The sequence below is a fragment of the Schistocerca gregaria genome, chromosome 1, assembly GCF_023897955.1.
Source record: "Schistocerca gregaria isolate iqSchGreg1 chromosome 1, iqSchGreg1.2, whole genome shotgun sequence".
Classification (NCBI taxonomy): domain Eukaryota; kingdom Metazoa; phylum Arthropoda; class Insecta; order Orthoptera; family Acrididae; genus Schistocerca; species Schistocerca gregaria.
This window is the reverse complement of record NC_064920.1, coordinates 707,363,788-708,517,220: the sequence shown is the minus strand read 5'-3', so window position 1 is coordinate 708,517,220 and position 1,153,433 is coordinate 707,363,788. Positions and strand designations below refer to the sequence as shown.

The following is a 1,153,433-nucleotide window of genomic DNA, read 5'->3' as shown; positions in this document are numbered from 1 at the left end:
TCATTGTTTGAGGCTGGGATAATAGAGAATTATGTGAACGATGTTCGATGAACCCGCTGCCAGGCACTTAAGTGTGATTTTCAGAGTATCCATGTAGATGTAGATTCTTACAGCCATACGTGTTACTAATGCATCCACATCCTTTTACGTCTGTATTTACGATCACCTCATGTGATTTCATACCTTTCGTTGCGTAGGCCGAGCTGACGATGACGGTCACTGAAACTAACTGTAATTAGGAGAGTATTGGTATGGAAGGTTTTGACGGTTTGCAGGTGTGACTCCTGAAGTCTTAACTAATCTTTCATTCGACACCGTACACAGTTACGCCTTTTTTCTGTAATCTGCGATCTGTTCTTCCTAGTTCTGCACACTTGGTTGAGGCCGTGGCTTACGGTACTTCGGCTACGATAAGTAGAAGTGTCAGTCCTTACACGATCAGCAGCTGGGAGTAAACATTGAGTGAAACTTACGGAACACGAATGCCAGTCGACCACAGTTAAATTGAGTGTATTTCATTTTTTGGCCTGAAGGCTGCTCTCTCTCTTCCGAAGGACTTGTGCAACATTTTGTAATACCATGAGAACGAATGTTAAGATTTTATTTGTTGTCTGGCCTCCTGAAAAAAAATATTGTGAGAAGGTTTGTAGAGTTTTCATTGTAGCTGGATTGCCCATTAATATTTCGTTGCATTCCACAGCGAATGGCCCCAATTGAACTGCTTTTGTTTTGATATTGTGTTATGGATTTTGTCGACAGTTTTTCTGCGTTGTTTTTATCTATATTTTGCACTATTCTTCTTATTATGACTTCCTTTAGCTCTGTGTTGTATTTTAAATCCTTTTTGTTGTGCTTAAATGTTGTCCTTGTTTGGTTTTATAGCTTATTTTGGTTTCAGTCGATTTTCATCACACCAGGTTCTATCCCGAAGGGATTTCAAAAAGTAAGTTGCACATTATTATGGTAGGTCAAGTAACTTTTATGGAATGCCACACTACACTTCAAAGTCTTACCTATACATGACATTATTTTTGAACGTACTTAACAAGTCGCTGTAAACAACGGTCGAAACTTTCTATCAATCGCTCAGTTCCACGACAGTAGAAATTCGTTACTTGGTCTCGGAGCCATTCAAGAACTGCTGTGTGAACGTTCTCATCGCTGGAAAATGTCTTCCCCGACAGGTGTTCTTTGAGCGTACCGAAAAGATGGAACATCTGGCAAGATCTACGCTTCCTGATAAGCATCGTCCACGTCTGTTCGCCCGTGGTCAAATTATTGGCACCATTTCACCACGGATGATCGTGAGATTAAATTTGTTTCATGTTCAGCCAGAATTTAGACGTTTTGCCGCCAAAATCGTACTGCCCCACCTACTTACGTTTTGGAGCACGTTTCCAGTTGTTGCACCATTTCAATTGCACCTGATATCCGGACACCAACAGAACTGTGTCTACAGAAAACTTCGCGCACGTTCTTACTTCTCACAATGCACCACTCTTGATACACAGTAGTTTTAGTATGGGACGAATGTGTAACTTCCTTTCTGAAGTATCTACGCAGTTTTCCGTAATGACACTGATGACTCAGCAGTTCAATGTCCTAAAACCATAGTGATCGTGAACATCACAATGAACTGTTGCTGTATACATGGAGTCCCAAAGGCCTGAAGCCAAAATTAAACACACGTTAGAGTTCTTAAGGTATCAAGGAATCACAAATTTAGCATTGGAGAACAGCGTGGAGGGTAAAAATCGTAGAGGGAGAACAAGAGATGAATACACTAAGCAGATTCAGAAGGATAGTACTGGGAGATGAATAAGCTTGCACAGGATAGGGTAGCATGAAGAGCTGCATCAAACCAGCCTCAGGACTGAAGACCACAACAACAACAACAGAGTTTCTAAATAGTACTTTGAGATAAGGAGCAACTGGTACGAAGTAAATACACTACTGGCGATTAAAAGTGTTACACCACGAAGAAGATGTGCTTCAGACGCGAAATTTAACCGACAGGAAGAAGATGCTGTGATATGCAAATGATTAGCTTTTCAGAGCATTCACTCAAGGTTGGCGCTGGTGGCGACAACTGCAACGTGCTGACATGAGGAAAGTTTCCAACCGATTTCTCATACACAAACAGCAGTTGACCGGCGTTGCCTGGTGAAACGTTGTTGTGATGCCTCGTGTAAGGAGGAGAAATGCGTACCGTCACGTTTCCGACTTTGATAAAGGCCGGATTGTAGTCTATCGCGACTGCGGTTTGTCGTATCGCGACATTGCTGCTCGCGTTGGTCGAGATCCAATGACTGTTAGCAGAATATGGAATCGGTGGGTTCAGGAGGATAATACGAACGCCGTGTTGGATCCCAACGGCCTCGTATCACCAGCAGTCGAGATGATAGGCATCTTATCTGCAAGGCTATAACGGACCGTGCAGCCACGTCTCGATCCCTGAGATGAGCATTTGTTGTATTAATGTGGTATTTACAGGTAATCACGCTGTAACAGCAAGCGTTCTCAGAAATGATAAGTTCACAAAGGTAAATGTATCACATTGGAACAACCGAAATAAAACGTTCAAACGTACCTACGTTCTGCATTTTAATTTAAAAAACCTACCTGTTACCAACTGTTCGTCTAAAATTGTGAACCATATATTTGTGACTATTATAGCGCCATCTGTCACAAAGCGAGAAAAGTGGTCCAACTAAAACATTCAAATTCCTTTACGTACTACACGAAAACGCAGTTGATATCCGTTTGAACTATGGCAGCGCCATCCAGCGGACCTACCATACCGCCATCTGGTTTCCCCCTTCAAGCTAGAGGAGTTTCGTTCTTTGTAGTTTTTTCGTTTGATGCTTATTTCGTGAGATATTTTGCCCGGTCACTATCAATGGACCACCCTGTATAGTTGTAATATAATGCTTAGCTTTGCGTCAACATCTAGAGTAGATTCAGTAGCCTGCTTGAACAGATTCATGTGTAGAACTGTTCTCGCATGGGGTAAAGTAGTGTGGTAGGTTTAATATTCATGTAAGGAGAAATTTTTCATCCTTAGGCCGATATTGTATGTGAGGGGCTTCCCTTCAAGGATTCTGTCTTGACTCGTCAATCCGGTCACTGCGAGTTTCCACACAATTAGGGTACTTATGACATCGGTCTGTGTAATACATGAGCTCTGTTTCCAGTGTTCTCGTATTTAAATCTTTTGCTGTTGCGTACCGAGGCAGGAATGGGACGAAGTCGGCAGATGAATAAGTCGGAATGAGAAGTCCATCAAAAAGCACACGCATGCTGGCCAGGATCGTGGGCCAGTCAAGTCAGACAGGGGGGCAGATGCGAGGCAGGTACGACCCACCTCCATGTCTCGCGAGCTGGCAGCCAGTGCATTATACGACAAGGTAATCTAAACCTACAAAGTACACATTTTCTGTTAGTTCGTTGCCGTGGAGTTTAATTTCCAAACTAGCAGCAGAAAGTGACCACATTTCTTGCGTTTAAGTTGGCCTCTAGTGTCTTATCATCGTTGTACAATTTATATGGAGCAAGGATACGTTACTTTTTCAAAGGAGTTGAAAAAACTCCACAAGGTCCCTTATCTAACTTCTGTTGACGTGTGGCTATGCGCAGTCGTAAGAGACTTTATCTTAGTAGGACAAGGTCCACTGAAGTGAAACGATCACCATACTCATAAGGCGTAAGCGTGTATTCAAGGACAGCGGGACCGAAGGTCTGACGTAGGGTAGCATAACGCAGGAAGGGGGCAGTGTGTGTCTTCGCTCACCATCCCAGAGGCGCTGTGGATTCTATAGAAAGTGAACGTAATTACGTCTTGCTGTCGTGCTCCAGTGCTTTAGATAGTCAGACTGGAGCAACCATTCACACGCTGACTTACTTAATTTTGAAAATATTGTAGTTGTCCGCAATGAGAGACCTATGTTGTCGAGGTTTATAGTTTTGCACAATGGAGAAGCCATCTCTTGCATCTGTACGATTACTTGCGCATGAGTTTTGTAATATGTATTTGTTCATACATTATGAAACAAGTCTATTGACACAAAACCATCACGCATATAGAAATTATCGTTCTTGTGAAACACAACTGGCTCTCTATTCGCACGAAGTAATAAGGGGTTATCGAGTTAGTTCTATTTTTGAATATTTCCAGAAGACACTCGGCGCCATTCCTCACAAGCGGATACGAATCAAATTTAGGGCCTATGAAAGATCTTCTTAGCGAAACGACTGTGTTCGTGATTTACACAGCAGTTGGTGTTGAGTGTGTTAGTCAGCGGCGTAGGAACCGCTGTTCACAAGAAGTGTGTATGAATTCGATAGAGCGTTCCAAACAACGCCGTGATTTGTTCGTGAAATAGTGGAAGACTATTATGCAGAATGATTTTATTTTCTCGAACTTCCATATTTTGAGAATTAGCGTATGACACGCAGCAACAGCGGACTGGAAGATGGTTGGTCCAGGAGACAACGCAATGGATAGCATAGCGTCCGCCTCAACTTATATTTGCTCTGACTCCATCACCAAAACTTAAGTGGACTCTATTAGTTATCCGGAATACTTCCTGAGGAAAGATTCTGGCAGTTGGAATATGATTCATATGAGGACTCGAAAATGTAAAAGAATCAACACTGGAGTGCAGTGCCTCATCGCCACAGTTTGATCATACCTGCTGGCAGGTATTCTTTTCGAAGGCAGCTGGTACATCAATTTTTTAATTATTACCGATACACAGAATTAGGGAAGCACGCACACAAAGACACTGACCCACACGTCATTTTAAACTCTCTTTATAAGTTACATCGAAGACAATATGTCTCGTCATAAGATAAGATCTCAGATGGGCCAAAGTGGGTGATTTGCCACTAAAAAGGTTAGAGTTCCCAGTCTTGGGAGTGTCTGTTCACTATTTGGAACCTGGTTACCGCTTAACAGGATATTTCCCTTAAAATACCTTAGGAGCCATTTACACTTACGTCTGAAGGACGCATAGGGCGCTGTCAAGTTAAAACGCTTTAGGTCATATTACCAAAAGGCTTCTCTTCCAGACCGTTAACTCCGAGTGACACGAGGAAGGAAAGAATGATCGATCTGGGTAATAAATGTAAACCATCCGTCGCCTGTTGGCCGACTTACACATCCTGTATAGTATCCAACTGTCTCGTGTTCGTGTATCACAGTAAAACTTGCCTTAAGCGTGGTCCTTGGTGTCTCGTGCAGTGCTTGTTGTCTCTGGTATGTTAGGAAGTCTGTTGATGCTTTACATTGTTACGTGCTATGAGTAATCTTACTCCACTGATGGTTAGCGGCCCACGTTTTGGTGGATTCACAATCTTCCAAACAATTTAATTTCAAACTAATACGCCATTGATGACGTATTGCAATAGTGGCCTGAGAGTCATTCTGGAGAGATTCTGTCACTAGCCACCAAAAGACATTAATGCACTGAGATGGGAAGAACGGGGAATGAAAAAAAAAAAAAAAACATGGAGCCTTACCACGAATTTTAAGCGTTGTAGTGGGCGTAGCAAATAATTTTAATCTATAATTACGATAATAAGAACACCTAGGGAATTTCTGGACAGTATATGCAGTTGCGGGTGTGAACTTTAACAAGGAGGGGCGTGACTATCATTGGGCGTATTAGAAGTCGAAAGATGCCACTCTGTTTTGCATTAAAGCTGAAACACGAGTAAGGGTAAATTTTGCTTATTATGCGTATACAGTTTAGTAGGAAGGATACATGATTAAATTTGTCGATGATTTGGGCGTTCACATCGTGCAAAGATCAGTATACAGAGCGACCACATCTGGCTGGTACAATGGCTCTAATGCGGCTGGGTATCGAGTCGAACTTCGATGAGAGATGTCATTCATGATGCCTCATCTCAGTACCAGAGTTCATCCGTTACAGTGGCTAGTAAATGTTGGTGTGCCTGCCTCTTGGCAAGCCATGGCCAGATGTTTTCATTGTAGGATACCTCTGCACAACGTGGTGGCCAGGGTGACAGTGGACCATCATCTGTATCAAGGTGCGTAAGAATGGATAACATGCGGTCTTGCATTATTTTGTTGGAAGGTAAGGACACGAAGAATTTAAAGATACGGCACATCCATCGACCTTGACACGACAGAAATGTAACATCTTTTGACCAAATTCCCGACTATGCGAGCAAGATATGATCTTATTGTGAACCCAATGACACCTTATGCACAACGCTACAGTAGTGAAAATCACTATAAAGGTAGGATTCCTACGAAAGTAATAGTACAATGTCTGTAGCACATAGTACCGAATTTTTTATCAAAGTAATAGACACATATAAGACATAAAAAGACATAAATATTCGTGACGGAAATACATAGTTTCTTTCATAACACGAGTAACACAATAAGGCGTTTGCATTTCCTGGGTGGAAATTGGTATCAAGGCATCACTGTCCTGTTGTGTTATCGCATTGTTAGTACTTTGTCCATCCTCTGTTCTTCATAATAACCTCAAAAGTTTTCTTTGACTTTGATTTTGCTAGGGTTTGTAGTTCTTGTAGTGAAATCGTCTCCCACTCTTCTCGTACCACCCTTTTCAGCTCATATAAGGCCTCAGTGTGTCTTTCACTGCTATAAACACGTTTTGCAATTATTTGACAAGGTTCTCCACGGGGTTCAAAACCGAGCTACTTACAAGCCAGAGCAAGAAATCGATATTTTTATCTTCAAACCACGTTTTGATTGTAGCATAAACATGCACAGATCCATTATCTTCCTGAAGCAAGTTTATGTTTGGAGCAGGTTTCTGCAGTCGTTTCTTCAATGCAAGATGTTTGCCATTCGACAAAAGTTGTTGTACACGTCCGACAGTTACTAATAACTGAAAGTCAGTAACAGTTTGAGAAGAATAACCATTTGTGGCCCTTGCTTTGCGCAAAAGGAACCTCAAATAATTTTCTACTTAGCCCATATTTTACGTTTTGTCCGTATCGTGCGCCCATTCTAGCGCAGGGGGCCCGGGTTCGATCCCCGGCAAGGGGACCGGGTGTTGTGTGTCCCTCGTCATCATTTTCATGATCATCGACCTGCAAGTCGCGAAAGTGGCGTCAGCTATAAAGGACTTGCAATATGGCGGCCGAACTCCCCCGCATGGGGCCTCCCGGTCAACAATGCTGTACGATCATTTCCATTTTCTAACGCAATTATCAGTCGCTGTACTAGAACAGTTCAACTTCTTGGCGACTGGACGATTAGAGAGTGCCATTTAGTTGTACGTACCGGTTTTTGCTTTTTCATATTATGTCTACCGTGTACCACGTGGAATTATCACAGTCGTGGTTCAGTTAGTCTACACAACAGCCACTGTCGCTAATGGTTTTTGTTTCCTATCTGCAGTAAAGACACATTCTCACTATCACCGCACAGAGCCGACTACCTTGATACTGAGTTCCACCCTCTACCACCTGAATCGGTTGTGTCTTATTATAAACTGATCAGTCGAAACATTATGTGCGCTGCCTATCGCGACGATGGATGCCGCCTGGTGGCTCCGCGGGCACGTGATACGTTAACAAAAATACGTAAGCGGAGCAGTCACGGATGGGGGATCACCCTAGCGAAGATATGAGCTGCAAAAGGGGAAATCCATTGAGATAACGACTCTGACTAAGGGCAGATTGTTATTACGCAGAGGCTGTGGACGATTATCTCAAAAACGGCCATGCTGGTCGAATGTTTGTGTGCTACTCTCGTAAGCGTCTACGGAAAGAGGTAGAAGGATGGTGAAACTACAACATGGCGCTAAATGGTTGGACTTAGACGACTCTTCACAGAACCTGAGATTCGGAGGCTTGTCTGCTTTGTAAAGTAGGATACATGGTGATCTGTGTCATCTCTGCCGAAATAGCGCAATGCTGGTGCACGCACAAGTGTTTCTGAGCACACTGTTCATCGTACGTTGTTGAACATGGAGTTGCACAGCACACTACCGTGCGTGTACTCTTGTTGATCGAACGACATCGTCAGTTGGGATTGGAGTGGGAAGGTGGCCACCAGGATTCGACCGTCGACGAATGGAAACGTCTCGACTCTTCGGGTGAATTACATTTCTGCTGCAGAAGGTCCATAGTCGTCTCCACAAACGCCGCCATCGAAGAGAACGGCGGCTTGAGACGCGCAGCGCTCCCCGGACTCTGGCTGGTGGGGAACGGTGGGAGGCTTTCTCCTGCGCGTGCATGGGATCTGTGGTAGCAATCGAAGACACACTGACAGCTGCTAACCACCTGTATCCCTTCCACGCTTGATGTCTTCCCCGACGGCGATTTCATCTTTCAACAGTGTAAGTGTCCGTGTTTCGGAGCCAGGACCGTGCTACTGTGGTTTGAGGAACGTTATACTGAACTCACGTTGATGTCTCAGCGACCAAATTCGCCTGACGTTAATCCATCTGGGTCGCTATCGGGCGCCATCACTGCGTATGCATATCAGCTGCCCGTTATTTACTGGAAATGAACGACCCTCTGTGTAGACATCTAATGCCACATACCTCGACAAAACCTACCAACAAAGTGTCAGATCCCTGATACGCAGAATCAGGGATACATTTCGTTCCAAAGATGGACAAACAAGCTACTGAGCATGGGGTCTTAATGTTTTGTCTCACCAATGTAAACGGTACTGCTGACATCAAATGCGATACCATTTGATTCCATTTTGTCAGTATAATGGATCTCATTCTGTTGCATATACAGTATACACAACTACTCCAGCCGACAATGTTCATTTTCCTGCAGATTTCCACGCCTTTATACTGATTTCCACTACTGTAAGTGCTCGGTCCACATGACAATGATGAATGCGATTTGCCAACGTTCGTTCTCCTCGGAACCTGGACAGACGCAAATGTCCATCGAGACACAGGATGTAGGATGGAGACTCGTCTGGGAAGACGAGAGGGTGTCACCTGTGTGTCCAGTGCAGCCGTCAAGCGCACCGCTGTCCCTGCGCTTCTCACTGCTGTCGCATCAAGAAAAGTTGCAGCAGTGATCGCTGTGCTGGCAGTTTGTGGTACTCATGACGATGACTGACTGTATGCCTAGATCTTTCCAAATAAACCCCTTCCTGACTTAAGGTATGCGCATAGCGTGGAATATGACCCTGCTGAACACATGAGTTCTGTAGTCGCACCATAGTTATTGGATCCCGACCAGCGCGACGAACAATACCGTGGAACGGTCAACTTCGTTAAGAAAGGTGCCGAAGCTAATTTACTGTTTCAGTTATACTGCGCTTGTCGTCAGAAAAGGGCATCGACAAGCAAAAACAAATGGCTCGACACTTGTAAGTTGACTATCGAAAAGAACATTATTTTAGTCTCGTGTTGCTGATACATTATACCCTACAAAGACCACTTCCGAAACTGAGTTTCGGCTAACACCGTCTGTGACAACTACGAGTTCTGTTGAGTAGGACAGTGTTCCTATCGGCGGACAAAACAAGATATTTGAAATTGACAAATCGCATATAGCTACTCGGAAGTACGAGAAAGGACTACCACTGAAAAACGAAATTGCACACATATGGATCTTCGGAGGCATTGAGAGGAAATCCCCGAAATGCTTTATAGTTCGAGTATATTAGAGGGGCAAGAAAACTTAAGTGTCCTTCTTAGAGCTTCTTCATCTCGCCAGGGGCCAAATTTATAGCAGATGGCTTACAACACCTTGTGGAAAAAGGGATTCAAACATGAATTCGTAAGGCAGCCTGTGGAATTTTCTGTCTTCGGACGATCCATCTGCCCTCACACGGTATGTAGAGAGCTTGTGGAAATCTGTCAAATTGTGGATTAAAAGAGAGGGCCGACCGGGATACGGGGACGAATCGTACTTTTCTGTACCTGTACTTCCACAACTTGCTTGGGAAAATTCAACCTTCGGGGAGTCTCCCTATATTTGTCAGTGTGTGTAGCCGGGTTACGGGAAACAAGGATTGCTTCCGGTGGCGTATACAACCCATGGAATAGCTCATGAAGACAACGTGACCGACGAGCAAAGTAAATGAAATTTCCAGTTTCTTTTGTAATTAATGTTAACGTAGTAAACGTTCTTCTTTTGTCGCCGCTCTACTCACCACAATAAACACTAGCCGTAACCGCTGCCACGACGCTAGCGCGATCGATATACAGTACTCGATCGGAGCCCGCGCGTTCGATAGGCAACGCCGCTATCCTGCGCTGTCGAATTTCGAGACATGTTGGTAGTCGTTTAGCTTCTTCCATGAAGCACAATACAGTCTTCTCATAAACAACCAAGATTTAATTACTATTTATGAATGGGAAACTCGCGGCGCAATGTTCCCTTTTGTACAGATTGTGGGTGGTATTACTCCTACGTACTTTGTGCAGCATTAGCATGCGATACACCTCCGGCAAATTTGACGTTTCCTGCATGCCTCGTTTATGGTGGCGCAATTTTAATAGGCAGAAGTGTATTTGAAAACAATTTCTGAGGAAAAATACGAAAACTTTAAATCAGCAACCAAGGTTTCATTACCAAGTAGTGTAATTAATCAGGTCACTTTACTTCACATCCAAGGGCATTTGAAGAACTCAGAAAAATGACTTACCTCAAAGTAGCATTTTGGCACCAATGCTGTTTAATTTTCGTGCCGCAGAGCTCTAGCATTATGGAGTCGAAAGAGGACCCTAGAAATACGAGGAAGCGGCCATCAACGTAACCGCTTCCCATCGTATTCTCAAAAGGCACATGTCTGCGAAATCGATCTTAAGCAGCAACGAATGAGATGAGGAGGCAAAAACTGACAGCATTTTCCGGCACTCAGACAGTTTCAACTTGTATCGGAGTTTGAGTTTCAAACTCTCCTACGAAACACTACGTAACGGTTATGTTTCGTGGCTAGAACCAATTATTTTGAAAAAAATAGTCGTGTTGGGCAATACAGTGGCAAGGGCCCCAGTTGGACGCCTCTATATCTGTTTCATTGTGAACTGTGGACTGAGGCAGTGAGATGCGAGTGAGCCCGGCCACAAGCGAGACCCCTGTCATTGGTGGAGAGGTAGCACGTTTTTTGGGTAACTTATACTGTTAAATTTAAGAGTCAAAAAGGGGGAGCGGCAGAGGTTAATCTAAGATGGCAAATGCTAACTGTACGTAATTTTCTGAAGCAAGGGAGGTTTAAATATGATAAAATAACAAGAAGGACGAAAACCACCCAGGAGGAGTGTCACTTAGTGGGTCAACGCGTGTAGGAACTTTTCTGTCCGGTACCAACCGCGTGCTCCAGCACGCTTTCGCCAGTGGCCATTGTCGACGAGACTTTTCTTCCACGTTGGTAGATTGGCCAGACACACGAGAGAAATCGGCTCGGACCTTCAAAGCTATATAGGTAAGTGTCCCGCCCGTAAATCTGGCGGAAGTTTAATGCAATGTAACTTTCTTAGAGGGGAAGGGACAGCAATTGCATAGACTATTTGGAGCATAATTTAATAGCTGTCATTAATGATGTAATGCCACGGTTCAGAACTGTTTTCGTTGATTTATGGAGATTATAGAGTCCAGAATTGATTTCTTGGACCACTGACTTATATTTCATAGAAGCCTTACAGAATCCAGACGCTAGACTTGGTTTACTACATTCTCATTGAACCTCAAGTGGGGCACAAGCTAGGAGCAGGTAAGAGAAGACTTGATACCTGCATGGAGAGCTGCATCCTCCAGACAGCGGCAGGTAAGTGCACAATAGCAGTACGTGTACGGTAACGGTAGTAGGTATGTTCATTCATTTATACTATTAAGTTTCTTGTGTGACTTGTTACTGAGATCACTGTTACTCTCCAATAGTTCAAATGGCTCTAAGCACTATGGGACTTAAACATCTGAGGTCATCAGTCCACTAGAACTTAGAACTACTTAAACCTAACTAACCTAAGGACATCACACACATCCATGCCCGAGGCAGGATTCGAACCTGCGGCCATAGCAGCAGCGTGGTTCAGGAGTGAAGCGCCTAGACGGCCACAACAGCCGGCTGTTACCCTCCATATGATTTATCTCAGCATTGATTGTAGGGAAATGTTCAGTAAAACCTATTTTCAAATTATCTGCTATCATGTTAGGACTTGACGTCTTCTGAGTAGTTAAAATTGGTATTTTGGCGTTGTTGTTCTTCCAGATTCACGCGGAGTTCTTGGAGAGTAGTGGCTAGATCGTAAGTGAAATGTTGAATATTAGGAGCAGCTGGGAGCGAGGTGTGTTACCAGTTTAGGAAAGTGAGAGTGGTCGTTCTGACAGGCTTTTAGCCTGCAGCAGGGTAGCTGGTTCCTTTGTATGTTTTACGACGGGGGGCGGAGCGACAAGAGGCGACCGGCCAGCGTTATAATAGGAGGTCTGTTGGGAGCCACAATATTGGCGGATAACAGAAGAATGTAGGAACGTTCAAGGAGGCTTGAGTTTAGCGAAATAGTCTTAACAAAGAACTGAATGGAAGAGGGAAGCTGATAAGATTCTTACTGGTACGCCATCGAGACTTTAACACAGTTTGTGAGAAAATATAATAAATTTCACTGGACAGAGCCATGGAACTCTATCTTAATTAACGCTTAGTAAGCAAAATGATGTACTCTGATTGCAGTAGGAAACCGTGAGATCAAATTGCCAGTGGCGACCATCACAGAAGGATTTAAGACTTAGATTAATGTCAAAATTTTCGGATTCAGGAACACAAAAAAATCAAAATGTATAGAAAAGAGGAGGAACTTGTCAAACAGAAAGGTGTAACCGAAGAACTGGAGACAGAAGGTATGGGAGAAGTTAAAGATGAATTGGATTATTTAGATGAAAGTCAGCCAGAGGTAGCTTAGGGTTCAAGTTGGATATTGCAATAAATATTAGGAGTGTTGCGAAGCAATACAGCGTATTGAAAGTCACCAATCATCTATAGATTCGTTGGAAGCTCAAATGGCAAGAGAAATATGTACGTTGGAATCGAAAATGGAAACGGAAAACAACTGGTGTGCAAAATTAAGGATGAATGTAATTTTCACGTAATGTATCAAGGTTCGATGAAACTTGGAACACGCATAAATAGAACTGCTACTGTATAGTACAGAAAGTAACTGAAAGAAATACGCAGTGAGGCGAACAGATATTACACTTTCATTCAAAGACAATAATTACATCGAAGTCCCTGTGATTTGTGATAATCCCTGGACATTACAAAAGGCATGTAGGTTTTTTAGTATGTTCTTAATGAGTCACCGAGCGAGGTGGCGCAGTGGTTAGCACACTGGACTCGCATTCGGGAGGACGACGGTTCAATCCCGTCTCCAGCCATCCTGATTTAGGTTTTCCGTGATTTCCCTAAAGGGCACGGCCGATTTCCTTCCCAATCCTTCCCTAACCCGAGATTGCGCTCCGTCTCCAATGAGCTCGTTGTCGACGGGACGTTAAACACTAACCACCACCATCATAATGAGTCAGGGAGACATACTGAAGCACGTTCACATTGACCAACGACCATTCAGCAGCTGTCAACTTTACTGGTATTGGAATGGAACACCCTAACACAAGAACTACTTTCCAGCCCTGTGCCTAGCGTGCACAACGTTGCAGGGCATCTATTGCCGTCAGTGGAAATCACAGATCCTGTCAAGACTGCGTCCCACCTTGCGGAAGCTAATTTCGTCCTAAGTTTTGCACTCCAGTATACAAATAAACTCAGTAACTCTGAAAACAGGAACGAAACCACACAGCGGATCTCTGAAATCACAGGGGATGGAATCTATTAGTAAAAGCTTAGAGCTCTTGAAGAAGGAAATGGGTGCAATGGGAACTGATTACGAAGTGAAAACTGGGGTAATAGGGAAGTAAGTCGAATCGGTTAAAAAGGAATTTAACGAGGGAATAGAGATGACTGAAATCAGTTTGATGGGACAGATCGGGGAGGCGGATGAGAAAGAAGAACATTAGAGAAGAGACGAAAGAAAGTCTAGAAAAAACGATTTTCGAAACACGTTCCTATCTGATGTTGAAATGGATAAAACAAAGATAAATAATTATGGAAATCAGGAAACGTTTAATCACTAGAAAAGCATTGCAAGGGACCGAACCTACCCCTGTGAATCATTAATTGATATCATGGAGCTGTTAATATAGGTAGGAAGTTTGCTTCTGAAGGAACAGACACCCAATGGTGTTCCTCAGTGAATGTAGGTTTTGGGTACCGAATAATTATACGGAAGCGGAAAAAATTCGTTTGGTGGAGCAGTGTTTTGCTGGAGTTACTTGAGGATGGGCAGTTAAAGCGCTGGAAGAGTAATATGATAAATTGGTTCAAAAAATGGTTCAAATGGCTCTGAGCACTATGGGACTTAACAGCTGTGGTCATCAGTCCCCTAGAACTTAGAACTACTTATACCTAACTAACCTAAGGACATCACACACATCCATGCCCGAGGCAGGATTCGAACCTGATAAATTGGAAAGTATGGCTGACTTCGAAGTGAGAAGTTGGCTTGTGGTGTTGACACAAGAGAAATATAATGAGATTGATTCAGAGATATCAAAATTCTTTAACATTCATCAATGGCCGTATGTCATTGCAAGGATTCCACTACCAAACATATATTTCTTGGTTTACAGAAAGTCCAAAAAATTATTTTGGAGTAGTAACGTGTTGAAATTGAAATGGTTCTGCCAAATTCACTCAGAGGTAGTGTGGCTGGAGAGAAGTGGCTGGATCGTAAGTGAAATGTTGAACATTAGCAGCAGCTGGGAACGAGGTGTGTGGCCGGTTGAGGAAAGTGAGAGTGGTCGTTCTGACAGGCTTTTAGCCTGCAGAGGGGTAGCTGGTTCCTTTGTATGTTTTACCACAGGGGGCGGAGCGACAAGAGGGCGACCGCCCAGCGTCTTAGACAACATGGGCGAATAACAGGCGAGTGTTGGAACGTTCGTGGAGGTTTGGATTCAGCAATATTTTCGTAATAAAGAACTAAATGGATGAGGGAAGCTGATAAGATTCTCATTGTGAGAGTTTAATGCGGTTTGAGAGGACAAATACAAAGTTTCAGTGGACAGAGTGATGGAACCCTTGCGTAACTATTAGTAAATAACAGAATAACGAAGTCCGATTCCTTATAGGGAGCCAGGGGATATGTCGCTACGGGAGGCGACAATGAAGCTGTCATAATGTCATTGCTGCACACCTGAAATGTGGCTGATTGCAGTTCTTTCTTCAGTGATATTTACAAAAACAGCCTCAGTGTTCTCAAACCAAACATGGATTAAATAATGTCACTGCCGGAATGCTCTTAGTTGATCATTGGAAGCAGACCCACATTTACTTTACATTTAGGTGACCGAAGTAGTGGGATATCTCCTAGTATCGTGTCGGATCTCCTTTTGTCTGGCGTAGTGCATCAACTGAAAGTGGCTTCCACTCAACAAGGTTTTGGTAGTCCCTTGCAATTATGCTGAGCCAAGCTGCATCTACAGGCGACGATAATTACGAAAGTGTTGTCGGTGCAGGATTTAGTGCACGAACTGACCTCTCGATTATGTTCTATAACTGTGCAATGGAATCCACGTCGGGAGATCTGGCTGGCCAAATCATTCTCTCGAATCGACCGGAATGGTCTTCAAACCAATCACGAACAGTTGCGGCACGGTGACATGCTGCATTGCCATCAATTAAAATTCCAACGTTGTCTGGGAACATGAGGCCCATGAATGGGTGCAAATGGTCTCCAAGTAGCCGAACATAGTCCTTTCCACTCAGTGATCGGTTCACTTATACCAGCAGACAGCTCACACCGTTGTGCAGCCAGCACCAGCTTCCACAGTCCCTTGTTGACAACTTGCGTCCGAGCCTGAGTGGTATCGGCACCACACTCGAACCCTATCATCAGCTCTTACCAACTGAAATCGGGACTCATCTGATCAGACCACGGATTTCCAGTCGTCTACGGTCCAACCGATACGATCACGAGCCCAGGAGAGGCGCTGCAGGCCAAGTCGTGCTATTCGCTTCAGTCGTCTGCTACCATCCCCCACTGACGCCAAATTCCCCCGCCCTATCCTAATGGATACGTTTGTCGTACGTCCGCCATTGATTTCTGCGGTTATTTCACGCAGTGTCGGTTGTCTGTTAGCACTGGCAACTCGACGCAAACGCCACTGACCTCGTTCGTTAAGTGAAGACCGTCGGCCACTGCGTTGTCTGTGGTACACTCTCGACACTGTGGATTTCGGACTATTGAATCCTCTGACGGTTTCCCAAAATGGAATGATCGATGCATCTGCCCCAACTACCATTCCGCGTTCAAAGTCTGCCAGTTCCCGTTGTGCGGTCACAATACCATCGGAGCATTTTCTCATGAAGCACCTGAGTATGAATAACAACGCCGCCCATGCACTGCCCTGTTATACCTTGTCTACGCAATACTACCGCCTAATCTATACGTTCGTATTGCTATCCCATGAGTTTCATCACCTCATTGTATTTCACTTTGGCTCTAAGTGCTTCCTAACATGCAAAGAAGGTGAACGCAGATCTCAACGAATCTAAGAGAAGAGCTGAGGTAGAGTTGGCACAAATGAAACTGACGCCTTTGCAGAAATGCCTTATCACTCTCAGCTCTGGAGAAGTGCACCCATTTCTTCCGAAGGGGCTGCTGTCGCATGCCGAGCTGTGCGCTTCATCCGTCAGCACCGCCTGACTCAGTTGTTTATGCGCAGATTTTTTTATTTGGTATTCTAGTCGAATTATTGCTCGTAATTGCATAACCTGTTGATACGATCATTTGTAGACTCAGCAGCTGTAGCTTAGGAGTTCTGCTTGTCACCAGGCTTCTGCCGCTGAACTGCATCTCCCATATTTCGCGGTGCCTGCAAGCAACAATACCCCCACCACTAACGTTACCGCCTCTACAGGTACTGGGCAAGTAATTTTGTGCACAGTTTACGCGTTTGTCTAATACCCATGCATAAATTACGCCAGCACGTACACTCGATTATTACAGAGAAATTGTCGCTGGCTACGAAAAAACTAAAATTGCAAATGATCCCAACGTTAGTGTGTTATCTGCAGTACGGAGAGAACGCCGGAAGACGTCACGCCCCCCCCCCCCCCTTCCCAGAAAACCGACAGGTTGCAGCGACCTGTGTAAGATCCACCTGATAAAATTTTGGCTACAGTGCGACGAGAGGAAATTGTGCCTCTGGCAGTTATAAACATTGTCTATTCGACATATGAAAAAATAGTGAATTAATTATTTATATAATATTCTATGATGTGGTTGCACATATCGATGTGTACTATACAAAGACAATGATAGTTGTAAATTCCTTTTATGATCTGCGTTTGTCTTCCTTTGCTTTTACCTTTTGTTGGGTGGCTTTTTGTAGGTTCAGCACGCAAGACGCATATCAAACTGAAGTCTGTTAAGAAATTGTAATTATTTGTTAATTATTACTTGAATATAGAGTTCATTATTATTATAAACATGAGTGAATAATTATTTGTAACTGTAATTCCTCTCTCAGTAAGCAATATCTGTGTTAATTGTTTCTTTCCGCTGCAAGGAGCGCAGCCATTGATGATAGCGATTTGTATCGCGTTTTTGTCTGTGTTTTCCTTAGAAACAAATCAAATGTTTGCTTGATGAAGTCTAAATAGTGCACAATATGAAAGTATAGTTTATAGAATTTAATAATCATTTCAAATACTTACTTATTTGGTCTAACAATAGAAAGTGTGTATCAATTGTCTGCCGCCATCTTAACAATTATCTCAGCGGCAAATTCAAATTACGAAACTCTGCAGACATAAATGCCGAACGTAATACAAATGTGTAAAAATAAATGTACACCCGTGGTCCCGAAATCATTTTAATGAAAATAATTCGAATCAGATTGGTTCTTTAGAAAACAATGCTCATAACACGAACGTTATAACAAACTTTTCTAGCTGGTGTATGGAGCCGAAATTAATTACGGACGAGTTGCGAAGAATATTCTTTCAGGTAACATACGTCAGTGTTGTGCGCGGCTGATATTCAGTGGTTTTAACGATCATTTTGCTGAAGATAACTGTTTCCATCATAATCCATAGTTGTATAGAATCTGTTGTATGAACTGTGATTTAGTGACACTTACACAACTTACAGATAACACGTTAACACGACGTTAACTTGGAGTTCTTTAGCAACTTGACCAATTCTTTAGCCGGGAGAAAATTTATTTAGTAATTAGTCAGTGTAATAAAATAAGATTATCAGTTTCATTTACAAATTAGTAAAATGCCAAACCACTGAATAACACAGCGAACGCCACACCTGCCGTTTGCAGAGAGGCGTTTACCGAACAGAGTGCGCAGTGAGGCGGAGTAAGATCAGTTTGCAGAAGTTGGCCCCCTGCCAGATTAGACGGTCTTGATGTGTGACCCTGGTGTTACGCTAAGAACTCGCTGTTGGACTAACTGTTCTCGAAAGAAAAATTGTAACGGTTACTTAGCCACGTGATCGCGGGGCTGCTTTGTATTTGTAAATTAAATTGTCTGCGTGTGCTCTCTGAACACGGAAATACTAAAGGGCTGAGAGAAGTCGCCAGTGGAAATGAGACTGACAACAGCTAATGGACTGCTGAAAGCGATAGCGGAAAGGCGGGAGATGATTCTAGGTCCGCCGCTCAAGCGTATCTCCGACCGGCGCCGCTCCATCGCGTTTTGCTGGGCTCAGCGTACGCTGTGGAAAGTACGTCGACAGTGCACGTTTAGCATCTCAGGAAGAGCAGATTGCAATGCAATGTGTCAAGTCAAGGGCACAATGACAATAGATGCAACTGAGGGACGTTCATTCTACATTCTTTGGCCGCTGTAAATGTATACCGTCCCGCTGAAATTTCTCCATTTCTTTCTTATATTGTAGCCTACTGCTTCTGATTTAAACATAGTGTGTGTTAATCTTCAGTTAGCTTACTGATGTCGTAAAATTCGTAGGAATAACCCTTTACAAAAACCTAAAGTGTAAAGTAAATATAAATCTCGCTGCAGGGAAAGTAGAGAAGGGATGGGATTCATTTGAAGAAGCCTAAGAAAACGTAACTCATCGATGGAAGAAATGGCTTACGAAACATTCGTGCCACCGATTATTGAGTGTTCCCCGTCAATTTGGGGTCCTTCCTAGGCTACCTTAATAACATAGACGGAAAATTTCGAGAGAAGAGCAGGATATTTCATTACCGGCTAATTTACGAGGGTAATCCCTAAAGTAAGGTATCCTATTTTTTTGTAAATACATAGACCTGTTTATTTCTACAATGGTTTATATCAGTTTACAGCTTGAACATTTACTTCTGTCGATGCATTTTTGTAGACGCTGTGGCAGTTTTTGTATACCCATGTCATACCAGCTCTCCGCCAGCTCCGCGCCTTTGGCGGAGAAGGATGCCGCCACCGGCGTGATTGTTGCTTAGTCTCGGGTGTAAAGTGGTATGCCCAGGATTCGTCACCCATGACAATCGAATCCAGAAAGTTGTCCTGTTCGGCTGCAAGGCGATGAAGAAATGCGCGGGAAGCATCAACTCGTTGCCGCTTGTGGTCCTCAGTCAGCATCTCAGGCACCCATCTTGCGCATACCTTCCGGTACTTCAATGTTTCCGTTAAAATTCTGTGAGCGCTGCTTCGGGAAACCTCGAGAACCAACGTGTAGAGGTCATCCAGGGTGATCCGCCGATTTCATGCATGCTTTGCTCAACCTTCAACACTGTCTCCCGCTCCTTTGTTCGTCGTGAATTTCGGTCCGAAAAGCTGAAAACTCCCTACACCACTTACGAACATTTTTGACGTCCATGCACGACTCACCATTCGCTTCCGTCAATTGCCGATGGATTTCAATCGGCGCAGTGTGCTTTGCGTTCAAAAACCCGAATAACTGCGCGCAATTCGCACTTGGCGGTAACATCGAACGGGAGCTCCACTCTTAACGGCTGCCAGGCCAAGACAGCGCCTCAGCGCGGCGTGCCCATGTTTACACATAGCGCGTGAAGCACTCTACATAACAGTGTGACCAACTGCCACACAAACAGAGTTCTGAACTTATAAAAAAAATAGGAGACCTTACTTTTGGGATTACCCTCGTAATAAGTGCGAGAGCGTTACGGGATTGCTCTTCAAGCTGCAGTGGCAGACAGTGTAGAGACAGCATGGAGAAGTTTACAATTAGAGGAAAAGGTGTAAAAATGGGCACAGGTGTAATTATGTGCGCCTGTCACGAACACGGTATGAGAAGTACTGCAGTCTGACCACCAGGTTTGAAAACAGTGCCTATTGTTGATAGACGGTAGCTGTGAACAGTTGGAAGCATTGTTTCAAGCAGTGTAGTTACAGCGTCGGTTATTGTGTGAATTGGTGTTTCTTCAGGACTGCAAACGTTTGGCAGGCATGTGAAATCGTTTTCGTTTTATATCTTTCTGATTAGTTTAAAACGATTTCTCAGTGATATCCGGAATAACGGAATCCTAAGCTTCTTTTAGAAGCACGTTTCATGTTACACATGCTTTTAGGTTAGGCGTTAGCCATGTTGCTTAAGAATGGTTGGTGTAAATATTGGCCCAGTGGGTTGGTGTAAAAATGGACCCCTATTTAAAAGGAGGACCCATAATTACACAATCTGTTCTCTTAAGCAATGTAAAACATTTAAATAATTTTATGGGGATATGACTTGTCGAATTTTGTTTAAAGTTCAAATATACAACTCACACAGCAACAAACAAACAAATAGAATTCTTTAAATTGCGACAATAGACCCTAGTCATTTGTTCGTCCTCGCAGAATGCCGAAAACGAAGAATCTCTATGAAAGTAAGAACCAGAGGCATCAATGGGATAAATCTCAAATGGTACGTGCCATAGCAGCTGTGAAAGCAAAAGAGGCTTCTGTGAAAGATGCTGCAAGAACATTCAGAGTGCCTCGTGCCATTTTGCAGAGATTTCTTAAACTTGATAAAATCCCTGAGTAAGCGGATCGAGAGATAAAGCTGTGGAAGGAAACAGGTTTTAAATGTAGACCTCAAAAAACAGCTAGTTTCTTATCTCCTTGAGATGGAGCAAAAATTCTTTGGGTGCACTTTGGCGGATCTGTGAAGAACGGCATTTTTACTTGCCCAGAGAAATAGTTTGACAATCCTTTTCAAAGAAGGAGGAGCAGGACCTGTTTCTTGAGAAAGACCAGGAACAGCTGTCAATTTGCAAACCTTGTGGAACTTCATATGCCAGAGCCTTAGGCTTCAATAAAGAGAATGTGATGGTTTTCTTTGATTTATTGGCAGACGATTTGGCTCTGAGCACTATGGGACCTAACATCTGAGGTCATCAGTCCCCTAGAACTTAGGACTACTTAAACCTAACTAACCTAAGCACATCACACACATCCATGCCCGAGGCAGGATTCGAACCTGCGATCGTAGCGCTCACGCGTTTCCAGACTGAAGCGCCTAGAACAGCTCGGGCACAACGGCCGGCGGCAGGCGATTTTAACAAACACTCATATCCAGCAGACCGAGTGTATAACGTGGACGAGACAGGCCTGTGCATTGCCCAAAGCAAAATTCCAAAAGTAATAGGGATAAAAGTGAAGAAACAAATTGTAATTCTAACGCCGGCAGAAAGAGGGGCTACAATCACAGTTATCGCACACATGAGTGCTCCGGTACATTATTTTCCGCCAATGATAATTTTCCCTAGAACCAACATGTCCCAAGCTCTAATAAGAGGCTGCACCTCTGGTGCAATTGTGTAGAGCCCATCCTCAGGATGGGTTCAAAACAATTTGTTCACTGAATGGTTCGTTGACTTCATTGAGAAAATATGTCCACTGAACACACGCGTCTTCTCCTCATCTTGGATGGTCATTATAGCCACGTTCGAAATCCAGATGTGATTGACTTGGCGAAAGAACACCACGTGACTATCACCTCACTTTTTCCACATCGCACCCGCAAACAGTCGTTCATGGGACTTCTGAAAACGTACTACAGCGAGGCAGTAAGAGCGTGGTTGCATCACAATCGGCGTCCTCTCACACCATACGACGCTATGGACGTTTTTGACCAAGCCTACCTTCGTACCCAATCGGCTTAGGTAACAATTAACGGGTGCGCCACGTTTTATTGGATTGCGTTTTATTTTCTGACCAGCGGGCCGCAGCTGACCTGCCAGCGGACCTGCCATCTGTTTTAGGCAACACTCGGACGAATGTGGCTAAAGTTTTAAAGTTCTGTGGCATGTCAAATGTTTTTACAAAGATTTTAGGGAGAGGATTTTAATTTGCTCACTGTGTGACAAGCTCGCCCATATTTTATGTAAGTGGCCAGCCGATAACACTTTCCTGTGACATTGTTGTTGCTATGTTTCCCCTTTCCTTAGGTTTTACTTTCGCCGGCCGCGGTGGTCTCGCGGTTCTAGGCGCGTAGTCCGGAACTGTGCGACTTCTACGGTCGCAGGTTCGAATTCTGCCTCGGGCATGGATGTGTGTGATGTCCTTAGGTTAGTTAGGTTTAAGTAGTTCTAAGTTCTAGGGGACTGATGACCACAGCAGTTGAGTCCCATAGTGCTCAGAGCCATTTGAACCATAGGTTTTACTTTCTTATGTAGCATTTTCCTTCTTTTCCTGCTTTCTTTGAGTGTGTGCTTTAGTTTTCTTAGGTCTGTCCACGTTCGTTCCTTTTAATGTGTGTCAGTGCGCTGATTACCTCGATATTGAGCGCCCATAAGCCCCAACTCACCAACACACCACCACCAGCAATAAAGGGATTCAAAGTGGGTTATACATTATGAACCGTTATGCCTTCACGGTCGCTAATTTCATAGCTGCTGAGTTGGTTCCATGAAAAACTTGCTCCACGGTGGAACATAGACGTAATGTTTCTGAATCACGTCCTCCTCTTCTTGCTATCTCTGGATCACTGACGTCATTTGTTTCTGCTTTGAGTTATGCTGGTGTACTTTCACGTCAAGCACTAGGCATGGCAGTTGAAACACTGCGAAGTTCTCGAGGGACTTCAACAAATACAGTCTCACGATTCGACACATCTTCTGTCCCGAACATTAAGAAGAGAATCACAACGTGGGGGACGAAAAGCGGCAACGCCTGCCACATCACTGGAATGCCACACAACCATCATTTGACAAAGTCACTTGACAAAAGTGCTGTCAAGGAGAGGTCGTCGCGTTTCTCTGGGGTCAGAGGCCGCTCTGTGGACAGAGGTGTAAAATCCAAAAAAAGAAAATTTGTTCTACAAAGCGATCTGATACATCAGCCTCCTGCAGCCTTCACCTCCTGGAGAGCGATAATGGCCTTGATATGAACGATGGGGATACACCAGACTCAAGCGATACAAGTTGCATCTTTTGAGATGAATAGTTCTCTCAAAACAGGAGAGGAGAGGAGAGGTGTGGATTAAATGTGTTAGGTGCAAAATGTGGGCACACTTACACTGTAATGCCACTAAAGGCGCTGCATAAGTTTGCGATTACTGTAAGTAATTTCAGATTTCATGCATAAGTGTACGAAAGTTCCTTTTTGTGGACTAGTCTACCATTCTGCATTTGTTCAACCAATTTCAATAAAATATTTCAGAAGATTTCTTGGCGCCTTTCTGTGGATGCCGTATTTGCACCCTCTTTTTTAAGTTCCATTTTAAAAGCTTTTTTTGTAAATCGTTGTTTCACCTCTCATCATTTCTTAAACTTGTTATGGTTGTTAATGAAGGTATAAAATCTAGAATTTTTTCAAAAGAAGGTACCCTTAAGTCAAAAACAAAAGAGGGTGTCTATATATACACCTTTTCCTCTACTACCGCAGGTAACTACACTCCAGACCGTTAAAGTTGTGACACCTGGAAGGACAGTAACTGACGACGTCTTGACTCGGCTGATAACCCGAGAAGACTTCATCATTAACGAAATTTTGTTTATTATGCATATGCGACATAGTAGACTACGCTGTACACTGAAAATTTCATCCCCCAGGCTGTGGCTAACCCATGTCTCAGCAATATTCTGTCTCCCAGAAGTGCTAGTCTTGTAAGTTGCGTAGGAGAGCTGTGAAGTTTGGCGCTAAGAGATGAGGAGGAAGTAAAGCTGCGAGAAAGGGTTGAGAGTCGCGCTGGGGTAGCTTAGTTAGTAGAGCACTTGCCCACGAAGGCCAAAGGTCCGAAGTTCGAGTTTCAGTCCGGCACACAGTGTTAAACTGCTAGGAAGTTTTATCTCACAAGGGAAACTCCCCATCTCACCCCCTCTCAGATTTAGTGATTGTCAACAACTGAACACAGGTCAAGCATGAAAACAGGGAGATGGTGTACTGAATTGTGAAAAAAGAAGCAAAATAGAGACAGTGAACGGTTCCAACTTAAGATGTGCAGCACCGAGCCAATTGCAAAAACTACGGTGTCGTGTTGTGTGCTCACAGTGTTTGGCTGTATAGAGGAAGACCCAACTTCCGGTCCGGTCATTGACGTGTCTGTTCTCTTCTGTAGTCTAGGCGACTGGCGTACTATACGTTGGTTATAGAATGTGAGTCATGTGGTAATAATGTATTACCGCTGCAAGTAAATGTGATGAATAGTGTGAACAACGAGATGCGCATAGATCGCTCGCAGAAAAGAAAACAATTACTATGTTACTATAAGGAAATTCGAGAGCCTAAACTTCCAAACCGGAAAGCAAGAGTCATGACGTGTGGTACTTGTTTAGAACAAATAAGAGGTACGTACGTCTGGAGGCCTCTTCCTTACACCTTGCAGTTGCAAATGGGCGTTACACCGTGATACAGACACACATTTGAATACAGCGAACAGACACGTCAATGACTGAACCCACAGTTCATAATATTGTGAAAAAGAAATTGTCACGAGGGAGACTTGAACACGGATCTCCCCCATCACATTTCAACACCGTGACTCCGTAACAGCGAAGCTGTGGCTAATGAAATTTGCTCAGTGTTGCACATTTTGAGCTTGGACCGTTCGTTGTTTCTATTTTGCTTCTTCTTTCATACTTCAGTACACCTTTCTGTTCTCATGCTTGATCTGTGTTCAGTTTTTGATGGGCTATCCACTGGGCTATCTGAGCACTAAATCTGATGGGGTTCGGGTGGGTGTTTCCTTTGTCAACACACACTCCGCTGCAGAGTGAAAATTTCATTCTACCTCTAGCAGCAACAGTGGTCTAACCGGTCTGAAGATGGAGTCGGACTGCTAATCAGGTTGGACGACAGGTACGAGCAATTTATTCCATTCTGTTTCACTTCTAAGCCATACCTCATTAGTCGTAGTATCTCGGGAATCCATGACCACGTCTTACCAATGGGTGAGAGATCTGAAGTACGTGCTGGCCAGGGCTAAAATTGAACATTTCCTGTGGTGAGGCAGTACAGCACAGGTAACACGAAATCTTGCATTATGTTCTTGAAAGATGTCACTGACACATAAGAAACCGTAAACAGACAGAGGCCTCAACACGACAGAAATATAACGACTCCTGTCGAAGTTACGAGCCATGATGTTGCGTACGCAATGACACATTCATATTATGACACCATGTGCTGGACTCATGTGAGAACGACCAATGCAGTCTGCCAACGTCTGTTCTCCTAGGAGCCTTCACACATGGACGCCGTAAGTACTAAGGGCGTTCAAAAAGTAATGTATCACTCTCTTTTTCTGAAAGCGTTTTGATTTTATTCAGGATTCCAGTACACAATATTATTCCCCACTCTTCTAGCTATGAAGCCCGATTTGTCAACACGATCTCCGCTCACTGTAATAGCGCTACGCCCCTTTTACATATCGAAACATGTAGAATACTTTATGCCAATGTGATTGTTGTCTTCATTTTGCAGTTTTATTGTCCAGCACTGTATACCTATTACTTCCATGTCACTACAACTATTTTCAGTTCTCTCTATCGTTACCGTCGGCCTCTAAAAATGTTCAAATGCGTGTGAAATCTTATCGGACTTACCTGCTAAGGGCATCAGTCCCTAAGCTTACACACTACTTAACCTAAGTTATCCTAAGGACAAATACCCACACCCATGCCCGAGGGAGGACTCGAACCTCCGCCGGAATCAGCCACAGAGTCCATGACTGCAGCGCCTGAGACCGATCGGCTAATCCCGCGTGTCGTCGGCCTCTAATGAGCTCAATATCGAAGGGACGTTAAATACTAATCTTCCTGATGCTATCATTACTATACGCTACATCGATTTAAAATCCTTTGTATACAACAGTAACAATCTTTTTTGCATGTTATATTCGACAAAAGCGCCTCACTCCATCGCTCGTCAGACTGTCGGCTCACCCTTCCGGTTCTTTGGGCGCTGCAGGGTGCATTGTTGTTGAATCTGGTGTTGCCATTGGGTGCTCCCTTGCTGCGTATAGGGGCGACTCCCCCAGGTCCACGGGAACACCTTCGCCTCAGTTGTACTGTTAGTTCTTGTTACGCTGCAGCTTTTTGCCTCAGCAGTCTTTGCAGTATTGCTCTCCGTTCTTCCGTCGCAGTCTCCCATTGTACTTCGTACAAAGGTAGGTTGAAAAGTAGTCGCGCTACGCAAGACTTTTTAGAAATGGAGTCGCTGATATTACGCGATGTGTGCTCTATTGACTCAGTGCGTCACACGTACCATTGAAGGTTTGGCTCCTCTCAACTCTATACCAGTAGGCGGTATAGAAGCTTGTGAATCGTCTTGGTGTAGGTACTGATATTCCTCATTCCCAGTTAATGTTTTATGCTGGAAGCTGTTTCGACATCATTTGTCAGTTTTAAATATGGACCCAGAGCGTGCTTAAGTAGGATCGCTGCTTTATAGTCAATAGTATCCCAGACACTGTGTGCTCTCTGAACAACGAGAGGCGACTCGGAAAACGAGTATTTATTTCTGTCCCAAACAGTTATTCATAGGTATCTCTGGTCTTCCAGAATACGACTGCAGTAAACTACACGATATACAACGAAATAGAGACACTTATCATTCTGCGAGCAAATGCTTCAATTTTTGATACGCAATTGCAGTCCTGCCGCAGCACGAAAATGAACTGCTTTGGAGAGATAGTGCAAGGACAGGGCGTACACTGAAGCCTTACCTTCATTTTGTCCCCGTGATTTTTTAAACCTGAATGACCTGCTCGAATAGCTTAACGAGCGAGACTGGGAGGTGACGCACACCCAGATCGAATCCGCATGGCGGTTTAACGATCACGGGCTGATAACCAGCCAGGCTGCGCGTAGTTTTTAGGCGGTTTCCCACGCTCGTTTGCGCAAATGCTGGATGGTTCCCAGCTTTTGCCCCAAATAATATGATACGAAGACTCTTAAATTACGGTTGCACGCAGAGCAAAGTTTACACGATTCACTGACGGATAGTGCACACGATTTCTCTCCCTTAGGTTGCTTTCACTGTTATGCCTGGAACGGCATACGGCCACAGACTTAAATAACAGAATACAATTCCGCAAATCCTAAGATAGACGATTCCCTATTTGACGGGACAAACGCAAAGGGAGAGAAAGTAGTGTTGAGTAAACGCGAGTCAGCGGTCGTGACTGACCGCCGGCGGCTTGCGTAGTGCAAGTCTGTGTCCGGAATACAGAAATCGCCCTGCAGAGTACCTTTCTTATGTATCGCGCCTTAGGCAGATCACTCCGCATTTGCGAACAGCAGCTGCCCCGAAAACTGAGAAAACGACACGTTCTTGCACGTGTTAGGATCGACCGGCATTTGTCTCAACGGCTTTCCAGTATTATTACTGGTCCCTATGTTATGTACATGTGCTCTACCTCTGAGCTACAACCCATCAAGTTTAAAATGTAGGTAAAGATAGTGTAGACTTTTACTTTAAAGTAACAGTTAAATTCTACCATTTATTAAGCAACGCAGAGTACAAGCTGTAACACTGACAAATAAGAGCTGTCTTAGCCATTAAACGTCAGCCGTAAATACCAAAATAGTAATTCAGCTCTCATAAAATACAGTGGTAATGTACGCAATGAAAACGATTTTAGAAAGTAGGAATTCCATTGTGGGAAATATTGAAACTGGTGGTTAACTACTGAACAGAAATACAAGCAACTGAGTGAAAACTATCCTGTTTGCGACAGAGAAAACTGCATATGTGTTGGTATTGCAAATGCTTCATTGTTGCAACGTTTGGTAAGCCACAGATGTTAAACTATGGACAACAACATTATCAACATTAGTAGAAGATAAGGACTATATCTGTCTGTAAAGGTAAATACTTTGCAATTGGGGCAGTCTCTACTCATCCCGGCGGATGTTCGAGTCCTCCCTCGGGTATGGGTGTGTGTGTGTTTGTCCATAGGATAATTTAGTTTAAGTAGTGTGTAAGCTTAGGGACTGATGACCTTAGCAGTTAAGTCCCAGAAGATTTCACACACATTTGAACATTTTTTTGCAGTCTCTACGTTTCTTCTGACCTACAGATCTCCATAATAATCCCCAGAGGCGATAAAAAGAGTTGTGGTCGTGGGTAATTCTGCGCCCTAGGCTTGGGGTTATGGCATGACTCGTCTTAAACACGGGGGTTACTCTCGGCAATAAGCGTAGCTGTGCAGTGCCTGCAAGCTCAAGTGGAAACACTGAACGGAGTATCTCCGACAATCCGTAACTAGACCCTGTAGTCCATTGTCCGCCCCGATAGCTGAATGGTCAGCATGACGGACTGCCGTCCTAAGGGGCCTGGGTTCGTTTCTCGCCTGGATCGGGGATTTTCTCCCCTCAGGGACTAGGTGTTGTGTTGTCTTCATTGTCATTTGATCCCCATCTGGCGCGCAGCTCGCCCAATGTAATAAAACCTGCACCACGGCGGCCGGCCCTGACCGTTAGGGGCCTCCCGGCCATTGACGCCAAACGATCACTTCCATTTCCCGAGCCCATTTTTCGTACCACGTACCAGCAAGAATAAAAAATGTTTTCTGAAATATTAATAAATTCAGCGAGAATAGCTGCGAAGATTTTAGGCTGTCCGAGAGCAAATACTGTGAGCAGATTGCACTAGAAGATCTAACGAATCATGAGCTGCAGGTACACCGCTGTGTTATGCACAGACGTTTTCCTGTGAACCATAGCGGACGCAGTTGCTGTAACGAAACATTATTGACGCACATACGCTGCCTGGCAAAAAATTACGAACTACCAGCATGCCGGAATAGCTGAGCGTCAACAAGTTCTGTTAACCAGCACAAGAAAAAACAGTTCACAGTCACAGATTTTACTTGTTTTTTCTTTCTTCACTCTATGACTAGTTTCGGGCCGAGCCCATTTTCAGATCATCCTACAGGACAGAAAACTAAATTTATACTCACATGCAATACAGGTATCACCAAATTTTTTAAGTCTATGCCAAAAATACAGACTTATGTAACATAATCAAAAATGGCATTTCCGACGATGTGAAAACCCTGTCAAACACGTCCAACGAATAGGTACAGGGCATAGAGATAACTGGCAGTCTACTCCTTCGGCTGCCTTAGGGAAACTTCGGGAAGGGGGCGCCCTATCACGATATAGGAAACCTTTCTTATTTATTAAAATTTTCTCCAACCATCAATAATACAATTAATACAATAGCCGTACAATTAAACAGTAAAGTTAATACTTTAAAAGTCTTCACAAAAACAGTCAAATACTTAAAATCACTGAACTCTGAAACACAGCAGCGCTGCATACGGAGCATATTACACCAGTTGTATGCCATGTTGGCATGCAAAAATCATTAAATGTGAACGACAACATTGGTATTAAAACAAACCTAATAATAGGAGATTAAGAAATTTTCGTCACTTCCGTCCTTTTACAAGCATAAAAATTTTACCGTAACAGACTTTACAAATTACGTGATAATAAAACAATTTTTTCTAACACATCTCAGGTAAAAAGAGACATTACATCACAAAGTTCTCTTTTACAAATCATCACTAAACTATTGTAACAATTTGTTTGGTTTCGTTTTTGTTATCATATTTTTTTCTGTACGATTACTATTGAGTAACAAATGGTTTCTCTCTTGAATATGGTAGTTCTTGTTTATTTGATTATAAATAAAAAAATGACGAATAGTCGTTTACGGTCCAATTTCAGTAATTTTCTTATTTCATTACTGGTAATATGCTTACATTGTTGCCATGTTGCCCACTTGACCCTCCTTTTCATTTTGCTCCTCCCACTCCCCCCTCCCCTACCCTTTCCCAGCCCACTCCCCCCTCCCCTACCCTTTCCCAGTCCACCACCCACCCTCCGTCTCCCCTTCTGCCCCCCCCCCCCTTCTCTCCCCTCGCCCCCTGTAACCACACTCCATCCCTCCACGCCCAAGAGTGTTGTTATGCAATGTCTTCCTCAAGATGGCAAGTATATTTTTGGTGCTTTGTAAACGATAACTTTGTGATTTACTGTTTGTTTTTGTCTTTGGACATGTTACGGTAAAATTTTTATGCTTTTAAAGGGTGGGAAGTGACGAAGATTATCTAATCTCCTGTTACTTAGTTTGTTTTAATACTAATGTTGTCGTTCACACTTAATGATTTTTATGTGTCAACATAGCATACAGCTGTGTAATACGCTCCCTATGTGGCACTATTGTGTTCTACTGTTCAATGATTTTCAGTACACTACTGGCCATTAAAATTGCTACACTACGAAGATGACGTGCTACAGACGCGAAATTTAACCGACAGGAAGAAGATGCTGTGATATGCAAATGATTAGCTTTTCAGAGCATTCACTCAAGGTTGGCGCCGGTGGCGACAGCTACAACGTGCTGACATGAGGAAAGTTTCCAACCGATTTCTCATACACAAACAGCAGTTGACCGGCGTTGCCTGGTGAAACGTTGTTGTGATGCCTCGTGTAAGGAGGAGAAATGCGTACCGTCACGTTTCCGACTTCGATAAAGGCCGGATTGTAGCCTTTCGCGACTGCGGTTTATCGTATCGCGACATTGCTGCTCGCGTTGGTCGAGATCCAATGACTGTTAGCAGAATATGGAATCGGTGGGTTCAGGAGGGTAATACGAACGCCGTGTTGGATCCCAATGGCCTCGTATCACTAACAGTCGAGATGACAGGCATCTTATCCGCATGTATGTAACGGATCGTGCAGCCACGTCTCGATCTCCGAGTCAACAGATGGGGACGTTTGCAAGACAACAACCATCTGTACGAACAGTTCGACGACGTTTGCAGTAGCATGGACTATCAGCTCGGAGACCATGGCTGCGGTTACCCTTGACGCTGCATCACAGACAGGAGCGCCTGCGATGGTGTACTCAACGACGAACCTGGCTGCACGAATGGCTAAACGTCATTTTTTCGGATGAATCCAGGTTCTGTTTACAGCATCATTATGGTCGCATCCCTGTTTGGCGACATCGCGGTGAACACACATTACAAGCGTGTATTCGGCGTGATGGTATGGGGTGCCATTGGTTACACGTCTCGGTCACCTCTTGTTCCCATTGACGGCACTTTGAACAGTGGACGTTACATTTCAGATGTGTTACGACCCGTGGCTCTACCCTTCATTCGATCCCTGCGAAACCCTACATTTCAGGAGGATAGCGCACGACCGCGTGTTTCAGGTCCTTTATGGGCATTTCTGGATACAGAAATTGTTCGACTGCTGCCCTGGCCAGCACTTTCTCCAGATCTCCCACTAATTGAAAACGGTTGGTCAATGGTGGCCGAGCAACTGGCTCGTCACAATACGCCAGTTACTACTCTTGATGAACTGTGGTATCGTGTTGAAGCTGCATGAGCAGCTGTACCTGTACACGCTATCCAAGCTCTCTTTGACTCAATGCCCAGGCGTATCAAGGCCTTTATTATGGCCAGAGTTGGTTGTTCTGGGTACTGATTTCTCAGGACCTATGCATCCAAATTGCGTGAAAATGTAATCAGATGTCAGTTCTACTATAATATACGAGGTGCATTCAAGTTCTAAGGCCTCCGATTTTTTTTCTCCGTACTGGAAAGAGATAGAAACATGCGCATTGTTTTAAAATGAGGCCGCGTTCATTGTCAATACGTCCCAGAGATGGCAGCACCGTATGGCAGATGGAATTTTACCGCCAGCGGCGATAATAAGAACTGTTTTAAATACTTATAATGGCGACTTTTTCCTTACTTGAACAGCGTGCAATCATTCGTTTTCTGAATTTGCTTGGTGTGAAACCAATTGCAATTTATCGACAGTTGAAGGAGACATGTGGTGATGGAGTTACAGATGTGTCGAAAGTGCGTTCGTGGGTGCGACAGTTTAATGAAGGAAGAACATGGTGTGACAACAAATCGAAACAACCTCGGCCTCGCACAAGCCGGTTTGACGACATGATCGAGAAAGTGGAGAGAATTGTTTTGGGGGATCACCGAATGACTGTTGAACAGATCACCTCCAGAGTTGGCATTTCTGTGGGTTCTGTGCACACAATCCAGAATGAGGACTGAAAATGCGAAAAGTGTCATCCAGGTGGGTGCCACGAATGCTGACGGACGACCAAATGGCTGCCCGTGTGGCATGTTGCCAAGCAATGTTGACGCGCAACAACAGCATGAATGGGACTTTCTTTTCGTCGGTTGTGACAATGGATGAGACCTGGATGCCATTTTTCAATCCAGAAACAAAGCACCAGTCAGCTCAATGGAAGCACACAGATTCACGGTCACCAAAAAAATTTCGGGTAACCGCCAGTGCCGAAAAAATGATGATGTCCATGTTCTGGAATAGCGAGGGCGTAATCCTTACTCATCGCGTTCCAAAGTGCACTGCGGTAACAGGTGCATCCTATGAAAATGTTTTGAAGAACAAATTCCTTCCTGCACTGCAACAAAAACGTCTGGGAAGGGCTGTGCGTGTGCTGTTTCACCAAGACAACGCACCCGCACATCGAGCTAACTTTACGCAACAGTTTCTTCGTGAAACAACTTTGAAGTGATTCCTCATGCTCCCTACTCACCTGACCTGGCTCCTAGTGACTTTTGGTTTTTTCCAACAATGAAAGACACTCTCCGTGGCCGCACATTCACCAGCCGTGCTGCTATTGCCTCATCGATTTTCCAGTGGTCAAAACAGACCCTTAAAGAAGCCTTCGCCGCTGCCATGGAATCATGGCGTCAGCGTTGTGGAAAATGTGTACGTCTGCAGGGCGATTACGTGGAGATGTAACGCCAGTTTCATCGATTTCGGGTGAGTAGTTAATTAGAAAAAAATCCGAGGCCTTAGAACTTGAATGCACCTCGTATTTGTCCAAGGAATAACCGTTTATCATCTGCATTTCTTCTTGGTGTAGCAATTTTAATGGCCAATAGTGTATTTGACTGTTTTTGTAAAATTTTCAAAAGTATTAATTTTATTGCTGACTTGTACAGTTATTGTATTAAATGTTGTATTATTGATGGTTGCAGAACATTTTAATAATTAAAAAACGTTTTCTATATCCTGATAAGGCGCCTCCTGCCTGAGGTTTCCTTGCGGCAGCAGAGGGAGTAGACTGCCAGTTATCTGTGTGCTGTGAGTAACTCCGTTGCACATTTTTGAGAGGGTTTTCACATAATTGAAAATACGATTTTTGAGTATGTTAGGTAAGTCTTGAAATGATATGTTCTGCATTTTTGGCGTATGCTTAAAAACGTTTGGTCGGATGATTTGAAAATGGACTCGGCCCGCAACTGCTCATCGACTGAATAAAAGAGAGTAAAATTTGACACTTTGGTCTGGTTTTCATTGTACTGAAAAAAAATTAAAGACCCAGAAATCCTGGACTGATGTCGATGTAGCTTGGTACAGATACACTCCATCGGTTGTTATGTAAATGATTAGATTTACAATTCTCTGTGGCAGATGGAAGGGCATTACCGTTGTTGCTGTTTAGTTATGTTACCAGGCCTGGTAACGTATATAAGTCTAGTGAACAGCGAGGTACGTTGGGTGATCAGTGTTGAGGACATGGAGATGGTGTCTACTCATGTGAGACAGCGTTATCAGCTTCTGGCAGATTCTAAGGACCTTGTCCTGGGTCTCCATTTGGACAGCTGCTCGAATCGTGCAATATACAGATTTCTGGGGCATTCGCATATGACAGTGGCCCGATGGCGAAGTGCATGCGAACACGAGAGTAGGCATACCAGTCACCAAGGTTCCATTCGACAATGTCTGTCCACCACAAGGGATGATCGCTGTAATGTGCAACAAGCGCAATCTAACGGCTTCACACCTGCGACAGCCATCCGAAAACAAGTAATGGACAGCCTGCAACATTCTGTATCTTCCAGAATGAGATTTTCACTCTGCAGCGGAGTGTGCGCTGATATGAAACTTCCTGGCAGATTAAAACTGTGTGCCGGACCGAGACTCGAACTCGGGACCTTTGCCTTTCGCAGGCAAGTTGAAACGTCCCCTTTGAACAATTATACACGACTGTGCTTAAACTGACACACAATACTTTTAGCGCAACGCAATCTGACTTTCAATAATCCCTACAAAAAAATGGCCCTGACTAACATTAACCTATATCTTTCACAAATCACTTACCTCACCAAAAATCGTTACTCGAACTATTGCAATACAGCGAGCGCCACTACTGCCAGCTAAATAAAAGATTCAAACTACGGAAGTCACTAACTACTGATAGGCACAGTTAGCAAATGAAAGATTTTAATAGAGAACAAACAATGTATTTACCTTAATAGTCATAATATATATATCAGTTCATGACATCAATTATTACAAATTTCAAAACTCCGCCATCTCTCTCCCCACGTCCACCACTGCTGGCGGCTCACCTCCAACTGCGCAACGCTACGCGCTGTTAGCATCCAGCTGCCGCTGCCCAACACTACAATGGCAGACAACAATGCAAACCAGCCACAGACTGCACACGGCACAGCCAGTGATTTTTATACAGAGCGCTACGTGGCGGCGGCGTTACCAATAAAAAACCTAAACAGCCTACTTACAAAGTGCTCTACCATCTGAGCTACCCAAGCATGACTCACGCCCCGTCCTCACAGCTTTACTTCTGCCAGTATCTCGTCTCCAACCTTCCAAATTTTACAGAAGCTCTCCTGCGAACCTTGCAGATCTTGCACTCCTGGATATTGCGGAGACGAGGTACTGGCAGAAGTGAGTCTGGGAGGACGGGGCGTGAGTCGTGCCTGGGTAGCTCAGATGGTAGAGCACTTGCCTGCGAAAGGCAAAGGTCCCGAGTTCGATTCTCGGTCCGGCACACAGTTTTACTCTGCCAGGAAGTTTCAAGTTTCATTCTGTATCTTCGTGCACCATTTTTCGAAGACTAGCAGCAGCCGGAGTAGAGAATTACCGGAGTAGAGAATTACTGTCCCGTGAGTAGACTGCCGTTAATACCACAACATGGAGTGGCGCGTAATCGGGAAGCATGGACTGCCGGTGGCGTCGCATTCCGTTCAGCGATAAATCGCGGTTCTGCACTACCCTGGATGACTATCGACAGCGAGTATGGCGAGAGGTCGCTTTCTTCCAGTGTTCTGGGGAGACACAGAGGTGTTACTCCTGGTTTCGTGGTGTGGAGAACAATATGGTACGTCTTCGAGTCACGGCTGGTAGAAAGTGAGGGTACTCTGACGGCAAAACAGTGCCACGTACATCCTTTGCCTTCGAGTGCATTTTCTCCTGTGACGGAACTGTTGTGCCATGTTTCAATTGAGTGTAGTGCTCATCCACACAAGGCACATGTCTCTATGAAGTATCTGCATGATGTTGAGGTACTCCTGTGGCCATCAAGATCAGCAGATCCGTCCGCAGTAGCACGTATGTGGGATCAGCTCCGACGTCAAGTCTGTCCCAGATCCAGTATCGAAGATATCAAGAACCAGTTACAGCAGTCGTAGGCCAGCTTGCCACAGGTGTGCACACAACGGCTTTACGACACCCTTTCCAATCGGATCAGCGCATGCCTTCATCCCAACCGGAGGGGAGGTGGGAAGCGATGGCAACATCATACTCATAAGTGGCCTCATATTGCTAAGTTCTTTGTAAATTTGACTCGATGTTGTAATCACTGATTTAACGTCACATACCATCTCAATTCCTATGGTCTCGTTTCGTTTCCTCTATCTCTCCTGGGTTCTTCACTTCTCTTGTCAGTCAGTGTACCTCCGACAGCGACGGAAAAAAATGGCTCTGAGCACTATGGGTCTCAACTGCTGTGGTCATTAGTCCCCTAGAACTTAGAACTACTTAAACCTAACTAACCTAAGGACATCACACACATCCATGCCCGAGGCAGGATTCGAACCTGCGACCGTAGCAGTCGCACGGTTCCGGACTGCGCCCCTAGGACCGCGAGACCACCGCGGCGACGGAAAGAAAATGACTTTGCACAGAAGATGATCTCCAGTGACGCAGCCACGCATCATGCGTCTGGCAAGGGTACACGTTTGGGTTGTAGAAAGTGTCTACTAGACTTTGAATCGTATTCGAATAATTGTAAAGGCCACTTACCTAGAAATACTACATCAATGATGTGTTACAAATAGCAGAAGAAACTAGTGAGTTCATTTATCAACATGATGATGTTTCAACTCATTCTTGTTCATATTTGTTTTATCATATTTGTACTGAAAATTCACACTTGCACTTCTCAAGATTTTGGTTAACTGCACATTCACTTCGTCTGATTGTGATTCTTTTAGCTTAAGCTTGTGTATCAAACACCGCATTTCTGTACATCCACTGCGTATCACGGAGAGGTTTCCTGTTCAAATTCCGAGACTTTGTACATTCTAAGAAAAATCTTGCAAAATGACCTTGGCGAGATAATCAGAGAAATTAAAACTCAGGCGGAGATTTATCAATAGGCGTTTTTAAGAGGCACCATTCCTGAAACAGTCGGGGAAGCCGATGAAGGGGGAAATGATAGTGACAGAAGGACTATCCTCCGGCGCACATCCTAAGGTTCTTTACAGAGTACAGATGTGGGTGTAAATATCTGAGACTGAAGGCGGTGTTAAGGATGCATCCTACACTGTTTGTGTATTGGGTCTTTGAACCAGCGGCCTAGAAACAACGGAGAGGCTTCGTCCGGCCGTAGCCCTCAGTGGTTCACAGCCCCACAACAGGCCAAAGCAGTCCACCCACCCCACCGCCGCCCCACACCGAACCCAGGGATACTATGCGGATCTGCCCCCTAGTGGACACGCCGCCGCACCCCCCCCCCCCCCCCCCCCCGGCCCTCCCTTGTACCAGACGAGTGTAGGGCCAAATGTTTGCATGGTAGAGTAATTATGGTGTACGCGTATGTGGAGTCAGTGTCTGCCCAGCAATCACCGACATAGTGTAACTGAAGTGGAGTAAGGGGAACCAGCCCGCATTCGCCGAGGCAAATGGAAAACCGCCTTAAAAAGCATCCACAGGCTAGCCGGCACACCAGACCTCGACACTAATCTGCCAGACGGGTTCGTGCAGGGGACCGGCCCGCCTTCCCACACGGGAAGCAGCGCGTTAGACCGCTTGGCTATCGGGGCGGGCACTGTTTAGTATTAAATGTTATTATGTAAATTGGTAGTTACATTACTTCTTAACAATTGTTGCAGTCAATTGTTGGAATCCAGGTTTACATGTTTCTTCAGTCGCAGTCAAGTTTTATTTTGCAGCCATGGCAGATGTGAGCGGTCGTAGTTACACTATTGAGGAGCACTTAGTGACAAGTGTGCGGGTGTACGAACGACAGAACACGGGGCAGACAATGACACATTACGGGAGCATTCCTGGGAAGATTTAATAAGGCTCCACGGCGGAGACGGCCGAGCGGTTCTGGGCGCTTCAGTCGCTACGGTCGCAGGTTCGAATCCTGCCTCGGGAATGGATGTGTGAGATGTCCTTAGGTTAGTTAGGTTTAAGTAGTTCCAAGTTCTAGGGGACTGATGAACTCCAATGTTAAGTCTCATAGTGTTCAGAGCCATTTTTGACCTGGTAGGGATCCCAAACACTTGAGCCATACTCAAGGATAAGTTGCACTATCGTTCTACATGCGATCTGCTTCATAGATGAACCACACTTTCCTACAATTCTCCCAATAAACCGAAGTCTACCACAAACTTCACATGCTCGTTCCATCGCCAGACATGAATCCCACCCAACATTTGTGTGACATAATCGGCAAGTCAATTCGTGAACAAAATCCTACATCGACAACACTTTCATAGCTATGAGCGGCTACAGATGCAGCATGGCAGAATACTTATGCAGGGGAATTCCAACGACTTGTAGAGTCCATGTTATGTCGAGTTTCGGGCATGGATGTGTGTGGTGTTCTTAGGTTAGTTAGGTTTAAGTAGTTCTAAGTTCTAGGGGACTGATGACCACAGATGTTAAGTCCCATAGTGCTCAGAGCCATTTGAACCATTTTTTTGTCGAGTTGCTGGGTTACGCCAGGCAAAAGGAGGTCCTATACGATACTAGGAGGTATCCCATGACTTTTGTCAAGCCGGCCGCTGTGACCGAGCGGTTCTAGACGCTTCAGTCTGGAACCGCGCTGCCGCTACGGTCGCAGGTTCAAATCCTGCCTCGGGCATAGATGTGTGTGATGTCCTTAGGATAGTTAGGTTTAAGTAGTTTTAAGTTCTAGGGGACTGATGACCTCAAATGTTAAGTCCCATAGTGCTCAGAGCCATTTGATTTGAACTTTTGTCGCCTCAGTGTGCGTCAACGAGAAGATTGAGGTGGGGAACATAGTGATACACCTAACATTGAGTTCGTAAGTATGTGCTAAACAAATCACATTAAACAGCATTCGTTATTAGAGGGTACGGGGACTTCTCGCCCACCTCGTATATGTTCAAGTGATTGCAGTGTTCGCAGCGACTGCTCACTTGGCTGCCTGTAACGACGAGGCTTGCACCTGCCAGAATAGTTGCCGACGGCTGAAAGCAGCGAGCGGCTCATTACAGCAAAAGGAGGAGTGCGCACGTGGCCGGGTCGCCAGGGAGTGAACGCACTGTGCGGTGCGGTGCGGTGCGCGCCGTTTGAAATCTGCCAGTCACGGCTCACGCCTGGAAAACGCGCGCTCGGCCGCGCTCCGCCAATCGCAGCGGCGACCTTGGCCAGTCATCAGATTTCAAAAAGGCGGCATTGACCGACTGACCAATGGCAGCGCTCGTACGTAACCTTTGGCTGGTTTTCCACACTGCGGCCGTTGTTGCGACAGCGCGCCACGAGTAGGAACTCCGGTGACGGCGGCAAAAGCAGAGATAGCTGGGGCAGGCGCCACCGTCCAGGAACTGTGCAGAACGGTTTGGCTTTCCCAACGCCGCGTTCCAGGAAGTGTTTCGGGAAAGGGCGGAGCGTTCGGCGGGACGGAGTTCTGCGAACGCCGTTTATCGGAGGAAACCGAAGCCTGTCGTCACTGTTTCGCGGGAAAATGTGCGTAGGCAATGAACAAGTAATCGTGCCTGTAGGGGCAGACGGTTGCTAATAGGAATCATCGTATGGAGACCTGCGAATAGTAAGCTAGAAGTCTGCTGCAACGTATACCTGAACACCACTGACAAAGTTTCGAACTTACCGTCAGGGTGAGCTTGTTCCGAAACGTGAATAACCAGTAGCATTTTGGTGTAGCGAAGGCCAAGAGGATTGCTTCGGTTTAGGTGAGCTCGAGTACAGTAGGTCGGAGACGTTTTTATCTTTGGTGTTCCCTGGGAACGCCGTTGCAGACGTAACGAAAGCTGAAGATTTGCATGTGAAACACTGAGGGAACAATTTGTCACCAACAGATTGGTGGAATAGTCTATTTTGTTACTGCAGTTATTTTTGGGAAAAACAGAGGGAAATAAAACTTGGTCCACATTTTCAATACGTGGCCGGCCGCTGTGACCGAGCGGTTCTAGGCGCTTCAGTCCGGAACCGCGCTGCTGTTATGGTCGCCGTTTCGAATCCTGCCTCGGGCATGGATGTGTGTGATGTCCTTAGATTAGTTAGGTTTAAGTAGTTCTAAGTCTAGGGGACTGATGACATCAGATGTTAAGTCCCATAGTGCTTAGAGCCATTTAATTTTTTTCAATGCGTGAATGCTGGTGTCTGCTTCTGGAACAGTAGCGTAGTGTAAAGATTCGCCTAATACTTTTTCGTCATTTGTAGCACAATTTCTATAGCTTAGATATCCTGGCAGTGGCGTTGCTTGCTAAAATTAAGTGTATATTTCGCGTTTGTATGATCACTGAGCGATATGTAAACGTGAGGTATGGAAATTATAGTACCTTTAACAGTAGGACAGCGTAACATCAATGTCGTAACATTGAAGTTCATTATCACTCGTTGTGTGGTGTGCTCGTTGTCTTGACTGCTGAATTTACCAAAGTATAGTTAATGATCGGAACGTCGCTAAATATTTGTGACAAGTAGAAATATAGATATCACTGTTGCTCGTTTCACTCGCAGCCATTTTATCTGTGCCCTTAGATTCCTGCCTTGCTACATCCTCGGTCGCGCCGAGTTGCCGCCCGATTGGTTTGAGGCGCCATGTGACGGATTGCGCGGCCCCTCCCGCCGGAAGTTTGAGTCCTCCCTCGGGTATGGGTGTGTGTGTTGTCCTTAGCATGAGTTAGTTTAAGTAGTGTGTAAGTCTAGGGACCGACGACATCAGCGGTTTGGTCCCTTAGAAATTCACACATCTGAACATTTGTACATCCTCCGAAATCACGGAAAAAACGGCAAAGTATTTCTGACAAACAAGATTAAAAATGTGACTGCTGCTTTTTCACTCGCAACAGTTTCAAGCTCTCCTTTTAGATTCCAAGCTATCCACCCGCTCGGAAATAGCGACATATTCTGAATAAACAGTAAGATATTCGTAACAAGCTAGAACACTAATATCACTGCTGGATGTTTTACTTGTAGGAGTTTCATGTATTTTTAAAAAATCTGATTGAAGTTACAGAATCGAAGAAACTTGTTACTGACAGAGCACGCTCTTTTATGCAAATAGTACCGAGTATTTCAGAACATATTTCTATTACATGAATAAGAAAGAACTCGATTCTGTTCTAACTGTTACAAAACCGGAAACAGAAAAAGAATTCTCATATAGTAAAACACGAACCTACTTCCTCCGACAACGTAACCAGAAGTCTGTAATCACGAGACCACGCCGTACACATTCAGCTCTTGACATTAGTACAGTTTATCTCAGGATTTCGTAAATGCTTTTTACCGCTGATGTGTCGTTAAAAAAGATTTAATTGTAACAAATCGTACCAAGAAAAAGTTTGTCATAAATACAGCGAGCTATTATACAGAAGCAACGGAATAGTATGAAATCCAATATGCAGTCTCTGAAGTAGGAAGCGAGCGGCACCACGTAACCTGACCAGAATGCTGTCAAATGCTATTCATTATTCTTGTTTCGGAACGAGCTGTTCCTGGCGATAAGTAAATTTCGAAGGTTCTTCAGGGATATTTTTAGAGTATTTTAGCGACTGTTGGGAACCGTTTGTCTCAGGAGGCTTTTAACAACATTTTATTTGACTTCTTGCTCCCGTTTACATTTCGATATGTATTGCATTGAAAATATCTGAACATCACTGAAAATGTCGAAAGTCTGCGCTGAGTATCTTTTCAGTAAACAAATTTTCTTTCACCCACTCACGATATTACTGTTGGTATTTAGTTTTCTCTTTGCCCTCAAGCTTTCATCCAGTACTGTTCTGTTCTGTCCCCATTTCTTTACCGGCAGTGTTAGTTGTACGTTAACAGCGATACGCAGCAGAACGAATAAGTTTACTGATGAAGATTGGACAACTTCGTGTAGAGTTTCACTCAATACAGTGGTAGAATCAATGGTTCAATGGCTCTGAGCTCTATGGGACTTAACTTCTGAGGTTATCAGTCCCCTAGAACGTAGAACTACTTAAACCTTACTAACCTAAGGACATCACACACACCCATGCCCGAGGCAGGATTCGAACCTGCGGTCGCGCTGTTCCAGACTGTAGCGCCCAGAATTCAGCGGTAGAGAGCGGCATCACAACGCCTATTCCCTCAACGACGGCAGACACGTCACAGTCCTTTTTCGTCTGTACACGGTCTCCTTCGACAAAGTGGACGTGCTGTACTTTTCGTAATTGTACAGGACAACATTTTTCATTATTACGAAGGTATTTTTCACGGAAACACAGGCAACGGGGATACCAAATTGAGTACATCGTAACTACATTATTACGCTGTAGCCTTTCGCTAGAGGCCACAGATCACTGGCACCAAAAAAAATTAAAAAAAAGAAGTAAAGTTCCGCGCTCTGCCTCTGCAGGGTCAATCGAGCCATACCGACCACCGAGTAATCCTGTGCCAGTGGCGTTATCGAATGCAGTATGGAGGGGCGTGTGGTCACTATAACGCTCTCCAAGTCGCTGTCGGCTTTCTTGAACGTGGAACCGGTCCTAATCGGTCGGGTAGCTCCTCAGTTGGCCTCACGATCCTGACTGCACGATGTATGAGTTCTCCCCACCAAGGACAAATAACTGACAGTAGAGGGAAACGAACCTGGGTCTCATGCATAGCAGTCTGCTGTTCGGAGCAGTTAATTTCGCAGGCAGACCCTATAGCAAAATACTCAGAATATATCTCCGAACAATAACTGAAATTTTGTTGTTAGTCTTCGGCTTCACCTTCTATACCAGTTGAGCGGAGTGGCTGGTATCTTGAAAAGAGTTTACGAAACGAACTTCAACAACCGTAAAACAGTGGTAATGGACTGTGGTCGGATTGACGTAGGATATGGTAAGAGAATTAAATTAAGAAACACTAAAAGTCGTTAGCTATTTCGGTAGCAAAATAGATGCCAGTAGCCGAAGTAGACAGGCGATATACTATGTAGGCTGGTAACCGGAATAAAAGCGTTTCTGAAAAAAGAAAAATATCATTATAATATAAACTGAACTTTTTCCAAATCTTACCTGAAAGTATTTGTCTGAATATAGGGCAGCATTAGCGAAAGGAAGTAAATGTTAATCGATTAGCGCTTACTATGTAATGACAGTAATTTGCTTAATATCGTCCGTCGACTAACTGAAGCAAACGGTCAATATCAGTTCGACATAGGTCAGCCAGTTTCTGCGTGATTATAAATTCTCAACGCCAGAATTATAATACAAAGCTCATGTCGAAGCAACTCAGCCATTAGGATATCCGCGCGATCCCAATAATATTAAACAATAACAAGCATTTGCTTAACAGGTGAACGTACACTACTGGCCATTAAAATTGCTACACCAAGAAAAAATACAGATGAAAAACGGGTATTCATTGGACAAATAAATTATACTAGAACTGACATGTGATTACATTTTCACGCAATTTGGGTGAATAGATCCTGAGAAATCAGTACCCAGAACAACCACCTCTGGCCGCAATAACGGCCTTGATACGCCTGGGCATTGAGTCAGACAGAGCTTGGATGGCGTGTGCAGGTACAGCTGTCCATACAGCTTCAACACTATACCACAGTTCATCAAGGGTAGTGACTGGCGTATTGTGACGAGCCAGTTGCTGGGCCACCATTGACCAGACGTTTTCAGTTGGTGAGAGATCTGGAGAATGTGCTGGCCAGGGCAGCAGTCGAACATTTTCTGTATCCAGAAAGGCCCGTACAGGACCTGCAACATGCGGTCGTGCATTATCCTGCTGAAATGTAGGGTTTCGCAGAGATCGAATAAAGGGTAGGGCCACGGGTCGTAACACATCTGAAATGTAACGTCCACTGTTCAAAGTGCCGACAATGCGAACAAGAGGTGACCGAGATGTGTACCCAGTGGCACCCCATACCATCACGCCGGGTGCTACACCAGTATGGCTATGACGAATACACGCTTCCAATGTGCGTTCACCGCGATGTCGCCAAATACGAATGCGACCATAATGATGCTTTAAACAGAAGCTGGATTCATCCGAAAAAATGACGTTTTGCCATTCGTGCACCCAGGTACGTCGTTGAGTACACCATCGCAGGCGCTCCTGTGTGTCATGCAGCGTCAAGGATAACCGCAGTCGTGGTCTCCGAGCTGATGGTCCATGCTGCTGCAAACGTCGTCGAACTGTTCGTGCAGATGGTTGTTGTCTTGCAAACGTCCCCATCTGTTGACTCAGGGATCGAGACGTGGCTGCACGGTCCGTTACAGCCATGCGTATAAGATGCCTGTCATCTCTACTGCTAGTGATACGAGGCCGTCGGGATCCAGCACGGCGTTCCGTATTATCCTCCTGAACCCACCGATTCCATATTCTACTAACAGTCATTGGATCTCGACCAACGCGAGCAGCAGTGTCACGATACGATAAACCGCCATCGCATAGGCTACAATCCGACCTTTATAAAAGTCGGAAACGTGATGGTACGCATTTCTCCTCCTTACACGAGGCATCACAACAACGTTTCACCAGGCAACGCCGGTCAACTGCTGTTTTTGTATGAGAAATCGGTTGGAAACTTTTCTCATGTCAGCACGTTTTAGGTGTCGCCACCGGCGCCAACCTTGTGTGAATGCTCTTGAAGAGCTAGTCATTTGCATATCACAGCTTCTTCTTCCTGTCGGTAAAATTTCGCGTCTGTAGCACGTCATCTTCGTGGCGTAGCAGTTTTAACGGCAAGTAGTGTATGCATAAATCCAGAATGAATTTTCAACCTGCAATGGACTGTGTGCTGGTTTGAAACGTCCTGGAAGATCAACAACTGTCCCAGGCTCAAAGTGTTATTCCACCAGAAAATTTCAGAGAGAATGTACACTTCTTCCTAGCCACCGGTTCCCCTATAGACTCCTGTTCTTCTGGCACTGTTCGTGTACGACAGCTTAGGCTGTTCCAATGGGTTATCGCTTGGATTTGATGATCAATTGGCACAACAGAAAAAAAGCGGAGCTTTTTTCGAAGTTACGACTTTGAGAGATGGCGCAGTGGTAAGTTTATGGAAACATATTCGGAAGGACGGTGGTTCAAATCCCTATTCGCTCATCAGCATTTATGTTGAAACTTTTCTTTCGTCCGTCCCCGGGGCTTCCTTGGCATCGCACGAAGTCACATCCGCGGCCCGAATCCACGCCCTCTGGCCGATATGTGTCGCACGAGACCCATGACGCGACGAACTGCTCCGCGGATTTAATCAGAAACGTTTTTGGCCGACCCGCGTTATTATTACTGTGCCACACTACCTGGCCATATTAAAAGTGGGTTCCTAGCCTCGCTTCGACCCACGAGACAGGGTTACACCTTCACGACTCCAAAATCAGATATAAAAAATCCCTATTTCCAGGCAAGGCTCCAAGATCCGACCAATGAACTGGAAAGGTTCAACACTAACGCTTCAGTAAATCATCTTCAGCTGGCCATTAGAACTTCCCATTGATAATTAACAGACTATCGAACAGCACCACAGTTAAGTATCAATAGGGCAAACATCCCTCAAAAAACAAAAGAGCATCAGTCTCGGATTTGCTGCAGTGGTAGAAATGATGTTTATTAGTATCGAATAAGACTAGCCAACTCCATTCATTTTTATTTAACTACCAGTACCAGCTAGCTAACGTTTTCGTGTTTCTATACAGCCCTTATCTTACAAGACCACACTTATCTCTCCCCGCCACTCACAAAGCACAACTAGGAAACGCCCACACAGGAATCGCTGCTTGCGCTCTAGGACGCACTAACTATACTCTCAGTCTTCCGTATCGCACTTATCCCCTCGTTGATGAGGATGGATGACGAAACCTGGACTTTCAAAATACACTCCGGAAGTACCAGCTCCGCCCCTGGGAGCACACGTCCTCTGGTCCAGTCGCCGGCCGTAGGCCGACTACCGCGATTTCGTAAGCTCCCCACCACTTCGTGAAACTGTTTAAAATATGTCTCTCAGTCAATCAGAAGACCAGAGCAGAAGGTACGCGTTGGAGCTGGCCATTCCCCTGCTTCTGCTTTCAGCTCTCCTGTCAGATGATGACCCCTGGCAGGACATTAAGAATCCCTCCTACAACCGCCGCCACGGGGAAATTTCTTGACAGCTCCGCCATGCAGGCTCCAGCAATCACCATATAGCAGGATTAGGGAAACCCCGGTCCATCATCTTTAGGCGAACAAAAACCTCCTTCTTCCTCTGCGCGGTAACTGGCTGACGAGGCTACAGAATGAAAAGGGGCTAACACACACGGGTGCCCAGGGAATCATATGTCCCCCTGTCCTGAAGTCGCTTAAAGTGAATCCCCGGATGATTCTTTTCGGCGGGTGCGGTCTATTTGCTTTCCCTTTCGGAGCTTGTGCTCCGTCTTTAATGATCTAGTACTTGACAGGACCGGAAAACCTTAACCTTTCTTCTTTTGTTCCATTCTTCGGGGTTACCACTTCCTCCTCTGGAAGGGTGGAAGCGTCTCAACTTGCTAGTGTGTAATCTGGTATTTTTGATTACTAAACCTAACTGAACTGTCAGTCTCTTTTTCCGCATATTCCTTTCTCGACCAAACTTCGTTAAAGATTCTAACACACTGCGATCTGTTTCGTACAACGCCAACCTTATTCGTACTCATTCTGATTACTCTCTTACCTCTCAGGCATTCGAGTGCTTTTGGCCCTCATCACTGCCCCGTCTCTTCAAATGGACCTTCGCTTACGGAATCGCAACTGTCACTGTGAAGCTGATTTCTTAACATAAGTGCGGAGAAAGTAGATGAGTCTGCAGTCCGGCTTGTAGAAAAGCCTCGAAGAAACCTACTGTACTGGGCGTATGAACTTCCACAATGTATAGCGCTGCCGAAAATCTTTCTCACGTCCGTCTTGAGTTGAAATTCTCTGACGTTCCAATCAGTGTCATTACTGTCAGTTTCTTCACCAGAAAATAATAGGTATGGCACTCGTTGAAGTGTCGCGGAATTTCAACGCTTCTACGAGGCTCACTCCAAAAGAAATGCACTCTATTTTTGTAAAAATACAGTTTTCATTCTGCATGTGTGAAAGTTTTACAGTCTGTAGATACATCCCTCCCGCTTGTTTTCAAACTTAGTTCAACCTGTTCACGTGAGTGGCGCCGTCACTGCATGTCTTCAAGATGGCTGCTAGACTTGACCTTCGTCAGAAGCAACGTGCTGTCATAGATTTCCTGTGCTGTGAAAGCGAGACAGTAGGAAACATCCACAAGAGGTTGAAAAAGGTGTATGGAGATGCTGCTGTAGATCGCAGTACAGTTAGTCGGTGGGCAAGCAGGTTACGTGATGAAAGCGGGCACGGCAATATTGAGGATTGTCCTCGCAGCGGCAGGCCACATACTGCACACACTCCAGACAATGCTCAGAGAGTTAACGAGTTGGCGACTACTGACAGACGCATCACAGTGAATGAATTGACACACTGCGTTGGGATAGGGGAAGGACGTGTTTGTAGAATACTGAAAGTGTTGGCGTTAAAAAAGGATTGTGCCAGGTGGGTTCCCAAGTTGTTGATAGTGGCTCACAAAGAAACAAGAAAAAAGGAATGCAGTGAACTTTTGGAACAGTGCGCGAATGGTGGAGACGAATTTCTTGGAAGAATTGTGACAGGTGATGAGACATGGCTCCATCACTTTTCACCAGAGACGAAGAGGCAATCAATGGAGTGGCATCATGCAAATTCACATAAGAAAAAAATTCAAAACCCCACGAACTAGAAAAGTTATGGCTACGGTGTTTTTCGATTACGAAGGACTCTTGCTTGTGGACATCATGCCAAGTGGAGCCACCATAAATTTTGATGCATATGTGACGACACTGAAGAAACTTCAAGCTCGACTGAGTCGTGTTCGACCACATCGGCAAAAGCAGGATGTTTTGCTGTTGCACGACAATTCACGGCCACATGTCAGTCAAAAAACCATGGAAGCGATCTCCAAACTCGGATGGACAACACTGAAACACCCTGCTTACAGTCCTGACCTGGCTCCATGTGACTATCATCTCTTTGGAAAACTGAAAGACTCTCTTCGTGGAACAAGGTTTGAAGACGATCACTCCCTTGTGCAAGCTGCCAAACAGTGGCTCCAACAGGTTGGTCCAGAATTTTACCGTGCAGGTATACAGGCGCTGGTCCCAAGATGGTGTAAGGCAGTTGAGATGGATGGAAATTATGTGGAGAAACGAAAACATTGTTCCTAAAGGATGTATCTACACAGTCTAAAACTTTCAAACATGTAGAATAGAAGATGGATTAAAAAAAAAAGAAAAGTAGTGTGCATTTCTTTTGGAGTGACCCTCGTAGTAGGCTGGTAAAGTTCATGCTCCGCCAGTTGCGTCATCGGATGCGGTAAGCAAGGGGATGTGGCAGCATACAGCTTTCCCGGTAGTCGTCGGGTTTCCTGACCTGGGAGACACTGCTAGTCGGTCGGGTAGCTCCGCAGTTGGCCTCACGAGGCTGAGTGCAAGCCGCAACAGTCCTCCCAGCAAGGAGAATCCCCTGGTAGTACCAGGAATCAAACTCGGGTCCCTCGCGTCGCACACCACACAGCTACAGATATCAGACTGGTAAACTGACACATTTCCATTGACAGTACACAGGAGCTGCTTCTGAGACGGCTTCACCTTTCACTCACGTAGCATGTTTATACAGAGCAGCACTAGGCATCTGGGTTGTGAGTGGAACCGAGGTGAATAAAGTGTATGTCGAGGAACGAAACCGACTGCAAAAAACAGATATTGAACAGTGGTACAAAAGTCAAGCCAAAAGGTCTTCTTTTTGTGACGAACGATGGGAAATGTGGTCGCTTCCATATACAGTTGTCTGCTTTCAAAATACTCCGTGACTGTACTAACCCTACATTGAATGTCTGATACCGACATCGTAACTAATGTAACGATAAGGACGTGGTGTAGAATGTTGTGGCTGGCAGAAGAGCCAACACCGTGTTACTAGAGGAGGCCGAAAGGCACGCGTTGTAGCTCACGCAGGCTGGCATGAGGTCTGGAACAGAACAAGGGAATTAGAATTTAGAAAAACGGACGTAGCTGGTGGAATTCTTAACTGTAATCCATTAATGACGAACGTCGCTCTTGACGGTACATAGTTCACAATATCAATAGTAACTGATAATGGCGCCATGCTAGTTCGTAGCAAATAACCTAGCTGAAGGCTATGCTAACTATCGTCTCGGCAAATGAGAGCGTATTTTCTCAGTGAACCATCGCTAGCAAAGTCGATTGTACAACTGGGGCGAGTGCTAGGAAGTCTCTCTAGACCTGCCGTGTGGCGGCGCTCGGTCTGCAATCGCTGATAGTGGCGACACGCAGGTCCGACGTATTCTACCGGACCGCGGCCGATTTAAAGGCTACCACCTAGCAAGTGTGGTGTCTGGCGGTGACACCACATAGAAGAGGTACGGATAGTTAATGAGACGAAATACACTGCTGGCTATTAAAATTGCTACAGCAAGAAGAAATGCAGATGATAAACGGGTATTCATTGGACAAATATATTATACTAGAACTGACATGTGATAACATTTTCACGCAATTTGGGTGCATAGATCCTGAGAAATCAGAACCCAGAACAACCACCTCTGCCCGTAATAACGGCCTTGATACGCCTAGGCATTCAGTAAAACACAGCTTGGATAGCGAGTACAGGTACAGCTGCGCATGCAGCTTCAACACCATACCACAGTTCATCAAGAGTACTGCCTGGTGTACTGTAACGAGCCAGTTGCTCGGCCACCAGTGACCAGACGTTTTCAATTGGTGAGAGATCTGGAGAATGTGCTGGCCAGGGAGGCACTCGAACATCTTTTGTATCCAGAAAGACCCGTATAGGACCTGCAACATGCCGTCGTCCATTAGCCTGCCGAAATGTAGAGATTCGCAGGGATCGAATGAACGGTAGAGCCACGGGTTGTAACACATCTGAAATGTAACGTCCACTGTTCAAAGTGCCGTCAATGCGAACAAGAGGTGACCGAGACGTGTAACCAATGGTACCCTATACCATCATGCCGGGTGATAACCCAGTATGACGATGACGAATACACGCTTCCAATGTGCGTTCACCGCGATGTCGCCAAACACGGATGCGACCATCATGATGCTGTAAATAGAAAAAATGGTTTTGCCATTCGTGCACCCAGGTTCGTCGTTGAGTACACCATCGCAGGCGCTCCTGTCTGTGATGTAGCATCAAGGGTAACCGCAGCCATGGTCTCCGAGCTGATAATCCATGCTGCTGCAAACGTCGTCGAACTGTTCGTGCAGATGGTTGTTGTCTTGCAAACGTCCCCATCTGTTGACTCGGAGATCGAGACGTGGTTGCACGATCCGTTACAGCCATGCGGACAAGATGCCTGTCATCTCGACTGCTAGTGATACGAGGCCGTTGGGATCCAGCATAGCGTTCCGTATTACCCTCCTGAACTCACCGATTCCTTATTCTGCTAACAGTCATTGGATCTCGACCAACGCGAGCAGCAATGTCACGACACGATAAACCGCAATCTCGATAGGCTACAATCCGAACTTTATCATAGTCGGATCGTGATGGTACGCATTTCTTCTCCTTACACGAGGCATCACAATAACGTTTCACCAGGCAACGCCGGTCAACTGCTGTTTGTGTATGAGAAATCGCTTAGAAACTTTCCTCGTGTCAGCACGTTGCAGGTGTCGCCACCGGCGCCAACCTTTTGAAATGCTCTGAAAAGCTAATGATGTGCATATCACAGCATCATCTTCCTGTCGGTTAAATTTCGCGTCTGTAGCACGTCATCTTCGTAGTGTAGCAATTTTAATTGCCAGTAGTGTACTTTTCATACGGATATTTTAAAATAATGGTTTCGAAGTTGCTTGTGTTGTAGATATTGTCAGTTTCTGTTGTTATCTACATCTATACTCTGTAAACCACTATGAATGGAAAGCAAAGGGTTTATACCTTTGTACGCTTGTAATTAGTCAAATCTCTCTGCGACCAAGAGCGGTAGCGCAGTGGGTAGCACACCGGACTCACATTCGGGATTACAGCGGTTCAAACCCGCATCCTACGATCCTGATTTAGGTTCTCTGTGATGTCCATGAATCGCTTGTGGCAAATGGTATATTAAACACTAATCTCCTTCTCTTGTTCCTCCTCCACCCTTGTCTTTCGATCCCTGTGGGAGCGATTCTTAAGGGCCGTAGTGTATTACTCAACGCCGCTTTTTGAAACTTTGTAAGATGACTTTGAATATGTAGCTGGCTTCTGTTTTCAAGCGTCTGCCACTTCAAGTTTTTCAGGTTTTTGAGCATCTCTGTGACGCATGGGCCGGCAGATCTTAAGTCTGGAACCGCCCGACCGCTACGGTCGCAGGGTCGAATCCTGCCTCGGGCATGGATGTGTGTGATGTCCTTAGGTTAGTTAGGTTTAAGTAGTTGTAAATTCTAGGGGACTGATGACCTCAGAAGTTAAGTCTCATAGTGCTCAGAGCCCTTTGAACCGTTCTGTGGCGCCCTCCCAATGACCAAACAGTCGAAGCAGTAAATAAGAGTATCTCGATTCAGGCAGAGAGTTTCTCACAACATACGATTTTGAAATAATATCAATTAATTAAAACATCAATAATAATATAGTGATCGCTCTCCAAATTTGATTATAGACCTGCATAAATGACATTATTTGTAGTAGGATTTTGGAACTTTAACTATGGTCTAACATCATTAAACACCTTGAGGAAAACGATGTGTTGAAACATTACCAGTACAGGTTCAGAAAATACTGTTCTTGTGAAATACAACTGCCTCATTATTCACACGATATAATTAACGCTTATCGCCAATGGATCTCAGGTTGATTCAATACTCCAGATTTTCAGAAGGCTTTTTACACTGCTCCTCTGACGCAGTATCAAATAAAACAGCGTGCCTAAGGAGTACCGTCTTACTGCGTCTAGATTAGCTTAAAAGTGGTACTATGAACCCTCCACCTAAAAGTTAATTGTGAATTGTAGAGTAGCTATTTAGATGTACACACAATGACGAGTCTTAGTTTAGATACATAATTTCCGAATCATAAGTTGCCGTGTGACACACATAAGAATAGTATGGCATTAAATTATAATTTTGGCAATTTTATGATAATTTTTTCAAAATTTTGTAGCACATTATTCTCGCATCAAACCGGTGCAATGATTTTCATGCATGCATATCTGACCCAGTGTGAGAGAGTGAGAGCCTCGCATTTCTATAATAATACACTGAATCATGTACAGAATTAGATTCACAATGGTTCAAATGGCTCTAAGCTCTACGGTACTTAACATCTGAGGTCGTCAGCCCCCAAGACGTAAAGAACTACTTAAACCTAAGGACGTCACTTGCATGTCCAAAGTAGGATTCGTATCTGCGACCGTAGCAGCCATGTGGTTCCGCCTAGAACCGCTCGGCCACAGCGGCAGCCACAGAATTAGGCTTTCACTTAAATTAACAATATGTAAAATATAAACTAAACTAAGAAACATGCCGGCCAGAGTGGCCGAGCGGTTCAAGGCGCTACAGTCTGGAACCGCGCGACCGCTAGGGTCGCAGGTTCGAATCCTGCCTCGGGCATGGATGTGTGTGATGTCCTTAGGTTAGTTAGGTTTAAGTAGTTCTAAGTTCTAGGGGACTGATGACCTCAGAAGTTAAGTCCCATAGTGCTCAGAGCCATTTGAACCATAAGAAACATGACGTCATTATGCTGCATGGCTCGTTTGGCCTTGTAACGACTTTGAGAGCCGCTACGTGAAAAGACGCTGCCTAAACTGCAGGTATGCAGTGTTTGACAATCAATGTAGAGGGGAGATAATCGCACAATGTGTAGCTAGGCGTGTCAGAAAAGTGAGGGAAACAGTGATTTCAGCGATTATGTATTTTTAAATGATGTCCGAACTGTTACACACTGAGATGACCAAAGTCATGGGGCACCTTCTGTTGCCCAGCGTATTGCAGCCACTCGACATGGCATGGACTCGACAAGTCGTTTGAAGTCTGCTATTTTGGGCACGTATTGACCTCACGATTACATCCCATAAATGTTCAATGGGATTCGTGCCGAGTAATTTGGGTGGCCAAATCATTCGCATGAAATGTCCAGAATGTTCTTCAAACTTATCACGGATGACTGGTGTTGTCATCCGTAAAAATTCCATCTTTCGTTGGGAACATGAAGTCTATGAATGGTACCAAATACTTTCCAAGTAGCCGAACATAACCGTTTCTGGTAAATGATCAATGTGAACACAGCCCACGCCACAATGGAGCCAGCACCAGCTTGCATAGTGCCTTGTTGACACGTTGGGTCAATGGCTTCATGGGGTTTCCGCCATGCTCGAACCCTACTATTAGCTCTTAGCAACTACAATTGGGGCTCAGTTGGCCACGCCATGGTTTTCCAGTAGCCCAGGGTTCAAGTGATATGATTACGAGTTCAGGAGAGGCGCTGCAGATGTGTTGATAGCAAAGGCACTCGCGACGGTCGTCTGCTGGCGTGGCCCATTAAAGCCACATGTCGCCGCACTGTCCTAACGCATACGTTCGATGTACGTCCCACATGGATTTCTGCGGTAATTTCACGTAGTGTTGCATGTCTGTTAGCACTGACAACTGTATGTGAACGCCGCTGTTCTCGGTCGTTAAGTGAAGGCCACAGCCCACTCAGTTTTCCGTAATGAGAGGTAACGCCTGAAACGCTGTATTCTCTGCACACTCATGACACTGGGGGTCGCGGAATATTGAACAACACCGCAAGGGAGAGGATGACACGGTGGCCGATCGATATCCACTAGGCCTTCAAGGGCTGGACGAGAAGCTCGTTATATTCGTACATTGCTAATTTAACGTCAAAACATTCAGAGATTATCAAGAGACGAGGTAAATCTTCACCTCCCAATAAAACAATCAGCTCGGAAGTTAAAAAAAAAGTAAGTATATGGCAGACTTATGGATTTAACGATCAGAGTATATGTACGAGGGGCGTTCAATAAGTAAGGCAACACATTTTTAAATAACGTTGGTTTTATTCAGGATTCCAATACACCATATTATTCGACACTCTTTTGGCTACTTTTCAACACAATCGTTTCAGTACCACGGCTTTACGCCACCTTACTGAGAAGGCCTGTATACCCGCGCGGTACCAGTCTACTGGACAGCATCGGAGCCAACGTCTTGCTGCTTCTCGCGTGCAACCTTCGTTGGGCCAAACACATAGAAATCGAAAGGTGCGGTGAGGAAGAAGCTTTCAATGAAGTTCCGTGAGCTCCTCTCCGGTCCGCATACTTGTGTGAAGCCTTTCGTTGTCACGGAGAAGGAGAAGTTCGTTTGCATTTTTGTGCCGACGAACACTCTGAAATAGTTTCTTCAATTTCGTGAGCGTAGCACAATACACTTAAGAGTTGATCGTTGCCGCATGAAGGAGGTCATCAAACAGAACTACAGCTTCAGAGTCCAGAAGACCGTCGCCTTGATTGCCGACTGAGGGTGCAGGAGAGGATGTTTGGCGCCCTTCCGTGGATCGCTGTTTTATTTCCTCTTCGAAGTGATGAACCCATATTTCATCACCTGTGACAGTGATCTGAAAAAAATAAAAATAAAATAAAAATAAAATGAAAAAAATAAAAAAATAAAAATCTCACCATCAGCCTTTTAAAACGCAAGCAATTCCGCACAGATCGTTCTTCGTTGCTCCTTATGGCCTTCTGTCAGGGGGCAAGTTGAGCACACACCGTTGAGTACCCCAACTGGTGCACAAATGTGTCAGAACTACCAGTTGTGCAGCGAGGTGAGACTGTCCGCACGTTCCAACAGTGCAAGAGTCACAGCAGTGTGCGTCAGGTAGACATGCGGGAGATCGGGCAGGTTTGCGCTACCTTGTGACGTTGATGACAGACGCGTCGCTGAACGACTCATTGTGCTTTTGTTCTCCATCATATCTCCGCAGACAGTCTGGAAGAGCCTATGAATATCTGCGATGTTCTGGTTTTCCGCGAAAAGAAACTCAACTACACTTCTCTGCTCGGAATGAACCTCATTTAGAGACGCCATTGTAGGCTTCGTATGGCGCCGCCACCTATCTGAACTACATATAACTATAGGGCGTAAAGCGGGAATATTCTACGATATCGCACAATAAATTCCGCTTTTTTTTTTCAACCGAAAATATTCGAGAAAAAAATGTATTGCCTATCTTATTGAACACTCCTTGTATATACTTTCCAAAATTTCTTACGTTCGAATCACCAGATGTGCCTGCTGGTGTCGCATCATTTTGTTCATTACAGAGAGCCGTGTAAACTGTATCTGGTGAGACAGCACGCAGTTTCCCAAACCCATTAGACAAATGCAGGGCTGGTTTCCTGCATTTGTCAGGAAACACGAACAGTTAAAATTCGATAATACAAAGAAAAAAGTATACACGATTGAAAGGAAGATAGTGCTCTCTATTTCCCTCGCTTAGGCTGAGTGACGAATGTGCCGCCAGGAAGATCATAAGGCCATGACTAGTTAAAATCAAAGAAACTTGCCAAGTTGTGAAATATAGCAGAGCTTGTAAGAAAAAGAAACGATAGGAAGCAGACAGAGGAAGATACTAATCTGTGTTCTTTACGTATTTCACTTTGCTTTCATGCTCTGCCTGTCAGGTGGATATCGCGAGACAGCGCGACATTCGCCTAAATAAAAAAGTAAACAGTGTCTACAGCTACTCTCAGGCCAGTGTTTGACGCTAAAGTTCTCCAGTTCGGCTTGCGCATTACATTCTCTTCAACCCACCTCGCTGTCTCAGTACTCCACCACTTGGCGTCACTCACCCTTAAACTTCTGTTTAAGACGCTCGATCCAAGCCTGTGAAATTTCATAATCACGACAGGACTCTACAAACGGTCGGCGGGGCTTAAAATATCGGCCTCGCCTCCATTCACGTCAGGCTGCAATTGGCGCCGAGTCTGCGAAGCCAACTGCGCCCCTGATGTCGTAAAGTCGGCGCGCACGCCAGCCTGCCCGGCTGCGCCGACACTACCGACCTCTCCTAATGGCCGCTGCCTGCTTAATAACGGCCGCACGTCGCGTCCAGTGCGTTACGTCCTCGCCCGTCACACGACAAAGCTGTCTCGCCTTAAGTGCGTCCCGAGCCGCGGTGTGTTATTCCCGAATAATGGCGCTAATCTCACTTATGTGACGGTACCACTCACTTACTTTGCGCATTACATTTTTTGCCCTCTAGTAGTTACGTACAGCTCTATTTTAATTTTCAGGTCGGCATATGAATTTCCTAAACGACAAGCAGTACGTAATCGACTCTGCTCCTCCAAATATCCACCCGTGCACTCTTCAATTTTGACTGTGGAGTACCCCTAGTGTATTTCGTTACTTACATAATGAGAGAACTTTTTTTAGACACATAAAAACAAAATTACGCATTTCGGCAAGCTTCCACAATCAGATTCGAGAAGTAATAAACAATTATTCCACAATATATCGTGAAATATTTTACTAAATCATACCGGATGCTTATAATTAAAATAACGGGCTGTATACATCTCAGGACGCTGAATCGTAGGTATGTGCACTTGTAGTGTAGTTTCACTTCGCCACCAGGTGAAAATATGGCGCTGTAAACAGTCTGAAGTGCTGTGGTGCAGGAAAAAAGGGGGAACGACCAAACACATTCCAATGGTGGTTCCGGCAAGTTTATTAGGATACTGTCACAAGGTACAACATGAGTTCAGTATAGTCTTCCGACTCGACACCTTGGACAGAACTCTGCTCTCGAGAAAAGGAAATTTTTACGAAAACAGACTATTTGCTGTGGAAACGGTATGTTTCAGCTAAGCAGCCAGAAAAGTTCTCAGATCTTGGATTTGTATGTAATGTTGCCCTATTTCTTAATCTGTATTGTTGGCCTCTGACTCTAGTGACCGCATCACCCTGTTAATATACTACTACGTGAATATGGTGTGGATAACAAGACAACTAGCTTATCGCAGCAGACTTCAACAAACACAACCACTGAAGTGAAATTCCTGGGAGACATCTCTGATTCTTTTGACGTGAAAACTGGTGCAAGGCAAGGTAACCGGTTGTCTCCACTCTTTTTCAATATGGTACTACATCAGATCGTCAAAATATGGCAAGAAGCATTGTCTTCAATACACGCGAAAACAAAAACAAAAGAATCATTATGCAATGTCTTGATTTCGCTAATGACCTAGCAATGATTTGCAGGGACTGCCTCTAAAGCGAGACGCGCGCTAGAAAATACCAAAGAAATCGCTATAAGAACCTGAGCGCCGTCTCTTTTATCAGTAGACACAGCATATAGGCTCCAAACATGTATACCTGGGATCCATCATAACGACATGTGCGAACATCATTCAGGTTCACAGGTGAAATTATCGAGAACGTTGGCAGTGACAACCTGAACAATAAAAATCATGTAGGAAAACTGCGTAAAGTCTATTTAGTCATCTGGAATATAATAAGAAATCACTTTCATTCAGAGCCAAACGGCTTCACTGCGATACAATCGTTCTGCCCTCTACGCAGCTGAGACATCATCGTTAACCATGAATGTCAATGTCATAGGAAAAATGGAATGGCAGATACCGAAAAAATATTTGGACCCAAGATACGAGACAGTTTAGGAAAACTGTCTTCTTGAGAGGACGATTTATTTTCTTTCAAAGAAAAAAGGTATTAAATTTAATGTACATATAGTAGGAACTGACGACTCACGATAAACCCAAAATTCTCTCAGTGTCGGAAAAGATATCCAAAAAACCAAAATAAAATGGGTAGTCGATATCCAGCGACATCAAGGAAGTTACTTTTGACACATTGCAAGCTACACGGACGACATACATACTGGCTCTCACAAGTTCACTTTCAAACAGCTAATAAAAAGTAGCCTGAAACTGAAAAACGCGTAGACACCTGAAAGATGAAAGACTCGTAGTGGACCGCTGATGGAGTTTTGGAAAGATAAGAACAACAACGCTTAAGCTAACTAATGATTCTCTGTGCTCCTTAAAGGTTCAAACGAAGTAAAAAAAAATATAAAAAGCTGAAAAAAAGTAGTAAATTGTTAATGTGAAAATATACTTCTTGTGCTTAACTTCGTTCACGTAAACCTTTCTGTTTTTTGAACTTTTCTGATAGATTCCTATATTTACTCAAAAAATGTTCAAATGTGTGTGAAATCGTATAGGACTTAACTGCTAAGGTCATCAGCCCCTAAACTTACACACTACTTAACCTAAATCATCCTAAGGACAAACATACACACCCATGCCCGAGGGAGGACTCGAACCTCCATATTTACTCCGTTGTCTGTTTCACCCCTTTATTAATTTTGCTCCTTCCTGTTCTTTCCAGGCATTTAAATTTGTTTATCTGTTGTGCACACCTTCCAATCTTTAGGGGCTTTTTGTGTTGTTGTGGGTTGTCCTCTTTCTAGTTACGGAGTGCTTAGCAACGTCACCTGCGAAAACTAGGTAATCAGCTTGTCTCTAGTCATCGCCGTCCCTCCATCAAAATGTTACACTTCAGACGCATCACTCCGGAAGAACAAAGAAAATATTTTCATTTAGGTGGCTAAGTCTTTCAGAAGATAGTGCAGTAGTACTTCTCACGGTTAAGGCCAGGACGGCCTTCGACTTCACTTCGCATTAAGCAGTTCCTGGACAACACTTCAGCCCCCAATATTATTAAGTGTAGACCTTACATCGGGGGAGGAAGGGGGGGGGGGGGAGAAAGCCTGGGGAATAGAGAATGCTCAGCACGATTTTCTTGCGCGGGCCGGTGTGACGCAACTGTACAAGGTCGCTTCTGGATACGACGACAGAGGCAGTGAAAGGGTTGCTAAACGCTCTGGCAGCGCAGCACTTTGAAAAGATACACTCCTGCGCTCCGTCTTAATCTAGGCGCACATTTGTTTGTTACGACAACTTAGCACCCACCCGTCGTAGATTTCAGCTTAGTCATCAGAGATAGAGTAAAATTCGCTTGGGTAAAAAATCGAAAAGAAATTGTTTGTGGCCTCGCTTGAGGGATCATCCAGGCATTCACCTCAAATGATTTAGGGGACACAATGAAAACTGTAAATCTAGATGGCTGGGTGCGTGTTTGAACCCAGCTCCTCTCGAACACGTGTCCGGTTGTAAGTAGGCTGTTTACATTTTATTATTGGTAACGCCACGTAGCGCTCTGTATGAAAAATCACTGGCTGTGCTGTGCGCAGTCTGTGGCTAGTTTGCATTGTTGTCTGCCATTGTAGTGTCAGGCAGCGGCAGCTGGATGCTAACAGCGCGTAGCGTTGCGCAGTTCGAGGTGAGCCGCCAGCAATGGTGGACGTGGGGAGAGAGATGGCGGAGTTTTGAAATTTGTAAGAATTGGTGTCATGAAGTGATATACATATTATGACTACTAAGGTAAATACATTGTTTGTTCTCTATTAAAATCTTTCAGTAGTTAGTGCCTTCCGTAGTTTGAATCTTTTATTTAGCTGGCAGTAGTGGCGCTCGCTGTATTGCAGTAGCTTTAGTAACGAAGATTTTTGTGAGGTAAGTGATTTGTGAAACGTATAGGTTAATGTTAGTCAGGGCCATTCTTTCGTAGGGATTGCGCTAAAAACTATTGTGTGTCAGTTTAAGCACAGTCGTGTATAATTTTTCAAAGGGGACGTTTCACGGTGACGGAGGGAAAATTTACTGAGTTTTCACACTGTCAACTCAGACATGAGGAGCTTGTTACAAGGGGCATGAAGACATTCATGGGCGTTTTTTGTTCATTGCAAGCGGTGCTTAATTGCATAAGAAAGGCCCTTAACTCACTGTAGACGGCATCTTCTCACTGCTAGTACTGGCCAGACGAATGTATCTCCCGGAGCTGAACAGGTTGCCAATATACGGCCTTGGTTAAAATTGCTGTCTCTTCTAACTGTTTAATACGGAAACACATTTCTTGCGTTGTTCGTTGGCTTGTTGATATTCCCAAGTCTAATAATTTATTGGACTCCTCTAAACTCGTCTTTTTCCCTTATGATAAAGACATTGTTTTACAGTGATGTCAAGAGTAAAAGCCATCGTCTCAGTTTTACAACGCTTTGACTTCGATTTGTTAACAGCGACCTATAGATTTTAATTTTTGCCTATGCTACCAATTTCGGGCAGTGTTTGCTGACTTTGTGCTTGTGGACGGCCCTTTCTCACTTATTCTTCGTCACAAAACCAGCATTGGAAGAAAACCTGTCATATGACTTCGTGCATACAAATAATCTGTTCTGATTACTAAGTTCTGACTTACACTTCACTCATGCTGGAAGCCTCTATGACGAACCTCTCTCGCAAGTGGAAAATTAAACTCGGATGGGAGTAAAGGTTATATACAAAATTCGTACTTACGAAAAGTCTTCGCAGGTTTGCAACTGAACTGAACACTAGAGAAGGGAAATAATCTCCTGCGTACCCAAAGCAAGCGTGCTATGAACATTCATATTCATGATAAACATAAAAAAGACCCATCTGGCAGCCGATATTGGTTTAGCCATTAAAGGCATTACGTTAGTATTTGATTCAAATAAAGTTTTATCTAATTATTTAATCTGCTCGCAGCTGCTGTTCGCCAGTAACATGACAAAGATGAACACCTTAAATCTTTTTTCATCGCAGGAGTATGATAACCGACAAGTGCTTCTTTTGAAATGGAACTTAAAATATATAAGTTCATAAGGGCGACGTACACTCTAAGAAAGAGAGAGGAAAGAAAGTAACTCACAACAAAGGAATCATCCGGATGGGGCTGAAATCGGTAGATGTGACGCAGACGTACAAACAAACAAACGATTACAAATTCAGAAAAATTGGATGATTTATTCAAGAGAAAGACCTTCACAAATTGAGAAAGGCAATAACGCGTTGGTCCACCTCTGGACGTTACGAAAGCAGTTATTCGGCTTGAAAATGATCGGTAGAGTTGTTGTATGTCTTCCTGTGAGACATCGTGCCAGAGTCTGTTCAGTTGGCGGGGCCTGTAATATCACTGGCTGGAGTAGAATTATCTTCACTGATGAGTCCCGCTTCGAACTGAGCCAGGTCACCAGCGCAGACGTTTCTGGATACAGATAGGACAGCGGTGGGACACCAACATGACTGTCGTACGCCATGTGGCCTGGCTAGGAGTGATGATCAAGTGTGCCATTTATTTTCACAGCGGGATCCCTTTGCTAGCCATCCGCTGCACCTTTACAGCACAGCCATATGTCGAAGATATTCTACGACCCGTTTTATTGCCCCTCATGGCAAGCCATCCTGGGATTACATTTCATCAAGGTAATGTGCACCCGCACGCGGTGAGAGTTTCTGTTTGTCTTCGTGCTTGCCAAACCCAACATTGGCCAGCAAGGTCGCCGGATCCCTCACCAATTCAGAACGTTTCGAGCATTTTGGGCAGAGTCGTCCAGCCATCTCGGGATTATGACGATATAACCAGTTAATGACATCTTAGAGACAGTGGGTTCCTTGAAATGGCAGTGGGCTGGCCACGTCGCAAGAAGAAAAGACAACAGATGGACGAAGCTAGTACTGGAGTGGAGTCCGAGAGAGCACCGGAGGCCAAGAGGAAGACCACCAGACAGATGGGACAAAGACATCGAGAAGATCGCTGGTAACACCTGGCAGAGAACTGCCCAAGACTGTCCCACTTGGAGAAGACTGCTGAAAACCTACCTGAATCCATTACTCGAAGAGGCCACAACATTTAATGATTGGATTGGCTGATGATGATGATGATGAATCCGCCTATTGGACGGAATCTGACACGATATTTCTCAGGAGGACATCCAACAACTCTATAGATCAATGCCAAGCCAAACAGCTGCTTGCTTAATGGCCAGAGGTGGAACAACGCGTTACTAATTTGCTCAATTTGTGAAGCTCTTTCTCTTGAATAAATCTTACAATTTTTCTTAAATTGTAATCATTTGTTTTTCTGTACATGTACAACACATCTACCAATTTCCGTCCCATTCGAATAATTCCTTCGTGATACGTAGTTTTTTCTATCTTTAAGTGTATTTTGCAACGGTGGCGCGCTTTATACTGCGGAGTGAAAGATTTGAATGTGAACATTTGCAGACTGTATTTAAATCATTTCTTTGGGATATATTTTGTTCCTGGAGCGCTAGTCTAGCAAGGTATGGAGGAAAACTTGGAAGCCGGAAAGTAGCAGAGAGGTGCCACAAGAACAGAAGCTGTGAGGGCGGGTGGTGGGTGGTGCCCGTATAGCTCAGCCGGTAAGAGCATTAACAGAGAGTCCGTAGCCCCATACGCCACGCATCTTTTAAACTCCCAGCATATTTCGTTTACGCTCTGCTCTCAACAACTAACGTTCAGGTAATTCACGATACCAGAATGATATTTTCACTCTGCCTCGGAGTGTGCGCTGATATGAAACTTTCTGTCAGATTAAAACTGTGTGCCGGACCGAGACTCGAACTCTTTCAGGAGTGCTAGTTCTGCTAGGTTCGAAGGAGAGTTTCTGTAAAGTTTGGCAGGAGACGAGATGCTGGCGGAAGTAAAGCTGTGAGGACTGGGCGTGAGTGTGCTTGGGTAGCTCAGATGGTAGAGCACTTGTCGGCTAAGGGCAAAGGTCCCGAGTTCGAGTCTCGGTCCGGCACACAGTTTTAATCTGCCAGGAAGTTTCAATTCGCGATACTTTCGATTTATAAGGTAATATAATGGCCGTTAGAGCGAGTGGCAGAAAGGAACATAATACTTCGTAACATTCTTAAACGTCGTGCAGGATGTTACGAAGTATTATGTTCCTTTCGCGATGTATGTGTAACTTACCACTCAGTCACAATTCGAAGGCCCAATTATAATACTGTACTTGATTCAGTACATCAGTAAAATGTCGCCCTAATCTGCAGATGAATCTTCCGACTTGTATGGTTGTGGTCCATGAAACTTCTTCGTTCCTGACGTTTCGCCCAGAGCTGCGCTGGACATGCCGATAGATTTCCCGGGATCGGCACCTGCTCCTGGTTGAGTTGGCAAGACCAAACGGTACCGCGCGAACCTCTCAGGCTGTCCAGCGCAACTCTGGACGAAATGTCAGGAATGAAAAAGTTTAACGGAGCACAGCCATACAACCAGGAGAGATGCACCAGCAGCTAAGGTGGTGAAAGTCTTCATTGAGTAATTCTCAAGGTGGAGAACTGAGTTTATGTTAATACCTTGCCTAATAAAGGTACTTATCTTCTGTTTTAAGCAATGAAGGATGATTAATTATCGTTGCTGGTGACATTATGGTCATGAAATATGGAAATCAATAAAATAGTTGGCATGAATATAAATAGCTTTAGACATGCAGATGATACTATACTGATGGTAGAAAGTGAACAAGAGTTAACATTCTTCTCACTGAAGGCGAGAGGAGAAAGTGCAAAGGCTAATGTAACGCTGAATCTCAAGGAAAAGAAAATTGTGGCAACTGCACCTATCACTTCATGGCATTTAGGAGGGGAAAGAATGGAGGCAGTTTCTATATTCAATTATCCAGGCTCCCAGATTTCTTCTGATGGTGACTGCAGCTATCAGATAAACAGATGCTTCTTAATTCGTAGAAAGGTACTGATCAGCATCGACAGTGTTTTAAGATCCGTGTAGTAAGCACTTCGGTCTTTACAGTTGTGCTTTAGGGACGCGAAACCTGGACCATAAGAAAGACTTAACAGCCTAGAAAAGACACCTTTGAATTCTGATGATGGATGGAACTCGTTACAGTTTCATGGCCGGCAAGGGAATGAATAGGTCAGTATTATATCAGATTTATGGGGCGATCAACAAGTTTCCTTTTGAGAGCGTTGCTGCTGAGTATATTCATCATAGCGCGACTCGGATGCGGGCATTTAAGCAACGGCATCTAGAAAAGGGATTAATTTGGCATTCGTGTGTTTCAGACGTGCGTGCTGTAAATGCGGAAACGTGAACTACACCTTTCATTCCCAACTCATGTGAGCAGGACGGGCTCTTTTAGAACTTCGCGCTTTCCAGGGAAATATCCAAGTAGGGTAGAATGGGGCACAAGGAATCGTATTTCAAGAACAGTCTCCCCTGTGGGAAATATGGTACTTTACAAAAACCATGAAAATGGTTGTGCGAGAATTTGACGTTGGTGTTGCCATTTACGTCTGCAGCGTATCGGAACCGTAGATGCATTCTGAAAGAAGATGAGTCAGTTATCCATCCAGATTTAGGTTTTCCAACGTTTTCCCAAATCGCATAAGACAAACGGAGAGGTGGTTCCTCTGAGGATTCTAGGCGCTCAGTCCGGAACCGCGCGACTGCTACGGTCGCAGGTTCGAATCCTGCCTCGGGCATGGATGTGTGTGATGTCCTTAGGTTAGTTAGGTTTAAGTAGTTCTAAGTTCTAGGGGACTGATGACCACAGATAGTGCTCAGAGCCATTTGAACCATTTTATTTCCTCTGAGGAGACGGCCTGTTTCGTCCATCCCCCCTTCCTCAATTGAGCTTGTGCTCCATATCTAATGATACCGCTGTCAACGGGGCGTGAAAGCCAGATCTTCCTTCCTCCCTCCATTCCTCCCTCCTCCTCAAATTAGCCCTGTTTCTGTACTGCAGTGGTTTGTAGTTTGTATAAGGTGTAAGTGCGTGCATTCGTGTGTGTGTGTGTGTGTGTGTGTGTGTGTGTGCGTGCGCTCGCACACGTGTGTGTATGTGTGTGTGTGGCAGTTCGTGCGCATGTTTCTGGGTAGGCGGGCGGGCAGGTGAGTGAGTGGGAGGGTGGGTGTCAGGCGTTCGGGTGGAGATGCACAACACACTCTCCCGCCTGTCCGGTCCTTTCATTCTCCCGGGACAGCCCATCGTTCCACGGACGGTCGTTAACATTTGAGAACGAGCAGAGTGTCCACAACGGCGCTTTTGCGGGTCGCACTCACGCGTCCATTGAGCGCGCTGTAAGGTCGGCCGCATTCCGGAGAGTTCTCCAGGTCCTTTCCTCCGTCCTTTCCCTTCCGACAGCAAGGACTCCAGGGCCCGCGTATCGGCTCCAGCCTTGAACCGCGCCGCTATTATTTTTAGCGCTGTTCACACAGGCTTTCGAAATATTTTGTTCTTGCCGCCAGAGTAACCTCGTCCCACTTGGGCCGGATAAACGGGCTGCGCCGTTGGACGCAACTCCACGCCGGTATTTCGTAAGAAACTAGACGCTGCGGCACATCTGTGCTCCAGCACTCGCTTTGTCCTCTGCCAGGCTGCCTGTGTAACAGTAAGGCGCCGGTGCGGCAAAGAAATTTTAACTGTAGGTAAGCGGCGTGTTTTTGTTGTTGTTGTTGTTGTCTTCAGTCTCCATGCTACTCTATCCTGTGCAAGCTGCTTCATCTCCCAGTACCTACTGCAACCTACATCCTTCTGAATCTGCTTAGTGTATTCATCTCTTGGTCTCCCTCTACGATTTTTACCCTCCACGCTGCCCTCCAATGCTAAATTTGTGATCCCTTGATGCCTCAAAACATGTCCTACCAACCGATCCCTTCTTCTAGTCAAGTTGTGCCACAAACTTCTCTTCTCCCCAATCCTATTCAATACCTCCTCATTAGTTACGTGATCTACCCATCTAATCTTCAGCACTCTTCTGTAGCACCACATTTCGAAAGCTTCTATTCTCTTCTTGTCCAAACTAGTTATTGTCCATGTTTCACTTCCATACATGGCTACACTCCAAACAAATACTTTCATAAACGACTTCCTGATACATAAAGCTATATTCGATGTTAACAAATTTCTCTTCTTCAGAAACGCTTTCCTTGCCATTGACAGTCTACATTTTATATCGTCTCCACTTCGACCATCATCAGTTATTTTACTTCCTAAATAGCAAAACTCCTTTACTACTTTAAGTGTCTCATTTCCTAATCTAATTCCCCCAGCATCATCCGATTTAATTTGACTACATTCCATTATCCTCGATTTTTTTACAGCTACGAATTCCTCTATCATCTTGAATGCCTCTGGCGTCAGCGCTTTACCTTCTGCTAGAGAGACCTCTGCGCCTGATGTAGGATCAAGTCCCTTCCTTTTCCGTGGTGTCGTTAAACACTGCCAGTGAATTTCGGCTTGGTCTTTCATCGAGGGCTAGGCAAAGCCCTTTCTAGAAAGTTTGTACGATGTTGTTATAGGCTCAAACTATATCGTTACTGAATTACAACTTGTTGAATAAACATTCGTACATTATATTTTACACAGTGGTTCAATGTGGTTGTATTCTGATCATGTGTCGCCGCTGAAGCTGCGATGTAGCGAAGAACGATGCGTACCGTGTCAACTTAAACGTCAACGTGGACATGGAAGAAGGTCGCGTGCCATTCGATTCCTCAAACTATTTAGCAGGACTGAAACCTGCGAATACCGGAACTACGAAAAGTGATGAATTCCACGCAAATAACGTGCTGAATGAGCCTTATTGTTTTGAAAGACGTCATAGCTATTTAGTAAATAACGTATAATTGTCAGATACACCGTCCCTGCAATAAATCGTGGATTCCTTATGGGCAATGGAGTCCCACGTTTACAGCCTTGACATTACTCTATAGTGGAAAGGGTTCATGGTATCATATTCTTGATGCCAAAACTACACCAGCCCCTTCCACAGAGCACTCTAAAAAATTGATTCGTCAGACCTGTCAGCATTTTTACGAACTTCAGCTATCCAGTCAGTACGCTCGTTCATCTTTACTAGTCTTTCCATTGCAGGTACTGAGAAATAGGGGAGGCTGTAAATACTGTAAATGTAGACTCAGAATGAAAGCTGTAAAAACAACGTATCAGATTGAAAATAACTGTCGTTGCGCCTTGTATAAATATGAACGTGAACTGTAATGGTCCATTTTGTTCTACCGAATAACAGTACAAGGAAAAGAAATTCTACAATGCGGCTATTCTATATACACTTATTTTACAGATCGGTTTCAAATCGATATGAAGGAAAACAATCATTTGAGACTATACAAGAGAGTAAACACCTCAGATGTTCCATCGACAAACGTGATACCTCTGCAGTGATCGTTGATGTGACAATCCTCTGACTTCCTGTAGTTTAGCTATCTGTCTAGTTAAAATGGATTTTTTGCACAGTAAGCGAAGCGACAATTCTTTGAAACCTGTCTGTGAAATAAATGTAATTATCAGCCCCATTACACTTAGACTGCCTGATCAAAAGTATGGAAGTACCTCTTAACGGACATTACTGTGGGGTATGTCCGTACTTCGAGTTTAGAACGCTTTGAGCTCTGCTGAGACACATTCAGTGAGGAGTTTGAATGTCTGCGGAGGATGAGCAGCACATTATTCACGAGATTGGACTCAGGACATGGAAGTGATGTTCGACGCTGGAGCCTGAAGCGAACTCGACATTTTAACTCATCCCGAACGTGTTCCATTCGGGACTCTGAGCAGACCAGTTCATTTCAGGAAAGGTGTTATCACAAATCATTGCCTTACTACCCGATCACAGTATAACTGCACATGGCGTCTCGTCACCATTACAGGAAACACGCTGTGACGTTACAGTAAACAGTGCAGTGACGACTAAGAAAAACACGTATCACTATGAATGATTTCAATACATTTCCGCATACCAAGATGTGCCAACACACTATGACCACCTTCTTGATACACTATGTGATCAAAAGTATCCGGATACCCCCAAAAATATACGTTTTTCATATTAGGAGCATTGTTATGCCTCCTAATGCCAGGTACTCCATATCAGCAACCTCAGTCATTAGACATCCGGAGAGAGCAGAACGGGGCGCTGTGCGGAACTCACGGACTTCGAACGTAGTCGGGTGATTAGGTGTCATATGTCTCTACGCGAGATTTCCAAACTCCTAAACATCCCTAGGTCCACTGTTTCCGATGTGACAGTGAAGTAGAAACGTGAAGGGACACGTACAGCAAAAAAGCGTACAGACCGATTTCGTCTGACGACTGCCAGAAACCGCCGATAGTTGAAGAGGGTAGTAATGTGTAATAGGCAGACATCTATCCAGACCATCACACAGGAATTCCAAACTGCATAAGGATTCACTGCAAGTACTATTACAGTTAGCCTGGCAGATGAGAAAACTTAGATTTCATGGTCCAGCGGATGCTCATATGCCACAAATCATGCCGGTAAATGCCAAACGACGCCTCGCTTGGTGTAAGAAGCGTAAACATTGGATGATTGAACAGTGGAAAAATGTTCTGCGAAGTGACAAATCACGGTACACGATGTGGCGATCAGATGGCAGGGTGTGGGTATTGCGAATGCCCGGTGAGCTTCATCTGCCACCGTGTGTAGTACCAACAGTAAAATTCGGAGGTGATGGTGTTATGGTGTGGTCGTGTTTTTATGGAGGGGGCTTGCACCCCTTGTTGTTTTGCGTGGCACTATCACAGCACAGGCCTACATTAAAGTTTTAAGCATATTCTTGCCTCCCACTGTTGAAGAGCAATTCGGAGATGGCGATTGCATCTTTCAACACGATCGAGTACCTGTTCATAACGCACGGCCTGTGACTGGGTAGTTAGACGACAATAACATCCCTGTAATGGACTGGCGTGCACAGAGTGCTGACCTGAATCCTACAGTCCACCTTTGGGATGTTTTGGAAAGCCAACTTCGTGCCAGGCCTCACCAACCGACATCGATACGTCTCCATAGTGCAACACTCCGTGAAGAAACGGCTGCCATTCCCCAAGAAACCTTCCAGCACCTGACTGAAAGTATGCCTGCGAGATCATCAAGGCTAAGGGTGGGCTAACACCATATTGAATACCAGTATTACCGATGGAGGTCGCCACGAACTTTTAAGTCATTTTCAGCCAGGGGTCGGGATACTTTTGATCACATAGGGTAGCTTGTTTGTCCGCCTTTGGATAGATATACATCACAGATACTGCGTATCACGGATCCGTCAGTTTTGGGGTAGGTTTGTGGAGATATCTGCATTATTAGATGTGTACGCACATATCATGTAATTCGCGTAAACAACGGGCCGCTGATTTGCGTACAAGGTGATGGTGCCCGATGGCGACCCAGATGGGTTACATAGCATTTACGTCAGGCGAATTTGGTTGCCGAGATATCAACATGAGTTCACTATAATGCTCCTCAAACAATTGGTTCTCGCTCCGAGACACGGACAATAACACTGCTGTAAGATGACATTGTCATCGGGGAAGACATCAAGCATGAAGGGATGCAGGTGGTTCGCAGCTGTCACCGTGCCTTCTTTCACTATCACATGTCTCTTGCAGGCTCAGGAGGATGTCTCCCGTAGTGTAAATAGTACTCCCAATAGCCTGCGTCCTTGGTGCGCTGCACCTTTCGAGCCGCCGTTCACCTCGATTTGTGGAGACGACCATCGACCTAATGTAGGAAAAATTGTGATCTACCCGAAGAGCTAGCACGTTTCCATTGATCGACAGTTGAATGCCGATGGTCCCGTGCCTGTTTCAATCGTAATTGTCGACGTCGTTGGGTCAACTTCTGGTCTGCTGCGGAACTCCATGTTCAACAATGTACCATGACCGTTGTGCTCCGAAACACACGTGCGGGTATCGGCATTGTGCTCTTTCGGCATAGATGTCACAGATCACTATGTATCCTACTTTACAGAGCAGACAAGCATCCGAACACCACGTTCTATGAAGTGTCGTGGACGTCCAAACATTTAGCGGCTAGTATTAATTTCACTGTCCTACCTGTTTCCTAGACGCTCACGACAGTAGCACGAGGACATTTGACGAGCTTCATCGTTTTCGAGACACTCGAGATACCTTTCTCAGAGTCGCTTGTCTCAATGGATCTCCCCATATGCAGCCGGTATCTTCACTTGGGTGACTCTCCGTCCATGTCTTTACGCTTACATACTTTTGTTACCGCGTCACGCGCCTGCAAGGCCACCAGGCGGCGTCCACAGTCGCAGTTGGCAATGGTCATAATGTTTTGGCTTATCAGAGTATATTATCAAGTGGTTTCAGCCTGCCTTCGTGAAATATAACGATAGAAACTCACTATAAGCCAACCAAAGCGCCCTCACTCACAATGCATTAATATTGTGGTCGACTGATGCAAATGCTGCTTTGAGACAGAGTGCAGTGTCATGCTGATATAAAAAAACATCGTCTCTGAGCCATTACTCTAGTGTACGCAGTACAAAATGCTGAAAAACGCCCTTGCAGGTGAAAAAAGGGACCACACGCAAAGCACGAAAAGACACTCCCGCACCATACTACTACTGCTTCCATACTTCGCTGTTGGCATTACACATGATGGCTGGTAACGTTCTCCAGGCATTCGCCAAACTCGAACCCTTCCTTCAAATTGCCACAGGGAATAGCGTGATTCATCAAGCCAAATCTGTCACTTCCACTTATCCACTGGTCCAGCGTCGCTTAGCACTGCACGGAGGAACGCGTCACTCACGAGGAGCTGTTCGAACACTGCACATTTTTTAAAAACTCCCTACGCACAGTATCAAGCAAGTGACTTTTCCACTGATTTTATGCTTGATTTTCACAAAACGTCTCTGCAGTGCTCGACGGTCCTTGTCTGTGAGTACATTAGGTCTGCCTGGTTTTGGTTTAGCTGTTGTAGCTTTTGGTTTAGCTCTGGTTGTTTCTTCGCTTTTCCACTTCACAGCCGGATCATCAACAGTCGACTTGGGCAGCTGTAGGACGGTTGAATTGACCCTGTTAAGTTTGTTATTCAGGTGACATCCAAACATTAATCCACATTCGAAGTCGCTGAGCTCTCCTGACCGACACATTCTGCCGTTACTACTTCTCTACTGACAACACAGTACTCTCTGCCTCCTTCAGGTTGAAGGGTGTGCTCTCATGGCATCAAGCTATCATTTCCACATTACATAGGTATGTCCAGATACTTTCATCAGAGAATATATTTCTTACAGAAGATCCATACAAAATCCAGGTGATTACAAACGAAGAAATAAATATTAAATTTCATGTACAGCACAGGAATGTGAAATACCTGTGGATGCAAGCCGAGTTGGTGGCGCTTTGCTCTCAGCTCCAGGCTGTGATGGCTTTGGTTACACAGTTTGAAGCTGCAGAGGATGGGCATCGCTGTTGTAGGCTGGCCATGCAGATTCAATGGACGTCCAGCAGATCTGAGTCCGCCATTTGGTCCGCACCGATGACCAGCCCAGTTACTGTTCTCACTGAGGTTGACACCTCGCCCGCGGTCCAGTGGGAGGTCACCTTGGGGCGTGGCAGGCGGCGAAAGACTTCCCAGGGAGCCGCACATAAGGCCTACCTGGTTAGTCTGACAAAATGGCTCTAGGTGCTGACTGTGGCTGACATTGTCTCTCAGCCAGATACAGTCACTTGTCCTGTTTCAGGGCAACCTCTCAGCCTGCAAGAACTGGGCAACCACAGAGGAGGGGTTATTGGTGTTAGGTGCGTTAAAAGGCGCTTTAGGGTCATGACTGCTAAGCAGGGGAAGAAAGCCAATGTGCACTCTGTATGCATGTGGGGTGTAGTCATTCCAGATGTGGATAACGTCCTTCCAGATGGCATGAGGAGCACAGGGTGCAGCCAGCTGCACGTGTTGGCTCACATTGATGACTAACAAAAGTGCTAAAGGCTGCCAGTCTTGCTTACGAGATGAAAGCAGAGCTCACCATTTGCTGCATAGTCGACAGGACCAATTGCGAACCCCTGGTAAAGAGCTGACTGGAGGGCCTGAATCAGAGGCTCAGACTATTCTGCGACCTTTTACGTTGGAGATTCCTGGGCTTGCGCCGTAAGGTGGCTGGGTTTCGGGTTCAGTGAATAGGTCAGGAGTCCATTACACGTAGGAAACGGCTACACGGGCAGTGGGAGCTGTGTGTTGTGAACTGGGCGGTTTTTTAGGTTAGAGGGATTCAGTATCAAAGGGCGCAGGCCGAACACGGGAGCCATTGCTATAAAAGTTGTAAATTGTCATAGCTGTGTTGGGAAAGTACTTGAGCTCCAGGCGCTTGTAGAAAGCAGTGGATGTTCAAATCGTTATAGGCACTGCAAGCTGGTTATACCGGAGATAAGTTGAGCCGAAATTTTTGCGAAAAACCTAACGGTGTCCCGAAACACAGTTGTTGCTGTTAGAAGTAGTTTATCTTGTCTCGAAATTGAAGTAGATAGTTCCTGTGAGTTGGTATGGGCAGAGGCCATTCTTGGCAACCAGAATGAAGTAATACACTGAAGAGCCAAAGAAACTGGCACACCAGCCCACGAACCTAATTTCATGTAGGGCCTCCGCGAGCACGCAGAAGTGCCACAGAACGATGTAGCATGGACTCGACTAATGACTGAAGTAGTGCTGGAGGTAACTGACATCATGAATCCTGCAGGGATATCCATAAATCCGTAAAAATACGAGGGGGTGGAGATCTATTCTGGACTGCACGTTGCAAGACATCCCAGGTATGCTCAACTCTGTTCATGACTGTGGAGTTTCATGGGCAGCGGAACTGTGTAAACTCAGAAGAGTGTTCCTGGAGCCCGACTCATACAATTATAGTTGGTGGTGACTTTATTTTACCCTCGATATGTTGGCGAAAATACGAGGATTGGAACTTAAATAGTGGCAACTGTTTATTCACAACCGATACAACAGAGTCACATGTTTGCACCTGTTGCTGTCCTCCAAAGTAGTCAACAGCGGTGTGAAGAAACCGTTTCCAGCGTTGTGAAAGGCGTAGTATACCGTTAGCAGAGCCTGTTCTGTTGATGGAATGGAGCGGTCTAAAGTTATGGTGATTCTCGTGTACGACTGTGATGGTGTTATCCTAACGCATTACGTTCCTCCATGGCAGACCGTAAGTGCACAGTATTACTGTTCGTTTTTGGAGCATCTCCTGCGACCAGCTTTGCGAAAGATAGGGCGACACTTTCTGCACAACCCACCCATCATTTTGCACGACAATGCGCGAGCGCATACAGCGCAAGCTGTGGCTGCTCTGTTCGGTCGATGGGACTGGAAGTAGTGTACCATCCACCATACTCCCCGGACTTAAGTCCTTGTGACTTTGATTTGATTCCGAAGATGAAGGTACCGCTTCGTGGCATTCGCTTCAGAAGTGTTCCAGAGATTCGACAGGCAATAGACCGCTCCTTTCGCACCATCAACAGAGCAGGCTCTGCTAACGGTATACTACGCCTTCCACGTCGCTGGCAATGGGTTCTACACAACGCTGGTGACTACTTTGAAGGACAGTAACAGGTACAAACATATAACTCTTTTGTATCTGTTTTGAATAAATAGTTCCCACTATTTAAGTTCCAATCCTCGTATATGTTTAAATCCGGAGGTATGTGTAATGCATCGTCCAAAATTGTTCTAAACCGGTCCTCTGAAAATTATTTCTAACAGTTAGTTCATGAGCCCATGCAAATAGTGAACGTTTACGAAAACACACTTGATCTCTTAGCAACAAATAATCCCAAACTAATAACGAACATCAAAACGGATACAGGGATTAGTGACCACAAGGTTGTCGTAGCAAGACTGAATATTGTAACCCCCATATCCTCCAAAAATAAACTAAAAGTTTACATATTAAAAAAAGTAAACAAAAATCACTTGACGCCCTCCTGAGAGACAGTCTACACTCATTCCAAATTAATAATGTAAGATAGACCAGATGTGGCTTGAATTCAAAGAAACAGTATGGATAGCAGTTGAGAGGTTTATACCAAATATATTAACAAACGACGGAGGTGATCCCCCTTGGTACACAAAACGAGTCAGAACACTCGCAGAAACAACGAAAAAAGCATGCCAAATTTAAGCTATTGCAAAATCCCTAAGATTGGCGATCTTTTACAGAAGCTCTAACTTTAGCGCGGACGTCATTGCGAGATGCTTATAATACTTTCCACAGCGAAACTTTGCCTCTAAATCAGAAAATCCTAAGAGATTCTGATAGCGAGTAAAGTATTCCAGAGGCAAGACACAGTCAATGTCTTCTCTGTGAGATAGAAATGGAAGCACTATCGACGATAGTGCTGCGAAAGCAAAGTTACTAAACGTAGACTTTCGAAATTCCTTCACCAAAGAAGACGAAGTAAATATTCTAGAAATCGAATCAAGAACAGCTGCCAACATGAGTAATTAGAAGCAGACATCCTAGGAGTGGTAATGAAACATAAATCGCTTAATAAAAGCATGTCTTCTGGTCCAGTCTGTATATCAGTTAGGTTCATTTCAGAGTATACTTACCAACAGATCCGTGCTCACCAATCTTATACAACCGCTCGTTGGACGAAACATCTGTACCTAAAGACTGGGAAGTTGCACAGGTCACACCAATATTCAGGAAAAGTAGTAGGAGTAATCCATTAAATTACAGGCCCACATCATTATCGCCGATATGCAGCAGGCTTTTGGAACATATATTGTGTTCAAACATTATGAATGACCTCGAAGAAAACGGTTTATTAACACACAGTCAACACTGATTTAGAAAACATTGTTTTTGTGGAACACAACTCGCTCTTTGCGCACACAAATTGTCTAATACTATTGACAAGGGATTTCAAACTGATTCAGTATTTCCAGATTTCCAAAGGGCTTTTGGCACTGTAGCACACAAACGGCTGAAACGTCCCCTTAGAACAATTTATACAAGACTGTGCTTAAACTGACACACAATATTTTTTTAGCGCAACGCAATCTGACTTTCAATAATCCCTACAAAAGAATGGCCCTGACTAACATTAACCTATACCTTTCACAAATCACTTACCTCACAAAAAATCTTCGTTACTCGAACTACTGCAATACAGCGAGCACCACTACTGACAGCTAAATAAAAGATTCAAACTACTGAAGGCACTAACTACTGATAGGCATAGTTAGCGATGAAAGATTTTAATAGAGAACAAACAATGTATTTACCTTTATAGTCATAATATATATATCAGTTCATGACATCCAGTCTTACAAATTACAAAACTCTGCCATCTCTCTCCCCACGTCCACCACTGCTGGCGGCTCACCTCCAACTGCGCAACGCTACGTGCTGTTAACAGCCAACAGCCCAACGCTACAATGGCGAGTATTACAACAATGCCAAGCAGCCACAGACTGCACACGGCACAGCCAGTGATTTTCATACAGAGCGCTACGTGGCGTTACCAATAAGAAAACGTAAACAGCCTACTTACACAGCTTGTAGTGAAATTGCATACTTATGGTATATCGTCTCAGTTACGCGACTGGATTCGTGATTTCCTGTCAGAGAGGTCACAGTTCGTAGTAACTGACGGAAAGTCATCGAGTAAAACAGAAGAGATTTCTGGCGTCCCCAAGGTAGTATTATAGGTCCTCTGCTGTTACTTATCTATATAAACGATTTAGGAGACATTCTGAGCAGCCATCTTAGGTTGTTTGTGGATGGTTGGTTGGTTGTTTGGGGGAAGAGACCAAACTGCGAGCTCATCGGTCTCAGCGGATTATGGAAGGACGGGGAAGGAAGTCGGCCGTGCCCTTTCGAAGGAACCATTTGCCTGGAGAGATTTAGGGAAATCACGGAAAACCTAAATCAGGATGCCCGGACGCGGGATTGAACCGTCGTCCTCCCGAATGCGAGTCCAGTGTGCTAACCACTGCGCCACCTCGCTCGGTATTTGTAGACGTTTATCGTCTAGTAAAGTCATTAGAAGATAAAACAAATTACAAAACGACATATAAAAGTATATGAATGGTGGAAAAATTGGCAATTGACCCTAAATAATGAAAAGTGTGAGGTCATCCACATGAGTACATAAGGGAATACCTTAAACTTCGGTTACGCTATGAATCAGTCAAATCTAAAAGCCGTAAATTCAACTGAATACCTAGGAATTACAAGTACGAACAACTTAAATTGGAAGGAACACATAGGTAATGATGTGGGAAAGGCACACCAAAGACTGCGTTTTATTGGCAGAACACTTAGAAAATGTAGCAGATCTACTAAAGAGACTGCCTACGCTAAGCTTTTCCGTCCTCTTTTGGAGTAATGCTGCGGAGTGTGGGATTCTTACCAGATAGGATTAACGGAGTCAGTCGAGAAAGTTCAAAGAATAGCAGCACGTTTTGTATTATCGCGGAATAGGGGAGAGAGTGTCACTGACATGACACAGGATTTGGGGTGGACATCATAAAAAAGGGCGTTTCTCATTGCGGCGATATCTTCTCGCGAAATTTCTGTCACCAACTTTCTCCTCTGCAAGCGGCTATATTTTGTTGACATCGACCTACATAGGAAACGATCATCATAATAAAATAAGGGAAAACAGATCTTACGGAAAGACACAGGCTTTCGTTTTCTCCGCGCGTTGTTCGATATTGGAATAACAGAGAATTATTGTGAAGGTGGTTCAATGAATCCTCTGCCAGTCATTTAAGTGCACTTTGCAGAGTATCAATGTATATGAAGTTGTAGATGTAGAAAGGCAGGCATGTGTATAGCTTGTTCCTCAATATCTGGTAATTGTTAATAGTTGATCATGTAAACCCTTAACCCTAGGTCAATTACTCTACAGACGGCGGCTCATACCCAACAGCGAATACACCTTCAGTAGGGGTACTTGTAGGACACGGAACCTCAGGTAGATTATAAATGCAGAGTAAATGGCTGTATGGCAGGTGCACAATTCAAAGCATTTTTAGAGGATCGCTGTTGTAATAACAATTTTTGTGAGTCAATATAATTGTATTCTAGCTAGTGGAACAAACGAAGTCAGCTTAATTTTTTAAAAAATCCATGGTTCCTATTATACGGCCTCTGCTCAGTGAACGAGAATATTCAACAGATTTCAGTTATATAGTCTGCGATTGACGTAAGTTAATTTTGGTTGCATAATTAATTTTGGAGCTAGATCTGAAAATGTATGATACTGTAAACGTTTCATTTCTGTTTTACTGACTCTTGTCCAAGACTTGGCCTTGTTCTAAAGGATGTGTCAGTAGCTGAGTGTGATATGTGAAAATAAGACGTCATGTATGAATGGCATTGTGAAAAAGGTTGACTATGTTCGAAAGCGCGAAGGGTGGTAGGGGTCGTGGTTGGTGAGGGGGGGGGGGGGAGGCGGGCGGGGGGCGGTGATTGAAAATCCCACACGGGGTGCAAAACCCCTGCAGCCAGCCCTGTCAGTAGGAGTGGGATTCCGTTCCCTCACTAGTTATCCTGACTGGGTTCCCCATGGTTTCACAATAGGCGAACGCAGACAGGGATTCTCATACCAAACCACAGGCACTGTGCTACCTGCTCTCCTTATTCATTCCGAACTAGTGCCCCATCTCTTGATCCGTCTCTTATGATACAACTTTCGTTGTCCTATGCTCCTACCATAAGCGTTCCTTCCTGATTTTAGTGAAGTCTGGCGCGTAATGTTGACATATACGTCATCGTTATATCATCATCATCATCATCACAGTCATCGGCCATTCCACATCCACTGGTAGATAAAAGGCAATGCCAAGACTTCTTCATAACTAGTCTGAAGCAATACGCACCGACTATGCCCCTGCATGTTTTCTAATTTCATAGGCCTGTCTTAAACCACGTCGTCTCTATCTTGTCTTACTTGTTCGAATTTAGTAAGGAATCACTTTGATCCATCTGCCATCAATCGGGCTGCCTATAGATCATTTCGGATAAATGCTACTGTATCAGGAAACATATTGAGGAAAGAAATAATTTAAATTATGACACTTCTTCTTTGAAGTTTAATGAAAATGTAACAGACATATTACCATTACAAGTATTGGTTTACACACAAGGAAAGGTTACTGAACTGAGTAAATTAGTTCGAAAATGTATCACACTAGGTAAACTGTGATTTCGTTTTGGTACAATTCTGATCATTGATATCTTCCACATAAAATGCACTTTTCCCTCGGGAACCTACGCATTACATTTTTGGCAGAGAATCTAGGCCCCTTTTGCCAATGATTCCGCACTATAATAATTCAAGAAACAAAATCCACAATATTCTCGTTGTTTGCTGGTGATCTGAAGCTTTTAATACTTCTTTCATCGTTACTCATGCAACTACAGCTCTGTTTATTGTTCTTGTTGAATTCCTTGTTTCTTTACTTGTTTCTTCTTAAAAAATTTTTTACTTGCTGCGGAGGTTTTCCAGGTTTTCATCTGAAGTAAGTCGAATTGATGTCCGTGGTTTCCTTTTCCGAGACGATACTTTTTTCTCTCGAGTGGGCAAAATGTCCTTGAAAAGAGTGCTGAAAGGAATGTCATACAATTCTAATGCACCTCGAAGATTCAAATGTTCATCCATCACACTCTTTATTGCTTCATGTAATGCAGTTGGACTCCCTTTATTGTAGAATTTTCTTTTCTGCTCGTTTTAGCGCCGTCTAATATGAAAAAATAAGAATTTGCTTTAAAAACTCACGAGAGGAAATTTATTTAAATGTACAAAACTTATTTGTAGTAAATATACATAATATGTATACAGTAACCAGTGTTGACGGACTAAACTAAAGAACTGCATCGATCGAAATTGTATTAGGTTGTCGAAATTGTACCTTTTGTCTGATAGAAAATGTCCTATTGGCAAGAGAGAAATTACGAATAAATAGTACTGAACTACACCAAGAGATGACAGCACAGTCTTTCTCTATAGATGTCTCGTAACACGCGGGAAACTAGTCTCTAACCTTACTGATATAGAATTTACAAGCCCATGGAAACTAGTCAGTTTTGTAACAGAACTTAAAACTAACTAACCACACTTACCTCTCAACAAGAAAAAATTTATACCTCTGTAGCACAGAGTGGTGTATTCAGGGAAAAGAAAAAAGGAGCTGCAGAAACCTTACGCGCTGGAACGCCGAAAGTGTTACCAACACTAGAAACTGAAAAACAGCGCGAAACCCTATGCTTATCGGAATTATACCTATATCGAAATTGTACCACCTTACCTCATACTATCTGATCAAAAGTATCTGGACACCTATTAGCAGACACTACTGTGGGATGTGTCCACTCTTCACTGGCTTGAATTTTCTGGGGAAACTTTCAATGAGATCTCTGAATGTTTGTCGTGAAATAACAGCACATTCTTCCTCAAGAGACAAAACTGGAAAAGGCAGCTGGAGTCCGGAGCGAAATCAACGTTCTAACTCATCCCAAAAGTGTTCCATTGGGTTCTGTTCAGGACTATCGGCAGGCCAATACATTTCAGGAATGTTGTTGTACACAAACCATTGCCTCACTGAAACAGGTTTATGACAGGCTGCATTTAATGCTGACACAATAAGTCATCGTCTCCGATCTGTTCCCCTACTGTACGCATTACAGAATGCTATGAAAAGTGTTCATATTCATCCGCATTGTCAGTTTTACAGATCAACAAGGGGACCACAACTTAACCTCGAAAAACTTACCCATATTGTAACAGCACTTCCTACGGACTTCACTGTTGGCACTACCCAAAACACATGACGTTAGGTAACGTTTACCAAACACAAACCGTTCCATCAGATAGCCACACGGAATAGGGTGATTCATCTCTCCAGACCACTATTTTCCATCATCCATTGCCCGGTGGCGTCTCTATTTGCACCTCTTCAAACATAGCTTTGTACTGACTACAGAAATGTGTAGCTTTTGAGGAACTACTCGACCGCTGGACAAACTTCCTATGCACAGTCACTGTGCTAGCTCGATTCCTACACCTGTTATATTTTCTGAGAACATATAACTCAGTTGTTCGGCTTAATTATGATGGTATCTTCTCGTGTAAAATATTCCAGAGATGAAACACTCCCTCATTCAGATCTCCACGCGGTAGTTACTCAGGAGGATGTTGTCTTAGGAAAAGAAGTGAATCAAATTGTGAAGGAAAGAAATCTGTAGCACAACTTGCCAAAAAGAAGAGACCAGTTGACAGGAAACATCGTGAGACACGAGAGAGTAGTTAATGTAGTAAAAGTGGAAGGTGCGGGGGCAGCATTGTTGGAGGAGACTGAGGTTTGAATACAGTAAGCAGCTGAAAATGTATGTTGGTCGTCGTAGTTTCACAGAGGAGGAGAGGGTTTGCAGTGGGTAAACTAGTGTAGGGATTTTCACCAAACTATTCTTCAGACTGCAGGCCACAACAACAACAATGCAACAACAACAATGGTGTGTTGCAATAACACGTATTTCTCTCCCTGTTTCATTTTTTTCTGATTCCTTGCTCTGCAGCTGCTGAGGATATTTTTGTTGACAGCCGGCCGCGGTGGTCTCGCGGTTCTAGGCGCTCAGCCCAGAACCGCGCGACTGCCGCAGGTTCGAATCCTGCCTCGGGCATGGATGTGTGTTAGTTAGGTTTAAATAGTTCTAAGTTCTAGGGGACTGATCACCTCAGATGTTAAGTCCCATAGTGCTCAGTGCCCTTGGAATCTTTTTTTCTGATAAACAAAGTAAGAGTCTACGGAATATCAGACCAGCTGTGTGGATGGATTGAAGAGTTTTTAGCAAACAGAACACAGCTTGTTGTTCTCAATGGAGAGACGTCTACAGACGTTAAAGTAACCTCTGGCGTGCCACAGGGGAGTGTTATGGGACCATTGCTTTCTCACAATATATATATAAATGACCTAGTAGATAGTGTCGGAAGTTCCATGCGACTTTTCGCGAATGATGCTGTAGTATACAGAGAAGTTGCAGCATTAGAAAACTGCAGCGAAATGATAGACAAATGTAATGCATTGCGACTACATAGAAAGGAGGGTCCTTTATTGTATGATTATATGATAGTAGAACAAACACTGGTAGCAGTTACTTCTGTGACATATATAGAAGTATGCATACGGAACAATTTGAAGTGGAATGACCATATAAAATTAATTGTTGATAAGGCGGGTGCCAGGTTGAGATTCATTGGGAGAATCCTTAGAAAATGTAGTCCATCAACAAACGAGGTGACTTACAAAGAACTCGTTCCTTTTATACTTGAGTATTGCTCATCAGTGTGGGATACGTACCAGGTCGGGTTGACAAAGGAGATAGAGAAGATCCAAAGAAGAGCGGCGCGTTTCATCACAGGGTTATCTGGTAAGCGTGATAGCGTTACGGAGATGTTTAGCAAACTGAAGTGGGAGTCTCTTCAAGAGAGGCGCTCTGCATCGTGGTGTAGCTTGCTGTCCAGGTTTCGAGAGGGAGCGTTTCTGGATGAGGTATCGAATATATTGCTTCCCCCTACTTATACCTCCCGAGGATATTACGAATGTAAAATTAGGGAGATTCGAGCGCGCACGGAGGCTTTCGGGCAGTCGTTCTTCCCGCGAACCATACGCGACTGGAACAGCAAAGGGAGGTAATGACAGCGGCACGTAAAGTGACCTCCGCCACACACCGTTGGGTGGCTTGCGGAGTATAAATGTAGATGTAGATGTAGAAGATGTTGTTTTTGGAAAGGAAGTGAATCCAATTGTGAAGGAAAGAAATCTGTGCCACAAAAAGAAGAGATCAGTTGACAGGACACATCGTGAGACATGAGGGAGTAGTTAGTGTGGTAAAAGTGGAAGGTGTGGGGGCAGCATTGTTGGAGGAGACCGGTGTTTGAATACAGCAAGCAGCTGAAAATGGATGTAGGTCGTAACAGTTACACAGAGGAGGAGAAGTTTGCACTGGGTGAACTAGTGAAGATATTTCCATCAAACTAGTCTTCAGACTGCAGGCCACTACAACAAAATTGCAAATGATATGTTTCAATAACACATATTCCTTTGCCTGTTTCATTTTTTTCTGATTCCATGCTCTACAGCGGCTGAGAATATTTCTGTTGACATGGAATCTACTTGAATGTCTCCTCCTTTTGTTCCAGCTTTCCTACTAACCATGTGAGGACTAGTGGATAGTGAGGTGTGGTGTTTGCATTGTATCCGGTAGTACTAACACATTTCCAACACTATTTTCAGAAAGCCTAGCGGTTTGCAGTGCAGTGCAGTGTAGTGGTGGCTGCAGAGCTTAGAGCTGACCGGTAATTAGGGTAATGGCGAGGGGATGACGAAGCCGGGGCTAGGGTGGCGAGCTCCTCCCCCCGGTGCGCCAGCCAATGGGAGGCCGAGGGTGCGGGCAGCTGCCTCACTGCCTGCCACGGGCCGCCATTGTGCGCGCCCTCCACGAGGTACCACGGCGGGCGCTGTCGCTGCTAATTGAACCTTTGTTCATCGCAGGTACCAGCCACAACGGAGGCACGCGTTGTTCTCAGCGGAGCGCCGTATCGGCACTCCGTGCACCATCGCACGGCTGACGCCGAAGCCACAGGCGTCAAGCATCGCTCTTATCTAGCTGTTTTGGCGTGCTACCTGGAGGACGAGATTGTACGTACATCGTTGAGGCTTCCGTGTGGTGCCCAGTAATAAGACCTGCACAAAACTTTACTCGAAGAAGAGAAAACTGTACGGATTCAGTATTTCTATCGCTTAAGAATACCTTGGTGGCCGTTAAAAGTGCAATATTAGGAAGGATAACGAGAAACGTGAGCCGGCCGGAGTGGCCGAGCGGTTCTAGGCCCTACAGTCAGTAACCGCGCGACTGCTACGGTCGCAGGTTCGAATCCTGCCTCGGGCATGGATGTGTGTGATGTCTTTAGGTTAGTTAGGTTTAAGTAGTTCGATGTTCTATGGGACTGATGACCTCTGAAGTTAAGTCCCATAGTGCTCAGAGCCATTTGAACCATTTTGAACAGGAAATGAAATTTAAATTACATTGTGTGTAGTCAATATAGTCGGAAGAATACGCGACTAAATTTTTAGATATTATGGGTATATACGGGTACGAAATTTACTCGACATACCTGCCACCAGGGGCAGTAATAACACTGCGAAAGTAGGCAGTAACTGCACTTCCAAAGTATGTGGGCAACCACCCGAACTGAGCTTTGACGAGAGATGCTCCTTCAGCTATATAACTGAGTTCATCAGTCGACATGGCTCGCTAATGCTGGCGAGCCAGTTTCTTCTCAACCCACAGTCGTTTAATGACCAAAGTAAGAGCATATGGGCTATCAGACCAATTGTGTGATTGGGCTGAAGAGTTCCTAGATAACTGAACGCAGCATGTCATTTTCAAAGGAGAGAAGTCTTCCGAAGTAAGAGTGATTTCAGGTGTGCCCCATGGCAGTGTCGTCGGACCGTTGCTATTCACAATATACATAAAATACCTTGTGGATAACATCGGAAGTTCACTAAGGCTTTTTGCAGATGATACTGTAGTATATCAAGAGGTTGTAACAATGGAAGGAGGATCTGGAATGAATTGACGCATTGTACAGGGAATTGCAATTGAATGTCAATGTAGAGAACTGTAATGTGCTGCGAATACATAGAAAGAAAGATACTTAATCATGTAGCTACAATATAGCAGGTCAGCAACTGGAAGCAGTTAATTCCATAAATTATCTGGGAGTACGCATCAGAAGTGATTTAAAATGGAATGACCATATAAAATTAATCGTCCGTACATCAGATGCCAGACTGAGATTCATTGGAAGAATCCTAAGGAAATGCAGTCCGAAAAGAAAGGAAATAGGTTACAGAACACTTGTTCGCCCACTGCTTGAATACTGCTCACCGGTGTGGGATCCGTAGCAGATAGGGTTGATAGAAGAAATAGATAAGATCCAACGGAGAGCAGCGCGCTTCTTTACAGGATCATTTAGTAACCTCGAAAGCGTTACGGAGATGATAGATAAACTCCGATGGAAGACTTTGCAGGGGAGACACTCAGTAGCTCGGTGCGGGCTTTTGTTGAAGTTTCGAGAACATACCTTCACCGAGGAGTCAAGCAGTATATTGCTCCCTCCTACGCATATCTCGAAAGAGACCATGAGGATAAAATCAGAGATATTAGAGCCCACCCAGAGGCACACCGACAATCTTTCTTTCCACGAACAATACGAGACTGGACTAGAAGGGAGAACCGATAGAGGTACTGAAGGTACCCTCCGCCACACACCGTCAGGTGGCTTGCGAAGTATGGATGTAGATGTTTTCAGTCAGTGAGAGGTCTGCTGAACACATTGGTCAGTATCGAGGTGGGGTCAGGACAGAACGATTTTGTGTGTTACGTTACTGAAAAAAAAAAAAATTAATGTCCGTGTGGCATTTTTGGCCGAGAGCCCCATGTCGAGGAGATAAGTTGCCTGGTACGTGTTTTTATGCGATGCAAGTCGGCGACTTGAGTGTGATGACGATAAAATGAGGATGGCAATACACACACTCAGGCTCAAGCGGAGAAAATTCCGAAACTGTGTGCTTATAGAAACGGGGCCTTGTTATCGAGAGTCAGCAATTGTAGCCGTAAGGCCACGAACTGCTTGTTGAAGGATAATGCCACAGTGAAGGCGAAGATGGGGCACAGCCACAGGTCAAAGAGCTTCAGAAATGTAACTGCTGCGAGTATATCAACGAGGGGTGATCGAGTTGCATATCGAATACCAGTGCGCTTCCTGCCTGGCCCTTTCGACTATACAGGACGCAATCCGACAACGTTATTTCGGCTGTTAGCCTCCGTATACGGTTTAGTCTATCGTGATGCCGGTCACAGCGCCAGTACGACTTGTAGCCACTCATGACTCCGACGCTGTATAAGGTGCACCGGTGTCAGCGTGCTCCTCTCTGCTCGTCGAGGGAAGCCGTACTGATAGTCCTTGGTGCTCCACATGTCGTCCCACAGCCCGCTTCGATGTTTGCCTTGCTGCAACCATTCTGAATGTCTGATTCAAGTTACTCGATATAGTTATGCGGTAATGCACAGCCGAGCGATCAACACGGCTGCTTCGCACAGGGCCACTGATATCTTGCATTGCGTCGAGTCGGTTATTGCGAACCAATCGATTCAATATTCAGACAGAGTCGTGTTAACCTGACCAACGCGATTACCAATGTCACGGAATGCTCAACCGCAGTTGAATGCCAGCACCTCATGGTACACGTGTCTCTCCTTAATCGAAGTATGACACGATCTTCTTGCAAAGAACAATATTCAAGTGCGATTTCTGAATCTACATAATCTTTCCTATATACTTCGTACGGCTACACTGAAATGGTAATTATGTACTTACAGAAGCATGCACAGCATCTCATAAAAAGAGACCGAACACGTTTTAGTGGACATTGACTTGGGGTGTGTCCACCTTTCACCTTTGGCACGTCTAGAACTTTTCTGGAACACTTTGAAATAAGGTGTCGAAATCTGCGGGAACACTTTAAATAAATTATCTGAATTTCTGTGGAGGAATGGCAGCACATTCTTTCTCAAGAACTAATACCAGCAAATGCATGGGCGCGTTTTCTACTTTTTATAATACCAATACCATGTCGCTGGGGTCTGGAACGATGTCTGCATGCTCTGTCATCCCTCAGGTGTTGCACTGGGGACAGGTCGGGACTCTGGGCAAAGCAGTCCATTCCAGGAACGTTGTTGTCCACGAACCATTGACTCACAACTACTACATAATGGTTCGGTGTATTGCCATGCTGACACAACCAATTATGGTCTCCCAATTGTTCCTTTAGGATACACAGTACATAATGCTGTAGAACGTATGCACATCCTTTCGTTTTTTGAGTTTTCTTCAGCACAACAACACTCTAATCAAAGAAAACGCCCCTCGCTCCACCCCCCCACCCCCCTCCTCTCTCACCTCTCTCCTACCCCGTACTTCACTGTTAGGACTAACATAGTGGCGGATAACGTTCTCCCGACATTGGCCAAACAGAAACCCTTTCATGGGATACCCACATGGCGTACCGTGACTCATAACTCCAAATAACTCGCTTCGAGTCGTCCATTGTCCAGTGGCTTCAACTGTACGTCCAGCGTCAGACGGCCTTGAGTGCAGAAATGTCTGGTTTAGGAGCAGTTGCTAGACCACTTAAGTCCTACGCAAACTCTCTGTGTTAGCTGGACATGTGGCAGCAATGTGGAACTCACGGGTGATTTGTTACGCTGATTTCATGCGATTTCTTACAACCACTTTCTTTCATGCTCGACGGTCCGTGCCCATCACTACACGAAGTCTGCCTGCCTTGGTTTAGCTGTGATCCTTCTTTCCTTATCTACTTCACAATCACTTCGCCGATAGTCAACATCGGGAGCTCTAGAAGGGTTGAAATGTCCCTGATTTGTTTGTTACTCAGGTCACAGCCAACGACTAATCAACGTTCGAATTCCGTGAGCTCTTCTGACCGAGCCATTCTGCTGATCCTGCTTTTCCTGTCACAAAACTCCGCAGATCCTTTTATACCACCGGCTCTGCCTCTCGTGTCATCAAGTGGTCGCTTCAGGAGTACATAGTGATGTCCGGATACTTGGCATACTTCATCGCGATGAGCGTTTCCTGCACGCTGTCGTTATTGGGTTACAGCTTTGACGACCGAGTGTGTATGTACAGTCTGGGTGACGAGTCTGTACACATATCCATAAGGCTTTCTTGTGGCGCCCGAACCAATAGTCGGCATGTATCTTTCCCAAAAGTAAATGAAATGAAATTGATGAATTGAGTCCAGTCTTGAAAATAGTTTCATCAGTATCGTATGGATGTATGTCAATGAGTATTCGCTCCTGCTGGGTCTTTAACTGAAGACTTTTTGACAGGCAGAATGCGAAATGTTATTTTACATGGTTAAATATCCACAGAAATAGATAAGTACACTACCGGAAAAAAATTAGTTCATCTGGAAATATCATGTCGATTTTGATACGATGACGGCATATACCACCTCGGGATAGGAGATGTGCTGATAATGGTTTCAACGTTGCTTGCCAACAGATAGCGTAGTGGCATACATACCATAGCGCCATCTGTATCTACCCTGTAATAGTAAAGGCTCACAGCCAGAAGGCTCAATGTCAAGCAAACGTGTAAAGCAAGTAGGCAATCATGCCACGGAGATGCACTCGTGCTTCCTACAGCCAACTGGGCGAGTTCTAAAGGGGTCAGGGTCAAACTGTCGCCTTCCGAGTGGTGGAATGGTCCTTTCTGCAGCGTTAGTTCTGCAACGATTCTGTTTGCAGTGGTGACGTAAACATTCTCACACCCGTAAACGAGCTTCTGTGCGTCCGTCCACCACAGACGCCGGCGAAGATCGTCGTATTTTACCAGCGGCAGATCGTACAGCTACCATAACTTGTGAGTAGGCCTGGTGAGCGCTGTCTTGGATTCTTCCAAGAGACTCCATCCCCAACCTAGGCCTTGTGGTCTGGGGATCGATAAGCTACAACAGTCGTTCATCTTTGGCATTTCTGGATGGAACGCTAACCAGTACTCGGTACGTGAAGAGTGTTATTTGATCCATACTTTTGTTATTCTTGCAATAGGAAGGTGGTGTGTTGTCCCAACAGGGTAATGCTCGCCCACACTCTGCCTGTGAACACAAACTGCTCTGCAACACATGGAGCAGCTTCCCTGGTCAACACGATCTTCGGATTCGTGTCCACTCGAGGACGCGTGGGATATGATGGAACGAGAAGTGACTCGCCAACCAACAACTCTTACAGAACTACGTGGACAGATCGAGCAGGCATAGCGCATCCCAGGACAGTATTCGCCACCTGTACGACGACTGGATGACAGACTCAGCGCCTGCGTTGCCGACCGTCGGGGCTGCACCACGTACTGATATGGGTGTTTCAACATAGGTCGATACGTGGTAGCTCAGAACCGCTCGTGTTTCTGATCTGTAAATGTAATCATTTCGTGTGCTCTGAATTTTGAGTGAATTGGAAACCTTTAAAAGCGCGTACTAATTTTTTTTCGTTAGTGTAATTTCTGGTGTGATACAGGGAAGGTTGACAGCTCTCGTTATAATATATTTACGACTTATCGCATACGGTAACTGCAACTCATATTTTTTCCAAATACAGCAGTTAATTAACTTTGATAAAGTTTCCCTTCTTCTCTTCTTCTTCTGCTCAGCGATCACAGGCCCTGTAGACCACTCGCTGCTTCAACTATCTGCTTCCACTGCCTTTTATCTCTTGCAGTCTCTCTCCACCCTGCGGAAATTCCTAATGTTGCGATGTCCTTCGCTATGTCATCTTTCCGCCTTGTACGAGCTCGGCCCAATGGTCTTGTTGCCTGGAGTGTCCCTTCAAATACTTTTTTGGCCATTCTGTTTTTTTCCATTCTAGCCACATGTCCAGCCCATTGCAATCTCCTACTTTTTAATTTCTGGATGACAGTGGGTTGCTTCATTAGCTGATAAATTTCATTGTCCTTTCGAATTCTCCACACGCCATCCTCCAACACAGGTCCCCAGATTTTTTTCATTACTTATCTTTCGAAAAAATTCAGCTTTTCTGTTTCATTCTTTGTAAGCGTCCAGCTTTCTAGACCGTACAGTACTATGGGACAGATGGTAGTGTTGTATATCTTCATCTATGTGGTGATTGACAAAGCTTTACTTTTGAGTGGGTTGCTTAGTGAGTACAGACATCTTGACCCAGAGGCTGTTCTTTCGTTTATATCCATTGTCATGGTATTTTTACTGTTGAAACGTGATCCAAGGTATTTAAACTGAAGAACTTTTCTGAATTTAGAATGTTGGTCAATTACAAAGTAAAGGTTGGGTTTATGACTCGACCTAAAGTTTTATGTTACAAAATTTATGTTAATATCCAACGTAATGCTGGCATAATATCAAACTAGTGCAAAGACTGGCAAGCAGCTCTTAATATGAATTGGGGGAACAAATGGTAATAAAGTGGGCCATTTCACGATAAGCAAAAAAGGAAGCGTCTGGTGAATACACGTTGAACGATACATGTAATAATGATGTCTTACAACTACCTCGGAATTACAAGGTGTGTGGTTATGTGAAGTGTTACGAGCAATAACACTTAGTAGTAGAAGGGACAAAAGAGAGGCTTCGATTCACTGCTAGCATGGTGGAGATTCCTTACAAAACACGTATGCTGCCTACACAGTTCTTATGTACAGGGAACCATAACAGGATTGCTTCAGAGGAACTTACTCAAAGAATGGTCACAGATTTGTTTGACCTGTGGAATACTCTGTAACAGCTCGTTTCTTCTTTTCTTCCTACGAAGTGTCGCAGAATCTCGTCCATGCCAGGGTCTACGTTTCTCCAGGCTTGGTGACATGTGGGATCCCACTATGTGACACAATTAAGTGGTATCACAAATTGATTCCACCCCATGGCGTATCAAATTTAGTAACGGAATGGCAGGTTTCCTTGTGACGCCTATAGCGGCTGCGTGTGATCTGGCAGAACCAATTGTGTGCGTCCTCTGTGCCACACCTCCAACTGCTCTGTACGGTGAGTGGCCTTTGCCGCCGCAATATAGTACGGCTGGCGACAGCCGCTCAGTCCCCCTTGCACTTGGAGCCACTACGCTAAGACACCTTCTTTCGTTCTCGATCCTTGTTGACACTCTGATAGCAGGACAATGTTTCTTGCAGAGTCTTCGTAAGTTTGGAGAAGTACAACTTAAGTAAATATTCTGTTTGTGGTGTTATTTTGACGCTTATCATTTCTACTCCTGTCCAGGTTTCCTATGATGACAGTTGCTACACAGTCTGTAAACCACCTCTCCATGCCATTGTGTATGAAGTCTACACAACAAAGTAGATCTCTGTCGGCGAAGAAATAGTTGAGGTGCAGACTTGGATCAGTTCTTTGCCAAATGCACTGCTGATCATTAAAAATGAAGGCTGCGTGTAATAAACGTCAAATTTTCTGGAAGTCTGCTATGTGTTTCAATTGAAAGGTGGAAACAATCTTTCACCGCATGTTAACTACGTAGTCCCTGCAGACGCACTGCAGCCACCTCAGCTACGTAGCGAGCCACGAGGACGAGTAATTAGAGGTGTGGCAGGGAATGATGGAGTTTCTTTGCCGCTAGCAATAACAGTTGTGGCACTGGATATTTTTCTGTGTCGGTGAGGATGGCAGGGAGATGTGGCCAAGGCTGCAGAACTGCGGAAGTGGAAGAAACAGCCGTAGGCGTCTCCAGGAAAGCATTCGGGCTTCTATAAAAGCGTGACTGCTTTGCTTGTGAGCACAGACGGTGGCATCGTTTAAGTCGGCGCGGTCTTCAGGAGGACAACGGGCAGTGGCCTGTCCTCCAGAGGCATAGTGTCCACCTCGAGTGGGTGACCGACAGAGTTTTATGATTTGATCTTGGAAGGAGAGCACTGTCCGCTGCATTGTCCGGTGCCATGTTCAGTAGGGGAGAGCATAGATTTTGGCGGCTAACTTTCTCATTTAAAGGGATGCAGATACGCTGTGTCTAGGTGGGAGTTCCGGCGCTGTGTTATAACTACGATGTTGACGTAATTTGCGATAGTAGCTTGGCAATTGGAGTTGACAATTTTGGCTACTCCACGAGGATTTGATGTGGAAAAGGGAAGAGAGGAGAGATTTTCGAGGCATTCGGTGGATCTCCATTGTTGAAGAAGATCTGGGCAGTTCTGTCGAGGTACACTATACGTTCGGCCTATTGGCGGAGAGGCGCGACAGGGGACAGTGTTGTTATTTCCCGCGCGAGCCGTGATTCTCTGCACTTCTCGGCGCGAGGGTACGCCGGCCGCGGCCTTTGCAGTTGGGCAACAACGGCCAGTCTCCAAATCACCGGTTGGGCAGTTCAACGGTGAGCTTTTCGGCAGCACGGGCATTTCAGCAATCTTTGTCTGAGGACTTAGTCTTCGCTGCACCGAGCCCATCTGATCTGTAACCCCGTATTTCAGCCAACCTGTGTCGTATCGACGTTGAGCTTGCGGTTCACAATCTCGGTAAGTATCCCACATATAGTCAGAAGGCGTTGTTGCTATTATCCCGAGGGTGTCAGGCGTCGTTTTAGTTTGAACCCCCTTTCCCTTTCATAACTTTGCCAGCCATCGATATAATCTATCACAGTGTGTTTTGTTTCGCGGTATTTTTTTGTTTGTATGCTAATTCTTTGAATGTACGGGCGGGATTTGTAATAAACTACGTCTGAAAAGAGCAATATTTCATTTTATTACTCTATTCCTCCTGGCCATTTGAATTATAAACTTTTATGAGCTGAGGGAACGTAACAAAGGTAGGGAAACTTACAGAATGTGTAAATCGAATAGCATTTCAGTGCGACCCCGCAGATAGCAGAAATGCTGTTTACAGTCTGTATATAAGTAAAGATAACGGAGTGAGTGCATCATTGGGAATTGCATTTGAATGTCGGTAGTGAGAATGTAGTGTAATTGGTCTTGTAAGGAGAAGAAACGAAAACCAACGCGTGTCGAAATTAGACAGCGGTAGCACCGTGGCCTATCGAGAGTGCGGTTTACGGTTCCACACGATATTGCTGCTCACGTCGATCGCGGTCTCGCGACCCTCGTCCGAATATCAAATCGACGACTACACGAGGGCCACGTCCGACGCCATGCAGGAAGTCGGTGTCTCGCACCACTACCGCTCGAGAGAACAGACATACTGCGCACTCGGCAGTGCAGGATGGTACAGCCAGGTCACGTACTTTGAGTCACGTAATGGCCTTGTTTGCAGCAAGACATGTGTCCACACGGAGAGTGCGACCTTCCCTTCATGCGGCAGCAGAGTGTAGCGCGCAGACAGCGGTGCGCCGGCCGCGGTGGCCGAGCGGTTCTAGGCGCTTCAGTCTGGAACCGCGTGACTGCTACGGTCGCAGGTTCGAATCCTGCCTCGGCCGTGGATGTGTGTGATGTCCTTAGGTTAGTTAGGTTTAAGGAGTTCTAAGTCCTAGGGGACTGATGACCTCAGAAGTTAAGTCCCGTAGTGCTCGGAGCCATTTGAACCATTTTTTTGACTGGGCACAGGAGAGGCGCCACGCCGTCTTTCCACGCGACAACCGGTTCGCGTGGAGCATGACTATGAACGGATCAGTGAGTGGTGGTTGCGAAGAGACAACGCTCGCAGACTGTATTCGTCATCGTCTTAGGGGCTCACTGGCTGACCAGCTGGTGTGGTGGTGTGAGACGTCGCTGGGTACACAACATAATCACCCCTAGTTAGTGTGCCCGATAATTCGGATAGCGGGTGTTACCGTCCTGACGTGTTGAGGCCGGTGGAAGTGAAACTTCTTCGAGAGCTCCGTGATGCAACGCAAGTCCGCCACTGCTGTCCTGGCTGAACACGACACAGACGGAGCTCGGCTGTTGTCCTGGCTAGCACGTTGGCCAGGTCTCTCACTCACATGTAATCAAACTTCGTGCTTAGCGAATATCCTCTCAGTTCTGCGACCGGACTCGTCATTTCCTGTCAGAGAGGTCACAGTTTGTGGGAACTGACAGAAAGTCATCGAGTAAAACAGATGTCATTTCTGGTGTTCCCAGAGGTAGTGTTATACGAGTAGTCCCTCTGCTGTTCCTTATATATATAAACGATTTAAGAGAAAATCTGAGCATCCCTCTTAGGTTGTTTGCAGATGGTGTTGCCGTTTATCGTCTAGTTAAGTCATCAGAAGATCAAAACAAATTGCAAAACGATTTAGAAATGGTGTGAAAATTTTCAATTGACCCTAAATAATGAAAAGTGTGAGGTCATCCACATGAGTACTAAATGGAATTCGTTACACGATAAATCAAACGAATTTAAAGGCCGTAAATTCAAATAAATACCTAGGAATTGCAACTACGAACAACTCAAATTCGAAAGAACACATAGATAATGTTTAGGGGGAAGGCGAACCAAACACTGCATTTTACTGGCAGAGCATCTCACGAAATTTTAATCACCAATTTTCTCCTCCGAGTGCGAAAATATTTTGTTGACGATGATCTACATAGGGAGAAATGATCAACATAATAAAATAAGACGGCGAGGGGTAGCCGAGCGGTCTGGGCGTCTTGTACGGTCCGCGCGGCTGTCCCCGTCGGAGGTTCGAGTCCTCCCTCTGGCATGGGTGTGTGTGTTGTTGTTAGCGTAAGTTAGTTTAAATAGTGTGCAAGCTTAGGGACCGATGACCTCAGCAGTTTGGTGCCGTAAGACCTAAAAACAAAAAAAAAACAAAAAAAAACAAAAACAAAAAAAGAAAAGAAGGAAAATCAGAGCTCGCATGGTAAGACACAGGTATTCGTTATTTCTGCGTTCTGCTAGACAGTGTAATAACAGAGAATTTTTATGATGGCGGTTCGATGAATCCTCTGCCAGACACGTAAGTAAGTGTGATGTGCAGAGTATCCATAGCATCCATGCAAGTGTGGAGCAGGTCATGGGTGGCTGACAGAATAGCACGGCCTCGCCAGCCAGCCACTTCGTTTGGCATAGAGCCGAAGCTGCGTGAAATGGCGTACCCGCATCTGTCATTCAAGCTCTGTTCGACTCTATGCCCAGGGGCGACAACTGTATACAGAATGTCGCACCTGTATGCCCATAAATCACCTACGAATTTAATCATCTAGTCTTCACATTATACTGTATACGCCCAATAAGTAAACAGTCGTTATTTTCTGTCCTCCATGGCGTTACAATTTTAGTACCTACCCGTATTACCTAAGTGCAACATTCAGAGTTCACCATCGTGCTTACACATAGCTTCTCGAGGAGCAATCTAAACGGTGAAAAACATTGGCAAATTTAGCTTCTCTGTTGTTACGTTCAGCGCATTTGAATGAACCAATGACCCTACTGCTTCTTTTTTTTTTTACTTGTTTTGTTTGGATGCAAAGTTCATGATACATATTACAGATTTCGCGCCTTGCGTTTCTGCTGTAGAGATAAGTTTGCCCTTCCAAGCCTCAAATGAGACTCCCTTGGTGGCCATGTGGTTAGGAAGAGATTCTTACGATCCCCTGCACTAAACAACGCGTGCAACGCAACACTTGCCGGCTGGCGACCGCTAGTCAGCTCACACGGAACTGTAAATGACGGCCTTCAGTGCTGTGCTTTATTTGCGGTCAGTAGTACACTCTGTTTCCTCGCACGAGCTACTTCGGAGTCCAGTATCAATACAGTAGCTTGCCTTCTTCCTTTAATATGATAAGTACCACGAGTGCAAATAGTTACATCGATCTGCCGGAAAACTGTGTTTTTCCTCATGGCCATCATCTTAGAAGAGGGCCGTTACTTTAAAACTTCTCACAATCGTCACATTCACCAAACCAAAACCGTGAGCGCTAAACCTGGGGAACAGGGTCTCAGGGGGACGCAAACACCGAAACTCAGCTTAATATTTTCCAACTCTGAACTCACAGAAAATATCTTGATAGTAACCGTGAGCAGCGGCATCTACGTTCACTGACAGACATGAATTAGTTTTCATGCAGGGACTGATTAGAAACTGTTATCTCCCACGTCTGGTACATCGTCTAGTCTGTATCACAGAAAATTACGTGGGTTGTAAACGCTAATGGAGCTGCTTCCCGATGTGACGAGGGAAGCTGAAACTTCCATTCCGACTCGTCCTCGGAGCTGTCTTGGCCTCTCGCAGTGTCCCACTGGCATCCCGGTCACAATCCACTCGTACTCTGGGGTGTACAGCGCGCGAGACAAGGTGCGCCACACACTGCTCCGCAGACTTACTCAGAAACAAAATGGTGCAAATGGCTCTAAGCCGGGAATTAACATCTGAGATCATCAGTCCCCTAGACTTAGAACTACTTAAAACTAACTAACCTAAGGAGAACACACACATCCATGCCCGAGGCAGGATTCGAACCTGCGACCATAGCAGCAGCAGCGTGGTTCCGTACTGAAGCCTAGAACCGCTCGGCCACAGCGGCCGGCCACTCAGAAACAAAATTGATGAGGCACTTAACGACTTAACGCATGTCGAATTTTGACCCGGTATTTCGGCCAACGTTAGTACAACGATGTTTCTGACGTTTCGCCAACACGAGTGGCTAGCACTGCGAAAAGTTCACTCTGCACTGCCGTCAGCAGCAAACCAAATCATAGTCAGTGTGGCGAAATGTAGTAAAAATCGTTAAACAAATGTCGACAGAGGATCCCGAGACAAAAGCTAACAGCATTACGCGGAAACAGTTATTTCCTGCCCCTGATGCTTCTTGTGCAACGCTAGACTAATAAATCATCTACTTTGACAAGCGAGACAGATTAAAATTGTCATTACTCCTATACTACTAACAAATGCACTGCTTCCAAAGGACTCTCACATAGCACCACACAACTGGAAAACAAGCACCGTCAACAGTCACCGTTCCAACTCGTTTTCACTGCGGCAGGTGGCGCAATGATAAGCACACTGGACTCTCATTCAGAAGGACGACGGTTCAAATCCGCGTCCGACCACCCAGATTTGGGTTTTGCGTGATTTCCTAAATCACTCCAGGCAAACGCCGGGATGATTCCTATGAAAGGGCACGACCGTTTTCCTTCCCCTCCACAAAAACAATCAGAGCTTGTTCTCCGTCACTAATGACCTCATTATCGGCGAAACTTACACCCTAATCTTTCTTCCAACTGGTTTCTAGCAACTTCATCCGATAATTTCCTCCATAAACAAAACAGGGAGAACAATTTAAAATTCAGAAAACGGGAAAAGGCACATATGACACACCTGATATTTCCCACCTAAGACATTGCCTTATACAATGGTTCAATTCATCTGAAGACACTGAAATAACTCGAAAACTACATATCGGATCCAAACAATTTACAGTTAAAATGCGTTTCTCTCAGAGAGAGACACCCAATTATATCAAATTCGACCGCCGAAATCTTAAATGGGAACACTCATTTTTATTGGAGAATCAGATTCTACTGATAAATACATAAGTTTTGTCTGGAACATTTTTTTTTGTTTCGTGACAGATGGCGCTGTAATCCTAAAAGTCAAAATGGGTAGAAAATCGTATGTTTGAAAATGCTATCCAGTGACACTTGAATTAATCCCCCGCCTCCAGGTTGTGAGGGTAGGACAGGGAATTATTTCAGAACTTTTAATGGGAAACCCCATTCCTCCGACTGTATTCCTCCGACAAAACGACTGCCCGACGCGGCATAACAAACAGTGCAGTGTCATTAAAAGTTGTGAAATAACAGCCTGCCCTACCCTCGCACCCTGGAGGTTTGGGGACAATTCCACTGTCATTGAACAGCATTTTTAAAATACGGTGTTCTACCCATTTTTATTTTTCCGATTATAGCGCCATCTGTCACGTAACGAAAAAAATGTTTCAGACAAAATTTAGGTACTTTTTCCGTAGAATCCGAATCTGCAATAAAAAAATGAAGGTCCTCCTTTAAGCCTTCCTCCCGCTCCCACACAGGGGGTAGGGTGGGGTGAGTGTTGAATTTAGTGTCACTGTATGTCCCCCTCCGATGCGAAAAATTTTTAATTGCAATTTTTTGTGTCCGAGATATTTCAGTATCTTCAGAGATATTGAACACTCTCGCCAAATCCGCCTCCTTCTTATCAAATGCCACCTGGCGCTAGTTGATGGCTCCACCCTGGTTCCTCTACCTGCGGAACATTTGCTCGGGTACTAAATAGTAGTAGCACCACTTACCCAGAACGCCAGGAAAAGAATAAGTCGTCCTGGTGAGGTTTTGTGTGCCATTTGGCAGCCGTGTATGCATTTTCCGCTGTTGATGGGCGTCTAGAGTTTAATGGAGGAAATAGCCTGGCATAAGATTCTGTGAAAATATTAAGGAGTCAGTAGCTAGAAGGAGAGCGAATCGGAGTTCGAAGCTACACTAGGGATGACGGTTATCGCTGAAACAACCGGTTTTCGGTTATATCGCTTTGTTTTTCAACGCCAGTTTAACGTAAATGTTAAAGCAGCTCAAAATAACCCATTATTTCCTGTAATAAACGTAGAAATCGGAAAAAGACTGAAAAATTTCGACTCCCTCTAGTTTCAAGACACATAGAATAAAATATTAAATAAAATAGGCAAATAAAAGAAAAGTTAGTCCGCCAACCGTTCGCTGTTTTTCTCTAAACGGTGATACATGGCTGAATATTACCAAAAATTATCGTATTGATGCTAATTTTTTGGAACTCTGCTCAAAAATCATGTTACAATCGAAGATCATACCGTTATTAGGACGTTATGAATTGTCAGTGCTGAAGGTTGGAAACTGAGGTTGAAGAACGCTACTTTTCATGTTGACTCATCCGTTTTCAAAAGCTACAGGCAGATAAAGGCGTATTGTACAGACACAGCCAATAGGTCATTTACTTTCTATTTGTGCTGTAAACTACGAACGAATTGTTAAGTTTTTTCCTTATATGAAATCGCAAATTCACTGTGGCTTATCCCGTTTTAATCTTTTAGACCATTAATGGCACTGTACTTAAATGATACCACACTTGGTAAGACACTTACAGACTAGGGATGGTGCCATTCCGTAACACACCTAATGTCCGCCGACAGCAGGGAATGACTACCATACAGAGCAGACAGCGCGAGTCTCGCGCACTGCATGTAAACGCGCGCCATCCAATAGGCCACGCCACACGGTTACGGGTACATTATTGTCGCAGCAAACTGTACTAGTTCTTACGCCATGTAATTTGTTGATCGTTTCTGTCGCTATCGTTAGTAGAATAGCAATGATCGCTTTTCCTATTTTCTATAATAAAACAACATTTCAAAGCTCTGGAAAATTTACGAATAAAAATTACTCATTTTAAAAATAGGTTTATTTAAAAACCAAAAAATTCAGCACTGCTGCTATAGCTAATTGATGTTTCGGTTTTTTTACCCGGTTATTATCGAAAGATATAAATACTATTAATAATCGAGACCAAACAAATATCGAATTAACCCGGTTATTCAGAACTAAAACACCGGTGTCGTTTGTAACAGGTCAGTTTTTCCCACCCCTACACCAAACGCACTAGTGCATGCACATTTAGAGTTCTTTCGGAAACGTGCACCTGCTTGCCTTGTGAGCATGTCAGCCACGTGCGGTGGATACGGACGGGGGTGTTCATCAGCAGACGGGCAGACTCCATACTCTTGACGAAGGCGCGACTCTCGGCCTCTACCGCAAAACCATTCGCACGACGGCTGCATTCTCCACGGACGTCGGTGAATAATTACAGTGAGCGTATTTAGCAGCAAGAGTCATGACAGGCTACTTTCCCTACGTTCCCGAGCAGAGATCGAGCCGCTGTCATGTCTGAATGCTCGACAAGTAGACCCACAATAAGCCATTTCCAACTGTCAGGTACTGATAACGGTCTCACATGGGTTCGCGGCATCTCCGCGTCATTCGCAGCGATTATTCAGTATCTGACGCTGTTGACCCCCTTATATACGCTGCCAGGCTTGGTAACAGTACTAAACACGAATTACGGTACTGGAGTCTGGTGGCCATTCTATCCGTCACACGGAACTAGAACCCTAATCATCGACATGCCTACCGATAGAGTATACGTGTACCAATATATATTGACATCTATGTCCTCTGGATGCTTCACTTTCTGTCAGGCATTGTATATAAATGGTATATTGGATAACGTCGAAACTTTTACAAAGAGCCGCTCGGGGTAGTCGCATGGTCTGGGGCCGCCTTGCCACGGCTTGCGCTGCTCCCCCCGTCGGAGGTTCTGTAAGTAGGATGTTTAGGTTTTTTTTAATTGGTAACGACGCCGCCACATAGCGCTCTGTATGAAAATCACTGGCTGTGCCGTGTGCAGTCTGTGGCTGGTTGGCATTGTTGTAATACTCGCCATTGTAGTGTCAGGCAGCGGCAGCTGGATGCTAACAGCGCGTAGCGTTGCGCAGTTGGAGGTGAGCCGCCAGCAGTGGTGGACGTGGGGAGAGAGATGGAGGAGTTTTGAAATTTGTAAGAATTGGTGTCATGAACTGCTATATATATTATGAGTAGTGAGGTAAATACATTGTTTGTTCTCTATTAAAATCTTTCATTTGCTAACTATGCCTATCAGTAGTTAGTGCCTTCAGTAGTTTGAATCTTTTATTTAGCTGGCAGTAGTGGTGCTCGCTGTATTGCAGTAGCTTGAGTAACGAAGATTTTTGTGAGGTAAGTGATTTGTGAAACGTATAGGTTAATGTTAGTCAGGGCCATTCTTTCGTAGGGATTTTTGAAAGTCAGATTGCGTTGCGCTAAAAACTATTGTGTGTCAGTTTGAGCACAGTGTTGTACAATTTTTCTAAGGGGACGTTTCAGTTCGAGCCCTCCCTCAGCCATGGGTGTGTGTTTTGTCCTTAGCGTAAGTTAGTTAAAGCTAGATGAAGTAGTGTATAAGCCTACGGACCGATGACCTCAGCAGTTTGGTCCCATAAGAACTTATCACCACTCTTATGAGACTTTTAATACAAACGTCAAAAAAATTTTGCATCACTTAGATTCTGAGAGTTCCGGAACCTGTAAACTGGAATAGTGATCTACATATACATCATTTACGCCCTTTTCATTGGTCATGAAAAAAACGCATTGCATGTTGTTCCTCCATACAGCAGGACCTTCAGAGGTGGTGGTCCAGACTGCTGTACACACCGGTACCTCTAATCCCAGCAGTACATCCTCTTGCATTGATGCATGCCTGGTAAGAGATGGAACGGATCCCCCGTGATACACAAAACAGGTCCGAACGCTGTTGCAGAGGCAACGGAAAAAGCACGCGAAGTTCAGAAGAACGCGAAATTCCGAAGATGGGCTAAAATTTACAGACGCGCGAAATTTGGCATGGACTTCAATGCGAGATGCCTTTAATAGTTTCCGCAACGAAACATTGTCTCAAAATTTGGTAGAAAATCCGAAGAAATTCTGGTCGTATGTAAAGTACACAAGCAGCAAGACGCAGTCAATACCTTCGCTGTGCAGTGCCGATGGTACTGTTACCAACGACTGTGCCGCTACAGCGGAGTTATTGAACGCAGTTTTCCGAAATTCCTTCACCAAGGAAGACGAATGGAATATTCCAGAATTTGAAACACGAACAGCTGCTAGCATGAGTTTCTTACAAGTAGATACCTTAGGGGTTGCGAAGCAACTCAAATCGCTTGATATGGGCAAGTCTTCAGGTCCATATTGCATACCGATTAGATTCCTTTCAGATTGCGCTGATACAATAGCTCTCTAATTAGCACTCATATAAAACCGCTCGCTCACCGATAGATCTGTACCTACAGATTGGAAAATTGTGCAGGTCGCACCAGTGTTTAAGAAGGGTAGTAGGAGTAATCCATCTAACTGCAGACCTATATCATTGACGTCGGTTTGCAGTAGGGTTTTGGAGCATATACTGTATTCAAACATTATGAATCACCTCGAAGGAGACGATCTATTGATACATAATCAGCATGGTTTCAGAAAACATCGCTCTTGTGCAACGCAGCTAGCTCTTTATTCGCATGAAGTAATGACCGCTATCGACAGGGGATCTCAAGTTGATTCCGTATTTTTAGATTTCCGGAAAGCTTTTGACACCGTTCCTCACAAGCGACATCTAATCAAGCTGCGGGCCTATGGGGTATCGTCTCAGTTGTGCGACTGGATTCGTGATTTCCTGTCGGGAAGGTCGCAGTTCTTAGTAATAGACGGCAAATCATCTTGTAAAACTGAAGTGATATCAGGTGTTACCCAGGGAAGCGTCCTGGGACCTCTGCTGTTCCTTATCTATATAAATGACCTGGGTGACAATCTGAGCAGTTCTCTTAGGTTGTTCGCAGATGATGCTGTAATTTACCGTCTAGTAAGGTCATCCGAAGACCAGTATCAGTTGCAAAGCGATTTAGAAAAGATTGCTGTATGGTGCGTCAGGTGGCAGTTGACGCTAAATAACGAAAAGTGTGAGGTGATCCACATGAGTTCCAAAAGAAATCCGTTGGAATTCGATTACTCGATAAATAGTACAATTCTCAAGGCAGTCAATTCAACTAAGTACCTGGGTGTTAAAATTACGAACAACTCCAGTTGGAAAGACCACATAGATAATATTGTGGGGAAGGCAAGCCAAAGGTTGCGTTTCATTGGCAGGACACTTAGAAGATGCAACAAGTCCACTAAAGAGACAGCTTACACTACACTCGTTCGTCCTCTGTTAGAATATTGCTCCGCGATGTGGGATGCTTACCAGGTGGGATTGACGGAGGACATCGAAAGGGTGCAAAAAATGGCAGCTCGTTTTGTATTATCACGTAATAGGGGAGAGAGTGTGACAGATATGATACCCGAATTGGGATGGAAGTCATTACAGCAAAGACGTTTTTCGTCGCGGCGAGATCTATTTACGAAATTTCAGTCACCAACTTTCTCTTCCGAATGCGAAAATATTTTGTTGAGCCCAACCTACATAGGTAGGAATGATCATCAAAATAAAATACGAGAAATCAGAGCTCGAACAGAAAGGTTTAGGTGTTCGTTTTACCCGCGCGCTGTTCGGGAGTGGAATGGTAGAGAGATAGTATGATTGTGGTTCGATGAACCCTCTGTCAAGCACTTAAATGTGAATTGCAGAGTAGTCATGTAGATGTAGATGTGGTCGTCGTGGCACACTATCCACAAGTTCATCAAGGCACTGTTGGTCCGGATTGTTGTACTCCTCAATGGCGAATCGGTGTAGATCCTTCACAGTGGTTCGTGGGTCACGTCGTCCATTAACAACCCTTTTCAATCCATCCCGGGCATATTCGATAACATTCATGTCTTGAGAACATGCTGGCCGCTCTAGTCTAGCGACGTCATTATCCTGAAGGAAGTCATTCACAACATGATGGGGGCGCGAATTGTCGTCCACGAAGACCAATGTCTCGCCAATATACAGCCGATACGGCGCCTTCCATGGCCGCCAGCGGCGTTCGTCGGCCCCACATAACGCCACCGCAAAACAGCAGGGCACCTCCACCTTGCTGCACTCGCTGGACAGTGTGTCTAAGGCGTTCAGCCTGACCGGGATGCCTCCAGACAAGTCTCCGACGATTGTTTGGTTGAAGGCATATGCGACACTCATCGGTGAAGAGAACGTGTTGCCAATTCTGAGCGGTCCATTCGCTATGTTGTTGGGCCCATCTGTACTGCTCTGCACGATGTGGTGGTTGCAAAGATGGACCTCGCCATGGACGTCGGTAGTGAAGTTGCGCAGCGCGCAGCCTATGCGCACAGTTTGAGTCGTAACACGACGTCCTGTGGCTGCACGAAAAGCATTATTCAACATGGTGGCATTGCTATCAGGGTTCCTCCAAGCCATAATCCGTAGGCAGCGGTAGCTCTTGGGCGGCGTGAGCGAGGCATGTCATCGATCGTTCCTGTTTGCGAACAACATCGCTTTGATTCACTCCGAGACGTGTGGACACTTCCCTTGTTGAGAGCCCTTCCTGGCACAAAGAAACAATGCGGACGCGATCTAACCGCGGTATTCACCGTCTAGGCATTGTTGGCCTACAGACAACAGAGTCGTGTACCTCCTTTCTGGTGGAATGACTGGAAATGGTCCGCTATCGGACCCTCTCCGTCTAATAGGTGCTGCTCATGCATGGTTGTTTACATCTTTGGGCGGAGTTTAGTGAGATCTCTGAACTGTCATAGGGACTGTGTCTCTGATATATTATCCACAGTCAACGTCTATCTTCATGAGTTCTGGGAACCGGGGTGATGCAAAACATTTTTTGGTGTATGTAGACGGTGCTGTCTCAGTCTAACATAACAGTCGTGACCTTTCGCCTCGTTATTATTACCCACAACAATATCGGCGCCCCAAGCGGCCAGCAAGTGACTCTTCTTAATAGGATATTGGATGAGTGCGAATTCTAACGTTTATATCGTTGTGTAATACACTTTTTACATTAAGGGAGCGTATAAAGCACCATAAAAATCGCCAATCACTAAAAAAATGACTCAACTGTTGCCATTGTTTAGTTTTCTAAGAAACCTAAGAGGTACGAAAATGCACATCACACGACTGTTTATTTATCATTCTCAAGTAAAGTACAGATATTTGCTGAATAATATCTTTTTCGTTCAATAACAAAAAACTGCTTCTAAACACCACTCCGTTTGCAGAAAACTTTGTATATCTACTCAGCAAAGTAGAGTTCTGTTCGCTACACTTTAAGCCAAATGAGTGAATATGGAGCGTAGGGAACCTATGAGGAATATACTAAAAACATTATTTAACGTATCAAATAGGGCACCACACCTGTATCTTAAGGGAAAACCACATAGGCGTGATAATAAATCGACAAAAGCAGTAAAACTGTTTCTCAATACAGAAGAAACCAATTCCACAATATCGTTGCTAAATAAGAGTCACGAACGGCAAGATTCTTCAACACATTCGCTTTTGAAGCAAAGGTAATTACATTTACAAAAATATTCGCTTGTTAGATAGTCGAGTGAAGTGTTAGGACGGACGAATCATTAAACTCCGTATTTTTCTCTGTAACTGTCAAGTCTCTGATAATAACAGAAATAAATGCTTCTCAGGCATGAAACGTGTTTATATTTTCTTACGTTCAGCGGAGAAAGCTGCAGATATACACATATTCGAAAGTATTTCTTCTTGATTACGCTGTAGCTTCTGTCATTGAATCAGTATGACTCAAATGTTTTTACATGTGTTTCGCAATAATTCATGTCCCTTGGAAATTTACTAACACATGAAGCGCAAAATTATAACAACTACTTCGTTAATTAAGTGGAAAATTACAAAAAACAAACATACTTACGTTGCTTGTGACTGTGCTTTCTCACCGCTTGGATCGCTAGTGTCGCTTCATCTGTCAAACGGTAACGACTTTCGCACCAGAGAGAGTTGTGGCTATGTATTAGACAGTGGTGCTGTTCTCATTTTAAAGTTTGCACCGTCACGAGACTGTAGCAAAATGCATTATTACCTGCAGAGTATCGACGGGCGGTTGATCTTGAACGCGCATGAATAAGCGCTGTTGGTGAAAAATAGTAACAATCGTGAAATACGTAGGCACAGTAGTTGATTTTTTAAAAAAAGAGTTTCCAGAACCGTGACCTTCCAGGGAGTGTTTTTGAATATAGGCTTCTTAAGATTTTATTTCAACGCTTTGCTGAGCACTCTAAAAGTGTGAATGCTACATTTGTTTTACATCGTTTTAACAGCAGCAAAAGCTGTATCCTACCACAAACTTGTGGTTCTGATTTTTTCGTGAGCGGTGCCGGTACGGCGTACTGCCCCGTACCGTCACAAATCGAGCATTGCGGAGGTAATCGTCCGGAGCGACCTAAAGTGAAAAGACAAGATTCAGTTAACTGTAAGAAAACAAGATGCCAGATTGAGCCTTACTGGGAGTATCAACACTTATTAGACCTATTCTTCTGTACTGTTCATCACTCTGGAACCTTACCTAGTAGAAATAACAGAAGAGGTAGAGACGTTCCAGTGAAGAGCGGCTAGTTTCGCCTCTGGATCATTTAGAAAGTATGAGAGCGTTATGGAGATGCTCAGCGAACCCCGTCCGCAGACGCTACAAGAGTGGCGTTGTGTATCATAGAGATTGTTACTGCTGAAATTCCGAGAGTGTACGTCCCAAGAATACTTGGTCAACACTTTACTTCCTCCCGCAAATGTGCCGCGCAGGGACCGAGATGAAAAAAAAGCAGAGAAATCGGAGTTCATATTTATCTTGATCGAGAGTCGTTCTTGGCAAGGACCACTCGCGAATAGAGCATAGAAGAGGAAAATGATGGTGGTACCATAGGTACCCTCTGCCACATAACCTAAAGTGCCTTGCGGAGTACAGACGTTAATATACTTTCAAATTGCTGTAGGCCTGTGTCCCAACCGGCTAACTTGATCGATCAGTGAGGATCATTCCTGGTCGTCTTGCAGCACTTAAAATACCACCACCGCCCCATAAGCCCAGGATTTGGTTCCTATACCCAGAGGGCTAGCTACAGACCCCAAAATTAGGTTTCGAATCATCACCTCGACTCGACCCAAGAGGACAGGAACTTACCTCCTACGCCTCGGAAGAACTGCCTGCCGACTTTCGATTTTGCTAACTTTCAAACTGCTCCACGGAACTGTTTTAACGCCCGTGCCTCACAGCCAATCAATCTCCGGAGAAGAGTGAATAGTGCATGGGGCGAGCGACTGACGATAAACTTCTGTATTAGCTCTGATTTCTCTGACTTTTTCGTCGACTTCATTTCGCGAAACATGCGTAGGAGTAAGTCATATATTGCCAGATTCTTCTTCGATCGTAAGCTCTCGTAATATCAAGAGTAGCCCTGTTTGTGGTAGACAATGGCTTGCTTGTCACCGAGGGTTGGTTATTATCTTATCCTATTATAGCTTTCTTCGGATATAGTGCTGCTTCATGTCAAAGCTGTTGAAAATGTTCTTTAAAAATTGACACAAACAGGACTGACCGCAAAAACAGGTAAGCTTTTGAACGTCCTCAGACCCTTACACTGAAATATGACCAATGGATTTAGAGAATGTCTGATAACAATAGTAACATATAAAATACATCTTATACACTGAAGAGCCAAGGAACTGATACACCTGCCTAATATCGCGTAGGACCCCTGCGAGCACGCAGAAGTGCCGCAGCACGACGTGGCATGGACTCGACTAATGTCTGACGTGGTGCGAGATGGAACTGATACCATGACGCGTACATGGCTGCCCGTAAACGCGTAAGAGCACGAGGGGATAAAGATCTCTTCTGAACAGCACGTTACAAGGCATCCCAGATAGGCTCAACGATGTTCATGTCTGGGGAGTCTGGTGGCCAGCGGAAGTGTTTAAACTCGGAAGAATGTTCCTGGAGCCAGTCTGCAGAAATTCTGGATGTGTGGGGTGTCGGACTATCCTGCTGTATTGCACAAGTCCGTCGGAATGGACAATGGACATGAATGGATGTAGGAGATCAGACAGGATGCTTAGGTACGTGTCACCTGCCAGAGTCGTATCTAGATATCAGGGGTCCCATATCACTCCAACTGCACGCGCCCCACACCATTACAGAGCCTCCACCGGCTTCACAGCCGCTGCTGACATGCAGGGTCCATGGATTCATGAAGTTGTCTCCATACCCTACAAGTCCATCTATTCGATACAATTTGAAACAAGACTCATCCGAACAGGCAGCCTGTTTCCAGTCATCAACAGTCCAATGTCGGTGTTGACGGGCCCAGGCGAGGCGTAAAACTTTGTGTGATGCAGTCATCAAGAGTACACGCGTAAGCCTTCGGCTGCCAAAGCCCATATCGATGATGTTTCGTTGAATAGTTCGCACGCTGACACTTGTTGATGTTGGTGTGCGGTGACGTATTGTCCCGCTGGATTTGTCCAAGTACATCGCAATGCACAGTGGACATGAATGGATGCAGGAGCCGGCCGTGCGGCTCTAGACACTACAGTCTGGAGCCGAGCGACCGCTACGGTAGCAGGTTCGAATCCTGCCTCGGGCATGGATGTGTGTGACGTCCTTAGGTTAGTTAGGTGTAATTAGTTCTACGTTCTAGACGACTGATGACCACAGAAGTTATGTTGCATAGTGCTCAGAGCCATTTGAACCATTTTGAACCAATGGATGCAGGTGATGAGACAGGATGTACATGTCACCTGTCAGAGACGTATCTAGACTTATCAGGGGTCCTATATCACTCCAACTGCACACTCCCCACACCATTACAGAGCCTCCACCAGCTTGAACAATCCCTTGCTGATATTCAGGGTCCATGGATGGATTCGTGAGGTTGTCTCCCTACCCCTACACGTCCATACGCTCGATACAATTTGAAACGAGACTCATCCGACCAGGCAACATGTTTCCTGTCATCAACAGTCCAATGTCGGTGTTGACGGAGACGAGGATTAAAGCTTTGCGTCACACAGTCATCAAGGGTACACGCGTAATCCTTCGGCTCCGAAAGCGCATATCGGTGATGTTTCATTGAATAGTTCGCAGGCTGACTCTTGTTGGTGGCCCAGCATTGAAATCTGGAGCAATCTGCGGAAGGGTTGCACTTATGTCACATTGAACGATTGTCTTGAGTCGTCGTTGTTCCCGTTATTGCAGGATCTTCCGGCCACAGTGATGTCAAGAGACTTGATGTTTTACCAGTTCCTGATATACGCGGTACACTCGTGACATGGTCGTACGGGAAAATTCCTACTCATCGCTACCTCGGAGATGTTGTGTCCATTAGCCCATGTGCCGAACATAAAACCACGTTCAGACTCACTTAAATCTTGATAACCTGCCGTTCTAGCAGCAGTAGCCGATCTAACAACTGGGCCAGACATTTGTTGCCCCTACAGACATTCCCGACCGCAGCCCCTTTTTCTGCCTGTTTACATATGTATGGTTCAAATGGCTCTGAGCAGTATGGGACTTAACATCTGTGGTCATCAGTCCCCTAGAACGTAGAACTACTTAAACCTAACTAACGTAAAGACATCACACAGATCCATACCTGAGGAAGGATTCGAACCTGCGACCGGAGCGGTCACGCGATTCCAGACTGAAGCGCCTAGAACCGCAGGGCCACACCGGCCGGCTTTTATATGTATCTCTGTATTTGAATACGCAAGCCTATACAAGATTCTTTGGCGCTTCACTGTCTAAAATACATCTTATATAACAGATATTAAAAGAAGAAATTATTCCGGTGATGATAGGCGGTGATGGTGAATGGAACAGGTGTTGTAACACTTTTAGCGCTGGTTCTTCCAGAGAAATGTTTCAAAAAATTAGTGTTGGAAATGTCATTGCCAAGAGCAGTTGCAAAACACCTTCCATAGAGTCAGGGCCCTGTCCATAAACCATTGAGAACGACTACGTAATGCGAGGCCCATTATCCCCACGCTGGACAAGAGCTTCCGCACCGGAAACCAGTTCTGACGTCCACAGTGGCAAACAGGACGAGTCCAAGGACGTGCCAGAGAAATGATTCAACTTGCCTGGATTTGTATAGCGTGAACTTGAGTTAGCACTCGGCTGGTGGTGTTTGTGTGCTGGTGCTTTGCGTCTGCGGCTGGACGGCAGTGGTGGTGGGAGCGCAGCCCGCGGGCCTTCAGCCGCGGCCGGAAGCGCCCCTCGTGCCGCGTGCTGGGCCGTTGTGCGCTGACACACGGCCGCCGCTATCTTATCGCCGCGCAGACTCGCCCACTGCGCGCTTTCGTACAAACAGCCTGGCTGGGATCGCGACGCTTGTCAAACACGCCATTTCCCAGGCGTTTCGCCGGCGGTCCTTTTTTTTCTGTCTGTCCCTGCGAAGTGTCACGCTCCACGAATTCAGCGCTGGGGAATTATCGTTTCCCACGAAATAGCGCACACCTGTGGTATAGCGGCAACGCAAATGCCGATATGTACTCGAGGCTTGCCGCACAAACTTGCGGAGACGATAACAAAACTTGACACCGTCCAACAAAGCACGCGTAACGCCGAAAAGGAAAGAGCAGAATTAAAACTTTTTGCTATAAACTAATATGAATGTGAGGACACAACTTACGTAAATATCGTCATCACATAGAAATTTTTTCGATTACTGCACAAGAGGTGGTCTGTTACCCAGTTAGAAGGTAGGGTAGAGCGGGCCCTAGGTGTTTTTTAGAGATCACAGAAGTTCGAGAAAACACATCCAGCATTCGTTCGAGACGGAGGGCCACCGTTGGTGCGCTTGACAAACATCAAAAGGTTCAAATGGCTCTGAGCACTATGGGACCTAACTGCTGTGGTCATCAGTCCCCTAGAACTTAGAACTACTTGAACCTAACTAACCTAAGGACATCACACACATCCATGCCTTAGGCAGGATTCGAACCTGCGGCTGTAGCAGTCCCGCGGTTCCGGACTGCGCGCCTAGAACCACTAGACCACCGCGGCCGACTGACAAACATCGCCCTATGCAGTATATGAGCATGTTTCAGAAAAGTTTATTTTCTTTGCAGTTTGCTACGGTCGCAGGTTCTAAATGGTTCAAATGGCTCTGAGCACTATGGGACTTAACATCTAAGGTCATCAGTCCCCTAGAACTTAGAACTACTTAAACCTAACTAACCTACGGACGTCACACATATTCATGCCCGAGGCAGGATTCGAACCTGCGACCGTAGCGGTCCCGCGGTTTCATATTGTAGCTCCTAGAACCACTCGGCCACCCATGCCGGCTGCAGGTTCGAATCCTGCCTCGGCCATGCATGTGTGTGCTGTCCTTAGGTTAGTTAGGTTTAAGTAGTGCTAAGTTCTAGGGGACTGATGACCTCAGAAGTTAAGACCCATAGTGCTCAGAGCCATTTTAGCCATTCTTAGCAATTTATAAAAGAATAAATAAAAGTAATATTTATTTAGATATGCAAATGTAAGAAACGTCACTCTTCCTGCGGATTAATGAACATGGTTTAATTATTTATTTTAGATATAGTTACATGAATTTTATAAATATCACTTTTATCATGTAGGTGAAGTATTTAAACAAACTGGTACAAATCAATTTCAATGAAATATACGGGGTGATTCCGTGTTTATGCTAGACACTTTCAGGGATGATGGAAAAGGGTAAAGCTATCAATCTGAGGAAAACGGAAACGACCGAATCGAAAGTTGTAAGAGAAAATCGTTGTGGTGCCTCTGGCAGTGGACCATTTCTAGTGCAAACTCTTTGCATTCCATATTATGGGAGGAGGTGGTATAGACCAAAATAAGAAAAACTCTCCACTAAACGTGAGCTCTAAAATGCATACCTTCAGAGCTATGAGCACTTGTTCAAACCTTCTGCTGAACACCTCCTCCCATAATATGGAATGCAAAGAGTTTGCACTAGAAATGGTCCACTGCCAGAGGCACCACAACGATTTTCTCTTACAACTTTCGATTCGGTCGTTTCCGTTTACCTCAAATTGTTACCTTTACTCTTTTCCATCATCCCTGAAAGTCTTATCATCATCACGACCCGCCTTGAGTATGCATTTTATTTATGGAGCTGTATACGTTCAATTTTTATGGGTAGATGAAACTTACTTCACATATTTCGCTGAATTCAGGTAGTGTCCTGTTGCCGCAATGCTAATTAAAGTGAGGTGATCAAACGAGTGCCCTCATCACCTAATGCATAATTCAGTGCATCTTCTAAACGACGTAGTGAAGAGATGTAAAGATGCTGATTTGCTGATTTCACGGAATAATCTGTCTTGAGACAAAGTCTGCAGTGGTACAGAAATGAATCGCTTGCTGGTCTATCTGAAAAATAGTCTGCGACGTCTTCAGTTCTCTAGGTCTGATAACACTGACACAGATTATACAGGGTGGTCTGTTGATTGTGGCCGGGCCAAATAACTCACGAAATAAACATCAAACTTGTCTAGCTTGAAGGGAGAAACCAAATGGCTCTATGGTTAGCCCGCTAGATGGTGCTGCCAACGTCAAACGGGTATCAACTGTGTTTTTTAAAAATAGGAACTCCTATTTTTATTACAAATTCGTGTAGTACGTAAAGAAATATTAATGTTTTAGTTGGACCACTTTTTTCGCGTTGTGATAGATGGCGCTGTAATAGTCACAACCATATGGCTCATAATTTTAGACGAACCGTTGGTAACAGGTAGGTTTTTTATATTAAAATACAGAACCTAGGTACGTTTGAACTTTTTATTTCGGTTGTTCTAATGTGATACATGTAGCTTTGTGAACTTATCATTTCTGAGAATGCTTGCTGTAACAGCGTGACTACCTGTAAATACCACATTAATGCAATAAATGCTCAAAATGATGCCCGTCAACGTCAATGCATTTGGCAATACGTGTAACGACATTTCTCTCAACAGCGAGTAGTTCGCTTTCCATAATGTTCGCACATGCATTGACAATGCGCTGACGCATGTTGTCAGGCGTTGTCGGTGGATCACGATAGCAAATATCCTTCAACTTTCCCCACAGTAAGAAATCCGGGGACGTCAGATCCGGTGAACGTGCGGGCCATGGTATGGTGCTTCGACGACCAATCCACCTGTCATGAAATATGCTGTTCAATACCGCTTCCACCGCACGCGAGCTATGTGCCGGACATCCATCATGTTGGAAGTACGTCGCCATTCTGTCATGCAGTGAAACATCTTGTAGTAACATCGGTAGAACATTGCGTAGGAAATCAGCATACTTTGCACCATTTAGATTGCCATCGATAAAATAGGGGCCAATTATCCTTTCTTCCATAATGGCGCAACATACATTAACCCGCCAAGGTCGCTGATGCTCCACTTGTCGCAGCCATCGTGGATTTTCCGTTGGCCAAGAGTGCATATTATGCCGGTATACGTAACCGCTGTTGGTGAATGACGCTTCATCGCTAAATAGAACGTGTGAAAAAAATCTGTCATCGTCCCGTAATTTCTCTTGTGCCCATTGGCAGAGCTGTACCCGACGTTCAAAGTCGTCGCCAAGCAATTCCTGGTGCATAGAAATACGGGACGGGTGCAATCGATGTTGATGTAGCATTCTCAACACTGACGTTTTTCAGGTTCCCAATTCTCGCGGAATTTGTCTTCTACTGAAGTGCGGATTAGCCGCGACAGGAGCTAAAACACACACTTGGGCATCATCGCTAACAAATATTGTTACAGGTCGTAGTTGACGTTTCACATGTGGCTGAACGCTTCCTGTTTCCTTAAATAACGTAACTATCCGCGAACGGTCCGGACACTTGTATGATGTCGTCCAGGATACCGAGCAGGATACATAGCACTCGTCCATTGGGCAGTTTGATCACAACAGCCATACATCAACACGATATCGACCTTTTCCGCCATTGGTAAATGGTCCATTTTAACACGGGTAATGTATCACGAAGCAAATACTGTCCGCACTGGCGGAATGTTACGTGATACCACGTGCTTATGCGATTGTGACTATTACAGCGCCATCTATCACAAAACGAAAAAAGTGGTCCAACTAAAACATTCATATTTCTTTAGGTACAACACGAATATGTAATAAAAAAAAGGAGTTCCTACTTAAAAAAACGCAGTTGATATCCGTTTGACCTATGGCACCGCCATCTAGCGGGCCAACCATAGCGAAACCTGGTTACCCCTTCAAGCTAGACGAGTTTCGTTGTTCGCAGTTTTTTCATTTGATGCTTATTTCGTGGGATATTTGGCCCGGTCGCTATCAATGGATCACTCTACAGTCTGTGACCCCAAAACTTCCAAAATCCCATTAGTCTCTATCGTCAATGTAGATGTTGCGCAAAATGAACTTGCCCATCCCGACAGTGAAGCCCACCATGAAAGGGCGAAGCACAAATAATTTTTAATCCTTTCCTGAAGTTTGGCAAGAATTTGTAGAAGCTACGACCCTTGTCGGTGGCATCCCAGTGCCTTTGCCAAGCACCCACTGCTCAGAGTCTCAAATGATGGCTCTGAGCACTATGGAACTCAACATCTGTGGTCATCAGTCCCCTAGAAATTAGAACTACTTAAACCTAACTAACCTAAGGACATCACACACATCCATGCCCGAGGCAGGATTCGAACCTGCCACGTAGCGGTCGCACGGTTCCGGATTGAGCGCCTAGGACCGCTAGACCACCGCGGCCGGCAGTCTCAAATGAATTTTGTCTGCAGTTCTGATGTCAGATATTCTTTTAACTCTTTCAGTTAGCTGTTTCGAGCTTTAAGAGGCTGTTAGATGTGAGACTGAGTGTATCCCTCTCGTCATCGTTATCGGATCAACTGGTGTGGTCAGCGCGGGTAAGTCCTCCCGCGGACGCCACAAGGTTTCCCTGTGTCTTTCGTAACAGAGCTGATGTGGCCACACGCTGGCCGCAAGGATCGCAGAGACAAAGAAACACGCGATTGTGACGATGGCGCTATCGCAGCACCCCAACAGCTGCACCAGCTATTCTATGTGCCTATGCAGGCAAATTTTTATATTGGTCTACTTGCCTAGGCAGCTGCCATAGTGACATGACGAAAGAAAATTTTATCGTTGTCAAGATAAATTCCTGAATATCCGCATATTGTCTGTCTAATTTTCGTCTTATTCTGTAGTCTTATTTTTGTGTTTAGGACAAAAGAAAATTTTCTTCTCAGAACCAAGGAGCTCACAAATAATATAAAGGTTTTTTGAGTGTAGAGCGGCGCCGCAGTTGCCTTTTTCCGTTTCAGTATGGAGCCGTTATTATTAGTATATATCGGTTCTGGTAACGTTACTGTCAGTGGCCGCATGCCCTTTCTGACGCGACGGCTCCTGCTGTGGAGGATTCGTTGTAACCCATCTGTCTCCGTCTAGAAGAGACCTCATTTTCAGGTATCATAACCTTTTATAAAGGTTTGCGTAAAGGGTAACTGAGGAGGGAATTGGGTTTCAGGCCAGCATTTGCCTACACTACTGGCCATTAAAATTGCTACACCAAGAAGAAATGCTGAAGATAAACGGGTATTCATTGGACAAATATATTATACTAGAACTAGTATGCGATTACATTTTTCACCCAGTTTGGGTGCATAGATCCTGAGAAATCAGTAGCCAGAACAACCACTTCTGGCCGTAATAACGGCCTTGATACGCCTGGGCATTGAGTCAAACAGAGCTTGGATGGCGTGTACAGGTTCAGCTGCCCATGCAGCTTCAACACGATACCACGGTTCATCAAGAGTAGTGACTGGCGCATTGTGATGAGCCAGTTGCTCGGACACCATTGACAAGACGTTTTCAGTTGGTGAGAGATCTGGAGAATGTGCTGGCCAGGGCAGCAGTCGAACATTTTCTGTATCCAGAAAGGCCCGTACAGGACCTGCAACATGCGGTCGTGCATTATCCTGCTGAAATGTAGCGTTTCGCAGGGATCGAATGAAGGGTAGAGCCACGGGTCGTAACACATCTCAAATGTAAGGTCCACTGTTCACAGCGCCGTCAATGCAAACAAGAGGTGACCGAGACGTGTAACCAGTGGCACCCCATACCATCACGCCGGGTGATACGCCAGTACGGCCATGACGAAAACACGCTTTCAATGTGCGTTCACCGCGATGTCGCTAAACACGGATGCGACCTTCATGATGCTGTAAACAGAACCTGCATTCATCCGAAAAAATGACGTTTTGCCATTCGTGCACCCAGGTTCATTTGCATATCACAGCATCTTCTTCCTGTCGGTTAAATTTCGCGTCTGTAGCACGTCATCTTCGTGCTGCAGCAATTTTAATGCCCAGAAGTGTAGTTGAATGTGGGAAACAGACTAAAACCAGACCCAGGGTGTGTGGCTCACCACCCCTTGTCGCGAATTCGCTTACCCTGTCCCGGAAGTGGCGATTTAGAGCGCTCGGCAATCTGGGCAAATGCGTCATATTATAAATAACTGTCACTAAATGAATGAAAAATGACGTTTCGACCACAGTTGCAGTGTACACCTTCTTCTAAGCTCAGAGGAAGGCCATTGGAACCGTTGTTGAAACAACGGTTTCGTTCTTCATGTTGAAGTTATTAGACAAAATGACGCCCTTCTGCAGGCGGAGCACTTAACAGTTGACTGACTCCAGTCACCGAAGTTTACTGTCACCATTTACCTTATGATCTCCCGCTTTCCATTCAGTCCTTCACGCTCGACGGCAGGAACTGATATTCGTCTGTAATCCCGATATCTGAGTGGTCCTGACGGCACCTGACTGAATAGCCTCTATGTCATCGAGCTGTTTTGTGTGCTGCAAACGCAAGTTGTTTTGAATGCTAGCAGGTGGCGCGGTAGAGTAAAATAGCTTACATAATATGTTTCTTAATAACCTTCATTTCTCTAGACGTTCACGTAAAGAACGTGTAATTAAGTAAGCACTTAATAAGTTAGAATATGAAACTTGCTGTCAAATTAAAACTGTGTGCAGGACCGGGAATCGAAACCATGAACTTTCCCTTGTGCGGATAGCACGTTCAGAGACTAACAAATGAAGGCATGAGAGTGGAGGCACACTCACAACTTTTTCCGCCAGTACCTAACTTCCTACCTTCCAAACTACACAGCCCTCCTGCACAGTAAGTGGGACTAATACTATTCAAAGAAGGGATACTGCGGAGAAACAGTTTAGCCACAGCCTAATGGGTTGTTTCCAGAATGAGTCTTTCACTTTGCATGAAGTGTACCGTCTTTTTTAAACTTTCTACCAGGGACTCGAAATTGGAAACTTACCTTTAGCAGGAAATGCTCTAAAGCAGGCCTTGAGACACTCCTGGATTGGTCAGCGCTGGACAAGGCAAAGCCTCTGGGTTCGAGTCCTGCTCGAGGACACCCACTAAGGTATTGTATTGTATTGTATGTTAACCGGGGACCTCGGAACGACGGAGAGGGTCCGTCCCCGCCGCAGTGGTCCACAACCCCACGACGACTACCGCAGTCCACTTCACCCCTCCGCCGCCCCACACCGAACCCATGGTTATTGTGCGGTTCGGCCCCCGGTGGACCCCCTCAGGGAACGTCTCACACCAGACGAGTGTAGCCCCTGTGTTTGCGTGGTAGAGTAATGGTGGTGTACGCGTACGTGGAGAACTTGTTTGCGCAGCAATCGCCGACATAGTGTGACTGAGGCGGAATAAGGTGAACCAGCCCGCATTCGCCGAGGCAGATGGAAAACCGCCTAAAAACCATTCACAGACTGGCCGGTTCAACGGACCTCGACACAAATCCGCCGGGCGGATGCGTGCCGGGGACCAGGCGCTCCTTCCCACCCGGAAAGCCGTGCGTTAGACCGCACGGCCAACCGGGCGGGCCAGCGTACAGTTACCTACAGAATGAAAAATTAAATCAGTAAAATAAACATATACTTGTTTTTCCTAAAGCTGATTTCCTTTGAAACACGCTTATTGTATTGGGAAGTGTTACATTACGAATACCTTGATCTAATGCTGCCGAACTGATACTCCAATATTTCCACGCCTGTGGGTTAGGCCTACAGTGATTTAAATTTCATCTCTATACTACCTCATTCTGAGCACTTTCAGTACAGAAAAAAATCAGTGCTACGTATGAAGAAAGGCGTGAATACGTGACGGCTTTATGTGTTTCTAAAGTTACTGGAAGTCTTCAGGTGGAGATGGCAGCAGAGCATCCCAGGATGTGCGCGTGCAGCTTATCGAAGTCTTTGGAGCGCTGATAATGGTCGAATCACTGGCATGAAAGACGTGGGAGCATTATATCGACAGACAGCGTAGATAGCTGGCTTTTATGCAATGACGGGATGGGCTCAGGACGACAATGTAGGAAGAAGAGTAGGCACGGACTCTTCAACAAGGACCACACCAAGAGAAAATCGTAGCTTTTTGCGACTGACCCTGACAATCGTGCCGATGGAAATAGCTGAAATTAGGGAAGAGGTTGCACAATTTGTCTGGGACATACTACTGGAAGCTGGTTTGAGATCTCGAGGTGTCATTCGCCGTTTACCGCTGACACCATAACACGGACAGCAGAGTCTTGCATGGTGCAGAGCCAGGGTCAGGTGGCATCCTACGGTGTTCAACGACGAGTCTCACTTCTGCTGTGGCCGTCACATTGACGCCATCGTATACGTAGGCGATCTGGTCAAATGTCAAGGGAAGTAGCGATTCTCGAGACCCATACCCTTCCAGCTGTGGGGAGCTATTGGATATGACTACAGGACTAATTTGGTAACTGTTGAAGGGAGGCTGGACGCTCGCACTTGTGTAGCAGTAATGATTAGCCCTGTTGTCATACTCTTCTTCTCCAGGTTGCCACATTGCATGTTCGATCAGAATAACGTAAGTCTGCACCAGTTCACACCACAAATGCCTCGAGGAATCTGCAGATCGTTGTCTGGCCTCCCCAGGCCCAGATACACTCACATTAATGTACGCTCCGCCCATGTTCGACATCAATGTGCAGTAACCAATTACAGAGATCACAATGCAAAGCTAGCAGTGGAGGGTACATATAGCGTGTTGGGGGGGGGGGGGGGGGGGGGGTTCAGACAATGTTGTAAAGTGGAAATGGAGAGATTTATCCGACATTCAAAAGAGCATGATCATTGGCTTTTGGGACAAAGGTAGAAGCATTTGTGAGACAGCGAAGTCTGTAAACTGTTAGCATGCTGCCGTAGTTAAAGCATATCATACAAGCCAAAATGATGGTATCCAAATCCGGCACCGAGGCTATTTTGGTGCACCATAGGCCATAGATGATAGAGGTGAAAAACGGCTGTGCAGATCTATACAGGGGAACAGACGCACAGCTATTGAGCAACTGATCGCCCAGGTGAACTCCTCTGGCCACGAAACTTCCTGGATTTAATGGAGAATTTGTGGGGCCAGCTCAAGTGGGCTGTTCGCTCCGCAGATCCTCAGCCGAGAAACCTAAAGGAGCTGGCCGCAGCCCTGGAGCCGGAATGGGTCCACGACCCTCTCAGTACAGTCCAGAACGTACCTGATTATCTTCCTGCTCGTGTCGTAGTGGTCTGTACTGCGAAAGGAAGTTATTCAGGATTTTGACATGTGGTCACATTAAACTGATTGGAAGTGTTGTTGTTGTTGTTGTTGTGGCCTTCAGTCCTGAGACTGGTTTGATGCAGCTCTCCTTGCTATTCTATCCTGTGCAAGCTTCTTCATCTCCCAGTACCTACTGCAACCTACATGCTTCTGAATCTGCTTAGTGTATTCATCTCTTGGTCTCCCTCTACGATTTTTACCCTCCACGCTGCCCTCCAATACTAAATTGGTGATCCCTTGATGCCTCAGAACATGTCCTACCAACCTATCCCTTCTTCTGGTCAAGTTGTGCCACAAACATCTCTTCTCCCCAATCCTATTCAATACTTTCTCATTAGTTATGTGATCTACCCATCTAATCTTCAGCATTCTTCTGTAGCACCACATTTCGAAAGCTTCTATTCTCTTCTTGTCCAAACTATTTATCGTCCACGTTTCACTTCCATACATGGCTACACTCCATACAAATACTTTCAGAAATGACTTCCTGACACTTAAATCTATACTCGATGTTAACAAATTCCTCTTCTTCAGAAACGCTTTCCTTGCCATTGCGAGTCTACATTTTATATCCTCTGTACTTCGACCATCATCAGTTATTCTGCTCCCCAAATAGCAAAACCCCTTTACTACTTTAAGTGTCTCATTTCCAAATCTAATTCCCTCAGCAACACTCGACTTAATTCGACTATATTCCATTATCCTCGTTTTGCTTTTGTTGATGTTCATCTTATATCCTCCTTTCAAGAGACTGTCCGTTCTGTTCAACTGCTCTTCCAAGTCCTTTGCTGTCTCTGACAGAATTACGTCATCGGCGAACCTCAAAGTTTTTATTTCTTCTCCATGGATTTTAATACCTACTCCGAATTTTTCTTTTGTTTCCTTCACTGCTTGCTCAATATGCAGATTGAATAACATCGGGGAGAGACTACAACCCTGTCTCTCTCCCTTCCTAACCACTGCTCCCCTTTCATGTCCCTCGACTCTTAAAACTACCATCTGGTTTTTGTACAAATTGTAAATAGCCTTTCGCTCCTTGTATTTTACCCCTGCCACCTTCAGAAACAGAAAGAGTGTATTCCAGTCAACATTGTCAAAAGCTTTCTCTAAGTCTACAAATGCTAGAAACGAAGGTTTGCCCTTCCTTAATCTAGCTTCTAAGATAAGTCGTTGGGTCAGTATTGCCTCACGTTTTCCAACATTCCTACCGAATCCAAACTGATCTTCCCCGAGTTCGGCTTCTACTAGTTTTTCCATTCGTCTGTTGAAGTCTGAGGGCATTTCGCCTGTTTCACACATCTTGCTTATCAGATGCTAGAGTTTTGTCAGGACTGGCTCTCCCAAGGCCGGCAGAGCTAGTTGGCATATAAACTTGTACTACTGTAGTAGGTGTGGCCTTCGTATCTATCTTGGCCACAATAATGCGTTCACTATCCTGTCTGTAGTAGCTTACCCGCATTCCTATTTTCCTATTCATTATTAAACCTACTCCTGCATTACCCCTATTTGATTTTGTGTTTATAACCCTGTAGTCACCTGACCAAAAGTCTTGTTCCTCCTGCCACCGAACTTCACTAATTCCCACTATATCTAACTTTAACCTATCCATTTCCCTTTTTAAATTTTCTAACCTACCTGCCCGATTAAGGGATCTGACATTCCACGCTCCGATCCGTAGAACGCCAGTTTTCTTTCTCCTGATAACGGTATCCTCTTGAGTAGTCCCCGCCCGGAGATCCGAATGGGGGACTATTTTACCTCCGGAATATTTTACCCAAGAGGACGCCATCATCATTTAATCATACAGTAAAGCTGCATGCCCTCGGGAAAAATTGCGGCCGTAATTCCCCCTTGCTTTCAGCCGTTCGCAGTACCAGCACAGCAAGGCCATTTTGGTTATTGTTACAAGGCCAGATCAGTCAATCATCTAGACTGTTGCCCCTGTAACTACTGAAAAGGCTGCTGCCCCTCTTCATGAACCACACGTTTGTCTGGCCTCTCAACAGATACCCCTCCGTTGTGGTTGCACCTACGGTGCGGCTATCTGTATCGCTGAGGCACGCAAGCGTCCCCACCAACGGCAAGGTCCATGGTTCATGGGGGGAGGACTGGAAGTGTAAGTATGCATAATGGGAAGATCCATACTTTCATACCAGCTTCCAGCCCGAAGTCTTCATGGACTGACAGAGAAAGAATGAAATTATAATGAAATCTAGACCTTTGGCTGCTTACAGGCATTGATAATGTCAATGAGGACAGTTGAAAATGTAAGCAGGAGGTCCCGGGTTCGAGTCCCGGTCGGGACACACATTTTTCAACTGTCCCCGTTGATGTTATCAACTAGTTTCACCAACTGCGACATAGTCGCGTATACAGACAGTGATCCAATACTGTCAAATGTTTTTTATTCCAGTCTTTGATCACAATATCAATTCTTTAGACGATGACCGGTTTCAGTCCGTGATGACGACTCTCAGATCTTTTTTACAGCATGTCCTATGATAAGACCATAATGGCATCGTCAAAACATATATGCTGTGCTGTTTATATTTATATGTTTTGACGATGCCATTATGGCCTTATCACTTTAGGAAATTGTGTAAAAAAAGATCTGAGGATGGTCATTACGGACTGAAACCGGTCATCGTTTAAAGCACTGATATTGTGATCAAAGACTGGAATATAAAACATTTGATATTATCAACGCCTATAAGCAGCTAAAGATCTAGATTTCATTATAATTGCATTCTTGTAGAGCTGCAAGATCACCAATGATATCTGTACAGATACCAGCTTCATCTGACAGAGAAAGTGCTTCTGGCACGGTAACAAATTTCTCAAGATGACAAGATGACATCTGGTCGCCGTTTTCCTCTATCCCACCATAAATAAAACAGTGTATTCGTGCCAGTATGGGGTTACACTCCATAGAGATGTTTATGATGGATAGCGCCTCTGAATGGAACGAAATTTTAATCGCTTAAAAACCACCGTGTGATAAAGATCATCCTAAAGTTTGATAAATTTTGGACTAATACTTCATGCTGTGTCCGTCTCCATATCTCAGCAACATGTTTGGCAGCTATGAGGAGGACCCGGGTTCGATTCCCGCTACTGTTGGGAACTTTTTCTTGGTGTTATGACTAGGCCAGGGTGCATTTCGCCTCATTACGCCAATTGAGGAACTGCCAGAGAGGGAAGTAGAGGTTGGAAGGTCAAGAAAGCCGACGAAGTTATGCCCTTACATCCTTCATCAGCATGACACCATTGGAGAGAGGATGACACGGTGGTCATTCGGTTCCGATTTGCCCTTCAGGGCCAACCCGCCGTGCGTCATGGTCTGACACTTTCCATTTGGTCGCCGTTTGCCTCCATCCACGATGAATACAACAGTGTATTCATGCCAGTATGTGGTTTCACTTCATACAGATGTTTATGATGGAGAGCGTCTCTGAATGGTACGAAAGTTTAATTGCTTGAAACCCATTGTGTGATAAAGATCTTCACAAAGTTTGATAAATTTTGAACTAATTCTTCATGCTGTGTCCGTCTCCATATTTCAGCAACATGAAACTTCCTGGCAGATTAAAACTGTGTGCCCGACCGAGACTCGAACTCGGGACCTTTGCCTTTCGCGGGCAAGTGCTCTACCAACTGAGCTACCGAAGCACGACTCACGCCCGGTACTCACAGCTTTACTTCTGCCAGTACCTCGTCTCCTACCTTCCAAACTTTACAGAAGCTCTCCTGCGAACCATGCAGAACTAGCACTCCTGAAAGAAAGGATATTGCGGAGACATGGCTTAGCCACAGCCTGGGGGATGTTTCCAGAATGAGACGAGGTACTGGCAGAAGTAAAGCTGTGAGTACCGGGCGTGAGTCGTGCTTCGGTAGCTCAGTTGGTAGAGCACTTGCCCGCGAAAGGCAAAGGTCCCGAGTTCGAGTCTCGGTCGGGCACACAGTTTTAATCTGCCAGGAAGTTTCATATCAGCGCACACTCCGCTGCAGAGTGAAAATCTCATTTCAGCAACATGTTTGGCATCTATGAGGAGGACCCGGGTTCGATTCCCTATACTGTTGGGAACTTCGGTGTTACGACTAGACCATGGTGCAATTCGCCTCGTTATGCCAGTTGAGCAGCTACCAGAGTGAGAAGTACCTGTTGGAAGGTCAAGAAAGCCAACAAAGTTATGCCCTTCCATCCCGCATCAGCATGACATCATTGAAGACAGGATGACACGGCGGTCATTCGGTTCCGATTTGCCCTTCAGGGCCAACCCGCCGTGCGTCAGGGTGTGACACTTTCCATTTGGTCGGTGTATTTCCGTAGTGGGAGGTGGACCAGGAGCAGCCGCGCTTCCGCCTTGGAAACTGACTGGTGACGTGAGCGTCGCAAGAGACGCGCCGGTAGGCGTTGCTTTACGACACGCGGCGCACTTGTAAGGCGCACGCAGCGCGTTGAGCCAAAGCCGCACCCACGCCCGCCCGCGGGTGGGTACTTGCAGGGCTTGGAAGCCCCGCGCGCCGCCCTTACACAATGGACGCGCCGCCTCTAACCTCCTTAACAGTAATCTGCGCACCCAGTAACGAACTTTTGTTTGAACGCGCTGCCGTGCGCGCCATAAAGATATCGCGCACAGATCTACGAGCGCCGCCAAAGATTAGACCTGTTTGCTTCCGGCCGGCGACCCGGCTGGGGAACAGCCCTTTAAGCCATTTCAACAGTATGTACGCGAAGCTGATAACCGGGTGCTTGTCTCCACGTGTCGCACGTGTTGAAACCCCGCACATGCGAGTGATTTTTTACGATTCGGGGTACCTGACGCAATTCCACAGTTTACGGCGGAGTTCAGTAGCAACGCTTGGCAATACAGTTCACTAGCCTGAGTCATTAAACGGACGAAACAAAGTGAAACAACCTACGATTAAGCCATTGTTCCGAGATAATGCTTACGTGCTGTGCCGTTGAAAAGTGGGCTTGAGTACTTGATGTTCAGGTACCCCTATTCTGTAAGGTACTCCACATACTGAAAAAGGTCGTTGTAGTTGCAAAAATAGTTACGAAAATGCCCTTCGAATCACAGACTTTGCTCTGATTCATCGTATTACTCCATAGCTGTTCCAGGGAGGTCACCAAGCAGAAATAAGATTATTTCATACACTACTGGCCATTAAAATTGCTACACCAAGAAGAAATGCAGATGATAAACGGGTATTCATTGGACAAATACATTATACTACAACTGACATGTGATTACATTTTCACGCAATTTGGGTGCATAGATCCTGACAAATCAGTACCCAGAACATCCACCTCTGGCCGTAATAACGGCCGTGATATCGCCTGGGCATTGAGTCAGACAGAGCTTGGATGGTGTCTAGAGGTACAGCTGCACATGCAGCTTCAGCACGATACCACAGTTCTGGCGTATTGTGACGAGGCAGTTGCTCGGCCACCATTGACACGGATGTTTTCAATTGGTGAGAGATGTGGAGAATGTGGTGTCCAGGGCAGCAGTCGAACATTTTCTGTATCCAGAAAGGCCCGTACAGGACCTGCAACATGCGGTCGTGCATTCTCCTGCTGAAATGTAGAGTTTCGCAGGAATCGAATGAAGAGTAGAGCCGCGGATCGTAACACATCTCAAATGTAACGTCCACTGTTCAAAGGGCCGTCAATGCGAACAAGAGGTGACCGAGACGTGTAACCAATGGTACCCCATACCATCACGCCGGGTGATACGCCAGTATGGCGATGACGAATACATGCTTCCAATGTCCATTCACCGCGATGTCGCCAAACACGGATGCGACCTTCATGCTCCTGTAAACAGGACCTGGATTCATCCGAAAAAATGATGTTTTGCCATTCGTGCACCCTGGTTCGCCGTTGAGTACACCATCGCAGGCGCTCCTGTCTGTGATGCAGCGTCAAGGGTAACCGCAGCCACGGTCTCCGAGCTGATAGTCCATGCTGCTGCAAACGTCGTCGAACTGTTGGTTGTTGTCTTGAAAATGTCCCCATATGTTGACTCAGGGATCGAGACGTGGCTGCACGATCCTTTACAGCCATGAGGATAAGATGCCTGTCATCTCGACTGCTAGTGATACGAGGCCGTTGAGCTCCAGCACGGAGTTCCGTATTACCCTCCTGAACCCACCGATTCCATATTATGTTAACAGTCATTGGATCTCGACCAACGCGAGCAGCAATGTCGCGATACGATAAACCGCAATCGCGATAGGCTACAATCTGACCTTTATCAAAGTCGGAAACGTGATGGTACGCATTTCTCCTCCTTACACAAGGCACCACAACAACGTTTCACCAGGCAACGCCGGTGAACTGCTGTTTTTGTATGAGAAATTGGTTTGAAAGTTTCCTCATGTCAGCGCGTTGTAGGTGTCGCCACCGGCGCCAACCTTGTGTGGATGCTCTGAAAAGCTAATCATTTGCATATCACAGCATCTTTTTCCTCCCGGTTAAATTTCGCGTCTGTAGCACGTCATCTTCGTGGTGTCGCAATTTTTTAGGCCCAGTAGTGTAAATACCTCGCATTGTCCCTGGAGAGTGATCAATGAATTCAATGCAAAGAATAGTTCAGATCTGAAATGTTTATTACGTTGATCGCGTGTAAGTGCACTGAATTATTAGTTTCGACAGGAATATGTTGCCATATTCAGACCCACAGTGCAAAGGTTACGAAATAATGCTGTGCTATAAACCACAAGTTTGTTTCCTACCATCGTAGCGGATTCGTAATTCAGAGTAGAACATTAAAAAATATAACTGCATTCAAATGGCAAAGCAGAGTCGTACAAATGTGGCACATCAAGCAGCGTCGCTTGTATCTGCGTGGGCTGCAGGCTGCAGTGAATATGTAGACGGCAGCCAGTCCAAATACATGCAACGCTTCTCGATGTGCCACATTTGTACGACTCTGTTTTGCCAAAAATCGTTCTATGGGAGCCTTCTATAAGATGATGTTTAAAACTGGCTACTTTGAGATGAGACGGTGGATTGTAGTCAGGAAGTTGACCGATTGTTGCTCAGAGAAACATCATAGATCATTACACTTTTTTTGAACTCGCAAAGACGATCTGCACTGGAAATATCCTCCGGGGTGTGGACTGAAAGCAGCGACTGGAATGACGCTGATGTGGACACAGTTACATTTTTTAATGTCTACTGCCTTCCTATTATGAGTCCGTTACGATGATACGAAAACAAATCAAGCATGGTTTCACAACATGTACGCTGTGTACCTGAACATATTTTGCTTAGTCCTTCTTAAACTGGTAATCCAATGTACCTACACACGATCAAGCTAACAAAAACTTCACATCTGAAACTATCTTTACGTGATGAATTCAGTTGCAATCCTTATATAAAAAAGGGCAAATTTTCCGTGTCTCCAATGACATCATTATCGACGGTACTCTAAACAGAAGTAAGAACGAAGAAAAAGAGCGATTAATTACATTGTACTGGTGACAGGAAAATTCCTCGAGAACGTGCAGCTGCCGATCTGGAGAAGTTTCGTTTCGTTCGTGCTGTTGTTACTGTTCCTTCGATATATAGCTGATGAATATACAGGGTGTTTCAAAAATGACCGGTATATTTGAAACCGCAATAAAAACTAAACGAGCAGCGATAGAAATACACCATTTGTTGCAATATGCTTGGGACAACAGTACGTTTTCAGGCCGACAAACTTTTTAAATTACAGTAGTTACAATTTTCAACAACAGATGGCGCTGCAAGTGATGTGAAAGATATAGAAGACAACGCAGTCTGTGGGTGCGCCACTCTGTACGTCGTCTTTCTGCTGTAAGCGTGTGCTGCTCACAACGTGCAAATGTGCTGTGGACAACATGGTTTATTCCTTAGAACAGAGGATTTTTCTGGTGTTGGAATTCCACCGCCTAGAACACAGTGTTGTTGCAACAAGACGTAGTTGTCAACGGAGGTTTAATGTAACCAAAGGACCGAAAAGCGATACAATGAAGGATCTGTTTGAAAAATTTCAACGGACTGGGAACGTGACGGATGAACGTGCTGGAAGGGTAGAGCGACCGCGTACGGCAACCACAGAGGGCAACGCGCAGCTAGTGCAGTAGGTGATCCAACAGCGGCCTCGGGTTTCCGTTCGCCGTGTTGCAGGTGCGGTCCAAATGACGCCAATGTCCACGTATCGTCTCGTGCGCCAGAGTTTACACCTCTATCCATACAAAATTCAAACGCAGCAACCCCTCAGCGCCGCTGCCATTGCTGCACAAGAGACATTCGCTAACGATATAGTGCACAGGATTGATGACGGCGATATGCATGTGGGCAGCTTTTGGTTTACTGACGAAGCTTATTTTTACCTGGAACTGGCGCATATGGGGAACCGAAAAGCCCCATGTTGTAGTCCCATCGTCCCTGCATCCTCAAAAAGTACTGGTCTAGGCCGACATTTCTTCCAAAGGATTCATTGGCCCATTTTTCAGATCCGAAACGATTACTGCATCACGCTATCTGGACATTCTTCGTGAATTTGTGGCGGTACAAACTGCCTTAGACGACACTGCGAACACCTCGTGGTTTATGCAAGATGGTGCCCGGCCACATCGCACGGCCGACATCTTTAATTTCCTGAATGAATATTTCGATGATCGTATGATTGCTTTGGGCTATCCGAAACATAAAGGAGGCAGCGTGGGTTGGCCTCCCTATTCGCCAGACATGAACTCCTGTGACTTCTTTCTGTGGGGACACTTGAAAGACCAGGTGTACCGCCAGAATCCAGAAACAATTGAACAGCTGAAGCAGTACATCTCATCTGCATGTGAAGCCATTCCGCCAGACACGTTGTCAAAGGTTTCGGGTAATTTCATTCAGAGACTACGCCATATTATTGCTACGCATGGTGGATATGTGGAAAATATCGTACTATAGAGTTTCCCAGACCGCAGCGCCATCTGTTGTTGACAATTGTAACTACTGTAATTTCGAAAGTTTGTCTGCCTGAAAATGTACTGTTGTCACAAGCATATTGCAACAAACGGTGTATTTCTATCGCTGCTCGTTTAGTTTGTATTGCCGTTTCAAATATACCGGTCATTTTTGAAACACCCTGTATATAGGACACAGTAACAGATCGTCTGTCTTTGAAGAAGTGGAAGTCGCATCTCCTTCTTCGAGTAAAAACATCACAACACTACCAAACTTCATACTTCAGGAATTAAAGAGCGATCAAAAAATGTTCATTCGAAGGCTGTACAGTTAGAATCGTTATGCTAATCAGGCAAATTGCAAAGAGCATTGAAGCAATTACCCCACGGACGCGTCAGGTTGAAGATACCTGTTTGGTAAAGCACCGTATCCTGCTGCATGAAGAACTCCGTGACTGCCTTCTGCACATCCTCGTCCGACAGGTATCGTAGACCCTTTAAGACCTTTTCCAAGGGCCTAAAGCCGTGATAATCACACGGGGAGAGATCAGACTATAGGGCGACTGCTCGAGTGTTTCCCACTCGAGTTGGCTTAATTTCAGCGTTACTGTATTTGCCGTGCGGGGACGTGCGTTGTTACGAAGCAGCAGTATCCCTAGGAGACCACTTCTCAACAGTTTTTTTTCGACAGTCATGCTACCCCGTACACAGTCTTCTTCATTCTCCGATGGATGTTTACCTGTGATTATCTTTCGGCAACCATGAAAAGAGTAACATTACGTTGGTCCTGTTTGGTCGCATTTACTAGTAATGTAGCAGTAGTTAACATTTCCGCACTTAACGCACGCATATCGGAAAGCCATAAATGCTAAACTAATCCCCGGCCTACATGTCGTTGCTTGTATACCTGCATTGGAGTCACGTTACGTTGCATACATGCTGAAGCAACGCCATCAAACGAAAACGTTTTGATCGTCCCCTGTAATAAGAGGTAACAGAATGATCATCTTCTTACAAACCTTGAACTCACGGAACGAAATCCACTCATTTGAAAAATGGATCCGAATAAACGGAACTGCTCCATATACGTCTTGCGCAATCAGATCATGTAAGCTTGCTTTGGAGGACACCTTGTTAGACTTCGGAAGTGGCTGTAGAATAGATCGTCAGACATGGTAAATTATTAAACTCTGCTGAACAGCTGCTTAAAGATCAGCATAGTACCCTAATGATGTCAGGTTCAGATCGTTAACAGATTTTTCCTGATACGTAACTTGAGTGACTCCCTTGTGTGAAAAAGGCTATATGAAGAATAATAATTTAGATCATACAATGAAGGCTTTCACGACCGGATTTTTCAGATCCCGAGAATTCTTCCAGGTTGTATGGCCGTGGTCCATGGAACTCTTCTATCCCTGACCTTTCGTCCAAAGCTATGACAAGACTCAACACAACCAGGAGCACCTCCGAAAGTGTCCAACGTAGCTTTGGACGAAACGTCAGGGAAAGAAGAATTCCATGGACAACGGTCATACAGCCCGGAAGAATAATTTGGATCCAACATAATAGTGTTGCTTCTCTTCAGTAGAATACGCAGCACCAGTTTGACGAAATCTCACACATGCCAAATAGGCGGATACGGCGTTGAATGAGACTGGACGCATTCTGGCTGCCTAAGACCACTAAAATTAGTCAAAATTTAGTTAAACGCTCAGCGAGACAGATGCTGTACTGACAACGAATGGTCAATCTGAGTGTGATTTTTCCGTGGCTTCCCGCAACCGGGTGCACAAATCTCCGCCTCAGAGACGCAAACACACAGCCATTTGAAATACCATAGCAGACAGAACGGTTTTCATACCTCACAGAAAGTTGACGCTCTCAGACCTAATAAGACTGACGGCCTGAATAGTCTGAGAACGGCGAATGACTGCATCCTCGCCGACTGCCTGAGGGATCAGCACGGTGTGTTCTCACCACTCTTTTGCTTACTTTGGCTGTGTTGTGCTTGCGACACCGTTGTATACTGTTTTTGACGCTCTCTATAGCGATTCTGCGGTACAGCTATTTACAGATGGAAATATATCCAGTAGTTCGTGGTGAACCTTTGCATGTTCTCCGTCGGCTGATATTAATAAATTGAACTCTTACGAGTAATGTGCTGTAATTCGAGTCTTAAATGATAGTTTTCGTAAATTTTTATTTTAAGTAATTTAATAAATGTAAATATCACGGCTTACGTCATTTTAAAAGACAATCAAGAGCAGTGTCAGGTTGTTCCGCTGTTAGAAACAGAAATGGAGGTGGCTTCCCGCTACTAATGTTTCCGAGAAGAGAAGATCACGAAGAGAACAGTGGAAAGCACAAGTTTAGCGAGAAGATAGAAATCATGAAGAGGATGTGCGAAAACTAGAAAATGAACATTGCTAAATTTTCGCATAGAAACATTTTCAAAATTTTTCCCAGGATAATAAATACTATATCCATACTAACTTACCGAAAAAAAGCATTCAGGGCTTACAGACTACTAATTTCGATGATGAGTATCGCCGCTGAAAAAAATATGAAGTCGCTTCAGAGTGCCTGAAATTAAATAAATGGAACTTACATTTTCTGAACGCGTTCTATTATTTGCAGATTGTCTATAGCACCTTGAAACACTGATAATTCATCACTATTCTAGGCGTTCGAGGGATATGCACTTTCCTTCGCTACAGGTTTACATTTACCCGGACATTTAATATGTCGCCACATAGCAATGACATTTGCTGTAAACACTTAAAATAACAGACTGCAGGTGTTGCTTTGAGTCGCTTGTGAAATCGGTGTCCCATTTTAATAGGTAGGTGACTGAGTTGCTCCTAGCTACGCTACTTAATTGTGTATTCGCACTCTGTGTGGTAAAAGCACGGTGTCCGCTAGAAGAGAGACAGTCTTTGTCTACATAAGCCCTCTAACTTAGAGTAAGTGACGTTTGAGGCTCAGGAGAAGCATTCTGGCACGAAATTAAGATGAAGATAACCGCCAAGTCGCAGTATTCCGGTAGGCCAACAGTACTGGACTCTGCCACGTAGCGTTGCAGACGCAGAACAGCAGGGCAGAGTGCCATCTTTCATAACGAAGCGGTGGGCAGCTCAGCGAAGATAAACAACGAACATCGGCGAAATGTTAAATGATAGACTTCGTTATTAGGAAATGCCGCCGAGCTTGATCAGTGACAAAGCGAGAAACGGAAGCTACTAGCACATGGAGTGGTATTGTTTAAGGTCTCAAAAAGAAACGTTATCTCCTTGGATTTACTTGCTGCAGTACCAACAGACCATACTTAAAAACCAACATACGCAAGCGCTTAAATCGCGGAAAATTTCCAGCCCAGCTGCTCCGAGTAAGAATGAACATTTTTCTACTATGTGATGTCTCCTCTGAAGAAGAAGAATCATTTACTATTCTTGTACGTCAGATGCAAAACATGAGAAACATATTTCGTTCGAGCGCTGGAGAAGGCATGAGCTTCATTTTCGACATCGGTCGCAATCTCAGTTCTGAGCATTATGGGACTTAACATCTGAGATCATCAGTCCCCTAGAACTTAGAACTACTTAAACCTAACTAACCTAAGGACAACACACACACCCATGCCCGAGGCAGGATATGAACCTGCGACCGTAGTAGTCGCGCTGTTCCGGACTGAAGCGCCTAGAACCGCTCGATTACAGCGGCCGGCTCAGTACCAACCCTATGGGGTGAAGCTACACAAATCCGATGTGATGTAAAATTCGATTTTCGCTGGGAAACAAATTAGTTCCGATTGCGACCACCAGGTGCAAATCCGGTGTGTAAACGGTTTGTATGACGGTATGACATCCACGCTGTCACTTGCCAAGCCATAACGTGAGTGAACAGTGTGGCTGTCGAGAAGAGAGACTGTGCCCTGTTAGTGAAACTTTTCTGCATTAACGGCAGCAATTACTGCACTCCACTGATAGCACCGCCGACTGAACGGTCTGAGAGGAAACCCCGTGTCATTAAATGATTTAAAGACGATGACAATGAAATTCTAAAACACGGGTGAGCTTGGTGTAGCACGTGGAACAGGAAGGCGTCCCATCCCGGTGGAAGTTGTTGACGAGATTGCTGTTGTTGTAACTGACCATGCAGTACGTGTCCCGGGTAACGCTAGTGGCCGTGCTGTGTCACGAGAACATCCCATGGTCAACAGTACTGGAAATTTTTCGGTCTATTTTCCAATGGTACCCCTATAAGATCCGGACGGTGCAGCAACTGAAACGTCATGAACGCAGCAACAGTCTGAATCTGCTCTTCGGTTTCGAGCATGGATCAGAGTTGACGACATGTGGCCAGGATATATTCGAAGGACTGCTGAGGTACATTTTCACACTACAGGGTGCACTGAGTACACAGAGCTGCCGAACTTGCGATTCTGTTAAACCGTGTGTTGTGCATAAAGAGCCATTGAATTCGCCCTATGACAGTGTTTGGTGTGAATTCACGAGCACCTTTATGGGTATTCCTGGTCCGTTCTTCTTTGAAGAGTATACACACAGAAGGCCTGTGAGGTACACCGTGAGGTCTGACCGTATCGTGACCTCCTTGGACTGCATGTAATTCCTGCTTTGGAAGAGCGCAACTCTGTGGAAACCACTATTTTCATGAAAGATGGGGCAACGACTCATCTGCTTAATGCAACCTTCCATAGACATATAATATCGAGAGGTTATCCAGATTTATGGCGTACTACGTCGCCTTCTCTCAGTCCATATGATTTTTGACGCTGGGGATATCCAAAAGAACGCATTTACTACGGACACTTTCGGTCGAGATCTGACCTGAAGGCCAGTGTTCCGCCGGAGCTGATGCGAGCAACTGTTCTTCACGCATTTTACGGATGCAGCATCTCATCGATTCTCTGGTGCTCATACTGAACAAACTGTATAAGCCACAGTTAACAATACAATCAACATTATGGCTTTCTCACTTGTTTTACGTTTTCTGCCCGCTTGCCGTTCCTAATCTATTACATATGGGAACACTTCTACACGTGAAAATTCCTGGCAGACTAAAACTGTGTGCCGGACCAAGACTCGAACTCGGGACCTTTGCCTTTCGCGGGCAAGGGCTCTACCAACTGAGCTATCCAAGCACGACTCACGACCCGTCCTCACAGTTTGAATTCTGCCAGTACTTCGTCTCCTACCTTCTAAACTACACAGAAGCTCTTCTGCGAACCGCGCACACTCCACTGCAGAGTCAAAATCTCATTCTGGAAACGTCCCCCACGCTGCCGCTAAACCATATCTCCGTATTATACTTTCTTCCAGGAGTGCCAGTTCTGTAAGGTTCGCAGAAGAGCTTCTGCGAAGTTTGGAAGGTAGGAGACGAGGTACTGGCACAAATGAAGCTGTGAGGACGGGTCGTGAGTCGTGCTTGGGAAGCTCAAATGAAGGCGCGGTAGTTCAGCGTGTACGGTCAGAGGGTTAGCTGCCCTCAGGAAATAAAAAACTGAGTTAATCGATCAACATAGAACTTAAACGGATGTCTTACGATGTCCACCCCGAGAAGATGCAACGAACAACATAAAAGATGGTAGAGCACTTGCTCGCGAAAGGAAAAGGTCCCGAGTTCGAGTCTCGGTCCGGCACACAGTTTTAATCTGCCAGGAAGTTTCATATCAGCGCACACTCCGCTGCAGATTGAAAATCTCATATTTCTATACGTCTTTCTTGCAATCACAGTGCCAGATTTGTGCCTGGTGGCCAAAATTGGAACTTACTGTTTTCCATCGTCAATCTGTTCCGCATTAACGCAGTACCATGTCTACCAAGTTTCGCTGCCGCACGATAATTACATACCACAACTGAATTCCGTGAATAGTTACACTAACTACCTGGTAGGTCGGTATAGCCCATACGAAACTGTAATGCTCGGGAAAATTAAGTGGAATCCTCGGAAGAAAGACGATTTAGTGTTCACGAAACCTTCTGGTTAAATTTAGAGAGCCTATATTCTAAGGAGACTGTTCGATCAGTGTGTTGCCGCCAAGGCACATCTAGCGTACGGATCGTGAGACTTGGGTAAGTGGGATTAAGGCAGAGGCACATGGACACTATTTTTCCCCTCACTCAATACGTGAATGGAACAGGAAAGAAAATCGACAATACTGGTACGATATACCCTCCGCCAAGCGCTGTACGCTGTCTTGCGCAGTACACATTAGGCTGGTGCATAAGTCCGTAGTGCTTTTGTTTTGCATGTTGGTATTCCCGATGCTATAGATTTATTTATCGAGTCTTATTTTTTATTTCATCAACATCTACATTTATACTCCGCAAGCCACCCAACGGTGTGTGGCGGAGGGCATTTTACGTGTCACCCTCATTACCTCCCTTTCCTGTTCCAGTCGCGTATGGTTCGCGGGAAGAAAGACTGCCGGAAAGCCTCCGTACGCGCTCGAATCTCTCTAATTTTACATTCGTGATCTCCTCGGGAGGTATAAGTAGGGGGAAGCAACATATTCGACACCTCATCCAGAAACGCACCCTCTCGAAACTTGTACAGCAAGCAAGCTACACCGCGATGCAGAGCGCCTCTCTTCCAGAGTCTGCCACTTGAGTTCGCTAAACATCTCCGTAACTCTATCACGCTTACCAAATAATCCTGTGACGAAACGCTCCGCTCTTCTTTGGATCTTCTCTATATCTCTATCAACCCGACCTGGTACGGATCCCACACTGATGAGCAATTCTCAAGTATAGGTCGAACGAGTGTTTTGTATGCCACCTCCTTTGTTGATGGACTACATTTTCTAAGGACTCTCCCAATGAATCTCATGGCACCCGCCTTACCAACAATTAATTTTATATGATCATTCCACTTCAAATCGTTCCGTACGCATACTCACAGGTATTTTACAGAAGTAACCGCTACCAGTGTTTGTTCCGCTATCATATAATCATACAATAAAGGACCCTATTTCTATTACATTACGATTCATTTGGAATTAAATGCTGCTATTTGTGTTTATATGTTATCGTTTCGACATTTGGAGATAGTAAGTGGAGTTGTGGACGCTAGAAAATGGAATGCCAAGTGGCGAAACGGTAATGTTTTTGGCGTATTCTTTTGTCTGAGTTCAGTAGAGGGGCGACAGCAGCGGAGGCAGCCAGAAACATTTGCAATGTGTATGGAGACAATGCTATTGGACAGAGCACGGCAAGGAACTAGCTTTCTGGTTTTAATATGGTTCGTTTTGACATTAGTGACTCCCCAGGTTCAGGAGGACCTCAGGGCTATGATGACGATCGTTTGAACGCATTAATTCACAACGTTCCTCGTTAGTGTACTCGAGAACTGGCAACCGTGACTAACTGTGATCATTCCACCATCATTGGACATTTGCATGCCGTTGGGAAGGTTCAAAAGCCGGGTGTATGGGTACCAAATACTTTAAGTTAAAATCACAAAAACCAGCAGGTGGCCAGATGTGCATCTCTTATTTCTCGTCATCAATTGGTTCATAAACAACACCGACCGTTCCTATGCTGTATCGTTACTTGTGACGAGAGATGGTGTTTTTATGCTAACATAAGGAAAAAAAGGAATTGTTGAGACCAAACAAAGCAGAAACTGCCTGTACAAAGACCTGTGTGCAACCACAAAAGATAATGTTATGCATCTGATGGAACAGCTATGGTGTGGTGTACTACGAATATCTTCCCTGAAGTGTAGCTGTAACTGCTGACATCACCCGCACCTCGTGGTCGTGCGGTAGCGTTCTCGCTTCCCACGCCCGGGTTCCCGGGTTCGATTCCCGGCGGGTCAGGGATTTTCTCTGCCTCGTGATGACTGGTCGTTGTGTGATGTCCTTAGGTTAGTTAGTTTAAGTAGTTCTAAGTTCTAGGGGACTGATGACCATAGATGTTAAGTCCCATAGTGCTCAGAGTCAACTGCTGACATTTATTACCAACAACTGTGACGTCTTGCTATCCAAGAACAACGACCAGGAAAACTGTGTGACGTGAAGCTACTCCACGATAACGCCCGCCTGCGTTCTGCTTACATGACGGAAAACACTGTGCTGGAACTGGGTTGGGAAATCATTCCACCCCCACCTTATGCACCTGACCTAGCGCCATCAGATTTTCACCTTCCCCGCTCTCTAAAGAACAACCTTCAAGAAACGTGCTTTCCAGATGAAAATGCTCTCCGAACATGCCTCAAAACCATGTGATTTCTGCAGTAGCGGAATCGAAAAGTTACACCAGCATTGGCAGACTGTTGTAAACAGTAAAGGATAATACGTTAATGATGACTGAAGTCTGTTTTGTGTATACAGGGTGGTCCATTGATAATGACAGGGCCAAATATCTCGCGAAATAAGCATCAAACGAATAAACTACAAAGTGCGAAACTCGCCTAGCTTGAAGGAGGAAACCAGGTGGCGCTATGCTTGGGCTGCTAGATGGCGCTGCCATAGGTCAAACAGATATCAACTGCATTTTTTCAAATAGGATCCCCCATTTTTTATTACTTACTCGCGTAGTACGTAAAGAAATGTTAATGTTTTAGCTGGACCGCTTTTTTCGCTTTGTGACAGATAGCGGTGTAATAGTCACAAACTTAAAAGGACGTGGTATCACGAAACATTCCGCCAGACGGTATTTGTTTGGTGATAGTTTACCCGTGTTAAAATGCACCGTTTACCAATTGCGGAAAAGGTCGATATCTTGTTGATGTATGTCTATTGTGTTCAAAATGTCAAATGGGCGTGTGCTATGTATGCTACTCGGTATTCTGGACGACATCATCCAAGTGTCCGGACCGTTCACCGGGTAGTTGCGATACTTAAGGAAACAGGAAGTGTTCAGCCCCATGCGAAACGTCAAGCACGACCTGCAACAAATGATGATGCCCAAGTACGTCTTATAGCTGCTGTCGTGGCTAATCCGCACATCAGTAGCAGACAAATTGCGCGAGAATCGGGAATCTCAAACACGTCGGTGTTGAGAACGCTACATCATCATCGATTGCACTCGTACCATATTTCTGTGCACCAGGAATTGCATGGCGACGACTTTGAACGTCGTGTACAGTTCTGTCACTGGGCACAAGAGAAATTACGGGACGATGTCAGATTTTTTGCACGCGTTTTATTTAGCGACTGAGCGTTATTCACCAACAGCGGTAACGTAAACCGCCATAAAAGCACATTGGGCAACGGAAAATCCACGATGGCTGCGACAATTGGAACATCAGCGACCTTGGGAGGAAGGATAATTGACCCTCATTTTATCGATAGCAGTCTAAATGGTGCAATGTATGCTGATTTCCTACGTAATGTTCAAATGGTTCAAATGGCTCTGACCACTATGGGACTTAACGTCTGAGGTCATCAGTCCCCTAGAACTTAGAACTACTTAAACCTAACTAACCTAAGCACATCACAAACATCCATAAGAGCCTAACTAACCTAAGAACATGACAAACATCCATGCCCGAGGCAGGATTCGAACCTGCGACCTAGCAGTCGCGCGGTTCCAGAGCGTAGCGTCTAGAAACGCGCGTCCACCCCGGCCGGCACGTAATGTTCTACCGATGTTACTACAATATGTTTCACTGCATGACAGCATGGCGATGTATTTCCAACATGATGGATGTCCGGCACATAGCACGCGTGCGGTTGAAGCGGTATTGAATAGCACATTTCATGATAGGTGGATTGGTCGTCGAAGCACGTTCACCGGATCTGACGTCCCCGGAATTCTTTCTGTAGGGAAAGTTGAAGGATATTTGCTATCCTGATCCAGCGACAACGCCTGACGACATGCCTCAGGGCTTGCATGTGCGAACGTTACGGAAGGCGAACTACTTGTTGTTGAGAGGAATGTCGTTACACGTATTGCCAAATGCATTGACGTTGACGGGCATCATTTTGACCATTTAGTGCATTAATGTGGTATTTACAGGCAGTCACGCTGTAACAGGATGCGTTCTCAGAAATGATAAGTTCACAAAGGTACATATATCACATTAGAACAACCGAAATAAAATGTTCAAACGTACCTACGTTCTGTATTTTAATTTAAAGAACCTATCTGCGCCGGCCGGAGTGGCCGTGCGGTTCTAGGCGCTACAGTCTGGAACCGAACGACCGCTACGGTCGCAGGTAAGAATCCTGCGACGGGTATGGATGTGTGTGATGTCCTTACGTTAGTTAGGTTTAATCAGTTCTAAGTTCTAGGCGACTGATGACCTCAGAAGTTAAGTCGCATAGTGCTCAGAGCCATTTGAACCAAACCTACCTGTTACCAACTGTTCGTCTAAAATTGTGAGCCATATGTTTGTGACTATTACAGCGCCATCTCTCACAAAGCGAAAAAAGTGGTCCAACTAAAACATTCATACTTCTTTACGTACTACACGAATATGAAATAAAAAATGGGTGTTCCTATTTAAGAACACGCAGTTGATATCCGTTTGACCTATGGCATCGCCATCTAGCGGGCCAACCATAGCGCCACCTGGTTTCCCCCTTCAAGCTAGACAAGTTTCGTTCTTTGTAGTTTTTTCGTTTGACGCTTATTTCGTGAGATATTTGGCCCGTTCACCCTCAATGGACCAGCCTGTATATGTTGTGTTTATTAAACTTACGGAAAAACGCTACCAACTTATACACCATTGTAATGTGTAGGTGGTGGCTCACAAAGGAAGCATTTGTAAAAGTACCTGAGTATATTTCGAGACGCCACGGGTGAAAGTAAGGCGTTCAAAATGGTTCAAAATGGCTCTGAGCACTATGGGACTTATCATCTGTGGTCATCAGTCCCCTAGAACTTAGAACTACTTAAACCTAACTAACCTAAGGACATGACAGACATCCATGCCCGAGGCAGGACTCAAACCTGCGACCGTTACGGTCACGCGGTACCAGACCGAAGCGTCTAGAACCGCATGGCCACACCGGCCGGCGAAAGTAAGGTGTGCTGGACCAAAGTGTGAGAAGGTCATTGGTGGCCGATGCAGATGAGGTTTCAGAACAGCTAGCTTAATGATAAAACTGGTGGAGAGAGCAATAAGACGGGAGCGCGTTATCGCGGCGCCATCACTCGCTGTTGCCCATCGGCTCCGCCACGTGCGGCGCGCGGCCACGTGTAGCGGCTGCGCCGGTGACTCAACGCTATTTGCAGTGAGCGGCGCGGCGCGCCTTGCACAACAGCCCCGCCAACCCGCCCACACCGGCTCCGCTCTGCCGCGGCAATCCGTCTTCGTCGCAGTGGCGCTCAGCGCTACGCCGTACTTTCACTACGCCTCGCCACCACCACCGCCATCTTACCGTAACACTTGCGCTTGTATCTGCGTTTCCTGGATACACCAGTATCCTTAAAGCCCTCCTAACACGGGACAGGAAAAGCGTTTGTTCACTAGGATCTGGTCGAGTTTAGTGGAATTTCGCATCCCACGGCATTCTGCAGAGTGGAAGATTGAACAAGGCAAGTCAGATTTTTGTGTTATGAAGAGGAATGTGACCGTTGACATGCAAGATCGCGTTGTGCTTCGCAAGCCAAACTTGGGGTACATCGTATTAGATTTCGTCGTTTTCAATTGAAGTCCGTGTGTGATAGATTTTACAATATAGCTTGTGTCCAATGAATATAGCGGATTCCTCGAAAACGCGTCGGTATTGATACGACTTACTGCAATGAAATGACGGTAAACGCCATATTGTTGGTTAAAGAATGTACACTACTGGCCAATAAAATTGCTACAGACACGAAATTTAACCGACAGGAATAAGATGCTGTGATATGCAAATGATGAGCTTTTCAGAGAATTCACACGAGGTTGGCGCCGGTGGCCACACCTACAACGTGCTGACATGAGGAAAGTTCACAGCCTATTTCTCACACACAAACAGCAGGCGTTGCCTGGTGAAACGTTGTTGTGATGCCTCGTGTATGGAGGAGAAATGCGTACCATCACGTTTCCGACTTTGATAAACGTCGGATTGTAGCCTATCGTGATTGCGGTTTCTCGTATCGCGACACTGCTCCTCGCGTTGGCAGTGATCCAATGACTGTTACCAGAATATGGAATCGGTGGGTTCAGGAGGGTAATGCGGAACGCTGTGCTGGATGCCAACGGCCTCGTATCACTAGCAGTCGAGATGACAGACATCTTATCCGCATGGCTGTCACGGATCGTGCAGCCACGCCTCAATCCCTGAGTCAACAGATGGGGACGTTTGCAAGACAACAACCATCTGCACTAACAATTCGACGACGTTTGCAGCAGCATGCAGGATCAGCTCGGAGACCATGGCTGCGGTTACCCTTGACGCTGCTTCACAGACAGGAGCGCCTGTGGTGGTGTACTCAACGACGAACCTGGGAGCAAGAATCATAAAACGTCATTTTTTCGGATGAATCCAATTTCTGTTTACAGCATCATGATGGTCGCAGCCGTGTTTGGCGACATCGCGGTGAACGCACGTTGGAAGCGTGTATTCGTCATAGCCATACTGGCGTATCACCCGGCGTGATGGTATGGGGTGCCACTGGTTACACGTCTCGGTCACCTCTTGTTCGAATTGACGACACTTTGAACAGGGGACGTTACATTTCAGATGTGTTACGACCCGTGGCTCTACCCTTCATTCGATCCCTACATTTCAGCAGGATAATGCACGACGGCATGTTACAGGTCCTGTACGGGCCTTTCTGGATACAGAAATGTCCGACTGCTGCCCTGGCCAGCGCATTCTCCAGATCTCCTACAAACTGAAAACGTCTGGTCAATGGTGGCCGAGTAACTGGCACGTCACAATACTCGAGTCTCTACTCTTGATGAACTGTGGTATCGTGTTGAAGCTGCATGGAAAGCTGTACCTGTACACGCCATCCAAGCTCTGTTTGACTCAATGCCCAGGCGTATCAACGCCTTTATTACGGCCAGATGTCGATGTTCTGGGTACAGATTTCTCAGGATCTATGCACCCAAATTGCGTGAAAATGTAACACAAATGGTTCAAATGGCTCTGAGCACTATGGGACTTAACATCTATGGTCAAGTTAAACCTAACTAACCAAAGGACATCACACAACACCCAGTCATCACGAGGCAGAGAAAATCCCTGACCCCGCCGGGAATCGAATCCGGGAACCCGGGCGCGGGAAGCGAGAATGCTGCCGCACGACCACGAGCTGCGGACAAAACGTAACACATGTCAGTTCTAGTATAATATATTTGTCCAATGAATACCTATTTATCATCTGCATTTGTTCTTGGTGTAGCAATTTTTATGGCCAGTAGTATATGTACTTGGCTGTTTTTCTATTACACGGTGCGCCATTGTTCCGTTACGACTGCGGCTGTGAAAAATAAAAGTCACCTATTATCTTCACAAAATCACTGTATTTATTCAAAATGGTCTCCCCTTGTATCAAAACATAGCTGAAACAGTTTTAAAAATGTTTTGAGAGAGTCACTATAGCCCTGTTTGGAGCTGCATTTAGTACTACAGTACTGCGTCAAAACGGTATGCTTTCATTGTTAACTTCAACCTGGTGAATACCAGAAGTCAGCTGGGGCCAAATCCGGCGAATACAGTGGGTGATCCAGACCGTGATCCATTTGCTGGCCAAACACTCGTGCACAGGCTTCCTTTTGTGGGCCAAGGTGTCGTCGTGGAGGAGCAACCAGAAACCTGCCTCTCGGTATTCTGGTCGAATTCGACGAATTCTCGCCCACAAACTCTGGAGGACTCAACAAATAGATGTTGCCTCAGTGTTCGAGTGCTATTTTCCAACGAGAGTCAGATATGTATTGCTAGATTCGCGGCCGGGGTGCCTGTTGTAGTACTACTGGAGCTTTCACTTTCAACACAGCTGTTTTTGAAACCTCACTGATCATAACGCCGGAGTTTGCCACTAGATAGTACTGCAGTCAGGAATTTCACTCAAGCAGTCCTAATAAAACAAGGCACACTGTGTTCAAATGGTTCAAATGGCTCTGAGCACTATGGGACCTAACTTCTGAGGTCATCAGTCCCCTGGAACTTAGAACTACTTAAACCTAACTAACCTAAGGACATCACAAACATCCATGCTCGAGGCAGGATCGTTAAGGTCGCGCGGTTCCAGACTGTATCGCCTAGAACCGCTCGGCCACTCCGGCCAGCGGCACACGGTGTATAACTTGCGTGATATGAGAGTAGCCATTTCGGTGCAACGACACACAGAAGGTTTATAAAAAAAAACCTTGTTCTTAGTAAGATTTATTATGGTTGAATGTCGGTAATAATACTTCATCGATTAAAGCCTTCGGAAGATTCAGCATCGAAGATCACAAATTATATTTTTATTCATGATGACCGGTTTCGGCAAAACCACGTTGTCGTTCGCGGATCTTATGCAGATACAGCTCAATTCCACTCCGTCGAATGTGTATAAGAGATGATGTATTTGCATAAGCTCCGACGATGGCAATATACATCTGCTGAAATCGGTCGTCGTAAATTGTAATTAGCGATTGAAGTTTTCATTTCTATATTTCTTATTACTGCCGATCATCCCCATACACGAGCCATGGCAAACATGTATAAAAGTTATGATCGTCTGTGACACAGGCTCAGTGTAGTGTAGGTTAAGTATAGTTGGTTCGCGTACTGTTGAATTTAAGTATTTTTTATTCACCTTCGAGTTCTATAAAAGGTTCTGCAACTGAATTTAAAAGACGTATGTTCTGTAGTATTCGGTTTTATGTAAATACGAGGGTCGTCCACAAGTTAATTTCGGTTTCTATTTCTATCCGCGGCAGCGCGAAGATCGCGCGGCGGTTACTCTGACTCAAGCAGAAGACATGTACGCCATTTTCAGATCGCTGCTGCCGACGTGTGCTTTGGAGTGCTCCTTTATAACGTCAGCAATGCCGCCACGCGGGGCAATTTCTTAATGGTCTGGCAGTAACCATGTGCATTGATTGTTTGGCCTCCTGGTAAGAAATCAATCAGCAAAATGTCTTTTCTGTCCCAAAAAACTGTGCACATGACTTGGGGAGGTGTTAAGATTTGCTTAGGCTTAACGGGGATGAATTGTGCCTCCATTCCATTGATTGCCATTCCGTTTCAGGGGTGTCGTACGACACCCAAGTTTCATTCCCCGTGACTATCCGAGAAGAAAACCATCGCCTTCTTCATTGTAGCGTGTCAAAAACTGAAGTGAAGTGCACTGCCCATCCGTTATTTCTTGTGTTGCTCAGTAAGAATTTAGGGTACCCACCGTGGCCAAAGTTTTCGAAATTTTAGTTTTTCAGTAACAATTTCATGTATTATTGATCGTGAGATTTGCTGAACTTCCATAGCAAGGGCACTAAGTGTAAACTTACGGTTGTGCTCAATATTCTCTTCAATTGTGTGAACCATTTCATCAGTAACCACAGACGGGCGTCCACTTCGTTCTTCATCATGCGCTTGATCACGTCCTTCATTGAAAAGTCTGATCAATCTTCTAACCATTGAATCACTCATGGCATTTTGTCCGTAAACCTCGCAAATTTGACGATAAATTTCCTTTGGTTTAAGCTTCTTTGCATTTATAAAACGAATCACAGATCTGATTTCACACGCGGTGGCATTTTCAATTACGGCTGACATTGTAAAGAAGCACTACAAAGCACACGTCGGCAGCAACGGTCTGAGAATGGCGTACATGTTTCTCCTTGAGTCAGAGTAACTGCCGCGCGATCTTTAGCGCTGCCGCGGACAGAAATAGAAACGGTTAACTTTGTGGACGACCCTCGTATAAGAGCGCTTTCGCTCAGGAATCGTGAAGATGCCAGGGAACATGGACCAACGATGTGGAAGATCGCTTTACTCGTCACTACCTGATTCTATTGCAATTCATTAGTCTTTTATTCATTGAAAAACCGAAAAAGTTTCTAGAACTTTGGCTACATAATTCCTTTTAAATATTGTTCATGATTATGTGTAAAATGATGCACTTACCCTACCCCCCGCTCCCTCCCAACCCCCTCCAGCACACACAGACACACACAATTACACGAAGTACGGAAGTTATGAGTAATATTGCAGTAAATAGTAAATAAATGCTGTTTTGACTTCGTCTGCAAGAGCACTTCCACTGATACAATACAGTATTTTGTACTTTCTAGTTCCAGGTCTTATATTGCACATGTTCTAAAAATCCTGCTACTGAACAGAAGCAGCGATCTAGTAAGAATGACGGGGTTTTACTAGAAAGTGAGAACGATGAAACAATATTTATCTTACGTGGAAGACTACTGTAAATTTATCTTGCACAGTTTGTAATGCAACTTTTAAAAGCTGGTGTTCTTACCGATGTTCTTTTTTTCTTTAAAAAATGTTCCTGGATTTTATCATCTATGTATACTACTGACAGAACAACATGACTAACGAGTGGACAAGCGACGAAATGTGCGTTTTCTAGGACAACGTAGGAATTTTACACCCATCCATTTTGGTAAACAAGCGGTGTGATTTTCAAGCCAGATACATGCGACAGCTGTCTTTGGAAAGAGCTGCACGTGCGAATCACGATGAGGAGCATGTTCCGTGTGATGCACTGGTACGTTTCTGAGCGTGCAACAGAAGAGTCTGCCGAAACCGGTTGCCTTAAATAAAAAAAAATATTTGTGCGCTCTAGACTGTTGAACATTTCTAGCAAGTAAAACAGATCTCCTCCGTAGGTCTTCTCAAAATGAGAAAATCTAGCAACATCATTCCATGTGGTTCCTGGTTCACGCCAGATGAAAACCCGACGATAACCACTGTTCAGACTATACCTGGACTCGTCCGTGAACATAACCTGGGACCACTGCCCCAATGACCATGTACTGTGTTGTTGACACCAGGCTTTACGGGCTCTCCTGTGACCAGGGGTCAGTGGAATGCGCCTTGCAGGTCTCCGGGCGAATAAAGCATGTCTGTTCAGTTGTTTGTAGACTGTGTGTCTGGACACAACTGTTCCAGTGGCTGCGGAACGTCCCGAGCAAGGCTACCTGCAGTACTCCGTGGCCGTCTGCCGGCACTGATGGTGATATATCGGTCTTCCTGTGGTGTTGTACACTATAGACGTCCCGCACTGTAGCGCCTGGACACGTTACCTGTCTGCTGGAATCGTTGCCATAATCTTGTGGCACACGGAGGGCCCGTGCTACGACCTGCTGGGTTTGACCAGCCTCCAGTCGCCCTAGTATTCTACCGCTCATAACGCCATCAATATGTGTTCTTTGAGCCATTTTCAACACACAGTCACTATAGCACGTCTGAAAACGTGTGCACACTTACTCGCTGCACCGTACTCTGACATGCACCAACACACCTCTGCGTATGTGGACTGCTTCCAGCACCACCGCGCGACAACCGCAGGTCAAATGCACCGCATGGTCATACCCCGAGGTGATTTAAACCCGCAAACCGCCCACCAGAGCGTTGTTTCACCATGTATCAGCATTATCCTTAATTTATGAGCATGAGTCTATTTTAAAAACAATATGCGTATAAGTTTATAAACGCAACTTAATGCTAAATTCATATGAAAAGCTTTTTGTAATTATGCTCTCTGCTAAGCAATATCTAATATATTTATTTAATTTAGTAATAAAGTAATTGCTTTGGAAGAAAAATTAAAAGTCGAAAATAAACAGTACAGATAAAATTCTGCTTGAAGGACAATGCTGCAGTATTGACGTCTTAGAAGTTGTCAGAGTGTGTTTCAAAAATGTCTTTAAGCTTCGTGCATGTGCAGCCTGCTGCAAATAGCCGTCTCTCGCACACATCCTTCAGAATAACGCAGTGGTGGGAGAAGCGGAAGCTCTGACCGGACTCGGCTGCAAATAATTCCCAGCCTGCTTTAACGGAATTTTGAAATCTAGCTTTACTTGGAACCAAACTGACAAATATTCCTAAAATGTCTGACAAAGTATGGTGGAAACTGTCACAAGCTCTCTGTAAATGTGGATAACTGCGGATTAGTGCAAATAACAAAGAGATAATGCCCAATATTATTTGATTGCAAGTTTGTCATGAGTTGCTAGAGGTCACGAAATCGTTAGGAAGGAATGTGAAGTGGGACGAAGACATAACGTTTGTGGTGGGTTAGGCAGCTGGAAGATTGGTTCAAATGGTTCAAATGGCTCTGAACACTATGGGACTTAACTTCTGAGGTCATTAGTACCCTAGAACTTAGAACTACTTAAACCTAACTAACCTAAGGACATCACACATATCCATACCCGAGGCAGGATTCGAACCTGCGACCGTAGCGATCGCGCGGTTCCAGAATGTAGCGCCTAGGACCGCTCGGCCACTTCGGCCGGCAGCTGGAAGATTTAGATTTGTTTAAGCGACGTGGGAAGGAGCAGCACATCTGCAAAGGAAATTGCGCACGAGACGCTGCTGTGGACGCGTATAGAGGTCTGCTCCTACGTTTGGAGTTCCTGGCTGCGTATTGACGGTTAGGAAGTCATTTTTCTCGCACCTACTACTCTTCATCGATTTCGTGAGTGCCTTTCAGCCACATAATGCGCTAAGAAGGCCGTCCCTTCTTTTAAAAACTCTATGACGTCTACTTTACTCTACTGAAGAAGTTAAGCTCAGCGATGGCGTAGCTTCATCTTGTACTATTCTGAAAATATCTATAATTTTCTAATACTTGCTTTACAGTCGATATAAACAACAACAGTGGTTAGGTGCAGCTCTTTCAAACATCCTTCTTTATACTAGTCTGTGGTCTTTCTAGGGTATTCCACTTTCATTATTTGCTTTGTATGCACATTGTGGAGCAGTCATTTGCCCCAGAACATTATCATCGTCTACTTTATTATGTTATTGCGACTATAATTTTCGAAGCCTTTTTCGAAAGTCCACAAACACAATGAAGGTGAAAATATTAGTGGACAGCCGGACATTTGAAAAAGATCAGACACACAGAGATGGAAATGTATCTCTGCAGAAGGACATTGAAAATTAAGCGGACAAATGAAAATCGAAGTAGATTCTTGTTAGACAAAACAAGTGACGGATGATGCTCTGCGTATGCCTCGAAATCGCATTTCATAAATGACAAGACTGGAATAAGGCATCCAGAGCTGTTCAGCTGTACAATCAAATGAGTGCCGGGGTGAAAATACGTAATGGATACAAGAATATTCGTCGCCGGTTTTTCCATGTCATGTCGACGACGGTTCTCCAGGTCCTGCCTACTCTGTATCATTGTTTGCATCATTGCCTACCCACTGTATCCGAGAGACGATTAAAAGAAAAAAGGGAGACAGAGAAGAGTTTAAACCTTCATCGCAGACAGAAGAGTTTAAATCTTCGTCCAACTCGTTAGTCGCCATCTGTGTCAGCATGACGCCCAGTGCTTCTGCGAATCCTCGCACATCTGCCCCAGTGTTTGCCTGTAACGTTCCGCACACTTGTCGCCCTTATCGTATTGACATACGACGGCTGATAGCCGCTAACCGCTTCAACCTTCAATATTAACTGAGCTCTTTTGAGGCAAAATTAGTAAATTCGTATTTACCGTCATATTTTCATTTTCCGTCGTCCCTTAGTTGCTTCAAAATTCATGGAGCTATTGCAATTGTATTAAAAGCAGTTTCGTTTTTGCCATAAGCGTTTCGCTTCTTTTTTCTTTATGAAGCATCTTCACTCTTCACACCCTTCACTGTGTATTGAATTCATTGCACAGTGAATAATGCAATTGAAGTGTTGAAATAAATGTGAGCGAGAAAATGCCGAAAATCGCCCATCTGGAGTATGGAAACGGAGGAAAGACATTTCCAGGACGACACACCAGTTAACAACGCTGGAAATCGCCACTGAAGATTCTTCGTGAATAATAAACGAAACGTGTACGGCAAAAAACAAACTGCCTTTCATTTAGTTGCAAAGACGGAATATACTTCGGTGAATTTTAATTTACCTTTTCCGTACGTACGGCAATGTTAAAGAGTTCCATGTAAAGTCACAAGTTTAAGTATTCAATTGAAGGGACGAAATAGAGAGACAGCGGAATAGCAATGACGTCCCATTAAATTATTATGGACGTTAATAACTTAGTCCTGGTAACGTTGCCGGTACGTGACGCGGCAAGGAAAGAGTAGATACATCTACCTCTCCACTTGGCTAGCTCAGGGCACTTCTAATACATTTTCAGGAGGTGGCGCCCCAGAGCTCTTATATATTTGAAACACGTCGTATTAGCGTCTAGAGCTGCTGATAAAATACTTTATTCACACAACCAGGTTAAGTCGTCCGACCATCACCAGATTCATAAAAGTGTTCACAACGTAATGTTAGGCGAAATATAAAGTCTTTACCGTCAGGCGATAAAAGAATGTTGTCATATCGTAATGCAAATTACGTCGTCAATCTATAAAAACTGTGCTCGGTAGTGTACTCATTCCTGTTAAAACTGCAGCTGGCGTTAACGCTGTGAACAGAGTCATACCACGACTTCCAGTACCTACTTTTTTCCCTGTCTTTGGTTTCATTCACAAATGGCGAACGAATACGATGTTTATTTGTAAACTTCCGTATGGCATTCAATATTTCCAGTTTTCCCGCCTTGATCATTTTGCTCAACCTACGAGAGTTGGAACTTTAATAGTGGCAACTATTTATTCACAGCTCGTACAAAATAGATACGTGTTTCAAACTTTTACTGACCTTCAAAGTAGCCACCAGCATTGTGTATAGCCGGTAGCCAGCGATGTGGAAGTCGTGGGATACTCCTAGCAGTGCCAGTTGTTTTGACAATTCGAGCTGTTCATTTTGGAACACAACCTAAGACTAGCTTAGAGACAGAAGTGATGACACTTTCTTCAGGACCTGACCACCATTTTTTAGGACAATGCTCAACACGTACAGTGCGAGCTGTTACTGATTTGTTTGACTGATGGGGCTGCTAAGTCCTATACCACCTACTCCACTCCCCTGACTTAAGCCGTCGTCAGTTCAACTCGATTTCTAAACTGAAGGAAACACTTCACAGCATTCGATTCATCATTGCTACAAATTCGTCGGGCCATAGACCGCGCCGCACGAACTGTCACCTCAAATGGCACTGCTAAGAGTATCCTACGGCTTCCACATCGCTGGCAACGGGTTATACAAAATGCTGGTGACTACTTTGAAGGTCAGTAAAACTTTGAAACAGGTATCTATTTTATACGAGTTGTAAATAAATAGTTGCCACTATTAATGTTCCAACCCTCGTATGTGGGAGGAGGAGGGGGGAGGGGAAATGACATGTTTCCAAATTATTTGCGGAATGTACTCGCTCGGAATTTCAATGGCAAACGTTCTAGTCATGCAAAACGTCTCCCTTGTAGCGTGTGCCACTGGAATTTGTTGAGCATCTCAGAAACACTGCCGGCCTGAGTGGCCGTGCGGTTCTAGGCGCTACAGTCTGGAACCGCGTGACCGCTACGGTCACAGGTTCGAACCCTGCTTCGGGCATGGATGTGTGTGATGTCCTTAGGTTAGTTAGGTTTAAGCAGTTCTAAGTTCTAGGGGACTGATGACCTCAGAAGTTGAGTCCCATAGTGCTCAGAGCCATTCGAACAATTTTTTTTTCAGAAACACTCCCACGATCCCATGACAAAACGTGCAATTACCGTCGTAGCGTCGCTGCCTTTAGACTGATTAACCACCACGACTGCTTCCATATAGGGTAACACAGTTTTAAGAAAATCTGTGGAGCTTATAACAACTTGATGCTCTCTACGGTAACTCCGACTGAAATTGTCAAGTATGAACAAAATCAGTGTCCTTCCCAATCTACATATTTAAACTCTCACAGTAGGAATATACTGTACTATCGTAGATACGTAGTAACAGCGTATACTATGTGACAACGACAAAACCCTGCTTCCTAAATGTAACATGAGATGCCACGTCACTTTTGTCAAACTCAACTTAATGCGGAAAGTTTCGAAACTGAATAAATGTTCTTAGGAACAGAATCTTGCAGCTAGCTTCTTTCCTTGCACCTGACTGAAATGATCAATGTAACACACACGCAATCATATTTACAAAACAAAGAATCAAATGAAACACAAATAGATATACAAATACACAAATAGGTGTTGCTGTAGTGATAGTTGCTTTCAGTTAACGGTCAGATAGAAAAGTGGATATATGGACAGGTTTCTCCAGTGCTTTTTCCAGAATGATTATGCACAGAGTATGCTCACGAATCGGTGTAGCCAAAGTTCAGATCTATCTTAATGACGAGACGTTAATTAGCAGCGCCGTAGCAAACCGTATGTATCGTCTTTGAATAATGAATACTTTGGTTGACTAGAAGTATCGATCGTTATTCACAAATATATTTCGTTACTCGCATCTGTCGATACGATCTCTGCGACGGGAACCAACGTGAAGTAAACTTATATTCACTTAAAACTTCCGGGCTGATAGGCCGTGGTCGAAGTATAAAACTCTCTCCTGACGTTTCGTCTCCGACTGCGGGAGACATCCTTGGAGGTAAGGCGGCGAAGGGCGAAGAGAACTCGAGGAAGCGCTGATTATATAGGCAGTACAGAGGGCGCCACTGTTGATCACGTGGCTTATATTGTTATGCGGCAACGGCGAATGCGGTACGAGTGGTACGGACACGAAATGTATGGCGTCGCCACTCGATTCGGCATGTGGATGGAATTCGTTGCCGTACTTTGCTTTCGGCTCTGCTCGTTCGGTTCTAGTTAGCCATTTCCGGAATATTTGAGGATGCGCTCGCATCGTCGCAGTAATTGCTGTTTAGAGAACATGGTCTGTGTTGTCCAACTTTTGTTCTCGTTTAAATTTAGTTCTTCCAAAAGTTTGTGTTTGGAACTGGAATATTCTGTGTTAATACTGTGAGATGAATAATTTTTGTAGACCTCCTTAACGAATTTTAAGTGCGTAGTTGTATCATTTAGATGGTTATTATTTGTTATAAGATATTTTAGATCTTACTTCTTGGTCCGTGTTTGCAGATTAATCCTCGATGATCTGCAGGTCTGCCTTTAATGCATACACAACGGATTCTTCTTTGCCAACGATTCAGTTTAATGATTATCACGTGTTTCTTGACCTCGTGTAGCATAAAAAGTTGCATAAGAAATTATAAAAAAGTCATTGTCCTCAAATGCGATACTTTTTCAATCATGTCGATATTATTTCAGTTTTTTATGTCAAAAAACACAGCACAACAGTCCCACGGCTCGCAAATGTAGTGCTACAACTAGATGGAACACATGGGAAATAGGCGGCAATCGTCACCAAATATTTCGGCTGGTTCTGACATTTCATGAGCGAACTTCGGGCCAAGCCTCCAAGATAGGTTGCGGTTCAAAAATGGCTCTGACACTATGGGACTTAACTTCTGAGGTCATTAGTCCCCTAAAACTTAGAACTACTTAAACCTAACTAACCTAAGGACATCACACACATCCATGCCCGAGGCAGGATTCGAACCTGCGATCGTAGCGGTCGCGCGGTTCCAGACTTTAGCGTCTAGAACCGCTCGGCCAACTCGGCCGGCGATAGGATGCGGGATCGGTGCTTAGCATTCTTAAACATTTTCCCGACCTATGAGCCTATTGTGAATCAGAACGATTGTTTGACAGTTCTGTATTGTTCTTGTGAGTGCAACTTACAACGGACAAGAAAACTGTGGAACGTTATTACCGAGATTACCGATGGTACGGCGAAATGTGATCTTTGTCTTACATTATGTTCAGTGAAACGGGTTTCTACATCAAATTAAACACAAAATCTTTAAAAAAACACGGATTATCTTAGGAGACCATAGTTACAATTTCACCAGATCCGCCAAAGTCCACCAGATCCCAAGTAGGCCGAGAATTTGTTCTGAAATGCCAGTTCCGTCTACATCAAGCACTAAAGTTCCTTCATTAAAAACTCAGCCTCACCAAAAACCAACAATCATTGCCACATTTATCAAAAAACCCTTAAGTGTTGCAACCGTTTTCTGTGACTGTAGCTGCTGGCTTCAAACTAGGAGTGTTGATATTTGCAAATCTTCGGGAATCCGATATATCGATGTTTAAAATTTATCATTACTTGGGCTCGACGTGTTGGCCAAATATAACGACATATTGGAAGGAAATAATATCGACCTACAGGCCTATAAATATGTCGGCTGAATTTTGTAAATACACTGTCGGTTTTAGAGCTGTATATTTAAGTGCTGATTTTTTATGAGATATTCTGTGCATCAACAAGCTAGCAGCCTGCCTGTCCCCCTTAGAGCAAGAATTGCAAAGAAAATTATGCACGTTCACGCTTGGCGATAACCGGTTTGCAAACAACGGTAGTTGCCTGTAAACCGCACAATGAAAGGTGTCCGTTGGGCCTGTCGTTCGGTTTCCTCACATATAGAATTTGTCCGGAACACTTCTTGTCGAGTTTCCTGTTTCTTAATTTCTGCCAACACCAGCGACCTAACAGTTGTATCGAAATTGCGTGCTGAAGCTAAACGTTGCAGTTTCTGTTGGTAGCGCCGAGCGCCGATAACGTTAGCAATTTTCCCTCACTCGCCTCCGCCCGCCGAAGAGACCGGTCTTATCGTTTAGATTTTTGTTCGTCATATTCAGCAACTGTTTTCAAAGAATACCGATATGAGGAAACAGAACAATAGTTGCATTAAAACATTTTTTTACGCAACTGGTGTGCTATTTCTTCACACTCGAAATTTTATTACACTGCAAACCCCCTCCCCCCGGCCGGTGCAATCGGTCTTCTTCTCTTTGCCACCTATATTTGCTTCACAAAGTCAAAGAGAAAGACTGGACGTCATGGAAGCTCACAAACTAATATGACCCCTTCACACAGTGAAGGTAAAATTATGTTCTACTACAATTTCAAAAGAATAAACATTTACCGAAAATTTCAAAAAAATATATAATATAAAATAAAAATATCGGTGCTCGATACGACCGTTTCGATATCGATAAAACAAGGAATAACGCATCGTCGATGTATATCGATACTTTATGGGAGAAATATCGATACGTCGATATCTTGTAAACAACCCTATTTCAGACCTACGATTGAGAGTTTGGAGAACAACTATGAATTACCATCAAGGTATATTCACAACACAATATTACTGGATGCTCAGTATGTAAGAGCTCAAAATAAATTAAAAGACTGTTTTGCTAGTGCGTTTCGCTTTTCCATTATTGAGGATGGTTTGACGTCTCGGGCAACGACGTCTGATCAGAAGTCTGCATTATTAGATTGTTTTAAATGTTATGAGCGGCATACAGCTCATGGAATTATTTTAACTTATAATGTAAGTGAGAAGTATATGATAAACTATTTGTCTGTGTTATAGATAAAGCACCTAATATGAAAGCAGCAATTCGGTTCTTGGGCTATGGACATCTGCATGCACTTATTAGTACATTCGGGAATTACGAGCATTGAAAATACAATACAAACAAGAAAAACAATCGCAGAATAATTCCACAGAGGTAAAGTGTCTACGAAAAACTTAACTTCAATGTAAGAGCAGCTCACGCCTGGACAAAAGCCTTAACACTGGAAATGGACGTTGCCACTAGGTGAACTGGATATGGTGGAAAGGATTTCTATTCTGCAAGAATCCCTTGAGGCGGCGCTTGGACTTCTACACGAGCCTCTGGAAAGGCTCCTTGAAACTGACTGGCAAGCTGCACCAGAAGTTTTTTTTAAAGAGTTTAGAGAAAAATGTATTCGCAAATGCACTTGTCTATCTCAAAGGTGCTAGCAGCAACCGATAGTGTAGCGAGAATATTTGGCAATTTATATATTAATTTCAGTAGGGAAATAGCAAAGAACTTGTTTCTAAAGTTAATTACAGAACTTAATAACCTGTTTAAAAACTGTGTTAGACATCCAGTCCTTTCGAAGACGGCCATATTGGATCAAAGTTTTAAGAGGCTTGCTGTTAAAGACGAATCTGCTTACGAGCACGCCAAAAGTTCATTAAAAACTGAACTAGAAAAAAGAAATTCATTCAACGATACCACCTGAAATGGAGTTGACTGGGTCCTATCGCCCATTCCTTTTAGCGAAGAGGACTCAATTTAGAAAGAATTTGATGCAAAAGTAACGTCAAACTCAACATCACTGTTACCAGCATAATTTCAATGATCAATATATGGAAGAAATGCTGTTAAGTAGGCGCGAGTGTCCTTTAAAATGGTTGCAGGCGCGAACACTCCTCTGTTCTGGGCTGTCATGCTTAGAAGAAAAAAAATACTCATCCGTCTCCGCTACTTCATCGCCATGAGAGAGGACATTCACAGAATGGGGTCAAATACTGCCTGACAGGCGAAGTTCCCTGAGCCGAAATGCATGGAAAAAAATTATTTTCAAACTTGAACCAAAGGTTTATACAACAGACTATTGTGATAAAATATACCCGATGGTAGGCAATGAAAACTTCGTAACTCCCTTTTGTTAAATTTTACAGAAGAAGCGTAAAAGTTTTCTTAAAAAATGCATAATTTGATACCGATAAGGTTGCTACATATCAGAAGCCTAGTTAATGACAGACTAGAGATATCCAAGCAATTTCAAATCGCTCTTTGATAACAGAGTTACATGTTACTGAAGTCACGACATTTTTACAGACAGATGGAGTTACGACGTTCTCATTGCCTGCCACAGAATCTATTTCTTACTACCTGTTTTACATAGTCCACGTATGTTGATTATTAGAAAAGACTTCCCAACCGAAGTAAAAGTCGTGGACATGAAATTCGGCATACCGCGATCGATATTATCGCTTTTACGGCCTTCTTCCAAGTCTGATTTAAAGTATGTTCGTAAATACAATTAAAATATTTTATGTACAAGCTCATAATTGGGATCCTCCTTTGAAATGAAGCACATGATGCTTTTTTTAGTGTATTTAGTCGACTGAATAATTGAGAACATTAGTTTCATTTCGCTTATCAGTTATTTAAAGTACATATGTAGTAATTTGCATTACTAAAATTGTCTTTAACTTCCACATTAAATATTTAAAAATTTATTGTTTTTATTTTGTTATCAAACGAGCTTCAAACAGATTTAAGTAGGATAAAAGATACATAGAAAATTCAGGATGCTATCGTATGAAGGCGACCGGGTAGTAAAACACAACAACCAGAAACGACATGTCCATACATATGTTCTCATCATCGTCGATATCCCCAAAATTTCAGTTCAAACATTGCCGAGAAGTTACTACCGCTCGTTTATATCATTTGAGGGTATAGTTCTGGATGCGAGAGAAATTTAGTTGGAGCGAATATAGTTACCTAATTGGTATCTGTAGCATACTGTTAGTTATTGTTTTAATGAGTATTGATACTGTTCTTTACATGAAGTACACTTTCGTACGATTTTCAGTTAGATAGGAGGTTGTTTTGAACGATACAGCAAACACAAATGGCGACGGATTGGTGATAGCCGAAGGTAGTGGAACCTCCTTAATGTAGCCCGCCTTGCGCCAAAGCACCGTAGTTCTCTGGTGATGGTGTTCTTCTGTCCTCGAATATCGCTGCATTTGATTAAGGTGGCAATGATAACTTCGTTAATCAACAAAATTACTCACTTCAAATTATGTTGACTTGCGGCTCCGGCGTGGTGTTTCGCAGGACACGTTGTAAATAAAACTTTAAACCTTTTCGAAAGGTGCGCGATGTTATATGTTGAGGTAATACACACATCAAAAAAAGTTTTGCGTCACCCCGGTTCCCCGAACTCCTGAAGGTAGACGTTGGCTGTCGATATTGTATCACAGGCACAGTCCCTTAGACTGTTCAGAGATGTTACTAAACCCGCCCAAACATGTAAGCAATCATGCATGAGCAGCGCCTATTAGACGGAGGGGGTGCGACAGCCGATCAGTTCCAGTCATTCCACCAGGAAGGAGGTACACGGGTCGTGCTGTCTGTAGTTCAACCATGCCTAGATGGTCAATACCACGGTTCGATCGCGTCTGCATTGTTGCTTTGTGTCAGGAAGGCCTCTCAACAAGGGAAGTGTCCAGGCGTCTAAAAGTGAACCTAAGAGATGTTGTTCGGACATGGAGGAGATACAGAGACAGGAACTGTCGATGCAATTCCTCGTTCAGGCTGCCCAAGGGCTAGTACTGCAGTGGATGACCGCTACCTACGGATTGTGGCTCGGAGGAACCCTGACAGCAACGCCACCATGCTGAATAATGCTTTTCGTGCAGCCACAGGATGTCATGTTACCACTCAAACTGTGCGCAATAGGCTGCATGATGGGCAACTTCACTCCCGACGTCAGGACGAGGTCCATCTTAGCAGCCACGGCACTATGCAGTGCGGTGCAGATGGGACCAACAACATGCCGAATGTACCGCTCAGGTTTGGCATCACGTTCTCTTCACCCATGAGTGTCGCATATGCCTTTAACCAGACAATCGTCGGAGATGTGTTTGGAGACAACCCGGTCAGGCTGAACGCCGGAAGACACACTGTTCAGAGAGTGAGGCGAGGTGGAGATTCCCTGATGTTTTTGGAGTGGCATTGTGTGGGGCCGACGTACGCCGCTGGTGGTCATGGAAGGCTGTACGATGCGTGAATGCCATCCTCCGACTGATAGTACAACCATATCGGCAACATATTGGCCCCCATCGTGCACATCTTGTGAATGACTTCCTTCAGGACAACGACATCGCTCGACTAGTGGCCAGCATGTTCTTCATACATGGACTCTATCGAACATGCCTGAGATGGATTGAAAAGGGCTGTTTATGGATGACGTGACACACCAACCACTCTCAGGGATCTTCGCCGAATCGCCGTTGAGGGGTGGAAGAATCTGCACCAACAGTGGCTTGATGTACTTGTTGATAGTATGCCACGACGAATACAGGCATGCAGCAGTGTAAGAGGACAAGTTATTGGGTATTAGAGGTACCGGTGTGTACAGCAGTCTGGACTACCACTCTGAAGGTCTCGCTGTATGGTGGTACAAGATGCAATGTGGGTTTTCATGAGCAATAAAAGAGCGGAAATATGTCTATTTTGATCTCTATGCCAATTTTCTGTACAGGTTCCGGAACTGTCAGAAATGAGGTGACACAAACCTCTTTTGATGTGTGTATTACGAACACGGAATTTGAACATTCAACAATGCCGGCTGCTTGGCTCTCTATTGAAACAGCAAGTTGTCTGTTTATTACTCTCAGTTCAAAATAAACGCTCGGAAGTTTGGTCCTCACAGACTTTTAAATACAGTTTTTGACAACACGATCCGCAATTTGGAGCACAGGACATTTCACTCGGAAATCCGTATGTTAGTGAAATATATCATCCCATGTTCTCTTAAAATTCACAACATTAGTTTGGTTTGCTTCCTGAATGAGCTTCTATGTAATAGAACTCTCGTAACACGATTGCTGCTGATAGTAGAAGGTTCTATGACTAAATGAAGTCGATTCGAAAATAAATTCTTTTCTTAAAGATTTAGCAAATTGTAGCCATAATAGTGCAGCAGCGATCTTCTAGAATATTCCTAGTCTCTTCTAGAAAATGCCGACCTTCTCCATCTGCTCCTGATTTCTTCGAAGTCTCCTCTCCTTCCACCGCAAAATCATTCTTTTCTTCATTTTTTAATGAAATTCGTTGCTCTTCCTCCGGATTGCACATTCTCTTCTTCCAGACTTTACACACTGACCAATGTTAATCAGAAACACTTATTTTTTTAAAAAATTGCCTGTCCCTTCTACCAATAAATCGACCTATCACAACCGCCCGTCTTAACACTGCTCAGTCCTTCCTTGAACAACTCGCTCAATTCTCTCTCTCTCTCTCTTTCTCTCTCTCTCTCTCTCTCTCTCTTTTCCCCCCGCCCCCCTCTCTCTATCTCTCACACACACACCCTCCCCATCACACACACGTTGGTAAAGCTTTTACACAAACATCGTTTTCGTCGAAGGTTACGGAAGCAGAAGGGCAACGTACACAGGTACAATGAGAATAACAATACAATCAAAAATAACAATATTAATTCTGCCCGCGGAACGTCAGCGCTATACTGTATCTTCTCGGAAGTCAACAATACAGCCTCGCCTTGAGCGCTTTTGTCTACGGCGGAATTCTTATTGACACTTATAGAGGAGATTTTCGTTGTCCAAAAACATCACAATATGTGGCCATAAGCCATATTCTGTTATACGCTCAGGAAACTGAAGAAAAGACTTCAGCGTCTTCATCGCCACAAAAATACAAACGACCTTCTCCTTCTCTGCGACAACGCAGGGCCTCGCACAAGACTGCGGACTGGAGAAGAGCTCACAAAATGTTCATTGGAGCGTTCTTCCTCGTTCACTCTACAACCCGGATCTCGTAGCTTCCGGCTTCCATCTGTTCAGCCAGATGAAGGATGCTCTCCACGAGAAGCAGTTCGTGGATGAGGGGGAGTTGTCGATGCACCAAGACATTGGCTGCAACGTCGACCCCTATAGTGGTGTACAGGGAGGTCGCAGCAAGGTTCAACGGAGATTATGTTGAAAAATAGAGTTTTGTAGCCAAAAGAGTAGGGTGTATCGGAATCCTGAATAAAACCCACTTGCTTTAAGAAAACAAGTGTTGCGCTACTTAATAAACGCCCCTCCTATTTAACACTAACAGTAACCTCTGATCTGAAAAAACGGGATGGCGGTCAGGTGTCGGGGGTATATAGCAATATAGTAAATCAGAATATATTAATACATGATTCTTCATTCTAGAAATGTAAGATGATATTAATTTTCACTTTTTATACAGGGTGTTACAAAAAGGTACGGCCAAATTTTCAGGAAACATTCTTCACACACAAATAAAGAAAAGATGTTATGTGGACATGTGTCCGGAAACGCTTAATTTCCATGTTAGAGCTCATTTTAGTTTCGTCAGTATGTACTCTACTTCCTCGATTCACCGCCAGTTGGCCCAATTGAAGGAAGGGAATGTTGACTTCGGTGCTTGTGTTGACATGCGACTCATTGCTCTACAGCAGTAGCATCAAGCACATCAGTACGTAGCGTCAACAGGTTAGTGTTCATCACGAATGTGGTTTTGCAGTCAGTGCAATGTTTACAAATGCAGAGTTGGCAGATGCCCATTTGATGTATGGATTAGCACGGGGCAATAGCCGTGGCGCGGCACGTTTGTATAGAGACAGATTTCCAGAACGAAGGTGTCCCAACAGGAAGACGTTCGAAGCAACTGATCGGCGTCTTAGGGAGCATGGAACATTCCAGTCTATGACTCGCGACTGGGGAAGACCTAGAACGACGAGGACACCTGCAATGGAAGAGCCAATTCTTCGTGCAGTTTACGTTAACCCTAATGTCAGCGTCAGAGAAGTTGCTGCTGTACAGCATAACGTTGACCACGTCACTGTATGGAGAGTGCTACGGGAGAACCATTTGTTTCCGTACCATGTACAATGTGTGCAGGCACTATCAGCAGCTGATTGGCCTCCACGGGTACACTTCTGCGAATGGTTCATCCAACAATGTGTCAATCCTCATTTCAGTGCAAATGTTCCCTTTACGGATGAGGCTTCATTCCAACGTGATCAAATTGTAAATTTTCACAATCAACATGTGTGGGCTGACGAGAATCCGTACGCAATTGTGCAATCACGTAATCAACACAGATTTTCTGTGGCATTGGAGCAGGCATTGTTGGTGATGTCTTGATTGGGTCCCATGTTCATCCACCTACGCTCAATGGAGCACGTTATCATGATTTCATACGAGATACTCTACCTGTGCTGCTAGAACATGTGCCTTTACAAGTACGACACAACATGTGGTTCATGCACGATGGAGCTCCTGCACATTTCAGTCGAAGTGTACGTACGCTTCTCAACAACAGATTCGGTGACCGATGGATTGGTAGAGGCGGACCAATTCCATGGCCTCCACGCTCCCCTGACCTCAACCCTCTTGACTTTCATTTATGGGGGCATTTGAAAGCTCTTGTCTACGCAACCCCGGTACCAAATGTAGAGACTCTTCGTGCTCGTATTGTGGACGGCTGTGATACAATACGCCATTCTCCAGGGCTGCATCAGTGCATCAGGGATTCCATGCGACGGAGAGTGGATGCATGTATCGTCGCTAACGGAGGACATTTTGAACATTTCCTGTAACAAAGCGTTTGAAGTCACGCTGGTACGTTATGTTGCTGTGTGTTTCCATTCCATGATTAATGTAATTTGAAGAGAAGTAATAAAATGAGCTCTAACGTGGAAGGTAAGCGTTTCCGGTCACATGTCCACATAACGCATTTTCTTTCTTTATGTGTGAGGAATGTTTCCTGAAAGTTTGGCCCTACCTTTTTGTAACACCCTGTATATGAGACTTCATTGACCCGCCAGGGTAGCCGAAAGCGCTAACACGCTGCTTCCTGGACTCGGGTAGGCGCACCGGCCCCGGATCGAATCCGCCCGGCGGATTAACGACGAGGACCAATGTGCCGGCCAGCCTGGATGCGGTTTTTAGGCGGTTTTCCACATCCCGCTAGGTGAATACCGGCCTGGTCCCCATGTTCCGCCTCAGTTACACGGCACACATACATCTGAACACTTTCGCACTATTCCATGGATTACACTCGACACAGACAGATGAGGCACACACAGGTTTAAGAGAAGAGGGGAACATATACTACATGATCAAATGTATCTGGTCAACCCCAAAAACATATGTTTTTCATATTCGGTGCACTGTGCTGCCACATACTGCCACATACTCCATATCAGTGACCTCAGATGTGATTAGACATAGTGAGAGAGCAGAATGGAGCGCTCCGCCGAACTCACGGACTTCGAAGGTGGTCGAATGATTGGGTGTCACTTGTGTCATGCGTCTTTCTGTACCCGAGATTTGCACACACCGAAACGTCCCTAGATCCACTGTTTCCGATGTACAACTGAAGTGGAAACGTGAAGAGACACGTACAGCACAAAAGCGTACTGGCCGATCTCGTCTATTGACTGACAGAGTCCGCCGACAGTTGTAGAGGGTAATAATTTGTAATAGGCGCACATCTGTCCAGACCATCACACAGGAATTCAAAACTGAATCAGGATCCAATGCAAGTACTATGAAAGTTAGGCGGGTAGTGAGAAAACTTGGATTTCATAGTCGAGCGGCTGCTCATACGCTACACACCACGCCGGTAAATGCCAAACGACTCCTCGCTTGGTGTAAGGAGCGTAAACATTGGACGACTGAACTGTGGAAAATCGTTGTGTGAAGTGGCGAATCACGGTATACAATGTAGTGATCCGATATCAGTGTATGGGTATTGCGAATGCACGGTGAACGTCATCTGCCAACGTGTGTAGTGCCAACAATAAAATTCGGAGGCGGTGGTGTTATGGTGTGGTCATGTTTTTCACGGAGGGGGCTTGCACCCCTTGTTGTTTTGCGCAGCACTCTCACAGCACAGGCCTGCATTGATGTTTTAAGTATATTCTTGCTTCCCACTGTTGAAGAGCAATTTTGGGGCAGCGATTGCATCTTTCAGCTCAATCGAGCACCTGTTCATAATGCATGGCCTGTGGCGGAGTGGTTACATGTCAATAACAACCCTGTGGTGAACTGGCCTGCACAGAGTTCTGACCTGAATACTATAGAACACATTTCGGATGTTTTGGAATGCCGACTTCGTGCCAGGCCTCACCGACCGACATCGATACCTCTCCTCAGTGCAACACTCCGTGAAGAGTGGGTGCCATTCCCCAAGATACCTTCCAGCACCTAATTGAAAGTATGCCTGCGAGAGTGGAAGCTGTCATCAAGGGTAATAGTGGGCCAACACGATATTAAATTCCAGCATTACCGATGGAGGGCGCCACGAATTTGTAAATCATTTTCAGCCAGATTTCCGGATACTTTTTATCACATACTGTATGGATTTTGACCACGTTATCTAAATTTCATGTATCTCCAATGTTTATATACATGCAGCTGTCTAGTGGGCTGTGTAGTGATAGGCAAACACTTTGAAGCATTAGATTAAAGCAACAGCTGAGCAGTAGAGGAGGAGGAGCAGTGGCGTTTTTAAAAGTAGCTGGTTTCCTCCATAATGGGCAGCACGAGGCGACTGGCACAATAGATAATTTGTTGTTGGTATCCTTGGGAGAGGTGATCTGTAGTAGCTGCTTCTGCCCGTTAGTGCATAACTTGACTCACTCCACATCGATGAAGACTGTCCTTCGTAATGGCATTTGGTGAACAAGATGTTTGAGCCAGTGATTGGACAAATGAGTATGTGTGTGCCTGCCCTGTGTGTAATAAAGTAGTCTCGATTACGCTGCCTGTGACCATGTGTGAACTAGTCTCTGTCGCGCCAGACACCCGCCGCTGACGCCGGCTGCAGTACCGCTGCATATGCGCCGCTGAGTTAAGGGAAGACGACTGCCGCGTCAGCGGCTGACACTGTGCGCTGGCTGCTGTCTGCAGGGCCGCGTGTGTCTGCTGTCGGCTAGGGTAGGCCGAGGCACTCTCTGTGTCTCTGTCAGCAAGTTGAAGGAACTGAAAACTTCGATTCGTACAACAGAAAGGCCTAAGATTTACACCGATGAGCCAAAATATTGTCACCACCTCTTTAATGCCATGTAGTTCCACTTTTCAAATAGGATGTCTGATGATTGTTTGGACAAATAAATATGTGATGTATCCCTGTACCTGCCTTGGATCTAATTCAGTAGTCTCGATTAAGTGGGCTGTGAACAGAGCAGATATTTTGCTGGGCATAGATTGTACAAGTCCTTGACAGGATTCCAAGTACATGGCACCGAATGTCTACTCACAGATGAAGCAATTCCCGCAAATTAGGCGACGGTGGCTCACGGGCAGGCAGCTGGCGCCCGATATCTGTTACAATGGCTACGGATCAGGCACATTGCTGGCCAAGACACCAATGTGAGTACCTTTCAAACCACTGTAGCATGTTTATGACATTGCAAAAATGGATCAAATGGCACTGAGCACTATGAGACTTAACATCTGAGGTCATCAGTCCCCTAGAACTTAGAACTGCTTAAACCTAACCAACCTAAGGACATCACACACATCCATGTTCGAGGCAGGATTCGAACCTGCGACTGTAGCGGCCGCGCGGTTCCAGACTGTAACGCCTAGAACCGCTCGGCCACTGCGGCCGGCTATGGCATTGCAAGTCGGACAATTATCCTGCTGGAAGATGTCATCGCCGTAGGGGGTACTTTGGGCATAAATCGATGAAGGTGGCCCGCGATAACGTTCGCGTAGTTCACTGCTATCACGATGCCTCGGTTTAGCACCGCAGATCCCTTGCAAGCCCAACTCAGTGTACCCCATAACGTATTTCTGCCCTCATCGGTCGCCTGGATGACGACATGTAAGGACCCAACTATCGACCTGGTGCAGCGCATAATGCAATTCATTCGACAGACGGCGCGTTTCTATTGATCCACGGTGAAATCCCAGTGATGCTGTGCCCACTGCAGTCATAACTGTCGATGTCGTTGGGTCAACACAAGAACACGTTGGGGTCGTGTGACGTGGACCTTCATGATCAATAACGGCCATTGAACGGTGCGCTCCGAAACACGTGTGCCTGCAGCGGCGTTGTACTCTGCCGTCAGATCTGCCACAGACTGCTCGCTGCCTATCCTGGATTGCACAGTAGGGGATCCTCCGACCGCTACGTTTCGTGATGAGACGTGGTATACATCTACATCTACACCCATACTCCGCAAGCCACCTGACGGTGTGTTGCGCAGGGTATCTTGAGTATATCGGTTCTCCCTTCTATTCCAGTCTCCTATTGTTCGTGGAAAGAAGAATTGTCGGTATGCCTTTGTGTGGGGTCTAATCTCTCTGATTTTATCCTCATGGTCTCTTCGCGAGATATACGTAAGAGGGAGCAATATACTGCTTGACGCCTCGGTGAAGGTAGGTTCTCGAAACTTTAACAAAAGCCTGTACCGAGCTACTCAGTGTCTCTCCTGCAGAGTCTTCCACTGGAGTTTATCTATAATCTCTGTTACTCTTTCGTGATTACTAAAAGATCCTGTAACGAAGCGTGTAAGGTGTCAGGCGAATCCAACACCTTCCATGAAAACCCTGACATGATAAGCAAATCCAGTAGTATGTCACATAGCTCCGAATAAATCGTGACATTGAATTAACCAAAGTAATACGAGTAACGTGTGAGCAAATGGAATACCACAGACTAACACAAGAATGCCTAAATGCATGTCGTACCTTCCCACCGTGAGGCAGACGCAGTTCTGAGGGGAGAAACGAGGACAGAAGCCGAGAGCAGAACCGTGTTAAGCTAGAAGGCCCTACGATAAGGGAAGGTCTGGACACCTACGGCGCCAGCTAACCAGTAGGGCCACACAACCCGCACGTTTTAGCGTGAGACTTTTTCGCATCTCAGGTACGTCAAGGACCACCCCCCAGCCCATGTTAAAAGCTAGAGCCCCCAGAAAAACAATATAGATCTTACGATAACACAAAAAGGGCCACTACCACCAGCATGTTTTAGCGTGAGACTTTTTCGCGTCTCAGGTACGTCAAGGACCACCCCCAGCCCATGTTAAAAGATAGAGCTCTCCAGAAGAACAGTATAGATCTTACGATAACGCTAAAAGGACCACACCAGCGTGAGACTTTTTAGCGTCTCTGTTACGTTGCAAACTTTAAAAGCGTTGCCCCACCACGAAAAGTATGACGTTTCTCATTGGATAGACAGAATTTTTGTAGGTGGAGCTTAAGGTTAATATTGAGACCCTGATTGGTCAGATGAAAACACAGCCAGATAGTTTTTTTAAACCAACTTCGGTAAATTGTAGTAAGGAGAAGTTAGAGGAGAGTTCGTTCCGAGACGGCGAGCTGGATGGCTGGTGCGCCGGCCGCAGTCGCGCTGACGCTGCCTAAACACCGACAAGGTAATGAACGCACGCGATGCCGCATTTTTGAGCGCATAAGGCTTCACTCAGAACTGCAGAAGACTCATCTGTTACACCCCTTTTTTGCGTAATACTAATGTCGATCGTTAATTAAAACTCATGGTGTTCACATTTGCCACTTGAAGAACAGATCTGAAACGCGATGATTTTTCTGTTATATAGTTATTGAGAAGACACATCAGCCACTGGAATTTACAAGTTAGATAAGTAATTAAAGATAATTGAGGGTCACTGTAGACCATTTTGATAGTTTTCTCTTTTGTGAAACTTAAATTAAACCTAGATTATAGATGTGATATGGCATAGGTCATCCTTCGATCCATTGTAGAACTTGGAAACCCATTCAGGGAATATTCGTTCACATTTTTCTTGAACGCAGTTGGTTTTTACCATCCTGTATTAAAACATTTCCTTTTATCAATAGTGCAATTTATAAACGATATTTTGTGAGTAGAATAAAATTTCCAATGGTAAACTTAACTGCTTTTTCGACGTTATTTTACCAGCTAACTAAAAATAGGAAAGCCTTGAACCCTTTCCACTAAATTTAGTTAGTATTAAGATTCTTTTACAGGGAGTGCAGTGGAGCTGACGCTGAGATCATTAAGTATTTGGTTATATCATCGCTAGTCTCACTAAACTCTTCTGAATTCTACATGTCATGTGTGGTCTGGCGTCTCCTTACCAGCAACAGGTCACAGGTTCAAACTAGTTAATTCCCTAAAAAACACACTCAGAGCGTCGTTGCGCGAAAGTGGTAGGGAGACACGATATAGAACAATCAGACACCACCATGAATGTTTAGAAGCGCACTGCTCCGTTGGATCTTCTCTATCTCTTCTATCCACCCTCTCTGGTACAGATCCAACACTAGTGAGCAGTATTCAAGCAATGGGCGAACAAGTGTACTGTAACCTACTTCTTTTGTTTTCGGATTGCGTTTCCTTAGTATTCTTCCAATGAATCTCAGTCTGGCATCTACTTTACCGACGATCAACTTTATATGATAATTCCATTTTAAACCACTCCTAATGCATAGTTCCAGATAATTTATGGAATTAACTGCTTCCAGTTGCTGACCTGATATATTGTAGCTAAATGATAAGGGCTCTTTCATTCTACGTATTCGCAGCACATTTCTCTTGTCTACAGTGAGATTCAATTGCCATTCCCTGCACCATGCGTCAATTCGCTGCAGATCCTCCTGCATTTCAGTACAATTTTCGATTGTTACAACCTCTCGATATACCACAGCATCATCCGCAAAAATCCTCAGTGAACTTCCGATGTCATGCACAAGGTCATTTATGTATATTGTGAATATCAACGGTCCTACGACACTCACCTGCGACACACCTGAAATCACTTACTTCGGAAGACTTTTCTCCATCGAGAATGACATGCTCCGTTCTGTTATCTAGGAACTCTTCAATCCAATCACATAATTGGTCTGATAGTCCATATGCTCTTACTCCGTTCATTAAACGACTGTGGAGAACTGTATCGAACGCCTACGGAAGTCAAGAAACACGGCATCTACCTGGGAACCCATATCTATGGTCTTCTGAGTCTCGTGGACGAATAGCGCGAGCTGGGTTTCACACGATCGTCTTTTTCGAAACCCATGCTGATTCCTACATACCATATACCCTACTCGTTATTTCACCACTTTCCGTAGTTGCTCATAACAGTTGTAAGCTAAGAGGCGGCCAGCTTCTTCGTTTCAGATATTATCGTTTCCAGCCGCAGGGCCGTAACAATGCGACCTTTGTCAAAACCGCTTATAGCCACGAATTTCCGCATTTACGGCCCGTATCTTGGCTATAACGACTGTTCATCTGTCTGTCTTCCGTTTACATTCTTTCCTTACTGCGCCACTTTCCCGCAACACTACCGGAAGGCATTCAACCTTGCTGTGGGCAGTGGTCATAGTGTTTTGGCTCATCAGCCTATATACGTGTATTTTGTTTTCGCTGCACTTTTCACTTAATTTTTTTACTAGAAGCACCCTGGACGCTTACAAATGATACTCAAAACAGGAATGAGCACTTTTACCAAGACAGTAAAAGTGACCAGTGGATTTTGAGGCATGGACGTAGGAGCTTAACTTTTTTTTTATACCGGCAAGGGACCACTGACCTTAGTATCTGTCATAAATTTCAGCTTGATATGTCAGCCGTTTCTCAGAAAAAAAGCTCTTACCAGTCCGACGGGCGAACAGACAACGAAGTGATCGTATTAGGTTTTCCTTTTTACCGTTTCAGTACGGAAGCCTAAAATCAGGAAGTATGATGATAATAAGAAGATGATACATTAAAATAAAGTACTCACACGTCGTGATTAAGACCCCAGAAACAAAATTTCACTCGAAGGATTTATACTGGAGCTTTGACTGTACTAACATAAATCGCAGGGTGTGGAATGCCACATATAACTTCAGTATAGATTGAATTTGTGACGACTAGAAATAAACATCATGCACTGATTTGTGACGTTACGCATGAGCTTCATGGGTACTACGTGTAGTAGTTTTATAGAGTAATACTGTGCTGTGGTAAGCTAACCGAGAAAAATTAGTCACGCTTATAGAAGATCATGCTAATCGCTTTTGAGGCGATGCAGACTTTGTAGAGCTGGTATCAGGCCGTCACGTGACCGCCACTGCCGACGTAAGTTGTAACAGCGAAGTGTGTTCGTGACAGTCGTTTGTAAGGAATCAGTGCACTAAGATTAGGGCGTAGGAACGTGACTGAGCCGTCATTGGCCGTATCAATGGCAACACTGCGGCTGAAGTTACCCGATTTGTTGGTATATCAACGCGGACTTTCGAATGCCTCGACAAGGAATGCTGTACTACTCGCAGCCGTGTAACACGGCCTAAAAACAGGTGTCAGCCCTTGTCAATCAGAAACACTTTCAAACTCAACTGGCATTATTACTGTCACTGAATGTAGATCTATATCAACGAGTCTGCAACGGAACATCACGAAGGGAATTGCAAGCAACAGAGATTTGGTTCCGGATACCTCGTAAAAGGTCGTTGCTCAGAGCGGCATGTAGAACTGCTAGTGTTCAGTGGGTCAAACCACACATGAACTGGACAGCAGCTGACTGTAGGCGTGTTTTGTGGTCCGATGGGTCGTTATTTTGTCTCAGTTCGAATCGGGCGAGGTGTCGAGTGCACCGGCCGCCCAATGCTGCTTTTATACCCAGCGAGTGGAGGATATAGTTCAGGACGTAGGTGGTTCCGTGTAGGTTTGGTGGTGTTATTGTTACAGTGGGTTGGGACCAGTCACTAAGCGTCCAAGAATTTGAGCCAGGATGTTCATTTCAGCATTTTCGGTGACTAAGTATTGCCCTTTCTTCTATGTCTTTATGGCGAGAGTCAACGTCCGAACCGACTTGAGCTCACCGCTTCCTGTCAGATCAACGAAATTAAGCTCTGTCGGACGTGCCCAATACTTGAATTGGTGACCGTCCGGGTACGCTGTGGGCTGTGAGAATTTTCCCTGTAATACAGGAAATGTATTGGTAGTTGCGAATATGAACCACGTTCGACTCTATATTGGAACGTCGTTCCCACTTTACACGAACGGTCGGCTTAATCGCTTTGGCCATCCGAGCACGGATCAAGGCTAAATTCAAACTTCCATACGTCGTCGTCCTTGTGTCATAAACTGCACTCGTACGTTACGTGTATTCCCGTCGAGGAAGGACATATTCATTGAGCACATATTCCAGCACGGCGTTCCCTATTACCCTCCTGAATCCACCGATTCCATATTCTGCTTACGGCCATTGGATCTCGACCCACGCGAGCAGCAGTATATTGCTCCCTCCTACGTATATCTCGCGAAGAGACCATGAGGATAAAATCAGAGAGATTAGAACCCACACAGAAGCATACCGACAATCCTTCTTTCCACGAACAATACGAGACTGGAATAGAAGGGAGAACCGATAGAGGTACTCAGGGTACCCTCCGCCACACACCGTCAGGTGGCTCGGGGAGTATTGATGTAGACGTAGATGTAGAAATGTCATGACACGATAAACCGCAATCGCGATAGGCTACAATCCGACCTTTATTAAAGTCGGAAACGTGTTGGTACGCATTCCTCCTCCTTACACGAGACATCACAACAACGTTTCACCAGGCAACGCCGGTCAACTGCTTTTTGTGTATGAGAAATCGGTTGGAAACTTTCCTCATGTCAGCAGGTTGTAGGTGTCGCCACCGGCGCCAACCTGTGTGAATGCTCTGAAAAGCTGATCATTTGCATATCTCAGCATCTTCTTCCTGACGGTAAAATTTCGCGTCTGCAGCACGTCATCTTCGTGGTGTAGCAATTTTAATGGCCAATAGTGTACAAAATAGCAGTATCTGTGGTATTAAAAAGTGCGGTGAATGTTCCTTCAGAGGCCGGCCGCGGTGGTCTCGCGGTTCTAGGCGCACAGCCCGGAGCCGCGCGACTGCTACGGTCGCAGGTTCGAATCCTGCCTCGTTTATGGATGTGTGTGATGTCCTTAGGTTAGTTAGGTTTAAGTAGTTCTAAGTTCTAGGGGACTGATTACCTCAGATGTTAAGTCCCATAGTGCTCAGAGCCATTTTTTTTGTTCCTTCAGACATAGTTCTATATCTGAAGTAATGTTGCATCGTACTTCTTAATAACACAAGCTGTGGTATTTCGTAATCTCCCCTTTGTCTTTACGTCAGAGGGGACAGAATGGGTTGTGGCGTAAAGTCCCCGATCATCAGTCTTAGCGCAAATGCCCTGCATTAAATTACGCAATGTTTGGTGAAGTGAGGGTATGCGAGGCTATTCATGGAGATCTATCCATTGGATGAGGACGTTAAGTTCAGTGGTGTCCTTGGGGCTATTCAAAAGGAGCAGCCTATGTGCTGGCACCGAGTTTCTCCATCTCCCTTCTCTCATCATCTCCCACACGAGCATGACTTTACACTCCAAACACACAATTCTCACATATACTTACCCATAGTCAGACTATGCGACGGAAGGGTGCCTGCGGTCGTGTAGGATAGGAAAACCTTTCCTCTTAGGGCGCTGAACCTGCTCTTCGGGTCTCGCAGCCATTCGCGCTATATCACTTTTTTTTTTTTTTTTTAAATAATGAGTATGCTATGGACACTACCGTGTTAGACGATGTCGACAGCCGTGTCCACAAGGCAGCACGTTTATGTTCCTGGCTTTCATATCTCTACTCGTCGCTAAATCACTCCATCTCAATCCCATAGTCTTGAAAGTCTCTTGGAGTTTGCTGCCGGATCCTAAAATCAACTTGACTCGATATTTCGGCGATCCAACTGGTCGGCATCTTCAGGAAATGCTGCCTCTGCTGATGAGTCCCGCTGAGAACTGACGCCAGGCTGCAAATCGACGTCCTTTATAGGCCACCGTTCAGTACACGGCACATGCGCCGTCCATCACGGTTGCTGCCCTCCAAGACAGGGAGGTGGCGCCGCCCTTAGTGGAACACTGCTGGCAACGACTCAGGGCGGCGCCGAAGAACGTTCAAGTTTGATGCGAGACAATACAGGATTCCACGTCTTCCTAAGAGGAAAGCCATTGTCTCTGTTGATTAAATTATCCACCAACCTAATTTCAATCGCCTCTTTATAGACACTGTTCCAAAAGTCGGAAATGTTGGCAACTATCTCAGTTTCATCAAATTTCATACCATGTCCCATAGTCGTTATGAAGGCTCGTGATGATGTTACACAATATTAGCATGATGTTTCCCACGAGTGGCCAAGTTTTTTGTCCGGTGTGTTTATCTTGGTGGTTAAGTCAGTTAGCGTCAAATTCCACATCTTGATCTTTGTTTTTGATTCGGGCCAATGTACGATCATTACGAACGCAGAATTGTTAATGGAGGATAAGAGCGGTTTCTTCACATTTAGGGCTGTGGGCGCGTGCCCTGGCCTGCCCTGCGGGCCTTCGGGACCCTGAACTGCCCGCCGCCCTGGCAGAAGCGAGGTCTTCGGCCGGCGAAGGCGGTTCGGGCGGCGGAATCGAAGAGTGTCCTTGGCGGCCCGCCAGGATGGCGCGAGCCGCAGCAACGTTGCGTCACTTGCTCCTTTCACGAAATGCCACAATGTAGCGGACCGCACTGAATCCATTACTCGCACCTCATTACCATAAAATTGCCTCTCTCGTACGGGCCTGTAATATGACTTGATGAGATCGCGCATTTTGTTCTGCACGCAGTGCTCCTCTCTCATCCGAATGCAAATCGACGTGCTCGGCGTACTGCGGAGATTACAATGGTTAAGAACGGGCGTACGGCGATTTCCATAAATTAGGGAAAAAATCACAGAACAGCGACAACTGCGAGACACATAAAGCAATATAGATGGCAGCCTTTTATTCTTTGTCAAGTGAATGCTACACTGACTTACACCAGATGTTCCTTCTACAGCCACAATATCTCTGATGTTTCGGTAGATGTATGCAATGCCGTTTTTGCAGTGTGTAACTGGCTACAGCGTAGACAAATGCCACACTTCAGGTCTTTCATGTGACGTCCAGTGTCGACGAAAAGTGTCGGTTTGTTTCCCATTTCAAGCAAAATCATATTTAAAATGGAATTTTATGAGTGCATTTGACGTAGGAATTCCAAATTAGTCTAGAGTGATATTGTGTTTTGTCAGCACATCTTTCTACTGAAGTAAGATGACATATAATTAGCAAACACGATCTTAGATGGATAGCATTCAGTGGTTTTCATTGACATTAGCCGCATTTGGGCATCGAAATCAATCAATGACAATAGGTGAAAATTCGCACTGGAGTGGGACTCTAATCCGGATCTTCTGCTTAAAGGGAGCGGTTACCTTAACCGCTTCGGCCATCCGAGCACGCTTCCCATCCGACCCAAATTCTCAGTCTGTTGCACGCTTCAAGAGTAGCGTCGCCTACCCATGAACTCCTCACTCGCCATTTCGGATTCCCTCAAAAGATAGGGCTTGGTGTGCGTCCGCACAGAAAAAGTGGATCTTTGGTCATCTTCCGAGATCACCACAACTCAATCATCTGCAATTTTCTGTCTGGGGAATTTCAAAATGAAACGTACAGTGCACAGCGCCACGGCTGTATTAGCGAACTGCCAGTCTTATCAAGCTGATCGTGGAGCATTTGAAATAACTCGTAAGCCACAGCAGAAACGGGTGACGCATTGCACGCAAACGCATGGATGAGATGTGGAACATCTCGTTTAACAGGTACGGGGTTACAGTAAGCTGTAACCTGTGATGTAATGACGCAGTATTGTATCTTTCATCAAGGTAGACCACGGTCGAATTATAAATGCTATTACATGGAGTCTTCATTGAAAAGTTCGCGTCTGAAATGCATTTGTACTTGTGGGACACTATTTGATACTTAGGCCAGTGGCGGCATGTAGCCACAGATTAGAAATTGACATATGTTTAGTGGAATGTTTTTGCTTCTACTCGATCCAGTCAGATTAATGTGACCACCGCATGCTCGACGTCAACTTGCGATAACCACTCACAGATATCAGGTGTCTGTAGTGGTAATGGAGGGCATATACCATAAAGCGTGTCGGAGGGACGCGGAAAAACAGTTCAGTCGTTGTAGTAATAAGGAAACGGAGAGATTTATCTGGCGCCCAGAATGACATGATCGTTGGCTTTCTGCCCAAGGGTGGAGCAATTTCTGAAAAGGTTAAATCTGTAAACTGTTCGCGCGCCACTGTGGTTGAAGCATAGGAGGGTCACTCCAAAAGATATGCACGCTATTTTTTTTGAAATCCATCTTTTATTCTACATGGTTGAAAGTTTTAGACTGTGTAGATACATCCTTTAGGAACAATGTTTTCATTTCTCCACATAATTTCCATCCCTCTCAACTGCTTTACGCCATCTTGGAACCAGCTCCTGTATACCCGCACGGTAAAATTCTGGACCTACCTGTTGGAGTCACTGGTTGGCAGCGTGCACAAGGGAGTCATCGTCTTCAACTCTTGTTCCACGAAGAGAGTCTTTCAGTTTCCCAAAGAGATGATAGTCACATGGAACCAGGTCAGGACTGTAAGGCGGGTGTTTAAGTGTTGTTCATCCGAGTTTTGTGATCGCTTCCATGCTTCTTTTACTGACATGTGGCCATGCATCGTCGTGCAACAGCAAAACATTCTACTTTTGCACATGTGTTCGAACACGACTTAGTGGAGCTTGAAGTTTCTTCCGTGTCGTCACATATGCATCAGAATTTATGGTGGTTCCACTTGGCATGATGTCCACAAGCAAGAGTCCTTCGGAATCGAAAAACACCGTAGCCATAACTTTTCCAGCAGAAGGAGTGGTTTTGAATTATTTTTTTCTTGGGTGAATTTGCATGATGCCACTTCATTGATTGCTTCTTCGTCTCAATTCTTCCAAGAACTTGATCTGCACTATTCTCGTACTGTTCCAAAAGTTCGCTGCATACCGTTTTTCTTGCTTTTTTTTATGAGCCACTGTCACCATCCTGGGAACCCACCTGGCACAAACCTTTTTTAACGCCAACACTTTCACTATTCTCCAAACACTTCCTTCCCCTATCCCAACGTAACGTGACAATTCGTTCACTGTGATTCGTCTGTCAGCAGTCACCAACTCGTTAACTCTCTCCACATTGTCTGGAGTGTGTTCAGTACGAGACCTGCCGCTGCGAGGACAATCCTCAATATTGCCGTGCCCGCTTTCATCACGTAACCTGCTTGCCCACCGACTAACTGTACTGCGATCGACAGCAGCATCTCCATACACCTTTTTCAACTTCTTGTGGATGTTTCCCACTGTCTCGTTTTCACAGCATAGGAATTCTACGACAGCACGTTGCTTCTGACGAACGTCAAGTGTAGCAGCCATCTTGAAGACGTGCTGTGACGGCGCCACTCACGGGAACAGGTTGAACTAAGTTTGAAAAGAAGCGGGAAGGATGTATCTCCACACTATAAAACTTTCACACATGCAGAATGAAAACTGTATTTTTAGAAAAATAGTGTGCATTTCTTTTGGAGTTACCCTAGTACTTTGCATGGCGCTATCCAAATCGGGCGGCGAAGCAACTGCTATGCACCATGGGAATTAGATGACAGGTGTGACTGACGGCCGCTGAGATATGTGCTGTCGATTAGATGTGCAACTGTTGAGCAATTGACCACCCAGGTGAACCAAGAGGCTATCAACTTTGTTTTCTCAAAGACAGTTCAGCGAACGTTATTGCGTATGGGCGTTCGCAGCAGGTGCCTGGTTCACGTATCCATGCTGACTGCCGTTCATCGGTAACGAAGGCTGGAATTTGGACACCAATACCACAACTGTACGGCTATGGAGTGGCAACAGGTGGCCTTTTCATACGCATCACGTTTGATGTTCCATCAGCGTGACACGTCTTGAAAGCAAACACCCTGTGACAATCGCTGGAAGAGTCTAGTCAGGGGAAGGGAGCGTTATGGCGTGGGAAACGTTTTCGTGGTTTTCCATGGGTGATTTCGTCATTTTGTAAGGCACAATGGATCAACACAAAGACACATATATGCTTGTAAACCATGCCTACCTTTACGCAGGCCGCGGTGACCGAGTGGTTCTAGGCGCTTCATTGCGGAACCACGCGACTGCTACGATCGCAGGTTCGAATCCTGCCTAGGGGAGGGATGTGTATGATGTCCTTAGGTTAGTTAGGTTTAAGTAGTTCTACGTTCTAGGGGACTGATGACCTCAGATGTTAAATCCCATAGTGCTCAGAGCCATTTTGAACCCACCTTTACATGCAGTTTGTTTTTCCTTGGTGACGATGGCACCTACCAGCAGGACAATGCAACGTATCACACAGCTCGCAGTGTATTTGCGTGGTTCAGGGAGCAGCAGAATGAGTTTACCATGCTCCCCTGTCCACCAGACTCCCCCGACTTAAAGCCAATCGAGAATATGTGGTAACACCTCGATCGAACCTTTCGTGCCATGGATCCTAGACCAAGAAACGTAGCGCAGCTGGCCACGCTAGAGTTGGCATGGCTCCGCATCCCTGTCGGTACCTTCCAGAACCTCATTGCCTCTCTTACTTGTAAGAGGTCCATGATTAAGGAATTTGTTGTTAGAGCATTCGAGCAGATGTAATTTCGATGGATTGCTCACGCGCTGCCTGCGATATGTGAGCTATAAGAGAATCTCAGACCAAAGAGCAGTGTTGTATGCAGTAGGAACTGTGTAGCAGTAGGAGTAAGTAGTTGTTGCTAGCAGTCTGGTGTATCGTGTTGGGTGGGTCGGTCGTGGTGGAGCGATGGCGGAGCCTGAGCGTTGTAGTATAAGGTAAAAGCAGCCTAGCGCATATGTAGTATTGTTATATCAAGTCCCATGTAAATGTTTAAAAAAAAATCTGTTAATAATAATCTTTCTCATACAAAGTAACTTTTGCCATTCATCTCAATTTAAAGAATTCACTAATTTCTCCAATCCATGGTCATCCCGATTATTGTAGAGAAAAATCAGTTGTTTGTTTTTATACATGACAATTCTGTCGGCGGTACTGCACAGAGCTGCGCCAGAAAAAATTCTTATAGGACAGATATATATGCGTTATCCGGTGACTAGACTGAGGTAAGAATTTTCAATTTATTCAGTATGATCTTTCAGGGCCACGACGCAGCACTGCTGACGTCCAAAATTTACCAGTTTAAATTTACAGTCATTATTGAAAGGTTATAAGTGAGCGACAATTTTTATTATTGAGAGATTAATCACATTTTATTATTGATAGGTTACACAATTTTCCTGTTGGTAGCTTATACTGAATGTGAACGACATAATTATATTTTTTACCGTTGAGAGGTTTAGTAATTTTTCTGTTTTGAGGTTACACTAAATGTGAACATTATTCATATATATTTTATTTTGTGGGGAGGTTACAACTGCAATGTCTCGCAGCCGTTGGCACTTATTCAAGTTTTGACAGGTGAGCTCGTGAATGTGACTTGGCAGTGTGTTATAGCGTGTTTTCAGCCGTGTCAGTTTTCAGCATTAATTGTGATACAGCCTGAGTATTGATAGGTTGTAACAATCAGTCAAGATCATCTGTATTGTACAGTGCTCAGACTAATTTTCAGCTTGTTGAACAATTAAGGTTTTAAATGTGTTTTCCGTTTGTAAAATTTTTCTGTCAAAGGCCTATTTGAGCCACGTTAAATTACAGAGTTGCACACTTTATCTGGGTAACGGCCACCACAAGTAATTTAGCATTGTATCTGGTCAGATGGGTCCCCCTCTGTAGCTGAGCGTAGGGTTGCCGTGGAGAGAACCCGCGTTCATTCCGCGGGTTCAGTCCCCGGACTGTTGGAGATCTTTTCTTTCTGGGATTGCTGGAACTGGAAGCACTCGGTCTAGTTATGCCAGTCGAGGAGCTGCGAGAGACAGAAGCAGCGGCTCCAAGTGCGACACCTTCACCTCGTCAGAGTGACATGCCCCACTACCTGGTGGTCACAGATTTCCACACACGGAACGGTTATCTTTGGAGTTGTGCCATGTCGGATACATCCCGCGGTTTTTCTATAGTTCTCCTACCTGATGTCTACTGTAGATTTGCCCTTTTCGCTGCTGAAGATGAGCTCGTTCGTATTGTAGTGGTTAATAAAAAACAAAAGGAGAAGAAAAGAAAAGGTTGAAAATGTGGGAAGAAATGGTGAATAAAAAGGGGGTTTTAAAATCGTTAATAACCGTGAAAAAAAAGCGAAAGAATGAAATGCAAATCGGACTTCGTATTACAGAAAAGTTATCGGGCTTGGTGATTCGGAAAAGCTATTGGTGGGGTGGTCCTTGTGGCGTTTCTGAACAAACGTCAAACCAATTTCCACTACAAACATTATTTGAAAAAAAAAAGACAGAGAATAACAAATGTGACTAACAGGGGGAAATGGCGTAGATAAGAGTTCACCCTTTACCATGTTAATATGTCTTCTCGCGTGCGGCGTCCAGGTCTTCAAAAATCTCCTACTTCATTTGTGCGTGAAATGTCTTAGGTGCTCCGAAATCTTGCAATAAATTTTCATTGTCCAGGAATTACTAATGTATACAAACTAAAATCATCTTGGTGTTGAATGCAATATATTTTACGTTGCTGCTTTCAACCTCCAAATTTCATACAAACTTGCACAACACGTCTGCACATCAATGAGTTTTTTCGTCTTAATCCGACCAAGACTAGCTAATAAGTTTTTACGTCTGAATTAAGCTTTGGCTCTCAATAGACAAAAGACGGATGGAAAACCAAAAAAAGAGTTGCAATTTTAGTATTTTCTCTGCAGTCTAGCGCTCATACCGCTGCAACAGTATAATTTATATCTAAGGGAACGAGTGTAGCACGGCAAAATTCAAAGTCGCGCTACAGTATTTTCGTTGATGACGTGACGCTTCAGGTGAGAGAATCATAGGAAAATCTAGTACGGCATTTATTTCGTGCTTTACTCCTTAACACAACGCTGTTAACTTTACACAACAGGCACTACACAACATGCAGTAGGTGACACTCGTGAATAGTGATAATAATAGTTATTCCTATTTCACACTCTTGTTAATCATACGCTACTGCACTCAGCTCCGCTCCGTGAATGAGTCTAATAATGAAATATTTCTCAATAGCTGCATAGAGCCTTGATCTGTGCGACATTACAGTGCGGCCGCGGCCAATCCACTCTTATAATGCACCTTCGTGAGGCCATTAACATTTAGAATGAAAGAATTAACTCATTTAGATAATTTCTTTACAATGGCATTTGCACGACCCCTCATGATGGCCGCCCCACTCGATTCTTCTCAACAATAGCACCGGAGTTTCTGCCTCAGACTTTTCGGCCAGTCAGGGTCCAGGTTGTGCCTTGCTAGCAAATAATAAACAGCTTCTCTCAGGCAAAATAGGGAGCGACTGTGCTCTATCCAGGGGCGTTGCGACGCCGTAACCTGCCACAACTACGGCCCCAACTCGTAAAAGACTTCCTCAACAGTACGGCTCGCTACATACGGCACTGCATTATACCTAAAGAACTTCCCCAACAGTGCGGCTTGCTACATATGGCACTAGGTTACACCTGGATTGACTGTGACTTGCCATAAATGTCAAACGAGGTCTGGAAAGTTGTGCGAGCTGTCTGCTGAACCACACCCACATGACACTGTGGCCGCTCTGCATCGCACGGTCCTCAGAGCGGAACGTGCAGCCTGTAATTGGCCAAATGGATTTTGCCTGAAAGTTAGAGACTCTTCTAGTGATCGAACCAGTGTCTGTCACTACTGAGGCCGGCCGGTGTGGCCGTGCGGTTCTAGGCGCTTCAGTCTGGAACCGCGTGACCGCTACGGTTGCACGGTCGAATCCTGCCTGGGGCATGGATGTGTGTGATGCCCTTAGGTTAGTTAGGTTTAAGTAGTTCTACGTTCTAGGGGACTGATGACCTCAGATGTTAAGTCCCATAGTGCTCAGAGCCATTTGAACCATTTTTTTTTGTCACTACTGCACCTACAGGCAAGGTGATATCAGCGACTACTGTGCGGAGAGGCCTGAGTGAAGATGCGATGAATGCCGTGATAGCAGAGAGATCTGGCACTGGGCACGTTCTCTGAATTGAGGAGCACTGGAGGACCGTATAGAGTCTAACAGCTTGCCTCTGCTCTCCTTAGCAATGCCGAGCCACCGAGAACCACCCCTGTTGCCCTGTACACGTTTCCGCTCTTCGTAACACACGTGGTGCTGCTACGTGCCATAAGTACGCCACTGGGGCCAAGAGTTGGTCCATAGCCATGGATAGTTCCAGTCAAAACTGAAAATTAAATACATGTGTTCTGTGTACGTTTGATGCATATGTGAATGTTATTCACTGTAGGTCTAGGTGTGAAGCGACTGATGACAGTCTAACTTTCCCCAAGAGCAGAAAGGGCTTTTTGAAATCCTGCCCGTTAGAAAGCCATGCCACTTCTTAGCCACATGTCTAAGCAGGGTGGGAGTGGGGTGGAGAGAATCCCTATTGGGAATATAGGGGAAGAGACTGCCAGAACTGGGACTAGGTTCAAACCAAGGGACGCCTCCTAAAAACCTTATTTGGTACCTGTCAGCAAGGAAGCCCTGAGTAGAATCACAAGTCTGGTCCTACGCTCGGCAAGCGGGTAATTTTTTCACTAAACGAAAGTTCGAAGCTGTATCAAATTCGTTCCTGAATGCAAGGAACACGGCATCGATATGGCCGCGCAAGTCTACCGCTCTCTGGGTCCCAAGAACGAACAGGCCGAACTGAGTCGCAAAGTCCCCGTTTGCGGAATCCATATTGATATTTTATGCAGGCGAAACTTTTTCTCCAGAAACGTCATAATACGTGAGCATGAAACATGTCCCCTTGTATTGTATGTTAACCGGCGGCCTAGAAACGACGGAGAGGGTCCGTCCCCGCCGCAGCCGCAGTGGTGCACAACCCCACGACGACTGCTGCAGCCCACTTCACCCCCCCCCCCCCCCCCCCCCCAGCCGCCCCACACCGAACCAACTCTTTCAAAGTTAATGTGCGTTTCGACCCTCGCTGGACCCCCCCCCCCCCTCCCCCCTCTTCCCTTCTCACCCCGCCCCCCAGGTAACGTCTCACACCAGACGAGTGTACCCCCTATGTTTGTGTGGTAGAGTAATGGTGGTGTACGCGTACGTCGAGAACTTGTTTGTGCAGCAATCACCGACATATTGTAGCTGAGGTGGAATAAGGGGAACCAGCCCGCATTCGCCTGGCCATATGGAAAACCTCCTAAAAACCATTCACAGAGTGGCCGGCTCACAGGACCTCGACAAAAGTCCGCCGGACAGATTCGTGCCGGGAACCAGGCGCTCCTTCCCAATCCGGAAAGCTGTGCGTTAAACCACACGGCTAACCGGGCGGGCTAACAGGTCCCATAATTCTACAAGACACTGACGTAAGCGATATACGCCTACATAAGTGTGCATCCGTCCTACTACCTTTCTTGAAAACGGGAGTGATCTGCGCTTTTATTCGGTCGCTAGGTACCCTTCGTTGCTAAAGTGACCTACGATCTACTACTACTTGAAAGGGAGAAATCACATCTGCACAATCTCACAAGCGTGACATCCGGTCCCGTTGGCTTTCCACTGTTGAGGAATCTCAATTCGTTTTCTTTTCCGCGATCGTTTCTTCCAGTATCTGAAATTTCGGTGTCCGTGTAGTGATTAAATGGAGGAACCGTATTACGAACTTCCACTGTGAAACAGTTTCGGAAGACCGAATTCAGTATTTCGGCCTCCTCCCTGTCATCTTATGTTTTTCTGCGAGTATGCTCACTGAATGATTGGATAGGCGATGTCGATCCGTTTACTGACTTTAATTAAGATTAGAACGTCGTGGGATTCTCTGCCAGATTGACTGGAAAATTTTTAGTTTCACAATCATTGAAAACTTCTGTCACTACTCTTCGTTCAACTTTTGATCATCAGCTAGGTTTTGATTTTAAATCTGTGATGAAACTATCTTACCTTCCGCAGGAATCTTCTAACACGGGTATTAGACATGGCTTGTCTTTGCTATTCCTTAAAAACTTACTTGGAACATATTTGTCCAATGCTTACTGTACGATTCTTCGATTTCGACGCCCTTTAAAGAAATAACGTTAGTATGAAATATCAGGCCTCTTCTGCTTCTGGATGAGCCTAAGTGAAGTGTGATCGGGCCACTACTGTCCGAGTTTATGAATGACGTAGCAAGCGGCAAAGCCCGGTGGCGCAGTGGACGCACTGCTCGCGAGAACGACCGTTCAGATTCCCATTCCACTATCCAGATTTACGTTTTCCACTAATTACCCTAAATCACTTAAAATGCGGGAACGGTTCCTTTGAAAGGTCGCGGCAGATTTCCTCCTCTAATCCTAGCACATGCTCCGTCTTGAAAGACCTCGTTGTCGATGGAACGCAAGGCGCCACTCTTCCTGCTTTTCCTAATATACTTTATGCAGCTTTATGCAGACGACGCAGTTACGGAATGTGATGGGATAAATACTACAGCAATATACAATTTGATCTTGACAAAATGTAAGTCTATTGCATACATTAACAAGTCGCTCTTATTTTTTAAAACATTGTATTCGCCGTTAATGTAGAAATTATTTGTTTAACAATTGCGGTTTGGCCTTTGCGCCATTTTCAAGTGGTAATGCAAAATATTTTGCTTCAGCTCATGTCATAATTTAAAATCCTAGCAAAATCTTTTGCATATCACTTGAAATGCCCAAAAGGCAGAAATTCCAGTTGTGAAACAAATAATTTCTATGGTCAACGACGAATATGGTGTCCTTTAAAAAATTCTACATGACTGTGAACCCCGAACATGAGAAGGTAACGAAGTCGCACTCAATTAATAGGAAACTGAATTTACATATTCACTCCACGAAACGAAAATGTGTAATAGTCTTTGGCTTTAGCACTGAAGGGCTACAACAAGAATCAACCTGTTTGCTATTCATCCGCAAAACTTTACAGATGTATTAGATATCTACAAAGCGGAACCAAAGAAATAGCGTGCGCACGCAGAGAACGCCGCTGTGAGAGGTAACGAAGTTTGTTGAATCGGAGGAGTGTAACAGCAATACTGCAAAAAAAAAAAAAAAAAAGAGTTGGCAACGTCAGATGAAATAGTTAAATATACATAGCGCAAAAACCTAGAAATCCCCGGAGCTGATTTTATGAATATTCTCAAGTCGTGTTCCCGCGCGCACCGAAAGATAGATCTGCGTGTAGATACACTCCTGGAAATGGAAATAAGAACACCGTGAATTCATTGTCCCACGAAGGGGAAACTTTATTGACACATTCCTGGGATCAGATACATCACATGATCACACTGACAGAACCACAGGCACATAGACACAGGCAACAGAGCATGCACAATGTCGGCACTAGTACAGTGTATATCCACCTTTCGCAGCAATGCAGGCTGCTATTCTCCCATGGAGACGATCGTAGAGATGCTGGATGTAGTCCTGTGGAACGGCTTGCCATGCCATTTCCACCTGGCGCCTCAGTTGGACCAGCGTTCGTGCTGGACGTGCAGACCGCGTGAGACGACGCTTCATCCAGCCCCAAACATGCTCAATGGGGGACAGATCCGGATATCTTGCTGGCCAGGGTAGTTGACTTACACCTTCTAGAGCACGTTGGGTGGCACGGGATACATGCGGACGTGCATTGTCCTGTTGGAACAGCAAGTTCCCTTGCCGGTCTAGGAATGGTAGAACGATGGGTTCGATGACGGTTTGGATGTACCGTGCACTATTCAGTGTCCCCTCGACGATCACCAGAGGTGTACGGCCAGTGTAGGAGATCGCTCCCCACACCATGATGCCGGGTGTTGGCCCTGTGTGCCTCGGTCGTATGCAGTCCTGATTGTGGCGCTCACCTGCACGGCGCCAAACACGCATACGACCATCATTGGCACCAAGGCAGAAGCGACTCTCATCGTTGGAGACGACACGTCTCCATTCGTCCCTCCATTCACGCCTGACGCGACACCACTGGAGGCGGGCTGCACGATGTTGGGGCGTGAGAGGAAGACGGCCTAACGGTGTGCGGGACCGTAGCCCAGCTTCATGGAGACGGTTGCGAATGGTCCTCGCCGATACCCCAGAAGCAACAGTGTCCCTAATTTGCTGGGAAGTGGCGGTGCGGTCCCCTACGGCACTGCGTAGGATCCTACGGTCTTGGCGTGCATCCGTGCGTCGCTGCGGTCCGGTCCCAGGTCGACGGCACGTGCACCTTCCGCCGACCACTGGCGACAACATCGATGTACTGTGGAGACCTCACGCCCCACGTGTTGAGCAATTCGCCGGTACGTCCACCCGGCCTCCCGCATGCCCACTATACGCCCTCGCTCAAAGTCCGTCAACTGCACATACGGTTCACGTCCACGCTGTCGCGGCATGCTACCAGTGTTAAAGACTGCGATGGAGCTCCGTATGGCACGGCAAACTCGCTGACACTGACGGCGGCGGTGCACAAATGCTGCGCAGCTAGCGCCATTCGACGGCCAACACCGCGGTTCCTGGTGTGTCCGCTGTGCCGTGCGTGTGATCATTGCTTGTACAGCCCTCTCGCAGTGTCCGGAGCAAGTATGGTGGGTCTGACACACCGGTGTCAATGTGTTCTTTTTTCCATTTCCAGGAGTGTATTTGTCCGTGCTTTCAGAAATTGTGTCCTACGGGGTCCACCTTTTAGTAAATTACATTCTTTGTCTTGAAACACGCTTCACCTCAGTTGAGATACTTTCAGTGGGCACTCACTTATATCCTCTCAAAACGTACTGTACCTTGCTTTAGATATAAGCAGTACTGTTTTCCTTGCTTTATCTGCTGAGCATTGATACTGTAGCATCATGAAGACGACACGCATCAAACATCAAATCGACACATGCTTTGGTATTCATATCATTAGCATTTCAGCGCAACCACAAAAAGCAGGAGCGAGTGACGTCATCTTCGTTCTGTATATAACGAAAATATACACATCAGTGTTCCCATTCAGAGTTCGTTTTTGAATGTTGTTTGTTTTGAGGAAATTGTGCACCATGTAAGAAGTAACGTTTACGAGCGTTGGTCGAAATCTGGCAGCTGTGGGATCAGCGCCTAGCGAGACCACTATTTATCAGTAAGCGATGCAGATGTTTGTGTTTGACAGGTTCCCGTGACTGTCTTATGAATATCGAATCGAAGGGCTCGAGAGGGTAATACTCAACATCCTGCGACTAGATGATTAGCACCAGAAATGATAGCCGTATTGTGCGATTGGCCATGCAGGGTAGTGCAACCTCATCATGTACCTTGAATGAAAAAGACAAGTCTGCACACAGATAATCCGACCACGTGAGGAGCACAGAGAACTGTCGTCACGGCGACCGCTCGTTGCAGGACACTTTTTTTAGAACAGTCGGACATGACACGTACATCCATGTACATTCGTAGTAGAAACCCACCCTCGACCTGAATAATTAATTATAGTCAGAGAAAGGAACTGATACTAAACGTAGGAGTGATTAACAGTTTCTGTAGTAATCTAAAACAGATTGCATGCTGGTTGCAAATAACGGAATGTTTTGGAAGCACACTGGACGACACGTGTGCTGAGCCGAACGCCGTAATAGTCTACTCGTCTAGATGGGCAACGAATCCACAATCTTCAGTCACGGTGCACGTTTCATTCGACTTCCGGCGGGAAACTAAAATTAGCGAGCATGGATGAAATGGACGGCGACTATGGATAGGTGACGCTAGGTGGTGGTGGTGGTGGTGGTGGTTAGTGTTTAACGTCCCGTCGACAACGAATTCGGTAGAGACGGAGCGCAAGCTCGGGTTAGGGTAGGATTGGGAAGGAAATCGGCCGTGCCCTTTCAAACGAACCATCCCGGTATTGGCCTGAAACGATTTAGGGAAATCACGGAAAACCTAAATCAGGATGGCCGGAGACGGGATTGAACCGTCGTCCTCCCGAATGCGAGTCCAGTGCGCTAACCGCTGCGCCACCTCGCTCGGTGGTGACGCTAGGTGGGAATGTGAGTAGCCAGAGAGCATGCCGAGATAGTCTGTGCGGTTGTGATAAGCACCGTGTCCAGGTGGTGCAGTGGTTAACGCAACTGTATCGCAAGCAGGAGATCCCGGGTTCGTGTCCCGGTCCAGCACACATTTTCACTCGTCCCCGCTGCTGCAGCTGATATCTCACGCCCTTTCCTTTCTGCTTGCTCCACCTTCACATTACATAATAAGTACCAATATCTGTCATTCTAGCTCAGTTCGACTCGTAACTCAGCGGGCTAGAGCTGTTAAAAAAAAAGAAAGGAAGTACAGCCTAATGGATCGTCGACAGCGAAGCCATTAGAGATGGAGCACGAGCTCGGATTACGAAAGGGTGGGAAAGGTAGTCGGCCATGCCCTTTTCAAAGAAAACATTCCGGCACTTCCATGGAGCAATTTATGGAAATCACGGATAACGTAAAGGTGGCAGCTCTGACACCGTCCTGTATACCAGAAAATCCAATCATGTATTCTTCCCACTGTATTGTGCACGCGCAATAAGTGAACATTCGTTGGTTGAGATCATTAAAGTCTCCGGAATTCTGTCATTTCATTTATAAACTTTCGTTATTTGATGGACTGCCTGGTGTTGCAAACTTAACGGCCAACTGTGTAGAATAGAAAGAAAACTCAATATACGACCATTATATAATTAAAAAAAATACTTCCTGCTAGACACGTTGTCGTGATTTCTGGAGTACAGATGTCGGTTCAGGGTCTCTTTGAACTGTCGCCGAAAAGGAAACACATCCCAGAAAAGGAGCAGAGGTATGTAACACATGGTAGAACGGTCTAGGCCCAGGAAAAACAGCGATACAATAATTTTCTGCTTTCAAATATGCCTATGTGAGGTCCTTGTGTAATAAAAGTGGTACCGGACATGATAATAACTACCAGATGATCTCTTAATTTCATTTTATGAGAGTGTTGAGAAGACCAGTTAGTCGCCAGCAAAACAATGGGACATTTACATAACCAAAATTTGGATTTCAGGAAAATCGTTCCGTCGACACATTTATTTATACATCTGTTAATCGTGAAAATTCATTAAATTACAAAATATTACTTCAATTATATCTGTCGCAACATTGTGATGTATAAGAAACGGTTTTATGAAAATAATACCTGAGCGTGTTATTAATTTACATCGTATCCAAGGGAAAAGAGTATACAAAAGTATTCTAAGCAATCCAAGTAAATCATCGACGGACAGCGCGTTCCATGAGGCTCTGTCAAAGGAACTTGGCTGTTCTTGCTCTGTCTAGAGGAACACCGGTTTTATTTGAAAATGTGAACAGGACATGTTATTTCATTGATGATACAGTTGTTGCTAAATCAAGTGAAAACCATGAACAATTCAACTGTAAACTGATTTTCTGTGATGAATTAAAAACTGACTATATGGATCGTCAACGTCGTGGGAAACCAGCTGCAGTACAAAGGTTGCTCTTGCCATATACATTCAATGTAGAACAGAGTAAGAGAATTTATTCACATAACTGCACGTGTTATTCTAGAAGCTGTTTGTCATTTGCACAAATGGGATAGTGCTAAACATCGAACAGTGACAACTCCTCTAGTTCTCTAACGCATTACTTATAACATGATTGGTTACTGCTTTCTCTTAAGGAAATACCTTTAATAAGGTAGTTTTGCTGCGTAGGCTAATACAGACGAATTCTTTACATTTTAAATGAATATAATTGTGTATTGTATCCTACATGTCTACTATATTCTGTTAAGAATAATTTCCAATTTTGAGACAGAATTCAATAAGTCAACGTTTTTCGCAGAAATGCAGTCATTTACATCTCACTTGTTGTTTACTTGGGATATCTTTTCACTTAGCCAACAAGCGTTCATTGCAGAATAGAAAGTAGTTATGTACTGAACTCAGACATGTACTCACTACAGCCGTGTGGTGAAGCAATTGAGAATACTCGTATAAGACCACAGTACGTTTATTCTCCAAAGAAATTAGCTGTCGACACATTATTCCGTTTTCAGATCAATATCGAACTAAAACTGTTTGATGATCCATCAGTGAAATGTATGTTTGAATATCTGAAATACTGTGAATCCTTCTGAACAATAATTAAAGGAAGCAGTCAGACACGTAAATTTATATGCTAATCATATATGCACGCTACACATCGCGAAGTTTGTCATACATCAACGTAAGACGTATCAAACTGACGGCTACGCTTCGATTGAATGAATGGTTCCGGTGCGGAGGCATGCCAGCGCGATCTGTTGGCGGGCGTCGAACCTAGGACAGCAAACTGGTCCGCGTCCTTGCAAGGTCTGTCCAGGCACTGAACCGGGGACCCCTGACTGCAAGTCTCGCGACGCTCACGTTAGGTGACGCTATCTGCTCCGTTCATCGCTTCAGTGAATCACGACTGAAGTGCTGATGCAATTCGACGCGCGCTCAATTTTTGTCTATTTGATAAGAGCTTTAGCTGATTCAGTCAGGTTTTTGTTCTCTGCAGTGTGGGAGAAATGGCTGAACGGAGCTATAGCTAACCATCAGCGAAGTCATTAAGAAATCTGAAGGAAGGGACATAAAAATTTAACGCCTCGTCACAGTGGTGAGGTTCAGTGAGCGGCAGCGCATCAGAGGGACGTGCAAGCGGAGGAACTCGGCCTGGCACTCTTCAAGCACACGCCGGAGTTATTTAGTGAAATCGCGTGAAACCCACATCAGAACGCTGCGACAGGTACCAGACAGCACTGCTTTGGTAGCTGAATACCGTAACCACTACGTCATCTCGGTCGGTCTGACGAGAAGACCTGGCCTGAAACTGTCCCTTGAGATAAGACTGCCTCAGTGTTAGACTGATTCGATTTAAGGCTCTTGTGTTATGGTACAGAATTATATTTCTCCGCCAGTGATAGATTCCAGGACTGTGGTGATTCACGGGTAACAATATTATGGGTAATTTTAAGTAATTTGCCGGGTTGTGTAATTTTTACTTTTCCACTGTTTCAGGATCCTTTGCATCTCTCTTAAGAAGCAACAGAGTGAGGCGGCTCAGCAACAAGACACTGGACTCGCATCGTGGGGAACGGTAGTTCAAACCAGGTCTCACCATCGAGATTGAGTTTTTTCCGTGGTTTCCTTACATCTCTAAGGGCCCATGTAAGAATGGTGCCTTGGCAGAGGAGATGGCCCATTTCTTTCCCCGTTCTCTCCCAATCCGATCTTGTGCTCCGTGTCTCCCCACCGTCAATGGGGGGCATTAAAACGTTCTTCCTTCCTCTTTAAGAAGCGGGTAGGGCCCAGCGCTAGATTTCAGTGACTTTTTTCACTTCTATAGTACTAGTGATAACTGTTAAGAATTACAATTACTTATGTCTGTAAAACAAAATATATCATGTGAGCCGCGCGGATTGACCCCGCGGTTAGAGGCGCTATGCCACCGAGTCCTCCCTCGGGATGGGTGTGTGTGTTGTTCTTAGCGTAAGTTCGTTTACGTCAGTTTAAGTAGTACGTAAGTCTAGGGACCGATGATCTCAGCAGTTTCGTCCCTTCGAAATTCACACACATTTGAACGTATCATTGACGCCTCCACCGGAATATGACATGACAGAGAAACAGGTGCTTACCCAATACATTTTGCGAAGAAACGTACAATCATATCTAAGATGCAGAGCTCGCAAACGTTTTAGTCATTGAAGGAGTTACTGGCATGGCTGCTGATCGCGCTGAATGCGGATGCATTTCAAATGTCCCTAGTGATCGAAATAGATAATTATCTATTATCTACACCGCGCTGCAGTGGTGGATGTCTTTTCCACTTTTCCGCATAGTTTAATATAGTTTTTAATGTTAGAAAAGACAAAGGACTCCCGATGTGACGGGAAAGCATAATCAGAATTACCCTAAGCATAATAGTATTTCACTATTGAATATCTTTGTCTGTAATCCATTCATTGCACAACTTGCTATCTGCTCTTTCAGAAAAATAGCGAAAAGTTCGACGCTGATAAGAGATGTAAAGGCTCAACTTCACGAGCTCTGGTAAAGTTTCATCCCTCCTTGCAAAGAAAGACAATTTCTCTACATTTTTCCAATATCAATCAAATGTTTCCGAAATAGCGTGATCTTTCCAATGAAATCTTGTCAGTTTTTTAAAGAAACTTCATAATTTAAAAACTGTGTAGGGAAATCGTGAAGAACACAAACTTGTCGTCATCCGTTTTTGACCACAATATCTCCGAAAGCAAAGACCGTACATCATGTGGGCCCTCACGAATCTGTGGAAGAACATGTGATCGTTTTGCAGTTCTAACTGCGATGAAGTGACAAAAATGACAGAGTCACATAGCGTCTGAGCGACCCCAAAGCCCACTTAACACTGCTGAGTGATAGTACAAACCACATCAGGGCAGTGTATAAGGGGAGAAAACTGGGCACTTAGCGTGCACTTCCCTCTCAGACTGCGCTTGTCAGCTCGTTAATTTGTAGGAGTTTAAAACGCTTGTTCAGGGCCGCGTGTAACTAACCTATAATGTCGACACATACCATTTATACGTTTATTGGTTAATTTAATATACAAACGTCAAAGAAAGTTTTGCATCACCCCAGTCCCCAGAACTCCTGAAGATAGACGTTGACTGCGAATATTGTGTCACAGACACAGTGCCTTTGCCATGCATGAGCAGCGCCTATTAGACGGAAGGGGTCTGACAGCCGATCCGTTCCAGTCATACCACCAGGAAGGAGGTACACGGGTCATGTTGTCTGTAGTTCAACCATGCCTAGACGGCCAATACCGTGGTTCGATCGCGTCCGCATTGTTACTTTGTACCAGGAAGGGCTCTTAGCAAGGGAAGTGTCCAGGCGTCTCGGAGTGAACCAAATGGCTCTGAGCACTATGGGACTTAACATCTATGGTCATCAGTCCCCTAGAACTTAGAACTACTTAAACCTAACTAACCTAAGGACATCACACAACACCCAGCCATCACGAGGCAGAGAAAATCCCTGACCCCGCCGGGAATCGAACCCGGGAGGAGTGAACCAAAGCGATGTTGTTCGAAAACAGGAACTTTCGATGACATGCCTCGCTCAGGCCGCCCAAGGGCTACGACTGCAGTGGATGACCGCTACCTACGGATTATGGCTCGTAGGAACACTGACAGCAACGCCACCATGTTGAATAATGCTTTTCGTGCAGCCACAGGACGTCGTGTTACGACTCAAACTGTTCGCAATAGGCTGCATAATGCGCACCTTCCCACCCGACGTCCATGGCGACGTCAATCTTTGCAAACACGACACAATGCAGCGCGGTACAGATGGGCCTAACAATATGTCGAATGGACCGCTCAGGATTGACATCACGTTCTCTTCATATGTCTTCAACCAAACAATCGTCGGAGACGTGTTTGGAGGCAGCTCGGTCAGGCTGAACGCCTTGGAAACACTGTCCAGGAAGTGTAGCAAGGTGGAGATTCCCTGCTGTTTTGGGATGGTGTTATTTGGGGCCAACGTACGCCGCTGGCGGTCATGGAAGTCCCCGTAACGGCTGTACGATACGTGAATGTCATCCTCCGACCGATAGTGCAACCATATCAGCAGCATATTGGCGAGGCATTCGTCTTCATGGACGACAATTAGCACTCCCATCGTACACATCTTGTGAGTGACTTCCTTCAGGATAACGACATCGCTCGACTAGAGTGGCCAGCATGTTCTCCAGACATGAAAGCTGTCGACTATGCCTGGGATAGATTGAAAAAGGTTGTTTATGGACGACGTGACCCACCAGCCACTGCTGGCCGCTGTGGTCGAGTGGTTCTAGGCACTTCAGTCCAGAAACACGCGGCAGCTTCGGTCGCAGGTACGAATCCTGCCCTGGACATGGATGTGCGAGATGTCCTAGGTTAGTTACGTTTAAGTAGTTCTCAGTCTAGGGGACTGATGACGTCAGATGTTAAGTCCCATAGTGTTTAGAGTCCTTTTGAACCACCAACACCTCTGAGGGATCTACGCCGAATCACGGTTGAGGAATGGGACAATCTGGACCAACAGTGCCTTGATAAACTTATGGTTAGTATGGCACGATTAATACAAGCAAGCATGAATGCAAGAGGACGTGCTACTGGAGCTATTAGATGTACCAAGGTGTACAGCACTCTGGACCACCACCTCTGAAAGTCTCGCTGTATGGTGGTAAAACATGGAATGTGTGGTTTTCATGAACAATGAAAAGGGCGGAAATGATGTTTATGTTGATCTCTATTGCAATTTTCTGTACAGGTTCTGGAACTCTCGGAACCTGGGTGATGCAAATGCTGTTTAGTCACCATACTATCAGCAAAATATGAAATGAATAAAATTAAAATAAGAGGTTAATGGGACATATGCTACAGGATATATGAGCAATTGACGCTGGAAGGAATAGCAGAAGCCATAAACAATAGGGGTAGATAAACAGTACAATATGCAAACCAGATTACAGAGGAGATTGATTGCAGTAGTTATGTAGAGATGAAAAGATAAGCACATGAAAGGGAATTGTGGTGGGCAGCACCTAAAAGGAATAGAACCATAGCACTGTTAAAATAGAATTGTGCAGAATCATCGCTGACGTAAGACAGATAATTTTATCTCTCAGAACTTTTTGTTGAATGTTACCTTATTTGTGCAAAACAGGTGTACGACGTAATGTGGTAGCTCGTTTCACTGCACAGCTCGTGTAGTTATCGACAGAATGTCTCCCGCTAACGTTACCGCACAAGCCCCTTATCGTGCTGTAGAATGTGCTGTAAAATTCTGTAGCTGTCATTTCCATGACCTCAGCTTCAGAAACCAGAAACCACATCAAGCATATGGGTTATTCTCTGCCACTGTTACGTTATGTAGTTCATTCGCCGTCTCAGGCACTGCTGGTGGCAAATTTCCAGAGCTTTGCTCTCCAGTGTTCACTAACTGATGTAGATGCATTTTCCAGTCCGAGCAGTCCACAATGTGTGCTCAGCAACGCACATCAGATGCTGTACATCCCATGTGTTTGTACGTCAAGACATCTGAAGAATGGTGACATTACCGTGCCGATGTTATAGGTTGTGTCGCAGGCCCATCTATTCCAAAGTTGTCAGGGGTAGCCTTTTGCTGGAGGAATGATGGACATCATTCTCGCAATCACACACAGACCAGTGCCACTGTGGAACAGGCCAAATATGAGGAACCTCGCAGGGTTCCAGAGAGGGGAAAGCGTAGCGTTATTAAGCAGAGCAATGTGGTGTGGCTGCAGAGACTCTTCGGCAGAACAAATCACTCCACTAAACCTTCTGTCGTATCGGGGAATCACCACGAAGAATTCAGAGTTACTGAGAATTTTGGTAAAAACGTTAGAGAACCCAGGTAGAACTAAAAGAAGTTGTGCAGCCGAGTTTCGAATATTATCCTTCGATTACTGCCACCACCGACCAACGACCATCTTTCCGTCTCATCAAATGGTGGCTAAGAGAAACAGTTGAGACTCTAGCTTCGTCAGCAATCGAGCTCGCATTAGAACGCACATCTACTGTTCGAATCACCCGAAACTCCATGACACGGGACTGCATCTTGTGTCGTAAGAGTAAACCCACGATTCTTTTAAGACTCGAACCCATGCATAAAATAGCTTGAAACGTCTGACTACTTTACAAAAGAGTTAAGGAGTTAAATATTTGACGTAAAGCATATGAACGAGTAAACCTTTAGAATACGTTTGAAATTACGCTCAACGCTAGTTGGAAGTAGCTAAGTACTCTCATTATGGAACATATAACGTGTACAGTGTGGATAATTGGCGCTTCATTTCAAGCAAAAGCGAGCTTTCCATGTAACTCAATGTTTACGACGTCATATCTCCTGAACTATTATTTGTCGTACAATAATATCATTTTGTAGGTGATATATCTTGTCTGAAAAGCTTATTTAATATATTAAAAAGTCATACCTATTGTTGAACATACACTACGCACCCTTTTAAGCAGATGCTAGCTTTTCACGCGTCTGTGCTAACATAGTTTCTGAACTACGTGTCGTACAATGATTTAATTTGCAGGTACATTCAGTGGTGTATTTGGATGCTATATGCAAACTGTGTTGATGCCTGAGCCGATAGTAAAGAAGTAATAAATTATTACATTATGTCTGATGGTGGCGTTTTACTGAACGAACAGCGGAAATGTAGTAAGCGACGAAGGTTTTTTCTGTCCTCCTGTTGCAGTCACTAAGTGCTTCACTAAGTGCTCTCATTCTCGGATACTGGATGAGTGAAGTCCAGGTATTTGTTCGCCGTCATTTCCATTTCCTCAAGACAAACACACAGTCTCTAAACGTAATACTTGTTTTACTACGTTAAACTTCTAACATAAAACTACACCTCTTAATGAGTAGATTACGACAGCACTTAAATGTTGAAATTCTGTCAATAATCACGAAAAATACTGATAATCAAATTTTTGTTGTCCCCTGAAGACGTCAGATAGGCAACCTGAAACTGGACTCCGGTTCCGTGATTGTTGCTTAGTAATATAGACTGAAGAGCGAAAGAAACTGGTTCACCTGCCTAATATCGTGTAGAGCCCTCACGAGTTCACAGAACTGCCGCAACATGACGTGGAATGGACTCTACTAATATCTGAAATAGTGCTGGAGGGGAAGTGACTCCATGAATCCTGAAAAGCTGTCCATAATTCGATAAGAATACGACGGGATGGAGATCTCTCCTGAACAGCACGTGGCAAGGATCCAAGATATTCTCAATTATGTTCACGTCCGGGGAGTTTGGTGGGGCAGCGGAAATGTTTAAATTCAGGAGAGTGTTCCTGTAGACACTGTGTAGCAATTCTGGCCGGGTGGAGTGTCGCATTGTCGTGCTGGAATTGCCCAAGTCCGTCGCAATGTACAATGGACATGAATGGACGCAGGTGATCAGACAGGATGCTTACGTACGTTTCACCTGTCAGAGTCGTACCTAGACGTATCAGGGGATTCATATCACTCCAACTACAAACGCCCCACACCATTACAAAGCCTCTACCAACTTGAACAGTCCCTGCTGACATGCAGGGTCCATGGATTCATGATGTTGTCACCTACCCGTGCACGCCCATCCTCTCGATACAATTTGAAACGAGACTCGTCCGACCAGGCAACTTTTTTTCAGTCATCAAAAGTCCTATGAAGCTGCTGAAGGGCCCAGGCGAAGCGTCAAGCTTTGTGTCGTGCTTGTCATCACGGGTAAACGAGTCGGCCTTCGGCTCCGAAAGCCTATGTCGATTTTGTTTCGTTGAATGGTTCGCACGCTGACACTTTCTGATGGCCCAGTACTGAAATCTGCAGGAATTTGCGGAAGGGATGCACTTTTGTCACGTTGAACGATTCTATTCAGTCATCGTTGGTCCTGTTCTTGCAAGATTTTTTTCCGGCCGCAGCGATGTTGGAGATTTGATGTTTTATCGGATTCCTGATATTCACGGTACAGTCGTGAAATGGTCGTACAGGAAAATCCCCACTTCATCGCTACCTCGGAGATACTGCGACCCACCGCTCGTGCGCCGGCTATAACACCAGATCAAAATGGTTCGCCGGCTGAGGTGGCCGAGCGGTTCTAGGTGCTACAGTCTGGAACTGCGTGGCCACTATGGTCGCAGGTTCGAATCCTGCATCGGGCATGGATGTGTGTGATGTCCTTAGGTTAGTTAGGTTTAAGCAGTTCTAAGTTCTAGGGGACTGATGATCTCAGCAGTTAAGCCCCACAGTGCTTAGAGCCATTTGAACCATATGAACCAAAATGGTTCAAATGGCTCTGAGCACTATGGGGCTTAACAGCTGAGGTCATCCGTCCCCTAGAACTTAGAACTACTTAAACCTAACTAACCTAAGGATATCTCAAACATCCATGCCCGAGGCAGGATTCGAACCTGCGAACGCAGCGGTAGCGTGGTTCCAGACTGAAACGCCTAGACACGGGCCATAGACACGGGTTCACAGGTAGATGCCGTTTGACACAGTTCCCCACAGTCGTTTAATGAACAATGTAAGAGCATACGGACTATCAGACCAATTGTGTGATTGGATTGAGGAGTTCCTAGATAACAGAACGCAGCATGTAATTCCCAATGGAGAGAAGTCTTCCGAAGTAAGAGTGATTTCAGGTATGCCGCAGGGGAGTGTCATAGGACCGTTGCTATTCACAATATACATAAATGACCTGGTGGATGACATCGGAAGTTCACTGAGGCTTTTTGCAGATGATGCTGTGGTGTATCGAGAGGTTCCAGCAAAGGAAAATTGTACTGAAATGCAGGAGGATCTGCAGCGAATTGACGCATGGTTCACGGAATGGCAATTGAATCTCAATGTAGCGAAGTGTAATGTGATGCGAATACATAGAAAGATAGGTCCCTTATCATTTAGCTACAAAATAGCAGGTCAGCAACTGGAAGCAGTTAATTCCATAAATTATCTGGGAGTACGCATTAGGAGTGATTTAAAATGGAATGATCATATGAAGTTGATCGTCGGTAAAGCAGATGCCAGACTGAGATTCATTGGAAGAATCCTAAGGAAATGCAATCCGAAAGCAAAGGAAGTAGGTTACAGTGCGCTTGTTCGCCCACTGCTTGAATACTGCTCAGCAGTTTGGGATCCGCACCAGATAGTGTTGATAGAAGAGATGGAGAAGATCCAACGAAGAGCATCGCGCTTCGTTACAGGATCATTTAGTAATCGCGAAAGCGTTACGGAGATGATAGATAAACTCCAGTGGAAGACTCTGCAGGAGAGACGCTCAGTAGCTCGGTACGGGCTTTTGTTAAAGTTTCGAGAACATACCTTCACCGAAGAGTCAAGCAGTATATTGCACCCTCCTACGTATATCTCGTGAAGAGACCATGAGGATAAAACCAGAGAGATTAGTGCCCACACAGAAGCATACCGACAATCCTTCTTTCCACGAACAATACGAGACTGGAATAGAAGGGAGAACCGATAGAGGTACTCAGGGTACACCGTCAGGTGGCTTGCGGAGTATGGATGTAGATGTAGATGTAGAACCGCTCGGCCACTCCGGCTTGCATAACACCACGTTCAAGCTCACTTAAGTCTTGAAAACCTGTCATTGTAACAGCGGTAACTGATCTAACAACTGCGCCAGACACTCGTCTTATATAAGCGTTGCCTACCGCAATACTACTCGTATATTCTGCCTTTTTACATACCTCTGTATTTCAATATGCATGCCTATACTAGTTACTTTGGTGCTTCAGTGTAGATGTTAAGTAGTACTATGATCCATTTACAATTGAACCGTTGATGCATTGGTAGAACAACTGTTTAACTGCAGAGAGTTCGGGAAGTGCTCGCAAATTTCGCTCTGTTAACCTGTTCCCAGAATTTCCCAAGTAGATTCACATCGTTCTTGAAATGTTTGTTAGTCTAGATTTTTTACTCTTCCGTTGCCAGTGGCCAGTTGGTTTTTGAATCCACTCGTTGTTCGCCAGTGGTCGTGGTTAGTAAGAAGCCCACACAAGTGTACGGATATAAATGATTTTTTTTCCAGTGGAAACCCGCAGTTTTTGAGTTGTCTGTCATTTAATCCCAGCCTACCACTGCATATTCTGCGTCTAGCTGTCTGTGACCGTATCTACGTGCCTCGCGTGCACACCGTTCCTATTGCCGACTCACTCTGCTTGCGAGACAACAGTCGGACAGTGGTAGCTACTTCAGTACATTAATAGCAGTTCAGGCTACTTAAGGGGATGCAGCCGGGTAACGCCTTCGAAAACCACTGACTTTTCGGTAAGTGAACAGCCAGTCGTTTGCGAAGAATAAATGAAACAAGAGGTCGCTGAGCGAGGCAACTTAAGCCTAGGATGGGAGGGACTACGTCAGTTAGAAACAAAAAGACGGCTTTTGCAGGAAAACAACACACAGTGTGAACAAGTACTGCCGCCAGTCTGCAAGAGACAACAAACGTAAGACGTTATCCATTGTGGAAGATGTAAGGTGTCAGGCAAATCCAACACCTTACATGAAAACCCTGACATGATAAGCAAATCCAGTAGTATGTCAGATAGCTCCGAATAAATCGTGACATTAAATTAACCAAAGTAATACAAGTAACGAAAGAGCAAATTGAATGCCACAGACTAACACAAGAATGCCTAAATGCATGTCGTACCTTCCCACCGTGAGGTAGACGCAATTCGGAGGGGAGAAACGAGGACAGAAGCCGAGAGCAGAACCGTGTTAAGCTAGAAGGCCCTACGATAAGGGACGGACACCCACGTCTCCAGCTAACCACTAGGGCTCACCACCCGCACGTTTTAGCATGAGGTAAAGCGTCTCAGGTATGTCAAGGACCATCCCCCAGCCCATGTTAAAAGCTAGAGCCCTCCAGAAAAACAGTATAGATCTTACGATAACACAAAAAGGGCCACTACCACCCGCAAGTTTTAGCGTGAGACTTTTTCGCGTGTCTGTTACATTAGGATCACTCCCCAGCCCATGTTAAAAGATAGAGCCCTCCAGAAGAGCAGTATAGATCTTACGATAACGCTAAAAGGACCACACTAGCTGCAGGTTTTAGCGTGAGACTTTTTAGCGTCTCTGTTACGTTGCAAACTTTAAAAACATTGCCCCACCACGAAAAGTATAACGTTTCTCATTGGATTGACAGAATTTTTGTAGGCGGAGCTTAAGATTAACATTGAGACCCTGATTTGTCAGATGAAAACATAGCCAGATAGTTTTTTTTAAACCAACTTCGGTAAATTGTAGTAAGGAGAAGTTAGAGAGTTCGTTCCGAGACGGCGAGCTGGATGGCTGCTGCGCCTTCCGCTGCCGCCCTGACGCTGCTTAGACACCGACAAGGTAATGAACGCACGCGATGCCGCATTTTTGAGCGCACAAGGCTTCACTCAGAACTGCAGAAGTCTCATCTGTTACACCCTCTTTTTGCGTAATACTAGTGTCGATCGTTAATTAAAACTCATGGTGTTCACATTTGCCACTTGAAGAACAGATCTGAAACGCGATGATTTTTCTTTTATATAGTTATTGGGAAGCCACATCAGCCACTATAATTTACGACAAGTTAGATAAGTAAATGAAGATAATTGAGCGTCACTGTAGACCATTTTGATAGTTTTCTCTTTTGTGAAACTTAATTTAAACCTAGATTATAGATGTGATATGGCATAGGTCATCCTTCGATCGATTGTAGAACTTGGAAACCCATTTAGGGAATATTCGTTCACATTTTTGTTGAACGCAGTTGGTTTTTACCATCGTGTATTAAGACATTTCCTTTTATCAATAGTGCAATTTATAAACGATGTTTTGTGAGTAGAATAAAATTTCCAATGGTAAACTTAACTGCTTTTTCGACGTTATTTTACCAGCTAACTAAAAATAGGAAAGCCTTGAACCCTTTCCACTAAATTTAGTTAGTATTAAGATTCTTTTACAGGGAGTGCAGTGGAGCTGACGCTGAGATCATTAAGTATTTGGTTATATCATCGCTAGTCTCACTGAACTCTTCTGAATTCTACATGTCATGTGTGGTCTGGCGTCTCCTTACCAGCAACAGGTCCCAGGTTCAAAACTAGTTAATTCCCTAAAAAAACACGCTCAGAGCGTCGTTGCGCGAAAGTGGTAGGGAGACACGATATAGTACAAACAGACACCACCATGAATGTTTAGAAAGACAGTTGTATAGAGCATGAGAGTTATATACTATGTGATAAAAATGGGGTGTGTTTAGCCATCGGCTTGAATTCTGTTGGCGACACTTTCAGCTAGGTGTCTGAATGTCTGCGGAGGACGCTGGGGTGTGTATTGAGGTCGGCGCTCCACCTGATCCCAAACGTGCCCCGTCGGGTACAGGTCGGGGGCTCTAGGCAGACCAGCAGCGGAAATGTTGCAGCTGTGTCGTCCCAATCCAGATTAATTCTTCAGGCATTCTGATTAGCCCGACACAGCTGCTACATCTCCGCCACTGCCGAAAAGGAAATACCGAACCGTGCACCACGTATCACGGGGCTCCTCCAGCCGTCTGCTACAGCACTGCGGCAAAGGCTATCGGCGTGTACCGGAACGACAGACAGTTGCCTGCCTAAACAAACAAGAAAGTCAATTACGAAAGTTTATTTTTATCGAGATCGTGATTAAAACTTTGCGAGTGCTCATCTCGTGCGGTGGAGCAGAATGCTGGTGTAGTTGGTACCACTGAGCGGTCCGCGACGGCCCCTGACGCAGCAGCGGCGAGGTGTGCGCCTCAGCGCCGAGCGGTCAGCAGCAGCAGCAGGCGGGCCGGGCGGCACGTGTCGGGCCCAGCGCGAGCCGCTGAATGGCGGCCGGGGCACTGAACCCGCCAGCGGCCGGGAACCCGCCGCTCTGGTTCACGGCGCGCCGGATACCGCAGCCCGGCCAGCTCTCCGTCCCGCCTCCAACCTGCTGCTGCCGCACTCGGTGAATTTTTTGTGGTAATCGACAACAGAAGACGTACGCGACTGGCCATTATAGTTGCTTCACCACGAAGATGACGTGCTACAGACGCGAATTTTAACCGAGAGGAAGAAGATGCTGTGATATGCAAATGACTAACTTTCCACACCAGTCACCCTAGGTTGGGGCCGGTGGTGACACCTACGAGGTGCCGGCATGGGGAAAGTTTCCAACCGATTTCTCATACGCAAACAGCAGTTGACTGGCGTTGCCTGGTGAAACGTTGTTGTGATGCCTCGTGTAAGAAGTAGAAATACGTACCATCACGTTTCCGACTTTGATAAAGGTCGGATTGTAGCCTATCGCGATTGCGGTTGATCGTATCGCGACATTGCTGCTCGCATTGGTCGAGATCCAATGACTGTTAGCAGAATACGCAATCGATGGGTTCAGGAGGGTAATACGGAACGCCGTGCTGGATCCCAACGACCTCGTATCACTAGCAGTCTCGATGACAGGCATCTGATCCGCATGGCTGTAACGGATCGTGCAGCCACGTCCCAATCTCTGAGTCAACAGATGGGTACGTTTGCAAGACAACAACCATCTGCACGAACAGTTCGACGACGTTTGCAGCAGCATGGACTATCAGCTCCGAGACCGTGGCTGCGGTTACCCTTGACGCTGCATCACAGACAGGAGCGTCTGCGATGGTGTACTCAACGATGAAACTGGGTGCACGAATAGCAAAACGTCATTTTGTCGCATGAATCCAGATTCTGTTTACAGCATCATTCGGTCGCATCTGTGTTCGGCTACCTCGCCATGAACGCACATTGGAAGCGTGTATTCGTCATCGCCATACTGGCGTAACACCCGGCGTGATGGTATGGGGTGCCATTGGTTACACGTCTCGGTCACCTCTTGTTCGCATTGACGTCACTTTGAACAGTGCACGCTCCATTACGACCCGTGGCTCTACCTTTGATTCGATCCCTGCGAAACCCAGCATTTCAGCAGGATAATGCACGACCGCATGTTGCAGGTCCTGTAGGGGCCTTTCTGGATACAGAAAATGTTCCACTGCTGCCTTGGCCAGCACATTCTCCAGATCTCTCACCAATTGAAAACGTCTGGTCAATGGTGGGCGAGCAACTGGCTCGTCACAGTACGCCAGTCACTACTCTTGATGAACTGTGGTATCGTGTTGAAGCTGCATGGGCAGCTGTACCTGTACACGCCATCGAAGCTCTGTTTGACTCAATGCCCAGGCGTATCAACGCCGTTATTACGGCCAGAGGTGGTTGTTCCGGGTACTGATTTCTCAGGATCTGTGCACCCAAACTGCGTGAAAATGTAATCACATGTCAGTTCTAGTATAATATATTTTTCCAATAAATACCTGTTTATCATCTGCATTTCTTCTTGGTATAGCAGTTTTAATAGCGAGAAACGATAGGTCGCGAAAGGGAAACAACAGTGAAAATTAAAACTGTTTTATTTGTAACAGTTAGCTCCAACTTTCAGCTACTTATCTCCATAGACGCCAATTCGACTTAGACGTTTGTCGTAGCGTTGTCCCAACTTTCCAATACCCTCGTTATAGAAGGCAGCCGTCAGTGCTTGCCGCCAATTCTCTAAGCTGGTCTACAGCTCGTTGTGCCAAAATGTTGTCTTTACACCCAGCGGTTCATATAAGCAGAGATGAAACTCAGATTGAGACTATTACTGGCTGTATTGTTGGCTAATCAAACATTTCCAATTGAAAAAGGTGCAGGAGCATCATCTCCCCTGCAGAATGCGGCTGAGAATTGTCTTGAAGAAGAAAACTCACGACAGTTATGTAATGTTGGCTGCATAGCTTCAGGCGAAATTTCTCACCATGCCCTCGTACTTGGCGGGAGACACTACTGTTCCAGGTATCTTTATGTGTTCCCTGTGTGCTCAGGACTAAAGAGAACGACCTAACGCGATCGATGGGCCTGAAGAATTAATCGACGGGCATACTAGAGACACTGCCCAACACACCTGTGCAAAACGTCATCGGATTTTCACTGTCGTTTCCATTTCGCGACCGATCGTTCTTTACTTTCCGAATAACTCTCGTAGAAAGGTAATTAATTCATATACATAGGCATTTGAAAACGTTATCTGGCAAGAGATGTTCAAAGTGCTGAGGAAAAGTGGAATAAAGTACATAGACATAAGTGTGATACTCACTTTCTATAAGAATGAAGTGGCAGTGATTAGGAACTGTCACCATGAGCAAGAAGCAAGCATTAGAAAAGGGGTAAGACAAGGATGTGCTCTCTCTCCTATTATATTCAATGCTTACGTCCAGGAAGGTATAGACCAAGTTCGAGAAACTACTGAGGTGGAGTTCAAATGTAATGGGCAGAGGATAGACATGCTACATTATGCAGATGATATTGCTATAGTCACAGAGACAAAAGAGGATCTAGAGGAAGTCCTCAGAGCAATAGAAAAAATTCTATGCAATCAGTATGGAATGAAAATAAAGAAGAAAAAGACTAAAGTGATGGTATGCAATACAAGAGCGGAATATGAACCTCTGAGAATGAGAATTGGAAGAGGGGAGCAGGAAGTGATAGAGAAATTTACTTACCTGGGAAGTAAAATTACAAGAGATGGTAGAAGCCGGAAAGAAATTGCGACCAGAATACAAAAGGCCAAAATTGCATTTAATCGGAGGAGGAAATTACTCACCAGCAACAACATCAGTCTGAAAATAAGGAAACGTATCATAAAAGGTTTCGTTTAAGTGTGGCCCTATACAGATGTGGAACTTGGACAACTGGAAGATAAGAGAGAAGACGGCTAGAGACCCTGGAGACGTGGTGCTATAGAAGGATGATGAAGATCAGCTGGAGGGACAAAGTAACAAAAGAAGAGGTGCTTAGAAGAGTATAGGAAATCAGATCTCTGTGGAGGCACATCCAAACAAGAAGAGAGAAACTTATAGGGCACATCCTACGACGCAACAACATCATTGGAACAGTAGCAGAAGGAACTGCTGAGAGAAGGAATCGGCGGGGGCGACCAAGGGTATCATACGTGCAACAGTTCATGAATGAGGTTAGATGTATCACTTACGTGTAAATGAAGAGGAAGGTAGACAGCAGAGAGGAATGGCGCTGTGCTGCAAACAAACCCCAGGGTTGAGCACTAAAAGAAAGAACACAGTCATATTATCATACCCATTGCGAAAGGAGTATGCTGGGGCGCGCTTGTACGTGGCACCAGAGTAAGATAAGAACATTAATAAGTTCAAATGAAACCAGTGTACTATAAACGATGAATGTCTCTGATAGGCTCGATGATGTGGATCGCGACCACATAGCCAAATATACTGCTAGTTGGAGTAAGAGCACGCTGGGCGCTCCGTTGTAGGTAGCAGTCTGTGAGGGGAAGACGATGGAGTATGTAGTTTGTGTGGCGTGCTGTGTGAAGCCACCAAGTGTTACATTAATGTAGGTATGTCAGTATTGTTGAATGTGAAAGCAGAGGTCTTCAGACAAATAAGGTAAAGATTTAAATAATTATGATTTCTGTCTTTGCCAGCGCCTTAGTATAGATGAGTTGGCTTATAATTTTTAATTGCTGAGTAATCCCAGTATGTACGCAAATTGCTTTGAGAAAAGGACTAGTTAGATATTTCATTATTGTAAAGTTTTTAAGATTCGTTAACAGAGCTGTATGTAATTTGATGATCTGCATTTATGTTGTATTAATGAAGTTAGGTAATACTAAGTGTTTAAGTCTCGTTGTTTGTGAATCAGTTATGAGTAACGTAACTTCAGTTGTTAGATGTTTTTCAAAAGCCAAACTTATCTTGCAATATAATTTTCCTACAAAAACTGAGTGTTAGTAGTTCACTATAATCTGTACCGCCTCCCAATCCAGGTCACATAAATTTTAAAGAACATTAATTTTCTTAAATGTTCTCGTTTATCAGCCAAATGAATTTCATATGCATTTAAAGTATTGTGGCCAGCATTGCACACTGCTAAGCCCGTAGCTAGCATTCATATTTTTTGAGAGAGACCAGAATATATCGCGTTCCACCGTTGCCGCTGTAGAGGTAAGAAAATTTAATTTATTTCTTATGTGCACAGGGACCAAAGTTACCAGTTTTGAGCAGGGCCAGATGATTCAGTGCCTAAAGGTTCAAAAATGGCTCTGAGCATTATGGGACTTAACCTCTAAGGTCATCAGTCCCCTAGAACTTAGAACAACCTAAACCTAACTAACCTAAGGACATCACACACATCCATGACCGAGGTAGGATTCGAACCTGCGAACGTAGCGGTTCCAGACTGTAGTGCCTAGAACCGCTGGGCCACCTCGGCCGGCAGTGCCTAAGGGGCTGAATGTATTTTGCCGTGAATGTATTTCGTTATTGGTGATGGGAGTTGCATTGCCCAGTCGATTCGTGTAAAGTTTTGCTAACAATAAGACAGAGTAAGCACACCACTTGCAGATACAACACGCAACACAATTCGAGTTCAGTATCCATTCCACACTTCAGACTTCATTTAACGTAATCTTAAAATTATATATCTTGCTTTTAAATAATGTTACAGTTTTTATTTGACAAAGAGTTTATCTGATGTGCACAATGCTTACTACTTGAGGGGCCGAGGGCCTGATTGTAGAAGTACTACAACTGCTTGCCGAAGCAAACTCAGTAAATGACTGCCGAAGTTAAATGGCTGTTTATAAATTATTCGAGTCACTATCGAAACATCAGACAGTTTTTCCTAATGGTAAGTTGAAACGTCCCCTTAGAAAAATTATACAAGGCTGTGCTTAAACTGACACACAATATTTTTGGCGCAACGCAATCTGACTTCCAAAAATCCCTACGAAAGAATGGCCCTGACTAACATTAACCTATATGTTTCACAAATCACTTACCTCACAAAAATCTTGGTTACTCAAGCTACTGCAATACAGCGAGCGCCACTACTGCCAGCTAAATAAAAGATTCAAACTACTGAAGGCACTAACTACTGATAAGCAGAGTCAGCAAATGAAAGATTTTAATAGAGAACAAACAATGTATTTACCTTAATAGGCATAATATATATATATATCAGTTCATGACATCAATTCTTACAAATTTCAAAACTCCACCATCTCTCTCCCCACGTCCACCACTGCTGGCGGCTCACCTCCAACTGCGCAACGCTACGAGCTGTTAGCATCCAGCTGCCGCTGCCCAACACTACAATGGCGAGTATTACAACAATGCCAACCAGCCACAGACTGCACACGGCACAGCCAGTGATTTTCATACAGAGCGCTACGTGGCGGCGGCGTTACCAATAAAAAAACCTAAACAGCCTACTTACAAAGTTAACCTTCGTATAGTTGTGGGTTTGGTTATAGATTGTAGTGCCCTGGCACTATTTTTTAAAATATGTTAAAAGTGCTTATACTCACTGCGTCTTAAAACTCCTTAGGTTAAAACAGGTTCAAGTGCAAAAACATGTTATTTGTTGTGTTATATTTTGAAGACTTTTTGGTACAACACACATGAAGTAATAGTAAAATACGAGGTCACTACAAAACAAGGATATGTGACTAATCGATGTAAATTAATATAATGAGGTCAAAAAAATAGGTGAATAGCAAATAAAATTAAAATATCGAAACGAAAAGACACTGTAAGACAAATGAAAAAAAGTAAGTCGCACTACGAATGAATTATCCGGATGGGATGGTAGATGTGATGTACACGTACGGGCAAACAAATGATAAAAATTTCAAAAAAATTGGATGGTTTATTCAAGAGAAAGAACTTCACAAAATAAGCTGGTTCATCTCTCGCCATTACGAAAGCAATTACGCGACTTGGCTCTGATTGATAGAGTTATTGGATGTCCTTCTGAGGGATATCGTGCCAAATTCGGTCCAACTGGTGCGTTAGATCGTCAAAATACCGAATGAGTTGAAGCTCCCTACCCGTAATGCTTCAAATGTTCACAATTCAGGGGAGATCCGACCACCTTTCTGGTCAAGGTAGGGTTTCGCAAACACAGAGGAAAGCACTGTAACCTCTCGCTTTGTGCGAGCGGGCATTGTCCTGATGAAATGTAAGCCCAGGATGGTTTGCCACGGAGGGCAACAGAATGGGGCGCAGAGTATCGTCGACTTGGCGCTGTGCTGTAAGGATGCCGCGAAAGAAATGGCATCCTACACCATCACTCCTGGTTGTCGGCCGGTACGGCGGGCAATATAGTCGTTTTAGTACCCCACGGCTGCCCGGGCCTTCTCTAGGCACATGTTCGTGGGTCGTCGGGGCTCAGTTCATCATTGAAGACAGTTCTACTCCAGTCAATGGGATTCCAGACTGAAGATGTGTCTGGAGGCGATCTACCGATTCCCGTCCAACTTGGCAAGTTGGATAGTTCCTTCGTGGTGAATCGTTTTTTTTTTTTTTCTTCTCAGAATGTATAATAATATGGTTCCAACACACACACAACAGATTATTCATAGTCACTTTGTATATTTCTCTCACAGTCATTGTCTATAGAAGCAAAATCATTTCGTTTTGTGATAGATCTTGGAGAATGTCCTTTCTGAGCTATACTAGTGATGCTGTATCATTGTGCTGTGCATTTTTCAGTCGTCTTCGCTCCCGCCTTATGACAACATCTTCTTGTTTCTCCATTCACTCTTCTTACACCTACGGTAACTGCTACCTGTATTGTAACAGAACTCATGGCAAAGTGTAGGGACGTTGTGTTTCATCTCCTGACGATTTTTCCATTTCTCAAATTTTATTTCAAACTCATCTTAATGCAAAGACTGCAGAAGAGGTGCTGATGGTGTAATGTGACAATATTGGGCTTTCTAAAGTTCATTTCTATGAACTCATGATCATGCTTTAGTGAATACTTGAAATGCATTGTTAGAGAATTTTCTTTGCTAATTCAGAGCCACGTGGCATTCCTCCGTTGTATTTGGTTGCACACTGCCTCTTTACCAACTTTATTCTTTGCTGTGGCATCCATGGCTTTATTTGAAAAAAGTTTTCTGTTTCCATTTCCACTATGAAAAACTCTCTGCTGATCTGCTTCTCTGCTTCCATTCTGTCTTGCGGAGTATGTCTGAAATGTTTATTTGTCTTTTCAGATAGATCGAAATCTTTATCACATATGTATCGCCAGGATCAATGACCTTATGATCTATTGTGTCAATACGTTGATTTTGACCCAAGACTTAAAGCGGAATTTCAAAATATGACCTGTTCAAAACTGCATTAAATATTACTATAAATACTCTTGAAAACATACGCGTACGGCTATTGCCGTACTTTCAAAAAATAAATTCGTGAACCTTCATTAAAGATATCAGCAACCGTCTTTCTGTACACCATTTCACTTATATTAGCTGCGTTCTACACGCAGTCCAGGCTTTCGCTTACAGCTTGAACTTTACCACCGCAGAATGGGGTACTATGCAGGAACTCACTTGTACTTTTTGTACTCAGAAGAGATCCATACTTTAGCTCTTCAACTGCGCATTTGGATTATTTTCTTGTGAAATATAACTAACGACACTTGTACTCTCAGGCTTCATTTGTATAGACAGGGTTTTTTAGTTAAGATCTTTTTTCTCTGTAACTCATAGAACAATAAGAGGAAGAAGTATTTATTTAGATAGGCAAACCTAACTCTTTCTTTAGAGTTATGAACGTAGTTTACTCATTTGTTGTTCAAACAGTTGCAGAAATGGTTTAAAACTCTGTAAATACAACATTATTTGTTCTTTCTTGTAGCTGATGAGCGTCCCTTTCCAACCTCCTACATTTCAGATACCCAGAAAAAAATAGTACTACAGTACATACGATAATGACATTGCACTACCGGCCTGGGTGGCCGAGCGGTTCTAGGCGCTACAGTCTGGAACCGTGCGACCGCTGCGGTCGCAGGTTCGAATCCTGCCTCGGGCATGGATGTGTGTGACGTCATTAAGTTAGTTAGGTTTAAGTAGTTCTAAGTTCCAGGGGACTGATGACCTTAGAAATTAAGTCCCATAGTGCTCAGAGCCATTTGAACCATTTTTAATGACATTGCACCATATGCTAAAGCATCTAAAAGAATTTGTTCGATAATCATCACTACAACTACAACTATTATGTGACCCGTCTGAAGCACGAATAAAATGGAGTCTGTATTCAGTTTCTTGCCATGTTCTTCCTAACATTTCCTCTGTCACTATCACCATCGCACCAGTAATACGACAGCGTAACATGGGAATATCATCCACTTTGCTCACATACACGCTGCCCTTCACGAATCCCGAGAAGAAGGAATCCAGTGGTGTAACATAAGGGGAAAGTGGTTGCGATGTAATGGGTCCTCTGCGTCCGATGCAGCGACTGGGAAATTTCGTATCCAAGAATTTGCAAACAGTCGCTGACCGAAGCGGCTGGCTCCATCTTGTTGAAAGATGCGGTCGCGTTCCAAATCTTGTTTCTGAGGGTATGCAGACTGTTCCAACATATACAGATACACTAATACATTCACTCTGTTTTCTGTAAAGAAGGACAGTCCAATAATCCTGTCATGCTTTGGCTGACACCAGACATTTACTTTAGGTATATCACGAACATGTTCAATGATAGCGTCCAGACATTTCAAGTCCCAAACCCGAACATTATGCCAACTAACCGTTCATGCTACATGAAAGGTTTCCTCGTCTGAGAATAAACATGTTTCCAGTAAGCTGGCATTCGCGTCAATACGGTGCAACATATCTGTAGTAAGTTGTTATCGTTGTCGTCCGGTATCAGATGTTGAATAATTTGCACTTTGTGAGCGTACAAACAAATACGTTGGTGTACTACACGATGGAACTTTGCTCGGGATACAGTAAGTCGCCTAGTCGTCTGCCGAATTGACGTACGTGACCAAGAAACTCTTGTCTGATATTCATTGTCTCTTCCGAAAACCTACGACGTGCGCCGCCAGAATGATTCAAAACGTTTCCAGTTGTCAGGAGCATACGATACCATTCCTTAAATAGTTGGTGAATGACGCAACCAGCCGCGAATACTTTTTAAACGTTTTATTTTAGTGCCATAACCAGTTTCCGGATACCACGCTCACCTTCAGATGGCTAATATTTTTCATGTGAATTGTGGAGCAGACGACATGCTGTTGGTCAAAATATTTGCATAACGAAAAATATTAGCCATCTCAAGACAGGCGTGGTAGCCCGAAACCGGTTATGACACTAAAATAAAACATTTAAAAAGTATCTTTTGCTGGTTGCATCATTCATCAACTATAATTAACGGCCACGGAGTTCGCAAGATTCAACATGGGTAAAATAATATTCCTTACTTTCCCATCAGGCGAATTACATCCATACAACATACGATAATTTCTTTGCTCAGTAATCGATGATTTTGTTTCTGCAAACTGTGATAAACCTTTTGCATTCCCTTTATGTTTTCGTCTTCTTTAAAGGCAAAGAGAGAAGATGAAGCGGTAGCCCATCATAGAGCCTATGCCTACCGTCATGTATTTTTTGACTTTCAGTTGTTAAAAAACAGAATATTTTTTCTGGTACCAGTAGGACGAAGGAAGGATTCCCGCTCAGCTAGTGAACGAGTGAGAAGCACGCCATTTTTAGCGAGTAATTGTAGACCGCCATTTTGGGGTCGCTATGAATAAGTGAGGAGTATGTATTTCATATGTGCACCGTTTACAAAAATACAGTATTATTTTATTAACAGAAAGGTCGTGTGAGTTGTTATTTCAAATAGTACAATAATTACAAGAACTGAAGCCCACCTGTGTGCTTTGGAAAATTACGAAGATCCGATAAGCTTAATGGGAACACGGTCAAGACTTCAAAGGTGAACACGGCGACCAAACGTAGCATTATAAAGAATGGTAAGGACAAATCTACAGCGGAGAAAGAAACTACTTCGCCCTGCAAAATAATATGAACTAATTCGAACTTATTTCCAGGCATAGCTCAGCTTATTGTGCTTGTCATTCATGCCGAAAAATTAATCTCATTAATTCAATACATTTTAAAAAGCCACGCATTTCAACATTTTATTATCATCTATTCCATTATTTTATTATATTATAAAGCCTAATTATTGCTTGCCCGTGCTACTTGAGAGTAGCCATTTTACTTATTGCTATCATGTTGCCCTCTGGCGAGAATAATTGGCACGTCTTAATCCTAAACATAAATTCTTTGAGATGCTCTAGCATATTATGCAATTTCATTATCATATCTACTGCCTTGAAAGGCACGGCCTTTATTCAAACAGTTGTGTACAAATTAACTTAAATTTCCATCAGTATTATGGGCCTAAAATCGTATAGAATTTTAGGGGTGGATGCAATCTGCTTTTCTCAAACGACTGTGTTCGGATGGATGTTCTGGAGGCGCAACGTTCATTTAAGCAATGTGGTCAAATGAGTATATGTTTCGCTGGCTGCACAATTCATTACACATACGAAACAAGCGGCAGACGAGATGTAAAGTCATGGAGTAAGAAGCCCCATTGATGCACTGTTTGAAGTCATGTTCGATTAGACTGTAGAATGCATCCTTGTGGAGCCATATAAAAGGATGGTCGTAATGGACAAAAAGCGAGACTCGGTATGCCACGGACGCTTACGTGGAATGAACATAGCATACACGTCCACTGAATACGATTTCGTGTTCCTGATTTCCTGCTAATGACGACACAATATCAGTGAACCAGCCATGGGTTACGCCTGAGTTATCATGGCCGAAGAGCTCCAGCAGCCGTTACGCTCTTACGTGTTAGCAGCGTAAACAAGTAGTTTTACATGACGTGGCGGTAACAGATGATGGCCAGTAAGAAGTCAGAACATGGAGCGTTTGTTTCAGATGCAGTACAGCGCGATCCTCACATCAGCTAAGAAAAAAACTGCTGCAGTCATCGATATCAGCCGTGCGGTTGTAGGCGCTTCAGACTGGAACCGCGTGACTGCTACGGTCGCAGGTTCGAATCCTGCCTCGGGCATGGATGTGTGTGATGTCCTTAGGTTAGTTTAATTAGTTCTAGGGGACTGATGACCACAGATGTTAAGCCCCATAGTGCTCAGAGCCATTTATCGATATCAGTCTTACATGTGTGGCGAATAGTACCCGGTCACAAGTTTCATTGTTCCACGTCACTGACAAACTGTAAGCGAAGGATTTCAATTGTAAAGTTACTTTCTGCGAATGGTTCGTGAATAATTTCACTCTGCTCGCCTTACAAAGCGTGCGTTATGTTCTCTGTTAAAACCACGTTCATAAATTATACTGCAGTGAATCGTCATAATATGTATATGTGCGGAACAAAATATCCTTGTTAGATATATCGTGTAGATCATTAATGAAGGCTGTCCGTTATTATGTCGTGTGCAATCCTTGGAGATGAAGTAATTGTTCCAGAGCACTTCGCAGTTACTCTGACAGGTGAGATGTATCGAGCTTATATTGTCGACAATTTAGGTGCTCTCGTTCAGAATGTCAATATAGATATCACAGGCCTGATGAGGATGCAACACTATGGTCACACAGGCCACCCTGCGCCTGGCGTTGTGCAGGATCTGAACAAAATATTTCCTGCGAGGTGGTTGGGACACTTGACTGAGACGTAGCAGCTCCGGTCTCGTAAACTGACATACAGCAAGGATAGCGGTGTGCTGACCAAATGGGCCTCTGTATCCGCATCAAGTGACGCCTGTGGGCTGAGGATGACACGGTGCTGATCGGTACCGTTGGGCCTTCATGGCCTCTTCGGGCGGAGTTTAGTTTAGTTTTTGTGGGTCCATGGTCAAACTGTTAACAATAGGTGCCAGCACATACACTACTGCTCTTGAGCGGCAGCAAAGAGACCATCGAGTTTGACGTTATATACAACGGACGAATCACCATCGACACTGTCTAATTCTCTAACTCCATCAGACACAGCGGAGAGGTTTGGAATTTAATCCAGGAAACTAGTTCACCATATCTGCTACCCTTGCTGGCCAAATGCTGATGATGAAAATACTATAATATCTTCGGTTAAATGGATACAAACAGGCTACCTCCCAGTCGAGCATCACCACAAAAGCGTGATTTAGTGACCTCATGTACGGCGGCGTGTTACACTCAAGTAGGAGGACGTGCTGAAAACTGAGCCGTGTTGCGGCTCACGTTGGTGCCGTTGGTAGATTGGCATAGTGGCGTCTCGTTTTCTTCTGGTGTTTACTGGCGCCACTACTTTTGCTAGCTTTGTCTCTCTGTGAGTGGCAGCAGCAGCGGTTCTCGAAACTTCTACTGTGGTACTATATTTGGAAGGACGTGAAGAGTTTTCCAGGTTGGAGTGTGTTGGGGAGTTCGGTTGGGACGGAGGAGCAGTGAGGTCCGCAAGTGTGCGGTCATGCCGGGACCATTGGCAGCATGCAGACACTGTGGGTTGAGGGGCTGTAGTGGCGAGGGCCACAACCTCTTTGTCCACTGGACCCAGGACGTTTGAAGTAGTGAAACCCCCACCATTTCTCCCCGCGCTGCTGCTCACCGGGTCGCTGGGATGAAGAGCAACGAGTTGAGTGTTTGGAGTTGGCGAAATTAGTTAGCCATCCTCCGCTTCTTAATATTAATCATTGAATTCCTTGTGTTTATTGGTGAAGTTCAACCAACGGTATTTTTCTGCCTAGTGGCCGATAACTCCCCAGTTACCTGCCGTGGAGGTTAGCATATTTTCGCGGCAGTGTACCTTTCCTCGCCTTGCCGCTGCTGTCCGGTAAGGCGTGTAGTTAGACAGCCTCCTTGATTGTGGTTCGGATATGTTGTTTCTTTTGGACTACTTTGGTCGTAGTGGGTCCTTCTGCTTCTGGATGTTCTAAACGCCGGATTCTGAAGACGCAGTACTGTCCGCCGGTTCCGCCTTGCTTGGGTTATTCCATCGTTGTACTGGTTGTCAGACATTAGGGAGATTTTGCAAGAGTGTTGGTCTGCATTTAAAGTGTCATTAGTTTGAGTTGCCACCTGGTTAAGTGAATACAACTCTAGGCTGCCTGTCTTATCGGTTACGAAGTTGAGCGACTTTCCAGGCCGATCGTTGGAGCACTGTCTGAGGCCCACTTCTCTCTTGGTTTGATCAGATTGTGATGATTGTTTTTTTTTTAATGTTTTAATTTTGAGTTATTACAGTTGGGGCCTTCAGTCGACAAGTAATTTGAATTTCTTGTTAATAAAGCCTTCAGCCATGAATGCAGTTTGTCTTAAGAATTTTTATAATGAAATTTGAGGATTGTCCTTTTCCTTAAAAAATACTTTAGTATCTATTGGAGAAGTTTAACTGTTCTTAAGAATTGCTATCCAGGTCTTCAGCCGTCAAATTGTTTTTTGAGTTATTACTATTGTGGCCTTCAGCCGAAAAATAATTTGGATTTCTGGTCAAAAAGCCGTTCAGCTGTGAATGCAACTTGCTTAAGATTTTTTTTATTAGACATTGTGTCTTAAGAGTCAAATTTGATATTGTTCCTTATTGTCAACCTTGTTTACAATTGGTTCCAAATGAAGTGTACGTGATTTAAAAAAAAAGAAGAAAACTGAGCAACCAACGGTAACTGAGTAAGACCCCATCCACACCGAAACCTCCTTTTCCCTAAGTCCCATGTTTGAATAACTAATGCCTTCGAAAGTGCTATCTGCAAACTCATAAAGCCTTTTAAATAAAACAGACGTCATTAACATTCTACGTCTTCTTTCTTCATGTCTACAGGTTTATTTCTCAACGTAGTCACTCTGGTGAGGAACATAGTTTTTTCCAACGAGAGAACAGTTTGTCGATCTGTCACTGTACAATGTTTGACTTTATTCACGGAGCCACAACTTCACCTCTGCTGCACCGTTTCATCACTATCAAAGTGAAGTTTTCGAAGGTGTTGTTTGAGTTTTGGGAACCGATGAAAATAGGATGCGGCCAAGTCGGTGAGACTGCACGACGGATGATCGATCACGTGAACCCAAGGCGTCGGATTGTCGCAGGTGTTGCAGCACTCGAGTGTGGTCTGGCGTTGTCATGCTGTAGGAGAGGGCGCTACATGTGTGGACGAACTCTTCGAATTTGAAACTCGATTTCAGAACGCTGTTTCTCATGCACCGACATAGTTACGTTACAGACCGTCATGTTACACTCTACAGTTGAGAGTGTGCTCTAGCAGCAGAGGTCTGCAGATAGGTAGGGGGATAAAAATGTACAATGTTAATAACATCTGTTCTAAAAATAAAAAAACCTTTATGAGTTTTCACATAACATTTTCGGAAGAATTACTTTTCAGGACGCCCTCATGTTCATTGATATGACAAAAAGTCATGGGATAGCGATATCCACATATACAGATGATGGTAATATGGCGTACACAAGGTACAAAAAAGCAGTGCATTGATCAAGCTGTCTTTTATACTCAAGCGATTAATGTGAAAAGATATCTGAGGTGATTATAGCCACACGACGGGAATTTACATACTTTGAACACAGAGCAGTAGTTGGAGCTGGACGCTTGGGACATTCCACTCTGGAAATCGTCAGGGGCTCCAGTATTCCGGGATCACAATGTCAACGGTGTGTGGAGAGTACCCAATATCAGGCATTACCTATCACCACGGAAATGGAGTCACGTAACTACCGAGAGCAGCAGCGTTCGTGTGAGTCGTCAGTGCTAACAGACAAGCAACACTGCGTGAAATAACAGCAGAATCAAATGGTTCAAATGGCTCTAAGCACTATGGGACTTAACATCTGAGGTCATCGGTCCCCTAGACTTAGACCTTCTTAAACCTAACTAAGCTATTACAGACATCCATGCCCAAGGCAGGATTCGAACCTGCGACCGTAGCAGAAGCGCGCTTCCGGATTGATGCGCATAGAACCACTCGGCCACAGCGGCCGGCAGCAGAGTGTGGGACGTACGACGAACGCGTGCGTTAGGACAGTGCAGCGAAATTTAGCGTTAATGGGCTCTGTTAGCAGACGACAGACGCGAGTGGCTTTGTTAACAGTACGTCATAGCCTGTAGCGCCTCTCCTGGGTTCGTGACTAAACCGGTTGCACCGTACACGATTGGTAAACCGTGGCCTGCTCAGATGAGTCACAATTTCAGCTGGTAAGAGCCGACGGTAGGGTTAGAGTGCGCCGCAGGCCCCACGAAGCCATGCACCAAGTTGTCAACAAAGCACTATTCAAGCTGATGGTGGCTCCGAAATTGTGTGGGCCGGGTTTACATAGAATGGACTGAGTCCTCCCTTCCTAATGAACCAATAATTAACTGTAAACAGTTATGATCGGCCACTTGGAGGCCATTTTAACCCATTCGTGGACTTCATGAGCCCAAAAAATAATGCGCCGTGTCACTGGGCCACAATTGTTCGCAATTGGTTTGAAGAACATTCTGAACAATTCGAACGAATTATTTGGTTACCTTGATTGAAACCCATCGAACATTTACGGGACGTAATGGAGAGATCAATACACGCGCAAATGTCTGCAGCTGCAGCACTTTCATGATTATGAACGGCATCATGGAGGCATCACGGCTCAATATTTCTACAGGAGATTTCTAGGACTTGTTGATTCGATGCCACGTCGGGCTGCTGCACGACCCCGGGTAAAAGTAAGCCCGACATGATATTAGGAGGTATCCAATCATTTGTCACTTTAGTGTATTAATATAAAGTTTCCACGGACTGTGGAACTTGCAGAAGTGGGGTGGCCTGCGGCCGACCGCCATGGCCGAGCGGTTCTAGGCGCTTCAGTCTGGAACCGCACGACCGCCACGGTCGCAGGTTCTAATCCTGCCTCGGGCATGGATTATGTGATGTCCTTAGGTTAGTTAGGTTTAACTAGTTCTAAGTTATAAGGGACTGATGACCTCAGATGTTAAGTTCCATAGTACTCACAGTCATTTGAACCATTTTTGTCTCGCTAGGCGATGATCCTACTGCTGTCAGATTTCGACCAATGCTAGTAAACGTTCGTTCTTACATGCTGCACAACACAATTTTCTCAAATGATAATAATAATAATAATAATAATAATAATAATTCAAAGGCGAACTCTGAATGAGAACTCTGTTCTGTATATTTTCATTATACATTGACAGTGACCGGGCCAAATATCTCACGAAATAAGTATCAAACGAAAAAACTACAAAGATCGCCTGCGCGCCTCTATAATACAGTTCGCTGTACCGTAGGAGGCTGTCTGTGGAGAGTCCAGACAAACCTGTAATTCCTGAAGTGTGGCAAGAGCCTTTTTAAGTGTTGTAGGGACAACAGTCGGGATAACTGACTGGTCTGACCTCGTATCATTATTCAACACAGCTCTGGTATAATGCTACGGCCAATGGCTGAAAACAACAGGAAACTACTGCTTGTGTGTGTGACATCTTATGGGACTTAACTGCTAAGGTCATCAGTCCCTAAGCTTACACACTACTTAACCTAAATCATTCTAAGGACAAACACACACACACATATGCCCGAGGGAGGACTCGAACCTCCGCCAGGATCAGCCGCACAGTCCATGACTACAACGCCCTAGACCGCTCGGCTAATCCCGCGCGGCGGAAACTACAGCTGATTTGTTTACTGAGGACATGCATTTTTCCTGTAAGGTTTGCTGATAGTGGTTTCCCTTTGGCTAAAATATGCTGCAGGTGAAACAATACCCCATCCGGGTCACTAAGTGGGACATTCAGGTGAAAGTTGTCCTCGAGAGAAACAGGATTGGTGTTCCGCAGGTCGGAATGTGGGCTATGGGATTTAAAAAAAAGTTACCCACGAAGAATCAAGTAGAGGTAAAGCAAGAAAAGTTGTAATTCTGAACAAGAAAATAGGAATGAGGGTACGCTACTATTAACAGCAGTTAATGCTTTACAGCAGCCAAGTCAGACACGAAACCGGTATCCACCGCAGTCATAATCCTTTATATGCTATCTATCTCCTCAGACGGTGAAGAAACTGAAAAAAGTGCGAAGAGATAAAAGGCTTTATTCAGATAACTAAGACATATGTAAATTTAATTGTGAGGGGGAACTGGAATTCAATAGTAGGAAAATCAGGAAAAATTGTAGGAGAACATGGACGGGGGATGGAAAATTTGCAGAGAGGAAATGGAGTAGCAGTAATTATGCAAAGGTAAATAGCTTTTACCTGGATACAATAGGTAGATGTCCAGCATGGAAAGAGCCTTAGGACTGAAGACCACCACAATAACAACAAAGGCAGTACCACCTACCGCTACTATAACTACACTGACAACTGCTACTACTGCTACACCTACAAAGTTCCCAGCTGGGTGAATTCGACGAAATAGCGCTGCGTTTTGATCAGTGTAATTCCAGTCACCTGCTGGCGAAGTCACCCTACTTCGTCTGACTGCACTCCCGAGGCTCTTTCATTAGTTCACCTCGCCGGGACACACCAGACATCATATCGTGTTATACGTACATATTTGTCACGATCAACTCATAGGTCTTGTCCTCCATTAATCGCTCACGGTAAAGTTTCGGTTCGTTTAGTTTCTTCCGTACGAGTGATAGATATTTTCATTTTCATTAGTTCATCTCGTCGGGAAGGAGGAAGACATCATATCAGTATTGTAGGATATATTTGTCCTGACCAACTTGCCGATGTGTCATCCTGTATTAATGGCCCACAGTAAAGCTTTGTTTCGTTTGGCTTCTTCCGTACGACTGATCGAAGCTTTAGAGACTGAAGCCATGAAACGTTATACATATGGTGCATTTTGTAACCGCACATGTGAATTCACCATCAATATATCCAATAAAGGACCAGATTTTTACACCGGAAAGAAATTCAACGAGATGTCGTATTTGCGAAAGCAAATCGAATGCTCTTAGAAAGTAATTTTCTCAACAGAAGATTCACAAAAACTGTTCTTAAAACTGTAGTAATTAACAAAGGTTACGAACAACAATATATTGTCGACAATTTAGGTGCTCTCGTTCAGAATGTCAATATAGATATCACAGGCCTGATGAGGATGCAGCACTATGGTCACACAGGCCACCCTGCGCCTGGCGTTGTGCAGGATCTGAACAAAATATTTCCTGCGAGATGGTTGGGACACTTGACTGAGACGTAGCAGCTGCGGTCTCGTAAACTGACATACACCCGGGACAGCGGTGTACTGACCATATGGCCCTCTGTATCTGCATCAAGTGACGCCTGTGGGCTGAGGATAACACGGTGCTGATCGGTACCGTTGGTGAGAATATTTGCATCTCACACTTGCATGTTTCCGGTAGGTCCCTTGCCAGGTTTATGCAGGGAAAATGAATGCTTACTTTTCACAATTCGCGAAATCGTGTTGTTACCCAAATGTATTGAAACAGACCAGCTGGATTTCTGTAGCCTCAGAGAATATATCTTCAGTGATCTTCAAATCTTAGGTAGGCAAGGTGTAATGAAATTTGAGAGAGAATAATGTTATTAAACTCTGACAAATACATAAAGAAAGTCGTACTATCCGCCTGGTGAAACTGAACAAACTCTTCCGATATCACTTCTTCAGGTCGAATGATAAATGTCCTGATTTTTAATATCAGAGCCTTCTAATACGTATGAAATGATTCCGCGAGTTTGAGTATTAATGTTATTTACAGTTGTTTCTAATCCGACTTCAGGTGATTCAACGCTCAGTCAAACTCTGATATCATTACTAAGTCACCTGTCTTATCCAAATAACCTCTGCCTCTTGTAGCGTCGTACGAGACAGATCTTGTCTGTCTAGCAGCGCTTCATGTGCTATTGTTTATATGTCCTTTCATCTCAAATTAACAGAGATTCCACTTGCGGCCTTCGTGGTTTAACCGACTCATATGTTAGTTCAGATTTAACTTTCAAATGGATTTATGACAGTCTCGAATAGTATTGATCATTTATCTTCGTCATTACCTATATCTGAATACAGTTTTAAACAGCAATAAATTAGTAGAAGACTCTCTGTTGGGTGCATAAGAACAACGACTGACAAATAAAAGTTGTCATTAGTGCCAATGCGAATTTCTGAATATTGTGGTAGAAACCGGTCATAATTGCAAATGCAATTGCGATATGGGTTCTCAAACAGTATCGATAGTAAATCAGACACCCTTTGGAGCTTTGTAACTAGTAATCTGCCTAGTTTGATAAATACCTGTACTTTTCGTTCCTTCCAAATTGCGTTCAGTCTTCCTGTACGCAGAGTCGAGGTTTCATAGGACCAGCCAGTTCCATTCTCTTTAACCTCCGCTTAAATTACTATAGCTTCATTTGATGGAGAAAACATGCAGAAGTAACCTGGGAGTACGTCGCCGAAGGCCCTTATAAACAGAAATATCCAGATGAGGCTTTTATCCAAGAGTAGCTGTCAAATGACTGCTGAAACAAAGCTGAGATTTTGGAACCATGTTGAGAAGCGAATCAGAAAAGCTTTGAAGGAGGGAGAAATTATGGCTTCAGGTGTGTGAAAATATTCCTCGCCAGAGAGAACATATAGCTCTACAACGTAGCGTGACACAAACATGTACTCTGGTCCAAGAGTGAAAAATCATCAGAAGCCAGCGTCATATTACATCACTGACACCTTGATGTGTAGACTAAGCTTAGACTAAAGATGTATTAATTGTTCTGAATGGTCTGTTGATGACCTGAGGTTCGAAACAGTATGCAACAATTAAACTTCGCAATAAAAGATCGCACATTACTGCATGTTTTGTGACTGTATGGACGCTGTATACCGGTAAACAAATTTTCTTATTGAAATGCTTGTTGATTTCAGTTCGAATAGATTGATATTGATGGTTTTGTATCACAATGAGTGTAACACAACTCCTTCCGTAATTAATTCATAAACGGTTCATCAAGTCGAAACTTTTCTGGCTTTTTTTTTCGCGAGGTTAATGCTGATAGCTGTTTTGTCTTCCGAGTTACCAGTCGCATCTGCAATTTTAATTTTACAGCTTCACTGACAATTCAAGATGCGACGGTCAGTCTGAAAGCAAAGAACGTTTGTTTCTTTAGACATTTTATTCAAGACAATGTAAGAGAATTTATTTTAAACATATTTTGACGTCTTAGCTATTTTCAGGGTTCCGTGGATCAATTCGTTATCCGTATGTCTGTCTGTGCGACTGTTCAAAATCCGTTTTCTCGGGTACGGGTACATGTACAAAGCTGACATTTATGTAATATACCAAGGTCTGTATCGCTTGCCGAAGTAAAAAAGTGCGTCTACCTCAATACAGTCAAAAGATACGGCCATTTATATGACATATTTTGACTCTTGCAAACTCACGTATCAAAATCTGCAATGTGAATCCCCTTGACCCAAAATCATGAAATTTGTCAAGAAGCATGGTTTCACACCACAACAAGAGGAAAAAATCCTAAAACTGTTAATTTGTAATTTCATCATACGAAAAAGAAATTTGACTTTGATCAGACTGTCTGTTCGATCATCTATTAAGATCCCTTTTTCTCAGGAATGGACAGACGAATCAAATTGAAATTTGTGTCACGTACGAAGGTCTATGATCCCTTGGCGGTATAGTAACCGTTAGTTTCTAGGGCAATGTAATTAAAAGAAACTGCCGTTTACGTCACACACCGTCAGGTGGCTTGCGGAGTATGGATGTACACTCCTGGAAATTGAAATAAGAACACCGTGAATTCATTGTCCCAGGAAGGGGAAACTTTATTGACACATTTCTGGGGTCAGATACATCACATGATCACACTGACAAAACCACAGGCACATAGACACAGGCAACAGAGCATGCACAATGTCGGCACTAGTACAGTGTATATCCACCTTTCGTAGCAATGCAGGCTGCTATTCTCCCATGGAGACGATCGTAGAGATGCTGGATGTAGTCGTGTGGAGCGGCTTCCCATGCCATTTCCACCTGGCGCCTCAGTTGGACCAGCGTTCGTGCTGGACGTGCAGATCGCGTGAGACGACGCTTCATCCAGTCCTAAACATGCTCAATGGGGGACAGATCCGGAGATCTTGCTGGCCAGGGTAACTGACTTACACCTTCTAGAGCACGTTGGGTGGCACGGGATACATGCGGACGTGCATTGTCCTGTTGGAACAGCAAGTTCCCTTGCCGGTCTAGGAATGGTAGAACGATGGGTTCGATGACAGTTTGGATGTACCGTGCACTATTCAATGTCCCCTCGACGATCACCAGAGGTGTACGGCCAGTGTAGGAGATCGCTCCCCACACCATGATGCAGGGTGTTGGCCCTGTGTGCCTCGGTCGTATGCAGTCCTGATTGTGGCGCTCACCTGCACGGCGCCAAACACGCATACGACCATCATTGGCACCAAGGCAGAAGCGACTCTCATCGCTGAAGACGACATGTCTCCATTCGTCCCTCCATTCACGCCTGTCGCGACACCACTGGAGGCGGGCTGCACGATGTTGGGGCGTGAGCGGAAGACGGCCTAACGGTGTGCGGGACCGTAGCCCAGCTTCATGGAGACGGTTGCGAATGATCCTCGCCGATACCCCAGGAGCAACACTGTCCCTAATTTGCTGGGAAGTGGCGGTGCGGTCCCCTACGGCACTGTGTAGGATCCTACGGTCTTGGCGTGCATCCGTGCGTCGCTGCGGTCCGGTCCTAGGTCGACGGGCACGTGCACCTTCCGCCGACCACTGGCGACAACATCGATGTACTGTGGAGACCTCACGCCCCACATGTTGAGCAATTCGGCGGTACGTCCACCCGGCCTCCCGCATGCCCACTATATGCCCTCGCTCAGAGTCCGTCAACTGCACATACGGTTCACGTCCACGCTGTCGCGGCATGCTCCTAGTGTTAAAGACTGCGATGGAGCTCCGTATGCCACGGCAAACTGGCTGACACTGACGGCGGCGGTGCACAAATGCTGCGCAGCTAGCGCCATTCGACGGCCAACACCGCGGTTCCTGGTGTGTCCGCTGTGCCGTGCGTGTGATCATTGCTTGTACAGCCCTCTCGCAGTGTCAGGAGCAAGTATGGTGGGTCTGACACACCGGTGTCAATGTGTTCTTTTTTCCATTTCCAGGAGTGACGATGTAGATATTATCATATTCACAAGCTCACTCATCAAAATCTACGGTGTGCTTCTCGTTGATATGGAGTTATAAAATTTGCAAGGAAGTAAGATTTCTCACTTAAACCGAATAAAAAGTCTAAAAACTGTCGATTTGTATTTATATCACACAAAAAATTTTTGTCTGTTGTTATCCGACTGTCTGTTTCTTCGTCATTAAGTACCCTCTTTCTCAGGAGCAGACAGATGTTATAAATCTAAATTTGTGTTAGCTATTGAAGTTTATAGTCTTTTGGTGGTGCAAAAATATTAAGCTTCTACTCTCCTGGAAATGGAAAAAAAAACACATTGACACCGGTGTGTCAGACCCACCATACTTGCTCCGGACACTGCGAGAGGGCTGTACAAGCAATGATCACACGCACGGCACAGCGGACACACCAGGAACCGCGGTGTTGGCCGTCGAATGGCGCTAGCTGCGCAGCATTTGTGCACCGCCGCCGTCAGTGTCAGCCAGTTTGCCGTGGCATACGGAGCTCCATCGCAGTCTTTAACACTGGTAGCATGCCGCGACAGCGTGGACGTGAACCGTATGTGCAGTTGACGGACTTTGAGCGAGGGCGTATAGTAGGCATGCGGGAGGCCGGGTGGACGTACCGCCGAATTGCTCAACACGTGGGGCGTGAGGTCTCCACAGTACATCGATGTTGTCGCCAGTGGTCGGCGGAAGGTGCACGTGCCCGGCGACCTGGGACCGGACCGCAGCGACGCACGGATGCACGCCAAGACCGTAGGATCCTACGCAGTGCCGTAGGGGACCGCACCGCCACTTCCCAGCAAATTAGGGACACTGTTGCTCCTGGGGTATCGGCGAGGACCATTCGCAACCGTCTCCATGAAGCTGGGCTAGGGTCCCGCACACCGTTAGGCCGTCTTCCGCTCACGCCCCAACATCGTGCAGCCCGCCCCCAGTGGTGTCGCGACAGGCGTGAATGGAGGGACGAATGGAGACGTGTCGTCTTCAGCGATGAGAGTCGCTTCTGCCTTGGTGCCAATGATGGTCGTATGCGTGTTTGGCGCCGTGCAGGTGAGCGCCAGAATCAGGACTGCATACGACCGAGGCACACAGGGCCAACACCCGGCATCATGGTGTGGGGAGCGATCTCCTACATTGGGCGTACACCTCTGGTGATCGTCGAGGGGACACTGAATAGTGCACGGTACATCTAAACCGTCATCGAACCCATCGTTCTACCATTCCTAGACCGGCAAGGGAACTTGCTGTTCCAACAGGACAATGCACGTCCGCATGTATCCCGTGCCACCCAACGTGCTCTAGAAGGTGTAAGTCAACTACCCTGGCCAGCAAGATCTCCGGATCTGTCCCCCATTGAGCACGTTTGGGACTGGATGAAGCGTCGTCTCACGCGGTCTCCACGTCCAGCACGAACGCTGGTCCAACTGAGCCGCCAGGTGGAAATGGCATGGCAAGCTGTTCCACAGGACTACATCCAGCATCTCTACGATCGTCTCCATGGGAGAATAGCAGCCTGCATTGCTGCGAAAGATGGATATACACTGTACTAGTGCCGACATTGTGCATGCTCTGTTGCCTGTGTCTATGTGCCTGTGGTTCTGTCAGTGTGATCATGTGATGTATCTGAACCTAGGAATGTGTCAATAAAGTTTCCCCTTCCTGGGACAATGAATTCACGGTGTTCTTATTTCAATTTCCAGGAGTGTATGTCACATATTTCCATACGCGCGAACTCACTCATCAGATAGGGTGCTTCAATTTGACATATAATTTTTTATGCGTAGTTGCCATTCCAACTTAAACATTAATCACAGTGTTCCACAAGCTTTAAGATGTCTTATGCGTACGTAGTTGCCGCCAACTTGTTCACCATGTTAAGTAACGTTCTTTGCTATTGACTATTCACAAGGGATTTCAGATCGATTCTGTACTTCTGGATTTCCGGAAGGTTTTTGACACTGTACCACACAAGCGTTTTGTAGTGAAATTGCGTGCTTATGGAATATCGTCTCAGGTATGCAACTGGATTTGTGATTTCTTGCCAGAGAGGTCACAGTTCGTAGTAACTGACAGAAAGTTATCGAGTAAAACAGAAGTGATTTCTGGCGTTCCCCAAGATAGGGTTCTGGGCTCTTTGCTGTTACTTATCTATATAAATGATTTGGGAGACAATCTGAGCAGCCGTCTTCGTTTGTTTGCAGATGACGCTGTCGTTTATCGGCTAATAAAGTCATCAGAAGATCAAAACAAACTGCAAAACGATTTAGAAAAAGAAATCTGAATTGTGCGAATATTGGCAGTTGACCCTAAGTAACGAAAAGTGTGAGGTCATCCACATGAGTGCTAAAAGGAATTCGTTAATTTTCGATTACACGATAACTCAGTCTAATCTAAAAACCGTAAATTCAACTAAATACCGAGGTATTACAATCACGAACAACTTAAATCGGAAGGAACACATAGAAAATGTTGTGGGGAAGGCTAACCAAAGACTGAGTTTTATTGGCGGACAATTTAGGAAATGTAACAGATCTACTAAGGAGACTGCCTACACTACGCTTGCCTGTCCTCTTTTAGAATACTGCTGCGCGGTGTGGGATCCTTACCAGATAGGACTGATGGAGGACATCGAAAAAGTTCAAAGAAGGGCAGCACGTTTTGTATTGTCACGAAATATGGTAGAGAGTGTCACAGAAATGATACAGAATTTGGGCTGCACATCATTAAAAGAAAGGCGTTTTTCGTTGCGACGGAATCTTTTCACGAAATTCCAATCACCAACATTCTCCTTCGAAAGCGGAAATATTTTGGTGACACCGACCTACATAGAGAGAAACGATCACCACGATTAAAGAAGGGAAATCAGAGCTCGTATGGAAAGATTTAGGTGTTTGTTCTTTAGGCGCGCTATACGAAATTGGAATAATGGAGAATTGTCAAGGTGGTTCATCGAACCTCTGCCAGGCACTTAAATGTGATTTGCAGAGTATCCATGTAAATGTAGATATAGACGAGATTGTTGTCAATTCCGTAGTGTTTTCGACAACAAACTCCGTCTACTTCGAAAAAAATACGGTAATCACTCGAGGCCAAATCTGGACTATACTGTGGTGGTTCAAAAGCTTCCCGTTTAAACTGCCGAAGCAAATTTTTCGACAGTAAGGCAGCTGAATGCGCGCGACAGTTATCGCGAAGAAGCACATAGTCGCTGGCAACAATTCATGTCTTTTGTTTTGATCGTGGAGGCATAGTCGGTGAAGAGTCTGACAGTAGGCCGATGCATCTGCGGTCCAACCTCGTGGCATAAGGACGCTGAGTAGTTCGCCCTTTGGTGTTCCTCTGCCAAAAGTCGAAGAACGCACCTGGTCAGAAGCACAATGAACAAATTTCAGGAAATCGTCTGCCCTGTTGAATTTTTTTCTCAGTCCTTGATCTCATTTTGTCAGTCACAACTGATAGTCAGACTGATCGCTCTTGACCATGAATTTTCGTTCGTCCCCCATGAAATGTGATGCACAATTTTCGAACTGAAGCTTCATTCAACCCATTTCCATAAACATCAGTTATCCGTCAGTTTCCATTGGACGGACGTTTTTTACATTCAGAAACGGTATTACACTACGAACCTTACACTTCGCGGGAACGCTGATTTTGTCCACATTCTAAAGTCGCACGAATGAACAGTAAACTACCGTTTGTGTTCGCTGTTAGCATCATACTAGCAACAGCGTTTATGAAGGTATACGACGCAGCGGCGTGGAGGGGGAGGGGGGGGCATATGGTCTGCGTTTCCCTAGACCTAGAACGGGCGGTAGATGGGCAGCATGTACACTGAGGTGACAAGTCACGTGATAGCGATATGCACAATACATATGACTGCAGTGTCGCGTACACTGGGTACAAAAGGGCAGTGCATTGCCAGAGCCGTTATTTATACTCAGGTGATGCACATGGAAAGATTTGCAACGTGATTATAGCTGTACCACGGGAATTAACAGACTTTGAACGCGGGCATTCCATTTCGGAAATGGTTAGAGAATTCAATATTGCGAGGTCACCACCGACAACGCAGTCGCCTACGGTGTTCACTTAACTACCGAGAGCAGCAGCGTTTGCGTAGGGTTATCTGTGCTGACATGGGAGTAACACTACGTGAAATAACCGGAAATTTGGGGTTGGTAGGCTATGGTAACAGACGACAGACGCGATTGCCTTTGCTAAGATCACGACATCGCTTGCAGCGCCTCTCCAGGGCTCGTGACCAAATTGGTTGGCCCCTAGACAAACAGAAAATCGTAGCCTGATCAATTTCAGTTGGTAAGAGCTGATGGTAGGGTTCAAATGTGGCCCAGGCCTCACGAAGCCATTGATCTAAGTTGTCAATAAGGCACTGTACAAGCTGATGGTGGCTCCATAATGGTGCAGGTATGTTTACATGGAATGGAGTGGACTGGTTCCTCTGGTGCAACTGAAGCGATCATTGACGGGAAATGCCTATGTTCTGCCACTTGGAGACCATTTGCAGTTATTCATGTTCATTTTCACAAAAAGCGATGGAATTTTTGTGGATGAGAATGCGATATGTCACCAGTGCCACAACAGTTTGCGATTGGTTTCAGTAAGATGCTGAAGAATTAGGGTGAATTATTTGACCACCCATATCTGCCGACATAAGTTCCATCGGACATTTGCGCGACGTAATCGAGAGGTCGGTTCGTGCACAAAATCCGGCACTGCCAACACTTTCACAGTTATGGATGGCTAGGAAGGCAGCATGGCTCAATATTTCTGCAGAGGACTTTCAACGATTTGTTGAGTCCACTTCGAGTTGCTGCACTATGCCGGGCAAAAAGAATGCCAGACACTATATCAGGAGGGATCCCGTGGCTTTTGTCACCTCAGTGTAATACCAACGCTACAGGCGCAACACGGGGAATGGGAAGCTTACTTGACAATCTGCGTGAAACACCTGTCTGTTCCGGATGCTTCTTACACTCGCACTCTAAGAAAAGACTTTAAGAGCCTGTCAGTACGAAACAGGGACTGGAGAAGCAGAACATCAGTCAGTTTGGATGGTGGATGCTCTCTGAACGCAAAACGCGGTCTCCGTTAGAAGCGGCAGTGAGGCAGCCGGATCTCCGGGTAGAGTCGTCACTGCGTTTGCCGGGTCGTTAGAGGGCAGGGCGCGGTGACTTAGCAGCGGCGTGGCAAGAGCAGAGGAGCCAACGTGACGTGACGTGACGGCAATTAGCAACCGTGCTGCTCGCCTCCGTAAGTGGGACACGTTAACGGCAGGCGCTCGGCAGCAGCAGTAGCACAGCTCACTCGCGGCTGGTCTCCTGTTCAATGTCACACAGTCGTGGAACGCGCGGGAATGCTTCTGATCAAATAAAGTTTTCTCGTTCTATTGTACAGCCTCTTCTTCGTTTTATAAGCAGATGCAACCCCATACTCACATTTACAACGCATAAACCGCCTAAACTTGTCGAAGACTGCTTTGCTTCTCCTGCCCCACAGTCATACACAGAATAAAACCGAGGCAGAAAAGGAGAAGATGTGCTGGTTACACAGCATGGTGAGACCCTGGGACACATCGTGTATCGAAAACCTACACACATGGACGAGCACAAACAGTCAAAGTATCAGGCTGCACTGCTGCTCTTGCGTCTGTTAGTAGGCATGCGAAACAGAGGAGCGTCAAGGGGTAGCATATTGCAGGTACCTAGGACTGTCACAGGTTGTCTCTGTACACACGATTTTAAAAGTGCTCAGCAAAGGCCAGCAGATGTCACTGATGATCCTGTCGAACTGTGTGATCTTAGCGGGACTCTTTTCCATTTCATTCATTCATGTGACAATTTCGTACCCCTGGGTGATCATGCCACAGGATGGCGCAAAACAGGAGGTCTGCAGAAGCGTAATCACCCTTTGCTGAATCGTATTCAGATTTCTTGTAATTTCCACTCTGTACACCAGAACAAAATTTGCGCTCGTGCTCCACTCCAGGGGGGGTCCGATCACTTTCAATGGGATTGCTGTCCGACAGTGCCCTTAGACAAGGGATTAAAGCGTCTGGGGGGGGGGGGGGGGGTGTCTACAGTTCAAGAACGTCGTCCTGTCGTTCATAGTACTGCAATCTGTCGTTTTCGGCCCCAATATATGTGGTAATCAACGCCCCAAGGGAAGGTGTGTTTTAATTGACACATTTTATGTCACCCCGTAAGGCCTTCACGTGGCGATTCTGAGCGGCGATGTGCCCGAAATGTTTTCTGCAGCCACCTACAAGAAAACGGCGTGATTTGAACGTTGGGAGTCGCGGTTCTGACTTACATCGCAGAGGCGTCAAAAGAAGGTGTGAATCGTGGGTAAGAGAGGCTGTGACAACATGCCCAACGTCCAAACTTCTTGGTGGCGTTGGACAGAATTGTGCTGAAATTTGGAGCCGCGACATCACTAACACACATTACATATTACACGAACCTCTGGGCTCTGGCCTCTTCTTCGCGTGTGTCGACACACCTAGCTGTTTCAAGCGTCGCCAAGCTCGAGATCGCTACCGCAGGGCGCAAAGCTTTTGCAACATTACAGAGAAAGTGTGTAGGCACCTATGAGTCAAATTTCAAACCTACGTCGCAGTGGGAGACAATATTGGGGTTTCTGAAAAGTGATCTTTTTGTTGTCTTCCGTAGGGTAGTTGTTAGAGGGAACAAAACACAATTTATCCGCCTACACTCTTAAATATGAAATTAGTCTTCCATGAATAGACTGAAGAATTTTTATTTGCCCTAAAATACTCCGTCTTTTTGTAAGCCGACAAATAAACTTTCGAACAAGCTCTAGTGAAAATCCAAAGTGATTAGGTCTTGAATTTTTCAGTGCTGGATCTTAAACTATACTGTAAGGAAACTACTTATTTTTCAGACGCTGTTATCCACTTTGGCTTCACGTGCTATACAGGTTCAGCGTCCACCTTCCCTAGATACCGAATTACCGAGCGCCTCATGTTGCCGGTGGAGTTACGTGTATCAGTACGCTCGCAACACGCAGTGGTACAGTGTCTCCTGTCTTACATCTCTCATTCTTCTCTCCTACTCTTGCACAGCGTGTAATTTACTGATGACGTTCGGCCCAGCGACCACATCCTTACCTGTTTCCCCATAAAGAGCAATTCCTGGAACGAAACGGCCCAGGTGTGTCTTCAGCTACACTGTCAATTCGTTGCATTCGCTCAATCAAGACATCATCAGGTAGTGAGAGTAACACGTTACTACAATATTTCAAGTTGCGGAGGGCTAAGTTCAACAATTGTTGAAGGAGATAGAACGATGTGCGTGCATTCTGAAACTCTATCGCTTGTTTCACTAGATCTACATCTAGATCTACATGTGTAGTCCGTGAACCACATCCCGGTGTGTGCGGGAGGGTATTTTATGTACTACTGTCGCTTACCCCCTTTCCTGTTCCAATTGCGAATGATTCGCGGGAAGAACGACTGCTGGTAAGCCTTCTTGTGAGGTCGAATCTCTCTAATTTTACCTTCACTGTCTTTCGACGAGATTTAAGCATGAGGAAGCAAAATGTTTCCTGACTCTTGTAAGAACTTACGCCCTCGGAACGCTAACAGTAGAGGAAAACGTGTTTCAGAACGTCTCTCTTGAAGAGTCTGCCGCTGGAGTTCGGCGATCATCACTGAGACACTCTCCTGCTAGGTAAATGAGCTCGTAAGGAAACGCGCTGCTCGTCCTTGAGTCTCCTCTGCTTTATCAATCCTATGTGGTACGGATCCCCGACTGGCGAGCAGTTCTCAAGTACTGATCCAACTACGTTTTTGTAAGTTCCGTTCTTTGCCCGTGGACTACATTTCACGACGATTCTTCCAACAAATCTCAGTCTGGCATCTGCCTTGTCTGGTATTAATTTCATATTGTACTTCCACTTTAAATCTCTCTGTAATCATATTGCTAGATATTTGAGGCCATGATTGCTTCCAAAGATTGTTCTGTTGCTTCCAAAGATTGTTCTGCAATCGTGTAATAATACAATAAAAGCGCTCCGTGTCTATTTATGAGCAATAAGTTACATTTGGTGCTCATAAATAGCCTTAAAAACCCATTTTTGTATGAAATAAGTATCTGAAGCCAACAGAAGGATTTCCCTTAAACTTTACAACCTGCTCAAAAGAAGTGTTGTATCATCTTCATGACTTGCTTAGTAGGTGTTTTTTTTTTCTTTTTATTTTATTGGAAACCTCTTTCAGTATATCTTGACCACAGGAACTCTCTACGTATAGGTATACGTGTATTGGAGCTAAAAGTAAATCTACACTCTCACTGCTGTTCAGCAGAGCAAGCTCTTTGAATGAGACAATGTAACTTGTGTACGCTGCACTGTACGAATATACCAACGTACCTCGAAGGGTCATTTCAAGCCCTGGACTATGCGCGAAATGTCACCCTACTGCAAAAATGGGTTGTCAGCAAAGAAAGTTGTTGGCGAAATGGCGTATACCAACCGTCGTGAGACACAAAACATTGAAAATTTGCCTCGTAGTGGTCAAACGGATTAAAAATACCAACTGATGACCGCAACTTAGAAACAGTGGATCCTAGGAAACACGAAGTAAATGCAACGGAACGGTGTGCTGCCTATTTCGAAGTAAGTTTGTCGTTTCTGTCCATTGCATTCACTTCGTGTTTCCTAGGATCCACAGAACGTAAATTTCGTCATTAGGTTCGTTTTTCAAGACGACAATGCACCATCCCACATGACTACTTCAGGAAGTACACTATCTGATAAAAAGTATGCGGGCATATCTATGTAATATGGAACTGACTAGGAGACGTCACAATACGCGGCCGCGCCGGTACAGAAGGCGGCTGGGAGTACTGTGTTGTCAATACAGAAGCAGAAACAGAAGAACGCTTCGGTTATGAAAGCTGAGTGACTTCGAACGCGGACTAATCACTGGATGTCATATGCAAATAAATCGATTAGGGACATTCCAACTCTTATAAAGCTGCCCAAGTCGATTTTTGGTGATGTGATTTTGAACTGGAAACACGAAGGAACAGCTGTAGCTATACCAACTCCAGACAGAGCTCATATACTGACGAACAGAAACCGTCGAGCATCCGTGAACTTCAAAGTGCTTCTAACAGTCCAGCTACCACAGTGACTACGTGCTGGGAGTAAAACAGGATGGAGTTCAATGGTCGAGAGGCTTCTCATGAGCCACATACACTCCTGGAAATTGAAATAAGAACACCGTGAATTCATTGTCCCATGAAGGGGAAACTTTATTGACACATTCCTGGGGTCAGATACATCACATGGTCATACTGACAGAACCACAGGCACATAGACACAGGCAACAGAGCATGCACAATGTCGGCACTAGTACAGTGTATATCCACTTTTCGCAGCAATGCAGGCTGCTATTCTCCCATGGAGACGATAGTAGAGATGCTGGATGTAGTCCTGTGGAACGGTTTGCCATGTCATTTCCACCTGGCGCCTCAGTTGGACCAGCGTTCGTGCTGGACGTGCAGACCGCGTGAGACGATGCTTCATCCAGTCCCAAACATGCTCAATGGGGGACAGATCCGGAGATCTTGCTGGCCAGGGTAGTTGACTTACACCTTCTAGAGCACGTTGGGTGGCACGGGATGCATGCGGACGTGCATTGTCCTGTTGGAACAGCAAGTTCCCTTGCCGGTCTAGGAATGGTAGAACGATGGGTTCGATGACGGTTTGGATGTACCGTGCACTATTCAGTGTCCCCTCGACGATCACCAGAGGCGTACGGCCAGTGTAGGAGATCGCTCCCCACACCATGATGCCGGGTGTTGGCCCTGTGTGCCTCGGTCGTATGCAGTCCTGATTGTGGCGCTCACCTGCACGGCGCCAAACACGCATACGACCATCATTGGCACCAAGGCAGAAGCGACTCTCATCGTTGGAGACGACACGTCTCCATTCGTCCCTCCATTCACGCCTGACGCGACACCACTGGAGGCGGGCTGCACGATGTTGGGGCGTGAGCGGAAGACGGCCTAACTGTGTGCGGGACCGTAGCCCAGCTTCATGGAGACGGTTGCGAATGGTCCTCGCCGATACCCCAGGAGCAACAGTGTCCCTAATTTGCTGAGAAGCGGTGGTGCGGTCCCCTACGGCACTGCGTAGGATCCTACGGTCTTGGCGTGCATCCGTGCGTCGCTGCGGTCCGGTCTCAGGTCGACGGGCACGTGCACCTTCCGCCGACCACTGACGACAACATCGATGTACTGTGGAGACCTCACGCCCCACGTGTTGAGCAATTCGGCGGTACGTCCACCCGGCCTCCCGCATGCCCACTATACGCCCTCGCTCAAAGTCCGTCAACTGCACATACGGTTCACGTCCACGCTGTCGCGGCATGCTACCAGTGTTAAAGACTGCGATGGAGCTCCGTATGCCACGGCAAACTGGCTGACACTGACGGCGGCGGTGCACAAATGCTGCGCAGCTAGCGCCATTCGACGGCCAACACCGCGGTTCCTGGTGTGTCCGCTGTGCCGTGCGTGTGATCATTGCTTGTACAGCCCTCTCGCAGTGTCCGGAGCAAGTATGTTGGGTCTGACACATCGGTGTCAATGTGTTCTTTTTTCCATTTCCAGGAGTGTATTTCTGTAGTCAGCGCTAAGCGACGCTTGAGATGGAGTAACGAGCGATGCCACAGGACAGAGGATGACTGGAAAGGGGTTTGGATTCTGTGAATGCCTGGAGAACCATCATGTGCCATATCGGCCATCATGTGCAGTGACAACGGTGAAGTACAGAAGAGATGGGGTTATGGTATGGGGATGGTTTTGGTGATTAGGATGTCGTCTCCTTAATGTGCTTACGGAAACGCTATATGCGTTATGATAAGAACACATTTTACTGCATTGTGCACTGCGTTCAGCACAGGACGAATTCCGGGACAATGATTGCATGTGTCAGTATGGCAGTGCTCTCTGTCACGAAGCAGTATCCGTGAGATAGTGGTTTGTGAACAGTAACACATCTGAGATGGACTCGCCTGTCCAGAGTCTCTACCTGAACCCAATGGAACATCTTTGAGGTCAGTTAGAATTTCGACTTTACATCAACCTCCAGCGTCCAACGTCAGTATCTCCTCTGGTTTCGGCTCTCGAAAAAGAAAGGGGCTGCCATTCGTCAACAGAAGTTCAGCGTTCCCAGCAGAATTCAAGCCGTCGTAAATGCGAAGTGAGGAAACCTGTGGTACCTGTTGATACGAGCGTATTTGGACATGCTTGTGGATCAGCCGAAACTTACAGTACATCGGCACAGGACCATCGTTAATCAGCGGATGGCATGGGGAGGACTGTCATCAAGGGGTTTGACCAGTAACGTCTCTACCATGTTCAGAATTGCATGCCAAGGAGTGTCCAAGCATGGTACAATGTAGTAGGAAGAACAATATGGTGCTGAGTGTTACCCACCTGCAAACTGCGAACTCACGTATATCACTTTTCGACCACAATCCTTTTTTTGTTTAGGTTTGATTTGACAGTAAATTTTTTTGTTTACTTCATAAGAATTCTTATGTCATTCCATGCTTCCACTGAAACTAAGCCGACATACGTTCGCAGGTATGGAAGTGTTGTAAAACTTATTTGAAAAGTCTGAGCCCTGTATTTCGTCATCTAAAGTATCTGAAAACTCTAAAATAAATTCTCACAATTATTATTGGTCTTATTAGCTGCTGGGATCAAATGCGAGGAAGGAGTTCTGAAAATTCATGACTTCCACACACTTTAGTGTTTTGTATTGCCGGCCTGTAAAAAGAACCACTTAACTAACTAAACTACATCCGAACAGGTCTCGGAAGGCCCGACTGCGCTGACCGACCGCCGTGTCATCCTCAGCCTATAGGCCTCACTGGATGCGGGTGTAAAGGGGCGTGTGATTAGCACACCGCTCGCCAGACCGTTGTCAGTTTTCGTGGCCGGAGCCGCCACTTCTCAGTCAGGTAGCTCCACAGTTTGCCCCACAAGGGCTGAGTGCATCCCGCTTGCCAACAGCGCTCGGCAGACTGGGCGATCACAGTAAGAACCAGAGCAAGCGTAACATTTACTGTGTTAGTCTTTGATCCCCAATAGTTCTTTCAACTTACGGAATAGCACCGTACGTTTCTTGATTGACCTGCACCCTTATTCCTTAGTTTAAAAGTAGATTACCAAACAGCAACCCATTGCCCAACCGTACAATATAAATTTCATCGGTGGGTTCATTTTGCGAGACGTTAATGCAAGATCCCACCGTGTCTATTTCGTAAACATCGTCCTCCAGAAGGTATGACTCAGTCGAATGGAGTGGCTTGTGGTATCTGCTGATATCTCGCTACACGACAATCGTTCGTATTTTTTTATACACTACTCGGATCATTTATTTCTCTGTGTAACGTGTTTAGAGATATCTCTGTAGCGTGGAACAAAGAGTGACAGATGCTGTACTGCAGATAAAGCTTTCCACGTTGCGTCAATGAAATAAGAGCTTTTCGGACGTATAACTGCGCCAATCAAAAGAACACCGTCTCATCTTCGTCGTTAGACGACTGTTGAATGTCCGCAAAATTCGCTGAAGGACGAATGAATGATAGGCCCTGATGGCTCTCTCTTATAGAAATCGTAAGTTACATATAAAAATGGACTTATTTTCAGTATGTCGGTCGTTGCATTATTCTCTTAAAATTATCGGTTTCTGACTGTGTCGGCCATTAAGAGAGCTCTTAAAAGAACATTAAATTAAATGACAACTAGGATCTAATAATGTGTTTAGAATATCACAGAGCTAACAAAAATTCTGTCTATTTACAATACAACGTTGGCAGCGCCATGCTTATAAATCTAAACTACTTTAATGAGTCTTGACGCTTGAACCAACAATGGGACACATTTAGCAATTTTTTTTTGGGGGGGGGGGGGGTGGTGATAATACATCATTGGGAAATTATGTACAGACATATACATACATACATGCAAAGTACTCACAACCAATGTTGTAAGTGTCCTCCACCGGCATCGATGCACAACCGTACTCGTTTCACCAGATTCCGCGATGTTCTGTGAAGTGTATCCTCGCCAGTGCTGTTTATTTCTTGTGTAACGGCTCATGGAGTTCTGCAGTCGTCCGTGGTCTATTCTTAAACACTCAGTTTTTGAGATACCCCGACAAGAAAAAATCCGAGGTGTTGGATGAGGTGGCCGAAGGGCCAAAATTTTTTTGATTTTATTTGGTCACCAAAGAAACTGGTTGCAATTCGCATAGAAGCGATAGAAATGTGAAATGTTCCTCCAACCTGTTGGATATAATCTTCTGTAAGTTCGTCATCCAGCTGCTCTACGAATGTATTCAAGATTCCCGTATAAACTGTAGTGTCTACGTTCGGATCAAAGGACATGGGCCAACAAAGCTGGAAGCTGACACCGTGACCACAGTGCAACCTTTTCACCATGCAGTGGTATTTCGTGGATGGCAAGGGGGTTTACACCAGCAACGTATCTGCTGATCTGTGTGCTGATGTAACCTGACATGTGGAACCATGCCTCATCTGTAAAATAAGTTACGGAGAGAATGTCTGAACTTTAAATGAGAAACTCTTGAAACCGCAGACAATAACGCACTCTTTTCTCATGATCTGCTGCTTGCAATACTTGCATCACGCACAATCTGTATGGTTCATAATCCCGATTTCTTCGCAACTCTCTGGCCTGTGCCATATGAAATGACTGTCTCCTGGCTCAATGGCCGCAGCGATTTCCTTAGAAAATTCTCCAAGCGTTTTAGAACATTATCAGTAATCTCTGCACTCAACGATGGTCTATGTTTACCACTGTCACTGTTTGGTACACCAGCTGTCTTCAGCATCCTTACAATCGATAAAATTGTTGCCTTTGTTGGAACGTCACACTGACTTCTCTCCGGAATGCCCATTGTGTTGTAACCAGTGAGTCTCCTCCGCCATGTTTTCACAATAAAATCGAAATGTATACTGAAATGTACCGAAATGTATACTACATGTTTCTGTCAGCTAAAGTCTGCAAACGAATCACTTATTTGTTCGTTATTCCCACACGGCCCGAATTCCATACTCACAGAGCTCACAAATCGCGACCGACGAGGCTGCAAACGGACAAGGTCCAAGCAAGCGCGGCATTATACCGGACAAAGGTCTTCGTGCGCAGAAACAACAATCAACTTGCTAACAACGGGCGGTACATCCGATTCTTCCAGATATACTGATATCATTAAAAAACTTTCCTGTTTCTGCGAGTTTTCGGAGTGAAATCATAACCCAATGAAGTAGTTCAGGTTTATATTGATCGCTCTGTATAACATGCTCTTCTCGTGGTTACGGAGTAACTCTCAATGTTGCAGTTATATAGAAAGCCAAAGTTGTATGCTGTCGCTTTGTATCAAAATTTTAAGAGAGGTGTAAATTATGCAAAAGAAATCGTAGTGCTGCTGAGCGCCCTCTACATGTACTAACATAAAACATTCCAGAGCACTGAATATAAAACATTACAGAGGATAACATAGATTGACCATTACAGAGAAACAATAAAATAATGTTTAAGATGTGTCGTCTCTTCTTTTCCATTAAAACATCGTAGGAGCTGTCTAAGTGCCAGGCCGTTACGAGAAGCTCGAGGCTTCGACTGCTGGGGCACGGTAGTCCGACGTTGCCATTGAGATATGACAAGGAGAGGCGGCGCTAGAGACTGTACGTTGCTTCGAAGCCGGCGCCGCCAACAGTTCACAGCTGCTTCTTGTTCTTAAATTCGGTCGTGTCTACGTAACAGCTGTTTTAAATAGTAAACATTGTAGCACTTTCGTGAAAAGCATCGTGTCTGGAAGGCATTTTCAGACGTATTTCTGATTTTAAAGGCATATTTGATCAAGTAATACGACGTATTTGGCCTCGTTAATATAACTTTTTTTGTTACCTATTCCGAATAACCAAGAAGCGATGTATGTGATACGAATTGCTGATTTCGTAATTTAGCTTTTTCCTTCATACGGAATGACGAAACTGATGTTCCGACTGTATTCTCTTCCCGAAAACGTTGATAACATATTTTTCTATGTCTGGTCGGTTTGCAATACTTCCTTCTCACGGCTTTCAACCGGAGCCTTCTTCGAGTTGTACTGATAGGATATCTAAAGTCATATTACAGAAATGGAACGACTACAGTAAAAGTAACCAGTGCAACTAAAATTTAAGTGTATAAAAGAAAATATCGCTTGAACGAGCCCACTTACGAATGACGAGCGATTCCTTTACACTTCAGATTATATAAAAAAATGTTCAAATATTTGTGAAATCTTATGGGACTTAACTGAGAAGGTCATCAGTCCCTAAGCTTACACACTACTTAAGCTAAATTATCCTTCAGATTATGATCAGAATGACTAGTAGAGCTGTAAATGATGAAAGTTGGCATTTTTTTGATGAAAGTTGGCATTTTTTTAAATCGAAACACTGCCACCGGAAGAGGCGGTGTATGAATCTTTGGGCCTTCTATCATGGCGGACGTCGGCTCAAGTATGTGACGTCATGACAACTCCCTTTACAGTACATCCCGAACAGGTGGTAACCATGCAACGTCCTGTCGCATCCCGGCAAAGAAGCCCACAGTGGTCCGTGTCTGATCCCGGTAGCTAAGAGCTCTGGGTGGACATGTTCGCACAGACCAGAACTAGCGAGACAGCGACGTTAGCTACACTCGGACCGCATCCGCGGGGCGAATTTGCCTTGGTACGGTACACCGACCAGTGTGAGTCTAGTTTCTGCGCAGGTTTCACGCTCGTTTAGGCAACTGCTGGCCTCGACTACAATCTCCGTCTCAGAAAATACCAAACTCAAACAGATCAAAATTTACACGATACCGTTCCCTTCCCGTGATGACATGAAGGGCATTCGGTCACAGAGTTAAAATAAAATATATCTGTTAAAATGAAAGTTCGTTTCGTCTGTGGCGTGGCGCTAAGTCACTATCGCAACCAGAATTGTCACAGTGTAGGCAAAGTGCGGTGCATGAGACCAATCACACGACGAAAAGCTCCTCAGAGGCACTCGGAAATGTTTATTGCTCGAACCGAATTAATAGGCTACACTGCTACACTATCACGTTGGCCGAAACACATGATTTCAGTCTCGCTTTGACCCACGACATGGCTAAATTTCTTACTTCTCCAAAGTCAATAGTTAAAACCCTGCAGCTGCTCACCTCCCTCAGGAATCTTCTGAGATGTGGAACATGTACAGCGCTAACAGTTCATACACCGCCTCAAACTGTCTCCTACTAAATTTCGCCGACAACCTCCACAACAACAAAATGAGAATACACTTCTCATTTGATACGGACACCACACTCGTATTTCCACGGAAACAAATAGAATTCATCGGCTTCAATAAAGCCTCGGCGAGCGTGCTTCGATCACTGAACACCACCTCCTAGTTAACTACTTGCGAGAACCCCCTTCCTGTACCTCTCACCCCCCCCCCCCCTTCAAAATCGTACAATCAGCCACAAATGTCTCAGTTTAGCGGCTGAGGCCGTAGATGGTGGTATACTGGGCGTGCAGTATAGCTGGCCACGTTCTCCCACCCGAGTTTTGCGATAATTGAGCCTGTCCAACCTTGAACTGACTTAGTGAGCCGCCTGTAGGAATTCTCCCTACCTGATACGCGAAGATGCTCTCGTAGTTATATGTCCCCTTGCAGGGCCGTAGCACCGCTGTCGGATTCTGGAAGTTTAATATTACTGTCCATGTTTTATGTAATGAAGCGGGAAGAAGTTTCTTTGGCGCAAAAATTTTTACGCTGGATGCCATTGTGGTGCGTTTATTTAAGGCACACGGAAAATGAACTTGTTCACGCTGACTAAAGCTAACTGTTATTGGTACGAGAGCATAATCTACCACATGACTAGATCGAACATCCTATCGACGACTGCCGACTATGGCGCAGTGTGCAACTTGAACGTACAATCGGTATAGTTCTTAAAAGATCGGACATCTTCAGTTATGCCAAAGTTATTCGTTTATTTGTTAATATCAACCTTTCCTGCATTGAAAAATTAATGAAAAATGGTATTTAAGACTCTTAAACACCTCCTAGTGCCTGAGTGGCAAAAAGCAACTTCTGTTAGCAAATATTTATTAATAACAGTTACTTGATTCGCACCATAATAAATGTACTTTCTCTACGTATCTCTTTGCTGATGATTCGAGCGATTTCTGCATCGGCACTGCAACCCACTGGCTTTGAAAGCGCCAGATGACCAACCGCCTCAGCTAGCCAGCGTGGGAACCTTCCTATGGTTCCTACTTCATACGTAGTGCAGCGCTGATACATTTACTTCACATATTTCAAATAGAAAGACTGGAAATAAAGTAAAACGCACTCTTATCTGCAAATAAGGGGCACCTTACAGACTGTCTCCGCGATTTGTTGTAAGAGCTAGGCACACACATGCCCACGTACGGGTAGTACTCGTCTAGAAAAGTGGAAAGTGCCGAAGTAGACTCTCCGTACTGGAAATGTATTCTTGTTTTTCACGAACGATCAGCAACTTCCTACTGCCGAAACAATAATCTCTTTGAAACACCAACTCCCCCATACGCTGCCTACTGCCCTCGTCTCTCGGCCTCGCGATGGCTTCCTGCCAACTGCCAATTTCTTGGCCCGAAAATCGCACCACGAAATTATCTTAACGTCCAGGCCTTCCCGCCAATCAGCGTTTCGTACCGTATACAGTCATTTCAGGTAGCCATAGCCTACTCCTAATAACTACACTGTTCTGTGATGCTGCTTTCTGTCAGCATTTAAGAAGTTTCTTTTCGGAATTTACTGAAAAACACCGACCATGACGAGGAAGTCAGAAGCGATTAAGCCAGCCTCATACACTATCTGATCAAAAGTATTCATCATCTCCGAATTGTTCCTCCTCTGTACTCAGTACACAATGCTCAAAAGTGTGTTCATGTCCTCTCACATTTAGCGTTTTCTTAAGTGCAATAAGGGAACCACGCCCTAAAAACGAAAACCATCCGCATACCGTAACAGTGCCTCATCAGTACTTCTCTGTTGACATTACGCTTGAGGGCAGTTAACGTCCTCCAGGCATTCCCGACATCCAAATCCGTCCATCGGATTGCTGCAGGATGTGCCATGATCCATCTCTCCAAATCACTCGTTTCCAATCATCCACTGAACAGTGGCGCCGCTTTTTACACCACTTCAAGCGTCGTTGTGAACTGATTACAAAATGTACGGCTTTTGGGGAGCTGCTCCACTGTTGTACCCAATACTTTCACTATTTTTAACTCCCTACACACTTTCATTGTGGTAGGGGGACTGCTGGCAGCATTTGATTTTTTACAACCACACTCCGCAATGGTGTCCATCTGTACATGAGGACTGCCTGGTCTCGGTTTAACTGTGTTTGTCGCTTTGCATTTGCACTTCACAGTCACGCCACCAACAGCTGCCTTGTGCAGCTTTGTAAGCGTTGAAATGTCCGTGATGGATTCGTTGCTCGGTTGACATCCAATGAGTGGTCGACGTTCGAAGCTACTGAGCTCTCCTGACCAACCGATTCTGCTATTACTGCTTCTGTGCTGACAAAGCAATACTCTACACCTCGTTTTACATTGGTGGTTCCGTCTCTAGTGACATCTAGTTGTCGATTCCGCTTTACATAGGAGAGTCCGGATACTTTTGATGAGCTAGTGTGTGCCTTGACCACAGTCCGTTTAGAAGGATTTCGGGAAGACAGGCTCATCATCCTCACGATGGAGAAAAAAGCCCCCCTCTCACACTCCTCAGAGGAAAACGACCCTCGCGTCCGTAGCAGCCAAGAGGACGACACAAAGGCTCGGCCACGATATGGTGTGTTACAAAACCATGAAAACAATGGATCCTGAACGATGGTTAACCATGAACCACGAATTCTGCCGTTCACGTCACGTCTGCTGGCAGCCGTTTCTCTGCATAACCGCCTCACTCGTTCAACCTACTCTGTCGAAATGGGCGTTGTTTCTGGCAAAGACTACTGAATAGTTAGCCAGCGTGGCAGCACCGTTGTGTGTACTCCTGAGAAACAGGGAAGAGGGGAAACAATTGCGTACACTCACACCAGCATTTCATGAGTGAAGCGCTGTCAACATACGCCCCACCGAAAGATGTGCGTATTGAGAACGTGACCAGAAACAATGTGCCGGACCGAGACTCGAACTCGGGACCTTTGCCTTTCGCGGGCAAGTGGATGGTAGAGCACTTGCCCGCGAAGGGCAAAGGTAACGAGTTCTAGTCTCAGTCCGGCACACAGTTTTAATCTGCCAGGAAGTTTCATATCAGCGCACACTCCGCTGCAAAGTGAAAATCTCATTCATGAGCAGAAACAATATGTAGAGTATTCTTGGATGGTCATGACGCTTCGCTGGCAGTGTCTGTGATGTATTTTTCTTAGCTATGTCTGTTGAATCGTCGTCTGCTGTTTCAGTCACGGACGACAACGCCGACTCTTTGCTCGAATCCATATACGTTTTCAGTTTCCTGCCCTGACGATGTATCTATTCTCCAGTAGCTGAAAACCATTTTTTAGCGTGACATGAGGCTTTTTTAGTCCGATTCCACACCAGATCTAAAGGATGTAGGCCAACACAGTTTATTGTCGATGGAATGAACAGGAGAAAGCTGCTGGTCCTTAATAAATGCCGAAAGTTCGACTTTCCTTCACGTATTTTTAATTTTTTTGTATTGATATCTGTACGATAGCCCTGTGGAAAAAAATATTCGAAACGAATTTCGTCACTTCCTGCATGCACAACTAAGAAGAATTGCGTCGCACTATTGTATAACATTACTCCTTGCACATTGTCATTTTGCCAGGGTTTATTCACAGTAGATTGTGTACAGATCCCCTTTTATTCTGATGCTTCTTTCCTTCGTAGAAAATCGAGCGCATAATTCCCTTTTTGCAAGTTCAAAAATGGTTCAAATGGCTCTGAGCACTATGGGACTTAACATCCACGGTCATTAGTCCCCTAGAACTTAGAACTACTTAAACCTAACTAAGCTAAGGACAGCACACAACACCCAGCCATCACTAGGCAGAGAAAATCCCTGACCCCGCCGGGAATCGAACCCGGGAACCCCGACAGGGGAAGCGAGAACGCTACCGCACGACCACGAGATGCAGGCTTTTACAAGTATGTTCCCTCTTTCGCACATAACGTCTGTTTCAATTTAGCACTTTTTCAAATTAATTCCCATAAGTGAGAGACAGTTCCGTTGCTAGCCTAGAAGTCCAGTTCAGTACGACAAAAGCTGTGAAGCTTTCGCATAGATGGTACTTCCTTTTACTGTTAATAACATAACAGAAGCTGCTTTCGAACAACACATTTATCGGTATCATCAAGATAATATTTATGGTGTGGATTTTAGTTTGGTTAGATGCCTGAATCATGCTTCATTTAGCAACGTACTGCGCAGACTACTAATTTACTTAACTTTTTGTTTGTCAACGTTTCATATTATTTTCTGTCGCCTTCTCTGTCGGAATTAATTCACCTTCCTACTTCTGATCATCATTGAATTTAATTATGTTAAAAATAGTTATGGTGGCTGTCAGTGAAGGGATTTACCCCGATCACTTTCCATAACGAAACTCGCACTACTTTGAACTGCAGCGTGGTTGTAGTCTCCAAGCTCGCTCGAGCCTAAGGTTCGTCTTGTTGCGTAATAACTAAGAAAAGGACCTGAATAGCTATTAACATTTGAAAATTCTATACTTCACGAATAATGTAGGTAGAGAGGTAAAAATTGACACTCATGCTTGAAATGACATGACGTTTTACTGAAACAAAACAAAAAATTGCACAAAATGACCAACAACTTACACTTCATATGATACAAAAGCAATAACTAGCACAACAGCTAGGCTGTTTAGGGTTTTATGTTGTTAACGCCACGTAGTGCTCTGTATGAAAATCGTTAACTGCGCTGTACGCAGTCTGTGGCTGGTTGGACCCATTGTTGGAATATACGCTATTGCAGTGTTACGCAGTTGGATGTGAACAGCGTGTAGCGTTGGGCAGTTGGAGGTGAGCCGCCAGCTGTGGTGGATGTGAGGAGAGAGATGCCAGAGTTTTGAGCGGACGATCTGGATAAGTGTCAGTCAGAAAAACGAAATTTGTTTAATTGGATGTCACAAAATTATATATATATATATATATATATATATATATATATATATATATATATATATATATATATTGTTCTCTATCAAAATCTTTTATTTGCTAACTATGCCTATCAGTAGTTAATGCCGTCAGTAGTTAGAATCTTTTATTTAGCTGGCTGTATTGGCGCTCGCTGTATTGCGGTAGTTCGAGTAACGAAGATTTTTGTTAGGTAAGTGATTCATGAAACGTATAGGTTATTGTTAGTCAGGGCCATTATTTTGTAGGGATTATTAAAAGTCAGATTGCGTTGCGCTAAAAATGTTGTGTGTCAGTTTAGTGATGATCAGAATAAGTAAAGAGAAAACTGTATGAGTACGTTGAGTTGTGCTCAACTGTTTGAAAATCAAGTAACGTAAGAGTTTTTCCAACACTGTCAATCTTAATTTTTCAAAGGGGACGTTTCAACTCGATTCCTACAAAGGCGATGTTGTTCATAACAAATGTTCAACATGTGGGCCGTCATTCATCAACATTATTCATGAAACTTCCTGGCACACAGTTTTAATCTGCCAGGAAGTTTCATATCAGCGCACACTCCGGTGCAGAGTGGAAATCTCATTCTGGAAACATTATTCATAGTCACAATACAGATATGAACGGGCTAAAGTCTACATTTCTTCCTGAACAGCGTTAGTACTTGTGTCTGGTGGCCCACCAAGAGACCGATCGTATAGAGAACCAGTGGCTCCGAAATTAGTGATCATTTTCTTCACAGCGACAATTACCACAGGACCTCTGCGGGTTCGAATATCCTTCTTATGACGCTATGATTCTCCACTCTGATAGTAAACCTTCACTAAAGTGCTTTTTACACACGATTATCATGCGGCGTCACTGCTATGCTGCAACCAGCGCCTTTTCCCCCCCCGTTTTTGCACTACTGTTTGTTTCAGTAAATACCCGGAAGTTTCAGGCATGGGTGTCAATTTTTACCTCTGTACCCACATTATTCTGTAAATTAGTTCATTTTGAAATGTTAACGAATTTTCGAGTCACCCTGTACTTATCTAGGGACACCGCTTTACCATTACAGAGCTATGGGGGAGGTTTCCTGTTGGCTTAATACTACTCTGTAAGACGAAACGACACAAAAGTTTAAGTACCAAACTTACAGGTTTGTTCTTAAACGAGGTCATTGCACTCAGGCGGGATTGACGGTACCTCATCTCACTAGGATTCAGTCAAACAAAAGTGATCCGTTTAGCAGGGATGGAGCAGCTACGGGACAAAGGTGATACGCTTAATCGGTAGTTCAATAAAGTTACTGGAATATAGACTGGTCAATATTATGCAACGTGTGTATTTCAGTAATCGGGAGATGCTTTGCTTTTATCTCACGCGTGACACCGAGCGCGATAAGGGTGCTATCGAGTCTCGTTTATCGCTAAGCAAACGCACATATTGTGCCACAAGGCTCGCGCAACGAGTTCGCTATCTCGCAGACCTCCGCACTTTGCCACGTGCAAAGGTATCGCGTTAAACAAAGAGCATTATGGCTCTATCGTTTACAGACACGTCATTTTGAATTCTGAGATAAAAAGCTGCTCTTGATAAGGTGGCCATCATGTCTGAGATTTCGTAACACTTAAATCGTTTCGCCTTCAATGAACAGAAACTATTGCTAAATTGCATTAGTACCTAGAAGACGAGTTTATCTCATTTCTGCTTTTACTTGAGGAAAGTAATATTTTGTTCACTTTCTGCGGCGAGATGCGTACCCAGCTAGCTCTCGCAAATTTGATGATTCCACACCTGTCAAAACACCGTAGAAAACTTTATTTTGCCGACGTAAAACATGATGTCTTGGTAAAGCTCTGCATTATTCTCATCGAGGGTTTAATAGTTACGGTAAAATTTTGGTTGCACTTTTCTTTGAAACACCGTAACGAATTTTGTGATTGCTACTATCCAGACCTTCATTTCTCTTTAACCTGCGCAGACTTTCCTGACTCAACACATTTTATATAAAAGGTCCTCTTTAATCGACGTCATACTTTCTAGTCTGTCCTTTGCTCTGCTATTTTCTTGCACTCTGCCACTACTCTGAGATGTTTTGGGTGTTGTCTTATCCCTTTTTACTGTGAGGAGACTTCGAAAAATGTGCTACATTTTTCTCATGCTATGACCACTGTGCGACTAGAGTGGGACATTGTTACAAGAGGTTTCCTGCAGATGTAGTTCTGCTGCGGTACAAATAACAGAAGCTGCATGGTGTGGGAGTGAACTGGGGCGGCAACTGGAATCCTGTTCCAAAGCTGAAGTACATGGGACAGTACAATTCTTGTGGACAAAATGTCTAAATTGCACATATACTCACAGTGAAATTTTAGCGGAAATGGACCAAATAAAATGCCGCGTCCAGACGTAGTGAAGCGGTGTCAGCTGTTCGACCAAGGAACAACAGGCGTGGGTCATGCTGATAGAAAGGAAGCCCATCATGGGCTGCGGACGGCAATGTGCAGACAATCGATGAACTGAAACTTCCTGGCAGTTTAAAACTTTGTGGCGGACAGAGACTCGAACTCGGGACCTTTGTCTTTCGCGGGCAAGTACCCTACCGTCTGAGCTACCCAAGCACGACTCACGAGCCGTCCCCACAGCCCTACTCGGCCCGGCACACATTTTTAATCTGCCAGGAAGTTTCATATCGGCGCATACTCCGCTGCAGAGTGAAAATCTCATTCTGGAATCGATGAACTGCTTCACAGTAGTTTAGTATTCTCCGACGGAGAGGATGTTTATACACCATCCCTCGAATGCCTCAAAGATCAAGGACTGGGTTTGTATCGTCGAGGAATTAAATGATTGGCAAAAGGCTCTTAGAGTTGTTTACCCAGAGGTGTGTCATGTTTTTATGTCACTTTGAAGAGTAGTGCAGCATTCAATAACAGTTACCCGGCCCACCACAATAATATGTAGCTTCCAGAATGGAAGGTAGGAGAAGAGGTACTGGTGGAAGTACAACTGTGAGTACCGGGCGTGAGTCGTGCTTGGGTAGCTCAGTTGGTAGAGCACTTGCCCGCGAAAGGCAAAGGTCTCGAGTTTGAGTCTCTGTCCGGTACACAATTTTAATCTGCCAGGAAGTTTCAATGTAGCTATTTCTGTCTCACTCCAATCCAATTCGCATCTAATATGTCCATTATTTTCATAAATTGTTCTGAGGCACGATGTTTCAACAGATCGGAGCTGCTTTTACTCTCCATCTCCTCCCATCTTCCAAGTCCCGGCTGTTAGTATTTTGCAACCAATACGCGTGGGTCATGCTGATAGGAAACTTGTTAAATAGAAGGCTCACATCTACCTTCTTCAGTATAATTTCTGACGGTATTTCTCGTACCCCAGCATACACCCTTCATATCTGACGCAAAAGCTTTATCATTCTGTTTGTCGTGTATGCCTTGCATGTCTTAATTCTTCCAAGTATCTTAATAATTATGAAAAAAATGTTGTATATTGTAGGTGCCTTGTTTCGACTTAGACCGTTCACAACTCTGTCAAATTCTACTCGCCGTACTGGATCACTAATGTCATCCTCTACCTCTCTCTTCGTTTCGACGATAATGTCTACCAAGTTTCTTTCTTTTGTATCGCCATCTATACAACAGCACCTAAAGTTTGCACCCATTTCATTTCGAGAACTGGCCAACAGCCAGTGGCCGCAGTGGTAGTGTCGGTTCGCTCAAGATAAACACTGTCGAGCTTTGCTAGCACTTGAATGGGTGACCGTGCAGGTCTGCCGAGCGCCGTTGGCAAGCGGGGTGCATTCAGCCCTTGTGAGGCAAATTAAGGAGCTCTTGCCTGAGAAGTAGCGGCTCCGGTCATGAAAACACAACGGTCGCGTGAGCCGTTTGCTGACAACATGCCCCTCCACTTCCGCATTTAGTGACGCCTATCGGCTGAGGACGACACGACAGTCGGTCGGTACCGCTGGGTCTTTCGAGGCCTGTTCAGACGTAGGGTTATTTTGAGAACAATTCGATATATCGGAACGAAGGAAACTGAACACACACACAAGACGTTAGAAAACCCTTAAAAAGACGAGTACAGTGATTTAACGCTCGTTAATTTTGACGCTGAAAGTTTTCTCACAGGTATCCGAGAAATGTGCTGAAGCTGAAAGGCAAGGAGGCATGGGTTTGCTGCTGCAATGTGTGAACGGCGCCAAGATGTGCTCGGTCGTTATGAGCAGCAGAAAGAAAGACCTGCGCTGGTAAGATAAGACGTATTACGTCACGGCCCTGCTTTGTACCGAGTGGTTATAATTAAAGCGCAGCTACTCACGAGCTCCAGCGTGGGCTGTAATTAATACACGGCAGCGAAACTTGGCAGATATGTAATGCGTTAATGTGGAACTGATTTACGCTGAATAAAAAATTAGTTGTGCATATCTAGCGCTGTAACCATCTCGTTGACGTCTTCGGCGCTCATGCCGAACAAACTGGGTTAATAATTAAACGAAAATTATGCCTTTCTCACTTGCTTGACCTCCTGTGTTCATGTCCCGTTCTTAATCCATTACATGGGGAAACATTTCCATACGTCTTTCTTGCAGTCACAGCGCCAGATTTGCATTTCGTAGCCAAAACTGTAACTAATATTTTCCAGCGTAAATAGGTTCCGCATTAACGCGTTAGCATATCTATCAAATTTCGCTGCTATACGACAATTACAGCCCATATTCAACCTCAGTTAGTAACTGCAGTTTCACTATAACCACACGGTACGACATAAAATAGATACAATGTCAGCTACGTTTGTTGCAAAAGTAACTGTATCGTAACTGCCAGCTTATCAAAAGGGGTTTAGCAAAAGTATTACGACTGCGGGTGAACAGCTTCCATGGAAACGAGTAAACAGTCGAAAAGCTTGACAAAATGGCGAAGCCCGGCATGAGAGCCCGTCTTGCCGGAGCTTACACGGGGGTAGCCGATTCGGCCCGACTTCTAGTTTCAGCACGTTCTTCGGGCATGTTTCCAGAAAAGTTTCAACGTCGACATTAACTAGCGTTGTATCACCGTATTAGTCTTTTCAATACCTTCTCAATTCCGTTGATAAAAGTGCATCGTTCCACGAAAGAATACGCTACTGGCTGTAATATCTCGGTTGATACGATAGTTAAGCGTATTACCTATACAATAAATTACTTGCTCCTCTACTTACTATAATGTGTCGAGAAATGAAATGACAAGAGTTTTGCTTTTAGATGTTTAATTCCGTATTTCAAATGCCCAGCCAGCTTTTCTTTGTGAATTAATTAAGGAGAGAAACATTTTTTGCACTTCAAAGTTATTAGGTACGGAGTGAATTGTCTATAATCGTTTGGTACGATCCATATCCTAAGCACGGATCATCTGATGTATTCTTTCTTTTGTTGTGGTAAGGCTACCCGAATAAAAAATACCAGCACGAATCTTTTGTTTCGGTGTGCAGCATGAAGTTATCCTACTAAAAAATGTATTTGTGATTTTGTAGCTCATTCTTATCATGCAATATTTTGTTTAAGATAGTCTTATGCTTGTAATGGCGTATGGCATGAATGGATGTTGTAGGTTCGTTCACCTAATTGGAAAGGTTTTTCTTCCTACATACACAATGGCACATTTGCTTTGTAAAGTGTGAGAGTTATGTGCATCTATTGAATGTAGGATACTAGCACAAAGAAGGTTGACGGGCTTAACGTCGCTACCCGACTGACGGATCACCATAAACAATGCCACCTGCCGTTCCACTGTAAGACAATGAAGAACCTCAGCCAGTTTGCTGCGGTAGGGAGAAGCTGATTTTTGTGCTGACGGAGATGATGATGGGCTGGACTTTCCCCAATCCTTGTGAATGAGTGTCGGCTGGAACCGACTAGGCTAGCTTACAGGGAGAGAAATTTCACCACGATGACCTTTGCAGAAACGGTTCCTGATATCCTGCTATTAGGCAGCATAGAAGCGCTGTAAGCGGGAACAAGGGAATAGCCAGTTATATTACCTACATTCTGCTCCTGGTTCTGAGTGGCTAAAAGACCTATGCGTTAAAGAGTTTCTTGTAATTGTTTGGAACTCGCGGAATCGGGCGAATCGGCCGTCAGACCTTGTTCGGTTGTGGTGTCACGTGGTGGGCACTCTGGGCTTATGTTTTAAAGTGGTTAGCAGTTCAGAGGCTGGCAGTTAGAGATCAACAACGTCGTTTTTCCGGTACAGAAAGCCTACAAAGCATTTGAAATTGCGTTTCCGTGCACGGGCGTCGAATTCTGCTTAGGCACGTACTTGTTCTTTTTGTTTTCACGAGTGTTGTGGATTAGCAAGGGGAACGTGTTCGGAGAAAACAGGTCTCAGAGCAGAGCATGGCGACATTAGCTAGCTTGTGGTGATGTTAGCTAAAAGTGGCGGACTTGGCTAGAGTGGCCATAAATTATCTTCACAACTTAAGACCTCAATAACTTAAAAAACTTTAATATATATTAAGAAATGGTTTTCAATATGTGATAAGATTACTCATAAAGATTTTTACCTTGCAGGTGACACAATTTTGACGCGCTGTTTAATGTGAATACTTGATAGTGTGTGACATGGTTCATACAGACCACGTTCGATACCCAAGTGGAAAGAAACTTTCGAACCCAGTACAGAAGGAAACCACCATCTGGACGAACTATTCGGGCTTGGCATACGTCATTCTGTGCGGCTGGTCCCGGCGGAGGTTCGAGTCCCCCCTCGGGCATGGGTGTGTGTGTGTTTGTCCTCAGGATAATTTAGGTTAAGTAGTGTGTAAGCTTAGGGACTGATGACCTTAGCAGTTAAGTCCCATAAGATTTCATACACATCTGAACATCATCATCTTACGTCATTTACGGAAACAGTTAGTTTTCTCCATAAAAATGGGGCGGGTGGCCCATTTGTTTCAGACGCCAATGTGGACTAAGTGTGGCAGGCGTTTGCAGGGAGTCCGAGAAAATCGGTGCCTGCGGCTGCCAGAGAGTTGTGAATAAGACGGTGAATATTGCACAACGTTTTGCATAAGTGGTGACGGGTGTAGTACTACAAGATACACCTGCTTCACGCGTTAAAGAATACGGACAAGCCTCAGAGAAATTTGCAGTGGATATGATAGGCAAGATTGACGCAGACAGTCACGTTTATGAGAAGAACTTTCTCTTTCAGGTAACATTTCATGTAGGGCCAACACCGCAAACTTACTCGTAACGAGGTTCTGTGAAGGTGTGGGCTGGGTTCTCTGTTGAAGATGGGGAATGACAGCAGCGGAGGCGGGTCCTGGTAAGTACACGACTCTTTATTAGTTCTTTGCTAATTCATAGAGTTCAGTCGTTCTTCTGATTGTCCTCCATTCTCCGGCGCGTTCCGGAGTTCCCTCGTAATATTCCGGCGTCGTAGCTGCAGACATAGATTTATGGCGGGCGGCGTGCAAGCGCTGCTCGGAAGACAGGGCACTGCGCTGGAGACTCCGGTATGCGAGGCGGCAGGATGCGCCTAATGGTCACAGCCGTTCCAGTGGTACGGCGATGGCGGTGCACGGAGTCCAAGTCTGAACCGACGGTGAGGAGCAGCGGCGAGCAGATGGCGCGGTCTCGCCTGCCCGGGCTGGGTACACAGGCAGAGGCCCCTCCTTCGCGGTCCGGTGGCAGCACAGTTCACAGTGAAGCTTCCCACCTGACACACTGCAGCCGCCGTGTGTGGCTCTGCCGTGCCCCAAGTCAAGTACTCGGCTGAGCCGGCGTTCAAAAACTGGTTCCCGACGCTGAATTCGCGCAGCCATCTGGAACCGGGCAAAGACCGGTCTGGCGTAATCGTCGGTGAGGTGAATCGAGCCGGAGTGGCTTCGCGAAGGCTGACCGCAGAGCGTTGACACCAGAACGGTGTCACGGAAGTCTTGTTGTTGCTGAGGGGTGCTGCTCAAGAAGGAGCGGAATGGCCGAGCGGTTCTAGGCGCTTCAGTTTGGAACGGCGCGACCGCTACGGTCGCAGGTTCGAATCGTGCCTCGGGCATGGATGTGTGTGATGTCCTTAGGTTCGTTAGGTTTAAGTAGTTGTAAGTTCTAGGGGAGTCACGACCACAGCAGTTAAGTCCCACAGTGCTCAGAGCAATTTGAACCAATCCATCGAGTCTCCCGTCAACATTGCTGTTTAGCCGGCCATGTTACAAGAGTTTGTTGTACCACAACTGGAACATATGCAACCTGATGGCTTATTCCAACAGGATGGAGAACCACTCCACTAGTCCATTTGTAGACGAAAAGTTTCCAGTACTCAAGACTAGACGAGATGGTCCAAATTTTACGTTCGCCACGGTCCCCTTATATCACACCACTACACTTCTTCCTGTGGGGTTTCGTAAAGAGCCTGGTGTAACGAACCACGATTAGAGACCTACAGGACTGGAAAGCGCGCTTTCGCAATGCATCGGAACATGTCACCGTGGCGAACTTGAATCGTACGCGGAGAGAAATGGAATTCCGACTAACATTATCCGTGCCGCTAATGGTACCCACAGCGATGTGCATGAATGAGTCCCTGTAGGGAAGACGACCCTCATTTCGCGAGGCACTAGCGGAAATTTAGAGAACCGGCATTTGACACCTACGAGGGGCGTTTGAAAAGTCCGGGCAACGTCTGAGAGATGGCACCACCGGCGCGTATCGAGGTGATGTTATGATAGTAGCATCTTTGTAAAGAACGCACACCAAGTTGCAGCCATATTGGTCTATTTCTTTGTGTTTGGCATTCGTATGAATCAAGGAAGTCCAGTAATTGTCAAAAAATGGACGAAAAAGAATTTCGTGTGGTGATTAAACATAACTTTATGAAAGACAAAACGCCTCAGGAGACTAAAAATAAGCTTTATAAGCATTATGGTGACTCTGCACCTTCGATTAGAATAGTTTATAAGTGGTTTCAAAATTTTCAGTGTGGTCATATGGGGACAAGTGGTGCTAAACGTTCTGGACGCCCTGTGGAGGTTACGACTCCAGAAATCATTGATAAAATCCGTGATATGGTGATGGATGACAGAAGAGTTAAGGTGCGTGATATTGCTAGTGCTGTGGGCGTCTCGAATCAACGGGCACATAATACCTTGCATAAACATTTGGACATGAGAAAGCTGTCCGCAAGATGGGTTCCCCGATTGCTCACGCTTGACCAAAAACGGAATCGTGTGAAGTGTACAAGGATGGTTTGCAGCTGTTCAGGAAGAATCTGCAGGACTTCACTGTGGGTGAAACGTGGATACATGACTATACTCTTGAGATCAAACAACAACCTAAACGATGGGTTACCAAGGGAGAATCTGCACCGAAAAAGGGGAAGACCAGTCCTTCGGCCGGAAAGGTTATGGCGACTGTCTTTTGGGATTCGCAAAGCATAATCCTCATCGACTACATGGAAAAGGGTAAAACTATTACAGGTGAATATTATTCATCGTTATTGAACCGTTTGAAAATCGAGGTGCAAGAGAAACGCCGGCGAATGGACCGCAAAAAGTCCTTTTCCATCACGACAATGCACCAGCACACACCTCAGCAGTTATGGTCGCAAAATTAATGGAAATAGGATTCCAACTCGTTTCACATACCCCCTATTCTTCAGACTTGGCTCCCTCGGACTACTATTTCACGCCCAATTTGAAGAAATGGCTGGCGGGAGTAAGATTTTATACAAACGAGGAGGTGATTGCAGCAACTAATAGACTTGGACAGTTCCTATTATTCGGAAGGGATCAACAAATTAGAACAGAGTGAGATTTTCCCTCTGCTGCGGAGTGTGCGCTGATATGAAACTTCCTGGCAGATTAAAACTGTGTGCCCGACCGAGACTCGAACTCGGAAACTTTGCCTTTCACGGGCAAGTGCTCTACCAACTGAGCTACCCAAGCACGACTCACGCAAAGGCAAAGGTAACGAGTTCGATTCTCGGTCAAGCACATAGTTTTATCTGCCAGGAAGTTTCAAATTAGAGCACTGTTGGACGAAGTGTATAAGTCTAAAAGAAGACTATGTTGAAAAGTGAAAAAGTTCACTCCAAACATGTAAGTAGTTTTTATTTTTGCACGGACTTTTCAAAAGCCTTTCGTACTGCAGATCGATTCTACGCCCATAGATTTAGCGTAAGCGCCACGAAGATAACAGAAAGTAGGCATCGTATGGAGGCTTTCAGACAGTAGTTTTTGCGTCGCTCTATTTGTGACTTGAACAAGAAAGGAAATTACTAGCAGTGGTACATGATAGCCTCCGCCGTGCACCAGGTACGGTGGCTTGAGGAGTCCGTATGTAGATGTTGAAATCCGCGAAGCAGTGCATCACGTAATTCACCTCGTGCGCTGCACGTCAGCAAGAGTACGTGGGTTCAAACCGGGGCCGCGAGAGTGATTTAGCGCGTTGCCACGGAATCTGCGGAGAACGGGCGACAAGGACGTTTCACAGGATGCCGGCCCGAAGTCTGGTAATCAGGAAGTTAGCGCCAGCACCTCTCCCCCACGTGTAGACCACACACTGACTGTGGTAACGTCTTCCAACGGTCAGGATCCGAACTGCCAGCCCCATGCAGCGCGCCACTGCGCAGACGTGCGTTCCGACCTCTGTTCTCTTCTACTTGCGTGCCCATCTCAAATTTTAAAGGTGGCAGGGGTAAAATACAGGGAGCGAAAGGCTATTTACAATTTGTACAGAAACCAGATGGCAGTTATAAGAGTCGAGGGACATGAAAGGGAAGCATTGGTTGGGAAGGAAGTGAGACAGGGTTTTAGCCTCTCCCCGATGTTATTCAATCTGTGTGTTGAGCAAGCAGTAAAGGAAACGAAAGAAAAGTTCGGAGTAGGTATTTAAATCCACGGAGAATAAATAAAAGCTTTGAGGTTCACCGATGACATTGTAATTCTGTCAGCTACAGCAAAGGACTTGGAAGAGCAGTTGAACGGTATGGACAGTATCTTGAAAGGAGGGTATAAGATGAAGATCAACAAAAGCAAAACGAGGATAATGGAATGTAGTCGAATTAAGTCGGGTGATGCTGCGGGAATTTGATTAGGAAATGAGACACTTAAAGTAGTAAAGGAGTTTTGCTATTTGGGGAGCAAAATAACTGATGATGGTCGAAGTAGAGATGATATAAAATGTAGACTGGCAATGCAAAGGAAAGCGTTTCTGAAGAAGAGAAATCTGTTAACATCGAGTATAGATTTAAGTGTCAGGAAGTCGTTTCTGAAAGTATTTGTATGGAGAGTAGCCATGTATGGAAGTGAAATATGGACGATAAATAGTTTGGACAAGAAGAGAATAGAAGCTTTCGAAATGTGGTGCTAGAGAAGAATGCTGAAGACTAGATGGGTAGATCACATAACTAATGAGGAGGTATTGAATAGAATTGGGGAGAAGAGGAACTTGTGCCACAGCTTGACTAGAAGAAGGGATAGGTTGGTACGACATGTTCTGAGACATCGAGGGATCAGCAATTTAGTATTGGAGGGCATCGTGGAGGGTAAAAATCGTCGAGGGAGACCAAGAGATGAATACACTAGACAGATTCAGAAGGATGTAGGTTGCAGTAGGTACTGGGAGATGAAGAGGCTTCCACAGAATAGAATAGCATGGAGAGCTGCATCAAACCAGTCTCAGGACTGAAGACCACAACGGCAACTTCTCAGAAGGAAGCAGGACGCGGCAGCTGCAGGGAGTTTAGCCGCTGCTGTGGACGCGGGCCCTCCTCTCGCAGCTGGTGGCGCACGTCGCGTAGCGGCTGCCCGGGCGCGAGCACGGGCAGGGCCGCGCTAATCTTAGCATTGGCGTTTTTGGCGCCGCTGCAGACGCCGGCTGTTGCGTCACGCCGCGCGGGGCAGACGCTGGCGGCGGCGGCGGCTTCCGCGTCCGCGGAGCGAACCGCGAGCTGCGGGCCCAGGGAGGCAGGTGCCGCTGGACCACCAGGAATAGGCTGGACGGCCGCCAGCCGGCGCTGGCCCGCCACCGGAAAAAAGAAAACACCACTGCTCCATTCCGCTAATGCGCTCAATCGTGCAATATCGCGGCGTCCAGTGGTCTAATGTTACACTGTGGGGACCATTACAGTTTGCCGTGATGAACACATCATCCACGCTTTACTTACCAGGGGCAGCTGTAAAGTTTTATCACCTCGAGAAAACAAAGTTGCGTCTACGAAAATACTGATGGTGTTAAGAGAATGAGATTTTCACTCTGCAGCGGGGCGTCCTCTGATATGAAACTTCCTGGCAGATTAAAACTGTGTGCCGGACCGAGACTTAAACTCGGAACCTTTGCCTTTCGCGAGCAAGTGCTCTACCATCCACTTGCCCGCGAAAGGCAAAAGTCCCGAGTTCGAGTCTAGGTCAGGCACACAGTTTTAATCTGCCAGGAAGTTTCATATCAGTGCACACTCCGGAGCAGAGTGAAAATCTGGAAACATCCCCCCAGGCTGTGGCTAAGCAAAGCCTCCGAAATTTCCTTTCTTCCAGGAGTGGTAGTTCTGCAAAGACCGCAGCACAGCTTCTGTGAAGTTTGGAAGGTACGAGACGAGATACTGGCAAAAGTAAAGGTGTGAGGAGGGGACGTGAGTCGTGCCTGGGTAGCTCCGTTTGGTAGAGCACTTGCCCGCGGAAGGCAAAGGTCCCGAGTTCGAGTCTCGGTCCGGCACACAGTTTTAATCTGCCAGGGAGTTTCACTTATGGCGTTAGTGCGTCTCTACATACGCACTCTTCAGTGCGACAAATTTTTTCAAACGATTGATGACTTGGTGAAGGCCTTGGTTTGTAGAAGTCTGCGTTTTGGCTGTTCAGGAAACGAACCACCTCGAAAATTTTTATTTTATTTATTTATTTATTTATTTATTTAACCTGGCAAGATTAGGGCCATCAGGCCCTCTCTTACATCTAACCAGGCATTCTACTTATTTTACAGTCATATGTTTTAGTAGGCATGTTAAACTACATCTAATACAAACAGTGAGATAAACAATTAGAAAAGTACACCTCGAAAAATACATTATTGAAGAGAAAGATTTTAGGTAGGAGTGCTGGCAGCAGGGAGTATGAGGGAGACTCATGGTGAAGGGAGGAGAAGAATAGAGAGACATGATGAAACATGATTAAGGAAAATATAAAGGAAAAGAAGACTGTGTGGCTAATAGAGATAGATGAAGTGGAAGGCATCTCAGGAGCAAGATAGGAGTCGCTAGCTTTGCTATTTGACAGATGAGAGGATTGGCCTTGCACATTAATTTTGTGGAGAATTTTATGCGGATGATAGTAGGAAATGCTTCAACTTCTTCTTAAAAGCAACAGTATATTGAATTTTCCTCAAGGTAAGGGGCAGTTTGTTCCAGAGGCGGACAGCGGCAACTGAGAAGGAGTTTGCAAAAGTTTTTGTTTTGTGAGTGGGCACAGTTAGGATACCAGATATGAGTGACCTCGTGTTTCGATTATGATGGCATGACAGGTTTTTAATCTCTGAAGCTAGGTACTGGGGTGCTTGCGCGACGAGGAGTCGGTGAAGTAGACATAGAGTGTGGTAGGCACGCAGTTTGTCCGGCCGCAGCCACCCTAGCTCTCGTCGACAGTCTGGAAGTACCAATGATTCAGAGAACTTACGTACTGACACTGGACAATTTCAAGTCACAACAATCTGGAATCGAATTACAAATTTGAAGACATTTTTTTTAGTTAAGGCCCACATTTGACGCTAATTAATGTTGATTGCATTTTCCGGCCGAGGTGGCAGAGCGGTTCTGGAACCGCGTGACCGCCTCGGTCGCAGGTTCGAATCCTGCCTCCGGCATGGATGTGTGTGATGTCCTTAGGTTAGTTAGGTTTAAGTGGTTCTACGTTCTAGGGGACTGATGACCTCAGAAGTTAAGTCTCTTAGTGCTCAGAGCCATTTGAACCATTTTTTTTGTTCATTGCATTTATTGATTACTGGCTGAGTACCCGGCGTTGTTCGCGTATGTATTTATTCCAGTCTTCCATTAGTCCATTTCTTCCTTCGTCCTTCCTCTGTCCACCTGCTCACCTGCACCACTGTCTGTCCATTTCCTCCTTCTCCCTCCCTCTGTTCATGTCCTCCACCCTTTTCTCTTTCCATTACCACGTCATCATAATCCCAACCCTAATAGAAAATTGGCGTTTCTCTTCCCACAGCATTTGCTTCCAGATAATAGGTGACATGTACATCAAGTTTGGTTGAAATCGATCCAGGAGATTAGAACGATCTTCTCAGCTGCGACTTTGTCCGGATTCGCACATGTCGCACCTGTTTAATCTACATTTAACGTATTTCCCACGTATTTCACATTTCATCTTCATTTCCAGGGAATTTTGACGTGCAGTTGCGTTTTACCGTAGCTCAGTGTTTATAACGTCATATCTCCTAAACTATATGTCGTACAGTGATATACTTTTGCCATACGCACAGTGACATACATACCGGGGATACTTCTGCAAAACGATTTGCGAATAGAGTTAGTGGTCAAATTGTAATGAATTAAAACGTCATGACTCATGCGCCGGTTTTACAGAGAAAATGTAGTAAGCTATAAACATTTTTCCTTTCATCGTTTTATGGGCAAAGCGGTGCACAGTGTACGTTTCTATTTGCAGGTTGGCTGCTTAACAGCTTCCGACGGCAAACAAACATTTGATTCTCAGTATTTCATATAATTAGCGACTGAATTTAAAAAATTGAAATGCTGTCATCCTCTACTCGTTAAGAGCTACAGTCTTACGTCGAATGTGTAACACAATAATTCACGTATAAATGTTAGTCTATAAGTCTTGAGCAAGCATAACTCTTGCCGCGTAAATAACCCACGCTGTATTCATCTATTATTTGAGAATGAGAGCATTTAGTGGCTGCCAACAAACTTCACAGGTAATTTCAAACTTTTACGAACTTTTTCCGTGGAGACCGTGCGCAAAATAATGAAAGGAAAAGTAATTTGTCACTTCTCAGTGGATGCTGAAGCGCACCACGCGAGGTGTAACTGAGAAGTGTCTCTCAAGAAGTCATGCGTCGACGTCTCCCGGAAGGAGGATCTGCCCTGGCGTTCCGCGTTGTTCTCTATGTATGTGACGATACAGGCAAGCTTGGCTTCTTCGTCGCCACTCGAACTATCTCGTAAACACCTTTTATTTCCTTCATACCGACGGTGAAAGTCACTCGTAAGAACTCTCCTCTCTGGAAGCATTCGTGTGCTATCCGACATACGTTTAGTTCTGACGATATCTTCTAGCTCCTCGTCCCGTTGCTGTGTCAAATTGTCAGCTCTCTTCATCTCAACGATAAGCTTTTATTGTGCAAATATAGTCGACTGTAACCTACCAACAAAATGGTTCAAATGGCTCTGAGCACTATGGGACTTAACATCTGAGGCCATCAGTCCCCTAGAACGTAGAACTACTTAAACCTAACTAACCTAAGGACATCACACACAGCCATGCCCGAGGCAGGATTCAAACCTGCGACCGTAGCGGTCGCGCGGTTCCAGACTGAACCCTAACAACACACATTGCGACTACGTCTGGTCCCTGCTCCGAAAAATGCCACTTCCCCGTGTCTCTCTCTGTCCCATCGGCTACGGAATGCGATTTTTTCTTCCCTGCCCTCTTCCTTTCAGCTACATTGCCATAGGTGAGGACGACAAGCGTCCTCTCCTCCTCCCTACGTCTACATCTTCATACATACGGTGGCTTTCAGAATATGTATGAAGATGTAGATATAATTTTCATCAAATTGTGGTCGTGTTTCACCGAAACCATTTCTTTGATTTTCGGAGATGAACTTTTGTCCAGCAAACGTCGTAGCTTGCTGGAGATAGCTCCATAGCGTGAGCTGAGCGTTTTATTGATCTATGTGTTGATTTGGTAGATAGTCTCTTCTATTAAGCGCAAAAGCAAGTCTAATACGTTCTTGATGAGGAACAGTGGCAGGGGGTAGGCATTGGGGGGGGGGGGGGGGCAGAGGAGAGAGGAAGGGAAGCCGCTTATTGTCCTCGACCTATGGCACTGTAGCTAAAGGGAAAGAGGGCAAGGGAGAAAAAATTGTAGCCCGGAGCCGATGCGACAGAGAGACGGGGAAGTGGGCGTTTCTCATCCCTACAGCATTTGTTTCCAGACAGTACGTGACATGCATGGGGGAGTATACCTTTTACCGCTGCTGGTCATTTCCTTTCCTGTCCGACTTACAAACGGAGCGAGGCAAAAGCGACTGCCTACGTGCTTCCGTACGAGCCCTGATTTCTCTTACCTTGTTTTTGCGATCATTACACAAAATGTACGATGGTTGCGACAGAATCCTTCAGCAATCAGCTGCAAATGTCGGTTTTCTCCATATTCTCAGTAGTGTTTCGAAAAAGAATGTCATCTTCTCTCCAAGGATTCCCTTTTGAGTTACCGAAGCATCTCCGTAATATTTGCGTGTTGATCGCAGCTACCGACAACAAATCTAGCAGCCCGCTTCTGAATTGGTCCGATGTCTTCCTTTAATTCGACCTGGTAAGGGTCCCAAACATTCGAGCAGTGCTCAAGAACCGGTCGCACTGTTGCTCTATACGCTGTTCCCAATGAACGGAAGTCGGTTATTCTCCTTACTACTACCATGCTTACGTACTCCTTCGATTCCATACCGAAACGTACTTCGTGATTAGTTTATAAGATGTACGAATATATGAACGACGCTGCTTCTCTGACAACAGCAGCATTATGAAAGCGAACAATAAATATACTAAAATGTTATAATCTTCTGATGGAATACAAACCAAGTCTCCACAATCTGACTGCGAGTTTTTAAATATCCTCTAACGTGTCCTAGCAAGTGTTCTGCAATGCTCCCATACACAACAGACAACTTACCTCGTCTTGCCGCTGCAGCCGCATGATCATCAACATGCTAAAATATTTCAAAAGCAATACTGCGTGCGATCCATGCAAAGTGCAATGCATGGAATAATTGCAACAATTACTGCCACACTTTTATTCATAGAAATTGAATGATCAAGGGGGGTTTGGTCAGCTAACGTTAAACAATGTAAAGAAAAATGAAAGAAACCAATAGAAGCTTTTAATTTACTATATGAAGGAAATTGATGACTTAAATGCTCACAAACTTTTCACAGACTTATAATTACTTCTCAATGCCTCTACAGAATAAACACATTTTTGGTCGTATCCGTACACAAATCTGACAAAATCCCTCCAACAACTACTTGCAGGGAAAAGGCAAATTACCAAAAAACCCTCAATTAATACCAAAGTCTCCTCCGGCGCTACGAACTCGATCACGGCAGGCTGCGACCTCTCATGTCGAGCGGCTTTTGCGTCCGACCACTTCCGACTCCCCTCGAGAGCTGCTCACTCGCTATAATATCTCAGGCTCAGTGTATGCACACAGCAGAATCATAGACGTCCAACTTTCAGTATAACTTTGCATTGTTACGCCTAGATTTTAACCGACGTGTCGGTCTCGAGCAGCATACGGCTAATGTTGAATTCGAACATACAGGATTGTTTATCCTTCTCATTAGCAGTAACTCGGATTTTAACTCTTACAGGAAGCTACCATTTATCACTCCAAACAGAAACACTGTCTTTGCTCTACGACCATACTTTCTCGTAAACAGTCGCGTATTGCCTTGGAAACGGATGGTAGGCAAGGAGCGCTTACAAAAAGTAAAAGGTCAGAACGTTATCTTAAGGGGAAGAAATGGTCCTGGGGTCAGTCTCTGCCTGACTTCCCCAACTCAGACTCTGAGTGATTTGGGACTTTGTCTACACTACGGTAAAACACACGGAGAGTCAGGAAATGACGGAAATCTTGTAAAAATTCGTTGTTGCTTCGGCTCTTGCTCTGCAATGTTTATCTCGGTAATGATCTTCGATAACGGTCGCGGGATAGTCTGAAAATGTGTTGTGGCTTTTCCTGCGTCCTAGAGCAGCAGAAGAAGCTCCACAGGAGATGTAGCCGCGACGGAGTTTCTGGCGACATGCTGCCCCGCTGCAAGACGCCAGCCCAGGCTGCACGTTACACGGTCGCCGCGTAGGCCCTTAGGAATGCTGCCTGGCCGGCCACATCAGCGGCCGCTGGTGCAGACACCCACGCCTGGGCGCTCACTTAGCGGGATTCTCGCCACAGTTTTGGGAGAAAGTGGTCAACAGAAGTTTTTTGTCGCGGAAGAAGGCACGCGGTTGATTTACTGCCGAGACGACTTGCGGACGCGGCGGCCAGACATCTTCGTGACCGCGGTACATCCGTTACTCTTTCGGCCCACTCGACAACACGCCGCCACCGCAGCCACAAATTTCGATGGGTCTACTCGACGACGAGGAGGTGGGTGTAATTAGCACCACCTACACCACTGTTGAAGGAAGCGTCTGCGTTTACTCTCGTCCAAGCGGACCCCGACTGCTCATGTCCACCCCTCTGCCACAGCACCATTCGTGGCAGAGCCGGTGTCCAGCAGATCCCAACCGGTCATCCCAGCGACGGGCGCTTACCTCCTTATCCCAGCTGCTACACCGTTCGTATCCATTCAACGGGGAAGCTATATATCGAAATGGAGACAGAAGTAAATCTGACTCGGAAGGTACTACGACCACATGACTATTCCAACAGGACAAACGAGTATACAGGTTGTATCAGTAGTAAAGTGAACTGTTATAACTCACAAGATATGACAATAAAAACAAAAACATTCCTCTAAACATGGGTCCGCAAATGAGCAATTTTCCAGGTAGCTGCAAACGTGTGTTTACGAGCCACCACGCACTTCGTTAAGAAAAAAAAAAAAATTAAAAAAAGTGTTCAAATGTGTGTGAAATCTTATGGGACTTAACTGCTAAGGTCATCAGTCCCTAAGCTTACACACTACTTAACCTAAATTATCCTACGGACAAACACACACACCCATGCCCGAGGGAGGACTCGAACCTCCGCTGGGACCAGCCGCGTTAAGAAACGTTATCCTTGTTAGCATGCATGTAATTGGAATATAAAGTTGTCGATCGAGTCTCCATCTTACTGGGCTCAGATATTGCCGGTGATCTACTGTAATATACTGCTTTATCATGTTAGATGTTACAATTTACTATAGATTCGTACCAGTTGAAGGAAATGTTCCACGTGTGGTCCTCGCATTTGGATGAATACCGTGCTCGTTTCTGGTGCGATTTATGATTTCTTTCAAACAACGTCGGATCATCTCGTTCAGCTCGACAAGGCCATAAAACTCATTGCACCAGCTCTTCAACCGTACCAGCTAGAATGCTGTACACTTCACTTCTGGGTTGAGTTCAGACAAAAAAATCCAAAAAAATTTAGTAGCTGCGAGGCCCTAATCAATGTGTAGCTACCTCACACATGTGACTGCAAAGCATATACCAGGCGTCTTTGCTAAGAGTCCTCAGGTGTTTCGGCAGACGTATGTAATTTCGTTCTTATATTGCGTAGCTAGGGCCAGCGGAAACAAGTACTGCTCGTCACGTCTTTCATGTGACTTCCATTGCCAACAGAAAGCGATGGTTTATTTGCCATTACTCAGGAAATTATTTTAAAATCTAAATTTTACGTACTTATTCGATAGAGCTGTTCCAAATTAATCTAGTGCTATACTCTTTCATCGATATGTGCTAACAGGGACAGTAAAACACGAAGCAATCCAGCAGTGACTTAATAGCGCTGTATGTTTGGCGGCAGCAGTCAGCGCAGACCATGTCAGTGCCGTCGCTGCTGCAGCACTCGTTATTCTTCGAGTTGTTCTATTCCTATTACTACATATCAATACAAGAAATATCGTACTAAATTTGAGGCTGCTCTATCGAATGAACATGTAAAATTTCGATTTTAAATTCATTTTGTTTGTAACTGGGAACAAACCGACGCTTCCGCCGACGCTGGGTATCAGATGAGAAACGCGATGAGCATTTTTTTGTTAGGCTTGACTCCAGCTACACAGTGCAAAAATGGAAAGCAAACATTTGCTGAATCAATAGACACTAGCCCCTGACGACTCTTAGGAGAGACACCATGAGCAATGGTTGTTTTATGGAGGCCAAAGTCTTGTAAGTTGTTGCTGTCATCTGAACAGCTAATTTTATAAGTGTGAAACTGCGCCTATTTGAATTACGTTTTATATTTTTTTTAGAATATCTTTAATTTTAAAGGCTATATCTTCTATGTAAAGGAAAAAAATTAAACTCCTCGATCAGGCACTGAAGAGAACGTGGTAATCGACCGATTCAGTCATTCATTGTCGAATGCGGTTTGGAAGAACGTGGGCTCAGCATACTTCACTCCCGGCCGTTGTCGACGTCCCGAACTTGGAGCCGCTGTCTCTCAGTCAGGTAGCTCCCTCTGTCGACATCGCCAGGCTGACTGCACTCCGCACCAGGCCTTCCACCAAGGAAAAATATCTGGCAGTAGCAGCTCCTCTCATGTGACGTTCTGTCGTACTGACCGGCCGACTACGGAGACGGGCTACTTTTTTATACATGAGTGGAAAAATGAAGGCAACGTACCTCCGTCGCCCCCCTAGCGCCACCTGCCGGCTAGAACTTTGCATCGCTGTAAATATTTTGAAACGAGTTGGCAGTCGACAGGACGTTAAACCATAATCTTCTTCCTTCTCCTCGAGTTAGCAGTTGAAGACCTGCTTAGGCGTGATAGTTTTTAAAAATTTCAAATTAAAAATTTTTCATCTTTTTTCACCTGATAGTGTATAACAAAAACCTCTCATTCATTTGTGCCTCTCAGCTCAATTACAGATCAGATCATGGCAGTAGCTGGAACGAAGTTATAAATACAGTTAGCGACCCAATCGGCTTTATTCACAAACCTTTGACGCACCTGAAGGAGCATTTACATAGGCCCTATTTTACGACAATATTTGGCCACAATATAATTTCCGTCAACATCGCTGCAATGTGGCTGCAATAGACGAAAATTTTGCATTATGGCTGGGCAATATTGTTGACGTTGCATACAACTTTTGACATGTTGCCGAAGGGTTGCCGGTGTTCTCAAAATGTTCAAATGTGTGTGAATTCCTAAGGCACCAAACTGCTGAGGTCATCGGTCCCTGGACGTACACACTACTTACACTGACTTAAACTAACTTATACTAAGAACAACACACACACCCACGCCCGGGGGAGGATTCGAACCTCCGGCGGGAGGGCCGCGCAGCCCGTGACGTGGCGCCTCAAACCGCGCGGTCACTCCCCGCGGCGCCTGTGTTGTCCAACAAGGATGGAGACTGTTCCGTATTGCAGGGCAACATCTATCGCTGTCGTTATCGTTAAATGCTTCATTCTCGCTCTCACCTTTGTTTCCTACATGCCTCATCGACGGTGCGTCTGAGCTAAAAACAATATCATCTCGCTTTTGTTCGAAAGTTCAAGCACGAATTTGTAGTCTCCTGTTTCGTCAGTTGTTTGTTGTGTACAACAATAGAGAACTGGAAAAACGAGAAAACTACCAATTTCATAAAGAAGATTCATCTACGACCAGACGTATGTGGCGTCGTAAATAATCTATACAAAGATCATCTGAAAACGTGCTGGTCAGCAGAAATAAAACGTAAATAAAATTGTATTTTGATTTCAAATTTAATGAAATCCTTCAGTCCCTCTAGTAAAGAGCAGCACACTTCTGGTACCAAGAGAAGTATAGCGCCCTGTAAAGAGGTACACTGAACTTCTGTATGAAACAGCAGTAGCTAAAAACCAAAGGGTGAGCCCCAGTCGGCTTGTAACTGGTATACACTGTCTCATACTTGTATAGGTTTTAACAATTGTGGGGCCAGTTGGTTGTACAAGTATATTTTGAAGTATTTCACCTCGGCCACTTTTTCATAAGTGTTCAATGTAATATACCTTGCACGGGTGACCAATTTCGGGCTTACAGGTCATTTTCAAGGACAGTTGGTGGCGACCCCTACTGCGGTTGAAAACAGCCTGTAAAGCCGAAATTGGTCAATACACTTGTGAAAAATCAGCCGAGGTAGGCAACTTCAACATGTCCTTTAACAAGGTGCCCCACATGAAGAAAATGATCTGCTTGTACAAGACACTCGAAATCGTGTCTCGACATTCCGGTAAAATTCACGAGCTAAGTTTTCGGAAGCGTTCCACCTGCTTAAGGCCACGTTCTCATTCAAAATGGTCGAAAATTCGATTTTTTAAACTGCATTTTTTTAAAAAGTTGTAAGTGTCTAGAATTTTGGGACGAAAAGGTTTTTTAATTTTTGCATTAAAAAAGTTTCTACAGTCCATTTTTCGAAGCAGTGTCACGGCCGCCATGGGACGCCCTCAGTCGGAGACGCCCGGTTCACATAGGAAACTTGTCGTGCCGTGACGCTCATTCCCAAAATAATTTATATTGCAGTGTGTACGTAAACATATTCGCCGAAAAACCTGACGAACAATGTGTACAGGCTGCCGAACGCAGCCAGATCGGCTTTTCTCGCAAATAAGTATGAGGGAATTTCTCTCCAGGAACAATTAGAGTTTAAGGACGGGTTGATATACGATCCTGGAGTGCAGGCAAGACATAAGTAACGAAAACACTTTTTGTTGGCAAATTTTGGTCAAAATTGATCGAAACGTAATATTTGGTCCACATATAGTTATTTCGCATTTTGAAAATCTAACTACAGATTTGTGTCCAGCGACATGAAAAATATATAATAACATATAATTTTTATCCAAAACTCTAAACAGCTTTTCCCGACAAACGATTTTCCAAAACCGCGTACAGCGAAAAATAAGAATGGTCAGTCATCTAACTTCTACCTTTGTCCCCCAAAAGCAAATAATTTTCTTGGGAGCTTATACCTATAATATATAAAATTCGTTAATGTAAAGCTCGAATTAGCACTGTATCGTCAAATTTAGAGGTATTTTATTGTGGTTAAGTATAAGCTCCCATAAATTTAATGTACTGTCGACTGATGTTATCCATTTTTGATTTCAGATAACTCCTGAAGGGCTACACTGCACGCAGTCTGCGTGCTTCGGGCTCGCAGGGCCTTGATCAAACCGTAATTACGGAGTCTAATTTATTTTGTTTTTTGTATTGAAAATCTAAAACAAAGTTCAGAGTATGATCGATCATAATCTCCAAACAGATCCTTTGTTTGTCTCTTGTCTAAAAAAAATCCAAACTTTGTCTCCTTTTCGCTCATTGTAATGAGAACCTAGCCTTAAAAAAAGAACGCATCCACAAAGCCTGATTTCTCTTCTTCTTTCCAACTTATTCCTTGTGTGATGTACAGGTAGGAGAGACCCATTCAGTTCTGCTAACTCGCTTTGTCGATTTTGTGGCAATAGTATGTAAACACTTGTGGCCCGGAAATGTATTGCTGCAAACATTGCCAGGCAAAAGTGGCTAGTAATGATGACTTACACGTGGCTGCAAATTGAGTGGCCATCATGTTGCCTGACAATGTAGTCGGGATACATTGTGGGCAGTATACCGCTGTAAACGTACCTCCAGAGCCACAGTCTGCTCCCTCGCGTGCAAACTGCGTTTACCGACGAGCAGAGCAGGCTATTCCGGCGGCGCGGGCCACGGCCTCTGGGTGCCCTCAGCAGGTGAATCACTAGCGGCGAGAATAGCGCTCGCTGTGGATCGGCTCTACCCCTCACAGCAGTTACTGCGGACACCAAATACACTGCCGGAAAAAAATTAGTACACCCTTTCAGAGATTTACACTTCACTCAGGATTCATTGTAGCAACAGTGCATTACATTTTCAGACCAATGCACAGACCAATACCACAAGGTATCGACACATGCTGAAATACCCAAATCAATACGCGGTGTAACCTGCAAGGTTACCCAGGTGATCATACAGGTGGCAATACTATCCAAGGATACGTTATGGCTTGCCTGATCGATGTTCACGCACTTGTTAGTTGACGAATTGGTTGACGAATTGCAGGTGTCAGTTCTCCTCCCATCATATCCCACACGTGCTATATTGGACACAAATTTGGAGATCGTGCAACCAGGGAAGTTGCTGCTCGTCTTGCAGAGCACGTTCTATTTCACGGGCAGTGTGTGGGCGAGCATTATCCTGTTGGAAAAAACACATCATTTTCGTATTGCAAGAACGGCAAAAAGAAAGAATCTAACAACATTCTCCACGTACCGAGCGCTGGTTAGCGTCCCCATCAAAAACACCAGAGGTGAGCGAGTATTATAGCTTATGGCACCTTTGGTGCCACTGAGTCTTGGACGAATGCGCTCTACGAGACAGCACTCACCAGGTCTACGTCGTACGTGAAAATGATCATCACCTGCGTGCTGGCGCCGTCCGCGGTTGCCGAGCGGTTCTAGGCCCTTCAGTCCGGAACTGTGCGACTGCTACGGTCGAAGGTTCGAATCCTGCCTCGAGCATGGATGTGTGTGATGTCCTTAGGTTAGTTAGGTTTAAGTAGTTCTAAGTTCTAGGGGACTGATGACCTAAGATGTTAAGTCCCATAGTTCTCAGAGACATTTGAACCATTTTTTGGGTGCAGGCAGAATCTGATTTCATCACTGAAGACCGCAACGCGCCGTTTTATTTTGCAGTTGATAATCTGACGGCCTCCGTCGAACGATGCACGTGGATGCTGAGGCGTGAATGGAAGACAGGCTAAAGCTCTGCATGGCCTTAGTCCCACTGGTAATAACCGGTTTGCAACAGTTCATGTTGACACGTCTGGGCTCACATGCCACCTTATCTGTGCTGTGATAGCTATACATCTGACACTGTTGCGCTTACAATACGACGATCCTGGCGGGTATCTGTGCTACGTGAACATCCAGAACCTCATCTGCCGGTATGAGATACTTCACGTTGTCAGTGATACCAGTATCGTTGCACAACTGACCCAACACGTCCTACTTGTGTGGCAGTTCTCCTAAAAGACAATCCCGTCACTCCAAAGGCCACAACTTGATCGCTTTCAAACTAGCTCACTTGTCTGTAGGAAGCACGAGTACGTCTCCGTGGCGTGGCCGCCTGTTTGCTTCACACGTTTGCACCACACAGCCATCTGGCTGCAAGTGTTCCCTAAAAAAGCGTAGACACAGGTGGCTCTCTGTTAGCTGTGTCACTTCGCTGTCTGTTGACGGACGACGAAGAAAGCATTATCAGTACATCTAATTTTCCTCAGGTGGCATATGCCGTCATCGGATCAAATCCGACGTCGTCTTTCAGGTGTATTAATATCCAGCACTGCAGTCTCGTTCAGCAGAAGTTTTGTCTTGAAGACACCATACCAGAGGCAGAGGGAGAGTGAAACTCCCCACATTTAGCCACACTTGCTGCGTGCAAATGTGTTAATATTTAGGGATTAAGGGATGCATGAATGCCTAATGACTTTGAGTATCTGTTCCTGACGACGGGCGATAGATGCCACTATTTTGATTTCGGACTTAAGTTACAAGCCCTGCTCTAAATTTCTTCCTCTTCTGCAAAAGAGTTAACAATATGACATTGCGTCGCTAGTCCTGCTAGCGACGAATCCTCTGTGTTTATGGGAGAGGTCACAGAGCAAGGATGAACTGTTTATGATATGAAATGAAATGTCGTGTGGCTAGGGCCTCCCGTCGGGTAGACCGTTCGCCTGGTGCAGGTCTTTCGATTTAACGCTATTTCGACGACCTGCGTGTCGAAACTGTTCATGATGATTACGAGAAAGAAACGAAAGAAGTGTCGTCCGAATGTGCGTTCTGTACTACGGTATACGTTCTGTTTTGATGGCACGTTACCTGGTGAGAAGAGGCACAATACTCGCAGCGTCAGTGACTTTAGCTAAACCACACACATGGCCGAGTCGTACCTAGTGATAAACACCTCTTGGACCTCAGACTTAATATCTCCGGGACTGACAAAAACTGGGTTTCTTAAGCTGGGGCTAGGTCAGCGAAACCTGTCCTCTAACACTGTGTGTGCTTTAGCGACCGCTATAAGGTATGACAGTGGAACTTGTGTGTAACGAACATTTCAGCATAAACAGCCAGGTAAGCATACAGAATACAAAAGAATTTAAAAGTGGGCTGTATGCCGTTGATTTGGATAGCTGTGGAGACGAATCGGTCATTAACGGTAAACCTCTAGAGCAAATGCCGCACCTGCCGTTGTATGAAGGACAAGGTGCTGGGTTTGCAGAGAAAGAATACAGTCAGAGTTCTAATAGCACACGTTTCTTCAACACCAGTTGAGAAGCATTTCCCAGCTATTTATTTATAGCTGTGCCTGAGACTTGTAAGCACGGAATGCATTTTTGACTTATAAAGCTTCTTTGTATACGACATCTGAGGTAGTGTGGTTAGGGACGTGAACGAACAGCTTATTTCCTTCACTAACACGGGAAAGACTGTGAAGCAGCTGTACAAACACACTGAGAACTCTGGCGGATTTCTCTGTGAGAGAAGGGTTCTGAGGAGCGAGATAACGCATGACGATCAGAGTTACATCTCACTTCGCTTTTGGAATGAGTTTTCTAACAACGCGTAAAAACCAGATGTTCTTGAACTACGAAGTTTCGCCTCACGGTCTTCACTGGATTCTTGAGACTGCATAGTCCTCAGCCGTTTTACTCTTCTGGTGTATCCAGAATGACTCGACCGTCTTCTAAACATTTTTATTTGTAAACAAAACGAAATCAAAATGTAATGTAACGAATAGGCGCCCAAATGGTAAAGAAAACTCAATTGATTTGTTTTTCTTAGCAAAGAATATAAATGAAACTTATCAAAAGAACGAAAACAATGTTGTTTGGTTTCTAATGCACAAAGTGAAATCAGTAAGTCCATATACCTCAGGCAGCTAAATTCGCTGTTAACTTGTATTCCTAAAGACAACACTGTGGCGCTTAATTGTGTCGTCGATGTAGGCTTCCGAAAATACATCTGAGTTTAAAAAACTAACTGCATTATCTATTACGTCTTTGTTATACTACGCCGTGATGATCGTGTAACTGAGAGAAACATTCGAACTACTAAGCTCAGCAGAGGATTTTACATAAAACTTTAAATTACGATACCCTTTTTTTTTCGTGTTCCGAGTATGATCACATAATGCCTGCTTGTTGCCCCGTTACACGTAAGTTACCTGTGAAAACGATACGAAAATTTGTATAGTAGTTTTGGCACTAGCGTGTTCAAACAGACAGACACAACGGTATTGTATAAAAGGCTCTGTAGTATACCTTTTCCTTTCCGTGAAAGCTCAAGTACCTGTGGAAACCCCATTAAAATTCGTCCAGTAGTTTTGGAGATTAGCCCGTTCAAACAGACATACACGACAGTTTTACTTTATTATTATTAGTGTAGATATGCCAGTCTCCCTTTCAAGATCGACACGGTTCTTTACGCAAAATAATGACCCTTCAGGAATTTTCTCGGTTTCGGAAACAGTATGATGAGCAGAACATGCTCGTAACGCATAAGAATCTATTGAATAAACAATTAATGTGATTGGTAGCAGAAAAAACAAATAATTTACTCATAAGAGTCGTAGTACCAAGCCTTAGTCAATAAGTTCATGATTCATAAATTCTAGCTGTTGAAATTTTTCATGGATACGAAAACCTCATTAAAAGGCACTGAAATCACATCTAAGTATAAAATTCAACAAAACCATTTTCTATGAAAATTTAATAACTAATTACGTAAAAATTAAAATACGTAACACTTCCACGTCAGCGCAAGTTCCTAATGCAGGTGTGAGACATACTGGATAAGGTGGAAAATTTACACGTAGTTTGTAAACTATCAGATACTTTATTTCAGCAATTTGTTTTCTTCTCCATGCAATAAAAACGCCTGACGATGAGAAATATGATTCTCGAAACGCATAGCAATTAACGGAATTCAGAAATAAATAGTTTATATGACTGGTATAAAAACAAAACAAATAATTTAAACCGAAAGGACCGGGCCAGATGAATAGGGGGAGAGAGTGAAGCAAATGGAAACGCAGGGCTTTCAATTTGGCAGACACAAATCGGGATGAGTGCCAAGGTGCATTGTGTTGCAACAAACGTATCCCTTTGGTCAGCTTCCCGCCTTCATCTGGTCGAGTAGAACAACTCTGACTCTCTGATTCTGTAAGAGCCCTAAGGTAGTACTCCAGCGGAACACCGTCGTATTCCAGAAAATTGATGTCATAATTTTTTGGGTCGATTTCTGAATGCGTAACTTCGTCGATCGGCTGGACCGACTTTGGCATCAGTGCTATTACTATTCCTTAGTTTTAGGATCGTAAATCCTGAGCCAGGTCTCATCCTCATTCACTACCCTGGCGAAAAAAGACATTGATACCCTCAAAATGTGTCAAAACCGTTCGGGATGCTGAAGGGGAACGACAATTCATCGATAGGCAGAGAGACACATACACCCTTCATTGAGCATATGTTTTGCTGCCTTGAGGGTGACGGAGCAAGTGTGAAGTTGAAGTCCAGGTAATTAATAGTATCACTCATATGCGCTGCAGGTTGATACGGTATAAAAAGTTTTTAACTCTTAGATTTCTGCTCTCGTCTAAGGAACGCTGAGCGGCAGGGCAGGACAACAGCAGCAACGAGCTGGACGCCACTTCGGCCACTTGCGCATCTATGTGATGAAGATGAGGTGGAATTATTAGGACACCGCTAAGTTTCTTGATAAGTTTTGCCACAGTGTCATGGGTTATCCAAGTTCTCTAAGGACATTAATGATATATACGACTTTACGCTAATTTGATAAATGCTTTTAGTGTATTTTATTTAGCGGATTTTCTGTCCATAGACGACTCGCTCCTGCTTTCAACCTGCTAGTGTGCTCATTGTTTATTACATATCTCAATGTGCGGTTGTATATTCACTGGAAAACAGAGATTAACCAGAGTCAGTCGTATTTACAACGTCTCAGGATGTCAACTCGTACCTTTTGAAGAAGAAAAAGATGGATGGTTACTGTTTAATTTCCTATCGACGAAGAGGTCATTGGAGCGTAGCTCGGTATGATGAAGGATGGGGAACGTGTTTGGAGAATAGGGAAGGAATTCGGCAGTGGCCTTTCAAAGGAACTATCTCGTCATCCACCTTGAGCGATTTGGAGAAATAATGTGAAACACAAATCTACAAATCTGGATGGCTACTGATATGAATAAGAGTCCAACGGTTTAGCACTGCATCACTTCACTGGTAGGTGCCTGCAGCTGCTTACTGTTCAGACATTTTGCACCCATTTCGCTGAAAAGAGTCCTCTTGTCTAGAATATTGTTAATAATGAAAGGAACATGCTCCAAGGAGGCGTCCAGTATCTCGACTACTTTTTGACTGATATTCGCTAATCTTCAGGAGTCCGCTTACGGATAAAATCACCTGTTGTGGGTTGCTTACTGTGGGAATCGTCTTCAGAAGCGAAATGTCCATTTTTGAAGAGAGATAATTAGGATTAGACTTTACTGTTAGAAGGAGCTTCTCCCCTAGTGCTCGCGACATCTCACTGCGAATGTCCTTATTCTGTCTTTCCGTGGAGAAATATAAACTTCGTGACGACTTACAGATCCAAAGACGTGAAGCTTGTTTTTGGATGTGTCGCGTCACGTTTCACATGAAATTAAAAATAATTATTAGAATAGCCGTCATGTTAGATTTATACAGTTGCATAACATGACTAAAAGGTACCAGTTTCTATGGGAAGAAACTTTCGTCACTCTGTTCTTATTACTCCAGCTGTCGAAATAGTTGAAACGGGAAAGTATTGGACTCGGTTGATGCGTACATTAGTTATTGTTTTTCTTCGGTGAGATTGGTCAGAAAAGTCAACGTGAACTTCAGTTGGCGGAAACGCACTCTTCCCGCGACCGAGGCACAGAGATGTATACGAGCGTTAAAGGCAGTGCTGCGAACTTTGCATTTTGCTAAGGAAACTCTTTACTATTTACACCACTTTATTAGTGGCACAGGCATGCGTATTCAAATACAGAGATATGTAAACGGGCAGAATACGGCTCTGCGGTCTCAATGAGACAACTTGTATCTGGCGCAGTTGTTAGATCAGTTACTGCTGCAACAATGACAGGTTAACAAGATTTAAGTGAATTTGAACGTGGTGTTACAGTCGGCGGACGAGCGATGGGACACAGCATCTCTGAGGTAGCGATGAAGTGAGGATTTTTCCGTAAGACCATTTCACGAGTGCACCGTGAATACCAGGGATCCGGTAAAACATCAAATCTCCCAAATCGCTTCGGCTGGAAAAAGATCCTGCAAGAACGGGACCAACGAAGACTGAAGAGATCCGTTCAACGTGACAGAAGTGCAACCATTACACAAACTGCTGCAGATTTCAACGCTAGGCCATCAACAAGTGACAGCGTACGAAAGATTTAACGAAACATCATCGATAAGGGTTTTCGGAGCGGAAGGCTCACTCGTGTACCCTTGATGACTGCACCACGCAAAGCTGTAAAGCCTCGCTTGGGCCTGTCAATACCGACATTGGACTGTTGATGACTGGAAACATGTTGCCTCGTCGGACGAGTCTCGTTTCAAATTGTATCGAGCGGATGGGCGTGTACGTCTATGGAGACAACCTCATGAATCCGAGACCCCTGCATGTCTGTCAAGTGACACTACGTAAGCATCCTGTCTGATCACCTGCATCCATTCATGCCCATTGTGCATTCCGATGGACTTGGGCAATTCCAGCAGGACAAATCGACTCACCACACGGCCAGAATTGCATCAAGTGGCTCCAGGAACACTCTTCTGAGTTTAAATACTTCCGCCGGCCACCGAACTCCCCAGATATGAACATTATTGAGCTTATCTGGGATGCCTTGCAACGTGCTGTTCAGGAAAGATCTCCACCCCCTCGTACTCTTACGGATTATGGACAGCCCTGCAGGATTCTGGGTGTTAACTTCCTCCAACAATACCTCAGGCATTATTCGAGTCCATGTCACGTCGTGTTGCAGCACTTCTGTGTGATCGCGGGGGCCCTACACGATATTAGGCAGGAGTATCAGTTTCTTTGGCTCTTCAGTGTGTCATGTATGTTACGGTTGGCCTTCAACCAGCTTAAAGTTTAATAGAACGATGTAAATAGTGAATTTCCATTCACGCCTCATTATCCATGCGCTTGAGACGTCCTTCGTGCTCAAATAGCGATTCTATCAGGCCTGCGTTTGTCTCCAGTCTGTTGCTGGAATAACAGACGATACCTGGCCGCAAGAGGGGGAGTAAATAGCGGCGGACTGGGGTATAGTGCCGACCGCTGTGACCGAGCGGTTCTAGGCGCTTCAGTCCGGAACCGCGCTGCTGCTACGGTCGCAGGTTTGAATCCTGCCTCGGGCGTGGATGTGTGTGATGTCCTTAGGTTAGTTAGGTTTAAGTAGTTCTAAGTCTATGGGACTGATGACCTCAGATGTTAAGTCCCATAGTGCTTGGAGCCCTTTGTACTATTTGTGTTTTCGGAGTGTAGAGGCGTGCTCGGCTAGCAAATAGGGAAGTGACTTGCTGGCAGTGGCGAGGGCTGTTGGAGGTCCAGATTTACATATGACGCGTAAGAACTCTGTGGGACCAAACGTAGCAGGAAGGCGAAGACCTCCCCTGTGGAGTGTTAATAGCGCCATCACGCCGGTTGGAGTTTACTGTGAGCTGCTCACCCGTTGGAGGAAGTGAGCCAGCTCAGGGAACAGTTGTGTGCCCATATTGTTGACTTACCGTGAGGCCTTCTCTAACGGACAATAACTTTTTATTAACTGATGTTGGGCTAGTGTATCTTGGTTCCTTCCGGGTTTAGCTGGTGTTTGTTGTCATTCCTCCGATTCACTGCTGTGAACCAAAGGTGTTCGTTTGTACTTTGCTGCTAGGCTATGTTTAACAGATTTTCTGGACACGTATTCGCTATTTGTGACGAACATGGATCATAATTTGACACTGTTGTCTACTCGCCGCTTTAGTGAGTGGCGTGGCTGGGTTGTTCGTGTCAACAAGCCCGCGCTTTCTGTCAAATCATTCTGTAAGTTACCTGTCTGCCGCATTACTTATTCAATGCCTGCCAGCCTTCTGTAATTTACTGGTGTCTTGTACTTTTTATGATAATGTTTAACGCACTTACTGTTAAAGTTAACTGTAACTTACTTGTATGACATATTATCAATTCAATGCTCGCCAGCATTCTTTAATTCATTGATTGTTTTGGTATTTTATTGTCGTGGTGTTTAATGCTTTCAATGCTTGCCATAGAGGCTTAATTCGTTGGCGTTTTGTATTTCACAGAACGCTGTTTAACGCTTGTAGTGAATGTCAGACTTGTTTTACGCATCGGTGTTTATATTTTATTTGAAAAGTGTTTACGTCTACTTCTACGCGTGTGTTACAAGACGGATTAGCTATTATTTAATGCTTTGGTTGGTTTTGTGGCACTCACCAAATCATTTTGTAAATTTCTTATACATCGGTCGAAAGGCTATCTCTGTTGAAAAGACAGATGGCCAGTCTGAAACCGCGCGACTGCTACGGTCGCCGGTTCGAATCCTGCCTCGGGCATCGATGTGTGTGACGTACTTAGGTTAGTTAGGTTTAAGTAGTTCTAAGTTATAGGGGACTGATGACCTCAGATGTGAAGTCCCATAGTGCTCAGAGCCATTTGAACCATTTGAACAGCTGGCCAGCTGATTCCACAAAGTACGCAGTGTTTGTCATCTGTCATTTTCCGAGCTAGCCGCCTACGTGTAATTATCCTGTGATTTCTGAACATCGGGCTAAGTTGATTCCGTCTGTATATCTGGTCGCATGTTGCCGCTCTTTGCCCGCAGCTCGTTGTCGTGCGGTAGCGTTCTCACTTCCCGTTCCCGGGTTCGATTCCCGGCGGGATCAGGGATTTTCTCTGCCTCTTGATGACTGGGTGTTGTGTGCTGTTCTTAGGTTAGTTAGGTTTAAGTAGTTCTAAGTTCTAGGGGACTGATGACCATAGATTTTAAGTCCCATAGTGGTCAGAGCCATTTGAACCATTATTTGCCGCTCTTTGCTTTCCTGTAACCTCTGGAATTAAGTGCTGCCTTGCTTTGTTGTTTTGTATGTCAAACGTGTGTGATTTAATGCAACTGATTTATTGTAACTCTCGCTTCAGTAAATCTAAGCAGCACCCTCTAAAGGCAGCTATCTGTGTTTATAGCCGGCCGGTGTTGCCGAGCGGTTCTAGGCGCTACAGTCTGGAACCGAGTGAACGGTCGGAATCCTGCCTCGGGCATGGATGTGTGTAATGTCCTTAAGTTAGTTAGGTTTAAGTAGTTCTAAGTTCTAGGGAACTGATGACCTCAGCAGTTAAGTCCCATAGTGCTCAGAGCCATTTGAACCATTTTTTGTTTATGAGCTGGCATCCTGCCTGTCCGTGGAAGCTTGTTCAGTCAGAAGCTTAGTACGCTTCAAAATAGTTACTAATATATTCCTTGTATTTCAAGCAAATTTTTTGTAAATCCTGAAGCATACTCACCAGCTGTAAAATTTGCTTGCATGAGTGTCAGTTAATTCAGTTATCCAGTATGTTATTAAAGTTCGTTGTAGTGAAATTCTGTGCTCTCAAGATTGGTCAGTGTCGCTGTAAATTAGTCTTTGTGACCGAGGCACTGCTTTCCTTAATGAAATTTGTATGAAAAATTAATAATTTGTTTTTAAGCTGTTTGTACAATTGATAATTACAATTACTTGTATAATCAATCGATGTTGTTGACCTGTACTTATCTATTAATAACTTTGATGCTATACTTTAAATTATTTTGGTTTGAGTTAATATCTCTGGGGCTTAAGCCGTTTGTGCAGTTGATAAGTATAGATACTTGCCTAATCTACTGTTGTTCTTGACCTGTAATTATCCGTTAGCGAGCAACACCATATGGCAATTAATAATTTGGTAACAACTGTTTAGCTCTTTGAATTATTTTGATAATTTTATTTTGGCCCTCCAACGTGAGGCCTTCTTGAATTTTTTATAAACTATAGTTTTCCTCCCATGCGTTTCAAGGATTTTATTTCAATCTGTAATCAATGTAAAGAGTTTAATAAACTGCTGTTCAAGTATACTTTATTTTGTTGTACTCAGTCGGCTCCCTACTGCTTCATATCTGTTGTATCCATTCCTATTCCTTATATTCAAATGGCTCTGAGCACTATGGGACTTAACATCTGAGGTCATCAGTCCCGTAGACTTAGAAGTACGTAAACCTAACTAACCTAAGGACTTCACATACATCCATGCCCGAGGCAGGATTCGAACCGTTGCAGCAGCGCGGTTCCGGACTGAAGCGCCTAGAACCGCTATGCCACAGCTGCCGGCTTCCTTGTATTAATTATCGGTTAAAACTGAAGCCACAATTCGGCCGTATTACGGTCACGAATAGCAGTTATGCTGGTTACCCAGAACGCATTTTTTTTTCACAGCCGAAAACAAGGCTACGAATGCGAAATGTTACGTCTGAGTGAGCGCGCCAAGTTTCCGTCGCTTTAGACAGATAGCGTAGCTGCAGAACAGTTTCAAAATAGCGTCTGCAGGTGATGTACGTTACAAGCAACGCGCTGTCATTGAATTTCTCACTGCAGAGAAAGAATATTCACAAACGCTTGTGCGAAGTCTGTGGAGCATCTGCTGTCGTCGGAAGTACAGTTAGTTAGTTTAAAAATATATATATATATATATAATTTAAAAAAAATTAAAAAAATTCAAATGTGTGTGAAATCTTATGGGACTTAACTGCTAAGGTCATCAGTCCCTAAGCTTACACACTACTTAACCGAAATTAACCTGAGGACTAAAACACACACCCATGCCCGAGGGAGGACGCGAACCTCCGCCGGTACCAGCCGCACAGTCCATGACTGCAGCGCCTAGACCGCCTTTTTTTTTGTAATTCTCTTTTTGTTCTATATTGTTCGTTGGATTTGTTCGTGGCGGACGTACAATGACAGCCGTTCAGTCTGAGCTACCGTGCAGGCTAACCGTTCGGCTAATCGTACAGTTAGTAGCTGGGCAAGAAGCGTGAGGTCTCAAAAAGGCGGTTCGGCGGAGCTCCATGATCCACTGCTGACGGCTGTCACATCTGACTTGTTGCAGCGAGCTGGTGTTGGCATTCGCGAGGACCGATGCATTACGACTTGGCAGTTGGCGCTGCATCTGTCAGTCAGCAAAGCAGATGTGGATGCAGTTATCTGCACTCTTGCACATTCAAAAGTGTGTGCAGCATGAGTCACTGAACAATGGTCGATGATACCAGCCGGACTATAGCTGCACCAATGTAGTTGGTAGGGGCCCGAAGTATTATTCCGACGATATGACCTGAGAATTCTATTTACCAAGTGCCGAAACAAGAGTTCTCCAAATTGACTGTTACTCTGTGGTTCAGCAGATCACCGAGCAACTCCTGATGGGCTTTGTTGTGTAATCTTGCTGAGTTCCCTTTGGAATCCACAGGTCGTCAACATAACAGATAGCGTCTTCCCTCACTGATTCATCGAGAATTCCGTTCAGTTGACAGAAAAAATGCAGCCGAAGATATTTTCAGGCAGAAGGGTAGTCGGTCGAAAACGTAAAAATCCGATATTTCCAGCAAGACAGATGGAGTTCTATCTGACAGAAGCTCGATCTAAATTTGAACGACAAAAACGCTTTCACCCTGCGACGTTTTTGTAATAGTTCCTCCAATTTCTGCGCTCCAAGTTTATGATTTTCCACCATATGGCATACTGTTGTATCTTCATGTAACAACTTTACAAAGTTGGAACTATAGCAAGCACTGATAGCGCGTATAGGGCAATTATCCTGGTCGGAGCAACGGCAGAGTAGTAAACTGTCACAAGAATAATCGTTTGTTTTCCTTCTTTGACGTCTTCTCTTGTTGTTGTTGTGGTCTTCAGTCCTTAGACTGGTTTGATGCAGATCTCCATGTTACTCTATCCTGTGCAAGCTTCTTCATCTCCCAGTACATACTGCAGCCTACATCCTTCTGAATCTGCTTAGTGTATTCATCTCTTGGTCTCCCTCTACTATTTTTACCCTCCACGCTGCCCTCCAATACTAAATTGGTGATCCCTTGATGCCTCAGAACATGTCCTACCAACCGACCCCTTCTTCTTGTCAAGTTGTGGCACAAACTCCTCTTTTCCCCAATTCTATTCAATACCTCTTCATTAGTTATGTTATCTACCCATCAAATCTTCAGCATTCTTCTGTAGCACCACATTTCGAAAGCTTCTATTCTCTTCTTGTCTAAACTATTTATCGTCCATGTTTAACTTCCATACATAGCCACACTCCATATAAATACTTTCAGAAACGACTTTGTGACACTTAAATCAATACTCGATGTTAACAAATTTCTCTTCTTCAGAAACGCTTTCCTTGCCATTGCCAGTCTACATTTTATATCCTCTCTACTTCGATCATCATCAGTTATTTTGCTCCCCAAACAGCAAAACTCCTTTACTATTTTAAGTGTCTTATTTCCTAATCTAATTCCCTCAGCATCACCCGACTTAATTCGACTACATTCCATTATCCTTGTTTTGCTTTTGTTGATGTTCATCTTATACCCTCGTTTCAAGACACTCTACATTCCGTTCAGCTGCTCTTCTTGGTCCTTTGCTGTCTCTGACAGAATAACAATTTCATCGGCGAACCTCAAAGTTTTTATTTCTTCTCCACGGATTCTAATACCAACTCCGAATTTTTCTTTTGTTGCCTTTACTGCTCCTCTTATGCAGACAAATATGATGCACGTGCAGAAAATAACAGAATTTGACAAAAAAATGTCAGCTGCGAGATATTGTAATTACTTGAATAATATAATATGTAAATTTTGTAAGGTTGCGTTGAAATAAATGTTATTCAACATATTTGTGTAAAAGTGATAAAAAGTAATTTAGTTCCCATTCAACGATAAGAACGAAATGTGCTTGTAGGTAAAATACGAATATATTTTTAACCGTTGTTCTTGTGTTAGGGGCAGAAAAGAAGAACGTAAACATTGTAGATCTGCAATAGCCCTGATTAGCAACAAACTTAGTTTACGCTTTCTCTGTTATTGGGAGGAGCTTATGTAGAAGTGTTTAGAGTTTCGACTGGCGTCTCATTATCTTGACTGATTAAAAAAAATTGTCACGTAAGTGTGTTATCGTCTCTCTTTCAGCGCAATAATAACCCGTGGTTATTATGTAGAAAAGAGCTCTCGATTGTGGGTGCTTCCGCCTTCCGGTGGGAACTTCGTTCTCCGTTGCGTAGGTTCTGATGATAACCGTGCTGGGCCAACCTATTCCAGTCTCACGCTTCCTACTTCCTCTGCCGCGGCGAGGGCTCTGCGTAACATTAGACACGTTGGCAAGCACCGATCCTCTTCTTTTATTTTTACTGTGTTCTGGCTCCGCTGCCTTCCCATAAACACCCCCTCTGTGCTGCTGGATTACGGGTTCTTGTTGGGATGTTTATCCGCAGCATATGAGGCACAATTTTGTTTCTTCCTTGTCCGAGGTTTTTTTTTTCATTTGTTCAGAATAGTCTCTTCTTACTGACAATACACTCAGTTCTGATGTTGTGAACCATTTCACTTGCTCTCCTGCAGTTTCTTACCGATCTAATGAACTTAGTTTTGAATTTTTATCTATTCGATCGTTTCAGCCGCTGATAAGCTACAATACGCAATTGCTTTCGCTTCTGAAACTCTTTTGTCTTTTGGCAGCATTCCTTCGTTCATTCTTCTTCTTCCGAAATTACTCTTTCTTTTCTCCTTGCTTTCTCGTTGAACAGATCGAGCACTCATTCTGCTTACGTTCTGCGCCTCTCTCTGTTTCCTTTCGGATGATATTTCTCCTTCAGGCATTACACACTAATCTGAATAAGAGAAAGGAAGTGTGATCCTATTACAGAATTTCAGATGGGTCCCTATGCTTCACCCTCCTTTCTAGATCTTTCAACGACACTTATATCCCCCATCACGCATTAATCATACTTCTCAACATACACAGTATCCTGAACTCATAGAGGCCGATTTTTATTGGAAACGACCGTTGTCCACGATTGCCATTGATTTAGTTACAGAAATTTTGTGAACTGTTCCTAAATATAGCTTAGCATATGAAATTTCTATGATACCACTAGCAGTTCGTTATAATGGATAGCGATCACTTCCGTAACGTATTCAGATAGCTTATCGCTGTTTCGCAATTTTTATACCCACAGGAGAGCTAATTTGTTTTCAGGTCGTACTAAATAGTCTATATAGGTGTTAAATGGTTTGGGAAACACTGTATGATTATACAACTTTCCTTCTGTATTTGACACTGATTTAGTACAGATTATTTCAGAAAAATAAAATTGTGTGTTCTCAAATACTTTTGGTATCCGCTAACTTACCTCAGTATCAATCCTTTACAAACCTATCAAAGTCCCATCTCTCCTCCTCATTAAAAAGACACAGAACTCCTGTGAATATCAAGTATGTCCCTTAAACTTGATACCAGCCACCCCACCGTACTGCCCAAAACTACTAAGCCCACCCTTCTGCTAGATCTGTACGAACTCATCCTCACAACCTTAACACTATTGACACTCTTCATCCACCCCCCCCCCCCCCCCCCGCCTACAAAAAGAATTCTACGAACACCGAATGCCAGACCAAGAAAACTGTTCTAACATCAACCCATCCTGTCATACATAACGAACCTCTTCTTACAATGTCCTCCACAGGGCTTCCAATTTTTTAATGTCAGATTATGATCCACAACTGTTCTATTCCACGCACGCACACCCTACAAACCCTCCTGAGCACCTATCCCTCCATAGGACCCCTCAAACAGCTTCTCCAATACGCTACCCCCCTCCCCCCCCCCCCCCAAATAATAGAACTCAGCCCTTCGTTTCTTCCAATACTTCTGATGTACATTAAATGTATTCACAGTTGCTAGTATGGTCTGCCATCACCGGGCACATCCGAAGAAACACTGCAGTGCAGTTCTGAACAACAGACGCACTGCAAAAAAAAAAAAAAAAAAAAAAAAAAAAAAAAAAAAAAAGGTTCAAATGTCTCTAAGCACTATGGGACTTAACATCTGAGGTCATCAGTCCCCTAGACTTAGAAACTACTTAAACCTAACCAACCTATCACACACATCCATGCCCGAGGCAGGATTCGAACCTGCGACCGTAGCAGCAACGCGGTTCCGAAATGAAGCGCCCAGAACCGCTCGGCCACAGCGGTCGGCTCAGCCACTGCAACATCGTGCTTCTGCTGCAGGTGTTCCACGCAAAACTCGACACTCACAAATTGCGATCTGCTTCGTTGACTTCAGTTCTACAGTATTTTCTAATTCGGTGGCAGTAATCTTCAATAAAATGCTAAATAGGTTATCTTCATTTTTAAACAGAACATGCAGCCTATTACTACTAAAATAGCAAAAAGAAAATCCGAAGACTGGACTGATTCAGCTCTGCACGTTACTCTGTCCTGTGAAGGCCTCTTCATCTTCGACTAACCGCTGCAACCCACATTTATTTGGGTCTGCTTACTGTACTCGTCTCTTGGCCTCGCTCTATAACTTTTACCCCCACAGAATTCCCTCTAGTACTAAATTGATAATTACTTAATGTCTCAAACTGTTTCCTATCAACCGATCCCTTCTTTTATTCAAGCTGTGCTACAAATGTCTTTTTTCCCCAATTCTATTCATATCTTCTCATTAACACTCTTCTGTAGCACCGGATTTGAAATGCGTTGTCTGAACTGTTTATTGTCCATGTTTCACTTCCATACAAGGCTACACTCCAGACAAATGCCTTGAGAAAAGACTCATGATATTCAAATTTATATTCGATGTTAAAAAAATTATTTTCTTTAGAAATGCTTTTCTTGCCATTGGGCAATCTACCTTGGCCATCTTCAGTTATTTTAATGCCACATAACAAAACAGATCTATTAATTTTCGTCTCATTTCCTAATCTAACTCCCTAAGCATCGACTGATTTAATTCGACTACATTCAGGTATTCTTGTTTTGCTTGTGTTAATGTTAGTCTTATATCCTCCTGTCAACATTCTGTTAAACTGAACTTTTAGGTACTTGGCTGTCCCTGACAACTTCTTTGGCAAACCGCAAAGTTTTCATTTCTTTGCCCCGAACATGAATCCCCTTTCCAAATTTTTCCTCGCTTTCCTTTACTGCTTACTTAATGTACAGATTGAATAACATTAACGATAGGCTGCAATCCTGCTCATTTTCTTCTCAAGCACTGCTTCTCTACCATGACTTTCGGGTATTATAACCGCCGTCTGGTTTCTGCACAAGCTGTAAAAAACTGTTAGTTCCCTGTATTTTACCCCTGTTACCTTCAAAAATTTAAAGATTGTAATCCAGAGAATGTTATCAAAAGCTTTCTCCAAATATACAAATGCCATAAAAGTAGGTTTGCGTTTCCTTAAGCTATGTTCTGGGATAAGTTGTAGGGTCAGTACTGCCTAGCTTGTACCTACAGTTCTCAGGAATCGAAACTGGTCACAATCTACCAGTATTCTCCATTATTCTGTAAATAGTTCGTGTCAGTGTTTTTCAACCAAGACTTATTAAACTGAGAGTTCGGTAATATTCACATCTGCCAGTATCTACTTACTTTGGAATTGGAATTGTTAATTTCTTCTTGAAGTCTGAGGTTATTTCCCCTTTGCCATATATCTTGGACACCAGGTGGAATAGTTCAGTAAAGGCTGGCTTTCCCAAAACTATCACAGTTTTGAGGGAATGTATTCTAGTCCAGTGGCCTTGTTTGTGCTTAGGTCACCAGTACTGTGTTGTATCATTCTCTCATCTCATTTCCGTCTACTTCCTTACCCTCTTCTTCTTGTTCTTATTGGCTTTCTTATAAAACACTTGAAAGAGGAACCGGTGTAACTGTACCAGCGATAGCGAATCCCATTTCTCGCCATTTACCCAGCTCGCTTCCCATGTGGGACGAAAGTTATGAAAAAAATAATAAAAACAAAAAAACACATTACATGCTTATGAAACTTGGAAAATGCTTTTTAAGTTTGTGGAAGCTTCTTCATCTCCGCATATCTATTGCAAGCTACATCTATATGAACCTGCCTACTACAGTCCAAATCTGACGCCCCTCTACTATTTTGTCCCTCTCCTCCGCCTCCTTCCGTCGCCCTCCGTAACCAGGCTGACGATTACTTAATGTCTCAGGACGTGTCCTGACGACGTTTACCTTCTTCTAATGTAGTTCAGTCACAACACTCATTTCTCTCGATTTCAAACGGAATCTCTACGCTAATAAATCGTCAGCGTTCTTCAGCAGTAGCATAATTCAGAACCTCTATTATCTTCTTCTTTATACTGCTTGTTGACCACGGTCTTTTAGACAAATACTTTCAGACAAGATTTCCTATCTCTCCAAGTTATGTTACATACAACATAATTAATAATTAACAAATATACAGGGTGAAAAGTATTTAAACCGACAAACTCTTGGAGGTTGTAGGGGACATCAAAACAAATATTTTTCCCTAACGTCGTTTTTTCCTATGAGGAGTATTTCAACCGGTAGAGGAAGATTTCTCTGGCGACAAATTAATTAAACCACCAAAAAGTCCAGAGGGGACATATCTGGGGATCGAGCAGGCAATGTTAAAGGACCACCTCTGCCAATCCACGTTTCTGGGAACCGTCGGTCCAGGAATCGAAGCACACGACGACTGAAATATGCCGGCGCCCCGTCATGTTGGAACCACATGCGTTGTCTCGTAGGGAGCGGGACGTCTTCCAGCAATTCTGGCAATGCTCTGGTGAGAAAATTGTTATAGTGCTGCCATTTAATGGCCTAGGTAGCATATACGGCCCAGTTAAACAATCTCCAACAACACCGACCCACACATTACCGAAGAACCACACTTGATGAGCGGTAGTAACTGTGGCCCAAACGTTGCTTCATCGGTAAACAACACAGAGGATGGAAATGTAGGATGCATTTCACACTGTTCCAGGTTGTTGTTGTTGTTGTCTTCAGTCCTGAGACTGGTTTGATGCAGCTCTCCATGCTACTCTATCCTGTGCAAGCTGCTTCATCTCCCAGTACCTACTGCAACCTACATCCTTCTGAATCTGCTTAGTGTACTCATCTCTCGGTCTCCCTCTACGATTTTTACCCTCCACGCTGCCCTCCAATGCTAAATTTGTGATCCCTTGATGCCTCAAAACATGTCCTACCAACCGATCCCTTCTTCTAGTCAAGTTGTGCCACAAACCTCTCTTCTCCCCAATCCTATTCAATACCTCCTCATTAGTTACGTGATCTATCCACCTTATCTTCAGTATTCTTCTGTAGCACCACATTTCGAAAGCTTCTATTCTCTTCTTGTCCAATCTAGTTATCGTCCATGTTTCACTTCCATACATGGCTACACTCCAAACAAATACTTTCAGAAACGACTTCCTGATACATAAATCTATATTCGATGTTAACAAATTTCTCTTCTTCAGAAATGCTTTCCTTTCCATTGCCAGTCTACATTTTATATCCTCTCTACTTCGACCATCATCAGTTATTTTACTTCCTAAATAGCAAAACTCCTTTACTACTTTAAGTGTCTCATTTACTAATCTAATTCCCTCACCATCACCCGATTTAATTTGACTACATTCCATTATCCTCGTTTTGCTTTTGTTAATGTTCATCTTATATCCTCCTTTTAAGACACTGTCCATTCCGTTCAACTGCTCTTCCAAGTCCTTTGCCGTCTCTGACAGAATTACAATGTCATCGGCGAACCTCAAAGTTTTTACTTCGTCTCCATGAATTTTAATACCTACTCCAAATTTTTCTTTTGTTTCCTTTACTGCTTGCTCAATATACAGATTGAATAACATCGGGGAGAGGCTGCAACCCTGTCTCACTCCTTTCCCAACCACTGCTTCCCTTTCATGCCCCTCGACTCTTATTACTGCCATCTGGTTTCTGTACAAATTGTAAATAGCCTTTCGCTCCCTGTATTTTACCCCTGCCACCTTTAGAATTTGAAAGAGAGTATTCCAGTCAACATTGTCAAAAGCTTTCTCTAAGTCTACAAATGCTAGAAACGTAGGTTTGCCTTTTCTTAATCTTTCTTCTAAGATAAGTCGTAAGGTCAGTATTGCCTCACGTGTTCCAACATTTCGACGGAATCCAAACTGATCCTCCCCGAGGTCTGCATCTACCAGTTTTTCCATTCGTCTGTAAAGAATTCGCGTTAGTATTTTGCAGCCGTGGCTTATTAAACTGATAGTTCGGTAATTTTCACATCTGTCAGCACCTGCTTTCTTTGGGATTGGAATTATTATATTCTTCTTGAAGTCTGAGGGTATTTCGCCTGTCTCACACATCTTGCTCACCAGCTGGTAGAGCTTTGTCATGACTGGCTCTCCCAAGGCCGTCAGTAGTTCTAATGGAATGTTGTCTACTCCGGGGGCCTTGCTTCGACTCAGGTCTTTCAGTGCTCTGTCAAACTCTTCACGCAGTATCGTATCTCCCATTTCGTCTTCATCTACATCCTCTTCTATTTCCATAATATTGTCCTCAAGTACATCGCCCTTGTATAAACCTTCTATATACTCCTTCCACCTTTCTGCCTTCCCTTCTTTGCTTAGAACTGGGCTGCCATCTGAGCTCTTGATATTCATACACGTGGTTTTCTTCTCTCCAAAGGTCTCTTTAATTTTCCTGTAGGCAGTATCTATCTTACCCCTACAGAGATAAGCTTCTACATCCTTACATTTGTCCTCTAGCCATCCCTGTTTAGCCATTTTGCACTTCCTTTCGATCTCATTTTTGAGACGTTTGTATTCCTTTTTGCCTGCTTCTTTTACTGCATTTTTATATTTTCTCCTTTCATCAATTAAATTCAATATATCTTCTGTTACCCAAGGATTTCTAGCAGCCCTCGTCTTTGTACCTACTTTATCCTCTGCTGCCTTCACTACTACATCCCTCAGAGCTACCCATTCTTCTTCTACTGTATTTCTTTCCCCTATTCCTGTCAATTGTTCCCTTATGCTCTCTCTGAAACTCTGTACAACCTCTGGTTCTTTCAGTTTATCCAGGTCCCATCTCCTTAATTTCCCACATTTTTGCAGTTTCTTCAGTTTTAATCTACAGGTCATAACCAATAGATTGTGGTCAGAGTCCACATCTGCCCCTGGAAATGTCTTACAACTTAAAACCTGGTTCCTAAATCTCTGTCTTACCATTATATAATCTATCTGATACCTTTTAGTATCTCCAGGGTTCTTCCACGTATACAACCTTCTTTCATGATTCTTAAACCAAGTGTTAGGTATGATTAAGTTGTGCTCTGTGCAAAATTCTACTAGGCGGCTTCCTCTTTCATTTCTTAGCCCCAATCCATATTCACCTACTATGTTTCCTTCTCTCCCTTTTCCTACACTCGAATTCCAGTCACCCATTACTATTAAATTTTCGTCTCCCTTCACTATCTGAATAATTTCTGTTATTTCATCGTACATTTCTTCAATTTCTTCATCATCTGCAGAGCTAGTTGGCATATAAACTTGTACTACTGTAGTAGGTGTGGGCTTCGTATCTATCTTGGCCACAATAATGCGTTCATTATGCTGTTTGTAGTAGCTTACCCGCATTCCTATTTTCCTATTCATTATTAAACCTACTCCTGCATTACCCCTATTTGATTTTGTGTTTATAACCCTGTAGTCACCTGACCAGAAGTCTTGTTCCTCCTGCCACCGAACTTCACTAATTCCGTATATATATAACTTTAACCTATCCATTTCCCTTTTTAAATTTTCTAACGTACCTGCCCGATTAAGGGATCTGACATTCCACGCTCCGATCCGTAAACGCCAGTTTTCTTTCTCTACCACTGCGAAAACTGTGCTGTGGGTGATAATCAACTGGTTCCAGGTTGTGGACACACTGTAAGTGAAATGGACGTAACAATTGCTAGCGAAGGACTGTTCTTACATTCGTCTGATTCGTCCCCATGTTATGTGCAATTGCACGAGTGCTGATTGAAGGATCCCGCTCCACATGCTGCAAGACAGCTTCCTCAAATTGCAGCGTTCCTACCGTGCGACGGTGCTCCTGTCCAGGTAATCTGATACATGACACGGTCTCACGCAGACGTTGGTACACAGCCGCAAAGGTCGCATGATGCGGGGATACGGCGATTAGGATATTGTTGTTGATAAACCCGCTGTGCAGCTCGTCCTTTGTGGTGTGCTACGTAGTATGTAGCAAGCATGTCAGTGTACTCACTCCAGGTGTATCGCTCCATTAGTAAACAGAGACAATGCACTACTACACTGGTGGACAGCAGTTGCCCACAACTGAAGAGCGTAATACGCCCTCTAACAACTGAAGATCGTAATACGGCCTCTAACAACTGAAGAGCGTAATACGGCCTCCACCGGTTTAAATACTCCTCATAGGAAAAATGACATTAGGGAAGAATATTTGTTTTAATGTCACCTACAACCTCCCAGAGTTTGTCGGTTTAAATACTTTTCACCATGTATGTGTACATGCACGTATAGCTACATCGTATGTGTGGCGTTTGTCTACACCCACTATCTACCAAGGCACAAGGGAATTACGATTTGCAACTGCCATTGGGCATCGATTGACATCTATGGGGAAAGCTGAAAATTTGTGGTGGGCCTGGATTCGAATTCTGGTTTCCTGCTTACTATGCAAATGCCCTGAGTCATCCGAAAACAGTGGTCATTACGGTATTGTGATGATCACTGGTGGTCGGAACATCCCGGTACGCCTCAAATGTTCAGCTTTCCCCGTTGAAGTAAATCAATGCCCTCTACCGGCTACATGTCGTAATTCCTTTATGTCTTGATTGATTATGTAGGGGAACCGGCGAAAGGCTGCCAGTAATGATGATAACGGACAGATACACTAGATACACTAGATACACAGAGCTGAACAATCCGCCATTGTGAATCTCAATCCGACGGCAGTGTTGTATGCTTCGTGTAATTTGCTTAATTTTATTGTTTCACAGCGTCAAATGGTTGAGTGTGCAGCTCCAAACTGCTCAAATAATAGCAGGTATGGTCGTTATTAGTTTTATCGATTTCCTTCAGATATAGATCGACGTAAAAGGTGACGCAAATTCAAGGACAACAAAATCGTGCAACTACGTGCGTGATGTAAGAAAGAAAGCTTTTTTCTTTGAGTCAGAAATAGATGTGCTGACAAACGTGCTTTATCACTGACAATATTTTTATGTATTGCAAATATTTCATGCACGTACTGGAATTCCCTCAAAAATCATTCCATACATAAGTAGTGATGGCGTATTACCATGGTACATTGTGAGTACAGAATGGTAGCTTGTACTTTGTGTCAGAATTCAGACAGTCTGTATGAGTGAGTGGCTGTGGTTAATTTAAACTGCTGATGTGCATATTCACCTCATTTGCTTTTGAATATGCATACTTAAAAATTTTGTATCACTCACATCTGAAACAGATTTCCACTCAAGGATAAGACCTGGACTTGCAGGGTGGACATTTTCTACAGTGTGGAAATTAAGCGTAACAGTTTCATTAGAATTTATTTACGAGCCTGTTAATTTTAAACTATATTTGCACATTTCTGTAAAAACTCGACGTTTTGTGTGCTTCAGTGTTAGCGTATTTTATTTCGTAATTTTGTTAATGATTGTGTAGGTATGATTGATCCATTTGTAAAACTGGTTTCTGATTCCATGACAGCTTAACTTCCGCAGGAGAATATATTAATTAGATAAGAAGCTTTACTAAGGCCAAGAAATATACCAGACACGTGATGTTTTTCATGCACTGCTGTAATTCATGTAGAGAAGTGATTATTGCTGTGTGGGATGACTGTCCATATTACTGAATGCGTGGTGTGAATCACTTATTAGTTTTTCTTTACTTAGGAAGGCAAGTAACCTGCTATGTAAGACCTTCTCCATATTTTTGCTGAAATAAGATAATACTGATAGTGGTTTGTAACTAGAAACTTCATTTTTGGCACCCTCATTGTGAAGTGGAAGGCATTCGGAAATATGCTTTTCTCAAATGATGAATTTACAATGTCTACTAGTGGATCAACAATAAATGTTACACTTGCCTTGATAACATCTAGAAATTCATCAAAACCCTCTGAATATAGTTGCTCAGTTGTCGCTGAATTCATGAAGAACATCTTTGCATGAATTGTTGTGTCTATTACTCTCTTACAGTCTGAATAATTGACATGGTACGTATTTATTAATTCCTCAGCTAGGTCTGAGACGTAAAGGTTAAAGTATTAGCCACTAGTTAGGGGTCTGTTAATTTTACAGCTTTATTCAATTAGTTTGGTGTTACAGTGATTATCTGACGTAGCACCCAATACTTTTTTAATAACTTGCCTCGTTGCTTTAATGTTCTTCCTAGATTTACGAAATAGTTTGTCATTTTCCAGTTTTTTTTTTTGCCTTTTAAATAACGTCTGGGAGGTTTGTTTTAAAGATTTTGAAATAGTCGATAAAACTGGGGTCAATAATATACTTTAAGTACTCATACACATTATTCTAGGGCAAAAAAAAGACTGCCTGTAAGATACAAGTAGAAATAACATATCAGATCACCTTAAATTTGTTCTTGTAGTAATTTATTATTATTTTATCTTGTGCTCTCATGTTATTGCCATTCTGATTAAAATACTTGCCCTTATATCGACTTTAACACATGTAAAGAACAACAAATTACATCTCTGTACGAAGTAGGCCTATGCCATATCTCTCTGTCAAGATCTTAGTTACAAGCAACAGTTGTAAAGCGCATGCTGGTTGCCTATACTGTCGCAGTAAGTAGAAACTAAATTTACATCCATATCGACAGATAAGCTATAGTCATGGCGATACATTAAAGTGTGACCGATCTTTCTGCCATAGAACCAGCACCCAGCATTAGCTACTACTAGTAATGATGTAACTTACCGGATCCTCCCGAAATCATCTGAAGATGAACCCGAAAGGGTTCGAAAACCGGTTCTTGTAATAAAGCATTATTATTGAAAAAAGTGACTGGTTGCAGTTGTGTATAACTTCTTTACATTCAATATACAGTCACGATTATTCGTAATGGATAAGCATAATCTTTTATGTTCCATTTTAATCATTTGTTAATTGTTTACGAATGTAGCTCATACTTACCGTAAACTTAAGTGGATGTACACTATGTGACAAAAAATATCCGCACGCCTAGCTGAAAATGACTTACAAGTTTGGGGCGCCCTCCAGCGGTAATGCTGGAATTCAGTATGGTGTTGGCCCACCCTTAGCCTTGATGACATCTTCTACTCTCGCAGGGATACGTTCAATCAAGTGCTGGAAGATTTCTTGAAGAGTGGTAACCCATTCTTCATGGAGTGCTGCACTGAGGAGAGGTATCTATGTCGGTCGTTGAGGACTGGTACGAAGTCGGCGTTCCAAAACATTCCAAAGGTGATCTATAGGATTCAGATCAGGACTCTGTGCAGGCCAGTCCATTACAGGGATGTTACTGTCGTGTAACCTCTCCGCCACAGGCCGTGCATTATGAACAGGTGCTCGATTGTGTTGAAAGATGCAAATCAAGATCAAACTGTCCAAACTTGTACCATCCTATCCGCCTATAGGTGGTGTGCGAGCAGTCATCATGTATGATGGCCACCTGAGGACATGTGCAGGATGTGGGCAAGAGGGCCATGTAGGGTCCTATTGTCTCCATCACCGTTTTCTCCAGATCCAGAAAGTGACAGTCACTTCTTTACCAGACACCTAAACCTTCACCATGCACAACCCAGACGCATCACTCCACGATGCGCCTGTTTTCCCACTGGCTCTCCCCTTTGGCATTAATATTGTAGACAAGACCTTACCGACACAATTTTCTATGAAGGCGACGAGACCAACAACTCCCCAGAGTTCGATGGATGGTCCACCCGGAACAGTGGACATCAAATCGATTGTTGTGCTCACTCTGCTTTACTCCAGATGAGCATGACCTCGGACAAGGGACGGCCACATCCCGACATGGACAGCTCCTCTGAAAGCAGCAGTCGCCCTGAAAATGGAAGAAGTAGAGTCAGACGCCCTCGGACGACACGCTCCTTCATATGGTATCATGACTAGATACCAAACAGTGATCTCCCTTCAAGTTCCCTGACAATGGGAGTGGCACTCTCAATGCCCACTTGAGAAGTGTCCTTTCCACTGCCTGTGATCCCTCCCAACAACAATGGATCCTGTGGAGGGAGGTTCTCCAGAGACCACTATAGCATAGTTACCACTCTTAGCCTTTGATTGGCACAACAGTCGCTCACCACCGATTACGATCTCCTGGGCTGATGATGTCGATGACGCTAGCCCACCCATGTGGGAGTGCCCCATGGTGGCGCCCAGCCCAGCTCCCACACAGTGACTGCAGCCACAATGGCTGCACCAGATATTTCGTCCTAGCAGGTCCTCTCTGTCATCATCGACTGGCTTCAGCTTGTCAACCAAAGGTTCACGACATCCTTGCAGCGTATATGTATTCTACAGCACACTCGTCCAGTCGCTTTGACTGTACCTCACATGCGCTCTTGCTGGTGACACTCGACACATCGAGGTTTGGCGCCTGGCTTTCTCTGACCATGAGGTCTACATCTGTGTTATCGGCCTCGCCGGCCAACGTGTGTGCTACAGCCGTGGCCTATGGAAATTAAACGTTTCCTTCCTGACTACCCCTGACTGCTGACGGATTGTCGAGCTCTCAAACACAACCTCACCGATGCGGAAGGACGACGATATACTTTGCAATGCGCCACTGGTCAAGCTTGCCATTCCCATTTCACTCAGCTTCCTGCAGAGCCCAACCTTAACTGAGAAGGAAGCGGCACTCACCATAAACACCGTCCAGAGGGCGTGTTCTTAGAACTTCAGGAAGATATGATCTTGGATGAAGTCCTACACCCTATCAAATGGGAGTTGCCAAAAAGTCCCCAGGACCAGACAGCCTCTCACTCGAATTTTACAAGTGTTTTAGCTACCTGTTGGGACCTACTTGGATGTCTATCTATTGTGAACTGTTCCCAACAACAGTGATCCCAACCACCTTCCTTGATGTGGTCATTTTCCAAGTACCTATACTACATGGGTGATTGCGGATCTGTGGTTAACTGCCCATCACTCTATTCAACAGTGACATGAATATTTTCACCCATTTGTTGAAATTACGACTGAAGAAGGCAGCATTATACGTCACATCCCTCAATCAGACTTTTGTGGGTGGTGACAATTTTCATACAGCCCTTTGCCATTACAGGGACATGATGGCGTTCGCCAGATCGCGACGAATTTCTGGTGCACTGGCATCACTTGGCTTCATTCAGGCATTCGACCATGTCGATCATACCGTTTTGATGACAGTCCTCCATCACTTGAGTTTTCCAGTTGATATAGTAACAGAGGCAATGTGGCTCTTGAGCGATGTGACTTCAGGAATACTCTATAATGGACACACTGTGCCTCCAGTGATGGAGCACTCCATCTGACAGGGTTGTCGACTTTCCATGGTACTATATGCTTTGGCTTTAGAGCCCATACTCCAAGGACTTTCCCAAGGGCACGTGGGCCTGGCATTGCATGGACACCGCTTCTGCTGTATGGCCTATGCTGACGAGCTTGTCCTCTAACTACGTAGTGAAGATGATGTCCACACAGATGGAAACATATGGTGAGGCACCAGGTGATTCTCTTAAAGTTTCAAAATCGTAGGTTATGTATATTGGAGAGGGCCTACCTCTAAGTGTGGCCACCGTTGTCTGCTGCTTGCGCATGGATTTTTTGAATGATCTTCTTCGTTCAGCAGCAACAAACATCAAATGTCTCCTCCAAATGATCAGGGCTGGTCTCGTTGATCGCCAGCATAGATCTCTCAACATGGTGCAGTGTGCGTGTACCACGCATCTTTTATCCCCGATGTGGCACAAGTGTTCCTGCTCCCTCTCACGGGAATGTGCTGTGGTTGAGTTATTCCACATCCCAGAGAGTTACAGCACTTTTTGTTAGCTCCTAACTGAAAATATGGCGTCATTCCCTGACGAGCCTCACAAGACTTTTCCGCTTCAGCCCCATTCGTATTGTCAGACATTCCAACCCCTTTCATCACTTTCGGTATTTCTTTCTGGAATTAAGTTAAATCCTCGAATCCTTACCACTCCCATGAATACTATGGGCAAAGACTGTACACGACGCATTACAAATGCGTCACCCCCCCCCCCCCCCCCCCCCACATCCATTGAACACAAGTTCCCCCAAATCATATGGCGTCGTGTATAGAAAGCGGTGCATGCAGCCTTTCTCAACACCAGCGTCCAATATGCCTGGTATATCACCGTCAATGGCAAACAGATCAACCAGTTTCATTTGCACCGCATCTGTCTCACCGACACACCAATATGTGTTCACTGCAGTGTCGATGACACAGACGCCAACCGATTCTCGTGTGGCCCATTGCCGAGCACGTTGAGGCCCGTGCAGCATACTTGGCTTTCTTTACCCCTCAGAAACCTGCATCAGAAACCTGCTCAGATTACTTTGCACCGAGCAAGGTGACACATTGGTTAGCACACTTGACTCGCATTCGGGAGGACGACGGTTCAATCCCGTCTCCGGCCATCCTGATTTAGGTTTTCCGTGATTTCCCTAAATCGTTTCAGGCAAATGCCGGGATGGTTCCTTTGAAAGGACAGGGCCGATTTCCTTCCCAATCCTTCCCTAACCCGAGCTTGCGCTCCGTCTCTAATGACCTCGTTGTCGACGGGACGTTAAACACTAACCACCACCACAACCATTACTTTGCAGATGCTTTTATTCCCGGACGTGATTTATAATTCTGCAATGAAAAGTAACGCCGTAAGTTGGATACGCAATCATACAGTCTGCTGACTTCCTGTCCCTGACGAAAAATCGAAATTGGATTATTGGACGTACCTTAACGATCAACACAACGTACTTGTTTGCAACCCCATACACCAGCAGCTCTTTCCAAATTTTGGAGCCGTAGGGTCTGAGGCGTCTTGCCACGATTTACGCTGCTCCCCCCGTCAGAGATTCGAGTCCTCTCTCGGGTATGGGTGTGTGTGTTCTCCTTAGCGTGTTACTTTGTGCCGGCTGCTGTGGCCCAGCGGTTCTAGGATCTTCAGTCTGGAACCGTGTTGCTGCTACGGTCACAGGCTGGAATCCTGCCTCGGGTATGGATGTATGGTGTGATGTCCTTAGGCTAGTTAGATTTAAGTAGTTGTAAGTCTAGGGGACTGCTGATCTCAGATGTTAAGTCCCATAGTGCTTAGAGCCATTCTTTTGTAAGTTACTTTAAGTTAGATTAAGTTGTGTGTAAGCCTAGGGACCGATGATCTCAGCAGTTTGGTCCCATAGGAACTTATCACAAATTTCCAGATTTTGTTGGAGCGCCTTTAATGAGCCACCTTCCTTTTAGTAACAGGTTAGTTGTTTCGGGATAGACATAGATAGACGCCAACGCCTGAAGAGGTGCAGCTCTTTCTTCTTAGGACACAAGTGACGGTGTCAAGTAGATATCTCTGTTTTTTTCTTTTCTTTTTTTGTAGTTCGCTTTCCTGTCCAGGTGAGGAAAACAATTAACGCAGCTCCAGAACTTTTTGGTACGGTTTTGCCTTTTTCTAAAAACTATAGCGGTTGCACCAGCAGCTGCTGTAAGCAGAAAGTAAAAAAAAAAAAAAAGTGACTTCGTGTTCAGAGCATCTGACTAGAAAACAGGAGACTCGCGTTCGGATCCCAGTATGGCACAAATTTACAACTTTCTCCATTGATGTAAATCACTTCCCACTAGAAGCTACATGTCGCAATTCCAGTGTTTATACTTACATTGACTGGCTTTTCCGTCGGATCATGCTAAAATATTTTATGGTTATGAATAAAGAAACATAACACTGCTGTAATATTCTACAACATTTATTATTTGTTCCACGAACCGGTTTTCAGCTGTTATGTTGTCATCAGGTACAAATATAAGTATGTGCTTCAGTGAAATTTTGATGGATCAAAGATTTTAAACTAACGCATCTACCGGGTATCCATATTTCAAGAGATGGTTCTAAATGGTTCAAATGGCTCTGAGCACTATGGGACTTAACATCTGTGGTCATCAGTCCCCTAGAACTTAGAACTACTTAAACCTAACTAACGTAAGGACATCACACACATCCATGCCCGAGGCAGGATTCGAACCTGCGACCGTAGCAGTCGCGCGGTTCCGGACTGAGCGCCTAAAACCGCTAGACCACCGCCCAGAGATGAAAAGGTTAATATTAGAATTAGGAATAAACGAAGGAGGATTATACAGTGTAAATTCGATGTAAGATTGTGTAACTAAGATAAAATATGTGACATATTAATTAATGAACAATAAACAAATTACAAAAGTTGTACATAGAATAAAATAACTGAACAATATTCCATGTTGACATATTGCAAATATGTGACTGAACAAAATAATCTTGTCTTTAACAGGACCTAAATTACAAAGAGATAAAATATAAAAGTGATATTAATCAGGTGAGTGAAGCAGCTGTGGGTGCCATTTGCCCGAATTGTTCACAATATCCTTCAGAATGGCTCTGAGCACTATGGGATTTAACATCTGAGGTCATCAGTCCCCTAGAACTTAGAACTACTTAAACCCAACTAACCTAAAGACATCACACACATCCATGCCCGAGGAAGGATTCCAACCTGTGACGGTAGCGGTAGCGTGGTTCCAGACTGAAGCTCCTAGAACCGCTCGGCCACACCGGCCGGCAATGTTCTTCAAACTAATCGCGAACAATCGTGGTCCTGTGACATCGTGCTTTTGATCCATAAAAAATTCCTCGTTGTTTGGGAAGATGAAGACCACAAAAGGCTGCAAATGATCTTCGAGTAACCGAATATAATCATTCCAGTCAATGATCGGTTCAGATGGAGCAGAACGCCCAGTCGAGGCCATGTAAACACGCCCACACCATTATGGAGGCACCATCAGCTTGCACAGTGCCTGCTGACAACCAGGCTCTGCAACGCACTCAGATCCCAGCAACTGAAATCGGTGCTGATCTGACCAGGCCACGGTTTTCCAGTCGTCTAGGATCAAACCGATACGGTCACAGGCCCAGGAGATGCCCTGCAGGTGATGTCGTGCTCTTAACAAAGGCACTCGCGTCGCTCGGCTGCTGCCACAGCACATTAACGTCACATTTCGCCTCACTGATACGTTCGTCGCACATCCCACAATGATTTCTGCGGTATTTCATGCAGTACTGCTTGTCTGTTCGGACTGAGAACCCTACGCAAATACGGCTCCTCTCGGTCCTTAAGCGAAGGCCGTCGGCCACTGCGTTGCCTGTGGTAATGCCTTAAATTTGGTATTCTCGACGCCCTCTTTGCACTGTGAGTCTCGGAATATTGAATTCCCTAACGATTTCCGAAACGGAATGTCTGAAGCGTGTACTAGTTCTCCAAAGTCTGTTGATTCCCGCCGTGCCGCCATAATCACGTCCGGGACCTTTTCGCATGAATCACCTGAGTACAAATGACAGCTCCGTCAATGCGCTGCCCCTACTACCATCAGTGTATGCCATGACTTTTGTCATCTCTCTGCACCAGACATGATATGGCGGGCGCCGCTATCCTGTGATCTTGTTCAGAGCGAGCGCTATAATCGATTATAGATCTGGTGCGGGTGGCGCTCCGGTGGTGATTTGCTATTACGTCGCTGGCCTGTGTTTGCGGTGGCCGGCGGAAAGCGAGAGGGTAGTTGGTTTCCGGGTATTGCAGGGAACGTGGCCTGCGGGCGACTAGCGCCGAGGTCGTTGTGCCTCGGAATATGAGCAGAGTGGTCTGGGGCGGAGGCGACTCGCCGCTATGCTGGCCATGCGGTGGGGATTACTTGCAGTCGGCGTATTTGTTCTGCCTGCCTGTCTGACGTGGAGGTCCGGTGGAGTCCTGTGATACTCTGGCCCGGAGAGAACTACACTCCTGGTAATGGAAAAAAGAACACATTGACACCGGTGTGTCAGACCCACCATACTTGCTCCGGACACTGCGAGAGGGCTGTACAGGCAATGATCACACGCACGGCACAGCGGACACACCAGGAACCGCGGTGTTGGCCGTCGAATGGCGCTAGCTGCGCAGCATTTGTGCACCGCCGCCGTCAGTGTCAGCCAGTTTGCCGTGGCATACGGAGCTCCATCGCAGTCTTTAACACTGGTAGCATGCCGCGACAGCGTGGACGTGAACCGTATGTGAGGTTGACGGACTTTGAGCGAGGGCGTATAGTGGGCATGCGGGAGGCCGGGTGGACGTACCGCCGAATTGCTCAACACGTGGGGCGTGAGGTCTCCACAGTACATCGATGTTGTCGCCAGTGGTCGGCGGAAGGTGCACGTGCCCGTCGACCTGGGACCGGACCGCAGCGACTCACGGATGCATGCCAAGACCGTAGGATCCTACGCAGTGCCGTAGGGGACCGCACCGCCACTTCCCAGCAAATTAGGGACACTGTTGCTCCTGGGGTATCGGCGAGGACCATGAAGCTGGGCTACGGTCCCGCACACCGTTAGGCCGTCTTCCGCTCACGCCCCAAATCGTGCAGCCCGCCTCCAGTGGTGTCGCGACAGGCGTGAATGGAGGGACGAATGGAGACGTGTCGTCTGCAGCGATGAGAGTCGCTTCTGCCTTGGTGCCAATGATGGTCGTATGCGTGTTTGGCGCCGTGCAGGTGAGCGCCACTATCAGGACTGCATACGACCGAGGAACACAGGGCCAACACCCGGCATCATAGTGTGGGGAGCGATCTCCTACACCGGCCGTACACCTCTGGTGATCGTCGAGGGGACACTGAATAGTGCACGGTACATCCAAACCGTCATCGAACCCATCGTTCTACCATTCCTAGACCGGCAAGGGAACTTGCTGTTCCAACAGGACAATGCACGTCCGCATGTATCCCGTGCCACCGAATGTGCTCTAGAAGGTGTAAGTCAACTACCCTGGCCAGCAAGATCTCCGGATCTGTCCCCCATTGAGCATGTTTGGGACTGGATGAAGCGTCGTCTCACGCGGTCTGCACGTCCAGCACGAACGCTGGTCCAACTGAGGCGCCAGGTGGAATTGGCATGGCAAGCCGTTCCACAGGACTACATCCAGCATCCCTACGATCGTGTCCATGGGAGAATAGCAGCCTGCATTGATGCGAAAGGTGGATATACACTGTACTAGTGCCGACATTGTGCATGCTCTGTTGCCTGTGTCTATGTGCATGTGGTTCTGTCAGTGTGATCATGTGATGTATCTGACCGCATGAATGTGTCGATAAAGTTTCCCCTTCCTGGGACAATGAATTCACGGTGTTCTTATTTCAATTTCCAGGAGTGTAGTTGCAGAATTTTGGAGTCGTCTGCCAGGTTGTGGTGTAGGCTCGGCTTGCTCGTCAGATTTTCCGCTGGAAGCTCCGGCAGCGGTTTCTGAACTTCAGTCTGATGTGGGGCGGCGTTGTTAGACGCTTTTGCTGTGTGTATGTGTGTGTGTTACGTTACAATATTTGTTGGTACTAATTTATTTGCTCAACTGGAGTATCTTTTGGTTATCCCGCTGAGTGGGTCGTCGCCCACCCGGTTTGCTCAGCGTCACCTTTGGTGGTGCCTGTTTGTTCCTTTCTGAAGGAATTCACGTAGGCGGTTCCTGTTACCCGCCCCGAGTCACGTTCATGTGTGGTATATTTGCCATTTGATGTGTTAGGTAAGGTCTGCCTAAGAAAGGCGATATTGGACAGTATATGGATAGTGAATTACTGCTGCTTGGTATAGGTGGTCTTCTGGGACCTGAACAAGACGATCTCGTCAATTTGGTTTGTGTAACTGCATTTAGTAGTATGTTCTGTATTTTTAACTCACTGTGTTATTATTAACTTGGTGGAATAGTCGCATTTGATGTCGTTAAGGCACTTTCAAGACTGTAGTTTGACTGCTCATGTGCGCTTGGCTGTTATTGTTTTGTTTTAAGAAGCGAGAACTGTTCATTAAGGTTAGTGTGTGTTGGCTTCCGGCACTTGTTAAGAGCGCCCGAATTAACGGCACCGTGGTTATCATGTGCTGTCGGGATGTTGTATTGTTATTTGATTTTTGAACCTTATGTTTTGTTGATATTATCTGTTTTCTGTCGTGTCGGTATAACTAAGGCCCGTAAGTGATGGGCAGTTGTGGGAGGCATGTTGGGGAGCTCTGAGCGGCTTATTTCAGGGAACGTTTCTAGTGGGAAGGCTCCGAAGTGTTGAGAGCCCGCTCGTCTGTGATTGACTTGGGAGTTGCCCCTGCCCTTTGGTTGTATCAAATTATTATTTCGTTATTATATTCATTAGTTGTGTGTTGCGCTTCTTTGATTTTATCTTGGGTAAACTCTAAAAGGACTATTGTAAAAGGTTCTTTGATTTTATGGTGGCAAGCCGCCGTTATTGTTTTCAAAGCTCATTCTTTTAACCATTTGTTAAGCTCTGTAAGTTATATGAATTTGTTGTTATTCAAAAGAGTTTAGTATTGGCAATCTAATAAATTATGTACAGAGTCTGCTGTTTGGATACTATTGGGTGGAAATCCTTGGATAGTTATCCTATAAAACCACACATTTCCATCTGTCTAATTTTCATCTGACTGACTCTTACAGATTTACTCAGGAGGTGCTGTTAGAATTCCCAACGCTTTAAACAGGTATCTCCAATGGACTCTTTGCTTCAAGTCGTTATTTTCATGGCCGTGATGCCGATGCGGTTTATTTCTATGGCGTGTAAAATGCTCGGACGTCGTTCCTAACAAATCCGTCAGCAGCCCGATTTCCACGGCTCGTGTTTCGGGTTGAATGCTGCCGAATGCTGGTAGGCAATAATGGAGAGGTGAGCGGCGGCGAGTCCAACATGGCGGCCGAGCGCACGGCGGCGCGGCTTGCGGTGGTCGGAGGCGGCCGTGGTCGGGGCGTTATCGACGCGCGCCGACCTGCCCCAGGCAGCCTCGACTCGACGCGGCCCGCATCGCAGCACCTGCCGGCCTGCCTGCCCCACACACTGCGGCCACCGGCGACCGCGATGGCGGACCCCACACGCTCCAGCCACGCTACCGACCACCTCCACAGTGCCAACATGAAACACACTAATGTCGCGATAACCTCGGTGGCTCTCCGCGGCAAAACCGAGACATTTCAGTAAATCGAAAACTTAACAACAAAATTCGTCTGTTGTTTATGTAGCTGCGTCAGTTCGTAATATATGTCAATGTACATTTCGAAGTCGCGGCTTCATCATCATGGCTTCAGTTGCTCTGTTAGGCCTTTCACTGCAATTTCAACACTCCAGTCTGTGGAAGTTATAGCACGTACTTAACATTAGATCACTAAGCCCTCGTAAAATTTACGATTGCAGTTGCTAGAAATTCGCAGTTTTCGCCAAGCTGGTACTGTTAGTATAGGGTGTATAACAGGGAATTTTGTACTTATTTGATAGGTGACATACATTGGAGACCTTATAACTCTAATTAACTGCTGCATAATATATAAATTATGACTTCCTTTCAATAAAACATGCAATAGTAAAATTTACGGCTGTTTAGTAACAATGTAACATCCCCTCCCTCTTTAGTGTTCTAGGATTAGTCACCACTCGCAAAGTCCTGCTGCAACGTTTATAGAATTACAGAAGAATATGAATTTTATTCTTTCTTTTGTTATGACATAACAATGAACTTTCACTTTTTTTTGCAATTTTCTTTCATTATACGCAGCTTCCAGGGATGACACTATAAATTTAAAAGAACATGACAAGACTGCATGGATAATTCAGTAGTAACAATATTTTAAGTAGCTTACATGATGGTCGAAGTAGAGAGGATATAAAATCGAGGTTGGCAATGGCAAGGAAAGCGTTTCTGAAGAAGAGAAGTTTGTTAACATCGATTATACATTTAAGTGTCAGGAAGTCGTTTCTCAAAGTATTTGTATGGAGTGTAACCATGTATGGAAGTGAAACGTGGACTATAAACAGCTTAGACAAGAAGAGAATAGAAGTTTTCGAAATGTGGTGCTACAGAAGAATGCTGAAGATTAGATTGGTAGACACATAACTAATGAGGAGGTGTTGAATAGAATTGGGGAGAAGAGAAATTTGTGGCACAACTTGACTAGAAGAAGGGATCGGTTGGTAGGGCATATTCTGAAGCATCAAGCGATCTCCTTTACATGTAATTATTTATTATCATTGTACTAATGAATATCTGTGCATTTTTCTCATGTTGTTGGAAAGCTGTAGTGTCACGTTTGGAAACTGTGTATGGTGGTGTAACAGTGCACAACATGTTCGAGAACTTCATTATGCTGTCGTAAACAAAAGAGACCAACGATATTTACAGGTGTAATATTATTTGTAACAAAAAGTTATATATTGTTTCCTAATTCTGTATATAGTCCAGCATAATTTCGGAAATCTCAATTTAGTGTATAATTCCCCATAATTCGTGTTTCTATCTTGTTCACGTCGTAACTAAGGGCCTTACTGAAGAACTACGTATGTGCTGATGAAGCTCTGACTTCGAAATTTTCACTGGCCTAGTGAAAACACTATTCAGAATCTAGTATATTGACTTTGGTATTAAGTTTATCACAGAACACCCTAATATAGCTCAGAGGTAAACATATTCGCCACAGGAGAACAAGAATGAAGACTGGCAGGAGGTCTAAAAGTCTCCGACCGCAGATACTTCGCATTCAAGCAGATAATTGTGCTTATGGATAATGTTTTTAAAACTTACATTTGCCCAGTGCCCATCTTTCGAAGTACAGTACGACACCATAATACGGCGGGAACCTACAGACACTTTTCTACAAAAAGTGCAGATAGGTGCTGGGATCGTGGCACTAGTGAAAATAATTGGATTTGTAGTTGATTATCCGAAACACCCAGGTACAGAGGGTGTTCGGATAAATGATTTTTCGGTTAACCGATATTTACGAAAACATACTGTACCAATGTCCAAATGAATATGAAACGGAGATACACCCTGTATGTCTAATTCCGTATTTCATGGCTAGATTTGAAACGCATAAGTCAGCAAACAGTCGCTTCAGAATTCATGTAACACCTTGTTTCTTGTTCATTACGAGAGAAATTTCTGAAATCATCTGACTATTTGTTGCTTGTCTCAGATACGTATCTGCATGAAGCATGTGTAAGCTACTGACTTTCTGCCAATACATCAGCGCAGAACAGCAAGATTGACGTCGTACAGGGAGGGGGAAACCACAGAAATGACAAGCTCAGCGCTGATCCCCTCTACACGGAACATGGTGCGCGAATCTGAACGTGCCGACAGCAACACTTCCTGTTAAGCGATATTTCGGTTATCGGGATTCGGATAATCGATTATCTACTGTACATGGAGTCTACCAAGTTGCGTACGTGAATAAAGGACAACGCAGTTATGTGTTTACTTACACCTCCTATAATTCCTGCAGTTGAGAATATAGCGATTTAAAAAGATCAAGTATACAACATAGAAAAGGTTTAGGGAGTGAACATAGCGAACTGCATGCGCTGTCAACATCAAACCGGAAAAATCACATGACTTTACAATAATGCAGTTTGTAAGCAGCTTGCAAGTACAACGGCAAAACATGTGAGTTACAAGCGACGCGTTTCAGTGTGAATGTGTGTGAATTTCAGCTAATTTAAAATGCTTCAATAAATTAATCTGAAACGCGTCTGACAAACGAAAATTGCTTGTATTCATTACACTTAGACAAACATAACCTTAGAACCCGTAACGTGAAATGAAGGTGCGTCCACCGACGAGTTGTCCATTGTCAGATACTCGCAGCACCGTAACGAAATAATGGTGACGCAAGCTGTTATCTCAAGACATTTAAGGGATGCCTGCACAATCTTTAGTAAGGAAAGCGTTGGCAATAGATCAACAGCGAAGTACGGAAATATTACATTTGATTATCTAAACAATGAGCACGAGAAGTTCAGCATTACGTAAATATTTCATTGTCTAATTTCGCAAGTGGAGGACGGAGTGACAGAGACCTGTGTCTACTACGAGGAAGCTGTCTGTGTACAAGCAACATTCGCAAGTGCATGATGCCCATCTATATCCCCGAATATTAAGATACCGTAAAGAAATGATTTGATGGTAGCCTTGCATGTTTACTGAATCATTTGAGCCTCCTAAAGCAATATGCTTATATGCTTGGCTTTCAAACTTCGCTGTGAGTTAATGTGTGCATCTCATTGCAGTTAGGAGAGCCACATCGCGCAACCGCACAAATCGCTCGCATGTACTGTAAGCAAACTTAAACCTTAAGCTGACCGTAGAAAATTCTAGTATCCCATTAAAAGAGTACCCTGGGCGCTTTGGAGCGCTGAAGATGGCATGGAGCTGGTGCCAGGCTGTCACGTGACCCTCGACGCAGGCTTACGTCATAGCAATGAAGTGACGTGTGGTTGCCAGTCGGTTGTATAAAGTCAACGCACTTAAGATGGATCCAGGTGGAGACGAGACAAAATGGCAGAAAGGACCTATCATGTTTGGACGTGCCCATAACCACACTGCGTATGAAGTTGCCAAATGTATTGGTGTAACAAGGCGTTCTTCCCAGTGTGTCTACAAGGAATGGTGTACCATTGGCATCCACGTGAAATGGCATAGGAACAAAATTCATAAAAAGATCGTAAGTGGCAGAATCCGGAGACAAGTGCCACTGTCTGTTAGTGACGACTGGTTTCAAACGCGAGAGGAATTGCAGCCGTCGGAAACCAGTCTCCGAGCAAACCAGCAATACACATCGGAAGTGGGTATCTCACATAAGGCCATTGCTCACAGCGCCACATAGATCGCTATGTCTTCAGTGGGCCAAACAGCTGACTGCAATTGTCCAGTACCGTCTGCCGACTCACAATGTCGGCGCCTTGCTAACGACGCAAGGCGTCGAGCGCACCTACGGCGCAATGAGGCGTTTGACCTACAGTGTGAGGAGGGTACAGTTCAGGCCGCAGGTTGTCTGTGATGTTTTGGGAACGATTTCGTACCATAACTTGGGCATACTCCTACAGGTTACCACGAAAAGGAACCAGAATGATTATTTCAGCATTTTCGGTGACCAGTGGCAACTCACGCATTTTTTATTTTTACCATTGCGCTACAATGTGTTGGGCGTTATCCTTTTGATCTTCGAGGGTAGTAATCGTAACAACCCGTCTAGCCGCTTAGCCGTGGGTACCTCAGCGTGTTCGGTCAGAGGGTTAGCTGCCCTCCGTAATAAAAAAACTGAGTGACTGGATCAGTAACGAACTTCAATGGGCGTCAGGTGACGTCCGCCACGAACAATTGAAACGAACAATAACGAACAAAAAAAAAAAAAGCCGCACGGTCTAACGCGCTGCTTCCCGAGCGAGAAGGCGTGACGGTTCCCAGCACGAATCTGCCCGGCGGATTAGTTTCGAGGTCCTGTGTGCCGACCAACATGTTGTTGTTATTGTGGTCTTCAGTCCTGAGACTGGTTTGATGTAGCTCTCTATGTTAATCTAACCTGTGCAAGCTCCTTCATCTCCCAGTACCTACTGCAACCTACGTCCTTCTGAATCTGCTTCGTGTATTTATCTCTTGGTCTCCCTCTACGATTTTTACTCTCCACACTGCCCTCCAATGCTAAATTTGTGATCCCTTGATGCCTCAGGACATGTCCTACCAACCGATCCCTTCTTCTAGTCAAGTTGTGCCACAAACTTCTCTTCTCCCCAATCCACGCCGACCAGCGTGTGGGTGGTTTTTAAGGCGGGCTTCCATCTACCTCGGCGAATACGGGCGTCAGTTACACTATGTCGGCGATTGCTGCGCAAACACTGTCTCCACATACGCATACACCATAATTACTGTACCACGCAAAGATTTGGGCTTATACTCGTCTGTATGAGAAGCCCTTGCGGGAATCAAGTTGGAGCCGAATCGCACAATATCCCTGGGTTCGATGTGGGGCGGCGGTGGGATGGGTGGACTGCTGTGGCCTGTTGTGGGGTTCTGAACCACTAAGGGCTATGGTGGGACGAAGCCTCCCCGTAGTTTCTAGGTCCCCTGTTTACTACATACATACAATCGTAACAAAATTTACTATATTACTTTTAAATATACGAAATTTAACTTTTTAAATATATTTAAATTTTATAATTAATACACTGACTGAAAAAAGTCGCAACACCAAGATGGAGTTGTGGGAGTTCTCAGTCATATTTCTACATATGATAGACGGTGTCTATTCAAATTTGACGCTAGTCGCATAAGAGTGGCGCTAGTAATGCCACTATGAGGGTGCAAATCACGTTTGCTTTACGTACAAGCTGTAATGGTCGTTAGCGTTAGTTACCTTAGTTACCTTTGAGATTGTTTGTTACGAATGCCTTTAAGGCGACGAAGACTCCACTATCAGCACCTCACTGAATTCGAACGAGGTCGTGTAATAGGACTACGAGGGACTGGATGTTCCTTCTGCGATGTTGCGTAAAGGCTTGGCAGGAATGTGGCCACTGTACAGGGCTGGTGGCGGCGGTCGTCACGGGAATGTACAGTCGCAAGAAAAGATCAGACTTAAGTGGTACTACCGAGAGGGAAGACCGTCACATTCGGCGTATGGCTTTGGCACAAAGTACCACTCTGCAGCAACTATTTGACCAACAGTTAGCACCACAGTGACACAACGAGCTGTTACAAACCGGTTACTTCAAGGACAGCTCGGAGCCAGGCACATTCCACTGACCCCAAAGCACCGCCAGTTGCGACTGTACAGGTGTTACGCGAGAACTCATTGGAGAGTAGGATGGAGAGCTGTTGTGCTTCAGTGACTGCCCCTGTTGGTTAGAAGGAGACCAGTTGAAGGTCTGCGACCAACCTGTCTGCGTGCTGGACACAGTGGATCTCCACCTGGAATTATAATCTGCAGTGCCATTTCGTACGACAGCAGAACCACTTTCGTGGTCGTCCCACACACACTGACTACGAAGTTGTACGTCAGTCAAGCATTCCAGGAGCTGTTTTCCAACAGGATAACGATCGCCAACACAAACCGCTGTTGTAACTCAACATGCTCCACAGAGCGTCGACATATTGCCTTGGCCTGATATGCTTCCAATCGAGCACATGTAGGACATCATCGGACAACAACTCTAGCATCATCCACAAACAACATTAACCGTCCTTGTACTGATCGATCATGTGCAACAGCCTTGGAACTACCTCCCACAAACTGACATCTGGCACCTGTACAACACGAGGCATGCACATTTTCATGCTTACGTTCAACATTCTGGCCGTTACAGCGGTTATTAATGTACAAGCATTTCACATTTTCAGTGGCATATCTCGCCTTTACAATAACCTGTGATCTTTCAATGTTAATCAGTCGAATATGTTACCTAGACAAATGTATGCCCATAATTTCATTATTCGATGTTACTAATTGCTCGGTGTTGAGATTTTTTCCCGTCAGTATAGTTAAACATTGTGAGGAATGAAAGAAAATGAAAAAACATTGTTGGTAACACTGGGAACCGACCAAAGACCACCATTGCCAGTCTGTACATTAAACCACTTTTTTTTTAAATTTTGTTTGTCACTATTCTCGTCATGTCACAAGACACTCCTTCACGTTCACGCTGAATGCTTCACTCATTTTTTTTTTTTTTTGTATTACAAAGGGCAGCCAGCCCTCTGACCGAACACGCTGAGTTACTATGCGAGCTACCACTGGGCCACAGAGTGTTTACAACAGCAACTGCTCAAAAATCGCTCATCCTCTAATTTTCACAGCATACTACACACAATTCCAGAGAAAATTACTGGCCCACTGCTGTGAGTAACGTAGCACTCGCCGTGCCAGAAAGGATGACATCACATCAGAACACGCATAATAAAAAAGCAAAGATTTGTGTCCCTTGTCTGAGTTGATCGTAGCGTGGCTGGTCACCATTTCGGCACTCGACACAGGCTTCTAGCTGTCGTAGAGAGAGCGATACAAAAGATGAGTTCGTTCATTTTATTTGCATACCATCACAATTCTAATAGAAATTGCGAAACGTTAGTGCGTTTCCTGGATTGCGTTGGAAGAGAAATAGCGTAGTGTTACTGCGGGTTCCTGCTCGCATTCGAAGGTATGTTGTTGTTATGGTCTTCAGTCCATAGACTGATTTGATGCAGCTCTCCATGCTACTCTATCCTGTGCAAGCTTCTTCATCTCCCAGTACCTAGTGCAACCTACGTCCTTCTGAATCTGTTTAGTGTAATCATCTCTTGGTGTCCCTCTGCGATTTTTACCCTCCACGCTGCCCTCCAATACTAAATTGGTAATCCCTTGATGCCTCAGAATATGCCCTACCAACCGATCTCTTCTTCTGGTCAAGTTGTGCCACAAATTTCTCTTCTCTCCAATTCTATTCGATACCTCCTCATTAGTTATGTGATCTACCCATCTAATCTTCAGCATTATTCTGTAGACCACATTTCGAAAGCTTCTAGTCTCTTCTTGTCTAAACTATTTATCGTCCATGTTTCACATCCATACATGGCTACACTCCATACAAATACTTTCAGAAACGACTTCCTCACACATGAATCTATACTCGATGTTAACAAATTTCTCTTCTTCAGAAATGCTTTCCTTGCCATTGCCAGTCTACATTTTATATCCTCTGTACTTCGAACATCATCACTTATTTTGCTCCGCAAATATAAATATTCATTTACTACTTTAAGCGTATCATTTCCTAATCTAGTTCTCGGAGCATCACCCGATCTAATTCGACTACATTCCATTATTCTCGTTTTGCTTTTGTTGATGTTCACTTTATATCCTCCTTTCATGACCATGTCCATTCCGTTCAGCTGCTCTTCCAGGTCCTTTCTGCCTCTGACAGAAATGCAATGTCATCGGCGAACCTCAAAGGTAAATGATATAATTTAAGTGCGATATTTGCAGTGTGCTGTAGCTCATTAGCACATGATAACTTACTACCAATCTCGGTAACCAAGTGTTACCATCTTCATGACGAGCAAGCTGCCCACGATCCCGTCTTTCAAGACACCGACAACCGCGTTCATAAGGCTGCACGCATACATGCCAATTTGACAATCGCACAGGAATATTTTTGCAGCTGGACTGGGCCAGTAATCACCCAATATTTGTTCAAATGGCTCTGAGCACTATGGGACATAACTTCTGAAGTCATCAGTCATCTAGAACTTAGAACTACTTAAACCGAACTAACCTAAGGACATCACACACACCCATGCCAGAAGCAGGATTTTAACCTGCGACGATTGCGGTCGCGCGGTTCTAGACTGTAGCGCATAGAACCACTCCGGATGGCAATCACCCAATATTAATCCCATAGAAGATATTGGGGACTGTTTGGAATAGCAGGTAAAACACAGAAAACAACATCCACATAGTTTCGTAGTTCCACGGGAACTAACCGTCAATGAGTGGCTTTATCTGGTAATCACATACCCGAAGAAATTTGTGACGCTCTTCCTCGGCGAACTGAGGCAATTATCAGGCTACAGTTGTTGTTACAAGGTATCAGTGCCTTGTCTCCTATGGCTAGTAATATATTGTCTCGTGTCATGTCCTGTAACTTTTAACCACAAACTGCTTATTACAGTAACTGCAGAGTAGTAGTACTGGCGGATATCCGAATTAACCTAGGCTTCTACCCGCCATGTAATTGTTTCTGCCGTTGTCAGCGGATATCCGTACCCCTGCAGAACGCTAGACAGCAGAGTAGACACGAAGGGTACGTAGAGACGTACTGCAGCCACCCCCCGGACAGGTGTTCAGACTCCCTCGGGTTAAAAAGGAAGTTGTATTTGCATGAGAAGCGCGAAACATTGTTATCTTCTTTAGCGCACAGAATGGCTGCAAGTCATTAGCAGCGACGCAGCCATCAACGCAACACGCACACACGAGGAAGGGCCCGGCGAGATAAGAAAACCGGACACCGGAACCGCAAGCCGCGCTCCGACCGCAGCCGTTTGCTGCTTGCCCTACGCCGCAAGCCCAGCTCCGCTGCTTACTGATCCACTGGTCTCTGGAAAAAAAGTTCGGTTTCAGAATGAACGGGAACTGAATCTGTTGTACAGAGTATTTCAAAAACATTCATCAGACTTCGCAAGGACATTACCTTCTACATGAATCGAGACAGAAACGTGGGGTGAATGTTAACTTACGCATCGAACGTAAACGTTTAGCTTGGCACTAGTTGTAAGTTGGTGGTTCATGTGGTTGCCGACAGATGTCTGCCTAGGACAGCTAGGTATAGAGAGCCTGTATAGAGAGAGAGAGTGGCCACAGGTGAAGTTGCCGTGATTGGTTGAGTAGCTTTGGCGCCATTTTTCTGCCAAACGTCTCTCGCGCTTCCTATGTTCGTGGTGCTTTTGAGTTGAATTGAAGTTCAGAGGACTTTTGGAAATGATTAAAGAGGCATTTGAATTAATGAGAGACTTATTGTGCGGTGTGCATGCATGTTCGATTTAGTTGTATATCGTTTTTAGTACATAATTAGCGTTTGCGATCTTAAATACGAGTTGAAATAATGAAGCGTTCTGTGATGAAATCGCTCGGCCTACATGTTTCAAGTAAACATGTTAGTAATTGTACAGTATTGTTTTTGACATCTGTAATTCGTTGTGCAGACGTTCGTAAACGATGCTAGGTTGTGCTGCATTTGGTTGTTCCAATAGAGGCGAAGGTGGATTTCGCAGTCTTTTTAAATATTTTTAATCACGCAAAACAGGTAGGTCTATTACAATTTACTGCATTTTTAAGCTCTCTCTCTCTCTCTCTCTCTCTCTCTCTCTCTCTCTCTCTCTATATATATATATATATATATATATATATATATATATATATATATATATGGAAGTCGTAAGCAGTTGTTTACTTGTGACATGCAAAAAGTTTGAAGACGTGACAAGAAGTACTAATACGTCTCACACTTTTTCATCCATCTGTATGAAATTTCCCTGTGCTGTACGCAGTAGGCTACTATGAGTATATTATAGCTGTAAAGAACGGCATTTAACGAATGATTTCGCCATATTGTCTTGTGCTTTTGATTAGGTGAGTGTGTACTCCACTACTCCACTACTGGCCATTCAAAAGTCCCGCCCGCAGTTTGGCAGAAAAATGGCCGCCGTAATGTCCGGTTGGCCACTCTCTCCCTATACAGGCTCTCTAGCTAGGTAGCTCAGTCGATCGGTCGTTCGTCGTGCCGATACAACCGTAACGTATCAACAAAAGATGTCTTGCGTCCTATGCTCCAGCAGTTGCAAATGAGTTTACAGCTGTGCTGTGAGATTTGAAGAGTACGCAACAGTGACCTGCCTCAACGAAGGACCAGCTGTGAGGTGCGTACGGATCTCGCACTGCGGCATTCGCCTCCAAGATGTGTTTTGTGGAGGATTGTGCAAGATTCAGTCCACGTATCTTCCTTTTACAAGTATATTGGGTGACCCTCGACTGCAGCGACTCCAGACATGCTTGAAAAAATGTGGGACCTGTTTGACTGTCGTCTAGATGTTTTCGCTGGATCTGATGGATACAACACTGAATATTTGGGAAAGGTAAATGAACATTTTTCATACTAAGCGTAATGTGCATTTACGTAGAATAAACACCCTCGTAAAATCCGGTGGTTCATTTCAAAATAAAAACTTTCACCAAAAATTTCTGTCTTAATTCATGTAGAAGATACAGTTTTGTGATAGCGGATGTATCTTTTTGAACTACCCCACAATATACCGCAGCGAGTTTCAGACAAGTAGGGGAAGATAATTCATGTTGAGGCAGTTTCATATTTTCGTTATTTGGAAGATAACGTTCCAGGTATTGACACTTCGAAAACAGAAGTAAAAAGAATCACTGAATAACTTCATAAGGAATTCAGTAGTTCAGAATTACCTGTGCGAAATGACTTTACAATATTGAGGACCCACGCCTTCGTGCTTCCTTTGAGAAACACATACTAGAGCGCCAGAAAGGTATTTTTTATATATATTTTTTTATTTTTTTCGAAAGATCCGCACCAGACGAGCCTCTGCTCATCGTGAATGTGACAATTTTTTTGCACGCTAAAAATGTTTTAATAACGAGAGGAGTTATTATGTGTGATTAGTCTGAACTACTAGCCATACCGAGGTTGCCATTTTCCGTATATCCAGCTGAATCATCTGAGAAGTCATTGATCCGAAAATCTTCATTCTAGCAAGGACACTGGTCTCACAACTCTTTGGAGACTGGAAGGAAAGGAGAGGATTTATTATCCAAGCTGAAATTGTCATGCGGTCTGTGAGGTGTCATCGACTCACTATACCACGAGATCACTTTCTGTTGAAAAAGTGCTCAGGTTCTAGACTTACTTCGGCGTAGATTTTTAACGCACCAAAACAGACGGTGTGATCTGCAAACAATAAAGAAATTAAATTTGCCACGAAGAATCAGACTTTATAGTAGAGCACACGACCTGATTTAAATAATGAAGACTGCACCAGTTACTTATTTTTTTATGCTTAGCACAACGCTTTTCGAGAAGCTAATTTTATTTTCAAGTGAATTTGTTTATATGAATATGTTTGATGATGGTTCCATGTATGATTTTCTGCCTCTCTTGCACACATCACCTAGCATATTCTTGTAAACAAATGCACAAATGGACAAATGCACAAATGTGCTTCAATATGATGGTAAATTTTAAAACGCTTTGCGCTAAGCACAAAATAATAACTAACTGGTGCCGTTTTCATTATTTAAATCATGAGTGACACAGTTGCTGGTGTTCCTGAAACATCTAATATCACGTACTAAATTAAAAGCACACGACAATAACGGAAAAAATTTCAATAATTTAGCCATCTGCAAACAGAGCGACTGGAAAGGAAATCTTATGACGCGAGATGGCAGCAGTTCGCTGGGCAGTCGCTTGCTGTGTGATTAAGTGTGATGCCATTCACGGCGCTACACGGTGGAAGAGAATCGCTTAAGCGAACAGAAAGGCCGATCCACATAACAAAGCCATCCGTCACTGGCAGAAAGCACAGGTCACACTCGTCTACAACAAAGGCAGCAGAAGTGATCCACGAAACTACCGTCTAGTATCCTTGACATTCATTTGTTGAATCTTAGAATATATTCTGGACTCAAATGTAGTTCTAATGAGGTATCTCAAATAGAATGAATCATGATCATGCCATCCATTGTGGACTCAGAAAACTTCGATCATCTGAAACCGAACCCGCACTTTTCCCACGTGACATATTGAAAGCCGTGGATCAAGATAGCCACAAGAATTCAGCATCTCTTGAATTCCGAAGAACATTAAACTCAGTAACAGACCTAAGCTTATTAGCTACCTAGGACAGTAGCGACACAGCAAAGCTCACTTCTTATATAAGCTTGGCGGCGTTCACTTCTATTGGAGACTGAGTAGGTGGAATGGTATTGCGTCCTAGTAACTGATGGCACTTTTGAAATTACTTATTTTCTGCCCGCAAAACTTAAACCCCATTTGTACATCAGTTGCAGCGCAGAGGTGTTTGGCCGCATTTCGTGGTCGTGCGGTAGCGTTCTCGCTTCCCACGCCCGGGTTCCCGGGTTCGATTCCCGGCGGGGTCAGGGATTTTCTCTGTCTCGTGATGGCTGGGTGCTGTGTGATGTCCTTAGGTTAGTTAGGTTTAAGTAGTTCTAAGTTCTAGGGGACTGATGACCGTAGATGTTAAGTCCCATAGTGCTCAGAGCCATTTGAACCATTTGCAGAGGTGTTTGTGCTTAGCCCCACAATGAGGGCTGTACAGTGAGGTGACAGAAGTCATGGGGTACCTCCTAATGTCGTGTCGGACCTCCTTCTCGCCGGCGTAGTGCAGCACCTCGATATTTTTGGACCCCAATGTCGTTGAAGTTCCCCTGCAGAAGTACTGAGCCATGCTGCCTCCATGGCCATCCGCAACTGCGAAAGTGTCGCCGGTGCAAGATTTTGTGCATAAACTGACCTCTCGATTACGTCCCACGTCGGGCGATCTGGGTTGCCAAATCATTCGCTCGAAATGTCCAGAATGTTCTTCAAAGCAACCGAGAATAATTGTGAGCTGGTGACATGGCGCAGTGTCATCCGTAAAAATTCCATGAATGGCCTTAAATGGTCTCGAAGTAACGGAACATAGCTTTCCAGTCAACTATGCATGTAAACACAGACCACGCTTGCATAGTGCCTCGTTGACAACTTGGCTCCGTGGTGTCTGAGCCACATTCGAACCCTACCATCAGCGTTTACCAACTGAAATCAGGACTCATGTGAGTAGGCCACGGTTTTCTTATCTCCGAGAGACCAACCGATATGGCCACAAGCCCAGGAGAGGCTCTGCAGGCGAGTTCGTGGTGTTAGCAAACGCACTCGCTGTTCCCATAGCCCATTAACACCAGATTTCGCCCCATTGTCCGACCGGATACGTTCGTCCTACGTCTCACATTGATTACTGCGGTTATTTCACGCAGTACCGCTTGTCTTTTAGCATTGACAACTCTACGCAAACTCCACAGCACTCGATCGTTAAGTGAAGGTCGTCATCCACTGCGTTGTCCGTGGTGAGAGAGAACGCCTGAAATGTAGTATTCTCGTTACACTGTTGACACGATGAATCTCGGAATACTGAATTCCCTAAAGGCTTCCGAAATGGAGTATCCGATGTGTCTGGCTTCAAGTATAATTCTGCGTTAGAAGTATGTTAATTCCCGTCGGACTGCTACCCAGCCGACAGCTGTGGCCGGGCGGTTCTAGGCTCTTCAGTCTGGAACCGCACGACCACTACGATCGCAGGTTCGAATCCTGCCTCGGGCATGGATGTGTGTGATGTGCTTAGGTTAGTTAGGTTTAAGTAGTTCTAACTTCTAGGGGACTGATGACCTCAGATGTTATGTCCTATGGTGCTCAGAGCCAGTTGAACCATTTGAACAGCTTCCCATATGAGTCACCTGAGTATAAATAACAGCTCCACCAATGCACTTCCCTTTTATAATGAAAGGGTACACTACCGCCCGACATTGAAAATAGGTACAACATTCTTCGTTAGTCTTGTCAGAACAACATAACTCATTTTCACTTCATACATCGAAGCCGGATACCAGTGTAGGAAAGAATGGCAATTTATTTATTTAATTGATCACATGTGCACTTCCACAAAATAAATCCCTACGTCCAGTTTGGTGAGATCTGTGAAATGAATGAATGTATGGTCGTCTGCTAACAGCAGACAGTGAATGTGCAATACATGATCATCTTTGAGACGGTCCTTTGGTTACCTTTGGTGGAACCAAAGAGATGAAATTTACCTGAGCTTTGAGTGCCCGAAATGTGGCTGACTAGTACGGTAGCATGGTGCTCCCCCGCCTCGGCGGAGGTGCGAGATGACCTGAAGAGCTGCCATGTTTCAGCACTCTGGCGCTGGATCTTGTGTTGGTAAGACCTGTCTTAGGTGTGCTCCGTAAAGACAAAAGAGGGGAGACATGGAATGCATGAGAAATACTTAAGAGTAGTTTGGAATAATTATTTCTCTGCTTCAGGAACTTTTAGGGGGAGAATTAAATGACAGGCAGGTAATATTAAGGGGATCGTAGTAATCTTTGGAAGTGACCAACGGTAACAATGAAATCATGTGTAGCAATAAGTTGAAATACTTGCGAGTGCTAGTACTAAGTTGAAATACTTCCGAGTGCTAAAGTTAAGCTGAATTACTGGCGTGTGTTATATAAGTTGGAAATATTTAAGAAATGGCGTGTGCAGGACTGGAAATTAGAGACGAGTACTTCCACGTGGTGAGTACTTTGTGAGTCTCAATCTGTGTATGAGACTAAAGATAAACAGAAGTACTCGTCCGAGGTATCAGTTGAGGACTCGCGTGTGTGATGAATATGTTCTTAATATTACTTTGCGTGTTATGTTTCCGCGTGACGCTTGATTCAAATTCTAATACTCCGAGAGAGAAGCAAGATGAGTCAGCCGTCTATCCAGCAACGCCACTTGGCTCGCATTGCACTGGAAGATGTGCATATATCGTCCAGAGTTCGTAGGACGAAAGAAAACTTACGAAGTGGGGCAGTGTCGGGTGAAACTGGGATGAATACTGATTGAAGTGGGAAAGCTGAAAGTGAAGTGATTCTAACGTTGTGACTATTCTTTGTGATGTATTGTATGTTGCCAGTGTGATGTATTTCATGTAATTTAAGTATGTGTGGTTTGCATGGGAGAGTAGCAAGATAGGTTCAGAGGCAGTGGGTTATGCATGTTCCTTTTTGTGCCGCTCGGTCTGGAGGAAATTTTCGTGATGATGGGTGTGAGAGTCGAAGTGTGAGATATAGCAAAAGATCCACTGCACTGTAGCGTTAAATAATTACGAGACCATAAGATAGAGAATCACCAATGTAAAGCCATGCCCACTGGGCGGAGTTGGCTGGTTGGTTTTTGGGGGAGGAGACCAGACAGCGAGGTCATCGGTCTCATCGGATTAGGGGCGGATGGGGAAGGAAGACAGCCGTGCCCTTTGAAAGGAACCATCCTGGCATTTGCCTGGAGCGATTTAGGGAAATCACGGAAAACCTAAAACAGGAAGGCCGCACGCGGGATTGAACCGTCGTCCTCCCGAATGCGAGTCAAGTGTGCTAACCAATGCGTCACCTCGCTCGGTGCAAAGTAATCTGAGCAGGTTTCTGATGCAGGTTTTAAACGGGAGAATAATTTGTAGCTTAATTGTGAGTACTAGAGCTCATAATCAGTCATTGATATTACTCGACAGATAAGAATAAATCCACTCGCTTGGCAGCCCATTCATCTTGCAGGTCTGATTGCTTGATGCCACAGTATCAGCAAGGCATGTGAATACCTCTCAATATCGTGCGTGCGCGATGCTAGCGCCATATGTATAAGTGCATATTAGTATAACGTGACTTTTTTCCGCCCTCAATGTATGTTGTTACCAGCAAAGCATTGAATGTCATGATGCTTGTAAGCATTAGCAACTTTTCATTACTATACGTAAATGTATCTAATCGCTTTTTGTCGAAATGTTCACACTCGTGACGGCCCCGTCAAAATAAAAGAATATTGAGATAGTGATATCTTCAACACGCTCCCTCTTTTTGAGTGTCGGTCTTTACATACGGAGACCAACTTAGATAAACGCGTATAGACTCGGGCGGCAGACTTTTCTATCAGAGTAACGATGATTCATAATTCGAATTTTCGACCTTTCAGAAAAGATACTAGGTCGTGTCCGTCTGAAATGTGATTGCTGTCTGAGAGTGGCTCGCTTTGTCCTGTCTGCAGCAGTCACTGTAAAACAACGTGCAAACTGTCCTACTATCTGCTGAAACTCAGGGCGGCGACGGCTTCGACTAGAAAGGCGCGAGGTGGACGTCTAATCGCTGTTCCATGTACCGTCTCCAGAGTTTCCATTCTGCAGCTGCGTGTGGAGTCGCGGAACGTTTTAATGAGACCTAATCGACGACGTGTTTCTGTGGTGATGCTATCGCACTGCTGAGAGAAAGTGGTCGTCTGAACGTCTCACAAAACAACTCTGCATCCGGCCTAGCTCGACAGCAGTGGCAATGCCAATGCTAGTTGGATCGCTGTGGTTTGAAAAGCCTTCTCTGCACTGCAAATTCTAACTACTGCGCCTCAATTATCCCTCTCAGGACGCCGCCGCGTCAGAATACCGGCTAGTATACCAGGACATCAGCGTGTGATTCCTGACTACGCTAGATACTATAGTCCGAGTCACTAACGATGGCGGTTTGCGCATGTCGCGGAACGAATGCGAATGGCATTGTTGACGATTCCAAGCAACAGTTGCGGTACCCGCATGCGTGTACCTTCCGCTTGAAGGAAGCGTATATCCTGCAGATTGTGTCTCTCGCTTGCTTATCGTTTTCCACCACCATCAGCGATGACGAGTCGCAAGAAACGAAATAAAAATTCGCTAAACAGCTCGCTACGATCACATTCAATGCTCTCATTAGCTAAGGCATTCAGAGCAGAGCGCAAAGAACACTACTGAACGCCCATTGGCTGTCGATGCATGCGTGACGTAGGTGCGCAGAGCAAGCCTAACTCGACCGTCATCGTTCACGACTCCAACAACAGTGATGTTAGCCAGACACGTGGCTGCAACACACAGAGGTGACCAGCCTGCTCCCGTTCCCGTGCTGTTCGCTGGCGATGCTGTCAGATACGAACCCTCTTTTCTGCCCATTGTTCTGCAATGATTCCGCAGAGCCAGTAAGTAACCGAAGTCGAATGGAAGTCGAAGGATACTCTTAACAGTGCCAATTGTGTTGACAGTTCGAGCAGTGCGATCTATTTCCCGACGAATTTGTAGCAGTTCTGAAGCGAATGCCGTGAAGTGTTTCCTTCAGTTTAGAAATCGAGTTAAACTCACGAGGGCTTAAGTTAGCGGAGTGTAGTAGGTGGTCTGTCTCTACGCTGTTAATTTTTGGAACACAACCTGCGACCAGCTTAGAAAAAAATGGTTCAGATGCCTCTGAGCACTATGGGACTTAACATCTGCGGTCATCAGTCCCCTAGAACTTAGAACTACTTAAACCTAACTAACCTAAGGACATCACACACATCCATGCCCGAGGCAGGATTCGAACGTGCGACCGTAGCAGTCGCGTGGTTCCGGACTGAAGCGCCTAGAACCGATCGGCCACCGCGGCCGGCCGACCAGCTTAGAGACTGAAGTGATGACACTTTCTGCAGGACCTGACCATCATTTTGCAGGACAATGCTCAAGTACGCACAGTACAAGCTGTTACTGATTTGTTTGACTGATGGGGCTGCTTAGTGCTATACGACCTACTACAATCTCCTGACTTAAGCCCTCGTGGGTTCAACTCGATTTCTAAACTGAAGGAAACAGAATGAGATTTTCACTCTGCAGCGGAGTGTGCGCTGATATGAAACTTCCTGGCAGATTAAAACTGTGTGTAGGAGCGAGACTCGAACTCGGGACCTTTGCCTTTCGCGGGCAAGTGCTCTACCAACTGAGCTACCCAAGCACGACTCACAGCTTTACTTCTGAAGGAAACACTTCACGGCATTCGCCTCAGAACTGCTACAAATAAGTCAGGCAATAGACCGCGCCGCTCGAACTGTCAACACAACTGGCACTGCTAAGAGTATCCTAAGACTTCCACATCGGTGGCGACGGGTTATACACAATGCTGGTGACTACCTTGAAGGTCAGTAAAACTTTGAAACAAATATCTATTTTGTTCGAGCTGTAAATAAATAGTTGCCACTATTAAAGTTCCAACCCCCATATATTATTGTCTTATTTCTGGTTTATTCGTTGATTTAAACAAAACACTGTGTGGTCGTAACCATTTTCCAAGAATCTGAACAGTTGAAGCAGGTAATACTAGCCAGTTATTTAGGAGATGGGCATTCAAAAACCTTCAAAGGATTTGGGGAAAAGTAGCCGTATGGAGAAAATGTAACTATCACTAAATTGGGAGTGCGTAGTTCATGTACAAAAGCGGACGGGTAAGATGGTGCGACGACTGAAAATTGGGTGATGGAAGAGGTTTAGATGGTATGAAAAACTCACAGAATCTATCTTAAACAAACTCAAAAATTGTTAAGGCATGGTCATAAGGCACAATATTAGTAACGTAGAAGATATGGGAAAAGCTGTATGGACAGTTTTGTTTCACCTCTATTCAACAGATGATATAACTACTCATGGCCTATGCCTTCCAGGAAGTGATATATGGTGCAAATACAACAAATCAAAACAAAATGGTGAGAAATTTATTCACAAACCAGCTATGGCTTTTGAAATAACTTGAAGATATTTGTCAGGTGTAAGGCTATGAGAGAAACGTGATCGTGGCCGCACCCAGAACCCTACGAGTCCATCAACAGTGTAATCTGGACCAGAATTCTCAAGATAGTGTTTGTGTCAATTAGTACGCTGCATTTTCGTGTCTTTGATGCATTGGCAATGTTCTATGGAGGCTGCAAGATGTGAAGTCCTGAAAAGAATGCTACAAAATGTTGTTCGTTTCACAGTGAACAAATGTTATATTTGGATAAAGAAAGAGTTAGAGCATCAGAGAGAGCTATTAGAGATCTTGAAACAAAGGCAAGACAACGCAGACGAGCAAGAAAAAGGACATTGCAAGATAAGATGGAAGAGGACGCAGACAACCGATCTGATGGAGTTGGAATGCATTGACAAGTTTGATGGCTGCTCTCCGTAAGTTCTATTTTTTAAAAATAAAGTTTACTTTTCCCAGCTTTACTTGCCAGAATATGTTCAGAAGTGCATGATACACTAATCTGAATATTATGAATATTTTAACACAGTTGTTTTCCTATTATTAAATCGCAAAGGAATTAGAGTCCACTTTTTACAAAAATGATTATTTTTAAAACTAGTCAATATCTTGAGGAATCCTTCGATAAATGTGACTAGAAATGTGTACTCTACGAGACTTGCCCAAAAAGTAATGCACTGCATTTTTTTCTCAGCCGAAAACAATGCTACCAATGCGAAACGTTACGTATGTATTATTTGAAGTCTCCTGAGTGAGCGCGACAAGTTTCCGTCGGATCAGACAGATAGCGTAGCTGCAGGACAGTTTCAAAATAGCGTCTGTAGGTGATGTACGTTACAAGCTTTTCTCACTGCAGAGAAAGAGCTGTGGGGCGTATCCAAAAACGCATGTGCAAAGTCTATGGAGCATCTGCTGTCGACAGAAGTACGGTTAGTCGCTGGGAAAGAAGGGTGAGGTCATCTGAAGGCGGTTCGGCGGAGTTCCATGATTTGCAGCGGTCGTGGAGATCATCCACGGCTGTCGGCTGTCACATCTGACGTGTTGTAGCGATCTGATGTTGTCATTCGCGAGGACAGATGCATTACGACTCGGCAGTTGGCGCTGCATCTGTCAACCAGCAAAGGAAATGTGGATGCGGTTATCCGCACTCTTGGATATTCAAAGGTGTGTGCAAGATGGGTGACGTGGTGTCTAACAGTGGCCGGCCACTGTGGCCGAGCGGTTCTAGGCGCTTCAGTCCGGTACCGCGCTGCTGCTGCGGTCGCAGGTTCGAATCCTGCTTCGGGCATAGATGTATGTAATGCCCTTAAGTTAGTTAGGTTTAATTAGATCTAAGTCTGATGACCTCAGATGTTAAGTCCCTTAGTGCTTAGAGCCATTGTCTAACAGTGGATCACAAATCGCACAGAAAGAACATTTTTCGTGATTTGTTGCTGAAGCTGAGGGGGAAGCCTTCTTGTCCCGGATTGTGACATGTGATGAAACCTGGGTTCACCATTCTGAGCCAGAAACTAAACGATAGTCAATGGAATGGCGCCATTCCCACTCCTCTCAGAAGCAAAAATTCAAAAAAATGGTTCAAATGTCTCTGAGCACTATGGGTCTTAACATCTATGGTCATCAGTCCCCTAGAACTTAGAACTACTTAAACCTAACTAACCTAAGGACAGCACACAACACCCAGTCATCACGAGGCAGAGAAAAAATTCAAAGCAAGTGCTTCCGCCCGTAAGGTCATGATCACGATGCTCTGGGACTGTCCAAGTGTGATTCTCATTGACTTGATGCCAAGAGGCGGTGCCATTAATTCAGAACCATACGTCAACACACCAACAAAACCAAAGACGCGCTTCCGGCGACTTCGGCGCCTCAGACACCCAGGAGATGTTTTGCTGCAACATGATAACGCTCAGCCTAACACAAGTCTGAGGACTACTGTACACATCGCTGAACAGGGTTGGACAGTGTTACCCCGTCCATTTTACAGCCCTGACCTAGCCCCCTCAGACTTCCACTTGTTGAAGACATTAAAGAATGCAATTCGTCGAAGACGTTTTGAGGATGTTGAGAAGGTGATTCTCATGGTGAAACACTGGCTTCCCAACCAGGACAAGGATTGGTACCGACAGAGCGTACAAAACCTTGTTTCGAGGTGGAGGAAGGCCACAGAACGGGCTGAATATTACGTGGAAAAATAGGGTGTTAAACGTCTTTCTTGTAATCATCATTATCCAGAATGAGATTTTCACTTTGCAGTGGAGTGTGCACTGAAATGAAACTTCCTGACAGATTAAAACTGTGTGCCGGACTCCGACTCGAAGTCGGGACCTTTCCCTTTCGTGTGCAAGTGCTCTACCAATTGAGCTACCCAAGCGCGACTCACGACCCGTCCCCACAGCTTCAATTCTGCCAGGTATCTCGTCTCCTACCTTCCAAACTTCACAGAAGCTCTTTTGCGAACCTTGTAGAACTAGGTCCCGAGTTCGAGTCTCGATCCGGCAATCTGTCAGGAAGTTTCAAATGAGCGCACACTTTCGCTGCAGAGTGAAAATCTCATTCTGGAAACATCCCCTAGGCTGTGGCTAAGCCATGTCTCCGCAATATCCTTTCTTCCGGGAGTGTTAGTTCTGCAAGTTTCGCAGAGGAGCTTCTGTGAAGTTTGAAAGGTAGAAGACGAGGTACTGGCAGAACTGAAGCTGTGGGGACGGGTCGTGAGTCGTGCTGGAGTAGCTCAGTTGGCGCGCGAAAGGCAAGGGTCCCGTGTTCGAGTCTCTGTCCGGCACACAGTTTTAACCTGTCACGAAGTTTCAATTATCATATTGTTCAGTAAAGAATTGTTGAACAAAAAAAGAAGTGGTGCATTACTTTCTGGGCATCTCTCGCACAAGCGATATCTTCTACAAGTTCTTCCCAACTGTTTCTGATAGAAGGTACCTTGCATATGAATAAAGTTTACGTTATTTAAGAACGGGATTACTAACCTGTCCGGATCCCCTTAATCACGATTGTTTCATATATTTCTACTGTCTGCCAATAGCTGAGTTTCCAATTCCGCAGTCATTGTCGCCATTTCACTTTAGGCAGGTTATGGGTTTTAGCCTTTTACGTAGCGAGGGCCAGTAGCCTGAGAGAGGATTGATGGACAGGGACTGTTCATGGGAGAGAATGGCGCCACGTGCCGGGAGGGCGATACGTCGCATGTGGAAGCAGAATGTGGCGGGACTGGAGGTGGCAAAAACAGACGAGTTACGCCACAGTGGCGGTGACAGCGCGCCGCTGATGGATTGTGTTACGAGCCGGCGCGGCACGTGGGCGCGGTTCTCACTGTCACGACCCGCGCCGCCGTCCCCGACGCACGCAAACATTTGGCGTAACTACGGTAGGCTTTACGCAATGCAGCAGCCGCCATGCTGAATTTATTTTTGGACTGTAGTTGACACGGAAGCCAGCTTCAGCAGCCGAGGTTGCTAACGAGCGGCGGTAGTACGATTGGCTACTGATGGGGGTAGATACAATACTGGCCATTAAAATTGCTACACCAAGAAGAAATGCAGATGATAAGCGGGTATGCATTGGACAAATATATTATACTAGAACTGACATGTGATTACAATTTCACGAAATTTGGGTGCATAAACCCAGAGTAATCAGTACCCAGAACCACCACCTCTCGCCGTAATAACGGCCTTGATACGCCTGGGCATTGAGTCAAACAGAGCTTGACTGGCTTGTACAGGTACAGCTGCCCATTCAGCTTCAACGCTATACCACAGTTCATCAAGAGTAGTGACTGGCGTATTGTGACGAGCCAGTTGCTCTGCCACCATTGACCAGACGTTTTCAATTGGTGAGAGATCTGGAGAATGTGCTGGCCAGGGCAGCAGTCGAACATTTTCTGTATCCAGAAAGGCCCGTACAGGACCTGCAACATGTGGTCGTGCATTATCCTGCTGAAATGTAGGGTTTGGCACGGATCGAATGAAGGGTAGAGACACGGGTCGTAACACATCTCAAATGTAACGTCCACTTTTCAAAGTGCCGTCAATGCGAACAGGAGGTGACCGAGACGTGTAACCAATGGTACCCCATACCATCACGCCGGGTGATACACCAGTATGGCGATGATGAATACACGCTTCCAATGTGCGTTCACCGCGATGTCGCCAAACACGAATGCGACCATCATGATGCTGTAAAGAGAACCTGGATTCATCCGAAAAAATGACGTTTTGCCATTTATGCACCAAGGTTCGTCGTTCAGTAAACCATCGCAAGCGCTCCTGTCTGTGACGCACCGTCAAGGGTAACCGCAGCCATGGTCTCCGAGCTGATAGTCCATGCTGCTTCAAACGTCGTCGAACTGTTCGTGCAGATGGTTGTCGTCTCGCAAACGTCCCCATCTGTTGAGTCAGGGATCGAGACGTGGCTGCACGATCCGTTACAGCCATGCGGATAAGTTGCCTGTCAACTCTCGACTGCTAGTGATATGACGCCGTTGAGATCCAGTATGGCGTTCAGTATTACCCTCCTGAACCCATCGATTCCATATTCTGCTAACAGTCATTGGATCTCGACCAACGCGAGCAGCAATGTCGCGATACGATAAACCGCAATCGCGATAGGCTACAACCCTACCTTTATCAAAGTCGGAAACGTGATGGTACGCATTTCTGCTCCTTACACGAGGCATCACAACAACGTTCCACCAGGCAACGCCGGTCAACTGCTGTTTGTGTATGAGAAATCGGTTGGAAACTTTCCTCACGTCAGCACGTTGTAGGTGTCGCCACAGGCGCCAACCTCGTGTGAATGCTCTGAAAAGCTTATCATTTGCATATCACAGCATCTTCTTCCTGTCGCTTAAATTTCGCGTCTGTAGCACGTCATCTTCGTGGTGTAGCAATTTTAATGGTCAGTAGTGTGTCGTTCGTTCTTATTATTGATCGGACGGTAGTGTTCCAATGTCGTGGATTTAAACTCAAAGCCCGGAAATTAATTTCAGACTTCTCTCATGTGCCTCCTAGAGTGAGAGCATGTGATTCTATTGAGGGAGGTCTCTCCGTCGAGAGACTGTGGAGGCATCAAGCTTGACCGAACTATGACTATGTGCCTGCATCTAACTTTCCCTTTGTTTTCTTTCTCCTTTTTCAATCTTGTATTACAGCACAATCACTACCCTTTAAATTTGCACACACGAAATTCAGATTTTCTTTGAAAAAACTTTCGCCATTTGACAATACATTTTTATTCGTTTATGGATGACAGTTATTTACAGTCAAATGGCTGACATTTCTTGCGTAAAGTTCTGCAAGACTGTGGTCCCCCACGAAGAAAAAATCATTTATAGTTTCGTGCCGCACACTAAGTGATGAGAGGGCAGCACGCATATATCAGTCACCGATTTCCCGATTTCCGAAATGGCTCATATCATTCACTGCTGAAGTATTGGGGTATTACTGAAAACAAAAGTTTGTTCCAAGGGCGTTTCACGAAGTTCTGAACGTTGTTTCGTGCCTCTAAGAAGAAAGGTTTTGGTACATAATGATACAAAAATAATGGAGATAGCTAAGAGGTATTTTGATTATGTTCTTTTTGACCGTAAATGACCGCGTTAATGACTGTTGAAAGCTGGGGCGTTATTGCCGGTTCCACGTCCTGTACACTGAGGTGTGGAAAGTCACAGGATACCTTGTAATATCGTATCGGACCTCCTTTTCCCCGCTTAGTGCAGCAAATCGACATGTTACGGACTCAGCAAGTCGTTAGAATCACCTGCATAAATACTAATCCATGCTGCTCCCATAGGCGTCCATAATTGGGAGCAGGCCGCAGTGGCCGAGCGGTTCTAGGTGCTTCAGTTTGGAACCGCTCGACCGCTACGGTCACAGGTTCGAATCCTGCCTCGGGCATGGATGTGTGTGAAGTCCTTAGGTTAGTTAGGTTTAAGTAGTTCTAGTTCTAGGGGACTGATGACCTCAGATTTTAAGTTCCGTAGTGCTCAGAGCCATTTGAACCATAATTGCGGAAGTATTGCCAGTACAGGATTTTGTGCTCGAACTGACATCTCGTTCCATAAACGAATTGCCCAGTATGTTCTTCAAATCAATCGCGAATAATTGCGGCCCGATGACATGAAGCACTGTCATCCACAAAAATTATGTCGTTGTCTGGGAACATGAGGTCCATGAATGGCTGAAAATGGCCTCCACGTAGCCTAATATAAGCGTTGCCATCAATGATCGGTCCAATTAGACCAGAGAACCCACTCAATTATCTATGTAAACACAGCTCACACCATTATGGAGCCGTCACCAGCTTGTACAGTCTCTTGTTGACAACTTGTGCCCTGACTTGTTGGGCCTGCGCCACACTTGAACCCCACCATAAACTATTACCAAATGAAAACGGGACTTATCTTACCAGGGTCGAACCGATATAGTCGTGAGCCCAGCAGAGGCGGTGCAGGCGATGTGTGTGGTGTCAGCAAAGGCACTGGCGTCAGTCGTTTGCTGCCATAGCCCATTAACGCCAAATTTCGCCGCATTGTCGTAACTAGAACGTTCGTCGTACGCCCCACATTGATTTCTGCGACTGTGCGGCTGGTCCCGACGGAGGTTCGAGTCCTCCCTCGGGCATGGGTGTCTGTGTGTTTGTCCTTAGGATAATTTAGGCTAAAGAATGTGTAAGCTTAGGGACTGATGACCTTGGCAGTTAAGCCCCATAAAATTTCACTCAGTATTGTACATTGTTTTATTTCTGTGGTTATTTCAAACAGTGTTGCTTTCCTCTTCGCACTGACAACTCTACGGAAACGCCGCTGTCTTCGCTCGTTAAGTGAAGGCCGTCGACCAGTGCGTTGTCCGTGGTGAGGGGTAATGCCTGAAATTTGGTATTCTAGGCACACTCTTGACACTGTAGATCTCGGAATATTGAATTCCCTAACGATTTCCGAAACAGAATGTCCCATGCTTCTAGCTCCACCTGCCATTCCGCTTCCAACGTCTGCCAGTTCTCACCCTGTTGCCATAATCACGTCAGACACCTATTTACATGAATCACCTCAACAGAAATGACAGTGAACCAACCACTTATACGTTGAGTTCACTATACTACCGCCATTTGTACACGTTCATATAGCTATCCCATGACTTTTGTTACCTCAGTGTGCTATGTCATTGGTTGGGTTGTTTGGGGGAGGAGACCAGACAGCGAGGTCATCGGTCTCATCGGATTAGGGAAGGAGGTCGGCCGTGCCCTTTCAAAGGAACCATCCCTGTATTTGCCTGGAGCGATTTAGGGAAATCACGGAAAACGTAAATCAGAATGGCCCGACGCGGGATTGAATCGTAGTCCTCCCGAATGCGAGTCCAGTGTCTAACCACAGCGCCACCTCGCTCGGTTACGTCATTGGTACGATGTCGCTACGGATCTTTGTACACTGCTATATCTGGTTGCTAGACTAATGCCTAAAGCTAGGGACAACAATTATGACATCATTACTTCATCGTAGGATAAATAAGCTTGGTTTATAGCTGGTGTGTTAATCCTTGAATGACACATGACGATCCTTCAGCCGACGGAATCAATCCATGGTTGAAATCACGCATTTTCTATCTACTCCTTTGAACAGCCCTGAGAGTCGTGTCTTCTACTTGATAGTAACTAATATTATGACCTGCCAGAATCTAATGGCGACCCTTTAGAATTTCCAGGTGCTAATGTGTTTGTTTTTCGGGAACTAGCTTTCGATCTGGTCTGTTTTGGGACCAAGGCCCAAACAAACTGACGAACCTACGAGGAAGTACGTGAGGTGAAGTACGTGTAGCCGCAAGCTACCTACATCTAACACACAAAGCTTCCTCACTTAACATTTCCCGGCTGAGATGCCGTGGTCCAGTTCGCCGATTGTCCTCAGAGGATGCCTTCCGCAGTCGAAGGCGAAACGTCAGGGGAGAGTCTTATGTATGGCCCACGGCATCTCAGTCCGGAAATGTTAAGTGATGACAACACTTCATTCTATGAACACAAAGCTTCTTCAGTCGCACAGAATGTACAGTCAAATGCTCTGGGGACAGTGCGTTGATGACAGGCGTTGGGGAACGAGAAGAGACTCTTATGCCACCTGCTGCCATTATTATAGCAAACAGCCATCCTTGCTGTCCTTTGCGGCACATGTATCACTATTGCAGTTGATGCTGTGAAATAGACTCTTGCTAAAATTTCTGTCTTTGAACCCCTTTAAAAAGTAGTAATTAGCAACAGTTTGGTTCCGAAACCGAGGCTATATATGGTGGTCAGAAGTCAATTGAAATGTTTGTGTCCGTGTTGCAGGGAAGGTTGAGCTGCGCAGTGAATATTAAGAAAAAACTCGTTTCCGAGTTATTTAGCAATGAAATTAGCCAACCAGATCGTTGCGCCCGCAAATTCAAGCAGCTGCCAGAGACAGTGTTGCCACACTTGTTCTTCGTTTGGTTTGATCAAACAAACAAACAAAATCTTCGCTTTCCTTCACGTAGCTTAAATTTATCGTTTCCTAAAAAGACTCATTTCAACTGGTCACGAGGATTTGAACAAGTGGTAACCCACGGACCCACAAGTGTCTGTGTGTTACCGGATTTTACCACGTGCATGGGCTTGAATTTGCGCACGAAGCCAGGTCAGCTAACTTCAGCGGAAACGGTGCAACATACTGAAGTTTTTTCTTAACAGCTATTTCGCAGCACAACCTCGCATGCAGCACCCTTACAAAGCTTTCAGACTGTTTCTCACCGCCCTTTATAAAGATATTAGCTGCTACTACACTTTCAAAAGTTACTCGGTCGCAGTAAGTTCACCACACACCGTTTATTTCACAACATTTGTTACACTGTAATCACATCACTTATACTATATGATCAAAAGTATTCGGACACTCTCAAAAACACACGTTTTTCATATTATGTGAATTGTACTGCCCACTGCTGCCAGGTACTCCATATAAGCGACCTCAGTAGTCATCAGACATTGTGAGAGAGCAGAATCGGGCACTCCAAGGAACTCACGGACTTCGAACGTGGTCTCGTGATTGAGTGTCGCTTGTGTCAAACGCCTGTACGCGAGATTTCCGCAGTCATAAGCATCCCTAGGTTCGCTGTTTCCGATGTGATAGTGAAGGGGAAACGTGAAGGGACACGTACAGCACAAAAGCGTACAGGCCGACCTCATCTGTTGACTGACAGAGACCGCTGACAGTTGCAGAGGGCTGTAATGTGCAATAGGAAGACATCTATCCAGACCACCACACAGGAATTCTAAACTGCATCAGGGTCTATTGCATGTACTATGACAGTAAGGCGGAAGATGAGAAAACTTGGATTTCATGGTCGAGCGACTGCTCATAAGCCACACACACGCAGGTAAATGCCAAACGACGCCTCGCTTGGTGTAAGGACCATAAACGTTGGACGATTGAACAGTGGTAATACGTTATGCGAAGTGACGAATCACGGTACACAATGTGGCGATCCTATGACAGGGTATAGGTATGACTAATGCCCAGTGAACGTCATCTGCCAGAGTGTGTAGTGCCAGCAGTAAAATTCGGAGGCGGTGGTGCTACGGTGTTGTCGCGTTTTTCATGGAGGGGGCTTGCACCCCTTGTTGTTTTGCGTGGCACTATCACAGCACACGCCTACATTGATGTTTTAAGCACCTTCTTGCTTCCCACTGTTGAAGAGCAATTCGGGGATGGCGATTACATCTTTCAATACGATCTAGCACCTGTTCATAATGCACGGCATGTGGCGCAGTGGTTACACGACAATAACATCCCTGTAATGGACTGACCTGAATCCTATAGAACACGTCTGGGATGTTTTGGAACGCCGACTTCGTGCGAGGCTTTACCGACCGACATTGATACTTCTCCCCAGTGCAGCACTCCGTGAAGAAAGGGCTGCCATTCCCAAGAAACCTTCAGCACCTGGCTGAACATGTGCCTGCGAGAGTGGAAACTGTCACCAAGGCTAAGGGTGAGCCAGCACCATACTGAATTCTCGCATTACCGATGGAGGGCGCCACGAACTTGTAAGTCATTTTCAGCCAGGTGTCCGGAGACTTTTGTTCACATAGGGTACACATGCTGTAGAGGGAAGCACATTGTACTGTTTGCTACAAAAATCCCAACAGATGGCACACGAGTCTCTTCCTGTTCCCCAACACAGAAACAGTGAGTTATAGTGCAGCGTGTCACATGCAAACTCAAAGCTGGAAACAAACAGTTGGGGAATAGTCGAAAAATCTACAACCAGATCCAAATTGTGGAAGTCAGAAACCAGTGTCGCGCACGTGTATCCCTTTTCAAGACACATCGTATGATGAGAGGTTAGCATAGGCGGAGGAAAACCACCAACGGTCATTCTAAGAATGTCGCTTGGACTGACAGGTCGCGAAGTACTAATGGCACACGGGTACGTCGAAAACCATATGAGTGTAATCAACCCGCGTATCAACTAGGCACTGCTCAGGTAAGTGGTAGAAGCATTACTGTGCATCAGATGAAAAGAAGCCCATGATACTCTGCCATCGTCTTTGCAGACGAGCGGTGCGAGAATTGTCCAGTTATCGCGGTACATCGATCTTACGATGGATTATGGGACGACAGCTGTTACTGCAGCTTTACGTAATAGATATGACACTTCCAGCTGTCCTTACAAGTCTAATTTTTATTTCAGTCGGTTCGAGTACACCCTTTAGTATATGTACACCCTTCAGTTTGCCTTCAGCACCCTGAAGGCCACCTGTATACTCAGTATCACTCATCGCTCCCAAATTGAGTCAGAATGGCTTGAGAAGCACTCCTCTACCCCCCCCCCCCCCACTTTTCCTGCCCCCTCCTCCTTGAGACCCCCCCCCCCCCCACAAACCCCCGCATCCCTTTCTCCTTTTCATCATTTATCATATTGAGCACATCTGGGACGTGACAGCTCCGACCAGTCTCGTCAGTCTTGTCAGTGTCGTCAGAAATGTTATAGGTTATAACATTTCAGCTCCTCAACATCAAATTAAAACGTTCCACTTCAATTTGTTTGCACTTATAGCGATCCCAGCTTCCTCAACCAAATTGAAACGTTGCATTAGGAGGTGTTTGCTTCGTGCAAAAGGTCTTGAGTTCATATTGACGACAACAAGTAATTCTTCATTACAGACGTTTATTTACAAACAGAACTGACAGACTTCACAGACTCAACAACTGACTCTCAGAGCTAACCGCACTGCATATCCGAACTGGCAACTGACTCCTCCTAGGTGTATTAATATCTTTCCAAACAATGAGAGTCTTTGACAATGTTTTGTTTATAATCCGACAGCAATTCACGACTTAAAACTAAATTAGACATTACAGAATTTTAGTACAGATTAAAGTAAGTAAAAGGATCAGTACATATAAATTCTTACAAGCATAATTTCCAAATAGATTTTATAACATTTTTCTACCAGATTCTGGATAACCTTCACCAGATTTGTACCGATGTTTCCAGAAATATCTTGACATTTGATTCTGGATATTTCTTGAGTGATTTAGAACAACTATTTATATGTAAAATGATTTAAATCGTGTTTCAAAACGTAAATAAATCCTTTTAGCAATATTTCTTGATACAAATCGTCTTTCGAAATTAGGTTATGAAACAGTTTTCGCAAGTTTTCGTATTTTTGCGATCATAATATAGAATTTCTCCATAGAAAGTTCCAGAAGTGTGTATTAAACGTTCATTTACAGACTTTTCTCTTTAGCTGGTGAGTTTTTAAAAGTATCTTGTCCATATTATACGAAATAATTTAGCTCAAAACTGATAATTTATACAATTAATCAGAGCTACAGCAAACAGTGAGTCTTTCTTTTACAAAATGAAATATAATTACAAAATTGAATGACAATAGGTTACTAACACTAATATATATTTACATTATTTCTATTTTTGTTCTTTCTGTGCAAAATGTCCTAATATTGACACAGTACAATATTTAAACATCACCAAAGTTTCCCTTTACATTTTGCATATCTGTATCGACATCCCCTAAAAGTCTACAGTATCGAATACTTCAACATGTCCCAATATGTCCTGTAATGTTACAAGGTGTTTCAGACTTCCTCCTGAAAGGATTTTAATTAGTCTTTAAATTAAACACATGTGAATGTTGCTAAAAAGGACTCAACAAGTAAGTAACACCAATCTCCAGTATGACTGTAGAGAGCTCAATAACCTTACACGAAGACGTAACTGCCTCTTCATATAAAAAATGATCTCTTTGAAGGAGCGTTGAGAAACGGATCCAAAAGAGTCTTGAAGATTCCATGCAATGTAGAAGAGGAAACGCCAGTAAATATTTGATACACAGTGTAAAACACATGAACAAAACTTTGTGCTGTCATTTCGTCAGATACTGCCATATGAGGCGATGACATTATAGCAACATTATTATCTTCTTAGTATGTGTGTGATTCCTGCTGGTCTGTAGCGACGAACAGACTCGTAACGCGCAAGCATCTCCGCCCACACGACCCTTCGTTGCTCTTTATGGTCTTCTGTTAGGCGCTAAGGAACCCACCGGGCACACACCTTTGAGTACCCCAGCTGGTGGACGAGTGTGTCAGCACTACCAACAGACACTTCCAGTTGAGTGGCAAAGTGTTTAATTATCATCAGTCGGTCACCTCGAGCGAGAGTGTCCGCACGTTTCAACATTGCAGGAGCCACGGCTGTGTGCGGCCAGCCGACACGCGAGAGAACCGAGAGGTTTGAGCGACTTTGTTACAATGTTGAGAAATGTCTCATCTAACGGCTCACCGTGCTTTTGTTCCGTGCCAGGTCTCCGTTGACGTTGTGCAAGCGCCTCTGAATATCTAATTGAGGCCCACAGAAGATGAGAGCAAATGCCGAAATATGTCTGGGTAAATAAAAAAGCAAGGCCTTTTGTTTTTGCCGCGCAGAGTGGCCGTGTGGCTAGAGTCGCCATGTCACGAATCGCGCAGCCCCTCCCACCGGAGGTTCGAGGCCTCCCTCGGGCGTGAGTGGGTGTGTAGGGTAAGTTGGTTTAAGTAGTGCGTAAGTCTAGGGACCGATGACCTCAGCAGTTTGGTCCCTTAGGAATATACACACATTTCAACATTTTTGAATTTTGTGTTTTGCAGAAGGTGGAATTTAAACAATCTCAAATTTAATTCGAAAACGCGTAAAAAATGTCAACAGCAGCATCCATGCAAAATTAAGACGTTTCTTCCATATAGCCGACTGGCGCGAGCACGCACACACACACCACTTTACTGCCATGGCTTGCAGCATCTTCTAACAACCCTACCACAACAAAGGTCAAAAATTAATTATGATTTGTAGTGTTGCTCACGCTGCTAAATACTGCATTTTCTGGCAACAACAGTATATCATGTGGCAGGTGTCCTTAGAGCACAGTTAATAAAGTCATTTCTTGAAATAATTGATAAACTAGGCACTCATCTTTTCGTGTTTCCCACGCTGGTCTCGTTGTGAACTCATGGCTCAATCGTCGAAAATCTAGGTGGTGATGATTCCAAGCTCGGATGCAAAGAGGGCTAGGTGTTATTCTGCGATATTCAAAAGTTTTATAGATATGTTTCATATACCATTCTTGAAGATTAAACTTTTGCAAGTGATGTAAAAAAGTAATCAGCACTCGGAATTTAATTTACACTTCTTTTTATTACTTTTGTTTCAATATCACGTAACTCGTTCTAAAACATCACTTCACAATATAAAACATACTTGAAAAATATCTTTCTCACTGTTAAAGTTCACATTTCGTAAACTGACTACAATTTGCGTCTTTGTAGCATGACGACCAAAGCTTGACTCTCCAGTAACTGCTCACGCGCCCAAAAATCAGAGTTACAAGTACGTCAATGATCATAGTGACAAAAGAAAGAATACACATAAGAATAATATCATTGCAATGTATACATATCGATGCACTGAAGAATCCTTACATTAATGAAATCAAATCTGAATGTTGTTACAGAAATATGTTAACTATTTTGCAATAGAATATTGCTAGTATCTAGAGGTTAAGGTGAGGTGCCGTAATGGTTACGTAATTCAAAAAAGGCTCTGAGCACTATGCGACTTAACTTCTGAGGTCATCAGTCGCCTAGAACTTGGAACTACTTAAACCTAACTAACCTAAGGACATCACACACATCCATGCCCGAGGCAGGATTCGAGCCTGCGACGTAACGGTCGCTCGGCTCCAGACTGTAGCGCCTAGAACCGCACGGCCACTCCGGCCGGCTACGTAATTCAAGTATCATTACAAGCTGTAGAAGCTCACATGGAAGCGTGGCGCCAGTTCCGCACTATCCAAAGCGACCAGTTTGCTCTTTTAAGGGATTAACTAATATTTTTGCCCTGTGCGAGACTGCTTCATAAATATCGCGTGCAATCATTTTTTTTCCCACAGTGGAAGCAATAAAAGCGGGACCAGAGTGGTAGCAGATGTAGTCGTCGACGCCCGCCAGCAGAGCAGACGGCGGCGGCGATAAGTCGACCTAAATTTGCGCGCGCGCCAACACGTGTGCGCTCCTCAAATAATCTGCCCGGCCGCGGTATCTCTGGCCTCATTTCCAGGCGCGTCCCACTTCCGCCGCTACGCGCACAATGCACGCGTGTGAGACAGTTGTGGCGGCACAGCACTGTTTACTGCGGGGTACGAGGCTGCTGGCTTCACACCTGAACGCCTTCCTCCCACGATTAGCACACGCCGAGGGACGCACTACCCGAAAACAAATTAGCTCACATACAAATAGCGTTCTCACGTGATACGAGGCACTGTACTTTCGGGGAGTCTGTCGTCAGTGCTTTGGAGATATTGTAGGCATACAATAATTGTTTAAATAAAAAACTTTTTAATGTAAAAGATTTTTAAAGCGGATTAAAAAATATGAAATAACTTCTCCTAGTCCCATACAAATTCCTAACCCATACAGATAGCGCTGAAAATGTATGCTTGTAAATTTTTAATATCTGTTTCAATACCCGGAAAATTTAACACGAAAAACTTAACCATATGTAATCGACAATTGATGCATGCGTTGTTCACCTAGGTCACTGACAATTTTATTGGACTGCAAACGATATGAACTGTTGTGTGATTTTTTTCCTCAACGACAGCTACTCTCTACACTGTTATCGACTGCACACACTCCACGCTTGTAATTTCGCAACTACTGTCATAGCCATTAAAAATACACAAGTAGAAAAGTTTTAGGAGTGTCTTTATGAGGCTAGAAATATTTTTGGAAATTTGTGGTAAGGTCTTATGGAGCCAAACTGCTGAAGTTTTTTTTTCATCACTCTACTGATTGGTTTGATGCGGCCCGCCACGAATTCCTTTCCTGTGCTAACCTCTTCATCTCAGAGTAGCACTTGCAACCTACGTCCTCAATTATTTGCTTGACGTATTCCAATCTCTGTTTTCCTCTACAGTTTTTGCCCTCTACCATGGAAGTCTTTCCCTCATGTCTTAGCAGATGTCCTATCATCCTGCCCCTCCTCCTTATCAGTGTTTTCCACATATTCCTTTCCTCTCCGATTGTGCGTAGAACCTCCTCATTCCTTACCTTATCAGTCCACCTAATTTTCAACATTTGTCTATAGCATCACATCTCAAATGCTTCGATTCTCTTCTGTTCCGGTTTTCCCACAGTCCATGTTTCACTACCATACTCCAGACGTACAACCTCATAAATTTCTTCCTCAAATTAAGGCCTGTATTTGATATTAGTAGACTTCTCTTGGCCAGAAATGCCTTTTTTTGCCATAGCGAGTCTGCTTTTGATGTCCTCCTTGCTCCGTCCGTCATTGGTTATTTTACTGCCTAGGTAGCAGAATTCCTTAACTTCACTGACTTCGTGACCATCAATCCTGATGTTAAGTTTCTCGCTGTTCTCATTTCTACTACTTCTCATTACCTTCGTCTTTCTCCGATTTACTCTCAAACCATACTGTGTACTCATTAGACTGTTCATTCCGTTCAGCAGATCATTTAATTCTTCTTCACTTTCACTCAGGATAGCAATGTCATCAGCGAATCGTATCATTGATATCCTTTCACCTTGTATTTTAATTCCACTCCTGAACCTTTCTTTTATTTCCGTCATTGCTTCCTCGATGTACAGATTGAAGAGTAGGGGCGAAAGGCTACAGCCTTGTCTTATACCCTTCTTAATACTAGCATTTCGTTCTTGATCGTCCACTCTTATTATTCCCTCTTGGTTGGTGTACATATTGTATATGACCCGTCTCTCCCTATAGCGTACCCCTACTTTTTTCAGTATCTCGAACAGCTTGCACCATTTTATATTGTCGAACGCTTTTCCCAGGTCGACAAATCCTATGAACGTGTCTTGATTTTTCTTTAGCCTTGCTTCCATTATTAGCCGTAACGTCAGAATTGCCTCTCTCGTACCTTTACTTTTCCTAAAGCCAAACTGATCGTCACCTAGCGCATTCTCAATTTTCTTTTCCATTCTTCTGTATATTATTCTTGTAAGCAGCTTCGATGCATGAGCTGTTAAGCTCATTGTGCGATAATTCTCGCACTTGTCAGCTCTTGCCGTCTTCGGAATTGTGTGGATGATGCTTTTCCGAAAGTCAGATGGTATGTCGCCAGACTCACATATTCTACACACCAACGTGAATAGTCGTTTTGTTGCCACTTCCCCTAATGATTTTAGAAATTCTGATGGAATGTTATCTATCCCTTCTGCCTTATTTGACCGTAAGTCCTCCAAAGCTCCTTTAAATTCCGATTCTAATACTGGATCCCCTATCTCTTCTAAATCGACTCCTGTTTCTTCTTCTATCACATCAGACAAATCTTCACCCTCATAGAGGCTTTCAATGTATTCTTTCCACCTATCTGCTCTCTCCTCTGCATTTAAACAGTGGAATTCCCGTTGCACTCTTAATGTTACGACCGTTGCTTTTAATGTCACCAAAGGTTGTTTTGACTTTCCTGTATGCTGAGTCTGTCCTTCCGACAATCATATCGTTTTCGATGTCTTCACATTTTTCCTGCAGCCATTTCGTCTTAGCTTCCCTGCACTTGCTATTTATGTCATTCCTCAGCGACTTGTATTTCTGTATTCCTGATTTTCCCGGAACATGTTTGTACATCATTCTTTCATCAATCAACTGAAGTAGTTCTTCTGTTACCCATGGTTTCTTCGCAGCTACCTTCTCTGTACCTATGTTTTCCTTCCCAACTTCTGTGATGGCCCTTTTTAGAGATGTCCATTCCTCTTCAACTGTACTGCCTACTGCGATATTCCTTATTGCTGTATCTATAGAGTATTAGTGAAACAATGTTAAACTAAACAGAACTATTACATTTTTACTACAAAATTACAAAACGTAATTATTACTGTAAATTGCAGAAGGAAGAAAAGAAATACAATTGCAAGTACTTTTGTATTCGGCTGATTTTAAGCTAACGATAACATTTAAGTTTTATACAAATTCAGAAGTGAAATCTATCTTCTGTATTATTTTCAAACAGAACAATTTTGTTCTGGATGAAGTCTTATACTTCTTTGGACCTCTTGTAGTTCTCGTTACGTAGCCAGAGCCGACACGAACAGCTACCAAGAGAATGAAAATCTAGTCGTGCATTTGTGAGTCTCCGAAGCACAGAGGATTAATCTTCTCGAACAAATAGTTATTCTTAATTACCTCTGGTGTACGCAGAATATTTCTACAAGTTTCAAACTCACATCGGATGTGTTCACTATGGGCACCGCTTTTAAGGTAACAAACGTCAATACGATAGTCAAATTCTTGCTATACACATCCCGACACATTATAGACGCTAATACTGGACGCATCCTCATCTGGCAGCGACCGCATTAATTAACTGTCCCTCCTTGTAGCTCCTGCAAACTAAGTGGTAGTGGCAGTGGAGGCAATCCCACAAATACGAGCACCAACAGTCTGACTTATGTTAGGTCCGACGTGATGCACTCACGACGACGACCGACACTTGCAACGCACCGAGGGCGTTGCACAGGCGCCGTTTGTTGTCAAAGACAACAGCACAACCTGCAGGCTTGGCTAGCATCTGGATTTGTGTTCAAGCATGCATTTCTCGCGGTTTTTCCATATTTTTGTGGAACCCGTGTAGGTCACGTTATGGTCGACAGCTTTTGTTAGAGACGTCCGCTGCCGTCTCCTCGTGCTGTTTGGCGTGGTTTTATTGAACTCGTCGGACCTGGGGCGACGAGTTTTTACCGAACTAGCAGGTTCGACTAAGCAGGTGTGCTGAATTTGCGTACTACCTACCCCAGTAAATTGACAGCGATTTTCTAGAAGAAATCCTTAAGAATGAGTGTCTCTAAGCGAAGAAAGATATACTAGAAGCTCGGCTTATCACCTTTCACGCGGAGTAGATGACTGCAATACAGCCAAAACACATTGCATACGAACTCAATAGAGTGCCTACGTCCCAGCACGTCTTAAGGGGACAACCGATAAGAAAAAACGTAGCTGCGACTAGTCACATTCAGGCCGTATACAGTAAAAATTACATCAGACTAATAAATACTAAGATGGTGCTGTAAGCCGGCCGCTGTGGCCGAGCGGTTCTAGGCGCTTCAGTCCGGAACCGCCCTGCTGCTGCGGTCACAGGTTAGAATCCTGCCTCGGGCGTGGATGTGTGTCATGTCCTTAGGTTAGTTAGGTTTAAGTAGTTCTAAGTTCTAGGGGACTGATGACCACAGATGTTAAGTCCCATAGTGCTCAGAGCCATTTGAACCATTTGGTGGTGGTGAGTTCCTACGGGACTAAACTGCTGAGGTCATCGGTCCAAAGGCTTACACACTACTTAATCTAACTTAAAGTAACTCATGTTAAGGACAACACACACACACACACACACACACACATGCTCGAGGGAGGACTCGAACCCCCTACGGATGGAACCGCGTGAACCGTGGCAAGGCGCCATAGATCGCGCGGCTATCCCGGGCTGCAATAAGATGTCACACATAGTATTATATAAACAAAACAAAGGTTACTTATTAATATACAAGGTGCATCAAAAAGAATCATCCGATTTGGCAAGTCTGTATTTCTGAAACTAATAAATATATACAATCAACTTTGTTTTTTGATGAATGGGTAACTCAAGAAGTTTTTTTTTCATACCTTTTCATAGGTGTTCAACATGCCTCCTTTGGTATGCGTGGCATATGTCAATGCGGTATTAAAGTTCTTGCCACACTGCAGCAAGCATGTCATTAGTTACAGCTTCCACAGTTGCTCTTACGCGCTGAGTTCATCCATTGTTATTACTAATGGTGGCACATAAACAGACCCTTTTATAAACCCCCACAGGAAATAATGACATCAGTCAGTTCCGGTGACCCTGGAGGCTGGTAACGTAAGGGGTGAATCATTTGGTACAGTGTGTCCAATCCATCGTTCAGTAACCCTTTAATTTCAATATTCCCGCACTTCTAGATGCTAGTGGAACTACCTAGCGGGAACCTTGTATAACTCGAGATTTTGCTCTTTCCAACAGTATGTTCTTCACACACGTATCTCAAATTACATAACGGTTGTGATTTTTTTTTAAAGTAGATGGTTCTTTTTGATACACCCTGTATATAAGTAAAAGAAAATCCAGTAATGCATTTGCAGATGATTTGTCACTGTTAGCAAACAATATTGATGAAGCAAAGGTTCAGATAGAACAACTAGAACGATTAGCGGCAAAGATCGGATTGCAAATTTCGTTTGAGAAAACAGAAATGATGCCCAGCTTCCCAGTTGACACATCACACATCATACTCCAAAATGATCAAAAAATTAAGTAATAAAAAAGTTTAAATATCTTTGTGAGATTATTACTTGGAATGTTAATGAAAGAGCGTCAATAGATAGTAGAACATTAAAACTACAGCGAGCGCAGAGAACCACGTGGCCAACGTACAAAAAAAAAAAAAAAACGATCTGTGTTGTAAGTAGGCTGTTCAGGTTTTTTTATTGGTAACGCCGCCGCCACGTAGCGCTCTGTATGAAAATCACTGGCTGTGCCGTGTTCAGTCTGTGGCTGGTTTGCATTGTTGTCTGCAATTGTAGTGTTGGGCAGCGGCAGCTGGATGTGAACAGCGCGTAGCGTTGCGCAGTTGGAGGTGAGCCGCCAGCAGTGGTGGACGTGGGGAGAGAGATGGCGGAGTTTTGAAATTTGTAAGAATTGATGTCATGAACTGATATATATATTATGACTATTAAGGTAAATACATTGTTTGTTCTCTATTAAAATCTTTCGTTTGCTAACTGTGCCTATCCGTAGTTAGTGCCTTCCGTAGTTTGAATCTTTTATGTAGCTGGCAGTACTGGCGCTCGCTATATTGCAGTAGTTCGAGTAACGAAGATTTTTGTGAGGTAAGTGATTTGTGAAACGTATAGGTTAACGTTAGTCAGGGCCATTCTTTTGTAGGGATTTTTGAAAGTCAGATTGCGTTGCGCTAAAAATATTGTGTGTCAGTTTAAGCATAGTCTTGCATAACTTTTCAAAGGGGACGTTTCAGTGTCAATAAAGTTTATATTTCAACATTCCTCCTCCGTCATTAAACCGTAAGCAACATATAGAAGTGAAACACTATGCAGACTAAATACTCAAGCAACAACTGACAAATTGCGGAAAGTTGATAGAAGAATACTCCGAACAATTATCAGTAAGAAACACCAAGTTAATGGGCAGTGGAGACTTTTGGCCAATTCAGTAGTGTATAAAGAAAGTGAATCCATTATTGATACAATGTGGAAAAGAAGGATTGCATTTTCGGCCACATACCTCGCCTACCAAATACTTTTTGACTACTTCTGGAGCAGTAAAACCAAAAACATCTGATTTAAAGAAGTACAAAGTGATCTGGATGAACTGAACATCGCCACACACCAAATTCAACACAGAGAAGAGATACTGCTTCTGAAGAACAAACACACATGGCTGACATTCAAACCATCAGAACGGAAGAAGTATGTCATATCTGCAGAAGAACGAGCAGCCAGATCACAGCGAATGAAAAAGTTTTGGGAAACGAAGAAATTGCTGACTGCTAAGACCTAAACTTCATCATTGTAGACTCTGTTGTATTACGTTTGATTTTAGTGCTCCAATGTGGGCGTAAACTATGTAAATAAATAAATAAAATGAAGTAATACATTCAGGGTATAATTAAGGATATACTATGAGTATATAACATTGTTAGCACACTTAGTGAAAGAACACAAGTCACCCAACGGAAATATCTCATAAAAACAGTACTGTTATTGCAATGCAAATATTAACTCCGGGAGTTCATTGTCCACAAATATGTAATGATACGAGCGACAAGGATCGGGTAATTATCATAGGTTTTTTTCTCCTACTATTTATTATTGTACATTGTCTTAAATACATTTATAGTTTCGAACAGTTTATCGTTGGGTATCTGATGCTATTCTTCATGTTATTCCATTAGAAGAAGAAAAGAAAAAATCATTCCCAGAATGAGATTTTCACTCTGCAGCGGAGTGTGCGCTGGTATGAAACTTCCTGGCAGATTAGAACTATGTGCAGGCCCGAGACTCGGACTCGGGACGTATGGCTTTCGCGGGCAAGTGCTCTACCAACTTCTTTTTTTTAAATCTCAATTTTGTTCGTTTTCGTTCGTTTCATCTTTTCTATGCGGACGTCGCAAGAGACCCGTTTCAGTTCGTCGTTGATCCATTAACCCAGTTTTTTTTTTTTTTATCACAGAGGGCAGCTAACGCTCTTTTTTTTGTTAAATCTCATTTTGTTCGCTTTTGTTCGTTGCATCTGCTCGGGGCGGACGTCGTAAGACATCCGTTTAAGTTCGTTGTTCGTCGATTAACTCAATTTTTTATCACAGAGGGCAGCTAACCCTCTGACCGAACACGCTGAGCTAACGTGCCGGCGCCCTCTGCCCGAACACGCTGAGTTACCATGCCGGCGTTAGCGTGATTTACCCTTGCGTAAAACAAGCTCTCCAAAAAATTTAATTATATATTTTAATATGCCAAGTGAGCTACCCAAGCACGACTCACGACCCGGCCTCACAGCTTCACGCCTGCCAGAACTAGCACTCCTGAAAGAAAGGATATTGCGGGGACATGGCTTAGCCACAGCCTCGGGGATGTTTCCAGAATGAGATTTTCACTCTGCAGCGGAGTGCGCGCTGATATGAAACTTCCTGCAGATTAAAACTGTGTGGTAGAGCACTTTCCCGCGAAAGGCAAAGGTCTCGAGTTCTAGTCTCGGTCCGGCACACAGTTTTAATCTGCCAGGAAGTTTCATATCAGCGCACACTCCGCTGCAGAGTGAAAATCTCATTCTGGAAACATCCCCGATGCTGTGGCTAACATATTTTCTTTATTTGTGTGTGAGGAATGTTTCCTGAAAGTTTGGCCGTACCTTTTTGTAACACCCTGTATGTGAGAATACAAGCGACAAGAATCCTATTTCTTTTTCCACGACGTTAGTCGGATAATTATCATAGGTTTTTTCCGACTATTTATTATTGTACGTTTTTTTACACTTTTATAGTTTCGAACAGTTTATCATTGGGTATCTGATGCTATTCTTCATTTTATTCCATTAAAAGAGGAAAAGAAAAACATCATTGTCTGACTCCAGTGTGATTTTTCTCATTCTTGTACTAGTGATTGAGCCGATTCGTGTCCTGATATTGCTATTAGCATACAATCTCTGAAATGGCGTTGTTAAATACTGGGGAGCGCGACACTCTCCTCAAGCTTCCCTCTAGTTCCCGTCTGAAGGCCTTCACATAATCCACCGATGCTTTCGGACCAAGAAAGGTGACGCAACGACAGTTCAGACTGCCAGCCAGACTGGGAGTGTGAGTCAGGGGTGAGCGCCCGAAACGCTCTGTTTTCGAAACAGGGGGCGAGTGCCGTGCGGAGCAGCGGTTGCGAGAGGAGAGGAGAGAATGGCGGGCAGCGGTGTCGCGGTGAGCCGCGGCGTCGAGCGAGCGCCAAGTAGGTCGCCCGCTGTCCCGCTGGGCGCGTGCGCGACCCTTCGGCCAACTTATCGACCGGCCGGGAGGCGCGCAGCGAGCCGTGCCGGCCGCGTAAACACCTCGCCCCGCCACGCCTCGCACGTGGCGCGCTGCCGCCCTGCGCTACGTGACACACTCCCATCAGCCACGCGGCGCTCCTCACGTAGGCTCGCGACCACATCTTCCCACAAACAGAACGTTGCGTGTCCGTTGTTAACGGAGACTAACGTGGACAACTCAAAGCTTTGGTGGTACCGCGAGGGAATCTTGTAGCACTGTCACTGTTCACAGCTTTCAGTGAAATGAAATGAAATGATCGTACCGCATTGTTGGCCGAGAGGCCCCTTTCGGGGTAGTTCGGCCGCCGTATTGCAAGTCCTTCTTAGGTGAAGCCACATCGGCGACTTCCGAGTCAATGATGATGGACACACAACACCCAGTCCCCTGCCGGGAATCGAACCCGAGCCCCCTGCGTAGTAGGCGATAACGCTAGCGCTACGCTACAGCTTTCAGTGTGTCTTCTTGATGTGCACGGAAAATCGAAGTAGGAACACACTTTGTTGAAAGAAATTTTGGAAATTTGTGATAATGTTCTATGAGACCAAACTGCCGAGGTCATCGGTTCCTAGGCTTACACACTACTCTAACTTACGCTAAGCACAAACACACACACACACACACACACACACACACACACACACCCATGCCCGCGGGAGAAATCGAACCTCTACGGGGAAGCCGCGCGAACCGTTTCAAGGCGCCTCAGACCGCACGGCTACCCCGCGCGACACGGTGAAACAATTCGAAAAATTGTGTACTACTTTATTCACTAAATCCATTCGAAATATTACACGTCTTTTTCTAAAACTGTTTCACCGAGGAAGATCGCACTGTAGTTCTTCCTATACGTTGTTACACGAACGTGAAACTGACTTATCGAATTAAATGACCAAGGGAAATGAAAACAACTGAAGTTGCTCAACAGAGCAAAGGCCACTGAAAGTGACGGGATACCAATACCACTCTACACACAGTACGCGAAAGAACTAGCTTCTCCTGTGGCTGCAGTGTTTTTTTGTAAAATTGCTCGGGACATTCCCGCTTTCAAGAAGGGTCGTTGAATAGACCCAGAGAAGTATAGACCAACATCTCAGATATTCGTCTGTTGCAGAATTTTGGAACATGTTTAATCCTCTCGTATTACGACGTGTCTGGGTAACGAAAATCTCCGCTACATGTGAATGTGGTTTCCGGAAACAATGATCGTGTGACCCAGTAAATTTCGGGCGTGTAGCCTCATAAATTCGACTTCTTCTTCTAATATTTCGGCTGAGTACTGTCCAGCCATCTACAGAGTGAGAAATATTAGAAGAAGAAATCGAATTTACGCGGCTGCCGCCCGAAATTTTATGGATCAGTCCTTGCGCCGCGCGGAAATACGAAGATGCACAATGATCATGTGAAACCCAGCTCTCTGTATCCATCCACAAGACCAAAAAGCATTAGATACGGGCGCCGAGGTAGACACTATGGTTCAAATGGCTCTGAGCACTAGAGAACTTAACTTCTAAGGTCATCAGTCCCCTAGAACTTAGAACTACTTAAACCTAACTAACCTAAGGACGTCACACACATCCATGCCCGATGCACGATTCGAACCTGCGCCGCAGTGGTCGCGCGGTTCCGGACTGTAGCGCCCTAGAACCGCTCGGCCACTCCGGCCGGTGGTAGACGCTATGTTCCTTGACTTCCGTGAGGCCTTTGACTCAGTTCCGCACTACCCACTAATGAGAAAATTACGACCCTACGGAATATCAGACCAGTTGGGTGACTGGACTGAAGAGTTCCTAGTATACACAGTACACTGTGTAGCTCTCAACAGAGCAAATCATCAGATGCTAATGTCGCTTTCGGGCCCACCCCAAGGGAGTGGTACAGGGCCATTACTTCTCAAAATAGATACACTGGTATACCTGCCTAATATCGTCTAGGGTCTCCAGTAGCACGCACAAGTGCCGCAACAGGGCGTGAGATGGGCTCCACTAATGTCTGAAGCAGTGCTGCAGAGAACTGACACCATGAATCCTGCAGCGCTATCCGTAAATCCTTAATAGTACTAGATGGTGGAGATCTCTTCTGAACAGCAAGTTGCTAGGCATCCCAGACATCCTCAATAATGTTCATGTCTGGGAAGTTTGGTGGCCAACGGAAGTATTTAAACTCAGAAGAGTGTTCCTGAAGCCACTCTGCAGCAGATTTGGACGTGAGCGGCCTCGCATTGTCCTGCTGGAATTGCCCAAGTTCGTCGGAATGCACAATGGACATGAATAGATGCAAGTGATCAGACAGGATGATAACGTACGTGTCACCTGTCGGAATCGTACCTAGACGTATCAGGGGTCCATATCACTCCAACTGCACATTCCCCACTCAATTACAGAACCTCCAACAGCTTGAACAGTCCCCTGCTGACATGCAGGGTCCATGGATTCATGAGGTTGTCTCCATACCCATACATATCCATCCGCTCGATACAGTTTGAAACGATACTCGTCCGACCAGGCAACAAGTTGCTATTCATCAACAATCCAATGTCGTTGTTGACGGGCCCAGGCTAGGCGTCAAGCCTTGTTTAGTGTAGTCATCAACGGTACACGAGTGGGTCTTCGGCTCCAATAGACCATAGCGATGTTACGCTGGATGGTTCGCAAGCTGACAGTTGTTGATGGGCAGCATTGAAATCTGCAGTAATTTGCACTTTGGTCACACTGAACTATATTCTCTTTAGTCGTCGCTGGTTCCATTCATGCAAGTTCTTTTTCCGGCAGCAACGTTGTTGGAGATTTGATGTTTAAGCGGATTTCTGATATTCACGGTACACTCTTGCAATGGTCGTACTGAAAAATCGTCACTTCACCGCTACCTCGGAGATTCTGTGGCCCTTAGCTCGTGCGCCGACTATAACACCACCATCAAACTCACTTAAATCTTGATAACATGCTATTATAGCAGCAATAACCGATCTAACAAATGCGCCAGACAGTTGTCTTATGTAGGCGTTGCCGACCGCAGCGCCATATTCTGCCTGTTTACATGTCTCTGTATTTGAATACGCATGCCTAAGCCAGTTTCTTTGGCGCTTTAGTGTATTGTGACCTAAAAGATGAAGTCGAAGTTCCTTCAGCCTTTTTGGGGACATATTGTTGTATACAGACAAGTCGCGACGCTATAGCGAAATGCAAGAAGACATGCAGATGGTCGACTCTTGGCTCAAGAATTAGTAGTTGACCCTCAAGTATAAATAGGCAGAGAGACCCATTATTGTACGTGCAAAATTGCAGAAGAGTCACTGGAGGCGCTCACATTCGTAAAATATCTAGGAGTATGCGTATGAAGCGATTTAAAGTGGAACGACCACGTAAGACTAAGCGCAGCTAAGGCAAATATCAGAATGAAATTTGTTGGGAGAACCATCGGGAAATTTAGTTCACCAGCAAAAGAGAGAGTTTACAAAACCCTCGTTGGACCAATACTTGGATGTTGCTTGTCAGTCTGGAATCCGTAGCAAATGGAATTGATAGAGTAAATAGAGAAGATCGAAAGAAGAGCAGCGCGTTACCTTACAAGTTCATTTAGTACGCGCGAAAACGTCACAGAGATCCTAAGCTAATTCTAGTGGCAGATTGTGCAAGAGAGGCGTTCTGCACCACGGTACAGTTTGCTGTAGAAGTTCCCAGAACGTACATTCCTAGAAGCGTCATACAGTGTATGTCTTCCTCCCACGTATATCCCGCGAAAAGACCACGAAGGTAAAATTAGAAAGACACACGGAAGCTTGCCAGCAATTGTTCTTCACGCGAACCATTCGCAAATTGAACAGGAAAAGGGGCAATTGACAGTGGTGCCTAAACTACCATCTGCCACGCACCATAAGAAGGTTTGGCGAATGTACATGTAGATGTACATTTACGAAGCTATCGCTACTTTTCTGTAGCTCACAAAAGAGACGTCAGAGGAGCGTAAAACCAATTCATACACAAAATGATTACATTATGAAGACTTTATGGAGCTGCATCGGTTAAAGGAAGTATATTTCGTCGCAAAATGCAAGAAATTGGCAGCAAACAAAGCGAAGAAAGGGCATTGACTCTGGAAATACTGAAATTCCACACGAGTTAGCTGGTGATCGACTTGATGGTTGTCGTTGGGCGGATGTGACGCACTTTCCGTTGAACATACTCGCCGTATGTCAGTAATACCCAGGTAACCCAGCATACGGCTGCTTGTTATGACCTCTCCGTGCAGCTGCCTGTTCCGGACATATCCAGTGGTTCCTGCGAAGAATAAGCTATCACGTTATTATTGACTAGATCAAGGAAAAAATTGGAAGGAAAATTATAGTATGCAAGTCACTTATTCTTTCTGCTGACGAAGTTTTTGTGCGTATCGAAAAGTCACACTAAATTTAAATGACTTAGCGTGTAATATCGGAAGATATATGTGGCTGTTCATGAATGTTGCTATTATATGTACAGAAGTCGCTAACGCTAGGAAAGCCCTGCATAGCACTGGCAGTTGATGTCCAACACAAACAAATTGACCTACAGCACACAAATAGGCGCAAAGACCCGTTGTTGTTCAATTACACAAGTGATGACTAATCTCTGCAAACAGTCACAGCCTTCGAATACCTGGGAGTAGGCATACCCATACGGAACGATCTGAAGTGGAATGACCACTTGAAACTAAGAGTAATAGAGGCAGTCGCCAGAAATGATGTACATTGGCAAAGTCCTCAGGAAGCAGGAAGTACAGCAGATCCACGAAAGATGTAGCTTATAAAGACATTGTTACACCGCTGCTTGAATACTGCTCGTCCGTCTGGGACCCTTACAAGAAAGGATGATTAGATTAAATAGAGGTGATCAAAAGAGTAGCAGCGCGTTTCCTCATAGTTCCGTGTAGTAGTGGCGAAAGTGTCATCGGAATTCTCATCCAGTACCAGACAAGAGAGTCTTTGTGCCTCACAAGATGGTTTACTCTTAAATTTCCAACAGGGTAAGTATCTAATCACCTACATCAATCTCACGAAATCAGAGAGTTCCTGGCTCATACGGAAGCTTAACTAATCGCACTATTCACGGTAGTACGGTAAGGCCGGGAGACGACACCATTGCTGTTCAGTGTTCCAGTAGGCAGAGGATACAGTCTTCACTATTCGTTCGCTGTTAAAAGAGGTCTGTAATATCCGCCTGTGTTTAAAAAGACTGGAATTTCTGACTGTTGAATACACTGATGATCATCTGCCACGAAACTGCGAGCGTACGCTATTTTGATTATATCTCACATTTCTCACAGACCTAACCAACTCTCTCGTGGGGAGCGCATTTTTGAATCGGGCTGATGAAGCACGCGCTACTAAGTGTCCACTCCAAAATTCGTACAATGTGTACACTGTCAATCAAATATTTTCTTAGCAACTACAACCCTGAGGCTATATTTCCGTCACCCCCCCCCCCCCCTTGCAATCATTCTGCTAGATGCCTTAGTGTGAAATGGTTTGTGAAATTTGGAAGGTACGGACATGAGCTAGTGGGAAGCGGAACACCTGAGGTGGCTTGTCGGGTTTGCTCTGGTAATTCTGATGGTAGGTTTGATGGTCAAACTCAAGTTGAGGTATTTCAGGCTTTTCTGCTGATGAGGGACGAAGTAGAATGGCACAGCTAATACGGAACTTGATACACTACTGGCCATTAAAATTGCTATACCAAGAAGAAATGCAGATGATAAATGGGTATTCATTGGACAAATATATTTTACTAGAACTGACATGTGATTACACTTACATGGAATTTGGGTGCATAGTTCCTGAGAAACCAGTACCCAGACCAACCACCTCTGGCCGTAATAACGGCCTTGATACGCCTGGCCATTGAGTCAAACAGAGCTTGGATGGCGTGTACAGGTACAGCTGGCCACGCAGGTTCAACACGATACCACAGTTCATCAAGAGTACTGACTGGCGTATTGTGACGAGCCAGTTGCTCGGCAACTATTGACCAGACATTTTCAGTTGGTGAAAAATCTGGAGAATGTGCTGGCCAAGGCAGCAGTCGAACATTTTCAGTATCCAGAAAGGCCCGTATAGGACCTGCAACGTGCGGTCTTGCATTATCCTGCTGAAATGTATGGTTTTTCAGGGATCGAATGAAGGGTAGAGCCAAGGGTCGTAGCACATCTGACATGTAACGTCCACTGTTCAAAGTGCCGTCAGTGCGTACCAGAGGTGGCCGAGACGTGTAACCAATGGTACCCCAAACCATCATGTCGGGTGATACGCCGGTATGGCGATCGATGATGAATACACGCTTCCAATGTGCGTTCACCGCGATGTCCCCAAACACGGATGCGACCATCATGACGCTGTAAACAGAACCTCGATTCATCCGAAAAAATGACGTTTTGCCGTTTGTGCACCAAGGTTCGTCGTTGAGTAAACCATCGCAGGCGCTCCTGTCGGTGATGCACCGTCAAGGGCAGCCATGGTCTCCGAGCTGATAGTCCATGCTGCTTCAAACGTCGTCGAACTGTTCGTGCAGATGGTTGTTGTCTCGGAAACGTCCCCATCTGTTGACTCAGGGATCGAGACGTGGCTGCACGATCCGTTACAGCCATGCGGATAAGATGCCTGTCAACTCTCGACTGCTAGTGATACGAGGCCGTTGGGATCCAGCACGGCATTCCGTATTACCCTCCTGAACCCACCGATTCCATATTCTGCTAACAGTCATTGGATCTCGACCAACGCGAGCAGCAATGTCGCGATACGATAAACCCCAATCGCGATAAGCTACAACCCGACCTTTATCAAAGTCGGAAACGTGATGGTACGCATTTCTGCTCCTTACACGAGGCATCACAAAAATGTTTCACCAGGCAACGCCAGTCAACTGCTGTTTGTGTATGAGAAATCGGTTGGAAACTTTCCTCACGTCAGCACGTTGTAGGTATCGCCACCGGCGCCAACCGTGTGTGAATACTCTGAAAAGCTAATCATTTGCATATCACAACGTCTTCTTCCTGTCGGTTACATTTCGCGTCTGTAGCACGCCATCTTCGTGGTGCAGCAATTTTAATGGCCAGTAGTGTACATAGCTTCTAGTGATTCACCGTTGCCTGCAGCCACCCTGGACAGGCCTCGTTGATGCACCAACTAATAGGACAACTTCATTGACAGTGTGGTGATTTACATGTTCAGTCGTGATAACTCCTTTCTGCCGTTCTCTCACGCCTCTACGTCGAACCATCTTACTCCGCTGTCTCCGTATAATCGACTGGCACTTATACATCACTTCATTACCGTCACCTAAGTCTTGTGGAGGGCCACACAATCGCCTGATACGTTCTGTACCTCCCATAGCGCTCCAAAGTGACAAATGTACTGTTTTAAGTTGGAGACTAATACTTTATCCAGTGAGCGTACATCGTGAAGACAAGAATAAGTGAGATGCTATCGAGATTTCGAAAAAGAGTCTTGCACGCTAAGAAAAATGCCTTTTGGGAAAACTTATCTCTTTGCACACGCGGTTCTTTGCTGCTGTTTCTTGTTCACAACAAGAAATGTTACCATGACGCCTCCCTTACGAAACAATTTAAATTTATAGAAGATAACCTTACTTGTACTTTCTGCAGGAGTTTTATCATTAACTATCTCGTTTGGGTGATCTAATCGGAACAGCACGATGGGTATAACATTAGAACCTATATGGAGATCTATTCCCATTGTATGTTCCTGCTGGGGAACCGTGCTTCTTTTCCCGTGACTGTACACTGGCCTTGTGATAACGTAAGCCAATGTGGGGGGAAATGTCTACGTAACACCTCAACAAATTTCGTCATCTGCAAGATAACGAGGGAAGAAAGAGTGTCATCGCGGACAGCATGTTGCCTCACCTCCGACAATCATCCATTCTTTCTGAGCAAGTGTTGCCCTTCCTTCTAGATCTCCAAGATGTGTATACTGTGAACACTCTCTTCTTCAGAGACAACAGGGTTAAATGCACACGTTCCCGGTTTAACGAAATTTCAGACAGCCTATTGCCCCTCGACTGGCCCGCTTAATCACCTGACTACACCGAATATGTTTGGGACAATTTGAAACGGCGGCTGAAACGTAGCAATCGACATCGCAACAAATTTGGTAGCTCAACATAATAGATATACTGGTAAAAGCTAGGTGTGGAAGAAACATATTACTGAGCTTCTCAAACAATTAAGTGCAGCTGCTTTTGCTCTTCGCAAAATGGCTAATCTTGCAGACAAACGAATCAATCTCTTGATACATTTTGCATATTTCCACTCAGTAATGTCTTATGGAATCATTTTCCGGGGTAACTCACCACTTAGAAAGAAAATATTGATTGCACAAATGCGAGCAGTAAAAATAATATGCGGTGTTGACCCACGGACGTCCTGTAGGTACGTCTTCAAGGAGCTAGATATTTTAACTGCGCCGTGACAACACATATATTCGCGAACGGAATTCGTCATAAATAACCCGTGAAAATCTGTGAAGAGCAATGATGTCCTTGCCTTCGACACTAGAGGGATAAATCACAATTATTAGCCATTTTAAGTCGTCAGTGGCTCAAAAGGCAGTTCAATATGCAGCAATAAAAATCTTTGCTCATTTGCCCAGTAACACAAAATGTCTGACAGCACAGAAAATTTTAATTCTAACTTAAAATTATTTCTGTTGGACAACTCCTTCTATTTCATGGATGTATTTTTAGTGACAATCTCTTACCTAATAAAAAGATCACAAACACATGTTTATATTTAAAGAAACGGTTTTAATTGTACGCTGTGTTCCATTGTGCGTTCATTACTTATGTCATGTTAACGTTTTAGTGGAGAGTATATTGCACGTTCCACACAGGTTAGTAAAAAATAAAATTACAAATAGGCTTTTCACAAGTAAAAATTCACACAGCTGAAATGCACCTTAGGAACTTGGCATGTCCTTTGTTGATATCCACAATATATGGTAAAAGAGAGCGCTTATGCCAATCTTTGCATTCACTTGACGAGTGAAGCACATATTGTGAACTTCTCTCTCGAAACAGCCAGCCGTTGTGGCCGAGCAGCTCTAGGCGCTTCAGTCCGGAACCGCACTGCTGCTACGGTCGCAGGTTCAAATCCTGCCTCGGGCATGAATGTGTGTGATATGTTAGTTAGGTTTAAGTAGTTCTAAGTCTAGGGGACTGATGACCTCAGATGTTAAGTTCAAATGTTCAAATGTGTGTGACATCTTACGGGACTTAACTGCTAAGGTCATGAGTCCCTAAGCTTACACACTACTTAACCTAAATTATCCTAAGGACAAGCTCACACACCAATGCCCGCTGGAGGACTCGAACCTCCGCCGGGACCAGCCGCACAGTCCATGACTACAGCGCTGAGACCGCTCGGCTAATCCCGCGCGGCTAGATGTTAAGTCCCATAGTGCTCAGAGCCATTTGAACTACCTCTCGCAATACGTAGTGCAACTTAGTTATGACAAACTGTTTGTAATTTTACTTTTGAGATATGTTTGTGCAATGTATAATATTATCTCCACCAAAATGTAAAATGGCGTGCGTAATGAACGCACAATGGAACATAAGGTACAACTAAAATACACTCCTGGAAATGGAAAAAAGAACACATTGACACCGGTGTGTCAGACCCACCATACTTGCTCCGGACACTGCGAGAGGGCTGTACAAGCAATGATCACATGCACGGCACAGCGGACACACCAGGAACCGCGGTGTTGGCCGTCGAATGGCGCTAGCTGCGCATCATTTGTGCACCGCCGCCGTCAGTGTCAGCCAGTTTGCCGTGGCATATGGAACTCCATCGCAGTCCTTAACACTGGTAGCATACCGCGACAGCGTGGACGTGAACCGTATGTGCAGTTGACGGACTTTGAGCGAGGGCGTATAGTGGGCATGCGGGAGGCCGGGTGGACGTACCGCCGAATTGCTCAACACGTGGGGCGTGAGGTCTCCACAGTACATCGATGTTGTCGCCAGTGTTCGGCGGAAGGTGAACGTGCCCGTCGACCTGGGACCGGACCGCAGCGACGCACGGATGCACGCCAAGACCGTAGGATCCTACGCAGTGCCGTAGGGGACCGCACCGCCACTTCCCAGCAAATTAGGGACACTGTTGCTCCTGGGGTATCGGCGAAGACCATTCGCAACCGTCTCCATGAAGCTGGGCTACGGTCCCGCACACCGTTAGGCCGTCTTCCGCTCACGCCCCAACATCGTGCAGCCCGCCTCCAGTGGTGTCGCTACAGGCGTGAAGGAGGGACGAATGGAGACGTGTCGTCTTCAGCGATGAAAGTCGCTTCTGCCTTGGTGCCAATGATGGTCGTATGCATGTTTGGCGCCGTGCAGGTGAGCGCCACAATCAGGACTGCATTCGACCGAGGCACACAGGGCCAACACCCGGCATCATGGTGTGGGGAGCGATCTCCTATACTGGGGACACTGAATAGTGCACGGTACATCCAAACTGTCATCGAACCCATCGTTCTACCATTCCTAGACCGGCAAGGGAACTTGCTGTTCCAACAGGACAATGCACGTCCGCATGTATCCCGTGCCACCCAACGTGCTCTAGAAGGTGTAAGTCAACTACCCTGGCCAGCAAGATCTCCGGATCTGTCCCCCATTGAGCATGTTTGGGACTGGATGAAGCGTCGTCTCACGCGGTCTGCACGTCCAGCACGAACGCTGGTCCAACTGAGGCGCCAGGTGGAAATGGCATGGCAAGCCGTTCCACAGGACTACATCCAGCATCTCTACAATCGTATCCATGGGAGAATAGCAGCCTGCATTGCTGCAAAAGGTGGATATACACTGTACTAGTGCCGACATTGTGCATGCTCTGTTGCCTGTGTCTATGTGCCTGTGGTTCTGTCAGTGTGATCATGTGATGTATCTGACCCCAGGAATGTGTCAATAAAGTTTACACTTCCTGGGACAATGAATTCACGGTGTTCTTATTTCAATTTCCAGGAGTGTAGTTTTTAAAGATATGAGGATTATAGTCTTACTTGTCGAGACCGGTCGGTAATAAAACAGTTTTGAACGCGATCTTCGCTATAAAAAATTTCTGTAAGATACATACAGATCGTTCTTTCTCATTAGTCATTATGAGAACCTTCATCAAAACTTGTTTATAAGTGTAGTTGCCCTAGTAGGACTAAAATAAAAATATCTTCATTAATGTTAACACTAGTCACGCATAGATATCGTGTAAACTGGCTCGTTCCACATCATTTCGATAAATGAACTGTTTAAATGCTCTATGGAACATGTAACTAACTGGGCATAGGTGGATGTGGCTTACCTGGAAATTCTACTTTGCCGAATTAAGGCTGTTGTCACTGCTACGAGTGGTGTGATTTCTCCTAAAGGGGGAGTAATTTTTTGTCCTGTGTGTTAATGCCGTAAACAACAGTTTTCTCACTCCCTTTATATACGCTGAACGCTGCTTTCGTTTCTCACGATGCTCCCCGATTAAGAACGACGTACTTCAAGAAAATTTCGTGCGCTACGCCCTAGGAAGTAACGTAGACGGAATTCCATTGCATAAGTCATTGTGGGAGGTAGACAGCGACATACGGTGATAGCGACTGATGGGGAAGCGAGACGCCGGTGGAGAGCGTGTGGTGGCTGTGGTCCACTGCACTCCTGTCGCAGCTCCGCTTTAGAGGCCAGCGGGCTCCTTCTACGACGTCCTCAACGTCAGAACTGCAGCCCGGTGCGTTCCCGCTTCTCGGGCATTCATCTGCCAAACTAACTGGCTGGTGCGATGTTACTTCAGCTGCGTCGAAGTGGTCGGTGTGTCTCATGTACTGTCACAGGTTTTATTTTATTTCAGGGAGTAATGTCCAGCGGTTGGAACGTTTTAACTAGCACTGCAGTCGAACCGGCTCCGTTGCCCTGTGCGTGCTTCCAGAGGCGTTCCCACGCTACAGCCCTAGAGTCTGTAGGCTGTGCCCATATGCAGCGGGGAGATGCATGCGGGTATCGCCCGTCTTGCGTGACGCTTACCGTAGGCGCCGCATTAACTTGTGACGCAAACGTGCGTGATGTTGTTCTCAAGCGAAGCCCGTACTGCGTAACTAGGCTGTTTAGGTTTTTATGTTGGTAACACCACGTAGCGCTCTGTATGAAAATCACTGACTGGCTGCGTGCAGTCTGTGGCTGGTTGGCATTGTTGGAATATTCGCTGTTGTAGTGTTGGGCAGTTGGATGGGAACAGCGCGTAACCAGTTTGTTGATACAGCCACTGTAGAATGTTTGACTTTGTTGACGGAGCCACAACTTCACCTCTTCTTGCGCCGCTACATCATTATCAACGTGAAGGCGTGGAAGACGTTCTTTTGAGAGGTTACTACAAGCGGACGATCTGGTCGTGTGTCCGCCAGAAAAAGGAAATTTGTAAAGATGGATGTCATGAATTTATAGATATATATATGATGACTTTTGAACATTATTAAGGTAAATACATTGTGCTCTACCAAAATCTTTCATTTGCTAACTATGCCTATCAGTAGTTAGTGCCTTCAGTAGTTTGAATCTTTTATTCAGCTGGCAGTATTGGCGCTCGCTATATTTCAGTAATTCGAGTAACGAAGATTTTTGTGAGATAAGTGTTTCATGAAAAGGTATAGATTATTGTTAGTCAGGGCCATTCTCTTATAGGGATTATTGAAAGTCAGATGCTGGCCTGTGTGGCCAAGCGGTTCTAGGCGCTACAGTCTGGAACCATGCGACCGCTACAGATGCAGGTTCGAACCTTGCCTCGGGCGTGGATGTCTGTGATGTCCTTAGGTTAGTTAGGTTTAAGTAGTTCTAAGTTCTAGGGGACTGATGACCTCAGAAGTTAAGTCCGATAGTGCTAAGAGCCATTATAACCATTTTTAAAAGTCAGATACGTTGCGCTAAAATTATTGTGTGTCAGTTTAGTGGCGATCAGAATAAGTAAAGAGAGAAATGTCTGAGTACGTTCAGTTTTGCTCAGCTGTTTGAAAATCAAATAACGTAAGAAGTTTACTAGCACAAAAAAAAGGTTCATATGGCTCGTAGCACTATGGGACTTAACTTCTGAGGTCATCAGTCACCTAGAACTTAGAACTACTTAAACCTAACTAACCTAAGGACATCACACACATCCATGCCCGACGCAGGATTCGAACCTGCGACCGCAGCAGCAGCGCGGCTCCAGACTGAAGCTGCTACCATCGCTCGGCCACAGCGGCCCGCTCCGAACTTTTCAAGTGAAAACTTTTACAGCCTTTTAAATGAAACGAACGTCATAACCATTCTATTTCTTTAATCTTCATGCACGCATGTTTATTTCTCAACATAGTCACGCTGGCGACGAACCCATTTGTCACTACGAGACACCAGTTTTTTGATACAGCCACTGTAGAATGTTTGACTTTGTTGACGGAGCCACAACTTCCCCTTTTCTTGCGCCACTACATCATTATCAACTTGAAGGCGTGGAAGACGTTCTTTAGTTTTAGAAAAAGGTGGAAATCAGATTGGGGCAAGTCGAGGGCGACATGGAGGAAGATCGATGACGGAACCCGATGCGCCGGATTGTTACAGATGTCGCAGCGTTCATGTGTGGTCTGGCATTTTCATACTAAATTGGGGGTGATGCTCCATCTGTGGATGGGCTCTTCGAAATCACACTTAAAGTTTGCGGATCTGCTTTTCGCGCATCGACGTAGTTACGTTGCCCACCGCCATATTACACGCTACAATTCGGACCGCACTAGCGACATCTGTGAGCAGATATGTAGACATGAAGCGTAAAGATGTAGAATGTTAGTAACATTTGTTTTATTTAAAATTTGGAGGCAGTACTTTTCAGTGTTTTTAAGCACGCCCTCGTACTGTCAGGCATGCACTTCACTGTTACGTGACAATGAGACAAACTATTTCCAGCGCCGCTGGTTTTCATGTCGCAGTTTGTGTTGTGCGTCATACCGTCGCAACATCACTACCAACCTCTGTATCCTCTGATTTACATTTTCCCCTTTTATTCGTTTTTTTGTAATTTTTAAATCGGGGCGATCGACGGAGTGAGGTGGTGCAGTGGTTACCACACTGGACTCGCATTTAGGTTCGGTAAATCGCTTAAGGGAAATGCCGGGCGGCTCCTCTGAAAGGGCACAACGGATTTGCTTCCCTGTTCTTCCTTAATCCGAGCTGGTGCTCCAGTGACCTCACCGCGCTGACGGGACCATGAAGACTGATCTTCTTTCATATTTTTTTTTTCATGGAAATCTGTGTGTCATTCATTGACTGTGTCTTTTCTTGTAGTAAATTCGGCATTCAGGCTAAGTAGAAAGTAGTAATAAACAATTTTTGCTCCAAACTGATAAAGATCTTTGACAGCCGCTGTAATGACGATGTAAAATCATGTCTGGAGTAAGTTCTCGAAGGCATAAGTAGACATGAGGGATAGAAAAGAATTCCAGTAAGGACTGTTATGGTGACGCCTGCATCAATCTTGGTTGAGCTCAAAAATTTTCATAGATATATTGTCAAGAATAAGAAGGTCATCTTTAAGCCTTTATTCTGAACTGTCTGTGCCAAATCGCTGATACACAATGGATATTTGGCTGTGATCATGTATGCTTCAATAAGAGGCATGTATGTACTACCTCTGACGCAGGGTAATGCGCCAACAGCTTTGGGACAGCCCGGCAGTGGTTTGATAATGGTGATTATTTGCTATCTGTCAGGATCTGCGACTATTTTTGGAGTATAGAACAGTGGTTCTTAAACAAAATGGTTCAAATGGCTATGAATGCTATGGGACTTAACGTCTGAGGTCATCAGTCCCCTACACTTAGAACTACTTAAACCTATTTAACACATCCATGCCCGAGGCAGGATTCGAACCTGCGACCGTAGCATCAGCGCGGTTCCGGGCTGAAGCGCTTAGAACCGCTCAGCCACAACGGCCGGCGGTTCTTAAAAACGTTTTTCCTCTGGACCCTCCTTCACGAGGAAAAATAGTGTCAGACCCACCGCACATCTATTTTATTAAAACAAATATCCATTTGTTATATTTTCTTCTTCTTATACTCTGTTTTACCTAATTTAATTTAGAAGAATGTTGTACAACAGAAACGAAAACTACATGAGTCATTATAACTAAAGTACCGAACAAACATTTACAACATTTTCATTGTTTCAAAAACTGTGACATGAAACATATACTAGCCATCGAAGAAGAATTACAAGAACGCTAAAAATTTAAATTACAATGTTCTAGTGTAATGGACGAGACTGCTTTTGAGAAAAAAGTTTCTCAAGACGTGATGTGGTAGCAGAAACAGCCTCTTGAGTTATTTGCTTACATTTACCTTTGAAATCTATTTGTACTTCGTTGCTCCTACAGCTGAAAAGCGAGTCTTGCACAAGTTCGTTGTTGCTAAAGGGATCAGGATCATCACTGCATTGTAACTCAGCGTCGGGATTCCTTGCATTCCTTGCTAATATGTATCCAAATTCGAACGAAGATGCTCTTCATTGAAGTATCAGAAGTGTCATTAATAAGCTATTCTTGCTCTTTTATATGTAAGCATGATGGTCCACAACTATTTTTGAATGTATACTTAATCCATTTAAATGTATCAAAATTGTCCCTGAAATAGTTTTCGAAGTCGACCTTTTATGATGCAAGATGATGAAGAAGGCGGGCTTCTATCTCCTTCAGAAGTGCTGGGTTGTCTGTGTCCTCTAACAGTGACACATATCTAGCGTGCCACTTTCCATTCCAAGATAGTACAGTTACCTGATTACCTTAAAGTGTTTAACAATATCTGCTTCCTCAAAAATGTCAGTGAGGTAAGCTACATTCAACAGGAAATCTCGGGTGCTGAAGCAGTCTGTCAGAGAGCGACTTTCCTCCTTTCTGCCTGAGCCTCCCGATGTCTCATGCAGTAAGGCTGTATTTCATCATGAGCTGCAGCTTTAACTTTCACCTGCAATCCACGATGGATTACATTAAGCGAGCTCCATCTGTGCGTACTCCAGTTAACCTAGTCCATGATATCCCCTTTTGCTTAAAAACAGTATTGATCTTATCAGAAAGGTTTTGAGCTGTAGCTGTTTTCAGTATCGGCTCACAGAAAGCAGTTCCTCTCGAATGTTAAACTCATCAACGAAGCGAACACAAGAAGTTAACTGAACATCTTTACGAATATCAGTCTTTCGACCACTTGAAGTGCGAAACAGTTGTTTCACAATTTATTTACCAACTGCTCGAGTATAGCGTCAGAAATGGTTAAAATCATTCTACACGCACTCGTTAGAGATAGGAGTACTTTTAACTGTTTAGCAAGTGAGTCATCAAACATTGTTCATACCACATCAATCGCTGCTGGTAAAACCAGAGCTTCTTCAGGCGAATGGGTATATTGCATTTAGTAATGCGAAGCGAAATCTGGTAAGAGGTAAAAAGGGCCTTAGAACTCACATTCGTCGCTTTCGTACTGTTCTTCTGGGTAGACAATAAAACATTTAGTTTCTTGACAAAAAATTCATTTGGATTTCCTGTTAATTCTGCTTGTTTGGTTCGAAGATGACCCTTAAACTGGTGGGGCTTCACGCAGCGGCCAAAACGATTAACACTGCGAACATCTGCATCTGCATAGATACTCTGCAAATCAAATTCAAGTGCCTGGCAGAGGGTTCATCGAACCACCTTGACAGTTCTCTATTATTCCAATTTCGTATAGCGCGCGGAAAGAATGAACAGCTATATCTTTCCGTACGAGCTCTGATTTCCCTTATTTTATCGTGGTGATCGTTCCTCCCATTTTCACCATTGACTGTAGTTTAAGCTAAGTTCTCGTCATACCTTCTCGTTTCCGCCTTTGGGGTACCTGTGTCCCTGCCACCAGATGACGGACCACTGGTGTTTTCATGTCTGCCACTAATCAGGAACAGCTTCTTGCTGAGGTCAAGTCTTCCTCAAGACTGTAAGGAGGCGTCCAGATATATACGGTGGTCCATTTACCGTGACCGGGCCACATATCTCACGAAGTAAGCGTCAAACGAAAAAACTACAAAGAACGAAACTTGTCTAGCTTGAAGGGGGAAACCAGATGGCGCTATGGTTGGCCTGCTAGATGGCGCTGCCATAGGTCAAACGCATATCAACTGCGTTTTTTTTTTTTTTAAATAGGAGCCCCCATTTTTTATTACATATTCGCGTAGTACGTAAAGGAAGATGAATGTTTTAGTTGGACCACTTTTTTCGCTTTGTGATAGATAGCGCTGTAATAGTCACAATTTTAGACGAACAGTTGGTAACAGGTAGGTTTTTTAAATTAAGATACAGAACGTAGGTACGTTTGAACATTTTATTACGGTTGTTCCAATGTGATACATGTACCTTTGTGAACTTATCATTTCTTAGAACGCATTCTGTTACAGCGTGATTACCTGTAAATACCACATTAATGCAATAAATGGTCAAAATGATGTCCGTCAACCCCAGTGCATTTGGCAATACTTGGAACGACATTCCTCTCAACAGCGAGTAGTTCGCCTTCCGTAATGTTCGCACATGCATTGACATTGCGCTGACGCATGTTGTCAGGCGTTGTCAGTGGATCACGATAGCGAATATCCTTCAACTTTCCCCACAGAAAGAAATCCGGGGACGTCAGATCCGGTGAAAGTGCGGGCCATGGTATGGTGCTTCGACGACCAATCCACCTGTCATGAAATATGCTATTCAATACCGCTTCAACCGCACGCAAGCTATGTGCCGGAGATACATCATTTTGGAAGTACATATCCATTCTCTCTTGCAGTGAAACATCTTGTAGTAACATCGGTAGAACATTACGTAGGAAATCAGCATACATTGCACCATTTATATTGCCATCGATAAAATGGGGGCCAATTATCCTTCCTCTCATAATGCCGCACCATACATTAACCCGCCAAGGTCGCTGATGTTCCACTTGTCGCAGCCATCGTGGATTTTCCGTTGCCCAATAGCGCACATTATGCCGGTTTACGTTACCGCTGTTGGTGAATGACGCTTCGTCGCTAAATAGAAGGCGTGCAAAAAAATCTGTCATCGTCCCCTAATTTCTCTTGTGCCCAGTGGCAGAACTGTACACGGCGTTCAAAGTCGTCGCCATGCAATTCCGGGTGCTTAGAAATATGGTACGGGTGCCATCATGTTGATGTAGCATTCTCAACACCGACGTTTTTGAGGTTCCCGATTCTCGCACAATTTGTCTGTTACTGATGTGCGGATTAGCCGCGACAGCAGCTAAAACACCTACTTGCGGATCATATTTGTAGCAGGTCGTGGTTGACGTTTCACATGTGGCGGAACACTTCCTGTTTCATTAAATAACGGAACTATCCGGCGAATGGTCCGGACACTTGGATGATGTCGTCCAGAATACCGAGCAGCATACATACATACATCGCTCTGCGCGCGATGGTTACGGATAGTCACAGTCAGTGTTGCCAAATCACCAAACCTAAATAAGCTAAATCTGCCTATGAAAAAAGCCAGATAACGGCTGAAATGAAACACGGTGTATTATTGTGCAGTTTTATTTTTGCAATAATTATACTGTGTAAGATATGAAAGTGAAGGAGGGACGTGTATGAAAGTTCGGTAAGGTAGCTACTGTTAGATAACTGCAACTACACTGGCGGGAAGAAAATTCGGAAACACCAAGAAAGTGTTGTGCGACATTAATGAAAGTTGACAGACAAGCTTCTGCATAGGAAAGATGGCGTCAGTTCAGATTTCGCGCCAGTTGCGTACGGGTGGCGCTAGCAGCGCCAATACGAGGATTAACGATGCAGATCATGTTTGATTTAAATACACACGCTAACGGTCGTGAGCGTTAGTTGCCTTTGAGATTGGACGTGGCGAATTGATGTCTTTATCGCGGCAAAGACGCAATTATCAACATCTCAATGAGTTTGTACGAGGTCGTGTACTAGGACTAAGAGAAGCTGGATGTTCCTTCTGCGATATTGCAGAAAGAGTTGTCAGGAACGTAACCAATGTACGTGATTGCTGGTAGTGGTGGTCACAAGAATCTACATTCGCGGGAAGACCGACCTCCAGAAGGTCACGTGGCACTACCGCGAGCGAAGACCATCATGTTTGGCGTATGGTTCTGGTGCATCGTACTGCATTTGCAGCAGCAATATGGCGAGCAGTTGGTAGCCCAGTGACGACTAACTGTTACAAACGGTTACTTCAAGGATACCTCCGCGTCTGACACCCTGTAGCGTGCATTCCACTGACCTCAAACCACAGCCATTTGCGGCTTCAGTGCTAAGCAGAAACTCATTGGAGTGCAGGGTGGAGGCCTATTGTGTTTTCTGATGAAAGCTGGTTCTGCCTCTGTGCTGTGCCTGTGTTGCTAAAAGCTAGCCAATTGAGGGTGCCCGCATCTCGTGGTCGTGCGGTAGCGTTTTCGCTTCCCACGCCCGGGTTCCCGGGTTCGATTCGCGGCGGGGTCAGGGATTTTCTCTGTCTCGTGATGACTGGGTGTTGTGTTATGTCCTTAGGTTAGTTAGGTTTAAGTAGTTCTAAGTTCTAGGGGACTGATGACCATAGATGTTAAGCCACATAGTGCTCAGAGCCATTTGAACCAATTGAGGGTCTGCAACCAACCTGTCTGCGTACTAGACGCACTGGAGCTGCACCTGGAGTTATGGTTTGGGGTACGATTTTGTATGACAGCAGGAGCACTCTCGTGGTAATTCCACACGCCCTGACTACAAGACTGTTCGTCACTCTCGAGTTTCGACGTGTTGAGCTGCCATTAACGAACATCACTCCAGCGGGTGTTTCCCAGCAGGATAAAGCTCGCCCATATACCGCTGTTGTAACCCAACACGCACTACAGAGTGTCGACATGTTGCCTTGTCCTGCTCGATCATCGGGTCTGTCTCCAGTGGAGCACATGCGCGAGATCATCGGACGACAACTCCATCGCCATCCACAACAGCATTAACAGTCCCTGTATTGATCGACTAAGTGCCACGGGCGTGGAACTCCATCCCACAAACTGACATCCGGCACATACGCAACACAATGCATGCACGTTTGCATTCTAGCATACAACATTCTGGCGTTTACACTGGTTATTAATGTACGAGCATTTTACGTTTCCAATGACTTACCTCGCGCTTACATTGACCCATGATCTCGCAGTGTTAATCACTTAAATATCTTGCGTAGAGAAATGTATTCCCGAAATTTTATACTCTGCATTAATTATTTTTAGGTGTTGCTGTCTTTTCCCGTAGTGTACATGAAGCACAATTTGATATAGTTTTATTCACAGACAAGCGAAAATGAAAGGAATGCTAATATTTATTCGATATATTTTTAAACTTGAAATGAAGTTCTTGAGACATAATTTACTCACATTTACTCTTATTAGATCTCCACAGGTAATTCAATTTGCAATAACTTCACGAAAATAACTGTTCTACAGTTTTTTGCATCTTATCTTAAATGCGTGTACGACGTTCCATTAAAGTAGCGTTAATAGCCGGAGAAATATCACAAAAAAAAAGAATTAGTGGCGTACCTTGTGCATCTAATTAGAGAAACAATTTTTGAGTACTACTTCTTCGAATGCAAATATAACAATTTGAGATTTTTTCTATGATCTGCATATAATATATCAGCCCATTTTTACCTTGAGATTTCGACGCGAAAAAGGCATTTATATAAAAATGTTCATGTCAGTTTCTTTTGCATAACTTTGTTTTTCTCACAATAAAAATATAAATAATGTTTCTTTTGGGTACTTACAGGACAATTTGCAATATCTTCACTGCAAAATTACATTATTTCTTACAATGCTAAAAATTTGAAAGCGATTTCATTGTTGCCGTCCGCGTCTGGCTAACACCGACACCGTGCGAAATTCAATCCACGGCATCTTGTTTTTTGGAAGCATAAGCCAAATGCAATTGGCTGTTACTAAGAATGTTTTTTTAATACACCGTGCCCACTGTTGGATCATTGCCCCCCCCCCCCCCCCCCCCCTCCTCTCCGTCCACCCTAGGGGTCGCTTCCAACAGTTTGAGAACATTATTTGAATTTTTCAAGAAAGAAAAAAAAATGGTTCAAATGGCTCTAAGCACTATGGGACTTACCATCTGAAGTCATCAGTCCCCTAGACTTAGAACTACTTCGACCTAACTAACCTAAGGACATCACAAACATCCATGCCCGAGGCAGGATTCGAACCTACGACCGTAGCAGCAGTGCGGTTCCGGACCGAACCGCCTAGAACCACTCGCACACATGGACCAGCTAGAATTTTTCATCTTCTGGAGGAAAATAGAGAGACAGTCATCGATGAAGCAATAAGTTGGAGATTAACAACTGACGTGAAACTTTTCCTGTTACCAAACTGCACAGATTAAGGTACCCGAAACAGATTAGCTATCTCTTTGCTAAGGGCACTTAATGCTTTCTCTCTCTGTCAGGCGAGATATTTCTGAAGCCATCTATTGTACATGATAGACGCAAGGAAGTAAATAATTTAAGAAAGGACAATGGTAGGGCAAATCCGGGAAAGGTGTTTGCCTGTCTTGATACTTTTGCTTTGCAGCTGTACTGGCCTTTCAAGACAGTTCAGCTTTACCTAACAGAAGAGTTTTCCAGCAAGGTGAACAGAAATTGGTTAGGTATAATTACTTCAGTGGTACTGACAGTGAATTTCTAGAAGACAGAAGGTGTCTCTGACCTTGAAGGGACACCAGTTGCCGTGTACGCTGGAAGTCTACGAATGGTTTATGCAAAAGCTGTACATGAGCGGGTACGCTCTCACTAGCCGAACAACTGTGGGACAGGCAAGGAGCCATTCACCAAAGTCATTCAGTGCTCCGTCGTAGAGGAGAGGAGTGCTGCACTACCACGTGGAGGAAAGTTTTAGTTAAGGCTGCTGAAGGAGAGAAAATGTCTCGCGGGATTCAAAGAGGTCATCTCCAGCGACAGGTGAGCGGAAAGCTCTTGTCTGAAGCAAAAACGTGTAATTCAGTTACGTTGGAAAGAAAGACGCGACTGACGTAACGAGTACGCAGTTAGGCCAAATGAGAGTTCGAAGTCACATTTTCTAGAACCAAGAAAGTGGTCTGTAGCTTCAAAAGAATTTTAATTAGGAGTCGGGATAAACTCAAGAGTTTTTTGCCAAGAGAAAGTTACACACTGTCGTAATAGAGAGAAATCCTATTGTGAACGCTGGTATTATGCCTATTTCGCATGCTAATATTTCTTATGAAGATGAATGTTAACGAAAAGAGACCAGAAAATATTACATTAGACCTTCTTATGAGGAACGTTGCGAAAGATATATTCTACTTTCTAAACAAATTGCGTGTTTTCCAAGGAGTAACTGCAACATTAAAACGTCTAATCCGAGTGTAATTTTTTTTGGTTTCATTTGTTTTCTTGAGTAGTGAGAGTCACGTTTGGTATCTTGTACCGATAACGGAATGTGTCAGCGAATTAGAAACAGTCACGGTTTTCTCCACTTGAGAAAAATGCGATTATCCAATAAATCGAGCCGCGGCTGGGATTAACCTCTAAATCTTTGAGAGTTGGAGTTACTGTGCGGTAGCAGCAAAATTGGGTGCAGAGTGGAAAAATAGTTAATTTATGGTAGCGTCCAGAGATCGCGCTGCCCCACAAAACAACGTAGCGCATATCGACACCACAGACGTTATTGAGGTCTCGCTGCAATTCACAGCGACGTATGGCAGGCGCTCCAGAAGAACACGCCTCTCCCCAGCATTGCAGCACCCTTGCGCTGAGGTCAATATAGAGCCGAGCTTGTAAGAGCTCTGCCCAGTTGGTGATCTCATCTGACCGTGTTAAGGTTTCAGATGAACTTGTAATTTTATAAATGTAGCATTTTGTACTGTTAGAGAAGAGTTTGTTAGTAAGCGCAACGAATGATGCTTTGATAGCCAGGGACAGCTGTAAATTATCCATTACTCCTGTGGCAACAAAGGTGTCAAGGTTAAGCAATTATTTTATTCATTTATAAAATGAAGTGAAATAACATTTCATGTGCTCTAGTTTGATGAGCCTTGTCGAAGAGCAACCAAGGAATCTGTTATGGCAGTACGAAAGCAGCAAGCAGTGTGCAGGACTTCCCGGTAATCGTTTGTGTAAACTGTAAGAGGAGAATCCTCATCGCGGAGGATGGTTGTCACGACACAATGCTTCGCCGGGCATGGCCGAATTCGAGGTGATATGCCTTCCTCCGCCTATCCACTCACTTTTAGAGGAACCTGCAGTTTGATGTGCAGCCCGAACCACCGAGCAACTCCTTGTTTTTCCCAGACAAAAACAATTTTCAGCGACAAATGCCACGTTAAGTAGCAGAGAAAAATTGGAAGCAAGTAGAAGTCAGATACACAAGTCTATGGACTTCTGACATGATACTTAGCCATGCAGTCACTGTAAAGCTCTATTGCAAACAGCGCTGCTCTTCAACGTGTTCTGTTCCTGACTAACATCAAACGGACGGGCATATGGGAAAAGACGACGGTCTCTACAACACGGGAGACGCCAGTGGCCAGTGGAATCCCAGCGTTAGAATTCTCAGAGTACACTGTCTGCAGAATGTAGAATGGCTTGTCCTGTAGCCATTCTCAGTTGGTACATTCAGTCCATCAGTAGCTGATTCATATTTCTTATTCACAGGCTCAAAGTGACTGAAGAGCTTCTTGTTTTATGGACGCTGATCGTTCGCCATGTTTATGGAGTTATTAATCCTTTCTTTACGACCAGTCTCTGTTTTATTGAGAAAATAAGGATGACCGAATCTGATCAAAGAGAGCGAAGTGGATTGCCTTTTCCCATGTATCAGTGAGTGCCTTTGAATCTGAATATTATCACGAGCACGGCAAAATGGACGACGATAGTTGTACTCTTTTTCGTTTATAGGATTGGAATTCCACGTTCTAGGTTTCGTGATCACCTTTCGGCGATGGAAAGCGGTGTTTCTAGCTTTGTGTGCAACGTCCTTTTTAGTGTTCCTGGTAATCATTTGGAGACTTCCAGTTTGATCACAGCAACTACTAGCCTGTTCTCTAACTCGCTGTAAATCCTTCATGCAGCTTCCTTGCAGAAGTGTATTTATTGCCCAAAAGACTCACAATGACCGATTTCGTTAGTTCGCCATGGTAGTGGTTCTTGCTTTATTCCCTCCCAACCCAGAATGGTATGAGGCTGAATGCAGCTGCTCTGCACTTTTACTGCGAAATGCCGTCGGCCTACAGCTGATGGAAAAGCGACAACGTCGTTTGACCGAAACGAGACTTCTACAGTGGCCAGAATGCTCTGGTAGGGATGGAGTACAATCAAGAGGGTCACGCTTACGCTAAGACCATCCAAGCTCTGTACCCTGTGGCTGTGTGCAAAAAGACCACAGTAGACGTATGACGCCCGTTCAACGTGCCCAACATCTACTTCAACGATTTCTTTCAGGGATCCATCTCTCTAGTATGTGAACACAGGTGTTCAAGTTGCCGCTTCACTGTCGATCGCTTTCGTCTTGCCACTTGTATATGTGGGAGAAAGTAATGATATAATGAAAGCATTACAGAAATGTGACACACCAAAGGTACTGAGCGTACGTTATTCCTGAAACTGGGGGAGATTCAACGACACGAACTTTGAAACAGGTAGATGATGAACCGCTAATCACATTTGGTGCATTATAATCTCTCAGTGAACGAAATGATCAGTAACAGTTTTGAGAGTCTCAATGCGAACACTGTCTCTCGGTAGAAGGTAGATTGAGTGAGCAGTTATCTTCGTCTGGCGATGAGTTATTGCTGCAGATGCGGTGAGGGACGCGTGCGGTGCATGATATTCGTCACTGACTACAGCCCAGCCCTTCTTAGTTCTCACACTTTGGAGCGGGGCAAGCGTTTTGCATGTCAGACCATCAATAATTAGAATGTGTTTATCATTCTGAGGTTGCCAACAGGGAAAATCGATTTCAAAATGTTACTGGTATCATAAAACATGGTGACTGGCTTAATTTGTATGTCTTTATTAAGCCGGTGAAGGTTCGTAGTGGATTATGAATGATTCTGGGGTTCGTGTGAATGTGCAGAGCATTGGACTTGAGATAGAGCAGCTGGAAACGAATTGGCCAAACAGGTCTCTGACCGGTGGAAGGGACCGCGGCCTTGATAGCGTAAGATTCTTGGAAGTGAGGTCGGTCCGGAACCACAATGGGGCAACGAGCATTGTCCTCACACACGACTGCTTGTGGCTACGATCCGCTCAAGAGCGTATGGCGCCATGTGCGAGAGTCGCGGACGCGTTTCCACGTATTCTGATTTCTTTTGAACATTGGCATCTGCCGCTTGTAGCAAGCGCAGACCACAGGAAACAATCTGTAGCCTCGTAGCGATCCCCTCTGAATTTCTCGAACCCTTTTGCGAGGCTACGAACATTAGCGGTAGAACGTGCGATTGACTTACAGATGTGTGACGTCAGATCGCAGCGTTGAAATGAGTGTTCTTTGGTAGTAGGGGTGAGTTTCATGTTGCCACTGGAGGCTACGAAAGAAGCGCTGTGTTTGGCGGGATCTCTGTTGGAAGGATTTCTCGTGTCTGGGCCCCATTCGTTCGTAATTTTGCGATTGGCGACTGGCACCGTTGGGGGAGGGGGGGCAAGGAATACACAGAGCGTTTGGCAGTGACGTAAGAGACTCTATATGTCCATCTTTTCAAAGGTAGCTGCGGGACTCGGTTTTCAGGACAGAATGTCAAATAAAATACCTTTCAGCCGTCTAATTTCCAAACTGTTATTTTGTTGGACTACCAGTTGCGGCGCCATTTTCAGGCCCCCTGGCCGACGTGTAGGAAAATTCCAATCTTGTTTCCGGTCAAAATAGGGGCCAGCATTCAAAGCCTGATATCTACAGATTTCTGCTTGGTACAGCTATCACTTCAAACATCATCTACCGACTCGGCAGATGTAGCCTTTTAACCTATATCCAGGAAGACATAAACAAGCAGGTCTAAATCACATTCAACATACTACTCCAGTCAGACTGTGTTAGTCGGAGCAAACTTCTGTGCAAGTTCCCCACTTTAAGAGCTATGCCTAGTGCCGTAATTTTCGCGTTATCCATTAAACTTTGCGCACAAAGTGACTAGTTGTTAAAGATCTAGCCTACCCACGATTAATTTACACGGGTTAAGAGGAAATTTTACACCTCGGGGTTGTGTAACCTGCATGGACGTCCTTCGGCGTTCAGGATGCAGTCATGGTTGACCATGCCTTTCTCAGTTGCAAAGAACTCTCTCTCTCTGAGATGGATTTAGTTCCTCCGCAGTGGCCCTGAAGCACCCATTCTCTCTCCTGCAGGTAACTTTAGATGGGCGGAAGGCTCTGGACAATTTCAGAATGTAGAGAGTCTGAAGAGAAATAGAAAGAGAATATTTTGACAGCCACACTTCATAAGCTTCTGTACCCCTGCATATGACATTCATTCAAATGCGTATTTTGTCAGCAAGAGCGAATTCGGTATGAGTAGCAACATCCCGTCTTACCACTTCTCCGCTCCCTTCGTTAACACCTTCACTCTTTCACCTTCTGAAGTCCTATGATGAAGTTTACCTACATATTTGGCACACCCCATATTTGTGTGACACTTGGGAAGCATTGACATTATTAGGGAAAACACTGTGTGCCTTAAATGAGACTTGGCAATCCAACTTACGTTTAATTACGTTTTGCATTCCTGTCTGTTACCTCGTCTAATTTTCTCCTAGTCATTCCCATCACGTATCTCCCCTTCGCTCGCTGGGCCACCATCAGCTTTTCAAAGATTTTCGCCTTAAAAGTCCATTCCTCACTATGACAAAACAAAAATGACAACACATACAGATTGTAAACGTTTCGTTTTACATTAGAAGATTATTTTTGGAAATTGTGCTTAGTTTACCATAAGTAATCCAGACCATTTCCGGTTTTCTGTTTATTTATTTGGCTTTCCTTGCAGCCATCGCCCTCCACCACCCTAAACCGAAACTCCTTATTCTATTTACGACTTTGGTTTTGATTAGTAGAACCTGTTACTTTCTTTTTGACGTGTTCATTGTGTTAGTCATTTATTTTCTCCAGCTTACTTGCTCTGTTAAGTGCTTTCATTCATTACTGATGTTATCTGCTCTAAACGCGAAACAGTATAATTCCACCAGTAAGGCGTGTATGGTTCAGATGTGTTCCAGTAACAGTTATTCCTCTCTCCCCAGATAATGAATAAAAAAGTTTCTATAGGAGTTCTGAGATAAATATCTATGTAACAGGCGACTGACAATCGTTGTACCTCTTTGACGTTAGCATCTGTATTGTTTGTTGAAACGTCATATTGTATTAGAGCTGATATTTGTACAATTATCGCATAGAAGTTATTTCTCGTCGGCTGCCGCATCATCGGTAAACTAGCAGTGTTTGCTATCTGACATGTCACTAATTGAGAGAATGTATACAAACAGGAAGATTCATATCAGCGCACACTCCGCTGCAGAGTGAAAATCTCATTCTGGATATTATGTTGCTGACCAGTGGTAAATTTAAGTACTTTTGCGTCTACTAACAAATCTCCGTTCTTCATACCGTGATGCAGCTTTCCTTCAAGCACACTTTTTGCAGGTAATGCTGCTAGATATGCTGAGTCCAATGGTATTCGAAAAGTGGAGAACAGAAAATTCTTCAGCAGTTACAACATTTTGTTCGAATGGCTCTGAGCACTATGGGACTTAACATCTGAGGTCATCTGTCCACTAGAACTTAGAACTACTTAAACCTAACTAACCTAAGGACATCACACACATCCATTCCTGAGGCAGGATTCGAACCTGCAACGTAGCTGTCGCGCGGTTCCAGACTGACCGCTCGGTCACACGGGCCGGCTACAACATTTTTTTATGCACCCCTGCAGCTGTATACATACTCAGCAAGACAGCATAAGGTGTATGACGGAGGGTATCTTGTACCACTACTAGGAATACTTTTCTTGCTCCTCCTCTCACAAATGGGGCAACGGATAAACGACTGTGTACATGCTTCCGTAGCAGCCCTGATTATCGTGGCTTAGCAGCCATCGAGGCGGTGGGGCCGTCCTGCAGTGTGTCGAAAATGCCAGTCCTCATAACTTTCTCAATAACATTTCGTGAAAATAACGACTTCTTCATTCCAGGGGCTCGCATTTGAGATCCCGGCTGCAAAATTCTCGGGTGTTGATCTTACATACCAGCAACAAATTTAGGAGCGCGCCTCTGCATTGCTTCGAAGTCCTTCATTACTCCGACCTGGTAGAGATCCCAAACACTCGAGTAGTATTCAACAATGGGTCGTACAAGTGTTGGGTGCGCGGTCTCCTTTGTTGCTGAGCTACACTTCCGTGGGATTCTCCCGACAAACCGAAGTTGACCATTCGCCGTTCCTGAATCGACCTTACGTGCTGGTTCCATTTCATCTTGTCTTGCAACGTTACGACTAGATATTTCATCCACGTAAGTGTGTCAAGCAGCACGCCGCAAACGCTGTGATCAAACATTACAGAATTATTTTTGTACCTATCTAACTTAACTTAAATTTTTCACATTTAAGGCAAGATGCCATTCATCAATATAGTTGGAAATTCTATCCAATTCATCGTGTATCGTCAAACAGTCACTGAACGACGACTCCTCCCTGTGTACTACAGCGTCATCAGCAAACAGTCGCAGATTGCTGAACGGAGAATCTCGGAACGCACGATCGTAGCTTTTCAAACCGACCGTTGCTCTTCAGATTAATCGTTGAATGCGAAACTGAGTACTTCCTGCCTAGGTCCCCCGTTGGCGAATTTCCCGCCGCCACCTGGCGTCGTGTTGCACGGCCGTTGCAGCGGCCGGCACGCCGATGTCTGCCCGTAACGAGCCTAATGAGAGCCGCATCGAGTTGTCCGGGAGGCGCGCGGCCGCAAGATGGCGATGATGGTGTCTGGAGATAGCCAGCCGTGCCCGGAGCCGGAAGTGCGAGCCGGCTGCGCGCTCAGCCAATGGGCTCCCGGGAAGGGCCATGGCCGCCGCGGCACCCCCTGGCGCCGCCCCCCGCGTGACGTAGCAGGGTGCGTGCACGCCCACCGCGCGCTGCGTGGCACGGCGTGCGGCGTGCGGCGTGCGTGTTCGTGCGCGTAGTCGATATGGCACGCACCAGCGCTCCGCGCCATGAGCGTCTCTGGCGGCTGGAGGGGCGCGGCACTTACCAGAGACAATACACCTCGCCTTCTGCCTCCGTGCACGCGTGGGCACGTGGCGTCCGGAAGATGTGCGTCTGACGGCCGGTACCGATACGGCAGGCGAGCGCCAACGAAAAGCATTCCGCCGAGTTCGCGTCGCATTCGGCGGCGATCGCTAGCGTTCAAAACGTTGTCCGTCTTTCAGAGAACCATAAAAGGGAGTTCACGTTCTCTCCGTTTCGGCGCTTACAGTTCTGAGCATTCGTCTGCCGTTTCTTGTGCGAACTACACTTGCTGCTCGAGTGAGCTCCGACGGTGATGGAGTGGTCTGGTGATGTTGGTGATAGAGCACATAAATATCAGGGGTACTTGTGAGGTCCAAAACACAAAGCCGAATAAAACCAAATATGACTGGTAGCTCTCAAAAGCCCAACTGGAGACGTGAGAAAGACGATGATCCCCATCCCATTAGGTGCTCCACTTAGGCAGGAGTAGTGTGAATAAGCACAAACATTGCAGTCTTTTTTATCAAAAAAGAACAGCACAGTAAATTTCTTTGAAAGTGAACAAGCACATGCATCTGTTACGCTATTTAAAATTTAAATTATGGAAATTCCTGATCACGTTAGTTGGAAATACATAGCTGATGTACCACTGTTATTTTAGAGGTTTTTGATGTCATAGCCCAATAAATAAAAATTCACTTTTCCGTCATCACACTGTGTGATAAATTTATCAAGTAGACTATATGATATTTCAAAGCTCATTAATCGTATTTCACTGGCATTACCCTCCTTACACGTACTTTCAAAAAAATTCTTGAAGTGTTTCGCATATGTCACGGCAGAAATCAGGAACTAGAAAAAGCAAATAACTACTAAGGTAAATGTCTCGACTTACAAATAACCACAGCGTCAATGCTAACCTTTCTTCAAGTTATACTGACCATCTGTAACAAGCGTTTTACTTTTAAATTTTTGCCTCAGCTGTAATAAGAAGCCAGAGAGAAGGGCCATCCGGCGTACGTGCAGAGTTTTGTAAGGATACTGAGGGCGGCTGGTGTTAAAATTTCACTTCTTTCTCGCTTACGAAAGGATTCAGACACTTAAATTCTTCTTTTTCAGTGCTGATTTGCTTGCTTCTCAAAAACGGCGCGCTAGCCATGCTAAATAATAGTATTGCATCGTGTGCAGTATCGAATGAAACTTACGTGAAGATAATTAGCATAAAAAAAAGAAAAAAAAAACGTACACACACACACACACACACACACACACACACACACACACACACACACACACACACTCACATACACACATCGTTCGTAAGGTTGGCACGCTATGCTCGCTCCCTCGTGTCCTCTTCTGTTGCTTCGCTTGTTCAGAGCTGGAAGCGAATGGCAGCGAACACTGGCAAATCGTCGGTCTTGTTCGCTAGCAGGACACAATGTGCGAAAGAGACGAAGAAACTTCAGCCCGCAATTCGAGACGAACGAACGAGTAACCGATGATCGTCACCACATTTGAGAAACGTAACCTCGCTTGTAAGCAGCACACTACAGGCGAAGATCCTTCTCATGAGACACACACGCACACATCCCGTTGCTGCGGCGCAGAAGCGGTGAGAGTGGAAAGATGTAGGTAATTGTATGGGAAAAAGATCCTTGACAATATTCAAATACATTTATTGATCAACTTCAATAACTCTGATCGCATACACGAGATGACTCAAGTAAGGGATTCAGCACCCAGTTTATCAAAATATATAACTTAAATATTTAACACAATAGAACACACTATTAAATAATATCTACTCGTTTGAATTTCAGGAACTTGACAATAACAGGGGTGGGAGAGCAAGAAGTACTATACCAAAAACAATAACACAGTAGTGAATTGGGGAACAAGAAAACATACCATACAATAATGAGTCTCAGCTCAGAATACCAAAGCCCAGAATACCCAACCTAGAGTCAAAACCTTGATTAATATTAAACAACGAATTAAAAAAGGGAGAAAAAATCAGCAACAGAACAAACCCGTCCAAGTTACCCTCTGCTGGGCACACTAAATGAGAACGACACAGTGAATATCAGCGAAAGATTAAAATTTCCCTAAACAACAATAAAATGAAATTTTACAGGCACTAGGCTCCACAGCGGCCTCGGCCCAGTTGAAAACAGTGATATGTTGATAACTGAATTTGGCCAATCCAGACATACTCATCTGCACTGCAAGACAGTTCTGATCACGATCGGCACCACTTGGTGTGAACACACACCGCAGCTACAAAATTAGACTTTTCACCGTGTGTTGTTAGCTGGAGCCACGATGCCAGACACCGTCCTCTATCCGAGACCTGAACAATACTCCGTGTTGACAGGGGGCCGCCGACAGCTCCGTCTGCAAGTCCACTACGCTGAGACACTGCTTTGTTCCACGACTCCCTGCTTTGAAATTTCCAGTCAGCTGCTCTCTTCGGGAGTCGCTATCTGTGTTTTCTTGCTAGCCACCTCGATACTCCTTCTAACTGGCCATCTACATCCCGTCTTCCACTCCACTGAGGTTCTTCCTCCGATGACGACAGCAGCCATCCCGACCTCCATCTACTCAGGCCTCCTAACACCTATTCCGATGGCGAAATGACATGTGTGAGAGAGAGCGAGAGAGAGAGAGAGAGAGAGAGAGAGAGAGAGGCGTTCAACAGAAAAAGGGGCCTCGCGTCTACACCTTTTTCCCTAACAGCAGGGAACGAATGAAGATAAAACATATAGATCCTGCATGTGACACGGTCCATTTACACTGTGACAGACTTCCACATACGACGCCGAACTGAATATGACAACATACAACAAATTCTCCGACAGCTGGACAATTGGTGTATACTGAATGACGTAACCGATAATGTGTCACGTGGCTTACACGAACTACACAAACAAGAATAATCACATACACAAATAAGAGCTAACACACGGGAACAGGACACTTGGAACGACGCAGACACAAACACAGAAACGGCCTCAGATGTTGAAACAGATACAAACAGTGAGATTAATATACAGACCTTGATGTAAGATAAGACTAAATTAACTGTCAGAATATAATTCAGTATATCTAGAAAAGTCTTGAGCAATTAGTGTAATTTAAATGGTATAATTTTTTATCAAGCTTATGTAAAGCAATGCCTGCAACGGAAATGATGCAATTGGTTATTGAACTTAGATAAGGTCTTACTTTATGGACAAAACAAAACAGCGTGTACACAATACGTAGCAATAAGGAAGTCAAGGATGCACAAATAAAGTAGCGATTTAGCTCTGTGTGAAGTGTACATCACCTGTAACATATGTAATGTAACAAATATAGCCGAGCGGTTCTAGAGGCTACAGTCTGGAACCGCGCGACTGTTACAGTCGCAGGTTCGAATGCTGCCTCGGGCATGGATGTGCTCAGAGCCATCTGAACGATTTTTGTAACACAAATACACATCTGTACACATAAATTTATCAAATAAATGTTAATGATATATTTCGTACGCTAACTCTAATGTGACAGGTTCGATGATTTTCCCCGCCTTCACAGCCAAGACAGCTAATACAAATACAAATTTATGTATACAAATTTAGTTATTTTCTAATGCAAATTTATGCATTTTCGAATTATCTTTTGTTTTTCCTTGTTAAATACAAGAATCTTATTAGTTTAGGAAATTTTTCCTATTTTATAATATGTCATATAATGCTATAATCTCTGTTGTTCCTTCCCAAATTCCTATCTTCTATTCACAAATCGTTAACTTTAAGATTTTCATGTCTTAATTACTTTTAAGTTTAGATGTATTTAAGTTGCCAATATTATTAGTCCTTACTATAAATAAGAAATATCAAATAAGTTTCACATTTTGTACATGTATAATTTCATATTCTGAAAATATAACCTTTCTCAGTAACTGTGTGGTAACAAATAAAATTAAAAAAGAATACCCACGCCGGTATGTAAATAGGCCCGGCAGGTTCCCCATGCATAGGCAGGTGCAGAACACCGAGTGTAGTCCGCCCTGACCGCGTTCCCCCGGCGCTGGCTCCAGGTTTTGACGTTGCCGACCAATTCCTGTACACTAAACTCTTGTCTTCCTCAGCTGTCCCCGTCCTCGTACTTCCGAGGCGCCGCTGCCTCCCGGCCAGCATCCTGAACAGGACACCCGAGGACATGGACAACACCTGTCGCTGTGCCATGCATGGCCACAAGAGAAGTCCCGTACGCTGCTGTTGCCCTGGTGCTTAAAGATGGCGTTCCCAGTCCGCTTCCAGCGCTTCTCACTGAGATAGCAAGCTGCTCCATACCCTGCAACATCGCTGCGAGTGGTATCTTCGCTGCCGCAGGCGCGCTCTACTGTGGCAGAAGGCAACACCAGGTCTGGTGCCAACAGCCAAGTGAGGTGGGAATCATTCATTCACGGCACATTAACTTCTTGTCAATGTGAATAAGGACATCCAATGTAAAAAAAAAAAAAAAACAGTAAAATGGCGGAAAGTTGTGGAATTTAAAATATAAAAACACGGCGTTGATGATGCTGGTGAAGACACACAGTATGTAGACAGGCACAATTAAAATACATGGCGACAATCTGGTTTCTGTTCGCACCAGATAAAAAAAGGGAAAAAAAAGAAACAACTAGCGACAGTATGCTGGCTGTTAGCAACACTGACAGGGGACGCACAATATTGAACACTCACTTTAAACAGCACTGCAGAGGCGACAAGGCGGCAGATGAGGGGGGGAAAAGGGGGGAGGCGAGGAAAAGGGGGGGGGGATCCGATGGAGGGAGAAGACATAGGAAAAAGGGGGGCAGGGCGGATGCAGAAAGGATTGGGGAAGGCAGTGGAGGGGAAAGCAAAAGGACTTGGGGGAGAGAAGAGAGTCAGAGAGAGGGTAAGCAGGAAAAAAAACAGGATGGAGGGGGGGGGGGGAGGAGGGAGTCTTGGAAAAGGACAGGAGGAGGGAGGGATAAATGAAGGGAGAGAGGGCATCATCCAGGAGTTGACAGAAGCCACCTTGGGAAAGGAGATGAAGGGTCCAGAGGTGGAGGGTAGGGGGGGGACACAACGGTGAAGGCGCGCAGAGGGTGGGGGTTGGAGAGGTGCGACCAGGGGATGAGGGGGATCAAGTTGGTGGGAGGTGTAGAGAACACGGATATGTTCGAGGAAAAGGAGCAGACTGGAAGAGGGATCAGGTCATTGAGGATCCGTGTAGGGGACAGGAGGCATATACGGAAGGCGAGGCTAAGTGCGTGGTGCTCGAGGATCTGGAGGGACTTACAGAATTTGGTGCACCGGCAAAAAGGGCATTCCTGGCCAAGTGAATTCCACTAGCATCAAACATAGGCCATAATTTGCGAAATAAATTTCTGAGAATTTACATTTGGGGCACAACATTGTATGATAGTGAAACACGGACTGTGCAGAAACAGTAACAGAAGACAATCGAACCATTTGAGATGTGTTGCCACAGAATATAGTTAAGAATTTGGTGGACCGATAAGGAATGAGGAGGTTCTTCGGAAAATCGGCGAGGTAAGAATATATGGAAAAAACTGACAAGAGGCAGGGAGAGGATGGTAGGAGATCTGTTAAGACATCACGGAATAACTTCTGTAGCACTAGATGGAGCTGCAGACGGTAAAAACTGTAGAGGAAGACAGAGATAATATATGCAGAACATAACTGAGGACGTAGGTCGCAAGTGCTACTCCGAGATGAAAAATTTGACGCAGGAGGGAAATTCGAGGCAGGTCGCATCAGATCAGTCAGAAGACTGTTATCTGTTTGCACTGTAACTGTTCGTTGCACATTTTTGACATCTTCGGAAATACCGTTTTCGACTAACTTACGATAATTTGAAAATGGATTTCAGCCCGAACCTATTCATCGAGTGGTTGGTTGGTTGGTTGGTTGTTTGGGGAAGGAGACCAGACAGCGTGGTCATCGGTCTCATCGCATTAGGGAAGGATGGGGAAGGAAGTCGGCCGTGCCCTTTCAGAGGAACCATCCCGGCATTTGCCTGCAGTGATTTAGGGAAATCACGGAAAACCTAAATCACGATGGCCGGACGCGGGATATTCATCGAGTGAATAACAAGTAAAACTTTGCAACTTTGAACTAGTTTTTCTTTCTACTGATCAACAGAAGTTGCTGTCCCAAGCTACTCCAGCATACATGAAGTTCGTAAAGTTAGAAGACTGGCTGAGATAAATAGGAATAATGTTAAGGACCGTAATTCATCCATGAATGGGTTACGAAACACTTGCTCAACAGGTCATGAGTATTGCTCTTGAATCCGGCACCCTTACCAGGTTGGTTTAATAGAAGAGAGATAAAATTCAACGAAAGCGGCGCATTTCGTAACGGAATCGTTTAGTCGGCAAGAGAACGTGCACGAGACGCTCGACGAATTCAAGCTGCAGACGCTGCAAGAGAAGCGTCACGCATCAAGGAGACGTTTACTATTGACATTTCGAGGGAATACGTTTAGAGGAAAGTCGGGCAATATATTTATTACTTACTCTAACATACGTCTCGCGAGATGAACAAAACGCGAAAATCTGAGCATTGTTGAGGTCCATCAGGTCAACACGCGCAAACTTCGGTCTTGCGTTATCGTGTCGAAGATAAAATCATGAAAATCTCAAAGATTTGCAAATGCAGATTACCGGCCCTGCGAACCAGAGGCGATCGTATTCTGTTCTTAATGGTGCCCCATACGCCAGGCAGGCTATGGGGATCGCATGCAACCTGGCAACGTATATTGGCCATGCAGGCTCCACAGGCAGAAACGTCCACCGTGATGTTGTATGCAGTCCGTGGTGCTGCTGACGCCACCACACTGTCCAGTTAGACACATACGCGTATTTTTCTACAACAAGCCGTTTTCCTAACTCGTGACGTGGCTGTACGATCCAGCACGGCCTAGCGAACAATACGTCGCGTGTGGAGTGCTAGTCTCGTGGGGCAGTTGAGACTCCGCGTGGGGATGGGTCTGGCTCTCTTGAACCCATCGATTCCACAACTTCGCTTGGCAGGCGTGTGACAGCGAACAACGCAACCATCAATATCATGGAACGACAAACCGCAACCTCGTTTCGAATATCGAAACGTGCTACTCATATGAGGTATATGAAGATCTTCTCACAAGCAACTAAGATTCGGAATATAATTGCTGAATGAGAAACCCGTCGAGTAAATTTTCTTTATATGCAGAATGTATTTTAGAAAATGCATGTCAACTTTACTGTACTGAATTTTACACATTCATTCCTACCGGTTTCGGCTTTCAATCATCAACCAGGAGCTCTATCAGTCAGACAGATATGAAAAATGCATGTTACTGACTAAACATACATAATCCGTAGTCGTTAAGTATTGAACATCGTACATAAAGGTAATTGAAAAGAAGTACCTGAAAAGCAAGAAACAGACCGACTATTGTTACATTTGATATATCGTGCTACAGACGATAGGGCATATTGTGATTCACGTCGACAGTTATCAGTAAATATTGTGACTCAAAATATGCCGTGCATTACGGCATTCGTCTGTAGCACGATATACGAAGTGTAATAGTCTATTGCTTTTTACTTTAAAAGTACACATTTTCGATCATCTTTGTGTATCATCTTCAATACTGACGATATAGGTTCGTCGGTAAGATCTATTGCTCATTTCTGTCTGTTTGCTATAGCTCATGGATAATGTCTGAAAACCGAAACCGCTCGAAATAAATGTGTAAAATTCAATACAGCAAGGTTAAAGTGCATATTTTGAAACAGATTATTGCCTAAAGATGTTTGAGTACAGAATGTATGTGGCGTCAGTACTGCCTGTAATGAACTGTTAATGATATTGTCCAAGCGTGCAGTACATTTCATACCAACTATGCCTTTGCTGCATTCCGTCTTTATAATGTGATTCGGAGATATGAAGCAGAAAAAAACGTAATTCATGATCAGTACGTGGAATAAAATGATACATCAGGTCTTTTCGGCGTCACTTAATTACTAATAGCCTAGTTCCGGGTGGCCGATTTGTTGTTTCCATGTTATGCACGACAAAGTAGCTGGCGTGCAGACACTGAGTGCACACAACAGCACAATTTGCAGCACCCGAAGAAGAACCTGCAAGCATGGGACCAACGCCGACTGAAGAGAATCGTTCAACGTGACAGAAGTGCGAACCCTTCCGCAAATGGCTGTAGATTTCAATGCTGGGCCATCGACAAGTTTCAGCGTGCGAACCATTCAACGAAATCTCACCGATATGGGCTTTTGCAGCCGAAGGCCCACTCTTGTACCGTTGATGACTGCACGACACAAAGCTTTACGCTTCGTCTAAACCCGTCAACACCGATATTGGATTGTTGATGACTGGAAACGTTTGCTGGTCGGACGAGTCTTATTTCCAATTGTATCGACCGGACCCCCCCCCCCCCCCCCCCCCAATTAACCATGCACCTTGCCGTTGGTAGGGACGCTTGCGTGCCTCAACGATACAGATAGCCGTAACGTAGGTGCAACCACAACGGAGGGTTATCTGTTGAGAGGCCAGACAAACGTGTGGTTCCTGAAGAGGGGCAGCAGCCTTTTCAGTAGTTACAGGGGCAACAGTCTAGACGATTGACTGATCTGGCCTTGTAACACTAAACAAAACGGCCTTACTGTGCTGGCACTGCGAACGGCTGAAAGCAAGGGGAAACTACAGCCGTAATTTTTCCCGAGGGCTTGCCGCTTTACTGTATGGTTAAATGATGATGGCGTCCTCTTGGAAAAATATTCCGGAGGTGAAATAGTCCCCCATTCTGATCTCCGGGCGGGGACTATTCAGGAGGACGTTGTTATCAGGAGAAAGAAAAATGGCGTTCTATGGGTCGGAGCATGGAATGTCAGATCCCTTAATCGAGCAGGTAGGTTAGAAAATTTAAAAAGGAGAATGGATAGGTTAAAGTTGGATATAGTGGGAATTAGTCAAGTTCGGTGGCAGGAGGAACAAGACTTCTGGTCAGGTGAATACAGGGTTGTAAATACAAAATCAAATAGGGCTAATGCAGGAGTAGGTTTAATAATGAATAGGAAAATAGGATGCGTGTAAGCTACTACAAACAGCATAGGAAACGCATTATTGTGGCCAAGATAGATACGAAGCCCACGCCTACCACAATAGTACAAGTTTATTAGCCGACTAACTCCGCAGATGATGAAGAGACAGATGAAATGTGTGATGAGATAAAACAAATTATTCAGATAGTGCAGGGAGACGAAAATTTAATAGTCATGAGTGACTGGAATTCGTCATTAGGAAAAGGAAGAGAAGGAAACGTAGTAGGCAAACATGGATTGGGGGAGAGGAATGAAAGAGGAAGCCGTCTGGCAGAATTTTGCACAGAGCATAACTTAATCATAGCTAACACTTGGTTCAACAATCATAAAAGAAGACTGTATACATGGAAGAAGCATGGAGATAATGACAGGTTTCAGATAGATTATATAATGGTAAGACAGAGATTTAGGAACCAGGTTTTAAACTGTAAGACATTTCCAGGGGCACTCTGACCACAATCTATTGGTTATGAACTGAAGATTAAAAGTGAAGAAACTGCATAACGGTGGGAATTTAAGGAGATGAGACCTGGATAAACTGAGAGAACCAGAGGTTGTAGAGAGTTTCTGCGAGAGCATTAGGGAACGATTGACAAGAATGGGGGAAAGAAATACAGTAGAAGAATAATGGGTAGCTTTGAGGGATGAAGTAGTGAAGGCAGCAGAGGATCAAGTAGGTAAAAAGACGAGGGCTTATAGAAATCCTTGGGTAACAGAAGAAATACTGAATTTTACTGATGAAAGGAGAAAATACAAAAATGCAGTAAATGAAGCAGGCAAAAAGGAATACAAACGTCTCAAAAGTGAAATCGACAGGAAGTGCAAAATGGGTAAGCAGGGATGGCTACAGGACAAATGTAAGGATGTAGAGACATATATCACTAGGGGTAAGATAGATACTGCCTACAGGAAAATTAAAGAGACCTTTGGAAAAAAGAGAACCACTTGAATGAAGATCAAGAGCTCAGATGGAAACCCAGTTCTAATCAAAGAAGGGAAAGCAGGAAGGTGGAAGGAGTATATGGAGGGTCCAGACAAGAGCGATGTTCTTGAGGACTATATCATGGAAATGGAAGAGGATGTAGATGAAGATGAAATGGGAGATATGATACTTCGGTAAGAGTTTGACAGAGCACTGAAAGACCTAAGTCGAAACAAGGCCCCGGGAGTAGACAGCATTCCATTAGAGCTACTGATAGCCTTGTGAGAGCCAGTCCTGACAAAACTCTACCATCTGGTGAGCAAAATGTATGAGACAGGCGAAATGCCCTCAGACTTCAAGAAGAATATAATAATTCCAATCCCAAAGAAAGCAGGTGCTGACAGATGTGAAAATTACCGAACTATCAGTTTAATAAGCCACGACTGCAAAATACTAACACGAATTCTTTACAGACGAATGGAAAAACTGGTAGAAGCCAACCTCGGGGAAGATCAGTTTGGATTCCGTAGAAATGTTGGAACACGTGATGTAATACTGACCCTACGACTTATCTTAAAAAATAGATTAAGGAAAGGCAAACCTACGTTTCTAGCATTTGTAGACTTAGAGAAAGCTTTTGACAATGTTGACTGGAATACTCTCTTTCAAATTATAAAGGTGGCAGGGGTAAAATACAGGGAGCGAAAGGCTATTTACAATTTGTACAGAAACCAGATGGCAGTTATAAGAGTCGAGGGGTATGAAAGGGAAGCATTGGTTGGGAAGGGAGTGAGACAGGGTTGTAGCCTATCACCGATGTTATTCAATCTGTGTATTGAGCAAGCAGTAAAGGAAACGAAAGAAAAATTGGGAGTAGGAATTAAAATCCATGGAGAAGAAATAAAAACTTTGAGGTTTGCCGAAGACATTGTAATTCTGTCAGAGACAGCAAAAGCCCTGGAAGAGCAGCTGAACGGAATGGACAGTGTTTTGAAAGGAGGATATAAGATGAACAACAACAAAAGGAAAACGAGGATAATGGAATGTAGTCGAATTAAATCGGGTGATGCTGAGGGTATTAGATTAGGAAATGAGGCGCTGAAAGTAGAAAATGAAGCCGGCCGATGTGGCCGAGCGGTTCTAGGTGCTTCAGTCTGGTACCGCGCGACAGCTACGGTCGCAGGTTAGAATCCTGCCTCGGGCATGGATGTGTGTGATGTCCTTAGGTTAGTTAGGTGTGAGTAGTTCTAAGTTCTAGGGGACTGATGACCTCAGATGTTAAGTTCCATAGTGCTCAGAGCCATTTGAACCATTTTTTTCAGTAAATGAGTTTTTCTATTTGGGGAGCAAAATAACTCATGATGGTCGAAGTAGAGAGGATATAAAATGTAGATGGCAGTGGCAAGGAAAGAAGAAGAGAAATTTGTTAACATCGAGTATAGATTTAAGTGTCAGGAAGTCTTTTCTGAAAGTATTTGTATGGAGTGTAGCCATGTATGGGAGTGAAACGTGGACGATAAATAGTTTAGACCAAAAGAGAAGAGAAGCTTTCGAAATGTGGTGCTACAGAAGAATGTCGAAGGTTAGATGGGTAGATCACATAACTAACGAGGAGGTATTGAATAGAATTGGGGAGAAGAGAAATTTGTGGCATAACTTGAATAGAAGAAGGGGTCGGTTGGTGGGACAAAATCTGAGGTATCAAGGGTTCACCAATTTAGTGTTGGAGGGCAGCGCGCAGGGTAAAAATTGTAGAGTGAGACCAAGAGATGAATACACTAAAGAGATTCAGAAGGATGTAGGTTGTAGTAGGTACTGGGAGATGAAGCAGCTTGCACAGAATAAAGTAGCATGGACAGCTGCTTCAAACGAGTCTCTGGACTGGACCACAACTACAACCACATTGGCCGGATGGACTTGTACAGGTATGGAGACAACCTCATGAATCCATGGACCCTGCACGTCAGCACTGGACAGTTCAAGCTATTTTAGGGTCTGTAATGGTGTGGGGCGTGTGCAGTTGGAGTAATCCGGGACCCCTGATACGCCCAGATGCGACACTGGTAGGTGACACTGTCGTAAGATCGTGTCTGATCACCTGCATCCATTCGTGTCCATCGTGGATTCCGACTGACTTGGGCAATTCCAGCAGGACAATGCGCAACCCCATACGCCCAGAATTGCTACCCAATGGCTTCAGGAACACTCTTCTGAGTTTAAACATTTCCGTTGGCCACCAAACTGCCCAAACATGAACATTATTTGAGGATATGTGGGATGCTTTGAGACGTGCTGTGCTCCACCCCCTCGTACTCTTACGGATTTATGGACGGCCCTGCAGGATTCATGGTGTAAATTCCCTCCAGCACTACTTCAGAAAATAGTCGAGTCTATGCTACGTCGTGTTGCGGCAGTTCTGCGTTCTCGCGGTGGCTCTGCGCGAAATTTGACGGGTGTATAAGTTTCTTTGGTTCTTCAGTGTATGACGTCATAAACAACAATATTCGTGAAAAACGGCTACATTGTCCATGACGTTTAAAGCTATTACTTCTTTGCTAATTCTATGCGCATCATATTTCCCAGACAGTGTCCACGTACGCTGCTGAAGAAAACTACACAAATACATCATTGTACGATAAGTAGTTCAAGAGATATTTCGTCATAAACATTGAGATGCGTTATAAAATGCCGCATAATGCATGAAGTTTTCATACATCCATTCTTTACTACTAACACACTCCCGTAGTCGGGTCACCTGAAGGAAATCCCTGACGAATGGCAGAGCTTTTGACAGCCTCTACGGTGAGATGTTGCTGCAGAGACATTTGCAAAATCGGGTTGTAGACACGCAAAGCAGCTGTACTTACAGATTGTGTATTATACTTACTTCTCTGTACGATTGTTTCATAATTTTGAACCTAGGTCCTCGAATTCATGGAAATGAATTTTTCCCATATTACACTACAAAGACTGTTCATTTTTTGTTTCCGTTTGTAATAGAAAATTGGCAAAATGAATGCCAGGGCAAGCCGGGTTTGTCGGCTAGTATTATACATGAAATGGAAACAACTCGGAAGAATACCAGGAGGCACACAATTATCGAATAATATTATACACGGGTTGTAGATAGGCATGAAGGTACAAGAAGGGTGAGAAATACGTTCAAATAGCGCGCAAAATCGACTGGGAGAATAGAAATGTTGAAGAACCGCCTATTTACAAATGCATAAACGAAAAGAAAGCTCAAATAATTAGCGATCACACGTACACAGAACGACACTTTCGCGTAAATCAAGTGTAATTTTAAATGTACAAAGAGACTCTACAGGTGTTAATGTGATTTTTCAGTACACTGAACAATCGCGTACATGGCACTGGAATTGATTGGTGCAGCCAGAACAAAGTGCCAAAACTCCTCGGCGCATAGATTTTGGCAGCCATCCGATGGGCAGGAAACCAACACTGGACGCATGATTAATGGGCACGAACGATGTTCACGGGTGAGGTACGTATTACAATGCATCGCGGCGACAACACCATTCGTCTGTGGAGAGAAAACAGGCAGCACTCGCGGCGACGCTGGGCTGCAGCACGTCATCCGTGACGGGGAAGTCCCGCTCTCCTCTGGACGGGAAACGAGAGAACTGGCGACTGCGAAACACGACCCGAAAAATTCTCAGCTCAGCCTTCTGTCGGAGTGCAAGGCGATTCGCGATTCGGCAGGTAGAAGGCGGCAGCATCTGCACAGGAATGCTGTAAATTACTTTGTAATTCGGCTTTCCGTTAACGGTGTCATGACAATGTCGTTACCCGTAAATTTGGTTAGAATTAGTCACCACGTGCAAAGTCACGAGGATTTAAGAACAATAAACACGTAGTAACTCAGATCTCTTTATCTGAAAAGGCAATGAATAAGACGCTGTCCGCAGTGTTCATCCATTCAGGAACAGTATTGTTACGCTGAAGAATATCCCACAGCAGAGTGACCAAAGAGTCGAGTATTGAAGAAGTCTGAAGAGGAATTATCGTCATCTCATCACTATCGCGAAACCGTGACCTGTAACATTGCTTTCTGTTTCTGTATACCCCAGTCGGAAAAGAACTTCGTTGTGCTTTTATTGATTGTGTTGCATAGTTTTAACATTACGTCAGTAGTGGGGACATTACTAAACTGGCCAGCATTTTCACAAGAATCGGTAGAATTCTTGATAATGGCACTGATAAAGTTTCCACACAGTCATTTAAATTTTCTAAAAGCCAGCGGGTTGGGGTAATGATTAAGGTGCTTAAATCGTATTCTAGAGCAGCGGGCTTAAATCGGCATCCCATTTTCCACATTTCCCACTCAATTTTTTTTTTAAGAATTATGAGTGTCCAATCAGTTGTATTTAATGATTACCACCAAAAACAATCTATTTAAAAGTCAGAAAGACTTCATCTTTAGACATATTGCCGGAGACGATGAATTATACATCCACGAGTCCCGGGACATAAGGGAACAATAAGGCAGGAGCTGTTCATGAATACGTATGGCCACAGCTCAAGACAAGATTGTTTCCTCCTATCTACACCGAACAGACGGTGGCGGAATCGTGCTTCGATTGAAATTCTCTTGGAAATGAGTTCCGTTGTCACTGGTACAAAGCCTGAGGTTGCTCGCCTTTCTGAAGAAGCGAATAAGATATCGAATGCGACTTACTTCATTTCAGAATCATACCTGTCAACTGGAGATTGGCAAAGGCGCCAACAACACGGCACGGACTGAACCTACATTTTGGCGAATTTTCGGCTGGTAATCGGCAAATGAAGTAGGGTGTAAAGAAAGGGATGCTGTCTTTTACCACTACTGTTCAATTTATACGCCGAAGAAACTTTGACGGTAGTAAATTCAGGGTGAAACGGTGCAAATGACGAGATTAGCTGACGATATTACTTTCGTCAGTGGGAGTGAAGAAGGATTACAGGGCCTGTTGAATGGAATGAACATTCTAATGAGAACAGAAAACTGACTGAAGGTAAATGGAAGAAATACGGAAGTAATGACGAGTAGCAGAAATGAGATTAGCCATAAACTTAACACAAAAACCGGTGACCACGAAATGGGCGAAGTGAAGGAAATATACAACCTCGTAAGCGAAATAACTCATGACGGTTGAAGCAAAAAGGACATCAAGTAGAATAGCATGGGTGAAAGAAATATGGCCAAAAGAAATGTACTAATATCAAATATTTGCTTAAATTTAAGAACAAAATTTCGGAGAACGTCCATGTGGAGGACAGTATTATGTACAAGCGAATTATGGACTGTGTGAGAACTGGAAAAGAAGGGAAATAAGGCCTTTGAGATTTTGGTGCTATAGATGGATGTTAAAAATTAAGTGAACTGGTAAGAAGAGAAATGAGCGAATCAGCGAAGAAAGGAAAATATGGAGAACATTGACAGAAGAGGGTACAGGATGGTAGGATGTGTGTTATAACATTTTTAGAAGTCAGATATTTTTCAAATTGTTAGCGAGAAATTCCGTTAGGTACACTTTCAGCATACAACTGCTGCAGTTAACATGGCGTAGGACGGATCCACAAACGCTCGCTCAGTAGGACGATACGGTCTTTGTTCACGACAACACGCGACTTTTCTATCATAGAACTCGCACCTGTTTGTTAATTCAATTGTTACTTTATTTCGACAGAGCTCTTAATAAGGCGCGTCCAGTGCGTTAAACAAAGTTTTATTCAAGAACATGAACCTGTTTACAAGCTACATGTCGTCCGTTGCCAAATAATAGGACAGCATATGGCCCACCTAGCGAGGTGGCGTAGTGGTTACACACTGGACTCGCATTCGGGAGGACGACGGTTCAATCCCGCGTCCGGCCATCCTGATTTAGGTTTTCCGTGATTTCCCTAAATCACTCCAGGCAAATATCGGGATGGTTCCTCTTAAAGGGCACGGCCGACTTCCTTCCTCATCCTTCCCTAATCCGATGAGACCGATGACCACGCTGTCTGGTCTCCTTCCCCAAACAACCAACCAACCAAGCATATGGCCCAGTTCAGCGATAGGTGAGTAGCTGCAAGAAGGTGGTCGGATGAGGTGAGAGTGAAACGTGAGAAAGAACGTTGACTGATGCCGTTACGATGGGCAAAGGTTACCGACATCGGCGAAAAACCGTCATAAGTTACTGACAATTATTCACTGAAGCGAATAAATGTAAAAGATTCAGATCTCAAAGGAATTCTTTTAACTTACTTAGTGTGTTACAGTATACGCGAAATTTATTGTTTCAATATTGATTTAAACAATGCCATTTAACACATGAAAAGATCAATTCAAATTTTCCGCACGGGTGGTACAACTTACGATTTAAAGTTTGGAGTATGCCAAGCGTTAAGACAAACGAACAGTCGTTTTTCAGAAAGGATATTGCCAAGATAACGGTATTTGCATGATGTGATAAAGTAAACAACGGAAAACCAAAATGAGGATGGCCATATGGAGATTGGAGCCTACGTCCTCCCTACTACAATGCAGGTCCATTCGATTTATCCGCACTGTGCAACGCTGTTTTATAAAGGCGTTATTTAATGTTTAAAAAGCAAGTGCTACACTGTTCATCCAGGACTGTCTCACGAGTGACTCGTACGGTACACTTTAGATCTCGGAAGCCACTTTCAGTTAATACTCTAGGCCTACCAGAGTCACTAATGAGGGTTTCCCTGACGTTTGCGCTTCGTTGTAAATTCGCCACGGCTAGACGAACGTGGCCGTTTCTTTGGTCGGCCGACTTTACTCGGTCGATAATGGAGATCAGCATGCAATGAAACTTGGTGCATCGGGCGAGAACTGTAGATGCGCAACGCTGATTTATGGATGGGAGGGAAAGAAACTTTCTCTGTGGGGAAGACAGAAATGAAACGACTAGAAGGCTCTGAAATACAATGCTGAAGGAGACTGTTGAAAAGTAGCTCAAAACGTCGAGTAAGGAACAAAGATATCGTACAATGGGTCAACGAAAAAAAGCATAATAAATATCGTAATGAGACGAAAAGACGAAGTGAATGGGGCCATAATACAATACGACATGGGACGTTGCTCAATCTTAGCTGAAGTGATACTAGAGGCAAATAATGCAGGTTTAGGCCAAGATACAAATATATAAGACAGATTATCGATCTGTGAGACGCAGCAGAAATAGAGAGCTGCAACAAACAAACTTCAGATTTGAAGATAAATCATGCGCAACAAAAAAATGCATGTTACTGACTAAACATACATAATCCGTAGTCGTTAAGTATTGAACATCGTACATAAAGGTAATTGAAAAACACGGAGTTTGATATAGTAACATTATTAGATCTCTGTTTATAAAACAGAGGACATGGTGGATAAAATTTTACGTACAGACAGTACACACTAAGTGATCAAAAATATTCGTACATCTGGCTGAAAATGACTTACAAGTTCATGGCGCCCTCCATCGGTAATGCTGGAATTCAATACGGTGTTGGCCCACCCCCTTAGCCTTGATGACAGCTTCCACTCTCGCAAGCATACGTACAATCAGGTGCTGGAAGGTTTCTTGGCGAATGGCAGCCTATTTTTCGCGGAGTGCTGCACTGAGGAGAGGTATCGATGTCGGTCGGTGAGACCTCGCACGTTGTCGGCATTCCAAAACATGCCAAAGGTGTTCTATAGGATTCAGGTCAGGACTCCGCGCAGGCCAGTCAATTACAGGGATGTTATTGTCGTGCAACCACTCCGCCACAGGTCGTACATTATGGCCAGGTGCTCGATCGTGTTGAAAGATGCAATCGCCATCCCCGAATTGCTCTTCAACAGTGGGAAGCAAGAAGTTGCTTAACACATCACTGTAGGCCTGTGCTGTGTTAATGCCACGTAATACAACAAAGGGTGCAAGTCCCCTCCACGAAAAACACGATCACACTATAACACTACTGCCTCTGAATTTAACTTTTGGCACTACACGTGCTGGCAGATGAAGTTCTCCAGGCATTCGCCATACCCACACCTTGCCATCAAATCGCCACATTGTTTACCGTGATTCGTCACTCCACACAACGTTTTTCCACTGTTCAATCGTCCAATGTTTACGCTCCTTACACCAAGCGAGGCGACGTTTGGTATTTATCGTCGTGATGGTTCAAATGGCTCTGAGCACTATGCGATTTAACTTATGAGGTCATCAGTCCCCTAGAACTTAGAACTAATTAAACCTAACTAACCTAAAGACATCACACACATCCATGCCCGAGACAGGATTCGAACCTGCGACGGTAGAGGTCGCCCGGCCCCGGACTGTAGCGCCTAGAACCGCACGGCCACTCCGGCCGGCTTATGTCGTGATGCGTGGCTCATGAGCAGCCGCTCGACCATGAAATCCAAGTTTTCTCACCTCCCTCCTAACTCTCATAGTACTTGAAATGGATCCTGATGCAGTTTGGAATTCCTGTGTGATGGTCTTGATGGATGTCTGCCTATTACACGTTACGACCCTCTTCAACTGTCGGCGGTCTCTGTCAGTCAATAGATGAGGTCGGCCTGTACGCTTTTGTGATGTACGTGTCTCTTCACGTTTCAACTTCACTATCACGCTGGAAACAGTGGACCTAGGAATGTTTAGAAGTGTGGAAATCTCTTGTTCTTACTTATGACGCATGTGACACCAAATCACCTGACCACTTTCACGTTTGAAGCCCGTGAGTTCCTTGGAGCACCCCATTCTGCTCTCTCACGATGTCTAATGACTACTGAGATCGTTCACATGGAGTACCTGGCAGTAGGTGGCAGCACTATGCGCCTAATATGAGAAACATATGTTTTTATGGGTGTCCGGATACTTCTGATCACATAGAGTAAGTACAAGACAAGCGAAGGGTCACTTCAGTAGGTGACAGCCGAGGAGGGGAGGCATTCCTGTCAAAATTTTGGGACGATACAAGAATGTCGATCAATGCATTGGACATTTTGCTTGGAATTATTTAACCTCATACAGTTGATCATAATGCAGTTCGTGATGGTCCAAGTATGGAAAGGCTTTTATTTACATGAAGGTAAATAATTTAAATAAAAAATATTCTACAAGCATATATTTTACTTATTGAACTTTGTAACATGTGTCGATCACGTCAATCCATCGTTCCTCCCTTGCATTCCTTCCAATGTAATTAAATCGGACAAAGCTGAATGAGTGACTCCTTCAGCCGAGAATCATTGGCTGATTATTTTTACTATCCCGCTACAGATTTTGCTACGGGGGTAGTATTCTACCATCCATTTGCGTACTTCTATGTGAGGTGCTAAAAAAAGTGTCACATGTTGCTACATAAGACAGCGCTGGCCAAAATTAAAACAAAATTCTCGTAACAATTTTTCCGGAAACCAGCCCATGTTCAGATGTGGGCTATTGAAGATCACAGTTCAGAGCCAGCATTTTATGAATCAGGATCAGAAGAGACTGCGTAATCAATTAACGCAATACACACTTGTGGAGAGGCGCAAATCCTTGAACGATCATGGAGGTGGGGCGTCCAGAAGGTTTCAGAATCACTGCATGTGCATGAATTGTCGCTAACTGGCTCATAGGGCCAACACTGTACCAAACAGATCAACAGGTGCTATGTATCACCGACTTCTGCTGGACGCATTGCTAGCGCTGTTGCAGAACGTTACCCTTGCCGAAAGACGACGGCTGTGATTTATGCGCAAATCGTGCCGTAGTACCGCACCGTAACGTTTTTATGGGAGATGGATTGGTCGAAGAGGTCTGGTAGCATGGCCTTCCCAGTCACCTGACCTGAATCTATTGGATTTCTGCCTATGGCAACGTTTAAAGGCATTGGTGTATGCCCAACCCACCGACAACGTGCAGACGTTATAGCAGCATGTGTTCGGCGCCAGTGACACAGTGTAGAGGGAGCGAAGTTTATTTTAAAACGCTGCGTGATTCACTGCTTAGAGGGCTGAATGATATTTCAGTATGTTTGGAAACCACATGCAGCGCTGCCTATATTGCCTACTTCGACGTCACATGGTGATGGGAACACCGCGCTGCTGCTACGGTCGCAGGTTCGAATCCTGCCCCGGGCATGGATGTGTGTGATGTCCTTTGGTTAGTCAGGTTTAAGTAGTTATAAGTCTAGGGGACTGATGACCTCAGATGGTAAGTCCCATAATGCTTAGAGCCATTTGAACCATTAGGAAATGTAGAGAAATGTTGACAATAGTTGGAGACGCACTGGACATTTAGAGGCACAGCACGGAGATGGGTCGATAAAGAATAACAACGTATGCGAGCAAATAAGTCCACTGTCCATAGGACTCCTTTCACTTCTGCCAAATGTTGAGGACGGAAATAGAGTTAAACACAGTTACGTTTTGTGTATCTCTGGGCATGGGACCTACCCTGCCTATAAGTTTTAACTTCAAAGGAGATGACAACACTGTACGTGTGGTGGCACTGGGACTCAGTAGTACGTTGTTCTTCCTTGTAGAAGTGCAGATCACCATTCTCACCGCTACAGATGTGTTGTTAGAGCAATGTCAACGAACAAAATGCTGCCATCTAGAGAGGAGAGCGAAGACATTAAACGAAATGTGTCTTTCCGGGCCGTCTCAAGCACCGACACGCCGTGGTCGTGGAGGTCTGACAGAGGATAATTCCGAGGATTCTGCCCAAAAAGTCTAAGGGGGTAGAGGCCATGGCTGCATGGGATAGTGGTTTAGGTCGAACTGGCACAGAAGGGAAATGCTGCGAGGAGATGAATGTATTGTACTAAGAAATAACTGTTAAGAAAAAAATTCGCTATGTTGCCCCACTCCGACTAAATTAGCATTGAAGTCAGCTAATCAGGCCGTTCTGAGGGCAAAGACAAACGGCAGCGCACGAGACTGCTCAGCCTTTGTCTCGGGTTCGATCCTTACAACCGTCCCACGTTCAGTACTTGTATCGCTCTCTTGTTCGGTTTTATGTAACCAAACGAAGAACACTATTGGCGACACGGTTTCTGGCAGGCCACTTGAATTTGCGCGCGCTCCGGCCTGATTGGCTAACATCAATGCTTATTCACTCGGAAACGGCGTAAAGCATGAGATTTCTTGTTAGTAGTTATTTCTCTGCTCAGTCTATACTGCGACACCCTTACACTGTTTCTGACCACCCTGTATAACAGAACACTAGTCACTTCATTATGTTAACGTACCCTCAGTTTATTTTGTAATCCTGTTATTGCATCCTGGTATACTAACATATTATCATAAGACACATAGCTGTAGCTTACTAAGTCGGCCGCGGTGGCCATGCGGTTCTAGGCACTGTAGTCCGGAACCGCGTGACTGCTACGGTCGCAGGTTCGAATCCTGCCTCGGGCATGGATGTGTGTGTTGTCCGTAGGTTTATTAGGTTTGAGTAGTTCTAAGTTCTAGGGGACTGATGACCTCTGATGTTAAGTCCCATAGTGCTCAGAGCCATTTGAACCATTTTTTTTTGTAGCTTACTAACAAATTAAGAAAATATAGTTGGATTATATCATCACCTTGTTGAGCAGCCACATATACAATTAGTTAAAAAATCTTATTTTATATCTGAAACGACCTGATGTAGTACAGGTATAATAATACAGGTGAAAAGTCAATGGTTGCAATGCACGTGCACATGTACCTCTGACGACATGCCTCGGTTTGCGAGACAGCAGAACGACGTACTGTTGTTACTGACTCACTTCTCCCCGTTGACTCACGGTGACAGAACACACGACCGTGGTGTTGACGTACCGTGGCTGCAGTGACGCATCGCCTGACATCAACACACACTGCGGCCTGTGTGACGCTTACGGCTACTTCTACACAGTATACAGGTTGTATCAGGGGGAATGAATGGTCCATATTTGACAGGAACGACAATTCGAAGCAAATTATATAAATGTGTCATGTCTGTTTTTTTCGGACATGTCCGAAAGAACAAACACCACACATTCATATAATTTGATAGGCATAGTTGGGCAATGAATCCACCTTCTACATTGCCGATGCACAAATACACAGTTGTAATAACGCTGTGTCCCGGATGGTGCAGTGGTTAGCGCACCTGCCTAGTAAGCAACGTGTTCGGTCAGAGAGCTGGTTGGACTCTGTAATTAAAAAAACTGAGTGGAAGAATCAACAGACGAACTGGGACCGATGTCATGAGACGTCCGCAACGATCAAACACAACGATCAACAACGAACAAAATGCAAAATAAATAAATAAATAAATAAAATTAAAAACATTAAAAATAATAATAAGGGCAGGAAATCTCGGGTTCGAATCCCGGTCCAATACACATTTTCACTCAGCGCTACCGATTTCGCGTAATGTCCCGATGCAGCTCACTGCACTGACCTCTCCAATTTCCTTTCCTTTTTTCCCCTCTCCATCTTCAACTTACAAATAATTCGAAGCAAAGAATTCTAGTACACATGGGCTCTAAAACGCATACCTTGAGAGCAATGAGCACTTCCTCATTTTCTATGCCGTGACACAAATGTCACCTACTGCAAGCTCTTTGCTTTCCATATTTTGGTTGGAGGAGTATCGGCCAAAACAAGAAAAACGTCCAGTAAACACAGGATCTGAAATGCATAGCCTGAGACGTATGATCACTTGTTCAATACAAGACATGTGTTTCACAGTAACGAAGATGAACAAGTGCTCGTAGCTCCTAAAGTATGCAGTTGAAGGCCCATGTTTACCGGACTTTTTTTCCTGTTTCGGCCCATACTCAAATATGGTAAGTAAAAAGCTTGCAGTAGGAGAGATTTGTTGTACGGATACGAAGACGGAGAAGTGCTGGTAGCTCTGTAAGGTATGCATTGTAGAGCATACTAGACTTTTTTGCTTCGAATAATCGTTCATTTGCCGCGCGGGATTAGCCTAGCGGTCTTAGGCGCTGCAGTCATTGACTGTGCGGCTGGTCCCGGCGGAGGTTCGAGTCCTCTCTCGGGCATGGGTGTGTGTGTTTGTCCTTAGGATAATTTATCTTAAGTAGTGTATAAGCTCAGGGACTGATGACCTTAGCAGTTAAGTCCCATACGATTTCACACACTTTTTTTTTAATCGTTCCTTTAGTGTCTCTGAACGTTGACCATCCCTCCTGGGAAACCATGTACACTTCTCAAGCCACCGTACAATGCATAGCGGAGAGTACTTCGCACCAGTGTTATTGATTTCCATTCCTATTCAGTTTACATACTAAGCAAGGAAAAAAATGTCGATAAGTCGCTGTATGCGTCATGTCCTGTTTTACGTTATTCTCATGTTTCCAACGCAGGATTTCCGATGGCGGCAGCATAATGTTCGTAAAGTCTTCGTCGAATGAGGGTTCTCTGTAGTTTACCCAGCAGGGTTTCGCGAAACCTACGTCGTCTTACTTTCAACGATTTCCACTTAAGTTCTCCGAGCATTTCTGTGACCCTATAGCCACCTGTTACCATTCTAGCAGCTCGTCACTAAATTCGTTCGATGTGCTTTGTCATGACTACATGATAGGGATCCAAATGCCGGACCAATAACTGATCTCACATCTCTCGTATGCAATTTCCTTTATAAATACACTGCATTTTTCCCAGAACTCTATTAATAAATCTGTCTTCCATTCGCCTCCCCTAATATCGATTTCTATCCGTTTCATATCGATCCTTAAATATTTACGCGATCAGGGTGTTGACTGTTCGGTTCTGTCTGTTTGTTACAGGTTCCCCACGTTCGTAGAGAGCCACCATTCATTATCCCGAGTTGGAAACTTTTTCGATGTTTCTCTGCTTTTCCCTGCGATACGTTCCTGTACAGTAGAGAGCCGTCAGCGAATACTCCTAGTCTTATAGTGCTGTTACCTATATGATAAATATTTTGTATTCTAAACTATGTGAAGAACATTAGAGAGCCTGTTAGGCTTCTTTGGGGCACACTCAACGTTATGCTCGCTTCTAACATAATCGGTTCTGAAGATTTTGCTTCCGTGGGGATCCACAGGCTCTAGTGTTTAATAAAAGAATAAACTGTCCGTTTTAGGGTGTATTGTGCTTTATTAAAATGGTGCTGTTAACAAATTTCGGCCGTGAGCATTATCAAGCACGTTTGCTATGTCACATATTACAAATCGTGCTCATCATATTCCTTACCTAAAACCAGAAGTCGTACTCCACCTTAAAATGCTGAAGCCTGACTGCATTTGTGCGGTACGTTAGTGCTTAATACAAGGAAAAATATACGTAAGAGAACGCTGATTCCCGCTTGAGCGTGGCAGCATGGTGATAACAATGTAGCGTCTCGCTTGAATATTTCATAGTGTTACGGTAACAGCGACCACCTGAAACGGCACCGATGCTAACATTAAACCACTGCGAGGAATTTTTGAGGAAGTTGTGACCGTGAGATAACCTAATGGGAACAGAACAATCAAACTGGGTTTCGTTTCCGAAACGCTCTCTCAGAGTATAACTAACAGTAAACAAGTGGTCAGGAAAAGAGTTTTCTTCCAGGACAAATGCAAATTGTAACATTACATACATTCTTCTGTCAAGTAATATAATAAAGCAGAAAACACTGAAAAGACTAACCTAACCTTCCTCGACACACACACTAAACTCTTTCTTTGTACTGTATGTGTTGACACTACAACACATTAACCTAACCCTGCAGATAAATACTAACTCGGAAGACAGACAAACAAATGGCCATCTCTGATGTATGCCTCTCAACAAGCATACCTTAAATGTGCTAGATGCAGCAGTTTATAGAACCAATTACCAACACGCATGAAACTAGTAGCAATACTAAACAGGGAAGAGAATTAAATGAGTCTGATTTAAATAAGGAGTCTGTTAATGATCATACTCTATAATATCCTTGCTTAGTACAGGGTCTCCGTGCTTGTGAATCAATGAATTTGGATTAGAATAGCTAACACAGTAAATATTTCTTTCTTAAGCTCCATTTGAACCAATTAAACAGAATGCAAATCTAACTACACCGGCTCTGAAGGAGCCTTTGTTTTGCTTCATTAACTAAGTAGCACAGCATATGAGGGCCCTTGAACTTTGGTGTATGAGAAGTGGTAAGTATTCCCATCAATAATCATTAATTAAGTAAAGTACAACAATCTATAACTCGTTAAATAAAAATGTGCTGTAGTAAGCAGCCTATTGACCAACTGAAAATATAGTTGGCTGTGCAAATGCCAACACGACATTAAATTTAAGTTCAAACATTTTCTCGTGAAACAAACTCTGAGAAGATATCGTAAGAATGACGTAGATGTAGATGTAATTCTGAACTAAGTGCATAAATGCTACAATTAATAATCTTTGACTTCAGATCAACTTTACTATTTTCAGGCACTTTTCAAGTAAGGCAAATTATTTAAGAAAATGACTGCAGATTAATTTAAAAATGAACTGGAAATGGAGTATTTCTCAAAATATAAAACTGAACTTTAGACACTATTAACTCCACACAACAGAAAGCAATCACAGCTATTTTCACAGCTGCCGAATAAGTCTTTCCATAATAGATTTGAACACTCGGAATTAAATTCACTGGGATACGATTCCTAAACACGTTTGTGATTTGGGATAATCACGGATGTAAGACAGAATTTTTAGCAATACCACGATTATTATTAAAATAAACCAAATTCCACAAATACCTGGTCCATTTAGTGTGTGCCAAATATAAACAATTTAGTGAAAGGCTGGTGGTACTGGTGGCGTAATTTGCAGTGGCTGTTAACTTGGCAGCGATGCAGTCATGGCAGTACTGTCGGCCTTGCCTTGCCTTGGCGTAGGAATTATAATTTTGTAGGCCCAGAAACGATGCCACAATAATGGTATCACCAAATGCAAAATCGGAGGCCCATAAACCCTTAAGCTCCTCTGACCTCAAAACTCCAAGAATATGAGCCACAATGATCCGCTACTGTTAGCGAGATCTTAACCACAGCACTGCTCAGCCCAGACTCCTTACCCGTCACAAAGGACGAGTTTCCACTTGCGCGCCAACCGCACCTTTTCCCCTCCGCCAGGCTACTTCCGTAGCTGTGGGGCTTCCCCGCATCTTTTCATTCAACCCAACGTTCCCTAGGCCGGTATTACACTATCAAATTTCTTTGTCAAATATCTTTGTCCAACATCTTTGTCAAAGATATTTGATGGTGGAACTTTGTCAAATGTCGTCCAATATTTGATCAAATCTAGGGCCTCGCAGTAGATTTGATCAAAGAAGTCGCTTATCTTCTGTTCACTGGAATGTGACAAGTTACCACATGGAGCGCTAGCATCGCTGCATTCTGTTTGTCTATAGTGTTTTTATAAACATTGCCGGTAAATACAATTGGTGTGTGCCAACAACTACAAAATTAATAGAGATGTATGAAGCTGATGAGGCGCTTTAAAACGTGAGGCACGCTGAATACAAAAATAGATTACGAAGATTGGAGACCTGACCTGGTCTGACCTAACCTAACCTAATCTAACCCTCTCCTGTAATGTGTTACAGTGAGCTTGTCCTTTGCAGATGTAGCAGTTCTCAAGTGAATATTGTTCTTTGTGATATGAGGATACACTTCAGTGAGCACCTACAGAAATGTATGTTCATCCATTGTTAAGTAATTGATGTACGACTTGACGTCCGCCACTATAAGGTCACGTAACAAGTTTTGTTTAATGCTTTTATCGTGTCATCGTAAAACCCACGGCTTCACCCAGGTATGTTTCCTTTTTTCCCCCCGCTTCTCTTCCGCATGTACACACAGTGCAATTTTGGTACATGCAACTACTGCAGTTAATAACAGCCATCTTGAACTTTGACGAAAAATATGATGACAGTGTAATATCCCTTCTAGCGCTACGTCAGATATCTTTGTCAGATATATTTGACGGAATATTTGATCACATTTTTGATCAGATCTTTAACAAAGAAATTTGATAGTGTAATACCGGCACTAACTACGGACCAAGTAGTTTACAGTACATTATATAACCATCATTCCAGTGGTTACTGAAATCCACAGGCACAGTTTAAACAACAGCGTTCAAAATTTTAACGTAACTGAAATCTGTATACATAGTCAAAGAATTTGCATGACAGATACAACACCCTACATGAACAGCACTACAAATTGACATAAAAATATCGACACAGATACAAAATAGGTCCAAAATATGTGTTACCACAGCTACATCACACAGCTCGCCCGCATCGATGCAGGGCAAGCAAGAGAGAGATTGAGAGGTTAACAGAAGTATTACATTCTGTGCCATGCGCGCGGTTCATAAGTAAGCATGAAAACAAGGAGACGAGAAACAAAAAATAGCTCACGAGTGGCGGTGGAAGCGTCATTCCTTACAGTCGATGAAGTTTATGGCGCGAGATTTCATCAGACAGACGTGTTCGGTGTAAATAAGGTGTCGCTTATTTTGTAGGGCGGCGATATGGAAGCTTGGCGCGTGTGGTCGAATGAACAAAGGCGGCTCGCGGCAGACGGCAGCGGCGGGATCGATACCGCCAGCACAGCACCACCACCACCACCACCACCACCACCACTAGAAAGCCACCAACCAGCGGGGGCAGCCCGCGGCAGCAACGGCGCCCGCCACGGCTCGCAGGAGGGTCGTCCAGGCCAGCACCTGCACGCTGCTGCGTCAGCAACACGGCCTGTCCTTGGCTGCTGTTCATATGCTCTCCAAACCACTGTGAAACGCATGTTGGAGGATACTAACCAGTCTAGAAAACATTAGGGTTACTTCCCGTTAAAACTGCGTATGGAGCGCGGGAAGAATGAATGCTTCAAGGAGAATGCATCCGCTAAAGAATAGATACGCGAGAGGCAGGGGGGGGGGGGGGGGCGAATAATAGCTCTAGAGTCTTCACTCAATACTGTTCCTCGAAGTTTACTTAGTAGATTCTCAGGACCAATTCGCTTCTGCCATCAAGCACATACCGGTTCGGTTGTTTCTACATCTACATCTACATCCATACTCCGCAAGCCACCTGACAGTGTGTAGCGGAGGGTATCTTGAGTACCTCTATAGGTTCTCCCTTCTATTCCAGTCTCGTATTGTTCGTGGAAAGAAGGATTGTCGATATGCCTCTGTGTGGGCTCTAATCTCTCTGATTTTATCCTCATGGTCTCTTCGCGAGATATACGTAGGAGGGAGCAATATACTGCTTGACTCTTCGGTGAAGGTATGTTCTCGAAACTTTAACAAAAGCCCGTACCGAGCTACTGAGCGTCTCTCCTGCAGAGTCTTCCTCTGGAGTTTCTCTATCATCTCCGTAACGCTTTCGCGATTACTAAATGACCCTGTAACGAAGCGCGCTGCTCTCCGTTGGATCTTCTCTATCTCTTCTATCAACCCTATCTGGTACGGATCCCACACTGCTGAGCAGTATTCTAGCAGTGGGCGAACAAGCGTACTGTAACCTACTTCCTTTGTTTTCGGATTGCATTTCCTTAGGCTTCTTCCAATGAATCTCAGTCTGGCATCTGCTTTACCGACGATAAACTTTAAATGATCATTCCATTTTAAATAACTCCTAATGCGTACTCCCAGATAATTTATGGAATTAACTGCTTCCAGTTGCTGACCTGCTAGTTTGTAGCTAAATGATAAGGGATCTATCTTTCTATGTATTCGCAGTACATTACACTTGTCTACATTGAGATTTAATTGCCATTCCTATACCATGCGTCAATTCGCTGTGGATCCTCTTTGCATTTCAGAACAATTTTTCATTGTTACAACCTCTCGATATACCACTGCATCATCCGCAAAAAGCCTCAGTGAACTTCCTATGTCATCCACAAGGTCATTTATGTATATTGCGAATAGCAACGGTGCTACGGCACTCCCTTGCGGCACACCTGAAATCACTCTTACTTCGGAACACTTCTCTCCATTGAGAATGACATGCTGCGTTTTGTTATCTAGGATCTCTTCAATCCAATCACGCAATTGGTCTGATAGTCCAAATGCTCTTACTTTGTTCATTAAACGACTGTGGGGAACTGTATCGAACGCCTTGCGGAAGTCAAGAAACACGGCATCTACCTGTGAACCCGTGTCTATGGCCCTCTGAGTCTCGTGGACGAATAGCGCGAGCTGGGTTTCACACGATCGTCTTTTTCGAAACCCATGCTGATTCCTACAGATTCAGAATTCCAGTGACACACTGTCAAAAATCTCGTTCGTAGAGTGAATTTTTTCAGTATACTGGCGACGATGAGAAGTCTGCCACCCGCCTTAGCTACAAATGAGTCTATGCCATCATTCCATTTAATATTACTACAAATTACTACACCCAGACTTGCGTGATTTGTGTGATTCGGTCGATGCCAGTTGCAATTCACCGACGTTGTAATCACAGAATACTCTTTTTCTGCATTTCTTGGAGTGCACAGTTTCACATTTCTGCCCATTGAAAGCATGTTGTCAATCTTTTCACCGCTTTGAAATATTTTCCAGATCTGCCTGGATATTTCAGGGGCTTTCGTTAGGTAATACTTCATTACAGATAACGTAATCATTTTCAAAACGTCTGAGGTTACTATTAATATTATCTTGCAGGTCACTAATACGAGGGGCGCTCAATACGTACTGCAACAAATTTTTTTCTCGGCTAGTTTCGATTGAAAAACTGCGGAATTCGTTGTGGGACATCGTGGAATATTCCCGCTTCAGCCCCTCTAGTTTCATAAATTTCCCGTAGATTGCGGCACTATCCCTGGCGTTCGAAATGTAAGGGAGGGGCGTTCCAAGCAGAGGGCTGTCACTGAGTGTCTTTTGGTGGAAAACCAGAGCATCGCAGATATTCATAGGCGCTTGCAGAATGTCTACGTAGACCTAGAGGTGAACAAAAACAGGATGAGTCGTTTGCGAGGCGTATGTCATCAGCGCAACAAGGGCGCTCAAACGTGTTCGATCTCCCGCGTGCCGGCCGGCTACATATAGTTGTGACTCCTGCTTTGCTGGAACGTGCGAACGCACTCATTCAAGGTGATCTACAGATCAAAATCAAATACCTCACTGTACAACTGGACGTCTCTCTTGGTAATGCTGACACACAGGTGCTCACAAAACGTCATTGAACTGTTCTTTCTCATGCAAACTACAACTCGGATCTCGCATCTTCCGACTTCCACCTGTTCGGCCCAATGAAGGATGCACTCCATGGGAAGCAGTTCGTGGATGATGGGGGGATGATGGTAGGCTGCGACGTCGACCATTAGAGTGGTACCATGCTCGCATACAGGCCTTCCCAGTAAGGTCGCTTAAGGCCGTCGCACTGAGAGGAGATTATGCTGAAAATCAGGTATTTAGACAGAAGCCTGGGGAATAATACGATGTATTGGGATCCTAAGTAAATCTAACCTATTTTCAGAAAAAAGTGCGTTGCTTTATTTGTTTAATCCCTCTCGTATATAACGTTAACTGCAAGGCTCCTAACACCGATCTACTAGACATACCTGAAGTTACTTCTACGTGTGACGATGTCTCTCCATCCATCACAACGTGCTTCCCCATGACAACCAAGAAAACCTCAATCTAACCACAAACTTTGTTTGATATCCCATATAACCGCACCTTTATTGATAAAAATTAGTTGATACCAGTGAAACTCTTTTTAGAAGTCAAGAAATACTGCCCTCAATTGGTTACCTTTATCGATGGTTCTCAGGATGTAATGTGAGAAACACGCAAGTTAGGCCGGCCGGTATGGCCAAGCGGTTCTAGGCGCTTCGGTCCTGAGCTGCGCGCGTGCTACTGTCACAGGTTCGAATCCTGCCTCGGGCATGGATGTGTGTGATGTCCTTAGGTTAGTGGGGTTTAATTAGTTCTAAGTCTAAGGGACTGATGACCTCAGATGTTAAGTCCCATAACGCTAAGAGCCATTTGAACCATTTGAATGCAAGTTAGATTTCACATGACCAATGTTCTCATGTAAACTCCATGCTGGTTGGTATGTGTGGATAAATTACAGAACTAAATTTCCGAAAAACTTGCACAACCTCCACATCTGCGAATGTTGTGATCTTAGATTTATGAGAAGCAGGGAATGAAACTAAATTACTTAACAGTGATAGATACAATATAATCACCAAAATACAGGCATTCCGTTGGAAACTGCACTCGTGCGTAACTTTCAACAGCGCGCCACTGCACCCTGTGCAGAGTAACACGCTTATTTCGTCCTTCCCATGACGTTCATAATGTGTTTGAGATGTTGCTTCTCATTACTGTCCCATTCTTTGACGGCAGCACTCCTCGGGCAGTCTGTTCTGTGGCTAAAATGGCTCTGAGCACTACGGGACTTAACATCTGAGGTCATCAGTCACCTAGAACTTGGCTAAAATGACTCTGAGCACTACGGGACTTAACATGTGAGGTCATCAGTCACCTAGAACTTAGAACTACTTAAACCTAACTAACCTAAGTGCATCACACACATCCATGCCTGAGGCAGGATTCGAACCTGCGACCGTAGCGGTCGCGTGGTTCCAGACTGAATCGCCTATAACCGCTCGGCTACATCGGCCGGCTCTGTTATGCGAAAAGGGTTCTTTCCAAAAACTCAGTGCAAGTTTCAACTTGGCCAAAGCACTTTGACTCGGGTTCACGTCTACATATACCGCAGGCTACTCAGTTCTACCCTACGGGGGAAGCTGCCCACGAGGTGGGCTCACGGTGTGCTCGTGTGGTCGTCCATTCTTGTGTTGAAAGCCGAACCCATTACCGGTACGTTGAGTTTAGTATTCGACAGTACGTTGGTGGATCCTGCCCCGACACTGACATTACCTGTTGTAGCAGTGACATGTGTCCGACATCCGTACATGATACTGACAAAAACCAGGTTGATCCAACTTCCTGCCAAATACGTGGAACAGAATGCGTAGCTGAGCCATGCAATGGTAATCGGCCGCCTACACACTGCTCTCCAACGATCAGCAGGCGTCAGGTAAATCCCGTACCCGTCGGTGAAGAGAACGCGACGCCACTGTCTTGGTTCTGTTACAGGAGCTCCGCGCCGACCTCCTTCGCGCGCAGCCGACCTTAGCGTTTTGTGCTGGAGACAAAACTGGTCGTCTAGAGACGCATGCACTCTCTGGCCGACGCTAAGCTCCCAGGTTCCCCCAAAACGACAGCTCGCAGTTCTGTTCTTTGGCGTATCTACGACTTGCTTGTACTCGTAGGTAGCGGTCGTCAGCTGGTGTTGTTGACAGCGTGCGACCACAGTGCGACAGACGACCCACATTTTCATATCTCAGGGTGGCAGTTGAATGGTGACCTCGCTGCAGTGTACTCCAATTCTGTAAGAATTTACATTTCGTGCGTCCCTTCTTGTCATAAAGTGACGACGCACACTCGATCTAAGCTTTGAGTGACCCTTTGTGGAAAGTCGGCAGACTGAAAAGTGTGCTCAAGCCGCGCTGTCCCGTTGACGCTCTCTTGAACTGCGCTGAGAAAACAGCCTTACTTGTACCTCCATTACACAGGAAGTGACTTTCTGTAGTTTAAATGGCTCTAAGCGCTATGAGATTTAACATCTGAGGTCATCAGTCCCCTAGACTTACAGCTACTTAAACCTAACTAACCTACGGACATCAAGCACATCCATGCCCGAGGCAGGATTCGAACTTGCGAGCGTAGCAGACGCATGGTTCCGGACTGAAGTGCTTAGAACCGCTCGGTCACAGCGGCCGGCGACTTTCTGTGGTCAGAAGAGTATTGAGAAGGAGATTTCCGAACGAAAAGAAAAAAAAGACGCAGAGCCACACATACAAACAACTAACCAAGTCATGATGGTCGTATTAAACAGCCGTTGAACAATTTATTTTAAGTCAGGGAAAGAAGTAGCCGAAATAATCTACTTTCTCCGTATGAATATTACAAGCGTGACCATTGAGACGCCATATTTTGAATACACAAGGCCGAAACAAAAGCAACGCCATACAAGATATGTCTCAAAATTTTGGTGAATGGTCTGAAAAAATAAAAAAAACGAGAGTTACAAACAAAGTAAGAGGCTTGGAGCTTTAATAGTACGAACTATTTCTTTACAGCTTAAACAAAATAGATTCATGTTTCAAAGTTTCACAGTTCTTCAAATTAGTTGCCAGCATTATGTACCGCCCGTTGCCGGGGATGTGGAAGTTGTTGGACACCCTTAGTGGCGTCAGTTGTGTTCATATTTCGAATTGAGTGGTCTATTTACGCATGATGACGTCACAGGGGCATAAATATGAGGAGTGGGATGGTAAAAAATCAGTCACAACTTGCTCCATATGCGCCCGAACATTGCCCTGCAAAATGATAGGCGGGTCCCGCAGAGAGCGTCCCCGCTTCTTTCTGCAATCAGATCGTTTTTAGAACACAGCCTACGACCAGCTTACTTCCTAGAGAAGGAAGTGGCATTACTTTCACGGCCCATCATTTTGCAGGACAGTAATCAGGGGGACATGACGCAACTTCTGGATGATCGATGCCGCTGGAAAGTGCTGCACCATTCATCACACTCCCTATATCTTAATTTTTGATTCCCATGACGAAGAAAGCACTCCTTGCATTCGCATCAGAACTGTTACAGAGATTCGGCAGGATAGCGAGGACCTGAGAGCAGTAAGATGTTGGGGAAATAACCAAATAACTTGTACACGAGAAATGAAATTATTCAAAAACATCATTTCCGTTCTCGTCTGCCCCGGTAGCTGAATGGTCAGGGCGACAGAATGTCAATTCTAAGGGCCTGGGCTCGATTCCTGGCTGGGTCGGAGATTTTTGTCCGCTCAGGGACTGGGTGTTGTGTTGTCCTAATCATAGCATTTCATCCCCACCGACGCGCAAGTCGCTGAAGTGGCGTCAAATCGAAAGACTTGGACTCGGCGAACGGTCTACCCGATTGGAGGCCCTAGTCACACGACATTTATGTACGTTCTTTATTATTTAGCGCATCTTTAGCAAACATAACAGCTGTAATACATATAGTCAAACAGGTAATATAATTTGACGATTTGAAATATACTTTGACGACTTGAAATTTTACTTTTTACCGTCAACTTATTTCAAACTCTACAGCGGATCCATTCCACTTGTATTGGGCAAACACGTATGAACTAAAAAAAGAGGAAAACATCTTCATTAGAAAAATTACATACTAGGAAAGCTAACAGTAATGGACTTTTGGCATTCAGTTCGAATCAGACAGTGAGCCACTATTACAACAAATCACCATAAGAATAAGGGGCTATGATTAAAACATGTTCAAGTAAATTTCACAGTGTTAAACTTATTACAGCGACAAGTGATAGGCAGCAATAAAGTACTTTAAACAGAACGCCCACATTACAAGTGAAGTGTGCAGTTTTAAAAAGACGTATAAGCAGGCACTAGTAGATAACTAGAACCAGAACGCCCACACCAACGCCCATGTGATCTCAATGGCAAGAGGGAGCAATGAGAATTAACTTAAACCAGAACCCAACACGGTTCCAGTTAAGAAAGAATATTATTAAACAAACAGGCAACGCTAAAACATATGCATCAATTAATACAAAAAACGCCCAGCCGGCTTCTACTAACAAAATACTTGTATCACACACACATGAAACTCTTGATATACCACATGCGCTCTTGGCGATATTATAGGAAATTGTGTAGATACAGTTAAAACGAGAACAACACAATACGCTCAGTTAAGACAAGAAAATCAACTAAATGGTTCAAATGGCTCTGAGCACTAAGGGACTTAGCATCTATGGCCATCAGTCCCCTAGAACTTAGAACTACTTAAACCTAACTACATCACACAACACCCAGCCATCACGAGAGAAAATCCCTGACCCCGCCGGGAATCGAACCCGGGAACCCGGGCGTGTGAAGCGAAAACGCTACCGCACGACCACGAGATGCGGGTAACATCAACTCCTCTGCACGCTGAACACATGTTACTGACACAAGTCACAGTCTTCGTGAATTATTCACGGAGCACAAGACGCAAAGACCACAAGCACACATAAGCATAAGATAAAGTCAAATTCAAGAACGAAACTACCGGTAAACACGTATTAGCAAGTCCGTCAACTAGGGCACGGAGTACAAGCGCCCTGCACCGCAGAACAAAATGCTCACCAAACGAGATCGCATGCTTCCGCCCTCCACTCTGGCTGTGTAAGGGTGTAACCAAGGCCGTCTTACTATTCGAGCGCCGTGTTTCCCAGTCAAGTCAGGTCCAGCATAATTGCTAGTCGGCGCTGCTCGATGGAGTTCCTCCTGCCAGCGGTAAGCAACAACGGATCCCGAGCCGATCCCGGGAGACGCTTGTCAAGGAGACAAACAACGCGCATGCTGCTACTAAAAAAATGGTTCAAATGGCTCTGAGCACTATGGGACTCAACTGCTGTGGTCATTAGTCCCATAGAACTTAGAACTACTTAAACCTAACTAACCTAAGGACATCACACACATCCATGCCCGAGGCAGGATTCGAACCTGCGACCGTAGCAGTGGCACGGTTCCGGACTGCGCGCCTAGAACCGCGAGACCACCGCGGCCGGCAAGCTGTTACCGGCAGAGAGGTTACATTGCGCTTTCGATAAGATATCGAAAGCCCGTTTGACTTATATCTATTTTGTATCAGTTATGAATAAATAGTTGCCACTATTAAACTCCAACCATTGTACCTTCACCGCCTTCAAAGTAATCGCCTTTAACAACACACTTCCGACATCTGTAAACCTGTTGGAAATCGTCAGCACAAACGCTTCTTGTGGAATCGCTCGAATCATCATGGTCACGCATTGTTCCATATCCGCGTCATTACAGGTAATGAGATCTGTTGCTACCAGTACGATCCGGAGATCAAACGACAATCAGTGGCATGGTGTTCGTCGAGTTTCTCCGCTCCCTAAAAGAGTCGGCTGACAAAATCCAAGATTAAGCCGATATTCATCGCCTTTTTCGACAGGAAGGGTTTGAGCCAACGTGAACCTCTATCCGAGGGAGGCAGGAAATACAACGAACACCGTCGCATTGATTGTCTCTTGGTCTCCGAGTCGCCTTGGAAGCACCAGGTCTCATCTTCTCTAACACTGCGAATGTCCAACACTGCATGAGCACGGAGCTTCGAGTGATCCCACAACAAGCATTTATTGAAACTTTCCAACAGTTTTTACAGCTGATGTCAGAAGCGTGTTACAACTAATGGTGATTATATTGAAGGTCAGTATAGGTAGTTTCTTTGTAACTCTCGTTTCCTTTATTTTCTGAGAACATTCATCGAACTTTTAAGATGCATCTTGTGTAATGGAATCAAAGGGAAAGGACAAACTGATTAGTACTAGTTAGAACAGCGAAGTTTCAGGACAGTATAATTACTGCCACGAAATTAGTACTATGCAAGTTTCAAGGTATTGAGCTGGCCTGTACTTTTTTAAGACGGCAGGCAGAGAACGGTGGGTCACAGTCCACCACAAGGAAATAACGGCGGGAGAGAAGAATGAAAGTCTCGCATGTCTGACCCTCTTTTATGTCATATAGTGTGTTGTCTTCAGGCTTTCATTATGAGGAACGCCACTGCATCTTCGCCTAGCATGTTGCACGAAAGTTGTTAACGTGGAGGAATATGTGGATACTTTCCTTGCGCGTCGCAAAATCGAATCACATTTGTGAAGTTCCTGAGGTACTTTCTGAGAGTGTGCTTCTGTCCTCCTTTCTTCCATTTAGGCAACTTCGATTGGCTTCTGGTATGGCAATATGGGTCTTGCACTGTGCGGACTGATCAGCGTCGCCAGTCCTGTCTCACCCACAGATCTCTACCGGGAGCAACGATGGACCATTCTGTGTAACAGAGGAACAGGTATCTTGGATTAAATTTCACGATCACGAGGGCGATAGGAATCTCTATAATAACAATACTCTCAACAAGCTTGGGCCACGGACCAGAATCTGAATGACTGTTTAGGCGCCAACACTTACAGTACGATAGTGCACTGTCAATTCAACATCAGACAGTCTACGAAACTCGAGGAGATGTGCACACTGAAGCTCATTCTTTATTCCCAACACGCAGATAGACAGAAACCACTCACCGCCTCTGTAATATGAATTATGAAAGAAGAAGAAGCTACAAAAGGCCAAATAAGTAAAAATCAGGAAAGAGAAAATGTTTCAGAGCAGTGATCTCATTCTTTACAATTGTTGTCTCACAAGGTCCCCTTCAGTTCTATGTGTGCTGTAGCGCCAAAACAGGTAGGTCCTTCTCCACCCGTGCATGTGATTGGCTTTGGTTTTGCCATTTTCTGTTTTTATTGGGCTTCTGATGTTGGCACAGTAGCATGGTGGCGGCCGGCAGACAAACACTAGCATTTCTAGCGCACGTGGCCACTCAGAATGGCAAGTTAAGCCTCGCATTGTTGACCATCTGGCAGTCTGGCTGTTCTGGCTATTTGAGCACCAGTCTTCTTTAGAGCAGACATCTGCTGCAACACGTCCATCATCTTCATGAGCACGGTGCCGTGGCTGCCGACGTCACCACGTGCCACAGCATCGGCGTAGATGGTGACGGCGTCGAGTTGTTGTGGTCGGTGGCTCCAGCGTGGCCGCTGTCGCACCTTCTGTCTCGCCGAGTCTTCTTCTGGCTGGTGGGGCGGATACTGTACTCTCCTGTTCCGCCTCCACTGCAGATTATGGGCCATAACACATCTCCATCTTGTGTGGGCTACCCATCTGCGTTTGCGGCGTGCACTTTCTAGCATGTATGTGTCTTATTCTTAGGGTTAAGTTTGGCCACAGCAGCTGTGGCCGGAGACGGAGGCACTCCTGCGCCGCTGACATCTGATGCCAACCAGCCTATTGACCAGCTTACTTTTCGAGGATTTCTAACCTCGTGATTTGTAGATTTAGCAGCTTAACTACTTTTCCTACTTCCTACTCGGTTTTCTTGTTGTTATATCTCTTTGCGGTTTTTCTTCTGTGTTGGTGACTCGTTTGCCTTTGTCTCGTGCTGCTGGTGCATGCTGACGATACTAGCAGGTGCGGCCATCTGATGACGATTTGGTTGTCAGACTTCCGCGCAGTTGCGTAGAATTTCCTCGCTGACTGCCGGATCTCAGCATCGGAATTCCGGTGTTCTGGTGCAGTTCAGTGGTGCCGTAGCCTTGTGGCAGGTACCATGCAAGCCGCAGTGACTTGTTTTCTGTTGTCTACTATCTCTTCATTGACGTATTGGCGGCCATTCCCCACACTAAGGCGATGTAGTCCACTGCTATTCTATAAGCGCTATGTACATTGTAGTGCCACATTGTGAGGATAGCGCCTTCCACATTAAGCGTCGGTCCAAGGTGACCGGTGTGGTGCCAGGGTATGAGGCCTCCCATGATGCACTGGCTACAGATTCACCAGAACCTTCTTTGTTGTGAAAATTACTGCCTGGCTCTTGCTGCATTGAACCTGAGGCGGCATTTGGTGACCCAAGTTCCCAGCTTATTGCAGTTCAGTTTCAGTCGTCGCCGCGTCAGGTGGACGCTCATATTCCGCCCGAATAGCGCGGTATCGTCCGCATAGAGCGTGAGGTGGTCCCTCGAGGCCCTTGGGAGGTATGCCGTGGACTGCAGGAGGGGCCTGAGGACGGACGCCTGCGCTACTTCCTCGCGGATGTGGTGGGCCGTCGAGATGCCGCTAACTGCTCGAACGTGGAAGGTGCGGCTGGAGCTGGCGTACGCTTGACACCAAAACCCCCAGAGCAAGTAGCCTGTATAGGAGGCATAGAGCCACACGCTTTCAGAAGCTCTGGAGACGGCAGGGATTACCTGCCCAAAGGCACTCGCGACGCTCCATTAGCCCGGTCGGCTTTTCCATCACTCGAATGTAACAGTGCTGCGTTGAGTGTACCCTTCGGAAGGCGTTATCGCTAGACAGGGAGCAGGCCTTCCTCGATGACGTGCCGCTGCAGCCGACTGGCTGGATATCGATGGCTGCAGGCTTATAGAATGCTAATTTTTGGCCAGCCTGCTCTCCTTCCACATCTTCGGAATAGCTGCCATCGCCGCATGTTGGCATGCTGAAAGGATAACCGGGGGACCTTCAGAATGCCTACAGATTCTGACAGTAATCGTTTTAGCAGCGTGCTTTCGTCCTTGTCGCACCCCTCTGCTTTCCTGTGCTTTTGCTGGACATCTTCTGTGATGGAGTCGATGGTTTCGTCTTCAGCACGGTTGTCCAGGAACACCGGTAACAGCTTCTCCTCCAGACGTTGGTGGTCATCTTGTATGGGCACGAAGTTAGCTGTTAGGTTGTTGGCTAACACGCTGGCTTTCGTGTCCGGCTCTGCGATGACGTCACGTGCCACGTCGAGTGGCTGGACGCTCTGGTGTTGCCTCAGCAGCTGCTTTCTGGTCTTCCAAGCGCTGCCGTATCACTTCTTAGGGTGGAAATCTTGCCAGCCCAATTTTGGTTGTGGTGGTGTGTGACAGCGGTCGAGATGATGCGCCGACGTCCATTCTCAGGCGTTTTGTGGGAGCGTTTCTCGTGATCTGCCTTTTACGAAAAAGCCAGTTTTCCTCTCCGATACTTTAGGATGACTGGGGGAAGCTGGCAGGAGCAGTTCCCCTGGTTCGTCATGCAGCGGCATGCGCTCTCCGGCGGTGCCACCCCACCTGTGTGTGTATGTCGAACGTCGCTAGCAGGTGATCGGACGACAATGTCTCCATGCTCGCATTCTGTGGTGCGTCCGGGCGCGAATAAAAGTAGAAGTAGAAAAACTGAGAGGAAAGCACGGGAGGGTACAGTGCTTTAACTGCCAAGTTCTCGACCAAGTGGCTAGATTTTGTGGAGATGGTAGCTATTCCGAAGATGGGGAACAACAACAGGCTGGCCCAAAAATGGGCCATGCGGAGGGATAACTGGCGGTCGTAACACCTGCAGCGCCTCTCGGGGTTGAAAAAACAAAAATAGCTCCCAAATTAGCTCCCATGTGCTTAAAATTACGAACAACTTCAGCTGGAAAGACCATATAGATAATATTGTCGGGAAGGCGAGCCAAAGGTTTCGTTTCATTCGCAGGAGTCTTAGAAGATGCAATAACTGCAGTAAAGAGACAGCTTACTCTACACTCGTTCGTCCTCTGTTAGAATATTGCTGCGCGGTGTGGGATCCTTACCAGGTGGGATTGACGGAGGACATCGAAAGGGTGCAAAAAAGGGCAGCTCGTTTTGTATTATCACGTTATAGGGGAGAGAGTGTGGCAGATATGATACACGAGTTGGGATGGAAGTCATTACAGCATAGACGTTTTTCGTCGCGGCGAGATCTATTTACGAAATTTCAGTCACCTACTTTCTCTTCCGAATGCGAAAATATTTTGTTGAGCCCAACCTACATAGGTAGGAATGATCATCAAAATAAAATAAGAGAAATCAGAGCTCGGACAGAAAAGTTTAGGCGTTCGTTTTTCCTGCGCGCTGTTCGGGAGTGGAATGGTAGAGAGACAGTATGATTGTGGTTCGATGAACCCTCTGCCAAGCACTTAAATGTGAATTGCAGACTAGTCATGTAGATGTAGATGTAGAAAATATCAATTCACCAAATGGCCCAAGTCCCTCCACAAGTAGTAATTACGAAAAATAAATAACAAACAAATAGAGGGATATATTTAGTATAGAAAGCAAAAGAAAAGAACAGGAAAATATAATTATAAATTTTAGAAACATGGGAAGGGGGAAAAACAGTAGAAAATATTAAATGATGAGTTATTCCAATACGTAAGAAAATCAATATTATAGCCACAGAACGTAGGTCTGGGACACCAAAGATAGTGTTTATTAAAGTATAAATAGCCACACGTTGTTATTACGATACTCCAGTCTCTAGTCTGTTCTAGATCGGAAGTTATTTAGGACGTACAGCTTTAGAGAACAACAATTGGGACTTTATTAAACGGGGATCAAGAATAGATCGTGACGAGATTGTTTTTGAGAATTGTTAATTCAAGACTTTAATTTGGACATTTATCAGATTAGATAAACGGGAAGGTGAATAGTAATCTCTTTGGCTTTAATGTCAATTCGTGTGAATGTTTAAACGCTTTACTGAATTGAGAATTTTAACCGGATTCGGACTTTGAATTGTGATAGTGGAAAACTTTAACTTCAAGCGACTAGTGATCGTTATCATATTAAGTAGAAATAACTTATTTACCGAAAGTTACAGGATATTATCTAACATCTCTGATGCTAGCGGGAATCCTAGTTAGACATCTAATTAAAGAACTTCTTCGAATGAGATCGTATGAGTGAACCTATTTATTAATAATTCTTGTCAATAAACTGACGTTGTTAATTTGAAACATAGTACAAGTCTTGAACATTAATTTAACTTAAATTAATAAACGTTAAGGTTACGTGATCTATGCCAAGAACAAACTAGCGATTCGTAACTAAAACAATTGAACTAAAGGTTAAAGTATCGCCGTCTAGCCGGCCGCGGTAGTCTAGCGGTTCTAGGCGCTCAGTCCGGAACCGCGCGACTGCTACGGTCGCAGAATCGAATCCTGCCTCGGGCATGGATGCGTGTGATGTCCTTAGGTTAGTCAGGTTTAAGTAAGTCTAAGTTCTAGGGGACTGATGACCATAGATGTTAAGTCCCTTAGTGCTCAGAACCATTTGAACCATTTTTTGAATCGTCGTCTGTAAACATTGGTAGTAAAGCTACTAAAGATTTTTTCTCTCAGAGTTGGGAAGACTGTACGTGTAGCGACCCAAGTTTAACAATGGGTTTTAAAAGTAATCAAACTGATACTTAGACGGGACCATATTAAATAAAAGTAAAACCCTTCAATGACAGTCAACGTGTAAAAAATAATCTATTAGACGAAAAAGCGAAAACAGAAAAAGGGCTGCTACTTGGTCCTCAGGGAGATGTTGAAAGTGACTTTCAGAATTTGCACTGCGTCTGGCGGCAATCGTTTCAGCAGGGTGAAAAAAATTACTACCTCCACCACCGATAGTTATTAACGGGAAAGAGGATTACAAATCCTAGTACTTAAATCGGTCGTGCAAAATAATTACCGCACGCGACCAGTACAAAGTTGTAACGCGCTCCAAAGATGATTACGAAGCACCGATGAAAACGGTCGGGGACAACCTGGATACTTTCCTTGCTGCGTAATGGATAACTTGATATAATTATCGTTTACCGTCTCAGTTTTCTTCAGACTTTTATTATATTTTTAATTTTATATTTCAGTTGTAGTTTTTGTATCAACAAAGAAAACCGGCGGCAAAAATTCAATTAATTCATTACATTTCATACTAAATTTCAATGAAGTTTTTATTATCAGATACAGCTTTTGTTCTTTTTTGCATTTTGACTGAATAAATGCAGTATAGCACAGTCTGCTGTCTGTGTAAGCTGTATTTCTTCTGCTGTTGGTTGGAAATCTCCTCCGAATGAAGCGCAACCGTAATAAAGGAAATAACAGCTCGTACCTGGCATTTCTGAGGGAGCGTGTGGAGAAGCAGATCTCTTCGGTGCTTGCTTCACCCGGAACGAATGTAATGCGTTACTTCGATTTAAGTGGGCCTGCATTAGACTCTGTCGTATAATTTGACTAATTAATGTAGTGGAATGGCAGTACGGCACGAGATTGGCCTGAGCACTTACCGTCGGTAGAGGCTTCGGACCGCAGCACTTCACGCTATACACTGCAAAAACTAGAGAAAGGTCCCTCAGAGCTAATTCTGGGTTGATGATTGCTCACTTGACAATTGCTTGATGAAGCGTGTAACAGCACAAATGAAAAACATTCGTTGCTCTTTTATGGGAATCGCCCTTATACATTATACCTATGAAGTCTTTCGCGGCGGTTTTGTTATGTTATATATTCTCGACTCGCTTGTCACGTTAGTTCTCTATAAAAATCCCAACTTTCGACAATATCCATCATTGTTTTCGTCAGGGGCACATGAAATAAAGGCAGCACTCTTCAGAAATGCAAACCCAAATCCAGTCAATCAGCTCAATAAAATTAGCACTAGTGTCTCTTTCTTTCTGTGGAGCAACATCAAGTTAAATTAGACGGGTCACAAATAGACCTCGGATTGAAACCGTCTTTTAGCCCTCTAATATAGATATTGTGCTATAGAGTATACCATGTCAATGGACAGTGTTTTCGAACCGTTTCCCAGAGCTATACCGAAAATCTGCGGCACATAGGGGATTCATGTATGGGAAGGAACCTGAAAACAAAATTATAAAAAGAGAAGAGGAAATACGTAAATATAAGTTGTGAGATAAGATACTGCTATAAAAATTTGACAGGGAACTGAAAAAAATTGTGGTGAGGACTTTGGGACCAAAATGCTGAGGTCATCGGTCCCTAGGCATACACACGACGTAATGTAACTTAAACTAACTTACGCTAAGGACAACACACACCCATGCCCGAGGGAGGACTCGAACCTCCGACGGGGTGAGCCGCGCGAACCGTGACAAGACCATGCGCGGCTGACAGGGAACTGAAAGACGTAAGTAGAGACAAAACCTCTGGAGTATCCGACGTTTCCTCAGGAGTATTGAGATCCTTTGAAAAACCAACAATGGCGACATTATTCACCTGGTGTACATGATATTTGAGACAGACGAAAAGCCTCAGACTTTAGGAAGAATGTAATAATTCCAATTCAAAAGAAGGCATTTGACGACAGGTGCGAACATTACCGAAACATCAGTTTAATAAGTCATGGTTGCAAAATACTGACACCAGTTACTTACAGTATAGTGGAAAAACTGGTAGAAGCTGACCCGGGGAAAATGAGTTTAGGTTCTGGAGAAATATAGGACAACGCGAGCAATTGTGATCCTACGATGCATCCTAGAAGACGGGTTGAAAAAAGGTATAAGTGTAAGGCTCTTGTAGATTTAGAAAAAAACTGTTGACTGTGCTGACTGGACTAAATTCCTTGAAATTTTAAAGTTTTCAAATACACTCCTGGAAATTGAAATAAGAACACCGTGAATTCATTGTCTCAGGAAGGGGAAACTTTATTGACACATTCCTGGGGTCAGATACATCACATGATCACACTGACAGAACCACAGGCACATAGACACAGGCAACAGAGCATGCACAATGTCGGCACTAGTACAGTGTATATCCACCTTTCGCAGCAATGTAGGCTGCTATTCTCCCATGGAGACGATCGTAGAGATGCTGGATGTAGTCCTGTGGAACGGCTTGTCATGCCATTTCCACCTGGCACCTCAGTTGGACCAGCGTTCGTGCTTGACTTGCAGACCGCGTGAGACGACGCTTCATCCAGTCCCAAACATGCTCAATGGGGGACACATCCGGAGATCTTGCTGGCCAGGGTAGTTGACTTACACCTTCTAGAGCACGTTGGGTGGCACGGGATACATGCGGACGTGCATTGTCCTGTTGGAACAGCAAGTTCCCTTGCCGGTCTAGGAATGGTAGAACGATGGGTTCGATGACAGTTTGGATGTACCGTGCACTATTCAGTTTCCCCTCGACGATCACCAGAGGTGTACGGCCAGTATAGGAGATCGCTCCCCACACCATGATGCCGGGTGTTGGCCCTGTGTGCCTCGGTCGTATGCAGTCCTGATTGTGGCGCTCACCTGCACGGCGCCAAACACGCATATGACCATCATTGGCACCAAGGCAGAAGCGACTCTCATCGCTGAAGACGACACGTCTCCATTCGTCCCTCCATTCACGCCTGTCGCGACACCACTGGAGGCGGGCTGCACGATGTTGGGGCGTGAGCGGAAGACGGCCTAACGGTGTGCGGGACCGTAACCCAGCTTCATGGAGACGGTTGCGAATGGTCCTCGCCGATACCCCAGGAGCAACAGTGTCCCTAATTTGCTGGGAAGTGGCGGTGCGGTCCCCTACGACACTGCGTAGGATCCTACGGTGTTGGCGTGCATCCGTGCGTCGCTGCGGTCTGGTCCCAGGTCGACGGGCACGTGCACCTTCCGCCGACCACTGGCGACAACATCGATGTACTGTAGAGACCTCACGCCCCACGTGTTGAGCAATTCGGCGGTACGTCCACCCGGCCTCCCGCATGCCCACTATACGCCCTCGCTCAAAGTCCGTCAACTGCACATACGGTTCACGTCCACGCTGTCGCGGCATGCTACCAGTGTTAAAGACTGCGATGGAGCTCTGTATGCCACGGCAAACTGGCTGACACTGACGGCGGCGGTGCACAAATGCTGCAAGGCTACCGACATTTGACGACCAACACCGCGGTTCCTGGTATGTCCGCTGTGCCGTGCGTGTGATCATTGCTTGTACAGCCCTCTTGCAGTGTCCGGAGCAAGTATGGTGGGTCTGACACACCGGTGTCAATGTGTTCTTTTTTCCATTTCCAGGAGTGTATATGACACAGGAAGCTGATGATTATACACAATTTGTACAGAAACCCGACTGCAGTTGTAAGAGTCGAAGGATATGAGAGGGAAACGGTGGTTGAGATGGGGCTCAGACAGGGTTGTAGTCTATTCCTATACTACTCAGGCTTTACACTGAGTAAGCGATGAAGTAAATCAAAGATAAACTTGAAAAGGGGATAAAAGTTCGGAGAGAAGAAATAAAAACTTTCAGATTTGTCGTTGACATCGTAATTCTGTCAGAGATGGCAAACGACTAGGTACAATAGTTGAACGGAATGGAAAGTGTCTAGCAAAGAGATTACAAGCTGAACATCAATAAAGGTTAGACAACAGTAGCGGAATGTGATCGAATTAAATCAAGCGTTTCTGAGGGAATACGTAAGTGTTCTTCTTTGTATATATAGTTCTGTGTGTAAGTAGTGTAAAGTACACGAAAAAATTACTGAAAAATATGATTCCTTGAGCCATGTATTGCGACAGTCGAGTAACAGTGGTGTGTTGCCCGACGTCAGACTGTTCACTTTTCAACATCTCGAAAATACACCAAAACAAAACCAATTAAAATTGCACATCAAATGAAGTACTAAATTTTGTCCGCATAAATTATCCAAATTTCTTGACTTACGTACCTCACTTATAAAACTAAATTGCTTCATACAATGACAAATCACACTGTTCACTGAAATATACTTTATGTAACATGAAAATAACTTCCAAACTGAATGTAAGCTATCAGACGTAATCACTGATTGACTGTGTAATGACATTGATCTGTATAGTGTAACAATATGACAGTGGCTCTGAACTATAATTACACTTACCTCGGTACAGTGAAAATTCTCTCTCCCAAGTGGAACACAACAAGGAGCGCCGCAGCAAAGCTAAATTAAAATGTTAAACTAAAAATAACATTAAAAACCGTGTGTACCGGCACGTGCTATGCGCACACAATCAAGATAGTATGTCTTGCGTGGGAATAATAGCGGGTACTAATTTTAACAAATGATTTTTCTTAACCAGTTTTATAGAAAAGAATTACTTTATAACATCAGTTTCAAGATGATGAACAATATTGACTGTACACAAAAATGACTGGTTATAGAAACAATTGTACTGATTGATTATTCGAAAATTTACTTTACACAAATGATTAACCTAACCAAATTGACCTTGAATCACAATTCTTCAGAAAACTCATTTCCAAATCTTCGAACACTCTTAACATCGTCTTAATCAATCATTTCCAGAATTTCTGTATTTAGTATTTAGGAGCTCAACTCTAAATAACACTTTCCTGCCCATCCAGTTTCACCTCTGCTTCCCAATACAAATCGACTAATAATAATCTGTCTCTGAGGGCCCTTAGGCAGAAACGGTCTAACAACACAGAAAGATAGCGGATCAACATGGCTTGCTCTCAGATATGTTCATATCGATATATGAGACGAAGAAGTCAATAATTCTGTAATAGCCAGGATGACATGCACAAGTCACAAATTAGATTAGCAAATGAGACTCTAAAAACAGGAGATTAGTTTTTTTCTGTTTGGGCAATAACTGATAATGTTAGATTATATGAAATGCAGAGCGGTAATAACAAGAATAGCATTTCTGAAAAAAAGGCATCTCTTAACGGTTAATATCAATTTAAAGGTTAGTCAGGTATTTGTTTGGACTACAGCCTTTAGCAACCGCGTTATGGTGCGTGGCGGAGGGTACTTGGTATGCTACTGTCACTTTTCCCCTTGCCTGTTCCAGTCACGAGTGGTTGGCGGGAAGAACGATTTATGGTAAGCCAATCTTTCTGATTTTATGTTTGTAATCTTATAACGAGATGTATTTAGGTGGAAACAATATATTGGCTGCATCTTCTTGAAACATACGCCCTCGAAATTTTAGCAGTAAATCGCACCGAAATTCTCAACACCTCTCTTGTACCGTCCGCCATTGCAGTTAGGTGAGCAAATCCTTAAAGTTTTCCTGCATTTTTAAGCGAACTCATGACGAAACTCTTTGCTCCTCACTGGATCCTCTCTATTGTCTCCTAGCAGATAAGAATCCAGAATTAGAAGCAATACTGATCGGTCGATCGAGAGTGGAAAGGATAAAGCTACGATGACCTAGTTTTGAATTGTGCTGAACTGTACATGCTCCATAAACGGTGAGAGCATCTCCGAAAGTGAAAACATACCTGCGTATCAATGATCAGTGACAGAATGATTTCAGTGAATCAGTACATATTTTAACCATAGCGAGTGGCCTCCAAACATAGAAAGTGAGTATCCTACTGAGCATGTAGAATAGCAAGTCTGTCTCGACACAGCATACTTGTATAGACATACTATCAGCCTATTGGCAACGTTCCACTGCTACTCCAGACCACATATGCCGAATCTGAGAGGTAAGAGTAAAGTCGTATGACATTTTATGTATATAGACAGAAACAGTGAGAGAAAATTTGTACCAAGACCGGGAATCGAACCCGGATTTCCTTCTTAGTAGGCTGGTGTGTTGGCTTCTAAGCCATCTTGGCATAACGGCCCACGCCACTGCACGGATTACCCTGGCTCACCTCCCTTCCTGATACAAATTCTCGCCCATTCTACTATAAATTTCCCCTTACACACGAACAAAATTCCCGGTACTCTCCATGTTCTGGAGTAGCACCTCAGCATCGAGCGTAAATGGGGGATCCAGATGTAGGTAATTATACAAATGAATTTACTGGTATCGTACAGATATGATTTTATGTACACAGACAGAAGCGGCGAGTGAAATTTGGGAATCGGTACTTTCGGAACGTCCCTCGGAATTATGCAGAAATAGTGTTAGAGACAGCAATCTAATTCGAACCGGAAGCAAGGCAATCCTAAATTCAGACTGGAATTTAAATCGCAAGAACAGACTAGGCGCCAGTGATGATGACGTATTTACTGACGTGACGAACTCGACAATATCTAATGATGTCATCATAAGTAAACGGAGGGAGGGTAAGCTTAAGAGGTGGGACAAACAGCGTCTCAGATGATTTTTATGGACGACCTTCTTCAGGAGCTGTAGTGGCAGAGCGCTTCACGGTGAATTTAGAGAATATCGCGAGTAATTTTCTTGATCATGGTACTGTAACAGGGAGGCACTTCAATCTGCAAGCTATACAATGGAGCAGTCAAGTGATGTCAGAGACAGCGCACTCGTGTGAGGCTGTCCGGCACGTCTTGTCTAAAAAATACATAAAATAGAGAAACGACTCTCGAAGACAGAACCGAACGAGGTGGTGCAATGTTTAGCAGGCTGGTCTGGCACTGGTCTCGCATTCAAGAGGATGACGGTTCATATCCACGTCTGGCCATCCAGATTTAGGTTTTCCGTGATTTCCCTGAATCGCTTCACCATACTTGAAACAATCCGAGATTGTGATCCGTCCCTCTTGACTTCGATGTCAACAGAACGTTAAACTCTAATCTTCCTTCCTTTTTTCCTTGCTGAGTGCAACGTTTTAGACTTCTGTTGGCTAAGAGACCCGAACTTTTCGAATCAGTTAATGCAGAGGAGGGCATCAATGATGATAAAGCTTTTATAGCTTCAATGACTACAGATACTTCAAGAAATGTTAAGAAAGATAAGAAAATAATTTTTGTTCGTAACAGAAACAGGGGACAAACTGTAGAATATCTCATTCAGCTCTGATGACTAAGATACCGATCACAAATGAATAAAATTCATAAGAACTGTACATTATGTCTTAATCCTGCACATGCCAAGCCAAATTGTAAGGGATGAGAAACTTGCTACCAAAACAAACAAAGCTTCATTATGTATTTAAGCGAAGTGAAAGTCTAGATGCCAAACAAAAGCTGAATGATGCCAGAAGCCGACCAGAGTGGTCGAGTGGTCCTAGGCGCTACAATCTGGAACCAGGCGACTGTTACGGTCGCAGGTTCGAATCCTGCCTCGGGCATGGATGTGTGTGATGTCTTTAGGTTAGTTAGGTTTAAGTAGTTCTAAGTTCTAGGGGACTGATGACCTCAGAAGTTGAGTCCCATAGTGCTCAGAGCCATTTGAACCTTTCTTTGAAGCCAAAATGGATGAAAGGAGAGCAATGCGAAAAGCATACGAAGAATTCAAAACTAAAATTTTGGCAACTGAAAAGACTAATACCTCTAAGAAACTTCCGTTTTACTTAAAGTCAACAAGCCGATCACAATCACTTATTAACGTGGCTCAATGACCACATTGCTCCAAAACATAAGAGATACACATTATCTCCAAAACGGAAGAAGTGCCGAATTCGGTCTGCCGAAATTGTTCCACAGTATAAAATCGTAATACAGCTCGTCCTTTAAACCATAGCACGAGTGCGGAACAGAAAATCCAGAAAATCAGCCACGAAAAGCGCTAAAAATTAGTCCCTTCTAACTTTTTATGTGGAATCTCTTAAGGCTTCTTTAAATAAAACAAAGTTATTAACATCCTACATGTTCCTCATGTTTACATATTTATTTCTCAACATAGTTACCTTAATGATGAAATCGTTGCTCTCAACAAGAGACGTCCCCCTGCGGGTTTGGTGGTTAGAATAGGTGCGAGGTATTTATGCCTGTCATTCGAGGCGACTAAAAGGAGTTTCGTACTTTTCAGTCTAATAAGTTATGGTCCCCTTTTAGAGTTTGACCTCCCCCTATCCTAATTAACAGAAGTACAGGCCATTTGGTGGACGCCTTACGTGGTGCATCATATACCCATTGCATGCTGAGCCCTTCTGCGCCTATTATTGTAATGACAATGTAATTTCACCTGCAATCCAGACTTTTGGGCATGAATGTCTTGTGGGTTGCATACATTACATCTATTGTGCGTTGTCATCTCCTGCACAAAATATAATACAACACATATCCAGCGCCGTAGCCAGTCCGTATGTGTATGGGGGGGGGGGGGGGGGGGGCTACTGTCTTGTACCCTCTTGGTTGTAGCCCCTGACAATACAGGGATCACACTGATGATGTCTGAGCTGCAAGCTCCCCCTCTGGCAAGGAGTATATATTCGTGTTCTTGAGGCATCAGGACACCCAGCTACAGCCATAGCGCCAGGATAGCACCAGGTGGCCTGTACTGTGGCTGGGGGACGCCTATTGGGAGAGCCCCTGATCTGAGTGGATGGCATCAGATTAAGTTGCCCGACTCTGGTGGTCGAATGGCCCCACGTCTGTAAGTGAGAAATAGCCAGTACAATGCTGAAAGTTATGACCCCAGATCGTTCCCATCCCTGGGTACACCGTGGGAGAGACGTAGGGCTAAAGATCACGGACAGGCGTATTCTCTTCAATACTTAGTTTGTGGCAGGTCTGATTGGGAATCCTTTTTAACAACAAAGCCTTTGTTTTCTGTAGAGAATTAGAGAATAATCTCGGGGAAGTGGCGGGAATGTCCAAAATGAGGAACAGATAGGTGTTGATACAAACAGCATCCCATGCATAGTTGCGTGCATTGCTCGCCTGTGACAAACTGGGTGATTTCTCAGTTTCCATTATCGCCAATAAAAGCTCAAACTTGGTCCAGGGGATTACAGTCCATAAAGGCCTGCTCTTGCAGTTTGCCAATCTACATTGTCGAGGTGTACACTTCGTGAGGCTACCAGTGCCTAAGCCTTTGAAGGTGATACGTTGTCCAGAAATGTCTCGGTGGTGATATACCAGTGTGAGTTTAGCCCTATGTTCCTCCCCATATGCGGTGCTTGTGTATTTATGTCAACTGCAGAGCTTACCATTCTACCTGTTTGCCAGACTGCACCATTAGAAAGAGTGGAAAATAATCGAATATAAGACACTGGACAGACTGACCAGAGGCAAATAGAAATATGACAGCCTAAACCCTGTGCGCATGATCTCAACCAATGCAGTACATCTACATCTACATGACTACTCTGCAATTCACATTTAAGTGCTTGGCAGAGGGTTCATCGAACCACAATCATACTATCTCTCTACTATTCCACTCCCGAACAGCGAGCGGGAAAAACGAACACCTAAACCTTTCTGTTCGAGCTCTGATTTCTCTTATTTTATTTTGATGATCATTCCTACCTATGTACGTTGGGCTCAACAAAATATTTTCGCATTCGGAAGAGAAAGTTGGTGACTGAAATTTCGTAAAAAGGTCTCGCCGCGACGAAAAACGTCTATGCTGTAACGACTTCCATCCCAACTCGTGTATCATATCTGCTACACTCTCTCCCCTATAACGCGATAATACAAAACGAGCTGCCCTTCTTTGCACCCTCTCGATGTCCTCCGTCAATCCCACCTGGTAAGGATCCCACACCGCACAGCAATATTCTAACAGAGGACGAACGAGTGTAGTGTAAGCTGTCTCTTTAGTGGACTTGTTGCATCTTCTAAGTGTCCTGCCAATGAAACGCAACCTTTGGCTCGCCTTCCCGACAATATTATCTATGTGGTCCTTCCAACTGAAATTGTTTGTAATTTTAACACCCAGGTACTTAGTTGAATTGACAGCCTTGAGAATTGTACTATTTATCGAGTAATCGAATTCCAACGGATTTCTTTTGGAACTCATGTGGATCATCTCACACTTTTCGTTATTTAGCGTCAACTGCCACCTGACACACCATACAGCAATCTTTTCTAAATCGCTTTGCAGCTGATGCTGGTCTTCGGATGACCTTACTAGACGGTAAATTACAGCATCATCTGCGAACAACCTAAGAGAACTGCTCAGATTGTCACCCAGGTCATTTATATAGATCAGGAACAGTAGAGGTCCCAGGACGCTTCCCTGGGGAACACCTGATATCACTTCAGTTTTACTCGATGATTTGCCGTCTATTACTACGAACTGCGACCTTCCTGACAGGAAATCACGAATCCAGTCGCACAACTGAGACGATACCCCATAGCTCCGCAGCTTGATTAGAAGTCGCTTGTGAGGAACGGTGTCAAAAGCTTTCCGGAAATCTAGAAATACGGAATCAACTTGAGATCCCCTGTCGATAGCGGCCATTACTTCGTGCAAATAAAGAGCGATGTTTTCTGAAGCCATGCTGATTACGTGTCAATAGATCGTTCCCTTCGAGGTGATTCATAATGTTTGAATACAGTATATGCTCCAAAACCCTACTGCAAACCGACATCAATGATATAGGTCTGTAGTTAGATGGATTACTCCTACTACCCTTCTTAAACACTGGTGCGACCTGCGCAATTTTCCAATCTGTAGGTACAGATCTATCGGTGAGCGAGCGGTTGTATATGAGTGCTAAGTAGGGAGCTATAGTATCAGCGTAATCTGAAAGGAACCTAATCGGTATACAATCTGGACCTGAAGACTTGCCCGTATCAAGCGATTTGAGTTGCTTCGCAACCCCTAAGGTATCTACTTCTAAGAAACTCATGCTAGCAGATGTTCGTGTTTCAAATTCTGGAATATTCCATTCGTCTTCCCTGGTGAAGGAATTTCGGAAAACTGCGTTCAATAACTCCGCTTTAGCGGCGCAGTCGTCGATAACAGTACCATCGGCACTGCGCAGCGAAGGTATTGACTGCGTCTTGCCGCTTGTGTACTTTACATACGACCAGAATTTCTTCGGATTTTCTACCAAATTTCGAGACAATGTTTCGTTGTGGAACCTATTAAAGGCATCTCGCATCGAAGTACGTGCCAAATTTCGCGCGTCTGTAAATTTTAGCCCATCTTCAGGATTTCGCGTTCTTCTGAACTTCGCATGCTTTTTCCGTTGCCTCTGCAACAGCGTTCGGACCTTTTTTGTGTACCACGGGGGATCCGTTCCATCTCTTACCAATTTATGAGGTATGAATATCTCAATTGCTGTTGCTACTATATCTTTGAATTTGAGCCACATCTCGTCTACATTCGCATAGTCAGTTCGGAAGGAATGGAAATTGTCTTTTAGGAAGGCTTCTAGCGGCACTTTATCCGCTTTTTTAAATAAAATTATTTTGCGTTTGTTTCTGATGGATTTGGAAGAAATGGTATTGAGCCTAGCTACAATGACCTTGTGATCACTAATCCCTGTATCAGTCATGATGCTCTCTATCAGCTCTGGATTGTTTGTGGCCAAGAGGTCAAGTGTGTTTTCGCAACCATTTACAATTCGCGTGGGTTCGTGGACTAACTGCTCTAAATAATTTTCGGAGAATGCATTTAGGACAATCTCGGAAGACGTTTTGTGCCTACCACCGGTTTTGAACAAGTATTTTTGCCAACATACCGAGGGTAGGTTGAAGTCCCCACCAACTATAACCGTATGAGTGGGGTATTTATTTGTTACGAGACATTGCCCTCTTTGGCGACGGTGACCCCACCAGCTGTGCCTCGTGTTTGCTCCCCAACATCTACTTTAGGAGCAATGCCCCCCAGACATCAGAGACATTGATCCCCAGCCCTCAGCCAGAGAAGAACCAGCCTCCTACAGTTCTTCTCAAGGAAGGGATCCTTTGGGACACTGCCTTCCAAAGCTTCTGCTACTATGAAGTCAGACACCAGCCAGTGGCTGACGTAGCCACAAGCTACTCTTCTAGGGTTTCACGATCAACATTGGTTCCTGAGACAAACTCAGAGAATCACTCCCAGCTGGAATAGCCAAAAGAGAAGTGAGAGGACAGGAAGAAGAAAATCGTAAAGAAAAAAGAGAGCCCAGCAGCTCCCACATCATAGCTTTCTGCAAGTTCCAATTCTTCCCAGCCAGGTTGTAGATTTGCTCTGTCTGGTGACTGGGTGTTTGTGTTATCCTCATCATGTCATTATCATCATTATTCATGACAGTGGCTACTTTGTAAACGTAAATTTCCGTCACAGTCAATACACCCTGAGGAAGGCGCCTTGCAACTGTCGCCGAAATGTCGGAATTCTATAGTTAACAACAAAGTCCCAAACCCAGAAGAATTTTATTGACTGCGGCTAGATTGGACAGTGTAAAAACATTGGACAGTGTAAACATTGGGACTTTGTACGGTCGCTGATAACTGCGCAGTTGAGCGCCTCACAAACCAAGCTCTAACATTCTGCATGGTGTCTGTTTGTTCTATATCGTGTCTCCCTACCACTTTCGCGCAACGACGCTCTGAGCGTGTTTTTTAGGGAATTGACTAGTTTGAACCTGGGACCTGTTGCTGGTAAGGAGACGTCAGACCACACATGACATGCAGAATTCAGAAGAGTTCAGTGAGACTAGCGATGATATAACCAAATACTTAATTATTTGAGCGTCAGCTCCACTGCACTCCCTGTAAAAGAATCTTAATACTAATTAAATTTCAGTGGAAGGGGTTGAAGGCTTTCCTGTTTTTAGTTAGCTGGTAAAATAACGTCGAAAAAGCAGTTAAGTTTACCACTGGAAATTTTATTCTACTCACAAAAGATTGTTTATAAATTGCCCTATTGATAAAAGCAAATGTTTTAATACAGGATGGTAAAAACCAACTGCGTTCAACAAAGATGTGAACCAATATTCCCTGAATGGGTTTCCAAGTTCTACAATGGATCGAAGGATGACCTATGCCATATCACCTCCATAATCTAGGTTTACATTAAGTTTCACAAGAGAGAAAACTATCAAAATGGTCTACAGTGACCCTCAATTATCTTTAATTACTTATCTAACTTGTCGTAAATTACAGTGGCTGATGTGGCTTCTCAATAACTATATAACAGAAAAATCATCGCGTTTCAGATTTTTACTTCAAGTGGCAAATGTGAACACCATGAGCTTTAATTTACGATCGTCACTAGTATTACGCAAAAAGGAGGTGTAACAGATGAGAATTCTGCAGTTCTGAATGAAGCTTTATGCGCTGTTATGATGCATCGCGTGCGTTCATTACCTTGTCGGTGTTTAGGCAGCGTCAGGGCGGCAGCGGCTGGCGCAGCAGCCTTGCAGCTCGCCGTCTTGGAACTAACTCTCCCCTAACTTCTCCTTACTACAATTTACCGAAGTTGGTTTAAAAAAAACTATCTGGCTGTGTTTTCATCTGACCAATCAGGATCGCAGTGTTAACCTTAAGCGATCGAAGACTGAAACGCCATATTTTATTAACCTTAAGTTCCGCCTACAAAAATTCTGTCTATCCAATGAGAAACGTTATACTTCTCGTGGTGGGGCAATGTTTTTAAAGTTTGCAACGTAGCATAGATGCGGAAAAGTCTCACGCTAAAACTTGCAGCTGGTGTGGTCCTTTTAGCTTTATCGTAAGATCTATACTGTTTTTCTAGAGGGCTCTAGCTTTTTACATGGGCTTGGGGGGGGGGGGGGGTCCTAACGTAACAGAGACGCGAAAAAGTCCCACGCTAAAACTTGCAGCTGGGGTTGTCGTAGTGGTTAGTTGGCGACGTGGGTGTCCAGTGTGTTCCTTATTGTAAGGCCTTCTAGCTTAACACGGTTCTGCTCTTGGCCTCTGTTCTGTTTTGTCCCCTCGGAACTGCGTCTGTCTCACGATGGGAAGGTCTGACATGCATTTAGGCATTCTTGTGTTAGTCTGTGGTATTTCATTTGTTCACTCGTTACTCGTATTACTTTGGCTATTTTAATGTCACGATTTATTCGGAGCTATGTGACATACTACTGGATTTGCTCATCATGTCAGGGTTTTCATGGAAGTTGTTTGATTTGCCTGACACCTTACAAAGCATCATCATTAAGTTCCAATTCTGAGAATGAGTTGGAGATCATAGTCTCCCCTGAGGACGTAGATCTCACTGGAGCCTCAGAGCAAACGGACACAGAGACAACAAGCCCTCAACCCTGAGGTGTAAACTGCCTCCTTGGTCCTATCATGGCTTCCTATACTACAGAAAGCGTCAGCCTCCAGTGGTACTGCAGTGATTTTCCCCCCACATAGCTGAGCCACAATAACTTTTAAGCATTAACTCTGCTTTCTGCATTGCCCTTCAGGAAACATGGTTTCCATTAGTTTAGATCTCTGCCCTTCATGGCTGTTTAGGGTATTACAAAAATCGTAATGTCTGTAACAGGGAGTCGGATGGATATATATATATATATATATATATATATATATATATATATATATATATATATATATATATATATATATCAGGGAGTCGGATATATACACTCCTGGAAATGGAAAAAAGAACACATTGACACCGGTGTGTCAGACCCACCATACTTGCTCCGGAGACTGCGAGAGGGCTGTACAAGCAATGATCACACGCACGGCACAGCGGACACACCGGGAACGGCGGTGTTGGCCGTCGTATAGCGCTAGCTGCGCAGCATTTGTGCACCGCCGCCGTCAGTATCAGCCAGTTTGCCGTGGCATACGGAGCTCCATCGCAGTCTTTAACACTGGTAGCATGCCGCGACAGCGTGGACGTGAACCGTATGTGCAGTTGACGGACTTTGAGTGAGGGCGTACAGTGGGCATGCGAGAGGCCGGGTGGACGTACCGCCGAACTGCTCAACACGTGGGGCGTGAGGTCTCCACAGTACACCGATGTTGTCGCCAGCGGTCGGCGGAAGGTGCACGTGCCCGTCGACCTGGGACCCGACCGCAGCCACGCACGGATGCACGCCAAGACCGAAGGATCCTACGCAGTGCCGTAGGGGACCGCACCGCCACTTCCCAGCAAATTAGGGACACTGTTGCTCCTGGGGTATCGGCGAGGACCATTCGCAGCCGTCTCCATGAAGCTGGGCTACGGTCCCGCACACCGGTAAGCCGTCTTCCGCTCACGCCCCAACATCGTGCAGCCAGCCTCCAGTGGTGTCGCGACAGGCGTGAATGGAGGGACGAATGGAGACGTGTCGTCTTCAGCGATGAGGGTCGCTTCTGCCTTGGTGCCAATGATGGTCGTATACGTGTTTGGCGCCGTGCAGGAGAGCGCCACAATCAGGACTGCATACGACCGAGGCACACAGGGCCAACACCTGGCATCATGGTGTGGGGAGCAATCTCCTACACTGGCCGTACACCTCTGGTGATCGTCGAGGGGACACTGAATAGTGCACGGTACATCCAAACCGTCATCGAACCCATCGTTCTACCATTCCTAGACCGGCAAGGGAACTTGCTGTTCCAACAGGACAATGCACGTCCGCATGTATCCCGTGCCACCCAACGTGCTCTAGAAGGTGTAAGTCAACTACCCTGGCCAGCAAGATCTCCGGTCTGTCCCCCATTGAGCATGTTTGGGACTGGATGAAGCGTCGTCTCACGCGGTCTGCACGTCCAGCACGAACGCTGGTCCAACTGAGGCGCCAGGTGGAAATGGCATGGCAAGCCGTTCCACAGGACTACATCCAGCATCTCTACGATCGTCTCCATGGGAGAATAGCAGGCTGCATTGCTGCGAAAGGTGGATATACACTGTACTAGTGCCGACATTGTGCATGCTCTGTTGCCTGTGTCTATGTGCCTGTGGTTCTGTCAGTGTGATCATGTGATGTATCTGACCCCAGGAATGTGTCAATAAAGTTTCCCCTTCCTGGGACAATGAATTCACGGTGTTCTTATTTCAATTTCCAGGAGTAATATATATATATATATATGTCCTAACCTGTCTACAATGAACCTGTGACCCTACATAACACTTTAGAAGCCTTAGCTGTCAGGATGATTCCAACACATGAAATTATCATCTGAAGTGTCTACCTTCCCAACTTTTCTACTTTTGGGTGATTTCATGTCCCTAATGCTTTGTGGAGTGGAACCAAGTTTACTGTCTGTGGTAAAGTTGTTGCGAATCTACTGATTCAACTCGAGCTTTGCCTCCAAAATACAGGTGCCCCCATTCATTTCAGTGTGGCACATATCACGTACTCGACCATTGACCTCAGAGTTTGGGGCGTCCTGGTCTTCTCCCTTCTACACACCCAACAGCTCATGACAACTTGCGTTGTAGTGACAACTTTCACTCTTCCTATGCTTTCCCTGGTGTCTCTCACCTGAACGGTTGCCCAAATGGACTCTTATCAAGGCTGGCTCGGACGCTTTCTCCTGTGCTGCCACTATTGGCTCTCAGTTGCATGGTAAAATAGATGTTGTAATCGATAATGTTACTATGACCGTTGTTTCTGCAGCTGAATCGGCAATATATTGTTCCTCAGGTTGTCCCTGGCAGAACGCAGTGCCTTGGTGGTCGCTGGAAATCGCTGCAGCCATTAGGGACCATGTCGGGCCCTGCAACGTCATAAGTAGCACCCATCAATGGAGCACCTCATTGCTTTGAAGTGGCTCCATGGTAATTAAAAGACAGACACAGGACTGTTGGGAAGGGTACATCTCCACCATTGGAACATGAACCTCTCCTTCCCAGGATTGGACTAAGGTCAGATGCCTTTATGGATATCAGAATCTTGCAGATATTCCTGGGATCCACGCATGAAGCTGTATACACCAACCAATATGCAATCGCAGAGTATTTTGTTGAACATTATGCTCGCTGAGAATTACCACCTCACATTTCATACCCTAAACCATTGGGTGGAACGGCAGCATCTGTCTTTTACTACACTTCATACTGACAAGGGAACATTCCCATCAGACCCCTCTCAGATTTAGTTATAAGTTGGCACAGTGGATAGGCCTTGAATAACTGAACACAGATCAATCGAGAAAACAGGAAGAAGTTGTGTGGAACTACGAAAAAAATAAGCAAAATATACAAACTGAGTAATCCATGCGCAAGATAGGCAACATCAAGGAAAAGGTGAGCTCAGCAGCGCCGTGATTCTGTGGTTAGAGTGAGCAGCTGTGGAACGAGAGGTCCTTGGTTCAAGTCTTCCCTCGAGTGAAAAGTTTAATTTTTTATTTTCAGACAATTATTATCTGTCCGTCCGTCCGTCCGATGCGAGGTAACTGCTCCGTAGTATGATGACGCTACACCTAAACAAACATCGAAACAAACGACGTCAGTCGACTACAGCGCACGGAAGACAGAGTATTCCTGCTAACGAGGCTCCCTGGCTGCCAGTTTACTGTTCGCTACTTTGAACGAGAGTGCATTTAATACGTTAGATGTATTCCGTGGGCAATATGAATCCAGCAAATATAGCTCGAGACTTCAATAACAATGTCAATGAATATTTTCCGAACTGTAATGCAGCGGAAAGTTCCTTAAGGGATCGAACGATAGTCGAACATTTGTACGATTATTTCCTACATTTGTTGATAAACAGTACGTGTGGTGATGATTGTCTGGAAATAAAAATAATTAAATTACTCACTCGAGAGAAGACTTAAACCCAGGACCTCTCGTTCCGCAGCTGCTCACGCTAACCGCGGGACCATGGCACTCCTGAGCTCACACTATCCTCGATGTTGCCTATCTTGCGCATGGACTACTCAGTTTGTATATTTTGCTTTTTTTTCATAGTTCCACACAATTTCTTCCTTTTTTCTCGATTGATCTGTGTTCAGTTTTTCAAGGCCTATACAATGTGCCAACTTATAACTAAATCTGAAGAGGGTGCAATGGGGAGGTTCCCTTGTGATCCATTAATGCTCCATTCAGTGAGTGGAAATTTCTTAGTGCCCTTGCACATCGTCCCAACACAACACCTGGGTCTGACCACAACAGCCACCAAATGATTAAACATCTATCAGCCCTATGGATATCAGACCCCTGCAGCTATACCTGGGATTTCCAAACATAGAGCTGTGTGACCATTGACCAAGGCAAACACAATTGCAGAGTATTTAGCTGAGCATTATGCTCGAACCTCTGTATCTTAACATTACCAACACACCTTTCATAAACTAAAGCAGCGAGTGTAGCGCCAACATGCGTTTTTTACTTCGTGCCACCCAGAGCCATACAATGATCCATTGAGTGCGTGGGAATTTCTCAGTGCCCTTGCTCCTTGTCCCAACTGAACCCCTGGGCCAGATCGCATCAGTCGCCAAACGATTAAATATCTGTCAGCGGATTACCAACGCTACATCCTTGCCATTTTCAACCACATCCGGCGCGAAAGCAAATTCCCGCCACAATGGCGAGAAAGTATCATCATTCCAGTTCCTCACCTGGCAAGACCCCATTAGATACGGACAGCTATCGTCCTGTTAGCCTCACCAACGTTCTGTGCAAGCTGCTTGAAGATAGGGTGCGGTCGTGCTTGTGTTGGTTTCTTGAGTGTCGGACTCTTCTGGCTCCGTCCTGGGGCGAAAACGTTCCTAGGACGGAGCCAGAAGACTCCGAGAAAACCGCCAACCACTGATAACTTGGTAGACCTGGAGTCTGCCATCTGGAAACCTTTTCCCGCCGTCATCACATTATTGCCATACTGATCTAACAAAAGTCTATGATACCACTTGCGATGCAACATCCTCACTACATGAGTGGGGTCTCTGGGGCCCTCTCCCAATTGTTTTGCCGCTCCACACCTTAAGAGTTCTAGTCGGTGCGTCGCACAGTTCCCACCCATATCCAAGGGAATGGGGTCCCTCAGAGCTCTGTACCATACATCGCTCTCATTTTTGTAGCCATTAACGGTCTCGTATCAGCAGTGGATCCCTCAGTATCTTCCTTCTTATATGCTTGTCGACATTGTGCAGTTCATCTGCACCCAGAACATTATCTTGATGACCATCTCCTTAAGGTAGTAGACTCTTATCGCTTTCTGGGACTGTTTTCGACACCTGCTTGACTTGGCTTCTCCATCTTCGTCACCTTAAGCAAAAGTGCTGGCAGCATCTTAACTTTCTTCGTTGCCTGAGTCACACCGACAGAGGTGCAAATGGACCTACATTGTTGCTGCTGTATAAACCCGTCTTGACTATGGGAGCCTGGCGTATGGCCCCAGAGTTCCCCTCAGCGTTGCAGATGCTGGACTCTATCATCACAGTGGAGTTCGACTTGCGAGTCTGGTTTCCGAGTGGGCCCTGTGGACAGCCAACTTGTGGAAGCTACAGTTCCTCAGTTGCGGATCAGGCAACTACAACTGCTTGACAATTATACTGCACAGATTCACACCTTGCCTAAACACTCGAATCACCTTCTCATTTCCCCTACCAACGCAACGGTGGCCCAGATTGGGGATTATAATGCAGTCAGCGTCTAGTTCCTCCTCACTGAGCTCGAGTCTTTCCCTCTACCACCTCTCGCACGAGTCCACTCATGTACCCCTGCATGGTGTATACCTCGACCACAGCTTCGTCCGGACCTATCAAAAGTCTTAAAAGAGTCCATCCTGCGTCCCTCTACGGCCTATCTCTCTTTAGTCTTGACGCATCCCAGGTTCAGAGGTTGTTACATGGATGGTATTGTGGTTACTGGCCACGTTGGATTCGTTTATGCGCATACAGAACATACGACCTGCGCTCCTTGCCAGTTGGCTGCAGTGTTTTCACTGCAGAGCTGGTAGCCAACTTTCGCGCCCTTGAGCATATCCATACCTGTGACAGGGAGTCCTTCCTCACAATCAGCGACTACTTGAGCGCCTTACAAGCTCTCGAACCATCCTTTGGTAACGGCCATCGAAGAGTCAGTTGACTCCCTCCAACAAAGCGGACCGTCTTCGTATGGACCCGGAATAGTAGGAACCCGCGAAATGAACTTGCCGACGGGCTAGCCAGACAGGCTATTCATAAACTGATTCTAGAGATCGGAATATCGGAATAGCATCGAGTTTAGGTGAAAATGCCTCAATGGCTAATATAATTTTATCCGCGAATGGGGCTTTTATTATTATATTTAAGGGAGGCCGCCTTCGCCTCATCTTTCAGGCCCTTACCCTACCTGCATTTTAACTCTTCCTGGCTCTCTCTGGTGCTGTCTATTCGACTTGGTGTTAGTCTTTTCACCATCTGTGTTTCTCTTGCCTTATGTTTTTAGGCTGGGGATTTTAGTGTGTTGCAAAGGGGCTTTCTCATCCTTTATCAGCCAGCCAAAGCTGTTTGCTGTATTGTTTTAACATCTTCTACCACTTTTTTCTTTTAGTTAATGTTTTCCATTTTGGCTTGATACCTTATACGCATTGTTTTATGCATTTTGTTCCTTTTCTGTGTTTCAGGCGGCTGGATTCTTGTGGGGATGGTTTTAATCCGAGACCTGTGTGGCTAAGGAAAAGGGGACTGATAACCGTCCAGTTTAGTCCCTTTGGTCTACAGAAACCAACCATTCAACAGGTGATCAGTTTGTTGATAACGCTTCATCCCTATCAAACTGATGTCATCGAAAGTGTTCTTTAAGTTTTGGAAACAGATGAAAATCGGATTGACCCAAGTTATTACTGTGTGGAGGGTGATCTATGAGAGTGAATCCAAGGCGTCGGACTTTTGCGGATGTCACAGTCCTCGTGTGTGGTCTGGCAGTGTCGTGCTGAAGGAGGCGGTGCTCCACTAGTGCAATAACTCTTCGAATGTCCGCCCCCGCTAGTTGAGTGGTCAGCGCGACAGAATGTCAATCCTAAGAGTCCGGGTTCGATTCACGGCTGCGTCGGAAATTTTCTCCGCTCAGGGACTGCGTGTTGTGTTGTCCTAATCATCATCATTTCATCCCCATCGACGCGGAAGTCGCCGAAGTGGCGTTAAATCGAAAGACTTGCACCTGGCGAACGGTCTACCCCATGGGAGGCCCTAGTCACACGGCGTTTATTTACTCTTCAAATTCGAAACCCATTACAGCATGCTGTTCCTCAAGCTCCGACATTGTTACTTACAGAATGCTATGTTGCACGCTACGATTCGGAGAAATCTAGCGGCAAAGAGCTGTAAATATGTAGATATGAAGAATGAAGATGTAGAATTCTAATGACGTTTGTTATAATTAAAAAGCTTTAAGAGTTTTCGCATAAAAAATTCACAGGCATTACCTTTCAACATGCCCTCATAAACCCTCGCAACAATGAAAAGGCAATTCAGCTGTATGAGGTTCTGCAGAGTTTCTGCAAAAGAATATGTATGTTCCCTTACTACCTTTAGTTTACCTCAAGTCACTGGAGCAAAGAAGAGTACGAAGAGACTGAAAAAGAAAGAGCCGATATTTCTCGTTTCATAGAAAAGTCTTAGGACAGAAGACGTAATTACAGGCCTACAGCGCTGATGCCGGTCTGTTGTAGAGCTATGGTACTTGTTTTTTGTTTACACACTATAACGTTGTTGGAGACTGAAATACTTTGTCAAAAATAACAAGGATTTGCAGAACAGAGATCTTCCTAAATTTACCTCGTTCTGTGTGTCCATGAGAGACAGAGTGCAGTGGGTAGCAGCAACCTGGTTTATGCTGTGATCCTCGATTTCTGGAAAGCATTCGATATTGTCATTAAGTGAACGAAATAGAGCCTATCGAGTATTGGACAAGATTTGTGGGCTGGATTCAGGACGTCTTAGCAGGTAAATCTCTGCTTGTAATTACGCAAACGGTGGTTGTTTGATTATGATGCTGTGGTGTACGCTTAGGTGTCGAAGTAGCGATCCTGTAGGAAGAATTAGAAAAAATTTCTAGCTGGTGCGATGAGCGGCAGCTAGCCATAAATGTGGGAAAATATAAGTTAATGCGGATGACTGGGAAGAGCAAACCTGTAATGTTCGATTACAGCATTGCTAGTGTCCTGCTCAACACAGTGAAGTCGTTTAAATATCTGGGCGTAACATTGCAAAGCGATATGAAATGGAACGAGCATGTGAGAACTGCGGGAAGGAAGGTGAATGGTCGACTTCGGTTCATTGGCAGAATTTTAGGGAAAAGTGGTTCACCTGTAAAGGAGAGGCGTATAGGACGCTAGTGCGACCTGTTCTTGGGAAATGCTCGAGTGTTTCGGATAGGTAGTAGGTCAGATTGGAGGTAAGACATCGAAGCAATTGAGAGGCGGGCTGCTAGATTTGTTACTGTGTAAGACGTCGTGGTCTCTTGACCTTCATTGCTTGCATATTCCGCCCTCACAATCATATTCCGCACATCAAGACGATTCATTCCAACACGAAATCGACAAGATAAAGTCAATGTTGTATGAACTCATGTAAACGATATGCAAATAACAAGTGCGCACTGGGGTTGGAATACTCGAGGCTGCCATACACACATACATTCCAGACACGACAGTCACAGGAGCTTTTAGTTCGAGAGAGGCAGCCCACACACCGGGAGGCCGGTCCCTTCAGAGGACGAGTCAACCTCGGCCGCCCGTGGAGCACACAGCGTGTGCCCGAGAGAAAGGGGGAACGATCCCGTGTTCGGCTTAAAAGCAAATTCCATTACATTGTGTGGGAGCGTCTAACTTACGCATTCTTTACACATAGCACGCAGTTTCAGAGATTTTCTTAGGGAGACGTCAAACGCCAAACGCCGATACTACTGATTTCCGGATCGCCTTAAACGAAACGTCATTCTCCCATTTTAGAAGAGCAATGCTGATTGGCAGACGATACTTCCGACGTCTTGAGCTGAAGGAGTAATGGAAGAGACCGAAAGATACACCCCTTCACGCCTTTCGTGGAGAGGCGCCGTACCGTAGACCCTCTTGGAGCGAGGAACAAGTATCTCCTCAGTACTACGCAAGGAGAGCACCTCTGTCCAGAGCGAATCGAAGTGCGACTCTATATTGAGTCCTTGCGATTAAGCGTTGTTCACTGTGTTGGCCGACACACTTACTGTGCGGTGTTAACAGACAGAGTTATACACTCCTGGAAATGGAAAAAAGAACACATTGACACCGGTGTGTCAGACCCACCATACTTGCTCCGGACACTGTGAGAGGGCTGTAAAAGCAATGATCACACGCACGGCACAGCGGACACACCAGGAACCGCGGTGTTGGCCGTCGAATGGCGCTAGCTGCGCAGCATTTGTGCACCGCCGCCGTCAGTGTCAGTCAGTTTGCCGTGGCATACGGAGCTCCATCGCAGTCTTTAACACTGGTAGCATGCCGCGACAGCGTGGACGTGAACCGTATGTGCAGTTGACGGACTTTGAGCGAGGGCGTATAGTGGGCATGCGGGAGGCCGGATGGACGTACCGCCGAATTGCTCAACACGTGGGGCGTGAGGTCTCCACAGTACATCGATGTTGTCGCCAGTGGTCGGCGGAAGGTGCACGTGCCCGTCGACCTGGGACCGGACCGCAGCGACGCACGGATGCACGCCAAGACCGTAGGATCCTACGCAGTGCCGTAGGGGCCGCACCGCCACTTCCCAGCAAATTAGGGACACTGTCGCTCCTGGGGTATCGGCGAGGACCATTCGCAACCGTCTCCATGAAGCTGGGCTACGGTCCCGCACACCGTTAGGCCGTCTTCCGCTCACGCCCCAACATCGTGCAGCCCGCCTCCAGTGGTGTCGCGACAGGCGTGAATGGAGGGACGAATGGAGACGTGTCGTCTTCAGCGATGAGGGTCGCTTCTGCCTTGGTGCCAATGATGGTCGTATGCGTGTTTGGCGCCGTGCAGGTGAGCGCCACAATCAGGACTGCATTCGTCCGAGGCACACAGGGCCAACACCCGGCATCATGGTGTGGGGAGCAATCTCCTACACTGGCCGTACACCTCTGGTGATCGTCGAGGGGACACTGAATAGTGCACGGTACATCCAAACCGTCATCGAACCCATCGTTCTACCATTCCTAGACCGGCAAGGGAACTTGCTGTTCCAACAGGACAATGCACGTCCGCATGTATCCCGTGCCACCCAACGTGCTCTAGAAGGTGTAAGTCAACTACCCTGGCCAGCAAGATCTCCGGATCTGTCCCCCATTGAGCATGTTTGGGACTGGATGAAGCGTCGTCTCACGCGGTCTGCACGTCCAGCACGAACGCTGGTTCAACTGAGGCGCCAGGTGGAAATGGCATGGCAAGCCGTTCCACAGGACTACATCCAGCATCTCTACGATCGTCTCCATGGGAGAATAGCAGGCTGCATTGCTGCGAAAGGTGGATATACACTGTACTAGTGCCGACATTGTGCATGCTCTGTTGCCTGTGTCTATGTGCCTGTGGTTCTGTCAGTGTGATCATGTGATTTATCTGACCCCAGGAATGTGTCAATAAAGTTTCCCCTTCCTGGGACAATGAATTCACGGTGTTCTTATTTCAATTTCCAGGAGTGTACTTAAACGCCTGCGAGTGAATTTTTTAGTGGCATCGCGGTGAACTGGTTATCTGACCGGTGTACCACGCCAATAGTTAGACTAGGGGCGAGTAGGAATCCTTGACTTCATCATGGCGGTGGGAGAGTTTGATTGGCGAAGGTCAATCCAGAAAGAACGAGAGTTACCTTATTTGTCAGCAACGAGCGGCGCAGACAGCAGTCATGGCAGCTTACGGTATTGTGCGCTACAGCTATTGCGAGCCCCATATTTCCTCGACAACAGTAAACTTCACTGCATTTCACACGCGACAGCCTCGATCGTACCTAGCAAAATTCTAAAGGATAATTACTCAAGCTGAGTATGCGCGCCTCTCAGCCATTCTGCCAAGTCAATAACAATCTTAAACTTTGTATAGAAATTTCATTAGCGAATCCTATCCTTGAGAGCTAACTTCACATTCCGAAAAGAACCAGGTTATAACTTGTTCAATTCATAACTAAAAGTGCCACTGTGATTTCTCAAAATTTTTGCAAAATAAATAATAATTTTCGTTAGCACTACTCCAGTACCCAAGTATCCCACTAGTTACGTAAGAAATGTTGTGAATTTTTGTGTCATTTCCTTACAGCGGACGACTCCAGAAGATATTTTTTGCTGAAAGTTTTTCAGGCATTTCTCTTTAGAACGTTAGGAGCGTCTGGCTGACTTCTGTAGTAGTGTGGGGGTGGAAATTCCATCTTGCAGGAGCCACAGGGTAACGGGTATCTCAGATTAATCCGTTCAGCAGAATAACAGAATAGCAGATCACCCCCACGTTCACCACAGAACTGATAAGTTCGAACAACACCTGAGAGTTACTGGAACTTAACTGGGATACCTGGAGGTAAGGTGATGTTCTTTATGAGAAACTTTAGAGAACCGGCATTTGAAGCTGTCTGCCACACGATTGGCTCAAATGGCTCTGAGTACTATGGGACTTAACATCTGAGGTCATCAGTCCCCTAGGACTTAGAACTAGTTAAACCTAACTAATCTAAGAACATCACAACATTTATGCCCGAGGCAGAATTCGAACCTGCGACCGTAGCAGCAGCGCGGTTCCGGACTGAAGCGCCTAGAAACGCTCTGCCGCAACGGCCGACGCCCCACGATTCTACTGCCGCCAACACTGCGCGTAAGAACCACGAAGATAAGATTAGCTAAATTAGGGCTCATACGAGGCATATAGATAGCCGCTTTTCCCTCGCTGTCTATGCAAGTTCGAACAACAAAGGAAATTACTAGTTTTTGTACAGGGTACCATCCGCCACGCACGGTACAGAAGCTTGCGTAGTATCTATGTAGCTGTAGATGTAGAATTCATAATCAGGTGAAACTGACAGGTATAAGATACATTCTTAGGTATTCGAGGGAGTGTTATAAGGCCGATACTGTTTAAAATACATGTTAATGTTCTAGTGGGTAACGTCAGAAGCGCTGCGATGGTACTCGCGTACGATCTGTTGTCTATACGAAGGTTGCAACGTCAAAATACTCTAACGAAGTGCTGCAGAGGATCTACAGGCAGGTGGCCCTGAACGCAAATAAATGTAGTGTGTTACGCACAAATAGACTCTAGATCTATTACTGTTCGGTTACACAATCGGTGACAGATTACTGAAAACGGCAACGACACGTGGTAGTAACTGGAGGAATAGAAGAGACCAGCGGAAGTGTGTTCCGATCGGAGCACAAGAAAGGCGACTATGCGCATTTGTATTAAAAGACTGACTGAAAAATGGTGTTCCAGCTGATAATTCTACTTTCTTCAGCATATTTAAAACTTTTCCCAAAAATTTTGAAACGGTCAGATCCATATGTAGGAGGATAAGAGTGGAGAAACTTCAGGATAAGGAAATCAGGCACAAGTACCTAACAGCGACCTCAGAAAGGTACCAGTTAGTTGAATCTACTCAATTACAGTCATTGGAAAAGGAATGGACAAGGTACAGGGACACAGTACTAGAAGTGGCTAAAGAATGTCTTGGAACAGTAGTGTGTAAAAGTAGGATGAAGCAAACAGCTTGGTGGAATGACACAGTCAAGGCAGCCTGTAAAAGGAAAAAGAAGGCGTAACAAAAATGGCTACATACTAGAACTCAGGTACACAGAGAAAGTTATGTTGAAGAAAGAAACAAAGCCAAACAGATAATTGCAGCATCCAAGAAGATATCTTGGGAAGACTTTGGAAACACGTTGCAGACTATGGGTCAAGCTGCTGGAAAACCATTCTGGAGTGTAATTAGCAGTCTTAGAAAGGGAGGTAAGAAGGAAATGACAAGTATTTTGGACAGGTCAGGAAAACTGCTGGGGAATCCTGTGGATGCCTTGGGCAGATGAAGGGAATATTTTGAAGAGTTGCTCAATGTAGGTGAAAATACGATCAGCAATGTTTCATACACTCCTGGAAATTGAAATAAGAACACCGTGAATTCATTGTCCCAGGAAGGGGAAACTTTATTGACACATTCCTGGGGTCAGATAAATCACATGATCACACTGACAGAACCACAGGCACATAGACACAGGCAACAGAGCATGCACAATGTCGGCACTAGTACAGTGTATATCCACCTTTCGCAGCAATGCAGGCTGCTATTCTCCCATGGAGACGATCGTAGAGATGCTGGATGTAGTCCTGTGGAATGGCTTGCCATGCCATTTCCAACTGGCACCTCAGTTGGACCAGCGTTCGTGCTGGACGTGCATACCGCGTGAAACAACGCTTCATCCAGTCCCAAACATGCTCAATGGGGGACAGATCCGGAGATCTTGCTGGGCAGGGTAGTTGGCTTACGCCTTCTAGAGCACGTTGGGTGGCACGGGATACATGCGGACGTGCATTGTCCTGTTGGAACAGCAAGTTCCCTTGCCGGTCTAGGAATGGTAGAACGATGGGTTCGATGACGGTTTGGATGTACCGTGCACTGTTCAGTGTCCCCTCGACGATCACCATAGGTGTACGGCCAGTGTAGGAGATCGCTCCCCACACCATGATGCCGGGTGTTGGCCCTGTGTGCCTCTGTCGTATGCAGTCCTGACTGTGGCGCTCACCTGCAAGGCGCCAAACACGCATACGACCATCATTGGCACCAAGGCAGAAGCGACTCTCATCGCTGAAGACGACACGTCTCCATTCGTCCCTCCATTCACGCCTGTCGCGACACCACTGTAGGCGGGCTGCACGATGTTGGGGCGTGAGCGGAAGACGGCCTAACGGTGTGCGGGACCGTAGCCCAGCTTCATGGAGACGGTTGCGAATGGTCCTCGCCGATACCCCAGGAGCAACAGTGTCCCTAATTTGCTGGGAAGTGGCGGTGCGGTCCCCCACGGCACTGCGTAGGATCCTACGGTCTTGGCGTGCATCCGTGCGTCGCTGCGGTCCGGTCCCAGGTCGACGGGCACGTGTACCTTCCGCCGACCACTGGCGACAACATCAATGTACTGTGGAGACCTCACGCCCCACGTGTTGAGCAATTCGGCGGTACGTCCACCCGGCCTCCCGCATGCCCACTATACGCCCTCGCTCAAAGTCTGTCAACTGCACATACGGTTCACGTCCACGCTGTCGCGGCATGCTACCAGTGTTAAAGACTGCGATGGAGCTCCGTATGCGACGGCAAACTGGCTGACACTGACGGCGGCGGTGCACAAATGCTGCGCAGCCAGCGCCATTCGACGGCCAACACCGCAGTTCCTGGTGTTTCCGCTGTGCTGTGCGTGTGATCATTGCTTGTACAGCCCTCTCGCAGTGTCCGGGGCAAGTATGGTGGGTCTGACACACCGGTGTCAATGTGTTCTTTTTTCCATTTCAGGAGTGTATTTAGATATCAGCTGCTGTTGGCGACATAATGGCGAGAAAATCTTTTTTCTGGTTTTCTCGGGAACTGGCCATGACCTAAATGTGGCATCCATATGTCCCTTAAGGCGCACCGTAGGCCACATCTAATGCTTGCTCCATTTGCAAGCCGGGGGACGTCTGTAACATTCAAATTTTGACCCTGCACAGTAGGATAGTTAAAGTAAGACTATACTTCCGTTGGGTATAAAAATGGTCCCTAGCCCAATGCCTATTGAAAACAATTGACCCTGCTTTTCTATCATGAATGGAACCCGAGGTACGAGCAAAATTCCGTCTTTACGTGCGGCGTTTTAGAACGCTTTTCTAGTGCATGCTGTCGCCTACGTACCGACAGACATGATCCAGCGAAGGGCAGTGTGTTCTGTATGCGATCGATTAATAAGCGCGAGAGCGTTACGGATTTATTCAGAGAAGACGCACAAGTGAGACGTTGTGAATCCCGGACATATTTTCTGTTGAAATTCCCGAGAGCGTACAATCCAAGAAGAGATCAGAAACGTGTTATGTCCTGCCACGTACGTCTCTCGAAAAGGACACGACTGTTAAATAAGAGAAATTTGAACTCATATCGAGACTTATCGGCAGTCGTTCTTCCGATGGAATAAGGGATGGCAGAAAGCGTAGCGATACAGGAAGTACTCTCTGCCGCACACTGCGAGGTGAGTTTTGGATTATATATGTTACACTACTGGCCATTAAAATTGCTACACCAAGATGAAATGCAGATGACAAACGGGTATTCATTGGACAAATATATTACACTAGAACTGACATGTGATTACATTTTCACACAATTTTGGTGCATAGATCCTGAGAAATCAGCATTGAGTCAAACAGAGCTTGGATTGCGTGTACGGGAACAACTGCCCATGCAGCTTCAACACGATACCACAGTTCATCAAGAGTAGTGACTGGCGTATTGTGACGAGCCAGTTGCTCGGCCACCATTGACCAGACGTTTTCAGTTGGTGAGAGTTCTGGAGGATGTGCTGGCCACGGCAGCAGCCGAACATTTTCTGTATCCAGAAAGGCCCGTACAGGACCTGCAACATGCGGTCGTGCATTGTCCTGCTGAATTGTAGGGTTTCGCAGAGATCGAATGAAGGGTAAAGCCACGGGTCGTAACACATCTGAAATGTAACGTCCACTGTTCAAAGAAGCGTCAATGCGAACAAGAGGTGACCGAGACATGTAACCAATCGCACCCCATACCATCACGCCGGGTGATACGCCAGTATGGCAATGACGAATACACGCTTCCAATGTGCGTTCACACGACGTCGCCACACACGGATGCGACCATCACGATGCTGTAAACAGAAGCTGGATTCATCCGAAAAAATGACGTTTTGCCATTCGTGCACTCAGGTTCGTCGTTGAGTACACCATCGCAGGCGCTCCTGTCTGTGATGTAGGTTCAAGGGTAACCAACCGCAGCCATGGTCTCCGAGCTGCAAACGTCGTCGAACTCTTCGTGCAGATGGTGGTTGTCTTGCAAACGTCCCCATCTGTTGACTCAGGGATCGAGAGGTGGATGCACGGTCCGTTACAGCCATGCGGATAAGATGCCTGTCATCTCGACTGCTGGTGATACGAGGCCATTGGGATCCAGCACGGCGTTCCGTATTATCCTCCTGAACCCACCGACTGCATACTCTGCTAACAGTCGGTGGATCTCGACCAACGTGAGGAGCAATGTCGCGATACGATAAATCGCAATCGCGATAGGCTACAATCCGACTTTTATCAAAGTCGGAAACGTGATGGTACGCATTTCTCCTCCTTACACGAGGCATCACAGCAACGTTTCACAAGGCTACGCTGGTCAACTGCTGTTTGTGTATGAGAAATCGGCTGGAGACTTTATTCATGTCAGCACGTTGTAGGTCTCGCCCCCGGCGCTAACCTCGTGTGAATGCTCTGAAAAAGCTAGTCATTTGCGTATCACAGCATCTTCTTCCTGTCGGGTAAATTTCACGTCTGTAGCACGCCATTTTCGTGGTGTAGCAATTTTAATGGTCAGTACTGTATATGTAGATACATACCTTTGTGTTGAGTAACGTTGAGAGAAGCGAGAGGAAAAGAGCCGATGACCGGCAGAAAGAGTACGCCTACTGAACGCAGGTGCTGTGGAGAACTTCCACACGCCATTCGTGTCCCAGCGCAGCGGAGCATTACAAGTGCAACTTAAGTGGTACAGTGCGGCCACGTGGAGGTAACTGTGGCTCTGGCGGGTCGGCATTCCACAGTCGATGGGGCCGGCGGGCTGCTACGCCACACTCCGTCCTACGAAAGGTGACCTTGGCCAAGGTTTTGCTCCCGACGTTAAGGTGGCTGGTGTGCGCCGAAGCGCACTCCCTGGCGCGAGCTCTTTGTTGTGGTCTGCAGTCCGAAGACTGATCTGGTGCAACGAACTAAATCTTTTTATCGTACTCTAATGGCTGGACTGCGGCATGACGGTACTCTACTGTCGCCCCATTACACTGTGCTGTATTGTTGGGGTATGCTGCAACAATTGCGCTGACGAAATGAAAGCGGCTATTGCTCACAAAAACCTCTCAAATTCTGGGAGATAGGGAGGGGTATATTGGAGGCAAAAATCACCAGAGACTTAATGATGAAATGTTACAATCAGTTACAGTTTCTGACGTCACGGGTTACGAACAAAACCTTCGTTGCTATAATTCTCGTGTCAGAAACATACACATCTACGCAGTGTAAAGGAACTGAAAATATTGTGGTTTAATCGCAGAGGTGCTGAAAAATTGTTCCAGTGACACACCAGAGAAATATCTGGTAAACTTTTTATCTTTGAGAGACATAGGAACAATTTCGCCCTTCGTTTTTTATTTCTTGTATGAACGACTACTTTTTGTTCTGACGGGCTGGTGGGATGTCGTACTGTCTAATTACTAGTGTGTGTGTGTGTGGTAAATGAATGAGTTAAAAGACGCAAGATGTGTTTTATATTATTTTCATCGCACAACAAGCCTTATTCCCATGCCTATGGAGTATTTATGTTAAGCAGAGAAGGCGAGTTTTAGATGGAACCGAAGATCTTCAAAACGGCGCTACTCAACAATAGAGGTACGTGATTGTGCTCTCTACTTTCCTTTCGTGGCCGCTAAAATTACTTCCGATTCGTTTTGCCGAGACATTCAGAACCTGCAATCTTCTTTTTCTTATAAAAATACTAGTCCGATGCAAAAGAAATACTCTTAGATTTAAATAATTGCCATTCTTTTACCCAGGCCACGGGGAATGATAGAACGTACGTGCCTCTACTCTGAATGTTCGCAATCTCCGAGTGTGTTACGACGAAATTATTTCACAATGAAAATTTCTCATCAGACCGCAACCACTCGCACGCGAATGTACGTACCCTCTGAATGTATCTAGTCAGTCACGCGCGTTGTTCAAAAGCTTTACTTTTAATATTCAGTGGATTACATTTCCGAAATTAATTTTTGTTATTCTGCAAATCGTACTTCACGCGAAGTATTTATTACGTAAGTTTCAGGCTCAATTTAATAAAAAAAAAGATTCCGAATAATAGAAATAAAGAATAACAATCAAACAAATCAAACCTAAATAAACAGAAAGAGGGAACGTTACAGAAGGTAACAAACTTTACCTCATATTACATTTGATGAACATTTGGCACCGTCTAGTACATTCATTAAGGCCCGATACAAGTCATCTTCACACAGTCAATACTGAAGCACATGTTTTAAGTGTCAGATGTTTTCCACAATCGAACTTGACATTGTATCCTTTGTCGAAGCTGCATCTTGTGATGTTAACCCTGGATTTTCCCAGTCGTGATCTCTATTCAAGGGCTTCCGTATCTTCCCATAATCAGATGTAGAATTTCAGATTTTTTCAACCTGGGTAACAGGCATCCCTAGCTTTGGACAGCTGTAACCTGGCCATTTCATCTGTGGTTGTAAGTACGTCTGGTGTTCCGAGAAAAATCTTCCTGAATTTCAGGCTTTCCACGCGCATTTCACGTCCGGGTAATGGATGCCTTGCCTTCTGTTCCATTTTCTTCCTTTCATTTTTCGCAACTACGAGGGACGTTCCATAGGTATTGCAACCTACTTTTTTTCTCGGCCGATTTCGGCTGAAAGATATTGAGGAATTTGTTGTGGGACAGGCGGCCGCTGCGGCCGAGCGGTTCTTGGCGCTTCAGTCCAGAACCGCGCTGCTGTCTACGGTCGCAGGTTCGAATCCTGCCTCGGGCAAGGATGTATGTAATGCCCTTACGTTAGTTAGATTTAAGTAGTTCTAAGTCTAGGGGACTCATGACCTCCGATGTCAATTGAACCAGCCCCTACAGTATTGTGAAGTTCCAACAGGTGGCGACACTGTATATAGCCTTCAAAACGGCACCTGTAACGGAGCTGTCATTTAGTTTCTTTTGGCGGAAAACAAGAGCGTTGCAGGTATTCATAGGCGCTTGCAGAATATCTACGGACATCTGACAGGGAACTAAAGCTGGGCGAAGCGCCTGTCATCACCGCAACAAAGTCGCGCAAACCTGTCCGATCTCCCGCATCGTGACCGGTCTCACAAAGCTGTGGCTGCTACAGTATTGGAACGTGCAGACACTCATTCACGTGATCGACGGATGCAAATGAACATCTTCTCCATGGAAACACAAGGCCCCATGCAAGTCTTCGCATCTGAGAGGAGCTCGCAAAACATAACTGGGCTGTTCTTCCTCATTCACCCTGCAGTCTGGATACTGCACCTTCCGACTTCAGTCTGTCTGGTCCAATGAAGAATGCTCTCCGCGGGAGGTAGTACGTGGATGATGAGGAGGTTATTGATGCACCAAAACGTCGGCTCCGACATCGGCCATGTGGGCATACAGACTCTCCCAGTAAGGTGACGTAAGGCCGTCGCATTGAACGGAGATTATATCGGAAAATGGGTTTTTGTGGAAAGAGGAATGGGGAATAATAAGGTGTGTCGGAATTGTGAATAAAATCTGTCTTCTTTCACGAAAAAATGTGTTGCATTACTTATGAAACGCCCCTCGTATTTCTCTTCGAACATAAGGTGGACCTGTTATTGGCTGGTCCCGGAGGAGGTTCAAGTCCTCCCTCGGGCATGGGTGGGTGTGTTTGTCCTTAGGATAATTTAGGTTAAGTAGTGTGTAAGCTAGGGACTGATGACCTTAGCAGTTAAGTCCCATAAGATTTCATACACATTTGAACATTTTTGGAGCTGTATTTATTAGCCCGCATCTCGTGGTCGTGCGGTAGCGTTCTCGCTCTCGCCTCGTGATGGCTGGGTGTTGTGTGATGTCCTTAGGTTAGTTAGGTTTAAGTAGTTCTAAGTTCTAGCAGACTGATGATCGTAGATGTTAAGTCCCATAGTGCTCAGAGCCATTTTTTTTGTATTTATCAGTTGATAAAGCTAGACTGTTGAAATATATTTCAAACAGCTTCTTATAAGTCTGCATGCATCGTTGACGACTAAATCCACTTGTTTGGCATAACTAAGATCTATACCACAGGGAACAGGAGTATTCTGCAGCGGAATAACACGGTGTAATTGCAGAAGGTCGAAATGTTTCAGCTTAACAACCCCACCGTGAAGCAGCCAGTTTTCTATCAAATTCGTGTTCATACCATCCTTCTTATATGTGTAAGATCTGTTGAGTGTCATTCCTAGGTATGCTGGTGTATCGGACTCTTCCAATTCAACCTCTGAGCGATATTTAACTTCCGAGAGGTTTTTCGGTTTCTCAGATGAAACGCACGTACTCGTGTCTTAGACGGACTTAGTTCAAGCTGATTTGCACTATATATCTAGGCAGTCATCCAAGAGAAGTAGTATGAATGTTTTCCATTGATTCAAAGTTTGTGCGGTGTGTGGCAAGAACTAAACCATCAGCGTGCAAATAACTCTTGATGTTGGGAGCATAGATTGATAATTTGTATATATGTATTTAAGAGGAATAGAGCCAGTATTCTTCATTGAGAGAGATCGTTCTTCTGTAACCTCTATCCACTGTGCTGTCCTTGGAAGTCAACCTAGAACCTACAAATCTGTAGAAGAATGGCGAAGTACCTAGTTAGGGTGAAGTCATTGGTCAGGTTGTGGAGCTTAGTTACCAGTCGCCAAAGACTGATGTGGTACGCTAACAAATACCACTCCAGACTCCTTACGAGCTTGGAAACAATCTTCAGTGAACTGCATGGGACCAATCAGATGGCCGCTGTACATCAATGAGGCCAATTACTAATCATGTTTTGCATTTTTTGAGTCCTATGAGGCACCCCAAAAAGAAAAGCGAAAAATATTCGGTTTTCCCTTTAAAATGGTGTTTTGCTCAAGGGCACCAAGTCATTCATATACGGAGCAGACAGGCAGTAATTCGTCACCAAATATACTGCACAGAGGTGAAGTTTACATAAGCATGGTCGTTAAACTTGCATGTCGAAGAAACAATACGAAAAAACGCAAAAAATTGGAAGAGGAATACAAGTTCAGCTCAGTGTTCGCAGTCGACATACGAGTAACCCTTCTGGAAGCTCGTGCCGGCCGCTGTGGCCGAGCGGTTCTAGGCGCTTCGGTCCGGAACCGCGCGCCTGCAGCTTCGAATCCTACCTCGGGCATGGATATGTGTGGTATCCTTAGTTTAGTTAGTTTTAAGTTGCTCTATGTCTACGGGTCTGATGACCACAGATGTTTAGTCCCATAGTGCTTAGAGCCATTTGAGCCATTTTCGAAGCTCGTAGGCAAGACTAAGAACTATTAGAAAAGGAATGGACCGTGTACCTAGTATAACGGTATACCTGGTATGGATTAGTATAAACGAAGTCGGAGATGATAATGAGTGACAGATAGGAGTATAACGTGTAGAACTGGGAACGATAAAGTAGTTGAAGAAGCAAAATAGTTCCCCCATCTACCACGCAAACTAGCTTAGGATGTACGCGAAGAAAGTGAGATATCGGAAGAAGATTGACAGAGGTGTAGATAGAGTACGTGAGTGAAATGACTTCAATGGTACCAGATTAAAGAGTCGGAGAGAGCTGTACCTAGAGGAGAGTGTGCCTAGGAATAAATGATGTTTTCTGGTCGTTACTTCAGTCTAGTAACTGATGTTGGACTCACATTAAGGAATGCGCACTAGAGACCACCATGAACAGTTTCCCCAATTTCCTACAATTTTTGTTGTTGCTAGTCGTGAGGTTGTCTTTTGTGTAGTATTTGTAAATAAATACTTCGAACTCTATACATTTAAATGCGTGTCATATAATAATTCTATTTGGAATATACTGTTAATTCTTCAGGGAGAGAATTTTATGAAAGTAAAGTTCTATTTATTTTTAAAAGTAGTTATACAACGTGTAGACGGTAGAGTCATACTTCGTCGGTAGTGCCCTGTCTTGTACCTTAAAACAGAAGAAGGTCCTTCACCGTGGAACAGGGGATAGTTGGAAATTAACTGAGTTACTTTAATGTCTTAACGATTTCACCTGTCTTGAACATGGAAAGTTGTCAAATGTTTTTTTTTTCAGTCTTTGATCACAATATCAATTCTTTAGACGATGACCGGTTTCAGTCCGTAATGACCATCCTCAGATCTTTTTTACATTACGTCCTAAAGTGTTAATGCCATAATGGCATCGTCAAAACATATAAATATAATCAGCACAGCATCGTCACGTAGATCTAAAATAAGGTGTAGAATAGGCCACATCGTCCACACAGTCATTATTGCAACTCCAATGGTGTAAAAAAGATCTGAGGATGGTCATTACGGACTGAAACCGGTCATCGTCTAATTGATATTGTGATCAAAGACTGAAAAAAAAACAATTGACAGTATTGGATCACGACTATGCCGCAATTCATGGAAATTTGTCTTAGCAGAGATTGCAAATGCCGCTTCAGTTGTATAGTTCTTTACTTTTCAGTGCTTAAACCGGTTTCAGGCTGTTATATGCTCATCTTTACATGTGATACTGAAAGTAAACAAGAGACGGAAGCTAATAATAATATTTTCACGCACTAGTACAAATTAGAAAACAAAAAATAAGTACTACATAACATTTTAAAAAACAGCGGTCGGACTAAGTGCGATAAAACGTAAGTCAATGTCAGAGCGGCACCAGACAATACAACGGACGACTGCCTGGGTAGAGAAGAATGGAATGGCTACCAGAACACTTACATTTTGTGCTGCGACCCCGAGTGCCGCGTTGGACCAGTATAGGACACGGTGTATCACCAGCGAGCGCAGAGCACGGAGCAGCGTATAACGAAGGAGAGAGCAAAATGGTAAACCAAATGGTTCACAACTTGTATTAGTGATCTGCATCAAAAAGGGAGGGAAAATTACAAAAAAGTTGCATGAAAAGCGTTAAAAGTATATCATGAGTGCTAAAGGAACTCAGGCATAGTCCGTTATATTGTCTAGTGTCGCTTAGACATTGACGTATGTTTTACCGCACCTACCAGGTGCACCGGTGTGAAATGAGCGTTAAGATACAAGTGTGTCGATAGGGAACATTTGTTGTGAACGAGCCTTAATTTTTTTTGTTTGGTTAGTATAACATCTGTCAAAGATATTTAGTATACATCAAGTCATGGAACAAACAACATCATATGTTTTGATCGTGATGTCGAATTTTGTACAAGAAAGTGATGATTCGCGGAAAGCATTAATTTCTTGTTTTCATTTGAAAAAAAGTGCTGCAGAGCCGCATCGAATGCTTGTCGAGGCATATGGTGATCATGCTCTATCAGAAGCAACATCCAGAAGATGGTTTCAATGGTTCAGAAATAATGATTTTGATGTAAGAATTGAAGAACGTGGAAGACCACCAAAAAAGTTCGAAGACGCCGAATTGCAGCAATATTGGATGAAGATGATACTTTGAGTCAGAAGCAAATGGGAGCAATGCTAAATGTTGCACAACAAACAATTTCTGGCCGTTTGAATGCTATGGGAAAGATCCAAAAGTGTGGAAAATCGGTGCCACGTGAATTGAATGAAAGACAGATGGTAAACGAAAAACCATTTGTCAAATTTTGCTTCAAAGACATCAAAGAAAATCAATTTTGCATCGAATTGTTACTTGTGATTAAAAACGGGTTTATTTTAAGAATCCTAAACGGGAAAAATCATTGGTTAATCCGGGACTGCAAAACCAGGTCGATTCGGTAAGAATACAATGCTCTGTGTTTGCTGGGATCAGAAGGGTGTGGTGTATCACGAGCTTCTAAAACCCAGTGAAACTGTGAATAATAATTGTTACAGACAAGAAATGATCAATATGAACTATGCATTGATCGAAAAAAAAAAAAAACAGAATGGGCCAAAACACTTGGCTGGGAACTGCTACCCCACCCACCGTATTCACCAGACTTGGCCTCTTCCGACTACCATTTCTTTTCATCAATGGGACACGCATTGGCTGAGGAACACTTCGATTCCTACGAAGAAGTCGAAAATTGGGTGTCTGATTGGTTTGCTTCAAAAGACGAACATTTCTATTGCCGTGGTGTCCACAAATTGCCAGAAAGGTGCTCAAAATGCATAGAAAGCAATGGTCAGTACTTTGAATAAAATGTTTTTAGTTTTCAATTCCAAATTAGTGTTTCATTTTCACAAAAAAACCGCTCATTTCATACCGGTCATCTGGTAGGCCGACCACTATTTTCTGAAATGTTATATGGTGGTTCTTTTCTCTTTTCTCATGTTACTCTGTGTGTGAATTCCTATGGGTCCAAACTGCTGAGACCATCGGTCCCTAGACTTACACACTACTTAAAGCTAACTTATACTAAGAACAACACACACACACACCTATGCCCGAGGGAGTACTCGAAGATCCGGCGCGAAAGGCCGCGCAATCCATGACAAGGCGCCTCTGATCGGCAGCCACACCGCGCGGCTCATGTTTAGTAGTGAGTGTAAATATTATTATTGGCTCCGGGCACTTGTTTATTTTCAGTGTCACACCTGGTGATGGAGATGTAACAGCCCAACAGCCCGAAACCAGTCGTGGTCTAAGCCCTGAAAAGTAGCTGAAGCGGTTTCTTCAATCTCTACTATAATGCTCAGTTGCGGATGTTTCTCCGGCAGGAGTATTTGAAATTCATGGTTGTTACTGTTGTTGTTGTTTTCAGTCCTGAGACTGGTTTGATGCAACTAACCATGCTACTCTATCCTGTGCAAGCTTCTTCATCTCCCAGTACCTACTGCAACCTATATCCTTCTGAATCTGCTTAGTGTATTCATCTCTTGGTCTCCCTCTACGATTTTTACCCTCCACGCTGCCCTCCAATGCTAAATTTGTGATCCCTTGATGCCTCAAAACATGTCCTACCAACCGATCCCTTCTTCTAGTCAAGTTGAACCACAAACTTCTCTTCTCCCCAATCCTATTCAATACCTCCTCATTAGTTACGTGACCCATCCTCCTTATCTTCAGCATTCTTCAGTAGCACCACATTTCGGAAGCTTCTATTCTCTTCTTGTCCAAACTAGTTATCGTCCATGTTTCACTTCCAGACATGGCTACACTCCAAACAAATACTTTCAGAAACGACCTCCTGATACATAAAACTATATTCGATGTTAACAAATTTCTCTTCTTCAATAACGCTTTCCTTGCCGTTGCCAGTCTACATTTTATATCCTCTCTACTTCGACCATCATCAGTTATTTTACTTCCTAAATAGCAAAACTCCTTTACTACTTTAAGTGTCTCATTTCCTAATCTAATTCCCTCAGCATCACCCGATTTAATTTGACTACATTCCATTATCCTCGTTTTGCTTTTGTTGATGTTCATCTTATATCCTCCTTTCAAAACACTGTCCATTCCGTTCAACTGCTCTTCCAAGTCCTTTGCTGTCTCTGACAGAATTACAATGTCATCGGCGAACCTCAAAGTTTTTATTTCTTCTCCATGGATTTTAATACCTACACCGAATTTTTCTTTTGTTTCCTTTACTGCTTGCTCAATATACAGATTGAATAACAGCGGGGAGAGGCTACAACCCTGTCTCACTCCCTTCCCAACCACTGCTTCCCTTTCATGCCCCTCGACTCTTATGACTGCCATCTGGTTTCTATACAAATTGTAAATAGCCTTTCGCTCCCTGTATTTTACCCCTGCCACCTTCAAAATTTGAAAGAGAGTATTCCAGTCAACATTGTCAAAAGCTTTCCCTAAGTCTACAAATGCTAGAGACGTAGGTTTGCCTTTTCTTAATCTTTCTTCTAAGATAAGTCGTAAGGTCAGTATTGCCTCACGTGTTCCAACATTTCGACGGAATCCAAACTGATCCTCCCCGAGGTCCGCATCTACCAGTTTTTCCATTCGTCTGTAAAGAATTCGCGTTAGTATTTTGCAGCGGTGACATATTAAACTGATAGTTCGGTAATTTTCACATCAGTCAACACCTGCTTTCTTTGGGATTGGAATTATTATATTCTTCTTGAAGACTGAGGGTATTTCGCCTGTCTCATACATCTTGCTCACCAGCTGGTAGAGTTTTGTCATGACTGGCTCTCCCAAGGCCGTCAGTAGTTCTAGTGGAATGTTGTCTACTCCGGGGGCCTTGTTTTGACTCAGGTCTTTCAGTGCTCTGTCAAACTCTTCACGCAGTATCTTATCTCCCATTACGTCTTCATCTACATCCTCTTCCATTTCCATAATATTGTCCTCAAGTACATCACCCTTGTATAAACCTTCTATATACTCCTTCCACCTTTCTGCCTTCCCTTCTTTGCTTAGAACTGGGTTGCCATCGGAGCTCTTGATATTCATACACGAGGTTCTCTTCTCTCCAAAGGTCTCTTTAATTTTCCTGTAGGCTGTATCTATCTTACCCCTAGTGAGATAAGCTTCTACATCATTACATTTATCCTCTAGCCATCCCTGCTTAGCCATTTTGCAGTTCCTGTCGATCTCATTTTTTAGACGTTTGTATTCCTTTTTGCCTGCTTTATTTACTGCATTTTTATATTTTCTCCTTTCACAATTAAATTCAATATTTCTTCTGTTACCCAAGGATTTCTAGCAGCCCTCGTCTTTTTACCTACTTTATCCTCTGCTGCCTTCACTACTTCATCCCTCAGAGCTACCCATTCTTCTTCTACTGTGTTTCTTTCCCCCATTCCTGTCAATTGTTCCCTTATGCTCTCCTTGAAACTCTGTACAACCTCTGGTTCTTTCAGCTTATCCAGATCCCATGTCCTTAAATTCCCACCTTTTTGCAGTTTCTTCAGTTTTAACCTACAGGTCATTACCAATAGATCGTGATCAGAGTCCACATCGGCCCCTGGAAATGTCTTACAATTTAAAACCTGATTCCTAAATCTCTGTCTTACCACTGTATAATCTATCTGATACCTTTTAGTATCTCCAGGATTCTTCCATGTATACAACCTTCTTTTATGACTCTTCAACCAAGTGTTAGCTATGATTAAGTTATGCTCTGTGCAAAATTCCACCAGACGGCTTCCTCTTTCATTTATTAGCTCCAATCCATAACCACCTACTATGTTTCCTTCTCTCCCTTTTCCTACACTCGAATTCCAGTCACCCATGTCTATTAAATTTTCGTCTCCCTTTACTACCTGAATAATTTCTTTTATCTCATCATACATTTCATCAATTTTCTCATCATCTGCAGAGTTAGTTGGCATATAAACTTGTACTACTGTAGTAGGTGTGGTCTTCGCGTCTATCTTGGCCGCAATAATGCGTTCACTATGCTGTTTGTAGTAGCTTACCTGCATTCCTATTTTTTTATTCATTATTAAACCTACTCCTGCATTACCCCTATTTGATTTTGTATTAATAAACCTGTATTCGCCTGACCAGAAGTCTTGTTCCTCCTGCCACCGAACTTCACTAATTCCCACTATATCTAACTTTAACCTATCCATTTCCCTTTTTAAATTTTCTGACCTACCTGCCCGATTAAGGGATCTGACATTCCACGCTCCGATCCGTAGAATGCCAGTTTTCTTTCTCCTGATAACGACATCCTCCTGAGTAGTCCCGCCCGGAGATCCGAATGGGGGACTATTTTACCTCTGGATTATTTTACCCAAGAGGACGCCATCATCATTTAATCATACAGTAAAGCTGCATGTCCTCGGGAAAAATTACGGCTGTAGTTTCCCCTTGCTTTCAGCCGTTCGCAGTACCAGCACAGCAAGGCCGTTTTGGTTATTGGTACATGGCCAGATCAGTCAATCATCCAGACTGTTGCCCCTGCAACTACTACCTGTCAATAGATACCCCTCCGTTGTGGTTGCACCTACGGTACGGCCATCTGTATCGCTGAGGCATGCAAGCCTCCCCACCAACGGCAAGGTCCTTGGTTCAAATGGCTTTGAGCACTATGGGACTCAACTGCTGTGGTTATCAGTCCCCTAGAACTTAGAACTACTTAAACCTAACTAACCTAAGGACAACACACACATCCATGCCCGAGGCAGGATTCGAACCTGCGACCGTAGCAGTCGCACGGTTCCGGACTGCGCTCCTAGAACCGCGAGACCACCGCGGCCGGCTTGTTCATGGGGGCGGGGGGGTTGTTACTAACAGCTTCGATTTCTAAATGTTTTTAACTTATAAGTGGTTTTTGATAATATTTCCGCTTAATTTTTCTGTGCTGATTATTGGTGAGTAGTAGAGTAATATTGTAACAGACAGACGACTACATACAATTCTAACAAGATTTTCTGAACTGCAACGCTTTTAAATTTCAGTTGAAATTTTGTTGCTAAGTACATGATCATCTTGCACCTTCAAACATGTTTTTAGATTTGGAAAAACCTTTATTTTCCGGAATATTTTTGGTGCTTCAGAAAAAGACAGCAGTACATAAAAAAGTGAATGCCATCATTTAAAAATATAGTAATAAAATATATTCAACTTCTATTACAAAGTTGGCTAGAGGTGGGAGTCTGAAAAGTGTCCCGTGGAACAATCTCCTAGTATCAAAGTAAAGAAGAAGCTACTGGAAGCGTACGTCTGGGGCACAGCATTGCATGGAAGTGAAACGTGGACATGGAAATCTACAGAAGTAACTGGAAGCAATAGAAACGTGATGGTAGATGGTATCGAAGAAGGTAAAAATTAAGTCGACGTATAAAGTACGAAATAAAAAAGATTTAGAAAGTTCAAGAAAGCAGATATTTATCAGAAGCAGCAAATGGTTAGTGAACGTCTGCCGCACCATTCAAGAATACATAGTTTGGTGCCGGAAGGAGCAATAGAGGGGGAAAATACAGTATTAGGGGCGGTCAACGACTTGGATGTGTTAAACTCTTAGAGCATATTGGGAGTAGAAGAAAAGATTTGCAGGAGTCAAGGGGACAGCAACAGACCATTGGAAAGGCTGATGACTCAAACAAAGGGTACTGATCTGAAGACGGTTTGCGCGAAACCGGTAATGGCAAAGAAAGTAAATAACTTAAATTGTTTTCAATTTAGCGTCTGGTAATAGTTCGTGATTCATCCTACTGTGTAACCACGGTACCCTCAGCACGTCATCTATTGGCACAACAGATTGTGTAGTTGAGTTTTCTGCGAAATGTTAGTAGTTTTGTCTGCAAATGTGAAATCTCCAATCAATCTGCGCTACGGAGGAAGATCGTCTACGCTATTATTCCGAGAACTGTTTGCATACTGTGCATGTTTATCGTATTGGCAGTGGACGAGGCTGTACGGCCTCTTAAAGAGTTACTCCGGTCTCATTTCTAAGTTATTTCCCTAACTGATCTTAAAATTTATTAATAAAGATAATAAATCTCCTGTGTGAGTCCGTGATCATCGTGAATATTTTGTTAATAAAGCCTTCTAGATCGCTCAGTATGTGTCTTTATTTATGATTTCGTTTCGCCTACCGACATCATAAAAACTTAGAACATGTAAAACAAACATCAGTTTCAGTATCAGTAAAACATATTCCTGATCGGGGCGATACGGATTTCATCGATACAGCCACTGACCTTGTTTTACTAGTTCTAAGTTTTGATTTTGTGACACGACTAGTCGAAACGACGCTATAAATAAAGATATGTATTAAGCAATGTAGACGGGTTTAATCCAAAATCTTCTTTAAAATTGTTGATCCAGTTTATAAGCTTACTGTCGGCTGTATTGGTTTATTTTAGAATGTGTTTTGACGGCATGTGTGTGCCCGTTGGTCCGCGGATGCTATGTTTCATGTTTTGCAGATGTTGCTCGCCGTGTTAAATTAATTTGCAGCTCACAAGCCTCAGAGCAAGTTTAGAGATGCGAATGGAATACTACCTTTGTACAGGATGCGCTGATGACACGCGTCACGATTTCTATACAGTAATAAAAAGTACTCTTTTGCGCGAATTATGCAGTAATGGCAAAAGAACACAATCATTTGCCTATCAGGCGCCAGAAAGGTCTTATTTACTCAATGTCATGCGTCTTGCACTTGAGCGTTCAACATTTTCAAATTTGTGTGAAATCTTATGGGACTTAACTGCTAAGGTCATCAGTTCCTAAGCTTACCCACTACTTAACCTAAATTATCCTGAGGACAAACACACACACACCCATACCCGAGGGTGGACTCGGACCTCCGCTGGGACCAGCCGCCAGTCCATGGCTGCAGTGCCTGAGACCGCTCGGCTAATCCCACGCGGCGCACTTGAGAAGATCGATACTTATGTAAGACTGGCGTTTTCGGTAGTAACTCGTTTAATGAAGTAGCTAACAGCGTGTCTCTCTCGCAGAGACTTACAGGGACCAAACGTACAAATCCTATAATCTCGCCCTTAACAAAATTTACTGTACTAAACTTTCACTTAACACAAACACGATGAAACGAAATGTGTATTGCGTACGGAAACGTTAACAGAGCTACTTCACGATACTGCTGTTCTATTGCCATAGCTCTGTCGCTGTCATCCGAAAGAACGCAGGTATGGGACTGCGGTACATTAACGACGAATGTCGGACGTTTTGTTTTGTTGTCGTGTCTCGTTTTAGCTTTCCAGACCTGCGTACAGAACAGCAGCAGCTCTGTTTAGCGCCAGCCACAGGGAAAACTTCAGACTCCTCCCTTGCTACACCTGAACAAGCAAAATTAAGCAGGTCACCAGCCAGCACAATGGTCCTAAAACTGCTGAACGTCACGCGTCACCTTCCGTTGAGAAAGCTCCCAGATTGCGTAAATTTTCCCCGTTCCAGTTCGAGGAAACGAATAATTCTGACGAAAGAGCCGCTCCCTGTGTTTCATCCTCTCCACGTTTTATCCGCCCTTTTCTCGTTAAAAATGACACCCGTGTTCTGCAACGAGCTTAACTAATCTTTAAATACCTCTTAAATAACTACGACAATCCAGAACGAATCTTTCAGTTTGTACTGGGTTATGGACTGTTTGAAACTTTCTGGCAGAACTGTGAATCGGACCAAAACTCAAACCCGGAATCTTGCCCGCGGAAGGCAACCTATGATAATACTTAAGAATACTTTTAAAATATAAAATTCAAATACTAGATTGTAGCCAAGAGATATTTAATTCGTTGCTAGTATTTATTATTTCGAGAATCATTACCTAGCTCGTATTATTTTACTGTATCTGCTTCTGTTGCAACGGCAATGGGTCTGACCCAATCTTTAGTTAGTGAGACGGATAATGTTTCGGTTGTGTGACTGATACCTGCAATCTTAATCCAGGAATGACAGTGTTAAAGAAATTAATTGAATATAACAGAATGTGTACTTCATCACGTAATTTCTGTAACGTTCACCGGCTGTGCGATCTGCATTGTTGGAAATGAAGAACACACTTCGTACGCCACGATCGCAGTACACCACATACTTTTATTGTTCCAAGATGACCTGTTTCAACAGTATTATGCTGCCATCAACTGATCTTATGAAACGTGTTATAAAATTCCCATGTTGCATTACATGAAGTGAAAGCATAAAAAGCGCTCCATACACACACACATATGTGGTTGCATTTTACCAACTGGGTTTTTATGAAAATACGTAAGCGCATGGAGTGCCGTTTATGCTCGACTTTATCTGATGTAGCATGACAGTTCTATAACAGTTTCCGTAAGATCAGATGATGACAGCATAAGACTGTTGAAAACGGTCATCTTGGAACAATGAATGTGTCTACCCTGTCATCAGTCCGTGCGAAGTGCGTTATTCATTTCTTATGACAATGTTTCCCTGGAACTGAAAAGAAAAAGAGTTTTTCGAAAAAGTTGTGCACTATATTTTAGGAATATTTAAGTCAGCGAACGGTAGCCAACTGCTAGCAGCTACAAGCGGTGAAAACAGTCGACAAATATACAATTATTATGTGCTCTCACAACACCAAGAATTTTCGCAAGGAAGTTGCTTCTTGCGATCTGGTGGGGTGGATATCCAATACTTTCGTAACGCACATAAGAAACATCATGAAAAGTATATGGTGAGGTTCAGGAGGCCTTAACACACCAGAACATGTACTCGGGACTGGTGTGCAAGGATTAGTCAACTTACTACCGGTAACACAGCGCATAAAACTGAAACAAATGTTCAAATGTGTGTGAAACCTTATGGGACTTAACTGCTAAGGTCAACAGTCCCTAAGTTTATACACTACTCAACCTAAATTATCCTAAGGATAAACACACACACCCATGCCCGAGGGAGGACTCGAACCTCCGCCGGGACCAGCCGCACAGTCCATGACTGCAGCGCCCCAGACCGCTCGGCATAAAACTGAAACACCGTGTTAATAGCCCCCAATACTTATTATTATTACCTCTGCTTAATTTACACCGAAATGGTGGCGGTTAAGGAGGGGGGGGGGAGGGGAAGGAAAGAGCGGACAAGGAAACGAAGATTTCACAATTATTAACATTTATTTCCAGCTTAACTGGAATGAGAGTAGATATGAGGAATTCACCTCAGGCCTTGGTGGTGAACGCCGGTACAAATGTCTGGTCTTGCGAGTGCTCTTGAAAAATGTAAAATCTGTGATAAAGCCCACTGACTGTATTTACCGGTCCTCAGTTAAAACACAGTACCTCGCACCTTAGTCGGAGGCAGATATAATAAAACTATCAACAGTGACTCAACATATCTGAAGCCTGTAGCAGAAAACTGAATTAAAAATATCACATTTCGGTAGAATTCAGTTCATACCGTCTGGTCACACTGAAGAACAGCACATGGAGATGGCCGACATTGTCTCGAACATCACCTGCAGACGTCTCCACAATTTTTGCCCCTCTGCTGAAATACAAGAAGAACAGCACCCATGGATACGTTTTAAATGCAGTACTGTAGAAAATTTTAAGTGAGCGTACCAACTACACAGTTAGCCCCTGCCGCATATTTCACAGAGGTTTGCAAAGTATGGATATAAATGGAGAATGCCCACATTTGTGTGTGTGTGTGTGTGTGTGTGTGTGTGTGTGTGTGTGTAACCAGGGGGGTTTCTTGTCTGTTATGTCATTTCCTCTAGCTCATCATGAGATGAAAGGTATCCTTGCTGTGAAATTGTTTGTATGCTTCGTCTCAGTAAATACTTTTCAGTCTATAAAGCGCATTTACCCAGGAGATAGAATTCTTCAGTAAGTTCATTATTCTTTTCTCTGAGTGCGAATAGTGATCGAGAGGAGTTTTCTGTTGATGGGTGCTGGACCGCAAAGGGATGCAGAAGAATGAGTTGACAGTTGTGAGAGGTAAAGAAGCGTGTATGCTCTGTGGATCAGTGTGTTGTCCTCTTACACGCAGTAACCTCGATGTTGACGCACAGTCTGAGGTGTGTCTATAAGTGTTGGACAGTAAGGAGCAACTAGTAAAGAACACTAATTGACTGCAACCTGCTTCCTTCAGTTTGGATGAAGTACTCATTATTTTATCTGTGGGGCATTCTCCGTCGACACAGGGCTTCCTGTTGAGACCAAAAGCGTCCAGCATACGGAGCCAGAGGCGACGGTTACGGTGGTCTAGATGTTACTCTAAACTTTTGCATCCAAAGGGCTAGTTAAGCAGTTGATTTGCCTCCTGGTTTGTGAGAAAAATATACACGACTTTAATAACGCCCTGAGATGTAACTTAGAGAGAAGACGTTAATGCTTTGTAAGGTTGGCTGGCCATCCCAGATTTTTTGTAAGTAATCAGACAGAGCCTCTTTTCACACATTATTTAAGTGTTTACTGTGTTGGTCTCTCCAGGCTATTAGTAGGGCATAGAATACAAACTGGTTTTACAGATGACTGTTCCGAGAGAGTGTTTGGTTGGGTAGGTAAATGGGACTGGAAGCAGGAGAGAGTGAATGGTATTTTAATTGGGCATCTTTTTGGTCCTGGTGGTGGAAGGATTCACCGCTAGGATTCTTCCTAACGCCCAGGGTACGCCCGATCGTGCTATAACTCATCCTGTCTTTGTCAATAATGACCCTTGCACGATATTCGTGGAGGCTCCTTCCTTGTCTCTCCAAGACAAGAAGAGTCGATGGAGAATGCAGAAAAATGGTCTACTTCAGGGAAGTATGCTGTCTCCGCCGTTATATAGTATCTACACAAATGACCAGCCAATTAACTCTTCAACTATGGCATTCATATACGCTGATGATACAGCACTCGCTGCCCAAGGTGAGACCTTAGAGGAAGTAGAGGTGAAACTGACAACAGCTCTTGAAAATTTGGCCATGTATTACGATGAAAACCAACTGAAACCGATCCCTGGAAAGACCCAAGTCTGTGCATTCCATATTAGAAACAGGGAAGCCAAAAGGAAACTGAATGTCACTTGGAGAGGAGAACAATTACTCCACTGCGAAACTCCTAAAGGCCTTGGGGTGAAGATGGATCGTTCCCTCACAGTTAAATACCACTGCGAAGAAACGAGCCTCAAAGTAAAAGCGCGGAACAACATCATCCGGATACTTACAAGAACCACTTGGGGTGCCCAGCCAAAAGTGCTTAGAACATCTGCCTTGGCACTATGTTTCTCCGCCGCAGATTACGCAGCAGCAGTTTGACAAAACTCGGCCCATGCTAAACATGTAGATACAGCCCTGAACAAGACAGGACGAATTGTTACAGGCTGCTGACGACCTACTCCTGTCAATAAGCTCTACCAAATTATGGGTATAGCACCGCCACGCATTCGAAAGCAAGCTGCAACAGAAGTGGAGAAGAAAAAACAAGAAATAGACCCTATACATCCTTTGTTCGGACATTACCCTCAATAGACAAGACTGAGGTCGAGAATAAGCTTCCTACAGAAAACCATGGCAATTCGTTCATCTCCCAGAACTCGCAGAGAGGAGCTTTGTCGAGACTCCCTAGTTGAAGACAATCACATAACGGTCAAGGAGGAAATAACCGAAGGTTCACACCTGTCATACGTGACCCGGAAAACTTTGAACAGACTGCGAGTTGGGGTGTCAAGGTGCAAAGCCAACCTCAGGAAGTGGGGCATCAGTAATGAGGAGGAAACTTGTAAGTGCGGTGACGTGCAGGACGAACAGCATCTGCTAGTCTGCAGGAAGCTACCGGCTGCATGCACTGTCTGTGATCTTGCTGCAGCCAGCGAAACTGCTGTGATAACCGCCGAATACTGGGTCCGTCAAAAAATATAATCATCTTGCTGCTTGTTTGTATATATTATTGCATCTTTGTCATAAATACTACTGTACGTATTTAATTTTGCAAAAATAAAAAAAAATTGGGCATCAACTTTATGTGTTTAGAGTTTTGTGCCTTTCACATACATCGGTCTCAGTCGGTGTCAACAGAGTGCGCTAATAACCTATTTGACGCCGATGTACTCGTAGATACAGACGCACAGACTCAAGTGAATATATCGGCGTTTTGTGGCAAGAAAGGACTCCGGGATTAACACAGTCCAAGAACTTGTGATCCACAAAAAAATGGGTATAAGTATTATAACTGATTATAGAGTTTCCCGCCACCTCTCGGCTACGGCTTTGACGAACAGACTTTTCATACGATGAAATGAGATACCTACGACTATGAAAAGTGTGATCTTTAAAATCTGTATCACTGACCACCAGGCAAAGGAAACGCCACGAGAGAATATGTCGGCGTGTTCGGAATTACTTCGGATCGCTGAACTGCAGTTTGTGTCCAGAATGAAACCTCCGCTCTTTAGAGTCGTGTACGTTGTAGTGAACTTTCCTGATGAATAAAACCTCTGCGACGAACCAGAATCACGATCTCAACCTCGCTACGGGTGAACAGTGTCCTGCAACCCAACCCGAATACGTGTTGCCTAGTTTAGATAAAAATAAGTGTGGAACTGTCAATTTACGACAAGCCTCAAAACGCTTAGTAAAGGTCGTCAGGTGGCAGGGAATCTTACTGCCTAGTGCCTTACGCCCTGTCACGTTACCAACAGCCGGCCGCTATGACCGAGTGAGTGGTTCCGGGCGCTTCACTCCGGAACCGCGCGCCTGCTGCGGTCGCAGGTCCGAATCCTGCCTCGGTCATGGATGTGTGTGATGTCCTTAGGTTAGTTAGTTTTAGCTAGTTCTAAGTTCTTGGGGACTGATGACCTCAGTGCTCAGTGCTCAGAGCCATTTGAACCACTTGTTAGCAACAGAGAGACACAACTGCAGAGAAGCAGCGGCCGCAGCAGAGCTGAGCGGCAGGGCGCAGCTGACGTTGTTGTTGACAGCGGACGTGCGCTGCAGTGACGCAGCGGGCGGCGTGTTTACAAAATACAACTGTTCCGGCTACATCTGCGTAATGGGCTGGCAGGTGTACCTGTTGTTTGCGGAAAGAGGAGCCACAGCTGTTGCAGTTAGAGGGGACCCCTGTCTGCTGAAAATTTCAGTTATTTGCTGCCGGACGGAGAACAAAAGTCGGAACTCGAGCCGGCTGGGGTGGCCGAGCGGTTCTAGGCGCTACAGTCTGGAACCGCCCGACTGCTGCGGTTGCAGGTTCGAATCCTGCCTCGGGCATGGATGTGCATGATGTCCTTCGGTTAGTTAGATTTAAGTAGTTCTAAGTTCTAGGGGACTGATGACCTCTGAATTTAAAGTCCCATAGTGCTCAGAGCCTAAGTATTGTCTAAATTCGAAAGATAAAAATGCCTGGAGTGCCGTGTGATCATAGTATCCCAAAAGTACGTAATCTCTGTTCACAAAATTGAACATTATTTGGAATAAAGGAGACAATAACAACAGCTCCCTGCCACACAATCAGACACGTTCACACACACGAGGTATATATTTTTCTCGTAAAAAATTTTATCTGCCGAGGTGTAGTAACAGTGGCTTCTTTTAGGTAATGCGATTTCTTTTTCCAAGTTGTTTCAGTGGGTAATGAAAAGTAGTACAGATATTTATATCTACCTTTATAATTCTGCAAACCACTGTATAGTGCAGGGCGGCGAGTTCTTCGTAAAGTAAAAGTAACGAAGTTTACCATCTAACATCCCGTCGGGGACGAGGTGTTTAGCGGCGGAGCACATCGGGCTGGGGAAGGGCGGGTATGGAAGTCACCCGTCTCCTTTCGAAGAAACATTTAACTTAGAAATCTCGGAAAACCTAAACCTTGATGGCCGTACAAAAATTTTATAGCCGTACACCGGAATACGAGTCCATTAGGTTACCAACACACTAGCTCCCTTGGTGCGACTGCTTGACAGCGATATTGCCAGATTTCTGGCCAGTCCCAATCACGTATGGGACTAAAGGAAAAATATTGCATTAGTATTTCGTTAGTATATGCTTACGCTGGAATCCAGCGTTTGCGTCGTTGACTACTAAGCAAAACTTCCAGGCTTCTGCGGTCCATACCAGCCACTGCTTATTCTGAATAAAAATCTTTAGCAATGACGGTCGGCGACTTCCGATGCAAGAGTCACTATCGTTCTGTCAAGTCCCTGCCAAAGAGGCCGCAGGAGCGGACGGAGGTACAGGGCACTCTCTTGCATACGAACCAACCACGACCAGTTGTGAGACTTAATGCTGCAGTTATGTAGACGAAGAGAAGAACCATTTGGAATGGATAAGATTTATGCCGACCATGTCAGTGCATACAGACGGACGTTTTCCCACTATGCTCCAATTGGCAGCAAAAACTACGTACATAGTATAACTAATGAACATTCTTCAACTCAATGCTGTAGGAGCAACCAAGTTAGTGCTGAACTCCCCAAAATAGTTGAAGACACAACATATACAAATTGCTTCTACAAGACCCATACACCATCCAAGGTAAACTGGCATACTTTCCGACAAATGTGGTAACTATAACCGGTAGGCAGGAAAGCAAGTCAGCAATTTACAAACTAAATAAAAGTGTAAATATTGTCAAAATAACTTAATTATCTAATGGACACTTGGTAACAATTGAACTTTCATTTTAAGGAAATATATGGATAACTGTTTTATTGTATGCAGAATACAATCATTCCGTAACGCCCCATGCATGTTATACTGTATAATGCTAATAGCCGAAAACGCACAAAGTAAGATAGTACTCATATGCTTGCACATAAACGACAGGTCCATCTCTCACATAATCTGTAAGAGGCAAAGGGAGATAATTGCGAGAAATACTGAGCAGTCATCGTAACAGGCCATGCGTCGAAGTAGTTCATACGAATATTGTATAGTAGAAGGGAAAAGAAATGCGAGTGTATGTTAGACGGCTATAAGTTTTGCTTTAGGTAAGATAACAGCACAAAAACAAGGGCTTGCGACTTGGATAATGGAACTAAGACCTTAAAAAAATTAAGTCTTGTTTATTAGATACGTCGACCTAAAAAGTGTTCGACAGTATACAATAGTTCAAGATGTTCAATAGAACCAAAAGAGGAAACTCAGACTGGAAGACGAAGAACGCCGTGCTCGCATTAGAAAGGGTATAAGACAGGGATGAAATCTTTAGTTCCTGGTGTTAAATCTTTATATGGAAGAATGAATGATGTAAGTAAAAGAAAAATTCAAGATTATGATTAAAACACATGGTGAAATGATATCAATGAGTTTCGCTGATGGCTTTGGTACCCTCAGTGAAAGTGAGAAAGAATTGCGGGACCCGAATTTTGGAAATTTGTGATAAGATCTTATAGGACCAAACTGCAGAGGTCATCAGTCCCTAAGCCTACACACTACTTAATTTAACTTACACTAAGGACAACACACACCCACGCCCGAGGGTGGACTCGAACCTCCGACGAGTGGAGTCGCACGGACCGTGACAAGACACCCTAGACTGCACGGCTACCCCGCGCGGTGCGGGACCCGATGAACAGAATGAAATCTGTGTTGACAGCACACTATGGTCTGAAGCTAGACCGAAGGAAGACGAAAGTAATAGCGAAACGTTCCTTTCCTTCCTGTCCAAGCAGCTTCCGTAGCGTCTGCCGCGGCCAGAGCCTGTAGCGTCCTCGCGCGAGAGAAACTGCGTGATATACTGCTCCGCAAACTTCCTTCGAAACCTTTGTTGGTGGATCCGGATTACTTCTATGCACTGGTATGCAGATACTATCACGTTAAATGAGGGTCAGCTCCTGGCTTTGACCGCGAGACAGAGTAAGTGCAGTCACTGCTTCTATACTACTGATCAGTGCCCTGTAACAATCCGACTGCTTTCGGAAAACTCGCAGATCCGACCACAGAATTGGAAAACCAGCACTGTAAATAATCCCTATAGTGTCCCCAGCAACTTGCTTGCCTCTCCTGTGTTAACAATGCAGGATAACAATCTGAAGTTAAAAAGGATAAGGACACACAGGCTGCCCACACTTCAAATTTCCGCTGGAGACGAAGGGAATTTATTATCGTCTAACAATCCTCGCCAAGTCCTCATTGTTATCAAGCAAAGCCTGCAGCCAGGCAATTGCTTCACGCTTTGCTCGGCAGCCTTTTGCTACAGAGCCTTGAAATCGAGCAACTGCGTGCGCCGGTTGCCACGGCTTCATCCGCGCATCAGAACGTACTTTCGAACACTTCCAAAGTTTCTGCACAGAGAGAACCACTATATTGCTCAGTGATTTTCGACATCAGAAATATATAGCACCATACCATCTTCACCTCGACCCCCGGGCATTCCAAGTGCTCTGCCGACTGCTCCTTGACTTCCTCGGCTCCAAACCGCTGCAGCATATTAATTTCACACGCTGGCGTTTAGGCCAATCAGCCGCTTCAGTGCTCACAGTGCAAAGTGCTGTTTCCTGCCGACACTCTGAGGCGATTATTCCACGAAGTGTATAGGACACACTAGCCATTCTGCGGAAATGGCTTGCTTTTGAAAACAGCCGAATCGGGCCAGACGCAATCTTATTGATAGACCAATGGAAGAATGGACCTTTATCTCCTGACTGGAGAAATGCTTCCAATCTGCAGAAACTGGTAAACAATGGCGATCAGCACTAGCCGACGAGCACGGACCGAAATTATATGTTACATGAGGAGTAGCAGAACTTAGATTAACGATAATCTTGACACCAAATCTGGGGACCAGACAATAGAAGAGAGAAGAAATGGAAAATAACACATAACGCACAAAGCAAGGAGGATATAAAGAGTGTACTCCTAGCCAAATGAAGTCTAATGGTATCAAATCTCAACTTCATTCTAGGGAAGACATGTCTGGAGCACAGGACTGTAAGGAAGTGAGTCATGGACTGTGGAATATTTGGGAAAGAAAAGCTGCGGAAAGTGTGAGACGTGATGCTATAGAAGGACGTAGAAAATTAGGTGGACTGTCAAGAAAAGAAATGGGGACATTCTACGTAGGATCGTCGAGGAGAGGTGCATGTGAAAACGCGGACAAGAAGACAGGACAGGATGATGAGACGTGTTGTATTAAGACATCCGGGAATAACTTTCATGCCGTGCGGCGACTGCTACGGTCGCAGGTTCGAATCCTGCCTCGGGCATGGATGTGCGTGATGTCCTTAGGTTAGTTAGGTTTAAGTCGTTCTAAGTTCTAGGGGACTGATGACCACAGCGGTTGAGTCCCATAGTGCTCAGAGCCATTTTTGAACCATGCTGTGCGTAGCAGCCGTGCGGGGTAGCGCCTTGCGGTCTAGGGCGTCTTGTCAAGACGGTTCGCGCCGCTCCCCCCCCCCCCCCCCCTTCCGTCGTAGTTTCGAGTCTCGAGTCCTCCCTCGGGGATGGTTGTGTGTGTTGTCCTTTTGTCCTTAGCGTAAATATTTGTTTAAATTAGATTACGCAGTGCTTAAGCCTAGGGACCGACGACCTCAGCAGTTTGGTCCCTTAGTCCTTACCACAAATTTTCAATTTTTTTTTCCAAATAGGTTTCATGGTACTAGAGTGAGCTGCCGAGCGTAAAAGCTGTAGGGGTTGGAGGTGATCGCAATGGATCCAACAAATGTTTCATGAGGCAATGTGTAGGTTCTGCTCTGAGATGAAGATGCTGCCACTGGAGCGGAATTAGTGGCAGGGGGCATCGAACCAGTCACAGGAATGACGACTAGAAAAAGTAAAAACTAAATTATATGTGGCCTCGGTAATCGACATGCCAGGTGGATACCAAGTACAAAGCGCTGCCCATTCTGTCGCAATGACTAATACAGTTCAACTCGCCTTGTAAACAATACTCGTGGCGGTCCATCAACGTCTTTTCCTCTGCCTAATTGTCGCAGGACACGTACCCACAACCACACTATGGAAATAAACATGTAACTTACATGTGCCCCACCTCAAAAAGGACCCGAAAAAGTGCGAAAACTAGTTAATGGGATAAACGAATATTTCAGTAGTGAAAGAACTTTCACACGGCCCAAGTACTTTCGTAAAGCTTAATGGTGTGGTGGGAAGGAAGCGCGCAGGTCACAATCACGGCACAGTTCGTTACTGCTTGCTTTGAAGTTAATGCGACCCGATGCCTCACGCGACCACCCCACTTTACGGCGGGAAGTACCAGCGCGTAAACAGGGCGCAGTAAAGTCAGCGGGCGTCCCCCGCAGGCGTGTAACGAGCGCAAAGCCGCGCCGGCACTCTATCGGAACAAAGCGGCGAGCGGCGCGAGGTGGCAGCGCAACGACCGATCGTAAAGCTGTCGGCTGCCTCAGCAGCAGCCATCACTATGCGGGTAGCTGCCGCTGCTTCAATCGAAGCCCCTAACAGGTGACTGCTGCTGTTATCTCGCAAAAACGCCTACTGCGACTTACTGAAGTCAGGTCGGGCACGGATCATTAAGGAGCCCGCAACGCGAAAATTTAAAATCTACATCTGCATATACGTAACTACTTTGCGATTCACATTTAAGTACCTTGCACAGGGTTCATCGAACCACCTTCAGACTATATGAAATGTATTCGCAGTTGGACAACCATCAGCTGTATAATGGAATGACGAAAATGAAAATCTGTGCCGGATCGGGACTCAGATCCGGATTTTCTGCTTATCGCATGCGGTCGGTCGGTTTTTTTCCTTTTCGTATCCTTAACCTACCTCAGTTATCCAGTTGGGGTAAGGGGACCTATATTTTTTATTCAATATTTGTTTATCATAATTACCACTTGTCAAAAATATACAATGTAAATCAAAATAAAAAGAAAACGAAAGAAAAATTTGCTGGTAAGAAGATTCTAACCAGAGATTCTCCAATTACCAAACTACGGCGTTTTGCTGTACTGTTCCGTATACAATTTGTGTATGGATAATAGCTTTTAAAGTCCTGTGTCATACATTTATATTTATGAAGCACACTACACATTTGAAGTAATGATTAATGCAATGTTGCAGGTTAAACCATTTTAACCCTTCAACCGTGAAGATGGTTCAAGACCGATTGAAAGTTTACCGTCTTACCTCCTTGCCTAGGGACGCCAGACGAAAGTTGATGCAAGCCCTGAATCAAAATTGCGCAACGGATAACTGAGGAGGGGAGCTTGAGAGCGCTACCTAGAGAGCGTGTTCTTTCTGTACGATACTCGGCAAGGGGCTGGAGGGCTCACATGCTGATGTGTGGGTCCCTGCATTCTATAGCTTTTATTTTAAATAAATTCCTTTAACTTGACTTCTTTGTGATTTTTAAGGTATGTTATTTTAAGCATTATCACACGACTTTACACCGATAGCAGCAATTGTTTCAGTTTACAGATATTACAAATTTTCAACTTATAGCTCGGGTATATTATATACTAATCTGCACGCACTTTTCTACAGGTAAGACGGAATTGCGTTGGCCAAATGTATACCACCAAAGTCTCCCAACATTTTACATAGGACATCCACTATGTGAGGAGGATAACGGGCAAACTGGGGACCAGATACTTTAACACCGGGGGTCAAATTTCCTAAATTAGCGAGATCATTCATTTCCTTACACAATCCAAAGCTGAAAATAAAAGAATTAGTACAAATATTCAAAAACCTCTCTTTCATGCTTGAACATTGAGACAGACGCACTGAGGGCACGTCTGCTCACTTACCCGTCTTCTGTAACCCTCCACGAATATGGCGGGCACCCGGAGGTCTTCCTGGGCCCCGGTGGAGGGGGTGGTCGAACCACTTGGCCGTGACCAATCTCTTCACTCCAAATCTTGTGACTCTAGAAGGTCTTTGACTTTTACCTGCCTGTGCTGTCTCTCTGATTCCCTATCCAGGAGTAAGGTTGGCACTACTATACTACAGAACTACTTCCCAACTAAGATTTGACCACGCTTTACGGAGAGGTGTGAGGAGGATTAGGAAAGTTCATGTGCAGATTCACATCCACGTACAAGAATGGCATAATACACGACACATATAAATACATATTATGAAGCCTGACACATTTCTTTCCACCCGTCCACATGGGTTCTGTTGCACCCGCGGCCGGCCGCGTCGTGTAATAAAATTGGCTGCGGAGCCGCCTCTGTTTCTATTTCCCGGTGCGAGCGAGCAGCGAAACCTGCTGCTTATAGAGCGTAAACTACTGTACCGTTTCACGATACTGATAGAATTTGGATTTAAAATAAAATATAAAAACAGCTGATGGTTCAAATATGCATATATTTTCTTATCAAACAATATAGAATATAATACAATCAAACTTTGGCTAGCCTTACGGTATTACAATCTAAGGACAACGACCACTCGGAAACATCAGAAAATAAATGCTATAGCGTCCCAACTCTCCTCAGTGGGGATTCGGATATGTCTTCTCGGAATACGAGTACAGTCTTTTTCAATTGTCCGTGTCGAGATTCAAGTCAATGTCCACCAGAATCGTCTTACTCGGTACTACCCAGCTTCGGCGAGGGGGGGGGGGGGGAGGAGAGGGGAGGGAGAAACACAAAATAATTAGCAAAGGTCTGACGATACCTGGTTATGTATTGCAATTGATCGTGTCGTTCCCGTAAGAAAGTCCAAAAGTCAAGCACCTCTTTGAGACAGTCCCGAAAAAGGTAGTGCACAGAAAGTCCTTTGATCCAGTTAATCGCATGCGTCTTTGACTGAGGAGAGTAGGCCTTAACCGGCCGAAGGAGCACATTGTGGGCTCCATCATGTGGGGGCACTAGGAGACAGAAGGCAATCATCTTCTGAGTTAGAAGCTACACACCCTCAGAAAGTCCATTCAAGGTGATGCTCATCAGTGTCTGTCACATGACCCTACATGCACGTTGAGGAATCAGCTAGATCAATATTGTGAAGCCTTTGTCTTGTCGGAAACTTTTCATTGACGGCGAGGTACCACGTCGCTCGGATATCAGTCGCAAAGGACCCTTGGTGGATCGCTCGCCACGCTGCTGGCGACTCCACTCCTGGGTGGCGTCTTTCAATCACACTCCGAAGATGATTCGTCGTGATCTGGCCGTACGCGTCACGTGCCATAGCACTCCTGGTACAGAGGACATTCACACGTACGTAACTATAACCGAGGAAGAGCGCAGAGGCGATTTGAGCGACTGAAATAGGGGGCAGGCAGGATGGAGACTCCAGTTCTTCAATGAGAAGACAGGTGAAACTGTGTCAACGATAGGTCTACATCCTGATCATTTGATCATATCTTCATCAGATGAGGTAGCTGGGACGCCATGTGGGTGTTAATGAAGGCGACTCGTTAGACCATATCTAAAACTCAGAGGAGGTGGCCTCGGACGCCGTCAGAAAGCTTGCAAAAGGTGGAGAGCTTGTAAAAGGTGTTTATAATTCAGTGCCATCAAACGGCGGACGACTTTCGTCAACACGATGACCAAACCCCGAAGTGTGTCTATCGTCTGCAGTGGTACCACACTCCCATCCCGAAGCCCTGGCGCAAGACTTTGTAATCTATATTTGCTTCTGTTTGAAATTTAGCCCAACTTGAACTCACGCTTTATAAAAAAGTCGCTGTATTAACAAAACTATGTACTCACAAATTGTTATTCAACTTAAATTCGTATGCTAACCTTCGACTAAACAGAATTTGAACTGAACAGTAACTCGTCCCAATACCGCTTGTCTTTGTACTAAATGTTCAACTGAAGCAAAACAATTAGATGGTCCTAATCCAAATTTTCACTCACGTTGTGCCTTGACAACATTGCTGCAGATTTCTCGAAGGCACAACAGTATACAACAGGAAGGCAGCCGCTAAGCTAGATCTATATTTCTAAATAAAGATTTAAAGTGTTGTGTGTCACATGGTGCAATGTGGTAATGCGTAATGATAAACAGTGGAATGGGGAGAGTAACTATCCCTATAAGATGATATTCCAAGACATCAATTTTAGAATGAAGTATGTATCCAAAAAAAAAAAAAAAAAAAAAAAAACAGGGTAAAACTTCGCATGATCGTCACACATTACAATGGACTAAAAAATACTATACTTAACAAAGTGAATAATGATTTAAAAAGAATGCAATGTTAATTGAGAATTTCTAGAAAAAACAAACAGCTTCATCAGTTAATAAGTTAATGCTCAATCCAGGGAACTGGGATAGTCTTTCTCTCAGCTTTGAGCAACTGAACAAAGTCAGCTAGCTACCAATAATCAGTTCTGCAAATGAGGTGCGCATTGCTGCACTCTTACCTCAAACTCCTTCACTTACAAAAAATGATGTTATTCAAAATTTATATTCCTTTCAATATATACATAATCTTCATTCTTGCTATCCTTTACAATAATATTTCTTCATTCAATAGATACAATTACAAGTCAACACAGTGCTACTGTATATGTCCACCACCTACCACACTTTACCTAAGATTGTAGCAGATTGCGTAGAGGCAAAGACTATGCCACAACAAGACGAAAGATTGCTTAAGAGTATCATAATTAGCTCTCTCTAAGAATGCGCATCGGTAATGTACGAAAAACAAAATGACATGTCCATTTTATAACTTGACCATGTTCATGTTGCTGTCTGCCGCATTCTCATATCGCTCGACACATACTAGTGGAATCCGGATTTCCTCCTCAGAACGGGAGAAAAAGACTACATCATTCACATAAACGCAGCACTGGAATGTGTGTCCTCTCAATATGATCCACAAAAGATGTTGTGTCAGCCCTTCAGCGGTTCTGTCGCTTTTAAGTAGGGGATCATGGAGAGAGGACAGCCCTGTCCGACCGAACGTAATATTGGGTTGTGTCCTACCATTAACCATCACTCTCGACGAGGCACTATGAAGTCCAGGGCACCATGCAACCTTCAAACCAATGCAACAGCGATCACATTTCGATAGTCGCTAAGGACTGTCTGGATACTTCTGTCCCATCCCCCCACCCCCTTCTTCCCAAACACGTTAGTTTCGTATGAAATACCGTAGTGCAATACTCGCTTAAGACGCATCGCCAAAGTTCTCGTTAAGACTTTAAAATCACGATTGAGGAGAGTGATCGGGCAGTAAAGTTCAATCCGTGTGCCTCGAACTGGTTTGGGGACAGAATAAACAGATCTTCCATAAAAGCCGGCGGAATGGGGACTACTAATGGCAGCGATTCTTGGTACATCTCCTTCCACCGAGGGACTATCATATACTTAAAGTTCCTGTAGAATTCCAAAGGAAAACCATCTAGTCATGGTGACTTATTGTAGCACCTTGGCAAGGGCGTCTGCAACATCATCACTGGTGATGTCCTCCAAGAGGGATGCCGATGCCATATCATCAAGTGTGCCAGTGAGGGTCTGGTGTACTGCTGCAAAAGCTGCTTCATCGTGGTACACCACCTGATGGGTTGGCAATAGTGGTCGACGAAAGCATGGGCAGTTTCCGCCAGAGTTGTCACCCAGCTACCATCCGGGAAATCCAGAGCTTGCACCAATTTTCGTCGCCTTTGTCGTCGTTCTGAGATTGTGTGGCGCATGAATAGAGGTTCTTCGCCGATCCTGTCTTGACATTTCGTTCTTACCACACTTTCAAGCTTATGGTGGGTACGGGTGAGATCGATCTCCGTTTGACGATTGGGGGATGATTAGAATGCCGTGAGTTCGCGATGAAGTGCAAATCAGAAATCCATCGTATGCCGGAGTCAGAGCGATCGTTCGCTGCTATAGCCAACTAGTGCACGACGTAAAGCTGTTTTGACACATTCGAGCCGCCATTGAAGTTGTGACGGATACCGCAGCGAGTGACTTTCACATGGAGCCCACGCATTTACTATTAGTTGCACACATACTTGATCCTGTAGGAGTGCGAAATTCAGTTTCCATGATCTCCGACTTCTCCACACCACCTGTCACTGGTGGTTGACCCTGCATACGTACGCTCTAGGGTGTGAGGAAGTCGTGGGCCAGCACTATGCTGATAAAATCGCCATTACAAGGTCAGAGGAGACGTAGATGCGATCGAGTCCGCTGGCGGAATGACTGGCCACGTAAGTAAAGCCAGGGCGATCACCATGTAATATTCCCAAGTATCAGTAAGACGTACCAAGAGATGCAGTTCAGGACACAGAGTGTAATTTGGGTTTGGTCTTTCTGAGCTACCACAAAGTTAAAGCCTCCACCAATAATAATGTGTTTATAGTGGCCCAAGAAGAGAGGCATAGCGAATGCCAGTCGCCTTGCCTATGGCAAGTATATTACATTCATCTACATCTACATTTATAATCCGTAAGTCACCCAACTTTACATGCCACTGTCATTACCTCCCTTTCCTGTTCCAGTCGCATATGGTTCGCGGGAAGAACGACTGCCGGAAAGCCTCCGTGCGCGCTCGAATCTGTGTAATTTTACATTCGTGATCTTCTCGGGAGGTATAAGTACGGGAAAGTAATATAGCGATACCTCATCCAGAAACCCACCCTCTAGAAACATGGACAGGAAGTTACACTTCGATGCAGAGCGCCTCTTTTGGAGAGTATGCCACTTGAGTTTGCTAAACATCTCCGTGACGCTATCATGCTTACCAAATAACCCTGTGACGAAACACGCCGCTCTTCTTTGGATCTTCTCTATCTCCTCTGTCAACCAGACCTGGTACTTATCCCACACTGATGAGCAATACTCAAGTATAGGTCGAACGAGTGTTTTGTAAGCCACCTCCTTTGTTGATGGTCTACATTTTCTAAGGACTCTCCCAATGAATCTCAACCTGGCACCAGCTTTACCAACAATTAATGTTATGGGATCATTCCACTTCAAATCGTTCCGTACGCATACTCCCAGATATTTTACAGAAGTAACTGCTATCAGTGTTTGTTCCGCTATCATATAATCATACAATAAAGGATCCTTATTTCTATGTATTGGCAATACATTACATTTGTCTATGTTAAGGGTCAGTTTCCACTCCCTGCTCCAAGTGGCTATCTGCTGCAGATCTTCCTGCATTTCGCTGCAATTTTCTAATGCTGGAACTTCTCCGTATAATACAGCATCATCCACAAAAAGCCGCATGGAACTTCCAACACTATCTACTAGGTCATTTATATATATTGTGAAAAGCAATAGTCCCAAAACACTCCCCTGTGGCACACCAGAGGTTACTTTAACGTCTGCAGACATCCCTCCATTGAGAACACCAGGACAGTGATTCCACTGTAGAGATGGGCAAAACTGTTCTTTTCAGAGATCGGATCAGAACTGTTCACTTCCTGAAATGAACAAGCTCTTTTTCATGACTCACCACTCATTCACAATAGAAAATAAATGGAAGGCACATTGCCCTTTAAACTTGGTTTATTCCAGTACTATACCTGTATTTTGATCTTATTTGATCCTAGTTTCAAGTAACACAGATAATGAGTAAGGATTTGTATTGTTTATTGAAATTTCCATGATAAGACAAAGTTTTTGATTATTGATGTATTTTGCACTATCATGGTTTTTTGGGTGATCGGAAAATGTTTAACTTGAGATTTACATTAACAATATATTTGGAAAATTTCATTAACCTCGTAAAAATACATCGCAAGTCATATATTCTTAAAGTGAACGTTTCCTTCCGAAGACGTCTAAAATCGCAAAATCCGTACTAGAATAAGAAATAAATAAATAAATAAATAAATAAATATATATATATTTATTTATTTATATATTTATATATGACTGTAAGACTAAAGTGCTGCATATAGCCTTACGCAGAATAAAACAAGGAAAATATTGGTGTATCACATTTTGCGATATGTTTATCGGTTCGCTCGTAATTAAAGCGTAAATTCTAGTGCCCTTAATAAAAATCCTATAGTAAGAGGAGTCGTCAGGAAACTAATCTGATCAGTTTAAACAAATAAAAACAAATGGTGTATACATAACATAATAATGTAATATACATAGTATTACTACGAAGAACAATATCCAGTAGAGACAAACTCCGATGCAGAGGCGCTGAGTCAAGCAGGTAGAGCCGCGAGCTGTATTACTGCGTGAGCTTAGACCGCAGAGACCAGAGTGACACCTGAGTTGCTTTGCTCAATGCTCTGGCTAGAGTCGAGAACGGTGGGGTGAGCGTTGAGTGGGCGAGTTCCGAGGGTGGGGGGAGCGGTGAACGGCCAACAGTCACCCGCTCCGAGACAAATCGTCCGTTCTCTTGCGAGCAGGTTGTTGCAAGTAGTTCTTATGTTCTCCGCAAGAAGCCTCTCTGTCCTGTTGCTCGCATCAACTGCCCAGAGGGCAGGACGTGCGACTGAAACGATCGCCGACGGAGTGCGATGCTAAGTTAAGGTGCACCAGACACTGCACGCGGCAGAGGAAGCACAGAGAAGGCACAGCATATGTGAAACACAAAATCCAATGGGGCACAGCACAATCCAGGCAGCCAAGGTAGAAGCAGGGCAGAGGCCGGCGCTGGCTGTGTTGTGCGCCGTGCAGTGTGCTCTGACCAGCAGAGGCCCCACTGATATGCTCCGTCTCTCTCTCTCTCTCTCTCTCTCTCTCTCTCTCCTGTGGGAAACGTCTGGAGCTACCGTTCTTTTTTTTCTGAATCACTGATTGTTCACTCCTTTGAATGATTCAACTCTATGAATCAGTCACGGGCGGATCCCCCATCTCTATTCCACTGCCTCCCATAGTAGCAAGAGTGACGTAAGTAGTAAACCCGTAGCAATCTGGGAAGTTCTCCAGTCGATCTTCTTGAGTAGTGCGACATCCACGTACGCCGCCCTGAGCAATAATTAAGTTTGATATGTGTGCTGATCATGTTGACATGTTGTTGTTGTTGTCTTCAGTCCTGAGACTGGTTTGATGCAGCTCTCCGTGCTACTCTATCCTGTGCAAGCCTCTTCATCTCCCAGTACCCACTGCAACCTACATCCTTCTGAATCAGTTTAGTGTATTCATCTCTTGGTCTCCCTCTACGATTTTTACCCTCCACGCTGCCCTCCAATGCTAAATTTGTGATCCCTTGATGCCTCAAAACATGTCCTACCAACCGATCCCTTCTTCTAGTCAAGTTGTACCACAAACTTCTCTTCTCCCCAATCCTATTCAATACCTCCTCATTAGTTACGTGACCCATCCTCCTTATCTTCAGCATTCTTCTGTAGCACCACATTTCGAATGCTTCTATTCTCTTCTTGTCCAAGCTATTTATCGTCCACGTTTCACTTCCATACATGGCTACACTCCATACAAATACTTTCAGAATGACTTCCTGACACTTAAATCTATACCCGATGTTAACAAATTTCTCTTCTTAAGAAACGCTTTCCTTGCCATTACCAGTCTACATTTTATATCCTCTCTACTTCGACCATCATCAGTTATTTTGCTCCCCAAATAGCAAAACTCCTTTACTACTTTAAGTGTCTCATTCTCTAATCTAATTCCCTCAACATCACCCGACTTAATTCGACTACATTCCATTATCCTCGTTTTGCTTTTGTTGATGTTCATCTTATATCCTCCCTTCAAGACACTATCCATTCCCTTCAACCGCTCTTCCAAGTCCTTTGCTGTCTCTGACAGAATTACAATGTCATCGGCGAACCTCAACGTTTTTATTTCTTCTCCATGGACTTTAATACCATCTCTGAATTTTTCTTTTGTTTCCTTTACTGCTTGCTCAATATACAGATTGAATAACATCGGGGAGAGGCTACAACCCTGTCTCACACCCTTCCCAACCACTGCTTCCCTTTCATGCCCCTCGACTCTTATAACTGCCATCTAGTTTCTATACATATTGAAAATAGCCTTTCGCTGCCTGTATTTTACCCCTGCCACCTTTAGAATTTGAAAGAGAGTATTCCAGTCAACATTGTCAAAAGCTTTCTCTAAGTCTACAAATGCTAGAAATGTAGATTTGCCTTTTCTTAATCTATTTTCTAAGATAAGTCGTAGGGTCAGTATTGCCTGACGTGTTCCAACATTTCTTCGGAATCCAAACTGATCTTCGCCGAGATCGGCTTCTACTAGTTTTTCCATTCATCTGTAAAGAATTCGCGTTAACATTTTGCAGCGGTGACTTATTAAACTGATAGTTCGGTAATTTTCACATCTATCAACACCTGCTTTCTTTGGGATTGGAATTATTATATTCTTCTTGAAGCCTGAGGGTATTTCACCTGTCTCATACATTTTGCTCACAAGATGGTAGAGTTTTGTCAAGAATGGCTCTCCCAAGGCCGTCAGTAGTTCCAATGGAATGCTGTCTACTCCCGGGGCCTTGTTTCGACTCAAGTCTTTCAGTGCTCTGTCAAACTCTTCACGCAGTATCGTATATCCCATTTCATCTTCATCTACATCCTCTTACATTTCCATAATATTGTCCTCAAGTACACCGCCCTTGTATAGACCCTCTGTATACTCCTTCCACCTTTCATCTTTCCCTTCTTTGCTTAGAACTGGGTTTCCATCTGAGCTCTTGATATTCATGCAAGTAGTTCTCTTTTCTCCAAATGTCTCTTTAATTTTCCTGTAGGCAGTATCTATTTTACCCCTAGGGAGATGAGCCTCTACATCCTTACATTTGTCCTCTAGCCATCCCTGCTTAGCCATTTTGCACTTCCTGTCGACTTCATTTTTGAGACGTTTGTATTCCCTTTTGCCTGCTTCATTTACTGCATTTTTATGTTTTCTCCTTTCTTCAATTAAATTCAATATTTCTTCTGTTACCCAAGGATTTCTACTAGCCCTCGTCTTTTTACCTACTTCATCCTCTGCTATCTTCACTACTTCATCCCTCAAAGCTACACATTCTTCTTGTACTGTGTTTCTTCCCCCCATTTGTTCCCTTATGCTCTCCCTTAAACTCTGTACAACATCTGGTTCTTTCAGTTTATCCAGGTCCCATCTCCTTAAATTCCCACCTTTTGTGCAGTTTCTTCAGTTTTAATCTACAGTTCATAACCAATAGACTGTGGTCAGAGTCCAAATCTGCCCCTGGAAATGTCTTACAATTTAAAACCTGGTTCCTAAATCTCTGTCTTACCATTATATAATCTATCTGATAACTTTTAGTATCTCCAGGATTCTTCCATGTATACAACCTTCTTTTACGATTCTTGAACCAAGTGTTAGCTATGATTAAGTTATGCTCTGTGCAAAATTCTACGAGACGGCTTCCTCTCTCATTTCTCTCCCCCCATCCATATTTACCCACTATGTTTCCTTCTCTCCCTTTTCCTACTCTCGAATTCCAGTCACCCATGACTATTAAATTTTCGTCTCCCTTCACTACCTGAATAATTTCTTTTATCTCATCATACATTTCGTCAATTTCTTCATCATCTGCAGTGCTAGTTGGCATATAAAATTGTACCACTGTAGTAGGCATGGGCTTCGTGTCTATCTTGGCCACAATAATGCGATCCCTATGCTGTTGGTAGTAGCTTATCCGCATTCCTATTTTTTTTTATTCAATATTAAACCTACTCCTGCATTACCCCTATTTGATTTTGTATTTATAACCCTGTATTCACCTGACCAGAAGTCTTGTTCCTCCTGCCACCGAACTTCACTAATTCCCACTATATCTTACTTTAACCTGTCCATTTCCCTTTTTAAATTTTCTAATCTACCTGCCTGATGAAGGGATCTCACATTCCACTCTCCGATCCGTAGAACGCCAGTTTTCTTTCTCTTGATAACGACTTCCTCTTGAGTAGTCCCCGCCCGGAGATGCGAATGGGGGACTATTTTACCTCCGGAATATTTTACCCAAGAGGACGCCATCATCATTTAATCATACAGTAAAGCTGCATGTCCTCGGGAAAAATTACGGCTGTAGTTTCCCCTTGCTTTCAGCCGTTCGCAGTACCAGCACAGCAAGGCTGTTTTGGTTAGTGTTCCAAGATGAAAAGAATCCTGTAAGCTTGTTGCCAATCTGCGGGCAGTGGGACGTTCATAACAACAGGAGGAGGAGGTGTAACAGCAGCTGTCCCTTCACCTCACAATATTATATCGTTCCTCTTCCGCCGAGGCAACAGCTGCCTGTACATCCTCGGCCAAAGATTCGGGAACAATATCGTCTGCCCATACCATTGGGAGCGTGGTAAGGTCTTCAGAGACCTCCCCAATGGGACGTGGTGACTGCCAGGATAGGTCAAATGACGCGTCGTTCGTCGTGTTGGTAGGCAATCAACAGCTGCACTTTCGACAGGAGCGAATTGGTGGCCAGGCCGGTGGATGGACAAGCGTCCGAATCCGGCGTGGAGGCTTCGGTTTGAAGTTCATCGTGGCGCTAAGAGATCTCACCGGCTCGCGACTACGTCGTGGGTTCACTAGCTTTCATCTTTCGCTTCTTTTGCCTCTTTCGGGACCGCGGTTTCCGAGAGCACGCCTCTGTGTTGGATGACAGGAGCGTGTCCCGACGACCAGACAATAGGCGGCCGTGTGCGCAACCATCACATCGACTTGCAAACGAGGCTTCTCTTCACCTCCTTCTAGCGCCGGCGGCGTGTGAGGGTGAGGGAAGGCTGTGTTAAGCGTCGGCTGCCCCTCGTTGTCCCATCTCGGCGTCGACGCTTGCGAAAGATCCGGTGAGTGGTCGGGCCTGTGCATCAGACTGGGATCCGTCCGCAGCGTCGCTATGCACTTGAGACGAAAGGTGATGGAAGGCTTGAGATCCGTTAGTCAGAGCTGAGAAATCCGCTGCTGCAGGCACCCTGAGCACACGTGGCCCTCTTTTCCTCAAACCAAGCAGGTCTTCGGGTGGCCGACATATAAGATGATCGCCCTGCATCACCCCATGTAGAGGTAGGATGGAACAGGCTTACTGCGTTCAGTGCATACTTGTCGCACTCCATTCAATACCGGGTAGGTGCTAAACTGTGCCCACGACGTGGTTGTGAATCATTACATAGGGCCTGAGTGCTGCCACCACATCGTCCGCGGCACTTTGAACGGGAGTTCGAATACGTGGATCGCCCTAGGACCGAGACCCGCATGATCCACAGTCAATGGTCCAATATTGCCGTCCGAATGTCGGAACTTCAGCCCATCTCTCGTCTTCTCTAAACTCGTATCGTACGCAGCATCAGTTACTAATGTAACACAAACCACGATGCTCACAGTTGTGAGGTAGATCGGTACAAGCCACCAAGTCTCAAAGAAATCGTTCTATGTCAAGCGCTTTGGGACGTGCACATTCATTCCAGAAACTGAATTTCTGCGTCAATTTCCAATATGTATTGATCATTTACTTCAAAAGAAACCCACTCGCGCAAAAGCCGCTGTAGCACGTAAACACCTCAAAGCGAGGGCGTAAACAGCCCCGTCCGCACTGGTCTGCCGACGAAGGCAGACTACTGCTAGGCTATCCGAACATGCTTCACGACCAGACGCAAACTTCCATATGTCGTTAGGCACGTATCTACAACCTGCGCTCGTACATCTTTTATGTATTCGTTCATCATATTAGATGTTTCAGGAAAGCGTGCATTGTGTCATTTACGATGTAACTAGAACTGTGGAAACTGCACCACTTACTTATTTTTTGATACACAGCACAACGCGTTTCCAGAATTTAATATTATTTTCAAGTGCGTTTTTGCCTTTGTTTACTTGAATATGTTTGATGATGTTTGCATGTATGATTTTCTACCTCTCTTGCGTCTTTCTAAAGTTAGAATCCAATCGGAAAATCGAGAAAAATGATTCCTTGCTTGTTTTCAAATGCTAATGTTAGAAATGGTTTAATGTTGTTTATTTATTTACATATACAAAAGGATTCGAGAACAGTAAGCAGCACAAACAAAGAACTTAGAGAAAATCAGGCTCTAACTTTAAAATCAGATAAAAACCGCACAATAGTTATTATGAAAGAAAGTGAATACATTGAGAAAATTCTTAAATTCTACATAGAAAACAACAGAGTACTATTTAACAAAGACTCAACAAAACAAATCTCACGACAGTTACAGAAAACATATTTCTTACTGACAGGATATGAAAAGAAACACATCGCCTGTATGAACCCTAAAGCTCCCCTATTAAGATCCCAGTCTAAGGTACACAATGAAGGACGTTCTGTAAGGCCTATAGTTAACAGAATGAACATCCCTGCATACAAACTATTTCAGAAGCTCAATCAGTTCCTAAAAAAGTATTTCATATACGAAACAATGTGTAATGAGAAAAAGAGTACTACACTAGTCACTGAAATAAAAAATGAAACATGTCAGATGGTGCCCATTTTATATCACCAGACATCAGAAACTATATTCCAAACTCCTTGTTAAACAAGCCACTGCAGTAATAAATAACTTACTAAAGCACAAAAAGTGTTCACAAGTTGCAGTTATTGAATTTATAGAGTTACTAGAAATAATCCTCAACTACAACTACTTTGCTTTCAATGGTAACATTTATCAACAACCAGATGGGTTAACCATAGGCTCATCCATATCTGGCACAATAGCACACCTTTTCGTGAACCACCTAGAACAGAAAATATTCATCAGCCAGGAACCCCGCTTAGAAAACATAGTGTACTACATAAGATATGTAGATGATACTCTAATTTTACTCAAAGGTGATACCAAAGACATCAATAACATAATAAATTTGTTTAATAATGTGCACACGAAAATAAATTCCACAGCTGAATACCAAGAAACAATACTATTAATCTTCTAGGTTTGTGCATATAAAACAAAAACAACAGGCACAATTTTAGATGTACAGAAAAAAGACAACCTCCAGCAACGATCCCTGCCACATCATGTCACCCAGATGTACACAAGAAAGCTGCATACAAAACAAAATCCCAATGAACAAAGAGGACAGTGAGAAAGAATTAGACATCATTAAGAAAAAGTGCAATGGTGAGCGACTTCCTCAGCTCAACGATAGACAGTATTTAGAGACAAATAACAAAAAGAAAAAACTTTCTGGTTCTTTAGAAGGAACCAATAATCCAGTCAAATTATGGCTAGCATACGAGACGTAGGTAACATTTCTAAAAACTAGGAAAACTACTTAGGTGACATGCAGTGAAAGCAACTTTCTCCACAAGCAACTAACTGCAACAGAAACTCGTCCACACCTTAAACAATAAAAAATGTTTCTTTTGTAAATGGAAACCACCTTTCCTTGTTGCTGCACTGTATTTTATTTCTCCCAGACGAGTTTCGCCTTTTACTTTAAGGTGTCTTCAGTGAGATCTATAATAATACACTTGTCTTTTGATATGTAACATTTGTAGATTATAAATCAGTTCACATCTCGTTTTTTACGTGAATGAGTGATTATTTACAGTTCTTCGCAGTTTTGGTTGGCATCTGCGTTTCCTCTCATCTAATTACATGCTGGAGGTCACGCTATAACTTCACTTAAGAAACACAAGCACGTTTTCATCTTCTGAACATTTTTTCTTCGCAGTTTTCATATTTTTTGGCGGGTTTTATTTGCAAAACAAATATTTCTGTACTTGCTGTGGACGATGGTCACGTAAACAAACTTCTTAGTAAACAGGATAAGTCCTCAGACTCGAGAATATACAAAATAATATGTAAAACTTGCTTAAGCTACTACAGAGGACAAACTGGGAGGAAATTTCAAGTTAGATATTCTGAGCTCATCAACTGTTCACTCACAACCAATTTACAAAATCAGAAATAGCAGTACACCTAAAAACAATGGACATCCATTTGAAAACAATATACGCTACTGGCCATTAAAATTGCTTCACCACGAAGATGACGTGCTATAGACGTGAAATTTAACCGACAGGAAGAAGATGCTGTGATATGCAAATGATCTGCTTTTCAGAGCATTCATAGAGGTTGGCGCCGGTGGCGACACCTACAACGTGCTGACATGAGGAAAGTTTCCAACCGATTTCTCATACACAAACACCAGTGCTCTGCGTACTGATTTCTCAGGATCTATGCTCCCAAATTGGGTGAAAATGTAATCACATATCAGTTGTAGTATAATATATTTGTCCAATGTATACCCGTTTATCATCTGCATTTCTTCTTGGTGCAGCAATTTTAATGGCCAGTAGTGTAGTTACGAAAATTTTTTGTAAGATCAGTATATAACCCTCTTAAAATTGGTGAAGGAAATTAAAGAAAGGAAAAGCAACTAACAGAAATCGCAGAAGGCGTTTGAACACACAGTTACAAAAACTTTTAATCGAAAGACCAATAGGAAACCTTTTTATAGTTACTGAAGAAAATTCAAATCACTATAACAGAATACCCAGAAGGCAATCCAAGGAACCAGAAGGCAGTGCAATTTACATAACAATCTCTATTTTTTCAACATTGCGCAAAGGTCACTTACTGCATTTAGAGAATAAAACATATCCAACATTTTAGTCTAAGGACTGATGAGTTGAAGGCACTGTTATTAAATTGGAACTGTGCAAAGAATACTATTTTAAAATAAATTTACAAGCAAGGCTATTTTGCTGAAATGCGAGATTACTCAAATTGCGCAGAAATTGTGTTATGAACTAAAACGTCTCTCTAAAAGTCGCTTTATTGACTTTCAGGATTTACATTTCTGAACAGCATCGCTCATGTATCGGTGCTCCCATAAATTCAAAATGAGAGGAAGTCGAACAGCTGAGTGATATATCTGGCAGTAATAGTAATATTTCAATAATCCAGTTCGAGTCACAAACGATGGTGGTCCAGTTTCTACATCTACATTTATACTCAACAAGCCACCCAACGGTGTGTGGCGGAGGACACTTTACGTGCCACTGTCATTACCTCCCTTTCCTGTTCCAGTCGCAGCCGGCCGCGGTGGTCTCGCGGTTCTAGGCGCGCAGTCCGGAACCGTGCGACTGCTACGGTCGCAGGTTCGAATCCTGCCTCGGGCATGGATGTGTGTGATGTCCTGAGGTTAGTTAGGTTTAAGTAGTTCTAAGTTCTAGGGGACTGTTGACCACAGTAGTTGAGTCCCATAGTCCTCAGAGCCATTCCAGCCAATTTTTTTTTTTTCGATACCTCATCCAGAAAAGCACCCTCTCGAAACCTGGACAGCAAGTTACACCGCGATGCAGAGCACCTCTCTTGCAGAGTCTGCAAGTATAAGTCGAACGAGTGTTTTGTAAGCCACCTCCTTTGTTGATCGACTACATTTTCTAAGGACTCTCCCAATAAATGTCAACCTGGTACCCGGCTTACCAACAATTAATTTTATATGATCATTCCACTTCCAATCGTTCCGCACGCATACTCCCAAATATTTTACAGAAGTAACAAGCTATCGGTGTTTGTTCCGCTATCACATAATCATACAATAAAGGATCCTTCTTTCTATATATTCATGATACATTACATTTGTCTATGTTAATGGTCAGTTGCCACTCTATGCACCAAGTGCCTATCCGCTGCAGATCTTCCTGCATTTCGCTACAATTTTCTAATGTTGCAACTTCTCTGTATACTACAGCATCATCCGCGAAAAGCCACTTGGAACTTCCGACACGATCTACTAGGCCACTTATATACCGGAATATTGTGAAAAGCAATGGTCCCAAAACACTCCCCTGTGGCACGCCAGAGGTTACTTTAACGTCTGTAGACGTCTCTCCATTGAGAACAACATGCTGTATTCTGTTTGCTAAAAACTCTTCAATCCAGCCACACAGCTGGTCTGATATTCCGTAGGCTCTTAGTTTATCTATCAGGCGACAGTACGGAACTGTATCGAACGCCTTCCGTATGTAAGGGAAATTGCATCTTCCTGGGAGCCTGTATCTAATATTTTCTGGGACTCATGAACAAATAAAGAGAGTTGGGTCTCACACGATCGCTGTTTCCGGAATTCACGTTGATTCCTACAGAGTAGATTCTGGCTTTTCAGAAACGACATGATACACGAGCAAAAAACATGTTCTAAAATTCTACTAAACAGATCGACGTCAGAGATATAGATCTATAGTTTTGCGTATCTGCTCGACGACCCTTCTTGAAGACTTGGACTACCTGTGCTGTTTTCCAATCATTTGGAACCTTCCGTTCCTCTAGATGCTTGCGGTACACGGTTGTTAGAAGGGGGGCAAGCTCTTTCGCGTACTCTGTGTAGAATCGAATTGGTATCCCGTCAGGTCCAGTGGACTTTCCTCTGTTGAGTGATTCCAGCTGCTTTTCTATTCCTTGGACACTTATTTCGATCTCAGTCATTTTTGCGTTTGTGCGAGTCTTCCTCTGTGAAACAGCTTTGGAAAAAGGTGTTTAGTATTTCAGTTTTACTCGTGTCATCCTCTGTTTCAATGCCATCATCATCCCGGAGTGTCTGGATATGCTTTTTCGAGCCACTTACTGATTTAACGTAAGACCAGAACTTCCTAAGATTTTCTGTCAAGTCAGTACATAAAATTTTACTTTCGAATTCACTGAACGTTTCACGCATAGCCCTCCTTACGCTGACTTTGATATCGTTTAGCTTCTGTTTGTCTGAGAGGTTTTGGCTGCGTTTAAACTTGCAGTAAAGCTCTCTTTGCTTTCGTAGTAGTTTCCTAACTTTGTTGTTGAACCACGGTGGGTTTTTCCCGTCCCTCACTGTTTTACTCGGCACGTACCTGTCTAAAACGCATTTTACGATGTAGGTTTGTTCTTGCATCTACGTCACTGGGTCTCCATTAGCTACTGAAAGTACAGTAGCGTTGTGAGAGCACTGTTGTGAATGTCGTAACCAAAGCGAGTATTAAACAGGATCGTAGCGAGTTATTTAGTGAGTTGCAAGTTGTCGTGGCTGATGGTGGTGCTAAGCCGCATATTCTACACAGGCAAGTCAGAGGCATAATCTGCAGGGTACACGCTTTTATCAGGCGCAAAGCTCGTGAATACACGTGCCGCAATTGTCGCTTGGGACCGGCTACATTGCAATCGCCGTCCGTGTCTCGGCCTGCGCGAACCGCCATCGTTCGTGGATCGCATTGTAAATTACCGTATCTCAACTGTATTTAGTATCTAAATATTTTCCATATTAGCTAGATGCGTATTAGGCGTTTAATTTCAAACAGGAATGTAAATCATCATATGTCTGCGTAGTCACCCTATGTTTTTCTTGTTCCGTCCCTTGTTGTTGTCTGCTTGGAAGCATGGTTGTTTTCTGCTGGAGTTTCTATATGTCTTTGGCCTTGGGGTAAGTGTCTCAGTATATAGGGACAGCTTAGCCAACTTTTGTTTATAGCAAAGGGGAACTTTACTGGAGCAGAGAGACACCGGGGAGCGATGATCGTCGCTTTTGCTAAGTTGGCACAGGTAGAACAGTAGGTTTCAGCTGTTACAGAATAATTCGAGGCACGTTGCGTAGGCAGGAATTGTAAATAATTTCCCGATTTTTGGAATTTATAGCAGTGCTTTGATTGCGCTCTAAAATTTTATGATTGTGGGGTACGAGGCCACGTGGATCTATGAGTCTGACTAGATTCCTGAATAAATCGTGTAACTGATTTGAGCAGTGCGTATGGTTTTAACATTTGGTAGTCATATTAAGAAAAAAGCGAGTGCGTTAGGTGCAGATTTGAGTGAAATTATTTGTGCATGGTTGGTAGCCGTTACCACGTGTTCTGTTCGTGAGATTCTGCTCTGGCATTCTTTGCTACCAGTTGAACTAGTTTCCTTGCTTAAGTAAATTCTCCTGTTACATTTTATTGATTTTTCTTAATAGTGGGTAGCCATGTGGTTATTACTGATTTTCGGTGTTGTAATATCTCTTTATATTCTACTAATTATCCCTGCACAATTCTATGAGTGAATTACGTTTCCTACTTGAACATCTATATACTCGCAGAATCGATACGCAAAATAGTACAGTACTATTACTATTCCATGAGCGCATAATTACTCTTTGTAATATTCTCTCTGGTGTGTTGAGAGGACTTCTAGGATTTTCTCCGTGCCGAATAGCCGCATTGAATAATTGTAATTTTGCTATCGAGGTTACTGGAAGAAAGAGATTGAAAATATATTGTATGCTACTCAAGAAAATATATACTGAGCATTTACGTCAAAGGTGTGTAAGGAATTTCAGTATATATGTATTTTCTAATAGGAAATTTGGACGAAGGTGTCGTTTCGTTGTTAATCAGAAGGGAACTTCCGATGAATTGGAAACGAAGCTGCAATTATTAGATCCAAGATCTCCTTTATTTCATCGGATAGTTACACTCTGTCAAAGCAAACTTTCCGCTTGATCTGAGGTTTCCCGAATGACTACGCAACGCAACAAAACCAGGACATTTTATTTACACAGGACTGCAGATCGCTTCTAATCATCGAGACTGCGGACAAGGAGAGTCATCGTCCGATTCTGGTTAAACAAGTAAAGCTTAATTATAACTTTCTTGAGCGAAAGTGATGACTGTGATATGGCTGCTTATGAATGAGATCATTAATAAAATACTAATAACTAACTTTCCTCCTCACCAGCAACCAGTATAAACACAATATTAATTAAAATTATAGTGTCTCCCATCTTTTGCAAGAATTTTTCGCATGACGTACCTCCTATTCAATGTCCTTAATTGCAGTCACACATATTTTTTTTATAAATTTGAGAATAATTTTCTCTTAAAGTATTTCCAATTTGGATCTTGTTACCCTTATTAAATTATTGAAAGACTTCTTTCTCTGTGATGAATGGTTAGTCTGAATTCCTAGGGGACTCCTAGTTTCAAATAATCGTGTTATTCACGTATGCATCTCGGACCTTTCCAGCAACAACATTCACAGCCTGGTAGGTTAAGGCTTTTATGTTAAATATACGTTTCCCTTCCCTTTTAAAGATTTGATCATGAAATATATGTACAGGGGAAACCATTCCTGATGTCCAATAACGCACCGCTGTTTACACAGTTCCCTATCAAGGCTCCTCCGGCTCAGCTTAGCTCACACTTGTACGATTTTTAGCGTGTTTAGCAGCATTTCCAAAGCTGATTCTCCTACAGAATTAATCAAGAATTATCAAGGTAATCAAAATTTCATTAATTTTTCCTAAGTTGAGGCCTATCTACTACTTTTTTTCAAGCAAACATTGAAATTAATTAAGTGGTAGGTCAACCCGAGAAACCTTCTGTAACGAAATCCCAATTTAAATTCACAAATTGTTACGTCAGTCTGGTGATTGGACGTGTTGTGCTGCCATTCATGAAGAGAATTCCAGGGGGTGTTTTCCAACAGAACAACGCTCGCCGACATACCACTGTTGCAACCCAGCATGCTCTACACAGTGTTGACGTGTCGGATTGACCTGCTCAGTCACCAGGTCTGTCTCCAGTCGAGCACATATGGGGGCATCACGACAACTCCAGCGTCATCCACAATCAGAATTAACTGTCCTTGTACCGACCGACCAAGTGCTTCCTATAACTGACATCCGGCACCTGTACGACACAATAAATGCACGTTTCACGCTTGCATTCAACATTTTGGCGGTTACACCGCTCATTGATGTACCAGCATTTCAGATTTGCAGTGGCTTATCTCGCGCTAACATTAACCTGTGCTATTTTAATCACTTAAATATGTCACCTAGGCGAATTTATTCCTCAAATTTTATTAGTCTACATTAATAATGTATTGGCTTTGTTACTTTTTTCTGTCATTGTATACGTCACGAAAACATCATGAAGGTAAACTTAGAGAGATTCGAGGTCACTCGGAGGGCTGTAACAGCCATTCGTCCCGTGAACCATTCTCTACTACAGTTGCTGTTAAGTGGTACACGAAGTACCCATCACCATATAGTGTAAGATGTCCTGCGTAGTGTAGATGTAGACTTCAAGCAACTGCAAACTCCTCATTGGATGAAGACATTTACAAATCGAAGATGTTTTCGTAGAATGAGGAGCACTATGGGAAATTTTGTTATTCCGAAAGATAAATGCAATAGAATATTCTGTATGTACTTCCGAAGATGCATACGAGCTATGTACTTTGTGAGATGAAGGGTGTACAGATAATCTGTATGATGCAACAAGGCTGGACCTTTACGACGCCCTGGAAGGTGTTTGCTGTCGTGCCTTTATGGAGCCGCTCGTATTAGCTACCGCACGCCTGTGGATGCAGCTGTACCGCCTCGCACTCACGCTGTTCTGCGAGAACATTTGAAGAGCGGCGGCCGTCCTCGCCGTTACGACCAGCCATTTATGCGCCATAAAACGCCGCACAATGGACCGCGTCACCACCTGCTAAACTAAACGCCGCGTGGCGTACGGATTGGGACAGCCGCACGTTTTCTACAACGAGCTGGCAACTGCCGCCGTAAAGCCAGCCCTCCGCCCAGCCGCCGACGTCCGGTGGTGGCCCACATTCATTCCACAGTGCGGCATTGTGCCGCTGGTGAATGAGCACTTAAGGTACTTACATATAATGCACTACTGGCCATTAAAACTGTTACACCAACAAGAAATGCAGATGATAAACGGGTACTCATTGGACACATATATTGTACTAGAACTGACATGTGATTATATCTTCACGCAATTTTGGTGCGTAGATGCTGAGAAATCAGTTCCCGGAACAACCACCTCTGGCCGTAATAACGGCCTTGATACGCCTGGGCATTGAGTCAAACAGAGCATGGATGGCGTGTACAGGTACAGCTGCCCATGCAGCTTCAGCACGATACCACAGTTCATCAAGAGTAGTGACTGTCGTATTGTGACGAGCTAGTTGCTCGGCCACCATTGACCAGACGTTTTCAATTGGTGAGACATCTGGAGAATGTGCATGCCAGGGCAGCAGCAGAAACATTTTCTGTATCGAGAAAGGCCCGTACAGGACCTGGAATACACGGCCGTGCATTATCCTGCTGAAATGCAGGTTCTCGCAGGGATCGAATGAAGGGTAGAGCCACGGGTCGTAACACATCTGAAATGTAACGTCCACTGTTCAAAGTGCCGTCAATGCGAACAAGAGGTGACCGAGACGTGTAACCAGTGGCACCCCATACCATCACGCCGGGTGATACGCCAGTATGGAGATGACGAATACACGCTTCCAATGTGCGTTCACCGCGATGTCGCCAAACACGGATGCGACCATCATGATGCTGTAAACAGAACCCGGATTCATCCGCAAAAATGACGTTTTGCCATTCGTGCATCCAGGTTCGTCGTTGAGTAAACCATCGCTGGCGCTTGTGTCTGTGATGCAGCGTCAAAGGTAACCGCAACCATGGTCTTTGAGCTGATAGCCCACGCTGCTGCAAACATCGCTGAACTGTTCGCGCAGATGGTTGTTGTCTTGCAAACGTCCGCATCTGTTGACTCAGGGATTGAGGCGTGGCTGCACGATCCGTTACAGCCATGCGGATAAGATGATTGTCATCTCGACAGCTAGTGATATGACGTCGTTGGGATCCAGTATGGCGTTCCGTATTACCGTCCTGAACCCACCAATTCCATATTCTGCTAACAGTCATTGGATCTCTGCCAACGCGAGGAGCAGTGTCGCGATACGAGAAACCGCAATCACGATAGGCTTCAATCCGACCTTTATCAAAGTCGGAAACGTGATGGTACGCATTTCTCCTCCTTACACGAGGCATCACAACGACGGTTCACCAGCCAACGCCGGTCAACTGCTGTTTGTGTATGTGAAATCGGTTGGAAAATTTCCTCATATCAGCACGTTGTAGGTGTCGCCATCGGCGCCAACTTTGTGTGAATGCTCTGAAAAGCTAATCATTTGCATATCACAGCATGTTATTCCTGCCGGTTAAATTTCGCGTCTGTAACACATTATCTTCGTGGTGTAGTAATTTTAATGGCCAGTAGTGCATATGCTACACTGCCGGCAAAAAAGTCGCAACACCAAAAGTATTTAATGTAGAGTAATGAAATTTTGAGAATACATTTCTCTAGGTAACTTATTTAAGTGATTAACATTGCAAGATCACGAGTTAAAGCAAACACGTGGTAAACCATTGCCGATGTGGAATGCTAGTATATTAATAAAGAGCGTAACTGCCAGAATGTTGAAGCAAGCATGAAAACATGTATCCATTATGTTGTACAGGTTGAGTGTAATGGAATTCCTCTCATTTTCACGTTGTCGGCCAATACAGGGACGGTTAATACTGTTTGTGGATGAAGCTGGATTTGTCGTCCGATGATGTACAATACGTGCTCGATTGGTGATAGATCTGGTGGTCGAGCAGGACAAGGAAAATGTCGAAATTCTGTAGAGCATGTTGGTTTAAAACAGCCGTACGTGGATAAGCGTTGTCCTGCTAGAAAACACACCCTGGAATTCTCTTCCGGAATGGGAGCACAACAGATCGAATTACCAGACTGACGTACGATTTTGCAGTCAGGGTGCGTAGGATGATCACGATAGTGCTCCCGCTGTCCAGGTGAGATACAGTGTGTCTAGCACGCAGACAGGTTGACTGAAGACCCTCAACTACTCTCCTTCGAATCAACACACTGCCGTCACTGGCACCGAGTTAGAACCAGCTGTCAGCAGAAAATACAACAGACCTCCACCCCGCTCTCCAGTGAGCTCTGGCCTGACACCACAGAAACGGCGGTGGTTTGGGGTCAATGTAATGCAGGGTGCAGGACGTCTGGCTCGGAGCTGTCCTTGAAGTAACCGATTTGCAACAGTTCGTTGTATCACCGTGGTGCCAACTGCTGCTCAAGTTGCTGCTGCACATGCAGTACGACGCTCCAGAGCCATACCCTGAACACCATGGTCTTCCCTCTCTGTAGTGCCGCGTGGCCGTCCAGAGCCCGTGAATTCTCGTGATAAACGCTGCTAGCAGTCATGTACAGCTGCTAGACTCCTACCAAGTCTCTCTGCAATATCGCAGAAGGAATATCCACCTTCTCACAGCCCTATTACACGACATCATTCAAACTCAGTGAAGTACTGATATGGCGTCCTTGTCGTCTTAAGGGCATGCTTGACTAACATCAGCTCGCCACACCTCATCACAAATGTAATTAAGCTCATGGCTCCTGAGGAATGTATTTAAAGCATGGCTGACCGTATCCTCATCGTGGCTATACTAGCGCCACTCTTATCCAACTGGTGCAAAATTTGAATAGATGTCATCTTACAGGTTTAGAAACAGACCCACCAACTTTCGTTTAAGTCGCAGAAATCATTCTTGGTAGCAAACTGTGTAAAATAAATGACAGCTGATGGTTTCACTGTGAATTTTGACAATTTAAAATAATCTATACGACACACTTGATGCCAAGCGTGGAAGTGTACTGTCCTTAGGCCATCCTCACACCGGACAGAAAAGCTTTCGTGGACGAGCAGGTGTGACGTCACAACTTGGAATTTCACGTTCCACAGGATTCAGTAGGGCGAAAGACTGAATAAGACTACTCAAATATTTAGTTTGTGTAGAATAACGTGACCACTGACACACAATATCGAGTTCTACGTCACAAGTAGAACTTGGGAGACGCCATATTGTATTTCGTCGTATTCAGTTGAAGCTCGTACCAGGTGGGTTTTATGTTATACTAATGCCCTATAAATATATGCTGATTCAAAGCACCAGCACGTTGATGAGCTCTCGAAACGCGTCGTTATTGCACGATTTGTTGTAAGAAGATGATGGGAAATGTCATATTGAGGATTAAAGAATTTTGTTCTTTTCCTATTGCAACTTGTATGTTATCAATGTATGCTATTTCATGGCAATGATATTCTCAAGATGCATTAAAAACGCTTCGTTCTTGGTACGGTTTGTTATAGTTAAATATCAATAAATGAAATATTTACAGGTAAAGACTTCAGGATATCCATAAATGTTGCAACAATGGATTATATATATACACTCCTGGAAATTGAAATAAGAACACCGTGAATTCATTGTCCCAGGAAGGGGAAACTTTATTGACACATTCCTGGGGTCAGATACATCACATGATCACACTGACAGAACCACAGGCACATAGACACAGGCAACAGAGCATGCACAATGTCGGCACTAGTACAGTGTATATCCACCTTTCGCAGCAATGCAGGCTGCTATTCTCCCATGGAGACGATCGTAGAGGTGTTGGATGTAGTCCTGTGGAACGGCTTGCCATGCCATTTCCACCTGGCGCCTCAGTTGGACCAGCGTTCGTGCTGGACGTGCAGACCGCGTGAGACGACGCTTCATCCAGTCCCAAACATGCTCAATGGGGGACAGATCCGGAGATCTTGCTGGCCAGGGTAGTTGACTTACACCTTCTAGAGCACGTTGGGTGGCACGGGATGCATGCGGACGTGCATTGTCCTGTTGGGACAGCAAGTTCCCTTGCCGGTCTAGGAATGGTAGAACGATGGGTTCGATGACGGTTTGGATGTACCGTGCACTATTCAGTGTCCCCTCGACGATCACCAGAGGTGTACGGCCAGTGTAGGAGATCGCTCCCCACACCATGATGCCGGGTGTTGGCCCTGTGTGCCTCGGTCGTATGCAGTCCTGATTGTGGCGCTCACCTGCACGGCGCCAAACACGCATACGACCATCATTGGCACCAAGGCAGAAGCGACTCTCATCGCTGAAGACGACACGTCTCCATTCGTCCCTCCATTCACGCCTGTCGCGACACCACTGGAGGAGAGCAGCACGATGTTGGGGCGTGAGCGGAAGACGGCCTGACGGTGTGCGGGACCGTAGCCCAGCTTCATCAAGACGGTTGCGAATGGTCCTCGCCGATACCCCAGGAGCAACAGTGTCCCTAATTTGCTGGGAAGTGGCGGTGCGGTCCCCTACGGCACTGCGTAGAATCCTACGGTCTTGGCGTGCATCCGTGCGTCGCTGCGGTTCGGTCCCAGGTCGACGGGCACGTGCACCTTCCGCCGACCACTGGCGACAACATCGATGTACTGTGGAGGCCTCACGCCCCACGTGTTGAGCAATTCGGCGGTACGTCCACCCGGCCTCCCGCATGCCCACTATACGCCCTCGCTCAAAGTCCGTCAACTGCACATACGGTTCACGTCCACGCTGTCGCGGAATGCTACCAGTGTTAAAGACTGCGATGGAGCTCCGTATGTCCCGGCAAACTGGCTGACACTGACGGCGGCGGTGCACAAATGCTGCGCAGCTAGCGCCATTCGACGGCCAACACCGCGGTTCCTGGTGTGTCCGCTGTGCCGTGCGTGTGATCATTGCTTGTACAGCCCTCTCGCAGTGTCCGGAGCAAGTATGGTGGGTCTGACACACCGGTGTCAATGTGTTCTTTTTTTCCATTTCCAGGAGTGTATGTGAGACGAGTTCGATCAACATTGATGAGGCATAAATGTTTAACAGGTACTGAAATAAATTTCTAAAAAGGAAACACAACACGCCTTGGAAGCGTTTAACATTACGTAACTATACTGTACCACACACATGTTTTGATTCCTGATGTTATCAACTGATCTCTCTCTCTCTCTCTCTCTCTCTCTCTCTCTCTCTCTCTCACACACACACACACACACACACTCATATCTCCCTCTCTCTCTCTCTCTCTCTCTCACACACACACACACACACACACTCATATCTCCCTCTCTCTCTCTCTCTCTCTCTCTCTCACACACACACACACAGAGACACACACACAAACACAAAGAAAGTACCTGTGACCTTTGGCATTGCCTTGTGAAAGACGCGTAGACGCATTGAAACATCAACAATAGTAGCCTCGACCCGAATAAGACAGCCGAGGGTAATACATCCGAAAGAGGACAAAGTGTGCTGCGCTGGTGCCTGTAAACATCCCAGCAGACAGCCTTGGAGAAGAGCTGGGTGAGTTGAATAGCGCGCAGAACGGCTGAGCCTTGGGCGCCATGGTGACCTCAATACGCGCAGCGAGTGGTGTTTACACGAGAGCGTATCTACCGGAAGTCCGCACTTGCCGCCAGAGCGCCGCATTCTGCTGGAACCAACAAAATACCGCATTCTCTGCCGGCTTCTCTTCTGTGCGACCGTTCCCGGTGGGTCTGACACACCGGTGTCAATGTGTTCTTTTTTCCATTTCCAGGAGTGTATAAGTGTGTGTGTGTGCGTTTTCCACATCTCCCCTTAAACCATATGACTGATTTCATCCAAACTTGGTATATATATTCCTTACTGTCAGCCAACATCCCCTGCGAGGTTAAGAACCGCCTACCTATCATAGTTCAGGAGATATGATACCATAAACAATGAGACGTGTGAAAACCTCCACACCAAGCATTACGTTTAAATGTATTACTTCTCTGCAACTAACTGTATTCGCGATAAATTTCGCAAAAAGTGTCAAGATATGCCGCTAAATGCATTTACAAAAGTGTATTATGACAACATGTATCACTCAGGAGATACGATTTTTTAAACACTAAAATGCTTGAAAAATTGCCGCACAGTGCATCGCGTTTAAATTTATTACTTCTTTTCTATTAATTCTATTCGCAACACGTTTTGCAGTCAGTATCCACATATGCCGTCGAATGCACTTACACAAATATGTTATTATACGACACGTAGTTCAAGAGATATGACGTCATAAACGGTGAGATGCATGAAAAACTGACTCATATGCCTGAAGTTTAAATACATTTGTTCTTTTACTGCTAAACATTCCTGCAGTCGAGTCAAAGGAATCCCTGACACCTGGCGACGCTTCTGGTAGCTTTCAGCTCCGTAGCACATACGGCTGTAGGCAAAACCGATAGCCGTCTATAGAGCTATCAAGAGGCACTGATACAGAGATGTTTACAAAATCGCATTGTAGACACACGAAGCAGCTGCGCCTAGCGTATGGAGACTATCCCAGCCTATATTTGTTAACTTTGAGTACTATACTTATGCATTTGTACATTAAGCATATTTCTTTGCATGACAGTTTCATAATTTCAAAGACTTTTCATGAATACACGGAAATGAAATTTTTTCGATACTTCACTACAGACACAGTTATTTTTTTGTTTTCGTTTGTAATAGTAAGCTGGCCGGAGTGACCGAGTGGTTCTAGGCGCTTCAGTCTGGAACCGCGCGACCGCTATGGTCACAGGTTCGAATCCTGCCTCGGGCATGGATGTGTATGGTGTCCTAAGGTTAATTAGGTTTAAGTAGTTCTAAGTTCTAGGGGACTGATGACCTTAGCAGTTAAGTCCCATAGTGCTCAGAGCCATCTGAACCATTTTTAAGTCCACAGTAGAGCAGTGGCTTTTAAAGATAATACTGCAGTAAACAAATGACTTTTGCGCTTTATTTACTATCAGCTTGCACTACCTGCAGTAGAATATTTTAGACATTGTTGTTTGAAATCTAGATATTTCGTGGGTTCTAAAACATGTGCTACTGAACAGGAGCAGGCGTCCACCAAGAATAACCTCTGAGTTCTATTAAAACTTATGTGGAAGACTATAGCAATTTGTATCACACTACTTGTAATTGGAAGTTTTAGAAGCTGATGACCTTCCGGATTGTACATAGAACTATCTTTTTTGCCTTATATGATGTTCATTTATGCTGAACTTTTTATATATAAGCCAAACGGGATAACATGGCTAGCACATAGACAAGGGCAGAAATGGGCGTTTTAATAGAGCTAACATAGCAACTTTATGCTCAGCTCGTTTGTGAGCATGCACCAGGCACAACAGAAACTACGTCCGGCGTTGTTAACAATGAGAAAGAAGTCAGGAGTGAACACAGTTTTAGGGTGCCGTTACACGAAGCGACACTTGCCTCGCGAGATTGTTACACGAGAGAAACGATGCTCGAAACAGGTACGAAAATCGTGAGCCGTCGGTCCTGGCGAGGGAAGGGTATGGTCGCGCTCTGTCTACAAGCGTGTTCGACCTCACGTCTCACGACCTTCACAGTACGCAATAATGCGAAGCGAGGCACAGTGTTTGGCGCCCAAAATCCCACAGAGGTCTGGTGTACCGCGACACAGCCACGTGCAGCACTTTTCGCGGTGGGGACTACATTCACATTATGTGAAACTTGCCTCGCGAAATGGTTGTGCTAGGGGCCGGTTGCGCTAGAGTCGTCCGTTCGGTGTAAACGCAGCTTTAGATCTGGATGAAGCTGGCAACAAAAAAGTTGCGCGCGTCTCGATTTACTGATTTGCAGAGGGGAGGATTTCTTCATTCATTCGTACATTACGTACAGCTGAGCGTATTTCTATTCAAAACTAACGGCAAGAATAATTTTGTAGAATATAAAAAGATTAATCATCTGTCTTCAATCACAAATCGTGGTTCAAACATGGCACTTAAGGAAAGGCAGCATTAGGTGTGGACAGAGCCTTACTCATTTACCGTTGGTTGCTCAGTTAAAAAAAAAATCGCGTACACTTTATTTGGAACCAATTTAAAATAAGGTTGACAATAAGCAACAATTATCAAATTTGACTTTTAAGACACAATATGTAATAAAAAATTCTTAAGCACTTTGCACTCACGGCTGTAGGCCTTATTAACCAGAAATTCTAATTATTTATCGGCTGAAGACCCCAATAGTAATAATGCAAAAAACAATTTGACGGCTGAAGGCCTGGATACAAATTGTTAAGAACAGTTAAACTTCTCCAAGAGATACTAAAATATTTAAAAAAAAACACATTCAATTACCAAAATATCACTAGCAAGAGACATCTACATCTACATCTACATCTACATCTACATGACTACTCTGCAATTCACATTTAAGTGCTTGGCAGAGGGTTCATCGAACCACAATCATACTCTCTCTCTACTATTCCACTCCCGAACAGCGAGCGGGAAAAACGAACACCTAAACCTTTCTGTTCGAGCTCTGATTTCTCTTATTTTATTTTGATGATCATTCCTACCTATGTAGGTTGGGCTCAACAAAATATTTTCGCATTCGGAAGAGAAAGTTGGTGACTGAAATTTCGTAAAAAGCTCTCGCCGCGACGAAAAACGTCTATGCTCTAATGACTTCCATCCCAACTCGTGTATCATATCTGCCACACTCTCTCCCCTATAACGCGATAATACAAAACGAGCTGCCCTTCTTTGCACCCTCTCGATGTCCTCCGTCAATCCCACCTGGTAAGGATCCCACACCGCGCAGCAATATTCTAACAGAGGACGAACGAGTGTAGTGTAAGCTGTCTCTTTAGTGGACTTGTTGCATCTTCTAAGTGTCCTGCCAATGAAACGCAACCTTTGGCTCGCCTTCCCGACAATATTATCTATGTGGTCCTTCCAACTGAAGTTGTTCGTAATTTTAACACCCAGGTACTTAGTTGAATTGACAGCCTTGAGAATTGTACTATTTATCGAGTAATCGAATTCCAACGGATTTCTTTTGGAACTCATGGGGATCATCTCACACTTTTCGTTATTTAGCGTCAACTGCCACCTGACACACCATACAGCAATCTTTTCTAAATCGCTTTGCAGCTGATACTGGTCTTCGGATGACCTTACTAGACGGTAAATTACAGCATCATCTGCGAACAACCTAAGAGAACTGCTCAGATTGTCACCCAGGTCATTTATATAGATCAGGAACAGTAGAGGTCCCAGGACGCTTCCCTGGGGAACACCTGATATCACTTCAGTTTTACTCGATGATTTGCCGTCTATTACTACGAACTGCGACCTTCCTGACAGGAAATCACGAATCCAGTCGCACAACTGAGACGATACCCCATAGCTCCGCAGCTTGATTAGAAGTCGCTTGTGAGGAACGGTGTCAAAAGCTTTCCGGAAATCTAGAAATACGGAATCAACTTGAGATCCCCTGTCGATAGCGGCCATTACTTCGTGCGAATAAAGAGCTAGCTGCGTTGCACAAGAGCGATGTTTTCTGAAGCCATGCTGATTACGTGTCAATAGATCGTTCCCTTCGAGGTGATTCATAATGTTTGAATACAGTATATGCTCCAAAACCCTACTGCAAACCGACGTCAATGATATAGGTCTGTAGTTAAATGGATTACTCCTACTACCCTTCTTGAACACTGGTGCGGCCTGCGCAATTTTCCAATCTGTAGGTACAGATCTATCGGTGAGCGAGCGGTTGTATATGAGTGCTAAGTAGGGAGCTATAGTATCAGCGTAATCTGAAAGGAACCTAATCGGTATACAATCTGGACCTGAAGACTTGCCCGTATCAAGCGATTTGAGTTGCTTCGCAACCCCTAAGGTATCTACTTCTAAGAAACTCATGCTAGCAGATGTTCGTGTTTCAAATTCTGGAATATTCCATTCGTCTTCCCTGGTGAAGGAATTTCGGAAAACTGCGTTCAATAACTCCGCTTTAGCGGCGCAGTCGTCGATAACAGTACCATCGGCACTGCGCAGCGAAGGTATTGACTGCGTCTTGCCGCTTGTGTACTTTACATACGACCAGAATTTCTTCGGATTTTCTACCAAATTTCGAGACAATGTTTCGTTGTGGAACCTATTAAAGGCATCTCGCATCGAAGTACGTGCCAAATTTCGCGCGTCTGTAAATTTTAGCCCATCTTCGGGATTTCGCGTTCTTCTGAACTTCGCATGCTTTTTCCGTTGCCTCTGCAACAGCGTTCGGACCTTTTTTGTGTACCACGGGGGATCCGTTCCATCTCTTACCAATTTATGAGGTATGAATATCTCAATTGCTGTTGCTACTATATCTTTGAATTTGAGCCACATCTCGTCTACATTCGCATAGTCAGTTCGGAAGGAATGGAAATTGTCTTTTAGGAAGGCTTCTAGTGGCACTTTATCCGCTTTTTTAAATAAAATTATTTTGCGTTCGTTTCTGATGGATTTGGAAGAAATGGTATTGAGCCTAGCTACAATGACCTTGTGATCACTAATTCCTGTATCAGTCATGATGCTCTCTATCAGCTCTGGATTGTTTGTGGCCAAGAGGTCAAGTGTGTTTTCGCAACCATTTACAATTCGCGTGGGTTCGTGGACTAACTGCTCGAAATAATTTTCGGAGAATGCATTTAGGACAATCTCGGAAGACGTTTTCTGCCTACCACCGGTTTTGAACAAGTATTTTTGCCAACATACCGAGGGTAGGTTGAAGTCCCCACCAACTATAACCGTATGAGTGGGGTATTTATTTGTTACGAGACTCAAACTTTCTCTGAACTGTTCCGCAACTGTATCATCGGAGTCTGGGGGTTGGTAGAAGGAGCCAATTATTAACTTAATTCGGCTGTTAAGTATAACCTCCACCCACACCAATTCGCACGGAGTATCTACTTCGACTTCACTACAAGATAAACCACTACTGACAGACACCAACACTCCACCACCAATTCTGCCTAATCTATCTTTCCTGAACACCGTCTGAGACTTCGTAAAAATTTCTGCAGAACTTATTTCAGGCTTTAGCCAGCTTTCTGTACCTATAACGATATCAGCTTCTGTGCTTTCTATTAGCGCTTGAAGCTCAGGGACTTTTCCAGCGCAACTACAACAGTTTACAACTATAATTCCGACTGTTCCTTGATCCAAGCACGTCCTGTAATTGCCAAGCACCCTTTGACATTGCAGCCCATCCCGCACTTTCCCGAGGCCTTCTAACCTAAAAAACCGCCCAGTCCATGCCACACAGCCTCCGCTACCCGTGTAGCCGCCAGCTGAGTGTAGTGAACTCCTGACCTATTCAGCGGAACCCGAAACCCCACCACCCTATGGCGCAAGTCAAGGAATCTGCAGCCAATACGGTCGCAAAACCGTCTGAGCCTCTGATTCAGACCCTCCACCCGGCTCTGCACCAAAGGTCCGCAGTCGGTTCTGTCAACGATGCTGCAGATGGTGAGCTCTGCCTTCATCTCGTAAGCAAGACCGGCAGCCTTCACCAAATCAGATAGCCGCTGGAATCCAGAGAGAATTTCCTCAGATCCAAAGCGACACACGTCATTAGTGCCGACATGTGCCACCACCTGCAGCTGGCTGCACCCTGTGCTCTTCATGGCATCCGGAAGGACCCTTTCCACATCAGGAATGACTCCTCCCGGAATGCACACGGAGTGCACACTGGATTTCTTCCCCTCCTTAGCCGCCATATCCCTAAGGGGCCCCATTACGCGCCTAACATTGGAGCTCCCAACTACCAGTAAGCCCACCCTCAGCGATTGCCCGGACCTTGAAGGCTGAGAATGATCCTCTGAAACAGGGCAGGCGGCTGCATCTGGCTCAGCCAGAGACAGTGCCTGAAACCGGTTTGTCAGACGCACCGGGGAGGCTTTCTGATCAGCCTCCGGGGACGCCTTTCGCTGCCTGCCACGCCTTGGAACGACCTCCCAATCAACCACAGGCGAGGGCTCAGCCGGGGCAACCACAGCGGCAGACCGATCTGGGGACAGACGGGATGAGGTTGACATCCCCGTGATATCTAATTAAAAATTATTTAGACAAATTGCATTCACGGCTGAAGGCCTTGTTGAACAGAAATTCAAATTACTTGTCGGCAGAAGGCCCCAATAGTAATAACTCAAATTTAATTTAAAAAAAACCAATCATCACAATCTGATCAAACCCAGAGAGAAGTGGGCCTCAAACAGTACTCCAAGGACAGGCCTGGGAAAGTCGCTCAACTTCGTAGCCGATGAGACAGGCAGCCAAGAGTTGTATTCACTTAACCGGATGGCAACTCAAACTAGTGACAGTTTAAATGCATACCAACACTCTAGCAAAATCTACCTAACGTCTGATAATCAACACAACGATGAAATAACTCAGGAAAGGCGGAACCGGCGGACAGTAATGTGTCTTTAGAATCCAGTAGTAGAAGGATCCACTACGACCAAAGCAGTCCTAAAGAAACAACATATCTGGTCCACAATCAAGGAGGCTGTCAAATTACACGCCTTACCGGACAGCAGCAGCAAGGCGAGGAAAGGTACACTGCCGCGAAAATACGCAAACCTCCAGGACAGGTCAGCGGCCATTAGGCAGAAAAATTCCGGCGGCTGAAATTCACTAATAAACACAACGATCAACGATTAATAATAAAAAGCGGAGGACGGCAACTAACTTCGCCAAATCCAAACACTCCAATCGTTGCTCTTCGTCTCAGCAACCCTGCGAGCTGCAATGCGCGAACAAACGGCCTGATCTCAAAATAGTGGAGGTTACACTACTGAGTTAATGTTCACTCAACTGAAACATCCTGGGTCCGGTGGACAATGAGGTTGTGGCCCTCGCAACTATAGCCCCTTGATTTGGCAGTCCTCGCGCTGCCGGACCTCACTTCTGCTCCATCCCAACCGAACTTCCAGACACACACCGATCCGAAAACACTTGACGCCCTTCCAAAGATAGTACCATGGTACTAGATATCGATAACCGCTGCTGCTGCCACTGGCGGACAGACAATGCTAGCAAACGTAGTGTGCCAGTAAACACAAGAAGAAAACGAGACGCCACTATCCCTATTACACGATGCCAACCTACCAACGGCACCAGCCGAGTGGTTTTGTTTATTATAAAGCACGAAGCATTTAGAACGTTGACGCTTACTGCTTACTCACCCTAGAATGCGGCCCATTTTCTCCATCGATGGATGTCTTGCCAGAGACCTCGGTTGTAGAGGTCTACATTTTGGCACCTCAGGACATGTTCTACCTCCAAAATCAGATAGTCTTCATTCTGGAAAAGCCTACCACACATTGGTATCTTCCTCATGGTGAAGAAGAAGAAGAAGTTACAGGCTGCTAAGACAGGAGAAAACGACGAGACAAAATGTGACAGGCCAAAGAAGCAGCGTAAGTGTAAAACAATGTTACGGTACAGAACTAAGCTACCAAAATTCTTACTAACCTTACTTCTAACGAATGAATGTCAGATTTCGCAAGAGCCCTCGTTCTCCGATTGTTGCACTGCGTAATTTTCCTTGTTTGATGCGAGGGTATGCCAACAAAGAACTTATAGACAACCTTTCTTAGCAGTGTGAACCAAATAATCACTCCCACAATGGTCAACAATGCTGTGAAGCAGATTCCTGATACTTCCCAGTGGACCATAGTGGAATGGAATATGCAGATAAAACTCTTGTGCAAGTTTGTAATATGGAAATTTAGTTACATAAAATAGAATTACATCTGCATGTACATACATACATATTCTTCAAGCTACCGTACGGTGTGTGGCGGAGAGTTCCTCTGTACCACTACTAGCTGTTGCCTTTCCTGTCCCACTCGCTAACAGAGCGAGGGAATAACGACTGTCTCTTTCCCTCAGACCGACCTCTAATTTCTCGTATCTTACCTTCCTGATCCTTAAGCGAATAGTATGTTGGCGGCAGTAGGAATGTTCTGCAGTCAGCTTCAAATGTCGATTCTCTAAATTTTCTCAGTAGTGTTCCCAGAAAAGAACGTCTCCTTCCCTCCAGAGATTCCCATTTAAATTACCGAAACATTTCTGTAATATGTACTTGTTGTTCTAACTACCGGTAACAAATCTAACAGCTCGCTTTTGAATTGCTTCGATGTTTGTCTTTAATCTGGCCTGGACGGGACCCAAAACACAAGAGCAGAATTCAAGAGTAGGTCTTCTTTATAGGTCTCCTTTACAGATATTCTAAATAAATCAAAGTCGACCATTCGCCTACTCTACCTCAGTCCTCACATGCTTGTTCCATTTCAAAGCGGTTTGCTACGTTACGCCCACATGCTGAAACGACGTGACTGTCTGAAGCTCTCGGGCATGGATGTGTGTGATGTCCTTAGGATAGTTAGGTTTAAGTAGTTCTAAGTTCTGGTCGCTCCACGCTAGCTCGAATCGTACAACACACGGGGAGTGAAATTGCAATTCATACATTTTGCATAAAAATTTGTTCTATGTAGATGAAACAAAGCTACATCCGTCTCTGTCGTTGGTGTTCTTATAGTCATACACGCCAGCTTGGTAACGAGGGGAGGGGGGTTCTTATGATTATTGCCCACAGTTGTTGCTATAGTTCAAAATAAATGACGTCAACTCCTATATGTCGATAAGTCGCTGGCCAGTGTACGTTTGGTGCGTTTTATGCCTTACGTTACTGCGTATGAACTGTAGCTATCATATCTAAATTGTTTTTAACGGTAGAAGTAGATTTACACCCCTTTCAAAAATGGTTCAAATGGCTCTGAGCACTATGGGACTTAACTTCTGAGGTCATCAGTCCCCTAGAACTTACAACTACTTAAACCTAACTAACCTAAGGACATCACACACATCCAGGCCCGAGGCAGGATTCGAACCTGCGACCGTAGCAGTCGCACGGTTCCGGACTGCGCGCCTAGAACCGCGAGACCACCGCGGCCGGCACACCCCTTTCCATTCTTGAGATAATGCCTGAGTTAAACGGCAGACAATCCGCGACGAGGCTGGCACCTAGGTCCTGTTCCCGCCTGCTATGGGGAGTGTGGAGCTGCCTTGTCTTTCTCTTCTTCGTACGCTGCCGATGCGGACCGGAGCTACAAATGAACGAAAAACATAATGCAATGGAAAGACACTGCCACTCATCAGCTCTTGACGCTGACAGAATGATTTTAGAGTTTCGTATCTTAAACGGTAAAAAGGGAACCTTACAGGATCGCTTCGTTGTCCATCCGTCCGTCTGTTTGTCGGTCTGTCTGTTTGTCCAACTGTTAAGAACTCTTTTTCTCAGTACCGGACAGACGTATCGAGTTGAAATTTATTTCACATACTAAGCTGTATAGTCCCTTGGCGATGTAAAAACTTTAAACTTGTAAGTCAATGCGATCGAAAGATTCGAAAGATTTATGTCATATATTTTGATACATGCAAATACAAACTTGTGTAAGTAGGCTGTTTAGGTTTTCTTATTGGTAACGCCACGTAGCGCTCTGTATGAAAATCACTGGCTGTGCTGTGTGCAGTCTGTGTCTAGTTTGCATTATTGTCTGCCATTGTAGTGTTTGGCAGTTGGCAGTTGGCAGTTGGCAGTTGGCTGTTGGCAGATGGCAGTTGGCTGTTAACAGTGCGTACCGTTGCACAGTTGGAGGTGAGCCGCCAGCAGTGGTGGATGTGGGGATTTTTGAGAATGGATAAATGCCTATCAGTAGTTAGTGCCTTCCATAGTTTGAATCGTTTATTTAGCTGGCAGTAGTGGCGCTCGCTGTATTGCAGTAGTTCGAGTAATGAAGAGTGTTGTGAGGTAAGTGATTTGTGAAAGGTATAGGTTAATGTTAGTCAGGGCCATTCTTTTGTACGAATTATTGAAAGTCAGATTGCGTTGCGCAAAAAAATATTCTGTGTCAGTTTAAGCATGGTCATGTATAATTGTTCAAAGGGGACGTTACGTATGGCGACCCTGCCAGGATTCGAACCAGGAATCTTCTGATTTTTTTCTTGTAGTTTGTGTAATTAGTGTAGCTTTTGTTTATTGCTAGCACGTAGTTGTAGAGAGGATCTCATTTGTAGTTGCAGTCTTTCATTGTTGTACAGTAAAACAGTTGTGGCATGCATGTAGATTTGCACCAAGTATTTCGCAGCTGTGCTTGTGATTAACTAGATATTATTTTCAGTGCTATGTTAATGTGTTTTCTTATTTTTGCTCTTCAAATTCTGCTTTTCTGTGTTATCATGTGAAATATTGTGACAATTATGGCGTGTGAAAAACGTAATACTAGGCTCCAAAGTAAACTGAGAAATGACAGTGAAGACGAAAGCAGTGTGTTAGCGCCACCTTGTAATGAATTAACTAATGTTCAACATAGTAATTTGGTAATTGTGCATAGGGAAATGGAGCAGGCGGCAAACAATGGTGTAGACAGTGAAACAATTAGTGAACAGGGAAGCATTATCGATTGATTGGTCGGCAACAGCCCGCCTCAGGAATCGGGAATGACAGGACACAATTTGCAAATACTGCAGATTCAGGTTTTGGGTCTTCACCGTTTTCTCAAATAAGTCAAGACACATTTTCTACTTGTCAAAATGTGAATGTTGCTGGTGCAACTTAACTGCCGAAAAGCATTGAGGAACATGTCTCAGACACCAGTGCATTGATATTACGGTTAATGCAACAAATGGGACAAAGGCTACAAAAATTAGAATCAATGCTTGAACAGAATCAGAGGCAAATGGGACAAAATCTTCAAAAGTTAGACACAGTGGAATAACACCAGAGACAAACACAGCAACAGTTAGACGCAATGGAACAAAAGCTTCAAAAGTTAGACTCAGTGAAAGATACTCTTGAACAAACATGTGAAGATTTAACTACTGAGTTACATAAAATCGAATCGAAATGTCAAAAAGTCTCTAATGACGTGAAAACACAAATTTGTGAGCATTTCCAACCTACTTTTTCGCGGCATGAAAATATATTACAGAATCACGAGGCAGCCATAAAAGAACTGCCAACTATTATTCCTGAAAATCATGAGACCTTGCTAGCTAAAATTGACTCAGTTGCACCTACCGATTCGGTTACGCAACTCAGGAAAACTTAATGGACACAGTAGATACGATTTCAACACAAATGGACACTCTGAAACTTGGTTCAGAAAAACACACTGAGGAAAAAAGTACACTATCGGAGAAAGTAGCCGAACTTTCGGATCAGTTCACTAACTTATCTGCAAAAGTAGATGATGATCTGAATGACACAAGACCTGTAGCTATCACTGACACAGAAGAGTATGAACAAATTAGAAAATTCAAACAAAATCAAAATCAAATCAATACACAGTACAAAAGAGAAATCCGGGAAGTACAAGATCAGTTGACGCAGGTAATACAAGGATTACGTATTTCAGAGGACACTCGCGCTGCAACACGGGAAGAGGAACTTAGAAATACGGAAAAGCCACAAAATAATAACACAGGGCATTTCGGAAATCACGAAAGAAATTGGCAAGGTGCACCGAATTTTGAGATGGAACCGCCGACACGACGTAACAATGACCGATATGCTACTCGCCGACACGATGATTTTGACTATAAGCTGTTCATTACTATACGTAAATTCAAAACATTTAAGAATTCTAGCAACGACATTCATCCACAAGCGTGGCTCCATCAATTCTCTCATTGTTTTCCTCCCAACTGGTCATTAGAGCACAGATTAGAATTTATGTGTGGCTACTTGGAGAATGAACCAGCTGTAAGAATGCGATCGGTCATTCACGATTGTCACAGTGAAGGAGAATTTTATCATGCCTTCCTCTCAGCATATTGGTCTCAAGCTACACAAGACCGAGTAAAACATAGCTTCATGATGATGAAACATTTCGAACAATCTGAATTTTCCAGTCTTGTGAAATATTTTAAAGACATGTTGCACAAGAATCAGTACCTGTCAAACCCATACAGCCCCTCAGAACTCATCCGCATTTGCTTAATCAAATTACCTGTGCATTTACGACATATTATTTTGGCAGGACGTTGCAAAGATGACATTGAAGCTCTCCAGGGACTTTTACAAGAATTGAAATTGACACTGACAATCGCAGAACGTGAAGACAGGAGCACAACAATTCTGTGACGAAAGAAATAATAACTGGACACGACAAGGATATTCTTACAACGCATATCGTGAACAAAACAGACACCACCAGTATGACAACCGTTGGCAGAGTGGTAATAATTACTGGGAAAGATCACCTCTCCGTGGTAGTGACTATCACAGAGACAATCAGAGAAACAGACAATATGGGAACTAAAATAATTATTATCAAGGGAGACAGAATAGACGCAATGGTCTACCTTGCAGATACGATTCAAGGAGAAATTCTCCACCACGTGACCGACAAGAAAGAAACTATGGAATCTACCGACATGACGACAGACGATATGATCGTAACGACAGACCTGAATTGCATCAGAAATGGCGGGATTCAAACAGGGCAGGGCCCTCTCGACAAGGTGAATTTATAGTAGTTAGACCTCCAAATCCCAATAACGACGCGCACCAACAAAGAGACAGACAATGATTTGCACCGCAGGCAGCCACGTGCGCCGGCTGGCTCAGAGTAAAATAACATAGACGCTAACCTTGAGAAAAATTTTAGCATCCCTCCCGACGTATCCCGCATGATAATTGCGTTCAAGTTGAACCTCTGCGCACTAGGAAGAGTAAAGTACTGCACCACATCTCACATGTAAAACCGTTTATTGAGAGATAATCTGTTTCTTAACTTAGTCTTTGCTATAAAATTTTTCCCTTCACTTTACTAGTACTGTTTGGCACACTTAGAAACTGTTAACATGCAACTATATTTTAAAATTAACTATACAGTCTAGAACGTAGGGAAAATATTTAGAGAGTAATTACGAATTCATTGTTATAGTGAACAGACGACACAGTGTTATTATGTGTGCACATTCTTGCTTGTTACTTGCACAATTACGTAACGATTATAAGGCTCACATACTTAGAACATATACCGGCACTGCTAATGAGATTTTCATGCAACATTTTGGTTTACTTGAAAAGACACTCTTTATTTGAAGTACTTTCTATGGGATTAAAGATGACTTAGTACTTGGTTTCTTTGACAGCTACACGATTATATCACGACGCTACTAATGTGTGAAACAAATTACATTGTTGCTTTTGTGCTGTATCTGCTTTATATCTGCACAGTTTTTTCTAAATTCTTCTGGAAAGTAAATCATGTTTTAGTAGTAACTTTGTGGTATAGCTACAATAAGACAGTCTTTTCTGTAGCGCAACAATACGTTACAGTGTAGTACTTTCTTGATCACGACACTGTACGTAATAACTACAATATCTATACGCATAGAATCTCGCTTTTGTTTATTACGAGGTAAATACATTGACTTCCACAGAACATTGCTTACGGACCACGATAATTACGACACTTGGCACATTTTTTACCCTTAAGTAATGACAGAGATTATGTTACAACAAGACGTACAATTTAGCGCTACAGGACACGCATTTGAGTGATTAATTTTTTACTTAAATCATTTATTTTTAAAGATTTTTGAATTACAAAGAAAGTTTTCCGTGATACATTTCATTCCATTCCTGTAATCTGTAACACCTGAGTGTATAATTACATTAATCCTCAGGGGGTACACGCTTACTTTGTGTACCATGTTTTTGCCAAGCACAAGGAGCCCTAGCTAATATGGTATTTGCTTATACAACTTTACGCATCGGTACCATATTTCTCTAACACATAAATTACACAGCTCTCTGATCATTTAACTGAGAGAGACAAACATTTGTTTTACTACATCAGTGACAGATGTTTACGTAATTACACCGTTGGATAACTTCACACTTACGAAATTGTATTTTGTCTGTACTTTGTGAACTGTACATATTTTTTCGGAACCATTGTGATATTATGAGAGCTTTGAATGACATACACCCCTGGAAATGGAAAAAAGAACACATTGACACCGGTGTGTCAGATCCACCATACTTGCTCCGGACACTGCGAGAGGGCTGTACAAGCAATGATCACACGCACGGCACAGCGGACACACCAGGAACAGCGGTGTTGGCCGTCGAAAGGCGCTAGCTGCGCAGCATTTGTGCACCGCCGCCGTCAGTGTCAGCCAGTTTGCCGTGGCATACGAAGCTCCATCGCAGTCTTTAACACTGGTAGCATGCCGCGACAGCGTGGAAGTGAACCGTATGTGCAGTTGACGGACTTTGAGCGAGGGCGTATAGTGGGCATGCGGGAGGCCGTGTGGACGTACCGCCGAATTGCTCAACACGTGGGGCGTGAGGTCTCCACAGTACATCGATGTTGTCGCCAGTGGTCGGCGGAAGGCGCACGTGCCCGTCGACCTGGGACCAGACCGCAGCGACGCACGGATGCACGCCAAGACCGTAGGATCCTACACAGTGCCGTAGGGGACCACACCGCCACTTCCCAGCAAATTAGGGACACTGTTGCTCCTGGGGTATCGGCGAGGACCATTCGCAACCGTCTCCATGAAGCTGGGCTACGGTCCCGCACACCGTTACGCCATCTTCCGCTCACGCCCCAATATCGTGCAGCCCGCCTCCAGTGGTGTCGCGAGATGCGTGAATGGAGGGACGAATGGAGACGTGTCGTCTTCAGCGATGAGAATCGCTTCTGCCTTGGTGCCAATGATGGTCGTATGCGTGTTTGGCGCCGTGCAGGTGAGCGCCACAATCAGGACTGCATACGACCGAGACACACAGGGCCAGCACCCGGCATCATGGTGTGGGGAGCGATCCCCTACACTGGCCGTACACCTCTGGTGATCGTCGAGGGGACACTGAATAGTGCACGGTACATCCAAACCGTCATCGAACCCATCGTTCTACCATTCCTAGACCGGCAAGGGAACTTGCTGTTCCAACAGGACAATGCACGTCCGCATGTATCCCGTGCCACCCAACGTGATCTAGAAGGTGTAAGTCAACTACCCTGGCCAGCAAGATCTCCGGATCTGTCCCCCATTGAGCATGTTTGGGACTGGATGAAGCGTCGTCTCACGCTGTCTGCACGTCCAGCACGAACGCTGGTCCAACTGAGGCGCCAGGTGGAAATGGCATGGCAAGCCGTTCCACAGGACTACATCCAGCATCTCTACGATCGTCTCCATGGGAGAATAGCAGCCTGCATTGCTGCGAAAGGTGGATATACACTGTACTAGTGCCGACATTGTGCATGCTCTGTTGCCTGTGTCTATGTGCCTGTGGTTCTGTCAGTGTGATCATATGATGTATATGACCCCAGGAATGTGTCAATAAAGTTTCCCCTTCCTGGGACAATGAATTCACAGTGTTCTTATTTCAATTTCCAGGAGTGTATTTGGTATGGGATCACGATTTTTAAAGTACGATTTAGGTACACGACACTATTGAAATGAGCAGAATATTTTTTTTAGGTTTTGAAATTATTGCAGAAAGCTACGACGTTTTCGAGATTTGGCTGAGTTTTTATGATGTTATTATTACGATGACAATGTGTATTATGCTGTTGAGGTATGTTTATGATCAATAAGCTGATGTTATATGAGGAATTTGATTATGCTACGTATTTATTATGATGAAATATTGAAGAAGTGTAGACGAATATGTATATGTGTTACAAGGTAAGGAATAATGAGTAGTGGTTAGGGACTCTGACTTGTGAAAAAGGATGTTGGAAACCAAGAATCGTACTTTAAGAGTTATGAAATGTGTGTAAATGCGTGAATGTACTACAATGCTAACGAAAATTTTTTGCACAGTTATATTTACAGGATTTTGTTTCTACACATTTGTAACGCAAATTCTCGACTGTGAAATTTTTATATAAGACTTTCACTGTAGCGGAAACTGATGTCGTAATGCGTTTTGGGCGCCCATCTGAGAGATAGTCGTCTGACAAAAGAAAGCCATTAGGTGAAGAGAAAAAAAGAGGCCATTATCCTCTCTATTGACATATCTTTGCAGAAAGCATCGCAAATACGATACGCTCAAACTTGAAAACATATTATTACACTGTGGAGCTCTTAATTTATGACACTTACTAAAATGCCTAATGAAATGATGAGAAACACTTTACATCTATTGTCTTTCTAGTTGAGAGATTGCTCATTTTGTTTAATATCTGATCACCAGATATGTTGCAGCATTGGTTTTATAAAATAAAATTAAGTGCATTTGCTAATGTGAACACTTACTGCCAACAGATCTATTAAATAATAATTTTATGATCCATATTCTTCGAAAAAGTAGCACTTGGAATGGGAAGATCAATAAGAAGGGATTAATAACAGTACTGCATACATAATTTTCTTTTCAACTACTTGGTAATTGTTTTGGTCCTGTAAGTTATCGTGATGCATCACTCTAGTTTTAAGATGTGACTTAGGTATTAAATATGGCCATTTTTACTATAATATTTTTTCTAGTTGAGCTTTGTCATGTTTAGATATAAGTTATTGCAATTGCTGCTGTTTGGCAGGCATAGTGCTACTAAATTTTACTTTGTATTACTCTGTTAAGCCAGTTTTAATACTGATTTATTTTTCTTGTTGCTGCAAATTGGCTCATATTAGTTGTAATGTTGCATTTACTCTGCTAATTTAGATGTACTGCAGCTAGCTTTGCCAATTTGAATTTTTTTGACATTGCTGTTTGTGTTAATATGTTTGTGTTGCTGCATTGCCTCGTCCCTTGGTATATATATATATCTGAGCTCAGTAGATTTAAGTTAGCTTAAGAGGGGGTAGACTATAGAAGAGAATGAGTTGTGATGAACTGGAAGAAATTCATTGCGAAGTTATATGAAAAAAGTACAGAAAGCAGGTATAGATAGGACTTTTAGGAAATAATGAAGAACGAAGGGAGATCTCCGAGAAGTAAAGAACATTTTGTTTGCAAAATACTACAGTAAAACAAACCCTGTCCTTTCCTTGTGTTATCCCACTAAACTTTTGTGTACTCTTGTGTATTTGTGTTTTTCCTGTCTTTATGTGTTTAGCTGATGAGGGTTATGTTGTAGAATTTTTCTAATACTATGTTATTTACTTTGTAAAGATATTTAGACATTAATTATCTGTTCTGTTTGGTTACTCATGCGTGAAGTTGATGTTTCAAAAGTTATTCTGATCTTTTATGTATGTACTTATGTCATAATTCCTGTAACACTGATGTATATGTTATTTCGATTCTTTTGTAAAGCCCATATTACTACAAATGTTATCTGTATTGTTATGTTTTTCAATGATGTATTTTGTACCTTTGTTATTGTATTCTCATGTTATAAAATTGTAATTGACACCAGTTCATCAAATTAAGTAACTTGTAAGCATTCATTTCACCACACACGATTTTGTTGGTCATAGTATATGCACATAATGTGAAAAAAAGAGGACTGTTAGTGCTCGCATGTGTGTTAATAATTCAGCAAGGGACTGGTTAACAGCACTGCTGGTTCTAAGGACAATTCCAAAAACTTTATGAGTGCACAACTGGTGGTTTATGGACAATTCCAAAAACTTTGTGAGTGCACAAGTGGTGGTTTATGGACTTGCTATGTAGTAAAAGACTCTTAGATAGTGATTGTGCACCTGCACAGTCGCAACAGATGGCTGCTGGCCATCTCTACAAGGACTACAGTGGGTCTGCATCTTTGATGGCTCACCAATACCATTATTTCTACAAGGACTGCAGTGGGTCTGCACCTCTGGTGGCCCACCAGTACCGTAATCTCTACAAGGACTACAGTGGGTCTACATCTTTGATGACACACCAATACCATTATTTCTACAAGGACTGCAGTGGGTCTGCACCTCTGGTGGCCCACCAATACCGTAATCTCTAACAGGACTACAGTGGTCTGTCTGTGATGACCTACCTACCAATATTCTTCAAAACTCCGACTGACTCTGCTGTGGGTTTGCTCTGTTGTGGCCCATTACCTGTGTGCATGTCAAGAGTCAGCGCTGTCTTTCCATTGGAAGGACAACACTACTTCTTCAAGAGTGCATGGAAATCCACTACCTCCGTGTGCATTTTCTTTCACTACTCAGGCTTTGATAAAAACACTGCAATTTTACTGTGATGAATGATCAGGACTGTCTTTATGGACTGTGAGAATATTTTAGCTTTTGACCAACATTGTATCAACAAGTGTGTGCATATGATTTCTTTGTTATGGTAACTGTGAAATTTTTTTTAACAAATATGTATTGGCCAGTGCCCAAAACATTTTGTAAAATTTTTTGTGTGGAGCATGGGGGCTATGTAAGTAGGCTGTTTAGGTTTTCTTATTGGTAACGTCACGTAGCGCTCTGTATGAAAATCACTGGCTGTGCTTGTGCAGTCTGTGGATAGTTTGCATTGTTGTCTGCCATTGTAGTGATGGGCAGTTGGCTGTTAACAGTGCGTAGCGTTGCGCAGTCGGAGGTAAGCCGCCAGCAATGGTGGATGTGGGGATGTGAGATGGCGGATTTTTGAGAATGGATAATCTGGGGGTGTGTCCATCAGAAACAGTATATTTGGAAGAAAGGATGTCATGAACTGCTATATATATTATTACTATTAAGGTAAATACATTGTTTGTTCTCTATTAAAATCTTTCATTTGCTAACTATGCCTATCAGTAGTTAGTGCCTTCCATAGTTTGAATCTTTTATTTAGCTGCCAGTAGTGGCGCTCGCTGTATTGCAGTAGTTCGAGTAACGAAGATTTTTGTGAGGTAAGTAATTTATGAAAGGTATAGGTTAATGTTAGGCAGGGCCATTCTTTTGTAGGGATTATTGAAAGTCAGATTGCGTTGTGTTAAAAAATGTTGTGTGTCAGTTTAAGCACAGTCATGTATAATTGTTCAAAGGGGACGTTACACTTGCAGTGTACTTCCCACTGACCTAGAATCATAAAATTTGACAAGAAGCAAAGTTGTAAAGCGCAAGTAAAGGAAAAGTCCGAAAACTGAGAGTTTGTAATTATGTCACACGAAAAAAAAAATTTTTTGTCATGTTATTCGACTGTCTATCGGTCCGCCTGTTAAGACACCTTTTTCTCAGGAAGGAGTAGACATATCAAGTTGAAATTTATGTAACATACTAATGAGTTTGTTCCCTTGGCGAGATATACAGGGTGTTACAAAAATGTACGGGCAAACTTTCAGGAAACATTCCTCACACACAAATAAAGAAAAGATGTTATGTGGAGATTTGTCCGGAAACGCTTAATTTCCATGTTAGAGCTCATTTTTGTTTCGTCAGTATGTACTGTACTTCCTCGATTCAACGCCAGTTGGCCCAATTGACGGAAGATAATGTTGACTTCGGTGCTTGTGTTGACATGCGACTCATTGCTCCACAGTACTAGCATCAAGCACATCAGTACTTAGCATCAACAGTTTAGTGTTCATCACGAACGTGGTTTTGCAGTCAGTGCAATGTTTACAAATGCGGAGTTGGCAGATGCCCATTTGATGTATGGATTAGCACGGGGCAATAGTCGTGTCGAGGTAAGTTTGTATCGAGACAGATTTCCACAACGAAGGTGTCCCGACAGGAAGACGTTCGAAGCAACTGATCGGCGTCTTAGGGAGCACGGAACATTCCAACCTATGATTCGCGACTGGGGAAGACCTAGAACGATTAGGACACCTGCAATGGACGAGGCAAATCTTCGTGCAGTTGACGATAACCCTAATGTCAGCGTCAGAGAAGTTGCTGCTTTACAAGGTAACGTTGACCACGTCACTGTATGGAGAGTGCTACGGGAGAACCAGTTGTTTCCGTACCATGTACAGAGTGTGCAGGCACTATCAGCAGCTGATGGACCTCCACGGGTACGCTTCTGCGAATGGTTCATCCAACAATGTGTCAATCCTCATTTCAGTGCAAATGTTCTCTTTACGGATGAGGCTTCATTCTAACGTGATCAAATTGTAAATTTTCACAATCAACATGTGTGGGCTGACGGGAAACCGCTCGCAGTTGTGTAATCACGTCATCAACAGATTTTCTGTGAACGTTTGGGCAGGCATTGTTGGTGATGTCTTGATTGGGCCCCATGTTCTTTCACCTACGCTCAATGGAGCACGTTATCATGATTTCATACGGGATACTCTACCTGTGCTGCCAGAACATGTGCCTTTACAAATACGACACAACATGGGGTTCATTTCAATCGAAGTGTTCGTATGCTTTTCAACAACAGATTCGGTGACCGATGAATTGGTAGAGGCGTACCAATTCCATGGCCTCCACGCTCTCCTGACCTCAACCCTCTTGACTTTCATTTATGGGGGCATTTGAAAGCTCTTGTCTACGCGACCCCGGCAGCAAGTGTAGAGACTCTTCGTGCTCATATTGTGGACGGCTGTGATACAATACGCCATTCTCCAGGGCTGCATTAGCGCATCAGGGATTCAATGCGACGGAGGGTGGATGCATGTATCCTCGCTGACGGAGGACATTTGAACATTTCCTGTAACAAGTGTGTGAAGTCACTCTGGTACGTTATGTTGCTGTGTGTTTCCATTCCATGATTAATGTGATTTGAAGAGAAGTAATAAAATGAGCTCTAACATGGAAAGTAAGCGTTTCCGGACACATGTCCACATAACATATTTTCTTTCTTTGTGTGTGAGGAATGTTTCCTGAAAGTTAGGCCCTACCTTTTTTTAACATCCTGTATACAGGGTGGTCCATTGATCGTGACCGGGCCAAATATCTCATGAAATAAGCATCAAACGAAAAAACTACAAAGAACGAAACTTGTCTAGCTTGAAGGGGGAAACCAGATGGAGCTATGGTCGGCCCGCTAGATGGCAGTGCCATAGGGCAAACGGATATCAAATGCGTTTTTTTTAAATAGGAACACCAATTTTTATTACATATTCGTGTGGTACGTAAGGAAATATGGATGTTTTAGTAGGACCACACTTTTCGCTTTGTGACAGAGGGCGCTGTAATAGTCACAAATATATGGCTCGCAATTTTAGACCAGCAGTTGGTAACAGGTAGGTTTCTTAAATTAATATACAGAACGTAGGTACATTTGAACATTTTATTTCGGTTGTTCCAATGTGATACATGTACCTTTGTGAACTTATCATTACTGAGGAGGCATGCTGTTACAGCGCGATTAGCTGTAGGTAGAACATTAACGCAATAAATGCTCAACATGATGTCTGTCAACCTCAATGCATTTGGCAATACGTGTAACGACATTCCTCTCAACAGCGAGTAGTTCGCCTTCCGTAATGTTCGCACATTCATTGACAATGAGCTGACGCATTTTGTCAGGCATTGGTGGATCACGATAGCAAATGTCCTTCAACTTTCCCCACAGAAAGAAATCCGGGGACCTCAGATCCTGTGAACGTGCGGGCCATGGTATGGTGCTTCGACGACCAATCCATCTGTCATCAAATGTGCTATTCAATACCGCTTCAACCACACACGAGCTATGTGCCGGACATCCATAATGTTGGAAGTACATCGCAATTCTGTCATGCAGTGAAACATCTTGTAGTAACATCGGTAGAACATTACGTAGGAATTCAGCATACATTGCACCATTTAGATTGCCATTGATGAAATGGGGTCCAATTATCCTTCCTCCCAAAATGCCGCACCATACATTAACCCGCCAAGGTCGTTGATATTCCACTTGCCGCAGCCATCGTGGATTTTCCGTTGCCCAATAGTCCATATTATGCCGGTTTACGTACCGCTGTTGGTGTATGACGCTTCGTCGCTAGACAGAACGCGTGCAAAAAATCTGTCATCGTCCCGTAATTTGTCTTGTGCCCAGTGGCAGAACTGTACACGACGTTCAAAGTCGTCGCCAAGCAATTCCTGGTGCATAGAAACATGGTACGGGTGCAATCGATGTTGATGTAGCATTCTCAACACCGACGTTTTTCAGATTCCCTATTCTCGCGCAATTTGTCTGCTACTGATGTGTGGATTAGCCGCGACAGCAACTAAAACACCTACTTGGGCATCATTATTTGTTACAGGTCGTTGTTGACGTTTCACATGTGACTGAACACTTGCTGTTTCTTTAAATAACGTAACTATCCGGCGAACGGTCCGGACACCTCGATGATGTCGTCCAGGATTCCGAGCAGCATACATAGCACACGCCCGTTGGCCATTTTGATCACAATAGCCATACATCATCACGATATCGACCATTTCCGCAATTGGTAAAAGGTCCATTTTAACACGGGTAATGTATCACGAAGCAAATACCGTCCGCACTGGTGGAATGTTACGTGATAACATGTACTTATACTTTGTGACTATTACAGCGCCATCTATCACAAAGCGAAAAAAGTCATCCAGCTAAAACACTCATATTTCTTTACGTACTACACGAATATGTAATAAAAATGGGGGTTCCTATTTAAAAAACGCATTTGATATCCGTTTTAACTATGGCAGCGCCATCTAGCGGGAGAACCATAGCGCCATCTGGTTTCCCCCTTCAAGCTAGACAAGTTTCGTTCTTTGTAGTTTTTTCGTTTGACGTTTATTTCGTGAGATTTTTGGCCCGGTCACGATCATTGGACCACCCTGTATATGTCAGATTATAAGCCAATGCAATCAAAAGATACTACCGTCGCATGTTTTGACAACTTTCCAGTGCTGATGTCGATAGCAGGCAAAAATCGTCAAAATTCTCGGTTCCCAGAATGGATACTATCTACACACATATCTAACTGTATGAAAGTCTCGGTGCGTGAGTCATACACCATCTCATCCGTCTTCCTTCCTGGTTTCAGGAAGAAATGCAACCTGTAATGTCTTGAGGCCAATGTTACCTTCCCCAGGGAAGTGTCCTGGGACCTCTGCTGTTCCTGGTCTATATAAATGACCTGGGTGGCAATCTAGGCAGTTCTATTAGGTTGTTTTCAGATGATGCTGTAATTTACCGTCTAGTAAGGTAATCCGAAGACCAGTATCAGTTGCAAAGCGATTTAGAAAAGATTGCTGTATGGTGTGGCAGGTGGCAGTTGACGCTAAATAACGGAAAGTGCGAGGTGATCCACATGAGTTCCAAACGAAATCCGTTGGAATTCGATTACTCGATAAATAGTACAATTCTCAAGGCTGTCAATTCAACTAAGTACCTGGGTTTTAAAATTACGAACAACTTCAGTTGGAAAGACCACATAGATAATATTGTGGGGAAGGCGAGCCAAAGGTTGCGTTTCATTGGCAGGACACTTAGAAGATCCAACAAGTCCACTAAAGAGACAGGTTACACTACACTCGTTCGTCCTCTGTTAGAATGTTGCTGCGCGGTGTGGGATTCTTACCAGTTGGGATTGACGGAGGACATCGAAAAGGTGCAAAAAACGGCAGCTCGTTTTGTATTATCACGTAATGGGGGAGAGAGTATGGCAGATATGATACGCGAATTGGGATGGAAGTCATTACAGTAAAGTTTGTCGTCGCGGCGAGATCTTTTTACGCAATTTCAGTCACCAACTTTCTCATCCGAATGCGAAAATATTTTGTTGAGCCCACCCTACATAGGTAGGAATGATCATCGAAATAAAATAAGAGAAATCAGACCTCGAACAGAAAGGTTTAGGTGTTCGTTTTTCCCGCGCGCTGTTAGGGAGTGGAATGGTAGAGAGATAGTATGATTGTGGTTCGATGAACCCTCTGCCAAGCACTTAAATGTGAATTGCAGAGTAGTCATGTAGATGTAGATGTAGAATTTATACGCTTACGTATGTAATTAACTTGAAAACTAACAAATCTAAAACAAACTCGACAGAAATTTGAGTTGAGGAAGTGAGTGAACAAGCAGGCGGGAGAAAACCCTTCGCCACAGGAAAGGCCCCTCTATTTTCTTCTATGCGCTGTGACGAACAAACGTGGCTGCCCAGATGGGTCCACATCTACATCCATACTCCGCAAGCCAACTGACGATGTGTGGCGGAAGGTACTTTGAGTACCTCTATCGCTTCTCCCTTCTATTCCAGTCTCGTATTGTTCGTGGAAAGAAAGATTGTCGGTATGCTTCGTGTGGGCTCTAATCTCTCTGATGTTCTCCTCATGGTCTCTTCGCGAGATATACGTAGCAGGGAGCAATATACGCTCCTTGACCCCTCGGTGAAGGAATGTTCTCGAAACTTCGACAAAAGCCCGTACCGAGCTACTGAGCGTCTCTCCTGCAGAGTCTTCCACTGGAGTTTATCTATCATCTCCGTAACGCTTTCGCGATTGCTAAATGGTCCTGTAACGAAGCGCGCTGCTCCGTTGGATCTTCTACCAACCCTATCTGGTTTGGACCCCACTCCGGTGAGCAGTGTTCAAGCAGTGGGCGAAGAAGTGTACTGTAACCTACTTCCTTTGTTTTCGGATTGCATTTCCTTAGGATTCTTCCAATGAATTTCAGTGTGGCGTCTGCTTTATCGACGATCAACTTTATATGATCATACCATTTTAAATCACTCCTAATGTCTACTCCCAGATAATTTATGGAATTAACTGCTTCCAGTTGCTGATCTGCTATATTGTAGCTAAATGATAAAGGATCTTTCTCTCTGTGTATTCGCAGCACATTACACTTGTCTACATTGAGATTCAGTTGCCGTTCCCTGCACTATGCGTCAATTCGCTGCAGATCCTCCTGCATTTCAGTACAATTTTCCGTTGTTACAACCTCTCGATATATTACAGCATCATACGCAAAAACCCTCAGAGAACTTCCGATGTTATCCACAAGGTCATTTATGTATATTGTGAATAGCAAAGGTCCTACGACACTCCCCTGCGGCACACCTGAAATCACTCTTATTTCGGAAGACTTCTCTCCATAGAGAATCTCGTGCTTCGTTGTGTTATTTAGGAACTCTTGAATCCAATCACACAATTGGTCTGATAGTCCATATGCTCTTATTTTGTTCATTAAACGACTGTGGGGAACTGTAACAAACGCCTTGCGGAAGTCAACAAACTCGGCATCTACCTGGGAACCCGTGTCTATGGCCCTCTGAGTCTCGTGGACGAATAGCGCGAGCTGGTTTTCACACGATCGTCTTTTTCGAAACCCATGCTGATTCCTACAGAATAGATTTCTAGTCTCCAGAAAAGTCATTATACTCGAACATAATACGTGTTCCAAAATTCTGCAATTGTTCCACATTAGAGATATAGGTCTATAGTTGTGCACATCTGTTGGAGGTCCCTTCTTGAAAACGGGGATGACCTGTGCACTTTTCCAATCCTTTGATATGGATACTTCTGTTAATAAATACGGCTATGAGAAGAGACTATATGTTCTTTAGGGAGGATTTTATCACAATTCATTTATGTGAAAATCGTCTCGCTGTACCTTAATTGGTTCCAGAATATTTGAGGGAAACAGCTTAGCTGAATTGCCCTGTATGTTCTTTAGTCGCACATCATGGGCATTTACGTCCGTAGCTGACAGTGAAAAAAGTTTGAGTGAATAAAAGGAATTTAATGCAAGCAGCTTTTTTCGTCATTTTCGTATCGCAAATGTTCATTAAATACATCATATCAGCACAGCACCAAAGGTAAAAGAAATTTCGCGTTTGAATGTTTCTGTTGGAATGCGGACGTGTGACAGTACAAAACGCGAGAACAAGAGCGCAGATGAGGACAGTCATTGAAATTAGCCGGGCTTTTACCGCGACTGTAAAGCGCCGGCCACGGTGGAGCGAGAGCACGGCACATGCACGGAGCAGCACATGCGGCGGGCACGCACGAGTCCCCGCGGAACAAAGCCCGCCAGATCGGGGGCGCAGATAGCGGCAGGGCACGGCACGCACACACACACACACACACACACATGGACCTCTAGCATTTACCCGCCCACACTCCTCGTGTACCGCTATTCATATCTCTTTCCACATTATCAGCACGGAATGAGTCTGCTATCGTATGAAAAACGTTGACGATATAATGCACGTGAATCAGTTAAAATTTGTCCACCTCTCTTAATAACGTGATGGTATCTACGTCCGTGGTCGCATTTCATTTCGGTCAGTCCATTAACGAGGAAGAGAATTAAGTAATCTCACCCGGATGGACGGTTCAACGAAATTGGCAGTAATGGAGTGACACTTTTATCCCAGTTCTGCCTTTAATGAATGAAGCGTTCCGAAATGTTTTCCTGTACCGATAGTTTATTAACAGGGACGACGCAGCTTGTAGTTTTTTTGATGAATGTCAGTGTGTTCTACGCTTCAGCTATTCTTCATCATGTTGCAGTACAAGGGTAATAGACGTCAAACTAAGCCCTTAGTAGACCATTCGACAACAATCTAAGCCAATTTAAAATTCCTACTCGCATTGGTAGGCACAACGGGAACTAACGATTTCGAAGTAACTCAAAATGTTCAAATGTGTGGGAAATCTTGTGGGACTTAAGTGCTACGGTCATTAGTCCCTAAATTATCCTAAGGACAAACACACACACCCACGCCCGAGGGAGGACTCGAACCTCCGCCGGGACCAGCCGCACAGTCTGTAACTGCAGCGCCTAAGACCACTCGGCTCATCCCGCACGGCCCCAAGCAACTAAGATTTGTGCTATATCAGAACTCTGCAGATGAAATATTCACCCAGTTTTTCACTTCGTCCTTCTTTTCACGTAGAGTTACGCGTTAGATTTCACAAACGACATCTTTCCCATATTATCTCTCTTAAAGAAAAAGTCAGTATCCGTATTTCGATAGTAAATACAAAGTATTTCTTTTTATGTTACTGATACAAATATTGATGCCTCTTCTTTGATTCAACGATATGGAATTATATTCTGAAAGCCAGAGTACCAAATGATTTATGAAATAACCTTGAAAATATTGCGAAAAATATTTTATTCATGCCACAATCATGCTAGGTTGAAATGAAAATTAAAAATCTGAAATAGAATAAAAGACAGAATAAAGGAGAAAATCTTGATTCATAACAAGATCCTGAATCGGAGAAACACGGAATTTACTTTAACAAATGCTTATTTGACTTTCATGCCACCTATAACACTTTGTTTTCTTATGAACTTCACATCTGTTCAAATAAAGAGATTTATTGCACTATTTCCAAGGTATTTATTTCTTAGTGCAGATGGCATAACCGAAGCTGAAAAAATGTGTTTTAAAAGCTACACTTTTTTAGTCACATTAGGTAAGATTTAGCCCAAGGCCAATATATGAATATTTGAACTTCTGCAGTCTCCCAAAACCATCTCAGATTGGACGGTAGAAACAACTTTTAGCTTCCTAGGACTGCACCAAGGTAACCGTCGCCTGTGGCGTAGCGGCCATAACTGGCTCTCCGCCTCCCCCCCCCCCTCCCCCCCGTTCCTTGACCGGTCCACTTGGAGTACGACAATACACTTTATTGCCGCCCCCCCCCTTTTCAGAAACACGTATAGTAATATAATACATATAATTTACTCTAATAATAACATACTTTCAGGAAAGTCTTGCTTGTCTTGAAGACCAGTTGGTGCCTTTCTGCAACTGGCACCCGAAGCATGATGGATCCCCCCCTTTCGCTAAGCCCATTGAGCTTCGCCTCTCCGGGTTGTCACAGGGTTGCGCAGCATGCCGACTGGAACGCTGAACTCATATCCCTGTCACTGCCCGTGGCTCTGTTGTTGCACCTGCCGACTGAGAAGATTCCTATCCTGGAGCGCACAATTTTTCTAAATTGAAATTTCGCATTTCTCCCCTCTCTTCCATTGCAGAAAATTGTATTTTCTTTTTTTGACTGATCTATTTGGAATTAAGAATGGAAGTACACTCCTACAATATAGCGTAGCTCTGTTCTTGCTAGTGTATCAAAGTAGCTCTGCCGTTTAAATCTGAGAGCAGAGTCAGCAATCTATCGTTGATTTCCTTTTTTCACAGATAAAGGATAAATTACTGTTGCGATTCCGTTGTGAATGAAGCGCAAGTGTTATTCTTATGGGACGGGGACGAATGACAACTCATATTGTTGTAGCGTTTATGTATTGGGATTGGGCGGCGGACCCTGTGCGCCAGGCTGTTCGATCGCCTCTTTCCCTGTAAAAGGATGATGGCAGTACTTCGTCACAACTCTGTGAAGGTTCGTCAATACCTCGGAGTGCGGATCAGCGCAAGAGCCACAGTCGCGCCAAGAATCGGCATAATTTTCCCTGAAAAGAGTGACAACTAAGAAAACCCAAGACACAAAGTGCTGTTAAGGCTGCAGTGACGGTGGAGTGCTGGAATTCGATAGTAGGAAAAGGAGGAGAATGAAAACTAGTAGGTTACTATGGACTGGGCGAAAGGAATGACAGAGGAAGCCGCCTGGTAAAATTTTGCACAGATCGTGATTTAATCATCGCTAACACTTGATTAAAGAACCAGGATTAACGGTTATAGACATGGGAGCAATCGTCGAGCACCGGGGCTGGAAAGTTTTCTGCAGACAGCTTCCGGACCGGTAGGTTCTGCGACGTGCCGATCAACTTCGTCCTCGCCTCGTTTCAAAAATGGTTTAAATGGCTCTGAGCACTATGGGACTTAACAGCTATAGTCATCAGTCCCCTTAGAACTACTTAAACCTAACCAACCTAAGGACATCACACAACACCCAGTCATCACGAGGCAGAGAAAATCCCTGACCCCGCCGGGAATCGAACTCGGGAACCCGGGCGTGGGAAGCTAGAACGCTACCACACGGCCACGAGCTGCGGACTGCCTCGTTTCACAACAGTTTTTTTCCGTCCCCCTCTCCGCACTCCTGTCAACAAAACAATCACCTAGTTCCCATACTAGCGCAATCCACCCAGCCAGTGAAACACCAAACTTATAGATGCGTTTTGCCCACAGCCAGCTGACCAACACCACACCCCAACAAGAGTAACTTACCCCAGACATCACCCAACCCCAGAGTCTGCCCTTGCAGGACTACGAGATGTCACCCAGTCACCAACCACGATTACTTCCGGCTGAATATGAAGACATGCCGCTGTCACTTACTGCTCCACCTGCTTCGCGTCGGAGGTCAACACCATACAACCTTCGCCCCTGGCCAGGTGTTTTCACCGAGTGAGGTGGCGCGGTGGTTAGCACGCTGGACTCGCATTCAGGAGGACGATGGTTCAATCCCATGTCCGGACATGCTGATTTAGGTTTTCCATGATTTCCCTGAATCGCTTCAGGAAAATTCTGGGATGATTCCTATGAAAGGGCACGGCCGACTTCCTTCCCCATCCTTCCCTAGTCCGATGAGACCGATGACCTGGCTGTCTGGTCTTTTCCCCCAAATCAACCCTGGGCGTTTTCGTCCGCATGCCCCGAGTTACCAACAACGCTGAGGACTCGCAGAAGGACCCCACGGATGTGGCGTTCATTCGCAGCAGATGCTTCTCCGCTCCCCCACCACTACTAATCTCCACACGAGCAACGGCGAGTTATTACGCGTGGCTGAGAAACACATCGTTGACTGCACTTCCTCACGCACTGCTAGAATCGCTGGCCCCGTTCGCATGAACGCTTCAATCCACTGCTATTGGCCATCCATAACATTCAATTCTTGGCCGCCCAGAACATACAGCGACCCCAGCCGCCGGCTTCGTTAACTATGCAGCATTATTTAACGCCAATACTGACGTCTATAAGCAACTGTAAGTCCCTCCAGATCCTTGAGCGTCATGCACTCCGCCTCGCCTTCCGTATACGCCTCCCATCCCCCCCCCCCCTTTTTTTTTTTTTTTTTTTTTTTTTTTTTGGTCATCAGTCTACTGACTGGTTTGATGCGGCCCGCCACGAATTCCTTTCCTGTGCTAACCTCTTCATCTCAGAGTAGCACTTGCAACCTACGTCCTCAATTATTTGCTTGACGTATTCCAATCTCTGTCTTCCTCTACAGTTTTTGCCCTCTACAGCTCCCTCTAGTACCATGGAAGTCATTCCCTCATGTCTTAGCAGATGTCCTATCATCCTGTCCCTTCTCCTTATCAGTGTTTCCACGTATTCCTTTCCTCTCTGATTCTGCGTAGAACCTCCTCGTTCCTTACCTTATCAGTCCACCTAATTTTCAACATTCGTCTATAGCACCACATCTCAAATGCTTCGATTCTCTTCTGTTCCGGTTTTCCCACAGTCCATGTTTCACTACCATAGAATGCTCTACTCCAGACGTACATCCTCAGAAATTTCTTCCTCAAATTAAGGCCGGTATTTGATATAAGTGGACTTCTCTTGGCCAGAAATGACTTTTTTGCCATAGCGAGTCTGCTTTTGATGTCCTCCTTGCTCCGTCCGTCATTGGTTATTTTACTGCCTAGGTAGCAGAATTCCTTAACTTCATTGACTTCGTGACCATCAATCCTGATGTTAAGTTTCTCGCTGTTCTCATTTCTACTACTTCTCATTACCTGAGTCTATATCTGCTCCTGGGTACGCCTTACAATCCAGTGTCTGATTTCGGAATCTCTGTCTGACCATGATGTAATCTAATTGAAATCTTCCCGCATCTCCCGGCCTTTTCCAAGTATACCTCCTCTTGTGATTCTTGAACAGGGTATTCGCTATTACTAGCTGAAACTTGTTACAGAACTCAATTAGTCTTTCTCCTCTTTCATTCCTCGTCCCAAGCCCATATTCTCCTGTAACCTTTTCTTGTACTCCTTCCCCTACAACTGCATTCCAGTCGCCCATGACTATTAGTTTTTCGTTCCCCTTTACATACTGCGTTACCCTTTCAATATCCTCATACACTTTCTCTATCTGTTCATCTTCAGCTTGCGACGTCGGCATGTATACCTGAACTATCGTTGTCGGTGTTTGTCTGCTGTCGATTCTGATTAGAACAACCCGGTCACTGAACTGTTTACAGTAACAGACCCTTTGCCCTACCTTCCTATTCATAACGAACCCTACACCTGTTATACCATTTTCTGCTGCTGTTGATATTACCCGATACTCATCTGACCAGAAATCCTTGTCTTCCTTCCACTTCACTTCACTCTTTTTTCCCCACCTACCCTCTCTCTGCCCCCTTCTCTCCCCTGAGTCCTTTTGCATTCCCCTCCTCTGCCTTTCCCCATTCCCTCTCGTGTCTGCCCTGCCCCTCTCCCCCTTTATGAGTCCTCTCCCTCCTTTGGTTCCCCCCTTTCTCCCCTTTTCGTTTTTTCCTCTCCTCCCTCCTTGTTTTCCCCCTCGTCCAGGTTCCCCCCCATCTGCCCTTGACTAGGGAGTGTCATCTTTGTGCCGACATTTTCGTGCAGTGTTCTACAGTGAGTGTTTTACAGTGGTTGTTCCGTGTTGTGTGTCTTTTGGGAAGTGTTGCGAACGGCCATCATACTGTCGCTGGGTGTGATTTTTTTTATCTCTTGCGAACAGAAACCAGACTGTCGCCATGTTTTTTTAACTGTGTGTCTACTATGTTACTTGTCTGATTCCTGTGTATTTTATTAACATTGCCAACACCTTTGCTTTAGGTTTTAACTTTCCACAATTTTCCGCCGATTTACAATTTAAATCACCGTTTTATCACCTGTTTTTCTTGTTTCTTTTCTTCTTACGTTTTTAAAAGTCTGTAGACTGTAGAGCAGCGTACGAAACTGCTGCCAGCCCGCCCCTTCGGGGAGAATTGAAATTCAATAAAGAAAAAGAAATAAAGGTCTATAAGCCAGTTCTCATCGTGCTGTGTACTACTCCACAAGTAGGAAGTGCTACGCTGCAGTGGACCTGCTGTTCGATGTTGATTTGGATGCGCTTCGAATGCTGTACTGGAATATGGATTTCAACGTTCGCTGAGCTTGGTATGTCGCGGGATTTTGATTTCCACCGGAATTCTGCATTTCACTTGCGCTTCCTGGATATTGGGGAAACCACCATCAATTCATATAATTTTGCATAAAGCGTTCATCTACAATTTCGCGCATAGTAACACAATTATTTTGTATCAGTATTGCGTCAATCATTGAACAGTGATATATTTATTGTGTTATTCCTGGCTATAACAAAATGAAGCAAGCGAATGGGGTATGGTAGGTGCAAAATGGCTATGGAGGAATGGCTAGAACGTTAACGTAAGGATTTAGCAGCATATTTCACTAGAGATGCCAAGTACGGGAAAATTAAAGAGGCCTTAGGAGAAAACAGAAGCAGCTGTGTATCAAGAGATCAGATGGGACGACAGTACTAAGCAAAGAAGAGAAAACCGAAAGGTGGAAGGAGTATATAGAGGGTCCATACAAGAGAGATGAACTAGAAGGCACTAACATAGAAATGGAATAGGACTGAGATGAGGATGAGATGGCAGAAATTATACTGCAAGAACAAATACCCTCGGGCTGCAAGAAGAATATAATAATGTCCATTCCAAAAATTAACAGGTGCTGAGAGATCTGGGTATTACCTAATCATCAGAGATTTCGGTATTACCTTATCATCAGTCACAGTTGCAAAATACTAACACCAGTTCTTTACAGAAGAGTGGAAAAACCGGTAGAAAGTGACCACGTATTCCAGAGAAGTGCAGGAACACGCGAGGCAATACTGGCCATAGGACTTTTCTTAGAAGACAGCTTACGAAAAGGCAAACCTCCGTTTATAGTATTTGTAGATTTTAGCATTGTCTACTGGAATACTCTCATTCAAATTATGAAGGCAGCAGGGGCAAGTATAGAGAGCAGAACGCTATTTACATTTCATACTGAAAGCAGCCGAAGGGTATACGAGTCGAGGGGCATTTAACGGAAGCAGTTGTTGAGAAAGGAGTGAGACCCTTTGTAACCTATCCCAGACGTTATTCAATCTGTTCATTGAGCAAGCGGTAAAGGAAGCCACAAAAAAGAAAGAAGAAAAATCTGGAGCTGCGATTATATTTCAAGGAGAAGAAACACTAACTTTGAGGTTTCCCGATGGCTTTGTAGTTCTGTAAGAGAAAGCAAAGGACATGGAAGAGCAGCTGAACGGAATGCACACCGTCTTGAAAGGGCGATCTAAGATAAACATCAACAAGAACTGACCGCGGATAGTGGTATGCAGTCGAATTAAATCAGATTATGCTGAGATTAGGTAACGAGACACTTAAAATAGTAGATGGGTTTTGCTATTTGAGCAGAAACATAACTGACAACGGAGGAAGCAGAGAGGGTATAAAATGAAAATCGACAATGGCAAAAAAAAAGTTTCTGAAGAAGAGAACTTTGTTACCATCGAATATACATTTATGTGTTGGATTGTTTTCTGAAGGTATTTGTCTGGATTGTGGTTATGTATGGAAGTGAAACACGGACGGTAAACTGTTTAGACAAGAAGAGATTGAGGTGTTTGCAATATGGTGCTACAGAAGATGGGTAGACTGTGTGGATGATTTGGATGAGGGGACCAAACAGCGAGATTATCGATCCCATCGGATTAGGGAAGAATGGGGAAGGAAGCCGACCGTGGCCTCTCAAAGGAACCATCCAGGCATTTGCCTAAATCGATTTAGGGAAATCACGGGAAACGTAAATCAGGACTCCCAGATGCGGGTTTGAACTGTCGTCCTCCCGAATGCGTGTCCAGTGTGCTAACCACTGCGCCACCTCGCCGGTCTGTGATGGGTAGATCACGTAACTATTGACTAAAAGAACGTATCGGCTGATAGGACATTTTCTGAGACATCAAGGGTTCACCAGTTTAGTATTGGAGGGAAGCGTGTGGGTAAAAATCATAAAGGGATATGAAAATAATGAATGCAGTAAGCAGATTCAGAAGGATGTAAGTTGGAGTAGTTATACGGAGCTGAAGGGGCCTGCACAGGATAGAGCAGCATGGAGAGCTGTATCAAACTAGTCTTCGGACTGAAGACCACAACAGTATCACAGCTGTAGTATTTTTCGTCGCGGTCGGCTATATTCAATCTGCAAATTATTAAAGTCGTAGACGACGATCGCTATAATTGCGACAGAATTGTGGAATAAACACCAAGGTTGTACCCAAATTCCAGGAGGAGGCGAACGCCCCCTTTCGCCTCCCTCTCCATTGTGAACGCCTATGCTTGGAACAGGTTACAATGCGAACACCGCCTGTGCGTCGACTGAGCGAACCGCCATCGTTATTGATGCGGGCTTGTAACCCAGCATGGACTGTTGCAACCTTGTTTCCCTGTAGATACAGAAAACGAGTTACTGAACGATACTCCACATTCTGAATGGACTGTTACATTTTGGTTTGGTGGCTCTAGCGGCGCGGGGATTTTTGTTGGTTAGGTTTTTAAATTTTGCGGCGTGCAGTTGCTGCTGTAGCAAATGATCAAATGTGTGTGAAATCTTATGGGACTTAACTGCTACTGTCATCAGTCCCTAAGCTTACACACTACTTAACCTAAATTATCCTGAGGACAAGTACACACACCCATGCCCGAGGGAGGACTCAAACCTCTGCCGGGATCAGCCGCACAGTACATGACTGCTGCTGTAGCGGTTATAAAGCTAAGTACTGACAAAGTTATTTGTGCACGTTATACAGTTATTAAAATTAATAGCTTTCGGCGGTGTTTCATGCTGTTTGTGGCGCAATAACTATTTAAAACATTTTGGAAACGTTCGCTCGCTGTGTTTTTTTGTGTTTTCTGTGCGTTGAAGTCATTTAGTAAATTTCGTGCTTTAGTTTTCGGCTGACGTTTCTTATTGTTTCTAGTGAAATAGCTCAGTAAAATTTTCATTAAGTGTTTTAACTTCGATGAGTGTTCCAGTGGCCGCATGAATTTTTCGTGAATTTTTGTTGGTGTTGGTATTAGCTGTGGTGTAGGCCTTCTTAGTAGAGAGGGGATTTCGAGACTGCTATTGTTACTTCTATAAATAGTTCTGCTGGTGTAACTGAACTTAGGTAAAGTAGACGTTTAGTTTTTTCAGCAACTGTAAAATTTTAACCTTGGGTGAGAACTGTGGGCTCTGTCATAGGTTTGTGAGTAGTGGGTTACGGTGTGGGACGTTCAAAGTATTTTCATTGGGGGGGGGGGGGGGGGGGAGGGGGAATCTAATGCGGTACCTAGTGTTCTCCCTTAAAACCCACATCCTTTCATTTTTCCCTCTCCTTCCCTCTTTCCTGACGAAGCAACTGCCAGTTGCGAAAGCTCGTAATTCTGTGTGTGTGTTTGTGTGTTTTGTTCATGTGCCTGTCTGCCGGCGCTTTCCCGCTTGGTAAGTCTTGGAATCTTTGTTTTTAATATATTTTTCCCATGTGGAAGTCTCTTTCTGTTTTATATATATATATATATATATATATATATATATATATATATATATATATATATATACACAAATAGTAAAACAATTACAATATATAAAGACACAGAAATGTCACATCTTCAGGTAACAAAATAAGGAAAACAATTATAGTGCAATAGATGAAAATAGGAGGCGTTACAACCTGATAATGATAGCTACTCAGACTAGTGGCATTAACGTGCATTTCGTGAATCTGTTTCAGCGTCATGATCGGCCTCATCTTAATGCGGCTGTTAGGCACGTTAACATGGGGCTGGAGAGGGCGCTGATGGCAGAGGGCGTGGGTCACATCTCCGTGGCGCCAGTTGGGTTTATCAGTAGGTTGGGTTTCACTAGGCATAAAATGCACCTCAATGCGTTTGGGAAGGGGAGGCTGGCAAAGCTTATAGGTGACAGTGTAGTGGATGGTGGTGGGAAAAATTCCTGTAGTAGTTGGTGTTAGAGCTGCACCTGTTTTAGATGAAAGTTAGCTGGTAGGTATACCTGCTTGAAGGAAGTTCCTCTAACTAAGGTCGTCTTCAGAGGATGTCATGTTTCCAAGTAGAGAAGGAATTAGCATATTTCATCAAAATATAAGACGTATTAGAGATACTGCTTATAGATACTGACTCTGAAATTATTGGTATAATTTGACAATTCAGAGACTTTCTTTACCAGGATACGGATTAGCTAATTGTTTTTCAAGGAGTTCCTTGCAGGGTAATTCACTTTTTAGGAAGTACCAGAAATTAATGATATGTGGTGATTTCAATAAACATTTTGTATCTGATGGTGCAAGAAAAAGGATGTTGGTAGATCTCCTAAATTCATACGATCTGATGCAGACTGTGCTTTTTCCAACTAGGGTGCAGGGGAACAGTACCACAGCCATAGGCAATATTTTCATTCATTATTCATTACTACATGGGCTTTCTGTTAGTAAAAGGGTGAGTGGCCTTTCAGACCATGACGCACAAATTTTAACACTAAAAGCTTTCGTACTCAAACAAATGTCACATATAATTACAAACTATGTAGGAAAGTTAATCCAACAGCATTAGTGAGTTTTATAAACCTTATGAAACGTCCCCTTGGAAAAATTTTGCAAAACTGTGCTTAAACTGACACACAATATTTTTAGCGCAACGCAATCTGACTTTTGAAAATCCCTACGAAAGAATGGCCCTGACTAACATTAACCTATACCTTTCACAAATCACTTACCTCACCAAAAATCTTCGTTACTCGAACTACTGCAATACAGAGAGCGCCACTACTGCCAGCAAAATGAAAGATTCAAACTACAGAAGGCATTAACTACTGATAGGCATAGTTAGTGAATGAAAGAATTTAATAGAGAACAAACAATGTATTTACCTTAATAGTCATAATATATAGCAGTTCATGACATCCAGTCTTACAAATTTCAAAACTTCGCCATCTCTCTCCCCAAAACCACTACTGCTGGCGGCTCACCTCCAACTGCGCAACGCTACGTGCTGTTAACATCCAGCTACCCAACACTACAATGGCGAGTATTACAACAATGGCAACCAGCCACTGACTGCACACAGCGCAGCCAGTGATTTTTCATACAGAGCGCTATGTGGCGTTACCAATAAAAAACCTAAACAGCCTACTTACATAGCCCCCATGCTCCCCACAAAAAAATTTACAAATTGTTTTGGGCAGTGGCCAATACAGATTTGAAAATTATTTTCATAATTACAATAACAAAGAAATGAAATGCACACATTTATCGATACAATGTTGGTCAAAAGCTAAAATTTTCTCACAGTCCATAAAGACAGTCCTGATCACTCATCACAGAAAAATAGCAGTGCTTTTGCTCAATGTCTGAGCAGTAAAAGAAAATGCACACAGAAGTAGTTGATTTCCATGCAGTCTTGAAGAAGTAGTGTTGTCCTTCCAACGGAAAGAAAGTGCTGACTCTTGACATGCTGACAGGTAATGGTCCACAACAGAGCAAACCCACAGCAGAGTCAGTCGAAGTTTTGAAGAATATTGGAAGGTTAGTCGCCACAGAGTAGACCCACTGTAGTCCTGGTAGAAAGTATGGTAGTGGTGGGTCATCACAGGTGGAGACCCACTGCAGTCCTTGTAGAAATAATGGTATTGGTGGGTCATCAAAGGTGCTAACCCACTATAATCCTTGTAGAGACGGCCAGCAGCCATCTGTTGCGACTGTGCAGGTGCACAATCACCATTGAAGAGTCTTGTGGACAATATAGCAAGTCCATAAACCACCACTTGTCCACTCAAAAAAATTTTGTTTGAAATGTCCATAGAACCAGCAGTGCTGTTATCTAGTCCCTTGCTGAATTGTCAACACACGTGCAACCACTAACAGTCTCTACTTCTCACATATTGTCTTATACTATGACCAACAGAAACATGTGCAGTGAAATGTAACTTACAAATTACTTAATTTGATCAACTGATGTCAATTACAATTTTATAACATAAGAATACAATAACAACAGTACAAAATACGTCATTAAAGAATGTAACAATACAGATAACATTTGTAGTAAAACAGGCTTTACAAAAGAATAGAAATAAACATGCACATCAGTGTTACAAAAATTATGACCTAAGTACATACATAAAAGATCAGAATAACTTTTGAAACATCAACTTCACACATGAGCATTAGAACAAAACAGAATAAATAATGTGTAAACATCTTTATGAAGTAAATAACATGTTATTAATGCAAATTATATTTGAGGATAACAGTATTCCTCATCATAGTGAATGAAGCTTAGTATTAGAAGAGAAAAAATTCTATGAAACAGTACACAGAGACAGGAAGAAAATAAATACTCAAGGGTACACAAACATATAGTGGGATAACACAAAAGGAAAGGACAGGGTTTGTTTTCAGGGTAACATTTGGTACTGCAGTCCAACCCAAAACTTCATTCCATAGATCGTCCCTCTTATTTCAACATTTGCTCCAGCCAAAAAAATCCTATCCAAGCATGCTTTCTGTATTCTGTTCACATCCCCTTTCAAAAATAGTTTTTCTCCACTGTACACTACTTTTTTGGCCAAACCATTTTCTCATAGCTTCTCAATGCTTTTCTTCCAATTCATCATAGTTAGTTTCTTATATAGCCTACCCCCTCTTAAGCTAACTTAAACCTACTGAGCTCAGATGCTAAACTAAGGGACGACGCAATGCAGCAGCACAAAACAATTAACACAAACAGCAATGACAAAAAAATACTAATTGGCAACAAAAGGCAGCAATATAGGACTTAGTGAAGCAAATGCCACATTACAACTAATATGAAGCAATGAACAGCAACAAGAAAAATAAATTAGTAGTAACACTGGCTTAACAGAGTAATACAAAGTGAAATTCAGTAACACTATGCCTGGCAAACAGCAGCAGCAAATGCAATAACTTATATCTAAACATGACAAAGCTCAAGCAGAAAAAATATTACAGCAAGGACAACAATGCAGAAAAGGGAAATATATATTCACATATTAATATCTATGTCATTAAAGTGGTGCACCACAAAACTAATTCTACAAAAGATATTACCAAGCAGTTGAAAAGAAAATTAAGTATGCAGTAACTGTTATTAATCCCTTCTTATTGTTCTTTCCTTTCCAAGTGCTCCTTTTTTGAAGAACGTGGATCATAAAATGATTATTTAATAAATCTGTTGACAGAAAGTGTTAACATTAGCAAATGCATTTAATTTTATTTTATAAAACCAATGCTGCAACACAGCTGGAAACCATATATCAAATGAAATAAGCAACTATGAAAGGCAAAGCATAAATTTTCAATAGTCATGTGACATTTCATAAGTTAGTACAAATTCTCTCAATTCTTTTAGAAAGACGATTTTCATTATCAGGTGTGCAGATGTAAGAAAGTATCTTTTCAAGTAATGAGCGTGTCGTTTTTGCGATCCTTTCTACAAAGGAATGTCAATAGCGAGGATAATGACCTCTTTTCTTTCACCTAATGGCTTTCTTTTGTCAGGTGGCTGTCACACAGCTGGGTGCCCACGACGCATTACGTGCAGGTGGTCACGTAGCTGTCTTACCGAAATATTTACGACACCAGTTTCCGCTACAGTGGCAGTCTTATACAGAAAATTTGACAGGTCAAGAATTTGCGTTACATATCTGTAGAAACAAAACCCTATTGATATAACAGTGTACAAAAAATTTTTGTCGGCATTGTAATACATTCACGCATTTACATACATTTCATAACTCTTTAAAGTATGATTCTTGGTTTCCAACAACCGTTTTCACAAACCAGAGTCCCTAACCACTACTCATTATTCCTTACCTTATTCGTCGACACTTCTTCAATATTTCATAATAACAGATACATAGTATAATCAAATAACTCATATAGCATCAGCTTATTGATCATAAACATACCGCAACAGTGTAATACACATCGTCATCATAACATCATAAAACCTCAGTCAAATCTCAAAATCGTCGCAGCTTCCTTCAATAATTTCAAAACCTTAATAGTCATTATATATATATATATATATATATATATATATATATATATATATATATATATATATATATATATATCAGTTCATGACATCCATTCTTACAAATTTCAAAACTCCGCCATCTCTCTACCCACATCCACCACTGCTGGCGGCTCACCTCCAACTGCACAACGCTATGCATTGCTAACATCCAGCTGCCCAACACTACAATGGCGAGTATTACAACAATGCCAACCAGCCACTGACTGCACACAGCACAGCCAGTGATTTTTCATACAGAGCGCTATGTGGCGTTACCAATAAAAAAACCTAAACATCCTACTTACAACCTTGTCAAGGAATAAGATTGGCAGGATGTTCATAGTGCTGATAACATAGATAACAATTACAAAGCTTTCTTTAACACATTTCTCATGCTCTTTGAGAGCTGCTTTCCCTTAGAAGGTTCTATTACTAGCAGTAATAGGCAGCCCGAGTGGCTGGCTAGTCAGATAAGGACATCTTGTAAAACAAATCAGGAATTGTATCAAAATGTTAGAAGTAGTTACAATCAAGCTACAGTAGCCCATTACAAACAGTATTGTAAGGTGGTTAAAATGTTAGTAAGAAGGCAAAGAGTATGTGGTATGCAAATAGAATAGTAAATTCACAGGATAAAATTAAAACTAAATGGTCAGCTGTGAAGGAAGTGTCTGGTCAGCAGCACAAGGTCGACGATATAAAGGCAGTTCGTAGTAAAAATATTTCTGTTATAAATCAGATATATTTGCAGTATTTAACAACCAATTTCTGAGTGTTGCTGGTGAATTAAATAAAGATTTAGTTCCTACATGGACTCATATAACTTTCTTGGCAAATGCCTTTCCAAGATTGGGGTCTGAAATATTCCTCTGTGATACTGACAAGGGGGAGATTCAGTCAATAATTAAATCACTGAAGACTAAGGACTCTCAACGATGTGATGCAGTACCTAGCAGAATATTAAAAACTGTTCTGCTCGTGGTAGCCCTGTACTTAGCCATATTTGTAATTTTTCCTTTAAAGATGTTCACTTTCCTCAACGATTAAAGTACTTAGTAGTAAAGCCGCTTTATAAACAGGGAAAAGGGGATACTGTAGACAATTTTAGACCTATTTCTATGCCATCAGTGATTGCTGAAGTTACTGAAAAGGCTGTGTAAGTAAAGATGAGTCATTATTTTATTTCACATAATTTGTTTGCAAATGTACAGTTCGGCTTTAGAATTCGTTCAGTAACTGAAAATGCTATATTCTCTTTTATCTGTGAGGTACTGGATGGGTTACACAAAAGTTTCGAACGCTTGGCATATTTTTTGATTTAACTAAGCCGTTTGATTGTGTTGACCACAAAATATTGCTCCATAAGCTGGGCCATTACGGAATACGGGGAGTAGCTCACAATTGGTTCACCTCTTACTTTAGCGACAGACAGCAAAAGGTCATTATTCACAGTGTTAAGAATAGCTGTGATGTGGGGTTTGAGGGGGGTACGCTTAAGTGGGGAGGTGTCCCATAGATCAATGTTGGGGCCACTACTGTTTCTTATTTATCTAAATGTGTCCTCTAGTATTACTGTTAACTCTACAATATTTCTGTATGCTGATGACACTAGCTTGGTAGTAAAAGGATGTTGTGTGCAACATTCGCTCGGCTTCAAATAGTGCAGTTCATGACCTAAGCTCATGGCTTCTAGAAAATAAATTAGCGCTAAATCAGAGTAAGACTCAGTTTTTACAGTTTCTATCACACCATTCAACAAAACCAGACATTTTAATTTCACAGAATAGGCATGTTATTAGTGACACTGAACAGTTCAGATTTCTAAGTGTTCAGATTGATAGTAAACTGTCGTGGAAAGCCCACGTTCAGGATCTTGTTCAAAGAATTAATGCTGCCATTTTTACTATTCGAACGGTATCTGAAGTGAGTGATCGTTCGACAGGAAAATTAGTCTACTTTGCTTATTTTCATTCGCTTGTGTAGTACGGTATTATATTTTGAGGTAACTCTTCCCATTCTAAAAGGATGTTTTTGCTCAGAAACGGGCGGTTTGGGCAATAAGTGGTGTAAGTTCACGAACCTCTTGTCGACCCCTGTTCACGAGTCTGGGTATTTTGACGTTGGCCTCTTAACATATATATTCCTTACTGTCATTTGCTGTTAACAATATTAGCTTATTCCTCAAGATGAAGCAGCTTTCACTTAGTTATTACTCGGCAGAAATCAAACCTGCGTTTGGATCGGACTTCCTTAACTCTTGTGCAAAAAGCTGTGCAGTATATTGCTGCATCCATTTTCAGTAAGCTACCACTTGAATTCAAAAGTTTTAGCAGTAAACAACGCGCTTTAAAATCGAAACTGAAGAGTTTCCTCATGGGTCACTCCTTCTAATGTGTCGAGGAGTTCCTTGGAAAATTAAGCTGATTCTTGTTGTTTTGCTGATTGCGTTTACTTGAACTTATAGACTGCCTTTTTTCGGGTCTAAAACATTTTATTTTTATCTGTTATTTCTTTTATGTTGTAATTTCTTGTACTGACACGTTCCATGAGCTTGGAGATTTACCCCTCAATTTGGTCCTACGGAACTTGTCGTGTAAATAGATAAATAACCGCAGACATGTAAGAGCCTACCTTCACACACACAAAATATTGATTGCACAACTTGATATTTTCGAGGTGATAATTAAAGCTACTTCTTGTACATTGTATGGTGCCTTTATCTTCCACTTCATATCGAGATAACTTGTTCTACATTTCCTGCAGACCTGAAACAAAGATCCAGCTATGTAAGAGGTTATAAACCACAGCCGACAGTGTCACGTAATGTGATAGCTTTGAAAGTGACAGCGACGTGTCGTCTGCTGTTGAACAGTAAATATAGATGGGAAGAAGCGACTGAGTGGATTTTGCGGAGAATTTCCGATAAGGGGGGAGAGGGAGAACTGAGGAACCGCCTGGCTACATCACGCTAAAATGGCGAAATTCTGGCTGGATTTGAAGCAAAATATACTTACAAAGAAAAGTAAAATATTAATAGCGCAAAGTAAAGGGTGTCCTAGAAAAATCACCATGTTTTCACCATTTTATAGGATAGGCTATCGACAAATTATTTATAAAAATCGCCTAACAATTGTATATATACTCGAAAATTATATATAATTTTCGAGTATTCCCTTGTAAGAGAGCGACTGAACTTGAGTAGTCATGATTTCTTCTTCATTCTTCCCAAGTTCTCTTCATACGTTCACTGTGTTCTTTCTGTCTTGTGCTCCTCCGATCATCTTTTTCCCGTTCTGTTCTCCATGTGTTCTTGTTTAAGTGTGTGTTTTTTATGATGTTTCTAAACTGTTCTCTAATGTTTATTATGTCTTGTGTGATTCCTAGCTCTTTAATGTCTTCTTCTGTCTTCTGTTTCAGTGGTCCACTTTGTCTTGATTTTGCTCTTGTTTACTATCTCAAAGATTTGCCTTGTGAGCCTGGTTTTATTCATCTTGCCGATATGTCAATAAAATTTCATCGTTCCCATTCTAATGGTGTCTGTTATTGTTTCTACGTCTTTGTAAATCTCTCTAGTTGGCCTATTCATCCAAATTCCTTCCTGAAACACTGGTCCGTATATTTTCCTCTGAATTTTTCTTCAATGCTTTTCAATCTCTCTGATCTTCTTATGATCATGATTACACCACACCAATAAACTGCCCATGCACGTGATATAGCAAACGTATGGGCAAGAAATCCTCTAACAACTATGCGTTTAGCTTCAGTATAAGTAAAACTGCCAAGTGATTATAAACAATTGATTAAGACTGGTGTGTGTCAGAAACAAAGTTCTCCACACACGCGGAACAATTATCCACTGCATAGATAGCTGACACCAATATTTATTTGTCCATATTTGTTTAATGATAAATTTGCATATTAATATTTATAAGAAAACGTTTGAGTAACACCATGCTAATACGGCGAGACTGAATAAAAGGGCACGTCTGATCAGCAATGAGTGTTCAGATATGTGCATCATTGCAAATAAGAGAGTGACTTGCATGACAGTAGTGTGATAAGGGGCCTCCGACCATATTATTTAAATCAAATTGATATGCAAATTAACTAAACTGATTAATTAGCCCCACACTGGACGACATTAAGTGTACCCTCACCTTCCCCCTCCAATTCTCTCCCCCTCCCCAACCCGCCCTGTTGGCTGGAATTTCAAATTTTGGAGAAAAACTAAAAAAAAATTGGGAATTGCAAAAATGGCGGGAATTTTTTGTCCCAAAGCTTTGCTGGCGTCCCACCCCGGCCTCCACAAGGGACTGGCGGGAAATTCAAAATACTGTAGCAGTACGCTTTCAAGATGCGAACCCTGGTCTTTCTGGACAGAAGCCCAAACATCCCCTCCGCCTCAGCACAGGGTGACGTTAGGTTAATGTACTTTATTTATTTTGAATGGGAAACTTAAGTAAAGATTGGTCCTAATTACATAATTAATCATAAAGGTCGGTCCTCATTAAACACCTGTATGCATAGCGCTACATAAGAAGCAATACAGCTCAAAAATTGACGATGTGATACAGCTGGTGTTATCCTGCTGGGAAAAATTTCACATTACCTAATGGCAGACATACTCAAATTCTACATAGAATAATTACTTCACCTACAATCTGAGGGAGAAAGGCTGGAGCGGAAGGTACTATCTTTATTTTTGGCAGGGTGTAAGTTCAACCGACGACATGTTGCTGTTTTACAGAGATGAGTTTAATAAGTGTATTACCTGTAAGCATTCAGTTGAGGACTTGTCTGTTGCTGTTGACAATGGGGTTCGCTAAAGACGCCTCCTGCTGCAATACTCGACAATCACCCGCAGCCCTGCTGCTAGAAATTCAGGAAGGCCAGTGCACACTACCACAACTGATGGAAAATACTTCACTATTATAATTACACATCGAAACCGTCCCGAAAAAAAAACAGCTCTCAAGGGCCAGTCTTACCTCCCCCATACATCCCTCAGTGATGATCCACAAAGAGACACATATTGTGGCAGTAATATACTGTGTCCGGTCTGTAGAAAACAGTCACAGACAGATGCTTCCTGCAATCTGTTAAATAAATTTCTCAGAAAGACTGGACTCCTGGAACAACCGCGAAATTCTGGAGAACTCTTAGGAGCGCTGTTTCAAACGTCTACGGGTTAGAAAACCGATAGCTGGTGCTGCTTCTGCACCCTGCTACACAACCCACCCAGCAAGTGGGCAGTGCCTTCTACCAGCAGAATGTAGAATATATGTCTGGGGACAGTCAGCACTATGGATGCGGGAACAAAACGCAATAAATGAGGGCTGCCCCGACCGCATGTTGTTTATTCTAAAATGCAGCAGCACCCCCCCACCCTCCCCCACCGCACCCCTTATAAGTGAGCACGTACTATAAAAAGACACAATTGGGACAACAATAAAAAAAACAGCCTTGTTTTTACGAAAATAGCTGCAGTTAATTTTATTTTAGTTTTATGAGTGTAATAGGTATAGTTTGGGAGCATTCCTTGTGTTCCAAGTTATAAATTCCTGTTCAAGAGGGTTTTACATTCTTTTCACATCATTCTATTATCAGTATAGAATGGCATCTATGGAGTCATTCTTTTACATTCGCTGCTGGATACAATTCGCACCTCTTTCCCCAACTCCCATTATTTTGTGACGTTCAGTAGCGTTAAAAACGTTACAGCACCGTCGCTACTTACAGATGACCAAACATCAGAGGTTGGATGTCTATAGCAATATATCTGACAGGTGTATTAACTTATCTCCGTGTGCAAATTCCAAAAGCTTACACGAAACTGCGAAATTATCCAACACTACAGAATGTCCTAGTTACACTCCTGGAAATTGAAATAAGAACACCGTGAATTCATTGTCCCAGGAAGGGGAAACTTTATTGACACATTCCTGGGGTCAGATACATCACATGATCACACTGACAGAACCACAGGCACATAGACACAGGCAACAGAGCATGCACAATGTCGGCACTAGTACAGTGTATATCCACCTTTCGCAGCAATGCAGGCTGCTATTCTCCCATGGAGACAATCGTAGAGATGCTGGATGTAGTCCTGTGGAATGGCTTGCCATGCCATTTCCACCTGGCGCCTCAGTTGGACCAGCGTACGTGCTGGACGTGCAGACCGCGTGAGACGACGCTTCAACATGCTCAATTGGGGACAGATCCGGAGATCTTGCTGGCCAGGGTAGTTGACTTACACCTTCTAGAGCACGTTGGGTGGCACGGGATACATGCGGACGCGCATTGTCCTGTTGGAACAGCAAGTTCCCTTGCCGGTCTAGGAATGGTAGAACGATGGGTTCGATGACGGTTTGTATGTACCGTGCACTATTCAGTGTCCCCTCGACGATCACCAGAGGTGTACGGTCAGTGTAGGAGATCGCTCCCCACACCATGATGCCGGATGTTGGCCCTGTGTGCCTCGGTCGTATGCAGTCCTGATTGTGGCGCTCACCTGCACGGCGCCAAACACGCATACGACCATCATTGGCACCAAGGCAGAAGCGACTCTCATCGCTGAAGACGACACGTCTCCATTCGTCCCTCCATTCACGCCTGTCGCGACACCACTGGAGGCGGGCTGCACGATGTTGGGGCGTGAGCGGAAGACGGCCTAACGGTGTGCGGGACCGTAGCCCAGTTTCATGGAGACGGTTGCGAATGGTCCTCGCCGATACCCCAGGAGCAACAGTGTCTTGGCGTGCATCCGTGCGTCGCTGCGGTCCGGTCCCAGGTCGACGGGCACGTGCACCTTCCGCCGACCACTGGCGACAACATCGATGTACTGTGGAGACCTCATGCCCCACGTGTTGAGCAATTCGGCGGTACGTCCACCCGGCCTCCCGCATGCCCACTATACGCCCTCGCTCAAAGTCCGTCAACTGCACATACGGTTCACGTCCACGCTGTTGCGGCATGCTACCAGTGTTAAAGACTGCGATGGAGCTCCGTATGCCACGGCAAACTGGCTGACACTGACGGCGGCGGTGCACAAATGCTGCGCAGCTAGCGCCATTCGACGGCCACACCGCGGTTCCTGGTGTGTCCGCTGTGCCGTGTGTGTGATCATTGCTTGTACAGCCCTCTCGCAGTGTCCGGAGCAAGTATGGTGGGTCTGACACACCGGTGTTAATGTGTTCTTTTTTCCATTTCCAGGAGTGTATTTCGATACTTTCATTAGAGTAACATCGTGTTCTTTTGATGATGGCTGCTGGTGTAGTTAACTGTATTTTGTGCTCAGAAAGGCACACATGTTCGAATGAGTCTGTATTTAAATTTTCGCTAATTAGTTATTTTCTTTGAATCAGAGGGTTATTTTAGAGACTTATGAACTGTGAAGGTGAGAAATTTATGTAGTTCAACTTCCTTACTGAACTACATGTTGCTAGTAGATGTGTATGCACTGTGTAACGCTCGTAGGTTGCTTGCGACTGCTCTGTCAGTTCTGCTAGAAATATATACATTACGTGAATAAAACGTTCATGATTGTTCACACATTTCGTAAGCTGATATAGTTATCCCGAAGGATTGTTACCTTGATTCAATGTGATTGAATTCATTATATTTGCACATGTATATATCATGTAGTGAGTGGTTCCTAAGATCACTTGATAATCTTTGGATGCATAGGGGATAAGGGAACACTGTGCAACCGAACCCCTGTTTAGACGATTCATCCAACTGTTTCGTTACTTCGTGCACTCGCCCTCTGGTGGATGCATATCTAAAGACAGCTACCAACAACCCGCATCTCTCCCCTCGCCCCCTCCCCCCCCCCCCCCCCCCCGCCCTCCGGAAAATTGCAAATTTAGTGTTACGGACATTTTTCTAAGTTTCCAAATTTACAGCAGGTTAAGTGAAAAAAAAACTTGTAAGCTGTTCCTGGTTACAGAACGATGAGGGGCAGTGGTTAGCACACTGGACTCGCATTCGGGAGGACGAGGGTTCAAACCCTAATTTAGGTTTTTCATGATTTCCCTAAAGCGCTTCAGCGAAATGCATTTGAAAGGGCACTGTCTACTTCCTTCCCCAGTCTTTCCTAATCTGACGGACCGATGACCTCGCTGTTTGGTCCCCTCCCCCAGTCAAACAATCAACCAATTTTCCTGATTAGTGTGGATTATTTCAGCTTCGTTTGTTTGTATGTAGAGCTGTGTCCAAAGGTGGTGCAGTGTCTAAACACTGGATATATATTCGCGGAGAATGTGGCAATGACTCTTGTCCATTTATGTTCATATTGTTTTCCCTAAATCGGTTTCGAAGAGGGTTGTTTTCTTGAGCAGCTGAACAACTGCTACGTTTGTAATGGCCACATTAATGACCACATCTTATGTTTGTGGGCGTCGATGTCAACAAGTTCTCGTAGTGAATTTGGGAGAAATACAGAGTGTGTCGTCAAGAAAGGTACGTTTTTTGAGGGGGTGGTAGTACTGGCGGTTCTGAACAAAAAACTTCAAATGAATATATGTATAAGACATGCAGGAGTTTGAAAATATGTACGGCCAGTGCCACATTATCTCAGTGAAACTAAACCTGGCCGTTGGATCAGTCACCGTGGGAGACCGAGGTCATTCGAGCTCACTTCATTAAATAATTACTGATTGTGGTGTTTGGTTAAGAGCGAAGTCTACAAGCACGGAGTGGACTCAAAAGAGGAACGCCTCGCTCGTGTTTCAGCTGCTTCCGTCGCCCCACGCGCAATCGAATTGCACACTGAAGCGGTCAGTACTGACAACGCTATATACCGTGAAGTCCCTTTGGCTGTATTCACATGTGAGTCATGGTGGAAGATGACACGTGACTGACGAACCTGTGCTCAAGTAAAGGACCATACGAATGAGCCCAAATCAGCAACACAGCAACTGGCTACAGGAGCTGCAAAATACACTGTAGCCGACGGCTGACGATTTGAACATCTGTTGTGAGCAAATGTACATAATTCAACAAAACTTTAGATCACAATGTTTCATTTCCTAAAACCTCCATTTGTCCTTTTCCCCACAGTTTTCGTTAATTTCCTCGGAAACAGTTAAGCACATGACACACGTTCATATGAGGCTTTTTGTTCCAGTCACTAATACTAGCACCGCTCATAGCTCTACATTTACTACTGACACATCCTGCATAACAAAGATTGTCACTGCATCAAACATATCAAGAGTTACAATAGTTACAGTAATTATTTTGGGTGTGTACTGACCCTCAGTGTTTGGGTTAACCAAACATTCTGTAAGTAGGCTGTTTAGGTTTTTATGTTGGTGACGCCACGTAGCGCCCTGTATTAAAATCACTGACTGTGCTGTGTGCAGTCTGTGGCTGTTTGGACTCATTGTTGGATTATTCGCTAGTGTAGTGCTGGGCTGTTGGATGTGAACAGCCCCTAGCGTTGGGCAGTTGGAGGCGAACCGCCAGCAGTGGCGGATGTGGGGAGAGAGATGTCAGAGTTTTGAGATTTTAATATGAGTGGACGATCTGGACGTGTGTCTGTCAGAAAAACGAAATTTGTCAAAAGAGTTGTTGCCAACTATATGCCTATCAGTAATTAGTACCTTCAATAGTTACCTTTTATTTAGCTGGCAGTATTGGCGCTCGCTGTATTGCAGTAGTTCGAGTAACGATGATTTTTGTGAGGTCAGTGATTCATGAAGGGTGTAGGTTATTGTTAGTCAGAGCTATTCCTTTGTAGGGATTATTAAAAGTCAGATTGCACTGCGCTAAAATTTTGTGTGTCAGTTTACAAATGATTAGAAGAAGTAAAGAGAAAACTGTCTGCGTACATTTAGTTTTACTCAGCTGTTTCGTTATCGAATAACGTAGAGGTTTACCAGCACAGTCGTTCTTTACATTCAAAGGGGAAGTTTCAATTCTTCATTCTTAATTATGTCGTAGATATCTTTGATGTGACGGTAGTGAACTCAATACTCATGGTGAACCTGGCTGGGACGTCAGTGCCTGATGGAAGAGGAGCAAATCGAAAACACACGGGCGAATGGCGCACCCTGCATCTCTGACCGCCACCAAGAACTCGTTTGCTCTGCTGTGGTGTACCTCATGTGTTCAATATCCACGGAAGCGTCAGAATGGCTGTCGTACATGAATGTCAACGACTGCAGAGAGAGTGGTATGCTAAGGCGACGCTTGCGTACTAACTCTACAGTATCTTACATTCGCGGATTTGTTATTGAGGAACTGCGAATGGCCGTAAGCGAAGGCCACGGCCGTAGGTGATACTGCACGGAGAGCTCTTAAAGCAGCGCACACGCAGTGACTCTAACCGGTACTTAAACGGTTTCTCAGAAGTGATCCGCCCGACCTTTTACCAGTGAGCTGGCAATAAGCTTAAGAGAGGAAGGCATTGGGCAACCAACTTGCTACTACGTAACCCTTAGTTGTTATTAATGTAGTTCATACCACACTGCAGGAACAGGCACAGAAATTTAGTTCTTTCGCATAATGACTAACGGTATTTGTATGTTGTGCATTTCACGTGACAAATTTCGTAACTAGTTTATTTCGCTGCTGGCATATCATACACTTCGAGGTTACAATTCTCACAAAAAAAATTGAAAATTCCACATTTACGAAAGTCCATGCTTACTTCTGTGAGTGCATGAATTCGCCGAGCTGCTGACTGTAGTACATGTATAAATACCAGAAGATGTGGGATGGTTCTGCAAGCTTCATGACACACTGATGAAGCGTCATGGTATAAGGAATTAGCGCTGCACAAAGCTAATATTTTAGGCGACCGCACAGATACTAATCTAGAGGACTGATAACGGGAGAACTTTCACGCTTTAAACTAATCCCTCTCATCCTATCGTCTATCTTCCTACACATTAGTCATTGTATTTCGAACAATGTGGCTGAAATGAGTTGTCGCATCATCATCCGAATGGATGTTTAACCGAAATTGGCAGTAATGGAGTCACACTCTTATCCCAGTTCTGCCTTTAACGTATGTATGAAGCGTTTTCATTTACCGAAAATACATTAACAGCGATGATGCAACTTTTAGTTCCTTTGGACAAGGTTACATAATCGTATGTTATACACTTCAGCTATTCTTCATCGTATTGGAATACAATCGTAGAAGACGACAGACTTAGCACTTAGTAGACCATTCGACAACAATGTGAGCCTGTTTAGAATTACCATTCGCAATGGTCGGCACATCGTGAATTAAAGATTTCGAAGCAACCCAGACCCCTGATATCGGAGCTCTCCGGAAAAAAAAAAAATATTTACTTAGCTTCTCACTTCGTCCCTCGCTTCGGATTGAGTTACGCTCACGAATTCACAAACGACAGCTTTCCTATATTATCTCTCCTCAACAAAAGTATTAGTAAGCGTATTTCAATAATGTATGCAAAGTACTTCTTTTTATGTTATTGATATGAATATTTATGACATTAATTTTCACTAAACGATCTACAATTACATTCTCAAATCCAGGTTAACAACTGCATTATGAAACAAACCTAAAAAATATTGCGGAAAGTAGTTGCTTCATACCACCATAATGTTAGATTGAAAATGAAAAGTAAAAATCTGAAACAGGAAAAAGTCTGAATGGCCGAGAAAATCATGCTGGATACCAAGATGTCAATGTCCCTGAATCGGAGAAACAGGGAATAAACTTTAAAAACGGATTGTTCGACTTTCATGCCATGTATAACACTTTGTTTGAATATAAAATTTCACATCTGCTCACGTAAATGGATTTATTGCATTATTTACGTGATATTTATTTTTTAGCACCTACTGGCGTAACTGAAGTTGAACAACTGTTTTAAAAGCCATGTTCTCTTTAGACTGGTTAGGTAAAGTTTAGCCCAAGGTCAATATATGACTAAACGAATGTCGGAAAGTTCCCGAAACCTTCTCAAATTGGACGGTAGAACCAACTTTTAGCACCCTAGGACTGCACCAAGGTAATCGTCGCCAGTGGCGTAGAGGACACAAGAGGCGCTAGGGGCATGATACTTCATTCGGCCTCCACAACCCCCCAACCCCCTCCCCACCCCCGACCCTCTCACCCTCTCACCTCCTGTGTACTTGAGTACTATATTACACTTTATTGTCCCCCTCCAGAAACGCATATAGTAATATAATATATAGAATTTACTCTAATAATAATATATTTTTTGGAAAATAATTTTCGTCTCGGAGACCATTAGACGCACCTCTGCAAATGCCGCCCGGTACATTGTACAACATTCCCTCCTTGCTAACCCACTCATCTTCTCTTCTCCAGGTTGTCACATTATTGTGCAGCATGCCGACTGGAATGCAAATCCGTATCTCTGTCACTGCCAGCGGTGCTGTGTTGCACTTGTAAACTTTGGGAAGGTGCGACTCCTGGAGAGCACAATTTCTCGAAGTCGAAATTTCATATTTTTTCCCTTTCTTCCAGCACAGGAATAGGTATTTTCCTTTTTTGACTGGTAGATTTGGAATTAAGAATAAATGTATGCTCGCACACTATAGCGTGGCTGTGTTCCTCTGCGTGCAGTAATGTATCTCCGCCGTCTAAAATTGAGCGCAGAGTCAGCAAGCCACCATGGATTTTATTTTTCCACAGACAAACGGTAACTACTGTTGCGATTCCGTTGTGCATGAAGTCGCAAAGGGCATTCTTATGGGACTGCGGACGGATGACAGGTACTCATATTGCCACAGTGTTTATGTGGCGGGATTCGGCGAGGAAACGCGTGTTCTAGGGTGTTCGGCAGTCTCTTTTCTGCAGCTCGGTAAGGGCTGAATGAGGAAATGGCAGAAAAGACTGAACATAACACTTCGTCACCATTCTCTGAAGATTCGTCTGCACCTTAGAATGCAGAGCAGCGCAAAAGTCACAATCGCACCAAGGAATCGGCATAATTTTCCATGAAAAGAGTGAACAACTAAGAAAACGCAAGACACACAGTGAGAGTTAAGGCTGCAGAGACGGAGGACTGCTGGAATTCGATAGTAGGAAGTGGGAGAGAAGGAAAACTAGTACGTGTGTATAGACTGGGGGAAGGAATGAAACAAGAAGTAGCCTGATAGAATTTTGCACAGAGTGTAATTCAGTAATAGCTAACACTTGGTTTAAGAACTATGAAGACTCTAAGACGTTCTCAGGGGCGGATGTGGACTCTGACCGCAATATATTCGTTATGAATGGTAATAAATTGCAAACAAGTGAAAATTAAGGAGGTGGGACCTGCATAAGTTGAAAGGACAGAAGGTTGTTGAGAGTTTCAGAGAGAACATTCAAACAGGTTAAAAGACAAGGTGTACTAGAATTCGTTAGATATCAAAGGACTATTGAATTCAATTGGTGAAAGGAGAAAATATATGGATGCAGCAAATGAAGCAATCGAAAGGAAATACAAACGTCTAAAAAATGAGATTGACAGTGGTTGTAAACGGCTAAGAAGGAATTACTAGAGGGCAAATGTAAGTATTTAAAAGTATATTTCAGTAGAGAAAATAGAGATGCCACCTACAGTAATACTAAATAAGTCTTTAGGGAAAAGAGAAGCAGCTGTATAAATATTAATAAGTCAGATGCAACAGGATTACGAAGCAAAGAAGAGAAAGCTGAAAGGAGTATATAGAGGGTCTGTACAAGACAGATAAACTACAAGGCAATAATATAGAAAGGGAAGAGGAAGTAGATGATCATTTGGAAGATACGATACTGCGAGAAAAATTACACAGAGCAGAGGTAGACCAAAGTCGAAACAAAGCCCCTGGAGTGTACGACTTACTGTCAGAACAACTGATAACCTTGGGGGAGCAAGTCATGACAAATCTCTTCCATTTGGTGTGCAAGATGTATGAGACGGCGAAATACCCTCAGGCTACAAGAAGAATATAATAATTCCAGTTCCAGAAATTAACATTTGCTGACAGATGTGGGTATTACCTAACCATCAGTTTAATAACTCGTGGCTGTAAAGTACTAACCACAGTTCTTTATAGAAGAATGGAAAGGTTGGTAGAAGCCGATCTCGGATTTCAGAGAAATGTAGGAACACGCGATGGAGTACTGACCATACGACTTCTCTTAGAAGACAGCTTAAGGAAAGGCAGACCTATGCTTATAGTCCTTGTAGATTTTCTCATTGTCGACTGGAATAGTCTCATTCAAGTTATGAAGGTAGCAGGGGAGAAGTACAGGGAGCAGAACGCTATTTACCATTTATACATAAAGCAGACGAAGGTTGTAAGAGTCGAGGGGCATGAAAGACAAACAGCTATTGAGAAAGAAGTGGGACAGGCCTGTAACTTATCCCCGATGTTATTTAATCTGTTCATTGAGAAAGCCCTAAAGGAAATCAAGGAAAAATTTGGAATAGGCATTAAGGTTCAAGGAGAAGAAGTAATAACTTTGAGGTCTGCCGATGGCTTTGTAATTCTGTCAGAGAAAGATAAGGTCTTGGACGAGCTGTTGAACGGAATGTACACCATCTTGAAAGGACGATATAAGATAAACATCAACGACGGGAAATGAAGGATGATGGTACACAGTCGAATTGAATTAAATTATGATGAAGTTAGATAGCGAGACCTAAAGTAGTACATAAGTTTCGCTTTTTGGGTAGCAAAGTAACTGATGATTGTTGAACTAGAGAGGATATAAAATGGCAATGGAAAACAAAGCTTTTCTGAAGAAGAGAAATTTGTTAACATCAAATACAGAATTAAGTGGTAAGAAATGTTTTCTGAAGGTATTTGTCTGGATTGTAGTTACACATGGAAGAGGACCATTGACGATAAACATTTTAGAAAAGAAGGGAATGGAGAGTCTTGTAACATGGTGCTAAGGAAGAATGGTGATGGGTAGGTCGCATAACTAATGAGTAGGTAACGAATTGAATTAGGAGACATAAGAAATAAGTTGAACTTTACTAGAAGAGGAGATCGCTTGATAGGACAAACTCTGACACATCAAGTACACATAAATAACACAGCTATCTGATCATTTAACTGAGAGAGACAAACATTTTTTTTTACTACGTCAGTGACAGATGTTTCCGCAAATTACACAGCTGGATAACTTCACACTTATGAAATTGTATTTTGTCTGTACTGCGTGAACATTCACATTTTTCGGAACCATTGTGATACTATGAGAGCTTTGAATGATGTATTTGGTATGGGATCATAATTTTTAAAGTACGTTTGAGGTAAATGACACTTTTGACATGCGCAGAGAATTTTTTTTTTGGTTTTGAAATTGTTGGAGGAAGCTAAGACGTTTTTGAGATTTGGCTGAGGTTTTATAATGTTATGATAACGATGTGCATTACGCTGTTGCGGTATGTTTATGATCAATAAGCTGATGCTATATGAGGAATTTGATTATGCTACGTATTTATTATGATGAAATATTGAAGAAGTGTCTACGAATATGTATATGTGTAATAAAGCAAGGAATAATGAGTAGTGGTTAGGGACTCTGGTTTGTGAAAAAGGTTTTTGGAAACCAAGAATCGTACTTTAAGAGTTATGAAATGTATGTAAATGCGTGAATGTATTACAATGCCGACGAAAATTTTTTGGACACTGTTATATCAATAGGATTTTGTTTCTACAGATTTGTAACGCAAATTCTTGACCTGTGAAACTTTTTATATGAGGCTGCCACTGTAGCAGAAACTGGTGTCGTAAATATTTCAGTAAGAAAGGTAAGTGACCTTGACGTAATGCGTTTTGTGCGCCCAGCGGAGAGGTAGTCGTCTGACAAAAGAAAACCATTAGGTGGAGAAAAAAAAAGAGGGCATTATCCTCGCTATTGATATTCCTTTGCAGAAAGCATCGCAAATACGACACGCTCATGACTTGGAAAGATACTTACATCTGCACACCTGATTATGACAAGCGTCTTTCTACAAGAATTGAGAGAATTTTTTACTACCTTATGAAATGCCATATGGCTAATGAATGATGTTTCATGCCTTCCTTTGTACATATTTGCTCATTTTGTTTAATATCTAGTCTCTAGGCGCACTGCAGCATTGGTTAAAATAAAATTCAATAGATGTACTAATATCACTATTTTCTGTCTACAGACCCAGTAAAGAAAAGAGAGCACAAATAGACATTTCCCTTCAAAGGAATTGCAAAAATAATTTTTTTTTACGATTTTGTAACTTATCTGCTAGCGTATGTTCTCGTGATGCATTACTCCAGTGTTAAGATGCGACATAGGTATTAAACATTTTCACTGTAATATTTTTTCTGCTTCAGCTTTGTCATGTTTAGATATAAGTTATTGCATTTGCTGCTGCTGTTTGCCAGGCATAATGTTACTGAATTTGACTTGGTATTACTCTGTTAAGCCAGTTTTACTACGGATTTATTTTTCTTTTTTGCTGCGCATTGCCTTATATTAGTTGTAATATTGCTGCTTGCTTTGACAACTTCCATTTTTTATTGCCTTATATTAGTTTTAATATTGTTGCTTGCTTTGACAACTTCCATTTTTTTCATTGCTGTTTGTATTAATTGTTTTGTGCTGCTGCATTGCCTCGTCCCTTAGTTTAGGATCTGAGCTCAGTAGGTTTAAGTTAGCTTAAGAGGGGATAGAATATATAAGAAACTAACTATGAGGAATTGGAAGAAATGCATTGCGAAGTTATAAGAAAATGGCCAAAAAAAAGTCGTGTAAAGTGGAGAAAAACTATTTTTGAAAGAGGATGTGTACAAAATACAGAAAGCATGCTTGGATAGGATATTTTTGGTGGAAACAAATGTTGAGATACGACGAAAGATCTACAGAATGAAGTTTTGGGTTGGACTGCAGTACCAAATGTTACCCTGAAAACAAACCATATCCTGTCCTTTCGTATTATTCCGCTATATTTTTGTATATCCGTGTGTATTTGTGTTCTTCCTGTCTTTATGTGTTTAGGTAATAAGATCTATGTTGTAGAATTTTTCTAATACTCGGCTACATGAACTATGATGAGGAATACTGTTATCCTCAAATATAATTAGCATTAACAACATGTTATTTACTTCTTAAAGATGTTTACACATAATTTATTCCGTTTTGTTCTAATGCTCATGTGTGAAGTTGATGTTTCAAAAGTTATTCTGATCTTTTATGTATGTGCTTATGTCATAATTTTTGTAACACTGATGCATTTGTTATTTCGATTCTTTTGTAAAGCCTCTATTACTGCAAATGTTATCTGTATTATTATGTTCTTTATTGATATATTTTGTTCCTTTGTTATTGTATTCTCATGTTATAAAATTGTAATTGACACCAGTTCATCAAATTAAGTAACTTGTAAGTTACATTTCACTGCACACGTTTCTGTTGGTCATAGTATATGGACAATATGTGAGAAGTAGGGACTGATAGTGTTTGCACGTGTGTTAATAACTCAGCAAGGGACTGGTTAACAGCATTGCTCATTCTAAGGACATTTCCAAAAAAAAAAAAAAAATGTGAGTGCACAAGTGGTGGTTTATGGACTTGCTATATTGTCCACAAGACTCTTCGATGGCGATTGTGCACCTGCACAGTCGTAACAGATGGCTGCTGGCCATCACTACAAGGACTACAGTGGGTCTGCACCTCTGGTGGCCCACCAATACCATAATCTCTACTAGGACTACAGTTAGTCTACTCTGTGATTACCAACCTTCCAATATTCTTCAAAACTTCGACTGACTCTGCTGTGGGTTTGCTCTGTTGTGGCCAATTATCTGTCAGCATGTCTTTCCGTTGGAAGGACAACACTACTTCAAGACTGCATGGAAATCCACTACTTCCGTGTGCATTTTCTTTTACTGCTCAGACACTGAGCAAAAACACTGCTATTTTACTGTGATCAACGGACAGGACTGTCTTTATGGACTGTGAGAAAATTTTAGCTTTTGACCAACATTGTATCGATAAGTGTGTGCATTTCATTTCGTTGTTATTGTAACTATGAAAAAAAATTTCAAATCTGTATTGGCCACTGTCCAAAACAATTTGTAAAATTTTTGTGGGGAGCATGGGGGCTATATAAGTAGGCTGTTTAGGTTTTCTTATTGGTAACGCCACGTAGCGCTCTGAATGAAAAATCACTGGCTGTGCTGTGCGCAGTCAGTGGGTAGTTTGCATTGCTGTCTGCCATTGTAGCGTTGGGCAGTTGGCTGTTAATAGCGCGTAGCGTTGGGCAGTTGGAGGTGAGCCGCCAGCAGTGGTGGGCGTGGGGAGAGAGATGGCGGAGTTTTGAAATTTGTAAGTATTGATGTCATGAACTGATATATATATTATGACTATTAAGGTAAATACATTGTTTGTTCTCTATCAAAATCTTTCATTTGCTGACTATGCCTATCAGTAGTTAGTGACTTCCGTAGTTTGAATCTTTTAGTTAGCTGGCAGTTGTGGCGCTCGCTGTATTGCAGTAGTTCGAGTAACGAAGATATTTGGTGAGGTAAGTGATTTGTGAAAGGTATAGGTTGATGTTAGTCAGGGCCATTCTTTTGTAGGGATTATTGAAAGTCAGATTGCCTTCCGCTAAAAATATTGTGTGTCAGTTTAAGCACAGTCGTGTATAATTTTTCAAAGGGGACGTTTCAGAGGGATCACCAGTTCAGTATTGCAGGGAAGAGTGTGAATAAAAATCATAGAGGGAGATCAAAAAATGAATGCAGTCAGCAGATTCAGAAGGATGTAGGTTGGAGTAATTTTTTGGGCCGAAGGGGCTTGCACAGGATAAAGCAGCAGAAAGGAGAGAAGTACTAAACCAGTCTTCGGACTGAAGACCACAACAGTATCACAGCTGTAGTGTTTTTCGTCGCGGTCGGCAATATTAAATCTGCAGTTCATTTAAGTCGCTGATAACGATCACTAGAAATGCGACAGAATTGTGGAATGAATACCAAGGTTGAAGTCAAATTCCAGGAGGAGGCAAACGCCCCCTTTCGCCTCCCTCTCCTTTGCGAACTCCTATGCTGGGAACAGGTTACAATGCGAACACCGCCTGTGCCTCGACTGAGCGAAGAGCCATCGTTGTTGATGCGGGCTTGTAACCCAGCATGGAATGTTGCAGCCTTATTTCCCTGTAGATACAGAAAACGAATTACGGAACGATGCCCCACTTGTTGAATGTACTGTGACATTTTGTTTTGGTGGCTCTAGCGGCAGGCTATGGACCTATGGCTCGGGGATTTCGCTGAGTACCAAGACCGCAGATATGTAAGGGGCTACCTTCACACAAACAAAATATTAAATGCCCAACTACGTACTTCCGAGGTGATAATTACAGCTGCTGCTTGTACACTGTATAGTGTCTGTATCTTCTACATCATCTCGAGATAATCTGTTCTACATTTCCTGCAGTCATGAAACAAAGAGTCCAGCAACACTCCTGGAAATTGAAATAAGAACACCGTGAATTCATTCTCCCAGGAAGGGGAAACTTTATTGACACATTCCTGGGGTCAGATACATCACATGATCACACTGACAGAACCACAGGCACATAGATACAGGCAACAGAGCATGCACAATGTCGGCACTAGTACAGTGTATATCTACCTTTCGCAGCAATGCAGGCTGCTATGCTCCCATGGAGACGATCGTAGAGATGCTGGATGTAGTCCTGTGGAACGGCTTGCCATGCCATTTCCACCTGGTGCCTCAGTTGGACCAGCGTTCGTGCTGGACGTGCAGACCCCGTGAGACGACGCTTCATCCAGTCCCAAACATGCTCAATGGAGGACCGATCCGGAGATCTTGCTGGCCAGGGTAGTTAACTTACACCTTCTAGAGCACGGTGGGTGGCACGGGATACATGCGGACGTGCATTGTGCTGTTGGAACAGCAAGTTCCCTTGCCGGTCTAGGAATGGTAGAACGATGGGTTCGATGACGGTTTGGATGTACCGTGCACTATTCAGTGTCCCCTCGACGATCACTAGAGGTGTACGGCCAGTGTAGGAGATCGCTCCCCACAACATGATGCCGGGTGTTGGCCCTGTGTGCCTCGGTCATATGCAGTTCTGATTGTGGCGCTCACCTGCACGGCGCCAAACACGCATACGGCCATCATTGGCACCAAGGTAGAAGCTACTCTCATCGCTGAAGACGACACGTCTCCATTCGTCCCTCCATTCACGCCTGTCGCGACACCACTGGAGGCGGGCTGCACGATGTTGGGGCGTGAGCGGAAGACGGCCTAACGGTGTGCGGGACCGTAGCCCAGCTTCATGGAGACGGTCGCGAATGGTCCTCGCCGATACCCCAGGAAGTGGGGTGCGGTCCCCTACGGCACTGCGTAGGATCCTACGGTCTTGGCGTGCATCCGTGCGTCGCTGCGGTCCGGTCCCAGGTCGACGGGCACGTGCACCTTCCGCCGACCACTGGCGACAACATCGATGTACTGTGGAGACCTCACGCACCAAGTGTTGAGCAATTCGGTGGTACGTCCACCCGGCCTCCCGCATGCCCACTATACGCCCTCGCTCGAAGTCCGTCAACTGCACATACGGTTCACGTCGACGCTGTCGCGGCATGCTACCAGTGTTAAAGACTCCGATGGAGCTCCGTATGCCACGGCAAACTGGCTGACAGTGACGGCGGCGGTGCACAAATGTTGCGCAGCTAGCGCCATTCGACGGCCAACACAGCGGTTCCTGGTGTGTCCGCTGTGCCGTGCGTGTCATCATTGCTTGTACAGCCCTCTTGCAGTGTCCGGAGCAAGTATGGTGGGTCTGACACACCGGTGTCAATGTGTTCTTTTTTCCATTTCCAGGAGTGTATGTTAGAGTTTACAAGACCACAGGCGACAGTGTCGGGTAATGCGATAGCTTTGACAGCGACGGCGGCGTGACGTCTGCTATTGAGCAGTAAATATAAATGGCAAGAGCCGACTGAGCGGATATTGCCGGGTATTTCCGATGAGGGAGGAGAGGGGGAACCGACGAAATGCCTGGCTACATCATGCTAAAATGGCTGCATTTGAAGGAAAATATACACACAAAGAAAAGTAAAATATTAAAATCGAAAAATAAAGAATGTTCCTACAAAAATCACCACGTTTGCACCATTTTATTTAATAAGATATTAAAAACTGTTTACAAAAATTTGATAACAATTATAAAGAAACATATCAACACACAGCATGTGCACACGATATAGCATGCAATCCTCTAACAACTGATTGTTTAACATAAGTGTAAGTAAAACTACCAATTATTTATAAACAAAATTCTTCGATAAAGACTGGTTTGTGCTAAAAACACTGTCCTCCACACACACGAAACAGTTATCATCTGCATGAATAGATGACACTAATGTCATTTGTCTGCGTTTATTTGATGATAAATTTGCTTATTAATATTTATAAACAAAACATTTGAGTTTCACAGTGTGAAAACGACGAGAATGCGTAAAAGAGCATGTTTAATCACTGTAGCCGTTCCCATGTTTCCGCAGTTTTAAATGAGAAATGTATTATATGACGCAGTGTAAATGCAATGAACCTACTTTTAATGGCGTGTAAATAGTATTACATTATGTATGAAGAGCGTCCAATAAGTAATTCGACAACTTCTTTTCTGAATGCAGTTAGGTTTTATTCAGGATAATATACACCATATTATTCCCCAGTCTTTGGCAACAAAACCCTGTTCCTCAACGTAATCTGCAACGCCACTGGTAGACGTCATAGCCAATGTCCTGTTGCAGCAGAGACTTACATATTATCGACGTACTGCTTCTCGGTGAGTGCATTCTTCATTAAGCCAAACAACTGGAAGGCGGAAGGTGCGAGGGGCAGGCTGTGAGGTCAGTGAGGAAGAACACTCAAATGAAGATTTGTGAGCTACTCTCTGGTGCGCAGAATTGTGTGAGGCCTTGTGTTGTCATGGAGAAGAAAAGGTTCGTTTGCATTTTGGTGGCGACGAACACTGAAGTCGCCTCCTCAGTTCCCTGAGGATAGCAGAATACGCTTTAGAGTTGCCCGTTGCACCATGAGGGAGCACATAATAAAGAATAACACCATCAGAGTACGAGAAAACTAGCTTCAAGATTTTCCCAACAGATGGTGCAGCTTTAAACTTTTTCTTCGGACGAGGTGTCGCGTCAGTCCATGTATTGCTGTTTTGCTTCCGGTTCGAAGTGATGAACACACGTTTCATCGCTTGTGACGATTTCGACAAAACTGTCACAATCAGACTCGCAACGCGCAAGTAATTTCGCACAGGGTGTCCTTCGTTGCTCGTTATGGTCTTCTGTTAGGCGACGAGGAACCCCATCTGCTGGACGACAGTGTCAGCACCTCCAACAGAGACGTCCAGCTGAGCGGCGAGGTGTTTGATAGTGATCCGTCGGCCATCTACATCTACATCTACATCTACATGACTACTCTGCAATTCACATTTAAGTGCTTGGCAGAGGGTTCATCGAACCACAATCATACTATCTCTCTACTACTCCACTACCGAACAGCGCGCGGGAAAAACGAACACCTGAACCTTTCTGTTAGATCTCTGATTTCTCGTATTTTATTTTGATGATCATTCCTACCTATGTAGGTTGGGCTCAACAAAATATTTTCGCATTCGGAAGAGAAAGTTGGCGACTGAAATTTCGTACATAGATCTCGCCGCGACGAAAAACGTCTTTGCTTTAATGACTTCCATCCCAACTCGCGTATCATATCTGCCACACCCTCTCCCCTATTACGTGATAATACGAAAAGAGCTGCCCTTTTTTGCACCCTTTTTGATGTCCTCCGTCAGTCCCACCTGGTAAGGATCCCACACCGGGCAGCAATATTCTAACAGAGGACGAACGAGTGTAGTGTAAGCTGTCTCTTTAGTGGACTTGTTGAATCTTCTAAGTGTCCTGCCAATGAAACGCAACCTTTGGCTCGCCTTCCCCACAATGCTATCTATGTGGTCCATCCAACTGAAGTTGTTCGTAATTTTAACACCCAGGTACTTAGTTGAATTGACAGCCTTGAGAATTGTACTATTTATCGAGTAATCGAATTCCAACGGATTTCTTTTGGAACTCATGTGGATCATCTCACACTTTTCGTTATTTAGCGTCAACTGCCACCTGACACACCATACAGCAATCTTTTCTAAATCGCTTTGCAACTGATACTGGTCTTCGGATGACCTTACTAGACGGTAAATTACAGCATCATCTGCGAACAATCTAAGAGAACTGCTCAGATTGTCACCCAGGTCATTTATATAGATCAGGAACAGCAGAGGTCCCAGGACGCTTCCCTGGGAAACGCCTGATATCACTTCAGTTTTACTCGATGATTTGCCGTGTATTACTACGAACTGCGACCTTTCTGACAGGAAATCACGAATCCAGTCGCACAACTGGGACGATACCCCATAGCTCCGCAGCTTGATTAGAAGTCGCTTGTGAGGAACGGTGTCAAAAGCTTTCCGGAAATCTAGAAATACGGAATCAACTTGAGATGCCCTGTCGATAGCGGCCATTACTTCGTGCGAATAAAGAGCGATGTTTTCTGAAGCCATGCTGATTACGTGTCAATAGATCGTTCCCTTCGAGGTGATTCATAATGTTTGAATACAGTATATGCTCCAAAACCCTACTGCAAACCGACATCAATGATATAGGTCTGTAGTTAGATGGATTACTCCTACTACCCTTCTTAAACACTGGTGCGACCTGCGCAATTTTGCAATCTGTAGGTACAGATCTATCGGTGAGCGAGCGGTTGTATATGAGTATATGGAAGGTGAGTGTCCGCACGTTCCAAATGGTTCAAATGGCTCTGAGCACTATGGGACTTAACTGCTGAGGTCATCAGTCCCCTAGAACCTAGATCTACTTAAACCTAACTAACCTAAGGACATCACACACACCCATGCCCGAGGCGAGTCACAGCCATGTGCCACCGGCAGGCACGAGGGAGATCGGACAGGTTTGCGCAAACTTGTTGTGATAGCCTGAAACGCCTCTTCCAACGACTCAGCGTGCTTTGGCTCACAGCAAAGCCTCAGTAGACGTTCCGCAAGCGCCTGGGAATATCTGAGATGCTCTGGTTTCTCTCCAAATGAAAGTCAGTTACATCTCTCGGCCTCTAAACGCACCTACGATCTAGCAGCCTTTTTGAAGGCTTCATCTATCAGTGATCTATAAAAATATCGGAACTGAAGCGGGAATAGTCCACGATGAGCCACAAATTCCGCATTTTTTCAACTGAAGTTGGTTGAGAAGAAACAATTGTAACATTACTTACAGAAAGTCCCTCGCATATATTTTTTAAAGCTTGTGAAATATTTGAATAGGAAAGATGATGAAGAAAATGGATGTTCATTTGAGCTATTTCGTGACACGTCTTACAACTGAGGACAGGGGATGTAAGGGCGACATCTGTTTTCTTCAACATCATCCTATGAAAAACATTTCACAAGCTTTAAACTTATACATACTTAACATGTTTAAGACTTCTGAAATGTTTTGTATAGGAATGACGGTGAAGAAAATAGATGTTCATTTGAGCAAGTTCGTGTCACAGCATACAACTGAGACCAGAGGAAGCAACGAAGGCATTCTTTTGATGGTGGCCGCTGGTGGAGTGAGGTCGATCGTGTGGACAGAATGCCACATATGTTCGAATGTATCTGAGAGACGCAGATTTATGTATTTAGTAGTATCAGTGGGTGATTTAGATGCTTATAAACTGTGAATCTGAGAAATATATGTGGTCGAACTTTCTTACTGATCTACTTATTGCATGGAGATCTTAATGCACTGTATAACGCTTTCAGATTGTCTGTGACTGCTATGCTTGCTCTGCAGTAAATGACTTAGACAGCAAGTATAATTATAATAAATTAAGCCATCGTGAATCAAGGTAACAGTCGGTCGGGTAATTATGTCGCCTTACCACACTTGTGAGATTTTTATAGATTTTTTCCACGAAATAAATATATATATTTTCCATGAGTAAAACGTCCATAAATAGCTCACACGTATGATAAGCCGACATAATTATCAGACGGGGTTTTACCTGACGTTCTGGGCGTAATGCAACACTGTGCAACCAAACCCCTAACAGTTTTCTTACGTTGTGCACTCGCCCTCTGGTGGATGGAGAGCTGACCATAGTTACCAACACCTACCCCCTTGAAACGTTGCAAGTTTAATGTCACTGACATTTCTTTTAAGTTCCCAAATTTGCGCTAGGTTAAGTGAAAAAAACTGTAAGCTCATCCTAGTAAGTATAGATTATTTCAGTTTGATTTGTCTGCATGTAGTGCTGTGTCCAAGGACGAGGTGGTGTTTCCAGGCTGGGTACATATTCACGGAGAGTGAGGGACAGATGTCTGGCCATTCTGATTTACGTTGAAAGTGGTTTCCCTAAATCGCTTTCGAAGAGGGCTGTTTTCTTGAACAGCTGACCATCTGCTCCGTTTGTAATAACCAGAGATTCGACGGAACATTCTTTCTTCCTTGTAGATTGCGAGAAATACCTTGTGTTTGCGAGTGTCAGCATCGACTTGTCGTAGTAAATTTAGAACAAACACAAGATAAGTGATAGTATTGATGATTCTGAACAAAAATCTCCAAATGAACGTAAGTCTTTTCCTTGACCATATCTGAGATGCAGCTGTTTTGAAAGTCTGTACCGTCAGTGCCACATTACCTCACTGAAATGTAACCTGGGCTTTGGATCGGTCTCCGTGAAGATTACCTGATCTTACTCCATTAAGTAATTACTATTTCTGGGCATTGCTTAAGAGAGAAGTCTACAAGCACAGACTGGATGCAAAGGAGAAACGACTCGCTCGCAATTCACCTGCGTCCATCGCCCCGTGCGCAAGCGAATTGCACTCTAAAATGGTCAGTAAAGACAACACTATGTAGTGTGACGTTGCTTCGGTTGTATTCGCATGTGGGTCTTGGTGAAAGAGGACACGCGACTGATGCCCGTGTGCTGAAGTAAAGGAGCGTACAACAGCAGTTGTCTGCAGGAGCTGCAAAATACATTGCAGTGACGGCGAACTTTCTGAACATCTCCTGTGAGGGAATATAAACAATTAAACAAAACATTAGATCACACTGTTTCATTTCCTATCACCTCCATTTGTCCTGTTCCCCGTCGTTATCACCAATTTCCTCGGTAACGGTTAAGTACAGGACATACGTTCATTTGAGGCTTTGTATGCCAGTCACTAATACTAGCAACCTTCAAAGCATGTACATTTACTACTAACTCACCCGGTATAATAAAGATTGTCAGTGTATCAAATGTATCAAGAATTTTAGTACTTAAAGTGAGGCTGGTCATACGACTCTCGACAAATAGTAATTGTGGGAGGATACTGCCCTGAGTTATTGGGTTGGTCAAACATTCTTCGTTGTTAATTCTGTCTTAGATATTGCTGATGTGACGGAAATGTACTCAGAACTCATGGTGAACCTGGTTGTGAAGTCAGCGCCTTATGGAAGATGCGCAGGTCGAACACACATGGCCGAATGGTGCTCCCTGCTCCCCTGACCGCCGCCGAGAACTCGTTTGCGCTCTTGTGGTGTAAGCCGACCGCGGTGGCCGAGCGATTCTAGGCGCCTCCGTCCGGAACTACGTGACTGTTGCGACCGCAGGTTCGAATCCTGTCTCGGGCATGGATGTGTGTGATGTCCTTAGGTTAATTAGGTTTAAGTAGTTCTACGTTCTAGGGGACTGATGACCTCAGATATTAAGTCCCATAGTGCTCAGAGCCATTTGAACCATTTTTTGTTGTGGTGTGCGCACGTGTTCAGAATTCACGAAAGTGTCAGACTGGCTGCTGTACCGGATGCTTATAATTAAACTTACCCTATTTAATACGTTGTAACACGGAAACTAACTAGCGTATGTGTACCAAACTTGGGAGCATTTATATCCATTGTATGGGGTACATTATGTCCATGCGTCACAATGCCACCGTCCAGTTCTAACTATGTCAACATGAGCATGGACATAAGGAGCAGGGCGTTACTGGTGAAGCTCTATTTTCAAAACAGCAGTAATGCTTCAGCTGCTCTTCGAGAATATCGCCGGTTGAAAGGATTACGGAAGGGTTCTCTTCTCCTACTGCTGTTGGAGCACAATGAAGACGTTCAAATCAATTGGAGAATTGGACGTCGCTCTAGGAAGAGGCCGAATATCGGTTGCACCACAGGTGGTTGATGAAATCACTGTTGCCATGGCAGACAACTCTGCGCTCAATTCCCAATCGTCAGGCAGTCCGCGTGCTGTGTCACGGGAGTTAAACATCCCGTGGTCCACTGTACGCAAGGTGCTTCGAACCATTCTCAAATGGCATCCGTACAAGATCCATATCGCACAGCAGCTTGCACCACAGAGCGCACAACAACTTCGCTCTCCACTTCCTCGCAAGGATTGGTGTTGACAAGGGCTGGCCCTGGGCCATCCTATGGACGGACGATGCTCATTTTTCTCTGACTGGTGACGAGAACACACAGAATTGCCGAGTGTGGGGATTTTCACCTCCAATCACAGTGCATTAACTACCTCTGTACGGTGAATGTATCACCGTACGGTGTGGTTTCACGGTTGATCATTGGCACCTTCTTTTTTTTTTTTTTTTTTTTTTTTTTGAACAGATTGGCGCTCAAAGACCAAAGACGTCCATTGTGACAGGCCAGCCTTGCTGCGATTTGCTTCGTCAGTATGTCATACCCGCCCTACAGGAGAGAATCTCATTGAATTCAATAGTTTTCATGCAAAATGGGGCCCCACCGCACATCGCTCGTGAAGTTCAACTGCTTCTTCGAAACACGTATAGAAACTATCCAATTATCAGCTCATCGTATCCAAACGCTAGGCCGACACGGTGACCTCATCTCATTCTCTGTGATTTCTGTTTGTGGGGCTGCCTGAAGGACGGGGTTTATCAGGGGAACATTCACACATCTGCTGATTTGAAGCGCAGCATGTCAAGAGAGGTAGCCAACATTCCTACTGACATGCAGAATGCGATCCTGGGCATTTGGACTCTTCTGGACACTGATAGTCACCATATTGTGCCCCTTTTGTAATGGTACCGGTATGTGATGGTATGATGTGCCGCACAGCACATTAAAACTGTTCAATTGAATTAATTCTGCATTATTGTCTTCCGCATGTCTTTGAAACTAATCTACCAAGTTTGGCCCTCGTACGGTAATGAGTTTCAGTGTCACAAAGTGTTAAATAGGGAAAGGTTAATTATAACCACCCAGTACATGAATGTCAACGACTGCAGAGCGAGTGGTATGCTAAGGCGACGCTCGCCTACTAGTTCTGCAGTATTTCACATTTACGGATTTGTTATTGAGGGGAGGAATGCGAATGGCCGTAAGTGAAGGCCACATAGGTAGGCGATAGTGCAGAAGAGCTCATAAAGCAGCGCACACACAGTGACTCGAACCGGTAGTAAGAGGTTTCTCAGAAGTGATACGCCCGACTCTTTTACCAATAAGACGGCAGTAAGAGCTATTGTAGCTTAAGAAATGAAGGTATTAGGTAATAAACGTGCTGTTGTGTAACCTTCAGCTTTTTCATGTAATTCGTCACGCTATGCACGAACAAACACAGAAATTTAGTTCTTTCGCATAACTACTGACGGTACTTGTACGTTCTGCATCTGACGTGTGAAATGATGTAATAAGTTTCTTTTCATATTGCGATATCATATGTCAGAGTACCATTTATCACATAACAATGAAAAAATACACAAAAACAACTGTCCAAAATACTTCATTTCTGCGTAATTTATGAATGATCATTTCACAATGTTCTCAAGTTGAAAACTCTTAACATATGTTCAGAAGGCCGTCTTCTTGCTACTACAAGCGCATGAACTCGCCGAGTCGGGGACTCTAGTACCCTTCCAAACGCTAGACGATGGGGATTGGTTCAGCAAGCTTCATGAGATGCTGATGGAGCGTAACGGTATAAGGAATGAGCACTGCACAAATCTGTAGTCCTAGGTGACTGCACAGATGATAATCCAGAAGATTGATATCAGAGGAACTTGCAATACTTAAACTAATTCCTCTCATCCTGTCATCTCTCTTCCTACATATAAATCATTGTATCTCGAACAATGTGGCTGGAATGAACTTTTCTCCCATCTGCTTAAGCCATTTACCTACGTTACTACGCAGGTCATACCCTACAGCACGTGTGGAAGAATGTTCTGAATAAATTACTCACAGACAATACCTCTAGCACGTGCGGGGAGAGCATACGAATTAACTAGGCAGTCATCTGCAGTTCCAACTCGCACATTAATCTTAAACTGCTGCATCCATCCGTAATATCACTCGATTATTTAACAATATGAATTTTAACTACAAGTGTAATGTGCTGCGAATACATAGAAAGAAAGATCCCTTATCATTTAGCTACAATATAGCAGGTCAGCAACTGGAAGCAGTTAATTCCATCAATTATATGGGAGTATGCATTAGGAGTGATTGAAAATGGAATGATCATATAAAGTTGATCGTCGGTAAAGCAGATGCCAACCTGAAATTTATTGGAAGAAATCTAAGGAAATGCAATCTGAAAACAAAGGAAGTAGGTTACAGTACGCTCGTTCGCCCACTGCTTGAATACTGCTCACCAGTGTGGGATCCGTACCAGATAGGGTTGATAGAAGAGATAGAGAAGATCCAACGGAGAGCAGCGCGCTTCGTTACAGGAACATTTAGTAATCGCGAAAGTGTTACGGAAATTATAGATGAACTCCAGTGGAAGACTCTGCAGGAGAGACGCTCAGTAGCTCGGTATGGGCTTTTGTTGAACTTTCGAGAACATACCATCATCGAGGAGTCAGGTAGTATATTGCTCCCTCTTACCTATATCTCGCGAAGAGACCATGAGGATAAAATCAGAGGGATTAGAGCCCACACAGAGACATACCGACAATCCTTCTTTCCACGAACAATACGAGACTGGAATAGAAGGGAGAACCGATAGAGGTACTCAAGGTACCCTCCGCCACACACCGTCAGGTGGTTTGCGGAGTATGGATGTAGATGTAGACGTAGATGTAATTTATCTTGAAACGCAATGAAAATAAATTTTCACTAATAACTTAGAAACGAAGGATTTACTGATAAATGATTATACGGAATTTATTTATATGTGTGTGAGAAATTAGCTCCGAAAGTTTGTAAAAGTTTTTCTTGCGCATACTGCCTTAATTGGATGGTTAAAATGATTGGGAGTGGTTGTTAGTGTTTAACGTCCCGTCGACAGCGAGGTCATTAGAGACGGAGCGCAAGCTCGGGTTAGGAAGGAAATCGGCAGTGCCCTTTCAAAGGAACCATCCCGGCATTTGCCTGAAACGATTTAGGGAAATCACGGAAAACCTTAATCAGGATGGCTGGAGACGGAATTGAACCGTCGTCCTCCCGAATGCCAGTCCAGTGTGCTAACCACTGCGCCACCTCGCTCGGTAAAATGATTGGGAATATGCGCTTTTAACTAGTGCACCGTACACATTGCCTCGAGGAAAACGAATCTTCATTTTAATTCAAATACAGAAGTGTTTCGTTTTCCTGGAACTTGTGAAGACACTGTTAGTGTAAATGGTTCAAATGGTTCAAATGGCTCTGAGCACTATGGGACTTAACTTCTAAAGCCATCAGTCCCCTAGAGCTTAGAACTGCTTAAACCTAACTAACCTAAGGACATCACACACATCCATGCCCGAGGCAGGATTCGAACCTGCGAACGTAGCGGTCTCGCGGTTCCAGATTGTAGCACCTAGAACCGCTCGGCCAACCCGGCCAGCGTTAGTGTAAATAATTTAGCGAGACCGTTATTGGCTCCTTTTGTTTTAGAATCATAGGAAAGATGGCTATTAACCATGCAAAACGCTACTTTAGTTCCATTTTTTCACAAAGTAACTAAGTTTTTACCTTATTAGAAGTCGTATAATTCCCTACAGTATATAAACATCCGATCTATATTGTAGCTAAAAGTGAATTTATGGAACTATATACGTATAATCAGTCAATCTACATTTGGTGTTGTTACCATTCCTTGGCGTCATCTCATTCCAATCCTACTGACTAGGGCTATGTGTGTCAAAAAAAAAAAAAAAAAAAAAAAAAAAAAAATAATAATAAATAAATAAAAAATAAAAATAAAAATAAAAAAAAATAAAAAATTCTAGAAGGTTCTTCAGGTATGCCGTATACAGCTGAAACCACTCATTGAAGACTAGATCCCACTGAGGTACCGGACTGCGTTGATTTTGACAGTTAATTTTCACAACTATCCCAAATAATCTCAAACAGATTCTATAGTTGTACACTGCCCACCTGTCAAAAGCCTGAAGAATCGTCTTTTGCAGGGCGAACTTCGAGGAAGAAAGTCAGTATCCTTTTTTTAAATGATCTACTGATGTATTAAATTACTACTGTTTCTACTAAATATTAGATCCAGTCGTTCAGGCTGGCCAAAAAAGCATGATCAGCCCTACTCGCAAACTCTGTCGAGACATCACTTAAAGCAGTCTGCCACTTGTGATAAGCATATAAAATATAAGCCACTTTTCAGGTACCTGCGTACCACACAGTTGCTCTTCCAACCTTGGAACTTAGATTACAAATAAGTCATCAGCATTCACGTAAAATTAAAGTACTGCATTTGGCTGTCAATTACGTTAGAAATATACACTGTCCGACAAAAGAGCACACAGGAGACAGCGTTCGATGTCAGTGTACTTTCGTAGTACAGATACGCACCACCAGTGGGTGCTGATTAGTATCGTAATTCTCTATGACAGATAGAACGGTCACCAGAGCGCATTAGTGTTGCCCGTGTTTAACGTTGTACCCAGTTCTGGTAGGATGATCACTGCGGAGGACACAAGACTCCCTGCAACATTCTGCCTCATTCCTTACTATTGGTCAGCGACTAGTACCAGTTGGATTAGAGAATTATCAAGCCACGGGTAGATTGCAGTTAACACAACAGCACAAACAGCTGAGTTTGCAGTGATGTCGTGACAGAGGGCAGATTATTATTACGCAGAGTTTGTGAACGAGTATCTCGAAAGCGGCGAAGTTGGTCGAATGTCCACGTGCTATGTCGTGAGCATTTAGGGAAAGAAGCAGGAGGACAGTGGAACTACCATTAGGCGCTAAATGGTTGGACGTCCACGACCTACACAGAATGTGCGGTTCAGAGGCTTGTCGGCTCTGTAAAGATAGATGGTGATCTGTGGCATCAGTGCCGAAAGAGCTTAATGCTGGTGCACGCACGTACGTTTCGTAGCACATCGCTCGTCGTACGTTGTTGTACATAGAGCTCCGCAGCAGATCACCCCTACGTGTTCACATTTTGACCCCACAATATCGCCAATTACGAATGCAGTGGTCACGGAACCATAGGGATTCTTCCGTCGATCAATGTAAACGTGTCGGCTCTTCGAGTGAGTCACATTTTTTGCCACAGAAGATCGCTGGTCGTCTCTACAAACGCCGTCATCGGCTGCTCGAAACGTGCAGCCGGCCCTGAGGCAGGCTGGGCAGGGGAGCGGGGGTGGCAGCAGTTTGATGTTACGGGAGACATTCTCCTGCACTTGCATCGGACCTCTGGTAGTAATCAAAGACACACTGACAGCTGCGAACCAAATGCATCCCTTCATGCTTGATGTCTTCCCCAACGGCGATTTCATATTTCAGTAGTATAATTGTCCGTGTCTCCGAGCCAGAACCGTGGTACTGTGGTTTGAAAAGCATTGCATGTAAATCACTTTGATGTCTCGTCGACCAAATCCAGGTGATGTAAATCCTGTAGAACCCATCGCTATCGGGCGCCATCACCACGTGAAGTACATTACCTGTGCGTAGACAACTAATGCCACATACCTCATAAACCTACCAACAAATTGTCGGATCCTGACCAGCCAAATCAGTGATGTTTTTCATTCCAAAGATGGACAAACAAGCTATTAAGCAGGTGGTCAGAGCAGTTTGTCTCATCGGTGTGTTTCTCTGAGAGTATCCACATGTGCCCCTGTGTGTTCGTACACAAATAAATCACTGTACGACACATTAATGAAGGGATATGACGCCATAAACACTGAGATACATGAACAAAATTGCGCATCATGCATGAAGTTTTAATACATTTATTCTTTACTACTAAGACACTTCTACAGTAGAGTCAACTGAAGAAAATCCCTGACATTTCGCAGCGATTCTGACATATTTCATCTGCGAAGAGCAAACGGCTGTACGCGAAAACGATAGCCTAAAGCTTGGTTGACACGCGAAGCAGCTGCGCTCAGCTTACAGAAACTGTCTAGGGATGTCTTTCTTAATCTGGATAATGTATTTATACATCTATACGTTATGCAAATTTCTATGTACGACTGTTTCATAATTTCAGAAGTGTTTTCACGAATACATGGAAATGAAATATTTTCGATAATTCACTAGAATCACAGTTCATTTCTTGTTTTTCGTTTGCAATAGAAAATTGGCGGCAGGAATACCATTGAAATGCGGGGTCTTTTAGCTAATTTTACAATATTTTATTCACAGGCTGTATTGTACCTGTATAGTCTTGTTTTGGTATTTAGTCTTCGCTTGTATGTGGAGATGAGACTGATTTATGACCGAAAATAATCGTGTATAAACATTATGTTCGTATCGCAGTTGACTGGTACTCAAAAAAAGAAATTTTTTCAGTGTAATATTTTCTCCCAGTAACCCAATTTTAATATTATGCCAACTGAAGGCTGTCAGAGAGAGAGGCGCTCTTGCTTCAGAGTCGTACTGGAACTTACTGGGACTTTTATGAATCACCTTACCAATGACTTTATAGTTCGCAGCACAGACCTGAAACCATTTGTGGACGCTACGTACTGAAGAGAACGTCTCATCAGTTGACATTCCCTCAAGTCTTACAAGAAATTTAATTGACGTGCGCAGTAGAGGAATTTGATCGAACCATGATTTCACTGCGTTAGAAAATCAGTGGAACGTCTTTGGGATATAACGTATTGTCTTGCATGTCCAGCTGGCTGTTGCATAGGGAGGTCATATCGATCGTCAGGAAAGGGAAGGAGTCTAAATTGAGGATGAGCAGGCTCCTCTAGTAACAGTCGATAACTTCTTCGATGCCACACAGATTTCACCAGAAAATATTAGGCTGTCTTCACTCACCACCAGCTATCAAACGCAAATGGATGGAGAGTGGCTGTTCTTTGCGCTCTAATATTAGATCTTTGAAATTCCGCCGTTTTTTCTCGGAGTTCGAGGTTTTATGGTGAAAAACCTACAAACAATTTACGATTTCTCCTTTCTGTTGGGCTGCATACGAATCTCGAGGCAGTAGAAAAGGGCATGTTTTGAGGAGATCCATCAATCGACCACTTCTGTATTTGTTCATATGACCGGAAGAGCTGGTCAGCCAGGCTATGAGTCACTAATCGAAAGAGGTGGTGGTCAGAGGGAGCAGTGTCCGGAGAATACAGCGGGTGGGGCAGGAATTCCAGTTTCAGTATTTCCAAGTTTTGGCCGTTTTTCAACATGGAATCGAGCACTGTCACGCTGCAAAATCACCTTTCCATGTGTATCGTTATATTATGGCCATTTGTCTTTCAGTGCTAGGCTCAAACGGATCAGTTAACTTTCGGTAACGATCTCTTGTGACTATTTCTGTCAGTTTCAGTAGCTTCTGTCTTCCACTACCAGTCCGGTCTTCGACATCAAAATCGGGTTCTTGAAGCTTTGAAACCATTCTCTACTCGTTCTTTCACTAATAAGTACATCACCGCAGGTCTTACCCAGAATTTTTCGACCCTCGGCCGCATATTCCTTCATGTTAGAGCAGAAAATTAAAACTTCTCGCAAATGACGCCAATTAGGCTCTAAAGTTAATATATTCAATCGAGAATAACTATGATGCAATCAAAGGTCGACAAATATTTACGTGGCGTTATGTTTACAAACGCCTTAGCTTATTGTATAACATTAACCATCTCCTACCTGCACCACCATTTGCCGCTGCTGCCATATATTGTAGAAAGGCGCAACAAAATTTTTAAACCTAAAATTTCTTCTTTGTGTTCTCATATCTCCGTGTCACATGTGTCCTAACGGCACTTGTTCAGCGCGCGTTAATCTGGTTCACATACGAGTAGATATGCAGAATTTACTTTCTATTAAAAATGAATAATTTTATGAGCAATCTCCTTTTGTTTTTCTAGCGGAAGAACAATCCTCAACGCGTAACCAGTCGGCCTTGGCAAACGCTGACTCAGCGTTGCTGTGGTATGAGCTAGAGTAGACACAACCTTGGGAACGAGTCTCAAATGACATTTACTCGCGTCCTAGTAAGAAACGGAAGTACAATCTCCGATGCTACCCAAGCACAGTGTCCGAAGGTCACTCTTTTGCAATCGGACTGCGAGTTACACGCTGTCTGCCGCTTCTGTCTCGCACACTGGCGACATGAGGTAGCTGGACGTCCGCCTAGAACTGTAGTCTTAAGTGTGCTCGTAAAAGCATCTCATGCCCTCCCGTACTACGCGTTTGTTGCAGTTTGCACTCTTGCAGCTGTCCTTACAGATCACGCAGACAGAGATTTATTTGGAAAATCGACCACGACAGCAGATGATTTACTTTTCTGCCGTCTCGCCTAAACAACGCATTCTCATTGGTATTCAGTTCAGAATCAGATCAGGGCATCCCATCAACAATGCTGTGAACTCATATCCGACCAGGCGATGAAGTCTGAGTTTGTTGTCTGTCATGTGGACACATTTGCAGGCCGCTATTTAATTACATAGCAAACCTGGGCTCCACAGCACATTTCAGAACCCTGTCGTTCATTTAAGTGGGCAAATAGGAAACAAACAGGCTCATTATACAGTCTTCTTTAATTTTTTCTTCTTCTGCACTCCATGGATCAGACAAAGTTGCTCGTTTCGACTTCGAAACATATCTGACCGTTGTTTTCTTGTACTTCCCGGATATCTCGTTCTCTTAGGCTTGTAGTACAACTCTTTTCATGGGATTCCCTTCTTCAGCAGTCTATCAACATGCTTTTTCCATTCATTTCTATAATTTACAATTTTTTCTTCTAAATATTGTAGTCTTAGTTCTTCCATTATTTTTTCATCTGGGATTTTATCTGAAAGGGTAACATCCTTTCACTGTTTTTAAAAATCTCATTTCGGTAGCCTGTGTCTTGTTTTTACCAGTTTTTGTCAACGTCCGGGTTTCAGATCCATAGAAAAAAAGCAGGCGTAGCCATTACTTCGTAGAACTACCTTCGCGTTTCTTTTAACATTTTAGTTTCTAGGCTTCTATTTATTGTAACGCGTGCTTACTAGAACACAGATAATTTGTTTTTAAATTCTTTTCGTATTTATAACTGACATACGTTCCTAAGCAATTAAAGCGGATATCTTTTTCTAATACAGTGTCACAGATTACCATTTTAGTATATTTACCTTTGAAGGCCATTGTTTTTGTCTTATTTATGGAAAATTTATAATTCTCACATAATTTCTGCAACATATATACTGGTCTTGGCAGCTCGTCTTCATTTTAACTTATAAAAATTTGACCATCAGCAGATAGCATCGTCGAAAGTACAAAATTAGCTAGAATACTCATGCTTCCGTTAATATGACGCATCCATTCCTTAATCAGATCGTCTATATAAATACTAAATAATGTAGGAGACAAGCTGCAACACTACCTTACACCTCGGTTTACATCCGTCTTTTTACTATACCTTCTGTTTCCGACATGTACAGTGATTGTTGTGTATTTATAATACATTTTAATACTTTAGTTACATGGTTCAAATACCTTCTTCGAATAATTATTTCACATAATCTTTCCCTACTTTCGCGGTCGAATAATTTTTCATAATGAATAAAAGCTGTATGAACTGAATTTCATGTTCATATTCCTTCTCTTTTCTATTATTTGCTTAAGTGCGAAAGTGGCACCTGTACAGTATCACTCCTTTTTAAAATCCTTTTGTGTAATAAAGCGTGTGTGATGGCTCGTACTCTCTTACTTAATACTCTTACATATATTTTTTATCCTGTATTCAAAACACTTATTTCCCTAAATTTTCACACCTGTTTCTAGGACTTTTTTTTTAAATGTAGGAGTAACTTGGGCATGCGATCAGGATCTTGGAATATGATATCCATTTCAAGATTTAATAATTAGATTCAGAAATCTCTGGTTTAGTACTGGGTCTCAATATTTCCATAATTTTGCTTTTATTCCATTTTCTCCTGTAGTCTTCTTATTCTTCATTTCTTGTAATGCTGTTTCTAACTCCTCTAAGGTAATGGTATACACATTTCCACAAATAAGCTCATCGTTTTCTTCTTCTTTTCCGAGGGAGTTGTTAGACCTTGAATCCTTATAACGCTGTACCCATTGTTCTTGATCGATTACATTAGTATTTGCTACATCTCTTTCTTCATTATCTGGATGATTAAGCACTGACGAGACCAATATTTGTGTCCCATGCACATAATTTTCAACAGTGCCTGGTAACAAGACTGTGAGCTTATATAACCACGTATCGAAATACGTGGTGTTTCAAAAAGATTCATATAATATAATTATAATTATAAATGGGGCAAGTTTTACCTTCAACGTAGGACTACACAGTTTTAGAAGTTGAGTTTCTCTCGGAGTATAAAATGTTCAAATAACGCACAGGAACTCAGCCAGGTGACGTCTTCGACAACCACAGATATTTAGACAGGTGTATACACCCTCATTTTCGAACACAAATGCTAGGTGAGAGTATTAAGCAAGAAAATTTAAAGCTTCGACATGCAGAACTTACGCGTAAAAACAGCACACATACATAATGTAAACATTGGTGCCACCACACAACCATAAATGACCAACGACTACAGCTATCAACATTGGGCAGTGAAGGGATAGGGAATCATTTATTACAATCGTAGTTTAAAAAAGCTTTGGACGACTTAAGATCAAATACGGCAGAAGCGATGGATAAATTCCCTCAGAATTTCTAGAATCATTGGGGGCAGTAGCAACAAAACGGCTACACTGGTTGGTGTGTAGAATGTTTGAGACTGACGATATACCATTGGACAATTGGGAAAACCCATAAGCCCCAACACACCACCACCAATTGGGAAAAAAGGTAGTGATCGGGTGGCATTGTTTGCCGGGAGATCCCATCTGGGAAAGTTCGGCTGCCGGGTGACAGTCTTATTTCAGGTGACCCCACATCGGGCGACTTGCGTGTCGGTGATGAGAACAACACAACACCCAGTCCACGAACGGAGAAAATCTCCAGCGCGACCGGGAATCGATCCCGGACCCGCAGCATGGGAGGTAAACACGTTACCACTCAGCTAAGCAGGCGGACATTTTCGGAAAAACGCCATCCACACAATTCCGAAGATAGCAAGGGCCGACAATTATCTCACAGTTGGCTTAACAGCTCATGCATCCAAGTTGTTGGCAAGAGTAATATACAAAAGGAGAAGGAAATTGAGGATCTGTTATCAGTTTGGCTTCACGAAAGGTAAAGGCACCAGGGAGGCAGTTCTGACGTTGTGCCTGATAAAGAAAGTAAGATTAAAGAAAAATCAAGACACATTCATAGGGCTTGTCGACCTGGAAAAAGTGTTTGGAATGCAAAATGGTGCAAGGTGTTCGAAATTATGAGAGTAATAGTGGTAATCTACAGAGAAAGGGGGGAAATATACAATAGGCACAAGATCAAAGACGGAACAATAAGACTGGAAGATCAAGAACGAAGTGCACGGTTGATGGAGGTGTAAGGCAGTGATGCAATCTTTCAGCTCTACTGTTCAATCGGTACATCGAAGAAGGAATGAGGGAAGTAAAAGAAGCGTTCAGAAGTGGGATTGAAATTCAAGGTGACAGGATATCAATGATAAGATTTGCAGATGACATTGCTATCGTCAGTGAGAGTGAAGAGGAATTATGTGTTGAATGTAATGAACAGTCTAATGAGTTCAGAACATGAACTGAGAGTAAATCGAAGGAAGATGAAAGTGATGAGAAGTAGCGGAGATGATAACAGCAAAGTTAAGTAATTCACCTGTCTTGGAACCAAAATAACCCATGATGGACAGAGCAAGGAGGGTACAAATAGCAGACTCGCACTGCCAAGAAGGACATTTCAGGCCTTAATTTGAGGAAGAAATTTCTGAGAACTTTTGCTGCATAGCGCTGTGCGATAGTGAAACATGGACTGTGGGAGAACGGAACAGAAGAGAATCGAATAGCTACAGAGGAATGCTGAAAATCAGATGTACTGATGAGGTAAGGAATGAGGAGGTTGTCCACAGAATCGACGAGGAAAGAAACTGACAACGGAGAACGTAGGTTGCATGTGTTATTCTGAGATGAAAAAAAAAAGGAGCAGTTAGTATCCAACGTCTGAGGTAGGGTTACCTCCGTCCGTTTGTTATTTGCCAGGGAGAGAGCAGAATTCCATGCAGAACTGAAGCAAAAACTTCCATCTCTACTTATAAGACTAGTTGCTAGTTTAATTTCAATTGCTTTCTCACAACAGCTGGAAGTGCATCCAGAATCGCTGTGTTGTTATATTCCATACGATAACGGGTGCCAAGGCATTGTTCAGCAATAGCATATTTACTGGGCTGTTGTAAGCGTGTATGACGCTTATGCTCAATAAACTGGTCCTTCAATGTGCTGAAGGTCTAGCCACTAAATTACATGCCACAATTGCAAGGAATACGATGGACGGCCATCTTACAGCACTAAAATATGAACGAAGGTTATGACTTCGCTCTAGAATGCTAAAATAATTTTCAGAAGAAGAGAAGTTCATTTTCAATCCCACTGTCAGTAATCAAGTCCCCTACTCTGTTCCAATTCTGACATTTTTTCTAATTCGTTTTTTAAGAAAATAAATGGAACGAAAGCACGCATAGTTTGGGATTGCTGTTACTAGAGTCATATAATTCGTAGGAACTGGAAACCTGGCCGCGTGTGTTTGTACATGAAAATCATATGAATCAGTTTATGAATATGGAGAAATGTTACCTACCCTAAGTGGTGAATTGAAGCACACAATAAGCATTTTGTGTCTACCTTCTTATTGGCCAGTCTCACAGATGACGGGAGTAGAATCGTGCTAATGCCGCAATAGAAGTGAGAAAAGATAGTACATAAAGAACACCCGTGCTTATAGGCACAACAGCAGTTTCATCAAGGCGCAGCGCAGCCACGCTACATACAGGAAAGTAATTACGTGTTTAGCGCTTCACAGGATGCCATATAACGAAGAGTATAATTTCCGTTTCGAAGTGCAGGACACAAACACGCACGATCGATGAAGCTATCAAAACTCAAACTTGTTCTGAGCAAAACAGCGGAGGTTTTGTCGGTACACAAATAATACCCTCATACGCGATGTTCTCAGAGATCGTTGCGAAAAACAACAATACGTGTTCTGAACAGTTTCATAATTATAGTTCCAAACGCTGTAGAAAGAGAGCCACTGCTCAGAATGGTGTCAAATTTGAACGTATTATTGACGCAGGGGGAAACGTCATGGAACAAACAAAACTGACCGAAAACTTTACCAGTAGATGGCGCTGTAAGCGTCAGAGTAGCACACCAACAGACGCACAACACAGGGCCGTTCCTCACCTTACGTTCGAGACTCCCTATGTGACTGTCTCCATGAACGACAGCGCGCTGCTTGTAAAGCTATTCCTGCTATAACGTTGACTGTGCACCAGCAGCCCTGCAGAAGTTCCGCACACTCAGTGGTATGGAAAAAAAGAAGGCATTGGCCCGATGTCTGCTAAGGGCTGGGAGAAAATGATTACAAAATTAAATAAAGACAGATCCTTTCGAAGTGCAGAGTGGCAGAGTGAGGATCGTTATTGGTCGGAGGTCAGTCGAAAATGTGGCCACGGCTTTGCATGAGGGGTCGAGCAGTGGTGAGGAAACATACAGCACACGGGGAATGGCCTGAACGTTGAACATGCCTCCGAATACAGAGCATAAAATCTTACGAAACATCCTGCATTGTTGATCATACACAATCACTCAGGTTCAGGAGTTGCATCCTGTTGACCTGTCATCAAGACAAACGTTCGCTCTGGCATTTCTTGCTCTGGTGGCAGTGGACAATGAACGGCCATGGAACATTCTGATGACTGACAAATCCCATCCCCATCTCCTAGGACATGTCAACAAGTAGAAGTGGAATGGGCAACTGAAAAGCCACACACACATCAGGTGGTACAACTTCACTCTGCAAAGGTGGCTAAGTGGTGCGTGTTGACGGCATTGTTTTATCGTAGGGCCGCATTTTTTTCGGGGAGATCAGTCCTGCGGGTTTTCTCACCTGTACCGTCACTTGTAAACGCTGTGAGTCTTTTCCGCACCCACGTCATTCCAACCCTCCAAAGCGTGGATCTGTGGGTTGGATCATTTCTATGCAAGATGGCGCTGCTCAGCACATGGCACAGCCCGGGAAACGGCTACTGCAGAGGCGTTGCTAGAAATATCAGCCGTCATTTTCCTACAGCCATGCAGTCACGATCACCTGATCTTAATCCGCGTGACTTCTGCCTTTGGCTTTATCTGAAAGATGTGTCCACAACTCCAGTTATGAACGTAGCTGAATTGAAGAAACGCATTACGCAACGCATAATGAACGTGACCCTCGAGACGCTGTAGAGAGAGAACCACTAAACAGAATGGCGTCAAATTTGAACACCGTATTATTGACGCAGGGGGAAAGGTCATGGAACAAAAAAAAAAAAACACGAACGAAAATTTTACCAATAGATGGCACTGTAAGCATCAAAGCAGCACACGAACAGACGCACAGTACACGGCCGTTGCTCAGTTTGCAGGACTGATGGCGCACAGTTAACGATCTCGAGATGCAGATCTGTTGTGGTACATGCTGCTGCTCGACTTGAATTTGTGTCAGAAAACGGTGGAGAGCTTACTGAACATATCTCACCAACTGCGACATAGTCGCGTTTACGAACAGTGATCCAATATTGTTAAATGTTTACTTATTCCAGTCTTTGACCACAATATCAATCCTTTAGACGATGACCAGTTTCAGTCCATAGTGATCATCCTCAGATCTTTTTTACACCATGTCCTAAAAGGATAAGGCCACAATGGCCTTAAGGCTTGGCATAAAGGCCAGGCTTTGAGCCAGTTGCAATAATCACTGTGTGGACGATGTGGCCTATTCTACACCTTATTTTAGATCTATATGACGATTCTGTGCTCATTATGTTTATATGTTTTGACGATGCCATTATGAACTTATCACTTTAGGACATGGTGTAAAAAAGATCTGAGGATGGTCATTATGGCTTGAAACTGGTCATCGTCTAAAGAACTGATATTGTGATCAAAGACTGGAATAAAAATCATTTTACTGAAAATGTCTCGCGCCAGTTTCAGGACAATTAGAAGTCCATGTCCTTTTACTTTTTATGCTGATTTTGGACCCAGATCGGTTAAAAGCCGATGGCATTTCGCTTTTTATGCAGTTTTTGACCTTAGACCGATTACGAATCGATGTTTCTTATTCGATGTGGCATGACTTGCCGTAGTGGATGTACCAAAACTGTAAACTGCCGAACTTGTGCAGTCCTACACATTGAACAGTAAGGACTGTGTGATGTGCAACTTGTATCATAACCTTCGTATTGCGATTTATCTGTCAGTTGTAGCCGATCCTATTTGCGTTAAGATGCTTACAGTGCCCTCTATTGATAAAATTTTCGTTAAATTATTTCTTTCCGTGGCATTTCCCTCTGCATCAGTAATATTCTGTTCAAATTGGACGTCATTTTTAGCAGGGGCCCTCTTTCGACAGCGTTTTGAAACTGAAACTTTAATTATGGACACCTTTTATTAAGATTTCCAGTTTCATAAACAGAGAGTTCCTGAAAGGAAGTGTCTGTTTTTCTGCACTGCTCCTTCGGGTTTTACACAATATTCCACCGCACAGTAACTACATTGTTTCGGTAACACTTCTAAGGAGGACGCCTTTTCGGACAATGCTCGCGTTTCTCCGGCCGTTTTGTTTGCCGAGGTGGTGCAAAGAGTATTAAGAGTGCTTCTTTAGCGAAGTGGGAGCTTTTTTTATTCTTAAACCAAGTGGATGTTTCTCGAGCTCTGAGCGCGCATTTAGCAGGCCTTTTCGCTTTTGAAAGTTAAACTTAATATTCCGAATACATCTGCGTAAAAGGGATGTTGCTTATGCTTAAGTCGCTGTTTTGGAAAGATATTTTTCGTTTACGACAGCTAATGAGCATCTTCGGGCTTTCGCTTTCATCAAGCTCTTGGTTTCAAATAAACGTTATTAACTAATTCCTCTACACTTTTGGTGCTTAAGCTTTCTTGCTATTTATCGAAAAGCGAATAAGTTATGTTTGTTTTTATTATTGCACGTAAATGGCAGCTTTGATTCTAAATGTAGCCCTTTTGACAGTTATCAAACAAAGAATAAAACAAAACGCTTTCACTGATGGGCATCTAGCAGCAGATTTAGGTACATCGTCTTTGCAAATTAATAAAGAAACGTCATTAAACTATGTCTGAGTCACATGTATACTAGAACAATGATCTTATAGTTACAGAAACATTTGCAGTCACAGAGCAGAGTGCAGTGGTCGAATGTCTAATGCACAAGGGTGGTTTGATAGGTCTGGTAAAAAAGAAAGAAAAAAACGTTTACTTCTTAAGCAACTTAAAATTGGCAATCACAGAAAACATAAGAAAATAGACTGAATTTCATTACAGCTAGAAAACTGGTAGATAAAAATATAAAAAGGATTAAGAAGACACATGAAAACAAAACTCTCATCCATATTGATGAAGAATTTGCTAAAAACAACACAAGAAGCTTTTACAAAACTTTCAAACAAACGTTATCAAGATACAAAGCACCCACCCTCCAATTTCGAGATGTAAATGGGACAATCGCTCACAACAACACGGAAAACTGCAAAATACTAGCAGGCTACTTTGAGAAACTCTTGAATTGTGAACCCATACTTGAAAAATTTGAATCCATCCCAAACAACCGTGAGAAGCCGGATTCATAACCACCGACGACTGAAGAACTACAGAAGGTCATTTCAGAACTTAAAAACAACAAGGTGTCTGGAAAAAATTAAAAATAGTGGCCGAACTATGGAAAAAGGCTGACAAAATGCAGTTACATCCCTAAAGTGTGTTTTCGATCAAATCTGGAAAGAAGAAGAGTTCCCCGCAGAATGTAGAACAGCTCCCATCCACCCTACCCACAAGAAAGGTTTCAAGACAGACCCCAACAATTACAGAGGAATATCACTGATAGATATAACGTACAAGATTCTTTCTAAAGTCCTTTTGAACAGGGCAGAGCCGCAATTGGATCCGGAAATCGGGGGATACCAGGGAGGTTTTAGAATGGGCAGATCATGTTCAGAACAAATACTAAACCTCAAAAACATTATGGCATACCAAAAATCAAGGGCAAAGACATACGTAATCTCCTTCATTGATTTCAAAAAAGCATATGATTCGATTGACAGAGAATCTCTGTTGTCAGTCCTGGAAGAAATGGGTTTGGTTAAGAAAACAACTAATATTATATAAGCTACCCTTACAAATACATTTTCTAAAGTTAAATTTATGGGCGAACTATCGGTACCCTTTGAAATAAAAACGGGAGTGCGACAGGGCGATGAGCTCTCACCGTTGCTGTTCAATTGTACGCTTGAGAAAGTAGACAGAGAATGGAACACAAATACTAAGAGTGGTATAAGACTGGGTTGCAAAAAGAAGAACCTTAAAGTAAATTGCATTGCTTTTGCAGATGATATGGCCCTGTTTGCTGAAACAATGGAACAAGCACGGGAGCAAATCCTTGAACTAAAGAAACAAGCAGCTAAAATTGGTCTTCACATCTCCTTTGAAAAAACTAAGATATTGACAAACATCATGCACTCATGTAAATACCTCAAAGTTCAAGAACAGAAGATTGAAATAGTAAAAGAATTCAAATATCTCGGAGAATGGATTAGTCTGAATGCTGGGGAAAGCAAGGCAATGGAATCCAGAAAAAATAAACTTGAATTGGCCTTCCAACTAACAAAAAATACATACAACAAAAAATCCCTTTCATGGGGGTCCAAAATTACACATTCCAAGACAGTGATTAAGCCAGAAGCACTGTATGCAGCAGAAACACTTAACATGAATTTCAAAGGCCAAATGGAGAAACTTGAGCTAAAGGAAAGAAAAATTTTAAGAAAAATCATTGGGCCAAAATTTCAAGACAATAAGATTATATACATCAAAAATGAAACTCTCTACAAGAAAATTGAAAAAATTTCAGATTCCATGCGAAAAAGGAGAATAAATTTTTTTGGTCATCTTCTCAGAATGAATTCCAACACATTTAAGTAAACAAATCTTTGACTTCTTCCGTAACCGAAAAACGAAGCCCAGCTGGTTTAAAGAAACTGAGAAAGACCTATTGGAATAAAATTCACTTATTGATCGAACTGCTAAATTAATTACTAAAGATGAAAACATAAGGTTCCAACACAAATCCACACAAAAGTACAAAGCCTTCATTTCGGAAGAAGAGAGGAGGAGAAGAAGATCAGAAAGAATGAAGAAATACTGGGCTCAAAGAAAAGAACAACGCATAAAGAAATCATTGATTCAGCGTACCCCAAAAGAGAGTGAAAGAAGAAGACACCTCGCCTTACTTCTCGACGTAGTCTCTTTTGAGGGATATACACATGGTCCAGCGATCTTCCAGCTTTTTCATCCCATCAGAAAATACGTTCTGTCAGATTCTGCAAAATACTCGTCGACTGCAACTGTCATTTCCTCGTTTGAGGAACATATCTTCCCACCAAGCCAAAGTTTAAAGTTAAAAAATCCGGAAGAAGTCAGTTGGGGCTATGACTGGTAATATGGTGGACGAGAATCCAATTTAAAGCAAAATTAATTCACTTTCGCCATTGTTATCTCTGATATGTGGGAAGGTGTATTATCGTGGCTAAGAGTAATTTTTTGAATGCTACCCTTGGTCTTTTCTTCAGACAACCCAAACATCAAATAATCCAGCAATGAAACATATTAGGTCCAGTTATGATTCTGTCTTTCTTCAAGTAATCTGTGAGAACAGCTCCTTGGGAATCCCAACAAACGGTTGTCACCACCTTACCAGTTGACAAAATGGTCTTTGCCCTTTTGGTGCACTTTTACCAGCTTTTGCCCATTGTTTTGACTTCCGTTTTGACTCTAGTGCGTAATGATGGATCCAAGTTTCATCAACAGTCACAAATCGCCGCAAAAAGTCTTCTGGGTTGCGATTAAATGTCTCCAGCCATTGAGTTAAAATGTTGTAATGTGAGCAAAAGTGGCATCCACCTTGCACAAAGGTTCTTCACAGACAATTCTCCGAGCAGGATGTTATGTACCCCCTCCATTGAGATGCCTACAGGCTCAGCAAATTTATTCGATGGCCTTTCATTGCCATATTACGCATTTTGTCGATGGTTTACTTTGTGATGACCACAACTGTACGACTGTATCACGCTTCTTATTCGATTCCTGTCCAACCATGTTCAGTAATCCAAAAGTAAGACTGCTGGGCTGACGGGGATTCAAAGGTGCCGTTGGTAGGGGATTTCAGTGTGAAGAGAGGACAAAAGCTAGAAGCCTATTCATATCAGGAAAATATTTTTGGAAGAGGTCATGCATTAGCAGAACTTGACCAGGAGAGCGTACGTATGGCATATACAACTGGAGCACACATGGCAGTATGTTCCGGAAAATTTGCTGAAGATTAAAAATTCAATTCGTACATCCATAGGCCCAGACTTAATTATCTCGTTTTGTTTTGAGTAGCGTATTACGATGATCGCTGATAGATCCTTCAATTTCTGTGGACTGAGTAGACACCTTTCACCATCTTCTTCCGCACTTTCATAGTAAGAAGTACAAAACTTCACATACATTTCGTATTCTAGACGGTATACATTTTCATCCCACTGCAGGTGTAAATTTTCGTATGGGTAGAATTCTGAATTCAGGTAGACTCTGTCATTAGTTAACTTGCAGTTGTCGAATACAGCGGAATCATTCGCTATATTCCCTCTTTTATCAGCCTGAAACGCAAGTATTATGAATCTAGGCATCTCTAGCTGCGAAGAGATTTTAATAGCCCATCTGTGTCTGCTCGCAGTCGGTACCACTGCGTGCTCGAAAACTTCCCAAGAGCGCAATGTTAGTGATAGATGTGTACCGGAATTCAGGACTTAAAAAACAATTGCTCTGAGCGCTATGGGACTCAACTTCTGAGGTCAACAGTCCCCTAGAACTTAGAACTACTTAAACCTAACTAACCTAAGGACATCACACACATCCATGCCCGAGGCAGGATTCGAACCTGCGATCGTAGCGGTCGCGCGGTTTCAGACTGAAGCGCCTAGAACCGCACGGCCACCACGCCCGGCGGACTTTTAAAAGCTTCAAACGCTCCACATCTGATACAGTAATGTGAGGCCTTTTCCATATTATCTCTGATTGCGATCTTATTCTCAACTCCTTGAATGTACGGGTTATTATCTGTCGCACTCCTTACTAGAATGAGTTCCTGTTCAGCATTTATAATAATCTGCTTCATGGCCTCAAAGTAGCGTATAGGCATTTTTTGATGTATGCATACAGTAAATCATTTGTACTTTGTAACTGTTCTATCTGCCAGATGGTGCATAAACCAGCCCGCATTTTCTAGACCATTCAGATCTGTGCGTGATGCAGAGACATATGTTTTAATGGCAGATGTTATGCCGACATTGCATCTGCAGTCGAGCTCAGACCCTTTGAGTTCATAGCGTGTCTCTTGGAATAGGAATGATAAAGCTTTACTTATAAGCTAGGATCTCACTGTAGCCCTGTCCTCGGTTTTCTCGAATGATCCCTCCAGATACATGAAACTCTTGCACGTAAGCATCTGCGCGTCTTGGTGTTGGATTGCTATCCTAATTTCATCGTTCTTGTTAAATGTGATTGAAGTATAAGGTTTATGCGAGCATTATTTCCGACGCGTAATTCGCTCATCTTACTCTACCGGACTGGTTACATTGAGTGAGGACGTCATTGCGAGGTTTCAAATTAACTCGTTTAAGAAACTCGTAGTTCGTACGTGTTGTCACTTTGCCGTTCGCCAGCGAAGTGACGTGCTGTGGATTGCTTGCATTGGTTTTATGCCGTACGCCCATCCTGCCTTGGATGTAGCCGTAAAATGATTTCGTCGCCACGAAAGTCGACAAGTTGATTATTTTGGTCCACAATACGCAACTCAAACACTCCAGTGTCTGAACTGTTACGGGGAGGTATAATGCGTTAACGGTAGGCGCAACAATCTTATTCCCTGTTGCAGAGGGGAAGAATCTGTAAGTAATATGAATCATACCTTCGTTGAGATAGGACTTGAGTGCAATGTTGCACTCGATTCGGAATGTGCTGACGGGCAGTATGTCCACAGTCTGTTCTGATTTGTAAAATTTACTAGGATCCTTTTGCAAAACCTGTCCTTTTGTGAAATCCAGTAGGAGCCCTACTGAACATTTCTGATTAAAGTTTTGAATGAACACACCACCATTTGACTGTATTGTTGTTTATCTAATTACGATCCAGGTTTTGGCGTTTTATGCCATTTTCAAGTGACTGAGTGTTAGTCATTAACATATATTGCACGACATCAAGCTCAAAATTAGCCATAAATTAAGAAAAATATCCGGTCCCCATGTAACATTTTTCTTAATATATGGTCAATTTTGAGCTTTATGTCCTGAAATATACGTTAATACTATAACCTCAATCACCTGAAAATGGCATAAAAGCCTGAAATTTGGGTAATGATTAAATAAACAACAATACAGTCAAATGGCGGTGTGTTCATTTAAAAATTATTGTATGACGTGCTCATCAACATCAAAAACTGTTTTCTGCTTGAAGTCAATCATTCGGTTCACAATCCTTCCTTCAGATTGAAGTGTATTGATAGTGGCACGTAGCTCAATACCTTTCCAGACTGTTTTAAGACTTCACTTAAATCGTCGATATGGTATACACCAGGTTCTATTTCCACAATGTGTTTTTCACCATTAATATTGAGCCGTGCTGCAGCTCGCATTGGTGCTGTTTGTAGGTGTCCGCCCTCTGCTGGAGGCCAGACGGTATCGTTTATTTGGCATGGTTGCGGTTGTTTGTCTTCTTCTTGTGATGACTGGCGCCACTCGGTTTTGCAAGCGTTGCCTGTCCGCTAGTGGCAGCAGCGGCGGTTATCGTTATGTAGGAACTCTTGCCCTTCCTTTGGGGCGACGTCGTTGTTTTTCGGCGTCAGGTGAGTGGCCAATTCCGCTGGGGACTAAGGAGGAGCCAAGTCCGTGCAGTGCAAGAAAACCGGGACCGCTGGTGGCAACGCATGGACTGCCGGATGGAAAGGCTGTGGTCACGAGAGTGGACGACCTCATCGTAAACCGGATCCAGCAAACTTGAAGATGGGTGCATTTCAATCCAAGTAGAGCGCAGTCAGTCACCCGTATGGGCCCCGTAGTAGCGATTGTTTCCGTAATGACCTGTGGTTGCTGATTCTGGATGGTTACATTCCGGATTTGGCACGCACGCAAATCGGGTGGGGCCGCGCGGGATTAGCCGAGCGGTCTCTAGTAGTAGGCCATCTTCAGATAATAAACCATCCACCTTACGATGATGACGCTTGGAGCAGGTGTGCTAACCCCACGTCTCAAACCTTCGAGCTGATGGATCGCTGTTAAATCCCAATAATGTTATCTAAAATTATGAGTGAGATAAAGACAAAAAACACGAAAAGTACTGGCAAACTGGAGGTTGTTGAGCTACCAATGGAGAGATACAGAACGTAAATTACGCGGAAAAAGCAGGAAAACATGTAAATGGACCGGAAAACAAGTTGACAGAAGAACTTGTGCTAGGAGTGCTATCCAACCAGTTTAGTAGATGGAAGATGCGACTAAGGAAATTTTTTACTGGATCCCAAGAGACAAAAGAAAAGATCATTACGGCATCCTAATGGAAGGTGAACAAATGACATTGTAAAGCCGTGTGGTCCTAGGTGCTACAGTCTGGAGCCGAGCGACCGCTACGGTCGCAGGTTCGAATCCTGCCTCGAGCATGGATGTGTGTGGTGTCCTTAGGTTAGTTAGGTTTAATTAGTTCTAAGTTCTAGGCGACTGATGACCTCAGAAGTTAAGTTGCATAGTGCTGAGAGCCATTTGAACCATTCTGACATTGTAAAACATCTACGAGCAATATGCACTTCTATAACTAAAGGTGATAAAGCATAGAAAAGGCTGAAAGGAACTTATGTCCACCAGCTAAATGGCTAATTACGCTGCTGTTGATGAAAGCGGTTGTAGTCGAAAGGCTACTGAAAAGAGAAAATCGTGAGACAGAAACTAGCCAAGTGACATTTTTACGCAGAGCAATGAACAACCGAAAATGTAGTAATAGTAAATAAACGTAGACGAGGGAAGCCGGCGCTTCTTCCGACATGAATGAAATGTGTTAGTTTTCGCTAGTCCCGTTTGTAGAACAGCCTCATTCACGTGGTAGCTGGGAACGGTCGCACAGAAGAGAAGCCGGCAGAGAATGCGGCATTTTGTTGGTTCCAGCAGAATGCGGCACTCGGGCGGGAAGTGCGGACTTCCGGTAGATACGCTCTCGTGTAAACACCACTCGCTGCGCGTATTGAGGTCACCATGGCGCCCAAGGCTCAGCCGTTCTGCGCGCTATTCAACTCACCCAGCTCTTCTGCAAGGCTGTCTGCTGGGATGTTTACAGGCGCCAGCGCAGCGCACTTTGTCCTCTTTCGGATGTATTACCCTCGGCTGTCTTATTCGGGTCGAGGCTACTATTGTTGATTTTCAATGCGTCTACGCGTCTTTCACAAGGCAGTGCCAAAGGTCACAGGTACTTTCTTTGTGTTTGTGTGTGTGTGTGTGTGTGTGTGTGTGTGTGTGTGTGTGTGTGTGAGAGAGAGAGAGAGAGAGAGAGAGATATGAGTGTGTGTGTGTGTGTGTGTGTGTGTGTGTGTGAGTGAGAGAGAGAGAGAGAGAGAGAGAGAGAGAGAGAGAGAGATCAGTTGATAACATCAGGAATCAAAACATGTGTGTGGTACAGTAAAGTTACGTAATGTTAAACGCTTCCAAGGCGTGTTGTGTTTCCTTTTTAGAAATTTATTTTAGTACCTGTTAAACATTTATGCCTCATCAATGTTGATCGAACTCGTGTCACATATTAGTCCGGGAGCTGTAACACATGTCGCCAGCACTATCAACAACATCAGCTCGGACACTTACATAATTTCGGGAATTACCTCCTTTTATAAGAAGTACGAGTACATACTCCGTACTACCTCCAGGACGATACACTGGATTCAAGGATTCACATTTGTCTATTTGAATGTTCGCCTTACTCGTTCAAATTTTTTAGAAGACTTCTCATTGGAGAAAGATCTTAGCCTTGAGTTACGATACGACCTCAGCGCTGAAAAATGCCGTCATTTCTGTGATACCTAAAGCAAGTAAAGAGACGCTTGTGGTCGGCGAGCAGCGAAACAAATTATGTTACTCTTTGGTCTATTGCGAACACAGGTCAATATTTTATAGAAACACATCCATACACTTGAGAAGACACATCCGTTTCATCTACTCTCATACAGTCAATCAGCAACTATAGTTTTCAGGAATTGGGTTGGGTTGTTTGGGGAAGGAGACCAGACAGTGAGGTCATCGGTCTCATCGGATTAGGGAAGGACGAGGAAGGAAGTCGGCCGTGTCCTTTCAAAGGAACCAATGCCGTCATTTCTGTGATGCCTAAAGCAAGTAAAGAGACGCTTATGGTCGGCGAGCAGCGAAACAAATCATGTTACTCTTTGGTCTACTGTGAACACAGGACAATATTTTACAGAAACACATCCATACACTTGAGAAGACACATCCGTTTCATCTACTCTCGTACAGTCAATCAACAACTATAGTTTTCAGGAGTTGGGTTGGGTTGTTTGGGGAAGGAGACCAGACAGTGAGGTCATCGGTCTCATCGGACTAGGGAAGGACGTGGAAGGAAGTCGGCCGTGCCCTTTCAAAGTAACCATCCTGGCATTCACCTAGAGCTATTTATGGAAATCACGGAAAAGTTAAATCAGTATGGCATGACGCGGATTGAACCGTCGTCCTACCGAATGCGAGTCCAGTGTGCTAGTCACTGCGATAGTTTTCAGGGGTTTGCACCATATAAGAATTATATAATTTAACTTCATATGCTCATTTGTAGGATTATTAATTTTTGAGTTATCTAAATTTCCAAAGAGCAAAGTCGATGCAGGGAGACGTGCTTTTGGCAAGAACATCTATCCAAACAGTGCTAAATATCGTAGGGATCTGATTCAGACAATGCTCAAGAGTGTGGGTATTATGCATTGCTACATAATTATTTTGTTCGTGGAGGTATGTGCCGTCTATGCAACTAAATGAAGGCAGTTTGTTTGTTGTCATACGCGTTTCGCTTCATTTATTTGGGAAGCATCATCAGTGGCGATTTCCAGCGCTGCTAACACATATATGTGTTTCTGGAGATGTATTTACTGGTCTTCATGCTCCAGTTAGCCGAATCAGGTGTTGTTTAGCCATTTGTCCATTTTGTATTTCATTATGATGGCTTCGTGGCGAAGTGCATGATCACTGCACTGTCGATGGCTACAGCCGGCCGGCCGCTGTGACCGTGCGGTTCTAGGCGCTTCAGTCTGGAACCGCGCGACCGCTACGGTCGCAGGTTCGAATCCTGCCTCGGGCATGAATGTGTGTGATGTCGTTAGGTTAGTTAGGTATAAGTAGTTCTAAGTTCTAGGGGACTGATGACCTCAGCTGTTAAGTCCCATAGTGCTCAGAGCCATTTGGTTACAGCCGGAGCTAACCTATTTCAGCAATGTTATTGACCACAAACTATTGGCTCACAGACGCTGCTTCAAGGCAGCAGGCAATGACTTGCTGATACAAACAGTTATCGTCAGAGAATGCCTCCTCAGTGTGGAGGCGGGCGTTGTTGCGCAACAGGATGATTCCGCCTGACAGCATTCCTGGGTATTTTGGCTCTGTGGCACGTCGCAGTTTCTGCGAAGGCTCTTCATAGCTCCGGATATCAACTGAGGTTTTACGTTAGAGGAACTCGACGAACAGAAGGACCCTGCAGTCATCATGGCCTTACGAAAACTTGTGCGAACAGATTTGGATTCCTTTGGTGGGGAGTTGTTGGATGTTCGCACTGTTGACTTTGCGCTTTGCCCTTGGGCTGTCAGAATGCTGTCGGATGGAATCATCCCGCTGCACGATAACGCCTGCTCCCACAGTGCTAATCGGACGAAGGCCACGCTTCAGCAATTTGGCTGTGAAATGTTACAACGTCCACCGTTAATCCCGTATCATTTGTCGTGTGGGTTAGACATCTTTAATGATCTGCAGAAAGGCAATCGTGGATGTCGGTTTCAGTCGGACGAGGAAGTGCGAAAGTGAATGCTGATGTGGATCAGTGAGCGGTCGACCTCTTTCTACAAAACAGGAATTGATCGTGTCGTCTCCCAGTGGGATAAATGTCTTAAAGTCTGTGGTGATCTCATTTGAATGAAGCCGTTCCATGGTCCGGTTGTGCTGGGCTGTCGGTTCTCATTTGAGAGCCCCTTATAATCAGAGATCCGATAGGCTTAGTGATCGTCCTTGTTAACCAAAGATGTGACCACAGTAGCCAATTAACATCTAATTACGCTTCGAAGCCGTGACACCGACTGAGGTGGTGCAGTGGTTCGCATATCGCACTCCCACTGTGAAGGGTTGGGGTGTAAATGCCGGCCTGGACATCCAGATTTAGGTTTCATTTGTTTTCGTAAATCGCTTAAGTCATGTGATAGGGCGGATTCTTTAAAAAACGTCCCCTACGATTTCTTTGGCAATCTTTCCCAACCTGAGCTTGCAACCTGTCACTAATGACCGCGTTGTTGGCGATTCGTTAAAACCAAGTCTTCCTTGGTTGGTTCAAATGGCTCTGAGCACTATGGGACTCAACTGCTGTGGTCATCAGTCCCCTAGAACTTAGAACTACTTAAACCTAACTAACCTAAGGACATCACACACATCCATGCCCGAGGCAGGATTCGAACCTGCGACCGTAGCGGTAGCGCGGTTCCAGACTGTAGCGCCTAGAACCACTCGGTCACCCCGGACGGCTCCTGTTACGCAGTAAAACGCTTTCTAGGAAAAATACCTAGGGACTTCACAAAGTAAGTTACACGTGTCTTCCCACACCAAGAGCGTTGCGCAACAAGACTGGTGCATTGCCACACAGAATCCTGCAGACATTATTCTGCTGTGGTAAGGATAATAGGTGCACCACGGCGAGGGAGGGAGCGAAGTTGCAAGGACACTGGATATGTACGCCAAAACTGAAGTGCGCGGAACAGTACCTTCCTTGTGAGTGAAACGTACAAATTACACACAGAGTCGCACTTTAATTCTGACTGTGTAAGGATGAAATGCAATGTCGCTTTCCGATGTAGTTTGGAAATTTGTGGTAAGAGCTTATGGAACCAAGTGGCTGAGGTCATCGGTCCCTAAGCTTACACACTACTTAATGCAACTTAAACTAACTTATGCTAAGGACGAAGCACACACCCATGCCCGAGGTAGGTCTCGAACATCCGACAGGGGAAGCCGCACGGACCGTGACAAGACACCTCATACCACGCGGCTCCAATGTAGTCAAACAGTGCCAACAATTTGCCAATGACCGCAGAAACGTCAGTGATTCTGATCGGAAAGGAATGCTACCGACATCGATCATAGACGATGTCCGGAGAATCGGCAAGATGAAAGAACATTTGGGGAAGCAGATTTCCCAACGATGAGGAGGCCGCACAGCTTGTCTCGAATGGTTCCGTGACCAAGGAACGGATTTGTGTCATCGAGGAACTGAAAGAGTGGTAGGAGGTTACGACTGTTCTTTCGCGAGATTTCGTCAATGTGTTGAAAAACAGTGCCATGTATGTAAGTGTCACTTTGAAGTGTAGTGTATTATTCAATAAAAGCCACTTGGACTGCCACAATAAAGTTTAACTTATCTCTTGAAGTCTGCTTGTAAAAAAAGAACACGATTTGTATTTTCATTCTTAAATACGAATAAATTGTCTTTACTATGGTCACAAACACTTGTCAACAGATTCCCCGTTTCTGTCTGTATGTGACCATCTTCAGATCTGTTTTACAAAAACAATAGCCGGCCACAGTGGCCTAGTGGTTCTAGGCGCTTCAGCCTGGAACCGCTCGACCGCTACAGTCGCAGGTTCGAACCCTGCCTCGGGCACATGTGGCAAATCCGTTTGGTGAGCGTGTGTGGTGCTTTACACAATAAGGTGATGTACAAATTACATAAGTGCTGGATATATTTTGGAATATTCGAAAAATACAATCTTGCAACTTCACAACAAAATCGAGCGGAATTTCCGACGGCAACAGCACACCAAAAATACTTCGCCACAGTTGAAGAATAAAAATCGAAAACGGACGATAATGTAAAATGTCTCTTGAAAATCATGTGAACAGCCGTCTGATGATGAACTTGCTGCTTCGAAACCGGTAACGGCTCCATTTACCTAAATAAATCTAAATAAATAGCAGTATTAATAGTGGCTGGTTGCTGTTTTCTTCTTTGCAAGAATTAACCTACATTAAGGAAATTTATTCTATATTCGGGTCACTGTTTTATTCGCGTCAATGTCGCAGCATGTTAAACTTAAATACGAAACTGTTTTGCTACGCAAAGGTGAAATTAGTTATTAATGAAATATACTGCAGAATGCAATGTAACAAAGAATTTTTTTGTGGCGTTCGTCCTGGGAGGTAATTTTTTATCCTGCCACTGGGTCATACTGATGTTACTATGCATGACAAGACTGGTTTATGCATTTAAACTACGAGGTTACATTTTATACATTTTCATGGACACGTACAATTTCGTTTAAATAAATGTGTTACATTCACACAAAAATTTAGCTGCTATTTAATACACTACCATATCGTTCGCGAATAACAGATAGTCGAGAGCAGTTGGTAGCTGTTGGCCAGATTCCACTAAACTGTTAAGCCGTTTTAAGCGGTTACTTTTGGTGGCTGAGTTGCCGCCGGCAGAAAAAAGATGGCACTGACAACTCCAGTTGATGTTCCATCACACTCATAACTCAGTAACTTTGCCACGATGCAGTTGACTGGATAATGAACCGTGGTTCAATCTCATCCTTATTCACGATGCTATTTGTTATCTGTTTCATTCAAACGATGGATACCAAGCTTTCCGGTCCCGTAAACTGACATACGCCGGGGAGAGCGGTGTGCTGACCCCCGCCTCTCCATGTACGCATCCAGTGATGACTGTGGGCTAATGGGGATGACACGGTGGCCGGTCGGTATCGTTGGCCCTTCATTGCCTGTTCGGGCAAATTTTAGTTTGTTTTGCACCAAGATTTTCGGGAAATATCTCTCTGTACTTTCGGTCAGCTTTTGTTGAAAAATGGTTCAAATGGCTATGAGCACTATGGGACTTAACATCTGAGGTCACCAGTCCCCTAGAACTTAGAAATACTTAAATCTAACTAACCTAAGAACATCACACACATTTTTGCCCGACGCAGGATTCGACCTGCGAACGTAGCGGTCGCGCAGTTCCAGACTGAATCGCCTAGAACCGCTCTGTCACACCGGCTGGTTTCATCTTTTGCCTTATATTGTATGTGCTATCTCAATTTGGAAAGACTCGTTTTTCTTTTAATAATATTATTACTTTCAATTCGTGATATTTTGAAATACCGTGTTTGCGGTGTGTTCATTCCCTCTTTTGCTGGTCTGTCTACATGCTCACTGAATACTTCTCCACATAAACTGAACCTTTTAGATAACTATGTTGCTTTTTCACACTTATTGCTTCGTACCCAGAATGGGTTTTTGAGGCATCTACACCACAGTGGACAATGTCAGAGATTGAAGAACACATTTGTTATGTAATGTAATTAGGAGCTTCTTAGGTGAGAGTGTTCTGAAATGTAATTGTGTTTATAGTTCAGCGCAAGACACAGTCGCAACTTGCAGGAAAAATTTACTGTTGCAGGTATCCAGTGTTTCGACAGAAAATAGTTTCTGTCTTGGTATTTTGATTCACCATTGCTTAGCAATCTTCGTACTTTTTGTGAGTCATGTTCCACGTTTGTAGTTCCATATGGACTATTGCTTTGTTTATGTGGCAGACAGACATTGTTAAGCTGGAGACTACCGCCACATCGTACTCCGGTGATCAGCTTGCAAGTCGTTTATCGTGTATGATAGCAGTACCTAACCCACGTGCATAGCTATTTCTTTGGCGATGTTGTATCTAAGACGTATTATCCTATCAAGCTTTCCTGCTTTCTCAGGAAGTGGATGCGTTTGGTCAATTGGTTTACTAAAGAGCTTTCTTTAGTAGCATGAGCCATCTAACTAAACTTCGCAGGGAAAATATTGGTCACCCCAGTAAAAGAGCACAGTGATTGCTTTGGAGCTCTGTAGACGGTGCAGAACTCGTACCAAGCGGCCATGTGTCTCTCCACTGAAGTCGCGCTAGGGAAATATTACGAATTTATCATTCGGTTGTGTAAAATCATCAAAGCCGGCCGCTGTGGCCGAGCGATTCTAGGCCCTTCAGTCCGGAACCGCGCGACCGCTACGGTCGCAGGTTCGAATCTTGCCTCGGGCATGGATGCGTGTGATGTCCTTTGGTTAGTTAGGTTTAAGTAGTTCTAAGTTCTAGGGGACTTATGACCTCAGATGGTAAGTCCCATAGTGATCAGAGCCATTTGAACCCTTTTTGAAGAATGATCAAAGTCTAAGAGAAAGAAGAAGGTTCTGCTGTTTGGTAGTTCTCATGGAAGAGGTGTAGGCCAGCTGTTGCAGGAAGTTTTGGGGAGTGAGTACCAGGTCACCAGCACTGTGAAGCCTAATGCAGGATTGGCTCAGGTGACTGTTAACATAGGGGGGTTATGTAGGGATTTTACTAAAGAGGATGAGGTAGTGATTGTGGGTGGGGCTGGTAACAGTATTGATAGGGAAGGGGAGTATGACGTAGATGGTGACCTGGAAAAGATAGCCACTCAGACTGGCTACACGAATGTGCATTTCGTAGAACTATTTCAGCGTCACGATAGGCCTCATCTTAATACAGCCGTCAGGCGTAATAACATGAGACTTGGGGGTGCTCTGATGACAGAAAGCATGGGTCACATTTCAGTGGTGTCGGTGGAGTCTATCAGCAGGACGGGTTTCACTAGGCATGGCCTGCACCTCAACAGGTATGGAAAGGGGAGGTTGGCAAAGCTTATAGGTGACAGCATAGGTGGGGTGGTGGGAACACTCATGGGAAAATTCCGGTAGTTGTGGGTGTTAGAGCTGTACCTTTTTTAGATTGAAGTCAGCTGATAGGTATTCCTGCTTAAGGGAAGTCTCTCTAACAAAGAAACAACTTTCGACAAAGCTTAGGTATCCGATTAATGAGGGAATTAGTATATTTCATCAAAATATACAAAGTATTAGAGATAAAGTTAGTGAACTGCTTATAGATGTTGACTCTGAAATCATTGGTATATCTGAACACTTCTTAAATAAGGAGATAATTCAGAGGCTTCCTTTACCAGGATACAGGTTGGCTGGCAGCTTTTCTAGGAGCTCTTTGCGTTGTGGGGGATTAGCCATGTATGTGAAAAACGGTATCCCATTTGAGTCAATTGATGTTTCAAAGTATTGCACTGAAAAGGTGTTTCAATGTTGTGCAGGTGTGGTTAAATTTAGTGGAGCTAAACTTCTTACTGTTGTTATTTATAGATCCCCAGACTCCGATTTCACAACATTTTTGCTAAAGCTAGAGGTGGTTCTTGGTTCCCTTTATAGGAAATACAAAAAGTTAGTTATATGTGGTGACTTAAATATTAATTGTATAAGTGATTGTGCAAGGAAAAGGATGCTGGTAGACCTCCTTAATTCATATAATCTTATGCAAACCGTTTTCTTTCCAACGAGAGTGCAAGGGAACAGTAGAACAACCATAGACAACATTTTTGTTCATTCCTCATTACTAGAAGGGCATTCTGTTAGCAGAAACGTGAATGGCCCTTCAGATCATGATGCACAACTTTTAAGTCTAAAAGATTTTTGTGCTGCAACACATGTTAAATTTAGTTACCAACTTTTTAGGAAAGCTGATCCAGTTGCTGTAGAGACTTCTGTAAACCTTATCAAGAAAGAAGAGTGGCAAGATGTTTATAGTGCTGATACAGTAGACGATAAATATAATGCTTTCCTCAAGACTTTTCTCGTGCTCTTTGAAAGTTGCTTTCCGGTAGAACGTTCAAAACAGGGTACTAGCACAAACAGGCGGCCTGGGTGGCTGACTAAAGGGATAAGAATATCTTGTAGAACAAAGTGGCAGTTATATCAAAATGTTAGAAACAGTCACAATCTAAATGCAGCAGCCTATTACAAACAGTATTGTAAGGTGCTTAAAAAAGTTATTAGGAAGACAAAAAGTATGTGGTATGCAGATAGAATAGCTAAGTCTCAGGATAAAATTAAAACCATATAGTCAGTCGTAAAGGAAGTGGCTGGTCTGCAGAGACAGGTCGAGGATATAGAATCAGTGCGTAGTGGGAATGTCCGTCTTACTGATAAGTCGCATATATGTATCAGTTTCTGAATATAGCACATGAACTAAATAGAAACCTAGTCCCATCAGGGAATCATATAGCGCTCGTAGAAAAAAGTGTTCCGAGACTGTTACCTGAAATGCTCCTCCATGATACTGACAAGAGGGAGATTGAGTTAATAATTAAATCACTAAAGACCAAGAACTCTTATGGATATGACGGGGTATTTAGCAGAATACTGAAATATTGTTCCATGTATGTTAGTCCAGTACTTAGCCATATCTGTAACTTTTCCTTTTGGAGTGTTCGGTTTCCTGACCAATTAAAGTACTCAGTGGTGAAGCTACTTTATAAAAAGGAAGACAGGGATAATGTTGACAATTATAGACCTATTTCTATGCCATCGGTGTTTGCTAAAGTTATCGAGAGGATTGTATATACAAGGTTACCGGAGCATTTAAATTCACAGAATTTGCTGTCAAATGTACAGTTTGGTTTTAGAAACGGCTTAACAACTGAAAATGCTATAGTCTCTTTTCTCTGTGAGGTTTTGGACGGATTAAATAAAAGGTTGCGAACGTTGGGTGTTTTCTTTGATTTAACGAAGGCTTTTGACTGTGTTGACCACAAAATATTACTGCAGAAGTTGGACCATTATGGAGTAAGGGGAATAGCTTACAATTGGTTCGCCTCTTACTTTAAGAACAGAAAGCAGAAGGTAATTCTCCGCAATATTGAGAGTGGTAGTGATGTTCAGTCCCAAAGGGGGACTGTTAAGTGGGGCGTTCCCCAAGGATCGGTGCTGGAGCCACTGCTGTTTCTTATTTATATAAATGATATGCCTTCTAGTATTACAGGTGATTCAAAAATATTTCTGTTTGCTGATGACACCAGCTTGGTAGTGAAGGATCTTGTGTGTAATATTGAAACATTGTCAAATAATGTAGTTCATGAAGTAAGTTCGTGGCTTGTGGAAAATAATTTGATGCTAAATCACAGTAAGACTCTGTTTTTACAGTTTCTAACTCACAATTCAACAAGAACTGATATTTTAATCAGACAGAATGGGCATATTATAAGCGAGACGGAACAGTTCAAGTTCCTAGGCGTTCGGATAGATAGTAAGCTGTTGTGGAAAGCCCATGTTCAGGATCTTGTTCAGAAACTAAATGCCGCTTTATTTACCATTAGAACAGTATCTGAAATAAGTGACATTTCAACATGAAAAGTAGTCTACTTCGCATATATTCATACGGTTATGTCATATGGTATTATTTTTTGGGGTAATTCTTCTGATTCAAAAACGGCATTTTTGGCTCAAAATCGGGCTGTTCGAGCTATATGTGGTGTGAGTTCGAGAACTTCTTGTCGACCTCTATTCAGTAGTCTGGGAATTCTGACATTGCCCTCACAGTATATATTTTCTTTAATGTCGTTTGTTGTTAGCAATATTAGCCTATTCCCAAGAGTTAGCAGCTTTCACTCAGTTAATACTAGGCATAAATCCACTCGGCATGTGGAATGCACTTCCTTGACTCTTGTGCAGAAAGGAGTGCAGTATTCTGCTGCATCCATTTTCAATAAGCTACCACAAGAACTCAAAAATCTTAGCAGTAGCTCAAACACTTTTAAGTCTAAACTGAAGAGTATCCTCATGGCTCACTACTTCTATTCTGTCGAGGAGCTCCTGGAAGAGCTAAAAAATTAAGCGAATTCCAGTGTTACATTGTTGATTTTCTTTATTTAAACTAACGACTTGTCGCCTGAATATGTTTATTATACACTCCTGGAAATTGAAATAAGAACACCGTGAATTCATTGTCCCAGGAAGGGGAAACTTTTTTGACACATTCCTGGGGTCAGATACATCACATGATCACACTGACAGAACCACAGGCACATAGACACAGGCAACAGAGCATGCACAATGTCGGCACTAGTACAGTGTATATCCACCTTTCGCAGCAATTCAGGCTGCTATTCTCCCATGGAGACGATCGTAGAGATGCTGGATGTAGTCCTGTGGAACGGCTTGCCATGCCATTTCCACCTGGCGCCTCAGTTGGACCAGCGTTCGTGCTGGACGTGCAGACCGCGTGAGACGACGCTTCATCCAGTCCCACACATGCTCACTGGGGGACAGATCCGGAGATCTTGTTGGCCTGGGTAGTTGACTTACACCTTACCCCTAATTTGCTGGGAAGTGGCGGTGCGGTCCCCTACGGCACTGCGTAGGATCCTACGGTCTTGGCGTGCATCCGTGCGTCGCTGCGGTCCGGTCCCAGGTCGACGGGCACGTGCACCTTCCGCCGACCACTGGCGACAACATCGATGTACTGTGGAGACCTCACGCCCCACGTGTTGAGCAATTCGGCGGTACGTCCACCCGGCCTCCCGCATGCCCACTATACGCCCTCGCTCAAAGTCCGTCAACTGCACATACGGTTCACGTCCACGCTGTCGCGGCATGCTACCAGTTTTGAAGACTGCGATGGAGCTCCGTATGCCACGGCAAAATGGCTGACACTGTCGGCGGCGGTGCACAAATGCTGTGCAGCTAGCGCCATTCGACGGCCAACACCGCGGTTCCTGGTGTGTCCGCTGTGTGGTGCGTGTGATCATTGCTTGTACAGCCCGGTGTCAATGTGTTCTTTTTTCCATTTCCAGGAGTGTATTTCATTTTATCTGTTTCTACAATCTACAACTGAATATGTTTCTTATATTTCAGTTTATCTGTTTCTACACTCCTGTTATAATTTCATGTATTGACTCGTTCCATGACCATGGAGACTTCTCCTTAATGAGGTCCCACGGAACAATAAATAAATAAATAAATAAAAAGATGGGCCGATATGCAGAAGTGGCAAGGAGGTACGGAATTTGGACGTGCCCATGACCTGTCTACAAGGAGTGGTGTACCACACACAGACATGAAACACGGCGTAATGGTCGTTGTAATAAGAAGATTCTAATCGTCATGTAACGGAGACAAGTTTTAGATATTATCAGTAAGCTTTCCTGTTTTTCCTGGCCTTTATCACGTATCTTGACGGCGTCGGCATGTTAACTGTTGGACTTGTCAATGTTAGTGGTCGAGGGTTGGCAGAAAACCTTCCTAGGTAAATGAGGACGGACGTGGACGCCGGTGAGGTATTGACCTAACGAGATGTAGAAAACCACGTAAAAGCTACATCCTGGCCGGCTGACTTACCAGCTTTCGTCGACAATCCCTCAGGTGGATTCGATTTGGCGCCGGCGAGTTCCCGCGAATCCTGTAAGCGGCGTGCTAACTCGCGATTCGTTTCAAATGCTACAGGAATCGCTGCTGTCCGTGAATGCAGGTCCACGTCAACGAATTTCCGGCTGAATATTGCTAACACTTCAAAAGGCTATCCCTCGTATTGGCTCATAGAGCTAGATGTCTGGAATAGGCCAAAAATTTAGAAACTAAATAGTTGCTGACCGTAGTTCGTTACGTATGGGGGCTTGAATTTCAGGCCAGAGATTATTTGGGTCTCTTTTTATTACCAAAAAATAGACCGACTCATGTAGGTCCTACGAACATGAACTAGCACCCTCCGTGACGATGTGTTGACCTTTCTTCTACATCTTCATTCAAATTGTAGTGTGGCGATTCTCGTCTTCCAAGGTGAGAACTAAAGTGTCCACAGGGCTACGGACTCTGTCACACCTCGATTGACCTACTACCAAATCACTCGATCTCAGTGTCACTGAAAATGGCTGAGACTGTCTGGTAGCTCTATGGGATCAGATCATAAATGAGTAGCTTTATCGAAATATGGCATGTACTCCCTTCCTCAGCGAATCTACGTTACTATCACGACAGAGGTCGTGTTACACGGCATTAACGTGATGTCTCGTGGTAGTATTAAATCTTTTGTCAGCAGTGCTTATCAATGGATGGTGTGGACGTTGGTGGACTGTGGCTCATTCGGAGGGACTCAAGCCGTGCTCCGGCCAGCACTGGTCCCCTGGCAGCCGCGCTGCCCGCTCCTTGTTTAGCGGAGGTGACGCCGAGGTCACGTGCCGGCTGTTTCGCAAGCTGTTACCACGCCGCAGTCGCCGGTCGCAGCTTCCGCGCCGCCGCCTTATCGCGGCCTCTCGCATGCAGGCGGCCCGCCGCTGGCGTCCTGCCCCGCTGTAGAGAACGCGCCTTGAATACCGCGCGGCGCCGAGCAGATAAATACTACTGGCCATTAAAACTGCTACACCAAGAAAAAATGCAGATGACTAACGGGTATTCATTGGACAAATATATTATACTAGAATTGACATGCCATTTTCACGCAATTTGGGTGCATAGATCCTAAGAAATCAGTACTCAGAACAACCTCCTCTGGCCGTAATAACGGCCTTGATACGCCTGATACTCATTGAGTCAAACAGAGCTTGGATGGCGCGTACAGGTACAGCTGCCCATGCAGCTTCAACACGATACCACAGTTCATCAAGAGTAGTGACTGGTGTATTGTGACGAGCCAGTTGCTCGGACACCTTTGACCAGACATTTTCAATTGGTGACAGATCTGGAGAATGTGCTGGCCAGAGCAGTCGAACATTTTCTGTATCCAGAAAGGCCCGTACAGGACCTGCAACGTGCGGTCGTGCATTATCCTGTGAAAGTGTTGTTAATAAAAATTCTCTATTTAAACTAGACTGAACTGCATGTGACTGCTTTAGTCTTTAATAAAACTTGCATCTGACTGCGTATTTAACTGAACTGAACTTTATCTGACTGCATGAAAATATTGTTGGAAAATTAATACTCAAAATACACATCTGACTGCATGAAAGTTTACTGGTAAAACTAAATGAAAGTCACCCACCTGCATCTGACTGCGTCTGTGGACTTAGCTCGTGCACTCCTTCCCGTTTAGTCGATAATAAAACATATATTCAACTAAGCCGTAGTGCAATGGCATAAAATTGTCATTCTAGATAACTTTACTCATTTTGGCCCTGTTTGTTACTTAATAAAAATTCTGTCTTGATCTGAATAATTTGCCAACTGTGCAATGGCATATAGATTATTTTACTCTGATAAATGAAATTATTAGCTTTACTCACGGGAACTTTACTTTAATGTACCTTTTGGTTCAATGCAAGCACAGGATGCGGAGAACGACATAAGGTGTGAGATGAAACTAATTTTAACTAAAAAATATTTATTGTTCAAACTTTTAAGGCACATGTGAAAAACTAAAAACTTCTATAGCATGGATTTACGAGAAAGCTTTTAGACATTATTTAACCAAAGAAAACCTATTTTATTAATTATTCTTTCTAGTTTCCCCAGGTATGTGCCGAGTTTCGCTCAATATATAGCTTATTATGTGCGTAGCACCAATTCTTACTTTGATGCTATCACGACCCGGTTGCCTCCTGCAGGCATCTAGCTCCGACTCGAAACACGTCTGCTGTCTCTGTTCATCTCCTCACCACTACTCAAACGTTTACCGCGTGCACCTAGCTCTGTTAGCTGTCAAAGATCTTACAACTCGACGATCAACTACTCGTCCAACCTTGCGGTTGGGAACTATCGACATTTTTCACTGGCTCTATCCTGATCGAATCTCATCACATTTCTTTCACCTGCTGAAATGTAGGGTTCCGCAAGGATCGAATGAAGGGTAGAGCCACGGGTCGTAACACATCTGAAATGTAACGTCCACTGTTCAAAGTGCCGTCAATGTGAACGAGAGGTGACCGAGACGTATAATCAATGGCACCCCAGACCATCACGCTGAGTGATACGCCAATATGGCGATGATGAATACACGCTTCCACTATGCGTTCACCACTATGTCACCAAACACGGATGCGACCATCAAGACGCTGTAGACAGAACCTGGATTCATCCGAAAAAATGACGTTTTGCCAGGTTCGTCGCTGCGTACACACCATCGCAGGCGTTCCTGTTTGTGATGCAGCGTCAAGGGTAACCGCAGCCTTGGTCTCCAAGCTGATAGTCCATGCTGCTGCAAACGTCGGCGAACTGTTCGTGCAGATGGTTGTTGTCTTGCAAACGTCCCCATCTGTTGATTCAGGTATCGAGACGTGGCTGCACGATCCGTTACAGTCATGCTAGTGATACGAGGCCGTTGGGATCCTGCACGGAGTTCCATATTACCCTCATGTACCCACCGATTCCATAGCCTGCCAACAGTCATTGGATCACGACCAACGCGAGCAGCAACGTCGCGATACGATAAACCGATAGGCTACAATCCGACCTTTATCAAAGTCGGAAACGTGATGGTGCGTATTTCTCCTCCTTACACGAGGCATCACAACAACGATTCACCGAGAAACGTCGGTCAACTGCTGTTTGTGTATGAGAAATCGGTTGGAAATTTTCCTCATGTCAGCACGTTGTAAGTGTCGCCACCGGCGCCAACCTTGTGTGAATGCTCTGAAAAGCTAATCATTTGCATATCACAGCATCATCTTCCTGTCGGTTACATTTTGCGTCTGTAGGACATCATCTTCGTGGGGTTGCAATTTTAGTGGTCAGTAGTGTACTACTCTCTAGTGTTACTCGTCCGGCAAACGATTTTAAAGTGCATTTCTACTTACAAGGGAGCCGCTTTTACTCTTCTCTCCGATTTCGTCCAAATTTTCGGTACATGCAACACTTGGCTAGAAATCAGAGTGACCAAGTGAGAACCCCAGTTGGTCAAGAGTTTACAAAAAAATTATCATTTTTGGCGCTCATCGCGTGAAGCACAGGCCGTTTACAGTGGCATTGTTTCCTGAAATTGCCGGCTTGGTAACCCGACGTGTTCGGTCAGAGTTTCTTTAACAAAAAAGCTGGGTATTTAACGGTGAACTTGAAGGTGTGTCATGTGCTGTCCGCCCAGACCAAAAGCCGAGAAGAATGATGAACAAAGATGGGAAAAAAAGGCGTCAGGTGTTGTGCTGGAAAGAGTGGAGAACGCAAATCTGAGGGTCATAGGATCGCACCCGCACCCGCAAATGTATTTTTATGTTTAATTTTTACGTTACTTACACTACAAACAATCTAAAATATGCTCAAGATATTTCATTTATTAATATTCCCATAAAAGGCATGAAAAGAAAAGGCAAAGCAAAATTTTGTACCCCGGATTCAAAAACCGGTGGATTAGTACGCAGCAGAATAGAGGAATGTCGTCATTACTTCATTACCGCAGCATTATACAAACTTTCTTGACTAACGTGATGAAGTAAGAGAACAAATTTCATCTGAACGAGAACAAATTAAATTCGTTTATTGACTGCTGGGGGGAAACAAGTCCTCAATTACACGATTGTTCGTGATGAAGAAGGACTGAAATCGTCCAGTATTAAACTGATCCCCCAAATGCACTCCACCGGTGCAATCCTTCTATCTCTATTTTTATCGTCACCGAAAGAATTTTATCAAAAACTTTCAATACTGATCTTATCACATACAGAGAGAACAAGAAACCATTTCGCGAGAAGATTGTATCGGTATAAATTCCATTTTACATTGGCGAAATGATGCGTTATACATGCTTTGTTGGCAAACTGTGCGATGACAGAGAACCTTTTATGCCTGTAGACCAAATTTGTTGTTGTACAAAAACTTTAAAACAAACACGTAATTGTAAAAAGGAGCTATTTACAATGTGTAACAAAGTCCCAACAAATTTACTGGTTGCCCCTCCCCCCCCCCCTCTTCCCCCCAGCGTGTGTGTATCAACAACTGAGAAATAGCCTACTAAAAGTATCTAATTTTATATACACCTTACAATTCCTTCCTGGAAATTTATTTCCAATCCCAAATTTTCGTTTCCCTGTCCTTTTGATGCCTTTTCTGAAAATATTAATAAATACAGTATACTGTATCGGGCATTATTTCGGTTTACTTGCTGCTTAGCGTAAAAACTGCAACTGAAAAAAGAAGAAACTTGTTTCGCGTAGGGGCTCGAGCCACGGACTCTCGCGTTACCGTTCCGCAGAAGACCTACCCATTCCGCTGCGCCGACGTCTGCCTAGAAAGTGCGATAGCAGAAATGGCTCAGGCCTCTCCCGACCCGATCAAAAAACGTTGCATTTTCTAAATGCTTGGCCAAACGGAGCTCCCACTTCTGTTGCTTTCATTTCTGGCCTAGTCCCACACGTACCAGAAGTCTGAGCGAAATATTCATGATGAGTATGCGCGGTCCTCGTGTCAGTACGTCAGTGAGGTGGAGGGAAGGCAGTGAGATGTTTAACACTCAGAAGCCGTTTCTCATGATTAATTCTCCGCTCGTCTTCTGTGCACTCGTCAAGTGATTAAGAATAATGTACCGGGTGATCAAAAAGTCAGTATAAATTTTAAAACTGAATAAATCACGGAATAATGTAGATAGAAAGGTACAAATTGTCACACATCCTTGGAATGACATTGGGTTTTATTAGAACCAAAAAAATACAAACGTTCAAAAAATGTCCGACATATGGCGCTTCATCTGATCAGAATAGCAATAATTAGCATAACAAAGTAAGACAAAGCAAAGATGATGTTCTTTACAGGAAATGCTCAATATGTCCACCATCATTCCTCAACAATAGCTGTAGTCGTGGAATAATGTTGTGAACAGCACTGTAAAGCATATCCAGAGCTATGGTAAGGCATTGGCGTCGGATGTTGTCTTTCAGCATCCCTACAGTTGTCGGTCGAACACGATACACTTGCGACTTCAGGTAACCTCAAAGCCAATAATCGCACGGACTGAGGCCTGGGGACCTGGGAGGCCAAACATGACGAAAGAGGCGGCTGAGAACACGATCATCACCAAACAATGCGCGAGAGATCATTCACACTTGTAGAAATATGGGGTGTTTTTTTTTTTTTGTTCTAACAATTCCCCATGTCATTCCAAGCATGTGTGTCAATTTTTACCTCTTTATCTACATTATTCCGTGTTTTATTAGGTTTTCAAATTTATACTAACTTTTTGATCACCCGTTGCAATACTCTGACTACCGTTCAATTTCCACGGGAAACTTTCGAGAAAGCAGATCTCTTTCTCATCTCATGGTGCTGAATTCTTTGAAGTATTAATACCAACGAGGAAGTGAAATTCTTTTCTGGAAAGCAGTTTTTCAAATAGGAAGATAAAAGCGCTACACAGAAGAGATGGATGGAAACGGAGGAAAATGTCTTTTATAAGCTCTTCAAAACACAACGTAGTTTTAATGTCTCTGCAGCCACGAAAAAGCCCAATTTCTTAATGTTCGTTAGGCAGATCACTAGCGGTTTCCATTTACATGAAACTGGAAGACAATGGCGTTGGCCAGCCTGTGTGGCCGAGCGGTTTTAGGCGCAACAGTCTGGAACCGCGCGACCGCTACTGTCGCAGGTTCGAATCCTGCCTCGGGCATGGATGTGTGTGATATCCTTAGGTTAGTTAGGTTTAAGTAGTTCTAAGTTCTAGGGGACTGATGACCTTAGAACTTAAGTCCCATAGTGCTCAGAGCCATTTGAACTATTTTTGACAATGGTGTTGGAGGTTGGTTCTTGACGTATATTTTGAACAATATCATCAGCTTAGAGTGACGAGACTTGGTGTTCTCAATAGGAACCTAGCACAACACGACAACGTGCAGAAATTCACATGAAGACTCAGCGTTTTGAAGATACACTAAAGCACCAAAGACACTGATATAGGAATGCGATCCAAATACAGAGATATGTAAATATAATACGGCGCTTCGGTCGGCAAGGCCTATATCAGACAACAAGCGCCTGGCCCAGTTCTTAGATCGGTTACTGCTGCTACAATGATAACCTATCAAGATTTAAGTAGTTTGAACGTGGTGTTATCGCCGACGCACGAACGATGGGACACGGCATCTCCGAGGTAGCGATGAAGTGCGGATTTTCCCGTACGGCCTTTTCACGAGTGTACCGTGAATACCAGGAATCTGGTAAACATCAAATCTCCATCGCTGCGGCCGGAAAAACATCCTTCAAGAATGGGACCAACGACGAGTGAAGAGAATCGTTCAACGTGACAGAAGTGCAGACCATCCGCAAATCGCTTCAGATTTCAATGCCGGGCCATTAACAAGTGTCAGCGTACGAATCATTCAACGAAACGTCATCGATATGGGCTTTCGGAGCCGAAGACCCACTCGTGTACCCTTGATGACTGCACGACACGAAACTTTACGCCTTACCTGGCCCGTCAACTATTGATGATTGGAAACATGTTGTCTGGTCGAACGAATCTCGTTTCAAATTTTATAGAACGGATGGACGTGTACGGGTACGGAGACAATATCATGAATCCATGGACCCTGCATATCAGCAGGGGCTGTTCAAGCTGGTGGAGACTCTGTAGCACGTGTGCGGTCGGAGCGATATGGGACCCCTGATATTTCTAGATCAAATCAGACAGGTGACACGTACGTAAGCACTCTGTCTGATCAGCTGCATCCATTCATGTCCATTGTAGATTCGAGCAAGACAATGCGACACTCCACACATCCAGAGTGCTACCAGGAACACTTTTGTGAGTTTAAACACTTCTGCTGGCCAACAAATTCCACAGACATGAACATTATTGAGTACGTCTGGGATACCTTGCAACGTGCTGTTCAGAAGAGATCTCCACCCTCTCGTACTCTTACTGATTTATGGACAGCCCTGCAGGATTCATGGTGTCAGTTCTCTCCAGCACTACTTCAGACATTAGTCGTGTCCATACCACGTCGTGGTGCAGCCCTTCTGCTTGCTCGCGGAGGCCCCACACGATATTAGGCAGGGGTACCAGTTTCTTTGGCTCTTCAGTGTATAATCGACATTCAAGTCATTATGACGTGCGAGTTGAACTATATTCCAAAGAAGGACTTTCCTGACAGTTTCGCATGGTTATATGACCATTCTGTGCGTTGTACTAAATGTGGGGAAGATAATGCAGAATACATGAAACGTTAAAACCATCATCTTACCTTCTCTCTACTTTTTATTAATCCAGTCTGGAGACTTTATGGACTGACTGGGTAGCTCCTACTACACACATCTAAAAAAGTTTTGCATCACCCCGGTTCCCAGAGCTCCAGAACTCCAGAACTCCGGAAGACAGACGTTGACTGTGGATATTGTATCGCAGCACAGTCTCTTTGACCAGAGATGTCACTAAACCCGCCCAAACATGTAAATAACCATGCAAGAGCAGCGCCTGTTAGGTGGAAGGGGTACAACAGCCCATCGGTTCCTGTCATTCCACCAGGAAGGAAGTACACGGCTCGTGATGTCTCTAGTTCAACCAAGCGTAGACGGTCAATACCGCGGTTCGATCGCGTCCGCATTGTTTTTTTTTTGTGCCAGGAAGGGCTCTCAACAAGGGAAGTGTCCAGACGTCTCGGAGTGAACCAAACCGATGTTCTCCGGACATAGAGGAGATACAGAGAAAGACAGGAACTGTCGACGACATGCGTCGCTCATGTCGCGCAAGGGCAAAACTGCAGTGGATGAGCGCCACCATGTTGAATGATGCTTTTTGTGCAGCCACAGGGCGTCGTGTTACGACTCAAACTGTGCGCAATAGGCTGTATGATGCGCAACTTCACTCTCGACGTCCATGACAAGGTCCATATTTGCAACCACGACACCACAAAGCGCGGTACAGATGGTCCCAACAACATGCCGAATGGACCGCTCAGGCGTGGCATCACTGATGAGTGTCGCATACGCCTTCAATCAGACCATCGTCAGAGACGTGTTTGGAGGCAACCCGGTGAGGCTGAATGCTTAAACATACTGTCCAGCGAGTGCAGTAAGGTGGAGGTTGCCTGACGTTTTTAGGGTTGCACTATGTGGGGCCGACGTACGCCGCTGGTGGTCATGGAAGGCGGCGTAACGGCTGTACAATACTTGAGTGCCATCCTCCGACCGATAGTGCAACCATATCGGCATCATATTGGCGAGGCATTCGTCTTCATGGACGACAATTCGCGCCCCCATCGTGCACATCTTGTGAATGACTTCCTTGAGGATAACGACACCACTCGACTAGAGTGGCCAGCATGTTTTCCAGACATGAACCCTGTCGAACATGCCTGGGATAGATTGAAAACGGCTGTTTATGGACGACATGACACACCAATCACTGTGAGAGATCTGCCCCGAATCGCTCTTGAGGAGGGGGACAATCTGGACTAACAGTACCTTGATGAACTTTTGGGTAGTATGCCACAACGAATACAGGCATGCTTCAATGCAAGAGGACGTGCTTCTGGGTATTAGGGGTACCGGTGTGAACAGCAGTCTGGACCACTACCTCTGTAGTTCTCGTTGTCTGGTGGTACAACATGCAATGTGTGGTTTTTATGTGTAATAAAAAGGAAGGAAATGATGTTTATGTTGATCTGTATTCCAATTTTCTGTACAGGTTCCGGAACTCTCGGAACCGAGGTGATGCAAAACTGTTTTTGATGTGTGTGTAAATGCCTGGATGAGACGGTTCAGCCATCGAAGAATCCATCGGGAAACCTAATCTAGTTGGACCAGACGTCGTAGGGTTCAAATAAACCTTGAGTTTTATAAACAAGCAATATTTAGGTTTACGAAGCTCCTAGTTACTTTTTGACAAAGCTATCTTATTGCCTGTTCATAAAAATTAGAATGTGGCCAATGAACATCAACGTCCACATTCAACTGGATACATATATCACTCGCATATATTTGCGACTTACGAATAGATAAAAAATTATAAGATGATCTTATGCTTATAAAAAGTGTCGATGAAAGGATAACTACTGGTTTTCTTACACTGCAATCAACGTAGAGGTAGAATCAACTTCTGGAATTATTATCATGTAATAGAAGTAGTATTTCTGGGTTATTTATTTTCTATTTAAATACATGCCTACAGAATTTTGGTATTAAGAACAGAAAACCTGAGCATTCTTACTGCAATCTGTTCTCAGACGTCGAACTCTATTCCTGGGTGTTCATTTCATCTATATTTTTTGCTACGAAATCATATTGTCTCTAGAAACTCTTTTGTCTGACAACAAGTTTGAATAGAAATTACGAGTATTTCTACTTCGAACGAACTAGGATACACTTTCGAAGGCATTTGTGCAAATCACTGCGGTAATGTCTCTTCCTTTTCCTCAATGTAGAGCGTCAGTTGTGTTCAGATGACAGTGTAAGTTTATCGTTGTGTTTATCTGATTACAACTGAGTGTAGAAATGTGCAGACTGGAAAGGATGAAGACTGGACTCAACACATACACTACTCTTCTCAACTAGAGAGAAAGATTAGTTTTACACCTATCGGTTTTAGGACCAAGCCCCGTGTAAGAAACGAAAGCAGACTCTTACATAGCAACGAAGAAGGGCACGAAAATTAACGCCCATACCGACTAACAGCTCGTCATCAGCCATGTCAGATCCTCTCATTGTGTCAAAAACTGTGGAGATGATTCCATACAGGATGTTGGGAGACAGTCTATTATCACCAACTAGCAATCAGAAACGTGTCGCGCACAGTAAATTCTTTTGTATTTTTCTAGTGCGTTTGAACGTAGCTGTCTCGACAGTACAGCGCAATGTGGAAAATGTATAGAATAGCATACTTTAATATACGCCATCTATTATAAAATTAGATACTATCTTAATGCCATCTAAAAGAAACGTGTTAACTATTGAAAAGGCTAAATCAACTTCGATGATTTACATGTTAACGTTGTACGCTGAATTTAGCATCACAAATTTAGTGTACAAGCTATTGGTGATAACGAGCATACTTGAGGGGAGACAGAGAGACACTGGGGAAGACAATAATATTGAAGTTGTCATTGAGATAGATGTCAGTGGCATGTTGTTCCATCAGGTTAGAAGTGGCGACTGACCATGTGTGGCTAGTTGCAAGTTATTGGCCTGCAGATAATGAACTAAATAACCCAACTACGTTCGTACCGCTGAAATGAACAGGGCAGGCACACTCATTTATACTGATGAAGAGCGACGGGACAGATGAACCCGGCTACACAGTGGGACAGAGCAGCGTTGCGGTCCGAAACGCCTCTCTTGCAGTGGCTGCCATTCCGGTTTGAAGAGTATCTGCGTGTGGCTCTTGCCCTTAGTAAAATAATCCGAGACTACACGTGCCTCTGTTGGCTGAATCTTCCCTGTTTCCTCTTTCAATTCTACCTGGTAATTGTGTGAGAAGTCAAATGAGTTTTTAACATACCCCTGATGATGTCAGTATCAATTGCATCGATTGGACTGATGGACAGCCAGAACGCTCCCCGTGGGCTCTTATGTCTTAATAAAACTATATCGCAGTGGATACCTAACAGGACAGAGGTGGCTCTAGCCAACATGAGACATGGATGTTGCACCTCACAAAAGATATTAAACAGGGGGTCATCAGGCTACGTAATGACACACTGATCCAAATTAACTCCTGTTTATAGTAAAGTTCCCTATTAACATAAACACGAACAAAAGGTTTGTTCGAACTTAAAAAACGCACAGAACAGTAAACTGACATTTATTTACATGGAATAGTTCTACGAGGGACGTTGAATAAGTAACGCAAGACATTGTTTTCTTGGCCAGTGTCGGCTGATAAAATGTGCAGTTTGTTGTGGGACACCGTGGAATATTCCTACTTCAGACTCTATAATTTCGCTATACGTAGCCCCCATAACAGCGTCTGCTACGGACATGTGTTCCAAGCAGAGAGCTATCGTTAAGTTTCTCCTGGCGAAAGGCCAGAGCATTGTAGAAATTCATAGATGCTTGCAGAATGTCATCGGAGAGCTGTCAGTGAACAAAAGCACGGTGACAGTAGGGCAATAGTGAGACTGCCCGTCCTTATCCTGTTGCCCACTGGGATTAGGAGGCCGTCAGCTGTCCCGAAGTTCACCTCTGTGGCCGCTCACGCCTCCCTCATGCACCAGTGCCTGTTAACCCGTCCCATGCTGGCTATGAGTTGCCAACTCCCATCTGCACATTCCTCATGATACAACTTTTTTCTTAAGAATTGCCGTGAGCCTATCCAAAAATAACTTAGTACAAGATACATTTCTTCCGAGTATGCGTGCCTTCACTTTACCATGCGGTCCAACATTGGGCCACTGTCACATCCTAATGCCTCACAAATTTGCATATGCACGATTCGATCAGCCAGTCAAATGGAAACTCACAACGAGGCGTCTTTCAAGCTACTTCAGGTACTGACAGCTCTGTCGTACACTGGTATGTGTCATCCCCATATCCTTCCCAGTAATCACTCAACATCCAACGCTGCCCGCGCTCATTATAAACACTACCGCACCTGGCAAGAACACTAAATACGAAACACACCAAAGTACTCTGGTGGTTGTTCTGCCAGAGTACCGCAGCTGTAATGATTTACATACGCCGCACGGGATTAGCCGAGAGGTCTCCAGGCGCTGCAGTCATGGACTGTGCGGCTGGTCCGTACATACAAACTGATGGAGTGTGTGTGTACTGGGTTACGTTGACAACCGACTATGTCGGCTAGATGTCTTTCTTTTTTCTCAGGCAGTGCCTAACGCTAGACAGTCAGGGTAGTACGTATACCATGAACATTGTAGCGTACAACTGCCTCATATTGATGCGCTGATCTTGTCTCCAAACGGTGTTTCACGATACCAAGTACAGTTGCCCACACAAACTAAGTGATTCATTATTATCTTAATGAATTCTTTACAGGTTTGAAGATTTTATTAAGTACCGAAACCGGTTATCAGCTATTACTCTAATGCCCAAGACTGCTGAATCAAAAGGTTTCACGATGTTGACAGCTATTAAGGAAATAAGAACTGTAAATGTTGCGAAGAGTTGAGGAATGGCTTTTAGTCGTTTTGCGTTTCGAATGTGGTTGTGTAACACTTGCCGGGAAGCAGTCACCGATGCGGCGGGTTGGTCGTTCTTGCGCAAGCCGCTAACCCGGGCACGGAGCTGAGCGCCGCGGAAGCGGACGCTGTCTGGTGAGTGATGCTGTCTGGTGAGTGACGCTGTCTGGTGAGTGATGCTGTCTGGTGAGTGATGCTGTCTGGAGAGTGATGCTGCTGGTGAGTAAGGCCGCCGCATCCGCCTCACCTCGTCACCAGGCCGCGGCCGCCACGTCGCTGGCGCACTCACCTCCCGCTAACGGCGCTGACGAGCACCGCGAGGTGGGCTCCCTGGCCTCTGCCGCTTCTAAAGCGTGAGCCAAAGACTGTTCCGGCGCTGAGGCCGTCGTCACACGGGACGTGACTCTCATCGCGAAGCACGCCACACGCGGTGTTCGTCGTGATTGTTGCACGCTATGCTATACCTCTCGGAATGTGTTCCTATTCGTAATCTGTGACCTCAGCGCTCTCCAGCGGCAGTCTGTGGCATCTGGGGCCTAAATCACACACTTTCTTTACGAAACTGACAGCGTTAACTCTGTTAGCGGCAGTCGAAGAAAAGCAGAGGAAATCGCCAAGAATATTCCGGGTTTGTCGACGGCTTGAACAGCAAGTAATACTGTGCAACTATCTGACACACTTACTACTACAAGTTATACGTTAAATCAGTTGAACCTACATACAGTTTACGAATTTAAATTACGTACGATTATACGGTCTAATGTCAGTTTGGTTCAAATGGCTCTGAGCACTATGGGACTTAACATATGAGGTCATCAGTCCCCTAGAACTTAGAACTACTTAAACCTAAGTAACCTAAGGACATCACACAAATCCATGCCCGAGGCAGGATTCGAACGTGCGACTGTAGCGGTCACGCGTTTCCTGACTGAAGCTCCTAGAACCGCTCGGCCACACCGGGCGGCAATGTCACTTTGCACATGCATTCCTTCTTAAATAATAGGCCATCCCACGTCGCTATTAACAATACCAATTCCCGTACCTTCCACCCCACTGCAGGAGTGCACCATGGTGCCGTCCTCTCTCCTCTCCTTTATCTCCTCCACACTGATGATACGCTCAAACTGTCACCGACAGTCCACTTCCTTCAGTATGCTGAAGATACCGCCTTCCTCATCCTCTACCCTGCACTCCAAAAATCCCAACGATCCCTCCAACTAGATCTCAGTCAGTTTGCCTTCTGGTGTAACCAATCCTCAGAATCAAACAGGCAATAGTTAAAGGACGAACCATCTGCATCTTCCACTTCGATGACTTGTACCTTACGACCGTCCTATCCAGTTCAAACTAAAATAAGTAACAGGCTATGAAGGTCCAACGGTACCGACGGCCGCCGTGTCATCCTCGCCAACAGGCGTCACTGGATGCAGATATGGAGGGACATGTGGTCAGCATACCGCTCTCCTGTCCGTATGTCAGTTTACGAGGCCGGAGCCGGTACTTCTGAGTCGAGCAGATCCTCAGTTTGCCTTTGGATGAGTGCACCAAGCTTCCCAACAGCGCTCGGCAGACTGGATGGTCCCCCGTGCAAGTGCTAGCCAAGTCGACAGCGCTTATCTTCGTTGGTATGACGGGAACCAGTGTTAGCACTGTGGGAAGGCCGGTGCCCATATCCAGTTAACTAACACACTAAAATATCTAGGACTAACCCTCGACCGGCAAGTAACATGGAACCCTCATCTACTAACCATCCAAAATGAAGCCCACATTAGGCTGAAGCTACTAAAACTACTAATAGGCCAAACTTGCAGATTACACCCACCCACTGTTCTCCACACCTATAAAATCCTGATCTGACCCATTCTCTGCAATGTCAAGATGGCATGGATATCTGCCTCACCAAAGTTCCTCCAGATGTCAAATGACATGCACTCCATGTCGCTTTCCACATTCTTGTGCCTACCCTCATGGATCCTGTACCATCTTCTCGAAGTGCCATCCCTCGTCAACCATATCGAAATCCTGCGCATCTCGTATACTATCGCCCGCATCTCGTGGTCGTGCGGTAACGCCCTCGCTTCCCACGCCCGGGTTCCCGGGTTCGATTCCCGGCGGGGTCAGGGATTTTCTCTGCCTCGTGATGACTGGGTGTTGTGTGATGTCCTTAGGTTAGTTAGGTTTAAGTAGTTCTAAGTTCTAGGGGACTGATGACCTAAGATGTTAAGCCCCATAGTGCTCAGAGCCATTTGAACCATTTTTGATGAACTAAAATACAAGGACTTTCTTGCGGAAGCACATTTCTAAACCTACACACATTCCTTATTCTATCTCAGCGCAACTTCAACCAATTTCATCTCACAGACAATGACATCGCCACGATATTTATCCCTCCTGCCATCTTTAAACCTTTCCCACCAATCCCACTTCACATCAGGGCTCCTCTTTCCTTTCTCTCTACATCCACCCCTATCGCTTCCTTCTTGTCCCACTACCCTCCCCACACTCACCCTCTGTCTTCCCCACTCTCTTCACCTCCTACCTATCATCTTCGTAGTTTCCCCACCTAACAGACCAGTATCTCTTTACCCACACACCCTCACCCAACTTCTATGGAATATATTCTCTCCTGCCACCTAATTTTCACCCATTTCAAATCCTTCACATGTTGAATGACAGTGCAGTGCTCCAGTGCTTCTTTCATAGAAGAATATTACCTCAGCGCAACTGTGTTTTTAAACTGTATACCTTTTTTCGTCCTTTTACCTGTCTGTCATTAATCTTTTTAAAAGTAAACATAAACATATTTTATCTTACTGTCAGATTTGTTATCACTTTATGAATGTTCTTGGCTGAAAAGCGGAGTATTGTACTGCTGGCAGTCCCTCTCCCCCCCCCCTCCCCCCGTCCCTGACGATGTGGGGTGTGTAGGGTAATATCAAAAATTGGAAAAATTCACCTGCATAATCTCTACTGTCCATGTTGCATTGACTACCACTACTGAGAAGTAACGTACATTACCTAGATTTCAAGATCGAGATTCGTTTCTTAATCTCATTTGGATGGAGAAGAAAATATTTTCGAAGCTGCTCATCATAACAGCAAAAGAAATTTTCGCCAAGATACAAACATGGGCCAGTCCTTAAAACCATGAGATTGGAGTACACAGGATGTTCCGAAACTATTCGGTTAAGTTAATACAGGAGAATATCAAAACAAATATATTTCAATAAGGAACGTATGGTTTTTGAAGTCAACTAGCAATGTTAAGAAACATTTTATTAGTGGTGCTGGTGTAAGCTGTTGTGTCAATATCACGGACTGGCAACATGGCCTAAGTACTCACATTCAAAGCACTCTGTGTACGGAACATTGTGTGCCGGAACTGCTGGATGATGTACCTCCGAACGTTAGGTAAAAGATGTACCTCCAACACGACGGTATGCCACTCCCTTTCAGGTCTCCTGTGAGCAGTCATCTGAGAGCCACCTTCGGGAATCGGTGGATCGGCCACGGCGGCCCTGTGGCCTGCTCACACAGGTCACGTGACCTCTCGTGTCTGGATTTCTTCCTCTGGGGACGTGTGGAGCATCTGGTGTATGAAGCCGTTGTGGAAACCGAAGAAGACCTCGTTGCTAGAATTGCTTTCGCTGCTGGTACAATTCCGAACGTGCCAGGAATCTTATAACGGACACTGCAGTCAATCGTCCGACGATACACTGTCCGGATACGGACCAATGGACGCGCATTCGAACAGTGCCTATGAATATCACTGCAGTAATTAGCAAGCTAAAGTAACTTCTGCGTAAATCATCCCTAGTAGGAGAAGTTGCCATCAGGAACCATGAGTTTCCTACCTAAATATATTTACTTTGATATTCTCTACCTATTGTATTAATTTGAGGGATAGTTTCGGAGCACTGTATATTTTACTGAAAGATTCACAAGAGTAAAACCTTCGAGCATGTAACTTGTGTTTACTTTGTGGCTACAGAGGAAATATTCCAGTATTTGGTCTTTGCAGTAAATACATTATTTATAACAGATAACGTAGACTACTTTAGGTAATACTTCTATTAAATTAATAAGCAAGATCCAGAATTTTTTTAGAAACAAAAGGCGAAAAAAATTTTTTTAAGGGCGTGAAAGCATTCCTGCTACCTTGCAGTCCACAGCTCACAGCTCTATCAGTTTAACTACAACACGGTAGAGCGGCCTGTGTTTTTGGTATATACTGTCTAAAGACCGTATCTACAAATGTCATTATTTGATGTTTAATTATGTCAAATTGTAGGAAAACGAAGCAGTTTTGGTACATTATCATTTTGCTGTAAAGAAAACCCGCCAACAACCTTAACTCAGTACAACATGGCGGCTCGTAAATTCTGCTGTGACGTAAAACGATGTCGCATCTTACTGGCCACGTTCGTCTCCACGAGGCAAAAATCTAACATACCGGAATCTTCGTTTCACGCTCCGCAGTATAGCGGAACGTGGAATTGCACGTTATGACGTCACCACGTGAGTTTTCAAGACCCATGAGAGGACAGCTTAACAGTCTACAGCGTAGAAAGGCTTCGATCCTAGGGTGACGAGAGGGGGAGGTAACGGCGATCATGAACCGCCTGTCCTCAGAAAACCATTTCCTAAATTGTTTAGAATTTTACAAAAATAAATTTCCAAAATTCTCGGCTGACTTTCGGAAAATAAACAGCATAGAAAAGAAGAGTCTCGAAAATGGCAAGCAGCCCTAGAAGTTCCGAGCTGTGCTTAACCCCGGGAAATTTCCAGCTGCTTGCCTGAGAATACCCCTATCAAACGGACTTGCGGGTTAACCTGTTGCGTAGAACATTCCTGCTAGGTACAGGCGGACAGTGACAGGTTTGGCCGTACGTGCTATCTATAGCAAATCTAATACGTTATTAGACAGAGTCTCAATAAATCATCGTTAGAAATTAAGTACCCGTGGTCTGGGGGTCGCATCTTTGATTCATAATCAAAACGTCTTCGGTCCCGGGTTCGATCCCCGCCACTTGATAAATAATCAGCATTGGCGGCCGAAGACTTCCGGCATAAGAAGTCAGCCTCATTCGCCAACGGCCTTGTCAAAGAGGGCGGAGGAGCGGATAGAGGTTCAGGGCACTCTCTTGTCCTAGGGGTGGGAAATTGCCCCTAAATGCGGAAGAATCAGCAATGATCAACGACATGAGGATGCAGAAGGCAATGGAAACCACTGCATTAGAAACACGTAACGTGTATCCGCAGGACATGTGGCCTGTAGTTGAAGAAGTGTCATGATGATCTCTCCATTGGCAAAAGATTCCGGAATAGTCCGCCATTCGGATCTCTGGGAGGGGACTGCCAAGGGAGAGGTTACCATGAGAAAAAGATTGAATAATCAACGAAAGGATAATGTTCTACGAGTCGGGGCGTGGAATGTCAGAAGCTTGAACGTGATAGGGAAACTAGAAAATCTGATAAGGGAAATGCAAAGGATCAATCTAGATATAGTAGAGGTCAGTGAAGTAAAGTGGAAGGAAGACAAGGATTTCTGGTCAGATGAGTATCGGGTAATATCAACAGCAGCAGATGGTTCAAATGGCTCTGAGCACTATGGGACTCAACATCTGTGGTCATAAGTCCCCTAGAACTTAGAACTACTTAAACCTAACGTACCTAAGGACATCACACACATCCATGCCCGAGGCAGGATCGAACCTGCGACCACAGCAGTCGCGCGGTTCCTGACTGAGCGCCTAGAACAGGAGCAGAAAATGGTATAACAGGTGTAGGATTCGTTATGAATAGGAAGGTAGGGCAGAGGGTCTGTTACTGTGAACAGTTCAGTGACTGGGTTGTTCTAATCAGAATCGACAGCAGACCAACACCGACAACGATAGTTCAGGTATACATGCCGACGTCGCAAGCTGAAGATGAACAGATAGAGAAAGTGTATGAGGATATTGAAAGGCTAATGCAGTATGTAAAGGGGGACGAAAATCTAATAGTCATGGGCGACTGGAATGCAGTTGTAGGGGAAGGAGTAGAAGAAAAGGTTACAGGAGAATATGGGCTTGGGACAAGGAATGAAAGAGGAGAAAGACTAATTGAGTTCTGTAACAAGTTTCAGCTAGTAATAGTGAATACCCTGATCAAGAATCACAAGAGGAGGAGGTATACTTGGAAAAGGCCGGGAGATGTGGGAAGATTTCAATTAGATTACATCATGGTCAGACAGAGATTCGGAAATAAGATACTGGATTTTAAGGCGTACCCAGGAGCAGATATAGACTCAGATCACAATATAGTAGAGTAGGCCGAAGTTCAAGACATTAGTCAGGAAGAATCAATACGCTAAGAAGTGGGATACGGAAGTTCTAAGGAATGACGAGATACGTTTGAAGTTCTCTAACGCTATAGATACAGCAATAAGGAATAGCGCAGTAGGCAACACAGTTGAGGAGGAATGGACGTCTCTAAAAAGGGCCATCACAGAAGTTGGGAAGGAAAACATAGGTACAAAGAAGGTAGCTGCGAAGAAACCATGGGTAACAGAAGAAATACTTCAGTTGATTGATGAAAGGAGGAAGTACAAACATGTTCCGGGAAAATCAGGAATACAGAAATACAAGTCGCTGAGGAATGAAATAAATAGGAAGTGCAGGGAATCTAAGACGAAATGGCTACAGGAAAAATGTGAAGACATCGAAAAAGATATGATTGTCGGAAGGACAGACTCAGCATACAGGAAAGTCAAAACAACCTTTGCTGACATTAAAAGCAACGGTCGTAACATTAAGAGTGCAACGGGAATTCCACTGTTAAATGCAGAGGAGAGAGCAGATAGGTGGAAAGAATACATTGAAAGCCTCTATGAGGGTGAAGATTTGTCTGATGTGATAGAAGTAGAAACAGGAGTCGGTTTAGAAGAGATAGGGGATCCAGTATTAGAATCGGAATTTAAAAGAGCTTTGGAGGACTTACGGTCAAATAAGGGAGAAGGGATAGATAACATTCCATCAGAATTTCTAAAATCATTAGGGGAAGTGGCAACAAAACGACTATACACGTTGGTGTGTAGAATATATGAGTCTGGTGACATACCATCTGACTTTCGGAAAAGCATCATCCACACAATTCCGAAGACGGCAAGAGCTGACAAGTGCGGGAATTATCGCACAATCAGCTTAATAGCTCATGCATCGAAGCTGTTTACAAGAATAATATACAGAAGAATGGAAAAGAAAATTGAGAATGCGCTAGGTGACGATCAGTTTGGCTTTAGGAAAAGTAAAAGCACGAGAGAGGCAATTCTGACGTTACGGCTAATAATGGAAGCAAGGCTAAAGAAAAATCAAGACACGTTCATAGGATTTGTCGACCTGAAAAAAGCGTTCGACAATATAAAATGATGCAAGCTGTTCAAGATTCTGAAAAAAGTAGGGGTAAGCTATAGGGAGAGACGGGTCATATACAATATGTACAACAACCAAGATAGAATAATAAGAGTGGACGATCAAGAACGAAGTGCTCGTATGAAGAAGGGAGTAAGACATGGCTGTAGCCTTTCGCTCCTACTCCTCAATCTGTACATCGATGAACCAATGATGGAAATAAAAGAAAGGTTCAGGAGTGGAATTAAAATACAAGGAGAAAGGATATCAATGATACGATTCGCTGATGACATTGCTATCCTGAGTGAAACTGAAGAAGAATTAAATGATCTGATGATCTGCTGAACGGAATGAACAGTCTAATGAGTACATAGTATGGTTTGAGAGTAAATCGGAGAGAGACGAAGGTAATGACAAGTAGTAGAAATGAGAACAGCGAGAAACTTAACATCAGAATTGATGGTCACGAAGTCAATGAAGTTAAGGAATTCTGCTACCTAGGCAGTAAAATAACCAATGACGGACGGAGCAAGGAGGACATCAAAAGCAGACTCGCTATGGCAAAAAAGGCATTTATGGCCAATAGAAGTCTACTAATATCAAATACCGGCCTTAATCTGAGGAAGAAATTTCTGAGGATGTACGTCTGGAGTACAGCATTGTATGGTAGTGAAACATGGACTGTGGGAAAACCGGAACAGAAGAGAATCGAAGCATTTGAGATGTGGTGCTATAGACGAATGTTGAAAATTAAGTGGACTGATAAGGTAAGGAATGAGGAGGTTCTACGCAGAATCGGAGAGGAAAGGAATATGTGGAAAACACTGATAAGGAGAAGGGACAGGATGATAGGACATGTGCTAAGACATGAGAGAATGACTTCCATGGTACTAGAGGGAGCTGTAGAGGGCAAAAACTGTAGAAGAAGACAGAGATTGGAATACGTCAAGCAAATAATTGAGGACGTAGGTTGCAAGTGCTACTCAGAGATGAAGAGGTTAGCACAGGGGAGGAATTCGTGGCGGGCCGCATCAAACCAGTCAGTAGACTGATGAAAAAAAAAAACAACTTTCAAACTATACTAGATAATAACAAATAATTTTCCACGTGTGGTAAACCGACTCATGAAGTTTATTTACTTCGCAGTTGACGCAATTTTGGGGCAGCCTTGAACTTGTAAACCTGACAAAATGTGGACGCCACGGGAGAGACCTCAGTTTGGGGTTTGCTTCATAAGGACCACGATTCCCTGACCTCACAGCACTAGATTCGTTCTTGTGATGTACTGTGAAGGATCTGGGGTAGAAAACCAAGTTTAGAGACCTACAGGACTAGAAGGCGTGCATTCGCAATGCATTTGAACATGTCACCGTTGAGATCTTGAATCGTACGTGTAGAGAAATGTAATTCCGTCTAGACATTATCCGTCCCACTAAGGGTGCACACATTCATGTGTATGAATGAGGAAACCAAATCGCATGCTGAAAACCGTTTGTTAACATCTAGCATAATTTTAAAGGTACTGAAGTCTTAATTTGTAAAGATCATTTAATTGACTCCCTGTACATGTGGTCTCTATTCTTTCAAACATGTGCGAAAGAACAGAAACCACACATAAAATGAGGTACGCGGCTGACAATGCAGATGCACACGTACGTCCCAACTCTCGGGAATAGCGAGAAGCTGCGAGCAGTGAGGATAAAGGACAGTGGACGATATACGTTGGAGTGTGCGACAAGCTGAGAATTTGCGTTGGACAGGAAGCGGGCTCGGTTGTTGTTGTGATCTTCAGTCCGAAGATTGGTTTGATGCAGCTCTCTATGCTACTCTGTGCTGTGAAAGCCTCTTCATCTCTGAATAACTATTGCAACTTACTACCTTCTCAGTACGCACTTACCTCCAGTACTAAACTTGTGATCCCCCGATGTCTCAGAATGTGTCTTATCAACCGATCCGTTCTTCTTGTCAAGTTGTGCCACAAATTTCTTTTCTCCCTAATACTGTTCAGTACCTACAAGAGTAGGTTTCTTCTGTAGCATCACATTTCAAAAGCCTCTGTTCTATTCTAGTCTAAACTGTGTATCGTACATGTTTCACTCACATACATGGCTACACTCCATACAAATACTTTCAGAAAGACTTTCTGACATGTAAATTTATATTCGATATTAACAAATTTCTCATCTTCAGAAATGCTTTCCTTGCCTTTGCCAGTCTACGTATTGTCGATAGAACTGACTGTGGTCCTTTGGTGCAGAGCCGAGTGGAGGGTCTGAATCAGAGGCTCAGGCGGTTCTGTGACCGTGTAGGCTGCAGATTCCTTGACTTGCGCCATATGGTGGTGGGTCTCTGGGCTCCGCTTAATAGGTCAGAAGTCCACACAGGAGGCGACTGCGCGGGTAGCGAGGGCCATGTGGAAGGGACTGGGCGGTTTTTTAGGTTAGAGGGTCTGAGGGAACCACAGAAGGGACGTCCATCTGCAAGTGGGCAGGTTTAACACAGTGAAGTACTTGTAGAAGCGATTGGTATAGTAATTGTAAATTGTCGTAGCTGTGTTGGGAAAGAACCAGAGCTCCAAGCCCTAACAGAAAGCACTGAAACGTCTCCTTCGAAAAATTTATAAATGACTGTGCTAGTAAACCTCTTACGTAATTTGATTTTCAAACAGCTGAGCAAAACTGAACCTACTCAGATATTTCTCTCTTTACTTATTCTGATCAACAGTAAACTGACACACATTTTTTTTAGCGCAACGCAATCTGACTTTCAATAATCCCTACAAAAGAGTGGTCCTGACTAACAATAACCTATACCTTTCATGAATCACTTACGTCACAAAAATCTTCGTTACTCGAACTACTGCAATGCAGCGAGCGCCAATACTTCCAGCTAAATAAAAGATTCCAACTACTGAAGGCACTAACTACTGATAGGCATAGATTTTGTTGGAGAACAAACTATGTATTTACCTTAATAGTAATCATAAGTCATTATAATTCATGACATCCAGTCTTACAAATTTCCTTTTTCTGACGGACACACGTCCAAATCGTCCGCTCTTAAAATTCTGTCATCTCTCTCCCACATCCACCACTGCTGGCGGCTCACTTCCAACTGCGCTACGCTACGCGCTGTTCACATCCAACTGTCCAACACTACAATAGCGAATATTCCAACAATGCCAACCAGCCACAGATTGCACACAGCACAGTCAGTGATCTTCATACAGAGCGCTACGTGGCGTTACCAACATAAAAACCTAAACAGCCTACTACCTAGTAAAAACCGGTTCATGGAATAAAACATAATCATTCAATAAAGTGACTGGTTGCTGTTTTATGTAACTTATTTACATTCAATTAACAGGCACGGGTTCTAAAGTATCCGTAATGCATAAGTTTAATTTCTTTGTTTCCTAAACGGACATTGTATTTATTTTGTGAGCAGCCGTTTCGCAGTTCCTTTTTAACATTCAACGGTCTGGAGTAAGCAGACTTCTCTATCTCTTTAACACTTCTTCAGTTCAGATACTTCCCTTTGTATAACAGGACTATTAATTTACACTGATTTTCCGGCATTGTGCATTAGTGCCTCTCATAATAGAAAGGCTGCCTTAAATTTCATTAGTGCAGAATACACTTAAATTACATTAAAATTGTTTCTTACCCGTGGCTGCCCCTCCTATCCCAGTATATTCACACAGCAAGTTTCAACAGAAACCTGTGCAGTACGACGTGAAGACCGACGCTGCCACGGTCATGGTTAAAGGACGTTTTCTCTGGAGGTACCAAATTTCTTATCTTAGACCAGGGTAGGAACCAGAATTTAGCGAAATACTAATGAGCTACAACGCCACTAGCGTGAACGATGAAGCAGCTGCGGCGATATTACGCACAACACGCACTAGCCGTAAACTTACACACGTGTGGAGGACATCATACCTTTACAAATGAAGTGACTCCACTCCAGAACACAGTAAATCTGTAATAAGGAGATTCTGTTGATAGAAATAGACTTACTCGGTTCTGCACTGCTGTCCCTACCAGCTGCCAGCGGGCAAATGTAGCTCTCGTGGAAGTAAAACTACAGGGCTCGTTCAGTCAGTAGTGCAACACATTATTTTCTCTCAAAGCAAACCCTAGTTTCTATAGCCTTACGCCATCGTACTGCGAGAGTCTGTATGCCGTCACGGTACCAATCTATCGGTCTGCCTCTCAGCCAGATTCCTGCTGCATCAATAACTTCTCCGTCTTTGCTGTAGTGCTTCCCGTGTTCAGTGGTCCAAAGAACTGCGAGTCACAAGGTGCGAGATCCGATTTATAAGACGGATGAGAAAGAGCAGTCTACCCAAGTTTTCTGATCCCCTTTCGTGTGCGCACACTTGTATGTGACCTTCCCTTGTCGTGGATAAGTGTGTTCGTGTCTTTTTCGGTCATGAACGCACGTAATCGTTTCTTCAGCTTTCTAAGAGTGTCACAATAGACTTCGGATTTGCGCGTTTCACCATGAGGGAGGATATCTAAAGGAATAACCTTCATAGTCCCACAAGACAGTAGCCGCGACGTTACCAGCTGAGGGTACTGTTCTGAACTTGTTCTTCGAAGGAGACGTTGTGTGATCCCACATCATGGATTGCCGTTTTGTTTCAGGTTCGGTGTGTTCACTACATATTTCATTGAATGTGACAAAGTTTGACAAGAAATCGTCACCATCACCATTATAACGAGCAAGCAGCTCGACACAGGCGAACGTTAGTTTCCTCTTTACGCTCTTCAGTTAGGGTTCGAGGGATGCAGACTCAGAAACCTTTTTATACACGCCAACTGATGGACGAGTATGTCAGCACTACCAACAGAGGCGTCATATTGAACACTGAGTTGCTTAACAGTTATTCGTCGATCACCTCTAATAACAATTGTCCGTACGTTGCAACATGCATATGTCGCAACATGGGAGATCAGATTGATTTTCTTCTCTCTATTCTATTGCCAACACGCATCTAACCAGCGGCTTACCGTGCTTTTACCCACTGCCCATTATGTAAATACCTTTGAGTATTTGTGATGGTATGGTCTTCGTTCAAAGGAAATCTATTAACTGCTCTCTGCTTAGAACGCACCTCTATCTCAGATACCATTTTGAAGACTGCTTATAGCGCTAAATAAATAAATGTCGTGTGACTAGGGCCTCGCGCCGGGTAGACCGTTCGCCGGTTGCAAGTCTTTCGATTCGACACAGGCGAACACTTGTCTCGTCTTTACGCTCTTTTCGGTGACTTGCGCGTCGATGGGGGTGAATTGATAATGATTAGGACAACACAACACCCAGTCCCTGAGCGGAGGAAATCTCCGACCGAGCCGGGAATCGAACCCGGGCCCTTAGGATTGACATTCTGTCGCGCTGACAACTTTTTTTTTAATGTCATTTTGTTCGTTATTGTTCGTTTCAATTGTTCGTGGCGGACGTCACTTGACGCCCGTTGAAGTTCGTTATTGATCCATTCACTCAGTTTGCCGGCAACCACTGAGCTACCACTCAGCTGCCTTCTGCACGAAATTACTAGAAATATATGAGATGATGCAGAAATATTTAAAGACTTCGCTAACAAAGTTACAACTTTTTATACCAAAACTGGCCTAAAACAAGCTATGTGTTGCATTATTTACTAAAGACGCCTCATAGCTGTTCAAACAAATTTCGGGCTTGCAGCCGGTCGTCGTTCAGTACTTCGCACGATATTTCGAAATATCGTGCGAAGTATTGAACGATGACCGGCTGCAAGCCCGAAATTTGTTTGAACAGTCAATTCGCCGGGAAACGTTTAAAATTCACACCCCTCATAGTTGTGTCAAATATTACTAAGAGGCGTTTGTTACAACTGATTCACTTCCAGACTGTATCTTTAAATGTGTATTTATAGCCTTCCAGGGACAGAATACTGCAACAGTATAACTTATGCTGAAAAAGAACCTTAGACTAACGTTAGGACAAGCTGGTCACTATTGTTTTCTCTCACTTATGGGTACTCCGTGAATAAATCTCTACGCTATGATTATTGAGGGGTACATCATTTGACGGTTACATTTTAAGTGAGAGGGATTCGTATTTGGGCAGAGAGCTAAACGGAACACTCCTATGCTAATTACAGAAGAGCAAATATTACACAAATTTGTGTTTCCTCAGCTCATTCGAAAGCTGTTAGGATGGAGTTTTTAAAGTGTTCAGACAGGCTCTCAGATCTGTTTTAATCTAATGATCAGAGTCGAAATTATTTACTTTGATTTTTCTTCTGTTTATACTGCTACATTTATGGCTCATTTCAGAAAAATATTGATGTATTGTTTTGATAATTTGCTCAAAATATTTTGGAACCGTCAGTTTGTCGCGAGTCAAAAACTAGTCTAAGATTCTCGCAGAATTAGAGCTTCATTATTGTTGAGCAAATTAGCATAAAATGGGAGATTGTTTATCTGCATCGAAGACTTCCGAGAAAGGGTACTATTTCCTTTTAAAAGGCAGAAGAATTTGTAGCTCGTTGTGGTCTCTCTCAGTAATCTTTAACTGTAAAACAGCCACAGAATTCAATAAGGTTCAGCATGGATGAAATAACTGTTTCCTTTTTACAGGTGTGAGACAGGAAATAGGTCATGCACATGTTGAATAAATCATTATGTGATTTGTCTGCTGCAGTTTGTAATGAGTTAAGTCCAATGTTTTGCGACAAGAGATGAACCGAGTAAGTACTGTACCCACAGTAGCGATCGGTGGTCGCATTGGATCTGAACACCTTGCAGCTATTAGTTGGTCAACCTCAAATACGTTAACGAGCCTACGATGCATCTTCAATTTCGCCCGGGTTGCTTTCATGCAGATCTTTAAACTTACGGTAAAACACGAAAGTTACGTAACACACTCACTCCACTTTCAACCTAGTATTCAGTACATTGTCATAGCTCGTGACTGTTGCTCTCTAGAAAAGGAAGCCAGTCCTCATAAGTCAATTAATAGTTGTATGATATACACAAAAGGAACAGACGGAAAACAGCAACACGAAAAAACTGTAGGTGCATACTAAAATATTATAGGTACATAAAGAATTCATTTGTGGTATACAGCCAGCCGGGGTGACCGAGCGGTTCTAGGCGCTACAGTCTGGATCTGCGCGACCGCTACGGTCGCAGGTTCGAATCCTGCCTCGGGTATGGATGTGTGTGACGTCCTTAGGTTAGTTAGGTTTAAGTAGTTCTGTTCTACGGAACACATGACCTCAGAAGTTAAGTCCCATAGTGCTCAGAGCCATTTGAACCATTTTTTGTGGTATACATGTTCTGCTGTGTTTTTATTTATAACACTAGCTGTGTGCCCGGCGTGCCTTGGCATATATTTACTCCAATCTTCTATTAGTCCCACTGATCGAAATGGCGCAAGGATTAGCACACTGTACTCACATTCGGGAGGACGACGGTTCAAATCCTCTTAAGGCCATCCAACTTCAGGTTTTCCGTGATTTACGCCAATCGCTCCAGGCAAATATGGGTGGTTGATTTGTCAGGACGGTCGGATACTTTCCCCGTCCGTGACTCAGACCGAGCTTCTATTCCGTCTCTAGCGACCTCCATGTCGACGGGACGTTAAATCCTAATCTTCCTTTTCCTCCTCCCACACCTTCTCTGACCATCATCCCCACCCCAACAGGACATTGGTGGTTCTTACCCCTACCCAGTAGTTACTCTTGGCTTCACCAGTGTTCCCACACCTCCCATATATTTAACATGTTTCACACATATTCGTAGAGGTATTTCATATGTATCTCTTGAGAATTGCGCTTTGCAGTTTCGTTTTTGCGCGACTAATTGTTTATCATGTCATATCTCCCGAACCATTTGTGTTAAAGTTATATACACTGAAGAGCCAAGGAAACTGGTACACCTGCCTAATATCCTGTAGAGCCTCCAAGAGTACGCAAAAGCGCCACAACATGATGTGGCATGGAATTCGACTAATGTCTGAAGAAGTGCTGGAGGAATAGACACCATCAGTCCCGCAGGACTGTTCATAAATCGGAAAGGGCACGAGGGGGTGGAGATCTCTTCTGAACAGCACGTTACCAGGCATCCCAGATATGCTCAACAATGTTCGTATCTGGAGAGTTTGGTGGCCACAGGAAGTGTTTAAACTCAGAAGAGTGTTCCTGTACCCACTCTATAGCAATTTGGACGTGTGGGGTGTCGCATTGTCCTGCTGGACGTGCCCAAGTCCATCGGAATGCACAACGGACATGAATGGATGCAGGTGATCAAACAGGATGCTTACCTACGTGTCACCTGCCAGAGCGTGTCTAGACTATCAGAGGTCCCATATCACTCCAACAGCAGACGCCCCACACAGCTAGAACAGTCACCTGCTGACATGCCGGGTCCATAGATTGATGAGGTTGTCTCCACACCCGTACACTTCTATCCGCTCGATACAATTTGAAACGAGACTCTGACCAGGCAACATATTTTCAGTCATCAACTGTCTAATGTCGGTGAGGACGGGCCGAGGCGAGGCGTAAAATTTTGTGTCATGTAATCATCAAGACTACACGAGTTGGCCTTCAGCTCCGAAAGCCGATATAGATGCTGTTTCTTTGAATGGTTCGCACGCTGACACTTGTTGATGGCCCGGTGTTGAAATCTGCAGCAATTTATGGAAGGGTGGCACTTCTGTCACGTTGAACGATTCTCTTCAGTAGTCGTTGGTCCTGTTCTTGAAGGATCTTTTTCCAGCCGCTTAGATGTCGGAAATTTGATGTTTTACCGGATTTATGATATTCAAGGTACACTCGTGAAATGGTCGTACTGGGAAATCCCCACCGCATCGCTGTCTCGGACATGCTCTCCCATCGATCGTGCGCCGACTATAACACCACACTCAAATTCACTTAAATCTTGAGAACCTGCCATGGTACCAGCAGTAACCGATCTAACAACTGCGCCAGACACTTGTTGTCTTACACAGGCGTTGCCGACCGCAGCGCCGTATTCTGCCTGTTTACACATCTCTGTATCTGAATAGCACGCCTATACCAATTTCGTTGGCGCTTCAGTGTAATTTGGCAGTGCATTCAGTGATATGTGTGGATACTCTCTGCGACGTCTGTTGCGAATAGACTTAGTGGAAAAGAAGCAATAAATTAAAACGTCATGCACGATGCAGCTGTTGTTTATGACGTTGTACCTCGTGAACTATTCATCGTATAATGATGACACATTTTGCAGCTACATTCGGTGGTATATATGAGTACTGTCTTCTAAACGTGTCACGGATAGAGTTAGTAGAAAAGAGTAATATGTTAAAAATTCATGCCTGGTGCGGCAGTTCTACTCCACGTCAGTGAGCAATATACTTTTTGTTTTGATCATTTTGTAGGATGCGTCTGCGGTAAAAGTTTCTTAAAGGCCTGAAGTTGTATATAAAATGTTTCGCAAGTCACTAAGTGCTCTCGCTATAAAATACTTGATGAATGAAGTCTGGGTATTCACCCGTCGTGACCTACACTTCTTTTTCACCCATCTCCTCACTCCTTTGATAGGTATGCGATTCTTATACTCACAGCGCTTCTTTCCAGGCAGTAAATGATTTATGTGCCAAGTTTGTTGGAAACGGATTCCTGTGGTTTAGGGGGAAATGTGGAACATACGTATACGTGCACGTACACACATTTATTTTTATAATATGTGTGGATTCCGAAGTCAAACACTAAAGCAGTATTGGACCAATTAAAAAATTAGTAACAAAGGCAGTACGTGTATTATTTTGCGAAGTCACATTTCCACATTTGTCAAGTAAATGTCGAGAAACACTACAGTTTCATATGCAGAAATATTCATTGCGCCCGAAAAGCTCTTTAATTATGAACGAAGTGGACTGCTTTTGTACTTAATGAAAAATGCTTTCCGAATTCATTCTCTTCCTGCAGACGGATTCCAAGCCCATTACACCTTCTTATCCACAAAATATTCCATAGGGAATAGCGCTCATTCTACACTGCAGTGGAGCTACCATACATTTATCGTAACACTGCTTTCGTTTATCATTCTTCTCTCCTAACTTAAACGTATTTCGATTGTTCCAGGTATTTTATCCCGTAGGTCCGCCGCCACTTGCCACGAGGTAAACACTTTCCTACGGTCGCGCTCCGCTTCACGTCTGTTGCGTTGCTTGATGTTCGGAAGGCACTCGGCTCAACTTCGATTATTGATTTCCAATACGGCATGCGTATTGAACCTTTCTAACTGCCTCCACTTCTCTTCCCGGACGCTTCCACTCTCCGTCAGAGCAATCAATTAAATATAACGCGTACTGGAATGAAATTAAGAAATAAAAGTAACGTATTTATGAATAAAATTCGTTAGTCCTTACCTCTCCTATTTTCCATTCATCTGGAACTCACCAGTACAGCTGTGATGAAAAATTATGGCAAATACGTCATTATATAATATTAATTTTCTTGATTGTGTATTGAGTTTTACGGTATTGACGACCCATTTGCAATGGAGGAATGGCGTTCCTCTATTTTTTTCCAGTGGGAAGACGGTATGTGGCGAAGAGAGGAAAGGATGTTACTAGCTGTGGTGGTACCTTTACTCAACGCAGCTTGATGTACACATGAATCAGAGATATAAGTTTTTCCAGCAACTACGTAGGAGTAAACGATGCGGGAACATTGTTTTTCTTGCTACCGTCAGGTTAGTCTCACTCAAGTTTCTCAGGAACTGCAGGATGACATCACTGAGATGCCGGATGTAGTTTCTTACATAAATGATTTACATGTACTTTCAGACGACTATTTAATAAAATTTTTAAGTCGCATTGTTGGGAATGTATAAATAAGGCTAAATGACAGTTGTAATATATTCGGCAATTCAAAAAAAATTGCTTGAAAATATAATTCACCAGAACTCAAGTGATGATATGCAATGGTGCTCGAAACAGAGGCAGATGCTGAAAAAAGTAGAAGCTCTGGACCGTACTCAACAGTTAGAGGAGAGATGAAATATAAAAATCATATTATCTGGCAATATCCTGTGCTAATTCCTACATGTTCTTCACATTGCACTATCGCGTTATAGTGCTGCATCATGACGTTGCTGTGTTATACCTGGCGTATCACTTCTGTGATGTGGGCTGTTCTTGTCGCGTTTGCAAGTGTGCTAAAATGACGCGGTTTTCAGTGGTGAAAACGTGCTAGATCGTCAGTGGAATGTCATTCCCGCTGTATGACGTCGTGGTCTCCTGACCTTCATTGCTTACATATTCCGCCCTCACAATCATACTCCGCACATCAAGACGCTTCATTCGTATCCAAACTCGATAAGATAAAGTCAGTGTTGTATGAATTCATGTAAACGATATGCAATTAACAAGTAAGTGCACCGTGGTTGAAATACTCGAGGCTGGCGTACACACATACATTCCATACACAACAGTCACATAAGCTTTTAGTTCGAGAGAGAAACCGCACAATGGGACGCCGGACCATTCAGAGGACGATCCAGCCTATGTCAGCCGGTGACCGGCCGTGTAGTGGACAGTGTGGGCCTGAGTAAAAGGGATGAACAACCCCGTGATCGGCTTAAAAGCAAATTCCGTTACATTGTGTGGGAGCCGCCAACCTACGCATTCTTTACACATAGCATGCAGTGTCAGAGATTTCCACAAGGAGACAGCAAACGCCAAACACGATTGCTACAGGTTTCCGGATTGGTAGCCTTAAACGAAACATCGTTCTCCCGTTTTAGAAGACCAATGCTGATTGGCAGACGTTATTGGCAGACAATATTTCTGAGGCCTTGAGCTGAAGGAATAATGGAAGAGACCGAAAGATATACCCCTTCACGTCTGGCGTGGAGAGGCACCGTTCCATTGTCGCTCTTGGAGCGAGGAACAAATCTCTCCTCAGTACTTCACTGGGACAGCACCTCTGTCGAGAGCGAATCGAAATGCTAGTCTATGTTGAGTCCTTGCGATTAAGCGTTGTACAGTGTGTTGGCCGACACACTTATTGTGCGGTGTGAACGGACAGAGTTATAGTTAAACACCTGCAAGTGAATTTTGAGTGGCATCGCGGTGGACTGGTTATCTGACCGGTGTACCACGCCAATAGTTAGACTAGGGGTGAATAGGAACCCTTGACTTCATCAAGGCATAGGGAGAGTTTGATTGGCGAAGGTCAATCCAGATAGAACGAGAGTTATCTTATTTGTCAGCAGCGAGCGGCGCAGACAGCAGTTATCGCAGCTTACGGTATTGTGCGCTACAGCTATTGCGAGCCCCATATTTCCTCCACAACAGTACACTTCACTGCATTTCACACGCGACAGCCTCGACCATACCTAGCAACATTCTAAAGGATAGTTATTCAAGTTGAGTAGGCGCGCCTCTCAGCCTTTCTGCCAAGTCAACAACCATCTTAAACTTTGTATAGAAATTTCATTAGCGAATCCTATCCTTTAGAGGTAACTTCACATTCCGAAAAGAACCAGGATATAACTTGTTCAATTCATAACTAAAAGTGCCATTGTGATTTTTCACAATTTTTGCAAAATGAATAATAACTTTCGTTAGTTTCATGTTTTTCTTACACTAACTAGCACTACTCCAGTACCCAAGTACCGCACTAGTTACATAAGAAATTTTGTGAATTTTTGTGTCATTTCCTTACAGCGGACGACTCCAGGATATATTTATTGCTGAAAGTTTTTCAGGCATTTTTCTTTAGAGCGTTAGGAGCGTCTGTCTGACTTCTGTAGTAGTGTGGGGGTGGAAATTGCATCTTACAGGAGCCACAGGGTAAAGGGTACAGCTCAGATTAATCCGTTGCGCAGAATAACAGAATAACAGATCAACCCCACACCTCAGACCGCCAGCTTGCGATGTACGCGCTGTCTTCTTCATCTTACACTTGAGGACACCAACCAGGAGAACTACGAACAAGGAACGCTGCAAGCTCAGGATTTATTTGTATAGAATGTTCTCGGACTTCTTGCCGTGTCAGTTCAAGTTAAAACCTCGAGCTTTCGACGGTTACCTCCATTTACTGCGTCAAGAGCAACTGACTGTCAAAAGTGCCTTATGTAGCCCATAAACGGCTCCTGATTGGTCAGCAATTACGCTATGCCATCGAAGATGGTGTCAACATCACGCGCCGATGACGCTACGACTCCAACAGTAGCTTAAACATTGCGACCAGTATCTCAGACTCTGATCTGCATCGAGAGCTCGCTCCCATGCACCGCTGAGATTATATCCGCTGCCAGGGTTGAAGATCTTCTCACTCATTCCTATTTCTCTATCCTCTTCAATTGCAGAATCCAGTATGGAAAAACCTGAGAAAAACTTTTGTTTCGTCAATACTACTTTATATTTGTTTGTGTGGCTGTGCTCAGCAACTGCAGATTTCTTAAGTTCCTGATGTTTAATATGCAGTCGAAGTTCTGCACAGCTGATGGAAACGTTGCGGATTGACTGACCGATGAAACTACTTCCGCACTCGCAAGGGATGTTCTAAATCCCAGGGATCCTGAGGCCGAGACTGTCCTTAACAAGGCGTAACATCTGCTTTATCATCTTAGAAAATAGATATGATACCTCGTTTTCGCAGGACTCTAACCTATTTAATGCATGTAGATTTTGTGGTACAACGAAAGTCGGATGGACGTCTCGGCCACTCAATGTACCGCAAGCCGACGCACAATGTTTTAGAGCCCTGAGTTTCCACGATCCAGATCAGAAAATAGCAGCTTTAAATACACCGGCACTCAGAGCAAAAATTGTTTCTAACGAGCACCACTTGGGTTCCGAAATTAATCTGCTGCAGTATGTTTTCCGAACGGCCACGTGATATGAAGTCAGAGTTCTCCTAGAAAAGGAAACATGAAAATACTGAAGAGTCGCTTTATGAGCAACCGATTGCATTGCTTCCTTTCTGCGGCGCTTCATCCAGCAAAACAGGAACAGCCCTGGGAACACAAGGTCTAAGATCTATTTCCCGATCTTTTAACAAGATAAAGGAGATACTACGCCCTGTTACAGACAGTCCTCGTTTCAAAATCCTTGGGATTTATAACTTCCCTTGTGAGGGCGGAAGCAATTGCATCAGTCAGTCCATCAGCTTCATTTCTGACCGTTGTGCAGATCATCAACGGCATTTTAAAAATCGATAACTGTATTACTTTGCAGTTGCCGAGCACAGCCTACTAACAAACATAAAATACTACTTGACGAAATGAAAGTTTTCTCAGGCTTATACTTACGGTGGTTTTGTAGTTTACGAGGCTATGGAAATTAAAATGTGTGAGAATATTTTCAACCGTGACAGCGGTGCATGAAAGCGAGCCCTCGATGCAGAAAAGAGCCAGAGATATTCGCCGCAATGTTTAAGCTACCGCCAAATCTATGACGCCACCAATGCAGACATTGTCAACATCTGCGACGACATTGCTAACCAATCAGAAGCCCTTAATGGGTACATAAGGCCGTCACAAGAGCACTTTTGACAGTCAGTTGTTCTTGACGAAGAGGATGGACGTAATCGCCGAAAGCTCGAGGTTTTACCCTGAATTGGCGCGACTAGAAGTTCGAGAATGTTTTAGGCAAAGTGCCGTCGCGAAAGACCGTGTTTTCTGGATGCATTTGTTATGTGGAAGTGGGTTTTGGGTTTAGCTAAATCATAAAATGTATTTAGAGAGCTGCACAACCATATTTTGCAGAATACCTTTCATCTTATCTGGGACCGTGAGATAACGGACACTATCTCGCAAGATGGATGAAGGGTATAAGACGGATGCCATATTTCTTGACTTCCGGAAAACGTTTAACTCGGTGCCCTACTGCAGATTCCTAACAAAAGTACGAGGATATGGGATTGGTTCGCAAATATGTCAGTGGCTCTAAGTCTTCTTAAGTAATAGAACACACTACGTTGTCCTCGATGGTGAGTGTTCATCGGAGGTGAGGGTATCATCTGGAGCGCCCCAGGGAAGTGTGGTAGGTCCACTGTTGTTTTCTATCTACAATCCTGGAAATTGAAATAAGAACACCGTGAATTCATTGTCCCAGGAAGGGGAAACTTTATTGACACATTCCTGCGGTCAGATACATCACATGATCACACTGACAGAACCACAGGCACATAGACACAGGCAACAGAGCATGCACTATGTCGGCACTAGTACAGTGTATATCCACCTTTCGCAGCAATGCAGGCTGCTAATCTCCCATGGAGACGATCGTAGAGATGCTGGATGTAGTCCTGTGGAACGGCTTGCCATGCCATTTCCACCTGGCGCCTCAGTTGGACCAGCGTTCGTGCTGGACGTGCAGACCGCGTGAGACGACGCTTCATCCAGTCCCAAACATGCTCAATGGGGGACAGATCCGGAGATCTTGCTGGCCAGAGTAGTTGACTTACACCTTATAGGGCACGTTGGGTGGCACGGGATACATGCTGACATGTATTGTCCTGTTGGAACAGCAAGTTCCCTTGCCGGTCTAGGAATGGTAGAACGATGGGTTCGATGACGGTTTGGACGTACCGTGCACTATTCAGTGTCCCCTCGACGGTCACCAGAGGTATACGGCCAGTGTAGGAGATCGCTCCCCACACCATGATGCCGGGTGTTGGCCCTGTGTGCCTCGGTCGTATGCAGTCCTGAATATGGCGCTCACCTGCACGGCGCCAAACACGCATACGACCATCATTGGCACCAAGGCAGAAGCGACTCTCATCGCTGAAGACGACACGTATCCATTCGTCCCTCCATTAACGCCTGTCGCGACACCACTGGAGGCGGGCTGGACGATGTTGGGGCGTGAGCGGAAGACGGCCTAACGGTGTGAGGGACCGTAGCCCAGCTTCATGGAGACGGTTGCGAATGGTCCTCGCCGATACCCCAGGAGCAACAGTGTAGCTAATTTGCTGGGAAGTGGCGGTGCGGTCCCCTACGGCACTGCGTAGGATCCTACGATCTTGGCGTGCATCCGTGCGTCGCTGCGGTCCGGTCCCAGGTCGACGGTCACGTACACCTTCCGCCGACCACTGGCGACAACATCGATGTACTGTGGAGATCTCACGCCCCACGTGTTGAGCAATTCAGCGGTACGTCCACCCGGCCTCCCGCATGCCCACTATACGCCCTCGCTCAAAGTCCGTCAACTGCACATACGGTTCACGTCCACGCTGTCGCGGCATGCTACCAGTGTTAAAGACTGCGATGGAGCTCCGTATGCTACGGCAAACTGACTGACACTGACGGCGGCGGTGCACAAATGCTGCGCAGCTAGCGCCATTCGACGGCCAACACCGCGGTTCCTGGTCTGTCCACTGTGCCGTGCGTGTGAGCATTGCTTGTACAGCCCTCTCGCAGTGTCCGGAGCAAGTATGGTGGGTCTGACACACCGGTGTCAATGTGTTCTTTTTTCCATTTCCAGGAGTGTATAAATAAGAAACAGCAGTGGCTCCAGCACTGTCCCTTGGGGAACGCCCCATTTAACAGTCCCCCTTCGGGACTGAACATCACTACCACTCTCAATATTGCGGAGAATTACCTTCTGCTTTCTGTTCTTTAAGTAAGAGGCGAACCAATTGTAAGCTACTCCCCTTACTCCATAATGGTCCAACTTCTGCAGTAATATTTTGTGGTCAACACAGTCAAAAGCCTTTGTTAAATCAAAGAAAACACCCATCGTTCGCAAACTTTTATTTAATCCGTCCAAAACCTCACAGAGAAAAGAGACTATAGCATTTTCAGTTGTTAAGCCGTTTCTAAAACCAAACTGTACATTTGACAGCAAATTATGTGAATTTAAATGCTCCAGTAACCTTGTATATACAACCCTCTCGATAACTTTAGCAAACACCGATGGCATAGAAATAGGTCTATAATTGTCAACATTATCGCTGTCTTCCCTTTTTTTAAAGTGGCTTCACCACCGAGTACTTTAATTGGTCAGGAAACCGAACACTTCTAAAGGAAAAGTTACAGATATGGCTAAGTACTGGGCTAACATACATGGAACAATATTTCAGTATTCTGCTAAATACCCCATCATATCCATAAGAGTTCTTGGTCTTTAGTGATTTAATTATTAACTCAATCTCCCTCTTGTCAGTATCATGGAGGAGCATTTCAGGTAACAGTCTCGGAACACTTTTTGCTACGAGCGCTATATGATTCCCTGTTGGGACTAGGTTTCTATTTAGTTCACGATCTATATTCAGAAAGTGATTATTAAGTACTATACATATATGCGACTTACCAGTAACACGGACATTCCCACTATGCACTGATTCTATATCCTCGACCTGTCTCTGCAGACCAGCCACTTCCTTTATGACTGACCATATGGTTTTAATTTTATCCTGAGACTTAGCTATTCTATCTGCATACCACATACTTTTTGCCTTCCTAATAACTTTTTTAAGCACCTTACAATACTGTTTGTAATAGGTTGCTGCATTTAGATTGTGACTGTTTCTAACGTTTTCATATAACTGCCACTTTGTTCTACAAGATATTCTTATCCCTTTGGTCAGCCACCCAGGCTGCCTGTTTGTGCTAGTACCCTGTTTTGAACGTTCTACCGGAAAGCAACTTTCAAAGAGCACGAGAAAAGTCTTGAGGAAAGCATTATATTTGTCGTCTACTGTATCAGCACTATAAACATCTTGCCACTCTTCTTTCTTGATAAGGTTTACAAAAGTCTCTACAGCTTTCCTAAAATGATGGTAAGTATATTTAACATGTGTTGCAACACAAAAATCTTTTAGACTTAAAAGTTGTGCATCATGATCTGAAAGGCCATTCACCTTTTTGCTAACAGAATGCCCTTCTAGTAATGAGGAATGAACAAAAATGTTGTCTATGGTTGTTCTACTGTTCCCTTGCACTCTCGTCGAAAAGAATACGGTTTGAATAAGATTATATGAATTAAGGAGGTCTACCAGCATCCTTTTCCTTGCACAATCACTTATACAATTAATATTGAAGTCACCACATATAACTAACTTTTTGTATTTCCTATAAAGTGGACCAAGAACCACCTCTAGCTTTAACAAAAATGTTGTGAGATCGGAGTCTGGGAATCTATAAATAACAACAGTAACAAGTTTAGCTCCCCTAAATGTAACCTCACCTGCACAACATTCAAACACCTTTTCAGTGCAATACTTTGAAACATCAGTTGACTCAAATGGAATACCGTTTTTCACATACATGGCTACTCCCCCGCAACGCAAAGAGCTCCTAGAAAAGCTGCCAGCCAACCTGTATCCTGGTAAAGGAAGCCTCTGAATTATCTCATTATTTAAGAAGTGTTCAGATATAAAAATGATTTCAGAGTCAACATCTATAAGCAGTTCACTAACTTTATCTCTAGTCCCTTGTATATTTTGATGAAATATACTAATTCTCTCATTATTCGGATACCTAAGCTCTGTCGAAAGTTGTTTCTTTGTTAGAGAGACTTCCCTTAAGCAGGAATACCTATCAGCTGACTTCAATCTAAAAAAGGTACAGCTCTAACACCCACAACTACCGGAATTTTTCCATGAGTGTTCCCCCCCCCCCCCCCCCCCCCCACCTATGCTGTCACCTATAAGCTTTGCCAACCTCCCCTTTCCATACCTGTTGAGGTGCAGGCCATGCCTGTGAAACCCGTCCTGCTGATAGACTCCACCGACACCACTGAAATGTGACCCATGCTTTCTGTCATCAGCTCACCCCCAAGTCTCATGTTATTACGCCTGACGGCTGTGTTAAGATGAGGCCGATCGTGACGCTGAAACAGTTCCACGAAATGCACATTCGCGTTGCCAGTCTGAGTGGCTATCTCCTCCAGGTCACCATCTATGTCAAACTCCCCATCCCTATCAATACTATTACCAGCCCCACCCACAACCACTACCTGATCCTCTTTAGTAAAATCCCTACATAACCCCCTATGTTAACAGTCACCTGAGCCAATCCTGCATTAGGCTTCACAATGCTGGTGACCTGGTACTCACTTCCCAAAACTTCCTGCAACAGCTGGCCTACACCTCTTCCATGAGAACTACCTAACAGCAGAACCTTCTTCTTTCCCTTAGACTTTGATCATTCTTCAAAAAGGGTTCAAATGGCTCTGATCACTATGGGACTTAACATCTGAGGTCATAAGTCCCCTAGAACTACTTAAACCTAACTAACCAAAGGACATTACACGCATCCATGCCCGAGGCAAGATTCGAACCTGCGACCGTAGCGGTCGCGCGGTTCCGGACTGAAGGGCCTAGAATCGCTCGGCCACAGCGGTCGGCTTTGATGATTTTACACAACCGAATGATAAATTCGTAATATTTCCCTAGCGCGACTTCAGTGGAGAGACACATGGCCGCCTGGTACGAGTTCTGCACCGTCTACAGAGCTCCAAAGCAATCACTGTGCTCTTTTACTGGGGTGACCAATATTTTCCCTGCGGAGTTTAGTTAGATGGCTCACGCTACTAAAGAAAGCTCTTTAGTAAACCAATTCACCAAACGCATCCACTTCCTGAGAAAGCAGGAAAGCTTGATAGGATAATACGTCTTAGATACAACATCGCCAAAGAAATAGCTATGCACGTGGGTTAGGTACAGCTATCATACACGATAAACGACTTGCAAGCTGATCACCGGAGTAGGCGCTAGTCTCCAGCTTAACAATGTCTGTCTGCCACATAAACAAAGCAATAGTCCATATGGAACTACAAACGTGGAACATGACTCACAAAAAGTACGAAGATTGCTAAGCAATGGTGAATCAAAATACCAAGACAGAAACTATTTTCTGTCGAAACACTGGATACCTGCAACCGTAAATTTTTCCTGCAAGTTGCGACTGTCTCCTGCGCTGAACTATAAACACAATTACATTTCAGAACACTCACACCTAAGAAGCCCCTAATTACATTACATAGCAACTGTGTCCTTCAATCTCTGACATTGTCCACTGTGGTGTAGATGCCTCAAAAACCCATTCTGGGTACGAAGCAATAAGTGTGAAAAAGCAACGTAGTTATCTAAAAGGTACAGTTTATGTGGAGAAGTATTCAGTGAGCATGTAGACAGACCAGCAAAAGAGGGAATGAACACACCGCAAACACGCTATTTCAAAATAGCACGAATTGAAAGGAACAATATTATTAAAAGAAAAACGAGTCTTTCAAAATTAAAATAGCACATAGAATATAAGGCAAAAGATGAAATCAGCCGGTGTGACAGAGCGGTTCTAGGCGATTCAGTCTGGAACTGCGCGACCGCTACGTTCGCAGGTCGAATCCTGCTTCGGGCAAGGATGTGTGTGATGTTCTTAGGTTAGTTACGTTTAAGTATTTCTAAGTTCTAGGGGACTGGTGACCTCAGATGTTAAGTCCCATAGTCCTCATAGCCATTTGAACCATTTCTCAGCAAAAGCTGACCGAAAGTACAGAGAGGTATTTCCCGAAAATCTTGGTGCAAAACAAACTGAAATCTGCCCGAACAGGCAATGAAGGGCGAACGATACCGACCGGCCACCGTGTCATCCCCATTAGCCCACAGTCATCACTGCGGTATGAGTGTGATGGAACATCAACTGGAGTTGTCAGTGCCATCTTTCTTCTGCCGGCGGCAACTCAGCCAAAAAAGGAACCCCTCAAAACGGCTTAACAGTTTAGTGGAATCTGGCCAACAGCTACCAAATGCTCTCGATTATCTGTTATTCGCGAACGATATGGTAGTGTATTAAATAGCAGCTAAATTTTTGTGTGAATGTAACACATTTATTTAAACGAAATTGTACGTGTCCATGAAAATGTATAAAATGTAACCTCGTAGTTTATATGCATAAACCAGTCTTGTCATGCATAGTAACATCAGTATGACCCAATGGCAGGATAAAAAATTACCTCCCAGGTCGAACGCTACAAAAAAATTCTTTGTTACGTTTCATTCTGAATTATATTTCTTTAATAGCCAATTTCACCTTTGCGTAGCAAAACAGTTTCGTATTTAAGTTTAACATGCTGCGACATTGACGCGAACAAAACAGTGACTCGAATATAGAACAAATTTCCTTAATGTAGGTTAATTCTTGCAAAGAAGAAAACAGCAACCAGCCACTATTAATACTGCTATTTATTTAGGTAAATGGCGCCATTACCAGTTTCGAAGCGACAAGTTCATCATCAGACGGATGTTCACATGATTTTCAAGAGACATTTTACATTATCGTCCGTTTTCGATTTTTATTCTTCAACTGTGGCGAAGTATTTTTGGTGTGCTGTTGTCGTCGGTAATTCCGCTCGATTTTGTTGCGAAGTTGCAGGATTGTATTTTTCGAATATTCCAAAATATATCCAGCACTTATGTAATTTGTACATCACCTTATTGTGTAAAGCACCACACACGCACACCAAAAAGGATTTGCCACATGTGCCCGAGGCAGGGTTCGAACCTGCGACTGTAGCGGTCGAGCGGTTCCAGGCTGAAGCCCCTAGAACCACTAGGCCACTGTGGCCGGCTATTGTTTTTGTAAAACAGATCTGAAGATGGTCACATATAGACAGAAACGGGGAATCTGTTGACAAGTGTTTGTGACCATAGTAAAGACAATTTATTCGTATTTAAGAATGAAAATACAAATCGTGTTCTTTTTTTACAAGCAGACTTCAAGAGATAAGTTAAACTTTATTGTGGCAGTCCAAGTGGCTTTTATTGAATAATACACTACACTTCAAAGTGACACATACATACATGGCACTGTTGTTCAACACATTGACGAAATCTCGCGAAAGAACAGTCGTAACCTCCTACCACTCTTTCAGTTCCTCGATGACACAAATCCGTTCCTTGGTCACGGAACCATTCGAGACAAGCTGTGCGGCCTCCTCATCGTTGGGAAATCTGCTTCCCCAAATGTTCTTTCCGATTCTCCGGACATCGTCTATGATCGATGTCGATAGCCTTCCTTTCCGATCAGAATCACTGACGTTTCTGCGGTCTTTGGCAAATTGTTGGCACTGTTTGACTACAGTGGAGCCGCGTGATCTGAGGTGTCTTGTCACGGTCCGTGCGGCTTCCCCGTCGGAGGTTCGAGGCCTCCCTCGGGCATGAGTGTGTGTGTCGTCCTTAGCATAAGTTAGTTTAAGTTACATTAAGTAGTGCGTAAGCTTAGGGACCGATGACCTCAGCCACTTGGTTCCATAAGCTCTTACCACAAATTTCCAAACTACATCGGAAAGCGACATTGCATTTCATCCTTACACAGTCAGAATTAAAGTGCGACTCTGTGTGTAATTTGTACGTTTCACTCACAAGGAAGGTACTGTTCCGCGCACTTCAGTTTTGACGTACATATCCAGTGTCCTTGCAACTTCGCTCCCTCCCTCGCCGTGGGGCACCTATTATCCTTACCACAGCAGAATAATGTCTGCAGGATTCTGTGTGGCAATGCACCAGTCTTGTTGTGCAACGCTCTTGGCGCGGGAAGACACGTGTAACTTACTTTGTGAAGTCCCTAGGTAATTTTCCTAGAAAGCGTTTTACTGCGTAACAGGAGCCGTCCGGGGTGACCGAGTGGTTCTAGGTGCTATAGTCTGGAACTGCGCTACCGCTACGGTCGCAGGTTCGAATCTTGCCTCGGGAATGGATGTGTGTGATGTCCTTAGGTTAGTTAGGTTTAAGTAGTTCTAAGTTCTAGGGGACTGATGACCTCAGCAATTAAGTCCCATAGTGCTCAGAGCCATTTAAACCATTTTGAACTGCGTAAAAGGAAGGACATCCAGATTTAGGTTTCATTTGTTTTCGTAAATCGCGTAAGTCATGTGATAGGGCGGTTTCTTTAAAAAACGTCGCCTACGATTTCTTTGCCAATCTTTCCCAACCTGAGCTTGCAACCTGTCACTAATGACCGCGTTGTTGGCGCTTCGTTAAAACCAAGTCTTCCTTGGTTGGTTCAAATGGCTCTGAGCACTATGGGACTTAACAGCTAAGGTCATCAGTCCCCTAGAACTTAGAACTACTTAAACCTAACTAGCCTAAGGACATCACACACATCCATGCCCGAGGCAGGATTCGAACCTGCGACCGTAGCGGTCGCTCGGTTCCAGACTGAAGCGCCTAGAACCGCACGGTCACAACGGCTGGCCGGCTGTAACCATCGACACTGCAGTGATCATGCACTTCGCCACGAAGCCATCATAATGAAATACAAAATAATTGTGTAGCAATGCATAATACCCACACTCTTGAGCATTGTCTGAATCAGATCCCTACGATATTTAGCACTGTTTGGATAGATGTTCTTGCCAAAAGCACGTCTCCCTGCAACGACTTTGCTCTTTGGAAATTTAGATAACTCAAAAATTAATAATCCTACAAATGAGCATATGAAGTTAAATTATATAATTCTTATATGGTGCAAACCCCTGAAAACTATCGCAGTGACTAGCACACTGGACTCGCATTTGGTAGGACGACGGTTCAATCTGCATCTGGCCATACTGATTTAACTTTTCCGTGATTTCCCTAAATAGCTCTAGGTGAATGCAAGGATGGTTCCTTTGAAAGGACACGGCCGACTTCCTTTCACGTGCTTCCCTAATCCGATGAGACCGATGACCTCACTGTCTGGTCTCCTTCCCCAAACAACCCAACCCAACTCCTGAAAACTATAGTTGTTGATTGACTGTACGAGAGTAGATGAAACGGATGTGTTTTCTCAAGTGTATGGATGTGTTTCTATAAAATATTGTTCTGTGTTCACAATAGACCAAAGAGTAACATAATTTGTTTCGCTGCTCGCCGACCACAAGCGTCTCTTTACTTGCTTTAGGTATCACAGAAATGACGGCATTTTTCAGCGCTGAGGTCGTATCGTAACTCAAGGCTAAGATCTTTCTCCAATGAGAAGTCTTCTAAAAAATTTGAACGAGTAAGGCGAACATTCAAATAGACAAATGTGAATCCTTGAATCCAGTGTATCGTCCTGGAGATAGTACGGAGTATATATTCGTACTTCTCATAAAAGGAGGTAATTCCCGAAATTATGTAAGTGTCCGAGTTGATGTTGTTGATAGTGTTGGCGACATGTGTTACAGCTCTCGGTAATGTGGTCTTTAACGCCCGGACTAATATGTGACACGAGTTCGATCAACATTGATGAGGCATAAATGTTTAACAGATACTGAAATAAATTTCTAAAAAGGAAACACAACACGCCTTGGAAGCGTTTAACATTACGTAACACACGTGTTTTGATTCCTGATGTTATCAACTGATCTCTCTCTCTCTCACACACACACACACACACACACACACAGACACACACACAAACACAAAGAAAGTACCTGTGACCTTTGGCACTGCCTTGTGAAAGACGCGTAGATGCATTGAAACATCAACAATAGTAGCCTCGACCCGAATAAGACAGCCGAGGGTAATACATCCGAAAGAGAACAAAGTGCGCTGCGCTGGCGCCTGTAAACATCCCAGCAGACAGCCTTGCAGAAGAGCTGGGTGAGTTGAATAGCGCGCAGAACGGCTGAGCCTTGGGCGCCATGGTGACCTCAATACGCGCAGCGAGTGGTGTTTACACGAGAGCGTATCTACCGGAAGTCCGCACTTCCCGCCCGAGCGCCGCATTCTGCTGGAACCAACAAAATGCCGCATTCTCTGCCGGCTTCTCTTCTGTGCGACCGTTCCCAGCTACCACGTGAATGAGGCTTTGTACAAACGGGACTAGCGAAAACTAACACATTTCATTCATGTCGGAAGAAGCGCCGCCTTCCCTCGTCTACGTTTATTTACTATTACTACCTTTTCGGTTGTTCATTGCTCTGCGTAAAAATGGCACTTGGCTAGTTTCTGTCTCACGATTTTCTCTTTCCAGTAGCCTTTCGACTACAACCGCTTTCATCAACAGCAGCGTAATTAGCCATTTAGCTGGTGGACATAAGTTCCTTTCAGCCTTTTCTATGCTTTATCACCTTTAGTTATAGAAGTGCATATTGCTCGTAGATGTTTTACAATGTCAGAATGGTTCAAATGGCTCTCAGCACTATGCGACTTAACTTCTGAGGTCATCAGTCGCCTAGAACTTAGAACTAATTAAACCTAACTAACCTAAGGACACCACACACATCCACGCTCGAGGCAGGATTCGAACCTGCGACCGTAGCGGTCGCTCGGCTCCAGACTGTAGCACCTAGAACCACACGGCTTTACAATGTCATTTGTTCACCTTCCATTAGGATGCCATAATGATCTTTTCTTTTCTCTCTTGGAATCCAGTAAAAAATTTCCTTAGTCGCATCTTCCATCTACTAAACTGGTTGGATAGCACTCCTAGCACAAGTTCTTCTGTCAACTTGTTTTCCGGTCCATTTACATGTTTTCCTGCTTTTTACGCGTAATTTACGTTCTGCATCTCTCCATTGGTAGCTCAACAACCTCCAGTTTGCCAGTACTTTTCGTGTTTTTTGTCTTTATCTCACTCATAATTTTAGATAACATTATTGGGATTTAACAGCGATCCATCAGCTCGAAGGTTTGCGACGTGGGGTTATCACACCTGCTCCAAGCGTCATCAACGTAAGGTGGATGGTTTATTATCTGAAGATGGCCTACTACTAGAGGCCAAAACTGCTCATATTTTTAATAAATGACTATGTAATTGAGACTGTTTTTTTATTAAATTTTCCTTGTCTCACTCTTGCAAGTAAAATCTAGTACTCCACATGAGTAGTAGGGCAACGATGGCACCACCCCATTCTGCATTGTTGGCAAATTTATACAACATGATGTATCAAAGATGGCGGCCATAGGTGTGTCAAGGTCACAGTGATGTCATGGCTGGAATTAAAATTTTGATGGGAAAATAGGTCAGTTTAGTTACCTCCACTAACCAAACTCCACCATTCTCCTAACCCCTCCCCTCCCCTTCTCTCTCCTACCTGTAAATTGGCAGGAAAAGGACGCCATCCATGCTGGGCTGCCAGATGGGATGGGTGTAAGTCATTATTTTATATGCACTGTTTATTTAAAAAATCTGAGTTGTCATACCCTCCCCTCTCCTCTCCCCTCCCCTCCCCGGTTTGGAAATTGGTGGGAAAAGGACACAATCTGTGCTGGGTGCTGGATAGAATGGATCAAAGTATTTTGTATGCATTGTTCATTTAAACAATTTTTGTCATAGGCACTAGCCCCATTTAGTGTGTTCACCTTGAGGACCAGAGAACAACTGACCTAGTTCACAACACCACCACCAGAAGGCACTGTTGGCCCTCCCTCTCTACCACCCATGACATAATCCAAGATGGTGGTCTGGGAAAAACGGCAAAAATTTACTTAGTCTGTGCCTAGCTGCTGAATGGAGAGGACAGACATAATTTATTACTGTGTGTACAATGTGTTCAGTGGATGAGATGTCTGTACTGGAGGAGGAGAAGTTTAACAGGAATATTAGTTGTAATCATGCAGCTGAGGACTGTGTCGATAGCCACCTGCAGGGCATTTGGAAAGTAGTGATATATGATGAAATATGAAGAAGATGAACACAGTTCATCAAATAATGAAGACCCACAGGACAAGTCAGTTTCCTGAAGTGCAAGAGGCAAGACGTTCACCCACTCCAGTACAAGCATCCAAGTATACAATTGAGGAAATGCTGGTGATGAGTGAGGATGAATTTAAGAAGTGCACTACATCCAAGCACATGGCTGAGGACTGTATACATAGTCTCCTATACAATGAGTGAAAACAAAAAATAATGTATGAGCATTTCGTGAATACTTTTCAACAAATAATGGCAATTCAGTGGTATGGCATCAAGATGCATTTCAGTAATCAAGCTGATACCGCTTGGCACGAGTTGACAAGTGGATTAATCTGCTCGACGAAGCACCTATGGAACACGACATTCCTTATGCTGCAAAATAAATATCTTCCAATTCGTCACATTGTAGACAGGATTTTACCTGATAAGGCTAAAGGGATACGCAGAAGAAAGGATATTGGTATAGGTCAACGGCTTGTAGCACTTGCAGTTGATACACCCTGAGTGGAAAAATTAAGTTGGGTTTAGGAGTGATGAATTTCAAGCGAGTTATGAATCCTGCACGTTGTGCACTAAAGAAGAAGTAGGAGAAGAAGAATAAGAAGAAGAAGAAGGGTGGGAAGAAAAAGTGTTTGAAGAACTGTATCCTGACAGCGGTGTATGCAGCTAAAAACGCTCTAAAGCAGACCGTTAAAGCACCTCGCGTTTTACTAATACCCAAGACGTCTTGTGGTGTTCTCCTATTCCTCATCCCAGTCCTCTCTGCTCTCTCAGCGGTAGGGTCCCTCGCTTCTAGATTTGTTACTGGTAGGTTTGAACATAACGCGAGTGTTTCGGAAATGCTTCAGGAACTCGGATGGGAGTCTCTGGAGGAAAGGAGGCGTTCTTTTCGTGAATCCATGAATCGCTACTGAGGAAATTTAGAGAACCAGCATTTGAGGCTGACTGCAGTACAATTTTACTGCCGCTAACTTACATTTCGCGGAAAGACCACAAAGATAAGATAAGAGAGATTAGGGCTCGTACAGAGGCATATAGGCAGTCATTTTTTCCTCGTTCTGTTTGGGAGTGAAACAGGGAGAGAATATGCTAGTTGTGGTACGAGGTACCCTCCGCCACGCACCGTATGGTGGAGATATGGAGTATGTATGTAGATGTAGATGTAGAAGGGGCTATGGGAGTAAAAATGTATGAGAATATTTTCAACCGTGACAGCGGTGCATAGAAGCGAGCTCTCGATGCAGACATGTTCGTCGCAATGTTTAAGCTACGGCCGTAGCTGTGACGCCACCAGCCCTGACGTTGTCAACATCTGCGACGACATTACATAATTGCCGACCACTGAGAAACCGTTAATGGGCTACATAAGGCCGTCACACCCTGAGTGGAAAAATTAAGTTGGGTTTAAGAGTGATGAATTTCAAGCGAGTTATGAATCCTGCACGTTGTGCACTAAAGAAGAAGTAGGAGAAGAAGAATAAGAAGAAGAAGTCAGTTGCTCTTGACGAGGAGGATGGACGTAATCGCCGAAAGCTCGAGATTTTCTCCTGAGCTGACGTGGCAAGAAGTTCGAGAATGTTTTAGGCAAGAGTGCCGTCGCGAAAGACGTTGTTGTCTGGATGCTATTGTTATGTGGAAGTGGGTTTTGGGTTTAGCTGAATCATAAAATGTGTTTCGAGAGCTGGACAACCATATTTTGTAGGGTACCTTTCATCTTATCTGGGGCCGTGAGATAATGAACACTATCTCGTAAGATGACATTTATTGCGGTCACTGGAGTTTAACTGAGACTGGCTGGTGTAAGAAACATTCAGGTGAAGTCACACGTCTTGTCTAGTAGGCAAATTGTCTGACACCAGCGAAACTGCTTATGATGTTGATGTTGTTGTTGTGGTTTCAGTTCTGAGACTGGTTTGACGCAGCTCTCGATGCTTCTCTATCCTGTGCAAGCTTTTTCATCTAGCAGTACTTACTGCAACCGACATCCTTCTGAATCTGCTTAGTGTATTGATCTCTAGGTCTCCCACTACGATTTTTACCCTCCACGCTGCCCTCCAATGCTGAGATTGTGATCCCTTGATGCCTCAGTACATACCCTACCAACTGGTCCCTTCTTCGTGTTAAGTTGTGCCACAAACTCCTCTTCTCCCCTGTTCTATTCAATACCTCCTCATTAGTTACGTGATCTACCCATCTAATCTTCAACATTCTTCTGTAGCACCGCATTTCGAAAGCTTCTATTCTCTTCTTGTCAAAACTATTTATTGTCCATGTTTCACTTCCATACATGGCTACACTCCATGAAAATACTTTCAGAAAGGGCTTCCTGACACTTAAATCTATACTCGATGTTAACAAATTTCTCTTCTTCAGAAACGCTTTCCTTGCCATTACCAGTCTACATTTTATATCCTGTCTACTTCGACCATCATCAGAAATTTTGCTCCTTAAATAGCAAAACTCATGTACTACTTTAAGCGTCTAATTTCCTAATCTAATTCCCTCAGCAACATCCGATTTCATTCGACTACATTCCATTATCCTCGTGTTGCTTTTGTTGATGTTCATCTTATACCCTCATTTCAAGACACTGTCCATTCCGTTCAATTGCTCTTCCAAGTCCTTTGCTGTCTCTGACAGAATTACAATGTCATCGGCGAACCTTAAAGTTTTTATTTCTTCTCCACGGATTTTAACACCTACTCCGAACTTTTCTTTCGTTTCCTTTACTGCTTGCTCAATATACAGATTGAATAACATCGGGGAGAGGCTACAACCCTGTCTCACTCCTTTCCGAACCGCTGCTCCCCTTTCATGCCCCTCGACTCTTATATCTGCCATCTGGTTTCTGTACAAATTGCTTGTGATACAAGGAACAAAACTTAAGGTGTTTGACGGCCCCTGGTCCCACAACAGCAGATGTTCCCCGTGGAACTAACCGGACTCGTGTGAGATGGAGGGCACGCGGCCTAGCTCCTAGCGCCTAGCGCGAGGCCCCTGCTGTTCTACACCTCCTGCCCTCAGTCCCGTCTGGCGCGTCCCGCTTCTGCGCCGCACCTCTGGCGAGCTGCGCACTGCTGACGCAAAGCCAGATAAGTTTCTCCGTACGGCCTCAGCCGAGAGTACGCGCGCGCACTCCGTGGCGACATTCACAGGCTTGTTGACTGCGAAGTGTGTTAGTGTGCCACGGCTGCGATAAGATTATGTTTACGAAACATTGCTTTCTCAGAAACCCGTGATAAATCTATACGGCGTGTAAATATGAAAAATATGTAAAGCATGCGCTTCCTGTTAACAATGGTTTCAAATAACGGTAACTTATTGCCTCTCTCAGAATTGTTCCATCTTATCTCTTAAAATATTCGCAGACAGCACCGAGACGGTTTGACGCTTACAACGTCTCACAACCTTTGTATTGTACGCAGTTCCAACACGTCGAGTGTGATCTGTTGCCGTAACGGTACACGCTGGGAAAAGGACCGGTTCAGAAACTGTGTTGTGCTTTAGACCACACCACATATTCACTTTCGGGCGGTCCATGATCCGCTGTACGACGATATGTGCGTCCTCCGACCTCCAGAGGGGTGAGGTGGGGAGGGCAGAGGATGGGTGAGGCGGGGTGGGAGGGGAAGGGAGAGGATCCGAGAGGGGTGGAGAGGAGAGGAGAAGAGAAAAGAGAATATGAGTTTCGTGGAGCACAGAGGAGACCAGAGGAGAGCAGACGTGACAATTCGCTTTACCGGGAAAAAAAACCATTAAGGTAAACATTCTCTGCTTCGATTCGTTTTAAGACGTCCTATCACCTGGCTGCTGAACTTGAGGAAATTGCTCTTTGCCTAGACGGAAATTATTTTAAGACTTAATAAAGTCATTTTTCAAAATCTCAGTTTTGTTATTCCTTCTGGTTTTACTGTTACACAGATATTCACCTGAAAATGTGGCTTGTAGTGCCACGAAACCGAAAGTGATCTAATAATAAAGGACCGAATCCAGCCTGGGCGGTTTATTAATACCCAAGCTATAATACTTATAGCTGTGGTTAACCTACCTACAATGTTTTTTGGAGCATCCGAGCACGACTCACGGGCATACCCAACCCTCCATATGTCACCAGACACGCTTCTACAACCTGTACTCGTACACCCGTTGTGTATATTCCCGTACAGGCGAGACATTTTACTTGAAAGTCGCGGTCGCCTTATCATTAGGCTATCCCAGCACAGCTCTTGGCCGGCCGGTGTGGCCGAGCGGTTCTAGGCGCTTCAGTCCGGAACCGCGCTGCTGCTACGGTCGCAGGTTCAAATCCTGCCTGGGGCATGGATGTGTGTGATGTCCTTAGGTTAGTTCGGTTTAAGTGGTTCTAAGTCTAGAGGACTGATGACTTCAGATGTTAAATCCCATAGTGCTCAGAGCCATTTGAGCCACAACTCTCGGGCACACCCAGACTTCCATATGTCGTCAATCATTTGTCCACAAACTGTAATCGTATATACATTACATATATTCCCGTTTTAAGTAAAATGTTCGGCTGGATGTGCGCGTACAGTTTGTGGACAAATGATTGACGACATATGGAAGCCTGCATCGGGACGAGAGTCGTGCTGGGATAGCCTGCTGATAAGGTGACCGCTTGTGACAAGAGGGAAATCCGGGTTCGAGTCCTGATACCGTACAAATTTTCAATGTCGTCGTTCCAATTCTAAACCTGATGGTTGTCCATATTCGCCATTGCGAATACGTTTTATGTATTTCGTAACGGCTGTAGTCGCCGCAGTGCCTGTACCTTTGGACATGCCTACGTGACAAAGGAACATTGCGTCGCAATTCGGAGTAACTTAGGCACTGCAGTGTCGTATAAACAAAAGTTAGTAGGAGTTTTTCTACACCTAAAAGGTGAAGTCTATTCAAATTTCACGCCAGCCACATAAGCGTGGCGCTAATAGCGCCACTATGAGGATGCAAATCAGATCTACTCTCCGTCCATGCTGTAACGTTCGTAAACGTTAGTTGCCTTTGAGAATGGACGTGCTGATTTGATGTTAGTGAAGAACTACCTTTAAGGCGACAAAGACGCTATTATCAACACATCAATGATTCTGATCGAGGTAGTTTAACAGGGCTACGAGAAGCTGAATTTTCCTTCTGCAATATTGCTGGAAGAATAGACCAGAAAGTCAAAGCACTGAACATGATTGCTGGCAGTGATGGTCAAGCGGAACGTATGGGCTCAAGAGTACAGGTCTCGTGGCACTACCGAGAGAAGACACCTCCTTTTTTAATGTTTGGCTCTGGCGCATTTGGCTCTGTCTCATCGTCCTGCATCTGCAGCAATAGTTGGAGCAGCAGTTGGCACTGCGGTGAAATAACGAACTGTTACAAATCGGTTACTTCAAGGACGATTCCGAGGCGAATGCCCTGCAGCGTACATTCCACTGGACCCCAAACCATGACCATTTGCGACTTGAGTGGCTTCAATTGAGAGCTCATTGAAGGGCGGGGTGGAGGTCTGTTGTGTTTTCAAATGAAAGCTGGTTCAGCATCAGTGCCAGTGAAGGTCATGCGTTGGTTAAAAGGAGGCCAGTTGAGGGCCTGCAACCACCTGTCTGCCTGCTAGACACACTGGATGTACACCTATAGTTATGGTATGGGATGCTGTTCCATATGACAGCAAGAGCATTCCCAGAGTTACCCCATGCACCATTTACTGCACATTTGAACATCAGTCTGGTGAGTCAACCTGTTGTGCTGCCATTCATGAATAGCACTTTCTTTTCTTTCTTTCTTTTTCTTGCGCCTTTTTCCCGCAATGACGCAGGGTCGGCATGGTTAATCTGATTTGTCAAGGTTATAAGGGGTGGCCGGATGCCCTCCCTACCGCCACCCCGTACCCCCAGGATAGAATTAGTGTAGTGCACCCCAATTGTCTGTGTCTAGTGTAATCCATGGAATATTGTGAATATATTCAGGTGTCTGTGAGCCATATAACTGAGGCGGGACGTGGAGACCAGCCCTAGTGGGATGTGGAAAACAGCCTAAAAACCACTTCCAGGCTCACTGGCACTCTGGCCTCCATCGTTAATCCGCAAGGCGGATTCGATCCAGGGCCAGTGCGCCTACCCGAGTCCAGGAAGCAGCGCATTAGCGCTGTTGGCTAACCTGGCGGGTTATACATGAACAGCACTCAAGGGTTGTTTTCCAACAGAATAACGCTCGGCTACCTACCACTGCTATAACCCAACATGCTCTACAGGATGTCCACTTGTTTCCTTGGCCTGCTCGACCACCAGATCTGTCTCTAATCGAGCACATATGGGACATCATCGGACGACAACTGTGGCGCCATCCACAAACAGCAAAACAGCATGTCCGCGCCGGCCGCCGTGGCCGTCCGGTTTTAGGAGCTTCAGTCTGGAACCGCGTGACCACTACGGTCGCAGGTTCGAATCCTGCCTCAGGCATGGATGTGTGTGATGTCCTTAGGTCAGTTAGGTTTAATTAGTTCTAAGTTGCAGGTGACTGATGACCTCAGCAGTTAAGTCGCATAGTGCTCAGAGCCATTTGAACCATTTTTGAAGCATGTCCGCCTCCGGTAGCTGAGTCGCCAGCGCGACAGAATGTCAGTCCGAAGGGCCCAGGTTCGATTTCCGGCTGGGTAGGAGATTTTATCCGCTCAGGGACTGGGTGTTGTGTTGTCCTCGTCATCATCATTTAATCCCCATTGACGTACAAGTCGCCAAAGTGGCGTCAAATCGAAAGATTTGCACCCAGCGAACTGTCGACCCGATGGGAGGTCCTAGTCACATGACATGAGGTGACATGAGAAAACAGCATTAACCGTCTCGATATTGACCGACCGAGTGCTGCAGGCATGGAACTCCAACCCACAAACTGACATCTGGCACCTGTACAACGCAATGCATGCACGTTTGTATACTGGTTACACAGGTTATTAAAGTAACACTGCCGGCCGTGGTGGTCTCGCGGTTCTAGGCGCGCAGTCCGGACCCGTGCGACTGCTACGGTCGCAGCTTCGAATCCTGCCTCGGGCATGGATGTGTGTGATGTCCTTAGGTTAGTTAGGTTTAAGTAGTTCTTAGTTCTAGGGGACTGATGACCACAGCAGTTGAGTCCCATAGTGCTCAGAGCCATTTGAAGCCAAAGTAACACTATTTAACATTTGCAATGGCTTACCTCACGGTTACGGTAACCTGTGATCTTGAAATGTTGATCACAGCTAGACAAATGTGTTCGAGACATTTCTTTGCTCTGCAGTGAAACTTCCGCTTTGTAAATTAAGGATGACTGTCCTGGTGAACCTCTACGTTATTTGATTCAGAAACAGCTGAGTAAAACTCAACGTACTATGACAGTTTTATATTTACTTATTCTGATCATCACTAAACTGACACACAATATTTTTAGCGCAACGCAATCCAACCAATAATCCGTACAAAAGAATGGACCTGACTAACAATAACCTATACCTTTCATGAATGACTTACCTGACAAAAATCTTCATCACTCGAACTACTGCAATACAGCGAGCGCCAATACTGCCAGCTAAATAAAAAATTCTAACTACTGAAGGCACTAACTACTGATAGGCATATTTAGCAAATGAAAGATTTTGATAGAGAACAAACAATTTATTTACCTTAATAATGATCCCAAGTTATATATATAAAACATTCATATTTCTTTATGTACCACAGGAATATGTAATAAAACATGGGGGTTCATATTTTAAAAAACGCAGTTGATATCCGTTTGACCTACGGCAGCGCCATCTAGCGGGCCAACCATAGCGCCATCTGGTTTCCCCCTTCAAGCTAGACAAGTTTCATTCATTGTAGTTCTTTCGTTTGACGCTTATTTCGTGAGATATGTAGCCCGTCCACGATCATGGACCACCCTGTATATCAGATCATGACATCCAGTCCTACAAATTCCCTTTTCTGACGGACACATGTCCAGATGGTCCGCTCATAGTAACCTCTCACAACTGTGGCAGCTCACCTCCAACTGCGCAACGCTACGCGCTCTTCACATCCAACTGCCCAACGCTACGATAGCGAATATTCCAACAATGAGTCCAACCAGCCACAGATCGCACATAGTACAGTCAGCGATTCTCATACAGAGCACCACGTGGCGTTACCAACATAAAAAACTAAACAGCTTACTTACAACAGTATTTTTTTTTTGGCGTCGCCATTTTTTCCGTCCGTGTACTTGCACCGAACCATTAAGCAATACGAAAAGAAGCATTACGATTAAGAACGCCTGATATGCACGGCTATATGTTCAAGTGTTGCAGTTTTCCTTAGGTAGCGTTGCAGATTATGTTTGTCGCACAGCAATCAGTGCCACAAACAGGATGCACGAGATGAAAGCGGTTTCGCAGTAGCCGCAGCACTTAGGGATTTTTCACTCGGGCGAGATTTTTGTTGTTGCCGCTGACGTCAGCGCCAGCGTCACGCTCTTTATTTTGCGCGGCGCGCTGTGACGCAGAGACGCGCTACGCGGAACGGGTGGCCGAGCCGGCGGCGGCGCCAGCCACTGCCGCGTGAGCTCACACCGCGGGCGGCCGCTGACTCACGTGTGGCGCGCGCCCACCCTCCCACCTGCTGCCGTCATAGGGGCCGCCTGCCGCTGGCTCGCCTCCCAGCGACACTTCAGCATCTTTGGCGATTCTCTTCAGTCGAGTGTAGTTGCATCGCCTAAAAATTCCACTCAAAATGTTTTTCAGCCAGTAATAGGCTGTTTTTCTGGTTATCATTCCAAAGACTGGCTTAACGCAGCTGTACATACTATCCCGTGCATTTCTCTTCATTTTTGCATAACATTAGGGCGTCTATAAAATCCCGCTATCATTTCAAAAAATGTGTGTGAAATCTTATGGGACTTAACTGCTAAGGTCATCAGTCCCTAAGCTTACACACTACTTAACCTAAATTATCCTAAGGACGAACACACACACGCATGCCCGAGGGAGGACGAACCTCCGCCGGGACCAGCTGCACAGCCCATGACTGCATATCATTTCAAAAATAGTAACTTGGGAACTACACAGAAGAGCCAAAGAAACTGGTACACCTGCCCGGTATCTTGTAGGGCCCCCACGAGCACGCAGAAGTGCTGCAACACGACGTGGCATGGACTCGACTAATGTCTGAAGTAGTTCAGGAGGGTATCTGACAATATGAATCCTGCAGGGCTCTCCATATATACGTAAGAGTTCGAGGGGCTGGAGATTTCTTGTAACAGCACGTTGAAAGGTTTCCCAGATATGCTCAATTATGTTCATTCCTAGGGAGTTTGGTGGTCAGCAGAAGTGACTGAACTCAGAAGAGTTGGTTGGTTGATTGTTTTGGTGGAAGAGACCAAACAGAGAGGTCACCGGTCTCACTGGATTAGGGAATGATGAGGAAGGAAGTCAGCCGTGCCCTTTCGGGGAACCATCCTAGCATTTGCCCGAAGCGATTTAGAGAAATCACGAAAACCTAAATCAGGATGGCCGGACGCTGGATTGAACAGTCGTCCTCCCGAATGCGAGTCCAGTGTGCTAACCAACGCGCCACCTCGCTCGGTCTCAGAAGAGTGTTCGTGGAGCTAGTCTGTAGCAATTCTGGATGTGTGGGGTCTCGCTTTGGCCTCTGAATGCACAATACACAAGAACGGATACCGGTGATCAGACAGTACACAGCACCTGTCACAGTCACATCTAGACGCAACATGGGTCCCATATCACTCAAGCTGCACCCGCTCCACACCATTACAGAGCCTCTACCAGCTTGAACAGTCCCCTGTTGATGTGCAGGGGCCTTGGATTCATGAGGTTCTCTTCATACCCGTACACGTCCATCCGCTCGATACAATCTGAACGAGACTCGTCCGACCAGGCGAAATGTTTCTAGTCATCAACAGCACAGTGTCGGTGTTGACGGGCCCAGGCGAGGCGTAAAGCTTTGTGTCGTGCAGTCATCAAAGGTACACGAGTGGGCCTTCGGCTCCGAAAGCTCATATCGATGGTGTTTCATTGAATTGTGCGCTTGGTGACATTCGTTGAGGGCCCAGCATCCAAGATACGCTGAATAATATTCATGCCTGAGGAGTTTGGTGGCCAGCGGAAGTGTCCAAACTCAGAAGAGTGTTACTGGAGCCACTCTATAGCAGTTCTGGACGCGTGGGATGTCGTATTGTCCTGACTGAATTGCCCAAGTCCGTCGAAATGCACAATGGACACGAATAGATGCAGCTGATCAAACAGGATGCTTACGTGTGTGTCACATGTCAGAGTCGTATCTAGACATATCATCCCATATCACTCCGATTGCACACGCCCTACGCCATTACAGAGCCTCCACCAGCTTGAACAGTCCCCTGCTGATATGCAGGGTCCATGGATTCATGAGGTTGTCTTCATAATCGTACATGACCATCTGCTCGATACAATTTGAAACGAGACTCGTCCGATCAGGAAACAAGTTTCCAATCATGAACAGTCCAGTGTCGGTGTTCACAGGCCCAGGCGAGGCGTAAGGCTTTGTGTTTTGCAGTCATCAAGCGTACACGAATGGGCCTTCGGCTGCGAAAGTCCATATCGACGATATTTCATTGAACGGTTCGCGCGCTGACACTTGTTGATGGCCCAGCATTGAAATCTGCAGCAATCAGCGGAAGGGTTGCACTTTTTTTTCCGGCCTCAGCGATGTCAGAGATTTGATGTTTTACCGAAGTGATATTCACGGTACGCTGGTGAAATGGTCGGACGGAAAAATCCCCCCTTCATCACTACCTCGGGGATGCTGTGTACCATCGCTCGTGGGCCAACTACGACGCCACGTTAAAACTCACTTAAATGCTAATAACCTACCATCGTAGCAGCAGTAACCGATGTGACAACTGCGCCAGACCCTTTTTGGCATATAGAGGTTTCCGACGGCAGCGCCGCGTTCTGCCTGTTTACATATCTCTGTATTTGAATACGCATGCCTATACCAGTTCCTTTGTCGCTTCAGTTTATTAGAGAGCATTGTGGTATGTTGTAACTGAGGTCTCAAAACTCATGGAGTACTTCCTAATACCGTCTCCGACCTCTTTTTGCCCGACGTATTGTAGCAGCTCGATGTGACATGGACTCAACAAGACGTTGGAAGTCCCCTGCAGAAATACTAAGCCATAACACCTCTATAGCCGTTCAAAATCGCGAAAGTGTTGCCGGTGCAGGATTTTGTGCACGAGACTGATAAAGCCTGAAAAGAGAATCAACCCATGAACAGTTCAACTAAGAGTGTTAAAGGAGATGCACAGTGGATTACCATTATCAAAATAAAAATCTTGTGTGCAGTCGATTAAATGGGGACGGGACCACCGGATGATGGTAAACATACTGGGTCAAAGGTAGTGCGAAAACCAATGTCAAGAAAACTGCTCAGTACGAACGTACTTGAGTCAGTGATTGTCATTCTCTTATTTCTGTTGAAAATATGAATAAGTAATTTATATTAACACGCACGGGTGTTTCAGACCAGAGACGATGAACTGAAATACAATCACGGTAATTTTCCCTTAGAGGAGGAGCTCCGAAAGAGGTTACAGACCGTTTCTTCTAAGAAACACTATTATCATAACCAAGATTTGCGCCTTATTTTTCAAGAGATGTTGGTCAAGGAAATTTCTGTTGTTATCTTTTTCCTTCTCTAGTATTAAGCAGCTGAGATTTAGATATAAGATTAAATAAATGATCATGATTTTAGTAATATTTTGTTTATCTTTGGTTAACGTACGCACATCAGTTCGTCCCGTGCCAAGATGTTGGTTGATGTTTCTCGTCATATTCAAAAATGGCTCAAATGGCTCTAAGCACTATGGGGCTTAACATTTGAGGTCATCAGCCCCTAGACTTAGAACTACTTAAACTAACTAACCTAAGGACATCACACGCATCCATGCACGAGGCGGGATTCGAACCTGCGACCGTAGCAGCAGCGCGGTTACGGACTGAAGCGCCTAGAACCGCTCGGCCACACGGCCGACGGCGCTTGGTTGCTTTAGGGATGGAAGGACTGGGCAAACAAGTCTTTAACACCATTTGTGACACAAATATGAAACACTTATTACAATGACCGAGTTCCCTGACAAAATATAGGTGTATACAAAAGATAACAACACAAGCACAAAAGTCAACTGAAGTTACACGGAGTAAGTTTCAATTCCAACGCACTTGCTAATTGGGATGCTCTACAATCTAGACTAGTGAAGGAACTGAGACATCTAATTCTAAAACACAGACCTAAAACAACATTTAAGTGAGTGTGATATCAACTGATCAAGTTTACACCTTAGGTACTCTCATTAACCACAGTAACATTTCTCTTGAGATGCTCTACAATCTAGACTAGTGAAGGAACTGAGACATCTAATTCTAAAACACAGACCTAAAACAACATTTAAGTGAGTGTGATATCAACTGATCAAGTTTACACCTTAGGTACTCTCATTAACCACAGTAACATTTCTCTTGAAAACAATTAAATTTACATTGAACGCAATCATCTCTCAGTAATTACTAATGGCGCATGTGTGTTCGAAACGGCTAACAAAATGCGCAGCTCAAGGTTGTTAGCAACAAAATTATATAGTACAAAGGGGCACTCACCAAAATTTGACAGCAAGGTGTCTGAGATTTAACGAATGCACATGCGAGTAAACAAGAACTGCATACTTAGCATTTGACAAGAAATTTAGAAATGTACTTAAACATGATTTTTTACCCCAGTGATTTAAAGTTAACAGTTAAATAACCAGCAAAAGTTCGTTCAAACAGTATCCAAATTAATAGCTTAATAAAAATCAAGTTCTTTAAGAAGAGGGGCAAATCTCAAATCTGTTGCTGGCTAACTCGCTTCGTCGTATAAACAACAATTAAGATTTGTTGCATCTCAAGTTACTGTGCCAAAAGAGAACAGAATTAATTCACAAATTTCTCTTACAAATTGCACTGATCAGACACCCCATACAACGAAGCACAAGCGGCCAGTGCATTTCAGAATTATTTTATGAACCATAAAATTTGAAAGAATTAGATCTTAAAAAGAACATTACAAAAACCGCACTATGGAAGCTTGAGTTGCACCGCATACAATTTAACTATCTAAAACATACTTTTCCGGTCCCAGAAAATCAGATCTACATCATTCAGTAACACAAGGAGCAGAATAAACAGTGCTGTCTGTAAAAACCACTGAAGAGATTGAAAGAGCTGGTCGCACAGCGAACTCTTTCAGACCAGGCAACTGACTCCTCGTACCCTGTCTCACTCTCATCCGTCCAAGTCGTCGCGGCCATCATGCCTCACGTGCACCAAGAAGAATTGCAGCGACGAACCACGGATCCAGAATATGAGCCACTCGAGCCAACACGGAGTGAAATTGCTACCCCAATCCCGGCTCTGCTCCTCGACCAATGTCACCGTCCCACCAAAGAACTTTAAGAGAGCGAGGCCAGTCACGCCCTACCGCCAAAGATAAATATTACTGAGAGCGTGACGCGACCTATCGATTTCCGGCACGCCTCATCTACCTTACGCTACAGCTAGAAGTAAAAGTTTTCGTTCGGTGGTTTATGGAGCATGAATCCAATATGACGTGAATAGAGAGCTCAGTCAGAGATACTATTTCACTGTGAGACAGAGTAGTAATCGATGCCTCTGGAAGTCTCCAGCATGAGAAGTAAAGCCTAGAATGAATCTGCATTTTCTGCAGGTAGATGGTGTAGCGATGGCGTTCCAACGACCCCACAGTTTAGTTTTGCTGGAGTGTTTGTTCATCTCTCCCGTGGCCTAACGATCCTGGGGGTTTTGACGTCGTAACACACAGCCTGGACTATACGCCATCACCAGCAGGTAAATTTCTTGCGGCTGAAAAACAGTGCGGTCGAGACGGTCAACAGCCGGATTTATCGTCGGAATCTTCCAAATTAGCACAGAAGCGGAACAATTCTATCAATCTTTGGCATTTCTGATAATGATTCGGAGGCAGCCAGTGATCGAGTTAACGCAAATATGTAATGATCCGAAGGGTCTCCTGTTAGGAAATAGTAGTATGTGATGGTTCGTGGGGCAGGGAAGAGGATTAAGAGGTGAGAGGGGCAGACCGAAGTGCAGGCCTGCCGTTGACGTGAGAGTGCGGGTTCGACTGTCAGTGATTGCTGACTCGGGTAGGGAGCACCTAGCCGACCGAAATAATGGTAAGGCGCTGAACATTCCGACTGGATCACATAGGCGTGATCGGGTGGAGTATGATGTGCAGCATTTTTTGTAAAGGAGGTTGGAGTAATAAGGAAATTAATAACAGAGTTAGAGGGTTTCGATGGCAGATTCGCTACAAGCGCGCTGTCACGTATTTATCTAATGCTCAGCTATTGTTGATAAACTTGATTTATAATCGATGAAATTCTTTTGGGCTTGCGACTGCATTGTCAGTATGTAAAACTAACGACGTTTCGGTCACTGTTGCAAGTGACCTTCTTCAGGGTGTTTCTGTTTACACCCTGAAGAAGGTCAATTGCAACATTGACCGAAACGTCGGTAGTTTCACATGTTGAAAATGCGGTCATAGACCCAGAAGAATTTTATTGACTGTGACAATGGCCGCGGAAGCCTACTTTATATTGATTTATAATATTTCCCAAATGGAGCACGTAATCCAGTCACATTGAATAAACATTAACTTTCAGTCATATTACCACTGGTAAGTTTATTTCCACAAGTTAGTTAATCTTTTTGTCGCTGACTTGGTGCATGTTTTGTTCTTGCCACTCTTGTTTTATTGAGGAGGCCTCCATATTTCACCAACACAATGTGCAAACAGTGGATCCTTGAAAATAAAGTAGTCAGAGGGCTTAGCAAAATATTTCACGAGATCACCTCTTGAGTCATGGGGTTTAGAATATAGATTGAGACTGACGAACTTGATATATAACCTATGGTTTATGCAGGGAACAACCAGTAAGCTACTGGCATATTTCTGTGGCATGCGATTCGAGTTTCAAGCGGGAGGTGGTGTTTGGAGCAGTGTGCGAGGGTGTCAATGAACGTGTAGCTTCCATATTGCCGGTTCAGTTTTCTGTGGTTCTGTGTTTGGCATGACTTAGGGAACACGTGATTTCAAGAACTCTTTTGGGTGCAGCGGGTATAAAATCCTCACCTTTTTTTTCTATTTCTGTTTCTTCAACTGCTGCGTCAGCCTCACTGCAGTAGTAGAACTGAAATCCAACATAGTAAGATGGTTAGAGTTCATTCTTCTACTTAAATTATAGGTATCAAAAGAGAATGAAAGATGTCAACAGAGCTAACAAACCTTTAGCTACTACAGTGATTGCACCAGCTAGACTTAGCATGAAACATTTTACTCCCCATGAACTCAAATACGGCAATGAACCTGTCATCCAACTGTTTGAACAATATGAATAGAATGGCCCCCATAAATGAGTTCCGGGAGTCGGATCTTACGTTAAAGGTTTAACAATTAGAAGGAAGTTTGTCTAAATATGGAATAAAACGTCTTGGTCCAGTTTTTCCCCAATTTATTACAGTTACTCTTCCGATCGCATACATAAAGCAGAAAGAAATAATTTACACATTAATATTATTAGTAAAATACAATGTAATAGGAACTAACAATTGTGAACACTGAAACAAATTTAAACTAGTGCTGCGTTGATGTTCCAAAGTCCACAAGGAAACAAGTGTGGTGGTAGTGACCATCGTCTCAGCAGGTCATGGTGGAAAAAATATCGCTACAGATGGGTGCGCGCTCATTGTCCCATTGTGCCAGCAAGACGTAGGAAATCCACATGCAAATGACAAAGAGTTCTCCATCATCGATGAGCCCTTGACTGCCTAACTAGGTGTTAAATCACACAACCTAATCTAGTTTAGTCACAACCCGTCGAAAAATTCCTAACTACTCAGCCAGCCTCTGTAGCCGAGCGGTTCTAGGCGCTACAGTCCGGAACCGCGCTGCTGCTACGGTCGCAGGTTCGAGTCCTACCTCGGGCGTGGATATGTGTGATGTCCTTCGGTTAGTTAGCTTTAAGTAGTTGTAAGTGTAGGGGACTGATGACCTCAGCTGTGAAGTCCCATAGTGCTTAGACCCATTTGAACCTAACTCCTCTCTTCCCTGGATAGGTCGATGAATCAGAGAGTTGAGCCCTGCATAGGTCTGGGACTGCTGCCATCAACCAGTGTGTGATGGGCCACTTCTCGATGCCACGTCTCTTTCTTTATGTCTCTCTTTCCTTTCTGCTCTGCACAAATTATACTTCACCAATGAGAGGGGTCGTCAAACATTGGTGGTAATATTTTGTTTCTTTGTTTGTTTGTTCAAAAATGTGATCCAACATCCCACTTCGCAAATGTTTTATAAGTTATCCAATGAGCCGCCTTCTCACGTACACAATTTTGAGAAAACTGAGTTCCAAACTCCCTCTTCTCTGATAACTTTTTAAGTCACCCAGTGGATTGTTTTCCTGGGTATAAATTATTGAGAAACGGTGTCCTAACCTCCCACTCACAGATATTTGTTTTAATCACCCCCCGAGCTATCTTTCTACCTAGAGAGGACGAGAAATTCTCACTCCACCCTGACAAAGGGAGAAGAAAAAACTTTTAATAATAAACAGCCGCCTAATTTCCCACGAGAAAGAAGAGATGAATTTCTCTCAACCAGTCTGGCACCATCCACTTTTCTAGGAATTCCATTAGTGACGAAAACAACATCCCCCAAAACTGTTATTTGAGCAAAGAGGCCAACTTGTAATGTAATTTATTCTGCACTGGATGAATGCGTGACACGCTTCCTTATACTAGGCATCTTAAGCTTAAGTCCTGGATCCCACACTTCTTGGGCCACGCTTCGTGGAATCTTGACTACGTAAGCTGCCTGCGCGTGGTAGACAATACGGGCTCCATAAACTACCACCTGGCGGTCAGTGGCCGCGTCTTTATCCCCCGCTTCAAGTGACCTAATAAACAGAAGTCAGCTTTTCTCCCCAGGGAACTTCGGGACCGGTTGCCAGCGGCCCCTAGCCCCTCTTGCTGTGTAGCTCATACACTTCTATATCGCAACAAATTTGCTACATTCAATTAACTCCACTGCTGGAAAGAACGTAAGACATGTGTGTATCGCTCAGTCTTTGGAATCACCGATATTCCCCATAATATCACTGTCAGGTTGTAACCTCCCCATTATATTTGTTTCTGCCTGAAATTTAGTCCAACTTTACTTCCCACTCTAGAAAAATCTACGTGTTACCAAAACTATGTTCCCACAAACTGTTATCCAACTTAAACTCATATGCAAACCTTTGACTCAACGGAACCTAGTTCCAACTATACTGTTACTGATCTGAATGCAACTTTTGTTATATTAAATGCGCAACTGAAGTAAAACAATCATGTATCCCTAATGAATATTTCCACTTACCTCGCGTCCTGACAACATTGTTGTAAATTTCTCGAAAGCACAACAGAAAACAGCAACTATGCTGCGGCTAAGCTAGATTTCTGTGTGTAAATACATATTCGAACTGTTGCATGTGGTAATGCGTAATGGTAAAACAGTGGAGTGGGGAGAGTAACTGTCCCTATGAAATGATATCTCAACACAACGATTTTAGAATTAAGTGTGTATTTAAAAAGACGGAGTAAAACTTCGCGTGATCTTCACACGTACTCCGGTCCGAGTCAGAACATTACTATGCTTAAGAAAATGAACAATGATTTAGAAAGGGTATAATGTTAACAGGAGCATTTCTATAAAAACCAAACAGCTTCATCAGTTAATATGTTAATTCATCACTCTGGGAATTGACGTGGTATTTCTCTCAGCTCTGAACAAGTTAACTAGCTATCAATAATCATTCCTAGCTGCGCAGTGTTGCAGTCTTACCTCAACTTCTTCTCTTCACAAATAATGACATTGTTCAAAATTTATAGCCCTTTCTCTTTCCAATACAGACATCATATTCATCCTTTCTATCCTTTACAAATAATCTTTCTTTATCTGACATATACTATTACAAGTCCACACAGCACTAGTAAGCAGGTCCATCACCTACCACACTTCAACTGAGAATGTATCAGTTTGCGCAGGGGCAAAGACTGTGCCACAACAAGACCAAAGATTGTTCAACAGTAACGCAACTTGCTCTTTATCTGACGAGCACATTGATAACATACAAAAACCAAACTGACATAACCATCTTACAAGATATTTATGAAAGAGTAGGAACATGATACGGATTACAACAAACTGAATCAGTGGTAATGATACAAGTACCATGTCAGTTCAACAACTGAATGACGTGCTTCAAGATATGCTTACTCAATATGGCAGGAGCTGGAAGAGATAAAGGGTTTAACAGAAAGGAAGGATTTAATGATCTGTTAAATATAATGTAATTATAAACGTAGGGAAAGCATCACAAGACTGCCATGTCTTTCCCAGAAAAGATTATCCCGGAGTTTGCCTTTAGCGATTTGGGGAATCTACAGAAACCTAAATATGAATAGCAAGACGGGGATTCTTTCAACCTCTTCACGAATACACGTCATTTGTCTCAGTGTCTTAGCTTACCTCGTCTGTAATTTAAGAAAGTCATCTGACGATGCAACAGTAACATTTCAGTCTTTAAAGAGTATTATCCACAAAGATGGGCATGTAATGTACAATCTCGCGAACACTGTTTAAAAAACCATACTGAAAAACTTCGAGGTATTGTAGAAGTTACAGATATCAGTTTATCTACTTATACGATATTGCAGTGCCTGTGTTGTTCAGAAGAACGTTGCAATTTTCTTTGGGAGATGCATGCAACACACTGTGATATCGTTTTAGCCGCCGATACGGGAAGCTACATTCAATTAAAATGTTCTCTCTTGTAAGACAATTCCATAATGTGTGTATGAGTACAGGCAGTAACTCAGGGACGGAGACGTATGGGAGTTTGGGTCTGACTGTGGATCATACACCGACAGAGAAAGCGACTAAGGCTACTGTTCGCGTAAAGCGGGAAAGTTGGCTCGAGTCCCGGTCCGTCATTAATTTTCATTGTCGTCATTCGCTTGTACAGCTGATGGTTGTTTGCATTCGCAACTGCGAATACATGTCATATATATCTGTTTATACCCTGAAGAGCCAAAGAAACTGGTATAGGCATGCATATTCAAATACAGAGCTATGTAAACGGGCAGAATATGGCGCTACTGTTGGCAACGCCATATAAGACAACAAGTGTCTGGCGCAGGCGTTAGATCTGTTACTGTTGGTGCCATCACAGGTTATCAAGATTTAAGTGAGTATGAATGTGCTGTTATAGTCGGCACACGAGCGATGGGGCACAGCATCTCTGAGGTAGAGATGAAGTGGGGATTTTCCCATTTCACGAGGGTTCTGTGAATATCAGGAATCCACTAAAGTATCAAATCTTGGAGATCATTGTGGCCAGAAAAAGATCCTGCAAGAACGGGACCAACGACAACTTGTAAGGTGGCAGATTAAATGAATGTCGATTTCGCACCTTACGTGAGAGTTTTTATACATCATAACAGGAAGGTGAATATGTCACCTGTAATACTTCAGCACAAATGAGCAGATTTGCCTATTAAAGTGTACAGTATGCACTGCAAAGGGATGACACTCAATCGACAGTGTTAACACACCGAATCTAAATCCTGCAGGTCAATGAACAAGAAGTAAAACAAGCTGCTGGATGAAACGTTTTGTTTGGGAGCAGATGCGAGTGGCGACGTCACAGTCTGAATACAATGGAAAGCTCTTAAAGCGACCCGTGGTACGGGACAACGAAAGGGCCAGGTGACTCACCCAGGAGGGCAAGATGCGGGCCACCGTAGTGGTACGGAAAGAATGTTTAGAAAACTGCGTTGGGGAATTTCCAGATGGATACGAACAAACCGTAAAGTGCACATGGTAAGCTCCTGATGTACGCATGTAACTTTTAGGCGTCTAGAGCGGGCAAAAAATACGGATAGGCTAATATGAACTAGGAAGGAGTAAAATGCCGAAATTTCGACGCAGTTTGAAGGTAGTCCCTTTGCTATTCGCAGAGATAGTAGCCACAAAATAAAAGAAATGGTCCTATTGTCAGAGAAAACCATAACGTGGAGCACGAAAGGTCCCAGGTGGGGGAGAGCTTTGGTATGAGGGACACAAGACCTAAATTTTTGAGGACTCTCCTCTCAACCAGCGTCAAGTGCAGAACAGGGTGCATCACGCTCTGTACGATGCAAAGGAGGAATTTTGAATTAACACTGCGCTCACTTCATCTGACATTCAGCTAGATATTAGCTGTAGCGTCGTTGAGCTCCAACAGCCATGTAGTTGATTGTTTTTGTGAGAACTTGGTTCAAATGGCACTAAGCACTATGAGACATAACATCTGAGGTCATCAGTCCCCTAGAGTTAGAACTATTTAAATCTGACTAACCTAAGGACATCACACACATCCATGCCCGAGGCAGGGCTCGAACCTGCGACCCTAGCAGCAGCGCAGTTCCGGACTGATGCGCCAAGAACCGCTCGGCCACCACGGCCGAGAGGGTATTTTGTTATGCACGCTGTGTCCATCTATGCATGCGCATATCGCCATATTTCAAGACTAGAGACGAATGCATGTTTTCTTGCCTAACGAGAAACGTAGGACAGATTCTGCCGATAAAATCAGGAAAGGTTTTGATTAGGCTTTCTAGGACTTTCAGAGGACGAGTACAGCCATGCAGCCGACAGCTCATTGCAGCTAAGGTAAATACCGCTAGCAGAGGCGTAAACTTGTTTGTTCACCAGCTTGCGTTTACTGTGAACTCGAGAAACCTTGAGTAATCTTTTGCTCAGCTTCTCACAAAAACTAACCATCCTCAGTAGGCTTGATTGTCATCCCAAATACACTCCTGGAAATTGAAATAAGAACACCGTGAATTCATTGTCCCAGGAAGGGGAAACTTTATTGACACATTCCTGGGGTCAGAAACATCACATGATCGCACTGACAGAACCACAGGCACATAGACACAGGCAACAGAGAATGCACAATGTCGGCACTAGTACAGTGTATATCCACCTTTCGCAGCAATGCAGGCTGCTATTCTCCCATGGAGACGATCGTAGACATGCTGGATGTAGTCCTGTGGAACGGCTTGCCATACCATTTCCACGTGGCGCCTCAGTTGGACCAGCGTTCGTGCTGGACACGCAGACCGCGTGAGACGACGCTTCATCCAGTCCCAAACATGCCCAATGGGGGACAGATCCGGAGATCTTGCTGGCCAGGGTAGTTGACTTACACCTTCTAGAGCACGTTGGATGGCACGGGATACATGCGGACGTGCATTGTCCTGTTGGAACAGCAAGTTCCCTTGCCGGTCTAGGAATGGTAGAACGATGGGTTCGATGACGGTTTGGACGTACCGTGCACTATTCAGTGTCCCCTCGACGATAACCAGAGGTGTACGGCCAGTGTAGGAGATCGCTCCCCACACCATGATGCCGGGTGTTGGACCTGTGTGCCTGATTGTGGCGCTCACCTGCAGCGACTCTCATCGCTGAAGACGACACGGCTCCATTCGTCCCTCCATTCACGCCTGTCGCGACACCACTGGAGGCGGGCTGCACGATGTTGGGGCGTGAGCGGAAGACGGACTAACGGTGTGCGGGACCGTAGCCCAGCTTCATGGAGACGGTTGCGAATGGTCCTCGCCGATACCCCAGGAGCAACAGTGTCCCTAATTTGCTGGGAAGTGGCGGTGCGGTCCACTACGGCACTGCGTAGGATCCTACGGTCTTGGCGTGCATCCGTGCGTCGCTGCGGTCCGGTCCCAGGTCGACGGGCACGTGCACCTTCCGCCGACCACTGGCGACAACATCGATGTACTGTGGAGACCTCACGCCCCACGTGTTGAGCAATTCGGCGGTACGTCCACCCGGCCTCCCGCATGCCCACTATATGCCCTCGCTCAAAGTCCGTCAACTGCACATACAGTTCACGTCCACACTGTCGCGGCATGCTACCAGTGTTAAAGACTGCGATGGAGCTCCGTATGCCACGGCAAACTGGCTGACACTGACGGCGGCGGTGCAGAAATGCTGCGCAGCTAGCGCCATTCGACGGCCAACACCTCGGTTCCTGGTGTGTCCGCTGTGCCGTGTGTGTGATCATTGCTTGTACAGCCCTCTCGCAGTGTCCGGAGCAAGTATGGTGGGTCTGACACACCGGTGTCAGCGTATCTTTTTTCCATTTCCAGGAGTGTAGTACCTAATTTAGAACCGGAGTCGGATGATTTGTCGTAATATTGGCCAACTTCATGATTTAGTAGTAAGAATAATTTTGTAAAGTACCTTCTGGTTAAAATTCTATGTTGTTGTGTCTAGAGTTATTTCAATTAATCAGGACGAAATGCGTTATGTTGACAATTGTCCTAACATTGTCACGTTACAACCTATTTAAATTTCTGTATTTCTCTGATAATAATTCTGAATTATAAACGATTTGTATACAGGGTAAAACACTGTTGTGCTCTGTCATAGAATATGGGTCCACTCTTTACTCCCGTCATTTATTCTATAGACGCTAACGCACTCACAGGATGTTTATGATGATGTTTGACGAAAGAGAAAAGGAGTGGAGAGTCAGAAATTGAAGAGAATCGTTCAAAGCCACCCAACGGTTAGTGGTGGAGGGCACTTCACGTGCCACTCTCATTACCTCCCTTTCCTGTTCCAGTCGCGTATGGTTCGCTTGAGGAACGACTGCCGGAAAGCGTCCGTGCGCTCTCGAATTTCTCTAATTTTACACTCGTGATCTTCTCGGGCCGTATAAGTAGTGGGAAGCAATATATTCGATACCTCATCCAAAAACGCACCCTCTCGAAACCTGGACAGTAAGGTTCACAGCGATGCAGAGCGCAGCTTGCAGAGTTTGCCACACATCTCCGTAACGCTTTCACCCTTACCAAATAGCCCTGTGAGGAAATGCGCCGCTCGTCTCTGGATCTTCTCTTCCTCCTCCGTCAACCCGACCTGGTACGGATCCCACACTGATGAGCAGTACTCAGATATAGGTCGAATGAGTGTTTTGTAAGCCATCTCCTTTGCTGATGGACTACATTTTCTAAGGACTCTCCCAATGAATCTCAACCTGGCACCCGCCTTGCCAACAATTTATTTTATATGATCATTTCACTTCAAATCGTTCTGTACACATACTCCCAGATGTTTGTTACAGTGTTTGTTCCGCTATCATATAATCATACAATTAAGGATCCTTCTTTCTATATATTGGCAATACATTTCATTTGTCTATGTTAAGTGTCAGTTGCCACTCCCTGCACCAAGTGCCTATCCGCTGTAGATGTTCCTGCATTTCGCTGCAATTTTCTAATGCTTCAACTTCTCTGTATACTACAGCATCATCCGCGAAAAGCCTCACATTGCTGTAGATTTAAATGCTGGGCCATCAACAAGTGTCAGCGTGTGAACCACTCAATGAAAAATCGTCGATATGGACTTTCGCAGCCGAAGGCCCACTCGTGTACCCTTGATGACTGCACAACACAAAGCTTTATGTCTCGCCTGGGCCTGTCAACACCGACATTGGACTGCTGATGATTGGAAACATGTTGCCTGGTCGGACGAGTCTCGTTTCAAATTGTATCGGTCAGATGGACATGTACGGTTATTGAGACAACCTCATGAATCCATGGACCTGCATATCAGCAGGGGACTGTTCAAGCTGGTGGAGGCTCTGTAATGGTGTGGGGCGTGTGCAGTCGGAGTGATATAGCATGATATGTCTATACGTGGATCTGACAGGTGACACGTACGAAAGCATCCTGTCTGATCACCTGCATCTATTCATGTCCATTGTGCATTTCGACGGACTTGGGTAATTCCAGCACTACAATACGACACCCCACGCTTCCAGAACTGTTATGGAGTGGCTCCAGGAACCCTCTTCTGAGTTTAAACACTTCCGCTGGCTACCAAACTCCCGAGTCATGAACATTGTTGTGCATATCTGGGATGCCTTGCAATGTGCTATTCAGAAGAGATCTCCACCCCTGGTACTCTTACGGACCTATGGACAGCCGGATTCATCGTGTTAGTTCCATCCAGTACTACTTCCGACATTATTCGAGTCCGTGCGACGTTGTGTTGCGGCACTCTGCGTGCTCGTCGTGCCCCTACACGACATTCGGCAGGTGTACCAGTTTCTTTGACTCTTCAGTGTAATTTAACTAAGAACAAAGGGTGGATTAAACGTAATGAAAATTGTCAGATTGTACAGAGACATACAAAGCAGGAAAAATATGCTTAGTAACGAACCAGATGTGAGTTTTGTTCCTCGGTTCACATTTAGCTTCGATCACCGCTGCGCTTTTGTAAGGATGGCCCAAAAAGATGTGGTACGCCCTTGCTTTCCTCTGAACTGTGCGTTGACATACACAAGAGTTTGCACCCTGCTCAGTCTCAGTTCTTCTCTTATCACTTATCGTGATTTTTTCCATAGGCAATGCTTTGCTCATGGGAAAGTGCCAACAGAGATGCTGTCAGGATGAGCTAGCTTCAGCAGGAACATGTCCAGTAAAGCACAGTGCGTTGGTCAAACCACTCTCCGGTTGATGAGCCCTTAACTTCTTTATAGAGAGAAATAAGAGTGGTGTGGCAGTGAACACGGTTTACTAGCGCAGTAGCTCAAAAGGCAGAACATTACTTCCAGTCTGAGCGTGGCAGCTACGGTACCAGCGGCAAGGACAAATTCCGCAACAGTTAGCGTTTACAAGGCGACACGCTAGTCAGGCTCTGGAGTGTGGCCGCGTAATCACGTCACAGCGGTGCGTCCCGCAGCACTGCAGCTGGTTTATGGCGTTGCGTCGCACGGCGGTGTTATGTCCTGGCTGCAGCGGTTCGTTCCCGGTACGCTTGTTTTAACAACGTACGTTTTATAAGGTCATTACCGTTGCGGAGCTGAGTAAAATCCTCGAGCAGTTGTAAAAGAACCGCAAGGAAACGTGCGGAATTATACAGCTGTGTTACACTAGCTCTTAAAGTCTAAGTGTTTTATAAGCTCCTCCTTCACGGGCACTGGGCAAAATTAACCCCAGGATTCCTCTGAAGCTGGCATGGGACAAAATTAAATTTGTCCGGCATCTGGAGACAGAACACAAAAATTCAGAAATGGGAAGAGGAGTAATGCAAACTAACAGAAAAGTCACTGACAGGAAACGAAACTATAAAATATGATTTCCGAGGCAGGCTAATCTAAAGTTTTCTGGTTTTCGGCCGACTGAAGTCTTCGAAAAGGCGAGACACTGTCCTGTCATTTTCTAGCGAAGATGGTGCGAGCGGATTACGCCATGAACTCAAGTGTCATGACGATCTCACACGACCCCAGAAGTTTGTTTTGTTTTAAACTCAAATATTTTCAGGAAGAGAACACTGAAAGCCGCACACAGCCCGTAATGTTTGTATATTCGAGGAACCGATAAGTTAAGAAGGACAGAAATAATTCGGAATACTGCTACCAGGAGTGAAGAGTATTTAGAATTATTTACTCGAAATTTCTAAAAAGTCCTCTTCGGCATACCCATCACTAGCTGTTCTGTTAAACTAAGGAGTGTTAGAAATTTTATGATAAAAGTGTGAAGAATAATAAGTTTCGAACTAATACTTCATAACCATCGCCCGTTACGACACTGTGTGTCGCCTTGTGATGTTGCAGGGAAGAATGGGTAATGATTTGGGAGGATCACAAATGGGAAAATTCGCTGACATAAGCGACATTGATGAATGGCACGTGGCCAAAAGCATCCGGACATCTGGCTGAAAATGACTTATAAGTTCGTGGCGACCTCCATCGGTACTGCTGGAATTCAATGCGGTGTTGGTCCACCCTTACCCTTGATGAAAGCTTTCAGGTGCTGGAAGGTTTCTAGGGGAATGGCAGCCCATTCTTCACTGAGTGCTGCACTGAGGAGAGGTATTGATGTCGGTCAGTGAGGCCTGGCACGAAGTCGGCATTCCAAAACATCCTAAAGGTGTTCTACGGGATTCAGGTCAGGACTCTGTGCAGGCCAGACCATCACAGGGATGTTATTATCGTGTGACCACTCCGCCACAGGCCGTGCATGATGAACAGGTGCTCGATCATGTTGAAAGATGCAATCGGCATCCCCGAATTGCCCTTCAACAGTGGGAAGCAAGAAGGTGCTTAAAACATCATTGTAGGCCTGTGCTGTGATGGCGCCACGCAAAACAACAATGGGTGCAAGCTCCGTCCATGAAAAACACGAGCACACCATAACACCACCGCCTCCGAATTTTGCTGTTGGCACTACACACGCTGGCAGGTAACGTTCAATAGGCATTCGCCATACCCACACCCTGTTATCGGATCACCACATTGTGTACCGTGATTCGTCACTCCACACAATGTTTTTCCGTTGCTCAGTCGTCCAATGTTTATGCTCCTTACACCAAGAAGGCGTCGTTTGGCGTTTACCGGCGTGATGTGTGGCTTATAAGCAGCCGCTCGACCATGAAATCCAGGTTTTCTCACCTCCCGCCTAACTGTCATAGAACTTGCAGTGGATCCTAACGCTGCTTGAACTTCGTTTGTGATGGTCTGGATACATGTCTGCCTATTACACATTGCCACCCTCTTCAACTTTCAGCGGTCTCTGTCAGTCAACAGACGAGGTCGGCCTGTACGCTTTTGTGCTATACGTGTCCCTTCACGTTTCCACTTCACTATCACTTTGGAAACAGTGGACCTAGTAATGTTTAGGAGTGCGTAAATCTCACGTACAGATGTATGACGCAAGTGACATCCAATCACCTGACCACGTTCGAAGTGCGTGAGCTCCTCGGAGCGCCCCATTCTACTCTCTCACGATGCCTAATGACTATTGAGGTCACTGATATGGATTACCTGGCAGTAGGTGGCAGCACAGTGCACGTTATATGAATAGTATGTTTTTGTGGGTGTCCGGATACTTTTGATCACACAGTGTAGTTACGACTCGGCACCTGGGAATGACAATCATGGAAACTGAGAAACTGGTCGATCTTTCGCAACCTGCTGTACTGAGGATCCACGGAAAGTGCTTAGAAGACGGCGAAGACATGAGTAGGTGACAAGGTGTTGGACATCCACACCACATCACAGAACTTGGAGGTGGTAGGCTTCAGCGCTATGTAAAGAAAGACAGGCGGCAATCTGTGGACGGTACGATGCTGTTGCTGGTACAGGTGTTTCGGATCACGTTTTTGAGCACAAATTGTTGGACGTGGGGCTCCGTAGCAGACGACCCATACATGTTCTCATGTTGATCCATGGATCTCGTTTCTTGTTACACCAAGTAAATTACTGTCTCCAGATACACAGTCAGCCAAGAAAATAGTTTGCTAGAAATATTTACGGCGCCACGTACCCAAATTAGTGGAGGTAGTATTATGGTATGAGGGACATTCACATGGGATTGCAGGAGTTACGTGGCGGTAATTGAAGGCACCTTAACAGCTCTGCACTAGGTGAACACCTACCTGCATCTCTTCACACTTGGTGTCTTCCCCGACGGCGATGGAATCTTCCAGCAGGAAAACAGCCAGTGTAAAAGAACAGAATCGTGCTACAGGTGCTTGAGGAGAATGATAGTGAACTGACGCGATGTGTTAGGCATCAATTCGCCCGGTGTTATCCCGACGGAACACATCCGGGAAGCTATCGGGCGCCAGCACTACACCCACAAACCACCGGCTGGTAATTTACGGCAACTGCGTGATCCGTGCGTGGACATATGGTGCCACATACATCGGGAAAGATACCGAGGATTTGTCGAATCCATGCCACGCAGAATCGCTGCTGTACTGAGTTCCAAAAGATCGACTAACACTCTATCAGGGGCGATCAAAAAATTTCCATTCGGAGGCCACACTAACCCGTTAACTATATGTCGGAGCTCATATACGCGCATCGTAGTCCCACTTATTGCATACAATCTGTAGCAATGCCCTCAAACGGGAAGTTTCCCATCGCCCCTTATATTAAGCAGGTAGTCGAAAAGTTTTGGCGCAATAGCGTACTCCATAATTTCATTTCATTTTCTGTTTCACTCGTGATTTCATTTTTCCATGAAAGAAATCAGTTGCATTAACGGACATTTAATAGCTAAAATATTTTCCAAGTTGAGCTAAAATTCTCTCTCTCCCTCTCTCCGACCGAACAGACCTTTGAAGGCCCAACGGTACCGACCGAACGCCATGTCACCCTGATCCAGTAGGCGTTAGTCGATACAGATCTGGAGGGGCATGTGGTCAGCACACCGCTCTCCCAAGCTGCTGTCAGTTTTCGTGAGCGGAGCCGCTACTCCACATTCACGTAGTTCTTCAGTTGGCCTCACAAAGGCTGTGCAATCCACTTGCCGACAGCGCTTGTCAGACCTGGACAGTCACTCATGCAAGTGCTGGACAAGCCCATCAGCGCTTAAATTTGGTCGGTGTTCTGACCTGAACCGGAGTTAAGACTCTCGCAACGCCGTTGGCTAGTTAATTTAAAGGTAACTCAAAAATGGAAAAATACAAGGGTCGTTCAATAAGTAGCGCAACGCATTTTATTCTCGGCAAGATTCAGTTGAAAAAATGCTGAATATATTGTGGGACATCGTGCAGTATTGCTGGTTCAGCCCTTATACAACGAGGTAACTAAAGTCATCGGACACTTCCTAATATCGTGTCGGATATTCTTCCGCCCAGCATAATGTAGCATCTCGACGTGGTATGGATTCAACAAGTCGTTGGAAGTCACCTGCGTAAATATTGAGCTATGCTGCCTGTATGGCCGCCAATACCTGCGAAAGTGTTGCTCGTGCAGGATGTTGAGCACGATCTGAGTTCTCGATAATGTCCCATAAATGTTCGACTGAATTCATGTCAGGCGATCTGGGTGGCCAGATCATTCGTTCGAATTGTCCAATCACGAACAATCGTGCCCCGGTGTCATGGCGCATTGTCATCCACAAAAAATGAAGTCCATCTGATCTCCAAGTAGCATTTCCAGTGAATGATCGGTTCAGTTGGATCAGAAAACACAATCCTTTCCATGTAAACGCAGCCCACACCAATATGAAGCCATTACCAGCTTGCACCTTATCTTATTGACAACTTGTGTCCATGGTTTCGTGTGGTTACGACATACTGGAACCCTGCCGTCAGCTCTTACCAACGGAAATCGCAATTCATTTGACCAGACTACAGTTTTCCAGTCGTCTACAGACCACCCATTAGTGTCACGATTACATGAGAGGCGCTGCAGACGGTCGTCTGCTGCCATAGCGTATTAACGCCAAATTTCGCTGTACTATCCTAACGGACACGATCGTCGTACGTTCCACATTGATTCCTGCGATTATTTCATGCAGTGCTGCTTGTCTGTTAGCACTGACAACTTTACGCAAACGCAGTTCCTCTCGATCGTTAAGTGAAGGGCAAGCCGTCGGCCAATACGTTGTCCGTGGTGAGAGGTAATGCCTGAAATGTGGTATTCTCGGCATACTTTTGATACTATAGGTCTTGGAATATTGAATTCTCTAAAGACTTCCGACATGGATTGTCCCATACGTTCAGATCCAACTTCCATTCCGCGTTCAAACTTCGTTAAAACACGTCGTGCTGTCATAATAACGTCGAACACCTTTTCAGATGAATCACCTGAACACAAATGACAGAAGTGCCCTTTTATACCTTGTGCACGCGATACTACCACCATCAGTATATATGTTACCGCTACCCCATGACTTATTTGTTTCATCTCAGTGTAGTTTCACGAAGTTCCGATTGGTCGTATGCCTTCAAATCAGCGTCTGTAATGGAGCTGCGTTCTAAGCAAAGAGATGTCGAGTTTCTTGTGGCGGAAAACCAGGGAATCGCAGATATTCGCAGGCGTTTGCAAAATGTCTATGGAGACCTGGCTGTGAACAAAAGCACAGTCAATCGTTAGGCAATGCGGCTGTCAGTATAGCGACAAGGTGGCGTGAACCTGTCCGACCTTCCACGTGCCGGCCGGCCGCCGCAGCTGTCACTCCTACAATGTTGGAACGTGCGGACACTCTCATCTGAGGTGATCGGCGGATCAAACACGTAGCTGCACAACTGGAAATGTCTGTTGGTAGTGCTGACTCATTCGGCCACCAGTTGGGGTACTCATAGTTGTGTGCCCACTAGGTTTACCGCCGTCTAACAGGAGACCATAAAGAGCAACGAAAGACCATCTGTGCGATGTACAAATTCGTCACAGGCAATGAAACATGGGGCTATCAGTTCGAACCGGAACAAAACGAAGAAAAAGTTCAAAGCCGCTCCCTCAGACGGTAAAGTCATGGCGACTGTCTTCTGGGACTCTTAAAGCGTTGTTCTGTTTGATGTCCTCACCTCTGAAGTGTTTTGCGCTACCCTCAGGAAACTGAGGAAACGACTTCAGAGTGTTCGTCGTGACAAAAATGCAGACGTACCTTTCCATGACCACGCAAGGCCCTGTACAAATCTACTTATCCGTGAGGAGATCACAGAACATCACTGGGCTGTCCTTCCTGACCCACCCTACAGCCCAGATCTCACACCTTCCATCTGTTTGGCCCATGATGGACGCACTCCATTGAGAGCAGTACTTGGATGATGGTGAGTTTATTGATGCACCAAGACTTTGCTCCGACGTCGACCAGTAGAGTGTTACCATGCGTGCATACTGTCCTTCTCAGTAAGGTGGCGTAAGGCCGTCGCATTGAACGGACAGCATGCTGAAAAATAGCGTTTTGCAGCCAAAACTGTGTGGAATAATATGGTATACTGGAATCCTGATTTATTCATTTATATGATTATTTTTCATGTAAAGACCTGCTGTCTGTTGTTATACACCAGGTCGTACGTTGCATGATTTTACATATTATGTCATACAAATAAAGTTTTATTACTAGTATTTTTTTTGGAAAATTTTACAAAAAGAACAAAGTAAAAATAATCAAAAATATATAGTAAGTCCAAATGAACATCTATACACTCCTGGAAATGGGAAAAAAGAACACATTGACACCGGTGTGTCAGATCCACCATACTTGCTCCGGACACTGCGAGAGGGCTGTACAAGCAATGATCACACGCACGGCACAGCGGACACACCAGGAACCACGGTGTTGGCCGTCGAATGGCGCTAGCTGCGCAGCATTTGTGCACCGCCGCCGTGAGTGTCAGCCAGTTTGCCGTAGCATACGGAGCTCCATCGCAGTCTTTAACACTGGTAGCATGCCGCGACAGCGTGGACGTAAACCGTATGTGCAGTTGACGGACTTTGAGCGAGGGCGTATAGTGGGCATGTGGGAGGCCGGGTGGACGTACCGCCGAATTGCTCAACACTTGGGGCGTGAGGTCTCCACAGTACATCGATGTTGTCGCCAGTGGTCGGCGGAAGGTGCACGTGCCCGTCGACCTCGGACCGGACCGCAGCGACGCACGGATGCACGCCAAGACCGTAGGATCCTACGCAGTGCCGTAGTAGACCGCACCGCCACATCCCAGCAAATTAGGGACACTGTTGCTCCTGGGGTATCGGCGACGACCATTCGCAACCGTCTCCATGAAGCTGGGCTACGGTCCCACACACCGTTAGGCCGTCTTCCGCTCACGCCCTAACATCGTGCAGCCCGCCTCCAGTGGTGACGCGACAGGCGTGAATGGAGGGACGAATGGAGACGTGTCGTCTTCAGCGATGAGAGTCGCTTCTGCCTTGGTGCCAATGATGGTCGTATGCGTGTTTGGCACTGTGCAGGTGAGCGCCACAATCTCAGGACTGCATACGACCGAGGCACACAGGGCCAACACCCGGCATCATGGTGTGGGGAGCGGTCCTACACTGGCTGTACACCTCTGGTGATGGTCTAGGGGACACTGAATAGTGCACTGTACATCCAAACCGTCATCGAACCCATCGTTCTACCATTCCTAGACCGGCAAGGGAACTTGCTGTTCCAACAGGACAATGCACGTCCGCATGTATCCCGTGCCACCCAACGTGCTCTAAAAGGTGTAAGTCAACTACCCTGGCCAGCAAGATCTCCGGATCTGTCCCCCATTGGGCATGTTTGGGACTGGATGAAGCGTCGTCTCACGCGGTCTGCACGTCCAGCACGAACGATGGTCCAACTGAGGCGCCAGGTGGAAATGGCATGGCAAGCCGTTCCACAGAACTACATCCAGCATCTCTACGATTGTCTCCATGGGAGAATAGCAGCCTGCATTGCTGCGAAAGGTGGATATACACTGTACTAGTGCCGACATAGTGCATGCTCTGTTGCCTGTGTCTATGTGCCTGTGGTTCTGTCAGTGTGATCATGTGATGTATCGGACCCCAGGAATATGTCAATAAAGTTTCCCCTTCCTGGGACAATGAATTCACGGTGTTCTTATTTCAATTTCCAGGAGTGTACAATTCTGTTTAAACTTGTTGCCAACTTAGATAATGATAATAAATAAGGTACAAAATCGTTGTGGATGTACACTACTGGCCATTAAAATTGCTAAACCAAGAAGTGCAGATGTTAAACGGGTATTCATTGGACAAATATATTGTACTACAACTGCCATGTGATTACATTTTCACGCAATGTGGGTGCATAGATCCTGAGAAATCAGTACCCAGAACAACCACCTCTGGCCGTAATAACGGCCTTGATTCGCCTGGGCATTGAGTCAGGCAGAGCTTGGATCGCATGTACAGGTACAGCTTCAACACGATACCACAGTTCATCAAGAGTAGTAACCGGCGTATTGTGACAAGCCAGTTGCTCGGACACCATTGACCAGACATTTTCAATAGGTGAGAGATCTGGAGAATGTGCCAGGGCAGCAATCGAACATTTTTTGTATCCAGAAAGGCCCGTACAGGACCTGCAATAAGCGGTCGTGCATTATCCTGCTGAAATGTAGGGTTTCGCATGGATCGAATGAAGTAGAGCTACGGGTCGTAACACGTCTGAAATGTAACGTCCACTGTTCAAGGTACCGTCAATGCGAACAAGAGTGACCGAGACGTGCAAGCAATAGCACCCCATACAATCATGCAAGGTGATACGCCAGTATGGCGATGACGAATACACGCTTCCAATGTGCGCTCACCGCGATGTCGCCAAACACGGATGCGACCATCATTATGCTGTAAACAAAACCTCGATTCATCCGAAAAAATGACGTTTTGCCATTCGTGCACCCAGGTTCGTCGTTGAGTACACCATCGCAGGCGCTCCTGTCTGTGATGCAGCATCAAGGTTAACCGCAGCCATGGTCTCCGAGCTGATGGTCCATGCTGGTGCAAATATCGTCGAACTGTTCGTGCAGATGGTTGTTATCATGCAAACGTCCCCATCTGTTGACTCAGGGATCGAGACGTGGCTGCACGATCCGTTACAGCCATGAGGATAAGATGCCTGTCATCTCGACTGCTAGTGATACGAGGCCGTTGGGATCCAGCACGGCGTTCCGTATTACCCTCCTGAACCCACCGATTTCATATTCTGCTAACAGTCATTGGATTTCGACCAACGCGAGCAGCATTGTCGCGATAAGATATACCGCAATCGCGATAGGCTAGAACCCGACCTTTATCAAAGTCGGAAACTTGATGGTACGCATTTCTCCTTCTTATACGAGGCATCACAACAACGTTTCACCAGCAACGCTGGTCAACTGCTGTTTGTGTATGAGAAATGGGTTGGAAGCTTTCCTCATGTCAGCACGTTTTAGGTGTCGCACCAGCGCCAACCTTGTGTGAATGCTCTGAAATGCTGATCATTAGCATATCACAGCATCTTCTTCCTGTCGGTTAAATTTCGCGTCTGAAGCACGTCATCTTCGTGGTGTGCTCTTGCCCGCGAAAGGCAAAGGTCCCGAGTTCGAGTCTCGGTCGGGCACACAGTTTTAATCTGCCAGGAGGTTTCATATCAGCGCACACTCCGCTGCAGAGTAAAAATCTCATTCTGGAAACATCCTCCAGGCTGTGGCTAAGCCATGTCTCCGCAATATCCTTTCTTTCAGGAGTGCTAGTTCTGCAAGGTTCGCAGGAGAGCTTCTGTAAAGTTTGGAAGGTAGGAGACGCATACTGGCAGAAGTAAAGCTGTGAGTACCGGGCGTGAGTCGTGCTTCGGTAGCTCAATTGGTAGAGCACTTGCCCGCGAAAGGCAAAGGTCCCGAGTTCGAGTCTCGGTCGGGCACACAGTTTTAATCTGCCAGGAGGTTTCATATCAGCGCACACTCCGCTGCAGAGTGAAAATCTCATTCTGCAAATCAAGACTGTCCGAACACGATCTGAACCTCGCTTCTCTCGCATACAAAGTCAGTATTGTAACTAGTGTCCCGAATCGGCCAGCACAGAGAAAGAATTTCTCTAAAAGCATTCACATTTAAGATTTTTCTTCCAGAATGAGATTTTCACTCTGCAGCGGAGTGTGCGCTGATATGAAAGTTCCAGGTAGATTAAAACTGTGCCAGACCGAGACTCGAACTCGGGACCTTTGCCTGTCGTGGGCAAGTGCTCTACCAACTGAGCTACCCAAGCGCGACTCACGCCCCGTCCTCACAGCTTTACTTCTACCAGTACCTCGTCTCCTACCTCCCAAACTTTACAGAAGCTCTCCTGCGAATCATGCAGAACTAGCACTCCTGAAAGAAAGGATATTGCGGAGACATGGCTTAGCCACAGCCGGGCGGATGTTTCCAGAATAAGATTTTCACTCTGCAGTGGAGTGTGCGCTGATATGAAATTCCCTGGGACATCAAAACTGTGTGCCAGACCGAGACTCGAACTCGGGACCTTTGCCTTTCGCGGGGAAGTGTTCTGCCAACTTTTTTTCTTTTAATTTTTTTTATTTTTATTTTGCCTTTCGCGGGCGTGCTCTACCAACTTTTTTTATGTATCAAAGAAGGCAAAAATTGGGGTGGTTCGAAGCTCAGACTGAGTCTTCAACGCTACTCCTTTTTAATTTTATAGTTTTTTACTTTTTATTTTATTTATTTTTATTATTGTTTTTTATGTTACATTTTTTGTTTTTCTTATTTTATTATTTTTTTCCAATGCCAGACTTATAACCTTTGCTGAAATACGTTTTGTTGTACGACCGCATAAATAGAGTCTACAATGTCCAAATGTTGACAAATAGTGGCTAATTACAAAATTAGTTAATTAAGGAGATGAATAAAACTGAAAATGTCCAAATGAAAGACAAGAACACATTGCGGATAGTACAAACACAAAAGGAACATGCTCCTGTAGCAACGAAATGAAATTCGTGTCTGGGCGACACCTGCTCACGACCAGACGTTCGATAGAGCAAGAGAGCCATATATCGACTCGTTCTCCAGATGTTGGTGTAAGACTGGGTCGTCTTCTCGAACTTAACTAAGGGTCTGTAAGTGTGATCGATGTCTATCTCGGCTTCTTCGTCTATCTCATCTCTCACCGGTCACACCCCATCTGGCCGGCGGATCGGTAAATGTATGTCGCAAGCAATTAGCGAAGTTTTGCCCATATTTCTTATGCTGTTGTAGCTTCGTGTGCATCCAGGAGAAAATGCCCAAAATCCATTTTGTCCTTTTCCGATTCGTAGTAGACGTAACCCACCACCATTCCCCGTACCCATGTCACTGCACTGGTTTTTTGGACCGGAAAATAAGAGTCTTGGGGGAAAAAAAAGTGTGTCCGATGAAATTGTGTGAGGGGCGGAGCGTAACAGGAACGCCAGTATCTGTTGTGCCAAGCGCCACACTGGAGTCGTCCCACTACATGCTAAACGATGTTCATCAGTGTCCACTGTTGCGCTGCCTAAACATAGTGGAGTGTCAGCCAAATGCAACTGAGCTGCCCAAGCACGACTCAGGCCCCCTCCTCACAGCTTTACTCCTATCAGTTTCATATCAGCGCACATTCCACTGCAGAGTGAAAATATCATTCTGGAAACATCCCCCAGGCTGTGGCTAGGCCATGTCTCCGCAATATCTCTCCTTTCAGGAGTGCTAGTTCTGCAAGGTTCGCAGGAGAGCTTCTGTAAAGTTTGGAAGGTAGGAGGTGAGGTACTGGCAGAAGTAAGGATGTGTGGACTGGACATGAGTTGTGCTTGTGTAGCTCAGTTGATAGAGCAGTTGCCCGCGAAAGGCAAAGATCTCGAATTCGAGTGTCGGTGTCGCACACAGGTTTAATCTGCCAGGAAGTTTTAAGATTATTCTTATATATTGTTACGTCTCAGTAGCACATTTTTTTCATTAGATTACATGTTTCGACCAGTCTGGATAATCTTCAGATTTCAGTCGTCGCTCCAGTGTGACCGAAATATGTATTCTAATAAAAAAATGCGCAATTTAGACGGAACAATAAATGTCTAAAACAGTTGCTGAATCTCTCAAGGTGATTATGTCGATTATAGTTTTAAATTTATTTCCGTTACTGACTTCTTTTAACGCAGGCAACTGGGAGCTTCCTCAGTGCTGCTCCCCTAGAGGCGGCGGTTAGCTGGAGGCGCGGCTGGTTGATTCCATACGTGGCCTAATTGGTGCCAGCGGCCAACATGGCGGCTACACGTGTCCCTACCCGACATCGATCCCAGGACCGCGCACGCGCAGCGCGGAACCGCGCTGTCCGTGCGCTCCACTTAGCACCCGCCGACCTCATTTTGGACCGTCAACATGCGCTGCGGCCTTCGCGTTGTGCCCTGAATGCTCCGTCATACAGGGAAGGTCCGTGTCGGCCTCTTCGTTTCACACGTTATTCGAAGACGAATAGTGAAAACAAGAATATTTACATTCCTGTGCGCTAGTGCACGGACCTTGCGTATAGTCAGTCTCCTACGTGATGATCTGATGGTACGTTGGCACGTTAATATAAAACCAAGGCAGCTCCATAATTTGTACCTTTACAACGTAAAGAAAATGTAATCGTCGGATTTAGGAAGCACCTTAATGTGAAACACAGTTCGAGTTTTTCACACGTGATATCTAGACAGCATATACTTAGGTAAACAAAAACTTTCCGTATGTGTTACTGAATGAGAGTCATCTGTTAACGGCTAAATAAACAAGCCGAGTATATTTACAATATATGGTTCGCTCGAAGAATTTTTGAAGAGTATAGCCTAACAATATATTGATAAAGATAGGTATTCATAATTTTTTTAGCAAAGTATTATCGACATTCTGCTATAGTCAGTCACATATATTAAGTATGAAGGTGTAAAATCACAAAGTATCATGAAGTGAAATGTACATATGAAAAAAGTCTTATATCCTCCGACTTATTCTCGAGCGCAGCTCTGATATCTGAGGTCTACTCCACGCTCGAGCAGCTATCGATAGAACTTAGGAAGATGGTCTCAAACTATGATTTAAATTTAGACAGTATGAGATGAAACTTGCAAGAGCATATTATGAAGATAGATGACATTTTAATGGATGACTTAAGCGAAAACTTAGGGAACTGAGGCACACGCGAAACGTATGGTATTGGTCTTATCAAACGACACCTATTGAAACCATAAATTTGTTGCTAATACGCTTTTTTCCTTTATTGTATTTCAATTCCCTATCGGGGCACGCTGGCAGCAGCATATGCGCTGCTCTTCAGCCGAAAGACATAGAACATACAACATAAGACTTTTAAAAATAACATAAAGGAGAAGACATTATGTACATAGATACACTCCTGGAAATTGAAATAAGAACACCGTGAATTCATTGGCCCAGGAAGGGGAAACTTTATTGACACATTCCTGGGGTCAGATACATCACATGATCACACTGACAGAACCACAGGCACATAGACACAGGCAACAGAGCATGCACAATGTCGGCACTAGTACAATGTATATCCACCTTTCGCAGCAATGCAGGCTGTTATTCTCCCATGGAGACGGTCGTAGAGATGCTGGATGTAGTCCTGTGGAACGGCTTGCCATGCCATTTCCACCTGGCGCCTCAGTTGGACCAGCGTTCGTGCTGGACACGCAGACCGCGTGAGACGACGCTTCATCCAGTCCCAAACATGCTCAATGGGGGACAGATCCGGAGATCTTGCTGGCCAGGGTAGTTGACTTACACCTTCTAGAGCACGTTGGGTGGCACGGGATACATGCGGACGTGCATTGTCCTGTTGGAACAGCAAGTTCACTTGCCGGTCTAGGAATGGTAGAACGATGGGTTCGATGACGGTTTGGATGTACCGTGCACTATTCAGTGTCCCCTCGACGATCACCAGAGGTGTACGGCCAGTGTAGGAGATCGATCCCCACACCATGATGCCGGGTGTTGGCCCTGTGTGCCTCGGTCGTATGCAGTCCTGATCGTGGCACTCACCTGCACGGTGCCAAACACGCATACGACCATCATTGGCACCAAGGCAGAAGCGACTCTCATCGCTGAAGACGACACGTCTCCATTCGTCCCTCCATTCACGCCTGTCGCGACACCACTGGAGGCGGGCTGCACGATGTTGGGGCGTGAGCGAAAGACGGCCTAACGGTGTGCGGGACCGTAGCCCAGCTTCATGGAGACGGTTGCGAATGGTCCTCGCCGATACCCCAGGAGCAACAGTGTCCCTAATTTGCTGGGATGTGGCGGTGCGGTCTACTACGGCACTGCGTAGGATCCTACGGTCTTGGCGTGCATCCGTGCGTCGCTGCGGTCCGGTCCCAGGTCGACGGGCACGTGCGCCTTCCGCCGACCACTGGCGACAACATCGATGTAGTGTGGAGACCTCACGCCCCACGTGTTGAGCAATTCGGGGGTACGTCCACCCGGCCTCCCGCATGCCCACTATACGCCCTCGCTCAAAGTCCGTCAGCTGCACATACGGTTCACGTCCACGCTGTCGCGGCATGCTACCAGTGTTAAAGACTGCGATGGAGCTCCGTATGCCACGGCAAACTGGCTGACACTGACGGCGGCGGTGCACAAATGCTGCGCAGCTAGCGCCATTCGACGGCCAACACCGCGATTCGTGGTGTGTCCGCTGTGCCGTGCGTGTGATCATTCCTTGTACAGCCCTCTCGCAGTGTCCGGAGCAAGTATGGTGGGTCTGACACACCGGTGTCAATGTGTTCTTTTTTCCATTTCCAGGAGTGTATATCCATGGGATCACTGATTCTGGGTTAGCCGAAGTCGCAAGTTTACTGCGCTCGCAAGATCTCGTTATAGATGCTAAAAGGCAACATCTGACGTCAAGTTCTCGCCAAATGTACAGCTATGTTTTACACTGCTGTTTACAACATTGTCCCGCGACTGCAGTTAGTGGTGATGAATAATGGCCGACATGTTGAGCGTTAGCTCTAAAGATCATCGTCGTTGCTAAAAATCAAACGTTATGATAATTGTTGCCTTTGTACTATACGAAGCGCCTTCTTCTGGTCATGTAGTGCACTTTTTTGGTTTCAGTAAAACCCCACGTCATTTCCAGCGCAGGTTTAAATTTTTTCTCTCTACCATCATTATTTTGTGAATTTTTGAATTTTCAAATATTAAAGGACTTTTGGGTCACTCTGTATCTTAACATAAATCGCATGCATATTTGGCATGCGCGAACGGAGAGTTTTCTATGTCTCATAAACAGTCATTCATTTTTCAAGCGTATTCTGGTTTCCGCTTTGGGCAGAGGCGCCACATCTGCTGAATTCTGTAACTCAAATACTTGTCGACCTGAGCACTATTTGTGGTCACTGTTCAGGTGGGATACCTAGGGCTCTGGTGAAGGACATAACGGAAACGGGTGGACAAGCTCCCGACACAGTGTCGTGAAGATACTCATGAAGACACTTGCGCCTGTGACGTTGCGTATGACAGACATCGCACCGACGACATGTTGGTTGCGCGGCAGAACAAGAATTAAATTTAAATTCACATCTTTCGTTACATGTCTCCTTATAGTTCAATCATTGCAGTCAGTTTCTCAATTTAATTGATGAATTTAGCGATTGAAATCTTTTGAGTCAGATTTCTACGAAGACCACATGGCTCTGAGCACGTCAATTTTAATATTAACTGTCTCGTCTATTTCATAAATACTTTGCTTCGCAATGTCTTATGTGTGTCCGTACACGCCATGTTCCGTAAATTACCGTGCCAAGATGTTGGTTGATTTTTCTTGCCATGTTCCTTCGGATGAATTCGCAAGTTTTTATGATGGTGGCTCGTCGACCGCGTATTTCGTACCTGGTAATTTGTTACCTTTGGAATGTGTGGTGTGCTCGTAACTTCCCCGACAGGAAATTCTTGGTATATTCGAGATTTTCCGTACCACGTAGTGTGTAGTGAGTCCCAAGTCCTTTATAATGCCATGCAAGGATTAATGAGACGAGGAACCGTGCAACTTTTACGAGAATGCTGTATCATTTGGTATAGGAAGTCATGGCTGTTGGAGTCAGCTTCGAGGTGTTTTTAATGATAATTTTAACTGCCGCGAACCGAGGCCTTTTGCCTTCTTCCTGAATGAGTTGTCCTGGAGCGAGCAATGTGCGAAATGTGATGAACACATGCGCTTTTATTTTAAAAGATTTCGAGTATAAATTCTGCTGCATACGTATTGCGCACGCGTAATTTCATCGTCTTGTGTTAGTTAACTTGTACTGAAGATCTGTTTTGCACTTGTCCGTTACGAGCTGTCTATTTCAGCAGCTTAGATATCTTTCTTATTAAAATTGACTTTGTGCCTGAATATTAAGCTATTATATCGAGAGAGTTTGTACCAGATGATGTGCACTAGAGCTTACGAAAGGTTTAGTAGCCAAGTGACCTGGACAAAATTAGTCCATTGTAGAATTACTGTTAATAAAACGTAGCACAGCATCGCTTTCTTTTAATTTTTTGTTCCTGTATAAAGTGTGCTGCAATAAAGACCACAGGTGACTGTTGCCCGGTAACCGAATAGGTTTGCTGGGATGTTTGAGGTGTGGGTAGAAACAGTACAACAGAGCAGATAGGATGGTCGTCTTATGCAGTTAGAAATGTTATTTATGTGTGCAGTTTTGTTAATTAATTATGTTGCGTTTAGATATTCATTATAGTCAGATGCATATCTATGAGAGCGAGCTGAAAATGAATGCCTCCAAAGTTTTCATGCGAAAAGTCTTAATACTAATTAAATGAAACAAACATTATTAACATTCTACATCTTTTCTAAGTCTAAATATTTATTTCTCAATACAGCCAGCTTGGCGACCAACACAATCCTTCTAACGAGAGACCAATTTGTTGGTACCGTCACTGTAGAATGCTTGACTTCGCTGACGGAACCACCATTTAATCTCTGCTTGCACCGATTCATCACTACGAAAGTGAAGTCTTCGGAAATGTTCTTTACGTTCTGGAGACAGATGGGAATCTGATGGGGCCAAGCCGGGATTGTATGGAGAATGATGGATGACAGCGGACCCGCGGCGTCGGCTTGTTGCACATGTCGCAGCGCTCGAGTGTGGTCTGGCATTGCCATGCTGAAGAAAATGGTGCTTCATTTGTGGACGAAGCCTTCCAATTCAGACCTCGATGTTTGTAATGCACTGACATAGTTACGTTACACAGCGCCATGTCAGAGGCTACAGTTCGGAGATCTTCAGCGGCAGAGGCGTGCAAATACAGGGTGGATGAGAAGTCCCTTCATACTTGTAAATGTCTATAATTTTTTTTATTAATGAATATTTTGCACACGGAATAAGCTGTAGTCAGTTCTCAGGACCATGCGAATATTCGTACTACAATACAATTTCACAAATGCTGCTGAGTTGTCGACCAAACGCTGTAAATGTATAGGAACGTCATCAATTGATTTCTGTAGGAAAGTCACAGGTACGCTTCCGAGGACAATTGTGACCCTCTCTGATTCATTAGGAGTGCGTGGGTTTGTTCGGTACACATCTTCTGTGGCCCAGCCCCACAAGAAGTCGGCACTTCACGGAGGCCATTCATGGGATCCTCGCCGTCCCAGCCAACGTCGTGGAAAGTGTTCTTCCAGCCAGTCACAAACGATTCAGGCAAAATGAGGTGTTACTCCGCCTTGGTAAAAAGGCTATGCGCAACATTATCCCATCAGTGGCCACACATATTCAATCAACATCTGGCGACACGGGCCGCTGTTCATCGTGACTCGCAATGTGAATGGACCAATGGGACGATCCCCAGTGATACCGCACCAGACTGTAACCTTTCAGTTGTCATTCCTGGATTTGTTTTTTTTTTTTCAGTAATGGCAATTTGATAGACGAATCCCCGAACGTGAAACACCGACTCATCACTCCAAACGATCTTCTGGAACAAATTCGGCGAATCGTTACCCCCATGGCAGCATAATTACCTCATATTCCACCCGTTTGTCACAAGTCTCCAACGGTAACTCCTGAACATAGTGGGGTTTCCAAGGTTTTCAAATCAGGCCCTTCTTCAACACAAGACGCACCGTGTGCCTAGTGATTCCACTCTCACGTGCTACCTGGCATATCGGTTTACCAGAACTGCTCATCAAGGAGTCCCTCACTGCCACTACATTTTCTGGAGATTGCGCCACCAAGGCCTTCTCCTCCTCGTTTTTTCGCAACTAACCCAGTGGTCATTAACTTGGTGTAACAATTCCCAATGGTATTAGCATCAAGTGTGGCATGAGGACATGAAAATCCTGCCACCATCGCTGAACGACGGCAGCAAGTCGGGACACTGCAAAGAGCAAAGTGACCTGCGTGCGCTCTTATGAAGTCACTGTAAAAAGATGAGGCGGTTTAAATATTCTCAGGGATCCTGTAACAAAGCACAACAACATCAGTAGTGGGGCTAGGAGAGAACGGAGACACTTTCCATTGTTGCCATATGTATCCAAGATGGCGACGATGACATCATCCAAGATGGTGGCCATGATGTCATCCAAGATGGCGCATTTTGGCTGGAAAATAGGTCAATTTCGCTACCTCCACTAACTTAAGCTCCTTCCCTCCTCCTCCCCAACACTCCCCCATAAAATGGTGGGAAGTTCAAATTCCAAGAGGACATTGCAACACACCACTACTAACCTAAGAAAATGGTGGGAAGATCACTTGGTCACTTGGGCTACCTCCACTGACCTAAGTCATCTGACCACCACCTCTTCCTAGGAACTGGCGAGAAGTTTGAATTTTGGAGCAAAGATAGATCAATTGGGCTATCTACTAACCTAAGAAGATGGCAGGAAAGAAAGGGCAGTTGGACTACCTTCAATAACCTAAGTCATCCGACCTCCACTTCCTCCTAGGAAATGGTGGGAACAGGACTTGACTGGTGCTGGACATAAGCCTTTATTTTGCATTCACTATTTATTTAAACAATTAGAGGCAGTACCGTCATCAAGTGTAGTCGCTATGGTATGTGGTGTCCAACTGACCTAGTACACGATACTGCCACCAGAGGGTGCTGTCATCCATTCTGTGATGTTATCCAAGATCGCTGTCTGTGGTGGGGGAGAATGGTGGGAAACAGTGTGGTTGTCATGGGGTGTGGATTCCAACTGACCTAGTACATAGTACTACCACAAGAGGGCAATGTCGTCCATTCTGTGATGTAATCCAAGAAGGAGGGGGAAAATGGAAGCAAACAGTGTGGTCGCCACGGGGTCTGGAGTCCAACTGACCTAGTACACAGTACCGCCACAAGAGGGTGCTGTTGTCGATTCCATGATGTAACCCAAGATGACTGTCTGGAGGGGCAAATGACTCAGCCTGTGTTGGGCTGCTGGAGAGAGGAAGGAGTGTACTTTATTTTGGAACAGTTTGTTTAGGAATGGATTTTAGATAGTATATTTATCACACTGATACAAAACACATGCTCTGACATGCTTGGATCCCATTCGACACACCCTAAAGACCTGTAAACTACTCGTAAATTACTGAAATAATGCTCTGCAGACACACAAACAGCTCCTAAATTACCAAAATAATTTTAGTACACAGCACACAGACATGACGTCATTGTCGCCATCTTGTATACATGTGGCAACAATGGAAAGTGTCTCCGTTCTCTCCTAGCCCCACTACTAATGAGCATTAATAAAACTTAGGGACATTTGAAACTTGGGAACGATTTCCCTTGCGCCCTGTATGCACACATGAAGAATGAAGATACAGAATGTCAAGGTAGTTTGTTTTGTTTAAAAAGCTTAAAGAGTTTTCACAATCTATTTTTGTAACTCAGCTTCATGTGACCTTCAGACCGAAACTCTTTTTCTTACGAGCGTTTTTTATGCAAAAAGCAGCGCGGTCTGTAGTGGCGTCTGATGTGCTTTCAAGGGCGCGAAAACAGTCAGTAAGCGAGGCAGACGGGTCCCTCTCGCCTTCAGGCAGCCCCTCAAGTACAGGTGAGCAGAGGCGGGCAGGCGGCAGTTGGCTCTGCATTGTGGGCGCGCAGCTACCTCGGCAGCGGCGGCCGCCCTCTTCTCCCTCCCCCAGGCTACGCTCGACGCTGACACCACGTATGCTTCGCAAGCACTTCCTTTCGACTCACCTGCTGCGACCGCAAAACTGGCAAATACTTCGCTCAGACAACATATCAACTTCTCCGTGGCTCACTATGGTTTAACTGTGTAATACACTAATCGTTTATGCTCGTACGAAGCTCATCAGGAAAGGATATATTTATCACAGAATAGCCACAGACTTGACCGGTTTCCCTTGAAATGATCATAGGATCTTATTATACTGCCAAAGCTCTCTTATATTTTATAAGAGCTAGGATCCCGCTATGAGATTTATAAAAAAGTTATGATGAAAGTGCCTCAGTACAACGTCAATGATTTAATAAAGCGTCTTTCGTGAGTTATATTTGAAAAAGTACTTATAAAGTATAATATATGTCTACGAAGTTCGTGGCTGCACCAGCTTCTGTCGTAAAGTAGCAACAGGGCACTCTTACATGCCTTATCACGCACAAAGAATAGAACTGTTACCATCTTAAACCTGAAAAACAAAGCGAATCAACATCAGATCTCTCAATGTTAACGGAAGGCGCTTCGGGCTGGAACCTATTCAAAATACTGTGAAACCATTTAACCCAGAAGACATTTTATGATGTAAGGAGGAGGGTCCCTTTTCCTGTTCTACTTTTGTGTATGATCTCAGAATTTCGGCAGCAAAGAACACACTCATATATATAAACACCTCCCTTGTAACGCCTGCCCTGGGTTGCTTCCATTCTTACTAAATGCCGCGCTGGGTAGCCACGCGGTCTGGGGCGTCTTGTCAAGCTCCGGGCTGCCCCCGTCGGAGGTTCGAGTCTTCCCTCGGGCGTGCGTGTGTGTTGTCCTTAGCGTAAGTTAATTTAAATTAGATTAAGTAGTGTGTAAGCTTAGGGACCGATGACCTCAGCAGTTTAGTCCCATAAGAGCTTACCACAAATTTCCAATATCCTTACTGAATGTAGCTGTGACGAGAGGCCCTGCTCATTTTCCAATCTTATCTTCGTCTCCATCAGTCCTATCTAGTAAGGGTCCGACACTGTCGAGCAATACTCAACTGTCGGCAGACGTTTTCGTGAGCTTCTTCGTTATTTCACAAAAAGGTAGTCTTGAAAGAACTGTGACAATCGCCTGGACAACAGGGAACTGACATGCATTGATGCTATGAAATACTGCATTGATAACGGCTAGACACTAGCCGAAATCTAGATTTTCCAAATAAAACCTTGGAAAAGGACAACTGATTGCTGTGCCCTATTATTTGTAAGCCTTAAAGTACTGTTTGTAATGGGTTGCTTTAGCTTGATTGTGACTACTTCTGATAGTTTGACATAATTGGCAAATGGTTCAAATGGTTCTGAGCACTATGGGACTTAATATCTGAGGTTACCAGTCCGCTACAACTTAGAACTACTTAAACGTAACTAACCTAAGGACATCACACACATCCATGCCCGAGGCAGCGGTCGCGCGGTTCCAGACTGTAGCGCCTAGAACTGCTCGGCCACCCCGGCCGGCTTGATAAAATTCTCACGTTGTTCTACATAATAGCCTTGTCCCACTAGTCAGCAGCCGGCCGCGGTGGTCTCGCGGTTCTAGGCGCTCAGTCCGGAACCGCGCGACTGCTGCGGTCGCAAGTTCGAATCCTGCCTCGGTCATGGATGTGTGTGATGTCCCTAGTTTGGTTAGGTTTAAGTAGTTCTAAGTTCTAGGGGACTGATGGCCACAGATGTTAAGTCCCATTGTGCTCAGAGCCATTTGAACCCACTAGTCAGCCATCGAGGATGTCTTTTACTACTAGTACCCTGTTCAGAACCTTCTAATGCAAAACAACTTTCAAAGAGCACAAGTGATATGAACAAATCTTTATTTACACGTGGTGTCCAGGAATGCTCTAACAAACTTTGACGTTTCTTTAGGCCGGGGGTGCTGATTACTGTCATCCATACGGGAGTCTGTCCACTGGTCAGATGACGGTGTGTTCCTACGATTTTCCTGCGTGAGCAATCTTGGACGAGAAATTTAAAACTTCGATTCTCGCTTTATTATCGTCAACTGTCACACCAAACTGATCAGCAAGGGACTCAGTGCAAACCTTCGACACTCTGAGTGATTTTACATAAAATCAGAATTTCCTCGGGTTCCCTGCCATATATTTGGTTAGGTGTGACTGTGGTAGTTGTATGCTTCGGGCATCGATCTTTTCACAGACGCCCGAATCTCTACAACCTTTCACTTGTCATCAAATATGCGTTCCCATTTGAACCGAAACTGCAACAGCCTCTGCTTCCTCGCCATGCTCCCAATTTCGTTATTAAACCGTTGTGGATCTTTTCCATCTTTTATGCTCTTACTAGACACATAACTCTCCAGACCACGATTTACAATATGTTTAAACTTTGTCATAATTCCTGTACGTCCATCTTTCTGGAACTAATTGATGCCAGTTCACTGTCCAAGTGAGATACTAATAATTGGGTTGATCACTGTTACCACTGTAGACTGAGGCCTAATTATGAAGACATTTGCTCAAATAAAATATAGCATAAAAGAACTCTGATCAGGAAGTGACTGTTGCCAACGAAGGTTCTATCTGTGGGCGTAGTTTGTGGAAGAAACTGCACAAAGTAGAAACTAAGCTGGGTTCAGAAACTAGGGCCAAGGCATGTCTCGAACTATGTGCTGGAGTAATAGCGGAAAACTGAAAAATATCCTTCTAGTTGTCAGACGATAGTATTGATGAAAATGTAAACAGATTGACTAAAACCGTCCCCGTACAAATGCCACCACCGTGTCCACTGTACTGATCTCATTTGTATTGAGACGATGGTCCGTTTGGGAGTACCGCTGGATCCTAACGCATAGGGAAAGACAAAAATGTCCTGTGAGATGTCCTAACCAGGCGCCTAGACTCCAAAGAGGTTGCTCCAGTGCAGTGAGAAGTGTGGCGTCGATTCTATGGTGACGTACTGCAGTTTCAAATAGATTGGTGCCATGCATGACTGAGATAATCAGGGTAGTTTTACAGAAGACGTCAGTTATTTTATTCACGCTACTTATGTTGGTTAAAGCGAACTCTCGAAGTCTTATGATCACAACAATCAACGATCTACAAGTCACATGCAAGATAATTTCCATACGTTACAATAAAAGTTTTCTATATACAATGGTCAATAATTAACTTCCCTAGAGACCAATTAGCCGGCTTTGCTAGCAGAGTCGCGCCGACACGCAACCACACTGCTGCCGGCAAGGCATGCAAAAATGCTCAAATGGCTCTGAGCGCTATGGGACTTAACATCTGAGGTCATCAGTCCCTAGAACTTAAAACTACTTAAACCTAACTAACCTAAGGACATCACACACATCCATGCCCGAGGCAGGATTCGAACCTGCGACCGTAGCAGCCGCGTGGTTCCGGACTGAAGCGCCTAGAACCGCTCGGCCACAGCGAGCGGCTCAAGGCATGCAGTCCGACTCGTATTGCTGGTGGAGATCATTTTCTGGGGCTTTGTTCATGACTACTCGACCATGAGGGAAGTGATTCAGCTATTTATACGTTTTCCTATTTTACGTACGTTATCGGTAGATTGTTTTGAAAGTTCATTCTAATGAGTTTATTGAAGGGAGACTTTTTACCATTTTGTAAATCCTTATTCGACATCTCGTTTAATTAATAAACATTATTGAAGTTATAGGTTTTGGCGCCGCGCCCAAGCCACACCCCAGTAGACAGTCAGGGCGCAGTATTCACCTCTGGTTCAACAACAGCTAAAAGCAGTACGTCACCGAACTGCAGCGTCGTCTGCAGGTCTACCTGAGGCAGTTTTCCTTGATCGCAAACACTGGTCAATCCTTTTTTGTAACATTAGTTGCCTGCTCTAACACCTAACGTGCTTGTATGACACTAAAGCAACCATGGATACTAGAGCCATAAATGCTAAAAAATGTGAAAATTTAAAAAACGTCTTAGAATTTGTTTGCACCAACCAAGATGTATGAATATGTAGTCAAACAGGGAAATTTTTGACCAGTTAGAGTATCTTTGTACCACTTTTGTTTCAAATGACTCCTGTGCCACCTACCTGCATTATTTTCTACTGCAAGTAACAGTTTTATTACCTCTAAGAGTGTTAGTTAGTATTTCAGTTGTCTTTCCAACTTCCTGCAAGCTCGTATGCTTGTGATTCATTGCGTAGGCTGGGTAGAGAGCTTCTGGCGACAGTGATTTAACTTGAACAATGTAAGATCGATACAAATATCTCGATATTTCAAAGTAAACCCGCAGTACTGAATTAATACTGTTTCTTTTTACTTCTTATTAACACTTGATTTACATCTGGCACGCTGTAACTTTCCCACAGCATCTTAAATAGGAAAATTCCCTGTTTTTTGGGACTGGCCAAAACCTATCCTGAATGACAGTAGCGTAATTTTGTACCAACTCTAAAACTGAAACTTTTCCCTAATCGGGCACAGTTAATATACATTTTCACTTTTCCATGTACTGAATAAGTGTGGACGTAGAATGTTACAATGTTGGGACGTGTAATTTGTACTGTGGGAAATATTTTCAAAAAATGGTAAAATGTAGTACAAAGTTACTCCGACTGATTGTACCACAATTTGAGTGGTACAGTTTCTTAAGCGCATTGCAGGGTTAATGACGTGTTATGGGTTTCACTTCTTAAGAATATTTCTTCCGTTGTAAAAAACACGAAAAGTCTAATTTTTTCACCTTGTTTTCCAATGATGACGGTATTTTTATTGAATGCAGGTTCAGGTTGTGGAGAATGGAGATATTAGTGTTGGTGGAAGATTTAGTCATGAGGTATATTTAGTAATCTTTCTGGTAAGGCTGACAGATGATGAAACGGAAATTTCAGTTTCTTTAGTGAAGTCTGGGCTAGCCATTAATGTCAGAAGGGCAAATGTTGTTTCGGCAAAGGCAGTTGGTTTTGAGAAACCTAGGTGATTAAGACCAAGAAAAGGTACACTAAGAAAGCTTTTAGAGAATGTCAAACAGGTAAGTCCATAGATGCTTACGACGTGGAGGAAACGGAAGTTTTACACGAAATAATTAAGAAATAAAGAAATTACAGGAAGGACATAATACCACAGTGGGGAAGGTGGAGATAAATGCCTGCAATTAGAGAGACTGGGAGACTTCGTCATGTGCAACATCAAGGGCCCTGAAGCGTAAACATATGGTGCGGCGTCATAGAAAATTACATTGTAGGACCGTTCTTCATATCCGGCCTTCATTTTCTGACGAACATTCTGTCGGTTCTTCTAGAATACGTACCACTGGTTATTCGACAGTGTATGCGGCTGCAACACGACGGTTGCACATGTCACTGAATCGCCAATGCATGCTCTACCATATCTACCACTGTAATTACATCTGTTCATCACTCTTTCGAAAGACGACTATTAATGTGCCTTTCAGTCCACGGTCAACAGTTTGAACACATGCTTAAAAAAAGGATAAAGTCATTATACTGAAAGACAAAATTTATTTTTTGTGATTTGGGTGGTTGCCAAATCATTGTTAGTAAACTGAATGTTTCATTTACGTGGGTACGATGTCGAAATGAAGTGTGAAATAAATCAACAGATGGTAACACTGCCATTACGCTCTTACGTTCAGCATGAAACGACGTTTTGTTAAGAAGAATATTTATTTTGCGGTTTACGGGTGGTCACAAAAATGTTTTTTAATAAAATGTTTAGTTCAACGAATATATCACATATGATGTCATTTAGGTTAACTTACACTCCTGGAAATGGAAAAAAGAACACATTGACACCGGTGTGTCAGACCCACCATACTTGCTCCGGACACTGCGAGAGGGCTGTACAAGCAATGATCACACGCACGGCACAGCGGACACACCACGAATCGCGGTGTTGGCCGTCGAATGGCGCTAGCTGCGCAGCATTTGTGCACCGCCGCCGTCAGTGTCAGCCAGTTTGCCGTGGCATACGGAGCTCCATCGCAGTCTTTGACACTGGTAGTATGCCGCGACAGCGTGGACGTGAACCGTATGTGCAGATGACGGACTTGGAGCGAGGGCGTATAGTGGGCATGCGGGTGGCCGGGTGGACGTACCGCCGAATTGCTCAACACGTGGGGCGTGAGGTCTCCACAGCACATCGATGTTGTCGCCAGTGGTCGGCGGAAGGTGCACGTGCCCGTCGACCTGGGACCGGACCGCAGCGACGCACGGATGCACGTCAAGACCGTAGGATCCTACGCAGTGCCGTAGGGGACCGCACCGCCACTTCCCAGCAAATTAGGGACACTGTTGCTCCTGGGGTATCGGCGAGGACCATCCGCAACCGTCTCCATGAAGCTGGGCTACGGTCCCGCACACCGTTAGGCCGTCTTCCGCTCACGCCCCAACATTGTGCAGCCCGCCTCCAGTGGAGTCGCGACAGGCGTGAATGGAGGAACGAATGGAGACGTGTCGTCTTCATCGATGAGAGTCGCTTCTGCCTTGGTGCCAATGATGGTCGTATGCGTGTTTAGCGCCGTGCAGGTGAGCGCCACAATCAGGACTGCATACGACCGAGGCACACAGGGCCAACACCCGGCATCACGGTGTGGGGAGCGATCTCCTACACTGGCCGTACACCTCTGGTGATCGTCGAGGGGACACTGAATAGTGCAATGTACATCCAAACCGTCATCGAACCCATCGTTCTACCATTCCTAGACCGGCAAGGAAACTTGCTGGTCCAAACAATGCACGTCCGCATGTATCCCGTGCCACCCAACGTGCTGTAGAAGGTGTAAGTCAACTACCCTGGCCAGCAAGATCTCCGGATCTGTCCCCCATTGAGCATGTTTGGGACTGGATGAAGCGTCGTCTCATGCGGTCTGCACGTCCAGCACGAACGCTGGTCCAACTGAGGCGCCAGGTGGAAATGGCATGGCAAGCCGTTCCACAGGACTACATCCAGCATCTCTACGATCGTCTCCATGGGAGAATAGCAGCCTGCATTGCTGCGAAAGGTGGATATACACTGTACTAGTGCCGACATAGTGCATGCTCTGTTGCCTGTGTCTATGTGCCTGTGGTTCTGTCAGTGTGATCATGTGATGTATCTGACCTCAGGAACGTGTCAATAAAGTTTCCCCTTCCTGGGACAATGAATTCACGGTGTTCTTATTTCAATTTCCAGGAGTGTAGGCTTGAAGACATAGGGTCCAAGCATGACGGACCTGGCGGCTCACCACGCGATCCTCACCAAATGATATACGCAAGAGATCATCACATGCGTAGCAATATGAGGTGGAGATCAGTCCTCCACAAAAGTCGCGCCATCCAGCAGCTGTTTATCACCCAGGCTAGGATGGTCTGACTCCCTGTCTCAATACAGTTAATTTTATACACGATTCTCAAGCAGTGTCACTGATATGTTACTGTCCAGCGCCACCTGTTCACCAGTTTTAGCACTCGTGTTTGGTTTCAATAAAACCCCATGTCATTTCACGTTACAGTGTTACATCTTCATCTACATCTAAATCCATACTCCGCAAGCCACCTGACGGTGTGTGGCGGAGGGTACCCTGAGTACCTCTATCGGTTCTACCTTCTATTCCAGTCTCGTATTGTTCGTGGAAAGAAGAATTGTCGGTATGCTTCTGTGTGGGCTCTAATCTCTCTGATTTTATCCTCATGGTCTCTTCGCGAGATATACGTAGGAGGGAGCAATATACTGCTTGACTCTTCGGTGAAGGTATGTTCTCGAAACTTTAACAAAAGCCCGAACCGGGCTACTGAGCGTCTCTCCTGCAGAGTCTTCCACTGGAGTTTATCTATCATCTCCGTAACGCTTTCGCGATTACTAAATGATCCTGTAACGAAGCGCGCTGCTCTCCGTTGGATCTTCTCTATCTCTTCTATCAACCCTATCTGGTACGGATCCCACACTGTTGAGCAGTATTCAAGCAGTGGGCGAACAAGCGTACTGTGACCTACTTCCTTTGTTTTCGGATTGCATTTCAGTGATTCAGTGATACACTGTTACAGAGACTGCGTCTAATACGCGCTGTACCATGCAGCCACACTTACATTATGTGCTGAAAATGGTTTCCATGTGCCTCAATGCACGCGGTACGCGCCGTCGCATGTTGTGTTTCACACGTTCACATCGGCCAGGCTACATCCGAACAGTGTCAGAGGCAGGATGAATACGCTGCTCCAGTTCTCCACATCTGGAATGGGCTCTGCATAAACGATACTTTTGAGATGGTCGCATAACCAGAAATCGCACAGGTTGAGATCCGGTAGACGAGCGAACCATGCAACTGTATCTCCTCGTCCGATCGATCAACCAGGGAAGACACTGTGTGGGCCGGAGGAGCCACGTAACCCTTCGAGTCATCAATGGCACTTATCCCGTAGGTGAGGCAAAGTCACCCGCAAAAAAAGTCGCTACTTCCGGTCTGTTAGGCGACGTGGGAGACTGGTCCCAAAATACTGTCGCCAGTTATCCCGGCCCACACATTCCGGCTGCACCGAAGGTGATGGATGATTCGCTGTCACCATACCATAGAGGTTTTGCATGTTATCCCACAGATGACCGTTATGAAAGTTGAAGATACCAGTCGGCGTAAAGGTGGTCTCATCTGTGAATAGGATGGATGGCACAGATCCCGGAATCGTGGTTGCCTGGTGAAGAAACCAGTGACAGAGATGCTCCCGATGTGGAAAGTCTGTCGCTAGTAAGCCCTGCACACGCTGTAAGTGTAGTAACAAATGTCATGGAGAGTTTTGCACACGGTTGTCTGGCTTATCCTGTACTAGCGCGCGCCAACTGCCTGGTACTGAAATAGCGGTCGCCTTCCACAATATGGGTGTCCTTTGTAATTGAATACAGAGAAATATCTCTAAAACTGCACATAGGATCAAAAAATTTATAATTCCAATTTGTCTGTCTCGGAGGGGAAGATCCAACGATACCACACTCGGTGCGACACACCAGCCTGTGCGTTGTTGACGGGGAGCAACTTCGAGGTGTACACACTGATGAGGGGTTGAACTGGAAAAAACACACTGAAGATCTGCTGAAACATTTGAGTTCAGCAACTTAAGCTATTAGGGTCATTGCAAATTTTGGCGATATACATCCCAGTAAATCAGCTTATCACGCCTATTTTCTTTCTCTGCTTTCGTATGGCATCATATTCTGCGGTAACTCATCACTGAGTAAAAGAGTGTTCATTGCACAAAAGCGTGTAATCAGAATAATTGCTGGAGCTCATCCATCATCATCCTGCACACACTTATTTAAAGAGCTAGGGATCTTCACTGTAGTCTCTCTATATATATATATATATATATATATATATATATATATATATATATATATATATATTCACTTATGAAATTTGTTATTAACAATCCGAACGAATTCGAAAGTAATAGCATTGTACATGGCTACAACACAAGGAGAAAGGATGATCTTCACTACTCAAGGTTAAATCTAATTTTGGCTCAGAAAGGGTTAAATTATGCTGCCAGAAAAGTCTTTGGTCACTTACCTAACAGCATCAAAAGTCTGACAGATAGCCATATAGCATTTAAAAGGAAATTAAAAGAATTTCTGAATGGCAATTCCTTCTACTCATTAGTTGCATTTTTGGATATAGTAAGTGGGTAATTTCCACACATCCCACACAAAAAAGTTAAAAATATTAAGTCTCATGTAATATTTTGTGTAATGTAATACCTTGTATATACACCTTTTATTAACCTGACACGTTCCACATCATTCATGATCTATGGAACAAGTACTAATCTTATCTAATCTGGTTGTGTGGATTTTAGGTGATTCTCCGCATCCCACTGGGTGAATACCAGGCTGTTACCCAAGTCGCGCCTCAATTACACGATTCGCAAACAAGTAGAAAACTTCCGCTCACTTTCACATGGAGAACATTTACATAAAGGTAATTGGGGTACACGTATTCTGTCACCAGGGGTAACGGCGTGGCGACAGGAAACGCATCCGGCCAACCCTTAAACTAACCGCGCCAAATCCTATGATAGCCTGGGCCGATGTGGGACAAAGGCACAAACAAGAGAGGAAAATGTTCCCATCGTTAGCAGCCCGCGACAGCATTGCGCACTCACACCGGCGCTTGCCTGTGTGTCGACGGGCGCAGCGTCAAAGCGAGGTGTGAAACGGCGTGTTGGCAGACCAAAAGCCCGTCGTAAGTACGATACCCCCCCATGAACCATGGACCTTGCCGTTGGTGGGAAGGCTTGCGTGCCTCAGCGATACAGATGGCCGTACCGTAGGTGCAACCACAACGGAGGGGTGTCTGTTGAGAGGCCAGACAAACGTGTGGTTCCTGAAGAGGGGCAGCAGCCTTTTCAGTAGTTGCAGGGGCAACAGTCTGGATGATTGACTGATCTGGCCTTGCAACATTAACCAAAACGGCCTTGTTGTGCTGGTACTGCGAACGGCTGAAAGCAAGGGGAAACTACAGCCGTAATTTATCCCAAGGACACGCAGCTTTACTGTATGATTAAATGATGATGACGTCCTCTTGGGTAAAATATTCCGGAGGTAAAATAGTCCCCCATTCGGATCTCTGGGCGGGGACTACTCAGGAGGACGTCGTTATCAGGAGAAAGAAAACTGGCGTTCTACGGATCGGAACGTGGAATGTCAGATCCCTTAATGGGGCAGGTAGGTTAGAAAATTTAAAAAGGGAAATGGATAGGTTAAAGTTAGATATAGTGGCAATTAGTGAAGTTCGGTGGCAGGAGGAACAAGACTTCTGGTCAGGTGAATAGAGGGTTATAAACACAAAATCAAATAGGGGTAATGCAGGAGTAGGTTTAATAATGAATAGGAAAATAGGAATTCGGGTAAGCTACTACAAACAGCATAGTGAACGCATTATTGTGGCCAAGATAGATACGAAGCCCACACCTACTACAGTAGTACAAGTTTATATGCCAACTAGCTCTGCAGATGATGAAGAAATTGAAGAAATGTACGATGAAATAAAAGAAATTATTCAGGTAGTGAAGGGAGACGAAAATTTAATAGTAATGGGTGACTGGAATTCTAGTGTAGGAAAAGGGAGAGAAGGAAACATAGTAGGTGAATATGGATTGGGGCTAAGAAATGAAAGAGGAAGCCGCCTAGTAGAATTTTGCACAGAGCACAACTTAATCATAGCTAACTCTTGGTTTAAGAATCATGAAAGAAGGTTGTATACGTGGAAAAACCCTGGAGATACTAAAAGGTATCAGATAGATTATATAATGGTAAGACAGAGATTTAGGAACCAGGTTTTAAATTGTAAGACATTTCCAGGGGCAGATGTGGACTCTGACCACAATCTATTCGTTATGACCTGTAGATTAAAACTGAAGAAAGTGCAAAAATGCGGGAAATTAAGGAGATGGGACCTGGATAAACTGAAAGAACCAGAGGTTCTGCAGAGTTTCAGGGAGAGCATAAGGGAACAATTGACAGGAATAGGGGAAAGAAATACAGTAGAAGAAGAATGGGTAGCTCTGAGGGATGAAGTAGTGAAGGCAGCAGAGGATAAAGTAGGTAAAAAGACGAGGGCTGCTAGAAATCCTTGGGTAACAGAAGAAATATTGAATTTAATTGATGAAAGGAGAAAATATAAAAATGCAGTAAATGAAGCAGGCAAAAAGGAATACAAACGTCTCAAAAATGAGATCGACAGGAAGTGCAAAATGGCTAAACAGGGATGGCTAGAGGACAAATGTAAGGATGTAGAAGCTTTATCACTAGGGGTAAGATAGATACTGCCTACAGGAAAATTAAAGAGACCTTTGGAGATAAGAGAACCACGTGTATGAATATCAAGAGCTCAGATGGCAACCCAGTTCTAAGCAAATAAGGGAAGGCAGAAAGGTGGAAGGAGTATATAGAAGGTTTATACAAGGGCGATGTACTTGAGGACAATATTATGGAAATGGAAGAGGATGTAGATGAAGACGAAATGGGAGATATGATACTGCGTGAAGAGTTTGACAGAGCACTGAAAGACCTGAGTCGAAACAAGGCCCCCGGAGTAGACAACATTCCATTAGAACTACTGACGGCCTTGGGAGAGCCAGTCATGACAAAACTCTACCAGCTGGTGAACAAGATGTATGAGACAGGCGAAATACCCTCAGACTTCAAGAAGAATATAATAATTCCAATCCCAAAGAAAGCAGGTGCTGACAGATGTGAAAATTCCCGAACTATCAGTTTAATAAGTCACAGCTGCAAAATACTAACGCGAATTCTTTGGAAAAACTGGTAGATGCAGACCTCGGGGAGGATCAGTTTGGATTCCGTCGAAATGTTGGAACACGTGAGGCAATACTGACCTTACGACTTATCTTAGAAGAAAGATTAAGAAAAGGCAAACCTACATTTCTAGCATTTGTAGACTTAGAGAAAGCTTTTGACAATGTTGACTGGAATACTCTTTTTCGAATTCTAAAGGTGACAGGGGTAAAATACAGGGAGCGTAAGGCTATTTACAATTTGTACAGAAACCAGATGGCAGTCATAAGAGTCGAGAGGCATGAAAGGGAAGCAGTGGTTGGGAAAGGAGTGAGACAGGGTTGTAGCCTCTCCCCGATGTTATTCAATCTGTATATTGAGCAAGCAGTAAAGGAAACAAAAGAAAAATTTGGAGTAGGTATTAAGATTCATGGAGACGAAGTAAAATCTTTGAGGTTCGCCGATGACATTGTAATTCTGTCAGAGACGGCAAAGGACTTGGAAGAGCAGTTGAACGGAATGGACAGTGTCTTGAAAGGATGATATAAGATGAAGATCAACAAAAGCAAAACGAGGATAATGGAATGTAGTCAAATTAAATCGGGTGATGCTGAGGGAATTAGATTAGGAAATGAGACACTTAAAATAGTAAAGGAGTTTTGCTATTTAGGAAGTAAAATAACTGATGATGGTCGAAGTAGAGAGGATATAAAATGTAGACTGGCAATGGCAAGGAAAGCGTTTCTGAAGAAGAGAAATTTGTTAACATCGAATATAGATATATGTATCAGGAAGTTGTTTCTGAAAGTATTTATATGGAGTGTAACCATGTATGGAAGTGAAACATGGACGATAACTAGTTTGGACAAGAAGAGAATAGAAGCTTTCGAAATGTGGTGCTACAGAAGAATACTGAAGATAAGGCGGATAGATCACGTAACTAATGAGGAGGTATTGAATAGGATTGGGGAGAAGAGAAGTTTGTGGCACAACTTGACTAGAAGAAGGGATCGGTTGGTAGGACATGTTTTGAGGCATCAAGGGATCACAAATTTAGCATTGGAGGGCAGCGTGAAGGGTAAAAATCGTAGAGGGAGACCGAGAGATGAGTACACTAAGCAGATTCAGAAGGATGTAGGTTGCAGTAGGTACTGGGAGATGAAGCAGCTTGCACAGGATAGAGTAGCATGGAGAGCTGCATCAAACCAGTCTCAGGACTGAAGACAACAACAACAACAACAAGTACTATACAGGAACGGCCACCTCAGCTTTGTGCCAACGCCAGTCGGTCGTGGGCAAGAAATGGTTCGACGTCTTGACCACGATTGCGCGTATTAATCAAGTTTTGTATTTATTTATTCGTGGCATAGCCTATTTTTACACAAAATCAGTTAATATCTGGTCATTTTCATGAAATAATTACAATTTTTTTTACGTGGCTAGAGGGGCAACCGTAGGACGAAATTTTCTCGAAGAAATAATAAACAACCAATCAGCTGCTGAATCGAAGGTTTTTTTAAACCTCTCGATCATGGTTTCGCGGTTTATAAAGCGTCTTCGTAGGAAAGAAATACTGACAATCTGTTCTGAGGATTTTCCAGCCATGTACAAAATTATTATCTCGCTAGGGGTCAAAAGCTGTTTCTACATACATGAACATTTGGCTGACAGTTCTCAAAACAGATTGTCACTATTTCCCACTGAAGAAGACGCGTTTATAAAAGTTGAAACCATGGGCAAGGTGTTTAAATAAACCTTCCATTTTGCGACTGACTGGCTGTTTATTACTTAGTCAAGAATATTCCATTGGAGTACTTCGATGTCGTGCCTATAGTATTTTTACACGTTAGCATAATGAGCTTTATTCGTGATTTATGTAATGATGTTTCTAAAAAAATGATATTATAATGTAAAAAAAAATATGATCATATTTCACAAATTGTAATCTTCCATATATCAAACTGAGTTTTTATTCGTGACATATATTATGTTATTTGCAAAAATGTTTGTAACATTGGAAAGGATTTTCACATATTTCACAAACTGTAAACGTAATTGTGTCCAAAAGTCACGGTTTTGGTCTTCGATATCAACTTCATCTGGCACCTTTTTGAGTTCCCCATGTTCACGAGGTTGCTACTAACGGCAGTTTGGCGTGCGATGTCTCTTCGTTAGTAACATTAGAAATTGCAGTTAACTTCTACGTCTCACATGAGAGTCTATATATTGGTTGTACTGATTGCCAGTGTGAGCATTTTTGACCAATTTGTAATTACTTACTTCTCAGCATGAGTTCCATTGTTGATGCTACTTGATTTTTCTGTCATATATCCTTACATGTTCTGTTTATGACTTTGGTATTGTCTCTTGCTGTCACAGTTTTCTGGAGACGGTGTATCGAAACGCGTCACAAAAAATAAATTTGTTTGCGACCAAAAGGTTTCCAGGAAATTATTACATGCTATTTGTTGCTTGTGTTCGCGTGTGGCTGGCGCGGGCTTTGGCTTATATTATGTACGGAAAGCGCCACAGCGGTGATGGAGTCTGGAGACCGGGACGAAATCGACCATGTCAGCAGCACCTGGGAGCCAGCCAGCGTTAGGGGACCACGGTGTGCGGCAGACATTGTTCCTGTGTCTCCGGATTAGTGGCATGGCGCGAGGGCCGAGTCTCTGCCTCTTGTCGATGTTGCTGGCTCAGGGACTCCCGATGTAGCTGCGGTTCCAGGTAGTCAGAGGGCGTGTGGCCGCTGTCGCTGAAATCTAGTTTTCTCAGGACGTGGTTGTAGAAAGGGCCCAAGATCAGTTACTGTTAGTTGCACCAAACACACAAAGTTTATTTTCCTAAGAACACTTAATCACACCTGCCCATCGTAGGACTCAAATCAATACGGCTGAAAGCCCGAACACAAGTTATTACAATTGCTTTAAGGAACACAAGCGGCTAAAGGCCTTACTTTAAAAGAAAATTAGATAAGTACTAGACATAGAGGAACTGAGACTTAAGGCCTGGATAACAAGAGTTTCAAATAGAGTAGAAAATTTAAAAAGGTTTTAAACAAGTGAATTTTCAAATTTTAAGAGGACTAAAGGCCTTAACCTAAAAAGTATTCACGTAAAATCTCGGCTGAAGGCTACATACTGTACATCAAGAACTGAAGGCATAAGGCCTGAATAACAAAGATTTCAAATAGAGCCAAATATTCCTTTTTAAAATAGTTTTAAACCAAACCATCTTGAAAGTTTAGTTTAAGTCGGCTAAGGCCTTATTTTAAAATTAAAACAAACTAAATTAATAGGCGGCTGAAGGCCTCGCACAGTACTTGAGAAAAAATCGCAATCTAAAAACAACACAACGGTGGTGCTCAGAAGTGTTCCAAGGGTCGGCCTGAGGAGGTAACTCTAGGTGAGATAGGCAGCCAAGAATAAGATTAAGTACTCAGATGGCAACCTGACCCAGGGATGGCTGAAGGACCGACCAACAACCTAATCAATTCCCTACCACCGACCAACGGCACGACAACGGAAAATATCAGCCGAGGATGAAGATACCAGCAGTACTACGTCTTCAAAATTAGCGTCTAAATACATCTCAGGCGCAATAACCACTCAGAAATATAAAAAAACACCCAAGTCTGTCGAACTACACACCGTGCCGGACAGCATCAACATGGCGAGGAAACACACACTCGCTGCTCTGTCCCAACCCACCGACTGGCTACTCCAGTACGCAGACAGCATTCATAAGTGCTCAGTGGAAATCACACAAGCTACACTCAGTTCCACGTAAACACTTGCACCATGTACTCCGACAATCCTAAAACCAATCACTGTAGAACAAGAAGGAGAAATCACAAGTCGACAAATACAGAGTTTCCATAAGCGCCCGGCGACAAAATAACCTCGTCTGATGAAACGACCGATCTAAAGACCAACCAAGGTCGTCCCCACTCAAATTTTGTGCGTCGGCAACGGTCGGACGAGTCATGGCTGTCCGGAGCTCACTGCAGCTCCATCCCGTCTCCCTTGATGTCTGTTCGGAGACACGGCGACCCGGGCACACTTGCTAGGACCTAACCACGCAGAGGGAACACTTGCCCATTTGCCACCCGACATCTCTGCACAAGGAAGGAACCGACCCACGTCCGGCAAGATGACCAACTGACGAAGACCAGAAACGGTCAAAAGACCAAATGCATGTCACCCTATGAAACGACCGGCCGACCGACCAACCAACGGTCGTTCCCGCTCCAGTCTCCTTCCGTCGGACAGTGCACGTGTGTCGCAAGCGGTCGGCGAGTACTGGCTGTCCAGACCTCACGACAGTGCTCTTATTGATACGCGCTGCTGCTGTCACTCACGGACAGGCAAGCCAGCAACTTAGTGACGCCAGTAAATCGAATAAGAAACGAGGCGACAGTTCCGTAAAGAGAAGCTGTCAAGCTAAAAACGGTGTCAACACCAGCTGCGCACGGCTCAGTCGCCAACACACAGGAGGCGAGGCGAAGTGGGCTGGCAGTTGGGACACTTCGGTGAAGACCCTGGACAAGCCGAACAGCGCTTTCGAGTGGAAGGTCAGCACGGAGGCAGCAGAGCCACTGGACTGCGAACGGCCAGCAATCGAGTGTGGCCGGCCGTAACGCGAGACATAGTTCGGCTGCGGCAGCAGCGGTGTTTACCGCCGAACGTACAGAAGACGCGGCTGCAGGAGGCCCGGAAGTATTTGTGGAAGAGAATTTCCGATACGACGATTGACAAGAGGGGTGTAACAGTGAATTGTGCTGCTGAATGCTACTCATACTTGCACTTGCTCTGACATCAGTGTATGACCGCGAGCTGAATTGTAAAAACGCATGGGCCCGTTGTCATACTTTAATTGGTCGAACAAGTGTCTCATATATTAGTACTGAACTGAGAAGACACAGCGAGGCCTCGGCATGAACTAACTGTATCCTAGTGACAAGTTTTAGTTGCCAGTCAATTTTATTTGTTATGTCAGCGTATATTACATTCTTCGTACGTGTTCTTTGTCAAATGGTTCAAATGGCTTTGAGCACTATGGGACTTAACATTGATGGTCATCAGTCCCCTAGAACTTAGAACTACTTAAACCTAACTACCCTAAGGACATCACACAACACCCAGCCATCATGAGGCAGAGAAAATTCCTGACCCCGCCGGGAATCGAACCCAGGAACCCGGGCAGTACTTTGTCCAGTTGGGTTTTGTTGTACTCTCTGGTGAGCTAGTGTTGTTGGTGCAGAATTATTTCAGTGCCCCCTTTGTTATGTTAGTTTTAGTGGGAAGAAGCAGTATCTCTTATGAATTATGTGTACATGTATCTTGGGTTAAATTTTCTATTGTATGTTCTTTGGTGCCCCTTTGAAGTTTTAATCACCATATTACTGTGAAGCGAGTAATTATTTTTATCAAATTTATATCGTTAAAACGGAAGTTAACTAATTTGGCAGATCGAGCGCAAGTGCTTACTTTGTTTGTTTATGTATGCGTTCCGCCATCCTGAGTCTTTGTAAGTACTTGGTTAAGAATACACGCTTACGTAAACCCCAGGCAAACTTCACCACCACCGAAATCCTGTCCCATGCAGCTACTATAAAATTTGAAAATGAAGTTGTTTGTCTGGAATATCTGTTCGTTTGATCAGTTTCTTCTAACTGCTGGTTTGGTGTTCTGAAGAATATGTGTGTTTCAACTGGAAACATATTTTCGTGTTTTTTGTTTACTCGTATTCCTGTAACAACCCTTTTCAGGAGCAAACGGTGGACCCTGTAATTACACATTACTGTCGGCTATAAAAGCACAAGTGAAAATATGGAGACAAAAATGTGTTTTCTATAGAACTTCTAAGCACTCTTTTTTAAACTGATTTGTGTGCCATTTTCTTTTACCGGTATTAATAAATGTTTGCTTTGTTGCAGAGCATATCTAACAAAGGCAACAAAATAAACCTGTTGGAATACATTGAATCAGGCAGAATGACACCTCTTAGGAATGAATGGTAAATATTTAAAAACTGAAATTTTACTGTTTGACTTTTATTGTTGCTCTGTTGCTTTACTGGATATGTAACTACAGAAGGTCATTCTAATAAGTTTCTGTTTGTTCCCTCTGAATACTTATTAAAAGATTATGATTAAATATTAGTCATCCTCTTAGGAGCAGTTAACCTTTCGTTCAAAAACAGACACTAGTTTTTATTCACTTTTATCTGAGGGTGTTGGAGGTATTGTGACGACGCAGATGTAATCAATAGTTCCGTAGATTAGTCATGTATGATAGGTGAATGTGACGTCACACAATGGTAATGGCCGGCTCGGCAGAAGAGGGAGTCGTTCGGCTCATCCTGTTTTTGGCTGGCCTGAAGGTCGCATGTGTAGCATCCCTAGAGGAAATGTTAACAAATCGAGTATTAACGGGAACTTAGCCTTGAATCACGAATTTCTGTTTCCAATTTGATTCAAACTAAAAGTACACTATCTCAACTTTTTGGTAGTACTGTTATAAAGATGCAGTCTCAAGTAAGAACCTTGAGGTAAACTCGATGCAATCCTTGGATTCCGAGCCCAAAACGTAGCAAGAGACACGGAATCATGTTTGGGCTCGAATGTGTACCTTGTCGTTGCATGTGGCAGCCGAGGGCCAGTGGATTTTAATATTGGGTTGGTGGAAAAGTTCGTAGCGTTTTTCCATAAGTTTAATAAACGCAACAGATGCACTCAAGAGATTTCAGTCCTCAATGATTTATTCTCCTTCACTATTTACAACAGTCCGCCAACGCTAGAGTTAAATTCATCGGAACGAAAACCAGTCCAATTTGTAATTCATTCGACGACAAATTTCGTTCCGAGAGCCCTTTTCAAATCATCATAACATAGTTGAAAATGGCACTTCCGAAGATGTCAAAAATGTACAATGTTATCTGTATGCACTGTAAATGTTCATTGCCCAATTTTGACATCTTCGGAAATACTATTTTCGACTATGTTATGACGATCTGAAAATCGGTCTTGGCCCAAAACTAGTCATCGAATGAATAAAAAGCAAAAATTTGCAACTCGCACTGGTTTTTCGTTCTACTGGTTAACGAAAAGTTGCTGACCCAAGCTATTCCAGCATGCTGGAAATTCGATAGGGTAACTTTTCGATTTCGCGACTGTGAAAATCACGTGGTCTTGAGGTGAATAGCTCACATAGCCATGTTCGGAGCGCATTTTCATGCAGATGGAAAGTTCTTTCGTGGTTGCTCGATAGAGAGCAAAAAAGGTGAAAATCTGAGAGCGCGAGATCAGGTGAATAAGGAGGGGGCGAAATGACTTTTCAACCCAACTCGTGTGTAGCATTTCTTGTCAGTCTATCAGAAAGCGGGTGGATTAGCATCGCTTCACGCACTCATCCTGGCGTCTGCAGGACGTCTCAGTTCTTGACAATAAATGTCGGCAGTGACAGGTCCACCTTGGAAAAGCAATTCGCAGCACACGACACTGTCACTGCTCCACCAGATGCATACATCGTCTTTCGTGGATGCGCGCAGGTCTTTTTCCGGGGAGTTGCAGCTTGTTTGGGCTCAACCATTCCTTTCTTTTCCTTATGTTAAAATGAAGACACCATTTCTCTTCAACAGTAAGGATACAGTATAGAATTGATCGGTGTTGTTTACGAACCAATTGATGACGAGCAAGCAGAGTTGCACATTGATTTTTGACTTGGAGCATGCGGTCTTCACGCACTCGATGTTTGAATCTCCCCACTATATGCAAACGTTGCACGATGCTGGAATGATCACAGTTTGTAATATCTGCCAGTTCTTGAGTGTACTGATGTGGATCATTGTGGATTAATGCTTTTAAACGAGCTCCAGCAAACCCCGAAGGTCTTCCTGCACGTGGAGAGTCACTAGCATCGAAACGATCCTCCTTAAAATGAGAAAACGATTTTATTGCCGAGCTATGTCCGTAGCGTTATCCACATACAGGGCGCAAATGTGATTGCCTGTGCAATTTGTCATCCTCTACTGAACACAAACGGAAGAATATGTCGGAAATGTTCCGATTTCTCCACTTGGCACTCTGACGTCCACAGCTCCACTTACTATCTCCAAATGACTAAATGAGAATTTATGAACTCAGATAGCAGCAGTGAGCTACAAATAAAAAAAATGACAATCGGTAAACAAACCCATAGCAACCGGAAACGAACAGGCAAAACAAAAACGCTACGAACTTGTCCACCAGCCTAATATTATTTCTTGTTTCCCCTGATTATGTCGCTGTGTTAATATGCTGTTGTCGCTGCTGAACCAAGTTATGAGACGTTATTCTTCTTTGAACAGCATAACCAACAGAATACTTCTGATTAAGTTTTTTTTCGGCTGAGGTAGTACTCAACATGAAACGGCAGCAGAGGCGATTATACTGAGCCGACTCTGATCACCGCTGTGTACAGGCTGTGGCGCGTCATTTTTAACGTAGTTCTACATCATGTTATTGTAATTCAAATGTAAATTGATGTATTAAATATATCTATTTTCAGAAAAGAGTCCCAAGAATAATATCTCGACGGAGCGCCGCTTCACTGTTATTCCTGTCGATTTCGTGTGCCTGGTATGTAAGGAGTTCGAGGAAGATTTGGCAGGCAGCTAGTCCGGGAAGTGGCGGAGGTCGGACACGTGGCGCGGAGACCAGACCTCAGGCGGAACAAGCTCTCCGCAGCGGACCACCGAAGGCCAGTGCGTGACGTCACGGCTACGTCACCAGCGGCTCAGCTTTCTCAACTCTCCGCTCACCGTTCTCGCCAAGTTGCGCTGCCCAGGTTTTCCAGTTTATGGCCGACGGCAGACCGCCGAGCCACCATTCTGCGAGGAACGAATCGTTGATATAGGACTCCAGAGAAAATAAACGACGTAGAAGTGATTTCAAGCGTTCCCCAAGGTAGTGTTATAGGCCCTTTGCTGTTCTTTATCTATATAAACGATTTGGGAGACAATCTGCGCAGCCTTCTTCGGTTGTTTGCAGATGACGTTGTCGTTTATCGACTAATAAAGTCGTCAGAAGATTAAAACAAACTGCAGAACGATTTAGAAAAAATATCTGAAGGGTGCGAAAAGTGGCATTTGACCCTAAATAACGAAAAGTGTGAGGTCATCCACATGAGTGCTAAAAGGAACTCAAACTTCGGTTACACGATAAATCAGTCTAATATAAAAGCCGTAAATTCAACTAAATGCCTTGGTATTACAATTACGGTACAACTTAAATAGGGAAGAACACATAGAAAACGTTGTGGGGAAGGCTAACCAAAGCCTGCGTTTTATTAGTAGGACACTTATAAAATGTAACAGACCTACTAAGGAGATTGCCTACACTACGCTTGTCCGTCCTCTTTTAGAATACTGCTGCGCGGTGTGGGATCCTTACCAGATAGGACTAACTCAGTACATCTAAAAAGTTCAAAGAAAGGCAGCACGTTTTGTATTATCGCGAAATATGGGAGAGATTGTCACAGAAATGATACAGGATTTGGGCTGGAAATCATTAAAAGAAAGGCTTTTTTCGTTCCGACGGAATCTGCTCACGAAATTCCAATCACCAACTTTCTCGTCCGAATGCGAAAATATTTTGTTGACACCGACCTACATAGGGCGGTACGATCACCACGATAAAATAAGGCAAATCAGAGCTTGCACGGAAAGATATAGGTGTTCACTCTTTCCGCGCGCTATACGAGATTGGAATAATAGAGAATTGTGAAGGTCGTTAGATGAACCCTCTGCCAGGCACTTAAATGTGATTTGCAGATTATCCATATAGATGTAGATGTAGACGTTCTTGACGGGGCGACATCGTCAGGTGCAAGAGTACCGCCTGTGCTGTACACTGGCGTCGATTCTATTTACGATATGTATGGATAAAGTCTCTACCAAAGATAGGATGTTCGCGGACGATACTAATGGCTATAGCAATTTCCAACGTTAGAGGAGTGTACCTAAATGCAGGAAAACTGCCAGAGGATCAACTAACAATGTAAGGACTAATGAACCTGAACGTAATTAAATGTTAGATACAGCGCGAGGCGATCTATTAATTAGTTTACCCATCTTGAATGCTAAGAGGCGATCTATAATAGTTACTTGAGAGAAGCTGAACTTCCAAGTCTAAATCGTTTGTAAACAACATTTGTCGTCAAGTACCGGTTCGGTAACCACGGTTACCACCTTCAGATCTGTGAATGCATTCATACAATGTAAAATTATGCAGAGATAATATGAAGCGTAATACCAGGTGCATTGTAATGTCAAAACCGTGTTAAAACAAATCTCGATAAAAGGTTATTACATGCCTCTTGTACCAGCTGCACGGGTAGTCTTTCTTATGTCTTGCCAGGTATGTGAGGGACGAGATGAACAATGTATCGGCAAGTCAAGGTTGAAACCACAACATACATAGTAATTCGCCAAATACTTCCCATACCACAGACTAGAGTGGAATATGATGGCCGGTACTGGCCGGGAAACTGGCAAATGGTAGCGACAGGTATGGTTTGTGTATTCAAGTACTTCTTAACTTAAAATTATTTATATATTTCAATAACATCACGAGTCCGTCCACGTATCGATAGAAGAACACAGTAAACGAGCATTTTGTGGGGCTGTCACGTGCCTTACATGCGAATTTAATTTTTTCCGTTCCTAGAGTTTTTTAGGTTTTTTTCATATTTGTTTAACGTCGTCTTAAGCAACTGACTATAGGTGAGCCTACATATTTTTTTAAGTAGTAGACGACTCAAACACAATGTAGCCACAGTTTGTAAGTCTAATATGGTCGGTCACGTTTTACTATTATTTCTACGTGAATTAACATTGTTATCCATTATCACTGTAATTATTTTGTTATTTGCACACCTGGAAATTACTTAGGTTGACATTCGCAACTTATGTTTCTATCCGAATGACTCAGCGGAAGCCCGCCTTTTATCTTTACTTCTGCTTATTTTTATAATTTTAGTTTGTTTACAATAATGTCTGCAGATTTTTATAAATTACAAGATATCGTCATACAGAAATTTATTGTGTATCAATTGGAGGGAAGAGTACCATGTTGTAAAGCAGGTTTTACATAGTCCGCACATTTTTTGTGCAAATGAACGTAACAAGAATCATTTTTAAGTTTTGCTTTAATAATTATTTTCCGATAATCACAAAAAAGTTGTTCAAGAATATTTTATTCTAAAGGTGGCAGAGGTAAAATACAGGGAGCGAAAGGCTATTTATAATTTGTACAGAAACCAGATGGCAGTAATAAGAGTCGAGGGGCATGAAAGGGAAGCAGTGGTTGGGAAAGGAGTGAGACAGGGTTGTAGCCTCTCCCCGATGTTATTCAATCTGTATATTGAGCAAGCAGTAAAGGAAACAAAAGAAAAATTTGGAGTAGGTATTAAAATTCATGGAGACGAAGTAAAAACTTTGAGGTTCGCCGATGACATTGTAATTCTGTCAGAGACGGCAAAGGACTTGGAAGAGCAGTTGAACGGAATGGACAGTGTCTTGAAAGGAGGATATAAGATGAACATTAACAAAAGCAAAACGAGGATAATGGAATGTAGTCAAATTAAATCGGGTGATGCTGAGGGAATTAGATTAGGAAATGAGACACTTAAAGTAGTAAAGGAGTTTTGCTATTTAGGAAGTAAAATAACTGATGATGGTCGAAGTAGAGAGGATATAAAATGTAGACTGGCAATGGCAAGGAAAGCGTTTCTGAAGAAGAGAAATTTGTTAACATCGAATATAGATTTATGTATCAGGAAGTCGTTTCTGAAAGTATTTGTTTGGAGTGTAGCCATGTATGGAAGTGAAACATGGACGATAACTAGTTTGGACAAGAAGAGAATAGAAGCTTTCGAAATGTGGTGCTACAGAAGAATACTGAAGATAAGGTGGATAGATCACGTAACTAATGAGGAGGTATTGAATAGGATTGGGGAGAAGAGAAGTTTGTGGCACAACTTGACTAGAAGAAGGGATCGGTTGGTAGGACATGTTTTGAGGCATCAAGGGATCACAAATTTATCATTGGAGGGCAGTGTGGAGGGTAAAAATCGTAGAGGGAGACCGAGAGATGAGTACACTAAGCAGATTCAGAAGGATGTAGGTTGCAGTAGGTACTGGGAGATGAAGCAGCTTGCACAGGATAGAGTAGCATGGAGAGCTGCATCAAACCAGTCTCAGGACTGAAGACAACAACAACAACAACAACGTAAGAGGAATCGTGCTGCAATTGAAATACATATACAATTTTGAGTAAGAATTACATGAATACACTAGCGACACCTATCGGTCCTAACTGTCGATTCTGAAGCCAGTACCGGCCACCACCTGCCAATCTGGCGGTGTCCTGGCTGCAACGGAGTACACGGTACTGTACGGTATGCGACACGAGCATTTGGCGAATTACTCTGCATCTTGTGGTTTTAACCTTGACTTGCCGATTCATCGTTCAACTGTCCCTCACATACCTGGCAAGGTTTCAGAACGAGTATCCGTACAGCTGGTATAAGAGGCATGTAATAACCTTTAACGAGGTATGGCTCTGAGCACTATGGGACTTAACATCTGAGGTCATTAGTCCCCAAGAATTTAGAACTACTTACACCTAACTAACCTAAGGATATCACACACATCCATGCCCGAGGCAGGATTCGAACCTGCGACCGTAGCGGTCGCGCGGTTCCAGATTGTAGCGCCTAGAACCGCTCGGCCACACCGACCGGCTAACGAGGTATGTTTCAACATGGTTTTGACTTTATATTGCACCTGATATTACACATAATATTATCTTTATAATTTTACATTGTACGAGTTCATTCACAGATCTGAATATGATAACCTTGGTTACCGAACCTGTAGTGGACGATAAATGTTGTTCACAAACGTTTTTGACAAGGAAGTTCACCTTCTCTCGAGTAAGTCTGTTAATATTCTAGTAAACTATTGCCGGTAAATTTCTGGATTAGTGAAAACTATATAGTAATAGTTAGAAGCAACCGTCCATGGCGACCTGAAGTGGTCACGACCGGACAACATTAACTGTAGGAATAGCACATACCAGTCTAAGAGTGGAAGAATCTTAAAGAAATGTAAATTGCCATAAAAAAGTAGCATAAAAACACTTACCCTACCGATTCCTTAGCATCGCTCACCAGTATGGGACCAACCAATCGGCTGAAAAATCGAAGAGGCAGAGAAGGTCAGCGAAAGAGCACCACGTTTCGGCACGCGGACTTTTCGTAAATCATTCCAACATGTGGCAACAAAAGGACTATTTAAGTTCTCGTGTGTGATCTATGAGACTGGTATCATAGCTTCTGACATTTGAAAAATATCATCCACACCATGCCGAAGATAGCAGTGGCCGATAAATGTGAGAACTATTGCACAGTCAACTTAGGAGCTCATATGTCCAAGTTTCGGACAACAATAATATACAGAAGACTGGAAAAGAAAACTGAGTCTCTGTTAGGTAACGATCAGCTTAGTTTCGAAAAGGTGAAGCAGTTCTGACGACGTACTTGATAATGGAAGCAAGATAAGAACCATCGCTCTTTTGATTTGTCGACCTGGGAAAGACATTCGACAATTGAAAATGGTGCAAAATGTGCGGAAATTGCATATGTAGTGTGTACGAGGACCAAGATGGAACAATAGTAATGGCAGACCGAGAACGAGGTCGACGGGAACGTGACCGTCCTAGAAGTAATTCTCCCAAGGCCAGAAGCACGTGGCACCTGAACATGGAAATTACTGGTGGCAACGTGCTTATGTCACAATTCGTTTACCACGTGAACGAACTGGCACCAAGAAAGCTTAGTGCTCGCCAAAGATGGGGAACTTACCAAGGACGAAATAACAGAAGTAAACCGTGGAAGGAAGAACAACAGTGAAGATACAGAAGTCTGGGACGAGTCTAGATTCCTTACTACTGTTGAGGTAGAAGCATTGCCACAGCCAGCCACGCCCACACCCTTCTGCTGTTGTTCTATTTTGCTGGTTCGAGATTTAATGCACGCACTTGAGGGCGAAAGACACACGGGCCGCTGCCGTCGCCACAGTGGGCCAGGATGTCGCACCTGAGCGCTCCGACGCACGCTGGATGTGATAATCCCTCGCCTTTTTAATACGCTTTGTCCAGCTGCGCTTCAGAACCTGTAATCCTGTATAACGTATGTGGCCATAGCTTCCTAGGCTACGCACCCTGGGAGAACTGTGCTCCCTCAATAGCAGCATACTATATTTTTCTCGTCACTCAATCAGCTGCAAAGATTTTGTCATTCTGCTTACGCTTGTTTCCAGTGGTTCAACACACGTACTTGCCAATTCTTATCACTCAATGGCTTATTGCGCCCCTCCCCTCTACACCACTCCTATATTTCTGTAACACATTCTCAACATTTTTTTCTTTCAGGACTGTATTTACACTGTTGTTGTTGGAGTCTGTAAACTGGTTTCATGGAGTTCACCATGCTAGTCTACCCTGAGAAAGCCTCTTCATCTTTGAATTATTATGGCGAGCTACATCTATTTGAAGCTACTTACTCTGTTTATGCCAAGTCTCTCTCTCTTCCACACTCCACACTTACCTCCATCGAAAATGGTCGAAAGCTTTCCCGTAAATCGTAGGTTTGCCTTTCTTCAACGTGCCTTCTGTGGTAAGTCGTAGGATCAGTATTGTCTCACGTGCTCAGTACTTTGCTACCATGATTTTTTAAGGTTCTACTGAAGAGGTCGCTTTCCGGTACTTTCTGTTCAAAAATTCTTATTTATTGATGCGTTTCAGGCACAGTCCATCATACAAACTATGGGGTCGCGTGTGTCAGCTATCATCATCAGAACGCAACTGATGATTCTGTCACATTTGCCTTCTTTGGAACAATTTAACTGACTTCTAATTACAAGCCTGGCTCCCAGATCATTGAATTAACTGAATATCTTAACGATAAACTAATCCCATGCGAAGTAGTTATCCTCGAAATTCTAGCACAGTGTGCGATATATCAAACTCCAATACGAGTATATTTGTACACAAGATGCCTCCACCGGTGCGTGATACCAGCAATAAATTACGGTCATTGTGAACATGATCTGAGATATGAGCACTTGAACTGTCACACATCCGGACTGTCAAGCATCATTTGATACTACTTTTCAACAACTTTGGGAGTCGCAAGGGGTTGAAGTTCAGTGTATGCAACCTACAGACTCATCTGTCCGAGAGAAATCAATTGCAGGTATGTCAAGAAAGGGTCTCCCGAAAGGCCTTGAAGTGTCATTGTAAGAAATTATTAGGCGCTACAGTCTGGAACCGCGCGACCTCTACTGTCGCAGGTTCGAATCCTGCCTCAGGCATGGATGTATGTGATGTCCTCAGGTTAGTTAGGTTTACGTAGTTCTAAGTTCTAGGGGACTGATGACCTCAGTAGTTAAGTCCCATAGTGCTCAGAGCCAGTAGAACCAGTTAAGAAATTATTCAGTCACCCCAATAGTATTGCAACAGAACGTCTTTCCTCCATCCCTAGTTTTACTGTTAAAAACTTCTACCTCACGTCAGGTCACCGTAAATGATCTTATTGTAATTTTACGACGTATCCAGTGGCACATTTTGAGACACGAAACACAACTCACTGAAACTTTCTGGCGGGTTAAAATTGTTTGCTGACCTGGTGCTCTAATCGAGAACATCGCCTTTCACAGGCAATGCTCTTACCGAATAACGACCCCTTTCAAAGCGTTACTTCCGCCAGTAACTCTCTCCTACTTTCCAAACTTGACGGAGTTTCTCTGACATACCTTGCGGGATTAGTGCTCCAGCAAGTAAGAACATTATGGAGAAAATGGCATATCCATGGCCTAATCTCTAACTTTGCAGCGGTGTGCGCTGTTTCTTAACTCACCAGCACTTCCACTACCGAGTTTTAAGGGGAAAATGAGTTGTGTGTGGCTGTATACAGTTTTAAAAAAAGTCGTACTTTTTTTCAAATAGTGGGACACAGTATACAGTCGATAATAAACGCATTTTAAAATACCCACCTGCATATTCCCAGATTTATGTAAAATGCAATGTCAACATTAGATAGAACGCAGGCTAACCACCCCTTGCCTAAATGCAGAGGAGAAGGGAACCATGGAAAGAAACTTAAAATGAAAGCAGTTTCGTTGGAAATATTCAGGAAACAACTTTTCAAGTTTATAGTCTGACTCCCCTTGGAGGAAGAAAGAAAGAAGATTAAAGTCTGAAGTCCTATTGATCAAAACCTCTGATAGGAAAAAAATTGGGCAAAGAAATAAGCTATGAACTAGTTCAATAGACCATTCTGGGATTCGCCTCAACTGATTTAGAGATACCACATAACATTTAGGATGGCCTGAAAACGATCCACCTTCTTAACTATAGTGCCACTTTCCTTAAAGAGCCAAAAATACTTCCATAACTCCATTTCATAATTCGCTCTAACTTTTCGGAGAGGAGAGTGCTACCAGCGACCTTCTCTGCATGTAGCTGGTATTTGAAGTTGCTAAAAACAACATTTCTGCCTACGACTGCTGAGAGACACTTTCACTCGGTCACTTTTCGTCTTTGGTATGAAAACCGCGGAAAGGCTGTAATACTGCATCAGCGGCGCGCTGGATCATGTTCGTACCTGCGATTTGATCTGCCAGTATCTGAACGCTGTTTCGGTTGTCCAAACGCAGCAAGCTGTCCTTACGGTAAATACACTGAAGCGCCAGAGAAACTGGTATAGGCACGCTTATTCAAATATAAAGGTATGTAAACAGGGAGAATATGACGCTGCGGTCGGCAATGCTTATATGAGACAAGTGTCTGGCGTAGTTGTTAGGTAGCTTACTGCTGCCACAATGGCAGGTCATCAAGATTTAACCGAGTTTGAACATGCTGCTATAGTCGGTGCGAGCTACGGGACACAGCATCTCCGAGGTAGTGATGCAGCGGGGATTTTCCCATTCGACCATTCTACAAGTGTACCGTGAATATCATAAATCCGTTAAAACATCAAATCTCCGACATCGCTGCAGGCGGAAAAAGATCCTAAAATAACGTGACCAATGACGACTGAAGAGAATCGTTCAACGTGACAGAAGTGCGACATTTCTGCAAATTTCTGAAGATTTCAATGATGACCCATCAACAAGCGTCAGCGTGCGAACCATCAACGGAACATCATTGATATGGGCTTTCGGAGCCTTGATGATACCTCGCCTGGGCCCTTCAACTACGATATTGGACTGCTGAAGACTGGAAACATCGGACGAGTCTCGTTTCAAATTGTGTCGAGCGGATGGACGTGCATGGGTACGGAGACAACCTTATGAATCCATGGACCCTGCATGTCAGCAGAGGACTACTGAAGCTGGTGGAGGCCCTATAATGGTGTGCGGAGTGTGCAGTTGGAATGATATGGGGCCTCTGATACGTCTAGATACGACTCTTGACAGGCGACAAGTTCGTAAGCATATTGCACATCACCTGAATCGTTTCATGTTCATTGTGCATTCCGACTGACTTGGGCAATTCTAGCAGGACAATGCGAGACCCCCACGTTCAGAAGTTGTACAGAGTGGCTCCAGGGACGACTCTGACATGTGACACATACTTAAGCATCCTGTCTGATCACTTGCATATATTCATGCCCATTGTGCATTTCGATGGACTTGGGCAATTCCAGCAAGAGAATACGACACCCCACGCGTCCAGAACTGCCATGGAATGGCTCCAGGAACACTCTTCTGAGTTTAAACATTTCCGCTGGCCACCGAACTCCCCAGACATGAACATTATTGAAGGTATCTGGGATGCCTTGCAACGTGCTGTTCAGACGAAATCTCCATCCCCTCGTACTCTTACGGATTTATGGACAGCCCTACAGGATTCATGGTGTCAGTTCACTCCAGCACTGCTTCAGACATTAGTGAGGTCTATGCCACGTCGTGCTGCGGCATTTCTGCATGCTCGCAGGCTCCCCACACGACATTAGGCGCGTGCACCAGTTTCCTTGGCTCTTAAGTGTATATTTCGTAAATACCTGCCTTTACAGTTTTCTTTCAAGCAGGAAAGGGTCACTAGATCACAAATAAATGACGACTTTCCAGCGAGTACCCGGGAGACAGAAATGAGTACAGAGACTGATCCAAATTCAAATGGCTCTGAGCACTATGGGACTCAACTGCTGTGGTCATCAGTCCCCTAGAACTTAGAACAACTTAAACCTAACTAACCTAAGGACATCACACACATCCAGGCCCGAGGCAGGATTCGAACCTGCGACCGTAGCGGTCGCACGGTTCCAGATTGTAGCGCCTAGAACCGCTCGGTCACTCCGGCCGGCGAGACTGATCCGTAGCAGTGCTGAAGTAAATACTTTGACCTATTTCATATTATAAAACGTATCTTTGGATAGTCGACGCCAGCGGCGAGTTAAGACAGCTCCGTCGCAAATTAGCAGCACTGAAGTCCTCGCAAGTGAGAAAGCGAAATGGAAGTTGCGCAGATATACAAGTGCAAGGCAAAGTGATTGTAAATGAAACTACTTGCGCATTGGAGATGCGGGGGAGAGGCGAGAGTGATATTTGTCATCTGCAAGGAAACTCACTGCGACTTCAGCTCTCTCTCCGCTAAGGTCGTCCTTTCTGCGGAGGCTGTAACCCCTTAGCACACAGACGTCAGAGTCTTTGAAGTGGGTCTTTGGGAGACGCACGAGAGGCTCCACCGTGCTTTTACTCTCACTTTCTCCTTAAGCAACCTGAACCGACTTCGTGCACGAGTACGAAGGTCGTTTTTCTAGTGAAGTTTTTCTTTCTACAATTCCTTTTTCTTTCCAAAGATATGCAGAGCCTGCATTGGAATTTTGTCGAGGAACAGTAACATTCAGTCAGCCGGACTTCGTATTTCCGATACTACAGCCCGCAGCTACAATTTTACCTCTAAAACAAAATGCGTGTAATGTGATCACTCGCTTGCATCGGGTTCCCTTGCACATTTTTCGTTCCGTAAAGAGGACATTTTTGCCATATTGTCGATCCTGTGACATTCTTGTATTGTTTTGCAAATGTCGCCTTTAACTTCGCTACGTTCTGTTCTTTAAACCTCCACAGGTCTGGTATTGACAATAAGTGCACTCTCATATGCCTTAGTACTGTTCGCAAGAACAGGTGCTTGTGTTGCTCTCTTATCACTGGCTCTATGCGTGTTTCTTCTACGTGATACAAACGATCTGAATAACTGCTGCTGTAGAACTTACGCACCTTCTTTGCTCCACTATATGTAATGCATCTCATTACTCTTTTTTTTTTAATTGGAGTATACCTGCTTCAGATCACACAGTTCCCTGAGAAATTCACACGCACCTATGAATCCCAAATATTACTTCTGGCTCGTGTGCTGCTAATAAACGTTTCTCACAAGTCATTTGCTTTTTGCAAGATAACGTGGTCGTGACCGTATTACTGTCAATCGGAGCAACATATTGAATCATAAATATAAGTTCTTACCGTAATAAACGCAAACCCATCCTTAACCAAATCAACAGATAAATTAATAATAAATTCGGGCCTGATTTTGTATTTTGACATTGCCTCTTATTATAGAATTTTTTATCGAAGAGTTCCATGATTTTGGCATACCTTTGGATATTTTGATGCCACCAAAGGCAAATGCTACCATATATTTACTGAGATTAGAGTACCGTACATCATGTAATATCCCCTGAGATTATTTTTTCTCAGGAGAACTCACGTACGTTGGAACGATAAAGTTTCCCTTAGAAACACCTCGTGGTCAAGGGGTAGCGCATTTCGGCCGAAGACTTCCCGCATAAAAAGTCACCCTCATTCTGCCAGAGAGCTCGTCAAAGAGGGTGGAGGAGAAGACAGAGGTTCAGGGCACTCTCTTGCCCTTGGTGTGGGAAACTGCCGCTAAAGGCGGAAGCACCAGCAATGATCAACGGCATGAGGATGCAGAAAGGAATGGGAACCACTGCATTAAAGGCACGTAACATGTATCCACAGGACACGTGGCCTGTAATTCAAGAAGTGACTTGATGATCTCTTCTTTGGCAAAAGACTCCGGAATAGACCTCATTCGGATCTCCAGGAAGAGACTGCCAGGATAGAGATGATCATGAGAAAAAGACTGAATAACAACGAAAGGATAACGTCCTACGAGTGGCGGAGTGGAACATCAGCAGTTCGAACGTGGTAAGGAAGCTAGAAAATGTAAACACGAGCGAGCTAAGGCTCCTTCTACATATAGTGGGGATCAATGATGTGAAATGAAAGAAAACAAGGATTTCCGGTCAGAGGTTGTTTAGAGTAATATCAACAGTTGCAGAAAATGGTATAACGAACGTAGAATTCGTTATGAATAGGATGGTATGACACAGTGTAACTTACTGTGAACAATTTAGTGATAGGGTTACTCTTATCAGAATTGATAGCAAACCAATACCGAAAACAATAGTTCAGGTACACATGCCAACGACGCAAGGAGAAGATGAAGAATTAATGAAAGTATATGAGGATACTGAAAGGGTAACACAGTACGTAAAGGAAGATTAAAATCTAATAGTCATGGGGGACTGGAATGAAGTTGTAGGGGAAAGAGTAGAAGAAAAGATTACAGGAGAATATGGACTTGGGACAAGGAATGAGAGAGGAGAAAGACTAATTGAGTTCTGTAATAAGTTTCAACTAGTAAAAGCGAATACTCTGTTCAAGAATCACAAGAGGAGGGGCTATACTAGGAAAATGCCGGCTGATACGGAAAGATTTCACTTAGATTACATCATTGTCAGACAGAGATTCCGAAATCAGATATTAGGTCGTAAGGTGTACCAGGATCAGATACAGCCTCAGATCACGATTTAATAGTGACTAATAATTGCCTGAAGTTTAATAGATTAGTCAGGAAGAATCAATAAGCGAAGTAGTGGTATTCGGAAGTACTGAGGAATGACGAGATACGGTTGAAAACCTCTAAGGCAATATACGCAAGGAATAGCTCAGCAGGCAGTGAGGTTGAAGAGGAATGGACATGTCCAAAAGGGCCATCACAGAAGTTGGGAAGAAAAACATAGGTACAAAGGAGGTAACTGCAAAGAAACCATGGCTAACAGAGAAAATACATCAGTTGATCGACGAAAGATGGAAATACAAAAATGTTTAGGGAAATTCAGGAATACAGAAATACAACTAGCTGAGGACTGAAATAAATAAGAAGTACAGGGAAACATGAAAAATGTAAAGAAATCGAAAAAGAAATTTCATTCGGAAGGACTAGCTCAGCACATGGGTAAATCTAAACAACCTTCGGTGATATTAAATGCTAGGGTGGTAACATTAAGAGTGCAATAGGAATTCCACTATTAAATGCAGAGAAGAGAACGGGTGGAAAGAGTACACTGAAAGCCTCTATCAGGGGGAAGATTTGATTGATGTGATAGAAGAAGAAACAGGAGTCGATTTAGAAGAGGTAGAAGCTTTAGTATCAGAATCAGAATTTAAAAGAGCCTTGGAGGACTTAAGATCAAATAAGGCAGAAGACATAGATAACATTCCACCAGAATTTCTAAAATCATTGGGGAAACCGGCAACAGAACGAACATTCACTTGGGTAAGTAGAATGTATGAGTCAGGTGACATATGATCTGACTTTCGGAAAAATATCATCCACACAATTCCAAAGACTGCAAGAGCTGACAAGTCCGAGAATTATTGCACTATCAGCTTAACAGCTCATGCATCCAGACAAATCAGGAAAATGGAAAAGTTAATTGAAGATGTGTTAGCTGACGATCAGTTTGGATTTAGGAAAGATAAATGCACCAGCGAGGCAGTTCTGACTTTGCGGTTGATAATGGAAGCAAGACTAAAGAAAAGTCAAGCACGTTTATAGGATTTGTCGAAACGGAAAAAGTGTTCCACAATGTAAAATGGTGCAAGATGTTCGATATTCTTAAAAATTTAAGAGTAAGCTATCGGGAGAGACGGGTTATATACAATATGTACAAGAGCCAAGAGGGAATAGTAAGAGTGGACGACCAAGAACGAAGAGCTAGAATTAACAAGGATGTAAGCCATGGATGTTGTCTTTCGCCTCTAGTGTTCAATCTGTACACCGAAGAAGCAATGACGGGAATAAAAAGATTCAGGAGCGGAATTAAAATTCAGCGTGAAAGGATATCGATGATACGATTCGCTGATGACATTGTCTTCCTGCGTGAAAGTGAAGGAGAATTATATGAGCTGCTAAATGGAATGAAATGAGTACAGAATATGGATTGAGAGTAAATCGAAGAAAGACGAAAGTAGCAGAAATGAGAACAGCGAGAAAGCTAAAATCAGGACTGATGGTCAGAATGTCTTTGAAGTTAAGGAATTCCGCTACTAGGCAGCAAAATAACCAGTGACGGACGGAGCAAGGAGGACGTCAAAAGCAGACTAGCACTGGCTAAAAGGACGTTCCTGGCCAAGAGAAGTCTGCTAGTATCTAACATAGGCCTTAATTTGAGGAAGAAATTTTTGAGAATGTACGTCTGGAGCAGAGCATTGTATGATTGTCAAACAAGGACTTTGTAAAACCGTAACAAAAGAGAGTCGAAGCCTTTGAGACGTGGTTCTACAGACGAATCTTGAAAATTAGGTGGTATGATAAGGTAAGGAATGAGGAGGTTCTGTGCAGAACCGGAGAGGAAAGGAATATATGGGAAATACAAAGAGAAGGGACAGGCTGATAGGGTATCAGTTAAGACTCAGGAATGACTTCCATGGTACCAGAGGGAGTTGTAGAGGGAAAAACTGTAGAGGAAGACAGAGATTGAAATATATCCAGCAAATAATTAGTGACGTCGATTGCAAGTGCTACTCTGAGATGAAGAGATTGGCACAGGAGTTTGTGATGGGCCGCATCAAACTAGCCAGAAGACTGATGACTCAAAAAAAGATAGTTTTTTGTGTTCAGAAGATGGATTACTCTTTCTAACAACAACGACAGAGTCGTTCCCACATGATAGTGGCAGACGCATCATAAGTTGCTCGCTAACGACTATGTGGTCTCAATGGCCACATACCTTTTCGCTGCATTCATCGTTCAGCATAACTGCTGATCGCATCTATGACAGTCTGCCAATTGTATCCTTATCTAAACCTGCCAGTGCAATTATTCGCTCTACTACTCCTTCAACTACTGTTTTCATCCACGACTCATGTGCATCTCAGTTCGTCACTCGATCGATCCATTTGATCTTCGATGATCCCCTGAAACACTACATTTCTGTCTTCCCAGTTGTTCGTCTTTCACATCTATGCAGACCCGTGCTCCATAGTCTCTCATGAATCTTTTTCTGCTCTCAACAGTTCATTGGGTATTAGTTGCTGTTACGTTTCAAAGAAATTTGCCAAGTGCAATAATTGTCAAATGTATTTATTGAATCTTCTAGTTTCACGTGACCTTCTCAGAAACAGCAAGATTTATCCACCTCGAAAAGACCCTCTTATCCAAATTAAACATTTAGCCACTCAGCATTTCCACCGGTTGCACACACAATTAGCAAAGACCCGATGCACACGACCTCTTTATCATCGCGAGTTCGCAGCATCGTTAATTTCGCGGTTTTCAGCAGTATTTGCGAAATAATGGAACCACGCATACTACGACAGTGAAACTGCGACTTCATCTCGGAGACGCTGCGAGAGAACCCTGGTGGCGTACCGCTGGTGCCTCCGTGCGATCCTGCTCTTCGTCGTGAAGCAGCAGTTCTTCGAGAATCTGTGAATGCACACATGTTCGCCACCCTAGCGGCAGCCGACGGTAGCCTGCCGTGCATGCAGCTGGTTTCGATCTGCAACTGTTTATTGAAGAGGTGAAGAAATACATTCCTGGAAATGGAAAAAAGAACACATTGACACCGGTGTGTCAGACCCACCATACTTGCTCCGGACACTGCGAGAGGGCTGTACAAGCAATGATCATACGCACGGCACAGCGGACACACCAGGAACCGCGGTGTTGGCCGTCGAATGGCGCTAGCTGCGCAGCATTTGTGCACCGCCGCCGTCAGTGTCAGCCAGTTTGCCGTGGCATACGGAGCTCCATCGCAGTCTTTAACACTGGTAGCATGCCGCGACAGCGTGGACGTGAACCGTATGTGCAGTTGACGGACTTTGAGCGAGGGCGTATAGTGGGCATGCGGGAGCCCGGGTGGACGTACCGCCGAATTGCTCAACACGTGGGGCGTGAGGTCTCCACACTACATCGATGTTGTCGCCAGTAGTCGGCGGAAGGTGCACGTGCCCGTCGACCTGGGACCGGACCGCAGCGACGCACGGATGCACGCCAAGACCGTAGGATCCTACGCAGTGCCGTAGGGGACCGCACCACCACTTCCCAGCAAATTAGGGACACTGTTGCTCCTGGGGTATAGGCGAGGACCATTCGCAACCGTCTCCATGAAGCAGGGCTACGGTCCCGCACACCGTTAGGCCGTCTTCCGCTCACGCCCCAACATCGTGCAGCCCGCCTCCAGTGGTGTCGCGACAGGCGTGAATGGAGGGACGAATGGAGACGTGTCGTCTTCAGCGATGAGAGTCGCTTCTGCCTTGGTGCCAATGATGGTCGTATGCGTGTGTGGCGCCGTGCAGGTGAGCGCCACAATCAGGACTGCATACGACCGAGGCACACAGGGCCAACACCCGGCATCATGGTGTGGGGAGGGATCTCCTACACTGGCCGTACACCTCTGGTGATCGTCGAGGGGAGACTGAATAGTGCACGGTACATCCAAACCGTCATCGAACCCATCGTTCTACCAATCCTAGACCGGCAAGGGAACTTGCTGTTCCAACAGGACAATGCACGTCCGCATGTATCCCGTGCCACCCAACGTGCTCTAGAAGGTGTAAGTCAACTACCCTGGCCAGCAAGATCTCCCGATCTGTCCCCCATTGAGGATGTTTGGGACTGGATGAAGCGTCGTCTCACGCGGTCTGCACGTCCAGCACGAACGCTGGTCCAACTGAGGCGCCAGGTGGAAATGGCATGGCAAGCCTTTCCACAGGACTACATTCATCATCCCTACGATCGTCTCCATGGGAGAATAGCAGCCTGCATTGCTGCGAAAGGTGGATATACACTGTACTAGTGCCGACATAGTGCATGCTCTGTTGCCTGTGTCTATGTGCCTGTGGTTCTGTCAGTGTGATCATGTGATGTATCTGACCCCAGGAATGTGTCAATAAAGTTTCCCCTTCCTGGGACAATGAATTCACGGTGTTCTTATTTCAATTTCCAGGAGTGTACCTTGCTATACGGCACACGTCTGGCAAGGAGTACCGTGATAAAATTAAGAAGCAGGCCGTATAGTTTCAAGTTGTGAAAACTTTTCTGAGCCTTTTGCTACGAAACCGGATCCTGTTTTGTGTGTTCCAATTGTGGCGTTTTTGCACGAATGTGGTCATTCAAAATTTGAAACAGCCTTAAGCAGTAAATACTTTGCCTAGTGGCGAGAGTCCTTTCATTTGAATGTACAAATCTTCAGTCAATAACAACATTTTACAAGATACTCCACTGCAGGCTGTTTCTGAAGGTATAAGCGTATGGAATAGGTTCACAGATATGAGAGTGGCTCGTGACCTCGTAAGTTATAGAACCTAGTATGTTGTCCTCGATGTCGCGTGTTCATTACAGACGAGGATATCGTCAGGAGGGCCACAGGCAAGTGTGATACGACTTTGTTCTCTTTAAACATAAATGATTTGGTGATGTGCTACGGTGTACGGTACGTTGTAGAAGTTGGGTGAGTGTAGGAGGATGTAAGATGACTTATATAAAATTTCTAGCTGGGTGATGAATGGAAGCTAGCTCTAAATGTAGAAAGTTAGAGGGGATGAGTAGGAAAAACAGACGCGTAATATTCTGTTATAGCGTTCGTAGTGTCCTGCTGTTACTATGTCATCACCCAACCATATCATGCTAATATCCTTACACAGCAATTCCACAGTGAGATTACATTCTTCACTCCCTGCTCTGCACTGAAGAAATAGAGAAGTAGGATTGTTCGACTGAATCCTGCATATAAATGCTCGACAACAGCCGAAATCTGGACAGAGGTTACAGGCAGTTTCTTATAACGAATCATCAGGAACAGATTACTGGTAACTGGGTTCACATCTAGAATTGTTATGCATTTTTAACACTGGCGACGTGCAGCCGAGAGAGATCTGTATGACGTACAGCCTGCCATATTGTCTGGTATTCTACAGTGTTCAGTGAAGACTCTAATTTTCTTTGTTGCGGTCAGGTCGAGGCCAAAGTGTCCGTAGGTAATCTGGTAAAAGAACACAGGAAGCCCCGAATCTCGAGACCCAGGCCTCTCTAACTTCTAGTTTCATGGCAGGGGTAGCTATTGATATGACAACAGGACAGATTTTGTAATTGTAGAGTGATCGCCTGTGTGTTGCAAAAATGATAAAACAAAATTGTTATGCTATTCATGAGGAGAGTACCAAACAGCATATTCCACCTGAATAATGTATTACCGCACTCCACAAACGCCCTGAAGAATGTAATGGTTCTCCACTGGCCCCCTTCTACTCCTTATATGTCATCCATAAATGATGTCCAGTCACGATGGAAAGATGAATACTGTGATACTAGTATCTAGCGAGCAATTTCCATGAACTGACACAACATGTGTGTCGGGACGACACGAAATTCCTCAAGAGGTTGTCTGTTTCCATGTTAAAACGAACCCAAAAGTGCATTTGCGTCCGTTGGGGCCACAACTCATACTGATGTTGATGATAAAGAACGAAAGTTTAATCCTTCAGTACCGGTTTGATAAATATCGCACAGTTGTTTCGTGATGTAACGATTTCCATTCCCGTTTGAGTGTATACAAATTAAACTAAGTGATGGCAGTTGACAACACTGCCTCACAATTTCCTGACTTTTTACTCTTGCATCAGTTGGCGGGTTTTCTGTTTCCCGAAATGTATATGCAAAGAGGATACAATGGTGTGTGATGTTTCGAGATGCCGGCCGCTGTGGCCGAACGGTTGTAAGCGCTTCAGTCCGGAACCGCGCTGCTGCTGCGGTCGCAGGTTCGTATCCTGTCTCGAGCATGGATGTGTGTGATGTCCTTAGGTTACTTAGGCTTAAGTAGTTTTAAGTTCTAGGGGACTGATGACCTCCGATGTTAAGTCTCATAGTGCTCAGAACCATCTGAACTATTTTTTGTTTCGAGAAAGTACCAAGAAAGCTGATGTTCCGACAGACAAAACCCGTCTCTCTTAATGTTACAGCTTGGCCTTCATGAACTGGTGCTGGCGCAGATGAGCGTCTAATGGTTCAGCACAGTTTTTTTTATGAAGCATACCTTAGTCAAAAATTCCGTGCTAAGAACGTTAATGTCTCGCGACTGTGAGATTCACGCTTAGAGTGATCCCAATGACTCTTTGGAAAATATTAACTGGCCTACTAAATATGTACTGTATCAGTGCAGATTGTCACTAGTAGATTACATTACTGATCTATGTCATCATAACTCGGATCCTATCGGAATAGCCCAGTTTCCAAAATTGTAACAAATTCAATGCCGTTATATCAGTTATTGTCCCTATGGAATATTCGTGAGTAAATCTAAATTAGCTAACAGCCAGTTTGCATTATAGTATTCTTTGACACTAAACAAATTTGGTCGTACTTCTGTATTATCATTGTGTTGATCGTGTGATGTGTATTACTTCATGTCGTTTCAACAGTTGACATACGGTGTTGTTATAGTTAAACTGACACTGTTCTGAGTGCTACAGTGCGGGCTGTATACATCGCAAGTGCAGGATGTTAAAACATCGTAGGTATGTTCATTAATCGATGCGTTCGCGTAGTATGCTGAGAAAAATAAGGGTTCCATTTTCTGCCACCAGGTGAAAATATGGCGCTGTAAGCAACCAGAACGTGAGTTGCTTCCTGTTTAAGAAGCTTGAGGTATCTCATAAGAAACACAGTGAGCTTTGAGAAGAAAGAAGGTGGACTGCTACTAAAGTTGTTTTATCATAACGGGAGCAACAGCCGCGCTGCATTGTGAGAATATCTTTGGCAGAAACAGCTGCAAGCGGACCAGTTTCAGAAGAACATGAGCAAATAGTCTGAAGAAATAGGTAAATTAGGTGGACTGACAGGGAGAGGGTGGCGGCCCATTCCGATCACTGTTGTTAATAAAGTTACTGTGGCTATAGCAGATGATGCAGCACATGTCTCAAATTCTGCTGCCAGTGACCGAACTGTGCCGCGGAAATTGTCTGTCTGCTAGTCAACGGTTCAATCTGCGACACATTTTACACTGGCATTCCTAGAAGATTCAGAATGTGCACCACACGAAACCCGAAGGACCAAGATAGACTACAACGCCGAGACTTTGTCCTTGGTCTTTTGGCACGCTTGGAAATGGATGTCATGTGGCCGGGGAATATACTTTTGACTGATACAAATTTTGCTCTGGACGCTTTCGTAAATAGACAGAAGTGTCTTTGTATTTAAAATGTGTGTGAAATCTTATGGGTTCAAATGGTTAAAATGGCTCTGAGCACTATGGGACTTAACGTCTGAGGTCATCAGTCCCGTAGAACTTAGAACTAACTAAACCTAACTAACCTACGGAGATCACAAACGTCCATGCCTGAGGCAGGATTCGAACCTACGACCGTAGCGGTCGCGCAGTTCCAGACTGTAACGCCTAGAACCGCTCGGCCACCTCGGCCGGCGAAATCTTATGGAACTTAACTGCCAAGGTCATCAGTTCCTAAGCTTACACACTATTTAACCTAAACTATCCTAAGGACAAACACACACAACCATGCCCGAGGGAAGACTCGAATCTCCGCCTGGACCAGCCGCCAGAAGTGTCTCATATGGAGTTCTCTCCGCTACATGTTGTACAGGAACATCCACTGTACTCAGCGTATGTGACTCCTTTAGGCTCGGTCTGTTTTTCTTCGAGGAGATGACACCCCATGGGCCTGTTAGGTGTGCATGCTATGAGAACCTTCTTGTGCAATACGTGATTCCAGCTTTGCAAGAATGCAACTACTTTCCAGCACAATTACCAAGCAAGATGAGGTAACACTACATGTCGCTTGCTGTTACCGCACCATCTCAAGAAAATTTCAAATGTGTGACCTTTCAGGTTCCGCAACCTAAATCCATGTGACTCCTGGGTGAAAGATGTTTCTATCAGGAATGTATCTGGACTATTCCTGATCTGAAAGATAGCATACGACGACATATCACTCTGATTACACCAGATTAGCTGCGAGCAGCTGTTGACCATGCTATGTTACGGATGCAGAATGTTGCTGACTCGGGAGACCATACTGAACACGTATTGTGACGTATGACTGTATCCTAATAAACATGCCAGAACCATCGTTACCATGTGTTTCATCGTTCCTGCCCTTTTCCGCACCTACATCACATTCTAATTGCTTACAGCGGCATATTTTCACCTGGCCGCAGAAAGTCGAACTATTATTTTTTTTAGCATCCGATTAATGAACATACCTACGTTTTTTCAGCGTCCTGTGATGTATACAGCCCACAATGCAGCATTCGGAACGCTGCCAGTTTTTACTTATAGCCACCTGGTACCATAAAGGGTTTCAGTAGTTTGAACTTTTTAATTTTCTAACGTCATTAGTTCATTTGAAATTTTGTGGAACTATTAGCGTGCTACATAGCTATGTAGTGTGATCTTCAGCTTAATTTCAGTGTTACATTAATCACAGCGCGTTTATTGTAAAAAAATATTGTATCAAAATTAATGAGCAGAATGGTTCAGACATGCTTCATTCAGTAATCGTACGTAATACTGGGTGGTTATAATTAAGCATACCCTATTTAACACATCGTAACACGGCAACTAATTACCGTACGAGTACCAAATGTGGTAGCATTAATGTCGGGAATATCGGGTGTGCATAATTTCCATGAGTCACAGCGCCGCCGTCCGGTTCCAATTATGCCCACCAGGTGCCGTGATTAGTCATTGTGATTCATGTATCACACATCTGACCAGTCACAGTGCACTTGTTGACTTGTCAACATGAGCTTGGACAAAACGAGCAAGGAATTATTGGTGAAGCTCTGTCCTTGCTACAGTGGATATACCGGTTCCCGTGATATCACCGAAGTTAAACGCTGTCGGGCGTGGACGGCACTTGGGTGGGTGACCGTCCAGCCACTATGCGCTGTTGCCATTTTTCGGGGTGCACTCGGCCTCGTTATGCCAATTGAAGAGCTACTCGACCGAATAGTAGCGGCTCCGGTCAAAAAAAAAAAAAAAAAAAAAAAACATCATAACGGCTGGGAGAGCGGTGTGCTTGACCACATTCCACTCCTATCCGCATCCTCAAGTGAGGATGACACGGCGGTCGGATGGTCCCGATAGGCCACTTGTGGCCTTAAGACGGAGTGATATCTGTTGTCAAAACAACTGTTATGCTGCAGATACACTTCGCGAATATCGCCGGATGAAAGGATTAGGGAAGTGTCATCTTTCTCCACCTGCTGTGTGGAGCATGATGGAGAAATTCGAATCAACTGGACAACTCAGCGTCGATCCGGCACGAGGCCGACGACCGATTGCACTACAGGTGGTTGATGTAATCGCTGTTGCCATCGCAGATAAGGCTATGCCACCTCCCGACCATTAGGCGGTGCGCATGCTGTGTCACGGCAGTTGAACATCCTGTGGTCCATGGTACAGAAGGTGCTTCGGACCATTCTCCAATGGTATCCGTACAAGATACATATCGTACAGCAGCTTGCACCACAGAACGCACAACGACATGTTGACTTCGCTCTCCACTTTATCTCAAGGATTGAAGTTGACGAGGGCTGGCCCTGGACCATCCTATGGACAGACGAAGCTCAGTTTTCTCTGATGGGTGTGAGGTGAACACACAGAACTGCTGAGGTGGGGATCTTCACCTCCAGTCAGTGTGCATGAAGTTCCTCCATATGATGAACGTGTCACCGTATGGTGTGGCTTCATGGCTACGAGACCACACGGCCAAGTGGTTTAACCGATCGACCTCACGCACTTAAGGACGTAAAGTTTTCAAACGCTGCCGACCATGACTGATACGTCCTCACATTCAGTATAGGCCTTTATTTTTGCTTCAGGTTTTTTGAATGTATCAGCGACTGTAGGCACTATTAAGATAGATATCTCATTTGGTACCTAAGATACCGAATAATAAGATCAACGGATGAGCACTTGTCACCTTTGTCGTAACTGTGATACACAGTACTTAATAAGAGTTTTGATTAACTATGGCATGAACTGGACACAGTTCCAAATGTAGATCAATCTCGAATAACTTCTCTCGTTGATTGTCAGAGAGCTAAGGGGGCTAAGAGGACCCAACTGAAAGCCTATACTTATCTTTCCTCTCCAACCCCATCTGTCACAACAAAAATTTCCTTCACGGGCTCTGTGAGTTGAGAACCAGCTCAGGCAAAGTTTTGGTATAGAAGAAAGTACCGCCGAAAAATCCTGTCGTTTAATGGGAAGAAACGATGATTATTTAAGCGTGACTTCAGCGGAGAAGAATTTTTAAAATACATTAAGACAGTACAGAAATTCCGGGTTTTGCTCTAATTGCAATCGATAAAATACTTTCAGTACGTCACGGCACCTTTCGTACTAAGTACAGTTATTTACCTTCGAGTGTTTATTTCCTCTGATGACGTGCAAAAAGCTTTTTACAATTCTTATACTGTACTAACAAGCGTAGGCATAACATTTTCACGGCCCAGAGGCGACAAGTATTTGTTTAAAGCTTTGCCAAGATCCCACCTGAATCGCTTCTCAAGACGCAATTATGAATAAATGCGCAAATTTTTGGAATTACAGTATTATAAAGACTACGTAGGCACGTTTTACGAACATTGTTGTATTTTCAGTACTGAGTTATGGCTACGAGTCGTGAACACAAAGAGACAGTTATTCGAATAATAAAATGATTTTACATGCGTGGCTGTCCCAGAAAGCCATTTACACTTGGAACTGGATTCGGGATCAACCACGTAAGAACTGCTAAGAAAAGAAATCTCTCCTCTGACTATATCTCGGCGGAGCGAGACAGAACTTAATAAAAAATTATAGTACTTTTACAAGAAATAAGAAGTCAGACTAGAGACTTAGAGAAAGGACAGGGGACAAATGTCTCCATCATGTGAAGAGTATCACTAGCACGTAGGTGTATCGCTCCTTCGGGAAGACAACATCGCCGTTTGTTTACGGAAGTGAGACAAAATGGGGTCACGACACCCCGGGGTATTCCCAGGCAGTATGCCGCGTCACAGATGAAACAGGAAATATCCCAAGTTCCCGCTCTTCGCTGACAAAACACATTCACCTCACAGAACGCTGCGTCTCCGTCACACAGTCGCTTTGGGTGGTGCAGTGTGCTCGGAGACCTATTACGTCCATCGACGCATCTGGCACACGGCCAGCGGGAAAACACTAGCCGAGGCGAGGCTTGCAGAATTCCAACTGCCTGTCTGACCACCTGTCGGGCATCATTGTTGCCAGGTCAGGGATCGAGAGCGACGTCGTATACGTAGCGGGGGGGGCCGCCTCCTGCCCTTTCCCTGGAGTTTCCACTCCGAGGGCGGGACTCGTGCGAGTCAGGGCGTTGTCACTGGAAACGTAGGCTCACGCTGACGCTCGCCGGATTGCCGGAATTTCTCCTGTTGACAGGAGAGCAGAAACAAATGAAAAGAATAATCATACAAAATGCGCCACTGCTATAATTTCGTCAGCAGAAAAATTTGCCACGGACCAGCATGGCAGAATTTGCGCCTCATTCCTAACTCTACTTGGGGATATATATATATATATATATATATATATATATATATATATATATATATATATATGTGTGTGTGTGTGTGTGTGCGCGCACGCGCCTACGCGCGCGTGTATACAGGGTATTACAAATAGATACTGCCAAACTTTCAGGAAACATTCCTCACACACAAAGGACATGTCTCCGGCAACGCTTACTTTCCATGTTAGAGCTCATTTTATTACTTCTCTTCAAATCACATTAATCATGGAATGGAAACACACAGCAACAGAACGTACCAGCGTCACTTCAAACACTTTGTTACAGGAAATGCTCAAAATGTCCTCCGTTAACGAGGATACATGCATCCACCCTCCGTCGCATGGAATCCCTGATGCGCTGATGCAGCCCTGGAGAATGGCGTATTGTATCACAGCCGTCCACAATACGAGCACGAAGAGTCTCTACATTTGGTACCGGGGTTGCGTAGACAAGAGCTTTCAAATACCCCCATAAATGAAAGTCAAGAGGGTTGAGGTCAGGAGAGCGGTGGTGGCCATGGAATTGGTCCGCCTCTACCAGTCCATCGGTCACCGAATCTGTTGTAGAGAAGTGTACGAACACTTCGACTGAAATGTGCAGGATCTCCATCGCGCATGAACCACATGTTGTGTCGTACTTGTAAAGGCACATGCTCTAGCAGCACAGGTAGAGTATCCCGTATGAAATCATTATAACGTGCTCCATTGAACGTAGGTGGACGAAAGTAAAATGAGCTCTAACATGGAAATTAAGCGTTCCCGGACACATGTCCACATAACATCTTTTCTTTATTTGTGTGTGAGGAATGTTTCCTGAAAGGTTGGCCGTACCTTTTTGTAACACTCTGTATGTTGCTAGGAGGGGGAGGGAAGAGTATAATGCAACATGGACGAGTTTTAACTCGGTCACTAATTTTCAGAGCATTTCGCAAGACCAGTGTTGAATAAGAGCTACTAGGTGCTGCTTGTTCATATATTCAATACGTTTAGTGTCCTTTCACTTAACACAACCATTTACCAAGTAATAAAAAAAGACTAAAAATATAAGACTGCAATCAACCCCACAGCTGGTGTGAATGCAGCAGTACTTCACTAGTATGAAAAATTCGGAGTAGGAATTAAAATCCATGGAGAAGAAATAAAAACTTTGAGGTTCGCCGATGACATTATAATTCAGCAAAGGACCTGGAAGAACAGCGGAGGGTGATGCAGAGGGAATTAGATTAGGAAATGAGACACTTAAAGCAGTAAATGAGGTTTGCTATTTGTGGAGCAAAATAACTGATGATGGTCGAAGTAGAGAGGATATAAAACGTAGACTGGCAATGGCAAGTAAAGCGTTTCTGAAGAAGAAAGATTTTGTAACATCGAGTATAGATTTAAGTGTAAGGAAGTCGTTTCTGAAAGTATTTGAATGGAGTGTAGCCATGTATGGATGTGAAATGTGGACGATAAATAGTTTGGACAAGAAGAGAATAGAAGCTTTAGAAATGTGATGCTACAGAAGAATGCTGTAGATTATATGGGTAGATCACATAACTAATGATGAGGTATTGAATAGAATTATGGAGAAGAGAAATTTGTGGCACAACTTGATCGGTTGGTAGGACCTATTCTGAGGCATCAAGGGATCACCAATTTAGCACTGGAGGGCAGCGTGGAGGGTAAAAATCGTAGAGGGAGATCAAGAGATGAATACACTAAACAGATTCAGAAGGTTGCAATAGGTACTGGGAGATGAAGAATCTTACACAGGATAGAGTAGCATGGATAGCCGCATCAAACCAGTCTTAGGGTTGAAGACCACAACAACAACAATGGTATTATTAGAGATTGTATGCCGTTGCCTTCCTCCGGCCTCTAAGATTACCTACCCAGCAATTTAAAGAGGGGAAGGGGGGAGGGGAGAGTTATAGTTTAACATGTATTCCGAACCACGGTGCAGCTCGATGTGTTTCACGACAGTAAACACTGCCAGTGTGAGTAGTTCTAGACCTGAACTGTGATCGTACCGTAATAGACCCTCGTATTTGTATTCTGACAGTCAGCCACTGGACCGCCGAAGAGAACGTTAAAGAGAGGTAAATACTTTTTAAAACATCGTTGTTTATTTCTTGGGCTGTAGGAAGGGCACCTTGGCTTCAGTGCTTACTAGCTTACTGGTGATGTTTCCGCGTATACATTTTTAGAGGCTATCAAACTACGAGACACAATAGTCTCTTAAACGGCACAAGTTTCACCCTTCCCTGCTACTCCGTTTATAGCCTACGGCCTTCGGCATGCTTGCCGTTATATAATCTAAGCTGAAGATGACTCATTAAACACAAAAATTCTTGCATTGTGAGGCCGTCGATGGAAAATATTATGTATGATCAAACCGTCTCTTAATACCAACTGTTCTACGATATTCGAAAACTTATCTGCGTTAGTACTGTGTGCATTACCAGAATCCAAGTTTCTGAGTATCTGCCTATTGCTCAGTTAATTAAATTTAGAAGAATTAATACACATAATTGTGCTCTTTTGCAGAGTTTTTCAGGAGAAGTGTTATGGTTACTGAATTTTGTGCTCCTACGGTAGCTTTCCTTAGTTTTTGATTCACATAACACTAAAAAGTAATCATCGATTTACAGTGTTTTTAATTAGCAGTTCTTAACTTGCTGTAACTGCCGTATTACCAGATCGATGTGACAACATAATCGTATTTTCATGGCATTTTAAATTTTGTTGTATCACCTGTAGCGTCGGTGGATAATAGTGGTTATTTGTCTTGAATAGTTAAGAAGACCAGCTAGAGTCACCTTTCCTTCTGATTGTTTTTATTGCCTTCATAGCAAACATTTGTGAAAAGGTTGCCGGGTTTCAGCTGCTAAGCAGTCATCAGCAGAACTACAAAAGAAAAGAACAGGAATGATATTCCCTTCTATTCTTTTTTAGATGATGGTCGCTTAGCTCTTGAAACCCGTCAAACTTGTCGCTAATTTTGGCGATAAAGGCAGTTTAAACAAAAACGTTTGTTAGTACTAGATCAAGGGCTCCACAGACAATGGCAAGTATCACGAGGTTCCTTCCTGTTTATGAGGCCTTAGCCAGCAAACTTGCCGATCCGCCCGCTGTGTGGAGTCGGACTCCTTACTTCACCTTGGGTCGGCCACGCTGCTAAACACAATCAGCATTTACGTACCTCAGTTCACATCAGCAGATTTCGGGGGCGCTTCCATCGAAGACCATCGTCTAGTCTCAGTATTTTGTTTTCACTCTACAAACTACACCAATACCAGAGCATTGTCATGAAAGCAGTCTCGGATCTGCAGGTTCCCAATCTTCTCTCTTTTCTGGCATACATTAACGCTAGCATGTTCACCGAATACATACACATGCAAACAACATTTCAATGGGTATTAACAGCACAGGTTAGTTTCTTTCCACTTGCCTGAGTGATGCACTTTCGATCACATGGTTCATCGTGAGATGCCTAATAGTATTCAATACGAAATGGTTTTCATCTGGTAGTTCCTAACAGTTAATAACTATATTAACGACACAGGAAACAATCTGAGTAGCCGTCTTAGATTGTTTGCAGATGATGCTGTCATTTACCGTCTTGTAGAGTCATCATATGATCAAAACGACTTGCAAAACGATTTAGATAAGATATCTGTAGGGTGCGAAAAGTGGCAATTGACCCTGAATGAGGAAAAGTGCGAAGTTATTCACATGAGTACTAAAAGAAAGCAGCTAAATTTCTATTACGCGATAAGCCAGACAAATCTGAAGGCTGTAAATTCAACTAAATACTTAGAGATTACAATCACAAATAACCTAAATTGGAACGATCACATAGATAATATTGTGGGTAGAGCAAACCAAAGACTGCGATTCATTGGCAGAACACTTAGAAGGTGCAACAGGTCTACTAAAGAGACTGCTTACACCATGCTTGTCCGCCCTATTCTGGTGTATTGCTGTGCAGTGTGGGATCCGCATCAGGTGGGACTGACGGATGACATCTCAAAAGTACAAAGAAGGGCATCTCGTTCTGTATTATTGCGAAATAGAGGAGATAGTGTCACAGACATTACACGTGAACTGGAGAGGAAATTATTAAGACAAAGGCATTTTTCGCTGTGGCGGATCTTCCAATGAAATTTCAATCACCATTTTTCTCCTCCGATTGCGAAAATATTGTGTTGGTACGCACCTACATAGGGAGAAATGATCATCACTATAAAACAAGAGAAATCAGGGTTCGCACAGAAAAATTTAAGTGCTCGTTTCTCCCGCGTGCCGTTCGAGAGTGGAACAGCAGAGAGAGAGCTTGAAGGTGGTTCATTGAACCCTCTGCCAGGCACTTTATTGTGAATAGTAGAGTAATCACGTAGATGTAGATGTACAATATCCTATAGGACACCTGTCTCAATTAACATATACGTTCTCACCTGCATAAAAATTGTCCTAGGAGAGACCTTTCCTTAGGCATGGAAGACTCTATACTTGTCCGTCATAAAAATGTTCAAAACCAAATAAATGTTCCAGTTCCTCAAATAACACGTGCAGCAAAAGATATCAGCTGTCCTGATTCAGACCTCATTTAGACACCATAATTACAGCAACGAAATGTGACTGAACATGTCTGGCATGTGCTTGTTGACGTTCGCATCTCAACAGACAAATAGCAGGCAGATCGTCATATGCAGCCGGCGTCTATTCCCAGCATTTCCCTTCGGGATAGGCTCCCATCGGTGACTCGCAACCTGACGGCGTTGTCCCAGGTAGGGGAGAACTGTGGAATGCAGGATGAGGAGGCTCTGCGGGGGGGTGGGGGGGGGGGAGGGGGGTGCCCTTCTTATCCTTGAGTGGCTGGGTGGAGAAATGCTGGTCCGTCGCATGACGTGAGTCGGCCTGGTGGAACTGTGGAATGCTGCATGACTTCCCCAGCAAGGAGGGAAAGTGCTTAACCAATTAAATTTAAATTGCTCTTATTATCAGTTTGGCTAATGGAAGCTTCTAGATGCTTTGGAAGGAAGAAGGTTTTATTTGTACTTGAGATTTGCACCAAAGCAAAAACTTCAGTTCCTCATTGCAGTGCAGAGTCTTCTCGTGAGTCCTATGTCAGACTGAGGATTTACTGTATAAAGTTTTTTATTATTGCTAAGGAAAAAGCACTTGTGGAGAAGTTCTCTTTACGGCTAAAACATCAGTATTGCAAATTTTTACTGTTGTGGTAAATCACCATGTGAAATAAACCTTGTGCAGTTGCAAGATGTCAGTGGAGCTGTTTAGCGTATCGTTAAGATGCGGTAAGTCCAACCGCTGGTGGCGTACATGGAAGGGAAGCTCCCCTAGAGATCATGCAAATTTAAGTCACACAACGGATAATGTCTTGTGGAATTAAAACTTCTAGAGGTGGCCCAATTAGGCAAGACAGTACAGATACCACACCCCCTGTGGAAATATTAATCACAGGGCTCATCTAATTACCAACGGAAACTAGCGGTGACTATTACAATTTGATTTGTTATCATAAGATATGAGATTCAATTATTTATCCGCTGACTCAGTCACATAACCAATTAATAAATGGACGAAAGTTTGTAATCATGAACTATAACCTTGGCACAAGTGGTTGGCCAAATGAAAGCATAATGTGAAACTATATTGCAGACATGATTGTGAAAATGATTAGTGATTTGAAGACATAACCACAGGAAAGCAAATAAGAACACCAATAGATTCACAAAATGCATGTTGGGTACAACTATCTGGCTGAAAGCTTTAAAACTGTCAATTAAACATGGATGTAAATTAACTACCTTTGAATCCCCTCTTGACTAGGTGATTGCATAGCCGGCTCATGCTTACAACTCTTAGTGACTGCAGTGGTGGCTGGAAGTTCTGAGTCCAACTCGCCATCTGTATTCTGCTCTCTAAGTCGAAGACCTCCCTCTCAGTAGTACTATGCCACGACCTGGAGCAAATCTACTCTCTGATGTCCCTGCTGCAAGTGTGTGCAGAGAAATTTGGTCTTTAGAGCATCTGACGATGATATTGGCATCTTCAAATTGATCGGTCCAGATTTTTGGACGCAAATCGTTTAATGGGTTTGGGAAGATCGAATACTTCTGAACTGACACAAAATGTGTGCGGCTCTAATCCTCAATATAATCATTATACTGTAATTTACACATGCATTAGCAATTGGCTACAATGGTGTGCCCATAATGTGGCACAACTATCTGTCATGTTGAGTAATTCTTCCTCATCCCTTCTCTTTCTCCCTCGTTCGTAAACGACCCTAAATCTTTTGCCTTGTCATCCAAATTACACTGTACTCCTTGTCTCGTTGTAGCTGAAGAAATAGCTCACAGTTCCTTCAATTAATGTTCAGCGAAACTATTTGAGCTGTTCTGTGGCTATAGTTAGCACTCTGATCAGCTCCGTTACCTTATTTAACTCATGACGATGTATTATAGCCCCTTCTTCTGGCACAGGCACTCGATGTCCAGGTTGATCACTTAAGGTGACTTTGCCAACGATAATCGTTTTCATTTGTTCTGCAACTTCTTCCTGCCATACACTACCTGTTTCAAGGTTTGTTCATGAATCTGCGACATGCTCTCTCGGGCAGAGGTTTCTAATTTCTGATTAAATTCTTGCGCCTGATGCTCAGTTACTTTGGTAAATCGTCCTGGATCTGTTTGCTTTGAGGATAAATTTTCTCTTCTGTACTCACGAACTGTTCTTGGGACCCTTTTACTTAGGTTTTGGAATTTATTGTCATTCAGTTTGCTTAGGTCTTGGAATTGTTCCTACTCTTTTTATTCCTGCTTGAAGGACAGAAAAATGAAATCCAATGGGTGCAGGAAGAGTCAACTCACCATCCCTGGGTCAGTGCACTGACTTCTCAGGCACAGTGGCTGCAGGTCTTGATGTTTCCGGTAATGTCTTGCCACTGTTCTTGTTAACTGCTGAACTCTGTCTTAGGCTGTTCCCAATATTGCGCGTTCCTGACATAGTGGACTTACCACTGTCTGAGTTCCACAAACTATTTTCCTACATCTTACTGACACTAGTCTGCTGATCAATTTCCTGTTGGCTCTCCTTGTTGGCTCCACTATCTTGTGCTCTCCAAACTACAATTATCTTCTCCACTCATTCTAGCTAAACTCCATACGCTGGCCTGTGTCAACCTAGAAATTTCCCAGTAAGGCTACAATTTTTTTTACACAAAACACACTTGATACTTGTACAGCAAAAATCCAAAAGTTAAAAGGTTACCTCAACCATAAAATCACAACACTCTCTGTAAAATATTGAAACACTCACCCTCCAAAATAATGCAAAATGGTAACAACACTGTTCACAACATCAAGGTAGACCAATACAGACCAACTCAAGGATGTTGCAAGAGATGTAGCTACAATAATTATACGTGCAAGGAACTTAATCTTTTCCGCATTTCTGCTGTTCATAAGAGTTATAATTAAGCACTTATTAAAATTTCATCCAAACGGATGATGATCAGTGGTACTAAATATTCAACAATCCTGAAAAATTTTGGTTACTGTCCAAGATTCTTAACTTTATATTGTGAGTTCTAACAACCGTTTAGAATGTCCAAAGCGATAGAAATCCTGTGCAGCCGCCTCCAGTTCTGTGGAAGGCATTGAATGAGCTTTTCAGATAGCCCTGTTGGTGTCGGAATGACCTGCATCATGTGGACTAACCGATAGCCAGATCGCACAGATTGATAATAGCAAGAAGGTGTTCCTACCAAACACGAGACGTAAGTGTTGCATCTCACAATAGATACAAAAAGGCGATCAACTAACTACGGAATAGAATGATGTTGCAAATGAGCCCCACGTGATTATAAAGTTCGCTGCTAACAAATATGTGAACAAGAATAAATAACACTGTCAATTCAATACCGAAAAAACAGAGAACACAAAAATTGGCAATTACTACTATGAAATAATTTTAATATAATACTTAAATGACCTGGAGAAGACCGGAGAAGTTAGGTCAAAGGGAAAGACTGGCGTCCCACACGTCAGATATGGAAAGACAAATTCGCCTTCGCCTAATTCCACCAGAAGAACGGAAATTTACTACAGGCAATCAACATCGCTGGTTAAGACATGAAAGGGCCTCAGTCACTCAAAACAAGATTATCTGAACCCATTTGAGCTTAACACCACACCAACAGACGAGTGATAAGTTTCACATCCAGTTCGTCTAAGCTGCCGTGACTCTCAACACTACACACTGCAGAGTAGAAAGCTCCAAGTGCCGCGATCTACTGCTCCCTGCAACACATCAGCTGCTGATTGCGGCAACGCCCCTTTCCTGTATCTGCGGCCGAAGTGCTGTTCTCAGACTCTGAGGACCAAGTGGCTCTCTCAAGATCGCCAGATGAACTGTTTTACTCAGAATCTCTAGACGAAGTGTGCCACTCTCAATCTGATTATCTCTCTTCTCTGAAAGCCCATGTGATTTCCGTGTGCTAATGAAAATACTCTGTAAGATGTTGGCCAATGATATTATTGCTAACAAGATGTCGTCGCCTGGTGACATTTTTACAATTTTAACCAGTGGTCTATCCCCCAAGTATGCAGTCTTAAATCAGTCTGTTATACTTCCACTCTGCAGCTAAGCTCCCGGCTTCTGTCTCCATGTCTGTATTTCTCACAAACTGGCGACCTGACTTCCTCTCCTCTCCTATTTTGTTAAGGTTAACCAGTGAGACACTCTCTCACTACATTTTAGACAGGACGTTGTTCACCCCATGTGGTGCGTCGTTGGAATGTTGGACCATCGCCTTGACAAAATAAAGAAGAATTCCAGAATAAAATGCAGCTCTGTCCCTTCTCATGGGACTCAGAGTTCTGTATATGCGGCTCGAATCCCATTCCACTGCATTCTAGGAAAACAAAGTCGACCAGACGGCATAACTTCTAAAAGCCAAGGTTGTGCACAAGACCAGGTGCTCGTCACGACTTCTTTGGGTAGAGGCAGGTACTCCACATTGCGCAGAGCACATTATGAGAAAAACTGACAAGCGAGACTCCCAGCCGCCCAAGCAAAGCAATTCTTGGTCTGTAGCATTTTACCTGCCGCGAGTGAATACTGCTCCCCATCCTCTCACTTTCACCTCTGTAAGGCGTACCGAAACTCCCAGGGGGGCTTGACCAGACGCAGAGTCACTGGCCTCAAGCTTTCTTTCTTCCCTGGCTCATCGTGGGCCTGCTAAACTATAAAAATTATCATGGACAAAACTGCCACCAGAAAAGAGAAGCAATCGATCAATATAGGACCAGATGACTTAATTCTTGCTGTCACTGAGATTACACATTACCAGCGTTAAATATTCGTTATTTTACAATTCAGATTCTGATGAGTTTAGGTTGGGTTGGGTTGTTTGGGGAAGGAGACCAGACAGCGTGGTCATCGGTCTCATCGGATTAGGGAAGGACGGGGAAGGAAGTCGGCCGTGCCCTTTGAAAGGAACCATCCCGGCATTTGCCTGGAGTGATTTAGGTAAATCACGGAAAACCTAAATCAGGGTGGCCGGACGCGGGATTGAACCGTCGTCCTCCCGAATGCGAGTCCAGTGTCTAACCACTGCGCCACCTCGGTCGGTTGTGATGAGTTAACACCAGTTATAAATGAAATATATAACTTGCCAGTCCAGCAGTGGGCTGATGCACATCAAGAGCCACTTTTGAAACCAGTCAAACATTCAGACTTCTCAAAGAGTTTATGAGATAGCTGCAGAATTCTTGGCTTGTTTCTTGCGCAGAGGTGCTCTCGCTGTTGCAGCTGCTCTAAAGGCTGAAACAACCCTCTACTGAGTGCTGTCGCCTAGCTGTACCACACTCGTAGCAGAAATGGTCAAACCAACGACCAGAATGACTCCCGTGACATCATGAGAACTCTTCTGAATATTCTGGGAAGTCAAAACATCCTCGAGTGCCACAGTATGCACAGATTTTGAGAAGAACCCGGAAGTCTGCCGACACTGGGAGTACCCCAGCTCCCATGCAGTTAGGAATGCGTTCCGAAAATCCTGCGCCCGTCTCAACGGCTGAGGTTGTCCGACACTCCGCAATCACAGCACATAAAATTTCTCTCTTGACTGCAATCTGGCTGAAATACTTATTTCTGTGACCACACATCCTTATCAGCATGAGAAAAATGCGTTAGAACGTAACAATCTTCGCAGTTTAACAGACTGTTTAAATTTCTTCATGAAATAGGAGTTTAGAAACAAGAAAGCATTCAGACTGAATCTGAAAGTTTTGGTTTGGCTCTGAAGTGCTTCAGTGTTTGCGGGACCATGTTGAAAATTACCTTACAGAGTAACACTCCGTTATTATAAACGATAGACAAGGTCGCACTCTACACATACTGTCTTCCTGAAGCTTCATAGGGCGTATGTCATCAAAAGGTCGCATTTCCGGACGAGATGAAATGCCTTTGGATTAAAATATTGTTTGTGTCTCATCTGAGTTGCCAGAGGAATTCACTGACGAAACATATTCTGATCATACAGGTAGCTGCATTGAACATATGCGGAATACTATTAATAAACGCCTCACATCCATCTTCAGTCTAATAATTCGAATGTTCTTCAGCTGGTTATTCGTACAGCACGTACATGCTGGAAAATATAGGAACTTGATTGGTTTCCTTCCGGAAGATGGGAAATGTGAGGAATAATGATGCAATATTGTGCAACACATCACATTCTAAAGTGTTTCGTATATGTAGTTGGCACCCATTCACTAACCTTCTTTTTTATTAGGTTCTGCAGTGTGTAAAGGCCAGATATCACTGGAAGGAATATATCTCCGCTATATCAAATCTGAGAAGAAACTTTAAGAGGAAACTGTTTGGCAACACATGAAACTTGAAATTATGTTCAAAACAACGACTTCTCGTTCATGTGCACCTAATCCAGTTTCTGCACATGGAAGCAATACAGTCATACTGGTGATTCCACAGTTTGTCTGAGTCAGGAGGGCCGCACTGGGTAGCCGCGCGGTCAGGGCGCCTTGCCACGGTTCGCGCGGCTACCCCCACGGAAGTTCGAGTCCTCTCTTGGGTATGGGTGTGTGTGTTGTCGTTAGCGTAAGTTAGTATAGGTCAGGTTAGGTAGTGTATAAGCCTAGGGACCGATGACCTCAGCAGTTTGGTCCCATAGGAACTTACCACCTGGAACCCATGACGAGATGACATTCTGTACTGACTATTTTGTCTGTCCCAAACTGACACTAAACAGAATGCTCAGAAACAGCCTGAAAAGCTTGTAAGGGTGTTACAGGGTAAGTTGTCCTGGGAAATACTTGTTGAGAAGAAATTTTGATTCTTTTCGCCGTTTCCAATAGTTAGCGTTGAGGTTAGCCAATAGAGCCATTGCGCACCGTAATTCAAGTGTCATTTTTTTCCATAACGTGAATGATGATGACGCACGAGGCAGCTCAGCCTTTTGCTTGCATTCGATCCTAACTATCGTCCCATGTCCAGTTTCTCTAAGGCTCTCTCATTTTTTTATTTTAGGAAACCACATGCAGAACATGTTTGGCGATACCGTCTCTGATGGGCCACTTGAATTCGCGCATAGAACCAGTTAACTGGTTAAGTTCTGTGCTAAGGAATTCGTGAAACGACGCAACGTAACTTATTTTTAACAATCATTTCTCAGCACAACCGACACTGCTACACCATTACAAGCTCTTGAGACTGTTTCTAACCACCCTGTATACTCAGTGCTGTATGCCAACGAAACCCGAGTCTCTCTTTTCTTACCTGTGGCACTACTACTTTCACTGGCTGCATTAGCACCTAATGAAACGTTTGTAGGGACGTAGGAACAGAAGTCTGGGCTGCTTCAGATTGCACTGAACATTAACAACATACCTGACTGGTCTGACAGTATCTTAAGGCAGAATGCAGCACTTTGTGCTCAACATATAGTTATTTACAAACGAAGAAATCATTTTGGGCGTGCCCTAGTAAAGTGTGACTCAACCGTGAGTATTGCAAAACGACGCAGCAATCACTGCACGTAGGAATTTCTTATTTTTTCATAGATAGCGCGAGTATCTTTGAGGAAGTGTTATCCACTAAGAACTGAATTAAATGTGAGTTCGAGCAGATACCGCCAAGATTTATAGTTTGGCAGCTGGCTCTTAATGCAGATAATGAAAAAGCTATCAATTCCACGTGAACACCTTGTAGCTTAATGACTCACAAGCGAAACCATTCACGTCATACAAACATAGAAGGGTAGCGATATGCAAAAAAAGGAAGGACGATAAGACTTTTAGGTCCTGTCGACGACGAGGTAGTTAGAAATGGAATACAAGTTTGGGCTGGACAAGGATAGGAAAAGAAGTCGACCTTGCCCTTTCTAAGGAATCATCCAGGCATCCCTTACGTGATTTAGGGAAATTATGGGTAGAATAAATGTAGATGATGGAGGTGGATTTGTAAAGCACTGTCCAGTCACATTAAATGACCACCGTATACGTTCGCCATCAACGTGTAATAAACGTTCACAGACGGCATGTGGCAGCACTAGCAGTGCGTGTCAGGGAGACGCGTGAAACTGTGCAGTCGCTGTCATAACGCGGAAACGGAGAAATTTAGCTGACGCCCTAGAGGGCATGATCATTAAATATCGGTACAAGGATGGAAGCATTTCAAAAACGGTTAAGTCCGAATTCGCCTGTCCGAGTGATTAAAAAAAAAAGAGGTGTGTTCTTGGGAATATCTTAGTGACATTCTCTGGGTGATCTCGACATTCTAGAAGGGACAATGGATCAAGACAAGTATGTCTCTATCCTTCGGGATCTTGTTCGTGCCTTACATAATATTTGTTTTTCCTCGACACGACAGTATCTACCAGCAAGACAATGCAACGTATCACTCAGTTAGCAGGCTACGTGCGAGGTTCGAAGAGCGCGAGGATCAGTTTACTGTGCTTCCCTGGCCACAAACTCCTCGGATTAAAACCCAGTCCATAATCTATGGGATCTCCCCCATCGTGCTGTTCATGCCGTGGATCCTTAATCGAGAAACCCAGTGCAGCTGGCCACGGAAACTGAGTCGACGTGGCTCCACATCCCTACCGCTACCTGCCACAACCTCGTCGACTCCATTGCTGCATGTCCGCGCTGCAAAAGGTGGTTTTCAGGGTTTTGACAGGCGGTCACATTAATGTGACTGGGTTGTGTACATGCCACAAGGTAAAGATGTATGAAGTGTGACGGTCACTTAAGCTCATATGAAAACTGAAACAAAGAAATTGGTCTCTATTGACTAAACTGAAGTTTGTATGTAATAGGCATTGCTTACTATACAATTGTACAGTCCACATTAGAAAACTATTATACTGAATACCATATACAGGGTGATCCATTGATCGTGAGCGGGCCAAATATATCACGAAATAAGTGTCAAACGAAAAAACTAAAAAGAACGAAGCTTGTCTAGCTTGAAGGGGGAACTCAGATGGCGCTATGGTTGGCACGCTAGATAGCGCTGCCATACGCAAACGGATATAAACTGCGGTTTTTTTAAAGTAGGAACCCCCATTTCTTCACATATTCGTGTAGTACGTAAAGAAATATGGATGTTTTAGTTGGACTACTTTTTTCGCTTTGTGATAGTGGCGCTGTAATAGCCACAAACACATGGCTCACAATTTTAGACGAACAGTTGGTAACAGCTAAGGTTTTTTAAACTAAAATACGGAACTTAGGTACGTTTGAACATTTTATTTCGGTTGTTCCGATATAATACATGTACCTTTGTTAACTTATCATTTCTGAGAACGCCTGCTGTTATAGCGTGATTACCTGTAAATACCACATTACTGCAATAAATGCTCAAAATGATGTCCGTCAACCTCAATACATTTGGCAATACGTGTAGTTCGCCTTCCGTAACGTTCGCACATGCATTGACAATGCGCTGACGCATGTTGTCAGGCGTTGTCAGTGGATCACGACAGCAAATATCCTTCAACTTTCCCCACAGAAAGAAATCCGGAGACGTCAGGTACGTTGAACGTGCGGGCCATAGTATGGTGTTTCGACGACCAATCCACCTGTCATGAATTACGCTATTCTATACCGCTTCAACAGCACGCGAGCTATGTGCCGGACATCCATCATGTTGGAAGTACATCGCCATTCTGTCATGCAGTGGAACACCTTGTAGTAACATCGATAGAACATTACTTAGGAAATCAGCACACACTGAACCATTTAGATTGCCATCGATAAAATGGGGGCCAGTTATCCTTCCTCTCATAATTCCACACCATACATTACCCCACCACGATCGCTGATGTTCCACTTGTTGCAGTTATCGTGGATTTTCCGTTGCCAAGTTGTGTATATTACGCCGCTTTACGTTAACGCTGTTGGTGAATGACACTTCGTCGCTAAATAGAGCGCGCACACAAAATCTGTCATCGTCCCCTAATTTCTCTTGTGCCCAGTGGCAGAACTGTACACGACGTTCAAAGTCGCCTCCATGCAATTCATGGTGCATAGAAATATGGCACGGATGCAATCGATGTTGATGTAGCATTCTCAACAACGACGCCGGCCGCGGTGGTCTCGCGGTTCTAGGCGCGCAGTCCGGAACCGTGCAACTGCTACGGTCGCAGGTTCGAATCCTGCCTCGGGCATGGATGAGTGTGTGATGTCCTTAGGTTAGTTAGGTTTAAGTAGTTCTACGTTCTAGGGGACTGATGACAACAGCAGTTGAGTCCCATAGTGCTCAGAGCCACCATCAACACCGACGTTTTTGAGATTCCCGATTCTCACGCAATTTGTCTCCTACTGATGTGCGGTTTAGCCGCGACAGCAGCTAAAACACCTACTTGGGCATCATCATTTGTTGCAGGTCGTGGCTGACGTTTCACATGTTGCTTAACGCTTCCTGTTTCTTTAAATAACGAAACTATCCAGCGAACGGTCCGAACACTTGGATGATGTCGTCCAGGATACCGAGCAGAATACATAGCACACGCAAGTTGGGCATTTGATCACAATAGCCATACATCAACACGATCTCGACCTTTTCCGCAATTGGTAAACGGTCCATTTTAACGCGGGTAATGTATCGCGAAGCAAATACCGTCCGCACTGGCGGAATGTTACGTGACACCACGTACTTATACGTTTGTGACTATTACAGCGCCATCTATCAGAAAGGGAAAAAATGGTCCACCTACAACATTCATATTTCTTTACGTGCAACACCAATATGTAATAAAAATGGGGGTTCTTATTTTTTAAAAACGCAGTTGATATCCGTTTGATCTATGGCACTGCCATCTAGTGGGCCACCCATAGCGCCATCTTGTTTCCCACTTCAAGCTAGACGAGTTTCATTCTTTGTAGTTCTTGCGTTTGATGCTTATTTTGTGAGATATTTGGCCCGGACACTGTCAATGGACCACCCTGTATATCAGGTCAGAAGGTACCTGTTACAATGCAACTTTCAAAATTTAATTTGCTATTTTCGCGACTCAATGAAGGCAGGCTTACTGAAGAGATGCAGTTCTATACGTAGTATCGAATCAAAACAAGTTAGGTATCTTTGCGTCAGTCTGCGGAGTGCTCAAGAAGTTCTCTCTGAGTTAAGGCTGTGCCGGCCAAGCACTCTGAGCCCGCTTAGGCGAGAATGCTTGGGCATCAGTTTGAGGAAGTGTGTTCTACCGAGCGTTGTGAACGTTCGCGTTATCACGTGCGATGCAGCGGGCCACTGTTTGTATATTTGTATAGTGTTAAATTACACTTTGACGGCGTGCGTTGTGAGCGCATCTGTAGCATGAATTTACGATTCGTTCACGGGAATACCGTAATTAATGCTTAATGACGGAACAGTATCACCCTCATGGAGATCCGGTCTTGGTGCTTTTGCGAGGAGGGAAGATTGTGGTACTTGTCACAGAATGTGTTTTCAGTTCATCTGACAGAACCGTTCAGAATATTCCCTTTTAATGAACACTGGTCAATATTTAGCGACTTGTACTCAATTTTCTTTCATCAGTTTTCTCCCATGTTGACGTTATGTGTGAAACCTGGTAGTTAAGGGAAGGCAGGATTCGGTTACGATTGTGGACGGGGACGTAATCAGTTACTATTGGTTGCCTTTTACAGTTACACACAATTTATTTTGAAGAAAGGTTGAAATGGATCTGAGCACTATGAGACTTAACATCTGAGGTCATCAGTCCCCTAGAACTTAGAACTACTTGAATATAACTAACCTAAGGACATAAGACGCAACCATGCCCGAGGCAGGAATCGAACCTGCGACCGTAGCGGTCGCGCGGTTCCAGACTGAATCACCTAGAACCACTCGGCCACATCGGCCGACCAGTTTATTTTGAACCAGTAATTCCAGCATGAACAATAAATAAAATACCAAACGTTTCTACTGAAGGAATAAGCAACTGTGTAAATAATAGTGTTTTCCGTGAGTTACAATTTAGCAAATCACCATGAAATACAGATACAGCAGATAATGTTTTACAAGCAAGCCTCTGTATCTGGGCAGAAGGCCTTACACGCCATGAACAGCAATGATATAAAAAATTTGGAAACCTGCTGTAAAACAACAAATACAATAACAAAGGTTAAATAAAAAAACTGATCACCAAATGGGTGAAATAAGATGATGGTAAAATTTGTAACACAACCCTTAACATCCACTGAACACTACACTGCTAGATTTATTCCAGAAGACGACCAGAACTATTAACTAGACATATATAACCTTTTATGAAGGCATTGCAATGTATTGTAATAAATAATACAATAATAAAACATAAGGACCAGTACATAAGTTCCTTAAAGGCTACTGTGGCAGATTATACCCGCAAAAGGCGTGGGCTGAAAGAGCGTTACACTGAACTACTGGCCATCAGACTTTCTTTTACAACACACATGTCTTACAAGAGCAAAGGGGCCACAGATGGTGCTCCAGGAATCGACCTCTGAGAAGGTCCGGCAACAAACATTTTAGCGAGAGATGAGATAGGCAGCCAAGAATTGCATTCACTTCACAAGATGGTAACTCAGACTAGTGGCAGTCTAACGAATGGCTAATGATAATCTTGCTGAAGCTACCTGACGTCCGATAAACCAAATGCAACGATGCAATAATACGCCGAAGCCGGCACCGGCGGTCTGCACTACGTCCCCAGAATACTTGGCTTGGAGCGCCCGGAACGAGAAAGGAATGCTAATCAGATCCGCCTTCCCCAAGCACTCCACTCGCTGCTCTTCGCCTCGGCGACACTACGAGCAGCAACACGAACCCAGGTCACTGGAGAATCTCGAGATATCACAATGGTGGAGGTTTCTCTACTGGGATTGAAATGCTCTCATCTTAAGGCTTGCTGGATCCGGTTTACGACGAGGTCGTGCACCCTTGTGGTCACAGCCCTTCCATCCGGCAGTCCATGCGTGCCGCCAGCGGTCCCGGCGTGTTCCCGCACTTCTCGAACCTGGCTCCTCCTGAGTCCCCAACCGAAATAGCCCACTCACACGACCGGGAAAAACAACGACGACGCCCCAATAGGGCAACAGTTACTACACACCGATAACCGCCGCTGCTGCCACTAGCGGACAGGCAACGCTTGCAAAACCGAGTGGCGCCGGTCAAAACGAGAGAAGGACAAACAACCGCAACTATGCCAACTGAACGATACCGTCTGGCCTCCAGCAGAGGGCGGAAACCTACGAACAGCACCAACTCGAGCCGCAGCACGCACAATGTGTCATATGTTTTCTGAACTTTAATATTATACGTGGTATCGTGATTTTAATATCTTTGGAGAAAATTACATGGACTTATGCCCAAAATTTCTTTGAGATCAAGTTCCTTGCCAGTCACTTCCATACGTAGACGAGTTTATGCCGACTCGCACGCAGCATTCAGGATACAGTCACGAAATGCGTAAAGTGCGACAACAAACTAAAGTCATTCATTGTGAATAATATACTTTGTGTATTTTACCACGAACATTCAGAAGATAAGGTAGGTTCTTGAGAACACACAGCTGCCTCTGTGACAGTATATAATTCAACATACAGTATGATTTGTGATTTCCTGTGTTTGTGAATAATTATACAGACCGGGTCCACATACCAACATCACAGCGCGAGGCTAAAACCCACATTGCTTACACGTACTCATGCAAAGTGAAATGTATGTTACAATTATACAGGTTCACGAAAAATGGTACACTTATTTAGAGATTCCCAAGAAGTGATTTTCGGCGGTGCAGTTTACAAATATTTTGTGGTCACGGACGTAGCATCCCCGTCCAGACCGTGAACGTAAGAACATATGTGGCTCCCTCAGCATTCAGAGCACGCTTCATGAATGAAGGAACAGGTACCTGTGGCCCAATGGAAGTACTACGTGTCCTACACCGCGGAGAGGATACCAGTCTGTAGACCCAACTGAAAACTAAACATTGTGCATGCCCGCTGAAGTAAGTAACACAGCAAGAATTGAAGTTTTCTTCGCTACAGTGACAGTTTACTTGATGCTACCTGCTTCGTGTATATGTGCGTTAAGTGTGATAAGCTTATCAGTTGCGATAACAGCGATCGTGGCGAGACTGTTAAAGCAGTTACTCTTACCCTCACGTTTCGTTCAGTTTGAAACGTCCCCTTAGAAAAATTTATGAATTACTGTGCTGATAAACCCCTTACGTTATTTGATTTTTAAACAGCTGAGCAGAACTGAACGTACTCAGCCATTTCGCTTTTTACTTATTCTGTTCAACACCACACTGACGTACAATATTTTTTAGCGCAACGCAGTCTGATTTTAAAAAATCTCTACAAAAGAATAGCCCTGACTAATAATAACCTATACCTTTCATGAATCACTTACAAAAATCTTCATTACTCGAACTACTGCAAAACAGCGAGCGCCAATACTGCCAGCCAAATAAAAGATTCTAACAACTGAAGTCACTAACTACTGATAGGAAAAGTTAGCAAATGAAAGATTTTGATAGAGAACAAACAATGTATTTACCTGAATAGTGTTCAAAAATTGATGACCTCCAGTCTTACCAATTTACTGTCTCTGATAGACACACGTACAGATCATCCGCTCTCAAAACTCCGCCACTTCTCTCCCCACAGCCACCACTGCTGGCGGCTCACCTCCAACTGCGCAACGCTACGCGCTGTTCACATGCAACCTCCCAACACTACAATATTCCAACAATACAAACCAGCGACAGACTGTACACTGCACAGTCAGTTATTTTCATATACGCACTACGTGGCGTTACCAACATAAAAACATAAACAGCCTACTTACAAGTTTAGCGCACTCATTTAATCCGAGATACCGGATGCAGCGTGAAACTGGGAGAAATCAATTTGGGCGATATTTAAGAAGAAAATACCCACGTTTGCAAGTAACGGGCCGGCCGGAGTGGCCGTGCGGTTCTAGGCGCTACAGTCTGGAGCCGAGCGACCGCTACGGTCGCAGGTTCGAATCCTGCCTCGGGCATGGATGTGTGTGATGTCCTTAGGTTAGTTAGGTTTAAGTAGTTCTAATTCCTAGGCGACTCATGACCTCAGACGTTCAGTCGCATAGTGCTCAGAGCCATTTGAACCTGGCCAACATGGCCAACAAAAATAAACTGTTTTTCTGTCCCTTCCGATTAAATAAAGTTGCGTTTGGTAGTCTTCTTGCACAATGTATGCATGCTGATTTTAATCCCTAGTTATAAAAAAATCAAAGGTAAGTTCCGCAATAAATTTCAACTGCAAGCAAACTCCTTTGTGTGGAGGACAGCAAATACGTTCATTGGAGTCAGTTGTATCAAAAGTATGTTTAGAGAGGATTACAATTTCGTGTTTGCTAAGTATGTTCAAGTCGCGTGTTTGCGAAATTCAGTGGGAAAAAGTGATACAGGTTTCTTATCGTTTGCCGAATCAACGTACTGACTGCAGCTGTAGGAAGTGTGAGAAGCCGTGCGCGTGCGATAGCTGAAGTGAACGGCACACAGGGAAGCGTGGTTCACAGGTTAGAGATGCTCGACGGCGCTGCCAAGACCGTGAGTGATCTAACCAGCTTTGTTCGCGAGAAATTATTACGCAAGCGGCGGCGGGAAATGTTCTTTTCATGCTGACGGCGAACGGAAAACAAAACACCAGAAGCTCTCACCGAGTTATATAAGCGGACGGGACGAGGAAATGGAATCCGGCCGCAGACTACGCTGTGCACTGCGGCGGGCGGCCACTGCGTTAATTATAATGGGATTTCATTTGGCATGAAGCGAACGGCGCCGAAATGCACTCAGACCGTTTCTTCGTGGTAAATGCGTCGACGTAGGCCTCATACCTGAAGCAGATAACGCTGGAAGAAAAGGGAGGAGCATTGCGAAAATTATTATTTTCGCGTAAATTATGAATTTAAAGTGAAGGGGAAAGTAAATTGAAATTCCCACGAACGAATCCTATACGATTATTTAGATCTTTGTTTCTGTTACACTGTAACACGTGTATAACACAAACAACTATTGACGCAGTCATATTTCTGCACTTAGCCACTATGGTCACAATTAATTATTAGCATAATTCGTTTGGACGTTTTGTAACAATCCTCACCGCTTTCAATCTTGCCTTGAATACGGAAATTTACTGCTTCCGCTAAACATAACGTTCTCAGAAATTGCTTGTCTAATTACAACCTTTGTTGGTCCCAGAAGTTCTTTCGTCTACTACTAATCCTGGTGACAAATCAACTATCTCTTTATATCTTAGTAGATATTTCACACGCTTGCCCCTTCTGCAAATAGATTTTTCCATAGGCCGAAAACCTCGCCTACTTGTTCTGATACCACGCTTTCACCTCGCCTGCTAACTTTTACATATCGATAGCACCCTTTTTTCCTGTGCTTCCAGTTTTCGCACAGTTCGCTTCTAATTTCATTCAGTTTCATGCTCTAGACATACAGTATTACTTTTACATCTACATGGTTACTCTGTAATTCACAGTTAGGTGCCTGGCAGAGGGTTCACCAAATCACCTTGAAGCTATTTCCTTACCGTTCTACTCTCGAACACTTAAATCTTGCCGTATGAGCTCTGATTTCTCTTATTCTATTATGGTGATCATTCCTCTATGTGTATGTGAGCGCCAACAAAATATTTTCACATTGTGAGGAGAAAGTTGGTGAACGAAATTTCATGAGAAGACCTTGTCGCACCAGAAAAGTTTTTGTTTTTATCAAAATGTGTGTGAAAACTTATGGGACTTGACTGCTAATGTCGTCAGTCCCTAACCTTAAACAGAACCTAATTTATTACAATGTATCACACACACACCCATGCCCGATAGAGGACTCGAACCTCCGCTGGGACCAGCCGCACAGTCCATGACTAGCGCCTAAGACCGCTCGGATAATCCTGCGCGGCTTTTGTTTTAATGACTGCCCTGTTACATTTCTAACTATTGTGCAAATACATCACAGTCTTTGGTTTGTTTTCCCCACAACAATATCTATGTGGCAGTTCCAATTTACGTTATTCGTTACTGCAATTCCTAAGTATTTAGCTGAATTTATAGTCGTTAGAGTTGTGTGAGATTTATCGTGTAGCCAAAATTTAGCGGATTTCTTTTAGTAGGATGACTTCGCACTTTTCATTATTTACTCAATTCCCACTTTCTGCACCACACAGATAACGTGTCTAAATCATTTTACAATTTGTTTTTATCATCTAATGACTTTATAAAACGGTTAATGTCAGAATCATCTGCAAACAATCTAACAGGGCTAATCTGATTATCTCCTAAATTGTTTATATGGAGTAGGAACAGCAGAGAGCCAATAAAACTTCCTTGGGTGACGCCAGATAATTACTTCTGTTTTACTCGATGGATTCCCGTCAATTTCTATGAACCGTAACCTTTCTGGCAAGAAATTACGAATACAGTCATAGAACAACTCAGACGATACTCAACAGGCACGCAATTTCATTACAAGTTGCTTGTGAGGAATGGTGTCAAAAGCCTTCCGGAAATTTAAAAATATGGAACCAATTTCACATCCACTGTGAATAGCATTCATTATTTCGTGAGAATAAAGGGCTAGTTGCGTTTCACAGCAACGGTATTTTATGATTCTGTGTTTTCAGAACATCTCCATCAATCCAGTGCCAGTATTTGAAGCAGATAGGCCTCGTTGGTCGAATGGTCGTACAAAACATTTTCTGACTGAACGAACTTTCTTAGGATATCTCTTCCTTTTGTTCGTCTTCCATATTTTTGCTTCTACAATGGCGTCGGCATTTATTACTATTCTGAAACTACCTACATTGCTACTTCGATACTTAACAGGGGAGATAAGATTCAGTGTTGTTTTTCTTAATTATAACACCAGCTTCTCTATCTTCATTTTGCTCCTATGTTGCTACGAAACTGAATTTGAAGACATAGCGAAATAGCCACGTCTCTGAGAACGTCTTACTACCTATTGTTTCGGAAGGCTTTGTAGTTCTACAAATGCATTAGCGTATCCTGTTTATTTTCTTTTTCGTTCAATGATACTACAAAACGAGCATGTCAGACGGATTTATTGTCAGTAATATCGTGTACTGAGAAATGTCAAAACCACGGGTGAAGAAACTGAATGGTACGGTGTTAACCGTCTGTGAAGGAATAGTTATGGTTTCAACTACATTGTCACTGTTGAGGACTTCAGCCTGAAGACTGGTTTGATGTAGCTCTTCTCGATGCAACGGTAGAGATTTCTGCTCTTGGGGGGAAAAAAAACACGGTTGTAGTCTCCTCTTGCTTTCAGCCGTTCAGACCATGTTAACTGTTACCCAGATCATCTTGCTTGTTACAAGGCCAAATTAGTCAGTAGTCAAGACTGTTGCTATTGCAACTACTGAGAAGGCTTCTGCTCCTCTTAAGAAACCAAAAGTTGGCCTAGGCTCCCCACATATATATCCCTCTGTTGTGGTTGCACCACTCCGGCAAGGTCGAATCGTAGGAGACTTAAAATTGCCACCTGTTTCTGTCAGCGGATGTCCTCTCTTCCCTATGAATACGAGCAAAGCAAGGAAAGTCCCGCGACCCCACATGTCACTGAGTAGCGCCGTGTATTCTTGTTGCGTAGCAACTGTTAATGGTACTAAAGATCTAAAATAAAGTTCACCTACAGGACTGCATGGAACTACCACAAATAAATCACAGAAGATGGTCAAGATGTACACGCACAGGATGAAAATGCATGACCAATCGTACCAGCACTTTCAGGTTGTTTACGCTCCCTACCTAAGAAGTTGTCGACCTCAGTTGCGGGGAAAAAATGAAACCACAATCTTATGAGGCTCGGTCTCAATAAAGGGAGGCTGAGGCTTTTGGCAGATGATGCTGTGGTGTATCGAGAGGTTGCAACAATGGAAAATTGTACTGAAATGCAGGAGGATCTGCAGCGAATTGACGCATGGTGCACGGAATGGCAATTGAATCTCAATGTAGCGAAGTGTAATGTGATGCGAATACATAGAAAGATAGGTCCCTTATCATTTAGCTACAAAATAGCAGGTCAGCAACTGGAAGCAGTTAATTCCATAAATTATCTGAGAGTACGCATTAGGAGTGATTTAAAATGGAATGATCATATGAAGTTGATCGTCGGTAAAGCAGATGCCAGACTGAGATTCATTGGAAGAATCCTAAGGAAATGCAATCCGACAACAAAGGAAGTAGGTTACAGTACGCTTGTTCGCCCAATGCTTGAATACTGCTCAGCAGTGTGGGATCCGCACCAGGTAGGGTTGATAGAAGAGATAGAGAAGATCCAACGGAGAGCAGCGCGCTTCGTTACAGGATCATTTAGTAATTGCGAAAGCGTTACGGAGATGATAGATAAACTCCAGTGGAAGACTCTGCAGGAGAGACGCTCAGTAGCTCGGTACGGGCTTTTGTTAAAGTTTCGAGAACATACCTTCACCGAAGAGTCAAGCAGTATATTGCTCCCTCCTACGTATATCTCGCGAAGAGACCATGAGGATAAAATCAGAGAGATTAGAGCCCACACAGAAGCATACCGACAATCCTTCTTTCCACGTACAATACGAGACTGGAATAGAAGGGAGAACCGATAGAGGTACTCAGGGTACCCTCCGCCACACACCGTCAGGTGGCTTGCGGAGTACGGATGTAGATGTAGATGTAGATGTAAGTAATAAAAATAAAGAATACCTCATCAGATAAAGGAGACAATTGAACATATTGACTAGGGTAGAAATTGAAAGGGAATAGACAAGTAGCAATTGTTAAAGGATAGAACTGTTGATGTTTGTAGAACAATTTTCCCATCAACGTGGTAAATTAGCTTTCATTCTATCCTACCGTCAAAAGTGCAAACCATTTCAATAAGCGGGTATTACGAGGCTTTCACAGACAGATGGAGATCGAGGTTTTCATTGCCTGTCGTCGATATAACATTCCGTTATGACTTAATTGAAAACAGCCACCGTAGAGAATGTACAGAAATAGGTCTGGATACACTTTCAATGACATCTAGGAATATTTGCTTCATTTACACAAAATGCTTGTGATTCACCTAACACAGATATGCGGAATTGAGAAATGCAATATGCGTGAAAGCCAGAAGCATTACACTTTTTATATCCGGAAGCATCAGAGCCCTGAAATTACGTCAAAGGTGCTTAGAAGCATACTGTACTATACATACACATTACCGAAATTTTTCATCGTTGCGGCTGCGACAGTGCCAGATATATAATAATAACATTCAAGTAGAGACCAAACAGGTACGAAACAAACGAAACTGTAGTATTTATTTTCTTCAGCATAGACTATTTTTGAATTTTTCCATTTCTCCAACTTGGTTATCAGGTTTAGGCATGAGTTTGTATCATCATAATTCGCACCCCGGAAACAACAGTGGCACAACTCAAAAATACAATAACTGAGAGAACTCGACATAAAGAATTAATTCTTTAAAAGTCAAACAGTATAAGCTTCCTTTAAATTTTAAATTTCAGGTTTGGCAGTAGATTCCATTATATTTTTCGTGCACGTGGGGGCATTTCACACGTCTTTTTCAGTGAAATAAACTAAAATTGCCGTTTTTCGACTTGTCACTTTTCTTTCTGCGATGCGATCGTGTACACTGCACACCGTTAAAATAAGACTAGCTTCACTAGTATTGGAAACAAAGAACGACGAGACGAGACGAGGAATGAATTGTCGAAATATGTTAACCACAAGCAGATAGTCTCGGGCAGTTTTGAACACGATAACGCAGAGTAAATAGAGTCTCTGATGAAAATGCAACTATGCGCTAACTTAAGCCATAAAATTTTTCCTTTGAGATACCGGTAGAGAATGTGGTTGTTTGTTGCCTTCCCTGAGCAGACTTTGTCGACTGGTGTGATTAAAAGAGAAATTAAAATTACTATAAGAAGGCTCTTAAATAGTTGAGCGGTCGTTGTCTGGCGGTAAATAACCCCGCGCTGGAAGAATCGAGAAACGGCGGAAGGAACGAAGCCGAGTGAATGGGGCGACAGCAGCGCCGCGCGCTGCGGCGGCGGCGGCCTTGGAGTTAGCTCCACGTGCCGTCCGCTGTGAGGTCATAGCCTGAGCCGGCCGCGTCCGCACCGACTCTGCCGCAACACGCCATGCTGTGGCGCTGTGCTGTGGCGGCCCACGTCAGTTCCGCCACCGCGCTACACGCCGACCAGCGTAACGCGACTCCCTCCTCTTCCTTTCCTGCCGGCCACGTAACCATAACGGAGTGCTTTGTCTTTCAGCTCTGAAACGCGAAAACCTCATGCAACTCTTCACTTGCCGTACAGTAAACCAGCTCTGAAAAGTGCTTGGCATTAACATCAAATACAGTTCACTGTTAAATGCATTGCAGAACATCGAAAGAGTTGTATCTTTATAATAAAATTTACAAAATATAGCTTTCATAATTGTTATGTTATCCATTATGTTGGAAATAGTGAAACAATTTCAGGGTAAAAGACTGAAAGCACAACGTGGGCAAGAGCATAGTCTGTTTAATGGTTACGTGCCTGTCCATTTCGATGGTCGTATTTTTCCTCCCTCGTGTCTCTCCCCGTGTTACATGGCAAAGACTACTTATTGTTGTTTGTATGGTCTAGGCCTAAGAGCCTAAGACGTACGTATGTATATATGCAGCAGATCAATAGCATTCTTTGATACGAAAAGTGAGACGCGTCTACCGATATTACAAGAACTATTGCCATTTTGACGGCTGTGCTAGTACCATTCTTTCATCCATAAGGCCGGATTACTTTTCCCTACTTCTGGATAGTTCTTCAAACAAAATAATGTAAGGCACAGAAGTTTTGCTCAAGGGCTTTTGGAAACGAGAGTGGTTTATTAAAAACAATGCAAAATCCATCTAATAACATAGAACACGCGGTTCTAGGCGCTTCAGTCTGGAAACGCGCGACCGCCTACGGTCGCAGGTTCGAATCTTGCCTCGGGCATGGATGTGTGTGATGTCCTTAGGTTAGTTACCTTTGAGTAGTTCTAGGTTCTAGGGGACTGATGACCTCAGAAGTTAAGTCCCATAGTGCTCAGAGCCATTTGAACATAGAACAATATCACGGATTTACTTCCGAAATTTTGTAATGTTTTAAAAATTGAAGCAAATTAGCCCTTGGAACAGGATACTTTGCTCCACTTGATATGAACATCATTTTAAGACAGGATAATGCCTCGGGGCAAAGTTACTCTCTTCAAAATTTATTGTGTGGCCTCATAAGACCATAGTAAACCAGTATTAATGTACTTTTTGGTATTATAGGGACAAATATGATAAAAATAAAGATCAGTACAGTTTTTTTATTTAAAAGTAAAAAAGCTGGACAGAAATAGTGTTGCTTTGTTATCTAATAAAATGTCAATGTTTCATTAGGTATGTTGGTGTGTCAGCATCTCAGTGACTACTCTGGAAAAAACATTTCGTACAAATTCATCACCAACGGCCAACTCTGGCAGTGAGAAAATGGCTTTCTCCCTTTAAACGTTTTCAAGGCCTTATACCTTCAACTATATCCTCGCACTTGTGGAAAAATACATCTTTATTTACAGGCCACCTCCAGTTACCAAGAGATGGCATCATGGTATTTACGATTGCACACTCTCCGCTGAAATTATCAATAATAACAGTGTAATGTTTATTTTCATACTGTATAACCACAAACACAACGGTCTGCTTGCTGATTGGTTTCAGTTTTTCCTGTGGCTCTGATAGGGCCTCTTCACTCTCTGTGGATGCTGCTAATACTTCCACTTGATTTCTTCTGAATGATTCCCTATATTCATTTGAATTTTCGTCGAGAATTTATTCTTCTAGTAGATCTTCGCCGATAGAATAATCAAGCGCTGTCTAGATTTTCTTTTCTTATGTCGTTTACTAATATGTGACACTGATTTAGAAGCATTTTGCGACATTTCAATCAAACGTTCCATTTCTTATTCATTTTCAATGCTATAATTGGCCTGTCGGCGAAATACTAGCTTCCACTTAGACTCGTACCATACTGTAACAATAACCTCTGAGCAGTACTTATTTTCAACGTAATGAGATTCATCGCAAGCAGAATCAGCTCTAAAACAAAATATTAAAAATACTACGGAATTGCGATGATCCACTTTGTTAGTGTTGCAAAGTTGCCAGTTTTTCCAGAAAATAACCTTCACGGCTTCTCTCGATCGTACAATGATAAATAACGCGTTGATCTCAATTTGGAGGGTATGATTTAGACACTAACTAATTTCTGAACATTTTAAACAGCTTTCTGGTAGCGAAAACACCGCTTTTTCTCGACAAAGAAAAAACAATAAATACATTGGGACAGAAATGGTTAGCAGAAAATACCCGAGATATGGAGTGGCAGGATAACTAAAACATATGAGCTAATAGCAGCTTGTGGACAGAATCGAAATGTCGAGTAATGTTCATTGGAATAGGGACAAAGCAGGACAGAAACTATTTTCAAACTTGGAGCAAAATTACCCCCGATTTACGGAATATCTATTTAAAATATCATACCTTCTTTAAAATCAATCTCTCTCCATTTTACATTTCTTTAAATTCATTATTAACGGGACGATACTATCGTATCGTACTTAGCAGTCAGCTGCATCTTAATCTGCATACATGGTGACGTGCATCATACAGGTTACTTTCTTCACCCTGTATGAACGAGAAACGTTTCGCGCTACAATTCTTTGCTGCAAAAACTGAGTAAAGGTGAGGGAGGGCGTTGTCTGCGAACGTCCTCTGTGTTTTGTGTTCTCACGGGAAGCCATGGAAGAGCGCAAGCTGCTACAGCCGCGCCATCTGTCTTAGAAACCGCGTATTAGCAGGAGACAAAAATCGCAACGTCAGCAAAGAAAACAGGCGCAATACTTAGAATTGTATTCTCACTGCAACAGTCAATACAACGTGGTTTGGAACTTATTCACTGAATACATACAACAGTATGGAAGTCTTTAGCACAGAAGAGCAATTGTGTTAATCGAATCAGATATAGGGAAATGATTTATTAACCTACAGCGTTGCAACAAAATTTAAAATCAGTAGCAAATGAGGCAATCTGGCTGTGTTTTCAATGAAAGAGAACGATGGTAGTAATACCTGTAATAGGAAATTAATCTCGCCAAAGAAATAATTTAATTTCCGCAAAGAGATAGTCTTCATCAAGCGTGGTTCTTAATAAACGCATGATATTCAAGTGGGCAAGAGCGGTAAATGCATGCTGAATAACTGAAAAAAAATCAACATAATGTAGAGAGGCGATGGCGTGACGAGATTTTAAGTTTCGTTTTTATGTCGGATTTGTCGAAAAATAGAAGCTGAGAATTTGGTCACACATGTGAAAATAATTTACAGGAACATCTTTTTAAAGCAATGATTTTACGCCTTCCAATAGATTAGAGGAATCAAACTATGCATTTCTATATCTGAATTTTACTTTCGTCTTTTTGTGACTCTGTAAACTGCATAGCACAATATATTAATGTGTCAGCAACCAGGTAGCTGCAAGTTTATTCGTTGCAGCTGAATTTTATGTCTGTTGATGGCTGAAAAGCGGAAACCGGTAATCAGTTTTAATAAAATATTATGTTACCAAGACTTTTATAATCTAACACCCTTGGTCTTACTGAAATAGTTCAGTGCCCGTATATCACGGCATTTTAAAATACATTTGATTCAGAGACAGTCTGCGAATTATTACGGTTACCTTATCAGTGATATACGACGCGTTTCTTAGGCGCAATGCCCTATTCTGTCCAACAGCAGAAGTTTTCTAACACTGTGATGTTACCAGCTATGGATTCCTACAAGTGCTGCAAGTTCATTTCTTCCAGAATGAGATTTATTTTGCTGTAGTAACCGCTGAAAGGCACTGCAGATGACTACATTGCCTTACAGCAATTGAAAAATACAGGCTTTATTTTCTACACTGATGCTAACAAGTAATTTGTTACTGATATCAAAGTGGATGACCGATATCTTAGCGACATCTCGAGGGAAAGTAGAGGTTAGCGTTACCGTCGACACAGAAGTCATGATAGATGACAGATCAGTTCAAATTAGAAAAGAGGGGTTCAAGAGTCAGTTGTGGCCTGATGAGCATCTGAGCATTCATGTCAGTTGATACGGGCTCGCTATGGGAAATGGACTGGAATTTGTATATTTTTGTAGCTCAGGATTCCAGACGAACTTAATCTGAGTTGCTGAAAACATTTATAACATAGTAAGTCTTCCAGTGGAATATCCGAACTAAGATATATGATCAACGGCTGTCACAGAAACAGCCAATTTTCAAATTATACCCTAGATGTCATATAAAGCATCCTACAACTTTTTCGATAACGACTCAAAATTTCCTCGTTAGTGTATTTTGAATTATTTCATTTGAGCTAAGTAAGGTAAGTCATTCAGAAAGTAAGTTGTTTATTCTTACCAAAAGCACACGTAAAATTCACAATAATCTCGGTCAAATCGCAACAATTGGTAGTTACGGCTGGCACCAGTAAGGTAGCGTCCATGAGGCCATGTCGTTGACTTCTCCTATTCTGAAATTCTAGGAATTTCCTGTCGAGGGGCGCTCCCATTACACTATTCAAGAGGCTGTCCCATGTGTATAGATTAAATTAAAGCAGTTGAGTGTCACTTTAAAGTTCATAAAACTAAACAAAATGTGAACACCAGCTGGATAACGTAATAACAATAAATTATAATCGTTTTTATTTCCAAACTATTCATTTTCGAACGTACATTAATTGCTGGTAGTAAACCTTTACAAAATACTGAAGACTGATCTGTTTAAACGATATTAACTATCGTTCTAGATAACAAGTTAAAATTTAAAAACAATATTATGGCTACTCTGTTTGTAATTATCTCAGGGTGACTTTTCTGTACGTTTGTTATTAATATCTCTAAAATTAACAGAAGAATACTGACAGGTAAGAGTTCGTCCACTTGCATTAGTGCACCTACTGTGCTCATGAGCACAGCCTCTACGGGGAGGGAGGGGGGAGGTGGGCGAACGAGAAGTGGGCAGGATGTTAGGGTGTTACATGGATGCAGACTGTAGTTGGATTGGAATGGTTGCCATTGCTAATTACAGTGCATTTCCTGATTGACCTTCCAGTATATAAGTTAGAGTACATCGTGTCAAATGTAGAAGTGAGTATTTCACGGTAGGGGTATATCAAATCCTTTGTTTTCCCTGGTGTTCTGAAAAAAATATCCTAGAGAATGCCCTAACTTTTGAATGTCTAGCTCAGTTTCTGGGTCCAGTTAATTGGATTATCTATTACCAACTTTTGTTGAACTTGAATAAAGCTCTCCTTCTGTGAAGATAAATAAAACGCAACTCTACTAACATATGTACCTTCTAAATAGCATGAGTTTTACACTCCAAGTTTGATCAGAGTTTCCACCTTAAGAAGGTGTTGTGTTGTGAGACATGGAATGCAATCAGTCGAAATCCTGGCTGTTGGGCACCTAATCCAGGCCAGCCTGCCTGCAGTCTACGCTCAAGCAGCACCCATGGTAGCCAAGAGTCACTCGATCTCAAACCACTTCTCACAGTCTGGGAAAGACATGCACCAAGCAGTCCACTGAATTCTGTAACAAGAGAAAGTTACAAGGATAATCCAGAGAACATAAGAACTGGAAGTAAGAGGAATGATGTGAGCCTAACTGGTTGGAATTTACTAGTGAGCTTGCTCTCCTACAAACATAGCAAAAGAGAATAAAAAATATGAACAAAGCCAAATACATTACCAAAAACTCATACAGTAAAAGGGCCTATCTGTAACTGCAAAATTTAAAATAAATGTAAAATTATTATACAACCAGAAATAACGCTTTCAGCTGAAACCATCTTCAAAACAACTAATGCAGCAGAAACTGACAAAATACAAAAGATAGAAAGAACAATATATAGGACACGCATAAATAAACAATATCAAGAAAATGAAACAGTGTACAAGTAAATAGAACCAGTAACGAGCTTGATCAGGCAGAAAAGTATATCAGTCTTTGGACGTGAGAACGCCAGAAACCAGAATTAACGAAATAACAGCAGAAAAATTATGGAGTAGTCAGAGCAACATTAAAAGGATAACAGAAATTAAGGAAAATATAAGAGAACTCCAAATTACAGTAGAAGACCTATAAATAAAACAGAAAAAACCAACTTACTGTGTTGACACACAAGACAGACTATAAAAGAAGATGAATAGTGGAACTACAGGAAGGATGATCTCAGATGAAGAAAGAAAAATTATATCTAAAAGATTGAAGAAACATTGGGCACACACATATATAATTATAAATTCCAATAATCTTTGTCTAACTACTGTATTATTGAATTATCTTACTGAATTATTATTGAAACTGAGTTGTATTACTGAATAACAACAACTTGTATAAATGTTTGTATAGGTGACTAGAGTGGTCCACAGAAGGCCATAATGTAAATAATAATAAAACAATAATAACTCAAGGATGTTAGTTGTTCCCAGTTAAACTCTCAAAAATGGTTTGAATCTGATACCTACATACATTATTGCACTCCAACTATCAAATGAAGGTCTAAGCTGTAGATTATGAATATTCGTTTTAGAAAACTTATGACATTTGAAACAAGATTGAGTTACATTGGGCTTGTTCGTCATAAAACGTTCATGAATTATGCTCTCCTAATACAACTTTTTGTCATTTGGTTCATTAAGCAAATTGCGATTAATAGTCCAGAGTTACTCTCAAACACTCTGTGTACTGCTGTCGTTCTTTTGAAATTATACTCAGTTATAAAGTTATAAAACGAGGCAAACAAGAACAACGAAAAATGCGGCGTGTACGTCCTTGTTACAGTAATGAAACTTAGTTAGCTAACTTCTGCAGTATTTCATAGAGTTCAGTCTTTGGGTTTTAAAGGCCGTTATTCAATACTACGATTACTTTCGCTCTAAGCTTCACTGACACGCAAGCCTTGCTTTGGCAAAAGTCTGTCCTCTGTTTACCTTTTACTTATTTGAAACTCTCCATAACGATGTGTGACGACCCTCACTCCCACTTCTACAGACTTTGAAACAAGTCTCATAGTTACTGCATGCAGAGAACAGACAAACTGGTAGTTACCCTCCCCTTTGAACTTCTCACGCTATCAAGCATAATTCATGTGAACTTTTCTTGAGTCTCAAGAAGTGTCGAGTTGTACCTCACAATTAAGTCCTTGACCGACCTTCGTCGGAAGCCCTTAACGGCGCTAGTGTACCGTTTCCCACACACATTTCCGTCCCATGTATTTCCCACATTCGTAATAAGACCAGAATGTGGGACAATGCTAATTTACCTTACTTACCATCAAATATTATTTAAGCTTCTGACAATGTAGATTGGAGCATACTTTTTAACGTATGAAGTTATCATGGATAGACTACTGAGATCGAATTTGAAGAAAAACAAGAACGTGATTGTAAGAGATGAAAGACATGAAAGGGAAGCAGTATTGAGAAAGGAATGGACAGAGTTGCAGCCTATCCCACAAATTATTAAATCTGTAGAAAGAGCAAGTAGTAAATGAAACCAAAGGTAGATATAGTAAAGAAATTAAATTATAATTCTGTCAGATACGACAAAAGTCTTGACAGATCATATGAACATAACTGATAATGTTTTTAAAAGATCTGAGTGAAGTATGAGACTGTTTTATAAACTGTACAGACACAATTTACTGCTGCAGACGCATTTAAAAGCTTTTATATATTTTTGCACATTTCTAAAAGTCTATAAAAGAGGTTATAATACGAAAATCAATATAAGTAAAACTCTGTTAATTGAATGTAACTGAGTAAAATGAGACAATACTGAGAAATCCGGTTCAGAGAATGAGATACTAGAAGTAATACAAGTGTTTTCTACCTGGGCAGGAAAATAGCTAGCGATAGCCGATGTAAAGAGGACGTAGCAGGAAAATAGTTTCCGAAAAATAGAAATATATTTACAGGCGTTCGTAGAATGTCTATGTACAACGAACAGTAAATGAAAGCGCGGTAAGTTGCTGTATGTATCGTCTGTCGTCAACAGCACAAGAAGAAGGAAATCTGTCCGTTCTCCCACAAACAAGCAGGCCACACACAGCTGTAACGTCAGCAATGTGGCAATGTACAGGTGTTCTTATTCGAGATGATCGGGGGATAACAATCAGGCATCTCAATGCTCTGTTTGACATCTCTGTTAGTCGTGCACACACTCTTTTCCTCCAGCTAGCGTATTCAAAGGTTTCTGCCCAGTGGGTTCCTCAAAGCCTAACTGAAAAGCGTAAGGACTGATCAAATGAGCAAATCCAAAGTCTGTAGTAAGACCCCTAGGAAATTGCAGAAACGATTGTAGCGTGTTTGTGGTCAGAAAAATGTGAATGTACTTGTTCATAATAATGCAAGGCCAAACACAAATCTGTGCGCACAATAGAATATCATAAGATCCGCCCAAAGATGTAAACGACCATGCATGAACAGCGCTTAAAGGAGGGAACCGACAGCCGATGAGTTCCAGCCATTCCACCAAGAAGGAGGTACACGGCTCGTGTTGTCTGTAGTTCAACCATGCACAGACGGGCAATACCACGGTTCGATCGCGTGCGCATTGTTACTTTGTGCCAGGAAGGGCTCTCAACAAGGGAAGTGTCCAGGTGTCTCAGAGTGAAGCAAAGCGATGTTGTTGTGACATGAAGGAGATACAGAGGGACAGGTACTGTTGATGACATGCCTCGCTCAGGTCGCCCAAGGGCTACTACTGCAGTGGATGACCGCTACCTACGGATTATGGCTGGTAGGAACACTGACAGCGACGCCATCATGTTGAATAATCCTTTTTGTGCAGCCACAGGACGTAGTGTTACGACTTAAACTGTGCACAATAGGCTGCACGATGCGCAACTTCATTCCCGACGTCCATGGCGAGGTCCATCTTTGCAACCACGGCACTATGCAGCGCGGTACAGATGGGCCTAACAACATGTCGAATGGACCGCTCGGGATTAGCATCTCGTTCTCTTCACTGATGAGTGTCACATATGTCTTCAACCAGACAATCGTCGGAGACGTGTTTGGAGGCAACCCAGTCAGGCTGAACGCCTTAGACACACTGTCCAGCGACTGAAGCATGGTGGAGGTTCCCTGCTATTTTGGGGTGGCATTACGTGGAGCCGACGTACGCCACTGGTGGACATGGAAGGCGCCGTAACGGCCGTACGATACGTGAATGCTATCCTCCGACCGATAATGCAACCATATCGGCAGCATATTGGCGAGGTATTCGTCTTCATGGAGGACAATGCGCGCCCCCATCGTGCACATCTTGTGAATGACTGCTTTCAGGATAACGACATCGCTCCACTAGAGTGGCCAGTATGTTCTCCAGACATGAACCCTACCGAACATGCCTGGGAGAGATTGAAAAGGGCTGTTTATGGACGACGTGACCCTCAACCGCTCTGAGTGATCTATCCCGAATCGACGTTGAAGAGTGGGACAATCTGGACAAACAATGTCTTGATGAACTTGTGGATAGTATGCCACGACAATTACAGGCATGCATCAATGCAAGATGACGTGTTACTAGGTATTAGAGGTAATGGTGTGTACAGCAATCTGGACAACCACCTCTGTAGGTCTCGCTGTATGGTGGTATAACATGCAATGTGTGATTTTCATGAGCCATAAAAATGGCGGAAATTATATTTATGTTGTCCTCTGTTCCAAATTTTTGTATAGGTTTCGGAACTCTCGGAACCGAGGTGATGCAAAACTTTTTTTGATGTGTGTATTTATGTGGGTAAGACTTATTACACATCCCAACATGATAATTGGCATTGAAGTGGACACATATCAGGCACACCTACAACTGTATAGAGATATATCTAATTGATTTATTAAAATGTATCATTGGAATACCACATAATGTATTACTGAATTTGCTATTAACAATGCTATACATTTAGCTATTAGTCAAATGTGAAAATGGAAAACAAAATAATGTGGGGAGCCAATTAAAAAAAAAACATTACTTTTCGAAAAATATGGGTGTGGCATTTTAACATATGTTAAAAACCATAGAACTTTTACTAGAAATTTTTATATCTGTTACCATTTCAACAGTATTCATTCAGAAATATTAAATGCAGTTTTTTAAAGGGGTGTTTCACCCCTTTAATGCCTATATGGTCATGTATCTAAAGTGTGTGTCATATTTTTCTCTACACTGAAACATTCAAAGCCGATCAACGACAAAATGTATCCCTAAGGTACATTTCCTTGATAGCTGTGTATACTTGTGTATTTCATCGGATTACTGAGTAACTGAGTATGATAGGAAGGTATGAGCTACAGCTGTTTCAGTGTTGGTGTCATAAGTAGCAATTGCTGAAGAAGGATCACTGTGTAGATGACTATGGTGTGTTCTTAAGTAATTTAGTGTTGTGTTATGAGTGTTATATTGAAAGTGAGAAGAGTGAGAGATTAATCTCTTTTTCCATTTCATTGTTTCAGATTAAGGCCACGTGGTGACATACAGTGGTAAATTACTTGCTGAGTTTGAGTTAGATTGTCACCTTCCTGTTATTTACAATTATGTGATTTAGTGAGATATTTGTCTAATTAGATCATTAAGTATAAGGTATAACTTGTAATATGAACATGAGCATGTAAGTACAGGTGTATGTGCATACAAATACGATAATTTATGATCCTCTCCCCCCCTACAACACTTTGAATTTGTTTTCCCTTTTACAACACTCACAGCACAGTTTAACTGGAGGAGGTCTATAAATTTGAGATTCTCTATTAAATCATAATGCTTATAACAATATTTATACTGATGAATTAGTACATCATTCTGGCAAACTTAAGATAACTCGTGAAAACTGTGTAAAACATTGCATAAAAATGCATTAGTTGTTTAGGAACAAATAATAGTCAATTGCTTTCAAATTATGACACTGTTCTGTAAGCTTTTTTATAAGTTCCAAAAAAATCAGCCTACACACTTCTTTTAGATTTAAGCCACTGGAACAAGTAATAAGTATTAACACTCTCTTTCTCACTGACTCTTCTAGTTGCAGCATTTTGACGTTCAGGAATAATTTTCTCCAATATTTAGGATGTCTAGACTTGGTAGATTTCGTGGAAACATTAATGTCTTGCAGTCATCAATCTCTTCCAGTTACACAAGCCAGCATGCTTCAGACAAGCAACTAAGATGGCAGCCAAGGTATTCAGATTGTATGAGAAAATATGGATCAATTTGGTTTACTAAATACAATTTACAATACTAAACTCTGCAGTTCCAGGATGAACTCATTGCTAAGTTTTATGACACATGGTGAGCATCAATAGATGGATATATGTATGGACTGATCATGCCACATGTTGACCATAAACTATATTTTTCTTCAAGTAGGTTCACATATCCAATTGTGAATAAGAGTTTATAAATAAAGTGTTTGAGCCACACACATGGATGTTTTTCTTATTGAAATCCTTATTAAAATCCCTTGCATCCTAATATAACTTATAGTTATCACCATGGTTGAGTGCATAAACATCCTCATCGCTATGAGTTCATAGCAGCTGACTAGTCCTGCAATACTACTGAAAACCAGAGGAAAAAGAACAATTGAACACTCAGCCCTAGCCACATAGACAATTGGTAATTGTTGGTCCACCAGACTCTTACAAGAAGAATGGTATTTTGTCCTTACTAACACTGCCTGATGAGTTTTGCTTTGAGCATATGTAAGGATTTTCAAAAACGTTATTTCAAGCCAAAAACTGGTTATATCAAGAGAAATCATTTGACACTGATGGCGTAGCACACACTACAATCAGTGAAAGTGATGGTAATGTCCCACAACCAGAAATAGTAAAACCAAATACCATGTTTATATGTGATGATGCTGCTGTGGGATCCAGGATCAAAAAAGTAAATATTTCTGTCTTGGTCATCATATAGGGGTTCACAGCATTCATTTGAGACATATTCTAGAAATATAAAGCAGTTGGTAGGATAATGAAAATCTTTCAAAAAGACTATAAGAATTTAAAACACATTTGGGGACAGACATAACATTGAATGAATTTATAACGATAAGTGGAAATGGTGGAATCACACATAGTCCAGGTTTTAGGTTCTTGATAAAACAAGAGAAGTTAGTGATAGGCCACATAGATGAAACTTCCAGAAGTTTATCACAGGTTATGTACCAGAACCTATCTTTATCAGTATGGACCTGCATCTACATATGAAGGTGAAAGTAAAAGATAGTTACACCATCATTCATTACACTATGGACAAATTCGCATGTATGTCATACATTCATTCTCATGGAGTGATGCATAGATCATACATTCATTTCTGCACTGACAAAAAAATTGAACCTATCAAGTGGAAAAATCAAACAGTACGAAACAGATAAATATGATTTAACTTCCATTAGATGGTAGACATAGTACCAACACAGGTTCTACCATTCAGCATAAAACAATCGATTTCTGCAATATACACAGAAATGACGATCCCAATGAAATAACAGATTGCTTACAACTCCTCACGTCGTCTGCTACTGCTCAGAATATACCTCACATGAGTGTTCACACCTGTAACAAAGCCACATTATTGAATAATTATGGAGACAGTAATTCAAGAACTCCACAAGCCTACATTTGAAACATACCTGCATGGGTGTGTTAGAATGTGAGGTTTGAATGCCATAGCATGCAGATCTTGTAGATATGAAGCAATATTCATGAGAAAATAAAAGTTACAAATATAGTTTAATTGTCAATGATACATACTCAAAATCAGCCTGGTTCTTACCTGTGGAAACAAAGACAGAGGAGAAAGTTGCATGGGTGTTTGAACAACTGCTGCAGACAGGGACAAAACAAAATCCTGTAGACATTCCATCCGATTGTGTTGGTGAATTTTATAACAGATATTTCAAGATGGTAATGTAGTAGTGTGGAATACAACACTACTCAACATTCTCTCAGATGAAGGCGAGTATTGTGGAATATTTGAATTGAATGATAAAAAACTGTATGCAAATGAATTTTAATTTTCATATATCATTGAGTAGTATAATGAAACCACACATCAACAATAAAAATGAAACCATTTGATGTTTATCATAATGACTGTCTAAAGATGGTATACAATCATATTAAAATTGTGAATCCTTCAAGCAAAAATTTAATACAGGTTATTCAGTACATTTTTGAAAATACGGGGCTGCATTTGAAAATTATACCTACTGAACTGGTCAATGAAGAGGTTTACAGTTTCCAAAGTGCAAAGAACAAACTGTCTTGAAGGACAGATCAGATGTAGTAGTGAAATAGCTAGAGGATTTTACGCTGAAGAATTAAACAGATGTCATCAACAAGATGTGTTTGTCATAGAGTGTGTCATAAGGTGACAGGGGGATAAGGTCTTTATTCAGTAGCTCGACTTCCCTCAACCACAGAACAACAGAATGGTCATTAACGACACAGTATATAATAATGCATGCAGTGGCAAAACATTTCCAGTAGGATTCTCATCATTTATGTAGTTTTGGTATTCTCGATAAACTACCTGCAGAATTATACATTCCCTTATAACTGTTTTGGACTGAGAACAATGCTTGAAATACAGCTAGCACTGGATGGTAAGGGAATTAATCTATTGATCAAGTCTTGCAAAAAAGACAGTATCACGTACACTACAAATAAAGATTTGGTGGAATGTCATGTAGGAAATCGAATTTCAGCTGACGAAGCCTAGTGGACACATACAAGAAGGAACATTTGTGTAGGGAAAACAGATCACAGCATTTGCACTTGATAAATAAATGTGTGCTAAACTTAATCTAGGTGCTGGGATACATTTCCAACAAATTACGATTGCCACTAACCATCTAATTAACCCTCTGGCAGGTGCACCATTTTGCATAACACAAGTGGGTGCATCATACTTTGTACACTTGTAAGTAATAGATGTTGCCAAGATAGAAATGAATGAGTAAAATCAGATTAACTCAACAGACGATATAATTAACTTACATTATATGAGCTAATTATGGTTTAATTAAACAATAATAAAATAAACTTTCATTATATCACTATGTTTCCATGTGCAAATATTACCCCACAATAATGTTTCTGCCGGTCGCGGTGGTCTCGCGGTTCTAGGCGCTCAGTCCGAAACTGTGGGACTGCTACGGTCGCAGGTTAGAATCCTGCCTCGGGCATGGCTGCGAGTGATGTCCTTAGGTTAGTTAGGTTTAAGTACTTCTAAGTTCTAGGGGACTGATGATCACAAATGTTTTAAGTCCCATAGTGCTCAGAGCCATTTGAACAATCTGAATAATGTTTCACTCTAAGCATGAAACAGAGCAGTTCATCAGATCTCAGCCAACTGCTTATACAATTATTAATGATCTCATAGACATCTGCCTCATCATGTGATTTTGCCACTACCTTGTAATCTGTCATTTTCTTGCACAGATCGTAAATTTTTTCTCATGCAGCTCACTGATTATTTTATATTACTGCTACTCTTTCGGATGTATGACAGACAAGTTTATCATGTGTTAGCTAAAGCAGTACTGAAGGAACAGGTATAGGCTCAGAATTGTAAAATAACAATGAAATAGTTCAAGAAAAATTATTTGTTGTTGACACATCCTATACATAGGCGCATCCAATCGATTGTTAAGAAGGAGAAAATCCAATGATGTTTAAAAAAATTGCAACCAATTATTGGTGTCAGTAGCGAAAAGTATTGAAGAAACAAGAAGAATATTGGTTAAAGCACCTTGGGTTATACCATTACCTATGACATCAGGCAGAAGTATAGCATTCCTGGTTCTTGCACTGTCAGGACATTCAGCTTTTGGATTACTAGCCAGAGCAGCATCAGCCATTGCTTCAACAGTGAAAAATGCACAGAGGTCTCAAGAAAAGCTTGACAAGGTGGAAAGTCATAATAAGATAATGGACTCTGTCACTATAGGGAAAGGGCTATATTTAAATACAGCAGGAAATGGCCTGGACTGTTCATGAAAAACAGCTACTACCCAATGAGCAAAATCAGATTAATTCAACAACGATATAATTACCTTACATTACATGACTGTTATGAGTCACGGGGCATGAAAGGGAAGGAGTGGTTGAGAAGGGAGTGAGACAGGGTTGTAGCCTATCCCCGATGTTATTTAATCTGTATATTGAGCAAGCAGTAAAGGAAACAAAAGAAAAATTTGGAGTAGGAATTAAAATCCATGGAGAAGAAATAAAAACTTTGAGGTTCGCCGATGACACTGTAATTCTGTCAGAGACAGCGAAGACCTGGAAGAGCTGTTGAATGGAATGGACGAAGTCTTGAATGCAGGATATAAGATAAACATCAACAAAATAAAACAAGGATAATGGAATGTAGTCGAGTTAAATCAGGTGATGCTGAGGGAATTAGATTAGGAAATGAGTTACTTAAGGTACTAAATGAGTTTTACTATCTGGGGAGTAAAATAACTGATGATGGTCGAAGTAGAAAGCATATAAAATTTAGTCTGGCAATGGCAGGGAAAACGTTTCTGAAGAAGAGAAGTTTGTTAACATCGGGTATAGATTTAAATGTCAGGAAGTCGTTTCTGAAAGTATTTGTATGGAGTATAGCCGTTTATGAAAGTGAAACGTGGATGGCAAATAGTTTAGACAAGAAGAGAATGAAGCTTTCGAAATGTGGTGCTACAGACAAATGCTGAAGATTAGATGGGTAGATCACGTAACTAATGAGGAGGTACTGAATAGGATTGGGGAGAAGAGAAGTTTGTGGCACAACTTGACTAGAAGAAGGGATCGGTTGATAGGACATGTTTTGAAGCATCAAGGGATCACAAATTTAGCATTGGAGGGCAGCGTGGAGGCTAAAAATAGTAGAGGGGCACCAAGAGATGAATACACTAAGCAGATTCAGAAGGATGTAGGTTACGGTAGGTACTTGAAGGTGAAGAAGCTCGCACATGATAGAGTAGCATGGAGAGCTGCATCAAACCAGTCCCTGGACTCTAGAGCACAACAACAACAATGTGTAATAATAGGCTGATGTACGTTGCTGTATTCTCATGTGCAATTTTATATCTTAGATCTGAAGATCGCTCATGTGCAGCTGAAATCAGTGCACAAAATAAGAATTTATTTGTGATCTTGATTTCTAGAGTTTTCAACCCTTAATATAAGAGTATTATGTTTTCATACTACCCTTGAGATATGCTGTTAGTCTGTAAATAGTAAAAGTTTCTGTTGAAAAAGCAACCCTAGAATTAAGATGTCTGATGCAATGTGCGTATGAAGTTAACGTGCTGGTTCAGGAGCACTGTATATTCCGTCTTTGCTTTGCTGGCAACTGTATTATGAAAATAATTATGTTGTAAGGGGACTTAGACATAAAATAAGTGCTGTACTTTCATTACTTCTGCTTCCAATATGTCTCGGAATCAGCTCCAAACGATATCAGTACCTATGCTCTGTTGTGATTTCTCAGTGTGTCCTCTCTTAGAAGACTGTGAACAGTCGTAGAATTCGTACTCGACTTATAAACAGGTTATAAAAGGAAATGGCTGGAGAGTGGTAAATAGCTTGGGAGATAATACTGAAGCTTCTGTAGATAACAAGGATTATCCCTAATGACTTGTTCGTCATACAATGGACACAAACCTTTTTAGATATATTGTATGGTTGGCACCAAATCTTCTCTGCAAAACGTGTTAACATTATGTTGACGAGTGTACCGGGATTATCATGCAATAGAATGAGGGTAATGGGGATGTTGGTTTCTCCTTCCAGAACGATTTAGTCTTAAGTTATTTTTAAGCCCCAGTTACATTTACATTTAGTAATCGAGCTAATTCACATTGGGTGATTGATAATGGATTTAAAGTGAGTGTATCTCACCGACATAAAAACTTCCGTTTTGTGGTAAGTGGATAGACCACCAAATCCACTTGCAAGACAAGTATGGATGTCGTTTTAATAAAAATTCCACAAACTCTCAGGACTAAAGATTATATGCGTTGTAGAATATTTAATTATTACGTGGAAGCAGTATCATGTAACGTGCAACATCCCATCTTGCTCCTTACAATTCGAGACAAAATTGTATAACGGAGCAATATCACTCTGTATGGGTACAAGAAGGCTGCTCCCTAGTCGTTTTATGTTACAACTTTAAGGATACCAATCCTCATGCGTTCTTCAGATTGGAACTCATTTATGCAGGGTGGTCTAAGTTCCTCTTACGAACGTCTAGGTCTTGTAGAGGGGACTGAGTAGCCAATATTTTAAACTGGACTTCATGTCCGTGCTACAACCATTTGAAAATATATTGGTAACGCGACCACTTTTAAAAGCAATTTATTAGGCATGACCCAGTACTTCACTTGTTTTACAATTTCACTTATTAATAACCAAAGAAACAACGTGTAGATAGTAATATTGAAAAAGACGACCAGCAGCTCTTGCATTATCTTGAGCTTCGCCCTACAGAAGAATCATGTCAGCGTATTCTGCAAGCGTGTACTCAACCATTTTTCTTAAACACCCACAGACACACGAATGAGGCTCGAAGCAGGTCAGAGACGTAGCACAGACGTAAAAATGACATCATCTGACGTAAGCACTCCCCACCATAACTACCATGTTGCATACCTACCTAGCAAACACGTTTTCAGCCTGCTGTAGCAAATTTCCGGACAAGGGTTCCAATTCAAAATATTGTCTACTCAGTCCTCTCTGATGTCCTAGAAGTTCGCAAAGAGCACCCTGTACATCTTCCCCATAGACTACCTAATTTCGACCTACTTGTCCAAAACTTTTGAACTTGTTGGGAACTGTAAAGCGATGGTACTAACGCTTTGTTGTACGTAGTTCAAGGTCAGGTAGTTAGTGTACACAGCATATACCACAAAGACGTCTAGTAACAGGATTAAGTAATCTTTTATCAATGTCCGTGGCTTGCATGTGAGAAAGTACTGGTCTACCGGGGCCTCCTGAGTTATGCTTTAGAGGCAGTTCTGGAAGTTATTTCTCCGTCCATTTTGATTCATATGAGTACTTATGTTGTAGATAATGCAAAAAAAGGACTATTTTTGGTGAGATATATAAACCAAGAAGGACTCACGTATCGTAATTCAGAAATTTCAACATACTTACCTGCATTCTTTATGGCTCGTTTATTTGTGGAAATCAAACACTTTACTATGAAGTATTTTGTGGAATTCTGAGAACCACTCCAGCCTGTTTTTTTTTTTTTTTTAAGATTGCTGACAATCTTAGTTTCACAGGATTAAAGATATTAAAAGGAAAAAAGTATGTTGACACCTGTTTCGGAGACTGGTATTTTAAATAGCGTCAAAGACTCAGGCACGTAAGTGTTTTGAAATAAAACTTTCAGAAGCTTTAAAAGCGGTGCTTTCATCTGGTAGAGAAGTTTACACAATACAGATTGTGTCTGATCAAAGCACTATGAATGGTTGCTCAGTCAATGCTGCATTTTATGCATACTGAACGATGTATCCATTTATTTTTTTCTATTCTTGTTGTTTTCTCTGTTCGAGAGAAACGTGCTATTTCGGCCACCGTTTGTGTAAACTTATGGGCACTCTGTGCTAGCAGAACGTTATCTAGATGGCACCGTCTTGAAGGCTGTAGATTGTGTGTTCTATATCATAATATTGTGCTCCTGGCTGGGCCAGAAACAATCATGTCACACATACTGGTGTCCAACTTAACGGCACAGTGAGAATCGTCATTGTCACACTAAATTCCACGTTATATTCCAGGTTTCATGTCTTAACCTGTTTATCAGCGCCAGATCTCGAACGACAACGGATGTTTGACAGAGACAGATAAGATATACAATGGATCAGTTCCAAGAAACTTTTCAGTCGACGAAGTCCTTTCTAGCGTTCCATTTTTTTTCCCTCTGCTTATCCCGTGTGTTCGTGGGGTTGGTATGTAGTTCTGGAGTGGTTGAGGCTGACTGAATGCCCTTTCTGTCCCCAACGTTTTCGAATCTTTTGAGAATCATGTAACTGAGGTGGAACGGGGTTATCTGCGTGGTATTCACCTCGCTGGATGTTGGAAACCTCCTAAAATCCAAATCCAGGCTGGCCGCCACAGCGGCCCTCGCCGTTAAGCCGCCGGACGGTTTCGATCTAGGGCTGGCATGCCTCCCTGAGTCTCGAAAGAGACGAGCTAACGCACGTCGCTATCCAGACGGGTCTCCCACATATCACATGCCAGGCTTAAATCAAGAGAGCTTGTATGATATCACAGTTGTTTCCACCAACCTGCTCCTTGCGATTTCGAAGAACACTGAACAGCTAACTCCACACTGTGTGCTGGACAAATACTAACTGGTTAGATACACCCCGCCGTACTGCCTACAGGAATGCAGTGAGTGGGAAAAATCTGTGTCGGATCCACAAGAGGTGGGTGACGAGGAATGGGTGAGTGATTAGGCAGGAAGCAGAAATGATTAAACGTACCCATAATCTGGATGACACAATAACTGAACTTAAGCAATAAGTCTAAGGGAGAGTTCGTTAACTAGAGCCTAATTGCCAGACATGACCACAATACAGGAACGGTGCTACAGACTGCTGAGGCTTCGCCTCGTAAGGCGGTAGGCGAATGCGCTCGTTTCGATGTCCTCAGTGATGGCGCCCCGTGTGCGTACAGACGGATGTGGTGGTGGTGGTGGTTAGTGTTTAACATCCCGTCGACAACGAGGTCATTAGAGACAGAGCGCAAGCTCGGGGTAGGGAAGGATTGGGAAGGAAATCGGCCGTGCCCTTTCAAAGAAACCATCCCGGCATTTGCCTGAAACGATTTAGGGAAATCACGGAAAACCTAAATCAGGATGGCCGGAGACGGGATTGAACCGTCGTCCTCCCGAATGCGAGTCCAGTGTGCTAACCACTGCGCGACCTCGCTCGGGTACAGACGGAGGTGTGGCACTAAGATGGCTGCGGACTGGCGGGGCCGTCACGCGATTTACTGTCAGTTTTGGGATGCGTTTTGTCTGGTGTACTATCGATACTGTACGACGCTACAACTTGGATCCGCTTCAACCACGCCACAACCCTTTATAAATGGGGTTCGCAAACACCTCTTTATCTGATTTTGGTACAATGGAGGAAACAGTATACCGTTTTATCCGTGAACGACCAGTAAGAAGATTTAAAGGAGACTGAACAGCTTTATGAAGGTGTAAGGCTATAGCGTTGTTACGTTTCCTGGACATAGTGCCATGATGGAACTGTGAATTTCATAAAGTGCTGTGGTTTAAAATAGCGCTTGTTCTGCATATCATTTTTCTGCTTTACATGTGTCATACTTTTTCTGATGTTTTGCCTTACGTTTAATAAGTAACAAATAACTAATAATAATATGGAGTATTTTCCTGTTGTTTTGAAGATATTGCGTGCAGTATAAATAGATATGAACAGTTCCACGAATATCTGTGGGTAGTTCCTATACTCCTGTCTCGACATTGTTGGGGAGGATCTATTAAAAAGTCATTCTCCGAGTTTTTCTTTCGGTATGATTTTGCTGAGTTGTTCTCTTCCTCATATCTGTAAATGTTACTATGTCTGATTTATTTCACGAAACGCTTGGCTGCAATTTCCTATCAGGTGAGAACGTTTCGCAGTGCATCATGTCTGAGTTCAGACACCTCTTGTTGCTCGACTTCTTTGGTTTCAAATGGCCCTGAGCACTATGCGAATTAACTTCTGCGGTCATCAGTCGCCTAGAACTTACAACAAATTAAACCTAACTAACCTACGGACATTACACACATCCATGCCCGAGGCAGGATTCGAACCTAGACTGTAGCGCCTAGAACCGCACGGACACTCCGGCCGGCTCGACTTCTTTAATGGGTAGGTTAATACGAGAAACTGACCAGACTGCATGTATCAACTATGAAAGACATAATTACGACGATAAGTATTAGGAATACCATTTAACAGATTTATAATTTCATCCCATTTTTCCATGGTCACTGTGTAGAGGATCCACTTCCGTAGTCGCGCCAGCTGCACAAGATTTCACTTGAGGGTCCATGGCGCGAACAGCCCTGTCGAGGTGGTCCTGGAGATTCTCGGTTGGGTTCAAACATGTGGCGTTTGGTGGCAAGGGAGCATAGTAAACTCATCCTGCTGCTTTTCGAACAACGTACGTACACTGTGAGATGTTGGACTGTCCCGCTGGTACATCACATCAAGCCGAGGACAAACATACTGAATTTAGGGGTGGACATAATCCTCAAGGATGGATGCATACTTGTGTTAATCCACTGTGCCTTTCTGAATGACGAGATCACCCAGGGAATACTAAGAAAACATATCCAAGTCCATAACGCATCGTCCTCTGGCCTGGACCCTTCCGGCGATTGTTTCAGACTGTTTGTTTCCAGACGTTTCACGCAGTACACGCCAACGGCCAGACTGAGATTCATTGGAAGAATCCTAAGGAAATGCAATCCGACAACAAAGGAAGTAGGTTACAGTACGTTTGTTCGCCCAATGCTTGAATACTGCTCAGCAGTGTGGGATCCGGACCAGGTAGGGTTGATAGAAGAGATAGAGAAGATCCAACGGAGAGCAGCGCGTTTCGTTACAGGATCATTTAGTAATTGCGAAAGCGTTACAGAGATGATAGATAAACTCCAGTGGAAGACTCTGCAGGAGAGACGCTCAGTAGCTCGGTACGGGCTTTTGTCAAAGTTTCGAGAACATACTTTCACCGAAGAGTCAAGCAGTATATTGCTCCCTCCTACGTATATCTCGCGAAGAGACTATGAGGATAAAATCAGAGAGATTAGAGCCCACATAGAAGCATACCGACAATCCTTCTTTCCACGTACAATACGAGACTGGAATAGAAGGGAGAACCGATAGAGGTACTCAGGGTACCCTCCGCCACACACCGTCAGGTGGTTTGCGGAGTGTGGATGTAGATGTAGATGTAGATGTAGTCTTAAAAGGCCACCTTTTGCACCTCAGTAGACGCCTAGCTGTGCTACTGGCTGGCAAATTCCAACCTTCGTCGCAGATAAACAGAATTCAGCATGGCTGCATGAACCAGGCGACTGCTACGGAGCTGATACGCAGCAACATCCGTTGAACGGTCGTTGAAGAGGCAATGTTGGTAGCCCCTTCGTTCATCTGGGCCGTCAGTTGCTCAACAGCTGTCCGTCTTTTCGCCCGTACACATCTCCGCAGCTGTCTTTGACTCCTGCCATCTATGAACCCTGGTGTACCACAGTTGCCAGGCGCAGGTTCTGAATAGGGCCATTTCACAATGCGCGGTGTGTGTTACCCACGGCGACATGCGGACGATTTACAAACTTAGTCGTCTCGGAACTGCTTCCACCCTTGAAACCAATGATCATGCCCTTTTGGAAGTCAGATCACTCCATTTACGCATTACGACAACGACAGCACAAAAAGTAAAGTAAAGCTGTGAGGACGGGGCATGAGTCGTGCTTGGATAGCTCAGATGGTAGAGCACTTGCCCGAGAAAGGCAAAGGTCCGCAGTTCGAGTCTCGGTCCGGCGCACAGTTTTAGTCTGCCAGGAAATTTCATATCAGCGCACACTCCGCTGCAGAGTGAAAATATCTCATTCTGGTAACGACAGCACAGTTTTCCGCGTGCTCCCCCCTCCCCCCATTTCTCCACGAGCATTTTGTATACCCTCCATCGCTACTGTTCTCACCTGCCGTCAGTGAGTGGTTATTGCATGCTGACGTCTAACGCAGGCGCCGGTCATGTTAATGTGACCGGACCGTGTACGTCAGTGCGTGAGAAGCAGCACACTGTGATCGAGTTTTAAATTCGAAGAGCTCGTCCACACTTCATTTATACTGCCCTTCAGCATGAGAATGCAAGAGCACAAACCGTCACTGAGACATCTGGAACAATCCGCCGCCTTAGGTTCACTGTCATCGATCATCCTCCGTACAGTCCTCACTTGGCATCATCCGATTTTCATCTGTTTCCAAAACTTAAGGAACACCTCGAGGACTTCACATTGATGGTGATGAGGCGGTGCAAGCGGAGGTGACGTTGTGTCTCCGCCAAAAAGTCAGACATTCCGTAGTGATAATATCAACAAACTTATCTCTCGTTGGGAGGAATGAGTTCGTCGTGAAAGTGACTACGTTGTGAAATAAATACGTAAAGTTGAAGAATGTGGATGTAGCTTGATAATAACATTAGTTTTATTTAAAAACCTTTAAGAGTTTTCAGACAAAAAATGCGGAGGCATTACTTTTCAACACACTTTCGTAGGTCGACTGTTATTTCCGTCTCGTCTGTCCCTTTTGTGATGGAGAATAGTTACAGCATTGTTCAATTTTAGCGGATTTCCCTTCCTCTGCACATATTATGTGAACAATTTTGTAAGTTCCTTTTGTATTACTTTTCCTTGAGATTTTCTTACTTTTTATCGAAATATTTTCATCTATAGGGCATTTTCATCTACAGGGGCCTTTTCATTCTTAAAATTTCGAATGAATAATTCATCTGCTCTAGGCATTACTTCTGAAATGCCATTATTTTTGTTATTGACCGTATCTGATTCTGATTCAGCTCTTGAGCTATACAAACTCTACAGAAGACTCGGCTGATGCGACTTGAAGTCTACCATGGCAAGTTTCTGTTTTGTTTTCTTAATACTTTTATTGTTTACAGTTGATTCTCTTAAGAAATAAACCATCTGAGTACCTCATCTGACAAGGTGTAGCGTATCAAGATTTCCGTATGACTCGATTCTTTGATAATCATTGTAACATTGAAAAAGTGCAGAAAAAAGCAACTCCCTTTGGACTCCGTCCAAATCTTTTTTCAGCTTGTTCAGCCAGTTCATGTCTGTGCCAGAACTCAGACATTTAAGTATTAGCGTCGATCGTAAAAAATCATTGCGGAATCGTTTCTCAGTCTCACTTTTGCGGCAGACAAGTGGTTGCTATGTAATGCTGACGCAGAAAAAGGAAGATGACATGAGATAAATCTGAAATCACTTAGCGAGATTTCCTTGGTGCGCATGTAAGACAGTTGCGGAAACCGGCTGTATCCACATTTACTTCTTAGATATCAGCCCACGGTTACGAGTAATACTCATGAATACCAAGCTCAGTTACTTTCACTTTAAGATGTATGAGATACAGTCTTTCAATTGCAGGCATCTACCCAGAGCAACTGTTAATCTGGCACACAAATAAGAAGATAGAAAAAACAAAGCAGTAAGAGCAAAAGCATCCCTTGCAAAGATCGTGAAATACGAAATACACTGTTCACAGTTTGCCTGCTCGAGGAAATTTCGTCGATGAACATCTTTGGACAAGATTAGCTCCTAGTCAGAAATGATAAACGCGATCAATGATTACAAATCTTAAAAAACTGCAATGTCCTCTTAACACAGGTACCAGAGGAAGGATGTGTTCTGTTAACCGACGTGTCTTTATGCGTAATATTCATCAAATACTGCTGGTAAGAGAATCTGTAAGAAAGATATGTTGTATCATAAGTAGGACTACCTTCAAAACATCCGATACAGCTGTCTTAAGATACGACACCAAAAACAATAATTTACCGATGTTGCGGTATAAACTGTCTTAAACCTAAACCGTGAATATGGTCTGTGACAAACCGGTCGACAAAATAAAAGCAGATGATGGTCAAACATGTTTTTTATACTTTTACCCACTATATGCTTACCCCTGAGAGATAATAAAATTTAAGACTACGGTACTAGCAGCAGCGATCTGGTTTTTCGACCACCTCCTAAGAATAAGGCTCTGTTGGCGTCCGTAAAAGATGATCTTGGGTTGCTTAAGGCTGGTGTCTATCGTATTCCTTGCAGTTGTGGCATGTCATATATTGGTCAGACAATCAGGACGGTGGAAGACCAGTGTACTGAACATAAGCGTCACACACGCTTACAACAGCCGAGCAAATCCGCTATTGCAGAACATTGCCTGGACTCCAGTCATCCTATGGAACACAACAACACGGAGATTCTGGCTTTCACGTTCAGCTATTGGGCTAGTGTTGTTAAGAAAGCTGTTGAAATCAAACTATCAAGCAACCTTATAAACAGAGACGGTGGATTTTGTTAAAATGCTGCTTGGAATCCGGCTTTGTCTCTCATCAAAAAACAGAGGAACAAAATTAGTGTTACCTCACCTGTTGATTAATAGTCACTATCGATATTTCTGATTTTGGTTATCTATGCTCGTGTTGACACTTGTTCTGTGTGTGGTATCTTCCTTGTTTCCCCTCTGTGAACCGAGGTATTAAATTCCCTTGCACATTTCTTCCTCCCTGCATTTGTGCCTTGAGAATGTAAGGGTGTGCTCCTGTCGGAATATCGGCGGTGGTCGACGACGTCACCCGGCAGCAAACCCGTAAGTTATTTGAACATTCAATTCGCCGGGAAAAGTTAAGGTCTCGCATGCTTGTCTGTTCTTCCACACAGCGCCAGTGAGGCATTCGAGAAATCGTTTGTAAAAAAAAAAAAAAAAAAAAAATGGCTATGAGCACTATGGGACTTAACATCTGAGGTCATCTGTCCCCTAGAACTTAAAACTACTTAAACCTAACTAACCTAAGGACATCACACACATCCATGCCCGAGGCAGGATTCGAACATGCGACCGTAGCGGTCGCGCGGTTCCAGACTGAAGTGCCTAGAACCGCACGGCCGCCAGCCGCCGGCTCGTTTGTGGAGATGAATAGGGAGATAGAGGAAGAAGGAGAAGAGAAGGAGGAGGAGGAGGAGGAGGAGGAGGAGGAGGAGGATATGGAGGCGAGGAGGTAACGCTGGTGGAGAATGAATGCACTTTGAAATACTCCGATATATATCAACAAGTAGACGAGGAAGCAACGTGAAGAACTTCATTTCAGCAGTAGACTAAATTTATTCATTTCTAAGGTTTAAGAAATAGCGATTTACCGCAACAGTACGACTTGATCAAGTATATCAACTTTATTTGAAGGCTATTTCCGAGCCAGAAGCTCTGTAGCGTGCTTTCCACTCAACCCAAGCCACCGCCATTTGCGACTTCAGTGGAGCTGACGGGAGGCCAGGGTGGAAATCTGTTGTGTTTCCTGAAGAAAGTTGTTTCTGCCTCGGTGTCAGTGATGGCTGTTTGTTGGTTGGAAGGAGATTATTGAGGACCTGCTACCAGCCTGTCTGCATGCTAGACACACTGAAACAACACCTGGAGGTATGGTTTGGGGTACGATTTCTTTTGGTAACAAGAGCACTGTTGTGGCTATTTAACGCACCCTGACTGCAAATTTGTACGTCAATCTGGTGATACGACCTATTGTGCTGCCATTCGAGAACAGAAGTGCAGGTGTGTTCCCAACAGGATTTTCGCTCGCCACATACCACTGTGGTAAACTAATTTGCCCTACAGAGTGTCGACACGTTGCCTTGGTCTGCTCAATCACCAAATCTGTCTCAAATCGAGTGCGTACGGGACATCATCGTATGACAATTCCAGCCTCATCCACATCCAGCATTAACCGTCCGTGTGTTGACCGGCCAGGTGCAACATGTGTGGAACTCCATACCAAAACTGACATCTGGCGCCTGTACACCACTATGCATGCACGTTTCCATGCTTGTATTCAACGTTCTGGCGGTTACATCGGTTATTAATGTACCAGCATTTCCCATTTGGAATGGCTTACCTCGCGCTTACATTAACCTGTGATCTTGCAAGGTTAATCACTTAAATATGTTACCTGGACAAATGTACTCCTGAAATTTCATTACTCCACATTAATTAGTTTTTGGTGTTACCATTTTTTCCGTCAGTGTATAATCAGAGTAGTTACTACAGATGAGTGAAAGCAGGTGATTTCACTGCAGATACAATAATGAAGCTCGATGCGGGGATGTTTAGTGGCTGAAGTATCACGTTTATTCTTATGCAGCATTCTACACTGAAAGCTGTTTGTTTCTCATTTTTGCCTGCTGCTACGAATCGTACGCTTTTACGACCACCTTCACCACAATTATTTCATTCAGTTCTTCATTAGTCAAGAGAAAAGAAAATAATTAATTACGAAAAAAAGGGAAATTTCTTTCAATTTATCGAAAAATATTTTTCTTTGAATTCTTAAAAAAGATCAAAAGCAGAAGAAAAAGAAAACGAAGAAGAAGGCAAAAAAGTACTAACGTATACCGATCAGCCAGAACATTATGACCACCGACCTACTATCGATATAAGCCGGTACAGGCGATATCAGCGTCACCTGGCTAGGAGTGACTGCTAGCCAGACACAGGCACGGTGCATGTAGTACCAATGAGCGTGCCGTCCGTGTGTAGAATGACAGAGCACGAGCTACCTCAGTTTAACCGGTGGTAGACTGTGATGGCCAGGAGGCCTGGCACGAGCATTTCGGAAAATGGAAGACTCGTCGTGTGTTCGAGGAGTGCTGTGGTGAGCAACTTCATCACATGATGAAACCAAGGTGAAATCACGTCCAGATCTACATCTACATCTACATCTACATGACTACTCTGCAATTCACATTTAAGTGCTTTGCAGAGGGTTCATCGAACCACAATCATACTATCTCTCTACTATTCCACTCCCGAACAGCGAGCGGGAAAAACGAACACCTAAACCTTTCTGTTCGAACTCTGATTTCTCGTATATTATTTTGATGATCATTCCTACCTATGTGGATTGGGCTCAACAAAATATTTTCGCATTCGGAAGAGAAAGTTGGTGACTGAAATTTCGTAAAAAGATCTCGCCGCGACGAAAAACTTTACTGTAATGACTTCCATCCCAATTCGCGTATCATATCTGCCATACTCTCTCCCCTATTACGTGATAATACAAAACGAGCTGCCTTTTTTGCACCTTCTCGATGTCCTCCGTCAATCCCAACTGGTAAGGATCCCACACCGCGCAGCAACATTCTAACAGAGGACGAACGAGTGTAGTGTAAGCTGTCTCTTTAGTGGACTTGTTGCATCTTCTAAGTGTCCTGTCAATGAAACGCAGCCTTTGGCTCGCCTTCCCCACAATATTATCTATGTGGTCTTTCCAACTGAAGTTGTTCGTAATTTTAACACCCAGGTACTTAGTTGAATTGACAGCCTTGAGAATTGTACTATTTATCGAGTAATAGAATTCCAACGGATTTCTTTTGGAACTCGTGTGGATCACCTCACACTTTTCGTTATTTAGCGTCAACTGCCACCTGCCACTCCATACAGCAATCTCTTCTAAATCGCTTTGCAACTGATACTGGTCTTCGGATGACCTTCGGATGTCTGCGATTGGGCGGTCATGCCTCATTACAGATGTCTGATGCCGTAGGCTCGGCATATTGACGAAACTAACATCAGACTTAAATGCTGGGCGGAGTACACGTGAGTCTGAACACACAGTTCACCGAAGACTCCTAACGATGGGCCTCCGTAGCCGACGACCGACGCATGTGCCAATGTTGACACCACATCATAGGCAACTACGACTGAAATAATCAGGTCGACATTGGACGCTGGCTCCATGGTAAATCGTTGCATAGTCTGGTGAATCCCTATACCTTCTTCATCACGCCGATGGGAGATCGCGAATCCGTCGTCTTCCACGGGAACAGCTCCTTGACACCTGTACTGCGGGACGGAGACAAGCTGGCGGCCGCTGCATTATGCTCTGGAAAACATTCGCATCGGCGTCCATGGGTCCAGTGGAGCTCGTGTAAGGCACCACGACGATGAAGGAGTATCATACACTGGTTGCAGACAACGTACACCCCTCCATGGCGATCATGTTTCCTGACGGCAGTGACAATTTTCAACAAGATAATGCGCCATGTCGCAAGGCCAGAAGTTTGATGGAGTGGTTCGAGGAATACTGTGACGAGTTTCAATTATTTGCTGCCTCCGCCCCCCCACCCCCCTCCCAACTTACCAGGCCTGAACCCGATCGAACACATCTAGGAAGTACTGAACGTAGCATCATCTCTGGAATTTACGAGAATTACGTGACTTGTGTATGCAGATGTGATGCCAACTCTCTCCAGCGACCTACGAAGGCCTCAGTGCTTCCATCCCGGACGCCTCTCCGCTGTTATCCGTGCTGTGTACGAGGGTGAGTCATATGAAAACCTTAGATTTGTAATAACGAATAGATATTTCGCGCCGTTATCCTGTCAGTTGGTAAGCGTGATACAAACAGCGTGCAGAATGGCCTGTAGGTGGCAGCATAGTGCAGATACACACATACCGTCGCAGTATCAGTATAAAGATGGCTGCCCCACTTGCGACTTGCCGGCCGCGGTGGTCTCACGGTTCTAGGCACGCAGTCCGGAACCGCGCGACTGCTACGGTCGCAGGTTCGAATCCTGCCTCGGGCATGGATGTATGTGATGTCCTTAGGTTAGTTAGGTTTAAGTATTTCTACGTTCTAGGGGACTGATGACCATGGATGTTAAGTCCCATAGTGCTCAGAGCCATTTGAACCATTTTTGAACCCACTTGCGACTTGCACCAGGGAAGAACAGCGTTCTGTTATTCGGTTTTTGCTTAGTGAAGGTGTGAAACCTACTGAAATTCATCGAAGAATGAAGGTTCAGTACGGTGATGCATGTTTGTCACAGCAGCAAGTGTACGAATGGAGTAGGAAGTTCGCAAATGATGTGACTTCAGTGGAAGATGCTCCTCGTCCAGGTCTGGCACAACGAGTTGTGACTCCACAGAGCCTTGCAGCAGTTGAAGGCACAGTGAAGGAAAACCGCTGAGTGACAATGAATGACATTGCAGCATGTTTACAGATTAGTCATTGGTCAGCACACCACATTGTGCATGATGTGCTCCTGTTTCAGAAAGTGTCTGCAAGATGTGTGCCATGGCAGCTGACTCCTGAAGTGAGAGAACGACCTGTTGATGCTTGTGAAGAACTTCTTCGGCGCTTTGAACGAGAAGCTGATGGCTTCTTTGCAAGACTCGTTACTGGGGACGAAACCTGGGTTCACTGCCACCAACCGGAAACGAAGAGAGCGAGCAAGGAATGGCGCCATTCCTCGTCACCAAAACCAAGGAAGTTTCGAAAAGAACCATCAGGAGGAAGGTTATGCTGACTCTCTTCTGGGGCGAAAAAGGCGTCATTTTGGAGCATTACATGCCTAGAGGGACCATTGTCACCAGTGCATCACACACAGATCATCTGCGGCCTGCAATCAAATCAAAGCGACGTGGATTGCTGCCAGCAGATGTCCTTTTGCAACATGACAACGTAAGGCCCCACACTGCCCGTACAACAGTTTCAACAATTACAGACGTGCATTATGAGTATCTTCCTCATCCACCACACTCACCAGACCTTGCCCCTTGTGAATTCCATATGTTTGGACAAGTCAAAGACGCAATGGGAGGAAAGAAGTTCCGTTCTGATGAAGAGGTACGCTACGCAGTGCATGAGTGGTTGCGGAGATTATGCTGAAAAGTGGTATAGCTTTTTGCACAATAAATAATATTTTAAAAAATATTTAAGGTTTTCATTTGACTGACGCTCGTACATACCGGCTATTACGGAGGTGACCACAATGTTCTGAACAATCAGTGTATGACGCAGCGTAATGCTCCGCGATCTGGCGGTAATAACTTCCTAAGAAAACAATAACATGCGACACTTAAAAGACGATTGATTTCGATATATTCTGCAAAATAAAGAAGCATGATATTATTTTGGATACTGGCGCGATCAAATATTTAGCAGCAGATAATCAAAACCACCTTTGTACCAAGATCTCGAATATAGAGATTGTGTTAAATTAGCTTTTCTATTTTCCTAGAACCTTGTCTTCTCTATTCCCCGTCTGTGACTTTTCTTCGTTTGTTCCAATAAATAGGTCTTTCTCAGTTTGCACTTTATCATATTTTTTCCCTGTATGACTCTGGAACGTCATTCCATTTTACTCAACCTAATAAAAATTGTGTTCATTGTTTTCTTTTCATTTCGGTTTGTTTGTTCCACCAAACATCCAAAGTTTAGGAAAACCATCCTTCTCATAAATGGATTCTACAATTCTATGTTTTTCCACTGCTTACAAATACACTCACTTAAAACTTACTGGGAAATTAAAGCTGTGTGCTGAATCCAGTCTCGAACCTGGGACGTTTGCCTTTCACGGGCAAGTGCACCACCTACTGAGCTATCCAAGCACGAATCACGCTCCGCCCTCACAACTTTACTTTCGTCAGTACGTCTCCTACCTTCCAGCTTCACAGAAGTTCTACCAGAAAGTTTCAAATCAGCGGACTCTCTTCTGCAGACGGAAAGTTCATTCTGGAAACAATCCTCCACGCTGCGGCTAACCCATGTCTCCGCAATAACCTTTCTTTTGAGAGTGTAAGTCCCTCAAGGTATGCAGGAGAACTTCTGTGAAGTTTGGAAGACAGGAGGTGATATACTGGCGGAAGTAAAGCTGTGGAGACGGGTTGCGAGTTGTACATTTATTTATAGTGATGAACCTATTGAAAAAAGAGCAGCAGCAGCAGGAGCAGCTGTTCTTGTAATTGAGGAATGGAGGGGCAGGATAAAATCTTACAGTAAGGTGAATGAGTCAGCTGCAACAGCCAGATTTAAAATAACTATAGGATGTATGAGCAGTTTATCAATGTATCTACCTGAAGAAGGAAGGAAGAGAGAATCTGCTAAATTCTTCACAGCTTATAAAGTGTCCTTCATTACATAAATAAAAAAGACTATATTCTCGGGGGAGGAGATATGAATGGTAGAATAGGACAACAGCCCATTAAGGACCCACCTGGAATGAATGGAGAACCAGCAGTTTATGAGAATGTGAAAATATTAAGCGACTCTGTGAACTTTAATTCATTACGAATGGGAAGTGCTACTGTAAATAGGAAAATATTTTTTTAAACAGAGGGATTCGTGATTTCACCTGGGCTTCCCTCCGATGTAGGACATTAGGAAGCGTTACTGAAATGACTCACTGCAAGAAAAGAAACATTTCAAGACAAGCCAAACACGAGTCACGAATCGGAAACAACCTTAGTCGGAGCATCAGGCATTACAAAGGCAGGAAAAAAAAACAGAACATAAAATCATCAGAAAAATATTTGGAGTAGTACTAAGAGATGGTATACGGATGAAGAGGTCAACCAGAGAATTACACGAACACTGACTCACAGATACGATCAGAAAACGCCACCTAGCATTTTATGAACACACTCGTATAGAGTTAACATCAGACTCACAAAGAGGGTTTTTGATGTAGCAAACAGCTCAATCTAAAAAACCGGTTGTTTCCAAGAAATGGAAGACCTAAAAGAAGCAGGAATCAATAGGGAAGTGATAAAGAAACAGTTTCAGAAACCAAATTATGAACACGAAATTTGATAAAAGAAAGGAAGAAAGCTGGGAAAACACGTACAGAGCAGAAGAAATAGAAACACAGTCAAAGAATGAAGAGATTTTGGGAATAAAAAAAGAAGGAAACAAGAAAAAAAATTGAATAAAGAGGCATCAGTCAAGTTAAACATATTATTATATGAACGAAATTGTGTAATAATAATAGTAATAATAATAAATAAATAAGGGCGAAGAGACACACTTAGAGAATGTGCATAAAAAGTAGGGTTACAATCTCATTTGAGAAAACTAAATTCTTGTGTTCAAAGACAGAAATCACGAGCCTGGAAACAAAACACTGCAAAATAAATAGGGTCCCGTACTTTAAAAACCTCTCAGAATTCACCGAATCGACAGGCCTCACAGCAAAACCAGCTCCAAAAATTCAAAAAAAGCATTAGTCTGAAACCTCCACAACAAAAAATCCTTGTCAAGACAGACAAAAATATTCGGCGCTACAACACAGTCTTAAAACCAACGCAAACGAAACACTGGCGCTTAATATAAAACACGAACTAGAAGAAATCAAAAGAGAAGAGGAAGATCGTTAGAAAACTTTTAGGAGAAAGATACATACCGAAGACGGCTACAGGCTACAATCATCAAAACAACAGAAAAATTTTCAAACATTGAAACTTACATTAGGACAAGTCGAATGAAATTCCTTGGACATCTCAACAGGTTATCAGAAAAGCGAATGACAAAGAGAGTAATAGACTGTTTAACATCACTTAAGATTTCAACACCTTGGTTGAATGAAATTCGAAATGATCTCAACAACGCAAACGTAACACCAACCGACATTTTAGAAAGAGATCTTGAGACGCAAAGTAGACAAATGGGAAGTTACATTCGAGTAACCAAAACAAAAACAGCACAGACCAAAGTGATGGAAATGTGTATCTAAAAGTGAGCAGCCGTCTGAAAATGACCCTGTTTATTCATAACCGCTAGCGGCACTATTTGTACAAATAAATGTACATCTGCATGGATACGCTGCAAATCGCATTTAAGCGTCTGGCAGACGGTTCATCGAACCACCTTCACAATTATGTATTATTCCAATCTCGTATAGCTCGCCGAAAGAACGATTACCTATATGCTTCCGCACGAGCTCTTATTTCCCTTATTTTATCATGGTGATCGTGTCTCCCTGTGTAGGTTGTTGTCAACAAAATATTTTCGCATTCGGAGGCGAAAGTTGGTGATGTGAATTTCGGGAGAAGATTCCGTCGCAACGACAAACGCCTTTGTTTCAATGATGTCGACCACAAATCCTGTATCATTCCAGTGACGCTCTGTCTCCTCTTTTGCGATAATACAGAACGTACTGCCCTTCTTTGAACTTCTTCGATGTACTCAGTCAGAGCTATCTGGTAAGAATCTCACACAGCACAGCAGTATTCTAAAAGGGGACGGACAAGCATAGTGTAGGCACTCTCGTTAGTAGAACTGTTACATTTTCTAAGTGTCCTGCCAATAAAACGAAGTGTTTGGTTAGCCTTCCCCACAACTTTTTATATGAGTTCCTTCCAATTTAAGTTGTTCGTAATTGTAATTGCTAGATATTTAATTGAATTTACGGCCTTTAGATCTGACTGATATATCATGTAACCGAAGTTTAACGGATTTTAGCACTCATATGGATGACCCCACACTTTTCGTTATTTAGGATCGACTGCCAATTTTCGCACCATACAGATATCTTTTCTAAATCCTTATTAACTGTGGCTGGTTGCTCTCTTCTTCTATGCGAGGATCAGCCTACAGTTATTTCTAATTCTGGTAATTTGTAACCTTATGTCGTTAGTTTAGCTTCACATTAATTTCCTTATTAAACCTTAAAACATTCAACTGAACGCTGCTGATTCCACAACTCATTTTCATACAATACGGGCGACAAGTATCTTCAAAATTAGTAACTGTCTTTCCTATATTTGTTATATATCAAACTATCGTGGCGTTTTCTTGATCACTTCTTGGACAGCTTTTTCTTTGTTGCACTATCGCTTTACTGTGACATACCTTTCTCTGTCTTCTACTTCAGTTGTCAATTGCACCTTATCAGCATAGCTTTTAGTTTTAGGTACATTCAGGGGGGTGGACAAAAATATGTTAGTAAAAAAATACAACACACTACCATGCGTAATAGTGTGTAGGAAAACCGGTGGCATTCGATAAAGCTTTCACTGCTCTCGGAGTGGATCGCTCCTCGTGCTCACAAAACCAGACCTGGATGGTGACAGCTGTGTGAACAGAAGCCCCATCGATGTCGTCTTGGAAAACGGCACCATCACCGGGGAAGAAATATTGTAGCATAGGATGAACGTGATCACCCGAAATCTTAGCATGTCCCTTGACAGCGATGCGACTTTGCAGTCTACCCATAGGACCTAAGCAATACTACAGCATGGCAGCCCAAATCATTACCGAGGTCCCCACCACCAGACCATATGACTTTCATCCTTGTTGCCTAGCCCCGGTTACATGTCTTGTGCACCGCGTTTGCCTATTACGGACTTTTGCATGTCTGGCGTATGATTCTTCCAGCAGATATCAGCTTATGGGGCCCCCTCCGTGTTGTGCTGGTGATGACGGGGTACGCGAGTCCACCATTCAGTTCTGCGGTGACTTTCGCAGCTGCAGTTCCTTTTTCATTTTCGTCACAATTCTCTTCAATGAGCAGCCCGTGGTAGCCGCGTGGTTTGAGGCGCCTTGTCACGGTCCGTGCGGTCCCCCCCCCCCCCCCCCCCCCGCCCCCTTCGGAGGTTCGAGTCTTCCCTCAGGCAGGGGTGTGTGTGTTGTCCATAGCGTACGTTAGTTTAAGTTAGATCAAGTAGTGTGTAGGCTTAGGGAACGATGACCTCAGCAGTTTGGTCCCATATGACCTTACCACAAAGTTCCAGTTTCCTCTTCAATGACCGTTTGTCACTATCGCTTAACACTGACGTTGTGACTTAGCGTATGCTGCTTTTCCGCTTTTACTGTATAAGGTACAAATCTTTGGTATGTTGCCTCTTGACATGCCATACACTCCGGCTGCCTTAATTACAGAATCATTCACCATACCAGCTGCAACACGTTAGCTCAGACACATCCGGTCACAACTGCCCAGCACAGTGCTGTGAGCACGACTGACACCTGCAACGTACTGAGGACACTGCGCAGACGTCTTTCGGTGTCAAACTCAACGGCGCTACCTGCAGGTTTTCACACCATCTACAGGGTGATACAAAAAAGGTACGGCCAAACTTTCAGGAAACATTCCTCACACACAAAGATGCCAGACTGAGATTCATTGGAAGAATCCTAAGGAAATGTAATCCGACAACAAAGGAAGTAGGTTACAGTACGCTTGTTCGCCCACTGCTTGAATACTGCTCAGCAGTGTGGGATCCGCACCAGATAGGGTTGATAGAAGAGATAGAGAAGATCCAACGGAGAGCAGCGCGCTTCGTTACAGGATCATTTAGTAATCGCGAAAGCGTTACGGAGATGATAGATAAACTCCAGTGGAAGACTCTGCAGGAGAGACGCTCAGTAGCCCGGTACGGGCTTTTGTTAAAGTTTCGAGAACATACCTTCACCGAAGAGTCAAGCAGTATATTGCTCCCTCCTTCGTATATCTCGCGAACAGACCATGAGGATAAAATCAGAGAGATTAGAGCCCACACAGAAGCATACCGACAATCCTTCTTTCCACGTACAATACGAGACTGGAATAGAAGGGAGAACCGATAGAGGTACTCAGGGTACCCTCCGCCACACACCATCAGGTGGTTTGCGGAGTATGGATGTAGATGTAGATGTAAAGAAAATATGTAATGTGGACATGTGTCCGGAAACGCTTACTTTCCATGTTAGAGCACGACTGCTACGGTCGCAGGTTCGAATTCTGCCTCGGGCATGGACTTGTGTCATGTCCTTAGGTTAGTTAGGTTTAAGGAGTTCTAAGTTCTATGGGACTAATGACCACAGATGTTAAGTCCCAGAGTGCTCAGAGCCATTTTTCCATGTTAGAGCTCATTTTATTACTTCTCTTCAAATCACATTAATCATGGAATGGAAACACACAGCAACAGAATGTACCAGCGTGACTTCAAACACTTTGTTACAGGAAATGTTCAAAATGTTCTCCGTTATCGAGGATACATGCATCCACCCTCCGTCGTCTGGAATGCCTGATGCGCTGATGCAGCGCTGGAGAATAGCGTATTGTATCACAGCCGTCCACAATATGAGCACGAAGAGTCTCTACATTTGGTACCGGGGTTGCGTAGACAAGAGCTTTCAAATGCTCCCATAAATGAAAGTCAAGAGGTTTGAGGTCAGGAGAGCGTGAAGGCCATGGAATTGGTCCGCCTCTACCAATCGATCGGTCACCAAATCTGTTGTTGAGAAGCGTACGAAAACTTCGACTGAAATGTGCAGGAGCTCCATCGTGCATGAACCGTATGTTGTGTCGTACTTGTAAAGCCACATGTTCTAGCAGCACAGGTAGTGTATCCCGTATGAAATCATGATAACGTGCTCCATTGAGCGTAGGTGGAAGAAACTCTAAGAGCTCTAACATGGAAATTAAGCGTTTCCGGACACATGTCCACATAACATATTTTCTTTATTTCTGTGTGAAGAATGTTTCCTGAAAGTTTGGCCGTACCTTTTTGTAACACCCTGTATATCTATATTCATGCATACATTTCTCGCGGCATTTCTACATTTTTGCCCAACTCCTGTAAATAGAAACGTAGTCTTCCATCTCATCAGCTGTTCAACAAGTTTGTACTGTGCTGTATAACTATGCTGAAGATGAGTTTTCATTAAAACCCTTTCTTAAAGGCACTCTGGGCTTTTTAAAATTTTCCGTTGATACTGTCTCCTCTCGCCCCCGCATGCCCTAATCTCTCCTCTGTTATTACAGCTTTGCAAGTAGGGAGACCGCGCCATGGCGTTAACAGCATTTCTTAGTGCAGAATTGCGCCTGTTGCCAAGGCCTTCCATTGGGTATACCGATCGCCTGGTGCAAGTCCTGCGCCTTTCGTATTCACGGGGATGAAAGGATGATGATAACACAACACCCCGTCGCTGAGCGAAGAAAATCTCCGACCCTGCCGGGAATCGAACCCGGGCCCTTCGCATTGCCATTATGTCGCGATGACTAGATCTATGATTTCCTGTCAGAGGTCACAGTTCGTTGTAATTGACGGAAAGTCATCGAGTAAAGTAGAAATGATTTCAGGTGTTCCCCAAGGTAGTGTTATAGGCCCCTTGCTTTTCCTTATCTATATAAACGATATGGGAGACAATCTGAGCAGCCGTCTTCGGTTGTTTGCAGATGGCGCTGTCGTTTATCGACTAAAAAAGTCATCAGAATACCAAAACAAACTGCAAAACGATTCAGAAGAAATAACAGAATGGTGCAAAAAGTGGCAGTTGAACTTAAATAACGAAAAGTGTGAGGTCATCCACATGAGTGCTAAAAGGAACGCATTAAACTTCGGTTACACGATAAATCAGTCTAATCTAAAAGCCATAAATTCAACTAAATACCTACGTATTACAATTACGAACAATTTAAATGGGAAGGAACACATACAAAATGTTTTAGGGATGGCTAACCAAAGATTGCGTTTTATTGGCAGAACACTTAGAAAATGAATCAAACCTACTGAGGAGACTGCCTACACTACGCTTGTCCATCCTCTTTTAGAACACCGCTGTGCGGTGTGGGATCCTTACCAGATAGGATTGACAGAGTATATCGAAAAAGTTTAAAGAAGGGCAGCACGTTTTATATTATTCCGAAATAGGGGAGAGAGCGTCACTGAAATGATACAGGATTTGGATTGGACATCATTAAAAGAAAGGCGTTGGTTGTTGCGGCGGAATCTTCTCACGAAATTCCAGTCACCAACTTTCTCCTCCGAATGCGAAAACATTTTGTTGACACCAACTTACACAGGAAGGAACGATCACCAAGATAAAAATAAGGGAAATTAGAGCTCGTACGGAAGGATATAGGTGTTCATTCTTCCCGCGCGCTATACAAGATTGGAATAATAGAGAATTGTGAAGGTAGTTCTACGAACCCTCTGCCAGGCATTTAAGTGTGATTTGCAGAGTATTCATGTAGATGGAGATGTAGATGTAGATGACCACTCACGTATGGGGCCGGACATCCCTTGGCGACCGCTGCAAAGAATAAAGCTGTATGGTCGATGTAATGTTATAACGCCGATCCTATGTCGCATCGTACGACGGCGATATTGACGTATTAAATATCCTGGCAGTGCTGCATTGACAAGCGCATTTAAAAATCTGAAATCAATGGTGCTCCATTATTAAATTATTTTCACCCCCATTCACTGATGAAAAGAGACTGATAAATGAATAAATATTCCAATGAAATGCCGCGCAATAGTCAAACCTTTTATTAATACCGATAAATGAAAGCTGTTTTCGAAGCGAAAAGAGTTGTTTTTTACCTTTTTATCAGGAACGTGTAACAAAAAGAGGAATTTGCCAATATTTGGCACTGTACGTTGATATTTTAACCTCCAGAGTGGGCGCTTAAAAATGCGGGGAGCAATTATAGCTAGCATTCCAGTGGTACGGGAAACAAAACATTTATTTAACGGAGCGACATTTGAGAGGTGAAAATCTCTGAATTACGTGTTTACTCCCGCGTAGAGCTCACCTTTTAACGTGAGATTCAAAGACAGTCCTCACACCACAATAAACTTCTAAAATTAAGGGTTGTGAATGAATTTGGGTTAGAATGAAATACATATGACGCCTGAAGTTGTATATTAAAATTCTCGTTGTGTATTATCATCTGAGAAGTTAGATTTGAAGCTTATTGCGTTACACAGGTATGAGTGACTATGCCGAAATTTGTGTGCGGTTTTAGTTTCACTCGACGTGGATTACACCGTAGACCGAATACTGGTGGCACACGCAGATAATTTGTAGGTGCCCACTGCAGCACTGTGAGGATAACATGGGAACTGTGTTCTTGTCGCTGACATCTTCACCGTACTTGCGAAGGCTCCCATGGCAGGAATCAGTCGAAACAAAAGTTTTCTGGTGTGATCTTTAATGTAGTATCAATGAGTTATGGCTGGCTCTGAGCACTATGGGACTTAACATCTATGGTCATCAGTCCCCTAGAACTTCGAACTACTTAAACCTAACTAACCTAAGGACATCACACAACACCCAGCCATCACGAGGCAGAGAAAATCCCTCACCCCGCCGAGAATCGAACCCGGGAACCCGGGTGTTGGAAGAGAGAACGCTACCACACGACCACGAGATGCGGGCTCAATGAGTTATTTCGTTTCATAGACACGAATAGTATAATAACACACGTTAAGATTTAGACACCCTAGCGTGAGACAATCTTCGTGAGACGACTACAGTGCAGTGACTTCGACAACAGTGCCGTCCCTGTTTTGCTTTTACGACTAGCAGCATTCTTCCAGCCGCATTTTTGGTTAAACGAATAACAGAATTCACGTAAAATGGTTGTCCATTCTTCATGTAGACCACATACAACTATTATGTAACGATCTCCTCAGTATACTTCGACAACGTTGTCGAGCTTGTTTTCCACAATACAGTAATACCGAGAGACACCAGATAGAAGCGCCTATATCTGGAACAGTACTGGTCCTGGAATATTGATAAAAGACCCACCTTGTTCATTTAGACCAATGCTACCGCGAACTTGTGTTTGTTCGTAAGACTGTTGAATTATATCCCATCGCGGATTATGTTGTGACCACTCCGACTGTTAATCAGAACGAAAAAAATTTATAACTCTGCGTCCGTCAAAATTTTTTTATTTCAGTGACTAAGCGTTTCGATGGCTAACCATCATTTTGTGCGGGAGGGTAATTTGTACATGGCCCTTCCTAATGGTAGGCATCTGCAGTTTTGTGCAGCATCATGTGAGGCGCCCGAAAGGTTAGATTCTAACTTGCACTGTTAATAATTAAACTGTGATGCGCATGGTTCCCAACTTGGACTCTTCATGCGCCACTCATCACTGAATCTTTGCCTACACATCTCAGACAGAATTCAAAGCTGAAGCCTTTCCTCTGAAACGTAATAAATTACTAAAGCAGTGAATTAAGCTATCGAAAGTGTGTACAATATTGATGAGAATCAACAAAGCATCATAGGTTTATGTTATGAGGTAGGATGAGGTAATGTATAGAAGCGATTTTGTGTTTGTAATGAATTCATTTTTTAATTTTCATTTCTATGTTTGTTTCTCATACATGCCCTATAAAATGCTCGAGCTAATTAATGGAAGAGGAAACTGGAGTAATCTTGATCAAGAAGTTCATGCTAGGCATCGTCCCACGATCTATAATGGATCAACGAAGACTAAGAAAGTGTAGCCCATTTATAAAGGAGACGGTATATAGAACATTAGAGAGACCCAGTCTTGAATATTGCTCCAGTTTTTGGTATTCCCACTAGGTCAAACTAAAGAAAGACATTGAAGCAATTCATAGGGTTGCTGCTACTTGTTACCGGTAGGTTCGGTTCGGTTAACGCGCGAGTATTACGGAAATGCATCCAAAAGTGAAAAGAACTGGGCGAGAAAGAAGGGGGTGGGAGGGGTGACGTACTTTCACGGAAAAATATTTAGAAAATTTTGAGAACCGCCATTTGTGGTTGTGGTGTACGATTCTATGGATGCAAACGTACATTCCGCGTAACACAAAATAAGAGAAATAAGGGATCGTCGGGAGGAATGTCGACAGTCTTTTTCCCTTCTCCATTTGCGAGTGGAACAGAAACAGTAATCAGAATGAGATTTTCACTCTGCAGCGGAGTGTACGCTGATATTAAACTTCCTGGCAGATTAAAACTGTGTGCTGGACCGAGACTCGAACTCGGGACCTTTGCCTTTCGCGGGCAAGTGCTCTACCGACTGAGCTACCCAAGCACCACTCACGCCCCCTCCTCAAAGCCTTACTTCTGCCAGTATCTCGTCTCCTACCTTCCAAACTTTACAGAAGTGCTCCTGCGAACCATGCAGAACTAGCACTCCTGAATGAAAGGATATTGCAGAGACATGTCTTAGCCACAGCCTGGGGGATGTTTCCAGAATGAGATTTTCACTCTGCAGCTCAGTGTGCGCTGATATGAAACTTCCTGGCACATTAAAACTGTGTGCCCGACCGAGACTCGAACTCGGGAACTTTGCCTTTGGCGGACAAATGCTCTACCATCTGAGCTACCGAAGCACAACTCACGGCCGGTCCTTACAGATTTACTTCTGCCAGTATCTCGTCTCCTACCTTCCAAACTTTACAAAAGTTCTCCTGCCAACCATACAGAACTAGCATTCCTGAATGAAAGGATATTGCAGAGACATGGCTTAGCCACAGCCTGGGGGATTTTTCCAGAATGAGATTTTCACTCTGCAGCGGTAGGTCATATTGTTCCATTAATACTGACTATCATTGAGTGTCTACACTTTTCTGGGCGCCTCTGTTTGTATTAGAGCCAACTACACATTTACAGCAAGAATTATTTGCGAATTAGAAGGCTGAGGGAGACCTACCTATGATAACATTTCTTTACCGGAGGAAGTTAAAAAGAAAATCAATGAAGTGTCAGGAGAAGTGGGAGAAAAAGTACGGACAAAAATGGAAAGGGTTTTGCACCGCTCTGAATGACTTGTGTGGAGCAGCATATATATTTAGCGGAAAACATAGCTCCCCTGATTGCAGCATTCCAGTCCAACGCGTGCCGAAAGTGAAATGCGCTCATCGTCCGTTGAAGCAGAATTTTTAGTGCCAATATTAGGTTTTAAATAGCCTACATGATGTACTGAAAGAGCTGATTTTAGGCATCTAAAATGCACTTTTTACGATCTAAACGTCCGCGGTCTATTTATAACATCGGCATTGTATTCTCTGCCTGAGAGGAGGCCGTGAAAATTGTTGTCTAATAACGACCATTAATTACAGCGTTTACTGTAACCAACTGCGATTAAGTTTCTAGTTATCATGCGGAGTGTTGTCACTGAAGACGTTTATAGCTGTTATAAAGCGGTTAATGTTTGTCCTCGCTCGTGTCTCTTTGCGTTGTGCAGCGTCTTTGCGGTGCCTTCGTTGGACACTATATTAGCTGTAGTGTGACTTTCATTTCAAAGTCCGTAGTCGTTTGGCTTTGTGAAGGTCCGCATGTATTAATATAACTAATTTCGATGGTGTCTGCGAAAGCGGTGTTTGGACAGTGCGTGCGGCTATTTGCAGCTCGTCGAGTCTTACAAAGGATGTGGAATGTTGTCTCTTATTCAAATTACGTCTGTGGAGTACCCCCTTCCACGTGGACTGACTGCAACTGATCGGCTGTCGGGCCCTCTCGGTCTATTAGGCGCTGTTCATGAATGGTTGCTTACATCTTCGGCCGGGTTTAGTGACATCTCTGAATTGCGAAAGGGACTGTCTGTGATACAATATCCACAGTCAACGTCTATCACCAGGAGTTCTGGGAACCGGGGTAATGTAAAAGCCTATGGCTTCAACTTTGTGATAAACCTTTAATCGCTGATTGTTCAATACTATATTTTGTATTTTTAAAATGTTTTCGTCTTTGATTGCCAGTACTGGAATATCGTTGAAGCTTATTAGCTTCCAGGGATGTTCACTCATTTTTTTTAAAAATTTAAAATCTCATGTCTTAAAAGTATAATTGAAGGAATAGTCTTCTCATAAACGTTGACAATTCTAGACGAAATTTCATTAGCAATTAAATAACCGCAAATAAATAAATACAAATTAATAATTCACTTTACTCCCAAAGAGACTGCTTGAACATAACTCTTTCGCAGATCAAGTTAATAGGGGAGTTAGATAAATGTACTCAACTGTAAACGTAACCAACAAAGATTTATTGATAAAGTACCCTCTCTGTACCCGTTAATTCTTACAATGATGAATGTATGCTTTTTATCGAAGAAGCAATGATGCAAATGAAAATAAAAGAAAGGTTTGGTAGTGGCCGGGATTGTGGCCGAGCGGTTCTAGACGCTGCAGTCTGAAATCCCACAAAACTGAAATGATATCAGGTGTTCCCCAGGGAAGCGTCCTGGGACCTCTGCTGTACCTGATCTATATAAATGACGTGGGTGACAATCTGAGCAGTTCTCTTAGGTTGTTCGCAGATGATGCTGTAATTTACCGTCTAGTAAGGTCATCCGAAGACCAGTATCAGTTGCAAAGCGATTGAGAAAAGATTGCTGTATGGTGTGGCAGGTGGCAGTTGACGCTAAATAACGAAAAGTGTGAGGTGATCCACATGAGTTCCAAAAGAAATCCGTTGGAATTCGATTACTCGATAAATAGTACAATTCTCAAGGCAGTCAATTCAATTAAGTACCTGGGTCTTAAAATTACGAACAACTTCAGTTGGAAAGACCACATAGATAATATTGTGGGGAAGGCGAGCCAAAGGTTGCGTTTCATTGGCAGGACACTTAGAAGATGCAACAAGTCCACTAAAGAGACAGCTTACACTACACTCGTTCGTCATCTGTTACAATATTGCTGCGCGGTGTGGGATCCTTACCAGGTGGGACTGACGGAGGACATCGAAAGGATGCAAAAAAGGGCAGCTCTTTTTGTATTATCACGTAATAGGGGAGAGAGTGTGGCAGATATGATACGCGAGTTGGGATGGAAGTCATTAAAGCAAAGGCGTTTTTCGTCGCGGCGAGGTCTATTTACGAAATTTCAGTCACCAACTTTCTCTTCCGAATGCGAAAATATTTTGTTGAGCCCAATCCACATAGGTAGTAATGATCATCAAAATAAAATACGAGAAATCAGAGCTCGAACAGAAAGGTTTAGGTGCTCGCTTTCCCACGCGCTGTTAGGGAGTGGAATGGTAGAGAGATAGTATGATTGTGGTTCGATGAACCCTCTGCCAAGCACTTAAATGTGAATTACAGAGTAGTCGTGTAGATGTAGATGTAGATGAAACCGCACGACCGCTACGGTCGCAGGTTTGAATCCTGCCTCGGGCATTGATGTGTGTGATGTTAGATAAGTTAGGTTTAAGTAGTTCTAAGTTCTAGGGGACTGATCAGAGTCATTTGAACCATTCGCTTGGTAGTGGGATTAAAATTCAGGGTGAAAGGATGTGAATGATAAGATTCACTGATGAAATTACTATCCTCAATGAAAGTGAAGAAGAATTAAAGTATCTGTTGAATGGAATGAACAGTCTAATGAGTACAGAATCTGAATTGAGAATAAATCGAAGAAAGACGAAAGTAATGAGAACAGCGAAAAACTTAACATTAGTATTGGTGATCACGAAGTGGATGAAGTTAAGGAATTCCGCTACCTAGGCTGCAAAATAACCCATGGTGGATGGAGCATGGAGGACATAAAAAGCACAGTAGCAATAGCAAAAAGGGTATTCGTGGCCAAGAGAAGTCTACTGCTATCAAACACAGAACTTAATTTCAGGAAGAAATTTCTGAGAACGTACGTTTGGAGCACAGCATCGTATGGTAATGAAACATGGACTGGAGGAAGCCGGAACAGTAGAGAATCGAAGCTTTTGAGATGTACTGCTACAGACGAATGTTGAAAATTAAGTGGACTATAAGGTAAAGAATGGGGAGATTTTTTGCAATATCGGTGAGGAAAGCAATATATGTACATTACAAATTTTGTCAGTTCTAAAGTGGCAGAGGAGCCTTTGTGATTAGTGGATGTCCCGCACTGGTGCATACTAGATACACGACGATAAGTGCCACAACATGGCAGAAGATGTGCAGCGAATTAATTGCCAGATTGCAGGCTGGTGCCACATATCCATCGATGGATATGCTATCTCATGGAAAACCTCAAGGTCAGAAAACAGAGCGACTAGTGATGCGCGATTCGTGACGCACATTTGTAATGAATGACACAGTTTTTCTTCAAATGCTTGCATTCACATTATTCTGGATGCGACGAAGAACTCATGTAGTTCACTTCTTCGCTTGACAGACTAAACTCAATAGGGAGTGTAATTTGATTTTTCAGTTTTGCTCTGACATCACTGAATTACGTGTAGAAAAAGGAAAATTTTTCTCTAAATTTGCGAATTTTGTTTGTAAATCAGTGAATTTTGTGCCAAAATAAGTGAATCTCCCGGTAATATCAGTTCGTACAAAAACCACTATTTTACAACTTTGACGAAGCTTTCAAATGATCGAAGAACATAGGAAGTACAAAAATGTTCACGGAAAGACTGGAATACAACAATATAAATTACTTAGGAATAATATGAACAGGAACGGCGTGGAGGTGCGAAGAAATCGAAAAAGAAATGATTGGCGGGAAGACTGAATTCGCATACAGAAATCAAAGCAACATTCGGTGAAATTTAAATGGTTCAAATGGCTCTGAGCACTATGGGACTTAACATTTGTGGTCATTAGTCCTCTAGAACTTAGAACTACTTAAACCTAACTAACCTAAGGACATCACACACATCCATGCCCGAGGCAGGATTCGAACCTGCGACCGCAGCGGTCACGCGGTTCCGGACTGCGCGCCTAGAACCGCTAGACCACCGCGGCCGACCCGGTGAAATTTAAATAATGGGTGATAACATGCAGTGAGAATTTCACTGTTAAAAGCAGATGAAAGAGCGAATACGTGGAAAGAATACACTGAAGGCTCCTATGAGAGGAAAATTTGTCTGATGACATGATTCGAGAAGAAATGCTGTCGATATGAAAGGTATAGGGGATCCAGTATTAGAGTCAAAATGCTTTGGAAGAGATCATATAAGGCAGAAGAGATACATAAAATTCCATCGGAATTTCTAAAATAATTGGGGGAAGAACCAAGCAAACGACTATTCAAGATGGTCTGTAGAATCTTTGAGACCGGCAGCGCAGCCGAGGACTTTCTGAAAAATGTCATCATCATAATTAGAAAGATACCAAAGACATGAAAGTGCATGAACTATAGCATAATCAGCTTAACAGGTCATGCATCCAAGCTGCTGACAATAATAATACACAGAAAAATGAAATAGAAAATTGGGGATCAGTTAGACGATAAACAGTCTGGATTTGGAAAACGTCAATGCACCAGAGGGGCAGTCCTGACACTGTATGATAACTGAAGCTAGACTGAAGAAAAATCAAGACACCTTCATAGGATATGGCGACTTAAAAAAAGCATTCGACAATGTAAAATGGTGTAAGATGTTCAAAATACTGAGAAACGTAGAAGTAAAGTACTGGAGGAGAGAGCTAATACACAATACATAGGAGACCAAGAGGGAACAAAAAATTAGGGGACCAAGAACCAAGTGCTCGGATTAAAAAGGGTGTATGGCAGGGATGCAGTGTCTCTGAGCACTATGGGACTTAACACTATGTGCTTTTTTCGCAATCGAGGCGGGTTTTTAGTTTTTTAATGTATTAACCAACTATTGCTGACGCGCTGTGATGTTGAAGGTTCTCAACTTAGAACTACTTAAACCTAACTAAACTAAGGACATCACACACATCCATGCCCGAGGCAGGATTCTAACCTGCGACCATAGTGGTAGCGCGGTTCCAGACTGTAGCGCCTAGAACCACTCAGCCACCCCGGCCGGCAGGGATGCAGTCTTCTCTGTCTACTGTTCAGTCTATAAATCGAAGAAGAAACGAGTGAAATAAAAGGAAGGTTCAAGAGTGGGATTAAAATTTAGGATGAGAAGATATTAATGACAGCATTCGCTGATGACACTGCTGTACTCAGTGAAAGGGAAAAAGATTTACAGGATCTGTTGAATGGAATTAACATTCTAATGAGCATAGAAAATGGATTGAACGTAAACCTAAGAAAGACGAATGTAATTAAAAGTAGCAGAAATGAGAACAGCGAGAAATTTAAAATCAAAATTGGTGATTATGAAGTAGACGAATTTAAGGAATTCTGCTAAAAAAAAAAATGCTTTTAGCACTATGGGATTTAACATCTGAGGTTATCAGTCCCCTTGACGTAGAACTACGTAAACTTAACTAACCTAAGGACATGACACACATCCATACCCGAGGTAGGATTCGAACCTGCGACCGTAGCACCAGCGTGGTTCCGGACTGTAGCGCCTAGAACCACTCGGCCACAACGGCCGGCAATTCTGCTACATGGGAAGAAAATAATCTACGACGAAGAAAGCAAGGAAGGCATCAACAGCAGACTAGAATAGGCAAAGAGGGCATTCCTGACCAAGAGAAGCCTCCTGGTATCAAACATAGGCCATAATTTGAGGAAATAAATTCTGAGACTGTAGGTTTGGAGCCATACATTGAATGGTACTGAACCATGGGCTCTGGGAAAACCGGAACAGAAAAGAATCGAAGGGTCTGGGATGTAATAGTACAGAAGAATGCTGAAAATTAGATGGACAGATAAGACGGAATGAGGAGGTTCTGTGCAGAACAGGCAAAGAAGGGAACATATGGAAAACACTGACAAGGAAAAGGGACGGGATGATACGACATGTTATAAGTTATCAAGGGAGAATCTCAATGGAACTAGAGAAATATGTGAGGGTAAAAATTGTAGGGGAAGACAGACATTGGAATACGCCCAAAAAGTAATTGTGGACGTAGGGTGCAAGTGCTACTCTGAGATGAAGAGGTTAGTGCAGAAAAGGAAGTCTCGGCAGTCGGTATCAAACCAAGGAGAAAAGTGGTGGAAACTTTTCCACAGCAGTGAATTCTCCACAACTGCTGCACCATACAGTCAGTGATATGCTGTTAACGTTGTCGGCAACAACGGCGAGCAAGAGCCTCATGACTGAATGTATTACACCGCCAGTAGTGTGAACTTTTTACATCCTGAAACCACAAGAGACAGTTATCCCGTTAGAAGGCATCATCAAGCATGACGGGACTTGGGCATCAGAATGGAAAAAAGACGTCACCTGTATGAGTACTACAACTACTCATAAGAAGCAGTCATAAGCAGTATGTTGCACACATGCAGAGAGTTTTATTTGTTTTCTTTTCTAGTAATTGCAATGGTACTGAATAGCTTTATGCAATGAATGCTTTATACTGGTCACTATCAATACACATCTCACTGGCTGACATGATAACAGAGAGATAAGTTGTTAACTCTAAGTGTACGATCTGTATTTGCATCCACACTTAGAAAGAGTTAACAACTTTTTTTTAATAAACAATTGGATATTAATTTATGAACAGCCTTCGTATAATTATTTCACAAAATTATGTACACAAAAAAGTATTGGTAATGTATGTGAAATAAGTAGGAGTTTTTCCTATGATCAGTAACACATTTTCTAGCCGCACGCGAGGAAGCAAGCGACCAACAGAAAAATGAGACCAAGTTATTGTTTCAAATCTGGTTCAGTATCTCGGTAACGCTGGGAGTGTTCTGGCAGCGTAAGTCTCTAGGAAGGACTTGTCTCCTGTCCTCTTGGAGCAGTCTTCAGCTGTACGAGGCTCACGAGAAAAGCTCGGATAAGACTCTCCGCAGCTAGCTGACGCGTTCCCAGTAGCACCTCGAGCCTTGTGTAGACGCCAAAGGCTTCACAAAACATAGCCGGAAAGGTTCGCGGGTAAATATTTACCGCCGGCGCGTGACATTTGCCACCGCTCTTACCTGCTACTTTTTCTCTCTTGCTTGTGCAACCGCACAACGTCGTAGTCACTTTTTTGGCCACAAATGTGACATGTCGGAAGTTTCGCCACAGCCAAAACCAGAACAGCAAAATCATCTGCCTTTTCCTCGTCAGCGTGCCACTTCTCACGCCTTTTCCCTCAGTCTTTGGACAGTGCGTCAGGGTCTTCTGAAACTCTGCCAATTACTGATGCAGGAAACGACTGTACACATTTCTCTGATTCCCACAATTGTTTAGTCATCCACATTCAGACTCCTTTATATTAGGAAAAAAGTGAAAAGGAAACCTTGCGATCAGGCACTGAAGACCACTCGGGTAGTCGACCGACAGCCATGTCATCCTCGGCCATTCATTAGTAGATACGTTATGGAGGGGCATCGGTTCATCAGACGGCACACCCGGCCGTTGACAACGATTCGACCTAGGAGCCGCTACATCTCAGTCACGTGGCTTCTCAGTTGGAATCGCATGGCTGCATGCACCCGGTTCAATCTTCCCACGATGGAAAAATCTCTAGCAGCACCGAGAAGCGAACCAGGGTCTTCCGCATGAGCATCTGTCGCGTTGACCACTCGGGAGTTTTTCATACCAGTTCAAAGAAACATACAGAAGTTCGTAATGCGAGTCTGAAGGCAAAAGGTGGTCGTTTTCGTTCGAGTTAAGCCTGATCCAACCGCTTGCATTTCACTCATTACATCGAAATCTAACAGCCATAAGTTCGCACAACTTTTAATAGTGTAAATTTTAGATACACAGCCTGACAAAAAAGTGAAGCACCCAGAAGTCTCGGTTGGGTGTCAATGTAACTTTGTACGCTTATTCTCCATTGGCTAGCATGTAAATATTTAGAGTTGCGTCGCAGACTAGCAACGGACTCAGAATTAACTGAACCTTGCGTAATCGGCCGTTAACACCGAAACACAAGCGGCTACATTTAGAGTAGTGGCTTGACCGGGAAGCAAGGACTGGTGACATAATGGCGACGTACTGTGCTCAGCGATGAATCGTGACAGGTAAAGCGGCCCCCGGTGTGGAGTACCTCTGTTCGTCTTTAGATCTATAAGCTGGTAAGATATGTAGGGGACGTGAACAGCGTCGGGTGTTGAGTGATGACTGAAGAATACCGATATGCCATGTACTCGTATGAACCAGCATTATCAGCACCTGGCGGACTTTGAAATTGGCCTCATTCTGGGTCTCCGTTTGCCTGGTTGGTCGAATGGTGCAAGATCGAGGTTTTGGGACATTCGCATACGACAGTGACCCGATTTGTAGCTGCATGGGAACTTGAGGGCATACTCGTCGTCGAGGTTCTTGTTGACCACTCGTGGCGACCACAAGAGAGGATCGCCGTACTGTGCACCAGACACATCGTAGCGCACATGCCTTCCCACAACAAGTAATGGACTCCCTGCAACACTCTACATCTACATTTATACTCCGCAAGCCACCCATCCCGCACAATTCGTCGCAGACTAGCAACGGACTCAGAATTAACTGAACCTTGCGTAAGCCGCCGTTAACACCGAAACACAAGCGGCTACATTTGGTGTAGTGGATTGACCGGGAAGCAAGGAATGTTGACATAATGGCCTCGTACTGTGCTCAGCGATGAATCGCGATTCTGCACTATCCTGGATGACCAACGTCGGTGAGTGTGACAACGACGTGGGCAGAGATCCAGTTCTTCCAATGCTTTGCAACACACCGTGGTATTAATCCCGGTGACATGGCGTTCTGAGACATGGAGTACGACTTCAGATCATGACCGGTAGTGACTGATGGAACTCTTGTGGCACGGCGATACGTCATCATGTGCGACTGTATCGTGGTGCCATTTTTCAACAGGACAGTGGTCGTCCATCCATGACACGTGTCTCTAAGAACTGCCTGCGTTGAGGTATTGTAGTAGCCAGAGAATTCCCAACTCTGTTCCCGATGGACCAGCTCGAACGTGAAATAGCCCCAAAGCCGGTATCCAGGATATCAAAGATGAGTTCCAACAGCAGCGGGCCAACTTACCTCGATATAACGGGTTTGCAAACCATAGCAGAATCACTGCATACATCCAGGAGATGTAATGTTGTAATGATAAATGGGTTCAGACTGCCAAGTTCTTTGCAAATTTGACCCGATTTTGTAATGACGGCAGTAACAGCACATATCCTCGCAAACTGTGAAATTTTATTGCGTTTCCTTTCTCCCCTCTGGGTGCTTCACTTTATTTTTGGTCAGGCAGTCAAGGATATTTAAGACGAGGCATGTTATATATTGTATTTTGTAATTCTTTTATTGAACAAAGCAGGAATCATGAATATCACGCCGTTACCAGAATAGTACTACCTATTTCTTCTCGTTACGACATGGCCTTCTAAGAAAACAAAATATAGCATGGAATGCAAAGTATGATCTACACTAGGAACAAATTTTGGACGCATAATTAAATGCAGAAATTGGGGGTGTCTCATAAAGCCTTGCCGATTCTGGGCATAACCTCCTCATTCCTCACCCTGTCAGCCTACCTAATTTTCAACATTCTTCTGTTGCACCACATCTCAAATGCTTCTGCTCCGGTTTTCCCACTGTCCACGTTTCACTACTATACAATGTTGTGCTCCAAACGTACATCCTCAGAAATTTCTTCCTCAAATCAAGGCCACTGTTTGATACTCGTGGACTTCTCTTGGCCAGGAATGCCCTTTTCGCCAGAGCTACTCTACTTTTGATGTCCTCCGTGCTCCGTCTGGCAAGGGTTACTTTGTTGCTTAGGTATGAGAATTCCTTAATTTAGCGGCTTTCAATCCTGATGTCACTGTTTTCATTTCTGCTACTTCTCATTACGTTGTCTTCCTCCGGTTTATTCATTAGACTCTTCAAACTATTCAGCATATCTAGTCGTTCTTTTTCACTTTCACTCGGGATAGCAATGTCATCAGCGAATTTTATCATTTATACCCTTCCATTTTGAACTTTAATTCCACTCCTGAACCTTTCTTTTGTCTCTATCATCGCTTCTTCGAGGTAAAGATTGCACAGCAGGAGCGTAAGGCTAAAGTGCTGTGTTAAACTCTTCTTAGTCTGATCGCTTCTTCCTTGGTCTTCCACTCTTATTGTACCCTTTTGGCTGTTGTGCATATTGCATGTCATCTGTCTTTCCCTACAGCTTACCCCTACATTACCCAGAATTTCGAAAATCTTGCACTATTTTACATTATCTGGTGCTTTTTCAGGTCAACAAATCCTATGAATGTGTCTTCAGCCTCGCTTTTACAATGAATTGCAACGTCAGAACTGCCTCTCTGGCTCCTTTATCTTTCCTAAACCTAAACTGGTCGTCGTCTAACAGTGAAAGGTCTCTGTTGGATTTCTTTCATGTTAATTTCTTAAATATGTTGTCATTTATGGCATAAATTCCTCTTCTAAATTTACTGTGGTGTTTCTGACTATCTGGGAGGAGACTGAGCTGCGGAACATGTTACTTTTACACATAAACAAGAACGATCTGTCACACTACTACACTTCAAAACACAGTTTATATGTAATTCATGTCACACAGTCTCATACGGAACCTACACCCGCTTTCTTTTATATACTGTATATGATAAGATACTGTCATCCCCCTTCCATTCAGTGTGAAAGGATGAATGAGCAAATGTATTTCTAGTTGCATGCTTGAGAGTAGCAGACAAGCCTGTCTGCTAGAGAACAGTAGGACCATCGTCGGAACAGGTAGCTAAGCTTCCTACAAACAAAGAGGTTTTCTATCCTTAGTATGGTCCTTTCCGTCGCTTGTCATGTTGGTATAGGGAGCTGCCTATCTGGTCACTTCCGTTTGTACACTCCTGGAAATTGAAATAAGAACACCGTGAATTCATTGTCCCAGGAAGGGGAAACTTTATTGACACATTCCTGGGGTCAGATACATCACATGATCACACTGACAGAACCACAGGCACATAGACACAGGCAAACAGAGCATGCACAATGTCGGCACTACTACAGTGTATATCCACCTTTCGCAGCAATGCAGGCTGCTATTCTCCCATGGAGACGATCGTAGAGATGCTGGATGTAGTCCTGTGGAACGCCTTGCCATGCCATTTCCACCTGGCGCCTCAGTTGGACCAGCGTTCGTGCTGGACGTGCAGACCGCGTGAGACGACGCTTCATCCAGTCCCAAGCATGCTCAATGGGGGACAGACCCGGAGATCTTGCTGGCCAGGGTAGTTGACTTACACCTTCTAGAGCACGTTGGGTGGCATGGGATACATGCGGACGTGCATTGTCCTGTTGGAACAGCAAGTTCCCTTGCCGGTCTAGGAATGGTAGAACGATGGGTTCGATGACGGTTTGGATGTACCATGCACTATTCAGTGTCCCCTCGACGATCACCAGAGGTGTACGGCCAGTGTAGGAGATCGCTCCCCACACCATGACGCCGGGTGTTGGCCCTGTGTGCCTCGGTCGTATGCAGTCCTGATTGTGGCGCTCACCTGCACGGCGCCAAACACGCATACGACCATCATTGGCACCAAGGCAGAAGCGACTCTCATTGCTGAAGACGACACGTCTCCATTCGTCCCTTCATTCACGCCCGTCGCGACACCACTGGAGGTGGGCTGCACGATGTTGGGGCGTGAGCGGAAGACGGCCTAACGGTCTGCGGGACCGTAGCCTAGCTTCATGGAGACGGTTGCGAATGGTCCTCGCCGATACCCCAGGAGCAACAGTGACCCTAATTTGCTGGGAAGTGTCGGTGCGGTCCCCTACGGCACTGCGTAGGATCCTACGGTCTTGGCGTGCATCCGTGCGTCGCTGCGGTCCGGTCCCAGGTCGACGGGCACGTGCACCTTCCTCCGACCACTGGCGACAACATCGATGTACTGTGGAGACCTCACGCCCCACGTGTTGAGCAATTCGGGGGTACGTCCACCCGGCCTCCCGCATGCCCACTATACGCCCTCGCTCAAAGTCCGTCAACTGCACATACGGTTCACGTCCACGCTGTCGCGGCATGCTACCAGTGTTAAAGACTGCGATGGAGCTCCGTATGCCACGGCAAACTGGCTGACACTGACGGCGGCGGTGCACAAATGCTGCGCAGCTAGCGCCATTCGACGGCCAACACCGCGGTTCCTGGTGTGTCCGCTGTGCCGTGCGTGTGATCATTGCTTGTACAGCCCTCTCGCAGTGTCCGGAGCAAGTATGGTGGGTCTGACATACCGGTGTCAATGTGTTCTTTTTTCCATTTCCAGGAGTGTATTTGGGAAGCACGCTCGGTAGGAGCGCAGGTCAGTCTGTCCGCGCCGAGCGTCTGAAGTCTTAAGATCTCCGGCTAAGCGCGTGTCTGCTAAGTCCATAGGACAATGGATTTCTTAAGATCAGCCTAACTGAAAATTTAATCACCTTTATTTCAGGTTTAGCTCTAAAATATCTAATGTTATCTTAAATTGTAACGCAGTGTATTTCGAGTGTGAAGTTCAGAATATCTTCCGATAGTTGCTTTGTCACTACTTTGTGAGTAAAGTGGAACCACGTGTTGCTCAGTAACTCTAACTAAGATCATCAATCTTAAATGCGAATGTGTGTGAGTTTATAACGTTGCGTCTTGGCGACATTTTGCAATGTAGCTACTTTGCTTTATGTTCAATCCACGTGGGGTGTACTTTGTGAGACCAGTACCATGTGCTTATACTATTGTTTGACCCATCAGGTTAATAGTAAGACGATAGTAACCAGTTCAAGGTTTTTCTTTTGTAAATTGCTTTTCGATCTGATTTATTTTAATTATTGTGGAGTTACACTCTTTGTGTAAACCAAGTTGACCACGTGAAGCATGTGGTGTAATCATCAAAGTAGCCCTCAGCTATTCTTTTCGTGAAGATTTCGCAGAGAGTTAGTATGAATTTAGTACACCAGTGTGTGGTTATTACATGACGGACAGGATTGCGCTACGAACGTAACTTCTTTGGGTGAAAATTGAATCGGTTGCTTGTGGTTAATTTCCTCTTGCATATGTTTCAACGTTCTTCGTATGTTATTTTATGAATGCAGTGTTGTATGCAGTCTCCCAATCTTGGGTCCATATATGATGTGTTCCGTAAGATTACAAACTCACATTTACACAGTCCTAAATAAGGCACCAGCTTAGTTATGACTCAAGTTTAATATGCTGAAATTTCAATGATTAATGTTAAAATAAATTTCCAAATATAAACTGATTTATTTCATCTTATTCCCCGGTTGTCATATGACTATTAAAATAATAACTAATGTTAGTCTGGTTGGGAATTTGGTAAGCTAGACTGGATACCTGGTGAAACAGTTGCTCCGTAATGCAAGGTTAACTTCCCGAGACAGCTCACAGCTTTTACCCCACTTTTATCGTCTTGAATAGCAGCACCGTTAGCAGAATAAAATAAAGTAACTACGTTACACATGGCGACCCTGTTCTGTGATTCCGCTAGACTCTGGAATCTCTGAAACGTTAGATTGCGAGCGTTGTATAATCTTAATTTTTTTTACCTGCAGCGCTCAAACAACTTCTGCGTTGTTTCTGAGCAGACTTTCAAAAGATTTACGGCGTTGTTGAGCGGCGTTGTGTTGTTTGTCTTGTTTTGTTTTCTATGTTTGTGTGTTTTATATGTGTGTGTATTTTGTTTTCGCTTGTAAATTGCACTGACTTCAATCAAAGACATAAATTTGTTTTGCGTGTGAAAAAGTGCGTACTAAGTTGGGTACCTTTCGTGTGACTGTCGTGATTTTTTGGGGATACTTTTATTCTGATTAGTGTGTTGCGTACCGGGCATAATAAATTGAACTAATGCTGACACGTAACCAATCTAAAAGTAGGCAGTCCAACAACTTAAGCAACATGGACCAAGGGGATAATCTGATTTCGAATATTTATGCGTCGGACGGTTCCGAAAATGCAATGGGGAATACTTCAGACGAAATGCAAAACAGCAGAGCCAGAAATTAATTTGCCTCCTACTAACCAAAGTGATTTGGCAGAACTCATGAAAGCCTTATTGCAACAAAATAAAGGGAGCGCAGAGATATCAGAAAAATCGTCCCGAGAACAAAAAGAATCATCTGAAAAATCAATTCGAGAGCTAGGCGAACAAACGATGCAGAAATCTGAAAAATCGATCCGAGAGCTAGGCGCACAAATGACGCAGAAATCTGAAAAGTTGATTCGAGACCTAGGCGAACAAATGACGCAGAAATCTGAAAAATCGATCCGAGAGCTAGGCGAACAAATGACAGAGAAATCTGAAAAATTGATCCGCGAGCTAGGCGAACAAATAGACGAAAAACTAATCCAGCAGACAAATAAAGTCGACAAGTCTATGCAGAGAGTGTCCGATGATATCTCACAAAGAAAAAACAATCTGGCAAGTGAAATAAAAAGTGATATTATGAAAGAACTAGGCCGCACATTTGAACAAATCGATGACCGTCTGCAAGCCTTAGAACAGGGCAAGCGGAGTATCGATGCGGAATCGAAAGAGAGCGAGGAACAGCTACTTAGGAATTTCCAAGCGCTGAGAGAAGAATGCCAAAGGGAACGCCAGCAGGTACTCTCCATGGTCCACGATGCGGAAACGCATTGTCCCGCGTCCGTTAGCAACACAGTAGCGGACAACAGTCAAGCGATTCACGCACCCGAACAGCAAGTAGAATAATTGAAGCAGACTGGGGCGGAAGACAACAGACAAATACATGATACGATTGCGGCATTAGCGGACATCGTAGGCACGGTGAAGGTGACGGAGAGCGATAACAATACTACACCGGTCGCAGAGACCGAAGAAGTGCATTCACTTCTTACTTTTCAGAAGGGACAGTTCGAAGTGAACAGGCGGCACAAAGCTGTAACAGGCGAATTACAAGTACGCGTGGCGCATCTGGAAAGCCGCATTGGGTGCGATTCCGAACTCGCCAATAGCACCAAAAATAGCCGTACGAACAGTGCAGAGAGGGACTCCGGCCAAGAGGGAAATTTTGACGACAGGGAAGAATGTATGTTGAGGGGCAGACATGAGAAAAATAGAAACATTCAGGGGCCTCGCCGGGAGGAAATGCGGGGATTTGATTTCAAACATTGCCTTACGGTGAGAAAGTTTTAGATATTTCGAAATTCGCAAAAAGGAATACATCCACGAGCATGGCTAGAGCAATTTGAATTCTGTCTTCCCCCCGACTGGGCAAGTTCACATAAGATAGAATATATGTGTGGCTATTTGGAAGGCGAACCGGCGATTCGCATGAGGTCGGCAGCGCGTCACTGCAACTCCACTCGGGAGTTTTGACAAGATTTTCTGTCCGCCTATTGGTCGGAAGCGGCACAAGATAGGGTCAAGCATGCTGCCAAATTCGAACCAGTCTGGTTTCGGCAGCCTAGCACACCTATTCGACCACATGCTGCAGGCAAAGCAATTTCTATACGACCCATACGGGCCTGCGGAACTAATTAGAATGTGCATCACCAAATTGCAGATGCCCTTGCGCCACGTCATTCTTGCGGGACGATGCAAAGAGGACGTGGAAACGTTTAAGACACTTCTCCAAGAGTTGGAATTCAATACAGGAGAATGCCCGCCTAATCAGGCACAAAGTTATTACGGGGCACAGCACCGCGATCGCAGTCGTGGCCGTAGTACTAATCAACGGCGTGACTGGTCGTCGCGACGCGAACGGAACAATAATCGGGACCGGCCGTATAGAAACTGGGGTAACAGACGCGAACACAGGTGGAGCAACGGAAATGATCGAAGACGTGGACAAGATCGTGAACGCAACAGGTACGGAAACCAGAATCGATACTACGGTGAACACGGTGGGAATAGGATTGTAGGCGGAGCACCACATGATGTTGAAACTCGGCTGGCTAACCCAAGACATAACCCAGCAAATGGAAATGTACAAAACGGCAATGACAAACGATCAGCGCAGAAGGCGCCCAATCGGAACAAATAAGTGACATGGCAAAAGAGTACATAGGGTTTATAGAGAGGATAATGAAGTGATTAGTTTACATTTTTGACACATGCATTTTGAATAATATATTGGTAAAAAATAATGATAAAGATGTTTCTATGTGATTGATTGCTGGTTTTAGTTTTTTTCCTTGTGCAATTAGGATTTAGGTTGGTTCAAATTTGAAGATAAAAGGTTTCTTTGTAAACGAGTGAAATGCTGTTTATGGTTTTTTTGTGTAAAATGAAAAGAGTCGCTCCTGAGAGAAGCAAGCTCTGTGTTTAATTAATGCAAAACTCAGGGGAATATCCGATCTGTGGGTATTATGGGTCTGGCAAACCCAGGTCCCTAGCTGTTAGTAGCCTTGTTTCCGATTTTCTGCTTTCAGTGCTACTATCTACCTATTACTACTCTATATCTGTCAGTATAAATGAGGATCTCTTACTATAGTATGCGTGCTGTATGAATATTTTAAGATAGGAGAACTCTGAGAAAGGAATGAGTAAGTTTGGAATCTTGAAAACAGGATGCGATAATACGATTGTTTAACCAATGGCTTCCCAATATACGGTAATATGATAATATTGATGATATATGTCTTTTTTGTTCTTTATAGCTGAGTACATAATGTGCTGTCTGTGAATTTCGTAAGTAGATTGATTCTTTTCAAGGTGAAAGAAGAGTTGTGGTTTGTGTAATTTACGTTGCCCTGAAATATTATTGTGGTAGTCAAATACGAGCAGTTTTCCAGCAAATGGAGAATGGAACGGAAATATGGATCCTTTTTGTAGTCTTGACTGATGTTGAGCCAGAACCTGAAAAATTATTCTGCTTTAATACTTGTCCTAGAAAAGTGACGTTTATGTGTTTTGCTGATGCTGTGTGCATTACAGCTTACTGTTTTCGCTGGTGCGGGATGCACTGCAGCCTATATGATTTGTACTGAGGAAATTTCCCTCTTGAAGGTAGAGGAAGATTAAATAACTTTGATTATGGGACCGAAGGAAAGCCTGGTTTAAGGTAATAAGGATGAAGCAAAACATTTGTCATTTAAACTACAGGAGGATTCGGATCTTTTGTGTCTGTTGTGAGTTCTATATGTTAAGATGAAAGTGTTTTACAGAATAGAGGAGACCACAATTTTGCCATTCATGAGAAATGAATCCTGAATAACCACCACAGGCGAAATAACTGATTTGGAAGCGAAAGGTAACTAAAAGAAGGAACGAAATGGGTAACAAAATGTAGTATAACCTGTATAATGAAAATATTTTTACCCTTCTCAGAGTCATCTGTGTGATTAATTCTTGTGATAACGTAATTTTAGATGAAATTATCTTAGTGTTTTATGTGTGAATACATGGGTATGATAAATGCATAACTGCGAGTCTCTTATCAGGTGTGTCAACTGGTATAAATGTTTTGGCGTGTAAATAACCATTGTTCTTTTTACTGTGTATGTTTAAGGAAAGTTTCTCCATATTTATCATGTGACAAGACATATGCCACGAGCGTCAGGAAGAGGACGAATTAGAACAATGTTGTAGTGGTATAAACACTGTGTTGAAGTAGCATTGAAGTAGATTGTTGGATTAACTAGTAGTGGATTGAAGTAAAATTTTGAGTAATGCATGTTTATGGGTAGTTAGTTTGTAGAATAGACAACAGGTGTGCATGTGTGTGTGTAAATAACATGTGAACCCTATGCTGTCCTGACCTATACTTGCACAAGGCATAATCCTATTAATTTTAGTGAATTAATAAGTAGCATTTGATTTATTAAAACGCAAGTGAACCACATTAGTGATCTGAATTTAGATATTATATTGTCAATTCATTTAATTTTTGTTTTTATATTGTCAAGTCATTTCACTTTTATTTTTTTATATTGTCAAGTCATTTAACTTTTATTTTTATATTGTCGATTCATTTAATTGTTTTATTTGCAAATAAAGTCTCACTTTTGTTCTTAAAAATTGTGAAAGACAATACTAAGTGGTATTATGTATGACATTTTGTAGTCACATAACTATGATGAACAATTTCTGTGAATGCAGTTGAGAACCTGAAAGCGAACCGGCTAAACTCTTACGAGACAGCGGGAGCAGCGAGGAGGAGTACTAGTTGTAAAGCGGTGGGTTTCCCAGCAGGACACACTGTCAACCGGGCCACTTCGGGTGCGCGGTCGGCAACAAAAGAAGGGCTGCGGGGCAAACACCACTATGTGAGACCCAACAACAGACATTACTAGAGACACAGCAAGCACTAAAATATGATTTGTAGTGGCAAAGTTATTATTCAAGTACATATATTAATGTTCTACCCATGAGATAATATCACGCTTTACGAAAAGTGGACTGGCGCTGATAATGTGTAATATGTGGCAGTCAAGATTTAACTTCCGAACAGTGCATTCAGACAGAACATCTTATTGCCCCCAGAATATATTTGTAATGAACGACGTACGTGACACCGAATATCGCGTAAGTATTAACATAGCAAAGACTGAGGCGATGAAAAGTAGTAGGCTGGAGAACAGGTAGTTGCTTAAAATAAAAAAAAAGGACATCACAGTATTCGAAGGAGTGAAAGGTCCCTCCTAACCTGGAAGCAAAGTTATACAGAATTGCAGAATCAAGAACAACGTCGGAAGTAGGTTGGCGTAGGTGATGAAAGCTTCTTACTATAAAAAGGACTCTACTGATATCTTGTGTCTACGATGTCGAAACATAAATCGGAATACCAAAACTAATTAATATAGAGTAATGAAATTTCAGGATTATATTTGTATGGTAACATATTTAAACGATTGACGTTGCTAGATCATAGCTTAACAACGTAAGCGCGAGGTAAGCCATTGCATATGTGAAATGCTAGTACCAGGGTGGGTGGGTGATTATGTTCCACTGAAACTGTTGCAGGAGAGGAACGGTTTGTCGAGCGATGTGTGGGCGAGCGATGTCATGGATAATGTGTACGCCCTTGCTCAACATCCCTCTTCTCCGGTTCTGAATAGCCCGTTTGAGTTTTTTCAGAGTCTCGCAGTACCTGTCAGCGTTAATTGTGCTCCCAGCGATTCAACTCCGACGACGACGAGGTGAAAGAAGAAGTTCATATCTTTCTAAACAACATAGCGGCGAGCTGGTATGACATGGGCATACAAAAACTGCCACACCGTCTACAAAAGTGCATCGACAGAAATGGTGATTATGTCGAAAAATAGCTAAATGTTCAAGCCGTAAACTTCTGTAATCCATTGTAGAAATAAACGGGTCTATTTACTTATAATAAAACAGCAGACCTTACTTTTGGGATCACCCTCGTACATTAATAACCGGTGAAACCGCCAGAATATTGCATGCCAAGATCATAGATTAACAACGTAAGCGCGAGGTAAGTCATTGCGTATGTGAAATGCATTGGTGTTGTTGAGGTGCCGGACGAAAGTGTGTGGAATAGAGTTCCATGCCCGGTTAGACTTGGTCGGTGAATATAGGGACTAATGCTGTTTGTGGATGACGCTGTCTAAACATTCATGGTGGTGTCTGTTTGTACTATATCGTGTCTCCCTACCACTTTCGAGCAACGACGCTCTAAGCGTGTTTTTTAGGGAATTGACTGGTTTGAACCTGGGACCTGTTGCTGGTAAGGAGACGCCAGACCACACATGACATGTATAATTCAGAAGAGTTCAGTGAGACTAGCGATGATATAACCAAATACTAAATGATTTCAGCGTCAGCTCCACTGCACTCCCTGTAAAAGAATCTTAATACTAACTAAATACATTGGAAAGGGTTCAAGGCTTTCCTATTTTTAGTTAGCTGGTAAAATAACGTCGAAAAAGCATTACCATTGGAAATTTTATTCTACTCACAAAACATCATTTATAAATAGCACTATTGATAAAAGGAAATGTTTTAATACAGGATGGTAAAAACCAACTGCGTTCAACAAAAATGTGAACGAATATTTCCTGAATGGGTTTCCAAGTTCTACAATCTATCGAAGGATGACCTATGCCATATCACATCTATAATCTAGGTTTAATTTAAGTTTCACAAAAGAGAAAACTATCAAAATGGTCTACAGTGACCCTCAATTATCTTTAATAACTTATCTAACTTGTCGTAAATTACAGTGGCTGATGTGGCTTCTCAATAACTATACAGATCTGTTCAAGTTGCAAATGTGAACACCTTGAGTTTTAATTAACGATCGACACTAGTATTACGCACAAAAAGAAAAGGGGTGTAACAGATGAGACTTCTGCAGTTCTGAGTGAAGCTTTATGCGCTGCTATGCGGCATCGCGTGCGTTCATTACCTTGTCGGTGTTCGTCAGGGGGGCGGCGGCCGGCGCAGCAGCCATCCAGCTCGCCGTCTCGGAACTAACTCACCTCTAACTTCTCCTTACTACAATTTACCGAAGTTAGTTTAAAAAAACTATCTGGCTATGTTTTCATCTGACCAATCAGGGTCTCAATGTTAACCTTAAGCTCCGCCTACAAAAAATCTGTCTATCCAATGAGAAACGTTATACTTTTCGTGGTGGGGCAATGTTTTTAAAGTTTGCAACGTAACAGACGCTAAAAAGTCTCACGCTAAAACCTGCAGCTAGAGAGGTCCTTTTAGCGTTATCGTAAGATCTATACTGTTCTTCTGGAGGGCTCCATCTTTTAACATGGGCTGGGGGGTGGTCCTTGACGTACCTGAGACACGAAAAAGTCTCACGCTAAAACTTGCGGGTGGTAGTGGCCCTTTTTGTGTTATCGTAAGATCTATACTGTTTTTCTGGAGGGCTCTAGCTTTTAACATGGGCTGGGGGGTGGTCCTTGACGTACCTGAGACGCAAAAAAGACTCACGCTAAAACGTGTGGGTGATAGTCGTACAGGTAGACTGGCGGTGTGGGTGTCCGTCCCTTATCGTAGGGCCTTCTAGCTTAACACGGTTCTGCTCTCTGCTTCTGTCCTCGTTTCTCCCCTCGGAACTGCGTCTGCCTCACGGTGGGAAGGTACGACATGCATTTAGGCATTCTTATGTTAGTCTGTGGTATTCCATTTGCTCAATTACTCATATTACTTTGGTTAATTTAATGTCACGATTTATTCGGAGCTATGTGACATACTACTGGATTTGCTTATCATGTCAGGGTTTTCATGGAAGGTGTAGGATTTGCCTGACACCTTACATATCACCACACTTCGAACTTAATTTTTGGACTGAATTTAGGCAATGATTGAATCGTTGTCTAAGTCAGTCAAAAATTTTCTAATTTATTTCAATTTTGTTGCATACTGGTCAGCCATGTTATTCTGTTCTATGCTAGTTTGTATTACTAATTTATATTTTTATATTCTTCAACATTATAATTAAAAATGACAAGAGAAGAATATTTTTATGCTATTATTAATTTTAAATTATTTTCTTTCTTTATTTAAGTGTGAAGTTTTTTTTATGAAGTTTGTTATCGAAAGTAATGAGTATTTCAGATCGATTTTCTTAGAAATATTGTTTTTATAAATGTAGTAATTAAGTAAAATCTATTCCTAAGACATTTTCTAAATATCATGTACCAGTAAAATGTTTTTGTTTCTAGACACACATTGCAACATTGTTACACTAACAAATAAGAGTTATTTCCAAGAATTGCCTTGACAAAGAAATATACATACACAAATATTGATATATTATCCCACTAAATGTTACAAATGTTAAAAAAAGGAGGAAAACATCCGACAAGATAATTTTTTATTGTTTTTATAAGGAGATACTAAGTAAAATATAGTTATTCTTTCATTTTTATGAGGAGAAAATAAGTGGCATATTGTTTCTTTATATATTGTCCATTTCAGAACTAATGACTTAGTTTTATCGATAGTCTATTTTTTATTTAAGTCCATAGTCAATGACTGTTATTATTTTTTTTAGTTTATTAGCTGTCTGGTGTGTTTAACTTACTGAGTTTTTCACACGTTTCTTTTGCACAATTCCTACATCACATAATTTGATTTCACACGTTCACACAATCCTGTGAATGTTTAAGCATGAGGTTGGCGAATGTTTTTGCACGAAGGTGATGGACTTGAGCGAGGTGGATGTGGGCAAGTATTTGATGTACAGCTTCGTTCGTCGTTCCTTGATGGCTTTGGAAGTGTGTGTTGCCGTTGTGGAGGTCCCATAATGGAAAGGAGCTGTGAGTGCAGAATCTCGTGGTTTACTGGCGTAGTATGCGTGAAAGTCATCGTTATATATCGCTGAAAGCGGTCGTTTTTCGTTGTAATACTTCGCAGACGACTAGTTTGCAATAGGATAGGGATTTGGGAAGGTATGTCGTCTATTCTTCACCCATCTTCTTTCTTGGTCTCAATCTTACAAATTTTCAACTTCTATTCTTCCCGCTTTTTCTCTGCTTCTTACTTGCTTCTTGGTTCTTCTCTGGGCAGGTTATGGAAATATTTATTGATAACTAGGCGCTTTGAAGTTCTCCTCCTAGTAACACTTTGATAAATTGTTTGGGCGTGTCATTTTTACTTTGTGGAAGTTCTTCTTCAGTTTCGTGCATCAGCGTGCTGTTTAATAGCAGTAGTGTGACTTTTACGCATATTTTTTGCCAGCGGTGGCTTGCCCAAGCGGTCTTCTCGTCGGGCCGTTTTTTGCTCGCCCCGCTGAGTCGGGGGGCGCCCTGGGGTTTACGAGCGGCGAAAGTGGGGTGTCTTCTTGTCTGTCCATACTGAAGTTCGGCGTTCCGTCGCGTCTCTGCAGGGGTCTGTCACTGTGCGGCTCAGTGTTCCATCCCAGCAGGGTTCCTCCTAGCGGGCAAATTTTTTTCTTTCGCTACAAGGGCCTTCTGTTAGTTTCGCTGTTCTTTCCCTTCTGTCGATGCTCCTGCTATGTAGGAATCATGTCTTGCTAATTATGTCCTTTTCTTTCTCGATACTTCTCGGGTTGCAATTTGTGGGTCGTGGCATCTCTTCCTTGCTGGAGTTTTTACAATGGTTCTTACAAAAAGTTTTACTTATAATCATCTAACATATATCTAGTACCTACTTGTTATACGCCTTCTTAAAAAGCTTTACAAATTGCGGTGCCCTTTCCATGTTACAATTCTAAGATATTTGGAGTCTTAAAGTCTACTCAAGAATCCTCAAATTCGTTTTTTATTTTTGTGTAGTGTCATGGTGTATAGCATATTAGTATTTCAAGCTGTTAAACTATCTACGCTTTATCCCTTCACCTTAATCTATGGTACTCTTGTGTTATTATTGAAACTACTGTCTTTTTCCCACCTTCCTCTCTCTTCGTTCTTCTTTCTCCTGACGATCTTATCTGCAACATAATCTTTCAATATTGTGCTGGTTATTTACGAGTAATAAAATTAATCTTCAAACTTTTACTGAAAGTGTTTAATACTGCCAGCCTTAGGTAAAAATACCTCTGCTTTATCTCGTAAAATACCCTCTAATTCTCTTTTACTGTGTTCCGAAATACCGCGAACTTCTTGCAATTTTGCGTCGATTTCTTTATGGACTTCTAACATGAGTTGAGGCGATTCCTCCTTTTGTGCATACCATTCTAATTCTTCATCCTCTTTATCTCGCGTCATTCTTAATTGTTTGTTTGTAACTGGTACTTCTTCTAATTTTAGCTTTTGCTCAAAGAGAAGTGTGACATTCCCGAATGTTACGCTACCTTTCCGCATATCTATTTTCGCTCGTCTCTCAATTAAAAAATCTGCACCTATAATCAAATCTACATTTAGTTTAGGTATAATCACAAAGTTGGCTTCGATCGTTTGACCTTGGCACGGAAGAATTAACCTTGTTTGTCTGGTAACTTCCGCAGCATTGTTTCTAATAAGACCTCTTACTTTAATCTTACATGTTTTCAGAACTGGCAATTCCTCATTGGCATTACACTGCATGGATAAATTTTCTGAGATCGCAGACAGTTCACTTCCGCCATCAATTACAATTTTGACTGGGATATTCTTTACCATGGCCTTCACAATTGGTTGAATTTGAAGGAGTTGGTTCTGTTCTTCTTCTTCTTCTTGCATCAACGAATCCTCCACTGAATCATACAAGAGTTTTTTAGGAATTTCCCTTGTGAATTCGAACTTTCTGTAGGATAAGCTTCGACTGCTACTTCTCTCTCTTTTATTTCCTCTTCTCTATTTCTTCCTTCATTTACGCTTTCTTCTGCATCCTCTACTTTTTCCTCATCTTCGTCTATCTTCTCCTTCTTCGCTACTTCCACATAATCGCATCTAAATGCTCTAATTATCGCTTCATAACTTCCTTCATTATATACGTTGGGTTGTGTGCCCACTCGTAACTTATTTTCAACTTCTGTCGACTGCGCATTATCCTCATTGAATTCGCTTTCCCTGGTTTCCATGTTAAAAAGCTCTGCAATACTCATTACTTCGTCCTTTCCTCCTACATTCGTTGTGCAGTCCTCTGGTAATTCATCTTCCTCATCAGTATTCTCCCAATTAATTTCGTCCGAACACGATATTTTTATTTTCTTGTCTTCGTTTTCATCTGGTCCCTGTGGATTTGTTTCTTCCTTCTTCTCTTCTCGTGATACGATTTTCACTTCTCTGTTCAAGGTGCTGCAATTGTCCTGGGTCGGTGTGTCATTCTCTTTGGCATGGGCACTTAGCTGTCAATTAGAACGTTTATCGTGTTTTGGTGGTCTTACCTCAACCTCTTCTATCTATGTTCGCTTTTCTTGTTCAGCTTGTTGATAGTGATTTCTTTGTTGATAATTTGTCGGTCTATTGGTTCTCCAGTATCCGTTCCAGTTGTCGTTATTCCCTCTGTAATAGTTGTTGCCGTTCCTGGGTGAATTATAGTTATTGCCATATTCTCTTCTAAATCCATAACCGGTTCTTTGTTGAAATCTATTGTCGTTTCTCAGTGCGATGTTATCACGTGGTTCGTAATTATTGTTTCTTCGTACTGTGTCTTGTGGATTCCACTGCTGTTTGCTTTCGTTTTCACGTGCGCTTCGTCTTTTTCTTGTGTCATCTTCCGAAAATATGAACTCTAGTTTCCTTAGAATACCTTTAAATGCTTCGACGTCATTGCCTCCGCGACCTACTAATGATTGCTGGTATTTCAACGGTAGCTTCATCGCGCATAATTTAATCAACTCTCCGACACTGTATGGTACATCTAAGCATTGATTTTTGTTTGCCATTGCTTAGAAAAATTGCACGGGACTCTTCTCTCCTGAATTTTCAAAGTATGGGTTCTGTAATAATTCGTACTTCACTCTGTTCTGTGCTTCGCTGGACCAATATCATGAGAGAAACTTCTCTCTGAAATCTTCGTACGATCGGCATGTCGCTGCAACATTCTGCATAGTTTCTGCAACTGTTCCTGACATGTGTGCACATGTAAAGTCTAATTTGTGTGCTAGCGTCCAGTGTTCTGATAATCCTACTCGGAATTGATCAATAAAAGTTCGTGGATGTAATGAGTTTCCTTCTCGAAAGTGCTGAAATTTTCTGACTGTGAGGAAATGATCGTTGTCGTACTTCGTCATAGTTCCATATGAAATTCGCGATTCTTCTCCACTTTTGTTTCTGATCATTTCTCTCGTCTTTCCTTCCGGTTGTGGTAGATCCATTGGATATTGTCCACGGTAACTTTCGCCTACCCTTGCGTAGTATCGTTGGAGTGGTACGCAATAATTTTCTTCCATAGGTTGTTAACGTGTAGCTGAATGCGTTGCACTGTACTCTTCGCGACCTGGCTTTCCATTGTCACGTATGTTACTTTCCGCCTGTGATTGGAATCGCAAATGCGTAATATCTTCGTTAATTGCTTGTTTTTCCGGTGCTGTTACAGATACGGATGTGGTTGCAGATTCTGTGCTTGTTCGATCCTGTTCACTACGCTCTTCAATGGTTTGCAACAACTCTGTTCGCAATTTCTGAAATTGTCGCTTCGTTTGCGCTTCTATTTTGACTATGCGCTTATCATATCTTTTCAGCGCTGCTTTTGTGATACGTTTGTGTAACCCGCTGTTTTCAACAATTTCACGTGGTGTAGCTTCTGCTTGTCTAGTAATTTCGTTTATCTGTTTCTCTAATTTCTTGACTTCTCTCTGGGTGTTGTTACGTAATGTTTTGATCTCGTCCTAAATGTCATTACGCAATGTTTGTACGTCCGCTTGTACCTTGTCAATGTCTGTTCTCAATTGATCGTGACCTGTTATTAAGTTTCCTATCACTTCTCGAGATTCTTTTGCCTCGTCTTCAATATGACATGGGTGTAACTGAATTTTTTTGGTTTGTTCTTTAATCTCCCGCATTTGTCTCGTGGTTTCAGCATTCTGAATTTCAATTTGGTTCGCTATTTCTTTATTCTGCCTTGTCATGGTTTCCGTAATTTGTTGTAATAATTCTGCCAGATTCGTGGGTCCTATTGCGTTTTGTTCCGACGTCCTACGCTCTGTGTTTTCCCCCAAGTGTTGGTTCGCAATCGATTGCATTGAACTGTGCTGTGACACGTTTCTGCTCGCATTCCTTGTACTCTGTGGTGAGGGAGCTCTGATTACTTGTACTATGGGTTCTACGTACTCAAGACGCAAGACAGAATCCTCATCGCCTGTCTCTCTACTTTCCTGCTCCTCTGTCGTATGATGACCTAGATTTTCTGTGCCTTGGCGTACATTATCCTCGTTATGGTGCGTTATCTGTCCTATTTCTCTCGATACTGCATCGTTTGTTGTACTGTCCTCTATTCTCTGTCCATTTTCATGCTGGGTCTCTACCTCAATTCGGTCAAGGTCTCGATCTGCCATTGCTAATCTTTCCGAATCCCTTATTTTATGTTTTAAAAACAATTCACGCGCCCTACTTAGCGACAACATGCGCTCATACTATCTCACGCGTTTCATAAACTTTTTGTTCACACGGCGCTCATACGATCTCACGAATTTCATAAATTTTTTGTTCACACGACTTGACGCTACCAAGACTGACAATACATTCACTTACTTGTTGGTTCAGAACCAACTTGTCAACGATGTATCCGCCACCTGTGCGCTTGCATTGGAGAGAAAACTTAATTCTAAACAAATATTAAAATTCATAACTTAATTATGCTATTGTCTCTGCTAGAATTCTCACTATTTCTTGAATACTTTTAATATCTGTCTATCGCCGCAGCAACTGCTTACGACTATGTATAACTTTAAGAAAAAAAAATTTCTACGAAAATTTTTCAGCACTATATTTTTCTGACCTAGTTAGGCATGTGGTCGACCTTCAGTCATGGTATTTTACCATCCTGGCAGGGTCGTCATTTTCTAAACATTCATGGAGGTGTCTGTTTGTACTATATCGTGTCTCCCTACCACTTTCACGCAACGACGCTCTGAGAGTGTTTTTTAGGGAATTGACTAGTTTGAACCTGGGACCTGTTGCTGGTAAGGAGACGCCAGACCACACATGACATGTAGAATTCAGAAGAGTTCAGTGAGACTAGCGATGATATAACCAAATACTAAATGATTTCAGCATCAGCTCCACTGCACTCCCTATAAAAGAATCTTAATACTAACTATATACAGTGGAAAGGGTTCAAGGCTTTCCTATTTTAAGTTAGCTGGTAAAATAACGTCGAAAAAGCAGTTAAGTTTACCATTGGAAATTTTATTCTACTCACAAAACATCATTTATAAATTGCACTATTGATAAAAGGAAATGTTTTAATACAGGATGGTAAAAACCAACTGCGTTCGTCAGGGGGGCGGCGGCCGGCGCAGCAGCCATCCAGCTCGCCGTCTCGGAACTAACTCACCTCTAACTTCTCCTTACTACAATTTACCGAAGTTAGTTTAAAAAAAACTATCTGGCTATGTTTTCATCTGACCAATCAGGGTCTCAATGTTAACCTTAAGCTCCGCCTACAAAAATTCTGTCTATCCAATGAGAAACGTTATACTTTTCGTGGTGGGGCAATGTTTTTAAAGTTTGCAACGTAACAGACGCTAAAAAGTCTCACGCTAAAACCTGCAGCTAGAGAGGTCCTTTTAGCGTTGTCGTAAGATCTATACTGTTCTTCTGGAGGGCTCCATCTTTTAACATGTGCTAGGGGGTGTTCCTTGACGTACCTGAGACACGAAAAAGTCTCACGCTAAAACTTGCGGGTGGTAGTGGCCCTTTTTGTGTTATCGTAAGATCTATACTGTTTTTCTGGAGGGCTCTAGCTTTTAACATGGGCTGGGGGGTGGTCCTTGACGTACCTGAGACGCGAAAAAGACTCACGCTAAAACGTGCTGGTGGTAGTCGTACAGGTAGGATGGCGGCTTGGCCCTTATCGTAGGGCCTTCTAGCATAACACGGTTCTGCTCTCGGCTTCTGTCCTCGTTTCTCCCCCCGTAACTGCGTCTGCCTCACGGTGGGAAGGTACGACATGCATTTAGGCATTCTTGTGTTAGTCTGTGGTATTCCATTTGCTCACTCGTTACTCGTATTACTTTGGTTAATTTAATGTCACGATTTATTCGGAGCTATGTGACATACTACTGGATTTCCTTGTCATGTAAGGGTTTTCATGGAAGGTGTTGGATTTGCCTGACACCTTACAACTGGACTTGTCGTCCAATGATGTCCCACACGTGCTCGACTGAAGACATATCTGATGATTGAGCAGGCTGTGGCAACATGTCGACGCTATTAGGGCATATTGGGTTGCAACAGAGATATGTGGGCGAGCGTCATACTGCTGGAAAACACCCATAGAATGCTGTTCATGAATGGCACAGAGCGCTCCTGCTCTCATATGAAATCGCACCCCAGACTGCAACTCCAGGTGTAGGTTCAGTGTGTCTACCACACAGAAAGGTTGGGTTGCGAACCAACAACTGGTCTTTTTTTTCATTTTTACCAATACACGGCCCTCGCCGACACCGATGCTGAACCAGCTTTCATCAGAAAACACAACATGCCTCCATCTTGCCCTCCCACGAGCTGTCTCTGGACACCAGTGAAGTCTCAAACGGCGGTGGTTTGAGGTCAGTGGAATGCACTCTACAGGGCGTCAGTCTCGGAGCTGTCCTTGAGTAACCGATTTGTAACAGTGCGTTGCGACACTGTAGTGACACCTGCTACTCAAATTGCAGCTACACATGCAGTACGATGTTAAAGTAGTAAGCCATCCGTAATGGTCTTCCCCTCGGTAATGCAATGTGGCCATCCGAAGACCGGTCTTTTTGCGACCATACTTTCTCGTGACCACCGCTACCAGAATCATGTACAGTGTTGAAACCGCAGGTTTTATAACAGCTTCTCGTAACACCATTACAAGACATATTTCAGACTTAGTGGCGTGTTGATAACGGCGCCTTTGTCTGCTTAAAGGCACTCTAACATCTACTCACCACTTACACCCTCAAAGATAATTAACACTCACGACCATTACAGCGTGTATTTAAATCAAATTAGATTTGCATCCTCGTAGTGGCGCTACAACATCTTTCAGATGTAGAAACACGCCTACCAACTTCCGTCTATGTCGCGGAACACCTTTGGTGCTGCGACTCTTCTCATCAGTATATATTACTAAACAAACGCGACCGAACAACCGCACTGTTAATCACGCCGTTTCCGTGATTTAGGGAGGCCCACCAGCCCGGAATCGACTGCGACCCATGGGTTAAAGATGAGGATCGGCGTGCCGGCCAGCCTGGATATGGTTTTTAGGCGGTTTCGCACATCCAACGATGTGAATACTGGGATGGTACTCGCGTTCGGCCTCAGTTACTTGATTCTAAAACACACCTTCACACATGATAGCCCTAGCCACTGACTAGGATACGCTAGAAGCAGATAGGTATAACAGTACAGGCAGACCAAGTCTGCCCTATGCAAAACTATAGAGCAAAACTATAGAGCAAATTAAGTGCAACAGCTACGTAAATATGAAATTTTTCGCACTGGGAAGGAAAAAACGAACTTAATTGAAAGTCGGATGACTTGAAAAATTGCAGAAGTTACTGAGGTGTTACCTGAACCCAGCATCGATTAGTCAGTTACAACTGGTGGCGCATGTTTTGAGCGCAGGAAATGAGAAAAGTAGCACAGTGACGCAATGTACAGAGCAGAGGTAAGTGAAATCTAGGAAATGCCCAAACAGCTTTCTTTCTTCCTCCTCTCTGTGTCTGCCTGCCTACCTCTCTCTCGTTTAGTTTTTTCCTTCAACGAGTGAACTGGCTGTGAGAAGGGAGGGCTATTATAGAGCTGTGGTCTTCTCAGCCAAATGTCATATGAACTGGGGCAGAGGGCTTTCTACTTGGGAATAAAGAAATGAGAAACAGTTTCTTTGTAACCAAGGGAAACGTCCAGGAAACCACGGTCGGGACAGGGAGAGAGAGGGAGAGTGAGAGAGAGAGAGAGAGAGAGAGAGAGAGAGATTGAGTGAGAGAGAGAGAGAGAGAGAGGGGGGGGAGAGAGAGAGAGAGAGAGAGAGAGAGAGAGTATGACAAACATAAATGAAGTACTTGTCTAGAGGATGTCGCATTCCTACTAAAGTCAGTGTCTTGTTTTTGGAGTGGTTTTTGGTAGGTACAGTGTTAAACTTCGGCCTCTGGTATTGCCGAGCTAGTGTTTACAAGGGCGCAGTTTCATGATCCAGCTCCAAAGAACGCTCTGATGGCAGATTAGGATCTGTCACCATATATTTCGTCACTTGCAAATGAAAAGGAAAGCTTCGTTTTTTCCTAACTGTAACATAATATTTGTATTTTTCCCATTGAACTGTTTCTGTAAATTGCAGCCTGTTACAAGCACGATCTACCCACTGCCACTGTAGTGTGGCGCAGTCTCGGCCAGCCGCTCACGAGCTTGTCACGTGCTGCGGCACGTGTCCATTCCCACGTGACCGAGGTGTGCCGGTCACCCAGAGCTCTTATCCAACAAAGACACGCAGGGGAAGAGTGGCAGAACAGCCACATCACCTTCTTCCTCACAGAGTGTCTCTATCTATTTATCACTGTCTCTGGAAGGTCCGCCAAACATACTGTAGAAAGAATGTCGCCTATATTTTTGTTTAGGCTTGTTTATTAACCAGTGACTTTCTGGAGTGCTTCCTTATTTTTCACCGATTAGCTGGCAATTACATTCAGTCGTCCGCCGAAACTAGCTTTACCAATGAAGGGGCAGCAGCAAGCAACATCTGAGTAGCATCAGTTTCATATTTTGATTAGTCACCCTCCCTCACGTCTTTCTATCTTGCGTCGATCTCTTCACCTCCTCGTTTATGCTAGCTTTTGAATGACGAAGGATGCGTAATGTAGGAATGAATGAAATCCGTGTAGGTGTACGTGTTACGAGTTTAAGTTGTCTGCTATTCAAATAGCGTGATTTACTGCTTATATAGGCTCTTCACGGCAATATTATAAAGTTTACGGTTATGTTTCTTGGTATTTATTACTTCACACAGAGTATGTGACATGGAAACCGAGTTCTGGGGCAGAGCTCACATTTTGTAAGATTCATAGTTTCTACTCGTGCGTTTATATGCTCCTAAATGGATATGTCTAACGAGTAGTTATTTTTGACGTCTTGCGGTTTTTGGAGTCGCCAAATGTGCCTCGAGTATATTTTGGATATTATACACTGAAGAGCCAAACAAACTGGTACACGTAAATACAGAAACATGTAAACAGGCAGAATACAGCGCTGGTGCAGTTTTTAAATCGGTTACTGCTGCTACAATGACAGGTTATCAAAATATAAGTGAGTTTTCGTGGTGTTATAGTCGGCGTACGAGCGATAGGACACAGCATCTGTGAGATAGCGATGAAGTGGGGATTTCACGAGTGTACCGTGAATATCAGAACTCCGGTAAAACATCAAATCTCCGCCGGCCGGTGTGACCGAGCGGTTCTACGCGCTACAGTCTGGAACCGCGCGACCGCTACGGTCGGTGGTTCGAATCCTGCCTCGGACATGGATGTGTATGTTGTCCTTAGGTTAGTTAGGTTTAACTAGTTCTAAGTTCTAGGGGACTGATGACCTTAGAAAGTAGTCCAATAGTGCTCAGAGCCACTTGATCAGATCTCCGACATCGCTGCGGCCGGAAAACAGGAGCAACGACGACTGAAGAGAATCGTTCAACGCGACAGAAACGCAACCCTTTCGCAAATTGCTGCAGGTTTCAATGCTGGGCAACAACAAGTGTCAGCGTGCGGACCATTCAACGGAACATCATCGATACGGGATTTCGGAGCCGAAGGCCCACTCGTGTACCCTTGATGACTGCATGACACAAAGCTTTACGCCTCGCCTGGGCCCGTCAGCACAGACATTGGACTGTTGATGACTGGAAACATGTTGCCTGGTTGGACGAATCTCATTTCAAATCATATCGAGAGGACTGAAGTGGACAGGTATTGGAGACTGCTTCAAGAATCCGTGAGCCGTGCATGTCATCAGGGGACTGTTCAAGCTGGTGAAGGCTCTGTAATAGTGTGGGGCGTGTGCAGTTGGAGTGATATGGGACATCTGATACGTCTAGATACGATTATGACAGGTGGCACGTACGTAAGCATTTTGGCTGATCACCTGCATTCATCCGTGTCCATTTTACATTCCGACAGACATGGGCAATTCCAGCAGGACAATACGACGCCCCACACGTCCAGAGGGGCTTCAGGAACACTCTTCTGAGTTTAAACACTTCCTCTGGCCATCAAACTCTCCAGTCAACAACATTATTGAGCATGACTGGGATGTCTTGCAACGTGCTGTTCAGAAGGGATTTCCACCCCTCGTACTCATACGGATTTATGGACAGCCCTGCAAAATGCATGGTGTCAGTTACACACAGCACTTCTTCAGACATTAGTTGAGTCCATGCCACATCGCGCATCGACATTTCTGCGTGCTCCCGGAGGCCCTACACGATATTAAACAGGTGTACCAGTTTCTTTGGCTCTTCAGTGGATAACACAAATATAGGTAGAGTATTTGCCACTGAGTTTTGAGATTACTTAAATGCTGCTAATGGCTGCAACTATCTCTTGGAAACTGAAATCAGCGGGGAATGCATATATTTTTTTAATTTTTTTAAAAATTTTGCTACTTGCAAAGGAGAAGCTATAAAGTGTGTAGCAGATGTAAATCTTCATGTGAGGTATGTAAGCAAACGTATAGATCAATTTTATTTCGATATTCACCATAAAACTAGAATCTTTAGACGTATCAAATAAATGAATAACACAGTATGCATCAACTGAATGCTGTATATCTCGGCTTTGTATTGTATGCAAACTAACATAAAGTATGTGATAATAATCGCTCATTTCACAGATGTAAATATTTTGTACCACAAGTTTTTTTAGGGGCCAACGTGTAACAACAGTCTTGCAGAAGGAAAAGAAATAAAGCCACTAAAAATACACAAAAAGTGCTGAAACGTGCAAGGGGGGGGGGGGGGGGGGAACAAAAGTGCAAAAACGGTATCTTGCGTAGAGCAAAATCCCTCTCCAATTTTTCTCAGCAAGAACGGGAGTAAGAAGAACTGAAATATTCACAAGGTGATTGATACCTGGTCTCTTCTGCTTCCCAGGCAGATAGTACAGTTAACTGACTACAGCAGGGTGACAAGGAAGCCTTTCTCCCATAAACATATGACCTCGTACATAAAACTAAGATTGTAGCATGTTCGGTGACAGTGTGTCCTGATCGGCCCAGGATCTTTTATCTGTCGTATCCGGTCGCACATCTCCTTCAATTCTCATGTAGTCACACGCCGTAATTTCCATCACTATACCAGTAAAGGAACCATACCGAGGAGGAAAGCTAAGCCCTTTTCGCCGACGCATTTACATGCAGAGTCGCCCTCCTTTCTGCCCTCTAACCGTAACGTATCGCTGCGGATTATCGACTGGTGGGACGCCATTGCTCACGCCGGCCCAACTCTTCCACATTCTGCCTTAGGCGCTGCTGACATAAAGGCCACTGTAAAATGAGACCCACAGGAAACAACTAACTACCGCCATAAATCGCGATCATAATTCATTGGCAGGCAGACAATCTCGTTACTACAGCACGGCACTTTGTCGCAGGGCGCTCGGCAGCAGAAAAGGAATTCCTTTTCCTTCTCCTCTATTTGTAGCAGTGTCCTCTGAATGATGTGCGGTGGAGAATAGCGTGGATGCCACAGACACACAAAATGTAGTGGCCAGTAATAAATCCGAGGCGCACGGAGGCGGGGACGTGGCGCTCGGCTAAATTACGAGCGCGGACAATGCGCAGGTGAGCTACAGAAACAAAAGCTGCTTGCACTACTTGCTGTGCTGTTCCTCTTGCAGGAGGCACAGGGCAACAGACAACCACTACAGGTAGGAAGGCAATTAACTGCAGACTAAACATAACAGCGTGGGCTTTCGTGGCCCGAGCCCATTTCGATAAATTTTTCTGGACTGTATTGTATGTGACAAAACTACCGACGTTTTGCAATACTTGTGACAGAAAGGGTGTGCGAGAGAAGTAATGAGACTCATTTTTTATCTACAAACTTCTAATTTTTTTTTCAAATAACAAAGTTGTTCACTTCAAAGCAGTTCCCTTCGGCAGCTATACACCGGTGGACTCATTGTTCCCCGTCTTGGTAGCGGCGCTGAAAAGCTTCAACTGGTAGGGCCTCAGACATGTCGGCCACATTCTCTTGAATGTTCTCCAGCGTCCTAAAATGACGTCATGTTAAGACATTTTGGAATTTCGGGAAAAGAAAAAAGTTACAAGGACTCTGATCAGGTGAACAGAGGGGTTGTGGAACGACTGGAATGCCTATTGAAGTTAAAAAATTTTTGACGGAAGTGGCGTGGTGCGTTGTCAAGGTGCACCATCCAATTGTCTGCAATGTCTCGTCTCACGCGATTCATTCTTTTCCTGAGCCGTTCAAGGACACCTTTGTAAAGCACCTGGAAGAACAAAGTCATGATGCATGATAGCCCTATTGTTATAAAAGCAAATCATATTTGTTTTGGTCTTTGATTTGCTCATTCGAGCTTCATTCGGTCGAGGAGAGCTCTCAGAGTGCCACACTTCGCTTTCTCGCTTAGACTCAGGATCGCACTCAAAAATCCAGGACCACCTGTGATCACACGACTGGATCATTTGTGTTCAATGGCAACCATTGCCTCTCGTTTCTTCGATTGTACGTCTGCTAGATGCTTTGGCGCGATACTTTCACATGTGCAAAACTTCGGTCAAAATTTGATCTACGGTGGAGGTGTTTAAGTTTAACAGGTAATCCATTATCCTTATTGTTAACCATTGGCCAGACTCAAACTCCAAAGATAATGACTTTCTTTTCTTGTTTGATACAAATTAATCAGTTCTTCTTCTTTTGGATGACATAGTTAGAATCTATCAAACTAACCAATTCCATGGCTAAAACGATTCCGCACGAAACACGTCCGAAACTGTCGTAAGCCCAACACTGTGTGGACAATTTGGGAAAATATGAATGCACGGTACTGAAACAGATGAACAGCATAACTCTGGACTTGCATAAAATGGGATAGCTGAGTCAGGGTATTATTGTAAAATTCCTTTTGTAAACGTTACATACTTTACAAGTACAAAATAGTGGTATTAAAAGGTTTATGCACTTTATCTTAGTATCAACATCTTGTAGAATACATTACCATAATATACACTCCTGGAAATTGAAATAAGAACACCATGAATTCATTGTCCCAGGAAGGGGAAACTTTATTGACACATTCCTGGGGTCAGATACATCACATGATCACACTGACAGAACCACAGGCACATAGACACAGGCAACAGAGCATGCACAATGTCGGCACTAGTACAGTGTATATCCACCTTTCGCAGCAATGCAGGCTGCTATTCTCCCATGGAGACGACCGTAGAGATGCTGGATGTAGTCCTGTGGAACGGCTTGCCACGCCATTTCCACCTGGCGCCTCTGTTGGACCAGCGTTCGTGCTGGACGTGCAGACTGCGTGAAACGACGCTTCATCCAGTCCCAAACATGCTCAATGGGGGACAGACCCGGAGATCTTGCTGGCCAGGGTAGTTGACTTACACCTTGTAGAGCACGTTGGGTGGCACGGGATACATGCGGACGTGCATTGTCCTGTTGGAACAGCAAGTTCCCTTGCCGGTCTAGGAATGGTAGAACGATGGGTTCGATGACGGTTTGGATGTACCGTGCACGATTCAGTGTCTCATCGACGATCACCAAAGGTGTACGGCCAGTGTGGGAGATCGCTCCCCACACCATGATGCCGGGTGTTGGCCCTGTGTGCCTCGGTCGTATGCAGTCCTGATTGTGGCGCTCACCTGCACGGCGCCAAACACACATACGACCATCATTGGCACCAAGGCAGAAGCGACACCACTGGAGGCGGGCTGCACGATGTTGGGGCGTGAGCGGAAGACGGCCTAACGGTGTGCGGGACCGTAGCCCAGCTTCATGGAGATGGTTGCGAATGGTCCTCGCCGATACCCCAGGAGCAACAGTGTCCCTAATTTGCTGGGAAGTGGCGGTGCGGTCCCCTACGGCACTGCGTAGGATCCTACGGTCTTGGCGTGCATCCGTGCGTCGCTGCGGTCCGGTCCCAGATCGACGGGCACGTGCACCTTCCGCCGACCACTGGCGACAACATCGATGTACTGTGGAGACCTCACGCCCCACGTGTTGAGCAATTCGGCGGTACGTCCACCCGGCCTCCCGCATGCCCACTATACGCCCTCGCTCAAAATCCGTCAACTGCACATACGGTTCACGTCCACGCTGTCGCGGCATGCTACCAGTGTTAAAGACTGCGGTGGAGCTCCGTATGCCACGGCAAACTGGCTGACACTGACGGCGGCGGTGCACAAATGGTGCGCAGCTAGCGCCATTCGACGGCCAACACCGCGGTTCCTGGTGTGTCCGCTGTGCCGTGCGTGTGATCATTGCTTGTACAGCCCTCTCGCAGTGTCCGGAGCAAGTATGGTGGGTCTGACACACCAGTGTCAATGTGTTCTTTTTTCCATTTCCAGGAGTGTAGAAAGAAAATAATGAAGCCTAAGTAACCCATACAAATATAATGGTAACCAACAAATAACAATATGATGTGGAAAACAAAACTTCTTCATGTTTAAACTGATGTCTGGATCATTAATGTTATCATCAAAACAACCAGGATCACAGGAATCACAATACATTTCACATAAAAATTTCAGAAATATCACAACTCCTTTTACTGCAGTCTGCTGTTGCCTCCATTTTGAATTTAATTGAGCTACCATTGTATCTCACAAGATACTGTGGGTACCGATAGAAACAAACCAACATTGTGCTGCTATCTGTTATGAACATGATGAACTTGTAGCACTAATCAACGTAGATCAGGGTTTCAATTGTATTCCTCCTCTTGGTTTGAAAAATTTAAATTTGGAGGTTACCATCATCTTTCCGCACAAACTCCTTTTTTTGTCCAAACGCTGTGCTTTCTTTATCAGCTTATAGTGTTATCCAATGTTTTGTATTTATTTATCTTTTAAAAATTATTGCCAATTTTACTAACATGCACTGGAAGTCAGAACCACTTCTTATTTGCAATGACATAATAGGCTCTGTGTGGGGTAGCTTCCATGAGCTAATCCTGCAAAACCTGATATGAGGGAACTGCTCATCTTAATTTTGACACACCTTAGCAAATGCGTTTGAGCCAGTTGATGTATTTTAGTCAAAGCACGAGGTCAGAATAGCTCGTTTCCGGGAACTAGTTTTACTTACATGTTTTATTTACATGCTGGCAAGTTTCTTTTTTTATTAGCACATTGCGGGAGTTCCAGTGGAAAACCCTTACACATCCTCCATACAGTCCAGATCTCTACCATGCGACTATTATATTTTTAGAGACCTGAAGAAAGTCATTTGTAATCTTCAACTTGTACACTTGGACTCAATCATGGTTCATTAGGCAACGACAAACGTTTTTCCATGAAGACACTGATAGATATAGTGATTGCTTTTGAAAGAATAAACACCTCACTTACTTTTTTTCAGTCTGTCTCATTTTCGTTTGACTATCCCTTATACGAAGGCTGCTCTGCAATATTTTGGATGAAATTCAGATTTTTAATGTTTTATCTATTGTAGAAATACACTCCTGGAAATGGAAAAAAGAACACATTGACACCGGTGTGTCAGACCCACCATACTTGCTCTGGACACTGCGAGATGGCTGTACAAGCAATGATCACACGCACGGCACAGCGGACACACCAGGAACCGCGGTGTTGGCCGTCGAATGGCGCTAGCTGCGCAGCATTTGTGCACCGCCGCCGTCAGTGTCTGCCAGTTTGCCTTGGCATACGGAGCTCCATCGCAGTCTTTAACACTGGTAGCATGCCGCGACAGCGTGGACGTGAACCGTATGAGCAGTTGACGGACTTTGAGCGAGGGCGTATAGTGGGCATGCGGGAGGCCGGGTGGACGTACCGCCGAATTGCTCAACACGTGGGGCGTGAGGTCTCCACAGTACATCGATGTTGTCGCCAGTGGTCGGCGGAAGGTGCACGTGCCCGTCGACCTGGGACCGGACCGCAGCGACGCACGGATGCACGCCAAGACCGTAGGATTCTACGCAGTGCCGTACGGGACTGCACCGCCACTTCCCAGCAAATTAGGGACACTGTTGCTCCTGGGGTATCGGCGAGGACCATTCGCAACCGTCTCCATGAAGCAGGGCTACGGTCCCGCACACCGTTAGGCCGTCTTCCGCTCACGCCCCAACATCGTGCAGCCCGCCTCCAGTGGTGTCGCGACAGGCTTGAATGGAGGGACGAATGGAGACGTGTCGTCTTCAGCGATGAGAGTCGCTTCTGCCTTGGTGCCAATGATGGTCGTATGCGTGTTTGGCGCCGTGCAGGTGAGCGCCACAATCAGGACTGCATACGACCGAGGCACACAGGGCCAACACCCGGCATCATGGTGTGGGGAGCGATCTCCTACACTGGCCGTACACCTCTGGTGATCGTCGAGGGGACACTGAATAGTGCACGGTACATCTAAACCGTCATCGAACCCATCGTTCTACCATTCCTAGACCGGCAAGGGAACTTGCTGTTCCAACAGGACAATGCACGTCCGCATGTATCCCGTGCCACCCAACGTGCTCTAGAAGGTGTAAGTCAACTACCCTGGCCAGCAAGATCTCCGGATCTGTCCCCCATTGAGCATGTTTGGGACTGGATGAAGGGTCGTCTCACGCGGTCTGCACGTCCAGCACGAACGCTGGTCCAACTGAGGCGCCAGGTGGAAATGGCACGGCAAGCCGTTCCACAGGACTACATCCAGCATCTCTACGATCGTCTCCATGGGAGTATAGCAGCCTGCATTGCTGCGAAAGGTGGATATACACTGTACTAGTGCCGACATTGTGCATGCTCTGTTGCCTGTGTCTATGTGCCTGTGGTTCTGTCAGTGTGATCATGTGATGTATCTGACCCCAGGGATGTGTCAATAAAGTTTCCCCTTCCTGGGACAGTGAATTCACGGTGTTCTTATTTCAATTTCCAGGAGCGTATGATGGGAGACTGAACAATTTATGCATTGATCAGTACCATTTAAACTGCAGATGATTCATATTGTGTGATTGTGTTGTGGAACTAAGAAACAAAGTTTACTGACATGCGAACTTACATTCTCTTACTTGGAGGCTAACAGACGTTTTACCCCATAAGTTGACATGTTTCAGCAAAACTGAAACAAACTTCCCATGTTGTTGTGGTCTTCAGTCCTGAGACTGGTTTGATGCAGCTCTCCATGCTACTCTATCCTGTGCAAGCTTCTTCATCTCCCAGTACTTACTGCGACCTACATCCTTCTGAATCTGCTTAGTGTAGTCATCTCTTGGTCTCCACCTACAATTTTTACCCTCCACGCTGCCCTCCAATACTAAACTGGTGATCCCTTGATGCCTCAGAACATGTCCTAACAACCGATCCCTTCTTCTGGTCAAGTTGTGCCACAAACGTCTCTTCTCCCCAATTCTATTCAATACTTCCTCATTAGTTATGCGATCTACCCATCTAATCTTCAGCATTCTTCTGTAGCACAACATTTCGAAAGCTTCTATTCTCTTCTTGTCCAAACTATTTATCGTTCATGTTTCACTTCCATACATGGATACACTCCATACAAATAATTTCAGAAAAGACTTCCTGACACTTAAATCTACACTCGATGTTAACAAATTTCTCTTCTTCAGAAACGCTTTCCTTGCCATTGCCAGTCTACATTTTATATCCTCTCTACTTTGACCATCATCAGTTATTTTGCTCCCCAAATAGCAAAACTCCTTTACTACTTTAAGCGGCTCATTTCCTAATCTAATTCCCTCAGCATCACCCGGCTTAATTCGACTACATTCCATTATCCTCGTTTTGCTTTTGTTGATGTTCATCTTATATACTCCTCTCAAGACATTGTCCATTCCATTCAACTGCTCTTCCAAGTCCTTTGCTGTCTCTGACAGAATTACAATGTCATCGGCGAACCTCAAAGTTTTTATTTCTTCTCCACGGATTTTAACACCTACTCCGAACTTTTCTTTCGTTTCCTCTACTGCTTGCTCAATATACAGATTGAATAACATCGGGGAGAGGCTACAACCCTGTCTCACTCCCTTCCGAACCGCTGCTTCCCTTTCATGCCCCTCGACTCTTATATCTGCCATCTGGTTTCTGTACAAATTGTAAATAGCCTTACGCTCCCTGTATTTTACCCCTGCCACCTTTAGAATTCGAAAAAGAGTATTCCAGTCAACATTGTCAAAAGCTTTCTCTAAGTCTACAATTGCTAGAAACGTAGGTTTGCCTTTTCTTAATCTTTCTTCTAAGATAAGTCGTAAGGACAGTATTGCCTCACGTGTTCCACTATTTCTACGGAATCCAAACTGTTCTTCGCCGAGGTCGGCTTCTACTAGTTTTTCCATTCATCTGTAAAGAATTCGTGTTAGTATTTTGCAGCTGTGGCTTATTAAACTGATAGTTCGGTAATTTTCACATCTGTCAACACCTGCTTTCTTTGGGATTGGGATTATTATATTCTTCTTGAAGTCTCCGGGTATTTCGCCTGTTTCATACATCTTGCTCACCAGATGGTAGAGTTTTGTCAGGACTGGCTCTCCCAAGGCCGTCAGTAGTTCCAATGGAATGTTGTCTACTCCGGGGGCCTTGTTTCGACTCAGGTCTTTCAGTGCTCTGTCAAACTCTTCACGCAGGATCTTATCTCCCATTTTATCTTCATCTACATCCTCTTCCACTTCCATAATGTTGTCCTCAAGTACATCGTCCTTGTATAGACCCTCTATATAGTCCTTCCACCGTTCTGCTTTCCCTTCTTTGCTTAGAACTGGGTTTCCCTCTGAGCTCTTGATGTTCATACAAGTGGTTCTCTTATCTCCAAAGGACTCTTTAATTTTCCTGTAGCCAGTATCTAGTGAGATAAGTCTCTACATTCTTATATTTGTCCTCTAGCCATTCCTGCTTAGCCAGTTTGCACTTCCTGTCGATCTCATTTTTGAGACGTTTGTATTCCCTTTTGCCTGCGTCATTTATTGCATTTTTGTATTTTCTCCTTTCATCAATTAAATTCAGTATTTCTTCTGTTACCCAAGGATTGCTACTAGCTCTCGTCTTTTTACCTACTTGATCCTCTGCTGCCTTCACTACTTCATCCCTCAAAGCTACCCATTCTTCTTCTACTGTATTTCTTTACCCCATTCCTGTCAATTGTTCCCTTATGCTCTCCATGAAACTCTGTACAACAACTGGTTCTTTCAGCTTGTCCAGGTCCCATCTCCTTAAATTGCCGCCTTTTTGCAGTTTCTTCAGTTTCAATCTACAGGTCATAACCAATAGATTGTGGTCAGAGTCTACATCTGCCCCTGGAAATGTCTTACAATTTAAAACCTGGTTCCTAAATCTCTGTCTTCCCATTATATAATCTATCTGATACCTTTTAGTATCTCCAGGGTTCTTCCATGTATACAACCTTCTTTCATGATTCTTAAACCAAGTGTTAGCTATGATTAAGATGTGCTCTGTGCAACATTCTACCAAGCGGCTTCCTCTTTCATTTCTTAGCCCTAATCCATATCCACCTACTACGTTTCCTTCTCTCCCTTTTCCTACACTCGAATTACAGTCATCCATGACTGTTAAATTTTCATCTCCCTTCACTATCTGAATAATTTCTTTTATTTCATCGTACATTTCTTCAATTTCTTCGTAATCTGCAGAGCTAGTTGGCATATAAACTTGTACTACTGTAGTAGGTGTGGGCTTCGTATCTATCTTGGCCATAATAATGCGTTCACTATGCTGTTTGTAGTAGCTTACCCGCACTCCTATTTTCCTATTCATTATTAAACCTACTCCTGCATTACCCCTATTTGATTTTGTGTTTATTACCCTGTAGTCACCTGACCAAAAGTCTTGTTCCTCCTGCCACCGAACTTCACTAATTCCCACTATATCTAACTTTACCCTGTCCATTTCCCTTTTTAAATTTTCTAACCTACCTGCCCGATTAAGGGATCTGACACTGCACGCTCCGATCCGTAGAACACCAGTTTTCTTTCTTCCTACAGTGAAATTGTAAAATTTGTAAATTTGTGGTAAGATCTCATGGGACCAAACTGCCGAAGTCATCGATCTCTGAGCCTCCACACTACTTAATCTAACTTAAACTAACTTACGCTAAGGACAACACACACACGCCGCCCGAGGAGGACTCGAGCCTCCGACGCAGGGAGCCCGACAAGGCCCCCTAGTAGAGCGTGCGGCTGCCCTGCGCGGCGTGAAATTATAACAAATTACACAATATTACAGCATAATTCTTACAAACTACCTATGCTACAGTAAAACGGCAACAAACTATCCCATGTTACAGCATAGTCGGGGAAAATGCCGCTGTTAAAGTGAAATTGTAGCAAATTACCACATGTTGCTGCAAAATTGTAACAAAATGCCATATGTCACAGCAAAATTTTAATAAGTTGCCCCGTATGTTAGCAAAATTGTAACACATTACCACTCAGTATACATAAGTTTTGTTCGGTATTTGTAGGAAAGTCTACCGGCCGCTGTGGCCGACTGGTTCTAGGCGCTTCAGTCTGGAACCGCGCTTCTGCTACGGTCGCAGGTTCGAGTCCTGCCTCGGGCAGGTAAGAAATGAGGAATCCGCGAGGAAGGGAATATCTGGATAACATAGACAAGAAGAAGATATAAGATGAATTGACGTCTGTTAAGACCTCAGGGAATAACTTCCGAGGTGCTAGAGCGAGATGGGGAGGATATTGGTGTTTAACGTCCCGTCTACAACGAGGTCATTAGAGACGGAGCACAAGCTCGGATTAGGGAAGGATGAGGAAGGAAGTCGGCAGCGCCCTTTCAAAGGAACCATCCCGGCATTTGCCTGGAGTGATCTAGGGAAATCACGGAAAACCTAAATCGGGATGGCCGGACGCGGGATTGAAACGTCGTCCTCCCGAATGCGTGTCCAGTGTGCTAACCACTGCGCCATCTCGCTCGGTGAACTAGAGCGAGATGTAGAGGACATAAACTGTAAAGGAAGACAGAGACTGGAATACATCCAGCAAATAATTGCTGATGTAGGCAGCAAGGGCTACTCTGAGATGAAAAGGTAGGCGCAGGAGAGGAATTCATGGCGGGCTGCATCAAACAGTCAGATGACCGGTGACTGAAAAAAATGATTATGGACATAAGAAGTATAACAGATTTTTAGGTAGAGATTCTCAATAAATGTCTACTGTTGAGCAGATTCTTTCCCCATCCACATCAGTTGTCAAATTTTCCATATCCTAAAGAGTTTTTCCCTGACGTCACAGTGGAAGAAGGTCATCTGTACTAAGCATAGAATCCAAGAGGGACACTTTTTAAAAATCCAAGATGGCCACTAGGTATAAATTACAAGATGGCAGACCTTAGCATAGCTGTCCAATGTCACAGTCCAAGATAGTGAATTAACATAGCACTTCATAACACTGTCCCTTTACATCACAGGCCACTTGTGCTAAGTAATGAATCCAAGGTGGCGAGGATGACAGGCCTCGGGATATTGATGCAATCTTCATGGCTGTCAGATTACTGGTGTCATCAGTGATTATGTCAGCATCTAATTGGCTATTCAAGATCGCCGACCTGGGAAAACAGACACAACTGCAACAACAGGCCAGTAGCAACATATTTATTTCAGTTTTCATGCCTTTGCGGTCGCGTAACTACCGATTCATCCGCAACATTTGGCTTACTAACCCACAGGTGGACTTGGCACTTGTGCTCTCTACAGAATAGTCGGAGATGTATCATCATGAAACATCATCAGAGATCTGCTACCTCCAAAGAGAAAAAAACTGAGTTCCACCTTCGATTGTAAGTACTAACGCATTCCTCTCTCTCAGTGTTATTATACGTTGTGTATATGTCTGTGTTTTCATGGTTTTAATTTATGTCTCACTCAGCACAACTACCCAGAGGTTGCAGTGCCTGACACAATGGAGTAACAAACAGAAATCAGTTCTTCACACAAACATGGTCTCTGATGCATCTCCCAACGAGTTGGAGTGGGAATTAAGTCAGTATGCAGAACTGTTTACAGAAAACAAGATTCAAAACTCAACAACGTACAAACAATTTTTTGAGCCACAGCTACGTCATTTCGTAGTCCTGCAGCTCAGCACTACTAAGCAACTTCCTACCATGTTAAGATCATTTTAGCACCTGATATAGACTCATAGTTTTACTAGAAGTAGAGGATGTAATTGGTGTACAACACTTACCGTTCAACTGTATAGCCAGCTCAAATACAGAGAAGATTGAAAGACAACTGACTACACCCCATTCCCTCGAGACATCGATTTCTTCAGGAACAGCAACAGTGCATCAATTGTCAACATGTTTGGTGGTGTCATGTTCAAGTTAACATCTCAAGGCGCAACACAGTACATACACACTGAAGAGCTAAGGAAACTGGTACACCTGCCTAATATCGTGCAGGGCCTCCACAAGCACGCAGAAGCGCCGCAAAACGACGTGATATGAACTCAGGTGATGTCTGAAGTAGTTCTGGAGGGAACTGACACCTTGAATCCTGCAGCGCTGTCCATAAATCCGTAAGAGTACGAGGTGGTGGTGATCTCTTCTGAACAGCACGTTGCGAGGCATCGGAAATATACTCAATAATGTTCACGTCTGAGGATTTTAGTGGCCAGCCGAAGTGTTTATACTCAGAAGAGTGTTCCTGGATCCATTCTGTGGCAATTCTGGACGTGTGGGTGATCAGACAGGATGCTTACATACATGGCACCTGTCAGAGTCGTATCTGGACGTATCAGGGGTTCCATATCACTCCAACAACACATGCCCTGCACCATTACAGAGCCTCTACCAGCTTGAACAGTCCCCTGCTGACATGCAGGTCCCATAGATTGATGAGATTGTCTCCTACCTATACAGGTCCACCCGCACGATACAATTTGAAACGAGACTCGTCCACCAGGTAACATGTTTCCAGTCATCAACAGTCCAGTGTCGGTGTTGACGGGCCCAGAAGAGGCCTAAAGCTTTGTGTCGCGCAGCCATCAAGGGTACACGAATGGTCCTTAGTTTCCTAAAACCCATATCGATTATGTTTCTTTGAGTGGTTCGCACGCTGTCACTTGTTGATGGCTCAGTATGGAAATCCGCAGAAATTTGCGGCAGAGTTGCACTTCTGTCACGTTGAACGATTCTCTTCATTCATCATTGGTCCCGTTCTTGCAGGATCTTTTTCCGACCTCAGCGACGTCGGAGATTTGATGTTTTACCGGAGACCTGGTATTCACGGCACCCTCGTGAAATGGTCGTACGGAAAAATCCCCAGTTTATCGCTACCTGGAATGTGCTGAATCCCATCGCTTGTGCGCCGACTGTAACATTACGTTCAGATTTACTTAAATCTTGACAACCTGTCATTGTAGCAGCAGTAACCGATCTAACTGCGCCGGACACTTGTTGTTTTATAAAGGCTTTGCCGATTGCAGTGCCGTCTTCTGCCTGTTTACATATCTCTGTATTTGAATACGCATGCCTGTACTAGTTTCTTTGGCACTTCAGTGTATTCAATGCACAGAAGTGTCACAAATCTGTGTTGTATGTATGCTGCAATATGGATAGCCATGGACAGACTCAGTCTGTGGTAAGCACTGGTAAAGCACTCCTTGATGAAGCACCCAGGTATGCATTGGAACATAAAGTTCACAAGTTGTAGGAGGAGTAAGCAGATGTATATGTGAGTTATACATAAGTGTGCTAGCATTACTCCATTACACAGTTCATACATACAGATGGCATACCTAAGTTCATTAGTTTTCCAGTTGGTTGGAATGTATTAAAAGCTGAGTTTAATGAACATAAAAACTGTTATTTGGAAAATATTACTGAATTATAATAGGGAATGACATAGAGAAAAAGATAATATTAACAATAGCGAATTATTCTCCAAAGTTAACAAGTTAAAATTTTATATTAACATTGTATAAATGTTTTACCCAAAATTATATAATAAATAATATTGTTGCTATATGTTTCGTTTTATCATACATATTTCAAGTGGGACTTAAATTCAGCTGTTGGAGAGAGAGTCGTAGCAATTACACATTTGCACTGTCAGAATGATTTTATAGTGCAGTTGTTGCCATGCCGAAGAGACTTAGCACATTTTTTACATGAGATGAAGCTTAGCATTTCAGCAATTGCGGTCTCAGAGATACAGAGAGTAAAAGAGAGAGAGCAGCTCAACAGTTTATGTATTGAAATCGACACCAAACCGGCAGATGGGTACTTCAGCACTGAATAGATGTAGAAAGTGATTTCTTGGCCGATACGTTTTCTCATTTTCCGCCTCTTTTCCCGAAAGCTTCCATCGCAAAGCTATTAACAAGGGGTGCTTATACTGGTATAAACATACCTGCCAAGTTTAGAAAAGGGCTGTCAGTAAAACTCACGTGAGACAAAAAATCTAACGATTTCCGACATACCTCGGCTTGACGAAAATAATAATACTTCTGGGCTGCAAAATACAATAATCCATGCTTTAAACAGGATACTTCAATAAAAACACATCTAAATACATCATAGGCCATTAATTTGTGGATAAACATAACAGTCAAAAAGAAATCCATGTTAAACAGCAGAAGGCGTTGTGAATATTGGTTTGGAGCATACGTAACAGAACTTCCTTGATAAATTATGCAGACACGCGATAACTGAAAAAGGCTTTACACCATCAAACTTATTCAACGTAACGCATGCAAGAAATAATATACTAAACAATGAAAATCGCACGCCAGTGCGACTTTAAAGTCATAGTTGTGGCCTTTTTAGCTTCCTCCAAACAGATTTGAGAAATTTTTTTGTCATAACAGGGACCAGAACTTCTGGTCTTCAAAATAGAAATAGACTCTAGAGATTCATTGGATATGGATGATCTAAACTCTGTTCTATTTTTCTTCACATGGCTGAAGACATATTCACATTCTGCGTTACTATGGGGTATAGTGAGAATAGAGAGCATTACTCTAGAAGTCGGTTACACTTAAGAAGTCCATCGACTCCACGAACTCTTGATATTCGTGCCCAACTGGATTCACTTGCAGCATCATGATTGGCAACAAAACTGTCATCTACCTGAAGAACTGTGAACCGCCTCTGAAGCTCATTCACCACCTCATCTGTAGTTTCATTCTCTTCCTTGCATAACATGATGGGGAACTTTTCTAAGAAAAAACGAATGGCAGAAAACTGTGAATCTTCAATTTTGTCTAACCTAGGAATTTGAGGATGCTTTAACACATCATCCTCGAGTGGAAACTTGTTGATGATGTAGTCATAGAGGGTACAAAATTAGTTTCCCATTGATGAAAAGAAAAGGGATTTATCGGTATCCTGGAGATCATTCACTATGTTCGAAGTCTCATTGTAATAATTAATTCATCATCACTTCTTTGATTTTGAATCAAATTGTCCTCAATTTCAAACAATGAGAAGCTTTTAACAATTTTGGGCTTAACAAACTCGGTTAACAACTACTTTAGCAAGTCCATTAGAAGTTATTATGGGGAAGAAGTCTGAAGGGCAATATTCAGTTGTCAAATACAGGAAAGTCACATGAAGGAAAGTGCAAAAGGCCTTGTCCAAGTTTAAGGACAGGAAAATAAACTGTTTTTGCTCATATGTTGTAGCAGATATCTTACATTTTGGTATGGGTTTGTCACATTTGGGAGAATGTGCTATTCTTTTAGGGGCATGTGTAGTAGCAGAGTCAAGAATTCTCTTCTTCTGAGAGTATTTGGATCCATTCTGTTCAACTCTAGGTATTCTGAAAGATGTCAAGCTTATGGACATGTTTTGCGTACGTAATATTACTTTCTCCTTGAGGAAAGAAAGACGCGAATCCAACTGGTCCAGTAGTCTATCCAAACATCTGCCTAAAGATAACCACATACTATGTACATGACTCAGAGTTTTCGTTGTCTCTTTATTGTGCTAGTTCCTAAATTTATGAAAGCGTGATCTTCTTTTGATGCTATTTTGTAAGACGAAGTGGTAAGCACCCAGCGCCTTTTTCAGCTGCTAGACTAATCACGTGGCAAATGCAACCCTATGATGGCAATACCTGCTTGAACTTCTTCATAACTGCTGAATGTCCATTTTTGTGTCCTACCACAACAGGAGCATTGTCGGAACAGAAATCCACACAGTCTCCAATTGGTGTGTACGAAAATTCAGCTGTGATAACATAAGGTTACCTGTTAAGTGTCACTAGAAGCCTTCTTAAGAGACAATCTCCATTCCTTCCGAACTAACTATGCAAATGTAGACGAGATGTGGCTCAAATTCAAAGATATAGTAGCAACAGAAATTGAGAGATTCATACTTCATAAATTGGTAAGAGATGGAACGGATCCTCCGTGATACACAAAACAGATCCGAACGCTGTTGCAGAGGCAACGGAAAAAGCATGCGGAGTTCAGAAGAACGCGAAATCTCGAAGATTGGCTAAAATTTACAGACGCGAAATTTGGCACGGACTTCAATGCGAGATGCCTTTAATAGGTTCCACAACGAAACGTTGTCTCGAAATTTGGTAGAAAATCCGAAGAAATTCTGGTCATGTGTAAAGTACACAAGCGGCAAGAGGCAGTCAATACCTTCGCTGCGCAGTGCCGATGCTACTGTTACCGACGACTGTGCCGCTAAAGCGGAGTTATTGAACGCAGTTTTCCGAAATTCCTTCACCAGGGAAGACGAATGGAATATTCCAGAATTTGAAACACGAACAGCTGCTAGCATGAGTTTCTTAGAAGTAGATACCTTAGGGGTTGCGAAGCAACTCAAATCGCTTGATACAGGCAAGTCTTCAGGTCCAGATTGTATACCGATTAGGTTCCTTTCAGATTACGCTGATACAATAGCTCCCTACTTAGCACTCATATACAACCGCTCGCTCACCGATAGATCTGTACCTACAGACTGGAAAATTGCGCAGGTCGCACCAGTGTTTAAGAAGGATAGTAGGAGCAATCCATCTAACTACAGACCTATATCATTGAAGTCGGTTTGCAGTAGGGTTTTGAAGCATATACTGTATTCAAACATTATGAATCACCTCGAAGGAAACGATCTATTGATACGTAATCAGCATGGTTTCAGAAAACATCGCTCTTGTGCAACGCAGCTAGCTCTTTATTCGCACGAAGTAATGGCCGCTATCGGCAGGGGATCTCAAGTTGATTCTGTATTCCTAGATTTCCGGAAAGCTTTTGACAACGTTCCTCACAAGCGACTTCTAATCAAAGTGCGGGCCTGTAGGGGATCGTCTCAGTTGTGCGACTGGATTCGTGAATCCTGTCGGGAAGGTCGCAGTTCGTAGTAATAGACGGCAAATCATCGAGTAAAACTAAAGTGATATCAGGTGTTCCCCAGGGAAGCGTCCTGGGAGCTCTGCTGTTCCTGATCTACATAAATGACCTGGGTGACAATCTGAGCAGTTCTCTTAGGTTGTTCGCAGATGATGCTGTAATTTACTGTCTAGTAAGGTCATCCGAAGACCAGTATCAGTTGCAAAGCGATTTAGAAAACATTGCTGTATGGTGTGGCAGGTGGCAGTTGACGATAAATAACGAAAAGTGTCAGGTGATCCACATGAGTTACAAAAGAAATCCGTTAGAATTCGATTACTCGATAAATAGTACAATTCTCAAGGCTGTCAATTCAACTAAGTACCTGGGTGTTAAAATTACGAACAACTTCAGTTGGAAAGACCACATAGATAATATTGTGGGGAAGGCGAGCCAAAGGTTGCGTTTCATTGGCAGGACACTTAGAAGATGCAACAAGTCCACTAAAGAGACAGCTTACACTACACTCGTTCGTCCTCTGTTAGAATATTGCTGCGCGGTGTGGGATGCTTACCAGGTGGGATTGACAGAGGACATCGTAAGGGTGCAAAAAATGGCAGCTCGTTTTGTATTATCACGTAATAGGGGAGAGAGTGTGGCAGATATGATACGCGAATTGGGATGGAAGTCATTACAGCGAAGATGTTTTTCGTCGCGACGAGATCTTTTTACGAAATTTCAGTCACCAACTTTCTCTTCCGAATGCGAAAATATTTTGTTGAGCCCAACCTGCATAGGTAGGAATGATCATCAAAATAAAATACGAGAAATCAGAGCTCGAACAGAAAGGTTTAGGTGTTCGTTTTTCCCGCGCGCTGTTAGGGAGTGGAATGGTAGAGATATAGTATGATTGTGGTTCGATGAACCCTCTGCCAAGCACTTAAATGTGAATTGCAGAGTAATCATGTAAATGTAGATGTAGATGTTTCGCCCTATTGAGTTCCTATTAAACGCTGGTATGAATACCACAGTGGTCACTACTTTATCCCGCAGAATATCATAGAAAGTAACAACAACACGGGACAACTTGGCATTTATATCATTGCTTCCATCCTTTGCCAAAGAAAATGGTCCGTTCTGAAGGCACTAAACAGCTTCAGATGATGAATTTTTTGCTATTTTATTTACAATGCATGTCGTTTTCGAGCGACGACAGCTATATTTCTCTGCAACTTCTGATTCGGGGAAAGTCTTAATAAAACACCAGAACGATCAGTCGCACTTACGGCCACAATGTGTTCCACCTAAAGGGAAGTACATAAACACTCGACCCTAATTACACCACTGTCAACGTTTTCAGACTTGGCAAAAAAGGTGTTGATTTTCTAGTTATCTTTCTTTGATTTACCACACGTCACATGATTACTTAAATCGTTTCTTCCACCACGTGCAATGTTAGTATCACACCCACATACAGTGCAAAAGGCAAATTTTTCTCTCTTTTATGATTTTAGCTTGCACGAAAAATCAACAAAATACGATTCTTTAAATGTCTGGAAGTACTGTTCATCGTCGATTTATTCATGAATCCTACAACAGGAATATAGTCCGTGAAACAGTCCGAGAAGAAATGTCTCGATAATTATTGAAACATCGAAAGGAACCTGGATCACTGAACGCCACATAAAATTATAACATAAGCACTCAAGGCACTTCATTGAAATATGTCAAAGCACAGAAAGTCTTAAACCATTAAATGAACACGACGCCAATCTCGTGAACAAAGAATATGCACATGGTAAAAAAACACGAACACAGAAGTGGAACGAATGTAATTAGTCTACAGGTGGTCAAGGAATATGGGTTAAATTACAACAGGCGAACGGAGAGGAAGAAAGAATTTGCGGAGCAGAGCCTGTCGACACGTAAGATTCACGTGGAAGAACTGTATCCTAGCTTTAAATTCAATTCCAATGACGACAAAAACACCACGTGGTTAAAAGTACTAGTCATATCAAATAATGTATTATCGAATATCGTAAACTTGCCTTCGACCCAAGCAAACTATCGATTGTACGGAAGTGGGATGATCGTCGAATGTTAACATTTCAAATTTTTGTCTTCGAAGTCGTAAAATGACACCGCCTATCCGTAAATCCGTAAAATGTTGCAATTTACCTAAATTTAACGGATAAACCGTAAAAGGTAGCAGGTTTTCATAGGTGACACATCTTCCTGTGCTGGGCGGCTAAGGCTTGGGTAGGCCTTCGACACATACCTCCGCAATGCAGGATCCAAGACACAATGTAGACTGAACACTTTCGTCTGACTTCTGTTGACTAGCTTGTGAGTGCAGCGTTCAGCTTCCATACACCAGGAGACACTACGGATCCTGATATTATTCTTCACAGTAGCAGACGAGTGTACATCAGTGATTTTGAGTTTCCCTCCATAAGAATTGAAATAACATGGTGCTGTATGTGCAATTGCACATCGGCTGCCATTTTAAACTTAGTGCTAATGGACTCTTATCATTGGCATGTGGTGCGGAGGAGACTGTTTAAACATGCACGCTGTCTCAGTGAACTGTAGCAGCAGAGGGTGGGGCAAATTGTCTAAACTTGGAACAACTGTGTACCAGCATTTTAAACTGAGCTCTGAAATTTCACAAATTTACTAGTACAACTCTGATCTCAGGAGAAAATCAGATAACCATCTTGCATTCTATACTTAGCACAAGTGATCTGGCAACCATGCTGGGTGTCCTGCATTCCGAAGTATGGCATCTCGGTTTCTGACATCACAGAAGATGGCCTCATATCCAGCATCTTGGATGTTGTACTTACAACAGTGGGACTACGTCCACCGTCTTGGATATTTGAATTTAAAACACGTGTAGATAAAAATCCTACATCAAGATCTAAATTTTATTTACTGACTACCAGTTTCGGCTCATTATCGAGCCATCTGCAGACCAGTCTAAAAAGTTGTTCAGTATGTTACGCTCATCACACATCATCGCATTTTTTATCGCTAAAGATAACTGAATTTTCCACCCTTTTCCACATAGCAGAAGAGGGCCTGTTTTCAACTGTCCGACATTTTTCGAATTTCCCACTAACTTATATATAGAGCAATTAGCTTACGACGGCTTGGGAGTGGTATATCTGACGAAAGTGCATCTCAACATCAATGACATCGGAGGGCGGGAGAGGAGGAGGGGAGAGTGAAAATCTGACAACAATGCACACTGGCCTCAAATCATCTTAGCGGCATTACTTTAGTGGGAGCTCAAATTACTGTCATTTAAAATAAACAGTACGTGGATCTCATGCTGTTCCACGCACCCTTCATCCGGGTGACTGTATTGTCTTGAAGGCTGCATTCGAAAACGTTGGCAGCTCAAAGGTACGGCGAATGATGGTACCCCTTAGTTAAAGGCAGCAAGGGACAGGAAAGGACACCGGGTGCAATAAGTGTGTATGCCTAGGGACCTCATTCATTATATCGAAGAGGCTATGCCAGCAGCCAATGAGGGAACAGGGTGCAACCAACTGCAGACTGTGGTGCACGTAGTAACAAATGATGCCTGTCGTCAGGGCTCCGAAGTCATTCTTGGGTCATTCTGGCGACTGTCAGATAAGGCCGAGAAGGTCAACCTTACGCGTGAAGTTTCAACGAAGCTCACAATTTGCACTATTGTCCCCAAACTGATTGTGGCCCTTTGGTTCTGAATCAGAGACTTCGAAAGTTCTGGGACAAGCTAGGCTGCGACTTTCTGGACTTACGTCATACGGTTGAGAATTGTACAGTCCCCCGAAATGGGTCAGCCGGCCATTGTGGCCGAGCGGTTCTAGGCGCTACAGTCTGGAACCGCGCGACCGCTACGGTCGCAGATTCGAATCCTGTCTCGGGCGTGGATGTATGTGATGTCCTTAGGTTAATTAGGTTTAAGTAGTTCTAAGTTCTAGGGGACTGATGACCTCAGAAGTTAAGTCCCATAGTGCTCAGAGCCATTTGAACCATTTTTGAACCCTAAATGAGTCAGCTGTGCACTACACATCAGAGGCTGCTACCCAGGTAGCTGACTGCGTATGGAGTGCACACAAGGATATTTTTTAGATTAGGCAACTCTCCACCCAATCCAGATAACAGTAGCTGTAGAAAACCCAGATGTATCTGTGTAAGATCGACAGCAATGCCTCCCACTGATGAGAGTATTAAAATCCTAATGGAAAACTGCCGAAGTGTTCGCAAAAACATGCCAGAGTTTGAAGGGCTCTTGAAAAACTGTGAAGCTCGTGCCATACTTGCTACAGCAAGCTGGTTGAAATCTGACACTAATAGCAGTGAAATTTTTGATGAAAATTTAAGTGTCTATCGAAAGGATAGGCAAATGGGAAATGAAGGTGGTGTATTTGTTACAGGAGACAAAAAACTAAAATCCACCAAGATAGAAATTGAAGCTGCATGTGAGACTGTTTGGCAAGACTCAGTATCAGGGCTGAGGATAAAAAGATAGTTAGATCCCTTTATCACCCTCCAGACTCATCTCCTGATGTAACCGAAAAGTTCAGAGAAAACCTCAGTTCACTTGTTAGTTCCCCAATCATACTGTAATCATCAGTGGAGAATTTAACCATCCAACAATTAATTGGGAAAATTACGATATTATTGGTGTTGGGCGTGATAAGACATTTTGTGAAATTTTACTAAATGCCTTCTCTGAAAACTACCTAAAACAGACAGTTCAGAACCCCACTCATGATGCAAATATCTTGGATCTAATGGCAACAAATAGACATGACCTCTTTGAGGATGTCCACCACGAAACTGGTATCAGTGACCATGACGCGATTGTCGCGACAATGATTACCAAAATAAGAAGCACAACTAAAACATGCAGAAAAATATATATTTTCAGTAAACTAGATAAAAAATCGGTAGTGTCATATCTCAATGAGGAACTTGAAATTTTTAGCACAGGTCAGGAGCATGTAGAGGAGCACTGCCTCAAGATTAAAAGAATAGTTGACCAAGCTCTGGACAGATATGTACCCAGTAAGACAGTTCATAATGGAAGGGAACCTTCATGGTATACAGTCACTGTAAACCAACTTCTAAAGAAACAGAGATTATTATATAATAGATGTAAAACAAAGTATAGGGCTATAGATAGCGAGAAACAGAATGAAACGCATTTGGCTGTCAAAAGAGCAACGCGGGATGCTTTCAATAACCACCGTAGCATAATACTGTCAAATTCTGAAAATTCGAAAAAATTCTGGTCTTATGTAAAGGCTGTTATTGGCACCAAAGTTGGTGTCCAGTCCCTAGCTAATGTGACAGGAACTGAAATTGAGGGTAGCAGAGAAATAGCTGAAGTGCTTTACACCTTTTTTAAATGTTCCTTTACGAAGAAAAACTCAGGAGACTCGTCCCAATGTAATCCTCGTACCAGTGAAAAGATGAATGAAATAAGTATTAGCGTCAGTGGTGTTGAGAAACAGGTGAAGCCGTTAAAGCTGAACAGAGCTCCAGGGCCCGATGTCACCCCTGTCAGATATTGAATTTGTGTCTGAGTTAGCCCATCTTCTGGCTATAATCTATCGTAGATCCCTCGAACAAAACACCGTGCCCTATTCTTGGAAAAAGACAAAAGTCACCCCCGCCCCCCCCCCCCTACAAGAAGGGTAGTATAAGTGATCCACAAAGCTGCTGTCTAATATCCTTAACATCGATTTGTTGTAGAATCTTAGAACATATTCTGAGCTCAAACATAATGAGGAATCTTGAACAGAATAACCTCCACAATGCCAACCACCATGGTTATCAAAAACATCGATCATGTGAAACCCAATCAGCACTTATCTCACATGGTATACAGAAAGCTTTGGATCAAGGCAACCAGGTAGATGTAGTATTTATTGATTTTCGAAAAGCGTTTGACTCACTACCGCACCTACGCTTATTCCCAAAAGTACTATTGTACGGGGAAACAAGTAAAATTTGTGACTGAATTGAGGACTTTCTGGTAGGGAGGATACTTCAGGAGTGCGACAAGTGGAAGTGTGATAGAACTCCCTCTGTTTGTACTGTACATTAATGACCTTGCAGACAATAGCAATAGTAAAATCAGGCTTTTTGCAGGTGATGCGGTTGTCTATAACGAAGTACTACCTGAGAGAAATTACACTAATATTCAGTCAGATCTTGATAAGATTTCAACATGGTGCAGAGGGAAATTTGCTCTAAGTGTCAGAAAAGTAAAATTTTGCACTTCGCAAAACTTAGAAACCTAGTATACTATGACTATAATACCAGTGACTCACTGTTGGAGTTGGCCAACTCATACAAATACTTGGGTGTAACAATTTGTAGAGATATAAAATGGAATGATCACATAGGTTCAGTCGGGGTGAAGCAGGTGCCAGACTTCGGTTTATTGGCAGAATATTTGGGAGGTGCTGTCAGCCTACAAAGGAAATTGCTTACTCGTGCGACCAATCCTAGACTATTGCTCAAGTGTGTGGGGCCCGTGCCAGATACGACTACCAGATGATATTGAACGTATACAGAGAAGGGCAGCACGAATGGTCACAGGTTTGTTTAATCCGTGGGAGAGTGCTACAGAGATACCGAAGACAGACTTAAACTACCCCGAGAACGTCTGTTAACAAAGTTTCAAGAACCGGATTTAAATGATCCACTCTAGGGGTGGGATATACTGCAAAACCCCTACATATCGCTCACACAGGGATCGTGAGGATAAGATCAGAATAATTACTGCACACACAGAGGCACTCAAACCATTATTCTTCCCGCGCTCCATGCGTGAATGGAACGGGAAGAAACGCTAATAACTGGCGCAATGGGACTTATTCTTGCCATGCACCTCACGGTGGTTTACAAAGTAGTAGATGTAGGTGTCCCGATAGCTGATAAAATGATGAAAACATAAACACACAGTCTTTGGCGAAGAAAACACCCGACGCAGCCGGGAATCGAACTCGGAACCTCGTGATCCAGAGACAGCAACGCTAGTCAGCAGACCACGAGCTTCCCAGTAGCATTGCTGTAGCTAGGGCTCTCCAATGGAGACAGCTTGCAGTCCTAGCCAGAGTGGCAGTCAGTATACACAGCGTTGCAAAGTTATAATAAGAGCAGTCTGTCTGCCAGCAAAGAGCGTTAGAACAATGCTTCAGTTGCTTACAAGGGAGTGAGTCAACCTGACAACTCTAAACCTGCCATGAAGTTTTTTATGTACCAAGAATATACCGAAAGTAACACAACATCAAAATTTTAGCTGCTAAGAAAATTGCAAAATTCGTAGCTCGCCAGGCAGCTGGAGAAATATACCTGTAGCCTGCAGTGGATACACAACATGGTGGGCACGTACCCTTGCCCTAGGGCGCATCTGTAAACAGGTAACACAGCACAACACGACCGTAATTTCTAAAGCGAATTTCTTTCTCAGTTGTTCATGGTTACTATTTGCTTGAACTTTCAACTCATTATCTACAATAATTAGAAAGTGCCATTTAGACTATCACAAAGTCTCAAGAACGGAGATAAAGCTGAATTAATTTTCTTTGTTATTTTTTCGTACATGCTTCCTAATAGCATCCGTCTTTGTGCACGTCCCAGAGTTTACAGTGGAATCCAGTTAATCTTTTCAACACTGCAAAGAGAAATATGAAGATTGCTGTAGGCAGTCAAAATCACCTACATCTCCTGAAGACCTATATAGGCAATTTCTTGGACATTCATTTGAATCAAGTCAACATTTCGTTTCAAATTGTGGAAACATTAGAAGAAAGAGGAAATAACTCGGACCATTCCGTGAACTATGGTTCAAACAATGACTGTTGTGCTAAAAATTTCAAATGGCTCAAATGGCTCTAAGACTATGGGACTTACCATCTGAGATCATCAGTCCTCTACACTTAGAACTACTTAAACCTAACTAAGGACATCACACACATCCATGCCCGAGGCAGGATTCAGACCTGCAACAGTAGCAGCAGCCTGGTTCCGAACTGAAGCACCTACAACCGCCAATTAAAGGCCAGAACAAAAATACAGTAACTTCCAAGCCCCAAAAAACGTACAGTACAGTAAATAGCTTTCAGTGACAAAGAGAAGTCTGTAAATTTTTTGTTTCAACGAAGGAGGGAGAATACGCTTAAACATAAACAATGTGCAAAGCTGGTATTAGCTTCGTAAAATCTGAACATGAACTGCATAAACGAAAAAAAAGATTTACACGAAGTATGCAATACGAGCAAAATGAAACTCGCAAAAGTGTGAAAGAAAAACTATTCGAAATTTAGGACTGGTCGTGACAGTCAGTAACTAATACCGAAGGAGATCGATGAGACTGAGCGCTCTGAATTGTACCTGAGATGAACATTACTGATTTCCAGGGTTCTTCGACCTGGCTAAACAGATTCAGGAATTTATATGGAAAAGGAAGTTTCAAAACAACGAAGCTTATTTCTAGTAAACGTATAGAGTAGATGTCATTAATAGGTAACGCTGTAGAGAAACTCTTGACTGACGCGAAGACAAAGCTTCTTGTTATCCATTAAAATGCTGTGTATAAAGCTAGTCAGTCACGTTTCGTGCAAGTATTGTACACAAATCGCACTTTTTTTTTATTGCGAAGAAAAGCAGGGTCGTTTGGGTCGTTTGTACAGTCAGTGAATTCTATGACATATTTGTATACAAGAATGTCAGTGGTAAGTATGAACGGTTTATTGTTTCCGCAGCTTTATACAGGGTGTTACAAAAAGGTATGGCCAAACTTTCAAGAAACATTCCTCTTACACAAAGAAAGAAAATATTTTATTTGGATATGTGTCCGCAAACGCTTACTTTCCATGTTAGAGCTCATTTTATTACTTCTCTTCAAATCACATTAATCATGGAATGGAAACACACAGCAATAGAACGTACCAGCGTTACAGGAATTGTTCAAAATGTCCTCCGTTAGCGAGGATACATGCATCCATCCTCCGTCGCATGGAATCCCTGATGCGCTGATGCAGCCCTGGAGAATGGCGTATTGTATCACAGCCGTCCACAATACGAGCACGAAGAGTCTCTACATTTGGTACCGGGGTTGCGTAGACAAGATATTTCAAATGCCCCCATAAATGAAAGTCAAGAGGGTTGAGGTCAGGAGAGCATGGAGGCCATGGAATTGGTCCGCCTCTACCAATCCATCGGCCACCGAATCTGTTGTTGAGAAGTGTACGAACACTTCGACTGAAATGTGCACGAGCTCCATTGAGCGTAGGTGGAAGAACATGGGGCCCAATCAAGACATCACCAACAATGCCTGCCCAAACGTTCACAGAAAATCTGTGTTGATGACGTGATTGCACAATTTCGTGCGGATTCTCGTCAGCCCACACATGATGATTGTGAAAATTTGCAATTTGATCACGTTGGAATGAAGCCTCATCCGTAAAGAGAATATATGCACTGAAATGAGGATTGACACATTGTTGGATGAACCATTCGCAGGAGCGTACCCGTGGAGGCCAATCAGCTGCTGATAGTGCCTGGACACGCTGTACATGGTACGGAAACAACTGGTTCTCCCGTAGCACTCTCCATACAGTGACGTGGTCAACGTTACCTTGTACAGGAGCAACTTCTCTGACGCTGACATTAGGGTTATCGTCAACTGCACGAAGAATTGCCTCGTCCATTGCAGGGGTCCTCGTCGTTCTACGTCTTCCCCAGCCGCGAGTCATAGGCTCGAATGTTCTGTGCTCTCTAAGACGCCGATCAGTTGCTTCGAACGTCTTCCTGTCGGGACACCTTCGTTCTGGAAATCTGTCTCGATACAAACGTACCGCGCCTCGTGCTAATCCATACATCAAATAGGCATCTGCCAACTCCGCATTTGTAAACATTGCACTGACTGCAAAACCACGTTCGTGATGAACACTAACCTGTTGATGCTACGTACTGATGTGCTTGATGCTAGTACTGTAGAGCAAAGAGTCGCATGTCAACACAAGCACCGAAGTCAACATCACCTTCCTTCAATTGGGCCAAATGGCGGTGAATCGAAGAAGTACAGTACATACTGACGAAACTAAAATGAGCTCTAACATGGAAAGTAGCATTTCCGGACACATGTCCACATAACGTCTTTTCTTTATTTGTGTGTGAGGAATGTTTCCTGAAAGTTTGCCCGTACCTTTTTGTAACACCCTGTATATGTCTTCAGAAACATTAAGGCAAATTAGGACTAAAAATTTAAAAAAAAGGCTGTGTGCATGCAAAAATCTTATATCCGATATAGCAAAATCTAAAAAAAATGAGAGAAAATCATTTTCAATGTTACATCCGAAACGTCTTCTTACCATTTGGAGAAAGTACTGTTCCACTCATCAAGTGACAGTCTGAGTCACCCGTCGATTAAAAAATTGTTCACAGTGTAAGGTTTTTTAAGAAAATCTACATCTACATCTAAGTGATTACTCTGTTATTCACAATAAAGTGCCTGGCAGAGGGTTCAATGAACCACCTTCATGCTGTCTCTTTAACGTTCCATTCTCAAACGGCACGCTGAAAACGAACACTTAAATTTTTCTTATTTTATCTTGATGATCATTCCTCCCTATGAAGGTGGGTGCCAACAGAATGTTTTCGCAATCGGAGGAGAAAACTCGTGACTGAAATTTCATGAAAAGATCCCATCGCACCGAAAAACGCCTTTCTTTTAATGATTGCCACTCCAATTCACTTATCATGTCTGTGACACTATCGCCCCTATTTCACGATAATACAAAACCAGCTGCTCTTCTTTGTACTTTCTCTATGTCATCCGTCAGTCCCACCTTACGCGGTTCCCACACCGCACAGCAGTACTCCAGAATAGGGCGCACAAGCGTGGTGTAAGCACTCTCTTTAGTAGACCTGTTGCACCTTCTAAGTGTTCTGCCAGTGGATCACAGTCTTTGGTTTGCTCCACCTACAATATTATCTATGTAATCGTTCCAATTGAGGTTATTTGTAATTTTAATCCCTAAGTATTTAGTTGAAATTACAGCCTTCAGGTTTATGTAACTTATCGCGTAATCGAAATTTAGCTGATTTCTTTTAGTACTCATGTGAATAACTTCACTTTTCCTTATTCAGGGCCAATTGCTTCTTTTCGCACCATACAGATATCTTATCTGAATCATTTTGAAAGTGGTTTTGATCATCTGATGACTTTCAAGACGGTAAATGACAGCATCATCAGCAAACAATCTAAGACGGCTATTAAGAGTGTCTCGTATGTCGTTAATATATATCAGGAACAACAGAGGGCCTATAACACTTCCTTTGGGAACGCCGAACATTACTTCTGTCTTACTCGATGACTTTCCGTCTGTTACTACGAACTGTGACCTTTCTGACAGGAAATCACGAATCTGGTCGCAGAACTGAGCCGATACTCCGTGGGTACGCAGTTTGATTAGAAGACGCTTGTGAGGAACGGTGTAGAAAGCATTCTGGAAATCTAAAAATATGGAATCAATTTGCCATCCCCTGTCGACAGCACTTATTACTTCATGAGTATAAAGAGCCTGTTGTGTTTCACAAGAGCGATATTTTCTTCGGAGCGCTCCTTGTCATTTCAGGTTTCTGAGCGGAGAAGTATTGTTAAATTTCAGTCATCTGTGCATTCGAGTTGTGCCCAAATAAAACTAGTGATTTCCGTGTAGTGCCTGAATTCACTAGTTTATCTTTTATGCGGTGCAGTGAAAATGTTGATTTTCGTCATCCAGTGTCTTACGTCGCGTTTTTGTGAGGACTACGGGGAATTAAAAATAAAGTTTCATTGTTATTAAAATATAGATTATTCAAAAATTATCATAAAAACAGTGCTGCAGGAATCGTTATCAAACATTTAATGTCAACAAATCAAACTTTAGATGTGAACTGTAAATTATTCAAAAATTAATGGTTCGAGACATTTTCGGCATGGTTTACGTGCTTTAAATTCGCGTGTGTGCATTTTCTATTCTGTGCTACGCGTTCTCTTGTCACGTGTGCGTCTGCGTAGTCGCCGACTCGAGCGCTGCTATTAGCGGTTCCGTCCGCCAAAGAATGAGTAAATTTAACACTGCAGTGCATCTTAGCAGATAAAATTTTGACCCTACATTTCTTTCAGTGTGTTCTTTCCGTGTGAAAAATATCAGAGTAGGTTTCGATGTGTCAGACTGGATCATTCCGTTGTAGGCAAATTTCTCTTTCGCCGTCACATTTATTGTAGCACAATTAATTATAGCAGGTATTTACATAAGCAATTACATAAAAAACTATTGTATACTTTACTGATATAATTATATTTGGAAACACAGATAACATAGATCGTCGTACTGACCTGCATTTGAATGCTATTGTCTGTTTCACAGTGGCGACGTAATACGATTTGAATGGTTCAAGGAACTTCTTTAGCAGCACAAACTGCGTTTATTACGAGAGTATATTGCACTGAATGCAACGAAATTGTGGAGCTTTTTCCTTCCTCCAGTATACAAAAGAGAATTTTTCTTACTCTGCCCTGTCAAACGTTCCTCGATGTGCGCAGGCTGCCTTGCAGTCTATCGAGATAGCAAAAAATTAGGTAAGGAACAAATAGCTAGGGCAATAACTATTACATTTGAGACACCTTCACATGAGATTTGTGTCAGAGTTCTCGTCTTCATTTCTTATTTCCTTCAATAATATACCACTTTTCTTTTAGCCACACAGTTGCCTCCCAATCATGTTTTACCTTCCTCTTGAATTATATTTGAGAGCTCCTATAAATGAATTATTCGTTTTCAAAGTTTCATATTTTCCAGAGAACTACATGTACAAATATCATTGATGCATGAATAGAACCGTAAGCTCTCCAAGTTTGCATTTTACACTTCATAAATGTTCTGAGTGCCACGCTGGTCACATGAGACACGTCCAAGCGGTAGTTCGTTCGATACCTTATGCAGCAACATCCCGTCTATGCTCGTCACAGGAAATGCATTCTCTGAGATGCTCCAAAGTTCTTGAGAGTGGGGTTATGTAAACTCGATCTTCAATGTACCCTAAAAATAAACAACTCACAAGGCGTTGGGCAGATGACCTGGGCGGCCAAAGGAACAGAAACATTATCTTCGCCACTACTTTCAATCAAGCGATACGATGGTTCGTTTAGGTAGCGACAAACATTTATGCCCGAAAGATGGACTGCCCCATTTTGTTGGAAGATAAAATTCTTGGAATCAGCACTCAGTTGTGTCAACAACCACAACTGTAACAAATAGAGGTAAGATGTATCTTTTCACAGAAGAAAACCGGCCTATACAGCTTCGTTGGCGAATCTCGTTCATGCCAAGAATTTCATAAGGATTCTGTGTTCCCCACACCTTGCATGGTGGCGATTAATCTTTCCAGATAAATGGAATGTTGTTTCGTCGCTAAACACACAAAAACTCTTTTCTTACTTTGTCACCATTTTGTCAAGGCATTGCACTCTAGCGCCTTTTGGCTGACACAATGCAAATTCGGTTCTGTTCGTGGATCAGTCGTATTTGTACATGTGATACTTCCCAAAACACAGAAGTCTGAAGACGAATGAATCATTTATAGTAGCGCTGAACATCACAGCGCCGGCCGGGGTGACCGAGCGGTTCTAGGCGCTACAGTTTGGAACCGCGCGACCGCTACGGTCGCAGCTTCGAATACTGCCTCCGGCATGGATGTGTGTGATGTCCTTAGGTTAGTGAGGTTTAAGTAGTTCTAAGATCTAGGGGACTGATGACCATCGATGTTAAGTCCCATAGTCGCTCAGAGCGATTTTTGAGCACTGATAGTTTCTAAAGTAAGGAAGATTAGTGTTAACGTCCCGTCGACATTAAGGGCATTAGAGTCGGAGCACAAGCTTGGAATACGTTAAGGATGGGAATCGGCCGTGCCCTTTCAAAGAAACGATCCCGGCGTTTGTCTGGAGCTTTTTGGGGAGTGCGAGTCCAGTCTTCTAACCACTGCGCCACGTCGCTCGGTCATTAGGAGTTCTAACGCGAGGTTTGCACTGGATGGGTGAATCCGGATAGGAATCCATTTGCTGGGCTGTCTCAACCTCACCACAGTTGTACAGAGTAGACAGTACGGGGTATTCCCATTTTAGAAATTTCGGTTTGTATCTGCTTTTCCTGTCCGCAGATTGTAAATAGATTTCCAGACTTCCCGGAGTTTGATGCGGTCAGGGCTATTTCTTCTGATGCTTAAATATGGTGCCGGTTTTTTGAGTCTGGTGTCCGTAGTTCGTTAGCAGCCTCCATAGCTCAGGTCGCTAGTGGCAACGTGTGCGGCGACACATGACTCGGAAGTAAACGGTTCGAATCCCTATGGCTGCAGAAAGTTTCAGCGCTAGAATTTGACCGGTAAGGGAAGAAGACGTCATGGGGTACGGTTCCTAATCACTAGACTTTGCACCAGTTCCCCATTTAAATTCTAAAACTCTCCGCTGTGTTCCATGCAGTTACGGCATATGACTTTGCCGACGCTGATCTGTTCGTCAACTGGCACGTTAAGCACGGCGGTCGCTTTGTTGGTGTTTAACACGCGTGAGGTGTAAGGTGTATGTTGCCACTCTGTATCTGCCGCCCCTGGTTTCACCCCCTCCCTTCTCTCGTCACCATACAACACAAAACCGAGCGACGGTTCAAATCCCTGTCTGGTAATCCCGATCCAGGTTATCTTGAAAAGAGTTTACTGGGTACTTGTATGTGGCACCGGAATATGATAAATGACGTATGTCTTATGACGCGGATCGCTGACTGTATACGACCGCAGAGCCAGGGATACTGCTTCTGGTCCGAGATTATTATAGTGTTGCAGCAAGAGAGCGCTGGGCGTACAGTTGTAGATAGCCGTCTGTGAGCGAAACACGACGAAGAAGTCAGTTTTTGTGGTATGCTGTGTGAAGCCATCAAGTGTTAGATTAATTTACGTACGTTAATATTGTTGAACTTGGAAGCAGAAGTATTCGTGCAAGCAAGTTAAAGATGTTAAACAATTATGATTTTTGTTTTTTGTCAGGGCGTTAGTATAGATGAATTGGCTGATAATTTGTAATTGTTGAGTAACCCCAGAATGTACATAAAGCGTTCTGATAAAAAGGCTAGTTAGATAATCCATCTTAGTAATGCTTCTAAGATTTGTTAACAGAGCTATGTGTAATTTGACGATTTGCATTTCTGTTGGATTAGTGAGATTAGATAATACTTGCTGTCTAAATCCCATTGTTTGTGAATCAATTGTCAGTAATGTAACTTCAATTGTCAGAAGTTTTTGGATAGACAAACTTAACTTGCAATGTAATTTTTACTAAAAAAAACTCAGTGTTAGTAATTCACCATAAACAGTGTACCTCCTCCCGGTCCAGGTCGTATATTTTTTTTTAAGAAGTTGGAGTTTCTTAAATATTCTCATTTATCAGCCAAAAGAATTTCGTGTGCATCAAAAAGTATTGTGGCCAGTGTTGCACACTGCTGAGCCTAGAGCTACCATATTTTTGTTTCTCATGAGAGAGCAGAAAATATCGCGTTACTCCGTTGCTGCTTTAGACGTAAGACAATTTAATTTATTTGTTATGTGGACAGGGACCAAAGTTATCAGTTTTGAACTGGGCCAGTTAATGTACTTAATAACTGTCTTATGTTCTATAACGGGGATGAGCGTCCTTGTTTACTTTAGATTGTTTGGAAGACAGCTATAATTTTCGCTGTTTGTGGGTTATAGTGGTGAGTCATCGTTACTCCAATGACCTACTTACGTCTCGCTTAATACTATGACTGGTGTGAGGGCACCTCTTTGTTTTATTCGGACGACAACGAGCATTTTCGCTGTTTGTGGGTGAGATGATAGTGAGTGATTGTTCCACTTCACTGAGAGCTGTGTAGCGTCACGACTTGTCTTCGCACAGTTACGACATTTTCATGCACACAGCTTCCTGCACACAGTTTAAAAACGCCGACCTGACGCACAGTACCTTTAATACCGAGGAACGTAACTATTTACACCTTGATGTCGAATCGAAATAGACGTGCTCTCTGGGCGATTCACTGCCATAACTGCGTTTTCATTTCCATACTTGTAGTTATAGATTCATGATGATTAACTGCCTGTATCCCATAGATTCCATTGTGATGCAGAATCACTGAAAATGTGGATCGACTCGGGGTATGCGTCAGCAAAGACAACCAAAGCTGATCTTGCATATTAAGGTAAACAAGTCGCTCATTTTTTTCTATATATTTCTGAATTGTTCTCGGCACACCATCGGAATAATATCTTAATTTCGGAGCGACGTTTATGCAAGTAAGAAATGTGTCGAAGCGTCGCTGGAAAATCGTGATTTTACCCGGCAGATTTGTCGAGCAGGATTCACCAGCTAAGCTCGCCGAGAAAGCCTGTATTCCCATATTGCTACCTATGTTGGTGCTTGCACGGGCTAAAATAAAGTAAAGCTAGCCACTTTGTGTTTCAGGAAGTTTTCGTGAGTAACTAAAACCACGTAATTTAGTTCTGCACTCCTTTCCCATGTCGCATCAGATTAGAAGTGAAACATGCGAGGGTTGATGTAGGGAATTCGAATGGTCAACTTCGGTTTATTGGGAGAATTCTAGGAATATGTGGTTCATTTGTAAAGGAGACAGCACGTAGGACTTAAGTGCGACCTGTTCTTGAGTACTGCCCCAGTGAATGGGATCGGTACCAGGTCTGCTTAAAGGAAGGCAGGCTGATAGATTTGCTACCGGCAGATTCCAACAACAAGCAACAGTTGCGGAGATGTTTCGAGAATTCGAAAGGGGATACCTGGACGTTCTTTCAGAGAGCCGGCATTTGAAGCTGACTTCGGAACGATCCTACCGCTGCCAACGTACATTTATGCTTAAGGAACACGAAGGTAGGAGAAGATGGGGCTCATACGGAGGCAGTCTTTTTACCATCTCTTTGTTTACTAGTGGAACAGGAAAGGAAATGACAAGTAGTTGTACAGGGTACACTCCGCTACGGTGACTTGCAGAGTGTCTATGTACATGTATAACATCTACTCGAGCTTGTTCAGGGCTTCTTAATAGACTCGCTCGGAATCGGATTTAAGGGGGGGAGGGGGGAATCTCATTAGAAGGTTCAAAAAATTCGATCTTTTTATTGCATAAATTGTTAGCTTAGCTATCCAAGAATACGCTGTCAAAATTTCAAAGCGAAATTCGCATCCGTTTAGATTTTATGAGCATAGAACCGTGTGCACATCGGGTACAGGCTCGAGAGCAGATAGGGCGGTGCACTCCAGAAGAGAATGTTGACTCGACTCGGAAGCATTCGAAAAACAAAAAAGCTTGGTGGAAAAGGCAAACTGACAGAGTCATTGGTGAAAAAGCTCAGCACTTATTATGGACTAGCGATTAGAAGACATACAGATAGTGGACAAGATACGAAAAAAGCAATTACGGCGACATACTATCATATAATTTCCATGGATGAAAATCCTCGGCACTTTCGTCCTCGACACGAGTATTGCCCAGAGGGAGAAGACAGCTGGTGCGAGTGGCAGAAACGAACAGTCCATGCAATGGAACATGAACCGCACCCTACTCCATTGCACCCCGACGTACAGAAGGAAATTCCTCCAATATATGAAGATTCATCAAGGGATGAATCTGGTAGCTGAGTGGTCAGCGCGACGGAATGTCAAACCTAACGCCCAGGGTTCGATTCCCGGCTATGTCGGAATTTTCTCCGCTCAGGGACTGGGTGTTGTGTTGCCCTTATCATCATTTCATCCCCATCGACACGCACTTCGCCGAAGTGGCGTGAACTCGAAAAACTGGCACCAGACAAACGGCCCTAGCCACATGGCATTTCCATTTTCAAGGGCTGAATTACTGAAGAAATGTTTAGGTGGCCACACACAGAATGTGAATGAAAGTTTTAATTCCACTATTTGGCGATTAGCTCCTAAATAATTGTACTCCCTTCTAAAAGTCGTTGAATTGGCATCATATTTAGCAGCGGGCTTGTTCTATGAAGGAATTCATCGCTTCTGATGGTCATGAACGAGGCAGCAATTGTAGGCACGCAAAGCTTCAATTAAGCCGAACAAATGGATCAGCGGGTGAGCCGGCAGAATCGAAGAACATCGAAAAGCTCGGAAAGCATTGCTGCAAGAGCAGGACGAAGCCTATGAGGAATAAAAAGGATTACCATATGGTGCAGGAATCGCAGATTAATGGTAAGCATTTTACATTATTGTTAACTTCCTTGAATTTCTAGTTTCCGAGAACGATTTTTCAATCGCGTTTCTTTTTTTTTCACATTTGCATGCAGTCTAATTCAAAAAGTATAGAACCGATCATTAAGAAAATTGATAGTATGATTCTTTATACAATTAAGAATTATATGAACCAACTCGTGAGACGATATCATTGATTTTAAGGGTATCTTTCTTTGCATGATTAGAGAAAAAATCTTGAAAATCGAAATGAATTGCTCCAACGCCTGCAAAATTTTTGAATTTCATTATTTTCACCTGCATTGACTTTCATATTCTTAGAAAATAAGTTATCAATGTCAAATCAAAAAGTTTTTGATTTCAAATGAAAATCGGAATGGCTACACTGCATGCAAATGGATAACTATACTCCCAACATTCAGCGGACATCACTGCGTCACTTCGTTATTTTTGGCTGAAATTATTCAAAAAAACCCACAAAAACTATTCGAAATACGAATGAAATGACGCCAAAATTTGAATAATTTCCAAATAATTATTACCACCCAAAAAGAATCCCAAAAAATCAGTGGCAAGCAGCCTCCTAATGTGGTTTCTCCCCTTAAGACGTTACGACCAAATGCCCTTAACTGAAATGAGTGGAATAAAAATAAGGCGGAACCTAACGTGAGGCATATTTACAACTGTCATTTCTCAAACGCAGTCCACTTCTTCGACTGCCAATCATGTAAGTCGGTATCTATGACTCTCAGTCAGTGAGTAAACGTGCGTAGCGCATATACAGTGTGTCCCATCCATCTTCACCACCCCAAACAACTTTTTGTCCAGAAGCAAAAAGCAAATGATGTTTGACTCCCAGGGATACATTAAAAAGTGTGATTGCCTTTCTTGTAAAATATGAACAGCAATACATCTTTTTTACGTGGGTGCGTATATTTTGTATTCGGTAATCCACTTACTCTCCTTAAGGCCTGTTCAAGAACATTGCGCAATGCACGTGAACATGACACTAAAAACGTAACACAAAACTGACTTTGACTCTCCTGTGGCTAGCACACTAAGTCGCGTGCATTTTCCTTGTGTTTCCAGCTGTTTAGTGTCAACTGCAGCAAGCGGAAGAACTACGTCACCTCGAGTAGCAGCACTGTGTCCTAGCACAGGAAAGTCAAACTCAGTTTTGTGTTGCATTTTTAATAACAACATCCTTACGTGAATAGTACACTATGTCATTTTTCTGAACAGATATTGACGAGTGAAAGTGGTCTGCCGTACAAAAATATGTGGTGAGATTCGCGAAAGACGTACTGCTGTTGGTATCTTCGTAAGGAACAAAGTTAGAAGAAAGGCAACCATGCTGTTGATACTTTTCTTCATTTTTTTGTGGACAAAAATTTATTTGGGGTGGTCAAGGTAAAAAGGACATCCTCTTTATCAACTCGCAGTATATAGTACTGTGTTTCAAAGATGCTCTGAGTGCACCACCCTATCACAGAGGACGTGGCGATTTGAAGAAAAGTAATTAACATATTCAACATAGTAAAAGGCGTCGCACAGGGTGTTTGTAAATTAGTTATAAAACTTTAACCTTTCATTGTGATACGCTAAATAACTTAGAGAAATGTTTGATACAGCATTGGTTGCAGTATATCTCCAAGTTTTATTCCCGCCTAACACTTTTAGCTCCCGACGTTGCCACTAGATGGCATGGGCGAATGAGTTATTCCAACAGTCGTCATGGTGTTGTGTGACGGCCAAGAGAGTGCACGGTATTATTTATGGTTTCATGAATCCAAATCCGCTACTACAGTTCGGAGACAATTCAGAACTAAATATTGTAAGCCACTACTTCAAAAAATGGTTCAAATGGCTCTGAGCACTATGGGACTTAACATCTATGGTCAGCAGTCCCCTAGAACTTAGAACTACTTAAACCTAACTAACCTAAGGACATCACACAACACCCAGCCATCACGAGGCAGAGAAAATCCCTGATCCCACCGGGAATCGAAGCCGGGAACCCGGGCGTGGGAAAGCGAGAACGCTACCGCTCGACCACGAGATGCGGGCTAAGTCACAACTACAGATAGAAACTATTATTAATTGGTACAGTCGTTTCACCGAAACTGGTTGCGTATCACATAGGGCGCCGGGTCAGGATCGGCTAGCAGTTTTTGACACAGCAATTGGAGAACCACAGTCACTGGATTTAATCCCAATGGGCTTCTGCTATGGGGACACATTAAAGACAGGTTGTTTATTCCTCAGTTTCAGGGGAACGTCGACGAACTGCGACAACAGATAACACAAGCAGATGCCACCATATATCAAGACTTGCTTTATAGGATTTGGCAGGAAACTGATTACAGATGGGAAATTTGTTCTGTTACAAAAGGTAGCCACATTGAATATTTGTAAATAAGACGAGAAGATATACTACAATCAGTGCTGCATCAAACGTTTCTGAAAGTTACATAAATTAATTATTATTTGGTTCACTGCGAACGATAGTTTGGGCGTGGAGTACAGAGAGAGCCGGAGTGTTGGATTTCTCGAAGCTATGTTAACGTCTTCGTGCTGGATGCATTACTTAGCATCGTTTTAGAACGTTATATAGGCACCATTCTCTTAAATGGAGGTAATAGCTTACAAGTGACAGTACAGGCCTGTAGTGGTAAATTTGATTACGAAGAATTGCTCCCCGTGCAACGCATACATTTCATGCTTCATTGTGGCTTGTCGCCGTTGCGTTCAATGTTATCAAGCCTTTAGATCGACGCCGGGTCGATTACATTAAATTACCGACACAGCTCCTTCATTTAACCAGCTTGCGACCTCGATTTACATCACCTATTCTTAAACTAGTAAAAAGAAAGTGTCGCTTCTAACCGGCTCTAAACGTTCTGCTTTGCAAGACGATTATTCATGTGCTTTAAGCATATGGAAACAACTTTTCAGTTCTGGTGTGAAAGTGTCTGTCTGCGGCAAAGGTAGCGTAGAAACAGGCCTACCTGGTGGACTGAAACTGTGTCCTTTGCGCTGCCCTCCACGGCCAAATAACGCTGTCGAACATTTTATTAATAACATTTGCTTTCAGTTTACAGTGGCTCTACGACTGAATTCTCACTGTTAACAAAGTAATCATTCACATAAAACTGTGAAAGTATAAATTATTCGTACTACACCTACTGTGGCTATGTTAGGAATGAAAGAAATCACGAAACTGCTAATTAGAACCAACTGCCATAGCTTGCAATATCTTCAAAAGAACCCGTTTGACGCTAAACACGTCATCACAACATGCGTCTTCTAAATACTTCGATGTCGTGTTTGCCCAAGCGACGGAACTATACTGTTTCGACAATAACCGCAACTATTACAAAAACTAAGTAAACATGATTTTTGTTAAAATATCTGAATAGCACCTCTCGGAGAATACACAGACCTGAAAACGTAATGCAGATATGCGATGCCAAGATATTATGTTTCCAGACGGACTGTATTTGGATACTACCTTGACGTGTGATTGATTTATTGTATCAGTTGTTGTTAATAGTGTTCTCGCCAACGACCCTGCTTCTGCGAATACACCGGTTCAATTGATTCAAATGGCTCTGAGCACTATGCTGCTTAACTTCTGAGGTCATCAGTCGCCTAGAACTTAGAACTACTTAAACCTAACTAACCTAAGGACTGCACACACACCCATGCCCGAGGCAGGATTGGAACCTGCGACCGTAGCGGTCGCGCCGTTCCAGACTGTAGCGCCTAGAACCGATCGGCCATCCCGACCGGCAATGCACCGGTTGCCGCCAGATCACCGAAGTTAAGCAACGTCTAGCATGGGCGGTACTCGAATGGGTAACCGCCTGAGCACTCCACGTGCTGTTGGCAGCTTACCCTGTGTCTTTCCTTGCCGTGGAGTGGAGTTGTGGTGGCGCAGAGATGCAGATAACCAGATTTTGGGCCGGTGTCCTGGACTAAATTCAAACCTCTCTCCAGCGTCCCATGAAATTTGGGCATGTAACAATGTTGACTATCTGATGGGGACATTTAGCTTAGTGCTTCAAAAAATGGCTGCGGACACTATGGGTATAACACCTGAGGCCATCAGTCCCCTGGAACTTAGAACTACTTAAACCTAACTAACTCAAGGACATCACACACATCCATGCCCGAGGCGGAATTCGAACCTGCGAACTTAGCGGTCCCACGGTTCCAGACTGTAGCGCCTAGAACCGCTGGGCCACTACGGCCGGCCCCTTTAGTGCTATTCGATTCGAAAGGATAATGCTATGTGCCGATGCTTTGTTTCACCCTCTTCGTTCTCTCATCATATTCCAACACAAACAGTGCAGTACATACGCACACACCCATTAGAGTCAACATACGATTAAAACACAACTCTCACACTTTGCGAAGTAAAGGTGTCAGATGTATCTCCTCCTCTTAAGATATATTGGAAATGTTCGTTGATGAAATTCGTGCTCCGGCTAACTAGCGGTATATATATAGTTCAAATAATTATTTGCTCCCCGACGCGTACGAGCACAGCTACACGTAGTTGCACACCAATGGCTATCCTTGTACTTAATATGGCCATTACGTAAGCTTAATAGTTCGAATCGGTAACATACCTGTCTACCGTGGCAAAGAATATTTATGCATGCTGCGCTCTGTTATTAATCTATGTCGTTGCACAAATAAATATTTCATGAACATGTAATATTAAATGGGTTGAAAGAAATGTCACACGGTAAATCCACTTTATGATTTTTTATTCTATACTATTCACATCCTATCAACGTATTAAGGAAGTAACTTTTCCCTAAGCTGGGTGATTAGTTACGTAAGTTTCCGTCAAAGAGTTTGTAACAAGATCTAGATTTCATTTGCTACTTTAACGAAACTTCCGTGCTTTCTCACAATTCAATACCAGTCGGTGAATTGCTAACAGTCTATTACTTTGGGCAAAGTTCAGCCTTCCCTGTAAAATAATCAATTAAGACAAGTGCGGGTATTTTCCTCAAAAATGGTTCAAATGGCTCTGAGCACTATGGGGCTTAACTTCTGAGGTCATCAGTCCCCTAGAACTTAGAACTACTTAAACCTAACTAACCTAAGGGCATTACACACACCATGCCCGAGGCAGGATTCGAACCTGCGACTGCAGCGGCCACGCGGTTCCAGACTGTAGCGCCTAGAACCCCTCGACCCATCTGGCCGGCCTGTCTTTTCCTGTCTTGGCTTTACATAATGATATACTCAAGGTTGCTGATCTACCTATTTCAACTTTAATGATTCCTAGCAGAGCGTAAATTTCCCAAAATCCACAAAACACAGTCTCGTCGCGCCTACGTACAAGAGCACACGTTGAGATACGACCTGATCCAGCAAGCGCTAGTAGCACATTAACAATTTATGACTTTTTTCCTTCTGTATTACGCTGTGTCCTCATAGAGTGCTCACAAGAAGTAATCTTTGAGTTCACTCGTTCTATTCCGTGATCTATAAGTACACTACCTTGCCATCTACGATTATTTTAATTTGAAACTTATGGATTCTATTTCTTTTCTTTCCCTTTTCAAAACATTAAGTCACTTTATACTGGATTTATGTTCTATATACTTACTGGTATTGAAGTAATGCTATTCCAGTGGGTCTTGAAATTTGAATCTTGGATTTTGGGGCTTTTATTGGGTTTTGGATACTATTTTATATTTTCAGTTTTGTGTCCAAAGGAAGCGGCGTTACACAGTCTATGCAAATGATAGGGAAAATCTGAACCTCATCCTTGGGGCCTCGCAGCCAACCCTGCCACCTTACGTAATCAAACAAAACAAATTGTAAAATTTAAATCTGAGCACATTGTGAAGTTTGGCATGAACAGAGCAGTGCTTAACAAGGCATAGGCCTGATGGAGGCGCTATGACCTTTCCTTCCTCTATCTTTCAGCTGATCGATTGAGAGTGTAATCCGGCTGTTAGCCATGAGTCATCGATCGAACTTCATCGTGTAACTAGCTGCAGTGCCCGACGTCGACCGGGTTGTTTAATATTTGCCACACAGCGTGATTGGCCCTGTGGCTTGTTGATACTCGTAGCGAGTACAAGCCGCATGGGAAGCTGTAATCATTTTAAATCGAAGGGCGTATTTGAATCACTGACTGTCAACGGAATGCGACGAATGAGTACGTCTTCACCTGCAATCAAATAAGAAATGGCGACGGTTGGTTGGTTTGGGGGAGGTGACCAAACAGCGAAGTCATCGGCCCCATCGGATTATGGAAGGGCTGGGAAGGAATTCGGCCGTGTCCTGACAAAGGAACCTTCCCGGCATTTGCCTGAAGCGATTTGGGGAACTCAGGGAAAACCAGAATCACGATGGCCGGATGCGGTTTGAACCATTGTCCTCCCGAATGCTTGTTCAGTGTGCTAACTAACCACACCGCCACCCCGCGCAAGAAATGGCTATGTAAACGACTTTAAACCATACGCTTCCGGAGAAAGGCGAGTTGTACTTTTTGTTATCTACATCTACATCTAGATGGATACTCTGCAAATCACATTTAAGTGTCTGGTAGAGGGTTCATCCAACCACCTTCACAATTCTCTATTATTCCAATCTCGTATAGCGTGCGGAAAGAATGAACACCTCTATCTTTCGTACGAGATCTGATTTCCCTTGGTGAACGTTCCTGCCGATGTAGATCGGTATCAGAAACTGGAAATCAGATTGTAGAGAATCTGCTATAAAATTTATAGTACCAGCCACTGATTTCAAATAATCATGAATCGAGCTAGGTCTTTTCAAATCGATATCAATATTCGATAAACAATTCTTCGAGAAACAGAACTTTGAAATTTCTGTCAAATTTAGATAGAAACTTAATGGTTTTCTATTATCATTTTTAATTCAGTTCTTCAATTAAAATTTCAGAAACTTTTTATTTTCCCCGTATGAAAATATCATTTGCTTGGCCATGTGTCATTACATTTTGCGATAAGTATCTTTTTTGTGTTTTTAGAGAATTAGTCTTCCATTCCTCCAACTCAGCTTACATCGTATCAGGTGGGCTGTGTTCGAGCACGACTCGAACTGTTTGACCAATTTGCGTCACAGTTAGGGAAATCTCTGGTTCTGTTCAATCTTTTGATCAGCCCCGCTTTTATGATATTATATCCACGACCTGCCTTACCGTTTATATGACACTGTGGATTTTAATAACAAAAATAAAATAGCACGGACTAAAGTATTTTCTATGTCATATGTAACATCAGCAGATAGTCAATAAATAAAAGTTTGCAATCATGTTTCTGTCAAATTCTCGACCTCTAGTGACGCCTGAGAGTAGTATCTCCAAGACGGTTACTGCCGACGTAATTTGCTCTCCTGATAGGAATTACATTCAGTTTACCACGATATACTTTGTTTGTCAGGCGTTAAATTTTTCTGAATTTTCTTCATTGTTTCATCCTAATGTAGAAATATGAAGTAAATCGGTCAAGTATTTTTCGAGATGTTAGTTACCAAGGTTTCTCCTATAGTGTACATAAAAAAATATACAGCCTATGTCCGCCTCAATGTTCATTAGGGGATCGTGTAGAAATCTGAAGTAAATCGGCCATGAACAGTTAGACATTGTTGGTAATATATGGCTCTGAGCACTATGGGACATAACTTCTAAGCTCATCAGTCCCCTAGAACTTAGAACTACTTAAACCTAACTAACCTAAGGACATCACACACATCCATGTCCGGAACAGGATTCGAACTGGCGACCGCAGCGATCGCGCGGTTCCAGACTGTAGCGCCTAGAACCGCTCGGCTACCCCGGTCGGCCTGTTGGTAATAAAATACCCATTTATATATTACATGCATGTATGTTTCAAGTCAGATTCCGAAATATTATGTAGACAGAGCTCTTCCTATTGTCTTGAAGGTAACGTGTGCAAGATTACATCAGCATCGGAACAGAACTGTAGATTTGTATAAATTACAAACAATCGAATAAAAGATACTCTTCTTTAAATGCTTACCAGGTCTAACGGCAACTGCGGGCGCGTATCAGTAAAATGAAATGAAATTTATGTATTGCTTTATTACCCAGGAGTCCCCATTCGAGATGTTCGAACACCTGGTGCAAGTTTTCCTGTTTGACGCCAATTCAGCGACTTGCGTCTCTCTCTCTCTCTCACTCTCTCTCTCTCTCTCACTCTCTCACTCTCTCTCTCTCTCTCTCTCTCTCTCATACACACACACACACACACACACACACACACACACACACACACACACGCTCGAGCGGAAGGAATCCGACCCAGTTGGGAATCGAAGCCGGGATCTGGGAGTCAGCGTCAACAAAGCTAACCAAAAGACCACGAATTGTTGACGTCTATTAGTAGTTCTGTTATGATGAGTCGCGGTGACGATACTCAAATAAAATGTGAACTTCCTAAAATTATTGAATAGCGTTAATTTAGGTTAAAACGGACAGTCGAGATCGCAATAACATTTGTTTATTTACCGGTTTCGGCTTGTGTCAAACCATTTTCAGAATTTTTGGCCCCCTATGGTTGGTTATGGTGCCTCCTCGATTTTCTCGTGATTCCACTATCGTACACAGTCATGATCGTGCTATTACGAGAAAATCGAGGAAGTGCCAGCGCCAACGATAGAGGGTCAAAAATTCTGAAGATGGTTTGACACAAGCCGAAACCGGTAAATAAATATTACTGCGATCTCGATTGTCTACTTTAACCTAAATATAGCTTCAGGTGTTAAAATGACGAAGAAAGAAAATAAATGATTTGATTACATCTGCAGTAACGTCGGTTGCCCTCACATTTCTGCTGGTTACCTGTGGCTGCGCTTTCATCTAAAATTACATTATCACAAGAATTAATCACGCAGATGACTCTGAGAAGGGTAAAAATATTTTCATCCTACAGCTTATGTTACATGTTCTTACCCATTTTCCTCCAATTTCGTTCCTTCTTTAAGTTACCTTCCGCTTCAAAATCAGTTATTTCGCCTGTGGTGGTTATTCTGGATTCATTTCTCATGAATGGCAAAATTGTGGTCTCCTCTATTCTGTAAAACAGTTTCATCTTAACATATTGAACTTACAACAGACACAAAAGTACCGAATCCCCCTGTAGTTTAAATGACAAATGTTTTGCTTCATCCTTATTACCTTAAACCAAGCTTTCCTTCGGTCCCATAATCAAAATTATTTAATCTTCCTCTACCTTCAAGAGGGACATTTCTTCAGCGGCAGCGCCAGCACCAGTAAGCTGTAATGCTCACAGCATCAGCAAAACACATAAACGTCACTTTTCTAGGACAAGTATTAAAGCAGAATAATTTTTCAGGCTCTGACTCAACATCAGTCAAGACTAGAAAAAGGATCCATATTTCCGTTCCATTCTCCATTTGCTGGAAAACTGCTCGTCATTTGACTGCCATAATACTATTTCAGGGCCAGGTAAATTACACAAACCACAACTTTTCTTTCACCTTGAAAAGAATCAATCTACTTACGAAATTCACAGACAGCACATTATGTACTCAGCTATAAAGAACAAAAAAGACATATATCATCAATATTATCATATTACCGTATATTGGGAAGCCATTGGTTAAACAATCGTATTATCGCATCCTGTTTTCAAGATTCCAAACTTACTCATTCCTTTCTCAGAGTTCTCCTATCTTAAAATATTCATACAGCACGCATACTATAGTAAGAGATCCTCATTTATACTGACAGATATAGAGTAGTAATAGGTAGATAGTAGCACTGAAAGCAGAAAATCGGAAACAAGGCTACTAACAGCTGGGGACCTGGGTTTGCCAGACCCATAATACCCACAGATCGGATATTCCCCTGAGTTTTGCATTAATTCAACACAGATCTGGCTTCTCTCAGGAGCGACTATTTCAATTTACACAAAAAAACATACACAGCATTTCACTCGTTCACAAAGAAACCTTTTATCTTCACATTTGAACCAACCTAAATCCTAATTGCACAAGGAAAGAAAAAAACTACAAACATTACTTCAATCAATCACATAGAAACGTCTTTATCATTATTTTTACCAACATATTATTCAAAATGTATATGTCACAAATGTAAACTAATCAATTCTTTACCCTCACCGTCCTCTCTATACACCCTATTTACTCATTTGCCATGTCACTTATTTATTCCGATTGGGCGCCTTCTGCGCAGATCATTTGTCATTGCCGGTTTTGTTCATTTCCATTTGCTGGATTATGTCTAGGGTTAGCCGGCCGAGTTTCAACATCATGAGGTGCTCCGCCTACAATCCTATTCCCACCGTGTTCACTGTAGTATCGATTCTGGTTTCCGTACCTGTTGCGTTCACGATCCTGTCCACGTCTTCGATCATTTCCGTTGCTCCACCTGTATTCGCGACTGTTACCCCAGTTTCTATACGGCCGGTCCCGATTATTGTTCCGTTCGCGTCGCGACGACCAGTCACGCCGTTGATTATTACTACGGCCAAGACTGCGGTCGCGCTTCTGTGCCCCGTAATAACTTTGTGCCTGATTAGGCGGGCATTCTGCTGTATTGTATTCCAACTCTTGGAGAAGTGTTGTTTCCACGTCCTCTTTGCATCGTCCCGCAAGAATGACGTGGCGCAAGGGCATCTGCAATTTGGTGATGCACATTCTAATTAGTTCCGCAGGCCCGTATGGGTCGTATAGAAATTGCTTTGCCTGCAGCATGTGGTCGAATAGGTGTGCTAGGCTGCCGAAACCAGACTGGTTCGAATTTGGCAGCATGCTTGACCCTATCTTGTGCCGCTTCCGACCAATAGGCGGACAGAAAATCTTGTCGAAACTCCCGAGTGGAGTTGCAGTGACGCGCTGCCGACCTCATGCGAATCGCCGATTCGCCTTCCAAATAGCCACACATATATTCTATCTTATGTGAACTTGCCCAGTCGGGAGGAAGACAGAATTCAAATTGCTCGAGCCATGCTCGTGGATGTATTCCTTTTTGCGAATTTCGAAATGTCTCAAACTTTCTCACCGTAAGGAAATGTTTGAAATCAAATCCCCGCATTTCCTCCTTGCGAGGCCCTTGAATGTTTCTATTTTTCTCATGTCTGCCCATCAAAATACATTCTTCCCTGTTGTCAAAATCTCCCTGGTGGCCGGAGTCCCTCTCTGCACTGTTCGTACGGCTATTTTTGGTCCTATTGGCGAGTTCGGAATCGCACCCAATGCGGCTTTCCAGATGCGTCACGCGTACTTGTAATTCGCCTGTTACAGCTTTGTGCCGCCTGTTCACTTCGAACTGTCCCTTCTGAAAAGTAAGAAGTGAACGTACTTCTTCGGTCTCTGCGACCGGTGTAGTATTGTTATCGCTCTCCGTCACCTTCATCATGCCTACGATGTCCGCTAATGCCGCAATCGTATCATGTATTTGTCTGTTGTCTTCCGCCCCAGTCTGCTTCAATTATTCTACTTGCTGTTCGGGTGCGTGAATCGCTTGACTGTTGTCCGCTACTGTGTTGCTAACGGACGCGGGACAATGCGTTTCCGCATCGTGGACCATGGAGAGTACCTGCTGGCGTTCCCTTTGGCATTCTTCTCTCAGCGCTTGGAAATTCCTAAGTAGCTGTTCCTCGCTCTCTTTCGATTCCGCATCGATACTCCGCTTGCCCTGTTCTAAGGCTTGCAGACGGTCATCGATTTGTTCAAATGTGCGGCCTAGTTCTTTCATAATATCACTTTTTATTTCACTTGCCAGATTGTTTTTTCTTTGTGAGATATCATCGGACACTCTCTGCATAGACTTGTCGACTTTATTTGTCTGCTGAATTAGTTTTTCGTCTATTTGTTCGCCTAGCTCGCGGATAAATTTTTCAGATTTCTCTGTCATTTGTTCGCCTAGCTCTCGGATCGACTTTTCAGATTTCTGCGTCATTCGTTCGCCTAGGTGTCGAATCAACTTTTCAGATTTCTGCGTCATTTGTGCGCCTAGCTCTCGGATCGATTTTTCAGATTTCTGCATCGTTTGTTCGCCTAGCTCTCGAATTGATTTTTCAGATGATTCTTTTTGTTCTCGGGACGATTTTTCTGATTTCCTGCGTTTTCTTTATTTTGTTGCAATAACGCTTTCATGAGTTCTGCCAAATCAATTTGGTTAGTAGGAGGCAAATTAATTTCTGGCTCTGCTCTGAGCCCGTTCGTCCTGTTTTGCATTTCGTCTGAAGTATTGCCCATTGCATTTTGGGAACAGTCCGACGCGTAAATATTCGAAATCAAATTATCCCCTTGGTCCATCTTGCTTAAGTTGTTGGACCGCCTACTTTTAGCTTGGTTACGAGCCTGCATTAGTTCAATTTATACCCGGTACACAACACACTAATCAGAATAAATGTATCCCCCAAAAATTACGGCAGTCACACGAAAGGTACCCAACCTAGTACGCACTTTTTCACACGCAAAAGAAATTTATGTCTTTGATCGAAGTCAGTGCAATTTACAAGCGCGAAAAAAAAACACATATATATAAAACACACAAATATAGAAAACAAAACAAGACAAACAACACAACAACGCTCAACAACGCTGTGAATCTTTTGAAAGTCTGCTCAGAAACAACGCAGAAGTTGTTTGAGCGCTGCAGGGAAAAAAATTAAGATTATACAACGCTCGCAATCTAACGTTTCAGAGATTCCAGAGTCTAGCGGAATCACAGAACAGGGTCGCCATGTGTAAAGTTGCTGCATTAATTTGCTCTGCAAACGTTGGTGATATTCAAGACCATAAAAGTGGGTTAAAAGCTGTGAGCTGTCTGGGGAAGTTAACCTTGCATTACTGAGCAACTGTTTCACAAGGTATCCAGTCTAGTTTACCAAATTCCCAATGAGACTAACATTAATTAGAATCTTTTAGTGCTCATCTTACGATAATCGGTGATATATATATATATATATATATATATATAAAAAGACAATTTAAATAAAAAGAAGTAAATCAATTTATATTTGGACATTAACAGTGATCATTGTTCCGTTAAAATTTCAGTATATCAAACTTGATTCATAACTAAACTGGTGCTTTATTTAGGACTGTGTAAATGTGAGTTTGTAATCTTACGGAACACATCAAATAGGGAGCCAAGATTGGGAGACTACATACAACACACGAAGAACGTTGAAACATATGCAAGAGGAAATTAACCACAACCAACCGATTCATTTTTCACCCAATGAAGTTACGTTCGTAGCGCAATCCTGTCCGTCATGAAATTACCACACTCTGGTATACTAAATTCGTACTAACTCTCTGTGAAATCTTCCCGAAAAGAATAGCTGAGGGCTACTTTGATGATTACACCACATGCTTCACGTGGTGAACTTGGTTTACACAAAAAGTGTAACACCACAATTTATTTTGATAATTAAAATAAATTACATAGAAACGCAATTTACAAAAGAAAAACCTCGAACTGGTTACTATCGTCTTACTATTAACCTGATGGGTCAAACAATTGTATAAGCACGGGGTACTGGTCTCACAAAGCACACCCCACGTGGGTTGAACATAAAGAAAAGTTACTATATTGAAAAATATTGTCAAGACGAGACATTATAATCTCACGCACATTCGCATTTAAGATTGATGATCTTAGTTAGAGTTACTGATCAACACGTGGTTCCACTTTACTCACAAAGTAGTGACAAAGCAACTATCGGAAGATATTCTGAACTTCACACTCGAAATACATTGCGTTGCAATTTAAGATAACATTAGATATTTTAGATTTAAACCTGAAATAAAGGTGATTAAATTTTTAGTTAGGCTGATCTTAAGAAATCCATTGTCCTACGGACTTAGCAGAGACGCGCTTAGCCGGAGATCTTACCACTTCAGACGCTCGCCGCGGACAGACTGACCTGGGCCCCAACCGAGCGTGCTTCCCAAATACAAACGGAAGTGACCAGAGGGGCAGCTCCCTATACCAACATGACAAGGTACGGACAGGACCATACTAAGGATAGAAACCTCTTTGCTTCTAGAAAGCTTAGCTACCTGTTCTGACGTTGGTCTTACTGTTCTCTAGCAGACAGGATTGTCTGCTACCATCAAACATGCAACTAGAAATACATTTGTTCATTCATTCTTTCACACAGAAGGGAAGGGGGATGACAGTATCCTATCATATACAGTATACAAAAGAAAGCGGATGTAGGTTCCGTATGAGACTGTGTGACATGAATTGCGTATAAACTGTGTTTTAAAGTGTAGTAGTGTGATAGATCGTTCTTGTTTATGTGTAAAAGTAACACGTTTCACTGCTCAGTCTCCTCCCAGATAGTCAGCAACACCACAGTAAATTTAGAAGAGGAATTTATGCCGTAAATGACAACAAATTTAAGAAATTGACATGAAAGGAATCCAACAGAGACCTTTCAAGTGTTCATGCTGTCTTCACACCAAGCTTCACTAATATTGGTTTAGTCGTGAATGCGTAACAGGCCGAGTTACTTTCGCGTTTGTAATATCAGTAGGCATATACACCGAAGACCCAAAGAAACTGGTACACCTGCCTTAATATCGTGTAGCGCCCACGCAAGCACGCAGAAGTGCCGCAACACGACGTGGTATGGACTCGACTAATGTCTGAAGGAGTACTGGAGGGAATTGACACCCTGAATCCTGCAGCGTTGTCCATAAATCTGTAAGAATACGAGGGAGTGGAGAACGCTTTTGAACAGCGCGTTGCAAGGCATCACAGATATGTTCAATAATGTTCACGTCTGGGGAGTTTGGTGGCCAGCGGAAGTGTTAATACGCAGAAGACTGTTCCTGGAGCGACTCTGTATCAATTCTGGACGTACGGGGTGTCGCATTGTCCTGTTGGAATTGCCCAAGTCTGTCGGAATGCACAATGGAGATGAATGGATGCAGGTGATCAGACAGGATGCTTACGTACGCGTCACCTGTCAGTGTCGTATCTAGACGTATCAGGGGTCTCATATCACTCCAACTGCACACGCTCCACACCATTATAGAACCTCCACCAGCTTGAACAGTCCCCTGCTAACATGCAGTGTTCATGGATTCATGACGTTGTCTCCATAGCCGTACACGTCCATCTGGTCGATACAATTTGAATCGACGCTCGCCCGGCCAGGCAACATGTTTCCAGTCATCTACAGACCAACGGTGTCGATGGGCCCAGGCGAGATGTAAAGCTTTGTGTCGTGCAGTCATACAGAGTGCGCGAGTGGGCTTTATGCTCCGAAAACCCATATCGATGATGTTTCGTTGAATGGTTCTCATGTTGACAGTAGCTGATGGTCCAGCATTGAAACCTGCAGCAATTTGCGGAAGGGCTGCACTTCTGCCACGTTGAACGATTCTCTTCAGTTGCCGTTGGTCCCGTTCTTGCAGGATCTTTTTTCCGGCCGCAGCAATGTCGGAGATTTGATGTTTTACGCAATTCCTGATATTCAGGGCACGCTCGTGAAATGGTAGTACTGGAAAATCCCCACTTCATCGTTACCTCGTAGATGCTGTGCCCCATCGCTTCTGCGCCGACTACAACACCACGTTCAAACTCACTTAAATCTTGATAACCTGCCATTGCAGCAGCAGTAACCGATCTAACAACTGCGCCAGACACTTTTTGTCTTTTATAGGCGTTTCCGACCGCAGCGCCTCATTCTGCCTGTTTACATATCTCTGTATTTGAAAACGCTTGCCTACGTCAGTTTCTTTGGCGCTTCAGTGTATGTCATACTGTATTTCGCGGACTAAGAGACGCACCTATATTTTTGAATAGTTTTTTTAAATAATATTATAACATTTTTATTATTAGACTTCAAAGCCAGACTATACAAACAATCTTAGTTTATAACACCGAACTGACCTTTAAGATCCCTAAAAATTGTCACCTCAACCGTGTTCCTCTTCGTCGTCATCGTTGCCATCTTCATATACAAGACGATCTTCATTGCCATTGTTAGCGTTACTTACGCCGCACTTCTTGAAAAGGTTTAACTATAAGGTCTTCTCTCACTCTAGACCACGACTGTTTTATCCACTCACACACTTGTTTGATTGAAGGTCGTTCTAAAGCTCCCTTCGGCGTCAATTCATGTTGGGTATTATCCATCATCCATATCTTCCATTCCTATCTCATATACACGTTAACTTGTGTATTTATCGAGGTTTCAAGAGGTTGCAATTTTGAAGTAAGTCCTCCTGGAATAACAATAAAATCTGCATTTTCCTGTCTCAACTTCTCTTTCACTGTATTTTTGAAATGACTGCTAAACTGATCTATCTCAATAAGAGAACTCTTCATCAATAAAGCAACTTTCCTTCTCTGTTAATCCATAATTTCATACCAGTGTCTTCCATCCAACCTTTGTCACGAGCGTGAACAATGCCTGGAAGTTTTTTAGAAGATCTTGGTATTGTTTTGCGCTTGACAATGATTACTGGATTAAGTTCAGAACCGTCAGCTAAACCTGAAAAGGACAACGCTGTAGTAAATTTTTCATGTCTACATGTTTTTATAGTTACAGTTTGAGCACCTTTCATGGCAACGGTTCTGTTATTCGGCACATCAAATGTCAGAGAAGTTTCAACCATATTCGCTATTTGGCTTAGTTCCACACTGGTTTTCTTTCGATGTGGAATGTATTTTTTCTTCATTATCTTGTAGCGTTTTTTGAGATGTTTCGGTTTTGGTTCGCACGCTAAGTCCATAACGCTTCATAAACATGTAGCACCAACCAACTCCACCCTTAAAGTCTTATTAAGTTCCACTGTAGAGCTAGCTTACGAACGTGTATTTCAATCATTTTTGTGCTACTTGCAGTGCTATTTTGACGGTGTCCTTGAATTCATTTCAGTACGTCATCTTCTAGTCTTGGCCATTTTGTATTCAATCCTCTGTTAGCACATTTAGCCTTCCTCATTTTTTTCAGTTCTTATTTGCTAGCCCGCTAATCGCGAGTGTTTTTTTCTGTTGGTGGAGGGCCGAAATGTTGCTCAGCTACTCTGTTTACATGTTCTTTTCATACATTATTATTTTCAATTTACAGCCCGCATCATATAAATACATTTTGTTTTTGGATGAACCTAGCTTCTAACAAAAATATTTTAGTGTTACCGATAACACAAATAACTTTCAATTCAAGTTCACTGGCACCGTAAACTGGAATGACGTGTCATAGGCTAGACAGTGTTCTGGATTTATGATGTCGGGGAGAGAGGGTGACAGTGTTAGCAAGCTTGTAAAAATGAAAAGATCGTGTGGAATTGTTGGCTGGGTTGGAGGTCCTATTTCAGGTGACGTCGCATTGGGCGACTTGCGTGTAGGATGATGATGAAAGAATGGTCAGAACAACACAACACCCAGAACACAAGGGAAGAAAATCTCCACCCCAGCGCGGAATCGAACCCGGGCCCATTGCATGGTAGGCAAACACGCTACCATGCAGCTTTTTTTCTTTTTTTGTCTCATTTTGTTCTTTGAAGTTCGTTACACTTGTTTGGGGCGGACGTCCCATGACACCCGTTGAAGTTCATCGTTGATCCATTTACTCAGTTTATTATTATTATTATTATTATTATTATTATTACTGAGGGCAGCTAACCCTCTGACCGAACACGCTCAGCTACTGTTCCGGCATTAAGGAAGCGGACAGCAAGCTTGTGAATCCCCGCAACTCACGTTCGTACCATTGGTGCGCTGCTGCTGTCAATTGAATCTAATGTTGGAGATAGAGACAGGGTTCAAAAAATGGCTCTGAGCACTATGGGACTTAACATCTGAGGTCATCAGTCCCGTAGAACTTAGCACTACTTAAACCTAACTTACCTAAGGATATCACATATATCCATGCCCGAGGCAGGATTCGAACCTGCGACCGGAGTGGTCGCGCGATTCCAGACTGTAGCCCCTAGAACCGCTCAGCCACACCGGCCGGCGACAGGTTCAAAAATGGCTCTGAGCACTATGGGACTTGACTTATGAGGTCATCAGTCCCCTAGAACTTATAACTACTTAAACCTAACTAACGTAAGGACATCACAGACATCCATGCCCGAGGCAGGATTCGAACCTGCGACCGTAGCGGTGGCTCGGTTCCAGACTGTAGCGCCTAGAACCCTTCGGCCACTCCGGCCGGCCCGGCGACAGGGTTCCGCCGGTATCGAACATAAGGCCATTTCTAAGACTGTCGAGAATTTTAAATCAAACATTGGATATTTTCATATTAATTTCCAGTATAAGACGCACTTGAAACTTTTGGAGGCAATTTTTCGAAGAACAAAAGTGTGTTATAGTCCGTAAAACCTGCATGGGTCAGTGGACTCATATTACAAACTCCTTTGTAAATTTGACTCGATTTTGTAATCACTAAAACGACATCACAGACTGTCTCAACTCGTACTTTCATCTCGTTTCATCTTACCATTCTGGGTACTTCATTTTTTCTGTCAGGCAGTGTAATTAACACTTGATTACAGTGCCTCATGTTAGTGTGGCCGAATGCGCGTCCTGGAACCATAGTATATGGCTGTATCCACTAGTCTATCACGTCTGTTTCGTTACGTCGAACTTTTATAAAACCACTTATTTATCCCTGAATTCAGCGATGGAATGCTTTTGTAAACTTTTAGGTCCCCATGTTCCATTTAGGAATTTTAGTGCAGTGCTCCCTCCGCTGTTGTACAGTGGTAATACGATGACTGCCTTGCTGGTTGACTGCAGGTGGTTTGTTTGGTTGCGAACGACGCAGCCGAGGCGAACAAAGCTGCAGCACCGGAAAGCCGGCGCGCGCGCTCGAGGAAGAGCCAGTTACAGCCATTAAGCCGTCCATTGTGGCGCCGCGCCGATGCGGGGGCGGCCGGCTGCCTTGCGTAACCGCCCACTGCCGTTTGTGGCAGTCGCGGCTCATTTTGCACGGCACCCAAGAAGCAGTGATCGAGCCAAGGGGCTGTCTCCATCCGGCAGTGGGCTGTTATGGACGGAAAGGCAACATTAAGTTCGATGTGGAACACTTGGCTCTGACAACAGTGAGTTCAAATAATTTTTCAGAATTTTATAAGCTCAGTCTGATGAAGAAATTGCCGGAATCCTACTCGTGGAATAATAAAGATCTCAGTTTGACTTTGCCCGAGTCATTAACTGTCGTTCGCTCCCACCGATACTCACAGATACGCAATCCCAGAGAAGAGAATCCTGTCACGAAGTGCACGATAATGATATTCGGTTTATGCTCAACTGCATGGTTATCAACGCACGTACAAATTCGGAATCTTTGCACTGTCCAGTCTCACCACTTTTCGGGAATCATGATGAAATTATGAGGACAACACAAATACCCAGTCCCTGGGCGGAGAATCCTGGTCCGGTCGGGAATCGAACCCGGGACGCCGCTATTCCGAGGTAGCAATGCTAGCCACTAGACCACGACCTGTGGACCACGAAGAGTATGGCATTGTCGGCCTTCTCGGCGTACTACCGGTGTTTCTACTGAAACTTGTTTTAACAGGTAGGATGGTTATGGGCAAGAAACAGTTATGAATTTTAGCGTAATTCGGATATAAATTATCTGATCAGATGTATCCAGACATCTTTATGTAATGCGGAACTCACCACTAGATCTCACTTGTGTTGTCAGTATGAAAATAGTAACAGCAAAATGGGTCTATCACGAAAGGTCAGTGACTTCGAATTTGGACTAATTATCGTAAGGGAACTCAGTAACAATCAGGGACTTTCAACCCTTCTAAAGCTGTCCAAGTCGATCGCTGGTGATGTGACTGTGAAGTGGAAACGCGAAGGAACAACTACAGCTAAAGCTAGACCAGGAGGAACCCATGTATTGACGGACAGGATTCATTGAGCATTCCGGAGACTGGTTGTAGGAAACCGCTCGAAATCAGCGAAAGAAATCACTCACTATTTCAGAAGTACCACCCGCAGTCCAGCTGGTACAGTGACAAAGCTTGAGGAGTTAAACAGTATGGGGTACAACGGTCCAGCCTCACGTTCTGTACTCAGTGCTAAGACACGCCGGCCGCTGTGGCAGAGCGGTTCTAGGCGCTTCAGTCCGGAACCACGTGGCTGCTACGGTTGCATGTTCGAATCCTGCCTCCGGCATGGATGTGTGTGATGTTAGGTTTAAGCAGTTCTAAGTCTAGGAGACTGATGACCTCAGATGTCAAGTCCCATAGTGCTTAGAGCCATTTGAACTATTTTTTGGGAAGTGACACATGAGGTGGTGTAAAGAACCATACCAGATGACTGGAAACGAGTGATTCGAATGATGCATCACCGCATACCCCGTGTCAACTGGATGGAATTGTTTGGGTCTGGCGAATGCTAGGTGAAAACTAACTGCCGTTACATTTAGAAGCGGCAACGGCCTTGCCGCAGTGGATACACCGGTCCCCATGAGATCACAACAGTTAAGCGCTGTCGGGCGTGGTCGTCACTTGGACGCGTGACCATCCAGGCCGCCATGCGCTGTTGCAATTTTTCGGGGTGCACTCAGTCTCGTGATGTCAGAGGAGCTACTCGACTGAATAGTAGCGGCTTCGGTCAAGAATACCATCATAACGACCGGGAGAGCGTTGTGCTGACCCCACGCCCCTCCTATCCGCATCCTCCACTGACGATGACACGGCGGTAGGAAGGTCCCGGTAGGCCACTCGTGTCCTGAAGCAGCAGTGAAGTACGAAAGAGGTGGCGTTTCCGTATGGGAGTATTGTTCGTGGTTAGGGAACGGTACCCGTACTGCAACGTTAAACGTGGAATGATATCAACACATTTCACATTTTACATCATTGTGCACTGCCTAAAGTGTAGGAACAGTTTAGAGACGATGACTGCATGAACGTTACAATATATGCACAAAGAAGCATCAGTGAGGCACTGACCTGCCCAGAAGCTCGCCCTAAACTCAATGGTACACCTGTGGGTGAGTAAAAACGTTGACGTGGCTCCCGATCCTAGCGCCCATTACTACCTTCTCTGGTTGGAGGTCTTGAGGAAGAATGGGCTCTAATTCTTCCACAGACTTTCAGCCATCTCAAGGAGAGTGCTCCCAGCAGAAATGAAGCTATCATAAATCCGAAACTTGGACAAACTACGAGTACATATTAATGTGCACTAATAGATGTCCTGATAGTTTTTATTGGATAGAGTTTTCTTCTAACACAAAGATACTACAAGCAATCTTCTCATTATAGGAGCTACTGTCAGTGCTAGACTGCCATGAAAATAGCCATGTTACACCAGAGAAAGGGTTTAACCTTAAAAAGTATTAGGAAGATAAAGAAATCAGCTCACTCAACCCCATAGCAATATGGCAGGGAAAAAAAGCTACACAGCGCAGCTACACGGAGGGCGGATGAGAGTTGTTACGTAGCCAGAGATTCGTGACAGGGTGTGGCATAGACGATAGGGCTTAGCAGCTCAGCCAAAGCACATACTATAGGTGCCCAGGAGGCCGACCACATTCGTTCGTGGCCTCGATTCCGTTGTACATCGATACCATATTTCTCGTCACGGAATTGCATTAATATCAAGGCTCGACTCGCCTAGCCTGACGCCGAGGTAATGGAGACTAGAACGTGTTGTTACCTAACATAGTAGCAGAGTGCTGCGGCAATTTACATGTTACCAAAGGAAGAAAAAGTAAGAGAAAACGAAATACAAACGAATGAGACATGAAGGAGTTGAAGCGTGATGTCTCCAGTTTTTTTGTAAGTTCCACAACTGAAATACAGTCTGCTTTATCATCCTACGTCTTTTCGTCTTTATGACTAGACAGGACTTTTCGAGTGATGAGGTTCTCTCTCTCTCTCTCTCTCTCTCTCTCTCTCTCTCTCTCTGTCTCTCTCTCCCTCTACTTTACGTTAAAGCGAGGACACATAGTAAGCAGATGTCTCCATCTGCAGCCGCATGGGCCACGAAGAAAATTTTAACGGAAACAGGGTTTCCTAACACGCAGTGCGATATTCGGATCTTTAAAAGAACCGATTTCCGACAGTAACTAATTATTCTTCAAGGCTGTGCGTCATGGGGAACAAGTATGATTATTATTTATCGTGCCCTGACACCTGGATGTTACTTGCTCTCGTTGTACGTGACTGCATTTCGACATTTATTACAATAAGTTTTCCCGGGTTCGATTCCCGGCGGGGTCAGGAATTTTCTCTGCCTCGTGATAGGTGGGTGTTGTGTGATGTCCTTAGGTTAGTTAGGTTTAAGTAGTTCTAAGTTCTAGGGCACTGATGACGTAAGATGTTAAGTCCCATAGTGCTCAGATCCATTTGAACAATAAGTTTCTGACAAATATCTTGGACTTTTTTGATAGATACTTTACTGATTAAGAAGAATAAATTCACCCTATTTATAGTTGGCAATTGAATGGGTCAAGATCATATGTCATAAGGAAGTCGCATAATCGAATTACACATAGTTACATGTGACTGGCCCATGAACGACGGAAAATACAATTGTTAACGCAGATTCCTGATGAGATTACTGAAGTGACATATTATAGTGGCGGCAAAGAGAAGCAAGCGAGGTAAAAATAATCAAATTCATCATCTCTGAAGTTCATGCGTTGAAGCTCTTCCAAACACAATTGCTTCGATCTTCCTCATATTAATGTTACAGGTAGGGTTGTAACGTGCAGGTAATAGAAAATCAACACCATGTGATCAGCATTTCGTGAGCGGCTCTTGTAAATTCAGCATAGGTCCATTTTATGAACTTAGGGGAAGAATTTAGGGAATTAGCTGATGTTAATCGTAATCGAGGACACGTCTCGAGATCGCGAAATCGATGTCTCTGAATAAATTTACGTAACTGTTCCCACCATTGTATTTCGCTAGACAGCTCTTATCCTTTGAAGAATCGATGCCACATCTCAAGTCTGCTGCATTCAAAGATCAAAACTAGTAGTCGGAAGGCATCTGCGTCCTTCCTCGACCAAAAAAAAAAAAAAAAAAAAAAAGGTTCAAATGGTTCTTGTAAATAACTACGGGCTCTCGCGACCTCGCGGACGGGACATAAACAAGACGTCCTCGCCGCAGCGCTTCGGAAAGCAGACTCCTAAACCTAACTAACCTAAGGACATAACACACATCCATGCCCGAGGCAGGATTCAAACCTGCGACCGTAGCGGTCGCGCGGTTCCACACTGTTGCGCCTAGAACCGCTCGGCCACCCTAGCCGGCCTCTATCAACAACAAAACTAGGATGACGAGAATTCCTTCACTTACTCCCTGAATTCAACATCCGCTTTTTGCGCAAGAAATGCCTATTCTCAAGTCTCAAACATCTATGATGTATACGTGCATACTAGAGCGACGAATGAAAATTTGTTCCAAGGCCAGGATTCTAAATCAGGTTTTCTGCTCATTAGGCAGATGCGCTAACCGTTATACCGATATGACACAATGGCTTTCCACCCCTGCCCGGGATATCAAATGGGCTGAAGCCTGAATAGGAATTGTCATTGAGGAGTGAGGCGGTCCGTACAGTAGAACAAAGCCACTGTCCCATAATTATGTAGTGGTTAGTGCATCTGCCTGGGTTCGAATCCTGGCCTTGGCACAAATATTCATTCATCGCTTCAATCTTCGTAGGGTACACATCAAGTTTTTATTGTCCTCAAGCATCGAAAAAGCTGTTTCTAAACGCCACAGGTGGAAAGCAGTGCCGGTTTCTTGCTACCAGGTCTAATGGGAATCAAAGAATATCACTGACTGCTTCTGTAGCTGGGAGACTATTGGTTTTGGAAGCTGAGTAACTGCAGGCGACCCGTTACTGTCCATAGTCAACAACATAGCCTAGCTGAATCTCTCACTAGCCTATGAGGCTCGACGAAATTACGGCAACCAGGCTTCGAATAAAATACTCGCCAATCCTGCACTGAAGTGAACCTACTTGCAACCATAAAACTTCCTGGCAAATCAAAACTGTGCCGGACCGAGACTCGAACTCGGGACCTTTGCCTTTTGCGGGCAAGTGTTCTACCAACTGAGCTACCCAAGTACGACTTCAGTTATACTCATAATTTTAAGATATTATTCCAGGCGCTTTACGATGCAGAAGGCAGTTTTATTTCCCATTTTGTGTTCTTACATTTCTTTTCTTTTGCAGAACAGGAGAGCGGATTTTCTTCAACAATGAAATGATAGTTATGTGTGTACCACACGTTTTCCTGTTTTGAAGAAATATCAAATAGAAATTTTCTTTCGTATATTGTGCAACAGAAGATTGCAAATAATACATATTTTTCTTAATCTACTAACATCATAAAAAATGTTGGTAGAGCACATGCACGCGAAAGGTAAAGATACCGAGTTTTGATTTATTTATTTTATTGATTATACGTCAAGTTCCGTAGGACCAAATTGAGGAGAAAGTCCGCAAGGTCATGGGACATATCAGTACATGAAATTACAACATAAAAGTAATAACACATAAAAATAAAATGTGTATGAACCCGAAAAAAGTCAGTCCATTAGTTTAAGTAAACGCAGTCAACAATACCACAAGAATCACCTTAATTTTTCAAGGAACTACTCGACAGTATAGAAGGAGTGACCCATTAGGAAACTCTTCATCCATTAAGTTTTGAAAACGCAGGGAGTACTGCTAAGATTTTTGAATTCCAGTGGTAGCTTATTGAAAATGTATGCAGCAGTATACAGCACACCTTTCTGCACAGGAATTAAGGAAGTCCGATCCAAATGCAGGTTGGATTTCTGCCGAGTATTAACTGAGTGAAAGTTGCTTGTTCTTGGGAATAATCTAACAGTGTTAAGAAGAAATGACAGTGGCCAGTGTCAGAATACCCCGACTTATGAACAGGGGTCGACGAGAAGTTGGTGAACTTACACCACTTATTGCCCGAAACGCCCGCTTCTGACCCAAAAATATCCTTTTAGAATGGGGAGAGTTACCCCAAAATGTAATATCATATGACATAAGCGAATGGCAATAAGCAAAGTAGACTACTTTTCGTGTCGAACGATCACTCACTTCAGATACCTTTCGAAGAGTAAAAATGGCAGCATTAAGTCTGTGAACATGATCCTAAACGTGGGCTTTCCACAACAGTTTACTAACTATCTGAACACCTTGAAATCTGAACTTTTCAGTTTCACTAATCATATGCCCATTCAGTGAAATTAAAACGTCAGGTTTTCTTGAACTGTCTGTTAGAAAATGTAAAAACTGAGTCTTACTGTGATTTAGCGTTAATTTATTTTCTACAAGCCATGAACTTAGGTCATGAACTACACTATTTGAAACCGGGCCAATGTTTCACACAACATCCTTTCCTACCAAGCTAGTTTCATCAGCAAACAGAAATATTTTAGGGTTACCCGTAATTATAGAGGACATATTTATGTAAATAAGGAACCGGAGTGGTCCCAACACTGATCTCTGGGGCAGCCTCACTTGCTGTTTGTTACTAAAGTAAGAGGCGAAACAATTGTGAGCTACTCCCTGTATTCCGTAAGCTTCTGGAGCAATATTTTGTGATCAACACAATCAAACGTTTTAGTCAAATCAAAAAATATGGCAAGCGTTCGAACCCTTTTGTGTAACCCATCCAAAACCTCTCAGAGAATAGAGAATATAGCATTTTCAGTTGTTAAACGACTTCTAAAGCCGAACTGTATATTTGATAGCAAATCGTGCAATCTAAAATAATCAATTAATCTTTCACCCACACTCTTTTCAATAACTTTAGCAAACACTGATGACATAGAAATAGGTCTAAAATTGTGTACATTATCCCTTTCTCCCTTTTTATAAAGCGTCTTTATTGCTGAGTCATTAATAGTTCAGGAAAATGACCATTCGTAAAGGAGAAATTACAGGTATGGCTAAATACAGGGCTAACATGTGCAGCACAGTACTTCAGTATTCTGCTAGGCTCTCCAACCATATCCATGAGAGTCCTTAGTCTTCTGTGATTTAATTATTGACTCAATCTCCCTATTGTCTGTATCACAGAGGAGTATTTCAGACATCAGTTTCGGTAAGGCAGCCGGCCGCTGGTGACCGAGCGGATCTAGGCGCTTCAGTCTAGAACCGCGCGACCGCTACGGTCGCAGGTTCGAATCCTGCCTCGGGCATGGATGTGTGTGATGTCCTTAGGTTAGTTAGGTTTAAGTAGTTCTAAGTTCTAGGGGACTGATGACCTGAGATGTTAAGTCCCATAGTGCTCAGAGCCATTTGAACCATTCGGAAAGGCATTTGCCAAGGAAGTTATATGATTCCCTGTAGAAATTAAATTTTTACTAAATTCACCAGCAATGCTCAGAAAATGATTGTTAAATTCTGTACATATATCTGATTTATCAGTAACAGCAATACCTCTACTACGAACTGACTTTATGTCGTCAACCTTGTGCTGCTGACCAGACACTCTCTTCACAACTTATCATATGTGAAACGTTCCCGTCTCCTTTATATGTCTTTGGTTACGCAACCTTCCATTCTACAATAACCTATGAAACCTTCCCTTAGCATTTCTATCTCTTGCTTAATAATAACAAATGAAATCTTCCCGTTGAAATTTATTCTCTTTCTCAATCGTCACATACAAATTTAATTGCTGCTTATTAAAAGTGATTTTCAGATTATTTCGACGAAACATAGAATGTGTCGTCGTCGTGGCCCTCAGTCGTTATCTGAAATAACCCAAAACTGTTCCTTACCTTTTTTTACTGTTACTGGATCGCCATCTGAGTAGTACACCGAAGTGCCACATGAATATACTTATTCTGTTTCACTATACTTTATTAGTTGTTGGTGAGCTGTCATAATAAGTGGCTGTATTTATTACCAAAGCTGACGTTATTCTATAATAGCAAAGCTGACGATATTCTTTAATTAATTTGACTGACGTTACGTAATTCATAGTTATGCTTTTTCTTGATAACAATTAAATTTTGCAAAGGTTTACGTTGATGGTTTTTGGAATGGATTATAATCAGTAATGCAATATTGCTGGCAAAAATTAGTTATAGCCTGAATGAAATGATTTTACAGACGTTCAAATGGGACTTACTTTTTACAATAGTCTTACAACCAGCATTGTGCAAACATACCTTCACTAGTCTTGAGTTTCTCAAAAAAATAATTCAATAATATTAGCTCCTCTTATGACAATAGTTAGCTGATGTCTCTGTACATCCGTTTACAATCTCTTGTAAATCATAGCTGGTGGCTGGCAGGCACACCGCTCCTCTCAACCTCTCGCTTCAGACCTGCTACCGACTCGCTTCACTTGTCGCTTACTACTGACTTCCTACGAACGCTAAAGTGCGGTCTCTCCCCCCAACAATGCTTTCTGGTGCAGACAATCCCTGCTACCATTACAAAATGTATCAATGTCCGGTCTTTCCCACTCTTTTCTTAAAATGTATCCACACGCGGTCTCTCCCACCCTTTTCAAAATTATATCAATGTGCGGTCTCTCCTGCTAACAATACTTTGGTGCAGACATTTCCTGTTACCACAATTATTTCCAACATGACAAATATTAATTATTCCTACTTAATCCTATTAATAAAATATAAAAAACTTTCATAAATTGTGGTTTGACAATAGACAATAGAAATATACACGTCTTAAATATGGTTTTAATTGTGTATGACGTACGTGTACAGACAAACAAATGATTAGAATTTCAGACAAAAACTGTATGATTTATTCAAGAGAAAGAGCTTCACGAGTAGAGCAAGTCAGTAAAGCGTTGGCCTACCTCTGGCCTTTATGTAAGTAGTTATTCAGCTTGGCTTTGATTAATTGAGTTGTTGGATGTCCTCCTCAGAGATATATTGCTAAATTCTGTCCAATTAGCCTGTTCGATCGTCAGAATCCTAAGTTGGTTGGACAGCCCTGCCCATAATGCTCCAAACGACTCAACTGGGGAGAAGATCTGGTGACCTTGCTGATCAATGTAGGGTTTGACAAGCACGCAAACAAGCTGTAGAAATTCTCGCAGTGTGCAAGCGGGCGTTATCTTCCAGAAACGTAAGCCCATGATGGCTTGCAGTGAAGGGCAACAAAACGGGCTGTAAAATATTGTCGACGTACCGCTGTACTGTAAGGGTGTCGTGGTTGACAACCAAAGGTGTCCTGCTACGAAATTAAAAGGCACCCCAGCCCATCGCTCCCTGTTGTCGGGCGATATGGTGGCCGGCAGTCAGATTGGTGTCCCAACGCTGTCCAGGGCGCCTCAAGATACGTCTTCGCTGGTCATCGGAACTCAGTTCCAAGCGGGGCTCATCACTGGAGACAATTCTGCTCCAGTGAGATTCCAGGCCAAAGGTGTACCTGGAAACGCCTCGGAGAGCAATGGGACAACAACGTAACTATCGTCCGCAATACCGGCTGACAGCCAGGAGTGATGGTCTTGGGGGCCACTTCTTTCTTCTCATAGCACGAGCCCTTTGGTTGCCATCCGCGGTACCTTTACACAGCAAGATAGTTCAGTGACATTCTACACCCAGTCTTGTTGCCCTTCATGGCAAGACACCCTGAGCTTACATTTCGGCAAGATAATGCCCGCTCGCACACTGCGAGAGTTTCTACTGCTTTTCTCCATGCTTGCCAAAAGTCTACTTTGGCCAGCAAGGTTCCAGGATATCCCCCCCCCCCCCCTCGCCCCATTAAGAACCTCTGGAGCATTAGGAGCAAGACCCTCCAACGAGCGCTCACTCGGTCACTCGGGACCTTGAGATCTAACGCGTCGGTTGGACCGAACATGTATATTTGGAAGGTACATGTAAACTGCCTAATTTCTTGACGACACCTTGACCAGATGTCTGCGGGCAAACAACTTGACGCTTACAGTAGAAGACAATAACATCTATTTCAATATTTTTCAAAAAGAAATGTATACTGACCAAATCGTGCCTGCTTCCTCTTTTCATCCATATTCTCAAAAAATGGCCTTTTTTTCTCTATGCCGTCCACCGAGCCACCTCCATACCACTTTCAACAGAAAAGTTTAATGAGGAGATTAATTTACCTAAAACCATTGCAGTCAATAATGAATATACGCCTGACATAGTAGACGATATCCTAAAAAAGAAAACTGCAAGAACTACCACGCTCAACAACTCATGCACTCAAATTAACACAAAAAAAAACGTTTTTCTATTCCTTCATAGGACCCATTTCCTATCGGATTAAGCGCATGCTTCGCAACAAATACAACTGCAATGTTGCCTTCTCTACTAATAATAATCTAAAGAGAAATTTCACTTATAATTTGAAATCCATTCGCTCCCCTACAGAACGTTCAGGCGTTTATAAGATTATCTGCGATACCTGCTCCTCTTATTACACTCCTGGAAATGAAAAAAAGAACACATTGACACCGGTGTGTCAGACCCACCATACTTGCTCCGGACACTGCGAGAGGGCTGTACAAGCAATGATCACACGCACGGCACAGCGGACACACCAGGAACCGCGGTGTTGGCCGTCGAATGGCGCTAGCTGCGCAGCATTTGTGCACCGCCGCCGTCAGTGTCAGAAAGTTTGCCGTGGCATACGGAGCTCCATCGCAGTCTTTAACACTGGTAGCATGCCGCGACAGCGTGGACGTGAACCGTATGTGCAGTTGACGGACTTTGAGCGAGGGTGTATAGTGGGCATGCGGGAGGTCGGGTGGACGTACCGCCGAATTGATCAACAAGTGGGGCGTGAGGTCTCCACAGTACATCGATGTTGTCGCCAGTGGTCGGCGGTAGGTGCACGTGCCCGTCGACCTGGGACCGGACCGCAGCGACGCACGGATGCACGCCAAGACCGTAGGATCGTACGCAGTGTCGTAGGGGACCGCACCGCCACTTCCCAGCAAATTAGGGACACTGTTGCTCCTGGGGTATCGGCGAGGACCATTCGCAACCGTCTCCATGAAGCTGGGCTACGGTCCCGCACACCGTTAGGCCGTCTTCCGCTCACGCCCCAACTTCGTGCAGCCCGCCTCCAGTAGTGTCGCGACAGGCGTGAATGGAGGGACGAATGGAGACGTGTCGTCTTCAGCGATGAGAGTCGCTTCTGCCTTGGTGCCAATGATGGTCGTATGCGTGTTTGGCGCCGTGCAGGTGAGCGCCACAATCGGGACTGCATACGACCGAGGCACACAGGGCCAACACCCGGCATCATGGTGTGGGGAGCGATCTCCTACACTGGCCGTACACCTCTGGTGATCGTCGAGGGGATACTGAATAGTGCACTGTACATCCAAACCGTCATCGAACCCATCGTTCTACCATTCCTAGACCGGCAAGGGAACTTACTGTTCCAACAGGACAATGCACGTCCGCATGTATCCCGTGCCACCCAACGTGCTCTAGAAGGTGTAAGTCAACTACCCTGGCCAGCAAGATCTCCGGATCTGTCCCCCATTGAGCATGTTTGGGACTGGATGAAGCGTCGTCTCACGCGGTCTGCCGTCCAGCACGAACGCTGGTCCAACTGAGGCGCCAAGTGGAAATGGCATGGCAAGCCGTTCCACAGGACTACATCCAGCATCTCTACGATCCTCTCCATGGGAGAATAGCAACCTGCATTGCTGCGAAAGGTGGATATACACTGTACTAGTGCCGACATTGTGCACGCTCTGTTGCCTGTGTCTATGTGCCTGTGGTTCTGTCAGTGTGATCATGTGATGTATCTGACCCCAGGAATGTGTCAATAAAGTTTCCCCTTCCTGGGACAATGAATTCACGGTGTTCTTATCTCAATTTCCAGGAGTGTATATAGGGCAAACTGGACGTGCATTTACCATCAGATATAAAGAACATCTTTTGAGAAAGAACGGCACCAGTCCCCTAAATTCATCCTTTGCCGATCATCTCTTAATTACTGGACACGTGCCTAAAGCCGTAGGCGATAACAATATACTGCATACCGGAAAGAAGGGGCATAGGTTAGATGTCTTAGAGGAACTGGATATTTTCAAACATCTCTCTCGTCATGATGGCCTCATTCTCAACGAACAGCTGCAGCTGCGAAATTAAAACTTTTTCGACTGTATAAAGCCATTGCTTGATCCTTGACTCAGATTTCCTCATGCAGTTTACCGAAATGTTGTTTTCCTGTTACACTTTTGCTGTTTTCTTCTATGTCATAACTAACGTTTTTTACATTACAAAATGTATCTCTATTTAAAGCAGAGAAATATGTAACTTCATCTTATTATTATTAGTGCTTACGTTATGCCTGAATCAGCTGCATCACAGTTTCACGTCTAATTTTGAATGTACAGTAGCCTAATTGTTTCTGCGGCTATTAGATGGCGCTCGTAGCAACACCATGTTTACTTGCCCACACTTTCTAACGTGGGCACCTCAGTCTTGTTGCAACCCTTGTTCACAGTAAGAGCAGCCCTTAGCCGCTCGCCATCTCACTTACAACTACTCATGACGTCGCCTTTCCGGCTTAGATCTTTTTTTTAATATGTGACTTGTAAGTACTGCATCTTTTTCCAGTCAGTACAAACTTTAATTTTATTAATGTATTAGATACCTAATATGCTTTAGACCAGTTAGTCTAATCCTGAAGACGACGCTCATAGTAGCGTCGAAACCTGGTCAATTTTGACTTAATATTTGTGACCTAGGGCTTATTTGTTCTAATATAACTCATATAATTGTTATTACTTACTTTTGTGTAACAAATAATTTCTTTCTATGTGATGCATTGCTCCAGAAAATTATTCCATAATTTTTTATTTAGTGGAAATACGGAGAATATGTTACGAGATCGTTTCCAACACTAGAAATTACATGAAGTGCAATTCAACTGTATGAGTAGTACTATATTACTTCCAGCTTCAGTTTTCATCAATGTGTACACCCCAAAAATTTAGAACATTCTATCCCGTTTACTAATTTCTGTTTACGTGCTATATTAGTTGTTGCCCTCTAACTATGTTTGTTGTACAGAACTGAATACAGCGTGTTTTCTCAAAATTCGGGGAGAGTCCATTTTCAGATAATCATTGTATAATAATTTGATATATTTAATCTTCCCTTGCTTTCTCTCTAATGGGATTTATTATAAGACAGCAACCGCTTGTCCTATTCAACAGTTGTAGGTACCAAGAATGTCGAGTTGATGCTTCTCCAAGTCACCTGGCGTAATTGCCGTAGTTACGAGCTGCTGCGCTCATGGTACCACTGTATACACGCAATTACTTGCGCACACTGTGGTAACTCCGGCCTTGTCTCTCTAAAGCGTTGTTGTATTGCGCGAGGCACACTCAGAGTGTGTTGAATGCGATCTCTTGGTACTGATAGGCTATCTCACAACCGGACAAAGGGTAATATGGAAGACGTATAGGGCTCTTTCGTCCGCTGCCTCTATTCAGATGGATATCGGGCAAACTGGTGTTGCAACCAACTCTTGTTTCGAGGTTCCCCTCTTTAACGGCTGATGGGAGCCCGCGTCTCCGCTTTAACGGCAGAGTAAACACACTTGAAAGAGGAGCCGTTCGCCAGCCACGGCTCTTTACGTGCTTCTGTCTGACGCCCCGCCGTTCCCCTCACCGCCTCCGTTACAAATCTCGTACAACTCAAGAAGAGTTAACAGGGCCAATAAGTGCTCTGCCTCTAAATTGTGCAGTAAACAACAATCAAAATAGAAAACGTCACTTATTTACCAGGATCATTTGTCGCAAATGAGGCTCTCCGGGCTAGTAGGTAAGCCATATCCAGTAAATTTTAAGGAGAGACATACGAAGATTAAAAAAATTTCTTGCCTCCGAGACCGAGTGAGATGGCGCAGTGGTTAGCACACTGGACTCGTATTCGCGAGGACGACGGTTCAATTCCGCTTCCGGCCATCCTGAATTTGGTTTTCCGTGATTTCCCTAAATCGCTCCAGGTAAATGCCGGGATGCTTCCTTTCAAAGAGCACGGCCGACTTTCTTCCCCATCCTGCCCTAATCCGTTGAGACCGATGACCTCACTGTCTGGTCTCCTCCCCCAAAATGTCGCAATCCTAATAAATCAGGTGATGGACGTAAGAGATATCTTCATTGTATTATACACTCCTGGAAATGGAAAAAAGAACACATTGACACCGGTGTGTCAGACCCACCATACTTGCTCCGGACACTGCGAGAGGGCTGTACAAGCAATGATCACACGCACGGCACAGCGGACACACCAGGAACCGCGGTGTTGGCCGTTGAATGGCGCTAGCTGCGCAGCATTTGTGCACCGCCGCCGTCAGTGTCAGCCAGTTTGCCGTGGCATACGGAGCTCCATCACAGTCTTTAACACTGGTAGCATGCCGCGACAGCGTGGACGTGAACCGTATGTGCAGTTGACGGACTTTGAGCGAGGGCGTATAGTGGGCATGCGGGAGGCTGGTTGGACATACCGCCGAATTGCTCAACACATGGGGCGTGAGGTCTCCACAGGACATCGATGTTGTCGCCAGTGGTCGGCGGAAGGTGCACGTGCCCGTCGACCTGGGACCGGACCACAGCGACGCACGGATGCACGCCAAGACCGTAGGATCCTACGCAGTGCCGTAGGGAACCGCACCGCCACTTCCCAGCAAATTAGGGACACTGTTGCTCCTGGGGTATCGGCGAGGACCATTCGCAACCGTCTCCATGAAGCTGGGCTACGGTCCCGCACACCGTTAGGCCGTCTTCCGCTCACGCCCCAACATTGTGCAGCCCGCCTCCAGTGGTGTCGCGACAGGCGTGAATGGAGGGTCGAATGGAGACGTGTCGTCTTCAGCGATGAGAGTCGCTTCTGCCTTGGTGCCAATGATGGTCGTATGCGTGTTTGGCGCCGTGCAGGTGAGCGCCACAATCAGGACTGCATACGACCGAGGCACACAGGGCCAACACCCGGCATCATGGTGTGGGGAGCGATCTCCTACACTGGCCGTGCACCTCTGGTGATCGTCGAGGGGACACTGAATAGTGCACGGTACATCGAAACCGTCATCGAACCCATCGTTCTATCATTCCTAGACCGGCAAGGGAACTTGCTGTTCCAACAGGACAATGCACGTCCGCATGTATCCCGTGCCACCCAACGTGCTCTAGGAGGTGTAAGTCAACTACCCTGGCCAGCAAGATCTCCGGATCTGTCCCCCATTGAGCATGTTTGGGACTGGATGAAGCGTCGTCTCACGCGGTCTGCACGTCCATCACGAACGCTGGTCCAACTGAGGCGCCAGGTGGAAATGGCATGGCAAGCCGTTCCACAGGACTACATCCAGCATCTTTACGATCGTCTCCATGGGAGAATAGCAGCCTGCATTGCTGCGAAAGGTGGATATACACTGTACTAGTGCCGACATTGTGCACGCTCTGTTCCCTGTGTCTATGTGCCTGTGGTTCTGTCAGTGTGATCATGTGATGTATCTGACCCCAGGAATGTGTCAATAAAGTTTCCCCTTCCTGGGACAATGAATTCACGGTGTTCTTATTTCAATTTCCAGGAGTGTATTATATTTTTATTTATTTATTTATCTATTTATTTAATTTGGTCTGATTACGGTTATCAGGCCGTCTCTTACATCGGACCACGGCTTCAGTATCTATTATATCATAGTTACCTAAAAATAACAACTTCAATATGAAAATTAGTATTAAAATGATTTGAGTATCTGAACTGCAGTGTGAGTGTATTATACTAACGATGAACTAACAAAATTAAGAATGACATTGTAAGAGGTCCATGATTAAGGAATTTATTTGCTAGCGCACTCGAGCAGATGTAATTTCGGTGGATTGCTCACGCGCTGCCTGCGATATGTAAGCTATAAGAGAATCTCAGACCAAAGAGCTGTGTTGTTAGCAGTAGGAACTGTGTAGCAGTTGTAGTAGCGATCAGTCTGGTGTATCTTGTTGACTGGGCCGGTGTGGGAAGCGATGGTGGAGCCTGAGCAATATGATATAAGGTAAAAGCAGCCTCGCGCATATGTACTTTTGTTATGTCAAGCCCCATGTAAATGTTTTTTAAAAATCTCTTAATAATAATCTTTCTTACAAAAAATTAACTTTTGAATATCATTCATCTCAATTTAAAGAACTTACTAATTTCTCCAATCCATGGTCATCCCTATTATTGTAAAAAAAAGTCAGTTGTTTCTTTTTTTTACATGATAAATCTATCGGCCAGCATTGCACAGGGCTGTGCCAGAAAAATTTCTTATAGGAGCAGACATACACGCGTTATCCGGCGATCTTATTGAGATAAGAATTTTCAATTTATTCAGAATGATCTTTCGGGGCCATGACGCAGTGCTGCTGACGTCCAAAATTCACCAGTTCAAATTCACAGTCAGTTATTGAAAGGTTATAAGTGAGTCACATTTTTATTATTCCTCGTTTACGGAATAATAAACTGCTGGAAGGTTACGCTGAATGTGAATGAAATAAATAATTATATTGTATTTGCTGTTGAGAGGTTACGGATTTTTTTTGTGTGGAGGTTACAACATTACTTGTACTACTGCAGTTATAGCCACTAATAGTGATAGTACTACTACTACTACTAATAATAATAATAACAACAATTGTGACATTAATCAGAATAATGATAGTGGCAGATGTAAGAAGAATTTATAGGTCTACAAAATAGATCTTTTCTGATACAGAGATTCTCGGAAAAGGAAATTTAAGGAGCCTGAAAGAATACTGGGAAATGAGGAAAATCAGGTTGGAAAGAGGGATATACAAGGTAACGAGTGCGTACAGGGGCAATGGTAATGTAATTGTTGCTTTAGTAGGTATGTCATTACCTGCCTTCTGAAGCTGATTGATTTTATTTAGTTTTCTAATTGTTAAACCTATTCAGAAACTAAGATTTTTTATTTAAGACGACCGGTTTCAAGAGCCTCTGCTGTCATCTTCAGGTCTTCAACATTTTTGTTGTTGTTGTTGTAAAACATGTTCGTTTTGTTCCAGAGTTTGGTTCCTGCCATTGAGAAGGAGTCTGAGAAGGTGGATGAACGATGGAGTCAGCCAAACAGAATTTTTCTCTGAAGGGAACAGACAAGAGCGTGAAATGATTCTTAAATTACTCCAGGCGTATTTTATGTCAAAATAAATCTCGGGTGAAGAGCCTGGTATGAGTGTGCATAGGACACAATATTTCGGCAATCGACCACGTTGCCATCATCAGGTGCGCTGATGTACTGACCGGCGGTGGGCCGGCGCCATGTATATATAGGACAATCCCCCTCCCGCTCCTCCCTCAGGCGCTTCCTATGAGTCGGTGCGGTCCGCGCCCCGCGCAAGGTCCAGGTACAGCGTCCGTTCTCCCGCCGCCTGGGCGCTGCGTCCTAGGTCTTCTCGTTCAGGAGGGTCTGCCGGCACCGCTCTCGTTATTCTTCCCTCCTCCCCCGAAGTCGATACGCTCTGGCAAATATCCTTTTTCTTCTTAATCTGGGTGATCGGGGGTTCCCACGCCTTGCTAAGGATGTAACCGCTGTGACGATTTAATTGTGGCTCCCTTGTTCTAATCAGATTGTATGTCGCTGAGGAATAAAATAAATAGTAAATGCTGGGAACCTAAGGCGAAATGACTGCATGAAAAATATGAAGAAATCAAACAGGAAATGATTGTCGGAAGGACTGACTCAGCATGTAGGAAAATCAAAATTACCTTCTGTGAAATTAAAAGCAAGAGTGGTAACATTAAGAGTGCAACGGGAATTCCACTGCTAAATACAGAGGAGAGAGGGGATTGATGGAAGGAGTATACTGAAGGCCTGCATGAGGGGGAAGATTTGTCTAATATGATAGAAGAAGAAACAGGAGTCGATTTAGAAGAGACAGTGGATACAGTATTAGAATTAGAATAAATGAGAGCTTTGGAGGACTTAAGACCAAATAAGGCGCAAGGGGTGGTTAACATCCCATCAGAATTTCTAAAATCACTATGGTAGTGGCAACAAAACGACTATTATCGTTGTGTAGAATGTATGAGTTTGGCGACATGCCACCTGAATTTTGAAAAAATATCTTTCACAGTATTCAGAAGACTGAAATAGCTGACAAGTGAGAGAATTATCGCACAATCAGCTTAACAGCTCATGCATCCAAGTTACTGTCAAGGATAGAAGAGAAAACTGAAGATGTGTTCGACGACGATCAGTTTGGCTTTAGGAAAGGTAAATGCACCAGAGAGGCAGTTCTGACGTTGCGGTTGATAATGGAAGCAAGACTAAAGAAAAGTCAAGACACGCTCATAGGATTTGTCAACCTGGAAAAAGCATTGGAGAATGTAATATGGTGCAAAATTTTCGAAATTCCCCAAGAGGGAATAATAAGAGTGGACGACCAAGAAAAAAAGTGCTCTGATTAAATAAGATAGGGATGGTGTCTTTCGCCTCTACTGTTCAATCTGTGCATCGAAGAAGCAATGATGGAAATAAAAAGTTCAGAACTGGCGTTAAAATTCAAGGTGAAAGGATATCAGTGACACGATTCGCTGATGACATTGCTGTCGTGAGTGAAAGTGAAAAAAGAGTTGCATAATCTGCTAACTGGAATAAACAGTCTAAAGAGTACAGAATATGAATTGAGTGTAAATCTAAGAAAGATGAAAGTAATGAGAAGTAGCAGAAATGAGAACAGCGAGAAAATTAGGAACAGGATTGATAGTGACGGAGTAGATGAAGTTAAGGAATTCAGCTACCTATGCGGCAAAATAACCAATGACGGACGGAGCAAGGACACTAGCACAGGCAGAAAGGGCATTCCTGGACAATAAAAGTCTACTGGTGTCAAACATAGGCCTTAATTTGGGGAAGAAATTTCTGGGAACCTATGTTTGGAGCACAGAAATGTATGGCTATAAATCCTGGACTGTGGGAAAACCAGAACAGAAGAGAATCGAAACATTTGAGATGTGGGGCTACAGACGATTGTTGAAAAATTGGTGGACTGATAAGGTAAGGAATGAGGAGGTTCTGCGCAGAATCGGAGAGGAAAAGAATATGTGGAAAACACTGATAAGGAGGAGGGACAGGATGATAGAACGTCTGTCAAAATATCAGAAATGATTTCCATGGTAGTAGAGGGAGGTGTAGAGGGCAACAACTGTAGAGGAAGACAGAGATTTATATACATCCAGCAAATAATTGATGACGTAGGTTACAAGTGCTACTCTAAGATGAAGAGGTTGGCGCAAGGGTTTGTGGTCTGCTTCAAACCAGTCAGAAGCCTGGTGAGTCGAACAAAAAAAAAAGTGCCCACCCACACATGGCGAGAGTTTGTACCTATTGCTTGTGTTCGTATTTGTACCTTGGCCAACAACTCTCTCCAACTGGGAATGTTTGAAGCATTACAGGCAGTTCCCTCAACCAACTCAGGATTTTGACAAAAAAATCCTCAGGACATTCGACAACTCTATCAATCAGTGCCAAATCAAATAACTTCTTGCCTAAGGGCCAGAGGTGGGCCAACGTATCATCGATTTGCTCAATCAATGGAGCTCTTTCTCTAGAATAACTTACCCAGCCATTTCTAAAATTGTAATAATTTGTTGGTCTGAACATGTATATCATGTTCTGCAGAAAAGGTCTCTAACAGCTACCGAAAAATCGAATCACATGGTGCTAGGCCGACAGCACTATTTAATAAACCATGCAATAAAGAATAGAACTACCAGTTGGTATCCTCTTAACGAGTACTCCTTCCTTTATGGAGGATACGAAGTTCTCCATTTTGCCCCTTAACTGATGAAATTCTGTACGACCGTAAAGTATTTGCAAGGAAAGAATCAAATGAATATCCTAACACCTTGTTTTGGGTGTGTTTTGTAGCTGCCATAAGCTAATGCAACTGAATGTTGCTGCAATTGCACAGGTCACGTGTAGTCTGTAGCGCAAGTAACTGTATCTGTGGCGTTAGTCACCTGCTGACAGCTCTGCTGACGCCTGCTGACGGCCCACTGCTGGGCTGCAGTGAGCAGCAACCGTGCTGGCAGCACCTCGGAGTGTTATCTGTGTCAGGGCGCAGCGGGAGGCTGAATGCCCGCTGACTGCTCTGTCCCGCAGTGAATGGACGCCGGAAGCGCCGCGAGGACGCCTGGTGACGCAGTAAGCGGCTGACACACACCCACCCACCCACCCACACACACACACACCTGCACACGTAGATCTGATGGCAACATCTTTCGTCAAGAAACGTGCATTGCTTTCACGGTTGAACGTCAATCTCAACTGGCGATATGGTAAATATGGTAAATAAACTATTGTTGGACAAAAAATTATCAGCTAATTATGCACAGAAATTACAGTGACGAGCCAAAACTTTACCACATGCTTTACCGTCTGTTGGTCCACCTTTCAAACGCAATACAGGAGCGATTCTGCTTGACAAAGATTTGCAAGTCCATTGTACTGGGTGATCAAAAAGTCAGTATAAATTTGAAAACTGAATAAATCACGGAATAACGAATAATGTAGATAGAGAGTTACAAATTGACAGACACGCTTGGAATGACATTGAGTTTTATAAGAACAAAAAAAAAAGTTCAAATAATGTCCGACTGATGGCGCTTCATCTGATCAGGGTCAAATGGCTCTGAGCACTATGGGACTCAACTGCTGTGGTCATCAGTCCCCTAGAACTTAGAACTACTTAAACCTAACTAACCTAAGGACATCACACAACACCCAGCTATCACGAGGCAGAGAAAATCCCTGACCCCGCCGGGAATCGAACCCGGGAAACCGGGCGTGGGAAGCGATAACGCTACCGCACGACCACGAGCTGCAGACCATCTGATCATAATAGCAATAATTAGCATAACAAAGTAAGACAAAGCAAAGATGATGTTCTTCACAGGAAATGCTCAATATGTCCACCACCATCATTCCCCAACAATAGCTGTAGTGGAGGAATAATGTTGTGAACAGCACTGTAAAGCATATCCGGAGCTATGGTAAGGCACTGGCGTCGGATGTTGTCTTTCAGCATCCCTAGAGTTGTCGGTGGATCGCGATACACTTGCGACTTCAGGTAACCCCGAAGCCAATAATCGCACGAACTGAGGTCTGGGGACCTGGAAGGCCAAGCATGACGAAAGTGGCCGCTGAGCACACGATCATCACCAAACGACGAGCGCAAGAGATCTTTCACGTGCCTAGCAATATGAGGTGTTTTTTTTTGTTTTGGTTGTAATAAAACCCCATGTCATTCCAAGTATGTGTGTCTATTTTTACCTCTCTATCTACGTTATTTCGTGGTTTATTAAGTTTTCAAATTTATACTAACTTTTTGATCACCCGGTATGTTCCTGAGTGCGTGTAGCGTCAGAAGTCTACGTACAGGTTACGAAATTTTCCTGCACTGGAGATCGGAGGTTTGTAGTCGCGGAGCCAGTGTCCGGTAGCGTTCCAGATGTGCATCATCGTTTTCACATGAGAACAATTTGGTAGCCAAGATATCAACGTGAGTGCACTGTAGCACGAATTTGCCCTTGTGACACGGACAGCTATCCTGCTGGAACATACTATCGCCGTCAGGGAAGATATCAAATTTAAAGAGACACAGATGGTCCCCGATAATGCTCTTGTAGTCCACAGCTGTCATGTTGTCTTAGATTAATATCGCAGATCTCATGAAAGCCCTGACGAATGTCGCCCGCGCCCTCATCTGAATGCAACCGTCACGCGGTGCAGGTTTCGAACAGCCGTTCGTCTGGATTATGGAGTGTCCGGACACGGCCGTCGGACTGGTGTAACGAAAAACGTGACGAATCCGAGAATGTGATACATCGCTATTCATTCAGGTACCAGTATCGATGATTTCGTACCCTCTGTAAACGTGAAGGGCCGGCCGCGGTGGTCTCGCGGTTCTAGGCGGGCAGTCCGGAACCGTGCGACTGCTACGGTCGCAGGTTCGAATCCTGCCTCGGGCATGGATGTGTGTGATGTCCTTAGGTTAGTTAGGTTTATGTAGTTCTGAGTTCTAGGGGACTAATGACCACAGCAGTTGAGTCCCATAGTGCTCAGAGCCATTTTTTGTAATCGTAAATAACTGTGTCGTTCGGTCGACAGGGAGACATGAGTGGTTCGTCCGCATCGGAGTTCCGTGATGAGCAATCAGCGCTATACAGCCCACTACGAAACACTCGTGCCTGCACTATATTCCAATTTACGAACGACAGTTGTTCAGGCAGGTCTAGGCAGAGCCGGAATTCGCGTTGTTGCCCTCTCCAAGCGACAGTTTCGGTACCGTAAACACATGCTTTGTAGTTCAAATGGCTCTGAGCACTATGGGACTTAACATCTGAGGTCAACAGTCCCCTAGAACTTAGAACTACTTAAACCTAACTAACATAAGGACGTCACAGACATCCATGCCCGGGGCAGGATTCGAACCTGCGAACGTAGCGCTCGCGTGGTTCCAGACTGTAGCGCCTAGAACCACTCGGCCACCCCAGCTGGCCATGCTTTGTGCTTGAAGAAACCGTGTATTCTGCTAATGTCTCTCTCTTGCTTATGTAGAATGTGTCAGTTACCTCCACGATTAGCGGTGACAAACGGCAACAAATGGAATACAAATTCACCAAATAACTTGCTAAGATCACGTTTGATGCTCGAATTGGCTATGACATTTGTTAACATAGCGCTCAGAACACTGCCGAACGCTCATTGGCTGTCAGAGAAGTCTTGACGTAGGTGCGCAGAGCAAGCCTAAACTCGCCCACCATCGTTAGAGATTCCAACTATAGCATTGAGCTCTTCTGTCACATCTGCCATAGATTGGTGCCTAACCTACTTTCAGAAATGTGCCAGGCCCCGACCTCCACGTTCTGCAATGAGGCATGGGCGACCAGCACATTTTCTAGTTAAATGTTTACTTGACACTACAATAATGAAGCCATAATAACAGCACATAAAATATTCCTTTAACAAAAGGGGTGAAACGTCCTCTTTGAAAAATTATACAAGACTGTGTTTAAACTGACACACAATATTTTTAGCGCAACGCAATCTGACTTCCAAAAATCCCTACAAGAGAATGGCCCTGACTAACATTAACCTATATGTTTCACAAATCACTTACCTCACAAAAATCTTCGTTACTCAAACTACTGCAATACAGCGAGCGCCACTACTGCCAGCTAACTAAAAGATTCAAACTACGGAAGTCACTAACTACTGATAGGCACAGTTAGCAAATGAAAGATTTTAATAGAGAACAAACAATGTTTTTACCTTTATAGTCATTATATATATATATATATATATATATATATATATATATATATATATATATATATATCAGTTCATGACACCAATTCTTACAAATTTCAAAACTCCGCCATCTCTCTCCCCACGTCCACCACTGCTGGCGGCTCACCTCCAACTGCGCAACGCTACGCGCTGTTAGCATCCAGCTGCCGCTGCCCAACACTACAATGGCAGACAACAATGCAAACCAGCCACAGACTGCACACGGCACAGCCAGTGATTTTTATACAGAGCGCTACGTGGCGGCGGCGTTACCAATAAAAAAACCTAAACAGCCTACTTACAGGGGTTACATTACCAATTTCAACGAAATATATATTCTCCAACTGATGTTTTACATTTTGAAATGGCGATGTAGTTCGTTGAAACAGGTAATGTAACACTTTTTTTTTAAAGGAAAATTTTATGTACTGTAACTATGAGAGGTTCCATGCCCTCTTTTGCATGTGTCTTCTCATTTTTATCAATTTTATTAATGTTCTATGTCATTGCACGGTAGTAACAGACCGGAGGAGGAGGAAATTAGTGTTTAACGTCCCGTAGACAACAAGGTCGTTAGAGACGGAGCTCAAGCTCGGGTGAGGGAAGGATGGGGAAGGAAATCGGCCGTGCCCTTTCAAAGGAATCATCCCGGCATTTGCCTGAAGCGATTTAGGGAAATCACGGAAAACCTAAATCAGGACGGCCGGAGACGGGATTGAACCGTTGTCCTCCCGAATGCGAGTCCAGTGTGCTAACCACTGCGCCACCTCGCTCGGTGTGTAACAGACCGAATAAGGTCATTGTAATGAGAGTATCTGTACTGAGAGTTCAAAAAAATACATTTCACTTGATTCCTAAACATGTTGTTTTACTTCCGTGGGTAGCTTGGGCGTTTCCGGTTGGGAGCTGCACGTCCCTGAATTCTGAGGGTTCAAATGGCTCTGAGCACTACGGGACTTAACATCTGAGGTCATCAGTCCCCTGGAACTTAGAACTACTTAAACCTAACCAACCTAGGGACTTCACACACATACAAGCCCGAGGCAGGATTCGAACCTGCGACCGTAGCGGTCGCGCTGTTCCAGACTATAGCGCCTAGAACCGTGAATTCTGAGGGGTTCGTACAATAGGCTTAACCGCCTGGCGGAACGACTGACGTCGCTCGAGTTTCGCCTGTTGTTGCAGGCCGAAACGACCTGTGAGACGTCTGAGTGTCGCTGCAGTTTATGTGTTTACCGTTCTGGCGCGTCCAGAACGAAGATTCCTGTCACCGACTGACTGCACTGTCCTCTTGATTCTGAGAATACTCGTGGACCGTACCCGGATGGGTGCGACTGTCTGGCACCGGATGGCCGGTGGTCTAGGCAGGTTGTTTCCGTAGCCGGTCAAACGGTAAGTTCAGTGCCCTCAGCTGAATGGCAGAGGCCTGACTGGTCAACTTAAGTTGAGGATAGTTGCCGTCATAAAGCTCTGCTCCAAATTGGAGGGAGCGGTCGCTATTGGCCCGAACGATGTTCTGAGACAGTGTGGGGGCATTTTGGAATCAGAACTGAATGCTGATTCGTGGTTTTTCGAGGAGAGTAGGGAGTAGGGAGTAGCGTTCGACAATATAAAATGGTGCAAGCTGTTCGAGATTCTGAAAAAAGTAGGGGTAAGCTATAGGGAGAGACGGGTCATATACAATATGTACAACAGCCAAGAGGGAATAATAAGAGTGGACGATCAAGAACGAAGTGCTCGTATTAAGAAGGGTGTAAGACAAGGCTGTAGCCTTTCGCCCCTACTCTTCAATCTGTACATCGAGGAAGCAATGATGGAAATAAAAGAAAGATTTAGGAGTGGAATTAAAATACAAGGTGAAAAGGATATCAATGATACGATTCGCTGATGACATTGCTATCCTGAGTGAAAGTGAAGAAGAATTAAATGACCTTCTGAACGGAATGAACAGGCTAATGAGTACACAGTATGGTTTGAGAGTAAATCGGAGAAAGACGAAGGTAATGAGAAGTAGTAGAAATGAGAACAGCGAGAAATTTAACATCAGGATTGATGGTCACGAAGTCAATGAAGTTAATGAATTCTGCTAGCTAGGCAGTAAAATAACCAATGACGGACGGAGCAAGGAGGACATCAAAAGCAGACTCGCTATGGCAAAAAAGGCATTTCTGGCCAAGAGAAGTCTACTAATATCAAATACCGGCCTTAATTTGAGGAAGATATTTCTGAGGATGTACGTCTGGAGTATAGCATTCTATGGTAGTGAAACATGGACTGTGCGAAAACCGGAACAGAAGAGAATCGAAGCATTTGAGATGTTGAATGTTGAAAATTAGGTGGACTGATAAGGTAAGGAATGAGGAGGTTCTACGCAGAATCGGAGAGGAAAGGAATATGTGGAAAACACTGATAAGGAGAAGGGACAGGATGATAGGACATCTGCTAAGACATGAGGGAATGACTTCCATGGTACTAGAGGGAGCTGTAGAGGGCAAAAATTGTAGAGGAAGACAGAGATTGGAATACGTCAAGCAAATAATTGAGGATGTAGGTTGCAAGTGCTACTCTGACATGAAGAGGTTAGCACAGGGGAGGAATTCGTGGCGGGCCGCATCAAACCAGTCAGTAGACCGATGACCGCCCCCCCCCCCCCCCCAAAAAAAAAGAAGGGAGTAGAGCAATGTTGGCTTCGCTCTTGCGTTGCGTGGGCAGGAGATTCGGAATCTGCTCTTCCTCGGAGTTGGACTGTCTGCGACTTGGTCGCTCTTTTTTGGGAGGAACTTCGAATTCTTGGACAGCCAGGGGTTGACACAGAGTTGCTGCATGGCAGAAGTTGGAGCCTACATCAACAGGACGCTGGCTACCGACGACGTGCTGCAGATTTCAGTACTGACACAGTATTAAGCGGCTCCGACATTGTAGGAGCTTATCAGTTTTATACTGAACCCCTCAGCAGCACGCACGCTCGCTTTGCCACAAATCCACCTTGCTTGTTTCTCCATGTGATCCCATTTGAGCTCTCACTACTAATTACGATACTGCTATATAGTCGGAAGATTAATATTTGATTCATTAGGACCTCCAGTCATTATCGTCAGTCTATTGCGTCAATAGAGAGTAGGAGCCCCTTGTTCTCGAGCCAACTCTTCTTTTCATAATAGTTCAGTATACCCTATTCTTCAATCTACTGTGTGTGTCGACAATCATGTGCATTTATGTTGTGACGTATAATAAATCTCATTCTAATATTTAATCCGCATATCATTTTTTAGATATATGCAGAATCCCATTTAATGTTGTTTATTTTCTGAGTAGATTACGATTTTTATTAAATTATTGTGAGTGTGCACTCCTTACTTTACTAACTAGCAGGGTCCACTATCATTTTCTCGCGTTACCGTTGCGAAAATAATCAATTAGGTGGTATGCAAGGAGGGGGTCGAATGCATGCCCAGCTCTCATGCAAAATTCGCCCGAAATAAAGAGGTACAAACTCTTCTCCACCACGGCACCTCGCAACTATAGCGTCACTATTGTAGTGTCACGTAAACATTTAATTTATAGCGACATTCCTGTGTCGTAATTATGTCGGAATATAAGAATACAACATTTTTTCGCCTACTCGTGATTTTACAGTCCGTCTGCCACTTTCCATAGATGTTCACTACAGCAGCTTGGGAACAGACCATGAGTTTCGCCGTTTTCGAGATGTTCGTTTTCAGGCGCTGGACCATAACGATTTGGCCTTCGTCAACGTCACCTAGGTTAGTGAATTTCTCCATTTTGGCCCGTAAAGTCGCTAGAATGATTCTCCACTGATCCACAACGTCACCAGGCAGCATTCAGTTTTGCAGCGGACAGCGATCCAGAAGGCTTCTGACACCATTCCTCACAAGCGACTTCTAATCAAATGCGTGCCTGTGGAGCATAGCCTCAGCTGTGCGACTGGATTTCCTGCCAGAAAGGTCACGATTCGTAGTAAGTGACGAAAAGTCGTCGAGCAATACAAAGAGATGTTGCAGGCCTTCAGCTGATCCTGATCTATATGAAAGAATTAGGAGAAAATCTGAGCCCTCTTAGATTGTTTGCCGATGGTGCAGTTATATACCTTGTAAAGTCATCAGATGATCAAAACGAATTGCAAAACGATCTAGACAAGATCTCCGTATGATGCAGAAAGTGGTAATTGACGCTAATGAATGAAAAGTGTGAAGTTATCCACATTCACATGAGTACACACAAGAAGGATTTTGCTGAGTTTCGATAACACAACGAGTCACACGAATCTAAAGTCTGTAAATTCAACTAAGTATTTAGGGATTACAATTGCGAATGAATTCAGTCGGAACGATAACATAGATGACACTGTGGCGAAAACAAACAAAAAATTGCGATTTATTAGCAGAATACGTAGGAAATTTAACAGGTCTACGAAGGAGACTGACCGCAATATGCTTCTCCGGCCAGGATGGGCGAGCGGTTCTAGGCGCTTCAATCTGGAACCCCGCGACCACTTCGCTCGCAGGTTCGAGTCCTGCCTCGGGCATGGATGTGTGTGATGTCCTTAGGTTAGTTAGGTTTAAGTAGTTCTAAGTTCTAGGGGGCTGATGACCTCAGATGTTAAGTCCCATAGTGCTCAGATCCATTTGAACCATTTTTGCACTACGCTTGTCCGCTCACTTCTGGACTACTGCTGCGCGGTGTGGGATGCGCATCGGAAAGGATTGCCGGAGGTTACCGAAAAAGTTGAAAGAAGCACAGCACGTTTTGTGGTATCGCGAAATAGAGGAGAAAGTGCCACGGATACGATACAAGAATTGGGATGGCAGTCAGTAAGACGAAAGCCTTTTTCGCTGCAGCAGGACCTTCTCATGAAATTTCAATCGCCAATATTTTGTTGGTGCTCACTTACGGAGGGAGAAATAACCACCATAATACAATAAGAGAAATCAGAGTTCGCACGGTATTATTTCAATTTTCGTTTTTTCAAAGCGCTTTTCGAGAGTGGAACGCTGCAGAACCAACTTGACGGTGGTTACCCAATCGCACTGCAGTATGGTTTAGCTAGGGTGGCACTCGAAGGTTACCGTCTTGCTCTCGATGTTTCGTCTGATTGTAGGGGATCATTCACGTCCAATCACACGACCTTCAAAGGTTAATTCTTCCAGAAATACAAGTCCGAAAATACCAGAACGTAACAAATCATTGACTGTATCACAGACTGTTTCGTTGTGAAAAACAAAGAATGTTTCTCGTTTGAGACTGTTTGACCATTTCAAATTCATAGTACTTGGCAGCAATTTACTTTGCCAACCGAGTTTTGAAAACTACATTACATATAGAAATACCCACTTATTTGCAAACTAGATAGTTAAAAACGGAAACATATCTAGTAGTCAACCTTTGTAACAGTTTCACAACAACCCGGGTTTCAGAAAGACTGCAGTTTTCTGCAGATATATGATACGGACATTCGAAGCACTAAAAGAGGAATTGTGAATAAGAAGATGCAACATTACTTCGTCGAACTACACTACACACTATGCCCTAGTTTGCCCACAAAATAAGACAGCAAGAAGATCAACACAAAGCTGATATGCAGTTTCGAGACGACGAAAATGGTACAGCATAGGAGACACAGGAACTGACAATCGAAACAGTATTTGAAATGAAATAAAATAAAAAAATGAGTGAATCGATCAATAACTCCCGTCAAGAAACCGTTCGCCGGGTGCAAGTCTTTCTATTTGATGCCACTTTTTGGTAATCTCATTTTGTTCGTTATAGTTCGTTCCAATTGTTCGTGGCGGACTTCTCCTGACGCCCATTGAAGTTCGTTATTGATCGATTCACTCATTTTTTTTTTATTACAGAGGGCAGCTAACCCTCTAACCCAACACGCTGAGCTACCGTGCCGGCAGCCACGCAGCTACCGGGGGCAGACAGTATTTGAAATGATAACCCCATTCACACCACATGCAGTATACACTCATGCAGTCTGTTCCTAATTCTACTGCTACGTGCCATGAAATTCCAAAACTGACGTTAATTTGAAGCAGAATTTCTTTAATTTAAGGATGCAGTGTCTCAAAGCAAAATCTCGTCCCGGCGGAGGTACGAGTCCTCTCTCGGGTATGGGTGTGTGTGTGTTTGTCCTTAGGATAATTTAGATTAAGTAATGTGTAAGGTTAGGGACTGATGACCTTAGCAGTTAAGTCCCATAAGATTTTACACACATTTGAATTTTTTTTTTTCAAAGCAAAAAAAAAAATGTCGGAGTTTAAAAACAAAATATTTGGGCTCTTAATGACTGACAAAACCTGCCACACGTTGGGCGCCAATTAAAGTAATGGGAGACATGTTTACAATATTTTACTGAATTGCATTTGTGTGGAGCATTTGCGAGTTAAATCAAAGGAATCACAATATCTTAAGCTGCACTTGAGAGTGGCGTTTGCAAATTATTTCAAAGGAACCAATCGCAAGAATACAAAGAGCGTGCTCACAAGCATTCAATTTTTATTGACCGCAGTTATTCAAATACAATTTACAAATTACTTTTATTAATAAAAAAGGAAATGATAATTTGTCCATTATCGGTCACAAAATTCTCAGCGTCGTTACCAGGCTGTTTAAATCGCGATTGCTATATGACAAGCGGACCTACCAGGCGAACTCGGATGAAAGCCGTAGAGCATTCGAGAGGGTTGTGATCAGGCTGTTACAGGCGAGGAGGAAGACGCCCTGGAGACGGCTGGCGACGTCTTGTGGCAGAGCGAAGGCAGCGGGCAGGCGTTCTGCACACGGCTGGCCACGTCTCCCGGCATCGCGAATACAGCGGTCATTGTCGTCTCGATCACAGACAGGTGTCTTCTTTCCTGTCTCAGGAACAGGTATCCCTCCGAGGCGATTTCTTTGCTTCCTCCAGCATCTTGTCCTTGGGCGTGGCCACGCACTCGATTGACTGGCTCATACTCTTCTCATCAAACCACTGTTAGATGTTCTCTGCCGGCCGCAATTCCCACGAGTGAACAACCACATGCAGATTTCATTGTTGGTGGAATTACTTCACTGGGAAAATGCTGTGTCACCATTTTAGGGTAGATACCCAATGTTCTGTCCCTCTGTCCCAATAGCACGTCAATTTCCTCTGCTAAAACGTCCTTACAAATTAGTGTGATCTTCCTCAAACGTCTCTCGCCAAGAGAGCATAGGCAAATGATAAAAAGCATTAATAGCAAACATTCTTTCCTTTTATTTCTTGCCGGCTGGTGTGGCCGTGCGGTACTTGGCGCTACAGTCTGGGACCGAGCGACCGCTGCGGTCGCGGGTTCGAATCCTGCCTCGGGCATGGATGTGTGTGATGTCCTTAGCTTAGTTAGGTTTGAGTAGTTCTAAGTTCTAGGGAACTGATGACCTCAGAAGTTAAGTCCCATAGTGCTCAGAGCCATCTGAACCATCTCAGCGTGGTCAGCGTGCTTATAGCTAAACTGAGCCTTACGACATCGTTTACTGCAAAGACCGAACTGCGTCATAAGAGTATCAAGACAAGATCTCTCGCTAGGTACGCCAGAGCTGTTGTGTCTTTTCAAACACGCTACCCATAGTTCCCGCTAATTGGTCTTATGCCTGAGCGGGACAATGAAATATACTCCTGGAAATTGAAATAAGAACACCGTGAATTCATTGTCCCAGGAAGGGGAAACTTTATTGACACATTCCTGGGGTCAGATACATCACATGATCACACTGACAGATCCACAGGCACATAGACACTGGCAACAGAGCATGCACAATGTCGGCACTAGTACAGTGTATATCCACCTTTCGCAGCAATGCAGGTTGCTATTCTCCCATGGAGACGATCGTACAGATGCTGGATGTAGTCCTTTGGAACGGCTTGCCATGTCATTTCCACCTGGCGCCTCAGTTGGACCAGCATTCGTGCTGGACGGCAGACCGCGTGAGACGACGCTTCATCCAGTCCCAAACAAGCTCAATGGGGGACAGATCCGGAGATCTTGCTGGCCAGGGTAGTTGACTTACACGTTCTAGAGCACGTTGGGTGGCACGGGATACATGCAGACGTGCATTGTCCTGTTGGAACAGCAAGTTCCCTTGCCGGTCTAGGAATGGTAGAACGATGGGTTCTAAGACGGTTTGGATGTACCGTGCACTATTCAGTGTCCCCTCGACGATCACCAGAGGTGTACGGCCAGTGTAGGAGATCGCTCCCCACACCATGATGCCGGGTGTTGGCCCTGTGTGCCTCGGTCGTATGCAGTCCTGATTGTGGCGCTCACCTGCATGGTGCCAAACACGCATACGACCATCATTGGCACCAAGGCAGAAGCGACTCTCATCGCTGAAGACGACACGTCTCCATTCGTCCCTCCATTCACGCCTGTCGCGACACCACTGGAGGCGGGCTGCACGATGTTGGGGCGTGTTCGGAAGACGGCCTAACGGTGTGCGGGACCGTAGCCCAGCTTCATGGAGACGGTTGCGAATGGTCCTCGCCGATACCCCAGGAGCAACAGTGTCCCTAATTTGCTGGGAAGTGCCGGTGCGGTCCCCTACGACACTGCGTACGATCCTACGGTCTTGGCGTGCATCCGTGCGTCGCTGCGGTCCGGTCCCAGGTCGACGGGCACGTGCACCTTCCGCCGACCACTGGCGACAACAGCGATGTGCTGTGGAGACCTCACGCCCCACGTGTTGAGCAATTCGGCGGTACGTCCACCCGGCCTCCCGCATGCCCACTATACGCCCTCGCTCATAGTCCGTCAACTGCACATACGGTTCACGTCCACGCTGTCGCGGCATGCTACCAGTGTTAAAGAATGCGATGGAACTCCGTATGCCACGGCAAACTGGCTGACACTGACGGCGGCGGTACACAAATGCTGCGCAGCTAGCGCCATTCGACGGCCAACACCGCGGTTCCTGGTGTGTCCGCTGTGCCGTGCGTGTGATCATTGCTTGTACAGCCCTCTCGCAGTGTCCGGAGCAAGTATGGTGCGTCTGACACACCGGTGTCAATGTGTTCTTTTTTCCATTTCCAGGAGTGTAGTTCCATTCATAATTAATCACCACATACGTTAAGTCATTTATCCCTCTGTGAGACGAGACGACCATTTCCTGTTTCGTAGAACGCGGTCGTCCGCTGATGAATCCAATACCGTATACACTCTTGCACTTCATTGTTCGGCTGAAACTGTCCTCCACGCATGTTTATCTTCAGGTCACCAAAGATGTGAAAATCAATGGTAAAATATCCGGCCTGTATGGAGGATTGCAGGGCTTCCCACCCGAATCACTGCGGCGTAGACTTCGTCCGATTGGCAGTATGGAGGCGGGCGCCATCATGCAGCGGGATCATGCCGTCCAACAGCAGTCCAATTGCCCGATGGCAAATGGCAATGTCAACAGTGGAAACATCCCACATATCCTCCGGAAAGAGATCCAAAGCAGTACACGCAATTTGCGGTGAGGTCATGATGACCTTCTTCACCTGCAAGGGCCTCTTGCTCGTCAACTTCCTGGGACGAGAAAACACTTTACAGAAACTGCAATGAGCCATTAGGTTAAAACGTCGAGGAATGCTGTCGGACGGACTCATCCCCTTGCACGATAACGCCAGCCGCAAGACTGCGAATCGGACCAAGGTTACACATCAGCGATGTGGTTGCGAAACATTGCAACATCTTTATGTACAGTCAGAATCTGTCACCGTGTGACTTTTAGATCTCTGGTGACTGAAGAAAGACATGGGTGTATCTTGGCTTCAAGCAGATGTGGAAGTGAGGAGGGGGTGTCATTGTGGAATCGTCAGCGGCCGACTGGATGCTTCGAAACAGGAAATGATGGTCTCGCCTCCAGGTGGGATAAATGTGTTAATTCGTATGGTGAATACTTTTGAAGGAGACCATTCCTCGGTCCCATTAGGCAGTTGTTTCCTTTGACTGTCCCTCATACGAACACAGCCACGTAGTTACAGTATTCCTAAGGTAAATAATACACCACAGTTAAATAGTGAAACCTTAAAACATAACATGAAAGTTTGAGAGTCAAAAGTCGTATTGATCAAACATTGTTAAGGTACCGTGAACTGTGTTACGTCACAGCTATGTAGAGAAACTGCTAGTATTATATTGTTAATCATTAAGTCCAGCCAAGTCGCTGCATTGTAATAACGTACGTACATTGATAAAGCCAACGCATTATGACCACCGAGCGCTGCGGCGTTGGATGCCGCCTGGGGGCGTTGTGGACACGTGACGCGGTAACGAAAGGGTGTAAGCGGAGCAGACAGGGACGTTGGACCACCCTAGCGAAGATATGGACTGCAAATGGGGAAATCCATTGAGATAAGCGTCTCTGCCAAAAGGCAGATTATAACACTACAGACCATTAATATTACTACACCACAAAGGTGACGTGCTACAGATGCGATATTTAAGCAACAGGAAGAAAATGCTGTGATATGCACACTATTAACTTTTCAGAGCATTCACAGAACGTTGGCGCCGGTGGCGACACCTTCAACGTGCTGGCATGAGGAAAGTTTCCAACCGATTTCTCATACACAATCGCCGGTCGGAGTGGCCTTGCGGTTCTAGGCGCTACAATCTGGAACCGAGCGACCGCTACGGTCGCACGTTCGAATCCTGCCTCGGGCATGGATGTGTGTGATGTCCTTACGTTAGTTAGGTTTAATTAGTTCTAAGTTCTAGGCGACTGATGACCACAAAAGTTAAGTCGCATGGTGCTCAGAGCCATTTGAGCCATTCCATACACAAACAGCAGTTGACCGGCGTTGCCTGGTGAAACGTTGTTGTGATGCCTCGTGTAAGGAGGAAAAATGCGTACCATCACGTTTACGACTTTGATAAAGGCCTGATTGTAGCCTATCGCGATTGCGGTTTACCGTATCGCGACATTGCTGCTCGCGTTGGTCTATATCCAATGGCTCTTATCAGAATATGGAATCGGTGGGTTCAGGAGGGTGATACGGAACGCCATGCTGGATCCCAACGGCCTCGTATCACTAGCAGTCGAGATTACAGGCATCTTATCCGCATGACTGTAACGGATCGTGCAGCCACGTCTCCAGTCAACAGATGGGGATGTTTGCAAGACAACAACCATCTGCACGAATAGTTCGACGACGTTTGCAGCAGCATGGACCATCAGCTCGCAGACCATGGCTGCCATTACCCTTGACGCTGCGACACAGACAGGAGCGCCTGCGATGGTGTACTCAACCTGGGTGAACGAATGGCAAAATGTCATTTTTTGGATGGATCCAGGTTCTGTTTACAGCATCATTATTGTCGCATCCGAATTTGGTGACATCGCGGAGAACGAACATTGGAAGCGTGTATTCGTCATCGCCATACTGGCGTATCACCCGGAGTGATGGTATGAGGTGTCATTGGTTACACGTCTCGGTCAACTCTTGTTCGCACTGACGGCACTTTGAACAGTGGACGTTACATTTCAGATGTGTTAAGATTAGTGGCTCTACCCTTCATTCGACCCCTGCAAAACCCTACATTCCAGCAGGATAATGCACGACCGCATATTGCAGGTCCTGTACGGGCCTTTCTGGATGCAGAAAATGTTTTGCCCTGGCCAGCAAATTCTCCAGATCTCTCACCAATTGAAAACGTCTGCTCAATTGTGGCCGAGCAACTGGCTCGTCACAATACGCCAGTCACTACTCCTGATGAACTGTGATATCGTGTTGAAGCTGCATGGGCAGCTGTGCCTGTGCACCCCATCCAAGCTCGGTTTGACTCAATGCCCAGGCGTATCAAGGCCGTTGTTACGGCCGGAGGTGGTTGTTCTGGGTACCGATTTCTCAGGATCTATGCAATCAAGTTGCGTTGAAATGTATTCACATATCAGTTCTAGTATAGTATATTTGTCCAATGAATACCCGTTTATCATCTCCATTTCTTCTTGGTGTAGGAGTTTAATTGGACAGTAGTGTATTAGGGGCAGAGCCTGCGAACGAGTATCTCGAGAACGGTGAAGCTGTTCGAATGTTCAAGTCCTACTGTCACGAGTATTTAGACAAAGAGGCAGAAGGACAGTAAACTACCATTAGGCGATAAATGGTTAGACGTCTACCGCTCTTCACAGAAGGGGATTTTTTGGAGACTTGTATGCACATAGTACACGTGAGTCTGAGTATGGATATTTTACGAATCTTAGTGGAAAATGTGGACAATTTTTTTTTTTAATCGTACTCGCCTGTACGTAATTTTAGTACGGTTGTTGAAGGCCCTGCTGTATCGATCGCCTTAAACCATATCGCTAGTATCATTCGCGTTACCGTCGTCATCATCCAAAGTCAACATCACTGGCGATTTGAATCCACAGTCAACGAAGTTGGTGTAATATCTCAGGACATTACGCACATTTCTTGGCGCGAAATCATTTTCCTATTCTTCATCTGCGTTCAGTGCCTCAGTCCTTTCCTTAAGCTGCTGCTCACAACGCCCAGTGGTTTTAAAGAGAATTTGTAAGTTCGTGTTTACCTAGTGGAGACATGTCCACTTTAAAGAAGCGCCACACAGGCCGGCCTGCTGTCTTCATTAAACGCGCAGCGTCGCAGCGCACGTCGCGCTGCCAGCGTTAACTCATTTCCCTTCGCTGCCGCCGCCGGGCGCCGCATCTACTCGTTAACGCGCTTATGAATATTTACGAATCGCTGCCGCTACATAAAAAGGGAACTCGGTTAGCGCTGCCCGTTGAGAGGCTCGGTTACACGCAAGTTGACCCTCTGTTCGCCAGACGATACCGTAAAGCATAGTGAGAAGATGGACGAACCTGGAGACCTCTGGCTCCCACACATGGTTATAAAAATAATGAGAACACCTGCCTACGAAGGTATTGCATTTTTATGGGGTGGTAACGCTGATGGTTCGTACTTTGTAAAGTCATATACACTGTTATGAAGCACGTTGGTCTGCAGAACGCTCAACGGATTGTGTGTTCTTGAAATCGGCCGAGTGGTCTTAGGTGAAACCGCACTGCAGTCCCTTCTCTAAATCTTCGCACTTACGAAAAAATGGCTGACATCGAAATAAGTGTCCAAGGAATAAAAAAGCAACTGAAATCACTCAACAGAGGAAAGTCCACTGGACCTGACGTGATACCAATTCGATTCTACAAAGAGTACGCAAAAGAACTCCCCCCCCCCCCCCCCCCACCCCTTCTAACAGCCTTGTACCGAAAGTTTCTAGAGGAACGGAAGGTTCCAAATGATTGGAAAAGAGCACAAGTAGTTCCAGTTTTCAAGAAGGGTCGTCTAGCAGATGCGCACAACTATAGGCCTATATCTCTGACATCGATCTGTTGTAGAATTTTGGAACATGTTTTTTGCTCGCGTATCATGTCCTTTCTGGGATCCCAGAATCTACTATGTAGGAATCAACATGGATTCCGGAAACAGCAATCGTGTGAGACCCAACTCGCTTTATTTGTTCATGAGACCCAGAAAATATTAGATACAGGCTCCCAGGTAGATGCCATTTTCCTTGACTTCCGGAAGGCGTTCGATACATTTCCGCACTGTCGCCTGAGAAACAAAGTAAGAGTCTACAGAATATAAGACCAGCTGTGTGGCTGGATTGAAGAGTTTTTAGCAAACAGAACACAACATGTTGTTCTCAATGGAGAGACGTCTGCAGACGTTAAAGTAACCTCTGGGGTGCCACAGAGGAGTGTTATGAGACCATTGCTTTTCACAGTATATATAAATGACCTAGTAGATAGTGTCGGAAGTTCCAAGCGGCTTTTAGCGGATGATGCTGTAGTATACAGAGAAGTTGCAGCAGTAGAAAATTGCAGCGAAATGCAGGAAGATCTGCAGCGGATAGGCACTTAGTGCTGGGAGTGGCAACTGACCCTTAACATAGACAAATGTAATGTATTGCGAATACATAGAAAGAAGGATCCTTTATTTTATGATTATATGATAGCGGAAAAAAACACTGGTAGCAGTTACTTCTGTAAAATATCTGGGAGTATGCTTACGGAACGATTTGTAGTGGAACGATCATTTTGTTGGCAAGGCAGGTGCCAGGTTGAGATTCATTGGGAGAGTCATTAGAAAATGTAGACCATCAACAAAGGAGGTGGCTTACAAAACACTCGTTCGACCTATACTTGAGTACTGCTCATCAGCGTGGGATCCGTACCAGGTCGGGTTGACAGAGGAGAAAGAGAAGATCCAAAGAAGAGCGGCGCGTTTCGTCACAGGGTTATTTGGTAAGCGTGATAGCGTTACGGAGATGTTTAGCAAACTCAAGTGGCAGGCTCTGCAAGAGAGGCGCTCTGTATCGCGGTGTAGCTTGCTGTCCAGGTTTCGAGAGGGTGCGTTTCTGGATGAGATATCGAATATATTGCTTCCCCCTACTTATACCTCCAGAGGAGATCACGAATGTAAAATTAGAGAGATTCGAGCGCACACGATGGCCTTCCGGCAGTCGTTCTTCCCGCGAACCATACGCGACTGGAACAGGAAAGGGAGATAATGACAGTGGCACTTAAAGTGCCCTTCGCCACACACCGTTGGGTGGCTTGCGGAGTATAAATGTAGACGTAGGTGGGCGGAGGTGAAGCCGAATGAGTGCTCTCCGACTTGCGACGACAATAAATTATTACAACAAGTTTATTTGAGACTCTACATTACGCCGTCTTTATCGACAGCAAAAGTGTCCAGTTGGCGTGCAGACATCCAGATAGTGTTCAGACGGTACTCACCACAAGCTGGAAGACGCGACGATTAGTAAAGGCTGGAAGCTGTTCCCTAGTGAATGGGAACACCAGCTATTGAAGAAGTTAGTCACAGAAGCCGTACGCCCAAAGCGACACAAAAGACCTCAGAACTTTTTTTATCTCCGACATCACGTTTCTACAGTCACGCCTCTACCAATTTACAAAAACGAAGCATACGTGAACAGGCAGAAAAATCTAGTCCTCTGACGAAAACAGAGAAGGCGTTACGACATCATTACTATTGACGATGCTACAGGTTATAAATCAGTTGCGATAATCATATGGGCCGACAATTCACCCTTGGATGAATATTATATACGATGGATCCCCTACGAAGCTTTATATTTTAGGGTTCGTATTTCTATCATTTAAAAGAGTGGCGGACCTGTAAGGTAGAAAGTTACACTGTAGTTCGCTAGTATTCTTTCGTCGTAAAGCGGCTTCAGACGGGGTTACTCAGATATTTTAAGACATTTGTGCTATTCCTGATAGAGTCAATAAACATTTTTGGAGATCATAATGTCAGCATGTGCATTTTTCGTGTCTGAAAACGATCTAAAAAGTAGAAACTGCAAAATATAATCAGTTTATTAAGGACATGTCGTAGATTAAAACTTAAGAAACTGCAAAAAAGGTGGGAATTTAAGGAGATGGGACCTGGATAAACTAAAAGAACCAGAGGTTGTACGGAGTTTCAAGGAGAGCATAAGGGAGCAATTGACAGGAATGGGGGAATGAGATACAGTAGAAGAAGAATGGGTAGCTTTGAGGGATGAAGTAGTAAAGGCAGCAGAGGATCAAGTAGGTAAAAAGACGAGGGCAAGTAGAAATCCTTGTGTAACAGAAGAAATATTGAATTTAATTGATGAAAGGAGAAAATATAAAAATGCAGTAAATGAAGCGGGCAAAAAGCAATACAAACCTCTCAAAAATGAGATCGACAGGAAGTGCAAAATGGCTAAGCAGGGATGGCTAGAGGACAAATGTAAGGCTGTAGAGGCTTATCTCACTAGGGGTAAGACAGATACTGCCTACAGGAAAACTAAAGAGACCTTTGGAGATAAGAGAACCACTTGTATGAACATAAAGATCTCAGATGGAAACCCAGTTCTAAGCAAAGAATGGAAAGCAGAAAGGTGCAAGGAGTATATAAAGGGTCTATACAAGGGCGATGTACTTAAGGACAATATTATGGAAATGGAAGAGGATGTAGATGAAGATGAAATGGGAGATACGATACTGCGTGAAGAGTTTGACAGAGCACTGAAAGACCTGAGTCGAAACAAGGACCCTGGAGTAGACAACATTCCATTGGAACTACTGACGGCCTTGGGAGAGCCAGTCCTGACAAAACTCTAACATCTGGTGAGTAAGATGTATGAGACAGGCTAAATACCCTCAGACTTCAGGAAGAATATAATTATTCCAATCCCAAAGAAAGCAGGTGTTGACAGATGTGAAAATTACCGAACAATCAGTTTAATAAGTCACAGCTGCAAAATAGTAACGCGAGTTCTTTACAGAAGAATGGAAAAACTAGTAGAAGCCGTCTCGGGGAGGATGAGTTTGGATTCCGTAGAAATGTTGGAACACGTGAGGCAATACTGACCCTACGACTTATCTTAGAAGCTAGATTAAGGAAGGGCAAACCTACGTTTCTAGCATTTGTAGACTTAGAGAAAGCTTTTGACAATGTTGACTGGAATACTCTCTTTCAAATTCTGAAGGTGGCAGGGGTAAAATACAGGGAGCGAGAGGCTATTTACAATTTGTACAGAAACCAGATGGCAGTTATAAGAGTCGAGGGACATGAAAGGGATGCAGTGGTTGGGAAGGGAGTGAGACAGGGCTGTAGTCTATCCCCGATGTTATTCAATCTTTATATTGAGCAAGCAGTGAAGGAAATAAAAGAAAAATTCGGAGTATCTATTAAAGTCCATGGAGAAGAAACAAAAACGTTGAGGTTCGCCGATGACATCGTAATTCTGTCAGAGACAGCAAAGGACTTGGAAGAGCAGTTGAATGGAATGGACAGTGTCTTGAGAGGAGTATATAAGATGAACATCAATAAAAGCAAAACGAGGATAATGGAATGTAGTCGAATTAAGTCGGGTGATGCTGAGGGAATTAGATTAGGAAGTGAGACACTTAAAGTAGTAAAGGAGTTTTGCTATTTGGGGAGCAAAATAACTGATGATGGTCGAAGTAGAGAGGATATAAAATGTAGACCGGCAATGGCAAGGAAAGCGTTTCTGAAGAAGAGAAATTTGTTAACATCGAGTGTAGATTTAAGTGTCAGGAAGTCTTTTCTGAAATTATTTGTATGGAGTGTATCCATGTATGGAAGTGAAACATGGACAATAAATAGTTTTGACAAGAAGAGAACAGAAGCTTTCGAAATATGGTGCTACGGAAGAATGCTGAAGATTAGATGGGTAGATCACGTAACTAATGAGGAGGTATTGAATAGAACAGGGGAGAAGAGGAGTTTGTGGCACAACTTAACACGAAGAAGGGACCAGTTGGTAGGGTATGTACTGAGGCATCAAGGGATCACAATCTCAGCATTGGAGGGCAGCGTGGAGGGTAAAAATCGTAGTGGGAGACCTAGAGATCAATACGCTAAGCAGATTCAGAAGGATGTCGGTTGCAGTAAGTACTGCTAGATGAAAAAGCTTGCACAGGATAGAGAAGCATCGAGAGCTGCATCAAACCAGTTTCAGGACTTAAGACCACAACAACAACAAGGACATGTCTGCATCATCAGTCTCACACAAAACTTACGGGTGTGGAGCACCAATAGGCAAAAATATTTAAATTATGATCCAGTTGTTTTCTCAATTGTCGGTGTTGGAGCAGAGAAACGTTTGCTCGTTTTCTCTCTCTTTTCCCCTTACGGAACAGAGGGTGGAACTGAATGGCGAACGGAAGAAAATTCAGGCGAAATTGTTCACAACTTGTATCATGCCTTCATTCCGCAACGAACTGCAACCTTACAAAGAAATAACTTTTTTTTTATTTACTTCATAAGTGCGTGACTTCAGCACTGTATTCGTCCATCAGTTGTTTTCTGTATATGAAGGTAGTATCTGATCGCGAAAGAACAGATACCATTGATGATCTCACGGGGAGCGTGTAAGGGATACGTCCCTGCAGTGGCACTATGCTCTCTGCCCTTAGTGTCTGATGGGTAGCGCAGTGTTGTGGTGGTTATGATACTAAACCGTTTCGTGGGGGGCTCGTGAGTTCAAAACTCACCTCGACTGTAGAATTTTGTACTCGCTTCGGCGGTACATGTCCTAAAATTGGAACGATACAGAGAAGATTAGCATGGCCCCTGCGCGAGGATGACACGCAAAATCGTGAAGCGTTTCACATTTTATAAAAGCCGGCGCGGTAGCTCAGAGTGTTCGGTCAGAGGATTAGCTGCCCTCTGTCATAAATGGACACGTTTCATGGGACTTCGGCGCGGTAGCTCAGCTTGTTCTGTCAGAGGGTTTAGCCTCTCTCTGTAATAAAAAACTGAGTGAACGGATCAACGAAAAACCTGAACGAGTGTCATCGGACGTCCACCACGAACAAATTCAACGAACAATATAGAACAAAATGAGATTAAAAAAAAAGATGCCATGTAAGCAGGTGACCCGGGTTCGAGTCCCGGAAGGGACACACATTTTCAACATGTCCCCAAAGATGTATATCAACGCCTGTTTGCAGCCAGGGTGTCGATTTAATTATCATCTGATTGTATTCCTACTTCTTTATTTACCTTGCCCTAATTGCAGCCTGCTTTAACATAGAAGGAGCAGTTAGAAGAAAACGAGACGGAAGAAAATACTAAGTAAATTGTTCATTATTTCAAAGCAATCACCGTAACTGTTAACACCTCCCGCTCTGTGACAAGAAGGTCAATACCTTCTTGGAAAAATTATTTGTGGTTACCGACAGAACCGTGATTGTACCCAGGCGTGTAAATCGACGGCCACGAATGTGTTTCTTCAGGGCTCCAAAAATATGGAACTCTCATGGGGAGACATCTGGACTGAGTGGAGCACGTGTAAAGGGTTCCTAGCGAAACTTCATTAGCTTACTCGAAACAACAGCGACGCCAGCTGCTGGAAAGTCGTGGGGAGTTTTTCTTTGACTGCAAGGGCTCGGTACTCATTAACTTTCTGCAACACGGCGTCACAATTAAGGCACAGCGGTACGTGGAGGGTTTGCAAAATTCGAAGCGAACCATCAAGTGCAAACGCTCAGGAATGTTGACGTGCGGCACCATTTTGTGTGGAGGAGAATGCCCTCCCACGTGCTGTGAAAGTTGTTGCGATAAATGTATTAACAGTTACGGCAATTACTTTTGAAATAACATACAGTTTACTTTCTCTTTTCCACCTGCCTTATTTTCATTTTACTGGCTCTTATAGAAATAACTATTATCATAATTTCTATCACACATATTACTATTATCGTTACATTATAAGTTGATCGCACGAGTTACGCCATTTCCTTAAAAGAGTACTGTACCAACCACCCTCTGTTTAAGATGTTAGTAATTAACTGCCAATTTAAAAACAAATAATTTTCACGTTGGATTTACAGCCATACTGGGAATTCGGAAACATGAAGATCACATCAGCAAAAGGGAATTTTATTGGAATTAAGACTGCTGACAGTCTGAGCTCTCCCACTTCACGTCTGAGCAAACCGAGGGATGCGTGGGAAGGGAATCACGTGCTATCCGCCACGGGAGGAAGACTCGCTCTCTCGCCTTGACTTCCAGGCTGGCAGTGTGTACTACTTCTTCTCCCCCCATTCCTGCCATATATTTGGACCTCGCTCCATCTGAGAACATACACAAGGGCTGCTGCCCTGAATGGTTGCCGACTACCACACCATCCCTACTCCGCACTCCTTTTGTTCCATAAACAAGAACACGGAACACTTTTACCTACCCAATTCTATGGTTTATTTTAAAAATACTGTGGGCACCCATGTTATTTAGCATACTGAAAATTCTCATTACTTAGCCCACTACTCGCTGGTACAATCCGGCGTGTACGAGAATTTCAATTTGTGCATTGGTTCTCAACAATTAAGAAGCTGGTCAAAATACTGTGCAAGTGTTTTTTGCAATGTTTGCTGTTTCTTAAGACAAGTCTGCCATCTTCATTGATGAGAAACACACTTGAGGTCCGACATCGCTTCAGCATACATTTAAACGTTTGATAAGAATCACGGGGTATTATTTTTTTGAAAAGTTTTTTGCAATTTCTGCAAGTTTCCTCCTTCCAAAACCTCTTTTACTAGTTCTAATTATCCTTGCTGTTTCATTTCTTTTCTGTATAAATTGACTGTAGTGTTAAATTTTTCTTGAGCATTTCCACTTTTTCCATTTTTGCTGTTTCACATATTTCATTCCGCAGCATCTCCTTTTTATTTTTGATTGTCCCGAATGTTTTCCGTGTAGCATTATTAATTTGTTTAGCTAATTCTGGCCTGTTGCCTTGTTTAGCTATTTTAATTGTGTCGTATTTTTGAACTGACTCTTTTATTATAGTAAATCTGTCTGATCTATTTCATTATTTCATTAGTTTTTGTGATTTTATTTTTATTTTACCAGGTACGAGTTTAACCTTAGTTTTAAAGAGGTAGAAATCAGACTCTGATTTTCAGTTCTTTACTACTTTCACATTTACAATTTCATTAGTACTTATTATTGATTTTTGTTATTACTATTATTACTTTAAGTGTTAGTTCATTTCCTCTGACCATTTTTTTTATTTTGTATTTTGTTCTAGTATTCATACTAATATTATAAATGTGAAAGTAGCTCCGTTTGCAACATTTCCATGAGCGAACCAATTTTGATGAAATTTGTTATGGGGGTAGCTTGAAACCTGAGGAAGAACATAGGCTACTTAAAATAAATAAACTACCTGTAAGAGGTTGAAGTAGAGAATGGGACATCTTTTTTTAAATCAGTGAACGAAATGGTTCAAATGGCTCTAAGCGCTATTGGACTTAACATCTGAGATCATCAGTCCCGTACACTTAGAACTACGTAAACGTAACTAACGTAAGGACACCGCACACACCCATGCCCGCGGCAGGATTCGAACCTGCGACCGTAGCAGCAGCGCGGTTCCGGACTGAAGCACCTAGAACCACTCGGCCACAACGGTCGGCGTCAGTGAACATAAACCATGTTAAAAAATTATTTAATTTTTTGGGTAATGTACATGTTGTTTAATGTATAGGCACAATGCATAGAAGCGCACTTTTGTCCACGCACCTACGCACACATCACACTACGTAACACAAGATCGTGCGTTGGGTCAGTCAGAGGGTGGAGGGGGAGGTTCATGACGAACAGTTTACCTGAAGAGGCAGACACGTGTCAGCAGCTGACGTTAATTGCACGTATAAATATTAAAAAAATTTCCGTTGCACCAAACTACAAATTATTTGTTTCTTACGAATTTAACGCTGTTTTATAGTTTTTGAAAGTCCGCATTTTGTTTTAGTGTCCATCTTGATTCCTTGAAATAGAATTGATAATAGATATTTTGCAATTCTCGATCTCGTGTTTCATTTAGTTTTTATAATACAGTCACAAATTAAGCAGTTGTTTATCAGTTTTTTGTGTTTTTTAGTTATCTATTTCGCTATGAATATTTTTATACTTATATTTTAAGTAAACAAAGTTTTTTCCTTATAATTTTACAAACATCCTATAATTCTGAGAGGTTGTTCAGCATTTAGTGGTTTCTTTGCTTCTGTAACAACCAGTGACACACATTCAGAGGAAGCAGGCGAAACATTGCTTCGGCAACAATAACTGTAAGAATACATTACGTGATTATAATCACAGGATTAGCTCCAATGGCTCTGAGCACTATGGGACTTAACTTCTGAGGTCATCAGTCCCCCTAGGACTTAGAATTACTCAAACCTAACTAAGCTAAGGACATCACACACATCCATGTCCGAGGCAGGATTCGAACCTGCGACCTTAGCGGTCGCGCGGTTCCAGACTGTAGCGCCTAGAATTCTCGGCCACTTCGGCTGGCTTAACAACGTCTAGATAAAACTAATACATTTATTGGAAACAGGTGGAACTAATACATTCATTACGTCCCGTTACTGATAGAGCATTGCGGGCCGCGCTGAAGCACTGTCCGTGCAGCTTAGCTGATCAGCGAGAGACTTGGTAGTGCACTCTGCTGGCTACGGGCCCTCTGCGTGTTTTATGTAGTTCCGCAACCGATGCCAGCTCCAGACGGGCGGGTAATACAGAAAGAGTAATGGAGTGTATCAATAACAGTACGGTATTGGTTTGCGTAGCGTATGAGTTTGCCGAATGTGTATGAAATTATGCGAAGGTGCCAGTTCGTGTCCAGTAATATACTACAGAATTATGCGTACATATACTATACACTGAGGTGGCAAAAGTCATCGAATTCCTCCTAATATCATGTCTGGTCTCCTTTTTCCCGACCTAGTGCAGCAAGTTGACGTGGCATGGACTCACCAAGTCGCTGGAAGTCCCCGCTAAAATTATTGAGTCATGTTGCCTGTACCGTCCATAATTGCGAAAATATTGCCGGTGCAGGATGTTTTGTACGCATAGGCCTCTCTATTATGTTCGATGGAATTCATGTCGGGCGATCTGGGTGGCCAAATCATTCGCTCGCTTTGTCCAGAATGTTATTCAAATCAATCGTGAGCAGTTTCGACCAAGTGACATAATGTCGTTGTTTGTGGACATGAAGTATGTGAATGGCTGTAAATGGTCTCCAAGTAGCCAAACATCACCATTTCCAGTCAATGATCAGTTCAGTTGGACCAAATGACCCACTAAATTCCATGTAATCATAGCCCACGCCATTATGAAGACACCACCGGCTTGCACAGTGCCTTGTTGGTTTCATGGGGTCTACGCCATACTCGAACCCTACCATCAGCTCTTAGCAGCTAAAATCAGGACCAGGTAACTTTTGCCACTTGTCTGGGGTCCAATCGAAATGGTCACCAGCCCAGGAGAGGCGCTGCAGGCAGTGTCGTGCTGCTAACAAAGGCACTCCCAAATGAGATTTTCACTCTGCAGCGGAGTGTGCGCTGACATGAAACTTCCTGGAAGATTAAAACTGTTGCCTTACCGAGACTCGAACTTCGAAACTTAGCCTTTCGCGGGCAAGTGCTCTACCATCTGATCTACCCAAGCACGATTCACGACCCGTCCTCACAGCTTTACTTCTGCCAGTTCCTCGTCTCCTACTTTCTAAACTTCACAGAAGGTGTCCTGCGAACCTTGCAGAATTAGCACTCCTGGAAGAAAGGATATGCGGAGACATGGCTTAGCCACAGCCTGGGGGACGTTTCCAGAATGAGATTTTCACTCTGCAGCTGACTGAGCGCTGATATGAAACTTCCTGGCAGATTAAAACTGTGTGTCGGACCGAGACTCTAACTCGGGGCCTTTGCCTTTCGCGGGCAAGTGCTCTACCACCTGAGTTCGAGTATTGGTCCAGCACACAGTTTTAATCTGCCAGGGAGTTTCAAAGGCACTCTCGTTAGTTTTCTGCTGCCATAGCCCATTAATGCCGAATTTCGGCCCACTATTCTAATGGATACATTCTTCGTATGTCACACCTTGATTTATGAGTTTATTTCACGCAGTCTTGCTTGTGTGCTAGCACTGACAACGCTGTACAAACGTCGTTGCTCTCGATCGTTAAGTGAAGGACATCGGCCACTGCCTCGTCCGTGGCGAGAGGTAATTCCCAAAGTTTGATATTCTCAGCACACTCTTGACACTATGAGTATCGGAATATTGAATTCTATAAGGATATCCGAAATGGAATGTCCCGAGCGTCTAACTCCAACTAACATTCCGCGTTCTGAGTCTGTTAATTCCCGTCTGTACTTGAGTACAAATGACAGCTCCGCCAGTACCCGCCCTTTTACATCTGATTTACGTGATACTACCGCCATTTGTATGCTATTTGTACATATATGGATATCACTATCCCATGACTTTACTGGCCTCAGTGTAAAAAAGCATTCGTCCAAACCGTTTCTGAACATTCTTTATCAGAAAAAAAAGATAACGAAAAATAGGCGACCAACACCGTAATTACCGAACTTGATTCAAAAGACCAGTAAATATGCTAGACATGTTCAGTGTAAGATGTCTGCCAACTGTGAATGGTTATCCAGTAGCGGTGACCTGAATGCGGTGTTTTGTTGGTATTGTCTGTTTGGATAAGATAGAAATACTAGTTGGATTAACATTGCATACACGCATTTAGGAAATTAGTGAAGTCGATAATAAATCACCATCTACGATCGTAGTAGCTACAGCTGGTTTTGGGGAAAATAGAGTAGAAACTGCGATTGACGACCAGCTTCTACACAATAAAAGGAAGGCGGAACAAGAACATTCTTAAAAGCATTATTAAAGCACGGCGTTTTCTGGGAAAACAGCTGCCATCCTTTCGAGGACACGATGAAGCAACAAATTCTGTTGATATGGGAGGTTATGTGGAATTGTTGACGTACACTGCAGAGTATGATCTTCATTTAGCGGTGCACATATAGACACCTAAACTGTGTTTAAAGGAATATGTATTCGAATGCAAAATAATCTAATAGAAGCCCTTCGCTCGATCGTTTTGTCAACTACAAAGCGGGCAATTATGGGCGTTCCTTTTATAGCTGTCACGGTTGATGGAACTTAAGATGTGGCAAATAGAGTACAGTTTTCCATTGTCCTGCGTTGGGTATATGAAGAAGAGATGAAGAAAAGATTCTTAGGGTTCTGTTGTATAAGTAGTGAAAAAAGTGCCCAGGCTACTTCAAAACTTATCCGGCATCAGAATTCGGAGGCAACGCAAAATTTGATGCTCTGGCGACTATGGTGGCAAATCTGAATGGGATTCAACTATCTGTTTTGTCCCAAAGCACCAGCCAAATACCAAAGTGCAGCTTTTTTTCGCTTTTAAGATGTCCTAAACTTGTTAAATAAATTTTTGCTACGTCATCTACTACACGCATTCCCAGGGTTATGGAACTACTCATCAAGATTGGTGAACACTCCGTGTAGATGGAAAACTAAACTTTGCGACGTTCTTAGTGCCGTGATAGAACATCCACAAGAAATGGATTACTTATCTTAGCACAAATTAATAGCTGTTTGCTAATTTTACGAGATTTCACATTTTCTTTTTGTTGAAAACATCCACAGCATATTTACTTTCACCAATGTGTTGTACAACATCCTTCCGAACCAAGCAGAGAAAGTAATATAAATTTATTTTAATTCTAATTCTTTTAATATCTATTCTTTCAGTTTCAACCATTATCTGTTGTAATTTAAATCTCTAATATATATTCTTTCATTTTAAGATACTACAAGTTGTGAGTGTAATCCATATGAGCCTTCCCTTGGTTTACTACAGTTTACTTAAAATTATAATATTAACATTATTAGTTATTTAATATTATAATCACAATATGTAATTAATAACGTAATATTCAGTGCTTTGGCTATCTGAATGGTCACCACATACCAATGATGGCAAGCTTTTCTTTTATTCTGTTTGTAAAGGGTTTTCAATCCTTCAATTTTCTAAAATGATCATTCCATCTTTTTTGAAGTAGGATGGGTGTATTATACTTTCAAGTATTATAAATATTTTTAAATATGTAATACTTTAAATATGTAATACTCTCCTTGGAGTAGTGAAGCAACTTAAATCACTTAATAAAAGCAAGTCTTCTGCTCCAGACTGTGGACTAATTAGGTTCCTTTCGGAGTATGCTGATGCATTAGCGCCACACTTATCATATAAAACCGTTCGCTCGACGAAAGATCCTAACTCAAAGACCGGAAAGTTGCACAGGTCACACCAATATTCAAGAAAGATAGTAGGAGTAATCTATTAAATTACAGGCCCATATCGTTAACGTCGATATGCAGCAGGATTTTGGATCTTGTATTGTGTTCAAACATCATGAATTACCTCGAAGAGAACTGTCTAGTGCCACACACCCAACATGGGTTTAGAAAACATCGTTCCTGTGAAACACAACTAGCTCTTTATTCACATGAAGTTTTGAGTGCTATTGACAAGGGATGTCATATCGATTCCGTATTTCTGGATTTCCGGAAGGTTTTGATACTGAACCACGCAAGTGGCGTGTAGTGGAATTGCACACTTACGGAATATCATCACAGTTATGTGGCTGGATTTGTGATTTACTGTCAGAGAGGTCACAGTTCGTAGTAATTGACGGAAAGTCATCGAGTAAAACAGAAGTGATTTCTGGCGCTCCCCAAGGTAGTGTTACATGCCCTTTGCTGTTCCTTATCTACACTCCTGGAAATTGAAATAAGAACACCGTGAATTCATTGTCCCAGGAAGGGGAAACTTTATTGACACATTCCTGGGGTCAGATACATCACATGATCACACTGACAGAACCACAGGCACATAGACACAGGCAACAGAGCATGCACAATGTCGGCACTAGTACAGTGTATATCCAACTTTCGCAGCAATGCAGGCTGCTATTCTCCCATGGAGACGATCGTAGAGATTCTGGATGTAGTCCTGGGGAACGGCTTGCCATGCCATTTCCGCCTGGCGCCTCAGTTGGACCAGCGTTCGTGCTGGACGGCAGACCGCGTGAGACGACGCTTCATCCAGTCCCAAACATACTCAATGGGGGACAGATCCGGAGATCTTGCTGGCCAAGGTAGTTGACTTACACCTTCTAGAGCACGTTGGGTGGCACGGGATACATGCGGACGTGCATTGTCCTGTTGGAACAGCAAGTTCCCTTGCCGGTCTAGGAATGGTAGAACGATGGGTTCGATGACGGTTTGGATGTACCGTGCACTATTCAGTGTCCCCTCGACGATCACCAGAGGTGTACGGCCAGTGTAGGAGATCGCTCCCCACACCATGATGCCGGGTGTTGGCCCTGTGTGCCTTGGTCGTATGCAGTCCTGATTGTGGCGCTCACCTGCACGGCGCCAAACACGCATACGACCATCATTGGCACCAAGGCAGAAGCGACTCTTATCGCTGAAGACGACACCGATCCATTCGTCCCTCCATTCACGCCTGTCGCGACACCACTGGAGGCGGGCTGCACGATGTTGGGTCGTGAGCGGAAGACGGCCTAACGGTGTGCGGGACCGTAGCCCAGCTTCATGGAGACGGTTGCGAATGGTCCTTGCCGATATTCCAGGAGCAACAGTGTCCCTACTTTGCTGGGAAGTGGCGGTGCGGTCCCCTACGGCACTGCGTAGGATCCTACGGTCTTGGCGTGCATCCGTGCGTCGCCGCGGTCCGGTCCCAGGTCGACGGGCACGTGCACCTTCCGCCGACCACTGGCGACAACATCGATGTACTGTGGAGACCTCAAATCCCACGTGTTGAGCAATTCGGCGGTACGTCCACCCGGCCTCCCGCATGCCCACTATACGCCCTCGCTCAAAGTCCGTCAGCTGCACATACGGTTCACGTCCACGCTGTCGCGGCATGCTAGCAGTGTTAAAGACTGCGATGGAGCTCCGTATGCCACGGCAAACTGGCTGACACTGACGGCGGCGGTGCACAAATGCTGCGCAGCTGGCGTCATTCGACGGTCAACACCGCGGTTCCTGGTGTGTCCGCTGTGCCGTGCGTGTGATCATTGCTTGTACAGCCCTCTCGCAGTGTCCGGAGCAAGTATGGTGAGTCTGACACACCGGTGTCAATGTGTTCTTTTTTCCATTTCCAGGAGTGTATATAAACGATTTGGGAGACAATCTGAGCAACCGTCTTAAGTTGTTTGCAGATGACGCTGTCGTTTATCGACTAATAAAGTCACCAGAAGATCAAAACAAATTTCAAAACGATTCAGAAAAGACATCTAAATGCTAAAAGGAATTATTTAAACTCGGTTACACGATATATCAGTCTAATCTTAAAGCCGTAAATTCAACTAAATACCTAGGTATTAGAATTATCGAACAACTTAAATTGGAGGGAACGCGCAGAAAATGTTGTGGGGAAGGCTAACCAAAGACTGCGTTTTATTAGCAGGACACTTAGAAAATGTAAGAGACCTACTAAGGAGACTGTCTACACGGCGCTTGTCCGTCCTCTTTTAGAATATTGCTGCGCGTTGTGGGATCCTTACCATATACGACTGACGGAGTACATCGAAAAAGTTCAAAGAAGGGCAGCATGTTTTGTTTTATCGCGAAATATAGGAGAGAGTGTCACAGAAATAGTACACGATTTGGACAGGACATCGTAAAAAAAAAGGCGTTTTTGGTTGCGACGGAATCTTCTCACGAAATTCCAATCACCTACTTTCTCCTCCAAATGCAAAAATATTTTGTTGACACCTACCTACATAGGGAAAAACGATCACCACCATAAAATAAGGGAAATCAGAGCTCGTACGGAAAGATATAGGTGTTCGTTCTTTCCACGTGCTATACGAGATTGGGATAATAGAATTGTGAAGGTGGTTCTGCCAGGCACTTAAATATGATTTGCAGTATGCATGTTGATGTACATGTATATGCTGACGACACATGTGTCGAGCCCAGTAACTTGGATTGTTTATAGATTATTGCGTGATGCTGTGAATCCAATGTTTACAAATTCAGCGTCACTAATAATAACAATACACGAGCGCAGGAGCGGATGGACAGAAGGAAGAACGATGATACGGACAGAGACAGAGGGAAGAGGGACGGACAGGGGGAGGGAGGAGAAGGGGATGGTCAGAGAGTGGAAGGAGAAAAAGTGCAGGAAAAGGGAAGAGGAGGAGATGTATAGAGAGGGAAGAAGATGGAAAGAGAAAGGAAAGAGAGGAGATGTATAGAGAGAGGGAGTAGGAGGAGGAGAAGAAGAAATGGACAGGAAAAGGGAGGAGATGGAGAGAGAGGGGAGAGGAAAGGAGATGGATAGAGATAGGAAAGAAGGGCAGAGAGGGAGAAAAGGAGGATATGGACAAAGAGAGAGGGGTGGAGAATACTGCCAAAGAGAGGGGGAGGAGAAGATTGACATAAAGTGGAGAATGAGGAGGGAGGAGATGAACAGAGGTATAAGGAGTTGGAGAGAGGGGGAGAAGCAGATGGACAGGACGAGGAGGAAGGATGGGATGGATAGAGAGGGGGAGCAGAAGGAGACGGGCAGAGAGAGAGTGAAGGAGGAGCTGGACTAATAGAGACTGGAATAGACACTCAGGCAACATTGGTGTTAGGAGTATAAGTGCGTATAATCTTATTACACACTGACGTCGGCACTGATTAGGGTACCAATGATGACAATATCTGTACTTATACCCCTAAAACATGTGTAACGGTGTGTGCGTGAGTTATGGGTAGAGTGGAGAGGCCACAGCCAAAAAGCTGGTTACTTAATAAAATTTCCAGTAGCCTGTCGGATCTGCCTGTTTAGGGCGCCAGCTGTCGCTCCGTACGATGTACCTATTATTGATTCGTGTGTTCGAAACTTGTGAAACAAGTTCACCTGGCAACTGAAGCGACAGAGACAGCGCGGCGCCGCAGGGCCGGTGCAATTACAGAGGGACGTGTGAGCGGCGGGCCGCCGTGTGTCAGCGAGCCGGTGCACGCGCCGCAGCTTCCGGCAGCTATTAGCGCCGCCCACGACGACGCCCACGGCCTGCTAATCGCTGGCGGCGGTCGCCAGCAGCCTGCTGGCGATGCGAAGCCCAGGGAGCTCCGCGCTAGCGGAACGGCGCCCCACGGGCAGTGGGAACTCGTGAACAGGGGCTGTATCGTAACCAATAGCGAAAAACATATGTATTTCTCTTCGAGTCCTCCGTCCTCTGACTGGTTTGATTCCGCCCTCCACCAATTCCTCTCCCGTGTCAACCTCTTCAAATCAGAGTAGCACCTGCAACCTACGTCCTCAATCATTTGCTGCATATGTTCCAGTCTCTTATCTTCCTTTGCAATTTTTACCCTCTACAGCTTCCCTTAGCCCCATGGAAGTTATTCCCTCATCTCTTAACAAACTTTCAGTCATACTGTTCCTTCTTGTTGTCAGCATTTCCCGCATATTCCTTTCCTCACCAATTCCCCTGAGAACCTCCTCGTTTCTTCCTTTCCTCACCAATTCTCCTGAGAACCTCCTCATTTCTTACCCTATTAGTCCTCCTAATTTTCAACATTTTTCTGTAGCAACACATCTCAAATGCTTCGATTCCCTTTTTTCCGGTTTTCCCATAGTCCATATTTCACAATCACACGATCCTGTGCTCCAAACGTACATGCTCAGAAATTTCTTCGTGAAATTAATGCCTATGTTTGATACCAGCAAACTTTTCTTGGCTAGCAGTGCCCTTTCTTCCACTTCTTGCCTACTTTTCATGTCCGCCTTGTTCCGCCCGTCATGGGCTATTTTGCTGTCCACCCAACTTCGCCTACTTCATGATACCCAATTCTGGTATTAAGTTTCTCTCTGCTTTCTTTTCTGCTACTTCTCACGGCTTTCTTCGATTTACTCTCAATCCATATTCTCTATTCAGCAGACTCTTCGTTCCATTCAGCAGTTACTGTAATTATTTTTCACTTTCACTGTAGGTTGCAACGTCATCAATGACTCGTATCATTAATATCTTTTCACCTTGAACCTTTTTCTTATTTACGCCATGCATTGGTTAAAGACTACATCCCTATGTTACACTCTATTTAATCCGCACACTTCATTCGTAGTCGTCCACTCTTATTATTCCCTCTTGCTTCTTGTATGTATTGTATATCACCCGTCTTTCGCTATAGCTTACTCCTATTTTTCTCAGAATATCGATTATCTGTCATCATTTTACATTGTCGAACACTTTTCCAGGTTGTTGTCGTTGTTGGTTTCTTGTCGATTCTGATAACAGCAATCCTATCACTAAACTGTTCACACTAACTTACTCTCTGCCCTACCTTCCTGTTTATAACGAATCCTGCTCCTGTTATTCCACTTTCTGCTGCTGTTCATATTACCATAAATTCATCTAACCAGAAGTCCTGTTTTCTTTCCATTTCACTTCACTGGTGCACACCATATCTAGATGGAGCCTTGGTTTGTTGCTTTTTAGATTTTCTAGCTTCTGTACGACGTTCAAATTTCAGACATTCCACTCCCCAACTTGTAGAACCTAATCCTTTCGTTGATTATTCACTCTTTTTCTCAGGGTCGTCTCCCCATTCCCTGTTCCCACCCAGAGATCAGAATGGGGGATTAGTCTGGAATCTTTCGCCAATGGAGAGGCCATCATGACTCTTTTTCAATTGCAGGTCACATGTCTCATTGTTACACATTATGTGTCTTTAATGCAGAGGTTTCCATTGCCTTATGCACATTTATGCCATTGATAATTGCTGATTCTTCTGCCATTTAGGGGCAGTTTCCCACCCCAAGGCAAGAGAGTGCCCTGAACCTCAATCCACTCCTCTGCCCTCTTTGACAAGGTTGTTGCCAAAATGAGGGTGACTTCTTATGTTGGAAGTCTTCGGTCGTCATTGCTGAGAATTTTTATTGAAAATTTAAGCAGTGGCAGGATTCGGATCTGGGTGAAGACGTTTTGACTACTATTCAAAGATGCTTCCTTTAGACCATGTCCGGCCTGGGTGGACGAGCGGTTCTAGGCGCTTCAGTCTGGAACCGCGCGACCTCTACGCTTGCAGGTTCGAATCCTGCCTCGGGCATGGATATGTGTCATGTCCTTAGGTTAGTTAGCTTTAAGTAGTTCTAAGTTCTATGGGACTGAAAACCTTACAAGTTAAGTCCCATAGTGCACAGAGCTATTTAGGCCATGGGTGAAAACGCACAAGAAGTGAAGGAAAAACATTCCAGTAAAGAAGGGCCTATGAACGAGAATATTGTGAGATAACTGGAAATGCGTGATATGAAACACTCCCCAGTCCTCCTGGGCTCAGATTTCACCTATGGACCATGGTTGCGAATGGGGTAGAAACATGATGGAGCACAGCCTTATTCTGCTGCAGATATTGGACGACGTTTGCCACCTCAATACGGTCCAAGATGGGTAGATCGAGTACGGTCACTACCTAGGTCACCAAGGAGACCTAACCTCAACCCTTTGGGTCTTCCATCTTTAGCCAACTGGAAATAGTTTACAGTACTCATCAGAAGCCATATGTTGAAGAACTGGTGTAGCAAAGTGTACAGCGCTATCAAGGTTTTCAAACTGATTTGGGGTTGTTTGCAAGATTTCGCAACTCTTTGCACAAACGGTTAAGAGTTACAAGACCACAGGAAATTGTAACACGTAAAGTGCTTCAGGAGTATTTTATTTTTTGTTAAGGCACGCCATGGTCAAATTCTGAACCCTTGGGCAGGTACTTAATCGAAAAGTTTGCAATTCAAAGACATGTTTACTAACTGCACGGTGCAGTCACATTAACGTGACCATCGTCTATGTTAGAGGTCAACGTGCAGTAACCACTCATAGACGGAAGGTGGCAACACTAGCAGAGGAACAGTGGAAAGTATACAAAATGTGTCCAGGGGCACTGAAAACAGTCTCGTAATGTGGAAATGGAGCGATGTATCTGGCGTCCAAAAGTGCATGACCATTGTCTTTCGAACCATTTGAAAACTGTTCACGTGTCGCCGTATTTAATGCATACTGTCCATGGCAAAACAGCGCTATTCAAAACCAAGACACAACGGAATTAAAGACATCAGTTGCCAGTGAGCAATGATTTATATCAGTGGGGCAAGTTGAAAATTTGTGCCACACTCGGATTCGAAGTAGGGTATCTTGCTTATTAGGCTGCCAACGGCCTTGTCAAAGAGGGCGGAGAAGCGGATAGAGGTAGCAGGCGGACGTGCTAATATACGACTTTAGCAGTAAACATCAGATTCTCACATAGCATTCGCTGTGATGTTATGACAGACATTGAAATAGGAATAATCCAACACTGGACCGAGATAGGTGGCGCAGTGGTAAGGCTCTAGACTAGGATTGGAGAGGACGGCGCTTCAAACCCCTCTCCAGACATCCAGAAGCAGTTTTTCCATAATTTCCCTGCATCGCTTACGGGTGTTGCCGGAACGGTCCCGATGAAAAGCGACGGCCAGTATCCTGCCACATCCTCCACCAACCTGAGCTTCAGTTCAGTCCCCAATGACCTCGTCGTCGATGGGATGCTACACACTTATCTTCCTTCGCTCTTTTGTTTAAGCCTTAACAGCTCTAGTCTGAGCCTGCAGAAATCTGTCCTCGGATGTCAGTATATGTGTGGCAATGAGATGCCTATTAACTGGGTACGGGAGGCCACACGTAGTTACAATATGTCCCTATCACTAAATTAGTCGCTAGCGGCAACTATGTTTAGATGAACTATAAACGTGGTATTAGTGTCAAAAAGGTGCTCCAACACGTGACTTGCGTGAAAATAGTTTATGTAATCATAGAGTGCTTGACATGTGTCTCACAGACTGAGAGCGGCTAACCAGAATGGATAATAGCAAGAAATTAATTCCCCATTGAACTGCATTAAAGTTTTCACTAAGTCTTGAGAATGTCACGCTTAACTAGAATTCAACCCAAAATCCACAGTGCAAGGCATCCAAATCATTTTGGCTCTTCAAATTAATTAAAGTGCTTGAGTAAACTTTCTCGTATTTCGACTACAGACGCGAAATTCCAAGTGCTTAATGCACCAGAATGACTTGTCTCGTGAAAGCTCTAAATTGTTGGAATTGTACATTATAGCCGAAATTCATACGTTTTCAGAATGGTGCAACCGACACGCTACTAAAAAGGAATTTGTATCGTTAGCGAGCCCATCACCTTTCCCCCCCACTTCTACGCAGACTTACGTGCAGAGACTTACATTCACTGTGCCCACGTCCCCAGCTCCATTGCCCGTAAGAGTCGTCCTAAGCTACAAAGTAAAACTGTAATTTTAATGTATTAAATTCTATGAATAAAATATATCATTGGACTAGTATTTTTCCTGCGCATAGAACGATTCCTCGAGCTTCGGTGTGTTAATTATACACTGATGGAAAAAGTTGCAACACCAAAACATAATTAATGTAGAGTATTGAAATTTCTGGAATACATTTGTCTAGGTAGCATGTTAATCACATTGCAAGATCACAGGTTAATGTGAGAGGTAATCCATTGCAAATGTGAAATGCTGGTACATTAACAGTCGGCGTAACCTCCAAAATGTTGAATGCAATCCTGCAGAGGTGTATGTTTTGTGTTGTACAGGTGCCGGATGCCAGTTTGCGGGATGAAGTTCCCTGCCTGATGCACTTTGTCGGTCAGTCAGAACATGGACGGTTAATGATGTTTGTGTATGATGCTGGAGTCGCCATCCGATAGTGTCCCACATGTGCTCGACTGGAGACAGATCTGGTGATCGAGCAGGCCAAGGCCACATGTCGACATTCTTTAGAGCATGCTGGGTTACAACATCGGTATGTGGACCAACGCTATCCTGTTGGAAAAAAGTCGCACCTCCTGGGATGCAACAGTTCGAATAATCAGGCTGACGTACAAATTTGCAGTCAGGGTGCGTGGGAAACCACGAGAGCGCTAATGCTGTCATACGAAATCGCACCCCAGGCCATAACTCCAGGTGTAGCCCCAGTGTGTCTGGGCTGCAGACGAGTTGGTTGTAGACCCTCAACTGTCCTGCATATCCATTACGATGCGCGAGAGCCATGCGCCGAACACGGTGGTCTTGTCCCTTGGTAGTGTCACGTTGCCTTCCGGAGGTCTGCTTGTGACCGTCAATGCCAGCAATCATGTACAGTGGCTACATTCCTGTCAAGTCCTTTGGAATATCGCAGAAGGAATATTTACGTTCCCTTAGCCCTGATACGCGGCCTCGTTCAAAACTCAGTGTGGTGTTGATAATCGCGTCTTTGTCAACATAAAAGCATTGTTGACTAACATCAACTCACCACGTCCAATTTCAAAGGTAACTAACTTTCACGGACCTGATTTATGCGAATGGCGCCAAATTTCAATAGACACCATTCTTCAGGTGTAGAAACACGCCTACCAACTTTCATTTACGTCGCACAATTCCTTCTTGATTCTGCAATTATCAGGCTGATATCGATAATTGTTTTGCGGCCTACCGTGTTTCACACCGCACAATACAGCCGCTAAGAACTTCCATATAAATATACAGATGAGACATCAATTATCATTAAGGCCTCGTAGTCAAGGAAGGCGCCGGCCGGTGTGGCTGTGCGGTTCTAGGCGCTTCAGTATGGAACCGCGTGATCGCTACGGTCGCACGTTCGAATCCTGTCTAGGGCATGGGTGTGTGTGATGTCCTTAGGTTAGTTAGGTTTAAGTAGTTCTAAGTTCTAGGGGACTGATGACCTCAGATGTTAAGTCCCATAGAGCTCAGAGCCATTTGAACCATTTATTTTTGTCAAGGAAGGCACGATTGTGGACGGGGCCGTAATCAGTTATTATTGGTTGGTTTTTCTTTTAATCAACAAGAAATTAAAATAATAAAAATAATTTAAGAATTGTGTCACGGCAGAAGGCCTTAATGGCAATAAACTAAGAATTGATTAAACTTGCTGCAACTTACAATAACAGTTATTAAAATGTAACGACGCTCACGGCTGAAGGCCTTAAAGGCAATACATTAAGAATTGTTTCACGCCTTACCGGACAGCAGCGTCAAGACGAGGAAACGTACACTGCCATTACAAACACTAACCTCCAGGGCAGGTCACTGGGGCGTTAGCGGCCACAAGGCAGGAAAAATACCGCTGGTTAAACTTAACAAATAGTAACACATAGAACGCAGCAATTAGTAACAAGAAGTTGAAGAAAGCTAATTAGATCCGCCTTCCCCCAAGCACTCCACTCGCTGCTCTTCGTCTCGGCGACACTGCGGCGCAGCAACACGAAACCAAGTCACTGGAGAACCGCGAGATATCACAATGGCGGAGGTTTCACTGCTAGGGTTAAAATCTACTCAACTTAAAGCTTGTTGCATCCGGTTGAAGACAAGTTCGTGTACCCTCTCGATCACAGCCCTTCCATCCGGCAGCGCATGCATGCCGCCAGTGGTCCCGGCGTGTTCACACACTGCCCTCTTGGCTCCTCCGGAGTCCCCAACCGAACTCCTCACTCACACAACCCGGAAGAACAACGATCTCACCCCAAAGATAGGGTCACAGTTAGTTCATATCGACAACGCCGCTGCTGCCGCTAGAGGACAGGGCGCCAGTCAACACAAGAAGAATACAAACAACGGCAACCACGTCAGCTAAACGATACAGTCCGGCCTCCAACAGAGGACGGAAACCCACAACAGCACCAACGTGAGCCGCAGCACGGCTCAATCATCTACTCTCTCACGTGCATTTACTTCTTCTGAGATACCAGTGGAGTTGAATTTATCCTACAATGTTATTTTATAACACGCCCAGGAAACACTAACGCTACCACGTATTGTTGAGCTCCATAGTTTGTCTTCATTCGCTGTAGGTGAAAATCATCAACTAGTTCTAATTAGAAATTCTGTGCCTTTAACTGCTGTACATGGTGTTCGGAACGTCTAGTGCTTGTAACGGCGAGTGGGTACATAACATTTTGCAAAGGAACCCATGTCCGGAAACGTACCGTTTCCGTTCTACGACGGTTTCAGTTTAGACGTGTAACGTATCCACACCTGATGAGGAAAGGGAAAAGTCTTAGTGTTGTGTGACCTGGTATACAACAAGGTAGACAGGATGATGTGCACATGTCAGAAGGTCACCTAATGTCACCTAACGTCAGGCTTGCTGTGAGACCCGTGTAGACAGAGGACGATCGACTGGAACGAGTTCTGGCCACTGCTCTAGAAACTCGAGCCTCATCAGGTGGGATGGAGTGTGTGTATCAAAACATGCTTCATAGGTACAGAGTCGGTAACAACGTTGGTGGTCTCTACGTTGAGCCGCTGTTGTAGTGAATCAGTACTGTTCTGCTCGCACAGTATGCTGGGTTCTTTTTTGTTTCTGAATAACGTTTAAGTCTAAATGCAAACAAATGTGCTTAAGTGATAAATTGATGTTTCGCTATGTTTCCCTTTGAATTGTACTGCTTCACGCTTAATTCAATTTCTCAGGCAGAAATGGATGAGTTAACATCTGAATTGAAACCGTCGTAGAACGGAAACGGTACGTTTTCTGACATGGATTCCTACCCAAAATGTTATGTAGTCACTCGTCTCTACAAGTTCAAGAAGTTTGTAACGGGAGTATCTGAACACCCTGTATAAATAGTCGTACAATACAGGTTTGCAACTCAGCTACTCCTCTCCTCGTTGACAACTAGGAGTTGACATATAATTTCTCAGTGTGACTGCATTAACTTGCTTTTAATTCAGCAGTAATTTCGCTAGTTATTTGTCTTTATTATCTGTAAATATTAAAGCAGAGGACACACAAACTGAGTAAATGCTCCAGTGATTTTATTTTAACGAGAGTTATGTTTTGGTGTGAGTATGCCACTTTCGTCGTATGTATGTGTGATTCTTTTATTCCGTCCGCCTGCTTAGCTGGGTGGTAACGTGCTAGTCTTTAGTGCAAGGGGGGCCGGGTTCAATTCCCGGCCGGGTTGGAAATTTTTTTTCCGCTCGGGGACTGGGTGTTGTGTTGTCCTCATCATCATTGCATCCTCGTCATCAGCGCGCAAGTCGCCCATTGTGGTGCCGACTGAAATAAGATTGCACTTGGTTCAAATGGTTCAAATTGCTCTAAGCACTATGGGACTTAACATCTGAGGTCATAAGTCCCCTAGAACTTAGAACTACTTAAACCTAACTAACCTAAGGACATCACACACATCCATGCCCGAGGCAGGATTCGAACCTGCGACCGTAGTGGTCGCGCGGTTCCAGACTGAAGCGCCTAGAACCGCTCGGCCACAGCGGCCGGCCTTACACTTGGGGACCGAACTTCACCGAATGGGCCCTCCCAGCCAACGATACCATACGCTCATTTCATTTTTTAATTTATTCTTCATTATAAATGTTCAGCAGTTTCGCCTCAGTGCACACCATGAAAATGTCCACCATTCCCGACTTTCAAAATTTACACCCCAGATCTGCAGCAGGGCGCGTTTCATACAGGCTACAGACGGCTAGCCTGTCTGTCACCGACATTTAAAACTACGAACTTAAAATACGAGAATGTATTCCTCTAATGGAATTTATGTAAGCGATTAGGATTGCAGTTCTCTGCAACGGGTAGTATGTTAGGTGCGTGAGCAATGTCAGATGTTGTGTGATCACTGTGAAGAACACGGAGATGCCGTGAATTCATGTGAGACAGCATTATCACGACCTGACAAGTTTGAATGGGGCGTCATGACAGGTCGCCATTTGGCCGGCTGGTCGAATCGTGTAATACCCGGATTTTTTGGGCATTAGGAAGTGAGAATGGCCCTATTTTGTACTGTATGATAAGGTGGGGGTAGAAGTACTCGTCAACAATTTTCCTGTCGACCACGTCTGGCCAGCACACGGGAGGGTCACCGTATTATACACCATGTCATCGCGCACGACTGATCGAACACTAGCAGCAGTGTACAAGAGAATTACTGTACCATCCATAGGCTGCTGTTAACACTGCAACGCAAACAGCTATATATAGAGTGGTGCCGCGACCGGGAGGCATGGATTGCTGATAAATGTAGATGCATCGTATTCAGTGATGAATCACGATTCTGCACTGCCCCGAATGACATTGTCGGCGACCTGGGGAGAGGTCTCGTTCTTCCAATGTTTTGGAGTGGCAAAGAGGTGTCATAGTGCGACGAACCTCCGTGTACGACTTCTAGTGACTGAAGGTACATTGACGGCAGGAACACCTTGCGACCTGATGTTTTATCTCTCCTGAGACAGTATTGTGGTGCCTGAGCCGTGCACGGTCCGTGTTCATGCCATTTATTGTTTGTCATCTTCTATTACGGTTCTGCCGCCTCCTTTTCTTATTCCATTTACTGGCGTCACTAACTTCCTGCCTTACATGCCGGTGAGCGGCAGCAGCAGCGCGTATCGATAAGTGCACTGTCGTACCATCTGTGGAGCGACCGATAGTATTTCCGGGTCGTCGTGTGTCTGGCAGTTAGTTCAGGACGGACCAGGAGTGCAGTCGGGATGTAGCAGCAGTGAAGTCGGGGACGGAGAGCCGATGAGGCGCCGACAGCCAGTGCTCGCCGATCGCTGGCGACACACGTGAACTGTCCGACGGAGGGAGATTGGAGCGGGACGACCGTTGGTTGGTCGTTCGGTTGGTCGCCTCATCGGCCGACGTATATTTGGTCCTTTCACCATTTACGGGCCTGAGCAGTCGGTCAGTTGGCGTGGAGCAGCGAGGAATTCTCCGACGGACGTAGTTTGAAGGGGGCCGCTGGTGGTCTCTGCATAATGTTGGAGTGTGTGGGGCTGTTCCCATTGCTACGAGATCTGTGGCTCACCGACCCTGGACTCGAAGGTTGAGTTGTGATTTAATGTACCACAAGTCAAGACTGTTCACATTGTGTCGTTTGGAGTTCGTTGTCGGCTGTTGCGATATTCCCACGTGCAACAATGTGGTTTTCAAGTTGAAAAATTCTAGCCACCCTCCGGTGGAGTTTCACTGTATTTGGTTATTTGAATTGAAGTGCACCATCGGAATATTCTGCCTTTTCGCCGTTAGCGTTCCAGTTACCTGTCCTGGCCGTTGACGTAAATTTCAGGCAGTGTAGTTTCCTAATCATGTTGTGCTGTCCAGCTCCACGTATGATTGGTTGTGGGCGCCAATATCTTCTACGGTGTTCCGTTGAACTACCTGTTGTGCCCTGGTCGGGTGAAGTGGAAGTTATGTTGTCAGTGGGTCCGTTGACTGTCGGTCGATTGGGTTGTCGTCGGATTGTGAATGATTGGCCCGACTGCCTGTCTCACCTAAGCGAGCGTTAGTGTTTGAATTACAGGCCGACCCTCGAACATCGGAGCACCCTTGGGTGTACTGCCCTATTTTTATTTCTTGTTGTTGTTTGTACTTGTACGGGTTCTAGCCGATTTTTTTATATTAAGGTTGTTTTGCCCTTAAGGCGTAAGATTCTTTAGACCTTCAGCCTAACTTAAGGAACTGTTTCACGTAAGACCTTTGGCATTTAAAATTTTTTAATATTGTAGAATTTTAAGTATTGGGTCGTCAGCCTATTTTGAGATTGAGTTGTTTTCATCTTAAGGCCTTCTGCCTAAATTAAAGAACAGTTTCACGTAAGGCCTTTGGTATTTAAAAATCTTTAATGTTATAGAGTCTTAAGTGCTAGGCCTTCAGCCGATTTGAATTTAACTTGTTTGCTCTTGAAGTGTCTGATTCTTTGGGCCTTCAGCCTAACTAAAGAACTGTTTTAAGAGAAGGCTTGCCTTTTAAAATTCTGATTATCCTTGGGTTTTAAGTAATTGGCCTTCAGACGTTTTTAAATTAAAGTGGCTTTCAGCTGGTCATTAAGACCCAAAGATTAAAGCTGTGTGTTTAAAAAACGTTTTTGTAGGGCTCTTGTAATGTTTGATCAAATAATAAAGTTGTATGCTCGAGTGTAACTGACAGCCCCTTATTTTGGCCCCTTTCCACAATTTAAACTACCTGTCCTATCCTGCGGATTTAGCAGGGCGCACCAGTGCCATTTTTCAAAAGAAAATGCTCTTCCGTAGATGGTACGTATCTCTATGAACCATCTGCGTGATGTTGCGGTAATTACGTACATGGCCAGCAAGATCCTCAGATCTCCCTCCGATAGAAGTGTTTAACCAAATAGGATTTCAACTGTGCTCTACTGCCAGTATCCAAGACATTGGGGTCAGTTCAGACTTCAGCTTTATACCTGTGCTAGTATACTGTATATTGGTGCCAGATTGGACGCCAAATGCGTCCTAGTGCCAGTACGTAGGATATTGGTGCCAGTTTAGACTTCAACAGCTTCCCAGTATGCCAGTTTAGACTTCAACAGCTTCCTAGTATGCCAGTTTAGACTTCAACAGCTTCTCAGTATGCCAGTTTAGACTTAAACAGCTTCCCAGTATGCCACTTTAGACTTCATCAACTTCCCAGTATGCCAGTTTAGACTTCAACAGATTCCCAGTATGCCAGTTTAGGTTTCAACAGCTTCCCAGTATGCCAGTTTAGACTTCAACAGCTTCCCAGTATGCCATTTTAGACTTCAACAGCTTCCCAGTATGCCAGTTTAGACTTCAACAGCTTCCCAGTATGCCAGTTTAGACTTCAACAGCTTCCTGGTATGCCAGTTTAGATTTAAACACCTTCCCAGTATGCCAGTTTAGACTTAAACAGCTTCCCAGTATGCCAGTTTAGACTTAAACAGCTTCCCAGTATGCCAGTTTAGACTTCAACAGTTTCCCAGTGTCCCAGTTTAGACTTCAACAACTTCCCAGTATGCCAGTTTAGACTTCAACACCTTCCCAGTATGCCAGTTTAGACTTCAACAGCTTCTCAGTGTGCCAGTTTAGACTTCAACAGGTTCCCAGTATGCCAGTTTAGAATTAAACAGCTTCTCAGTATGCCAGTTTAGACTTCAACAGCTTCCCAGTATGCCAGTTTAGACTTCAACAGCTTCCCAGTAGCTCTGATGTCAACTTCGTCCCAACGGTGGTATCCAGGATATCGAGGACCTTTTACAACAGTTGTGGAACAGCTTACTTTCGGAGAACCTGCAACCGAATCAGTGCATGCATCCGGGCTAGAGGTGGTGCATTAATAACTAGGCTTATACTGCCAGTATCTTTGTAGAGTCGATTGAGTGATATTTAAAGTAATGTCACATATGCTCTCAGTGCATGACGTTTCATTTTGTTACCTCCTCTCCTTCAGGGAGCGTATTATGAATTACTTTCTGCCAGCTATAGACGATCATGTGGCTGTAACTATCAGTGAAATATAGCAGTTACCGGCTGTGCTTCATAGGAACTAGTTAACTTAAGAGTGTGTTTTGGAGGTGTTACTTTGGGATGTCCACATCCTGTATGCTCTTAATACGGTACCACCTCTTCGTGCTGCACATCAATACTGGGCATCAACTTAATTACCTTGGATCCACAATTCTTCCTACTGTTTCCAGATATTTCCCGCTATAAAAATAATTTTAATAATAATTATTATTACAATAAAAATAAAATAGACTGCCGGTCTACGTGCTGCCAGTATAGACAGCCATCTCACCAGTTTTTTCTTAATGGTCATCGAAAGCCGTAAGCTGTGTATCGATATGGCTACAATCTGGTTCGAAGTTTTCTACGCAAAGCTGTTCTGACAGAGTATGTGTTAGCTTAGGAATATCGATTTTGTCACGATGGAGCGAGAAAGTAAATCGATTCCGAATAGTAAAATTGCTTTACTCTTGACGAATGTAGACTCTGGTACTATCTGCGACAAATTTTAACTTTATGTCGGGACGGCAGCGCTGAGTACGAAAGTTTAGTATCCAGCCTTCATCCCCAGTTGGCGCGAAGAGTGAAGATTCTCGCAGGTGATTAACACAGTAGAACCTCTGTGCAGAGTAAAACCGTTTCATACTGTTACAATCCTGAGACTGCGCTGAAATCAGACTCCTCGCGGCAATCGTACGTCCGAAGACATTAAATTCACAGCTTTTGAGATGACCCAATGTGATGGTTAAAATCGGTGGAGAGGAACCAATGGTAAGATTAAAGGGAAAGAGTTGTTCGAGCAGCAAAATTTTCGTCGCCGTCTGAAGTTTCAAATTTTCCCGCAGTAATGAATTATAATAAAAAACAGAGATATCTGTGAATCCTCGCCCTGCTGACAAGTTGTGCTTCGCAGTAATACTCATAGTTATGTGAATCTAAGGGTGACCTGTAATACAAGGTAAAACCGGTATTCCAAGTAAAACAAAGTGACCCAGACGGTCTCTCTTTCTTTGTATTTCAGGGGCCATGTTCTTTAATTTTGTGCAATATTATTACCCTGATACTTTCCACATATAACAACCTTAAGCTGCAAACACTGTTGGCGTTTTTGAAGGGAGCAACAACGTTCCATACCTCTTTCAGTTCACGCTCTTGCATATGACTCAGATGCAACATGACAACGGAAAGGTACTTATAAAACCCATCTACATAGCACATATCGTTAACAGATCGGGGAGCGATACGATAACGCCGGGTTCGACAGTGAAGAATCGACGTTTTTCTCGCAACTTTCTTGTGATGGTAGAACACAGTTTCACAATAACAACATATTCATTGTGGGACGTAATGGAGGTGGTGTGTCCATCGGAAACAAAATCGGGCGGTGTACGTTTGGAGACGAGGGAGCTTTTTATGCAGTTATAAGAGATTTGCGAGACTTAAGTCCGAATAAGGCAGAAGGGATAGATAACATTCCATCAGAATTTCCAAAATCATTGTGGGAAGTGGACACAAAACGACTGTTCATTTTGATGTGTAAAATGTATGAGTTTGGCGATATAACATCTGACTTTCGGAAAAATATCATACCACAACTACGAAGCTGCAAGAGCCGGTAAGTGCGAGAATTATCGCACAATCAGCTTAACAGCTCTTGCATCCAATTTGCTGAGAAGAATAATATACAAAAGAATGAGAATTGAGAATCTGTTAGATGAGGATCAGTTTGACTACAGGAAAGGTAAAGGCACCAGAGAGGCAATTCTAGCGTTGCGGTTGATAATGGAAGCAAGATTAAGAAAAAATCAAGACAAATTCATAGGATTTGTCAACCTACAAAAAGCTTTCGACTGTGTCAAATGGTGCAAGATATTACAAATTATGAGAAATATGGGGATTCTATATATTGAAAAAACAATACTGGAAATAATAGAACGGTTCAAGAATGTGGTTAAAATTGGAGGTGAAAAAATGTCAATGATAAGATTGGCTGATGAAATTGCTATCCTCAGTGAAATGGGAAGAAGAGTTATAGGATCTGCTGAACAGTCTAATGAGGGCAGAGAACGGGTTGAGAGTAAATCAAAGAAAGACAATGTAATGAAAAGTAGTAGAAATGAGGATGGCAAGAAACTTAACATTTGGATTAGGGACCACGGAGCGGCCGAAGTTAAGGAATTCTGCTGTCTAAGCAGCAAAATAACCTTCAACGGAAGGAGCAAGGCAGACATCAAAAGCAGACAGCACTGGCAAAAAGGGCATCCTGGTCAAGAGAAGTCTACTAGCGTCAAACAAAGGCCGTAATTTGAGTAAGAAATTTCTGAGAATGTACATTTGGAGCATAGTATTGTATGATAGTGAAATATGGACTGTGGGAAAATGCGAACGGAAGAGCATCGAAGTATTTCAGATGTGGTGCTACAGAAAAATGTTGAAAATTATATAGACTGACAAGGTAAGGAATGAGAAGATTCACCGCAGAATCGGCGAGGAAAGGAATACGCGGAAAACACTGAAAAGAAGGAAGGACTTGATGGTACTTGTCCAGACATCACTGAATAACTTTCATGGTACTAGAGAGAGCTGTAGGGGCTGAAAACTGATGAGTAAGACAGAGGTTGAAATTGAGGACTTAGATTGCATATGACTATTCTGAGATGAAAGGAATTCTTGGCGGGCCGCTTCAAAGCAGTCAGATCGACATTTCAAGCTGAGTGCCTCCAGTACCTTGCGCGAAAGGACCGCGAAGATAAGATGCGAAAAATTAGGGCTCATATAGAGACATATAAATAGTCGTTTTTCCTTCGTTCTATTTGCGAGTGGAACAAGAAAGGAAATAGTTGGCCGTGGTGAGCGGTACCCTTCACACACTGTAAAGTGGAGTGGTCCTACAGTGGACGAAGATATGGAAACACCCCACATACAACAAATTAACGTGAATAATGGTGTGTAGGAAAATCTTTGGCAATCAAAATAGCTTCAAGGTGCCTCGAAGTGGATAAATATAGGTCCTGTATGGTTTTTAATGGAATGTATACCATTCCTCCTGTAAAGTAATGGCAAGTTCAGGTAAGGATATTGGAGATGGATGATAGTCACGAACTGCTCTCCACAATGTCGATTACAAAGGCTCAATACTATTGAGATCTGTTCCCCGTTGTGACCATAGGGGATATATGATTCATCCTCGTGGTGACGAAACCAGTCCTGGAACATACGAGCTTGTGAACAGGGCCCTGTCAACGAAGACAGCATCGCCATTAGGGAACAAACATATTACCGTAGGACGGAGCTTACCAGCCAGAATGATCACATAATGCGACCTTGTAGAGTAATCGTGGTGCCCTTTAAATAGTACAGTGTGGCTGTCCAAATCATCACTGAACTCCCGACATGTTTCACTCTTGGGGCGTAAACTCAACAAGAAGTTCGGAACAGTCTGAAACAATACTCGTCCGACCAAATGACTTTCTTCCTGTGCTCCATAGTCCAGGTTCTGTGGCTTCGGCATCACGTTTTTGTGTTAAGAGCATCTGCGTCGCTGATGAGTGATTTTGGAATTCCAGCTTGCCCTACAATGCGCTGTGTATGGAGCTTCCTTCGTGTTGTTTCGCTGATTACTGGGTTCGTGAGTGCGAAATTCAGTTCTGCAGTAACTTTTGCAGCTGTCATCCCCTTATTTTTCGCCAGAATCCTCTTCGGTGACCATTTGCCGCGATTGCTCGACACACACTTGCGTCCGTGTTGTGACTTGTCGGACGATGCTTTTCCAATTTCCCTGTACGTGGCAGAAATCTTCGATACGGTGCCTCTTGAGGAATCTAAAGGTTCAGGCACCTTGGTTACGGAAGCACCCATTATACGACCACCAATGGTTTGCCCACGTTGGAATTCACTTAACTCCTATGTAATAAACTCGCAACTACACAGGACACTGTTCTGACCGCGTCTAACACTTGTAATGAGCTGATAGCATTCCACAGATGCCACTCTTGTTCAAATATGATAGTTACTCGGAAAGCAAGATCCGATCGGTCGTGAAATGGAAACCCATGAAGCTTTGCACAGATGTTTTAGGCAGTGAAATGATAATAAAATCAAGACCCTAAGTTGTCGACAGGCGCTGATGTACATCAACGGGGACAGTTGAAAATGTGTGCCCCAACCGGGAAACGAACCCGGGATCTCCTGCTTACATGGCACATACGCACTATCCATCTGAGCCACCGAGGGCACAGAGAATAGTGCGACTGCATGAATTTATCCCTTGCACGCTCCCCGTGAGACCCACATTGGCAACTTAATAGCCACACACTACATCGTAGTGCCTCTGCCCGTTACACTCATTACTCACGGCAGGCAATCTTACCGAGTTCCGTAAGATTTCGGGCAATGCGTGTGCATCCAGCACAAAAGAAAAAAGTCAATGGCCGTTTAGCCTTAACTATAGCCGGCCGAAGTGGCCGAGCGGTTCTAGGCGCTGCAGTCTGGAACCGCGCGACCGCTACGCTCGCAGGTACGAATCCTGCCTCGGCCATGGATGTGTGTAGTGTCCTTAGGTTAGTTAGGTTTAAGTAGTTCTAAGTTCTAGGAGACTGATGACCTAAGTAGTTAAGTCGCATAGTGCTCAAAGCCATTTGAACGATTTTTGAACCTTAACTTTATGAAGACGGTATCTGTTCTTTTGGACACGTCACGATATAGTTTCCTATTCAGACAGTATCTCTAGTAGGGCCGCCGGTCGCATCGTGTCGTCCTTCCCGGTTCTGATCACATAGCGATGCTTAAAAAACTGTATCTCCCGCCAAGTATGGGTGCTTGCTGAAAGATTTCGACTGATTTCATGGAACTTCACATAACGTAAGTCACGATTTCCTTCTTCATAACAATTCTCGGTCGCACACTACAAGGGCAACAAGGATGCTGCTAAAACTATTTCGATAGGGGGTGTTTAATCAATCGCCATACAGTCAGGAATTGACTCCCTCTGATATTCATCTAGGCTCACATGAAACACTGACTATGAACATTAAATTTCGGCACAGATAACGAGCTACAGACCAGCGTAGTAACTGTCGGAAAGCACAGGCGGCTGTCTTCTGTGACGAGGGTACTGGGAACTTAGAACAATGCTACGACAGATGTTTAAGTCAGAGCTGAAACTGCGTAGATCGTATCTGCGAGTTGTAGCTGACTGTTGCAGCCGGCCGGGGTGGCAGAGCGGTTCTAGGCACTCCAGTCTGGAACCGCGCGACCGCTACGGTCGCAGGTTCGAATCCTGCCTTGGGCATGGATGTGTGCGATGTCCTTTGGTCAGTTAGGTTTAAGTAGTTCTAAGTTGTAGGGGGCTGATGACCTCAGAAGTTGAGTCCCAGAGGGCTGAGAACCATTTTTTGACTGTTGCAAATAAAAACACGTTTGATTTTCATCGTAATTTCCATTTCGCGACGGGTCGGACCTTGCTTTCCGGATGAGCCTCCTACAGCAGCACAACCTGCAGGCTTGACTGTCGTCTGCATTAATATTCAGGCAGGCATTGCTCTAGGCGTTTCCATATTTTTTTCCAAACCCTGCATATAAGGCCATTTGTAAACAGCGGGAGTCCTCTGTGGAGGACGAAGGCAGCTTGATAGGGAGACAGCCCGGGGTATACGACTGATGACGTTACATATCGAACCCATCGACATGGGTTACGTGTGAAATCCACGATGAACTATTTTACGTTGACAGGGGAAAATATGGACCTGTAGCGTGAAATTAACTGCACGGGATGGCTTCTGGTGCACGGCTGTGTCAGTGGTGGGTGGTGACGTATGGTCTACCGGCGTGACGCTCACGACAAGAGCCAGCACATTCCGCGCCCCCTCCCGGCGCGGCTCTTCCTGCTTGCCGCCCACACACCCACACACACATCCGTCAGGCCGGCGCAGCGCTGCGTTCCCACGAGCCGCAGCGGCGCTGTTCGCCGTTCCCAGGTAGGCCGGCCCCGTACAGGGCGCTCGCTTCTGTCGCCTTCCGTCTCCTACGCTATGGCTGTTGATGGTGAGACGTTAACTAGCCAACACACGCTACCCTGGCATATACGTACATAAACACTCGGCAGGCCGCTGCATAATGCATGCATCCTGTCCCACTGGGGAATGGAAGTAACCGTCTACGTGCCACGGTCAGAGGCCACGTCTCTCTTGCCTTATTCTAATGTCCTTCCACGAAGTTATTGAATTTTTGCTTCTTTAAAACTTCTAGATATTATTTTGAAGGAGTATATAGAGGGCCTACACAAGAGCGATGCTCTTGAGGACAATATTATAGAAACGGAAAAGAATGTAGATGAAGATTAAATAGAAGATATGGTACAGCGTGAAGAGTTTGACAGAGCACTGAAAGACCTAAGTCAAAACAAGGTCCCGGTAGTAGACAACATCCCATTTGAACTAATGGCAGCCTTGGGAGAGCCAGGCGTAACAAAACTCTACCATGTAGTGAGCAAGATGTGGGAGACAGGCGAAATACCCTCAGACTACCAGAAGAATATAAAATTCCAATCCCAAAGAAATCGGGTGTTGACAGATGAGAAAATTACCGAACTATCAGTTTAATAAGCCACGGCTGCAAAATACTAATACGTATTCTTTACAGTCGAATGGAAAAACTGATAGAAGCCGACCTCGGGGAAGATCAGTTCGGATTCCGTAGAAATGTTGGAACACATGAGGCAACACTGACCCTACGACTTATCGTAGAAAATAGATTAAGGAAAGGCAAACATACGTTTCTAGCATTTGTAGACTTAGAGAAAGCTTTTGACAATGTTGACTGGAATACTTTTTTTCAAATTCTAAAGGTGACATGGGTAAAATACAGGGAGCGAAAGGCTACTTACAATTTTGTGTAGAAACCAGATGGCCGTTATAAGAGTCGAGGGGCATGAAAGTGAAGTGGTGGTTAGGAAGGTAGTGAGACGGGTTGTAGCCTCTCCCCGATGTTATTCAATCTGTATATTGAGCAAGCAGTAAAGGAAACAAAAGAAAAATTCGGAGTAGGTATTAAAATCCATGGAGAAGAAATAAAAACTTTGAGGTTCGCCGATGACATTGTAATTCTGTCAGAGACAGCAAAGGACCTGGAACAGCAGCTGAATGGAATGGACATGGTCTTGAAAGGACGATATAAGTTGAACAAGAACAAAAGCAAAACGAGAATAATGGAATGTAGTCGAACTAGATCGAGTGATACTGCAGGAATTAGCTAGGAAATGAGTCGCTTAAAGCAGTAAATGAGTTTTGCTATTTTGGGAGCAAAATAACAGATGATGGTCGAAGTAGAGAGGATATAAAATGTAGACTGGCAATGGCCAAGAAAGCGTTTCTGAAGACGAGAAATTTGTTAACATCGAGTATAGATTTAATTGTCAGGAAGTCGTTTCTGAAAGTATTTGCATGGAGTGTAGCCATTTATGGAAGTGAAACATGGACGATAAATAGTTGAGTCAAGAAAATGTGGTGCTATAGAAGAATGCTGTAGATTAGATGGGTAGATCACATAACTAATGAAGAGGTACTGAATAGAATTGGAGAGAAGAGATATTTGTGGCTCCACCTGACTAGAAGAAGGGAACGGTTGGTAGGGCATATCCTGAGGCATCAAGAGATCACCAATTTAATATTGGAGAGCAGTGTGGAGGGTAAAAATCGCAGAGGGAGACCAAGAGACGAAAATCACTAAGCAGATTCAGAAGGATGCAGGTTGTCATAGGTACTGGGAGATGAAGAACTTTGCACAGAATGGAGTAGCATGGAGAGCTGCATCAAACCAGTCTCTGGACTGAAGACCACAACAACAACAATTGCATAAGTCTCTCGTTCAAGTTGCGCCCGCAGTTCCGTGTCGTTATCAGATGCCTTCTTGCGGATGCTTTGTTCATCTGATTTCAGAGACGTTTGTTTAGATTGTATAAGTTTACACACTGCAGAGCGGGTAGGTGAAAAGAGTACACTGAAGGCCTTCGCTCATGATGTCGTTGAGGAAGAAATGAAAGGCGGTATGGTAGACGTAACGAGTCCAGTACTATAAACAGAGTGTAACAGGGGTTTAGAAAGCTTGCGGGAACCAAGCAAGCATTGTAGTTACTGTGTAGAATCTATAATCTCTGACATATACCATCGGACTTTTGGGGAAATACCATCCACACAATCCCTAGGATAACAGCGGCACATAGGTGCCTAATAATAAACAGAAGGACTGGAAAGAAAATTGAGGATTTGTTAGATGACGATCCGACTGGCTTTAGAAAAGACAGAGGCATCAAAGAGACAGTTGGACTTGGCGTCTGATAATAGAAGTAAGTCTTAAGGATTTGACCACCTGTAAAAGGCTTCCGACAAAGCAGAATTATGCAAGATGTGCAAAATAATGATAGCTATAGGCAAAGATGTGCAGTATACAATATATGCAAAATCAATATGTACAAGAACCAAGAGGGAACGATAAGAATGAAAGACCAAGAACGCTGTGTCAGAATAAAAAGGGTTTTATACAAGTATGCAATCTTCCGCGCATACCGTTTAATCTATACACCGAAGAAGCAATGAAAGAAATAAACGAAAGGCTTAGAAGTGGGATTAAAACAGGGTGACCGAAAACCAATGATAATATTCGATGATACATTGCTATCCCCAGTGAAAGTAAAGAAGAATTACAGAACGTGTTGACTTGAATGAAAAGTATAATGAGTACAAAATACGCATTGAAAGAAATGCGGAGGAAGACTAGAGGGATGTGTCGATGTGTTGCTACAGTAGGAAGTTGAAAATTAGATGGACTGCTAAGGTAAGAGAGGAACAGATTCTCCGCAGAATCGATGAAGAAAGAAACTTACGTTTCAAAAATGGTTCAAATGGATCTGAGCACTATGGGACTTAATATCTGAGGTCATCACTCCCCTAGAACTTAGAACTACTTAAACATAACTAACCTAAGGACATCACACACATCCATGCCCAAGACCGTAGCAGGCGCGTAGCTCCGGACTGAAGCGCCTAGAATCGCTCGACCACACTGGCCGCCAAATAACATATGGAGAACACGCACAAGTAGGTCCTAAAAAGGCGTGACAGTAAAAACTGTTCTAGAAGACAGCCTGGAATATATGCAACAGCTTGTGGAGGGCGTAGGGTGCATATTCTGCTTTGAGATGAGGAGGATAACATGAGAGAGGAGCTCTTTATTTTATCAGCACAAGGACGATACGAGGGGACGGGAGTCAAGAAGGTATGCCTCATATGAAACGATAATAATTTTAAAAAAAGGAAACAAAATCTTAATTGTCATCACCTAATTGAGCTATAAGTTATATAATGCAAACAAAATTAGCTGCTTCAGGTGTTGGTCCTACGCGGGCCTGCTATCGTGCCCTAACGTAACTGACAACTCATTTATTAAAGTTGAATAATAGTAGCTTTGTCACGTGTTTGCTTGAATGATCCCAGTTGGATACCGTTCATCTGTTACTGTGAAAACCTCAGTAATTAACTGGTGACATCCACTGTACGACCATAATTTCAGAGTTCTGTTGTCAAAAATGCTAGTAACTTTCTGTAAATCACCAATGACTTTGAGTTCTCTGCCCAACAAAGATGTTAAATCCACCGATCCGCAAGCACAACAATCACTGTATGCCCATACAACTCGCCACTCAATCGCGCATATATACACACGTGGTATCCACAATCAAAATTCCAGGTTCAAAATGCTGCAGAAAGATAACTACTGCTCAGAATGACGTCAATTTTTAACATCACATTATTGACGCAGAGACAAACGTCTTGAAACAAAGATAATGTTACGAAAATTTGACCAATATATGGCACTGTAAGCGTCAGAATACGCACACCAACAGACAGGCGGCAATCGGGTGTTCCTCAGTTTGCGTCTGAGACGCCCAACAGGAAGGATCGCGTGCTGCTGGTAAAGCACTTCTACAAGAACGTGACTGCGCACCAGTAGTCCTGCAGAGGTTCGGCACACTCACAAATTTCAAAAAAGGCACTGGCCGATATTTCCTATGGGTCGGAAGATATGTTGTTGTTGTGGTCTCCAGTCCAGAGACTAGTTTGATGCAGCTCTCCATGCTACTCTATCCTGTGCAAGTTTCTTCATCTCCCAGTACCTACTGCAAACTACATCCTTCTGAATCTGTTTAGTGTATTCGTCTCTTGGTCTCCTTCTACGGTTTTTACCCTCCATGCTGCCCTCCAATACTAAACTGGCGATCCCTTGATGCATCAGAATATACCCTACCAACCGACCCCTTCTTCTAGTCAAGTTGTGTCACAAATTTCTCTTCACCCCATTTCTATTCAATATCTCCTCATTAGTTGTGTGATCTACCCATCTAATCTTCAGCATTCTTCTGTAGCACCACATTTCAAAAGCTTCTATTCTCTTCTTGTCCAAACTATTTATCGTCCATGTTTCACTTCCATACACGGCTACACTCCATACAAATACTTTCAGAAACGACTTCCTGACACTCAGATCTACACTCGATGTTAACAAATTTTTCTTCTTCAGAAACGCTTTCCTTGCCATTGCCAGTCTACATTTTATATCCTCTCTACTTCGACAATCATCAGTTATTTTTGCTCCCCAAATAGCAAAACTCCTTTACTACTGTAAGTATCTCATTTCGTAATCTAATTACCCTCAACATCACCCGACTTAATTTAACTACATTCCATTATCCTAGTTTTGCATCTGTTGATGTTCATCTTATATCCTCCTTTCAAGACACTGTCCATTCCGTTCAACTGCTCTTCCAAGTCCTTTGCTGTCTCTTGCAGAATTACAATGTCATCGGTGAACCTCAAAGATTTTATTTCTTCTCCATGGATTTTAATTCCTACTCCGAATTTTTCTTTTGTTTCCTTTACTGCTTGCTCAATATACAGACTGAATAACGTCGGAGAGAGGCTACAACCCTGTCTCACTCCCTTCCCATTCGCTGCTTACCTTTCATGCTCATTGATTTTTATAACTGCCGTCTGGTTCCTGCACAAATTGTAAATAGCCTTTCGCTCCCTGTATTTTACCCCTGCCACCTTTAGAATTTGCAAGAGAATATTCCAGTCAACATTGTCAAAAGCTTTCTCTAAGCCCACAAATGCTAGAAACATAGGTTTGCCTTTCCTTAATCTATTTTCTACGATACGTCTGTGTGTCAGTATTGCCTCACGTGTTGCAACATTTCAATGGAATCCAAACTGGTCTTCCCCGAGGTGAGCTTCTATCAGTTTTTCCATTCGTCTGTAAAGAGTTCGTGTTAGTATTTTGCAGCCGTGGCTTATTAAACTGATAGTTCGGTAATTTTCACATCTGTCAACACCTGCTTTCTTTGGGATTGGAATTTTATATTCTTCTTGAAGTCTGAGGATATTTCGCTTGTCTCATGCATCTTGCTCACTAGATGGTAGAGTTTTGTTAGGCCTGGCTATCCCCAGGCTGTCATTAGTTCTAATAGGATGTTGTCTACTCCCGGGGCCTTGTTTCGACTTAGGTCTTTGAGTGCTCTGTCAAACTCTTCACGCTGTATCATATCGCCTATTTCATCTTCATCTACATCCTCTTCTATTTCTACAATATTGTCCTCAAGAACATCGCCCTTCTATAGACCCTCTATATACTCCTTCCACCTTTCTGTTTTCCCTTCTTTGCTTAGAACTGGATTTCCATCTGAGCTCTTGATATTCGTGCAAGTCGTTCTCTTTTCTCCAAAGATTTCTTTAATTTTCCTGTAGGCAGTATCTATCTCACCCTAATGTGATATGCGCCTCTACAATTTTACATTTGTCCACTAGCCATCCCTGCTTATCCATTTTGCAATTCCTGTCGATCTGATTTTTGATACGTTTGTATTTTCTCTTTTCATCAATTAAATTCAATATCTCTTCTGTTACCCAAGGATTTCTATTAGTCCTCATCTTTTTACCTAGTTGATCCTCTGCTACCTTCACTACTTCGTCTCTCAAAGCTACCCATTCTTCTGCTACTGTATTTCTTTCCCCCATTCTTGTCAATCGTTCCCTAATGCTCTCCCTGAAGCTCTCTACAACCTCTGGTTCTTTCAGTTTATCCAGGTCCCAGCTCCTCAGTTTACCACCTTTTTGCAGTTTCTTCAGTTGTAATCTACAGTTCGTAACCAATAGATTGTGATCGGAGTCCACATTTGCTCCTGAAAATGTCTTAAAACTTAAAATCTGGTTCCTACATCTCTGCCTTACCAATAAATAACCTATCTGATACCTTCCAATATCTCCAGGCTTCTTCGTACAGCCTTCGTTTATGATTCTTGAACCAAGTGTTAGCTATGATTAAGTTATGCTCTGTGCAAAATTCTACCAGGCGGCTTCCTCTTTCATTCCTTACTACCATTCCATATTCACCTACTGCGTTTCCTTCTCTTCCTTTTCCTACTGTCGAGTCTGAAGATAATGATTGTAAAATTCGAAGAGACAGTTTATTCTGAGTGCAATGTGTAGGAGAAAGGAACGCAACTGATTCGACGTCTGTCGAAGACGTGTGCACTGCACTGCAGAGGGGGAGGGGGGGGGGGGAGTGAGTAAGGGAGGGAAGTTGGAGGGGAGGTGTGCGAACTTGAAGCGCACAGGAAATTGCTCCAACGTTGGACACGCCTGCGACCACGGTGCGTAAAATCCTGCTACACACAGAAACCCGCAACACGGTAACGGGGGCTGTTTTGAGGGGACTGGACGGTTTTTTAGTTTAGAGGGTCTCGCGAAACTACAGAAACGGCGTCGGTGTAAAAGGGTGCAGAATAAACACGGGAAAACAGACCTAGAAACAATTGTTAATGTAGTTGTAAATTGTCGTAGCTGTTTTGGAGAAGATCCAGAGCTCCAAGCGCTAATAGAAAGCACTGAAGGTCAAATCGTTGTAGGTACGGAAAGGTGGCTGAAGCCGGAGACAAGTTCAGCCGAAATTTTTACAGCGGATCTGAACGTATTCTGAATGGATAGATTGGATACATTTGGTGAGGTGTGTTTATTGCTGTCGGAGGTAGTTTATCTCGTAGAGAAATCGAAGGAGGATAGTTCCTGTGAGTTAGTATGGGCAAACGGAACAATTTTTACCGACCCGCCTACTCAGATGATACAGTTGCTGAAGTTCAGAGAAAACTTAGAGTGACATTTCGAATATGTACCCCATTCATAAAATTGTAGTTGGTGGTGACTTCACTCTGCCCTGGTATGTTGGCAGAGGTACGTGTTTAAAGTCGGAGAGAAGCATAAGACATCGAGAGAAATAGGTCTGGACACATTCTCAGAAAATCATTTTGAACAACTTTCGCAGGAGCCCACATGAATTATAAATGGTTTTGGAAAGAGACTTGACTCCTTAGCAACAAATAATCCTCAACAAACAGGGAGTACCATGACAGGTACATGGTTTTTATACCGAGGCTGAATACCGTAACATCCAAACCCACTAAACATAAACGCAAAATGCAGATATTAAGAAAAGCAGATGAAAATTCGATTGAGGCCTTCCTAAGAGACTCCCCCACTCCTTCCAGTCTGAATATGTAAGCGTAGACCAGATGTGGTTTAAATTCAAAGAAATATTATCGACGGCTCATGAGAGACATACAGCAAATAAATTAGTGAGAGATGGTACTGATTCCCCATGGTACACAAAACGAGTCGGAACATTGTTGCAGAAACAACGGAAAAAGCACACCGAATTTAAAAGAACTCAAAATCCTAGAGATGGGTAAAGCTTTACAGAAGCTCGAAATTAAGTGCGAGCTTTAGTCCAACATACTCTTAATACTTTCAACAATGAAACTCTGCCTCGAAATCTGGCAGAAAATCCGAAAGATCCTGGTCGTTTGTAAAGTAAACCAGCGGAAACACACAGTCAGTACCTTCACTGCGCGATAGCAATGGTGATATCACTGATGACAGTGTCGTTAAGGCAAGGTTACTACATACGGTTTTCAGTAATTCCTTCACCAAAGGAGACAAATTAAATATTCCAGAATTCGAACCAACTTCCAACATGGATAACTTAAAACACAACGTAGGTAGTAGTTTAAATCACTTCATAAAGACAAGGCCTCCGGTCCTGATTGTATACGAGTCAGCTTCCTCCCAGAGTTGCTGATACAATAGCTCCATATTTAGCAATCATATACAACCGATCGCTCGTTGAAAGATCTGTGCTTAAAGACTGAAAAGTTCCACAAGCCGCACCAGTAACTAGTAAAAGAACTAAGAGCAGTGCGCTGAACTACAGACACACGTCGCTAACGTCAATTTGCAGTAGGATTTTGGAACATTGCTGTGTTCGAACGTTATGAGTTATGCCATATTGCAATGCCTGTATTATTCTGATTACGATGAAAAGTTCCTATGGACATGGATGCCGGAAATCCATGTTTGAGTCCCGGTCCGGCACAAATTTTTATTGTCGTCATTTCATTCTACAGTTGATGGTAGTTCTTAGTCGCAATTGCAAATTCATTTGATGTATTACGAGTTGTCTGGAAGAAAACATTTTATTGAGATACAGCCAACACGGATTCAGAAGATATCGTTCTTGTGAAACACAACTAGCTCTTTATTTCCACAAGATAATGAGTGCTATTCACAGGGGATGTGAAATTGGTACCATGTTTTTCGGTTTCCGGAAAGCGTTCCACACCGTACCTCATAAGCGACTTCTAATCAAATTGCGTGCCAGTGGTCTATCGTCTCAGTTGTGCGACTGGATTCTTGATTTCCTGATAGAAAGCTCACAGTTTGTAATAATTGACAGAAAGTCGTCGAGTAAAACAGAATAACATGTGGCGTTCCCCAAACAAGTGTTATAGGCTCATTGCCTCTCCTGATCTGCGTAAAGGATTTAGGAGACAATCTGAGTGCTCAGATGCTGTCATTTACCGATGATCAAAATAAATTACAAAACGACTAATACAATGTATTTGTATATGGTGCGAGAAGTGGCAATGGACTCTAAATAATGAAAAGTGCGAAGTCATCCACATGACTACCAAAACGAATCTCCTAAATTTCGGTTGCACGATAAGTCATACAAATCTAAACTAAACTCCGTCCGAACAGGCCTTGGAAGATCCAACGGTATCGACCGGCCGCCGTGTCGTCCTCAAAACTGAGCGTCACTTGATGCGGATATGGAGGCGCATGTGGTCAGCACACCGCTCTCCCACCCGTATGGCAGTTTACGAGACCGGAGCCGTTACTTCTCAATCAAGTAGCTCCTCAGTTTGCCTCAGAAGTGCTGAGAGGACCCCCACTTGCCAACAGCGATCGGCAGACTGGATGGTCACCCATCCAAGTGCTAGCCTACCTCGAGAGCGCTTAACTTCAGTGATGTAACAGGAATCGGAGTTACCACTGCGGCAAGGCTGTTGGCAAAATCACACAAATCTAATGACGGCAAATTCAATTAAACCCTTGGGGATTTCGATTACGAAGAATCTAAGTTGGAACAATCACATAGATAATTTTATGTGTGAGGGAAACCAAGGACTACGATTTATTGGCAGAACACTCAGTAAATGCAAGAGGTCTAGTAAAGACATTGCCTCCACTACGTTTGCACGTTCTCCTCTGGAGTATTTCTATGCGGTGCTAGATGCGCATCAGATAAGATCGACGGAAGACATCGAAGAAGTTCAAAGAAGGGCAGCTCGTTTTGGACTATCGCGAAACAGAGGAGAGAGCGCGACGGACTTAAACGTGAATTGCGGTAGCGATCATTGAAACAAAGGCGTTTTCGTCACGGCAGGCTATTCTCGTGGTATTTCAGTCACCAACCTTCTCTTCAAAGGGTGAAAATATTTTGTTAGTGCCCACGTACGTAGAGAGGAAAGATCATCATATTAAAATAAGAGAAATCAGAGCTCGCACAGTAAAATTGTGTTCGTCATTTCCTGCACGCTGTTCGAGATCGCAACGGTAGAGCAACAGCTTTATGATGGTGCGATGAAGCCTCTACCAGGCACTCAATTGTGAACTGCAGAGTAGGTGTAGATGAACATCTTGCATTGCTATCTATATAAACCGCCCATGTTCAGGAGTTGCTTCCTGTTGATTCGCCAGCATGCAAACATTGAAATTTCTTGCTCGCATGGAAGTGGACGCCGAATGGCCATAGAACGATCTTTGGACAGACGAAGCCCATTTCCATTTCCAAGCCGGCACGAGTGGCCGAGCGGTTCTAGGCGCTACACTCTGGAACCGCGCGACCGCTACGGTCGCAGGCTCGAATCCTGCCTCGGGTGCAAATGGTTCAAATGGCTCTGAGCACTATGGGACTCAACTGCTGTGATCATTAGTCCCCTAGAACTTAGAACTACTCAAACCTAACTAACCTAAGGACATCACACACATCCATGCGCGAGGCAGGATTCGAACCTGCGACCGTAGCAGTCGCACGGTTCCGGACTGCGCGCCTAGAACCGCGAGACCACCGCCGCCGGCACAGCCTGCCTCGGGCATGGATGTGTGTCATGTCCTTAGGCTAGTTAGGTTTAAGTAGTTCTAGGGGACTGATGACCAAAGAAGTTAATTCCCATAGTGCTCAGAGCCAATTGAACCATTTGAATCCATCTCCAAGGGCATGTCAATAAACAGAATTGCAAAATATGGGCAACGGAAAAATCCGCACGCATACCAATCGGTACCACTTCGTTCTGAAAATGTGACAGTGTGCTGCGGGTTAATAGCACCGTTTATCTTTGGGCGGTATAGTTTCGAGGAGATGTATCGTTGAGTTCCTGTTACCATACCGACTCTGGTAAACGCTACAAGATTATCTTTCGCACGACGGTGATTCCAACCGTTCAACAGCGTGGATGTGTAGAAAGTTTCATTTTTATGCAAGGTGGCGCTTGTATGCACATTGCACAGCCAATGAAGCGGTTGCTGCAGAGGCATTTCGGAAAGGCCAGAATTATCAGCCGTCATTTCCCTACACCCTCGCCGTCCATATTACCTGACATTAATCCGTGTGACTCCTGGCTCTGAGGATGACTGAATTGTGTTCAGTGCTTCAGTGACGAGGTGAGGTGCGCATTGAGCAACGCATTCTGAACGTGAACCCCGAAACACTCCGATTTGTTGTGGAACATGCTACGTCTCGATTTCAACTTGTGGCAGAAAACAGTGGACAACATATTGTAATTAGAAATCAATGTCATTTTTCTTTTTATGCGGTTTTCTGCCACAGGACAATGAAAAACCTATGTCATTATGCTTTTTATGCGTTTTTTGCCCCAGCACAATTAACAATCCATGTCATTTTCCTTTTTATGCTGTTTTCAACCTCAGGACAGTTAACCGATTTTTCCCGTTCGATGTGGTACGATCTTACTGTGGTGGACGGGCTTACCGAACAGAACCTGTTGGCTGCCGAACTTGTGCAGTCATGCACTTTAAACTGTACGAATGGTGTAATGTACAACTCAAACCACAGCCACCGTAAAGTTATTCATCTGTTACTTGTAGCCGATTGTATTTTCGTTAAGACGATTACAGCGCCATTTATTGACAAAATTTTCGATAAGTTCTTTTTTGTTCCATGACGTTTCCCCCTACATCAGTAATTTATTGTTCCAATTTGACGTTGTTCTTAACAGTGGTTCTCTTTGTGCAGCGTGTTGAAACTGGAAGTCTAATTAAGGACACCTCGTGTAGCACAAACACTCATATTCATTAGCGTGCACAAACTAGATCACTAGAAGTGGCAAGGCTTCTAATAGAAGAGGCCATACCTGTGCAGTTTGAAACAACTGTATTTCCACGAACCTCTCCCTCTGAAATCAGTAAAATAATAAACTCACTGAAAAGTAAAAGCTCTTACAGAATTGATGGCATTTCCAGCAAGATACTTAAAGCTTGTTCCCCACAGATAAGTAGGATTCTCAGCCACGTATGTAATAGCTCTGTGGAGCAGGGTGTTTTCCCCGATAGACTGAAATATGCCATTGTAAAACCATTGCATAAAAAGGGGGATACGTCGGATGTCAACAACTATCGCCCAATCTCTCTTATGACAGCTCTATCAAAAATTTTTGAGAAAGTAATGTATTCAAGAGTAGCCTCCCATATATATAAAAATAAAGTACTAACAAAATGTCAGTTTGGTTTTCAGAAAGGCTTTTCAACAGAAAATGCTATATACGCTTTCACTGATCTAATATTAAATGCTCTGAATAACCGGACATCACCCATTGGTATTTTTTGTGATCTCTCAAAGGCCTTTGACTGTGTAAATCATGGAATTCTTTTAGATAAGCTAAATCATTATGGTTTGAGGGAGGCAGTGCACAAATGGTTTAATTCACACTTAACTGGAAGAATGCAGAAAGTTGAAATAAGTGGTTCACGTAATGTTAAAACAACAGCTGATTCCTCAAACTGGGGGACTATCAAGCACGGGGTCTCACAGGATTCGGTCTTAGGTCCTTTACTGTTCTTGATATACATTAATGACTTACCATTCCATATTGATGAAGATGCACAGTTAGTTCTTTTTGCTGATGATACAAGTATAGTAATAACATCCAAAAAGCAAGAACTAAGTGATGTAATTGTAAATGATGTTTTTTACAAAATTATTAAGTGGTTCTCAGCGAACGGACTCTCTTTAAATTTTGATAAAACACAGTATATACAGTTCCGTACAGTAAATGGCACAACTCCAGTAATAAATATAGACTTTGGACAGAAGTCTGTAGCTAAGGTAGAAGTTTCAAAATATTTAGGTGTGTCCATTGATGAGAGGTTAAACTGGAAGCAACACATTGATGGTCTGCTGAAACGTCTGAGTTCGGCTACGTATGCTATTAGGGTTATTGCAAAATTTGGTGATAAGAATCTCAGTAAATTAGCTTACTATGCCTACTTTCATTCACTGCTTTCGTATGGTATCATATTCTGGGGTAATTCATCGTTGAGTCGAAAAGTATTCATTGCTCAAAAACGTGTAATCGGAATAATTGCTGGAGCCCACCCACGGTCATCTTGCAGACATCTATTTAAGGAGCTAGGGATCCTCACAGTAACCTCACAGTATATATCTTCACTTATGAAATTTGTTGTTAATAATCCAGCCCAGTTCAAAAGTAATAGCAGTGTGCATAGCTATAACACCAGGAGAAAGGATGATCTTCACTATGCAGGGTCAAATCTGACTTTGGCACAGAAGGGGGTAAATTATGCTGCCACAAAAGTCTTTGGTCACCTACCAAACAGCATCAAAAGCCTGACAGATAGTCAACCAACATTTAAAAATAAATTAAAAGAATTTCTAGATGACAGCTCCATCTACTCATTGGCTGAATTTTTAGATATAAATTAAGGGAGGGAAAAAAACTAACTTAAGCATTAGTGTCGTGCAATATTTTGTGTAATGTAATATCTTGTACAGACATCTTTCATTAACCTGACACGTTCCACATCATTACGAAGTGTCGTATTCATGATCTATGGAACAAGTATTAATCTAATCTCTAATCTAGTTAATTTGCACATATCCAATCATCACGACGACAGATTGTGGAGCAACCTAAGTGCCAACTTCTGGTGCGGGTACAGCACTTAATTCACAACGTAGTAAACTGCTATCAATCAATTCTTAAAACCCGTGAAACCTACAATCTCCAACAGAGATTTTCCATTGATCGCGACATAATAACAACGATCAGAATCCAACTACCCACAGAACAATCACTACTGGTCAGTATTAACCTTCGACTTACCTAAATCCTCTAGATACAGGGTGACAATTATTGAATTATATGAAATAAAATCGGCGTAACTTCTGAACTGTTTCCGTTAGGACGTTCAAACTGCACCGTTGGCCGCAGAGCATGATGAGAATTAGTATGCGCATGCGCACGCGCCTTGTTATTGTCGGCCATTTGCATTTGGATGGGTTCGTCAATAAGCAAAACTTGCGCATTTGGGGGACTGAGTATCCTCGCGATCGAGAAGTCTCTGTGACTGTGTGCTATGCAATGTCCAGCCACGGAATAATTGGTGCTATATTCCTTGATGGCACAGTGACCATCGAACGGTACGTGGAGGTTTTGGAAGACGATTTCATCCCCTATTATCCAAAGTTACCCTGACTTTGACAAGGTGTGGTTGATACCCCATCGAAGCAGGAGAGTGTTTGATGTCCTGGAGGAACACTTTGGGGACCGCATTCTGGCTTTTGGGTACCCAGAGGCCAGTGGCATAGGCCTCGATTGGCCGCCACATTCTCCGGATCTGAACACATGCAAATCCTTTTTGTGGGGGCCATATTAAAGACAAGGTGTACAGCAATGACCCCAAAAGCACTGCCATTCAGAAGATCATCGACGGCATCGATGTTCCGATACTTCAGCGAGTCATGAAGAATTTGTCTGCTCCACATCACCGCCAGTGATGGCAGGCATATCGATCATGTCATAACCTAAATCCGAATATATATAGTCACTTTTACATGTTGAATAAAGTTTGTAGCCAATTTTCCTTTTTTTCATATAGTTCAGTAGTTGTCACCCTGTACCTTCTTAAACTTCATCAGAAATTATTTCCTGCATAGACCCTATCGAGCGTTAAAATGTGACGACCAGCATCATGGCACACCAAATAGTCTTCCGTGCCGTAACTTTACTGTCCTGTAAAATTCCGGTATTCCACTGGCTATTAGCTCCATGTTTAAATCACCTAGAAGCCATTCAGCGAACCGTTACTTTTTACAGTTAGTTCATAATGTTCCGCAGCTGTCGACAAATGATTTTGCGGCCAGCTGCTGTTGATGTAATCTTTGCCGCAGGCTGCTGTTGTTGGCGATGAGTGCATCTCGCACAACCTTCCACCACTCGCTCGGTTAATACTCGAGGCGAATGTTACAGCACAGATTGTAAGGTGTCAGGCAAATCCAACACCTTCCATGAAAACCCTGACATGATAAGCAAATCTAGTAGTATGTCACATAGCTCCGAATAAATCGTGACATTAAATTAACCAAAGTAATACTAGTAACGAGTGAGCAAATGGAACACCACAGACTAACACAAGAATGCCTAAATGCATGTCATACCTTCCCACCGTGAGATAGACGCAGTTCCGAGGGGAGAAACGAGAACAGAAACCGAGAGCAGAACCGTGTTAAGCTAGAAGGCCCTACGATATGGGACGTACTGGACACCCACGTCGCCAGTTAACCACTAGGACAACGCCAGCTGCAAGTTTTAGTGTGAGACTTTTTCGCGTCTCTGTTACGTTGCAAACTTTAAAAACATTGCCCCACCACGAAAAGTATAACGTTTCTCATTGGATAGACAGAATTTTTGTAGATGGAGCTTAACGTTAACTTTGAGAACGTGATTGGTCAGGTGAAAACACAGCCAGATAGTTTTTTTAAACCAGCTTCGGTAAATTGTAGTAACGAGAAGTTAGGAGAAGTAAGTTAGTTTTGAGACGGCGAGCTGGATGGCTGCTGCGCCGGCCGCTGCCCCCCTGAAGCTGCCTAACCAACGACAAGGTAATGAACGCACGCGATACCGCATAACAGCGCATAAAGCTTCGCTCAGAACTGCAGAAGTCTCATCTGTTACACCCCCTTTTTGCGTAATACTAGTGTCGATCGTAAATTAAAACTCATGGTGTTCACATTTGCCACTTGAAGTAAAAATATGAAACGCGATGATTTCTCTGTTATATAATTATTGAGAAGCCACATCAGCCACTGTAATTTACGACAAGTTAGATAAGTAATTAAAGATAATTGGGGGTCACTGTAGACCATTTTCTCTTTTGTGAAACTTAATTTAAACCTAGATTATAGATGTGATATGGCATAGTTCATCCTTCGATCCATTGTAAAACTTGGAAACCCATTCAGGGAATATTCGTTCACATTTTTGTTGAACGCAGTTGGTTTTTACCATCCTGTATTAAAACATTTCCTTTTATCAATAGTGCAATTTATAAACGATGTTTTGTGAGTAGAATAAAATTTCCAATGGTAAACGTAACTGCTTTTTCGACGTTATTTTACCAGCTAACTAAAAATAGGATATCCTTGAACCCCTTCCACTAAATTTAGTTAGTATTAAGATTCTTTTACAGGGAGTGCAGTGGAGCTGACGCTGAGATCATTAAGTATTTGGTTATATCACCGCTAGTTTCACTGAACTCTTCTGAATTCTACATGTCATGTATGGTCTGGCGTCTCCTTACCAGCAACAGGTCCCAGGTTCAAACTAGTCAATTCCCTAAAAACACGCTCAGAGCGTCGTTGCGCGAAAGTGGTAGGGAGTCACGATATAGAACAGACACCACCATGAATGTTAGACGATCTACAATTTATTAAGAAAAAGCACATATGAAAAAGACCTTACACTAACATACATTTCAGTTCCCCAGCTTTTGTCTTTGATCTAATAGAGTTGCTAATAGGACAAGTTAAGACGACTTCACTCCCATGTTGTCATTTAACATATTATCGTTACTTTCTGATCAGTCACGGCTCTGAGCACTACGGAACTTAACATCTATGGTCATCAGTCCCCTAGAACTTAGAACTACTTAAACCTAACTAACCTTAGGACATCACACAACACCCAGTCATCACGAGGCAGAGAAAATCCCTGACCCCGCTGGGAATCGAACCCGGGAACCCGGGTGCGGGAAGCGAGAACGCTACCGCACGAGCACGAGCTGAGGACATCAGTCACAACGAGTCCTTTTGTATGGGTCGTTGGGATGTATGAAAGACAGGATGGACTGTGGGGCAGACAGTGTCTTCAGAATATTGGAGAAGGCATATAAGAGGGTGTTATATGGCGACGTTGGCTTTGTATAGAAGATAAAGGGGCGATGGTAAGTCGGGTCCTTAAGGTACCTCTCCATTTGGGTAAAAGTTCGGGTATGGGTGTTGTTGTTCGTTACATACGATGGCCTGATGCAATTAGCGAGGTTTAACTGATTGCAAATGCAGTGTTTTACGAAAAATCTACGGCATTGGATTTTATTGGTTGCAATAAAATATTCTTTTACTCGTGTTTTGGATTTTCCATTTTGCACAATTTTTGCTGTATAGTCATTTTCACTTGAGTGTAAATAACCCGTCAAACGGACGTATTTGGGCCACAGTCACCACGCATGTCTAGTCATACATTATTAAAATATACGGAAGCGGTAAAGAAACTGGTATAGACGTACGTATTGAAATAAGGAGATACGTAAACAGGCAGAATACGGCACTGCGGTCGGTATCACCTATATAAGACAAGTGTCTGCCACAGTTGTTAGATTGCTTATTGCTGCTTCAATGGCAGGTTATCAAGATTTAGCTGAGTTTGAAAGTGGTGTTATAGTCGGTGCACGAGCGATGGGGCACACCATCTCCGAGGTAGTGACGAAGTGGGCATTTTCCCGTACGGCCATTTGACGAATGTACCGTCAGCATCAGGGGCCCGATAAAACATTAAATCTCAGACATCGCTGCGACCGGAAAAATGCCCTGTAAGAACAGAACGACGACTAAAGACAATCGTTCAACGTGACAGAAGCGCGAACCCTCCCGCAAATAGCTGCAGATTTCAATGCTGGGCAATCAACAAATGTCAGCGCGCCAACCAATCAACGAAAAATTTCTCGATACGGGCTTTCGGAGCCGAAGGCTCGCTCGAATACTCTTGATGACTGCACGACACAAAACTTTACGTCTTCCCTGAGCCCATCAACACCGACATTGGGCTGCTGATGGCCGGAAACATTTTGCCTGGTCGGATGAGTCTCGTTTCAAATTGTATCGAGCGGATGGACGTGTACGGGTATGGACACAACCTCGTGAATCCATGAACCCTGCATGTCGGCAGTGGACTGTTCAAGCCGATGGAGGCTCTGCAATGGCGCGGGGCGTGTGTAGTTCGATACGACTCTGACAGGTGACACGTACTTAAGCACCCTGTCTGATAACATACATCCGTTCATGTCCATTGTGCATTCCGACGGACTCCGGCAATTCCACCAGGACAATGCGACTCCCCACACGTCCACAGTTGCTACAGAGTGGCCCCAGGAACACTGTTCTGAGTTTAAACACATACACTGATCACAAAACTCCCCAGAGATGAACATTATTGAGCGTATTTGGGATGCCTTGCAACGTACTGTTCAGAAGAGGTCCCAACACCCTCATACTCTTACGGATTTATGGACAGCCCTGAAGTATTCATGGAGTCAGTTTCCTCCAGCATTACTGCAGACATTAGTCGAGTCCATGCCTATGTCGGGCTGAGGCATTTCTGTGTCCTCCTGGGGCCCCTACACAATATTAGCATTTGTACCAGTGTCTTTGGCTGTTCAGTGCATAATCGATTGGTAAGTGTAAGAGCGTGCACCACCGTGGAAAGCGACATCTCCCGCCCAGTTGGTCAGAGATCTGAATTTTCCTTTTATCTTGCAAAATTTCGGATGGAAGTTTGAATGATTCGTTGAACGTGACCACCGTCGATTTTCTTCGCCACATGTGTATAGCGGAGATACTTCTCCGCCTCTAGAGAGCTCGCCTCTATCAAGACGCAGCGTTAAGCTACAGAATCTATCTTCCTGCCTTCTTTCCCTACAGATATCGCTTCCTGAAACATGAAATGCACCCAGGTAGACCAGCATTAGATTACACCTCGTAGCGTTCTTCATACCGCCTTCCAGGGCGGTTGTAACAATGCAGCATGTCGTTTATAGTGTTGCATCGAGCTGTTTTGTATATGGTAAGCGAATCACGTGAAAGATTGCGAGTTGAAAACGTTTTCGACTATTACAAGTCATCCACTTTTTCCAACTGCGTGTGTATATATTCCTACAACCTACGGCGAACGTTCTTCCTAGAACTGGAATGGAATCGCTTTCCTGGAGCAGTTACCGTGTGTCCACCGCTTAACACCATCGCTGCCTGTAACCTTTCAGAAAAACTCGGCATGAAGTCACGGTAAGTCTCTGCTAATGTTTCTTTTCTATACCACTTCAGTGTGAAGAGCGCTTTAGCAGTCGTTATTGTAGCTTTGTGCTCCGCCTCTCAGTTGAAACTGTGATAGATCAGCATCACTCAGTTGCGTTAAGAACAAGGTGGCGATATACTTGTTTAAATGTAGTCAATTTCGAGTCAGGGTGTGGAATGCCAGAAGCTTGAACGTGGTAGATAAGCTAGAAAATCTGAGAAAGGAAAACAAAGACTCAGTCTGTATGTATAGCAGGGATGAGTGAAGTGATGTGGAAAGAAGACAAGGCTTTCTGGTCAGAGTACAGAGTAATATCAACAGCAGCAGAAATGGGTATAACGGGAGAAGAATTCTTATGAATAGTAATGTAAGGCAGGAACTGTGTTATCTTTAAATTTCAGTGATAGGGTTGTTCTTATCAGAATTGACAGCAAACCGACACAGGCAATCATAGTTCAGCTACATATTCCGATGTCGCAAGCTGAAGATGAAGAGATACAGAAAATATATGACTATATTGAAAGTGTCATACAGTACATGAAGTTTAAGAGATTAGTCAGGAAGAAAATGTACGCAAAGAAGTGGGATACGGAAGTACTAAGGAATGACGAGATACGCTTTATGTTCTCTAAGGCTGTAGATACAGTAATAGGGAATAGTTCGACATGCAATACATCTGAAGAGAAATGGGCATTTCTAAAAAGGGCAGTCACAGAAGTTGGAAAGAAAAACACAAAGAAGGTAACTGCGAAGAAACCATGAATAACAGAATAAATCCTTGAAAGAAATCGATGAAAGAAGGAAGTACAAAAATGCTAAAGAAAATTCAGAATACAGAAATACAAGCTGCTGAGGAATGAGAAGCAGCATAAGTGAGAACAGTGAGGAACTTAATATCAGGATTGATGGACATGGAGTAAATGGGGTTAGGGGATTTTACTACTTAGGTAGCAAAGTAACCAATGACGGACGGAGCGAGGAAGACATCAAAATCAGACTAGTACTGGTAAAATGGGCATTCCTGGCCAAGAGAAGTCTACTAATATCAAATATAGGTCTTAATATGAGAAAGAAATTTCTGAGAATGCACGTTTGGAGCACAGCGTAATATAGCAGTGAAACATAGACTGAGGCAAAATAGGAACAAAAGAGAATCGAAGCATTTGAGATGTAATGCTACAGACTAATGTTGTAAATCAGATGGACTGAGAAGGTAAGGAATGAGGAATTTCTGTGTAGAGTCAGAGAGAAAGGGAATATGTGGAAAACACTGACAAGGAAGAGGGACAGGATGATAGGAAATCTGTTAAGACATGAGGGAATGACTTACATGGTACTAGAGGGAGCTGTAGAAAGCAAAAACTGTAAAGAAAGACAGAATGAAATACATCCAGCAAATAACTGAGGATGTAGATAGCAAGTGATAGTCTGAGATAAAGAGGTTAACACAGGAGAGGAACTCTTGGCGAGCCGCATCCAACCAGTCAGAAGACTGATAAGCTACATCAGTCATGATAGCTTCACAACACATTGGAACGCTGTGGCGTTATTTGGCAGCACAAATGCAGTGGGTTGGGTGGAACGCTGTGAACGGAAGTGTTATTCAAATCGGTCGCTAGCGTGCGACGTTATTATTGATTTAAAATTGTAGAGCAATTAATAAATTATCGTTATCTGCAAGTCTTTTGAACCCGAACGGGAAACCTAAGACTTTGTGACACTATTACGTTCTCGGTACGAATTGATCTACTATTGTTGATAAAGCGCTATGCTTGAAACCGAGTGAACTGGAGTAGTCATTAGAGCATTGGAGAGAAGTTCGGTAGAAGCATGGTTCAAATTCACATGCCCTCCTCCACACTGAGGAATTCCGTGGTTCACTTACTTCATTTAACGAGGAAAATGGGACAATTACTTTAAAATGACTCGCGTTATTCCCAGACCCACCATTGACTGTTCCGAACTCGTACTCTGTCACTAATGAGGACTTCTTCTACGAGACATTAAACCACAAACTTATTTCATTCTTTTTTTTCCCCACAACCGTCGGGCAGGAAGGGACTGATAATGCGTAATATTGTGCAGTACGGGCTTGCAGCAGATAACTAAGTTACAACCCAACAGTAAATTTTGAGACTGATTTTCTAAAAGAAATCAAATACCATGCGCTGATGAGCATCAGCTGACCATCTATCTTCGGTGGGACATCTAATTGCAGGACATAGTTCAGGCGAATAATCCACGAGAAATGCCTCATTGACTGAAATTACCCACCAGATGCATTAAGTTCCAACAACGGAATATGACTACAGTAGCTGTACATTCAGAAGGCAGAATATGAATGCTAATCTGTTAACATTATACGAACGCAGCTCGCAGGGAGAGAGCCACTGATGAGAGTGTTTTTGCGGCTTGCAACGGCTACGGAGGAGTACCGGTAGAGTTCATGGCTGAGTGGTCGGATGCAGACTTTTCAAGGTCGTAGCGTCAGCAACTGGCTGGTGGAAGTGGCACGTTGGCAGCTAAGAAGGACGATATAATAGTGATATTATATATTTCATCGAAATTAAAGTGACGGTAGGTGGGAGTGGCATGGGCAACAACATTTCATTTTTTATTATCAACACAGAAGCACGCTTTTAAAACCAAACCCAGTGAAGGCCCTAGTTAGTCTTACAATTTTATTACCACATTGGGTAATAACCTCAAGGCACAACCATTTAAAAAGAAAGTATGAGGTAGCGCCAGTTACACGGGATCTCAAATAATTTATAAAAAACTCTCACAATAATTTATAAAAAAAACTCTCACAATAGTTAACTAGCAAGACCGGAATCAAAAGGATTGGCATTGAGATCGTAGGTTTACAACATCATCCAGACTTCTTTTAAAACAATATTATTATTTAAAACTCTCACATATGTCTTCAATTCAGGCTGCAGTCACACGAAGCTGGTTTCAAATCATAACCACCAGAGGTGTCAAGGAACAGTTTAGTTTGTATGTGGGGCGCCAAAATACATAACAGTCAAAACAAAGACCGTATAAACAGTAACCAAAAATAACAATCGTTCTTGAAAGAATCCACATCAACAGGCTACGCAAGCTATGACACAATCTCTCACTATCTATTAGTAACGACTAGGAAGCATTTGTACCTAACAGAATCACCATTTAACTTCGCAAAAGTTACGTTCACCAAACATCTGTAACGCAGCGCACATTGGTACGCAACAGATTTCTAGCGAGCCAAATTATTCAATACAGTTGAAAGATACACATACGCTACTGGCCATTAAAATTGCTACACCACGAAGATGACGTGCTACAGACGCGAAATTTAATCGACAGGAAGAAGATGCTGCGATATGCAAATGATCACCTTTTCAGAGCATTCACAAAAGGTTGGCGCCGGTGGCGACGCCTACAACGTGCTGACATGAGGAAAGTTTCCAACCGATTTCTCATACACAAACAGCAGTTGACCGGCGTTGCCTGGTGAAACGCTGTAGTGATTCCTCGTGTAAGGAGGAGAAATGCGTACCATCACGTTTCTGACTTTGACAAAGGTCGGATTGTAGCCTATCGCGACTGCAGTTTATCGTATCGCGACGTTGCTGCTCGCGTTGGCCGAGATCCAATGACTGTTAGCAGAATATGGAATCGGTGGGTTCAGGAGGGTAATACGGAACGCCGTGCTGGATCCCAACGGAATCGTATCACTAGCAGTCGAGATGACAGGCATTTTATCCGCGTGGCTGTAAAATATCGTGCAGCCCGGTCTCGATCCCTGAGTCAACGGATGAGGACGTTTGCAAGACAAAAATCATCTGCACGAACAGCTCGACGACGTTTGCAGCACCTTGGACTATCAACTTGGAGACCATGGCTGCGGTTACCCTTGACGCTGCATCACAGACAGGAGCACCTACAATAGTGTACTCAACGACGAACCTGGGTGAACGAACGGCAAAACGTCATTATTTCGGATGAATCCAGGTTCTGTTTACAGCATCAAAATGGTTCAAATTGCTCTGCGCACTATGCCACTTAACTTCTGAGGTCATCAGTCGCCTAGAACTTAGAACTAATTAAACCTAACTCACCTAAGGATATTACACACACCCATGCCCGAGGCATGATTCGAACCTGCGACCGTAGCGGTCGCTCGGTTCCAGACTGTAGCGCCTAGAACAGCACGGCCACTCCGGCCAGCTTTACAGCATCATGATGGTCGCATCCGCGTTTGGCGACATCGCGGTGAACGCATATTGGAAGCGTGTATTCGTTATTGCCACACTGGCGCATCACCCGGTGTGATGGTATGGGTTGCCATTGGTTACACGTCTCGGTCACCTCTTGTTCGCATCGACGGCACTTTGAACAGTGGTCGTTACATTTCCCGTGGCTCTACCCTTCATTCGATCCCTGCGAAACCCTAAGTTTCAACAGAATAGTGCACGACCGCATATTGTACGTCCTGTATGGGTCTTTCTGGATACAGAAAATGTTCGACTGCTGCCCTGGCCAGCACCTTCTCCAGATCTCTCACCAATTGAAAACGTCTGGTCAATGATGGCCGAGCAACTGGCTCGTCACAATATGCCAGTCACTGCTCTTGATGAACTGCGGTATCGTGTTGAAGCTGTACACGCCATACAAGCTCTATTTGACTCAATGCCCAGGCATATCAAAGCCGTTATTACGGCCAGAGGTGGTTGTCTGGGTACTGTTCTCTCAGGATCTATGCACCTAAATTACGTGAAAATGTAATCACATGTCATTTATAGTATAATATTTTTGTCCAGTGAATACCCGTTTATCATCTGCCTTTCTCCTTGGTCTAGCAATTTTAATGGTCAGTAGTATATCAGTCGTGGCGCTAGGGAAATTGATCGAAGGCTGCCATTTGTGGCCGGGTCGAGACACATATCAAACTGTGTCCGCACGGCAAAGGTCGTTCACCGCACGTTTGCTTTTTGGTCGCTGTACAGGAATTGAGATCGCCCCGGATAGCGGCAATGCCGAAGCGGGCCACGTAGCGCCTTCTCAGTAGTTGCGGCCCATGTCAAGACTACTCCAGCAGCTCGTGCAGACTGCGTCGGAGCCTTTGGGCAGGTACTCAAAGCGGCTTCACATACTCTAACTCCTCCTCTCCCTCCCCCTCACCGAAGGTCTAGAAGGAAGGAAGAACATTGAAACCAGGTTGAAATGTAATAATGCTTCCAAATGAAAATACCATTGCACGTCGACAAAGCTATCCCCCAGTCTCTCAAAAAGCATTCCACAATTAATTTACAATAAGGCAAACAGGCTACAGCCAACTTTCGAAGCAGGGCTCACCTCCTTCTGTACAACATTAAATAAACTTCATTCTTACTGGGAAGCACGAACTTTTGGGAGGGCTTGGTTTGTGAAATACGAACCGTAAAGGTTCGCTTGGTCTGAGAATATCTATCAAGCAAGATGACTGGCGTCACGAATTTGAGGACCTGAACTGGACCCAAAAATCTGGTCAAAGATTGTTCCATTACCTTGTCTCCCCTCATCCCCCCTTCCCCCTCAACATCAGTTCATTGTAGCAAAATTTTTATTCCAAATTCTGTCACCTGACCTTAATGAGATCAGTTGCCTCTCAGCACTATAGTTCTTCGTCGGCGAGATTCAGGTGCCATCTCGTGTACTTCTAGTTAGCTCAAATCTGCGCAGCGTCAACTTTCTCGGGAAGAAGGTCGTTCATATACATATTAGGCAAGGGGAATTACGGCCTTAAGGTGAACATAAGGGCGCCTGGTGTTCATATATTAGCCTCAACCACAATCGTATTGTATGTGTATCTCAGCCATGGCAGGAAACTATCCAAACAGGTGTGGTCCGTATGTTGGAAAGCGATGTGGCCAGCACGCAAAGTCTGATTCACCCACTCAGCAGGCATAATACACGGCTGTTGTGGTGTGACTGGTACCTGTTTCAAACCATAAATTGTGGAAAGATGCAGATGAAACTAGAAGCATTTTCTGTAACTAAAACCCTACATGAGTCAAAGGTCCCAAACATGGACTGAAGGTATTTCATCATAATCTAGCAGGCACTCCACATGTCAGGACCAGCTAGCAAAACCGCGTAAATGCGTCCAAGCTCCTGAGCACGTACTGGTTCCCATCTCACGAACATGAAAAGGATCCTATATAATCAATGTACATCCTTCCCATGGACTGAGAGGAAACTTCCGATTCCAGGAACCCAGAGAGTATCCAATACAGGCTATATAATTGCGCATATCTGCCGGTCGGTGTGGCCGGTTCTAGACGCTTCAGTCCGGAACCGTACCACTGCTACGGTCACAGGTTTGAATCCTGCCTCGGGCATGGATGTTTGTGAAGTGCTCAGATCAGTTAGGTTTAAATTGTTCTAACTTCTAGGGGACTGATGAGCTCAGATTTTAAGTCCCATAGTGCTTAGAGCCATTTGAACCATTTTTTGCGCATAACTCATGGTTTGATAAGAATCACTAATCTCTTTGTCCATTGCATTCTACATAAAGTGCTCCCCTCCAGATGACCAACTACAGGTTCCATAATAACAATCAAACACAAGAGGTAAGAAATATTCAAATGGTTCAAATGGCTCTGAGCACTATGGGACTTAACTTCTGAGGTTATCAGTCCCCTAGAACTTAGAACTACTTAAACCTAAGTAACCTAAGGACATCACACACATCCATGCCCGAGGCAGGATTCGAACCTGCGACCGTAGCGGTCGCGCGGGTCCAGACTGAAGAGCCTAGAACCGCTCGGTCACACTGGCCGGCTACGAAATATTTGGGTAAGACTATTTCGTGGCTGTGACTTCTTCGATGGCACAACACAGAATGTTCCCCTTCACAAAAAACGGCCTAACAATTTCCCCTTTCCTCTCTCCTTCAGCTCAATCAACTACAGGTCAGAATATTGTTCTCTCCCAACATGTTTAAAAAGGAGAGGGCACTCTGTTGATATGGGGAAGGCTATGGTCTCAGGCGCCCAATTCATTTTGTTCTGGCCTCCCAAAATATCTTGCTTAGACCGTCCGTGACACTTACTGTATGTGCATAACCCAGAACTGGAATACCGAAGTTTTCAGCATCCACCTCGTAAAACATCCCAGCATGTTTTGCTCTTGTGAAAACCGAGCTGAGGAGCTGGTTATCCGTTTCTGAAAGGAATGTGTTGTGTTCAGGAGAGAGTTAGAACCTTCTGAAACACGAATAAAATTGCCAGGACCTCTAGCCAGTATACAGAATATTTGGCTCCAAATGAGGAGAGGGCATGTGACGCTTTAGAAATAGGGCACCACCAGTTGCCTCCCGCGAAAGGATAGCCGCAAAACCTGCTCTCGATGAACTGGTCTCCATTATAAACCCTTTATTAAAGCCCAGCCTAGCCAATACCAGCACACTTGCCAAAGCCACCTTCAAGGTCTCAAATGCTCCTTTCTGGGATTTGCTCTCCACCGCCCCCCCCCCCCACCCCCCCACCCCCCCTCCCCCCAAGATTCCCACCCCTTTTTCGTGAGACCATTAACGGTTGCTGCGAGCTGAGAAAGTTGGAAATACATTTTCTAAAAGAACTGATCATGCCGATATAACACACTACTCGTGTTCTTCATGGATCGGACAGGACAGCATCGCCTCAGTGCAGCTGTGATCTTCTCTGACACCCTGACTGGAACTAGGTGCCCCAAAAAGAAAATCTCAGTTAACAGAAACCTCACATTTGATGGCTTAAAAGTGAACCCATCGTTGTACAGATGCTGAAGTGCTTCTCTAATATGCTCAAGATTGTCCTCAAAGTCTTAACTGAAAATTATTGGTCTTCAAGGTAGTGGAAAATAAACCACTTTGGATAAATAAAACCTCGTTAAAAATTGTAAAGAGGACCATGGAGCCCATAGGTAGCCCAATCAATGGTTAAAAGACAATACATGTTTTGATTTCCTTGCCAGTGGAATCTGGTAATAAGCCTGAATAAGTCCCAAAGTATTCACCTGCAGTCTAAGGGTAGTGTCTTTGATTGGCCTAGTCAAAGAGGGCGGAGGAGCCGACAGAGGTTCAGGGCACTCTCTTTTCTTTGGGGTGGGAAATTCCCCTAAGGCGGAAGAATCAGCAATGATCAAAGGCATGAGGATGTAGAAGGCAATTGCAACCACTGTTTTAAAGACACTTAACGTGTAATCGCAAAACATGTGTCCAGTAATTGAAAAAGTTACTTGATGATCTATTCATTGTCAAAAGATTTCGGAATAGTCCCCCATTCGGATCTCCAGGAGGAGACTCTCAAAGGGGAGGTGACCATGGGAAAAGGACTGAATAACCAACGAAAAGAGAATGTTCTACGATTGGGGGCGTGATATGCCAGAAGCTTCAACGTGGTAGGGAAGGTAGAAAATATGTTAAGGGGAAAGCAGAGTCACAGTCTAGATATATATAGAAGGGGTGAGTGAAGTGCTATGGAAAGAAGACAAAGCTTTCTGGTCAGTATAGCGTAATGTCAACAGTCCAGAGAATGGTATATTGGGAATAGGAATCTTTATGAATAGGAAGGTAGGGCAGAGAGTGTGTTACTGTGAACAGTTCAGTGACAGGGTTATTCTTATCAGAATCGACAGTAAACCAACACCGACAGTTCAGGTATAAATGCCGACGTCGCAAGCTGAAGATGAAGAGATAGATATAGTATATGAGGATACTGAAAGGGTAATACAGTGTGTAAAGGGAGATGGAAATCTAATAATCATAGGGGACTGGAATGTAGTTGTAGGTAAAGGAGTAGAAGAAAAGGTTACAGGAGAATATGGAGTTGGGACATTAATGAGAGAGGAGAAACACTAATTGAGTTCTGTAATAAATTTAAGCTACTATTAGCGAATACTCTGTTCAAAAATCACAAGAGAAGGAGGTATACTTGGAAAAGGCCGGGTGATACGAGAAGATTTCAGTTAGATTACATCATGGAAAGAGAGAGATTCCAAAATCAGATACTTGACTGTAAGGCCTATCCAAGAGCAGATGTAGACTCATATCATAATACTGCAGTGATGAAGAGTAGGCTGAAGATTGATACATTATTCAGGAAGAATCAATAGGCAAAAAATTGGGATAAGGAAGTATTAAGGAATGACGAGATACGCTTGAAGTTCTTGAGGCTATAGATACAGCAACAGGAAATAGCTCACTACGCAGTATATCTGAAGAGGTCGGTTGGTTGCTTTAAAAGAGGGGGGCAAGGGACCAACCTGTGGGGTCATCAGTCCCTCTCAAGAGAGATGGATGTCTCATAAAAGGGCAGTCACAGATGTTGGAAAGAAAGAATAGGTACCAAGAACATAGCTGCGAAGAAACCATGGCTAAAAAAAGAAAAACTTTAGTTGATCGATGAAAGAAGGAAGTCAAAAAAATCTTAAGGGAAGTTTAGGGATGCAGAAACACAAGTCGCTAAAGAATGAAATAGATAGGAAGTGCAAGGAAGCTAAGATGAGAGGGCTACATGAAAAATGTGAAGAAATCTAAAAAGAAATGATTGTCGGAAAGAGTGACTCAGAATATAGGAATGTCAAAATAACCTTTGGTGAAATTAACAGCAAGGGTGATAACATCAAGAGTGCAAGGGGAGTTCCACTGTTAAATGCAGAAGAGAGAGCGGATAGGTGGAAATAGTACATTGAAGGCCACTATGAGGGGGAAGATTTGATTGATGTAATAGAAGAAGAAACAGGAGTCTATTTAGAAGAGATTGGGGATTCAGGATTAGAATGTGAATTTAAGAGAGCTTTGGAGGACTTCAGATCAAAAAATGCAGAAGGGATAGATAATATCCTATTAGAATTTCTAAAACCATTGGGAGAAGTGGTAACAAAACGACTATTCAGGTTGTTGTGTAGAAATTACGAGTCTAGCGACATACCATCTCTAAATCAACTTAACAGGCCATGCATCCAAGTTGCTGACAAGAATTATATACAGAAGAATGGAAAAGAAAACTGTGATGTGTTAGATAAAGATCAGTTTGGCTTTAGGAGAGGTAAAGGCGCCAGAGAGGCAGTTCTGACGTTGCGGTTGATAATGGAAACAACACTAAACAAAAATCAAGACGCGTTCATGGGATTTGTCACCAAAAAAAAAGGGAAAATCTATAGGGAGAGGTGGGTGATATAGAATATGTGCGAGAACCAAGAGAAAATAATAAGAGTGGACGACCAAGAACAAAATGCTCGGATTAGAAAAGGGTGTAAGAAGGGGATGTAGCCTTTCACCCCTGCACACTCAACCTGTACATCAAAGAAGCAATGATGAGAATAAAAGAAACGTTCAGGAGTGGAATTACAATTCAAGGTGAAAGGATAGGTGTGCGGACATTTGCCACGCCGGACATTTGCCACGACTTTACCTGCTCCGAAGGGTTGGGCCCTTGTCTCCCTCCCCCCTCTCCCCCCCCCCCCCCCTCCTCCTTCTTATCGCTGTCGCGCAGTAAAGGTACTTACTGAGCCTTTCCGCTGGATTACTTATCATAGGACCAGAATCTCTTTGGATTTTCCGCCTCATTTCTAGAGAGACTTTCGTTGTGGAAACTATTAAATGCATCTCGCATTGAAATCCGCACCAAATTTTGAGCCAATCTTGGAGATTTTGCGTTCGTCTAAATTATAAATTCCTTTTTTGGTGCTCCTGCAGCAGTTTTCTGTCGTTTTGTGTATCATGGGTGATCAGTTCCGTCTCTTATTAATTTATTTGGTATGAATATCTCGGTGCTGTCGATACTGTTTTTTTGAATTTAAGCCATTATATGGTCTTCACTTACATAGTTTGGAAGGATTGGAGACTGTCCCTTAGAAATACGTCAACCGAATTTTTAAGTGCTTTTATAAATAGATATATTTCGCGTTTAGTTTTGGTGAATTTCTTTGTTACGGAATTGATCCTCGCTCGACTGTGTCCGCCGTGATGGTCAGGATTATTTGTGGCTAAGAGGTCAAGTGTGTTTTCGTAACCACTTACAATTTGAATGGCCTCGTGAACTAATTCTTCAAAATAATTTTAAAAAAAGCATTTAGAACAATTACGGAAGTTGTTTTCTATCTACAATATGGTCTGAAAATGTATTTTTGTCAACATACGGAAGGTAGATTGAAGTCACTGCCAACTATAATTGTATGACTAGGGTACCTGTTTGTGATGAGACTCAAGTTTTCTTTGAACTGTTTGAGACCGGGGGTCGGTAAAAGGAGCTAGTTATTAATTTATTCCGGTTGTCGAATATAGCCTCTGCCCATACCAAGTCACAGGAACTATTTGCTTCAACGTCGCTTGTGAGCTGTAACACACATTATTTTCCCTTAAGTTGTGCTTCTTGTTTCTGTTGAGTGCAGATCATTACAATTACAGCTTTTCCCTCCAAAACCTAGGATGCTTTCTCTGTGACCCTGTAAATACCAGAGCTAAACAATGTAGAACAGCAACGTACGTTACAAGCTTAGCATTCTGTATTACTTCATTTCCTTATTTCTAACATTTTAAAATTGTACGTCGACTCTAGTTGACATTTCAATCATAGATGTTCTTATCTCTATTTAGTGAACGTATTTTCAGTCGTGTTTTTAACACTGTCCCGCTACACTTTATTAACTAATGTTTCGCCGCAAGGGATATAGGATTTTAGAGAGTAAATTAATATGGAGTATGTCGTTCTTCTTTTCAAACATTCCCATTCCCATTTCTTCTTTCCTTATTGTCTTTTGGGCATGCAGTTGCAGTAATTAAAGTAGGCACAAATGCTGTGATCAAAAAGAAATGATCAGCTTACATTCGCATTCTCTTTACATCGTTTCTTTCTTGTTGCTCCCATGCCGATGAACTGTTTCTTTCGCGATCAGTAAACGTGAAAGGAAGCTACCTTACAGACAGAGGGTCCTATATTTATACTTGGCAGAACTAATGACATACTGACACAATCGTCGGTGTTGCTTACGTTTCAGAAAAGTTGTAAATATTTCGATTTCAGAAAAGAAGCTCTGTATTTGTCCAAGATGTCGAAGAAGAAGGTCCCTTACGTACTGGTTGTATCGAGTGAGATGTGAAGACGGCGGTTTGAAAGCAGACAGAAGAAGTACGAGGAAGGGCGTCCCTTACCTGAGGGATCGCTACTCACGCTATCTGCTAAAGGGGCAAGTGTGACATAGGTCCAGCGTGGCAATTGTCCGGCATTCAAAGGATATTAATTGTACCATTCGCTGAAGGTATTGCAGTCCTAAGTGAAAGTGTAGAAGAATTACATGATCTTCTGAATGGAATGAACAGTCTAATGAGTACAGGATATGGATTGAGAGTAAATCAGGAAAGTTGAAAGTAATGAGTAGCAAAAGAAATGTGAACTGCGAGAAATTTAACTACATGACTGAAAGTCTCGAAGTAGATGAAGTTAAGGAATTCTGCTACCTAGACAGTAAAATAACCCACGACGAATGAAAAGAGGAGGACATCAAAATCAGAATAGCACTGGAAAAAGGGCATTCCTGACCAAGAGAAGAAATGGGAAAGAAATGTTTGAGAATATACGTTTCGAGCTACAGACGAATTTTGAAAATTAGGGGGACTGATGAGGAATGAGGAGGTTCTGCGCAGAGTCAGAGAGGAAAGGAATATGTGGGAAACACTGACAAGGAGAAGGGACAGGATGATAGGACATCTGTTAAGATATATGGTAATGACTTCCATGGCAGTAGAGGAGGCTGTAGAGGGCAAAAATTGTAGAGAAATACAGAGAATGGAACACATCAAACAAATAATAGAGGACGTAGGCTGTAAGTGCTACTCTGTGATAAAGAGGCTGGCACAGGAGAGGAATTAGTGTTGGGCCGCATCACTAGGTAATGGTAATGACTGAAAAAGAACCATTTCTATTAAAGCTTGGTAGCCCACAGCGGGATGTACACTGTCCTGCCTCTTGGCCACAATAAATGTGTTTGGGAAGAACAGACTAATTTCTTCTTCCAGCATCTCATCTATGGCGACATTAAGCTGCTTAATGCGAAATGGTAAGAGTCGATGTGGCAGGTGCCTTACAGGGTCATCGTCTGTAAGCTCTGTTTTATGTTCTTCCCTTTCACTTCACCCACGCAATCGGATATGACATTGCTAAACCGAACCACACATCTGATAGAGCTGATGACCCTGTCAAGGGGATAAATGACCAAAACCCTAATTGTCTCCCTTAGCTGCACCCGTTGTTACCCCTCATTTGCTTTTTAGTGACTCACACCGACCGGTGCATACGATAATCATAAGCATGTGCTCTATCAAAGTCGAAAGGAAATTTGTGTCTCCTCCAGTCTGGAGTTAGGCCCCGCATGTCGGATAAAACCCTTCTTCAGAATAGAGGGAACCCACAATTTATAAGCCAGATTGACTTTAATCTCCTGTGCAAAATTTTGAATCTAGACCTAAACGGGAACTTCCACCAACATTTCCATTTCCCCAGAATTTTCTCGCCAGCGAGCGCGGGTAACTTGCACATTGCATAGGGTGCCACACGACAGTTTTCATTACACAGGCTCAGAAAATTCCTGGAGTCCAAAAAAGCATATATGGGTTCTCTATTAAAACTTGGACACATGTGCGACGCACTTTAACTAAGCTTGACAATGATGCTTTTACAAAACGAGACCCAGGGCAAGGCGCCCTTCCTGATATGTTATATATCAATGGGTTCCTCGCCAGGTGTCAATTAACCTTCTTCTCAGCTCATCTGATGTCAGATGAGCGTGATCTATCAACAGACGCCTGGGACTCAGATGGTTGCTTCCTACTTGAGTGGTATCAGCATGGCCCATGCCTCCACCTCCGAAATTAAACTTTCTAAATGTTGGAACGCCTCAGTTGCCCGCTTACAGTGACACTAGACTTGTCACCAGAACGCGTTCCCTCTAAAATATTGTAAATAATGTTATTTTCCTGAAAATCGAAACACATACTTCTAGCAGAGTCGTTGACTCTCTCCAGGCGTTTCTCCAATACGTCATCGTGGTGCTCTACACCAAAGTAATTCTTTTCTATCATCTGATGATGTGTCCATCCAGACAAATGTTTCCTGCATATTAATTGCCTAAGTTCCGAAAAAATCGCATCCTTCAAAGGTTGCTCCAAACGCCCCATGATCACCGGACACAAGATCTGCTCATCGCTCAGACCACACGTTTCACCACTGCCCTGCAAACGCAAGCCGTTCAGAGTGGCCGTGCGGTTCTAGACGGTACAGTCTGGAGCCGAGCGACCGCTGCGGTTGCCGGTTCGAATCCTGCGTCGGGCGTGGGTGTGTGCGATGTCTTTAGGTTAGTTAGGTTTAATTAGTTCTAAGTTCTAGGCGACTGATGACCTCGGAAGTTAAGTCGCATAGTGCTCAGAGCCATTTTTGCAAACACAAGATAAAATAAAGTGATTGCTTAACCTCCTCACTGTATGTCACCGGCAATGCTCCCCCTTCCAGCAAAAATTGCACTAAAGGGTTAGGCAATTTGACCAAAATGACGGGAAAACACGTACACAGGGCTTGGCTAATTTGCACACTAGACACCGGTTGCATGGAGAAGGCCACTCTTTCCACTCTATCCTCTGCATTCTCAGGTCCAACTCGTCAACTAGTTCCAGCATCTGTTTACAGCGCACATATGCAGTGTTGATCGTATGAAAATCTCTGTTAGTGTAATGCACCACACGTGCATCAGTTCTACTATGGTTCAAATGGCTCTGAGCACTATGGGACTCAACTGCTGCGGTCAGACGCCTCCCTCAGCTGCGTTCCCGGAAACGGCGCAACCTCTCATAGACAGTTCATAAATAATGTCCTTCTCCCACAACTCTGCAAAACAAGGCAGCTTCCTCGAAGACATTCTGGAAGGCAATTACCAAGCAAAGTAATCACAGAAAAACCACTTGTAAATTCTGAAACCCAACGCCCTCATCCCTACTAAATTCCAGTTGTGCACACCACTGAGCACACCTGCGGCTATGCACTGCTATCAAAATGCAACACTAGGTGGAAGTGGTCGTGTCAGGTTGAGAGGAGTACGCAAAAACATTAAAATATGAATGTCATGTGACTAGGGCCTCCCGTCGGGTAGACCGTTCGCTTGGTGCAAGTCTTTCGATTTGACACCACTTCGGCGACTTGCGCGTCGATGGGGATGAAATGATTGATAATGATTAGGACAACACAACACTCAGTCCCTGAGCGGAGAAAATCTCCGACCCAGGGAGGAATCGAACACGGGCCCTTGGGATTGACAGTCTGTCACTCCGACCCCTTTTTTCCAATTTGTTCGTTGTTGACCGTTGTGTTTGGTCGTTGCGGACGTCACATGACATCCGCTCAAGTTCGTTTGTTGATCCTTCCACTCAGTTTTTTTTTTTATTACAGAGGCCAACCGGCTGTCTGACCGAATACGCTGAGCTACCGTGCCGGCCGATGATAATAATTAAGATAAATTTAGAATTCGCGACTATTACCACTAGAGCACGGACTCACCCTTAAAAAAGGTGAAGTAATGGTTCCAATGGCTCTGAGCACTATGAGACTTAACATCTGAGGTCATCAGTCCCCTAAAACGTAGAACTACTTAAACCTAACTAACCTAAGGACATCACACACATCCATGCCCGCAGCAGGATTGGAACCTGCAACCGTAGTAGTCGCGCGGTTCCGGACTGAAGCGCCTAGAACCACTCGGCCACAGCAGCCGGCAGAATCATTTGTACCAAACACAATCACCCCTTAATTTGGTAAAAGCAAAGACCACCAAATGACCATAATCCAGCGCACCTGGACTCGTAACAGTTTCCTATACAACCAAAGAGTCAGATATATTTGAAAGAAGATCAGACCACGCCTCAAAATCATACGACAGCCGGAAAATCCGTTGACGTGACCCATTTGTCACTAGGTCGAGACATGTATCAAAGTGTGTCTCCACGGCGCAGGATGTCTACCAGATGTTTGCTTGTTAGCAACTAGACAGGGACTGAGACCGCTCTGGAAAGCGCCTCGCGGCACGGAGCGCTGTCTCTTAACCTGCGCCCGACGTCAAGTCTTCTCCGGCAGCACAGGCGACAGCGCCAGAGCCGCTGGGTTAGTATTCAGAGCAGCTCACAGATGTCACAGAACTGAACAGCCACAATTATACGTTACAGATCCTGTGAGCAGTAGAGTTGGGCAACACGATTCTTTTTCCCGATTCGATTCCTACGATTCAATCTCACATTGTGAGTCGATTCCTACGATTCGTTCACGATTCTTTCACGATTCATTCTAGTCTGCGATGGCACGATTCTTACGGAATGCAAAAAGTTCTACATCTTCCTCACAGATGGCAGGACATGTCTGAAATTGTCAACTGTGTCATGATAAGATACGCCAGAAATAGTTTATTTATGGGTAAACATGCATATGACGTTACAAGTGTGATGCTCGATTTATACGTGTAATGCCTTAATTGATGAAAGGTAAGACAACTATATACAAATGAACATAAAAAACGAAAACCTTAACTACATTCAATACGTACTAACAAAATTTTACGAGATTGTTAAATTTACTTTTTACGAAAGAATGGAACTTTGTAGGTGAACTTAAAAAGCCAAAACCAGTCTAACTACAAAATTTCATCCAAATCGTTAGGGCCGTTTCCGAGATACGCGAAATGTAATACATAATCCAAGTGCTATTGCTCGTGTGTAAAGAAGGTGTGTGTGTGTTTTGCATTGCATCTGCAACAAATAAGAGGTACATATTTATTCATCATACTTGGATTTCTTGATTTTAATCGTGTGTATTGGGAGCTGTGTACTCGGTGTATATCGTTTCTGTCATCACTAGTTCCTGCATTACTAGCGTAAACTAAGTTGACGTCTGCGCGGTGGCTGATGGTAGCGCTAGTAAATTGGAAATGCTTTTACCCTCCTTTCCGTCAGCTACCGCCAAGTGTCAGCTTGGTTTTCAAGAGTAATATTACGGCCCACGCACTTCGTTTGTTCGTTCCGAGCTTCCTTTGTTCACAGGCATCCTCCACTTGACTGCCATCTGGCGGTCGTAATCATTCGGCACGACTCGGCATGATTCGGATTTCGGAAGTTGCCTTCGAAGTATAGCGTACTAAGAATCGATGAATCGTTGGAACTTGGAATCGTCACGACTCGGAGTCACGCACTCGTTCTTACGATTCTTTTGAACGACGATTTGTCCGTATCACGATTCGATTCTTGCTATTCTTTATTTAGAGTCTTTCAAATGAACGACTCATTCACGAATCGCCACAACTCTAGTGAGCAGGATACGTGAATACCTAGCAAACATAGACTTCATTGCAACTTCAAGAATGTCTATATGATCATTATGATGAAAGATACTACTTTTTTGTTATAGTAGAATATACAAATTATTAACTACTAAACTACTGCAGCATTTTATCACATGACGCATCAAATGGATGCTAACATCAGAAAACACCACAACAAGAAACTTTTCAAAACCAGCGTGTACCAGGTGGTTATACACTGAAGAGCCAAAGAAACTGGTACACCAGCCTAATATCGTGCAGACGCCCCCCCCCCCCCCCCCCCCGAACACGCAGAAGCGCTGCAGCACGACTTGACATGGACTCGACTGATGTTTGAAGTAGTGCTGGAGGGAACTGACACCATGATCCCTGCAAGGCTGTCCATGAATGTGTTAGAGTACGAGAGAGTGGACGTCTCCTCTGAACAGCACGTTGCAAGGCATCCCAGATATTCTCAATAATGTTCATCTCTGCGGAGTCTGGTGGCCATCGGAAGTATTCAAACTCAGAAGAGTGTTCATGGAGTCACTCTATAGCAATTCGGAACGTGTGGGATGTCGCATTGTCCTTCTGGAATTTCCAAAGTCCCTCGGAATGCACAATGGACACGAGCGGATGCAGGTGATCAGACATGATGCTTACGTAGGTGTCACCTATCAGAGCCGAATGTAAAAGCATCAGGGGTCCCATATCACTCCAACTGCACACGCCTCACACCATTACAGAGCCTTCACCAGCTTGAACAGCCCTCTGCTGCTATGCAGAGTCTACGGATTCATGAGATTTCTCCATACCCGTACACATCCATTCGCTCGATACAGTTTGAAACGAAACTCGCCCAACCAGGCAACATGTTTCCAGTCACCAACAATAATGGTTCAAGTGTCTCTGAGCTCTATGCGACTTAATTTCTGAGGTCATCAGTCGCCTAGAACTTAGAACTAATTAAAACTAACTAACCTAAGGACATCACACACATCCATGCCCGAGGCAGGATTCGAACCTGCAGCGTTCACGCGGTTCCAGACTAAAGCGCCTAGAACCGCTCGGCCACACCGGCCGGCAGTCGTCAACAGTCCTATGAACGTGTTGACTGTCAAGGCGGGGCATAAGCTGTGTATCGTGTAGTCATCAAGGGTAAACGAATGGGACTTCGGCTCCGATAGCTCATATCGACGATGTTTCGTTGAATGGTTCGCACCCCGACACTTGATGATGGCCCAGCATTGAAATCTCCAGCAGTTCAGGAAAGGGTTGCACTTCGGTCACGCTGAACGATTCTCTTCAGTCGTCGTTGGTCCCGTTGTTGCAGGATCTTTTTCCAGCCGCAGCGATGTCTGATATTTACTGTTTTACCGGATTTCTGATATTCACGGTACACTCATACGAGAAAATCCCCAGTTTATCATTACATATGAGATTCTGAGTCCCACTGCTCGTGCACCGACTATAACACCTCGTACAAACTCACTTAAATCTTGATAACCTGACATTTTAGCAGCAGTAACCGATGTAACAACTGCGCCAGACACTTGTTGTCTTATATAGGCCTTGTCAACCGTAGCGCTGTATTCTACCTGTTTACATATCGCTGTATTTGAATACACATGCCTATACCAGTTTCTCTCGCGTTTCACTGTAATTCAAACTTCCCTATTTACCACGTTGTAGCACGGAAACTAATTACCACATTAGTACCAAACTTGGCAGCATTAATCTGAAGGTCATGGGGAAGAGAAATAATGCAGAATCAATTCAGTTGAAACACTTACAATGTGCTGCTACACTGCGTCATACCATTACATACCGGCAAAATTACTGGTTCAAATGGTTCAAATGGCTCTGAGCACTATGGGACTTAACATCTATGGTCATCAGTCCCCTAGAAATTAGAACTACTTAAACCTAACTAAGGACAACACACAACACCCAGCCATCACGAGGCAGAGGAAATCCCTGACGCCGCCCGGGATCGAACCCGGGAACCCGGGCGCGGGAAGCGATAACGCTACCGCACGACCACGAGATGCGGGCTACAATTACTGATACAAAAGGGGGTCAATATATTCCCCATCAGTGTCCAGTGTCTGAAAGCGCAGGATTACATTCTGCACAGCAGAACGAAGCATGACCCTAGTGGCTACTTCTCTTGATATGTTGCGCTTCAGATCAGCACATGCGTGAATCTTCCCCTGGTATACCATGTACTTCAAGTAGCCCCACAACCAGGAATCACAGGGAGTGAGGTCAGCTGATCGTGCTGGCCAAGTATGTGGAAACGACCGGCTGATAATTAGATAGCTGCAAAAAGTGTTTCGGAGAAACAGGTGAACTTCACGAGCGATGTGTGTTGGGGCCCCATCTTGCATGGAAACGTTAAGTTCAATTCGTCTCTCCACTGTAGGACGGGTATGACATTCTGGCATAGCATATAGCAGTAACGCTGGCCGTATTTGTTCCTTGAGCGCCAACCAGTTCAAAAAAGTCTGGGTCAATGATCAACGTAGCCGTGAAGCCACACCATACGGTGACACGTTCACCATACAGACGAACATCATGCACAATGAGTGGAGGTGAAGGTCCCCACACCCGACAGTACTGTGTGCTCATCTCACCTGTCAGAGAAAAATGAGCTTCGTCTGTCCATAGGATGGTCCATGGCCAGTCCTCGTTAACTTCGATCCTTGCAAGAAAGTGGAGAGCGAGGTCAACACGTCGTTGTGCTTCCTGTGGTGCAAGCTGCTCTACGATATGGATCTTGTACGGATATCATTTGAGAATGGTTCGTAGCATCCTCCGTACAGTGGATCACTGGATCTTCAACTGTCGTGACGCAGCACGCGCATTGCCTGACGATCGGTAATTGCTCGCAGCGTTGTCTGCCATGGCAAGAGCGATTTCATCAACCACCTGTGGTGCAACCGGTTGTCGGCCCCTTCCCAGAGCTTCGCTCTGTTCTCCAGCTGATTCGAACTTCTTCATTATGCTCCTCGCAACAGATGGAGAAAAAGGACTCTTCCGTAATCCTTTCAGCTGGCGATATTCTCGAAGTGCAGCTGCAGCATTACTCTTGTTTTGATAACAGAGCTCCACAAATAATCCCCTACTCCTTATGTCCGTGCTCATTTTGACACGTCAACAAGTGCACTGCAACCGGTCAGGTGTGTGACACAATGAATCACGAGAGTGATCACGGCACTTGGAGGCCATAGTTCGAACTGGACGGTGGCTCTTTGACGCGTGGAAATCATGCACCCCGTACGCTGGACATTAATGTTACCAAGTTTGGTACTCGTACGGCAATTAGGTTCCGTGTTATATCGTGTTTAACAGGGAAGTTTAATTATAACCGCCACGTATATGAAGAATTACTGATGAGTTTATGAAAAGTCAATGTGGAAATATGCCAATGCTTCAAATCCTCCTTAGTTATACTTAGTAGTGAAAGCATCGTCCATCAAAGTTACAGGCGCCGGCACCAATAAATGTACGTATGTTGAGGATGATTCGGCGATGATGTTACAAACGTTCAAGGATAATGAAGACGGATAAATGTATCAATTCGAGGTAAAGGCCGTGTTTCGAAAACGAGAAAGTGTAAAGTTATAAGCGGAAACCATTCTGATACATCTGACAGTAGAATACGGTGTACTGGTACTGCCTTTGCTAAGAATTTAGGGTATGCAGCACATGGAGATGGTAGTATGGACCAAGAAAAGAAAAAAATGTCAAATAGACATGTGCTATAAAAGGTATACCTGAGAAGCTATGAGCACTTATTCATCGTCGCTTGTGTGAACACATCTCCTTTATTGAACAAAGGCTCACAGTTCTTAAAGTATGCGTTGTAGAGCTCATGTTTATTTGATATTTTTTCTTGTTTTGGACCAAATTTCCACTTCTACAAGTTGCCTAGCCAACAATCTTAGTAACAACAGTACCAGTACAGGCTTTCCACTGTCAGAGGTATCAGAATGGTTTTCGCTTATAACTGTAGACTCGTTCGTTTCCGGTACAGTGTGCTTTGCCTCACATTGATACATTTACAATTCTCCAACTTCTTTTAGGGTTCGTAACATAATAACGGAATCACTCTTTATATACACACATTTCCAGGCGCCGGCGCCTATAACATTGAGCCTCTGTGGAGTCGTCGGATGACTTTTCCGTACCTGGGTTCCAGTGTAAACTTGACCACCTAAGCCCACTCTACAACATCTGCAAGACTGTAACATAAATTGTGAAACAACCTGTATGTCTGACTTGGATTCAGGAGTGTGGACGTCACAGAAATTATTTTAGGGTGAGCGGCTGGGCGTGCGAGATCTTTCATCGGAGGTCCTTTGTCGTGTTCTTTTTCTCGATGTTCAAACGTGTATGAATTCCTAAGGAACAAAACTGCTGAGGTCATCGCTCCCTAAACTTACACACTACTTAAACTAACTTCCTCTAAGAACAATACACACACCCATGCCTGAGGTAGGACTCGAACCTCCGGCGGGACTTTGTCGATGTCTTTGTGCATTTCTAAACATTCATGGTGGTGTCTGTTTGTTCCATATCGTGTCTCCCTACCACTTTTGCGCAACGACGCTCTGAGTGTGTTTTTTAGGGAATTAACTAGTTTGAACCTGGGACCTGTTGCTGGTAAGGAGACGCCAGACCACACATGACATGTAGAATTCAGAAGAGTTCAGTGAGACTAGCGATGATATAACCAAATACTAAATGATTTCAGCGTCAACTCCACTGCACTCCCTGTAAAAGAATCTTAATGCTAACTAAATTTAGTGGAAAGGGTTCAAGGCTTTCCTATTTTTAGTTAGCTGGTAAAATAACGTCGAAAAAGCAGTTAAGTTTACAATTGGAAATTTTATTCTACTCACAAAACATCGTTTATAAATTGCACTATTGATAAAAGGAAATGTTTTAATACAGGATGGTAAAAACCAACTGCGTTCAACAAAAATGTGAACGAATATTCCCTGAATGGGTTTCCAAGTTCTACAATCGATCGAAGGATGACCTATGCCATATCACATCTATAATCTAGGTTTAATTTAAGTTTCACAAAAGAGAAAACTATCAAAATGGTCTACAGTGACCCTCAATTATCTTTAATTACTTATTTAACTCGTCGTAAATTACAGTGGCTGGTGTGGCGTCTCAATAACTATATAAAATAGAAAAATTATCGCGTTTCAGATTTTCACTTTAAGTGGCAAATGTGAACACCATGAGGTTTAATTAACGATCGACACTAGTATTACGCAAAAAGGGGGTGTAACAGATGAGACTTCTGCAGTTCTGAGTGAAGCCATATGCGCTCAAAAATGCGGCATCGCGTGCGTTCATTACCTTGTCGGTGTTTAAGCAGCGTCAGGGCGGCAGCGGCCGGCGCAGCAGCCATCCAGCTCGCCGTCTCGGAACGAACTCTCCTCTAACTTCTCTTTACTACAATTTACCGAAGTTAGTTTAAAAAAACTATCTGGCTATGTTTTCATCTGACCAATCAGGGTCTCAATGTTAACCTTAAGCTCCGCCTACAAAAATTCTGTCTATCCAATGAGAAACGTTATACTTTTCGTGGGGGGGCAATGTTTTTAAAGTTTGCAACTGCTCTTTTGGAGGGCTCTATCTTTTAACATGGGCTGGGGAGTGATCCTAATGTAACAGACACGCGAAAAAGTCTCACGCTAAAACTTGCGGGTGGTAGTGGCCCTTTTTGTGTTATCGTATGATCTATACTGCTTTTCTGGAGGGCTCTAGCTTTTAACATGGGCTGGGGGTGATCCTTGACGTACCTGAGACGCGAAAAAGACTCACGCTAAAACGTGCAGGTTGTATAGTCGTACAGGTAGGCACGCGGCGTGGGTGCCCAGCCCCTCCCTTATCTAGCTTAACACGGTTCTGCTCTCGGCTTCTGTCCTCGTTTCTCCCCTCGGAACTGCGTCTGCCTCACGGTGGGAAGGTACGACATGCATTTAGGCATTCTTGTGTTAGTCTGTGGTATTCCATTTGCTCACTCGTTACTCGTATTACTTTGGTTAATTTAATGTCACGATTTATTCCAAGCTATGGGACATACTGATAATATTCTTCTCGGGTATGCAGCCGGATCGTAACGTCTTCAAGACACAATATTTCCGCGGTCCAACTGGCCGCCATCTTCAGGTGAGAGTGCTGGTGCACGATCTCGCCAGAACTGACTTCCCAGCGCAAGCGGCGGCCTCTATATAGGCCGCAGAAGACCCACAACGCGTGCGCGAGAAGGTGCCGTAACCGCCCTCTAGCGCAGTAGACATACCCCGCCGCCAGTGATGGAAAGAGGCGAAATCGAGATATCGCTGTCAGAAATTAAAAAAAATAATAAAAATAAATTAAAATGTTATTCCGACGATAGAACCACAGAGCGCTGTTTTTTAATGTCAGACAACACTGGGTCCCAAGTCTTACTTAAAAGAAAACCCTTGTCTCTATTAATAAGATTGTCAGATAACCGAATCTCTATGGATTCTTTTAAAATACAGTCCCAATAGCGAGATGCAGGGGCAACCATTTGTGTCTCGTCGTATAGTATTCTGTGTCCCTCGGTGAGACAGTGTTCCGCCACTGCAGACTTCTCAGGTTGAAGCAGCCTTGTGTGCCGCTGATGCTCAACACATCGCTCCTGAATGGTCCGGATTGTCTGACCAATATAAGTCTTTCCACAGTGGCAAGGGATCTTGTACACACCGGGCTTCCTCAAACCCAAGTCATCCTTAACAGAGCCAAGGAGCGCTCTAATCTTAGCTGGCGGGCGAGAAATACGCTTTCACTGTTGAAGAAGAGTTCTTTACCTGACGACGTTCTCAAAAAACTTCGCCCTGGAGCTGCCGTGCCACCGAGATTATACGGTCTACCCAAGATTCATAAGAAAGAGGTCCCGCTTCGTCCGATCGTGAGTAATTTGGGTGCTCCTACCTACAATCTAGCCAAGTATTTAGCATCTGTTCTTGGCCCTCACGTCGGTAAATGCGAACATCACATTTCCAATTCTATGGTGTTTATTCAGAGATTTAAGTCCTTGTCTCTTAGTCCCTGGGATTTGCTTGTGAGCTTTGATGTCGTGTCGCTTTTTACCCGGGTTCCTCTGGAAGAATCCTTGCAATTAATTGGTGAGAAACTGGATGAGGAAACAACCAGGCTTTGTCGCCACGTGTTAACGTCGACGTACTTTTTATTCAATGACAAATATTTTGAACAGACTGACGGAGTGGCTATGGGGAGCCCTTTGTCCCCAATAGTCGCCAATCTTTTTATGGAAGATTTTGAGGACATGGCGCTGAAGACGGCGTCCTTAAAACCAACCTGTTTCTGGAGGTACGTTGACGATACGTTTATGGTGTGGCCTCATGGGAGAGAAGCTCTGGACCGCCTCCTAGATCATTTCAATTCCCTGCATCCTAGCATCAAATTTACCATGGAGGTGGAAAATGATGGAAAGCTTCCGTTTCTGGATGTTCTGGTGTACAGAAAGGATGATGGGACACTGGGACACAGCGTTTATCGAAAGCCTACGCACACGGACCGTTACTTACATGCTTCTAGCTGTCATCCATCGTTCCAGCGTACGGGGGTCCTGCGGACGTTGGCGAGAAGAGCTTATGCCATTTCAGATGGAGAAAGCTTGACACAAGAATTGGACCATCTTAAGATTGTGTTCAAGCAGAATGGCTATACAGATAAACAGATCCGTCGTGCTTTGCAGTTTGGACCTTCGCCTGAACCACCAGAAGATACCTGCAAATCGGTAGCTTTTCTGCCTTTTGCTGGGAGCATTTCCTCGAAGATAGGAAGGATTATGAAAAGATATCACATCAGAAGTATTTTTCGCCCGCCAGCTAAGATTAGAGCGCTCCTTGGCTCTGTTAAGGATGACTTGGGTTTGAGGAAGCCCGGTGTGTACAAGATCACTTGCCACTGCGGAAAGGCTTATATTGGTCAGACAATCCGGACCATTCAGGAGCGATGTGTTGAGCATCAGCGGCACACAAGGCTGCTTCAACCTGAGAAGTCTGCAGTGGCGGAACACTGTCTCACCGAGGGACACAGAATACTATACGACGAGACACAGATGGTTGCCCCTGCATCTCGCTATTGGGACTGTATTTTAAAAGAATCCATAGAGATTCGGTTATCTGACAATCTTATTAATAGAGACAAGGGTTTTCTTTTAAGTAAGACTTGGGACCCAGTGTTGTCTGACATTAAAAAACAGCGCTCTGTGGTTCTATCGTCGGAATAACATTTTAATTTATTTTTATTATTTTTTTTTAATTTCTGACAGCGATATCTCGATTTCGCCTCTTTCCATCACTGGCGGCGGGGTATGTCTACTGCGCTAGAGGGCGGTTACGGCACCTTCTCGCGCACGCGTTGTGGGTCTTCTGCGGCCTATATAGAGGCCGCCGCTTGCGCTGGGAAGTCAGTTCTGGCGAGATCGTGCACCAGCACTCTCACCTGAAGACGGCGGCCAGTTGGACCGCGGAAATATTGTGTCTTGAAGACGTTACGATCCGGCTGCATACCCGAGAAGAATATTATCAATTATTACGCCGGGAAAGCCTTCGTAGTCATATGTGACATACTACTGGATTTGCTTATCATGTCAGGGTTTTCATGTAAGGTGTTGGATTTGCCTGACACCTTACACATTGGTTGGTCATTGCAGAGTTTTTGAGGATGTGCAGCCAATCCGCCGTAAGTTAAATATTTTAACATTTCAGCAGACCTGGAATAATTCTGCGAGTATGAGCTACAAACTGGATCGATCTTTTCGCTGGACTTAGACTATTTGAGTTTTGTTTTCGGTGACAGGTTCTCTGTAGCTATTTGAGGCAGCAGTGAATACAATTATTTGCTGCAGTCGATATTTACATTCGTCCGTAATGGGCATGCCAAACGTTTTTTGCAACGATTTTTCAGAATTACGAACTGTAGTGTACGTAGCGATTTCAGATTTCCTTGTATATAGAATTCAATGGGTCGCCTTAAACGTAACAGAATAGACATATATAAAGGTAACTTCCGGAGTGCAGCGAAGAAGTGCTGTAAAACCGTTACTGTTCGAAATATATATACACACATCAAAAAAGTTTTGTATCACCCCGGTTCCCAGAACTCTTCAATATAGTCGCTGACTGTGGATACTGTAGGCCTATCACAGACACAGCCCCTTTGACTGTTCAGAGATGTCACTAAAGCCGCCCAAAGATGTAAACAACCATGCATCAGAAGCGGAGGGGGTCCGACAGCCGATCAGTTCGTCATTCCACCAGGAAGGAGGTACACGGCTCGTGTTGTATGTAGTTCAACCATGCCTAGACGGTCAATACCGCGGTTCGATCGCGTCCACATTGTTACTCGTACTTTGTGCCAGGAAGGGTTCTCTAGAAGGGAAGTGTCCTCCATGCGTCTCGGAGTGAACCAAAGCGATGTTGTTCGGACATGAAGGAGATACAGAGAGTCAGGGTCGATGACATGCCTCGCTCAGGCTACTCTTGGGCTACTACTGCAGTGGATGATCGCTACCTACGGATTATGGCTCTGAGGTACCCTGATAGCAAAGCTACCATGTTGAATAATGATTTTCGTGCAGCCACAGGACGTCGTGTTACGACTCAAACTGCGGGCAATAGACTGAATGACGCGTAACTTCACTCCCGACGTCCATGGCGAAGTCCGTTTTTGCATCCACGACACCATGCAGCGCGGTACAGATGGTCTCAACAACATACCGAATGGACCGCTCAGGATTGGCATGACATTCTCTTCAGCGATGAGTGTCGCATATGCCTTCAACCAGACGATTGTCGGAGACTTGTCCGGAGGCAACCCGGTCAGGCTGAACGCCTTAGACACACTGTCCAGAGAGTGCAGCAAGGCGGAGTTGCCTGCTGTTTTGGAGTGGCATTACGTGGGGCCGACGTGCGACGCTAGTGGTCATGGAAAGCGCCGTAACGGCTGTACGATACGTGAATGCCATCCTCCGACCGATAGTGCAACCATATCGGTAGCATATTGGCGAGGCATTCGTCTTCGTTGAGGACAATGCTCGTCCCCATCGTACACATCTGCCTTCAGGCTAACGACATCGCTGGACTAGAGTGGCCAGTGTGTTCTCCAGACATGAACCCTATCGAACATGCCTGGCATTGATTGAAAAGGTCTGTTTATGGACGACGTGACCCACCAACCGCTCTGAGGGTTCTACACCGAATCGCTGTTGAGGAGTGGGACAATCTGGACCTACAGTGCCTTGATGAACTTGTGAATAGTTTGCCACGACGAATACAGGCATGCGTCAATGCAAGAGGTCGTACTACTGGGTATTAGAGGTGCCGGTGTGTACAGCAATTTGGATCACCACCTCTGAAGATCTCACTGTATGGCGGTACAACATGCAATGTGTGGTTTTCATGAGCAATAAACGAGCGGGAAAGATGTTTATGTTGATCTGTATTGCAATTTTCTGTACAGGTTCCGGAACTCTCGGAACCGATGTGTACATGATGTGGTAGAAACCGTCGTAAGGTCCTTAAGATTGTACTCAGATGATGCGGTTGTGTATAAGAAAGCAGCAACGCCACAAGACAGTATCGACTTGCACACTGACCTACAGTGGGTTGACGAAAGGTGCAGTTTCTGACAGTTGACTCTCAACGTAAATAAATGTAACATCATGTGTTTACGTAGCTTGGGTGTATGTCTGCCTCATATTTAATTTTGTGCAACAGATTTTTATACTAAACAGACTTGATGTTTTCCAAAGTTAGTGAAAATTATATATAAATAAGGAAGTGACAGGTTAAATCCTGTAGGATTAATGACGTCGGTGAAACCCGATAGTTACCGTTTAATCTAAATAACTTATAAAATAATGTTCAGACATATGTAGATGGGGCTCTCATATGAATTGCAGATTCGAATGACGGAAATTATTAAATACACTCCTGGAAACTGAAATAAGAACACCGTGAATTCATTGTCCCAGGAAGGGGAAACTTTATTGACACATTCCTGGGGTCAGATACATCACATGATCACACTGACAGAACCACAGGCACATAGACACAGGCAACACAGCATGCACAATGTCGGCACTAGTACAGTGTATATCCACCTTTCGCATCAATGCAGGCTGCTATTCTCCCATGGAGACGATCGTAGAGATGCTGGATGTAGTCCTGTGGAACGGCTTGCCATGCCATTTCCACCTGGCGCCTCAGTTGGACCAGCGTTCGTGCTGGACGTGCAGACCGCGTGAGACGACGCTTCATCCAGTCCAAAACATGCTCAATGGGGGACAGATCCGGAGATCTTGCTGGCCAGGGTAGTTGACTTACACCTTCTAGAGCACGTTGGGTGGCACGGGATACATGCGGACGTGCATTGTCCTGTTGGAACAGCAAGTTCCCTTGCCGGTCTAGGAATTGTAGAACGATGGGTTCGATGACGGTTTGGATGTACCGTGCACTATTCAGTGTCCCCTCGACGATCACCAGAGGTGTACGGCCAGTGTAGGAGATAGCTCCCCACACCATGATGCCGGGTGTTGGCCCTGTGTGCCTCGGTCGTATGCAGTCCTGATTGTGGCGCTCACCTGCACGGCGCCAAACGCGCATACGACCATCATTCGCACCAAGGCAGAAGCGACTCTCATCGCTGAAGACGGCACGGCTCCATTCGTCCCTCCATTCACGCCTGTCGCGACACAACTGGAGGCGGGCTGCACGATGTTGGGGCGTGAGCGGAAGACGGCCTAACGGTGTGCGGGACCGTAGACCAGCTTCATGGAGACGGTTGTGAATGGTCCTCGCCGATACCCCAGGAGCAACAGTGTCCCTAATTTGCTGGGAAGTGGCTGTGCGGTCCCCTACGACACTGCGTAGGATCCTACGGTCTTGGCGTGCATCCGTGCGTCGCTGCGGTCCGGTCCCAGGTCGACTGGCACGTGCACCTTCCGCCGACCACTGGCGACATCATCGATGTACTGTGGAGACCTCACGCCCCACGTGTTGAGGAATTCGGCGGTACGTCCACCTGGTTTCCCTCATGCCCACTATACGCCCTCGCTCAAAGTCCGTCAGCTGCACATACGGTTCACATCCACGCTGTCGCGGCATGCTACCAGTGTTAAAGACTGCGATGGAGCTCCGTATGCCACAGCAAACTGGCTGACACTGACGGCGGCGGTGCACAAATGCTGCGCAGCTAGCGCCATTCGACGGCCAACACCGCGGTTCTTGGTGTGTCCGCTGTGCCGTGCGTGTGATCATTGCTTGTACAGCCCTGTCGCAGTGTCCAGAGCAAGTATGGTGGGTCTGACACACCGGTGTCAATGTGTTCTTTTTTCCATTTCCAGGAGTGTAGATGGTAGCTTCGTGCAAGCAGTATTGAACTGTTTCGCTGAGAGTCCTTAGAACATATAAGAATTTATTCTTTTTTACCATTACATCCAAGAACTTTTCTGGGCGTTTTAACCCGGATCCAGCATAATCCTTTCATATTATCGCACATTTTATTCATTCTTGCATCTTTCATGGCCAGTAATCCGATAACAACCCTTCTGTAAACTCCTTGTAAGATGTGCATGTGGCAGGTATCCCTCTCATATTTTGCACTGCGTTTCCTTCGATGTTCCCCACAAGAATTTACACACCAATGGTCTTGACGGTGGCAGCAACAAATCAAATTGCGAAATCTATGCCTTGGGGTGAAGCGAGTTTCTGGCGGTTTTATAATTATTAAATTTCCGTACTAAGATAAAATGGTTGAAATCACTCCACTTACACATGTTTCGACCGTCGTTTCCATTGCTCTTTTTATTTCTTCGTGCCTGGACTCGCCATGAGAGTTTTCACTATTCCTGCGTCCCTTGGTACATTTGTTTCCACCATGCACATGGCTTCTGTTAGTGGCACACAAATGTGAGCCTGATTCCTTGCCTAACGCAATGCGGACTTCCCGTCGCAGATTGCTGTAATTCTCTCTACCTTCTAGTTTCTTTTCTGATACCATGCATTGATACTTTCTTGTTGGGTTTCGAACGTAAGAAAAGTTTGCACCTCTTGGGTTTCTGCTACTGATGTCACGCTAAAAATATCTGAGTCTATATCAACTTTGCTACTTTCATTTTCTATTATCTCACAGTTCTTCAACTGTAACAGATTTGTTGCTTCTTCTAATTTCGTGTCGGTATGCTCTTCAACCTTCCAATGCACTCCTCCATCATATCAACCTGTTACTACTTTTTCTTGCCGCTCCTGCCGTTGCAAATGACTCTACTGCATACCCAAAAATTTCGTCTATCCATACTCCATATTTTCAACACTACTGCGTATTTTCCTTATCACCTCACGACTCATCTTTATTGCTTTCCTGTATCCTCCTTTCATTTCCATTACTATATTTTTGCCTACGTCCACTTCGTTCTTCGCATCCAGAGCCATTTTCTTAGTTTCTTCTGGCGATTTTCGAATTTCCTTTATCTCTCCCTTTACTTCCTTAACTTCGTTTCGTATCTTTTCTCCCATATCCTTGGCTTCTTTGATCATCTTTTGTATCTTTTCTCCCACATCCTTTACTTCTTCTCCCCTCTCATGCCTTCTTTCCATTATTTCTTTCAAAAATTCGATGACGCCATCACTATCATCTTGTGTCTCACTACGTCAGTCCGGTGAAGATGAACTTCAACCCAATGTAGTATCGGTTCTCATTGGCATGTTTGGCTTCTCACCCTCTTCTGATTTGCAATTGAGAATTGTTACTGTGACTACGAAGTCTTTCCCGGCGTAATAGTTGATAATATTCTTCTCGGGTTTGCAGCCGGATCATAACGTCTTCATGACACAATATTTCCGCGGTACAACTGGCCGCCATTTTCAGGTGAGAGTGCTGGTGCATGATCTCGCCGGAACTGACTTTCCAGAATCGAATTGCCTGGGTTTGCACCCATTTTGTGAGAAAGATCCAGCGTCCTTTGACACTCTATCTTTCGCTTGGCTAACCTGTAGAACGAAAATGGCTTTGTTGTGGGTAATGGCTTAGGGATTCTGTCCCCCGAATTATGATGTTTGTGCAGGGATCTTATGATGTTAGTCTGGTTCCATATATATGCTGATTTTTGTCAGTTAAACTGACGATGGATGGTTGTGATGGGTGTCTTGTGATGGGGGTTTTGATTTTCTCCGAGTGAGTTAATGAGATGGAATGGTGAGTTATGGCATGCATTGTAGAATGAGGTGGATTTTTGCTTGATGATTTGATATATGGTGGGATGTCCCAGCATAACTCGAATCTCTTCATTGCTGGTAAAATGTGGTACATCTGAGATGATGCGAAGTGTTCTGTTTTGGACTCTCTCGATTTTTGTTAGGTTTGTATTTGCTGCCATGCTCCATACTTCCGATCCGTACAGTAGTACTGGTAGGATGACAGCTTTCCAGATGCGTAATTTGGCTTCTGTCGATAGCCCTCTGCCCTTAATTAGTGGGTATAGTTGTATCAGTCTGGCACGTGCTTTATTGGAAGCCTCTGCGATGTGTTGTTTAAAAGTTAATGTGCTGTCAATTCTTAGGCCTAAGTAGGTAGTTGACCTTCTCCATGGTATATCCTGGTCATTTATTTGGACATTCCTGATTGGTGGCTTCCTTTTTGTGGTGAATAGGATTGCTTGACATTTCTCTGCGTTGATCTTTACTTTCCACTTGTTGCACCATTTAACAACACCGTTCATGTGGCGTTGTAGACTGGCTACTATGTAGTTGATGTTTCGTCCACTATTATACAGAGCAGTGTCGTCTGCATAAAGGGCTATCTGCCCCCCGGGTTCTTTGGGTATGTCGTTGGTATAGAGTAAGTACAGGAGGGGACCAAGTACGGAACCTTGGGGCACTCCAGCTTCAATGTTTCTTATGGGGCTGTCTGCTCCGTCTATCGAAGAGTAGAACGTTCTTCTGGTTAGAAACGACTTGACGATTCTTAGGATGTGTAGTGGGCAGTTGTACTTAGACATCTTGTATAATAGGCCGCCATGCCAAACCCGGTCGAACGCCTTTTCGATGTTGAGGAAAATGGCTCCGGTGCTGTTGCCCTGGTGTTTCTGCGTGCATATGTGCTCTACCAGGCGAATGGCTTGTTGTATGGTGCTATGGCCAGCACGAAATCCAAACTGTTCCGGGGTTAGGATATTGTTGGTTGCAAGGAATTGTTGTAGTGGGATCTGGATTAGGATTTCGAGGAGTTTGGAGAGATGACTGAGTAGGGAGATGGGTCTATGGTTCTGGAGAAATAGGTGATTTTTGTTTGGTTTTGGTATGGAAATGACTTTAGCAACCTTCCAGGCTGAAGGGAAATAGTTTAGTCTAAGGCAATTGTTGAAGATAGCGGTAAGATGAGAGATGGCAGTCTGGGGAAGGTTTATCAGGAAGGGAGGTTTTATGCGGTCTGGACCTGGGGCTTTGGAATTGCCGATTCGCCTGATAGTTACACTTACTAGCCGCTCACTATCTCGAAGGAGGTGTCCGTTTGCTGTTGGAACTTCCGGGCTAGGTGTCTTCGCACTTCACACTCGTTTCTTTCGATTTCCTCTTCGTCCTCGTCCATGACATTTTCACGAAATTGGCGTTCTAGCGTGAGAGACATGGCGTCTGCCTTTTCTTCAGGAGTGTACACTATGCCGTTTTCGCCGTGAAATGGGGTTACTGCCTTCTGTTGTTGTCTCCTGGTTTTGATTTTTCTCCAGAAGCGGTCGGGATTTCTCTCGGCTTCCACGAGGCCTCTTTCCCACCTTGCGATGCGTAATAGTTGAAGGCGATGTCTTATTTCTCGCGCCATCCTCTCCATGTTTTGCCTGTCTCGCGGATCGCGATATTGCTGCCACTGTCTGCGTGTGCGCTTTTTATCGGCAAGTAATTGCGCGAGGTCGGGTGGTAGGTCCTCTCGACCGTGCTCTTGAGTTATTTTTATAGTAGCCAGTTCGCCACAGGTGGTCACTGTCTGTGTGAACTCTTCTATGGCAGCGTCCACGTCTGTTTTGTGGGGCATTTCTGGGGCGATGTCTGGTATGTGTTGGGCTACTAGTTGTTTGTAACGATCCCAGTTGGTGTGGAATGTTACTGTCTTGTTCGTAGTCGGGCCTGTTTGGTCGTTCATTAGTCTCAGTAAGACAGGGTCGTGGTCTGAGTCTAGGGCATTTACTACTCTAGTTTCGGCCTGGACGTTAAGGTGTTTAAGGAGAAAGATATCTAGTTTGTCTGGGCGACATCTAGAGTAGCGTGAGAAGTGCGTGGATCTATCTGGTGGGGTAATCTCCACCTCTGGGTGATTGTCCAAGTAGCGAAGAAGCGTTCTACCACTTGTGTTCGTTGTTCTACATGTCCATGCCGTGTGCTTAGCGTTGAGGTCCCCTCCTATGATTACTCTGTCTTGTGTGTTTAAGAGAACGTCCACGTCTGCAATGGGGATGTTTCTGTTTGGGGGGTGGTAGGCCGCGATGAGGCAAGTAGCGCAAGCGGCGGCCTCTATATAGGCCGCAGAAGACCCACAACGCCTGAGCGAGAAGGTGCCGTAAGTGCCCTCTAGCGCAGTAGACATACCCCGCCGCCAGTGATAGAAACAGGCGAAATCGAGATATCGCTGTCAAAAATTAAAAAATTTTATTCCGACGATGGAACCACAGACCGTTGTTTTTTAATGTCAGATAACACCGGTCTCAAGTCTTACTTAAAAGATAACCCTTGTCGCTATTAATAAGATTGTCAGATAAACGAATCTCTATGGATTCTTTTAAAACACAGTCCCAATAGCGAGATGCAGGGGCAACCATTTGTGTCTCGTCATATAGTATTCTGTGTCCCTCGGTGAGACAGTGTTCCGCCACTGCAGATTTCTCAGGTTGAAGCAGCCGTGTGTGCCGCTGATGCTCAACACATCGGTCCTGAATGTTCCAGATTGTCTGACCAATATAAGCCTTTCCGCAGTGGCAAGTGATCTTGTACACACCGAGCTTCCTCAAACCCAAGTCATCCTTAGAGGAGCCAAGGAGCGCTCTAATCTTGGCTGGCGGACGAAAAATACTTTTGATGTGATATCTTTTCAGAATCCTTCCTATCTCATTGGCTCCCAGCAAAAGGCAGAAAAGCTACCGATTTGCAGGTATCTTCTGGTGGTTCAGGCGAAGGTCCAAACTGGAAATCACGACGGATCTGTTTATCTGTATAGCCATTCTGCTTGAACACAATCTTAAGAAGATCCAATTCTTGTGTCAGGCTTTCTCCATCTGAAATGGCATAAGCTCTTCTCGCCAACGTCCGCAGGAACGATGGATAACAGCTAGAATCATGTAAGTAACGGTCCGTGTGCGTAGGCTTTCGATAAACGCTGTGTCCCAGTGTCCCATCATCCTTTCTGTACACCAGAACATCCAAAACGGAAGCTTTCCATCACATTCCACCTCCATGGTAAATTTGATGCTTGGATGCAGGGAATTGAAATGATCTAGGAGGCGGTCAAGAGCTTCCCTCCCATGAGGTCACACCATAAACGTATTGTCAACTGAGAATTGTTACTACCGCTTCTCCATCCCGTGGTGCGCCCTTGTCTTCCCCCTCGTTTTTACTGTAGCTCGTTTTATTTTCCCCATTTTCCATCTGTGTGCTATCTGTCACACTAATTTTGTTACTGGTACCAACAGGGCCTGACTCTTCCAGGGAAGAAAACATTTTTTTCCCTGCCTAGATTTAGATTGCTCTATTTCAAGTCACTTATTATTTCTTGCCCTCATTCAAAATTCAATACTGGCTACGATGTGAAATCCAACCGGCTGAACCTCAGTACAACTATTACCTACCCTCATCATTACCTGTCTTAAGTTACATCTATATAACACGTAACTCATCCAGAATTTTGCAATGTCGTATGGAATATGCTGATAATCAATCAGATGTTGAACAGAATCCGTGAAACCACGGACACGAAACTGAAAATAAAATACATCTGTTATTTATTTTCACCAACAAATATACTCTAAATCATGGTTCTAGGTTTTTATTGTTGCCAAGTCATTTACAATAAACACGAAAGACTCGGACCAACAGTATTCCAGAATATCCGATGTTGATAAGATCCTAGCAGGGTCTGCCAATTTATGCAAAACCCTACATGTGTTGGATGTAAAAACCTGACTCGGAAACTTAATTATGAGACAGACACGCCAAATTAAAAGTATGAAACAGACACATACACTTAAGAAGCAAGATAAATTTTGTGCATTAATGGATTAATAAATGCAAGGAAATGCTACGGTGCTAGCTGTGGATCCTAAAGAACTTGATGCTTTATCTTACGGCAGGTCTTGTCTTGGGGAAGCCTCGTCAGAGCGTCTAGGGAAGTGATTCCAGTGGTGGTTTCCCGTTGCCTGCCACTGATGATAATGAAGACAAGACAACACCCAGTCCCTAAGCGGAGAAAGTCTGAGACCCAGCCGGGAATCGAACCTGGGCCCCTTGGAGTGACAGACCGCAGCGCTGGCCACTCAGCTATTTTCTTTTTTATATTGATGCTCCTTTTTTTCTTTATTTCTCATTCTGTTCGGCATTGTTCGTTGCATTTGGTCTGGACGGATGCCACAAGGCACCCGTTCAAGGTGATCGTTGATTCCTTTACTCAGTTTTTTATTTTATTTCAGAGGGCGAGCAGCCCTCTGACCGAACACGCTGAGGTACCGTGCCGGCGAGCTATTGGGGCGGACATGGATCCTAAAGGGAGAGGTAAATATAATGTTGTTATTGTTGTTGTTGTCTTCAGTCCTGAGACTGGTTTGATGCAGCTCTCCATGCTACTCTATCCTGTGCAAGCTGCTTCATCTCCCAGTACCTACTACAACCTACATCCTTCTGAATCTGCTTAGTGTACTCATCTCTCGGTCTCCCTCTACGATTTTTACCCTCCACACTGCCCTCCAATGCTAAATTTGTGATCCCTTGATGCCTCAAAACATGTCCTACCAACCGATCCCTTCTTCTAGTCAAGTTGTGCCACAAACTTCTCTTCTCCCCAATCCTATTCAATACCTCCTCATTAGTTACGTGATCTATCCACCTTATCTTCAGTATTCTTCTGTAGCACCACATTTCGAAAGCTTCTATTCTCTTCTTGTCCAAACTAGTTATCGTCCATGTTTCACTTCCATACATGGCTACACTCCAAACAAATATTTTCAGAAATGACTTCCTGACACTTAAATCTATATTCGATGTTAACAAATTTCTCTTCTTCAGAAACGCTTTCCTTCCCATTGCCAGTCTACATTTTATATCCTCTCTACTTCGACCATCATCAGTTATTTTACTTCCTAAATAGCAAAACTCCTTTACTACTTTAAGTGTCTCATTTCCTAATCTAATTCCCTCAGCATCACCCGATTTAATTTGACTGCATTCCATTATCCTCGTTTTGCTTTTGTTGATGTTCATCTTATATCCTCCTTTCAAGACACTGTCCATTCCGTTCAACTGCTCTTCCAAGTCCTTTGCCGTCTCTGACAGAATTACATAAAAAGAAAAATATTTAAGTTGTTAACAAAATTAATGAGCTGAATAAACATATTGATTCATTCAAACAAAGCAGAAATATGAAAATTCGTTTGACTATCTGACAATAAAAAAAGTTAAAAATTTGACAATCTTCCAGGGATTTCAAACAAAGTGAATCATTTGGTTCACAAAGTTACTTTGAAATTGGAAATTGGCACATGTAAACAGACCTGGTGTTGTGATACAGCTCATGACTTGCTACTGATCGATCAAAGTGAGGGCTTCGCTGAATGTTGAACTGGAGAAAGAAACCATATGAATCTAACAGTGCTCTGATGGATGTAGAACAGATAACTGCTATGTTGAGACTGAATGCTGTTAAGGGATTGTCCTAACGTGCCGTTGCTGCTATTACTGCTCAACGTAAGTTATCAGCGAACACCTGGTGTTGTGATACAGCTCATGACTTGCTACTGATCGATCAAAGTGAGGGCTTCGCTGAATGTTGAACTGGAGAAAGAAACCATATGAATCTAACAGTGCTCTGATAGATGTAGAACAGATAACTGCTATGTTGAGACTGAATGCTGTTAAGGGATTGTCCTAACGTGCCGTTGCTGCTATTACTGCTCAACGTAAGTTATCAGCGAAATACGACGAGAGTGCTGGCTCCGCTTCTGGCTATTTGAAGTACGACACCACGATCAGGCTTCTAGAGACTCGAACGCTGGCTCCCCAATTGGCTCCTCCAGTGGAGACTGCAGCCTAGAGGTGTATGTCCTCCACCAAGACCTAGATCTAAGTTCCTCTTGTCTATCAGAGTTAAACACCCTGCTCTTTTCTTCCCACCAAGAAAACATGACTACCAATCTTCTTGTAAGTAATCTCAGTCCGCCGATGGCGTAGTTGCTTCTTCAACGAAAATCCTGCCAAGAAAGTGCGTCATGTAAAAAACTCCTGTGACGCCTCTAATCTCCCCTCTTCTCTAAAAAAAACTTCATTTGATCTGCACTCATAACGTCACATCTATTTTACTAATCGACGTTTTCACATCCAGCTGCTAGCCACACTTCCCAGGTCCTGGGCAAGTAAAACAACTGTACCTAATTTCAGCTGTTAATTCTTTGGCATCTTTATGTTTTTGCAAACATGGAGATTCTTATCTGCTGAAAGCACTACCCTGGACATGGCAGATGGTTGGCGTCCTGCTGCGACAAGTTCTTTCTCCCATTCCACAACTCTGCCTACTCAGCAAGGGTGGAAATATCTATAAAGCCGAACAAACGTGTCGTCCGCCGGCTGGCTGCCCGCTGAGGCAGCTTTTACGCAGACAACATCTCTTCCTGCCTGCGGCATGGACCAGCTCTATTTCCTGCAAACGCCTGTGTTGCTACTGCATAGCAGGCCCTGCGTTATTTCTGCTGGACTCCAACTGTCCTACGTCCGTTATGAGCGCAATTCCCAAGGTCCCTCAAAAAAGCAGTGAAAAGACCCAGCACCAGGTTATGTGAAAAAGCTAAATGAAACAAGAAGTCACCAAGAAGTCAGCACATACGGTCACTGCAGTCCATGCTGCAAATACATTTTTTTTTCAAAATTAGGCAAATTACAGATACAGTCCAGGCCTTTTGTCGTTGAGGTAACATTCTTCTGTTACACTTTCAAAGCGATTTTGCTAAATCCTTGGTTGGTTGGTTGATTTGGTGAAAGCGGACCAAACAGCGAGGTCATCGGTTCCATCGGATTGGGGAAGGATGGGGAGGGATGACCCCTTCAGAGGAACCATCCCTGCAATTGCCTGAAGTGATTTAGTGAAATCATGGAAGACCTAAATCAGGATAGCCACACGCGGGATTGAACCGTTGTCCTCCCGAACGCGAGTCCAGTGCGCTAACCACTGTGCCACCTCGTTGGGTGTTAAGTATTTCCTCCTCATTATCTTGTAGCTGAAATTAATTATCAAACTGAATGAAACGAGACAAGTTGAATGCTTTGCCGACTTTCCATTTGTATATTTGCTTAAAACGGTTAAGCATTTATTCAGTGTTAAATAAATGGTTTTTAAAGCTATGGTGCATCACTGATGCCAGTGACGTCATGTATCAAGGTTGTGTATTGGCCGCGCTGATAGCGGCCAACAAAATGGCATGTGAGCTCCTAATTCCACAGTCAGAGATTTTTCTGGAAGCAAAATATTGTGTAAATACTATCGTGTATTGAAAGGTCTCAGTTGTATTCCTTTTATGTTAATTTATTAAATCTGTTATCATTTACGGCATACATTCCACTTCTAAATTTACTGTGATGTTTCTATCTGGGAGGGGACTGAGCAGTGGAACGTGTTACTTTTACACATAAACAAGAACAATCTGTCACACTGTTACATTTTAAAACACAGTTTATGTAATTCATATCACACAGCCTCATATGGAACCTAAATCTGCTTTCTTTTATATAGTGTATATGATAAGATAATGTCATCCCCGTTCCCATCTGTGTGAAAGAGTGAATCAGCAAATGTATTTCTAGTTGCATGTTTGATAGTAGCAGACAAGCCTGTCTGCTAGAGTACAGTAGGTCCAACGTCGGAACACGTAGCTACGCTTTCTAAAAGCAAAGAAGTTTCTATTCTTGGTATGGTCTTACGACCGTAACTTCTTAGGGTGAAAATTTAATCGGTTGGTTGTGGTTAATTTCCTCTTGCATATGTTTCAACGTTCTTCGTGTGTTATTTTATGAATGCAATGTTGTATGAAATCTCCCAATCTTGGCTCCATAATTGATGCATTCCGTAAGATTACAAATTCACATTTTCACAATCCTAAATAAGGCACCAGTTTAGTTACGAATCAAGTTTGATATGCTGAAATTTTAACGAAATAATGATCAATGTTAAAATAAAGGTCCAAATATAAACTTATTTATTTCTTTTTATTTAAATTGTCTTGTCGTAAGATGAGTACTAAAAGATTATAATTAATGTTAGTCTGATGGGGAATTTGGTAAGCTAGACTGGATACCTGGTAAAATACACTCCTGGAAATGGAAAAAAGAACACATTGACACCGGTGTGTCAGACCCACCATACTTGCTCCGGACACTGCGAGAGGGCTGTACAAGCAATAATCACACGCACGGCACAGCGGACACACCAGGAACCGCGGTGTTGGCCGTCGAATGGCGCTAGCTGCGCAGCATTTGTGCACCGCAGCCGTCAGTGTCAGCCAGTTTGCCGTGGCATACGGAGCTCCATCGCAGACTTTAACACTGGTAGCATGCCGCGACAGCGTGGATGTGAACCGTATGTGCAGTTGACGGACTTTGAGCGAGGGCGTATAGTGGGCATGCGGGAGGCCGGGTGGACGTACCGCCGAATTGCTCAACACGTGGGACGTGAGGTCTCCACAGTACATCGATGTTGTCGCCAGTGGTCGGCAGAAGGTGCACGTGCCCGTCGACCTGGGACCGCACCGCAGCGATGCACGGATGCACGCCAAGACCGTAGGATCCTACGAAGTGCCGTAGGGGACCGCACCGCCACTTCCCAGCAAATTAGGGACACTGTTGCTCCTGGGGTATCGGCGAGGACCATTCGCCACCGTCTCCATGAAGCTGGGCTACGGTCACGCACACCGTTAGGCCGTCTTCCGCTCACGCCCCAACATCGTGCAGCCCGCCTCCAGTGGTGTCGCGACAGGCGTGAATGGAGGGACGAATGGAGACGTGTCGTCTTCAGCGATGAGAGTCACTTCTGCCTTGGTGCCAAAGATGGTCGTATGCGTGTTTGGCGCCGTGCAGGTGAGCGCCACAATCAGGACTGCATACGACCGAGGCACACAGGGCCAACACCCGGCATCATGGTGTGGGGAGCGATCTCCTACACTGGCCGTACACCTCTGGTGATCGTCGAGGGGACACTGAATAGTGCATGGTACATCCAAACCGTCATCGAACCCATCGTTCTACCATTCCTAGACCGGCAAGGGAACTTGCACGTCCGCATGTATCCCGTCCTACCCAACGTGCTCTAGAAAGTGTAAGTCAACTACCCTGGCCAGCAAGATCTCCGGATCTGTCCCCCATTGAGCATGTTTGGGACTGGATGAAGCGTCGTCTCACGCGGTCTGCACGTCCAGCACGAACGCTGGTCCCACTGAGGCGCCAGGTGGAAATGGCATGGCAAGCCGTTCCACAGGACTACATCCAGCATCTCTACGATCGTCTTCATGGGAGAATAGCAGCCTGCATTGCTGCGAAAGGTGGATATACACTGTACTAGTGCCGACATTGTGCATGCTCTGTTGCTTGTGTCTATGTGCCTGTGGTTCTGTCAGTGTGATCATGTGATGTATCTGACCCCAGGAATGTGTCAATAAAGTTTCCCCTTCCTGGGACAATGAATTCACGGTGTTCTTATTTCAATTTCCAGGAGTGTAGTTGCTCAGAAATGCAAGGATTACTTCCCCAGACAGCTCACAGCTTTTAACCCGCTTTTGTTATCTTGAATATCAGCACCGCTTTCAGAACAACTTAATGCATCAACTTTACAGTACGTGGTCTTCGGCATTTCCACGACGCTTTTAGCAGCAGTGTGTTACCTCAACGACTAACGTCTCAATGACTGTTTTGGACAGCACAGTCATTGATAACATTTTCTCTTCTGATCAGCAGAGCGATGGCGTCGGCCGGCCAGTGTGGCCGATCGGTTCTAGGCACTACAGTCTGGAACCACGTGACTGCTACGGTCGCAGGTTCGAATCCTTCCTCGGGCATGGGTATGTGTGATGTCCTTACGTTAGTTAGCTTTAAGTAGTTCCAAGTTCTAGGGGACTGATGACCTCAGAAGTTAAGTCCCATAGTGTTCAGAGCAATTTGAATATTTTTTGATGGGGTCGTCTTGTCTCAGCGATCCAGTGAGTCCCGTACTCACCAACTTCTCGTGAAGATGACAGGCAGGAAACTTATTGGATCGTTGAGACAAGACGACGCCACACCTCGGCTGATCATCTGAGACGATTTTATCAATGACTGTGCTGTCCAAAACAGTCATTAAGCTTCTTTAAGTTGGTTTGCAACATAGTATGTAATACACTTCTCGTGTACTAATAAAAACAATATGCTCTGTCGAACAAACACTTCCAGTGCAAAATGTTATCACCATGTTGCAAATACCCTTTTTTTTTCAAAAGTAGGCATCTGACAGATACAGTTGAGGCCTTTTGTCGTTGAGGTAACATACTGCTGTTACACTGAAGAGCCAAACTGGTAATGCTGCCTAACATTGGATGGCCTCCCCCGAGAGCACACAGAAGTGCCGCAACACGACGTAGCGTGGACTCTGTTTTGGCGTAACCACAAGCGCCGGAGCGAAGATGAAGAACGCAAGCGCAGATAATGCGGTGAGACAGGAGCGCCCTCTAGCCGAAGAGAATATAAGCGCCGGTCCTGCCAGTCTCGGCCGGACAATACAAGACCGCCACTCGCAGACCAGGAGAGTATTAGCACAGTACCAGACCGGGAGTCGCAGACCAGCACAGTACTAGCAGAGAACACTATGATACCTGTTATTATTGATCCATATCCATCACTTGCATGGACATTGTCTATAGCGAAGAACATTAATTATTTGCATGTCGCCCATCGGTTGCAAAAACTCGTTGTAACATCGAAAAATTAAGTATTGTCAATCTGCTTTATTGAAATAAAATTACTAATGTTATTTACTTGAGTTGTTGTACAGAATTCTGGGAATGCAGCATCCTTTAGGCACCCTATAAGCGACGAGTCGGCAGGACTCCACAGCCTTGACTAATGTCTGAAGTAGTGCTGGAGGGAACTGACACCATGAATGCTGCAGGACTGTTCGTAAATCCGGGAGAGTACAAGGGGGTGGAGATCTCTTCTGAACAGCACATTGCAAGGCATCCCAGACATACTTAACAATCTTCATGTCTGGGCAATTTGGTGGCTAACGGAAGTGTTTCAACTCAGACGAAGTTCCTGGAGCCAACCTACAGCAATTCTGGACATGTAGGGTGTCGCATTGTCCTGCTGACATTGCCCAAGTCCGTCGGAATGCACAATGAACATGAATGGATATAGGTGATCAGAAAGGATGATTACATGTCACCTGCCAGAGTCATATCTAGACGTATCAGGGGTCCCATATCACTCCAGCTGCACACGCTCCACACTATTACAGAACCTCCACCAGCTTGAACAGTCCACTGCTGACATGCAGGGTCAACGGATTCATGAGGTTGTCTCCATATCCGTATCGTCCATACGCTCGATATAAATTGAAACGAGACGTCCGACCAGGCACTGTGTTTTCAGTCATCAACAGTCCAATGTCGGCGTTGAAGGGTCCAGGTGAGGCATAAAGTTTGTGTTGTGCAGTGATCAAGAGTACGGGAGTGGACCTTCGGCTCCAAAAGCCCATATCGATGATGATTCGTTGAATGGTTCGCACGTTGACACTTGTTGATGGCGCAGCATTGAAATCTGCAGCAGTTTGCGGAAGGATTGCACTTATGTCACGCTGAACGATGGTCCTGTTCTTGCATTATCTTTTTCAGGCAGTAGCGATGTCAGAGATTTGATGTTTTACCGGATTCCTGATATTTACGGTACGGTCGTACGGTAAAACCCCACTTCATCACTACTTAGGAGGTACTGTCCCATCGCTCGTGGGCTGACTATAATACCAGGTGCAGACTCAGGTAAATCTTGATAACCTACCACTGCAGCAACAGTAACCGTTCCATGAACTCCGCCAGACACTTGCCTAATACAGGCGTTGCCGACCGCAGCGCCGCATTCTGCCTGTTTACGTATCTCTGTGTTTGAATTAGCAAGTATATGCTAGTTTCTTTGGCGCTTCTCTGTAAAAGCTCCATGGAAATGCCGAAGTCCACATACACCATAATATTTATACAATTATAATAATCTCACGACATTTTGCTTCCAGAAAAATCTCTGACTTTAGGTTTATGAGTGTATCTGTGGTTTTATTGGTCACTATCAGCATGCTCAATGCACAACCTTGACTCGTGATATCACAGCAGTCAGTGCTGCACCATAGCTTTAAAATACATTTATTTAACACTGAATAAATCTAACCATTTTAAGTAGATATACAGATGGAAATACGTGAAGTCACTCAGCTAGTCTCGTTTCAATCAGTGTGATAATTAATTTCAAATACAAGATAGTGAAAAGGAAAAATTTCACAATAATACCTTTCCAGAGTATGTATGACTGCACTAAAATAAGCGGAGAAATCCCGAAATCCTGGTACCTCTTGGCATTTCTGACTCAGACAAAGGATTAGGAATAATGTAGAGAGCGATAAATGGCAAAATCCTAGAATGAATCAGCTGTCGAATTTCGATTTTACATTTGTTGTTTGGCACGTCATCACTCAGTGACATAAAAGCACTCATGACTGAACAAGAAAAGAGTTACCGCGAGTGGCTGGTTAATTAGCACAGGCCGAGCACCGAGCATTTGACATATGGCAGCTGGCTGGCGGGACAGATGCGTTTTCCGCGGCAGCTGGCCGCAGCAGACGATATCATCATCTGGGGCGTCGCTCAGATAAGACGAGACGGGCTGGAAAGCATACGTGAGAGAGGGGAGGAGGCAGATGAGCACCACTTACTAGAATAACTGACACTTTGTTTGCAAAACGTACCGCAACTTCTAACAGAGTCAGTGGCAAAATTAATCGAAACACACGTTATTACATGTGCTTTTGACCCGTGATTAAACACTTTACAGAGGTTTGCTAAGGGACATGTTTCCACGAAGTAAGTGTTAAAGATTGAAGCGGTTTTTTTCTGCTTTCATTTGTTATGCATAGATACACCAGAATTAAAAATGCACCTAACGTAGCACAGAAAGGGCGAACATGTTCTGGGCAGAGTTAGAGATTTAAAAGAAGGGAACCAGCTTTTCGACTTATCTGGCAGCTACAAAGACGTTTAAAATTTAGTATTTACTGCACAGTCCTGTTCTTTCTGAATAGCTACTGCAACCTACGTTCACTTGGACCTGCTTACTGTACTCATGTCTAGGTCTCCTTGTACGCTTTTCCCACCAACAGTGCCTTTATTACCAAATTGAAGATTCGTCCATGCCTCCTTATGTGTCTTGCCAAACGATCCCTTCTTTTAGTCAAGTCGTATCATTAATTTCTGTTTTCCTCTATTTGGTTCAGTATATCTTCATTAGTTAATAATAATAATGGCGTGTGATGAGGGCCTCCCGTCGGGTAGGCCGCTCGCCTGGTGCAAGTCTTTCGATTTGACGCCACTTCGGCCACTTGAGCGTCTTCATTAGTTATTCAATATACCCATCTAATCTCGATCATTTCTCCAAATATCTCTTCAGTTTTCCTATAGGCAGCATCTATCTTTCCCCTATTCACTTATTTTTAGGCATATACTTACCCTCCCGCCTGCTTCACCTGGATTATTTTTATATATTCTCCTTTCAACAACTAAATTAAATAGCAGTGAAATGAAAACCCTTAGCTGCTTACAGGCGTTGACATACGTCAACGGGAACAGATGAAAATGTCTTCCCCGACCGGGACTCGAACCGATGGTATCTGTTCTTTCGGACATGTCGGATAGAACAGATACCATCGGTGACCATGCACTCGTTGGAATGAAATTACAATGAAGTATATATACATAGTTAAGGCTCACCGGCCACATGACCATCTTCTTCTTCTGTCCGGATGCACAAACAGTGCTCGAACACTTACGGAAATCGACAACGCACCGCGAGTAATGAGTATAATGGGCGGGGGCACCACGAATGTAGTGCGGGACAATACGTTGAGAATGTGGGTTTCGCGGGAAGCGTGCCAGACATAAATCCCTGCAGTTGCACTATCCTCTATGTCATCGGCGGCTCAGATGGATGGAACCTCTGCCACGTAAGCAGGAGATCCCGGGATCGAGTCTCGGTCGGGGCACACGTTTTCATCTGTCCCCGTTGATGTACGTCAATAGCTAAGAGTTTTCATTTCATTGTAATTTCATTCTAACGATCTGCATGCTCACCGATGGTATCTGGTCTTTTGGACATTAAATTAAATCAGACTGTTGTTTGATTATCCACGTTCCATTTTCTCGTCTTCAGGGGATCGCTTACGCATTCGTGGAACCCTGTACACGTTTTCTTACAACTGTTCACAAAGGGTCTCTTACGAAGCTCGCCTGTTCGATGTTATACTGAGACAAGCATATCATTAAGAAACTGTTTGATTAACTTTGAGCTTATTAAACACTCCTTTACTAAAAGAATGACGAGAGGCTCTCGACACTCGTACTGTATAACTGTTTCAGGAGGTTATTTATAGTTTTCTTCAATATGCATCCAAGAGGCAATGTGATTTATGGTTCAAATGGCTCTAAGCACTATTGGTCTTAACGTCTGAGGTCATCAGTCCCCTAGACTTAAAACTACTTAAACCTAACTAACCTAAGGACATCACACACATCCATGCCCGAGGCAGGATTCGAACCTGCGACACAGGAGTGAACGTGTCTATTCTACTAGTTGTGTACAAGTGTCGTCCGATGTGAGGAATTATTGCATATAACGTTCTTGAAAGTCTCATTTTCATCGACGTGTGCTTTTTAGACACATCTGGATGTATTTGCTTATAATATCTTCCTCTAATTGGGTAAGGTGACTTTCATTCTTCTTAACATCGTGATCTTTGTTGCTTTTTCGACTGTTGAATAGAATGGTTAGGTCAGAATGTGGAATCCTGTATTCTTCATGTCGGTCCTTTCTCATAGCGGCTTCTGCAATTTTATCTACCAATTCATTGACATTGTCATTGTGCCCCTTTATTCACACAATAACTGATTTCTGCTTGTCTTTTAACCACACGATTTGCTTAATTGTTGTTACACAAGATAATTGTGATGGCATTGCGTCATATGGTCTCTTATCCGCAGCTTGCATGCACATGAATACGACGGTCTGAACTGGCAGTTCCTTTTGGTGTCCCGTCACATAGAGGAAATGCAGCCGCACAAGCTCATCAGGGGAAATACAAGGCCCGATGACAATTGTACCGGACAGACAGCTACAGGCACAAGGCAGCGCAGTGACGTCATCCACGGTCGTCGACAGTGGCAGCATACATCAGCGTTTTCAGATTGTATCGCCGCGCCACAGTCGCTGACGACAGCTGTTCCAGCCATTACACGGAGCCGGCGCGCGGCGGAAATACCCGGCAACAGTAGATCTGACCCGCTTGTTGCAAACTGGCAATAACACAGGGAAGTCATCAAAAACACAATAACGTTCAGTGTGTTTAGCTATAAAATTCTGTCGGGCTTCCAGGGATTTAGAAACCACGAGCTTTCCGCCAAGTGCACCTTGGCCATTGTCACGTGATGTGAGATTGCTGCTGCCGTCCTTATACAGCCTCGCTGCCTTCTGTGACGTCACTGGTGTCCACTCCAGCGCCAAATATGCTGACATTTCCGTCGCGCACCCGCTCCGTCGCTTCAACTTTCCAACGAGCAGGTCTCAAGCTATGCTTCGCTACAGATCGTAATCTTTATTGAGGGCGTTGTCACAAATTTTTATCTCTGTCGATTCTTTTATGAAGCTATTCCGGAAACCAATTGTCCGTTTAATATGAGATGTCGCGTCGAATGTAATTCGGTGTCCCCTTTCCAGAGTATGCTCTGCTAATGTTGATTTCTGAAGGTACCGTAGACAGAAACACCTCTTGTACTGTACGCGGCGCTCCTCAATAGTGCGTGGTGTCTGTTGAACATAAAACTGTCCATATCCACATGATATTTTGTATACCCCTGACGTTCTGAGGCCTACATCGTCTTCCACAAACCTCATTAATTTCCGAATTTTCGTTCTCCATGCTACTCTATCCTGTGCGAGTCTCTTCATCTCCGAATAACTACTGCAACCTACATCCTTCTGAATATGCTTATTGTCATCATCTCTTGACCTCCCCCAATGAATTTATCCCGCCACACATCCTTCCAATAATAACTTGATCGCTTGATGCCGCATAACGTATTCAGTGTACAGATTCCTTCTGTTAATAAAGTCGTGCCATAAATTTCTCGACTCCCCAATTTTATTCAGAACCTCCTCATTAGTTACGCGATCTAACCATCTATTCTTCAGCCTTCTTCTGTAGCGCCACATTTCAAAAGCCTCTGTTCTTTTCTTGTCCAAACAGTCTATCGCCCATGTTTCACTTCCATCCCTGGCTACACTCCAGACAAAGACCTTCAGAAAAGACTCTCTAACACTTCAATCTGTATAAGATATTAACAAATTTCTCTTCTTCAGAAATGCTCTTCTTTCCATAGTCTCCATTTTATATCCTCTCAACTTCGGCTATCATCAGTTATTTTGCAAAACTTATCTTCTACTTTTAGTGTCTCGTTTCCTAAACTAATTCCCTCAGCATCACCTGATTTAATTCGGCTGCATTCCATTCTCCTTGTTTTGCTTTCGTTTAGCATCACCTGATTTAATTCGGCTACATTCCACTCTCCTTGTTTTGCTTTCGTTTAATGTTCATCTTATATCCTCCTCCATTTCGTTCAGCTGCTCTTCCAGGCCCTTTGCTGTCTCTGACAGAATTACAGTGTCGTCAGTAAACCTCAAGGTTTTTGTTTCTTCTCCTTGAGCTTTACTTCTTATTCCAAAATTTCTTTTGGTATGTATATAGGGTGGTCCATTGATAGTGACCGGGCCAAATATCTCACGAAATAAGCATCAAACGAAAAACCTACAAAGGACGAAACTCGTCCAGCTTGAAGGGGGAAGCCAGATGGCGCTATGGTTGGCCCGCTAGATGGTGCTGCCATAGGTCAAACGGATATCAACTGCCGGTTTTTTAAAAATAGGAACCCCACTTTTTCATTACATATTCGTGTAGTACGTAAAGAAATATGAATGTTTTAGTTGGACAACTTTTTTCTCTTTGTGATAGATGGCGCTGTAATAGTCACAAACTTATATGAACGTGGTATCACGTAATATTCCACCAGTGCGGATGGTATTTGCTTCGTGATAAATTGCCCGTGTTAAAATGGACCGTTTACCAATTGCGGAGAATGTCGATATCGTGTTGATGTATGGCTATTCTGATCAAAACGCCCAACGGACATGTGCTACGTATGCTGCTTGGTATCCTGGGCGACATCATTCAAGTGTCCGGACCGTTCGCCGGATAGTTACTTTATTTAAGGAAACAGGAAGTGTTCAGCCACATTTGGAACGTCAAACATAACCTGCAACAAATGATGCCCAAATAGATGTTTTAGCTGCTGTCGCGGTTAATCCGCACAACAGTAGCAGACAAACTGCGCGAGAATCGGGAATCCCAAAAACGTCGGTGTTGAGAATGCTACATCAGCATCGATTGAACCAGTACCATATTTTTATGCACCAGGAATTGCACGGCGACGACTCTGAACGTCGTGTACAGTCCTGCCACTGGGCACAAGAGAAATTACGGGACGATGACAGATTTTTTGCACGCGTTCTATTTAGCGACAAAGCGTCATTCACCAACAGTGGTAACGTAAGCTGGCATAATATGCACTATTGGGCAACGGGATGTCCACGATGGCTGCGAGAAGTGGAACATCAGCGACCTTGGCGGGTTAATGTATGGTGCGGCATTATGGGAGGAAGGGTAATTGGCCCCCATTTTATAGATGGCAATCTAAATGGTACAACGTAGGCTGATTTCCTACGTAATGTTCTACCGATGTTACTACAAGATGTTTCACTGCATGACAAAAGGGCGATGTACTTCCAACATGATGGATGTCCGGCACATAGCTCGCGTGCCGTTGAAGCAGTATTGAATAGCATGTTTCATGACAGGTCGATTGGTCGTCGAAGCACCGCACGTTCACCGGATCTGACGTCCCCGGATTTCTTTCTGTGGGGAACGTTGAAGGATATTTGCTATCCTGATCCAGCGACAACGCCTGACAACATGCGTCAGCGCATTGTCAATGCATGTGCGAACATTACGGTGGCGAACTACTCGCTATTGAGAGGAATGTCGTTACACGTGTTGCCAAATGCATTGAGGTTGACGGACATCATGTTGAGCATTTATTGCGTTAATGTGCTATTTACAGGTAATCGCGCTGTAACAGCATGCATTCTCAGAAATGATAAGTTCTCCAAGGTACATGTATCACATTGGAACAACCGAAATAACATGTTCAAACGTACCTACGTTCTTTACTTTAATTTCAAAAACCTACCTGTTGCCAACTGTTCGTCTAAAATTGTGAGTCATATGTTTGTGAGTATTTCAGCGCCATCTATCACAAAGCGAAAGAAGTGGTCCAACTAAAACGTTCCTATTTCTTTACGTACTACATGAATGGGGGTTCGTATTTAAAAAAAAAAAAAAAAACGCAGTTGGTATCCGTTTGACCTATGGCAGCGTCATCTAGCGGGCCAATCATAGCGCCATCTGGTTTTTCGTTTGACACTTATTTCGTGAGATATTTGGCCCAGTCATGGTCATTGGACCATTATATATATGTGTGTGTGTGTGTGTGTGTGTGTGTATTTATTTATCACTATAACTTTAATAAACTGTGAAGTTCATAAATGTTGCTCGCTCAGAGGCAGAACTTGTCCTCTACAAAGCCACGCTTGGCTTAACTGTTACGATTATGAAACTGCGGTCAGGGGGAATAAGTCAAGCAATTTTAAGCTACTTCGTTATCGTGGTATAAACTGCGTGTTTGTTTTACTCAGTAGCGGTGCCGGCTTAAACACAAATCGTGTGGCCCTGGTCGTTCCCTGCAGTTGGCAGCTCTGTTACTGTGGACAGAGCGCTGTGTGGTGTTGCGAGTGTGAGCTGCCTGCGACTCTGCGAGTGTCCCGGCGGTGCGCTGTGCGCGAGGCCGGTGACCCTGGAGCAGATCCTCAAGCCAGGGCAGATTGGCAGGGCTCTCTCTGTCTCTCTCTCTCTCTCTGCAGGCTGGGCTCGGTCGCTCAAGGCCCCGGCAGGCCGCGGTCGACGACCGCCCACAGCGGCACGTGGCGCAGGCCGGCGTGCACACACTATACTCTGCCCCGGCAACCACTGCTGCTTCTGCTGCTGCTGTTGCTGCCTCTACGTACCGACCGTCGCTCAACTCAGTGTACCCGATACCGTCATCTTTATTGTATCCTCCCACACGCCTTTCATTTGTTTAATTGCAAAACTGACAGGGCCACTCGTGACCAAACCATTAGGTTGATACTAAAGTTCGTAGCACTTTTGTCCTGCATGTTGGTATTGCGGTTGCTACGGGCTTATTTACAGATTGTTGTTGTTGTGGTCTTCAGTCCTGTGACTGGTTTTATGCAGCTCTCCATGCTGCTCTATCCTGTGCAAGCTTCTTCATCTCCCAGTACCTACTGCAGCCTACATCCTTCTGAATCTGCTTAGTGTGTTCATCTCTTGGTCTCCCTCTACAATTTTTACCCTCCACGCTGCCCTCCAATACTAAATTGGTGATCCCTCGATGTCTCAGAACATGTCCCACCAACCGATCCCTTCTTCTAGTCAAGTTGTGTCACAAGCTCCTCTTCTCCCCAATTTCCATTTTTATTTGTGGTTCACTATTGATAATCTGAGTTTATAAGTTGTCATTTTGTCATTTGGATATAGTAAGTGGAGCTGTGGACTCTAGAAAATGGAATGCAAAGTATAGAAATCAAAACATTTCTGACATAGTCTTCTGTTTGAGTTCAGTAGAGGTATGACAGCAGTGGGGGCAGCCAGAAACATTTGCACCGTGTACTAGGACAGTTGAAAGGTGGCTACACTGTGTCACAGCGCCAGAGATTGCGCCAAATATTATTATTCCGCGGCCCCCACTGGTGCAGTAGTACTTCAGAGGATGTCGAGGGCAGTTGTTGTTCTGTTGGTGTTGGTTGGTGTAATGTATAGATGGAAGAAGTTCCAATTGTCAGAGTGTACTTGATAAAGGATATGGGCTTTTGATTTATGATGGTGGTGTAATGGAAAATTTTCGTCAATATATAATGAGGTAAAAAGGTATTACAGTTTTCTTTAATGACAATCCCTCTCGCTCACAGGTACACTCAACAAGGCACCTTGCTCGTGTTCATTAATAAATGTCTAATAAGACTTGTAATTCTGGTTTCTATGTGCAATTATAGTATTTCTGATTTTTCCATTAGTTCATTGTAAATTGTGTTTAAAATATTTTGTCGTATTGAGAAAGAACCGAGCCAGATACATGCACGTTGAGTCACACTACCACACACAGAACAGTTACACTTGTGTTTTGTTGTTTCGTAGCTTTTGTAGTTGCAGGGGACTTAATTAATTAATTGTGTTAATGGAAATTCTTTATTTTTATTTTATGCAGTCAGATTTCGTGCTAACAATAGTCAGGGTCAACCCGTTACGAGACTTCGTAACCGGTCACACAGCTACTAAAATTTTTGCATTTATTCGTTTCTTTTTTTGATTAAGCCCCCATGCCCCATGCACAGTGCCATTAGATACTGCTTGCCAAGAAAATGGTTCTCTCATTTTAGTAGGATCGTTTGGACATCAGTGACTCTCTACATTCAGGAAGATTTTTGAGGTTTGATGAAGATCGTTTAAACGCGTTAATCTCCGATGATCCACGCCATTGCAGTTGATAACTGCCAAATGTGATGAACTGTGATCATTCTACCCCCTATCCCCCACCCGTGCACCTCTGCTTGCTCGTCATCAACTGGCTCGTGAACAATACCGACCATTCCTATCCTATATCGTTACTGGTAACGAGAAATGGTACCTTTATGCTAATAGAAGGAAAACAAAGGATTGGTTCATATGGCTCTGAGCACTACGGGACTTAACTCCCGACGTCATCAAACCCCAAGAACTTAGAACTACTTAAACCTAACTAACCTAAGGACATCACACACATCCATGCCCGAGGCAGGATTCGAACCTGCGACCGTAGCGGTCGCGCGGTTCCAGACTGTAGCGCCTAGAACCGCTCGGGCACTCCGGCCGGCAAAACGAGTGGCTGAGCTCAAGCAAAGTAACAACTCCCCGTACCAAGACCTGCGCGGATCTGCAAATGATAATGTTACGCATCTGATGGAACAGCGACGGTTTCATATACTACGAATTGCTTCCCTTAGGTGTAACCTCACTATTGACATGCGAGGTCTATTCAAAAAATTCCGGAACTTTGTCCATAAAATTTTTCTATGCTTACCTTTTACTTAGTGTGCATAGTCCCCTTCGAAATACAGCAGCAGCAGCAAGAGCACTCCGTCTTCAGGCCACAAGTGGCCTATCGGGACCATCCAACCGCCGTATCATCCTCAGTTGAGGATGCGGATAGGAGGGGCGTGTGGTCAGCACACTGCTCTCCCAGTCGTTACGATGGTTTTCTTTGACCGGAGCCGCTACTATTCGGTCGAGTAGCTCCTCAATTAGCATCACGAAGCTGAGTACACCCCGAAAAAGTCAACAGCGCATGACAGCCTGGATGGTCACCCATCCAAGTGCCAGCCACGCCCAACAGCGCTTCATTTCGGTGATCTCTCGGGAGCCGGTGTATCCACTGCGGCAAGGTCGTTGCCCTCCTTCGAAATACTGTCCTCCACAATTGGTTCACCGCCCCCAACAACGTTTCCACTTCCAGAAACAGTTTTGGTACGCCTCTTGCTGGATCGCGCGAAGCGCCATCTGCGAACTTTCTTTTATCTCATCTATCGTTGCAAATCTTCGTCCTTTCAAAGGGGTTTTCAACTTATGAAACAAAAAAAAGTCCGCAGGTGCTAGGTCTGGGTAGTACGGAGGTAGCGCAGTGATTTCGTTATTGGGGCAATAGTCACTCACCCACAGGGATCAACATGCGGGTACGTTATCGTGAAGCAAGAGCCATGAAATGTCTCGACACATTTCAGGCTATTTCCTTCTCACATTTTCTCGCAGGCGTCGTAACATGTCCCTATAGTACCATCGATTAACAGTTTGTCCCTGTGGCACGAACTCATGATGAACTAATCCTTCAGTCAAAGAAGATTATCAGCATGGCTTTGACATTTGATCTGACCTGGCGGGCTATTTTCGGCCTTCGAGAACCTTTCCCGGCCCATTGTGAAGACTGAACCTTGGTCTCAAAATCATAACCGTAGACTCATGTCGCATCACCAGTTACGATTCTCTTAAGGCACAAATCGTTCCCGTTTGCGCGATCCAAAGCAAGAGGCGAAGGTCTTTCTGGTCTTGACTCATCTGCCATGGGACCCACTTGGAGGCAAAACGATGCATTCCAAGAAGTTTAGTAGCGATTTCACGGCAAGATCAAACTGATATGTTACGTTCTTCTGCAATCCCTCGGACAGTCAGTCTTCGATTGCCACGCACAATTTCGTTGACGTTGCTGACATGAGCGGCGTCGTTAGACGTCGAAGGGTACCCTGAACGAGGGACATCTTTAACTTCCGTCCGCCCATTTTTAAACCGTGCGAACCATTCGTAACACCGAGTACAGCTTAAGCAGTCGTTACCGTAGGCTTCCTGTATCATTTCGTGTGCCTCTGCAACGGTTTTCTTGGGTTTCACCCAAAATGTAATGCAGACGGATTGCTCCTCTAATTCTGCCATCTCGAAATTCAAAAATTGTGCAACACAACGTTCTACTCAATAAATCACTGAACAATAATTAACAGACATACAACAATGAAACTTCAGCCAGTTACATATTAAACAAAGGCGTCCCCAGGGATGGACGCCAATTGCATTGCGCTCCAGCACACTACTGGCGATAAATTAGGAATGTTCCGCAATATTTTGAGCAGTCCTTGTATATTGTCAACAGATTATACTTCTTGCACTGGCAGTCCAAGACCAAAACCAGGAAAACTCCATGAAGTGATGCTACTCTACGGTAACTCCCACCGGGAAGTCATTTCCAACCTACCTTATTTACCTGATCTCGCACCTTCAGATTTTCACGTTTTCCCCTGTGTCCAACAACCTTCAAGGAACTTCCTTTCCGGATAAAAATGCTTTCCGAACATGGTTCGACGAGTTCTATACTCGTAGAATCGAAAAGCTACACCAGTGTTGGCAGACTGTTGTATTAGTGAAGGCGAATTACCTTTTGATGGCTTAAATATCTGTTATGTGTAGCTGTTGCGTTTATTAAACTTATGCAAAAACGATACGAACCTAGGCACCAAACTAATATTTCAATTGGTGTGCAAGATATATCTAACAGACGAAACACACTCGGACTTGAAGAAGAATGCAATAATTTCAATTACAAATAAGGCAGGTGCTGACAAGTGTGAGTATTGACGAATCATCAGTTTGAAAGCCTATAACTGCAAAGTTCTGACATGGTTTCTTATAAAACTATGAAAAAATGAGAGAAAAGTGACCTTGTGAAATGTTGGTTTGGGTTCAAGAGAAACGTAGTCAGCACGCGAGGCAATAGTGACCCAACGAATTATGTTAGAAGATAGATTGAATAAAAGCAAAACTACTTTTATAGCATTTGTAGATTTAGAGATTTTTTTAAATGTTGCATATTCTTTTCGAAAAGCTGAACGTAGCAGGCAGAAAATATAGAGAACAAAAGGTTGTGTAGGTCCTGTACACAAACTGTTCAGCAGTTATAAGAGTCGAAGAACATGAAAGGCTGACAGCAATTGAGAAGGAATTGAGACTGTTTTGCAGCCTATTGTCAGAGTTATTCATCCTGTCTCGCATTTTCAGCATTGTTCCCAGAGTTGATCGGGACCCTTTGCTTTGGAGCCGAGTGGAGGGTTTCAGTTATAGGGTTCCTCGACTGTTTGACAGCCTTCGCCGCAGATTTGTAGACCTGCACTATCGTGTGGGGATTTGTCCGGCTGTCTTTGATAGGCTACGGGTGCAGAACACAAAGGAAGCAGTTACTCGGGTAGCAAAGTACTTGTGGACAGCACATTGAGATTTTTTAGGCTGGACGGTAGTTTGAGGTGCTCTGATGAACACTCGCCAGTCGATACACAGCGAGGAAAGTCAGAGCACATTCAGAGTAAAGTCACTTCGACTGTCAAAATTTTAACCGTAAACCGTCGAAGCATTCGTAATGAAGTTCCCGAATTTACTGCTCTCCACGAAAGTTCTCGCGCTCAAATTATTCTTGGGACCGAGAGCTGGCTGGAAGCCGAAGTGGACAGGTCCGAAATATTTAGCTAGTCCTGGAATGTATATCGGAAAGATAGATTAGAGGCCATAGGAGGCGGAATGTTCAATCTGTTGAAAAAATATTGTCTCTATTGGGATCGAAGTTGAGTGACAGTGAAGTTGTGTGGTCGCGTATAAGAGGCGTAGGTGAAACCAAGTTAATTGCTAGATGTTTTTACCGGCCACCCGATTGCGCTGTGATAGTTCCAGAGTCATTCAAAGATAGCCTATGGTCAGCAGCTAGTAAATACCCTGATCATGCATTATTTGTTGGAGGCGATTTTAATCTAGCGAGTATAGACTGGGATGTCTATAGATTCATTGCGGGGGATTCGTCAGAGAGTCGTGCGAAATACTGTTGAATACGTTTTCTGAAAAAAGAGTAGCTAGCTCGTGAACCCAGATGCAATGGAAATATTCCTTTGCAAATACTACTTCCCAAAATGTAGAAAGCAAAGAGCTTGCAGTAGAAGAGATTTGCTTCACAGTATCTATGAAAAATTGCTCGTAGCTATTAAGGTATGCATTATCGACTCCATGTTTACTGAGACTTTTTTGCTTCTAGTATTGTGTACTTTCAACTGTATGCCTTTACTCCATTAATTATGATACACCTCATATAGAATACAGGTAAAGATAATGAACTATGCGTATTTTAATTATTGTAACATTTATTGTCATTATTATTGCTGGTATTAACATTTCCCGTTAAGTGTGTGGTTCGTAGCTCCTGTTTTGCACAGTCCCTTGTTCCTCGTTTTTGTTTCCTAAGGTACTAAGGTGTAGTGGGTATTAAGTCGATGAAGGTGATATAAAAAAAAAGGTTGAGGTGTAGAATTGTTAGGTCGGCCTACGACATTCAGATTCCATGGTATTTGGATCGCACAAGTGGCTGGCTACACGAGATGTTTAGCTGTGTCGCGACTTCCGCAATATTATCCATTTTGAACCATTTCCAAATATGGCCATTACGATCCGGAGTAGACTGTCTGAGACCAATTGTCTGGGGGCAAATTTAGGATGTTTCACAAGTTCAAACCGACACCTGCACCGCACACCTTTTAGAGCAGTGGCCACGCCGTGCTCAGATACGCCCGTAGAGTGTTTATTTTTCACTAAATTCAAAATGGCTCTGAGCACTATGGGACGTAACATCTTTGTTCATCAGTCCCCCAGAACTTAGAACTACTTAAACCTAACTAACCTAAGGACATCACACACATCCATGCATTAGGCAGGATTCGAACCTGCGACCGTTGCAATCCCGCGGTTCCGGACTGCAGCGCCTAGAACCGCACGGCCACCGCGGCCGGCCTCACTAAACTCGTGAACATGCATGAAACACACACTAACAGAATTTACGTAAATCACCGTATGCCGTCCTACAGCGGGCCGTTGTGGCCGAGCGATTCTAGGCGCTTCAGTCTGGAAGCGCTGCTACGGTCGCAGCTTCGAATCCTGCCTCGGGCATGGATGTGTGTGATGTCCTTAGGTTAGTAAGGTTTAAGTAGTTCTAAGTTCTAGGGGACCTCAGATGTTAAGTCCCATAGTGCTCAGAGCCATTTTTTCCCTTCCTACACTGCTTGACGGGAAATTGAATACTAGTCATCCTGTATAGGTGTGGTAGCATTCTCTCCGTGAAGGCGACTGGCCCTGGCACAAACACTGGTCCCTCGAAACTTCCTGGCAGATTTAAACTGTGTGCCGGACCGAGAATCGAACTCGGGACCTTTGCTACCAACTGAGCTACCGAAGCACGACTCACGCCCCATCCTCACAGCTTTACTTCTACCAGTACCTCGTCTCCTACCTTCCGAACTTTACAGAAGCTCTCCTGCGAACCTTGCAGAACTAGCACTCCAGAAAGAAAGGATATTGCGAAGACATGGCTTAGCCACAATCTCGGGGATGTTTCCTGAATGAGATTTTCACTCTGCAGCGAGTGTGCGCTGATATGAAACTTCCTCTGCAGAGTGAAAATCTCATACTGGTCCCTCGGTTTACAGACAGCCTATACTGTAAGAGAACGAACGGGTACACTAACTACATCACACAATAGATTCTTGTATAGCTTGCCGATGGAATACACTGGCAGACGTATTAGTGTCTGCGTTCCACACTGCGTACACATTCCATGTATAAGAGTGCTTACGCTGTGTGATTAAACAGTGCTCTAATGCCAATCCAGAAACATTTCTTCACATGGTTTTTCTCGTGCGCGTATCCCGTTAGCAACGTGTACCAATATGTAACACTATACTTGACTCCAGGCATTTCCTTCCACTCTTACAATGTCCAATGACGGCCTTCCCGGACCGATGCATATTTCCGTGTTCTGTGACTCATGTTAGGAGAGCACAAAGAAAGGAGCGCTATCTGTAGAACACCAAAGATTTCGCTATTCCGTCGCTCATGGATGTACGTCAAAACTGATAAAATTATTTTCCTTAGCAATTCCAAGAACGAATTCACGGAATACGTCAGCCAGAAACCTGACCGTGTATGTAGCTTTCCAATTTATTTTCAACGGGAATGCGATTCTACAGCCAGTCATATTGTGATCGTGAAGTAGTTAATTTGCATCCACATTAAAATTTCATCGTCTTATTATAACTGTTACGCCGTTCGAGCTACGTCAGCGCGCAATGTAGTCGTTCTGTTCGGTCCGCAAATTGTGAATGACCACTCAGGCGGTAATTACGTCCCGTGAGTGGCATGATAACGGCCTCTTGCCAGACGTAAAGACCATCATGCTTGTCAAGCTGTGCCTTCTCACTGAGCAAATAACTTCCTAACTGCTGTTTTGGTGAGCGGTTATCTCAGCAGAAAGAAAGAGAGTCACCGATCGTGGGAGCAACTCCAGAAGAAAGCGCAGAATTACTGAAGAGCGTTGAAGGAGAGAGAACAGGTTTAGAACGAGGGACACCTGACAGTAAATTTCCAAGGACTCTGCTGTGGGCTGTCCTTGATCCACACGTTGTAGTACTGTGGTGTCGCAAGTGTTTCAGTTACGTCGCAAGCAGCAGGTAACTCCATCTATCTCCATCTTTGTTTCCGTTCCGCCTGCCCAGTTACTGTTTTTACTGGTACAAACTGTGGTGTTTAGAGTTAATACGAGAACGGTAACTTCGCTTTTTTCTATATACAGTAATCGACAACCAGACAAGCAAGTCTCCGTTACTATGCGTGACTTGGTTGGCTGTGGCATTGCGGTAAAGCGTCCACACGGAAACAATGTATACTGCGAGCTGGCAAGTTAGCTCTTGCGGTCAGCAGAGGACGTGCCGATATCCAACTCAGTATCATGTGCTGATATAATATTCAAGTCCACTGACTGCTTTCAGCTACTAAGAACCCATGTAAATCGCTGCCTGCCAGCATTCGCCATGTGTATCAAGTGTCACAGTTTTCGTCTGCTTTCCAAGTAGCGCTACATACAATTGTTATGGTGAGTGCTACGGTAAGTATCCTGTAACACACTATTATAATATTTTCTCTGGCAGCCAAGTTGACACGTATATACTTAAAATATTTTATGGCTTTCAAAATCGTAATATTTATGTAAATCTGGGACAGGATTCAAGCACGTTTACAGCTTGCCCACTCTCTACAGATTGCGTTATGTACTAATCTCTGAATCTTCTTTCATTACGAGTTGTATTAAGCTCACACAAACTGACGAGACTTCTTAAATTTGTTTAAGAAGTTAGCAAAGCAAATTTTAAGACACTATACTTTTGCTTATCAATATTTTTTCGGGAGGATAAGTCTGGAAACTTTCCATCACAAAATGGAACATTTTTGTTGCGCCTTCATGGCTTGTTAGTTTCGTTATTCCAGGGTTCGTACAAAGAATGTCAACAATGTGTAGCGTATACTTTATTGTTAACAGTCGCCTGAATTGTCAGTGTGTCGACTATCACTGAAAATGGAGAAAAACGAGTTTCCTGCTAACATTTTTATTTGTAGGGTTGGACTGCCGCACAAATCAAAACAGAATTGGATGAAGTTCACGCGGACTTTGCACCATCATTGAAGACCGTTTACTCTTGGGTTAATGAATTTAAACGTGGTCTGATACGCACCGAAGACAAAGAGCGCTTCGGCCGTCCATTTGAGATTGCCACAAAGGAAAGCATTGACAAAATATTTAATATGGTAACGCAAAGGAGCTGAATAAAAATTCACGAGATTGCTGAGACTGGAGACATCTCAACTGAGCGACTGCATAATATCCCGCTTGTAGAATTGGCTATGAAGAAGCGAGGTGGGTGGTGCCGCGACTGCTCACAGTCGACGAAAAGAGTATTTGGTACATTTCAACACAATGTCTGGCGATGTTTCATCGATGACTGTTGATGAAACCTGGATTATACCAGAGTCAAAACGACGGTCAAAACAACGGGCAAAAGCTGGCTAAGGCGCACCAAATAAGGTAAAGACCATTTTATCAATGGTAAGATGATGATCACTGTTTCTTGGGATTCCCAGGGAATGATCCTCATAGATTACTTGGGAAAAGCCAGAACCATCACTGGACCCTATTATGCTTCAATCCTGGATCGTCTGAAACTTGCGTTGGCTGAAAAAAGACCAATTTGGCACACAAAAAAATTGCTCTTTCTCTCGGATAATGTACCATCGCACACAACAGCGTCAGCGATAACAATGTCGAAAGTGCAGGAATCCTTTCCCCACCACCCCTGTTCACCAGACATAGTCCCAAGACACTTTCTTCTGTTCCCTAACTTGAAACTTTGGCTTGCTGGGAAGATATTTTGATCAAATGAGGAAGTGATACTTGCAGCAAACGAGGTTTTTACAGTTTGATAGAACTTACTTTTCAAATGTGATAAACATGCTGGAGGTTCGCTGGACCAAGTGCGAGGATGTATACAACAAAAAACAAAACGGCTGTGGGCTCAGCTTGTGTAGTACGCGTTTGTGCCGGTAGGTGTGTGCAGAGCAACTCATTGCCAGTTCAGTACTGCCTATGTTGTCAACCTGGTTTGCTCTGTTTATCCGTAGTAACTACACTCTTGGAAATGGAAAAAATAACACATTGACACCGGTGTGTCAGACCCACCATACTTGCTCCGGACACTGCGAGAGGGCTGTACAAGCAATGATCACACGCACGGCACAGCGGACACACCAGGAACCGCGGTGTTGGCCGTCGAATGGCGCTAGCTGCTCAGCATTTGTGCACCGCCGCCATCTGTGTCAGCCAGTTTGCCGTGGCATACGGAGCTCCATCGCAGTCTTTAACACTGGTAGCATGCTGCGACAGCGTGGACGTAAACCGTATGTGCAGTTGACGGACTTTGAGCGAGGGCGTATAGTGGGCATGCGGGAGGCCGGGTGGACGTACCGCCGAATTGCTCAACACGTGGGGGGTGAGGTCTCCACAGTACAACGATGTTGTCGCCAGTGGTCGGCGGAAGGTGCACGTGCCCGTCGACCTGGGACCGGACCGCAGCGACGCACGGATGCACACCAAGACCGTAGGATCCTACGCAGTGCCGTAGGGGACCGCACCGCCACTTCCCAGCAAATTAGGGACACTGTTGCTCCTGGGGTATCGGCGAGGACCATTCGCAACCGTCTCCATGAAGCTGGGCTACGGTCCCGCACACCGTTAGGCCGTCTTCCGCTCACGCCCCAACATCGTGCAGCCCGCTTCCAGTGGTGTCGCGACAGGCGTGAATGGAGGGACGAATGGAGACGTGTCGTCTTCAGCGATGAGAGTCGCTTCTGCCTTGGTGCCAATGATGGTCGTATGCGTGTTTGGCGCCGTGCAGGTGAGCGCCACAATCAGGACTGCATACGACCGAGGCACACAGGGCCAACACCCGGCATCATGGTGTGGGGAGCGATCTCCTACACTGGCCGTACACCTTTGGTGATCGTCGAGGGGACACTGAATAGTGCATGGTACATCCAAACCGTCATCGAACCCATCGTTCTACCATTCCTAGACCGGCAAGGGAACTTGCTGTTCCAACAGGACAATGCACGTCCGCATGTATCCCGTGCCACCCAACGTGCTCTAGAAGGTGTAAGTCAACTACCCTGGCCAGCAAGATCTCCGGATCTGTCCCCCATTGCGCATGTTTGGGACTGGATGAAGCGTCATCTCACGCGGTCTGCACGTCCAGCACGAACGCTGGTCCAACTGAGGCGCCAGGTGGAAATGGCATGGCAAGCCGTTTCACAGGACTACATCCAGCATCTCTACGATCGTCTCCATGGGAGAATAGCAGCCTGCATTGCTGCGAAAGGTGGATATACACTGTACTAGTGCCGACATTGTGCATGCTCTGCTGCCTGTGTCTATGTGCCTGTGGTTCTGTCAGTGTGATCATGTGATGTATCTGACCCCAGGAATGTGTCAATAAAGTTTCCCCTTCCTGGGACAATGAATTCACGGTGTTCTTATTTCAATTTCCAGGAGTGTATTTTTGCTAGCGCTGTTTTTTCTTGTTTCGTTTTTTATGATGGCAAATTTCAGTGAACAATGTGCAGCTTTGAAATTTTGTTTTCCACTCGGTAAAAATGCTTCTGAAACTCTTTTCATGTTGAAAACTGCTCACTAAATGATGCTATGGGAAAAACTCAAGTGTACGAGTGGTTTGCTCGATTTAAATATGGCGACATGTCGAGTGATGATAAACCTTTTTCTGGACGTCCATCAACTGCCTGAATCGAAGAAAATATTGAAAAAGTTCGAGAGCTTGTGCTCACAGACTGTCGACGGACGACTGATAAACTGTGATAGACTCTTGGCTTATCTTGGAGCTCTGTTTAGCGAATTTTAACGGAAGATTTACGAATAAAAAGGGTTTGCTGCCTAGTTTGTTCCTCGGGTTCTGATTGACAACCAAAAGGAACATAGAGTTGAAACATATCGTTTTTTGAACCATGAGGTTGATCTAGTTTCTGTCAAATGTCATTACTGGTGATGGGTCATGGTGCTATGGCTCTGATCCAGAAATAAATCAACAGCCAATGGAAGACGTCATCGTCACCCCGTCCAAAACAATGTCATGCCAAATCAAGCATCAAAACAATGCTGATTTACTTTTTTTGATGCCAAGGGCACAGTTCATTCAGAGTTTGTTCCCCTAGATCAGACTGTCAATCAAACCTATTATTTGGAAGTTTTAAGAAGATCGCACAACAGTGTTCGACAAAAACACCTGATTTTTGGCAGAGAGGAGACGGGTTCTTCCATCATAGCAACGTACCTGCACACACAAGCCATTTCTGTTACACTGTTTTTTGGTAAAAATGGCGTAGTTCCACTGCCCCACGCTCCTTACTCGCCTGAACTGGCCCCGTGCGACCTTCTTGTATTTCCATGCTGAGAGAAAATTTGGAATACATTTCACATAAATATTCTCAGCATGTTATAGTCTTAGGTGGAGATTTCAATTTACTAGATATACACTGGGACACTCAGATGTTTAGGATGGGTGGTAGGTTACATTATACTTAGTGCACAATCCGAAAATTGCCTCGAGCAATTAAACAGAGAACCGACTCGTGGAGATAACATCTTGGACCTACTGCAGACAAACAGACCCGAACTTTTCGACTCCGTAAACGCAGAACAGGGAATCAGTGATCATAAGGCCGTTGCAGCGTCCCTGAATATGGATGTAAATAGGAATAGAGAAAAAGGGAGGAAGGTTTATCTGTTTAGCAAGAGCAATAAGGGGCAGATTTCAGACTACCTAACAGATCAAAACGAAAATTTCTGTTCCCACACTGACAATGTTGAGTGCTTATGGAAAAAGTTCAAGGTAATCATAAAATGCGTTTTATACAGGTACGTGCCGAGTAAAACTGTGAGAGAGGGGAAAAACCCACCGTGGTTCAACAACAAAGTTTGGAAACTACTTCGAAACCAAAGGGAGCTTCACTCGAAGTTTAAACGCAGTCAAAACCTCTCAGACAAACAGAAGCTAAACGAGGTCAAAGTTAGCGTAAGGAGGGCTATGCGTGAAGCGTTTAGTGAATTCGAAAGTAAAATTCTATGTACCGACTTGACAGAAAATCCTAGGAAGTTCTGATCTTACGTTAAATTAGTAAGTGGCTCGAAACAGCATATCCAGACACTCAGGGATGATGATGGCATTGTAACAGAGGATGACACGTGCAAAGCTGAAATACTAAACACCTATTTCCAAAGCTGTTTCACAGAGGAAGACCGCACTGCAGTTCCTTCTCTAAATCCTCGCACAAACGAAAAAATGGCAGACATCGAAATAAGTGTCCAACTGGAGTCACTCAACAGAGGAAAGTTCACTGGACCTCACGAGATACCAATTCGATTGTACACAGAGTACGCGAAAGAACTTCCCCACTTCTAACAGCCGTGTACCGCAAGTCTCTAGAGGAACGGAAGGTTCCGAATGATTGGAAAAGAGCACAGATAGTCCCAGTCTTCAAGAAGGGTCGTCGAGCAGATGCGCAAAACTGTAGACCTATATCCCTGACGTCGATCTGTTGCAAAATTTTAGAACACGGTTTTTGCTCGAGGATCATGTCGTTTTTGGAAACCCAGAATCTACTCTGTGGGAATCAACATGGATTCCGACAACAGCGATCGTGTGAGACCCAACTCGCTTTATTTGTTCATGACACCCAGAAAATATTAAATACAGGCTCCCAGGTAGATGCTATTTACATTGACTTCCGGAAGGCGTTCGATACAGTTCCGCACTGTCGCCTGATAAACAAAGTAAGAGCCTACGGAATATCAGACCAGCTGTGTGGCTGGATTGAAGAGTTTTTAGCAAACAGAACACAGCATGTTGTTATCAATGGAGAGACGTCTACAGACGTTAAAGTAACCTCTGGCATGCCACAGGGGAGTGTTATGGGACCATTGCTTTTCACAATATATATAAATGACCTAGTAGATAGTGTCGGAAGTTCCATGCGGCTTTTTACGGATGATGCTGTAGTATACAGAGAAGTTGCAGCATTAGAAAATTGTAGCGAAATGCAGGAAGATCTGCAGCGGATAGGCACTTGGTGCAGGGAGTGGCAACTGACCCTTAACATAGACAAATCTAATGTATTGCGAATACATAGAAAAAAGGAGCCTTTATTCTATGATTATATGATAGCGGAACAAACACTGGTAGCAGTTACTTCTGTAAAATATCTGGGAGTATGCGTGCGGAACGATTTGGAGTGGATGATCATATAAAATTAATTGACCGTAAGGCGGGTACCAGGTTGAGATTCATTGGGAGAGTCCTTAGAAAATGTAGTCCATCAACAAAGGATGTGGCTTACAAAACACTCGTTCGACCTATACTTAAGTATTGCTCATCAGTGTGGGATTTGTACGAGATCGGGTTGACGGAGGAGATAGAGAAGATCCAAAGACTAGCGGCGCGTTTCGTCACAGGGTTATTTGGTAAGCGTGATAGCGTTACGGAGATATTTAGCAAACTGAAGTGGCATACGCTGCAAGAGAGGCGCTGTGCATCGCGGTGCAGCTTGCTGTCCAGGTTTCGAGAGGGTGCGTTTCTGGATGAGGTATCGAATATATTGCTTCCCCCTACTTATACCTCCGGAGGAGATCACGAATGTAAAATTAGAGAGAGTCGAGCGCGCACGGAGGCTTTCAGACAGTCGTTCTTCCCACGAACCATACGCGACTTGAACAGAAAAGGGAGGTAATGACAGTAGCACGTAAAGTGCACTCCGCCACACACCATTGGGTGACTTGCAGAGTATAAATGTAGATGTAGACTTAGAAAAGGACATGAGAGGACACCGATTTGACAACTTTGAAGAAGTCAAGAAAAAAACGAGGGATGAGCTGTCAGCTACTTCTAAAGACGACTACAAATAATGGTTTGAACATTAGAAGCACTAGTGGGTCAAAATTACTAGTTGTAATGGAGAGTTTCCAAATGTAAGGATGTAGAGGCTTATCTCACTAGGGGCAAGACAGATACTCCCTACAGGAAAATTAAAGAGACCTTTGGAGAAAGGAGAGCCACTTGTATGAATATCAAGAGCTTAGATGGAAACCCAGTTTTAAGCAAAGAAGGGAAAGCAGAAAGGTGGAAGGAGTATATGAGGGTCTATACTAGGTTGATGTACTTGAGGACAATACTATAGAAATAGAAGAGGATGTAGATGAAGATGAAATGGGAGATACGATACTGCGTGAAGAGTTTGACGGAGCACTGAAAGACCTGAGTCGGAACAACGTCCCGGGAGTAGGCAACATTCCATTAGAAATGCTGACGGCCTTGGGAGAGCCAGTTCTGACAATACTCTACCATCTGGTGAGCAAGATGTATGAGACATGCGAAATACCCTCAGACTTCAAGAAGAATATAATAATTCTAATCCCAAAGAAAGCACGTGTTGACAGATGTGAAAATTACCGAACTATTAGTTTAATAAATCACAGCTGCAAAATACTAACACGAATTCTTTATAGACGAATGGAAAAACTGGTATAAGCCGACCTCAGGGAAGATCAGTTTGGATTCTGTAGAAATGTTGGAAACATGAGGCAATACTGACCCTATGACTTGTCTTAGAAGAAAGATTAAGGCAAGGCAAACCTACGTTTCTAGCATTTGTAGACTTAGAGAAATCTTTTGACAATGTTGACTGGAATACTCTCTTACAAATTCTAAAGGTGGCAGGGGTAAAATACAGGGAGCGAAAGGCTATTTACAATTTGTACAGAATCCCTTATGGGAGTTATAAGAGTCGAGGGGCATGAAGGGGAAACAGTGGTTGGGAAGGGATTGAGACAGTTTTGTAGCCTTTCCCCGATGTTATTCAATCTGTATATTGAGCAAGCAGTAAAGGAAACAAAAGAAAAGTTCAGAGAAGGCAATAAAATCCAAGGAGATGAAATAAAAACTTTGATGTTCACCAACGACATTGTAATTCTGTCAGAGACAGCAAAGGACTTGGAAGAGTAGTTGACCGGAATGGACAGTGTCTTAAAACGAGGATATAAGAAGAACATCAACAAAAGCAAAACGAGGATAATGGAATGTAATCAAATTAAGTCTGGTGTTGCTGAGGGAATTAGATTAGGAAATGAGACACTTGAAGTAGTAAAGGAGCTTTGCTATTTGGGGAGCAAAATAACTGATGATGGTCGAAGTAGAGAGAATATAAAATGTAGACTGGCAATGGCAAGGTAAGCGTTTCTGAAGAAGAGAAATTTGTTAAGATCGGGTATAGATTTAAGTGCCAGGAAGTCGCGTCTGAAAGTATTCGTATGAAGTGTAGCCATGTGTGGAAGTGAAATGTGGACGATAAATAGTTTAGACAAGAAGATGATAGAAGCTTTCGAAATGTGGTGCTACAGAAGAATGCTGAAGATTAGATGGGTAGATCACATAACTAATGAGGAAGTATTGAATAGAATTGGGGAGAAGAGGAATTTGTGGAACAACTTGACTAGAAGAAGGAATCGGTTGGTAGGACATGTTCTGAGGCATCAGGGCATCACAAATTTAGCATTGGAGGGCAGTGTGGAGGGTAAAAATGTAGGGGGAGACCAAGAGATGAATACACTAAGCAGATTCAGAAGGATGTAGGTTGCAGTAAGTACTGGGAGATAAAGAAGCTTGCACAGATAAAGTAGCATGGAGAGCTGCATCAAACCAGTCTCAGGACTGAACACCACAACAACAACAAGGCTGACATTTGGAACAACTGGGTCTACTGCCAGCTTTTTGTGTCGCTCTGGCACAATATTTCGGCCACGTAACTCGTTGCCTTCTTCAAGTGGTACCTGAGACTGCCGTGTTGGAGGATCTTGTCCAGTATTTATGGCCAGAGGGAGCTGGGTGCTCTCTTTGCCGTCCGCGCCCGCCTGGCGCTGCTTGTAATGTGTTGTCTGTTCCCCGGTGTTCCCTCGGATCTCCGCGTCCGACTTGGGCGCCATCTATGGCAACTCTCTGAGGCCTGTCCTGTGTTGGGCGTTCTGTTCGCGGTCCGCGCCCGCCTGGCGCTGCTTGTAAGATGTTGTTTCTTGCCCGGTGCTCCCTCGGACGTCCGCGCCCGACTTGGTCTCCATCGGTGGAAGCTCTCTGAGGCCTGTCCTTTGTTGGGCGCTCCATTCGCGGTCCGCGCCCGCCTGGCACTGATCCTGCAGTGTTGGCACTTCCCTGGTGCTCTGACGGTCGTCCGTGCTCGGCTCGTCCATCATCTGCGGCCGTGGCGGCTGTCAGAGGCCAGTGCTGAGGCGGGAGTTGCGTTAGCGGTCCGCACTCGCCTGGCGCTCCTCGTGCAGTGTTACTACTTCTTGAGGAGTTTGTTGGTTCATTTCGTTGAGCCCTGATAAACTCCAGAGCTGGACTCCACGCTGAACTGAGCTGGTAACCGCTATCTCAGTTTATTAGGTTGTCTGTGACCTTGATCTCGATGGCCTCCTTTATGACACTGTCCTAAAATCTTGGCGCCTGTGTCACAATTTTGGTGTTGTTATAGTCCATTGAGTGGCCAAGCTCCAGGCAGTGCTCCGCTATGGCATATTTTATTGCCTGTCTGAGTCTAGTGTGCCTCTGGTGTTCTTTGCACCTGACATTCACCGTCCTGGTTGTCTGGCTAATGTATGACTTTCCACACTGGCACAGGGTGTTGTAAATGCTTGGTTTATGTAGCCCCAGGTCGTCCTTCACAATCCATAGCATGGTCCCAATTTTGGAGGACAGACAGAAGATACTCTTTATATCATATTTTGATAGAATTCTGCTGATCTGTAGCAGAAATAGGTCCAGCATATGGCAGGTATGCCACCTTCTTCGCCTCCTCTGACTCCTCTTGTGTACCCTGTGGTTGACTGGTAGTATGAAGTGCCCTTTACAACAACAGGTCTGTTACAATTTTAAAACATATAGCTTTTAGAAAATAATTTCAGGTTTTTTTTTTTTTAGGCAGCGCATGTAGTATATCTCACAAAGGAGATTACGTCAAGAGCTAAGGTGAGTTGTTTACAAAACGAACCTTATTCTTGCTTTTTTGCCATATTTTCAAATCACCTTCGTAAGTCCCAAGTAGCCCACTCATATGTCTGGGATTTTCGTCCTTTCATAAACTAATTTTCTCCATTAAGGAAGAACTACACGGGGTTAGCCAAGAGATCTGAGGCACTGCAGTCAGGGACTGTGTGGCTGGTCCCGGCGGAGGCGGTCGAGCGGTTCTATGCGCTTTAGTCCGGAACCGCGCTGCTGCTACGATCGAAGGTTCGAATCCTGCCTTGGGCATGGATGTGTGTGATGTCTTTTGGTTAGTTAGGTTTAAGTAGTTCTAAGTATAGGGGCTGTCTGGCGTGAGATCGATCGCTTGACAGTGCGTTCGGTGTGGTCTTGTCTGTTGCCGGCGCCCCGCAAGGCACGGAGGCTCGCACTAGGACGTATCGCTTCTAGTCGGGCGTGCCGTGCCAGTCCTCACAAGGGGAAGTGATGCGTCTCTCACAGCCTTCCCAAGTGGCTCTTCCGCCTTCCCGTGGTGCTAGACACTAAGCTCGGCATTTCTCGGGTTGGCCCGAATGCTGCCTTGCGACAGAATGGAGAGCTGCGACGCAACCTGATGCGAAAGCGAAGGGTCTGTGGCACAGGTGGAGCTGTGTCTGGGGGAGCGACGATCTCTCCGTCTCTCTTTCTGCAGGGCACAGACCAGCAAGTGTTCTGCATGCCGGGGACCTCGTATGTTGGCGTGGGATCGCAGCGCGAGTCGGCAAGGGTGCTTTGCCGTGCCCCTGGGTAACCGGGGCGTGTTCTGCCAAGCCCAGGATGTGGTGACATCGCCTGGGCCAGGTTAGATGGGTCCAGACCGCCGAACGACTGGGTGACCGACCCACCACCTGAATGAGAGTGGGTCCTTGGCCGAGAGGTGGAAGCTCGGGCTAGAAGGCAGTGAAGGGTGAGAGGTGCATCGGCCTCTCAGGAGTGCGGGGTGCACTTGCTGAGGAGTGTCGGGTGAAATCGTCGATGACGGGGCCACTGACAGGGACCAGTGTGCTGGCGAAGGCGCGCTGAACCCTGCAGCGCGGGTGTGGCTTTGGCCTTGGGGCGAGGCCAATGGGCGAGCTGCATCAGTCCTCCCCCATGCCAGAGGAGTCGGTCCGGGGCAAGAGACGGGCTCCCAACCATCATGCCAGAGGAGTCGGTCCGGGACAAGATACGGGCTCCCAACCATTTTCACTCGTATAAATCAATATGGCTAACCAAGAGACGAGTGACTCGAGTGTTCTTTCGAGTTGTTTGACATCCCTGAAGAGGGCCTGGGGCAGAACGCAGGAAATGAAATGAAAAGAGAACTCATCGCCTGGGCTATCGCTAGCGCGAATCTAGAGGGGCGACTAGAAGAGTTGGAGGAGAACGAACGACTGCGAAAACAGCCCACCAAAATATGGGTTGGAGTGGTCGTGCAGGCGGCCACCAAAAGGCAGACAACAAGAGAGACAATTGCTAAGGTGTTCAAAAGACCAGACACGGCAGTCTTTCTAAGACCCCTGCCCAATCAGGACATCAAAAAGGTGCAGGAGATTTTTACAACGACGGTGAACCTTGCATCAGATAAAATAAAAATAAATCAAGTCAAGGCAACCAAAACCGTTGTGATAGTTGACGTTCCCACTGAGGAAGACAGAGACAAAATACTCAACCATCAAAAACTAAAAAAGGTAGTTATGTGTGAACCACCTAAAAAGCAGAACCCCTTAGTAATCTTATATGATGTACCTACTGCAATAAATGAGAACCATATCTACGAAACAATAAACCAACAGAATTTTGAAGATATGAGTTTGGGAACCTTTAAAAGTGAATTTAAATTGCGCTTCAAAACTGGACCTCAAGAGCGTGATGTTGTGCACCATGTTGCCGAAGTCTCAGGGAACATGTGGCGCAAGCTCATCACTATGGGCAGAATCTACATGGGATTCCATTCCATTAATGTAAGAGACTATCTTGTAGTTCCTTGGTGTCACAACTGTGGTGACCTAGATCACGTACACAAACACTGCGAGCGAAAGCCGGCTTGCTCCAGGTGTGGCGCAGAAGATTACACCAGAAAAACCTGTTTCCCTTGCACACGAAGTGGAAAAAGAAGTTGTAATGCCACAGGAAGAAACTACCCTACACACAGGGTGCTAGAGCAAAGACTCATTTCGAGAACTGATTATGGCTGAGTCCACATCAGGTCACAGGAAGCCTAAGAGAAAGTCCCCGAGTAAAAGGGCAAGGGACGCGTTATGGCCCATCAGATTTAGGCAATTCTTGCAAAGAGTTTCCAAAACACAAATCGAAAAAGTAGACACGAGAGACGCGGGTGTACAAACGGACCCTTGTAGTCAGATAGATGCTCTCTCTCCATCAAATCGGGGACCAAGGTCTCCTGATGAGCTAGAACAACCAAAAGGGCATCCTGTGGTAAGAAGTTTTCCAGTGGTAAAGCAAAATGAAACGCCAGATAAACAGAGGTACAGCTTAACATTGTTAGCAGTACATGTTCCTCTACAAACCGTTCGACTCAGAACTCTCTGCCCCCCGGGGCTCAGCATTCATTTGCTGGGTACGGGCTTGGCGACTCCGGGGTTCCTGAGCTGGGGACTGGTAAGCGCCGCCAGTCCCCTGTCACTGTAAGCTCTGGGCATACTTCAACGACCACCGTGCGGCGCGGCGGTGGAATGTTGTGTGTCTCAGGGAGTGGGGGTCTTGGCTTGGCCGTCCGGATCCCGAGGATGGATTACACCTCTATAAACAACCCCTCAATCTCAAGGTGTGCTGCGCGCCGATGAGATGCATGGCTGTTGAGGTGGAACAGTCAGTAGCGGGCAACCTCTGGGGAACCTGCCGCACCTCAGTTGTATAAGGCTTACCTAGGCACGCGGGGCTCTGTCCAGATGGACTTCTAGTTCCCTAGCTGCTTGTGGGACCGAGATGGATCCTTCGAAATCCTCGTTTCCTCCTCCCAGCGGAAAGGGTGGGCCGCTGGAAGGTTCTAACACCCACTCTCTGAAGAGGGCTCGTGCAGTCAGTCCCCCTGACGGCAGCACATCTTTGAAAAGTGAAATTTATAGTAACAGAATGCATTCTGGTACTCAGAATGTGTTTCTCATTGAGAAACGGAAGGACGGCAGTTTTGAGAAGGTTTCGCCCTTCTATATACAGAAGGGTGTGGAGGGCATCTGTGGCTCCTTAAAATCAGTGAAGCGTTTGCGTGATGGGACCTTGCTCGTGGAAACTTCCACTTCCCAGCAAGCCACTAACCTGCAAGCTGCTAAATGCCTTGGGGAGTATGCCATAGACACTGAACTGCACAGCACCTTGAATTATAGCAAAGGTGTTGTGACATGCCGGGATCTAGCCGACATTCCCAAAGACGAACTGCAACGTGAGTGGGCTCCGGAAAGTATCGTTGATGTTCAACATATCATGAAGAGGATTGATGGCAATCTTGTGAAATCCGACTCTTTTATTCTGACCTTCAGTAGCACGAAACTTCCAAAACATGTTAAAGCTGGCTTCCTTCGCCTTAGCGTGCGCCCTTATTTCCCGTCACCAATGCGCTGCTTTAAATGCCAGCGTTTTGGGCATACCACCTTAGGGTGTGAAGGTGAAGCGACTTGTGGCAACTGTGGTAAGGCTGCTCATGAAGGAGTTGGTTGCTCGTCTCCAGCCAGATGTATTAATTGCTCTGGGAACCACCCTGTTTGGAGTAGGGACTGCCGAATATTTTTAGAGGAACGCAAAGTCCAGGAAATAAAAACAACCAAGCGTATCCCCTACGGTGAGGCCAAGAAGATCTATAAGTCGATGCAACCTCCCACATTTGCTACATCTTTCGCATTCCTGGTTCAGAAGCCTACTCCAAAAGTCGATGCCTCAACGCAGACCGAGGTGGTGAGTGTTGGCACTAACACCTGCAGCTGCCAGTGCACTTGCAACGCAGCCAGTGTTTCAGAGCCGGTAGCCCCTACTCGAACGGCAGACAAGGGTACAGTGGCGAACTTGGGCCAGCCCCTGTCGCCTCCAACAGCTGAGGCTGTTCCCAAGCCCAGTGCGCCACTTACCACGCCCAGATCAGCTCCCCCAAAGCCCACCAAACCACAGAAAGCTCCTGTACAGCAGCAACACTGGGTCAAATCCCGTGGTAAACCGTCTGACCATGCGGCTGTTGTTTTACGTGAGGCTTCATCTGACTCTTCCCCAGAGTTGATGGAATACGACGTATGTGTGGGGCAATCATCTCGCCCCACACCTGCCTCTCCACCTGCTGCGGTCTCCCCGCCCCATCGGAGAGACAGGATGAAGGTGCTACCCCCAACATAGATGGCTCCCATACTTCAGTGGAACTTGCAAGGGATCAGTACGCATGTGGAGGAACTTCGTCTACTCTCTCAGGGTAGACCACTATGTCTCTGTCTCCAGGAGACTTACTTCCATCCCTCATACTCCCCTGAGCTGGGAGGCTATACACTCCACAAAAAGGACGATCTGTGTGGAGAGAGAGCTAGAGGAGGTGTAGGTATTTTCCTCAGAACGGACTACCACTCCTCGCCTCTCTCGCTTATGACGACTTTACAGGCTGTCGCTGTGTCTGTGCAAGTACGTCATCCATTGACTGTCTGTTCACTTTACTTGCCCCCACATGACGCACTTGATGAAGTGGCCCTCACCAACCTTCTTACACAGCTCCCCCAACCGTTCATTATTTGTGGTGATTTTAATGCCCACAATGTGCTTTGGGGCTCTGCAATTACCTGCCCCAGGGGTAGAGCAATTGAGAGGCTTCTCCTGTCATCCTGTGCCTACTTGCTCAATGGAGGACAGAGTACTCATTTCTGCACAGCGACTGGGTCGTTCTCTGCCACTGATCTCTCGCTTTGCGCTCCAGCTCTTGCCGCCAGTGCTCACTGGGAAGTGGTCGCTGATTTGCATGGCAGTGATCATTTCCCCATCTGGATTCACCTGCCAGATGGCGTGGACCCCAAAAGGAGACCACCACGATGGGTGCACAGTGGAGCTGACTGGACACTTTATAGCCAGTTGGCCCAATTCGAACACTGTGCGACTGGTGGGTGGATCATATTACCGAAACGGTCCACCACGCCGCTGCAGCATCCATTCCACAGTCCACGGGCCCCCGGAAGAGGCCACCTGTGCCTTGGTGGAGTGCCGAATGCCGCTCTGCAATCAGGACCAGGCGTGCGGCTGTGCGTCGGTTCAAGTCTCGGTCGAATGCTGAGAATCTTGCAGTATTTCGGGTGGCGAGGGCAAGGTGTCGCCGCATTATTCGTGAGAGAAAGAAGAGGTCATGGCAATGGTTCCTGAACACCATTAATCGTTCCACCAAAAGTTCCATTCTCCATCAGGAGAATTTCTGGCAGAGGAGGGAGGTGCCCCATGGCTGCTGTAATGAATAATGGCACTCTCCACACGGATCCGCGAGACATTGCCCAGACTATGGCAGCGTATTTCGCCACAGTTACTGCAACAACCAGTCAGGATCCAGCTTTCCAGCGCCATAGGGCCGTTGCTGAGAGATGTAGTCTGGAGTTCCAATCCACCTCTCATGAAGTTTACAACTGCCCTTTTTCTATGTGGGAGCTGGATTCTGCACTGTCTGGAGCTCGTGACACATCCCCTGGTCACGACAGGATCCATTAGAGTATGCTATGGCACCTCACAATGCGCAACAAAGAAATCCTCCTCGCACTTTTTAACGCCATTTGGGCGTTGGGTCACTTTCCTGACACGTGGCGCGAGGCAGTTTTAATCCCTTTTTTAAAACCTGGGAAAGACTGCACGAGCCCAAGTAGCTACCGTAGTGTTGCCCTCACTAGTTGCATAGGGAAGACCTTGGAGCGGATGGTCAACCGCCGCCTTGTCAGGTTGTTAGAATCCCGGCAACTCCTTAGTCGCTTTCAGCGTGGGTTCAGGAGGTTTCGTTCCACCTTCGATAACCTTGCCCTCCTGGAGGCGGCTATACAAAAAGCTTTCCTACGCCGTCATCACCTTCTAGATGTATTTTTCGACATTGAGAAAGCCTACGATACCACTTGGAGGCGTCTCATCCTGGGGCAACTTCACGAATGGGGTTTTCGTGGTTGTCTTCCTCTTTTTATTCAGTCTTTCCTCTCGCCACGATATTTTAGATACCGAATTGGTGACGTCCTGTCTGATCGCTTTCAGCAGGAGAACGGCGTCCCTCAGGGTAGCGTTTTAAGTGTGACTCTCTTTGCCGTCGCTATTAATAGCATTACGTCCATAGTGAAAAGTCCTGTCCAGTGTTCTTTGTTTGTGGATGATTTCTCTTTGGTTTGCTCTTCTTCAAGCCTTGCAACGACAACTCGTCAGTTGCAACTTACGATTACACGTTTGGATGACTGGGCGCCGAAGAGTGGTTTTAAATTTTCCACCGAGAAGTCTGTATGTGTTCTTTTTAACCGTTCTCGTTCGATTTTAACCTTTCCTGAGTTGCGGATGAGGGACACTATTCTTACTTTTAAAGACACTGTGAGGTTTCTGGGGCTCTTTTTTGACTCGAAGCTCACGTGGTTACCTCATCTTAAAGACCTGAAACGGCGGTCACTTAAGGCTTTAGTATTTTAAAATGTCTTAGCCACAGTACACGGGGAGCTGACAGGACTTGTCTGCTCCAGTTTTACAGGGCGTTTGTGAGATCTCGGCTCGATTATGGGTGCACGGTGTATGGGTCTGCGAGGCCTTCTTACTTAAAGATGTTGGACGTTGTACACCATGGCCACTGGTGCATTCCGAACTAGCCCCAAACCGTGCCTCTGTGCAGAGGCTGGTGAACCGCCACTTCATAAGCGGCGACGGCTACTTACAGTGCGCCAGGCGTATAAAACTTTGTCCACACCATACACCCCTGCATACCATACCGTTGCTCAGCCTGCTCTGGCACAGTTATTTCATAACCGGCAACGTGCGATGCAGCCCTATGGGATTCGCGCACAGGATTGCCTCGCTGCGATGTCTATGGCTGGTCTTCGTGTTTTGTGTCGCGGTTGGAGCAGATCTCCACCTTGGCTCCTCCGGAGACCCAAACTTATTTTAGATTTGACTAATTTTAAGAAAGATCGCACACCAGATTTTACATTCCAATCTCTGTTTATTAACATTTTCGATGTGCATCACGGTTTCGCTGTCGTTTACACTGATGGCTCCAAACAGGAGAATTTCCTTGGCTGTTCTGTAGTGTTCCCTGCTCAAGTTACCCGGATTCGCCTCCCTGCTGAATATACCGTTTTCGCAGCGGACCTCCACCCGATCCTGAAGGCACTGGAGCAGATGAATCGTGTTCGGGGCCATCGGTTTCTTCTCTGCTCCGATTCTCTTAGTGCCTTACAATCATTGCAGAATCTGTACCCAACTGAGGAGATGGTCCAGATGATACATGACCAACTGTACTTGCTCCAACGGCGGGGTACAGAAGTATCCTTCTGCTGGGTGCCTGGTCATGTCAGCATATGGGGCAATGAACAGGCCAATCGGGCTGCCAAGGAGGCCTGCAGAGAGCAGGATGTGGTCCAGTGTCCTATTCGCTTGCAGTCAGTCATCGTTGCACTCCACAAGAAGTGCATGGAGTTGTGGGAGGACGAATGGCTGGCGGTGACGGCCAATAAATTCGGCCGTGGCGTACCGCTCAGGCTGGAAGAAGTGACCCTCACGCGTCTTCGGATTGGGCACTGTCCTCTCACACATAGTTTTTTATTACGGCGGGAGGATCCTCCGTTTTGTGATGCTTGTGGTGTGCACATCTCTGTCCGACACATTTTAACAGACTGCATTTTATACCGTGATGCACGGGCAGAAGCACAAGTTGATGGGGATCTGCCTTCTGTTTTAGCTAATGATGAGACGTGTGTGTCTAGGGTTTTTAAGTTTTGTGATGTGTCTGGACTCTGGCCTAAACTTTTAGGCTGGAGGTTTTAGTGTATTGCAGAGTGGCTGACTCCTCCCCTTTTTTCCTTGCGGTCAGCCAGCCACTTCCATCTGCTACATTGTTTTAGCTCCCTCTATCATTTTCTTCCTGTTTTGTCCATATTTTACTGCTGACGCTCTGCTTCATCCCATGCTTCGGTGTGGGTGAGCACATGTTTTTCAACGATTGTTACCCATGTTTTCTGTTTCGTTTTATATTCCTGTTCCGGGATTTTTCTTGACACCCGTCTCACTATGTTACTGAACGGGCGCTGAAGACCTTGCTGTCGTGCGCCCAAAACCCCTCTACTACTACTACTACTACTACTCAGAGCTGTCTGGGCATAGGTCCCAATAGGGTATACCCCAACCTAGAACATGCACTACAACTAGCGCGCCTGGAGGAGCCGGCAGTCCTCACCACAGCCCTGAGACATGTGGTGCGTGTTTGTCATGAATACGGTAGAGACGTCACCTTCTCGGTACATCGTACTTCCAGTACGGCAAGGGAATAGATGTGTTCTTAGATAAACAAACACAAGTAACCACGGCGTTGCTGGGGCGTAGATGCATCATCACAGCCGACATAAATGCGAAGCCCCCCCAATCGTTCAGTGGCATTCGTGATGATCGGGGAGAAAAAGCCGAGGAGACCATCATGGCGTCACAGCTAATGGTCGCCAACAAACAAGGAACCCCCCTTATGCAGGAGGTAGGAGCGAAGGCACGAACATCAATGTTAGCCTGGTCACGCGCAATCTCGCTATCAGAGGAACGAATTGGATGGTCTGGAACCAAGTAACAACCAGTGATCACAATCTAATCATATTCTCATTGCGAGATGAGGAATGCCACTGGGACATGGGGTGGGAGACACAGCTAAACTACAATAGGGCTGACTGGGATCGCCTGTCGATGGAGTGTGAAATACCGAAATTGCCAGAAGGTGACGAGAATATAGAACGATACGCCGAGGAATTGGTGAAAGCAGTTGTTAGGGTGGTGAAAGCCGCCGTACCAACCAGCAGGAGAGCCGTTGCGGCCTCTCCATCGGCATGGTCAACCGAATTAGGACAGATGCGCCAGTCTGTAAGCAGGAAAAGGAGGTACTACCAGCAGAGTGTTGTCTGGGAGGAAAAGCAACGTTGGTTGCAAAGATACAGGGAAGTGAAGGAGCACTTTCAACTGGAGCTTAGGGCAGTTAGGCTACAGAGCTGGGAGAAGTACGTTCAAAGCCAATTGGCTACAGACCCATGGGGCATTCCGTACGAGCTAGTACGGGAGAAGATTAGGTCACCCATGGTGTTGTCTTCTGTCAGGGACCAGGGCAGGATGACGGAAACCTGTCAGGAAACTGCTGAGATCTTCCTCCGGGTCCTACTGCCTGAAGATAGCGAGAATGATGGCTGCGAGGCGCAACAGCAGATTAGGAGACAATATCAAGAGGAATACAGGAATAACAACATGGTATATGCCTTCTCCGAAGAGGAAGTAGCTGCTCAGATAAATGCCCTTAAAAAGGGCAAGGCTCCTGGCCCAGATGGCATCACTGCAGAGGTGGTACAATTCCTGGCCCCCAGCTGCTGGCACCTTTCACAAAGTTATACAACGAGTGCTTGAGGCTCGGGAAATTCCCCCAAATCTGGAAAAAGGCTACTGCAATGATAATTAAGAAGGGCCCAAACAAGGACCCCAAAGAAAACCAAATCTTACAGGCCCATCTGTTTACTGGACCTACTGGGGAGACTTTTTGAGAGGTTTCTAGCAGACAGACTGGCAGCACACCGAGAACAGTGTGGGATGAGTGACAGGTTCGGTTTCCGGTCGGCAAGATCGGCATCTGACGCCATCGCCCTGGCCGCGGAGCTCTGTGCCTCAACCCCGCACAAATACGTGGTCGGCATCATGGTGGATATCAGTGGCGCATTTGACAACCTGTGGTGCTCCTCGCTCTTCTCCCGCTTGCGAGAGAAGGAGTCCCCGGGTCGTTATATGGCTGTCTTAGGAGCCATTGTGAGAATAGGGAGGTCTGACTATCGTCCCCTAGCAGGAGAATCAGTAAAAAGGTTACCAAGAGGTGTACACAGGGATCTGTCCTGGGTCGTTCTTCTGTGATATCAACATGGAACCCCTTTTGGACAACCTGCAGAACAGCGACGATGTGCTAGAGGGCGTAGCCTACGCAGACAACCTCCTTCTACTGGTTGGCCGTCGTAGCTGCGAAGACCTAGAACCAAAAATTGAGAGGGCCATATAAATCTTGAGTACATGGTGCCACACAGCCAAAATGAAGATCTCACTAAGTAAATCCACATACTTGCTACTGAAAGTACAACTAGCTAGAAATCCGACCGTGAGAATAAACGGCTCACCAGTTCTTCGGCGTCACGAGGCAAGATACTTGGGAGTAGTTGTCGATGAGAGGTGGAGCTATACATCACACATTGACACTGTAACACAAAGATATTTAGAAACACTGTAGAATCTAATAGCGATTGGACACAAACGATACCACCTGCCACCGGATTTTGACATCAATTGTAGGATACGGGCCAGAAGTCTGGGCTCACAGGCTCACGAGGGTCATGCCTGCCATGGCTGTAAGAAGAGTGCAGCGAAATATGCTTCTGAGATCAGTAGGGGCACGTAGAACAACTCCGGTGGGAGCGCTAAGAGTACTAATGAGGCTCTGTCCACTCGACATAAAGATTAGAGAACAAGCAGCATGGTAAAGGGTCAAAAAGGGAAACAGGGACAAAATAATTGAACTAATGGAGATTCACGTGGGGAACAAACTAGAAATCAGACGTGGGGGGGGGGGGGGGGTGAAGTTTTGGCAAGAACAGTGGGACAATGAAGACACTGGTCGCAGAACACACGAACATCAGGGAGCGACTACAATTAAAACATTTCAAACCTTCAAGAGGACTGCTGCACTTTCTTACGGGACATGGACCCTACCAAAGTGTGACTGTGGGGCCGCACCAGGCACCCCAGAACATGTGGTGTATGGGCGCCACCTCTTCGACAATGTAGCCGCACAACTTCAACAGCTACCAAACTATGACACGTATCACTTGCTCAGGCATGAGGACCACTACTCAATCTTGAATAAATTAGCAAATAAAATACCACACAAAGTCCTAAAGTATTTTCCTACGCAACAATAATTAGCATCTCACATTTGATACCGACATGACTTTGTGCACTTGTCTTGTTCCGCCGAGGAGTGGACTTGGCCAGCCACTCCACGGCTGGAATCCGCCACGTCTGGGATTAGGGGGAGGTGCACCTTCTTACCGATTCTGACACACACCGGATTCGACATAAGATTAAATATTAGGTTACATGTAGGATAAGCTAGGATAGTAACACTAGTGTAGTACTGCAGCGATGAACCACTCCGGCCAGCCCGGTGCCAGGGGCATGTTCACCGGGATTAGCTCGGCGAACACGGCCAGCAGTGTAGGTTTATATAAACGCTGGCACACCTGTAACGCTGCACATAAAGTAGACTAGAATAAGAAGCAAAAATAGTGAAACATTGGCAACCTAAGACATAGCAGTTGTTCCCATAGTGCATGAGTAAAAGAACTAATATTCTTAGAAATAAGCTGCAGTAATAATAATTGTATCGTATCAATTAGGACCCACTAATTGTTTTAGGTTGTGGGTTGTTCATGTATCATATGTATTGAAGAATAAAGAATTTTTTGTAAAGTCTAGGAGCTGATGCCTCAGATGTTAAGTCCCATAGTGCTTAGAGCCATTTGAACCATTTTGAACAGCAGTGTTACTATCAATACCTAAATGTTCTTCTGCGATTAAATAAATAGAAGATGTGAAATTTCCCTAGCGCTTATAGCTTTATGGCAGAAAAAGGTTCGTACATAGATCGGGAGCTGTTTCAGATTCAGTGCACAATTATAATCAATCCGAAAGTTTCATTATAACACACGCTCCCTTACGCAATGAAAGATTAAGCTCATGAAAGATTCTTAACGATATAAATACTGTTGCATTAGTTAGCTATTTTTTGATAACACTCATTATTTTACATTCTGTCGCGTCGTTCTATAGAAGTAACTCAGGCTTTAAGTTCTGTAGCACACCTGAATAACACTCCATTCATAAGATGTTTGTAGCAGAAGCCAGACTCGACACAGACTGTAAGCAAATTTCATTGAAATTAAAATGAACTCAAGATGTAGAAAAATACATAATTTTATAGTAAGGCGATTAAAATACTAACTTGAAAACACCCGAGTATGACAAAAGATAAGAGCCGTCGAAAATATTCCTTCTGATTCCTCAGCTTGTAACTTCGTCTTCTAGTCGCATTATTCCCTTCCACTTTTCGTACTTCTTGTATATTGCTCATAATTCCCTGTAGTGTACACCTACTTTTCTGCGGTTTTAAAACATTTCCGACCACTTAACATCAGAACTGGGACACTCAGATGTTTAGGACAGGTGATAGGGGCAGAGCATCGAGTGACATTATACTGAGTGCACTATCCGAAAATTACGTCGAGCAATTAAACAGAGAACCGACTCGTGAAGATAACATCTTGGACCTACTGATAACAAACGGACTCGAACTTTTCGACTCTGTAAGCGCAGAATAGGGAATCAGAGATCATAAGGAGGTTGCAGCATCCCTGAATATGGAAGTAAATAGGAATAGAAAAAAAAGGGAGGAAGGTTTATCTGTTTAGCAAGAGCAATAAGGGGCAGATTTCAGACTACCTAACAGATCAAAACGAAAATTTCTGTTCCGACACAGACAATATTGAGTGTTTATGGAAAAAGTTCAAGGCAATCGTAAAATGCGTTTTACACAGGTACGTGCCGACTAAAACTGTGAGGGACGGGAAAAACCCACCGTGGTTCAACAACAAAGTTAGGAAACTACTGCGAAAGCAAAGATAGTTTCACTGCAAGTTTAAACGCAGACAAAACCTCTCAGACAATAGCTATGATTATATGATAGCGGAACAAAGACTGGTAGCAGTTACTTATGTAAAATATCTGGGAGTATGCGTACGGAACGATCTGAAGTGGAATGATCATATAAAATTAATTGTTGTTAAGGCTGGTGCCAGAGAGAGATTCATTGGGAGAGACCTTAGAAAATGTAGTCCATCACCAAAGGAGGTGGCTTACAAAACACTCGTTTGACGTATTGCTGATCAGTGTGGGATCCGTTCTGTGGGTTGACAGAGGAGATAGAGTAGATCCAAAGACTAGCGGCGCGTTTCGTCACAGGATTATTTGGTAAGCGTGATAGCGTTACGGAGATATTTAGCAAACTGAAGTGGCATACGCTGCAAGAGAGGCGCTCTGCATCGCGGTGTAGCTTGCTGTCCAGGTTTCGAGAGGGTGCGCTTCTGGATGAGGTATCGAATATATTGCTTCCCCCTACTTATACCTCGCGAGGAGATCACGAATGTAAAATCAGAGAGAGTCGAGCGCGCACGGAGGCTTTCCGGCAGTCGTTCTTCCCGCGAACCATACGCGACTGGAACAGGAAAGGGAGGTAATGACAGTGGCACGTTAAGTGCCTTCCGCCACACACCGTTGGGAGGCTTGCGGAGTATAAATGTAAATGTAGATTTAGAACTGCCACTCTGCTGCGTTTACCTTTCCTGAAACGAAGTGACCGTCATTTAATGTATCTTAAATTTGTTTTACATTATTAATCGTCTCTGTTCTGGAACATGGATGCAAGAGCTGTCAAGTTCATTGTACGACAATTCTCGAATTAATTACCGTTGCTAACTTTGGGACTGTGTAAATGATATTCTTCATAAAAGCAAATGGTATGGCTACAGTGTTATAACTTCTACATAGTAAAGTGGATAATTGTTTTTTCGCTTTCCTCAACAACCTCAACCATTTTAGAAATTTTGAAGAAATTTTAAACATCCCATGTTCCTATCTTGATTGAAGCTCTGTCAAACTCTTCCTCTAACGCTGAATCCCTCATATCCATCAAATCGACACCTTTTTCCTCTTCCGCCATGACACTTCCTCTCTTTCGCACATTTTAAAAGAATTCACCTCGTAGATCATTACAGAGGCAGATCTGCTTCACACGAGTCAGCACAGTAACAGCCTGAGGGCTTCTGCCTGGTTGACAAATGCTCTTTTGAAGTAAGCGCTAACCAATACGAAGTCAGTCGATGTCTTGCTAGGAGACTTTTCTTTCTTTCTATGTAATATTCAAATTCCTTAGTCCAAACGTAAGAGTTTTAAACATAATCTCGAAAAATTTATCTGCGCCACCAAACTGCTGATGGTATTAGACCTTCTCCCACAATGTGTGACAAAGCACGTCGATTCTTTTTTTTTTTCAGCTGTTATGTTTTTCTTCTCCACAAAATTTTTATTTGTTTACTTATTATGCAAATGTTTTCAGTAGTGTCATTTCTATGGCATTTGCACAGCACCCAAAAACTCAAATATTAATTTAGGGCTTAGCCAAATTGACTTTACTATCCATCGGATTTGTTTGGCTGATTCGAAGACATTACTGTAATTAGTTTATCTAAAAGCTGTGCTAATTTTACACTCCAGATATTTGAAACTCCGTTATCATTGTTCAAACACTATGTGATCAAAAGTATCCGGACACCCCCAAAAATACTCGTTTTTCTTATTAGGTGCATTGCGCTGCCACCTACTGCCAGGTATTCCATATCAGCGACCTCAATAGTGATTAGACATCGTGATAGAGAAAATGGAACGGTCCGCAGAACTCACGGACTTCGAATGTGGTCAGGTGATTGGGTGTCATTTGTGTCATACGTCTGTACGCGAGATTTCCACACTCCTAAATATTCTTAAGTCCACTGTTACCGTAGTGGTAGTGAATCGGAACCGTATGGGACACGTTGTAAGAGGTCCATGATTAAGGAATGTATTGCTAGCGCACTCGAGCAGATGTAATTTCGATGGATTGCTCGCGCTGCCTGCGATATGTAAGCTATAAGAGAATCTCAGACCAAAGAACAGTATTGTATGCAGTAGAAACTGTGTAGCAGTAGGAATTAGTAGTTGCTAGCTGTCTGGTGTAGCGTGTTTGCTGGGTCGGTCGTGGGGAGCGATGGCGGAGCATGAGCGATTTAGTATAAGGTAAAAGCAGCCTCGCCCATATGTAGTATTGTTATATCAAGTCCCATATAAATGTTTAAAAAAATCTCTTAATAATAATCTTTTTTATATAAAAATTAACTTTTGACAATCATTCAGCTCAGTTTAAGAATTTACTAATTTCTCCACTCCATGATCATCCCGGCCGGCCGCGGTGGCCTCGCGGTTCTAGGCGCGCAGTCCGGAACCGAGCGAGTGCTACGGTCGCAGGTTCGAATCCTGCCTCGGGCATGGATGTGTGTGATGTCCTTAGGTTAGTTAGGTTTAAGTAGTTCTAAGTTCTAGGGGACTGATGACCACAGCAGTTGAGTCCCATAGTGCTCAGAGCAATTTGAACCATTTTTTTTTTATCATCCCGATTATTTTAAAGAAAAATCAGTTGTTTCCTTTTATACATGACAAATCTATCGGCCAGCATTGCACTGGGCTGAGCCAGAAAAATTTCTTATAGGAGCAGATATACATGCGTTATTGAGGTAAGAATTTCAATTTGTTCAGAATGATCTGTCAGGGCCATGACGCAGCACTGCTGACGTCCAAATTCACCAGTTTAGATTCACAGTCAGTTAATTATTGAAAGGTTATAAGTAAGTCACAATTTTATTAGGAAGTTAGCCACATTGTATTATTAGTAGGTTACGGAATTTATCTGTTGGTATGTTACGCTGAATGTGAATGTCATATAAATATTATTTATCTGTTGGGAGGTTATACTTTTTGTGGGGGGTTACACTTGTCGACAACCGGCCAGGATCGCATTTTTGTGAATTTCTGAGAAGTAGTCAGTTATATATCTGCTCTTATTTACTTAATGTTTAGTTTGCATCTGGCGCAACGCATTTACTAAGTTGTCATTTCTTTCACAGATCATCGGCAATTTATTGCTCTTTGTTGTTATTGTATTCGTTCCATTTTTGCTTTGTCTTTGTTTGATTTTGTACTTATTTTTGACTTGTGAAAATGCCACGAAAAACTGCCAACAGTACATCGCGATTGGCAATGAGTGAAAAAAGCCGACTTGAATAATTTGACCGATAATACTAGCGACACTCAGTGTCATAATGATAATCCTCTAATTACAGATAATCAGTGCGTACCGATCAATAGTAATGTTTTGGATCCTAATGATGAACAAACAAATTCAATTATGTCCACAGTAAATGTAACAATTGATGACGCGGCACGTTCCGTTACAATGAACGCTGTCCAGTTTGACACGCCTGATTTGCAAAATTTACGCAGCGAACAGATAATTGTTTCTAACGAAGGTGAACAATGTAGTCAAAATACGTCAGATTTATTTGTTTCCGATGTAGTGACCCACAGTGCACATCCAATTAGCAACCCTTTTCGTGACTCAGACAATGACCAATTGATTACACAAATCGTGACACATGCAGATACATCATCACACAGCACAGAAAATACAGTCCCTAATTTTGGCTGGGATCAAGTTATGGCATTATTGCTAAAACTTAATGAAAATCTCAAACAACAACTTAATGAAAATTTCAAACAGTTGAATGGAAAACACGACAACCTTAATGAAAAACAAAACACCCTTAATGAATCGAACAAACAACTTAATGAAAATTTCAAACAGTTGAATGAAAGCCACGACAGGTCGTTCACACAAATTAATGAAAAACTTGACACCTCTATTGAACAGCTTACCGAACAGATTACAGCCGTTGCGGAGCAATGTGATGAAACTAAAAAACAATTACGTGAGGAAATTAAGGCCTGTGCCAGAAATAATAATGAAGAGATACGCAATACACAAGCAGCCACAACGAAATTATTTAGAGATGAAATTAGTGCAATCGCTAAACAAAGTTCTGAAAACGCGACCCAGTTACGCGACGTGTTTAAATTGATGTGAGCAGAACTTTTACGCACACTCGATGCAAATGTCGACAAGAAATTTGAACAATAAAAAAGGCAAATTGACTAACGTTTTAATCACCACCTACAAAACAGTGAAACGCGTTACCGTACATTTATACAGGAACAGAACAAAGTAAAGAAACAGGTCATGGAAACAATTACTGCACAAAGACAGGAAGATAAGCGTAAATTGTTTACGAAAGCAGAAATATACGTAGACAACAACATTGCTGCAGTATGAGACGAAATCAATACTATCAAACAGTTGAACACCGAATTGCATGACAAAATCTCCGATCTTTAAAAAAAAAAAAAACACACACAGTAGACTATCATACAGCACTGACTGAAAAATTTGATGGATTGGCGAGGCGTATTGACGTTACCGAAAATAACAATGACAACAAATCAGACGATACGTTACCAATTTCTTTCAATCAAGCACCCGAATTCCAAAATTTACAGCAGACAATCAGTGAGATAAGTTCGTCCAATAATACATTGCGTAGAAAAGTGTCGTCGTTACAGCAAGAAGTGACAAAAATGAAAAATGTTTCAGCCTCTAACACGTCACAGCATACGCCGCATTGTGAACATTTGTCACATTCACACAGCCTGTATAATTTAGGTAATTTACAGAGAGTAGGCGACTTAGATTCCGAACAGACACAGACAAACAGATTATCATACTTTCCTGAACCTGTTCAGACACACAGAGACGAAATTTGGATTATAAGCACTTTTTATCCGTGAGAAAATTTAAGGTATTTAAGAATGACAGAACACAGATTCACCCTTTGAATTGGATACAGCAATTTAGTTTTGCTTTTCCACCGGCTTGGTCTGTAACGCAGAAACTAAAATTTATTTTCAGGGTGTAAACGACCTCAGGGGATTCATTACACTTCGATGAATATGTGCCGAAGCGTGCACAGGGACCCGAGTCGTAGTAGTGCTGTTTCTTCTTTAGTTTTCTGCACTGGTACCTAGTCTTTCACTATCCTTTATATCTATCAGCATAACTTTTCAACTATCGATCTATCTAGGGTTAGGAATGAGTAAAGAAAACCTGATATGACAAGCTTTACCTGAAAGTGACAGTTTTCATTAGATACTGCCGAAATGACAAGAAATACCAGCATAATTTTAATAACAGACAAACTTTTAATCATCAGTATGTGGAAAATTTTCAGCAATCGCAGACACATTTTGGCAACAATAGAGGTTTTTCCCCACAATAAGAACAAAACCAGCCCGTTAGCGTACTTAACGAACAATGTAGTCTGCAAGGTCAACCAAGCTTTAATGTTTCGCCTCCTACACGTATAGAGTCGGCTCCACCAAACAGGGACGCACCGCAACAAGGAAATCAGTACGTACAGAAAACACATCATTTTAATTCCTATCGCAACGCGCCGTATAGCAATGATTATTATGACAGACGTAAAAGTAATGAGCAGAATTTTCAGCGTAACAGTCGGTCTTACCAGCAGCAGAATCAACCACAACAACAGATTATCATTAATGAACGAGACAGTAGGTATCATCCCGAACCTAATACGCCAGGACGAAGTAACAGAACAGTACAAATAGTCGGAATGCCACAGCATCTTCCTGCAAATAACAGCACATCAGATAGAATTTGACTAGATACAGTACAGGTTGCATCCTCCAGCAACTTAAGCAATACTTCAGATACACAGAATCTTGTTCACGAAAATGTTATTACTTTTTACGACATCCGAGACACACTTTTCATGAAAAGCCAGTTATTCAAAAAGCCATTTTCCACCCTGTAATTGAAGTAAAGATTGGATCATCCACATTTCCAGCAGTAATTGATTCTGGATCACCTATGTCAGTTATAAATGAAGAAATATTCAACGAATGTAACTAAGAGAACACGTATCCTACGTTACCATTAGGCAAGACTAAAGTAAAAGGTCCCGGGTTCGATTCCCGGTGGGGTCAGGGATTTTCTCTGCCTCGTGATGGCTGGGTGTTGTGTGATGTCCTTATGTTAGTTAGGTTTAAGTATTTCTAAGTTCTAGGGGACTGATGACCATAGTCACTTAGTCCTCAGAGCAATTTGAACCATTTTTAAAGTAAAAGGAGCAGTATCTGGTAAAGGAGTAGATGTAAAATTACAGACACACTTATCATTTTGTATTGCAGGTCATACGTTCCACTCAAATTTTTCTATTGTTCCCTTATTGACAACAGACGTTATTTTAAGTAGAATTATTTTGTTACAACATGACGCAATCATTGGCTTTCAAAATTCCTATTTAATGTTAAAGGATCAAAAAGTACAACTGGCATTAGAATTTCAGCACGCTTTATCTGCAGATGAACAGGCAATTAATCGAACAGAGGTGATTTCTACATCGCGTAACACGGACTGTCATTCCACATTGTTCACAGATACGTCCGTACACAACTATAATACACCAGACGAAGCCGACTATGACGTTATGCAAATGATTTCTGATAAAGTAAAACAGAGCAGCGCAAATACAGATGACGAACGTACTCAACTATGCAATATTCTTTTAAGTCAGCCCCAGTTTCTGACAACGTCCCTGGTACTATGTCCGGTTTTATGTATGAATTTCAAGTTAAACAGCATGACACATTTAAAGTCAAACATTATCTTATTCCGTATATCCGTACACAAAATATTGTAGCTGACGCACTATCCCGTTCTCTCAGCAACAATCAGCAAGACATCGCATCAACTTCTGCCAGGCGTCATGTATATTCAACAAGTTGCATTTGAAAATTTCATTTCGTCGTCATTACGAGACATAGGACAAGAGCAGAGCCAAGACAACGTATGAAAAGAAATTAAACCAAATTCATTTGGTATACTAATTTAAGTTATGCACATTATGGAGCGTCCAATTCCCAGATCTAATAGAAGTATTTGTTACATCTTTGTCGCTGTTGAACTCACTTCGGAATTTGTTACCTTCACTCCGTTACGCAAAGCTACTGCTAAGGCTATTTCGAATGCATTTTTAAAACATTTTTTATTTCATGTAGGGCATGTATTGAAAGTAATTTCCGACAATGGACCACAATATCGAGCTGCGATATGGACACGTATGTTACGAGCTAGTCCGATCTACACTCCTGGAAATTGAAATAAGAACACCGTGAATTCATTGTCCCAGGAAGGGGAAACTTTATTGACACATTCCTGGGGTCAGATACATCACATGATCACACTGACAGAACCACAGGCACATAGACACAGGCAACAGAGCATGCACAATGTCGGCACTACTACAGTGTATATCCACCTTTCGCAGCAATGCAGGCTGCTATTCTCCCATGGAGACGATCGTAGAGATGCTGGATGTAGTCTGTGGAACGGCTTGCCATGCCATTTCCACCTGGCGCCTCAGTTGGACCAGCGTTCGTGCTGGACGTGCAGACCGCGTGAGACGACGCTTCATCCAGTCCCAAACATGCTCAATGGGGGACAGATCCGGAGATCTTGCTGGTCAGGGTAGTTGACTTACACCTTCTAGAGCACGTTGGGTGGCACGGGATACATGCGGACGTGCATTGTCCTGTTGGAACAGCAAGTTCCCTTGCCGGTCTACGAATGGTAGAACGATGGGTTCAATGACGGTTTGGATGTACAGTGCACTATTCAGTGTCCCCTCGACGATCACCAGAGGTGTACGGCCAGTGTAGGAGATCGCTCCCCACTCCATGATGCCAGGTGTTGACCCTATGTGCCTTGGTCGTATGCAGTCCTGATTGTGGCGCTCACCTGCACGGCGCCAAACACGCATACGACCATCATTGGCACCAAGGCAGAAGCGACTCTCATCGCTGAAGACGACACGTCTCCATTCGTCCCTCCACTCACGCCTGTCGCGACACCCCTGGAGGCGGGCTGCACGATGTTGGGGCGTGAGCGGAAGACGGACTAACGGTGTGCGGGACCGTAGCCCAGCTTCATGGAGACGGTTGCGAATGGTCCTCGCCAATACCCCAGGAGCAACAGTGTCCCTAATTTGCTGGGAAGTGGCGGTGCGGTCCCCTACGGCACTGCGTAGGATCCTACGGTCTTGGCGTGCATCCGTGCGTCGCTGCGGTCCGGTCCCAGGTCGATGGGCACGTGCACCTTCCGCCGACCACTGGCGACAACATCGATGTACTGTGGAGACCTCATGCCACACGTGTTGAGCAATTCTGCGGTACGTCCACCGGGCCTCCCGCATGCCCTCTATACGCTCTCGCTCAAAGTCCGTCAACTGCACATACGGTTCACGTCCACGCTGTCGCGGCGTGCTACCAGTGTTAAAGACTGCGATGGAGCTCTGTATGCCACGGCAAACTGGCTGACACTGACGGCGGCGGTGCACAAATGCTGAGCAGCTAGCGCCATTCGACGGCCAACACCGCGGTTCCTGGTGTGTCCGCTGTGCCGTGCGTGTGATCATTGCTTGTACAGCCCTCTCGCAGTGTCCGGAGCAAGTATGGTGGGTCTGACACACCGGTGTCAATGTGTTCTTTTTTCCATTTCCAGGAGTGTATATATCCAGGTATCACGCTTCTTCGAACCCTTCTTAACGACTGATGAAAGAAATTGGTAAACTATGTTGGATATACTGCCATAAAAGACATGTTGATTGGGACGCACACATTCTCTCATTCCAGGATGTAATTAACTCCATACCAAATGAATCTACTATGCTATCTCCGACTGTTATACTGAAAAATGTTGAACCACCTAACAAAATTAAAGAATTAGTATCTTTTCCTACATCTCGTCGACTACGCCACTATGAAATAATTGACATTGCGCTCAACAGCATCAAACGTGCCGCAGAGCGCCAGAGAAGACAGCACAAACAGGTTTGTAGACGCCGTGACTTTCACATTGGACAGAAAATATTAGTACGCGCACACTATTTATCCAACAGAGGAGAAAGCAGATGCAGTAAATTTGAGCTTCTATAAGCAGGTCCATATAGAATACGCAGCATTACTCACCCCAATGTAGTACATGTCGAAACTCTGAAAACCAGAAAAAGCAAGGGCAATCACCATATTTCCAGTATTAAACCATTTAATGAATGAACATACTCTATGATTTATCACACTGTAATGCCATTTAAAGACATTTATATGACCACTTACTGATGATGATTATATTCTTTTCTTGGCAAGTGCCCGGCAAGGTAAGGTTAGCAGGTCGCTTTTCTTGTCGTTAGACATCAGACCGTGCACATTTTCCATTTTTTGTGTATGTATGATTGTTTTCCTATCGAAAGTAGAACTTTTCTTGTTTTCCTACGAAAGTAGAATTTTTCTCTGTATGCACTATGAAACCCTTAAGATGTAACAGACACCAGTTGACTTTGACGTTTTTGTCTTATGACACCTCAATGTTTTGACTCTTCTACATTTTTTGCTTCTACATTATGATACTGTGTGTACATTTTTTACACTTGATAATTGTCTATGTTTTTGACCTACTACGTTTTCTGTCATGCTATGCTGTATGCTTAGTTATATCACTAGAAACAATTTTTATATAATGGGTATGGGATTTAAATGCAAGATATTAATCCATATTCATCATTTTCAGAAAGCAATACCGCGTAAAAGAAATAAATTAAACAAACCACAGTGGCTTACTATGAAATGGAAATTTCACCATCGGAATGAAAGAAATAAAATGCAATACCTTGCCATGAAGAGTAACTGGATCAGATTTAACAAACATCAACAAGAATATACTAAGCACACTGTATAATAGCAGTCTTAACTAATTATTTTTCTTTCAGAATACGAGGCGATTGATGCAGTCTGTCAGACAGAACTCCACATGTTAATTTTAATGATGAAATATGCTAGAAGTAAGAAACTCTATACTATGAATAATTGTACGAAGTTAATGGTAATACGACTAATGAATAATGAAGTGTCTATTTTTTGCAGATGTTAATATATGAGGAATATTGTAATATGAATAATGAAGTTTTTCTTTGCATATGACAATAATGATGAAGTTATGATGATATGAATAATGAAGTTTTTCTTTGCAGATGATGATAATGATGAAGTTTATATATTTACTATTAGTTAAGAAATGCTATGTAGTTATTTAAGTATTTGTTGCAGTTCCTTTTGTCAGCATGTCTTATGTCGCATAGTATAATGACTGAATGTTTTGGGAAAGACAGCTAGAGTACATACATACACTCCTGGAAATGGAAAAAAGAACACATTGACACCGGTGTGTCAGACCCACCATACTTGCTCCGGACACTGCGAAAGGGCTGTACAAGCAATGATCACACGCACGGCACAGCGGAAACACCAGGCCGTCGAATGGCGCTAGCTGCGCAGCATTTGTGCACCGCCGCCGCCGTCAGTGTCAGCCAGTTTGCCGTGGCATACGGAGCTCCATCGCAGTCTTTAACACTGGTAGCATGCCGCGACAACATGGACGTGAACCGTATGTGCAGTTGACGGACTTTGAGCGAGGGCGTATAGTGGGCATGCGGGAGGCCGGGTGGACATACCGCCGAATTGCTCAACACGTGGGACGTGAGGTCTCCACAGTACATCGATGTTGTCGCCAGTGGTCGGCAGAAGGTGCAAGTGCCCGTCGACCTGGGACCGGACCGCAGCGACGCACGGATGCTCGCCAAGACCGTAGGATCCTACGCAGTGCCATAGGGGACCGCACCGCCACTTCTCAGCAAATTAGGGACACTGTTGCTCCTGCGGTATTGGCGAGGACCATTCGCAACCGTCTCCATGAAGCTGGGCTACGGTCCCGCACACCGTTAGTCCGTCTTCCGCTCACGCCCCAACATCGTGCAGCCCGCCTCCAGGGGTGTCGCGACAGGCGTGAATGGAGGGACGAATGGAGACGTGTCGTCTTCAGCGATGAGAGTCGCTTCTGCCTTGGTGCCAATGATGGTCGTATGCGTGTTTGGCGCCGTGCAGGTGAGCGCCACAATCAGGACTGCATACGACCAAGGCACACAGGGCCAACACCCGGCATCATGGTGTGGGGAGCGATCTCCTACACTGGCCGTACACCTCTGGTGATCGTCGAGGAGACACTGAATAGTGCATGGTACATCTAAACCGTCATCGAACCCATCGTTCTACCATTCCTAGACCGGCAAGGGAACTTGCTGTTCCAACAGGACAATGCACGTCCGCATGTATCCCGTGCCACCCAACGTGCTCTAGAAGGTGTAAGTCTACTACCCTGGCCAGCAAGTTCTCCGGATCTGTCCCCCATTGAGCATGTTTGGGACTGGATGAAGCGTCGTCTCACGCGGTCTGCACGTCCAGCACGAACGCTGGTCCAACTGAGGCGCCAGGTGGAAATGGCATGGCAAGCCGTTCCACAGGACTACATCCAGCATCTCTACGATCGTCTCCATGGGAGAATAGCAGCCTGCATTGCTGCGAAAGGTGGATATACACTGTACTAGTGCCGACATTGTGCATGCTCTGTTGCCTGTGTCTATGTGCCTGTGGTTCTGTCAGTGTGATCATGTGATGTATCTGACCCCAGGAATGTGTCAATAAAGTTTCCCCTTCCTGGGACAATGAATTCACGGTGTTCTTATTTCAATTTCCAGGAGTGTATTAAGTACACGTGTCATTACTTGTTAGTTCGAAGTTTACTACTTTTCAGCATCATATACATTTTTTTCTTTTAGGTCAATAATCCATTTTGTATTTTTTTCCAGGAGAAGCTTTTCATGATATTAATATGCTATAAGCACTTAATTCTGCATCAAACCAGTCTCAGGACTGAAGACCACAACAACAACAACAACAACAAGCACTTAATTATGAGACCTGTTCTAATACTTGCATTTTTTTACCCAGTTGTGTCTATCATTTATGAACCCCCCAGTGGAGGGTTATGTAAGAGGTCCATGATTAAGGAATATGTTGCTAGCGCACTCGAGCAGATGTAATTTCGATGGATTGCTCGCGCTGCCTGCGATATGTAAGCTATAAGAGAACCTCAGACCAAAGAGCAGTGTTGTATGCAGTAGATCTGTGTAGCAGTAGGAGTAAGTAGTTGCTAGCTGTCTCGTGTATCGTGTTGGCTGGGCCGGTCGTGATGGAGCGATGGCGGAGCCTGAGCATTGTACTTTAAGGTAAAAGCAGCCTCGCGCATATGTAGTATTGTAATATCAACTCCCAAGTAAATGTTTAAATAAATCTCTTAATAATAATCTTTTTTTATAAAACAACTTTTGACAATCATTCATCTCAATTTAAGAATTTACTAATTTCTCCACTCCATGGTCATCCCGATTATTTTAAAAAAAAATCAGTTGTTTCCTGTTATACATGACAAATATATATGCGTTATCCGGCGAGCTTATTGAGGTAAGAATTTCAGTTTATTCGGAATGATCTTTCAGGGCCATGACGCAGCACTGCTGACGTTCAAATTCACCAGTTTAGATTCAGTCAGTTAATTATTGAAAGGTTATAAGTAAGCCACAATTTTATTAGGAGGTTAGTCACATTGTATTATTGGTATGTTACGGAATTTATCTGTTGGTAGGTTACGCTGAATGTGATGTCATATAAATATTATTTATCTGTTGGGAGGTTATACTTTTTGTGGGGGGTTACAATGTGCAGCACAAAAGCGCACTGGCCGACCTCGTCTGTTGACTGACAGTGACCGCCGACAGTTAACCCATTAAGTCCCAAATTAATTTTTTTTTAAATTGAATTTTTTATTCCTTAATTATAATGTAGATACTGTATGAACCACAATAAGTAAAAAAATAGCTAAAGAATATTTATCCATGCTGATATAATGGCCGTCCTCAAAAGAGGACACTGGGATCTAACAGTATTGTATACCATACTAAACATTATTCTAGTCTCACCTATTTATTTCTTGTGAATTGGCACAATCCACTTCACACACAGTGTTACACGGCATTCAACACAATATTTTTTGGTTCCCGTTGCATTTAGCTCTTACACATCTTGTTTGCGTGCTTCTTTTGTCAATCATATGACCAATTCCATCAAACCTGATGTCTGGTATCACTCTCAACTGAATTGATGGGTATTCCATTGGACGTCTAATATTCGGTCTTCCAGTGTCTCAATTTCAGGTAAGTAAATGTAACACCAAGTCTGAAATCCAGTAAATCCTGTGCATTTTTCCGATGTACTAGTCTGTAGAAGAGTCAGGCATTTACGTGTAATAGGACCCAGTACCATTTTTCCCCTCTTATTACCGTCGCATATTTTCCAACTAACCAGTCATGGTGGTGGCACCTCTCGTGTACGCGTTATACGACTTCAAAATGGCAAGTTGTTACACTCGTGTCTTCTTGCTTGCTTGTCTACTGTACCGCGTAGCTGTTCCCAATGGTTCAACTTTTTCAAGATTTGTATTAATTGTAACGCATCTGTTGTCGTGCCATCGAACAAATAGGACTTCACCATTCCTGTTGAACTGGTAGTCATAGTTTCCTCGAACTGTTTTTCAGTTCGTTGCTGCTCAGTAGTGTACAGTCACCGACTCGATTCTCTCTGATAGTCCCAGTTGCTCGAAAACCCAAATTTCTCAGATGAATCAGAAGATCTCTACTAGTGAAGAAATTGTCAAAGTACACACAATGATTCTCGGGTTTTTCAATGCAGTCCAACATGTTTAGGACTACTCTTGATCCCAATAGCAGGTCATCCCTTGCAGGATCTTTTGAAACCTTTCCACAATATAAATCATTTTGAAACACTAGCCACTTGCTCCACAAAGAGACCACAACTTATTTCCTAATCTAAGGGGCTTGCCTCGGATAAACTGTCCATCTGGAACTGTATTATTTACTAATGGGTAACATATTGATAAATATACTTACATAATACACTGTAAATTTCAAAGTAACTTCATATCCTGTAATTTATATATAAAAGAGGGGTTGTTATTTACCTCAGCAATAAAATCTGATAAAATTACCACGTTCTAAAAAGAAAATACATCAGCAGTAGCAGAGTTTCATATTGGAACGTGCAGCAATACAAATAACTGAAATGATAACACCAAGTCCCAGTGTCCTATTTCGAGTACATCAAATTTTATAACAATGGAAAACAATGGATATAACTCCAATTGAGCAAACAATGCAAGTAGTTTAAAAGACACATTGTTGACTATAAATAATCGCAAAAAGATCTTTGCCACGTATTACAAATATTACTAAATTGTCGATAAAGTAAATATCTGTAATAACGAAAAGTGTGCCATAGTATTCAATAATGAATTAATGGTAGGATTTATTGCTCTTAATTTCCTCTAAGCATACATTTTTTTATAAAAAGCATCAACAAATGACGTAGAACAATAATAGATGCAAATTAATAATTTATTGTGTGTTTATAAATAAATATGTGCTCTGTCCTCAAAATAGGACACTGGTACTTAATGGGTTAAAGTTCGTCGTAATGTGTAATAGGCGGACATCTGTCCCGACCATCACACAGCAATTCCAAACTGCATCAGGATCCATTGTAAGTACTACGACAGTTAGGCGGGAGGTGAGAAAACTTGGATTTCATGGTCGAGCGGCTTTCATAAGCCATACATCATGCCCGTAAATGCGAAACGACGCCCAGCTTGGTGTAAGGAGCGTAAACATTGGACGCCTGAACAGTGGAAAAACGTTGAGTGGAGTAACGAATCATGGTTCACAATGTGGCGATCCGACGGCAGGGTGTGTGTGTGCCGAATGCCCTGTCAACGTTCTCTGCCTGCGTGTGTAAGGCCAACAGTAAAATTCGGAGGCGGTGATGTCATCGTGTGGTCGTGTTTCCCCTTTCTCGGCCCTGGTGAATCCACGTGTTTACGCTGCTTGCCTTTGTCATGGCGTTAGGCAGCTAAAGGAGTCGTCATATCCGCTGCTGACTGTGATCTGTGAGCCCTTTGAATGGGTTTGAGCGGTGGTGGAACCCTGTAGTCGGCGACCTCTGTCATGAAAATGTTACTGAAAACTCATCTATGACTGCAAACAATACACACACAGGGCAAAACTACCACTAACATAATAACTACATGTTACAGTGGACTGAAGAAAATCTTGATTATAACAACCAAAAATTACTTACATGCTGCAAGAACAGCAGTATTCATCAGTAAATGCAATAAGAAACGACGTGATTGTCTAGTCCTTGTGTCAGCCTTAGTCACACACACCGTGTAAAGTATAAAATACGTCAACAACTTGGAGAATGAATCGCGAAAACACAGATAAAAGCAATATTCTTTACTAAATTTTTTTCGTTATGTGACAGATAGGATAAGAACTCATGAAATAAAACTCTACTTCACATGTCAATAACGAACAGCATACGGTGACCGATTTTTCACTCCACTATCGACGGCAGTCTTCGAGCACCAAGACCATCTCCTTGCTTCACAAAGATGCTCTGCCACCTGGTTCTTTTTCATTCATACTTGTCTGACCACAATGGAAGCCCCTGCGCCAGCAAGCCATTGCGTTATATCACAGTACGTTGTTGCAGTACACTCCTTCGAACTCAGCATGCATTTCATAACTGTCGCCATGTCTTAAAAACCGTGGTCTCTGATGTTGTAATGAATGAAGCAACAGCGTCTGGATCACTATTTCTTAATTAACGACTATCGATTTCCTTAGGCAATTCCGGCAAGTTGTCGTGTTTCACTATTTTATTTGTTATAGTTAAAATGTGTGTTTGTTCAGTATCGTATGCTCACAATACCTCACACATGCAAGCTTGTAGACACTATCCTGATGATTACACCTCTGATAAATATTACAAAACAGGTTCACATTTTGTAACTATGTGTCAGCTGTTTGGGAAACATAAGAATTTGGGCTTGACTAGGACTCCAACCCGAATTTGCCTTTTATCGTGAGAGTCGCCTCTACCACTTTGGCTATCCGAGCACGCCTCAGTGGTCGATCGAAACTTTCATACGTCACGCAGTCACATCCTTACGCTCGTACAGTTACATTACTGATGCATCCATATCTCTATGAGCAAAAACGGCGATATACGCTGAGTTGATACCTCCTAGCAGGGCGTCGAACCTCCTTTTCCTCGGAGCAGTGAAGCATCTCGACGTGTCGTGGACTCAACAAGTCGTTGCAAGACCCCTGCAGAAATATAGAGCCATGCTGCCTCTATAGTCGTCCATAAATGAGAAAGTGTTGATGGTGCAGGATTTCGTTCTCGAACCGATCTCTTGATTATGTCCCATAAATGTCAGATGGGACCATGTCGGGTTATCTGGGTGGTCAAATCATTCTCTCGAATTGTCGAGAATGTTCTTTAAACCAGTTTCGAACGATTGTAGTCCAGTGACATGTTTTAAAATATGAAATACATGAATGGCTGCAATTGTAGCTGAAAATAAGCATTTTCAGTCTATTAACGGTTCAGATTGATCAGAGGCTCCAGTCCATTTCATGTAGACATTGCCCCGAGTATTATGCCGCCCCCACGAACTTGCACTGTGCTCTCTTTGCAAGTTGGGTCTGTGCCACACTCTAACGCTGTAATCAGCCCTTACCAACTGAAATCGAGACTCGTCTGACCACGCCACGGTTTTCTAGCTGACTGCGATCCAACCGATATTGTCACAAGTCCAGGAGAGGCGCTGTGGGCAATGTCGTGTTAATAGCAAACGCACCTGCGTCGGTCGTCTGCCTATTAATACCAAATTTCACCATACTTACCTGATTTATTCGTTTGCCGTACGTCCCACGTTGATTTCTACTGTTGCTTCAAGCAGTGTTGCTTGTCTGTTGGCACTGACAACTCCACGCGAACGCCGCTGTTCCTGGCGCGTTAAACGGAGGCCTTCTGCCACTGCATCGTGTGTGGTGAGAGGTAATGCCTGAAAGTTGGTATACGTGGTACACTCTTGACACTGTCGAGCTCGGAATACTGAATTCCCCAACGATTTCAGAGACAGAATGTCACATGCGTCTAGCTCCAACTACCATTCCGCGTTTAAAGTGTGTCAGTTCCCGTTGTGCGGTCATAATCCCGTGAGAACCTTTTTCACATGAATCACCTGAGTAAAAATGACAGCTCCGCCAATGCACTACCCTTTCATACCCTGTGCACGCCTTACCACCGTCAGCTGTATATGAGCATATCACTGTCCCATGACCGGTTGTCCCTTCAGCGTAGACCTCACATTCAAACTTTGCGTAGGCTCACCATGTAATACAATAGCCGCCTTGGCTGAATTGCAACTCACAACGCCCAAATCTAGCTTCTGAAGTCTTCATCAGGATCAGTCAAACATTGCTACTGACAAGTACGTCCTCACACTCCTTATGTATTGGTCCTGAATTGCTGATTAAATGTGCAAGACCTCACATGTGGTTTCTGTAAATTAAATAATGCGAATACCGCGACTGTTTCGTAAACACTACACTCGTTCGTCCTCTGTTAGTATACTGCTGCGCGGTATGGGATCCTTGCCAGGTGGGATTGACGGAGGACATCGATAGGGTGCAAAAAAGGGCAGCTCTTTTTGTAGTACCAAGTAATAGGGGAGAGAGTGTGGCAGATATTATACGCGAGTTGGGATGGAAGTCATTAAAGCAAAGACGTTTTTCGTCGCGGCGAGATCTATTTACGAAATTTCAGTCACCAACTTTCTCTTCCCAATGCGAAAATATTTTTCTGAGCCCAACCTACATAGGTAGGAATGATCATCAAAATAAAATAAGAGAAATCAGAGCTCGAACAGAAAGGTTTAGGTGTTCGTTTTTCCCGCGCGCTGTTTGGGAGTGGAATGGTAGAGAGATAGTATGATTGTGGTTCGATGAACCCTCTGCCAAGCACTTAAATGTGAATTGCAGAGTACTCATGTGGATGTAGATGTAAATATGGCGTGAGTCCAATTTCGCGCCCATCCTTGCAAGTGCTTTGGTGTTAATAACAAACTAATATATCCATTACGGATGACGAACTCCAACTGTGATTTAAATTGGTTATCTATCTGGATATAAATACGCAACCAATCAATGTTTTGGACTTTCGCAGGGATCTAATGAAGGGTAGAGCCACTGGTTGTAACGCATCTGAAATGTAACGTCCACTGTTCAAACTGCCGTCAATACGAAGAAGAGGTGACCCAGACGTGTAAACGATGGCACCCCATACCATCACGGCGGGTGACACGCCAGTATGACGATGACGAATACACGCTTCCAGTGTGCGTTCACCGCGATGTCGCCAAACACGGATGCTACCATCACGATGCTGTAAACAGGACCTGGATTCATCCGAAAAAATTACCTTTTGTCATTCGCGCAACCAGATTCGTCGTTGAGTACACCTTCGTAGGCGCTCCTGTCTGTGATGCAGCGTAAAGGGTAACGGCAGCCATGGTCTCCGAGCTGATAGTCCAAGCTGCTGCAAACGTCGTCGAACTGTTCGTGCAGATGGTTGTGGTCTTGCAAACGTCCGCATCTGTTTACTCAGGGATCGAGACGTGGCTGCACGATCCGTTACAGCCATGCAGTAAGATGCCTGTCATCCCGACTCCTAGTGATACGAGGCCGTTGGCACCCAGCTCGGCGTTCCGTATTACCCTCCCGAACCCACAGATTCCATATTCTGCTAACAGTCATTGGATCTCGACCAACGCGAGCAGCAATGTCGCGATACGATAAACCGCAATCGCGATAGGCTACAATCCGACCTTTATCAAAGTCGGAAACGTGATGGTACGCATTTATCCTCCTTACACGAGGCATCACAACAACGTTTCACCAGACAACGCCGTTCAACTGCTGTTTGTGTATGAGAAATCAGTTGGAAACTTCCTCATGTCAGCACGTTGTAGGTGTCGCCACCGGCGCCAACCTTGTGTGAATGCTCTGAAAAGCTAATCATTTGCATATCACAGCATCCTCTTCCTGTCTGTAGCATGTCGTTTTCGTCCTGTTGTAATTTTAATGGCCAGTAGTGTAATCTTCCGGTGGGTAGTGATCATAATGTTTTGGCTCTTCAGTGTGTGTTTTGCATTGGTTTTCCTCGAGGAAGCAGCATCTGCTTGCTGACTGAAGATACGCTCGCTGATTCTTCGCTATTCATCGGCCGTGCCAATCCTGTCCGGCATGAATGCCTGCACTGGAGATGGCGCCACCAGATGCAGCGTCTCCAGTTCCGCCGGCACAGAGGCGAAGGCTTTCCAGGGCCGCGCGGCCAGATGCTATCTGCGTGCGCAAGCCCTGCCGGCGGGGCTCTTTGTACGCCGCGGTGCATTCCACTCACCTCGGCGCTACGCCAGGGCGACGCGGGGGCGACTCTCATATAATCCTCGAAAAGCGCGACAGTAGGTGATGTGCAGCGTTGTGTTTCTGTTTCATACTTGTTATTCGTCATTAAAAGAGGAAACAGTGAAGATAACGAAGACTGGTACAGCCTCTGTTCCAGGTAGACTTGTTCATTCACAACAGTAATATAGGAGTGGTCTTAAAAAATGTACTGGCTGTGTTCGGTGAACTTTTGGATAGTTTTTGGCCATTACAAAGTTCATTCGTCGTTTCTCTTAATGTGACACCACAGTCACTTTCAAAGATGAGACAGTAAGGGAGTGTTGAATGATGGAACATTTTTCAGACTTTTGACTCTAGCCAGCCCCACAATAGAAATATAACACATTTCTTATTCCATTTTTCAATGATGGCCTTCAATTTTTATGTTCTGTAGTCTTTTTCTAAAATTACAAAAATTACTCCTGGAAATAAAACCTTTTCCGAGTGAGTAAACATGTTCCAACGTAGAACAAGGTCATCTACCTAGGAGTAAATATCATGTACATTTTTTCTCAAGTCAGCATCTCTTTCCCTCCACACATACTGAAACATCCACTTAGAAAAAAATTATAATTGACAGTGCTGGTAAAGCCTCTACGTTATTTATTTTCAAACAGCTGAGCAAAACTGAACGTACTCAGACATTTCTCTCTTTACTTATTCTGATCAACACTAAACTGACACACAATATTTTTAGCGCAATGCAATCTGAATGGTTCAAATGGTTCTGAGCACCATGGGACTTAACATCTGAGGTCATCATGTAAGTAGGCTGTTTAGGTTTTTTTATTGGTAACGCCACATAGCGCTCTGTATGAAAAATCACTGGCTGTGCTGTGTGCAGTCAGTGGCTGGTTGGCATTGTTGTAATAGCGTTGGGCAGCTGGATGCTAACAGCGCGTAGCGTTGGGCAGTGAGGTGAGCCGCCAGCAGTGGTGGATGTGGGGAGAGAGATGGCGGAGTTTTGAAATTTGTAAGAATGGATGTCATGAACTGCTATATATATTATGACTATTTAGGTAAATACATTGTTTGTTCTCTATTAAAATCTTTCATTTGCTAACTATGCCTATGAGTAGTTAGTGCCTTCCGTAGTTTGAATCTTTTATTTAACTGGCAGTAGTGGCGCTCGCTGTATTGCAGTAGTTCGAGTAACCAAGATTTTTGTGAGGTAAGTGATTTGTGAAAAGTATAGGTTAATGTTAGTCAGGGCCATTCTTTTGTAGGGATTTTTGAAAGTCAGATTGCGTACGCTAAAAATATTGTGTGTCAGTTTAAGCACAGTCTTGTATAATTTTTCTAGGGGGACGTTTCAATCAGTCCCCTTGAACTTAGAACTACTTAAACATAACTAACCTTAGGACATCACACACATCAATGCCCGAGTCAGGATTTGAACCTGCGACCGTAGCGGTCTCGCGGTTCCAGACTGATGCACCTAGAACCACTCGGCCACAACGGCCGGCAACGCAATCTGACTTTCAGTAATTCCTACAAGAGAATGGCACTGACTAAAATTAACCTATATGTTTCACAAATCACTTACCTCACAAAAATCTTCGTTACTCGAACTACTACGAGCGCCAATACTGCCAGCTAAATAAAATATTCTAACTACTGAAGGCACTAAATACTGATAGGCATATAGTTAGCAAATGAAAGATTTTAATAGAGGACAAACAATGTATTTATCTTAATAGTGTTCAGAAGTCATTATATATATATATATATATATATATATATCAGTTCATGACATCCGGTCTTACAAATTTCGGTTTTCTGATGGACACACGTCCATATCGTCCTCTCTCAAAACTCTGCCATCTCTCTCCCCACATCCACAACTGCTGGCGGCTCACCACCAACTGCGCAACGTTACGTGCTGTTCACACCCAGCTGCTCAACACTACAATAGCAAATATCCAGCAATTCAAACCAGCCACAGACTGCACACACCACAGTCAGTGATTTTCACACGCAACGCTACGTGGCGTTACCAACATAAAAGCCTAAACAGCCTACTTACAATACTAATCGTACAGGAATGGATGGAAGCATCGTCAGAAAGGTGTTTTGTGACTTCGCATACCGATTTTGGGATAAAACTTAGTATTTTTGAAACATTTTAACTGTCATAGGTAAAGGGCATCATGGATACTCAGACTCGTATCTACGAGGGTTGCACAGAAAGTAATGCATCCCTTTTTTTTCAGCCGAAAACAATGCTTCGAATGCGAAACGTTACGTATGTATTATTTGAGTCTCCTGACTGAGCGCAGCAAGTTTCCTCACTTCTACCTGATAGCGTAGCTGTAGGACACTTTCAAAATGGGGTCTTTAGGTGATGTACGTTACAAGCAAAGTGCCATCATTGAATTTCTCACTGCAGAGAAAGAAACAGTGGGGAATTTTCACAAAAGGTAGCGCAAACTCTATGGAGCATCTGCTGTCGACAGAGGTACAGTTAGTCGCTGGGCACTGAGGGTGACGTCATCAGAAGGCGATTCGGCGAAGCTCCACGATTTGCAGCCGTGTGTGTAATTATCATTATGTTCGATAAAGAGTCGTTGAAGAAAAAAGAAACCCGTGCGTTACTTTCTGGGAAACCCTCGTATATTTCACAAACCTAGCTTATTAATCACAAATAAGAGACTCCCATTTCATGTTATCTTATTAGAAATACTATTTTATTTGTTTTAAAGTACTCTTTAACTTGATATACTATAGGCCATTAAAACTGCTACACCACGAAGATGACGTGCTACAGACGCGAAAGTTGACCGACAGGAAGAAGATGCTGTGATATGCAAATGATTAGCTTTTCAGAGCATTCACACAAGGTTGGCGCCGATGGCGACACCTACAACGTGTTGACATGAGGAAAGTTTCCAACCGTTTTCACATACACAAACAGCAGTTGACCGGCGTTGCCTGGTGAAACGTTGTTGTGATGCCTCGTGTAAGGAGGAGAAAAGCGTACCATCACGTTTTCGACTTTGATAAAGGTCGAATTGTAGCCTATCGCAATTGCGGTTTAGCGTATTGCTACATTGCTGATCGCTTTGGTCGAGATCCAATAAGTGTTAGCAGAATATGGAATCGGTAGGTTCAGGAGGGTAATACGGAACGCCATGCTGGATCCCAACGGCCTCGTATCATTAGCAGTCTAGATGACAGGCATTCTGTAACAGATCGTGCAGCCACGTCTCGATCCCTGAGTCAACAGACGGGGACGATTGCAAGGCAACAACCATCTGCACGAATAGTTCGACGACGTTTGCAGCAGCATGAACTATCAGTTCGGAGACCATGGCTGCAGTTACCCTTGACGTTTCATCACAGACAGGCGCGCCTGCGTGTGTGTACTCAACGACGAACCTGAGTGCACGAATGGCAAAACGTCATTTTTCGGATGAATCCAGGTTCTTTTTACAGCATCGTGATGGTCGCATCCGTATTTGGCGAAATAGCGGTGAACGCACATTGGAAGCGTGTATTTGTCATCGCCATACTGGCGTGTCACCCAGCGTGATGGTATGGGGTGCCACTGGTTACACGTCTCGGTCACCTCTTGTTCGCATTGACAGTAATTTGAACAGTGGACGATACATTGCAGATGTGTTTCGACCCGTGGCCCTACCCTCCATTCGATTCCTGAGAAACCATTTCAGCAGGATAATGCACGACCGCATGTTTGCAAGTCCTATACGGGCCTTTCAGGATACAGGAAATGTTAGACTGCTGCCCTGGTCAGCAAATTCTCCAGATCTCTCACAAATTGAAAACGTCTGGTCAATGGTAGCCGAGCAAGTGGCTCGCCACAACAGGACAGTCGCTACTCTTGATGAACTGTGGTATCATGTTGAAGGTGCATGGGCAGCTGTACCTGTACACGCCATCCAAGCTCTGTTTGACTCAATGCCCACGCATATCAAGGCCGTTATTACGGACAGAGGTGGTTGTTCTGGGTATTGATTTCTTAGGATCTATGCACCCAAATTGCGTGAAAATGTAATCATATCCCAGCTCTAGTATAATATATTTGTCCAATGAATACCAGTTTATCATCTCCATTTTTTCTTAATGTAGCAATTTTAATGGCCAGTAATGTAATTTGTGTAGAGCATGTCATATGTAATAGGCGTGACCAACGCAGTAGCCCATTATCTCTGTTGACTTTTCTAAACGAATATACTTTCTGAAAATACAAACATATTTGTTATTCTCGCCTTTAATTGTGATTTATCTATTTCTGCTACATCCTAACGTGGTTCCTGTAATTCGAAATGTTTTTAGAGTTAAAATTATGGGTTTCTAGCGCTAGTGATACTTCCTGATCTCTGCCTGTTACACAAGACGGGACAAACATCCCAAATGCAAAACATCTTTTTGGACACACGGAAATGTATATACACTGATGTATCATAATTTCATATTTATTTCAAGTTGTTCGGTTCAATTTTAAACATTTTTTGTCTTCATTCCTGCAGCTACCCTTAATCCAATGACTACATTCATTCCAAATACTTCGTGATTTAAAATGATAAATGTGCGAGAGTTTCCCACGAGTCGCACGGTTCGATTGGTATTTGAAAGCTTCACAGTCGTGAAAATCTCGTCGATACTGTATTTATTCGTATGTCTGTTAGAGTATCACTCAGCTGCACACCAATTATCAGTATGTGAAATCAGACTAAGCGGAAGTATTATACAAAAGCGCCGCGCGGAGTAGCCGTGCGGGTAGAGGCGCCATGTTACGGTTGCGCGGCCCCTTCCGCCAGAGTTTCGAGTTCTCCCATGGGCATAGGTGCGTGTGTTGTTCTTAGCGTAAGTTAGTATAAGTAGTGTGTAAGCCTAGGGACCGATGACCTCAGCAGTTTGGTCCCTTAGGAATTCACACACAATGAACATATATACATATCCAAAACCAGTTTTGTACATTTTGCAATTGACGCTGTTGGAAACTAAACTAACACAAATTTCCATTTCAAGAAAAGTGAAACTGTTAAGACATTAACGAAACTCAGTTAATCTGCAGATATGCTTCCATAATAAAAAGACGTTCTTCCCTTTCAAGGTACAGGACGGTACAGAACCGACGCAGTATGGCTTAACTGTTCTCACGTTATATAATTGGTTTAAAAATATATCTAATTTTACTTGCCATAAAATTGTGTGTCTGAGGAATTAACACTATATTCCAAATGACTTTGATTTACTATAAACGCTTAAGTATGTAGAGCTAGAAACATTTACAATTTCTGTGGAAAACACAGCTTCATGTCTACCAACAATAAAAAAATGTGGGATATGGTGGGAACTGCTCAGACGGTCTCTAATGTGCATTCCTTCAAGTGATTCTAAAATGAGTCACTAGACTAAACTACTGACGAAAAAAACCATTTTACGTTCTTAGGTACAAAACTATTCCTCACCAAGCTTGTCATTATGCTTTGTGGACAAGGCGGGATTCACGTTTTCGTGTCATCAACTACGGGATCTCTTTTGTCTATTTTGCTCTCGTATACTGATCAACATTATTAAAAATTGCTGCAGAAACATGGTAAAGAGATGGGAGAATATTGCATCAGATGGAGAGCAGTTGATATGCACAGATTCAAGACACGCTTAACTCGTTACTTGGGTTCAGTTAACCTGATTACAGTCGAAAAAACGCTAGTAATTTAATCACTAGCAACTCGACCACAATTCTTTCCCCAGCCTTCTGTACTGAACTGGCCTGCTACCAAACTCATACTGCGTGTGCAATGATGGAACGATGGCAGACGTCAATCATCTACTTTTCTGGTATCCCGTTTCTGGCGCTCAACAAGATGAGTGTGTCACGAACTCACAACGCATGCGAGTCATCTCTTAAATACGCTATCACTGCTACACTGAAATTAAGTATGATAATAACAGTCACCTATCACGACAACAACAGAACATGAAGTCGACATTCCAAGAGTTGATATTTTCAGTAGTAGAATCTGTCGAAGGTGGTTTTTAGTGAATCAAGGTACTTCGTGATTGTACGCTATTTAAGGGTCGATAATTCTAAGAAACTGACGGATGCAGATGTAACCGGGCGGTGCTGAGCGGTGATAAGGCACTGGTCTTCTGAGAGACCCTGGTAATATCCCGTTTGGCCATTCGGTTTCAGATTTCTCGTTATTTCTCTAAATAGCCTCCGACAAGTGCCAGCGAAACGGCGCAGGTCAAGGAGGACGGGCCTGGTGCCGTAAGCACGCTGCATATGATGTCTAAGGTGAACATATATAGGTGGACCGGGCATTTATTTGCGGACAGTTTCAGAGTAAGTGGCATGTTCATGCCACGAGAGCGAAGCAGTCGTGTATAGCGTCTGTGGAATAGTCGACTTACGACAGTGACACTAGTATCTCTGAACTTGTGTATCTTTGGCTCAGTGATTGAGCGGAGAGCAGCTGAGTGTTGGAAATGAAGTAAGATGGCAGAACTTTCAGCGTAGTGCATACTGGCATCTTTTGAAACCAGTTGTTATGAATTATTAACGTGGTGGAAGGACTTACAGACGCAGCATTTATGAAACGGGGAGAATGGATTTGCATTGTGGATATGTTTTTAAGGTAATAATTTTTGCTGGCGCGTACTGATAATCTTAACGATTCTTGCAACAGAACAGTACATCCCCCCCCCCCCTCACGTTTGTTTAAGTCATTTCAGTTTAATTCATTCTAATTTGCATTATCGTGAAAACATTGCCTTGTAATAATTTTGTAAAAAAGTAAAGGTTTTGGTTTTCTCTTAATTTTATGTTCTTGTGAAATAAGAGTTTAAAATACAGCATTGTCATTATAATGAAAGGATTAGTATTTTCAAGGAAGAAGATTTTTTAGTATAAGAAAATTATCCTATCCTTTCTCCCAGTAGTTTAGTTGTACTTTAGCATATTTCAGCTGGCGTGATTCCTTCATGCTGTGCTGTTACTGCTGATTATGCTGTAATTTTTCAGACGAGATTCTTTTCATATTTTGTTGGTTCTCTCGTTCCTCTTCTCACGTTGCCATTGCGCAAATTCTATGCATTTTCTTTATCATTCAGATTTTTAATGGACCAGTGCACTGTATGAGTTTCATAGTGTTGCTGCGTAATTTCAGTGTTTCGATTTTTTTTTGGCAGTACACAGTTTGATTTTGGTGGTGGTTTTAGTGTAACAGTTTTTGTTTAATTTCCTGCACTGTGACCGCGCCAGATGGAATAGTTCATTGTGAAGTATGGCTGGGTTTCTTTATCGTCAGTCCACGTATTGGCCAACGGGGTAACAGTCAAGCTTATGCATGGACACTCTATCACCGCGACTGTGCGGACACTGGACTTTTCACATGCCATGTTGTCTAGAGTGCACCATGAGTATCTTCATTCAGGGGAAGTAAACACCGTCGCCAGATTCAGTTGCCGTCAACATTAACGTCTTAACCTCAGGGATCGCTATTAGCTATCGCTAGCAGTTCGAGTGGACAATGATATAACACATGCTCAGAGGTTACAAAAATGGTTCAAATGGCTCTGAGCATTATGCGACTTAACTTCTGAGGTCATCAGTCGCCTAGAACGTAGAACTAATTAAACCTAACTAACCGTAGGACATCACACACATCCATGCCCAAGGCAGGATTCGAACCTGCGACCGCAGCGGTCACGTGGTTCCAGACTGAAGCGCCTAGAACCACACGGCCACTGCGGCCGGCGCAGAGGTTACAAACTGGTCGCAGACCTCCTGCGTGACTTAACATCGCAACTAAGTGGCAGACAGACCACACTGCGACAGACTACTCGCCAATTTAGTGCTGGACAAAAAAGTCCGGTAACAGCCTTTCTGAGAACCAGTCGTAAAATTTTCCTTTTTCAAATTTTTTTCCGAGGTGAAAAATAAAACTTTTTCGTTTTGTGACAAAACTGTCAAATGTCGGTTTACAATTTTGTGCCAACTCTGTCACGACTAAGTGACAATTAATTTTTGCTGGGAGTATCGGATATTCGCTGTTTCGGTGGCGGAGAGTGTGTCCAGAGACCTCCGCAGTCCCGTTAAGGTTGGCAGAAGGCTTTTCACTGTGTCTCAACAGCAGGGAATGACCACGCCCAGGGTGGTAGACATTTTCCGCGGAAGTGGTCCTGTTTTTGAGTTATTTGTTGTGGACAGTTTCTGGCGTTAATTCTCTTGCCACAGTGATGAACGTCGACGGTCGCCAAAGCTTTCCCCTGAGGATCCTTGTGGGTAAGATTTGCTTTGCTGTCCACACATCAAGTAGGAGTCCCATCGGCGCTACTCTGGTGTGAGGAAGTTCGTTGCTCCCCTCCATAAGTAAAGACTGTACAATCCCAAGTAATTGCGCCCACCGTTACAGCGCACTGCAGCCGATACTCACCAACGGATGGAGGCTGTTGTAAACCAGAATTAACCTGCTTGTTGCTAGGTTTAAGTGGGGAGTATCTGTCGCTTTTCTCTGTTTTTACGTAGAGAAGAGGAGGTATTGGGTCAGCGGATTGGCAGTAGCATTCAGTATACCCACTCCCCTCCCTACAACGTACCTACGGTTAGGCGCCCCGTAAATAACGAGTATAACGAGCAGCATTTTTTCCAAGCACCGTTTTTTAAGACGTAAGATACGTAGAGGTCTTAACGAGTTTCAAACGCTGACAAGTTTTTATAGCAGGAATAAATGGGGCACAAGCTGTTGAGCTGTATTTCGACCGTTTACGGGTCTGTTAATTGTGTCGTTATTCATGCTGATTTTGTCGCTGTTTATTTTAACTGCGTTTTACGTCCAGATTTGGAACATTACATACTTCGCATTTAATTTTCTCAGGCCCTAGATCGGGTGGTCATGGGTCCTCTGTCTTCACGACTGGCACCTAACTTTTTTTTTCGTGCTTTTCTGCTGTCCTGGCACACATGGAAAATCTTCACGCAACAGTACGGTAGCACCCATATACAGTAGTCGAAACAAAATTACACAGCCGGGCAGTCTGAAGCGCCTTGCCACGGTTCGCGCAGCTCCCCCCATCGTAGGGGCGATGTGTGTGTGTGGTTTTCCTTAGGGTAAGTTAGTTCAAGTTAGATTAAGTAATGTGTAAGCCTAGGGACCGATGACCTCAGCAATTTGGTCCTATACGAACTTACCACAACCATCAAAAATAGGCAACCCACTGGTAATACGTAGTACGATAATTAGTTTCCTTACTTTGAAGGGAATTACGACTTAACAATCCATGCTGAGTTGCTAGAAGTGTACGTCAACATTGCACCATCAACAGCAGAGTGATTAGTTGGTGCAGACGCTTCCTGTGATATCGAACAAGTCTGAATGACGAAGAACGATGTGGCAAACCACCTCTGTGTGAAGAGCCTGGAATAAGGAGATAAGTGGAGACCAGTCTGTTCGAGAGTCAGCGTGTGACTATCGAGGTGACAACTAAAATCAGTCATGGATCAGTTTTCGACATTATTCACAATATTTTGAGCATAAAGGCCGCCGCCCGCTGGGTTCCACAACTGCTCACACCCGATCCAAAAGCCTCACAAACCGAGACACGACAATACAAATGACTTCCGCAGCAGCCTAATTAACATAGTCCTGTGCTGGGCGTATCGTTATGATTCCGAGATAAGGGAGTAGTGCAAGCAGTGGAAACGCGTGGGCTTCCATCCGCCGAAGAGCAGAACCATCACCGTGCCACGTGATGCTTTTTGGAGGACTGCCTTGTATCATGCCAACAAATTATACTCGGAGAAGGCAAGTCATCAAATGCAGATAATACCAAAATCTCCTGATGAAATTATGACATGCTGTCGAGACGAAACGTCGCGGAAAGCTGTCCAACATGGTCTTTTTGGTTATGGACAGCGACCCAGTTTATTCCGCACAGCATACAAACAAACAACCGCTTTTTCTGGCTATGAAACTTTATCTCACCAGCCATATTCTCTTTATTAATCCACCTAGCGACTTCTTCCTCTTCTGTCAGATGAACACTGCATGAGAGGCACTTCCAGAATGGCGGTGAGGTGAGTCGCCCATTCGGATCTTCGGGTAGTACACAAGAGGGTATTGTCACCAGAAGAAACAAAACTGGCGCTTTACTTGTCGGAGCACGGAGTATTAGACCTTTAATGGGGTAGGTAGGGTAGAGAAATTAAAAAGAGAAATGGATAGATTGCGGTCAGGTACAGTGGAAATCAATGAAGTGGATCTCCAGGGAACAGTACTTGCGGACAGTTAGGGTTATAAACAAAAAGTCAAACAGGAGTAATGAAGAGTGTGTCTAGTAATGAATAAGAAAAATGGAATGCGGATAAGCTTACTATGAACAGTGAACACATTATGGTAGCCGAGACACCAACACCACCCACAGTGGTACAGACTAATAAGCCTTATAGGTCAGCAGGTGATAAAGAGGTTGTAAGAATGTATGATGAAGTAGAAAAATATTCGAATAGTTAAGGGAGACGGGAAAGTAATTGTGATAGAGAACTAGAATTCGATAGCAGGAAACGGACGAGAAGAAAGAAAAGTAGAACATGGGCTGACGGAGAGGATGAAAGGGAAAGCCGTCTGGTAGAATTCTGCACTGAACACAGTTTAATCATTGATAATACTTGACTAAAAATCACGAAAGACGATTGTGTACGTGGAAGAAACCCGAGGCAAAGGAAAGTTTCCGCTAGATTACATAAATTAAGACAGAGATCTTTAAACAAGATTTTAAAATGAGAAATATTGCCCTGGGTAGATGTGGACTCTGGCCACAATAGTTGCTTATGAACTGCAGATTAAACTGAAGAAATTGCAGAAACGTAAGAAATTGAGGAGATTGAACCAGACGCTGTTGAGGATTTCACAATGAGCATTAGGGAAGGACTGACTGACACTGAAGAACACATTAGAAGAAGAAGAATGAGTACCCTTGCTAGACGAAATAGTGATGGCAGCAGAGGATCAAATAGTCGAAAAGGCTAAATCGAGTATAAATTTTTGGATAACGTGTGAGATATTTAATCCAACCGATAAAGAAGAAAATATAGAAGTACAACAAATGAAATAAGCAACAGGGAATACAGGATTCTAAAAATGCAATTGACTGAATGTGTAAAGAGGCAAAACAAGAATCTATAGACGAGAAATCCAACCACATATAACTAGCGAAATGACAGATGTAGCGCATAAAAGAATTAGAGAGACATTTGGAGAAAAGAAAAACAGCTATATGAATAACAATGTAGAAGGGAAGGATGAAACGGGGAAGGAATACAAACAGAGTTTATACAAGGGACACAAACATGAAGATAGTTTTGTAGAAAATCAATATGAGGTAGGAGCTATGATACTGCGAGAAGAATTTGACAGTACTCTGAAAAACATAATTCGAAGCAAGTACCCTGGAATAGACGACAGTCCTTCAGAACTATTGACGTCCTTGCAGAACCAGTCCCGACCTAGTATGCAAGATTTATGAATCAGGCGAAAGAACCTCGGACTTCAAGAAAAATATAATAATTCCTATTCAAAAGAAGGCAGGTGCCGACAGCTGCGAATATTACGAAGGAATCAGCTCAGTAGGCCATGGTCGCAAAATACTGAAACGAATTATTTACGGAAGAATGGAGAGAATGGTAGAAGCCACCCCAGAGATCAATTTCGGTTACAGAAAAATGCAGGAAAACATGAGGCGATACTGAGCCTACAACACCTCTGGCAGAAGGACTGAAGAGAGGCAGACCTATCTTTATAGCATTTGTAGACTTAGGGAAAGCTTTTACCTGTGCTGACTGGAATAGAAAAATTGAAATTCTGAACAAGTGTAAAATACAGGGAGCGGAAGGTGCTTATATCTTTTTCAGAACCCAAACAGCCGTAATCCCCCCCCCCCCCCCCCCCCCCCCCATGAACCATGGACCTTGCCGTTGGTGGGGAGGCTTGCGTACCTCAACGATACAGATAGCCGTACCGTCGGTCCAACCACAACGGAGGGGTATCTGTTGAGAGGCCAGACAAACGTGTGGTTCCTGAAGAGGGGCAGCAGCCTTTTCAGTAGTTGCAGGGGCAACAGTCTGGATGATTGACTGATCTGGCCTTGTAACACTAACCAAATGGCCTTGCTGTTCTGGTACTGCGAGTGGCTGAAAGCAAGGGGAAACTACAGCCGTAACTTTTCCCGAGGGCATGCAGCTTTACTGTATGATTAAATGATGATGGCGTCCTCTTGGGTAAAATATTCCGGAGGTAAAATAGTCCCCCATACGGATCTCCGGGGAGGGGGGGGGGGGACTACTCAAGAGGATGTCGTTATCAGGAGAAAGAAAACTGGCGTTCTACGGATCGGAGCGTGGAATGCCAGATCCCTTAATCGGGCAGGTAGGTTCGAAAATTTAAAAAGGGAAATGGATAGGTTAAAGTTACATATAGTGGCAATTAGTGAAGTTCGGTGGCAGGAGGAACAAGACTTTTGGTCAGGTGAATACAGGGTCATAAATATAAAATCAAATAGGGGTAATGTAGGAGTGGGTTTAATAATGAATAAAAAAAATAAGTATACGGGTAAGCTACTACAAACAGCATAGTGAACGCATTATTGTGGCCAAGATAGACACAAAGCCCATACCTACTACAGTAGTACAAGTTTATATGCCAACTAGCACTGCAGATGACGAAGAAATTGATGAAATGTATGATGAGATAAAAGAAATTATTCAGGTAGTGAAGGGAGACGAAAATTTAATAGTCATGGGTGACTGGAATTCATAAGTAGGAAAAAGGAGAGAAGGAAACATAGTAGGTGAATATGGATTGGGGCTAAGAAATGAAAGAGGAAGCCACCTGGTAGAATTTTGCACAGAGCATAACTTAATCATAGCTAACACTTGGTTCAAGAATCATAAAAGAAGGTTGTATACATGGAAGAATCCTGGAGATACTAAAAGGTATCAGATAGATTATATAATGGTAAGACAGAGATTTAGGAACCAGGTTTTGAGTTGTAAGACATTTCCATGGGCAAATGTGGACTCTGACCACAATCTATTGGTTATGAACTGTAGATTAAAACTGAAGATACTGCAAAAAGGTGGGAATTTAAGGAGATGGGACCTGGATAAACTGAAAGAACCAGAGGTTGCACAGAGTTTCAGTGAGAGCATAAGGGAACAATTGACAGGAATGGGGGAAAGAAATACAGTAGAAGAAGAATGGGTAGCTTTGAGGGATGAAATAGTGAAGGCAGCAGGGGATCAAATAGGTAAAAAGACGAGGGCTAGTAGAAACCCATGGGTAACAGAACAAATATTGAATTTAATTGATGAAAGAAGAAAGTATAAAAATGCAGTAAATGAAGCAGGCAAAAAGGAATACAGACGTCTCATAAATGAGATCGACAGAAAGTGCTAAATGTCAAAGTAGGGATGGCTAGAGGACAAATGTAAGGATGTAGAGGCTTATCTCACTAGGGGTAAGATAGGTACTGCCTACAGGAAAATTAAAGAGACCTTTGGAGAAAAGAGGACCACTTGTACGAATATCAAGAGCTCAGATGGAACCCCAGTTCTAAGCAAAGAAGGGAACGCAGAAAGGTGGAAGGAGTACATAGAGGGCCTATACAAGGGCGATGTACTTGAGGACAATATTATTGAAATGGAAGAGGATGTAGATGAAGATGAAATGGGAGATATGATATTGCGTGAAGAGTTTGACAGAGCACTGAAAGACCTGAGTCAAAACAAGGCCCCCCGGAGTAGACAACATTCCATTAGAACTACTGACGGCCTTGGGAGAGCCAGTCCTGACAAAACTCTAACATCTGGCGAGCAAGATGCATGAGACAGGCGAAATACCCTCAGACTTCAAGAAGAATATAATAATTCCATTCCCAAAGAAAGAACGTGTTGACAGATGCGAAATTACTGAACTATCAGTTTAATAAGTCACAGCCGCAAAATACTAACGCGAATTTTTTACAGACGAATGGAAAAACTGCTAGAAGCTCACCTCGAGGAAGATCAGTTTGGATTCCGTAGAAATGTTGGAACTCGTGATGCAATACTGACCCTACGACTTATCTTGGAAGCTAGATTAAGGAAAGGCAAACATACGTTTCTAGCATTTGTAGAATTAGAGAAAGCTTTTGACAATGTTGATTGGAATACTCTCTTTCAAATTCTGAAGATGGCAGGGGTAAAATACAGAGAGCGAAAGGCTATTTACAATTTGTACAGAAACCAGATGGCAGTTATAAGAGTCGAGGGGTATGAAAGGGAAGCAGCGGTTGGGAAGGGAGTGAGACAGGGTTGTTGCCTCTCCCCGATGTTATTCAATCTGTATATTGAGCAAGCAGTGAAGGAAACAAAAGAAAAATTCGGAGCAGGTATTAAAATTCATGGAGAAGAAATAAAAACTTTGAGGTTCGCCGATGACATTGTAATTCTGTCAGCGACGGCAAAGGACTTGGAAGAGCATTTGAACGGAATTGATAGTGTCTTGAAAGGAGGATATAGGATGAACATCAACAAGAGCAAAACGAGGATAATGGAATGTAGTCGAATTAAGTCGGGTGATGCTGAGGGAATTAGATTAGGAAATGAGACACTTAAAGTAGTAAAGGAGTTTAGCTATTTGGGGAGCAAAATAAATGATGATGGCCGAAGTAGAGAGGATATAAAATGTAGACTGGCAATGGCAAGGAAAGCGTTTCTTAAGAAGAGAAATTTGTTAACATCGAGTATTGATTTAAGTGTCAGGAAGCCGTTTCTGAAAGTATTTGTATGGAGTGTAGTCATGTATGGAAGTGCAACATGGGCGATAAATAGCTTAGACAAGAAGAGAATAGAAGCTTTCGAAATGTGGTACTACAGAAGAATGCTGAAGATTAGATGGGTTGATCACATAACTAATGAGGAGGTATTGAGTAAAATTGGGGAGAAGAGGAGCTTGTGGCACAACTTGACTAGAAGAAGGGATCGGTTGGTAGGACATGTTCAGAGACATAAAGGGATCACCAATTTAGTATTGGAGGGCAGCGTGGAGGGTAAAAATCGTAGAGGGAGACCAAGAGATGAATACACTAAACAGATTCAGAAGGATGTAGGTTGCAGTAGGTACTGGAAGATGAGGTAGCTTGCACAGGATAGAGTAGCATGGAGAGCTGCATCAAACCAGTCTCAGGACTGAAGACCACAACAACAACAACATCCACAGCGCTATTAAGATTTAACAAAATTGAGTTTATTGAGTCCACTGTATTATTTATCGCTAGTTAATGGCTGTTCATCTTTGAATTACTGAATGAAGGGGAGAGGGAGGCTTAAACGAAACCGAAACAGTATTCCACATAATGTATCGTGTAAACTTCTGGGTAAATCCCGGAAAATATATCAGATATTATTTAAAGAAAGTTTAAGTTTCCACAACAACAACAACAGCCGTTATAAGAACCGAAGGACATGAAAGGGAAGTGTTAGTTAAGGGAGTATGATAGGGGTTGTAGTCTCTTACCGATGTTAGTCAATTTGTACATTGAGCAAGCAATAAATGAAACCAAGGAGAAGTATGGAAGGGGAGTGAAAGTTCAGGAAGAAGAAATAAAAACTGTGAGGTTTGCCGATGGAGCTATAATTCTGTCAGAGGTGGCAATGGAATTATAAGAACAGTTGAATGGTGTAGATAACATCTTGAAAAGAGAATATAAAATGTATAACAACATCAGGGAAACAATAGTGGTGAGAGGTAGGATAGTTAAATAAGACGCTAAAAGTTGTTCATGAATTTTGCTATTTGAGCAACAAAACAGCTGACGGAGGTCAGAGCAGAGAGAAAATAAAATTCGTGTTAATAACAGAAAGAAAAACGTTTCTGGAGAGGAGAAATTTGCTAACGCCAATATAAAAATAAGTGTTAGTGAGTCTTCTCTGAAGGTATTTGTCTAGAGCGAACTCTTAAACAGAAGCGATACGTTGACAATGACTAATTCAGACAGGAAGAGAACCGAAGTTTTAGAAATTTGGTGCTACAAAAGAATGTTGAAAATTAGATGAGTAGATAGAGTAACTAATGATGAGTTGCTGTTGAGAATTTGGTTGGTTGGTTGATTCAGGGGGGGTATCCAACGGTGAAGTCATTGGTCTCATCGGGTTAGAGAAGGCTGGGGGAGGAAGTCGGCTGTGCCATTCCGGCATTTACGTGAAGCAATTTAAGGAAACCACGGAAAACGTAAATCAGGATGGACGGACGAGGGATTGAACTATCGTCCTCTCGAATGCTAGCCCAGTATTTTAACCATTGCGTCGCCTCGCTCGGTGGTAAATTGGGGAAAAGAGAAATTTATGCCACAATTTCGCTAAAAGAAAGGATCAGTAGATAGGACACATCCTGAGGCATCAGGGAATTGTCAGTTTGGTTATGGAAGGAAGTGTGTGTGCGTGCGCGCGCGCGTGTGTGTGTGTGTGTGTGTGTGTGTGTGTTGGGGGGACTTGGTAGAGGGTGACAAAGGCCTGAGTGCACTTACTAGTTTCAAATGGACGTAGGTTGCAGTAGTATTCAGAGCAAAGAGACTTGCAGAGTAGAGACTAGATTGGAGAGCTGGATCAAAGCAATCTTTGGACTGAAGACCACAACAATCACACCTTCATAAATAGCACGCATAATTGCAGGACACGTCGGCCTCGCTTTAGCAGCCTCTGTAATCTAACATCAGGCAGAGGAAGATTGCTTGTTACTAATACCGTGTAGTGGCAGCTCAAGAAGTGAGTGTCACTTGTTGCGATGCAGGGAGCTGGGATCGTGTTGTGAACAGGAGGCTGAGTACGGAGAGTGGGTGAGTGGCCCAGTTTATGCTTTAATATTTATTTGTCGTGTAAAGATAAAAGAGCTATAAATGTCTTCAGACCTGTGATCGGACGCCTAGCATAACCGTGCATGCCACGAAGAAGTGCTGTACCTCGTAAGTGAGACTTGACGTCGCTCCACAAGTCAGTGCCACGGTAGAATACTGTGCCGGCGGCATCAAAGAAATGAGAGGGGCGCTGTAAGCGTACAAGTTCCGTGGCGCAGTGCGGCTTTCACGTCAGCACCCTGAGCCCGTCACGTACTGCCGACGGTGGTCCACAATGTCGGGTGTTGTGGAAAATTTTGGAAATTTGTGGTAAGGCCTATGGGACCAAACTGCTTAGGTCATCGGTCCCTTGGCTTACGCTCTACTTGATCTAACTTAAACTAATTTACGCTAAGGACAACACAAATATCCATGCCCGAGGTAGGACTCGAACCTCCGACGGGGCGAGCCGCGCGAACCGTGACAATGCGCCATAGACCGCACGGCTACCCCACGCGGCGTATGTTGTGGAGACTATGCCCTGGTCGGACACCAATAATCGACGCTGGAACTCAATAGACTGTCATCCTCTCTGCCTTTAGCGACGTGAACAGAATGGCAGCGTGACTGAATGCGTCATTGAGCTGCGAAAGCATCATTACGTAAAGGGATAAGCCCATGCCTATGATGTGGTGGCTCTGAATGTATGATCGCATTTGCACTCATAATCATACCTGTCAGCGCTTCTTGCCTCACTGTGGTGCTTTAGTATTTTGGGTCGCCGAGTTCAATTCTTTTTACCTACGGTGATTCTGCAGTGGTACTCAGGCGGTGAAGTAACTTAACATTACCTCACAGTGCCTTGCTATGTAACAGTGCAACGCTTGCATTTCTGTCTGCTTCGCTCTGACGTCTTTTGCATTGGCGGTACACCTTGTTAACATTCCTATTGGCATTGCTATCCTCAGTGAAGGCGAAGAAACAAGACCTGTAGGATGGAATGAACGTTCTAATGACTACAGAATATGGAGTGAGGGTAAACCGAAAAAAGACGAAAGTAATGAAAAGTTGCAAAAATGAGAAGAGCGAGAAACTTAACATCAGAATTAGTGATCACAAAGTACATGAATCTAAGGAATTCACATACCTTGGAAGCAAAATAAACCGCGACAGACGAATGAAAGACGATGTAGAAATCAGAGTAGCACAGGCAAAGAGGGTCTTCCTTGCCGAAAGAAGTTTACTAGTATCAATATTTTTGGAAAGAAATTTCTGAGTATCCGCTACACAAGAATGTTGAAAATTAGGCGGCCCAGTAAAGTGAGGAATGAGAAGGCTCTCATCATAATGGGCGAAAAAAGGAATATATAGAAAACACTGACAAGAAGAAGGGACTGGATGATAGGACATGTGTTAAGAAATTAGGGGATACCTTCACTGGTAGTAGTGGGAACTGTACAGGGTAAAAACAGTAGGGAAAGACAGAGACTGAGGACGTAGGGTGCAAGTGTTAGTCTGCTCGAGAACGAATTCTGTTGGTCGAAAACAAAACGAGTCGCCAAAGACAGTAACAGTGAACAAGCAAAGATGTTTCTAGAATCTTTTATCGAACGATCAATACTGGTTACAGCATATTCGCTTACTGTGTAGTATGTACACTCCTGGAAATGGAAAAAAGAACACATTGACACCGGTGTGTCAGACCCACCATACTTGCTCCGGACACTGCGAGAGGGCTGTACAAGCAATGATCACACGCACGGCACAGCGGACACACCAGGAACCGCGGTTGGCCGTCGAATGGCGCTAGCTGCGCAGCATTTGTGCACCGCCGCCGTCAGTGTCAGCCAGTTTGCCGTGGCATACGGAGCTCCATCGCAGTCTTTAACACTGGTAGCATGCCGCGACAGCGTGGACGTGAACCGTATGTGCAGTTGACGGACTTTGAGCGAGGGCGTATAGTGGGCATGCGGGAGGCCAGGTGGACGTACCGCCGAATTGCTCAACACGTGGGGCGTGAGGTCTCCACAGTACATCGATGTTGTCGCCAGTGGTCGGCGGAAGGTGCACGTGCCCGTCGACCTGGGACCGGACATCAGCGACGCACGGATGCACGCCAAGACCGTAGGATCCTACGCAGTGCCGTAGGGGACCGCACCGCCACTTCCCAGCAAATTAGGGACACTGTTGCTCCTGGGGTAGCCCGCCTCCAGTGGTGTCGCGACAGGCGTGAATGGAGGGACGAATGGAGACGTGTCGTCTTCAGCGATGAGAGTCGCTTCTGCCTTGGTGCCAATGATGGTCGTATGCGTGTTTGGCGCCGTGGAGGTGAGCGCCACAATCAGGACTGCATACGACCGAGGCACACAGGGCCAACACCCGGCATCATGGTGTGGGGAGCGATCTCCTACACTGGCCGTACACCTCTGGTGATCGTCGAGGGGACACTGAATAGTGCACGGTACATCCAAACCGTCATCGAACCCATCGTTCTACCATTCCTAGACCGGCAAGGGAACTTGCTGTTCCAACAGGACAATGCACGTCCGCATGTATCCCGTGCCACCCAACGTGCTCTAGAAGGTGTAAGTCAACTACCATGGCCAGCAAGATCTCCGGATCTGTCCCCCATTGAGCATGTTTGGGACTGGATGAAGCGTCGTCTCACGCGGTCTGCACGTCCAGCACGAACGCTGGTCCAACTGAGGCGCCAAGTGGAAATGGCATGGCAAGCCGTTCCACAGGACTACATCCAGCATCTCTACGATCGTCTCCATGGGAGAATAGCAGCCTGCATTGCTGCGAAAGGTGGATATACACTGTACTAGTGCCGACATTGTGCATGCTCTGTTGCCTGTGTCTATGTGCCTGTGGTTCTGTCAGTGTGATCATGTGATGTATCTGACCCCAGGAATGTGTCAATAAAGTTTCCCCTTCCTGGGACAATGAATTCACGGTGTTCTTATTTCAATTTCCAGGAGTGTATACGTATTTTAAAGCACAGGAAACAAGACGTAATGTCAGGAAAATGAAAGAGCTGAATAAGCAGCCACCTTTCAAGAGAGAAACCAACTCCGAGTCTCATGGTCATAGTTAGCTTTTCGAAATGAAGACTTTATAATCACGCGTCGTACCATTCAGCATCGTCTCTCAGCTATGAAGTGAACATGACAATGCTCCACAAGGAAAAAAGGAAAACGGAAACGCCGCGATAGTCGTGTCATCCTCATCATATATATATATATATATATATATATATATATATATATATATATATATATATATCAGTTCATGATATCCAGTATTACAAATTTACTCTTTCTGATGGACACACGTCCAGATCGTCCGCTTTCAAAATTCTGCCATCTCTCTCCCCACATCCACCATTGCAAGCGGACCACCTCCAACTGCCCAATGGTATACGCTGTTCACATCCAACTGCCCAACATTACAATAGCAAATATTCCAACAATGCCAACCAACTACAGATTTCACACAGCACAGTCAGTGATTTCCATATACAGCGCTACGTGGCGTTACCAACATAAAAACCTAAACAGCCTACTTACAACCTCTGTCATCGTTTCTCACCGTCGAACGATTTAGGGACCCAACGTTCGATCACGTGTTCTGCACGCGACAAGGATGGCATACGGCCACAGAAAGATACATTGATGCTTAACACGACAGCAGATCCTGGACTATCAGAGAGAGAGTAGCTTCTTTTGTCCAAGGCTGTAGCGGTTTTCTCGAACGAAGCAGGTATGCTCCAAGAATGCCAGTATGTTCTGCCACATGAGAATGATAGTTGTTCACATACTGATCTCCCATCTACAGTGGACGTAAATTATACTGATGTTTTTTTCACTTAAGAGCCAGGGAACTTGCTCACGCCGTGAGTTTTGTCCTTTCACAACTTCACTCTCAGTCCACTGTAATGTAACACACAAACAGGAAAAAAAGGTAAAATCACAAGCAATAGCGGGTGTCAACAATCAACGTCATGACGCTAAACGAAAATGGAGACAAACATAACAGTCATTAACGGTGCTTAAGGTCACAATGGGAAACAAATCAATAATGAAGAGAACATCAGATTCAGAAAATGTTCAAATGGCTCTGAGCACTGTGGAACTTAACATCTGAGGTCATCAGACCCCTAGAACTTAGAACTACTTAAACCTAACTAACCTAAGGACATCACACACATCCATGCCCGAGGCAGGATTCGAACCTGCGACCGTAGCAGTGGCACGGTTACGGACTGCGCGCCTAGAACCGCGAGACCACCGCGGCCGGCTGCTATCTATCGGATTTGTTCGAGACTTCGCACATGTGCAGAAGAAACATCAGATTTGAAGCACCTAAAAGGACAATCACCTAAATATATTAACGACTGTAGGAAGAAATTTGGATATTATTTATTAAACAACTTTTGTATATATAGGTTTTATGCAACCCACAACGCCTTCAGATACCATGCACAAGATGTTAATATTTTCTTGTTCGGAATATGCAAACTGTTAGTCCTACACGAAAAGTTAACAGGAACATTTTGTAGAAAATTTAATGCAGTTAAAATTTGTACTGGAATATGCTTTCCATACAGGCTATATTTTTCGAGTTATTCACGAAAAACGTACAAAAGTTACCTTCAAACCCGTTTTTCTTGAATAACTCTAAAATCGTATCCTACAGTTAAAACGTATCCCTGTACTATATTAAATTTTCTCCAGAAACGTCCAGTTTATTCTTTCTGTAGTACTAATAACTTGCACACAGCGAGTGATAATGAAAATCTCACATTTAATTTCTGAAAGCGTTGTGGGTTTCCGAAAAACCCTTCGGAAGGGAGAGCTTAATCACGCTGTATAGTAACGCACTTCCAGAGACCAAAATATAAATAATAATAGTTGCATGGAGATCGTCGAAATCATTGACTTCGACGCTGTGCAAAGTACTGGTACAGCTCCAGTTAAGAGCTCCCTCTATGCATAAGAGAGAGAGGATCTCCTGTCCAACAAGCAGGAACAGCACACTTGGGAAAAACGAAGCTTAGGTTTTGATGTCCCATCGACTTCGAGGTCATTAGAAGACGGAGCACAAGCTCGCATTACGGCAGATGGACTATGACTTCTTCACGTGGGATTTGCTTCTCACCGCGAAGCACGCCAAACGAGGCGTCCGTCATAGTTGCTGCACGCTCTGAAGAGACCAGCTGCATCTCACGTTCAGTGCTCCTCACCGTGATTTGCGACCACGGCGCTCTGCGGTGGCAGTTGCCAGCTGCGTCTGGCGCGCAAATCGCGCAGCCTGTTCACGGCAATGGACGTTTTAAAATAGCTGCGTTAACTCTGTTAGCAATCGTCGAACAGGTGTGGATAAAATCGCGAAGACATTTCGGTATAGCCGGTGGTTTGGACAACGAATCGCTGGTAGAGGAACACTACGTATGCTGCACAATAAATTGAAGTTCATACTAGAGAAGGTTATTCATCAAATCAGTTGAATGTCGATTGATATTTTCAGTTTTAAACTGAATATATAAAAAGGTTGCAGGCGGTGCTACGGACTGTACGCAGCGCAGCAAGACTGCGTTGCTTGTGTATAAGAACCGTCATAGAGGCAACGGATTAGCGTGGCATTATTATCTTTTCGAGGTGCATGTGGTAAATTCGGAAAACCGAACTATGGTGACGTTTTTACCAAAGGCGTCCAAACAGGACCAGTGTACTGTAACTCTTTTCTTGGCTACCCAAAGACAGACACTGGTGTACATCCCATTTGGAACGAAGAATGTGTATGGGGCAGCGTTTCTGCCGAAAACCACCCTTGTCTAATGGTGCGCCAGTTTCTGTGCTGCTCGCGATTCGATGCAAGACGCCGATAGATCTCAAGTGGAAGCTACTCGAGCACCTGCCCTAAAGTCCTGATCTCTCCCTATGCGATCATCACATCTTCGATCCTTTAGAAAAGGTCTTGAAGGGTCGACGAACCTGTCGGACGAGGTTGTGTAGCAGGCGGTTACAGCTGGTCACGGTGTTTCACTAACTGGTATCTTCAACCCAGTGCTGTCGGTGGATGATTTCCTCAATACTCATCGCGATTTTGCCTGATTGACATATCAGTCCGGGCCTGTACGGTTTTCGAAAGGGAACATTCTGATTGTCTCTTATACATTACTCGTCTTTCTATGTAGCTTACTCCTATTGATCGGCCCTTGTTACAAAATCTAATGTCAGTTTCATCACGCATAATTACCATATTTTCGATATTATACTGACTTCTGTCACCCTGAAGTAACGCGTACCTCATCTCATAGGTTTCAAATCGAGATTTGTTTATAAATGTTGTTCGAATGGAACGGGGGATTTAAAAAAAATGGTTCAAATGTCTCTGAGCACTATGGGACTTAACATCTGAGGTAATCAGTCCCCTAGAACTTAGAACCTCATCTCATAGGTTTTAAATCGAGATTTGTTTATAAATGTTGTTCGAATGGAACGGGGGATTTAAAAAAAAATGGTTCAAATTTCTCTGAGCACTATGGGACTTAACATCTGAGGTAATCAGTCCCCTAGAACTTAGAGCTACTTAAACTTATCACACACATCCATGCCCGAGGCAGGATTCGAACCTGCGACCGTAGCGGTCGCGCGGTTCCAAACTGTAGCGCCTAGAACCCCTCGGCTACACTGGCCGGCAATGGGATATTTCTCCGACGGTGTTTACTATCACTGAAAAGAGATGTAGTAGCAACATATAAACATATGACAACTCACAAAACCAAGAGATAGATACGTATCTTTTACACAATGCTTCATAATAGCAAAAACTTACAGTGTGTAACTGTTGTTTACTTTTTGACGTATTCCGCCACTGGGAAACCATTCCAGTAATTGACCTGTGCAATAAGAAATGCAGCAAATACATTATTTATAATAAATGACATCGATTTTTTGACTTAACAAGAGTGTCTCAGAGTCTTTTAGAAAACATAAAGCGAAAAAAACCTTCGCAAGTAACCAGTCAAACGCATGCCATCTTTGCGTTCCTAGTTCATGTTTCTATCTATTACAACGTGGTTTCAGCACAATAGTATTTTCTAACTTATGTGCCATACAATCATTAATAAAAATATCTGAAGGCTAGAATCATTTATGACATTTAACTACTACAAATTGTACCAAAATCAAAGCGCTTTTGATAAATCATCAGTTTGCAGCTGCTTTGAAAGGCCATACTTTTACAACATAGTATGATAGCATCGCAGACCAGTGTGGCCGAGCGGTTCTAGGTGCGCGGTCGCAGATTCCAATCCTGTCTCGGACATGGATGTGTGTGATGTCCTTAGGTTAGTTAGGTTTAAGTAGTTCTAAGTTCTAGGGGACTGATGACCTCAGAAATTAAGTCCCATAGTGCTCAGAGCCATGATAGCATCCTCCTGGGTAAAATATTCCGGAGGTAGAATAGTCAGACATTCGGATCACCAGGCAGGGACTCATTAGGAGGAGAAACAAGACTGGCGCTCAACGGATACAGAGCAGGTATCTTAGAAAACTTAAATAGGGAAATGGATGGATTGACGTGAGATATACTGGAAAATAGTGAAGTTCGGTGACAGAACAGGACTCCTGGTCATGTGAATACAGGGCTATAAATTCAAAATCAAATAATACTAACGCAGGAGTAGTTTTAATAATGGTTGAGAAAACAAGAATGCGGGTACGCTACTACGAACAGCAAAGCGAAACCATTATCGTAGCCAAGATAGACACAATGCACTCACCAAAGTAGTCAAAGTTTATAAGCCCACTAGCTTCGCAGATGACGAAGAGTTTGAAGAAATATATCATGAGATAAAGGAAATTATTCAGATAGTTAAAGGAGACGAAGATTTAGTTGTGATGGTCGACTGGAATTTTATAGTAGGAAAAGAAGGGAAAGAAAAATAGTAGGTGAATGTGCTTTGGGGAAAAAGGGGGGGGGGGGATGAATGAAAGACGAAACCACCAGACAGAATTTTGCAGAGAGCGTAATTTAATCATCGCTAACACTTGGTTTAAGAATCATGAAAGACAGCGGTATACGTGGAAGAGACCTGGAGACGCCATCACGTTTCTGACTGAATACACCCTGAAACGCCGAGCAAACTTGTATAGCCAAGCGTATTCAAATACAGAGGTATGTAAACAGGCCGTCCGCAACGCCTATATTAGTCAACAAGTGTCGGGCACAGTTGTTGGATCGGTCAGATTATCAAGATTTAAGTGAGCTTGAACGTGCTGTTATAGTCGGCGCACAAGCGATGTAACACAGCATCTCTGAGGTAGCGATGACGTGGTGATTTTCCCGTACAACCATTTTACTAGTGTACAGCGAATATCAGGAGTCCGGTAAAACATCAAATCTCCGAAATCACTGCTGCCGGAAAAACATCTTACAAGAACGGGACCGACGACAACTAAGGAGAATCGTTCAGCGGGAGAGAAGTGCAACCCTTCCGCAAATTGCTGCAGATTTCATTACTGGGCCGTTAACAAGTGTCATCGTGCGAACCATTCAACGAAACGTAATCGATGTGGGCTTTCGGAGCCGAAGGCCCACTTGCGTACCCATGATGACTGCACAGCACAAAGCATTACGCCTCGCCTGGTCCTGTCAGCATCGGCATTGGACTGTTGATGACTGGAAACATGTTGCCTGGTCGGACGAGTCTCGTTTCAGATTCTCTCAAATGTTCAAATATGTGTGAAATCTTATGGGACTTAACTGCAAGGTCATCTGTCCCTAAGCTTACACACTACTTAACCTAAATTATCCCATGGACAAACACACAAACCCATGCCCGACGGCAGATTCTATTGAGCGGATGGTCGTATACCGGTATAGAGACAATCTCATGAATCCATGGACCTCGCATTTCAGCATGGTACTGTTCAAGCTGGTGGAGACTCTAAAATGGCGTGGGGCGTGTGCAGTTGGAGTGATATGGAACCCCTGATACGTCTAGATATAACTTTGACAGGCGACACATACTTAAGCATCCTGTCTGAACACCTGCATCCATTCATGTCCATTGTTCATTCCGACGGACGTGGGCAATTCCAACTGGACAATGCGACACCCCACACGTCTAGAATTGCTACAGAGTGGCTCCAGTTGAAACACTTCCGCTGGCCACCAAACTCCCCAGCCATGAATGTTGTTGAGTATGTCTGGGATCCCTTGTAAAGTGCTGTTCAGTTTTCCACCCCCTCATACTCTTACGGATTTATAGGCAGCTCTGCAGGATTCTTGTTGTCAAGTCTCTCCAGCACTACTTCAGACATTAGTCGAATCCTTGACACGTCGTGTTCTGGCACTTCTTCATCCTCGAGGGGTCCCTAGACGGGTGTAGCAGTTTCTTTGGCTCTTCATTGTACAGTTCTAAGACTGATATTTCGGAACCAGATTTTAAATTGTAAATCATGTCCAGGGGCGGACGTGGTATCTGACCACATTTTATTAGTTACGAGCGTGATGGAATCCGCAACTACGACATATATTATATTAATTTAAGCTAGAGGGAAGAAAATGAAAAGGGAAGGATAGGAAAGGAACTTACGATATCAGGTGTAACGGGAATGACCAATGCTGACGAGTGAAAATGAGTGGCGAACCGTGACCCGAGCTGGCGATCTGCTACTTGCTAGGCATTTGCGTTAACCATTGTACCACCCAGACACAGTGTTAATTATAACTGCGCGGACTACCTCAGCATGCTCCTCAGCCGATCAACATCCCCATCCAGCACCTCCATTTATCCGCAACTCCCGTCCATGTCCATGTCCGGCGTGCTCACTAATTTTAGATTCCCGCTGGAGGTCGAAAGTAACTGTACACCAGCGTGATGGTTGTGGATTCATAGCGCATCGAAGCATGTCAGTTATATAAATGCGCGGTGTCTTTTCTTTCGGACATGAACATCAACAAAACTAAAACGAAGTTTGTGGAATGTAGTCGAATTAAATCAATTGCTGAAGTAGAGAGGATATAAAATGTAGACTGGCAATAGCAAGAAAAGCGTTTCTGAAGAACAGAATTTGTTAACATCGAATATGGACTTAAGTGACAGAAAATATTTTTTGCAAGTATTTGTCTTGAGTGTAGCCACATATGGAAGTGAAACGTGGACGATAAACAGTTTAGACAAGAAGAGAATAGAAGCTTGTGATATAGGGTGCCACAGAAATATGCTAGAGATTAAATGGGGAGATTAAATGGGTGGAGTAAATAATGAGGAGGTACTAGGAGAAAAGAAATTCGTGTCGTAACCTGACAAGAAGGAAGAGTTGATTGGTGGGACACATACTGAGACATCGCGGGCTGACAATTTGGCACTGGAGGGAAGCGTGATGGTAAAAATCGTAGAGAGACCAAGAGATAAAGATAGTAAGCAGATTCAAAAGGATGTATGTTGCAGTAGTCATTCGGAGGTAAAGCGGCTTGCACGGGATAGGATAGCATGATGAGTTGGATCAGACAAGTCTTCAGACTGAAGATGACAACAACAACCACTGCATCAACAAAAAGAACGCGGGAATTTATGTGTATACTGTCTCATATTTAAGGAATTTTTGCGCTGATGCCGAAACTGGTCTTACGTTATGCGAATCTGTAATGTTTCTGAAGCAACAGAGGATTTAATGTTCTGATTTATATTACAGTAATATTAATTCAGCTTTTAATGTGGATTAAAACTGTATGTATAAAACCTGTTATCTTTCAGCATCTGCTGAATAAATGTTGTTTTCCAGAATAGTATTTTAATTGAAACTGAATGTTACGCAGCAGCTTCCTGTGTTTACATGTGACACAGTTTTGGACTTACGTTGCCAAATGACTTGGTCTCCCACGAACCCTGCTCCCCTATTACAGTCTGTATTAGTGTTATCGATCGTTAATTCGTTGTAGCAAAACATGTAGCAACGTATTAAAGCGATCCCAGAATTTAAGATATGGTTTCTTACGGGAATGATTATATGGTATCAGCAAGTAATAAGCAATACGGCGCTGTTGTCATATACAACTTGCATATGAGAAAAATTGGAATTCTCTTTACATAAATTTTGATTAGGTTCGAAAAGTTTGTTGTTGGCGTCGTTACCGACTTTGCTTCGACAATAGATTATTAAATTATATGAAGACATCAGTAATTAAATTTGAACGTACGGAAAGTAACACACCTTGAATATAATATACTCAGGAAACATATCTGCCCCATTCCTTAATTAGTGGCGTAACAACGTGTTAGACTCCTCGTGCTAAATTTGCCAGTTAATGTATACGATGTGTGGAGAACATCTGTTGCTATACCAATTAACCTCAAGCACTTCCTCGACAGTTTGGCAAGAAAACCAGTTTTGGTGAAATTAGAGTCGGCCGTGGACACACCGAACGGTTAGAACACTTTATTCACTTTCGCGAGGACGCCAGTTCAAATCCCCTTCCACATATTCAGTCTTAGGTTTCTTGTGATTTCGCTAAATTGCTGAAAGTAAGTGAGGGGTTGATCCTTTGAAACGCAATGGCCAATTTTCTCCCCTGTTGTACTCTTGCTTTACATCTCTAATCACCTCATCACCGACGGGACCATAAATCATAATTTTCCTTCCACGAATAAATATAATACTTGCTTTCTGTTAATGTTTACATCAACGTGCAGTTAACAAATGCTGAACAATAAATAAATGGTTCTACCTCAAAAAGCTTGGGAGAAGCAGTTATCAGGTGTAAAACTGTACTGAATATTCATCGAGGGGAAAGTTGATTGTATTTGCGTGCAATGACTTTTTGCTTTCATTTAAGACTATACTGTTAAACAATGTCAGTATTATCATAAATTCTCCCCTTAAAAATTAATGAGAAAGCAGGTAAAATAGTAAGAATTAAACTACAAGTCTACCGGTCCGATATTTAATCGTCAGTAGGTACTAGGACCACAAGGCAACGTTAAATTGGTCGTGAGTCCAAAGTTGATAATGAAAGATCTGCGGCCTTCCTACTACTTCAAGCTATCCACTGGACCGGAAAAGTCATCTGTTAACATTGATTCCAGCTGCCCCCTAGCTATTTCCACTGATAACATTCATAACGACAAAACAAGAATTAGTACAAAGTCAGCAGCAAAAACGACACAAACAACGCACTTCACGTTTCCACGAAAATAATGGAATTTATTGGCTTCAATTAAATCTCTCCCACACCCATCACTTTTACCCCCCCCCCCCTTCCCCCTCCAATCGTGTTTACTGCTGGCTCCGCTGTCTAATATAGTTCCTCTGATTATCCCGCACGTGCGCGTCCACAAAACAGCAACATGCCCCTAAAATTTTTAAAAAAGTAAAATTAAAAAAAAACAGAAAGTGTGGAAACATAACTCTACGCCAGCGCACGAGAACGCAGTTGCGAATGCTAGTAAGTCTTCCATGCCACAAAAATAACCTATAAAATGAAAAAGAAGGTCCCGAGTTTAGAAATTATAGCCTTTTAAAATGCTCCCTCTACCTGAGGGGGGCAAAAAACTTTTCCTAAATTAAATTACAAGTACTTTTCGACCCATAGATCGGCAGTGAATCAATTACGTAAAACATGCCATAAAAAAGGAAAACGTAATCTACATCTATACCACCATGATTACTCTGCTGCTCACAATTAATTGCCTGACGGTGAGTTCAATGAACCACCTTCAAGCTGTCTCTCACCGTTCCGCTGTCAAACGGCGCGTGGGAGAAACGTGCACTTAAATTTGTCTGTGAGAGCCCTGATTTCTCTTATTTTATCGCGATGGTCATTCCTCCCTATATAGGTGGGTGCCAACAGATTGTTTTCGCAATCAGAGGAGAAAACTGGTGATTGAAATTACATGAGAAGATCCCATCGCAACGAAAAGCGCCTTTATTTTAATGATTCCCACTCCAATTCACATTTCATGCCTGTGACACTATCTCCCCTATTTCGCAATAATACAAAACGAGCTGCTCTTCTTTGAACTTTTTCTATGTCAGCCGTCAGTCCCGCCTGATGCGGATCCCACACCGCACAACAATACTCCAGAATAGGGCGGACAAGTGTGGTGTAAGCAGTCTCTTTAGTAGACCTGTTGCACCTTCTAAGTGTTCTGCCAATGAATGGCAGTCTTTGGTTTGCTCTACCCACAATATTATCTATATGATCGTTACAGTTTAGGTTATTTGTAATCCCTAAGTATTTAGCTGAATTTATAGCCTTCAGATTTGCGTAACTTGTCGCATAATCGAAGCTTATCTGATTTCTTTTAGTACTCATGTGAATAACTTCCCACTTTTCCTTATTCAGGGTCAATTTCCACTTTTCTCACCATACAGATATCTTATCTAAATCATTTTGCAAGTCGTGTTGATCATCTGATGACTTTACAAGAGGGTAAATGACAGCATCATCTGCAAACATTCTAAGACGGTTACTCAGATTGTCTCCTATGTCGTTAATATAGATCAGGAACAACAAAGGGCCTATAAAACTTCCGTGGGGAACGCCTGATATTACTTTTGCTTTACTGGATGACTTTCCGTCTATCTTGATCTTTCTGATAGGAAATCATGAATCCAGATGCGATATTTCATAGGTACGTAGTTCGCTTAGAAGAAGCTTATGAGTAAGGTTTCGAAAGCCTTCTGGAAATCTAAAAATATGTAATTGATTTGACATCCCCTATCGATAACACTCATTGCTCCATGAGTATAAAGAGGTAACTGTGTTTGCAAGAGCGATATTTTTTGAATCCGTGCTGGCTATGTGTCAATAAATCGTTTTCTTCGAGGTAATTCATAATGTTCGAACACAGTGTATGTTCCAAAACCCTACTGCAAATCGACTTTAGTGATATGGGCCTGTAATTCAGCCGATTACTCATATTTCCCTTTCTGGGTATTGGTGTGACTTGAGCAATTTTCCAGTCTTTAGGTAAGGGTTTTCCTGTGAGCGAGGGGTTGTATATAATTACTAAATATGGAGCTATTGTATCAGGATAGTCTGAAAGTAACGCTGAGTGGTATACAATCTCGACTGCAGGCCTTGCTTTTATTAAGTGATTTAAGCTGCTCTGCTTCACCTGGGATATCTACTTCTATGTTTCTCATCTTGGCAGTTGTTCTTGACTGGAATTCAGGAATATTTACTTCGTCTTATTTGGTGATGATTTACAAAGAAAAGCAAGATATACTTGAGCGTCTTCAATAGGTTGTAAGTGCAATGGTCCTCATGGATGTGGAATAAGTAAAAAAATTGAACATATTTTCGTTTAAAATGTAATAATAGACATTTCACAACATATGGAAGTGTACAATACACTGAGGTGCCTATGATAACTCTTAGGCTGTTGTAGGCACGCTTAATCAAAGGGAAAAATCAGTTTACAACTCTTATTTAGTTGATTACATTGCAACACTGAAGAGGTACAGAAGTCACATTTTACATGATTGTGACATTGTTCTATATTATTAATAATTTATACTCATCACTCTGTTCTACAAAGAAATTCGACGATGGAGTATGAAGAGTTGGCCACCAATAAATTCTTTAGGCTCCTCATAAAATGAATATTATTGGTATGGCAATTAAAGTTTTTATGGCTGATGGGCAAGTTATTCAGAATTTGTGTTCCCGACTAATGGATACGTTTCTGGATCAAAGCGAATGACTTTAAATCTTTGTGAAACTTATTCTTACTTCTAATATTCATTCCATGAACTCAGCTGATATTTTTTCCCGGCTCGGATAGATCAACTAAGGACCATGTGCCAATTACGTTGTTGTGTTCTTTCCTTCCAGTACTTTTTCATCTGTCCACTATCTTTTTTCATCCTATCTAGTGACCACTTTAGTCCACATTTTTTCTTTCTCCTACTTTGGAATCCTTCCATACTCAAAATGTTTTTCCTAAACACATCTATGTCTGTTGTTTCTTGAGCTTTCATCCCGCGCTTTTTTTTTCTTAACTGTCTTCTTACTTCAAGGATCCAACTTGTTAACTTCTTATCCCACAAATATTTCGCCGTGTCTTTGGTTAATCTGCTGTCTGGTATTCGATATAATTGTCCAAAAAATCTCAGTCCTTCTTTTCTCATGACTTCTGATATGTTTTCCATTTTTCCATAAATATCATTATTTTGTAACGGCCACACTTCCATAGTTTTTGATGGGGGCTAGTGTTTCTCAAATGATTCGCCATTCCAATAATTTTAATTTATCTAAGTTATAGTTTAATGTGGGACATTCGCTTGCATGCAGACCTTCTGACTCTACTGCTATACTGTAATCTATAATTATTGCATTTTAGAAGGTCATTGTTATTTTGAAAGTCGTTAGTGATAGCATATGCCCTTCCCATTTTATGTAATCTTTCCTTTGTAGCAGCTTCTTACAAACCATTTTGTTGGATTTTCTCCCGAAGATAATTACATTTCTTAACCTACTCCATTTGGTCAACATTGAAAGTCGCGAGCTCAATCTTCTTATCTCGTGTTTTCGACTGAAAATCTCGTGCTTGTACTCTTGTTAACTTTACTATACAGAGATCACCTAAACGTTATTTTTATTTGGTATTTTGCGCAACAAATAACTTACTTGGTCTTTCTGCTGTCACTGCTTGATCTGCTGCATTCCATTATTTAACAAAAATATAAAAAAATCTATTATTCATGCTGAGTGCAATGCATGCTCTGTATGGCGGTTCCTGCTGTTGCTGTGGCTGCTGCTGCTTACTACAACTACACATAATTCAAGAGAAAGGGTTTGGTCAAATCTAAACTCGATAAATTATAACCCGAACAAGTAATTCCTTTTTTCAAAAACTATATTCTGACAGTGATTCTTTCTCATTCAATTAACAAAACGCTAGGAGCTCTTTGCACAATCGCTTCGTATGTAAATCTGCCTCCAGTGGTATTAAAGCAATATTACAATTTAATCAGACTCTTGAGACAGACTGAAATACTTCTCAATTAAATACGTAGTGATACAATTCCCTGACAATTACAAAAGAAATCACTGACAAAAATCAATACTTAATCTATTTGCCTAACAGTGGTTTCCCTTAAGAATTCAACTCCTATCACTATCAAAATTACCGTCTGCTGCTACGCACATACACAAGCCCTTTTCTTTAAATTAATAAGCGCGCTGCAAATTATAAAAAATATCAACTAACTACCAAAGCCTGTGTCGCTGCTGGCGGACACGGCAGTACGGCAGCTCGGCGACGACCCCTCGCCCAACACACGTGCGCACCACAGCAGGCGGGCTCCTATACTGGCTTCCAAACTGCCACAAATTAATCCGTGCGCTGCGAAGCGCGACAACAATATCTCAGATTCCAGAGCTTGTGTATGCGCGCTGTAGCCAACCTCTAAATCCTAAGAAAGTATTGCCAACGCTCGACATCTGTTTTCGGAAATTTCGGTGCAATTTTAACGTTTGTTAAAATTTAGTCTTTTCTGCAGAAACTGCTAAGCCCATCTTGCTATCTGTTTCTGATAAACGATTAATTTAAGTTGCAACAGATGTCACATCTTCCAAATGTAGATAGGAGATGTTTATGACAAGTTTCACTAAGGAATAAATATACTGGAAAACTGTAGTTAGTATTCCCATTGCTTGAACAGGCCTCTGCGGGACGTTCTTGTGTTCATGTAATAAGCAGCTCGTACGGCATGGTTTCGGACTCAGGAAGTTTTAGCTTAAAAATAATTATCCCGTGTGTCATTATGGAATGAAAGTAAGGGTGGTGAACTGTCAACTCAGATCCGCGACCTCCACATTATTTCACGTGTAGCACTTGTAGCCAGCGCAGTAATAGGGCATTTCAGTTGGCCGTTTCCTGTTCTCGAGTCTCGCGGTGTTGTCAATAGATGGCTGCGCCCTGTGAGCCTTAGTGCCTAGCGGAGAATCACCAAGATCGCAGGACAGATGTCGTCGGTAAAAAACTAGCTACCTGGCTTTTGCCGAGAAACTTGGAATGGGTAACCGCCATGGCTGAATTGAGTGACCAGCACAGATATTAAATAAAACTGAATCTAATACACACTGAACCCTACTAGTTCTTCTGAAATACTTTCAACTTGTGACTTTGGATAGTTCCCGTTAGGCGAACTAGACTGAAATCTAAAGCTTTACCGTAGTTAACTGCGAGTGATTTTCACTCAGAATTTAGTTAGTTCGCAGTTGTGGAAGCTTAAACTTGCGTTAAATAATATATGGTATATTTTCCGGGATCTATCCAGGAGTTTACACCATACATAACGTGGAATACTGCTCCAGCTTCGTTTAAGCCTCCCCTCCCCTTCATTCAGTAATTCAAAGATAAACAGCCATTAACTAGCTGTAAACGTTACAGTGGACTGAAGAAACTCAGTTTTGTTTTAATAACGCTGTGGATAGTAAACGTTATTTTTCACCACGGGTTCCTACCTGCAGTTATTTGAACTTTGTGTCTAATTTTCTTAGCGTTGATACAATAAGTGAATTGGTTGGCCCCCTGAGGTGTGGCATACCCAACTCTTAGAAATCCAACGATGCAGTCACAAGCCCGATTAACACTTATTTTGTAATTATCTAATGATAATTCAGGCAAATGCACATGGACGCTCCTGAGCTAATAGTTACAGAACAATTATTTTGTGGGATCAACTAGTTGGAAAGCAGCATTTGTGCTTCATAAGCGTCCATACAGTCGAATGTTTTGGTTTCGTGAAAATCAATTAATTAGCAAACCGCGTTCTATCTGTATCGACACGTATGTTCGTCTAATTCGGGATCACAATCTTACCTTATTCCGTTACGTCGCAACTTGCAGCCGTATCTAGGTCGCGTCCTGAGGTATAAAAGTAGATGTTTACAGTTTCGTGCTGAAAAACCGTATCAGGTGCCACAGTTGGTTCAAATGGTTCAAATGGCTCTGAGCACTATGGGACTTAACATCTGTGGTCATCAGTCCCCTACAGTTTGAACTACTTAAACCTAACTAACCTACGGACATCACACACATCCATGCCCGAGGCAGGATTCGAACCTGCGACCGTAGCAGTCGCGCGGTTCCGGACTGAGCGCCTTAACCGCGAGACCACCGCGGCCGGCGCGCCACAGGTATTGCATATTTATTACTGTAGAAAAATCGTGACTAAAGAAAAGTTAAGAAACAAAGAAATGTTTGTGTGAAGAAATGGATGGAGAGACATCGACATTTAAGTTCCCAAGCAACACTATTGGATGAACTAAAGCCGTCTGCGGTGGCCGAGCGGTTCTAGGCGCTTCAGTCCGGAGCCGCGCGACTGCTACGGTCGCAGGTTCGAATCCTGCCTCGGGCATGGATGTCGTTAGGTTAGTTAGGTTTAAGTAGTTCTAAGTCGTAGGGGACTGATGACCTCAGATGGTAAGTCCCACAGTGCTCAGAGCCATTTGAACCATTTTTGATGAACTAAAATACAAGGACTTTCTTGCGGAAGTCGTAAGCAACTTTCGAATATCTCTCGTCTGATGTTCGAAAACAATACAAAAAATACTGCAGGCTATATCACCAGTAACTCGCCTATCTATTACTCTTCGACTTTTGTCTACAGGTTCATTACTTCCTTTACAAAGGTAACGCCTTTATGTTTACAGTACAAAAAAAATTAAAATTGATAGACGTCCGTACTGCCATTCAGCAACCCTTACTTCCTTGGCTGGCGGTGGCCAATTATGAATATTTCAGGGTTTCGAACGTAGATTTGTTTCAGGCCATCATGTCTTTGTGCCACTCACTTTTCCGACACCGACATTTTTGTTCTGATACTGAACAGACAAAACTTATCAAAGAGGATCGAAGTTTCAGAAAAACGTCAGACAACCCGAAAGTTTGACAAGTACTTGCAACAATATCCAAGAAGCTGTTTGTACTGACTTGCGGAAACCACTTCTGAAACTTGTCGGAAGTTAAGTAAGTCGACTTGCTGGAGGTGTTTCCACGTCGAAAAAATTGCAGACGTTCGAGGAGCGTTCAATAAGTGATGCAACACTTTTTTTCTCTGTCAGTTTCGGTATAAAAATTGCAGAACTTGATTTTGGACATCGTGCAATACTTCTGCTTCAGCTCCTATAGTTTCATGAAGTTGCGACAGGTGGAGGCACCGTACGTAGCCTTCAAAATGGCGTCTGTAACGGAGAGGCATTTCAAGCTGCTATTGAGTTTCTTTTGAAGGAAAACCAGAGCACCACAGATATTCATAGGCACCTGCTGAATGTCTACGGAGAACCGGCAGTGACGGTGAGTCGTTGAGCGAGACGGTGTCACCCAACAAGGTCGCGCAAACTTGTCAGATCTCTGGCGTGCCGTACGGCCGCACAGAGCCGTGACTCCTGCAGTGTTGCATAAGATGTGGTCGACGGATCACAACCAACACTGGACGTCTCTGTTGGTAGTGACGAGAAAGTCGTTCTCCAGCTGGGTGTGTGGCTGCTGCGTTCCTCACTACCCAACAGAATACCACGAAGAGCTTCCATCTAGTGTGCCCAATAAAGGAAGCACTTCGGTCCAACCTGTACGTAGTTGTTGGGCGGCTTATTGATGCAGCATTCCGACGTCGTCCAATAGAGTGGTACGATGCCGTCATGTAGACCCTCTCAGTAAGATGGCGTAGACCCGCCACAGTGACAGGAGATTGTGTTGAAAAATAGGGTTTCAAAGGCAAAAACTGTAGGATAATATGGTACACTGAAGTCACAAATGGAATCATTTTGCTGTAAGAAAAAAAAGTTGTATTAATTACTGATCACCCCACGTAACTTCTGGAAACGGCTTGTGGAAGTCTACTTGCTAGTGGATATATGACTTGCAGGTGCTGGAAAACACCTACCGGAGTCAAAAGCCCTTAAGTTAGCTTCAGGGGCCTTCACCACAACTCATCACGAGGGTTATGGAAAGACCGTCCCACCAGGCTAAGTAAAGCAAAAAGCTCGTATACCGGAGGCTAGCAATAATGCCCACAGTAACGGCCAGGATAGGGATATCGGCGCTACCAGGTAATTATCTGTTACTGACTTACTTGGGGAACGCAGAGCCTGTGGCGACTGCGTGTGTCACCCAAATGTAACTGGTTGGCAGGGAAGCGGGAACAGGGCACTGCGCGCGTGGTTGAGAGCGCGGTGTGTTTCAGATGGCCTCCCTAACCTGGACTCAGGCGCCTGCATTGCGGCGCCGAGCGATCGATGAGGCGGTGGGGGCGGTGGGGGCGGTGGGGGCGGCGGCGCTGCTGGAGAGGCGACCTCCTGCCTTTGTCACGGTAGCTCCTCGCTCTGACCACGGCGACGCCGGCGACGCGCGGCGAAAGCTCCGCAGTAACTCCGCAACTCGTCTTTCAGTTCGCCAGCAAACCCTTTCTTTCTTTTGTCTCGATATGGCGGTATTCCTTTTCCTGCACCTACAGTGATATGAACTCGCAAGTGCTGGATCTGCAGCGACCTGCAAAATGCACTTCCACCACGTAAATGGCAATACGCAGAGAGAAACAGTGTAATTAAAAATACTGGGTACATATAGAACACCCTCCACCAGTAAGCGATTAACACTGCAGTGGCGTATACATTCTCTCAGCAGCGATTTCCTGTGTGTTACTAGCAAGGAAGCAAAGAAGGGAAAGCAGAAAGGTGGAAGGAGTATATAGAGGGTCTATACAAGGGCGATGCACTTGAGGACAATATTATGGAAATGGAAGAGGATGTAGATGAAGACGAAATGGGAGATACGATACTACGTGAAGAGTTTGACAGAGCACTGAAAGACCTGAGTCGAAACAAGGCCCCCGGAGTAAACAACATTCCATTGGAACTACTGACGGCCTTGGGTGAGCCAGTCCTGACAAAACTCTAACATCTGGTGAGCAAGATGTATGAGACAGGCGAAATACCCTCAGACTTCCAGAAGAATATAATAATTCCAATCCCAAAGAAAGCATGTGTTGACAGATGTGAAAATTACCGAACTATCAGTTTAAAAAGTCACAGCTGCAAAATACTAACGCGAATTCTTTACAGACGAATGGAAAAACTAGTAGAAGCCGACCTCGGGGAACATCAGTTTGGATTCCGTAGAAATGTTGGAACACGTGAGGCAATACTGATCCTACGACTTATCTTAGAAGCTAGATTAAGGAAGGGCAAACCTACGTTTCTAGAATTTGTAGACTTAGAGAAAGCTTTTGACAATGGTGACTGGAATACTCTCTTTCAAATTCTGAAGGTGGCAGGGGTAAAATATAGGGAGCGACAGGCTATTTGCAATTTGTACAGAAACCAGATGGCAGTTATAAGAGTCGAGGGACATGAAAAGGAAGCAGTGGTTGGGAAGGGAGTGAGACAGGGTTGTAGTCTCTCCCCGATGTTATTCAATCTGAATATTCAGCAAGCAGTAAAGGAAAGTTTGGAGTAGGTATTAAAATCCATGGAGAAGAAATAAAAACTTTGAGGTTCGCCGATGACATCGTAATTCTGTCAGAGACAGCAAAGGACTTGGAAGAGCATTTGAACGGAATGGATAGTGTCTTGAAAGGAGGATATAGGATAAACATCAACAAGAGCAAAACGAGGCTAATGGAATGTAGTCGAATTAAGTCGGGTGATGCTGAGGGAATTAGATTAGGAAATGAGACACTTAAAGTAGTAAAGGAGTTTTGCTATTTGGGGAGCAAAATAACTGATGATGGTCGAAGCAGAGAGGATATAAAATATAGACTGGCAATGGCAGGGAAAGCGTTCCTGAAGAAGAGAAATTTGTTAACATCGAGTCTAGATTTAAGTGTCAGGAAGTCATTTCTGAAAGTATTTGTATGGAGTGTAGCCATGTATGGAAGTGAAACATGGACGATAAATAGTTTGGACAAGAAGAGAAGCTTTCGAAATGTGGTGCTACGGAAGAATGCTGAAGATTAGATGGGTAGATCACATAACTAATGAGGAAGTATTGAATAGGATTGGGGAGAAGAGAAGTTTGTGGCACAACTTGACCAGAAGAAGGGACCGGTTGGTAGGACATGTTTTGAGGCATCAAAGGATCACATATTTGGCATTGGAGGGCAGCGTAGAGGGTAAAAATCGTAGAGGGAGACCAAGAGATGAATACACTAAGCAGATTCAGAAGGATGTAGATTGCAGTAGGTACTGGGAGATGAAGAAACTTGCACAGGATAGGGTTGCATGGAGAGCTGCATCAAACCAGTCTCAGGACTGAAGACCACAACAACAACAACAACAACTAGCAAGGTCGCTTTTACGCCGAGCTCAGTCTCTGGACGAAGTGGAAAAGGGAACGTTTGTTCCACTATACTCATCAGCATGTGAGTGTTATCGGAAAAGATGTGAGTGTTATCGGAGAATATCTCCGCTACCAAAAACTGATTTTGCACACCGTGACGTTTCTGTCCTTACAGTGCGTGCTCCAGGGATTGCGTGTTAATGTAAAAAAGGACCTGCTGCCTACCCAGTAATGCTGGTGTCTGGCGAAGAGCTGCATCCACCAGGAGAGTTTTTCGAACAGTATTCCGACCCCTGCACTCTTCTCAAGATTTTCTCACGGATGTCCGAAGGCAAATGGACGTCATGCGACCGAATGGAACTAAACGGCACGGAAAACAGATTACTTTTGTTTTCAAAGACTTCGCGTATTTCTGCAACATGGCGCGCTGCGCATATCACTGGACCAGCCCTACCTTGACCGATACAAAGTTGCATGGCGACACGATAAGAAACCCACTCTCCGCATGAAAGAGGTAGACACAGTAGCGCCCACCGAGCGGTAAAAGCTAACCTGCCAAAGTGCGGATGAGGCCGTGGAAGCGCAGCCCACCACTGGCCGCAGGACACCCGCCACGCCGCCCACCCGGAAACCGACAGAGGCAGCAGTCACCACAACGGAAACTTATTACAGGCGAAAAGTGCGGTTCCGATTTAAGCCAGCACACATTTCAAAGCTCAGTTTAGTTCAATTTTCCTTTTCCTTGTGGGAATGTGGTGTAGCGAGCACAGCTCGCAGGTTACTGCGCACCTGTGCGTTCGCAGCGTCGCAAACGATCAGCACCGGAGCGACCGCGTTCCCCGCTACTTGCTGTGGATCGCAGCGTGAGCGGGCGTGAGATACGTGTTACGGGAAATAACCGGCGGCACGATAATATTATATATCGTGATAAAAGTACACTACTGGCTATTAAAATTGCTACACCAAGAAGAAATGCAGATGATAAACGGGTATTCATTGGACAAATAAATTATTCTAGAACTGTCATGTGATTACATTTTAACCCAACTTGGGTCATAGATCCTCAGAAATCAGTGCCCAGAACAACCACCTCTGGGCGTAATTACGGCCTTTATACGCCTGGGCATTGAGTCAAACAGAGCTTAGATGGCGTGTACAGGTACAGCTGCCCATGCAGCTTCAACACGATACCACAGTTCATCAAGAGTAGTTCAAATGATCCAAATGGCTCTGAGCACTATGGGACTTAACTTCTAGGTCACCAGTCCCCTATAACTTAGAACCACTTAAACCTGACTAACCTAAGGACATCACACACACCATGCTCGAGGCAGGACCTTAGAGATCGCGCGGTTCCAGACTGTAGCGGCTAGAACCGCTCAGCCACCTCGGCCGGCCATCAAGAGCAGTGACTGGCGTATTGTGACGAGGCAGTAGTTTTTTCATTACCGTTGACCAGACGTTTTCAATTGGGGAGAGATCTGGAGAATGTGCTGGCCAGGGCACCCGTCGAACATTTTCTGTATCCAGAAAGGCCCGTACAGGACCTTCAACATGCGGTCGTGCATTATCCGGCTGAAATGAAAGGTTTCGCAGGGATCGAATGAAGGGTAGAGCCTCGGGTCTTCACACATCTGAAATGTAACGACCACTGCTCAAAGTGCCATCAATGCGAACAAGAGGTGACCGAGACGTGTAACCAATGGCATCCCATACCATCACGCCCGGTGATACGCCACCATGGCGATCACGAATACACGCTTCCAATGCGCGTTCACCGCGATGTCGCCAAACACGGAAGCGATCATCATGATGCTGTAAACAGAACCTGGATTCATCCGAAAAAATGACGTTTTGCCATTCGTGCACCCAGGTTCGTCGTTGAGTACACCATCGCAGGTGCTCCTGTCTGTGATGCAGCGTCAAGGGTAACCGCAGTGATGGTCTCCGAGCTGATAGTCCATGCTGCTGCAAACGTCGTCGAACTGTTCGTGCAGATGGTTGTTGTCTTGTAAACGTCCCCATCTGCTGACGCAGGGATCGAGACGTGGCTGCACGATCCGTTACAGCCATTCGAGTAAGATGTCTGTCATCTCGGCTGTTAGTGATACGAGGCCGTTGGGATCCAGCACGGCGTTCCGTATTAGCCTCCTGAGCCCACCTATTCAATATTCTGCTAACAGTCATTGGATCTCGACCAAAGCGAGTAGCAATGTTGCGATACTATTAACAACAATCGCGATAGGCTACAGTTCGACCTTCATCAAAGTCGGAAACGTGATGGTACGCATTTCTCCTCCTTACACGAGGCATCACAACAACGTTTCATCAGGCAACGCCGGTCAGCTGCTGTTTGTGTATGACAAACCTGTTGGAAACTTTCCTCATGTCAGCACATTGTAGTTGTCGCCTCCGGCGCCAACCTTACGTGAATGCTCTGAAAAGGTAATCATTTGCATATCACAGCATCTTCTTCCTGTCGGTTAAATTTCGCGTCTGTTGCACGTCATCTTCGTGGTGTAGCAATTTTAATGGCCAGTAGTGTATATATCGTGACAATAGTAATTTAGCTTGCCATTGTGCACACCAATAAAGGATTTCGTCTTCTGGTGAAAGGTACCTCTTTTTAAGTACCTGCAAGCATTTCCAAAGTCAGCTTCCTTACTGCAGCTCCAGGCTACTATGCCGTAGTCGGATGGTCTTGACATTAAAACGCAGTTTGCCCCCCCCCCCCCTCCCCCGATCTGAAGACGACATTTTCGAGGGGGATCGTAACTTCTTTGAGTGTCCGTTTCACGCACTGGATCCTAACTGACCGTAGGCAAATTCCGTCTTCGCGTGTTCCCATGCGGTGGCGTCACTTCACACGTTCGAATACCCAGGCGCAACTGGGCGTTGTCTATAACCGTCGTCTGCTGTTGTTACCATCGCATCGTGGAAGACTCGTTCAGGTCTTCGTCAGCACCAGGATCCAGATTTCATCCAATTTTACGCCCTCCTCCTTCCTACTGAAACTCCTGGATTTTTAACAATCTCCCTGTGTAGCTTTTAATGGTGTCCGCTTGTGGCTGCCAGTACTTATTTCCTACCAAACTCAATGTGGCGTTGTCTTGACTGCAAATTATGTTGCGCAGCAGCTGATCTGTCAATCTGTCCTCTTCTATAGTAGGTACCCCACCGCAGTCCTGAACATTTTCAGACACGCCCTCGGCCTGGAATGTCACTGACTGGAGCAGAATTGTCCCCAGAGATGAGGCCCACTTCGAATTCAGCCCCCATGACCGGCACACTGTTTCTTACTGCTAGCTGTTGGATAATCAGTACTTTCTTCTTAAGTGATCAGTTACCCCAGAAAATTATGCCCTAAGACAGTAGCGAGTGGAAGTAAGTAAAAATTTCACGAGGTTGATTCGTTTGTTTCCATGTCTAGTAATTATACGAAGAGCAGGAGTAGCTGGATTTAGTTTTTGCACAGGTTACTAATACGTATGCTTCATCCAGCTCAAGAGTTCAGCAATATGTATCCTATTGACTGATTCCTGTTAATGTGCTACATCAGTAGTTGGTATGATTATATTTGTTGTACAGATTAGAATGTAGAGTGTTGAAACGTGACGATATCTATATGTGGCATAATAAGAGTGGTTAATTTGACTAATGGATTAATTGACGGAAAAAATAAAGAAAATTTAAGAGAAAACTGATTTATTGTTATAGTGGTGTGAAGAAGTGTATTTTCACTGAGTGAACAGAAATTGTGCAGCCAGCTCACAAAGTGTATGACCATAGCTGGTGTCACAACTTAAGTGAAATACGAATGAGAATAATAAAAGCAGGTGACTGTAGACACTTCTTTTCATTTTTAACCGGGTCCATGGACAACTATTTGCAGTGCAGATAGAATGACGCAACCTATCACGACACCAAGTCATCACAACGTAACGAACAGATTAATTACTTTACAGGAGTCTACTGCAGAAATCTCCAGGCGAAGAGGACAACTTTTCATGATACTGTTATTAAAGTTCTTTACGTGGCGCAGGAACTGCAAGTAACTGCTGTTTGCAGTTGAACTCAGTTTAGAAACGCAGTCAGATTTAATGTAAAACGCTGTCAGATTAAATATTATAAGCAGCAATAAAATTTCCCTCGGGAACAGACATTGTTAATTTTCATACAGGGACCATAGGAAGACTATTAGAAAGATATCAGGAAGCATATTAAACATGGATTTTAAGATTCTACATTGATATAATGCTAGGGCTTGCTACACTTGTCACACAAGACAGATTAAGTAACAGCAAGTACGTTGTAATGTTTTGTCAAAATAAAGGGAGAGTCTATTTTCAGAGAATCACTTACTAATTCGTTGAAAAACTACATTAACTATCTCTTCTGTTGCTCGTCTATAATAGGATTTGTTATAACATAAGTATTGTCCGCTAAAAGCACCAAGTAGAATGGGCTAAGACAAAACAAAAAACTCCGGTAACCGTGGCTAGCAAAGTGCGTACCACACCTTAAAAGCTATGAGCATTTGTTCATCTTCGTTGCCGCAAAAAAAATCTATTCTACTGACCAAGTAATCATAGCTCCTAAGGACTGCACTTTACAGTTAATACCTAATAGACAATTTTTTCTTGTTTAGGTCCATATTACTCCTTCCAAAAATATGGCAAGAAAAGAACTTGCGATGGAAAAGATTTGTTTCGCAGTATCAAAGGTGAAGAAGTGGCCGTAGCTCTTCACGTATGCCTTTTAGAGCCAATGTCTACTCTACTGTTTTGCTTCGAATTGTAATTCCAATTACTTGTGTGTAAAGTTATCAATTCCATGAAACTTAAATTTTTCTAATCTCTTTGCCGCACGGGGTAGCCGCGTGGTCTGGGACGACTCGCACGGTCCTCGCGGCTCCCCCCGTCGGAGGTTCGAGTCCTCCCTCGGGCATGGCCGTGTGTGTTGTCCTTAGTGTAAGTTAGTTTAAGTTGGATTACGTAGTGCGTACGCTTAAGGACCGATGACGTCAGCAGTTTGGTCCCATAAGACCTTACCACAAATTTCCAATTTCTAATCTCTTTATGACCGTATTTATCATCCTGCCCATAAAGCGTCATTAATTTACGAGAATTTATGAGTCTCTTTATATTGTCGCTCATGAAACGATAGGCTAAATTTGAGGAGCTAGGACTGCCATTTTAAAAAGCTCGTGGGAAGTGATTCTAGTACTTGACCGTGAATTTCGGACAGACATTAAAAACGTGAGAAGGAAAATTATCAGACATAAGGCGAAGAGAGGCTTAGGCGCGGTCTTCTTACTCTCATTTCATACGTCAGTCAATCAGAAAGGAAAAGGGCAAAAGTGAACTGCAACATTCTCCACCAAGCACTGATCAATCACGTCCGAAGCGACGTCAAGATGCAAATGCGCAAGACTGACGCTACAGGCAACGTTGTTGAAATCTTCAAGCCACTCAGGAGCTCAGAAAAACAGCATCTTATCAGAGTGGTGACAGAATTACTTCTCATCCTGCTTCAAAATGTCACCACATAATTATAACGGCTGACTGTAGAAAAACAAGTGCTCTTTGTTAATATGCAAACCTGCCTGGCAAATGGGCCACTTCAAGCTGCAAAATACTCCTGAAAAGGCCAGTGATTAAAAGCTATTTCTATTCATCGGTTATCAGTAACTGATGCCTTTCTCGTCGCGGACGGTGGACTGCTGCTTTAGATAAACCATTGAAGTTCAAACATAGACATCGTTTTTGTCGTTTTGTGCCCTACATCACCAGCAGCAGCTGGGGCTTACGCAATTAAAAACCAGTTTAACTAGTCCCGTGCTACAGGCCATTAGCGTAATTGACCGAAAGAACGCCGGGAATAAACAAAACACTGTGTTCATACGATAGCGGTCAAAGCTATTAACGGAAGAACAAAACTCTGTCTGCTCAGTTCTGTTCTAATAAGCTCAATCTGGTGGTCTAATTACTCGTTTGGAAACACGGGGAAACATTCGACAGAGAAAAAAGAAGTAAATTTAATATTCATGTGTAGTTTGTTTTTATTTGTTTAATGTACCACTATGCATCATTAACTAAAACGATTTAGCTGTGTACTCATTCGTACAGTTATTATTTTATGGCAGAGTTTCTGGTGAATTTACAGACAATTTAACTCTAAATACTGCTTTTATACTGTACCAATTGCAAGTTAATGGATGGCAGACTGTCTTGCAGCATATCGTTCCTTGTATTCATTGTACTAAGAAAGACTACAGCCCGGACACAATATCTTCGAACTGCAACTGTAAACATTATACAGGACGACTAATACAATATCTGCACTTATTGTAAAGAAAGACAGTTCACTTTAACTGTACATTAATTCAATGCAGTGTATAAACAAGATTTGTGAGTATCTCAATCACATTAAATATACAGCTAAGTTTAACGTTACAAGGGGACGGAAATTTTCACGAGAAGTCACGATACATCTGCGAGTTAGTCCAGTAACGGTGTCATAAAAAAGCCCATTTGCTTACAAAAATGAGGTAGAAGACTTTATTTTTTACCTTGTATACTGGGTGAGTCACCTAACATTACCGCTGGATATATTTCATAAACCACATCAAATACTGACGAGTCGATTCCACAGACCGAACGTGAGGAGAGGGGCTAGTGTAATTGATTAATACAAACTATAAAAAAATGCACGGAAGTATGTTTTTTAACACAAACCTAGGTTTTTTTAAAATGGAACCCCGTCAGTTCTGAACATATAAACAAATAGGTAATCAGTGCCGTTTGTTGCATTGTAAAAAGTTAATTACATCCGGAGATATTGTAACCTAAAGTTGACGCTTGAGTACCTCTCCTCCGCTGTACGATCGTGTGTATCGGAGAGCACCGAATTACGTAGCGATCCAAAGAGAACGATGATGGACCTTAGATACAGAAGAGACTGGAACAGCACATTACGTCCACATGCTAACACTTTTTTATTGGTCTTTTTCTCTGACGCACATGTACAAACCTGGAAATTTAAATAAGAACACTGTGAATTCATTGCCCCAGGAAGGGGAAACTTTATTGACACATTCCTGGGGTCAGATACATCACATGATCACACTGACAGAACCACAGGCACATAGACACAGGCAACAGAGCATGCACAATGTCGGCACTAGTACAGTGTATATCAACCTTTCGCAGCAATGCAGGCTGCTATTCTCCCATGGAGACGATCGTAGAGATGCTGGATGTAGTCCTGTGGAACGGCTTGCCATGCCATTTCCACCTGGCGCCTTAGTTGGACCAGCGTTCGTGCTGGACGTGCAGACCGCGTGAGACGACGCTTCATCCAGTCCCAAACATGCTCAATGGGGGACAGATCCGGAGATCTTGCTGGCCAGGGTAGTTGACTTACACCTTCTAGAGCACGTTGGGTGGCACAGGATACATGCGGACGTGCATTGTCCTGTTAGAACAGCAAGTTCCCTTGCCGGTCTAGGAATGGTAGAAAGACGGGTTCGATGACGGTTTGGATGTACCGTGCACTATTCAGTGTCCCCTCGACGATCACCAGAGGTGTACGGCCAGTGTAGGAGATCGCTCCCCACACCATGATGCCGGGTGTTGGCCCTGTGTGCCTCGGTCGTATGCAGTCCTGATTGTGGCGCTCACCTGCACGGCGCCAAACACGCATACGACCATCATTGGCACCAAGGCAGAAGCGACTCTCATCGCTGAAGACGACACGTCTCCATTTGTCCGTCCATTCACGCCTGTCGCGACACCACTGGAGGCGGGCTGCACGATGTTGGAGCGTGAGCGGAAGACGGCCTAACGGTGTGCGGGACCGTAGCCCAGCTTCATGGAGACGGTTTCGAATGGTCCTCGCCGATACCCCAGGAGCAACAGTGTCCCTAATTTGCTGGGAAGTGGCGGTGCGGTCCCCTACGGCACTGTGTAGGATCCTACGGTCTTGGCGTGCATCCGTGCGTCACTGCGGTCTGGTCCCAGGTCGACGGGCACGTGCACCTTCCGCCGACCACTGGCGACAACATCGATGTACTGTGGAGACCTCACGCCCCACGTGTTGAGCAATTCGGCGGTACGTCCACCCGGCCTCCCGCATGCCCACTATACGCCCTCGCCCAAAGTCCGTCAACTGCACATACGGTTCACGTCCACGCTGTCGCGGCATGCTACCAGTGTTAAAGACTGCGATGGAACTCCGTATGCCACGGCAAACTGGCTGACACTGACGGCGGCGGTGCACAAATGCTGCGCAGTAGCGCCATTCGACGGCCAACACCGCGGTTCCTGGTGTGTCCGCTGTGCCGTGCGTGTGATCATTGCTTGTACAGCCCTCTCGCAGTGTCCGGAGCAAGTATGGTGGGTCTGACACACCGGTGTCAATGTGTTCTTTTTTCCATTTCCAGGAGTGTACATTACCATGAGGGGTGAGGTACATGTACACACGTGGTTTCCGTTTTCACTTACGGAGTGGAATACAGTGTGTCCCGACATGTCAGGCCAATAGATGTTCAATGTGGTGGCCATCATTTGCTGCACACAATTGCAATCTCTGGCGTAATGAATGTCGTACACGCCGCAGTACATCTGGTGTAATGTCGCCGCAGACTGCCACAATACGTTGTTTCATATTCTCTGGGGTTGTAGGCACATCACGGTACACATTCTACTTTAACGTACCCCACAGAAAGAAGTCCAGAGGTGTAAGATCAGGAGAACGGGCTGGCCAATTTATGCGTCCTCCACGTCCTATGAAACGCCTGTCGAACATCCTGTCTTGGGTCAGCCTCGTGTTAATTGCGGAATTTGCAGGTGCACCATCATGCTGATACCACATACGTCGACGCATTTACAGTGGGACACACTCTATTCCACTCCGTAATTGAAAACGGAAACCACGTGTGTACGTTTACCTCATCCTTCACGGTAATGTACATGTGCGTCAGTAAAAAGACCAATAAAAAGGTGTTAGCATGTGGACGTAACGTGCTGTTCCAGTATCTTCTGTACCTAAGGTCATCACCGTTCCCTTTGGAGCCCTACGTAATTCGGTGCTCTCCGATACACACGATCGAACAGCGGAGGAGTGGTACTCAAGCGTCAACTTTAGGTTACAATATTTCCGGATGTAATTAACATTTTACAATGCACCAAACGGCACTGATTACGTATTTGTTTATATGTTCAGAACTGACGTGGTTCCATTTTAAAAAACCTAGGTTTGTGTTAAAAAACATACTTCCGTGCATTTTTTTATGGTTTGTATTAACCAATTACACTATCCCCTCTCGTCACGTTCGGTCTGTGGAATCGATTCGTCAGTATTTGATGTGGTTTACGAAATATATCCAGCGGTAACGTTAGGTGACTCACCCTGTACATAGTTGACAGTATGATGAATCCAAGTTTTCGACCTCCAAAACACTCGGAACAACCATTTGCGGCCAAAAAAAACAAGAAATTTTGGCACTTTTTTCAGGTTTCTGCTCTGTTACTCGGACACTATGCATCCTACTGGAAAGTGCTACCCGTACCAAAATGAGGGAGCATTGAAGTTTTCATCGAATGTTCTATTTAAACGACAAAATCAGTGCCTTCATTTGGCCTCACTTTGTTGGCAAAGTTCGTTCATTTTCACCAGCTTGGCTAAAAAGTTGGCTCCATTCCTGTAACTCAAGAACGGCTACTTCAAATGACAATCGTCACGGTATCAGAGTTATAGAGCACGAAGTTTCCTGTTACGAAGGCATCTAGTTTTTCAGTTTTTTGTGAGTCAAAATGAACTCTAGATAAATAAAAAAAGTGTGTTGCTTTGTTGCATGCAGTGATTTCTACAGTAAGACCACGGTCATTTCTATCTTCACTATTGATTGGGCTCAGTACGTTCATGTACAAAAGATTCGGATCAAGACTTATTGTCGACGCTCTTGAGTGCATTTGGATTCGCTGCTCCAATAATGGAAGCTTCCGTTTTTGAGACTTCCTCGACTGCACGACCTGAGCATCGTAACATAACCATTGAAGGATTCATCAGGCTAATGCCTCAAACGCCGATTTTAACATCTAGACGAATGACAGGTAGAATAATTTCCTTCCGTGGGAGAATCATGGCAGTCTCTCCCTCCTCACTAAGGAGTGCGATAAGAACATTGTTGGGGAAAGAAGACGTTCAATTTCTGAATTTTTGTCTACCCAAGTGGTGCTTCGCAAAGGGGAACAAAGTCTCTCGAAAGATCTCGTCGTTTAAAGACACCAGGCGCTTCACAGATATAATTTTCGATGAAGTTATAAATGCTGGAGACGCACGTGAAAAGGTTCTGCCAAATAAGAGCAACAAGAACAACTTGATTTTTATGCTCATGAGGAGATTTGAGGATGGAGGTATTCAGGTGCTGCAGGGAGAAGAAGATGTCGATTCATTAATTGTGGAAACAGCTATTTCCCAAGCTGCTGAGTCTGACAGTGTGACATCGCGGACACTGGTGTGCTTGTTGAGGAAACAACTACAACAGCCTGTACTTCCATAAGCCGAGAAGAGAGAAATCAGCAGGGATGTGGTACTCCAGTTTCTATCCTGGTTTTTCCCCTTTTCATCCATGCTCTCACAGGATATGATTCCACTTCTTCTTTTTTTGGTTAAGGAAAAGGGAAATTACTAAAGCTTAAGGAGCAACAGCCACACCTAAAAGTGAAAGCTGCTGAACTTGTTAAACCCTCAGACAAGACTTAACACCACACGCTGGACAAGAGCTGATGTTAGCAGCGTATGGGAATTCTAACTGTGCGACTTTGGACTTTTTTGTAACATCTGCCACGAGAAAACCTTTCAAACATGAAAGGCTACCGCCGGCATCGGATGCAGCAAGGTAGCACTCATTGCGATCCTACCATCAAGTGCAATCTTTACTAGGGAAGAAAACAGATTCACGTCACTCGGGTTGCAAGAAAAATTTATCAGGCTTGTTTCCCGTGACGAAGACGAAAGATGCGGCACCACATACGCTACTGAAGATGGCCTCCTGTGCATGCAAAACAGAACGCACAGCTGTATGACGCTGTCGCAAATCTGGACTGAACTGCTCTTCAGCATGCAAACCTGGTTGTGGCTTGTCTTGCGAGAAGGCTCCAGAAATTATGCCCGACAAGAATGAGGAAGAGATAGAAGATATCTTCCAGGATGAGGAAGCTGGTGAAGGTGGCGCAATGGATCCTGGAGATCGGATGCTGAACCTGGACATTCCGCAGTCTCCCAATCGAAATTTTGACAAAATATTAATCTCTCTATTTGAATTATTTTCAACGTTGTCATGCCCTTTTATCTGTTCATTTGTACAAATCTTTATATTACTCATACGTAAATAATTATTGGTCGTTAAAATGTACTTTGTTTTCATTTTAGCAACCCAACCTTACCAATTAAGGCAAGGATAATGACAAATAAAAATACAAATGAAAGAATAAAATCAAAAACCTACACATAGAAAACACATATGTGCTCATTAGAGAGCCGTCTTTTCACTGGTAATTTCATTTCATTAAATAATTATGACTTACAAAAAAAAAACAACGAAATGGAATTACTTTGTCTTTCAAGCGTATGAGCGCTTCGTAGTGCCTAAAACTGAAAAACTAGATGCCTTTGTAACAGGAAATTTCATGCTCTTTAACTTTGATAACGTAGCCGTTTTTTAGTTAGAGGCGTTGGAGCCGACTTTTTAGCCACGCTGACAAAAATGAACGAACTTTGACAACAAACTGCAGCCAAACGACTTCTCCGATTTTGACATTTAGATAGGTCATTCCATGCAAAATTTAAAAGAGTGAGAGCAGCGGAATTTGTGTAGAGTTGTCAGTGCTAACTGACAATCAACTGTGCATGAAATAACTGCAGAAATCTATGTGGGATGTACGACGAACGTATCCTTCAAAGCAATGCGGAGAAATTTGGCTTTAATGGGCTATGGCAGCCGATGATCAACGCGAGTGCCTTTGCTAACAGCGCGACATCGCCTGAGGAGCCCCTCTCCTGCGTTCGTGACTATGTCGGCTGGACACGAGGCGACTGGAAAACCGAGGCTTGGTCGGATGAATCCTGATTTCAGGTGGTAGGAGATAGTGGTAGGGTTCGAGTGCGGCGCAGACCCCATGACATGGACCCAAGTTGTCAACAAGGCATTGTACAAGTTGGTGGTGGCTCGATAATGGTGTGAGCTGTGTGTACATGTAACTGACTGGATCCTCTGGTCCAACTGAACTTACCATTGGCTGGAAATGATTTAGTGGTTTATTTATTTCATTAACAGTAGAGAGTAACCCATGCCTTGTCACAATCTTATTGGTATGCAGCTGTTATTGATATTTTAAATAATATAAAGAACGTAATATAAAAAAGTTATTCTAAAGTTACAGAGAATATGTTGCTTTACGATTGTTAAACTTGTTCTACTTGTTCCTGCCTAGTTGAGGGGAATATAATTCATAACTTATAGTTTATATAATGCAAACTTTAAAAAATGGAAATGGTTATGTATGGCTACTTGGACATCATGTTCACGAGAAACGATGGAATTTTTATGGATTTGGAATGCGTCATGTCACCGGGCCACAGTTGTTCGCGGTTGGTTTGAAGAACATTCTTTGACCACCCAGATCGCCCGACCTGAATCCCACCGAACATTTATGGAACATAATCGAGAAGTCAGTTCCTGCACGAAATCCCGCATCGGCAACACTTCCGCAGTTATGGACGGTTATAGAAGCGGCATGGCCCAGCATTTCTGCAGAGGCTTTCAACGACTTGTTCACTTCATGCCAAGTCGAGCTGCTGCACTACGGTGGGCAATAGGAGGCCCGGCACGATAATAGGAAGTGCCCTATGACGTTTGTCACCTCATTGTGTGTCTCATAGATTAAAATTGTAGACCCAACTGGAATTCGATGCCAGATTTCAAGAGCAACAGTCTGCCAGTTATGCTATCCGAGCACTCCTCCCTGCTTAAATCCTTCTAAATTTTGCTCCTGCAATTCCTCGCTATACTATAAGGTACGGTGACAAAAACGGTGAGATGTCCTCGAACAACTCAGTAGGTAGAAGAATTCCAGTGAAGTCCAAAGGCAACATTTATTTCATAGTTATTCATAGAGTTTTTCCACAGATGATGTTTTCTGCCAAGTGAACTACGAAGTCTATTCAAAAAGGATCGAGCCGTTTCTTTCAAGCTAAACCAATGAAACGTAGTTGACTTTCTTCGGTGGAAGTATGATGTGGGACATTCATGGGCAGCGAAAGCGCCATTGACAAATTGATAGCTCTTTCTTCATTCGGTGGGTGGTGGTGCATGGCCGTTCTTAGTTGGTGGAGCGATTTGTCTGGTTAATTCCGATAACGACGAGACTCTAGCCTGCTAATTAATCGTGTGACATCCTTCGTGCTGTCAGCGATTACGCCTCTGCTTGGAGGAACAAGCGGCTTCTAGCCGCATGAGATTGAGCAATAACAGGTCTGTGATGTCCTCAGTAAAAGAACGCAGCATGTCATTCTCAATGGAGAGAAGTCTTCCGAAGTAAGCGTGATTTCAGGTGTGCCGTAGGGGAGTGTCGTAGGACCGTTGCTATTCACAATATACATAAATGACCTTGTGGATAACATCGGAAGTTCACTGAGGCTTTCTGCGGATGGTGCTGTGGTATATCGAGAGGATGTAACAATGGAAAATTGTACTGAAATGCAGGAGGATCTGCAGCGAATTGGCGCATGGTGTAGGGAATGACAATTGAATCTCAATGTACACAATTGTAATGTGCTGCGAATACATAGAAAGAAAGATCCCTTATCATTTAGCTACAATATAGCAGGTCAGCGACTGAAAGCAGTTAATTCCATAAATTATCTGGGAGTAGGCATAAGGAGTGATTTAAAATGGAATGATCATATAAAGTTGATCGTCGGTAAAGCACATGCCAGACTGAGATTCATTGGAACAATCCTAAGGAAATGCAATACGAAAACAAAGGAAGTAGGTTACAGTACACTCGTTGGCCCACTGCTTGAATATTGCTCACCAATGTTGGATCCGTACCAGATAGGATCATTTAGTAATCGCGAAAGCGTTACGAAGATGATAGATAAACTCCAGTGGAAGACTCTGCAGGAGAGACGCTCAGTAGCTGGGTACGGGCTTTTGTTGAAGTTTCGAGAACATACCTTCACCGAGGAGTCAAGCAGTATATTGCTCCCCCCTACGTATATCTCTCGAAGAGACCATGAGGATTAAATTAGAGAGATTAGAGCTCACACAGAGGCATACCGACAATCGTCCTTTCCACGAACAATACTAGACTGGAACAGAAGGGAGAACCGGCAGAGGTACTCAGGGTACCCTCCGCCACACACCGTCAGGTGGCTTGCGGAGTATGGATGTAGATGTAGATTCTTTCTTTGAGGACGTGTTGTTAGCCCTCGTGAGATTCCAATTACTTTTAAAATGGCAGAACAAACTGACCAGCAATACTGCAGAAAATTTTGCGAAAATATTGGCGATACTGTTGTGGAAATCACTTGCATTATTCAACAGCTTTTCAGGAACGAAGCTATGAGCAACTCACAGATGAAGAAGCGATACAAACAATCAAAGATGGCCGCACCTCAATGGATAGCGAACTACGTTCAATCAAACCCCCAACAAGCCGAAACGAGAATATCATTCAGCAAACGGAGACTCTGGTCACAGAAGGCCTCCGTATCAGAGTACTAGAAATTGTAGTTACGACAGGGGCGACCATTAGACTGCTACATAAAACTTTACCGCCTTATTATGGTTACGCACTCGGCCATTCTGCGCGTCTGATTGAAACCGTCGTCGCCAAACACAAGATTCTTGTGATTAATCGGGCTCTCTCCTCCCCCGACACGCCTCTGTGTGACACTGACTATTTCCCAAGCTTAAAATTCCCTTGAAAGGAATACAATTTGAGTTGAGAGAAGACATCATGGCGAATGCGAACGACCTTCCGATCTCCATTCCAAAAGATGCGTTCAAAAAGTGTTCCCAACAATCGCGGGAGCGCTGGGAGTGTGCATCACAAGATGGCTACCTCCAAATCAGTAAATGTATTTGCACCAACAAAAGGTTCGATATATATTTTGAGCACTGCTCACATACTGTCACGCGCGTAACACTGTGATCTACGCTTTCGACCTCTCGAGTTACAACTGTTTCCCCCGGGACGAGCACAAGATAGCGGAAAAGCAGCGAGTCCCTGACTGCTGTGCGACAGTAATACTCAGTGAAAGCCGGCGCCTCTACAACGGAGAGGAATTTGTAGGGGTGAGTCACTAACGATGGTACGCCGACTCGCACTAAGTGGAACGCAGCCCATAGCGTCTTCGCGTCACTCGACCGGCAGGGAGCTACTAGAACGGGAGTCGAAACTGTACGGCCAGCCCAGAGGCGGTTCACACGAATGCACTCCATTCCTTGCGGTCATTCTTTCCCGCCCCCATGCTTCGCGCTAGGAATGAGCAGTGCCTGGCAAAGAGGAGCCACACCCTCAGCTACACGGGTCGGACAAAAGTATGAAAACTCCAAAAAACACATTACCGTGCCTATTAGGAAACCTATTGGAATTCATAACAGCTTCCGGTCGCCTCAGCATTGATAAATAGAGGTCCCGTATGACTGTCAAAGGAATGTTATATCTTCCTGCAAAGTAGGTGAAAGTTCGGGTAACGAAGATGCAAGTGGATAGTAGCCAAGAACTCTTCTGTCCAAAGTAGATCACAGAGACTAAATTATATTGAGATCTCATGCATTAGTTACCAGAGACGATGAGACAATTCATCTTCGTGCTCACAATATCAGTGCTGGACGATGCGACCTGTGTGAACAGGGAGACTGTAATCTTGGAACGCAGCATCAATATTCGGGAGCAAACACTGTACCATCGGACGGGCATGTTCAGCCAAAATGGCCACATAAAGTTGGCAGTAATGCGATCTGGCAGAGTAACCGTGAGGCTATGTAATATTACGACGTGGCTGCCCAAATCATCACCGAACTCCCGTCGTATCCACTGTTGGAACGTAAACTCGGCCAGAAGTTGGAAAAAGTGTGAAACGAGACTCGTCCGGTCAAAAGACCTTCTTCCACTGGTCCATAATCCCTGTTTTCTGGCTTTAGGAACACTTTTTATTTGTTTGGTTTTCCTCATACATTTGTATCACTAATGACTGGCTTTGGAACTCCGGCCTGCCCTGAAATTTTCTTCTGGTGGAACTCCTTTCGTGTTTTCTTCGTGCTGATAGTGGACGCGAGTGCGACATTCAGTTCTGCAAAGACTTTTGCAGGTTTCGTACTCTTATTTTTCATCACAGTCCTCTTCAAAGATCGTTGTGGCTTCGAGGATGATGTTTCTCCGTTTTACCTGTATGCGATGTGATTGTCCCTTACGGTGCATCTTTAAACGCCAAACACTTCGACTTCCTTGGTTACGGAAGCACCCATCATACGAGCACTAACAATTCGCCAACGTTCGAAGTCACCGAGCCGGCCGAGCGGTTCTAGGCGCTTCAGTCCGGATCCACGCGGCTGCTACGGTCGCAGGTTCGAAACCTGCCTCGGGCATGGAAGTGTGTGATGCCCTTAGGTTGGTTAGGTGTAAGTAGTTGTAAGTCTAGGGGACTGATGACCTCAGATGTTAAGTCCCATAGTGCTCAGAGCCATTTGAACCATCTGAAGTCGACATGCACAGAACACATGTCTGGCCACGACCGACGCTTGCAACATGGTGAGGACGCTGCACAGCTGCCGTTCGTTGTCAAGTACAAAAGGGCAACCCGCAGGACTGTCTAGCATCTGCATTTATGTTCAAGCATGCACACTTTTACATTTCTGAACATTTAAAGCAAACTGCCAATCTTTGCACCTCTCAGAAGCCTTATCAATATTCGACTGAATATATGAGCAGATTTTTGAGACAGTACTTCATAGCAGATAACTGCATCATCTGCGAAAAATCTAAGGTTATTGTTTATATTGTATGCAAGATCATTAATATACAATATGAATAGCAGGAGTGCGAACGCACTTTCCTGGGGCATCGATGACACTCCATCTATGATAACTTGCAGTATCCTCCATACCAAAAAACCCGCAATCTAGTCACAAATTTCGCTTTATCAAGACAATTTTGATAGTACACGTTCACGTGATACTGAGTCAAATGCTTTGCGGAACTCGAGACATTCTGCAACTGCCTGAGTGCCTTGAGCTATACTCTCAGTAAGTCATGTTAGGGTTGGGTATCACATGATCGACGTTTTCGAAATTCTTGCTCGTTGGCATGGAGGACGTCAAATGGACGTCAAGGAAATTGGACGGTAGTTTTGTGGATCACTTGTACTGCCCTTCTTGTAAACGGGTGAGTCCTGTACTTTCTTCCACTACTGGGCACGTCTTTTTGTTCGGGGGATCTACAGTAGCTTACGGTTAAAATACCAGTTCGCCGCGAATTCAGTACAGAACCATGAACGTTGGTTAGTTTTGACGATTCAGTTGCTTCTCAACACCACTGACATTAATGTATATTTCACTCGTCTTTTCAGTGGTGCGATGACTGAACTGGGGCAATACCCCTCGATTTCCATTCGTATAGGAACATCTGGAAACATGGTTCAGACTTTCTGCTTTTGTTTTGCTACTCACAATTTCAGTCGCTATCTCGTCTATCAAAGTACGACCACTAACGATGGTATCACCAACAGCTTTTGCATATGATCAGAATCTTATGAGAGAACTTTCATTAATAGTCTTCTATGGTAATCGTTGAAGGATTCGCGCCTTGCCCTATTCACAGCCAAACGCGTTTCATTCAGCATCTCGCTGCCTATAGCCGCATGCTTTACAGCGAATATATACCATTTAGGGGCATCGTGACAAATATTGTAATATTTGTAATTATGAATCAGATAGTAATAATAATAATAGTAATAATAATAATAAATGTTGCATATAAAGAAACAATGAAAACAATTTTTATTTGTGGAGAACTTATAAAAACACGTTAACGATGTTGTAAATGTGACAAAGAAGAAATGGTTAAAATAGAGTGCAGTGAACGTGACTGTTCAGAAAGCGAGGTGTTAACTGTTTTGGGAAACTGGGGCAAAGAGAGTGAAGGGTCAGAGCGGAGTTGGCTGCAGTTCAGTTTATGGAAAGTACAGCTGTTGGTATAGGTGAATCATTAACCGTGTTCTGAAGGCTGATAACAGTATAACCTCTTCGCGATTTTAGTGAAGATAGTTGACGAGTGATATTCTTGCAGCAAATGATTTGCTACGAGATTTTTTTGGTGAAAATGGGTGTTTCTGCTATGTCTATCAGCCAGAACCTGTAAGTCAAAAGATGGTTGATGAAAACGAGCAAATGGAAGTGCGAATGAAATGTTTTCTTGTCTACACTTTTATCTATACTTAGCTATGACAACAGCATGCCACAGTGAAGTTCGAAAGATAAATGTAGCATACGTAAGCAATCATGGGTAGCTCCAGACGTCGACTCCAGATGCCAAAGTCCATAGATAATGACGTTTCCATGGCAGAGGATGTGTAATATTAAGGTTTGTACCAACTTCTTAATAAGCTACAGGCAGAATGTAAGTGGTGTGTCGAAGGACGATATTGCCTAACCGCCTTCTTATAAAATGCAGTTTTCCGTCAGTCCAGTTAAAGTGCTCGCCTATTTCCTTACCAAAGCTCTTCTACGAGGTTAACCATTTTATCTGCGTAGAATTCGATACTGAACGGGCCAAGAATGGCTCGGTCTAGACGGCAACACGTGGGTTTAGTTGCGACTCAGCATTTTTCTGACAACTGTGATAAAGCAAATAAGTCAACATTGAAATCTGTCACCTGGTGTTCATTTATCTGTTACGCAAGTGTGTCACAAGGTCATTAATGTGTACTGCTTGCTTTGTAAGAACCAGCTGAAAACAAGATGTCAAATAGATCTAGTACTGATCCTTGGGAGACACTTGATACTGCATCTTCTTATTTTGGCCTACTTGTTCCAGTCATCGTACACATGTGGTGGGTGATAAAGTACGAGCGAAACCACTGAGCAGCTGTTAGAAGTAAAATGATTTGTCAGCTAGACAAGCAGAACGCCAGAATCAACAACGTTAAATTCATTGCTGGTGTTTTAAATCCTATTTTTTCTGTCTGCTGCTAGTGTGATACTATTTTTCATTTCTGTCAAAGCAGCAGTCGTACTGAATAATTTGCGGGAGACCCATTTGTGCCTGCCTACGATTAGAATATTTTGTAATTAAGTAATCTGAAAGCTAATCGTTAACTATGTTTTCCAGAGTCCTGAATAGCGACGGAAAGACAAAAACGAGGCAGTGAGTAGCGTGGCATTGGTCGATGTCCACACACCATTCTTCCTCATGCCACCTTCAAGATAATTATTACATAATTAATTTAATAACTAATTCCAGTTACGCATGTTAAAGACGATGTGGCAGGAAATCTTTATTGAATAATTCTGTGTATTTAATTGATTTCATGAGTTAATATGAATTTGAATTGTGCATCACAGGGGCATACATGAAGAAAGAAATGGAGCGCTAATATGGCTGACTTTACGGTATTGCTTGTCGAAGAAGTGCGAATGACGAAGCCTCTGACTTCACAAGTCAAGTTTTGTGTCTGGAAGCCTCCAGCGAAGGAGCCGGACGCAGAATAGTGCACAGCCTTTCTTTATGTTTTTTAAGCGTCCTTCTAAGAGTTGAAGAGAAGGAGGCATGGCAAGGTGCATAAACTAAATTTTTATCAGGCAACGTTGTTGAACTTCCATTGATAACATACCAAAAAAGAAATAAAGAAATAATTTTTACCTTAACAGTGTTCCAGTTTAACAATTTGAACCAACACATAGGGCAGTTGTTTTAAGAAAACTTCCTCAGTATAAGTTGATACTTGGCTTATTCTAAGGTGTAACAAGAAACATGGAAAACAAAATTTATTTTACGTAAACAATATCTTTGTACGTGTTGGAGAATTTTCTAGCTGCTCTAAAATTTGTGGTCAGGATTGTTGTCTACAATATCGTCTCATCCAAGTAGCAATTTCAGACAAAATGGTTCAAATGGCTCTGAGCGCTATGGGACTTAACGGCTGTGGTCATCAGTCCCCTAGAACTTAGAACTACTTAAACCTAACTAACCTAAGGACATCACACACATCCATGCCCGAGGCAGGATTCGAAAGTGGTTCCAGACTGTAGCGCCTAGAACCGCACGGCCACTCCGGCCGGCTAATTTCAGACACTTTCTAAAGATCTCTACTCGCGTTTTTACATCCAGCAGCGAAGCGAATACGTGACGAAGAAGACAATGCGTCATGTGTGGTGCTGCAGTCTCTATGGGGTCTTGGTGGTTGATTTCCTTATGAGGAAACAGTGGAAGATCTCTACTGCTAAGTACGTGCCTGAATTCAGAGAGGGATGGACCACATAAAAATTTATACTCGTATTTGTATTTCGAGTAAAAGCTGAATAACCAGTCACAAAACTGGAAATATGATCTACGTCAAGTGAATTCTAAAGGAGCAGATTGGACACTTTCTCTATTGATGGATTAAATTTTTCCGACGGAGTTCTGAAAAGCAATGCCTCCGAATTTTTCACGAGAAAACTCTTAAAGCCTTTTTTTAAAAAAAAAGGAAAAAGAAATTTTATTAGCATTCTACATGCAGGTTCATATATTTTTCAGCATAGTAACCTTGCTAACGAACACATTTCTCCTAATGAGAGGCCAGTTTGTTGATACTGTCTGCCTAGAATGTCTGACTTTTCTTGACGGAGCCACAACCTGACCTGTGCTTGCACCACTTCATCACTAGAAGTGAAGTCCTAGAAGGTGTTCATTTCGATCTGGAACAGTTGAAAATTGGATGGGGCCAATTCGAGACTGTATGGAGGGTGATCGTTGGCTTGTTGCAGACGTCGCAGCGCTCTGTTGGAGGAGAGGTTATCCACAATGGACGAACTCTTCGAACTCGAAACTCGGTCACAGCACACTGGTTATGACGCACCGACATAGTTGCGCTACACTCCGCTACGCTGCAATTCGGAGTCCTCTAACGGCAGAGAGCTGCAGTACGACGACACGAAGGATAAAGATGTGGCCAAGAGAAGTAGCAGTGATTTATAATAAATGTTATCCAAATTGCTAACAGAAGTACGGTCTGAAATTCGCTTCCCTGCAATATACGGAGGAACTTTAGAGGCAAAGGCTGTTTCTTTGATGATATAAACTTTCAGAGCCGATGATGAGACGAAGACAAACTTGTTGTTGGAATTCGAGGGCCTAGGAACCGTGCCCGAGGCAGGATTCGAACCTGCGACCATAGCGGTCGTGAGGTTCTAGACTGAAGCGCCTAGAACTTCTCGGCCACACCGGCAAGTACAGTGCATACGTTCTTACGAAACATCCTGCTTTACTATCCAACCAAAATCACCCTTGTTCAGGAGTTGCTTCCTGCTGACCTGCCATCAAGACAAAGATTACGGAACGAGGTAGCGTTGTGGTTAGCACACTGGATTCGCATTCGGGAGGATGACGGTTTGCCGAGATTTCACTAAACCGCTTCAGGTAAATGGCAAGATGGTTTCTTTGAAAGGGTACTCGAGTCTGTGTTCGGTCTCTAACGACCTAGTTGTCGACGGGCCGTTCAACACTAATCTCTCAAGACAAAGGTTCGCTCGGAAATTCCTTGCTCTCATGGAAGTGGACAATGAATGGCAATAGACCGTTCTGTGGACGGCTGAAGCTCATTTCCATCTCTGCAAAGATGACTGTTTGGTACGAGTTGACGGTATCTTTACCGTAGGGCCATATTGCTTCGAGGAGACGAGTCCTGCGGATGCTGTTGCCTGTACCATCACTGGTAAACGCAATGAGAGTCGTTTGCGGTCCAACGTCATTCCAATGCTTCAACAGTGTGGATGTGTCTGTAGGATCAGCTTTATGCAAGATGGTGATCCCCTGGACATTGCACAACCATTGAAGCACCCGGTGTAGAGGCATTTCGAAAATGCTAGAGTTATCTATATTTCGTACAGTGTAATGAAACTGGAACTTTAATTATGGACACCCTGTATTTAATGCTTTTGCATCAAAAACTAATGCATTTACAGAGGACAGAAAATCCATCCAGCTATAATTTTGGATGTTCTCTCTCACAATAAGTTCAATTTCCGAAAAATTACGATTATTGAATAAGTAGTGAGAGACGAGTTTTTGACTTGATGCTTGTTTTGAGAACCCATTAGTATGTATTTAGGCAAATTTAATCCTCAATAGAAACGTCGAAGTGCACTTGTCTGATGACTTACAATTTATTTTCGGTAGTGCCCATAAGTGAGCTGCTTGTATATTAATAAGTAACACAGTCAGTTTAGATGTGGATGTGGAAATATTTAATTTGAAGGTCCATTGTGCTTGCAGAGTGTGTTTTGTACTCATAAACTTAGACAATTTTATTTTTGCGCAATGTTTGAATTTTCGATATCTGAAAACATACTTGCATACTACAAAAACGACCGACTTCTTTTTTGCGTACTCGATAATTGATAAATAATTTGGTCAAAGACTTAACCTCCGAGATATCGACTCTGTCTTGTTGCATCCTCTTCTTTGAAGATGTTTCTAGTTCTGATTACGAAAAATATACAGTTTTAAACGTTACAGATACGTCAAAACGCCGTCCTCCCTTCCCAATGTGATGTTTTCTCGGATTATTTGTCTCGAGAGGCTTGTAAATTTAGTTCAAATTGGTAAACAGTGAAGGCTTTGTGGAAATTTGTCATTGCAGATAACTTCTAGGGTCTGAGTCATTACCAATGAAAGCAATAATTGTCAGTCAGTGCCATAGATTAAATTTTGCTGGAGAACATGATGCACTGCCTTCGTCCTCTCTAAAAAGTTGCTTGAGAACAATTTATATACGATAATATTTAATTCGTGGGTGTATTGTGATTTACAGGAATGGTGAAGATGATGAGGTCTCATACTCCGAGGAGCGTAGGGAACGACACGGGAGATCCGCACCGCCTACTAGGCAAGGTCCTGGTGGAGGTGGTTTGCCATTGCCTTCCTTCGACCGTAATGGGGATGAACGATGATGATGACGACACAATAACTTCCAATCACGTCGATGTGGGGAAAATCCCTGACTCCGCCGGGAATCGAACCCGGGACCCCGTGCGCGGGTAGCGAGAACGCAATCGCAAGCCCATGAGCTGCGGACAAAGCAGGCCTAATCAATTACATTCTTCCAGTAATACAGATGGCCTGTTTGTTTGTGTGCTTGCGTGTTTAGCGTAGTATTTTAACTAACATGTATTTTCTGCAGCTATAAGCCTCATCAGATAAGTTTCGATATTTTAGACCTAACTTTCGATGTGAGATATCGGGTTGTCCTTTTAACCACACGCTATAAGGCATGGAAGCTCCACCGAGACACTTAATTCGAGATTTCACAGTGATGTTTTTGGGCACTTGTATAGTATTTTATCTAACATATATTTGTTGCAGTTATAATCCTGGTCAGGTTACTTTGGGTCTTTTAGGTCTAACTTCAAATGTCAACTGCACTTTTTTCGTTGCTGAACAGCTTTGCAGACTTGTAAATAGCGTTGTGAGGATTGGCAAGCATCATAGATGTGGCGAGTAATTAATTTGAACGTGTATTGTGTCATGCTATGATACAGCAACTTAACCTTGAATTTCATACGTTTTTCAACAGTATTCTGCTATAATGGTCCCGTGGTCTCCACTGGCTCATTACAGAGTAATACTGTACATATTATTTAATCGATTTGTTGCTCCATTACCGTTGTTTCTGTGAAAATACCTTCACAACAGCAAAAAAACCTGTGATGTGTGGTCACCAAAATGTACAACTTGCTGTCATGAACACCCCCTAAGGAAGTGCACGACTTCAGCAACACACCCTGCACTGAGATGGGGATCGTCGGTGACAACATGTAATCATAATACCTTCCTTTTCTTTTCTCGTCCAGTGTAAGACTCGATAACAGATGCTGGAAATGACGATCATGGGTTACAGTGATCAGATTTTTTGGTTCAAGGGGTACTGGTCAAAACGATGTGTTAGCCTGTGTTTCGCTACACTCCGCACGGCGAAAGAAGACGTCTGACAGCTGACGCCGCTGCTGCCGGCTTTCAAGTGACAGGTGTCAAACGCTGCTGTCGGCAATGCCTGAAAGCAATGGTCGCCTACAACCGGAGCAAATCTGAGATGTTCACAGAAAAGTAAACAAAAACTGCTTTACAAGATAGGTGATGGTAGCCGCTCGAAGCTGCCGTGCCAAGCCCACTTTCATTATCGGGGACGTTCTTGCAGTACAGATAATAGGAGAAAGCTGTTTGTTTGTCTGTATAAACCATGGAGCTCTACGCCAGAGGCCTATTAAAATAGCTAGCATGGTCAGAGTTTAATAAAAGACATTAGAGTTTGAGCAGCAACTCATTAAAAAGGAGGGTAAGTAAATCACGTGAGCCATATTTGAAGGAATTATGAACGTTCTACCACAATTTTAAAACAATTAACTGTTATACACTGCGCTCCATAAGTTTGAAAAAACTATACTGCGTATGACAACGGAGCAAGATGGAACTGATCTATGTGAGTTATTGGTTTGAATACGGAATAGCAAGCTCAAATAACGGTTAATAATGAAACGTACCGTATTGTACATTTAATTATTGTACTTATACATGCATATTGGAACATAATAGTATTGCTCCGCTTTATACAAATCGACTTTACCTGTCCAAGCAGTTTTACTAAACACGCCAGTTGGCGCGAGTAGACCGCATATACGATGTTTACATTTCTGTTCACTTGTAGTTGCGTTTGCATAAAGGTATAATACGCCGCGAAAGTAATTGAAAATGGCCCAAAGTTCCAGATTCCTTATGAATCACGGGTAATGATAAACATTTTGCACCAAGAAGTGTCCGACAAATAACAAAGAAACTGATAATTTCCATCAGCGGAGTTGTCAAAACCATACAAGGCATCGAGAAACAGGGTCCTATGAAGATCGTCTTCGCGCAGGAGCACCCAGGAAAATATCAGAACGCCAGGAAAAGTATTTGGTAGTGACCAGTAAACGTCATAAATTAAAAACTGTCCATGAATTGACTGCTGAACTAAAGGCAACGAGGGACACACCGGTGAGTGAGTCAACAGTGAGACGACGCCTGGCACACAATTACATCCGAGATTATGCAGCAACAAAGAAACCACTGTTGCACCCTGTTAACAAGAAGAATAGGCTTCAGTGGGCTAAGGCACACCAACATTGGACAGCGGGGGATTGGGAAAGAGTCTTATTCACTGTTGAATCCAAGTTCGAAATATTTGGAAGCAAACTCCGTCAATTTGTACACCGTTTACCCCATGAACACTTGATGGTATGGGAATCCTTTGGAGCGAATAAAGGCGGAGATTTGGTGAAAATAGATGGAAAACTGAACCAAAAAAGATTATCATGCCATTCTCCAGCGACATGCTAAGACATCTGGTTTGCGTCTGATTGGGAAAGGGTTTGTCTTGCAGCAAGACATCGATCCGAAACATACGTCTCGCTTGTGTCAGAACTATGTAAAGTCTCTAGAGGTTCGTAAAATATTGAACAACATGGAATGTCTGTCCCTGATTGTAACCCAATCGCGTTGCTATGGCATGAATTGGACTGGAGGATCCGAAAACGCGAAATCATGAGTGGGTCACAATTGTGGGAGGTCCAGCAGCAAGAATGGAGATTAATTCCAACTGAAATCTTGGCAAAACTGACACAGCGCTTGCCGAGAGTGGGCAAGGCAGTGATGAAAGCAAAAAGTGACTATTTTGAGGAATCTAAAATTTAGTTCTTGCATCTTCCTGTGTATTATTTGAGCTTAATAAGCATTTGGAATACAACAAAATGCATTTTTACACCGTATTTCCTTTCCATTGTCTACAATTACTAGGTGTTTCCAAACTTATAGAGGGTAGTGTATATTTTAAATACATTATTGTATGTCATTATATGTTGAAATAAAGGTACCACTTGTAATGAAATTCAAAGGTTATTATCCTATACAAGACATGTTGCTCTCATGGCCACCAAAAACTATGAGGACGCTTCTGACTCTACAGGGCCCATCCCACGCCGACTGCGTGACACCACATTCGATAGTTACAGAGGGTGAGTTCGCTAACAAATTGCAATGTAAAATGTGTCTTTCGTGACATCTATAACTACATTACATTTTAATGCAGGCTGCGACTAGCATTGCACAGTATCGTTCCGATTTAGTGAAAAAACAGAACATTTAAATTATTATAGTCATAAGGGCACTGTACGTTGTTGTTGTCTTCAGTCTTGAGACTGGTTTGATGCAGCTCTCCCTGCTACTCTATCCTGTGCAAGCTTCTTCATCTTCCAGTACTTACTGCAATCTACATCCTTCTGAATCTGCTTAGTGTATTCATCTCTTGTTCTCCCTCTACGATTTTTACCATCCACGCTACCCTACAATGCTAAATTTGTGATCCCTTGATGTCTCAGAACATGTCCTACCAACCGGTCCCTTCTTCTAGTCAAGTTGTGCCACAAACTCCTCTTCTCCCCAAATCTCATCAACACCTCCTCATTAGTTATGTGATCTACCCATCTAATCTTCAGCATTCTTCTGTAGCACCACATTTCAAAAGCATCTATTCTCTTCTTGTCCAAACTATTTATTGTCCATGTTTCACTTCCATACTCCATACAAATACTTTCAGAAACGAATTCCTGACACTTAAATCTATACTCGATGTTAACAAATTTCTCTCCTTCAGAAACACTTTCCTTGCCATTGCCAGTCTACATTTTATATCCTCCCTACTTCGACCATCATCAGTTATTTTGCTCCCCAAATAGGAAAACTCCTTTACTACTTTAAGCGTCTCATTTCCTAATCTAATTCCCTCAGCATCACCCGACGTAATTCGACTACGTTTCATTATCCTCGTTTTGCTTTTGTTGATGTTCATCTTATATCCTCCTTTCAAGACACTGCCCAATCTGTTCAATTGTTCTTCCAAGTCCTTTGCTGTCTTTGACAGAATTACAATGTCATCGGCGAACCTCAAAGTTTTTATTCCTTCTCCATGGATTTTAATACCTACTCCGAAATTTTCTTATGTTTCCTTTACTTTTTGCTCAATGTACAGATTGAATAACATCGGGGAGAGGCTACAACACTGTCTAACTCCCTTCCTGGCCACTACTTCCCTTTCATGCCCCTCGAGTCTTGTAACTGCCATCTGGTTTCTGTACAAATTGTAAATAGCCTTTCGCTCTCTGTATTTCACCGCTGCCACCTTCAGAATTTGAAAGAGAGTATTCCATTCAACATTGTCAAAAGCTTTCTCTAAGTCTACAAATGCTAGACATGTAGGTTTGCCTTTCCTTAATCTTTCTTCTAAGATAAGTCGTAGGGTCAGTATGACCTTACGTGTTCCAACATTTCTGCGGTATCCAAACTGATCTTCCCCGAGGTCCGCATCTACCAGTTTTTCCATTCGTCTGTAAAGAATTCGCGTTAGTATTTCGTAGCGGTGACTTATTATACTGATCGTTCGGTAATTTTCACATCTGTCAACACCTGCTTTCTTTGGGATTGGAATTATTTTATTCTTCTTGAAGTCTGGTGGTGTTTCACCTGTCTCATACATCTTGCTCGCCAGATGGTAGAGTTTTCTGGCTCTCCCAAGGCTTTCAGTAGTTCCAAAGGAACGTTGTCTACTCCTGGGGCGTTGTTTCGACACAGGTCTTTCAGTGCTCTGTCAAACTCTTCACGCAGTATCATATCTCCCATTTCATTTTTATCTACATCCTCTTCCATTTCCATGACATTGTCCTCAAGTACATCGCCCTTGTACAGACCCTCTATATACTCCTTCCACCTTTCTGCTTTTCCTTCTTTGCTTAGAACTGGGTTTCTATCTGAGCTCTTGATATTCATACAAGTGGCTCTCTTTTCTCCTGTAGGCAGTATCTATCTTACCCCTAGCGAGATAAGCCTGTACATCCTTACATTTGTCCTCTAGACATCCCTGCTTAGCCATTTTTCACTTCCTGTCGATCTCATTTTTGAGACGTTTGTATTCCTTTTTCTACTCTTCATTTACTGCGTTTTTATATTTTCTCCTTTCATCAATTAAATTCAATATTTCTTCTGTTACCCAAGGAGTTCTACTAGCCCTCGCTTTTTTACCTACTTGATCCTCTGCTGCCTCCAGTACTTCATCCCTCAGAGCTACCCATTCTTCTTCTACTGTATTTCTTACCCGCATTCCTGTCAATTGTTCCCTCATGCTCTCCCTGAAACTCTGTCCAACCTCTGGTTCTTTTAGTTTATCCAAGTCCCATCTCCTTAAATTCCCACCTATTTTCAGTTTCCTCAGTTTTAATCTGCAGTTCATAACCAATAGATTGTGGTAGGAGTCCACATCTGCCCCTGGAAATGTCTTATAATTTAAAACCTGGTTCCTGAATCTCTGTCTTACCATTATATAGTCTATCTGATAACTTTTAGTTGTAAGATGGCAAGACCTATGCCCCTTACATGAAGTCATTAAAGATCACTTAACTCATATTGAACGAACAGTAGGGCTGAGCAAGAATGACTGACGAGGCACAATGCATCTTGTAGAGGGTATAGTATGGAGATAGTGGAATAATTAATGTTGGGTGATGGTGTTAAAGTAAGTCACACAACATGAAAACTTTGTGGTAACGAGTCGATTTACTGGACCCTAGTTTACCCCAGGGAAGCATTTAGAGTTGAGCATGGCCAGCTGTGGGAGCGGCTAAGGGAAGCGACAATAGGCACCTTAGGGCAGCACAAGCTCTGAGAAAGTGGTAATGGTGCACAGCCTCCAGCCACCTTAAGATGAGTAACAGTGAGTGGGTGGTTGACCCCGACTCCATGCTGCTGTACCAGGAAACAGACAGAGAACTTTACGCCTGTTGATAAATGTCCGTCGTCCTGTTTTCTGTGAAACATGTGAGAAAGCCGCGCAAAGCTATGGTGGAGCGGTCAACAGAGGTCAAAATATGCGTGTTTGTGACTATAGCAACTTCACAGTGAATTCATGGTAGGTAGTGCCTGAAGTAAATCAGCTGAAGAGCGACACCATGAAATACGCCGGCCTCCGATGGGAATGTAGGACCAAGGAATTAGAAGTACTTTCCTGGGAGTCAGAATTCCGGAAAACTTGATAGGTGGCCTGAGGGGAGCTAAATAGAAGAAGTTCAGAGGAAGGGACATTTTGTGGGAATTTGTTCACTTCCCAGAGCACGCATTGGTCGGCGCTGGGAAGCAACGCATAATTAACCCGACTTGCGCTGAAATTGGCGTAAGTGATTTTGCTGGAGGGGAAACCGAGGCGAATAGTGGACTGGCAGAAGTCTCTGTAGTGGTCTTCCGTTCCCAACTTGCCTAGAGTGCGGATGTGGCGTTCTTTACTCAGCTTGCGTGAAAAAGAGTGAGCATCTCTGCAGTTTAGGACATAGCAAATGGAACGATTGAGCTTGGAGATAGAAAGTTTTGGTTCATCTATGTACTGAAACAGATAGCTAGGAGTGAATAGACGAGTGCAGCCTTGCAGCACCATGAGGTCTGCCGACGTCCACACAACGACACTGCTCCACCACGCTGTATTCCGTGATATTACGCCCGCTCCAGCCACTGATTAATTTGTTGGATCATGGCGGCAAAGTTTCCATGAGGGTTTCATGGGCCGTGTACTGTAGAATTGTTCTCGCATTTCGCATTAAGCCTGGGTCAGTCGATAGGAATTACTTTTGGGTTGTCGGGCTTTACTCCACGTAAACGCAATTTATTACCACCGCCTTGTAGGAGAGTCATGTAATGTGATGATTGAGGGTTGGGACTTGAAATAAATTTGTGATAATCGACTGCATCTGTTTTCAATCAAGTAGTTGAAATCCCAAGTCACTTTCTTAATTAATTTTATGTTCAACATTTGCATCTGGAGTTCAATAGCTGCATGTAACATCAATGTGCACCCCTTTTTAATTAAAAGTGATCAATTCTGAATCAATTAATTCAACACTGCCACCACAGTTCAATCAAGAGTCACAGGGATTTATTACTTTCTTTGCCTTATCTGATATTGCGGCAGTTTTGCACTTTCTTTTGATCTGTTAGTCAATTAGCTGGGGTGAACACACGCCAAAACCAGATAAGTGTCGGGTGGAGTGTTACATATGGCTGACCCATGCCAGGATACGACACTTCGGGATTTGCTAGGAAGTAGTGTTAAAAAAGGAAATTTTTCCACGTAATCCATTGCTTAGCCATTTTTAATTGAAATCTGGGTAGCATTAGTTACAGTAAGTTACATTGTCTTCTTCATGTGCTGTCCTTTCAAATTGACATTTATACGTGCCTCTGCATTGTATTTGTGAGTTGTTGGAGTACTTATGATGGGCAGTGCCGTAATCAGCCTATGCTGCACACAGGACACAGTTATTGGTACTAGCCTTTTTGAGGAAATTCTTTATGAACTGTTTGTCCGTCATTGCTCACCCCCAGTGTATCAATTTGTGTCCTGATATATGTTTTGTGTTATCTAATTATTGAATGTAAAGGGGTACCTTGGTTTTGAGTTTTCGTGTAACATAAAAGTGCAAATGATAAGGAGGGGAAAAGCCAAGACAACGGCAGAATATAATCAGACTGGTACTCGGCAGAACATGGGTGATAGTAGAGAAAGCTCTACCGATGAGCATGACGAACGCAAGTTGCAACTTCCTGAAACTGCGTCTCATGACTGCTTTAGTCCGCTGAATAGCAAGGACGTTGATTCAGGCAGTTGAAACGTCCTCTTTGAAAAATTATACAAGAATGTGCTTAAACTGACACACTTTTTTTTTTTTAGCGCTACGCAATCTGACTTTCAGTAATCCGTACAAAGGAATGGCCCTGACTAACATTAACCTACACGTTTCACAATTCACTTACCTCACAAAAATCTTCGTTACTCAAACTACTGCAATACAGCGTGCACCACTACTGCCAGCTTAATAGTCATAATATATACAGCAGTTCATGACATCCAGTCTTACAAATTACAAAACTCCGCCATCTCTCTCCCCACATCCACCACTGCTGGCGGCTCACCTCCAACTGCGCAACGCTACGCGCTGTTAGCATCCAGCTGTCACTGCCCAACACTACAATGGCAGACAACAATGCAAACTAGCCACAGACTGCGCACAGCACAGCCAGTGATTTTTCATACAGAGCGCTATGTGGCGTTACCAATAAGAAAACCTAAACAGCCTACTTACATAGCCCCCATTTTTACAAATAGTTTTGGGCAGTGGCCAATAATGATTTGATAAAATTTTTCATAATTACTATAACAAAGATATCAAATGCACACACTTATTGATACAATGTTGGTCAGAAGCTAAAATTTTCTCACAGTCCATAAAGACAGTCCTGATCGTTCATCACAGTAAAATTGCAGTGTTTTTTTTTCAAAGTCTGAGCAATAAAAGAAATTGCACTTGGAAGTAGTGGATTTCTAAGCAGTCTTGAAGAAGTAGTGTTGTCCTTCCAACGAAAGACAGTGCTGACTCTTGACATGCAGACTGGTAATGCGCCACAGCAGAGTCAGTCGACGTTGAAGACTATCGGTAGGTAGATCATTACAGAGCAGACCCACTGTAGTCCTGGTAGAGATTACTATTGGTGGGCCACCAGAGGTGCAGACCCACTGCAGTCCTTGTAGAAATAATGGTATTGGTGGGTCATCAAAGGTGTAGACCCACTCTAGTCCTTGTAGAGATGGCCAGCAGCCATCTGTTTGACTGTGCAGGCGCACAATCACCATTGAAGAGTCTTGCGGGTAATATAGCAAGTCCATAACCACCACTTGTCCACTCACAAAAAATTTGTTTGAAATGTCCATGGAACCAGCAGTGCTGTTATCCAGTCCCTTGCTGGATTGTCAACACGCGTGCAAACACTAACAGTCTCTACTTCTCACATATTGTCTTATACTATGACCAACAGAAAGATGTGCAGTTAAATGTAACTTACAAATTACTTAATTTGATCAACTGATATCAATTACAATTTTATAACATAAGAATACAATAACAACAGTACAAAATACATAATTAAAGAACATAACAATACAGATAGCAT

General features: G+C 44.0%; 3 non-coding genes across 3 annotated transcripts; 2 read left to right on the top strand and 1 right to left on the bottom strand.

The window, feature by feature from the left end:
• Positions 1-182,925: 182,925 nt before the first annotated feature.
• Positions 182,926-182,998, bottom strand: Trnaa-cgc (transfer RNA alanine (anticodon CGC)). Its single transcript has one exon. It is a non-coding gene; the product is annotated as a tRNA-Ala (tRNA).
• Positions 182,999-205,392: 22,394 nt separating this feature from the next.
• Trnas-gga (transfer RNA serine (anticodon GGA)) lies at positions 205,393-205,476 on the top strand. Its single transcript is given in 2 exon segments — positions 205,393-205,432; positions 205,442-205,476. It is a non-coding gene; the product is annotated as a tRNA-Ser (tRNA).
• Positions 205,477-931,663: 726,187 nt separating this feature from the next.
• Positions 931,664-931,770, top strand: LOC126286420 (U6 spliceosomal RNA). Its single transcript, XR_007551694.1, has one exon. It is a non-coding gene; the product is annotated as a U6 spliceosomal RNA (small nuclear RNA).
• The last annotated feature ends 221,663 nt before the right edge of the window (positions 931,771-1,153,433 follow it).